Genomic DNA, 1,153,433 nt, shown 5'->3' with positions numbered 1-1,153,433 from the left:
CCTCTCTACAATCCCAGACCCCACCCTCCTCTGGTTGTTAGGGAACTGTGACGCACGCCCCCAGAGCTCAGGGCCTGGGCCTCTGGCCTTCACTGTGGGAATTAGCAAAGATCTCCAAGGCTCAGCATGAAGCATATTCTTTCCTCCCATGCTGGTGACACACTAATGCTAGGTGTGACTCAGACTTCCAGAATACCACTTAACAACCCCCCTCACCCCATCCTCTGAGTGCTGCTTTCTGGTCCTGATTCACTAGGCGACAGAAATAAAATTTTAGATTTATTTGAAGTATTGAAAAAGAACAAAGAGCCTGCCTGACTGCCCCTTTTTCCTTCCTTCCTTCCTTCCTTCCTTCCTTCCTTCCTTCCTTCCTTCCTTCCTTCCTTCCTTCCTCCCTCCCTCCCTCCCTCCCTCCCTCTCTCTCTTTCTGAGTGTGGTAGAGTATTTATGTGTATTGTGGCCTGTGTATTCAGCTGTGTATACACATGTGTGTGCATGCCTTTGGAAGCCAGAAGTCAGAGCTAGGTATCTTTCTCAATGGCTCTCCATTCTTTTTTTTTTTTTTTTTGACAAGGTCTAAAAAAAAAGTCTTAGTTTGCTTCCTCTTGCTGTGATAAACCCTATGACCAAAAGCAGCTCGGGAAAGAGGTTTTTTCAGCTTACAGCTTATAGTCCATCATGGAGGGAAGTTGGGGCAGGAGCTCTACCAGAAACCTGGAAGCAGCAGGCTTTGAAGCAGTGGCCGCAGAGACTGGTGGATACTAGCTTGCTCTCCCTGGCTAACTCAGCCAGCTTTGTGTTTAGTGTTGTTTTCATTTTTTAAACGTGTGTGGATAGTATGCTTACATATAAGTCTGTGTACCACGAGCAAACTGCGCCTGAGGAGGCCAGAAGAAGGCACCTGGTCCCCTGGGACTGGAGTTGCGGGTGATTAGGGGTCACCACGTGGGTACCGGGAATCAAACCCCAGTTCTTTGGAAGAGCAGCCAGTGTTGGTAGCCGCTGAGCTATTTCTCTAGCCTCAGCAGCCTGCTTTCTTATAAACCCCAGGACCTCGTGCCCAGGGGTGGCACTGCCCACAGTGGGATGGGCCCTTCCACATCAAGAAAATGCTGGGCAGACTTGTCTACACGCCAATCCAATGGAAGCGTTTTTTTGCTGTTGTTTTCAAATGAGGCTTTCTCTTCCCAGACAACTCTAGTTTATGTCAAGTTGACCAAAACAAAAAACCCGCAAACCTAACCAGCTCACTCACTGACCCTGGAGCCCTTGCGACTAGACTGGCCGTCCAGAAAGCCTGACTCAGCTTCCTTGCTGCCGGGACTACGGATGGATCGAGGTGCCTGGCTCTTGATGCGGTGCTGAGGAGCTGAACTCGGACCCTCTGGCTGTCCAGCCAGCGCTTGACCAACTGAGTCTTCGTTTCTGCTAATGCCCACCTTTAGTGAGGGAAAGGAACTCAAATCCGGCTGAGCTTTCCCCCGCTGTTTTAAAAAGAGGGCCCTTCCTAAGCCCTGGTCACTCCCCATCCTTTTTCCCACTTGACTCTTGATCAACTTTTTAGTGAGTTTCGAGGCCTCACTATCCCCAGGGTAAAAAGAACATTAATCCAGTGTTTGCTAAAATAGGACAAACATCTGAAGAAGAACCGCTCCACCTCAGACAAGATGGTAGCCATAGCACCCCTCCGCAATGGCATACTTTCTTTGAGTGAAAAATCCAAATATTTTTATGGCATTCTTTGATAAAATTATACACTTGAATTACAAAGGGAATGTGACAAGGCACCGCTTTGCATGCTGAACTGCAGCCACGGCTAGGCTGGCGAGGATCAATTCCAGTTAAACAAAGAAAGCAGCAGCAGAAAACACTTTTCAAGAGAAAGAAAACCGAGTCTCTTTGAAAGAAAAGTGGAATTTTCAGTCTACCTTATTCATTAAAGTTCGAAGCCACATCCCTTTAACGAGCAGCCCAAGCAAGGGCGGGGAAATTGCCTTGAACAGCTAAATTCCAGGGAGCTCTGGCACCATCCCCACAACATGATGTGGGGTGGCAATTGTATGGAGCTTCTCCCAGTGAATAGGAAGTGATCAAAGATAACACTGCCTGGGAAAGAATTAAAATAGTGTAACATTGCATCGAGTTCTAGCCAACGTCAATCATCTCATGGGCGGGTGCACAAGGGCCTTTAAAGCTCGGCATAGCTGCGCTGTGCTATTCACAATATAATGACCGGCTTCAGTGGGGCTCAGATAAAAATGCAGAAGCATGTGCCCCCTCATCTAGCCAGACCGTGGAGTGTAAGCACAGCTCTTTAAATAGATCTTGGAGCTACAGCCTTCATTTACATCGTTTATTAAACACTGGACTCCAGGAAGTGGATTAGTTCATAAAATGCCGTACGATGTGACTTAACAATGGAAACGCTGTCTGTAAGGAGACTAGCAAAATTAGGGCACAATTGGGAAAAAATATAAAGCAAAAAGGACTTCCATAATTGCACGATCACCTTTCCCTCCGTGAAAGGACAGGGGGGAAAAAAACAGTACAGGAACTGAATTCCTCATTGTGAAGAAAAGAGTTCCTGGCATATAATGTAGACAGAGCCATTTACTGGAAAAAGTGTTGGTTTATTTACATGCTAAACAGCACCACTTTCCAGCTCCCACCAAGTAACAGCTTAGGGAGGGGAAGGAAGGAAGCCAGGCTCCCTGTTCCTGAGAGAAACAGAACAAGACAGACAGGTTCATCATCAATCCAAGCATCCTGACTCCATCGTTATAAAACAGAACACTCAGTTTTCCTGCACATCGCCAAAGAGATCATCTTTGCTTTTTTTAGTAACAAGAATCGTAGCAGGAATAATGAATAAATTAGACTTTGCATCCAGAAGGAGACCTGTGATCTGGAAACTGTGGACACCCGCCCTGCAGCAGGACATCTCCGGAGCGCAACTCTTTAAAAGCACGGGAAACCACTCGTGTCCATCAGAAAACTCCTAGACAAGGCCAAATAGAGGACCCTTGTGCACTTAACAAAGGGGCGGGGAAAAGCTGAGGAACAAAGGCAGATGAACCCAGCGAACTGTTGTTATGCGGCAACAGGAGATCTGAATAAGGGCATTGAGGGGGCCAGGGTGTGGAAGGCTCCTATAGCTGCAGTTGTTCCTAGGCCTGGGACGAGAGGAAAATGGGCAGACTTCCCTTGCACAGGGTCACCGGTTCTGATCTAGTTGTCCACCTTAATACAGGCACAGCCTTCTAGCTTCCTCAGAAAGTTGATTGTGTGTGTGTGTGTGTGTGTGTGTGTGTGTGTGTGTGTGTGTGTGTGGTCTTTTTTATTTATTTTTTAAAACTTTTTGCTTTAGAACAACTGAGACTTCAGTGAGTGCCTAAATCTGACATGACAGGAGGAGGCTGCTAGGAGCAGGAGATACATGGGTATTACCCTCAAGACACCCGGGTATTATCCTCAGAGATAGTTAAAACTCTGGACAGCTATTTCTAAATTGTATGTGTTTACTTTACCCTAGAAATCATTTTTAACCATAATTTTCTAAAACATCAAAAAAGGAGAGCTTGTGTTCTTTCTTTCTTTAAAACAAAACAGAGCAGAGTCTGAGGAGACGGCTCAGTGGGTAAGAGGCCTTGCTATGTAAACCTCAGGACCTGAGTTTGAATCCTCAGCACCAAAAAAAAAAAAAAAAAAAAACATGGGCATAGCTGTGTGTGTGACCCCAGCAACTGGGGACCAGAGAAGAGTAGATCTGGGGAGCTTGCTCGCCAATGAGACGGGCAGAAACAGCGATAGGCCCTGTCTCGGGAACACTAAGGAGAAAAGCAGCAGAAGAGGATACCAGATGTCCTCCCCTGGCCTCTACATGTGTGCACACTATACCACAAACACACACACAACAAAACATAAATAAGCGTGGTCAGGCATGCCTATAGTCACGGCATGGGGACCTGAGATAGGAGGATCACGAGTTCAGTGCTAGCCTGGGAAACATACAATATGAGGTCAGCCTGGGCTACATGCCGACTTCCTGTCTCAAAGACGAAGATGGGATAAAGAGAGAATTCATATGGGAATCTTCATGGTTAGACTGGGACTGCAGTACAAGAGCTGAGTGCTTATTCCACACAAGCAGGGCTCGGGTTCGGCCCCCACCACCGAGAAGATGCTAAGCTGTAAAATTGCTTGCTGGCAAGCCTGAGGACCCGTGTTTGATTCCTGGCGCCCATGGAAAAATGTTGGGCACATCAGCCAGCCAGTCTACCTAACAGGGGTGACAGGCCAAGGAAAGGCCCTGTCTCAAAAACAAGGAGGAAGGTAAGTAGGAAGAGCATCCCAAGTTGACCTCTAACCTCCACACACAGGTGCACACATGTGCATGGGCACACATGTGTGGGGGCATACGCACAAACGTACAAGTCTGTGCTGCTGACAATATCTGTATTTTTCTCTTTTCATGTGATACTTCCAAGCTGAATGCCATTATCAGGAGGTCTCAGGAAGTCTGTTTCTAGGGTCCTCAGTAGCCACTGAGCATGAGTCCCCATTATCCTGACATGCAGCTGCCCCAGGATGTCCACAGAGAAGCAGTCTGCAGGTGCTCCCTTCCTTTTTAAAAATTAATTAACTAGTTAATTTTTACATCTCAGCCACAGTTTCCCATCCCACCTCTCCTCTCTGCCCCCTCCCCCATTTCCCCTCTGTTCCTGCCCCCCCCCCCATCCACTCCTCTGTTTCTGTTTAGGAAAGGGCAGGTTTCCTGTGAATATCAACAAAACATGCCATATCAAGTTGCAGTAAGACTAAGCACCTCCCCATGTATTAAGGCTGGACAAGGCAACCCAGTATGGGGAATAGGGTCCCAAAAGCCAATAAAAGAGTCGGAGATAGCCACTGTTCCCACCGTTAGGAGTCCCACAAGAGGACCAAGCTACACAACTGGAGCATAGATGCTGAGTGCCTAGGTCAGTCCCATGCAGGCTCCCTGGTTGCTGGTTCAGTCTCTCTGAGTCCCTGTGAGCCCAGATTAGTTGATGTGTGTGAGTTTTCTTGTGGTGTCCTTGACCCCTCCGGCTCCTACAGTCCTTTCTCCTCCTCTTTGGCAGGATTCCCCCAGCTCTGCCTAGTGTTGGGCTGTGGGTTTGCACCAGTTTGCATCAGTTGTTGGATGACCTGTATGACAAGAACTTTAAGCATTGGAGAAAGAAATTGAAGACGATATCAGAAGATGGAAAGATCTCCCATGCTCATGGATCAGTAGGATTAACATAGTAAAATGGCAATCTTACCAAAAGCAATCTACAGATTCAATGCAATCCCCACTAAAATCCCAACACAATTCCTTACAGACCTTAAAAGAACAATACTCAACTTCATATGGAAAAGCAAAAAATCCAGGATAGCTAAAACAACCCTCTGCAATAAAATAATTTCCAGAAGTATCACCATCCCTGATTTCAAATTCTTTACTACAGAGCTATAGTAATAAAAACTAAAGGACATTGGCATAAAAACAGACACATGGAACAGTGGAATCAAGTTGAAGATCCAGACATGAATCCACACACCTATGGACACTTGATTTTTGAGAAAGAAGCCAAAATTATACAATGGAAAAAAGAAAGCATCCTTAACAAATGGTGCTGGTCTAACTGTATGTTGGCATATAGAAGATTACAAATAGAGCCATATCTATCACCCTGAACAAAACTCAAGTCCAAGTGGATCAAAGACCTTAACATAAATCCATATACACTGAACCTGATAGAAGAGAAAGTGAGGAATAATCTCTAACACATTGGCCTAGGAGACTACTTCCTTTCTAATGCAGGAGGCATTTAGTAGCCGTGGACACCTAAGTGCCTAGGGCAGGCTCTCTGGAGACAGCCAGCGTGTTTGTTTAAGGGACCCAGGACTGTGGAATGATGGTCTCGTTGGAGAAGGTAGAAGTGTTCTCCAGGAAGTTGGAGGATGGGGCTGATTCAGCCAGACCACCTGAGCTGGTACTAAGGATGCCAACATTACAGCGGGATTCAGAATCTGCTTTGCTTCCACTCAACTGGACATCTCCACTTCTTTGAGATGCTGCTTGGGTACCACAACAGGCTTGAGAGGGCGGGAATAAACTACTTTCCCTAAGCTGCCAAATCTGTAGTGTTCTCCTCCCCTTCCCCTTCCCGTATTCCTCTTTTCCTCCCCCTCCCTTTCCTATCTGTCCTCTCCTCTCACTCCTTCCTCCTGCTCACTCTCATCTCTCCCTACCCAGTGCTCTGCCTCACCTAGCAAATGTAAGATATCTGCAAGACTGTGTTCTATAGTGGAAGGGGAGGTGTCAGCAGGAATATGTCACTCACATCTACCCCAGGTCAGAGCATGGCTGCTTTGGAGTGGGTAGGACATGACCCATGCCTGGTTGTGGTTAATATTAGAGGTGTCCACTGTGGGGTGTGAAATGAACCCCAGGGCAATCAGAGACCTTCTCCATAGCTGCTAGTTTCCTGGAGGAGTCATCCGGACTGAGTGCAAGTCAAATTTAGAGAAGTCTGTTGTGTGCCTGTCTTTTTGGATGTTTATTTGCGTGGCCTGGGAAATATGGCAACTGATGCTGCAGTGGCATCTCAAAGTCTAGATGCTTGACAGGCAAGTGCTGGCAGAGGCTCCAGCTAGGGGGAGGCATTCTGTAAACAGGCATGTTTGTGAAAGTGTCTGTCTGGGGTCTTACATTCAGCTTCTTGTATACAGTGAGGGCTTCCGATCTCGGACCAACCCAATGGGAGGAGGTACCGTATGTTCCCAAGCTCAGTGGGTTTCCCCTTTCATAGAATTCATGCCTGGCCTGTTGAGTTTTGTTCTGGTTAGAGTGTTTGTATTAATGAGGTCACCAGGAATGGTCAGAGGGGTAGAAAGATACCTGGAAAAAAAAAATAACAGAAACTGGATTGTTCCGGCTACTGTGTTTGCAAAACCTGTCCCTGACTACATACATATCTCAGACTTGAATGATGGTCTAGAAAGTATGAAAAGAGGAAACATTTGAGAGGAGAATGGCATCCAGGATATAGAATTCATCTCAGAAACGTTAAAGATATAATTGCTCTAATATTCTGAGCATTGACTGATTTTGCAAATAAAATGATGGGTTATTGTGTCACTTCTAAAGGAAAATGTTTTATGCCATCAATTTGCTTATGGTAAGATCAAATTCTCCCCCCCCCCCCATTCTATACTTATAAAAGGCATTCTTGATAAAGATAAACTTCATGGAGTGACCTCTCTAAGCTCAGATTCCAAAAAGCCTCATCTGTGGACTGCAGCTGACAAATGGTACCCTGCTGATGTTATCTCAGTCTACTTACAAGTGTTTCAGTTCATTATTGAGCATCTTCAAAGTGGACAAGTGAAGCAGGGAACTTGGTTGTTTGTGCTGGGATGTCTAGGACCTTTTATTGCAATATGCTAAAGATTATTTAATTAAATTAAATAATTAATTGTGTGTGTATAGTCCAGAGGTTGGTGGTCGATGTCTTCCTCAACCACTCGCCACATTGTATTTTGAGACGGGATCTCTCACTGAACCTGGAGATCACTGATTTGGCTAGACAGGCTCCAAGGATCTCCTGGTTTCTGCTCCCCACTGCTGCAAGTGTTGTGCTCACAGATGTGCGCTGCCATGGCCAGCATCTGTATGTGCCTGGGGATGTGAACTCAGGTGCTCCTGCTAGCACAACAAGTTCTTTATCAATGAGGCCATCTGTAGAGCCCCAATATTTTTTGTAACACAAATTATAGAAGAGGGGCTGGAGAGAGATGGCTCAGTGGTTAAGAGCACTTGCTGCTCTTACAGAGGGCCTGAGTATTTGTCCCAGCATCCAAGTTGGGCAGTTCATAACTGCCTGTAACTCTAGCTCCAGTGGATCAGATGCCCTCTCCTGGCCTCCTGGGGTACCAACATGCATGTGAGCATACTCACGCACATACACATAAAAAAGTAAAAATATCTTTAAAAAATTATAGCTGTTCAAACTTGGCAAATTCTCCTTGACTAGTAGGGAATATGTAACAGAGCGTAAGAAGAATGGTGTAAGCTGATCAAAAGGAAATGTTAATATGGGAACTTGTCCAATACTCACATTGAAAAGCCACCAACGTTGCATCAAGAGGCTTCAATCACAGGTGATGAGCGAAGGTCTGGACTGCCCAAGATTTCAAAATGCAGGGACTAAGATAACAAAAGTCACCTTTTCATCCCTATTGTTCAACCAAAATAAACTTGAGTTTACATTTGAAAGAAAGCACGCAAGTGTTCAGATTTTTAATACAGTGATTTTATTCTGAATAATTGCCTTTTATTTTCAATGCCTATTGTGTCTTTACTGCACCTCTTGTCACAATTTAATCCCTCTTTAAACTTAATTTAATGCCCAATTTAATCTCACTATGACAACTAATAATTAAGAGAGCCCATGTTGTGTAGCTTAATGTTTGGTTGTGTTGGTCATGTGTATGTGTCATGTACGATACTGTTTCATACCATACAATTTAGTGAGTAGCATCCCTTGATATGTTTATTTCTGAAGAAGGGGGGGTGGCTATAGCCATCATCTTTTCACAATCAAAACACAGGTTTCCATGGAATGTTGTGAACAGTTAAAGACAGGGAATGTGACTTTTAGTCACATTTTAGTATTTAGTCACTGTTAGTGTTATACAAATCTATAGATTACAGATCCCTCCCATCTGCCTGTTTCTAGCCCTGACCCCACACTCCAGTGCTGGGATTATAGATGCCCATGCCTGCCTTTAACATGGGTGCTGGCTCATGGGACTTGTGTCGTCATGATTGTGCGGCAGGCACTGGGCCAACTGGTCCACCTCTCCGGCCTCTCATGTTTTAGTACTTTTCAACTGCCTTCTCCTTAAAAAGGAAAGAAAGAAATGTCATTGTTAGGACATCTTACTTGGAAGTCAATTTGAAGTCAGGCCAGATGGTTCCTCCCTGATCAAGGTGTAGGGGCTGTCATGGGGTGTGTGGAGGGGAGGTAGAGTACTTGGAGGCAGCCTTTCTGGGCCACCACAATAGCCCATGCAGGCCACGGTGCACATGTGGCAGTCAGGGGACAGCTTGCAGGAGTCAGTTCTCTCCTTCCACCTCGTTGAGGAAGGTTTCTCTCTGTTTTTTCCACTTTGTTTACTTCAGGCTAGCTGGCACTTAAGGCTTCTGGGCTATTCTCCTGTTTCCATCTACCAACTTGTCCTAGGGGTGGTGACATTATAGACACAAGCCATTACATCCAGTCTTTCACTTGGGTTCAGGGAATCAAACTCAAGTCATTGGGTGTCATTGGGTAAGTTTGGAAAGTGGCTTTTAGCTTCTGAGCCCCCTCTCTGGACCCTGAATTCCTTCCTATTTCCTGCTTGAGCAAGCTTATCTGATGATAGTTGGTGGCTCATGCTTCTGTGGTTGACTCAGATCATGGCAGAGATCTGTGAGCTGTGCAGACTCCCCTGGCCTGACAGCTGGACACCTGGACCTTCAAGGAGGTTTGCTGGAGTCCTGTGTGATGTGATTACCTGGATCTATTTGTATAGTTGAGCAAAACGATTCACAAATTTTAATTCTTTAGTCATAGTTGGTTTTCATCATCATTGTGAGATATATTCAAGATATATGTGTTATTACATATGCATAATTGGTGCTTAGCGTCTTAAGAAATAATATTAGAGGTGGGAAAGATGCCTTGGTGGTTGGGATTGTGTGATGATCTTGTTATAATAAGAGTTCCAGTTTGATTCCTAGTTCCCAAGTCAGACTGGCTCACAGCTGCCTGTGATTCAAGCTCCAGGAGCAGTGGACATCTCTGGTCTCAACGATTTCCTGTACTCACAAGCACATACCCCTTCCCACAGATATACATAATTAAAATAAATCTTTTTTTTTTTTGGTTTTTCGAGACAGGGTTTCTCTGTGTAGCTTTGCGCCTTTCCTGGAACTCACTTGGTAGCCCAGGCTGGCCTCGAACTCACAGAGATCCGCCTGCCTCTGCCTCCCAAGTGCTGGGATTAAAGGCGTGCGCCACCACCGCCCGGCTTTAAAATAAATCTTTAACAAAGAAATAATGTGAGAATCAAAAGTTACCTTGATGAGGGGGAAAAGTAGGAGCCAATGAAAAAAAATGAAGAATGACAAAGAAACAGAACCTAGAGGCACAGGCCTGTCACCTCATCTATTCAAGAGGCTGAGACAGGAGAATCACAAACTGAAGGCCTGCCTGGGCAACAGAGAGAGTTCAAGGCTAGCTTGAACAACTTAAGTGAGTGTGGTGCTTTGAGAGAAATTGGCTCCATAGGCTCATAGGGAGTGGCACTATTAGGAGGTGTGCCTTTGTTGGAGTTGATGTGGCCTTGTTGGACAAAGTATGTCACTAGGGGGTGGGCTTTGAGATTCCAGAAGCTCAAGTTAGGCCTAGTTGCTCACTCTCTCTTCCTGCTGCCTGCCGATCCAGATGGAGAACTCTCAGCTACCTCTCCAGCATCATGTGTGCCTGCATGCCACCATGCTTCCCACCACGACAATGAGAGACTAAACCTCTGAACTCTAAGCCAGTCCCACCTGAATGTTTTCCTTTATAAGAGTTGCCACGGTCACAGTGTCTCTTCACAGCAATAGAAACCCTAACTAAGACAGTGAGACTCTCAGAACAAACGTAAAATGAGGGCTGGGGATGTAGCTCAGTGGCAGAGCACTTGTAAGGTGTCCGTGAGGCCCTGGGTTCAATGCCTAGAACTGAAAGGAAGAAGGAAACTGCATGTAAGATGGGAGATGTTTAATGCAACTGTAGAAATCAATGTTCTACCGTGTGTGGGGTGGCACTTGATTTTACAGGTGATGAATGTGTTCAGTGCTGACCAAACACTCCCTTGCTCGGCCCTCCCTCCCACTTCTGGTCTTCAGAGTAGACTAGGAAGATAGAAGAGAAGGCGTGCCCCATGGGGAAGAAGCTGCAGGAGACTCTGAACTGCTGAGAACAGAACCCACAAGAACCAGTGCAAAGCCATCTTCTCTCTGCCTCTGGAAGGCAGAACAAGGCTTTTTATGAGAGGCATAAGAGAACTTTCTGGCAACAGTAGTCCAAGCAGACTTCTGGGATATGAAGCTGAAAGGAAGAAATTCTCACTCACCTAAGCTTATTCTTAAAGGTAAGGGCAAAGCCAGTAATGCCCTTTGCATCTCTCATTCAAAGTTCTATGACTCCTTGGGTCCACATGTCTGACATTTTTTTTTTTAAGCAAAGAAACTGTTGGCCTGCATCAGTTGAAATGTAAATAAATGCTGAAACCCTTGCTCTATGTTTGAATCCTTCTGGGAAGTAGAAGGTTTACAAAAGGTATGCATGCCAGGTGTGGTGACAGACATCTTTTTTCCCAACAGGGGCAGGTGTATCTCTGTGAGTTTGAGGCCAGCATAGAAAGTTCTAGGCAGGACAGCTAAGGCTATGTAGAGGCTCTGTCAAAAAAAAAAAAGAGTAACACTGGTGTCAGCAGGACACAGTGGCACGCCCCTGTCATCCTAGCACTTAGGAGGTAGAGCCAGGAAGACCAGGAGTTCAAGGGCAGTCTACATAAAACCCTCAACAACACCCAGCCAACAACCAACCAAAGGCACTGTGGGTGTCATGAGGCCAGACTTCTCTGAGTCCCAGGTGTGCTAACTGTACTGGAGAGCTGGAGAGCAAAGAGCCAGCAACGCTCTATACACCTAGTCAAGAAAGTTCCTATTGATGAGGTGGTGGTGGTCCGCTGAAATCCTAGGACTACAGATGGGGTGGTGGTACACCCCTGAAATCCTAGCACTACAGATGCGGTGGTGGTGCACCCCTGAAATCCTAGCACATGGAAGACTGAGGCAGGAAGATGTGAGCTCAAGGCCATCCTGAGATACACAGTAAGATCTTATCTAAAGAAGGAAAAGGAAAAGAGGGAAGGAGGGAGGGAAGACAAACTCTAGTTCTTTCTTCCTCACAGATCACAGCCTGGGAGGTGCTGACACAGTGGTCCTAAGCAAAGTTAGAAATGGTGGGAGTGTCCTGAGTAATAAAATCATGGCTGGCACTCAGTAGCTTTAGCACAGACCTTCTCTGCCCATCCCTGAATTACACAGGATGAGGGCTCTATAGCACAGTGTCCCTGGGGACATGTTGCCCGACTATAATTGGATTGCATACCCTGTATACTACCTGGCCCTTGTGACCTCCCTTCCTCTGGTTGGTTCTCCTCAGCTCCATTGTCCCACCCTGACGCCACTAGACACACTCAGCAGAGAAGAGCAAGCCGGAAGCGGGAGAAGAAAGGTCAGAAGGACGTTCAGCACCAGCTCACCCAGCATGCCACTTCCTTCATCCCTGAGGTTCCTCGAGCTCCTGACCTTCACTTGCTAATTCTTTGCAATGCATTCCTCTTGTACAGTATGTCTTTTAAACACTTACTGAGGCCAGACTCTGCCTGGCCCTGTGCTGAGTGACAGGATGAGGAGAGGTGGGATTCTAGCCTTTGAAACAGCATCGAGGGCTGAAGAAACCCCTTGCAAAAGTATTTGATTGACTATCCACACAAAAGCCTCTAACTTGAAATGGAAAAGGAAAGGATTCCCATTGGTTTTAGACACTTGGATGGACAGCCACACCCACTTCTGCTCACTTTTCCTTACCACACCTCTTCCTAGCTTCCACACAGGAAATCAAGGGCTCTCTCCCAGTTAGCTTTAGAATCCTATGTCTTTCTACACAGACATGTGACCATGAACCTACTTTGAGGTAAAGTAATTTATATGGCAGGTTGGATTTTAATATCATTGCTGCCCAGTGTTACAGCCTCTTTTTCCTACCGTTCTTAGGCCCACATGTCTTCTTCTCTATGTATTTAAAAAAATTTTTCTCCTTAAATTCAAATAAGACAAAATAAAATCAAAGTGGAACTACTAAAAAGAAAAAGAATTATCCAGCATTACCCCCTTAGAATTTGCTTTGTGAAAATATTTTTAAAGCTATTAGTCATGTTGAAGTTCTAGCCTTCGTTAATATATGTATTTTGTGCAAAATCAGCGCCCTCCACATTCCCGGTCTGGCTGTTATACACACAAATTAATGAATGCACTTAAATGAATTTGATTAATATGCAGCAGCTTAAGATCCATTTTGTATTATTAGCTGAGAAATTTTCCCCCTTGAATGCTGCTGAATCAGAATGCTGCATTGGCTTAGCAAAGCACACACACACATACACACACAGAGCAAATAATGTAAAGCTAAGATTCTTCATAATTACCATAATTCCCTCATTAAGATATTAGCAAACTGTCACATCCAGAAGACAGCCCCATACATGCATGGAGTTCTCCATTCTCCTCCTGCATCGAAGAGGCACATGCCAGGGAGCACGCTCAGTGGGAACTCCACTTCTGCGTTTTATTAGAGAATTTTGCAAAGTCCAAACAGCTTGAGTGTTGTATAAATTTATAGTTGTGATTTCGAATTCGTGACAGTGGCTTTCAGCAGGTTTTATCTGAGAGCTTTTACTCGGGACTGCAGAGAGCAAAGCCTCGAAACTAAAGGAAAATAAAATTGAAGTGCCTTTACAATTGAGTGATTTATACATTAAAGTATTTATTTTAAAACAAGATTAAAAACATTGCACTCCCAGAAGCACTCTCTCCCGGTTGAAGCGCTCAGATGGAAAATTTCATCCATTTCAAACTGATTTTTTGCCTGAATGGTTCGCACATATTTTCCTAAAACCTAGTCATATCAAATGATTTATTTTACTTTAACAACACTGTGCAAGTAGGCAGGACGACTCCAATGTTGAGGGGATAGAAGGTACTAGGCCAATTAGGCGCCTGCCTATATTTTGAATTTTTATGCTTGCCCATACTTACCCTCTAACTCTCTCCCCAACAGGACTTGCTCTAGATGAAGATTATGTCGTAAGAATATTTACCCTAATTTGAGATATAAAATGAATTTTATTTTGCTTTAAAAATTGTGTGTGTTTGGTGTCTATGCACAGACTTCTTTATGTTCAAGTGTAGGCATGTTGTGTGTGTGTGTGTGTGTGTGTGTGTGTGTGTGTGTGTGTGTGTGTGTGTGTGTGTAGGGCAGTGGTTAACTACAGGTGCCTTCCCCAATTGCTCTTCACCTTATTTTTGAGACACAGTCCCTCACCTAACTTGGAGATCATCCATTTGAGCCAGGCTTGCTGGCCAGAAGGATCAGGGATCCCCCTGTCTCTGCCTCCCCAGAACTAAGATCACATACATGTTGCCATGCCTGAGGTTTTACACTGGTGCTAGAGAGCCAAACTCATTATCCTACCTCCTGTTATGCCTTTGTGTGTGTGTGTGTGTGTGTGTGTGTGTGTGTGTGTGTGTGTGTGTGTAGGTGGAGGTGGATAAGCGATTTGGTAGTTGATTCTCTCTTTCCACCTTTCTTTTGAGGTAAGGTGTCTGGCACACTGCACTACAAGCTCACCGGCCCACGAACTTCCTGGCAAGTCCCTTATCTGTCCCCTCCCATTCCTGGGTCAGAGTGTTAAAACCACAGATGCGCACCACTGTGTCTGGTTCTTTGTGCAGGTTCCAGAGGCTGAACCGAGGTCATCAGGCTTGCCTATCCTAGCAGACGCTTTTACCCACTGGGCCATTTTGGCGATCCCTGTCAAAAGGTGAGAAAATGAATCCCCCCCCCCCCATTTTCCATGAGAATCAAATACGGCATGTAAGGAGCCCTGCATCTTCGCTGTCCCGCTGAAGGACCTCAGCCTTGTCTCGCCACAGTGCAGTGCGGTCTGTGCCCCACCAACGCTGCTGCGTAGGGCTTAGGGCTCATGCTGTTCTGTATCATCTGGTTGGCATTGGTCCACCCGCCACGGAGCAATGTGTCTTCAGCACAGCAGAGGCGGGAAGAGTGTTAGGGTCTACCTGGAACACAGAATTGCCACACAGAGGGCAAGGGATGCTCACGGAAGATGGAGGCTGAGTATGGAGGGTAGAGGTGAGGGGTCTCGAGTGGATGCTGGATGCTGTATATGGAGGATGCGCACCGGACACGCCACACAACCTTGGTCCTGAGGTGGCCGAGTGGTTATCTCCTCCACTGTTTGCTATGTGCTTTCTGCATTCTGAGGCATTCTGATAAAGAATACCTTTCTGACAGAGGCTCAGCTGGTTGAGACGTCTATGAGAAAGTTTCGTGGTCTTGCAATTGGAGGGGAATTGGCCAGAAACTCGTCTTGAATCTTGCTATTTCGGGAGGCTGGCTCAGCTCCTAGGCTTTTTCTGTAGTCCATCCACTCCCTAAATTGGCTAGGCATGAGGGGAGGATGATTGTTGGGGTCAGGCATTGGGAGGGGCAGAACACCAGGTGTTACATTAACAAGGGTGGCTCAAGTCCCTGGCTTAGTCATGTACTTTAAGAGTGTGGAAAATAGCTGTTCACAGTTAACACCAGAGGTGCTCATTAAACTGCCGTTCTGTTGGGAATGAAGCCTCTGAAATGTCACAGGTTATCAAGTAGCTCAAATTCTATCAGGATTATGATACCCACTGAGTTGCAAGTTATAAGAAATGATACTTGAAATGAAGGCTTTGCGGGCAAATTAAAATAGTAATAATTTCAGCTAATGGAATGATATCTTTTTTTAAATCCCTTAATATCATTTGGCCAAAATTACATATTTGGAAAAAAATGAGCCACTCAAGAAGACTTCCTAATTGTACGTAATGTGCCCGAAGGCATATTGCGGATGTAATTCCGAGGCCTGCGCACAGAGGAAGCCAGCTCTGATGATAACACTGTGCATTGGAAATACATCGTAGTCACAAACAGTCATAATGTGGAATGATTTCCCAGAGAGAGAAGATGGGAGAATGAGGCGGCTTCCACACTAAGCTCTGTAATACCGGCTGCTCTCTGAGGATGGCTCTTTCTATGTGTGCAGACCTCTTGCTATGCCCCTCAAACCTACTCCATTCCAAAGGAGGCATCTAATAGCTCAGCACTTTGTAAACAATGAAGCTTATTTTCCTGAAACTCAGTTGAGTCGGGAGCTTCCTTTGTTTAGTTTAGACCAAGATAATATTCCTGCAGTTGGTTCGTGTTAGCTTATGGTCTCGCCCACAGGCCAGCCAAGGCCTGGCTATAGGGCTTAAGATGAAGAGAGAATTACTCAAACCACACCAGAATCCCTGGGTTGAACTACTAGCATGGGGCTGGGGTGTAGCTCTACAGTAGAGGGTGTGTGTGGCCTGTGTGAGGCCCTGGGTTCAAGTTTAAAATCACAGAAACAAACTTTAAAGAGTTACTCTTGCAAACAGGTGTGTGTGTGTGTGTGTGTGTGTGTGTGTGTGTGTGTGTGTGTGTGTTCCTTAAGCTGTTGTTTATTTTTAATTTTCCATGATTGAACTACAGCATGCTGTCTGTCAGTCTGTCCTTCAGTGTGTCTGCATTTGATGTAATTCAATGACCATGCGATTTTGCACAGAGTCTCGTGACGACTATGCACATGTGATCTTGACACATGACTAAAAATCAAAACTCTGATCTGACCTGTTCTCATCTGTGGTCCAACTCGGAAAGTAAAGGTGAAACTGTAAATTTGTGTTGCACGCTCAGGCAAGCTCCCCAGAGCCAGTTAGTGAAGGCTCATGCAAAGCAAATCCCTGGGTCCAGAGGGGCACAGCACTACAGTGCTGATGACCCCCCCCCCCCCCCGGCACCTCCAAAACCCTACGTTTTCTTCTCCGGCCTTCACTGTTTCAGAGGTAGGTACCACCTCCTGTACCAGGTAGATTTAATCTTCCTGGGATAGACATACCTGGGATGCCCATTGTGAGCTCAAGCTTCATCTTAGCATCCTTGACCTTCAACAAGGCTGGCTCCCCTTCTACCTTTCCACTTTTCCGTGTTCAGGGCCCCTGGGCCATGAGTGGGTGAACAGTGGGCTCCTTGCTGTTTGTAACTGCCTTCTGGGATCATCATTCAGGCTTCTTGGTAGCTGAGTCTGTTTCCTACTCCCTCACCCCCAGCCTCCCTATTTAACGGCTGTCTCTTTACACTGTCTGCAAAATCCTCAGAATCAGCGTCAAGGTTGCTTCTTCCGTCACATCTAACCTCATAGGAGCCCAGCTGTGGGCTCTAGCTGACCACAAGCCAAGGGTGTCACTTGCTCAGACATAATACCTCCAAGGCAGCGACCAGAGGTGGGAGAACAAGACACGAAAAGACAGTTGCTTCTCTAATTGGGGTGACAAGGAGTTGAGTATTTCCAGACAGTGTTTAGATGAGCTCCAGACTCATTTTTACAGAAGATGGAGAGGAAAGCCCATGTGTAAGTGCGGAGCAGGCCTCCTAAGAAGGTCTCCTCAGGACAGAAATGGGCAGGTATCCCATTGTTATAAGGTCCTGCTTCAGGTGATTTCCCAGGAGTTCCTGTATGACATCTGGTGCTGACTACCAGGAGGGCACAGCTAAGGTTAGCAGGTGTCTTAGTTAGGGCTTTGTTGCTGTGAAGAGACACCGTGACCACAGCGACTCTTATAAAGGAAAGCATTGAATTGGGGCTGGCTTACAGTTCAGAGGTTTAGTCCATTATCCTCATGGTGGGAATCATGGTTGTGGACAGACACGGTGCTGGAGAGGTAACTGAGAGTGAGAGTTCTATATCCGGATCAGCAGACAGCAGGAAGAGAATGCCACACCAGGCCTGGCTTGAGTATTTGAAACCTCAAAGCCCACCACCAGTGCCACTCCCTATGGGCCTGTGGGGGCCATTTTCTTTCAAACCCCTGCAGCAGGCAAGCTCAGCAGCAAAGGAGCGGTAAGGATGGTCACAGACTGTACTTTCTTAGAAGCCAGTGTAACGAGGAGACCAGTACAAGGACTTTGGCTAAGCAGAATGTGGGTAGAAATGACATCCACCTTACGTCATTAGCAGTCTGCTCTCTGAAGAGGTCCCAGATGTCATACTTACTCCCTTCACAGGGAATAAGGTAGATTGGCCTAGATTTTTGCTTAACAGGTGACTCCAGTGCAGCCTTCCCTTCACACAGGGAAGGTGCAGAACAGGCCCTGCACAGGACACTGAAGATCTAGGATTTGATTTGACTTCATGAGCTAGGACCTTTTAGCCATCCATGTCTCCTCCTGCAAAGATGGTTGACAACAAAACAAGCTCTTTGGATTTCCTGGTTTTGTCGGGAGGCTGCAAATCAAAAGAGGGATGTACACATCCACAGCCATATTTGGGGATTTGGTGGATAGCAAATGTCATACCAGGTACTGGGCTGGATCCTGGGGATAAAGATGAAAATAATGACTTTGTCTTCAGGGATGCCACTACTGGTGGACCTAGTTCCCAAAGTTATAGAATAATTATCATCATCATCATCATCATCATCATTATTATTGCTATAGTTATTATCTTATGCTTTTGTCCGAAGATTCCCTCATATCCTTCTCTTCCTGAGAAGAAAAACAGTAACATTTGGGAGAACAAGAGACAGTGAGTACTGAGCAATAGGTCAGGATTAATGAGACCAGAGAAAACCCCCCACTTTCTTCCACCAATGTCTCTTTTAAAAATTCACAGGTGACATCATACTAAAAAGTGTGTGAGTCTTCCTGTTTTTAGAAAATGCTATAATGGGTCTGGGAGCGCTCCTGCTCAGTGGATGTATCAACAAGATAATGATTTGAGATCTTGGGAGGAACACTTCATTATAAAGGAAAGGCAATTTTCAGGCCGTAGGAAGAAGTCCTCCTAGGCCTCGCTGCCTCTGATTCATCATGTAATTTATTGTTATTTGTTTGGATTCTCTCCGCTGAGTGGTGAGTAAATGAGGTACTTTTTAATTCTCTTTTTCAATAAGTCAATACTGGAAGGGATAAGTTTCTATGCATTCTAACCTATGTGGTCCCCCACAGTGTCCTTTCATTTGAGAGATGAAGAATTATTGAAGAAGGGCCACCAAAAAATTTAACACACACACACACACACACACACACAAAAAGGAACAGAACCATTTGTTTCTGCCAATGGTGCAAGATTTTCTCACGGTTATGTTCTCAAAACACGAATCTGTGATAGTTTAAAAGCTGAATACATAATTTAATACTGCCCAAGGCAGCATTAGCTAAAGCAGATGTTGGTGAAAGATGCATGTTTTTATTGGACGGTTACACTGCCCTAACTCTGTCCATTTTACCAGCCTCTCCCTCCACACTCAGCCCACCCCATGTTTCTATAATGATGGACACTAACGACGGGTTTCTTAAAGGAACACTACCTGTTCATCATGAAGCTGTCTGAGATGGACAGGGTAGTTTCCTTTGAGGGCAATTTTACAAACTTTACTGTTGAAAGGTTATTGGTTGCCCGGATCTTCTAACTGAAAACCTTTGGGGTTACTGGTTCCTGACAATATGTGGATCCTCTACAACAGCTCTTCTCAACCTGTGGGTGGTGACAGGGTTGGCACATGGTGTCGCCTTTGCCTGAACTTTCCCCCTCACTCCCATCTCCTTTTGTGTCTGGTCCATTCATCTTAGCCTTCAGCCGTCCTTCTGTCTGGGGGCCTTCCTCGACCCCCAGGTTAGCTGGGCTAACCCATGCTGCCTTACACCCTTGCCCACCCACATTAGTTCTCCAGTCACGATGTTATTGCTTGTTTATTCTCCACTGTGCCCTAAGCTCCATGAAGGGAGTCATTAAGTTGGTACTGCTTACTGTGAAGTTCCGGTGCCCTTCATAGTGTACATGCGTGCTCAATAAACATTAGCCAAATTAAAAAGACTGGTGTGGCAATCCATATTGGTCTTGCCCAAAGACGGCATCACATCTGTACTGACCATTTCGAAATGGCCATACTATGCTTTGGGATCCAAGGTTTCAAGCACCCAATAATTGGGGGGGGGGTATCTAGAATTCAACAAAATGCAGAACTTTCCCAAATCCTAATAAAACACACCATGGAGAGCCTTTGACAAAGTTCCCTTGTGTGAGAGCCTGGAACTATAGGGTGAGGAAGAGCATTTTCCACAGGGACAAGGAGTACAGGGACCTTTTATGCTAGTCCCGGAAGAGTTTGCTCTCCTTTTCCACAGGCCAGGGTAAGCTAATTCCATCCCCTGCTCCCTGCTTACCCTCCAAGATCCTGTCTCATAAAGTCTCTCATTCTGACACTTTCTTTTCTTCTACGCCCCCCCTCACCGCCACACACCTTACACACATGCCCACAGTGCACACAAGGCCTACTCATATAGAGTTCTGATAAAACTCAGTTAAAAACAAACAAACAAGCAAACACATTCAATGCCATCACTTTGCTATAACTATTTCATATGCGCCTCTTCAGAAAATTTTTAAATTAACTTATTCATCATTATTGTGCTGGGGGGGGGGTACACATGTGCCATGGCAGGCATCAGAGGACAACTCTGTGGAGTCAGCACGCTTCTGTCACCTTTAAGTGGCCTTCAGGGTCTTGCACGGTGAGAACTTTCTCCACTGAGTCATCTGGCCAGAAGTGCTCTGCTCCACCTACTAAATCATCTTCTGGCCTTCTTGTCATACATTTTAAAATAAAGTTTCAGGAGTCTTTTTTAAAGAATGAGATATCAGGAACCTTCCGTAGAAGAGTGATCCTGGCAACTGGAAAATGTAGTTGTCTGTAACCAATGCACAGTGGAGGTCTACGGTGAGGGCTCAGAATGTACCAGGAGATCTCAGCCGGAAGGACTACGTCAGATCAAGGGCAGGTAGACAGGGATGCATTCATTCATTCATTTGTTTGTTTGTTTGTTTCTATCCATAGACTAGCGTGGTAACTGGTGACAGTGAGCAGCCAGACTTGGCTAGAGGTGGTGATAGCTGTAGTGGGCAATCATGTCCTCTGACCTACAGCACCCGGAAGAGGCACCGCTTCTTCAGGAAGAAGACAGATCATCCCTGAAGGAGGGGGCTTTCTGGAAGCTGGGAGGATTATGAAGCGGGTGCTGGTAGACTAGATGATGTCTGCATTGTGGGTGGGTAAAGTGATGCCGGTATGTGCCCGGAGGCCAGGGAACACGGGTGGGCAGTGTGAGCAGCTGCTGGGCGGCAGTTCCGTCAGCCAGGCTCTGGGCATGCTGGCGTGTCTAAGGCAGAGAGAGTAAGGGGCCAGAGAAGGACGGCTGGGCGCCTGGTTGAAAGCACTCATGGGCTAAGGTGTTCATTCTCTCGTGGGACCCCCTCCTGCTCTATCAGTCTCAATGAAGCCCACCCTCCAAACTCGAATGTCTTTTGAAGCATTCCATTCCTCTCACATTTGTGTGCAATTTGAGGTCTGTAGTATGTCGTCAATATTTTCTTTTCTTTTTCCTCCAGAAGCCATTTTTCAGGGTGTGTGTGTGTTAAACCCAAATGAGACCTCTGTTAAAAACAAATAAACAAACAACAAAGACAAAACCCTGTTGTAAATTAGAAGAGCTTCCCTGCTTGTCAGGCCTAGACAGCATCTCCCTTTCGATCTGTCTTCCTTCATCTGGCACAGACGAACAGCCCTCTGTCTCTAGCGGCTCGGAACAGAGGAGGAATTCCTATCGAGGCCATTGTTCAAGAGTAGTGTGTGTACAGCTGCCACGAAACAACTTTTGCTTCCTGTCCAAGTAGCTGAGAAACTGTCCTTCCTCCGCCGAAAAGACAGATGAACCCTGTCCTTCGTTAAGAACATGACCGTGACCTTGCCCAGGTGGTTTTCTTCTCTAGCATTCGTTAGAGGAAAAGTCGGTGCTTACAATACCTGCCATGGATGCTTCGAGCCTGTTGTTTCCAAACCGCCCGAGGCTTTCTTGTGCGGACAGAAATGCCTGTTTCTGTCATAATGAAGTACCATTATTTATTCACCTAGCACTGCTGAGGAAATTGTTTTAAAGTAAAAACACAAAATGGCTTGTTTCAACCACAAATTTCCCACAAGAACAGAAACCTTACTTCCTAAGTGGAACCAGGCCCTTCTCCATTCTTTACCCAGCAGAAAAAAATTACATGGCTTTTAGCTTTAATGGCCTTTTAGGCTTGTCGCCAAAGAAGTTCCAGAAAGATTTTGCTGGTCCCGATTTGCCCTCTCAGCCCAGTTCTTTTGAAAGCTGGGAGGGGAAGAACTGGAGAGTCTCCAAGGCAAGCTCTACGAAGTGAAGCCGGGGGCCAAGACCCACTCCACAACTGAGAGGCAAGGAGGAAGAGGAGCCCCCACCCTCACAAAGAATCAGACTGAGCAGGCCTCGGATGGCGGGCACAGTTTAATCGATGGGCGACTTGTGTACTTGTGTTACGAACATCTCAAAGTTCAAAACGTAGGGCTGGAAGAGTGTCTGGCTGCCTGTGTGTGGAGATGTTGCCCAGGGGCTCTGTCTCTCTCATGCTGGTTCTTCTCTGCTTTTGTCCTCAATAAACAGACATGACCTTTTATCTCCTAAAGATCTGAGCGTTGGGGCTAGGGATGTAGTGCAGTGAGTAGAATGTTTGCCTAGCATGCATGAAGCCCTGGCTGGGGTGGATCCTTAGCTCCACACAAACTGGACATGATCATTGGCATATGCCTGAGATCTCAGCATTCTGGAGGTGGAGGCAGGAGGATCAAAAAGTTTAAGGCTATCCTTGACTACATAGCAAGTGTGAGGCCAGCCTGAGTTATGTGAAACCATGTCTCAAAAACAAACAAGAGGCCTAAATTATAATCTTAATGTTCTTACATCTCATCACCCAGGCCGGTTTTGTATCTGAAGCATGTTTCCAATTCTTCCTAGGAATCTCCAAGCTACAGAAATTTTAGAAGAATCTAAAAATACTTAAGCCAAGAGACATGTGGATATTAGGGAGGGACACCCACCGTATTTGGCTCGATGTTTCCTTCCCACGAGCCCGGGAACCCCGATGCCAGCCGAAAGCAGATAAAGGATATTCTTGTCACCACTCACCTTCCAGGATCACCTTGCCCGGAGCTCCTACGCTCTGGCCTTCTCTTGGACACTCCCCTCCCTCTCTTTAACTCCTACTCAGATTACAGTCAGTTCAGTACCAGCTTCAAAGAACCGGGAATTGCTCGGAAAGATCTAAGGCCGGGGCACATGGCCAGGAACAGTGCCGTCCTTTGTCTGAAACCATGAGGGCCCCTTGGAAGGCTCCAGAAAGAGAGTGTCCTCTGAGGAGGGGAGCAGGGCCTCCACTGTGGTGAACAAAAACATCAGCAGGAGGCATGGGCTTGGGTTAAGATCTGCAGAAGCCGGGCTTGTGTGCTCCAGTTTGAATGGCCCAAACATGTAGAATCCATTTCTCTCTGCTTCCTTTCAGTCAGGTGGGTCCCTGAGGAAAAGGGAGGATGTCTTGTTGATGCTGGTGGCTGTGCCTGAGGCATTGTTTCCCCGCTGGCATACAGGTTAAATAAGCTTTTGAGGCCGACAGGAATAAATAAAAACAAAAGCTTTAGGGAATGTGGATTTGAGAGACTTTTTAAAAAAGTACTTAAAGGGAGGGGTGTGCTCCCTATTATCAGTGAGTATTTTTCTGGGATTTTTAACTGCGTCTAAATGTTCTGGGGACACTTATCTTGGAGTTACTAGTGTGTTCTGGTTGTAGGGAGTGTCTCAGTGCCAACCAGCTCTGCTGTCCTCTGGAGAAGTGTTAGTGTGACGGTTATCAACATAAAAGACCATCTGTGAGAACCTGAAGTCTGCATACTTGGGGATGAGCTCACACCTTGGGTCCCATCTGAGCAAATCTGAACCTGCATCCAGAATATACTCACAGTTCTTCACATCACCAGAGCAGCATTTCTCCTCCTGACCACAGAACTGCTGCTGGGATGAAACAGGAAGAGAGAGCGAGCCGGGAAAAGACAACCTTCCAAAACACCCTGGAGCCAAAACCCCCAGCAGCCCAGGCCTTTTGGATACAAGACAAAGCATCTAAATCATCTTTACTAGCCACATAAAATAACAATTAGTATAAGATATTAAATGTTTATAAGCACAGACAATGCTTTTAACAATTTCCAATAGATGGGGGCGATCCAGCCACCCAAATGATCTCCTGGTTATTTTTCCTGATACATCATTACATTCACTCAGTTTCGCCTCCAGGCACTCCATGGTAAGAGTCAGTGACACCTCTGTCCCCCTGGAAACACTAGCTCTGCAGTCTGGAGAAGGCTCCCAGAGGGACTCCTCTTCTCTGTCCCCTCGTCTTTATGTGGTACATAGAAGACAGTGGGAAGCCCCCGGAGGGTGTACTCCATTCCAGCCCATGTGGCAGCTATGACAGAAAGTTCTGCTGAGAGCTGGACTTGAGAAAGGGTGGTTCACAGGGAAAAGGCAGAGTTTGCCATACTAGATGTTGGAAGCAGGACAAAGCCAGCCTGTTGCAGAGGCCTCCTTCTGGTCTTCCTGGTATATCGGAGCCGCTGGGTCTTCCGAGTGCTATCTCTGGCTTGGAAGGTTTCATCCAGGCCAGCCAGCCAGAGCAGGAGAGCTGACTGGCTCCCTCGAGCCATGACGGGAAGCTTCAGCACCATTTTCTTACACTTTCTGAGACGAGAAAGATCGCATGTGTTACATCTTACTAAGCAGTATGGGTTGTAAAGAGGTTGGCAGAAATCACATCCTTGGGCCAGCTAGTAGTTAAACAAGGTGCAGGGGATGAGGGAAGGTGACGCTACAGTGGTCTGGAAGAGGGACTAAGGGAGATGACTACCCGGAGGAAAGCAGCTGCCCTGTGCAGGATGCTACAGGAACGAGAAAGATCCCTCTGGATGGGTAAGGGTGGGTGGAGGTGGCTAAGGAAGCAAGCTTGATCCTTTATGAGTGAGGAGAACATTCACAAGGGGCTGTGACTCAATAGATACTTCGTGTTGTGGTAGTGGAAGCCCATGGTTGTATACATGTATTTGTATATATTGTAATTTTACATGTTTATGTATATAAAACCATCACTTGGCCCCTCTCTGTCTCTGTTTCGGGGTGTGTGTGATGTGTGTGTGTGGGGGATGTTGCACACACATTTCTTAATTTTGCCCACCAAGAGGACCCTATGTGCTGGCTAGTTTTATGTCAACTTCACACAAGCTAGAATTATCTAAGAGGAGGAAACCTCAATTAAGAAAATGCCTCCATAAGATCCAGCTGTAAGGCATTTCCTTAATTAGTGATTGATGGAGGACGGCAGCTCATTGTGAGTGGTGCCATCCCTGGGCTGGTGGTCCTGGCTTCTATAAAAAAGCAGGCTGAGCAAGCCAGGGGCAGCAAGCTAGTAAGCAGTACCCTTCCATGGCCTCTGCATCAGCTCCTGCCTCCAGGTTCCTGCCCTGCTTGAGTTCCTGTCCTGATTTCCTTTGATGATGAACTGTGATGTGAAAGAATAAGCTGAACAAACCCTTTTTTACCCAACTTGCTTTATGGTCATAGTATTTTCATCACAGCAATGGAAATCTTAGCTAAGACACCCTGTGAGTATCAAATTTATATACATATATTACATATATTGATAAATAAGTCGTACTATCACTTTGCATGTGTATTTGAGTACACGTATCCCCCTGTTTTGCCCAGAAGGAATGCCTGGAAACAGGGGGACCTCACGAACACCCAGCTGTTTTTATTTTGTTTTGTTTTAACATCCTTCTTTGCTAAAAGAAGCCATGGTTAATTCAGTGCCTGCACATAGAGAAAATCAGTTGTGTTTGGAAATACTATTTGGGCCCCAAAGTAAGAAAATGTCTAAAGGACTGGAGAGATGGCTCAGAGGGTAAGAGCTCTTGCTGCTCTTCTAGCAGATGTGAAGTTCAGTGCTTAGCATTCACCTCAGGTGGCATACAATCACCTGTAATTCCATCTCTAAGGGATCCCAGGCCTCTGATCTTCGAAGGCATTTACATTAATGTACATATGCCACCCCCTCCCAACACACACACACACACACACACACACACACACACACGCAACTTAAAATAAATCTAATTTGAAGAAAGAAAAGGAAAAGAAAAGGTCTAAAGAATGGTGACAGCTAGCCTAAGAACCAGAAGCCAGCTCTTATCGGCTAAATCCAGTACAACCGCAGATCAAATTAAATAATCTTAGTAATGGATTATAATTCATAGAGTAAGACAGGAATCCAAAAGTCCAAGTATCATAAGCAAGGGGACATAAAGTGAGATGGAGAATGGGATGCTATGCCATCGCAAATCACCTTAAAACACTTCCGAGTTATAAATCGAAACAGCTACAGTTGTAGAGCTGTTGGATTGAGACTGCGGGCCCCCTGAAGAGTAGAAGGGCATGGCGTCAGCTTTGAGGTTCGCAGATGTGACAATGTATTGTAAATCTTCTCACCGGGGAATATTAACCCAAATAACTAGCCTGTGATCCTTACGGTGCCCAGGTCACAGCAGTCGGAGAAAAGACAGCGAGATTAGAGAGAAGTGAGAGGTACCCCCTGTGCCTCTGAACTGGGCCGTTAGCTATGAAGGGCAGTACTGGGATGATTAAAAACTGGGCTGCAGTCTGTCGGTCAATGGCGGTATATCAATGTTAACTTCCCGATTGTGTGGCTAGGAATGCACCGTGACTTCTAAATACTCACGTGGACAGCTTTTTCTGAAGATTCCTAGGAAGATATCCCTATGCCAAGCCCTTGCAATCAATTTTCTGCAAGTTTGAGGGGCTTTGTGCTCTCTCTCTCTCTCTCTCTCTCTCTCTCTCTCTCTCTCTCTCTCTCGTTTGTGTTTAAATAGTTGGTCAATTGCTTCTTTCTTCAATGTACATTGATTTTTCATGACGAAATCAACTGTGATCGATTCTGAACTCCACACACCAAAGAGATGGACTTCAGAAACATTGATAATAACCCACCATTTAAACAACAATTTCTCATCATGTTCATTGCTATACATATTCAATTTTCTTGGTTAATCATATTTTCTGTCTGTTTATCGGGGTTTGTGCATTACAAAAGTTTCCAGCTTGCTATGAGGTCCAAACGGATGCATCTCATCATACTGAAGACAAGTCTTCAGTAGATGTACCAATGTGGTTTTTATTTTGAAAAATACACCAACAATACAGATTATTTCACTGTAGCATTATGAATGAGACATCACCTTGATTTAGTGAACTTCTGCCATAAGTCCTGAAACACGCATGAATGGAAGCCTTCAAGCTTCTTACATCAAGTAAATAAAAATTTGGCAGACAAATTGGCCACTCATTTTCTTTGTTTGCATGAAAACCATCATTTCTGGGTACAGAAGAGATGGATCAGCAGTTAAGAGCACTTGCTGCTTTGACGGAGGACCTGGGACTGGTTCCCAGCACACACGTGGCCACTCAAAACCATCTAAAACTACAGTTCCAGAGGATTTAACGCCCTCTTCTGGCTTCTGCAGGCACAGCACACATGTGGTGCATATACACATGTGCAGGCAAACACTCACACACATTAAAGGAAAGTAAGTAAATCGTCTGCAGAAAGAAAGAAAACCATCATTTCTCTTAAAATCTGTGCTGCAGCATATCTCCTGGGAAAGCTTTGAGTCACCCCTTCTGGGAACCTCCTCACATTTCTGATCTATTGCAGCATCACCTTGTTATTCTCAAAAAGAGAAAGATGCTTGTGTAAGGGTCATCAGTGAGGCACAGGCTTTGGAAACTGGTACCATCTGTTTTATTTCTTTGCTGAGTTTGTTTTGTTTCTCAGTGTATTGTGTGCATCTCTTTTATGTCAGTCAACTTAATAGTTCCTAATGCCAATTATTTCAGTGTTTTAAACATTTCAGGACCCTGTGCATGAAAGAATCATACAGTTTACACATTTGTGCATCTTGCTTTAAAAACTCAACAAAACCTTGTGGGTATTCCTTCAAAACAGCTGAGTCACCTTTACACAACTTTTAAAGTGAGGTGTAGCATTGTCTAATGTGTATCACATATTTCCAGCCCACCCCAGGGAATACTTAATTTCTTTATTTATATATGAACCATGCAGGTCTAAACTTCTCTTTCATATATACTCATAGCCTGCTTTTATTTATTTTTAATGATTTGTTTATTTTTACTTTTATGTATGCATGCTTTGTTTACATGTATGTGTACCACATGCATGCAGTGCCCTCAGAGGCCAGAAGAAGGCATCGGAATCCCCTGAACAGGAGTTACAGATGCTTATGAGCTACCAAGTGGTGCTGGGAATCAAAACCTTGGATTTTGATTCCCTTGGAAGAGCAGCCAGTGCTCCCCATCCTCTGCATTTATTTTTGTAGATTGGGTGTCTGGGAGCAACTTCAATATGCAACCACACACACACAGACTCAATAATAACTGTTTCAGCAGACTAGATGATATTTTCAGATTGAAAGTATTGAAATAAAACAGTGTGTCAGTCCAGACCTATTTTTCTTGTTATTCCCTGAATAATATGAAATAAAAGTACATACACAGATTTTATGTTGTATTATGTATAATAAGTTCTAGAAATGATTTGAAATATATAGAAGGATGCCTACAGATCATCGGCAAATGCTAGGCTCTCTTCTAGAAGAGATATCTTGAACATCTGAAGAGTTTGGTATGTATGTGCTGAGCATCCTGGAGCCAATTCCTGCTATTGAGGATAATTGAGGAGGCACTGTACATTCAAAAGTTTGACATCCTGGTAGCATGGAAGACTACAGCAATTTATTATGTACACATGGCCTTGTATGCTGATCCTTAACAGTACTCAAGATGTTGTATATCTTAAGCTTTTTTTCTAGACTTCTGACTGTAAAGGCACTCACTTGCTCAGTCAACAATTACCCAGTGGACTCCTATAGACCAGGTACTGTGGTTGGCACTGGGGATGCATACAGTAACCAAGCTGGTTACATTCCTTTGTTCGCAGAGCCCCATGCTAACAGAGACAGACAGACAGTAAACACAGGGCTACATGGGAAGTCAGAGGAGAGCTGATGAAAAGGCGGCAGGAACAGATGTGGGTAGGGAACCTGCTACTGCAGGTAGGGTGTTCTGGAGTGATAGCTCAAAGGCGACATTCTACCAAAGACAAGAACGTGTGGAATTGGCTCAAGGGGAGAGAGTGGGTGAAGTCTCAGAAGCTGGACACACCTGGTGTGGGGAGGGTTGGGGAAGACAGTTGTGATTACAGAGGGCTGCCACCATTGTGCACCACAGTAACTCTGGCAAGTCACCTACAAAGACACTAGTCCTGTAATTCCCTGGGCTGGGTTTGCTCAGTACCCAGGACACTATCCATGGCAGCAGCAGGCTGAGGACACATGGAGCAGAAAGAAAGTCCCTTTCTGCTCCTGTCTCCCTCCAGAGCCTCTGAACAAAGAACTGGCACCCAACCCTACATTTTTTATGCATTAAAAATACTGTTTTCCAAATTTACCTTTTGTCTGTTGAAGCCAAATTTGTGTTCTCAAAGTTTTAGAAGACCCGTCTTGTCTCAATTTGTTCATGATTTTTCTGATCTATCACTTCCAGGCATCTAGTCAAGGCTGGAAAGACCTCCTTAGGCTTTCGACCGTAAGGACAAACACAGGCTTTGGGGACAGTCTGGGCCTTACTTTTGTAGTCAAGCCTCTGGTCTATCTATTTTCAGTGCATTATAAGATGGGGACCCAACTGGATTTTCCTTCAGATAGCCTCTATGCTAACACATGAGTCTTTGCTGTGTCTTGTATGTTTTCATTTCCTGGCATCTGCTTTTGGTTCTCTGTTCAATCCTGCTGGTCCATTTGTCTATTCCTAACTGATGCCCAAGACTCCACTGTTGGGCTTTGTGTCCTAACCTGGAGTTTTTTTTGCAAGGCAAGCATATACACTGTTCTTTTTCATAACTCTCTTAGGTATTCTGGAAATATTTACTCATACATGGAGACTTGGATATCATTCCATTAAACTGAAAAAAAAAAAAAAACCCTCATGAGGTTTTCATCAAAATTAGATTTCCAGACAGGCAACATGGCTCAGCAGGTAAAGACGCTGCTGAGCCTAATGACCTGAGTTCTGTCCCTGGGTCACACGGGGTGGGAGAAGAGAACTGCTTCCTGTGAGCTGTCCTTTGATCTCTACATGTACCTTCACAGTCACACATCTACTTGTGCATGTGAGTGTACCCAAACACACACACACACACACACACACACACACACACAAATGTAAAAAAAAAAAACAACCTAGATTTATTTTATACCTTTTAAAATACTTTAAAGATTTATTTTTATGTTGTGTGTTTGTGTGTCAGTGTGTGGGTATGTGCACATGAGTGCAGGTTCCTGTGCCTGTCAGAGGCATCAGATCCCCTAGAGCTGAAGTCACAGGCAGTTGTGGTCTGCCTAATGTGGGGGCTGGGGACTAAACTCAGGTCCTCTGCAGGAAGACTCTTGATCACTCTTGACCACCGTGCCCTCTCTCTACTCCATTACTTTATATCTCAGTTTGGGAGAATTGACATTTTGTGATATTAAGTTCTAATCGAAGAAGACTATCTGCTCAGATCTTGTTTGTATCGCTCAATACTCAGGGTTTGCTTTTCTTCTGTATATCCCTCATTCTATTGTTAAATCCATCCATTCATCCACTCTTGGATCTTTTAGTACAGTGAATGGAAGCTTCTTTTGCAGAGGTATTGACGATTGCAGACTCATCAATAACTGAGAGAGATGTTGGAGGCTTCTGTGACACCCCCATCACCTCCCCCCGGCCTCCGGAAGGAAACAGTCCAGACAGGAAGCTGTTGAAGAGAGTCCTTAAAAACTGTCATAAAGATACTGTAATATACCTCTTCACAGTTGATGGCTTCTGGTGGGGGTTGGGGAGGACTCAGTTTTCTTTAAGGGACTGGCCATCGGAAGTTTGACCATGGTCCAATGAAGATATGGGCAACACAGATTGGACTTGGTGGGTATTTGGGGGGAGGGGGTCAAGAGTGGGAGGGTGGACCTGAGAGTAGTGGATGGCCAGTGTGATTGGGGTGCACTGCATGAAATTCCCAAATAATTAATAAAAATATTATGTTGCAGGGGGAAGAAATATGAGCTCCTGTAACATGTGAAATATGCCAATGGGCTTAGATACTTCAAAGTGTTTAAGAAAAGGTGTTTACAAAGGAGTGGGCTGAATAAACAGGGGACAGCATCTTAGGACAAGCCCGGCCTGTTCACAAGCTGAGGAACTGGTTTCTAGATCTTAAGGGAAGGCTGAGACTGAGGTCTGGGTGCAGGAGAGGACCACAGGAAAGACTGAGTCTGCATGGGGGAGGCCCACACCAGCTGAGGAGCTGCAAGAAGGCTGCACTCCCCACCTGCACGCTCCTACCATGGGTCCCACTGGCATTAGCTTTGTGTTATTCTTTGTGTTAGGCCACCTTAGATATTATCGTACCTATTCCAGTAACTTTAAAGGAGACCAGACCCCTTGGATTTTACAGGCGTACAGCCGTGCCATTTGTAAACGCAGGTGATTGCGTCTCCTCCCGTGTTTATAACAATGACTTCATTTTCCTGGCATATCAGTCGCCATAACAAAGGATCCAAACGAAGTGGCTAAAACAGCAGAAACTTATCAACTCACAGTTCTGTGCTTCTGAAATCCAAGACCAGGGCGTCAGCTGTTCACAGCTGTGTCTTACCCAGCTCCTAAAGATTAGATAAATACATCCAAGAGTAATAAATTGGTTCTCACTGATAGAAGTGCAGGTCCTAATGCCAAGTACCTGTGAATGTCACCTTATATGGAAACAGGCTCATTGCAGAAGATCCTACTTGGCATCTTCTGAGGTAGGAGGCTTCTGTTCCAGTGCCTCCCCGACTTTGGGGTTTTGCCAACAGTCTTTGGTGTTTCTTGGCTTGTGGACACAGCACTGAGACCTTCTTACTCACATGGTTCTCTCCCTCCCCTCCCTCCCCCTTCCCCTTCCCTTTTTCCCTCCCTCCTTCCTCTCCCTCTCCTGTGTGTGTGTGTGTACACAAGTGTGCATGCCACAGCCCAGGAATGGAGGTCAGAGAACAACTTTCAGGAGCCGTTTCTCTCCTTTCGCCTGGGTCTGGGGATCAAACGCACCTTGTCAGGCTTGCCCAGCAAACTCTTGCTAGCTTAGCCATCCCGCTAGCCCTCTGGTGAAACCTTCAAGGAACCTCCGTGCTGGTGTCTACAATGGCCTTCTCAGTTTGTGTTCCCACCGGTTGTGTACAGTGTTTCCCTTTCTCCGCACCCTTGCGAACTGGTGTCTGTGCCCCTCAGTCATCTGTGGTGGTATTGTGTTCCCCAAAATATTGTGTACTCTAATAAATTTATCTGGGGTCAGAGAACAGACAGCCACTAGATACAAAGGCTAGAAAATGGTGGCACTCACACCTTTAATCCTAGCATTCCAGAGATAGAAATCCCTCTGGATCTCTGTGAGTTCAAGGCCACATTGGAAATAGCCAAGCATGGTGACACACACCTTTAATCCCAGAAAGCCAGCCTTTAATCCCAGGGAGTGGTGGTAGAAAGCAAAAAGATGTATAAGGCATGAGGACCAGAAACTAGAAGATTTTGGCTGGTTAAGCATTCAGGCTTTTGAGCAGTAATTCAGCTGAGAGCCATTGGGATGAGGACACAGAAGCTTCCAGTCTGAGGAGACAAGACCAGATGAGGATCCGGCGAGGTGAGATAGCTGTGGCTTGTTTTGTCTCTCTGATCTACCAGCATGGACCCCAATAACTGGCCTCAGGTTTGATTTTATTAATAAGAACTTTTAAGATTCCTGCTACAGTCATCGGCATCTGGACGGGCATGAGGCAACATCTCGCTGTGGTTCTGAGAGCACCCCGGCAGATGAGGAGCAATGTCAGACTGCAAAAGCCTGCGTTTTTGTTTTGTTCATTGTTTATTCACTTTACAGAAGCTCTTCCGGTCTGACATGCTGTCACTTGTTCGTTTGTTTTAATTTTTATTTAAAATGTGCATGCATGTGGAGGTCAAAGGGCAACTTTGAAGGAGTCCATTTTCTCCTTCCATCAGGTAGGTCCTGGGACTGTACTTCAGGTCACCAGGCTCGGCAACAAGCACCTTTACCCACGGAGCCATCCTGCTACCCCATTGGCTTATTTTTGTTGCCTATGTGTTTGCTGTTGGTGTCATAGCAACAACAACAACAACAACAACAACAACAACAACAATTGCTGAGCCCAATGTCAAGGAGTGTTTTACCCGTATTTCTATTAGCAATTCTGCTTTCAGGTTGCACATGGGTCTTTAATCCACTTCGTTTATTTTTATGTGGTGTAACAGTGCAGTTTAGTTCTTCTTTGATACCCACTTCCACCAACATCATGCATTGCAGAGCACTGGAGGGGAAGAGTGAAGTCCCCAGGGAATGCCTGTTGCTGACATGGGCCTGGCTATGGAAATGACCTCAATGCCTCAGCCCATTCTAGTGGATGAGGCTCACAGGGATGGTAAACCTTCCTTGAGTCCAAGCACAAAGCTAACGGTGTTTGTGGAAACTGTCCACCATAGCTTTCTCCGCCCCCCCTGTTTACAACCTGAAGAATGCTCCTCCCCTGCAGAGCCCCTCCTAATGAGATGAGCTAAGCCTGTCTCTTTGTTCAGCTGGATGTAATCAACTCTGTGAGCTTCCAGGGTGCTTCAACTTCTCCCCAAGAAAGCCCAGACGGCTAAACCTAGTTGTGTCCATGTGTCCATTGTTTCTTCGATGTCTGTCCTTTCTTCATTCCCTCGCTGCCTCTAGTCAAGATTCCAGAACCCAACCAGACATAACAGACCATATTTTCTCACATCATGCTCTTTCAGTCTGCTGCAGCCACCTGACTGGACACGTGTGTACAGGATTATTTCTGGCCTTCTATTCTGTACGTAGATATTTATGGTGTGGTATTTATGCTGTGGAATAATCCCTTTGTACACTATGAAGATTTGTCACTGTGATTGGTTTAATAAAGAAGCTGACTGGCCAAGAGCCAAACAGGATAAAGTTAAGTGGGCTAGCCAAACTGAGAATGATGGGAAAAAGAAGGGCAGAGTCAGGGGAGATGCCTGCAAATGCAGAGGAAGCAGGACATGTAGAAAAATGAGGTAACAAGCCATAAAACATGTGGCAGAGGGTAGATAAGAAATATGGGTTCATTTAAATGTAAGAGTTAGCTAGTAACAAGCCTGAGCTATTGACCGAGCATTTGTAATTAATATTAAGCCTCTGTGTCAGTTATTTGAGAACTAGTGGGTGGGGCAGAAACTTCTGCCAACAAAATAATCTTCTGTTTCCTTTAATTTTCTACTAGACCTAATGATCAGTTGAGATTGTGATTATTCATTTACAAGATATTAAATTAACATTTAACTGTTTATAATATCAAATTGAATATAATAATGTTGTCTGTAAATAATGCTTTCAAAAAGATTTGTTTATTTTTATTTTATATGTTTGCCTGCATGTATGTAAGTGCACCACACACATGCAGTGCCATCAGATGCCAGAGGAGGGTATTGGAACCCCTGAATTGGAGCTACAGTCATTGTGAGGTGCAATGTAAGGGCTGGGAATCAAACCTGGGTCCTCTAGAGAAGCTGCCAGTGTTCTTACCATGGAGCCCTCTCTGCAGCCTTGATATACGCTTTTTGACTTTAAGATTTTTTTTAATGTGACTAAGTAGGACACAATATAGCTTTTTTCCATAAGCAATTTGTCATGTATTAGAGGGGAAAAAAATATGTTCTCTGTGTGAGATATATAAGGCTCAACTGGAGTCAAGTTTACTGATTATCTGGTTGAATTCCTTCACATACTTGGTCTGTCTATAGTGACTATCTATTCTACAGCATCAGTGCTTTTAAAATCAACTTGTCCTTTCACTGCTAACCCTTTGCAGTTTAGATGTTTAACTGTTTCACTGCTGGGACATACAGTTGTGACTTCTGTCTGAGCTCTGTCACTATCATCACAGACATCTCGTTGCGCTACTTTCAATTTTCTACCTAGAATTCCAGTTTATGATATTAATACTGTCATGACAATGTTTTGAAGGATGCTCCTATTTGCTTTTTGACCATCAATATTTTTAGTGTTTCTACTTTGTTCTGCTTCTCCCTGTTTCTTGTGGGCAACATTGAGCTAAGTTTTGATGCTCAACCTGATTCTTGGTCTCTTCTTGTGGTTTCTTGGTATTTCTAATCATATTGTAACTGGTATTCTTAATTTTGGTCCTTCTGTGTTTGTATTTATTTTAAATCTTATTTTTTATTTTTTTATTTATGTGTATGTGTGTATGTGCCTGCTTGTCTGTATGTGCACCACATGCTTGCAGTACCTGTGGAGGCCAGAGGAGGGCATTGGATCTATTGGAACTGTAGTTACAGGTGATTGTGAGCTGTCATGTAGGTACTTGGAACCCAACCTGGGTCCTCTGCAAGAACAGCAAATGTTCTTAACCCCTGAGCCATCTCTCCTGCACTTCTGATTTCTTTTTTAGTCAAATCATAATGGGCTTCATTTTTCCATAGCTAACACAGAACTTCAACTAAATATTTTTATCCAAATAATGACTATTGGCTTTCCCCCAGAACTCTTAATTGGAGATATATTTATAAACTGCTGTTTGGATTAAAAATACCAAGACATTTCTCTTACCGAAATGAGCTGTTTCTACTTTCATCTAGTAAGGTAAAACCATTTCCAGGATGTTTTTGGTTACTTCCTAATTTTTATTTTGGTAAGGTTTAGAGTTTACTCATTAAGTATAAACAACACAAAATGAAAAGGGAAATTGGATTGGAAAGGTGGTGAAAACTGCCTCGAGTAGCTCTTTAGGAGAAATCAGGTTCACAGCATTGTTTTCCTGGTCTGAAACATTGCCCATCTCCATCTGCTAGGTATGATGTAACATCCTCGGTAAAGCTTTTCCCTGTTAAAGTTATACACTTATCAGGTCTGTTCCTCATATTTGCACTCATGGCTGCTGTTTTAAGTGAGGCCCATACTTCCATGATATTTGATTACTATAGTTATAAGGGAAAACAACAGAGTGTTACATAATTGTCACACATCATCTAAATCATAACATTGCTTATAATGACTCTCCCACTGACTGGCTTGGGATTTCTAGATAGATAACCATATATTGTATTAGCCATGATGATGACATACATTATATCTGTAGTTTTCTTTTTCTTGTCTCATTACAATGACTAGACCTGCAGCATGGTACAGAATAATTGTGCTTAGGAGATTCTTGTCTTATTCCTAACTTCAGGTCAAATATTTTCAGTGCAGTTCTATTAACTAATAATCTGTTGCATTTGAATATATGTATTCTATATGATTTTGACAAAGCTTTATTTTGTAGCTTTTTTCCCCTGACATTTGTTTTTCTTTCATAGAATGTCTTGCCATCTCCTGACATGATTATATGAGGTTATCTATCTTTATCTTTCAATGTCATGATAAACATCCACAAAATCCCCAAATACTGATGGTCATCTCATGTTCCTCTATCTTATATCCTCTTGACTGGATGACATTTTATTTTGGTTTTGGTTTTATTTTTATATATGTATAACATATATAGTGAGAATGACCTATGGTTTCCCTCTCTTGAACTGCATCTGTATGGTTTTGAGACAAGGGATATGCTCCTCATTTCAAATGTGTGTAAGAGACACCCTAAATGTGGTGTTTTTGTAAAAACAAATATGAAATACATTTTGGTTGCATTGAAAAGTGTCAGGTAAGCTAGTAAATCCTCCTCGAGAAGAAATGTTTCATGGTCCAGCAGGTCTGAGAAGCACAGCTCTCTGTCGGAGAGTCCCAATGTCCCATGTGTAAAGGCTCTGCACACTGCAGGGATGAAGCCCATTGCTTCTGCTCAGTCTTCCTTCAGCCACCTTGGGCACTAGACAGCCTTAAGAAGGAAGGGAGACAATGAACTATGTAAGTACCCCAGAGGACTGTCTTTAAAGAAATATCAGCCTTGGAAATGCTATTTTGAGAACAGAAACACTTCCTGCAAGTTGTTTATAGTGGTAAAGATTAAGAAACAACAGGACATGTATCTGTAAATTATAATGGAATGGAACTTTCTGTGGTCAGTCCGATGTGTGCAAAGATTTTCTTAATGCCATGAAACACAATATTACCTAGGAAGTCAAGATAAAAATATACTACACGATCACAGCTACATTAAAACTAAACCAACGATAGAAAACAGAAAACATTAACTAGGCATCAATTTACCAAGACATCAAACAGTTATCTTGGATAGTACTTTAAAATTTATTTCTCCTTTTTCCATTTTATAAGCATGTATTATGTTTTGTATTTTGAGAGAAATGGCAATGTCAAAATAATGGGAACCTGCTTCCACCCAAAGGGAGCATGAAGGTGGGAGTCAGGCAGATGGAGACCTGTCAGGGGGATGTGGGAGCACCAACCTCTGTGGAAATTCTTTTCTTCCTCCTGTCTGGGCTGGTGATGCCCCTAGCGTGACTTTGAGTGTGAGCAGGCTCCAGCACAGCCCAACTTTTCGTAGCAGGCTGCTACGGTGCACACTCACTCTCTACTCCATCCCGTCCTGACTCATCCCTGACTCACTCTCTCTCAGCTGGCCATAGGCTCCTACAAAGATGAAAGGAGGGCCTGATGAACTTCTGTGGCCCTCTGGTGATCACCACAGGCTTCACGAATGACCCATGCCAACAAGAGTTGGCTTAAATTCTAAAATAGTCGGAGTGGTGTCACTCTTTGTAGATGTCTGTCTAAAGCACCCTTCCCCGCTCAATCTCAAGTACAGAGTACATGGCTGCATCTGACAGCTCCATGAAGAATAAGCCTTGAGAGACCATTAGTGTGATGGCAAGTGACAGCTTCAACTCTTGGCATGTTTATCAATGCAATTACAGAAAGGATTATAGAATTCCTGATCTCTTCCAATATAAAGAATACTTTGTGATCCGGTGTCTAAAGACTGAAGGGTCTAAATATTACTGCAAGGGTTGAATCTATACCAAAATGGTGTGTGCGTGTGTGTGTGTGTGTGTGTGTGTGTGTGTGTGTGTGTGTGTGGCAGGTGAGGCTTCTCCAGCCTTCAGCATCCATGGAGTAATCCAGAACTCACTTGGTCATTACATCACAGTGAATTATTTTTATTGGCTCTGTCAAACAAGACAAAGCTGAGTTGTCCTAAAATATTAAGTTTGGTAAGTAATCACTTGCTAGTGAGAACAAGGTCTCATGCACTAAGCTTTTGCTGCTCATCAGGCACCAGCTCTGGGCTATGTGTGCATCACCATACACCATTCTTGGAGCTCTACTCCCACCCAGGTGATGATTTCTGTTGAAACAGATGAACAAGTGGGATTCAGGGAGGTTAACCGCACATGGAATGTACAAACAGTAAATCTACGGAAGACCAGAAATTTGGGGCAAGGCCAACTTCCTCCAGAGCCAAACCATTTGTACCAGCTACATGGGAAAACTTGAAATTGGTGTATGAAATACACAGCACTCATTCAGAATCACAACAAAGGGACACCTCCCATGGATGAATCCCAGAGCTGGACTTGATACAGGCAGAAATTTTCTGCCCTCTTACGAAAGATCAGGACATTACATAAAGGTTAAAAGTGGGAACTAACTCATGACTTCCACCTGGTCGCAGCACAAAGCTACTTCAGCCCCATCTGCAGATCAGAGCTTGGAACTCGCTGTATTAGCTCCACCCTCTTGGGAGCAGTGGCAGTCATGGCCTCCTTTGTCTGTCTGTCTCCTTTAGTCCAGTGTTTTCTCTGCTGTCCTCAGTTCGAAGAGGACTTGGAATTATCCGTGTGTCCTGCATCAGTCAAGCTACCCAGGTGCCTTGCTGCCGAACGTGCCTTCAAGCATCTCTGGTGGGAACAGTGGCAAGACTCTGGCTACAGTTTTCCGTTTTGATTCCATCCCCTTGGTTTATCAAACATCTTTTGGTTTAATCAAACATCTCTATCGTGGAGGATGGGTGCTAGTTCCTGTCATTCTTCCTGAATCCTACAAATGATCCAGGAATGAGAATTAGCAAGTTCTCTCAGGCACTGTGTCAAGCCTGGCTGGATCAGGTTCGAGGTCACCCTTGTCTATATAGTGAGTTTGAGGCCAGCCTAGGCTACATGGTACCCTGTCTCAAAAAATTTAAAAAAAAATGAAATGGGAAGGGAAGGAAAAGAAGCAGGCTCTGTGATGCATCTTGCAAGGCCACAGCCACCCTAGAACCCAATAGTGTTGCTGATGAAGTGCAGTTATCCCCAAGAAGTTTCTAGCGCCAAAATGGAAGCTCATACCCACATTCTCCAAGGGCTTCTATTCCTGTTGTATTTATTAGCTGGCTTCAAATTACCGCAGTCAATAAAATTACCATTGTTGGTTCTCACCTTTCAGAAAATTTGTGTGAGTTAAACACTTTGGCAATATTTATTTATTCTGCCATCTGTCTCACTAGCTACACATTCTCACCAGCCTGGCCCAGAAAGCTCTCCCAAAATCACCTGAGCATCATAAAATTAGTCCATGGTTGTCAGAGGAGCGCATGGAGAACACAGCTGCTGTCCTGCTGCCTGATTTAATGAGGTTCTGAAAGCTTGGGGATGAGGATGCTGTCCCTTGGTTACCATGGAAACAGAGGTGCTCAGAGCAGGTGTCAGCAGCATTGAAATCAAGAGGAATCAGCTGATGGCTCGTCATCTGGGGAGGCGTGGACCACGCCCTGGCGGCCGCAGTACTGGATATTTGGGCTCCTCCCGAACAGACCTAACACTTTCCAGAATTTATTCTGAACATATTGTGTTGCCATATAAACTTTGTCAGCCTAGAGGATTTACATTTGAGGATTTCAAAATTAGAAGTTTGAAGCGCTTCTGTTCTTTCAGATCCCAATTAATTGGCGATCTGTTGTTTTGTATAAAAAGAAAGAAACAATATACCATCAACCTTGCACCACCTCCCTCCAATCTGGGGAACTAGTTACTCTTCTTCAAGTTGCAACAAAATATCTCACAGGAGGATTTGAGGGTAGAAGTTTTTATTTTGTCTCCTGGTTTCGAAGACAAGTCAATCCATCACAGTGGGAAAGGTTAGGACATGGGAGCAGCTCTGCCTGAGCCAGCAGGAGCAAAGGGCAGCTGCTTGTTCCCCTGAAGGCCAACAGGAAGCATGGGACAGAAAAGCTGGAACCAGAAGGCACTATAATTGTCAAAAGACCCGTCCCAATGCCCATTCCCCATGGCCAGCCCTACCTCCTAATGGTTCCACAACATCTATTTCCAGTGCCTCCTGCTGGGGTCCAAGTGTTCAGACACATGAGTCTGTGGGGGACATTTCACCTTCAGACCATACTGCTAGGTGTATTGGATTATATTCAAACTTCTCAAGAGGGAGAATTTAACATGCAGAAGAGAGGACCTGGTGCTTCTGGCAAAAATCTGCCTTTGACAGTGTCAAACGCTTTTGACTGTTCTCCGAAATCATGCTATCTACAAGATACAACATAATTTGTGAATATTAGTCTAGTTAGTGCTTTAAGTGAGGTCTCAGATGTCACAACTCTTAGAAAGAATACAACCTTAATTTTATATTAAAATTCTATGTTTATGGAATTGCTTTCAATTGATCTAGTAAGGGTGGAGTAATCTAAGCTGAAATTTTACTAGAGAATGGAGGTATACACACCATTCTGTAAAAATCCCAGTTTGAAGCTGGGGAGATGGCTTAGAGAATAAAACATTTGTTGTGCAAGCATAACAACCTGAGTTCAAATCCCCAGAACCCAGATGTGGTTACATGATGTGTGACCACTCCTAGAGAGACTGGAGACAGGAACAAAGGAATTCCCGGAAGCCCAATAGCCAGCTAGCCTGTTGTAAACCACAAGAGAAACCTGCCTCAAACAAGGTGGGAGATAGAAAGCCACACCCAAGGTTGTCCTCTGATCCTTATACATACGCTGTGGCACATTCACACAGACAGGAACACACACACAAACACCCACCATATACACATATCACACATACACAAACAATTAAAAAATACCCAAATTAGCAAAACCCAAAGCCCAAACCCAAACAAAAACCCACCTGTTCATTAGAATGTGTCTGTAGCTCTGGACCATCACTCTGCACAATGTCAGAGAGAATGCATTAGCCAATTAACTTGGAGAAAATAAGGCCACATATATGCTATTTCATGTAGAAAAAGAGCAAAGCATTCAGTTCTGCTGCTTTTCGGTTGAACTGACACATACTCTTTGTTCTCTTAAGAATGTGATGATTTAGGCCAAAAAAAAAAAATCTGCTTTCTGTAACAATTCAGATAATTGCCTTACCTTGACACTTAGCTGGAGTGGAAGAGGTTTGACTTCAAAAGGCAGGGGGTCAAATGGGAGTCCTGTTCTCACAGACTTTATTTTAAGCTCTTTAAAAAAAAAAAAACAGATATTTACCGCTTAATTAAACATTGGATTCAGTTTGAAAACACGACAGAAACGCAGGCACGCTGAACATTTTTAGACACTAAGTGATGGATAGAAAGACCATTTTGAAGTATGCGGAGGACACATTTGATGCACTTGACTTTGTACATAGGAATTGTCCAATCAAGCGCTCTTGTCAAGCAGATATTACAGTTGCCGTGTTCGAGGAGATGGAACTTTCATCCCGGCCCTCAGGACCAGCGCGCACAAAGTGATGCTCGGTACACGGCTCTGTTGCTGTCGGTGCCGGTGTCCTGCACTGTAAACACAAGGCAGGAGGCTGGCAGCTGGAGCTACAGTAGGCATGTTGTGGAGAGCACTATTGACATAAACACATGTAACATGCATGAACAGCCCAAGTCAGGCCATACTAAGAAATTAAACAAAAATACTTCAAGAAAGAATGCTGCCATTAGACCTGCCTCCTGTAACAGAACATGCGCTGTGCTTTCCTACCCCAGTGTGGTTGTTCATTCACTTTGTGGACATTCCCTCAAGTCTCAGGTTGTGCTTGTAGCATTGGACAGCTTTCTATGCCCATGTGATTGGAGCATCCCAACTGTCTGCCAGGAAGGATCCATAATTCAAAACGCGTTGTCTGTAGCCTTGTCTTAAGGGACCACAGTGACAGTTTTGCTGTTTGGGGTGGTGTGTGCGTCTGTGGCTACAGGACAGAGCAGAGTCAGAGGGCAGACACTGGGTCAGAGGGCAGACACTGGGTCAGAGGGCAGAGTAGAGTCAGAGGGCAGACCCTGGGTCAGAGGACCTGCCAAAAGGAAAGAGGTGACCTGACTGTAGAGGAGTCAGACGTTGATCACTGGGCTTGAGGCAGGGAAGAGGTAGCATGCATGACGGAAACTGTGTTGGGAACCCTGGAAATACACAGAGTTATTTCTGGAAGGGACCCCAGAGACCAGATGGCCTTTGGGCCTTGGTTCTTACAATGGTTATTCATAAATCCGGGTTGAAGATGAATCACCAGGGAGCTTCCCTAAGATGGATGCTCAAGCCTTGCTACTCAGTCTCCTCCCTTCTGCTGGTGGAGATTCCTGCCTGCCCCCAGAAGGCTGCCTGAAGAGCCTTTGGCTGCAGGGCAGACAGCAAGGCAATCAGGAAGGAACAAAGGCCACCCTAGCCATCAGAAACCAAGGACAGTGGCCAAAAGGCTCAAACTCTGCTGTGTCCTGGGAATGTGACAGATGAAGATGCAGAGTTTGCTGTGAGAGTGTGTCTGTGAGTGCCCTGCATGCTCCGCTGGTGAGTCCCTCTGCCCAGGACACAGTCCTTAGATTTGAGACCCAGCCACGTCCAGTTGGGCCTGAGTGCTGGTCTGTTCCATCTTGGGGCTGGCAAAGCCCTTTACCATATGCATTTCAATGGTGCATTTCTTTTTTTTTTTCCTTTTTCTTCCTTTCTTTTTTCTTTTCTTTTTTTTTTAGCTTTGGCATCCTGTAGTCTCTGTCCCATCCCCCCCAATTCTGCCTGCTTGCTGGGAGGAAGCAACAGCAGACAAGATGTAAATGAACATATTGTAACTCAGTTTGTAAATAACAATGTCACTTTATAAAGCAGCCCGTGGTTTTCTTAGTCATCATGAGAAGGATCCTGGCATCCATGGGATTTTTGTTTGTTCCTTTGGGGATTTTTTTTTTTTTTTTGGTTGTTTGGTTTTGAGACAGGTTTTCAATTTATAGCCCACTCTAGCCTTGAAGTCATGGCAGTTCTCCTGTCTCAGTCTCCCAAATGGCAGGGTTACAATCATGAGCCATCATACTCACATTTTTCCCTGACCCCATCTTAGGGATGAAACCCAGGACCTCATGTGCACTAGGCAAGTGCCCTAACACAGACTGCGGAGCTCCTAGAGTCTGATACCTGACCGTATGTGATTGGGAGCAACCCACCCAGTCTCTTTGTCACCATGAACATCCCACCTGTGAGGGCTGAACACCTCCCCTCCCCAAATGGTTAGATTCCTCAGGGAAACTCTCTCAATAACATTCCCTCTACCCTACCCCCAGCCCCTACCCCTTCCTGCTGCAATGGGAACTGCCTGGCCTTGGGTCAAGCTGTACACCACTCAGGCTCAGTAAGAGAGGTCCTTGTTGCCTGCTGGAGTTTCCTCCTGGTCTGGGCTCTCCAGAGTGTGGTGTGAAAAGGGCCTGAAGTGCAGTGGTCACTCCAGTGTATGCAGAGAGGCATAAGTAAGGAGGGGGGAGGTAAGGAAAGACTCATCATCCCTAAGCATGCCCCGCAGCCACACTGGCTGGGGTCAAACTGAAGTCACTCTGGAACTATACCTTCAGAAAAGGATGTGGCCTTCATTTTCCTGCACTGCAAGCCATAAAGAGGCACACTTCAGAGACCGAGGCCAACCAAGGCCTCTGATCACTAGAGGGTGGTGACTGGGGCTGGGAAACACCTGAACAAACAAACGCTTTGAAGTAACCCTTATCTGCTACTTGTCCTCTGGACCACACGCCATCTAAGTGTCATCCCTGGAATTTACAGCTCTGGTCCAGAGAGTCATTCATCCTGCCAGACCAGACCTAAGCTGCTGTCTTTCTTTGCCTTGCCTTGTATTCCCTTCCTTTTTCTTAAAGAAGGAAGAAAGAAAGAAAGAAAGAAAGAAAGAAAGAAAGAGAGAGAGAGAAAGAGAGAGAGAAAGAAAGAAAGAGAGAAAGAAAGAGGGAGAGAGAGAGGGAGAGGGAAAGAAAGAGAAAAGAGAGAAAGAGAGTGAGAAAGAAAGAGAAAAAGAAAGAAAGAAAGAAAGAAAGAAAGAAAGGAAGGAAGGAAGGAAGGAAGAAAGAAAGAAAGAAAGAAAGAAAGAAAGAAAGAAAGAAAGAAAGAAAGAAAGAAAGAACGAAAGAAAGAAGACAGTTTTTATTTCATTTATTTATTCCTGAGGGGAGGATGGGTGTGGTGGGTATGTCTCTACATCACCCAGGTTGGCCTTGAATTCAAGACACTCCTGCTTCAGCCTCCCTAGCACTGGGATTACAACAAATTTACTGCTCTTTGTCTAAAATATATTGACATCATGCCTACTGTGGGCAAGGCCATCCCTAGACAGTGGTCCTGGGATGCATAAGAAAGGGATCTGAGTTAGCCATAGCCGTACACAGCACTCTTCCACGGCCTCTGCTTGAGTTCCTGCCCTGACTTCCTTCAGTGATGGACTATGATGTGGAAGTATAAGCCAAATAAACCCTTTCCAGCCCAAGTCACCTTGGCTGTGGTGTTGATTACCACAACGAAAAGTCAATAGTCTTGCCCCCTCAGGCCCAGCCACAGAGAAAACTGAAGGCCCCCCCCCACACACACACCTGGGCAGGAAGAAATTTGACCAGTCCCACAAAGAGCCTGGAGTTGTCTCCTCTCCTCCTTATTTCCCCAGTGCCAAGAAATCTGCCATAGACAATATGTATGGAGTACTAGAAGCCATCTCCAGATGCCACTTCCCTTATCCTGTGACAAGCCTAGGTCATTCACAGAGAAAGAAACCGAGGTACCAAGAGGCCTCGACACTGGCCCAGGGCCACGAGTGGCAGAGACAGGAAGAAACCGGCTTGGTCACTGGGCTAAGATACAGTCCTGGGGCTTTAGCTCAGGCTTGCCCCTTCCCACGCTGCCCTGGATCTTGTCCCATTTCACATTTCCAACTTCTGGGTTTCATCTCAAGGATTCTCGTCTCTCTCTCCTCCACGAACAGCCCCACTCTAGCCCTCTCCTTCCCATCAGCTAAGGCCACACCCATCCACTCATGTTTAGACAGTCCTGGCTCCCTCTCTCCTTCCTCTTTCTACTCTTCTCTCATCTGGTTTCATCTTCCGGCTGTCACTGTCACTGTGTCTCCTCTCCTCGCACTCACACAGATTACAGCAGTCCACCTTTTCCCCCTCACCCCACAGCATGATCTCCATCGGGCACTTTCAGTCTATATCTTTGTATACCGTTGGCCTTGAACAGATGCTTGTGCAAAATAAACAACGAGATACACAAATAAACAAGTATACACAATCTTACAGGGACATCTTATTTCCCACCAGTAATGACTGCTTGCTTCTCTCAGAGAACCTGCAAGACCTCACATCATCACATCCTGCTCTGTCACGGTCCTGAGACCTGTGTTGGGGCTCTCGTGCCCGACTACTCCAAACTAGTTGTTTCCTGGGGTCTGGTGACACTTGGGCATATCATGGTTGGAGGACCACTGCCTCATGTATGCCAGACAAGCGATCTCCTTACAAGCTATTAGCCTTCAAATTATACCTAGGGCTTGCGCCTTTGAAAACATCCACACATACAAAGGAAAAGTAAGTGTTATCTTTGGCATGAGATGGTGCTTAGGCCTTCACCTGTCTTTGCTGGCTGTGCGATAATTCCCCTTTTCATGCAGGCTGTTGTTAAAGTCGCCCAACAGAACAATAGCAGGAGCCACGGAGGCGGAAGCCACAGATGCGTGCTCTGATGAGCTTCTGCTGACATCTCGGAGAGCGATGATCTGCTTCCTCCACTCCTACTTTTTGGAACAAGGAAACCTTATTTAGCAGGCAGAACTGCTTCTCAGAGAAATGTGGATGAGTGCGCGTTTCCCCCCTTCTGTGAAAATGCTCAGCGTTTCCCATTCCGGGTAATTAATAACTCCAGTACTTTCTGTTTATGTGCCAGTGTGGCATTTACACAGCCCTGCGTGTTCTTTAGCACATTTGACTTGAACAACACGACAGCAGTGGGCAGGATATTCAGTGCATCACTCCCTTCCCCTGGTACTTCATGGGAGCCCAGTGCCAGGCTGGGTGCCATGGGAACACAGAAGAGAGGTTGGCAAGGATGCTGCCGCTCTGGGATCCCTCCTGGGCTTCTGGAGGAGATAAACCCACGGAGCAAGCTACAGATCACCAAGTGATGTGACATCAGCTTACAAAGTCCTTGAAACCAAGAACTACAGTCATCATGTAGAGCCAAGTAGAAGGACTGACAGGATTCCAGGGACACGAAATGTTAGACAACAAGGTCAGACGAGCACACTGGAAACTGAGAGCAGAGTTAGGGACTGGAAGGTCATGTCTAGATTATTCCAGAGCACCAGGGTCCCTTGAAGGTGGACACATTTGGACCAGATCTCATTTGCCAATAGGACGTCATATCATCCCTTCAAAAAGCGTGATGAGTCAAGTGTAAATTCTTGGCATCCTTGGAGAGTTTAGTGAAGTCATGAGAACGTCAGTCTCTATAGATGACACTTGACGAAAAGCTTTCTCTATCTCAAAGGCTCAGTCTCATTCCATATTAACTTGAAGGCTGTGTCTCCTGGTTTATTTTTACTTGGCCTGTTTTGTGCTATAGTTTGGGTGCTGAATGTCCGCCCCCAAAGACCCTTCTGTTGAAGGCTTGTTCCTCAGGATGGCAATACAGAGAGATGGTAGAACATTTGAGAGATAGCCCCTACTGGAAGTCTTTAGGTCAGAGGGTATGCCACTGGAGGTAACTGTAGTATCTGGCCCATCATCTTTCTCACTTCCATTTGTGGACTCAATAGGTGGCACCTCATCAGAGTCCCAAAGCAGTGGGCTGACTCAGTCTGAGCTAGAACTTCTGAAACTGTGAGCTAAATAACCTTTCTTCTTTGTAAGGTAATTGTCAAAGGTATTACATTACAGTGACAGAATGCTTGCACATTTGATTAAAATAAAGCAATACAGTCTCATTATAAACCATTTGAAGGCTGATGACTTAGTGGTCGAAAGCACTTACCAGGCAAGCCTAACAGCCGGATTTTATCCCTGGAACCCAGGATGGACAGAGAGGACCAACTCACAAAAGTTGTCCTCTGAGCTCTACACATGCATGGCAGGTGCATAATTGTACACATACACACACACACACACACACACACACAGAGAGAGAGAGAGAGAGAGAGAGAGAGAGAGAGAGAGAGAGAGAGAGAGAGGAGTAATAAATAGGACAAAAATTTAAATAGATAAATAAAAATATGGAAGGTAGAAAACATCAAAGAAAACCAGCTATAATTCCATTATCTGCTGGCAGCCATGATTGCTCATTGGGCACATTTCCTTATAGACTTTGCATATCTGTGTGTTTTTAACATCAACAAACAAATATTAAAGCACAGTTTGGAGTCCTTTTACATTGTTATTAAAATATTCAAAGAGGAAATAAAAAGTTTTTTTGTTTGTTTGACTCAGTGATGAAGTACTGGCTTAGCATGCAAGAGGCCCTGGGTTCTACTGCTGTGGGATGGTTTTTCTGTATGCTGTGAATGTGTGTTGCTATCATTGGTTAATAAAGAAGCTGCTATAGCCTATGGCAAAGCAGAATAGGGCCAGGTGGAGAATCCAAGCACAGGGACAAGGAGAAGAAAGGCAGAGTCAGAGCAGATGCCATCCAGCAGCCCAAGGAACAAGATGCCAGCAGACTGGTAAGGCCACAGCCATGTGGCAAAATATAGATGAACAGAAATGTGTTAATTTAAGATATAATAGCTAACTAGCAATAAGCCTGATGAGCCATAGACCAAACAGTTGGTAATTAATATAAGCCTCTGTGTGTATATTTGAACTGAGTGGTTGCTGGACATAAGAAAACTGTCTACAATTGGTGCCAAATGTGGGACATTGATCCACATAGACCTGATAAAACTTAAAAAGGATTCTTAATACACAGAAATGGAGCCACACTGGGCTTCCTACTCATAGACTCATGCCAGCAGCAGCATGGGGACTTGACTCCTGACAGCTGCCTACAAAATGGAGCTGGATACCAGCTGCCATGAGCTAAGTGGCATGGCAGGCTCCTGCAGTCTCTCCCATGGGCTCCAGGACATAGAGACTTCTCCCAGCCCCTGCCTGTGGACTTGAGAGCACAACCAGGGGCTTAAGAATACAGCTTTACACTATTTAATACTGCTTCCCAGAGTTGGGGACGTAAGCATGACTCATTGATACCTCCAACCTTGTTGAAAAGCCAAGCAGGGCAGAGCCAGCCACCAAAGCCATGCAGCTTAGCAATTTAAAAACTCTCCTTGTAAGACAAAGATTAAAGATACACAATAAAACAGATTTAGATGGGAGAAACCTCTAAACTGGTTACAGTATGTTTAAAAATATATGTAGGCTTGGGAGAGAAAAAAAGACAGAGCAAGTCCTTAAAAAATATAATAAGCCATGTAAAGATGGAAAATACACAGAGAGTCTGGATACTGTATATTATTGTGCTGTCTTTGGGATTTTTGTCTACAGAGAGACATTTGATTATGGTGACTGCTAAGTTAAATCAACATATATATTTTAAGGGTATATTGACTTCAAAATTTGGGTCTAAGGATATGTTGCTTTGGAAAAAAGGTTCTGCTTTTGTTTCCATGGAAGATGAGAAGCTGTGGATTCTTTCCAGGTTATTATAGTTCCATCAAGGAAGACCCCCTGAGAGGTCTTCAGTGGGATCTATGGCCCAATGATTAAACATCCAGAACAGCTTCAAGGCAACTGGCTGAAACAGCCTCAAAGACTACTATAGCCAAGATTTAACTATAATTCTAAATTTTCTCAGGATCCCCATAAGATTGCCAGTGCCCCCAATCAGCAATATGGAAAGCTACACCAAATTTCCCAAAATATTGTTGATGAATGTTTGTTTTTATTTAAAGGGGTTTAATTATAAATGCAATCTCTTTCTAAAGAAAAAAGGGGGATATGATATAGAAATGATAAAAAAATATAGATTATTGAATCTACTTTAATCCAAAAAACAGCTGTTAATCTCAAAATACTGCATATTGATATGGATTTTGGTTTATTGATACAAATTTAAGGTCAATTTTGTTATACTGCATGTATATTTCTACTCTTGTTTAAGGTATTATGCTTATGCAATTCATTTAAAATTGTAATATATTATTAAGAAATACAGATTGGGCTGGAGGGATAGCTCAGCCATTAAAGACTAGGCTCACAACCAAAAATATAAGAAATACAGATTAATAGTCATTTATGGTAATTAAGCTTACAATCATGTTAGTTAGATTTTCAAGGTCATTCAGAGATATTTCAGATAGATAGGCAATCTTCAAAGACTTCAAAGACCTACAGAATATGACATTTAAAATGTTTTAAAAACTTAGATTTTTCTCAACAGTGAGAAATGTCTGCCTCAGCAGCACCAATTACTTCAAAGAGGATGATGGGCATTGAAGAAACTCCTTACCGAGTTTGCTTTTAATGTGGCAAGGCTAGCCATTTGGGCAAGAAACTGCTCTTGCCTGGACTGCTTGGCAGTATATTGTGTAAACTGGACATGTAGGACCCATCCATAGGAAAGTAACCACTGAACTTTGCCAAAACAAGGAGAGATGATCATTCAGATTCCTGCTTCACAGAAGAAACTGCCAGACATTCTGCAGGACACAGAGAAAAGTGACTGATGAACTTTGCCATTAGTCAGATCAGTCCTTCAGATTCCCTGCTTCACTGAAAAATATGCCAGAGACTCTAGGCCTGTAGGCTGAAGATGGATGCCCCAACATTACAGAGGAACTTTGGGTGACTGTCCAGGCATCCAAATGTTTCTGTCATTTCTAGAATTATGAAAGTTGCTTACAATATACTTCCTGTTTACTCAGCTAATATTATATCCTTCTATTAGATAGTTATAATTATAGTTTTCCTTAGTCATGATAAAAAGTAAATTAGATATGAAACTTTAGACTCACAAAAATAGGATAGATGGCAGAGTATTTTCTTTAATTTTGCTAAATACAAGTAGATTAGATATTGTAACTATAATTCTTGCTTAATAACTGTTTTGTTATATGTAATTTTACTATGTTAAAGTTAAAACTTTCCTTTTGATTAGACAGAAAAGGGGAAGTGTAGTGGGATGGTCTTTCTGTACACTGTGAATGTGTGTTGCTATCATTGGTTAATGAAGAAGCTGCTCTGGCCTATGGCAAGGCAGAATAGAGCCAGGCGGGGAATCCAAGCAGAGAGGCAAGGAGAAGAAAGGCAGAGTCAGAGCAGACGCCATCTAGCCACCCAAAAAAATAAGATGCCAGAAGACCGGTAACACCACAGCCATGTGGCAAAATACAGATTAATATAAATGGGTTAATTTAAGATGTAATAGCTGGTTAGCAATAATCCTGAGCCATAGACCTAACAGTCTATAATTACTATAAGCCTCTGTGTGTTTATTTGGGACCGAGTGGCTGCTGGGCATAGGAAAACATCTGTCTGCATTCTACCCCCAGTATTGAAAAAGAGAAAAGAGAACAAAACAAAAATAAATAAAACAAAAAAATAAATTTAAAATGGCACCATTGGATTGTGCTGTAGCTCAAAGTTCCATCATGTTTGACATTTGTATTGTTCAAATCTTAGGTAAACCTAATTAAAGTTGAAAGGACGACTGGAGAATATTGACCACGTGTTGGATTGAATTAGGGTAGATTCCTCAGAAGGGAATTGTGTGATCGGAGAAAATGGCATCAGAAGTCCTAGATTTGCATGAATAAGTTGCTTTCCAGGTTATCATTGGCAATACTACAGCCGAAGTCTTCTAGTTACACTCACTGCAGGACACTCTCTCCAAGCTAAGGGATTGGAAGTGATAGCCATCCTGCTGCCCCTGACAGTTTTGTGAGTCAGGGCTTAGCTGCCCCATTCTTCTGCCCTAAGAAGGTATGAAGTAAAGTTTTGTGGCAGTGTTAAGGCAGCAGCTGACAGGAGAGCCCACGTTTATGTCCCATATGCTCAGCACAGAGTCTCCTAAAAGGTTAAACCCCAGTAAAAACTCTGGCTTTGCCATATGCTTTCTGGAGTTCTTCCCTGGGTCTCTGTCCCAGGATGGTCAAACTTCTCACAGAGAAACTCATGCTACCACAAGTGAGCCATGGGTTGCAAAGGCAGAGTGGAAACTTCTGGTCTCACGAGAGCAAGTATACCTTCCCCTACACTCTGTGCAGACACACAGCACACCCAAGTACAAGGGGGGGGGGGAGCTAGACTATTTCTTGATGAAAGGAGTGTCAAACAATTTGTGGCCACCTTTTATTTACCATGTTATCACTGATTATAAACATATTTATGCCCTAACAAATTTGAAGCTGAGATAGGGTAAGTCAGTGTACTAATTCCAGATTTAACCTTTCTCATAATCTTTTAATCATTTGAACATCCCTGCCCCCACAACCTGGAGTCTGAGTCGTGATCTTTGGCAGTCATCCAGATCTGCCCCTTACCACTGAGATGCTGCAAGGACCATTCAAATTGGAGGTCCACTTCCTCTTTGGAGTCATGGCCATTCTGCAAGCCTGTGAGGGCTTCTCAGATATTCCAGTGATTTAGATAAATCTAAAGTTTTTATTGAGCACCAGGCCTGAGCTGCACCTCTCAGCACACGCTTTTCCTCATCATGTTCATCTTCCGTAAGCCCAAGGATCACATATTAAAGAAAGGCTGGGCTCTAGGTTGCTGGGGTCATGAGGCAACTTCAATCAAGCAAAAAGCCAGGCATCTTCTGTGCACTATTCAATGCCAGTTTAAAGCCACGAGTCCCTGGCACCTCTGCTCAAGGGCAAAAGGATGCTGCATGTGTGTGGGCAGCATGCCGCACTACATGGGAATGAGAACAGGCAGCCAGGGCCTCATGTGTGTCCTGCCGTGTTTGTTAAACAAACTGTTCCCATCGTGGAAACAGCTGTCAGTCCTGCTCTTACAAGCCTGTGGTAACAGGTGACATGCAGTCATCCATCCATCTTTGAGAAGCATTACCTTTCTGACCTTCAGTTTTTTAAAGGCACAGTCTGCCATCACCACCACCACCACCCCAAATACAGAGAAAGAGAAGGTGCTGGCATTGATTTATGGCTCATTCCTCCTACAGAAATAAATGTTATTCCTTGAAGTGGGAGCTGTACATGGTGACTAGAAGAGTAAGTTCAGGTGCTGAGAGCTAGCTTCCTCCTTTGTCTAAAGGTGACACTCTATCCTGTCACCATCAGCCACGAGTGACTCTTTCTCCCTTTGAGTGAAGACGGATTATGCCCTTCTAGCCACATGTTCCCCTCCTGATTCCAGCCTCTCAAAACCTGGAGGTTTTCCCAGGCCAGTAGCTTACCACTTGGACTACAGGAAGACGAAGCTACAGGGCCATCAGTCCTGAGTAGGTACTCCAACATGTTCCAGGCAGATGATGAGCTGGGATGGATGACAGGCACATATTAGATGTGACAGAGAGGCAGAGAGTAGATGACAGGAACTTGGAGGCCAGGGCCCCTTCAACATCCCCAAATAAATGTAAGCTGGGTTTTGAAAGTATTCATTTCTACACCTGCCACTGATGATAAAATGTATGCCTTGTTTAACCCAAGGGAACGGGAGACTGTGAGACCACGTGAGCAAGGTCTTCTTGCTGCAGAGGCGGGGCTTGGGATTTCTCCAGGATAGCTCATGTCAAATGGCATGCAAGGGTCCTGTGTATGTAGAGCATCTGGGAAGTACTGAGCATGGTGTAGACAGATCTGCTTGCGTGCCTCTGTGTGTGTGTGTGTGTGTGTGTGTGTGTGTGTGTGTGTGTGTGGTTTGCATGTGTGTGGGTACACACACAGATGAGAGAGGACACTGAGTTTTCCCTTCCATCACTCCCCACCTTATTCTCTTGAGACAAGGTCTGTCACTGGAGTTGGCTGGCTTTTTTTGATAGGTTAGCACCCAGTGAGAGCCAGCAATCTTGTGTCTGCCCTCTCCCCAGCACTACCCCCCCCCAACCTAAGCATACACGCCTACATCCCATTTTTATGTGAGTTCTGGGGGGTCCAATCTGCTCATGCTTGCACAAGCATTTTTACTCACCAAACATCTCCCCAGCCCCCAAGACCTTTAAATCACATCCTTTTGCATTGAAGTACTAGGGATTTTTTTTTTTTTTTTGAGACAGGGTTTCTTTGTGTAGCTTTTGGAGCCTGTCCCAGAACTCACTTTGGAGACCAGGCTGGCCTCGAACTCCCGGAGATTCACCTGTCTCTGCCTCCCGAGTGCTGAGATTAAAGGCGTGTGCCACCACTGCCTGGCCTAGTACTCGGGAATTTTTAAAGGACCCTATTGAGTAGGAATCAATTCTGTAAATTTTTCCTAAGGCTTGGATGCAACTTTCAAGCCACAATCAAAACCATTTTTATGTCTCTCTGCGTAGAATGAAGCTGGATGGAGGCTTTTTACTATTCAAGCTGCCGCCAAGGCAGGTGCAGATCCCAGGTGACTTGCAGGTGCATGTGGGTTGGTGCCAGGTGCTGGGCAGCATCAACAACTTTCCAAGCTGTTGCCTTTGACTGGTTTATGCTGCCAGCATTCCTGCACTTCATGTCACAGGGAATAGTTAGATAAGAATGGGCTTAGGAGGGCCCTTCATTTAACTTATGGTCCATGATCCCAGCATGAGGAGCTCTCTGTTCATGGGCACTAATGCAGAAAAATCAAACTTCTTGCATGCCTTGTGAACTGAGCCTTCCCCAGGACAGACCGTCCCCCCTGAACAGAAGACTGTGCCCAACACTTCATCTAGACACTGCACTCCTGGAGTCTGTAGTGAGGGCTTAACCCTCATTGAGTTCTAGCATCTACAGTTCCAGGTTCATAGGACTGTAGCATGTGTGAATGGGTATGTGTCCTGAGCTGTTACAACTCCTCTATGAGTCTCTAAGGTCCCCCGCAGCTAGAGCTACCTACACAAGACATCTGCTGTTGTGAATGGTCTTGAAAGCTCTTCCTAAGTCATGCAGAAGTACCAAGTCTGGAATTCTGCATGTGTTGCTCTCAGAGTCAGGAAGAAGGAGTCTCTCTCTTAAATAGATCCCTGATAAAACACCTGCTTCTCCTTAACACACTGGTCTCACAAACCTGAGTCTTAAGTCAGGTCCTTCCAAGTCAAGTGATTCTGGCACAGGTGACTTACAAAGGGGACCTGAGGTGGAGCAGGAACAGCAGAAGGGAGGAAGGCAGTGCAGAGTCAAATCCCAGCTTCAGCTTCTTCCCCAGGGGTGGTGGCAGTGAGGCCTCATCTGGAGCATGAATACCCACCCACCTCTTCAGCATAAGGCTAGCCGTGGGATTCCTTCTCCTAAGCTCCATCACAGCTCTGAGAAATGTGATCTCCCAGTCTCCCAGGATCTGGGGCCTTCAGACACGGCTCTGCAGCACCTCAGGTACAGGAGTGGGCAGGAGTCACAGGGCCAAGAAGCAGGGTGTCCAGGGGGCAGGCACTCCTCTGCTGCCTATGGGGAGGCAATGAGCCCTGGGAGTCAGAACTGGTTTGCATTGTTTGTTATTCAGGCTCTGCATCATCCCCTTCTCTTCCTTCTCCCTCCCTTCCTCCTCCCACTTCTTTCTGTCTGGTCTGTCTGTCTGTCTCCTGCCTCAGCCTCCTGGTGCTGGGACTGTGCCACCATGTCACCCACTAGCAAATGCCGACTGCTGTGTTCAGCAAGGTCCTGGCTCCTGCTTTCCCCTGTATCTTCGATAATGTTAGTACAATGGCCACGGTGTCCCTGAGACAGAGGCTCCATGGTCCTGTACTGAGAGAATTTCTGCTGGTACCCATCAGCCCTTGCTCGAGTAAATGTCATCGCACCAAACAGGGAAGGGACGTTCAGTTGCCTTTCCACCTCACTGAGAAGACGGACAGGGATCTTCCTAAGAAGCAAGCCTCAGACAGCTGGGAAATTGGCGGAGTAGAAAGCAGCCGGATCATGGGAGTAGAAAGCATGCCTCCCTCCTTTCCAATGTGCTGATTTCCAGGAATGATTACATTTTAGAAAAGCATTTAGCGCTATCCTCACAGGCACTGTGATCAAAATATGTAAGAAGGACATGCTGTTACCACCTCATTCTTACTGTTCCTAATGTGTAGAAGTGAAAACATTTTTCTCTGGGGGCAGAGGAGAAGGTTAACGGTACAAAAAGAGGCACTTGACAAATGAGGCCACTAACAGATTTCGTAAGTGTTCACAGCCTCGGTGGAACTTTGGAGGGCAGAGGGGGCCTCTGACACGGAGCATGGTTGGTAGGGGGAGGGGTATAAAAGACATCTTAAAAATCAAAAGGAAGAAAGGATAGCTGCGGAAGGGAAGAGAGACATAAAAAGATGCTATACCCCCAACTGCGCATGACAGGACTCAAGCCAGTCCTCCCGCACAGGGAAGAACAAAGCTCTTGTATTTTAGCCACTGATGAACATGAGAAGGGGATGTTGGCGGAACTTCTTCCTACTAGAGAGCAATTAAGTTATTAGGAGATTTCAGAGAAGTTCCCACAACTCAGGGCCTTCCTCCCCGTTAACTTGCCTCTGAGCCCTGTATGGAGCTGGAAGACAGAAACACACTGGTGAGCATTTCTTTGCTACATTCACTGAGCATTTATCAAGCCACCTCCGGATGCAGGTCAGACAAAGCCGTCTCACGGATCCTGAAGAAGAAAGAATCTGTGTATTTTTTACTACTGTAGCAAAATACCCGAGGCTACAGAAGAGGAGAAAAGGTTCACGGTTCAGGGTTCAGGGTTTCAAGTCCATAGTCGACTTGAAATACCACAATGGAAGAGTGTGGTGGGGAAATCTGTTCACGTCGTAAAAGGAGAGGAAGGGAACGTGAGGAGGAGGAGGAGGAAGAGGAGGAGGAAAGAAAGCTGGAACAAGCTTCCTCTTCCTTTTATATACCCACTTCCTACAGCCTTCAAGGATATATGCCTACTTCCTCCAAGCAAGCCCTACTTCCTATTCTACCACCATATTATGAACACATCTGTTGATAGGTGAGAGACCTCGTGCCAACCTAAGAATTTAAGACCCGGAATTAGGATTCCCTAGACAGGAGTTGACAATGTGATAAGAACATGGGTTTTGTTGTTGTTTTGTTTTGTTTCAATGTGCCATTAAAACACTGGCTCCTGGGCCTCTGTTTTCTCTTCTCAGATGTGATCTGCTCCACTTGGCAGCATCTGTGTAAGCACTGAAGCCCTTTAAAAGGTCAATTGCCATTTTTTTTTCCATCAAGTTCCAGAACAAAGATGGGATGGGCACACCCCTTACTTTGCTCAGCCCAGAGCCAGGTGCACTCATTCTCCTAGTCCCTCTTCATTCCTACAGGTGCCCCAGCCTGGCCAATAAGTCATGCAGCCTCCTGCCCACAAGGTCGTCTACAAAAGATGAAGGTGTGAATAGGCCACGGGAGTCCTGATGGATGCCTTGTTCGGGTGACGTAAACTTCCATTTTTTATTAGCTGTGCCTGGAAGTTTCTCTGCCTCACAGTGCTAGCTCTCTCCAAGGTTCAGCCAACTTTGTGAAACTCGTGCATGTACACAGCAGTGAGTATGTGGTTTCTCAGAGAGAAAGAAAAAAAGGCAGCTTGTGGTGCTCTGTCGTGAATGCGGAACCCGGGCCCGTGAGGAGACTCTGTGCCCCACCCCCACCCCCACAGACACAGGAAGGAAATGTGTGGTGGTTGAAAGAAAATGGTCCCCAAAGGGAGTGGCACTACTAGGAGGTGTGGCTTGCTGGAGTTGGTGTGGTCTTGTTGGAGGAAATATATCCCTGTGGCGGTGGGTCTTGAGGTCTCATATATGCTCAAGATACCCTCCAGTGTCTCAGTTCACTTGCAGTTGCCGTTGGATCAAGGACTCTCAGCTCCAGCACCGTGTCTGCCTGCATGCTGCCTTGCTTCTTGCCATGGCAATAACAGACTAAACCTCTGAACTGTAAGGGAGCCACCCCAATTAAATGTTTTCCCCTTATAAGAGTTGCCATGGTCATGGTGTCTCTTCACAGCAGTAGAAACCCCAAGACAAAGTGCCATGCCTTGAGGCAACATTGAAAGGGCTGTTGGGCTGTTACAGTAGGCCAAGAGCTGGACAGGGCAGTTGTCACATGGCTTATCCCTAAACCCAAGGGTGAAAACAATGCCCCAGAAGATCCACTGCAAGGGTGTGACAGCTACAATTTGATTGCTACAACATTCTATTTAATCTTTTTTTTTTTTTTTCAGGAATAAAAGGTGTTCCAATCAAACATGAAGCACCCACTTTGGGAACACTCATAGACACCCCAGGAATCCCCGTGACATTGGCAACTTCTGTTTTCCCCATAGGTGGAGAGACTGGCGGTGAGTACTGAGTCCCTGAGGGTAAACACAGGATCCATAAGCTTTAAGAACTCTCCAACTCAGAGTCTTCATGCTCCCCTCTCCTCAGCTCCCAGTGCTGCAGGGTGGGGATGTGGGCTGGCCTCAGATGGACTCTCTTTTGTTGATCTCAGCTAGGACACTTCGTTTAAGGTCACCAGGCAGGTTGCCTGAAGCGTCACATACCTGTCTGGTCGTTGGCTGGCCACCAGCTGGATGACTAGGACAGCTAGCCATGTGTTTCCCATCTCCCAGCGGACTGGCATGGGTCCCTTTACATGTGGGTGGTTTGGTTGCAGGGGCAGCAAGATAGGCAGCTGCCATGTGTAAGTACTTCTCAAGTCCTCACTTGTGGGTTTGCTAATGGCCCAGCACTCAAAAGGAGGCCTGAGGTCAGCGTGGCAGGGAACTATCAGAGGGGGTAGACGGAGAAGGTCACATAAATTATGGTTGTTATTGTACTCTGCCACAACAAGCACCTTGCTCAAGGCACACAATCAATGCATGGCAGACCCTCTGCGGTCCTTGGGGCTGACAGGCCTGTGGCAAGCGCCGCCTTACATGTCCCTAATGTGTTCCAGACACACAGATTCCTCCCTGTATAGCCTTGGAAACCGCCTGGTCCTAATCAGACCCCTGAGTTCCTCTAGTCCCAGGAGCCTCTCGTCTCAGCAGCTAGATAGAAATAAATGTGTAAATGTATTTGTACAACCTTTGGGGGAAACAATGTAAATGTCTTAGAAACCAAACTGACTTACAAAAAAAAAAAAAAAATCCACGCATGTGTGGTTCCTGAATGATCCCATGCCAGCATTTCTGTATGGTGAAGTCACAGCTGGTAGACCCCTGTCCTTGTGACCCCAGTCATGCAGGGTGTTGCTTGGCTTGGCTTCCCAAAAAGCACCAAGGAGCCCCTGGGGTGCCCAGGTCTCAGCAAATGAGCTTTTGTCCTGTCTACATGGTAGGATCAGCTCACCCATCCTGCATCACATACCTGGAAAAGGGAAAAATAGATTTTCCAAGTCAGAGAGGGAGGGGAATGGGGGAAATGTGTTCTTTGTTTTGGCAATTAGTCACGCTCCGGAATATCCTGGGGAAAGTCTGCTCTCCAGTTACTGACACAGTAAAGTGGAGGAGGTTCCAAAGAAACCAGTGGGCTCTGTTCATTAACCTCTCCATCAGTTTTCTTTCCGTATGCATTTTCCTGACAGACGTAAGATCTCAAAGTCAAGCCCTGTTAGAGCTGTTGGCACCCCTACATTCCCAGAGCAGGAGCCAGCCTCCTGCTTTCTAGACACCAGAGGATGCTGGGCACTCAACCACGTGGACTATGCAGAGGAGGGGATGGGAGGTCCGTATGTCTTAGGATCCTGTTGCTTATTAAGATGATCTCTCCCTCATGTTCTACTAGCTTCCAAAGCTGTTCATATCCTCCTCCAGGAAGCCCTCCTGGATGGATTTCTCCCTCTGTGTGAGTGTGTAGCCTTTCAAGCACCTCTGGAAGATCTAAGGTGTTCTGCCTGCATCTCCACTTTAAGCATTTTCTAACTAAGTTTGTGTGTGAGTGTGTATGTGCATAGGTGTGTGTATGTGAGAGAGAGAGAGAGAGAGAGAGAGAGAGAGAGAGAGAGCATATGTGTGTATGCATGTGTGTATATTAGTGTGTGTACTAGTGTGTGTGGGTATGCATGCATGAGTGTGTGTGAGTGTGTGTGTGTGTGTGTGTGTCTATGAGTAGTAGCTTAGAGGACAACTTGTGGGAGTCAGTTCTCTTCTTATCCCATATGAATCCCAGGGATCAACTCAGGTCTCCAGGCTTGCTCTTCCCCACTGAGGCATCTACCCATCACCTCTCTCTCCCTTTCTCAGAACCAAAGCAATCATCATTTACAGTGGGCTGCTCACAGCTTCCATGCTCATTGGTGGCTGCCACCAGCCACAGGGAATAGACTCTCCCAAGTCTTTGTGTTCTTTCTCCCTCCCTGCAGGGGCAGCTGGCAGCCAGGGACTGGCTGACACTGGAAAGCCAAGTTCATGCCATTTCCCTCAACGTGGGGACAGTGCAGAGGGGCCCAGTGGGCATCTGACGACTCCTCTGTCCCTTAGGCTAAATCCTTACTTCTGTGAGGCTCCGCCTTCCACGAGGAATCCCCAGAAAGCTTTGTTTTCATCTAAACATCACTCATGTCCTGAGCCTCCCTGGCGGGCTTGACCTGGAATACCCCTTCCCATCTTCCAGGGTCTTTATGTTTGCAAACTGCATGCTCTGAGGATGAGGTTACTAGGTCCCGTTGCTGAAGTCCAGAGGGCTAAAAAGGAAGAAAATAATCACTTAAAACTGCCCAGTTTCCTGTTTGGTACAGGAGGAAGTCAACCACGTTCCCAGAGATAGACTGCACGTCTGTCTGAGTATGAGCATGGCATTTCAATATCCTTGTCCAGAAAATAGAGTCCTCAGTCTGCCTAGGATGGAGAAGTTGAGGCTACATTTGCTTGGGCACAGTTTGTTGATGGCCAAGGATGCCTTTGCTAGGTGTGATAACTATTCTCGGTTGTCAACTTGACTACATCTGGAATGAATTAAAACCCACAAATGGAGGGTACAGCAGTGAGAGATTTTTACTTAATTTGAAGTAAGAAGATCAATTTCTAACCCGGATCTTGAGGCAGGAAGACACATGCTTTAATCCAGATTTTTTTGAGCAGTGGGAAAACCCACCTCTAATCTGGGCCACATCTCTTGTTGGAAGTCTAGATAATAACATGGAGAAAGGAAGCTTTTGATCTTTACCTACTTCCTCTTGACTTGCTAGGGAGTCAATTTCTTCACTGGCATTAGAGCCTACTTCTTCAGGATTCCAGTATATACTGAAGACCAACTGAGATGCCTCACAGACTGAGCAGCTACTAGATTTTCAGATTTTTCCATCTATAGCCAGCCATTGTTGGATTAGCTAGACCACAGCCTATAAGTCATTCTAATACAGTACACACACATACACACACACACACACACACACACACACACACACGCACACACACGCACACACGCACGCACGCACACACACGTGTGTGTGTGTGTGTGTGTGTGTGTGTGTGTGTGTGTGTGTGTGTGTGAGAGAGAGAGAGAGAGAGAGAGAGAGAGAGAGAGAGAGAGAGAGAGAGAGAGAGTCACTCCATAGACTCTGTTACTTTTGAGAGCACTGGGTTAGGAATTCCATCTCAGACAAGACTACAAGGGTGCTATTGGAAACCAAGTATCTGTAATCACAGCTGCAAATTCTCAGTGCCACATCAAGGTCACTGGAGTGATGGCACATGCCCATTTTGGAGGGATTATACTAGATTGAGGGGCTCCTAGGAACAGAATCAATCTGGGCTAGAGGAATATGATTAAAGCTGTCACTCACTCCCATGATGAGGTAGCTGGCCCTTTCAGAGTGGTAACCCTCAGTAGACACCCAAGGAGAGAGTCGGAAGAACCCCTGTGATCACATGGCCAACAGACTCTACATCGGGATCTCAAATGCAATCTATACAGTTCCAATCTATACAGTTCCAATCTATACAGTTCCCTCATCTATACCATGTCCCTGATGTCTCCTCCATAATGTGTGGCTATCACCATAGCCTAGTCTCTGCTAATCTTTGCAGGATTAAGGGATGGGTACTGAGTCCACAGTTAGGATGTCTGAAGAGAAATCCAGCAGTCTAAGGACCACATCCTGTCCCTGAGGTAGTCTTAGACTCCAACACTGTATTCAAGGGAGGGTCTCTCAGAGAACTCAAATCTTTTGGCTCTGTTCCTGGGCTAGTTTACTATGGAGTCAGTGAGCTTCTAAACACAGGGGCCCTAACTCATTGCTTAACTGGCATCCACATTGCCTGAGGGCAATGTCTTCACATCATGAAACCTGGGCATGGGAATGCCTCAGAGAGAGAAGTGGGAGGGAGAGAGAGAGAGGGAGAGAGAGGGGGAGGGAGAGAGAGAGAGAGAGAGAGAGAGAGAGAGAGAGAGAGAGAGAGAGAGAACGGGAGGGGAGGAGGGAGGGAGGGGAGGAGAGAGGGAGGGAGAGGACTCAGACCTCCAAACTCCATGGCCAGACTCTTCCCATCTGGCCACCCCTTGCTGCTAAGGGGCTACAAGCCCATCATCAGAACTTATACTCACCTCCTGGAGCGTACTGAGTGGGCCTCCATGAGCAAAGATGCTGAGCAGCAGTGGCCAGCAGTGGTTAGCCCGTGTGCACTGTGGTGGACAGAACTCTAAGAGACCCCTCACTGCAGCACAATTCCTTTCTCGTGGATCTGAACCATCACTCCAGCGATCTGGACTTGTCTCCATGCATTTACAGCTGTGACTACAGTTCCTTATCAGTTGTCCTTAAGGCAAGATATTATCTAGGTGACTGACAATCAGAGAGCTTTTCTCCAGCTGGTTATAGAAAGAGAAATGGAGGTTCTGAGGTATGAACAGGACGGACTCCTGTGCTGTTGTTGGTTTACACCAGGGGAGAGCTGAATGCCAAGTCTGGAAAGAGTCCTGTAGAGACCGAGAACAACCTCCTCAAAGGTATATGAGCTCCAATCCTACAACTGCAAGGGACTGAGTTCATTCCAGAGATCTGAGTGAGCTGGCACACAGACTCTTCCTTAGGGTCTGTGGATAAGAGCCCAGCTGGCTGACACCTCGATTCCCTTACAGTCAGTCCTTAGAATTCCTAAGAGTCTAATGACATTACTCAGCTAAGCCAAGGGGACTTGTTACCTAAGGAGCTATCAGATAAGAACTGAGTATTGTTTAAAGCCACCAAGTTTGAAGAAATATGTTGCTCGGCAGTAGATAGATTTAATCTTTGAAAGCTCTATGCAGAGTGGAACATACAAGGGTTGATTCTAATTATACTTCTTAATTGACTGCACACCCTTTGAGTAACTGTTTAATCACCATTGAGAACTTGGTTATAAATCCCCACCTTGCTAGGATGTTCCAGTTACTGGAGTCTGAGGACTTGGATTTAAATTTCATTCTTTACCAGATAGATGCCCTGGGGGGAGGTGCTTAACCAGTGTTACATCATCACTCTATGAAGTAGATCATATCCTGCTTCTATTCATTTTACTATCTATGTAACACACACACACACACACACACACACACACACACATTTGCGATGTCAGGTATCTTCCTCAATCACTCTCCATCCTTTTTTTTTTTGCTACAGTCACTGAACCATCTCCCCAGCCCTTACCACTGATTTTTAATTTATTTTTTCTTGAGGCAGGGACTCATGTAGGCTGACCTTGAATTCACAATCATCATCTAAGAGAGGATGAACTTGACTTCTTGATTCCCCCAGCCTTCACCCCCAGAGTATTGGCATCATAGGCATGCGCCACCAGACTCGTTCAGTTCACCATCATGCTAATAACCATATCAAATGAGATTGTGAAACAGAGCACAAAACCATTGCTTTTTCTTTTTGAATGTACACCACCTGCCTCGCACAAGCCATGGGTGTCACACTTCCAAGAACAGCCATCGAGGGCCACTTCCCACAAGCACATCAAGAGCTGTCATCTGTGTGTGGGTTAAGGCCCTCTCCTTAAGATATAGGTTAAGCTTTCATGGAAAGCTACCTAATGCCAGGCTAAACTTCTGAGGAAGCAAGTGTCTCTGGCACCATTTTTCTTCATTGGAGCAGTTGTGATATCATATAGGAAGCTCAGCAGAGGTCCCAGGCTCTGTGACTGTCCAGAAAGGAACCTTCTCCAGAGAACCTTTACCATCGAAAGACTTTTTGCCGTAAGAGGCTCCCAGATCAGAAGCCACGTTGCCATTCATTTCCTCCCTCAGATCCCCTCCTGTTTTGTCACATAGGAAAAGCTCCTAATTACCACCGAAGAGGGCTGCAAATTAAGAGAGAAGCCATGACGTTACTCAGGAGGGAGCCGTGGAGCCAACTGAAGGCACTGCTCAGGATGTAATCGTCTCCCACTCTGTTGTGCCGTATCTGGGTGCCAGTGTCCGGCACAGTGATTCACGGGTGCCCCCTTCACAGGCCCCGTGTCCTCTAATAGATGGCTGAAGTTTTCCACCAAGCATTTTATTTTAAATGACAGTTGTTTCTATTAATGGGTGGGCTCTGTCAGTCTCTTGACCCCGGGCGGGAAGGATGTCTCTCTGTTCAAATGGCAGTCATCACTTCTGTGAAGTGATGCATGCAGAAGGAGCCGCCAGTGCGTGGCTCCTCGCGCAGGGCTGTCATTCAAGTTGACATCTCCATGTCGGAGCATTTTCTCAAAGTTTTCTCCGTGTGACCTGCAAGTTAGAGATCAGGGGCTCCCTTAATCCAAGCCATCCATGTGTCAATCATCCTTACCTTAAAATGAAGGTTACAAATAACTCAGAGGAACTATTTATACTTCCTGCCTGGCCCGTCTTTCACCTGTCAATCTCGCTTTCTCCTTATGGGTACCGGAAGGGGTTAGACCGGGGATTAGCACTCCCACGGCTTACCTGTAGTGATGTTTTATGAAATAACCATGTCCTCTGGCCACGGGACATTTTTACTAATGAAAGAAAAAACTTTGCTTTTGTTTTATTTTCCACCATTTCCCTCCCTCCCTCGTTTGTTTCTTTCCTTCCTGCTTCCTTTTCTTCCTTCCTTCCACCCCACCCCTTCTCCCTTCCTTCTTCCTTTTTCTTGATTTCCATCTTTCTATCACGTCTCTCTCCTCTTCCCTTCTCCACTCACACTCCCCTCCTCTTCCCTTTCTCCTCCCCTTCCTTTTCTCTAATCCTCCCTTTATCCCTTTTCTTTCCCTGATATCTGCCTGTGAGGGTTCAGAGGCGGCCAGCCCTGCCCAGCACCTTTCTGTGGCCTTTGGGCACATTCTCACTCGGGTGCCTGGTCTGAACCCTGAGCACAGCTCACTTCCTCTCCTGACCCAGTGGAGCTGTTTGCATGGAGGGATGCATTTCTCTGATAGGGCTCTGTGTTGCCCCTGGGGCCAGCACCCCTCTCCACCAGGCACCCTTGCTTCCTTCACTGTCACCCCTAAGTATGTTTCCTAGTTCATCCCACAAAAGTTCCACCCTGTGTGCATATCCTGTTGATTTGAACAACATCCACAGGTACTCACGTGTTCCAGGCTCTGGAGAGGCCTTGTGAATAATGAGACAGCCACATACCTGCTAGCAAGAGGCGAGAAGTTCAAGAGGAAAAAGATAACCAATATCTGGTGACACTTATTTACCCCTGGTTGGGACGCGTGTCACAGAGGAAGGAACGACGGCAATCAACACACACCTTCAGTTGCCTCACTTCTCAAGGGGTCCCTCTCAGGAGTGCCAGGATCATTATGGCACTCCTGGAGATGCGTGCTCTTGTTTTCAGACCCTTCCCACTTGGGGACAGGTCCCCCTGCCCCAGGGTCTGCAGACTTCTCTTTAGATATGCTATGGTGGCAGGAAGGTTCACTGTGTGGTGTGGTTCCCCTCCCCCCTTTCTCCCCCCCTCCAGGACCAGGGAGTCCAGATCTGCTTGCAGCTTCATCTGAAGTGTTTTGTTTAGTCTCAAGCGTGGTCTCAAGTGTTTGGCTCTAAATGAGGTGCGAGCGCATTTCCAGCCTGGCTTCCGGGTAGGCACTCCTGCCCACCAGTGCTTGTTCATCCGCCGTGACAGTCAATTTTAAAACACATATTTGAGCACCAAGCCCAGAGGTACCTGCTCAGGACCAGAGCAGAGTCATGGACCTCAGACCAGAGATGGAGTGGCTTTTATCAGCTCCACCAGACTCAGTTTTCCAATTTTTGTCAAGTGAAGTTTCTCATGGGTAAAAGGGGGGCAATGTACAGAAAATACCATCTGAAGCTTTGGGCAGACAAGTGCCAGCCATTTTTCACAGATCTTGATGGTTTGGAATTCCTCATGGAGAATGTGATGCCTACCACAGATCGACAGGAGACAGAGAGTCTCTGCATTCATGGAGCTGGGAAGATTCTCAACTTCAGACAGGCCAAGAGGAAAAGAAGAGGAAGTGAGCTTGTCCCACCTCTACCTGTCAGTTGTCATGGTGAAAGAAGGTGCTTGTGGGTAAACTGAGGAAATCAGGCTAAGCTAGAGAGAATGCCGTGGGTAGCTAGGTTTCTGCTTTGGTATCTTCCAATGAGACTCCGGAAAACCAAGACTCATGTCAACGTGATGAAGTTGCTTACCAGAATTTTTTTTCTAGTCATTTCATAGAGTTAACACATTGCAGAAGTTATCAGAGGCTGACACAGTGACCCAAGTGACTAGGTGTGGTGAGCAAATGACGTATTTAATATGAAAGACTGGCTGGGAGGTAATAGGAGTTCTTTAAAGAGCAAAGCCACGGTTAACTTCTCAACCCTAACAGCAAGTGAGAGTCAGACAATTAAATGGGGAAGCCATGCACAAATGTCACACACAGAGGAGATCAAGGGCGACTGCAGTCTCTGATAAAGATCAAGAGAGACAACTTGGATTTTTATAGCGTTTCCTAACAAATGGCTGAAGTGGAAAAGAAAGAAAGGAAAGAAAAACACAGTGGGTAATTTGATTTCTTAATATGCCTGCAGACTGCCCCAAGATGTTGTAGAGATCAAAGGCTAGCCTTGGCAACAAAATGCCACCCGGAATGGCATGTTCTTTGTTTTCATTATTATTTCAGGAGGGGCAATTTGTATTTCAGCCCATGTATCAAGTTTGGGGGTTTGTGTGTGAGTGTCAAGAGAGGTCGGTCAGCTGACTAGACGCTAAGGCCTACGGGGCTTGGGTCTGACAGTCTGATTGCACAGTGCTTCAGACCCTCCCGTACCAGAAGCACTGCTGCTTACGCAGGTGTGACGTTATGCAGCAGCGAGCCCGGTTACTATCCCCAATACTTTTCCAGGAACATCCTCTCTTCGAATGATACCTGCATCTGCAGTCTATGTGCACGCACATGTGTAAAGTATTGCAGTGGACATTGTGTTTGTAAACTGTCGTGTGTTGCTTAAGCTTGCTGCAGAGATGGTTCTGGAAGCAGACTAGACGCTCCTATTTCAGACTCACACGTATTTGTCTTGAAGTGTCCTCCGAACACCCCTGTCTCGGGTCAGGTTGGCACCCTGACTCCGCACCAGGCAGAGCGGAAAGAGTAAACAGACAGGAGTAGTGAAGGTAGTTTGTCCCTGAGTAGAGCCAGAAAGGCAAAGCATTCCCAAAAGATGTTGCTATTGTTTCTCCCACCATCTGGAAATGCCTGAGAGATGGAAAGCTGAAAGTTCATCCTCGGAGAGAAAGCTTCCCTGCGAACTCCAGATGATGGCTTTGATTTCTCTGGTTGTTTTTGCTGTGTGTTCTAAGTCCCCAATTTGATGCTATAGCCTTCATTTGCTCTCTCACTTGGCTACTCCAGTCATCTCTGCTGGGTGTTACAAACTCATAGTTTGGTGATTTGTAGCTATCTTATCTGCTGCTTCTCTCTATCAGTTACTTGCTACTTATTTTTTACTTTTGCCTTAAACACTTAATGAAATCATTCAACAGTGTAGCTGTCATAGATCATTCTCCAGACCTTATAAAACAACTATATACTGAAAACTGGATACCTCTCTTGATCTACCCAAATGCATAGACATTTAATGGCCATGAATTAAAATATCTGTAAGGGTATCTTAGGATCTTTCTGGAATTCTGCATAATGTAGTGAGTGACGTCATTCATGAAAGCTAAGCTGTTTTTCCATTTCTCACATTTGGTTAGCATTAAATTATTTATTGTTATTTTTGTATAATTTACCAATTCATCTAGGTATCCATCAAGAGGCATAATAATACAGTTAATGTTTTACACAAATAATTATCCTTCAAATGGAAGTTAGTAAGTGGATTACGAATGAATCCAAGAATGTTTTGGCAGATATCCGTGGGAAGCTGCATTGGGATCAAATCCATGGTAACGAAGCAAGGTATTCTGGCTGGGGAATTGATGGTATGTTTGAAAAGCTTAATAAGCACTGAAATTGTTTATATTGTTTATTCCAGAAAGGCGAATGGAGAAGTTTAATCAGATATCAAGTAGCTGGAAATTAAATGAAATAGATCAGAAATAGAGTTTCTGTAATCAGAATATTTATTTCCCAGCAGTCCACAGCTGCAACAGAGAATAATGCACAATCTCTTGTAAGGTGTCCAGCAAACAAAAGAGGGCCACTTACTGTTGTTGACTGTGCTCATATTGGGTGTGATTTAGAGTTTTGGGAGCCTTGCTGGCTCCCCTCTGGCTGCAGTCCTGGAAGCGGCATGGGGGGTAGGGGGACAGGCTGTGGTTCCCACTAAGTTCACCTTCCCTAAGTCCTTCTGTGGGGCTTCTGTCCTTTATTATAAGCATTCTCAAGTGCACATTTTACTCAACCCTTAAATGCCTTCCCTACACTTATTCTAAATGACTTTTTGCTTGAGAAGAAAGCGTGATGAACTTCCACGGAGCCATCACTCAGCTTCAACAGTTATTGGCACTTGGCAAGTTTTACAGCCGATTCCTTTCTCTGTTTGTTTTTAGTGCCTTGAAAAAAAAATGCATGGCATGCCACTTATCATGGTGGCCATTTTAAAGTGCACACTTCAGTAGCATTGGGTATAGTCATGTGTTCTAAAATAGCTGCAGAACCTCATCTGCAAATTGGAAACTCTACAGCTGTCAAACAATCCCTGCTCCCTTCCTCCAGCCACCACTGTCCTTTCTCACTGAATTTGACATGGATGGAGTCAGTGCCATTTGCCTTTCCCCCGACCGGCTTGTTTCTCTTAGCCCAGTGTCCCCAAGGCTTACCCACACTGTAGAATAAGACAGAATTTCCTCCCTTCTTAAGTGTGAAGAATATTCCATTGTGACACAACATGTGCTGTGTTTCCATTCATCTTTAGATTGGCAGCTGTTTTGCCCTGCTCAGCTGTTGGGATCAGAAATGCTATAGACATAGGCACACACATACCCCTTTGAGACGCTGCTTTCAACACTGGAACATAGATGATCAGAAGGGAGGTTGTTAGATTCTATGATGATTCTACTTTTAATTCTTTAAATAATTTAAAGACTGGACTTATTTTTAATTATGTGTATGATTGATTTTATTTTTAATTATGTGTATGGTTGATTTTATTTTTAATTATGTATGTGATTGATTTTATTTTTAATCATGTGTATGTGTGTATGTAAAGGTGGTTGTGAGCCAGTGATGTGAGGGACAGTGTAGTGTAGTGGTTTGAATGAGAATGGCCCGCATAGGCTCATATGTTTGAATGCTAAGTTCCCAGTTGAAGGAACTGTTTGGGAAGGACTAGAAGATATAGCTTTGTTGGAGGTATGTCACTGGGGATAAGCTTTGAGGTTTCAAATGCCCACACCATTCCCAGCTAGCTCTCTCTGCCTCTGCCTTTCAGATCAGGATGTAAGCACTCAGCTACTGCTCCAGTGCCATACCTGCCTGCTGCCGTACTTTCCACAATGATGGCCATAGACTCTCTCTCTCTCTCTCTCTCTCTCTCTCTCTCTCTCTCTCTCTGGAACTTTAAGCCCCCAGATTAAATGCTTTCTTTTATAAGTTGCCTTGGTCATGGTGTCTCTTCACAGCAAAGGAAAAATGACTAAGACAGATGGGAACCAAACTCTGGTCCTCTGCAAGAATAATTCATGCTTGTACCGCTGAACTATCTATCCAGCCTCTCATTTTTTTATTCCTGGTACTTATGTATTTGTGTGAGCACATGACAGGGGCATTGTATATGTGTGACAAGGTGTGTATGTGTCTGGAGGTCAGATGACAACTTGCTGGGGTTGGTTCTCTCCTTCCACTATGTGGATCCTGGATTCATCAACAAATACTCTTACCCACTGGGCCATCTCATCAGTCTCTACTCTTAGTTCTCCAGAGACACTACTGCTGTTTTCTACAGCAGCTGCTTCATTTTACAATCCCATCGACAGTGCACACCCATCCTAATTCTTCATGTTTTTGCCAATACTTGCTATTACTCAGTGGATGTAAGCTTGCGCTTGCCTTTTATTTCTGATGCTCTGTATCATCTTTAAGAAATTATCTCTTAAAAAGTGACTGTTGAGTGATCAGCCTTAAATATGACATCTATGTCAACCCTGCCCTCAGCACCCAGGGAATATCTCAGAAGAAGGAACAAAAAGAGTATAAAAGGAATTCAGGAGAATTCTGTCTTCTGGACATGGAATGGCCATCCAACTCGTGAACTCATAGCAGGTATTGTCACCTGCATCAGATCAAGCCAAAAAGATCAGTCAACATTCCAACAGGCAACACTAATTGGACCCAGTAGGTTCAAAGAGAGATATGGGAATGTGAGGGAGAGTCTGGGAGGTGTGGGAGGGAAGATTTGTAGATATGATCAGGTACATTATACACAAGTATAAAATTGTCAAAGAATAACTAAATAAAAGATGCTCTTAAAAGAGGATTATCTATTCAAGAATTTGCACGCCTTTGCATTAGTCATTTGATTGTTGTTGACACGTGGCTGACTTGTGAGTTTTTTAGTAGCAACATAAGGAAGGTGTGGTAGTCTGAATGTAACTGGCCCCTATAATTCCATCGGGAGTGGCACTACTAGGAAGTGTGGCTTTGTTAGAGTGGGGATGACCTCATTGGAGAAAATGTGTCACTGTGGGGGTAGGCTTTGAGGTTTCCTGTGCTCAGGATACTGCCCAATGTGCCCATCGACTTCCTGTTGCCTGCAAGATGTAGGACTCTTCTCCAGCACCACATCTGCCTGCATACTGCCGCCATGCTCTCCATCATGATGATAACGGACTAAACCTCTGAAAATGTATGCAAGCCATCCCAATAAATGTTTTCTTTATAAGAGTTGCCGTGGTTAAAACAAAACAAAAACAAAACCCAGAAACAAATGACTCACCGGCTGAGATGGGGACCAGACACTCTCACAGGTACGGCTTCCAGTGTGAGCCAAGTATGCTTAGTAGGTGAATCCGCGCTTTCCCTATGGGAATATCATTCAGTCACAGGATATTTAGACACCCTTCTCAGCCAGTCCCCCAAAGGGACTGCTATTTGATATGTTGAGGCCTCTATGTGGGCTGGATATCAAGTGTCCTCCCGACTCATGTGTTTAAGGCTTGCGCTACAGCCAGTGGGTACCGAGCTGCTGCTGTGTTTTGCACAATTTGAACCCCAGAGCCTTGACTAGGGGAGCAGGGGAATGAAGAAATGACAGACGTGTGTGCACAGAAAAGCTGGGATCAGGTAGTCTAGTCTCTCTGATGAGGAAGTTGAAGCGCTTGGAAGCTCAATGCATTTACTATCTAATCAGGGAGGTAGGGTTGTTGCATATAGCTGAACAAGGAGGGAAGGGTGGTATCACACACAGATAAACAAGGAGACAGCATTATTGTATACTGATAAATTGATAATACACGGAGTATTATACACTGATAAACAATTACACAAAACTGAACAAGGAGACAGGTTTAGCTTGTCTAGGTAGGTGCAGGCTCTGTAGGGGAGCAGTTTTCAGGGTGTAAACATCTGGGGGTGGGGGAGAAATCTACAGTGGACATTTCCTGCACACACTGTCAACATTCACTTAGACTCAAGGAAGGTTTGGCCATCCCTGCGAGCCTCAGCAGGAGGAGGCTGTGCCGCTACTATGGGCTGAGGCATTGGAGCCCTTGACATGCCATAGCATTTCACCAACACAGGTTCACTCAGGACTTCACTAGAGCCCTATGCTGAGAAGTGGTTGGATTATGAGAGCAGAGACATCGTCGGTGGGTTGACCCCTTGAAGGACATACATTGTCCCCAGTCCCTCCCTGTCTCTCTTTCTCTGCTTCCTGCCCGCTGTGAGATGAGTGGCTTTGGTCCTTGATGTCTCCCTGCCTCTGTGATGTCCCTACTTCACCACAGGCCTAGAGGGATGGAACCAGCTAGTCGTGGGCTGGAGCCTCCATGAACAGGAGCCAGGATAATTTTTTGCTGCATATCCATTATTTCTCTCAGGTATCTGTCACGGCAACACTACCAGCACAGGCTCCATATTTGAGGAGCTTCCAATACTTTATGAGAAAAGAAAGGTTCTAAGATTTGATTTTTAAAAAGTTTATTAAGATAGACTTCACATGCCATACAATTCACCCATTTAAATAAGTCCAGTACATTATATTGTTGGTTTCTCAAAGTGTGGTAGGATGTACATAGTATTAAATTTACCTCTTAATCCTCACTGAAGCGCTGCCTCCTTGATTTTTTAAAATCAGGGATCATTTAGGACGCCCATCAGCCTACAGCATTGTATGATCTTCTCTCTTTTTTTTTTTATTACATTGATTTGTATAAGTCAGAGCACAATGTGTTCGGAATTGGTTTTCTCCTTACACCACATGGGTCCTGGGGACTGAGTTTGAGTAATCAGACTTGGCCATGTCCTCAGTAAGAATGTAGTTCAGTGATAGACGGCTACCTGAAAGTGCTAGGGGCTGAGTTAGTTCCGTCGCCAGCACCGATTGAAGTGGTAAGTCTCAGCAAATGGTGTCCTAGCACGTTATGGAAGGCTTGTTCAGAGAATCAGCATAGGTGGGTTTTGTAGGATGAACAGCTTATCCCAGTGGGAACAAAACAAAACCAGACTCAGACACCTCAAACCTCTGCTGGTTGAATGATAGGCAGACCATGTCAGAGCCCTGCACTCTGGACCTGCCATACACATCATCACAGCTAGAGGGAACAACTGAGCGACTTGCTCTTACAGACCTGGCTGCTGCTTTCTGGTGGGTGGGGTGCTCCTGCCAGCCCTAGGTGGATGGTCAGGTGCTCTTCTGGAGGTTCTTTTAAGAAGCTAGTAGGGTCCCCAAATATGTCCCTTCTGCAAAAGCTAATCACTAGTTAGGTGGTATCACAGATTTTTCAGTTAAGTATTTTGGTTGTGTTAATTGATTCATACCTGTGGTTCAAACTTCAGAAGAAAATAATTCTCTCCCTTCCTACTCCATCTGAGAGCTGCCCATCCTTCTCAACAGGAAGCCAAGGTTAGTAACTTCTTTTTTTTGTTGTTATTTCTTTAAATGATGTCTTCTTTTTAGAGACTTATTTTATTTTTATTTGTGTGTGTGTGTGTGTGTGTGTGTGTGTGTGTGTGTGTGTACTTGAGGGAAGTACTCTTAGAGGCCAGGAGAGGGTGCTTGGTTCCTCCCAACCCCGAGATAGTTACAGGAGACTTTGAGTCATCTGACATTGGTGCTGAGAACCAAATACTGATCCTCTGCAAGAACACCAGTGCTCTTAACAGCCGAGCTATCTCTCCAGTCTCTTGTTCACCTCTTCTTCTTCAAAGACACAGCAAAGCCCTTATGAGTCAATAGGGATGTCTGTTCCCCTCTGGCTGCTTTGATCACAATGGTAGCACATCATTTTGCATTGTTCTGTGTCTTGCATTTTTCACTTAGCGATATATCAGGAGAGCTCTGTGATGGGGTTTTGATCACCACAAATAATAAGAAATCAAGGCCCGATGGGAGTAATTTTCACAGAGCATTTAGCTATTGCTTGATGACTGGTACATGAGTCATTTACAATCAGCATTTGCAGAGTGTACCACGGTTCACAGCCTGAATCACTGGGATCATTTAGGTGGGAAGAGACCCTGTTTCGACCTGAATTATCCAGGCAATTGCACTTAATTGGAGTAGACCTAAAAATACTTGCTTGGCCCTTTCCCATCGGGGACACACTCTGATCCCAACTTATTTTCAAAATCTACATGGCTGTGTCATGGCTCCAACTGATTCATCCACATTTCAAATGCAAGGCAGTGACTGAGGGGGAGAAAATGAGAAATGGCTCGGGGGGGGGGGGGGGCCCGGCATTTGTATACTAGAACATTCTGATGAGTAAATAAAGGGCGTCTGAAACATGGAACCCACTCACAAATGCGAGGTGGTGGCAGTCCAGAGTCAGTAGATCAGCTCCTCCATGCAAAAAATGGCATCGTTAATCAAAGGTGAAAGAACTATCTTTCAGAGGGTGACAGATGGTTCAGGAAACACAACTGATCTTAAAAAATCCCCTTGACACCATAGCTGAGTGCAACTGTCACCTGAGCAGGGCTCGGGATACATACATAGTAAAGGTGGATGGGCTTTGTTCTGTGTTGGTGTGTGAGTATGTGTGTGTACAGACAGGAATGCATGTGGACCAGAAGTCAATGTTGTATGTTTTCCTTGGCCGTTCTCTACTTTACTTCTGGACAAGGGATCTCTCATTGAACCACCCAGCCGATGGAGCTCACCTAGATGGGCTGACCAGCAAGCCCCAGGGATCCAGTTGCCTCCACCTCCACAGCTCTAGGATTGCACTGATAGAGTCGACTTTTTTGTTTTTTGTTTTTTGTTTTTCGAGACAGGGTTTCTCTTGCGTAGCTTTGCGCTTTTCCTGGAGCTCACTTGGTAGCCCAGGCTGGCCTCGAACTCACAGAGAGCCGCCTGCCTCTGCCTCCAGAGTGCTGGGATTAAAGGCGTGCACCACCACCGCCTGGCAAGTGGACTGTTTTTTATGTGGGAGCTGGGGATCTGAACTCAGTTCCTTGTGCTTGTGCGGGAAACACTTCACCAACTGAGTCAGGTCCAGCACCTGTTTTGTTTTCTGGAGACATCACCTGTTGCACTCCATATTTGTCCTGCCTTTCAATTCTTTAACTGGCAGAGAGAGCCAACCCAATCAAGACCCATAAACTGTACCACTTCCTTCCACAATGGACAGAGTCTGCTACCTTTTTCTGTCCTTCTGGGTATTTCTTCCATCCTTCCCCTGGCAGCCTCAAGAATCCACAGAATTTTAATATCTTCCCCAGATGTCCCACAATTGTGCCAACTCAGTATTTGAAAACCACCCTGTTTCATTTCCTAATCCCATAAAACAGATTTACGACTGAACATTTCCTCAAGAGCAAAACTTGCAAGGGATTTTAGCCAGGGAGAAAGTGGGCTGAATCGCTGGAATGTCTCTGGTGCAACATGACTCTTGAAACATTAGGGGGAGAGATGCTTGGGTTTCCGTGTGGGCCTGGAGATGACTTCATTTGTGCTGCCACCTGCCCCAAAGCCCTGACATGGCTTGAGCCGGGAGAACACTGGGGCTTTTGAGCGCATTGTTTGGGAGAAGGGTAGCATGGCAGGGGGCCGTTATTTAATAGCTGGTTGCCTTCCAAGCTGGAGAGTTAATCACTACCATTAAGTGGTGAGCACACCAGGTGAGATGGGAACGGCCCTGAAAGTTTGGAAGTCAGAAAGCTAATAGGCTGGTGCAAAGGAAGCTTGACAAGAATGCTGTTTGGAGTTCCAATGGCTTGCCAGCTCCGTTGCCGCCGTGCTTATGAGTTGAGTTCTTTTTTTCTAAGTGGAAATTGAAACAAAACAACTAGATACTCAGAGACCGGCCCTTTCTAGATTTTATCTGTCCATCATGTCTGGTTTATTTTTCAATAAGCCTGTATAATTTTTGTAATTAGGAAAAGCAACTGACACTTTCTCTGAAAACAAAAGAAAACAGTTTGTGTTTTCATTCTTGCCTTTTGCTGAGCACCGACTTCCCTGGCGAGCGGCGGGAGCTTGGGGGTTCGAGGATGTTTATCCGATTGTCATAAACAGTAGCAGAGTCTTGCTCTCGCTTTCTGACTTTAGGAAATCAAAGACCTGCTTCCAAGTAAGACAGTGAAATCAAAGACAGCAGAGGATGGGAGGCAAACAGCCTTCCTCTGTCCATGCTTTTTCGACATTTGTCTTTCTCAGCATTGGCTTCCTGGAAGCCATGGAGCATGTTCGGCTGGAAACCATCTGTGACTTTGAAGAGCCAGAGGGGTGATGCTGGGGTGCTTCCTGGAGGGTTCAATTCTGAGATCCTTGCTCTGAGGCCCTACCACTTAATATTGCTGGGTTTTAATCCCCTGGGGAGCTTGACAAACTGCCCTATGACTGGCTCCACCCTCCAGAGTTTCTAATTTCCCTTTCTGGAAGCCTTGCCAGGTGCTTCTACTGTGCCACAGATCTAGAACCTTCTCAGGGATCCTCCCCATCTCCGCCCCCTGCCATGGCCAAAGCAACTCCTTAAGCTGTGAAGAGCACCTCCTGGAGGGATTCAGCCTCTTCTCTATCCTCTCCCATACCAAGACCATCTCTATATCGAAATGGTGAAGTATGAGCCACTAAGGCACTGGAACTATTCCAGCTGAAGATATCTGAGTTCTGAAAATCTTGTATCTTCATTAAAAACCATGAGTCCCAAAGGGGTTCAACTGTTATAAACCCCCTCCCCATAAAGGAGCTAGAATATTCTCCTCTCTCAGGGTCAAGTCAGGGCCACACCTGAGCAGACATTGTCACAAAACTAACAGCCTTCTCATCCTAGGGATAACTTTTTTTAAAGAAACTATTAGGGGCTAGAGAGATAGTTCAGCAGTTAAGAGCACTGACTGCTCTTCCAAAGGACCTGGGTTCTACTCCCAGGACCTACACAGCAGCTCACACACATCTATAACTCTAGTTGCAGGGGATTCCACACCCTCTTCTGGGCTCTGGAGGCACCAGGCATGCACATGATACATGGACATACATGCAGGCAAAACACCCCTATACATAAAGTGAAAATAATTTGTTCAAAAAAGAAAACAAAAAGCATTCGTTTCTCACGTGTGGCATTGATCCCTCTGAAGTCATTTGTTGGGCCTCACCCACTAATTCTCCACCTCATATTAAGGTGACGTACAAACCCCAGTGCTAACCACCTCTTTGGCAATATCCGTGCTTCCATGTGTGATTAAATCTGTGTTTCTCTCACTAACATGTCTTTCCTCTTATGGATTTGCAATACTGAACACAAAAGCACAGTGGAAAGGTTTTCCTTCCAGGTACTATGCACATGGCCACAGCCCACTGATGCCAGCGGGATCATGGTCTGAGACCCCTACTGTTGCCTAGAACAGACTTACTGTGTCCCCAGAATCTCAAAGCCATGCTCCATAGTCCTACTTGAAGCCTCTTCACAAATCTCAGTAACAGGCCTCTCTCCTTCTCTGGGGATCTTTCATCCTTCAAGACCAGCTCCAAGGTTGCCCTGTACCGGGGACCAACCCTCTTTTCTCCTGAAAGAGTTTCAATGCGCCCAGTCGACAGCCCCAGCACTTTGCTTCAAACGTTTTGTCTGAATAATGAACCGATAAGTTAAAAACCTTATTTCCTAAGCCTAGCCATCAGATTTAGAAGTATTTTGGGGCTGGAATTTACAGTGGTCCCAGGCAAGAGGAGCTCTGTCCTGGGTCCTGAATTTCCCAGCACCCTGCAAGGCATCAATAGACGGAGAAAGGTTTCAAAAAGCACAAGGTGCCTCTGGGGACCTGACGGGTAGTATGGCATCGTGCCACCTGCAACCTTAAACGTCCCCTCAGGGGAAAATCGAAGCTCAGACCCAAGGGAACTCATCTCAGCATCTCTTGCTCTGCCCCTTCAAATAAAAAGAAAGTGAGCCAAGGAAAACTAGTGTGCTGTGCCTGCACGTCGGACACAGCCAGGCAGGTTGTGTGCGAAAGTCGTTAATGGCTAACCAATTACATGTAAATCCGTCCTTCTGAACAAGACAAACACGGCATAGTCTTTCAATCTCGAAGCGCCCCTTCTTTGTAGCTGTAAAATTCCACTTTCTTCGTTGTCTTCGTTGTCTAGACTGTGACTCAGAGAAACCGAAGAAATGCTGCATTGTTCATCCTGGCTGCACCTTGCCTGTGCACACTGTGCAACAGTTCAACAGTTCACATTAGCCCTACCTTGTGCATGCGCGGATCTAGATATTAGGTGAATGAAAGCCTTTGCTGATGCCCCGTGTCTGCGACTGGATTAGTTATGCTTCCTATTGTTGTGACAAAATTATCTAACAAGAAGCCGCTTCAGGAAGGATTTCTTTTGGCTTACAGTTTGAGGGGTGCAGTCTATTGTGGTGAGGCTGCCAACCACACTCCGTTCACAGAAAGAAGCAGGAAAGTGAACAGGAACTGGGGGGCGGAACCATAAAAATCAGCAGGTAAAGCACTTGCCACCAAGCTGGACAACTTGAGTTCCATCCCGGAACCCATGTGGTGGAAGGAGAGAACTGACTCACGCAAGTCATCCTTTGGCCTTCACACGCAATAAGTAACAAGGAAATAAGTGTAATTGAAAACCTCAAGGCCACCCCAGGGACCCACCCTCCTCCAACAAGGTTGCACTTCTTAAAAGTTGCAATGCCTGAGGACCAAGTGTTCAAACACATGAGACTATGGGGGCACTTCACCCCCAAGCCACACTGGCACTATATGGTCATCAGTGGCAGAACTGGGGTGTCTACCGTTTCCCCCCAACTATTTAATAAGATGTAGTGAATATTTAAAAATTAAATAGTTTCGTCTTTTAAAACGTTTTTTACTTTCCGATTTTGGTTTGATTTTGATTTTTAACATTTTATCTAGTATTTGAAAGTTAATTTGGGAGCTGGTCATGTGGCTTAGCGGCAGAACAGTTTCCTAGCATGCCTGAGGTCCTGGGTTCAATACCCACCACACTAAAACAAACAGAAAACAACTTTCAAAACATTTCAAGTAATACTGATTTAGGGATGCAATCTTTATGTCATATTTGCTCTCACTTTTTAATTTAAACTTGTTTACTCTGAATGCAACTGCATCCCATTTTTAATCTTTAAACCATCCATACCAGAGTAAATACACATCAAAAGTATGACGGAAATTTGTTTGAAGTGTAACACAGTAAAGAAATTGGGTGGTAAGAGAGGATGAACCCCTTAAATAAGTGGCTTGTGTGGAATTTTTAAAGCTAAAAACAAAACAGTCTTACAGAAGGCAGGAGCCACATGGAATAGGCAGCACAGGCTCTCCATTTACCAAGGTTTCAATTACCGATCAAAACAAGCAAAATGAAGAGCATTATTCTCACAAAATCTGCAACATGAAGAGGTCAGCTGAAGCCCCACAGTGCTCACGAAGCGGAGACTCAATTAGCGATCAAAGCCAAGAGCTTGAAAAAGATGAGTGTTCCTAACAAGTGCGTGATTCAGCAGCAAGTGGGACTCAGGCTGTGCCTAGATGAGAAGAACGCCTTGATGAATCCAGCAATTCAATGGGAAAGGTGAGATCCCAGGAACTTTGCTCAACTTGGATAACCATCCCCCACACAAATGGCTCTGGACACACCACCTAGACAGCAGCTTGTTCTGTCATACACAGTCTGATTCAAATTAGCAAAGGCAATTTCTCACCAGATACCATGCAGCAAATGTACTATTTCACTTTATACTGTCAGTCTCCTGATGGAGAAAAGAGCCACAGAAGCAGGTTTTTGCACTCGGTACATTGCAGGTATGGTTCATAGTCTGACTTCTTAGAGCACATGGTACCAACTTGACACAGGGTGAGGCATGAAAGCATACAGAATGTCTTCTGGATCAAAACAAAGAGGGAACAGCTTAATGAAACATATAACAAATTTGACCTGAGAACCCCTCTTAGCATACAATGAGAAGGGCAGCTAAGTTCAAATGATTAGAATGATTAAGATTCAACAAGAGTTAGACAAGTCAACAGAAGACCCCGTGAAAAGATAAATGGGTAAAACGTGTAATTAATTTTGAATTTGGACTATCCTATTCAGAGTTCTTTGATTTCTATTCTTAGTCATGCAGTAATATTATCAAAAGCTTCCCAAAGGAAAAAAAAAATGATATGTGTGTGTACTTGATTTTTTTTTTTTTAAAAAAAAAAGACTTGTTAGCCGGGCGGTGGTGGCGCACGCCTTTAATCCCAGCACTCGGGAGGCAGAGGCAGGCGGATCTCTGTGAGTTCGAGGCCAGCCTGGGCTACCAAGTGAGCTCCAGGAAAGGCGCAAAGCTACCCAGAGAAACCCTGTCTCGAAAAACCAAAAAAAAAAAAAAAAAAAAAAAAAGACTTGTTATTGTTAAGTGTGTGTGTGTGTGTGTGTGTGTGTGTGTGTGTGTGTGTGTGTGTGCAGGTGCCAAAGAGGCCAGAAAAGGGCGTTTCATCTCCTGAAGGCAGCATTACAGGTAGTTTTGAGCTGCCTGACAGGGTGCTGGGAATCCAGCTTTGCCCTCTGGAAGAGCAAGGACTGCTTTTAACCACTGGGCCATCTCTCTGCCCACTGTACCCTACTTTTTTTAAACATTCAAAAGTACATTTTGAACTGTTAGGAAGGCAAGTCCAAAGGGAAATATGTGTAGAATGCATAACATGCCAAGAATGATAAATAAATCAGACAAGGAAACAAAAAAGAATTAGTAAGTATGAAGAAGATTATCATTTAAAAAAAAATGGCTCCCAAGTTAGTCTCAATAGGGAATATTTTCTGGCCAATGGACCAGAGAGTTAGTTGATACAAAAGTATGTATCATCATACCCAGACATGGAAAATTTGAGCAATTAACTGATGTTTTCATTTTCTTTTATAATTTTCCAGGTTTGAAATTTTTGAAGTTAAAAACAAGAAATACAGATTTTATAGCATAAGTTCATCATTTATTAATTACATATGTCTGTTTATTATTCACCAATCTATCATGGATCTGTTGTTCGATAATAATTAAATTGGGTCATCTTTGAATTTTTCCAATGTCCTTTCCTGCAAAAATTGTCATCAAATGTATTTTAACATACTCTAACATACTCTATTTTTTCTTCTCTTTTGTTCTTTCTTTATGGGGGGGGAAGAGTATTACTATGTAGCTCTGGTGTCCTGGAACCCATAAAGATCTACCTGCCTCTCTGCTTTCCCAGTACTTGGATCAAAAGTATGTATCATCATACCCAGACAGCACATTCATTTAATGTAATTTTTTAATAGTTACTTTTTGAGACAGGGTCTTGACTAGCCAAGCTGGTCTGGAATTGGTCCTCCTGCCTCCACTTTCCAAGTGCTGGAATCATAGGTATATGATTTCATCACACCTGATTCATGTTTGATTTTCCTAATATGTCATTTAAATAGTTCTTGGGATAGAAGGGACTGGACATTTTAAGTAATAACTTCTTAGTGTGGTAACTATTGAAAAGTTGGATATACAGTACAGAGACCTCCACCTGAATCTTGCTCAGGACCCTCTAAACCTTAGGAGTAGCCATTCTTGGGCCCAACAACAGACATTAAATCATTGGATATTATAGGAAACGTGGAGGTCCTTGTGTTCAGAAATAAACAATAGGAGAGCCTGGAATGTTAAATACAGTGTTGTTCCTTCAAAGGAAGGAATGCATAACTTGTTATCCACCTGGAAGACTGGGAGCTGATATTGTTAATATCCTGGTGACCTTTGCACTATGTGTGTGGTAGGAGACCACACCACATCCCCACATCCTTATCATAAGCTTGTTTTCCTCAGTCAATCTATAGAACCCATCTTTACAGAAGGGGTCACATGTACCAAATCTATAGAACCCATCTTTACAGAAGGGGTCACATGTACTTTCCAAGAAGTTGTGATGTAGTTAATCTGATCTTTATTTACCTCATTTTGTTCCCTGAGGACATTAATGTATGCTTTATTGTGCACATGGGATTGAGTTCATTATCACAAGAATGTTTTCACCAAATTGTGCTGTGCTTGAATATGCCCAAAGTAAACTACTAAAGGTCAGACTTCCAAAGTATGAACCAACACTAGCTATTTTAGTCATGTTTAACCAAACTGCCTTCTTGCCTCCTACCAACCATTTCTCTGCTGGCCGTGGTGGTCACAGAGACCAGCACAGCTGGTGCCCAGTAGAGGGCTATTTTTCATCCCTTGCAGTAAAATTTTTCATTGAAATCAGGTCACTGATGGTTGGTTGTTTAAAGTAGGAGCACAGAGTGTAGAATGTTCCTCATCATCAGGATGTAAAGGAATAGAGAAAAAGCAGTCTTTTAAGTCAACTTAATAGTGTAATGTCCTCGAAGAACCATCATAGAAGTGGGGGTCTCTGGCTAGAGGGACCCCATTGTTCTCATAGTAGCACTTGTGCCCCTGAGGTCATGTAATGGTTGAAATTTATTCTTTGCCCTCTTATGAATTACAAAAATAGAGGAGTTCCAATGACGGACTGAAAGTTCTGTATGTCCTACTTGCAAAGTTGGGCCTATTTTAATTCTTCCCCATGAAAGGACCATTGATAACGAGTCATCAGAGACCCACTGTAGCTTTAAGGGCTGTGTGGATGGCCCTTGATCAATGCAGTTTAGGGGGAGGGCCATACTTTCTTGTACTATAATTATCAGGTGATATTGCTCCTGAGATTCCAAGTACTTTCTTTCTCTCGCTTCTGTTGGTTTCAGCTCAGCTGCCAGGAGGTGGAAATGGGGGAGGGTAGAGGACACTAGTGTAGGCCTTCCCAGCAGAAGGTGCTTTGTGCCAGTCGTAGTGTCTAGCTGGGGCCACAGCAGGGATGAGCCCTGGGTACTGCTTCCTCTTTAGGGAGGATTCCCCTGCCTACAGAAGTGGATGGGATTGAGAACAACAGTGAACAGGAAATAGGATGAGGCAATGGTGACTAATGGTGACTAAACAGTCATTGCGCTCTTCCATTCGGTGTTACATGTAGCAAACAGGGCTACTCCTAAACCAAACCTAACCATGGCTCACCTCTTCTTAAGAACCTTCCAGTTGGCCGCATTCCTCCATGGTAAAGACCATACTGCCACCCAGGCTACAGGCCCTTAGATTTGGGATCCTGACACCTCTGCAGCCTCTCGTGACTTCCACTTTTCCCCAACTGTCCAGAGGTTGCCCTCCCTGTGCCCTGCACCCAGAGCTTTGAATGCACTGTTTCCTTCTGCCAACGATGCCATTCCTGTTGCCCTTCCTTCCTTCCTTCCTTCCTTCCTTCCTTCCTTCCTTCCTTCCTTCCTTCCTTCCTTCCTTCCTTCCTCTCTTCCATTTCTCCTTCACAGTGCATGCCATACCTCATCTTCTCTTAATGTTCTCAGGGGACTCCCAACTCACCATTGGATCTTGTTTTCCTGTTACTTGCAGCTCCTGGTCTTTCTCCCCAGCTCCATTGATGTTCCTGGAGGTAGAAGCAGCAGGTCCAGTGATACATTGCTAGTGTGCCAGGCGTGGGACCAGCTAGTGCCACATGCTTGGAATATGTTTGTGGGTGGATGCATGGATAGATGGATAGATGGATGGTGGATGGATGAACGCATACATGCATAGATGGATGGATGCGTAGATCAATGAATGGCATCTTAATTTTCTATTGCTGTGATAAGACACTATGGGTAAGGCAACTTAAAAATTCCAGAGGGTTAGTGTTCTTGATGACAGAGTGAAGGTATGGTGATAAGAACAGCTAAGAACTCACATATCAAAATGCAAGCAGGAGGCAGAGAGCATGGAGGGAATGACACGAATCTAAAAGCTGTCCCCAGTGACACACCTCCTCCAACAAGGCCACACTTTCAAATCCTTCCCAGACAGTTCCACCAACTGGGCCCCAAGAGTGCCGACATATGAGCTTATGGGGACATTTTCATTCAAACTGCCACAGACAGACAGATTGGTGCTTCTGTTTTCATGCCTTAATTCATTAATTCCTGCTGGACCAGAGCCCACCCTTCATGCCAGTTTCAGCCTGAATCAATCTCTCAAGCCATAAACCAAGACATAGAACCTATGTTTCAGATAACTCAGTAGGTATTTAGACATCACTCAGTTCAGCCAAATTCCCTAGGTCTTTGTTCTTTTCCCATCCTGGGCCAATGCCTTAGTTCCTAATTCCCTCAAGATTATTTCTACATCTTTAACACCTGGGGCCTGGCCAAGGTAGATTCAAAATAGCACAAAGTTAGGAGACATTCTAGATGCATGCATTGGATGACATGACACACGTGGTCACCTCATTCTATTTTGTAGACAACTGCAGTGTCTTCGTGTGTTTTTCCTACTTGTATGTCACTGAGTAAAATTCATGCCTGACAGGTGTTGTTGCCCTTTGGAGTTTCTGACCAAGTGACACCCATTTAGATGGTCAGATCACTACAGAAGATGCCTGTGCAGGATAGAGTGGTCCCACCTGACTCCTGGCATTTACGTATTCACTCAGAGAATGAAACAGCTGGGCGAACACATCCTTCCTCCTTGAGAGATAAACGGAAGGGACAGACGACTAGATAGACCAATCTCTCTGCCCGAGCGACTGTCCGGCAACTCCTGCCCCTTTGAAGACAGATGGAATAAAAACATTTCCCCCAGACAGCTTAAACTGAGTTTGAAAGGGGAACTATGAATACGGAAGTCCTCTTTATATTCTTGCTGAGGTTTCAGTTCCCAATAGTCAAAAAACTATATTAAAAGGAACTTTCTGGAGATCATGAGTTTTAAATTGCTCAGGATTCTGAGTAATGTGATGGATTCTTGTACTGTCTGGCTCAGTCCTGCCTGAGATGTGATTCATCCATTGTCCAGAGAATCCACTCTGCATTTGCTACCTGCCTGTGAGTCACTTGCTGACTGTATTGGCTATTAGATTGACTGTCACAGCATCATTGTGCCTGTGATGAAGTAGCCCTGTTCTAGTCAGCATGCCCACAATGCCTGAGAGCAATGAGAGAGGCATTTCAGACCTTCCAAAGACAGAGGCCACGAAGCACCTCCTTTAAGTAATGTGATCAAAGTGCGATATTTAACAGGGGGTGAGAGGGATGGCCCCATGGTCAAGAATCCTTGCTGTTTTTACAGAGGACCCAAGTTTAGTTCCCAGCATCCACATCAGATGGCTAAAACCATCTGTAACTCCAGTTCCAGGAAGAACTGATGCTGTATTGGCCTCTGTGGCCACTGCGTGGGTACTTAAAGGCAACCAAATACTCTAACACATAAAAAAATAAAAAGAAACTGCTGTAGGATGTTCTGTATGTTAAATGTGTTGCTCTGATTGGTTAATAAATAAAACACTGATTGGCCAGTAGCCAGGCAAGAAGTATAGGCGGGACAAGGAGAGAGGAGAATTCTGGGAAGTGGAAGGCTGAGACAGAGAAACACTGCCAGCTGCTGCCATGACAAGCGAGATGTAAGGTACCGGTAAGCCATGAGCCATGTGGCAATTTATAGACTAATAGAAATGGGTTAATTTAAGATATAAGAACTAGATAACAAGAAGCCTGCTGCGGCCATACAGTTTGTAAGCAATATAAGTCTCTGTGTGTTTACTTGGTTGGGTCTGAGCGGCTGTGGGACTGGCAGGTGAGAGAGATTTGTCCTGACCGTGGGCCAGGCAGGACCAGAAAAACTCTAGCTACAAGAAATAATTTCAGAAGATATTTAATAGGAAAGAGAGTGAGAACTCACAGTCATGTCACTTTCATTATAGAGTGCTATACAATTGTTCTATGTCTAATTTATTTATTATACTTTATCATGGGCCTATGCATAGGGTCAACCAGAGTCTATATGATATCTGTATATATCATATAGTATATATACTATACTATATATGTATACATATACATATACATATACATATACATATACATATACATATATATATTAGGTTCTGTGATGGTTATTCCTGACTGCCCCTTGACAATATCTAGACTTGCTTAAGAACCATCTGTGATGACATTTCCAGAGAAGTTTAACTGGAGTGAGAAGACTCATCTGGGTACAGATGGCACCAGTACATGAGCTGGGGTGCTGGACTGAATAGAAAGAACACAGCAAGCTGAGCATCAGCATTCATGTCTCTGCTTCCTGACACAACGTGACCAGCTGCCTCAAATGCCTGCTGCTGTGTCTTCCCCTCCGTGATGGACGGCATCCCTCAACCTGTGAGCCAAAAGTGAGCCCTTCCTTGCTCACATTGCACTTGTCAGGTTTTTCATCACAGCAGCGAGAAAAGCAGCTAAATGGTCTTCATGCTACCCATAGTTCCAGGCGCTCACTGTTGTAGACATTGGCCAACACTAGATGTCATGGTTTTTCCTAATTAGTGTATATCCTATTCATTTGGACTTTGAAACCTGCCTCTGAGGAGCTCAAGAAAACAGTTCTCCAGCCATAAAGAGATGCCTAGGGTACCCAAGGGCCCTCAAGACCCCACATCTCTTGTCTGATCCTCCTCTTGTGGGTCTGTTTCCATTAGGGAAGAGAAGACACACACAGCCCCATGCATAGCTTCGAATTAAAATCCTTGCAGCTTAGCAATCACAGGGCCCATGAGACCTGTTCTCCCTGACTAAACCAAAAGCCTCAAATCCAAAGGAAAGGTTTGATGTGATTGGACTGTGTCCTGTGCTCACCTCTAATGAGAGGCCGGCAACTGTGATACCATTACGGGCTCATTTCGGTCATATGGTGTTGATCCCTGTCAGTAGAAGGAGGAAAAGAGTAAGAAGCAGCCAGCAGCTGAAGCCTGGGCCAAAGCAGAGCAGGAGGCTCCTTTGATAATCAGAGAGGGACTGTGTCTCAAAGGCCAGTGTGTGGAAGACCTGGTCACCAGAGTTCAGAGCTGGGTTTTTGGTGAAGCGATTGGATCACAAAAGCTCTGACCTCATCAGTGAATTGAACCATAGATGGCTCAAAGTTCACTGGACTATTGGGAGCTGATACAAACCCAGAAAGGGGACATAATTAAAGGAGGTGGATTCCTGGGGGTTTCTGTGGAGGAAATTTTGTTCTAGGCCTCAGTTCTCCTGGCTTGCTCTCTCTCTCGCCCCTCCCTTTCTGGCTGCAGTGTGATGAGGAGCTTCATCTGCTCCATGCTCTCACCTCTGTGATGCTCTGTCTCATCACGGTCGCCAAAGCAAACATGCAACATGGAACCCAGGTAAACTTTTCCCCCTTTTCATTATTTCTCTCAAATATTCTGTCTGAACTAGTTGACTAGTTCAACTTCTAAACGTTTCCATATATAGAAGCTCCTTGAGACTTTGGGTCTGGTTAATTTTGCTGTGTGATAGTTTTTATTTGCAAATTCCTGTGGTGGTTTGAATAAACATGGCCCCCATAGGCCGGTAAGGAGGGGCTCTATTGGGAGGTGTGGTTTTGTTGAAGTAGGTGTGACCTTGTGGGAGGAAGTGTGGCACTGGGGATGGGAGGTTTCAGAAGCTCAAGCCAGGCCTAGTGGCTCATTGTCTCTTCCTGCTGCTTGCAAATCCAGACGTAGAACCGTGATGAGAATGGACTGAACCTCTGAACTGTAAGTCAGCCCCAGTTAAATGTTTTCCTTTATAAGAGTTGCTGTGGTCATGGTGTCTCTTCGCATCAATAAAACCCTAAGACAATTCTTTATAACAAAATTTTAATTAAAAAAAAACGTTCTCAGGACAATAAATATCTTCTACAAATGTTAAATACTTTAAATCATGAAAAAATATTGAGAATGATGGAAAACTCAGCTCTTGTAACGCATTCATCTCCAAACAACATCATTAATACTAAGGGGCACTACCCCCACTTATTTTTCCTGGGCTTACACATGTGTTTAGTGTTTAATGTGGCCCTATCATGCTGTGTAGACAGGTTTTCACTCTGCCCTGTTTAACTCAAAGCTATAGCAGGATTTCTCTCATGCCGTTTCCTTGGACTCTGTTTCTCACACACCCTAATTTCCTTCTTACTTGGCTCCTGGCAGAAAGTGTTACACATTGCACAAATAACTAGAAGAAATGCTGGCTCTTTTTTGGTTTGGGGAATTTAGGGAGAGAAAGGAATTCGAGGTGAGGTGTCTATGACCTTCTCAGGGGTGCTGGGAGGAGGACGGGTATTCTCTGTGAGATCATGGGAATATTTTTTCAAGATTATGGCAATTCATCAATGCATGGGCTTACCTTGATTTTTAAAAATTGTTTGTTTTCAGGTAGGTTATTGCTATATAATCCAGGCTGGTCTCAAACTCACAGTTCTCCTGCATCAGTGTTATGGTTTTGGGTGAAAAATGAATGACTGCTACAGGCTCCTTGGTCCTCGTCTGCTGGTGCTGTTTTAGAAGACTGTGAAGCTTTTGGGACCTGAGGTCTGTCTGGCAGACGGGACACTGGAGAGGGACTTAACAGTGACTTCCAGTTCCTGCGTGAGGTCTCTAGTTGTTCCTTTGGCCACTTACATGCGAATCTACAAGAAAGGTCTACAATAGTCTCTGCTTCCACACTGGCTGAGAGGTGAACAAGCCACGCCCCACACTCAGCCTCAGCTGCCCTGATGGACTAACTGTGCCCTCAAACCAGGAGCCAAGATAAACATCTTCTCCTTCTTGAAGTCATTTCTGTTGTGTGTTTTATCACAGCCCAGAGAAAACTGACAGACACAGGCAGGGACTCAGAGGCATGTGCCAAGTCCTGCCCTGATCTCTTAAACAACGAAACCCACTGGACCCCCTGTTGCCCACCAAGGGTCTTGGTCTCCTGTCACAAGCCACTGCAGGGGAAGGAACACTGTCTCAGAGAATCCATGGAGATCCTGTGAGCTGTGGTAGAACCAGGGCTTTCCAAAAGCACCCCAGCCTCACATGCAGAGAGAATGCTACACCAAGACTGGGGGGGGGGGGGGGGGGGGGGGGTAATGCACAGAGCCCAACCCACTGGCTCAGAGCCATTTAATTGAGATTCACATCCAATTGGAATTCTGGTTAGGCTCAATGTGTCTACTACAGACGATGAAGATAAATCCCTGGTCACACAAGGAAGTGAGTGAGTCAAGCTTGTTTTCTGACATAGAAACAACTTATCAACTGGATTTAAATTGTCTCCAGCTAACAGAGCTCAGTTCTCTGCTGTTCTCAGGCTTGGGTTTACCTTTCTCCCAAGATAGCAGGGACAGGACTGTGACATTCTCAGTGGCACCTGAAGCCGTTTCCACCTGAAGCCAACTTTGGCTCTGGGCTTCCTCAGCTTCCAGTGGACCTACTTTCCCTAAGAATGGAGCCAAATGAGGGCAGCGGGTGCTGCTCTGCCACCCGCTTCTGACTTCCTACCCTGTCCCACAAGGCCACAGCACCATCAGCACTATCTCTAGAACATTTTTTGGTCATCAACTGCTACAAATCATGCTCATCTCTCACCTGGACCACTGTGTCCCCAGTCCACTAGATTAGAGCGACCTCTGAAAACCAGTGTCATGTGCCGATGCTCTGATCTAGACCTTCAACATCTTCCTGCCATACAAAGACCAGAATCTCTATGTTCTACCGTGACCCACCCATCCTGTAACGGAATGCCCGTCCTTTTAAGTTTTTTTGGACAGTGTCTCACTCTGTAGCCTAAGTTGACTTCAAACTCAATAGGTAGCCCAGGCTGACCTCAAATTCACAGCAACCTTCCTGCCTCAGATTTCTAAGTGCTAGTGATTACAGGCATGAACACCATGCCTAGAGAGAACCCATTTCTGGCTTCCCTGACACTTATAATTCCCCACATAGTGTGCCCATCTATTCATGCCTCCTCCCTGCTTCCTGAATACCCGATACAGATCCCTGCCTTAGGGTCTTGGTCACCTGCTTATGCTTCTGTCTGATCATCTCCCTAATCACACATAAGTATGGAAAGAAACTTTTCTTACAAGATTTTATTTTGTTTTCAATTATGTGTATCTGTGCATATTGTTTGTATGCACATGTGAGTGAAGTGCCCATAGAGTCCAGAAGAGGGCATCAGATCCCCTGGATCTAGAGTTACAGACAGTTGTGAGCTGCCATAATGGGAGGTGGAAACCAAACTCAGGTCCTCTGCAAGAGCAGTACACTCTTGATTCTGGGCCATCTCTCCAGCAGCAGCAGCACCACCACCACCACCACCACCAGCCTTACCTTTTATTTCTTCCTTAGTCCATGCCTATCCTCTATGGCCCCAACTCAAGTGAGCTCCTTAAAGCAAGGATGCTATTGCTCTTGGTCAACATGATTTATTAAGTACACATGAGTGGATGAGCATCCAGTTGTGAACAGATGTGTTCTGCCTTCTGAGCCCTGGAGGAAAGCAGTTGAGATCAGTTTCACTAAAGTCAATGGTCCCTGAGATTTTACAGATCACCCCCTGAATATAGGGTTAACTTTTGAGCTACTGAAGGACCCCTCTGACATCTATTAGGGAAAGGTGAGGGGAAGTCTTGGAAGGGAAGGCATGAATCTAACTGTTGTCCTAAGGTGTGAAAGGACCTGCAGCTTCCCCATTTGCTCTTTTGAAGGAGATTCTCTGGTCAAAACCTTTTCTCCAATTTTTATTCATGTTTGATAAAGGGAGATCAGAGTTTTCCCAGAACAACATAAAACTCACCAAGCTCTATGAGGCTGATGGGTCTTAAGTACCTTCCTAATGGTCCCCAGCCTGGTGGGTGGGAAGAGCAAGGGGGAGGTCATGAGATGTGCAGAGCTTTAAGACTGCTGGGAGGGAACGGGGGCATTTTAATTTCAGAGCCTGGAGGATTTCTAAAGGTGATGCAACTAAGATTGTAGAGCTTCATGCCGGGCGGTGGTGGCGCACGCCTTTAATCCCAGCACTCGGGAGGCAGAGCCAGGCGGATCTCTGTGAGTTCGAGGCCAGCCTGGGCTATCAAGTGAGCTCCAGGAAAGGCGCAAAGCTACGCAGAGAAACCCTGTCTCGAAAAACCAAAAAAAAAAAACAAAACAAAAAAAAAAGATTGTAGAGCTTCAGCTGTGAGGGTCAGCATCACCAAAGCCTGCCTGCTCAGTCTGGGTGGAGTCCGGGAAGGATGTTACTTCCACCTCTAGTAATCAGCTCCCCCACCAGACATGAACATCCAGGACCTATCATAACCCTTCATTGAGAGCTCCAGACAGGTTTAGATTGCATTTCCTGGAGAAAGGTCACTGACCAGAGAGGTGAAGACCAACTCAGCCGGGACAGACAAATGAGGTGGTGTCCCAAGGACATCTGTGTCCAGTAACAGCTGTTACCTGGGCTGGGCTGCATCCAGGACAGCCTCCCATGCTCCAAATCTGACTTCTTCCCTGTCTGGGGCCTTTCCCCCAGTCTTCTTCAGGCTCTTCTACCAAGCAGGGCACAATCCCAATAGAGAGCTTAGTTTCCAGGGGAGACTCCAAGCAGAGGGGAGACAGGTGATGGAGAAACTCTGATGCAGCAGCACAGAGGGTAGATTGTGTCCTGGCTGTTGGACAAATTGTCACATTTGCACTAGTGATAAGAAGAATGAGTTTCCTGGGATTCTACGATTAAAACACCATTCCTGATTAAAACACCATTTCTGATTGTGTGGTAGGATGGGCACCACCTCCCAGTGGCTCAATATTATTAGATTAGCAAGATGATGGCTAACATGACCCAGTGTTGTTCTTGAGAAATAATTAGCTCCCAAAGTGGACTGGAGCTCTGTGGAATACAAGCCCATCTCTTTTTATAACATTTAAATTTGGAAGCTTAATTATCCACTGAGAAATTGTCACTTTGGCACTTTCAGTCCATTTGGCTATATATTGACATTATTAAAATGCTGTCCTGGTCTTTATGCAAATTGCCCTTTAAAAAAATAATTTATCTCCTAGCAACCCAAAGTGAAATAAGCATTGAAAAAATGACACTGTAAGAAACAGTAGGATTCTTAATCCTACTGATTCCTAGGGTTTGTTTGTTGATTGTTGGGATGAACAAATGGATCTGTGCCTATAGGTGTATGCCACTGGCTCACTCACAAACTGAATTTGATACGTGTGTATGCACTGGATTCACATGTATGTGCGCATGCATGTAGAGGCCCAAAGTTGATGTCAGATGTCTTCTTCCACCATGCTCCACTTTATTTATTGGATTGAGGCCTCTTACTGAACGCGAGCTTGCTGATTTCAGTTAATCTAGCTAGCGAGCTTGCCCTGGGTATCCCCGACTGTGTCACTTGTGCTGAGATTACAGGTGCCCCCCACATCTGCCTGCTTTTTTGTGGGTCCTGGGTGCTCTGAACACCCTGCTTCATGGCTATTGCTTCATGGCTATTGCTTTATCGGTGGAGCCATCTTCTCAGCCCTAAACTGACCTTTTAAGAGGTCCATGAAACAGTCAAATTCACTCAGCTCAAGAGAGAAAGCTGGCGCCTTTGACCACCAATGTGGACCTGCAAGCCTGCACTTGGCAGAAGAGAAGACTCAAACTTGAAGTTCTCTGGGTCTCTGAAATACATGCTCACCTCCTGTTGTGTAGGGGAAGTCACCCTCTCTTCCTAGGACCTTAGCCTGCCAGGTTGGCAGTGATCACAGCTCCCAGAATCTTAATCCCCAACAACAGACAGTGTGAGCAAAAGTGAGCCTTTAGAACCCCACACTGGGGGGAACAAGTGTGTGTGAGGGGTGACTTAGCGATGCTTGACAACCTGTGCTATCTCCCCATGAACTGCATGGTGTGAGTAGAGAACCAGCTCTCCAGGGTTGTCCTTGACTTCCACACCCTCCAGATCATAAATAAATAAATAAATAAATATGATTTTAAAAAGAAAGTGAGTCTCCAACGTACTTTACAAGGAAAAGAAAATAAGGCAATTAAATGCACTGAGGCAAAAGATCCAGTTCTTAGGGGTGACACGGTGGTTAAGACTTGAGCTGCAAAGTTGCCGGTGCCCCACCGGGGGGCGCTACTCCATCCCATCCCTGCCTTGCAGGATCATTCAGTGTCAGGCAGGAGGGGCCGTGCATCTCTGCTGCCAGTTCAGAAGCCCTGTTGTCAGCTGGTGCTCAAACTTGCCTCTCTTGACTGCTTCCTGTGTGCCACCCTGGCCCACAGGCCCAGACCTGGGGACATTCCCCGCTTGCACCTGAGAAGCATGTCACCCTGCCTTGTCTGTCCAAGTGGAAGTTCGGACACATAGAGGTTTCATCCTGGTACTACCTCATTGGCTATTGAATTTCAACGTTCAGGCCCTGCAGAAATGCTAGTTTATTTTTGTATTTAAAAAAATCAGCTGTAGGGGCTGGAGAGATAGCTCAGTGGTTGAGAGCACTGACTGCTCTTCCAGAGGATGTGGGTTCAATTCTCAGTGCCCACTTGGCAGCTCACAACTGTCTGTAACTCCAGTTCTGGGGGACCCAGCTCCCATGGCAAAACATCAATGCACATTTAAAAAAAAAAAAATCAGCTGTAATTTTTTTTCCATTCAAGTACAAATAGAATCTAGTGCCTGGCAAAAAATAACCAATTCAAACATGTGAGTCATTGCTTCAACACAGGTCCACAGACTCACAGAAGAGATGCTTTAGACGGTTGTTCGCAGATTCCATTATTCTTCAAAGTCCCGGAAGCAGGCCTCTTCTCCTCTGAGTGGATCTGTTCTTCCAGCCGCAAGTCCCAGTGGAGTCTGGGATCTGCCCAGGCCTGTGACTCACTGTGAGTAGTAGATATGGTAGAAATGACCGCGCATGAGCTGAGTGCCCAGGCCTCAAGAGGCCACGAGCTTCTATTCCAGACCTCTTGGAATGTTGTACCACACAACAAAGCCCATCCGGAACCCTGGACACAAAAGACACCGTGAAATGGGAGTCAGCAGGTGCTCAGCACTGCCTGCCAGCAGAGCACCGGACCAGACACCAAGCTACTCCATCAGGACCCATGAACAGTTGAATAAGACCAGCAGAGGGATTTCCAGCTAGGCCAGCCCAGGGTGTTGACTAAAGAACTGTCAACAAAGAAAACAGGTATTTTCAATCCTCTTGGCCTTGGTATGGTTTGTGTGAGATACTGATATAAATTTTTCTGAAATGGAAACAATTCCAAAATAAAAGTAGAACAGTAAAAAACTGTCACCGGCAACCACATCTCCGCAGTTAACTAGCATTCACCTGCTGATAGTTCACTTCCGACATTGCTCGCACACTTGCACACTCAAATTATGAGTTACAGAACTGTTTCAAAAGTTCATCTACTTCACAGGTTCAACGCTTCTCTCCAGTTCTGTTCCCATGAGTCCTTTAAGGGGCTAAATTTCGTCCCTCCTGTGGCTTGGCGGGAAAAGGTCCCCCACAGAAGAACTGGCCTATGCTGTGCTGTGCTGAGAGAGACTGCACCATGATGGGTGGGCGAGAGGTTACCCGGGCTGGTGGGGAGGGGTGGGTGCATCTGTGCCCCTTCCCCTCTGCCTGACACTGAGGCTGCACAATGATGATTATTTTCTCTGCATCTTTGAATGATGTTGGTGGAAACTCGCCTCATTTGTGCGAATCAAAACCTAAGCTAGCCAAGCTAAAACACTTACACAGCACTGCCTGAAGCCCTCAGTAAATACTGAATGGCAGCCACACATACATATGGGCAATGCTGCTCTCTACTCCTGATTAGAAAAGGAGGGAGGATTGTGGTTTGAAATACTGCATGTTAGTTGACACCCTCCCTCCCTCCCTCCCTCCCTCCCTCCCTCCCTCCCTCCCTCCCTTCCACCCTTCCTCCCTCCCTCCCTTTACTAGGTATTTAACTCAGACCTTGTACATGCTAGGCAAAAGAGCATTCCCTGAGCTACAGTCTCAGCATTCTTTCTAATCTTTAATTCTTAGATAGAGTCTCCTTCCATTGCCCAGACTGGCTTTAGACTCACTCTGTAACCCAGGTAGGGCTTGAATTCACCACTCACTTATCTCAGCCTCCCAGGTAGCTGGGATTACAGACTTATGCTACCAGAACGAGACTTAGCATCAGACACCCCAGTTCCCAAACCACTCTAAATCTTTGCCACTTGGTTCTACCTTTCATAACAGGGAGCCAGCAAGGCCCAGAAGGGAAGGGGTCTTGAGTTTCATGGATGTGTCTTAAAGATCTCTCCCATCAAGGGTGGTCAGCAATTACCTGGACCCCTCACACTCTGTGAGTGCATGTTGGGAAATACTACCCACAGAGATACCCTGGTGTCTACCCTGCTAAGGGAAGGAGTGGCAGGCAGATGCCTTTGCTCTCTGAGTATATGCACCGCACAGCCCCACTGAGGTGTCTACACTGTTCTCCAGATGGTCTCATTTACTTAAGTCAATAGGAAATTCATGTCTCTTGTAACAGAGCAAATCTCAGCCTTAACCTTGACTGTGTACCTGCAATATGCGTGCATGCACATGGGGTTGCCACATTAAAGCAAAATACCCCTCATATTCAGAACATCAGCTAGCAAGTGCATTCCTGTGGATCTTGTTTACTCAGTCCATGTCAACTTGTCTTTGCTCAAACTGGCATTCGCTTGCCTCCATGAGAATCATTAATGCCTAACGGAGAAGACAGATTTTTTGCATTCGCAAGTCAGCAAGATTGCATTCCTGAGCAGGGCCAGGGCTCACCAATGTTCTCACAAACTGGCAGTTATAATTAAGTCCTAACGAAGGACTGTCCCACACAATAGAGCTGTGAATAAGCCCTCCACGTTGAATGCATTATTGTTCCTTTTGTTTACAAACATGTACACTGTGAAAAGTGGATAATCTCAGAGCTTAGAAAACAGTGGCCCTCCAGCCTGCCTGAACACTAGTTGGTTTTCCTGGCTCTGGAAGCTCCTATCTCAAGCACCCTAGTTCCTCATGGGAAAAAAAAATCTCTTGTGTAGAGCTAGCAGGAAGGAAGCAATGATGGAGGTGGCAGGTAGAGACTGTCCGCATGAAGCCAGATGGACATCAGGCTGCCCCTAGCTGCCCCCACAATCTCTGAAGGTGCTCATGTCTTGATCAATGATTGTCCCCTAACTACAAATTCACAGACACAATATTCCTTTCCCTGCACAGACAAATCTAGCTATTTAAATTGTATATTTCAGTGTTTCTCCTGTGGAACTGCAGGGGGAAAGAAAGATTAAGTGGTGTTTCCCCCTCTTGCAGTTCATGTGACACATCTACACAGATCTCCCCCTCATACTGCAATCCTCACACCAACACCACCTCACTGTCGTCCAATACAATTCCCTCTGATACCATCTACCTGGAGACACCATCTGCCCCCACAGATTGAGGCTCAGTCCCCCTGAGCTGCATTCTACTATAGCTCTACGTTGGGGGTTCCACGCCCCACTCTTTTGGGTTTGCTGAAGTTGTTACACCGGGATTTGGGGAAAACCCTTGACTTAGCTTTACTATTATTCATGACAAAGGCTGTTGCTGAGGGTGTAGATGTGCACGTCTATGAAAGAGAAGCATAGAGCAAGGTACGGGGCCAGGGTCTGTGAAGCTTCCCTGTCCTCACAGTCCGGGAGCTCTCAGACCCATGTCCTTCTCAGGGTTTCTGGAAGCTCTTTTAGGTCTGCCTGATAGATAATACCATTGGCTGACCCACTCAATCGTCCATCCCTCCTGTCTCCCCAGGCTAAAGAAGGAGGCTGAAAGCACCAGCTCTTAGCTTCTCCTCCAGTTGCTGTGATAGCATACTTGGAGGAAAGCAATTAAGGGAAGAGAGTGCTTATTCCAGCTCATAGTTAGAGGTCCAGTCCATCATGATGGGAATCAAGGTGACTTGAAGCAGCCGTTCCCATCACATCCACACATCCAGAAGCAGAGGGAGATGCATGCCCACTGCCATTCAGCTCCCTTTTCCCTCTTATATAGTCCAGGACCCCAGCCTAGGGAGTGGCGCTGCCAACAGTGGGTGGACCTTGCCCCCTCACCACAATCAGGACAATGTCCCAGAGCCATTCCCAGAGGGCCATCTCCCAGGCAATTCTAGATTCTGTCAAATTGACAAACACTGCCACAGAGAGAAAGCTAGAATTATTTGGAAGGGGAGAAAAAAAAAAAAAGAATTACAATTGGCAAACACCAGTAAAGGAGACAGAAGTAAGGAAATATTACAAAAGAGTAAGAAATAAACAGAATGAAAGAACAGGGAGACTCCACAAACTAACACCTTAAAAAAGTAGAGAAACATAAACACCCAGCAAGGCTGATGGAAAGAGATATAAAAGAAGAAAAAGAAAAGGTGGCACATTCCAAACTGTTACAGTTAAAATAGAGAATCCAGTCCTAGAAACAACTGGGATTTTTAAATCAGAAGACTGCATTGATGTAAAAACCGTTCATCGTACCACGATGGCTGGAAGCAAGTTAAATGGATAATTGTGTAGAAATATAAATTACAAAGAATGAAATTGGAAAATCAGAGTAGACCCGGTATGTTCGTGGAATCAGATGGAATGTTCTCAGGAAAGGCATCTGGCTCAGTCACCTTGACAGCTGAGTCTTACCAGATCTTTGAATCACAAACAGATTGCCCTTCTCTTGAGTAAACCCTTCTCCCTCCAAAATAAATGGATAGAGGGAAAAATCCAAGACTGAGAGGTTCACATCTGCTCCCCAAGAATGCTTTTTCACTCTCTCCTCCACGGCTTTCCCTCCAGCCTGTTTGCTGCTCCCCAGCACAGAGTGACCCTGCCTCAGGGCTTTAGAATTGGACATTTCCATGACTGTCACAAGGCTTATACCTGTTTCCTTCAGCTTCAGGTCTCCATCCAGTATCAGCCACTCTCCATTTACTTCTCCTAATTACTTTTTTGCATAGTGAATCACATTGTCTCTGATCATAAGTATTTATAGTGCATTTATTATTGTCTCCTCCTCTAGAATATAAACTCCACAAGTCAATGGCTTTATCTTGTCTCTTGATAGACTCTAAGGTCTTAGAACAATGACTGACACGTTGCTGCCTCAAAGTATTTGTTAAATTAAGAAGGAAATCTCATTTATAAAATTAGATAGCAAGATCCTGATTAAAATATTAGTGATCTGAATCCAGCAATTACTTAGAAATACTAATAACAGAAGCATTGTGAGTGGGTAACATTTATTTCTGGAATGCAAGGGATGTGCAGCACCCAAAAAACATACTGAGGAGATTGTAAAGGTTACAGGTCGCACAACAGCCTCCCACCCCAGAACTTGTGAAAACCTTAGGCACAGCACAAACTTGACAGCTGTGATTAAAGATGTTGACATGCAAACGTGATCCTGGACCAACCACGGGGCCTTAGTTCCTCACAAAGACCCTTTTAACAGAAGACTTACGTCAGAGAAGGAGACATGAGACCATGTGCAGGGGTGAGCAGGGAGGGGAAGCAGAAAAAGAGGAGAGGAGAGAAAGACTGAGTTTTGATAATGCTCAACTGTTGGCTTTGAAGATGGAGGAAGTGACCACCAGCCTCGGAGTAAGTACTGGCAAGTGTAGAAGCTAAAAAGACATGAAGACAGGATCTCCACAACCACCAAGAGATGTGGCAGAATTGACTCTTGATCTTTAAAACCTCTCACGGCCAGAAATACTGGGAAATAAAAAAAAGTCCTTAAATTAGCCAGGTGGTGGCGCACGCCTTTAATCTCAGCACTTAGCAGGCAGAGGCAGGCGGATCTCAAGTTTGAGGCCAGCCTGGTCTACAGAGTGAGTTTACAGCCAGGAGTACACAGAGAAACCCTGTCTCAACCCTCCCTCAAAAAAAAAAAAAAAAAAAAAGAGTTCCTAAGCCAGTGGTGATTGGTTAGAGCAGCAGCAACTGACAGGGACAGTAATGATGTACACTTGTTGAGGTCACAGTCTAGGTTGGGACCTGTCTTTCTGTGACTGGCAAGCTCATGCAATCCTGTATGGCAGTAACACTAGAGGCACTGAGGTGATGAAGGCTGGCTGGCTCCTTAGAGAGTGACGTCACCCTGTGTGGGTGACACTGAGGCCAGTATTCTCTCTGTATTTGCCCCTGACCACTCTGGGTTTACACATAGCTCAGCAGCCAGTTCCCAGTTCTCTCTAGGAAAGTAAAGGTCTTGGGAAGGAAGATCTGCCCTTAGGAATCAGGACAAGCCCACCTATCGCCAAACTAACAGAGCTAAGAAGGGGTCACCTGTCACCCAACTGGCCTAACTTTTGTGCTGAGAAAATAAATCCCAAAAATGCATGTCTGTGCTCCTTGGCACCTCTTTCCACGCTGTGTCTTGCTGATCAGTAGATTTTGCTGATTTTTTTGCTTGGAGGTTTTTAGCAAACCCAATAAATTCATTATAGGAAATCAAATCCACCCAGAAAGAGTAACTGGGCACTGTTTCATCGTCGGGCATGCTCAAAATTGTTTCAATAAAAATCCACTTTATTTGAATTAAATTGAATCTTTGCTAGGAAATAATCCAACACTAAGCTGTCTTGAAAACCCTGTCGTTGTTAGAGTGCAGCGATACTATTTTGGGTCCTGTTGACAAACTATTAACAAAACAGTTAAATGTGAAATCAACCACATTCAGTATATTTTTTTTCTCCAAAAATGGAGAGATCCTCTGTAGACCTTTCTTCTCCATGCCTTCTCCACTCTCTTCTTCCTCTCCCTTCTGAAGAATCATTGACTAAAAGGTTAGAAGGTGGTCATTCTCTTGAACTTTTCCTGTGAAAATAATAAGGAAAATGCTGTTGTGTTATAAAATATAGCCATATTAAAGATTTGGTGAATGGAAGAAGAAAAATGCAGCCCATGATCCCAGCAAACAGGAACAGTGACTGGGTGACACCCACATCATGGTCCTTGAAGAAGGTATCTTGAAGTCTGTTTCCATGGGTAACCATGAAGATTCATGACCCTGTCCTTCAGGACAAGCTGGGGACAGCTGATGTGAATGTCAAGCCACCATACCTCCCTGGAGTGGCAGCATCTGGTTTGATGTGAGATCATTGGTTTGTTTCTACCTCTTCGTGCTCTCTCTGTTGGGTATTCCACTATGTCTAACAACTTGATAAAAACATTGATCTCTGATTATATCCCCAGAATGAGTAGTGTTTCTACAAATGTCATTTTGTAGCCCCACACTTTGGGATGGGTGTTGAGCAGAGACCTTAGACATGTGACTCCATCTGGTAGGCCTTCCATTACTTCACCTATTTGAATTACTTAAAACTGAAGAAAAGGAGTCAGACAGGGTAGCATACACAAGCAATTCCAGCATCTGAGAGGGGGAGGCAGGAGGATTAGGAGTTCAAGGATATTCTTGGCTACAGAACAAGTTGAGGCCAGCCTAGGCTACATGATGCTCTACCTCAACAGAAACAAATAAAAAAAATAGAAAAGGAAAGAGTTCCATTCTAAGCCCATAATCCATACTTGTAGTAGGATTTTACAGCAGCCAAGTCCCTTCCCAGGGCCACCAAGCAGTTCGCTGAGGTCCCAGTCCCAGTCCTTTCCATCATGGCCTTTGAGTGACAGAGCTCAGCATGGTAACCCTCCCATGTTTAAGCTAACCGCAAACCATTCTTTCTAATGCAATATGAAAACTTTGTGGCATTTCATTAGTTTATTAAATATTCACGAAGCCCGTATATGAGAAGGACAAAGATTTGGTTGTATAAATGTGAGCTCCTGAATCCACAGCCTGTTTCTATCCAGGACTTCCCCAGAACTGCTCCAGCAGAAGCCTGGCTCAGAGGCCTCTGCAGGCAAGAGCAGTTGCTTAGGAACACCGTATATTCATGGAGTCCAAAAGCAATTACACTTCAGCTTTCCTGTTGGGCCAGATGAGCTGGCATATGTGTTTTTTATGGTTTGGATGTGAGTTACCCTGAAAAGCCTTGTGTGCTGAAGCCTTGGTCTTCATCTAGTGATGGGAAGTGACTCAGTCGTCAGGATTCTGACCTGATCAACAAACTAATCCATGTATGGATTTTGACTGTTACGGGGGAGCAGTAACATGTCACTGGAGACATGTCTATGAAGGTATACTCACTTTCTCTCCCTCTGTCCTGCTTGTTCCTATCATGATGTTTTCTCACTATAGCCCAGGAACAACAGAGCCGGGGGACTGTGGACTGAAACCTCTGAAACTGTGGATCACAGCAGATGCTCCCTCAAGTTGTTTTTTCAGGAACACCATCACAGAAATAAATGGCCGTCTGACCGGTGTTGCTTCCTGAGCTCTGTGGATGAAGCGGAAGACTGGGAGATGCTGTGATGTCTAAGCGCATTGGTATCTGCTAACCCCAAATCCTAAGGTTTTGGATTTTAACTTTCTGTCAACACCAATTGCTAAAACAACTCTGCATGTTCACTGTGTAAGAAACTTCTAACTAGCAGTCTTAGAGACGTTTGTTAACACAGAAACTGCAACAAGGATGACAGAAAGGACTTCCTGTGGCTTGCTAGAGATGCATGACCGGAAGTGGCGACACTGGGTGCTCACGTCAAGACCCACTCTCTCTGAATCTTTAAGCCACATGGACCCAATGTGAGTGTTAGCTAAGGAAGATGGCTGCTTGTTTGTCTGAGGTGCAGACCCAGAAGACAATGAGGAACCTTGTGTTTGTCCTTGTGGAGGATATTGGCGAGACGTTAGCTGTAATGAGAATCACAGCACTTATTTCCTGCTGAATTTTTACCTGTGTGCAATTGTGCTCATCAGCTTGCCAGCTTGGTTTGGAAAATCCTAGAAGAAGATGGTGATCACTGGAAGGTGAGCCGTAGCCCTGGGGTATTTGGAACATGTTGCTGTGGCACAGCCATAAGGTCCTCAGATGGTGTCTGAGAACTCCAAACAGCTGATGTGTGGGAGGACAGTGCACACAGAGGCTGAGCAAGTCTGGGTGTGATGTTTTCTTAGGGTTTTCTCTGGACATCATCCAAGGGCAGCAGCTGAACTCTGGGACTCTGGGATCTCTCCTTGTTACTGCCCTTGTCCTTCGGCAGGAGATTTGGGATGCACAGCCTAGAGCTATGCTCATGCCACCAGTGGGAGGTGACCAGATTTCTGTAAGACCAGGGTGGTGCTGGAGGCAGGAAGGTCTTTATAGAGACTGCTCCTCCTTGTCCCTTACTGTGCCTCAACTCCCTTACTCATCAGAGGGAAGGCAAAGGGCTTCTGAGTGGAGAGGTCCCACAGAGATTGGTGACTATTTCATGCTGGAGACATGGGGCGAGCCTAGCACACGTCATTTGCCTGGTATGTCTAAAAAGGGCTTGTGCTTTCACCATGAAATTTCAAATACACCCTCTCTTGTCACTGCCCCCAAAGGGTAGAAATGGCTCCAGTGAGGCAGAAAGAGAACAAAAGAAAACTAAGGTTATTTTTCAGGAGCAGTTTCCAAACCTTGGGTCAGGGCCTTGCCCTAAGAAGGAACGTTCTCTTCCTCCTCACCTCTGTGTCCAAGCTGGAGAAGGTGAGTTTGTTGTTTAAAGATGAAGTCTTCCTGTGTCGCAGGCTGGCCTTAAACTCTGACCTCAAGTGAGTCCCCCTAACTCAAGTCAGTCACGAGATGGGAAAGAGAGGTAAGAAAGTAGAGAGGGGAAGGGCGAAGGCTGGGGTGAGTCTAGGTACGGTCTCAACTGTACATTCAGGCTCTGAAATGCTTGGTTGTATCACCTTGCTGTAAAGGGTTCTATTTCCTTTTGAAAAATAAGATTAACACTTTCATCCTGTGGTGGTTTGAATTAAAACGGCTCCCATTAACTCGTTTTTTTTGACTGCATAGACTCTAACCCTCTAGAAAGTTGAGCTTCAATTAAAAGCTTTCTTTTATAAGTTGCCTTGGTCATAGTGTTTTGTCCCAGCAACAGAAGAGTAACCTAGACAGAAGCTGGTGTGGGGAGTGGGCAACTGCTGTGACAAGTCTGACCATGCTGGCGTTTGGAGGATTGTGGGTGGCTTTGGGACTCTGGTTAGGAAAGTGTGAAGGCTGTGAGCAGGGCTCACTGGCTCACCCTAGGCGTTGGGAAGACAGGAGGGCTGAGGGACAGTGGACTGTGAAGGCTCAGCTCAAGAGGTTTCCGAGGGACAACTTTAGGAACTGGGCTAGAGACCATTCCTTCGCTATTTTGGCAAAGAATGTAGCTAATTCATCTTAAACCAGGCAGGAGGGGACAGTAGGGCTGCCAGGCTCTCAACCACAAGGTAGGGTTGTATCCCCACGCAACCCCGTCACTGTCCTGTTCCTTGGGTGGGTACAGGAAAGCTGCTGTCTTGCCTCCATGTTCCTTGGGGGAGATGCAGATGAGATTTTCCTTACTGTGTCCATGAATAGTTAGGTGATTAATGATCCATTGAGCACTAGAGAATGGGTCTACTGTTGAATCATCTCTGCTTCAGTCCAGGCCTCTCCCAGGTCCATAAAAAGCAGCTTCTGATGTCCATAAGACCAAGGCCTGTGGGTGGGGGGTTGGTAAGTGGGATTGGAAGGCTAGTGTTTTAAAAACTGTGTCCTGTAAAACTCTGCATGATGTGACGGGGGACAGGGAGATGCCAGTAGAGTTACAGTGAAAAGAGATGTTAGGGTTGAATGAATACTGGGGATAAAGCAGCAAGGTGGGAAACGCTGAGGAAGGTGTGGCTTGCGTCTGGGAATGAGACAGCTAAGCTGAATAGGCAAAAGCAAGGACAGGGCTCTGGGAAAAACCACAAAACCCATCCAGACATGTTCTGATGGCTCTCATGACACCATCCTAATTGCGCAGGGTCATCCAGAAGGCATTGCTTCCCTAGGAAACTCTTCAACTTTGAGTAGTTTGCCTTTATTCTGTTTTAGAGTTTCTACTGTTGTGATAAAAAAAAAAAAAAAAACAGCATGACCAAAAGCAACTTGGGGAGGAAAGATTTTATTGCAGCTCTCAAATCTCAGGTCACATTGTCTCTGAGGGAAGTCAGGGCAGGAACGCAAGGGGAACCCAGAGGCAGGAGCTGATGCAGAGACCATGGAGGAGTGCTGCTTACTGGCTTGCTCCTCATGGCTTGCTCAGCCTGCTTCCTTATAGCACCTAGAACCAAGGATGGCACCACCCACAAAGAGCTGGGCTCTCTCACATCAATCATCATTCAAGAAAATGCCCTGCAGGCTTTCCTACAGTCTAATTTAGTGGGGGCTTTTCCTCATTTCAGGCTCCCTCTTCCCAAATGACTCCAGCTTGTGTCAAGTTGACATAAAACTAGCCAGCACATATACTTATATGTGAATGTAGTTATCACAGACTGAAGTGAGAATGAATGACTTCTAGGGAACTTTCAATTATTCTAGGAACAGAGGCCAGAGGGCACCTGGAGGAGGGGGGAAGAGGGGGAGAAGAAATGGCCTCTTGGCTCTGCCTGCCCCTCTCCCACCCCCCAGAAGCACTTCTCATTTTCTATGTTTGCTTTTGCATCTGCTAAAATAAACCTTGACTGTTTGCTTGTGTCCCGGTGTGAACCTGAGGCTGCTGCCATGGTTGGGGTCAAAGGGAATACAGGGGGATGCCTCTCCCTCTCCTACACAGAACCACAGCCAGATCTTAGCTCTTCTGGGCAGGCAGTGGTACCCACTCCCTACCTCAACTCCCCTTCTTAAGCCTGAGATCATGTAATTTTTCTTCTCAGATATAAAGTATCTAAGGTTAAAGCCAGGCCTTCCCCGTTATCCTCAATCCAGCAAATGGTATAAGCTTCAATACTTTTTTAAATATATGAATTAAAATAAATTGTATGGCTAAATGAAGGAATGCATGAAGGAAATTCTCTGGGTCTAATTTGTCTGTTTTTAGTTTTTAGTGGCAGAGTTTCTATCTACCTTTCTCCATATATATATTAATATATACAAATATTAATATATACATATATAAACAAAACCAACAACCTTTGTGGATGTACTTAAAAAATACATTCTAGGCCAAAAAGATGGCTCAGTGGGTAAAGGTGTCCGCCACCAAGCCTGATCACCTGAGTTTGATTCCCAGGACCTGCATGGTGGAAAGAGAGAACTGACTCTTTTAAGTTGGCCTCTGATCTTCACACACATACACCATGGGATACACACACACACACACACACACACACACACACACACACACACACACCAAACAAATGTTTTCCTTTATTCATCTACAAAGCCCTCACTTACCACCTCTATACGCCTGTGGCACTGAGGAGTTTACTAGCCTTGTGAACACTGCTAACTGGGAACAGCCTCAGACTGTATTGGTGCTCTGAAATCGATTCATAGACTCCCACAGTTAAGAAGGGCAGAGACAGGACATCTTAACCGAGCAACATGGTAGGGGTTTTTCCCCTACAATGAACTATATTCAGAAATGACATGTCAATAGGTTCCTAAATTTTCAAACATCCCTACAAAAACCTGAAGCCTGGACCACTTCCTTCACCTGTCTGTCCAAACAGGTAATTATACTCTGTGTATTAAAGTCCTGAATCTTTGACCTATCCAGTGGTGGGGGGAGGCAGTTTAACCTTTAAACCAAGTCATGTATACCATTTTCCTCCTAGAAAGATGAATTTATGTTATCCTGTCAAATCAGTAGCAACCTGACCTTTAAAAACATCAGTATTTCTGGGGAAAATATTATGGCTGGGATGCCTGCTGCAGTAAACAGTATTAGCGGCTCCTACCCAGTGCTGAGCCTTGCTGCGCTGTGGCTTATCAAAACAGGGGGTTGGAAGCCAGTGGGGACGAAGCGCTTCTGACACACTCCACAGGGTACACAGAGAACAATGTAAATGCACCGGCGTTGGCAGCTAGATTCCTCTATTACTGTTCCTAAGACAACAGCTAAGGTGAATCATTGCCCACCCCCTCCTATCCCAAATTATTTCAAATTCTGAAGGGACCCTATTTATTTCATTGGTAGCTAGCAATTTACTTAGCTGAAGATCATTATATTTATGTGTCTGTGAAATCCTCACAATAATTACACATCTGAGCACTCTCGGATGTGCTATGTGTATTCTCGTTAGTCCTATATTCGCAAGGATATTATTGCATTTCTTTTGTAGCAGACCTTCATGACGTATGGTTAAAGTGTCTGACTGGATGTGAACTTTGGTACTCAATGGTTCCCTTCCATATCAAATTTATGAAACAGCAGGACAGCCAGTTCCGCATGCAAATGCTTATGGAATGCTGCAAAGTTGTCTTAATTTCTCTTTTCTCCCCATCACTTCAGTGCCTCAGCCCTGGCAGATATTGGATTGGGCAGCAGGGAGAACAAACCTAGCTGAGATCTGAAATTACTCGAGGAGCTTACCAAAAAGTTCCATAATGGGAAATATTTATAAGGCCGGGCGCTTCCTTCTGAGCGATAAAGTCATGAAAGGCGGAGTGGGAGGCAGGGTTTGTCATTTCTAGTGTTCTCAAGCAAGTGTCCCTGGTTGAGTTCTGGGTAATTCCAAGGCTGGTTGGTTTATCTGAAAGGTCTATTTTGTGGTTTTTGAAGTCAGAGATTTGAAAGGGAACAGCCTGGTGGTTTGGCTCATTTCTGCCTTCCCCTGTTTATTTCAGAAGAGCTTGCTATTATTATAGACACAGTGGTTCTCAAAACAACTCTAACCTTGATAGCAAATAAAAAAAGGTTCTCTTTCCTGTGCAAATCTTCTGAGATAACAGGACGGTTTTTGTGAAAGAGAACGTAGCAGAATACTCAAGCCCATAGTCTGGAGGTGTCCAGTGGCCCGGCAGTGCTTTGACAGATCTCTTTATTACATAGGTCACGGACTCTCGTGTGGCTCTCACTCAAATAGTAAGTCCCTTGAGAATGCGGACAGTGTCTGCTCATGTGCACTTTCATCTCCTCGACACCCAGGGCAGTGCCCAGCACAGAGTAAGTGCTCTGAAGTACTTCCTGAATAAATGTGATGGATAGTGTCACCAGTCATCTTGATAATCTGGAATCACCAAGGAGGTGGGCCTCTGGGCACACCTGTGGGGACTGCATAATCGAGGTAGGAAGACCCACCCACTGTGGGTGGTGCCATTCCCTGACCAAGATACAGAACTTGTACGAAGATGGAGAGAGTAAGTAGTGCAAGAATGTATGCATTAATTCATTGCTCTCTTCCGTTGGCTGGAGGTAACACCAGTAGCCTCTTCAAGTTCCTGCTGCCTTAACTTCCGCCACAACAATAGACTGTAACCGGGAATTGTGAGCCAAATACACTCTTTCTCCTTTAAGTTGCTTTTATCAAGGTATTTTATGATAGTAACAGGAAAAGAAACTGAACAGCAATATGTGACTGAGGGAGCCCTCTGAGCCGGCTCTGTGTTCCATCCACAACCCCATCTCATAGTTGATGTGTTGAAAGCCAAGTCATATGTATTCCTCATATAAGATTGAAGTCAGAAGGAGAAACCAAATTTCTAGACCCATTAGATACCATCACACTTCTTTATCCATGAAATTATGTGCTATTCAGCATCTCCCGGGTGCAGGGAACTGTGCCAGGCACAGGAGCAGCCATGAGGAACAAGTCATATAGATTGGGACCCTTGAAGATCTCAGTCTAATGAGCAAAGAGAAGAGCTTTTTTTTTTTTTTTTTTTTTTTTTTTGAAAACCCCTAGGAGACCACTGAAGAGATCTGAGGACAGAAAAAACGGACTAGAAATATGCTCACAATGGAGGGAGAGAGGTGTGTGTCTCCTGCTTCTATTGCTGTGAATCAACCATCCAAAGCTTGGTCCCTTAAGAGGCGTTCTGTGGGGTTCCACCATCTATATCTCTTCATGGCGGTGCGTTATGGTTAGGATACAAAGATCCCCCCTCCAAAGGCTTAGATACCTTCTGATGCGCTTTTGGGAAGTCACTAGATTATGAGGACTCTGAGCTCATCAGTACAAGATTAATCTGTGGGTGGAATCGTAATTTGATGACATTTTGAAGTGTGGAAACTAGGAAGTGAGTCCTGGTCGGAGGAATCAGATCACTTTATAAGCAGGGCACTGAACTGAAGGACATACCAGTTGCTCTCTCTCTCTCTCTCTCTCTCATCATCATCATCATCATCATCATCCCCTCCCTCCTTTCCTCTCTCTCCCTCCTACTCCACTCTAGCACACATTCCATCCATTATTCTCTGCCTCACCACACAGCCCCAGGAGTAATGAAGCCAAGTGACCATGGACTGAAACTTCCAGAACCCTGAGCCAACCTCTTTCTTTCCTTCCTCTAAATTACTGTGTGAGGTAGTCTGTCACAACAACACAGGGTGATCAATACCAAGAGCCTTCATTGAGGCTGTGCACTTGTTAAAACTCATCAAATTGTACATCAAATGGCATATTATTTTTGTTTCAGAAAAAGACACAACATAGTAAATAACCAAAAATAGAGGCTGAAGACAAGAGCTGTTGTGCTCACAGATGTATGGAGGAGTAATCTGGAACTCGAGCTGTGTTAAGTCGATGGACTGGATGTGACCATATGACTGAAGAGTTGAGTCTTATTCTTGGGTGCTGGGGACCAATGAGGAAAGGCTCACCTGAATCACCTCCTGGGATGCCTCTCTGTTCTACAGATCCTTTTCTGTGCCAAACAGTGCCACCTCTGCTGTGGATGCTGGGCATGCATTTAAGGTAATGCTCACACACCCCTGCCCTGTTAGCATTGCAAAGTGGGAAGACAGAGTGTAAACAGTAAACACTACTAACAAGTAAATGAATGGTATGTTAGAGGCAGCACATGCATAGAATAGAAATTTAAGCAGGATGAGGGGGTTGGAGGATAGTCTCTGCGAAGCTGTTTGCTGGCTGTGGATAGTCTTGATAATCTGTTTTGCCAGTCTGGTGATGGAAATGGCTTTAATTATGTTTCCCTGATTGCTAGCGGGAGCTGAGTGTCTCTTAAGAAGTGTGGCCAAGATTGCTATCTGGTTCCCAACTGCTCTCCCTTTTCTCAAGCACAGTTTGACTCCATCTCCCAGCCTCTCCTGCAGTTAGCTGTGGCCTTGGAGTTCCAACCAATGGATATTAACAGAAGCTCTACAGGGTTTTTTGGTCTAACCTGTGAAAACCTCCTCAGGATGACCCTTTTTTCCTTTTTCAACCACCAAGTTTCCTAATGCAGCTTAGAAATATGTCTCTGAGACTCCAACCAGAGACCCCAAAGACTGCGAAGTGCAGAACCATAAGCTCCCCTCAACAGCCTAGAACACTTGCCCTATTTATCTAAGCAATAAATTTGTTATCAAATCTTCAAGTGGCAGTGGCAACCTTATCTGTGCTAATGCTGTGGTCAAGGACCTGACAGAAAGCAGCTTAAGGATGTTAGATAGGAATCATGCCATCCATTGGCTTACGATACACACACACACACACACACACACACACACACACACACACACACACTCCCATAATACAAGACCAGTGCCCTCTGGTTCTATTCCCAGTAGAATCTCTGTCCCTTCTGGAGCTTAGTGATCCCCGACTTCATTTCCACCTGTGTTCTAGTCTTCCAAATTCCCACTAGAAGTGCCTGTGAAGTTCTGCCTACAGCACTCTAGCGCTCTCTCACACGCAGCTTCAAACTTTTCTGCATTCCTCCATGGGACCAGTTCCAGAGTCCAACAAACTACAGAGCAATAACCCCACGTCTCTCCCTTACTTTGCTTGTTGCTGTGACAAAATCACTAACAAAAACCAACTTAAGGCAAGAAGGATTGATTTCCACTCATAATTTGGAGTCCCTCATAGTGGGGAGGGGTAACAACAGGAACGGCTTGGTCCTGGCACTGACCACTAAGCAAAGGAAGGAAGACTTCTGGCATTCTTCCAAATGTCTCCCTTTTCATTCTGTCTGGAATCTCAACTCATTGAGTGTTCCCACCTCCCATTCGGGGTTGTCTGTCTTTCCCTCTTAGTTAAACCTCTCTGGAAATGTCCACCCAGAGGTGCATCTCCCAGGTGATTCTAAATCCACCTCGTCAGCAATGTAGATTAACCATCCCCCTGTCCCAAGCAACATAATGTGTCTATCCATCGTTTAGTTCCTCTTCTCTAAGGATTGCCCGCTCAAACCTTTCACCAGGCTTAGTCTGTGGTGTTCTTTCATTGTTGTTATTGTTGTTATTTACAGATAAGACTCCTTCATATCTTGTTACTGACAATGTGTTCCATGGATCAGCAGCATCAATTCACATATCCACCTGTGATGCCCAGACACACTGAAGTGGAGGATGCACTGCCTCAAAGGTTCTGCCATGAATTTTCCTTTTTCTAACAGTCTTGAATTCATTACTTGTGCTTTTTTTCTAGGTTTTTAGAAATACTTATTTAATATTCATATGTGGGTATGGATATAATGTGTCTGATTCCAATTCACCCCATTCCCTCCCCTCCAACAGCTGGGACTGCATTCACAAAATTGAATGTTTTGTTTTGTTTTTAACTCTAGGCTTAGTATATCTTGCCGTTTAGGACATTGTTCTGTCTGAGGTCATGTGGCTATCATGCTGTATCTCCTTCTAAACCACTTAGTTTTCTTTCCACCTGTTGCTCTTGCCCCTGGGATCTGGGATTGTCAGGGGTGGACTGTGATGCTCTCATTTTATTTTTCTCATATGGATCATCAGTGACCCTGAGCTGCCCTTTGACTTCTCCATCCACTCTCCTCTGATATGTGGTGTGAGCCCAGTCCCAGGCAGTCTCTCGCGTTTCCACACGTGACTGATTTATGTCTCTGGCCTCCCGATTTGAATTTTCCAGTTGTGTGAAGTGTTTTCCTTCCTGTTTAACATGTATTATGACCGTTCTCCCACATCATCAGGTGCCCTCAATGGTGTAAATTTTAATGGCTGCCCAACACTCTGTCCTATTTGATGCTGTTAGACCGTTACCATGTTCTCAGTTTTACTCTGCTGTGAGTGATGCCTAATTTAAGATCTCTCACCTCATCTCTGCACATTGGTTTCCCTAAGATAAATTCTTTAAGTAAAATGACCAAGTAAGCATACTTCTAAAGCATTTGATGGACACTGCCAAATTGCCTCCTAGGAAAGTTACACCAATTTGTATTCCCACCTGCTTCTGGCTACTTTCCTCAACATCTTAATGTCTCAGCACTAAATCCCTGCTGATTTCATCAGTAAAAATAAATAAAGAAATAAAGGCACATGACTGTTTTAATTCATGTGTCTTTGATTACCACCGAAGGCAATTCTTTCTTTCTGCTTATCGGCCTTTCATATTGACTTATGTGGGCATGCATGTGAGACTTCCTGTCTTAAATCCATTTTTTTTTTTTAGAGAGAGGAGCTATGTATTGATGGACAAATATCTTTGTATATGAGATTTGTAACTCTTGCTCCTGTTTGTTGTGAGGGTTTTTCGTGTGGTTTTGTTTCTTTTTGCAGTTTGCACTCTGCCTTTTGCTTTTGCTGGTAGCGTTTTCTCAGTGCAGAAACTTTAGCAGTAATAGAGTCAAATTCAGCAGGGCTTTTTTTTTTTTAGAAAATTGTATTACATTTAAGATTTTATTTAGTGTCTCTGTGTGCCCATGTGTGTGAAGGGCAGAGGACAACTGTGGGAGCTGGTTTTCTCTTCCACCCTGTGGGTCCTCAGTGCAGAACTCAGCTGCCAGGCCGGGGACAGCGCTTGCCTTCCCCTGCTGAGCCAGCCTGCCACTCCCAGGAACGCTGTCTTGATATGAGGGTTTAAAAAAAAAAAAGAAAAAAGAAAAGAAAACTAAGCCCTATTCCCACACACAATTATCCCTCTATGTTTTCTTTCTCTTTCTTTAGATTTTTTTTTTACTTTATTTTAATTCATTTCTTAGTTTCACTCTGCTCTCAGCTGGTGCATTGTGCCTTTCCCCCACCTCCCCTGGCTGGATCCCCCTGTGACTCCCACAGAGCACCATTTACCTCTCCGCCTCGCACTTCGCACAGTGGCCAAGTGTTCCAGTTAGGCATGTCTTTCCTGAAGATCCGTGTCCCGTTACACTGTGAGGCCCCGTGGAGGTGAGTGTTCTCTCTCTTCCCACGGCTGCATTCCAGCACGCATCCAAGGCACCTGCCTCTGCACCTGCGCTCCCACTCAGACACCTGAAGACTTCTGTTCCCACCAGCCCTTGCTGCAGCTGGTGAGCTCAGCTAGGACACACAGAGACATAAGTGTATATACTCACACACGTGAGAACAAACATATAGTGTGCCTATAGACACAAACGTATGCAGGCATATGCTTGAGTAAATATACTGCAGGCATATAGCAGTAAGCAGATAAGTGTGCGTGCATATACACACGTGTTTACGTACTTTTATCATTGTACACTGGCAACCTAGATACCCCTCTGTGAGTTTGCAGCCAGGCTGGGCTCTGCTATGGTCACTGGCCATCTTGTTCTCTGACCTGCGGCTGGTTTCTAGGCAATCCTCCTGGGCTTACCAGCCACCAAGCACAATATTTAAAAGAAGGTAGAGACAACCAAATTCCTGGGGATCACTGGCCAGCCAGCCTTGCCTCGTTGGCTAGTTTTAGGCCAATGCCTCAAAATACTGGTCAACCACATGCCAGGAAAGGCCCCATGCTTGAGTGTAATTGAACAACACAAACTGGACCCTATGGGAAAAAGAAAGACAAAAACTCAAAGCTGGGTGGGTATGGACGTGAGGGTAGATATGGGAGGAGTTAGGGGATGGATATGACAAAAATTCATTGTGTGATATTTTCAAAGAATTAAGAAAAATATTATTTTAAAAAGTAAAAAAAAAATGGTGTCTGCCATCCGAGGTTGTCTTCTGGACTCACCATGCATGATTACACACTTGCACCTGCACCTGCATACTCATGTCAACCTACTCCTACATGGACATAAACATACAGGACCACAGACATACAGAAAGAAACGTACCGATTCTGTCTAAAGTCATCCAACAAATCCTCCCCAGCGTTAGGTACTTAAATTGTGGTACTAAACTCTTTACCCCTTTTGTGGCGAGCAGTGGGCCTTGTTGCTTCAGCGTGCTGCTCTCCCTGAAGAATGTCTCTCCACTGGGTCGCAGCCCGTTTGTAATCTGTCTCTTGATTGTCCGTCCATTCTTTCTCCCCTTCCTCCATTGACCGTTCCCTGTTTTCCTCTGACACCCAGCGAAGATGTGCTGAGCCTCCATTTGTCTGCCCCTGACCCTGAGTGTGGGGAATGTGGATCGGAAGAGATAGAGGGGAACTCACAGCACCCCTGGAGCCCAAACATAACCTGACAGCCAGTGACCATCGCTGTGAGGAAGCAAGTATGCACTGTTTCTTTTCATGGTGACAAAAGTTATCATTTTAACCATTGTGTATGTGTGTGGTGCTTGAGATGGACTCCGTGGCCTTGTGCATGCCAGGCTGAGCGACAGCCCCATCTTAACAATTTCTCAAGGTCCACTTCAGCAGCACATCCACATCGCTGTGTAACCTGTGCCCAGAACTGTTTCATCTTGTAAAACCGAACTTCTGTCCCCATGGCAACAAAGCTTTCTGTGTCGCTTTCCTCAGATGCTGCTGACCAGCCCTCTGCTGCCCATCCCTGTGGAGTTGGCTACTCTGGGACCTGTTACATGGAGAATCACACAGACGACACCTCTCTGTGTAATTTACTTCACTTAACATGGTGTCCTCAAAATTCTTTCATATCAGAGGAGGAGTCAGAATGCCTTGTTAAGGCTGAGTAATATTCTTTTACATTGCAGACCATGTTTTTTTTGTTGTCGTTGTTGTTCACCTGTTCACCTGTCAAAACTTTGTGACTTTTTCTTACCTTCTGGTTATTGTAGACAAAACTGCCAGGCCAATGGTTTCACGAGCATCTTCTGGATGTATATCCGAAAGGCTATCTTGGAACAGGCAAACTTACAGAATCATGTGGCAGTTTTATTTTTAACTTTTGGGTGAAGTGTCATGCTGGTTTCTGTAGCATCTGTACCAGTTTCCATTCCCACAAAATGTGCACAAGGGGGTCAGCAAGATGGTTTAGGAGGTAAGGGTGCTTGCTGCCAAGCCTGAGAACCTGAGTTCAAACCCCAAGACCTACTTGATGGAAGACGAGAACTGACTCCAAGAAGTTGTCCTCTGACCTCCACACATGCACCATATGCATGCTTGTGAGCGCGAAGGTGTGTGGGCACACACACGTGCTCGAACCTTCACCCTCACACACAGGGGTACATGCACACAAATGAAGGCACACATATAGACTCACATACTAAGTCAATCAGTCTCTCAATCAATAAAGTAAATTATCTGTGATAAAAACCCATCAATGGGATTGGCCAAGTCCACAATGGATGAGAAGGCTGTGTGGGTCCCTGATCCACCCTGTCCTGCACCTGTGCTGAGATCCTGAGGTGTGGGACCCTGAAGGGTCTGACAAGCAAGGCTGAAGTGAGTCTGGAAAGAAAAGCATTTTCTGTCCCTTCCAGCTCTCGAAGCCTTGCTGTGAATATTGTATCAGCAAATATGTACCCAGAGATTTAACAACACATTAAGAAAGGATTGGGTGTAAATTGTTTGGAATGGCTGTCTAGGCAGTGTGAATCTACAATCACCTCTGTGCTTTGGGTCTGGAAGTCTGGGGATGTATTTCCTGGGACCAGCCTATTCTCAGCCCAGAGTAGGTGCATGTATGAGAATCTGCAGAATTAAGACACATGGGAGTTGGAAGCTTTCTTCCTTTTTGTGTTTTGCTTTGTTTTGTATTTGGGGGCAGAGTCTCATGTAGACCATGCTACTAGTCTGTTCTTGAACTGACTATGTAGCTAAGGCTAACTGTGAACTCCCGACCCTCCTACCTCCGCCTCCGAAGTGCTGGGATTCGAGGTGTGTAACAGCATGTCTGGCTCTGTGGGAAGCTTTGTCAGACATCTCTTTTTTTCCTTCTTGCTGACAATTCTTACACCACTGCTTTCAGAATTTTCTCCCCGCTTTTAGATTCCCAGCAAACTTTTGCATGCCCAACTCCCTTCCCTTTTCTGTCCATTGTTACAGGCTCAGAGGCAAGCTCATTTCAGTGTTTATGGAAGCAAAACACGCCCAAGCTGTTGAATACCCGGATCTTCTCCAAAGACCTCCCGGCAGGTCACTAATGAGCCAGTGGAAGCAGTAGCCAAAGATGCCTCTGTGAACATCAGCAGGAAGTTCTTCCTATGAGCCAGGGCAAGTGTGAGTCTGCACAGGGTGAACTTCTAGGCAAGCTGTTTAGGGTCTGAAAAATGGAAGGATTTGGTTCTCAATACTGTCCTATGAGAGATCAGTGGTGCCAAGTGAGGTGGGGTGGGCCACTACTAGTCAAGCTGTGTAGTAGCCAGTTAGGGAGTTCATCTGGTCCTGGGGTGTCCTCTAGCACCTTGTTCCTGTGGGTTGAGCATGAGGAATGACTATTCCCTAAGTATTCGTAAGGCATAGAAGTCTGCAGTTGTTTTCTAAAGGTATGAAAACATAGGAGAAATGACGGATTTTGCCAGAGCATTGTCCACCAGACTCGGGGAAGTGAATGGCACAGAGCATTGGTGGAGAGAGGCCAAAGGCAGAGGATCCCCTCCAGGAAGCAAACTCTGGGATCTAAGAGCAAGCTACCTTTGTGCATAGAGAGAGAGGGACAGGTCCCGAAGGCAGGAACAGAAACTCTAGGAGCCCAACAGCCAAGGAGGTCACAGTGACCTTGATGCTTAGAGGACAGCACACACAAGCCAAAAGCAGCTTCCCTGTGACAGACAGATGGCGATATCTTACAGTGTGGTAAGGGTCCCATCTCTTCCACAGAGGCCACGCTGACCTTTGGCCTCCCTTGTAGGATGCCAGTGCAGCACCCACTAAGCTCTTCGGATGTGGGCCATCTGTGAGCATCCAAATCTCCCAGCAGATGGGGCCTCATGTGGTCGGATGTACCCTGTTCAGTCCTCTCTCAGAGATGCCATAGTGCTAACACCAAGTAAACGCTCAGCTAAACTCGGGTCAAAGCAAGAGAAATGGAGGACAGTTTCACTCTTCCCTCACTGGTTTGCTCTTTACGTTTAATGAGGTCAGAGGGCTGCTGAAGGGTTTGGGTAGAGGACAGACAGTTGTCCAGGCTTATAGTAAGATCCAAGTTCAGGTTATTGTGATGTCCTTGCTCAGCTTGATTTAGCTCTAAGATACTCGTTTCCACTTGGGGGTTGGCAGAATGGTACCGTCAAACTCCTGTGGTATTTTCTCTTTTAAAAAGACAAATGGAGGCTGGGGGGTCTGTTTGCACAGGGCTCTGGGCTAATGCCCCAGTGTCATGTAAGCTGGATGTTGTGACTCACAACTGTAACCCCACTTTTAGGCAGTGAGGATGAGGAGGATCTGAAGGTGATTCTCAGCTACATAGCAAATTTTAGATCAGCCTGGGATATATAAGACAAAGTGGGGCACACCAACAGGAAGGTTTAATACAGCATAGTTGTTACAAAATGTTAAACTAGGGGCTGGAGAGACCACTCAGTGATAGAGCACTGGCTGTTCTTCCAGAAGACTGGGGTTCCGTTGCCAGCACCCACATGGCAACTCACAATTGTCTGTAACTCTAGTTCCAGAGGATCTGATGCCCTCTTCTGGCCTCTGCAGGTAACAGGTAAGCCAGTGGTAGACTATCTGCAGGCAAAACTCCCATATATGTAAAAATACATTAAATAGAAACTTTCATGAAATATGAAGCTAATTTGAACAGCTTTATTGAGATATAATGTTCACATTGTACATATATATGCAATATAAACATAATGTATAAATACAACTTAATATAACCCCTCACTCAGAGCAAGACTTGGAAAATTGCAGCATCCCAGAGCTTAGATTCCAGCACTCAACCCAGACGCAGAAGCCCTTTGGCCACAGAGACACTCTATGTCCATCCCAAGCTTGGTTTCCCATCTCCAGCCTTCTCAGCTCCCTGTGGCCGTGCTGTTGTAGACACAGTGTGTGCTGCCCAGATTCTCTTCTGGAAGGAAGCACTAGCCAGTGAAACATCAGACACATCTCCAAGGACTGCACCTTCAGAGACCTAGGTCTCTTTCCAGGGAGCTTCACAGCCAAGGATGGTCAACGTCAGATATGAAGGTTAGGTTATTTGGGTCCAACTCAGAGCAACTCTGAAGGGTCACTGGAGCCCAGAGCTGCCATGGGTCAGCCAGGCTGTTCCTGACCAACATCAAGACCAGCTTTTACCTCTTCGTTTCCCTCCTCTCCTCATTCTTACCACAGGCTGGTCCCTGGTAAACATCCTGCAACCTGGGCCTCCACCTCAGGCTATCCATGGGATGTGACCTATGGTTGGGTTGACTCTCTTCAACTCTATAGCCTTCATTTCCTCTAGATAGATGGCTCTGAGCCCTCGAGGTCCAAGTGAGGCACCGGGTGCTCCCAAGTGTAGACAGAGCAGCCATTACTCCCTGTACATCCCCAGGTACTGTGCTTACAAAGCTCTTTTGTGTTTAAAGTCTCATCTGCTCACTCATGTCTTCCCCCTAATGACATGGTGGAGTGCCAGCTCTATGCAGGAATGAAGAGATAAGGAAGAAAATACCTTTCCCTTCCTTCCTCGGAGAACTTGCAGCCCAGCATAGCAGGCTGATGCCCATCCACTGAAGTCTTCCAGGTACTAAGGGCCACCATGTGGAGGTCACAGAAGCCATGAAGTGGAGCAGAGCATATGGCAATCGAGGACAGTTTCTTGGAGGAAGGTGGCTGTATAGAACCTGGAACTAGCAAGTGCAGAGCAATCAACACAGCACTGGGCCTGATCCATTCTACCCCACATACTTCCCACAGTGCATCACTGCACACAGGAGGGTCTATCGATCTAAGCCAGGGGGCGAGGGTGGGAGGAGCCCAGTGGGTTCTGCTTCCCTCTAGGACCGCCTTCCTCCCTCTGCATCCTCGATTGGGGTCCAGGAGGTTGAGCTGGGCAGACAGACAGAGGAGTAGAAGGGAAGGAGAGAAGTCCCAAGAGACAGGTGGTAGGATTCCAGCTAACAAATGTTTGATCTTGGCAAACTGCCCCAGATTCCACTTCATGCCCGGGACTAACTAAATCTTTCTTTGCTACTTTCCAAAGTCAACACAATTTTCTAAAGTTTGTATCTTTGGTAGAAGAACTTAGAGAAATAGATGAAAACAAAACACATGTAAGTGAGCTGTTAGTCCTTGACTGTATTTGGGGCATACTGATGCCGGGGGGCTGGGGGTGGAGGGAGGGGCAGAATGTAAAGGCTAAAGGGTGTGGTCGGATGAACTTTTTGAAGAACACATCTGGAAAGAAGAACAATGAACATCGGATGTGTTTCAAGATGCCACAAAGATGAAAATAGATCTTGGCTATTTATCAAATTAATCACCCTATAATCTCAAGACAAATGGGATTCCTAGGGCAATATTCAGCTGGTAATTTAATACCCAAGTTTTTCTGATCAATAAACCATTGGCCTGTTAGAATATTTAAGTCATGCTTAAAGTCATTCAGGAAAAAAAACTATTAACTTAAATTCTTTGAAAGCATGCCTTTAATTTAAAATGCCATTTTCTATTTAAGCATTGCATTTTGCCTTATTTTAAAACAACCCTGATCTTAATTTTACTAAGAAAGATTAAAATGAATATTTTGTGTCTGAAATAACATAATTCATTGTCTTTTACTCAGCAACTATTTGAGTGCCTACATTACGTTTCACCATGCTGTAGAAGGACAGAAGTCACCATTCACGCTGTGTTATCAGGAAGTGGTCCAGGTTTGGGTGAAGCTCTAGAGATGGGGTGAAACAGAGCCCCTGCAGCTATGGAAATGAGCTCAGGGCCCCCTGAGTGCTCAGAGAAGGCAACCAACCTTCCTCTGGAACACTGGCTCTCAACCTTCCTAATGCTGCGGCCCTTTAATACAGTTCCTCATGCTGTGACCCCAGACCATAAAATTATTTCCATTGCTGTAATTTTGCTACTGTTATGAATCATAATGTAAATATCTGTGTTTTCTCATGGTCTTAGATGGCCTCTGTGAAAGGGTTATTCAGTCCCCAGAGGGGTCATGACCTACAGGTTGAAAACTGTTGCTCTCAAATATTAAAGCCACAAGAGACTCTTCAAAGCTTATTCAAATGAAAATTTAAGAGTCATGTCTGAGGCTAGAGAGCTTGCTTTGCGGTCATCTGAATTTGTGATCCCCAGAACCTACATTTTAAAGAATGTCACACACGATGACACATGTTTTTAATCCCAGTGCTGGAGTTAGAGTCAGGTGAATCCTTAGGGCTCCATGACCAGACAGCCAAACCTCCTTGGTGAGCTCCTGACCTATGAGAGATCCTGTCTCAAAAAAACAAGATGTGTCTAGAGCTCAGTGATAAAGTACTGCTCTCGCTCTCCACCCCCCACACAAATATCCTGTTGTATTATGGACTGGTGAGATGGCTCAGAGAGAGTAAATGTTCCTGCCACCATGCCTAACAGCCTGAGTGAGGTCCCTAAGACCACAGGGTGAATGGAGAGAACTGACTCCCTTTGGTTGTCCTCTGACCTCTACATTCATGCTGTGGTTTGCATGGATGTTCTTGAACGTGTTCCCATCACACACACACACAAAATAATGTAATTAAAAAAAAGGAACAAATGGACAGCTTCTGAGGAGCAGTACCGAACCCACCCCACCCCATCACACACACACACAGAGAGAGAGAGAGAGAGAGAGAGAGAGAGAGAGAGAAACTGTCCAGACAATCCAAATGACTTTCTTGTCATACTTTTCTGCCTGTACAAATGTAGTGTGTGTACACTCCTGGGTTAAATGTTATTCAAGTTATTGGTACCTTTAAAAAAAATGGGGTGGGGTAATAATGTGTCTGAAACCGTGCAGCGATAAGAAACATTTGTTGTGTTGAAAGGGAACAAAACTACATGTGCTCTGTTTTACGATCGAGACCCAAGGAATTGCCCTTATAAAAACATCTGACGTTTGTGTGCTGGTCTTGGGAGGAAGCAAGGCTTGCGAGAGTTCCATCTGAAGCCCCTGCAGCAGGGGCCTGCTCCATGCAAGCAGCACAGCCGTGCGTGTCTTGTCAGAAATGATTGCCAACCCGGTGTCTCAGACGCGGAAGCACAGTTAATGTTCCACTACATCTCCCTTGTTATTGCGGCACTGGTGTGGGCTAGGGGCACCTGCTTCAGAGACAACAACGGCTGCTTTGCAAGTTGCCTCCTTCGGGAGTCCTTTGGCGTGGGGACCTCAATGTGGACCCAGAGAGTGAGGTGAGAAGGCACCATTCACTTTGTGTTTTTTTTTTTTTTTTTCCTAGTGATCACATACCGGACGAAATAGATTGCACCTACAAGGTGCAACAAGGAACTGTGTGAGAAGCATGTTATGAGGAACCTTCCAGAAAATGTTAGTGGGGTTGTGCATTCGTAGGCAGCTGCTAAAGAGACTTAGCATTTATCGGCTGTTGCTGTCTTCATTTCTACAGACTAGAAAAGCGGGGGCAATAAAAAGTAGCCGTAGATAACGGCCTACTGCATCTGCTGTGCCCGGGCCTGGTGGACCTTCCACAGAAGATGTGTGAACTCAGGCAGAGAAAACGCTTTGGGAAAGGAAGGGCCTGTTTCAGAGTAATAGTTTTACACCAGGGGTGCTTCACCTTCGTGATTTCACTCCATCCTTCGGGGGAAAAAAACAAAATGTGATGTCCAATTTATAGCTGGAAAAGTCACGGTTACGAGGAAAATAGTGAAGGGTCTAAAGTCACGTGACACACGCCCAGCCTCTTAGTTGCCTTTTGCAGAGCTGTGACAAAGAGCTGACCAAAGCAACTTTGGAAGAGCGAGTTTCTTTTGTCTCACAACTGAGGATGCTGTCTGTCGTGGTGGGGAAGGCGTGGAGGCAGGAGCTTGAGACAATTGATCACGCGGCGCCCACAGTCAGGACGCACGGAGTGATGAATGCTGTTGCTCAGCTCCCTTCCTCCTTTTCATGAAGTCTGGGACCCCAGTCTAAGAAATGGTGCTGTCCACACCTCAGTTACCCTAAATCTAGAAAGCCCCTCACAGACATGCCCGGAGATTTGTCTCCTAGGAATTTCTAGATCCCAGTAAGTTAACAATCAGTGTTAGGCATCACATCGAAAACCTTAGCCACTGAACTGACGGCTTGGCTCTCTAGTTCCAAAGTGGTTCAGAAAAATTGCAAGGGAGCCAGACTTCGAGGGGCATTGCTGTCTGTGCCAGAGACGGGTTAACCCTGCTCCAGAGCTAACACTGACCAGCTCCAGAGTCAGTGCAGAATGCGTGGTATGCAGGAAGTACCCCCCCTCGCCCCGCCCCCTGGCGAGGCTGTCCAAGGTCTCTGAGAAACATTTAGAGAAAACAATTTGTAACCAGAAAAGCCTCAAGTTCTGAGAAGGCTGAACCCTCATCTTCAGAGAACTGGAAGCAAGGACTTGGAATTACCCAACATTCTAAGTTCATTTTAATATCAGAATGCAATTGGGAGAGAGGGTCTGGGGTGAAAGAAAAATAAGTGTAATTGCTTCTTTTTTCCGACTCGCATATTGCTTTGTTCATTGTGAAATAACGAAGCATTATTTGATCCCATTATTCTGTAAATGAGATTGAGGAAATGGTACATCTGCATTCATGCGGTGACACAGAGTCGGGAAATGTTTATCCCACCGACATTTAAAAATAGCAGCTCCATCTTTTGTGGTAATGAAATTGTAGGTGTTTTCACTGTAAAAATATATTTTATAATACACACAAATACAGCAGAGTTCAAATCAGTGCTAGCGAATGCTCTTGTGGAGGCTTTCCTCTGTGCTTGTGTTTTTTGTAATGTGGTTTTTGCTTCTTTGAAACCAAAGCCTTTCTGTGGGCAGTGATGGATAGGACATAAAATCCACTGGTGAATTTTTTTTTTTGTTCGGTGAGACGGAGGTTAAGTTTCCGGAACCATTCAGCATGTACACCTGCCCTCTTGTGGCCTGCATCTGTACATTCACTGTTTTTAAGACCAAGACGTGGGTTATCCTAAGCAATATTCCAAGTGACCCTCCAAACTTCTAATCACAAACTCTTCCCCCCAAACGTTCAACATTGGCTGTATATCTCCTCTGCTGGGTGTGAAATCCTTCAAGGTACCAACATTTGGCAACATTCCTTCTTTGCCATGCCATCATTCACTTTCCTCTATGGACTAGGGACTTGTAGCAAGTTACCTCAAAACTTAATGCTACCAAACAACCATTCTCTGAGTGAGAAATTCAAACAGGAAGGGGTATATTTGGGGTATCAGAAGACTTCAAAGACTCAGAGCCAGGGTTTTGATACATTGGAAGACTTACTCAAGCCACTGGTTGTGCAAGCCTGGTGTACAGGGACGGGGTCAGAACAGGTTTGGGTGACTTCCACAGGGAACGGAAAACTATATGACTGCTCCAACTCCCAAGCCATTTTCTTTCTAGAGAAAATTACATGCACAGTTGATTGTCTTTTTCTAATTGATCTCTGCAGGTGGACAACTTCTTAAACATTATTATCTGAAAGAAGTCAATAGATGGAGAGAATGATGAGGTGTGTGTGTGTGTGTGTGTGTGTGTGTGTGTGTGTGTGTGTGTGTGTGTGTTGTGAAATCAGTGTACAAGCCAAAAAATGTGGAGAACAGCACAATAGGTCTCCTCCAGCCCTTCCCGGAACCTCGGGTTTGGGAGGCGTTGCACACTTGCTGTCTTCTCCAGAGGCAGGTGGCCTTTTAGTTGTAAACACAGTGTGCCTTGTAACCTGCTTCTTTCCACTTAACATTATCTGATTTTCCTTTCCTTTCCTTTTCTTTTTTTCTTTTTTTTCCTCTTTCTTTTTCTTTATGAGCAATGAAATTTGATCTGGGAGACTGGTCACCGCTGTTTTGAAAGAAGACCATGGTCAGAAAGGTTGGCGAGTCCTATCTAAACCCCGTGGTCTTTGGGGAATCAGGAAATTAAAATTTTTATTTGCTGGTCTTTGACTTTCTCATAAATGCACACAATTCGACCTTGTTTGAGTGCACTGTAAAAGCAGACACAGGTCAGGGAACAAAGACATGCCATGGAGTAATTAGGGACTGGGTGGGGGCAGGGCAGAAGTTTATGAGGGGGTGGGGGTAGTTGGCCAGTGTGTGTGTGTGTGTGTGTGTGTGTGTGTGTGTGTGTGTGTGTGTGATCACCTTCCAGGTTCATGTTTGTCCCTGGGGTATGTAAATTGCCCTGTCTGTTTTTCATTTGATATTGTCCAGATGTTTAAAAACCAGCAACTGATCTTTTCACAGTCGCTTAAGGGAAAGGATAAGGGAAGTTTGCCACTAAGTGATTCTCAAAAACCACGGCTCTCTGAGTCTGGTTATCTTGTGTAGCACTCACACGCTTGTGGCTTCTAGTGTAAGGGAAGCATTGTGAGAGAGCCGGGCAAAGCCCATTTCCAACTTTGCAGGGTCTCCCTTCAGAGCGGGTCGTTGCAGGGACTCTGACCTTGTTTGCTTCTGCACATTCTGTGACATCCCAGACAGGGTGTGTTCTGGCAATTTCCGCAGCAAGCCCACCGAGGTCGTAGGTCCTGAGGAAGTGGTGTGTGAGCTCCGGACACTGTGCCTTGTGAAATGGGTTTCTTTGTATGCTAGGTTTAGAGCTAGTGCGTTCTCTTCTCTACCTGTGATCACAGCTATTAAATAAACAAATGACAGGAATCTCTCGTCAGAGACACATAGCCCGAGTGAGAAGCTGTCATCTTTGCAGATGTGTCTTTACTTACCGCTGTGGCTTTGGCTAGCGAAGTGATAGTGGCTGATTGTTGAGTTGGATAACACCCATTTTGTTAAAAAACGAAACAACAACAAAGACCCCAGAAGGTTAGAAATGCTCAGGTCTTCAGGGTTTGGTTTAATGGTCAGCTGTTCTGAAAATATTCATTAGCGCGGTGAGTTGTTACTTGGGCCAGAGACTGAGCCCTAAGCTCCATGGTAGGCTGAAGATGAAAGGTCTTTGAGGAAAACAAACCTAATGTCACACACGCCTAATGTCACAAGTGCCATGCTCAGGGCTGTGAGGGGTTCTGAGGAAGAGATCACATTATCTGTGGATGGAACGACCTAGCTTTCTTTAAGAAAGGCAGGAAAAGGAGCCATAGTCACAAAAGACCCAGTCCCACCGCCCACCTAATTAACACTCCCTGGCTCTCTATAAACTAGCAGAAAATAATGTTGGCACATAGGAATATCGGGACCTAATTGTGGAAAACTTAACAGCAAAGAGTCTTGACCAGTGTGCACCATCCCATTGTTCTACCTATCAAGAGTCATTGAGAGATCAGCCTGAGGCTTCGCTGAAGTGTATATGTGTATACATGCACATGCACTAGTGTGTAGGCCAGGGGACAACCTCAAGTGCTGTTACTCAAATGCTGTCCACCTTCTTTGGAGGCAGAGTCTCCCATTGGCCTGGAGCTTGCTGGTTAGACTAGGCTAAATAGCCAGCAATCTCCCGGGACTCACCTGCCTTTGCCTCCCCAGAGCTAAGACTCCACGTGTACACCATTGCTGGATTTTTTAAATGTAGGTTGTGGGCATCAAATTAGGTCCTTTGGTTTGCAGAGCAAATACCAACTGAGTCATCTCCCCAGCCCAGACCTCTTGATTATCGTCAGTTTTTGTCTTGTACTGACTGCGAGGGATTAAGCTTCATGCACACTAGGAACTTAAAGCCTGCATCTAGTGCTTTAGAAAACATTCCACATGCATTTTCTCATATAACACTTCGTCCTAACAGGTAAGTCCTATAAATAACCAAGACTTGGAAGGAACTTGTTCACCATCACAAAGATGGTGGGTAAAAAGGCTGGGGATCAGAGCTTTACTTCTCAAGCAGTGAGCTTAAAGCAAGCAGCCTCTATCACAGTCCCACGTGCATACATTCTAGAATGCTCTTTCAGTCGTCCTCTGTGACAAGGCAAGTGGTGTACAGCAGTACAGAGTCTCCAGGCCTGAGAACGTGGTACTGTCTTGATGTCCCCGCATTTCCTGGACCTGCCTGCTCTTTCTCTTCATCCTGTTTTCTGGGCATCCCAACCAGCATCCATGTCATGCACAAGTCGTTTCCCGACTAGGAGATTCTCCCTGTAGCCTGAACTCCTGAGACTCTTCTGAGTGTTGATTATACTATATTCACTGATAGAATGGCCAATCTATATTCAGTTTTGGTGTCTACATGGAATTTCCAAACCAGTTCACACATATGACTTTTCTAAACCCTGCAATCTGGTTCTGTAAGTGCTGTGCATATTGTGACCCATCATATCTGCCCCTCTCCTCTCACCTCCTCCCTCCTACTCATCCCTTTCACCTACTCTAGTGTCTACAAAGCTCTGGCACTTACTATGGGATCTTTCCTCTTAAATCCTAAGTGTATGGTGTGCAGCATCATTGGCTACAGGCACCATGTTACACAAAGCATCTCTGGAGCTTATTCTCGCTTAACCCAAATTTCTGGCCTGTTGATGACTAACTCCCCAATCCATGGTAACCACTAGCCTAGCCTTTGGCATATGAAAATATGGCTATTTTCAATACTTGGAAGCATCTACCTTTCTGGGTATGCCTTATTTCACTTAGCACATGTCCTCAGAGTCCCCGCAGGCTGCTGTGTGTCACCACAGTTCCTTCCTCTCTGAAGCTGCACAGTGTGGTCTGTCTCTGTGGGCTGTCACCTCTACCTATTCGGCTGTCACCTCTACCTATTCAGCTGCTGTCCAGGTGGCCTCCATACTTCTAATGCTGCAGACGAGATTTGAGATCCTGATTTCAATTCTTTTGGATTTTGTTTTCCTACCAGTCCTGGCTGGCCTTGGAGCCACCTGGCGAGCTTTATGTAAAAGCGGAGGCATCTCCACCTCCAGAATCTTACCTAGGCTGGTCTAGGGGGACCCAGGCACTAATGGATGCTACCTGGGATCCTTGGGAAGCTTGAAGAACAGTTGGCCTCATAGGTCTTAGCCCCTCTACTGTGCATATACACTTGGGACAGCAAAGTGTCCAGACCTGCTGCTGCTGGGTCTCCTCCAGCCTGGTCCTGGGTCCACCCGATGCACCTTCTACCCCCTTACAACAAAACATCATCGCCGAGGGCCTCTGCCATCTCCCTGCCCCCTCTTCACATCTCTCCTATCTTGTCCCAGCCTCCCATGCTGCCACGGTTTGAATGTGGACAGCTGGTCACACAGCATCCTCAGCAAGAAGAAGAGAGATGATATTTAGCTCTCTTTCTCCTTTCTCTTCAGTCCAGAGGCCCCAAAGGACATAAGAGGGTGCCACCCCCATTCAGGGTGTCTGGAAACCCCCTCAAAGACACACCCAGAAATGTGTCTCCATGGTGATTCTAAACCATCGAGAAGACAATGAAGATTAACCGTTGCAACCACCACCCCCAGCTGTGCGCCAGACCTCCCTCAGCCTCCTTCAGGTGCATAAACTGAACTCACCTGAACCCTCACCACTGCCCCTGCCTGGCCCCTCCAGTTTCCCTGCGGTTTGTTCCATTCAAGTAGGGGACATACCCTAACTAGGTTCAGCCAAGACCAAACACTGTGTTCCTGGCTGTAAGGTGGGAAAACAGTAAACCTCATTCTGTCTGCTGAATAATTCCATTATCCCTCTCTATTACACTATTAATTCTTCATTTTACCTATCATTAAGCTTTCAGTAAATAAATAAATGAAGCCAGCACAACTGCTTATATCCATAAGTAATCAAAATGTATTTAGTGCTTTAGTAAGTAGCTTGTTTTTCTAATTTTCCTTTAATTAGCAGAGAAAGAAATAAAATCAATTCCTTATCCTGCAGATAAAAAATTAAACTCAGCCTTCTCCCTCATACATATCAAAATTTGAATATACACTAGAAACACAAATTCATAATCATCCTGTAATATAATATGTATCCAATATTAAACACATTGCTATGACATTTATCTTCTCTCCCTGATCACAGCTTAATAAAATTATAATTATGACCTTTCAAAGCATCCTTGCCCGATCCACACTGATGAGGCATCCTTAGCTTCAAATCTCAGCTCTTTCTAGGGGCAGATACATCTCCTTGACAGGTCATCTGGTCTGGATGCAAAGCAAGGATGATGTTTGTTGTTGCTCACCTTTGTCGTGCAGAGGCCAGAGCAGTGCTAAATCCCAGTAAAGGCTCAAAAAGCAGTTACCAGCCCCATCCCTAATGAAGAAGCTATTTCAGTTGATATCTGCTGGGAAAGGGAAAATCAGTTTTCTCCAACGGAGTGTCCCTGGGTATATCAACCACACTCCAAAGCAGGGCCCATGCCCCAGGCCAACAGAAAAGGACTCAATGTTTTCTGTTCCTTCTTTTTTCTAATGTGTGTGTGTGTGTGTGTGTGTGTGTGTGTGCGCGTGCGTGCGTGCGTGCGTGCGTGCGCGCGCTTGCTTTCTATTTAGTTTGGGCTTTTTTTTTTTTTTTGCCTTATTGACTATGTCATTTTTAAAAATTTGTCTGTTTTGATTTCTTTTTTTGTTTATTTTTGATGTTTTTCCTGTTTTTTTGGAGAGAAAACATGAAGTTAGGTAGGAAGGTGGGACAGATCTGGAGGAGTTGGGGGAGGGGAAATATGATCAAAATATATTGCATGAAAAAAATTTTAAATAAAAATAATTTTTCCGTAGTCACCAAATGGTTAAACATGTGAGCATTTATATGTGTGGTAGGGCTACATATAGTGGATCTCGAAGGGCACAGGGCGTTTGGGAGGATGCCTAGTGCCCTAGTGAGTGGGAGGAAGCAATACTATGTTAGAAAATACGCTTTAAGTCAACTCCTACTCAGCTGCAAACAGCACCTGCTTTTACCTGGACCATTTTAATGGCTCAAGGATACCCAACACTCAATTGATACTCTCCAGCAAAGCCAAATTCTTCCTTAAAAGATTGAGAAGTTTCCAGATACTTGGTGATGTAAACTATTCTGTTTGGGGTTTTGTTTGTTTTAAGACAGAGTGGGTCTCATGTAGCCCAGGCTAGCCTCAAACTTGCTATGTACCCAAGGATGACACTGAATTCCTAACCTCCGAGTGCTATAATCACAGACCTTTACCACCATGGCCTGCTAGTGCTTAGAGAAACAAGAATGTGTCTCTTGTGGGATTACATTGGGGACTTCTTGCTGCTCTTTTTGGAATCTCACCAATATTTGGAGGGTTGGGTACTCCACTTCCAGCTGATGCCAGTAATGGAATCTCAGAAAAAGGTTCTAGCCACAGAAGACTGTAAATATTACACAATGGTGGTCTCTTTTGCAGCCAAAGGAGTAACTGTATTCTCCCTCAGGGAAGGTTGTTGTTTCTGCCATAGTCATCATCAATGTGAGTGATGAAGAGTTGCTCTTCGCCTCAGGAAGCAGGATTGTCCATGGTGGATGATGCTGGTGCAGTCAGACGGGTGCCTGTGGGAAGCAGAGGTGATGGCCCTTTGTTCGGCTGGCACCTATTTGAGCTTGAAAAGGAGAAGGGACAAGGACAGGATCCCCACTTTTGTGCCTGTCCTACCTGACTTGGGAACTTTCGGATCTGTTTGACTTTGATTAGGAGACAGAACAATGAGGTAATTCCTGTTCCTCTGCAGAAGTTACATGCTGCAGTTAATTCAACGCTCTCAGACAGGCATGGTGAAGGCTGTGAGTTCGTTCTCGCTGTTACGTTTATTTGGTGAGTCAGGCTCTGGCAGGGGGCTGATTTGTTGTTTAATATTTTGGGGGGATTCTTTTGGTGTGTTGGGAACATGTTTGCTGAAATACTGGGTGTTAAACAAGATGTTTTCATTTGTTTTGATGGCTTCTTGTGAAGGCACAACTCCGCATTTCACACTTACCCAGCACTTTCTATCCTCAACCAGCACCAGGATGAGCTCAGCGACTACCCCATGTGTTTGTGAAGAGTGGGTCTGTTTCAGCCAGAGAAAGGCAGAGCTGGGAAGGACCTCCAAGCCTCCAAGCTCACAGCAGAGCTAAACGGGGTCTTTCCAAGCCCTTGGCTCCCACTGTCATGCTCCAAACAAAGATGATGGGCAGTCTCCAAGAGCTCAAAGGAAAAAATTGATTATTCTTGCCTGTTATATGATGTTCTTAGGGTGTTACCATAACAGCACAGATCCTTCCCTGAACTCAGCAGAACATATGGGAAGTCTATTTTTAGCTTACGATTCTTCCCCTACATCCATCTCTCTCCCTAGGAGTCCTCAATATGGACCCATTATGTAGGTGGGAAGAAAAAAGTTGAATTGGGAGAATGTCTATTCCTCCTGACCCTTGAGGCAGTGGTGACACATTTAACACTCTGGAGCTGTGATTAGGGTTAACCTATATGTGAAGCTTGCTCCTAAAGCATTGTCATATCAGTCTTAGTAGGAGAGACAGAACAAGGCCACACAGAAGAGTTGTTTTGGCCAAAGGCAGTCCCAAGATGCTCTACATAAGAAATCACTAAGCAGGAGCTGGGGTAGCCTGGTGCAGAAACATGAGGACCTGAGTTTAAATCCCCCATACGTACATTTAAAAAAAAGAACGGGGTATGGTGGGCTCATCTGAAACACCAGTACTGAGGGGGTCAGGCAAAGACAATGGATCCCTAGAGCTCATTGGCCAAGCAGCCTAGCCAAAACAGTGAACTGCTGCTTCTTCCATGCAGAACTCTGTCTTAAAACATAAGGTGGAGGGCCATGGAGAAAGACACCGAAAGTGAACCGTTGGCCTGATTGATTCTGGCCTCCACATGCATTCTCACCCAAGTGCTCATACCTACCTGAACATATACATGCACCACACACAGACACATGTATACTAAAAAAGAAGTCACACAAAATAACTTTATAACCTAATCATAAATGTCAAAATGAACCACAGAGGATTATTTGCCTCTGTTCAAAAGTAGACAGCACTTAAGAGCATTCCTTACAGAAAACTGCCACTCTGTCCCTTTATCTGTGCTGCCCAAGGATCTCCAAACCCTATTTTTGCATATCTAAGACTCATTAGTCATGCATATACCTGCTACATGCACAGGAAGTGAAGGGAGCTTCCTGGTATTGTTCTAGAACAAGAGCCAGGCAGCATCCCTCAAGAATGGGGCTGCTGAGCCATCCAGTGCTCTCTTAGTGCCTAAGAGATTTCTAGCATGGCACAAGTCCAAGGCCAATTCATTAAGGTGGAAGAAATCTATAAACACCTGCATGAAATTGATTAGAAAGTTGGGGTTTCTGTAACTGACTTCTTGATTACTCCTCCATTCAAAATGACCCACTAAAACCAAGAGCCAGTGACAGCAACTCACTAGCAAGGTACCAATTTATGGAAGATTTTTATTTGCATGAAGTTTACTGTGTTTTGGAGTCCTCAGTTCCACTCTCCATTATAGTCAAGTGTCCCCTTGTTCTTGGTTCACAGCATTAAGAATTGTGGGTAATTAGATGATGTAATTTGTTTTACACAGGAGACAAGTAATTGAAGAAAGACTAGTTCAGGAGTGCTTCCATGATGATAAACATACCCCCCCCACACACACACACACTTCATTAATCTCCATGAAATTGCAGGTTTGGTTCTGAACACATTTTAGTAATGTGTGTGTGTGTGTGTGTGTGTGTGTGTGTGTGTGTGTGCACATGCACCCACATGTATGGGTGTGGATGTTGGACATGAACTTGGGAGTTAAATATAGTGTAAGCCCAAGATTTTCAAGCTTCCAATGACTATATCAAATGAGCCCTAGAAGCAGGACTAGACTTCAAAAGAAGCTCTGGTGTCACCACCGTGTCCTATTCAATGAACTGCAACAAACCAGAGAGCCTTCTTGAAACTAGGAACCAGAGAGTGTGCCTGCAAGGTACCCTCAACAGAGAAACAGGAGAGGATACTACCATGTTACCCATTTATGATGCATAAAAAGGGTCTGCTAGTCCTTCTGTTTCTTTGAGCCCGTTTGTAAGATTCTGTCTTGTGAACATGAAATATCCATAGCCTGCTTTTCCTGCAGTATGGGAGACAGTGTGTAGGCGGCTGCCAAGGTGTAGCCTTCAATTACACTGACCCACACATTAAGAAAGTTCCTTATTTTTCTCTTCTTTTCAAGCCTGTTGACTTCAAGGAGAATGTCTCTGGGACCTGATGAGGACATATCTAACACCCCTCTGACACATACCGATCTCCAGTTCCAACAGACAGAGGGTTCCTCAGACAAGAAGCCACTGGGAGGCAACACACAGCTGGAACTTAATCTCACTGTCTGTGTTTGTTTCCCAGCATATTTATGTTTAGATTACTTCCCTGACAAAAGTGTCTGGTTTTCTAAGGCAAAGAAGACAGACAGAGCCCAAGTCAGGTCTGCTACAAATGTGTGCCCTTGGGTTCCTCTGGTGCTGGCATGGATGTAGGGAATTTGGGGAGAGGTTGGAGCAAGGGCATTTGGGATTACTTATAGACTTCCTCTGCCATGTCTGGTCCCCATCATTCTCTCTGCTAAGCACGAAAATGAATCAAGCTCATTGTTGAGGTGGATGAACTGAGAAGTAGGTAGTTGGATTGGAGGTCAAAGCAATGTCTCAAGAAGGTCTAAGTAGATAAACTGGGAGCTCTTTCTCCCAGCTAGTAGCCACACCCAGAGCCACTATCCTGTCTCTGGCGATAGCCCCCCCACCCCATATAGTTAGTGTGAGAACATGCACACAGCTCACACTGTCCCTCAAAAGCCATGAACATAAAAAAAACAAAAGTGTGTGCTGTACCTGAGAAGGACAGTGAGGGGAGGGAAATAACAAAACATCAGACATTAAAGTTAGTATCAGGCAGCATTCATCCATATGTAAAAACCAGAGAGAGAAACTGTCTTGGTAAATAAAGTGGAGCGTGATCAAGGAAGACTGGTATCAACTTCTGGGGCTACGTACACACATGCACACACAAAGAAAGAGTAAATACTAATAAATGACTTTGAACTATATGTATATTTATAGGAGAGAAAAAAGAGTGGGTGGTGTCTATTACGGTATTGTTGACAGAGAAAGGATGTGTGACAGAATCTGTACATATACCACCTGGGGAAGGGACACTAGGACAGTGTAGAGCCAGCCCTGGAAGGAAAATAGGGACTACAGAGGGACATTGTGATTGTTGTTACTATTTATTCTTATTTCCTAAAAAAAAAAAAAAAATTCAACATGCTTGTACTTAAAAAAACTGCTTTAGAGGGAAAGAAAACTAAATAAGACTATCAGAGGTTATGCTCAATTAGATAAATATAAAATTTAACTATATAAAACCTACAATAGAAGTTGGGATTCTGGTTCCATTTTTGAAGCAGCCACTATAAACTTAGAAATAAAATTATTATCAATGCTAATGCTAAAAGTGTATCTAGGGCGGTGGTGGCACACGCCTTTAATCCCAGCACTCAGGAGGCAGAGCCAGGCGGATCTCTGTGAGTTCGAGGCCAGCCTGGTCTACAGAGTGAGATCCAGACAGGCACCAAAACTACACAGAGAAACCCTGTCTTGAAAAACAAGAAACAAAAAAAAAAAAAAAAAAAAAATTAAGCCGGGCGTGGTGGCGCACACCTTTAATCCCAGCACTTGGGAGGCAGAGGCAGGCGGATCTCTGTGAGTTCGAGGCCAGCCTGGGCTACCAAGTGAGCTCCAGGAAAGGCGCAAAGCTACACAGAGAAACCCTGTCTCAAAAAAACCAAAAAAAAATAAATAAATAAATAAAAAAATAAATAAATAAAAGTGTATCTAGGCCTACCCAAAGAATGTGTCAAAAATGATACCAAGTTACTGCTTTCACAAAAGATGGAATTGTTTACACAGAAAAAGAAGGGAGAAGCAAATGGAAAATTACTAGAACTCACTTTTTATTTCTTTAGATGATTTTATTAGAAGTCCAGCTGGGGAACAAATACAAGATTTATATATGGGAATCATTAACTTCTTCCTAGTCGTAGCTAATCTAAAAGAGCAACTTTAAAAAATATTAAAAATTACCACCAAAACCCAGATCTAGAAAGATAAACATGGCACGCTGTCTCTTGTACATGGTTGCTATGGGGCCATGGAGGAATTTCAAGGGAGGTGGGACAGACCACAGGTGGTATGAAGGGGTCTGGGGGATAGTAGAGCATGAAGGACTACCTGGGGTGGGGGATGGAAAGACAGGATACAGGACGGGGTGTGTGGAGAGAACTAAGACTAAAGACCTTTGAAAATGCCACATGGAAACCTGTTACTGTAAAATTTTCTTCACACACACACACACACACACACACACACACACACACACGGAGTTTAAATGGAATTACTCTATAACAGGGAGCAATCTTTCTCCTAGACACCATAGGCTATCAAATAAAAATCCCAGTATCAGGTGTTGGTCATGGGGTACCAGAGAACCCCAAACAGCACAGGATATTGCAATTGCTCTTAGTTATCCTCTAGAACCTGAAAGTCAGACCTTATTGCTAAAGATACCTCTTAATGGAGTCAGAGGACAAAAAACTCAAGCTGGTACCCACCTGGAAGCTTTATCCCTACTGGCTGACTTTTATGGTACCAAAGGTGCTACGAATGCTACTGAAAGAGGAAAGTAGCCATCAGTCTTACCCAGCTGTGAACCCTTCGAGCTACAATAATGGCTGGCAAGGTAAGTTAGATGGTGTAATAGTGGTGCAAATGTTATGGAAGTAACCAGTCACATACTGGGAGGACTTAAAGTCCACTCCGTAAGATGGAGTTCAGGCCTGGTACTGTTGACTAGGAAAAACCCATGACTCATTAGGTCATAGGCCCTATAGAAGAGCCTACTACTACTATTCTACTAAATGGACACAATAAACTCACCCCTAAGTTCTTATCTACATAGATAAGTGCACCTCTCAACCTTCATTGGAGAAACTTTTTTTTTTTTTGCAGTAGATGATGATTAATACAGAGAGCCAGTAAAATACTATGGAGTACTGATCTCTAATGGAACATCTCTATCACACACACACACACACACACACACACACACACACACACACACAGCATCAGAGGTCATCATCAAAAAAGAGGTGGGAAGACTATAAGAGCCAAAGGATGAGTGAATGGCTGCAGTGAAGCAGTCTTTTCAGAACAGGACAGAGCAAGAGCACATATGAACTCACAATGGCTGTGACTGTGTGTCTGATACCTGCACAAGAACAGTCCAGCATGGGTAGGGCATTTCAGAATTTTTTAAAGGTTTGAATGAATGGGGAGACACACCACAGTATAAAGTTGGCAATCTTCCCACCAATTACCATCTACATTTGAGGAAATTCCTATCAAGTAGGCAATAGAGATCACTTTTTATGTGAGTCTTGTTCTGAAGTTACAAATAAGAAAAATATTGCCTCATAAACAAGAACATTTTGGTATAAATGAAGAAACTAAGGTTAGGGAGACACCTATTGGTTAAGACTCTTGGCCTGCCAGTGTGGGGATCCCTGTGTGAATGTTGGGAGTGGGGGTGGGGGGTGCAGCTGTAATTCCAGTCCCCAAAGGTGGAGGCAGGGGAAAGAGGCTAGAGAGACTGGCCATATAGGGGAGCACTGGGTTTGATTTAGAGATCCTGACTCAATAAACAAGATGAAAGGGTCAACCTCTGGTCTGTGTGTGTGTGTGCGTGCGCGCGCGCGCGCGCGCGCACACACACACACACACACACACACACACACAACTGCTCACACACATTTAAATTAACATGAACACACACATACATGTGTAAGGAAGACAAGGGAAAACAGAAGCAAAATTATTATTACCTTTCCATCTATAAATACCCAAAAGAAAATGGGAAGGAAGAAAACTGCAAACTCAACAATTGGCAGGGGATTAATGGGTCCCAGTCTTTCCAAGGCAGCTTGGCCATGATATTGGATTGTGCATCCCATCCAATTCCACACCAATAAGTTAAGCTTTCATTATCTGCTCCGGAGGTACATACAAGCATGCACCCAAAGAGGCTGGTCTAACATATCCCGGAGCATGCTCTCTGAGACTACGGTTCCCGGAGAATGACTCCAAAAGTTACTAACAGTCCAATTGCCTACTGAAAAGAAAATTATTTCTAGAAACATAGTGAACATCCACACCTGGAGATGAAGCATAGCTAATTCTTTCTAAAACCTTTTTAAAGATTCACTTTATTATTCTTATGTGTGGAGGGGGCAGTGCTTGTGAGTACAGGTGCCTGTGGAGGCCAGAGTTCATGAGAGTCCCCCAGAGCTAGAGTTAAGGCAGTCTGAGTTGCACAGTGTGAATTCTGAGACTCAAACGAGTTTCCTTTGCAAGAACGGTACACATTCTTAACCACTAAGTCATCTCTCTAGCCCACCAGCTAGTTTTTTTTAAAAAAAAAAAAAAACAAAAACAAAAACAAAAAAAAAAACAAGCAATGTATTACTGATGTTGGAAGAAAGCCAAGGTACAGGGCTAGATAGCAAAACTGAGCTATGAAACATTACATATTGTGAGACATAGCATCCGCTCAGGCTTTTTTGTAGCTGTATGTATATATCCGAATGCACATGCATTGAAACAAGCAGTTGAATGACTTTTAGTGACAGGACAAGGGTCGGAGCTGAAACAGAATGGAGGGCACGTTTTTGCCTCCTCTGCATTGTTTGGAATTTCAGAATGAAAATTTAATCGTCTATGAAGTACATCATTTTTCAACTCCCCCAAAGGTAAATGTGACAACCTTAACAGTTTATTTACACATGTGTACAGCTTCATACAACTCTGTAAGAACTTGAATATCTTTAGCCTTATGAAAATCACAGAAGGGTTGGGTCAGAGACGTACTTTATGAATGCCTGATGAGATGACATCACAAAGCTCATCAAGAATCTTCTGAAAGGATTAGGGCTCCTGTGGAGAGTCGGCCTCTGTGTCAACAGAAAACTCCTCATTTGGCTGTTCTTTCTGTTTTTTCAAAAACTCTGCATAGTTTTGTTCGTTAATAAACTTGAAGGCACTCCATTTTTCATCATAACATCTAGGGAAGCGTCGGAAAGTTGCGATTACCCTGGCTTCCTTATGTACATAGGATGTTTGGTTATTTGAAAGGCCATCAAAATGCGATGGGATGAAGTCACAGGCCCAGAGATTGAAATTTCTAGAAATGTGTTGCCTTTTATCTGGGGAGATCTTCTTGCGTCCCAAGCCCTAGGGAGGAGGGACAAGATTAGGGGAAAGATGCACAAGGTCACACAGTTCTGAGGATTTCAATGACAACCATTTGTTTCATAAGACAACCATTATGAAAGCCAACCTGTTGACTCTCAAAAGTCAGCACCATCCTGGCAGTGCTTTATTGCTGTTCTGTTTTTCCCTTGTGACAAAGGAGACTGGACTTTTAGAGACAAGGAAGGTGAAACCAGAGGGACCCCAGCCATATATCTATAACCTGCTAAGAACCCTCAATTCCCAGGGAAGCACCACTCCCGACTACCTCTGAGGAGGCAGCAGATTGAATTCTTTTCCTACCCTTTTGGCATCTCCCAAAGGGAGCAAGATCTCTGGTCTCTGCCCACAGGCTTGCTTGTTAGCAGTTGGCACCTTACATGTGAACCTGAGAATCGCCATGTATTCAGAATTAAACATTTGATTCATCACAATGGGGTGGAAACTAAGAAAGAAAATGAATGTTGGCACAAAGGACTGAAAAGAGATAGACACCAGGTTTCACAGACCCTGCACCAATAAAATGAGGCTGACTGCTCACAAGGGCCCACCCATCATCCAGGTGGCAACAGGGCCTGATAGGATGCTTGAATCAGGATGAAAGAGAATCTACAAAGTACCACAGCTGGCATCTGCCTCCCTACTTCAACCACCTTCAAATCCAACTAATCGGGGATGGAAAATGTGTGTGTGTGTGTGTGTGTGTGTGTGTGTGTGTGTGTGTGTGTGTACCAGAAATACTTTAATTATATCTGAACTGAACATGTATAGACTTTTTCTTTACCATAATTCCCTAGATAATATTAAAACTATTTGCACAGCATTTACAATACGTGGTAAGCAGTTTAGAGGATATGTATGGGTAACATGGGTAATATGGGAATGTTATGCATTGTCTATAAGAGACAAACATCCGATGATTTTGGTATCAATAGGGGATCCCAGAAGTAATCCCCACAGATACCCAGGATGACTGCATTTACATACTGGAGACACAGTGTGAGGAACCGCCCAGGGGCAGTGCAATGGCTCCTGAAATACAGCCTGTGCAGACCAGCCTGTGAGGTAGAACAGGGAAGAAAGGGGGATAGAGACTTTGGGGAGACAAAGAGAAGATGCTAGGCACATTGCATCTTTTGGAAAAGTTATTTGAGGATACTCCAACAAAATGAAAAAGAAATAAAAAGGAAAAAACAATATAGGGAAGAGCTTCAAGGAAAGTGGCCAGCAATAGAAGTCAAAATACTTGCAAAACACGTGGCCATGAAATATATTGGAAAATTAAGAGGAAGGAACAAGAAGGACCTAGCAGGAAGTGCTTGGACATGGAAAGGGAAAGGAGGAGGGAAGGGAGGAAGAGAGGCGAGAGGGTAAACTGGAGAGAAGTTTTAGTCAGACTGGAGCAATCAGGACCAGTGGCTGAGCTTCAGGGCTCGTCCAGAGACTGAGAGAAGCCAGCCAAGGCCACCACCCTACCAGTCCCAGGGAAGAAAGAACAGAGGGAGGATCCTCAGAAGGGGCTCTTTATCCTTGGGGAAGTCTGCAGGTGTTCATTTTGTATCCAGAGCGTAGTGCCTTGTTAGTACATATTTTAAACACTTGTACTTGAGGATAACTATTAGTAAAAAGTCAGCAGAAGTCAGGACAAGCAAGTAAATCCAACTGGTAGAGCATTGTGGGGAGAGAGAACAAAAAGAGTCAGCAAGAACACGATAGATAAGAGACAGAAAGTGAGCGGCAGGTGTAAAACCAAAAACACACAACTGTCATAACAATGTGAACGGCTTAAATTCTTAGATGGAGAAACAATGACTCTGGGGTACACTCTGTTCATAATGGAAGATAAACCCAAAGCAAAATGACTAAGCTTCATGAAGACGCAAATGGGATATCTATGTAACCCCCTCTCCCACCAAGACTCAGGACAGTTGTAGAGGAGAGAGCAGAAAGATTGTAAGAGCCAGAGGTCAGGGAGGACCAGAGTGAAACTCACCCTGAACCTGACAGGACTGTTGCACCTATGAACCCACAGCTGTTGTGACTGCCTGCCTAAGATCTGGACAAGATCAAGCTAGTCAACAGCCTAGCATGGACTAGGGAGGCTCTCAGTAGCCCCCACCCCTAGCTGAGGAGTTATAAAGAGGTGGTGGCTTCTGGGAGAGAGGGTCTGTCTTCTTTAAGGGTATGGTCATGGGAGGCGAAAGGCTCCGGTGGATGCTCCCACAGCCATGAGTATACAGGCCTTGGTGGGTTATTTAAAAACAACAAAAAAAGTTGGGAAGGTGTGGGGAGCTGGGAGGTGGGTCTGGGAAAGTTAGGGGAAAGAATGGGGTGAATACTATCAAAATACACCATATGTGTATATGAAATGCTCAAAGAATTAGTAAAAATATTTTTAATTCATAAAGAGAAAGGAACTACACTTTGTAGTGCAACACATGCAATAAAGGATCCATGACTAAAAGAAACATGTAAGGCTGTGGCATCTTTCTCTGTCCCACCAGTCAGCTCCCAAATAATGACACAGAGACTTATTATTATTTTTATGCAACAAGACCTGATACTAAATTTTAAAAGAAAAACCAAAAAGTGTTGAAATTTAAGAGTAACTTTTAGAAGCGAAAATTGACAAACCAAGACAAAGTAAGAAATACTTCATAACATAATTAACAGTCCTCAGCTAATAACTTTGTAATTAAATGAGGGGCTATATAATCTTTTTAATCACTAATGATGCACTTTAAAATTAATCACATGCAAAAATAATCTCTATGACTCAAAAAGTCAAAATCACAGAGTGTCCTCCATAAAACTTAATGTAACACCAAAATTAGATATTAACAACAAATACATAACCTAACAAATTCTGGCCACATTAGAAATTCAAGGAATCTTCCAAACAACTCTATTAAAGGAGAAATTAAAAATTAAATAAAGATTATTTGGAGGCAAATACTAATCAGACAAATTAGGTCTGATTAACACAGGTTTTAATGATGTGTTTGCCTAAATGTTATTTGTTCATTTATTTTCTCATTCTGACTTCTGATACTTTCCTAATAGTTACCTACAAGTGTAAATGTTTAAGAAGTGTATTAACAAGGTACTACCCTCTGGATATAAAAATGATAACGTGCAGATTTCTCCAAGAAAAGTATTAGAATTATTGGTTAGGTCTGAATAATAATATCTTCTTGGTATAGCCAGAACTAGAGAATATTCATAGTTTCAATCATCTCATTAACAAAAATGACAAGTATTTGAATTCAACTGTCAACTGAAGAATATTTTAAAGAATAGAAAAGTATGGGTGCTTTGATTGACATTACCATTAAATTTGAAATGGGTGAGTTAAATTTTAGGGAAACACATCATTAAACTCTATGTAATAGCAGGAAGTTTGAATAGACAGACTAGTAGTCAAGGTAAAATGCAAAAAGCTTGTTCTTAAAAGTGTATCAAACCCAAACCTAAGCAGTTTCATAAACCAAATTATTTAGCCAGGACCTCCTGTACAAACTACTCCACTCAGCTACCGGGCCTGTCCTGGGTCCTGTGGGCAAGTTCTATCAAACCACCATAAACTGAAAATCCAATGTTAAAGTTATGTAAGCTATTATAGAACACAGAACACGCTGGGAAACCTCCGGAACCTTCCTGAAAGCTCTCATCACTCTGCCAAGGTGCGTGGGTCCAAGCCTGCATGTGTCATTAACAAGATACACACTCCGGTGGATCTGCCCACTAGACCCCGATCAGCAGTTAATCATCAGGGTAAAGAGTTGAAAAGAGAAACAGGGATGCAAATACTATTTGTAATTTTACATAAATCTGGGTTGACTTTCAAAAATATTTGTGTGTGTGTGTGTGTGTGTGTGTGTGTGTGTGTGTGTGTGTGTAGGTCAGAGGACAACTTGTGAAAATTTGTTATCCTTTTCCACCATGTGGGTCCCACAGATCAAATTCAGGTCTTCAGGTTGGCAACAAGCACCCACTGACTCATCTCACCATCACTTATTTGACTTTTTCAATGGACATATGTTATTGTGGCCATTTAGAAAGCGTATTAGGTGGGGTTGGAGAGATGGCTCAGTAGTTTAGAGCACGTGTTGCTATTGCAGAGGACCTGGGTTTGATCCCAGCATCCACATGGTGGCTGGCATTTATAATTCCAGTTCTAGAGGATCTGACTGTGGCAGACCAGCCCCCACACTTACTTACCTCAGGAACTCTTGAGGGATGAGGAATAAGAGACTTAGAGAGTTAAGAAGCAGAGAGAAAACACAGAATAGACTCAGCTACGCCTGGATCCTTATCCAAATGGGCCCAGAGCTTTAGTCCAAAGGGCTATTTATAACAATGCCAAGGGGTGGAGCAAAAGACCTCCCCCTTGCTAGTTAGACCTTTACAAATACCTGGTACCCAGGCCTGTGGTCCAATCAACCTCTTATGCAGTCCTGTTGGGTACAGCCACTAGAAAACCTAGTGGGCTCAAATGTCTCCTGCTGACCTCCATGGGCACCAGGTATGCATGTGGTGATATGGTGCCCAGACATTCATGCAGGCAAAACACTCATACGCATAGAGTAAAATAAAATAAACATTTTATTATAAAGAAAACATTAAGCACTCTACTTGGAGAGGGCAAGGTGGAAATTCTGACTCTGTATTCAAAGGAAAAATAGGTTTTTAGGTTAAGCCACTCATGTTTACTTGGAACAAGGTTGTGTGGAGGGGAAGATTTCTCTGGGCATGATGTTTCATCTCAGTCCTTCTCAGTTTGCTCATTCCCCTATCAAGGATAAGAGTAATTAGCCCATAGGAGTCTACGGGGCTTAAGCAGGATAATATGAAACAGTGGTGTGTAGTAAAGACTTCATAAACAAAGGATGTTGCTAACAGCACCTTTGTCACGTGGGTTTTCAAGTTTGGTAAGTGTTCCTGAAGCTCACCTGACACATTCTTCTGCCTAAGATACACTCACCTGTGATGTCCAGTATAGTAGCTACTGGCCGCTAGTTACTGAGTGCTTGAACGTGAGCAGTTTAAACTGAGATTAGTAACATGTAAATCAGGTTTTTCAGGATTTAGTTTGAAAAGGGAGATGTAAATAACTGATTAATAATTGTTATGGGGCCAATGAGATGCCTCAGCAGGTCAGGGTTCTTGCCATTGAGCCTCAAGACTGAAAGTTGCATCCCCAGAGCCTACATGGTGGAAGGAGAGAACCAACTCCTGCAAGTTGTCTTCTGACCTCCACACACACACACACACACAAAACACATATACACACACACACACACACACACACACAAACATACATTTAGCAACACACACACAGTAAATGTTAAAAAATTAAATTGTTTTAACACTTAAGAATTTGTTAAAACATAATTTTATGTGAATTGCTCTATTACATGTTGAATTGACAATCTGGAGGAAATATTGGGTCAAATAAAATATGCAAATGCCCTTGGACTTATGGTCCAATAAACCCAATGGAAGCTGAAATATTTTAAGTTGAAAATGCATCTGGCATGGCCTTTGTGGGTTTAAAACAGGGCACATGAAGTTGAGAGGACAAAAAGTGGCCACAGGGATAGAAGAGAAATTGGAGGGGACGGGACAGGGGTAGGTTAGATTAAAACACATTACATACATGCATGAAATTCCCAAACAATAAAAAATGTAATTCATTTTTTAAAAAAGAAACAAGATACATCTGGCCCACGTGACCTAGATTGGCAACACATTACACTGTAGAACACTAAATTTGTCTAGTGGTATCTTGGGTGGTTAGCTGGGAGCTGGGACCTAACGCCAATGACAGAGCCTCACAAGAAACAAAGATACAAAATACTTTATACCCCGCAACAACCCAAGAAAAGGGTAAAAGTCTAAGTTTGAAGTTTTACCAAATCTGTTACTTTCATAGTATCATAAAGTTGAAACTTTTTAAGTATTCTGTCTGTTTTATTAAATTTTACCTGGTCTTTAAATTTTCCTGTCACTGCTAGAAGTTTGAAAACTCTGCTTGCGGCTTGTTATATTTCTCTACCCAGTGCTATGCTAAGCTGCTAACAAGTACTGTCAGACCTTCAGCTCTCCAGTGGCAGGGGACTTGCCACCGCTGGGATAACTCGAGGACTCTCACAAGGGACAGTTCCGAGGGAGGACACTTTGTAAGCACGGCCTGTTTGTGACTGGAGGCAGAAGGCTTGTGTAGGCTTGAAAAACTCCACCGGCCCTGAGAGCTTCAAGAGGGGGCTTCTGTTGCGTGACCTTTCGTGAACCTTGTTGACGACTCCAAGCTGTTCTGACTTTGTTCCAGTTTTAAGGAACACATGTCTCTCCATAATCTGTGCACCTTAGAAATCAAGAGACCCATCACCCCTCCTTATTCTACCAGTTGCCTGCTTGCTGAGCTGGCTATGGGCCCCTGGGTCCCCCCACATGCTAGGCAAGAGCTCTACAACTGAGTTATACCTCAGGCCCTACAAGTTTGCAAAGGGTACTCACGGCGTCAAAATAGTATCCAGAGTTCTCAAAACTGTGGCGATTGTCATGCATAGAAAAGGGGAAGCTGCTTTTGCTCGCTGCTTGCTGGAGAAGAATGAGGAGAGAGATGGAAAGGCACATGTCAGAACTGCGGGGTGACCTCAGACTGGGGCACAGTGATGGGCACAGAAGAGGGATGGGACAAAGGGACCTTTCAGTAAGGCTAATGAGGTCCATCACCAGCGTGGAGCGAGCAGCGCAGGAGGAGGCAGGTGGGCACAAGTGCGGGGCTCCCTATTGCCGAATCTCTGAAATCAGAAAAATGCTCTTTCAAAAATGTCTTTGGAGGTAAGGATGCAAAAGTGCATAGATGCACAGAACCAAAGGCTGGCAAGGACTTTTGACAGTGTGGGAGCCAGCCTCTTATCTGATGAATAAGGATGGCAGAAACCAAATCCTGGAGACCTGACCAGATCCTAGAAGTCCTGAGGCTGGGCTGAGGCTCACAGTGAGTGCAATTGATATCGAGGTTAAAATCAATCTGCTTCCTCCTTCACGCCACTGAGGCTGGGCTGTTGCTCGTGAACTGACCAGAGAGGCAGACCATGGCTGGTAATGACTAAAGGTTCCTATGGGAAACCCCGGATCATTGTCTGGACCAGGAGGCAGCTCTAGAGGCAGAGCACTTGGGTCCATCACAGGGAACCTGGGTATGACAAATGGGCAAATGAGCTCTTCCAAGTCCTTGGAAGAGCCCTGGGATCCTGTATTGGGGCCCATGCTCGTCTTAACCTTCTCTCGGATTTTGTAGATTGGCGGCAGCTTCCTCTCCACCTGCTGAGACAAGTATGGACAGTGGATTTCCTTCAGGGTAGCACTTGTGATGGATTCTGGTGTCTTCTGCACCACTCCAATTTGAGGAAACTGGAAACATAACATGCAGCTTGATTAGAACCAGACACAGCTGAATCTGTGTGCCAAGTACGGGCTTCCTCTGCAAAGTGATTAAAACACAGTTTGGGCACTTTTGGTATGCTGGAGGAATGGTAAAAACCCCTGTAACTTTGAAGTTTTCCTTCCAAACAAACATTTCAAGCCACAGGGGACTTTTCCTATTCAAGTTCTCGGGGAACCTGGAAATGTTTCTACATTCTGGCAGAGAGTGTGAGTGGAGGTACTGGGAGATGATAACTGTGTGCTCTGAGAGCCCTGGCATGTGGAGCCTAGTGGCCAGCCCATGTTCTCAGGTCTGGGTCCACTCTCAGCCCTGGAAGTTGCCAAGCATGCTAGACTAGCTGGTCAACAGGCAGATCTTCTGTCTGCTTCCGTTGGGATTGCAACCATGGGCCACCATTTCTAGCTTCACATGTGGGTTCTGGGGATCAAACTCATGTCCTTACACTTTACCAACTAAGCCATCTCCCCAATCCCCCTCTTCCCTTTTGAAGTACATCGGCTAACTTTGTAACTATCTCTCCATTCCTCCAAGTTAGGATCCAACTGTGTGTTCAGGTGGCTTTTGATTGACATCTGTGCAAGAGTGATTGTGTTATAAATGCTATCGATATTGTAGGTATTCTCTCCAGCTATAAAGAAGCTGGAAGACACATAGGACTTGGCAGAGTGGATGGAAGGAAGAAACAGGAGGAGTTATCATTGAGAACAGGGGCCGTAAGGGTCAGTTTTGTGTTCAGAAAACACGGCACTGATATGGTTATCTGGTATGAATCAGCTGAAATATGACTGACACTGGGCATTGAAGGACTGTGAGTCAGCACTAAATGAATGATACTAGATGTCCTGGGAACCCCAAAAATGAACAGTTATGTGATATGTCATATAACTATGCCTGGCAGAGTGCCATTTTTGTGTGGGTTCTGTGTAAATGTAGCCTTGATGTCAAAGGCCCACCTCTTTCCAAGCTGCCTGTGAATTTTTGTCTGTAGGCTCATGTGTCACCTGCCTGTATGTGGCCAGGGTGTACCACTGCGTGCCTGGGTGTCTGCCAGTGGCTCCCTACCTAGTATATGAAGTGTGTCTTATCAGGCTACAACTTCCCAAATTCTCTTCAACCTTCCAGGCTCCCGTGCGTGACTCTCCTCCTTTCCTGGCACTGGAGTTTGAACCTCACAGATGTATAACCCAGCACCATTGTTGTGACTGAATAAGTGGTGCACACAAAACAGTGGGTAACTTAGAAGAACACGGTATAACCAAGGAACTACCACCAGATACGTCTCAGTGGCTGCCTGTGGGCTGAGAAGAACAGGACCAATGACACCGAAACCACCAGGCAAGCCCACTGGCTTTTATGCATGCAGACCCTCCCCACCCCCCCACCCCCACCTCCCCACCCCCGTGGCATATGAAACTGCCTATGGGGCCTCAATGCATTGTTCCTGGTGAGACTCATAATGTACATTGCTTGGCTTCAAAAACTCAATAGAAGAAAAACACAGGGAAACAGCCAGATCGGGTGGTGCAAGAATGTAACCCACGACACAAGAGGTTGAGACAGGAAGTTTGCCAGGTCAAGGCCTGCCTGGGCAACTCAGTGAGAGTCTGTGTCAAAAGAAAAAGTAAAAAAAAAAAAAAAAAAAAAGCTGGGGACATTCTCAGTGGTAGAGTGCTTTGCCTAGCACGGGTTCAATCCTCAGAACCACGAAAGAAGTAGAGGAGATAACATTCCCCCCAAATCGTCACCACCACCCCCGTCCCCTTAGTGCTTTGGAGACTAGCATAACATCCTGATGTAGACATACAATTCTACATGTGGGTAGTTCGCATGCATTGGATCATATAGATAATATAAGAATTAAAAGGCTTCATAATTTTATAAGTCACATGTGGCCATGTGGGATGACTGATGTCACCCCTAAACAATGAATCCTTTTTTTTTTTTTTTTTTTGGCCTTTCAAGACAGGATTTCTCTTTGTAGCCCTGGCTATCCTGAAACTCACTCTGTAGACCAGGCTGGCCTTGAACTCACAGAGATCCGCCTGTCTCTGTCTCCCAAGTGCTGGAATTAAAAGTGTGGGCCACCACCATCCGGCTTTTGAATGCCTTTTTATCACAGACCTTTTGTTAGCCTTCCCTTCCCTCCTCATTGTCTGCACCACCACCCGGGATAACAATATTAACTGAGTCCCCATATGTTATATGTGAAAGGAACAAATACACTTTACAGAAAGCAGACCACATTGTCCCTAGTGTGCGCCTTGCTTTCCTCACTTCATCACAGACACTAGAAAGTTCTCAACCAACTTACACATATTTCTAATTATTTCTGTATTAAAACTCAAAAGCATGTTCAAACAATTATTGTTCATGTGTGTGCATGTTCATGTTGAGGTTAGAGGTCAACCTTGGGTGTTATTCCTCAGGAGCTGTCATCTTGGTTTTTGAGGCAGAATTTCTCACTGGGACTCAGGGCCTGCCAAATAAGGAAAGGACAGCTGGCCAGTAAGTCTTAGGAATCTGCCTGTCTCCACCTCCCCGGCACTTGGCTACAAATAGACGCTGTCATATTGTTTGTTTATATGGGATCAGGGAAACAAACTTGGGCCCTCATACTTGGGCAAACACTTTGCTGACTGAGCTATCTCCTAAGGCCCTTCACTTATTATTACCGTGTGCATGTGTATGCACGATATGTGCGTGTAAAGTGCATGTACATGGAGGTCAGAGAACAACTCTGTGGAGTTGGTTCTCGTCTTCTCCCTTGATGGGATTCCAGGGATTGAACCCAGGTTGTCAGCTTGCGTAGTAAGTGCCTTTACCTGCTGATCTCGAAACAATCACTTTTAAAGGTAAGTATAAATAGTGCAAGTGGGCTCCAAGTGGAGCCTCTCTCTGGTTCCCTCCATCCAGCTAAGTTGCAACTCTCTTGGGAAAGCCATGAGACCAGGTTGGGGGTGGGGGGGGGGCTGCTTGGACAGCCGGGACGATGGCTCACATCAACTGAAAACTGACTTGAGTTCATTTATATTCTGCAAGTCTGTGGACTAAATCACTGTTTAAAAATATGGCTCTGGCATTTTAATTTCACTCTTTTAAAATATATATTTAATGGCTATAGCATGATAGCTGTGGAATAAACCCTTCTGTTAGATAGTGTAACCGTGAAATACAGCTTTTTAACTAGGTGGTGGTGAAATTTTCACTGCCTTCCATCACTCAATGGCTGAAATATTAAATAGGAAAATGAAAGTAAGTCGGAGGAAAAGAAAGTCTTTCCTGCCCAGCAACAGCCAGATTACAACCAGCAAGGTCAACTGCAAAATGACTGTCACCTCTAATGGGACAATTACTGTCCTCGCAGATGGGCTGCAGCTGACTCACAGCCAACAGCTTCTTTAATTTTCCTAACTCATCTAAAGTTCCTTCCCAAAACTTCACGATCAGCACAATTCTTTTCACGCTCTTAGGTGCTGACAGCAGGGAGGACTTTTGCCAGAGGCTCAAGTTAAGCTAAGGATGTGGATGGACCAGTGCCTCTCTTTCTGACTCCTGGGTATCGATCGGTCTGCCCTGCTGGGCTTGTGGCTGGAAGATGACATGAAATGTTGACCCATGGTGTGTAGATTCTCACTTTGTCTCTCATAACAGAATTTGACGTCACTTGAAATGTCAATGTAGTTGATTTCCTATACTCCCTTGCAGCTATATTTGCTATGTAAACCCATGAGCCTGCAAAGCTCCTGGAAAAAGTACTGCTTTCCTGATAAAGGGGGTAGCCTAAGAAGAGAGAGAGCTTCTGTATTATTGTCCCTTGATCTTCTTGTTTTCCTGCCTGGAGTGTAGACTCACTACTACATGGCGAGGATTAGCTTGGCAATGAATATGGTTGAACAGAAGGCTGGAAAGAACCCAGGGCTCTGAAAACTCCCTGAAGCAGAGTCCTGCCTGCTTCTGCACTTTGCTGCTATTTAAGAAGGAACACAAATCTGTGTCTGGTTAAGACACTATCAGTCCTGCCCCTGCCATGCTGGTGACCAAAGCCCAAACCTAGGGCCTTGCACATGCTAATACATAGCACAGATTATATATATATAATCTGTGCTATGTATTCCTATAGTCAGAATTAGTCAGAATTAGTCAGTCAAATGCAATCCTAACTGATATTCAGATGACAGAAACAGGAAGCTATTTAGTGTGAGAAACATTTTTCCCACCGTGGGCCATTATAACAATGTGGCTGACACAGGTGAGGCAGACAGGTCTCTGAGTTTGAAGCAGACTGGTTAATATACTAAGTTCCAGGCCGGGCCAGCCAGGGTGACATAGTAAAACCATGTCTCAAAAAATGAGTAAACTAAAATAAAATAGGATAAAATTAAAATGTGGCAGACACTATTTCCCATTTGACTTTGGCTCCCAGGGAACCCAGATTAAAATGTTTTCCTAGTCTCAGCCTCTTATTCGAACACATATTTATGCTGGCATTAAATTTTATTTTACTTAGACTTTTCTGTTTCATTTTATATATTCCACATACTACTTTTGATCTTAATGGACTAAAATGAAGTTTACAGTGTGTGTGTGTGTGTGTGTGTGTGTGTGTGTGTGTGTGTGTGTGTGTTATGAATACATGAATATGAGATACAGATACACTATAGTTAAGGAAGTGTTGATTGGCTATTCTACCTACCTTTGCCCTTCTGAATGAATTATCTTGTTAGCCCCACAGCAGCCCTCTAATTTTGGTACATTTTACTTTACACTTTAAAAAGTCAACACTAGACAAAACTTGTTTACCTTAGTCTAAGGTGATACTGAAGAAAGTGTGATCAGTGCTGTAAATTCTAAAGACCCAAATTGGCCAAAATCTTTTCCCTTTTTCTTTTAAAACAAACAAAAATTTCAGTTTGAGAGCTAGAGATATGACTGATTAAATAAAGATCTAGGCTCTTGCCATGCAAGCTTGAGGACCAGATCCCCAACACCCACAGAAAAGCCAGGCTGGAGTGGCAGTTCACCTGTCATTCCCACACTCAAGAGGCAGATGTGGAACCTCCAGAGCAAGATGCCTGTTTAACTAACCCAATCAGTCAGCTGCAGATTGAAGTGAGAGGCTCTGCCTCAATGTCTAAGGGGGAGAGTTATTCTGGAGGATGCTTGACATCAATCTCAGGCCCCCACAAACACGTGTGCACAGCACCTGCCCACACACGTGGACATGCTCATACACTACTCACATATACATGCAAAAAATAAAGAAAGAAATAAAAACAAAAAACCTCCACAAATCTCCCTGCTCCCCCATGTTATTGTCTTAAATGCTTCGAACACAAATCTTCTCTCAGATTCTGCCTCTGGTTGTGAAAGTGGAGGAGGACACAGGGATTCACCTTTTGTGAACAAGTTGAAGAAATTGGTCATGGAAAACTGACAGTGCATGGAATGTCCACATTAAGGAGCAAATGAGAAGTCCCTGGGCTGGGAAGATAAGACTTCACACTGGGGACAGATGCAAATGTTTCTAGAAGACACCAGAACAACAGCACGCCCAACTCGGCTGTTCATGATATCACCAGACAGGGGTCTTGCCAGGATAGCTTGAGCCTGGGAGTTGGAGGTCTGATCAAGGACACACTCCCAGGCTCTGCCCGTTTCTTTGTCTGGTGATGGAAATTGGACAGGACTTGGAAGTTTAAGAATATTTTGTTCAACAAGTATTGAGTATGCTTACTGCACTGGATCCTCATCTAGGCACTGATGGGGCACCAGTGAGGAAAAGTGACATTTGAGGAAAGCTTATGCTCCAGGAAGAGACAGCTCACAGTATGGTGAGGGTGTAGTGCTGGAGGGCAGGTGTTTGGAAACGGGAGCTGCTGAGCAGGCAACAGTTTCTGCCCAGTGAGCATCCTCAAAGGCCCACCCTGTGCCAAGCATTTCCCCTCTTTCCCCCTTTCTTCCTCCCACCTTCTTGCTTTTCCTCCTTTCTTCTCTCCCTTTCTTTCCTCCTTTCCATTCTGCTTTCTCCTTCCTTCTCTCTTCATTCCCACATTCTTTCCCCCTTCTGTATCCCCATGCCTCCCTCCTCTCTCTCTCTCTGTCCTTCCTCTTTTCTTAGTCTTATTTTCTCAGACTGTGTCTTATTAGGCAGCTTAGGGTATCTTAGAAGCTCTCAATCCCCCTGCCTCAGCCTCCTAAGTACTAGGATCACAGGTTTTGGCTGCCTCCCCCAGATTCACGTGCATTCATTCAGTCCTCAAAAGAATGCTGAGCTTTCCATTCAATGGGTAAAGAAACCAAGGCCAAGGAAAGAGACTCTTCAAAGGTCATGTTGCCATAGGTAGCAGAATGGAATCTAACTCAGTTCTGTGCCCTCAATGACAGTCACATTTCATGAAGAAGCTTGCAGGGAGGCCATCTTCCTTACCCATCTTCCGGCCTTGTCCAAGGATGGGTTGAACCGCTTCCCTTTGGCCATTCTCTCCAAAGAGCTGAATGTACCGAGTCCTCACCTCTCCATAGCCTCACAAGCTTGACACATCTGAACCGCCTCCCACCCCGTCCCTGACCTCCGCAATTGCTACCCAGTCAGGGAGGTGGAGAATGCCCATCGTGGAATGGGAGCCCATGTCACAATGGGCAGAGCCTTCTAAGCCCTGAGGGAGTGTTCTTTTCACTTGTTCCTTGCACCAGGTTCCCCAAGCATGTGCATAGTCCCACCCACCAGATCCCAGCTGAAGAACTCTCAGAACCCAGCCGAGAGGTGAGGATGAGGATGCCGGGAACATGGCAAACATTTTGCACCTTCCTGGTCCTCATAGCAGCCATCTGTTTCAATCTCTTAGTTTTCAGACAATCGAGTCCTGAGCTGGAGTTGACCTTGTTCACATCAGCATGCTGCTGTTCCAGGACCAAAGCAGCCACTATCTCCTTCCACGGTGTTCTCTGCTTCCCAGCTCAGATCTAATCATGTCACACACACATACACACACACACACACACACACACACACACACGCACACGCACACGCACACGCACACGCACACGCGCTCGCACGCACGCACGCACGCACGCACGCAACACTCCTAGGCTCATTCACCTGCCTGGCGCAGCATAGAAGCCACAAGGAGATGACATTTGTACATAACTATGTATCAGATGCTATTCCAAAATAAACTCTTTTCTGTATCCTTAGTTTATTTCCCATGAGGGTCACATCATCAATGATAGGGCACCAGAAGGCAAAGTGAGGTCATGAGTCCCCTCTAGAAATCATGAGCTGCCTGCCACCCTTAGGCTGCCAAGGCTGCTCCTGAAATCTGGCTTCTATCCCTGGGCCAGGACATAGACCTGCCTCTCTCCCTCTCAGTGATCTGCTTTCTGCTTGTCTTTCTCCTTTGCTGGATGCCACCCAGCCAATTCTCTTGGCAGTTCCACACGGCAGTGTGAGTGGACATCCACAGGAGGACGACTCCAGCTAGCCTACCGGTTAAGAAATTGTGTCTTCATCTCCCATCTTCTTCTCCAATCATCCCATCTCTGGTTCTAACAAGAGTTGCCATAGTAGTGATAAGAGACCTTACCGCCTGCCAGTACTGAAAGTCTGTCAACATGGGTTCCTGGGTGTAACACCTGAGGTACCACAGTCCTGCTGCTGCTGTCCCACAAAAGCCACAGGCTAAGGAGAGAAGAGATTGAGAGACAGCCGTGCTGGGCACTATGACAGCCCCAGATGGAGCAGTACTGCTATGATGTCACAAGCCCTTCCATGGATACCAGTGCCCACTGACCAACCCAGGGTGGTCGACAGTGTTTCTCGATGTCCCCACTGCTGCCCACACTGCAGAGCACAGCATAATGTCCACCCCACCTCTGCTCAGCAGCCTGGGCAAGACTCTATAAATTCTGGAACATAAGACCCCCCAAATAACCAGGCTCTAAACATAGGGCATGTTGATTTCCACATCCAAAGCTGAGTACTGGCTCAGCATGGCAGATGTGCTTAAGTTGGGTCCTGAGATACTGGGCTACTTCCCGCCTGTCACCAGCTGACCAGACTCAGGAGGCTGCTGTCATCTCCTGGTCCCTGGATGTAGCATCTGACTCCAGCATCAGAGTGCAGAATGAGGATGTTACACTGGACCAATCCTAGCCCATACCTGCCATGGTCTCAGTGGTCTAAGAAGTGTCCCTGGCAGCCACTATTACAACACTTTCTCTCACGGCCCAGAGATGAACTATGTGACCACACTTTTTCTCACGGGGCACTATGGGTCAGGTGTGGTGGTGCTATAACAGTGTTTAGCTCAAAGTTCTATCAGAACGGGAGAGACAGAACCAAGACCCAAGGTCAGCCAGCTATTCCACCCTGATCTTGAATTTCCAGCTTCCCTGGATTCCAATGGAGAGAGGGTTGCTGTCATTCTTTGTTTGTACTTATTTTTAATTAATAATAATTTATTTATTCATTCACTCATGCATTTGTTTATTATGTTTTTGAGACAGGGTTTCTGTGCGTGTAGCCTTGGCTGTCCTGGAACTTGCTTTGTAGACCAGGCTGGCCTTGAACTCACAGAGATCTGCCTGTCTCTGAGTATAGGAAATAGAGGCATGGGCCACCATTGCCCGGCAGACTCATTCTTTATAGTACAGGTGGGGCAGAAAAGGGAGAAGTTTGCCATCTCTCCAGGAAATATTGGTAGCTCAAAGGCACACTGGAAAATTAAGAACGGACACGATGAACATACTTCATTTGGCTGAGTTTGCTAAGTGCTTCCGTGTTTGCTGTTCCTTAAATGACTTCCACACTTAAATGCCTTCCACATCATCCCTAAGAGCTGTGCTGGTTATTGTCCACTTACGTGTGCCAGCCCACTACCGATTCATTTTCTGTTTCCCCCTGCTGTGCAGCCAGGGGTTTGGTGTGTAAAAACTGCATCATCTATTCCCCTAGTGTTTGTCTCGGGCTTGATTCATCAGAAGGAAAGCACTGGTGGGGACTGGAAAGGCAGGAGGCAATGGGTGCAGGAGGGATGTGCTCCTGGGATAGCTGACACTCAGCTCCCTGGGAGGATGACCGTCCTGACTTGTGCTGGGATTTGCTCATTGCTGTGGTGTGAGGGCTTCTGCTGGTGGGTGTCAAGCTACTAATATCAATGAGCATAGGATAGCGAAGAGCTGTATATGATAGTCTCTAATAGACAGTCAAATTGCTGAGCTTCCGGGTTCCTTCCCTAAAAAGCCATGATTTGGAAGCAGCTAAGCATCTCTACCCACATCCGTGGCTCTATCTCCACCCACAACCACAGCTCTCCCTGTTAAGGGCTCCCTTTGGCTTCAGGGTGTACCGAGCCTCCTGCAACTGCTGTTCCTGGGCGCTGTGTTCTCCCTGTCAGTTCCTGTGATGCTGTCCACAGCTCTTAGAAGAGACTTCAGCAAGCTGTATGTCTGTTCTCCCTCCCGCCCCCCCCCCGTGTGTGTGTGTGTCTGTGTGTGTGTACACACGTGTGTTCTCCCCCCCCCCCCCGCCGTGTGTATGTGTGTGTGTGTGTGTGTGTGTGTGTGTGTGTGTGTGTGTGTATACACACACATGTGTGCACATATGGAGGTCAGTGTGGCTGTCTTCCTCTATCGTTTTTTTGAGACAGGGTCTCTCACTAAACCTGAAGTTCTCTGTGTTTAGCTGGACTAGCTGGGCAGAAGTCTCTAGGATTTGCCTGTGTCCACTCCCCCCCTTCCCCGCCCCGTGCTGGAGTGACAGGTGCACAGCACATTGCCAGACTTTTACACGGGTTATACAGTTGAACTCAGGCCCTCACACTCGTCCAGCAAGCACCACTCACTGAGCCGCCTCTACAGCCCTGCTTCCTGTGTGTTGGAATGTATGTACGGTCAGCCTCCTGAGTGGGATATTACTAGAAATAGAAGCAGGTACTAGTCGTTCTCTCCCATTGGCAAGGGAGGGAAGTAGCATCTCAGAGAAATGAGGCAACTCAGCACGGCCGTACAGCCAGTGTGTGAGAGACTCACACCGGTCCAGCACTTTTCCTGGAAGCATCAAGTAGGATCGTTCAGTTGAAGTCCTCTACTTGCTAGACAGAAAGACGGTAACTCCACAAGAGTATGTTTTATCTTAAAAAAAAAAAAGATCCTTCCACAAGTATGACTGCAAACCCACTGTGGGCCAGCACCAACACTGTCACCAACATCAACTCTCATTAAACAGCCAACAAACATGGCTTCAGCAACACATCCATGGAGCAGTGTCCCCTAATCTCTGAGTAATCCACATTATTTTCACTGAACTGTCTTCAACATTTATAGCAAATGGTTTCACCCTGTGTTTTTTCACAGATGGCTTTGAAGTTCAGACAGTCTCTGTCCAAAGCATTCAGGAGTCTGTAGAAGGCCCATATGTCTGTCTCTCCTTGTAGTTCTAGTGCTAGAGGCTGTTCCTTGTTCTAGAGGATGATTTGATCCTCTCCACCTCCTAATTCTGGAATTACAAACATGTGCCGCCATGCCCATCACTTTACATTTTTTAAGAGCTTTCCAGAAAAGGTTTTACTGGAAGCTGTTGTATGCTAGACGCCATGGTAGATACTGTAAGATGCTACCTCGGTTCTCATGAAGCTGGCTGGCTGATGGAGAGACAGACTTAATGACCCAGGCAGCTGGTTATAACCATAAGAGGTACAGGTTCCTGGAGACTATCTGGCAGGGAAGCCTGAATCTGGAAGGTGATAAAGAAATCAAGAATGACTTCAATGAGTTCAGGGTAGAGGGAGAAAACAGCCCAGGCAGATGAACAGCCTGCTGGAGGATTGATGTCCAGAGGAGTCTCTCACCAAAGAGAAGAAGAGCTGTTCTTTAAAGGACAGGGTAGCTTGGACACTCTGAAGAAGCCCATGCATGGGTTGCAGCAGAGGCTGGATGGGAAAGCAAAGAGCCAGGTCATCCAGGCAGTCCTGACAGCTACAAACAAGCACCTAGTCCTCTATGACCTTGACCAGCTGGCCAAGGTCAATGGGAGGCAGAGGCAAGAGAGTAAATGAGTTGGACTAGAGAAATGACTCAGTCTATAAAGTGGTTGCCTTACAAGTAGGAAAATCAGGAATCAATTTTCAGAACCCACATTTTCAAAAGCTGTGAGTACTGACATGCTTATGATTCCAGTACCTAGGAAGTAGAGAAAAAAAGATCCCTGGCTCTTGATGGCCAGTTAGCTACACCCAGTGAATAAGCTTTGGGCCAGAGAGAGACTCTGCCTCAATACCCATGTGTGCACCCTCCCATGAACATGTACATACACAAACAGAATTATGGGAGACCAGCTCCCACTTTTTTCCCAGGGTACTCTTGAGGAGAGAGGGATAAGAGATATTAGGTAGAAAGATAGAGAGAAGAGAAACAGAAACACAGGATAGTCTCAGGAGGGTCTGGATCAATATCCACCAGCTCCTCCTGTATCTTCTAAAGGACCTTTTATAGGAATGCCAAGGGGTGGAGCAAAAGACCGCCCCCTAGCACAGCCAAGTGCAGACCCTTCCAATCACCTGGTAACCACACACATGGTCAAGTCGTCCTCTAATGCAGCCCTGCTGGGTAAAGCAAGCTCAGATCTCACTAGGACACCTTTGCGGGCCTCCACACAGAAAAGAATACACAACAACAACAAAACAAGCTTTAGTGTTTTGAGGGAATATTTTCGTATCTATATGTGCACACATTTGTGCATATGCATGTGTATGTACATGTGGTGTTATGCATGTGTGTGTTGGTGTGCATATGTGTGGGGAAGTATGTGTGCATGTGTATTAGCGTGTGGGGGTGTGCATGTGTGTCATCGTGTGGGGAATGGAGGAACAGAGGTCTACTTCTGGTATCTTCTGTCACTCCCCACCTTATTTTCTGAGTCAGGGTCTCTCACTGAACCTGGAGCTTACCATTTCAGCTAGACTGACTGGCCAGAAGTACCAAGTACAATCCTGTTTCCACCCCTTCCTCCAGCATGGGGGGGCCATATGTGTGGGCCACCACTCCCAACTTTTATGTGAGTGCTGGGGATCTGAACTCAGGTCCTTATGCTTGCACAACCAACATTTTACCCACAGAGCCAGCCCCAAGATGAAAAACAATGCCTACTCCCCACCCCCCCTCCCCCCCCCCCCCTCCAGTGAGTTAAAGAAGCCTTACCCTAAAATGCAGCAGGTGGGAATGGTAGTTCATTGTCACCTCCTCCTCCTCTGCGGCTCTGGTTCAGCGTTAGAGAGTTTGAATGAAAATATCATGCTCCAGCTTGCTTCACCTTTAGGAAGACAGACGCTTGTCTGTTTGATTGGCTGGTGAAGTTTTTGTTTGGTTGGTTGGTTGATTCTGTTTAGACAGGGTCTCATGTATCCCAGGCTGGCCTCACACTTTCTGTACAGCTAAGGATGACTTTGAACTTCTAATCCTCCTGTCTCTTCCTTCTAAGTGCTAGGATTACCGGCATGTGCCGCCGCTATGACAGCTGTTTTTGTCTTCAGAGATTGAATGGGATAGCTCTCCAAAAACCCGGGATAAATGACGGCAGTAATTACACGTGTGACTCAAAATGAAGCTCCAAGATGGAAAACAGCAGCCCTAGAATTTTGAAACAAACCAGCAAAATAAATATCTATTTTCAGCTGAAGAGAAAATAAACAGTGGCTTGGAACATGGCAAGAAGTTCCCTCCCTCCCCCACAGAGACGCGGAGGGAGAAGCAGGGGAGGCAGGGTCTCTCTAAACAGAAGACTTTAAAAAAAACCCACCTTATCCTCTTATTTCAAACTATAAAACATAATGGAGATTTCATCAAGTTGGCAGGAAATCGTGAGCTAATAAAAGAGCCTTGTTACAAAGACAATAAGACAAAGTCATAAAAGACAGACTTGGGCTGAGTCCTGGCTCTCAGCCTTGCTCTGCAGCTCCACGGGGACACAGGGTTCATCAACTGAGTTAATCGTGTGGATGACCACGAATTTGTCCTTTCTTGTCTTTGCTCTTTCTTCACATTCCAAGATACTTTTTGCCCAGACGGTGAGCCTCAAAAGACAGTCAGCAAGTGGACGGGGTGCTAAGTTACGTTGTACAGGCTTCTACATTTAAGCCACCTGCTAATCAGTCAGGAAACAACGAAGGAGACCCAGACATGGCATCCCATGCTGGTTCCCAATATGTCCTGTCACCAAACTGTCAGCTGTGGGGCTTGCCCTCCTTCCTTCTGATGTTTTGAGTGGGCTGTGGGAGGGAACTCTCCACTTGGGCCTCCTGTGCCTTTTGGGGAGATCGGCCCAGCAACATTCAAATTACCCAGAGTTCATCAGAAGTGCAGGATTTTGCACATGCTCTCAAGCCCTCAATCAGAACCTGTGTCAAACAAGGTTTCTGAACTCAAAAACAAACAAACAAAAACAAACAAAACCCACCTTTTCTGGATTGCACTATAGCCACTTTCCAGGGTGCCCGATGGGGACATCAGACAGCCAGCACCATGCTTTCCCAGAGGGCCCGATGATGCATGCCGCTTCGTTGCATAGTTGCATAAACATGCTGCAGTGTTGCTGTGTTAATGTTTAATTTAGATTGCTGCCCCATTGATTCCACTGTGGCTCAAGCAAATGAGAGTTAGCCAGATTCATGGTTTTGCCACACCGCGGTCCAGTCGTTCTGAGTGTACAAGAATGACCACATCAGGGTTGTGCGCCTAATTAAGCACTTAGCCAATAACCCACTCCCTCTGGGCTGAGTCCTTTGCTTCAGCCACCGCAAAAATGAGATCAAGCTGGGCAGTGAGCGTGGGTAATCCATGCAGGAAGAACTGGTTTAAGGTGAGGGTGGATTGATGGGCATTATTTCAGACAGCAGCAAGAATGTGCAGTCCCTCCTCAGATGACTCCAATATTCCTTTATAAATGCAAGATGAGGGCTGAAGCCAAATGTACTGGGGGTGTGAGGTGTGGGGACACAGCAGGGTGAGCATCTTTGCCTCCTATGAGCAGCTGGGATATTGGGGATCGGGCTTTGCCATTGGTATGCACGAGGCTCTCACTGCAGTAGAATTTTTAGAAAGTAATTTGATGTGTCTAATTGTTCCTGGTGAGATAAGAACTCTGTTTTATCTCTAGTCACAAGACACTTTATTGACTGCACTGTCTTAAGGGGTGGCCCGTAATAGCATTGTTAGGGGGAATGTCAGCGAAGGCACTGGAGGGTGGAAAAACAAGAAATCAAATTTCTCACATGACAATAGCTCGAATCTCTTCTGAGCTTTTGCTCCCACCAAATATGGTGAGCATTCTTTTCAGGCTGATCCTGTCAGCCACCAAAACGTGTTTGTTCAGCCAAGCTAACCAGTAGCTACGCATTCTAACAAATCCCTACTCGCCCTCCTCCTGAGAAGTCTGGACACTGCACGCTCCACCCCCACCACAACACTGCACCAGTCTCTTCCCAGAAAAATCATTCTTGTGGCAACCCCTGTGCCTAAGCCTTCGTGTGGCATTTTTTTCATTCAGCCATCTGCTTGTGTAGGGACATCCATGAGACTTCTTCCTTGGCTGGCGTAATTAAGAGATTCTTTCCTTTCGAGTGTTGTGTTACATTTACATTCAAGTTATTTTGCGCTCTTGCTCTCTCTCTCTCTCTCTCTCTCTCTCTCTCTCTCTCTCTCTCTTTCTCTCTCTCTCTCTCTCTCTCTCTCTCTCTCTCTCTCTCTCTCTCTCTCTTTCTCTTTGCCCTTGCCCTCAAGGAATTGTGGGAATTCAAGTTAATAGGCTTTTAATGGTTCTGTGATAACTGTGATTATAAACTGTGAATCCGATCAGGGGGAGCGTCCAAGTTCAGCAGGATCTTGGGCAAAGACACCAGTGTCGCTTTTGATGTTCAGTGGAGATTAGTTTTGTGTTCAGACACCACTATGCTTAGAAGAAGAAAAAAAGACAGGAGAGGAAAAAAAATTAAAGGCGCCTCATTTGCTTTGCAATTGCTTTGATAACAATTTTAAAGCCTTTACATATTCTCTTTTTGATATGTTAGTGGTATTTAGAAACACATCCTGTTGCTAAAAATTAAATTTCAAACGTCTACATGATTGTATAGCCTGCTTCCTTTTGGAGGGGAAGACGCTGGGCTTATTTAAAACACATGCAGCATGTTGGACACACACACGCACACCGCCTTCAACCTTTCACTGCCAAATATTTAGAAATAAAATTTTACTGTGTTCTCTGAACATATAATTACCGCTTTGAGGCTAGTTAATGAAAATATACTTTTCTTTGAAACATGTTGGCCCTACTAAATGAGTCTGTCCTTGTGGGTCTGTAGATGAATCGATTGTGAGCCTCCTTGAAAAAAAGAGGCGTTGATCATTGCCGCCAGATGCCTCAAGAAAGCCTGCCAAGCTGGGGCTAGAAACACAGCCTTAAAATAGTAGGCACGTAATTACACCATCAGCCAATTAGGGCCTTGGAGCAAATTAGCTCTTGTTCCCATTGGCCAGAGCAGCTGTGACTTTCGCCTGGCTAGCCCAGGGAATGTTCCAGCAAGTATCTCCTTCTTTGGCCAGTTATTTGCTGGCATCTGAAAAGGTCACAAAGAATGGTCAGCTCTCTGTTTGAAAAACAAAAACGTCTTGCTCAAGCACCTCAGCTAACTTCCCAGTAAAATCCCTGTGGCCATCCTAGAGACCAGGCTGCTGTCCTCCTGGTTGGAATAGATCCAGATGGCAAAGCCTGGAGAGACAGGCTTGCTCTTAGGAAGGGGTGTTCTGACCTGCAGCCCCTCCCTAAGAAACAGAATGAAAGCTGGGCCAGGATACAAAGACACATGACACCACCAGTTTCAGACATCAGGGTCTCAAAGTCAGGGACCAGGGGGCTGGGGACATGGCTTCAGTCAGGAAAACTAGAACCTGAGTTCAGTCTCCGGAACACATGTAAAATAAAACTCCATGCATAATGGCACATTCTTAGAATCCCAGATGGGGGCTCACTGGCTAGCCCAGCCTAGCCTACTCAGTGAGGTTGACCTCTGGCACACACACACACACACACACACACACACACACACACACACACACACGCATGGTGCACCCTAACACACACAAACATACACACATACATACAAAAAAAGATGGAGACCAAATTCACCTCAATGTTAGTGGGGATGTTTAGGGACTGGAGAGATGGTTCAATGGGTAAGAGTGCTTGCTTGGGATGCATGCATGAGGACCTGAGTTTGAATCCCCAGCACCCACATGGAAATGCTGGTCCTACGTGCCTATAACCCCAGCGTTGGATGGGGCTATATACAAGTGGCTCCCTAGGGCAAGCCTAGTTGAAACCATGGGCTTCTAGTTTGGTGAGACACCCTGCTTCAAAAGAATAAGGAAGAGAAGGGTGTAGGCAGACACAAGATGTCTTCCTCTGGCCTCCACGCACGGGCACCTGGGTGCACACACGCACACACAAACATACATGACAGTTGGACAAGCACTGGGAGGCACTGAGCCCTAGAAGACAGGCTCATTTGTAAGGAACACAGAGCGTATGGCTGGGAGTGTCATCTGTCAAGGCTGGTGCTGGTATGTACGTGCATTCCCCAGAGGCACTCAGTGTTCAGTGGTGCTACCAGCCCTGGTACCAGAACCGAGAATGTTGGCACCAAAGAGTAAGTGGTAGCAACAGTCCTCCAAGGCTGTAAGAATACCCCTATTTTATGGTCTAGCAGTTCTACCTCCAAGAATGTATCCCACGAAGACAGCCATGCACTCCCACAGATTTCTCCCTAAGTGTACTCATTATAGTATTCGTTATGGGGGAAAAATGAGACATAATTTAAATGCAACTGAAAGCAGGGTAGTCAGTACTGAAAAACGTGAAAAAAAATGGTACAGAAAAATATACGTAAAGAGAAAGGTGGAGATTTCTACAAAATGATCTCTTTTTAAAAAGTTATATGCACAGGTTAACGGAAATTACATAAATATTTTATAATTGTTTCTTTCTATCTGCATTGGGTTTTTCGAATTTCTATAGTGAACATATATTGTTATTTGTGGTCAGAAGCAAAATCTAAGGATTTTTTTTTTTTTAAATATAGCAAACCCTATAAGGTATGATTAATGTCTTGCAGTCACTCAGGAGCCAGACAAAAATGGGACAAAGCTACAGTGGATGCCAGGTCAGTGGTAGGGCTGCTGCAGATACACCAAATTGCATTAGGTGCTAAAGAGCCCTGTTCTCAAGGGCTCACAGCCTGAGGGACGGGCCACGGTTTCATGGAACCATCAGCATCCACCCTTGCAGCAGGCAGTTCTCCCATCAGATCCTTGGGGGCCACTTCAATGAAGTCTTGCATTATGGAAAGTGAAATTGCATAGTGTCCGGTCTGCTGAGGCTTGATACTTGGCCCTGCACCAGACTTGGGAGAAGCAAGCCCTGGAGTCTAACAGTGAAGAATAACAGAGCTGAGTTCCAGGAAAATCCCCATAAGATCTGTAAGCAGGAAGTCCAGACCTTCTAGGTTGTCTTCATGGGTTTCTCTGAACACAAACTGTGAAACTTTCCAAATTTTCATTCTCAAGTGTCAGACCCTCCAAAAGGTAGATGGTGCCAGTTGAAGATTTGTATGTATATATCTCCCTCCTGGGCTCTGAAAGTCTATTGGCCTTACTGTTCGAGTGTCCGGGAGTAATTTGTATGTGAATAGGCCACCTGAAAAGGGAGGGGCCAGAGACCAGACCTTACTATACTGAGGTTATTGTGGGGGTTAGAGGCCGATGGAGCTGAGGCTGTGGAGAGGGACACCTGGGACTTGTAGTTCTGAGATCATCACCTTCCTTGTCCTTCTAGCAACAATCTCCACTGTCATCCTGTACTATCTAGGTGGAGGTAGCTGTACTCCTCGCTCTAACACCAACCCACCAGAGAGCATCACATTCTTCTGGGAAGGATGACAGGGTTGAGAATGATCTCATGAATCAAACCTAGTTCCGGAATTCTTACTTGAGCAGAGTGAGAACCTCAGTTCTCACTGACAGATTTGAATCTGAACCCATACAGGCTGGTGTTTCTGCTACCTTCCCATCTGTGAGCCAATAGCATTTCCCTGTCCCCCCCCCCCCCCCCCACAAAAAAAAAAAAGAGGATCTAAGGGAAGCTGGGAAAGAAAGAAGGTGAGGCCTGGCTGATGACAAGGAGAGAGTCCTGGGTGTTTAGAGGGGTCCCTCCAGCATTAGAAGGCCTTAATAGAGGCCTGACTGAAGCCTTCAAAGCCAGAGACATTTGTCTCTCCTCCAGTATGGCTTTTCCAGGCCTTTCTGTCCACCACTGCCGAGCACAGATCAGCCCCTGGTCACCCTTACTGCTGCCTCTCCAGGGCTGAGTGGTGGGTCTCCACAGGGATGATGCTTGTGGAAACCTGAGCCCCCGTGGAAGTGAGCAAGAGGCTTAGGATTCCAGCTCCCTGGCCCTGGTGGGACCCTTCACATATCTGACTTTAACCCTAGCCTGCCTATACTGACTTGAACTTGATTAAAAACACCTGGGGCCTCCATGACATTCCCCTCTGTCCCATTATTTGGGCTTTTCCTTCAGCTGACACCGAAAGCCCCGGATGCTCCCTCCCTATCCAGAGAGAGATCTCCCTGGCACTCATAGCATGTGCCCATTCCTTTACTATCAGGGTTCAGTGAGACTCCCTTTGGAGTGGGAAAGCCCGTGAGGAATAGCAGACTCTTCAGGGTTCCATTCAAAAGCCAAAGATTAAGCTTTGCTGAACCAGAGAGAAGAAAGAAGCGGCAGTCACACATCTTTGTGAGTACACGCACTGCAGTCAGTTCTACACAAGGTCATCCTGGAAAGCCAAGGGCAGTCCAGACACCTCTTGCCTCTCCTCAGTGATGGACAGAAGCAACGGTGCAGATAATCCAGCCAAATGGTGGGGAATCCAAAAGCCATTTGTATTTGGCCTTAGGAGAAGTTTCTGTGCTTGTTCTGAGCATGGGTGTCTGTGAGCCTCCCTGGGAGATCAATGTGCATTATCTGGGAGAGGGCTGAGCAGAGCCCCAGACACAGGCTGGACTCAGGGAAGATTTTTCCCAGCCAGCAGCAAGGGCAGTAGAAGATGAAGAGGACAGTTTGGAAGCTGTAAGGTTAACACTGATTGGTAATATGACAGGAGCCAGACTGGGTTAACTGAGGAGGAAAGAAACACCCTACATGTGGGTGGCACCATTCCGCAGGCTGAGGTCCTAGTCTGAATGAAAAGGAGAAAGTGAACTGGTCGCCAGTGTCCATCTCTCTGCTTCCTGACGGGGGGCACAGTAAGACCAGCTGCCTTAAGTCCCTTCTGCCACTCCTTCCCTACGTGATGAAACTACGTGTCCTCAACCTATGATGCAAAGGGAAAACAAGAACAACAAACCCCTACCTTTTGTTGGCTCATTTGTTGCAGAAGCTAGAAAAGTAACCAATACATGGATGGTTCTCCACTCCCCCTTTCTCAGTCCATCTCATCCTCCTTGCTCCTGGATACAAGATTGAACCCTGCAGATACTGTGGCCAGGCTCCTTTGCCTTCTGGCTCCTAAGTAGACTTGAAACTTAGGAGTGATGAAGCAAATTGGGAGAAAGGCTAGGATATTTTTTCCTTGCTTCCTCTTTGATATGGTACCATCTCTTTAGATGTCTCTGTTTTCTTTTACTTCTCTGGTTCTGGTTTTTACTGAGCTCCAGGGCCACTATTCCCTCCTGTCCTTTAGTCCCGGGAATAGTGACAGAGCCTTACCATGCACATGGTCTTAAAACCTGCCTGTATCTGAATCATTGCTCCATGAAAACATTTTCATGAAGCCATCTGGTCAAGCTCTCTAGTTCCCATCTGCAACTCCACAGACAGAGGGTAGGACTGCAATACGGGCTGGAGATGTGGGAGTGATTGACAGGTACCTAGGGGCCCTGCTCACAGCCAGCCCCTCACTAGCTGGATCTTATGAAAGCCCATGGCTTACCTTTGTTTAGTGGCCATCCCGCCCTGCATATCCACACAGGTGGAGTGCATCCACCTAGTTCTCCAGCCAGTATTGGACACCAACTCAGTGCCCCCGTGTGGTCACTCTGGATGACGCAGCTATGCACACAGCTAGCTTCCCTTGGAAACAGTAGTTTCTAGTTTGCAAAGGAGAAACACCCACACGAGCTGCCTCCTCCATGCTGTTCTCTCAAGACTGGAATTGGGTTTTTATCAGCTGCACCTTTGGTTGAGCAATAGCTCTGTAGGTTTTGACCCTTAGCCTATTTTCCAGAATCATGATTCAAATTCTTCCTGGTCTGTGTGGCTCCTATGGGTTACAGCCTTTGCTTCCATCACAGTCTGACATTATTTCTTCTGTGGTTGGACAAATCTGGTCTTTTTTTAAAAGTTGTTTTGTTTTGATACAAGGTCTCATATATCCCAGGCTGGCCTTAAACTTACTGAGTTGCTGAGGATAGCCTTGAAGTCCTGCTTCTCCTGCTCCCACCTCCTAAATGCTGGGATTACAGGCATGTGCCAACTGGACGAATCTGACATTTCTGGTAGTTCTTAAAACCAGTTATTGTCTAGAATTTTCTATACCCTTGTCACTCATTATCTGTCCAGTTCCATATACATAGATAGGCATCAACCTCATGATGTCTGCTTCTCCCACTCCCCAAGTCCTGCCATATCTTGGAAGTCACCCCTATGTATGTATCAGATCAATGACTACCTCCTCCCTGGGTCCCCGAGTCCACACTGCTCTCCCATTCAAGCCATTCTTCCCCCCATAGGCATTGAAGAACATGAAGAAGACTCCGCTGACGCTGTCTAATCTTCAGTAGCCTGAGTAACACTGAGTACTAAGACACAGTCCTCAGTGTGGAGCATGGCCCATGTCTCCTCACACCATCAACCCTCCCTACTCTGCTTTCTCCATGCACCACACTCTCGGCCACCACACACCTCGGCATAGGTCTTGCTGTCCCAAAGCCCACAGCGTTCTTACCTGTTCCCCTCTCAGTCATCTTTCAGATCCCACGAAGCAGTTCTACTCTTCTAGACTAGGTCAGCTCCCCCAGTTAAGCAGAGATACTAGAACCTTCCTGCAGAATATCTACCACAGTTTGTAATGAGACATGCATACACAGACAGACAGACAGACACACACACACACACACACACACACACATAGTAATCTCCATAAAGCAAAGACCATCCTTAGATTAGTGCCCACCGTCACATCTCAGTGGCCTGGTATATGCAGCTCCTCAGTCGTCCTGAATGAGTAACGCATTGTCCATTGAAAATAAGCCACAGATGCGGGGACTGGTGGTGCAGACCTGCTATTCAACTACTCTGGAGGCTGAAAGAAAAAAAAAAAAAAAAGGACCAAGTTCAGCCTGGGCCACACAGTGAGTTCAAGTTCATCTTGAGTAAGTTAGCAAGCCCCTCTCTCAGGGTTAGGAAGGAAAGAGTGGGGCTGGGGCTGTGACTCAGTGGGAGAGAACTTGACTAGCTTATGCAAGGCGCTGGGTTCAATCCCCAGCATGGGTAAAGAGAAATGCCACAGAGAAAATTCTTGGCAAGATGGCTATGTTTCTTCTAGCTGCTCCTGAAAGTCCTCCAAAAAGAGAGGTTTCAAAGATGTAGATCATGGTGCTCAACCTTCCTAATGCTGCAACCCTTTAATACGGTTCCTCATGTTGTGGGGACCCCAGCCATAACATTATTTTTGTTGCTACTTCATCACTGTAATTCTGCTACTGTTGTGAATTGTAATGTAAATATCTGATATGGGACCCCTTTGAAAGGGTTGTTAGACCCCCAAAGGGGTCGCGCCTCACAGGTTGAGAACTGCTGATGTAGACTCACAAGAATAGCAGCTACATCCAGATGTTGAGAGGACATTAACCAGACGATATGAACTGAGACCTGGAGACACAAAGACCATGGGAGGGAGGTGGGAACCAGCAGGGTGAAGTAGAGGGCTGCATGACAATCTACTGCAGGGTGGCTAAGGCACAGCTTCTACTCCCCTGCGGTAGAACCAATGTCAGTGGGGGAGGGAGTTCTCAAAGCTAACTGGGCAGGCAAACTGCTTCTGTACTGGGGGAAATGTGGCCTGGGACACTGGCCTGTCAATGCTGATGACTGTGTATTAAATGCACACTTGGAAGAACCAAGCTCTGGGCAGGTTCTTTTCATCCTTTTCAGCCAACATATGTGCCTTGAGAGCTACATTCAACCCAGGGTCAGAAAAGGAATAAAGGCACAGAATGAAGGTGATTTGAGATCACTGGGGGAAATTTGAACTGCAGACTCTATGTTGGGCTCTACTGTGTCTGTTTCAGTGTCTTACTGTGGTCATGGCATTGTGTAAACCTAAGAGAATGTCCTTGTTCTTCAAAAAGCCATGCAGAAGTGTTCAGGACGGAGGCATGATGATGTATGCCACTTTCAAATGCTCAACAGATGAGCTTTATGATAGATAAGCAAAAGAGTTTTGTAGCCAGAAGTTTTCCTGTGTACTGCCCAGTCCCGCAACTGCTCAAACCCAAGTAAACACAGAGGCTTATATTACTTACAAACTTATGGCCATGGCCTATGGCTCAAGCTTCTTGCTAGCTATCTCTTATAACTTAACCCATTTCTATGTTTTGCTACATGTTCTGTGGCTTACTGGTCTGCTGGCATCTTGTTCCTTGGGCAACAGGCTGGTGTCCCCCTGCCTCTGCCTCTCCTTTTCCTGTCTCTGTCTTAGATTTTCTGCCTGCCTATGAGCTGCCTTGCCATAGGCCAAAACAGCTTTCTTTATTAACCAATCATAGCAACACATATTCGCAGCATACAAAAGGACAACCCACAGCAAAGTTTATTCATGGACAGTGTGCTGGTTAATTTTTTGTCAACTTGACACAAGCTCAGGTCATCTGGAAAGAGGGAACCTCGACTGAGAAAATTACTCCAATAGATTGGCCTGTGGACAAGCCTGTTGGGCATTTTTTTATATTAATGGTTGATGTGGTGGGGCTCAGTCCACTGTGGGCAGTTTGACCCTTGGACCCCCGGGATGTATAAGGAAGAAGACTAAGTAAGCCATGAGAAGCAAGCCAGTAAGTGGCGTTCCTCCATGGTCTCTTCTTCAGTTCCTGACTCTATTTCCCTTGATGAGGGACTGTAGGCTGTAAGACAAGCAAGCCCTTCCTGCCCCTTAGCGGCTTGGGTCCGTGTGTTATCCCAGCAACGGAAAGCCAGCTAGGACAGACAGTAACTACAGAGCACACGGAAAGAGACAAGCCGGAAAAGGGCGAGGAAGCAGAGGGGGTGTGTCACCACGATGGTGACAGCAATGGTCACATGTATGGCTTCCAGGTGCCCATTGTTCTTGCCTCTCTTGTAAGTTTATAATGTCATGAAATAAAACAGGAACCAAGAGGACCACAAGGCTTCTCGAAGCAACCCTGAGAACCAGGAGCAAGAGGGCTGGGGATGTGGTTCAGGGCAGAACATGAACTTTGAGTGTGCTGACTCCCAAGATCAATCTCCAGTACTGCCCATGCAGGAAAATTAAATCAGGAAAATTATTTCCTCACATTATCCTAAATACAGTGATCTGTCCATTCAGAGTTCTGGTCTCAGTTGTAAAATCTTCCAAAAAGTGACTAAATACATTTAACATAATTGAGACATCAGAATGTTGATCTCCAGTATAATCTTCTCTTAGAAAGCCATTGAAGGATGTATTTTCAATGACAAAGGTGTGATGTGGTGAATGACATCAAGAGGAAAGGACCTCTTGGGCTACAGAGATGGCTCAGCAGTTAAGAGCACATGTTACTCTTACGGAGGACTCAGGTTCAGTTCCCAGCACCTACCTGGTGGTTGACAACCATCTGTAACTCCAGTTCTAGAGGATCTAATGCTCTCTTCTGACCTCCATGGACACCAGGCATGCATGTGGTACACATACATACATACAGACAGACAAACACTCATATACATAAAATAAATAAATCTAAAAACTTAAAAGCGGACATCTTGGGACATGGAGAAGAGGACAGGACTTCATCCATACAAAGGGACACCTACTGAAGTGGTAAGAGTGCATGACAGGGTTCTGAGTGGGGGTGGGAGGGGAGAGAAAATAAGACAACATGAGAAGAAGAAAAAAGAACTACCTTGTCTGATCGACCTGAACATATTATTCTTAAACATGGAGCTGAGTGTTGAGGGGAAAGTACTGGTGACCCATAGAGCCAGCCCATGAGAACTGTGACCCACAGAGCCAGCCCATGAGAACTGTGACACACAGAGCCAGCCCATGAGAACTGTGACACACAGAGCCAGCCCATGAGAACTGTGACACACAGAGCCAGCCCATGAGAACTGGTAACACACAGAGCCAGCACATGAGAACTGTGACACACAGAGCCAGCACATGAGAACTGTGACACACAGAGCCAGCCCATGAGAACTGTGACCCACAGAGCCAGAACATAAGAACTGTGACACACAGAGCCAGCCCATGAGAACTGTGACACACAGAGCCAGCCCATGAGAACTGTGACACACAGAGCCAGCCCATGAGAACTGGTAACACACAGAGCCAGCCCATGAGAACTGTGACACACAGAGCCAGCCCATGAGAACTGTGACACACAGAACCAGAACATAAGAACTGTGACACACAGAGCCAGCCCATGAGAACTGTGACACACAGAGCCAGAACATAAGAACTGTGACACACAGAGCCAGAACATGAGAACTGTGACACACAGAGCCAGCCTGTGAGAACTGATCCTGGAAAACTCCAGAAAAAGCAATGAATATCAAGAAAAGACAAGTCCAGGACACATGCCTCCACTGGAACTCATATTTTTATGATCATAATAAAATGGGCTTGGTACCAATGCTGAGTGGGAATTGGGGCTCTGTGAATAATAGAAAGGGGGTTGACTACAGGTCACATTTTTTGCCTGACTAATATGTCATGTCTGAAAGTCAAGAGATAATACAAAAAACAAAACAAAACAAAACAAAAACAAAACAGATAAATCAAGAAATACCTGCTCAAGAGAATTTAAAGCAAGGGTACCTATGTTTACATAAACATCTTCACATAGCTGCAGACAGAAGAAACCTAAATGTCAATTGGCAAGGAAATGGATAAACAAAGTACAGTATGTCCATATGATGAAATGCTACTCAGCCTTATAAAGGAGTGGGGGCAGGGAGAGAGAGCCTGACCAGTAAACTGCTTGTTGTGTAAGCATGAGCAGCCCCATGAAAAGCTGAGTACAGTAGCACACACCTATAACCCCATTGCTAGATGGGTGGAGACAGGTGGACCCCAGGAACTCATCAGGGTAGCTTTAACAGCGAATTTCAGGTTCAGTGAGAATACCTATCCAAAAAAAGAATGTCAAGAATGACGGAGAAAGGCACTCAATGTTGGCCTCTGGCACATGTACACATACACACACACACACACACACACACACACACACACACACAAATGAAATTTTGACACACACTACAAAGTGGATGGCCTTTGGAAATGCCCTAAAGAAACCAGTTACAAGGGAACAGATACTGTCTAGTTCCACTTTCCTGAGGTCACTAGTATAGCCAAATTCATAGAGACAGAAAGTAGAATTGGGGGTGGGGTAGGGGAGCCAGGGAATTTATGTTTCATGGGCAGAATTTCGCTTTGGGAAGATGAGAAAGATCTGGAAGTGGATAACAACAGATAATTTCATGACACTGTGGATGTACTTAATGCTACTAAATTACCCACCAAAAGTGACTAAAGTGACTTGAAAAATGGCTTTGAAAAACAGGATGACATTTAAAAGCTGTGACAGCAAGTGGCAGAGAAACATAGGCTCTGTGTTTCTATAGAGTTCCACCTTACATATTGATAGGGTCTCTCAAGTCAGGCCAGAGCTCCCACTTAGGCTCATCTAGCTAGTCAGCTTGCACCAAAGATCTGGGATTACAGGGGAGCCGCCATGCTGCCTGGCATTTCTGTGGGTGCAGGGTTTCAAATTCTAGTCCTCAGACTTGCAGGGCTAGCACTTGACCCACCAAGCCATTTCCAGTCCTATTTTACTTTTTATTTTGCTTGTTTGTTGTTTGTTTGTTTAGTTTGAGACAGGACCACTCTACATAGTGCCTGTTGTTCTGGAACTCACTATGTAGACCAGGCTGGCCTCGAACTCACAGAGATCTGCCTTCTGCCTCCTGAGTGCTGGGATTAAAGCTGTGAGCCTCCACATCTAGCTATTTTACTTTTTAAAATACTGTGTTGGGGCTGGAGAGACAGCTCAGTGGGTAAGAGTGCTTGCTACACAAGCCTGAGGACCTGAGTTCGGATCCCAACACTCACATAAAAAGTCAAGAATAGTGGGGCATGTCTACAGCGCCGGAGTTCTTGAAAGCCAAGTTAAAAGAATGGCTGGGCTTGCCAGTTGCCTGCCTAGCTCTGAGTTTAATCAGAGACCCTGCCTCAAAGGAATAAAGTGGAGAGTGAGAGAGCAGAACTCCTGACATCCTCTTCTGGCCTCTGCACACATGTACACACACACACACACACACACACACACACACACACACACACACACACACGAGAGTAACAGAGTGGCACATTCATACAGCACTTGCTACGTGCCCGCCATGCTCCAAATGCATTGCCTATGTGCTCATTTATGCATCAATACTATGAGGGAGTTTTGGACACTGAAAAGGAAACAGCTGCCTGAGCTGTAGCAGGGACAACTCTAGCAGGCTCTTTCTCAGGCAGACTGCCCCAGAGCTGTCCCCGTACTTAGTCATCCTGTGTTGCCACAGATCACACAAATAAATGACTGCGATGTAAACAACTGAAGCCTGGCCATGGTGGTGCATGCCTTTAATGCCTTTAATCCCAGCACTGGGGGGTGGGAGTGTGGGGGTGGGGGGAGTCTGTAAGAGGCAGGCAGATCTCTGAGTTCAAGGTCAGCCTGGTTTACAGAGTGAGTTCCAGGACAGCCAGGGCTACAGAGAGAAACCTTGTCTCAAACCAACCAACCAACCAACCAACCAAAACAAAACAAAACAAAAAAGTAAGAAAGTAAACAATTGACTCTTTAAAACAAAGCCTGATATTCGCTTCATCTTGCAAGCATGAAAACTAATGAGCAAAGGGTTTTTTCTACATACACATGATTTTTAGAAGGTCCTCTGTTTTTTCTAGCCCTCCCTGATTTCTGCTCCCACTTCCTCGGTGCAGTCATCAGCAGAAAGGGACCTTCGGACTCTCCTGAGACCTCGGTGTGCAGCTGAGAAGACACATTGAAACCGCGTCCCTGTAGTGCAGATCCTGGCTTTAGATCACATTGCACCCCCTGCTGGAACACAGCTGCTGTAAACCTCGGATGACAGAAGAACGTGAATTATGTTTCCAGTTATCGGCAGGAGTGCAGACCCTTTGACTCGTGGAAAATGCCCAACTCTGAGTCACTTTGGGGACCATTTTCTAGAGCAAACTCTCTTTAGAAACTAAACTTAACCATGCAGCTAAATTAACACACTGTATGACTGTTTGTAAAAACAAAATGATTAAACCCGAATATGCCAACCAAAGTGATAAAAATGTAAATGAGAGGGAAGACGGAAATCAATACACATTATCAGTTGCTAAATCACTATTTAAAAACGGATTCAAGCAGACAACTAGGAAATGACAGGAAGCATAAGCACACGGGGTAATAAACAGAACAGAACCCGGCATTAATTAAAGAACTCACCCAGTGAAATGTGATAGTGTTTATATCCAGAGTAATAATCATTGTCACAGCTTAATTACAGCCTGAACATCAAGTCACCAAGCATTCCTGTTTAGGCTTTTTCACGTTTTAAAGGACACTTGAACAAAATTTTTCATTTTTTTTACAACAAAGTACTCCAAGCAATAAATTTTTGAATATGTGGCAACATTTGTTATTGTACAACTGACAGGGATTTTCTTTTAAATTACAGCTACTGTATCTACCATTCTAGATGAAATTGCTTTAGAATAGAAGTCTAAATATATTACATTTTAATTTCTTGAAACCTATTATACCATTTCACTTATTTTATGGGTATTTTGTCTGAAAATTGATTTTATTTTTATATGTCAACTAAATTAGATGTCAGCTAAATTAACTGGAGCATAAAATATGCTAGGGACATATATTTACAAACACACACAGCAAAATGGTGTGCAAATAGCGAGACTCTGACTTCAACTCAGAGGCACGAAAGATCTCAGGCAATGGTGACCAAATTCATCCACAAACCTCTTTGTTGTTACAGATGATTTGTTTAAAGAGCCTGCTTACAATGTCACAAGGTGACTCAAAGGTCTTCCATTATTATTTGTATATGCATACATGTGTTAATGTGCAGGGTGTACATGTGTGTACATATGATGTGTGGTGTAGGGGGTGTGGTGTGTGTATGTGTGTGTATGTGTGTATGTTATGAATGTGTGAGGTATGTGTAAATGTGTGTGTGTTATGTGTGTGTTGTGTGTGTGGTATGTATATATGCTGTGTGGTGTGTGTAGTCTGCATACATATGTGTGTGTGGTGTGTATGTATAGTGTGCATGTATGGTGTGTGTGGTGTGTATATACGGTGTGTGTGGTGTGTATGTATGGTGTGTGTGGTGTGTATATAGGTGATGTGATGTGTGTGTAATGTGTGTGTGGTGTGTATGTATGGTGTGTGTGGTGTTTTAGCGTGTGTGGTATATTTTAGTGCATGTGTTGTGTGTGTATGTGTGTGTGTGTGGTTTGTGTGGTGTATGTGTGTGGTGTGTTTGAGTGTGTGTATGTGTGTATGTATGTGTGTGGTGTGTATATAGGTTATGTGGTATGTGTGTAGCGTGTGTGTGGTGGGTGTATGTGTGTGTGATATGTTTGAGTGTGTGTGGTGTGTTTGAGTGTGTGTGGTGTGTGTGTATGTGTATGGTGTGTGTGTGGTGTGTTTGAGTGTGGTGTGTGTGTGTGTATGTGTGTGTACTAGAAGACAACTTCAGGTGTTATTCCACCTGTTATTTTGTTTTTGAGGCATGTGCACTCACTGGTCTTTAACTCAGAAAGTAATCTAAGCTGGCTGGCCAATGAATCCCAAGGGTTCACCTGTCTCCTCAAGGATTACAAGATTGCTACCGTGCCTGGGTTTTTTGTTTTTGTTTTTTCCACATGAGTTCTGGGGATCAAATTCAGGTCCTTGTACTTTCAAAATAAATACTTTAGGCCAGGGTGGTGGTGCATGCCTTTACTCCCAGCACTTGGGAGGCAGAGGTTTCTTAACACCACCACAGAGGTTGTTCCTCTTCTGCCCCACCCCCAGCCCCACGCCTGCCCAATCCCTCTCAGCCTGCACTGCTGCTTGTATTCCAGCCTCACTTGTGGTCTTCACCCAAGAATGCTCCATTCAACTTCTAGGACTGTATCAGGGTCCTATGTTGTTGTTCTCTTTGGGGGAGGGGGCTAAGTAGGCACAGAGTCAACAACACAGACTCCAGGAGAATGTTGAAACAAGCTCAGTTTATTCAGGAAAAGGCAAGACTTATATACCCTTCACCCCACCTTGGGGGAAGGTCTGGTGAATATGCATCTACTGGAGTGATATGGCTGCCTCTCATTGGTCCAGGTCATCTCCAGATCATGTCTCAGCTGCTGTTGCTAAGGCCCTTAGGCAGACTCGGGTTGGCTCTCAGAAAGTATGTTTATTACTGGTTTATTCCAGCTGGCCCTCAAGCCTGTTAGGGATGAGTCATACCACATATCTACCCTTTTTATTATTTTATAGGACGTGCTCAGTGGGAGCTAGAGTGCATTGCCCTAACCTTGTTGACCCCCACCTCAGGAGAGATCAGCATAATGGACTGTGCCTGCCTTAGATTGGCTTGCCAAACAAGCTTGTATCCATCATTGACTACCAGCCCTGGAAGAGCATCAATCCTGGAGAGCTGTCCGGGTGGTGGGCTCTAGGCAGTAGCCTTGTGTATCTCAGTGAGCCATATGTGCATTATCTCTCTAAGAGGTGTCTGAGAGCCAATAAAACCTGTAGGGTCACCTTTGTGGCCACCTTCTGTTGGTGAACCTATTGTAGAAGATATTTGAACAAGAGAAGGATTAGTCAAAAAATTCAGTCTCAAGGACATGGATGGGACCCTAGTCATATTTATTATGCCAATCAAAGTCTTTCTGGTGATGCATTAGCGACCTTGTAGGGGGTGGGACAATTGCTTGATATCTAGGGTGACATGCCAGTGATGACATGACCTTTACTAATGCTGCAGTAGACGAGCAAATCATACATTACCCCCTCTGAAGCTTCTTCTTTGGCTAAAGTCTCTTGGTCTGTTGCTGGTCGTACATCTCTAGAGGGTATCCATATCGGTGTGGTAGTATTCTGTGGAAAAATGCAAGCACATCCTCGCCCTTGGGTTAATAGGAGAGCAGGGGGTTGCCACTGAAGGGTGATGGAATCCCTCCAATGCATCAAGGGCAATGGTGTCTCCTGAGGCAAATAAATAAGCATGTTGTCCAATTTGGGCTTGTGTGACAGTTAACTTATGGTCCTCAGCCTGTGAGCATCTCAAGAGAAACAGCGATGTGGTGTTGTGTATTTAAACGAGCCTGAGCCTCAGCCTGGTCATCATAGGCAGCTCACCAATTAAGGAAGACTACAGGCTCTAACACAGCCTTCATCAAATGGTACCAATCATAATAAGTCTATAAATGCATTGCCGTAGGACTTGCTCAAAATATGGTGAGTCAGGACCCGATTCATTAGCAGCCAAAGACAGGTCTGCAGGAGGGGTGGTTGGTGGCATTGGGGCCCACATAAACTGGAAATGCCATGGTGGGCATATGCGGCACCATAGGTAGAATAGGCTGGGAGGTATGTGAAGCAGCTGGATGGGCAGGCAGACATCCAGGCAGATCACTCTGTGGATACTGCGGTGGGGAGGGTAGCCACTTGAGGCATGGGGGGAGCAGAGAGAGGGGCTGCCGGTATAGGTAGGCTTGGATGCTGCTGCAATCATTGCCTCTCTCTTTCCATCCTTTTCCTTTCCTTTATGCCTATTCTCATGCCTCTCCTTGTCGGCAGTGGCAGAGGAAATATCAGTCATGGATGGAATGAAGGTTATAGATAAGTTGGTGTTACATTGTTAGGCAGACCCAGGTTGGCTCTCAGAAAGTATCTTTTTTACTGGTTTGGGCTGGCTGGCCCTTAAGCCTGTTAGGGATGAGTCATCCCACACTAGGACCTTGCTGAAGCTCCTCTTGGCCTGGAATGCGTCCTCCTTCCCACCCCTGGCTGTATAACAACCAACTTCTGATTGGGTCTTAAGAGTTGGGGGTCCTTAAAGTTTCTAGATATTCTAACTGAATTTTAGTGTTCAAAAGACAATGTCCCAGCACCCAGTATATTTTCAGATAGGAAATATAGAATGATTACCTCAGACTGGAGCCCAAAAGGGAATCTGCCTTGGGCCCTACTCTGGCTCACTTGTGGCCTACAGGTAAAGATGGATCACCCCACCTGGAGCTTCAGAAACCCTTAACTAATCAGGGCTTGGTATAAACCCCTATAATGGCTAATCTTGGTTGGCAAGTTGACTGCATCTGGAATCAACTGAAATCCAAGCACCTCGAGGAGGATTTTCTTGACAGGCTCATCTGAGGTGAAAAGACCCACCCAAATCTGGGCCACACTTTCTGATGGCAGGCCACATAAAAAGACACGAAGAAGGAAGCTTTGGCTTTGGCTGCTCGCCCTCAGTCTTACTGACAAGTTCCTCTATCCTGATGCTGAAGCATTCCTGGTAGTTGAGCCTACTTCTTCTGGGTTCTAACATAGACTGAAGACTCCTGAGATACCCAGCCTTGTGAACTGAACAACCACTGGACTCTCAGCCTTCCTGTTGGCAGGCAGCCATTGAGAGACTAGCTGAACCACCATATCCTATATGCCACTCTAAGAAATCCCCTTTCAGTATCTATAGGTTCACTCTATCAGTTCTGCTCCTCTAGAGAACCTTAATACAGCCCCTACTGAGGGAGTGGCCAAGGGACAGCTGCTATGGAGGTAGAATAAATGAGGTGTTTCAGTTAGTAATTTCTAAAGGGTGGCTGTTATGAAAATGTATTTATCAAGGAAGGAAGCTAGGTTCTATTTTTTTTTAACAATTAACACAATCTAAGGAAGCTTTAATAGGAGACATATGCCGTGTGAGCCTCTGTTTGTAAGCATTCTCAAGCCTTGTGTTTGTTTCACGTGTATCTGAAAATAAGCTTTATGGTTTTTTTTTATATCAAGACAATCTCCGGGGAGAGTGGTAAGATAGAGCAGGGCACATAGCTGCCTTCCAAGAGTATCCCATGGGCTTCTCTGAAATCAAAGTTCAAAGGAGAATTGACAATTAGCATCAACAGAGACAAAACTATGGTCGTTCTGGGGCTGTAGCAAAGCCTCAAGGCACATCAGTTAAGAGAGCTTGCTACTGGTTCCCAGAATTCACAGTGCTTGGCTCACAACCACTTATAACTCCAGCTCCAAGAGATCTTTTTTCACCTCTGTGGGCCAATCACACACACACACACACAACAAACAAACAAACAAGCAAGCAAACAAAATCTTTTAAAAATAGCTGTGTTGTTTGGACATGGATAAGCATGATGAATGGGGTCAGTGGAGGAATGGAAGTCATCCCATACTGAACACATGGTTCAGAATCATCAGACTAGTCTCAGAGGACTAAGGAGCATGTTCTTAGGACGATGGATTTTCCTGCCCCCTCACATTCTGCTGCTGCTGTTGAGAACGTTTCAGTAAATGTGCCTACATCTCTAATGAAACCTTGTTCCTCTGAAGAATTGTCAGGGTTCTGTTTCATTTACAAAGAGAGATTGTTCTGCCCAAACCTCACTATTTACAGAAAGAAAGCTGGAGAGATGGCTCAAGGGCTAAGAACCCTGGCTGCTCCTCCAGAGGACTTCGGTTCTATTCCTAGTGCCTGCATGGCAGCTCACAACTGTCTGTAACTCTAATCCCAGAGATCCAACACCCTCTTCCAATCTCCATGTATGAGACTTGTGCTGCACATCTATACATGCAGACAAAACACTCACATAGAATAGATATAAATAAGTCTTTAACAAGAAAGAGACTTGTCAGAGAGTAAGAATTAACTCATTGTAAAAGAGTAAGAATTATCTCACTACCGAGCTAAGAACTCTGAAGTTGAGGACCTAATGGCCTGTCTACTGACAGGCCTCTTGCACGGTATGTTCTAGCTACCTAGGGCTCCCCTGTTCCCTGCCACTATTCCTACCTCCATATTTCACATTCACACACCCCCAGTCTCTCAGTCTCTCCAGGGGCCTAGCCTCTGTAGCACTCTGTAATCTCCCTCCCCTGTCAGCCTTCATAACCAAACTTCTGTGCTCATCATGCCTTGTACCTTCCCTTTGCCAGGGACCACCTTCTCCCTTTCATGCCCCAATACTTGCTACCACCCTTATCCATGATCTTGACCTAGAGCATAGACCTCAGAGGTCAGAAATCATGTCTGAATAATAATCTTCCACCCAGAGCTGCACTCGGGATTCAAGAAACCATTGAAATGAATTGCACTCAGGATTCAAGAAACCATTGAAATGAATTAAACTCGTCATACCTCATGGTGTTGGTCAATCCCAACACTTCTCTCAAAGCTGCTCAGGACTTTCTGGTGACATGGTTTTTCTTAGGCAACCCAAGACTGACTGATGACAGTGATTGACAGAACAGAAAAGCATAGCCAGAAGAAACGCATCAGAGAGGACTAAATTAAACACAGTTAAGGGAGAAGCAGTTTTTGTAATCTGGAGGAGGAAGGGAGGTGGGAACGTGGACCTGGATGGCCCATGTGTGGGTAACTGAGGAAGCAGATGATGGTGACTGGGTGAAGTATTGAGCTTGTTTTTTCTGTCATCTCTACTCAGGTTTGCGTTGGAAATGTGTTTGTGATGAAAAGATTTTAAGATGAAAGAGAAGCAAGCAGAGCCGATTTGCAGAGCACCAGGCTGTCAGGCAGCGGTGTGGGAGAAGGGCTCCGGATGGGTCCCTCTTCCCTTGGTCCCCTGACTCCCTGGGGCAGCACTCCTGCCCTGCAAGCACTCAAAGTGCATTGAGAGATGCAGACTCCCGCATTTGGTATCGTTACCTCAGGTACTGCCTCAGGCTGCCTCTTGTCCTTGAACATAACCACGTGGGAACTAGAGCCCATGGAATGGAGACTTTCCCTCAGTTAATCCAGCTGCTCACCACTCCCTACAAAAAGGCAAAGAAAATCTCTTTGATGTCCTTTAAGTCACACCAAGCAGGGCCTCACCCTCTCTTTGTGTGAGAGAGTCTACTTTCAGATCATGGAGCCAGCTTGGTAGAAATTTCTCTACTCTAGGGACTGGCTCAGAGGTTAAGAGCACTGGCTGCTCTTCTAGAGGTCCTGAGTTCAATTCCCAGCAACCACATGGTGGTTCACAACCATCTGTAATGAGACTGGGTGCCCTCTTCTGACATGCAGGCATACATGAAGAATAACAAAGTATACATAATAAATAAATAAATCTTAAGAAAGAGAGAGAGAGAGAGAGAGAGAGAGAGAGAGAGAGAGAAAGGAAGGAAGAAAGGAAAGAAAGAGAGAGAAAGAAAGAAAGAAAGGAAGGAAGGAAGAAAGAAAGAAAGGAAAGAAAGAAAGAAAGAAAGAAAGGAAGGAAGGAAGGAAGGAAGGAAAGAAAGAAAGAAAGAAAGAGAGAGAGAGAGAGAGAGAGAGAGAGAGAGAGAGAGAGAGAGAAAGAAAGAAAGAAAAAGAATTTATCTACTCTAGACACAGTCCTGGGATAGTGTAGACCAGTTTTGACTAACAGTTACCCATAATAGCAACATTCTAAATGACCCCTTCGGGAGTCCTCCCCTCTTTTTGGTGACACTCAAATGAGTCACTGTGAAAGATATAAAATAATATACACTTTGTGCATTCAGGTGTCAACACAAAACAGCTCTCACCTGAAAGAGAAAAAGAGACAGTTTATTCTGTGTCCAATATGAGTGACCATGTGGTAGCAACAGGGATTCAGGCTGTCCTAACAACACGTGTCTAGTGTGGAAACTTACTTGAACCTATTATCATAGAACAAAAGACAGTCATAAACCAAGGCATCTATGAAATATAATGGTGGGCACGTCAAATGAGCAGATTATAGCAAAGCAGAGAAAACTCTGCTGTAGGGTTTTGATGTTATTGCAAAGTATTCTTAATTTTTTAGTTAGTAGAAGTTAGTGGTCTGTTAATAAATTCCAAAAGCTTTACTCAGCTAACTGTCAAAAGGATGCTGGGTCAGACACAGAGCTGAGCAATGGATGGATACTGAGGGGACTAAGAGAGCTCAAGATAATTTGGCTCTGGACCTACAGCATTTCAACTATTCATAATCAAGGAAGTTCTAACCAATCCGTTTTGTACAATCTTCAGTATAGACGTGCCCCTCCTCCCCAGGAACATCACACAAAATCCACAAAACCCTGTATTGATTGAACACTCAAACACTCAGGTCTTAACAGAACATTTCTAACACCACACCTATTTGGCTCAACCAGTTAATGGATAGCCAAGCCTGAGACTCTCCTAGGGAAGAACAAAAGTCTCTCTCTTGCCCTCCCCCCATTCTTTGTGTGTGTGTGTGTGTGTGTGTGTGTGTGTGTGTGTGTGTGTGTGTAGCATGTATCTTACCTACCTCACATTAAAAGGAGGCCATTTGTAATGTAGATGAGGTCAGTGCCTCTCTCCCAATGTTGACAGACAAGAGGAAGATTCCAGGGAGAAATGCCACCGCGAAGGATGAATATAAATGATATTTTTCCACTCTGTGGAAAAATGCCTTTTGTAGGAAAATCTCAAAGCACTCCAGGAAGCAAGGCTTTGACAGACACTTTCAGCCAGGGTCAATGTGAATGGTCAGAGCTTCTGAAGTCACTTGTGATGAGAAAGAATAACCATCCAAGACTTTTAAAATGCAATCTTGCCTTCTGGGTAGTAAACAAACGTGTGCAGATGGATAATGACATCTGTGGATTCTGGCTCCGTTTCCCAGAGAGAAAAAAATGTAAATAAATATGTAAAAAACTGTCATATGTGGATAACACCCACAGTTCAGGCAGCGGCTGTCATCCTGCATGGCGTTCATAAGCAATGGGTCTTGTCACTGGGGTCCTCATGCCTGTGTGACTCTGAGAATAGAAACCACATCTCTTCAGTGCCTGGGGGAAGACAATCAGATGATGTTATGAGATGGTTAGAGATGAGGCTCAGGAGGTGGTCATTTTGTTGCCCCCATTGGATGCCTCCTTGTAAATGTCTAATAGCTGAAGGATTCATCTAGGTCTGCAGATGCTATGCCCTTAACTGGGAAAGCAGGGGGCGGTATAGGAAGGGGGGGGAGGTCACAGTATCATTGACTGGTACACTCATTGACTGGTTCACTGGGCAATTTTTTTTCTCGTTCATCCATGTGCTGTGTAAATAACTGAATTTGGGCTCCAGCCACTGAAATGCTTAGAGAGCAGATGTTAGCGACTTTGAAACTATTCCCAGGATTCTGGTATTGATCAGGCTTGGAGGATAAAATGCAATACTCTAAGAACACTCCTTCTATAAGAAGCAAAACTGAGGGTCAGAGAGGTGGCTAAATGGGTAGGAGCACTTGTTGTGCAAGCGTGAGGAGAAGAGTTCAAACCTCAGGCAATGCAGAGCTAGCTGGGTGTGGCTACACCTGCACCTGTAACCCCAGCGATGTGGGGGGGGGCAGACGAAGGACAACCACCGGTTTGCTGGCTGCCAGCCTAGCTCCAGACTAAGTGGGAGACCCTGACTCTGCCTTATTAAGCGGAGAATGATAGTGCAAGACACCTACTGTTCTCCTCTGAGCTCCACATGTATTCACAGTCATCCCCTCAACAATCCCCCGGAGACAGAGAAAGAGAGGCGGAGACAGAGAGTAGAGAGATAGAGACAGAGAGACAGAGACAGAAAGAGAGAGCTAGTAGAAACAGCTTGCCCTTATAAACACTTGTCTGTATTCTGAAAACCAGTGCTGAGAGCTTGCAAAAGAATCCAAGTTCATGGGTGTCTAGGAAACAAACTCCTTCCAATGCAGGGGGGAAGAAAGGTTTCCAAATGCTCTGCTTAGATGTTATTAATTTCAGAACAGATATTATATAATTATCAGTTCATGAATAAGGTGTGAGGCAGTCGTGACCAAAGCTATCTTGCTGTTAAACCAGTGAAGCATCCAGGCTTATATTGTCTTATGCTTCAAAATTGTCTACTCTTGTCAAATTAAAATGTGAAGCAAAGTATACCTCATTAACTTGCTAATTGTTCTTGACTTAAAGATAGCATTTGATTGCATCTAAAATAGTCTTTCTAAAGCCAGGCATGATGATACATGCCTGTAACTCCAGTATGTGGCAGGCAGATGCAGGAGGATCAGGAATTCAAGGTAATCTTTGCCTATTGGCCGGGTGGCGGTGGCGGTGGCGGCGGCGGCGGCGGCAGCGCACACCTTTAATCCCAGCACTCGGGAGGCAGAGCCAGGCGGATCTCTGTGAGTTCAAGCCAGCCTGGACTACAGAGTGAAATCCAGGAAAGGCACAAAGCTACACAGAGAAACCCTGTCTCAGGAAAAAAAAAAAAAGAGTTTGAGTGTTTGAGGCCAGTCTGGGCTACATGAGGCCATGGTTTAAAAAATCCCCAATCAATCAAATAAATAAATAATCCAGAATAAGTCAAGATCATCTTTACAAAAGCAGTAGCTTACAAACTTTTAAAATCATTAAGTATTTGTGGTGTGTGTGTGTGTGTGTGTGTGTGTGTGTGTGTGAGAGAGAGAGAGAGAGAGAGAGAGAGAGAGAGAGAGAGAGAGAGAGAGTGTTGTGACTATAGTATATGTATCTATGCACACATAAGTGTGTGAGCCTGGGCACACAGGCAGAGGCCAGAGGAGAATGCTGGGTGTCCTATTCTGTCGCTCTCCACCATACTCCTTTGAGACAAGACCTTTCACCGAATCCTGAGGGAGCCTGGTGGCCAGCAACCTGGGCCCCTCCTGTCTTTGCCCGCCGCCACACCGGGCTCCAGTCAAGCACACGCACGCCTGATTTTTTAGGTAGGCACCCGGGTCCTCATGTTTGCACACCACCCCACTGAGCCATCTCTCCAGCCCCAGTTGTTTATTTTAAAACTTGATTTTAGATGGCTGACCCATTTAATCTATCCTAAAAGATAATTAGACCTACTTAAAAGAACTAGATGGCCTCAGGCACTACCATATCAGTCTGCACTTTCTGTTGCAGGCACAAATCACCCGAGGTTTTTGAACGAAGCTTGCTGGCTGCATCTCCATCTCCTCTGGAAGCCAGCTGCCCTTCTTACGGAGCAGCGACACAGGAGCAAGGACTAACTTGGTTGGTTGGCTCACATGCAATGTGTCCTGTCACACATCAAGAAGAAAGCCTGCCAGACTGTTGTCATAGAATAAACTTAAAACCAGGCTGTGTAACAGGATCGGGGAAAGACCTGCTGGCTGGCTGGCTGTGAAGGGAGGGTCGCACAAGCATGTATGGAGTAAACAGGGGGGCTGACAGCTGACAAGGTGATTAGGCGAGGTGATCCGAGTTGGTCAACTAGTGGTATCAAAGAACACAATAAAGTATGGACGGATTCCCCCCCCCCCAAATGTCACTAATGTGACAGAGGGGTATATGGGCTGGCTGCCTCTGACCTTATGGATCCTTTTACCTTAGCATCTGGCCCACCTAAGTCAGAGCTGATCTGTGCTGAGAACACCAACTGTCACTAAATATGCACTTTGAATTCTTGCATTTCTTCATCTTTTCTTTTTGCTTACGTATGTGCGCATGTACACGTGCACATGTGTGCATACATGTGGATATCCAAGGCTGCACCTGGAGTCTGGCATTGTGCCTACTAGTCTCACTAGCCAGCCTGCATCAAGGAGTCCATCTCTTCTTATGTAGTGGGATTACTGGCTGAGTGCCCCAGCACCGTCCCTACCCCCCACCCCCAAGGCAGGGTTTCTCTGTGCAGACCAGGCTGACCTCAGACTCACAGAGCTCCACCTGCCCCTGCCACCTGAGTGCTGGGATTAAAGGCATGCACCACCACCTGGCTTTGATGTGGCTCTGGGTCTGTGAATTCAGGTCCTCACACTTGCAGAGCGAGCATTTTACTCACTGAGAAATCTCCCCAGCCAGATGTGAGCTTTAATAGGCCATGCACATCAATTTGAGCTACACAGTCACAGAATGTTGCAAAGATTTCCAAACATCTATCCTCAGAAACGCTCCCCCAGGGGGCTGAACTCTTTGGAAACAAAATGGGCTTTCACTCGTCACTTGAACATCACCTTTATCTTGCAGGGACAGAGAAAGACTTTTTGTTTTTGTGAAACTTTCTCCAAGTAGCACCCTAATGACAGCTACCTGTCATCACAGACTAGATGAGAAAATGGTGAACACTCTGCAAAAAAAAAATAAGAGTAACTCATTTTCAAGCTTGACAACTCTCATTAGTGTTTTGTCACTGAGGATCTGTGACCTCTTTGTGTGCCATCTCAAGGTCATTCCTTACCCCGTTATACAACCGCAAAAAAAAAAAAATCTCTGAAAGGCCTGGTTTTGTTCCAAGTTTAACCCTGTTAGTGGGGTTAGACAGGATTTCTTATAGTGGTATGTATACTGTGTCGTGGTCACTGATAACCAATGTCCTTCCTTGGGGAAGCCTCGTTCTTCCCTATCTTACTAATACCACAGCTGGTCATGTGATTCGTTGTTGTTAAAACAAAGTGAATTGCAGATGTGTTTGTCACTGACCAAAGGCTTTAAGGAGCCAGAAGCTTGGGTCCTGGATAAAGACGGCATGGACTAGTAGAACTCAAATACTACTAAGTATGAGGTATACTTAAAATAAATATTTTGTATATTCTCACTCCACAAGTTTCTTCAGTGTTCATCTAAAATTCAGATTTACCTTAGTCTATATTTTGATTAGCAAACAACCCTCATAAACACTGATACTTGGGAGTCATTTGCTTTCATTGCATATGGAATCTCACTTGCTTGGTACCCCAGTTGATCATGGCCCAAGGACGGGCATGCATTTAGCAGATCTTTAAAAAAAAAAAAAAAAATGATGCTCTGGTTCTTCCTGCAACTGGGAACTGCCTCTGGAGGTCACTATCCTAAGGTGTGGTCTATAGGCCAATGTGTTCTGGAACTAGCAATCCCATTAAAAATGTGGACTTCTTAGACTAACCCACAAATACTGAATTCAAAACTGATGATGGTTTGAGAGTCTGCTCTTTAGCCAGTGATTATGGAACAAATTGAAGTTCTAGATGGGCACAGTGGTCCAGCACTGGGAAGGCTGAGGCAAGAGGATCATGAGTTCCAGGCCAGCTTCGTCTGTATAAGGAGATCCTAATAAACATGAAAAAGCAATGAAATTCTACTGGCCTACATTAGCAGTATGACTCAAGGCTACCTGAGTAGTAGACCTGAACACTTACCTAGCTTTGCTTTTAGTATTGTATGCCTTTCAATGAATCAGTTCTGTTTGCCTTTCTGGACCATGCCACTTTCTTTAAAAAGGAACAGATGGCTTCAGATTATCTCAAATCCCACTTCTAGCTTGGAGCATAGTCAAGTCAGAAAGCCCATGGCTTTCCAATGTTTGCCAAGCAAATGAGTGAGGGAGAGTACATGTAAGACCCTAGGTCAGTGAGGGTCAGGGTAGTAAGCTGAGGACCACACTCCCAAACGTTCCCCAAGTATCAAAGCTCTCAGAGGTCAGCCTCCTCCACTAGGGCATCTGCAGAGCAACTCTGAGTGCACTGACTTCGCCATGAAACTCAGCAGCAGCCCAACCACACCCACCTTTCATACAGTTCTTACTAGAAAAGTTTTGTAAAGGACTTCTCGTTTGGTTTCAAAAAATACTGGACAAGCATAAGTCAGCTCCTGAAGGTGGCACTTCTTCTGTCTACGAGGGCATCCTGCAGGCATTGGTGCCATCAAGGCAACAGACCTTTGATTTGAAAGAATCTAGGAACCAGAGGGTTACTATAGAGCAAGGCCTATTTTGATGATGGAGGCCTGTAGAGGCCACTGAAAAGGCTACAGAGAAGCTCAAGCACCCAGAGTCTAGAGGTCTGAAGGAAGAAGGGCAAAGGAAGAGCCGTCCTGAGAGCTACCCTAGGCCAGTCTGTGGTTGGAGCATAACAACAATGACGACTGAAGGTCACTGTCCTGAGATGTGAGTCTTGAAATCGTAGCAGGTATCAGGATAAAAAGGTTAACTTCCAAAATAAATCAATAAACCATCAGTCTTCAAAAAGAGAAAAGAAAAAAAAAAAAAAGAAAACCCAAAAAGCTTACTTCCAAAATAATTTAGTATTGTCTTTGCTACAGGACTTCTCTGGGCCTTTAGTAGTGAATGAATGCTGTGACTATCTAAGAGAGGGTTCCAGTATGCAGTAGTAAATTTATTATAATATTCGAATAGTGTCTCATGTTTAACAGGGATCTGGAGAGATGGTTCACTGGTTAAGAGCACTTGTTGCTCTTACAGTGGCCTCAGGTTCAGTTCTCAGCTCCCACATGGCTGCTCACAGCCATCTGTACCTCTAGTTCCAGGGGATCTGACACCCACTTCTGTCTCTGAGGGCACCAGGCATGCACATGGTGCACATGCATGCATGCAGGTAAAACACTCATATATATAAAAATAAAATAAATCTAAAAAAAAAGAAAGAAAATCTAGTGTTTAATGGGATACATTTGGAGGGATATAAATTTGTTTTTTCGGAACAAAATAAAAAATACTGAGTGTTGAAAACAACTAAAACAATTTTTTTTTTTTTTTAACTTTTGAGGCTTAGTCTCACTGTGTATCCCTGGTCAACCCAGAATTCACTACATATCCAAGGCTGACCCCAAACTCAGAGATCTGCCTACCTCTGCCTCCAGAGTGCTGGGATTAAAGATATTTCACCACATCTATCAATTTCTCCGAGGGCATCCTGAATGCAGTCTGGGAGGGTCTGGCTTATAAACCCTTTCAGAATGGGACAAGCGGTGTATCAGCACGCATGTCAATAGCTGATGACTTTGGCGCTGCACTATGCAGGAACACTTTATTAAACAGTTGTAGCCTGGCTTTTAAGTATTAAAGTAATTTTGAGTTAACATTATTTTTATGTTTCCAGCATTTTGAAAGCATTTTAAAAGCCTGACGGCACTCGTCAATTTTCCCTACGGGCTGAAAGAGCTCCGTCGGCAGGTGCAGAGCTCGCTGTTGGTGAAATAGGTGATCTGCCAGGGCAGCCGCCTCTGGGCTCACAGGCAGCAAGGGAGGCAGATATAAACATCGTTTTCCTGGAACATGACAAGTACAGGCTAAAGCTGGACCAGAGTAAGGGACCAAAAAGGGTGTGTGTGTGTGTGTGTGTGTGTGTGTGTGTGTGTGGAGAGAGAGAGAGAGAGAGAGAGAGAGAGAGAGAGAGAGAGAGAGAGAGAGAGAGAGAGAAGAGTGTTAGGGAGGACTTAGATGTATACTGAGAATCTAGAAGATGAACAGGAATAAACTAGGTAACTTGGGAAAAGGCATTCTAAGCAGAAGAAAAGCACCAATAACTTGGAGCTTTGGAGCAAGCTGTTGGTGTGGCACATTGTAAGTTAGTCATCCATTCAACATGTGTGTCCTAAGCAGAGAGGGCATCCGGCACTGAGACAGGAAACACGAGAATCCTAAGCCGACACTACTGTCCAGGGAGGCATGGGTGACAGACGACATCCTGAGGGGACATAGGTCATGCTAAGTCGGGCACAGTACAAACAAAAGCATAAGTTCATGTCTTAACATTTGAATTATGGAAGGAGTCATCTGTTTTCTCACAACATTGGATTTCAATCAGTTACATTAGAGGCAATGATAATAACTTTTAAAAGCCTAAAGCATGTGTTTGATTATGGAAAAAAAAAGCTCTTGGAGCTGGAGGAATGTATAAACTTTATGTAACCCATATGTGCCTGGTCTCTCGAGGCCTCGGGGGTCACTCTCCTCTCCCAGCTAAATTAGTCCCTGCCTGTGTGTGGCTTCCAGAGACCCAGCCCAGGGCCAGGCCTCCCTCCTAAGGCCTGGGAGGCCTGATTGCCTTGACTGAGCTCTGAGCTCCCATGATCCCCTTGTTATTGTCAGCTTCTTTTTCTGTATATCAAGTTCTCAGTTCCGCTTCATTCATCTCTGCCCTTTGCAGGATATTGCCAGCACATTTTCCTACTAAGCATCAAAAAGGGTCCAAATGTTTCCTTCTTTAGAGAAAATGTGCAGTATTTGAGTCCTGAGGAAAAAATTACCACCACCTCAGTAAATCCTTTCTTAATGGTACAATATTATACAATAAATGACAAAACTGTAAGATTCTCAGAACCTATCTTATTTGTAAAGGGTTAATAAAATTAATTATAAAGCAGCCAGAAAGAAAAAAAATTAGGAAAATAAGGAAAACTTCAAAGAATAAATGTGGAATTGTTTCTTCTTACATTCATTTAGAGACACAGAAACAGATGTATTTTTTAAATTGGAATCATATTACTTTTAAAATATTTGATTATCATTTAACATATTACAGGGTGCAATTTAGATTTTTAAAAAAATATTCTTAGAGAATGAGTTAATGGATGTATAAGGTTTATCATGCACTCAAAGTAAGTTTAATCTTTTTGTATTAGATACTTAAGTTTTATTCAAACTTTATATTATTATTGCGTATGTGCCTGTGTGTTCATGCCACAGGACATGTGATGGGCCGTGGGGAACCTTCTGGAGTCAATTTTCTCCTTCTAACATGGGTTCCAGGGATGAGATGGAACTCGGGTCATCAAGCTTGGTTGGCAGGCAAAAGCTTTTACCTGAACTTGCCAGCCCTTGTAATGTAATAAACAACAAATTATTGCAACAACAGTAACATAATAAAAAAGTAGTTTTTTCTAAAAAAAAAAAAAAGACATACTTTAAAGTAAATGTCTGCAAAACATATATCAAAATGCTAATTCATAAAAAAATGTTTTGTTTAACTTGAAAACAGTTTGCAGACGGCACCAGCTTGCTACAAGGACTCCCTAAAGATGCACTAACTGGGTTCTCAGAGCCTAATGAAAAAGTATAACCTTGCATAACCAAATAACTGCAAAGACCAAAACATTAAACCAAAAAACAAACAAACAAACAAACAAACAAACAAACAAACAAACAAACAAAAACAACACGTAACACCTCAGGGCTGGAGAGATGTCCTAGCAATTAGGAGCACTTTCTCCTCTTGCAGAGGACCCCCTGTTCAGCACCTAGCACCCACATTCGGCAATTCCTAACTGCTTGTTAACGCCTGTTCTTTGTGATCTGATGCCCTCTTCTGGCTTCTGCGGGCACTGCATGCACACAATGTGCATCTGTATGTCCAGGCCAAAAAAAAAAAAAAAAAAAAAAAAAAAACCACACACATAAAAATTTTTTTTTTCAAGAAACTTAATACTTTTTATCTCAAATATTTTATGGGGAATGTGGCAGAGTTTGTCTGATCTTAGGGATAGAGTTGGAAATGTAACTCAAAGTGCTTGCTTAGCCTACACGAAGGCCTGGGTTCCATCCCAGGGCTGGAATAAACGTCAGCGTTTGGGAGCTGGAGGCAGGAGGATACGAAGTTCAAGGTCACCCTCCTCTACACCGCGAGTTCAAGACCAGCCAGGGCTGCACGGGGCGCTGCCTAGACAACTATTCAGCAGGCTGATTCCTTTTCTCTCCTTGCTGTTCAGAGCACTGGAGCGGCTTCAGGGGGAGAGGCAGGCTCTGATCTGACGGTGCTAAGACCCACAGGTGGTCCCTGCGCGTGTGGAACCCGGAGAAGCCCTGCGAGCACGGACCCGCTGGGAGGCCTGACGCCGTCGGCTTTGATTACGCGCAGCCCCCCAGCAGCACGGGCCCCCTCCCTGACCAACCCGACTTTGACTCAAGTCCTAATAACTGTTTGCCAACAAAGACCAGTCCCGAGCGAGGGGGGAGGAGCCCGGGCGTCGGATATCGCGAGAAGTGGCCGCCCGAGTGGTGTGACAGGCGCCGGCGTGTTGCAGCTCCTGAGCCGCCGCGAGGGAGGAGCTAAGCCGGCGGACGGGCTGGACCTTGGGGGGGGTAAATCTCGCGAGATTTGGTCGCGTCACCTCGAGCCCTTCCTGTCAGCCGCCGGAAGTGCGAGCTGCTGAGCGTCCGAGTCTCTCGCTCTGCGGTTCTCCTGCGCCTCTGGGCCCGCGTTCCTGTCGCCGACTCCTGGGCTCGCGCGCCTGGTCGTCTCCCCCGGAGCGGAAATGATGGGGGACCCCAAGGAAGCAGGAGCCGAGGCTTCGCCTCCCCGGGCGGCCGCCCGAGGAGGGCTCAGCCTCCTGCCACAGGCGGAGTCCGAGGAACCTGCCCAGGTGAGTCTTCGGCGGGGCACGACCTGCCGGGACTCCCGGCTTTGCGGGCCCGCCGGGCCTGGAAGGGAAATCTGGAAGCTTCTGGAGCTTCCTTCCACGCCTCCTTGACACCTCTGGTGCAGAGGGAGTCACTGGTGGGAATGTCGTCGGGTGTGCAAGTGTTTGCTTGCAAGGCATTCAATGCAAAAGACACCTGGTTCCCCGCTCGGGAGTAATCGATGGGTAGAATTGGTTACCGAATGGGCCACGGCCCTCCGAAGGCGGGGGAAAGAGGACACAGTACCAGGGAGGGCCTCACCGAAATCTTAACTGAGCTGATTCTTAAAAGTAGCAAAGTGTTTGTCAAGCCTGAAGGGGCTCTAGAAGTAGATTAGAATAGTGAATCCAGACTTTGAGCATGCTCGGGAGGGTGCGGTGAAGCCCATGGAGCTGATTTAAAACAATGTTACCATGAGCTTACAAATCAGTCGCTGTGTGTGTTTTATAAAATAAACACAACCCAGTGTCTTACTACAGATGACTTTGTAATTGATGTCTGTTAAATTAAAATATTCTATTAAAACCATATACAGGTCTTGCTTGTTTTGCATGCGGTTAACAGGACACAAATTGAGCGCACTTGGTTTCGGATGCTTCATTTTATATGACTCAACATACTTGGTGGTCACGGCTGGTGTGGCACTGGTCATGCAGACCAGTGAGGCTGGCTTTAGACCTTGCAGTGACCTTTCTGGGGCTGCCTCCAAGCATAGGTCTGCAACTACTATGCCCGGTATTTTAAAACGCAGTTTGGTTGGCCTTTATCCACATCTTAATTGATCCTTTTCTTAAGTTTAATGGAGAACAGCTAGGTAAGCATAATTTGAGCTTGATTAAGTGTCACAGCTGACAGGCAGCCTAGGCTCCTTGGGAAGCCCGATTTGGTGGATTCCTGCTTTATTTTTAAGAAGGTGAGATTGTCATTCCTGGCAGTATTCATTAAAGCTTCATTCCCTATGTTAATTAGGGATCAGCTTTATTTCTCGGAGGCAATGAAGTGAAAAGCCGAGCCGTGGTGAAATATTCTTCTGCCCCTCCTCGAACAGCGTTTGCACGTCTCGAAGAAAAAACAGACTTGAAACTCCCACCTGCCAACTGGCTACGAGAGAGTGCCAAGCTAGGGCCGGCAGGCACTACCATTCTTGGCAACAGTAAGAAAAGCAAGCCGTTTTCGAGGTAAGTTTTATTCACTGTCATTTCTTTCCCTCTTTCAACCCCCATTTAAAGCTGCTTTCCAGTTCAATTTGAGATGCGCAGTAACTCGCTCAGATATTTATAATAAATTATAGCTGTCATTCAAATCCATGTTGCAATAAGAAAATATCAGAGTTATATGCATTCTTCAAGTCTGCATTATGTTGTTTTAGCAAACATGAATATTGACTGCTAATAAGCTGTTTTAGCCCTTTGTATATGCTTTGGATATGTGCAAATAGGGTGGTGTGTGAGGAGCAAGACCTAAGCCACAACTTAGCTTGCCTTTTGGAGTTTTTATTAAATGGTGATGTAGTATTTGAAAAGGCCTGAGGTTATGTGCTTAGTAACCGACACCCTTGACCCACAGTGGAAGTTCTACTGATGGTATTTAAAGTTGAGAGTATCTTTTGGTCTTAGCTAGTGTCCATATTCTTGTAGACCATCCATTTACTGTGTGTTCCTTTTCTTCCCTTGAATGATTGGACTTAAAACTTTTCATATAACTCACATAGCAAGAACCACAAACATACCCTATGAGCTACTAGTTTAGAAATTATCCTGACACCTCAAAGGGTAAAAGCCATGTTCACAAGTTGTTTATTTGTAGCATTTTTGATACTATGAAAAGCAGATAAAAATCATACAAACATATGTAGTTTGAAGTCCTAGGTAAGTATCCTGACCCTGTCACTTACTAATAGGAAAATAGTGACATCAGCTGCTTTTCAAGCATGTAAATTACATAGATGAACCTCATGTAGTGACTTGGAATGAGTTGGGTACTCACCAGTTTTTCATTTTCTCTTTATGAGTGAATTGATTTCAGGTACAGTTTTTCCTTTTATTGGTATTATATACTCCTAGAAGCACAAAATCATAATATATATTTTTTACTTTGTTTTTCTTCTCCACATGTAAAAAGAATAAAGTCTTGAACTATTTTACATTGGAAAGGTTTGGGGTTTATGGTAATACTAATTGCTTTTCACAGTTCTTACTTTCTGTTTGATGAAGTCAGAGATGTGTTTATAAGGTGTGCCTTATTTTATGTACACCTAAAAAGGAGGTACTAGGCTGCTGGGTGGCAGTATGCACCTTGATTCCCAAGTGTGAGATGTAGCTGTGCATGTTCTAGAAGCAATGCAACTTGATACTCTGTTCAGCTTTCAGCCTGTTGCCTCTTCCTTCCATAGTTTTGGCATGGCGTATGACTTCATTGACTCGGTGGGAAATGATGTGGATGTCGTCTCTGACTCAGAAGTGAGTGTTGTTACTCAGTGTGACTTGGGGATATGCAGTGCTAGGTGGCATGGGGTGAGGGGTGTTAAATCATGTTTTGTTTTACAGTCTTGCTATCAGCAGTTCAGTAAGGCAACGTTAACTGATTATTAATGCCTATGTTTGTTTTTAAAATACTAACTTTTTGTCTCCTTCCTTTAAAGAAGACAAAAATTCCAAAAACAGTGGCAATGATAAAAATATGAATATTTTGGTTGTATTTTAATACTAATAATTGAAACATACCGTATCTGAAGTTATTCTTCATATACTACCAATTGAGAATTGAAAGTGATATTCTAATGGCTATTGATCCTAACTAGTAGCTCTTTTTCTGTTGGTCAGTACAACAGTATGACCACATGCCTCCACTCATTCCTATAAAAAGGAATTCTGTTGTAAAAGTAAGTGTTGGGTTGTCATTTACACTGACAATATAACTCAAAGGTTTATAAAGATCTGTCTTCCATATGATTGTAATTCTTGCATAGTCTAGTTTGTGTAACCTTGAGGAAATAAGGCTTATTAAGTTTCAAGTTGAATGAAATTAAAATCCAAAAGATTCTGGGTCATAGTAAAAGGGCCTTTCTAAACTTCTTTTTAAGAACATAAAAAAGCTCCTGAAGATTCCTTACAGCAAGTCCCACGTAAGCATGGCTGTCCACCGAATTGGAAGGACGCTCTTATTAGATGAGCTGGATATTCAAGAACTATTTATGAGGTCATCTCAGGTAATTAATTTATGCAAAAATTATATTGAATTATTGCTCAGGAGCACTGAAAGTATGACTTTTTTGTAAAGAAATGCCAAGGTAGGGCTAAGAGCACTTACTGAGTCAAATTCCCAGAATTTGTATGAAAAACTGAGCATAATTATGCAGTTGTGTAACCCCGTTACTGTGGGAAACTGGAGATGGGATTGCTGGGCGGTGAATGACAAAAATCAAACTTGGCGTACAGTGAAGAATAAGGCAGATAATGATAAGGCAGGACACCTGACAACCTCAGTTGACCTCTGTACCAGACCTGCCTGTGTGTGTATCCAACACATTCACATGCATATGTACATACTCATGCATACCCAGTTTTTAAAAATGCCAAATTAGAATTGTAGCTGACTACTTCAGCAATAAAGAAAAGAAAGGTTTCATTAAAGATTTAAAAACAGCGACAGGTAGTGGTGGTGGTGGTGGTGCTGGTGGTGCTGCTGCTGCTGCGGCTGCTGCTGCTGCTGCTGCTGCTGCTGCTGCTGCTGCTGCACACCTTTAATCCCTGCACTCAGGAGGCAGGGGAAGGCGGATCTCTGTGATTTTGAGGCCAACCTGAGCTACAGAGTTTGTTTCAAGACAGCCAGAGCTACACAGTGAAACCCTATCTTGAAGAAAAAAAGAAAGAAAAAAAAAAGATTTAAAAACAGCAAAAAGCTTTAATAAAAAAAAACAGTTGGATATGATGGCCCACGCTTTTAATCCCAGGGCTGAGGAGGCAAAGGCGGGTGGGGATCTCTGAGTTCAAGGCCAGCCTGGTCTATGTAGAGTTCCAAGACAGCTGGGACTTGTTAGAGAGACCCTATCTTTACAAAGGAAGGGAGGGAAGGAGAGAAAAGAACAGAGAACAGAGAAGAAAATTATTACTTTTAGGTGCCTGTACCCAGGGAGGCCAGGAGAAAGGTGTCTGCATCTTTGTAACTAGAGTTACAGATGTTTGTGAGCCACCATGTAGGTGCTAGGAATCCAACCTAGGTCCCCTGGAAAATTAGTCTGTGCTCTTAACCATTGAGTCATCTCTCCAGCCCCCTCTTTTATTCATTTTGTAAAACCAGGGGGGGAAAAAAAAGGAAAAGGATGGTATCAATAAAAAAAAAAGTTGTGAAATTAAAGAAGTTAATTGAATTTTTAAAAAATCTTTAAAAGTCTATTATAGGCATACTCTGGAAACATGGCTGTCAAAAATGTAAACAATGTTAAAGAGCTATTCCTATAAATATAACCAATTATATTAACCGATTTCTAGCTTCTCACACTGTTGGTAACAGATGTTTCCCCCCAGGTGTTAGGGAAAATTTTTGCTGTTCAAGGCCTACTTCCATGTTTTCACTTACTTTCATGAACTGGTGACAAGTAGTTGATGGTTCTGCCAGTTTATACTACCTTTTAGAGAATATTCTTACACAGTGTTGTTTTGTTTGAACGTAGGGCTTCACGCATGCTAGACAAGTGTTTGCTACCAACACCTCCCTCCCTAGATAGGGTCTTGCTGATTGCCCAGGCTAGCTCCAACTCATTTTGTAGTTCATGCATGTCTTAAACTTGCAGTTCACCTGCTTCAGTCTCCCAAGTAGCTGGGATGACAGGCCTGACCCCAGTCCTAGCTTCTCCAGTGCTTTGATAAAGAAAACTAAGTTACAGGTGATAAAATTGACACCAAAGGTAGTTTTCTCTTGGGAAAGAACACTGTGTGTGTGTGTGTGTGTGTGTGTGTGTGTGTGTGTGTGTGTGTGTGTGTGTGTGTAGAGAGAGAGAGAGAGAGACAGCTTTTGCTCCTTAGTAGTTTGATTGTTGAGATATATACACATACTTGGAATAATGTATAAAAGTAGGGGGCTGCTTCAGGCAGCTAAGAAGGTACTACAGGAAAGGATTGCCTTTCCAGGCCTGGTTTAGAAGAGAAAAATGTGAGCTTAGAAGAGATGTGAATTGGGTGTAGGAAGATTTAAGTGTTTTATAAGCGCATGCTTATGAAACAGTATTCAGAAATTAAACATTAAAGAATATCTCCTTATAAATGAGAGTATTGGTCAGTGTTTTGTCACAGTGACGAAATACTCAAGAGAAGCAACATTAAGGAGATGAGGTTTATCTGTCTGTGGATTCAAAAGTTCCACAGTACCACAGCATCATTGCTTTGAGCCTGGTGTGAGAGTCAGCTTTCCTTGTGGTGGCCAAAAAGCAAAGAGAGAAGGAAGGGGCCAGGGTCTCAGTATCCCCTTTAAGGCCACACCTCCAATGACCTAACTTCCTTCTACTAAGCTCTCCCTCTTTTTTTTTTTTTTTTAAAGATTTATTTATTTATTATGTACACAGCATGTATGACTGCCGGCCAGAAGAGAGCATCAGATCTTGTTATAGATGGTTGAACTCAGGACCTCTGGAAGAGCAGTCAGTGCTCTTAACCTCTGAGCCATCTCTCCAGCCCCAAGCTCTCCCTCTTAAGAGGTCCCAGGAGCACCACTGTCTGTGTGCTGAGCCTTTAACTCACTGTGTTCCACATCGATTATATGTGTGCATATTGATCAGTAATGTCTCATGTTATTCAGACTGGTGATTGGACGTGGTTGAAAGAGTTTTATCAAAGACTGATCGACCAGAAGTGGCAGAGGAAGAAGAAAAGTAAAGAGCACTGGTATCAGAAGGCTATTCTTTCCAAGTTCTTGTACTACAGGTACTTGACCACTATTTATTTTTATCTTAAGAAAAAGTGAGGTTTTGGCCTAAAATTTACTAAGTTCAAAGAGGGTAAAACTAGCAATTCAAGTTTTGCTTCTGTGGTTTTGTTAACATTTATCTTACTGTATTTCTTGTAGGCAGGATGTATGTATGCTTGGTTATAGACTCTAGTTCACACAAATGGGTAGACTGTAACATAAATGTGATGACTTTTTTCTCCATTTCTGACCTGACCAGCATTAATGGTGATGGAGCTGCCCAGCCTGTCCCATCTCCTGCAGAACAGCAAGAGTCATCTAGTTCTGATCAGACACATGATTCTGAAGGGGCTTCCTGGCCTGCTCCCTTTGAAATGCCTTCTTCAGTGTCTGAAGACCCCAGTGCTTCCAGTCAGGTTTGTCAGTCCTTGGATGATGATTCTGTGAATGAACTCACTTAGGAAAACAGAACCTTACTGAAATAACAGGTGGTGAATAAGGGTGAGGAGGAGTATTTCATCAACTTCATCTCACAATTAGGAAAAAAATGCTTTTAGTTTCCTACGATAGACTTTACAGGAGTTAATATGAATGGTTAGATAAATTTTGTTTATTAAATAACCCAAAATATTTTAAAGTAGCCAGCTAATTTTTTTCTCTTAAAATGGAGTACTTTTGAATATAACAGTAAAGTATATTTCTAACTCGAGATGTGTAATAATTACCTGTTGTGTTTAGACAATAGGTGTGCCTATAATTTAGATTGATTGTTCAGCCTAAAAGGAAATTCCTGACATAGACCCCACATTAATATTATGTGAAGATTTTAGAAAGGAAGATAGAATAGACTGTTGTCTTATATCCTTGATTTCTTACTTACTCATTTTTGAGATTTCTACCTTATGTATATGAGTGTTTGCCTGCCTGCATATCTGATTACCATGTGTATGCCTGGTACCCATAAAGACCACAAGAGGGTGTTGGATCCCTTGGAACTGGAGTTACTGACAGTTGTGAGCTGCCATGTTTGTCCTGGGAATTGAACCAGGGTCCTCTGGAAGAGCAGCCAGTGTTCTAAATCATTAAGCCATCTCTCCAGCCCCTAGTTATTTATTTTTCACTTAACTGAGTGTACCACAGGATGAAATAACACTATAAAACAATTGTGGCATTTCTATTTTTAGGAAAATACACTAATAAGCCCAAAGAAATAAAAGTAGATCTTTTAACTTGGTAAATCATGTTTTTTCATCTTGCTGTGTATTTTCATGCACTGAACATGATTCAACCAGATTGGTTCAGTCTTCACACATGATAGAGTTATAAAAAATTATCATACTTAGCTTGATTTTTTAAAAAATTAACTAACTTGATTTTGGTTGTAGGGGTTTTAAAGTAGAGAAGACATTCCATAATAGTACATAAATGAATTTGAGGATTTTTTTTGTTCTTGTTTTGTTTTTTTTTTTTTCCAAAGAGAACGTATAAAAGGAAGGAGGTATTTCATGTGCAAGTTACTTGGTGGTTACATCAAGGAGTAGGGGCATATCATTCTGTATTCATTACTTTGCATGTTTTATTATATGTGGTTATATATAACCAAAGGATTTTTTAAAACTTATTTTACAGTGGCTAAAACAATGGCTTGGTAGTTTATGTATACACACTACTGTCATGGATGATCTGAGTTCCTTTCCTAGCACCCACACTGGGCATCTCACAACTATTTTAACTCCAGCTCCAGGGGAACTGTTGTCCTCCTCTGGCCTCGAGGGGTACTTGCACTCACATATACATTCCCAAATAGATATACACATAATGCAATAGAATAAGTTAATTTTGTGAAATTAGCAGACAACGACAGCATCACTATTTAAAGTTTAAAGTAGTGTTTCCTAGTGACAGCTGCCTAATGGCTGAAAAACTGGACAATGCTGTGTTTACCCAGCATCTTGGTGTTTTCCTAAATGTATTCCAGACTTTGGAAAACAAAAGTGCTGGCACAAACCTTGAATCTCAGCACTCGGGGCAGACAGGGCTACAAAGAGAGACCCTGTTTCAAAAAAAGAAAGAAAAAGTTTTAATATTAAATAAATGGGAGAACATTGGATTATTCAGAGAGGGAGGTAGATTTTTCTATTGTAATACCATTTAAAACATTTGGGTTTTGATTGGTATTTTTGTTTGTTTGTTTTTTTAGGAAAGTAATGGGAATGATGTTCAATAGACATTAACTTTCAGAAGCAAGTGTATTGCAGGCAGCAGGTTTTCATACTAAAGAGAAAGTTTTTTCTGGGTATTCAGGGTTTAGGATTCTATGAAACTGACATAGAACGTGCTCAACTGGAGACTGGTGTGAAGAGTGTTTTAAACTATTGCTAGATATTTCAGTTCAGTAGAGATGTGCTAGGCTGCCAGAGAGTGGTAATCAGACTTAACAAAAATGAGAACTGAATTCTTGAAAGATCTTTAATCCATCTCATTTAAGATATGAATATAATTAGCTTGCAGTACCTGTGGGAAATCAGAGGTAAAGTGAGCCGCACTCCATGAGTGATGAACCGTGCATTCCCTGTACTGGCTAATTCACACAGGTAGAGTGGGGGGGTGTTCTGGTGTGTGGGTGATACTCTGTAAGCGTAGGTCAATTGTAAGAAGTGTTGGCAGCACAGTCACTCCTTATCTTGCACTTTCCACAGGGCAGGGAGCCTCTTGAGCCCTCATGCATAGTGGGGCATGTGGCCTCAGCACCCAAAGAGCAAAACCTTACTACTTTGTTCAATGACGGGGAGAACAGTCAGGTATGCTTTCCACGTGCCCACCTGAGACAACTAGTCCCCAGTCCACTTCATCACTTGAAAACTAGTCTCAGTTGGAACTGATAGGGAATAACTCTACTTGGTCCTCAGAATTGCTTTCTAAACATCTCTCTGCTTACAGCTCTTGGGAACTGACCTCTTCTCCTTTCCTGGTGTTTCTTTGGATCACGGGGGAAAACTGTGAATCTCTTGTTATTATAATCTTTTCTATTTTAAATTAAAGGGTCTTAAAAATGATTTCGTCCGGAATATTCTGTGGACTTTTGAAGATATCCATATGCTGGTTGGTTCTAACATGCCTATATTTGGTGGTGGCAGATACCCAGCAGTTAGCTTACGTCTCAGGTAAACCACCTTATGCCCCTTGTGCTTTTCTTTACGTCCTTTAACGTGAATGTCCTCTGACTATTGGGTTGTCCGCCTCTTTCTCGTCCCCCCCCCCACTTCTTCCTCCTGCCAATGAAAATTGCCACATTACGAAAGGAAGCACTGTCAGCATATGCTGACAGCCCCGTAAACAAGTGTTCATTCTGATAGTGATTCAAAGTCCAGGCCAGACATCTGTGGAAATGGCCTGGTCTTATGTTTGAGTCTACAACTAGTCAAAATTCAAGAGTTTATTTAATTGCTTGAGGTGATTAATCAGTTTCCTTTTAAGTAATCGTGAACATTTTCTTAATGCTCCATGCACATTAACCAGCATCAATTCTGACTCGGGTGTTATGCATGTGGTCAGTGTTTCCTTGGGATGTGTGAAGAGCATGGAGGGAGCTCGCAATCATATCATCATACTGCTTTCTATTTGTACTGAGAACTTAGCAATGTGTGTTAGCAAGTCAAGGTTTTTGGAAGGATTATAGACATAATGTAGCTGTGTGTGTCTAGGTCTTCAGATCAGAAAGAATATGTATGGCAGTTTCCATCTAGGGAGAGTAGAGTAAGATGTTTTAATGCGAAAACACATCTAAGATGATTCATTATGGGGTGTTTTGATTAAGCCAGATAACATTAGAAATGTGTATTTTCAGGGATAACAACAAACCAATTAATGTGTTGACTGGAATTGACTATTGGTTGGACAACTTGATCTGCAATGTACCAGAGCTTGTGATGTGCTTCCATGTAAATGGGATTGTACAGGTAAGATACAGAGTGACTATTCTAATCTCTCAAATGTAGATTGGCGCAGAGAGAACTTCAGCTCTGAATGCTAAGGTGTGTCTTTGGCAAAGAAGATAGGTGTGAATAAACTAAAATTTCAATGTTTTCACAGTTAAGTTGGGAAGAGCAGAATTTTAGATGTTTCAGGAGTATCATTACAAGTAATTTTGGGGAAGGTCATAAATACCGCTGAAGTCTATAATGTTAATGTCAAGCACCTGTGATGATTAACTCAAAGTGAGTGTACAGTGGACATATTTCTTATGCAAACATCTGCTTGGTTTTCCAAAGCTTTAGGAAAATGCCACAGTAATAATTGCATCTGGCGGATACTGTGCTTTCCATCATCATAGTCCAACCCAGTGTTGTATGTCAACATCACTTAAGGATTTTTAAACAGCTGTATATGTTTGAATGCCAGTGTTCTAGGATCTATGAACCAACTTTCTTCTCAGGAAGCTTTGTACACAATTCTAATTTGCAGTGTTGGTTGAGAGCCACTGTTAGACCATGAACCTAGATTCATACCTGTAGTGAGGTGTTTGCAGCAGGTATAGGGGAGAAGGGGAGAGTATTAATGATAGGGGTGGAGGAAGAGTAGAGGGACTCTCAGGTCTAGGACAAAGGACAGACCACTGACGTGGGACATTGATTAGTTTCAGAATGAGGAAATCATAAAAGAGTCTAATGAGTATGTTTAAGATGCAATTGCTAGGGATGCTGGGGCTGGAGAAAAAGCTGGCACTTTATCTGAATAGGTGCTGATAGGTTTCCTTACCAAGGACTCTATTAAGCCATGCATTGGAGTTCCCACACACAAGTGAAATTGAGGGAGATAACTCAGTGTGAAGTGCTAGAGAGAGAGATAACCATATTGAGAACTGTAGATGAATGTAAGAGGATGAGACACAACTTTGTTGTTAGGAATATCTAGTCTTATATATACATCAGAAAATATGCTAAGAGATATTTAGAGCCCTTGGCACAGAACACAAACTGGAAAAATACAAAGGTACTTTGAAGGTAGTAGTAGTTGGCTGGGTGTTAGTTCAGAATATTGGAGTACTTACCTAAGGTGTGAGGCTGTTAGCATTATCCCCAGTGGTGCAAGAAAACCCATATTGTATATAGCAATAGTAGTATCCATACAGCCTTTCCTCCTCTTACCACTTCTACCTGCTCTGCTCCATCCCTGCAAAGGAAAATTCTGCAGGTCCAGGGAAAACATCTGGAGTAATGCTCTACTCTTGACCCACTGACACTTGTGTCTGAAGAACAAAAGAAATATGGGTTTCTTTTTGTTTGTTTGTTTGTTTTTTAAAATTTGCTGCGTCAAGTCCACCTTCATTTACCTTCCTACTTGCAAACATTGGGTGAAGTGTTCTGACTATGCTGTGGTAGAGGAGAATTGAGACGGTGCCTCGCCTGGGTCTGTAGACCAGGGGTCACTCTTAGAGAATGACACTAGTAATCCCCCTTATGGGCAAGGGAAGGCCCTCAGTTCCCTGTGCCATTTGAAACAGGAAAAGATTGAAAAACACCAGTTTAAATTATATGCTGCATAGGTTTCTATCCAGGACTTACGTATTTGTTTTTAATAATAGCTGCTCCATCAGGTTTTTCTAAACTGCCTTTGATTTGTGCTTTACAGAAATATGAAATGATAAAGACAGAAGAAATCCCCAATTTGGAAAACTCTAATTTTTCTACTAAAGTCATAAAAGACATTGCGCAAAATATTTTGTCATTTCTAAAATCTAATTGTACCAAAGAAGGGCATACCTACTGGCTCTTTAAAGGTAAGTTAATGCTTGCTTGAGTGGACAGTAGTGATTCGGGTAAGAGCTATAACATGAGGTGGATTGTTTCCCTTTTCAGCCAGTGGCAGTGATATTGTGAAGCTCTATGACCTCACGACTCTCTGTGAAGAAACTGAAGACAAGTACCAGAACCCGTTCACAATGCCAGTGGCCATCCTCTTATATAAGTGAGTGAAGAACTCAAACACCAGCATAATGTGGCACTTGGGAAGCTGAGGGAGTTGGAGGCCCATCTGGGCTGTGTCTCAGGACAACTTTTGTCTGAAAACAAAAGTTGAAGATAAGGAAATAGTCCCACTGTCCAAGCCAAAGCTTTTAAATACTGTTAAAGGTTTATAGAGTGCAAAACATACACATCTTAGTGTGGGGCTGGCTTGGGGTTGGAGTGTGTAGGATAAATAAATACAGGCACGTTATACAAATTATGTCCAGCGTTGCTGTGAAAGCTCGGTGGTGGCAGGTGGTCAGGAGGCAGCATTGGATGCTTCTTTGTGTCAGTTATTCTACTTGAAGGATACGAGATGAGCCACCATTCAGTCCTGCAGGAGAGGCTAAGCACATAGTGAAGCTGACATGATTTTCTTTCAGGGTTGCTTGTAACATGATGATGAAGAAAAATCAAAACAAGAAACACTATGGGACTATTAGAACATTGCTGCTCAACTGTGTTAAGTTGCTGGACAAAAGCAGACATCCTCAAGTAAGATTGACATGCCTGATGAGTAAGCCAGTCTTGGCATTCTGATAGAGCATTGTTGGGGTGGAACCTAGTCCGATTCTTTCTCCATACTGTGTACCTCTAACTGCCTATAGCTGAGCAATATGGATGTGCTTCACCTGAATTGAGGCATCTGCCAGTGGAAAGTGCACACTGAATTTTAAGAAAGTTGTGTGTTGAAGTTTTGATATGTAATTAAAAGTATTAAATTGTTTACTAGATTTTATATCTTCAACATGACTAACTACTGGAAGATTTAAAACTCCATGTGGCTTCCGTTAACATTTCTTTTTGACAGCTCTGTTCAGTAACAAGCACTCGTAATCCTATTAGAGTGTGCATTTTTCTTTTGCTTTATCACAACTAGAGGGTCTTTTAAAGGATTCATTACAGAAGCAAGATGTCGTCATTTGTTAGAGTAAGGGAGGCTCATTCCATACTTAGATTTTCCCTCTTGCATATCATGAGTTTTTCCCTGATAGCCATAGATTATATAGTAACTGTTAGTTGCCTATTAAAGATTAGCAGTCACAGTTTATAAAGAGACATTCTGGTTTCTTATGGAATCTGCTAATGTTCTACTTAGGACTCTTTACACATGAAAGCTTGTCTCCAGTTGAGTAGGAGGGCTCAGAGAACATGAATTTCTAGAAGGAAGAAAACTGTTCACAGAGCACACCTAGGGTATTTGTAGCTTTGAATTGGAACCTATCCTTTGTGTGGTACCAGTGGTGAAAACAACTTTAGGCTTTCAGTGTGGTGAGGCAGCTTCAGTCTTTACATATATTTCTTTCTTTTTCTTTTTTCTTTTCTTTCTTTTTTTTTTCTTTTTTTTGTAAGATTATTGCTTCAGCCAACTACATGCTTTCAGAGCTTTTCCAGTTGGATGAGCCTAAAAAGGAAGAAAGTTCTGACTCCCCTTTAAATGAGAATTCTGATGAAAGCTACAGTGAAGAGGAAGAGGAGATGCCTGATAGTGATGAAAACGGCGCCTACAGCACCAGCTCTGACCCAGCAGATGACAACAAGGCAGTGGCTATAATTAAATCTGTTGGAGAACTGTCAGTACCAGAAAAATACAAGTCAATACATCAAATCAGAGTAAGCATGCTTTATTTGTATTTTTGTTGTTAGCCTTGCAGAACATGGCATTATAATTCACTTTGTGAGTTCTAGAACTTGATTTTAGAAACTGTATAATGAAGTAAAATTACCTGGGGTAACTGATCCACGTTATGCAAGATGATGGTGAGCAAATGTGATAACCAGGCAACCATATTTCACTATTTATGTAGGGGGATTTTTCTTTCCTGTGACCCATGTATAGCATTGTCCTCTCTTCCCAGGGCATTTCTGTCTAGCATTTTAGTTGCTGGTTAATTACAGCTTGTGGGTGAGAACAGAACTGGAGTTTAGAAGGGGATGGCACTGTGGTCCCCATGTAGAGAAAACTGGTGAATTATCCATGTGTTACAGAAGACAGTGCTTGTTTATATGGTCTTTGTCAGCTGTGGTTGGGGCCAGGTGGACCTTACGACTTGTCCTCTTTAGGTCTGTCTTTGGCATGATTAACACTGACTGTCCTACCAGCCATCTGTTTGCAACAGTGGACTTTCAGATACACTACCTCCCTGTGTTTAAGTACAGGTCAGCCCATAAGACTGATGTTCCCTGAACTGAAATACACTCATATTTATAATCTTTTAATTTAAGCTAGAGTTTAGCTTTGAGATGGGAACTGTATATCCAAGTAAAATTTTGAAAGCATAGCGTTTCTTTTACCCTAAGTCATTGCCTGATTTTTCGGACCTGCTTTCTTCACCCCACCCCTCTTTTCTATAAAGAAAAGCATCACAGTCACCCAAGGTCCTGAGCTGTTGCTCCTTCTTAGAACATATTTTTTCTGGTGTATTTTTCATGGCTGCCTTTTTCTAGGCTTATGTCTTGACTAAATAGTGTCACCTCCTTCAGGAGACCTTCCCTGACTGCTCTGGCCAAATCATGCTGATTTATCTCTCTCATAGCCTGTCTGTATCAGATAGCCTTGTGCTGTGTGTATCCTCTCTTCACTAGAGTGTAAGCTTCCGACTAGGACATGTAATATGTTGCTTACAAATAAGTCATTACCTGTCTGTCTAAATCTTAGTTCACATTCAGCTTGAGCCCCACATCTTTATAATTAGATCAGTGGTTACTGCACTTCTGTGTATTGGGGAAAGTGCACTGTCACAGAGCCCTGGACTCCCAGGACAGTTGGATGATTTAAGGATGATATGCGGTGATAGCATCCACTGATTTAACAGAGAACACTCTTTCCCAATGTCTGAGGCACACAGAGTACAGTCATCTTCATGGGAACATGTCTTAGCTTTGCCTGACCTATAATGAATGACCTGGTAGTTAGTGTGTGGGCTCCTGGGTCCCTAATTCTCCGTTTACTCATTCTGTCCTCTGACAAATCCCTCAGTCTTCTCGATGGGTTTTCCTGTGAAAGCTGGTGATTGCAGCCTCCCAGGAGTCAGCCAGATGAAATGCTCTTGCATTTAATGTCACTTAGTTGGAGGCTGTTAACTGGTTCTGTTCCTTAATTAAGCAAATCAATTAAAGGAAGGGCTTGGCTGATGGGAAGTGGTACTTGTTAACCTACTACCATATGATGGCATTGCTAACAGTGTGCTGCTATCAGCACTGATAGGAGTAAGCTGACCTGTTTTGGTATGCGACTCTTGCACTTTCTTACCAAATAGAATTCTTTTTAGAATTTTAAGTGTTGGGCAGCCCAGATGCTGGAAGGGCTTTTGTTAAGCAAGATTTGAAGCAGTACTGATAATATTCATATTAGATACCTAGCTCACCAACTTGAATACAAAGCCTGTTTCTAAATTACTGCTTTGCAGAGTTTTAATAGTTTTGGGAAAATGAGAGTTAGCTTGTTTGCTGTAATGACAGCATGCTGGTAACTTGTCACTGTTTGTCTCTGAAGCCCAGTTGTGCGTTTCCTGTTTGCCACGACACGGAAGAGCGCTGTCGACTCGTACTTAGCTATGTGCTAGAGGTAAGTCTAGGTTTGCTCCTCATTGATCAGCAGTATGTGCTTATTTGCAAGTAGCACATGTTTGTTGGTGTTTAAATGTTCTGAATGATGCCCTGCTCTGGTTTTATTTTCTTAACCTAAAGTGAAAATTAAATTAGTTTTTCCCAGCTCTTTCAGGTCGCTGAAAGTCTAAGTCTCTGAGACAGAAATTCTGCTGTGTATTTAGGTTTTGTTTGACTACTGGTAAATGGAATATAGCAAGTGGTTTTCTTTTTAAGAAGGGAGTAAAGGTGTGTATTTGTATGTTTTAATTTTTTGAAGGGTTTGAAATCTGTGGATAGCAGCATCAAAAAAGAAAGTGACCTTCCAGCAGCTGACCCCAGCACTCCTATCCCTTTAAAATATGAAGATGAATCCACAAGGGGCAGTCCCGAGGGGCTGGAGAAGCAGATGGCCTTGTTCCTGGACAAAAGTAAGTTGAGTGATGTGCAGATAATATCTTCAGAAAACTGTCCTGTGGCCAGGAATGTGTCAGGGTACTGGAAGGAATTGAGAAAAAGGAAGCCACGTAAGGGGAAAGTCAGGGTAGCCTATCCTTGAAGGATAATTTTGAGATTCTGTAGACTTTTCTAATTTCCTAAGGAACCTGCCTCTTTCTGTTGTCAGCCTTGGGAAGCCTTCTACCTACAGAGTTTTAGGGAATTGCTGCCATGGTAAATGTATGGAGTATTATAAGAGCAAAGAATTGAAAACCAGAGCCTTCACTTAAGACTTTGGCTCTGAAGGACACCTTATTTACTCAGATGAGCTGCTTTTTCTTTCTGGAAATGCAAATCAAACATTGGCAGCAGCTTCCTTAGAGGCCCTTAGGAGATGTAAATGACTAATAATGTATTAGCCAAGCATGATGGCTCACGTCTTTAACCTAGGAGAGGCAGAAACAGGCGATCTCTGAGTTTGAGACCAGCCTGGTCTACAAAGTGAGTTTCAGGACAGCCAGGGCAACACAGAGAAACCTTGTCTCAAAAAACTAAAATTATAAAAAAGATAATGTGCTTAGAGCCATACATGATGAGCACCTACAAGAGATGGTTGCTATTGTGCCATTTTTGAATGAGCTAGAAATAGCTTTAAAAATGTCTTAAAGGTCCCTCTGAGGTTACCCCTCAAAAGGACCATTATAGACTTGGAAATAAAAATCTTGTTTCTTAATGTAAGTTATATTTCCCTTTCTGCTTACACTGTGTCAATTAGTTCCAGTTTGGGTTGTTTAGTTTCTTGAGATTTTATTCATTTTTGTTTTACGTGTATGGGTGTCACGTGTATGTAGTGCCCACAGAGGACAGAACAGGTCGCTAGATCCTCTCTAACTAGAGTTACAGATGTTATGAGCCACCATGTGGTTTCTGGGAGCAGAACCCCCAGGTCTTTTGGAAGAGCAGCTAGTGCTCTTAACAGCTGAGCCATCTTCTCTCTACCACCCAGTTCCATTTGGTTTTTTCTCCATCTTTCCTGGAACTCACTCTGTAGCCCAGGTTGGCCTCGAACTCACAGAGATCTGCCTGCCTCAGTATTGAGATTAAAGGCGTGCACCACTACCACCTGGCTGTTTTCGTTTTTATAATGACTTGAAAGTGTGTTTATTTGAAGTAATACACATGTAGAAATGACAGGGGTAGAGTGGACAGATTCTTTCTCTAGTACTTATGTGGGGCTTCTTGTGTGCCAGGCTCATCCTGCATGTACAGAAAACTACACCAGGACTTCACTGTTGCTGCCTAAAATGTCCTTTCTTGTCTCTCTCCCCTATAGAAAAACCCTGCTCCTATTCAGATTTGATGGCCCCACTGTAGTCCTGTCCCTGGGGAGGCTGAGTTCAAGGGCAGCTTGGGGTACAGAGTGAGACTCAAGAAAGGGGAAAGAAGAAAAGGGTATTAGTCTTGCTCTGCAGTCTGCTGTCCCTTGTCACCAGTGTGTCTTGTGAGCATGTGCTAAACCCAGGCTTGGATCTTCTGCTGTGTTAAACAGCTCTGGACACACACACAGCTGTGAGCAAGACCTTCATTGTCTGGTCTCCTCACAGTACCTCACATGCAGAGAGTACTTATGGCAGCAGAGGAAACAGATACAGGCACAACCCAGGCCATCATAGGTCAAAGCAACCAAATACCTTGAAAAAGTATGTGTGGTGTTAATTAAAAAAAAAAAAAAAAAAAAAAAAAATCTCAAAAAACGAGGTGGGGGGGAGGAGTTAAGCCACAGGCTGGGGCTGTTGTTTGTTCACAGTATTTTGATCTTATCAATGTAGTTAGACATGGAGTTTTCTGGTGCAGTGTATGTTAGTAAGGTAGTCCTTTAACTTTGTCACCATTTCTGTGTGTGATGCCATGGTTGGTGTGAAAATGATCATGTGTAGAATGTATAAATGATGGTGTATATAAAATATGATAAATGTTTGATAAACATGATCGTGTATAGACAGTAATAAGGCTGGATTTCCGTGGGGTTTGTTTTGTGTTACGGTTTTTGTTAGAGTTGGGGTCACCATTCTATATCCTAAGCTGGCCTCAGACTTGGGCTCTTGAGTGCCAGAGTTAGATATGAGTCACTTCGGTGTTCTTGATAGAGGAGATGGAAAGGTGCAGTGGGGAATAGAGAAGAGCAAGCATCTTTGCAGGCAACAGATAGGAAACGACTTTGGTTGATGGGTGTTGGCTGGGAAGAATGCTGGAAAACAGCTTCTTAGCATGTGGGCTCTGATGCATAGAGAAGCGGTCTGGTGTCTGAGAGCAGGCTCTAGCTGAGGTTAGGAGTGCTTTACAATGTATACTGTTTGGTAGGTTGATGCAGAAATTGGAGACCCAGGTGTCACTTGGGGGTTGAAAGTGGAAGTGACCCACACAGGAGTGCCATGGCACTGCTGCTTTCTTCTACTTTCATAAGTAGGGAAGCCGAGGGTTTCAACTGGCAGGTTCGTTTTTCATGGAGGCCTAGATTCAGACAGAATGTCATGTTTCTCCTGTTGCAGTGGGCTCCCTTCAGAAGGGCAATTGTTCGGGGCAGTCTGGAATGACCCCTGGTTCTTGGCAACATAAAATGAAACTTCAGCTGATTCTCAAGTCGTCGAAGGCCTACTACATTTTGTCTGACGCTGCCATGAGTCTTCAGAAGTACGGAAGAGCATTGCGATACATTAAGCTAGCTCTACAAAGCCATGGTAAGCCACCAGCCACGTGGCAAGGTATAGATTTATGGAAATGGACTAATTTAAGCTATAAGAACAGTTAGCAAGAAGCCTGCCACGGCCATACAGTTTGTATGCAATATAAGTCTCTGTGTTTACTTGGTTGGGTCTGAGCGGCTGTGGGACTGGCGGGTGACAAAGATTTGTCCTGACTGTGGGCAAGGCAGGAAAACTCTAGCTACAAAGGCCTTGTTGGAGGGAGGGAGACATCTAAATAATAGTGATCCTTCACTCTTTTTTAAATACTTAGTTTTAGAGAAGTACCTCCTAGCATGTCATAGTTGATTTTTTGCAGAGTGTTGTAACATCTCCTTGGTGTGAAGTGTGCAAAGCCCTGTGTCACCTGATGTGGACAGTGGCGGTCAGGCACAGAGCTTTAGCTAGTGACAGCCTCTTAATGTTTACCATGAGGATCAATTCTAACGTCCTTGTGGGCTCTCCCTCTCACCATTGTTCACACAGATACTTACTGCTGCCTCTGCACCAACATGCTGTCTGAAGTGCTGCTGTTTCTCTCTCAATATCTGACACTCTGCGGTGACATCCAACTCATGCTGGCCCAGAACGCAAATAACAGAGCAGCACACCTTGAGGAGTTTAACTACCAAACAAAAGAGGACCAGGAGATCCTCCATAGTCTCCACAGAGAATCCAGCTGCCAGGGTATGCAGATACCTCCCTTGTTTACAGTGGGATTATCTGTCCAGCTTATGTCCATTTATGCTCCAAAAGTGCTTTTTGGTTAACTTTTATATCATTTTCAAGTTTTCCTTTTTGAGTTTTAAGATGGAGCTTGGCTGGGCATGGTGGTATATGCCTTTAGTCCATTTAGTCCCAGCATGGGGAGATAGGCAGATTTTTGAGAGTTTGAGCCAGCCTGGTTTACATAGTGAGTTCCAGGCCAGCCAGAAATACATAGTGAGACTGTGTCTCAAAAAAATAATAAATAAATAAAAAATAAATTGAGAGTGGTCCTGTGTGTTTGTATTAAATAATTTTCAAATATTTTACAATTATTAAAGCTAACTAAGCGCTGAGTACAGTTGTGTTTCCTTTAAACAGTCTTGGTGAGGTTTTTATAGGTACAGATCTAGGCTACTGGTCAAGCCAGGGTTTTGGAGGGGGAAAAAAAAACGGTTGGTGAAAGTGGGTTAAGTAAGTACCCTCTAGATGAGCCCAGGAGCTAAGAGAAAGTTAGCTCATGGCTATCATCATTCCAAAGGGAGATAGTGATTTAACCACAGGAGCAGCTCAGCCCAGAGCATCCATGTGTACACACTGCAGGGGGTGTAGGTGTCAGTCTTGGGTAATTACAGCCAGCATAGAATACTGGAAGACAGAGATGTATCATTTCCTAGTAGCGTGGAAAAATCTGAGTGGTGGAAATATTTGGTATTTATAGACAGAAAAATACTTTTTTAATCAAACATGAATATTCTGGGAAAATACCATTTTATTAATAGACATTTTTACTATGACATTTAATTTTTTTTGTTGTATTAATGGGATCTGTATTTACACTGCAGTACACTTTTTTCTTTTTGACTTAAAATGTCAGGTACAGTAGATATTAAAGAGGAAGGACTCATAACATGACTTGTATTGATATTTTCATTTTTTCTTTTTCTTTTAAGGATTTGCATGGGCAACAGATCTATCTACAGACTTAGAAAGTCAACTTTCAGTTAGTTGTAAATGTTATGAGGCTGCTAATGAAATCTTGCAATTTAGTGACTTAAAAAGTCAGAATCCTGAACACTATGTACAAGTGTTGAAGAGAATGGGAAACATTAGAAATGAAATCGGTGTGTTTTACATGAATCAGGCTGCTGCACTGCAGGGTGAGCGAGTAGGTGAGTGTCTATGTCCTTTCCGATCCCTGTTATACTGGAGAATCAGTTGCACTGTTTGTGGGTGGAGCAAAGAACTGGCACCTGAGGGTGTTTGACTACAGAGTTCTTTTCTGAGAATCTTAAGAAATAAAATTAGAGAAAACATTATTCCCCCCTTGGCATTCATTCTTCCTAGTGTCTTCCATTCTATCTTCTATACTTCAGACTGTTGGGTCAATCCAGAAACAGCTTGAACAGCTAGCCATGTGCCAGGTTCTGTATTGGATGTGCATCTGGCAACCCTTCCACTTGGAAATCTGCTAAAAATGCAGATCCCTGGGAAATGTGGTAAAGGTTACATGCAGTGCAGTGGAAGGGGAAACTGTCCCAGTTGTAGGGTATTTGAAGGCTTTGGGAATGATGATACAGTTGGGTAGGCAGTCCCCTGGAAGGACCTCTGGTGCAAATATAAGGAAGGGAAGGCTCTGGAGGCTGTGTGTGCAGGGCACAGGAGCCTGGGGTGAAAAGTCCAGAGTAGCAGCAGGAGGCCACATGTGAGTTCAGGGAGCAGTGGGTAGAGGTTCAGACTGCACTGGATTGGTTTGTGACATCAGTGAATATGGAAAGGTCTAAAATTTAGTAGTTGATTATAAATGTGCTAAAAGCTGTTATAGGCTGGTGCTACCCAGGTTGAGAAGCATCCCCATGAGGGTGTTAATTGTAGCCACTAGAGGGACTGTTAGTGGAAAGGCTAGGTACTGTGAGAAAAGGGAAGGGGTCAAGCTGGAACTAAGGGCCATAGATAAACTGAAAATATCTCTTTGCCTGCTAAATTGTGAACTATGCTTGACCCCAGGGGATACAAACAGTGCTCCAAAGAGTTCATTGTTAGTGGGAGACTATCTTAGTTAGGGTTTCTATCGCTGTGACTTAACACCATTACCAAAAAGCAAGTTGGTAGAAAAGGGTTTATTTGGCTTACATATCAGCATTGCTGTTAATTGCTGAAGGAAGTCAGGACAGGAACTCAAACAGGGCTAGAACTTGGAGGCAAGATCTAATGCAGAGGCCGTGGAGGTGAGATGCTTACTGGCTGGCTTCACTGGTTTGCTAAGCCTGCTTTCTTATAGAACCCAGGACCACCAGCCCAGAGAGGGCCCCACCCACCGTGGGCTGGGCCCTCCCCCATTGATCACTAATTGAGAAAATGCCTTATTGCTGCATCTCATGTAGGCATTTCCTCAACTGAGGCCCCTTCCTTTCTGATGATTCCAGCTTGTGTCAAGTTGATACACAGAACCAGCCAGTACAGAGACCCTGAGTGCTTAAGAGACATCTGGGATCTGTCAGTGGGAGAGCATGGGTATAGTCAGAATCCAGGAGAATTAGATAAATGGACTGTAGGATCTTAAAACTCCATGGAACCATGATGTGTGTTTGACGCTAATACAGTGCTTTGCTTGGGTGTCTTGGTTGGTTTTAATCTCAGCAAGTATTGAGAATAGCTGTGATTAAATGTGTTATTCTGCTGGGACTGCCAAGTACCTGAGGTGGTGACTGAAGACAGGAAGTTCAAGGTCAAGGTTCTTTTCTTGGCTTTCAAAGAGCCATCTTCTGTCTGTTCTCACAAGGCCCTTTTCTGTGTGCACCTTTATGTCTCTTTCCCTCCTTAAGGGATCAGAGTCTATTAGGTCAGGACCTCACTCTTAATGACTTTATTTAACCTTAATCACCTCTTCAAAGACCTGATTCTAAGTATAGTCATATTGTAAGCTAGTGGGAGTTAGTGCTTCACCTGAATGACTCAGGAAGATGTGTTTCCTCATGTGCCAGGCATCAGAGAGAGTGCTGCAGTTGGCCCAGTTGGTCACACTGATGTCTGCTTATGCAATTGTTTTCTTTCTTTCTTTGTGAAGTGAGCAAATCTGTGTCTGCTGCAGAGCAACAATTGTGGAAAAAAAGCTTTTCTTGTTTTGAAAAGGGGATTCACAACTTTGAGTCCATTGACGATGCTACAAATGCTGCCCTTCTGCTGTGCAACACAGGAAGACTCATGCGGGTCTGTGCACAGGCGCACTGTGGTGCAGAGGATGAGTTCAAACGGGAGTTCTCTCCAGAAGAGGGCTTGTATTACAGCAAGGTAAGGCATTGCCTTCGCGTTGGGCCTCATCTACTTACTGTCATCCTTCCCAACTTGGTTTTGCTTCACTAAATAAAGCTAAATATGAGTACTACACTGTGATGGCAAAAGAATGGGCAGCTCATAGGCGCACAGTAAGATGTTAGTGCTGAGGGTGGTATATGGAATTATTGGGTAGGATGCTTCAGGAAATGGTGTGGATGCAACTAGAGTTAGAGTAACTGTTCAGTGTACTAAAGATTGGCATGGAGGCAGTGAGCCTGGGAAAGAGCCAGAAGATACAGGTGGAAGGCTGTGTGTCCTATTCAGTGTGGGAGATAGAAATGTAGAGAGTCAGAGTGGAAGCAAGTCTCACAGAAATGATCAGACACACATCACAGGTCATAGGTGAACACACCCTTTAAGGTTAAGAAACTTGAATATGAAAAATAGCAAATAACCTTTTAAAGTAAATGTTTTTAATGGCACTGAAAAGATGGCTTAGCAATTGAAAAAGCTTCTTCCAGAGGACCAGAGTTCAGGCCCCATGTTGGGCAGTTGTGAGCTGTCCAGCTCCAGCTTCAGAGGATCCAATGCTGTCTCCTGGCCTTGCATGTACTCACACACGTAATTAAAAATCAGTCTAAGGAATGGCTCTGAGCTACTTGTAACCCCAGCACCTAGTTGACCGAGGCAGGATTGTAGGCTCCCTAGCAGGGGGTGGGGTCAAGTTTATTTGCCAAATTTTGCTACATTGTCTCCAATGTTGGGAAGAGTACAAGGAACCTGTATGGCTCATGAGGTCAGGGTACTTGACACCAAGCCTGATGACCTGAGTGAACTCACATGGTCAAAGGAGAGAACAACTCCCACAGGTTATCCTTGAGTGTAATACATGCATGTGTACACACAGTAAGTAAACAAACACAAATGCTATAAAAATACACAAGCACTTAAATTATTAGTTGTTTTAAAACTTTAAGCACTCATGGAAAATGTTCCTAGCATAGAACGTTTTAAAATGGAAGTGACTTTTAAAAAAAAACTGTTAACAAATACTTAGCTAAAATGTAGCAAGTACTACTGGGTGATGGGACTTAGTGACTGTTGTGAGAATACTGTGGCCAGGTATTTGAAGATGAGGTTGAGATATTAATTCTTAACAGTAAAATAATTTTTTGTAGTTTACTAGTTATATACAAAGTAATTTTCCTTCAGAGTGGAAAACAAAACCAAAAAACAAAGTACAACCTCCTGCATCAGCCTGTGTTAGAAAGCAGTGCCAAGGACAGTCCCTGTAGTGGCGTTCTGTATGTTTCAAAGACAGCTCTTTGCTAAAACACTTGATTGATTCTTTTCTCCCTTCTTGGTGATAACATCCTTTTGTTACTTCTCCCAGATTAAATTGATGTCCAAGTGGACTGAAGCATGTTTTATTTCATTGTGTTCTTTGCACGTTTAACGGAGTCCTGAATTCACTTTCCCTCTTCACAGGCTGTCGATTATTATTTGAAAGCTCTGAGGTCATTGGGTACGAGAGACATGCATCCAGTTGTTTGGGATTCTGTGAACTGGGAATTGTCCACTACATACTTTACCATGGCAACTTTACAGCAAGATTATGCTCCATTGTCCAGAAAAGCTCAGGAGCAGGTGATAAGATTTCCTGGATTTTAAACTGATGTCAGCATTACTTACGCCTTCATTTAATATTGCACAACAGTCTTCTTTAGCAAGCAGTATTTATTATCTGTTGGTTTTTGGGACAGGGTTTCTCTGTATAATAGCTCACTTTGTAGATTAGACTGGCCTGGAACTCACAGAGATCCGCCTGCCTCTGTTTCCCAAGTGCTGGGATTAAAGGAAAGGAGTGTGCTACCACTGCTGGCAGCAAGCAGTATTTAATGTGAAAGTTCTTACAAGATTATAAGCTTATCTCTTCCCCCACCCCCATTGAAATATATGAACAGATTGAGAAAGAAGTAAGCGAAGCTATGATGAAGTCCCTGAAACACTGCGATGTTGACTCTGCGACTGCTCGGCAGCCCCTCTGTCAGTACCGAGCTGCGACCATCCATCACAGGCTGGCTTCTATGTACCACAGCTGTCTGAGAAACCAGGTGTGGTCATCCCAGATTAAATTCCATGCTTCCTCTATTGAAAAGTACCCCTTCCCTTTGCATGCTTTCGTGTATATTTTAAATGCCGCCTCTTCTGTCAGCTAACGTAGTGCTTTCCCCTTTGCATCTGAACCATGTACTTTACTATCATTGATTGGGTCTTAGTATGAAATCATGTTTTCCTGAGGATGTCACTTAATATTTTTAAACGTAGTTAGGCTATATATAGTAATAGTTCTGTGTACATTTTAAAATACTGTTCTCAGGGCTGGAAAGAGAGAGTCAGCAGTTAAGAGTGCTTGCTGCCCTTTCAGAGAACCTAAGTTTGATTATTAGCACCCACATCAGACAGCTTATAACCGCTTGTAACTCCAGATCCAGGAGGACCCAGTGACTCTGGCCTCTGCAGACACCTGTGCACATACTCCTCTTTCACACACACATAATCAAAACTTGAAAATAAATCTTCAGACACAGTTCTCCCACCTTTGTGCAATGGAGTGTGCATATGAAAGCACCTGGAAAGCATCAGGAGCATGGGCACAGTTTACAGAACAAGAAAGAAGCCCCGCTGGGCCTGGGCTGGGGGTCAGGGAATGGAAGAGTGCTCTGAGCCCTGTTGTTGTTTTTGCTGTGTTAGGAGCTTGAAGGAAGGAGTTGGACTGCCTTTGTCCCGTGGATGACTGCCTGTCACTGGACATTTTGTCTCTGAGACTCAGCCACACTCATGTATGGAGCCCCTTGTTTCTTTGGCTGAGTTTTACTCATTTTTTTTCCCTGAGTTTTTTGAAACAATTTACTATGCCATTCAGACTGGCCTAGAACTCACTGTGTATCTGGCTTACTGAGAACTTATGATTCTCCTTTTAGTCTCTTGCCTCATTTTTTATTTCCATAGCAGATACTAAATGGTTATCCTAATTTAATAAACAAAATTTATAAAATTGTAAGAAATAAAAAAAAAGAAAGCATTTAGTAATGCAGGCAGAAGGCTTGAGTGATAATACTGAAGCTCAGCATTTCTATTTTTATTTTTTGATATATATTATTTTTGTTTGTAGGTTGGTGATGAGCACCTTAGGAAGCAGCACCGGGTACTGGCAGATCTCCACTACAGCAAAGCTGCAAAGCTCTTCCAGCTTCTCAAAGATGCTCCCTGTGAACTGCTTAGAGTGCAATTAGAAAGGGTGGCATTTGCAGAATTTCAGATGACTAGTAAGTCTAACTTCTCAGATGTGTGTGTGGTGGCTGTTTTCTGGATTGTCTTAGAGGGAGACTAAGCTGTTTGTGGCTCTTGGATATAAGCAGGACCATTCTCATATTAATTTGCCCATAGTTAGAGCCTTAGTAGCCGCTGAGAGAAGTCCCTATACTTTTTGAAACGGTTTTTAAAACTTAGAGAAGTGAATAGAGACTTTTAAGATTGAAACAGTATGAAAGTCTTGGGTGGAGAAGCAGCAGCATGGGAACCGTAGTCCTCGCTCAATACTTTTAAACATTGAACTGATACTTAGCAACTGTGATTGTGGAGGGAATGGATGCTGCTGTATAGAAAATAGTGAAAGGTGAGGGCTTCACTGTGTCATCTTCACAGCAGAGATTAAATGATCAATGAACATTCTGACCACTTAATGCTTCCAGGGTTCCCTCCCTGGAGTTCTTGACTAGGGCTCCCCTTGCCTATAGTGGTAGCTTTTGAGAAATACCTCTTATATGGTAGGGAAACTTGTTTGAGTACAGCAACTCATCTTATTTCATCTTTTTTTTTAAATGCTATAAATTTAAACTTTTAAGTTTTGGATTTTGGAGCGTTCCAGATGTCTGATTTTGGAATTAAGGAAGCTCAGCCTATAAAATCTATACACATACTGTAAAATAAGGAGACAAGATCTGAACTGTTCTGCACCAAAACAGTCTGGTTAGGGATGTCAATGTGTACTTTAAATATGTGTGACTAATTTTGTGTGAGATAGAGCCCTTGAAAGGGACATATGAAACTGCAGGTTTATTGCCTGTACATAGGATTCTTGGAGGATAGGAGGACCATTTCACTGTGGGTCTTATAAGAAATGGATTTATTACCATTTCTAAAAATATTATATTCAATTTTTATTTTTTGCCAGTGTGTATGCATGACAGATTGGGATGGGCTCTGGGGCTGATTGGTCCACTCTGGGGTAGCATCTGGGTGAGCTTTTTCACTTGTATCTTGCAATATTCTGAATTTTGATATTTTTTGATATTCAATATTTTGAATTCTTCAGGATTCTTAAGTATTTTTATAAAAGACTAGATACTAGAGATGGAATCTAAGATGATTGATTGATGTAGTTAATTGCCTTTAGAAAACATTTTAGGGTAAGTGAGAGCTCAGCAGGTAACTTGCTACCAAACCTGATGACCTGAGTTCCAACCCTGGGACCCACAAGTTGTCATCTGACCTCCAAATGTGTTATGATATGTGTGTCCCGTCCCATGTGTATCCACCCCCCCAACTCACACACGCAATAAATAAATGCAATTAAAAGTTTTAAACCATTCTAGTACTATGAATATCTTAGAAAAATAGTGGAGGCACATGGCGGGACCAGGAGGGTGGTTAGCCTGATTTGTGGATATTTGTAAGGTGCATTAGTAAGTGCTGTCATTAAAGACACTTCATCTTAGTTTACCCTAGTGTATGGGGCTCTTATACCTTCCTTGTGTCCCTGTTGTCTGCTTTCTGCCCCAAAGGTGCCACATCTACACTGACATCTTATTTGTCCATTGACTTTCAGGGTAGCAGGCCATTTTTAAGTTTTAGATTATATCGTAATAGAAGAAGGCAGCCATTAGCAGATGGGGAATTCCCATATCCATTTTCACTTCTGATGCTAGCTGCACACTTGAGAGCTCTGACACCATCTGTAGGGTTTGTCAGTTTGCAAAAGGGCCCATGAACTCACTGAAAAGCTATCAAGTCAACCAAGGAAGAGTTCAGGAACACCCCAGAAGTAAAGCTCTGCATTGTCCTTCCAGTGCAGTTACAGGTAGTGCTGACCCCTACCTCATCCCAGCAATGATACATAATTGTGCCTAGTAACCACCACCCAGGAAGCTCTGCCACACTGTGGAGTCCAGAGTACATATTGGGATTTGGGTGCGTGGTTGAACTTTACCTCCAGCCTCTAGAAGATAAGCTGTTATCCTGCAGCCCAGAAACTCCATAGAAACCATATTATTAGACTGCCCAATATGGCCAAGCCCTCGGGTAGATAGAAACACTTTTGTCATATACATAATTCTGAGGACTTCTAGATGGCCTTGGAAACCACAGAGAATGGTCAGTCATTTCTGTGGAGGTTAACCCTTTACTCACAGCACTGTACTACACACACACTGAATGTGAACAGAGAACAGGAGTAGAGGTGCCTTGCAGTAGTTGAGAGGTATAGAAGAGTGTAATACCTGATCTACCTTTGAAAAGAAAGTGTAGCACTGTACGGTAGGACAGCCAATATTAAATTGACTCAACCAACTTCACACAAGTAAATGGTGGGATGACCTCTGAACTACAGGCTCTTGTCTGCTGGTCCCCTATAACCTACTACTTTAAGATATTAGCCTCTATTTGAGAGAGATTGGTATGCTCACCATATAGAGCCAAACGCTGAGGAAGGGAACATTACACAACTACATTCAAAAGTTGAAGGTATTAATGCAGCATACTACTTTGGCTAGGCTTAGTATTTTTTTCAAAAGAACGATTAGCAAGTTGGCTTTTCGTTTGTTAGGATTGTCACAAGCTGCCTTTATAGTGCCTGAAAGTCAGTAACAGTAACACTGGATAGCTTCATAGGTTTGTAGCTTAGGAACGATCATTTGTGCTTATTTTAGGTCAGAATAGCAATGTTGGAAAGTTAAAAACATTGTCTGGAGCGCTTGACATCATGGTGAGAACTGAGCATGCATTCCAACTTATCCGGAAGGAGCTTGTGGAGGAATGTGACCAGGTAATTGGAGAAAATTTTTATGTTTTATGTTAAATGTATGTAATAAGCATATGGCACATACTTAGGAGTGTGTGTGTGTGTGTGTGTGTGTGTGTGTGTGTGTGTGTGTGTGTGTACATATTACTGCATAAAAGTACTAATTGGTAATAGTCTTAGTCTATTTGTGTGCTATAATAAAATACCAGAGCCTGGATAAGTTGTTACAAAGGAGTCTGTTGACCCATGGCAGTGATCCATGTTTGTGGATCCAAGTAGCATGGCACCATTGTCCTGGTAAAGGTTCTCAAACTGTGTTGAGCATGGTGAAATGGGAAGGGAACAGGCCACATGCAGAATGGGCCAGGATCTGAAGTTGCCTCTTTTTAACAACTTACACTTGGGAGAACTAGCCCAGTGTTGATGCAGAAACACAGCTCTCACCACCAAGAGAGAATGAGATAGTTTATTATGTAGCCACATGGCCAAACATGGCCTGGAAACGCTGATGAATGTCACCCAGATCCTACCATCTAGTGTGGTCAGTTTCTTGAAATTATATAGTAGTAGAACCAAAAAAGTCATATTTTATAAATACATTGGTGGGACTATCATACAGGTGAGTTACAAGAAAGTGGAGACATCTCTGCTATAGATTTCAGATGCTATCTGATAGCATCCTTAGCCTTTAGGGTGGCAGAAGCTAGGGGTCTATCGGTACATTCCAAAAGCATTGACCTTGTTGAAACAGGATGAATGTTAGGCCAGACACAGAGGTGGGCAGTGAATGGCTTTTAAGGGCACTAAGAGCCCAAGATGGTTTGACCTGCAGCCTTCCAGCTCTTCGCAGTTGTGGAAGTTCTAATCAGTCATCCAGCCTTGTAGGATATTTAACACACACTAGCTCCTCCATCCACTTACTTACCCCCTGGGAACTTTAGTTTACACCAGTTATCTGATGTAAACTCCAGAGGCAGCATTGACATGGGGAGGGTCCAGTGGTCCAATTACTTTCTCCTGTGCCCATGTCTTAAGTTCATCAGCTCATGACCACACACTGCACAGGAGCCTCAAAGCACAGCCTTGGGCAGTTCAGCCAAAGCACAGTAGTTACATTTGCATGATAGTATTACTGACCTACTTTAATGAGTGTATATTTTTTATATTTTGAAAGTTTTTTAAGAATGATTGTTATAATGAGCCATAGTTACCAAGGGACCTGTTAGCAAGTTACAAAGCCTCTTAAGGTCATTTTTCTGGTTTGGAGGTATCTTTGCCTTTGCTTTCTAAGGGCAGGGAAGCCTGTGCTCTCAGTCCTAGTGAACTGCCCAGGAGCATTTGCTCCCCAAGCTCCACAGCATGTCCAGCATTTCTGCAGAGTGGGCCCCTGTGCTCCTCCCACCCCTAACTTTTCCAACCCTGGTGGATCCTAGGTGGTATCTTTCCATGGTGCTTATGTAGCAACCAGTCAGTGTTGAGAAGTCATGAAATTCCCATTAGGATTCATTTCTTTTGTTAGTACTTCTTAGGTGTGAGGACTTGACCGTGTCTTTGTTAGAGTGCTCTTGGGTCTGCTTCCTGTTTGTGATTACATAGTCTACTGGATTGCAGGGGCAGCTTTGCCATCATTGTGTATGAAACGTGGGAGAAGGGCAGCTTAGGTGAAGTAACGTTGTACTGTCTTTAGCCTAAGAATGATGAAGCTACACCAGCTGCTGATTCTTCACCTAATCTTAATCGAGAAGAAGTGATCAAACTCCTTAGTATATTTGAGTCTCGTCTGTCATTCCTTCTCCTTCAATCCATCAAACTGCTGTCATCCTCTAAAAGGAAAATGAGGTAAATTACTTGCTTACTTATTGAACCTTCTTTGCTAACACGTCACCTATGTAAAGAACATGAGTTCTCTCGACTGATGTAAAGAACAGGTAGGTTGCATTTTTTATGTTATGTGTGGAAAATGCAAAATTTTAAGTACTATTCCTTGTTAGGTATATTCATATGCATATGCATAGGATAAATACAATATTGGAGAGACAAGTAGCCCTGGAATGAAGACCCTAAATTGTAGTAACTCTTACAAGCATGTCTTTGATGTGAATTCAGTGCTCTGATGTGGATCCTGCGGGCCAGTTGCTAGAGTCTCTGAGGCTGGGATGTTAAGGAGTCTCTGAGACTGGGATGTTGAGGAGGAGAGAAGAATGAGGAGTGCACAGCCAGAGATCCCAGGTTCCTCTGCTGATGAGTACAGTGTGCTCTTTCACCGGAGCTGTTCTTTTGGCATCAGTAACTTGAAATTGAGTACCAAGTACTTCGTCAGGAGCATGATAAAAAAACACAAGTGTAGTCTAGCCCATATTACAAAACATGGGAAATAGATAAAAGTAAATGCACCCACATACATCATTGTTACTAGTTAAGTCTGTCTTACCATTTTATCCTGGGATACAGGTAATTTTTGTCTTATATTTTAAGACTGTTATGTGTGACTGTTGTGAGCTTTGACAGCATTCAGCATTCTAGAAGTTTCACAACTATGACACAACCCAGCCCATCACTCCATAAATGTTTCTTGCTGACATTAAGCAAGCTGATCTTGTTCAGTGTCTGAGTTTTCTCTTAGTGCCTCTCTCATTCACAGTGGTCATTTCAAGCCCCCATAAGATAGCCCCTCGCTATCATCTCTGCCCTGCTTCCTAGTCTCTGCTTCTTACCCCGTGCTGTTATTTGTGCAGAAGTGTTGAAAACTGCTCATCTGTTAGGACAACAGAGTCTGGTTTGGTCGGTCTCAGAGGTTTCACCTGACAGGTGTTGAGTTCATTTTTATAACTTTTTTCATTTTTATAAGCTACAGTTGAGAATTTCTTCTTGCCATGGCAACCTTCTGTATACCACAGGATGCAAGTTCTAACAATAGTAGATGCCCATAGCTAAAATTCCACCTCTGAGGTTTTAGTTAGCTGTCGTCAACTCTAGTTCAAAATATTAAATGGAAAATTTCAGAAGTAAACAGCTCATAGATGTTGTGCACCATTCTGCATAGCCTGATGAAGTACATGCTGTCTTAGGATGTAAATTATTCCTTTGACCACCATATCTACACCATACACACTATTAGTCTACCTGTTAGTCATTTAGTAGCCTGCTTGATGATCGTGTTATATATATAGTACTGGTGGCCTGTATTCATGTAACATCTGTCTTCATAATGGCCCCAAATCATGAGAGGGTGATGATGCTGACAATTTGAATATGCCAGCTTTAAGAGAAATGGGCCAAAAGTTCTCAGTAAAGAAAGAAAACAGCTGGGCAGTGGTGGTACACCTCTTTAATCCTAGCACTCAGGAACAGAAAACCTTTTTTGGTTTTGAAAAACCAAAAAAAGAAAAAACAAACAAAAAGGAAAGAAAACAGATAAGTGCTGGGGGTTACTAATATCTATGGTAATATTGCTAATCCTTGATTATGTTTACTATGAGCTCGGTTTATCATTTTGCGGGGGTGGGGGGGATATACTATATATGGGGTTCAGGATACCTAGTTTCAGGATCTACCCAGTGTTAGAAGGTCCCTCCCTGACTAGAGACGGGGTACATTTATACATTTAGGGTGAGGTAGGTCTGTGGAAGGTGATTCCTTACATCTACTATGCCCTTAGCTTTGTCCTGTCTTTCACACCATACCTCAGAGAGACTGACTTCACACACACTGGGCACTGCCACCCACATTCCATACTGCGTCTCCTCCCATGCTCTCATTCTGTTTGGGAAGGGAGGACTGGGGAGCCAAGACTTGGTTGCTTGGTGCATACCTCAGTGTTAGATTCACCGCTTCTGAGTAACTTTCTCTCTCCTAAGGAGATCTTTTTTGGGGGGAAGTCTTAAGTATGCTGCAAGTTATGTTAGTATGTTCACTACAGTTTAGCACATGTATCCATCTTTTTGAAGAACCAGAAAGCAGAGTAAATAACATCTGTATAGAAGGGACTCTTGGCTTTTATTGCCTAAAAACTAATTGCAGGTAGGTTTTTAAGATTTACTGTTGTGTCCACAAGATGGCAGTATATATAAGATCATGTGAGCTAATTCAATGATTTTTCATAAATCAGTGGTTTGAGTGATTGGCTGACAGGTGGTAATTTGAGTCTTTTGTTATGTTTTATATCACAGTTGTCCTATGTGTGACCTAAATAAGTTTTATTTCTGATCAGGTTATTAATGTTGAAGAAAAATTATTTGGTTTTTCAAGGCAGTTTATCTATGTAGCCCTGGCTGTCCCAAACTCATTCTGTAGACCAGGCTGGCCTCAGAGATCTACCTGCCTCTGCCTCCTGAGTGCTGGGATTAAAGGCATGAACCATCACACCCAGCTAGTTTAGATTAAATTTTTTAATCTAAAGTTTTTATGCAGACTGCATGTCCTTTGAGCTGATTTGTGTTTTCAGGTTTGCTAAGCAACAGAGACATGATACTGTGGCAGGTTTGCAGCAGAGCACTGTGGTTACTAAGTCAGTGACTTGGTTGTGTTTTACTCATGTGCAGGTGAAAACAGCTAATAATTGCATTGAAATTTGAAAGAAGCAGACCTAGTTCTCTCCTTTGAGAGTAAAGGAGGTCAGAATGTGACTGTGACTGAATGTTATTAGTTTATTTATTTTGACTGCTATTTCTCCCACTTAGCCTGAGGCGGAGAAAGTGGGCTTAATCATTGAAAAGCAAGCCTAACTTAAGTTCCCAGTAATTATAGTGAAATCTAAAAAATTAAGATTAAATTTCTTTTTGAAAATTTTCATTTTCAAGCTGTTGAGTGTGCTTCATGATATGACAACTATGTAGGTGCTGTTGGACAAAATGTAAATTTTGTTTATTAAGTTGCAAAGAATCTATTCTACTTTGGGTTAAGAATTGAGATTTTCTTCTCCCTTACTTTAGTATTCACTGCTGTAGCAGAGTGGGGCCCCCCTCGACATTTTGGAGGCTTTAGGATTTGAGATGAAAAGCTAGAAAAAGTAGTCTCTGGGAATCCTGGAGCCCTTTCTTGTAGTACAGAGAACAAATGAATAACTTCATGGACTGTCCAGAGACAAATACATTAAGTATTTAGTTGAGTAAAATGGTAGGTAAGGCAAATCAGCTAATTATCTTAAGAGGAAAAGGATTTGTTTGACATGGTGGAGCCTGTGAACAGTGACTTTAGTTCAGTGGGTAGCAAGAGGTTAAGAAAAAGCATGAGCTGTACAAATGGGAAGAAGTTGAATTGGGAATCTGAGACCAGAGCGCAGCTGCTGGTTGGGATGTGGGTTGGTGAGTAGAGGAATGGCCACCTAGCCTCTCCATGCCCTTACCAGCCGTAACTCCTACTCTCCTCTCTTGAAGGCATATATTCTTTGACCATGTTTTCGTGGTCGCTCACTGTGCCTTCTCCCAGTGCCCCTGCCACTGAGGCTGTGGTCTCTGTGTGTTTCACTGAGCAGTCACAGGGAAGTGCAGCTGCTTTATAAAGTGCCTGTTGTTTCTGACCTCTCCCTCTATCCCCTTCACCTGTCTGCTTAACTCTAGCAGTAACACTGAAGAAGATACAGTCCTTCAAACCAACAAGCAGATTTATTCTCAGCTTTTGAGAGCAACTGCCAACAGAAACTCAACTCTGCTGGAAAGAATTGAAGTCATCATCTGTTTGCTGGAGCAGCTTGCCTCTGGGAGCAGCGGGTCAAGTGGCGGTGCTGTCCCGTGACCCAAAGTTGTACCTGAGGACTCTGTCAGTGCCTTCCCAACCCAGAGCTGTTCTGTCTACTCGGTGCTGAGTCTTATTAAATATGAGGAGATGCCATTTAAACAGGTCCACAGTGGAGACTCGTTTCCCACAGCAGGCAGAGGACGTGGGTTGTTTTGGCTTCTTCCTTTGAAAGGTGAAAAACCAGAATGGAACCAAAAGCTTCCCAGTGTATTTCCTAGAAACGTACATGGTTCCTCCGTGATAGCACACTTCCTATGATGAGATTACACTTGCAAATAGTCTTCAGTGTGTTAAACCACCAGGTGGAAGATGAGATTATTTTGGATAAAATGTTACTTTGGCTAAGAAAACTTTTATCCAAGTGACTTTACGGGTTCAAATGGCTAGTAGAAACTCTGCACATCAGCATTTCCTTCTAAATTGCACAAAAAGTGTACCCTCTAAGCTGTGGTGCAGGATTTTTCAAAGACTGGTAATTGTGCAGGTCTCTATTCAGTGCATGTTCCAAAAGGACTCACTTTTCTTTGACTTTATGTGATATTGGTAAAGAATAGGTACTATCTATCATTTTTTCATTTTAAACTTGAAACTGTGAATAAGGTAAGAGAACTATTTTGAATAAATAAGCTATTTATTTAACATACCTTGGTATTTCCCACTTGCATTCTTCACATTGCTGTGATTTGATTTGCTTGTGATTAGCAAAACTTGATGAAGTACAACCTAGATAATAATGTTCAAGGTAAAGGTCTGCCACCCATTCATGCTCCTGGAACATTCTGCTTGTGCCATGCTGCTCTAGGGATCTTGCCCACTTGCATGCCTTCATCCTCTCCCATTACCAAAGCTGACTGCATATGGGGCTGTGACTAATAGTTTCAAGGAAGTGTGCAGCACGTAAATCAAGCAGACTCTTCTGCTTGGGTGACACTCTGGTGTCCAGTCACTGTGCAGCCTCTCCCACACCAGCCACGCCTGCAGCTATGGGTTTCTCTCACTTCAGCTGGCCTCCATTGCAGCAAAGGCAGATTCTCTAGCCATTTGTCTAGTTCTTGTTTGGTTTGCATTGTCCTTGGAGCACATTTTCGTCTGTTTACAAGAATTAATCACTGAAACCCTTAAAGTTTTGGTGAAATTGTAAAGCTTTTGAACCAACTCAGCAGTCCCATTTCAGGACTACTTTGTCCCTTTACCCTTGCAGTGAGTGTGAACACAGTAACACACAGCCCTTTGTTGACCTGGCTGCTTCCACTGAGCATAGCACCTCTGGAGCAGATGAACTCATCAGGATTTCCCCCTGCTTCCCTAGAAATGAGCTGGGATGTTGGGACTGCTTGTCTCCTAGCCCTTCTCCTCAGCTGAAAAGCCTTCAGATCGAAGGAAGATGGTTTTTAACCAAGGAAGTAGGAATTTGGCTCTTTCCCTTGTCATAGCAATAACATGAAAATTTCTGCAGGAAAAAATAAAACATCCTTCTCAAATGTGTTGTAATTACTTATGTTGGTTTAAATTAAAGTTTCCTGAAGTACATGTGTTTTAGCTGTTCCTTTAGAAGACTCTGTGGCCTGACCACTCAGGTTTCTGAACCTTGTTCAGTTAATTTCATTGTCCAGATACCATCGTTATATGACAGTGGCTTTGTGTGTTAAGAAGTTGTAAGCCAGCTGGACGGTGATACACACCTTCAGTCTCAGTACTCTCACTTGGGAGGCAGAGGCAGGCCAACCTGGTCTCTAGAGTGAGGTCCAAGAAAGCCAGGGCTACACAGAGAAACCCTGTCTTGAAAAAAAAAAAACAAAACAAAAAATTCATAATCCCTATTGTGTAGAAGATAAAGGACAATGCCTGTCCTAGATTAGGAAAATTAGTTACCCATCTAGCTTCCAGAGCCCTGTTGTGGTGTGGCCTGGCCTGCAGGACATAATTAAGTGTTCACTGCTTTGCAGGGAGAGAAGACCACCAAGCATTTAGGGTGAGCCAGAAAGGCCATGCATTCAAAGTCACAGCCAGTTGGGGTGAGCTGTGTGCACAGACAAGTTGCATTTGGCAGGAGGAGGCAGCCACTGCAGAGTGCAGAGATGTAGGTCTGACTAAGACACATTGGGACCTTTGGTTCATGTCAAATGTTAAACACGTCATTATAACGTGTTGTGCAGTATAGTTAATTTCAATTCTGTGTCCTACCCTAGACCAGTCCTCAGTTTAAGTGCTGTGAAAGCAAGCCATTTCTGTACCACACAACGCTGTGACCACTGGTGGTACTATTGGGATGGCAGAGGTCATGTGGAATTGAAAAGATGGGAATTCCCTAGGGTAAATTATTTGATGTTTCTAAAAGATACTTTTTCCCCAAGTAACTGGTCCTTAAATCTATTTTTAAAGTTCAAGTAATGCTTTCTTTTTCAGTTTTAGCCTGGGAAGCCATATTTGCTTTAGCCACTAAGAATCTGGTTGGTTTTCTTTGCAAAGAAGTCTGACTTTCTCTTAGAACTGTTTCTAAGTCCTAGCACTGTCTGAATTGTCCTGATCTCATTACATGTTCAGTGTAGAGATATGGACATCACAAACATCAAACCACTTCTCTGAAATTGATTTTTTGGGAAATAAGCCGTTCATAGGAAGCTGAGCATTCTGTTGTCTGTCCTTGTCACTAACTACTTTCCAGTATGAATTGCCTTTGAAAAAGAAGACGGAGCTGTGTGCATAAGAGTAGTAAGCTGAGTCGATGTTTCTGAATGGATGGTTTTGTGGCATTATTGCTGGAAACACTTGGCTCATCTTCTTTGGATAAGAATTAAGTACTTGGTTTTGGTTGACATCAAAAGCAAATACCTGCAAAGTAAAGCAGACGTACACTTTTCTGAGGATTGTTGACTCTGAACTTACAACAGTGTCTTGATTTAATCTGACTTTGCACTGAATTATGTAGACGTGAATGAAATTCTAAGTATTTTCCCATCTGGTGATCTGCCATTGTTGTGTAGATCTGAAGTAATGAGAATATCTTTCAACTAAGAACTTGGATCTAGTGATACTTACAAGAGACTCCTTGAAGAAGTAAATTAACTGCTGCCTCCGCTCATAAAAGGCAGTGTCCAGGGGACTGGGGACGCCAGGGAAGCCTTCTGAAATCAATTTGGGATACCTCCTTCCTTGTTCATCTTCTGTGTGTGCCTGGTCATTCTCGCTGTCATATCTCCAGTATTGATTTCCTGAGAGCCAACCCAAAACTGTCAATGTGGTTTATTAATACCAGACCACAAGAAACATGGCATGGGCCAGAGATAAAACCCAGGACTCATGGGCCAGAGATACAACCCAGGACTCCTGAACTCCACCCAAGTGAGACTTCACCCACCATCCCATGACAAACTGGCATGCCGCTTCATGTCATTCCAAATGATAGCTTCCAATAGGACCTAAGTCAGCCCTGTGTGGTGCTCTGCCATGATTCCAGAGAAAGGTTTTCTCACTCAACCATCTCCTGAGGCCTCCCATGACTTTTCAGTTTGACCCCACTGTTTGTCCTGCCCATCACTGCTGTCTTAGAATGCTAGATGCCTCTCAGTGAAAGCCCACAAACATCATGGAAATCTCGAGTCTTAGTCTACAGACCACATGTGGTGTTTTGAAAGGAAGTGGCATCCAAAGGAGTGGCACTATTAGGTGTGACTTTGTTGGAGTGGGTGTGGCCTTGTTGGAGGAAGTGTGTCATTGTGGAGGTGGGCTTTCAGGTCTCCTTTGCCCAAACTATGCTCAGTGTGGTAGAGAGTTCACTTCTTGTTGCCCACAGATGAAGATGTAGAACTCTCAGTTCCTTCTCCAGCACCATGTCTGCCTGCATGCCTACATCTCCCATCATGCTGGTAACAGACTAAACCTCTGAAACTGTAAGCCACCCAATTAAATATTTTCTTTTGTAAGAGTTGCTGTGGTCATGGTGTCTCTTCACAGCAACAGAAACCCTAAGACACCATTCTTTTCCATGCTAGAGGCATCTAGCCACATTTATTCATTTGGTGACTTAGGAACCTTCCTAAGATCAGGATACAGCCCACCCTGAGCCTGCCATCTTGCCTAAGCAAACAGGAAAGCCAGTGGTCACCAGCACTTAACAATGAAACCTTGGGGGCTGGAGAGATGGCTCAGAGGTTAGGAACACTGGCTGTTCTTCCAGAGGTCCTGAGTTCAATTCCCAGCAACCATATGGTGGCTCACAACCATCTGTAATGAGATCTGACTCCCTCTTCTGGCCTGCAGGGATACATGCAAACAGAACACTGTATACATAATAAATAAGTCTTTTAAAAAAATTAAAAAAACAACAACAATGAAACCTTGGTAAGTGCTGGAAACATCCTGAGTGCAAGTTGAGTAAGAGAAATAGAGCGATGCCCAAAGCATTGTTACCTTTAAAAAAGTATCGCTCATCCTTTCCCCATGACCAGACATGGACGAAGGCATCGATGCTTTGCATGGGGATTCCACGCCAGCCAGTGAGAATTTGGAGAGGGTCCCCATAACGAGTCCTGTTGTTACGGTTTTCATAGAGCCAGTACCAGCTACTGCGGAAGAAGTAGGTGTTGAACCTCACCCTCACCTCACCATATTGGTTCCTCTCCTTGCGAATCCAGTCAAACACTGTATCAAATGATCCCTCACATGACCCTGGAGAGAGAAGAAATAATTCCAGCCATTTGTCACTGCAAACAGCAGCGTTCATAATTGTCTGGAATGGGGACGACTACATGGCTAGCACTTCCTGTTGGGATGCCCTAAAGAAGCACCATAGAGACTGCACAGGCTGTTTTAGAAAGCTGCTCACAGGGTTGGTTCCCAGACCCAGTCTGGATGCAGTTCTGTAACCACCCTAGTGCAGCTGGCCCATGCCTCTTGTTGGTCCATCTGATCTCATGAGAGGAAAGACATTTGATTTGGTTCTGGACACACAAACAGCCATGTTTCCACTGGGGGAAGGTCATGTGTCTGCAATAGGCTTTGAATGTCAAGAATGGGAGCACATGAGAGCAGAACTGGGATGGACTCAGTGAGGACCTAGGAATGGAAATGCTTTCCCTGCTTGGGCATCTGTGCTGTAACCAACCATCCGTTCTTTTTCTTTAAAAAAAAATAATTTTTTAATTACATGTATGTGTGTGGGTGCCCATGGGGGTCAGATTCCCGGAGCTGAAATTGCAGATAGTTGTAGGTGCTGAGAATTAAACCTCTGGAAGGCTGGAATGCACTCTTAACTGCTGAGCCGCCTCTCTACCCCACCATTTGTATTAAATAGCCATAGGTGCCTGGCATAACAACTGAAAGTTTGTGGCGAAGCTGATGTGTGGCATCACAGCTTCTTACATTGGCTCTGTATCCACACAGCTCTGTGATGCCGAGGTATGGGAGCTCTGTGTGTCTAAAAGCCACGATGTCCTCTGTCCTCACCAGTGTGTAAGGAGTGGAGAGAGAAGGCACAGAAGGGGTGGTTGATCTTCACCTGTGGCTGTCTGTGGTCTAGTGTGATCACTTTAAGAGCCTGCAGATGCGCTTGGGGTTGTCCCTTCAGCCATGCAACCTGTGCTGTTTGGAGACCAGCCTCCAAGTGAATACTGAGTGGAGCCTGCTGGCTTTAGCCCCCTGGGGACCCTCGGCTGGATCTGCCCTAGATGCACCTTACCATATAGTCTCTGAATTGCTTTCCTGTCTGACCAGTCCAACTCAAACGCAGGCTCCTGGGGAATGTAGTTTGGTTGCATTATGGATCCCGCCCTGTAGGTGTGAGGCAGTCCCAGGACATGGCCAATTTCATGGACAGCTACCTAAGGGGAACACAAACCACAGGTGTGGAACCAAACCTCAGTCTCTGATGATGCTGGGACCAGTCACTAAATTATAGGGGTCTGGCCTATGCCCTGTGCAGAGTAGTGCTTGCTTGGGAGAGAAACAGGGTGAGTCCTGGGGAACCACCATCAGAGACTTGCTAAACTTTCTAGAAGGTTATGCACACACCAAGGAAAAGCTGGGTTTCTGAACTTGTGCTAGGTGCTTTGCCTTTCCCAACAGAGCAGCTGGAGCCTCTTACTTTGAGAAGGCTGATGCCCGTGTCACTGGAGAGAGGGGTGAAGTGCTCATCATCATCAAAGTGGATCTCACCCAGACGCCAGGCATGTGCAAACTCCTGTCCACTCCCGTCAAACACCCTCGAACAACCCAAGTGCCGGCCTGGTGTGGGGAGAGGGGTGGGTAGCAGTGAATGAAGGTGCCCATCTTAAGTCCCTTTCTGACAGTACAGACTTTGACACCACCCGTCTCCAGGAGCTAGTGCAGCAGTGGACTCTGCATAAGGTCCGTGGAAGCAGACGGCGCTGCTGGGGGTCTGTGAACAGTGTGGCTATAAAGTCTAGACACAAGCTGGGTGCCGTGGTGCACACCTTTAATCCCAGCACTCAGGAGGCGGAGGCAGGAGGAGTTCTGGTTTCTGAGGACAGCCCTGTTTACAGAGCGAGTTCCAGGATAGCCAGGGCTACATAGAGAACAAAAAAGACTAGAAACTGGTGTGTGGGGGGTGGTTGTGTGGTGTGTGTGTGTGTGTGTGATGCCAGTGCTGATGGAGGGGACAACATTTGGGGCTGGGTCACTATAATGGGGAAGACCTCAAGGTCACCGTCTCTTACCTCTATACTTTTATAACAAACCATGTCTCATGTACTCTAGAATTAGGAAATTAACCCAGAGAGAGAGAGAGAGAGAGAGAGAGAGAGAGAGAGAGAGAGAGAGAGAGAGAGAGAGAGAGAGAGAGAGAGAGAGAGAGAGAGAGAGAGAGAGCATAAGAGAGCGAGCAGCAAGGTGGATGAGAACACTGTACTTCACAGATGGGCCATAGGAGTCAGGGTATCTGTTCAGTCTGTCAGCAAGGAGGTAGTGGTGTCTTCACACAGGTCAAGTAGGCTGTACCCACTGCTGTTCCATGTGCCCAGGAGAATGGGTGGCTGATGGGCTGGGATGTGCTCCAGGCAAGTGAACCCCAACAGCAAAGACCTTAGAATCTGCCCAGAGCAGATGCTACCCCCTCCTTGTAGGTGTCATCTCTGAAGAAGCCCAGCAGGTAGGAGCTGGAACCACACCACTCTGGGGGACAAGGCAATCAAGTTGTGATTGGCCCGGGTTGCCCTAGGCATGATACTGGGCATGGGGCCCTGGGGGAGGACTCAGAGGCGGCCTGCAGAGTAGGCAGGAAGGGATCCCAAGTCCGTACCCCTCTTACCTCTCCCAAAACCTAGCTTTATGTCCACCATGGTGCCAGGGGCAGTGAGGTCCTCCCGGAAGTCCAGGGGTGTCACCTCACTCCACATCCTGAAGGCCAGTCTAAAGATATACCTCTGCTCTTCCACGGAGAGCTGGCTGCTGTAGGCATCCCCCACCAGCCTCCAGGTCAGTGTCTTCTTGGAGAAGGCCCGGCTGGGCCCAGTGTCTGGGGTGCCCTCATGTTGCCCACCTGGCTTGGGCAGCAGCATTTGAAGGAAGCGCTTTTGCCGGGCCCTGGGCCGGAGACCTAAAGGGGTTGGCAGGGCAGCCTGAGGTGGCAGCTTTGTGTCAGGGATGCCACAGCGTGGCCTGTTCATAGCTGCCAGTGTAGGCGAGTCTAGTTCCCCACTGGCTGGCAGTCTGTTCGCCTTCTGGAATCTACGCACAGCTTGAGCCAAGGTGGAGCCCGCAGGGACCCCTGCTGACTCCTTTGGGCGAGGCTCCTCTGACCAGCCATATTTCGATAGGAATCTCTGTGGGAAAGAAAAGCCCTGAATTCATAGGTTGCCTCTGGCCAGGGTTTTTCCTGTGCTGTAGCGGGTGTGGAGGGGCACGGGATACGGAGCGGAGTTCAAGATGAAGGACAGTATCCAGGGCCTACCAGAGTGACGTCATGGGTGCCACATGCCCTGTGGAGGAGCGAAGTCGAAGCAGGCCAGCTAGTGGGACTTGGAGGGAAGGGGCCATGCCAAAGGGAAGAGGTCACGGCTGGAGGTGGGTGTACATTGTGGGCTGAGGAGCTGAGAGGGAAGCCCACCCAGGAAGCTGGAACTCCCCAATTCCCAGGGACTGGGCAAGATTCCTTCTGAGAGTCTGGAGGACTTCTAGCATGCAAGAACAGGGTAGACAGGGGCAGCGGGGGTGTCCCTTGGCATCCAAGGCAAGCTTGGCCCATCATCCCTTCTCACTGCCCTCCACCATGGGGGTCCCCTGGAGTCAGGAGTTTAGGGGGAAATCTTGATCATCTGTCTGCTCGTGGTGCCTGGTAACCACCAGACTGCAGGGGCTGTCGAGGGGCAAGAGGTCTGCTCAAACCCACTCTTTTGTTTTGTTTTTTGAGACAGGGTTTCTCTGTGTAGCTTTGCGCCTTTCCTGGAACTCACTTGGTAGCCCAGGCTGGCCTCGAACTCACAAAGATCCGCCTGCCTCTGCCTCCCGAGTGCTGGGATTAAAGGCGTGCGCCACCACCGACCGGCAACTCAAACCCACTCTTACTGCAACCCATGACTCTAGAGAAAGGGCGCCATGATCTTCTTGTGTCGGTGAATGCCACTCAATAGCACGGTGCAGGGAACCTTTGCCGCAGCTCTCATTTCTCTGTATGCTCCGACTGGCGGAGGCCAACCCAGGGATGCCATCAGCATGGGGCCTGACAGCACCACATGCTCACGTTCGAATGTCCTCTGACACTTAAAGCTGCGCTCTGCACAGGGCTGATCGCACCTAGACACTGATGCTGCAAGGATTAAGATCAGATGCAGCTCAGTAGTGGAGGTGCTTGCCTGGCTTGTGCAAGGCCCCAGGTGTCATTCCCAGCTTTACAAAGACGACACCAGGTTAAGCAGGCTCTCTGCCTCTGCACAGCCATCCTTCAGTTATGCTCCGGTCTCTACATGTACACACACACACACACACACACACACGCACGCACGCACGCACGCACGCGCGCGCGCGCGTGCGTGCGTGCGTGCGTGTGTGTGTGTGTGTGTGTGTGTGTGGTGTATACTGCCTGTGCACGCAGACGCTGCTACTCTGTGGGTCTCTCCTCTTACCTGTGTGTGTGTGTGTGTGTGTGTGTGTGTGTGGTGTATACTGCCTGTGCACGCAGACGCTGCTACTCTGTGGGTCTCTCCTCTTACCTGTGTGTGTGTGTGTGTGTGTGTGTGTGTGTGTGTGTGTGTGTGTGGTGTATACTGCCTGTGCATGCAGACGCTGCTACTCTGTGGGTCTCTCCTCTTACCTGAGCAGCACGGAGGTCGGCAATGGGCTTGGCCTGGCTCACGGGAGATGGCTCCAGGTCCGAACGGTCCCGGCTGTGGAAAAGCCTCTCGGGCTGGGTGGGCTGGGGTGCAACCAGCCAGCAGAGCAGTGTCAGACGCAAGCCAGAGGCAGCAAGCATGGCTCCACTGGGACTCTGGTCCTGCCTTGCTGCGTCCCCGTCTCCCCTCCTAAGGAGCAGGCCGTGGTGGGACCCTTTTATAAGCAAGCCAGCATTCTTCACCCAGCTCTGAAGTGTGCCTGCGAGGAAGCTGCTTCTGAGGCCCCGGTGAGCTGCCTTTGAAGACCCCAGGGCTACTTTTCTCATGGGTGTAAGAACTCCTCTTCCTTCAGTCCGTGGATTGCTCTCCTGTGTTGACTTTCCTGGTTGAGTTTGCTCCTAAATGAACTGAGGGAGACATGCTAAATGCGTCCACCTGTGCTTCTCTGAAGGCCCAGCCTAAGCCCTAACAATATGCCTTTTAGGACTGGGCCTGCAGCTTTAAAACCATACCCCTCAGTTTGCTCCTATTGAGGTCTCTTTTTGCTGAGGGGTCTGGGGCTTAGGGCAGGTTAATTTGTTTCTAGACTTCGTTTTCATATTTCTTCTACTGGTTGTTTTTCTTTATTAAAAAAAAAATGTCTAGGGTAGGCAAGGTGGCTCAGAAGGTAAAGGTAATTGCTGCCAAGCCCGATGACCTAAGTTCAATCCCTGGCCCCACATGGTAGGAGAGAACTAATTCCTGCAAGTTGCTCTCTCACCTCTATGAGCACACTCACTGCCCGCTGCCCAAATAAATAGAAAATAAATAATGTAATTTAAAAAATAGAATGTCTAATCAGCATATAGAAAAGCAAAATTTAAAACCAGTGCAAAAAAAGGGGACCGAGCTCCTGCGGTGGGGCAGTGCCATGGTAAATGTTCTTGCAGACACATAGGTGTATGTCTATAGAGAAGTGTATGCATGGGTCATACATACCTCCACAGAAGCCCTGGGTGCCTGAGTGTTCCTGAATACAGGTACGTTTTGTGGAGTCCCACTCTGTGGTCAGTGAGTCGGTGTGAGGATAAACTAGAACCACTGAGGCCTACAACATTCTACACACAGACTGAGGGAGTAAGAGGCAACCCTTCAGTCCCTGGAGTCTCGAGCTGAGCCTGGACTCTCATGCCAGAGGCCATGCACAGGTCCCCATCTGCACCCAAGCCCTGCCTTGCCCCTCTTGAGGCCTTGCTGTGACCAGGGCCATTGGCACCAGGGATTGAAGACCATTCATGAGGCATTTATAATTTGGAGACAACATTCAGTAAATACCCTCCCCAGATGGTGAGGACCCTCCTGTTCTGCTGTCTGTCAGTGTGTCTGTCTCCCCTCCAGCTTCCCTAGGAGCAGTGGAACCCCTTTCTACCCATCTCTTCCACTTCCTTTTTAAACTCTGCCTCAGCTGCTTTCTCTCCCTCCTCCTCCCTCTGCCCCTGCCATGGCGAGTCCAGCATCCGACAGTGAAAGCTTCTCATTCTCCAGTTCTAGGGGAGCTGACACCCTCACACAGACACGCATGCAGGAAAAACACCAATGCACATAAAACATAAATTATATTAGCCAGGCACTGTTGGCACATGCCTTTAATCCCAGCACTTGGGAGGCAGAGGCAGGTGGATCTCTGTGAGTTTGAGGCCAGCCTGGGCTACAGAGTGAGTTCCAGGAAAGGCGCAAAGCTACACAGAGAAACCCTGTCTCAAAAAAATAAAAAAAACCCATAAATTATTATTATTATTTTGGTTTTTCGAGACAGGGTTTCTCTGTATAACTTTGTGCCTTTCCTGGAACTCACTTGGTAGTCCAGGCTGGCCTCGAACTCACAGAGATCCGCCTGCCTCTGCCTCCCGAGTGCTGGGATTAAAGGCATGCGCCACCACCGCCCGGCCATAAATTATTTTTAAAAATGGAATAGAAATCTGTTCACTGAGTGTACTGAGAGAAAACATGCTCCTGTGGTATAGTATTCCACCAAACAAGGTATTTCTATGGACATTTTAATTATATGTAATTATAAAGTTTTGTTCCTCACAGCCTTGCCTTAGCCAAAAGTACAGAAATGAAACAAACCTTTCTAACGTGCGTGTCCACTTGTATATAATGTGTGGGTGTGTGTGGGTGTGAATGTCAAAGGACAACTCTGTGGGATCACTTCTGTCACCGTTATGTGTTTCAAGAACTGAACTCAGGTTGCCAAGGCTTGCATGGCGCGGGTCTAAAAACAGACTATCAAGGTCAGCTGGCCCCGCTTACATGGCAGCCTGTGTCCAGGGCTCCTCTCCTGCTGTGCCTCAGCTCCACAGGGCCAGTCCGCTGCGGCATAAACTCCCTGTTCCTTGCATGATGGGGTGACACTGTAATCTGAGAGTGCCTGCCAGAAAGGGCAGTGTGTGGGTACAGCTCCTGGCCCCAAGGCTCCCGCACACCTGACGCCATGCTTTCAGAACACCCAAGGCTGCACGTGAAGGTGCTGCCAGCCTCCTTAGCACTGACTGTGGTGCCTGCTCTTCCCTCAGGAATAGGCATCCTCCACAGAAGAGGGGTCCTTGAGAATGGGGGCGGGCAGGGTTTGAACGCTGACAGTGAGACGTGACTCTCCAATCAGAAAGTCTGTGCCAGGCTCTGATGCCATGCAGACAAGCAGGGCTCACCACAGCACCCGTGCTGCAGGCCCTGTCCACGTACGCAGCTCTTCTCAGTTACTGCTTAGCTCGGCGTGGCCTGAAAGTCCGAACGGCACTCATATCCTTGTAAGCCCCCCCCCCCATTAGTAGTGCCACCTGGAAACCAGCAGCAGTGACGGGAACATGTTTAGGAATAAGGGTCGTATTGAAGTGGGAAGCCAGAGACCACAGTTCCCCAGTTCCCTTCCCAGGGCACACCCCAGTGACTTGAGGCCTTTCTGTAAGGTCCCATCTCTTTCAACATTTATTTTCTTCTCAAGATCATGTGTATGTGTGTGTGGAGAGGGGGTACAGCGTGAGTGCAGATGCCTGTGAAAGCCAGAAGAGGAAGGTGTGGGTTCCCCGGATCTGGGGTTACAGGCAGTTGCGAGTTGCTTGACATGGGTGCTGAGAATTGAGGTTGGTCCTCTGGAAGAGTAGTATATGCTCATAACCACTGAGTCACCTCTCTGGCATGAGGCCTTTAAAAAAATTCTTTAATATATATATATTTACAGAGACCCATTGGAAGTCAGTTCTCTCATTCCAGATTTTTTATGAAGGTTGGCATCAAGGCCTTTACCCCACTGAGCCTCTGAACCAACCTGCCAGGCCTATGCCCAACCTCTTAAAGATTCCGTGAGCACCTGGGGACCAAGATCCTACCATACAAACTTTGAGGGGCACACTCCAACCATGCCCAGACCACAGCCCTAAGCCATGGCACTACACCCTTCCTCCTCTACTGTGGTGATGATAGGAGGTGGCTCAGGGACTTCAGAGGTGCTCTGGGGATCAGATCACATGCGTAGAACTAACTGCACCAGGCTGGGCAGGCATGGTGTACATCAGGGAAGATGTCTTCCAACCTGGCCTTCCATGAAGACAGCTCTGCCAGTGCACAGCCATCTTCCCCACCACCAGCCCACAGGCTGGTTGTCTTAATGCATCACAAGTCTAGACCAGGACTGCCCAGTGCAGTGGTTCTCAGCCTTCCTGATGCTGTTAGATATGAATCGCAATGTAAATATCTGATATGCTGGATATCTGATATGTGACCCCTCTGAAGGGGTCGCGACCCACATGTTGAGAATCACTGGCCTAGAAGAAATAAAGTTTGGGGGCAGATTTTTCATAACCTTTCTGCAGGGCACTACATTTCTTTCTATCTCTTCCTCCTCTTCTTTCTTCTCTCCCCCTCTCCAAAAGCAGCTAGCCTGATGGATATGCTGCAGTTACATTTCAGAATGAGATAAAAAATCCTCGTATTTGAAGCATAATTATCCCAAGCAAAGGAGTCAGAACGTTAGGTCTGTTTATTTTTATTTGGATTTTTGAGACAGTGTCTCACTGTATAGTCCTGGCTGGCCTTAAACTCGCCACTGTCTTGTCTCCATTCCCTTGAATGCTGGGATGAGGAGTGTGCCACCAGGCTTGGCTCAGTCTTATTTTTTCGTATTGCACACATAGCGATGACATGCTCACAGTGACATGCTCACAAGCAGCTTCTCCAGAGCCCCTCTCTGATCCTGGGCTCCATCCTCGAGGCAGCGGCAAGCTGTCGACGCCCAGGGGAGGAGCTGGCCCGCCCAGGCCGGCCTCAGCAGCAGTTGCTGGGCTGCAGCACTTGGCTGAGGCCTGCAGCCAGGGCTTGCGGTGTGGGACTCTCTGCTGTGCAGCTCACAGGCAGGCCCCTGGCAGCCATAGCACGCGTTGTACTGGGGCCAATGGCTACAAACTGCGAGGAGGCAAGACACAAGAGACACGGCCTCAGGACCCCAGCAAGGGCTGTGTGCGGGGCGTCATCTGGACAGACTTTCCGTTAGGACGTCATTCCTACGGATGTTTCACATAGACAACACTGCCACCTGATCTGAAGCTGGCTTCAGAGTCTGTACAAGTCTCCTGCCCTAAGTGCACATAGCCTTAGGATTGGGTGTGTGGGGACAAAGCCTGGGGAAGGCACCATTTTCTCAGGGGCTCCAGCTGCAGACAGTTCTGCCTCAATTCCAGGGGCTCTGGGGAGTGTGGGGTGCCAAGGTGGGTCTGGATCTCCAGGAACACAGAACAGCCATAAGCTGGAAGGCCAGGGTTCTGCCCCCACCTCCTTATCTCTAACCAGGCTGTCCGCTGGGCTGCTGGGGGATTACATGAGGTGGTCAGGGTGAACGAATTATGTGTTCAGTGCTGGGCACAGGCATATGCTCACTGACAGATGTGTGACCTCTCGGTGCACAGATGGTCACCCCACAGGCCATGTGGTCACTGTGAGAAGACAGGAAAGAAAAAGACAATGCAATGGCTCCCAATCATTTGGTGGCAGGTGCCATAAATTTCTCACTGCTCTGGCATGGCTCCTTTGTGGTATTCTATGTAAGTCAGCCATACGCAGCAAGCACAGGTCACAAGTTACCCATTAACCTTCTGTGAACCCTTGCATTTTAAAGAGCACTGTATAAACATGGGTCTCACAAACTCCTAGAGGAAGGAAGGCCACTGTGCAAATCTGGGGTAGAGCTGAAACAAGAATGCTAAGCCACCCAGTTCATGGATCTCAGGACTCTGTCCTCAACCTCAACAGTACCCATGTGGGCTGGCACTGAGTCGCAGCGATGAAGGAAGACTCCCACGAATTTGTATTGGCCCACAGTTGTGATCAATGTCAGCGCTGAAACTCTTTCTTTCCTAGCAGCTGCAGAGCCCAAGGTCCCAGCAGCATCTTTAACTACTGGTGTGTTGTACACTGAACAGCGGCGGTATGATGACTGGGGGATGCCAAGAACCCACAGGTTACAGTAAGGAATGGGAGAGATTTAAGATGGGCACATTTGCTATGCCCCAGCTGCTCCATGAGTCTAGACAGTACTGGCAGCAAAGCCCTGAGATGAAATTCCAAGCATCCATTTTGCTCCGACTTGGGTTTTCTTAGGATGAGGACAGAGTAAGGTTATAGTGGTATGAGTTCTTATCAAGGTAGACCAGCATGGTCAGCCCAGGTGAGTTCTGAGGCATGCTCCCATCATCAGCTGCCCAGGTCCACAGAGACACACATGAGCAGCATTGGCATTGCTGCTAACTCTTCCCTGTGCCCAAGTGCTCACTCAGCCAGTGACCACGGTGAGCACCCATGGGCCGTTTCTCTTCAATCCTGCTGCAGACTCAGGTGCCACCTTCCTCCCCTAGTAACCCTCCTAAAGGTTGCCTTCTAGTAATGCACTATATGATGCTGGCAAGGTGTTGAATCTCTGTGCTCAGTTTCCCCTGAAAGGAGGACAGTTACCCCATCCTGCTGGATTCCCCACAACCAGACTAGCCTAAGCTATGACTGCAAGAACCTTGACCACTGCCCGGCAACTGCTAGGACCATGGCTATGTATCATCACACCCCACAGCCTGGCATGCCCCTTTCTGGGTTCCAACCATGATTCTTCCTTTTCAGCTGTGTGACCCAGGGCAGGGCACAGCTGCTCTGCATCTAACATTCCACCTTGAAACTGGGAAAAGTCTGATGTTCCGGTGGGACACACCTGTGAGATGCACCTGTGATAAGCTAACGTGTTGGAACACCTGGCTGAAGTGAGCTCTTGGGGTGAGGGAGGGAGTGGGACCTATGTTCCTGGGTTGTAGGCCACACTTTGTACCTTGTCCTCAGTCCCTGCAGAGTCTGGTCAAGGGCACTTCTGTTGCAGGTGCCACAAGAGTTGTGTTACTAGAAAACCATTTCAAGATGGAATAAAGGAGGGAAAGGCACCAACACCCACATCAAACCCTGCCAGAAGGGCCTCACTTGAGTCCTCCACTAACTGAGGACAATGCCGTGCAGGGAAGGCCAAACAATTGGCTATACAGGACAAAAAACTTAGAATAAGACCAGCCCAGAGAAGGTGAGCACCAGCAAAGAAGTAGCAGGATCCCTCAGACTCTCTAGTCACCTCACAGGCGTCTGACTCAACATGCAAATTCCAGGATAGAGTGAAGAGCAAAAAGGCTGAAGTCCACAGAATACCATACCTTGATCTGATCAAAGCTGCCACCAGATAATGCCTGAATATACTCCAGGCTGTATTTTAGGCCGGAGGGACTGAAAAATGTGATGCTGGCTGGGATGCCCTATGGGAAAGGAGAAGATGAGATCTAGCCTTTGCCCCTAGACAACATTCCTCAGCTCAACCCTTTAAGCCCAGAAGCCAGAAGCCCTGGGGGGTGGGAGGGTGGGGTTCTGCATCAGTACGATCCCTGGCTATGTGGCATTCTTAGCCCACCAAGGCATAGTCTGAAGGACTTGTTTATATAGCAGGCTGAGGTTGGAGAGGCTGGCAATTCCCACTGGTTGGTCTGCTGGCCCCCGGTCTGTTTAGCCAGAAGATACTGACTCTGTGGAGCCCAGTCTCAGCAGAGGAGACACCTCCAGCCCATGGGTTAAACAGCCCTCATGGAATTAACAATCTTCTTGTTGGCTTCTGTCAACGTCTACCCTCTGGGGACAGAACAGACAACAACCAGCCAGCCTGCATGGTTCCTCTACCCTTGGATTGACCAACAGAACCCCACCACAGGCATGGTATGCAGAAGCTGTTCTAGGAGGGCAAAGGGATGTGACTTCTGAATGGAAGTGATGGAGGTAGCCATTAATTTAAGAAGCACTCTGCATTCTCCTGCCCCAGGTCTCCCAGTCCCAATCCAGACTCCACAGTGGGCTTTTCCAGTGTTGGCTCAGCCTCTACCTCACAGAATGGAGAGCAAAGGCAGTAACAAGGCCGCTGTCTATTTCAGGACTTTGTATATGGTAGATGATACACAAACAGCTTTGTATGAATTATCTCCTTTAATCCTTATAACACTTTCACTGGATGGGTCTATTCCCATATCACAGATACACAAATGGGGCTCCAGAAAAGCCACCTGTGCAGTCACATGGCTGGGAATGATAGAACCCCAAAAGAATCAACACCTGCAATCTCATGTCCCCAACTCATCCTCCTCCCCTGGGGCCTGCCCTGCCAGGACTTGTTCTCCCTAGAAACCCTACATACCTGACTTTCATAGTAGCTCTCCAGGTTCCCTTGGATTCCAGGATGTGGAATTGTCTGATAGACATGCATGCTTTCCATGGGGATCCCTGTGCACAATCAAAACCAGGAGACAGGCTTCATTGTACTGAGAATGGAATGGGGCGTCTGCACCCTAGTGTGTAGCTGATGGGGACCGTCAACACACCTCTGAGAACCAACTCCTCAAAAATGGGAAGCTCAACAAAGGGGCAAAAGACCCTACCCAGCCCTCTGTGGCCTGCAGAGCACTGTGGAATCAATCTGAAGTCGGGAAGGCTGAGTCAGCAGAGAAAGTCCCAGAAACCACAGCCTTCATCGGTACCCACAGATGCCTTTGGTTCTGTGTGTGTGAGTTTGTCCACACAGTTCTGATCCTGGCTGCTCCATGAATCCCACAGTCATGCCACCAGGAAGTGAGGGCCGAGGCAGCTCTCAAGAAAGGTTTAGCATCAGGAGACCCAACTGCATCCTAGTTCTGTCTGTACATGGTCATGTGTGTCTCCTGGGTCTCAGGACATTCATCTTTGGGGATGCCATTAGCTCATTCTAGTCACCTTTGTCCTTGAGCATTTTTGGAAGAGTATCTCCTTTGATAGTTCCACAGGGAAAGAGAAGAGGCAGTTCTGAAGATGGCCCTGTGAAGACACAACCAGACACTGTAAGAGCTTGGTAAAATCTCAAGAGAAGAGGTCCTGCTGAAGACGACCCTGTGAACATACCACCAGACACCGTAAAGCCTTTGTAAACTCTCAGAGTGACACTGTGCACAGAGGCACACGGACAGCAACTCCCAGGACAGCGAAGCTGGGGGCTCCAGGCTCAGCTTTGCTTTAAGATCTTATTTCCAGCACCTGTCGCCAGGAGGGGCAACTGCTGTGCTGTGCTGGCCTTGAAGGGTTCCACTAAGAACCAAAGAGGGAATGTGAGCCTAGAAAGAGCCTAGAAAACCCAGCCACAGAAACAAGGCACCACTCTCCCACTTGCTGCCTGAGCTGTCAGGACGTGACTCCCTGGTTCATGGTCCTTATTTAGAATCTGCGCAGGCCCTGTACTTAACTAGGTAAGAAAGTAAGTAAGGACTTGGCTGGTATTGGCACTGGGCACATTTCCTAGCTCTGGAGGGGGTTCTGGCTGAGCCAGGCACATATGCAGGAAGGAACTGGCACTTTGAAGTGGCTCCGTAGCCACCTCCAACAAAGACAAATCCCCTGCCCTTACTATTTGCCCAGCCATGCCAGCAGCCCCTTAAGCAAGTGCCTAGAGGGCATCAAAGACAGGAGGCTGCTCCAATGGCCCTGCATCTCACTGTGCCCCACCCCACCCCCACCTCCACCTGCGGAGACCAGAGACAGTTTGGCCCTGAACACTTTGCAACTGACAGAACAGCAAGCTGCAATAAAACCATCCAAACAAACCGAGGGACTGCCGGATGCAAGGACCTTCCTTAACTGTGAACACAAAGTGTTTTACTAAAACCAACCATTTCTTCCATATCAGATCAAGAAATGTAATGGGTGTTGGTCGTGCACAAACATCACATATTTCCTATACCGTGATGCTCCCTCTGAACACTCCACTGGTGACTGAGATCAGAGGAAGAATCAAACAAACTCCCCAGCTAGCACTGGCTCTGAGAAGCGGTAGCTAAGTGACAGGAATGGCTGTAGGCCACTGTGTTTGAAGTACAAGCAACAGTGACATGCTGGTGGATGTTTTATTTAAACTGCTCTGTAAATATTGGTACCAACATAGAAGAGCACACGACTTGGGAAATGATTAACTACAGATCACAGCTGCCTGCTGAGCTCTCTTTCCAGTGAAGTGCTGCAGGTACCACTCCTAGGCACCCATTTTTTAAAATTATTTATTTATTATGTATACAGTGCACATATCCCTGCAGGCCAGAAGAGGGAACCAGATCTCATTTCAGATGGTTGTGAGCCACCATGTGGTTGCTGGGAATTGAACTCAGGAAGCAGTGCTCTTAACCTCTGAGCCATCTCTCCAGCCCTAGGCACCCATTTTTAAAGACATGTTCAGGTGCTGTGCTCTCCACCCTGGCCTAGGTGGCTCTCCTGTGTCTTTTTGTGAGTGTTGTGGCCTGAAGGTGCAGGAAGCTAGGGGCTAAAGCTCTTTCTTGGGCATCTATGGGAAGCCAAACAGCTCAACTTTCCAGCAAGCCTTGCCCCAAAGGCATGAAAAGAGCTTCTAGATGATTCGAGAATCTCCCCTCCCCTTTATCTCTTCCTATTGTTATTCCTAGATGGGTGGGAAACAGGACTCAAGTTCCATCTTGTGTCTCTAAGGCTGGGCTGCAGTGGTGCAGGGCTTCCAGAGGACACAGGCTTGTCTGGCCAAGACCTGCCACGGAAGCACCTGGGGCTCACGTACGAAGAGTTGGCCAGCTCAGCAGCCTTCCCAGGAAGGAAATGTTGAGTGTGTCCACATGGAACTCTGCCGAGAGCGATCTAATAACCTGTGTTTCCTGAGAACTCTCTGCCCAAAGTAAAAAACCAGCTGGCTGTGGTGGCACATGCCCATGATCCTGGCATGCAGGAGACAGAGGCAGGAGGATCACTACAAGTTTGAAACCAGACTGGTCTGCACAGACAGACCAAGGTCAGCCTGGCTTGCAGAATTTTGAGATCTGAACTCAAAACTGAACAAAATGGAACTACACCACCACAACAAACCCTCTCCTTTAAAAAAAAAAAATCTTAATTTCTATGGATTTATTTTCAACCTGATTAGGTCAGTGCAATAGCAAAGCTGGCTGATTTTCAACCTACGTAGGCCAATGCAATGAGTGCAACCACCACCACCATGCACGCACGCACGCACGCACGCACGCACGCATGCATGGTGACTTGTGGAGCCCAAGGGCTCTGCTCTCCATTGCTGTAACAGGGCGTGGCCTGGCACTGTGGGCTAACACAGATGACTAGTGACAATGTTGAAGTTCAAGTGATACAGTGCTGCTGAGGAGGGGCCTGAGGAGCAGTCTCCACAAGACAGTGAGAGGTGCAAACAGGAGCATCCCGATGTGAGGAAGAACTGAGTTGTGCACGCAAGCCTCAAGTGCACATCATCAGGGCATCGAAGCTGAATGGAGCATGGGAGCAGGAACTCTACATCCAGGAGGTCATTTCAAAGAAAGGCAGCAGTCCAGTCTTCCTTGGCTTCTGTCTCTTTAAATGTGACTGTCTTTGCTTCTATGCCACTTACCTTGTAGTTACTCTCTCATTCTGAGAGAGATAGGAGAGGAGGACAGTTGTCTATAACGAGTGATCTGGCTAAATGGGTTAACAGCTTTAAGTGCCCACAATGATGCCTGACTCATAGTAAATAATCATCAAGTAAAATAATGAGCAATAGCTAGGAGTTGGTCTTATTATGACACACACTGGAAGTACATTTGTAACTTTAAAATTGGACTGTGACTGGTGGTGGTGGCGCACACCTTTAATCCCAGCACTCAGGAGGCAGAGGCAGGCGGATCTCTATGAGTTCAAGCCAGCCTGGTCTACAGAGCGAGTTCCAGGACAACCAGGGCTACAAAGAGAAACCCTGTCTTGAAAAACAAAACAAAACAAAACAAACCGGGGTGGGGGTGGGCTGCAGTTTACATCAAGAGAAAATCATTCATGTCTTCTTGGTAAAAACCCAGGTACAGGTCCTCACTAGCAGCAGTTAACTAGGACTTTATCTGTATATTCTAATTACAAATGGAAGGTTTATTAGGCCTACAGACAAGCTGGTAATAAGCTAGAAGTAACAATAACTTTGCAAAGACTGAATCTCCAGGCTGACAACAGGGCTGGGTAAGGGTATTTGTATCTAAGCCTGATGATCTGCGTTTGAACCCTAGGACTCACAGGTAGGAGAGGACCAATCCCCAGAGACAGGGTACAGCATGTTACTATCCAGCCTGCCAAGCCTGGGCCAGTCAGCTGAAGCACAGTGTGGGAGTTCACAAGTGGCATTGACCCTCTGCCTCGTGCTTACAAAGCAAGGAAACCAGCCTGGTGGCCCTAGGCCTTATAATGAGCAGTGACTCAGGCACTTCTGTCTCCTTCCAGAACAGATGCATGGAATTTGAGGAGCGCTCAAGACTTGCCCTGGAGACAAAATGTCCCATCCATGGAATGGGCAATTATCTCTCCTAAATGCTGGCAATCCCAAGAGAACACCATAATCTGTCCTTTGTATTGAGGTCTACGTTTTTAAAGGACAGGCTTCGGTGCTATGTACAGCTATGCTTCAGATCCCGCTTTGCATCTAAATCTGGCTGGGCACCTGTGCCCCTATCGTGCCCTTTATAACAGACCAGTGAACATGGGCAGAGTGTTGCCCTGAGTTCTCAAAGCCATTCTTCCAAGTTACTGACCCTCAGGAAGGGGCTGTGGGAACCAGATTTGCAACCCAGTTGGACAGAGTGTGAGTCCCTTGGATACTCAATATTTACGTCTAAAGTTGGGGCAGTCTTGTGGGATTGAGCCTTTTCCTGTGGGTCTGCACTTACTCTGGGTTGATTCAGAACTGAATTACATTATGGGATTCCCAGCTGGTATCTGAGGAGTTGGACAGTTGGCTGTTGGTGTGAAGAAAAGCCCATTTGGTATAGTAGCCTCAGCACACCAAATGTTTGCTGCTCTTTTCACAGCTTAAGTCACTTGCCTTCCCAAGCCCAGCTTACATTGGGAGCTCCCAGTAGGCAGGAGGGCTGGAGGGCCCTAGCCCTATACTCTAACAGCCCTGGGTGTCTGGCTCAAGATCTGCTATGGCAGACTTAACTGACTTGGTGTTCTATGAAGTGGCAGAGAGTATAGAAGTTGGGAAGAGAAGTTCAGTTCAAGCATCAGGTGCCCAACAGGCCTCCTCAGCCAATGAACATGGGGTTCAGGAAAATGTAGACTTGGTAAATCATCCCATGGCTAGAGCTCCCTCTTTGAAGAAGAGTGATCAGAGGGGACCCTGTTAGGTATTGCAAGCCCCCGAAGTTCTGCCACACCAGGGTCAGGCACCCTAGAACTCTCACTTCAGTGGGGTTCCCTCACTCTGAATCTAGGTGGTACCTAGCCAGCAGCTCCTTGAAGGCAAGTGGACACAAAGCAGAGTTCAGTTAGGTTTGCTGAAGATAATAGGCCACATGCATCAATGGATTTGCAGGTTTAATTCTGAATTCTAGCCATTAACCTCACAGCCTGAGTCCTTGTTCCCCCAGTGCCTCAATAATAGCACATGAAAAAAGAACTTCTAGTGATGACAGGAATGTTTCACTGTCCAATGCAGGGTCACTGAAGAACTGTGCCCTGTGCATCTGAAGAACTGAATGTGGAATTGTATTTAGTCTGGACTACTGTAGCTACCATCCTGAACAGCACATTTGTCACCAGACATGGCTCTTTCCCTGGCTGGCTGTGAAGACTGGCTCCTGGGGCACACTGAGCACTCGTTAACATTAGTTTTGCTGAGGTTTAATTACCAAAAGGTAGTTAAATGCTTATTTATTTATTTATTTATTTATTTATTTATTGCTAGGGAATGAATCCAGGACTTCATGCATACTAAAGAAGTACTCTGACACTCAATTATACCCCGAGCTTTGAAATTGTTTTTTAAAAGAAATTGATATGCCACTAATATGTATAATTTTTTGTATCAGTTAAACAATTTAAATAGAAAGATGCTCTAGATTCATTTCCCTGGCCACGATAAACACTCTGACCAAAACAACTTAGAGAGAAAGGGATTTATTTCAGCTAACAGGTTATAGTCCATCACTGAGAGAAGGAAGAGAAAAACTTGAAGCAAGAAACTGACTGTAGAGCAAAGTTCCTTGCTGACTGGTTCACAGGCTTAGTTAGGCTTGGCTAGCTTTCTTGTGTAACCCCACACTACCTGCCCAGGGAATGGTGCCACCCACAGTGGGCAGAACCCTCCTACATCAGTTATCAATCAGGACAAACTCCAAAGCCATATCCACAGTCCAGTCTGATCTGGGTAATTCCTCTATTGAGATTCCTCATGTCACTCTAGGCTACGTCAAGTTAACAGTCAAACCTAACCAAGACAGATGTCTGTTTCCAGACTGAAAAAAAGCAGAGAATTGGCAGCTTGGGGAGGGCCTCTGCCATCCCCTGCTTGCTGCTGAAATCTGCAGGTGGCTCTGGCCAGGGCCTGTCTGGATCTAGGGAGCCTTAGTCAAGAGTTCAGGATTTTAGGAGCATCTTCCGGAGGAACACTAAAATGTAAAAGCTAGAGAACCTCTTGGCAATGGGAGTACCTTATGGCACGAGAACCTAAGAAGACTTTTGCATGCAAGTTTACAGATCACAAAAGCCAATACTACTTCGAGAAGGCATAGTTTTTAACTAACATAGTTTGTTTCATCCATTATTGTTTGAGAAGCCATAAAAAAATCCACTGAAGGGTCTTCCCTCTTCACCCTGATACTATGCTAAGGGGGAAAGAAGATGCCCAGCTCCTACAGCCTTTGAGGAAAGCCAAAGCCAGGTCAGCACTCCATCCTGCCCTCCTCCCAGCCCAGCAGATCCCAAAGCAATTCCTCAAGAGGGGTCAGCACATTACAGACCCGGTCAGAGCCAAGACCCAGGGTTTACATTTTCCCCAGATGTTCTCCTGTTCCAACTCTAGAGTCTGGTAGCTCTGACAGAGACCTGCCTGCAAAACTGTAAACGCCTGTCTGGCTGACCTTGAGAGCAGGTCCAGATTCCCTCCCTTGACGTAGAGCAAGAGGATTCTACTTGAGTCCTGGGGCTGGGTGACACAGCTGCAGGGACCTGTGTCTGCAGCTGGATTAGACACACAGGAAGAGGTCAGGAAACACAGCACAGAGGCGGGCATTCTCAATCTTCCAGCCCTCATCCCAGAATCTCCATTCTAAAACTCTCCTCTGTACCCCTCAGACCCTAAAACCCATAATTAGCTTAAGGCAAATCACCACCTAAGTCCAAACAGCCCTAGGGCTGGTCCATGTGCTGACCAAAGACAACCTTATGGGGAGCCAGTTCTTTGCTTGGGAGCATGTTTTGTGAGGGAGGGTGGGTTTCATGTGAGGCGGTCTTCACTTACTGGAGCAAATATATTCAGCAAGCTTCTCTGCATTTCCACTGTGTGCTCCTTCTGCATCCAGGCCGATTTTATTCACTGGAAGATGATGAAGAGGTGAATTCCTTTGACAGTTATGGAAACCCTTTTGTTCCTACATTACTTTTAAAGTGCAAATGTACAGGCACTGTTTTCCCACTCATGGAGACATGTACTCTGGACGCCAAGTAGAAAGACCATGGCTATCCTTTCCAAGATGAGGGAGCCCTGGGCACAGGGGTCTTTGTCTTAACTAGCTTCTTTGAATCCCACTTAGCTTATCTACATGAGCCCAAAACACAGGCCCTGTAGGACTACCTTAGGCTTATGTGATAATGAGGCCAACTGTTGGCATCTGCTTATCAGTCAGGAGATGGTGAGCATTTGGGAGCCACTAAGTTTTGTAAGCATCTCTTTAAAGAGCCCTCATTTCATTAGAGAGATGTGATCAGCTCCCATCCAGAAAGGGGTAATGGGCTGACATGGTCAGACTGGATTGGAGGGGGCAGAGGAAAGGTTTCATAACCACAGACAAGGACCCATAGCACTATGGACACAGGTAGCTTAGGGAGGGTGCTGTCCCAGCTGCTCTCTCAATGCAGTCCTGGAGCTCTCTACATAGAGAGCTGGCCTCCAACTCACAGAGAACCTCCTGCCTCTGCTTCCCAGGGGCTGGGTGGGATTAAAGGTGTGTGCCACCACACCCAGCCAAGCCTTTTTGAAGAGAACAAGAAGCAGACAGATGAAGGCTCCTTGCCTTCTCCAGACAGTGAACATGTGGCTACTCTGCAGAGGATGTGGATGAAGGTAGGGCCCACTCAGCACTGCTACCTGCATAGAGGAATACGCGCCTTCCAGAGGAAGGATGTATGGTGGGTATTGCATTTAGGTAGCTATGTTATCACCAATGACAGCTTCAATGGGAACACCACCAGCTTTTCATTCATGGATCATTATAAATGTACTGTGCCTGAGGAAAAAGCCTCCTGCAGGTATAGACTCTGTTCAGCACCAAAGCTGTCCCTGCACTGCGTTGCTGGCCCAGGCTACCAGGGACAAGTGAGCCAGGAAGCCTGAAGTCCCCAGGGACTGAACGGAGGCAGGAGGACTTACTAAGGCTAGCCCTCAATACAGGAGGCACGTGTGGCCCCCTCATCCCTGCTTTGTCATTTCATTTCTCTCCACTTCGGCTACTCTTGGCCAACTATGTCCTGAAAATACTAAATGAAGAATTCCAGAAATAAGCAGCTCATAGGTACCAGGCTGGATATGGTCTGATTATGAAATCTCATCCATCCCACCTAGGATTTGAACCTTCATCTTCCCGAACTCCTTACCTAGAGAAGCAGTGGCACTTCCAACTACATACACAGACTTGGCATTCCATCTGTTTTTCAGAGACTTTTCCCAGTCTGCAAAACACGGAGTTACACATGAGCTATGCATACAAAGTGGCCATCTGGATGCTGTTAAGACAGCTGGCTTCTTCATTCTAAGGCCCCAGCCTTCACTTCAGCAGGAGACTGAGCACTCAGTCTCCAGAGCAAGCCAGCTACTTGTGCAAGAAGATGACAGTGACAGCACTATTACCCTCATTCCCTCACTGACCACTCTGCCCCTGGCAACGTCCTGGATGCTCCTCTGTGGACTCAGACTATGCAGCGTACATCAAAAACCTGTGGCTCAAGACACCTGGCACAGAGCAGCCATAACTTGTTTCAGCTAGTAGGAGAGTAACCCCATGGTTTGGGTGTTATGGAGCTTTCTCCAAGGTCAGGTCACCTAGGGAAAGAAAGGTCAAGGAGCTCACAGCGGCCAGTATGGCTGCATGAATCCAGGCCTGCAGGACTCCTAAGCCCCAGCACTAACCATCTCCCAATTGCTTCCTCTCACTGGAAGAACTCCCCATTCCTGTATTTTAACTGTAAGTGAGGTCACAGTACTGTGCATGCCTCCGGACTATATTTAGCACTCAGTCTGGAGCCTGGGTGTCAGGAAACAGGTTGGGTCACTACATACTGCTGTTATGGAGAACAAGGGGTGGCCATGTCGAAAAGGACGTTGGCAGGGCCATGACGCATTTCCCCACTTGAGTAAAGTGTCACGTACTCTACTTTCAGAGGAAGAAATTGGCACAACACATAAGTAAACATTTAAAAGGCAACTGAGGGCTCGAGAGATAGTTCAGCAGGTAAAGGCGTTTGCCATCCAGGCTGACGATCTGAGTTTGATCCCTGGGACCCATGGGGTGAAAGGAGAGAATCAACCGTCCTCTGATCTCTACACACATATCATGGCATGTACCCAATAAAGAAGTAAGTACATCATAATAAAAATGATGTAATAAAACAAACGAATAAATGGGAAATGAGAGCACCCTCTCAACCATGTCTGTGTGGGGACTCAGGGGGGCACCTGTAAGCCAGCATGCCCAGGCATTCGGGCATGTAGGCACCTCTGGACTGCAGTGACTCAGAAAAGAAAGGAGAGTAAATAAGTCTGGTGGATCGGGAGCAGACCCACGCTCACCTTCAGTTTTATTGTCCTTCTCCAAACACAGCTTCACTGCTTCCACTGCCCTGGGGCTGGTGAAAATGAGTCCTCCAAAGCCTTCGGGATGAGACAGCTGCACCAAAACCAACAGAGGCTGGCTCAGTCTCAGCCTCTCCCAGAGCTATGAGCCTGAGTCCAAGTGCATCTGCAAAGAAGTGGGCAACCAGTCCTACCCTGCCTTCCTGCACCCACCTGACACCTGCCTCATACTGACTGTGGGCCTGGAGCCATGCTGGGCTTTGGGTAAGGCCCTTCATTGTCACAGCCAGAAGCTCCTTCTTGGGCAGAGACATACACCTGCAACCCAGGAGATGAGCAGAGCGGAGGGGCAACTTGACCCAGCATGGGATGGGTCAGTGGAGTAAGATGCAGGCAGGAGGGCAAACTTGACCTGTATCCATTACACAACTAGACTATCAAGGAGGTAAACCCAGCTGAAGCCTAGGTTCAAACACAGTACTATGCTGAATACCTCTGAGCCAGGCACTGAGCTGCTGCATACCCCTGACTTTACTCCAGGTGTCCACACCAAATCTTTGTTTATTTACAGTACTGGGTACCAAACGTGCCTTGTGCACACCCAGCACACCCTCAGGCCACCATCAATCTGAAAGTTATGGTGGCCTCACTGCCTGACTCCTGCAGTATCTGCCAAGCCTACTGAGTAGAGCAAAGTAGTGGGCAGAAGCCCTGGGCTTGCATTTGGCCTTCCTTACTGGCTAGGTGCCTGGCTTAGTTGCTACACCAGAGCTCACTCTAAAACCAGAAACACCTCCCTAGTCTTCTGTGCATGGGCCAGGGATAGACTAAAAAGGCCCTAACTCTGAGAGCCATGCTGGTAGGGCCCTATCTCCGGGGCCCACAGCTTCCTGATGAAGCCAATAGGGGCTCAGGGAGAGAAGCCTATGGGGGGGGGTCTCCAGCACCCAGGTGAGTGTGTACTGCCCTTGTGTTCATGTCTAGTGGTAAAATGAGGCTAATACTCTTGTGGCTTGGGCTGCCAAGAATTCTACAGGGGGCAAGCCCTAGCTTGGGGCTCTTACCTTTTCTGACAAACTGGGAAGAGACAAAAACTCAAAGGACAGAACAGGAATTAGCGTAGCTTCCAGTCCGTACAATCCCAGTTCCTGCAAATGAAAGAATGGCATTCTTGGTTGGCCAGAGCTGTCTTGAAAATAAAGTCATGAAATCACATTAACTGCTATCTGGAAATAAGGGAGCATGCCATCACATTAGCTATGCATCAAGTTCACTGACTTTTAGCATTCTCACCCCTACCTCCACTAGCAAGAAAGTTCTAGTTTAGAGGCCAAGGAGTAAGGCTCAGCCACTTACCTGGATATATGGATCCTGGCCACTGTCATCATCCTTGGCATCCTTCAATAAGAGAACCTTCATTGTGCTTGGCAGCCCTTATGAAAGACACAGGGACAGAAAGCAAGGAAATCGCTCTTAATTAGGTCTCGAAGACCGTTCCTAGGCAGTGCTGGAAAGGGACAGAGGACAAGAATGAGGCAATCATCCACCGCCCCTGTGGTGCTAAATAGGCGTGGTCTTTCTCAGGACTTGTCACTGATAAGGCCAAAGGAGAGCATGTTAGCAATTGATACTGCCTGGAAAGGCAAGTGACAGCCATGAGTGAAATCAAGTGACTAAGCCAGACTGTGGCTACTAGAGAGAGATGGTGAGTTCTGTGTCAAACCAGTAGCAAATAGAGAAATGAGTATCTTCATTTTAAGGAGGTAGATAAACAACTGAGTAAGGAGGTAAATAAATGATTTCCTTTTCAAAATGAACTAAGTAGCTTCTAAGCCCTTCAGGTACATTGACTTTCCACCTCTCAAGCCATGTTTATTAAATGCTACCAAGTTTCCTGAGGTAATCTATCAACCTGGAAACAATTTGTCAACATATACCATCTAAAATAATGTACCATCTTACATAATTCATACCTTTTCTTCCTGTAATTTTACTTCTAAGAATGAACACAAGACAAAAATCAAAAACATGAGCAGCCAGGCCAGGTGGTGGTGGTGGTGGTGGTGGTGGTGGTGGTGGTGGTGGTGGTGGTGGTGCACGCCTTTAATCCTAGAACGCAGGAGGCAGAGACAAGTGGATCTCTGTGAGTTCGAGGCCAGTCTGGTCTACTGAGTGAGTTCCAGGTCAGGCAGCAAAGCTACACAGAGAAACCCTGTCTCGAAAATAAATAAATAAATAAATAAATAAATAAATAAATAAATAAATAAATAAATAAATCCATTCCATGCTGGATGTGGTGGCATATGCTTTTAATCCCAGCCCTTGGGAGGCACAGGTAGGTGAGCTGAGGCCACCGGGGTCTACATAGCAAGTTTCAGGCTAGCAAGGGCTACACAGCGAGACTCTGTCTCCAAAAAAAAAAAACAAAAACAAAAACAAAAACAAAAACAAAACAAACAAACAAAAAACCTTCTTGGTCATCTCTATAATTTCCAGTAACTGGAAACGATATAAGCATCCAATGAGAGGCTGGTTAAGTAAACTATAATGCAGGTTTTAGAAAATCATTAAATATTGACAAATAAGCTAATTACATGGGTTATCTAATCAAACATGTTAAGTAAAACATGCAAGAACAGTTAGATAAGTAGTTTGGTTTTATGTACAAATACATGAGAGAATACACACCCAAATATTAATAGTACTTACTTCTGAATAGGCATTAGTATGATTTTTCTTCTTTTACTTTCCCTTATTTTCCAAAAGTGTTATGAGCATTATAATCCTGGTTATATGGGAGACATTAAAAAAAAATCACTCAATGGTCTCACAATAAATGGCAGGCAATACCTGCAGAATAAATCTGGATGAGAGGAGGACCATCATACTATAGACAGCATCAGACCCACCAAGAGAACACACTGGGCACTGGAAATGAGTGAGCTTTGGGAGCTGTGATTCACGTTACTACTGATTACACTGACGGCTGGGGAACATGGAACACTAGGAAATCTGGCTCAAACTGAGCTGCTCTACATCTAAGTAACCAAATCCAGCTAGTGGATAAGAGTTATGAAAGAATGGGCTAGTTACTGCTGCTGTCCAGGTGTCAGAGAAATGGGCAAGGGGTGAGAAAACAGATGATATGGTTTCTATCACTTCCTGAGGTTCCTCAAGTGTCTCACCTAGAGATTAGGACCCTTCCCCTCTATGGCGGTCATGTCTTTGTGTCATTTCAGTTTTCCCAGCTTAGGATAGTAAATCTTACTTTTATTTTTCTCTGTGTCTTGATTTGTTTTTTTGGAGATAGATGCCACACTGTAGTATAGCTCAGGCTGTCTGGAACTATGTGGCCCAGGTTGGCCTTGAATTTAAGCCTTCAAAGTGCTAGGATTATAGGCATGTACTACTTGATTCAACTGAAAAGAGCTCAAGGTATTTGTAAAGCACACCCCGGGTGTGTCTATGAGGGTGTTTCCAGAGAGGATTAAAGGGGAAGACCTGCCTCTGAATGCAGGTGGCACCATCCTATAAAGTAGAGGTCTGGATAGAATAAGAGGCAGAGGAGAAGGCCCATACTTCCTGCTGCACAGTACCAAGCCTTAGCCACATAACAGTCTACCCTCTGAAACCATGAGCCAAAAGGAATGACTGCTTCCTCTAAGTTCTTAGCTTGTGTCTTCAAGTCACAGCTTTGGAAAACCACTCAACATCCAGTTTCCACTTATTTACAAATGGTGACCAAAGTGCTGTTAAGAAGGTACTTAGAGATTGACCAAGTCCACTAACTGATGGTACTCAAGGACCTTTTTTTTCAAGACAGGGTTTCTTTGTGGAGCTTTGGAGCCTGTCCTGGAACTCACTCTGTAGACCAAGCTGGCTTCGAACGTTCAGAGATCCACCTGCCTCAGCCTCCTGAGTGCTGGGATTAAAGGTGTGTGCTACCACTGCCTGGCTCCTTTTTGTTTTTTGGAGACAGGGTTTCTCTGTGTAGTCCTGGCTGTCCTGGAACTCACTCTGTAGACCAGGCTGGCCTCAAACTCTGAGATCTACCTGCCTCTGCCTCCAGTGTACTGTGATTTAAGGCATGCACCACCACCGCCAGGCTTAACATTTTTTTTTTTTCTTTTCCTGATGGACTTTTAGGAAGGAAGATCACCCCAGATAACTTTAGGAGATAACTTTAGGAAGCCTGACTCAATCAATCCATAGGTATTACTAAGAGCAGTATGGGGCCCTCCAAAGGAGGAAGTTTTTACCTCTAGACCAGCTTTGGCTTGAACAGCGTCCCAGCCTGCATGTCCCATTGACCTGCCCTTCTTATTGGTTTGCCTTGCTAGCCTCACAGTTATAATATATGCGATGACTAGCTGAAATAGTCCACCATCTTACACCACTCTAGCCAGAACTTCAGATAAACTTTACCCATTACTGAGACTGGCTACAAATGTTACAGCTAGTCCTCATGAGACTTAATCATTGTTTTAGTTTTTTACAGGATCTCACAGAGATACCATCACCCCTAGACAACAGGGAGACACTCCCTTCCCCCAACAGGTTTTCGTTTTCTCAGGGTTATGGATAATTGTCATTTGTTAGGGGTTGGTTATAATTTGTTCTAGGGTTGGGGGTGGAACAATAAAGATTATACTTAGGAATCTCATTTAGAATAGAAAAAAGGGGGGTAGGTAAGATAAGGTAGATTATTATATCTACTTGTAAATCAAAACAGCAACTATCAGTTTTAGATAATTTGCATTGGTATAGATTCTTGTATATTGATACAAATTCAAAGTTATTTTTCTGTTCCTAAGATAATTTGTATATTGATACAAATTCAAAATTATATTTGTCATACTGTATGCATGTTCTACTTCTGCTTAGGATATTTTGTATATTGATACAAATTAAGGATATTTTTGTCATATTGCACTATACATTTCTACCTCTGATTAAGATATTTTTGTATATTGTCACAAATTCAAGGTCATTGTCCTTATACTGTACATCTGTTTACAGATTGTTGATTTTTATTTTTTTATTTTATTTTTTTTTTTGGTTTTTTCGAGACAGGGTTTCTCTGTGTAGCTTTGCGCCTTTCCTGGAGCTCACTTGGTAGCCCAGGCTGGCCTCGAACTCACAGAGGTCCGCCTGGCTCTGCCTCCCGAGTGCTGGGATTAAAGGCGTGCGCCACCAACGCCCGGCCTGTTGATTTTTATAATGTGAAGCCTTAGTCTTTAAGCTATATAGGTTGATAAGAATTATAGGTTAATAGTCACCCATGCTTGTCATACTTATATCAGTTAGGTTTTCTAGACATATAGAGACATATTTCAGATGGATAGGTAATCTTTAAACACTTCAAAGATCTAGAGAATATAGCATTTAAATGTTTTAATAACTTTTAACATAATAATGGTTGACATGAGACACAATTGCTCCTGGCAGTGCCAATCTACTCCTGAGAAGATGATGAGCGTCAAAGACACTCCATATGGAGTTTGTCTTCTTCTTGGCAAAACTGGCCTGTTGGGCAAAGAACTGTCCTTGCCTCAACTGCTGACAGTAAACATGCTGTCCAGTCTAGATAAGCAGGAAATAAGGAAAAGCAACTGCTGAACCTTGCCAAGACAGGGTAGGCCAGTCTTTCAAATTTTCCTGCTTCTGAAAATGGTCTGTCAGATATTCTAGGCCTATAGCCAAAGTAGCATGCCCCAACATTGCAGAACACTGGGTAACTGTCCAAGCAGCCAGTTGTTTCTGTCATTTCTTACATCTGCTTGCTTGCACTTCCTGTTTACTTAGGTATTATTTTCCTCCTCAGGTCTTTGATGGGGTTGAAGACTAGATAGTTACAGTTACAATCCTCTCATATTTTAGCTAAGCACATTTCAGGTACAAGATTTAGATTCTTCGGGATAGAATAGCTGTTGGCATAATCTCTGTAATTTGCCAATTACCTATGGTCTGGACATTGAATATGTGTTTTTTTGCTTGATGTTGTTCTTGTTGGTTGTAATTCCATTTTTGTTTATGTCATTACCTTTTCTTTCTTCTGGACAATACTTCATAATTGTTCTTATTGCATATAGCTTTATGTTAGGATTAGAACCCTTTTATTTAGACTAAAAAGGGGAAGTGTTGTGGTAATTCATTCCTTTCAGCCAATGGCTTTGATGTAGGGCATGGCCTTGCCTGCTTTAGAGAGAAGAACAGGGCTCATGCACTCTTTCTTGGGCGGATGGAGCAGGATGGTTGGTTCCCATTGCCCCTGGGCAGAACGGAGAACAAGGACAGCAGGATAAATAGCAGTGTCTACTTTGTTCTGTATCAGTGAATGTATTATCCCCATTTTATACCTTAATAAATTCTTGAGATTCTTTAACAGATGCTCATGGGTTCACATAACACAAGTCAATTTCTTCTAATATATCTCCTAATATATATCTCTTCTTAGCTCTGTTTCTTGGCTCAGGTTCTAATGTACCTTCCACTGGGAGCTCCAGGAATCTGGTATGAAATTTAGTGGCAAGTAAAATCTAGAGTTTTCTGCTGAAGAATGAATTCTTCAGAAGTCCACAATGTAAGCAACAAGAGTAGAGATTAAAAAACCAAAACACGATGCTCTGTAAATAGGTAATCATGTGGCCTTGCAGTGCTCTTCAATCTGCTTATGTCTCCATCATGGCCCCAGGCTCTGGCATACAGGTCCACAGTTCTACAGAGGACATTTTAGTAACGAAGTCAACTTCTCACTTGTCTTTCTAGCTTGTTGTCAAGCAGTACAGCCTAATCCCCTGGGCCTGCACACTTCATGAGCCAGGTCTACAGGATTTTCTTGAGGTTGAGTGATAATTTCAGGTACTAGCAAGTGCTGTGAGGTGATGATATAGTAAGTAGGGTTCTGATGGCTATGAGTTACCTCTCTAGGTACCAGGGAGACTGTTCTGGGGAGGTGGCATCTGAATGACAATAGCAGAGGCCAGAGGAACAGAAGAAGCTCTGCCTAGCAAGCACCAGGTCCTGGATTTGACCCGACTATTACCGGAATGACACTAAGGAGAGATGTTCAAGTGTCAGGAGGGAATCTAGGGTGTCTCCATGAAAGAACAGGTTTGGCTCAAGAATAAAGGTCAAAGAGAGCTTTGGATTTCTTTCTTTTTCTTTTTCTTTTGGTTTTATGAGACAGGGTTTCTCTTTGTAGCTTTGGAGCCTGTCCTGGTGGATTTCTTTTAAACCAGTGAATGGCCTTATTCCTAGGAGCTAGTTTCCTTTCTCTTTAAGGAAATGCAATCGTTTCCCCAGTTCCAAAGATGTTGGGTAAATTTAAAGTGTTTTTCTACAGAGTGAACAAATACTGCTAGGAAGGAAATTTTCAGAAAGCCAGTGTCTGGGGCTGGAGAGATGGCTCGGTGGTTAAGAGCACTCGTTGTTCTTGCACAGGACCCAGGTTCAGTTTCCAGCACCCACATGGTTTACAGTCACCTGTAAGTTCAGTTCCAGTGGCTGATGCCCTTGTCTGGCCTCCTCAGGCACTACATGTACTGCATGCAGATGGTGTATGTTTCTAATTACATAAAATAAAAACAAAATAAATTGGCCTTTAAAAAAAAGTCAAAAAAAATAAAAATAAAAATAAAGTCAATATCTGAAAGGCCACCAGCTCCAATTTACCCATAAACTTTCTGGACTAATCCTAACCTGGAATCCAGAAGCAGCAAGCACTTATTACAGACTGTCCTCCATGCACAAATGTTCCCATGACGTCGTTGTCCTACCCCTATTATTCCTAGCCAATGCTAGTTCTATGTAAACAATCTACTTTCCTTTCACATTTTCACTATAAAAATGTTCTTAGCTGTCTTGTTGCTGGTAATTACAGAACGTGTCCTGGGACCTGGTCCTTTTCTGGCTAGCACGCATATGGCTCAGCAAACCCTTTATTTCAGAGAATGCTTGTTCAGAAAACTTGCTGAGCACTAGACATGCAGAAGAGCAGCTATTTGGGTATCTCACAATCCAGTCAAATTGACAGATCAAATTGTCACAGTGGACTAAGCATTTTACAGTCCTCATTTAAGCCTGCAAAGCAGCTATTGTCCTCATTTTACAGGAAGGGAAACCATGGCTCTTCATTTTCCCAAGGTCAGCAAAATAAATGTTAGCAATACAACCAGAATCCAGATCTGAAGCCCAGGGCTCATCCACCTAACCACTAGCTACTAGCTGACCTTTAAGACAAATCCTGTATTAAAGAGGAACAAGTGAGCCAGAAGTTGTCAATCCACTTCCTACATTCCTTGCAGTCAGTAAAGCAGAGGTAGGCCATCTGGTTACAGGTGCTATTCTAATGCATACTCTGACCACAAGCTCCAGATTAAGAACTAATCTGAGGGCACAAGGAGAGGCCGTTCTTTTTTTCCCACCTTGTGAAGCAATACAAGATCCTGGAGGAAAATTTGCAAAATTAAAAAAATGCAATTATTCAGAAAATTAAAAATAGAATTAATTGAATGATTATGCTATTGCACTTCTAGGCACAGATCCCAGAAAAAACAGAAGCAGAGACTTGAGTGAGGCATTTGTACACTTATGTCCATGGCAGCACTAATAGGCAAATGTATGAGCAAATCTAGTGTCCACAAAAATAGCTGAAAATGAAGACCAGGTGTACAATGGGACCGTTCAGCCTTAAGTAAGAAATTGTAATGCATGAGTACTGCGATTCCAATTAAAGTCCTTCGTCAAATTCATACAGATGAAGTAGGAGGTAACTGCCAGGGGGCTGTGGAAAGTGATACTGGGGAACTGTGTTTTTTTGTGTGGGGATGTGTACCTGTTGGTGAGCATTGTCCTCTATCACTCTTAAGCTCATATTTTGAGAACAGGTCTCTCTTGAATCTGACAACCACTGATTGGTTAGATTAGTTGGCCAGCGAGTCCTGGATCCACCTGTCTCCATCCTACCCATTACTCAGTGCTGGGGTTAGAGTTACAGCATGTGGGTGCTGGGAAATGCTGGTACATTCAGCATTTCACCTACTAATCCATCTTGAAGCCTGATACTGGGGAACTGTTTAATAGTGGTGATGGCTATGAAACAGTATGGGTAAGCTTAAGCCAAGAACCATGCACTTAAACGTTAAATTTGTTATGCATATTTTACCATGACAAAAAAAACCCCCATAATGCATTGGGAGAAATTGTTCTTGAGACTCAGTGCAATACTATTGATATTGACACACTTTAAATTATTTTTTTTCTCTTCTTAGCCTTGTGATAGGTATGCATTACAGGAAGATTTTTTTTTTTTCCACAATTACATAACCCAAGGCAGTCATTTTAAGTTACTCTATCAGAGGTGGAATCCTGGTGTCATTACTGTCCATGATATAACCTGGTAGACAAGAAACTCCCGGGACACCTGCATCTCATAGGATACCATCATGGGGACTCAAGGTTAATGGGGTCCTTCGTATTCTGACTATCCCCTACTGACGAAGGATCATTGGGGTCATTCACATTTCTACATTTCTCTGGCAAAGGCTTCCTTACTTCCAGGGCAGTTCATTCTCGTTATTTTACAGAGAAAAAGGAGAACCACGGAGCTTATTGTCAGGAAGTTAATATTTTCCCTAGTTAATGATCTTTCTCCATAACCTTTACAAGGAGCTGCAAGTCTGTGCAAGACTGTGGGATAAACCTGACTGCTAGACAAGATTTATCTGATACAGGTTTTAATCATCAGGATATTCCTTGCAAAAAAATCTGGCTTCTCTTGAAATCTGAAACTTTGGACCAGTACTTTAGGCACAAGTGGTGGCAGAGGAGGAGAACTCTCGCTAACTTGCCGGAATCCCCTTCCTCCTCTTCTATTCTTTTCAAACAATTCTTTTAACGACACCGTGGGCCCGTGGCAGCAAAGGTCGTCTGGTCTACTTGGAACTTTGTTAGGCAGATGGCGCGGGACCGGCCCCTGCCAGGATCGGCGCTCCCGGCTCGGACTCCACCGGCGCCAGTCAGCCCCTAAGTTGGCAGCTGCACCGGGGGACCCCTCCCCGCGGTGTCGCGGATCGCTAGGGCCTGCGTGCAACTCCGCAGGCCGGTGTCCTAGGCGGGTCCTGGGCCCGACACCTACCTCGCGGGCTAAGAGGCAGGACCGAATCTCCCGGTCCCAGCCGGAGCTGCGGAGCACTGACAACCGGGAGCCAACCCCTCACCCCGCGGCCAGCGGTTCGTACCTCAGGCGCGTGGGCCGCCCGCCCACATCTGGCTGCGCACGCGCACAGGCATCTAGGCGCCGGCGGAAGGAGCGCAGCGGGATGGGCCAAACCACTGCGCACGGAGGGGGAGACCAGTAGAGAATGAGGAGGGCGGGAGGGTGGAGGGAAGAAAAGAAGGTCAGAACATGACCCCAAGCTGGAGATAAGACTGTCAGAGTAGTTCTGTGGGACTCACCCGGGGCGCTCTCTGGGTCGCGCCGACTCCGCGGCGAACTTCTTGGTACTGTCAATCCCTAGTCTGACAAGAGAGAGTCCGGAAGGAGAGGGGCGGGACTTGCGCAGGCGCAGTGTGACCGGCAACATGGCATCCAAAGCTAAAAGGCGAGCGGTGGGAAATGGGGTTCAGCAGCCGCTGGGAGCAAAGGGCCAGCACGAGGAGGAAGAGGAGGATGAGGTGGAGGATGAGGAAGAAGACGATGAGGACAGTGACGACGAAGAGGATGAAGACGAGATCGTGGACGAGGTGAGGCACACGTGACCGTATTTGGGGTGTAGATCTGAGAGGGGGGGGAAAAACCATTCTGGCAACCGAAGCGGTGGGAACTGTGGTTCGGGAGCTGAACCGGACGTGGCACGCTTTTACTCAGGTTCTCCCCTCTGGCTTGTCTACACATTACTCCCTGAAGCCCTTCCCGGCAGAGTTATTTCCCCCAGAAGCCCGCCAATCCCCCACACACTTACCTTCGGTGGCCCCAAGTCTTTACTAGGCCAGCTGAGACCTGCGAAGTTTCTTCTCCCTTCCCTGCAGCAGCTCTCCACCTTCTGCACAGGCGCGCTCACTCTGGCCCTCTGTAGTTTCTTAAAGGCCACCTGCTCTGTCCTATACACTCTTCAAATGCTCTTCTACCTGCGTCGTTTCCCCTTCTTTATAGACGTCTCAGCTAGACCCTATTTCTTGCCTCCCCGGGACAGCTAGACCCTATTTCTTGCCTCCCCGGGACAACCAACCTGGTCAGATTGCTTGGTTTTGTGGCCTCACAGAACTGATGTCCTTTCTTCAGACTTTTTTTTTTTTTTCCTGAAGCTGAGGACCGAACCCAGGGCCTTGCACTTGCTAGGCAAGTGCTCTACCACTGAGCTAAATCCCCAGCCCCCTTCAGACTTCTTGTTACCCACTTTTCAGTGGCTTAAGCACTTCTTTCTAGGTGAATAATTAGGGCTTGAATGATTGTTCAAGACAGTTGCTGTCTCAGTAGGTACTTCAGGCTTGACTGTCCAGCGCAGGGTTTGTAATTTATCCCTCTCTTCATCATTTCTGTAATAGTTCCCCAATTCTGTTAACTTTAATTGTGCTTCCTTTCTCACCCCTCACCCAATCCATCAGTAAATTGTTAGCTTTTCCTTCAGTATCCAGGCACAGCTATTCATATTCTAGTTCACAACTCCATCATCTCTTGCCTGGTTACTATAAAGGTTTTCCTTTTTTATTTTTTTATAGATGAAATTAAGTCTGAGATAACCACGGTGAAATCACATGTAATTTTATTTTACTGTTTTTGAACTGCTGATACTAGGATACTGTGCATGCTAGGCAAGCACTTGACCACTGAACCACACTCCCAGCTCCCTATAATAGCCTTTCCATTCTTGTCCTACTACCATCTGTACTCCATTTACTGCCAGAGAGATCTGGTTGGCCTATCCTACTCTCCCTCATTGAATGCTCCGATGACTTCCTATTTCTTTGTTTTTTCCAAGACAGAGTTTCTCTGTAGTTTTGGTGCCTGTCCTGGATCTCACTCTGTAGACCAGGCTGGTCTCTCAGAGATCTGCCTGACTCTGCCTCCTGAGTGCTAGGATTAAAGGCCACCACCGCCCAGCTGGCTTCCTATTTCTTTTATGGAACATTCCTAAATCCTGTGGGAGGAGAGATTGCCTCCATCACATTGGCCTGTGTGCTTGTCGGTGGCCATTTGCTTAATTAATGATTGATGGGGAAGAGTCCAGCCTGCTATGAGTGATGCCACCCCTGGTCCTGGGTGGATAAACAAGCCAGTAAACAGTGGTCTCTGTGGTCTGCTTCAGTCAGTTCCGGCCTCTAGTTCCTGTCCTGACTTCCCTCTATGAGGAACAATTACCTGGAAGTGGAAGATAAGAGAAACTCTTTCCTTCTCAAGTTGCTTTTGGTCACGCTGTTTATCAGAGCAACAGAAAGAATGTCATCGTTGATAATAGTGTAGCAATATAAGCACGTACATACGCTGTTGGTGGGAGTTTAAATTTGTGCACTCTCTTTGGAGGGTAATTTGAGGGTATTTATCAAAATTTAAAGTGCATATAATTCCTGACTCAATAACTTGTAAGACTTTACCCTCTAGAAATTGACAGTAATAATAACCATACTAAATATACCCCCAGGCTCTGCATTATGTATTAATTCATTTAGTTCTCCTATCAGTGCCATGAACTTAGGAATTATCACTATTTTACAAGTGGGACCATACAGCAAGTTCAGGGGAAATGTGTATATATAATTATATGGAAGAAAAAAGAAACAAAGGTGTGGGGGTGGGGCGGGGGCAGAGATCCATCAGCTTGTGTGTGTGTGTGTGTGTGTGTGTGTGTGTGTGTGTGTGTGTGTGTGTTATTTGACAGTAGCTTTAGGAGAATAGGAATATGATGCTAAGGCTAGGAAAAGGGTTTCTCACTCAGACCTTAGCAATCAGGGTAGCTTTTGCCCCTCACATATGCCTATAAATTTCTTTATGTGTATGTGTCTTTGGCCTACATCTACATGCATGCTGTGCCCACAGAGGCCATAGAAGGCGTCAGATCCCTGGAGCTGGAGTTACAGATGGTTGTGAGCATCCATGTAGATTGCTGCAGGCCACAGGAATACCATAAGAACTCAGCTGATTATGGCAAAGTCACTACCTGGAGGAACCAGGGAATTCCTCCAGAGGAAGCCAAATCCCAAGGTGTGTTTGGTGTTACTTGGCTTGTTATATATCAGCTGTATTCTGTTATGAAAATCATGTGTGCCTTCATAGTTTTCCCAATTGATTTTTCCCTAAGAAGGGCTAACAATGTGGACTGATCACTCTCTAGACATACACATTCCAGGCATTTGGAGAACAGCCTCAGGAAAGGCTTTCTCTGGAATCAGATATCTCCCCTAGCCACTTTCAAGGACTAAAAGAGACACCACCCAGGTGGTCGCCCAATTTCCGAGAACCAACAGTGATAAACAACCCACATACAAGTCTCCTGACTTAAGGTAAATTCCACAAGGGGACACCGCCTAAGTCAGGTAGACATTAAGTAATAGCTTTACACAATTTAGCTCAGACCCTCCCTTTATATACCGGGGAGAGAAAAGAGAATGGAAGAACTAGACAGGTAAGAACTTGAGAGGAACAAACTGAGATGAGGAAGAACCAGATAGAAGGACTAGAAGATAGTACCAGAGGAACGAGATGGAAGATGAGGAAGAGCCAGATGGGGAAGGACAAGATGAGGAAGAGCTAGATGAGAGAGAAGGAGACGAGAGAGGAGCTGATAGGAGAAAGAACTAGATAGATGAGAACCTAGAAGGGACAGAACTAGATGAAGGAATTAAGATAGAACCTAGAGGGGACAGTAGATAAATATAGAGAGAAATCAGGCAAGAAAGGAGCTAGATATGAGAACAGAACTGAAGCTGTGTATAAAGGATGTTATGCCAGAGGAATTAAAGCAAGTGGACTATAGAGCTTGGTGTGCTGAGATTCTATTTCTTGAAAATAGTCTTCGCCGTTAGTAGTTCTCTCTCCTGAGCCCCTGGGATGTATAATATTGAGGCTGGTTCCTCTAATATTATACAAGAGTAGATGGCTGAGAATCAAACCTGGATCCTCAGGAACAGCAGCCAGTGCTCTTAATTGCTGAGCCATCTCCAACCCAGAGAGGAAATGGTTAGCGCTTTTAGGGCAGGTCTCCATTCTGAAATCCTTAGTGGATATTTCTTCCTTTATTTAATTGAAGAAGGCTTTCTTTTTCTGATACATTTATTCACCCACAATTAATTTCTCAGATGTAAAAGCCCATGGAAATTATCTTGGAAGATCAAAATCAATCTCAAATCTTTTTAAAAAGATGTATCAGGAGTGAAGGAATGTGCGTAGTCCAGGTCCAGTCTGACTTAAAGGACAAAGTGAATTAGCTGGCTTTTCCTCTTGGATTCTGTTGTTAGCTGCTTACCAGAAGTTAGGGGACTGGGAGACATGTGCCCTTTTTTAGTCTCGTGGCTCCACCATAATTTCTCCTGCCTTAGGCCTTGTATTGCTGGTCCTGATGCCAGGGAATCTCTTCCCCTGTTCTCAGTGCATCTCACTTTTTTTTTTTTTTTTTTTTTTTTTTAATGTGCTCTGGGTGTCTCTATGAACATGCCAGCAGCTCCCCTGGAACTGGAGCTATAGAAAATTGTGAATTAACATGTGCGTGCTGGGAATTGAACTCAGGACCTCTGGAAGAGTAGCCAGTGCTCTTAACCGCTGAGCCATCTCTCCAGCCCCCTCATGTCACTTTTTAAAGCAAGCTTTTCTTGACTTTCTGCTTTCTGCTTTCCCAGTTTAAGCTGTAACAACACAGTATATCTTTTTAAATATGTATGTGTATATATATATATATATATATATATATATATATTTCAATTACATTTATTTATGTGTATGTGTATGTGCCATAGTCACGTGTGTAGATGTCAGAGGGCAACTGCAGGAGTGGGTTCTCTCACTCTATCAAGTAGGTCATGAGGAAGGAACTCTGGTCGTCTGGCTTGGTGGTGAGCGCCTTTACCCCTGAGCTATCTTACCATCACCCCCATTTCCTTTTTTACAAGTTCATTTACAGCAGCAACCCTGAGTGTGTGTGTGTGTGTGTGTGTGTGTGTGTGTGTGTGTGTGTGTGTCTGCCACAGTACACGTGTGGAAATCAGAAGACAATTTGCAGAAACAGGTTCTCTCTCTCCACCATCTCAGTCCAGGGAATTGAACTTATGCAGTCAGGTTTGGCAGTGAGCGCCTTTACCTGCTGCACTCTCTCCAGCCCATCCTCCTCTTTTTTAATGGCGCATACAGTTGCAACTTTAGACTTACTTTCTGTTGCCTGTGTCTGCTCCATTAGAGCAGAGTCATTCACATCCGCTTTGCTCACCATTTTCATCTCCTACTTTTTATTTATATAGAGGCATGGTCTTGCTATGTCACTTTGTTTGACCTTGAACTCACATTGTAACCCAACTTTACCTTGAACTCCCCATCTCCCTGCCTCAGCCTGTTTAGTGCTGAGATCACAGGCCTATGTCACCAGGCATGAATTCACCATTTCCTCTCAAGTGCTTGGTACCTGCTGTTACTTAGTAAATATTTGCTAAGTGAACAAAGTATAGCCTCACATCAATGGGTAAATTAAACTCTGGGCAATTCCAGGGACTTGAAGTGCTCTTGTCTTTATGAATGCTTTTGAAGCCAGGTGAACAACCATTTATTCCTTCTTTGTGGCTTTGTAATATGTACAGGTAGCAATCTTGGAAGTATTTACCTATTTTTTTCCTCTTTCTTTGAGAAAGAGTCTCCCTGTGAAGAACAGGATGACTTCAAAATTGAGATGTTCTTGCACCCCTCCCCCAAACCTGCGAGTTGGCATTGCAGGCCTGTAGTACCATCCTGATTTTAGGTTTGCCTGTTTCAGGCCTGACAGTGATAGTTGTTTAGGTAACATTCTCCACCCTCCCTTCCCCGTTATGAAACAACGTCTTGCTATGTAGCATAGGCTCGTCTCAGATTATTGATCTTTCTTTTTCTGTCTCCCAAGTTGCTGGTTTGCACCACCAACTTAGACTAACATTTCATGTTTTTTTCAACCCCAACTCCCTGAAACATTTTCTGCAGATAGAGAACAGACCTAAAAGAATGGAAACTGAGGGAAAAGAAAAATTTGCAAAATCGAAGTACTACCTGCACCATTTCTAAATCTATGATGATCTGTTTCACCTACTATTACAGGAAGTGAATATTGAATTTGAAGCTTATTCCATCTCAGATAATGATTATGGCGGAATTAAGAAATTACTGCAGCAGGTACGGTCTTTCCAGAATCCCCATGCCTGTCTTCTGCACTTGGCTAAAGGAGTCTCTCCTTCTCAGGGGTGAATGGCTCTTTGTGCCTCTTCTCTTTGCCCCGCCCCTGGTTACTGTGTTGAAGTTTGCCGTGTCCTGGAATGCTTTCCTTTTCATGTGCTCACTGCCTGAGATACTAGTCTCTCCTTATAATTCACATCCAAACTTTGGGGGGGAGGGCGGGAGGGACAAAACAATTTTTTTTTTTTTAAATAAAGGAGGAAGAGTTTGGCTTACAGTTCAGAGGGGATGCGGTCCACTGTGGCAGGGAAGGCAGGGCAATAAGGGCCCGAGGCCAGCCTCACGTAGCATCAGCAGTTCAGAAGCAGAGCATCATCAGTCCTTATAGAACAGCCACGTAACTGCACCCACTGGTACCGCACAGTTCACATTGCTGCCTGTACTCTGCCTTTACCTCAGACAACATGGCCTGTGTTTATATTCTTCCCATACCTCTTTGCTAAGTGCTGCTGGCTGTGTCTTTTCTGGAATTTCTTCAACTCTGGATTTTTGTTTTCCTCCTGGTGTTACTTTTCTCAGCCATCTTGATCAGGTCATTACATTTTATTGTTGTGGTTTAGATATCAGAATCAAAGTGTTAACTAGAAACTTTGCTTTGATCTTTATTTAAAATATTTCCTTTTCTCCTTTAAGCTTTTCCTAAAAGCTCCTGTGAACACTGGAGAACTAACGGATCTCTTGATTCAACAGAACCATATTGGGAGTGTGATTAAGGTAAGTGGGTGATTGACACTGTGGGTTCTTTGTCCTCTTCAGCTCCAACTAGGGAGGCCTGCTCAGAGGCCTGCAGTGGTCCAGGGATGTTAATGTGCAGGCGTCTAGGCACAGTGTAGGGAGAGGAGAAGAGGGCTGACTTAGAAGATACTTGGGAGGTGAAATACGATCTGGTTTAGTGTACTTGGTTCTGAGTAACAGAGAAAATAGTCAAGGATGACTCCCAAATTTCTGCTAGAGCAAGGAGGTTAGCAGATATAGAAGATGGGTTGAGAGGATGAATGCATCATGGGGTTTGTACACTTTGAGTTTGGGGTGCCTCGATGTGTATGTGAGGTACTGAGCAACAGCTGGAGCCTTGAGTTTTTAGCAGATGTCAGTCACTGAAATCAGATGTGATTGGGATTGCCAAGAGAAGGCAGAGGACAGACATCCTGGTTATGCCAGCCGTGCTTGTCTGAGCCAAATCAGGGGCAGAGACATTAGAGGAACCGATAGGAATGGCTGCGGCAGGAAGGGGAAAGCAGTGCATGGTTTCATAGAAGCCAGGAAGGAGTATTTAAGGAAGGAATTGTCTAGTAGGGTTATAGAGCTGAAGGAAATGAGGAGCCGGCATGGACCTGGCTCTGCTACTTGTCAGCTGGGGTTCTTTTAGTTTCCTCTTGCTGTATTACAAATAACTCCACCGCTTAGAATTACCACAGGCATCTGTTTGGGTTGTGGACCTGCCATTTGGACAGAGGTCAGATTCATCTCAGTTCCTCTTGCTTTGTGTTCTATGTGCCGAGCAGGCTCTGGAATAGGGGCATTATCACACGGGTCTTGGCACAGTTGCTGAGGGTCTTCTGAAGTACAGGGAAATTGTCGGATATAGATAGTGGAGGACCAGGGCTGGCTCATGAATTACCTTCTCGTTTTCTATTTGTATCATTGAGTTTCGATTAATTTAAGACATCTTGCCAGCTGGGCAGTGGTGGCACACGCCTTTAATCCCAGCACTTGACAGACAGAGGCAGGCAAATCTCTGTGAGTTTGAGGCCAGCTTGGTCTATAGAGCAAGTTCTAGGACAGCCAGGGCTATACAAAGAAACCTTGTCTTGAAAAAACAAACAAACAAACAAAAAGGAAAACAAAAGAAACCCCAAGAATCTTGAATAAAGATAGCAGGATGAGATCATCGAGAATGTGAAGGAGGAACAGGTCAGTCTGGAGGTAAAGTGATATGAATACTGCCACATGGCATTCAGGATGCAGTGCTTTGGGAACAGACAGAAGAAAAACAAGCTTTGGTTTTGAAAAGTGAAAAATTAGTGTTCTACTTCTTCCCAACCAAATAATGTAAAATTTAAGCACTCTCCTAAAACAGCAAACGGATGTTTCAGAAGACAGCGATGATGAAATGGATGAAGATGAGATCTTTGGCTTCATAAGTCTTTTCAATTTAACGGAAAGAAAGGTTAGTTTCACTGGGTGTATTTGAAGCCTTGAATCTGTGGTCAAGACGGAGTCTTCTATGTGAGAATATGATATTAACTACCAGGGTATGTGCTGTTTATTTCTCTGCTCCTTTTTCAGCGTGGCAGTGTTTTGTTTGGAATCACTTGTATCCAGCTTAAAGCTGATTGCTCCTGCAGGCACAGTCACCAAGCATTTTAGTGGCTGGGGTTGAGATGTTGGTGCTGATACAGGATCTGTTTGCAGGGTCTCTGTAGTTGGTCTCTTTGCTCCTAGTACAGTGTGGACGTGGAGGCCTTGTTCAGCGGCTTCCAAAGTTTTGGGTGGGCCCTTAGCATGCACTTGTGTTCCGTCATCTCTCTTTATTGACTCAATAATGAGTTCTAATAAAACCTATGCCAGCTCTTTATTCTCTGAAAAAGGTGCAGCCCACAGTCACTCTTCAGTTTTCAAAGGAATGTTTCAGTTAATTTCCAACTGTTTCTGTGAGATGGAGTAGAATTGCTATTCCAGTGTGTGAGTGTTAATTATAAACTTGATTTACCACCAATCATGGGATGGTAATTAGGTGTAGTTACTTTTGGGGAATTCTCCAGCAGTCAATACTGAGGAAACAGGGTTTAAAGGCAGTGGGAGGAAACCCTCTACTTGTGAGGTGAAAAGAAGCCTTCTCTTTACTTTCTAGGGTACTCAGTGTGCTGAACAAATTAAAGAGTTGGTCCTAAGCTTCTGTGAGAAGAACTGTGCGAAGAGCATGGTTGAACAGCTGGACAAGCTTTTGAGTGATACCAGCAAGCCTGTGGGCTTACTGCTAAGTGAACGATTCATTAACGTCCCTCCACAGATTGCTCTGCCGATGCACCAGCAGCTTCAGTAAGACACTCTGGACACTGCCTTCAGTCAGTTTTTACCCAAGTAGATTCAGAATTGTAACTTACGTGAAGCATTTGTAGGTTGGTACAAAATGTCCAGCCTGGGTTGTGCGGATTCCGAGTGAGGGGAGTGGAATAGTATACGAGGGCACTCATTTCTGGCATCCAGCCCCTTGAACAGTTTTGATGATTGATGGTAGTAATCGTGATATTTTTAAAAATTCAGATGGTAGAAAAGTTGAATTTTCAAGACCTTTTACATTTGACTGACAGTTTCCACATTCACAGATTTCTGTAATTTCAACAAAACATTGAGTACTAACAAAACCAGAATCAAACTCCTTCTATTTTGACTAATGAAACCACATCCTTCACTGGCTCTACTTCTTGGTCTTCTGTTGTTCCTTAATGCAGAACAACAACATTGAGAAACTAAGTGAACTAAGGACCATATGCTTTGACTCACAGGGTTAAAGTGGAGACAGAGTACCCCAGCTCTGGTATGGTCTCCTTCACGGGGCTCCGTCTCCCTTTGTCCATATGCCCCATGCTCCCTCTTGCACCCTCAGCTGCAGCTCAGACTGCTCCTGTATCCTAAATGGTTTTATGTATCTTTGGTTTCTGTAAGCAGCTGGGGCTCCTGCTTATTTGGTCTCACAGGGGCTTGATCTGCTTTCTGCTGATTTTGTGTTGGAGCTAAAGTAGACTGTTCTGAATTTATTAGTTTTTTTTTTTTTTTTTTAGAGGCAATTGGTCAGTTTTGGAAGGAGAAAAATTTCATTGCCATTTCATTGATGATTCTAGAATTTAGGGCATCCTAGCTGTGCAGTTCCTGCAGTGTCAGAAGTCAGTCCCAGACTGGTGATGCAGCTTGTGTAGTCACATGCTCTAGTGCCATCCGCTGTGCCTGTGTGCATTTGAATTTTGCAGTTAAATGTTGATTGTTTAAAGAATGCAGGTTATTATCTATTTTTAAATTTGCACAAAACAGTGATATTGAGGGAACCTGAGATCAGCTGTTAGTGGGTATGTGTCTTTCTGAACCCAGGTTCTTCACTGTTTACTGCAAAACCCAGTGTCATCACATGCTTCAATGTAACCAGTAGCATAAGTGAGATGTCCAGCCTGTGTTCAACAGAGCCCAGAGAGGCTGCTGTGTCGGTTTCCTTTGGGCTCTAAACAGATTTAACCCAGCAGTAACCAGTGTGTGTGTGGATGCTTGTAGGAAAGAACTAGCTGAGGCACAAAGAGCCAATAAGCCATGCGGGAAGTGCCACTTCTATCTGCTGATTAGTAAGACATTTGTGGAAGCAGGGAAATCCGGTTCCAAAAAGAGGCGGGACGGCCTTCAGCAGGAAGCCTTGATGTTCGCAAATGCAGAGGAAGAGTTTTTCTATGAGGTAAGGATGGCTTGCTTCATCTCTGTTAGCTGTCAGTAGAATTTCCTTGAAAATAAGACTTACCCACAGGATTTATGCCAAAGTCCTGCTTTTCTCTGTGGTCTCTGGCTATTGGCTGACCCACTGTCCGGTACATTGTGCACACACAAAAGCTTCCTATTACACTGTGTAGGTGGTGGGGTGAGGTGGTAGGCACTTAATAGTATGCTTACACTGTGATGTTCAAGCCACATTTGCATGTTTAGTTCTAAGAGGTTGCCCATGTGCAGATGTGGATGAGTGAAGGTGATCACAGCTGTTCTGTGCCCTTAGATCTGGATATCATCCCGCTGGTGGATCTCTAGCCCTTTCTATCTTGGTGGCTCATACTGTGATGGGCAACCAAATCCCAGACAGTATTCCTCTATTCTTTCTCACACGGCCCTCTTCAGAAATCTTGAAATTTCATCTCTTAGGGGTAACATTTTCCTTAATTGGATGATAACACAATTTTAAAATGTACATGTGTATGTATGTGCAGATGCCTATGTGACATGGCATGCTTGTGGAGGTCATCTTCCACCTTGCTGAGGTAGGGTCTCATTGCAGCTGCTGTGCTGACAGGCCTTGTCTGCCTCCTCGGAGTGTTGGGGCACCTCTCTATCCAGTGTGCAGGTGTTTTCTAGGGATCAGACATGCAAAGCTAGGATACTGACCCTTTGGGCCATCCCCACTTACTGAAGCAGTAGAAATTCAGCTCTGCTTTTGTTTTACAAGAAGTAGATAGCAAAATGGGGTTAGGGAGAGCCAGTGGTATGCAAGCACGAGGACCTGGGTTAGACTCCCTAACACCCACATGAAAAAGGGAGACATGCACAGACAGGAGAATCCTGAGAGTTCACTGGTCAGCTTCCTGCTCACTGGCGCACTCTGTCTCAAGACAGTATGGTCAACCTGTAAGGACACCCGATGTCTTCTTTTGGCCTCTACTCAGACACATATCTTACATGCATGTACCACATGCAGGAAAAAAAGCCAGCAAAAATGTATTTTTACAAATGGAGACCATTTCAAGGAAGTCTATGGGATTTCAGCATGCTCTGGCTATGCAGGCACCATGCTGACACAGTGTCCCCAAGCTAAGGAAGCTGCCAGGCATATGAAAGTCAGCATTTGAGGACAGTTCTAAGTTTCACTTACCTGTCACAATATTATCTTAACAGTCAAGTGACCATGAAAGTGACTTGACTGCCTGCTCCTGCCTCAGAAATGGCGCACCTTAATCTGTGGTCCTCCTGTAGGTTGAAATTTGTTTTGGGTTTCATACCCCCCCCCAAGTGTCCATTCGAACTTACTTTATTCAGAGTGTTGCTTCCTTCCACTTTTTCTTATTTGCACATATACCAGACAGTATGCTTTATTGTGGGTTAAGTGAGCTCTGCCTTTGAGTTGCTACATTTTCCTTGTCTCCTCTTTTGCTGCAGAAGGCAGTCCTCAAGTTCAGCTACTCGGTGCAGGAGGACAGCGACACTTGTCTGGGAGGCAGATGGTCCTTTGATGATGTGCCAATGAAGCCCTTGCGAACTGTGATGTTAATCCCAGATGACAAGATGGGTGAAATCATGGAAAAACTGAAAGACCATCTATCTATCTAGTCCATTTCCCCCGGACAGTGATGGACTTGTTTATGTATAATTACCAAGAAACCCACTGGAGAGATACTGAAAAACTCATTATTTTATTCAGATTCAAGTCCTCTACAAAAAGTAGGGTTCTGTTCCATGTGTCCATGACACATTTACATTTCTTTTTTTAATTTTGGTCAAATTATAAATGATTGGTTAAAAACTTCCAATAAGAAAACGATGGAATAGTAATTTTAAGAACTTAATAAAAACTATTTTTTTATTTTAAAGTCATACTTGAAGTGTTAATGTCCAGGACTGTCCTGGCTCCAGCAGCCCACTGCCAGTCTCCCCTTGGTGTCCTTATTGCACTGTCTGGAGAGGTCACTGGATCATGCACCTCTGCTCAGTAGCATCAGGGCACTTCTCACACACATCCTGGTCCTTTTTCACAGCTGTGGTGGGTAGGTGGCATGAGGCTTGCTGTAGGATGTCCTTGCTTTCACTAGGAGGCAGGTTACTGAAATAGTACTGTGGCACCAGCTGCATAAATCTGTTCATTGAAAACAAACAATAACATGAGAGCAGGGACCGGCAGACAGACGTCAGGAGTGTGTGAGTCTGCCCCAGCCCCAGAGGGTACTTGTAGACCTGGTATTTCATTTGAAGACCTGGTACCTTGTTCTGCCTCTAGATAACAACACTGGTTTTAGTTCAGTCTTCACTGCACTTCCCAATGTCCCTTCTCTAGTCCAAGGCCATCACGAGGGGGATCAGAGCGTATGCTTGGAGAGAGCTTCGGGTAAGCAACAGCAGAGCGTCGTTGCCTCTTAACCTCAGTTCTCCTGAATCCACTCGTGTGAGCTGTGACCTTGAACACCATGAGGTGTCTTTAGACTAAGTCTGGAGTCATCTCCGAGAGTCTCTGTCCTCACTGTTGCCCTTCCTGTCCTTTCTCCACTTAGCAGCTATACAGAGATCTTTATAGCATAGAGAGGCCTTCCTCTTGCTTAAAACACCAACTACTGTGCATTGTACTGGGGATAACATCCGAACCCTTCTGTGCCCTACAAAGAAAGCCCTACACCCTCTGGGAACTGCCTGTCTCTTCAGCCTCACCTTCCTTCCTCCTGAGTCACCCCTCACCCCCAGCTCCAGCCAGTGGCTTATCTGTTCCTAAAAGCTGGCTGAGTCCATTCTACACGGTCAGTGCATTGGTGCTTCTCTCTTGCATGGTTCTGGATGACACCATGCTGTGTTTTATATTTCTCCCTAAGCTGTAATCTCAGGCAGGCATGCGTCTTAGGTGTCATCCATGTAAAGACAGGCACCAGGAAAAAAATCTCCTAACTGAGAATAAAATAATGCAGTGTGTGCTTCATTTCTACAAGGGTGAATTCAAAAGAAAGCCCTTCCTTCTCAGGTAGACTTACAGTTCAGGGGAGACCGCTGAGGTCACCCTGATGTAGTTGTTCTCGGATATGCTGAACTGATGGAAGAGGACCCACTCCGGCATCTTCTTGGTGATGGAGTAGCTTGACAGTGGATGCAGCTGAGCAACCTGCTTGTGTGTGAGCATTAAGTAGTTACCAGACCCATCAACATCCCGAGCAATCTAAAGGGTTCAAAGAAAAAAGAAATGTTTGATACACAAATATTTTAGTTGAAAAATTTTATACAGAACAGCTAAAACTAAATTTGTCACCCATGTTTCCTGTTTTCAGATAATAGAAAATAAGTCACAATGACTTTTGTGGTGATATATTGCTTGTACTCTTAATAAAGCTTGCCTGAAGAGCAGAGGACAGTTAGCCATAGAGGTCAGGCAGTGGTGGCACACACCTTTAATTCTAGCACTCAGGAGGCAGAGATCCATCTGGATTTTCTTGAGTTAAAGGCCACAGTGGACTACATGAGATTAATCCAGTCTAAAAGAGAAACAGAGCCAGGAAGTGGTGGCACACACCTTTAATCCCAGCACTAGGAAGGTTGACACAGGAAGTGATATGGCTGGGTAGAGAGAGGAATATAAGGCAGGAGGAGGGAGGAATTTGCGTATTCAGGCTGAGGAGTTGGTGAGGTAAGAGGTGGTGGCTGTGGATTCGTGCAATAGACTTTTGTCTTACAACTTGAGATAGTGATGATGTTAGCTTCAGCACCTTAGGGTAAAGTAAATGTTTGGGTCATGAAATAAAACGAAGCGCACCATCAGCTCTGCTGTGAACTGCCCATGCTACCAAGGCTTTATGCCTGGTGTTTAGCTCAGTTCATCCTTACGGTACCCTCTTACACAGATAACCTACCTTTCCTCACAGATGAAGAGATCTATACTGATTCATCTATCTCTCCATTAAGACTGCTCATTGGGGTACAGTGTTGCCACTTCTGATCTGAAGAACATACTTCTGTCATGGACATTAATTAGCTTCTCAATGGAAATGAAAAACAACTGAGGCAGTACTTGGACTCACTGGGCATTCAGATCACTAGTGAAAGGGAAAGAGGAGCTGTGCTGTCTACCTCCCTCTCTAGGACAAAATTAACAGAGTATTCTGGCTTGAGAAGTGTGCTTAAATACCAAATCTTAAATAACATCTCTTTAGTGTTATTTTAAAAGTTAAGGTCAATAAAACCATCACCTAAGTGAGATTGCTAGCCAAGTCTCCCGTGTATGCGGAAACTCACTCCACACATACCAAAGCAGCTCTGCTCCTGCTTACCTGCATAAAGTAGCCAGAGAGCAGCGCTTTCTTGATGTTCAGACTATTTTCCTTGGAGCCAAAGGCAGGCTCTGCATAGGGAAGCTCGATCCGCTTGATGATTTCTAAGAGTTCTGCTCGGATAACGTCTGCCATCCTGAGAGCAGAACAGTTGAGGAAGTAATCTTGACACCATTTCTCCACACAGTCTAAGGGAGAACAAAAGGCCACTCAGAAATGATGTGTTAGTCTTCTTTAAGCTCTACTGAAGGTCACGTGAGTGAGTGGCAGGAAGGCAGCTAGGATAGGGCTCTCCATTGGCTGTTGGATCGGCCACACCTGTAGCAGCTGCTGAGGTTCTGTGAACCCAGCATACTGGAGACTGGGGCATGCTGGAGACTGCATTAGCATCTGCACTTGCGTCTCTGTACAGCAAGGATGTATACAGCTAGAGACCCAAAGCTAGAGGGGAGCTGTTAGCATCTATCCCTCTGATCATCCCATACTTCATTTATTAAGGCCCTACCAGGCTGACCTGGGAGTTCATTATGTCACACTTGAGCTCCTTGTCTACCCTGGGTGCCACTTTCTTGTAATCCAAATGTACTAGTCTGATTCTGTTTCAAGGTACTTTCTTGGTATCTGCAGCTGCATCTTGACTGAAGAATGCAGATGACCTTGGTCCAGTGGACATGAGACCCTCATCTATCTGTCCACTTGTCCCACTCAGAGCAGCAGGAGTACGCACTTGGTCAGACACCATCACTCAGCCTGGTTTGCAAAAGCTGACCACAGTCCCTCCAGTCCATTTAGGAACACTGACCCCTGCTCCTGACATGATCTTACTGCCTTGCAAACTGACCTCAAGATTTTTCCACATCATTTCAAATATTTTTCACATTATTTCCTAGACCAAAGGAAGTAGAGGCTGGTCTGTGGGAAGCAGAAGAGCCTTCTGTGGGAAAGGGAGCTGATCCAGTTCCGTCCCCTGCCCTGCAAGAGGTGATGCCAGCTTCCCCAGCAGTGGGCCTCTCCTGTGATACTATGATATCCACTGCAGTTCAGGGACACCAAGGGCACCAGTGGTGTCTGCTCCCCCCACCCCAACTCTATTTTGTTACTGTGCTTCAGGCATGCTGCTCTGAAAGCTCCAGGGTACTAAAGGAGTAAGGAGTCCCAACCCCAGACTCCTGCTGTGACATGCTAGGCCTCTCAGTGGCTAATGGAGCTAGCAAATAACAATTCAAGTATCTGAGCCTCATTTGGGGAAGGGAGAAGGAACGAGAAGGTGGTTTCTGGGGATCATGTTAACGTACGCTCATTGGTAGAGTTCAGAGCTGTGTCTTGGTAGGCCCTGTAGACGTTGATGAGTGTAAAATGATCACCTTCAGGGTGCAAGAACGTTTTCCAGCAAGTCTCAGCAGCCTCCTCAGCACCATGAGACACGTGCAAAAAGCAACTGGGAGCTTTAAGATGCAAAAGGTCACAGTCAGCAATGCAGAGGACACTTCACCCTGGCCCAGCGTGCCCAGAGGACCCCTGTCTGAACCCATTCTTGTCTTGGTTCTCTGAATCAATACGTTGTTTTTTTGGGGGGGGGGTTGTTTTTGTTTTTGGTTTTTTGGTTTTTTTCGAGACAGGGTTTCTCTGTGTAGCTTTGCACCTTTCCTGGATCTCGTTCAGTAGACCAGACTGGCCTCGAACCCACAGAGATCCACCTGGCTCTGTCTCCCGAGAGCTGGGATTAAAGGCGTGCAGTGCACCACCACCACCACCACCCGGCAATACATTGTTCTTCATGTTCTTGTTTACTTGGAAGTCAAAGAAACTGAGAGGGAGTTGTCTTAATTCTTTCTCCTTTGTGTGCATGTTGCTTTGCCAATAATGGTTAGTACCCTGCTCATGGTCCAGCGGAAGCAGGGTGTCAAGGGGCCCAGCGGGTCAGACACAGGATTAGGACTACGTTCTGATGCGGCACAGCATTTAGTCCATGCTGCTGTCAAAGAATATAGAAAATAGAGGAGCCAGAGTCAGCGAAGCTGGCAGGAAACACACAGCCACACGGTTCTTGGGGAGGCGCTGTCTCATGACTGTTGTGTTGGTGTTGTTGTTTGCACTACACACTAGTCCTTTCGGCAAGAAGCCAGGCATGACCGTTAGAATTTCTGCATTAAGGTAATTTAAAAAAATCTCCTCTTTTCAGTCTATTGAAACACTACCGCAGGCCTGTTGTGGCGCACACCTTTAATCCCAGCACTTGGGAGACAGAGGCAGGCGGATCTCTGAGTTTGAGACCATCCTAGTCTACAAAGTGAGTTCTAGGGCAGTCAGGACTACACAGAGAAACCCTGTCTTAAAAATAAAAACAAAACAAAACAAAAAAACAAAAGCCTACTTTACTATTATCTGCAAAGTTAGGTGGATCAACCACTGTCCCTGCTGCACACTCCATTTAAATCTATACTCGGCGTGGATTCATGGTACAAAGGAAGGGTCATTAAGGAATACCTGTTACCATGGCAGCGATGGTTAGCATTTCATCTACACAGTCAAATTCACAGGCTGCTAAGATAGACTTTGAGAGCTGTGGATCCAGAGGAAACTCAGACATGATGATTCCAAACTCGGAGAGATTGCCATCATTGTCCAGGGCTGCCAGGTAATCTAAATCTTCCAGTGCTTGCATCAGGCTTTCTGGGGCTAGGAAAGAAAGAAAGGGGGGGGGGGAAAGGAATACATTTTGCACAACTGAGATGGAGCAGTGGGTAATGATTTTCCATTTTTGTATAAAACAAGCAACCAATGAACAAAACCTGTGAAGCAAGAATGGGCCAGACACTAAGTCAGTAGATTCTGAGGGGCTGCCAGGGCCCTTATGGCTGTATAGATAAGAGCCCTGAGAGAGTGGCAGTGCAGAGGACAGCCAGGGACTCCTTGCATTTTGAGGCTTTTTGAGGCTGTCCTGAGGGGTCAAAGATGACTCTGGGGATCTGAGACCTCTGCTGACCAGGCAGCAAGGTTCCAGTCAGTGTGACTGGCGGGAACATAACTGGTGTTCACGGAGCAGCCAGAGCAGAGTCTGCTCCCACCAGCCGCCAGCCAGTGAGCCGAGCCTGCTGCAGGCTCAGGAAGCTGGCTGTGTGAGCAGCCCCTGCACCAGTCTACAAAGCCAGCCCCGAGTGTACTTAAGGGAAGGCAAAAATATCCATTGCTCAATACCCAGGAAACTGAGGTCTGACAAGGAGAATGGGCAGAACAAAGACAGAGAAAACAGAAACACCACAGACACACAGACACACAGACACAGACACACACACGAGGTGACTGCAGACAGACTGACTTTCCCCATCCCTCATTTCTTTTCTTTTTTTTTTTTTTTTTTTTTTTTTGGTTTTTCGAGATAGGGTTTCTCTGTGTAGCTTTGCGCCTTTCCTGGAACTCACTTGGTAGCCCAGGCTGGCCTCGAACTCACAGAGATCCACCTGGCTCTGCCTCCCGAGTGCTGGGATTAAAGGCGTGCGCCACCACAGCTCGGCCTCCTCATTTCTTTTAGATAACATGGGCACCACTTCTGTGTGTGTTATAGCCACTCAATTTCCACAAAGAAGTCCATTTCATCTCTGACCATGTGGAACCAAGTTCTATTAAATATGCTTTTTCACCTGTCTACCTGGTATCCCAATAAAGGCTACTCAGGGAAGCCAACTCCTGCTGCACCACCTAAAACCAAAGGCCTTGAGAGAGCCGCAGGCCAGCTTTCATCGGTCTCGGGCCTGAGATGTACAAAGTGTGTGGGAGACGGCACCCATAGGCCTAACCCAAGAAGCAACTGGACCTGCCTGTGCCTGAGGTTTTAAGTGACTGACGGGAAAAAATGACTTATTTGCTATTTATAATTTGAACTCTGCAGCCTAGTCACAAGCTCTGGTCTGATTGGATTCCCATTGTGGTCAGGAAGCCAGGAAAGCTTTTAGAAACCACGAATGTGGTCTGGGATACACCAATGCTGTCATTGCAGCCTTGCTGGGGGAGAGCAGAGCAGCTGAGTCAAGAGAGCAGAAACAGAGAGGGTGGTGCGGAGCCATCACAGGGAGCTCTGTTGAGAGTGACACCCCCCTCAGGGAGACAGTGAAGCCACCTATTGTTTCTGGGTTTCTTTTCCCCAATCAAAATCTAATACTAAGCAGAAAGGCCTTCTCTTTATCCCTGGGGACTTAGGGCCTGACCACTCTGGTGAACACAGAACCTTGAGAGGTTGCAGTACCAGGAAGGAAACCACAGGCTACTTAGAAAAGTAGTCCAAGACTTCCATCAGAGAGCTGTGGGTCCTCAAAGGGACCGCTGATGTGCCGCAGAAGCTGCAGGCAGCAGCTGCAGGCAGGAGCCTGGGGGATGCATAAACAGCAAGGAGCCCGGAACACTGGTCTCATCAGGGAGCACCTCAGAGACAGCAAAGCTGCCGTGTGATGAGGCCCCAGGACAACTGCCCACGAGCCTACGGCTCGACAGACAGGCTCTGTTCCGAAGGAGCACCGATTACTCAGTTTTGTGTCCTGAAGTTGAGTTGGCTGCACACAGAGTTAACAGTAGGACAGAAATGACTTCAGGACTATACTCCTGGGCCTCATGCAGAAGCTTTTCTCGTGCATTTATCATAAAGGAGGAACGGGTTAATGATAATAATGGATGGCGTAAGTGAGGAGCTCTCACACCGAACCCGCTTGCTAATACTACGTTCTAAGACACCCCCCCCCCCCCCAGTGCTGTCCATAAAACTACGGTTAAGAGTAGAATGGCCTAGATGAGGGTTTTTCAATGGCAGTGTGCCCTGAATGCAAATTACGGCAGGCAGTAAATGAATGGGACCAGAGCAAGGCCTCCTCATAGCCATGCAGAACAAGACTGCTTTATCCTGAAGGCAACTTCAAGAGGAGCAAAACAGCCTTCCTATTAGACATTTTTGTCAACGACAGCGCTGCTTTCTGTAGAATGTCACTGCAAGCTCACAGGCTTCCCTTATCGTGGTTCCTCAAGGTTACCTGAACGGCGATAGTCACATATCCTCACTGTTCCATGCATTCATTCGATCCAGAAGGAACTCCAAACCAACCCACACATGTGCCTGCCTTTTCCTCCCACCAAGCAGCAGGGCAGGTCTGGACAGGTAGCTGGCGATTGGTAACAAGGCTCAAGTCCCTCTGTGGAGAGGAGCTGACTGAGCAACGGCACCAGTTATGTGAGGAGTCCAGGGTTAGGCTATGACAGCCTCACACAGTCGGTGTCCTCTGCTCTTCCAATCCATGCCCAAACACATCTATGAGAGATGGAAGGAATCCTAAGCTGGCCTCATTCTCTTGTGGGACATCTGTCCCATACTCGAGTGCTTGGGGTGAGTGTCAGGGATGGGGGTGTCTCTTTCAATCAGGGCTTCTTTGCCACAACGATTTCTGCTTACTTTTGGCCTCGCTTGCTGAAATAAGTCAGAAACAATTTCCTCTCAAGCTAGCTGATATTATACAAGTTCATGTCACTATATTTATTTATATTCTCCCAAGGGCAAAAGTTTTCAAACACAGTTACCCCTGGGAATGTTAGCAGAACTCCATGGCTCTTCTTGTCTGGGATGGGTAAGTACTTCCAGGTACATAACAAGACAGGAAGTCTCTTGGTAAGCAAGTCTCAAAGCCAGTCAGGCTTTCTCCTTCAGCCATGCTCTTCGGCCTGTCTTACCAGCAAGGGTGAAAGATGAGATCTGTCACCTGAGATGGGAAGGGTCTGAGAGGGAAACTCCCCAACCACCAGCAGGGCACCAGGAGAAGTCACGCTATGAGCCTGGCTTTCAGATGATGGCCGTGTCCAGACTTTCAGAAGCTCAAAGCTAAGGGTGACAGCTCAAATGAGCTCTTGCTGGGTCCGGAGACCTCCCACATACCAGCTCAGCTCCCACCTGGGACACAGAAGAAAGAGTAGGTGGGCCACAGACAGCCATGGGCCCCCTCAGGCCTTCTTTCCTAGCAAGCCACATCAGCACCCATCCCAGGTAGGTCTCAGAGAGGACCAAGCAGATGAGAGAGAACTGAGTTCATCTCCACACAAGGCTGTGCCTGCTCACACTATGCTAGGGAAGACTGCTGGCCTTCCTCAAGACACATCTGTCAGTCTGTTCCTCAGGATAAGGCATTGTGAGTGTTAGCTTTTTTTTGTTGTTGTTGTTGGTTTTTTTTTGTTTTTTGTTTTTCGAGACAGGGTTTCTCTGTGTAGCTTTGCGCCTTTCCTGGAGCTCACTTGGTAGCCCAGGCTGGCCTCGAACTCACAGAGATCTGCCTGGCTCTGCCTCCCGAGTGCTGGGATTAAAGGCGTGCGCCACCACCGCCCCGCGAGTGTTAGCTTTTACCAAACAACAGCCCTGACAACAACCCTGACAGATGTTCTGAGGACTTCAGTTTCTTCGCATTGTAACTAGAAGTCTTCCCCACCTTACAGCACCTGGGACCGATCTTCAGACAAATAAGGCTTATCACTGTAATACGATGGCAAAGCATTGGCTATACCAAAAACACCTGGGGGAAAAAAAACAGGCCAAAAAAAAAAATGCATGAAAGCTGAGAAAATGGCTCAGAGCTTAAGAGCACTGGCTGCTCTTCCAGAGGACCCTGGTTCGATTCCCAACACCCACAAAGCAGCTCACAACCATCTGTAACTAATTCCAAGGGATCCGATATCCTCTTCTGGTCTCCAAGGGCACTGCCCATGTGGTGCACACACCTCCATGCGGGCAAAACCCCCAGACACATAAAAATAAGAATTTAAAAATGGCTGCCCAGGGAGCCCATGTGCACAAGGGCTCTCTTTGCTGTCGCCTGTCTTCTCATGATGCTGATGCTCACCATCCATTCCCTTAGTCCATCTTTAGTGTCTTGTGCTGCTGGCACTTGCAAGGTCCTCAGGCAGGTGCGCACTTGGGGGTAGTCCCAGTGCTGGTCCCTGGGGTGGGGGAGAGCTCATTGCAGGCACAGACGTAAACCTGGACTCACACTGTTTCTAACAGTCCAGCAATGAGAGACACGGCTTTGCATTACTGACCATCCACTTGCCCCCACTAACCCAGGCACAGCGATGGCTCAGGGTGGGCTCCTCCTCACACTGAGCCAGACTCCCTTCCTTGGGAGTTTTACACTCCACACCGAGATCAACGGGGGCCTTTCAGGGCTGAGCACACATATCATGGAGCTCAGGCAGAGCGCTGCCGTGCAGATGGGAGAAAGGAGGCAAGGAGGGGAGGTGTGTGCATGGAGAACCAAGAGACACAGAGATGAGAACCAAGCACCCATGTGTTCCTAAGACACATCTTGGATTTCAAGAGACACCTCATTTCCTTATTCAGAATCCAGGTCTGCTTTGCCAGTTTGAGCTGGATCACTGGCTCTTCCACACAGAACTGTAATCCACACACTACAACACCATGTGTTTTGTAACAAGGAGTCATCTAAAATGCCACTGGAGCTTAGAAAAGGTGGGGACAAAATCAGCCCAGGAGGAAAAAAAGATGGATTCTTGCACAGCTCAGTCTGTGTGCCAGGCACCTACAGCAATCACATACACTGCTTGGGAGGGGTAAGAGCAAGTCAATGTCTGTTACCTATTTCAGGTCTGGGCCTCACCTGATATGTTGGGGGGGGCGAGGGGCAGTTGAAGAATCAAGAGATGTGCTGGTTTTGATCATGTGCACTCTAGAAGCTTTGGGATTTGGGGATGGGATTAAGAGCTTGGCTCTGATGGCAGGAGGGAACAGCATCTATGATAGTATCATAGGCCACATTCCTAGCACCTGGTGTTTGCAGGACCCTTTTTACAAGATCCACAGCACTTTCCCATATGAATTTCTCATGTCTTGCCAAAGCGGAGTGGCCAGCCAGCTTGTTCCTTAAGTGTATAATGAGGATGTGGTGCTGGGCCTCCAACTGCAACATCTTGATGGAGTCATCATGCTCCGCCAGCACAGCTGACATGACTCCAGAAGGCCAAGGCCAGTGGTCTTACTCTTATCTAGAAGGCCAACTCGGGGACACTGTGGTGACATCTCCTAATCACTGTGACTCGTTATCTGCTTGCACACCCATGGAAATTGCCTTCTGCGGTCCAGGGCAGGTAGCCTTGGGTTTTGGAGCTCAGTTAGTTCTTCAGACCTGCAATACTAAGCATTTACTGAAGCCCAGTCACTTTTCTGACTTACCCCTGGAGCAGCTACTTTGATTTCTGTTATATTAAAGCTATTTCCATTCTGTGTCTTTAATGTCTCTCCCCGTTACATTTTCACTATCTGTAAAATGACTTTCACAATGTTTCCAAGGTGTCCCAATGGATTTCGTCTTGAGAACTGTTTTTGGCATATTCCTCTCTGTGTATACACACAGACACACAGACACACAGACACACCCCCCTTTCTGAATATGGTGATAAATTCTGTGTGTCCTTTGCACATTCAGTAGTGTCTGTGCAGCACCTAGCAGTGAGGCCGGAGGATGGCCAATGGGGAAAATGCTTGCAGCACAAGTCTGAGGGTCTGAACTCCACCCCAGGAACCCACATGGTGGAGAGAATTGATGCCTGCAAGTTGTCCTCTGACCTCTACAACTAAATGTAATAAAAATGAATAACAACAATGTCCTGGCTGTGGCCTTTACAGGTACAGTGGTTGAACAATTTCTTAGCTCTGGGTTGTTCTGGAGGCAATGTGCAGCATGCATCCTGCCTGCGAAAAGGAGCCCCTCCCTGTCCAGAGCTCCAGGTGCAGCCGGGGATCACCCAGCCAAGCGAGCAGCTGGCTTTCTCTCACTCTCCTGAGAACAGACTGTGGCACTTTAAGACCAATCTGTTTCAAAGGAGAATCTCTAGTTTACAGCGCTTTACAGACTTGCAGGCATCCTTACAAACATCTCTGGGTGTGTGACTTTGATGTCAGAAGATCCAGGTTCACTGACTCAGGAATCGTCTAGCAAAAAATGTGTACCCCAGCCCTGAGGGGGCCACTGCAGAGCCGGATCCCCCTTTCCAAGTGGCCTCTGCAGCCAGGAGTCCAGCCCTTGTCTGTACTTGGTGTTTCCTTCAGGCCCTTCTCATGTCCTTTATGCCAAGCTGGAAGTTCAGGTTGAATAGGGTTCATTTTTCTTTTCTTTTCTTTTTTATTTTGAGACAGGGTTTCATGTAGCCCAGGCTGGCCTGGAAATCCACACACAGGACGACCTTGAACATACAATTCTCCTACCTCCACTTCTACTTCATGAATGCTGTGATTATAGACACGGACCATCAAGTGTGGCTCTCATTTTTCTTTTCGTAATCCCAGAAATTCTGGCCATATCCACACCAGTTTTATCTGCTACCAGTAAAACAAGTTTTGGATACGAGCATAGAGAAGACATTTGGCATAGTCTGAGACATTTTGCCTGGTTTCTCTCCAAATCCCTAAGTACCTTTGCCTTCCAAGGACAATAACAGTCTCAGCCATCTGTTTCTGCTGAGGCACTCAGCTGGTCCTCAGCTTCCTGACCCAGATCAACAGTGGCTGTGACACTTTCATGGAGGTCTATCCCCAGGCAGCCAAGGAAGGGGGAAAAAAAGCCTTGATTTAGTTTTTCAAAAGAGAGGTCCATGCCGAGGGAACTCACTTAACTGCCGGTAACCTAGTCATGCCAAGTCCATTTCTACACGGTTCACAGATCCTGAAAAGGGCAGAGAGTGTGCTGCGCTCATACATTTCAATTATAAGTTCTTTTTCTTCTTCTTCTCCCCCCCCCCAATGATGAGCCAGAGTTTAACCACAACTACATTTCCTCAAGCACAGCAGAAAACAGTTGTGTGTGTATTGTCAGAAGCCAAAAATAAATGAGTTTGACTCCTTTGTTCCCAGTTATCAGCTTGAAGCCTCATAAAGTAAGTAGCAACCGGGAGCCGGGGTCCCAGCACACAGAGAGAGTGGGGGTCCCGGCACACAGAGAGACGGGGGTCCTGGCACACAGAGAGAGGGGGGTCCCGGCACACAGAGAGCGGGGGTCCCGGCACACAGAGAGACAGGGGTCCCGGCACACAGAGAGAGCAGTCTACAGTCCAGCCTCCTGTTTCCTTTCAGGTATCTCTGACATCTGATTTCTTCAGAACCCTCTAGCAAGCCTGCTTTTTCTTCTCCCCTCACATCTAGTTCACCAACCACCCCCTCTCCTGAGCAGGAAGATGGTGAGGGTGCCAACACATGAACAGTAGAGCTGGATGGGCAATGTTTACGGGTGAAATGCACGTGGGGTTGGTGCTGTTGTTAGTGGTAGGCTAGTTGCCCATCATGCAGTCTCTAGGTCCATCCCTCCCATCATGAAAAAAGAAAGTCAGGTCTCGGATGTGGCTCAGTGGTACGACACTCTCGGAGCATGCGCTGGCTGGCTCTTGCTTCAATCTCTAGCAACACCAAAATGTAAAAACAATAAAAGGGTGGAAAAAAAAAACTGTGGAGGAGCACTTCTGGGAGGATTCCTGTAGCAGATCCATCTGTGGCAAAAGCCAACCTATCTCAAGTTCAGAGGCCATCCGGTAGAGAGAAGGAAGGCTGATGATACTCTCAGCCCTAGATGTCATCCTCAGGGCCAGGACAAGGTGAAGGACAGCACACGGACAAGTCTGGGTTACACAGCTCCCACTTTAAACACTCCTTCTACCTTGATGGCCTCGTGCTGACTTCCCTGGCTTACAAAATGTGACAAAGGTCACGGACATCACAGGCAGATTGCCACTTACTTCTAGGGTAAGCATGATGGGAAATTTTAACCACTGGCCAAAAGAGTAGAAGAAATGCTGTTTTCACAAAGATATAAGCAAAAACTAAGAGCGACCAATACTTTTTAAGTTGGAGACCTTTATACGATGATCCGGGCATTTGCCTGCTTTGTGGAAGCTAAGCTTCAAGTCACAGAACAAAGCAGGTTGGAGAAGCAGGACCCTGCTCTGACAGTCTAGTGTCTCCCTGGCCATGGGGCTGGGTCCCCATCGGCTTCAGGAGCATGATGGGTGAGGAAATGGGGAAGGCCCCTGGCTGTGCTCCTCGACTCATTATTATTTATAGGCACCTGCTGCCCATGCTTGGCAAGGAGCACTGGGCAAAGAGCACCAGGGACAAAGGGAAAACTTTCAGTAGGACTTTCAGTAGGACAAGGCAGGACAGTCAGACCCCGGCCACTGTCAGGGCAGACACCTGCCCCATTTCTGTAAGTTGCCTTGTTATCTAGTGACTTGGTTTCTTATCTGTAAAGTGGAGCAAATAATAGCATCCAGTCACTGGGCTATTGTCACAAATGATTTAACACACCAGTAAACACATATAAACGACTGAGAACGGGTGGGGGTTTAAACAGATATGGTATGCAGACGGTAGCTGCTGGCAGACCTTCCTCACCAGCTGCTTGTGGACATGTACAGCTTAGCTGGGCTTAGCCAAATGGTGGTGATGCTCGCCTTTAACCCCAGCACTCTGGAGGCAGAAGCAGGCTATTCTCTGAGCTTGAGGCCAACCTGGTCTACAGAGTGAGTTCAAGGTCAGCCTGGTCTACAAAGCAAGTTCCAGGACAGCCAGGGTTATACAGAGAAACAGTGTCTTGAAAAACCAAAAAGAAAGAAAAAAAGGTTAAGACATGTACAGCTGCTCCCACCTCCCAAACACTAGAGGGATTTAACCTCAGCCTGCCACACAGAGGATATAAGTCAACTGAGGGCACAGAGAAAGCCACAAGCTGGTTTCCTTTTGAGCATGTAACACCGATCTTCTTTGGGCATGGTGGCTGTCGCTCTGGTAGCGGCTGCGTGGCCTGTGTTTCACTGGCCTTTCCCTCAGCGTTTCAGTAGCTCTGGGGACAAGAAGAAATCCAAGGCCAGTAGACGGGGTAGACCCCTGGAGGAAACTGATCAGGTTAGGATCAGTCTTGCTCAGGAAACTTACCTCTCTTGTATGTTTGCCCTAATTGCAAAGAAGTAGAATCTGAGTGGACTTTCCCCAGGTGCTGATATAATTAATGAGGAGGCCACCAAGCCACTTTAGGAATGTATCTTCTACCTTCTGTTCATCTTGTCCTTACATACCAGTGCTCTACTGTCCCTCCCTGAATTTATTCCTGATAATACAGAATTAACTTCACTATTTATACAATTACAGGAAATCATCAGAAATAGGAAAAATCTTATATATATAACACACATCAGATCCCATACGAGTCTGCCAGGTCTTCTACGGCAAGGTGATGATGAGATTGATCAGTTATTAATCGGTAATGTTCTAGAAGGCTCAGAATTTCCTAAGAAACACCATATAAATAGCAAAGGTTTGAAGAAGGACTTTTCCATCACTTGGCAATAAGCCAAGAAAATTGTACCTATTAGAAGTTATGCCCATCATATACAAATTAAGACTGACAATGCCCCAGCATATGTCTCAAATAAAATGAGACAGTTTTTTGCTTATTATAATATAAAGCATATTATAGGTATACCACACAATCCCACAGGCCAAGCAGTCATAGAAAGATCTAATTGAACTTTAAAGGATATGCTAAATAAACAGAAAGAGGTAACAATGACCCCTAGAAATAGATTACATAACGCTCTATTAACTTTGAATTTGCTCAATGCTGATGAGAAAAGAACAAGAGCTGCAGAGAGACATTGGACAACAGAACCAGAGTCCAGAGATCATCAAGTAAGAAACTGTAACAGCTAAAAGGTATTTACACCCCCAGATTCAAAAGCGTCTAGGCTCTACAAAAACAGACTTTAATATAAACATCTATTGCTGTGAAATGCTTTTAACAATTGATCACCTGTCTCCTGGATGCCAAACTAGTAAAGGAAACAGGTGCCTTAAATAATCTGTCTCTGATAAAGCTTAACATGTTCCAATCTCTCTGTCTCTCCCATTAACACTAACCAATACAAGCAGAGTACTAAACACTACAATGGTCACCAATCTTCTCATGGCTGCTGCTTAACATGTTTCAAAACTTTTCCCAAGCTCCAGAAAGCAGCTTAAATCCATCTGGACAGGTCAGATCTACTTCAGGCCTTTTCTGTCTCACCAGCATCCTGTCAGACACAAAAGCAGCCAGAGTGCCAAGCCAAGAGGGATGCACGTCTCCAGGGCAACGGACAGCAGACAGCCCATCATCCAACAACACCTGCCTACCTCGGAAGATCCCCCCTTCCCTATTCCCCCAAGAGCCAACTGACGCCCTCCAAGTCAGCTGGAAGTAGTTTTTCCTGCGAGAAACGACGCCCCTATTCCTATCTACTTGCTTTTTTATAATAAGCAAAAGTCTGGAATGTAAGGATTCTGTATATGTGCAGCTCAGTGGTCTTTCCTGGCGCCTTATTATGTCATCAGCGGGCGACTGTACCCCAGTCTAAAAGCCACCCCCACGCGTTCTCTCATTCTCTCGGTCTCTGTCTATCTGTCTCTCTCCACGCTCTCTCTCTCTCTGCGTCTCTCTCTGCTCTCAGTCTCTCTCTGCGCCTCTCTCTCTGTCCTATCTCCTCTTCTCTCTAATAAAGCACATTCTAACTCTGGTAACCATGGCTCGTGACTCTTCCGCTGCTGACCAGCACTGCCGCAGCATCCAATGCCAACCAAACCAGCGCTGAGGGGGAACCACGTTCCAGAATCTATATCAATTCTGTTCTGTACAGTGAGTTTTTCCCTTTAATAAGTCCTTTGCCCCTTAAACAGACTCTGTGGATTTCTCGTTATAACTCCCTATATCTGCTGCTCTTATTAGTCCTTCTGACTCCACTGTGCAAAAGATAAGATAGTCTCTGGGCTGGGAAAAGGCTCAGTGGGTAAAATGTTTGCTGCACAAGAATGAGGACCTGAATTCGGATCCCCAGCACCCACATAAACAGCCAGGCTCGTGGGGCACATCTACAGTCTCAGGACCTGGTGGAAGAGGCAGAGCTAGGAGAATCCCAGGGACTTGCTCACTGGCCAGCTAGTTTAGCCACTCAGTGAGCCTCAGGTTCAATGACAGACCCTGTCTCAAAAATGAAGGCAAAGAGTGATACAGGAAAATACCAGATGCTGAGCGTTGGCCCTTGTGCTGGCGAGTCTTTATGTCAACTTGACACAAGCTAGAGTTATCTGAGAGGAGGCAACCTGAATTAAGAAAATGCCTCCACAAGATCGGATTTTAGCCTGGCCAGTAAGGCATTTTCTTCATTAGCGATTGATGGGGGAAGGTCCAGCCCATTGGGGTACCTTCCCTGGGCTGGTGGTCCTGGGTTCTATAAGAAAGCAGGCTGAGCAAGCCAGTAAGCGGCACCCCTTATGGCCTCTGCATCAGCTCCTGCCTCCAGGTCCCTGCCCTGTTTGAGTTCCTGTCCTGACTTCCTTCAGTGATGAACAGCAATCTGGAAGTGTAAGCCAGATAAACCCTTTCCTCCCCCATCTTGCTTTTGATCATGGTGTTTCAGCACAACAAAAGTAACCTTAGCCGGGACAGCCCTCACCGCATACCACATGCACCCACACACACGGTTTTTGTGCCTTTAGGTTTTCTTCAGAGAATTTCTACCTGTGATGGTGAGGTGTCAGCACTGACCAAACCCCATGCTGACTGACACTGGCTTACACTGACAGGTGCCACGTGCCCCTGGGTGCCACGAAAGGAAGAAGTGGCAGAAATAAGAAGAAAACCTGAGGGTGAAGCTACCTGGCCTGTTCATGAAGTCGCAGCGGCCCAAGCCAGCGATGTCCACCCTCTTCATGAAGAGCACCATGCTGGTCAGGTTGGCTTCCTGCATTTCTGCGGGCTTCAGCGGCCTCATGTCTTTGGAGGCAAATTCTTCAGTGTACAGACAGAAAAGTTTTCCTGGAAGAAGACAAGGGAAATGGCTTCAGTACTGCTGTGGCATCCATCCGTGAAGAACTTCCCACTGCTGGCTACTGTGCCTACCACACTACCTGAGGGAGAAGACCCGAGAAGCTGCTTGCGGGTCTCTGCTTGGCTTTGGCTGATGGGCTGCAGGACAAGGGAGTTGGCTCTGATTCGGGGGTTGTATACCTTTAACAGAAAGAAACACGGCACGTTAGCTCCTGGACACTCAGGCGCGGTCACCCGCCTCTCTCCAAGGTGACAGCCCTGCAGCATGCCACCACAGAGAAGCTGTCAGGCTCTCTTCCTTTGTTTGGTGGCTACACACACCATGAGATGGAAACTGCAAGGGCCTTGGCAAAGGGATCTAAAGCTGCCAGCTTCCACGGTACCTCTGGAACTATGGGACCTCAGTATCCCCTGCCCCAGTACTGAACTGCCAGTTCCAGGGCCTCAGGCTAGTGTGTGGGGACATCCTTCCCCCAAATGCCACATGAAAGAAAGGGTTTCCACTCAACCGGCCTGCCATACTTTTACCTCAGTGGGCCCACGTGTATGGCACATGCTGGGATTTTCTGGGTCGTGTACCTACTGCAAATGCCATACAGAACTAATGGCTTACTCTGGCGTGTGGCTTAGAAGGGCAAGTGACAGCCTGTTCACTAGGAATGATGAAGTAACCGAAGACCGACTCTAATAAGCCAGCTGTGGCCGTGTGCAACTAAGACCCTAGCACTCGGAGGCTGAGACAGAGAATCTGAAGTTCAAGGTCAGCCAGGCTACATGGCAAGACCCTGGCTCAAAAGAGACTACCTCCAACTTGTTTCAAGGGAACCTTCATAACCACTGGACACCATGGTGTCACAGTGAAACAAGGACATTCAGGAAGTGCAGCGTTTCCTCAAGGGATAAAGTCTGGTAGTTTTCTCTCAGTCTCAAAAGCTTTTTTTTTTTTTTTTTTTTTTTTTTAGTTCCAGTAGTTTTAGAGTTTAAGAAACTATATCTTCATTTTTTTTATTTAAAGGGAATGACAAAAAATATTTTGTATGAGGTTATTTCATTTATAATTTATTTATCTTTAAATTATTTTATTTATTTATTTCATTTTTTTTGAAACAGGGTTTCTCTGTATAGCCCTGACTGTTCTGGAACTCACTCTTGAACTCAAAGAGATCTGTCTGCCTCGGCCTCCTGAGTGCTGGGAATAAAAGCATGCACCACCACCTGGCTTTAATAATTTATTTTCCTTTTTTCGTTTGTTTTTGCTTTTTTTTTAGGCAAGGTTTCTCTGTGTAACAGCCCTGGCTGTCCTGGAACTCACAGAGAACTGACCGCCTCTGCCTCCCAAGTGCTGGGACTAAAGGTGTGTGCCACCACCACCATGCCTGGCAATAATTTATTTTCTAGAGAATTTAGATTTAAAAAATTTTGTTCAATTATCCAGTATTTGCAAAAGTTAGTCAATCACTTGAAACTAATTTCCCTGAAGTAATATGCTAATTATGCTAATAAACAGATAACCAGACATGATGTACCAGAGAAGCTTCAGAAGCCAGAATAACATACTGTGCTAGTAGTTTACCTAAAACACAAGGTTGGGGTACTGGGAGGCCCGGGTTGAATCCCCAGTTAAAGGGAAGAAGGGAAGGAAGGATGGGAGGAAAGTGATGGGCAGTCAGGTAGGCAGGAACCAACACCTTTATGCTAACGTTAGGTCTTTCCTCAAAGCTCTGTATCTCAATTAATTTGCTTCCAGACTACCAATATGCTAATGAGATACAGCCAAGGCTTTAACTGCTGGCTGCAATCACTCTGTGCACATCTGACCAGATAAAGAAAGCCCTGGGTCACCGGGCACCCTCATTCTCTGGCCACTGGTGTGGCAGGGACCCAGCAAGTGGGTGCCGGTGATGGCTGGCCACCTCTAGACCCTAGGACAGAAATTACCTGTCTTCTTTCCACACCAACGTCGATAACAAATCTGACCGTGTGGCTCCAGATCAGAGATTCCCCGCAGCTGGTGGTCAGCACCACCCTTCTCTGATATACTTGGCATCTTTTCTCAGATTCATCCATTGGCCTGAACAGGTTGCATTTCTCTTTGGGATACAAAGGAATGACCACCAGCTCACCCAGGTCTGGGTTTAAGTTGGAACCTTCCTGACACACAATTTCATAGGTTTTTTCAATATCCTACAGTGAAAAAATAAACATCCATGAGAACAAAGAATAATATTTCAGTACAGAAATATCCCAGAATTCAGTAATGTTTTAGGTAATAATGCAAATAGGGAAAGAAACATTTATGCTGTTGCCTTAAATGAAGAAAGGGGACATAATCTTTCTTTGGGCAAGTTAAATGTGATTTCTACACAGTTTCATTGCTTGTAGTTCAGAATGGTTTTCCTCTCAGGAAATGTCCTACCTGCCTCTATGCCTTCATTCTACTATTTTCCCAGCTTGATGCCATTTCTCAGACACATTAACATGAGTAGAAAAATCAAATTCATCCTCACATCAGTGGTGAGGGATCACTGTTCTTCGAGCCAGCAGAACTAAACATTACTCAACATCATCTAGATTTTCTATAAAGGAAAGTGTACCAGCCAGGTGTGCAGGCTCATGCTTGTATTCCCACGGCTCAGTAGGCTGATGCAGGAGGATTGCTGTGAGGTCAAGTCCAGAGTGGACTACAGTGTGAAACTTCATCTCAAAAAACTAAAATAAAACATAAAGGGACATACAGAAGCACTATTGGGATCCTCACCTAGGTCACCTTAGAAATCATCTGACCCATATGTGGTTCAAAGTGGTGGCAGAAAAGCCGTAAGATGGGCAGGAAGCAGTCACCGACACCTTGCATTTGCAGGCATTTAGAACGGTCTGTTCAAATACACATCGAACATGTTGGGAAAGAATATAAACCACCTGCCGTGAAATTACTTACAAGCAAATGGGAGTGCCTGAAGGTCAAGTGTTTTAGTTTGCACATTTCTCAACTCCCAGCTAGTTTTTGAGAATAGATGTTACTTACTCTGAATCCTTTTATAGTTTTGGAATTTCCATCTTCTTTGTGTGTGTGTTTTGTTTGCTTTTTTCAATACAGGGTTCCTTTATGTAGCCTCTGCTATCCTGGAATGCACTCTGTAGACCAGGCTGGCCTAGAACTTGGAGAGATCCTCCTGTCTGCCTCCTATGTGCTGAGATTAGAGGTTTCATGCCCATGCTGGCCAAATTTGTCTTTTAAAGTGTAAAGGAAGACAGCAAACGGGAAGCTCACCTAGCTAATCAGAGTCATCAGAGCTCAAAGTTTCCTGTGACCTCTGCAGTTTTTCAGGCTCCAGTCCCTTCTCCCTCTCTCTAGACTCAAGGTGCCTTCCTTTCTACACCATTTGTAGAGTGGCTCCAGTCACCTTGGGGGAGGGAGGGGTCTGGAGGATAGATCTGCCTTAAAGAGGGGTCAGGCATCAGGGGCTCTGGGAGCTGGGGTGAGCTTCTCCCAGGAGGCCTGTTCTCACACTGCCCTCTCCACCACATATATGGCTTACCAGGACAAAATCTTTTCTTTTTAAACTAAGCAAACAGCACAAATGTTTACATCCTAAATAATGAAAAATGTGTTAACTAGAATAATAAGAGCAAAATATTTCTTGTGATGTTTGGGAGATCGCTCACTTTATTGATCACACACATTTTCTTAGGATAGCATCAGTGAGAACGCCCACATTCCACCCAGCTTCAGGCAGATGTCACTAGCTCTCAACAGAGAACACAGAAAAGAAAATTCAGCTCTGGAAGCCCACTTCAGAGCAATTTCTTACCAATATATACCTTCAAACAGCAGTGAATAATTATTCCCTCTTAGAATATTGTTGAAAAAATAATTTTGGTAACTAAGCTGGTTTTTGTTTTGTTTTGCTTTTTGAGACAGGGTCTCTGGCTGACCTGGAACTTATAGAAATCTGCCTGTTTCTAGTTGCTAATTTCTTTTTGTTGAATTTTGGACATATATGTGTGAGTGTGCACACGCGTGTGCGCACACACACACATATGCACACACACTTTTTTTGCTGGAGAAGAAATAAAGGAAATGTTCAGCAAGAAAAAGGCAGAGGTAATAGAAATGGATGCGATGTTATGTATAGTTCCCACTCCTCAAGCACAACTGACATATGGATTTGAGGCCATGATCTTCAAAAATTACAAAAGGCAATCCTGAAATATGCATCTGGTGCTTTAAGTCTACTGTCCCTTCATTTCCTTGAATACTTTTTTCTTTTTAGACAGGGTTTCTCTCTTTAGCCCTGGCTACCCTAGAACTTGCTATGTGAACCAGGCATGGAGATCCTGTCCCTGCTTCTCAAGTGCTGGGATTAAAGGCATGTTCCACCATGTTCAGCTCATTCGCTCAGTTCTTAATAGTTTGTAGGACTTCGCTGTGACCACTTGCAAAGCTATGGAGACCACAACATCCACTGAAAGGAAGTATCAAACATCTACCTAGGCTCTGAGACCAAAGAAGCCCTGTAGCCATGGAGACTGTTTCCCAGGAAGCCTGTCTGCTCGTCTTTAAGTGATCTGGTTGGACTACATAATATGAACTCAACTTGTATTTTGTACTTAATTTATTTCACATTTTGTTTTCAGATTAAAGGTGGCTGGGAGCAGTCAGGGTTGAGTCACAGGGAGGCCTGAGTATTACGGGGATCAGTTCACAGCAGGTGTGGAGCTGTGTCAGCAGAACATGTAACACACCTAACAAGAGTGTGCAACTGACTCGTAAAACCAAACTGTTAGTGGGAATGTCTGCAATTTGAATTCAATTTCTTAAAAAATGGCTCCCGGTCACCTACGTTTGTCTTACATGGCACTGAAGGACCACAGCAGGTTTTAATTGCATGTAGAAATCAAGAGGGTTTTGAGTTAGCAAGGGGGGGAGTAACAATCAGCAGCTCTGAGCAGGGATTTAAAAGTAAGAGCACTGAAGAGGAATGTCCAGCAGACCTACAACTGCGTACAGCTTGGAAGGTGGGAGACATGAAGGAGACTCAGACCTGGAGAGCTCAGGATGGAACTGGAGACAAGAGCAGGGCAGTGAGGACAGAGCAGCTGTTGTGTCCATGGACAAGGAGTCCAGCCCCGGCCAGGCCACTGCAGCAGCACCTCCCACTCTCCAGGCCCAGGAGGGTGAAAGCTCCCTGCAGCTTTCAGGGCCATCCCTTCCACGGTAGACGACGTCATGGATGGCGTTTCTCAATAGGAAGGCCACTCTCATGGCCTGTTACAGCTCACCAGTTTAAAGGTCACATGTCACTGACAGACAGGTTCCACTACATTTACAAGAATCAAGTAACTCTAAGATAACCTATCCCCCAAATCTGTTATGACCTTTAGTTTCCAAAGCATTCATTTAGGATGCTTTTTCTTTCTTTTTTCTTTTTTTTTTTTTTCTTTTTCTTTTTTTCTTTGTTGAGACACAGATGCCTGCCAAGGCTAGCTTCCACCTTCTGATTCTCTGATCTCACACTTCAGCCTGGTGGGAACTGTGACTACAGGCCTGCACTTGGCTCTGGTTTGAAATTTCTGATTGTAACCTCAGAGATGACTGTTTATCCTGTTGGTCCCCATGCCTTTTTCTGACTCCATCTGGCAGTTTCAACTCTCAAATGTTTTAGATTCCTGACTTTTACTGTTGTTCCCTTCCTCAGGCTCTCTCTGCCTCTTAATCATTTTATTACTTTTCCCCAAGGGCCTTCATAAACATTCTAAATCATGCAACTGGGGCAGGAGGATAGAATAAATCACTATCATAGAAGATTAGTATTCAGGAGAATGTGTATCATCTACACAAACATCTGATAAATGTCCTTATGCAGATGAGACTCCAATTACTCTCCCTAAGCAAACAGATAAAGTTTAAGTCTCAAGAACTGCCCTGGGCTACTTTAGTTCTGAGCCTGAGTTGAGGTCACATCTCCGAGCTACCCCCAGAAGACCCACAGTGAGGCAGGGGCTCAGCCCTTGGTAGTTCAACCTGCATCAAACCCTTTGTGGTCCCTGTTACTCACTAGAAACACTGCCCACCTGCCTCACACTGAGAGAGGCTGGGGTAGAGCAGGCTGCTAGTCTGTAAGAATGGTCTACTTCAGGCGATGATGAGGACGCAGCAGAGGGTGGGGCACTCCTGTGTCCAGAGTGGAGCAGCTGTACCAGAGGCTTCCATCAAGCCAGGCCCGGGTGGAGGAAGCTGGGGGGAGGATGGTTTCTCAGAACTCAAGATGCCACTGTTGTGGAATAATCTTTCTGTACACTGTGAGATGTGTCACTCGGACTGGTTTAATAAGACGCTGAACAGCCAACAGCTAGGCAGGATTTTCGGGGCAGAGAGAATGCTGGGAAGAAGACGACGCAGTCTCCAGCCAGACACAGAGGAAGCATGCCATGAAGAAGATGAGGTAACAAGCCATGAGCCATGTGGCAGCACGTAAATGAATAGAAATGGGTTAATTTATCAGGGCTAGTTAGCTCTAGTTAGAAAGCTATCAGACGAGCTTTTATAATTAATAAGAAGTCTCTGCGGTTATCTGGGAGCTGGCTGGTAGGACAGAGAAAGACTGGCTGACATGCCACCCCACTCCTTCTGAGAACCGAGAGATCTGGCAAGGCTTCCAGCACTGGTTTTGCTTATCTCGCCTGTGCTGCAGCTCTTGTGTAGAATGAGGTGTGGTGGAGGGAGCATTTACATGGCAGCTGTGTGAGGGGAGCCGGGAGCTGGTGATTAAAAGCTTCCAAAGGAAATGCTGTACCACAGCACTCGGTTAGGTCGGAACACCGCTTAACTTACTTGTTCACAGGCCAGGAAGACCACCACGTCACCCTTCTCGCCCGAGCGGTGGATTTCGAAGATAAGGCGTGAAATGGACTCGAAGGAGTCCTGCTGAGCCCCACTGAGGTACACAACCTCCACGGGGTGCTTGTTTTTCACTTCTATGAGAGGCACGTTTCCGTAGTAGGAGCTGAGTTTGCTGATGAGGACCGGCGAGCAGTTGATTATGAGCTTCAGTTCGGGTCTTGCTAGTAACACATCCTTAAGGAGTCCAAGCAGCACGTCGGTCGCCATGCTTCTCTCCTGGACGTCGTCCAAAATGATGACCCCATAGCTACCCAGGAAAGGATTGGACATCATTTCTCTCTGCAGCATATCATCAGTACAGTACCTAAAAAGAAGATGTATTAGAGAATTCCCTTGAAAAATCCTGTAAATCCCAGAATACACACGCTTGCCCTGCCCTGCCCTTCTTTGTGGCACTGGTTTTTTTCTTAGAGCCAATATCCCTTTGAGGTGACAGAATCTGTAGGGCCACAGCACACAACCCACACAAGCCCATTTGAATTGTTCTTTGTACATGCTCGATGACTCAAGGATCATCCTGGAACTCCTGGTCAGAGGCCTCTACTTACACAGAGGTCTGTGTGACCAATGTTCATCAGAAACGAGTGTCCTGCTTCTGCAAGCTCACTGGTACAAATGATAACAAATGCGTTTAACATCTGCCTTCAGCTTTGTAAAGCAAACAGTACCATCATTAAGCATCCTTACTGGACAGTTACCTCCCTTCCTGACATTAGTGGAACTCTGGGTACCGGCATACACTTTCCAAAGAGAAAACTCAGGCTCATGATCCAACCCATGATCCAACCGCCCACATGAAGGCTATCACTGGCGGGGGAGGAGAGGGTTGCTGCTAGGAGGCTGGGTCAACAGGGCGCTAACATCAGTAAGTCTGAAATGTTGCTCAAAGAACAGAAGTTTCTACACAGTTTGGGGCACCTGTGCAAACTGGCCGGCATGCTTGATGGGGTGGGGCATTATTAGCAATTTTGTTTATTTGTTTGAGATAGTGGACTCAAAATCTTCCAGCCTCAGCCTCCTTCACTGGCAATTTAATGGATATCAGCACCCCCCCCCCAGGAGCCCTTGAGATGTTTTTTAAAATTAAGAAAGAAATTTAAAAGCCACCTGGTAGTGATCCACTACCATAAAGATTTCTTTCTGACACAGTTTATATGTGCACACAGAATACTGCTTGAAGAAGGCAGGTTTCTGGATTCTCCACCTGTACCAGCACTTAACACTGAGGTTGCTGGATGGGTCTGCTGGTGAAGCCGGCATTTAGAAGCTCAGGTTTGGGGAGAGCTTCCTTCCACTCTGCCCAAACCTGACAGGAGCAGCTGCACCAGCGCAGGGCTCATGTGAACACGTGCTTTCCTCTGGGGAGTCTGCATGCTTGGGACATCCTGGGCAAAGGGTGCTTACTGGCCAGCCCCTAGCTACAACTGGGCAATGAGTCCCTGTTGAGTTCCAGGAAACTTCACACACGTCACAGCCCCCTGCTGGGAAACTGCGATGTGTTTAGCCTGAGGGCGCAGGGACGTGCAGGGACGGACTCTTGAAGCTGGAATCTGACTTCCTCTGAGGAACCCCTCCATCTTCCATTTCACTTGGCTGCTCGGCTGTCTGCTTTCACTGTGATAACTTCAGTTGTGAGGAGATACAGTGAGGCCCTGCATCTGACATACCAAACCCTGCTACAGTGCTCAATACCCTTTCAAGGGAAAACAGAGAGAAGAGAGCCAAGTTCCTAGTGTGTTTGGACCCTGGACCAATATACACGTTTCTCATTTAACCCTCAGAATAGATCCTGAGGGGAGACATAGCCCCTCACCTTTATAAATGAAGAAAATAGGTCAACAATTTAAGTTTTCCAGCAAGGGTCACAAAGCTAGGGTCAGGCTCAAGGTTTGATTGTCTGCTTTGTTTGTTTTTTGAGACAGGGTCTCACAGTGTAGCCATGGTTTGTCTGGCACTATGTAGCCCAGGTTGACCTCCAACTTCCCACCACATACAGGCATGCACGGCCACAGCCATCTCAGGTTGAGATTTGGACCAGATGGCCTAGCACACCTGATACCACAGACTGCGCCCTCGCCTCCAGGGTCAGGGCTAAGACTTTAGATTTGGTTCTTGCTCTCAATTTATGACATTCAAGGTTTACTTTCTGCCTTTCTGTTCACACAGACTCACCCCGAGTCTCACCGGATGAGCAGTAACAAACTGTGGATCATGCTTACATGAGAAAATGATCTAACCTAAGACTGGAGTTTTTCTGAGCACAATATGCAAGATGCAGACAAAGGCAACCAAAATCTAGCTTTCCGGTCATCTTCTGCAGAGGTTAATTAGGACCCAATGACCTAAGCTACTTTGGCCCTATTTTCAAGAAGATTGTGTTTATGTCTGCTCCTTTCATGTCACTGATACAATCTTGTTCCTTTTCAGCAAAACTCAGCTGAGCAACCATCCCATCGGCACTCAGTTTCCTCAACGCCATGCTTCCCATAAAGGGAGGAGGTATATGAGTTATGTAAAGAAATCCAGGTTTGATTAAAAAGGGAGAGGATGGTGACCTATTTAAAACTCTGCTAGACTCAGCATGATGACTCAATACTTAAGGAATCACTAAGCTTCAGCCGTTTCCCCACAACACAGATATCTCCCCACCCCCCCCCCACCCACCCGCCCCTCACTATGTAGCCCTGGCTGGCCTAGAGCTCACTATGTGGACTGTTTTGACCTCAGAGATCCACCTGCCCCTGCCCCTTGAGTTCTGGGATTAAAGGTGTGCCCCACCAAGCTTGGCAAGAATCATTTCTCATTTTCACATTAATGAGATTCCACGTGAACAATGCTTTAAAAATGTTGTCATGGTAACTACATAGATAAGCTGTCAGTGTTCTAGGCAATGTAACACAGTCTGTACCTTAAATTTCCAAGACTTGTGAGAGTCAAGAAAAACATATTAAGAAGTTGTATTCATATCCGTACCTTCTGGAAGGTTTGTACGGAGTTTGACCCTAATGAAAACAGTTCTGACAAGAGCAGAGGTTTAAGATCCACAGCTGCCGCACGGGAGGACCACCGCATGGGAGGCCCGCCGCACGGAAGGCTGTGGCATGCATCGAAGAAAGCGCTTTCAGGTATGCAGTATTTAGGTGTCTACTGTCAGGAAAGGCCAGAAAAAGCCTAAAGAACTAATTTTTAGAGCATTAAAAAAAAAGAACAGGAAGGGAGGGAGGAGTGAGGGAGGGAGGGGAGTAAGGAGGGAGGGAGGGAGGGAGGGAAGGAAGGCAGGCAGGGACGAAGGAAGGAAGGAAGGAAGGAAGGAAGGCAGGCAGGCAGGGACGAAGGAAGGAAGGAAGGAAGGAAGGAAGGAAGGAAGGAAGGAAGGAAGGAAGGAAGGAAGGAAGGAAGGAAGGAAGGAAGGCAGGCAAGAAGGGAAAGTTATCTTTACCGGGTATCTATGATATGCCCAGTGGTGTTACAAAGAAAACATAAAAGGTAATATAGCTTCTCTAGTAATTAACTTTAGAGCTTCTGACGGAAGGGCTGGCAATGCAGCTCAGTGGTAGAGCACTTGCCCACCGTGTGCAAGGCCCCGGCCCAACATCATTAGGAAACATCTGTGGTTTAGGTCGCCATTCAATCTGAGGGCACTCAAAATCATAGCTAGCATACCTCTCCGGGAAAACAAACTGATTCTGGTAACGATTCTAAAGATATAATTACAAATTTAATTATCACCATAAAATAGTCACCATCCACACTACGTTTCAGTTCTGTCTATTCAGCCATTTAGTCCTTTCGACACCCCTCTGAACAGCCATTGCTTTTATGGGTAAGGAGGCCTCAACACAGACAGCTCTGGGAGGGAATCTACGCAGAATCCCGGCTAGAAAGCGGGAGACACTGGCTGTAAAGCCACGCAGCCTCCTAGGCAGGGACTTTTTGATCTTCGGGCCTCCCTGAGGCTCAGACCCTGCTGGCTAAGGAGGAACACCGTGGAAAGGGAAGCCCTGTGTCCTGTCCTGCTAACAAGGCCTCACAGTGAAGATGGAGACAGGAAAGGACAGGCAGTCCAGTAGAGGCAGAGAACAGAACCTACAGTAGCCACAACATTCCATCCACATGAGCCACAGCTTACCGCAAGCCCCAGGGCTCCCACTCGGAAAGTTAACACGTGAACAAGGAATCTCAGACCTTCCTCTGCCTGACAGAATCCAGTGCTTAAGACAACCCCATGAAAACCAACAGATGTTTAAAAAGATGTTGTGCTCCATTCTTACGTTAATAGATCCCACTGTATGTACCTTTGTGACTTTCTCAATAATAATAATAATTTAAAAATAGAATTCCATATTCATTAACCTAAAAACTGCTACATCTGCCGGGCGGTGGTGGCACACGCCTTTAATCCCAGCACTCGGGGGAGGCAGAGCCAGGTGGATCTCTGTGAGTTCGAGGCCAGCCTGGGCTACCAAGTGAGTCCCAGGAAAGGCGCCAAGCTACACAGAGAAACCCTGTCTCGAAAAACCAAAAAAAACAAAACAAAAAAAAAAAAAACCCAAAAACAAAAACAACAACAACAACAAAAAAAAAAAAAACCAAAACAAAAAAAACCTGCTACATCTAAGAGTTCTTTCTCAAGGCTTTCTAAGTCTGGATGGCATTAAAGATATAAAAACACAAACAATGACTACAGTACAGAATTTAGCTGGAGCCATTATTTAGTTAAAACACACAATTCAAAAGGCCAGTTTAAAGAATAAAAAGTAAGGGACTGGAGAGATGGCTCAGGGGTTAAGAGCACTGACTGCTCTTTCAGAGGACCCAGGTTCAATTCCCAGCACCCACATGGCAGCTCACAACTTTCTGTAACTCCAGTTCCAGGGGACCCAACACCCATGGCAAAACACTGATGCACATAAAATAAAAATAAATAAAACCCTTTAAAAGGGTGAAAAATAAAAGCAGTATGGTGGTACACACATCTAGTTCCTAGATTTGGGGGCAGAAGCATTGGGGGACTAAAAGCTTTAGGCCAGCCTTGGCTACATAGCGAGACTTTCTCAACCCCCTAAGTTGAAAATAGTGAATGGAAATGCTAAGTTTAAGCTCTCCTCATCCTTCTTGTTGATTCTTTTATCCTGTTTAACCAGTCAACTAGCTTGTGAGTTCCTAAGAGACAGGGGAAAGGGATTCCTTTTGTATGTGCCCTGTATATAGTGAGTAATTTATAAACACAAATGCATCCAATGGCTTTGTTCATTGTGAATTTTCACAAAGGTAAAATAGCCTCAAGAACTTTAAGCCAAGGTGTCCCTGGCCTCAACATCCCCTAAGGCTTGATACTTGATACTGAATGAGTCACTGGGGCAGGCATTCTGAACGAGCTCCAGGTTTGGGCCAGGGCAGTACTCCCTCCTCCCATCAAGTTAGTGAACATCCCCTATGGGACAAGTGTATCAGACATGGGCTAGCAGTGTGCAGAACACTATCCCTGCCCTGTAATTCTGCAGCAGCACTCTCCAGAAGGAGGGCCACACCAGCATGCCACATGAGTGGGTTATGGATATGGAGATATTCTGGCCTCTCGAGCTCCTAAAGGGGAAGACAGTGCCCTGGGCATCTGAAACCCATTGGGTGGTCACTTCTGGCTGCAAGCAGCTTTGGCCACTCCTTGCAGTGTGGGATAGGCACAGGCTCTGTCATTGTCTACGAGGGCGCTATAACACTATTAGAGAAGCCTTGGCTCTAAGCAGTTACTTTTTCAATTCCCCGTTTCATTTTTTCCCCTTTTGCATTTCTCTTTTCTACTTTGTGTCAAGCCTTGGAAGCCTCTGTTAAAGAAAGCTAAACACAAACATCTGCTAACGTAACTGCAGCCTCAGAGAAGGCTCCTTGGAACCCCTAGGACTTCAAAGTATATCTAGAAAAACAGATCCCAAAGGCCATGTGGAGGCTGAGGGTGGGTGTCACAGAAGCCCACCAAGAGCCTCTAATGCCTACCTCTACAAGGCCAGGGAAGTCTTCCTGGTACAGGTGACCCTTGCACTGAATCTTGAGTGACTAGAAAGAACTGGCCAACCCCAGAAGAGTCATAGACAGGCCAAGTACACGATGGGTAGGCCAGGTATAAGGCGTAGAAGTGTGGAAACATGGGTATCACACAGAGCCACAGGGAGTCACGTGGCTGGCACAAGGCCAATGGTGATGGACTCACCAGGAGGCACAAATCTCTAAGTACCAGATGGAAGGTCTTGGGTGAAACTAACAAGTTGTAATTCTCCCCCTGAGGGCTGTAATCATGGAAGCTTAGACAAGGAACAAGTGAGGACAGCAGGGAGGGAAAAGAACCAGTGTGTGTCAGGCTGGAGAGGGCAGTTATTACACCGTGGGTGCTTGACATGTAGACGACAAGGACAATACTCTGAGGATTGCAGAACCCAAGCCAAGAGGCACCTAGGCAGAGATGAAGCGTCTACGTACAAACCTCAGGATTGTCTCACTGGTGCAGCAATTTTCAAAAGGAATCACATAGCCAACTTCATGACCAATGTTAACATCCATTTCGTCGGCTACCCGCAGGGCCAGCTGGACTGCCGTCTGCTTGTGGACCTGTGTGCAGATCACGCCCCCGTGCTGGTAGTGGATGGAAAGGCAATATTCAGCACACCACTGAGGAACCTTGGACAGGGAAAAACGACACAGGATCAGCCCCTGCTAGGAAAGACAAACTCAACACAGAGAAGCAGCTCTTTCTCAGACCTGGCTTCATGTGCTCTGAGATCTTTTTCTTTCACCGGTTAATTACCAGCAGACTGTATTAAACCTTACTTAGTGAGACTCTGAGTGATCAATACTGTACACTTTAATCACTAGTAAATGATGAGTATGCAGGTGTTACCAGGAAATCGGAAACCATGAAGCTTTGACTCCCTGATTTTAGAAAGTCAGTTTAGGACATTTAAAAAAAATAAATGGATGCTAGATATAAAGCAAAGAACAATCAGACTGCAACCCACAGAACCAGGGACATAGCAGGGGGGACCCTAGGATGACTGTGGCTTAGAGTAAGTTTTGGTTTTACTCAATCACTGGGCAAGCTTCAGTGAAACATTTCACTATTAGGATAAGAATTTGTACTGTCTCAAGCTAGTAACAGAAAAAATTTAAAAAATGATCTAAACCTATGCCTCTTAAATTTTTTTTTAGAGGTTTATTTGTTTTATGTTTTATGAGTATTTTGCTCATGTATGTGTACCACATACAGTGCCCACAGAGGCCAGAAGAGGGGGCTGGATCTCTGAGAACCGGAGTTACAGATGATGCTGGGAACAGAACCCAGGTCCTCGGCCAAGTGCAGCAAGTGCTCTTATTTGATGGGCACTGTCCAGGCCCAGCTTATGCCAACTGTGAAAGACTCATGCAGACACAAGTCATTTTTTTTCAGGTAATAAGAAGACCTCATCAAAAATACAGTTTCTGGTGTGAGTGATTATGTTTTAAAGAATGTAATATTAAACAACATTTAAATGAAAAATAGCAGCCCCGAATTAAAGCATTTACATTTAAATTTAAGCAATCATAACAATATCCAAATGAGCCTGCTTAACATGGTTCTACTAATGAAAGCTAAAATGTTCTGCCAATTTATTATCTGAATGTAATTAAAAATCAACCCAGCTTGCTTAGAGTCAATTTCAAGCAAAGTGGCTCTTCAGCTATTTTATTTTCAAAATCCTTTTTATCTAAAATGTGTTCCATGGCTGGAGAGATGGTTCAGTAGTTAAAAGCACTGGTTGCTCTTCCAGAGGACCTGGGTTCGATTCCCAGCATCTCTACAGTGGCTCACAGCTGTCTGTGGTTTCAGTTCCAGGGGATCTCATGCCCTCTTCTGACCTCCATGAGCACCAGGCATGCATGAAAACAACACACACACATACAATAAAAAATAAGCCGGGCGGTGGTGGCGCACGCCTTTAATCCCAGCACTTGGGAGGCACAGCCAGGTGAATCTTTGTGAGTTCGAGGCCAGCCTGGTCTACAGAGCGAGATCTGGGGAACGTGCAAAGCTACACAGAGAAACCCTGTCTCGAAAAACCAAAAATAAATAAAAGTAAATAAATAAATTTTAAAAATTAAAAAATAAAATGTGCTATGGATCAACTGAGTTTTAGTCAGGTTAATGTGTGCAAGAGTTATAGTAGAAGGTATCAAATTCATTTTGTACTCTATAACCTTAAGGTGCTATTAATAAATTATGCTTTGGTACATGCATTAAAAAACCAGTCAAAAGGTGTTTTTAATACTGATCTGGGTAGTAAAAGCCTATTAACATTTTTAAATTATGTGGAGGTTGCTACATCATGAGATTCTTAGATTTTAATTTTCATCGGAATTTGAAAGTGTTAGTGATTCCAAAATGAGCATATTGGCCATGACTAACTGTATAGCAGCAATCCTTCTACATTGAGGGGCCAGCCTTGTCCCTAGGCCGAAAACTGTCAGTCATTATTTAGTCCCTGCCTAGTCTGCTCTATGAGAGAAAGTCTATGATGCTGCACTGAGGAACCAGGCTGGCTGGTTAGTGCTCTGTCTCACACAGGGTAGTTTTCCTATAACTCAGGGACCAGGCTGGCTGGTTAGTGCTCTGTCTCACACAGGCCAGTTTTCCTATGTGTTAGTTTCCTTATCTATGAAACAATGAGTTGAACAGAGGCTGACTCCTCCTCCCCCAAGTCGGAACATCTCTTTCATTTTCTCCAGGGCTCACTGCTGTCCGTGACTAAGTAAATTTAGATCCTGCTATGCTGACCAGGGCGGGGTGTGTAGGGGGGTGGGGGGGCAATGCTTGTCATCGCTGAGCCACAGGCTCCTCATCCCCTCTGTGCCACACCCCCAGATCATGAGCTGTGAGAGCAGAGATCCACAGTCATAATCAGCAAGTTATCCCAGTTATCAGTTAATATTCATCAACCAAGCAAACCATCTTGTATCTTCCAGAAATATTTACAATGTCTAAAATCCTAGATAGTTTATCTTGAGTTGTTTCAAAATCACTGGCCTAAATAGAAATTTACATAAAATCTGTTTCCTTCATTCCTTAGGGTAATGGTTAAAACCTTCATGAACAACTTGATAGGATTCAGAATCACCCAGATATGGTGAGATTTTATTTGTGCTGAAATGTGATTTTATTTGTATGTTAATAAAGTTGCCTGGGGGTCAGAGCTAATAGCCAGCCATTTAGCAGAAGTCAGGCAGTGGTAGCACACACCTTTAATCCCAATCACATGACAGGCAGAATCTCTGTGTATTCAAGGACACAGCCAGCATGGAGACACATGCCTTTAATCTCAATACCAACCATAGAGACCTGGAGGTCTGTATAGACAGGCAGTGACGAGGAGGTCATGTGGTTGGGTTTACAACCAATGAGAAGGCAGAACAGAAAGTCAATAAAAAGATAGACACACAGAACGTAGGTCTCTTTCTCAGGGGAAGGACAACAGCAAGGGGTAAGAAGATGGTCTTAGCTCTCAGCTGCTGCTCGATCTCTGGGCTTTTAACTCTGCATTTGGCTCTGTGTTTCTTATTTAATAAGACCGTTCAGAACTACATCTACAACCAGAGGCGTGGCTGTCAGGTTTAGCTGAGGAGGGGAGACCTAAACGTGTGTAGAATATCACCCTCTAACTGGGGACCTAGACTGCATAAAAAGGAAAAAAAGGGGGGGGGTCCATGGTGCACTTGATTCCGTGGATAACACGCTTGCTGTGTATGCATGAGCCTGAGTTCACACCCAGCACTGATGTGAAAAAACACTCCTCTGTAATCCCAGCTCTGGAGGCAGAGACAGACAGATTTCTGAGGCTCACTGGCTGGTCTATTGGAATCAGCAAGCTCCAGGTGCGTTGAGAGACTCTTTCTTAAAAAATAAGGTGTAGAGTAATTCAGGGAGATATCTGATGTTGACTTCTGGCCTCCATAATGTTTGCATACCTGTACATGTATACTAAAAAAGGAAAAAAAGAAGTGAACTGACATCCATCTCTCTCTATTCCCTGAATATGGATACAATATGACCAGCTGCCTCAAGCTCCTGCCACATTTTCTCCACCATGATGGACTGTTCCCTTAAACTGTGAACTCAAATAAACCTTTCCCTTTTATTTGTTTTGTTTTTTTGAGACAGGAGTTTCTCTGTGTAACAGTCCTGGCTGTCCTGGAACTTGCTTTGTAGACCAGGCTGGCCTCAGACTCACAGAGATCCGCCTGCCCGCTGGGGTCAAAGGCTAGCGTCAGCACCTCAAGGCTAAGGCTTCCCTCCTTCAGCTGGGTGTTTCCTCATGGCAACTGGAGAGTAACTAACACACCCAACAGATCATTTTACCCCTGCCAAATCCTTCCCTTTAAGTCTGATTTCTCTTGCCAGGGTCTTCTACCTAGGGCCCTAGCCAAGACCTCAAACAGGATTCTTACACAAGGCGAATAAAATAACATTTTGAATCTTTTATCTCCCAACAGACTGGAAAATCCATACTTGTGGCTTAATATTCGAGAAAGGATCTGACACACAGTGGGGCTAACACATATTTGAACACTGTGAGACTCTGGTGACCAAGAAGATGGGTCTCTGCTCTGTCAGCACTCACAGGGTGGTGGGGGTGTGGGGGCGGGGCAGGCAGGTGGCTCTGGGATGTAAAAGGACCTCATAATAACGAAGAAAGGACAAGAGCCAGGCTGGAGAGTAAGCATAAAAGGAGTAAACTGAGGGCCACTTAGCACAAAGGACAACGGCAGAAGCTCTAACAAACTCAGTATGCTCAGGAAAGAAACAGATATTCCATGATTTCTCACTACAACACTGGGGTAATGCATAATGAACATGAACAGCACCTGAGCAAGTGAGGTAAGAGGCAGGAATGAAGCCCCTTCAGGGCAGCATGGGCGTCAGGCATGAAGCAGGGAGGGAGAAAACCTCTCTGAAAGTCAGGAAGATGGTCACTGTCATGGTGACTGACGTGCAGAAGACGTGAGGCGTGGCTCCCCTGATAGCCACTGAAAAGCAAGCCAGGATCCTGAGGCAGGGAGGGTTGTCCCAGAGTTTCAGAGCTGAAAGGAACCCAGGAAGTCACAGCCTTGGAACTGGGAAGGGTCCTTCCACAGGTCGGATAAAACACCCAGTGGAGGAGGGAGCCCACTTGCTCCGCGGAGTAGAGACGTGTACTCAGTAACCAAGTTTCACAGCTGAGCAGAAACCGCAACTAATTACAGAGCCTGGAAGACGTGTCCATTCTATATACCTGGAGATAATAACAGTAAGCCTTGCAATCGCAGGCTGCAATGTTCTCCCTCTGAACAGAAAGGGGAGGGGTCCTGCCGTTAGAATTCCTACCCTAGCCTCATTGCTCTAGGTCAGTGGTTCTCAGCCAGTGGTGGGTTGTGACCCCTTTGGGGTGGACTGACCCTTTCGGGACACGGGTCTCGCCTAAGACCATCAGAAAACACAGATATTTATGATTCATAACAGTAACAAAATTACAGTTATGAAGTAGCAATGAAAATAATTTTATGGCTGAGGGGTCCCCACAGCATGAGGAACTGTATTAATGGGTCCTAGTATTAGGGAGGTTGAGAACCACTGCTCTAGGCAAACCAGGGGCATTCTGAAGTGTACGTCCTTGACAAATGTCAAGTCCTGCTGAAAAGAAAGAGCTCGAAGTCTAGGCACTTAACTTCGAGGTGCAGAAGGAGCACTCCCCAGGAGAGCTTTGTGTCACTGTCTGCAGTGTGGGGACACTGCCTTCTTCTGTGCTTAAGGCTCCTTCTTGAATCTGTCATCCCTCCAGGCGATGCTCCCCAGGGGGCTTTTCACTGTCGGAGAGGACCCTTACTCTGGTCATCCCACAGTCACCTGCCGGACAGAGCTCTCAGTTCTCCATCTAGTTTCTCTTTGGAAGATCTTTCCCTATCAGAACGTCCAGTGGTGGGTAGGCTAGGAGCCAAGTCGGACCTGTGGGAGCCACAGGCATGCAGAGAGCTACGTCTCTCCACAGCGTGCGGGTCTTGCTCTCTTTGGGGAAAGTGAATTCCAAGACCCCGTAGGACAACAATGACACTAAGCACTTGGCGAAAATTATGCAGTACAGTGGGAAAAAAAAGAGGCAACTGCTCCTTTACCCCATGGGAGACAAAACCCTACTTACAAAGCAGCTCGTCTGGAGTTGGAGAGCAGACAATACCCACGTGCGTGTGCTTGGTCTAGAAATTCTCACCAGCTGGAAATCAATCGCTCAGAACCCATCTATCAAATGACCATATTTTCTCAATCCGTTTTCTAAGAGTGGCTTTAAGAACTGTCAGACATGCCAACTGTGTAACAGTCCTTGCAGTGAGGCATGCTTCTACTCTGCCCACAACCTCACCCGCTTCAGGGACTCCTGGGGCAGGAGCAAGTGTCAGGGTAGGCGGCAATATGTGTATCTCCTGCCATGAGGACAACGAGGCGGGTGGCTAACTCTAGTTCCCATCGGCTTTGTGGACTTTGGTTACTGACTGGTGCAAATTCAAGAGGTAAAGCAAAAATGTCCCAGTCCCCAGGCTTGACAGCATAGCCCATACAAGAGCTCAGGCTGTGGGATTCTGGGAGGCTAAGAATCCATCAGCCAAATGCAGATCAGAACCTGAAGAAGCAGCAGCAGCGGCAGTGGCAGCGGTGGCGGCACTGTATATGGCCTCATCAGTGCCAATCTGGCAAGACGACATCCACAAGAGCAGCACTGGTGGGGGGCTCACTGCCCTTTCCATCGACAGCTCCAGATGGCTTCTCCTCATCAACATTGGAAAAAGGAGGAAAAGGCCCCCATGAGACAGAAAATGGCTGCTGTCCTGACCTCCAGGTCCCTAAGCCCTGGCTGATTATCTCTAGCCTGTGCAGGAGACTCCTCTTCCACATCTTCTCCTGGAGTCCCAAGGACACTAATTATGCAGAGCACCAAAGTCCCTTCAGTACCAAGATAACCACAGACTTCCCAAGGAGAAAGGAGTCCTAAGGACTAGCAATCCACCCGAAGATGGGAATCTCTCCCACAATCCCTGCGGAGGGGCCATGGAACTGACTCCCCAAGTAGATCACTCTGCCCGCTGCCAACCAGTAAGTCAGAATCCTTCACCAAGGAGGGTGCTTGTGAGTTTCCAGTCATGTATCCCTGCATGCATGGCTTTGGATGAGCACAGGTCAAATCTATCTGCAGAGAATTGTGGACAAAGATGTCCAGTCAAGATAGGAGACATCCCACACCACCAGTGTCTCAAACGAAATCTTAGTTGTTTTGTGCTTAACGTCACTGACCCGTCTGACTCATGGGAGACTAGGGAAAAAGCTGGAGGAGGAGACACAGTAGGTAGTTCTAGAAATGCTTCTCTTCTAAGTCTGTCCCGAAAGAGTAACAGGAAAGGGCTCCTCCAATGGATGAGAAATTGTCTTTCTCTTCCCCTGGGCAGTCACTAAACAGCCCCAGCAACATCTGCACCAGAGAGAGAAGGCAGTTGGAGAGACTTTGGCTCTGAAGATAGGTTTTTCTTTGAAAGACTTAAAACTATGGGGAACAAGAATGGAGTCTTGGAAACAAAACAAGCTACTTTCAGAATTTAAAACACAAATGAAATTTCTATTTGAATGCAATTTGACTCCTCTAAACCTGAAAGGCTTTGCGTTCCTCCTCAACAGAACAAAACCCTAGCTTACTAACATGGCTAAGATTAAAAATGGTGATATCTCAGCGCGCAGAAGGTAGAGGCAGGAGGATCCAAGCTCACGGTCATTCTTGGCTGGGATACTTTGAGAAGCTATCTCAAGCAAACCAAACTTTAAAGTGACAAAAGAAACCACACGGTGCCCAGTTATAAAACTGTCACACACTGACAGAATGTACAGCGATTCTTGCTCTTAGCAATCACAAATTCTAAAGAAACGTGGGGCAGCAACTCCGAAATGACCAGTTTTGTGAGACTGAACAAGGAAACGGAGATATAAATAATAACAGGGCCGTGTGGCTGAGAAGGATGTTATGGAATGTGGGGCCGCTACAAAGAGACCAGAGCTGAGCTGGGAGCCAATGATATGAATGCATCCTGACACAGGGAGATAAATATAAAAGATGAACAAATGGAAATACCCAGAGAAAGAAATGAATAGAGGAAGACAGAGGAGGGTCGAAACATGGAGCTATGCATGCAGATAGATGAACTGATGGGATACAAGTAAATCACACTCACTTCCCAGATGGAAGAGCCAGAAACACAAGCAGCCACATACTTCCTGGTAGGAAGAGCCAGAAACACAAGCAGCCAACGGCAACAGGCACACCTGCTGCCCAGGTCTCAGTTTCTAAATGCAGTTATCTGCTAAAGACACCAGAGCTCCTTGAGAAGACAGACCGGCTGTTCCCTAGGCTGGCCCAGGGAACGTGCCAGAGGAGCCTGGGACATCTTACTGTGAGAGCAACAAAGCACTCAAGAACAACGCAGGTGAGTGACGAGGACAGGGGTCCTCCTTAGGTGTTCTAACCGGGCACGGAGGGACAGACTGAGCAGCAGAATGGGTTTATTAGTGTCCACAGGGTAGGACTGGGTCTATGCCAACATAAGAAATGTCATAATAAATAAATTATTAAGAATAGAAAGCTAAGCCAGGTGTGGTGGCTCACACCTACAACCCCAACACTTAGGAGGCTGAGGCAGGAGGATTGTTGGGAGAGTTTAAGGTTAGCGAGGGCTACAGAATAAGACCCAGTCTTTAAAAAAATAATAATAATAATTTAAACATTTTTAAATAGTAAGGCTGGGCATGATGGCACATGCCTTTAATCCCAGCAGCTGGGAGGCAGGAGGATCTCTGTAAGTTTGAGGCCGGCCTGATCTACATAAGTTCCAGGGCAGCCAGGACTACACAGAGAGACTCCGTCTCAAAACCAAAACAAAACAATAACGTAAGAAATCAAGAGCTGAGTCTTCAGCCAATTTGGAGGCAGAATTAGGACCACTGTTAGCTGCCACCAGGTGTGTCAGAGTTATGGGGGGAGGTGGGGGGAGAGACAGGACACAGCTAGGCTGCCATCAGGGCAAAGTGACCATCCCAAAGTAAAGCAGGCTGACACTGTGGGCTAATGTGTGACAAGGCGCGTACTTCACGCGGTCTATGAAACCGTAAAGGGAAACATGGAGTTCACGGCTGAGAACCGGCAGCTGCCGTCTCTCCAGGAGATCACGCGCAGCACCAGCAGCATGGAGGAAGGCTTGATTGCCGCTCCTCCTGACAGCATGCTGAGGAAGCACCAGGGCAGCACTCCTCGGGAGCCACCTGCAGCCATCCTGCCACAGGCAGAGCCTGAACCAACCCGAGGACACCTCGGACACCATCAGAGTTCCACAGCACTCACTGCGCCCTGAAAATGCCAAGGTCACGAAGGACGGGGGAGAAGCTGTTTCAGGCTGAAGGAGTTTTAAGTGACAATGAATAATCCAGAATAATTCTGGATCCTTTTGGAGGAAGATTTCAATGTTTTTATGACATCCCAGCTAGTAAATAGAACACCTAGGAATCAGTACAAAGAGGGGCACCAGCACTGTGCTCCCTTTTCGGATCCTTCTGTTGGTACTGTGAGAGAAGGGCATCATGCCACCTCCCTCCCTTCGGCGGTCTTGCTCTGGAGCCCATGCTGGCCTGCCCCTGCTCACCCTCCTCCCTCGGCCTTCCAAGGGCTTGGATTATAGGTGTGGATCATGCCTGGCTTTGCTAACTTTTATTTATTTTCTTTGAGACAGGGTCTCTCTATATAGCCTGGCTGTCTTGGAACTCTCTCTGTAGACCAGACTGGCCCCAAACTGAGAGGTCCATTTGCCTCTGCCTTCTGGGTGCTGGGATTAAATACGTGGGCCATCACACCTCAATTTAGTCTTTTTTTTTTTTTGGTTTTTTAGAGACAGGGTTTCTCTGTGTAGCTTTGCGCCATTCCTGGAGCTCACTCTGTAGTCCAGGCTGGCCTCGAACTCACAGAGATCCGCCTGCCTCTGCCTCCCGAGTGCTGGGATTAAAGGCGTGCGCCACCATCGCCCGGCTTTCAGTTTAATCTTAAAAGGTACAGAATAGGGGCTAGCGAGATGGCTCAGGGGTAAAGACAGCTTGCTGCTCTTTCAGAGAATTAGAGTTTGGTTCTCATACTCACATGGGGCAGCTTACAGCCACCTGTAACTTCAGCTCTCTTTTGGCCTCTGAGAGCACACGCACACAAGGCATATATTCACACACACACACACACACACACACACACACACACACACACACACACACTAATAAAAATAAAGAGCCAGGCATAGTAGCGCACAACTTTAATCCCAGCACTCAGGAGGCAGAGACAGATGGATCTGTGAGTTTAAGGCCAGCATAGTCTACATGGCAAGTGAGGGCAGCCAGGACTACATAGAGAGATACTGTCTCAAAAAAACCACACACACACACACACACACACACACACACACACAAAAAAAAAAAAAAATCTTTAAAAAATTTGGAACAAAATGTGTGTGTTCATGCATGGAAGTGGGGGGGATGCTGAATCAAATGTGGTATGGCAATATCTTTGGAGACTCTGGGGACAGCTGTGGAAAACATCTGTACTATTACTGAAAATTCTTCATCAATCTGAAATAAGCACAATAAGCATAAAACAAGATTTAAAAAGATAAATTTTAAAATAAAGAATGTCCACTTGTCCACAGAAACCAGAAAATTCATTTAGTTCTTACAATGAATAAAAGTAAATCGATATAAAAATAACTCATCAGAGTAAATAAAAAGTTACAATAAACTCTTGATACCGGCAGCTATAAACCAGATATAAACCATCACTCACTACCCAGCCCTCCTCTCTCCAAAGTACATTTCAGGTGACTTGGAAGAGGCAGGCACAGTGTGAGTGTTCTTTTCTGTGTTTTTTGTTACTGTTTTGTTTTGTTTTTCAAGACAGGGTTTCTCTGTGTAGTTTTGGTGCCTGTTCTGGATCTCGCTCTGTAGACCAGATCCGCCTGGCTCTGCCTCCTGTGTGCTGGGATTAAAGGCGTGCGCCACCAACACCCGGCTGTGAGTGTTCTTTTCAACCGGCTCGGGACTGTGCAACTTGAGCCAGCACACTGTCTAAGGCTTCCAGGCCACAGTCCTGTCATCTGAAAACGCACTGCGCCTTCTACCAGCTAATCTGTGTGGTTTAGCCTAATTGTTTCATTGTAAGAATCTACAATGTGGGCTGGGCGTTGGTGGCGCATGCCTTTAATTCCAGCACTCAGGAGGCAGAGGCAGGTGTATCTCTGTGAGTTCGAGGCCAGCCTGGTCTACAAAGCAAGTTCCAGGAAAAGGAACAAAGCTACACAGAGAAACCCTGTCTTGAACCCCCCCCCCCAAAAAAAAAAAGAAATTACAATGTAAAACACAGACCTCTCTTGAGTCAAAAGTTCAAACAACAAACTGGACAGGAAGTATTCAGTAACTATCTTTGGAGCTCGGGTCCCACCCCCCAATACAATTATATTCACAACAAAGCACTACCTTCTGCCCAATTCAAAAATCCTCGCCGGGCGCACGCCTTTAATCCCAGCACTTGGGAGGCAGAGGCAGGCGGATCTCTGTGAGTTCGAGGCCAGCCTGGGCTACCAAGTGAGTTCCAGGAAAGGCACAAAGCTACATAGAGAAACCCTGTCTGGAAAAACCAAAAAAAAAAAAAAAAAAATTCCTCCTTGGCTCACATCAACACTGGAAACATCTGTATTCCTAAATTTATCATTTTAGCATGCTAGAAATCAAACCTAGGGCTCAGATGTTTGTGGCAAGTGCTGTACAACCAAGCCATATTCCTAGCTACTATATTCATCCTTTAATAGCCCTACTTCTTTCCTAGGGGAGAGGATATTTTAGGGATATGGAAATAACCTGCTAAAGGTGTAAATTGGAGAACAATGAAAATGCCCTTGGCTAAGGGAGGGGGTCTCAGGCCAACAGAGGCTGAGTCTTGCCCCTGCAGCTGGAAAAGGCTAAAATTCATCCTGAGATACCTGTCTCATGATTTTATGGACCCATGTGAACATCCACACCCAAGATACAACACTTTGCTCTCTCTATCGTCCCCGATGTGGATATCTGGCCATTCTGGTATTTCTTACTGCAAGGCAAACAAGGATTTCTGCTGGACACAGTGGCACGTACTCATGATCCCAGCCCTGGCAGGCAGAAGCAGGAGGATCACGCATTCAAGGCCAGCCTGGGCTACACGAGACTTTTCCTCCAACATAAATTAATAAAAGAGGAAAATGATTTACTGTGCATTTGGTTTCTGAGCTCAGCCAGCTTCACACATAAGAACAGCCATAGGCTGAGAGATGGCTCAGCAGTTAAGAGTATTGGCTGTTCTTCATAGGGCCTGGGTTTAGTTTGAAGCACTCACATGATGTGCGCAACTGTCTTTTAACTCCACTTCTAGGGGATCTGGCACCCTCTTCTGGTGTCCTTGGTTAACCAGCACACACACAGTGGTGCACAGACTTACATGTAGGCCAAACACTCGTAAACATAAAACTAAAATAACCAAAAGAAAAAAAAAAACCTTTAAAAAAGGAAAAAGGCAAGAAGAGTCGGAGGTTGTGATTATCACCACTGGCACATAAACAAAAATCAACGGTAATCCTCTAAAAGCGGGAGGGTTTTAACACCTTCTTCATCTTCTAAGACCTCATCTACAAATGAGATCATCTGAATTATTATACCGGGATAATCTAGGTACACTCCACACAGTTTCCTGTCTGTAATAACCACGGTCGGTTTACAGCACCCAAACTGTTAATGCTCTTTTTGTTTGGTTACAATATTTTACACATACAAAAACCTCAAGGCCACGGGCCTTCCTGGCGGCTCCTCACCTGAGAACTCTTGCCACACTTGGCGTCTCCTGACACGACCACAACCTGATTTTGCAGCAGACTCTCCATGAAGGAGTACTTTTCCCTCCATATTGGAAGCTCTTCTCTCTCTTTCAGCAGTTTATAATAGCGCGATGAATACGGCAAGCCGTCGAAAGGGTTCAGCTCCAGGTCCTCACAGGCCAGGACCCCTTCCTCGTCCCCATCACTGGAATCCAGGGATTCCGGAAAATACCGTTTTTCGGGGGAGGAGCTTGGATGCTCCAGTTCCTCGTCGTCCATTTCTTCCCGCAGTGAGCTCAGGCCGTTCACATTCCACAGTCCAGTTCTGTCAGCAGCCCATTGCAGACAGGATGTGAGGCCCACTCACACGCTCGGCCAGGCTCCCGGGCCCAGCTCGGGAGTTCAGCAAGTTAATTCCTCAAACCTGTGCTCCTCGTTGCTGGGTTACCCTCTGTGCCGGCTCACTTCAATGCTCTCGGTCTGTTACATGGCTTTCCATAAACCGTGCTAAAAACAAACACATGGAAGATGAGTGTAAAATCTGGTAACATACAAGGAGTTAAAAACAGAAACGCAGACACACTCAAGGCCAACAGTCAGCCTTTTCTGTGAAGTGGTTACTCTCTGTCCCGGCGGCTGCCTGCTTCCCACCGGGAATAATTCAGGCCGGCTCTTACAGCCGAGCGCGGAGCAGCTTTGGAAAACGATCCTCACGGAGCCTGGTGCTCTCTCCCTGACCTCTGTTCAGGCCTCTGCAGCACGGTAGCTGTGAATGGAAAGCAACAGGGAGGCTCATCGGAATTGTGAGGCTAATCAGTCACGTGGTCACCTAATCCCCTGACAAAGAGGCACGGACTTTATAATGGGGAGAGTGGTGCGGCGGGCCTGGAGAGTGGTCCCCAAACACAGACTACCAGAAAGTCTATTACCCAGCATACCTTGGGAGTAAAAGACTGCTCATGCCAGTTTAGAAATGCCACGGAGGTATGTGAATTTATTCTTTTTCCCCCCATCTTTTGCTAATAAGACCTTCATATAATTAAATTAGTCTCCAGAATATTTCTTAAGATTCCTGAGTGTGAAGCCTAACAAGCTAGAGCCAAAGTAATAAAAGATAACTTTTAATCTAAGCAAAGAGAGCTTGCCTATGGAAAGGTAAGATTTACACCAAGAACATATCAAGTGAGACATTGTTTCTCTTCCTTCTCCAATTACTAGAGATTAACAGGGGGGAAATAAGCCAACTGGTGATGTTAGGGAAAGTCCCTTCTCATATCAGCCAGGTGGAAATTAAAAACAAAGCAAAACAAACAAACAAACAAACAACAGAGGAAACTCAAGTTAAAAAGAACAAGTCATAAAGCAGGACCTACTATCACCTTGCACGCACGCTTTCACAGTGTTGTGCTACCTGAACTATTGTTTCCCAAGCTAGCCTCCAGCTGCTTCCAGGACTGGCCCCTCATTCATAAGGAAGAAGAAAAGGTCTGCACACTGGCCCAGTGGGTGCCTGGGAGCCAGCCATTCAAGAAGGATCTGCTGGGCACCAGGCACTCCACACACACATGGGGCAGAGGGCATGGTGGGGAGGGGCAGGCTGGACACTTCCCGCCTCTGTCTCAGTAGGGTTCTGAAAAATGCATCCTGCTTCCAAACTAAAATGGAACCACAATATTGCATAATACAAACACAAAAGTACAGTGTGGATTCTCTTCAGGACCCTTTACACTGCCTATGGCATGAGATGATACCCCAGACAGCTGCAGGAAACTAGGCAGCTAGAGACGCCTGGCAGGTCTAGGAAGCAGACCCTGCTGAAGAAGCTAAGGTTTAGTCTTAGGCTCACATTTTCTTTCCTTCTAATTAGAATCACATCTCAGGGTTCTCATTCACCCTTGTAATCTTTTAAGTTAAGCTGCTATTACACCACGTCCCTGATTACCTTAGGGACTATTTCTTACCAATTTTACTTTTTTAAAAAGCCTAAGATGCTGGAGAGATAGTTCAACAGTTAAAAGCACTGGCTATCTTCTAGAGGACCTGGGACTGATTTCCAGCACCCATATAGTAGCTAACAACAACCATCTGTAACTCCAGTTCCAGGAGTTCCGATGCCCTCTTCTGGCCTCCTTGGATACTACATGCGTGTGCTACATAAACATACATGGAGACAAACACTTATACATAAAAAATTTTTAAATTAAAAAAATAAAACGAACAAGCATAGCACAGCTATCATCTTTACTGTACATTTTTGTCAATTTATGGCACACCCTTGAGTGTAATCAGTAGTCTCACAAAGCGTGAGCCACAAGTGTGTTGAAGATCCTGAAGGCTGATGACTAGAACTTTACTATTGTGGAGAGACAGATGGTTTGCATAGTCAAAATCATCTTGTTCTGCATTTAATCCTCTTAATAGATACTCATTACCAGCCAGCACATCTGACCTAACTTCCTGTTTCTATTAAGCAAAGCTTGGAATGCACTGTCACACTGCTGAACAGACCACTGGCTTCCACAAACCCAGAGCTAAGGATGTCATCGGTTGTCATCTGGAGCCTGGAGGAGAGATTCCCTGGCTCTGCTCAGGTCTACCTGATGTCCTAACCCATGTGTTTGGTAAATGCACTTATCTGATTTCCTTTGTTCTGAGGAACACATCATTCAGGGCCACCTAAATCTGTTACTCCAGGTTTGTCACTCACAATTGGCTTTGGATAACTTTCTCTTATTGCCTTGAAAACCAGTGTTTGAACAGGACCAAAGGAGTGACCACTATGAACCCTTGGGGAGTAGACGCACCTTCTGAGCATGCTCTTTTTATGACCTAAGGCTCACCTGGCCACTCTGCCATACAAGGATGTGTTCACACCACTTCACAGTTACAGTGGAACAAAAGATGGCCAATGTGCCAATAGAAAAGAGGCCACGCTGTACCAAAGGGATGCAGCATAGTCATGCGGAGTCACTCCCGGGATTCCCATGCTGGAAACATTCCTCTCTGGAACCAGCTATTATTCTGGGGTGCTCAGGCCACAGCAGCAGAGAGTCAGGAAACCCTCCAACCTGAGAGAGCTGGGGAAGGTGCCCCAGGGCTACCAAGCATGCCCGAGCCCTGAGCAATACACTCAGTAGCCCGCTCAACCCGAGGAATCTTAGGAGGCGATGCTACCATGCTCCTGGGTGGTGTGCCTTGCCGCCTTGAATAACATACATCCACAGTTTAACTTTCCCCCACTGAAACTCAGGTCATTATTAGTGTAAGCTACCAGAGCAGAATGTTGTCCTCACATTCCCTTGAGCAGAGAAAATTCAAAACCAGACTGCTGCCCTGGAGTCCCGCTTGTCTCAGTGACTCAGAACCCATGCCACCCCATCATCTGCACACTCAACCAGGGGGGTGATCCTCCCTGGCCCTTAGAAACCAGACAGGCTTGTTTGAAAAACATTTAGAAAGCTTGGGTCCACAAAGGGCTTCAGTGTAAACTGGTGAGTTTGAAGAGCCAAGCTATTAAATTCTCAGACTCTGGAGCAGTCAGAGTAACTTCTTGTGACTGTGTGGCTTGTGCTGGACAGAGGAAAGGCTGAGACCCAACTGGAGGCTGAATTTAAGGCCCAATGATGCTCAGATACCTGGCTTCATTCGGCCTGCATCTGTACTAAGCTGTGAGAATCCATTTTTTTTTCCCCTAGCAGTAATTAAAAATATATAAGTGATCCATGCCCTACATTAGCAAACTAACACGGGGAAAAAAGAACATGTCACTAGGGTTACAGCTCAGCTGGCCGAGTGCTTACCTAGCACGAAAGTCCTGAGATCATGCCCCAGCACTGTATAAAGTGGGCACTGGAGGGGTGGAGGCAGGCGAATCAGAAGTTCAAGGTCATCCTCAGCTACATTTTGAATTTTAGGCCAGCCTGGGATGCAGGATACTCAGAAGGAATAAAGGAAGGAAGGGAACGAGGGAGGGAGGAAGAACAAGCAGGAAAATATGGTGGGTTATATGTCACTCAAGTCAAATTAAACTGAAACTGCTATCAGTATAAACCTTTTACTAGAAGAAATTTGAATGTGAAAGCATCCTTTTCAGAGCGATCCTACATATACACTGCAGACTGCAGTTTCTCAGGGCTGCCATTTGAAAGGGGCCTGTAAGAACTTATAATTAGGCATTAAAAATACAGAAAACAGCCGGGCGGTGGTGGCGCACGCCTTTAATCCCAGCACTCAGGAGGCAGAGATCTCTGTGAATTCGAGGCCAGCCTGGGCTACCAAGTGAGTTTCAGGAAAGGCGCAAAGCTACACAGAGAAACCCTGTCTTGAAAAAAAAAAAACCAAAAAAAACCAAAAAAAAAAAAATACAGAAAACAAAAACAAACAAAAAGCCCCACATGTACGTAACAGCCTTAGTGAGCAAGAACCAGAAGCTGAGATGAGAAAAGGCCATGCTTTAGTCATTTAGATATATGAGGTCTGGTCAGATCATTCTAGAAACACAGAAGAGCAGGAATGGAGGCTGAGGGCACACAGGTTAGCTTTCTCCTGGGTTAGTTTGTTTCAGTATTCTGTGTTCCTTAGCTGCATTCTTCTGTGTTTGCGTCTTTCCCAACACACTCCCTGGCCCTCTTCCCTCGACAACAGGGTAGTGTTCTCCTCCAGCCTCCCTGGACTCCAGTCTCATGTGTTCAAACATCTTCTCATCACTTCCCACGTAGACACTGAATAAGCCCTTCAAACTTTGCATGTCTGAAACTGAGCTCCCAACATGGCCTCCATGTTGTACACCTGGCTGCATCCCAGTTAACTCCTTCAGTTGCTCAGACCAAAGTATCTGAAGTTATTCTTGAATCTGTCTCCCAGGGGAGGGATTCAGGCCAGGGGCTTTATGCATACTAGACAAGCACTCTACCACTGAGCTACACTGCCAGGACCCCTTGATTCTGTTTTATAATCTCAGATCCTCTACTTGATCCTTCAACAGATGTGGGCAGTGAGCATTCCCGCTTTTCTCCCACTGAGCTCGACAGCCCCTATATAATATTTCTGACCTTAACTCATAAAGGGACACCAGACACCAGCAGATGTGGGGAGTGGAGCAGCCTGCAAGACAACTCTCCAGGTCTCAAAAGGCCAGTATCAGGTGCTTAATCCCGGAAATTCGGGAGCATGTACTTTGCACAGCAAAGGCAGCTGTAACCATGGACCTTGAGCTCAGGCTATCCTGGGCTATCTGGGTGGGCTCAGTCTAAACCTTCTCTGCTGTAGTCAGAGGGAGGTAAGAAAGACTACAAAGACCAAAGACTATTGAAGACAGAGGACATGCCTCCTAAGCCCAGGAACAACAAGGTGACCTCCAGAAGCTGTGTTTGATAGGGACCTGGTGCCGCTCTGCCCCATTTCCCTCAGCTGTCTCGGTCTCCCTCAGCCCTATCAGGGCTCCTTCACTGTGTCTCAGGCCCCGAACTTGTTCTTCCGTGTCTGAAATGTTCCTCGGATAACCAGTGCCTCACTTCCTTATTTTATAAAGGTTTGCCAAGGGCCAGCTCGGTAAAGGATTCCCTGGCCACCTCCTCTCCATACATCACAGCCTTTCAGATATGTACCTCTGGTGTCTGAGATGTCCACCCAGTGGCAAGCTCTGTGAAGCAGAGATCTGGCTCTGTTTGGCTCACTACATCTGTAACAGGGCCTTCCTGGGGCATAGGAGACATTCAGTAAGTATCCGCTGATGGATGAATGACGCTAACGCTTCAGAGATATTTTTATCAAGCTCCCCCCCGCCCCTGACAAAGCCAGTTAACAAGCCCTTAACAATTTCTCAGCATTCTATTCCTTTCTTTTCCTTAGGCCATCATGCCCAGGATCTGTGACCACTGTTCCCCTGAACCCCAACCTCTGCCTCCCTGCAGGCTGTCCTACATCCTGCTCAGCTGCTTTTTGCCACATCACTGTTCTGAGTTCCAGATCCCTTAGCCTTGCTGAGTAATGTCTAATCACCTCATCAGGAAGTCAATCTGGTGACACTTGTATCCTCTTTATCAAGGACATGCTATACACCCTTGCTACCCTTAGAAAGGAATGGGCAAGTGGGCAAATCCATAAACTCAATAGCATGTGCCTGTGCTTAGATTTAATCAATAATCCAGCATCCAGATTTTCCTTGGTCCCTTCAGGAGTTACTGTTGGAAATCAGAAGGCTGCCCTGAGATTCAGAAGCCAGCACATCCCAGGCCTCTGCGGCTGACAGTGAGCAGGCAACAGCCTCAAACTCCAGGGAGTTAGTTACCTACCCATCCATGTCTTCACTTGGACTATGCCGGAGCTTTGCTTCAACTCCTTCACTGCTAATCGCTATGATCCGGAACCTTGATTACAAACTGTAATTGAATAATGATCCATGTTGTGGTCTCTAGGGATTTTATGCCTTTAAGACATCTGATGCATTGTATCACAGGCACCTCTCATAATCTAATCAGTCTCATTCTCTGTGTCTACATTTTCAGGTTTCCTCACTCATTCAGCTAACATTTGGCCTGATGCTCGCCTGCATGGTGGCCATGCTGGGATGGTGTGAACATGCAGGCTGGCTTCTCTCCCGGGGCTCCAGTCCAGCCAAGGCTGAGGGGGTGTTGAAACAGAAATTCTTTGTTCATGACATATTCATGCCCTTCATCTTATTGCCAAGCAACTAAAAGGAAAGCAAGGCTGGTCCATGCAGGAGAGACAGGCAAATTTGGGCAGATGATTTCAACAATGAGAGGGAGCCACAAGTGGCCTGACACACTGGTACAAAGGCTGTTCACGTGCGGGATAACTCGGACACTTCTTGACCAACTTTTTAAAAGTTCTCTGCTTTCCTGGCATCTTCATCTTAAGTTTGACAGTACACTCTTACTCTTGTCTTTAACCCCGTCTATCTTTTCATCACTTGCCTTTAGTTTTGTTAAAGTTGTCCTTGAGATCCAGCTCTGGGGGAACGAGTAAGAGGTTAAGTTAAGGCACAAGGCACAATGGGAGTGTTTATAAGCAGGGACACCCAGCAGGAGAAACCAGTAAATGCAATTCAGGCAACAATAAAACCCTAAGAATTATTTCAAACTAAGGAACATTTCTCTTTATGTTTTTTTATATTTATTTTATGTGTATGGGTGTTTTGCTTAATGCATGTTTATCCCGAGTCCTCTGGAAGATCAAGTGCTTTTAACCACTGAGCCACCTCTCCAGTCCCCTGCTAAGGAAAATTTCTTGACAAAAACCCTTTAATATCATTTTCTAGTAGGTCTGAAAGATCAGTTGGCCCCAAGATTGGGTCTACAAGACAGGTATAAAATATCTCACCTCTTTTAAGTTACTCTTTTATGTGATGCCCAGCTTCATATGTAGCCAATGCAAAGGCTCTCCAGGATTTTAATTTCTCTGATGTTCCTTCAATACCTACACAGCAGTAAATCACTAATGATTCATGTGTTTGCACATAAGAGCAAATGATAGACAGGTCTTCTACAAGGCTCCTTAGTGTTTTCTGCTCATCATCCCTTTATAACCTCAGAAACTTTGACGTGACCCTGGTTATACAGGTACGCAAAATCGACATATAAATCAAACATTTACTGATCATAAAGAAATTCACTTTTTTTGTTTGTTTGTTTGTTTTTTTTCGAGACAGGGCTTCTCTGTAGCTTTTGAGCCTGTCTTGGAACTCGCTCTGTAGACCAGGCTGGACTAGAACTCACAGAGATCCACCTGCCTCTGCCTCCCGAGTGCTGGGATTACAGGTGTATGCCGCTGCCACCACTGCCCGGCCAGAAATTCACTTTTGAAACAATTCTTTGGCATGTATATAGAATCATTGTTTGTTAAAGTCTAAGGCAAATCTGCATACTAATGAGACTGGCACATTTGCTTACTTTTGCACAAAGAATGAATCTTGGCTGGATACCCTGAAGGACATGAAGCTTCTTCAGGTCTTTTTAAGGTTAACTGACATTTTGATTTTAGAATTATTAAGTGCTGAGAATGTCACTTTGCACCGATACATAGTATAAGTGGCAGAAGTATATTTACGGAGACTTCAAAATAAGAAAATTTTGTCTTTATAAGCCAAGATTTGTTTATTTTTTTTTTCCCCATGAAATTCAAGCCAGCAACTCAAACAGCAGTTTTTAAAACCAAGGACTCTAATACAACAGAATGCAAAGACACAGTAATTTGAGGCGTGGTGAAGGAAGAGGGTACAAAGTACTCAGTCTTGGTAATTAAAGCACTGTTTTTATGAGAGCGGAAATCTCTGGGTGCACAGTGAGAGCACTGTTAATCGGGAGCTGTGGAGCTGGCTCAGTGGATAACGGGCTTGCGGCACAAGCTCAAGGACACGGGTTCGACCCCCAGCATGTGTGTAAAAGCTGAGTGTGGGGGTGCATCTGTACTCTCCTCCTTGGGGGAAGAGGGACAGAGACAGGTGGCTCCTACAAGCTCGCTGGCCAGTTTGAAACAAGTTGGTGACCCCAGGTGCAATGCGAGGCCCTGTCCCCAAAAATAAGGTGAAGTCACTGAGGAAGATATCTGACAGTGACCTTTGGCCTCTACACTTGCACACCCATGTGCACACACACACCAAACAAACAAAAAGTACTGCCAAAGTAACACGCAATGGTTTAGAATCTGAGCCCCAGTGTTTCAGGCAGAGCTTGTTGGCACAGAAAGTGTGAAGCTTGCACATTGTTGTATGCTCAGGACCAAGGCTGCTGTGAAGATGCATGATACAACATGGGAAAGCATGCCAGAAACACCTAGGTTCATTTCCAGATTTTGAATTAATCTGGGGTTGCTGTGTGCTTAGAAAACTTTTCCTGTTGCTGCAGTTTTTATGACTCCCACTTTCAGGTACAAAGTTACAGTGTAAGAAGATGGGCTCTCAATAATACCTTTAAAAGTTAGTCTCTCGCTGGGCAGTGGTGGCGCACGCCTTTAATCCCAGCACTCGGGAGGCAGAGGCAGGCAGCCTGGGCTACAGAGTTAGTTCCAGGACAGGCTCCAAAGCTATACAGAGAAACCCTGTCTCGAAAAACAAACAAAAAGTTATTTTCTTATTCAGATGCTTGCTAGTGTTGCTTATTTCTAGAACAGTCAAATCCTGTTTTGAAAACTGGGAACACTGACCTCTGTGATAGACACCACATGATGCTAGAGTACTAATAGGTATTATGCTGTCCTCTCCGGGATGCGGGAGCCCAGGTGACCAAGCTATAAAACCACTGCAAATACTGTATGCACAAAATACTAACTCCCACCTTTACCCAGATCGCTCTTGCTCTAGCATAGAGATGGTTTCAGAGTTATCTTTGCAACTCCTAGAAAACAGACCCAGGGCTGCGCATGGGCACTGTGATCAGTAAGGATTCACTGAAGCAACGAACAATATATTTATAGCCCACAATGCCAATGTTTAGAAAAGAGAGGGAATGAGGACTGAAGCGACAGCTAGGATAAAAGGCCATCTGTTTTTCTGGAGCACATGATCATGGGTCCAGTATTCCATGGCAATTTGATGCCAAGTGCTGACCCACAGCAGCCCGTCTCAGTGTGTAAATGAACTCACTGCCTCTCCCACTGTAGCCAAAAGTCCAGGTACCAACTCCTCTCCTCACCTGACAGGAGGGCTGGGGCCAGCACCCTTCTACAGACCACAGTTGGAGAACACACGGATCCACACACTCCTGAAGTTGGATTAATGATGATGACAATGATAAGTCTACTGATTAGCACTTACAGCGTGCATATTTTATGCCAGATGCTGTTAAGCATTTAAGCACTTTATATGGATTATTTCATTTAAACCCTTAAGAACCCTGTGAGGGTTTACTTTATCAGTCTCATTTTTTTTTTTCAAATGAGGAAGTTTAAGCCTTCAGAGGTTTGGTTAATTTACCCAGTTTTCAGCATCTTGGCTGTGACACAGCAGGTGTTTGAAGTCAGGCAGTCTGGCCCCAGCTTGATCCTGGATGAGTGTATGGTGCCCGCTAAGCCATGCAACTGCTCTTCCCAATTTTCTTAAAGCACAGGGGCTTGGCTGGGTGAAGTGGCCCACCCCTTTACTTCCAGCACTCAGGTGGCAGAAGCAGGCAGATCTTTGGGAGTTTGAGGCCAACCGGGTCTACTACAAAGCCAGTTCCAGGACAGTCAGAACTACACAGTGAGACTGTCTCAAAAAAGAAAAGGAGTTTGTATTCTATCAGTGCAGGCTGAAGAAATACTTTACTCCACAGGAGATGTCAGGTAGTGTTTTTAAAGGGAGCAGGGGAAGATACTCTTTTCCAAGCCTGCTGATCTGAGAACAGAATCCTGAAAGTTGCCCTGTGACTTCCACAAGTGTATGCTGTGGTAGGTGCATTGCCTACATACATACATATACCCACATAATAAATGCAAATAGAATGATGTTTTTGAACTAAATCAGGTACAGATCTGTTTGCAGATCTTGCTTATGTGTTTGAAAGGCATGGTTCTAACTGCCCTCGTGGGGCTAAAAGTCAAATACTTAGCATGAGTGCTTTCTCAGCTACAGAAAGCTTCCATTGACAGGATGGAGTCACGTTCCTGAGATTTTCAGAAGGCTGGGTGCGTTGGCACAGGCCTGTAACCCCAGCATGCCCAAAGCTGAGGCAAAACTAGAAGTTTAGGCTAGCCTGGGCTGCACAGCAAGGCTCTGTCTTTTTTTTTTCTGCCCATGTTTTCACAGGGCCAGCCTTCTCTAAAATGTATTTGCTTTCTAGGAGCTACTTAAAGTCTCTCTGGAAAAGATAAGGTCAAAATTGAAATTTTATTTTTAAAACTTTATTTCTAGACTTCAAAAACAGTGACATCTAGTTTAAGTAAACAAATAAAATTGATCATCTTTGAGACTGGGGAAATGGCTCAGTGGTTAAGTGCACTGGCTGCTCTTCCAGAGGACCTAGGTTAAATTCCTAGCACCTACATGGATGCTCACGACCATCTTAAACCATTTTTCCAGGGGGATCAGATGCCCTCTTTTGGCATTAGGCACATGAGGGGTCCAGACGTACATGCAGGCAAACCACCCATAAACATAAAATTTAAATTTAAAAAAATTCATCAGCTTTTGGAAAAGCACCTAGAAAACCATCCAGTCTTTATTCAACATTGTTCCATATCAAATACATCATGAATAATCAATTGCACAATTAATTTAAAAATGTACGTATTTATTTATTTTGTATGGGGGCCATGAGGGTACTTGTATGGAGGTCAGAGGATAACCTACAGGAGCTGGCTCTCTTTTTACCATGTGGGCTCTGTGGACTGGACTCAGTTTCCCAGGCTTAGTGGCAGGCACCTTTACCTACTAAGCCATTTCACTGCTCCACATGGATTTCAAAGATTCATACATTGTAATTTAATTATTTTTAGATTTAGACTTTTTTATTGGTATGGTTGTTTTTTTTTTTGTTTTTTGGAGACAAGGTCTCTCCATACAGCCCTGACTGCCCTAGAATTCACTACATAGACCAGGCTGGCCTCAAACTCACAGATCCCCTCTGCTTCCCCTGTGCTGGGATTAAAGCTGTGCACCATGGTGCATGGCCAGAAAGACTTCTTAATGTTCACACTTCAACTTCCCACAGCCAAGTGCTTTGTCTTTCCAATATTAATTTTTTAATCACTTTTGATTGCATAATAGCTTAAGGGCTCCTTAAAGCAGAGTCAATACACTAAAAAATACTAACTTGGCTTACTCCTGCGTGCAATGGGGTAGAACCCAGTACAGCTAAGATCTGAGGAGCGTACACCCGTCAGTCTCCCTAAGAAATACGACGTTTATTTTACCTCTGAAATTTATAAAGTGAACTTTTAGCCATTTTATTGAACTTTTAAAATTCATTAATTTACTTACTTAGAAGACAGGGGTTCACTATGTAGCTCAGGCTACCCTCTACCTCCTGCCTCAAGCACGTGAGTGTTGTGATCACAGTCATTGGCCACCACGTTCTGTGGACACCCCTTTTTCCCCAAGCAATCAAGCAACAGAGCAAACATACAGTACCATAGCCTACTGCCGACCCAAGGCATCATTAGTACCAACTTCTGAAGTTACATTTTTCATGGATTATTGTCCTAAATAGAGACCCTGAGCCCTGGAAATGCCGAGCGGCTTTCTTTCCTTGTCGACAAACTGTAGGTACTCTGCATTCACTTTAATAACTACCAGGAGCTGGGTTGGGGGTGGAGAGCACAATGATTTCAGGGAATGGCCAGACCTGCACACCTCAGGACCCTTCCCACAGGTCAGCTTAACTTTGTGGCCACCCTTTTCTTAGTCTGTGAGGGTCTCCCACCACCACCCTCCTCCATTGTAAAATACATGTGCCCCAGGGTCCTGGATCCCTTTCCCTTACTAAAGACACTATGAGAAAATGGTTCTGAAGGCTTGGGTGCAGTTTCCTGGCTTCCTTGCAGGCTTTTGTGGTTGCGGATCCACGTGTCCAACTATTGCTTATGGGGCAGCACAACAAGCATGTGCTCATGTTTCAACCTGAACACAGCACACAGTCCACAGACATACACCGCCCCCCCAGGGTTTTTCTGTGCAGCCTAGCTGTCCTGAACTTGCTCTGTAGACCAGGTTGGACTTGCTCAAACTTAAGAGATCCTCCTGACTCTGCCTTCCAAGTGCTTGAATTAAAGGTGTGGGCCACGACTGTCCGGCTCCATTGTCATATCTGTTTTTGTTGTTGATGATGTTTTGTTTTTGAGACAGGGTTTCTGTGTAAACCTGGCTGTCCTGGAACTCACTACGTAGACCAGGCTGGCCTCAAACTCAGAGATCCCCCTGCTTCTGCCTCCCAAGTGCTGGGATTAAAGGCGTACACCACCACTGCCCGGCCCATTTGTCATATTCTTCACAAAGCTTGCTTCTTTCTTTTGTGTTTAAGACTTCAACAAACAGCTGGAGAGTCCACCTTACCGCCTGACATCAGACATTGGGGGGGTAGCCTTGTCTTCTCCTTTACCGTGTCACCAAGACCTCCAAGTCTGCTCTTTCCAGTGGCTCCCCCTCCCCACGACACTGGCACCAGTCACCAAAACCTACTCCTAGTGATCTCCTCTCCATACCTTAAACAAAAACAAAGCCAGGCGGTGGTGGCACACGCCTTTAATCTCAGCACTTGGGAGGCAGACGCAGGAGGATCTCTGTGAATTCAAGGCCAGCCTGGTCTACAGAGTGAGTTCCAGGACAGTCAAAGCTATTACCCAGAGAAACCCTGTCTGGGGGGTGGGGGGGGGGGAGTTCTTTTACAACATGGAAGATATCAGTATTCATTATCTATTAGCATTTCCCTATTATTATTATCTGAAATAGGGTCTCATGTAGCCTAGGCTGGCCTTGAACTCATCATGTCACCAAGAATGGCTTTGAACTTCTGATCCTCTTCCTCTACCTCACCAGTGCTGAGGTTACAGTTGTGGGACACCACATTTAGTTTACACTGGGTGGGAACTGAACCCAAGGCTTAGTTCACACTAAGTATTCTACCAAACTGAGTTATATCCCCTGTCCCTAAAATTACACATAATGTATTCTGATTCTCACTAAACTATCAGACAAACCGCCATCTAATAATGAGCAAAGAGCAGCTCCCAGCTTTCCCAAGGAGGTGTACCTAGAAATACAGACTGGTAAAAAGCCTGCAAGCTGTCCTCTCTGCTACTGTCCCTCTCAAGACATCAGAGACAACCAAAGCCCCTCCGCACTAAAGGAACTGTGGAAGCAGCCTGCTGTGGGGTTACGGAAAAGAAAACCCAAGTCTAATCAGAGGCTCAAGATCCAAAAACAAAAGAGAGAAAACTATTAGAAGAAAATGTAGTTTTGGAGCTAAGAGCTCCAATGTAGAGTCCCTCCAGTGGGAGAGAAGCTCATTTATCGGGCACGAGCCTCCTCCTGGAAGATGTGCTGGAAAGTGAGAAACAGCCAGATCCTGGAGCACCATTACACCACGGATGCGGAGAGCAGAGTGCCGAGCATTCCGCGGAGTCTGACGGTTTGAGTGCAGTTTGTAACAGGTTTGGGGACAACACAAAAGCAGATACGGAAAGCACGTTGTAGTCTACCTTTGACTGGGCTCCTTAATGAATTCAGAAAGTAGCAGAGAGGGAAAAAGATCCAAACCAGGCTAACAAAAATTCTTCAAAGCAAAAAGAAAACCTCCTCCCAGTTATGATAGCAGGGGAAGAAGACAGAACCTACATACTCAAGTGATGTAATTTTGGCTGCCCTGTTTGTACTAAATCAAGTTAACCTCAACTGAGTTGTCTTTACTTTTCATTCTGAGAGTGGCCAACAGATCTAAGAAAAAGAAACGGCTGCACTTTTTTATGTCTTCCTGGCTACCTTGTTATCTCACGCTAAGGCTGCTTTGGTTTGCTACCTTGAGTTACACACCAGCTAAATAGCGATGTTCCCCCCTCTGCGCACAAAAAAAACTTGGAAACTTAAAAACAAAGTTAACCCACCCTCCCCCAACCCCGCCATGGAGTGCCTTTTGTTTGCCTTTGACCACTGAACAGGGCAGCCAAAGTTAATAGACATAATAGCAGGGAAAAAAAAAAAAAAAACCAAGTTACAATAAAAACTTTATCATTCATTTCCAAGTCCTAACCCATTAACAGTTTCTGGCCACGAGCATCTTCTCTGATGATAAAAAACTCCCTACAGGGAAGTTCTTCTCATCCACTGAGCAAGTGTACTGTGCTAAGTTCTCCTCATCCACTGAGCAAGTGTACTGTGCTAAGTTCTCCTCATCCACTGAGCAAGTGTACTGTGCTAAGTTCTCCTCATCCACTGAGCAAGTGTACTGTGCTAGGTGCTGGGGGGGGGGATGGGAGATACTGCCCCTCTCCGCTGTCATCTCCTAGCCAGTTGTTTCTTTCACAGGTATGACGTCTCCTAAAATCTTGCTTTCACAGTTAGCTGCCTTTATGGATTGAGTGAGACTTCCTCAATGCCCACTTCAAGGATTCATTCGGTCTCTTCTAAACCACTACAAGGTACGCCATCAATTCCTATTTATTTCCATTTTTCCATTCTTAAAATTCACATGCAATCACTGCATTTAGTCTTCATTACCTTAGCATGGAGATCTGTCACTTTTCTTAAAAAAAAAAAATGGGGGGGCACCCTCCCCCCAGTATCTAGCCTACTGTTTTGGATAGTTTAATTTTATCTTTTTGTGTGTGTATGTCAGTAATGGCAGGCTTGTTTGTGACATTTGCTATTGCATTATTGACAGGTATAACCCTGTCTTGGATGAGAAAGCCCTCATCCTGATTTTGTTTATGCGAACCAGAGTTTGGGAAATGCTAAGTACAGAAGCACCCAGAATCTTACCCTGGCTCCTCCTTCTCTAAGCTGCAGGGACATTATGGGAACTATCTCACGATACATTTACTTCCAACCTGAATTTCTCAGTTTGGCACTTTAACTTAGGAAGTATGAGTTCTGCATAAATCACACTGCTTGTCAACACCCACACATAAGCCTCCTTGCTTTGACAATCACCCTCATAGAACCAGAGAGGGGAGCCTAATTTGGTAGACGATAATAAATGTCTGTTTCCATTGCAGAATAGATGCTTCTCGGGTTCAACGAAGCTTTGAATGTTTCCCTTTGTGGAAAGTAATTCTCCCCTGTGTCCTTGACACCCACAGAGTAGAAATCTCTCCTCTGGCAAAGATGAGTAATCACTTATATGACCCCAATACGGCTGGGCCTTCCATTTTCCTGTAGGACTGTCTATGGCAGCAGTGGGAATTGATGGAGGGGCTTTAATCTCCAGACCTGAATGCTAAATCAATTCTACAATTTCCCCCTGCTCCTCTGCACTTTCTCATTCCCATCCTTATCTCTTCTCCATTTTTCTTCCTTCCTTCCGGCCTTTTTTTTCCCCCTCCTTAACCAGTGACACTCTCTGGGGTGGTTTGAAAATTTTACAGCATACAGGCTAAAACTCCCTCGTGATTTTCACACCTTTCTTCAAGTAAAACCTGGATCAGGATCTTTGAAACCAGTGTCTTACACAGTTTGGCTGATTCAATGTGATTCAATGACTCCTCCCAACCCCACCCCCCAAACAGGAGTATTGGAACACACGAGACACACACACACACACACACACACACACACACACACACACACACACACACACACACACACGCCCAAACTAAACCAGTCAGCAAGATCCCACCTCCTGAAATGTGATAGGTGATAGTAGGGATGACTGAGCAGGACTGGGGGAGGAAATGCCTAGGGTTTCAGGAGACAGGCTTGGCCTACTACCGAGGCAGGAGCTGTTTTCACACTCAAACAGTCCCACCCTCACCTAGGCCAATGCGGTCGGACACCCCACTCTGGAACATGCTGTGCAAAGGGCGAGTCCTTCAGGCAGAGTGGAGGGCACCCAAACCCAGGAGTCTCAGGGTCATCCTGGCCTTGACCTGGGGTAATGTCCTGGTGCAGGGGAACCCATCCTGGAAGGGGGCTGCCATGCAAAGGCCCGATTCTCTGCCCCACCTCCCCAAGCAGGAGGACGTCCTCACCGGGTGTTATCAAGGGGCCATGACCTGGGGTAACATCCTGGCGCCATGGACCCTCACCCTGAGGAGAGGGTACAGCTGTGCAAAGGCCAGGTCCTCCAGCCGGAGCAGGGTCTCTCCTGACTCTCACCCGGGCGTCTCGGGGTCATCCGGACCCTGACCTGGGCCGACGCCAGGTGCAGGGGAAGCCCCGACTCCAGTTGGGGTTACTGCGGTGCAATGGCTGGGTCCTCCAGCTGGAGCAGGGTCTATTCTGACTCTCACTCGCGCGTCTCGGGGGCGTCCGGTCCCAGACCCTCCCGGGTCCAGGGGAGCTCAGCCTAGAGCTGCAATCCTCCCTCCGGAGCTGAGGCGCCCTCACCCTCAGCTGTGCCGTGTCGGGCGGGGCTGCAACAGGTGCGCGGCCTCCCAGCTCCCCCGCCGCCTGCCCTGCCGTTACCTGCAGCGGCGGCCACCGAGGCCGAACGGAGCCAGTGGGAGATTCCCGAGCTCGGCCGACGCTCGCGTGGTCCCGACAGAAGCTGACGGCGGCTTCCCGAGCTCGGGGCGCGGCTCCGCCTGAGCAGCCGAGGTCCCCAGCCCCGACCCCCTACGCTGCTCCCGCCCGTGCGCGGCTCCGCGTTTCCACGTCACTTTTTGGTCCCTCCCTCTCGCCGTCCGCCGGGCCCCGCCCGCGGTTGTCAGGACAACCCGAGCGACGCCCGTCACGGAGAACAGGCGTTAGGAGGGCGGCGCCGCCAGGGCTCGGCCCGAGGGGCCCGGGGAGCAGCTGACCATGGAGCCCTACAGTAAGCGGAGGGCTGGGGCCTGGGGTGCGGGCAGAGAGGCCAAGCCCGCCGAGCCAGGTCTCGAACCCAGGGCCATACGATCCGCAGATTCCACAGCGCACTGCTGAAGCCCTCAGGAGTAGTGGGTTCACTAATGGTAAATGGTGCTTCCTGAGTCTTAATGAACCTGCAAGGAGCCTGGGCCTAATGTTTATGCGATCTTGCCTCCCCTCGACCTTATTCCAAAAGTCTGGAGTATATATAACTCATGTGCGTCCTCCCAGCATAAGATACATAACAAACTTTCATCATTTCTTTTCTTTCTTTTTTTTTTTTAATTTCCCCGTTCTTTGTTGCTTGTCTGTGTGCTTGTGCATGTATGTGTTCGTGCACATGTATGCAGGTGCCATATAGGTGCACGCTCAAGTGGGTGGTGTCATTTCTTTTTTTATTGTTTTTGTTTTTTGAGACAGAGTTTCTTTGTAGCTTTGGAGCCTGTCCTAGAACTTGCTCTGTAGACCAGGCTAACCCTGAACTCAGAGATCCACTTGCCTCTGCCTCCCCCAGTGCTGGGATTAAAGGCATGTGCCACCACCACCAGGCTCAGGTATCATTTCTTTTTTTTTTTTTTTTTTTTTTTTTTTGGTTTTTCGAGACAGGGTTTCTCTGCGTAGCTTTGCACCTTGCCTGGGACTCACTTGGTAGCCCAGGCTGGCCACTCACAGAGATCCGCCTGCCTCTGCCTCCCGAGTGCTGGGATTAAAGGCGTGCGCCACCACCGCCCGGCTTCAGGTGTCATTTCTTAAATGCCACCCACCTTGGTTTTTTAATTAAATTTTATTTTAATGTGTGCAGATGTTTTGCCTACATGTATGTCTGTGCACCACTTGCGTGCCTTGTGCTTGTAAGAGGCCAGAAGAGGGAACCAGATCTTCTTGAACTGGAGTTACAGCCTGCTGTGAGCAGCCATGTGGATGTTGGGAATAGGATGTGGGTCCCTTGAAGAGCAGTAGGTATTCATGATAGCTGAGCTATCTCTTCAGGCTCCCACCTTAGTTTTTGACACAGGGTGTTTCACTGGTCTAGAGCTCTTGTCAACTAGGCTAGGCAAACTGGCTAGCTAAAACCCCAGAGGGCTGGAATTATAATCACACCACCACACTTGACTTTTTATATAAGTTCTGGCTCTAATACTTTCTGCAAGCATTGTATGCATGGAGTCATTTCCCCAGCCCTGGGTTGTTTTGTTTTTGTTTTTTTAATATTCCAAGTCTTATTTGTCTCATGCAGCCCAGGATGACCTTGAATTCCTGGCAGGCTTCTGACCCTCCTGAACTGGTGGCAATCTTCATGCCTCAGCATTCTGAAAGTGCTGGGGTTACAACTTTCTTTTTTTCCTTTTTGTTTTGTTTCATTTGAAACAAGGTCTTGCTGTATCTCTCTGGCTAGCTTGGAACTCACTGTGTAGACCAGTCTGGCCTCAAATTCACAGGTCCACCTGCCTCTGTTTATCGAGTGCTAGGATCAAAGGTGTGGGCTACCAAGAGAGACTCCGATGTTGTGTTTGATAGGGTGTGCTGTTTACAGTTGCTAGAACTGATAAGTGCTGGAACTCACCTGACTGCTGGTTGTTGTTGTTTTGTTTTCCAACCTTTCCAGGGACTTTGTCCTAGGTGCTCCTTTTCTCCTCCCCACCCAAACTGTTTTATTGCCTCCTTTGTTCTTACAAGAAGCACACTGTTTGACAGGAGACTTGAAAGGACTTAAACCTTTACAGGATTCTGTTCAATACTAAAATAAATCAAGTCTTTTTTGCATAATTTCAAGAATAAAATCCTAGGGGTAAATTCTGGCATTTAAAAAAGATCATTTCTTAATAACAAGAAAAAATTTAAAGACTTTCCTTTCTTTTAACTTACTTGCTGAACTTTCTAGAAAGCCTACAAGTTGGGAGTTACAGTTGCTTTGGATTGGTAGAGTTTTTATCCAATATCTATCATTTGTTTTTAAAACTCACTGGATTGTACATTTTATCAAACCTTCTGGAAAAATAATGAACATACAGCAATGCTAGGACTTTTAGTTTCATATCAAACTGATGTCAGGCTGTGTGTGATCTTTCCAGAGAGAAATGATCCAAATGATGTGTGTGTGTGTGTGTGGGGTCTCATGTATCCCCAGGCTGGTCTCATTTGCACTACGTAACCTTGAACTTCTGATTCTTCAGAATACTGTGGTTATAGGCTTTGGCCACCCCCAGTGGTGCTGTGATGGAATATCGATTTGGTGGTTTATAGAAAAGCCCTCTACCAACTTAGCTACACCTTTAGCTGTGAACCATCTTTTAAAGACAGCAGCCTTATTTCTGTAAGTTTGTGTTACTGTTTAAAGGCGTACACTGCAGACTTCAAAATCTTCAATGCTCTGTGCTTTTATCTGTTCTCTTTTCTGGTTCCTACTGTGTTGCAGCCCTGTGTGGGAATTAAACACAGAGTATACAGTGTCTGTTTGGGTCATCTCAAGAGTTGCATCATCCCAGAGACCCATTTAGGAACTACTGCAACCTCCCAAGGTCTGAAACTGGGGAAGGAGAGATAGACAGAGGCTTCCAAGAGAAAGGATGAAGTAGTTGGCTTGCACAATAATCTGGTTAATTATGAGAGGTGGTTCCCATGAGATTTCCCTAGTACATAGGCCCTAAACTTGGGGAAGAAAGGTCCAGGAGCAGAGAAAAAAAAAAAAAAAAAATATATATATATATATATATATATATATATATATATATATATATATATATATATAGTCAACAAAAAAAGATATAGTCAACAAGAAGAGACAAAGTTGTCTGGGCAGGGAGAAAACAGATGAACCTGAAAAACTCAATGAGAACAAGCCCAGGAAGGCTTTGAAAGATAAATAAGCAGTTTTATTACATCTGGGGTTGGGGAGGTATCCTGGCAGTTAAAATGCTTGCCTTGCAAGACTGAAGACCTGAATTCCACTCCCCAGAACCCACATAAATGCTGGGTGGGCATGGCAGCAGGCCTGTAATCCCAGCCTGAGAAGGCAGTGACAGGAGTCCCACAGCAAGGTGACTAGCTGTTTGGGCAAGCTCTGGGTTTGATTGAGAACCCCTGACTCAATGAATAAGGGAGGGAGAAAAAAACCCCAAAATTTCCAACATCAAACTTGGACATCCACAGGCACATGCATGCATCCACACATACAAATATGCACACTCACATAGACACATGAAAGAATACTTTTAAAATCTGAGACAGGGTCTCACTATGTAGTCCTGGCTGGCCTGGAAGTCAATATGTAGACCAGGCTGGCCTTGAACTCACAAAGATCTACCTGCTTCTGCATCCCAAGTGCTGTGACCAAAGACATGCCACCACAACTAGCTAATATAGTTATTACCTCCATGACTTAATGTTTGTTCCCCATCCCATTAAAGTAGAAAATACACACCAAGTTACTTATGCAATATAACGATGAGATTTATCTCCTTTCACAATACTAAAATGTATTTGTATTCATTTTAAATAATTCAGAAATCACCACCTTAGGAAATCTTTCACAATCTAATAAATGCTATTTTGAATAAGTGTGAACCATAGTCAGTTAATATTTAAAAGGCCTAGTCTAATCTCTGGTCTCTTTTACTGTCAATATTTGTATCCAACCAAATCTCATCCAAGACAAGAAATAGTTGATTCTTTCAGAGGTAACAGAAGCATGAGGGATATGACACTAACCAGTGCTAACTATAAATAATTTCAATCATACCATTAATGGAATTATAGCAACATTGAGTTGTTAGGCCAGGATTACGGAGTGCGTTTGAAGTCTGTGTATACACTATTCCTTCTGATACTGAGGGGTCTCAATAACACCAGAGTAGTTTTATGTAGCACTAGTAAATTGATTAAGAGGGAGGATCCTTCTTAATTACTGTAAAGAATTAGTTGTATGTCTAAGGGCAGCGCTAAGGAACTGCTAGAAATAACCTGCCAGTCCAATCGTTCCGTTTCCACACTCTTAGCTTCCTATTACTTTTAGTAATGATCCCTGTTAGCTGAGTCATTAAAAGCCAATAAACACAAACCTCTCTGACCCCACAGCTGGCTTAAACTCTGGCACTAAGTAAGGGATGGTGGGGGCTTCCGCTGTGCTACAGAATAATAGCAAGGCAATGAGCCAAGAAATGATTCCCCAGGGAAAGGGCAAATGAAATCAGCTCATGACCTTGGGCTGCTCAGGGTGGCTTGGAGTCTTGGCTTGCACATTTACCTCTAATTATTTTCTTTGTAAACTAACTCCACTACTAGGCAGATAACCTGCGTATAAGACCACACAGGGAATGTATGTCTTCTTTTTCTTTAAAAATAATTTAAACTGAGCATTGTGATATACCCTTTTGATCCCAGCACTGGGTAGGGGTGGGGTGGCACTGAGGCAGATGGATATCTGTGAGTTCCAGGCCAGGCAAGGCTAGATAGTGAGACCCTGTCCCAAAACAAAGGACAGCAAAACCCATTTAATTCTAGTACTACCATCCTTCCCCTAATATCTAATATCAGGAGTGGATTTGGGTATCTTTGGCACTTTTAGAATAAACAGACAAACATGAAGATACAACTTGAATATAACCTGTGCATAATTATCAGATGCAAAAACTGAATTTGTTTATCAAATGAAGCAAGATAAGCCCCTCCCTCCTGCTTCCACTCCCTACGAACCCTGGGCCAGTTACAAATACTGAGTCTGATATGTGTCAGGTGGATGACCCAAGGCCGTGTGTGTGTGTGTGTGTGTGTGTGTGTGTGTGTGTGTGTGTGAAAAATTTACATAATTATATCTACATATACAATTTCTTTTCCTATACATATACAACGCATCCTGAAGTAGGCCAGGCTACAAAAGCCAGGAGTGTGCCATAGGCCTGTAATCCTAACACTCAGGTGGTGGAGGCAGAAGGATCAGATGCTCAGGGTCATTTGGGTGACTTGGTGAGTTCAAGGCCAGCCAAAGATAGAGGAGACCCTGTCTCAAAAACACAAAAAAACAAACTCCAAACAGAGGTGTAAAGGGCCGAGTTTACTAAGGGGCTGGGGCATCATCCACTAGGGGAGTGCCTCCTCCCTCCAAACCTGTCTGTCCACTTGTCTCTGCCATCTTCCTACTCACTCCAGCAGGAAGTTGGAGTCATCTTAGATTCTTGTTCCTGCACCAACCCTCACACATGCCCTTGTCACCAGCCTTCAAGATGTCCCCAGGATGTGCCCCCCTTCCTCCCCTCCTGCTGCCATCAGTACTGCGAATAACCTTGATTGTATGGTCCACTGATTTCTACCATGCCTCTCTCCCCACAAAGCCCTCTAAAGTTCTTATTATGGACTAGGTGCCTCTCACACATCACATTTGGATCTGAGCTCTATTATGTTTATTCAGTTCTTCCCAACACATTAGATGCCCTCTGAGCCATCAAGAGCATCACCGCTCCCCCCCCACTCCCTCCTGCTCCCTTGCTCCAGTGAGAAAGAGCCTTCATATCCTTCTAGTCTTTGCTTAAGTATCCCCCCTCTCATCCACTCCTTCACCGACTTCCTGATCTAGAGGTGCCCCCTCCCTAATGCTATTCCTATCTCTGAACAATAATCACAATTGTTTTATTAATTAAATAAATCTACTTCTCCTACCATGTTGAATAGGCTAAAGAGGGCAAGATCTTGTCTGTGTTCTTTATCACTCTGTCCCAGGGGCCTTAAACAAACATTTATGGAATGGATGATATTGCCTAGTTTTATTTCCCCCAGGGCAATGCATTTACAAAAGAGGGCTGTTTTCTTCTCCAGCAGGAGGGGCTGTGCTCCTGATAAACTTCAAGGCCCTCTTGGGCAAAGTTCATTTAAGTCAGGTGCTCAGAAATGTCAGGTTAGTTACAAATACCTCAGGAATTCCACTTCCCTTCCTAACCTAAATGGATGTTTTGAGAGTCTCATTTTATCTGGTATGATCAACGAAATAAGTCATCTTCTCAGGATCTTCTCCAGGTCAGAAGACCTTACAAAAGGCTCGAATTAGCATGGAGTACTTGCAATCATCCATCCTCTGGGAGGCCAATGGGAATTTAAAAGTCATTGTTACTTGAGTACAGGAATCATTTAACAAATCTGTGGTGATTTTTCTCTTAAGTAATGTTAGCCCCTAAAGAATAGCAATTATTTCAATTAGGTTACAATTCAAACCTTATTAAGAAGTAAATGCTTATATAAATCAAATTTAGAATTTTTAAAAAGCAATTTTAAATTTGAAAACACGTTTAAACAGTTCTATTTTAAAATCCCCACCAGAATACTGAAAATCAAGACAGTCCTGACCTGTGATGCCCAGTCAGCTACAGAAAGGCTCCGTGGTTGAAGCCGTGTCCCCAGGAACTTGGGTGCACCCAGCTTGTCCCCAGACAGCGTCTGCTTCCTGCTAATTTAGTTGTCCTTGGCCTTACTGGCCCAGGGAAACACTGTTACAACTTGTCTCCTTCGAAGCAGCCAACCAGATTCAAGGAGGGGCCCCGTGCTTTCCAGCTGCTTCCAAGCAAGCCCTGTATGACTCAGGAAATTCAGGTTAAAGAACTCACTCAGTAAACAAGGCCCAGCTGAAGTAAGGTGTATGCGCGTGGCTGAGAAGTCAGGAGCTCTGTGATCTGGGGACTTTTCTCTAGGAGCTAAGAGGCAAGCCATTATCAAAATTCAGGCGCCCGTTCTTTTATCTGTGTTCCCGACCTCTTACAGTTCGTCCAGAGCCCTCACCCTTCTCATCTTCCTGGCTTCTCTCCATCCATCCACCTGTTCGTCCTTTGCAACCTTTCCTGGGGCTGCAGAGATAGCTTTCACACAGGACCCAGTTCAGTACCAAGCACGTGGTGGTTCACAGCTGCCTGTTAAGTCTAATTCCAGGGGATCCAACAGCGCCTTCTTCTGGCCTTTACAGGCACTGCGTGCACACGTGCAAGCAAAACATACACACAAAATAAAAAGAAATCAATACTAACAACAACAACCATGCTCTTGGGTGTTATGAGTTTACATAAGTGGGGAACCCCCAGCTGGCCGGGCCAGAGTATCCCATGAGTGCAGGGAAACATGGAAAGTCATTCACACCCAGGCGCTGCATCCACGTGGAGAGTTTATTTTAATAGAGAGATGAAGAGAAAGATAGGAAAGAAGGAGACAAGGAAGAAAGAGAAAGCGGAGGTGTGCATGCCTTCTGGGAATGGAGAGGAGAGGAGAGGGAGAGGGAGGGAGGGAGAGGGACAGAGAGTGGAAAAGAGGAGAGGAAGGGGAGGAGTTTCCTTAAAATGAGGCTTTTATGTCAGGACACAGGGCGGCCCCCAGGGGGCGGGGTTTCAAGGGGCGGAGTTTCAAGGGACGGGGTTTCAAGGGGCGGGTCAGAATATTAACACTGGGCGCCACTATTTCTCAGAAACTTTGTACAGCAGCTTAGCCTCCCTTAACCCCTGACCCCGAGTTGATCTGTCTCCTTGGTACTGAGTCTGCAGGTTTTTTTTTTTTTTTTTTTTTTTCTCTGTCATGCTGTGATCGGTCTGTTTCTTCATAAGAAACTTTCTTGAAACAGGGTCCCATGGATGTCTGGCTGGCCTTGAAGTCTGTATGTAGCCGAGGTTGATCTCGAACTTCTGATCCTCCTGTCTGCACTTCTCCAGCTCTAGGTTTACAGGTCTCTGCCACCATGTCCAGTTTATGGGTTTATGTAAGCACTCTACTAGCTGAACTGAAGTCACGTTAGTGTGAGTAAATGAAAGTTACGGGGTGTGGGGAGATCAATCACAGGATCATAGTCTCAAAAATGACTGTATAGGCTGGCCAGTGTAGCCCAGAGGTAGAATACTCGCTTTGCATAGAGGATACCATATGCCACCCCTTGGACTGAAAATGGCTGACAATAAGATGGAGTGAGCTTATAGGGGCCGGCAACAAGATGGCTTAGCAGGTAAAGGCGCTTCCTGCCAAGCCGGACAACCTGAGTCCAGTCTCCGGAACCCGTGTGTAGAAGGACAGAACCCACTCTCCAAAGTTGTCCTCTTGCCTTTGTGTATATGCTGTGACATGTACGCAACACTACTCTCTCCACAAATTATATGAATGTAAAGCACTTCTTTAAATGCCCTTACAGTCTGGTGACGAAGCTCAAGGGTAGAACACCCGATTACATGCCCAGAACTGTGAAAGGCAGACGAAACAATGACATGACCTTACAGACGCGGTCAGTGAGAGGGGTGATCCGGTTGCTCATTTGGGGTTACACAAATTCTCTGGTGAGCAAAAGGAGCCCATGTTGGAAAGAATGCTGCTTTTTGAGTGTGTTGTTCCTCTCTAGAAGTCAGTGTTTATTTTTATTTATTTATTTGTTTGTTTGTTTGTTTAGTTTTTCAAGGCAGGGTTTCTCTTTGCAGCCCTGGCTGTCCTGGATCTCACTCTGTAGATCAGGCTGGCCTCAAACTCAGAGACCCGCCTGCCTCTGCCTCCCTAGTACTGGGATTAAAGGTGTGAAGCACCACTGCCCTGCTAAATGTTTATTTTTAATTGAAATAATGTGTATACAATAGAACATACATGTCCTGCCGGGCCAGTGGTGGCGCACGCCTTTAATCCCAGCACTCAGGAGGCAGAGGCAGGCAGATCTCTGTGAGTTCGAGGCCAGCCAGGGCTACAGAGTGTGATCCAGGAAAGGCGCCAAAGCTACACAGAGAAACCCTGTCTCAAAAAAACAAAACAAAAGAATATACAAATCCTACAAACACTGTTTAGTTAAATTGAAAATTTATCACATGCATATGTGTTGATTAGTTTTTTTGTCAACTTAATACAAGTTAGAACCATTTGGGAAAAGGGAACATTACTTGAGGAATTTCCTCTATGAGACTGGCCTGTGGGCAAAGTCCGGAGAACATGTTTTTGATTAATGACCCAGCCCACTGTGGGTAGTGCCACCTGGGGCAGGTGGTCCTGGGTGGCATAAGAAAGCTGGCCGAGCAAACCCTGAGCAGCAAGGCTGGAAGCAGTCTTCTCCGTGGCCTCTGCTTCAGTGCCTGCCTCCAGGCTCCTGCCTCCAGGCTCCTGCCTCCAGGCTCCTGCCTCCAGGCTCCTGCCGCCAGGCTCCTGCCGCCAGGCTCCTGCCTCCAGGCTCCTGGCCTCACTCCCTTCAGTGTGATGACTGTGATGTGGAAGTGTAAACAAAAGAAACTTTTCTTTCCCCAGTTGCTTTGGGTCACACTGTTTATCACAGCAACAGAAAGCTAGTGGATACACCATGTGATCACCCACCTTACAGATGTTAGCACAGCTGCACCTTTAGGGTCTCTGTCCCATGCTTGTCACTGTGGTCCATAGGTGCCATAGTTGGGTAGGACTGTTGATTGCCTCCCTCCTTTGGAAGCTTGCATGGTGCCTTCTGGTACCATGAGAGCTTGAAGTCACGGAGGAAGCTTTCAAGTCAGTTCCAATTCAGGGGCCTCTGGGCCCAGTGTCTGAAGTGCATGATGTCCTCAGCAGTAGGGACTTACTTTCCACCTCGGGGTGGGGCTGGGGCTGGATTATCAACCAAGAGCAACAGCAGTACAAAAGCCTGTACTGTCATGGGAGTCTCTTGGACAACGGAGATCAGCTACTCAAGAGGGCTTCTGATGTCTGGTACTAGGATTTTGTTAGGTAATCTTTGGCTCTTGGAGGGATCATCGTTGGTCCAGATGTGAAAATTACATTTAAACTATACATTTATACATAGACATACGTGTATTATAGTATTTTTTAGGTAGACAGTTAATAGCATAGTTTCTTATGACTTTCTCAGACACTCTTACTGTTATTTTAGCCTCCTCCATCCGTGTCCTTGTTCTATATTTACCTCCCTCCTCCCACATAAAGAGCCCCTTTTCCCATTCCCATACGCTGTTATTCCCCTCTCTATTGCTCCCCTACCCCTGCCACAGCAATGGTCTTCTTTTACTTTTCTGATTTCTGTAGTTACTACAAGCTCACATCTGACAATTTGGAGCTAGGAGCCTCCAATGACAGAGGACATGCCACATTTGTCCTTTTAGGTTTGGGATGCCTCGCTCAGTATGACCTGTTCTAGTTCCATCCACATACCTGCAAACTTCATGATTCATTTTACAGCTGGATAGTGTTCCATGGTGTACATGTACCACATTTTCGTTATTCACTCATTGGCCGAAGGACATTTTGGTTGTTTCCATTTCCCAGCTATTGAGAATAGAGCAGCAATGAATGTGGCTGAGCAAGTATCCGTGAGTAAGATGTTGAGTCCTTTGAGCATATGCCAAGGAGTGGTATTGCTGGGTCATTTGGTAGATTTATTTTTAGCTTTTTGAGAACTCTCCACACTGATTTCTGGAGTGCCCGGACCAGTTTGCAATCCCACCAACAGTGAATGAAGGTTCCCTTTTCCCTACACGTGTGCATTTCACTTGGAACATGCCCAGGAGTAGAACGCCCTGCCAAGTGTCAGGGTTTGCCCAGGTCCACGCACCTTTAATAGCTACCACGTGTGCAGCAAGGCCCTGTACCAGAGGGCCTGGGAGCCCAGCTGTTCTCCATGCTTGCTGATGTTTGCTCCGCCCCTTCTCCTTCTCAAAGCAGATGTGTCTCGTTATACTTTCAACATTAACTAATGCTATTAAGTTTGTAAATGTATTTTTATTAGGCTACTTCAATGTATTTACATGAAGTGCCCATTCAAGTCTTTTACCCGTATTTTCCTTTTGGGTATCTGTCCCCCAGAACTCATTGAGGTGACTGTTTGCAGGGTGAATTGCTAGTTTATGGTAATTGGTTATGTAGCACTGGAATCCTGTATGATCTAGTATGTTTTTCTGGGGTGGAGTGCAGCTCTTACATGTTGGTGAATATGCCCCCCTTGTGCAGTAGCCCTAACCACGACCTGTGGCTTTTGCCTTGAGAGACCCGGCCTGCTAGCTTGGTTCCACCTGCCCTGGACTCTCCATCTCTCACTATTTTTCCTCTTTGATTTCTTTTTCCTCTTTTTAGATCTTGTCTCACTTTTGGGATAAGTGCTACATTTAAAAGGTTCAGAAACAATAAATTATGGAGCATTTAGTGAAAAGTCATTTGGTAATGTTCCTATTCCATTCCTATCCATTACTTTCTAACCCGATACACCTTAATAATATTAGGAATAGAAGCAGATGGTTTGTGTTGCATTTCTTTCTCTGGCCTGTGCCTGGCTCTTTTCAGTTGAACATTACATTTTGGAGAGCTTTCTTTTTAGTTCATAATGAGTTTTCTCATTGTTGGTAGAATGATGGTATTCTATTACAGCAATTTAACTTAATTTACTTAACCAGTCCACAACTGATGGAGGCTCACTTCTAGTTATTTGCTACTGAGCCAAAGATAACCACAGCCTAAGGCCCTGAATCTGTATGTATGTCAGCCTGGAGCTGAAGAAGGCTTTGTGGTTAAGGATGGGCAGAGGGAGAGCGTGCATTGTCTTATCCAGGTGGGCCTCATCTAATCAACCACGTGTCCTGATTAGAGGGGAGCAGAAGGCCAGGCCTAGCCGGAGCAGTCATCAAGAATGAAAGCAGAGCTTGGCTGTGATATAAGGACCTGAGTCAGGGAGTCTGGGACACACCAAAGAGGTACAGAAGAGGGCCTGCAGGAGGAGCTAACCTTGAACTTGAACCCTTTAAGATGCATTTTGGATTTGTGACCTTCAGAACTGTAAGCCAGAGTGTCTCTGTTGTTGTAAGCACTGTTTGTGGTTACAGTGGCAGTGGGAGACCAGTGTGGCCATTTTACTTAAAATACTAAAAGTGGCAGCCCTTTGAGTCTGACAGTTTGTGTTTGTGCAGCAGCTGTGTTTAAGGGGAAAAAGTAAGGATCGATTACTTGGTTAGGGCTAGCTTTGTATTTAAGTTCTTCTCTTTTCAAAACTTGTTTTTAGATTAGTATATACAAATTTTGCCTACATGTATATCTTTGTGCAGCACATGGGTGGACGGTGCCCACAGAGGTCAGAAGAGTGCACTGGATCTCCTGGAACTGGAGTTAGAGATGACTGTGAATCACCACGTGGGTGCTGCGAATTGAACCTGGGTCCTCACCAGGTTCTCTAAACCACTGAGCCATCTCTCCAGCCCCCAAATTCTTCTTCTTAAATCAGCATTCTGTCCTGTAAGCCACCTGGGGGATTAACTAGGAAGAAGAGGGTTACTCTGTTCTGTTCTGGAAACTCTGTCTAGGATGGAGTAGAGCCATTGCCTTGGGTCCATATGGGGCCCCAGATGGCAACGGCAGGGCGTGCTGGGTGGAGCAACCGTTTACCCACAACTAGGGAATAGCAGAGGAAGAGGGAGGGTCTGGGGTCCACAGTTTCCTCACAGGCACACTTCCAGCGACCCAAGACTCCCCCACAGGCCTCACCTCAACTGCATCTCCTTGCTGGGGACCAAGCCTTCAACACGCTGGCCTTAGGAGGACATGGGCATTCAAACTCTGGCAATGGTTCACAGGGGTTACAAGCGTCATTCTCAGCAGCAACAAGTGTGAGCTCACCTTTCCCCACAGCCAGTTGAACACAGTGGGTTATTTGGATTTTTGCCATTTTGATGGTGAAAAAAAATCTTATTATTAAGTTTCCCATCTGTAACTTGTTTGGACTTTCTTTCAGCATTAGGGGTGGATCCTCCTTTCTGCTTTTGTATCTTTGTTTCCCTCCAACACCTCACACTGCAGGATCTCTTTATGATGAGAGGAGACACTGTCCCCAAAGGCATCTGTTAGTGGACAAGAAATGTGTTCTCAAACATAGTCTATCGAGTTCTGTTTATGAGCATGGTTCCTTTGTTTTGGGCCCAAATGCCACATCAGTCAGAGACTGAAGACATGGCTGCCGTCAGTGTCCTGGTCATTGTGGGTGTTGACTTACACTGATGCTAAGACATACTCACCAATCACACTGCATCCTGCTCTGCCTTCATCCCCTCCGCACCCCCACCCCCACCACCACACACAGCCATGGGTAGCTTTCTCATGGAGGTCAGGGGAACCTAGGCTTTTGGATGCCAGTGTTGAAAATTATTTACACACAAGAAAAAACCTGTTTGCTCTGCCACTTTAAAGGATTAACACCAATGTCACAACCTATGTTTCCAGTGGAAAAGGGGCAATGAATCCAGAATGTCACCCTCCCACCCTTAATTTGGGGACCAGTATTGCTATTGCCAACTCGTTAACATAATCTTTTTTGTTCTTTTTAAAGATGTGTCTCACTATGTTTGTGTTGAGATTAAAGGTATGTGCCACCACAATGGGCACTGCTTATTTATTTATTATTTATTTATTTATTTAATTATTATATTAACTGTCTCCATAATATAACCTGAGATCATTGGCAACTTGAACTTCTTGCCTTTTGTAGTCCAGCTGTTGGAAATTTAATTGATGTGAAGACACTAATGAGACAAACATCTGGTTACTACTTGTGCTCTTGGTTGAGATGTTGCATCTATTTAACATGCTGCTGACTTCAGTATGAACCAGTATTAGCCAGCTATTTGGACCTCTGTCTCTTAGTTAGGGTTTTTATTGCTGTGAAGAGACACCATGACCACGGCAACTCTTATAAAGAAAACATTTAATGGGGTGGCTCACTTACAGTTTCAGGGGTTCAGTCCACTATCATCATGATCAGGAACATGGCAGCATGCAGGAAGACATGGTACTGGAGTAGTAGCTGAGAGTCCTACATCTTGCAGGAAACAGGAAGTCAACCGAGACACTAGGCAGTATCCTGAGCATAGGAAACCTCAAAGTGCACTCCCACAGTGACACACTTCCTCCAACAAGGCCATACCCACTCCAACAAAGCCACACCTCCTAATAGTGCCACTCCCTATGAGATTATGGGGGCCCATAACATTCAAACTACCATACCCTCAAAAGCTTCTAAGAGCTTTAAGTGAAATGGCACATGTCTGTAGCCACAGACCTTGGGAGGTCAGCTATCCACCTACAACTCTGTCCCCTCAAATCCCCAAAGGTTCATAAACCACAAAATGTAATGAATTGTGTATCTTGGGAATACAGGACATTGACCCATTATTTGTTTGATTCTTGGAAAGGGAAGAGGACTCACATAGACAGATCCAAACAGTTGGTGCTGACTGACAGACGATTCTAGAGCTGTGCCAATGACTTGCTTCTCTTTCATGATTACAAACTTCTGTTTCAAGGGTTCCTTGTTCTGACACCTACACTCAGTCCTCTAGTGGTCTGCCAGGAGCTGGGCATGTCCAAAAGCTTGGTGCCCTGGGAATTTTCCTTCCAGGTCCCTATCAGATCCATTTGATTCCAGATAGTGTCAGCGTGAGTCAGGCTGGCTTGCCACAGCTCTTTTCTGCTAAATGGGTCTCTTCTGATGGCACTCTGCCCCTACTACCTTCAGTGGCATCTGCTTACTTCAGTTAATTTTACATAAAAACAGATTAGTCATTGCACTGCAATGATGCCAGCCGCACAGTTGGTAAGTCACCGAAGGGCACGGGAATTGAGAAGCCTGGCTGTCTGTATGTCAGCACCTGCTTTGCTCAAACTGGTGGGTAAGAGGAGAGACCTACATTGTGGCATCCCTGTGGATGAACCGAGCTGCACGGTGCGTGGTGCCTGCCATTGGGCGTGGCCTGTGATGACTGTTCATGCTCCAGCAAAACACTTAGTAGAAACAAGATCCAGAAGAGGCTGGGCAGTGGTGGTGCACACCTTTAATCCCAGAACTCGGGAGGTGGATCTCTGGGTGTTCGAGGCCAGCCTGGGCTACAGAGTGAGTTCCAGGATAGGCTCCAAAGTAACACAGAGAAACCCTGTCTCGAAAAACAAAAACAAAAACAAAAAAGATCCAGAAGAGAACAAATAGAATGTAGATCTGAGCCAGTCAGCTGAACGCCAGGAAGCCTGGATAGCACAAGTGTGTGTGGGTGGTATGGGAAAGACCTGTCCTCTTTCACAGGGCAGCAGCTATGTGGCAGCACAGGTACATGTGGGTGGTATGGGAAAGACCTGTCCTCTTTCCCAGGGTGGTGGCTATCATGGACATCACTCTATCACTACCACTGAGTATAGCCTTAGAACGGTTGCTTCTCAACTCCCTAATACCCATGACACTGTAGAACATGGCTGTCGCTCCTTCCCCGCCCACTGTGTGGAGGGCGTGGTTTCCAGCGTCATTCAGAGCAGCCCCTTTACCTTATAGTTTTTTTTTTTTTTTTTTTTTTTTTTTTTTTTTTTTTTTTTTTTTTTTTGCTTTTCGAGACAGGGTTTTTCTGTGTAGCTTTGTGCCCAGGCTGGCCTCGAACTCACAGAGATCCGCCTGGCTCTGCCTCCCGAGTGCTGGGATTAAAGGCGTGCACCACCGCCGCCCGGCTATACCTTATAGATTTGTGTTACTTTTTCCTTCATTTGCCAAAGGTCCCTGTCAGCATCCTTTTCTGCTTCTCCTTTGTTCTCTCTGGTTTCAGTCATCTTGGGTTGTCATCTCTGTGCCCGACCCCCACTGGACTGTGAGCCAGGTTTGCTACCATGCCCCCCGGCAGACGAGTCACAGGCACTCACGCGGGGTATCAGCTGATTTAGGAAACGGGAGGCAGGGCAGAAGACTGGATACAGAGTACCACGTGACACTAGGAAGGAGCGATTGACCAAAGCAGGGGCTCTCTGCTCCCTTTATTTTTCTCGTTCTTCTCTCAGGGTCTGATTCATGCCGGGCAAAGGTCTATACCACTGAGCTATGTCCCAGCCCCCAAAGTGGTGTTTCTTAACTGTATTTATCAGTATTAAAGTTAAAACCTAAGTTCTCCCTAGCAAGAAAAATTAAATGTGAAGAAGATTTTTCATCTGAAGAGCCTTGAGGGATTCGGTTTTCACCATTCTCCCTGCCCTTCCCAGCCTTGGGAAGCGGTCATTCTCCCTGCTATGGCTCCAGTGGAGAAGCAGTGAGCTAGAGGCGAGTGTCCTTTTCCTCCCTAAAGGGAGGTCTGTGAGCTCAGGGCCGGCTTCCAGAGATGGGTGCTGGCAGTGAGCTGTGTGATTATACCAAAGAGGAGACAATAGTCGTAAAGCCTGGGAAAGGCGGGGTAGCCGGGTAGATCTGGTTCCCCCACACCTGAGGTCAGCAGGATGTGTACTAACCGGGCATGGCTTTAACCTCCATGTCTGGCTAACAGTCCTGTTTCCTGAAGACTGTCCCAGGGCTGGCCGGGCTGCTGCCCACAGGTCTCCTGGAGAAGCAAGAAATCAGCTCATGAATGGGTGTGACTTAGCCTTTGTTACAGGATAGTTTTTCAAACATTGGGAAGATGATGGCTGTCATACAGATGTAAAATGATATTCAGCTTATTAATGAACTAACCAGGAAGGTGTTCTTAACCCTCCAAAGGGAAATCCAGAGAACAGGCACATCTGTGAATCAGAATGTGGAGATAAACTTGAGAATAATGCAGGTGAGGAGAGCCCTAAGTGGAGCCAGCTGATGTCTGTGCTTAGAAACACATACACACACACACACACACACACACACACACACACACACACACATTGCCAGTGGTCCTAAACTCTAACACGTGGAGCACACCAGAGACATGATTGGAAGTCAGACAAGTGTGAACTGACAGATGCAGAGTGGTCCATGGTGAAGGGATGTATAGGTCTACCCTATAATTTGTAATCCATGGGCATTTCTAGATCACTCTGTATGTTAACGTGTGGTGATTGCTACACACTCCATTGTTCCTTTAGTCACAGTCTGTTTCATTGCCCTAGTTCACTCTTCCAGGGGATAGGAAAATCGAAAGGGAATTCTCCAACAGGACTTCTTCCATGGGGAGCAGCCCCTGACTGTGTCCCAGAAGGAAGAAGTCAGTTTACAAGGAGAACGCTTGTCATGGCCCAGGGACATAGCCTTCTGTGAGGGCCTGGGCCAAGCTCTTTTGATTGTTTATGTTTATTGGTGTAAATATATGTTGTAAAGCATGTTATTACTGACAGTCCCAAAGTGGAAGTCACTCAACTGCCCATTCACAAGTCATAGACAAAATGTGATCTATACAGTGGAGTATCATTCAGCCTTGAGAAGGAAGACAATTCTGATACATGCTGTAAAGTGGGTGAACCTTTATTTTTTTAGAACACACACACACACACACACACACACATACATACATACACACACATATATGTTTTGAGACAGGGTCTCACTGTATAACCTTGGCTGCCTAGAACTTGCTCTATAGACCAGACTGACCTCAAACTCAGAGATCTGCCTGCCTCTGCCTCCCAGGCGCTAGTGCTAGGGTGGACTTTTTTTTTTTTTTTTTTTTTTTTTGGTTTTTCGAGGCAGGGTTTCTCTGTGTAGCTTTGCACCTTTCCTGGAACTCGCTTTGGAGACCAGGTTGGCCTCGAACTCACAGAGATCCTCCTGCCTCTGCCTCCCGAGCACTGGGATTAAAGGCGGGCACCACTACTGCCCGGCAGGATGGATTAACCTTTGAAGATGCAAAGTGAAGTAAGCCAATCATAAAAGTACAAGCACTCTGTGATAATGGGGGATGAGATGTGCCCCCTCCAAATGTGTCCCCCCCCCATATGATGTATCATTGAATCTTGCATGGAAGAAACTTGAGAAATGTTGAGACAATCTTAGCTTCCCACCACCTCTTCCCTGTGAGAGGTTCCCCTCCGACAAGGATGTGGAGCAGGTCCTGCTGTCCCTAGCTTACACCTTGAGTGCCACACTGTGCGTTACACTGCACGAACCCCTTTGTCTTGTCATGTTTTCTATAGCTTTCCACTCCTCATCAAGCCTAGTATGAAGACACTGCTTCCACAACCCCAGAACTCAGAAAGCTGAGGCAGGGGCATCAGGATTCAAATCCAGCCTCATTTATATAGTGAGTTAAAGGCCACCCTGAGCTAAGTAAGACCCTGTTTCAACAACAGGAACCTAGCTTCATTGACACAGACCTTCATTACATACAAAGACTGATTTGTGAAACTTTCATCAAATACATTTGCATTGTCCCCTGGTTTTTCTGCACACTGTCTGGAGTCGGGGCTTTTGGAAAGGTAGGGGAAGAAGACATTTTCTTTACCATGCATATGATTCTACATAGGAGATGAGGTACCAAGGCTGGTGTGGGGAGCTGCAGCCAGAGCAGCCACCAGCTGTGGCAGACGCTCCCTCTCTCCTTAGGGACCTGCATCTGGTTGTGACACCAAACCCTTTGACTTGAAACTCAGAGAAGAGTTTCAGAGCAAGACCGAGCGAGGCCATGTTGGTTTATTACATAGACGCGAGAGTCAGGACAAAATTGAAATAGAAGTGGAGGCATTTAGAGGCCATCAGGAAACAGACAACACACACCAAAGACATGGGGATGGGCTTCTCAAGAGATTTGCACCTGGGGGTCTTTGCAATGGCAGCATACATGACCTGGTGGCTTTGAAGGCCACGTTGTCCAAAGTAGGTGATTTACAATAAGTTTAAAGATTAAGCAGAGTTTAGTTTTATTTCTTCACAACATTGTCTACAATGAAGACTAGAGTTTAAAGATTAAAGTTCACAAAATGTCATTAAATGTGGACTGGTTTAGTTTTTGTTGTTGTTTTGAGACCGAGTCCTTGGGTGGCCTAGAACTCACAATGTAGACCAAGCTGGCCTCAAACTCAAAGACCTAAAGGTGTGGCCACAATGCTAGATAGTTTACTTGTTCTTAAAGAATTTCCTTTAAAAAATGAAACTAGGGGATTGGCGGTGGTGGGGCACACCTTTAATCTTGGGAAGCAGAGGCAGGCAGATCTGTTAGTTCAAGGCCAGCCTGGTCTACAGAGCACGTTTCAGAACAGCTAGGACTACACAGAGAAACCCTGTCTCAAAAAACAAAAACACAAAGAAACTAGGGTCTGGGGAGATGGCTCAGTGGATCTGTTTGATTCCCACCACTTACATAGTGGCCCCAAATTGTCTGTAACTCCAGTTCCAGGGGATCTGGTACCCTCTCCGGCTTCCATGGGCACCAGGCATGTGTGTGGTAGGTACAAAGACATTCATGCAGACAAAACACCCATGCGTATAAAAATAAAATGAAACTAAGGTGGTTTTCTCAGGGGCATTGTTTGGGCTTGTGGATGGGAGAGAGGCAAACGGGCTGAAGCTCAAGGTTGGACATGGTCTGCTTTTACATCTTAGTCAAGAAGTCTCTAGGAAAGCAAGCGCAAGCTCTGTCGGCAATTTGATTTTATCTGCTGTGTTAAAGTTTCTAGATTTTGGTCAGATACCCCAAAGGGCTTCTTTTCCCTTTCTGTGTCCCCGTGTTTTCCCCATCTTTCTGTCTAGTCTCGGTCACACTGAAGTAGTTAGTAGGTCCTGGCATCCAGGAAATACCAGTAAGCTCAGATACAAGCAACAGAGTTTCATTTGGTTGTCGAGAACTGCACACCAGGAAATGAAGGTTTAGGTCGAGTGAACCTGCATTTCAGTGAGGCTTGTGAGACACTTGAGGCAGCCTGCTGCTGCTCGAGGGGAAATGAGCAAGATGCTGCAAGTGTGGAGTTAGGAATGGGTGTGCATCAAAGGTGAACGCTAAGTCCATCAGCATGTCCAGGTCAAGAGGAAAAACTGGTTTGTCTGGCATTTTCCAAATCTTCCAGGGTGTTGCTAGATTCTGGAAAATGTTCCCTACATGGTATATGTGTAATAAACTTCCTGTTGAATCTCTCAGGCTCAGAAAAGGATTCTTGGTCCCCTTTTTGGACATTCTGTAGCCAGTTAGACTTTTAAAGTGTGTGTGTGTGTGTGTGTGTGTGTGCGCGCGCGCGCGCGCGCGCGCATGCATGCATGCATGCATGCATGCATGCAAGGAGGCCAGAGGAGGACATCCAGTGTCCTGACTGATGTTTTACCTTATTTCCTTAAGGGAGGGCTTCTCAGTGAACCTGGAGCTTATGCTGGCAACCAAGAAGCCCCAGTCTTCCTCCTGTCTCCTCCCCTGACCATAGTACACACACACCTACCATGCCTGGCTTCTTACAGAGGTGTCGGGGATGTGAACTCAGGCCCTTAAGAGAGTGCAATAAGTGCTTTTACCCGTAGCTCCCATTTTGACGTTAATAGCATAGAGTTTTAACTGGGGCTGACAAAGTTGTAGAGAGAGATGGTGGCCATGCTTGATTTAATGGCAGCTCAGTTAATGTTATGTATTAATGGTAAAATTTAAGGAAATTCTTTGTGCATGCATGTATGTGGGTATGTTTGTGTGTGTGAGTGTGGGCAGCAGGTGCCAGTATGTGTGGCTAGTCTTGACCCTCCCCACTTGTTGGAGGCAGGCTCTCTTGTTTGCCACTGAAATGCCAGGTGAGCCTGTTCCTTGAGCTTCCAGGGATGCTCTGATAGCAGGTCTCCTCCCATCTCATCCCAGGAGTGTTGGCTGTCATGTCTGGGGATTTGAACTCTGGTCCTCACCTTTTGAACTGTAAGCACTTGACCTGAGCCGTCGTCCTCACCCCTCCTGGTAAACATTCTAACGTCAGTCGAACCCTTAGCCTCACAAAGCACTGGCCAGTCCTTAAAACATTCTTGCCCAGAAAGTATGTCTAGCTCTCGGGAAACTGAGGCTTGGAAGCACCACAGGTGGTTAGGATATGAGTCTTCACGGTGTCTGGTCCTCTCCATATCCTGTTCCTCCCTACACGGTTAGAAGAGATGCCGGAGTAGACTCTGAGACAAAGAAAAGTACAGGGTTTTGACAGACGACTGAAGAGGCCTGGAATTGTGAGTCTGCTTATATGAGGAAAGGTGAAGGGATGAGACTGGGAAGGAGTTTCCAGGCTTGGGGGGAAACAGAGATCTTGAGAATTAAAACTGACATCCCAGTCTGTGGAAGAAGACAAGTTGCTATGGGATGTCTTCACAAGAGCTGGCTACCCTCAGCCCAGGGAAGCATTTAAAAAGTACACCCAAGCTCCAGGAGGTGAGAGGTTCCTCTAACTCACTCCCCTTTGACCCAGCCGGGGATGGGGAGAAAGAAAGTTATCACATGCGGTTGAGTCAAAGAGAACACTGGAGACTAGCCGGCCCTGGAGGGAAGTGGCCACTCTGCTGCTACTGTAAGCAGAAGCCAGGACTTACAGACAGTAGATGAGTCTGAGGTGACTCATAGGTGTGAGCCATGCCGACCACGATGACTTCTGGAGACCTGTTTTCACTGGGTTTGATTATTTTTTTCTTTCATACTTGTTTCTGAGATAATGAACAAGTGTGTGTGTGTGTGTGTGTGTGTGTGTGTGTGTGTGTGTGTGTGTGTTTGTGTGTGTGTTTTGCCTGTGTGTATGTCTGTGTACCATGTGTGTGTCTGGTGCCTGCACAGGCCAGAAGAGGGCACCAGATTCCCGGAACTGGAGTTATAGGTGGTTATAATCCACCGCGTGTGGCTACTGGGAACTGAACTCCGGCCCTCTGCAGAAGCAGTCAGTGCTCTTAATCCCGGAGCCATTTCTGCAGCCCCTGAGGTAACTTTTTAGCCAGTCCCAAAGCTAGTGGTTTTGCTTCTGAAATGGTATCACTTCTTTTGGGATTGTTCATTCCAGAATTTTTATTTGTGATTGAAATAATCAGAAATTCTGGAATTAAAAAGATTGACTAAACTACTTATTATTCTTAAAATTTATTAAGACAGGGTTTCATGTAGCTCAAGCTGGCCTTGAACTCACTATATAGCCATGGATGACCTTGAACTTCTGATCCTTCTGCCTCTAGTCCTGAGTGCTGAGATTTCAGATATGTGGACAACAACGTACGTATTACTGTATTACTACAATGTTATAATAAGTGTACAATTTTCTAGTGCTATAATCAATATTGGTACAAAGTGTTGAGATCTGTGTAATAAAGGGGAAGATTTGGCTCAGGAAAGAATTCCTGCCTCTGATTGTGCCTTGGTTAACAGTTTTAACTCATTATGTTAGTTTGATTCCTTTGCTGAGGGACACAGTCAAACACAACACAGTCTCAAGCTCCAGTGAAGAAGGCGCTGGGCTGTGCAGGGGAAACCATTTTTGGCTTTGCCTTTTTTTCTGAACTTTGATAGAGAGCAAATCCGGTGGTTACTGGCCTTTGAGTCCAGAACTGTGACAACATGTTAGTTCCACCTGACAAGTTTGATGTGATGTTGGACTAAATGTTCCCTTCGAGCTATTTTCACAAGGTGTCCAGGTAAATTTATGCAGCTTGGCACACTTCCCTGACTTTATTAGGTAGGAAGACTTTTTTTTCTTTTTTTGTTGAAAATGTTTTTCTTGTTTTACAATCTCAAGCCAGCTGTGCTAATGCACACCTATATAATCCCATTATTCAGGAGGTAGAGGCAGTAGGATTATAAATTCAAGGCCAGCCTGGGTGACATAGCAGGTCTCATTCTCAAAAAAGGAAGACAAAATAAAACTTTGTAATGCCACCTCCAGGGGTCATCCAGCAGTGTGCAAGCAGCCTGGAGCGATTGCTTTCAGCAGAAGGCCACATAAACATCCCTGCCTCTCTGTGATATATAGGCAGAGTTGACACATTGTTAAAAACAATGACCATAAATAGAGAATGTGTCAGGCCTGGGCTCAGTCACTGACTACAGCTGAAATGGAAAGGGCCCTGAGATCTATTCCCTGGGTAGATACATCATATGTAGGCATGGTTGCCAGGAGTCCTGAGCTCCAATCTGTTAGCCCATCCAACGCTGTGGAAATAGGTGAAGCTTTGAGCTTAGAGGAACCAGTTTCTCCCTTTCTCCTTTGCCCTCTCCTTCCCCCTTCCTCCCTCCCTTCCTTCCTTCAGGTGAGTTTATACTATTTAAAAGTCAACTTCTAGTACATTAAAAATCGTGTATTTATACAAAAACACCTCTGGGAAGTGCTTACATATGCATACAGCTATTCTTTGTGGTGCTTTAGGATTTTTGAGCAGTGCATACTAACTTTGTTGGCCTTTTACTTATTTCATTCACTAGCCAAAAAGTTCTATCAAATTTCTTTGCTTTGTCTTCCTTGATCTTGGCCTTTCTTGGTCTTTTGCAGGATTTTAGAGTTGATTTATCAATTTTCAAAAATTGAGGGATTTCCCTTTAAGATTGTGAAGTTCCTTGTGGTAGTTTGAATGTCATTGGCTCCCATAATTTCATAGGGAGTGGTACTATTAGGAGATGTGGCTTTCTTGAAGTGAGTATGGCCTTTTTGGAGGAAGTGTGTCACTATGGGGGCAGGCTTTGAGGTTTCCTATGCTCAGGACACTGTCCAGTGTGTTAGTAAACTTCCTGTTCCCTGTAAGCCAAGATGTAGCCAGTACCACATCTGCCTGTATGCCACCATGCTTCCCATCATAGTTATGATGGACTGAATCTCTGAAACTATAAGAGAACCACTCCAATTAAATGTTTTCTTTGTAAGAGTTGCCATGGCCATAGTGTCTCTTCACAGCAATAGAAATCCTAGCTAAGACAGAAGCTGATACCAGGGACTGAGGTATTGCTGTGATGGGCCTGACCATGTTTTTCTTTGGAAGAATTTGAACTTTGGTACTTTGGGGTAAGAAAGCAGTGGAATGCTTTAAGTGCTGCTTAATGTGGGTCATACTAGTAGGAGCATGGAAGACAGTGGTGCTGAAAGTGATTTGATGAACTGGGGATCAAGAGGTTTCAGAGAAGGATGTTAGTATGTGGCCTAGAGACTGGTCTTGTGATATTTTGGTGAAGAAAGTGACTGATTTTTGCCCTTGTCTGAAGAGTCTGCTTGAGGCTAAAGTGAAGAGTTTTAGATGAATTCTGCTGGCAGAGGAAATCTCAAAACAGCCTGGTATAGACTTTTTGTGTAGTTTATAGTGGTAACTCTAATGAAGATTTATAATGAAAAGGAGCAAACTGAGCAGGGTAAATTACAAAATATAAATTTTGAGGAGAAAAAGGAAGTGGATTGGAGATAAATCCTGTGTTCAAGGAGATAAGTGGATTAAGAAATGGAATGAAAGGAGTGGTGACCTCAGGGCAAGATCATATCCAGCTAAGTTTCCAAATTTGTGGAAAGAAACTAAAGAAAAGCTTAGAGCCAGTGTGTAAAAACTTAGATACACACCTTTAACCCCAGCACTGGGAAGGCAGAGGCTGGCAGATCTCTGAGTTAGAGGCCAGCCTAGTCTAAAGATCCAGTTTCAGGACAACCAAGCTTAGGCAGTGAAAGACAGAAAGCTGGTGAAGATATAATTGAACAGGGGGCCATGTTCCAGCCCCTGCAAACGTTAGAACTTGGCAGCTTTGGCCACATGGTTCTGGCTTTAGAGTTAAGGACAGAAGAAAAGCCTGGTAGTGGTTATGGAATTTGCCCCTAAGGAAAGCTGATGAGGCCAGGCATGTGCCAAGGTGTTTTTGAATGGAGGCCTATTAGAGAGGCCATTGTGTGAACCTGTGAAGTTGAAGCCTGGATTGCCTTGGTGAACCCAAGATGTTAGAGATGCCAGGGTCATGGGATATCTGCTGAGGAGAGCTGCTAACAGGGAGTGGAACCAGCCCAAGAGAAAGAAGTGTGTTGCAGTCAACAAAGCTGAAAGGAGTTAGAGATCTGGAGCTTTTTGACGTCAGACATGGAGATGTAGAGTTTGGAGTTTGTCCAGTTGGTTTTTGGTCTTGTTTTGGTCCAGTATTTCCTCACTATGCTCCCCTCCCTGCGTTTTGGAATGGTAATGTATGTTCTGTCCCATTATATGTTGAAAGTATGTGTGGTGATAAATTATGTCCCCAATAAACTATGTACCCTAATAAAACTTATGTGAGGGTCAGAGAACAGAACAGCCACTAGATTAGACATAGAGGCCAGAAAATGGTGGCACACACACCTTTAATCCTAGTCTTCTGGAGGCAGAGATCCATCTGGATCTCTGAGTTCAAGGACACACTGGAAACAGCCAGGCATGGTGACATACACCTTTAATCCCAGCACTTGAGATCTCATGTCTTGCTTGGGAAAGACACATGCCTTTAATCCCAGGAAGTGATGACAGGAAGCAGGGAGGTATATAAGGCACAAGGACCAGGAACTAGAGGCTTTTAAGCTTTTAGGCTTTTTATCAGCAGTTCAACTGAGATCCATTTCAGTGAGGACTCAGAGGCTTTCAGTCTGAGGAAACAAGATCAGCTGAGGAGTTGTTGAGGTGAGGTTGACTGTGGCTTGTTCTGTTTCTCTGATCTCTCAGCATTCACCCCAATATCTGGCTCTGGGTGTTTTTTTTTTATTAATAAGACCATTTAGCAATTAATCTTACAAGTATGTGTTTTCCTTTTTGATTTTGATTTTTACATGTGATTGCAGTTAAGAGATTGCATGAATCTCAGAAGAGACTTTGAACTTTAAAATATTGTTGAGACTGTGATAGAGTATGGGGACTTTTGAAGTTGGACTAAATGCACTTTGCAGTATGATATTGTTACAAGCTTATGGAGGACAGGGAGTGAACTGTGGTGGTTCCCACCACATATGGGGAATGTTATTGTCCCCATATTCTCATAGGGAATGGCACTATTAGGAGGTGTGACTTTGTTGGAGTGCGTATGGCCTTGTTGGAGGAAGTGCGTCACTGTGGGGGTGGGCTTTGGGGGTTTCCTATGTTCAGGAAACCGCCCAGTATTTCATTTGACTTCCTGTGACCTGTATATCAAGATGTAGCCAGCACCATGTCTGCCTGCATGCTGCCATGTTCCCACCATGATGATAAGGGACTGAACCTCTGAAACTGTAAGTGAGCCACCCCACTTAAATGTCTTCCTTGTAAGAGTTGCCGTGGTCATGGTGTCTGTCCACAGCACTAGTAACTTAACTAAGACAGTCATTGAAGGTCAGGTTTAAATGGACATCAGTTTATTGTCCCATTTATGTCTTCCTTGTTGTTTCTCCAAGGGATAGATTTTTCTTGATTAAAGTGTTCGATGCTTTGTTGAGTGCTGGATTCTGTGTCCTAGTTCAAGCTATGAAACCATGAAATCATTTTATTTTCAGGTTTTAGGAGTGACAGCACTGAGGAGGTATTCCCATGGAGGCAGGAGCAAAGGGAGCTGGCAGAAGTGAGCGGGATGAGTAAAAGGAAAACAGGAAAAAGGTCTTTGTAGGTGACGTCATTTCATGTTTTCGCAGGAGCAGGGCCATCTGGTAGTGAACATGACTGATAGTGGTCAGATAGCTGGCAGAAAATCAGGAGTGGAGATAGTCTTACCGTGCGGCTATGGCTGCCCTGCTACTCACTCTGTAGCCCAGGCTGGCCTCAAGCTCACATAAATCCACCTTCCTCTGCTTCCCGAGTGCTGGGATTAAAGGGCCTGCTCCTACCCCGACATTTTAACCCTAGATAAACTCCTCCTCTTCTGCCACCCTGCCTCTGTGTAGCTGGCCTCTTTTCTCTACACTGGGCATGTGCACTGTGGTCATAGCTCTGCACCTGCGGTCTACTTCATGTTCAGTGTCTGGGGGTTCCACGTCACTGATGGTCCCAGTGTGGTTTGTCCTGCTTTTGACATACATCTGTTTAGCAATGCGTCTACAGATGTGTCTTTTTGGTGCACACACGTGCGTGCTTCCTTTGACTATTGTGAGTGATGCATTTTTTATTAAGGAATTTTTAAATTAATTTTACATACCAATCACAGATCTCCCCTCTCCTCCCTCTTCCCACCCATCCCACTTTCTCCTCCAACCCACTCCTCATTCCCTCCTCCAACAAGGCAAGGTCTCCCATGGGGAGTCCACAGAGCCTGGTATGTTCAGTTGAGGCAGGTCTAAACCCCTTCCCCTTCATCAAGGCTGTGGGAAGTGTTCCACCATAGGTAGTGGGCTCCAAAAAGCCAGCTCATGCACCAGGGATGGATCCTGATCCTACTGCCTTGGGGCCCCTTAAGCAGATCAAGCTGTACAACTGTCTTCCTTATGCAGAGGGCCTAGTCCAGTCCCGTGGAGACTCCATAGCTGTTGGTCTAGAGTTCATGAGTTCCCACTAGTTTGGTTTGGTTGTCTCTAGGTTTCCTCATCATGATCTTGATGCCCCTTGCTCATAGAATCCTTCTTCCCTCTCTTCAACTGGACTCCCAGAGCTTAGCCTGGTGTTTGGCTGTGGATCTCTGCATCTGTTTCCCTCAGTTACTAGATGAAGGCTCTATGATGACAGTTAGGGTACTCACTGATCTGATTACTGGAGTAAGCCAGTTCAGGCACCCTCTCCACTGTTGCTAGTAATCTAAGCTGGGGTCATCCTTGTGGATTCCTGGGAACCTCCCCCAACTTGGCCTCTCCCCATCCCCATGATGTCTCCCTCCATCATGATATCTCCCTCACTGCTTCCCCACTTCATTCCTGCTCCAGCTCAACTATCCCATTCCCTCATGTCTCATCCCCTATCTCCCACTCTCCATTGCCCCCCTCTCCTGAAACTGAGAAGCTTCTGTAAGGCAAAGGACACAGTAAATAAGACAAAATGACAGCCTACAGAATGGGAAAAGATCTTCACCAACCCCACATCTAACAGAGGGCTGATTGCCAAAATATATAAAGAGTGATGCACTTTGTGTAAAGCATGCTGTGTTTGCTCTGAGGACAGTCTCTCACAGGTCTGCAGCAGCTGTGAGTGACACTCCAGTTGTTTCCTCCCCATTACATCAGCTTCTCAAAGTTTAGTCATTCTGGTGGGTGTGCAGTAGCATCTCCTAATGTTTTTACTTTTCTAATGCCTAATTAAGCCAAACATGTTTCCATACATTTTTAATACCAGCCATTTGATTATATTTCTTGGGGAAGGGATTGCTATTATTTCTTGCCTGTTATCAGATTATCATTGATTTCTAAGAACTTTTAAACATATTCTGGGTCAAAGTTCTTTGGTTCTTTCCTTCTATTTGGTGGCATGTGTTTTTATTTTTATTTTTATAAAAATTTAACATTTAAGCCAGATGTGGTGGTGCATGCCTTTAATCCCAGCACTTGGGAGGCAGAGGCTGGTGGATCTCTGTGAGTTCGAGGCTAGCCTGGTCTACAAAGCAAGTTCCAGGACATCCAGGACTGTTACACAGAGAAACCCTGTCTCAAAAAAAACCAAAAAAAATTTTAACATTTAATTTTATGTATATGAATGCTTTGCCTGCATGTATGTCTATGCAGCATGTGTGTGCAGTGCCCACAGAGGCCAATAGGGGGCATCAGATCCTCTGGAACTGTAGTTAACAGTTGGTTGTGAACCACCATGTGGGTGCTGAGAACTGACCCCAGGTCCTCTAGAAAAGCAGCCAGTGTTCTTTTTTTTTTTTTTTTTTGTGATATATATTTTTTATCTTACAATACCATTCAATTCTACATATCAGCCATGGGTTCCCCTATTCTCCCCCCTCCCACACCCTCCCCTTACTCCCAGCCCACCCCCCATTCCCATCTCCTCCAGGACAAGTCCTCCCCCGAGGACTGTGATCAACTTGGTAGACTCAGTCCAGGGAGGTCCAGTCCCTTCCTCCCAGACTAAGCCAAGTGTCCCAGCATAAGTTCCTGGTTTCAAACAGCCAATTCATGCATTGAGCACAGGACTTGGTCCCACTGCCTAGATGCCTCCCAAACTGATCAAGCCAATCAGCTGTCTCACCTATTCAGAGGGCCTGATCCAGCTGGGAGCCCCTCAGCCTTTGGTTCATAGTTCATGTGTTTCTATTCATTTGGCTATTTTTTTTCAATAATTGAGTAAAACTGAAATTTATTATAAGCCACAGTCGTCCTAGGGACCTCCATGCTATATATATATATAGCCTTTATGGTTCTATGGGTTGTGGTCTGATTGTTCATTTTATATCTAGAATCCACCAATGAGTGAGTACATACCATAACTGTCTTTCTGGGTTTGGGTTACCTCACTCAGGATGATTTTTTCTAGTTCCATCCATTTGCCTGCAAGTTTCATGCTTTCATTGTTTTTCTCTGCTGAGTAGTACTCCATTGTGTATATGTACCACATTTTTTTCATCCATTCTTCCGTTGATGGGCATCTAGGCTGTTTCCAGGTTCTGGCTATTACAAATAGTGCTGCTATGAACATAGATGAGCATGTATCTTTATGGTATGTATCAGTATTCTTTGGGTATATGCCCAAGAGTGGTATGGCTGGGTCTTGAGGTAGTTCGATTCCTAATTTTCTGAGAAACCGCCAAACTGATTTCCACAGTGGTTGTACAAGTTTACATTCCCACCAACAGTGGAGGAGTGTTCCCTTTGCTCCACATCCTCTCCAACATTGGTTGTCATTGGTGTTTTTGATCTTAGCCATTCTAACAGGTGTAAGGTGGTATCTCAGAGTCATTTTGATTTGCATTTCTCTGATGATTAAGGATGTTGAGCATTTCTTTAAATGTCTTTCAGCCATTTGTAGTTCTTGTTTTGTGAATTCTCTGTTTAGCTCTTTAGCCCATTTTTTAATTGGACTGTTCAGTGCTTTGATGTCTAGTTTCTTGAGTTCTTTATATATTGTGGAGATCAATCCTCTGTCAGATGTGGGATTGGTGAAGATCTTTTCCCAATCTGTTGGCTGTCTTTTTGTCTTATTGACTGTGTCTTTTGCCCTGCAAAAGCTTCTCAGTTTTGAGAGGTCCCATTTATTAATGGTTGTGCTCAGGGTCTGTGCTGTCGGTGTTTTATTTAGGAAATGGTCTCCAGTGCCAATGCGTTCAAGAGTGCTTCCTATTTTCTTTTCTATTAAGTTTAGTGTAACTGGATTTATGTTTAGGTCTTTGATCCACTTGGACTTGAGTTTTGTGCATGGTGACAGATATGGATCTATTTGTAATCTTTTACATATTGACATCCAGTTACGCCAGCACCATTTGTTGAAGATACTTTCTTTGTTCCATTGTATAGTTTTGGCTCCTTTGTCAAAAACCAGGTGTTCATATGTGCATGGATTAATGTCAGGGTCTTCAATTCGATTCCATTGGTCCGTATGTCTGTTTTTATACCAGTACCAAGCTGTTTTTATTACTATGGCTCTATAGTAGAGTTTGAGGTCCGGGATGGTGATGCCTCCAAGGGTTGCTTTATCATATAGGATTCTTTTAGCTATCCTGGGTCTTTTGTTTTTCCATATAAAGTTGAGTATTTTTCTTTCCAAGTCTGTGAAGAATTGTGTTGGGATTTTGATGGGGATTGCATTGAATCTGTAGATTGCTTTTGGTAAGATTGCCATTTTTACTATGTTAATCCTACCTACCCATGAGCATGGGAGATCCTTCCATTTTCTGATATCTTCTTCAATTTCTTTCTTTAGAGATTTAAAGTTCTTATCAAAAAGGTCTTTCACTTGTTTAGTTAGTGTTATCCCAAGGTATTTTATATTATTTGTGGCTATTGTAAAGGGTGATGTTTCTCTGACTTCTTTCTCAGCCCTTTTATCATTTGTGTATAGGAGGGCTACTGATTTTTTTGAGTTGATCTTGTATCCTGCCACTTTACTGAAGGAGTTTATCAGCTGTAGAAGTTCCCTGGTAGAGTTTTTGGGGTCACTTATGTATACTATCATATCATCTGCAAATAGTGAAAGTTTGACTTCTTCCTTGCCAATTTGTATCCCTTTGATCTCCTTTTCTTGTCTTATTGCTCTAGCTAGAACTTCTAGTACTATATTGAATAAATATGGAGAGAGTGGACAGCCTTGTCTTGTTCCTGAATTTAGTGGTATCGCTTTGAGTTTCTCTCCATTTAATTTGATGTTTGCTGTTGGCTTGCTATAAATTGCTTTTATTATGTTTAGAAATGTTCCTTGTATTCCTATTCTTTCTAAGACCTTTATCATGAAGGGGTGTTGGATTTTGTCAAAGGCTTTTTCAGCATCTAGGGAGATGATCATGTGGTTTTTTTCTTTCAGTTTGTTTATATGGTGTATTACATTGACTGATTTCCGTATGTTGAACCATCCTTGCATCCCTGGGATGAATCCTACTTGGTCGTGATGGATGATTGTTTTGATGTATTCTTGGATTCGGTTTGCCAATATTTTGTTGAGTATTTTTGCATCAATGTTCATGAGGGAGATTGGTCTGTAGTTCTCTTTCTTTGTTGCATCTTTGTGTGGTTTGGGTATCAGGGTAATTGTAGCCTCATAAAAAGAGTTTGGTAGTGTTCCTTCTGTTTCTATTGTGTGGAACACTTTGAAGAGGATTGGTATTAGTTCTACTTTGAAAGTCTGGTAGAATTCTGCACTGAAACCATCTGGTCCTGGGCTTTTTTTAGTTGGGAGACTTTTGATGACTGTTTCTATTTCTTTAGGGTTATTGGTCTATTTAAATGGTTTATCTGGTCTTGATTTAATTTTGGTATTTGGTATTTATCCAGAAAATTGTCCATTTCTTCCTGGTTTTCCATTTTTGTGGAGTACAGGTTTTTGAAGTATGATCTGATGATTCTCTGGATTTCCTCATTGTCTGTTGTTATGTCTCCCTTTTCATTTCTGATTTTGTGAATTTGGGTGCTCTCTCTTTGCCTTTTGGTTAATTTGGCTAGTGGTTTGTCTATCTTGTTGATTTTTTCAAAGAACCAACTCTTTGTTTCATTGATTTTTTGTATTGTTCTCTTGTTTTCTATTTCGTTGATTTCAGCCCTCAATTTGATTATTTCCTGGCGTCTATTTCTCCTGGGTGAGTTTGTTTCTTTTTGTTCTAGAGCTTTCAGTTGTGCTGTTAATTCCTTGGTATGGGATTGCTCCATCTTCTTTATGTGTGCATTTAGAGCTATGAATTTTCCTCTTAGCACTGCTTTCATAGTGTCCCATAAGTTTGGGTATGTTGTACTTTCATTTTCATTGAATTCTAGGAACTCTTTAATTTCTGTCTTTATTTCTTCCTTGACCCATTGATGTTTCAGGTGGGCATTATTCAGTTTCCATGAGTTTGTGGGTTTTCTATAATTTTTGTTGTTATTGAGTTCTAATTTTAAGGCATGGTGGTCTGATAAGATACAGGAGGTTATTCCAATTTTTTTGTATCTGTTGAGATTTGTTTTGTGTCCAAGCATGTGGTCAATTTTTGAGAAGGTTCCATGGGGTGCTGAGAAGAAGGTATATTCTTTTGTGTTAGGATGGAATATTCTGTAGATATCTATTAGGTCCATTTGAGTCATAACATCTGTTAGGTCCTTTATTTCTTTGTTAAGTTTCAGTCTGGTAGATCTATCTTTTGGTGAGAGTGGTGTGTTAAAATCTCCCACTACTAATGTGTGGGGTTTGATGTGCGTTTTAAACTTTAGTAGTGTTTCTTTTATGAATGTGGGTGCTTTTGTATTTGGAGCATAAATGTTTAGAATCGAGACTTCATCTTGGTGGATTTTTCCTGTGATGAATATGTAATGTCCATCCTGGTCTCTTTTGATTGATTTTAGTTTGAAGTCTATTTTATTAGATATTAGGATAGCTACACCAGCTTGTTTCTTAGGTCCATTTGCTTGGAAAACCTTTTCCCAGCCCTTTACTCGGAGGTAGTGTCTGTCTTTGGAGTTAAGGTGTGTTTCTTGTATGCAGCATATGGATGGGTCTTGTTTTCTTATCCATTCTGTTAGCCTGTGTCTTTTTATAGGTGAGTTGAGACCATTGATATTGATGGATATTAATGACCAGTGATTGTTAATTCCTGTTATTTTTTTGGTTGTGTTGTGTTGTCCTTCTGTGGTGTATGTTGGTGTAGGATTATCTATTGCTTGATTTTTCATGGATGTGTTTAGCTTCTTTGGGTTGAATTTTCCCTTCTAGTGCTTTCTGTAGGGCTGGGTTTGTGGACAGGTATTGATTAAATCTGGTTTTATCCTGGAATATTTTGTTTACTCCGCCTATGGTGATTGAGAGTTTTGCTGGGTATAATAGTCTGGGTTGGCATCCGTGGTCTCTTAGTGTCTGCATGAGGTTTGTCCATGATCTTCTAGCTTTCATAGTCTCTATTGAGTAGTCTGGTGTTATTCTGATGGGTTTGCCTTTATATGTTACTTGGTCCTTTTCCTTTGCAGCTCTTAATATTTTTTCTTTATTCTGTGTGTTTAGTGTTTTGATTATTATGTGGCGAGGGGACTTTTTTTTTGGATCCAGCCTATTCGGTGTTCTGTAAGCTTCTTGTATCTTCATAGGTATTTCTTTCTTTAGGTTAGGAAAGTTTTCTTCTATGATTTTGTTGAATATATTTTCTGTGCCTTTGAGTTGGTATTCTTCTCCTTCTTCTATCCCTATTATTCTTAGGTTTGGTCTTTTCATGGTGTCCCAAATTTCCTGGACGTTTTGTGTTAGGACTTTTTTGTCTTTATTGTTTTCTTTGACTGACGAATCTATTTTCTCTATCATGTCTTCAGCGTCAGAGATTCTCTGTTCCATTTCTTGCAATCGGTTGGTTATGCTTGTTTCTGTAGTTCCTGTTCGTTTTGTCAGGGTTTCTATTTCCAGCATTCCCTCAGCATGTGTTTTCTTTATTGTCTCAAATTCATTTTTCAGATCTTGGAATGTTTCTTTCATCTGTTTAATTGCTTTTTCTTGGCTTGATTTGATTTCTTCCCATTTTTTGTTCGTTTTTTCTTCCATTTCTTTAAGGGAGTTTTTTATTTCCTCTTTAATGGAGTTTTTCATTTCCTCTTTAAGGGAAGTTTTTATTTCCTCTTTAAGGGAGTTTTTTATTTCCTCTTTAAGGAAAGTTTTTATTTCCTCTTTAAGGTAGTTTTTCAATTCCTCTTTAAGGAAAGTTTTTATTTCCTCATTGAGGGAATGTTTTATTTCTTCTTTAAGGGCCTCTATCATCTTCTTAATGTCATTTTTAGGGTTGATTTCTTCTGTTTCTTCTGTCATGGTATGTTTAGGTCTTGCAGGTGTAGAATCACTAGGTTCTGATGTTGCCATATAGGTCTTTATGTTGTTGCCTGTATTTTTGCACTGGCGTCTACTCATCTCTTCCTCTGTGAGGTGCAGGTGGTGTCTGTGTCTGAGAGTGCCTCTCTTGTTCTAATTTTTAGTCTTGGTTTAGTAGTGGTTCTTGGTTAAATTGGTGCTATTGGGCTATTTCTTCAGGGGCAGCTGATTTCGATCAGTGAATTATATACTTATGATTCTGGTGATCTGGTTTGGTGTCTGGGTAGCGCCTTCTTCTGTGTTCCCAGGTCACGTTTTGTTCATTTGTCAACTCCTCAGCTGATCTTGATTCCTCAGACTTTAAGCTGTAGGCATCTGAATCCTCTCCCAGATGGGTTTCAGCTGAGCAGGGTAGTCTCACCAACACCTCCAAATTGTTGGGTTTCACAGGATCAGCAGCTGGGCCCTGGGTTGTTCTCAGACGGAGTGTTCAGATTCGTTCTGGTTCTGACCCACCGAGATAGCTTCTTCCCCAGATGTTGGGGTTAGGGGCGTCCCTGTTCCAAGCTGCGTCTGCTTGTCTCCGTCCCTGGGCCTGTTTACCTCTGCAGTCCGCCACCGGGCCTGTATGTCCCTGTCAGCTGCCGCTGGGCCTGTCTGCCTCTGGAGGCCGCCACCGGGCCTGAATGTCTCTGCAGGCTGCAGCCGGGACTGAATGTCCCTGTCGGCCGCTGCCGCCGGGACTGAATGTCCCTGTCGGCCGCTGCCGCCGGGACTGAATGACCCTGTCGGCCGCTGCCGCCGGGACTGAATGTCCCTGTCGGCCGCTGCCGCCGGGCCCGTTTACCTCAGCGGGCCGCTGCTGGGACTGTCTACCTCCACAGGCCGCCGCCACAGGCCTACCTGCGTCTGCTTGTCTCTGCCGCTGGGCCTGTCTACCCCTGTGGGCCACCGCTGGGCCTAAATGTCTCTGCCGGCTGCCGCCGGGCCTGAATGTCCCTGTCGGCCGCTGCTGCCGGGTCCGTTTACCTCAGCAGGCCGCCGCTGGGCCCATCTACCTCTGTGGGCTGCCGCTGGGCCTGAATGTCTCTGCCGGCTGCCGCCGGGTCTGAGTATCCCTGTCGGCTGCCACCGCTGGGCCCGTCTACCTCCACGGGCCCCCGCCGCAGGCCTACCTGCGTCTGCTTGTCTCTGCCGCCGGGCCTGTCTACCTCTGTGGGCCGCCGCTGGGCCTGAATGTCTCTGCCGGCTGCCGCCGGGCCTGAATATCCCTGTCGGCCGCTGCCGCCGGGCCCGTTTACCTCAGAGGGCTGCTGCTGGGCCCGTCTACCTCCACAGGCTGCCGCAGGCCTACCTGCGTCTGCTTGTCTCTACCGCCGGGCCTGTGTACCTCTGTGGGCCACCGCTGGGTCTGAATGTCTCTGCCGGCTGCCGCCGGGCCTGAATGTCCCTGTCGGCTGCTGCCGCCGGGTCCGTTTACCTCAGCAGGCCGCCGCTGGGCCCGTCTACCTCTGTGGGCTGCCGCTGGGCCTGAATGTCTCTGCCGGCTGCCGCCGGGTCTGAGTATCCCTGTCGGCTGCCACTGCTGGGCCCGTCTACCTCCACAGGCCCCCGCCGCAGGCCTACCTGCGTCTTCTTGTCTCTGCCGCCGTGCCTGTCTACCTCTGTGGGCTGCTGCTGGGTCTGAATGTCTCTGCCGGCTGCCGCCAGGCCTGAATGTCTCTGTCGGCCGCTGCCGCCGGGCCCGTTTACCTCAGCGGGCTGCTGCTGGGCCCGTCTACCTCCACGGGCCGCCGCAGGCCTACCTGCGTCTGCTTGCCTCTGCCGCCGGGCCTGTCTAGCCAGTGTTCTTAACCTCTGAACCCTCTCTCCAGTTCATTTCCTTAAGGTTTCTTTTGGTGGCCCACACCTTTAGACCCAGCCCTCGGGAGAGAGAGGGAGGGATCTCTGTGAGTTCGAGGCCTATATTGTGACTTCCAGGCTAGCCAGGGCTATCGCCTAAGATCCTGTCTTAGAAGAGTTTTAATTTTATACAGTACAAATGATCAGTTTTATGTTTTTATATTGTTTTATAAGTAAAGTTTTGTTTGTATTTCTGTCTACTCTATTTTACTGTTTATCTGAAATTTGTCTAAGATATAAAGTAAAATTTAAAAATAGCACCATTGCATTGATTTGTCAGTCATTAACTGTTGATCACTGTTCTTTTTTTATTGCAAATCACACATCATGTATTTAGGGGTGTGGGTCTGGCTCTCCACACTGATCTGTTGGTTGATCTGTCTGGGTTTTGGTTCTAGAAACAAGCATGATAAAACACAGCCCCTGATGTGAACATGCTTATAATCTGAGGGAGGAGTTAGAGAGTTGATGTTAAAATGAGGCAGTGTGGATGAAAAGTTAAAGTCCTGCCTGAGTTTAAGATTTAAGTCTGTGAAAGGGCATCTTTTTCTGCAGTAGGAAAACTGTTTTCATAATTGAAAAGAACTTTGTTTGATTATGTGGCTTTTCCTTGCAGTTTAACATACATAAATCTATTTCTAGACATATACTGTTATAATTCTACCTGTTTTGAGGAGCATCTACCAGCCAGCCCTGTGAGGGCCGGAATGAGCAGGGCTCTAAGCGAGTCCAGCCTTGGGCAGTAGGTGGCAGTGTTGGTCAAGCAAACGAAGGCTTGAGATGTCTGGCTATTTCTAGGGACTGAGTCAGGGCAAAATTCCGGTTTTGGATGAATAAAGGATGGTGTCAGGACCATGAGGAAAGAATAGAACAGACCGAGGGAGATGGAAGAGGGCCAGGAGGAAGGCTCTGTTTATTTATGTAGACCTGGGTCCTCAGCTCTGAGCAGGGCACTTCACAGCTTTCTGTTTCTTACCCTTAACCTTCCTTTAACTAGAGAAGGGAAGTCACAAAGGTAGCTGGGATGCAACTCAACCAGGGCTCCATTTCGGTCTGTCTTCGCAGTTTACCCTCTCGGTCACCAGTCGGTGACAGTAGTTGTTTTTGGAACTGCCAGCTGTTGCAGCTTGGAAGGGTTGGCTCTTCATTTACAGATGCACTGCCTGGGCCTGGTTGAGCTGGCAGGATGCTGGCTTGTCCGCCAGGTCTGCTCAGGAGCTGGAGCTAGGCTGGGTTCAGACACCGCTGTCTATATCCCTTGTCCTGTCTGTCAGGGAATGTGGCAGAGCTTCTCTCCTTGTTTGGTTGGAGACTCCTCCTATGCTGACTGACGGAGACACCCAGCCATGGGGCATCCAGGACCCGAACCTTTGCTGAGAGTGACCCCTCTTTCCTCAGTGGTACTGTAGTCTTCCTTAGCTGTGTTGACTGTAGTTTGTAACTGGGTGCTGATTGGATCTCTAACTCTCTCTCATGAAGCTGTAGCTTCAGGAAAGACTAGGGACTGTGTCTGTGGTCACCAAGGTATCCTACTGCTTAGCACTGAGCCCAACATCCCTTGATGCCCACCAGAAGAAGGAATAATAGCCAACTGACCTTCTTAAGTTAACTTTGCTTCTGAGTTCCTTCTGAGTTGCCAGATGGTGTAGAGATCCTATCATATTGTATTTAACATGCTAAAAAGAAAAATCAAAGACTTAAATGAACTTAAATCTCTTTCAGGAGTAGAATGAGGTTTGTGATTATGAAGCAATTCCTTTTTAAAAAGAGTGTAAACTACAAACACAAAATTGATTATGAGGGTGAATGTTTATTTAGAATGACAGAAAGTACAACTAATATAAAAATATAAAACAAATACCACAAATGTCACAAAATAAAATGAAGACATTTTCTGACTGCCTAATACACTGTAACTTTTTAAAAACACATGTTTTGATTACCTGTCATGGTGTTTGCATAACACTTTTGTAATAACGTTTCAGGATTAGGATAGGAAGGTAATTTTGTTTGCCCAGTAGTCTAGTTAGTAAACTTTTTTCTTCAGGCTGAAATTGTTTGGCTTCTTACATAGTTTTCTCTTGGTGTTATATAAGGTCTGCCTCTCTACAGTTAACGAGGGCCACCAGAGGGCAGGAGGTTTGCATGTTTTCACATGTGACTGCATCATCCTGTCAGGAGCATGCTTGAGAGGGTTTCACACCCTGGGGACCTGTGCACCTTTTTCCTGGCTCACCACTTTTACCTTTCATGACACACATAGAAAAACTGTTGTGTTAAGATAAGTAGAAATGTCAGAAGAGGATGCACATATTATGAAGCTCGAGCACCAGACTCCAGAAAGGCTGTAATTTTGAGCTACTAGCTCAATGTATTAAAATCTAAAGCAGTCATTTTGGTTTCCACGACTGTTCTTCCACTTGTCTTTAGGTATTTAGTTGAATTGAGTGATTCTGCACTTTTTTTTAAACAACTGAAATTAGAGCATTTTTTTTTTATCTAAGTAAACTTTACGCACAGAAAAAAATGTGCATGTTGTGTGTGGCTTGCTGAAATTTTACAAAATAACTCTTGCCTGTCCACTACAAGTCTAGATCAGCCTCAAGAAGCCTCCTCATGTCCCCTCCAGAGGTCCACCTCCGCCCTGCAGGAACAGCCAGTACTCATCGCCAATGGCATGAGTTAGTCTGCCCACCTCTGACGTAAGGGGTGGCTGACGTCTCCCCAGCAGTTGGTGCAATCCCATCCTACTGTTGATCACAGTTGAAGATTCTTCTCTTTCATTGCCAATCTCATTGTGGGAGCAGACCAGAATTCCACTCTATGAGCACATCCGGGCAGTTTCCAGTGTGGGCCTCTGATGAATACTGCTTTCACGAGCCTTCCAGTAAAATGTCTTTTGGTGACCATATGTGTGCATTCCCACTGAATAAGTTTCTAAAAGTGCAATTATTGATGTATGCGGTTTGCATGTACTACCTTTGGTTAGATAGTTCAAAAGAGTTGTTCAAAATTGCAGTTTATGTCTTCATCAGAAGTGTGTGTGAATTCTGAGTCTCTCTACATCAGAGTAGATTCTTGGTATTTTGATCCATTTATATTTGTTTTTGGAGGCAGGGTCTTTTGTAGTCTAGGCTGGCTTCAGATTTACTGTGTACCGGAGGCTAGCCTTGAACCCCTCATCTCTCTGCCTGTACCTCCCAAGTGCTGGGCTAACAGATGTATTCCACCATTGTTGGCATTTCTGTCCTTTTAATCTAGATCTTCCAGTACCTGTTTAGTCATATTTTGTATTTTAATTTGTATTGCTTTGAATTTAGTGTGTGTGTGCACCTGGGGGATGTTGGGAGCCATGCATATGGAGGTCAGAGGACAACTTTGTGTGAGGTTGGTTCTCTTCTTCAACCTTAAATTTTTTAAATTTATTTTATGTGTATGGGTGTTTTGCCTGCATGTATGTCTGTGTACCACATATGTGCCTAGTACCCATGGAGACTAGAAGAGGAGGCATCAATTCACTGGACCTGGAGCTACAGACACTTGTGAAACCCCCATGTGGGTGATGGGGATTTAATCTGGGTCCTCCGAAAAATCAAGTGCTCTGAACCTCTGAGCCACCTTCCCTCCTTCCTTACAGGTCTCTTTCATGTATGAGCTTAGGATCTTGGGGTCTTTCCCATACACAGGATTCTTGTTGAATAAACTCCAGGACACCTTCACAGTCTGTAGCACACGACTACAGGAAGATAAGAAACTAATCTCAATAAACCCATGAAACGGAATGGTTTTTCTATGACACCTTATATAAATGAATCAAGCTGGAAGAACATAGCCTGGGATATCTTTTGTCTATATTAGGCATATTTTCACAAGAAGCAACATAAACAACCTACTGCATGCCATGAGACCCAGCATACTGATCACCCCAGCAAGGGGGCTGAAGACAGACTGCAAAGGCATATTGAAAGTTTCTCTGCTACCAGTGACTTGGATACCAGTTTGTATATATTCTGAGATTGGGCATTTGAGAAAATGTCAGTGCTGCTGGAAATAACTGTCAGGTTAGAAGATGGAGTATAGAAATAAAGAACGAAAATAATGTCTTCATGTTGGATTCAAATTACAGTGATCAGTCTTGAGCAGAGAACAAACTAGCCCAATGGATGACTGACAAGTCTGGATGATAAGGACTCCCCGGCAGGAATGAAAAAACCCATTGAGAGATCTCAATGTCTAACTGTATTTCCCAGTAAAAGAACATAGGGGAAAGGGCTTGATGGTCGCAGGATTCCACTGTTGGGCCTGAAGAATACATAGAGTTTAGAATTATCACAGCAAGAACCTGCTTGAAATCTCTGTGGCTCCAAGAAGACATAGGAGCTCCCTTTGCAGGCTCCCAGGGGCCACAACTGACTGGGAACACTCCGAACATCACAATAGAGAAACCTATCGAATTCTGCTGTAACCAAGCAATTAAATTCAATATTGCTAATGATCATGTTGGCATTTGTGCCACCGGATGTGAGGCCATGTGTAGTATACATTTGTATTTTCTTTTTGCTAAAACATGTTCAGTATGAACAAAGCATGAAGATGCAGTCAGACAAGCTTAAATTGTGACCCAGTCTAAAACCGCTTACCCGGACTCCTAGAATGTGAAGGTAGCAAAAGACCAGAAAAATGGGAGCTGTTCAGGATACATGGACTGAAATGACAAGGCAGCTAATAAGTGATTTGGGATTCTTCATGGAATCTGTGATGAAGGAAAAAACAAACAAAATGAAACCTTAGCCAACTAGAATATAAGCAGAGCAACTGGGGAAATATGAACACGAAGTAGCATGAAATCGGGGCAGCTTTTCTGCTGTGATGGGATTGGCTTGTAGGGAGGTCATCTTCTGGAGCCAGATGCTGATGAGTGTAAGACGCTCCAACTTTGCATTTTCATGGAAATGATTTAATGATAAGCAAACTATACACACACATACAGAGAAAGTAAGACAAATGTGCCATCTCACAAAATTTAAAGTTTTTTTTTTTTTTTTTTTTTTTTTTTTTTTTTTTTTTTTTTTAAATCACCTGTAGGTTTGAAATCTTTGAGATACTGCTGTGAGGAAACTTCCAGGGAATTTCAAGTGTCTAGTGTGGCGTCTAATCCCCATATTAGTTTACACTAGGATACTAATTTACTATTGTGTTATTGATGGTTCCCTAAGAGATAATCTGGTAATATAATTCACAGCATCAAATCAAAACAAGAATAACGAGATGGCATTTGATAAAAGTCAAAATCCTTTCCAGCTTTAACACACTTTTAAATGGAGTAGGAGTACACAGCTGCTTCTTACCCATGGCAATTGCAAATTTAGTTCTGAATGTCAGCATCACAATTGGCAGAGTCATGCCTTGAAATATTTTCACTAAAGGCAGCTTCAAGAAAATTATTCTTGCTGCCACTTACTTTTAATATTTGGATGGTAGTAGCCAAAATAGATGAGAAAAAAAAAAAAACGGAAATAAAATTTACCAGCAGAAGTTGTGTTTTTCATTTGTTTGGTGATAATGTGAATATTTAGCTGGAAAAGCCATGATAACTAACTTATAGACTATTATAAATAACTATGAAATGCTACTTCCAGTAAAAATTAACAGCCTTCTGTCCCGAAACTAAGGTATTTAACATAATACCTCCTTTTGAAACTACATAGTGAATTCCAGAACAGACAGAGCTACATAATGAAACCATTTCAAAGTAAATTTGTATCCTTAGCATAAACTAATTTGGGGATCAGATGCCATACTAGATACCTGAAATGCCCTGAAAGTTTCCCTGTTTTATTATCTCAAAGATTTCAAGCCTATAGATAGATTTAAATTTTTTTTAACACTTTAAACTTTTTAATACTGAAGAGACATGAAGAGACAAATACTAGTAAAATGTATAAATGTTACCATTTATTAATAAAAATGAAAATAAGCAGGGTGTGGTGGCACACACCTTTAATACCAGCACTTGGGAGGTAGAGACAGGTGGATCTCTGAGTTTGAGGCCAGCTTGGTTTACAGAGTGAGTTCCAGAACAGATGGAGCTACATAGTGAGAACATTTCAAAAACAACAACCAAAAGAATGAAAATAGGGCTGGAATATAGAGCTCAATGGGAAAATGCAAGCATGAGGATCTGACTTTGGACCCCTAGCACCCACAGAAAAAGTTATCACGGTAGGATGTGCCTGTAACCCCAGTTACTGTGAGGCAAAGATACGAGATTGTACGGCCTTGCTGTCTACTCAGCCTTGCCACTTGGTAAGCTCTAGGTTCAGGGAGAGACCCTGTCTCAAAGACTAAAGTGGAGAACAGTAGAGAAAGATGCCTGACAACCTGGGCTACAGAGTGAGTTCCAGGAAAGGTGCAAAGCTACACAGAGAAAAACAAAACAACAACAACAAAAAAAAAAAAAAAAGGAAGAAAGATGCCTGATGTCAACTTCTGTCTTTTACATTTGTCCATGCATACATGCATGCAAAGAATAAAAAAGAAACATTTGATCATTTCAATAGAAACAGAAATGATGTGCTGAGAATTAACACTGAAATGTGATTAAAAACTTTTAGACAACTGCAAGTAGGATCTTTGACCTGGTATAAAATAGTATGTCCCAGTTAAAAGTAAAGTCCCCCAGTGGTCCTAGGGATTTAGTATCATAGGGTTGGATGAGCAAAGACTGAAGGCTAGAGGGGATGACCCCATTTCTCAGTTCTTAGGACTATTTATTACAGAATACATGGAGGATGATCACACACTACAGAAACTGAGGGCAAGTGACTAGGAAGATAGTGTCATAGTCCTGCCGGAAGTTAGCAGGAAAACACTAAATAATGCATTTTATACTTATGCTATTATGAGGACAATATTTTTATCCAACAGTTTTTGATTTTAGAAGTCTATATAAAGCCAGAAGGAATGTCGGAAAACTTCTAACAAAACATGTATAAATCCCATATCAGGAACGAATAACTTCATTGAAAGACACTGCAAAAGCCTTGAAAGTTCATAGGTAGGTAGACAGGTTGTCCCCAGCTGAGATCCATGTGTAAAGCAAGTCCAGTCTAAATGGTGCCACACGGCTGGTGTCAATAGACATGAAAACACTCAGGAAACTGGACCTCTATCTTACTCTAAACATAACCGTCTAAGTGCATTATGGACATGAATGGCAAAACTTTTTTTTTCAGAAGGATATAGGAAAATGTAACTCTAACATTGAAATAGGAGTTAATTTTAAATAGGTAATTTTCCCCACAGAGGTAAACATCAGATAAGGAAGTAATCAGCAATCTTGTAGAAGTTCCATCTTTGTTACATAGCTGACAAAAAGTTGGATTCAGAACATTTAACGAACTTCCAGAACTCAAATTTCAAAACAAACCCTGGGCTGGACCTGTGGGTCAGCGGTGAAGGGCACTGGACCTGTGGGTCAGCGGTGAAGGGCACTGGACCCGTGGGTCAGCGGTGAAGGGCACTGGACCCGTGGGTCAGCGGTGAAGGGCACTGGACCCGTGGGTCAGCGGTGAAGGGCACTGGACCCGTGGGTCAGCGGTGAAGGGCACTGGACCCGTGGGTCAGCGGTGAAGGGCACTGGACCCGTGGGTCAGCGGTGAAGGGCACTGGACCCGTGGGTCAGCGGTGAAGGGCACTGGACCCGTGGGTCAGCGGTGAAGGGCACTGGACCCGTGGGTCAGCGGTGAAGGGCACTGGACCCGTGGGTCAGCGGTGAAGGGCACTGGACCCGTGGGTCAGCGGTGAAGGGCACTGGACCCGTGGGTCAGCGGTGAAGGGCACTGGACCCGTGGGTCAGCGGTGAAGGGCACTGGACCCGTGGGTCAGCGGTGAAGGGCACTGGACCCGTGGGTCAGCGGTGAAGGGCACTGGACCCGTGGGTCAGCGGTGAAGGGCACTGGACCCGTGGGTCAGCGGTGAAGGGCACTGGACCGTGGGTCAGCGGTGAAGGGCACTGGAGGGCGCGGGAGGGCCTGTGGGTCAGCGGTGAAGGGCACTGGACCTGTGAGTTAGCGGTGAAGGGCACTGGACCTGTGAGTTAGCGGTGAAGGGCACTGGACCTGTGGGTCAGCGGTGAAGGGCACTGGACCTGTGGGTCAGCGGTGAAGGGCACTGGACCTGTGGGTCATCGATGAAGGGCACTGGACCTGTGGGTCAGCGGTGAAGGGCACTGGACCTGTGGGTCAGCGGTGAAGGGCACTGGACCTGTGGGTCAGCGGTGAAGGGCACTGGACCTGTGGGTCAGCGGTGAAGGGCACTGGCTGCTCTTGGCAGAGGACCTTAGTTTGGGTCCTAGGACTCACATGGTAGCTCACAGCCATCTATAACTTCACTTCCAGTGAGGTTGACAATGATAGAGCAGAACACACTGCATCCTTCTCAGCCCCCACACATGGACACATGTGTACACATAAGAAATAACATGACAGTGTTAGCTTTAGGTGAAGGGGATTGTGCCTACCCACTGGTGTATCGGCAGTGTCCCGGAAGCCCGTTTATGGTGCATGCATGCCTGGCAGTAGCTTTATCACGTATCTGTGCTGCATGTGCTTGTGATAGCAAAACAGCATGATAATGGTGAAGAAGCAATAAAATTACTAATAAAAAGTAACTTTCGTGTTATCTCCCAAAAACAAAGATCAGAAAGGACACCCCCAACAATATTAGAGATCTTAGGGGAAATAAGCAAGATGAGCATGAAACAAACTTTGAAAGATACTGGCACTCACAAAAGGAGATGTGAACAAATGGAAAGGCATGGTTGCTTCTAGAAAAATCTCTCCTTACAGGTCAGCTCTCCCTGAATTTAAAAACATTTAATCAAAACTCTACAATCATTTTCAATGTAGACAAGCTGAAAATTCTCAACCAGCCTGAACTTGGAGAGGGAACCATCCCTTAAGGAAAAGAATATAAAATATGATGAAACTGGATGCAGAAATTAATAAGTAACTGAAGTCTTTGAGTGATTTCCAGTGCATATCATATAAGGGGCTGTTGTGCCATTCACTGTGACAATTCCACACTGCACCAAAGCTGGCGGTCTCTCCCTCTGTCACACGTCCTTACCTCCTTCTCTGTTTCCCCTTCTGCATCCCCAGTAGTTCCCATGATTCCTTCTGCAGAGCCCACACATAAGAGAAAACGTATTTGTCTTTCTGAGTCTTGCTTATTTATTTCGCACAATAATCTCCAGCTACATTTCCCCACAAATGGAGACCTTCATCCTTCTTGGTAGCTGATAAAAGCTCCGTTTTGTATGCATCCCACATCCTCTTTACCACTTTATCACTTGATGGACACGCAGGCTGATTCTGCAGCTTAGCTGATGGGAGGGATGCTGCTGCAAATGCAGATGTGCTGCCTCTCTAGGCCAGCGGTTCTCAACCTTTCTGATGCTGCGACCCTTTAGTACAGTTCCTCACGTTGTGGTGACCCCCAACCGTAAAACTGTTTTCCTTGCTACTTCGTAACTACAATTTTGCTATTGTTATGAACTGTAATGTAAAGACCTGACATGTGACCCCTATGAAAGGGTTGTTTGGGGGTCTCGACCCAACACTGCTCTAGAGTATGCTGACTCTGGTTGCTCTCTGTGTCTAGCCAGGATTGGGATAGCTGCATCGTAGAGAATTCTATTTTAAGTTTTTGAGGAGCCTCCATACTGCTTTTCATGTGACTACCGGGTTAATTCACCTTATATGAGCAATGTAGAGATTCTTCCTGTGCTCTGGCCCATCCTTCCCATCACTGTTGTTTGCTATGGTAGCTATTCTTCCTAAGGTGAGATGGAACTTCAAAGCAGTTTTGATTTTCATTTTCCTGATGGCCAAGGATGTAGAAATCTTTTTTTATGTTATTAGACATTTGCACTTTATTTGAAAAGTGTTTATTCAGTTCATTTGTCTGACTATTGATTGACTTTTATATCCTGTAGCACGAATCTTAAAAGGTCTTATTAATAAAAACAAACCCAGAGCCTGGTATTGGGGTGAATACTGGAAGATCAGAGAAGCAGAACAAGCCACCGCTTCCTCAACTTGCCAATTCCTCAGCTGATCTGTTTCCTCAGACTGGAAGCCTCTGAGTCCTCATCCAAATGGATCTCAGCTGAACTGCTGCTAAAAGTATAAAAGCTTAAATAGCTCTAGTTCCTCATCCTCATACCTTATATACTTTTCTGCTTTCTACCATCACTTCCTGGGATTAAAGGCATGAGTCACCATGGCTGGCTGTTTCCAGTGTGGCTTTGAACTCATAGATGGATCTCTGCCGCTGGAATGCTAGGATTAAAGGTGTGTGTGCCACCATTTTCTGGTCTCTATGTCTATCTAGTGGCTATTCTGTTCTGTGACCCCAGATAAGTTTATTAGGGTGCACAATATATTAGGGGATACAATATATCACCATAATATCCTTTTACTGTTTAATATCGTAATTATTTATTTTACACATTAAGCTCCTGCAAGATAAATAGTTGGTAAATATGCCCTCCCCCTGCACTCTCCCTCTCCCCTCCCCTCCTCTCCTGCAGGCTGCCTCTCCCCTCCTCTCCTGCAGGCTGCCTCTCCCCTCCCCTCCTCTCCTGCAGGCTGCCTCTCTCCTCCTCTCTCCCCCTGCACTCTCCCTCTCCTCTCCTCTCCCCTCCTGCACTCTCCCTCTTCCCTTCCCTCCCCTCTTGCAGGCTGCCTCTCCCCTCCCCTCCCCCCTGCACTCTCCCTCTCCCCTCCCCTCCCCTCCTGCAGGCTGCCTCTCTCCTCCCCTCCTCTCCTGCAGGCTGCCTCTCCCCTCCCCTCCCCCCTACACTCTCCCCTCCCCTCCTCTCCTGCAGGCTGCCTCTCCCCTCCCCCCCTGCACTCTCCCCTCCCCCCTCTCCTGCAGGCTGCCTCCCCCCCCTCTGTTGTTTCTTCTGTTGTGCAGAAGTCTTTTTAACTCTTACCCTCCATTTTGTCAACATTTGCTATTTCCTGAGTCTTATCCAGAGATTCATTCCCTATGCCTAGATTGGGAAGTGTCTCCTCCCCCTCCCTCTTTCTTCCTTCTAGTGGTTGCATGGTTTTGGGTCTTATATGAAGGTCTTTCATTCATTTTGAGTTAGTTCTTTTGGATGGGTAAGAGAGAGGGATCTAATTTTGTTCTTCTGCCCCTGGCTGTCCAGTTTCCTCAGCACCACCCGTTGAAGAGGCTCTTTTTTTTTTTTTTTTTTCATTTCCATGAATGTGTTTGGCACCTTTGCCAAGAAACTAGATAGGTCTAGCTATGTGGACCTGTTTCTGGATCTCCTGCCCACTGGCTGCATAGTAAATGCTTTTCTGCTTGCAGTGGGTGGGTATCTTAGGAAGAAACAATTTATCTTGGCTCATGGTTTCAGAATTTCATCCGTCAAGGCGGGAAGGTGTGGTGCGGTATTCACAGGGGCAGAAGCCCGTGGTGGAGGCTCTTCACATCACAGTGGACCAGGAAGCAAAGAGTGAAGTCAGAACCACGGGCTGGACCACAGCCTTCGAAGGTCTTTCCCTAAGTGGCCTCCTGTCATCCAGGCCTCATCTCTTAAAGGTTCTACAGCTCCCCAAACTGCCACCAAGATGGGGACAAATGCCCAAAATACGATCCTGTGGGGGGACATTTCAGATTCAAGCCATGGTAGTCTACTTGTCTGTTTTCACGGCAGGACTCTGGAGCTTTCATTATTACAGCTTTGTTTTTATTTTGGTTAGCTTACGCATTAAGTAAGGTCATTGCAGCCTTTTTACACGTGTGTGCCACTGTATTTTGTTTAATCTTGTAGTGCAGCATGAATAAATTATGATTCTGTGGTGTTCCCAAACAGAGGCCAACAAAGAATTTTTCCCATCTAAGTCCAGATTAGTGAGCCACTGAGGTCACTGGGGTCACTTACAGGGGCATGGGGGAGGTTGGTTGCCTACGAGAGGACAGTGACTGGGGCATCTGTATCACCGAAGAGCCCCACTCACACATGGGGGCGCAGGCTGGGTCTCTGCACTCGTAGGCAGCTATGCCACTGAGGCACCTTGTCGCTTCTGCAACCCCGGGGAAAGGTCCTGTGAGTCCTGTTAGTTTATTAGCTTTGTGAGTTTCCCTCCTGCCTCCAGGAGAGGATGTCCCAGGACAGGGGAAATGGCTACACAACACTGGAGAATTTTCTCTTTCCCTTGAAGGATTTCTCTGGCTCTTTGGGGTCTTTTGTGTCTTCATATGAAATTTAGGATTGTTTTGACTTTTTGTGGAGACTGTCACTGGCGTTTTGAAGGGCTTACGCTGAGTTTGTAGCCCGCTTCTGGTAGGTAACATGGCTGTTTCAATAGTAGCATTTATGTTTATCCATGAATATGGGAAGTCTTTCCAATGTCTAGTGCCTCACGGTTTCCTCAGTGCTTTGTGGTTTTCACTGTGGAGTGTAGTGATATATTGTGTACCCCAAATAAAGCTTGCCAGAGGATCAGAGGACAGAGCCAGCCACTAGATTAGACATAGAGGCCAGGCAGTGGTGGCATACACCTTTAATCCCAGTACTGGGAAGCACACATGCCTTTAATCCCAGGAAGTGATGGCAGGGTGGAGAAAGATAGTGTGAGGACATAGGAACTAAGGCAGTTCAGCTGAGACCCTTTTGGGTGAAGACTCAGAGGATTTCAGTCAGAGGATTTGTGGAGTTGGTTAGATAAGAGGTGGTGGCTGTGGCTTGCTCTGCTTCTCTGATCTTTCAGCTTTTACCCCAATATCTGGCTCTGGGTTTTCTTTTCTTTTCTTTTTCTTTTTTTGGTTTTTTGAGACAGGGTTTCTCTTTGGAGCCTTTCCTGAAACTCACTCTGTAGCCCAGGCTGGTCTTGAACTCACAGAGATCCACCTGCTTCTGCCTCCTGAGTGCTGGGATTAAAGGTGTGCGCCCCTACCGCCTGGTAGCTCTGGGTTTTCTATTAATAAGACCATCTAAGATTTGAACAACCGTGGAGGTCTTTAGAATCTTTGCTTAAGTTTGTGCCTTAATATTTTTTTTTCCCTTTGAGGTTATTGTGGGTTTTGATGTTGCTGCTGGTGGTGGTATTTTTGTTGTTGTTTGTTTTTGTTTTCCAAGACAGGGTTTCTCTGTGTAGCCCTGGCCATCCTGGAACTTGCTCTGTAGAACAGGCTGGCCCCAAACTCAGAGATCTGCTTGCCTCTGCCTTCCAAGTGCAGGGATTAAAGGTGTGTGCCACCCCTGCCCGGCTCTTTGAGATTATTGTGAACAGGATGATTTTGCTCACTTCTTTTTCAGCAAGTGTGTTGTTACATAGAAATTGTACTGATTTTTATGTGTCTGTTTTACATTCTGCTTCTTTACCCAAAGTGTTTGTTAGATGCAAGAGTCTTTTTCAGTCTTAATACGGTGTAACACCATCTGCAGAGAGGAATGACTCCATTTTTCCCATACTCATTTTTATTCCTTTTATTGTTTTCTCTTGCCTTACTGCTCTACCTAAGATTCCATGCACTCCATTGAATAAGACGATGAGATGGGACACTCTTGTCCTATTCCTGATTTGACGGGAAATGATTTTCAATATTCACCATTCACCTAGCCCTGGGTATTAGTTTGCCACTTACACCTTTATTCTGTTGAGGGTTGAACTCCTGTTCTCAGGTTCTCCAATGCTGTTATCCTGCAGAGATGCTGGTTTTGTCAAAGGTTTTATAAACCCTGTGGAGACGGTTATGTGATTTTTGTCATGTTCTGTTTGTGCTGTGTGGAGCATCCACTGATTTGCATGTGCAAGCCACCCTTGCATTCCTAGTATGACACTAACTTATCATAGTGTATGAATCTATGTGGATTTTTAACATACATGTTCACCAGGGGGGTTAGTTTATAGTTTTCTTTTTTTGTTGTGTTCCTGTTGGGTTTTGGTGTTAGGGTAGTACTGGATCCATAAAGACAGTTTGGTAACATCTCTTCCCTTCCTATTTTATAAAATAATTTGAGGAGCATTAGAATTCTTTTTTTAGAGATCTGATAAGAACTTGACACTAAATTCTTTTAACACTGGCTTCAAAAAATTGTTGGGGAGACTTTATTTCTCCTTCAATCTCATTGTTTATTATAGATGCGTTTATTACAGATACTGTTTTTTTTTTAAATACAATCTTGGTTCAGTTTTGGTCATGTCTAGAAACATATCCATTTCTAGATTTTCCAATTTATTGAAATATAATCCCTATTACAAATTATCCCCTAATGGTACCCTGAATTTCAGTGCTACTTACTTTAATATTACCCTCTCATCTAAAATTTTAATTTTCTATTTTTATCTGCTGATCTTGTTTATCTTTTCAGAGAATCCTTTGTTTGACTGATGTGTCATATTCTTTTGTTTTCTTCTTAATTAATTTCAGCTCTGATCTTTTTTCTTTTATTCTACTAATGTGGGGTTTAACTTTTTCTTATTGTTCCCCAGCTCTTCTGGTATGCATTGTTAGGTTGTTTTGAGTTCTTTCTGGTTTTTAAATGCAGGCACTTATAGCCACAAACTTTCACCTTAGATCTGCCTTTGTATCTCACAGATCTGGTTTCATTTCACAGTAGGAAATTGCCTTTCCTCCCACATTAGTTACTTTTCATGCTGTGATTAAGACAAAACAAAACAAAACAAAAACCCCCCACCATTCCTAAAATCAACTTATAGAAGGAAGAGTTTATTTTGGCTTATGGATCCAGCAGTGAATTCCCTTAAAGGCAGGAGAGGCGTGGCAGCAGGAAGCTAGAGCAGGAGTTGAGAGATCACATCTTCAGCCATAAAGCACAATTCAGAGAGCAGACTGGACGTGGGATGTGCAGGTGTGTGCTCCTGTTTGCATGCCGGTGAAGGGCGGCGGAGGAGTTAAGGTCCTCTGTCACTCTGTCATATTTTTTGAGACAAGATCTCTCATTGAACTTGGAGCGAGGCTAGTCACCAGCAAGTGCCCATCAAGCCTCCCATCTCTGCACTGTACAGGCACCTGTGGCCATGCCTGGCTTTTTATGTAAAGTTGGAATCTGAGCCTAGGTCCTCATATAGTCAAATGTCCTAATCCACTGACCATCTCTCTGGTCCCTGCTTTAAACAATGTTCAGTTTCAAAGCTCTTATTGGGGAGGTCATGCATGTTTTTAGGGTTGCTGTCACACTGGCTGGAATTTCCATTGCTTCCTTCTTCATCAGCGGCAAGACTCTCAGTCTTCTTGGTCTTCTTTTCTGGTCAAAGCACAGCTGTCACTACATGAAGACCATTCCCCCAATGTCCCCATAACAGTGACAGTTAGGAACTCCATTTTGTCTTTAAGTAAGTGTTTTATGGAAATTCAACCAAGTTTAATATCTTCGCCATGTGGTCATATGACATACATTTTTCATTAATTAAATTACCAAATAATCTAAGAACCTGTTCATTTATCTCTGTAATTACTGTTTTTAGCTCTGGAAATTATCTTATGGTTTGCCCTATCATGTTAGAATAATTTCTGTTAGCTTCATTGTTCATTTAAGTCACTTTCATTTAATAGTTCAACCACTTTCTATGTTTTATTAAATGAGTAAATAGAAATCTTTCATGTCTATCTACTGCAGGAATCTGAAATTAAAAAAATATGCACTAGCGTGAAATTAAGTTGCAATTAAAATGACATACTTAACCTTTCAGGCTCTAATTTTTTTTAAATATCAGGGTTTGAGAGATGGCTCAGTAGTTAAGAGCATGTACTGATCTTGGACAGGACCTGAGTTCAGTTTCCAGCAACCACATTAGGCAGTTTACAACCACCTTAACTCCAGCTCCAGCAGATCCAACGCCCTCTTCTGGCCTCTGAGGGCACTGTATGCATGTGCATACACACACACACACACACACACACACACACACACACACACACCCCACTCATACACTTTCTGTGACTTGAAACTGCAGCAGAAACAAGATTCACAAAGTTTTTTCAAAAGGTAAAGCTTGTACTGAAGATGACATGCTGTGAAGATGGAGAGATGGCTCAGGAGCTCAGCATTCACTGCTCTTCCAGAGGACCAATTTCAGTTCCCAGCATCTGGGGCAGGTGACTCGCGTGTGTAACTCCAACTCCAGGGGATCTGAAGCCTTCTCTGGCCTCTGTGGGCAGCTTCACTCATGTGCACATACCCACACCTGGAGACACACACACAGACACACACAGATACATACAGACACACACACACACACACACACACACACACGCATGATAATTTTTTTTAACACTGCTTATTCTGTTTTTATTAGCTAAAATACATGTACAGGCTCTATGTGTGTATAGGAGCATTACCTTACTCCTTTGAGGTAGGGTCCTTTGCTGAACCTGGAGCTGACATTTTTTTTTTTTTTTCTGTTATCCTGGCAGCAAGCAAACCTGAGTAACCCTGCTGTCTTCACCTGCATGCTAGGATTAGAGGCATGCGTGGGATCACACTCAGCTTGCTGTGTGGGTGCTGGGTCTGCACTTCAGTCCTTGTATGTGTGGGCAGCAGGCTGTCTTGACTGCTGATCCATGTCCCTGCTCTCTATACATTTGATCTAGTAGGATAAGCTGTGCATATCTTGTTATAAATAATAACAAAAACACTATGATCAGTTTTTACAATCTTTTGTTCATATCTAAGTTTGTCTTATTTGTGTTTTTTTTTTTGTTTGAAGAATTTTAAACAAATCCCTTGTGTATTCTGCTTGACATATTTGTAAATTGGGATTCTGATTTTGGGGGTGAAATATTTGTATTCATGGTGTCTCTGGGAGTTCCTCATGGTGACCAGCCAGGGGAACTCTTTGTCATCATAGTCATTAAAATAAGGTCATTCCATAAAAATTGCATTTTTTCCTCTGGACAGTTCTGTTTCCTGTGGGGGAATTTTCAGAGTCTGTCTTGCTTGTCTCCTCTGTTGTCATGTCCATATCACATGTCCTCCTGGCTGTCCTCATGTGTTCTGAAACAGTTCTGCCTGCCGTTCAGCCACCAGCTTTTGGGTTCCATCATTTCACAGAACTTTTGATATTTTGAAGTACCCGCCCATCTTTATTTCTTCAGTTGCCTTTCTTAATCTCAATGATACTTATTTTCCATAGAGCTTGACTTTTGTAGTGATGAGTGGCTACAGAAGACACAGACTGTTCATCTGAAATGAAGGCCCACTTGAGGGCAAGGCCAGTGCTCGTAGAGGTGACACTGAGTCCCGCAGTTCTGCAATCCAGCCGTCCCTTGAGTCTGAGTGCTGCACCATCAGTGGGGCCTGTGTGGGAGTCTCACAGCAGTCCCTTTCCCAGGCTGCCCTGCTGTGCTGGTGGCAATTTTGCATGCTCTTTTATCTGGAACTGTCAGACTTTGTGAGGACAAGATGCCTCAGATACGGTGTGCACAAATCATCAAACCGCTGCCTCAGACTGATCTGTTTGTAGTTGTTCTCTGTGTCTGTGTCCTACAAACCCAGGGATTTTATCATGTGCGATTTCCTGCAAAAAAAAAAAAAGTGTGATGTTTCAGAACTGCAGTACTGTTTGAGTGCTTTTCTGACACATGGAAGTTTGCTTTAATGGCCATCAACGGGCACCAAAACCCCCTGCTTACAATTGAAAACTGAAAATTCAGCAGTTAGAAAGAGATCCCAGACTATCTTCCAGCATGTCTCGAACACTTTGCCTCTTCTCCACTGAAGGACCCGCTGGGCAGTGTGGCCTGTCTGTCACCTGTGGTGGGAAGTAAGTGCCATTACAGAAGTATCCCTGGAAATGACATTTCCAGAGGGAGTTCCAGCACTCCCTCACACAGAGAAGCAACTGCAAAATGCACATATCTTCCCCACTTGGCGTCTCTTTAGTCAGTTCCCAGGAATCCCATACCTGTGCTGTTAGGGGACACAGAGTGGACAGGGATTGGGAATGAGAGCAGAACACTTTCCTAATGTGTGGGAGTCTGCCAGAGTCCAGCTCTGACCTGTTGAAGGGTTCTTAGGGGGAGGAGAGAGGAATGAGGAAATGATAGAAAGATAAAAAGAGACATAAGGCCACTCCCGAGGACTTGATCTGGAGGTGGTGGGAATGAAGGGTGGGCTGGGGGGAAGGAGAGGGGGGCAGGAAGGGGGAGAACAAGGGAATCTGTGGCTGTTATGTAGAACTGAATAGTATTGTAAAATAAAGTAAATAAAAGAAAAAAAAAGAGACATAAGAAAGACAGAGACATAGGATAGCTTCGGTAGGGCCCTGGGTCAATCTAAAGGGCTTTTTATACAATGCCAAGAGGTGAGGTGTAAAACCTCCCCCTATCAAGACCAAAGCACAATGTACAGCCAAGTGTAGACCCTTCAGAACACCTGGTAACCATGCCCACGGACAAGTCATCCCATTATGCAGCCCTGCTGGGTAAAAGCAAGCTCAGATTATTTGACCTTGAGTAAGGTCTTATTAGGAAGCTGCTGTGGGCCTCCACACTAATGCCAGGAACTTGAATATTATTTGGAAATTTTGCAAAAATATTTGACTACATGAATACATTGTTGGGAGCCCTTGTATCTTTGGAAAAAGGGTCCAGGCTGATGAGAGACGGGAGAACTAGCATGACAACAAATGTTTCTGTAGGGATCTTTTACCTATGTCTTATAAATAGGGGTTTGGAACAACAGTATTTTTTTTTTTTTTTTTACCTAATCTACACTGTTTGCAAAATTCAAAAGTTGCTCAGTTCATGAGGTTGGGTGTCTCAGCTGATCTTTAGTATATATTGGAATCCTGAAGAAGTAGGCTGTAATGTCAGTGAAGGAATGAACTTGTAAGTCAAGAGCAAGCAGGCAAAGAACAAAAGCTTCCTTCTTCCATGTTCGTAGGTAGACTTTTAGAAGAAGGTACAGACCTGATTAAAGTAGAGATATGAGTCTTCCCATCTAAAAATCTGGCTGTACGTGTACAGTGAACTTTTCAGGGGTCATATCCCTGAAGAAAACTTGTTCTCCTTCCCTAGTGGCCATCAGTTGCCAAAAGCTTCTCAGCTAGGGCTTGGGACTTTGGGAACCCCTCCCCAGGGTGTGCTGGGATTTTGGTGGGTTTGACCTTGTGTAGGTCTTAAGCATGCAGTCACAGCTGCTGGGAGTTCATGTTTGCAGTGGTCCTATCATGTCCAGAAAATACTGTTTCTGGGCAGACACCCACTGCTTCTGATTCTTATGATCTTTCTGCTTCCTCTTCCTCTATGATTCCTGAACCTTTGAGGGAGAGGGTATGAATCATATAGATGTACCATTTAGGGCTGAGTAACCCACAGTCTTTTATTCTCTGCATATTGACCAGTATTGATCACCATCTATTGCAAAAAGAAGCTTCTCTAATGAGGGTTGAGAGATGCACTGATATATGGGTTTAAAGGTAAGAATGTAAGGGTCAGTTTATTACTTTGTCATTTTGACAGAGTTATAGGCCTATGACCTAGTGATTCATGGGGTTTTGTTCCAGTTAGCAGTACCAGGCATGAGTTCCTCTAAATCCAATGAGAAAGCGGTTGGTTATGCCCATGCCATCTGTGCCATGATTGCACCAGTGCATGGATCTTAGCTGCCCAGTTGTTATTGTAGCTCACAAGGTTCACAGTGGGTAAGATGTTGGATTGATTTTCTCCTCTAGTAGCATGCACAGCACCTTCCAGCACTATGAAAGCTAGCCAGCAGGCAGAAAGCTTCTAGGTCAGTACCAGCTTGTCCTATGAGTCAAGTATATGGGTATCTTCCCCAATTGGGTCTTAATATCAAGTTCTGGAGAGTCATATAGAGCAGTGGCAATAGCTTCTAATGTTGGAGAGGAGGATATGGGACCATAGAGATCAATAACTTGAAAAGAGGTAGCCCACAACTGGCACTGAGTTTTGTATTTGATAGCCTATGGTGTCTGGGATAGTATATGCATTGCCTCCTCCTCCTCTATTACAGGTTAACTATGTTTAAACTTCTTGGATATGTATACACACACACACACACACACACACACACACACACACACACACAAACACACACACACACACACACTCACACATATCTTGAGTTTGTACAGTAGTAGTTTTTTTCCCGACATTTAAAAAGGTCTTTAGTATTAGTTTTCCCTCTTGGTAGTCTCTCCTCTACTCTGCCCTGCCACCCCTACCCACTTAACCCTTCCTGTTTCTTTGGCCCCCTTCCCCACTTCGTATCACCTGTGTTTTATCCCCTTTGTGGCAATAGATCTGCCCTATGAGCGAGCTGTACAACTCCTGGATATATTCCCAATTTATCCTACTACAGAGATATCTGCTCATCCATGTTCATTGCTGTTCTATTCACAATAGCCAGAAAATGGAAACAGTCTAGATGTCCACCAGCCAATGAATGGATAATGAAAATATGGCACATAGATGCAATTCAGCTGTAAAGAAAAATGAAATCATGAAACTCTCAGGCAAATGGATGGCTCTAGAAATAATCATTCTGAGTGAGGTAACCCAAACCCAGAAAGACAATTGTTGTATTTTCTCTCTCATATGTGGATGCTAGATTTGAAATTTTAGATATGTGTATTGAAATTGTAGTACCCATAAAAGCCAAGTAGTGTTGTGTGTGTTTAGGAGGGAGTGATTTCCCAGATACAGGCATCTGACAAGGTTTCTATGAAGCACTAAGCATGAGGCATGTGTTTCCTCAAATGGAATATCATCAGAATCACCCAAAAGGTTATTTATTCACTGACTTTTTTTTAAATGCCGAATGCTGTTTATTGAAGGAGGGAAGAGGTCTTAAATACAGGCTTACAGCACAATGGGAGAACCCCAGAGGGCAGAAGTTTGCAACCGATGTTTTACAATCTTGAATCTAAGCTGTTAATGCCCATTATGCAGGATACACAGACAAGGAACTTCCCTTAAGCATTCAGAAGGGTGGAACCCGGGAGGCAATTAGCATAGGGAGGATGTCAAGGTCAGCAAGCAAGGCAACAGTTATCCAAAACAAGGGCCAGGACCCTACAGGTCCCCCTTTTACTAAATAATGAGCTTCTGACTTAGGTTGTGTGGGACGTTAGCAGGTCACCTTACCCATCATGGAGTTGCCTGCCCAGGCCACACAGGTTCTCTGTCTTAGGTTGGTGAGCACCCCCTGGGCATTATCCGTCTCTTAATACTCATTATCATACAGGCTCAATTGTGTGTGAGCTGCAGAATTAACTGCTGCCAAAGATCTCAAAGTGGCACTGGGCTTGCAATATGTGTGTTTGACACTGAAAAGACCAACAGAGGTCCTATCCCACCCATAGCTAGTAGGCTAAAGGCAACTGAGCCATTCCCTTCCTTAACAAGCCTTACTACAAATTGGAGTCCTTGTAAGATGGTATCCCAAAAGCAAATGGAACTTGAGTTTATAAATTTATAATTTTCAAAGCCAATCGAAATGTATATAACTATTGAATTAAATTTATCATGCCCAGTAGAATGAAAGATTAACTAACTGTGGTAGCTACTGTTGCTGCCAGGGTCTCCACTGTGCTAGCTGTAGTAAGCAATTATGAAGTGGTAATCCCAGAAACAGTAGCAGTGGTGGCCGCCACTGCTATAACAGCAACAATGGCAGCAGCAATGTCAAATTCTCTTCTGGAGTGTGTGGACATCCACTGGCATGGATACAACTCGAGGAACACGAACCGCCAAGGCCCATTTTTCTTGATCCCAGCACAACTTAAGCTGGCAGCTCTGCAAAAGAACAACTAAGAACCATAAAGAAAAAAAACAGGCAGCTCATAAGGAGCATAACTAATGGTCTTATAATGGCTACATTCAGGTCATAAATTTTAAGGTATCTTCAAAGGGGGGCTAAATGAATTTCAGGAGGCCAATAAATTTTGCACAGAGCCACTCCTGAAAAGTAGGTACTACACGAGCTTGAGGAGGATTGTGAAAATGAAAAGGCTAAGCTGGCATGCTACTGTTAACAAATGGAGGTCAGTGACCTTCAGGGTTATCCTTAATCTCCAAGGTGTCTGGGTGACACGTTCTCAAACATACTTGAAAAAGCAGTTACCATACATTACCTTCTGGAGAATCCAATCACATGGCTACAGTTCCTAGGCTTACGTTAATGCTTGCCAAAACTGGCCATATTGGGCTCTCAATCCCCATTGGCATCAGAAGGGGAGAGTTTTTCATGAAGGCCCAATAGGTCTCTGTCATGTTGGACTTCAGCAGCAGCCACAGGGTGCACACAGCGCTCAGGAATCCAAAGAGAAACCTCATTGTCCTGAGGAAAGACATAAACAGAACCCTGGGCTCACACCAACACCAGATCGGGTCCCCTCCAAGTGCCAGTAGAATGATCCTTCCATTGCTCCAGACGGTGATTTGCGACAGGAGCCCTCCAGTGCTTATCTGCAGTGGATACTCCAGCAGAATCCACCGATAAAAAATTTAAAATATATAAAACAAGGGAAAGAATAGAATGTGGAGAGGAATGATGAGTCCCTAGTTCCCCCCTTTTTTTACTTTAGTAAAATATGTTTGTTTGGTTTTTTTTAATAGTTCAAATTTTTCTTTTTAAAAATTAATTAATTTATTTATTTTTCTATTATCAGCTTGATACAGTATGTATTCTTATCTTAATAGCGAAATGTTTCATTGAGGCTTGCTCAGTAATTGAGTAAAACCAAAACTTATTATAAGCCACAGTCATCCTAGGGTCCCCCATGCTATATATATAGCCTCCATGGTTCTGTGGGTTGTAGTCTGATTGTTCTTATTTTATATCTAGAATCCACTTATAAGTGAGTACATACCATGTTTGTCCTTCTGGGTTTGGGTTACCTCACTTAGGATGATTTTTTTCTAGTTCCATCCATTTGCCTGCAAATTTCATGCTTTCATTGTTTTTCTCTGCTGAGTAGTACTCCATTGTGTATATGTACCACATTTTCTTAATCCATTCTTTAGTTGACGGGCATCTAGGTTGTTTCCAGGTTCTGGCTATTACAAATAGTGCTGCTATGAACATAGTTGAGCATGTATCTTTGTGGTATGAATCAGCATTCCTGGGGTATATGCCCAAGAGTGGTATGGCTGGGTCTTGAGGTAGTTTGATTCTAATTTTCTGAGAAACCACCATACTGATTTCCACAGTGGTTGTATAAGCTTGCATTCCCACCAACAGTGGAGGAGTGTTCCCTTTGCTCCACATCCTGTCCAACATTGACTGTTATTAGTGTTTTTGATCATAGCCATTCTGACAGGTGTAAGGTGGTATCTCAGAGTTGTTTTGATTTGCATTTCTCTGATGATTAAGGATGTTGAACATTTCTTTAAATGTCTTTCAGCCATTTGTGATTCTTGTTTTGTGAATTCTCTGTTTAGCTCTTTAGCCCATTTTTTAATTGGATTGTTTAGGATTTTTATGTCTAGTTTCTTGAGTTCTTTATATACTGTGGAAATCAATCCTCTGTCAGATGTGGGGTTGGTGAAGATCTTTTCCCATTCTGTAGGCTGTCTTTTTGTCTTATTGACTGTGTCTTTTGCCCTGTAAAAGCTTCTCAGTTTCAAGAGGTCCCATTTATTAATTGTTGTGCTCAGAGTCTGTGCTGTTGGTGTTATATTTAGGAAGTGGTTTCCGGTGCCAATGCATTCAAGAGTACTTCCTACTTTCTCTTCTATTAAGTTTAGTGTAACTGGATTTATGTTGAGGTCTTTGATCCACTTGGACTTGAGTTTTGTGCATGGTGACAGATATAAATCTATTTGTAATCTTTTACATATTGACATCCAGTTATGCCAGCACCATTTGTTGAAGATACTTTCTTTTTTTCCATTGTATAGTTTTGGCCTCTTTGTAAAAAATTGGGTGTTCATATGTGCATGGATTAATGTCAGGGTCTTCAATTTGATTTTATTGGTCCATATGTCAGTTTTTATTTACTGATTTTTTTATACCAGCCCTCCTTTGGCAACAGAGGTGCTGGATTCAGGATCTACAGATTGCATGTCTGACCCTGCCCCAGGCTACACACACACACACACACACACACACACACACACACACACACACAGAGAGAGAGAGAGAGAGAGAGAGAGAGAGAGAGAGAGAGAGAGAGGCAGGCAGAGACAGACAGACAGAGAGACATGGTTTAGCACTTGCTCTGGGAGAGGCTTGCCATTCTGGCCCTTGTGAGGCCCTCAGACCAGGCACTGTTGGGACCTGAGGGACTATCTAGGGATGTTCACATTGTGCTTTCCAGATTCTTTGCTCAGACCCCAATGCAGTAGGAAAGGGCTCCCCTGGGGTGACCTCATGTATGGGAGGCTACAGACCCAAATTTGTCATCAGGTCTACTCTGGAGGTTCTGTCTGGAGGGTGAGTTATAGAGCAGGGAAGATACCACACCGTAAGGCCTTTTATTCAACAGCCTGAATCTTGAGTTCTAGAAAATAGAGCAGCCTTCTGTCTGAGGAGATTGGGGTCTCCTCAGAAGTCCAGACACTGGGGTGCTAACTTGTATCTTCCACCACCATGGGAGCCACCCCCAGATCCAGCCTGGCTTTGTGGGTCGGATTTTTGGAGTCAGAGGCCCTCATCCTGGCTCTGCCCCACTCACTGTGAGGCCAGCCTCTTGTGTGGGGGGCACTGTGTCTGTAGCAGGGTTGCAGAGAGCCCAGAATGAGATAGGTAGTAGACGGAAGCATTCTGCACACGGCCTGCTTGTTGCCAGTGCTGGCTTAAAGATTATTAGCCTTGTCATGGCAGGCTTTGTGATTGTGGTAAAAATCAGAAAAGTATTCACACAGAATCAGTTTAAAAATGAATTTGTGAGTTTGTCTGAAATCTGAGAGAATTCTAGTAATTCATGCTTTTTTCTTGTGCAAAACGAATTTTTAATTTAAAAAGTAGAAAGGACAGGAAATTAAAAGAACATTAAGGCAGTCATGGTGGCACACAACCTTTAACCCCAGCACTTGGGAGGTATAGCCAGGTTGGATCTCCATGAGTTCAAGGCCAACTTGGTCTACATAGCCATATCCAGGACAGCCAGGGCTAGATAGTGAGACTTTGTCTCAAAAAGCAGCAAGCTGACAGTCAACATCAAATTAAATGGAGAGAAACTCAGAGCAATTTGTACTAAAATCAGGAACAAGACAAGACTGTCCACTCTTTCCATATCTATTCAATATAGTACTTGAAGTTCTAGCTAGAGCAATAAGACAACTAAAGGAGATTGTAGCTAGAGTTTTCCTGCTTTGCCCACAGTTAGGACAAGTCTTTGTCACCTGCCAGTCTCATAGCCGCTCAGACCCAACCAAGTAAACACAGAGACTTATATTGCTTACAAACTGTATGGCCGTGGCAAGCTTCTTGCTAACTGTTCTTATAGCTTAAATTAATCCATTTCCATAAATCTATACCCTGCCACGTGGCTTGTGGCTTACCGGTGTCTTCACATGCAGCTTGTCATGGAGGTGGCTGGCAGTGTCTCTCTCCCTCAACCTTCTCCTTCCCAGAATTCTCCTCTCTCCTTGTCCCACCTACTTACTGCCTGGCCACTGGCCAATCAGTGTTTTATTTATTGACCAATCAGAGCAATTTGACATACAGACCGTCCCACAGAAGGAGATCAAGGGGATACAAATTGGAAAAGAAGTCAAAGTATTGCTATTTGCAGATGACATGATAGTATACATAAACGACCCCCAAAATTCTATCAGGGAACTCCTTCAGCCAATAACACTTTTAGTGAAGTGACTGCATACAAGATTAACTAAAAAAAAAATCAACCAACAAAACAAACAAACAAACAAAAAACCCAGAAGCCCTCCTATATACAAAAGATAAAAGGGCTGAGAAAGAAATCAGGGAAACAATACCCTTCATATAGCCACAAACAATATAAAATATCTTGGGGTGAGTCTAACTGACCCAGTGAAAGACCTGTGTGATAACAACTTCAAGTCTTTGAAGAAAGAAATTGGAGAAAATATCAGAAGATGGAAAGATCTCCCATGCTCATGGATCAGTAGGATGAACATAGTAAAAATGGCCATGTTACCAACAGCAATCTCCAGATTCAGTGTAATCCCCATTAAAATCCCAACACAATTCTTTGCGGACCTTGAAAGAACGATACTCAACTTCCTATGGAAAAACAAAAATAACCCACAATAGTTAAAACAGTCTTGTACAATAAAAGAACTGCTAGTGGTATCACCATCGCTGACTCAAGCTCTACTACAAAGTTATACTAATTAAAAAAACACATGGAATTGGCATAAATAGACAGGTGAATCAATGGAATGGAATTGAAGACTCAGTCATAAATCTACAAATCTATGGATACCTGATTTTTGACAAAGAAGGCAAAATTGTACAAGAAAAAAGAAAGCATCTTTAACAGTGCTGCTGGTCTAACTGGATGTTGGCATGTTGAAGAATGCAAATAGATCCTGTCTATCACCTTGCACAAAACTCAAGTTCAAGTGGATCAAAGACCTCAACATAAATCCAGTTACATTGAACCTGGTAGAAGAGAAAGTGGGAAACAGCCTTGAACACATTGGCATAGGAGACAACTTCCTGAATAGAACACCAGTAGCACAGATACTAAGGTCAACAATTAATAAACGGGACCTCATGAAACTGAAAAGCTTCTGTAAGGAATAGGACAAAATGGCAGCCCACAGAATGGGAAAACATCTTAACTCCACATCTGACAGGGCTGATCTCCAAAATATATAAAGAACTCAAGAAACTAGACATCAAAAAACCAAATAATTCAATTAAAAATGGAGTATAGACCTAAACAGAGAATTCTCAATAGAAGAATCTCAAATGGTCAAGAAATACTTAAGGAGATGTTCAACATCCTTAGCTATCAGGGAAATGTAAATCAAAATGACTCTGAGATTCCATCTTATACCTATCAGAATGACCAAGATCAAAACCACAAATGACAGCTTATGCTGGAGAAGATATCGAGCAAAGGGAACACTCCTCCATTGCTTGTGGGAATGCAAACTTGTACAGCCATTTTGAAAATCAATATGGCAGTTTCTTAGAATATTGGGAATCAATTTCCTCAAGACCCAGCAATACCACTCTTGGGCATATACCCAAAGGATGCTCAATCATACCACAAGGACACTTGCTCAGTTATGTTTAAAGCAACTTTATTTGTGTAGCCAGAACCTGGAAACAACCTAGATGCCCTCAACTGAAGAATGGATAAAGAAAACATGGAACATTTACACAATGTAGTATTACTCAGCTGTTAAAAACAAAGATACCAGGAAATTTGAAGGCAAATGGGTGGAACTAGGGGAAAAAAACATTCTGAGTGAGGTAATGCAGACCCAGAAAGACAAACATGGTTTGTATTCATAAGTGGATATTAGCTGTAAAGTAAAGGATAACCATGCTACAATCCATGGACTCAGAGAGGCTAGGTAATAAGGAGGGCCCAAGGTGGGATGGATCTCTCTGGGAAATGGAAATAGAAGAGATCTCTTCTATTGGATTGAGGGTGGATGGGGATGGGAACTTGAGGGATCAGGTTGGGTGGGTGGAAGGGGAGAATACTGAAAGAGATGACTGGAAAGGGGGGGGTGCATTTCAGGGTCTGGTAGGAATCTGATGCAAGGGAAACTCCCACGAATCTACAAGGATGACTCCAGCTAAGACTCCTCACAATAGTGAATGCGTAGCCTGAACTGGCCATCTCCTGTGACTACCCCAATTGTCATCAGAGAGCTTTCATCTAGTAATTTATGGAAGCAGATGCAGACCCACAGCTAAATATTAGGCCAAGTTCTGGGAATCCTGCTGAAGAGAGGGAGGAAGGATTCTAGGAGCCGGAGGGGTCAAGGACATCACAAGAAAACCCATAGAAACAACTAACCTGGCTCATAGGAGCTCACAGAGTCTCAACCAACAACCAGAGAGCCTGCTTGGGACTGACCTCGGCCCTCTACATATATGTGACAGTTGTGTAGTTGGGACTCCTAACAGTGAGAGCAGGCGTCCCAGCTTTGGCTGGCTCTTGGAAACCTATTCCTCATACTGGGTTGTCTTGCTCAGTCTTAGAAGGGGAGGTGCTTAGTCTTACTGCAATTTGATATGCCACGCTTTGTTGGTAGGCCTGCCTCTTTCTGAAGAGAAGTGAAGAAGTGGATTGTGGATGGGAGGAGGGAAGGGGAGAAGAGGAGGGAGAGGAAACTGGTCAGTATGTAAAATAAATAAATAAAATAGCCAAAAAAAAAGAAAGAAAAAGAAAAGAAAACCCTAAAACTAAAATGAATAAAGAAACATTTACTTAGAGCCTTAAACCCTACAGCATTCACACAAATTACTTTCTTTCCTTTGTGTCTATTGTTGTGAAAATACTTGAAACCCTTACATTTGCATCTTGGTTTTTAATGATGCTTTAACCTAAATTCAGTTGTCTTCATGTCCGGTGGTATTTATCTCAAAAACAAACCAAGTTCTGCCCAGCTATATCTATAAAAAAAAAAGTGTATGCTCTCAGGCCAGGATGGGAGGTTGTCTCAAGTCAGGAATGAGCTGGAGGAGGTATTGAAGGATCTGCAAGTTTCCTCCTGGGAGCAAAGGCCTGGGACCCCAGTGGGGGAGGTATGGGTGACAGGAGGAGCCCCAGTTCCCATCCAATTACAGTTGAAAGGGAGAGTAAGGAAGGAAACAGATTAAATTAATTTTTGCTGCCTCATGCCTCGGAGGTGTGTGTTTTATGGAGCAAGGACAAATGTTTTATGCAGACGATCAGCTCTCCAAGCTCAGCCCAGTAGCTTTCTGCTGCTTTGTGGGAGCAAAGTGGGCAACAGCCGCGATGAGGCCTGAATGCATTTGAAAGTGGATTCAAAGTGAAGTTTATTGAGCATTTCACTTTAGAAAAGCTAAGAACCGGAGATTTTCCTAAAGATTGTACAGAAAATATGATTTATTGGTGATATCCCTTGCCTGCCAGGGTCCATATATAATGCAGGTTTCACAGCTCCAGAAGGTGGGCCAGAGAGGCAGATTTACTGTTCTCTGTGAGCATGAATAATTCTGACTTTTAGCACTTTCCCACTCAGATCAAGTTGGATTTTTTTTTTCTTTTTAACTTTGGACCCAAGGTTTAGTTGGGTTTGCAGAAAATACGGCATAGATGCATGAAGGGCAACGTATTTATTGTATGTATTTACAGTGGTATAAAGGAATTAATCATAAAGTTATAGCCAGGCAATTTTACCCAGCTTTAAAGTCCAGGCTTCATAATGGTAAGAGTGAAGTAATTGGTGATCTAAGTGTGTTTGTTTGCCAGTGAGCTTGCCGAGGCTCTTCAGGAAATTGCCTGAAGAGCTGGAGGGAGGATGGTTTTAATTAACGGGACACGTGGACTCGCTGAGGCCGTGGGTCCTGAGTAGACACACGCGAAGCCTGCAGTGACTTTCCTCACTAATGGTTGCTCCAGGATAGGTTAAAACGGATAGGTTAACTTACTATCTCAGCATTATGCAAAAAGACCTCTCAACAGTTAGACTCCCTCTGCTCTGTCCTGTATGATTGTTTTACATCTTGTTTCTTCTTATCCTACTGGCCTCACAACCTGTTGCTCTTGTTTTTGCCTGGGGAGTGTTGGGGTTTGAATGTGAACTCTCCTCATGAGCTTACATGTTTGGACATTTGGTTCCTGGCTTATGGCACCTGGCTTGGCGGAGCCTTGCTGGAGGAAGAGGTCACTGGGGGTGGGCCTCAAGGCTTTAGAGTCTGGCCCTACTTCCTGTTCATTCTTTGTTTTCTGAGTGCAAATGTTGCTTCTTTTCCGCTGGACACTTTCCATGATGGTTGTAGCTGAGTCCTGGTCATGAGTCCTTCAGCATTCTTTCATCTAAGAAGGCCTTTATTTTTAAAAATTATTTCTTTGGACTTCATACAGGAACACCCCATCTCCATCACCGTTGCCCCTCCTTATTTCCAGCTCCTCCTCTGCCCCCTCCCAATCCCAAATTCATGCTCTTTATTATTGTTCTCTCTGTCTGTCTGTCTGTCTGTCTGTCTCTGTCTGTCTCTCTCTCTCTCTCTCTCTCTCTCTCTCTCTCTCTATATATATATATATATATATACACACACACACACACACACATATGTGTGTGTGTGTGTGTGTGTGTGTGTATAACCTATTAAATCTGTTTGGCATTGTTTGGATGTACATGTCTCCTGGGCTGACCACTTGGGAATGGACAGCCTGTGTGGGGATTCTTCCCTGGAGAAGATTCTTCCCTCCCCCTCTCAGCAGCCACTGAGCATCTGTAGCTGGTCCTCTAGAGGTGGGACCACGGAGTCCTCTGTCCCCACTGGCATGTCAGTTGGTAGTGTCATTACACTGGTCTTGTTCAGGGGTGCATTTTACCTGTCATGTCTCACAAATTCAGGAACTGAAATTTAAATTTAGTAAAGCAGTCTCTTATAATTGGAGGGAGTTCGTACCTGTGCTAACTGGCTACCCTTGACTGGTGAGGATATGAATTCCTAAACCAGCCCAGCAGTTCCCTAGTCCATGGTAGCTGGATCCTGTGGTGAGACAGTGTATAAGTCTGTAAGAATCACCAGGCTGTCCTCTAACGACCTTGCGTTCCCTTCAATGGTGGGTGAACGGTGCCACTGCTGAGTGTTTCTTGGCATTTGGTGGTCAGGTCTTTAAAGCTTATCCCTTTTAGCCATTGAAACTGCATTGTGGTATCACCTCCGTGTCATTTGCGTCTCTAGATGATATGATATGGTGCCCTTTACATATATTCGCCATCCTTGTTTCTCTTTGCTTCTTAGTTAGGCCATTGTACCATTGCTGAATTTTAACAAACTCTTTGTAGACTTGGGGTTTGTCTTCTAGCAGATATGTTTTGCACTTTTTTTTTTTTTTTTTTTGGTTTTTTTGAGACAGAGTTTCTCTGTGTAGTTTTGTGCCTTTCCTGGAACTCACTTGGTAGCCCAGGCTGGCCTTGTACTTACAGAGATCTGCCTGGCTCTGCCTCCTGAGTGCTGGGATTAAAGACATGCGCCACCACTGCCTGGCAGTTTTTGCACTTTTTAATTGATGGTATGCTCATTTCAATCTTGTTTCTGAAGGGAATTTTTGCAGAGTTTACACTTGTAGGCTGACAGCGACTTTCCTTTTCTCTGAAGGTATTATTGCACTGTGCTCAGGTTTCCATTGGTGTCACTGGGAACCTTGGTGTCATCCCGACATTCTTCTTACCTGTTTCCTCTCTAGTTGCTTAGGGATCTTACCATTGCCTCTGATGCTCTTCTGGCTCATTTTGACATGTCTGGGCATGTTTTATTTCTTTAATATTCTGTGGGGAGCAGAGGAAGCCCCGAGTGAATGTGTGTGGTTGACAGTGGGCATGTCAACGGTCATGGCCATGTCAAGACCTCATAGTCTAAAACCCTTGGGAAAATGATAAAGCTCACTCCCACCCCAAATCTCAGAGGCATGACAAAACCTTCCCTTCTGGTCTCCATGTGGATGTTGATGGTGTGTGCAGAGCATGTCCACCGTAGCTTTCTCTCCTCAGATATCTGTGACCAGAATCCACTATTCCCCAAGACACTGCTCCTATTGAGATAGGCCAAGCCTGTCTCCTTGATCCAGCTGTATACCATAACCCTACTCCTTGTTATCTGTATGTAACAATCCCACCGTTTTGTTCAGCTGTATGCAATAACCCGCCTTCTCTGTTCAACTCTATATAATAAACATGCCGACTTCCAGGATGCTGAGGCTTCTCCATCAGAGAACCCAGTCTAGGTGGGTATATTCCCTCTGCTGTGTGTGTGTCTTTTCTTCATTCTCTTGATACCCCCAGTCAGGTCCATCCCTGGAAGCATGCAAGAATAAGACAGTATTCGTATCTTAATTAGTTATGATGCACTTTCCTTTAAAATCGTGTCTGTCTTCCATTCCCATCATCATCTTTTCCTGTCTGGCTCACTCTTCTCATGCTGTTTTCATATTCTATGTTTTATATTTTTCGGTGTTATTTTGTATCCTGAGTAAATTCTTCACATATATACTTATCTCTCCCTCACCCCTCTGCCCCCATCTCCTCCCCTCTCCCTGCCTCTCCCCTTCCCCCCATATCTAGCCTAGGCTGGTCTCTAGTTCCTTGTATAGCAGTAGATGACCTTGAACTCCTGATCCTCCTGTCCCCACTTCCCAAGTGCCGGGATCACAAGTGTGTGTTGCTACTGTTTTATGTGGTGCCAGGGCTTTGCACATGCAGGGAAAGCATTCCACCAACCGAACTGCAGTCTCAGCCCCAAGGTTATCTTTTCACCTGGGCCAATTTTCTGTTTCACCTAACAACATACTTTCTTGTTCCAATGATTATTATTATATGTACATAATTTCCTTTTGCATTTTCCCTCAATTATTTCTGGCAATTCTTACCTTTTTCCTTGAATATTCAATTAGTAGTTAGAATTCCTATTTCTTTAGGCTTTTGTACATAGTTCATGGGCCTCTTGAGTCTGTCTGCCAGTTTCTTGGTCTGTATCCTGGCTGTATGGTTGGTTGCCTTATTTGCTGTGTTAATCTTTGCTCACAGTCTATGTGGCTAACACCGTGTCTCCTTCAGTCGGCATGTGCCTCCTCCTCTATGGATAGGACCACCTGTGAACCAGGGCCACTTTACATCTCCCTCCCAGACACTTTTATTGAGGACAAGCTAGTTCTTGCTGCTTGCCAAGCCCGGTGTCCTCACAGCATGGCCGCACATAAATATGCACCCCATCTTCCTCTCACACACTGGGTCATCTTTGGCTCTCCGTGCTCTATGATTCCTACCTTTCCAGTGTTCCTGCGATGGCCTCTGTGTGCGGAGACATCAGTTCCTATGCTTTCTAGTCCCAGGTCTAAGCTCTGCTCAAGTTATTTCTTTATATTTGGTGGAAGAGGTTGTAAGGAGAAAGGGTAGACTGTTCCTCGGTGTTTCTTCTACATTTTGTGAAATGAGCAATGTCCCAAAGGGAGTGTTCTGCCCCAAGCATGATGCTGTGGCCAGACTGTGCAGTGTGCTATGATGTGAGTGCACATGACTTTATCATTCTTTTGAAGGTATTTCTACCCTATTCCTATATTGCTTAACAATACTGCAATGATCAGTCAGTTCTTTGTTTTTATTAGTATGTATTAATTATATATAATAACAGGCTTCAGTGTGATAGTACATACAGGTGGATGATATATTTTGATCTTACCTTTCATTATCCTCTCTTGTTCCTCTCATATATTCACTGATCCTCATCTAAACCATACCTCCATTCTATTTTCATGTCTTTATTTTTATTTTTATTATTTTTTGTGACCCAATGTTGCTGAAATTTCTTCCCAGGGGAAGATGTGATGTAAGTGGCATCTACTACTTCTAAGGTCCCAACAACTAACAGAGGCACATTTTCTCCAAAGTTCATTCTGGAAGAATGATAAATTTAATTAATCTAATTAATTAAGCTAACTTAATCAATTAAAAATTAACTGGTTAAACTAATCAATAAACAAAAGTTTATTAAGCTTCCTTACAGAACACAGGTGAAAGGTTACTTACAGGGGTGTGGGTGTTCCTCACCCCAAAAAGCCAAACCTGGAAAGCTTTTACCCAGCAGGGATGAGGGCTTTCCTGTGGCTGTCTAGATAGACTCCCTTTGAGTCTCTCCCCTCCATCTATTTGCTCTAGCCCTTCCTCAAGGTCATGTACAATTAAGGCAGCATTGAATACAGAAGGAGGAGGTAGGGGGCAGCTGCATACTCAGGCGAGTGTCTTATGACTCTGTCTGCCCCTCCAGTGTGGGGTGTAAGCACTCAACAAGCCCAGCTATGATGATCTTTTGGCAAGGGGCACCGCCAAATATTCTAAGAGAGTGGTTGCTTGGCTCAGAGGACAACACCCAGTGAAGTTCATCAGAGTTGCTTACAGGAGTGTGGATGAGGTGGTTTACAGAAGGATGAACATCTTGCTATTGGTTACACCACTGAGAACACACTGGTCACTTGGCTACTTGTTCTTATGCTTTTATGTGGATACATTGCTAGCTCTTGTACCTGGTAGCAGAAGACTAGTACTGTCCCTATTTGCTCACATACACAGAGATCTTTGCCAGGTGGCAATATGTATCCAAATGAAAATCCTACACCAAAGCTTAGCTGTACTTCCTGGTCTTTGCCATAAAATACTCGGCACCATAGCTGTATGGCTGTGCAAAGTGAAATGCACAACTTTGACTGAAGTTTTGTCTATAACAAATTGCTGTATGGAGAGTTTATTTTTAAAGGTTGAGTTGAAGTCACATAGCCCATTATGTAAAGTATACATTTATAATCCATTAAATTAAAAAGACAAGTTGCGAAGTATTACCTCTTTGTGAATTGTTGTCCATACTAATAACTCTTTGAATGGTTTCCCCCCAAGTTATTGCTGGTGGTCATCCCTGGGTGGGCATGTGAGCAGGTGTGATCAAATTCTTATTTCTCTTCATAATTTCATGCCTGTAAGCCTAACACTCAGGAGGCAGAGGCAGGAGGATTGCAAGTTCAAGATCAATCTGTGCCACATAGCAAGACCCTGTCTCAAAAACCAAGATGAAACAAACTAAATTGCTTGGTTTTTCTTTTCTTAACAATGAGTAGGGATTGTTTTTATATCAGAAAAGATGATAAAAGTATTGCCATTTTTGGAGGGAAAAGTGCTAAATAAGAAGGAACTATTTTTTAAAGTTTCTAATTCTGAATATCTGTTTTTGTTTTTAAAAAGTAAGACAACAAAGCATGCTTTCTAGAACTCCACTCACTGCCTGGCAGCACTGACGATCCTAGTTGAGCGAGGTTGTACCTCACTGCCACACATGCCAGCTTACATTCGGAAGATTACTCTGCCATTTGAGCTTTGAGAGGGGTGTGCGATTCTATACTGCAGAGAGTGCTGTGTAAACAGAATTCCAAGATCATTCCAAGTAGAAGTGTCCTATGCATTTTAAGAACATTTAGATGGAGAGGAGAGGCTGTTAGCTGAGAGAATCAGGAGAAGGGGTTGAGGATGGAGGTTGGAATGGGTGGGAAAGGGAAGCAATACCTGGTGGGAAGATTAAAAAAGATTTATTCATACCCAAACTGAGAGCAAAGCTGTACACTTGTAACCCGTGCAGAGAAGGGAAGTAAATCTGTTTTCCAACGGCTTTATACATAGGCGGGGAGGCTTTCTGGAATGATCTAGTGGCTGCCTTTGAGTTCTGTTTGCAGAGCAGGTTTAGTTACTGCCTGCCACAAAGGGTGTGGACATGAATCTTGGCTGTGGAAGACATGTCTGGAACCAAGCAGCAGATAAATATGACAACATTGCCCCAGTAGGAGCAAGGGGTTTCCTATACAGGACATTGTTCTGATAGATGCAAAGAACAATGGCCACTGTTGATAATTAATGCCTAATTTATGATCTTGGTTCTTTCTATACTGGCTGTGAAAGGTTGTTTATTTTTCTGCATATACCCCATAACCTGCTTAGAATAAGTGTGCTGGGGGCACGGTGAGACAGTCATCATATAGGTTTAGAATTTGTTCTTATGTGGTAATGTCATCCAACCCTTCTGTCCTTTTGTTTTTATTGCAAATGGTTGTAGCAAGCTGTAGGAAGCAGGGGTGGTTAGACTGCCCATTTGGAAGAGGCAGGGAAATGATACAGGTTGACACAAATGCAGTTCTCAATCTATGGGTCTTGACCCCTTTGGGGGTAGCATATCAGATATTTACATTGTGATTCACAACAGGAACAAAATTACAGTTATGAAAATAATTTTATGGTTGAGGTCACCACAATATGAGAAACTGTATTAAAGGATTGCAGCATTAGGAAGATTGAGAATCACTGTTCTAGAGTCTCTAGTGCCTTTAGAGGTTGATGTTAATCCAGCCTGATGGTGGTGGTGGTGGTGGTGGTGATGATGATGATGATGGCTGAACCTTTCTCCAGAGAACTTTCTATTGGCCAGACTATTCTGTTGCTGGTACACTGATGGGATTTGCTTTTAGGTTTTGTCTTCACTGGACAAGTTTTCAGAGCATGTCACTGGCAGCAGAAATGGAAGAGCAGTCCTCACTCGTGTTAGGACATTCTTCGTTGTTCTCTCTGGGTTTTGTTCTTGAGGGGCGAACTCACAAGTCCACCGACACCCTAGTCTTTCCCCTCTCACTTCAGTGATCACAGTGTGATAAACTTTTGACAGGCAGGGGTCTCCTTAAGGTTTGTGACTCCATAAGTGCTGGAGCTGAATGTACTCAGCAGAGGCCCACCACATAGAGACATTGAAAAAGAAACTGAGCCAGGCGGTGGTGGCGCACGCTTTTAATCCCAGCACTCGGGAGGCAGAGGCAGGAGGATCTCTGTGAGTTTGAGGCCAGCCTGGGCTACCAAGTGAGATCCAGGAAAGGCGCAAAGCTACACAGAGAAACCCTGTCTCGGAAAAAAAAAGGAAAAAAAGAAAAAGAAAAAGAAAAGAAAAGAAAAAGAAACGGAGGACCGGAGAAATGGCTCAGCTGACAAAAGTGCTTGCCACAACCTGAGTTTAGTCGCCAGAACCCATGTAAAAAGCCAGAAGCAGTGGTGTGCGTCTGTAATCCCAGCATGCCTATGCCAAGGTGGGAGGCCTAGACAGGAGACTTGGCCAGAGCTCTTAGGGAAGCTACCCTGGACTGAAGCCACAGAAACAAGAGAGAGACTGCTTCAACAAGATGGAAGTCGTTCCGGCCTCTCTCCATGTGCTACAGCACACGGATGCTCTCCCACTAGTTTTGTTTTTCAAGACGGGGGTTCTCTGAGTAGCCCTGGATGTCCTGGAACTCGCTCTGTAGACCAGGCCAGCCTTGAACTCAGAGATCCACCTACCTCTGCCTCCCAAGTGCTGGGATGCACCACTCTATTGTGTTCCTCAATATATGGTGCATCCTAATAAACTTCTCTTGGGGTCAGAGAACAGAACAGCCACAGAAAATGGTGGCACACACACCTTTCTTTAATCCTAGCATTCTGAAGGCAGAGATCTATCTGTATCTCTGTGAGTTCAAAGCCACACTGGAAGCCTCCAGGCATGGTGACACATGCCTTTAATCCCAGGAAGTGATGGCGGGAAGCAGAAAGGTGTATAAGGCGTGAGGATCAGGAACTAGAGTCTGGTTAAGCTTTTAGGCTTTTAGCAGCAGTTCAGCTGACATCTATTTGGATGAGGACTTAGAGGCATCCAGTCTGAGGAAACAGGATCAGCTGAGGAATTGGCAAGATGAGGTAGCTGTGGTGTGTTCTGTCTCTCTGATCATTCAGTGTTCACCCCAATGCCTGGCTCCCAGGTTTATTTTTTTTTATTAATAAGACCTTCTAACAATTCATGCTACACCACCCAGCTTATTATTATTATTTTTTAAAGAAAGCAAAAGGACAGAGAATTTGGGATGGAGGGCACAGAAGGAAAACGGCAGTGAAGGCAATTCCAGACAGTGGCTGCTAATGCAATCACAGTTACTGTACTGTAAAACTGGGCAGTTTTCAAGACTTTTGGGTCAGTATACACTACTCCATTTTATTTGTGTGGATTATAGAGGTTCCCATTATGTGACTGATTTCTGTTACTCAATAGATAAAGAGTTTGAAACAGGTTCCTTTGAAGATACCTGACTAGCCCCAGCGTTAAGGAGACCATTATCATTTCTTGGGGAATGACTCACATGAACTGCCTAATAGGCTCACTTAATTTTTTGAACTCTCATGATAGAGGAATTGGCAGTGTCTGCATTTTTTTAAGGGCTGCCTGGCTGTCCTGACATTCAGTACATAGTTAAGGCTAGCATCAAACTCAAAGCAATGCTCCTGCATCCTGAGTGCTGGGATTACTGGCCTGTGCCATCATGCTTGGATCTCTGTGCATATTGGAAGTTAGCTTCTGTGTATTTTTCCTAACTACTGATGAATTTTAAACACACAATCTACATGTGATGAGGTCTGACAGCCATAGGATAAAATGTGGTGTTTCTCATTGTATGTTCAAACTCTGCTCATCTGTCATGGTTAGATTAACTGTAAGGACATGTAAACCAGAACCTCCCATCAGATGAGCTGAAATCAAACATGCACTGAATGGTATCCTTGTGTACTGTCTTCCAGGGCCTGGCTTCCACCTGGATGGAAGTGTTGCTAAAATACAGGGACACCCAAGACAGGCAGCCCTCCTGAGTTTCTGAGTCTGACCTTGACAAGAATGCTTGAGACTCTGGGAGTCTGGTTTGCTGGTGTACCCATCTAGGGCATGTGCATAAGGCAGAGCAAGGGTATCGACTCCCCAGTGCATCTAGGACCTTGTTTTTCTGTAAATAAATCACACCAAGTACATAAAGTGTTCACATGCTGCCACATGAGTGGCATGTAGTTTAAAGAATAGTGTTGCCAATTAAATCACTTTTCCATTCTTTTGGTTTCCTTTCCCTGATAGAGATTCTATTTTAATTGTTAAAATTACATTTATTTTGTGTGCGTGTGCATACACACATGCCATGACACATATGGAGATAAGAGGACAACTTTTAGAAGTCAGTCCCTCCCCCAGCACTTGGGTCTTGGGAATCAAACTCCTCATCAGGCTTGGCAGCAAGCACCTTTACCTACTGAGCCATCCCTACAACCCTTATAGATGTTAAAACCTAACTTTATGTAGATTGTATCATTCTGTAAATATTGTTTTATAACTCTTAGCAACTCAACCTCCCAGTTATCTTTAGAATGAATGAATTGTAACTTTATCTTAATGGCTACATAGTATTTGAGTATACAGACCATTCATAACTCATGCTGCCACTTAGGTAGTTTTCAGTCCCATCCCTCAAAGGTGCTGTGGCCCCTTTTGCACATGTTGGGGATTGTGAGTTTACAAGAACAGGAATCCTGAGCAGCCCTGAGTTGCTTTCCCAAGAGAGCTCCCAGTTCACACAGTTGGGCATGGTCTAACCCTGACCTTTCTCCTCCTTGCTGTTGGGAAGTTCCGATTTAGCAAGCCCACCCTGTGTGAAATACGCTGTTTGGACTGTGCTGTGCCAACTGTGTTGAACGTCAGGAAGGCCAGTTACATTTTGCTGTCACCCCTCTTGTGTGACTCTTGGCAAGGTCCTCAGTTGCACCTTCCCTAAGGACATATGCAAACCAGCCTTACACATTGAGACATTTTTCTGTTGCTACGAGCAAGACCATTTCTCAGTGTGAGTTAAACTTCAGTGACACACTGTGTCAAAGGAATGTATGTGACAATTTGACTCTTCACATCTAATTTCAGAGATGACTTTACCAGAGTCATCCATTGTTCATCTCACAGGAAAGTGGCCAGTCTGGGAAGGAACACAGACTTTGGAATTAGGGACCTGGCTTGGAAGCTCCACTCCCTACACACCAGGTGTGTAGCCTTGAATGAGCTGTGTTCTCTCTTTGATCCTGGTACTCCAGCTCCAGGTGAATCAAGATTGCCAAGTCCCCAGCAGGTCACACACCGTGATGGAGTGCCCTGCATGGTTGCATGCTTAGAGTCAGTCTGAGCATCAATAGAGAAAAGAAATGCTTTGAAAGCTCAATTTCTGACTTTGCCTATGACCTGTTACTCATATGGAATTCCAAGTAGAGTTTCTGTGTAGCAAAAACATTCGCCAAGTAGGTCTATGAAACCCTTTGTAAACTTCAGTAACTTTTCAATGTCTGTTGTAGAATATTAAGGTGTGTTATTTTTGATTATGTTGCATTTGTTTAACTCTGTGAAGCTGTGTTACTTTGTCTGTCTAAAACACTTGATGGTCTAATAAAGAACTGAATGGTCAATAGCAAGGCAGGAGAAAGGATAGGTGGGGCTGGCAGGCCGAGAAACTATATAGAAGGAGAAATCTGGGAGGAGAAAAGAAAGTAGCCAACGGCACTGGTGTTCCAGCACTTGGGAGGCAAATGGATCTCTGTGAATTCAAGGTTTGCCTGGTCTATATAGTGAGTTCCAGAATTGCTAGGGGTATGTAGAAAGACCCCCCCTTTTTTTTTAAGCTAAGAGTGCCTGGAGATGAAAATAAGTGCAGACTGGACATATTGCAAAGCATCAGGTCGATGGTGTGTGCACTCTGCCTGCAGATCCTCTATCCCAGCAGAAATGCTTCTCCACTGTCTCCTTGCATATTGTTCCTTTCATGTGTTCAGACCTTACAGAACCCCACTTTATAAACTCCAGAGGTAGGCTTGGTGGACTCAAACTTAATTTAGCTGTCTTATTTTTAATGGAAAGTTGAAACCATTTTCACCACGTGACTGTTTTGATACCTGAGTTACATTTTCATCCTTTAATAAGTACTCCTGCAAACATTTTTGATACATGCACAAGCACACACACACACTTTGTTTTTCCAGACAGGGTTTCTCTGTATAACAGTCCTGGCTGTCCTGGAACTCTCTGTAACTGGACTGGCCTTGAACTCACAGAGATCTGCCTGCCTCTGCCTCCTGAGTACAGGGATTAAAGGCCTGTGCCACTACCATCCGGCCATTTTTGATATTTTTGAGAGCTAATCTTGGGGCTGGAGAGATGGCTCCGTGGTTAAGAGCATTTGTTGCACTTTCAGAGGACCTGGGTTCAATATCAACCACCCAAATGGTGTGGTTGATGATCATCTGTAACTTCAGTTCTAGGGGATCCTGTGCCTTTTTCTGACTTCCACAGTTACCAAGCACACATGGTGCATATACATACATACAGGCAAAATGCTCACACATAAAATGAATAAATCTAAGAAAAAGTAAAAAAAAAAACCACAACCTGTGGAATGCTGGTGACCCCCATGGCATGCTGATTTTGAATATGTTTCTGATTGACAGTTGCTATAGATACATGCCAAATCCATGAGGAATTGTCTGCCTGTTCATGGAACCTTCCCTCAATGTACTGTCATCCTGATGGACTAACTTGTTTTTCATCTTTATAATCTGTTTTTTGTGGTCCTAATCATAGATACTAGTTTCAGAATTCAAACACCCTAATCTCACTGTAGCTTTGAATTGTGGCCAGCAGATTGTCATAAGAATGCTTTGCGGCCTGGTAGTCACTCATTTATTTATCTTCTCCCCTGGAATTGGCACATTTCTGTTCAGGACACTCTAACAATCCCTTTAAAACCTCAGGAAGTGAAGGCCTAAAGCTGTAGTGCAGTTTGCATAAGCCATCCTTTTCTGTACTGGGGCCTGTGGTTTGTAAGTAACGGCTTTTATCACCAGCTTCTCATGGCCTCGGAGTGATGCCTTGTGGGCTTTTCTGAGTGCTCACAGGGACTGAATGGTGACAGTGAATGGAACTGTCATGATTTCATATTCACTATTTATCACTTGGCAAATGGCTCCAGGAGTATAAAATTGTTTTATTTGTCGTGTTTTCTGGAGGATTTTATTACAGAAAGCTTTTATGGTGCGTAGCTTACATCCGTTACGATTGTCCTTTGGAGGGGCTTGCAGTTGATTTTCCATCTTTTCACTTTTTGGAGACTTTTAAGAAAAGTTGGATAATCCTACCAGTTATATAAAGGGATCATGAAGAATTGAGTATCTCTCTTTTTATCTTTGTCTGAAAACTTTAGAAAAGTTCAACTTTAAGCCTACATTTGTGTGATAAGATTTTAGGATCAAGTCTGGTTATCACATGTGAAACAAAATCACCTTTGCAAAGATCTGGTACTTATGCCAACTTTTCTCTATAAAAATAGAGTATCATGGCCTAAGGATGTAGTTCAGTTGGTAAATTATTTCATTATTTATTTTTATGATATTTAATTATGTGTATGTGTGTATCCATGTGAATGTATGGCACTTGTGTGTGGTGCCACAGAATCTAGATTGCTTATGATAGAGATAATAAAAATATTTACATCATATAAATAAATTTGGCAAAAGTTAAGCGAATTACAGGCATCAACTGCTTGCAATAGTTCCTGGTGCAAACCATCAAAGAAGCTTGTTGCTGTTGCTGGGCCCGTGGCTTGCTGTTTCTGTCAGTGCTTACCAAGGCTCTAACCATGGCTCTTTGTCCCAGCGATACGGCACGTTGGCCACTGTAATGTTTTACAGTCCTAATAGAAGCACCTAAAGTGTGTGAGCATGCAAGAGAGGGGGGGGGGGATAAATGTATGTCAGTACATTAGGATGGAAACTCCTGGGGTATGTGTGTCTGTCTGTATGTAGGTTTGTGCACCTAAGTGCAGGTGCCATCAGGGGCCAGAAGAGGGTGTCAGATCTCCTGGAGCTGCTGTTACAGGTCTTTGTGAATCGCCTGACATGAGTGCTGGGAACAGAGCTGGGCTCCTCTGGAAGAGCAGTAAGCACTCTTCACTGAGCCATCTTTCCAGTCCTATTTTTTTCTTCTGTGGTGGTTTGGGGAACAGGTTCTGTCCTGTGTATTCCAGGCTGAGTTGAATCCATGATCTTCCACTTGAGTGCTGAGGTTACAGGTAAGGTGCCACTATGCCTGGCTGACACCACTGCTCTCACCATGGGGAAAGCACACACCGCCTTGGCATAATACTGTGAGGACTAAACAACCTGTCACATTCTTCCAGGTTGCCTGAGAAACAAAGCAAAACAATAGTTTTATATCACCTACTATTTCTCTTGTAGAAACCTTAACCACCACTTCCCCTCGCCCAGGACTTCTATTCATGCCCACTACTCAGTTCCTGTCTGGACTTTGTAGTGTCTGTGAAACACATTTCTCCCTTCTGAGTGGTTGCGGCTAACCTTTGCTGGTGGGGTGGGTGGAACTGGCAGTGGCCTTAGGCTCCCTGATTAGATATTGGGGCCACGACAAGGATAGTTGATGGGGCTGTATGGGTTAACAGCGTGAGACTGGGGTCTCTACCTGAAGGGTGAGCTAGACGTGGGGCACAAGAAAGGCAGGCACAGGGCAAGTGTTTCTCAGGCTGGTCACAAGGGTGGTGCATCTTGCTAAGTTGAGTGTGAAAGCAAAAGACAATGGATAATGCCATTGATGGTTAGGTTAGCTTGACAAGTGGTGATGTTCTGGGCCATGCATGTACATGTATTTGTTTTACAGAAGCTTCTCAGTTTCAGGAGGTCCCATTTATGAGTTGTTGCTCTCAGTGTCTGTGCTACTGGTGTTATATTTAGGAAGTGATCTCCTGTACCAATGCATTCAAGATCATTTCCTACTTTCTCTTCTATCAGGTCCAGTGTAACTGGATTTATATTGAGGTCTTTCCACTTGGACTTGAGTTTTATGCATGGTGATAGATATGGATCTATTTGCATTCTTCTGCATGTCAACATTCAGTTATGCCAACACCATTTGTTAAAGATGCTTTCTTTTCTCCATTGTACAATTTTGGCTTCTTTGTCAAAAATCAAGAGTTCAGCTGGGCGGTGGTGGCACATGCCTTTAATCCCAGCACTCAGGAGGCAGAGACAGGCGGATTCTCTGTGAGTTCGAGGCCAGCCTGGACTACAGAGCAAGTTCCAGGAAAGGCACAAAGCTACACAGAGAAACCCTGTCTCGAAAAACAAAAACAAACAAACAAACAAAATCAAGAGTTCATAGATGTGTGGATGAATGTCAGGGTCTTCAATTCGATTCCATTGGTTCATGTGTCTGTTTTTATGCCAACACCAAGCTGTTATTATTACTATAGCTCTATAGTAGAGCATGAAGTCAGGGATGGTGATGCCTCCAGAGGTTCCTTTATTGTAAAGGATTATTTTGGCTATTCTGGTTTTTTTTCCCATATGAAGTTGGGTATTGGTCTTTTGAGGTCTGTGAAGAATTATGTTGGGATTTTGGGGATTGCATTGAATCTGTAGATTGCTTTTGGTAAGATTGCCATTTTTACTATGTTGATCCTACCTATCCAAGAGCATGGGAGATCTTTCTATTTTCTGATATCATCTTCAATTTCTTTCTTCAAAGACTTAAAGTTTTTTATCATACAGGTCTTTCATTTGTTTGGTTAGAGTTACCCCAAGATATTTTATGTTATTTGTGGCTGTTGTAAAGGATGATGTTTTTCTGATTTCTTTCTCAGTCCATTTATCATTTATATATAGGAGGGCCACTGAATTTTTGAGTTAATCTTGTATCCCACCACATTGCTGAAGGTGTTTATCAGTTGTAAGAATTCCCTGGTAGAATTTTTGGGGTCACTATGTATACTATAATATCATCTGCAAATAGTGGAAGTTTGACTTCTTCCTTTCCAATTTGTATCCCCTTGATCTCCATTTGTTGTCTTATTGCTCTAGCCAGAACTTCAAGTATTGTATTGAATAAATATGAGGAGAGTGGACAGCCTTGTCTTGTTCCTGATTTTAGTGGAATTGCTTTGAGTTTCTCTCCATTTAATTTGATGTGGGCTGTTGGCTTGCTGTAAATTGCCTTTATTATGTCTAGGTATGTTCCTTGTATTCCTGATCTCTCCAGGACCTTTATCATGGAGGGGTGTTAGATTTTGTAGAAGGCTTCTTTTTCAGCATCCAATGATTGTGTGCTTTTTTTCTTTCATTCTGTTTATATGATGGATTACATTGACAGATTTTTGTATGTTAAACCATCCCTGCATCTCTGGGATGAAGCCTACTCCATCATGGTTGATGATTTTCTTTCTTTTTTAAATTTTAAATAAATATTTTTATTTTATAATCAATTAAATTTTACATATCAACCACGGATTCCCCTTGATGTGTTCTTGGATTCGGTTTGCCCATATTTTATTGAGTACTTTTGTATCAATGTTCATGAGGGAGATTGGTCTGTAATTCTCTTTCTTTGTTGCATCTTTGCATGGTTTGGGTATCAGGGTGACTGTAGCCTCATAAAAAGAGTTTGGCAATGTTCCTTCTGTTTCTATTGTGTGGAACATTTGTGGAATATTGATATTAGTTCTTCTTTGAAATTCTAGTAGAATTCTGTGCTAAAACTATCTGGCCCTGGGCTTTTTTTTTTATGATTGGGAGACTTTTAATTACTGCTTCTATTTCCTTGGGGGTTATAGGTCTATTTAAGTTGTTTATCTGGTCTTGATTTAATTTTGATAAGTGGTACCTATCCAGAGAATTGTCCATTTCTTTTAGATTTTCCAATTTTGTGGAGTACAGGTTTTGAAGTATGACCTAATGGTTCTCTGGATTTCCTCAGTGTCTGTTGTTATGTCCTCCTTTTCATTTTGTTAATTTGGATATTCTCTCTTTGCCTTTCAGTTAGTTTGGATAGGGGTTTGTCTATCTTGTTGATTTTTTTCAAAGAACCTACTCTTCGTTTCATTGATTCTTTGTATTGTTCTCTTTGTTTCTATTTTATTGATTTCAGCTCTCAATTTGATTATTTCCTGGCATCTATTTCTCCTGGGTGAATTTGCTTCTTTTTGTTCTAGAGCTTTCAGGTGTGCTGTTAAGTCACTAGTGTGAGATTTCTTCAACTTCCTTATGCAGGCATTTAGTGCTATGAACTTTCCTCTTAGTGCTGCTTTCATAGTGTCCCATAAGTTTGAGTATCTTGTGCATTCATTTTCATTGAATTCTAGGAAGTCTTTAATTTCTTTATTTCTTCCTTGACCCAGTGGTGGTTCAGTTAGGTGTTGTTCAGTTTTCATGAGATTGTAGGCTTTCTGTAATTTGTGTTGTTGTTGAATTCTAAATTTAAGCCATGGTGATCCAATAAGATACAGGGAGTTATTCCAAAAAAAATTTTTTTTTTGTATCTGTTGAGATTTGCTTTGTGACAAAGTATGTGGTCAATTTTAGAGAAGGTTCCATGAGATGCTGAGAAGATACATTCTTTTGTGTTTGGGTGGAATGTTCTATAGATGGTCTATTAAGTCCATTTGAGTCATAACATCTATTAGTTCCCTTATTTCTCTGTTAAGTTCCTGTCTGGCAGACCTGTCCATTGGTCAGAGTAGGGTGTTGAAGTCTCCCACTATTAGTGTGTGGGATTTGATGTGTGATTTAAGCTTAAGTAATATTTCTCCTACAAATGTGGATGCCCTTGTATTTGGGGTATATATGTTCAGAATTGAGACTTCATCTTCATGGATTTTTCCTGTGATGACTATGAAATGTCCTTCTCCATCTCTTTTTGATTAATTTTAGTTTGAAGTCTATTTTGTTAGATATTAGGATACCCACACCAGCTTGTTTCTTAGGTTCATTTGATTTGAAAATCTTTTCCTAACCCATTACTCTGAGGTAATGTCTGTCTTTGAAGTTAAGGTGTGTTTCTTGTATGCAGCAGAAGGATGGATCCTGTTTTTGTACCCATTCCATTAGCCTTTATCTTTTTATAGGTGAATTGAATCCATTGATGTTAATGGATATTAATGCCCAGTGATTGTTAATTCCTATTATTTTTTGGTTTTGTTGTTGTTGTTAGTGTGTGTGTATTTCCCTTCTTTGGGATTTGCTGGTGTGAGATTATCTATTGCCTGTGTTTATGTGGTTGTAGCTAATTTCCTTGGGTTGGAGTTTTCCTTCTAGTACTTTCTATAGGGCTGGATTTGTGGTTAGGTATTATTTAAATCTGGTTTTGTTTTCTCCATTGATGGTGATTGAAAGCTTTGCTGGGTAGTCTGGACTTGCCTCTGTGGTCTCTTAGTGTCTGCAAAACGTCTGTCCAGGACCTTCTGGCTTTTAGAGTCTCCATTGAGAAATCGGATGTAATTTTGATAGGTCTGCCTTTATATGTTACTTGGCCTTTGTCTTTTGCAGCTCTTATTATTCTTTCTTTATTCTGTATGTTTAGTGTTTTGATTTTTATGTGGCAAGGAGACTTTTTTTGGTCCAGTCTATTTGGTGTTCTGTAAGGTTCTTGTACTTTCATAGGCATGTCCTTCTTAAGATTAGGAAAGCATTCTTCTATGATTTTGTTGAATATTTTTTTCTGTGCCTTTGAGCTGGAATTCTCCTTCTATCCCTATTATTCTTAGGTTTGGTCTTCTCATGGTGTCCCAGATTTCCTGGATATTTTGTGTTAAGAATTTGTTGGGTTTGACATTTTCTTTGACTGATGAATCTATTTCCTCTAGCCTATCTTCAATGCCTGAGATTCTCTCTTCCATCTTTTGTATTCTGTTGGTTATGCTTGCATCTGTAGTGCCTGTTTGTTTACCCAGATTTTCCATTCTCAGAATTCCTTTGGTTTGTGCTTTCTTTATTGCCTCCATATCAGTTTTTAAGTCTTGAACTGTTTCCTTCACCTGTTTGATGTTTTTTTTTTCTTGGCTTCTTTCTTTCTTTCTTTCTTTCTTTCTTTCTTTCTTTCTTTCTTTCTTTCTTTCTTTCTTTCTTTCTTTCTTTCTTTCTTTCTTTCTTTCTTTCTTTTAAAGGGATTTATTGATTTCTTCCAATTTTTTGTTTGTCTTTTCCTCCATTTCTTTAAGGGTATTTTTCATTTCCTCTTTAAGGGCCTCTATCATCTTCATAAAGTTATTTTTAAGTTTGTTTTCTTCTGCTTCATCTGCATTGGGGTGTTCAGGTCTTGCTGTTGTAGAACCACTAGGTTCTGGTGGTGCTATATTGCTCTTTATGTTGTTGAATGTATTCTTACACTACTGTCTACCCATCTGGCTAATTAATAGATACAGGTGTTGGTTCTTCCATGGTGTCCATGGTGCTTTTGCCTCTGGGGTGCTCTTCCTCCAATTGGTGCGGGTGGTATCTATGCGTGGTGGGGGGAGTGCTGTTCCTCCAATCAGGTAGAGCCTGGGGGGGCGGGGCTCTGATGCTGCTGGGGATGGTGGTACAGCAGCTTGGGGCTGGGATGGGTGGGGAATGTGCCCTGAGACCTAGGGCCCAGAAAGCTGGGCTGCCCAGCCAGGAGACCAGCCACTCACCTCTTTCTCCAGTCAGTGCAGGTGGAGCCTGTGCCTGGGGGTACAGGGCTAGGGGGAAGTTCTGATGCCACTCTTCTTCCAATAGGTGCAGGTGGGGCTGTGCCTGGGGTGGGCGGGCTCTGATGCCTCTGGTGGTGGTGGTGGAGAAGTGGCCTGGCTGCAGGAGACTTGCCCGCTGCCCAGCTGCTGGGGCTACCCAGTTTCATTCATTCTTCCAGAGTCAGCCAATTGCTGTGCCACACTAACCCACTTTCTGGAAGGGTCACGTGAATTATAGCATCAGTGGACCAGTGCACACCTTCAGGAGTGTCAGGGCGCTCGTGTGCCTGCTGAGTTTTGTAGCCCTTTGGCTTCTCAGGTGTCACCTTTATTTGAGTGTTCAGTGTGTGGGACACTGTTGGGTCACCAGGCAGTTATGACCTACCAACTCTTTCTCCCTTCTGGAAATAGGGTCCTGAAACCCCATATTTATCCTTTCAGAAATTGTGCCATCCTCAAAGCCGCATCCTCCTGTCGTGGGCAAAGTGACTCATCACAGCATCGAACTGTACTGGGATCTGGAGAAGAAAGAGAAACGTCAAGGACCACAGGAGCAGTGGCTTAGGTTCTCCATTGAAGAGGAAGATCCTAAGATGCACAATTACGGTGTCATTTACACGTAGGTGCAGATACAGCTGCTCTCCTTGCACCTTGCTTTCCTCACTGCAGAATGGTTACCCAGGCAGCTAAGGAGCCCCCAGCTCCTCTGAACTTAAAGAATGAGTCCATGAATTTTTGGTAAATGAGCATTAGTGGTTAACTTGGAAATGAACTCTGAGAGATTCTTCTATGACTCCTGAAGTATGCTAGTGTATATCACCTATGTCTGAATGTAGAGGCAGAAAAAACAAAGCAAAACATACTTGGATGACGTGAAGCCATGGTTCTTGTCAGGCTGTTTTGATCCCTTTTCTGGAGCTGAAACCAAACCCAGGGCCTTGTGCTTGCTAGGCAAGTGCTCTACCACTGAGCTAAATCCCCAACCCCATTTTGTTAATGGACACAAGGTGAAGCGAAGCGCTTTTTGTTCACGCCAGCCAGCTGCTCTACTCTCCTGTGACACTGTTGTCCCCTTTACAACTCTCTCCACCCAAAACAGCCTCCACTTCAGCCTTGAGGAAGCTAGGCTTGTCCCTACATCAGGGCCTTGCTCTTTATAGTTTCCCTGGCATTATCTTATTTGGCCAGATCCTTCCCAGAATATGAATCCTAGATGAAGCTCCTTCCTCCATACTCCCTCCTCTATATTAAGGCCACAGACATTGCCAGCCTACCTGCCCCACCAGTAACCTTACTTCAAATCCTCATTCAGACACCTCGCAATCCAGCACTGTGCTGGGGATTTCCCATTGGTGGCTTATTCTTTTCTGTCTCACCTCCCACCCCCACACAATGCGCCTGCACACACGCGTACACGCACACACACTGTTTAGGGGTAATGGGAGATGGGTAAGATTTTTGCCTCCTGCAGCACTCTGTCCCAGCTCCTAGACCTCTGCTGGCTGGCCACAGGCCCTCGCCGAGATGTGTCTTTCACGAGAACAAGTGCCGCCAGGAGTGGATCCTAGAGTTGGCTTTCCTTGTCTTCCTGTGTGTCACCCTTGCCTTGACTCCCCTTGGCCACTTAGCCCATTGCCAAATAAAGTCACTCCTTTCTGTGACTTAGGAATACCAGAGAGAGATGCAAGTGTGAGTCTTGCTTAGCCTTCACCGTGGGTGTGGGGTTTAACCCAGAAGGGCGGGGGACCCCCTCCCACCTTTCTCTGGTGCCCCGGGACATAGAACTGCAGAAGCTCACGGGCAGCAGGCTGGCAGTGATGCAGTCAGGATCCAGATGTTCAGTCAGCCACTCGCCTGCCCTTTCCTCCAGGGCAGTGTGCTGATGTGGGGAGATAGGGGCAGCCTGGATGGTGATGGTGCGCTTGGTAACTTTTCTGATCTCATGTCGCACCGCTGCCCCCTTCTCTCTCGTCTTCTATCGCCGCTCTCCCTCTACCCAACTCTTGAGTTTTTACCCAAGTGGTACAATCCTGGTATCTGAGAAGCATTTCTCTATGTCCAAACAAAAGAGAGCATTACCAGAGATAGAGTTGCTATATGAAAATAATTTTGGAGCCTGAACCTCTGCTTCAGTCAGGTTTCTACTGTAACAAACACTGTGACCAGAAGCAACTTGGCAAGCAAAGGGTTTAATTGAGCTTACAGTTCCACACCTCTTTACATCACTGAAGGAACCTGGAGGCAGGAGCTGATGGTTCATGGGGAACTGAGGGCAGGAGCAGGGTCATGGAGGAGTGCTGCTTACTGGCTTGCTCCCCCATGGTCTGCTTAGCTTGCTTTCTTACACTCCCAGGACCACCTTCCGAGGGCTGGTACCACCCACAATGGACTGCGCTCTCCCATAGCAACCATTAGTCAAGTAAATGCCCCATAGTCTTGCCCACAGGCCAAGCTGGTGGGGACATTCTCTCAGCCTAGATACCTTCTTCCCAAATGACTTTAACTTATGCCAAATTGACAAAAAAATTAGCTATGACAGTTCCTAAGATGTTCTGTAATCATGTCACACATTCTACTATTAAGGTGATTTCCTTTCAAATGCATACATATGTAATATAAAATGCATTGTGTGTGTGTGTGTGTGTGTGTGTGAGTGTGTGTGTATATGTGCACATGTGAGTGTGTGTGGTGGATGCATGTATGTGCAGATATATGTACCCATGGAGGCCAGAGGCGTATGTTGCATGTTCCGCTCTTTGGTCTTCTGCCCCTATTCCACTAAGACAAGTTCTTTCACTGGACCTGGCTTGCCCTCTGTCTATGGCTGCCTGCTGGGCTGGCTCACCAGCAAGCCCCAATGGTCCTCCTGTCTCTCCCCACCTCGGTGCTGGGGTTACAGGCCAGCTTTTTAATGTAGTCCTGAGGATCTGAACTCAGGTCCTGATGCTTTTATGACAAGTGTTTTCTTACCTATTGAGTCATTTTCCTCACCTTAAATTGTGTTTTAGGTATTTTTATGGAGGAAGAGAAAGATAGAACTCTCTACTTGTTTGGCTTGTGCTTGGCCAGAGCTGTCCTGATTGTGTTCCTCTGCTATCTCTTTCCTTCCTTCCTTCCTTCCTTCCTTCCTTCCTTCCTTCCTTCCTTCCTTCCTTCCTTCCTTCCTTCCTTCCTTCTTTTCCCTTCTCCCCTCCCCTCCATCCTTCCCTTCCCTTCCCCTTTTCTCTCCCCCTTCCCCTTTCCTTTTTTCCTTTCCTTTCCTTTTGCCAAGTTCCTGGGCTTCATTTAGAGACAGCAGCCATATACACCAGTCTCTGGCCCGATGCAGTGCCCGCACAATTCACCTTGGCCCTGGAAATATGGCTGCTGTCAGGCCAGAGAACAGTCTTGGATGATGGCCTGCCATCCTGAGCTGGTGACATCTCCTGCAGACTCTGGTTCCAAAAAGGCCTTGGTAAAGTTTTATCCCTTGGAAAAGTCGTGCACACTGCCTGAAACGCTAGGTGGCAGGCTTGGACTACAGTAATCCCAACCTCATTTGCCAACTCATGCCTCTGTCTCCAGTTAACATGAAGACTAGCAAATGCCTTCCTTACTAGAGTGGTTATCTAGTGCTCACTGGGCTGATGGACTTGGCCACGTCCTCCCGCTTTGGCAGTTTGGCTCTGGTCCATCACCAGGTGGTCTTCATCACACTGGAGTAGGTTTAGGCTTGGGCTTTCCCTGTAGTTCTTAGAAGTACAGTTACCGAGTTTTGTGGGTTCTTCCTCGGCTGCCCTTCTGGGGGCCAGGGTATTCCACTCCATTTTCTGTCTGGTTTGCAGACATGCCCCAGGCACTGCACTGCCCAGACATTTTCCAGCGGGAAGAGTCCGCTTGCTGTCTGTCTCTCCTTTCTGCCCCGAAGGTCGGCTTTCTTGTTACTCTCGTTTGACATATCTTCTCAAGCAGGTCTTCTTTGTGTGGAGGACGAAGGTCGTCATGATCCTTGAAGTCTACTCCCTGAGTGTTATTTAATCATGGCACATGGTCTTCTATGAAGGTAGTTTCCTTTTGAAACCGTGGGGTGGGGGGAGGGAGAGCGTGTGCGTGTGTGTGCGTGTGCGTGTGCGTGTGCGTGTGTGTGTGTGCGTGTGTGTGTGTGTGTGCAGTTTCCCCACATCTGCCTTATTAGCTCTCATTTCTGAGCATAAACCGTCTCTGATGTAGGGAGTTCCTGTCTCCTGACTCTACCTTGGCTTTCTCTGTGAGTGTGTTTCTTGTCGTTTCTGGGGACAAGTATTGTCATCACTCTCTTCCCCCGTCCTGCCAGTGTGACATTCTAAATCAACTGAACAGCTCCCTCACTTTTTCTTACTGTTGCTCCACCTTACTGTGATATTTGGTGCCCTATCGTGGTTTTTATCCATTCTGTCATCATATATTAATGAATTCCATGACACACTGAACACTGTTCTAAATGCTAGAGATGTGGCTCTCGGGTCAGATAGAAATTTTTGATGTTATAAAAAACAAAAACAAAACGATAAATGAGGCATGTAAGTAAAAGGGCACAGTCAGTTCTAAGAAGGAAAACGTAAGATAAGCTGGGGTTCTGGGACGGGATTAAGGAGCCTTCACTGAGGAGAGAGCTTATGGAAGACCTGAAGCAAGTGTGGGATACTGAAGGCGAGGACTTCCTGGGCCAGCTCAGTGTCAGATGGGAAAGCACCTGGAGGAGCTCGGAGGTTATTCAGACAACACCAGCTTTTACTGGAAAGCTGTCGGGGGAAGCAAGGAGGTTGTTAAGCCGGGACAGGCAGGACCTGTTTGGTTTGTGAGGGCTGCTGTGGCTGTCTGAGATGAGGCTGTGGGAAGGCGAGGCTGTAGGCAGCAGACAGAGCTAATTAGGAAGCTCATGCAATAATTGAGGTGGGAGATAGCAGAACAGTATGTGGACCAGTTGAACATAAGACACTTTAATGGTAGATTTAAACCATTTGCTAGTAGAGCCGGGCACTTGCCTGTGGTCCCAGTGGCTTCAGAGGCTGAGACACAAGGATCTCTTGAGTCCAGGAGCCTGGGATCAGCCTCGAGAGAACTGCAAGGCTTCATCTCAACAAAACAGAACACCTTAAAAATTGTCAGGGGCTGGGCGGTGGTGGCACACACTTTTAATCCAGCACTCAGGGGAGTAGAGGCAGGTGGATCTCTGTGAGTTCAAGGCCAGTCTGATCTACAGAGTGAGTTCCTGGACAGCCACAGCTACCCAGAGAAACCCTGTCACAAAAAAGAAAACAAAAACAGAATTGACAGGGCCCTAGACCTACCACCTGTGAGGTGTGAGTGTAGGCGGACAAGCAAGGGAGATTGTATGTGTGTAGCCATGCGTGTGTGTAGGTCTCTCTCTCTCTCTCCCACACACCCACCCCTGTACTTTAGAGAATCAACCCTACCCAAACTATAGTGAGGATGTTCACTTAGCAATGCAGTCCACCTACTCACAAGAATAGTCTGTCCCAGTCTGATATGTTTTTATTTTCTAAACTGTAATTTTCAGCCCATGTAGTATTTCAGGGCATTTATTGGTTTAGAGAGTTCACATTGTGGTAAGTATGTTTATATTTCTCACATGTGTCTGCTTTCTTATTCAAATGTTTTTCATAATGCCACCAGAACCATTTATTATCTTACATTGCTGTATAACCAACCATGGGTCTGTCTGTCTGCCTGCCTGCCTGCCTGCCTACCTACCTGCCTGCCTGCCTGCCTGTCTGTCTGTCTGCCTGCCTGTCTGCCTGCCTGCCTGCCTGCTGGCCTGTAATGGCACTGGCTTCTATTCCATGTACTTTGGCAGGCACAGCTGTAGTGCTTCTGCTGGCCAGAGGCTGACATACAAGATGCCGAGACATTTTTTCTCTCTGTCACTGCCTACCACCATCCAGGGGCTCCACCTTACCATGTGGTCCCTCCACAGCAGGGAATTAGAACGTCTTACGTGGCCAGCTCCCAATGGCACCAGTGCAGAAGCTACAGGCTTCCCATCACCCCACCCCAGCGCTACCCAGCTCCCCTCCCGCCACCTTCCCTCCCATTCCAGGGCACAGGATTAGACCTTTGCCTGTGTTTCTGCATTACCTTCTGGAACACGCACCCTCTTTTGAGTAAAGAGAGGTGGATTCACAAATAAAAGACACCAGAACGGGGCTGATTTGCCAGCAAAGATCAGGGAATAGGGCCTGATGTCAGATAGATGTAATGCATAGATTATTTTCTTTGTTGGATTTTGTCACCTGAAGTAACTTTGTGGTGCAAGTTACTGATTTTTCCTGGAATCTAAATTTTGGATGAAAACCAAGGGGAAAGAGTCTTGGTCAACTTGGAGTTGGGTGATGTTGCTAGATCTCACTGAGGCATCTTTCCTCACATGCCTTCAATCTGACACATCCTAGGCTCACTCTGCTCCAGGCACTCAAGCCCTTCATCCTGGGGCTAGTGTCCTTTGGACTCTACATTTCATTCTGACACATCTTGTCTGTTGTGGAAGTCAGAGAGACCTTTCTTGCAGGACACCATGAAACTTCTCTCTTCTTTCACCCATCATTCTTCATGCAAGGGAATAAGTTTAGGGGGAAACCAGAAGGCTTCAGGCTCTGGGTGGGAAGGGGACAGAAGGGTAGAGGTTACTGCTCCATCCAGGGCCAGGAGTGGTTCTATTCTGTAGAGTCTATTCTATCTTGGCGAAGAGACTGATTTTCCAGTGGGCTCTGGAGATGAACAAGTGAGAACTTGTGAGTGACAGGTGTGTCCTGTCATATTGCCACCTCTTCTCTGAAGCCATGTTTTCAGGTGAGCTTCTGTCAACCATAATGCTGACTCTAGGAGACAGGGTTTGCAGAGGATGCTGGCTGATTCATCCCAGTCTTGAGATCATCCAGGGCAGCCTGACCCAACACCTCACAAGAAATGGGCATGGGATAAGTTTGAGTTGCATGGAACAGAACTTGTGTGTAAATATTTAGGTTGAGCATAAACTTCCTTGAACAGTTAGTTTGTGAATAGTTTATGAATGTATGGCCTTGGCCTCTGCAGAAGCTCTGCTGAGGATGAGGGAGAAATGAGAGGAAATAATGGTGAGCGTGGTGTGCATGGAGCTCTGGGGAAGTATATTGAAGGAAAGAGGACAGGAGCAGAGTGAAGTGGAGAAAAGCCTTGGAGATAGTACGCGCCCACCAAAGATCAAGCCTTTGAACCACAAGGGAAGAAAAACTGAGATACAGAATTGAAAGAGGGATACTTGGGATCTACTCAAAACCCAATAAAGATTCTGGTAGTAGAAAGGAACTGAGAATTGAGCCAGATCAGGAACTACATGTAATCCTGTTCCTTTTGAAGGGTTGATGTCTTGGAATCTGCACTAAGGCCGGGCCATCCCCTCAGCCTGCCTCTCAGCAGAGAGCAGGGACCTACTGGTCCCAGTATCCTCTGAGAGGACAGGCCTGCTGGCTAGCCACTGCACTGTTTTCTAAGTTCCAGATTGCTGAACTCAGACATCTTCCCTCTGGGGCCATGGGATCTTCACTGCAAGCCTCTAGTCCAATGTCCACCATAGAAACTGTTACCTCCTGCTGCCCACCAGCATTCCTAGGTGAACTTACCCATGATGCAAGACGTCACAGTCGGTTTGTACTGTGTCGCCTGACTTCCTTGATTTGTTTCTGAGCAGCAAGCCATCATTGGCTTGACATCTTTAGACCGGTTCCCTGCAATATTTTGCTTGCAGTAGGTGTAGTAGCTATTCTTTAGTCCCATCTACCTGTTGGAAGACTCTACTTGAAACTCACATGCATGCAGTCATCTTTCAAATGTGAAACTTTGCCATCTGAATATGAATTTTATGGGTTAGCATGATTCTTTCTTTTTTATCATTGAGAAAATTTTTTCATTCATTTTACACACCAATCAAAGATCCCCCTCTTCCCTCCTCAGGCCCTGCCAGCCTCCCACTCCCCCCTCCCCCCCATAAGAAGACAAGGCCTCCCATGAGTAGGCACATCCAGTAGAGGCAAGTCCAAGCCCTTCCCCCTGCCTCAAGGCTGCACGAGGTGTCCCATCACAGGTAGTGGGCTCCCAAAAGCCTGCTCATGCACCAGGGATGGATTCTGATCCTACCGCCAGGGGGCACCCCAGGCAGATCAAGCTACACAATTGTCTCACCATGCAGAGGGCCTAGTCCAGTCCCATGCAGGCTCCACAGCCATTGATCCAACTTTCATGAGTTCCCACTAGTTTGGTTTGGTTGTCTCTGTAGGTTTCCCCATCGTGATCCTGCTGCACTTGCTCATAGAATCCCCCTTCTCTTTCTTTGACTGGACTCCTGGAGCTCTGCCTGGTGTTTGGCTATGGATCTCTGCATATGCTTCCATCAGTCATTGGAGAAAAGCTCTGTGATGACAGTTAGGGTATTCACTGATCTGATCCCTGGAGTAAGCTAGTTCAGTTCAGGCACCCTCTCCACTATTTCTAATAGTCCAGGCTGGGGTCATCCTTGGGGGTTCCTGGCAACTTCCCTAGAACCCGGTTTCTCTCTATCCCCATGATATTTCCCTTTATCATGGTATCTCTTTCATTGTTTTCCCACTCCATCCCCGTTCCAGCTCAATCATCCCATTCCCTTGTGTTCTCATCCCCTATCCCCTAACCTCTATTGCCCACCTCTCATCCCCAGTTTACTCATGGAGATCTCATCTATTTCCTCTTCCCAGGGCAATCCTTAGCATGATTATTTCTATGAAGAACACATGTGCATGCCAGCTGTGCCCCAAGCATTGTTATGTGAAACATTTTTTGTGGGGGCGGGGAGGAGTGTAAACAAATGTTTATTTACTAGAGACAGAAAATCATTGACACAGTAAGGGAACGATTTTTATCAAAATTCAACTTGGTGAACCAAGGGGATTTTTTTTTTTCTGGGAGGATGAGGGAGGGGTCAGTTACAAGAGCACAGAGGACTTAAAGACAGGTATGTCAAAGGTGCTGGCTGACAAAAGCTGCAATCCTGAAGCTTTGAAAAACTTTCAGGCAGCTCTACAGATCAGAGTGTCTCCACTCTGGCAGCTCAGGTGGTGGGGGAGTTCCTTCTCTCTTATATCCAGGCTGGTGGGAGAATCCCTTCCCTGGCCTTCTGAATCTTACTAGTTTCAGGAACTTGCTACAGACTTGTGAGTTGTTTGCTTCCAGAATCTCATGAGCTTTCCCCATCCCTTCCTGGATGGAATGTTTTAGTTGGGAGGAAAATTGCTATGCAACACCTGGCGAGGCCCTGTGGGGCTAAGAGGGTACATGTCACAGAGGTACAGAGGGCACCACCTGGGACATGCCCACTTTCCTCAAGGAATTCAATAAAGTAGGATCAGATTTATACTGGAAATCGATAGTACTCAAAAGTTGCTTCTACCTGTTGTTACCTGCTGTTGGAAAATGCTGCTTAGGTGACCTAGCATGCTGGCAAGACAAAAGCTACTCTACATACATCTGAAAACTAACTTGACACGTGAAAAGGTTTTCTTTGTGCAACCCTCTCCCCAGACCAAATCTCACCTGCATTATCAGTGAAAGGGTGTGACTATATAACATTCCACCCTCAAACACAACAGCAGATACACTTATCTTTATATGTTTAAAATATCAGTCTCAGGAAATGCTATCAAACAAGGGCGAGGCTGAGGTGTCAGAGGCGTCCCTGTTTGTCTCCCGTCCAGGGGTTATGCGACAAAGCATGTGGTTGAAGGTCTAGAACCAAGGACACTGTACAGATTTCGACTGAAGGTCACCAGCCCCTCTGGAGAATATGAGTACAGCCCAGTCGTCTCGGTGGCTACGACCAGTGAGTACACTCATGCTCAATGCTTGCTCTTTAGAGATATGAAAACCACAAGCAATGTAGAGATAAAAATAGACTGTGTTCTCCCCGGCTTCGCTGGAAGCAGAAAGGACTCCATTCGTAAGCCCCGTGATAACTTTGTTTGCTGCCCAGGCCTCTTTACAGCATACCATAAGGAAGGCCAGCTATGCTTTCCAGAATTGGGAGAGCTGGTTTGGTGCCAGGATTGTCCTGTTCATGGGCATCTGGCACAGGGTAGAAGTCCACCTTTCTCAGGAAGTGGGTCAACAGGGATGGGCTGAGCATTACTTCCTCCACGGAAGTGTCTACTGTAGATGCTTCCGGGCATGTGTGCATCCTGTTCGGTCACAGCCTTCTGGTTCCCTGGGTTCTGAGACTAAAGAAAATCCCAATCAATGCTTCCCTAGCCACAGGGAGGTAATGCTTCACAGAGGTGGGCAGGGGGCTAGCCACACTCCCTCTGATCACTTTGGCCTTGTCCTGGTTTTATGTCATTTCCTGAGACTGATATAACTTAAAACACCTAGAGGTTTGTGTATCTGGTGTCATGTTGAGGGTGGAATATTTTATATATATTCACACTTTTTCACTGACAGTGCAGGTGAGATTTTGTTTTGGGGAGGGTTGCACAAAGAAAATCTTGACACAGGTAACATAAATTTCAGTTTTATCTACTGTGGCTTTTGCCTTGCCTGCACCTGTCCTGTGGTTTGCCATTATGTCCTCGTGACCGAAGGTGATTCAGATTTTGAGCTACTCTACCGTGCCTTTGGTGCAAGGACGGCAAGAGGGGCCTGGCTCCGGATGAACAGATTTCCAACAGAGTTAGTTAAAGCTGAGAGGGGGGGACCTCACCTGTGGGCCTAAGTGAAGCGTAGTTAGCCGCGCAACAGGGTCATTTCATAGGCGGCAACCTGCAGTCAGCTGTGCAGGTCAGGCAAGAGGGTCTGCACCTTAATCTGGTGATGCTGAAGGCAATTCTCAGCCCCGGAGTCCAGGGGGAAGGAAAGAAGGCAGAGGAGAGAGACAAAGAGAGGGAGGGGGAGAGAGAAGGGGGGAAAGAGAGCACACTAGGAGCACAGAAGGGCAAGGGCAGGGAGCAGCAGGCAGGGGAATTGCTGGCATAGAGCCTGCCTTTGAAAAAAACTCTCCTGGGGACACAGGCAGCATGCTCCCCCAGGCGGCCTCTGCACTCCCTCCTGACCTTCCCTGCGGTTCCAGCCTCCCACAGTCACCTCTTCACTCTCTGCTCCCCGGAGTACCTAGTTCCCTGCTCTGCCCACTGCACATGCTCCGTGGGCACGGTTGGCGCAGGGCTGGTTTCTTGTGCGGGCTTCATCGCTGCACACACTTGAGCTCTTCCCCACTTTGAGGCAGGCTCAACACTTCTCCCATCCAGCTTTACATATTTGCCTGTCTTTACTCCCACTTACAGTGCAGGCTCCGGGATGGAGGGAGGGGTGGGTTAGCCATCTCTCACATGCATGCGGGGCTGGGTCTGTGGGTGGATGATTAAGATTTGGTGGAGGAAGTAGGAACACAAAGAGGCACACTGGCTGGTTATTTTTCTTTTTTCTTTTCTTTTCTTTTTTTTTTTTTTTTTTTGGCCCATTGTCATGTCTTGGGGACAGATCCTTTTCTCACCTACTGGATGAGTCACCTCACTTGGACATAGCTGGAGAGGTGCACACAGCTGGTTCTGCAACTATCTATGGTGGGCTCCAAGTGACCTGCTGTCCCCTGAACAACACATCCAAGCCAGGGAGGGCTTCTGACTTCTTAGTCAGAGTTCACACACAGCCCCTTTAAGAAGGCAGAGAGACTGGCTTGACAATGCAGGTCAGCTGATAAGGAAGGGCTGTGCCTGTGGCTAAGTTTGCTTTTTGCCCAGCTGACTTCAGAGAGGCAGCTCTAGATATCTGGTCTAGGAATTTGTCCTTAGAGTTCTACAGCTTCTATAGGAAATTAGATAAGATCTCTCAAGGGACAGTGGTATGCTGGTAGTGATCCGTGTACGTGCCTGCATGCACACCCATGCTCACACGTTAGCACTCCCAAAGACTTCTCTGCTAGCCTCATGGGGCTATGCTCAGTGAAGGGACTGGGGTCCTTGGCGGAGGCAGGCCTCTGGCTCAGCTGATTGACGGCTGCTCTTTTATTCTCTTCTGCTATTCAGTGTGGGCTGTCTTTAGGAGGTAGAAGATGCTAAACAGAGAATCGAGAATGCTCATATTATACAGAGCAAGCAAAAATGCTTCTGTGGGCTTATAATTTGCATTCAGTTTGAGAGCATTTTAATGAATCACAAAAGCCTGCACTTTGTTTGAATAAAGGATGCTCAGCCTTTTTTTTTCTTCTTCCCAGGTAAAGTACATGAGGCTCTTGCTTAAATGAAGCATGCAATTTTAATCAGCCAGACCCTTAAAAAGAAAGAAAAACAGCTGCTACTTGTTAATTGGCAAATATCTTCTCCAATGAGTTCATGATTTATTCACTGATTTTAATAAAGACCTAAGTTCTACCAAGGAAGGTGTCATCACCACGTTATTCCTGTAGGCACTTCGGCAGCTAGATGATCCTCATCTAGAGTGAGATGGCTTCTCAAAGCCCATCCTGCCCATCCCCTCCCGGGGTACCCACTGAGGGCACTGCATCCGGCCCAGATGGGCACCCCAGAGCATCCTTGACATGATACCTGCAGTCAAGACACTCAGTGTAAGCACTGGGTGGTCAGACCCGCCAAGGCCAGCCTGTTTATATTCAATTGTACATGTTGAGGCCATTCTCCTGGGCCAGGCATGCAGTCTTGACGAGCTCCTGGTTGGAAGGGTGGAACATGTTGTTTACCCTGGAATTTCCTCTCTGTTCTCTGTGACTCCTGCCTACAGTGGAAGCGAAAGCGGCAGACAAGGCCTTTTCACTCTGTCTTGTGAAATTCTCGCTCACAGCATTTCTTTGTAAAACATTTTTTTAATATCATGTGTGTATGTCAAAGGACAACTTTATGAAGCTGATTCTCTCTATCCACCTTCTTGTGGGATCTGGCATGGCATGCAGATTCCCAGGCTTGTGTAGCAAGCGTCTTTACCCTCCTAGGCATGCCACCAGCCCATGTGAATAGGCTTTCCTGGGCTGACCCACATGGTTCCAGTGGGATTCTCAGCTCGTCTCTGTCTTCCTCGTTCAGCACCTTGGTAGCAGGAAAGTACTGACTGAGCTGTCACTGAGAAGGACTTTCATAACTGACCAGTGGTCCCCCCCCCAGACTCAGCAAGTAAGGTGTAATAGCAAGAATGCTGTTTTCCTCTGTCTCTGTGAGGGAGTCCCTTTGTCCCCAGAATCCCACGTAAAGCACCAAGGATCCCTAGCAGAAGTGGCAATAGATAGCACATCTATTTTAGCTGTGTCATTACACCAAGACATCTTTGTTGCACACAGCCCTCAAGCTCATAAGCATGAAATGAGCTTGTTTTGTTTTCGAATATTATTGTACGCCAGCACTTCCTGGATGTGGCAGGAAGTGCCTCCATCAAGAGACCTTACTGTGCAGTGAGGTGGGGGCACAGTGAGGTGGGGGGCACAGTGAGGTGGGGCGCAGTGAGGTGGAGTGCAGTGAGGTGGAGTACAGTGAGGTGGAGTGCAGTGAGGTGGGGGTGCAGTGAGGTGGGGCGCAGTGAGGTGGGGGCACAGTGAGGTGGGGGCACAGTGAGGTGGGGGCGCAGTGAGGTGGGGTGCAGTGAGGTGGGGGCGCAGTGAGGTGGGGGCACAGTGAGGTGGGGGCACAGTGAGGTGGGGGCACAGTGAGGTGGGGGCGCAGTGAGGTGGGGGCACAGTGAGGTGGGGGCGCAGTGAGGTGGGGGTGCAGTGAGGTGGAGCGCAGTGAGGTGGAGCGCAGTGAGGTGGGGCGCAGTGAGGTGGGGTGCAGTGAGGTGGGGGTGCAGTGAGGTGGGGGCGCAGTGAGGTGGAGTGCAGTGAGGTGGGGTGCAGTGAGGTGGAGTGCAGTGAGGTGGAGTGCAGTGAGGTGGGGGTGCAGTGAGGTGGGGCGCAGTGAGGTGGAGTGCAGTGAGGTGGGGGCGCAGTGAGGTGGGGGTGCAGTGAGGTGGGGGTGCAGTGAGGTGGGGGCGCAGTGAGGTGGAGTGCAGTGAGGTGGGGTGCAGTGAGGTGGAGTGCAGTGAGGTGGAGTGCAGTGAGGTGGGGTGCAGTGAGGTGGGGGTGCAGTGAGGTGGAGTGCAGTGAGATGGAGTGCAGTGAGATGGAGTGCAGTGAGGTGGGGTGCAGTGAGGTGGGGGTGCAGTGAGGTGGGGGCGCAGTGAGGTGGAGTGCAGTGAGGTGGGGTGCAGTGAGGTGGGGTGCAGTGAGATGGAGTGCAGTGAGATGGAGTGCAGTGAGGTGGGGGTGCAGTGAGGTGGGGGTGCAGTGAGGTGGGGGCACAGTGAGATGGAGTGCAGTGAGGTGGAGTGCAGTGAGGTGGGAGTGTGTTGAGGGGAGCACAGGTAGCCAGTGCAGAAATGGGGGGCTGCTACAGGTGCTTTCAGACCTTGCTAAGAATATCACAAGTCCATACTCCCTGAAGCTTTTAGGCATCACTTTTATTTGGCACTTGTTGGGGAGGGCAGAGGGAATTACATTTATTTTAGATTCTGTATTTTAAAACAGTAAGAATAGAAGCATAACTACAAATCGGTCAGATGCCTCAATGCCTGTAAAATTATGGTCCCAGGTGAGACTTAGTGAGCTCTGGTGCCACCTACTCCTAACTCCTAGCCTTGGACAGCTTAGTGTTGCTCAGCCCTGATTTTGCAGCTTGGAGGAGAGTTTTAAAAGAATGTGGAGTCCTTATTAGTAAGTGTAGATTTAGAATACTCATCACGCCGGGTGGTGGTGGTGCACGCCTTTAATCCCCGCACTCGGGAGGCAGAGCCAGGCGGATCTCTGTGAGTTCGAGGCCAGCCTGGGCTACCAAGTGAGTTCCAGGAAAAGGTGCAAAGCTACACAGAGAAACCCTGTCTCGAAAAACCAAAAAAAAAAAAAAAAAAAAAAAAAAAAAAAAACAAAAAAAAAAACAAAAAAAAAAAACCCAAAAAAAAAAAAAAAAAAAACAACAAACCCACATAGAATACTCATCACATTGGAAAATTCAGTAGAGACCAGATGAATTTCCGACACTCCTGTAACATGTTTTTGTGACATCTGGATCCTGAGAGACACAAAAAGTGCGCTCTTTTGTAGACAATAGGCTTCTTATAGGCATACTGTCTCTCCCTTTACATAGGAAGGAAGGAAGTAAGGGAGGGAGGACGGTCTACTGGTTAGTCAGCCCCCTGAAGTGTAGTGGTCACACAATGGTCTATGGATAAGTCCACTTCAATGTAGCTGGGGTCCGCAAACAGGACACTGTTGACATTCTGGATCTGGTTAGGTCCTGAGTGGTGGCAAGCTGTCCTGTGGTTACAGGATGCTAAGCAGCATCCTGGACCCTCCTCTGCTAGATGCCAGCAACATCTCCAAGGCTGTGACAACAGAGGTCTTTTGACACGTGTCAAATGCCCTTGGAAGTATAACGTCCCTCTAGTGAAATTCCTGGGTTGGGCGAGACCTTCCTTAGAAGAACAAGGCTGGCCAGGGCCTTAGCTTTGAAAACCTAGCACAATACCTTGATTTGAATGAAGCCTTTGGTCTAAAGATGTGTGAAATGATGAAAAAGATGTATAACACGACTGAAGAAATCTTTCAGAGCTTGGTAAACTTTAGAAGATAGAGTTTTCAAAGCAATTTAAGTTGATATCAATTGATTCCTACCTAAAAAGAGAGAAGGAATCAGCTGTGGCCAATCTGACCCACCTGCTCCAAGTTTTACCCCCCCTCCCCCCTCCCACCTCCTGCACCAAATCACTTGGTCACTTTGAATGAATGTCGATCACCTACTGAGGACATGTGGTCTTGCCTGGGAGTTGATGTCCCAGAGAGATTTCCACAGGAACAGGGCTGCCAGCGGGTTCTGCAGGTGGGCTGTGTGAGGGAGTGACAGGGTTAGCGGCACCTCAGGAGGGAGTCTGGGTTCAGAACTGTGTGATGGGGAAGGACCAGCTGCTTTTCTTTAGAACTTAGAATTGTAACAGTGTGAAATTGGTGGCAATGTTAATCAGAAAAGTGTGTGTGTGTGTGGGACCCCGTTTATCCTGTTTTCTCAGAGACACCTGTGGTGCTATTGATTGACCATCTACCATCTAGTGGTATAACTTAGATCAGGAGCTGCAAACTGAAGCCAGGCAGGCATCGCAAGTATGGGAGGGGTGTTGGACATGGTGGGGTGTGAGAGGGTGAGGGAGTGCTGTACTAGATGCCTGTAGGTGTGTTGGGCATCTGCCACGCATCACTTACGTACCTTTGAGCTCAGCCATGCTGATTTGAAAGGTATGGAATGTGGAAAAGGTGAAACCATAGACTAGTAGTTGAAGAGAATGTCTTCCTATGGCCAGCTGCATTGAGGCTGAGCCTGTGGATCTGCCTCCCCCTCGCCCCATCAGAGTTGATATCCATCTCCCTGTGCTAGCCATTGTCCCTCTCAAGTTCCCACTCATCTTATTGTCTTTTTAGGCTCGTTGTCCTCACCATGTCCCCCTTGGCAGACTACCATCCCCTTTAAGGAGTTTCTCACATGCTTTCCACCTCCATGTGGAGATGAGCCACACTTGCTCTCCAAACATAGGGAGTTAAAGCGATTGTCTTCGTTGTTGAAATGTTTTAGCCACTTTAGTAGAAGAAAGCAACATGTTGTGACACTTGCTGGGGTTTCCTTAGTCACAAGAGACCTTAGGAAGGATTATTCTGATGGTGGCACTCATGAAGAAGTACCTCACAGCTTGAAAATGTCCCAGTTCTTTGGATCAGTCTGTGAAGTTTCTCCTAACATGTGAAAAACAGGTCTTTCCCAGTAAAAGAAGCAGTTGAGTAGGAAATGTGAGCCCTGTGGACAGGGACAACTCCATGCCTTCTTAGAAGTGAAGATGAACATCTACCCAAGGCCACAGGAGAAAGAGTGAGATTGAACCTCCCACCCCTGCGTTGTAGATGACTGCTCTCCATCTGCTTTCTCTAGGGGAGCCCATAAGTAGCGAGCACTTCCATCGTGCTGTCAATGTGAATGATGAAGATCTCCTGCTTCGAATATTGGAAGGAGGGTGAGAGAGTGCTGCCAGCTTTTCTGTTCTTTCTTCCAGTGCCCATTGAGTGCACAGGCCTACATGGCACAGCTTTATCTTGTTTTCCTAGACAAATTCTCTAGTGCCTTCAAAAGCACCTCCTACATTTACCTCAGGTGACTGGTATGAGGTAGGGAAGTCTAGTTAATAAAGAGTCATGGAGACCCCTGTAAATGATACGGTTTGTGATTTTTTAATGAAAACTGTAAAAGAAAATTACAGGTCTGGGCATCATGCTTTGGCTCCAGAAGCAATTATTATCCTTTGATTATCCAGTCCAGCATTTAGTACAGGACAGTCTGAAATGACCGCATGTAATACCAGGTGATGCCAGGAATCCGCAAACCAGCTGTCTTGGAGACTAGAAGGTTGGTAGAATGCTAGAGAAAAAAGGGGGCGGGGAGGACACGGTTGCTGCAGGAGGGATGCTTGAGGCTGCCTCCCATGTAGATATACTTTAGATTCTTCTGTATCGTGGTTTTATGTACCACAGAAGGCAGTGGTTTCTGAGCTGGGCTTTGGTAAGTTGATGAGAAGGTTCCACAGAATGCCAGGCTCCGTGGCTGACAACACAGGATGTGTGTTCTTCTCTGAGCCAGTAGGAGAGTAGGAGCCAAGGGAAGAGCCAGGCTCTGGCCATACCTGCTCCTATGGTAGAGCCGCACATTGGTGCCATGCTCTTCCCAGCTCATGCCAAGAGGCTTTGCTGGTCACAGACTATTCAATGAAAAGGCACAATGATTTTGAGTTGAAGGAAGCTTCTGTTCCCAGTAAAATGACAATGTTTTTCATGAAAACTTGAACCTTTTTTTTTTGTAAAGTGATTTTTCTTTTTCATATATATATATAATATATATAATATATATATATATATATTATTTTACAATACCATTCAGTTCTACATATCAGCCATGGGTTTCCCTATTCTCCCCCCTCCCACCCCCTCCCCTTACCCCCCATTCCCACCTCCTCCAGGACAAGTCCTCCCCCGAGGACTGCGATCAACCTGGTAGACTCAGTCCAGGCAGGTCCAGTCCCTTCCTCCCAGACTGAGCCAAGTGTCCCTACATAAGCGCCAGGTTTCAAACAGCCAACTCATGCAATGAGCACAGGACTTGGTCCCACTGCCTAGTTGCCTCCCAAACTGATCAAGCCAATCAACTGGCTCACCTATTCAGAGGGCCTGATCCAGCTGGGGGCCCCCTTAGCCTTTGGTTCATAGTTCATGTGTTTCCATTCATTTTGGGTATTTTTTTTTTCAATAATTGAGTAAAACGGAAATTTATTATAAGCCACAGTCGTCCTAGGGACCTCCATGCTATATATATAGCCTTTATGCTTCTATGGGTTGTGGTCTGATTGTTCTTTATTTTATATCTAGAATCCACCTATGAGTGAATACATACCATGACTGTCTTTCTGGGTTTGGGTTACCTCACTCAGGATGATTTTTTCTAGTTCCATCCATTTGCCTGCAAATTTCATGCTTTCATTGGAAAACTTGAACCTTTAAAACTATTAGGGCATTGCAAGACAACAACAACTTCATGGCCCAAGAGAAACTGTCAGTTTTGGTAAATGAACCTTTCAGCACCTCCCCCCCCCACCCATGGGCCCTGCAAAGTGCTGTTAGCTTGAGGGATCTCTGCTGTGAATGACAACCTCTTCTCTGCTTTCCTTAAGCCATGTAAAGGTGGACGTGCCTAACAAGTTTGGCTTTACTGCCCTCATGGTTGCTGCTCAGAAAGGCTATACCAGGTAGGGCATCTCCCTGTGCCTGTAGGTGTAGCCAGCACGGAATGGCAGCCTCTTTTCTTTCCCTTTCCCAAGCTGTCCCCTGGAATGGCTCCCAGTCAGGTGCTTGTGCTGGGTTAGGCAGCACACAGACACGTTTGTATTTAGTCTCTCACCGTATATTGTACACGTCTTGAGAACAGTCAAGATTGGAATTTGAGTTTCTTTAAACGGAGGTGAGTGAGGGCACTTTGGGAACAGGCTTCTCCTTGAGGTTACCTATCCCACAGGGATGGCTGTAAGTGCTAACATCTTATCTTTCAATCGTATTTGGCTTTTAATTGCAACAATGCCATTTTGAGCGACAATAGAAACGTGTTCTCATTAAGTGTTTCTGTTTGATCCTCTATTAAAAACGGCCATTAAAATGACATGAACTGTTTGTGCCATGTGGGCAGGGTTGGGTGCGATGAGTGGTTCATGGAGGGCTGGGACCCTGTTTTTGGTGGGGCTCAGCGGGCTTCCAGTTTAACAGTGCCTGTCTTCAGAATGGGTCGAGGGAGGTGTGGTAAGGATGCCCTGAATGTCACATTACTGAGTTTCATTGGGTTACCATGGGCTCCAAGTCGCCAAAGCCATTTGCCTCACTACTTTCAGCTTTGTTCCTTCAGGCTTGTGAAGATCCTAGTTTCCAACGGCACGGATGTGAATCTGAAGAACGGAAGTGGCAAGGACAGGTAGGAGGTGGGGTGACTCTGAGAGCTGGCACGCTTGCGCTGTGCTATTAGACTGTACTCAGTTTTTTTTTTTTTTTTGCCTTAGACACTTTGTCCAGTTCATTGTGAAAGTTCTGAGAGGGACAAAGGCTGGCTTGTTCTTCTGTGGTTTCATTCATCAGATACAACCTGTCCAACCTTCTCCAGCTCAGTAACCCATAGCTCTAAAAACAGTACCAACAGCTCTGGCACATGGTTCCTTTCTTACATTCCAGCCTTCCTCTGCTTCCCAAGAAGCCCAGGTGTTTGTAAAGAAGCAGTCAAAGTCAGTATCAGAGACTCCACTGCAAAACAGTGCTGTGGTTTCCATCACACCAGTTGGGGCTACAGCACAGGTTCTTAACCTTCCTAACACTGCGACTTTAATACAGTTCCTCATGTTGTGGTGACCTCTAATCATAAAATGATACCATTGCTACTTCATAACTACAATTTTGGTACTGCTATAAATTGCAATGCAAATATCTGATATTCAAGATGTCTGATATTTGGCCCTTCAAAAGGGGTCACAAGCCGGGCGGTGGTGGCGCACGCCTTTAATCCCAGCACTCGGGAGGCAGAGGCAGGCAGATCTCTGTGAGTTCGAGGCCAACCTGGGCTACCAAGTGAGTTCCAGGAAAGGCGCAAAGCTACATAGAGAAACTCTGTCTTGAAAAACCAAAAAAAAAAAAAAAAAAAAAAAAAAAACAAAAAACAAAAAACAAAAAACAAAACAAAAGGGGTCACAATCCACAGGTTGAGAATCTTAGTTCTCACAGAGAGTGCTTGGTATTCATGGACAGATGAAGAACATTTTGAAACACTTAAATATGAACTGTTAGCAGTTAGATATAACTATTTCAGCACATCCAGCATTTATTTGATGATAATTACATGCCATGCCTGGGTCAAACAGGGAGACAAAAGCAACACCTTTCCTCAGGATGCTCACAGGGTACATGGTGTACACAGGCTTAAGGCTTGGACATTGCATGCATGCATTTTTTGTGCCATATTTTATGGTTTTTTTTTTGTGTGTGTGTGCATGCATGCACATGGGCATGTGTCAGTGCACACGTGTGTGAGTGCACATTTGAGTGTGGATGTAAAAGAATGTGGAGGCCTGAGTTAAGGTGTTAAAATTGGAAGACCTCCACGTTGCTTTTTGAGGCAGGGTCGCTCATTGGCTGCTAGCTTGCTGATTCAGCTGGGCAGGCAAGTTCCAGGGAGCTTCCTTTCTCCACTTCCACCACCAGTAACGAGTTACAGGTGCATGCTGTCATACCTGGCTTTTTACCTGAGTGTAAGCACTTTACCCACCCAGTGATCTCCACAACCCCAAATGTGGCTTTCTCAAGCCAGAAAGCTCATCTAGCCCATTCCAATGTGGGGACAGATAATATTTAGACACCATTTCTAAAATTATCTTCCAAGTGACTCTTAAACTCATCTAGAACTAAGCCATCAATTGACCGAAGATTTTGAAAAGAATAATACCAGTTTGCAAAGGAAACATTTTAAGGAAGGTAGAAAATAGGCAAGAATCATGCCGGGCGGTGGTGGCGCACGCCTTTAATCCCAGCACTCGGGAGGCAGAGCCAGGCGGATCTCTGTGAGTTCGAGGCCAGCCTGGGCTACCAAGTGAGCTCCAGGAAAGGCGCAAAGCTACGCAGAGAAACCCTGTCTCGAAAAACCAAAAAAAAAAAAAAAAAAAAAAAAAGAAAATAGGCAAGAATCGAAAGAGAGAAAGGGATTAGTGAGAATATTTTCATGTTGCAAAAATGTATGGGACACCTCTTAACAAAAATCTTCATGATAAACCAATGTCTTATACATCAAAGAAAAGAGAATAAAATTGGACACTGGGAAGAGAAATAATGGTTATAGAAGGCATTTGAAAATGAAAAGAAAATGATGCATTGTGTCCCATAATAGGTTTGGTAATTGTGTTGAAATGTATACTTTTTAGAGAAACTCAAAGCACCAGAATCAATCCAAGAAGAGGAAAATCAAAAATGAACAGTATCCATGTAGACCATGAGAAAATGTGTTCCAGTGCTCACTCCTTAGAGGCTCTTGCTTCCGATTTGCACGTCTGTACTGAGCTTGGAGTTTCCATGGCAAAGACAAGCTGGAAAGCTGCAGGGAATATCAGCGTTATTGATAATATATGAAAAGGGCTGGGGTGCAGCTCAGGGTTTGTCTAGATGTACAAATGCCTGGGTTCAACCCCACTACTGGAAAAAAAAATGGCAGCAGGTCCTTTGCATGTCTGTAGGTATTTACATTGGTAACCCACTTCCTCCCAGTCAGAAAGATATTTAAGAAGGTAAGGAAAGGCTTCTAACATAAGGTTCTTCCTTAGTATATCCAAGGTGAAGGGAGAACTTGGGTGTAGCTCGGGACCTTGTCAGAATCAGCTAGGTGTCTGTCAGCAGAAGAACACAGGGAGAAATGTGTACACTCGCAGTGGAGTTTTATTCAGCCATAAAGCACAATGAAGTGACACCTTCCGGGAAATGGATATGCATCCAGGCATGATCAGATTAAGTGAAATAAGCCAGATTCTGATAAATGTTGCATGTTTTCTCCTATTTGTGGACTCTAGGGTTTATATAGATACACACAGTCACTTATGTATAAATTATACAAAAGCAGAAGCAGGCCAGGGCAGGGGCAGATGGGAAACTAGCCCAAAGAAGAGTGGAGGGTATGCATGTGGAGTATGTGGTCTACTTGAGAGAAATTGTCCTTATGAAACCCAACACTATGTACAATGAATATACATGTGCTGGATACATGTGCTTTATGTCAATTTGACATGCTAAAGTCATCTGAAAAGAGAGAACCTCAATTAAGAAAATGCCTCCATGAGATAGGGATAAAGGCAGGCCTAAAGGACATTTTTTAAATTAGTAGTTGATGTGGGAGGGCCCAGCCCTTTGTGGGTAGGTGGTGTCATCCCTGGGCTGATGGTCCTGGGTTCTATAAGAAAGCAGGCTGAGTAGGCCATATGGAGCAAGCCAGTAAGTAGCCACCCCTCTTCTACATCAGCTCCTGCCTCCTGGTTCCTGCTCAGTGTGAGGTCCTGTTCTGAGTTCCTCCAATGATGGACTAGGATGTGGAAGTGTAAGCCAAATAAACCCTTTCCTCCCCTACTCGCTTTTCAGTCATGGTGTTTTGTCACAGCGATAGACACCCTAACCAAGACAATCCACCATTAAAAAATATTTTATGGCCAGATAGATGGCTCAGTGAACAAAGACCTTAATTCCCAGCACCCGTGTAAAATGCCAGCACGAGTGTGGCTGGGGCCTGTGGAGGCAGAAAGATGAAGGGGATTATCTGCGGCTGGCCCAGCTCCAGGGTCAGCGAAAGACCCGTGCCAAGCGGTAAGGCAGAGGGTGCTAGTGTAGAGATCCTATGCATATATGCGACCCAAAGAGACCCTCAGCCTTTGGACAGCGCCTGACACAGAAATAGCAGGCAGTGTCAACGTCTACGATTTGTTATTTTTTGAGATGGCGGGTGAGTTGGTCTCTGTCTTAGTTTAGGTTTTTATTGCTGCGAAGAGACACCATGACCACAGCAACTCTTATAAAGAAAACATTTAATTGGGGTGGCTTGCTTACAGTTTTGGAGGTTCTGTCCATTATCATCATGACGGAGAGCATGGCAGCATGCAGGCAGATGTGGTGCTGGAGCTGAGACTCTGACATTTTGACTCAGGCAACAGGAAGTCGACTGACTGACTGTCACACTGAGGGAAGCTTGAGCAAAAGAGACCTCAAAGCCTGCCCAAACAGTGACACACTTCCTCCAACAAGGCAACACCTCTTAATAGTGCCACTCCCTTTGGGGGCCATTTTCTTTCAAAACACCACAGTCTCACTGTGTTGCCCACGCTGGTCTGGAACTCACACTCTTCCTGCCTCAGCCTCTGGAGGAGCTGGGATGACAGTTGTGTACAGTCCTGCTTATCTCTATACAGAATGGTTTATTTATTTACTTTTTATAAAAACATTTCAATTCTCCAGTGTCATTTGTTAGCCCTGGTAAATCCTCCTGAGTCTCAGAGAGCTGGGTCAGGGGTGTGGTGAAGAGTACAGGCAGCAGACAGCGTGGTGTCAAACCCCAGTCCTTCAAGGACACAGTACATACCCTGTCACCCTGGACAGCAACCTCAGCAGACGTCCTTATGTAAACCACGGGGTTAGTGCAGGCAATGAACGGGTTAATATAGGGCATGTGTGGAACAGGGTCTGGCTCTTGGTGAATGCACCTTATACTCTATTCATGACTGGACAGTGTTTTGGAAGACACAGGGGTGAGAGGTGTGCTTCCTCCTGGCCTGCAGAACTCAAGAGACAACTGTCAAAGACTTGAAACTTAATAAGGAGGTTTCCTGACATGGCAGTTATAAGATAATTAAAAAAAAAAACCCTGAATGCCAAGTGTGGTGGCACATGCCTTTAATCTCAGCACTCAGGGGACAGAGGCAGGAGGATCTCTGTGAGTTCCAGGACTTCCAGGGCTATGAAATGAGGCTCTGTTTAAAAAAAGGTACTAACTCGTTTATATCTAAACACAGTAGAGCAGACTAAACCCCCAAAGGCAAGAAGCCTGATGAAAATATCAGCTACAGAGCTATACTGAAAGATCCAAAGATTTAAAAAATTGAGAGATATGCCACACTTCAGAATGGTAAGACTATGGCACCATTTTCCATTTTTCTCAAATTAGCATATAGATTGAATATAGCCTCAAATGAAATTATTCTTGGGAACCCGTCAAAATGATTGTAACTTATCTGAGAGAACAAATAGATGGTAATAGACACTACAGCTTTGTCAGACTATGGAGACCATTATTAAAATGCCTTAAGAGTTAAACTAATTAGTGAGGTGGGCACCATGTAAAAGATTAGAAGACAGACAGGATAGGCAGGACTTGAGATATGGTGGTAGAGGTGCTACAGAGAAGGTACTAGAAATAGGCTATTTGGAAAAAAATAGTAAGACCTTGACCTTCCAGCAAGCACCAAAGCACATGTCAAATGAACAGAAAATTACATGTAAAAAGTCATAAAACACCACTAGGAAGTAGGGATGCAGTCGTCTGACTTTGTAATGTGCAAGGCACAAAAGTGGGGAGGAACTAACCAAGGAGAAGCCATAGAGTTGAGGGCTGTCTGAGCAAACACTGAGGAATGTGCAGGGAACAGACCATGTGAATGCACGTCCACAGCCAGGAACAACTCACTCTGCCAGTAAGATGAAGAGCGAGTCACACACAGAGACCGTGTGCGAGGTTTGTGCACAGTGTTAAGTAATGCACATGGACTGCGGTTAGTCTCACTGCACAAAGTACCTCCTGTGTATTTGGTAATTAATAATGGTAAAGGTGAAGAAAAATGGACATTTCCAGAGGGAGTTGCTAGAAGCATGTCATGATGCATGCAATTTGGGAATATATGTGGGCTAAACCCTGAGTGCTGGGGTCTAGCTCAGTGGTGGATTGTTTGCTGTGTGCTGTATGTAGGTGGAAATTTGAGCATCTATTTCCTCCCATTTTATGTGAGAAAACACACAGTCTGAGATCCACATACACACAAATGATTTAGACACACAATCTGAGATCCATATATATACAAATGATTCACACATGCTCGTGCTTATACACACACACACACACACACACACACACACACACACACACAATGTAAAAGTAGATTAGAAACCGGAGAGGAGGGGGCTGGCAGGAGGTGGGAGGGGAAGGAGAGGACAGTGAATATGTGCCAATACAAAGTTCAGAAAGGCCAAAGCCATTCACACATGGATTCTATTATAGGACTTCTACTCCCAGAAATGGTCATAAGTGCAATTAAGATTTTACGGTCAGGGCATCATCTTAGGATGATCAAGGATTTGAGTATTTCCAGTGTCCTTGTGTGGTCATTTAGGGACTACCTTTCCCTACTGAAATGATCCTCCATTTTATTTCCCAACTATTTATTTAGACCATTTTCAAACATTTGGAAAAGATGGAAGAATAACACAGAAAACACCTGGCATGCTCTACCAAGGCTTAGTGTAGGCAGACTTTTCTGTCTAGTCTGCCTATCTGCTCTGTCCCACCAGCTGCTCCCCAAATAACCACACAGAGACTTAATATTAATTATAAATGCTCAGCCAATAACTTAGGCTCATTTTTAGCCAGCTCTTATAACTGAACATAACCCATTTCTATTCATCTATGTGCTGCCTTGAGGCTTGTTTACTGCATGTAGGTATTTCTCATCCTGCTCGCTTTGCGTCTCATGGCATCTCCGCTGACTCCACCCTTCCTCTTCCCAGCATCCTCCTAGTCTGGCTCTCTCACCCATTCTCTTCCTGACCAGCTACAGGCCAGTCAGCTCTTTACTAACCAATGGAGTATCACATATTTACAGTGTACAAAGGTGGTTCCACAGCAGCTTGGCAGGTGCTGACATTTGCCCATATTTGTAGAAACCCCGCTCCCAGCCATGTGCCTCACGTCACCCTCAGTTGTGTGCTCCTGGAGGCAAGGTCATTACTACCCACCCGCCATCACATCACTCTTGGGGTACTTCTCACCAATTGCCTGGTGTCACTTGTCCTTCAGATGTCACTATTTGTGGTGGGTGCTGGGGCAAGATGACGATCCAGCCTGTGGTTCCACATTGTGCCTGCTGGTTCTGCATCTGTGGCTGCATTTTCTTTATTGAAGACCTGTTCTCTATCAACTCCCCTCCCTCCATCCTCTCCCTCCCTCCATTCTTGATGCCCCTTCTTATTTTCTCTCCTCTCTCCATTCTCTCTTCCTCTATTCTTTCCCTCTCTCTACTGTCTCCCCTTCATTCTGTTTCTCTCCTCACAGCTGACTACCTCACTGCATACGGTGTTCTGGGCTTGTCTCTGTCACTCCCAGTTGAAGGGTAGCATCTTAGCTTGCTCACCTAACCCTATATTTCCAGCAAAGGTATTTTCATGTCATGATTATAAAGGTTTGGCTGCACACAGGGCGCCATCTTCAGCAGGAATCTTGAGAGCTTGTGTTGATTCTGTTACAGCTATGGGATGCTCTACAGGTGGTGATTCCAGGCTTGATTCTGGTGGTAGTGGTGATAGCTAGATCCCATGGCAACTAGAAAATAACATATAGGGTAATAAATTTGTGTGATGTGACTACATCTATCCCCACTAACATCTTAAAGCTGCCCAGCATCTGGGAGTGCTCTCTGGCCATACAGTTGTCCAATTAGGAGGTACACAAAAGAATTTCACAATTCCATATTAGTTGGCAGTCTCTTACAAGGAAGAACCCCCTAGCAGCTGGAATGAACCTGTTTTGTTCTCTAAAGGAGAACAGCAGTAAATGAGTGAACTACCTGTTTTAGAGTAAGGAATTGGTTTAATAATGATTAGTGACAGCATGGCCCATGGTCCTTCACTACTCTGTTTTGAATATAATCTGGGTTTTATGGATATTTTGAAATCCAATAGTTTATACTCAATCACAGACAATATTCATTTTCAAAACACTTTTACATTTTGTTGTGTCTGTGTGAATGTATGTATGTATTAGTGCTCGTGTGCTTCTGGGATTGAACTTGGGTCATTATACTTTATGTGCTGGGCCATCTCACTCCAGTACTCTTTTTTTTAATTAAGACATAATCCAAATACCTTAGAATGCAGTGCTTTAGAGTTCATTCACAGGACTGTTCACCCATCATCACCACCATGGGCCAGTGTGGGGCGTTTACCCACCACCCCCACAGTTCCCCAGAGTTTTCTTGAGTGCAATCAGCAGGAAATATTAGATAGAAGGATTTATTGCGGAGAATATTGTGGAGATAAACAGATAGAAAATAAAGGATAGCCTCGAGAGGGCCTGGAACCTATTCCAACCAGCCCGGACTGTCTCTGGCCCGGGGTTTTTATAGAGACACCAAGGGGTGGAGCAAAGACCTCCTTCCCCAGCACAGCCAAGTGCAGACCATCTCAGACACCTGCACTCAGGCCCGTGGTCCTGATCATCCTCTATTCGGACCTGCTGGGTAAAGCCACGAGGAACCCTAGAACGGGCTCCCACAGGCCAGTTTCACGACTCGAGAGACAACGCAAGTGTATTTCCCCTTCTTATCCCAGGCAGCTACCAGCCTACTGCTGTCTTCCTCATTAGGTTCTCCAGGATGTTTCATGGACTTCTGATGCCTGGTGCCTTTTATTGTTCATATTGTTTTAAGATTTTTTTCCTCCTGTAGACTTGACTTCCCTTTGTGGCGGGCCCGACATTCCATTGTACAAATTTACTACATTTTATCTATCAGGACACCTATACGTTTTGTGTGGATAAAACAGTTTTTTGTTTTTGTTTTTTTAAACTCAGTTGATGACTTTTTGATTTAATCCGGGTGGACAAAATGGGGCCCCCGAGGTCAGCGGTGGCACCGACAACAGACTCTGTCTTTCTATGTGTTGCAGTCTCATGCTGGCTTGCTATGCAGGGCACTTAGATGTTGTGAAATACCTCCGAAGACATGGAGCTTCTTGGGATGCTAGAGACCTGGGAGGCTGCACGGCTCTGCACTGGGCTGCAGATGGAGGCCACTGCCCTGTGATTGACTGGATGATAAAGGACGGCTGTGAGGTATGGCCTTCCTTGCTTCCTTGTTAACCATACTGTCTTAGGGATTTTATTACTGTAAAGAGACATCATGACCACAGCAACTCTAAGAAGGAAAACATTTAATTGAGGTGGCTCGCTCATGGTTTCGGAGGTTCAGTCTATTATCATCATGGCAGGGAGCACGGCAGCATGCAGGCAGATGCAGTGCTGGAGTAGCTGAGAGTCCTATATCTTAGAGGCAACAGGAAGTCAACTGACTCACTGGGCTATTTCCTGAGCACAGGAAACCTCAAAGCCCACATCCACAGTGCCACATTTCCTCTAACAAGGCCACACCCTCTCCAACAAAGTCACACCTTCTGATATGGGGGCCAATTACATTCAAACGACCACACACACCATACTAGTAAGGACTTGAAAGCATCCTCTGGGGTCTTGAAGAGGCAGGCAGACCTTGGTCACTTGCTGTGAGAAGTCTGAGAGGAGTCTCTGGTACATGAGTTTGAAAGGCCTTGGAGGATCCTTGGGGATCTGAGGCAACAACCAGGCTTCATCTCATCATGGAAGCCACGGGAAATGGGTCAAGCTCAGAGATGGCCTGATGCATCTGTGCTGCAGCTCTGTGCCTTCATTCATTGCTGGTGTCTGTTTAGTTGGTCAGTGACACCTTCCTGCGCACCTGCTACATGCTGGAGATGCAGAGATGTGCACAGGTCTAGCTGCTTCTAGTAGCTTTCAAAGTTAGGTTGTTTTTATTCTTGGTCTGTGTGTCTGTGTGTCTGTCTGTCTCTCTCTCTCTGCCGTGGAGATGGATTTCTGAGTTTGAGGCTGCCTGGTCTACAAAGTGTGACCATCTCAAATTAAGAAAGCAAAATAAATAAATGAATGAATGAATGAATGAATGAGTAAATAAAAGAAAATAATATAAACACTAGTGAAATTACAGCCAAGGAGCTGGAGACATGGTTCAGTGGTTAAGGGCACTGGCTGCTCTTCCAGGGGACCTGGATTTGATTCCCAGCACCCCCGTGATGGCTTACAGCTGTCTGTAACTCAGCTCCAGGGGTTCTGATGCCCTCTCCTGGCCTCTGTGGCCACTGCATGCACAAGGTGCACAGATAGAACATACAGGCAAAACACCCACATATAGAAAATAAAACTAAAATTTTAAAATAATTAAAAACTACAGCTAAGGAAAGCAGATGGGCCCAGATGAGGTATAGTTGGGTCCCTTCCTAGCCTGTCTTGTTTCCATTTTAACAGTGAAGATAAGTATTCCAGTAGGGGGTCCTTGAGCTGTCTCAGCAGAGGGGGACCCCCTATGAGATTCAGTATATTCCCTCCCTGAACACAGACATGAATTCAGCTAGCTCATCCCAGGTCTAGAAAATCAGGGAGCCTGGGGAAGTACACACACCCTCTGTATGTCTGCCCACCGATGCCACAGGAAGAAGTGGTTGGACTGAGGCAGTTGTCCCTTTGGTAACATAGGTAGATGTTGTGGACAATGGTTCAGGATGGACGCCACTTATGAGAGTCTCTGCTGTGACGGGAAGCCAGAACGTAGCTTCACTTCTCATCGAGGCTGGGGCTGACGTGAATGTGAGGGACAAAGATGGAAAGACGCCTCTCATGGTATGCCCTTCTCCCGGAGTCTCAGTTTTTATTAGAGAGTTAAGCTGTTTATAACCGAACCCTGGGTTTTGTTGCATAATATTACTAATCCATTAACAAGCAGGGGAGGGTCACTATGGTCTCTCTATATATTTGAAATGGGACTTATCATATTGCCCATGCCAGCCTCAAACTTCTGGATCCTAGGGTCCACTTGAGCCTCTGAGTAGGCACTGTCCTGTGCCCCACTATATTATTTTGTCCATCCCCTCCCCCCAAGTACTTCTAAGGACTATCAACCCCAGTTCCCAGGGCTATTGTGAGATCAAAGTAGACCTGTTTAAACAATGAACTTGCTGCTTTTCTGCCCTGGGCTGTCGTGCGTCATTTCAGTGTGGACAGAGGGAAGAAACATTTTTTTTCCCCCTTTGCTGCTGAACAGTCAGCAGGATGCAGGCCAGAGCAGAGGTGCAGTGGGCAGTGGCCTGGCCCAGGGCTGCCTTGTGAGGAGGACCCCCCCACCCTCACCCCTTCACCTCCACTACCTGCGCTTGTGCTGGAGGGGAGTGCTTCTCACACCATACTTTTCTGTTTCCAGATCGCTGTCTTAAACAATCACGAACAGCTCGTTCAGTTACTTCTTGACAAAGGGGCCGATGCAAGTGTGAAAAATGAGGTAATGTTTATTGGGAGATCTCCCTTCGAGAAGAAGGACGTGCGTGAGACTCGCACACTCCAATCTGTAATTAAGTTCTGCTTCCTTCCAGTTTGGCAAAGGTGTCCTAGAAATGGCCAGAGTTTTTGACAGACAGGTGAGGACCTCCCTCCTGCCTACCAAAGCTGACTTTTATAGTTCTTTCAGACTCACAGAACCTGCCAAAACGTCCAAGGACATCTACCTGTTTGTTGTGGTTTTTCTAGAATGTACTCTCCTTATTAGAAGAAAGGAAAAAAAAGCTGCCAAGGAAGTCCTCTGTCCACTGACTGGAGCGCCACCCGTCTGAGAGACCGACCAGAGCCAAACAGCAAACCCTGACTGCTGGGCCAGACATGTGATGTGCCGAGTCTCTGAGGACGAGACGTTTATTTATTTAGTTGGAGATTCACAGTGACTTTTATGTAACAGGCAACTCTTCCCACATTGAAATACATCTTTTTACCTAAGCACATGCATATGTGATCTCCTCACTGGGCGTCTATAGACCAGGAATGTTTCCTTGCCCTGTGCCTTTGCAGTTAGACATGAAACCAAATATTTAAGCGCTGGTGCTCCACAAACGCGCACGCGGGTCCCCCCACCCCCAGCTGTCCTCAGGATGCTCCAGGCCTACTGGCCCTTCTTCTCATGTGTTTCTTATTATCTCTCCCACACCACTGCAGTCCAGGCTGCTGTCGCCTCCCGCAGCGGGGTGCCTCCTAAGCACCCAGGCGTTTTCTCTTAGGCTCTTGGCCTCACATCAAAGCTCCAGAATACATATCTGAAGACCAGTGCTGTCTGTTAGCAGTGTTGAGTCGAAGGACAGTGCTGGGAGGACAGGTCCATCCGTTCATGCATTTGCACACACTCACCTCTTCGGTCAAAGGTCCCAGCCCACAGGTGGCTGGACAGCTTCAGCAATGAGTCGTGTATTGCATTGAGTGTAGAGAGTAGACAAAATTTTTGAGGCAAATCATATAGTTTGTAGACAAAGAGGGGCTAACCACCACCATCGCCGTTGGTTAGGAGCCCGAAGAGAGAAATGTGGGAAGCTTTAGCGAGGACAAGCTCAAACACCAGCAAAGTTAGCAGCACCACATGCATTTTATGTCTCCTGGGACAACTTGAGGGCCTTCTAGTAAAGCAGCTATAAAGGCCCTCACAGGAGTGGACTATTTTTTTTTTTTTTTTAAGCTAGGGAAGGCCCATGAGAAGGTAACCAAGGTTCAACACTAGGGAAGCCACAGAGAGTGCAGCCATACATTGATGCAGATGTGAACAGCTGTCAGCTGTCAGGCTTCTCTGCAGAGGTCATAGAGCATTCAGCTGAGGACTGCTCTGTGGGCTGTGTATAATCCTGCCTGTAGACGTTGCATTGGCACTGTATCTTTTGTATAAGGGCTTATCTTCTGCTTTGTTGGTGATCAGCATTGACACCCACCTTACAATCCTCTCTGGGTCTGATGGAGATGGCATTCACCGGCCCCTCCATGGGGAAGGAGTACATCTCACATCCTTCCTTGCCAGCATCAAGCTTGGCAACATTGTCAACTGTCTGGCCTTACTACTGAACCATGCCTACATTCCTGAGATGGTCACCCTGGGTTCTGGTGGACAGCTGGGTCTGCATGTGCAAAAGCCACATTATTTGCCATCATTTGCCTGATGATTAGAAGGTGGTTTACAGCCTTATTTTTTTCCCCAAGTAACTCATGGTTCTGTTTTTCTAACTCATTAAATTACATGCTTTATTTTTACAAATTTATTATTTATTTTTATGCAAGGCTTTTTGTTGTTCCTTTTATAGACATCGAGCTCACTTTGTCTCAACTCTTTTGTTTAGTAATTTATGTATTTAGGCCTCTGAGTTTTCCCCTGGGGGAAACTTTGCTCTAGTATCATAAGGCATTCTTTCACTGAACCCTCCCGATCCTAAGACACAATGGGGTCACCTGTTAGCCACCTTTGTGGGTTCCTTTCAGACCTTCTGAACTGGATTACCAGAGACAGGGCAGAGGAGTAGATTTTAACAAGGACCATAGGTAAATGCTTATAATTCTGGGAATTTGAAAAATATCCCATAGTATATACATTATTTCCAGTGTTAATTTGCTGTTCTCCTGGTAGCTGAAGAATTCCTACATTGCTCGGGCACATGGTTGTTTTGTTCGCTTTTGTTTGTTTGTTTGTTTGTTGACTCTTTGATCCTGAGAGGCACTAGGGCAGAGGTCAGATTCTGTGCATTTGGAAGGCCTGTGTGTGTGTGAATTTGATTTGTTAGTCACATGGTGATGTCATAAAACCTACTCGCTTTGTCTTAGGTTAAGTAGTAACAACAGAGATTCATTTATTTTTGCTATAATTTTGAATATATATATATTTTATTTTCTGCAGTTTTATGAAGTTGGATGCTATTTTAAAAATGTGTAAGTATGTCAATCACATTTAGATTTTCTTCGCTGACAATCTGATACTCCTATGATTGCTTACTTTTTGAACTTTTCTGTAAGTGATATGAAGTTTTAAAATGATTTTGATCGGCTATGCATCCACATTGTTCAGAATGGTATCAGTCCCCCAGTGTTTCACCAGTGCTGTTTTGACAGGCATTTTCTCTCGTCTTTGTTCCCAGGACTGGCAACATGAATACCTCAACCCTTCCACACTTCTCCTCAGCTGCTTGTCCACTGCTCCAGGATGCCCTTAACATTTATAAATGCATGAAAACCTATTTTTTCAACACAAGACCATGCCTTTAGTTTTGTATCAATAATCTTCTGAATAACAAATGAGATCGATACCCAGTGTCTATCTGTTTACTGTTTATTGGATATAATATTCTTAACAATGACATTTTCTACTGAACTAGTAGGCTGTATTTACTTGCAGATCCCCCATACGAGAAATGTGTACAACAATAACAGCATGTAACATACAAATGTGAAAACATGAGTTTATCAAAGCGCTATCAATGGATGAAGCCGTGCAGAATGACTCTGCAGGTTGACCGAGATGTAATGTTAATCAGAAAGGAGCTAAGCAGCTTGTGGCCAGTTAGAGCTATCTTGGTTGCTGCCACAAACATTGAGATGGTTGGCTTCCCAGTCACTACCAAGTTGCCCTGATAGGAGGACTTTTAGTTCTAAGTGTCCTGCCTTGGAGCCTCATGACGTTCGTGTGCATGTGTGTTTTCTGGTCACTGCCGTATGAATTACCAACATACAGGCCAAGGAAGGCAAACCAGCATTTGACTTGTTTGTAAAAGAAGTCACATGATACTGAATCTGTCTCAATTAAATGTACTAAATTAAGGACTAGAATGTTACTTTTTTGCAGAATTACAGACATCACAGAACGTGCTCTTTGAAGGTAGGCGGGTGGTGGGGCTCTCAATTTGCAGAGGCCCAAATCATTTTCCAGTTGAAAATGACTCTTGACTTTTAGGCCTTCTGGCAATTTCATCCATTATTGAGCATCCCAACAAGTCCATATGCAGCGTTTCTGTTCCTAGTTTCTCTCATATGAGAGAAGCTTGCAGTGGTTTGATAATAAATGGCTATTATTTTCCCCCGCGCGCGCGCGCGCGTGTGTGCGCGTGCGTGCGTGCGTGCGTGTGTGTGTGTGTGTGTGTGTGTGTGTGTGTGTGTGTGTGTGTGTATGCATGCATGCATGCTTGTATGTTCTCCACAAAAGGCACGGAAATGGTACATTCATGTCTGTGCAAATGTTTCCTGCAAGGGTCTCCCACTGTGAGCATGGGGCTCACAGATCTGGGAGAATTACTTCATCAGAGTTTAAAAGCAAGAGATCAGGTTGCAGCGACAGCATCTTGCCGTCAGTGCTAACTTGATTTTCGGTGTCCAACTTCACCTTCTAATGAGAGCAAGGCATTAGGAGGGAGGTCACTGTGGTTGACATGCTGTGGGATAGATTCAAGGCTGGTGTGTGCTGGGGGGTTGCTCTGTACGATAGCCCTGGAGAAGGTTGGACTGTGCTGTCTAGTAGGTGAACCTTGAAGGCTAGCCACACCCCGTAACAGTTGCCACTTTGGCATGAAGTAGTGACAAAGGCAGAGCTTGGCTCTCTCGGATGAGAGACTTTGGCATGGGGTCGGGCCAGAATAAGGCATTTGTGATTGGCAAGAGAGAAAGGCAGATTGGTGCCTATGTTTTCCTGTGTACTTGGTGTGGTGGAGCTGTGTGGCGAAACTGGGAGTGGAAGGCTAGCTTCCAGTATGAGTGGAAGAGACAGAAAAAAATGGCCTCTGTAGTATCCTCACTCACTTGCCACACTGCTCAAAACACCCTGCTTTTGGTTCTGGGGAGCTTCTGGGACTGCTGGTGTCTCTTCGTCTGGGTCGTTTGTATATGACTGAGGCCATTTGAGAATGGTGGGGGAGGATCTGTAGACAGTGTCCCTGGGCTGGGGCCTGATCTAAGAGAATTAAAACGTGAAGCCAGCCTTAGAGGAAAGAGCTGCAAGAGGCCAGGCGCCCTCCTGCCCAGCCATTGTCCTCTCAGTTGTCAGGGTGGCGCTGGCTCAGAGTGCTCAGTAAACATCTGCTGAGAGGCAGGAGGATGCTCAGGGCTTCCCATTGGCCCAGCTCCAGCCTCTTTGTAGCACCATGGGGATCACAGGCTCCTAAGAACATTCAAACACAGATCAGGGTTTGGCAGTTCTTAGGGAATGCATTGATGGGTTGTATTGATTTGCTGGAGAACAATGACCCATAGCTTCAGCCTGAGAATTCCTAATAAAGTTAAGAAGGCATAAAAACGCCTCCTCAGAGACCAGTTGGGAGTATTTCTTCCCGTGGAGTTTAATTTGTTGCTTGTGTGGTTTCTGTGATGTCATTCCACATGTGTAAGCTGGAAACACTCACAGAGAGTGCAAACCCGGCATGCATATTTTGAAATTGAAAACTGTATGGTTGCTCTTCATCTGAGTCCATGTGCTGGGAAAACAGACTTGGGAATACTGTAGGCGACCAGCTTTTATATGGAATGCCTGCGAAGTTCACCTGCCTGGAAAGTGGGGTCACATCACCTCTAACTATTGCTTGATACAGGAAGGAAATGAGAACATCCTGCCATGTCTCGTGTCTAGGCACTGGACCACTCTCCTGGACCTTCTCGGGGATGGTCTCACAAAACTCAACCAACTCTAATCATGTCTATAGTGTGTTTAAACATAAGATGGGCTGCAATTGAACTGTGAGTATTAACTTTGGTCTCTGTCATGTAAAGGATGTACAAAGGGAGAGAAAAACTATTCTTTTTCAAAAAACCTCAATGCTAGTTATTGGTTCCTAAGGTTTGTTAAAATTGAGGTTGTTGCTAAATATGCTTTATTTGATAACTACTACATCTTAGAGGTATTCTTTTAATAATACTGTCTGTCCTGTAAGGAATATCAGAATTAAATATATTCTTATTCAGAAATGGATGCTGGTTCTGGAAAAGCAAGCAACCGGCACAGCTCAGCTGAGAAGGTACCATTGGCACCCTTGGCACCCTTGGCAGCCACTGGGGAGATGGCAGAAGATCACAGTTCCCACTTCTTTTAAGCCAAACTCTCCCTGGTCCTCCAAAACCAAGGTACAGAAATGACAGAAGAAATATGGGTTCCTAACTTCCCCCTCTCTCCCACCCAAAATGGGCTCACATGCCCTAGCTAGAGCTTTGAGTGTCTCAAAAGACCATGCTCACACAGCTCTGTAACTTTTCCAGTTGTATATTGTCTGGCCTTAATACAACTACCCAGTGTCACATCAGTTACAAAAATTCTGTATGTATCCTGGTGGGAACAAAATGGTCACCATCCCATGAAAAGAGGCAGGCTATGAGAGTTCTTTCATGCATCTGTGATGTGGACTTATTTATCCACCATCATGAAGGCCATGTTTCCCAAAGCTGAATACAGTTTTGAACTCTGGAAAGAAAACCAAATTCTAAGCCTGTATTTTCCCTTCTGCTTCAAGGCATAGGCCAGCCATTGATATGACCCCTTCCAAAGAAGCCTGATTCTAAAATAATCAGATGTTACAGAACCTCAGTTACCTTCTATTGTGAAAGCTGGTCATCCCAACACTCTGCCAGGACACAGTGAAGGCCTCTGGCACTTTGCCTTACATGATTTTTTTTTTTAAAAAATGTTGTCTTTCATAACATTAGGCCTCTTAAAGATCTTTCCAGACATCGGAAGAGTAAAAGATGGAAGGGTTGCCTGGCTGGGTCTTCCTTTCACGAGCCTTCAGCATTGGGGAACTGATTTGTCATCTTATGATGCACTAACAGGTATGTTCCTAGTGTGGGAAAGACTGAGACTATGCTGAAGAGAACAGGATGCCCTGAAGGAAGCAGATGGGTGACTTTGGGTTCTTTGTCCAATGACTACTAATAAGGACAGTAGACACAGGCTGTACAATGAGAATAGCATTCCATGTGGCTATAACTTTTGCAGGCATATGGATTCTACCTAATTTTTAATAAGCTGAGCCTTGCAGTAAGAAGGAGATTTTGATCTCCAGGGTTGATCGACTAGCTCTGGTTACCAGTTCACATCTGAAAATGTTTATGGTCCCATAGAAAGCCTCCTCTATCTGTCAGAACACAGGGTCATTGTATTACAGTCAAGAAGACAATGTGGTAATTTGCTTAGCTCTAAAGGGGGCAGGAGACGGGGGTCTGCAGTGCCTGGTCAGTGGCTCTCCTGCAGAAACACCACCGCTCCCAGTGTAAACAACACGCCCATGCCAGCCCTCTGCCAGAGGGCACCCAGAGAGGAACTCCTCCGGCCCTGGCAGCAAAGCCTCATGTAGCACCACAGACTTCTTTGCCCTCCAAAGGTGTTCACAGCCGCTCAGCTCAAGGTCAAATGTCTGCCTGGACTAGGGTTCCAGTCTCCGTCCTGGTGTGGCCACACCTCAACCTTCTCGCTTGCATCCCAGGTTTTCTCCAAAGCTGCTGGCCGGAACCAGATACTACCAGTTGTCTGAGAGCCTCAGGGTGCAGGGCCTGAAGCCTGGCAGTATGCAGAGCCCAAGACCTTCCTGAAGGCCCTGGCTACAGCCCAGGATGGGGATTCCAAAAAAATAAAAAAAAAAAAAAACCATTCCAGGATCCGCTTGGGGTCTCCTGAGCTGTGTGTCTGGTGCTATAACACAGCCTTGGGGAGCTGGGGAGCTGTTTTCCAATAAGGCCTCGAACAGAAAGTAAACATCTCGTCTTGGATCCCATTAAGCAGGATATTTCAAGTCCGCCAGAAGAAGAAAAGCACAAGGAGCCTTCTGTAGAAACCCCCGTGATGGTACAAATGCCTGCTACGGCGCCCTGCGCAGTAATAGACACTTTGCATAAATTAATAACTTACAAGTACCTGAGCAAGGACACAAAGCACCACAGCACAGCACCGACGGCAGCAGCTCAAAGTTCTGGAAACAACGGCGTTTGAAACACTTTAAAAATTCTGAAAGTTGGTACAAAAAAAAAAAATCACTCCGATGGAGTTGACGATAGTGCAAACTTGTGTCTTCACTGTTGAGGACCAGTCTGGGCTTGCTTGTCACTTGATGTAGGCGTTGTGGGAAGATCTGGGCACTTGATGCTTAGGAGCAGGTCTGAATCAAGAGCAAGCCAGAGAGAGAAAACAAAACCGCAGTCACACTCTCAGAAGCCATGCTATAGACACACAAACTTGGAAGGAGTCTGCTCCCGCACACTGGTGAGTCACCCACTCCTGCCACCTGAGATGGGAGGCCAGGCTAGCTTTTGGGAGAGAATGCAGGTCATATCAAGGACCTCACTGCAGAACGTCTACTGATTTATGACAGGTTACCTCCCCTCTCTGGAGCTGTGCCTCCCATCCATGAGTTGATTCTACAACAGCACCATGTACAGAAAAATGGACATGAATCGCTCAGGTAATTTCCAGTTTTTATTGATCTGTATGTCTCTGCATATAAGTGCAGGTGCCTGTGGAGGCCAGAAGCGGGTGCTTCTGATCCCCTGGGAGCTGTTACTGTCATCTACTGGGTGCGAGAATGGACCACAAGACACAAAAAAACCCACTTTAAGAGTTTTATTAGGGGGATAGGAAAGGGGCAAGTGCTGCAGGTCCCCCGGAGAGAGAAATGTGGCTGCAGGGGGCAATGAACGGGTGGAGTCGGCTTTTAAGGATAACCTCTCGAATGCGTACAGGGGCTTACATAGCCACACCACGCGTGCATGTGCATAGATTACATGGCCACGCTGCGCACAGATTACGTGGGACGTAAGACCCTGGGGTGACGAGGCATTTTGCCTGAATGCTGACAGTGCATGTGTGTCCATGGGACTCTAGAAGCAGCGAGGAGGATGTTGGAAATGATAACAATTACCGATGGTTGTGAGTCACTCAATGTGAGTACTGGGAGAATCGACAGGGGCAGGATTAAGTGTTCAAAATCTGGCACCTGTTTACACTTTTCGTTTATTTCAATTTTATTTTTAACCAGCTCCAACATAACCCAGTGGCTACTTGGTCACATTGCACAGCTCAAGAGACGGAGAGCCAGGCTGCCATCAGTTAGAGGTTAGACAGAGCATTGCTTGGGGGTATTCTGAGTGCTCCTGTCAGCCCTATTATATCCATGTAGTAGTTTTATCTAGTAGAATCTAAAAAGTTACTCAAATGCTATGCAACCTTTTCTGCATTTCCACAGTGGTGAACTAGACGGTTCTCCTGACCCTTTGACCAGCATTATCTCTGAGATTTATGAGGCAGCCATTTCTTTCCTAGGCCAACATTCTTCCCAAGAGTCGTAATGAATCACTGACGTGTGTCTTCCCCTGCAGAGATGGGAGTTACTAAGCACGCAGCCTGGCCAACAGTCAGAACCTTTGGTTCTCTGGTGCTTAGAGAGCGCATGGCCTGCTAAAGGGCACATGAGTCAGAAGAGTGCGTTGTGAGTTTGACAATCTGCGAGCTAGGCCTGGTGGCTCATTCCCATGATAAAGGAGGGTGAAGGACCAGGAGGCTCAGGCCAGCCTGGGCTGTGAGGGAGATGGAGGCTGGGGATATGTGGCACTTGCCGAGTATGTTCTAGCCCAAGAACTGAGGAAAAACAACAACAAAAAACCCACACGGGAATAATTTCACCGAGGATGAGGATGAGCTGCAGCATTTGCTAATTTCCATGTCGTCAATGTTCCCAGCTACACCATGGCACCAGCAGAGGTGGAAGATGGGAGGGCACACAGCATGCCATGGATTCCACCACAGAGATACCTGCTGTGAGCAACCTTGGCAGCAGGTACCTGGGAGCAGTGTTTTGAGTATTTATCCCCCTTGTTTTAAATGCAACTTGATATACTTTACTATTTAATATTGGCTAGGTGGCAAAGACAAGAGCCAGCTTCAGCCCAGCTGTGGGTTCCCTTTCCCTGTGTAAGTAGAGTTTGGGCTACATCTGCCTCATCTCCTGGGGGGAGGGTGGAGATGACCGCAACCAGAGAGAGCCTGCACAGGTCACTCACTCAGCTGTAGAGAAAGTCCCCAGGCGACCCTAGTGAGCAGCTGCTTAGGCTTCATTTCTCCATAATCTCCCAACCGGAACTAGTGTCTCAGCCCCTGGAGTAGGCAGAGAAGGTGTTCTTGGTGATGGAGGTCCTGCCTTCATACAGATATTCCATTTTCCTTAGTGCTTGCAGGAGACCAGGCTGGGCCGTCAGCAGCAGCAGCTCATATTTCCTGGGTCATCTTGCTATGATCTCTCAAATAACTGAGCCATTGCTGAGAGCCCCGGGGTGATGTTTAGGTATGCATAGGAATAGTTAGCATCAACTGCTTCCTGGTTACTTTTACACATACCTCCCATCCTTCCCATGCTGGGGGCAAGTAGGAAACATGGCTTAACACCTGATACCTGCCTTCCAGTGTGGTTCCTTCAGCTACCCTATACCATTAGAAGACACCCACCTGTTTGGGGCTGGGCAGAGCCCAGGCTCTTGCTGCCCTGGGGTCCTCAATAAGGCACTAGTGAGCCGAGATGTCCTGCTCAATGGATCAGCAGGCAGAGGCTTCTGAGGAGGGCTGGGCTTGCGGCTGCCCTGCAACAGACAACAGATCACATGTGACTTCTCGACTCTGTGGCCAGAACTGGACCCTGGGACCCAGAAGTCTTCTGGAAGGCAGTGCACATGGCTACACAGTCCTGGCCTCATCCCTGATGCACAACCCTTCTTCAATACAAAGGAGGGCCTGTCGTCAGCCTTCACGTGGACTTTTCTGTACCATTAAAAAGAATCACACAGGTACACTGACTTCACAGGTCTTAAGGGGTACAGGGGAGGGGAGGGTTCTCTACCAGTACCCCAAAGGATGGATATAAATCTACCCATGCCTTCAGACAATCTCCAGTTTACAAAGGACTGGCTACACTGTGGATGCACAGGATCCAGAAGACAGCCGTCCTTCTCCTTGGGGCCAGGATCCGAAACAGTGCAGCATGTTGTACAAAGCAGCCCAACTACTTGTGGAAAGGAGCCATCCAGTGACTTGTGAGACAGTTAAAGATCGGTGAGGATGCTACGGGTGACGTACTGCTGGCCAAGGGTCACAGTGAGAACTTGATGGTTAGTCTACATTGAGTTACATCCAAAGGCCACTGATCTGGGACTCACTCAAGTCTACCTCTCTGGAAAATGGAGCAATCTATCTCATAGCCCTGTTATGAGGCTTAAATAAAAGAACATGTAAGATGTTCCCAGCACACAGATAATATTCACGTGGCAGCTTTAAATGCTTAGTGGAAACACAAGAACTCTTGAGCCACCTCCTGGAGTACCTTCCTCTCTGCCCCTGGAGAGGACCAGCCAGCAAGCGCTGGACACACCCTCCTGAGGCTCAGGATAGGTCTGGTCAGCACGACACTTTCCATTCTTGGCCTCATCATTGCAGGGAACAGAGTCAGCAGCTCCTTCGGGAGGCCCTGGTAATTAAAGGAGCGGGTGCACTTTCATGACTAGGCATGGTGGGGCACACCTCTAGTGCCAGCCATGGAGGCTACACAGCCAAACCCACCTGAAAAGTCAGACAAAACCTGCACCGTCTCAGGACTTGGTAGACCATGGGTCCAGCAGGACCCAAGCATTACTTCAAGTGTTTGTGATGTTTTCACAGTGCTTGTACTAAAGCCGCATCTCCTGAGCCACAGACTGTAGCTCAGAGGATGCAGCACCAGATTCCTCGTCCAACAGCTCCCTGCAAAATGACGGGGCTACTACAGAAGTCAGTAAAGCACAGCTGTGTGGGAGATGTGCCAAGAATGAACATTAGACAGACTGGGTTCGGAGAGAGCCGCTGAACAGGGGCCAGACATACAGGTGACACGTCTCTATCAGATTTCATCAGAGGAAACACGAGAAGGCTCTGGAATACAAACACACCCTGGGTAGGTGTAAGGACCACGCCGGCTGTGTACACCCAGGCCCTGAGCTTTGGGCATGTGCAGAGATACCAGCCCGCCCTCAGGGTTGGTCCAAGGACTGACACAGTAAAGCTCTTAGCCCAGGGCCTGGCATGCATTCACCCATGGATAAGAGCTGCTGCCGTTTGACAGCCCTGATTGACAGCAATTTTACCCTAGCAACAAGCCCCGGGTAATGAGGCCACACACAAACGAAGCTCCATTTCTTAACACAGAACAGAAAGCTATGAGCACAATGTCTGTGTGTAATATAAAAATGAAAGCACACACACTCAACATGAGGAGACTCAGGTTACGGAATCACTCCTTACAAAGCAATACTAATTTTGCTGCTGTATGACTAAGTTTCCAGTATCTGCAGGAAAGACAACAGCAGGGTTTTATTGGTGTGTGGAAGAAGAGGTGATGTGTATGTTATAGTTTGTGTTAACGCATTTGGATTTATCGTGGAAACTCAGAAGATAATTCTGGCTTGTCTGAGATAGTCTCAATTTGTGCTCACAGTCTCGTTATTCATCACGTTCTCTCAGATGGCTCTCAGCTTTGAGGACAAGTGGTGTGTTCATCCCTGTGATAAAACTCCAAACAGCTAAGAGGCTGAAAGTTCTTGAGCCCTGGGGACAGCAAAGGACCCATCTATCCCCCTTTGCCATGGTCAGGACATGGTCTAGTCTAGATGGTCGCACATGAGGTGTCGGGCCTTTGTAAAGTGCAGCCCCCTCTGTGGGAGCTAAGACAGAGCTCCAGGGGGTGCAATATGGGTACATTTTTCTTCAGTTTGTATTTTCAACAAAATTCAAACAATCCTTTTCCCTTAGGCCCTGGAGGAAAGTACCACTCTGCCCGTCACGTGGGATCCTGGACCTCCACTTCCCACCTGTGTTCTAGCAATAGCAATGCATTGTGATGTCCCCTCCCTCCCTCCCTCCCTCCCTCCCACCCTCCCTCCCCTTCTCTCTCTCAGCTTTGAAAGCAAACAGGCCAAAATCAAAATGTAACCCCATCCCCTTGACCATCATCATCCTGTTACCAGCTTGCACATAATCGACAGTAGCAAATATGTCCTGCTATCTGAGGGTTCTTTGCAGGAAGACTGGAGCCTGTCAGCACAGAAAGCCAGAGTTACCACGGAGGTCCTAGTGTGACATTAACACGCTTTACTGCAATGAGTGAGTCTGTCTCTGGCTAAAAATATTGTGGAAATTATGACCATAGCCAAGATTGTAACTATTACCAACACAGTGATGTAGGCATCATGGAACTGACCAAAGCTGCCATACTAGTGGGTCTTCCTTAGCCAGAAACATGGCAGGCAGGGCCACTGTGGCCTCCCTTTCTCCAATGATTATATAAAATGAATACTTCCAAACTTCCCTTAAAAAAAAAAACCCAAAAAACGGGATAGCTGTACGAGTAAGATATTATTGAATCAAAACATAGTGCCAGGAGAAGGAAGGAGGAGACTGAATGAAGCAGGAGGCAGGCATCTGGCTCCTTAAGAAAACCTGAGTCTGGACTCCTGTCTACAGAGAGTAACCCAGAAATCAAGTCGGGACCTTTGGGTGGAAACCAGATGCCCTGGCTTAATGGGATGACATTCTCTTCCCAACCTCTCTGCAGCAAAGCTCTGGTGCTCTGTAAAGAGAGGCATCAGGTTAAGAACTGTCTAGACAAAAATGCACACTATTATTTACTGACAGCGGAGTGCATCTCAATGCTGCAGGTGAAGCAGGTGGGGTTGAGCCCTTGACTTTCCTCTGTGGTAGTTTAAATGTAATTGACCCCATCCGCTCATAGGCAATGGCATTATTAGGAGGTGTGGTCTTGTCAGAGGAAGTGTGTCCTTGTGGGTGTGGGCTTTGAGGTCTCCTTTGCTTGTTCACTCCATGTGACACTCAGACCGCTTCCTGTTGCCGGTGAGTGAAGATGTAGGACTCACTCTCAGCTCCTTCTCCAGCACCATGTCCCACCATGATGATGGACTGAACCTCTGAACTGTAAGCCACCCCAATTAAATGTTTTTTCTTTATAAGAGTTGCCATGGTCCTGATGTCTCTTCACAGCAATAGAAACCCTAAGACACTACCTTTACTTCCTTGTTCATGGAATATGCGGCCTTAACTGTGCCCTGTTACCTCCATAAACTGGAGTTTAAGGTAGCAGCCTCTCTCACCTCCCAGGGGACAGAAACACCTGCTATGTACTCAGTGCTCAGTAAGTGTGTGTTTGAATGATTTTATAACCATTAAAAGCACAACTACAGACTCCTTGTACCAAAACAACATGCATACTTGAGTACACACACACGCACACACACACACACACACACACACACACACACATACACACACACACAAACAATTTGGCGGTAAATAAAACAACAGAAGTGAATCCTGCCATTGCTGTTTGGCTGAAATTTCTGCAGTGTGAGTACATGGTGCATACACCAGGACTGATAATTCTCTTGGACATGGCAGCATTTTCAAGAAAGGAGCATGATGCAGTAAAAATAAATCTTCCCTAAATGATGGGTTCAATTTTTAAAAGTCCCTGCTTCTCTAACGCACCTGGGAGCATACTCTGAACCCTTAGTTCACTTCTGTGATTCGCTGAGAAGACTTTAAATACCCTAATTTCCTGGAAAATGCTAGGAAGTAAAGCAAAATGAATCCTTAAATCAAGTGTGCCCACACATCAGCAGGTATCATTCTATGGGACAGATGTTTAGCAAAGCAAATTTAGGTAAGTACTGGGCCAATGGCACCCAGGTGAGGTTCAGCTTATTAGGAGAACGGCCACTGATGAAGACAACACTCAGATCCTTGGAGGACCCAATCCCATCAAGTCTAACAGTAGAAAAATGTAGATCTGCCATGATTTAGCCCTGTTTCCTTCAGACACAATTTTCTGTGAGCTGAGAAATGTATTTCTTTTCTGGGACATGGAATATGTTTTTATTTAAACTGTAAGTGATGCAATTAACCCAATAAATGAGGCTTGTCTGAACAATGGGTTTCAGCTGGGGTGTCTTGGGAGACCAGAGATTCTCAATGCCATGGGCCTTGTCTCTGGTCTCTTTCCTCCAGGAGTAACACTGGGCACACTGTAAGGCTATGGACATGACTCAGTAGGTAAAGTGATGGCCACTCAAGTGTAAGGACCTGAGTTTGAATTCCTAGGACTCACGTCAAAAATCCTGAGGAGTTAGTGCACATATGTAACCATATCACACCTATGAAAAGATGGAGACAGAGACTCACCCTACTGTCAAAACCACATGCCTCAGCAAGGTGGAAAGACAACTAGTCCTTGAAGGCTGTTCTGATTGCCACATGTATGCACACAGCATGTACAAGAAAGTACAATTCAAGGATTGAGCATAGGAAGAGAAGCCCACATTCCAAGAGGCACATTTGTGGACAAGAGAATGAATTGAGTTTATGGAGGATGAGATGTTTTCTAGAAAGACAACGCTCCCCCGTCAAATGTAAGGTTAACCAATGTAACTCTCATGATGGTACCCCACCCCTGGAGTGTTTCTGTGATAAATTTGGACAAGTACTGCAGGGTTAGCCATGCAGGCACATCTGTGTCATGTCGTGTGGGATGATACCCAGGGAACTGTAAAGTGTCAGTGGATCCAATTCTTGCTGCCAAGCGAGAGTCACCTCTAGATACTGCCCACACCTGCACGGAATGGCTTCCAGGTCCCTATGTGTGATGAGAGGGAAATCATGCAGTTAATTTGTGCCACATATCTCCTAAAGGCTCCAGACAGACACAGTTCAGAGTGAGAATGTGGAATTTTCAGTGACTTGTGGCTAAATGAGATGACTTCCTTAAGTTCACAAAAAGGCGGCTTTTGGGGTGGCTGCTTTGGAGGAGCCACTTCTGTGGGCACTGACAACTGTGGGCATAAATTCCTGTGCACAGCTCCTCTTGGATCACATGGCCTATCCGTCCCAGTCTGGCACTGTATGGAGGTGGCATTGCTGAGGAGAACTAAGAAGCCTCAACCTGAGGGGACCCACGGGTGGGTGTTTACAGGCGCTGGGACCCGAGGTATGTGTGCAAGGCACTGAGCATTGATTGGTGCATATCCTGGGGTCCACAGCTCCTGTCAGATTCTCAAGTAAGTCCACAGCCCAGATATGTTTGGGATGTGCCTGTTGCCCGACAGCAAGATAAACCAAGGCAGGCCAGAAAAACAAACGGAAGAGAGAACTGTCAGCAGTTCACAAAACCAACCGAAGACACATCTAAGGATCCTAACTGGTAGTGTGTGGGAAGAGAGTGTTGTGAGCATGCAAGGAATGAGAGATTCACAAAAGGAAAGCTACATTGATTTGATATTCAAAACCAGAGTTCCTGATATGCCAGAAGTTGAGACAGAATTATAATAAAGGATGGGGATTCCTTTGAAAAAGAAACTTGTATTTACATCAGCAAAGAAGACTCAACGGTGAAGGTAGAAAGGAGCCATGGACAGCACCGGATAATTCATGGCACGCACTGCGAAGGCAGTGCCATGGGGCTTATGGATATGAGCTCATGGTGGCCAGTTCTGGTCTCCTTGTGCAGTCACACATTGATAGCCTGAAACTGGCCAGGATACAAGTTTTCAGAACAGAAATTAGCTGAAAGACCCTCCGCCCCCCTGCAAAGAGCTGCTAGATATGAACTAGTTTGAGTGTTATCGGCAATAAAGGAAAAAGGAAATTAGGTTGTAACAAGATAGAATAAACATAGCTTACCTTATTCCTTTTGGTGCTCGCAACAAAAAGATCATCAAGCAATTGACAGAAATTGAAAACTAGAGAAAAAGACTATCTGGAGAACTCTGGACTCAAGGAACTATCCAGTGGTGAGCCCTTCTGTGTGCACATGGGTGCACGCTAGATCCCCAGCCAGGATGTATAAAAGGAGCAACAAGAAAATATGTAAGTCTATACGATCTGGAAATAACTAAATGGCTCCAAAGAAATAAAAACAAACTCAAGAAAGCCTCCCCTCTGTGGTGATAAGCCTGGGAAGAATGATGATGTCCAGAAAAACAAATTTTTTGACCATATATGATTTTAGTCGAGCTCAACTTGAGACCCTCCTCCTCAAAAAAAAAAAAAAAAAAAAAAAAATCAGTGACACTTTCCTGGAAGAGACTGTGGAAAGAACTCTTGGTGGATTTCTTTTTTTGTTTTTTTTCGAGACAGGGTTTCTCTGTGTAGCTTAGGAGCCTGTCCTAGAACTCACTCTGTAGACCAGGCTGGCCTCGAACTCACAGAGATCTGCCTGCCTCTACCTCCTGAGTGCTGGGATTAAAGGTGTGTGCCACCCCTGCCCAGCTCTTGGTGGATTTCTCATCACTGCAGAGTCCAGATGAAATGGGAGGACCTCCTCACCCCCCCCCCCCCCCGCAAAGTCAACCTAAACTTCTATACCTAGCAAAAATATCCTTCATGAATAAAAAAGACATCCTTAGATAAAGGGATGCTAAGATAATATGACAACAATAGGCTTGATTAAAAGAACAGTGAACTGAAGTCTTTCAGGCAGAAAGGAAATGATGGGATGTAGAACATCAGGAAGGGAGAAGAGCTGGAAGGATCAATATTGGAGCACATATAATCAGCTCCTCATTGGTTTTAAAAAGCCTGTTTTTCTGAAAGCAAAAATTCCATCTGAAGTGGCTCTTGATGCCCATAAAGACCACTTAAAATATTTTTACATGCATACATGTGTCCAAGTGTGTGCACATTACACACATCACATGCAAGCCTGCAGAAGTCATGTGGGTTCTGGAAATTGAACCCAGGTCCTCTGCAAGAGCAGTAAGTGTTCTTAACCTCTGAGGCATTTTTCTAACTTCAAAGGCCATGATTTTAAATCATCTGTTACTTAAAAATGAGGTCAATGAGATCTAAAAGCTGGGGATTCTGCATTTCTCCTGAAGCAATAAAATAGTAGTACAAAGACAGATTGATTTTCAGAGAGTACTTTTTCTCAAGGCAAATTTTGACCCTCAGGAGATAACAATAACACTTGTAATTGTGTTTTCATTATTGCTGATTGAAAGAGGTCAGTGCTGCTGAGCCTCCCATAAAAAAACAAGGAAATCCCACATAACACCCAGCCCCAAATTTCAAAATGCAGAGGTGTAGTGGGTAGCTGTTCCAGCTTTGACCTGGAAGTACTATCTCCAGTGAGGTTTCCGGTAACTATCACACCTACCTATGGCCTGCCCCTGAGACGGGGCCAAGATGGGCGTCCTTAAGACCCGAGATCCGGATGTGCCAGCTCCCTTGGTTCCTGGTAATCCTGGATATTGGATAGTAGACCAAGCAGAGTTCTCCAGAGAACACCACTGGACTGCACTTCACCTCTCCTGGACCCTGTAACCTATCCCTTTACTTGTTGTAAGTAGAACCTCCAAATAAACCTCCCTTTTAACTATGTGGAGTTGCCTTCAGCCAATCCTACTGGCATGATGTTGGCAGGGAAGTGTGGAAAGCATGCCACAGCAGCCACAGAGGAGGCTGAGGGTGGAAGCCACGCAGGCCTTTGGAGTTTGCCCCGTGTTGGGTGCAAATATTGGTGGAAAATATTAAGGCGATTCCATGTAGTTAAAAGGGAGGTTTATTTGGAGGTTCTACTTACAACAAGTAAAGGGGTAGGTTATAGGGTCCAAGAGAGGTGAAGTGCAGTCCAGCGGTGTTCTCTGGAGAACTCTACTTGGTCTACTATCCAACATCTAGGATTACCAGGAACCAAGAGAGCTGGCACATCCGGATCTCGGTTCTTAAGGACTCCCGTCTTGGCCCCGTCTCAGGGGCAGGCCATAGGTAGGTGTGACAGTTACTGGAAACCTCACTGGGGGTGTACTTCCATGTCAAAGCTGGAACAGCTACCCGCTACACAGAGGAGACAATACCCTAGATAAATAAACCTCAAATGCTAAGAAATGTTTAAAGCGAAACAAAAACTGATGGGCTCAGGCACATTTATCCTTGGCCACTTCAGCACCCCCCTCTCAGGAACTGATTAAACTACTAGACAGAAAGAAAATGGAGATGTTACATTTTATCTATCAAATAAGCAAAGCTTTGAAATACTCATCTTTGTCTTTCTCATCATGACCTTGCTGATATCAATATCAGAACCTAAATATATGTAATACTCTAACCAAACATTGAACTTCGTCCAGCCACTTAAAGATTTGTGTTTTCAATTTGATATTTCACTTGAATCCTCCCTGAAGGAACTCTAAAATGTACCTGTCTAGATCTTCCAGATAAGAACTGTTTATAACGCAAACCCCACAGCTATCAAACATACCCACTAACTTACAGGTACTTCACAAACTATTCCACATTCAAGCAGCATGCTGCTGCTAAAGACAACATTTTACAGGCTCTGCAATACCAAGGTATATACAAACAACTTTAAAGCAGAAACACAGGCTGTAAAGCTATGTGCATAGAGAATACCCTCAATTATGTTAAAGATGTGATTATAAATATATAAAAACAACACCATAGGAAAATAAAACAATAGCATTTAAAAATGATTCTGTTTCATTATGCAAGTTGCCAACAGTACCCATTACCATTCTCAAAATATTATGGTTGAAATCCCAGCTTCTTCAGCTGTGAGTCATTAACTCAACATACAGCAACCAAAAGCCAATTCAAAGCCAAATGTGTACTGAATCCGTGGTGGTCTGGCAGCGTTTGCCCATGTTGCATCCCATGACTTCACTGTAGCCTTGGTTCTGAACATACAGTGCAAACTATCATATCATGTACCACTGACAAACACTGCCAAGGGTGCCTCATCTCAGATTCAAGACTGATAGGAATTGTCATGCTTCCACTGTACAATAGAAGGTTTTCTGCTCCCCTAGAAACAAAGGCTTAATTATAGGTAATACAGACTTTCAATATTTTCCTATCGTTCCTTACCTATATACCAAGAGTCCTACAAAAATTCTGCAAGTAAAAAGCACTTACAGTAGAAAAAGTTTTAAGTCCTGGGTTAGATGATAAATTATGCGGGCATGGAAACAATTCTGAATATTTTAAAAATTACTATAGTCACTGTGCTAGGGGATGTCTTTCTGTATGCTGTGAATATATGCTGTTCCCGTTGGTTAATAAACTGTTTTGGCCTATGGCAAGGCAGCTTAGAGGCAGGTGGGAAATCTAAGGAGAGAGACAGGAAAGAGAAAGGCAGGGTCTAGAGAGACGCCAGCTACTGCCACAGGAGCAGCAAGATGCCAGCAGACCGGCAATGCCACGACCACATGGCAAATTATAGATGAATAGAAATGGGTTAAGTTATAAAGAGCTAGCTAGCAAAAAGCCTGCCATAGGCCATACAGCTGGTGATTAATATAAGCTTCTGAATGATTATTTTATAAGTGGCCACAGGACTGTGGGGCCAGGTAGGACTGGAGAAAACTTATGGCTACAGCACTGTATGTGAATTATCTCCGTTAACCATATGGTTAACTGAACTCCATGTCATGCAGTCACTATGTTAAACAATTTGCCCATGTTTACACATTAGCAAGTAGCAGAGCCTGGATTTGAACTGCATCCCACCCAGTCAGCACGGGAGGCATACCTGGGCCTGCCTGAGTGCCGGATTGGCAGGCAGGGGCCTGGCAGGGCCGCTGGGTACACGTGGGGCCTGGTAGAGAGGTGGGAGCACTCTCTGAGGTGACTGAGGCTGAGGGACGGCTCGAGTGTTGAGGGGCCTGCTGATGTCGATGTTCTGGCACTGCAGTGACCGTCTGTCCTGCATGGTCAAAGCAGAGAGTCAGTCCTGATGGGGTTCACTTCCTGGGGAAAGAACTGTTAATCAAAGTCCAGGGTGTCCATACAAAGGACTGTATTTACTTATTTACACCTCAAAATTCTAAAGGAAGCACCCCTAAATTTACAATAGAAGTGTGTGTGTGTGTGTGTGTGTGTGTGTGTGTGTGTGTGTGTGTGTGTTTTGTCTGTCTGTTTTTTTTTTTTTTTTGAGACAGGGTTTCTCTTTCCTGGAACTCACTCTGTAGCCCAGGCTGGCCTCAAACAAACTCACAGAGATCCACCTGCCTCTGCCTCCCGAGTGCTGGGGTTAAAGGCGTGTGCCACCACCACCAGGCAAGATGTGTTTTTATATAGATTAACAGAACAAACATTAAAAACCAAACAGGTGACAGCAGCACTCGGAAGGCTGAGGCAGGAGGATTGAGAGTTTGAAACTAGTGTTTGCTGTATAGAAGATTCTACCTCGATCAATCAGTCTTCAAGCTGTCTTAAGTAACAAATAGACGAAAGGGACTTGAAGTCCCAAGTATGAAGACACAGACTCGATCACAAGGACGTTATGAAGACGGCGTGAGCTCAGTGCGCACAAGGCTCAGGGTAATGTGAGAACTAACTACCGGCTCCAGCAGCAAGCTGCTCATCTCCGAACAAACTTCCCTTGCGCTTTGCAGGAGGACCAGAGCAGGTGCAGCTTGACCTGGTACTTCACACTCTTTCTCTTTATAAATAACTTTATTGATGTAGGATTAATACCCAATCAACCGCATGCATTTAATGTGCACAACAGCGCTTTTTCTTTACCCAATTCTTTGTTTTGCATCTGTGTTTTTGTGATTTGAACCGAAGATGCTTTTCATGTACGGGGATTACAGGCGTGTGCCACTGTGCCTGACTTGCCTGATGCCCATACCCATGGAGGTAGCGTGGTAACCCCAACAATGTGTCTGTCACCGGCAAAGCTTCCTTGTCACTTCTGCCTCCCCTCCCCTCACTCCCTCTAGACCTTGGCATCCTCTTTGTGTCATTCTAAATGAGTTTTCAGGCTTTAAAGTTGCATGTAAGTGGCACCATAGACTATGCGCTCCTTTTCTGACTGGCTTCTCTGGCTTGGAATGGCTGCTCTGAGCTTTCCCCCAATGATTTGTGAGTCGGTGGCTGACTCTGTCTTCTTGCTGAGTAGCAACCACCGTGTAATATGCCACTGGTATTCCTCTCACCTGTTGGTAGACCTTTGGGTCATCTCCAGTTCTTAGCTCTTGCTCTTGGCCCCCCTAAAACACACCTTTCTAGATGGTGGTTCCAGGTTTGGGGATGAAGGGAGGCGCATTTACTGGGAGTGATGGCTTCCCTTTTAGAGGCCCAACCTCCACTTTTTAGACCAAAAGAAGTAAAACAGTGCATTGCCTGCTGAATTGGTGGTAATACTCTTTTCAGTAATTCCTTATTTCTCGGCATCTGTCTTGTTCTCTGTTATCATTTGTCCGAGTTTGCATCAGTCAGACATTGTATTGCTGCGACAGAGTGCCTGGTGTGAGCAGCCTGGAAGCAGGGTTCGCAAGGCTCATAGCTTCAGAGGTTCAGCCCGTGGCTGCCTGGCCCTACTCCCTTAGGTAGAACAGCCCAATAGAAGTATGTGCAGAACCATCTGATGGACAGGGAACAGGGAGAGAGGGAGTGACAGAGGACCAGTACAGCCTTCAAATCCCCTCTTGTTGCCTTGGGATCAACTTCCTTCCAGGAGGTTCGACTTCCCGAAGTTTCTCCCATCTCACCAAATGACACCACCATCCAGAGAGCAAGCGTGCAACACCTGGGCCAGTGTTGAACTCACATTCAAACCACAATGGAATTCAATATTTAAGAATTCTTGTGGGCAAGCAAAACACTGAGACATGGGGGAACCATTGGATAACTGAGCATAAGGATAAAACTTTTTTAAAAGAATGGACTGGGCATGGATTCTACACTTCTGGGCAAAGCCGAGGCTCAGCAGAACTTAGACACAGGCCAGAAAGCTCACCTAGACATAGCTGGTGGCCCTGAAACAGGAGTCTGATCTGGCTGTGTTCCTAGTGTGGCTACTGAGAAACGGCAGGTCTAGGTCACTACCGAGGATTGATTATGATTTGTAATATCCACATACTCCACTATGTGGGGACATTGATTGTCTTATCAGAATCTTTTAGGAACCACAAGGGGTTACTCTAGGGCCTACCTCTGGGCTCTGAACCTTGTAGTGGCAGTGGGGTATTGTTGAACCAAAGGTGCTGACTAAGCATTTCACAGGCATGATGGAGCCCCGTTTCCCCATGCAACCTTGTTCTGTAAAACTCATACCTTTACAGCACACTACGTCCTTGTGTGACCTACCTTGGGGGTGTTGGAATGTGGCGGCCGGCTCATCAGCAGGCCTTTTCCGAGGGTGGGGTGAGCCTGGCCAAGGTGAGAGCCACTGGGTGTCCGGGAAGGGTGCACACACCTGCAAGGCAACCCAACACTTGCTAAGCAAGGGCTTGTTTTCCTTGCTGTAGCTCCTCATATCCTGTTCCTGATTCTTAGACTGTCACTCTTTATTTTTTTTTTTTTAAAAAAAAACTTCATGGACAAGCATGCAGGGGGAAAAAATGATCTAACATGCCTATGAGTTGAAAAAATGAATACTGACCTCCACTCTCCAGCCCCTGTTCTGTCAAATTATTTAACTGAAAACCATAGGAACTTAGCTTTGGGCACATAGGGGATGTTTTGCACGATGCTGGCATTTCAGCAATAGTGTCTCCAAGCACATTTGGGCCCGAAGCTCTGCCATCTGAGGAACACATTCCAATGTCCGCACGCCTTGTTAAAAAAAAATACTAATGCAAAGATGAGAGAAGACCCGTCTGTGGAATTCACCAACACCCTGCTTATTTACGTAATGGATGGCACGTAGTTTGAAGGGGAAGTCAGAGAGACAGCTGGCCTGGCAGACATTTACAAAAGCAAAAACAAACAGACCCAGAGACCCAGTGTTACTATCCAGAAAATCTGCCTCCCTCCCTCGCCGAGGGTGACGCAGCGAGAAGCAGTTGGTTGAACATTCTTTCAGCCGTCATTCCTTGAGATGACATACCTCAGCTTTTCTATGGTGGTTTTCTTATGTGTGAACAGCAGCCGCATCAGGGTCTTCCTTTTGAGATACACCACAAATCCAGCGGCGAGCAGACACAGGATGCTCACCAGGATTCCTACAGTCAAGCCCTGGTTATCTGAAACAAAACACATTTGGCTCAGGGGAGGAGGCCGGCCCAATAAAATACGGAAGACATCGCACTGTGACATTTATGGCCGAGCGAGCTCTAAAGGAACAAACAGAACCAGAGCACGTAAATCCCTGAACGATGTCCTAATAAATTAGTCTCTCTTCAAAGGTCGAGTCTGAGCTCTGGTCTATGCCACCATTATTCATCTGTGACAGCTGTGGAACTTGCTAATGCAGGGACATGGTCTGGTAGGTGGGACCCTGGCCGGACCACACAGAGTCCCCTAGGCACAACCACAGCACAGTAAAACGTGGAGCTACACAGAGTGCCAGGGGGCCATCCTGTCAGGATCGGGGGCTCCCCAAAGGTCATCTGTGACCTCTCCCACATATCCTTGATCCTAGGCTCCTTTTACACTTCAGTCCGAGCTTACTTTTATTCTTCATTCATTTATTTATTCTTGAATCAGACTTCATTTTGAGGCATCTCAAATTAGAGAGTGAAAAAAGAAAAAATGAAGTTACCCCTGGATTTGGTTTCAGTCTGTTAGGGACTTAATACTGCCTCTGGGGGCAAGCTCCTTATTGTTGGGAGAATGCTGTGCAAATTCTTTGTGAAATTTAACCTGTGGGGCTGAGGCTGGGCCTGTAGCTCAGCTGGTAGAGTGTATGCAGGAAGCTCTGGGTTTGATCCCCAGAACCCCACAAACCAGATGTGGTGGTATACACGCCTATGACCCTAGCATTTGGGAGGTGGAGGCAGGAGGATTAGAAGCTCTAGGCTATCCTTGGCTACATAGTAAATTTGAAGCTAGTTTGAGATTAAAAACAAACTTTTTTTCTCCTTTTGTAATTTGATGCCTTTTTATTTAGCACAAGTGGGAAGGAAGACACGTAACCCATCAAGCTACCTTAAGTCTTAAAGTGATCCAGTCAAAGTCCTGCCAGGCCCTAAATGGTACCTAGGCACCTCAGGGTTGCCTGTTGCCATAAATAGCCATCTACTGAACTGTCTAAGCCAGTGTCCCAGGTAGTATCATGACTTCACTGTCCAATCTGTAGCCTGAGAACTGCCCTCAGTGACTGTCATCTGTCCTGTCCGACCCTGACCCCAAGCCTTGGCACAGGCAAGTCTCTGTGTTTGAAGTTTCTCTACTCCATAGATCTCTTTTCTGAGACAGGGTCTAATAGAGCCCAGGATGACTTGTAGTTTGCTAGGTAGCCTAGGATAGCCTTGAACTCCTGATTCTCCTGCCTCCACCTCCCCACTGCTAGGATGACAGGTGTGTCCTACTGGGGATTAAATTTAGCCAGTAGTTCTCAACCTTCCTAATACTGCACCCCTTAATATAGTTCCCCACGTTGTGGTGACCCCCAACCATAAAACTATTTTCATTGCTTCATAACTGCAATTTTGCTACTGTTATGTTATGAATCATAAATATCTGATCTGCAGATGTTCTTAGGTGACCCCCGTAAAAAAGGTCATTCAACCCCAAAAGGTCATGACCCACAGGTTGAGAACCACTGAGCTAGGGCCACATTCATCCTAGGTAAGCACCCTGTTAACTAAGCTCCAACCTTAGCCCTACCAGGGGTCTTCTTATCTCTGCTCCCTGCTTCCTCCAAGCATGCACTACCACGTTCAACTTCTTATGTGGGTTCTGTGGATCCACACTCAAGTGGCAATCACTTTACCAACTGAGCCCTCTCTGGTGGTAACTATTCTCTTTATTAAGACGTAGCTGTCATATTTTTGTTGTTCTTGCTTGTGCCCCCCACCCCCGTGTGTGTGTGTGTGTGTGTGTGTGTGTGTGTGTGTGTGTGTGTGCACATGCGCGCGCGCACGCTATCACTCTCGGAGATTTAAAATGCCCTGGGGTGGCAGCACACAGAAGCTACCCTTTACAACGTCCTTTGATATGACAGTGACATCCATACACACTCAGCAGTTCACCGTGGACATTGCCCAAGCTGAGAAAAGTGTCCCAGGGAGAGAAAATGGCCAATGCAATGGCTCAGCTGCATTGAGGGGGATCCGGGGCCAAAGGAAAGGCCAGGGGAGAGCGAGAGCATTTAGCACTGAGAGCTGCCGGCTGGGACAAAGGCACGCGGAGTCCTCACTGTGGGGAAGCCTGCCCAGCATCCCCAGCCTCCAGCAGCGCAGCATCCACCCCCAGCGATGCCGGAGCCCCACTCACCGGCTTGCCGGATGGGACCGCTGTCTGTGCTTCCTCCAAAGCCAAACTTGTCACAGAAGGGAGGGGCCCAGTGGGCCTCGCAGTGGCAGTTCTTCCTGTTGTTACACACCTTTGGGGTAGAAGTGGAGAAAAACATCCAGAAGGGGCAGGGTTGGGACACACAAGACAAGGGTGCTCTGCCAGACCACCTCAGCAACACACATAGACTCAGTAAACGCCAAGACTGGGAGACTCAGCTCCAGAGAGCACCTCACCAGTGAACTGGAGCCTGAGGAGGGGAGGGGAGAGCAGTACCAGCTGCCTGTGCTCAGGAGCTGCTGCTGAGAGCCGGTTCCCCTTTCCTGTGTCTGCCCTTCTCTGTGGGAAGGAGGAACCCACGTAGGGACCCAGAATCACACTACTGTGGCATACACCTGTCTTCTCTGGGAGGTTCAGGGAGGACCCCAGCAGTCTGGGGTGGGGAAGAGGCCTAGGTTAGGTCTCTTATTTTCTGATGTCCATGGAAGGCCGCAGGGGTCTGCCAACATTCCTGTGAGTCTACTTTTATCCCCAAATGCCTGTTCTTTCTTCCAGCTCCATTCATTACCTGGCTCCCTGTCACTATACATGATAGGCAAAGACAACAGAATTCTTCCTTGTGAAGCAGATGGCAGGAGAGGATCCTTTTGCCCTCCTTGTTCCTGGACAATGCACTCTAATGGGAGAGCAGAGTTCCAGTAGGAGGACCAGGAGTCTCTGCATCTCCTTGCCATGGGTCACTCACAGTGGTGGTTCTGCTTGGATTCACTGTTGGTGTTTACATAACTCACCAGACTGGACATAAACCAACTGATTTTGAGAGTGACGAATAGAAAATTTTCTTTTTAAAAATTTTTTGAGACAGGGTCTCATTCATCCCAGGTTAGCCTTGAACTAGTTATGTGGGCAAGAATGGCTTTGAATTTCTCCTGCCTCTACCTTTTGAGTGCTGAGAGATTATAGGTGTGCCCCACCATGCCCACTTTATGAGGTAGTTGAGATCGAACACAGAGCTTTGTGCACGTTAGGTAAACACTCTACCAACTGAACTACATCTCCAGCTGCAGCAGTCTGTATGTCTGGTCTTATGAAAAGGAGGCTAAGCTGCAGGAGCATGGATAAAGGCCCACCTGACAGAGTAGGAGGGCAGGACAGGGTAGGGTGACTGGGTCAAGCTGCCCAGATCAAGGACTGTGAGCCCAGACGGCTGTCTGGTATCTGTACTTCCCTTCCACATAAACACTGTAAATCATAGGTGACGTATTTCTGGGTGGCTTGTTGTATGGACGTCAGTGGATCTAGCAAACCAACTTGAGGGCCCTGCATAAAGAACGCTAGAGCCTATGGGTGGTGATGGCACACACCTTTAATCTCAGCACTCGAGAGACAGAGGCAGGCAGATCTCTGTGAGTTCAAGGCTAGCCTGGTCTATTGAGTGTGTTCCAGGACATCCAGGGCTACACAGAGAAACCAAAACCAAAACCAAAAACCCACCAAAACAAAACCCATTGGGGTCAAATATATGCCTGAATATTTGAAGGCAAACAAAACATTTGCAGCCTGTGTCTTGCTTGTGATGGCTCCCTGCTCTACTTGGCTTCTGTGAAGGATCCAATCTCTGGTCCAGTTGCTTCATCTGTGAGGCCAAGAGTCAACAAGGCTTTGAGAAGCAGGGATGTGCTTCCTAGGACACTCCTATTAATCAGGGTTCCGTCTTCTGTAGAGCAGCTCTGACCAAATGGGTTACAGATTTCTCTCTAATGGTTGTAAGGGATGAATGGATTAACCTAGTTCTTTCGTTTTAGTGGTGAGGACAAGGCTCACATGGCAGGGTTATGTATCCACCATAACCGGGACTGGTCAAGAGCAAGTGGGACAGGACAGCTCTCTAGTGTCAGTGGTACATCCCGCATACATGGCAAAGATGCTGAGGAGGCTGGCAAACCGCCCATGAGACTCGCACCCTGCCTCGTGTGGTCTTTGCTGGAGGCAGGAAACTGCAGTCCAGATTCCCTACTTGGAGGTACTGGTGGTGAGCCTGGTCTCATCATAGAGGGATTGGGGCCAAGCGACTTGTTACCAAATGTCTTAGTTTCTTTTCTGCTGTTGTAATAACATACCCTGGGAAAAAATAAACTTAAAGAAAAGGGTTTATTTTGACTCCTAGTCCCGAGTCCACTACGGTAGTCATGGTGATAGGAGCTGAAACAAGTGGTCACATTCCATTCATAGTCAAGAATTTGAGAGCTATGAATTCTGTGTTCAGCTCAGTTCCTCCTTTTTATATAGTCCAGGATCCCAGCCCAGGGAATGATGCTACCCACACTGGGCAGGTCTTTCCACCTCAACCTAGTCAAGATAATCTTCCACAGGCATGCCCAGAGGTCCATCTTCCAGGTGACTCTAGATTTCACAAAGTTCACAATTGAGATTAATTATCAGACTAAGTCATAGCTAACTATTCCAAAAAATACGGGCCTTGGCTTGCCAACATGTACCTATAGATACCAGAGAGGCCTCTGTCCTACTTTCTCTGAGCCAGTAAGGTTACTATGGACATACCCTCACTACCACATTGGCCTTGACCTCATCACTGAAACAAAGGGGCCACTAGAAAGAAATCTATAATCCAGTGAAGACAGGAAGAGATTCCATTTGATACCGAGTCAGCTGAATACAGCATCAACTCGTCTGTCTGAGGCGGCCCAACAATCTCTCATGGGTACAGCATGGCGGTGATTTTGCAAAGGCCTCCATAATCCCAAGTGTCTAGATCGTCTAAAAACTACAATTTAAAGCATGGTTTCTATAGAAAAAGCTTCAGGAGAACAAATGAGCCACTGGCACAACTAATCAAGATTAATATAATCCCATTGGGAAAAAAAATTAACTGCTTCAGGAAAAATAAATTACGTTTTAAACAATTAGAGTACGTTTCTTCCCTAAAGCGTCTCAGAACTCAGCAGCATGTGGTAGTCAAAACCTATGGCAAGGGCATTCAAGAGCACATGGTTGGTAGATCTGATGTCCTCATTTTCATCCCTTTTGCAAGTATCTTGGTTGAGACATATTTGGGCTGTTGGGAGCAAGAGGGAGAGCCCTGCTTGAAATGCTAATGTGAACCCTTCATGAAGCAAGGTTAGCTTCGAAATTACTTTGAAGATGACAAAATTCTTTCTTTATATCACAGAATGTTAATTCAAAAGATAATTACCTCTCAATCTGATTTTCTTTGTTAAATGAAAGTGACATTTCTCCTGCTACGTAAAGGTCAGAGACAGTTAACGCCTCTGGAAGAAAATGTTGAAGAGGTACTCACTGGCTCTTGTGGTTTTTAAGAAGCTATGGATAGTAGGGGCTGGAGAGATGGCTCAGTGGTTAAGAGCACTTGATGCTCTTATAGAGGGCCTGGGTTCCTAGCATCTACATGGTGGCTCACAATCATCTGTAACTCTAGTTCCAGGAAATCTGACCCGCTCTTTAGCTTCTGTGGGTACCAGCACGTACGTACGTGTGTGTACACACACACACACACACACACACACACACACACACACACACACGCAAAATATTCATGCACATAAAATAAACAGATGAGAAAAACGAAATGCTATTAGCTTGCTGTGTGCTGACTGAGTGAAGACTAATCCTACTTACCCCTCGGCCATGGCACTGCATTGCACACTTGTCAACTCCGAAGACGCTGATATTCTGACACCGACGATTGAGGCAGATCTGTAGGAGACACACAGCACACGCCTCAGTACCTCTGCTCCCCTCCCTTACACAGGTGCATGAAAAAGAGAAAGCAGGGCTTGTGAGATGGCTCTGTTGGTGATGTATTTGTTGTGTAAACCTAAGGACCCGGGTTCAATCCCCGAAGTCCATGTAAGAGCAAAAACAAAAAACAAAACCAAGCATTGTCATGTGTGTTGGAGAAAGGTGGATCTCTGGAGCTTGATGGTCAGCCATCCTAACCTATCAGCCCTGGGTTCCTGTGAGAGACCCTGTCTCAAAAAAACAAGGTGGATGTCACCAGACAAATGAGACCAGAGGTTGACCTCTGGCTTCCATAGGTCACAGACAAACATGTCCACATGTTTGCACACCCTCCATACATAACATGAAAGAAAAAGCAAGGAAAACTTGGAGAAGGCTCTCATTTTAGTGAGCATGGATGGAGCATAACAACTTGTATTGTTTGCCTCAGACAAGATTACCGGGGTTGTTATGCTCCATCCATGCTCACTAAAATGAGAGCCTTCTCCAAGTTTTCCTTGCTTTTTCTTTCATGTTATGTATGGAGGGTGTGCAAACATGTGGACCATGCCACTCTTGGGCATATACCCAAGGAATGCTGATTCATACCATAAAGATACATGCTCAGCTATGTTCATAGCAGCACTATTTGTAATAGCCAGAACCTGGAAACAACCTAGATGCCCATCAACGGAAGAATGGATGAAAAAAATGTGGTACATATACACAATGGAGTACTACTCAGCAGAGAAAAACAATGAAAGCATGAAATTTGCAGGCAAATGGATGGAACTAGAAAAAATCATCCTGAGTGAGGTAACCCAAACCCAGAAAGACAGTTATGGTATGTACTCACTCATTGGTGGATTCTAGATATAAAATGAACAATCAGACCACAACCCATAGAACCATGGAGGCTAGATATATAGCATGGAGGTCCCTAGGACGACTGTGGCATATAATAAATTTCAGTTTTACTCAATTATTGAAAAAAAATAGCCAAATGAATGGAAACACATGAACTATGAACCAAAGGCTGAGGGGCTCCCAGCTGGATCAGGCCCTCTGAATAGGTGAGACAGTTGATTGGCTTGATCAGTTTGGGAGGCATCTAGGCAGTGGGACCAAGTCCTGTGCTCATTCCATGAGTTGGCTGTCTGAAACCTGGAACTTATGCAGGGACACTTGGCTTAGTCTGGGAGGAAGGGACTGGACCTCCCTGGACTGAGTCTACCAAGTTGATCACAGTCCTCAGGGGAGGACTTGTCCTGGAGGAGGTGGGAATGGAGGGTGGGCTGGGGGTAAGGGGAGGGCGTGGGAGGGGGGAGAATAGGGAACCCATGGCTGATATGTAGAACTGAATGATATTGTAAAATAAAAAATATATATCAAAAAAAAAGATGGTTTTAGTGGAAATGAGAAATTATTACTGATTTTCTCATGAGTTTTGTTTAGGGCTTTGTGGGTCACTAGTGACACAAAGCATCCACAGGACTGCTCCCCAGGGTCCTGTTTCTCTACTCACTGCAGAGGCTCCTAATTGGAGAATGGCCTTGGCTGGTTGGAAGTGGCTGCCTTTTTCAGCAGTGCTCAGCACCTTTCTCTCCTGCAACTTTACAGATTGGTGGAGAGAAAGGAAGAAGAGTTCAAGGTTTAGAAGACAGAGCGGATTCACCAAGCAGAACCTTCCTGTGGGCAGGTGGCCATCTCCCCCTAACAGTTCACAGAGGGCAGAGTGAGTGCCCTTAAGAGAAAACAGTAGTAGAAGTCAGTGGAGGAGAAGTCGGGCTCAGTGTTCCTGGGTAAACCCCAGGGGCTGGGAGATGATTCTGCCAGTCAAGTGCTTGCCCTGAAACCAGGAGGGCTTGAGTTAGAGCCCAGAACCGGCATAAACACCAGGGTATGGTGGTGTGTGCTTGTGACCTCACAGCTGGGGACGGGCAAACAGGAGAATCCTTGGGGCTCACTGGCCAGCCAGTCTGGCCTACTTGGCAAGTTCCAGGTAGGTGAGAAAAAAAAAAAAAGGTAGACAGCTCAGGAGGATCCACATGCAAGGCTGGTGTCCACATGGATGTGCACACACATGTATCCTTACACATGTGAACACACACATACACATGCAAGGAAAAAGAAGCGTCAAGGAAGGGCATTGAACACAGAACCGTTCCGCCAGGAGTGCCCTGCATAGTCACCATCTCATTGGTAAGGTTCACATGCAGCAGTGTTCCTGGGTTTTGAGTGTGTTGAGCTACAGCAGCCCAGGCTTCTCAGAACATGTTTTATAAAATGGGTGTTGTAATGTCAAGGCCTGAACAGAAGCTAATGTGCCTGGGGGATCAGAAGGGTGTGGAATCTTCCTCAAAGGAAGTGTCTAGGGCTGGAGGGATGATGACTCAGCAGTTGGGAGCACCAGCTGCTCTTCCGGAGAACCCAGGTTTGATTCCCAGCACCCACATGGCTGTTTATAACTGTCTATAACTCTAGCCCTAGGGATCTGATGCCTTCTTTTGGCTTCCGTGGGCACCAGGCATGTACGTGGTGCATACATGCAAGCAAAACACTCATACACATAAAAAAATAATTTTAAAAAAGAAGCATGTCTGTGCCTCAGGGCATGTGGGGACATGTGTAGAGGACATTTCTGCCTCCAGGATTTTGTGAGGGAAACCCTGGGTTCTGTCCTTTCTTCACCATGACCTTTGAGAATGATTTCATGACCATGGGAAAAATGGGTTCTGAAAATGTGAGATGATTTATCATGTTTTCTTGAAACATTTAATTAATTTGCTATCATTTAATCTGATGGAAAATTGGATGAAAAGACAAACAAAAGCAAAACGGAGACTGGGAGAGAGCTCAGTCTGTAAAGGATGTGCTGTGTGAGCATGTGACCTGTATATAAAAAAAAAAAAAAAAAGAGAGACAAACAGAAAGAAAAAAGATGGCTGAGGAATGTAGTTAAGATCGCCCTTGGTACACACACATGCGCATGCATACACCTTGCACACATGTAGACTCACATGCTCACCCATGTACACACACACACTATACACAAGTATACACATATACATGTAAATCCACCCACACTCATATCTGCACATATGCCCATATATGAACCAGTGTGGCAGAACACAAAAATCCTAGTATCTTCCTTTAAAAGTTCTGGTCTTGTTTTTAACTCTCAAAACATCCCAGACTTCCTCCTCTTCATTCTTCTAAAGGATCCATGTCCATCATCTCTCAGCTGCTCCCCTCTCCTGTGCTCCTCCTCCCCTGTCCATCTCTCAGCTGCTCCCCTCTCCTGTGCTCCTCCTTCCTCACCCATCTCTTAGCTGCTCCCCTCCCCTCTGCTGCTCCTTCCTCATCCATCTCTCAGCTGCTCCCCTCTCCTGTGCTCCTCCTTCCTCACCCATCTTTCAGCTGCTCCCCTCTCCTGTGCTTCTCCTTCCTCATCCATCTCTCAGCTGCTCCCCTCTCCTGTGCTGCTCCTTCCTCACCCATCTCTCAGCTGCTCCCCTCCCCTCTGCTGCTCCTTCCTCATCCATCTCTCAGCTGTTCCCCTCTCCTGTGCTCCTCCTTCCTCACCCATCTCTCAGCTGCTCCCCTCCCCTCTGCTGCTCCTTCCTCATCCATCTCTCAGCTGCTCCCCTCTCCTGTGCTCCTCCTTCCTCACCCATCTCTCAGCTGCTCCCCTCCCCTCTGCTTCTCCTTCCTCATCCATCTCTCAGCTGCTCCCCTCTCCTGTGCTCCTCCTTCCTCACCCATCTCTCAGCTGCTCCCCTCTCCTGTGCTTCTCCTTCCTCACCCATCTCTCAGCTGCTTCCCTCTCCTGTGCTTCTTCTTCCTCACCCATCTCTCAGCTGCTCCCCTCTCCTGTGCTCCTCCACCTTTCTCTATAGTCTCTGAGGATACAGCTGACTTTCCATTCTGCCCAGGTGAGAACAGGCCCCAACAGCTTTAGCACTTCCCCAAAGCAAGGCGCTCCACTGTCCACTGCTGTGTCTCTTTCTGAGGTGACATCCTGGCAGGAAGCCCCCCTGAAGCCCAGGGCGAAAAAATACCTTATGCTGAAGGGAGCCCATGTCTCCCCATCCGTGTCTCAGTGGTCAGACTGGGACCTCAGCTTGACTGACTGGATTCCAGAGACTATCTTCTGAGAAGATTTAGGAACATCAGCTGGCCTCACCCCCCAGTTCCTAAGCAGGCTTTTCCGGTGGGCTGTGTTCCAGACTTACGTTAGGACGCAAGTGAGAACTGGGCTCTTACTTTTCCTTCCGCACACTTGGTTCCTGAAAGCACAAGCCCTGGGTCTGGCATGTCATCGCCCAAGTACACATGGGTCCCCCGGCACAGAATCCGACCTCCTTCCTGCTGTGGGATATTTGTTTCTATGGAAACTGCATTGGTACCAATGACTGGTCGGCTGGCACCACCTTGACACTGGATTTTTCCACACTTGGCATCTCTGGAAGGGTAAGAACACACAAGCTCAGAAGAGGGGCAGTGTGGAGCGGCCTCTGCCATGTGGACAGGCTCAGTGCCACCGCAGCAGGGTGTGTGGCCTCATACCTCATCTCACACTTGACGAAGGCACTCTTGGAGTCTTTGCCACAGTTGCCATAAGGATCTCCTGCAGAGTTGACTCTCTCAAAGCAGATGCCAGGGGCTGGTTTAGCACCTGGAACAGAAGCACAGTGGCACCTTCCTCATGGCTGCTTCCGGGCTCCTCGGAACAGCACTGGGCTTTGGAGTTAAGGGGGTGGGGTGGGGGGGGGTGGGAGGTTGGGGGGGTTGGGGGGTAGCCTGTGTTTAGAGAAGTGGCACAGGGCACCCAGCTGGCTCAGGAGTTGGCTGCTGCAAACCTAGAGGACCTACAGCTGGCATCCTTTCCTGGCCCAGCCCAGGGAAAGCCCACTCATTTTTCTGTGTTGTGTTGTAGGCTTAGATTCGGGACCCAAGGCATGTGCAGACTCTCAAGAGATTAGGCCGGACTGTGCAATCGGATCTGGTCAGGAGCAGGAAGGAGTCGGCTGGCTGGCTGCAGACGAGGGGAAGCTTCTCTCTGTAGCAACATCCCACACAATTCCGGTGAAAAAAAGACAAGCTAGGCAGGCTCAGGGGAGTAGTGATGGCTAATGTGTGGGGGTGGGGTGGGGTGGGGGTCGGGGAGAACGAGAGGAGGAAGAGTGAGAGGGATGCAGAAATCTTTTGTTTTCCGTCCTAGACAGCTCCAGGAGTAAGCACTGTCCTCAGTGAATGGTCATTTCTGCGGAGATTGTTCTCACAGACCATAGATAGCCTTGTCAGACCCGATTGTCACTGTGCACAGCAGGATATGCCATGGTGTGTGTGTGTGTGTGTGTGTGTGTGTGTGTGTGTGTGTGTGTGTGTGTGTGTAGGTGGCAACAGGAGCTAGAGAACCCAGGAAGTGGCCCAAACCCACCTCTACTTGTCAGGGAAAGGGAACCTATGGTTGAGGGCTGCAGGACCAAAGCTTGGAGGGCTCTTATATGTCAGCCACAAGGGTATCTGTTGGTAACAGCGAGGCAGTCAGGAGAATAGGGCAGACCAAACCATGCCTGACCATGTGGTCTTGGCTTGATTTCCCTCCCAGATCTGGTTTGGATATTTCCTTTCACAGCACTTTCAATGACTAGGAGGTGACTTCCCAAAGTCCAGACCTGCCCCATGTCCTTCTCTGCTCCCAACTCCAGGGAGTCTCCGTTGGCATTCAAAGGTGACAAGGCAATCTAGATCCCAATCAGACTTGGTCCCTGGCCAGGGCTCCCTTCCTCCTCTGCAGTGATGCTCATTGTTCTCCAACCTGTGCTGGTCCCTTATCAGTGACCAGCAGACTGGCCACCTCATTCAATAGCAAAAGCACACAACTTTCCACGACTACCTTCTTTCCATGTGATATGTGCCGTGTCTGCCCCCGACCTCTGTACTAGCCACCCCACTCCAGATCTTCTGCCTCCTCTTTGGTGCTTTGTTTTGAGACAGGGTTTCACTATGTAGGTCTGAATGTCCTGGAACTCATTATGTAGACCGGGCTACCTTTGAACTCACAGAGATCCACCTGCCTCTGCCTCCTGAGTGCTGATATTAAAGGCACGAGCCACCACACCTGGTATATCCCCTTTCTTTATTCCTAGTAAGCATTTTTAGACAGGCCTCCTGGAGCTCCCAGATAAGGTATACCAGCCCCAATCAGAACTAATATTACAGAAAAAGACCACTGGGTTTCTGCAGCGACACCTTCCTTTTCTACTACAGACTCTCCTCTCCTTCACTCGAGTCTGTGTCCACCAGCCCTTTTCTGAAGCACAGCTTGATGGATCATGATGTGGCTGCTCCCAGCTCCCCTCTGATCCTGACCATCAGGGTGACACCCCCATAGAGTCTGTGCGTGCTCAGAGGAATTTCCCCCCAACTGGAAGACACTGCAGAGAGGCACCAGATAGTTTTAAGCTTTTTGTTGACTCTCCTCATCCAAGAAAAGAAAAAAAAAAATCCTGCAAAGATGACTTTTAGAGAAGGGCTGGAGAGATGGCTGGAGTTGGTAAAGTGCTTCCCAGGACCTGAGTTCAGATCCCCGACAGACATCCTTTTACAAACCCAGACATGCGCCTATGATCTCAGTGCTGAGGAGGCAGAGACAAGAGGGTTCCTAGAGCTTGCTGGCCAGTCAGTCTAGCTGAGTCAGTGAATTCCAGGTTTAGCGAGAGGTCCTCTTAGAAAATAAAGATTGGGGATGACACTAGATATCTTGCCCACATGCATAGAAACATGTACATAAACACACAAACATGCCACCCCCCACAAACCGACTTATGAGGAGATGTCAGTTTCTAAGATAACATGTTACATGAAATTTGGCCAATAAAATTTTCTCCACAGCAGTTTGAACAATAGAGGGTTCTGGGTTTAACTTTGTTTCTCTACCAGGAAGTGTTGAAGGAGGAGGAGAATCTAGGTCACAGTTTGCTGCTGACTCGGGCCCAGCCAGGACGTGTCTCTGTCAATGACCTTAGCAATGACTTGTGATAAGGCAAAGGAATTGACGTGGAAGGGAGCGAGGCCACGCCTTCCTCTACTACTGTAACTGGGAGATAGAGCCAGCTGACCATGGCCCAGACAAGGCCTATAGTACACCCTGTATCCGCTCTGTGTTCCTGTCTGTGGAGAGCACAGCGTGATGTTTTACCTCCTCCATCTTCCAGCAGTCACGGACTGGCAGTTCCCATCAATACCCCCAAAACCACTCTTTTAACTGGATGATGGGGGAGGTCCAGGAAGGCAGGAGGGAACGAACAGAGCTCTGTGTGAAATGCTGGTCCTCATCTAATTGCCTAAACGTTTCCTACTGTAGATAGTCTTAGGGGTGTGAGGAGATACCCCTTGCAAGAAACAGATATTTCAAGGCTAAAGATTAAGTTGAATCAAACTTACAATGATGCAGACAGTTGAAACTTAGTCCAGTTCTCATGCCTCATCTGACCACCTCCAACTTTAGACGGTAGGATGATGCCATGAAGGACTCTGGGCTGCTTTCTGGGACCAATATTCTCCCAGCTAGAGCTCATGGGCACTTCTTAGTACTGTCCCCCCCCCCCCGCCCCCCCCCCCCCCCCCCCCCCGTAGCTCACCAGCCACACCCTTCTATGGAGTAACCAACCCCTCTATCTAGGAGAGCCAGGGCAGAGGGCTTTCCCCTGATGATCTCAAGCAAAATCTGCTTTATTGATGAGTTGTAGTGCAGAAGATGTGAGACGGTTTGATGGCTGTGCCTAGTATGTCTACTCCACGCCTGCTTCCAGGACCAGTATGTTGTTCTTATAGGAAGCCCATTTTACATGGTCAGGGATAGCTGACTTTTGCATGCAATGCCGGAGGGATGGACATTAAGACTTCCTCTGTCCAGAGCAGTCTATCTCACAGGTCACATGATAGGGTCCATGTTGGTCTAGACTAATGGGCGTGTTTTATGGATCTAGGGCTACTGGGTCCCTCAGGGCCTTCTTCTGTTTCTCCCTTCCCATGGAGCTGGCTGGGCATGATCCTTGCTCCTTTTCTTCTTTTTCCTCATGAATCTTCCTTGTATTTACCATATATATTGCCTGCTGACTGCAAACAGCAGGGCATTCATGAAGAAATGAGCACAAGGTCATTGGGCCAGCCTCCCATCTCCAACACTCCCCGAGGTAGCCATTTGTACTCTGCCAATGGAGCCCCCAGGGCCGTGGACACATCTCCCCAGTGTTCTGTTCTGCAGCTGTGGGTTTTCACGGACTCCCTGGCATCAAATGAAATGCTGCTGTGCTGCCCTGTGTAAGTTGCATGAAGGCAGAGGCTTTGCTTTTGGGAAAGATAAATTGCTGTTCTCTCAGAGATGAAGGCCAAGTCTAAAAACTCAGAAGCAGGGGTGGGGGAGGAGGGGATTCGAAATGGGATGCATTTTGACATTCAAAGGACCCACCATCAAGAGAAATGGATAAAAAGGAACCCAAAACACAGATGGTTTTCTGAGTTGACACTCTCAGCCTCTCACTGAGTTCATGAGGACAGTGACATGCTAGTGTTCAGCATGGCTTTTGTATGTAAGCTGCCAGCTGGTGCTTGTCTTTGAGGTAGAATGGTGAAGAATTTGAAAAGTCTAAGTTTTGGTTGTCCACTTGTTTGCAAGATATAGCAGAGGCAGAGATGCAGGCTCAAAGTTGTCGCACTTAAAAATTCTGGGCTGCATATCTTCACGAAGGTGAGAGACCGTACGTCTATCTCTCGGACAGAATGGCAACAGTTTTCTTATCGCTCCAGCGCTACATCAATTAAAGCCTTTGAGTTGTTAATAACGGAACACTCAGTGCTTGGCCACTAGCAGGAGATAAAACAGCCTTTTGGAGGGAGTCTTGACACTGCTCTGCATTTTAATCACCAGCTTTGGCTTCGAGCACTGCGGCTCACACTTGTAACCGAGTCTGGAAGTTCTCAATGTCATGATGTCCTTTGAAAAGGAATGAAGATGACAGCGTCTTGAAGGAAGCCCCAGGTTTACTCATTCTGAGTCCCTCTCTCCTTGAGATGATCTTCATCTGCAAACACACTGCTCTTGTTCAGGCCAGTCAGCAAACTCTCTTTGTCACTTAAACCCACAGACAAAGGCATTGACAAAAGCCGGTGGCATCTGCCCTTCCCTTCTCTCCACGTTGGCCTTTGCCTTTATCAGGAAATGAAGTTCAAGTGAACAGATTCTGTCACTTTCTTCTTACATGACGGGACAAGGTTTTCCTGGTTCCCTAACAATATGCCTCTTGGCAAAATATCTTTTCTTGCCCTCTGTAACCATCAGTTACAGTAGGCGATCAGTCCACACAAGGCCCTGAGTGGGTTTCAAGTAAACCAAGCTCGTTTAAACCAGCCTTGCAGATAAACGCTGGATATTTATCAGCCCATAAAACTTCTCTAGTCAGCTAACATGGCATAAATCAGTAGAATCTGGTGAGTGATAAGGTCTATAATAACAACATGTTTGGGGACCCCTCCGAGGGAAGGCAGTGACTTGGCGTGTGACGATCGGGTCACATACCTATGATGTTAATAGTCAAATGATGGTCTCCATCGCTAGGATAGTGGTCCTGGCCAAGCAACATTGCTGAAAGTAAATCTGCAGCCTGAGGAAACGCCCCAGCTGTATTTGAGCAGGAGTAAAGGTCAGGCCATGCCAACGGAGAATCGTCCTGAATATTAAGACCGACCCGGGCCGGGCGGTGGTGGCGCACGCCTTTAATCTCAGCACTCCGGAAGCAGAGCCAGGCGGATCTCTGTGAGTTCGAGGCCAGTCTGGGCTACCAAATGAGTCCCAGGAAAGGCGCAAAGCTAAACAGAGAAACCCTGTCTCGAAAAACCAAAAAAAAAAAAAAAAAAAAGACTGACCCGGGAGAAGAAACTCAATCTCATTGGAACTGCAGATAACATTTATGTCTGGGATACCGACATCTAAAATCTTGAGACATCGAGCTAGGGAGACAGGCAGCTCAGTGGGAAAAGCGTTTGCTGTGCAAGCATGGGGACCTGAGTTCAGATCTCCAGCCCCCATGTAAAAACAAAACACAACACAACACAACAAAACAAAACAAAAACAAACAAATAAAACAAACAAACAAAAAAACCTGAGCCCAGCAGAACATGCCTGTGATCCCAGCAATGGAAAGTAGAGACAGGAGGATCCCTGGAACTCACTGGCTGCCAGACTAGCCATATCAGTGTGTGGGTTCTTGAGGGAGACTGTCTCAGAAAATAATTGAGGATGACATTTGATGTCAACTTCTGGCCTCAGCTTGCACACACAAACCATGAGATGCAGTAGAAAATCAGGTAGGAAAAGAAAATTGCCTCAGATAACAAGAAGATCTATAATAATAATAATAATAATAATAATAATAATAATAATAATAATAATAATACAAGTAAATGAACAAACCCCACAGAAGGTATTCTGAAAGTTTGTCACACTACCACTTATGAGTTGCAGGCACATGTTTTGAATTTTCTATGGCCTTTTTTACAGGGAGCCTTGGAAGCAGCAGTATTTTATTGAAATCTAATGCTGGACTGAGAAAAGCTCATCTCAAAAGGGAACAGTTAGCTGGAAGGAAGAGCTTCATCCGGTCAGCTTTGGGTAGCCAGCTCTGAGGCATGAGTAACGGATATCCTGGATGCAACTGGAAAATTTGATGTGACTTAACATCTTGGCCAGGTCACTGGATATGAACGCCGTAGCCATCCCAGCAATGACTGGAGAAGTTTTAGAGCTCCGAGTGACCCCCTTCCTTTGAGGTCTTCGATGACCCTTACATAACACGGTCTAGATCTGGGCTCTTGCTGCTGAGTGGGGAGATGAGACACTGCAAACACATCCTGGACAAAGGCTTCCTTCCTGAATCATGGAAAGTTCATTTGAACCAACCGCTTCAGCACTATAGTGCTCTCAGTCCAGCACATCTGGCTGGTCAGGCCCCCAGCCCAGGAAGTCACCTCTGCTCCTGGGGCCATATCCCACCCAGGGCAGGGTAAGGGCTTAGTGGTAGTGGTGGGGAGGGTGGGACAGAGGGAGTCACATCCTGAGCAAAGCATGCAGGGACTAGGAAGTGCATTCCTCTGGCACAAGCAGACTCTTGAGTCAGCATCTCCTGCCCAGCAGGACGTCAGCAAATACTTAACAAGTGAGAGAATGAATGACAGATGGGGATCTCCACTGCTGTCCAAGTCACAGCTCTATACAAAGAGAACTTTCTTCACTTCCTGCCTTGGCCCTGCCACCCCTGTGTGCCCTCTACCCAATCCTGGATGCTGGAAATACTACTTCTTCCAGGTGATTACTGCAGGGCAGTTTCTCTCAGACTCCTCCAACCTGGCTGCTCTCTACCCTGGTCTCTCCTGTCTCCACCACATCGTGGCCACTGTCCTGTGCTCTCAGAGCCCTTTCTACAAACCCCCAAGACTTGAGTATCTCTTGAGAACACACATTGCATTGACTGAGTTTAGATTTACTAGGTGCTGAGCATTGGGGCTATCCTTCATGCACTCTACTACACAGAACACAGTATGGGCTACATTAGAGGATGCTACATGCACGGGGTAGGCAAGCTACTAATTCCACTCTGCAGCTGAGCTACAAGAAAGTCCAGGGGTTTTCTGAAGGAATGTCGAGTGCTTCCACATCAGTGTTCAGCACCAGTCCATCCTCTCAGGTCTGGACCCTGTCAGTGTGTTACCTTACATGACCAAAGGAACTTGGCAGACATGATTAATGTAGAGATCTTGAGATGGGGAGTTGTAGAGATGGAGACCTGGGTGAGCCTAATATAATCATCTGAGCACTTGCAAGGGAAATAGGAGGGTCAGAAGACTACAGAAGCAGAGGCCAGAGAAGATGGACAGACAACCTCTGTACTGTTGGCCTTGAAGGAGGAAGGGCTGAGGGTCAAGAACACAGGCAACCTCTGAAAGCTGAAAAAGTTGGCAAGACAACATTCTCCCCCAAAGTTTCTGGATGTGCTATGCCCTGCCAGCACCCGGATCCGTGGGCTCTGATCTCCAGAGTTGTAAGTTGTGACTTTTCCTGTCACCAGCCGCTAAAGCCATGGCCACAGGGAACTCGTGTGGTGTCATTGACTGGAAAGCTACGCAGTCCCACCAATATGGAGGGAAAGGGCCATGGTGTGCTGCAAGGGATGGCTGGGAAGCTGTGGCCTCAGCTGGAGGCCTTCCATGTCTGCTTTCTACTGAGGATGTTCTTTTCTGATCTGTGTTGAGAAAGGTCTGGTGGGGGCCCACTGAAATCCAGGGAGTCACTGCCTGAGGTGGTCCCCCAGACCTGGCCACTCTGATTTCCTAAGTACCCCGCACAAAGAACCACTCCAGACAAACCCACTGCACCTGTGCCAAGGCCCTCCCAGCCATCAGTGAGAAGGGGGGCAGGAGAGAGAAGTGCTAAGTGGGGGGCTCTTAGGGGATGCCCCCTCTTCAGGAAGGTATGCAGACTATAAAGCTGTCAGCTTCGACTAGCGTGATGGGGAGCATTCAAGAAGGCGGATGCTCTTGCTTTTGAGAAGCTCATCTGTCAGTCAGACTGACTTCTGCATGTCTAGTCTGTACACATCTCTCTCTCTGCCTGCATCCCCATTCCCCGGCCCTGCCCCTCGCAGGAACCCTTGCATGTGATGCCAGAGGTCAGTGTTGGCTGTCTTCCTCTGTCAAGGTTCTACCTTATTTTTGAGACAGGTTCTTTTTCATACAGGGGCTCGGTGACTGGGTAGGCTGGCTAGAGCAAGCTCCAGGGATCCTCTGTCTTTGCATCCCCAGTGCTGGGATTACAAGCTTGAGCTGCTACACTCAGCTTTTTACTTAGATGTATGTAAAAAGCGGATCAGGACTCAGGTCCTCATGCCTGCCTGGTCAGTACCGTATTGACTGAGCCATCTCCCAGCCCCACTGGTCTCAACATCGGTCTGTCTGTCTGTCTCCCCCTCCTTTTTTATTTCCCCGCTGACAAATACCTGCTTTGGTCACCATGGCAGCCCACGGAGCTACACAGCACAACGGCTTGGGGAATACTGTGCTGTTCCGTCTGAGCTCATTCTGGAGCTGGGGCCAGGTCTCAGAGCACAGCTGGCCACTCACGAGCTCCAAGGGCTGGGTGTGCTGGCCAAGGACAGCTCCCATAAAGGGAGCAGCAGAACAGCCACTGTAACTCTAGCTTCCTGCCTCTAGAAGGGCTGGGAGAGTGGAAGGGCCATGGGAGATGTCTGGGGCCTGCCACACTAGCCCCTGTCCTAAAGTGACCCTGCGTGGCCAAAAGGTGTCTGAACTCTCTGATCCATGCCGCGTCCTCCGGGCCATTTGACACGTGTATAATGAGTGTCTTTCTAGTGCGTGTCTCTGCAATGGTGGTAGCCCTCCCTGTGTCTTGAGGATCTCATGGGTGAGAGGACCAGCACTGAGAGACTCTAAAGAGGAAGTGTGAAGGGCCAGGAGTTTCCAGACTCTCTATTCTACCTCTCCAGGGTACATCCACTTATGGGAGCCGTCAGCCTACATTTGCTTCTTCCCCAGAAAGCTCCAAGTGAGGGGTGTCTTCGCTGGGCACTTGAGGCTTGCGCGTTGTACCCACATAACAGTTAAAAACCAGGCTTCTGTGTTTGGTCATCATTTTCTGCCCTGGTTGACTCCCCTTATCCCTCTGGAAACCAGAAACTTGAGGAAAGTCTCTGGTTTCCCCCAGAGCTGGCTTAGTTCGAGGTCTGAATCTGGCTGACCATAGTGGCCTTGCTGGCGCTGGGGCCTCTGGCCAGGTCTGAGGTCATCTCGTAGCCTTAAGTAAGGACTCAGCCAAGAACAATGGAAAGAAAACTGCAACACACTCAGAAAACATCCCCAATGGGATTCCTAGCCAGGATCCCGGGAACTGTAAAAGGAGTAGATCCAGAATGGTTTCTAGGCAAAAGGCCCTCCCCAGAGTGGCAAGATCTCCTAGTAATAAGGCCTAGGATGGTAAAGCCCTAGGGCAGTGAGGGCCCTGGGCAGTGAGACCCCCTGGTAGTGAGGCCTGGGGTACTGAGGCTCTTAAGTAGTAAGACTCCAGTGTGTAGGCTGCCCTATGTGATCCTGGATCTGACTTCAGAGTAGAGTCCTGGAAGAGATATATACACAGGGCCCTGAGCTCTATTCCGCTTTTTGGAACTTTAATGGGACTTTAGATCAAGGCCTCATCTGCCCATGGGGGTGACTGTGCACTGTGGGAGTTACACCCAGATGCTGGGTCACAGTGACCAGGCTTAAATCCCAGCCATGCCTCCTGCAGAAGCAGACCTCCCGTCTCAGAGCGTGAGCTTCATGGCAGAGCAGAATGGGCATGCATGGAGGAATCCCCCCAGGAGCAAGGACAGACTCGAGCCCATAGAGCCCACGTCTCCAGTATCCCTCACAGAACTGGGAGAGGCCACCTACCTGGTCCCCAGAGTGTGACACACTGCTGCTCATGGGTCTGACAGATGCCGTTGTAGCAGTAACCATCCACTCCCTGACAGGGGTGCCCGTCATGCAGGTACACATTGGCTGGGCAGTGAGGGGCAGTCCCTGTGCAGAATTCTGGGAGGTCACAGGAGTTGCTGGAGGCCCTGCAGGCAGTTCCTGGAGGCTTCAGCTGAAATGACAAGGTAGCTTATGGCACGTGTACCAAGCTCTCAGAAGCTCCGCTGGGGCAGAACACAACAGGCCACCTACTACGGGCCAACAGGTGGGGGGTTCAACCCCATCCCCTTTGGTGGCAGAGCCCGCCCCTTAAGTGGTTTTATATGGTTCACATTTGGGCGGGCAGCCACAGATAGCTCAGAAGGGAACTGCCGGGAACACTGTGTTCTCCAAGGAGTAGACAAGCTAGCTGGCTCTTGTGGACTCCCTTGGTGAAGAGGTAGACTTTTCTCAGGTTGCTGACACCATCACATGCCTTATCCTTATCCTTAGGCACCTTAGGCAAGGTAGCCAAATCAGCAAGCTCGGACTCTCAATAGTAGTGCTAGGCTGTCATCCGTTAGAGACCCAGGGCCCTCTTTATCACTTTATGGGGGGAACAACTGGAGGTTGGTGGTGGCAGGAAGGGTAGGGGAGGACGAGGAGAAGGACCAGGAGGTGGCAGCAGAAGCCACAGTGGTAACAGCTAGCGGTGAGCGCTGTTAGGTCTCTGAGCAGCAGCTCATCTTTCAGGCTGAAGAAATTAAGGTCCAGGGGAGCTTGTCTGAGTTCCATGGTCAAGGCCACCAAGTCTGGGGCTTGGTTGGCCTGCATACTCCCAAAGGCAACAAGGTAAATCACCTACCAACTCCTAGAAGGTCTGAAGTTTGGAAGGGATCACATGAAAGCTACAAAAGTGAATGACAGTTGGGTATCCCCACATATCCCTCCCTCCTTCTGACCCTCTTGAACCTTTCTCTGGGGGGCTCAGCTGCTCTCATCTTCTCTCATCCCCTTCTTGGCACCCTCCAGCACTAGAAACTGGGTACTTGGGTACCAGGTACTTCTTACAACATTCTTCAGAACTTAGTGAACATCAGGAGGGGACACACACACACACACACACACACACACACACCATTATAACATACTTCTAAACGATGTGCTTGGGTGGGGTGGATAACAGAGTTTCCTGAGATCTTCATGCCAAGATCAATTGCTTAAGTATCAAGGCATTAAAGTCTGTCCTGGGAGCCACTAATGCTCAGGCTTCCCCCCTGTTAGACATGCATTCTGAATAAACAGGATGAAGGGTGGAAATGCCAATGCAGAATACACAGCAAGCCAGGCAATGGTCACTCTGGCAGCTCAGGGTGGCCTGCACTTTCTGTTGGTACAGACATCCCAGGAACCACCAGCCTGGGTTCTCTGCTACCCACCAGACATTGGTATCTGGCAGGGGGACCTGGCATGAGGCTGAGTGACAGGGGTGGGGCTGGCCTCCTCCCATTGTTCTTCTCATGGAGTTAGGACCACCACAAGCATAAGTGGAATATTAAGGTTGAGCTTGGGTTTCTCAGTCCTATTAATTTGTAGCCCACAGACCATTGATCACGAGAATTAGCAATTCAAATTGCATTTTATCAGATCAGAAAATTCTAAGAACTAGACGGCACCCAATGGTGAAAAGGGCAGCTTCCCGGTGTGAGCTTGGGGAAATCAGCCCACCGCTGCTCCACTTGTATCAGGTTGGAGCCACCCGAACCCGTCAGCCACGTCAGGCCACTCTGAACTCACCCGGCAGTCTTCACAGCACTGTCCGTGCGCACACACGGCGTCTGGCTTGAGAGTACAGGTAGAGGCATTGCAGCAGCGACTGGTGCACTCCTGAGGAGGGGAACGGACGGGGTCCATTTGCAGGGTCACATGGAGTGGTGACTCTCAGAATGTAAATGGCACACCCAAAATGACAGCCAAGGACAAGGTAGCCCAGATTCCGAGCTGAAAACCTGCTCCAGAACTGCTTTCTTTGGCACCAGAGCGAAGTGGGTGTTAAGTGTTTGTGGACCATGGAGTCCAGTGTTGCTAAGAGAAGTCAGGAGCACTCAAGTGCCCTTCGTAGGAGGAGGGCCAGGGGGAGCTGGGAGCTCTTCAGGTCGGCAGCACAATGGTGCTTCCAGGGGATTCTTCCTGCAGGGCATGTTGTATTGAGCTGTGTCGGAATCACTGAAGGACTTGGAAGTTGCTCATTTAAAAATACATGCATGGGCCAGGCAGTGGTGGCACAGGCCTTTAATCCCAGCATTTGGGAGGCAGAGTCAGGTGGATCTCTGTGAGTTCGAGGCTAGCCTGGTCTACAGAGTGAGTTCCAGGACAGCCAGGGCTACATGGAGAAGCGCTGTCTCAAAACACAAGACAAAACAAACAAAACAAAACACCATGCATGGATGTGACCTTTACTCTTTGAGAACGAACTCTTCTGATAGACTGGAGAACAGTTCAGTGGTGCAGCACTTGTCTGGTGTACTAAAAAAACGGGAGTGTGTGTGTGGGGTCTGCTTTTGATTGGAAGTATACAGATGCACTGAAAGGAAAAATTCAGGCCAGTTCCCTGTGGGGTAGCCAGGTGGGTGAGGAAGAAACCCATGTTTAACAAAGGTAAGTTCCTTGGCCTAGGGCATTCTAGGAAGAGGACCGGTCATCAGAATGGGGCTGGAGGATGTTGGGGCTAGGAGTTCTCATCTTATTACCTTTTCCCTCCCTCCCTCCCTCCCCCCTCCCTCCCTCCCTCCCTCTCTCCCTCTCTCCCTCCCTTTCCTTTTTGGCCCCTCTCTTTTTCCCTCCCTTCCCCTTTTCTCTCTCCTTTCCTCCTCTCCTTTCTCTTACACCATTTATAAAACCCAAGGACTCATGGATACACTCTACCAACTGGGCTATATCCTCAGCCTTCTGTCTTGTTTTGGGAGATACAGTCTCTCTATGTGGGCCTGGCTGGCATGGCACTTCCTTTGCAGACAGGCTGGCCCCCAACCCTTGGTGGGTGATCCTCTCATCTCTCCCTCCCTAGTGTGGGGATTATAGGCTCATGCTGCTGTTCCTGGCCTGAGCATGCTCATTCTCAAAGGATCTAAATACATAAAAATGGAGCTGTGTCATCCTGTCTGAAACAAAAGTGAAGAAGAAATTCAGCTCCTCCAGCAGACAGCGCACCATGTGAGCACATGGCTTCCTGACAGAGAGGCAGGTCAGCTCCCTTCACCTGCTGTAGAAGGCCTGCATCCATCTGTGTAGCAAATCTCTGAAGCCCATGAGCTTTGGAACCTCCTGGTAGTTTGGAAATTTGTACGATTTAGAGGAAAATGTCACAGAATGCTTAATGCTGCCCAAGTCCTCAACATTCCTTTATTTTTGACGTATTCTGAAGAACTTACACTTGGCCAGCCGGCATGAAGCTAATCGCATCCATATCTAATTGTCTAATAGGTTACTCCTGAAAACTATCTCTTGTGAATGAATTTTTTTATCAGGCTTATAGACGCAATTAATAAACCTGCCAGTGACTGGGGAGATTTAGGACATCCCTAAATACCTGTTCAGCATCCACTATTGGAACTCCATGAACTGATCTCTCATGCAGTGTTTACGTTTGCTCCTACCATGCATACTTCCAAAGTTGTTAAATTTTAAATCTGTTTGAGGACTTTATAAACATCCGGGACATGTAATGTATACAGTAAGATAAAACTGCCAACCAGAAGTCACTGCGGCAGCTTTCATGACAGTGAGGGTTTGTAGCTTATGGGCTTACAACTCTATACAAATCTAGAAACTTTTTCCTCCTTAAGGATCCCATTAATTGCATCCTGGACCAGTGCCATTGAATGTGCAGCAGAGCTGTTCTGCTGGCTGGGGTCTCAATGACTTCCCTAATGTTCTATTAGCTGAGTCAGAGACGTCCTTGCAGCCATCTGATATCTGGGTCTAAAACACTTGCAAGGACTCCTCCTGCCTCCCCTCAAATCACTAGAAATGTAAGCAGCAACCCCAAAGGGAATGTAGCCAAGTGGAATGACTTCAAAGGGGGTCAGTCACAAGAGAAAGATAATGAAGTTTAAAAGATGTGTGAGGGACTGGTATCCTCTTGACTTTAAAAGAGGTGGGGCAGTGTTCCCAGCCTTGTTAGTTGGAAGGGTGACTGGGTTATCCGGGAATCCTTAATGCCTTCTACCAGAAGGTAAAAACATTTTTTAACTACCTCAAATCTTTTTCTCTACTACCATACTTCACAGGAGACAAACTCCTAATTACCCAAAATCCATGTCTGTATTACCGTATTTCACAGAAGAGACAGATTCCTTGTCTAGTGATGCATTTACTATTTTAGGAGTCAGCAGAGAAGCAACAGAGCCAATGAACGTCAGGTCTCAAAATAAGAAAGAATGAAGCCATTAAAGAACCTTGTGTAAGGACCAGTCTTTCTTGGGCTGTGGGGAGCAGATGTTGATTTTTTTTAGTCACCTTGAGCTGGGGTAAAGCTACAGTGCACATTCCTAGAAATGATGGGCCTTACTTCTGGGAGTGAGGGATCACAAGCTTGTTCCAGCTGTGTGCTGGTGTACATCACACTGACCTGTCATTCCCTGCTTCCCTGGTGTGACATACTGAGTCCCATTTGGACCAGGAGATACATGGTTTGGTGTGATTCACATCAGGAGGAGTGTCTGCAGGACTTGGACATGGGCGACCAGAAAAAAGATCCCAGGCAACAGGTTTGAATGAAAGTCTTGGGCAAAGAAGTTTGGTGTCCTTGTAAGCTTGACACAGCCTAGAGTCATCTGAGAAGGGAGTCTCAACAAGGGGATTCCCAGAACAGACTGGGCATGTCTTGGGGGTGGGAGTTGTCTTGACTGTTAAATGAATTAGGATGGCCCAGCTCACTGTGGATAGTGCCAATCCCTGGGCAGGTAGTTCTGGGCTGAAAAAGGAAGCTGTATGAGCCTGGGCTTAAGAGTGAGCCCACCAGGAGTGCTCTTCCATGGCTTCTGCTTCAAGTTCTTGCCTAAGTTCCTATCCTGACTTCCTCCAATGATGGACTGTGACCTGGAAATGTAACCCAAGGAAATTCTTCTCTCCCCTAAGTTACTTTTGGTCGGGGATTGTTTTAGCATAGCAAGAGAATGAAGCTAGAACCCATGGCCAGGCACAACTGACATCTGAACCTCCACTGAAAACATAAAAAAATACATTAAAATGACACTGGCAAGCAAGGCAAAAGGGTCACTGTGATGTTAACAGATTCCTTGGGAGGAAGAGATTTAGATGAGAAGGGAGTTTTTCTTAAAATATCAAGAAACCTCTTTATGAAAAGAAGAGGACCCTAACCCCAGAAATACCAAGATGGGAACTACATGCAAACAGAATTTGGCTCTGTCTAATGAGGAACTTGTCACCATTAACACTGCCCTGCAGTGTAGTGGAGTCCCTGGAGAGAGATCAAGCACCTCTCCAAGGCTATAGGATTCATGTGTGAAGATGGAGGAACAGGACACAAGTAGATAGCAATAGGAACTCAGGGGGCTGCTTCTATGTGGTGGTGACGGCAGGGCTAGTGGTAATGGCGATGATGCTGATGCAGGGCTGATGCTGAGAATACTGAGGATGCTGATGATCAGGATAGAGTGACAGCAACAGTGACAATGGTAGGGACACTGGTGTGGCAGCAGCGGTGAGTGGGGTGGTGATGCAGGCATGTTGGAGGCACTGATGGCCATTGTGGAGATGGCAATTCGTGGCAGGGATGGCAGTGTGAGGGTGGTGGTGTGGAGAGGATGATGATGGTGATGGATGTGGCAGTGATGACAGCGTGCTGTGGGCACCGTGACAGCGGTAGATGGTCATGGAGGCAGAGGGGGTGAATGACTGCCAATGGAGTCATTCCAAATCTCAGCGTTCATGATTCCACGAAGGACTATTAGATTTATTTGCATTAATAAATAATTATAAGGCATTCAGATCAAAGAAAACCATCTTAAGTCAACATGGCCTCTCCTGAGAAATGTGGGTAATTTAAACTAATTGGGTTGTTTCTTTAAGCAATTAGCAAGGCCTCTGAGGGACTTTTCTCCTTTGTACACATTCTCCCATGATGGCTTCACTTTTCCCTCTGCTAATCCTGAAGCCATTCTGTAACACTATAATTAGGACTTGTTCCTAGCCAGCAACTACTCCCTGCTCACTGTGAGCAAAATTAACCACTGCTGTGGACAAGGCCATTATCACGGATAAGTTCTGAGTTTGTCAAGGACACAAAAACTACTTCTTTGTCTCCTCACTTCATCTGACTCCCCCTAGTGCTCTGCCTTCTCTCTCAGAACCTGGGAGAGCAAGAGCGTTCCTGTTGGCACTGAGCCTCCTCAGGGACTTGGAGACAGGCTGGGATATAGATTCTATTATTCCCGTGATGAGCACAGGAATACATGGGCTGCTTTGGCTTCCCGCCCCAGTTTTCCTTGTTTCCTGGGTACCTCCTTCCAAAGGAGCCCTCTGAGATGCTGGCTTCTTGAGAACTTGTTAAGCCCACCTATGGACCAGGCTAAGCCTGTCTTAGACCTGACTCCCATTCTGGCTTGCATATGTTCTCAGGGAAGGAGCCCCAGCCTACCTGCTCTAAAACACTTGGCTTTGATTTACTCAGAATACAATCTCCTCTGGTTTTGTGGGTGGGGTGGGGTGTGTGTGGGGGGACGTGTTAGGCTGGGACGTGGCAGCATTCTTTTTGTTGTTCTTTCTCAAGACTGTTTAGAGAGTGAAAAGTGACTTACATGTTTTATGTTGATCAGCTTCATCTTGGGCCTATATAAACAAGAAACTTCCAGAGACCGGCTGGAGAGCAGAGTTCAATAAGCGTGGTGCTGGATGCAAATGCTAGCTGCTTTTTCTTGTTGCTTCTAAAAACTAACAAGCTGAATGGCTGGATCCTCTGGAGCCTCAGCTGTGCACACAGGGGAGGCTGCAGAACAATCTCAGCTAGACAGAAAGCGCTCTGCTCAGCCTGCCTATCCATACTCCCCTTTCACAGCAGGCTTTACAAAGAGAAATGCATGGGAACTTAGGAGCCCTTAGAAGTTAGACTCCTGGGGCTTTGCTTTCCAAGAAACTCTGAGCTAAATGCTTTTTATTGTTCTCATCCTCATCACCCCAAGAATGGGGCACCCTTCAATCGAGGAGACTGCACTCCCCTGTTAAAACCTAGTGACACAGCCAACCCTGTATTTGGCTAGCACTCCAGGAAGCCACCCACTGTGGGGAGCTTGTGCAAGGTAGCCATATGGGACTTTTCCAGAGAATCTCTATTACACCAGCATCCTCACTACCAACTCATTATCTCCCCCTCCTCCCCTGTGTATGTGTACGTCAGAGGTCAACATCAAGTATCATTCCTCAGGTTCTGTCCATTTTTGATAAGGGCTCTCACTGGGACTTCTAGGGCTCACCAATTATTAGATAAGGGTGACTGGCTAGTATGTTTCCAGGATCCGCATCTCTCTGCCTCTCCAGTGCTGGGATTGCAGGCACATACTATCATACTCAGCTTTTCCATGTAGGTTTTTAGGAACTCAGGTTCTCCTGGTTGCATGGCAAGCTCTTTACCAAGTGAGCCATGTCTCTAGCCTATCACCAGTTTTTAGCATGTTCATTTTGCTGCCTGAACTTGCCCAGGCTCCCCCTCCCCTCAGTCAGAGGCGACAGTAGATACAAACACAGAGAGTGTCCCCTTACCTCTGGTTCCCCGCAGTCACACTCTTCTCCCTCTTCCACATAGCCATTTCCACACTTCCGGCCCCCAAAGGCCTGCTTGACCTCTGGTAGGTTGAAGAGGCACATCCCCATTCCCTTCTCCAGGCTAGCCTCCAGGTCCTTCCTGCTACAGCTGCTGAACACCATGGGGAATGGGAACCTGAGAAGGAAAGGCCCCAGTGAGTCGTCCCAGTGGCCTTCTCTGTCTTCAGGTGCTATGGCCCAGGATGCCTTGCGGCAGCGGTGTACAGCTGCTCACAGGTATTTCTAAACGAACAGAGTTTGCTTAGACACAGTCAAATGAGGCACCGTCAGATAGTCCTGGCATTCATTCCCACGTGGTGAGGGAAGGGCTTTGTCAAAAAGAAGTGATGTTTTGACAGTGTCACAGCAATAGCTTTAGACAGGAGTCACATCACAGTGCTATCAACAGTTCTTCAGTGAGGTTGTATTAGTTATTTTTCTATTGCTGGGACAAAACACCATGACCAACGCAACCTATAACAGAAACCATTTAATTGGGCTTATGGCTTCAGAGGGGTAGAGTCCATGACGGTGGAGCAAGGGTGTGATGGTAAGCGTCGCTGCGAGCTCACATCTGGACCCACAAGCAGGAGGCAGAAAGAGGGAGGGAGGGAGGGAGAGATGGAAAGAGAGAGACAGAGACACTGAGAGAGATACAGAGAGACAGAGACAGGGAAACAGAAACGAATGGCAAGCGTGTTTTGAAACCTCAAATCCACCCCCCAGTGATACCCTTCTTCCAATAGAGGCCACACCTTCTAATCCTTCCCAAATAGTTCTACCAACTGGGGACCAAACATGGAAACTTAATGAGCCCATGGAGGCCATTCTCATTCAAACCACCACAGAGGTGATGCTATAGGAAATGAAGTCTTAGGGCCCAGAACTTATAACAATATATTAATGTCTTTATTGGTATGTGCAAAGAGGAAAATGGTACACATGATGGTGCTTATTTGATCTCTGGGTCCAGGGGATACGTGGTCTGTCCTACTATAGAGCAGGTTGATATTGGCATTCACACCTACGAAGAGCAAGCCATGGTCTTCCCCTGGCACAGCTCTAAGCAACAGAGGTGGTCCAGAAACCCAAGACAATATTGCCTTGCCTATAAATTCCAGGGTTACAAAGGGTGTGGTGTGGTCAGTCACAGAGTTCTGGTCCCTTTCTGGGGTCTAGAGATGCTGTCCAGGCACTTGGCACCTGAGTGGACCTTGTGACTAATTCTTGGCAATGGGCTGTGAGCAGGAGTGATGTTGTGTCTGTGGTGTTGAATTGACTATCCCTCCCTGAAGACTTCCTTTCCCTTTCTCTCCAATGATCAGGGAGAGCCACGGGTGGTACCCGGTCCTGACTCCCAGGAAGAGAAAACTGAGAATCCCTGAATGTCCCCTGGGTTGAAAACACACTTCTGTGAGCTGCAGAGAACGGGGGACTTTTCCCTTCAGCAGCCAGTGTTCTGGGCATGGTTTAGTGGCCCCCTGGGGGGCATATACTGGAAGAGTGGCTCCAGTGAGCTGTTGCTGGGTGGTGAGGAGCCTTGCACAGGTGGGCCTCCTGGAAGGTGGGGTGCCACTCCCAGAGGGATGCAGCTCCCAAGAGACCCGGACTAGTTCCCACTAGAAGGAGACATCAAAAGAACAAGCTTGGCTTTGGAATCATTCTTGCTTCCTGTCTTGCCATGGGACTGCTTCCTCTTGCATGCCTTTGGACACTGTGATATCTTTTGCCACGAGGCCCCCACAGGGTGGCACAGATGTTGGTACCATGCCTTTGAACAAGTTCTAAACTATAGCTGAAGAATCCTCTTTCCCTCATATATTATGCACCACCAAACGTTTTGTGATAGCAAGAGAAAACAGACTAATAGAATTGCCCAACACAGAGCATCCCACTCTCTCATATATGCATTTTCTGATCTCTCGAGGAATTGAAGACAAGGACAGGCCTGGCAGAAATCCTGAAGGTTTTATGACTTAGTGAGGAAGCAAGCCTACTGTCCAGCACGCCCAGGCAGGCATGCCTCCCCATGGAGACAGTTACAGGATGACATTCTTATTGGATCTCAATCAACTGGCCAGGCCAACACAAGCAGCTACATCTCCCTAAATGTGGCAGAGTAACTGCCACATCATGACTTAGTTTGGCAATATTTCCGGGTCCTGAGGGTTCCTGCAGCCAAGCTGATGACACCACTCCTCTGCCCCTCTGCCCGCCGTCACTCTCAGGTTAACTGGAGTCTAATTCAAACCACAAATAAACAAATGAAGTCGAGTCTTGCTCTGCCAGATGGAGAGATAAGTTGAGACTGATGAGCAGGGCTGTAACAAAGTTCCCTTGGCAGATAGATGATGGCTGGTATCAAAATAATGCAGAAAGGCTCCAGTGAACGATGGAGTGTTACATTTTCAATTTAGAAAGGCTGGGTGTGGAAGAACCATCACACAGGCACTGAGGGCAGCTCTCCTTTGCAGAGAAGCTGGCTTGGCCAAGGACTGGTGCCTTCTCTTCCATTTGAGAGCACCCCTCTGTGAGGATCCTGGGGGCCTGAAGCTCATTCTCAGATGCAGGCAGCTAGGTGCCAGGGTGACATGCTGTGACAAGCTCCCTCCAGAAGAGACCAGTCTCTGGAAAGTGCCCAAGTTAATTAGAAAAGACTCCAGGATAAGTTGAGGGGAAGGTTTGGTGATGAAGAGCAGACAGAGTCCTGGGGGTGGGGGCGGGTGGCTCAGTGGGTAAAGTGTTCACAATGCAAGTGTGAGGACCTCAGGTCCGATCCCCAGAGCTGTGTTAGGAGGTAGTGTGTCTATAATCCCACTATTCCCATGAGAGGAAGGGAGGCAGAGACAAGAGAAGCCCCAGGAGCCTGTGCGCCAGGTAGCCTGATGTACTCAATAGAAAGCCTGTTTCAAACAAGGTGGCAGGTGAGGACCAATACTCAAGGCTGTCCTCTGACTTGCAGGCATCAATTCCTTAGGGTATCACTGTTGGAACCACAAAACATCGCTGTCCTCCTGAGATACCAGGTAAGGGTTTAATAAAGTTGCTGACCCTGAGGGTCACTCACACACATCACAGAGCTTGCCCTTACCCCAAAGCCTAGGCATGCTAACCTTTAAAGTCTTGCTTGATAAAACTCCCAGGGACTTCTGGCCATAGCCCTCAGCTCCTCCTCCCCCAACCTGGGGTCTTCTGGGCCTTCTTCGGTGCCCACAGTCCTTCCTCAAGTCATTTCCTTTTCTTTGGTACCGGATGGTAACCAGGCATGGCAGGCAAATGCTCTAACCCCGAGCCACTTGATTGATAGCCCTGATAGCACCCCCACCTATGATAGCTCTTTGGATGACAGTGATGGGATGAGGGACATTTTCTGCCTGGAGACAGTTTTTCCTGATTCATCTGTTTGTGATTCCTCATGGAAGGGACCTCTGACTATTTCATTCTGATAGATTATTCTCGAACCTTCTCTGGGCATTTGGAGGAGGAAAAGCCATGTGACCCTATCATGCAGTGATTCTGAAAATATTCCACACTGAGGAGGTATCAGGCTTGCTGCAGATTTTAGGTTAGGGACCTGCATAAAACACACACTGGCTCCTGGAGGTTCGTTCTGGTGGGCAGAGAGGTGAGGAGCTAAGGGAACAAAGATGCCCACTAGGAAGGAAGACACTGAGGAGAATAAGTACCAGAGATGCACACTGAGTGAATAGAGACGGTGGACGGTACTCCCCCCAAGGAGAACTCACTCTGAGGGAGCAAAGGAGCCTCTCCAATGGGCGAGACGAAAAGAACGTGGACACATCCTGGGAAGAGCTCACCATGGGCGTGGGCAGCAGTTACTCTTGGTGGAATATTCATCAATAAAAAAGCAGTCACACACATTGAGAAGCCACCCCTTCTCCAGAAAAGAGCCCCTAGCTAGTCCTTGTCATTTATACCCAAGGACAAAGTCTTGCTACGGTGAGAAGACATCAGAGTGACCTTACCCATGGTGCTTTGCCAGTCTGTTTTACAAGTGCATTCTCTCATCTCTTCAGGCAGCAAGGATGATGTGGACCAGCCTGCCAGAAACCCAGGTTTTGGGACTCCGTGAGGAAGCAGGCCTGCTGTCTAGCATGTCCAGGATACCTCCCCCGAGAGACACTTATAGGATGACATTATAATCAACACAGTCTCCATGGAGATACTCCCCCCCCCCAACTTTCAGCCAACTACATTTGTCCTAAGCCACCAAGGTGCTCAATGAACTAATGTTCAGTGCCAAGAAAGCATCAAAACTTAAAGCTAATGGGCCCCGATCTCCACTCCCTGCACAAAGTTTAATAATCTGAAATTATTTCAGGTCTCAAAAGAGAAGGGAAATTGAACAGAACCCAAATATGAGACTGTTCTCATTCCAATACTATTCTGATCTACACATATTAGAATACTTTTTCCACCTCAAAGGGCCATTGGGTGCTTAGTGGCCAGAGCACATAAACAAGACGGCTGGACCATGGAGTCATGAGTCCCTTGATTATCAGAATGAACAGCGAGCCAATGAACCCTGAGTTTGGCTAAGAATCTGCTCTCTGTGGCATTTGCATCCACAGCAGGGCCTGTGGTGTGACCACTGATGGATGCTGGCACTCCAGTGAAGCCACACCAGGGAAGCGATGCTGAGAATGCTCAGCAGGCCACGGGCATCACTGCTTCCTAGTCTGCTGCCCTGGGGCTCTCTATGATGGCAGAACAGCTGATCTGGTCGTTATCTTCACAAATCCCAGTTACTTGTTCACCCATTTGAGAAGTAGTTTGCAAGTGCCCATTATACTCTAAGCTAATGAGATGACGATTCAGATCTGGCCTGAGTACCGCCCAGTGTTTTCAGGATTAAGTCTTGTCAAGTCCCATTCCTATCTGACTGCCCAATGCCTCCATCGTCTTTCCAACCATTTCTCTAAATTCTGTAGGATTCCCAGGAAGTGGTCCTAGAATCAGGGTACACGGTTATTTGTGCCACATATGTGGGGACTACAGGTTAATTCTGTCAACTCCTCATCATTCTTTTTCCCTGTTATAGTATTCCCATCACAAGATTATAAATTCCCAAGACTAGTCACTGAGTTAGATTTTGGTCTATCCATTCTTTCAAAACAACTCCAGGAGACTATTATTGTCATTTGCAAAGGGATGCGTTTCCAGTTAGGGGCTGACAGACACTGGGTTTGAACAAGTCTTTTGATTCCAGTGGTTAAAAACTACCCTATTTCCTTGGTTACCTAAGTCAGCATTGGATTACCAGTGATGAACAGCTGAACTGCGGCAAGTGATCAGCACATGCTTGATGCCCAGACTTGGAGGCTAAGGACTAACCTGCCTACACCCCAACATATGCCTAGGTCAGTGCTTCTCAAAGTGTGGTTTAGGAGCAGCAGTGTCATCATCGTATTAGGGACGTGATTCCCAGGCCATGTCCAGACCCCCAGAGTGGGAGTGACGAAGGGGGATCCTAGCACCTGTGTCCTTCCAGAGAGCAGCTTAACTTGATACAAAATTCACAACATATGAAATTTACCTTTTAAGTAATTTTAAATTTGCCATCCAGTGATTCTTAGCTCACATGTAACATTGTAGGACCACAGTCACCTTGTACTTCTGGAACATTCTCTTTATTACTGCCCTAGTCACCTTCAGCTGTCAACTTGACATAGCCGAGAGTCGTCATCTGAGAGAGTTGGCCCAGATCACACTGGCCTGCGACCATGTTTGTGAGAGATTATTTTGATTATGATTCATGTGGGAGGGCTCAGCCCACCATGGGCAGCACTGTCCCTAGGCAGGTGGGCCTGAGTTTTATGAGAAAGGGAGCAGACCATGAGCCCGTAATCATTGCTCCTTTGTGGTTCCCACCTTGACTTCTCTCAAATGTTGACTGTTGTCTCTAAGTGTGAGATAAGACAAATCCTTTCCTTTCCCAAATGGTTTTGGGTCAAGAGTGTTTTATCACAGCAACAGAAAATCAAACTAGAACCACCACTCACACCGTGGCTATCCAGTAGTCACTTCTGTTCACTGCATGGAGGAAGCAGCACACACTATGTCCCTCCTGCAGCTGGGTCTTTCCCTTAGCGTAGTGCTTCAAGGCACATCCACACCGTAGCAGCATCAGCCCAACATCCCTTTCTAGGGCTCCAAAGCTGTTCATGGTAAGATAGCCCTATATCTGGCTATCACTAGATGGCCCAAGGGTTGCCAGTTTAAGCTTGAAAGCGCCTCACCTAAGTTTGAGATTCACGTCTTGAGGATACTGAATGGAGCTACCCGCACCTACTTATGTCGTCACAGGAACACAGTGTAGGTTCCTCAGAGGGAACCTTTCACATACTCTGCTTCAATACCATTCTCCTAGATACCATGGTGCCATTTTCTGAGAAACACTGTACAGCATTGGGAAAACCCCTCTTGGTTTTGGGCATGGACTCAAATGTCCCTAAGCATCTGCCTGTCTCCTTAGGACAAACCCAAATCAAGAATGTGTTTGTAAATATTAAGAACTGCAGCAACATTGGTATAGTTAAGCACACCTTTAGCCCTAGCACTTGGGAGACAGAGGCAGGTGGATCTCTGTGAGTCCAAGGCCAGCCTGGTCTCCAGAGTGAGTTCCAGGATAGTCAGCACTACATATAAAGACCCTGTCTGAGAAATGAATGAGATCTACATGAGCAAACTGGACATGAGGCAGGGTAATGAAGGGCAAGGGTTGAGGGAAAGAGAGCTTAGGGGAGCTGGAGATCCCAGCTGTATCAAGAACAGAGAGGGAGGAGAAAAAGAGACCATGATAAATGAAGACCTCATGGGAATAGGAAGAAGCAAAGTGCTAGAGAGGTCCACAGAAATCACAAAGATACCTCCACAATAGACTACTGGCAGTGGTGGAGAGAAAGCCCGAACTGATATACTCTGGTGATCGGATGGTCGAACACCCTAACTGTTGTGGTAGAACTCTCATCCAATGACTGATGGAAGCGGATGCAGAGATCCACAGCCAGGCCCCAGGTGGAGCTCCAGGAGTCCACTCAGTGAGAAAAAGGAGGGATTGTATGAGTGAGAATTGTTGAGACCATGATTGGAAAAAGCACAGGGACAAAGAGCCAAACCTGTGGAAACGCATGAACTATGAACCAATAGCTGAGGAGCCCCCAACTGGATCAGGCCCTTTGGATAAGTGAGACAGTTGATTAGCTTGAACTGTTTGGGAGGCATCCAGGCAGTGGGACCGGGACCTGTCCTCAGTGCATGAGCTGGCTGTTTGGAACCTGGGGCCTATGCAGGCACACTTTGCTCAGCCTAGGTGAAGGGAGGAGGGGACTGGACCTGGGTCGACTGAATCTACCAGGCTGAGCTGAATCCCCAGGGGAGTCCTTGCCCTGGAGGAGATGGGAATGGGGGTTGGGCTGGGGGAGGGCGGGGCGGGAGAAGGGAGGACAGGGGAATCTGTGACTGATATGTAAAATTAAATTAAATTATAAAACAAAAAAATGAAAAAAAAAAAAAAAAAGAAAGACCCTGTCTCAAAGATAAAACAAAACAGAATTGCAGGAATACATGGGCCCTTGCTCTGTATGCAAACCAGATGCAAGGTGGTGAAATTAGGTGCAAGCTGGTGTCAGTGAACAGAGAGATGCTCCCTTCTGCTTGCTCTGAGAGCCAGCATCCTCATTCTGTCTTCCCATCACCTGCATTTTTGTTTTCTTACTCAGTAGTCTTATTCCCTGAGCTTCCATGAAGAGAGTACCACATTAGGCTCTGTAGCTTTTCGTGACATCGAAGATCTTGCTCAGCCCATGGTATATATTTAAGCACACAAGTTTGTTTCTTCCATAGCCCTTGGCAAACTCATCACAGTACACCATTTAATGCATTTAATAAATTATCCCCCAATACGCCAGGTCAGCAGCTAATTGAACTGACATATAGCAGTGACAGACTTGGGCAAAGCAATAAAAGTGGAGAATTACTCAGAAAAGAAGCCATTTCCCACGCTCTGTCCCTGGGCACAAGAACACTTTAAAATAATTGTACCTGAAATCCAGAAAGGAGAGCTGCTTTCAGATCAGGGCAGAGAATTTATCTCCGACACCACAGTCACCCTGCTGTGGTTCCTGCTCAGATATGACCTCTTTTGTTAGACACGTTTGCCTTTTTCTCTAATATTTAACTACCAGGGACACTTGGGGCACGCTTACCACACTGAATACAAGGTTAGACATAAAAGGAGAATGAAGTGGAAAGGTGGATGATCTGTAGGAAGATAAAATCCCACTACTTTTCAAAAAGAGGAAGCCACTTCGGGCTTCCCACCACACAGACAGTCACAGCTTAATATCCAGCTGTCTCCAAACTGCCAAGTAACACACAATTAGGAACAACTTCTGCTTTGAGAAATCTGCAGCCAGAAAAGCTTCTTCTTGTTCGAGCCTATTGTCCATTTTGTGGCTGTATTCTTGGGATGACTCACACTAAGCCAATTTATCAGCTCTGACAGAAGTCAGGAGTTATCTGCCTCGTGAAAGCTCTCTGGGAACTGCTAAACAACAAGCATTTTTTTTCCCCAGTAAAAATTAGACCTTCAGGCCAAGCCACTGGGAAGAGGCTGGATTTAGGGGCTGCAGGTCTCATGGTTTCCTGTGGCCCTGTTTTCTTCCCTGATGATTTGACACAGTCTCTCAGTTCATTACTTCAGCTCAGAGCTTCAGAAGTGAGGAAGGAAGAGGAAGGGACTGTTACAGGCCCTGGATGGAGTATAGCTTAGACACTTCACAATTGTGTGATGGAGAAAGTCAGCTCTGGGGAAATGGAGTGGGAAGCCGTCCACATTTATCTCTTTAAGTTGACTGAAAACACACACACACACACACACACACACACACACACACACACGAGAAGAAAAATAGGACTCCATTTGCCCAAGAATTAAGGTCAGCAATTAACAGGTGGGACCTCAAAAAACTAAAAAGCTTTTGCAAAAGTGAAGAAACAATCAGGTAAAGAAGAATCCTACAGAATGGGAGTGCGTCTTTGTCAGCAATGCATCTGGTGAAGGATTCATATCTAGAATATATAAAGACCTCAGAAAACAAAGACTTGACCCCCGTCCCCAAACCCCAACCCATTCATAAAATGGGCTACAGATCTGAACAAAGAGTTCTCAAAAGAAGAAATATCTCATAACTGTTCGTCACTTAGAAATTAGGGGATACAAATCAAAACCACTTTGAGATTCATCTCACCTTCATCAGAATGGCAAAGACCAACAAAAACAACAAATAATAAATGCTGAAGAGAATGTGGGGAGAGGGGTTCCCCCACTTACTATTGATGGGGTTGCCAACTTCTTCAGCACCTCTGGAAATCAGTGTGGAGAATTCTCAAAACGCTAAAAATAAATCTACCATGTGACCCAGCGATACCACTCCATGGCATATTCCCAAAGGACTCAACATCCTACTTCACAGATACTTGCTCAGCTGTGTTCATTGCTACCTTATTCACAATAGGGCATGGAAACAAACAAAATGTCCTTCATTTTGTTTGGCAATTGGAGAATGAAAAATACAGTACATATACACTCTGGGATACTATTCAGCTATGAGAAAAAAAAAACAAAAAAACAAAATCGTGAACTTTGCAGATAAATGGATGGAACAATGAAAGACCTTACTGGGTGAATTAACCCAGACCCAGAGAGACAAATGTCACATGCTTTCTCTCATCTGTGGCTTCTAACTCCAAGTCTTGAGATGTGAGTATACAACATGTGGTGATGGCAGAAACCAGGAGAGAAGATGGGATCATGGGGTAAGTAAGAGAGAGGGGACTAACAGGTTATGAGAGATTTGAAAATGGAAATGGGTAAAATCGGGAGTATTTTAACTCGAGGGAGGTGGGTAAAATAACACTGAGGATGTCTGAAAACTCTATAGAGGAATCATATTATTACTTACCTAAGATTACATATATATAAGTCCATGTATATACATGTAGATATATAGTTTAAATGAAGTTATCCCATTCGGGCTGACAAAGATCCTCCTAATAGCCATAGACAAAAAAAAAAAAAAAAACAAAACCAAAAACCAAAAAACAAAACAAAACAAAAACAAAACAAAACAAAACAAAAAAAACCCCAAAACAAAAAAACCCAATACCAGGCATAAGAACATCTGTTGTAGAATATTAGTTAAAGATGTGTCACATTTGTTTATGTTGTGGAATATTTGTTTAATGATGCAAAGATGTGCTGCCTTCTTATATGTTGCATTTGTTTAGCTTTGTGAAGCTGTGTTACTTTGCCTATCTAAAACACCTGATTGGTCTAATAAAGAGCTGAACGGCTAGTAGCTAGAAGGAGAAAGGACACCAGGAGCCATCCACCCAGCTACACAGCAAACCATGAGTAAGAAGTAAAGAAAGGTATTTAGAATAGAGAAAGATAAAAGCCCAGAGGCAAAAGGTAGACGGGATCATTTAAGTTAAGAAAAGCTGGCTAGAAACAAGCCAAGCTAAGGCCAGACATTTATAAGAAAGAATAAGACTCTGTGGATTTGAGAGTTGGGGGTGAGACCCCAAAGAGCCAAAGAGTAAGAGTAAAAACAAACAAACAAACAAACAAACAAACTTAAAACAAACCTCCCTATTGAGTTGTTGGTTTGGGAAGTCCAGGAGACTCCCCAAACAATGTGGGCTTTTGCTGTTGCCCTTCATTGCCTCCCAGAGGTTGAAGGTAAGTTCCTATTGTTGAAGACACCAGGCACTTCAGACCCCAAATCCCATTTTGGACACAAGACCCAGAGGACCCAAGCTAGATCTGACTTGAAAGCCTCTTCCCTAAAGACAAGTTTTCGTAGTAGGAGAAGGAACCATGCACCTTGCAAGGGAGGGAGGCAGCTAGTGGCCTACTCTGCGGTGATGCCTATGAACTACAATGATGACCAGAATGCTAACCCAAGGCTGCAATGGTGGTGCCCACCGCCATTGGTGGTAACAGCTCTCTAATTGGACTTAAGGCCTGTACAACAAGAGCAGTACTGATACTGGAAAGCTAGCCAACTATCTGGGGCTAGTGACGTCATAAGCCTTGGAGGAGAACCCACAGCTGCCACTTTACTAGACTAGCATGTAATTCCTAACTGCATTCTAAATATTTGTCCTTATACCCACAGATTAAGTGCAGCTCTCCCCCTTCATCAAAGACATTTCTCTTTGTAACACACGGGGGCCATTACAGAAACCACAACAGGTCAAAATTGGAGACTAAGTGACCGTGGTAGCCCCAGACACACTTGATACGTCTACAACACAATTCCTGCACCCAAAGGTCAGGGAACATTTCAGAAGATGGGGCAGAAAGACTGTAAGAGCCAAATGGACCAGAAAGTCATCCGAGAGTGTGTGTCTCCTAGAAATGACAGGGAAGCTATACCCATGATACTTCAATAATATGGCTGCCTCAGTAAGACCTGAACAAGGATGATGCCAATCAACATACTAACATGGAAGGGGGACTCTCAAGGGGGCCCACCTATAGATAAAGAACAGGCAACTGAGAACTTCTAAGAGTGGCAAACAATAGTTTTCCTCAGGGAATATTTTATATTATATATAAGTATATATAATATATCTCACAAACCCCCAAACCCCAAAACCCAGCAACAACTACAACCAAACTTCAAAATCACATGTCCACAGAGGAGAAATAACATCGCCATACAGGGCTACATAACAGCTCTTGGAAAACAGGTTGCTGAGAGCTTCCCACTGACTTCTCATTTGCAGACCAAGATGGAAGCCATAGCAGAGTAGATCCAGTGTGGTGTTCATCTAGGGGTGTGGCATGAGGGAGGTGGGGAGGAAACAAACCAGGATGATGATGTCTAGGTACTTGTCTGTCAGTGTTACCTTGGGCCTCAGTTTTACATCTGAAGTGGGCATCATCACCTCCCACTCTAAGGATGAAGACAATGGAGCTTCAACCAAAACCCCTAGTTTTGGGGTAACCTCACAGTGTCCTGAGATGCTAAGTCATCTTGGGGAAAGATGTCTGTGACTGCTTTGCTCATTCTTGGGGCTTAGAAACATTTCAGAGATGGTGCACAATCCATCATAACTGTAGCCAGAAGGCAGCAATGTAGTAAAACTGCAAAGACAAATGAGGAAGGGCTACATACCACCCTTGGCAATTTTATACTATACCTGGCAGCAAAAAGACTCCTAGGTTCTGAAGGGCAAACAGGAACAGGACTCAGGAGCATAACCAACCATCCAATCATCCATCCAACCATCCATCATCCATGCATTCATCCATCCAACCACCATATATCCATCCATTGAACCACCATCCATTCAACTATCCATCCAACTATCCATCCTTCCACCCATCGATCCATCAATCCATCGATCCATCCATCCATTCATCCACCTATTCAACCAACACCCATCCAGTCATCCATCCAATCATCCATCCAATCATCCATCCAATCATCCATCCATCCATCCATCCATCCATCCATCCATCCAACCACCATCCATCCATTCATTCATCCATCCATCCAACACCCATCCAATCATCCATCCAGTCATCCATCCAGTCATCCATCCATCCATCCATCCATCCATCCATCCAATCATTCATCCAACTACCATCCATCCATCCATCCATCCATCCATCCAATCATTCATCCAACTACCATCCATCCATCCATCCATCCATCCATCCATCCATCCAATCAACCAATTAACCAACCATCTGTCTTCAGGTTTCTATTGCTGTGAAGACACACCATGACCATGGCAACTCTTATAAAGGAAAACATTTAATGGAATGGCTTACAGTTTCAGAGGTTTAGTCCATTATCATCATGGTGGGACATAGCAGCATTCAGGCAGACATGGTGCTGAAGCTAAGAGTCCTATATCTTGATCAGCAGGCAACAGGAAGTGAACTGAAGCACTGGGAGTGGCTTGAGCATATATGAGACCTCAAAGCCTGCCTTCACAGTGATACACTTCCTCCAACCAGTGACATCTACTCCAACAAAGCTACACCTTCTAATGGTGCCACTCCTAATGAGCTTATGGGAGCCAATTACATTCAAACTACCACATCATCCATCCATAGACTAGCCACATTAACATGCTTTTCAGAAGGTTGCTACCTGCTACACCTTGTTTTCGATACCCTAGAGTTTTCCCACATTTCCCCTAAGGCTCATTTTCCAGGATCATGGTCCCCAAGTCCTCCTATCTTCTTCCAGGTATGAGTTCACCATGGATTATATTCAAATGACATGTAGTATGACAGATTTTTAAGAAACCAAGTCCTTTGCAATGTGGAGCATGTCCTATGATGTCCCCACAGGAGTACCAGCTTTGCCATTATTCCAACTTCTCTTCCCAGGTCAAGGTCACATCCTCCCACAATGACAAAGTACAAGGGCTACAGCTGGGGTGGACTTTGCCAGCTTTTAAACCCCAGACCCCAGGGCCATCGTCACAAAAGCCTTCAGGTCTTTTGCAGCTGGGCCTCTGTGTAAAACACTTCATCTCCAGGCATAGAACATATGTGAAACCAAGTGGGCCTCAGAGTCAGGCTGGCTGGCAATGTTGGCACCCCTGGGCAATTAGCCTTGCCTTCATTCAGCAGTCTGACAGGACTGCCACTCAGTTTATGGGGGCCACCACAGTTCAGGGTTCAGGGCCTGTCTTCCTGCCTCCTCATTCTTAAGGGGCTTAGAAATGCTGACAGTAGCTAGGTGCAAGTGGCACACACCTTTAATCCAGCACTTGGGAGGCAGAGCCAGGCAGATCTACAGAACGAGTTTGAGGCCAGCCTGGTCTACAGAGCGAGATCCAGGACAGGCACCAAAACTACACAGAGAAACCCTGTCTCAAAAAAGGAAATGCTGACAGCACTCACCCTTTGCTTAGTAAACCCCCTCACCGATAGCCCGTGAGTCAAATTTCATCACTGTGGCTTTTCAGCTGAGGAAACTGGAGTTCAGAGAGGTGAGGCGCCCTAGCAGGACCACAGTGGTGCAGAGCTGGGACTGAATTCGGGGTTTCTGAACAGAAGCCTGCCATCTTCATTCTGTAGACCTAGCGGGGCTGTCAGGAGCTTCTCCCCCAACCCCAGGCACAGGCCATGAGGCAACCCCAGACAGGACCTGGCACAGGGGCCTATAGGGGTGGGAATGGGGGTGACGTGCAGGTAATATTTAGAGAAAGTGGCAGTAACCTCAGTGTCTTGGGGCTCTTAGGAGCCAGGGAGAAATTAAGATGAGTCCTGAGGTCCTTTCCAATTCCAAAATGCCTGAAGGTCTTTGGTGTGATGGAAAGCAAGGGTCAGTACACCTGAGCTCAAGTGTAGGTGAACATGCATGCACACATCTGAACCAGGTTGTGAGTTACTCTGTCCCTAATTAGCTTCCCATAGGACAGCCTGGTTACTCCAGGCTGATTACTCTGGGGCAGGGGGAGACATGGGCTGAGTCCTTTCTGTCACTCGGTGGTGAGTGAGCTGGATATGAAGGACACTGGCTCAGAGGATGGATTGGACCTCAGTGAAGATAACGGGAACTGCATCTATTTATTCTTGCAAGAACAGCAGTGACTGCATCCGAACGGATGCTGGCCCAGTGGGTTTGCCAGATGGGCTACAGAAGGCTAGGGAAGACACAGGCTTGGTGAAGGCTCCAGAATGTCCTCACCTCAGTAGGACATGGCTGTGGTTAATAGAAAGCACCAGCGACACAGAATGGATCCATCTGCAGAACATTATTGTTCATGAGCTAAACATGTGAACTTTGACCTCTGCTCCTCCTACTGGAAACTAATTAAAGTGCGAATCCAATTCCTCAGAAATTTGAATAAAGAGACACTAAGGGTGCTGTGGTGAGCTGAGATGTGCATGGGCGGCTTCTGGATGCCACCACTATGGGTTTCTCACTTCTGCCCTGAGCAGATGTTTCCTCTAGAAGCAAGTCCTGAGAGCGGAGGACCCACAGGCAGGGCCGTGGTGTTCAGACCAAAGGGACCTCTGTTCTCAGTTGGTTCTGCAGAGGCCCTGGGTCAGATGAGCTGCTCAGTGTCTGGTTACATGGAAAGGCTGCAGCTGGTGGGGTCTTCCAAGTTTGGGTGCTGACAGATATAAGCAGGTGCTGTGCTTAATGAGGGACGATTTCTGAGCCTCAGGTAACAGGCCCCTTTCTGCTGCTGGACCAGACACACTTGCACAATCCATGCTTATAACAAGGAAGATGCCTCTCATCATACCTGCTGGGTAAAACCATAGAGAATTCTGAACCCCAGCTAGCGCAGAAGTCAGCACACATCCTGTCCTGGCCCTGTTGGGCAGCTCCTGCAGGGGTTACCGTCAGGGGATAGAGGAATGGCGAGAGGAACCTCCAAAGCCCACTGGCACCTGGTGAGGGTGAAGGGCTGGTCCTGGAGCCAGGAGCTTGGGCTGACAGCCAGAAACGGAGTCTGACCAGGCAGGGCCCGTGTCCTCACCAACCTGTAGTCTTCTCATCTGTAAGACGGCGCTGAGTGTGTCTGTTCTTGGGGCTGTGGCAAGGACATGAGAAAGATGCCAGAGTTCTTGGTAGAGTGGAGAGATGTCTGGTGGGGGTGTTTCTTCTTGTGTTCTAGAACTATTAGACTGTGCATGTTTTTTTTTTTTTTTTTGACATGCCTCCAGGAAAAGCCTCCCTGGGAAGACCCTACATTTTACAAAGCAAATTGCTCTCATCATCTTGCTCTCCATGGAGTGCATGAAAATAACTACAGGCTTGGCCTCCTCACCCTGTGTGTTTACTCAGCTCTTACTTTGAGTTTGTTTTTAAGTTGGTCTATTGATTATATTTAGGCTATTCTTGTAAGCTATTGTAATCCCACTGTATAAAGACATGGTGCATACAAAAAAGGAAAACAGAGTTTGTATAAATGCTACGCTTGATAAAATTATGATGATCATACAGTTTTTCCTCGAGATTTAGTCATTAAAACATGAAACAAATGATTGTGTTTTAATTGTCACTTATCTATTCATCCAATCATTATCTATCGCATCCATCCATCACCCATCCACCAACCTACCCATCAATCCAACTATCCATTCATTCTCCTGTCCATCCAACCATCCACCAATTGCCAACCCATCCACCCTTTCCTCATCAATCCATCCACCTATCCAGCCACTCATCCACCCACCTATCCATTCACCCATTCATCTATCTACTCACCCATCTACCCCCACACCTATCCACCCACTACCTCCCTACTCACGAATTCATTTATCTACCCATCTATCTATATCCATATACCTACCCCCAATCCATCTAGATGCTTACTACCCACTTATCAATCCATTCACCAATACATCTACCCACCCATCAATCCATTCACCAATACATTCATTCACCCACCCACCCTTTCATCCAGGAAATATTTATTGGTTCTAATATATGCTGGATGCTGTTCTAGGTGCTGGGGATTCAGCAAAGACAAAACAAATATCTGACCTTTTGTGGCATAACATGGTTCCTTCCAGATAGCACAGTTACAGAGAGACCCAGAAGTTAACTGTGCCTTCACGTAAAAGCCTTTGTACCACGTTCTAGGAAGAGGAGGAAGCCATGCAGGGTACATGCATGGGAGAGAATGGGGTCAGGCAGAATGTCAGCTGTAATGTCTTCACAAATAAAATGCTGGATTAAAGAGGCCATGACCCAAGACCGGAGATCACTCTCTGCTGTAGTGACGTAATTTGAAGGAGCTTTGCAGACCTAACTAGTTGTAAAATGGGGCTGTCTCCTGCCTCCCAGAAGTTGCATGGAAACACTGCTTTGTCCTAAGAAGGCCTTTGTCCTTACATGAAGTCCAAATATGGCCATGGCTACTTATGTGTGGCAAACAAACTAGGAGATGACTCAGTTTTAGATCCCTGGGCTTCTGCTTGGATGATTTGGAAACTTGGTGGCTTGCTGGACTTCTGAGTGCCGGTTCCCCTACTTTTAAAATGGACACACTGTGTCTTCTTCACTGACCCAGGACAGCACAAGTGCCCACCACTGAGGTAGGTGGCACACTTCCTGTGCCATTTCCCCTGGACTGGATACTCAAGGAGCATCCAGTCCTTATAAAGTGTCCAGCCCAAGAGAAGAGAACAATTCTGCCATGCCCTGGGCCCAGATCATACAGTATTTGAAGTCTGAATTAACTACAGATAAACCTCTTTATTTTCCAATATGCTGCATCTACTTACCCAGGCAGTAAGCAAGAGCTAGTGTGCTGTATGCTAATGAGGTCTTCTTGACCTGTTTATATTCCTGCCAGGCCATTACCCCCTAAACTACAGTCAGGATGTAGCTGACTCAAGGATGCTGGCTGGATAATTAAATTGATTTTGACCAGTCATATTTCATCTTCCCAGAGGCCCCCTGCCCCCCTTTGTCATTAAGGTTCTTCCTTTTTCCTTTTCCCTGGGTAAAGATCTCCATCATTTATCCCAACACTTTGAGAAAAACAATGAAGATTTTGTTAAACTTTTCACTGAGAAAACAACAAAAACAAAAAATTCCCTGAAACCAACCGCCCCCCAACCTGGCATCCTCAAATGAGATGATTCAGAGAAATAAGTTCCTTCAATTCCATCTTTGCAAATCCCTCCATGTCCAGAGTGTTCCAAGATCTTACACAGCTGCTCAGAGTTCAGAAGGGGGTAGATTTGGATTGTGTGTGTATTCTGTGTTGATTACTCTTGGGCTCTGGTACGTCTTATCAGCCTCTGGGAGCATTCACAGGAAACCACTATTCATTCCGCCTCCTTGACATGCATTTTTAGATAAATCCTTTCAAAGGGAAATTCTGTTTTAGCATGAGACGACCTGGAGATGATCAGGCAGAGGACAGCCTCATTTCTGCTCAATCTCTTGAAGGCTCAGCCTGATCTTTGCTCCCTGATGCATTCTCAGCTCACCCCCTTCCAACTTTGGCTCCCTGTTCATAAGGAATTAAATTATTGGTCACTCTTATGATGATCTGAAATGTGGTACCATGGTTGAGTTTGAAGATTTCTCCTTTTCTCTTAGAGTAGTGGTTCTCAACCTAGGGGTCTGGAGCCCCACAGAGGTCACCTATCAGATATCCTGTATATCAGATATTTATCATAACAGTAACAAATTATAGTTATGAAGTAGCAAAGAAATAATTTTATGGTTGGGGGGGGAGTCACCACAACATGAGGAACTGTATTAAAGGGTCTCAGCATTATGAAGGTTGAGAACCCCTGTCTTAGAGGGACACACAGTGCCTACAGATGGATGCTGTGGTACCCAGGCCAGCTTAGAAGGGGGAAGAGGATGTTCATTGAGGAGACCCTCCCATACCTACAGAATCTTCCATCAGAACTCTGTTTTTTCAACTTGCCACCTCCAGATCCCTTGCTCTTCTCTCCACTACAATGAATACCGGTTCTCTGAAATCAAGGATCCTGCCATCTGTGTGCATGTGTGTATGTGAGTGTATGCATGTATGAGTGTGTGTGCATGTGTGCATGTGTGTGGGGAGGTCAGAGGTCAACACTGGGTGTTTTCCTCAAACATTCTCCAACTTACTTTACAATATCTTTCACTGAACCTGAGCTTGCTGATTGGTACTGATACTACCCAACATTGTGCTTTAGGTTTGTATGTGGGGGTTAGAAAGGCCCAGGAGTGTTGCTGGCACTGAGACTACCCAACATTGTGCTTAGCTTTGTATGCGGGTGCTGACAACCTGAACTCAGGTCCCTGATGCTTGTGCATAGAGTATATTACTGACTGACTGAGCCATCTCTCCAGGCCATTTGGTTGTTTATAATCAGCATGTATTAATTGGAAATAATAGGTTCCGTATGACATTTTCATATGTGTACATATTTTAATCATATTTCTCCCCTTCATCTTTTATGCCTCCCACTTCTACTGTCCCCCCCCACCTTCCCAACTAGCCCCTCTTGTATTTTCATCTTTTCTTTTTGCTGTTGTTTTAGTGACCCAGTAAGTTTCACTAGGGTGGCTTATGGGAGCATGGGTGAAAGTTTGTTTATATCAAGGACATCTAATCAGTAGATATACCACGAAGAAAAATGGCTTTCCTTCCTTCATCGACTTCATTAACTACTTAGGTAAATCCTCAGGGAGGGGCGGGGCCCTATGAGCCCCTCCTCACTCCATGGACAGGAGTGTGGTTGGGCCCTACCTTGTGCAGATTTTGTGCAGGTAATCATAGCCACAGTGACTTCAAGAGTCAAACAGTGGTATTGTCTCAGGAGGCAGCATTCTTTACCATTCCCCAGCTTCCTCCTGCTCTTTCAATTCCTTCTGCTTCCTACTCACCAGTGATCCCTGAATCTAGGAGGGGCTGCTGTCCATGTTTCATTTATAGCTGAGCATCGAATAGTTGCTTGCTCTCAGCACTTTGACCAGCTGCGAGACTCCAGCCTGCAGGGGTTTTGTTGGCTGATTTTCTCACATCTTTTTTACCACTATAATACAAATCCCCCTCACTATGGGCTTTGGTGATTAATTCACCCACTTGTTTAGGAAGTTGCTTTTCATCTGAGAAAATTAAAAACACTACTCTCAGGACAGGAATGTGGGATCATAATGGGAACCACACAGATATGAGTCTGTCCTGCTATGGGTGTATACTCAATATCCATCAAGGAGCATAATGTGTGGCCGATTCCAATGCATTCCTCCCAGACAGCCTAAGTGCCCAGCTCTCAATAATAATTTTTTTTTTTTGGTAAAAATTAGAGGAACCAGTGACTCTATTTTTGAACATAAATCTTAACTTCCACTCTGTAGCAAGCTATATTTACTACCATGCTAACTCCAAATGTGTTCTCACCACTCCTATATCCTTACTCCTATGAATGCAGCACACTCAACCCCGGAAGACCAAGAGCTGTAAAGAGCTCCTTAATGGATGGATGCCGCTATGTTTAACTCCAACACAACCCCCCAGACACCACACATGCCAAAGAGTAATTTCCAAGGCAGGTCTTATATGCTCAGTCTCCAAAGACATAAAACACAAGGCACTCACAGGCTTCTGGTAATTAATGAGACAAGCCATAGGGAAACTCCCCCTAGCTAGTGCTGCCGTGCGCAAGGAAATCAGGCACCCTGGTTTGCACAGGACTCTGCTCCACGATTGAATTTGCAGGCCTTCCAGTGCTGTTTGTTAGGGTTGAGGGTTGGGTCACGATTTTAGAGTTAGGATACAAGATACTATGTTAGAAAACCAGGTGGTCTACAGGACACACTCTTTAGTCCATTTCTGGTATTTATTTCTTTTGGACTATCAAACCTGTTATTAATCTATCTCTTCCCGAGTCTCCTTCAGGCTCAGACTTCAATTAACCAACTTTTTTGACACTAGCTACCCATGGGTCAATCAGCAGGGAGGAAGAAGTCAGAGGAAGGTCGGTGTTTGGATCAGTTTAAAATCAGCCCTAGTAACACAGTAACCAAAAGTCCTTCCTACAGCTCAGTGGGAATTCTGAAAAAGGTCCAACGTCTGTGCTTGCTGTCTCTGTGAACCAAATGACACTAATACTCCTTTGTCTTTGGGAGTGATTTATAATTTACAGAGGCAAATGATCTCATTTAATCCACTCCCCCTCCTCTCCCAAGGACCCCATGAGGCAAGGGAACCACCACTATGAGATAATGCTGGAGCAGCCTGGGAAATTCCACCATAGGTGATGGATGATGGGGGATTGCTTGGGCTCCTCGGCTTTCCCCTCACTATGGGCTTTTGTGATTAATTCACCCACTTGCTTAGGAAGTTGCTTTCCATGTGAGAAAATTAAAAACACCACTCTCTGGACAGGGATGTGGGATCATAAATGAGAACCAAATAGAAAAAGATTTACACAAAACACAAGCTCAGCAAAAGAGAAAACTCTGACATTGCTAATAAGGAATAAATCAAATAAAGGCTATTAGCAAGCCCCTGGTGTGTGGGGGAAGCCTTCACAATGTTTTGCTGAGCTCTTAACAATGTCATTTCTACCTGAGGTGTTCAGATATCTCTAGGGTAATTTGGCCTGCACTGTTCAGCCCTGCCGTGGACACCTGCCAGCAAGAAAGACCTCCCACAAAACCCCAAGAGTGCTAGAGAGCATGCCTGTAGCGTGTATGATCTTTAGGACTACAGGGTCTTCCTCAGCTGAGAACTCCTCAAACAGCATCTCCTGTTCAAGAGGATGAGTGGGTGGGTGGCCGACTGGGAGGCAGGGAAGGCGTACAGATAGACCTATGCATTTTGCTAACAGGGCTCACAAAGGCCCCGGGCTTCACATCTCTGCTTGTGTGCATGAGAACCATTGGGTCATAAGAACAATCGGGTCAGAACTGGGATGGCATGATTTCTTCAATCCAACCCAGCGGTCTCTAACTAGATTTTGCTCTTCCATTTTCTCTTATCAAAAATGAAAAAGCACTCGCTATGTCAGCTGGCAACAAGGTTGGTCAGTGGGGAGCCTTTTCTGGAGGTGTGTGGGTAGATGTATTAGTGTCCATGGGATAATCAGCAGGACAAAGCATACAGAGCGTTCCCTGTGTCCTCTGGATGAGTTTGAGAAGACACAGAGACCACCCTGCTGCAGGCCAACTCCCACCAGTTCAACTTTGAGCCACTGGCCATGCTACTCAGGGAGGCTGGCCCCATCTAGGCCCCCTGGGTAGTGAGACAGAAGGTTGCATGTGGTCCTCAGACCAACCTCACACGCTAAGCTGTGGCTCCTTGCCCTAAATGTCCAGCTGGTTCTTCCCCTCTGCTAGGCTTTGTATACAGAGAACATTATGTTTTAGTGTGGCCAGCCTCCCTTTCAGAGAATACCATGTATTAGTCTCTAGCAGGCAGAGTCAACCTTTTGACATTGTGACATGATGTCATCTATAAAGTTCACACTTGAGAACTGTACAATTGAGTTGTAAAAATAAAATTGCAAAAGAAATATCTCATCATGTTTTAAGTGGGTGTATAATTTTGTGTTGAGTCAAATTCATCTCTATTTTAGGTTGCATGTAGCCTGTGGGCCAAGGGTGGGCCATGCCTAGAGCTCTCTGATTGTGTTCCTTTAGACTCTCTTCACTTTTAGTCAGGTCCTGTGTTGTAGAATATTATTTTAAGATGTGTTACATTTGTTTATGCTTGTTTAATGATGCAAAGATGTGTTGCATTCTTTTACATTACAGCTGTTTAACTCTGTGAAGCTGTGTTACTTTGCCTGTCTGAAACACCTGATTGGTCTGATAAAGAGCTGAACAGTCAATAGTAAGGCAGGAGAAAGGAAAGGTGGGGCTGGCAGGCCGAGAGGATAAATAGAAGGAGAAAAAGAAGAAAGAGCAAGAGAACAAGGAGAGGAGGACGCCAGGGACCAGCTACACAGCCACACAGCCAGCCACCAAGTAAGAGTGAAAGTAAGATATACAGAAGTAAGAGAAAGGAAAAAGCCCAGAGGCAAAAGATAGATGAGGTAATTTAAGTTAAGAAAAGTTGGCAAAAAACAAGCCAAGCTAAGGCCGGGCATTCATAAGTAAGAATAAACCTCCATGTATTTATTTGGGAGCTGGGTGGTGGGGCCCCCAAAAGAGCCAAAAGAGTGAAAAATACCAACAACAGTCCTGCTATCATTAAACAAGGCCTAGGTGACTCTGCTGAATTATGTTTAAGGCAGAATCATGAATGAAAGGTGGCCCCTGCAGTGCCAGTGAGGGTGCCTTGAAGCATCAGGAACTTGCTGTGAAGGGCACCTGAGCAGTGGCTCACAGGAGGTGGCAAAGCTTTGAAGTGGGCTGTGTGGTTTAGCCCAGCTGGTGCTGGTGTCCTAAACACCATTTGGTAGGAGCCCCTCTGGGTGCCATTTGCAAAGGCAAGACCACATTCTTCAACAATCCTCCCCTCTTTAGGGACTTCGAAGTTCACAGGCAGCTATTTCCTTTCACACCATGATCTCTCCTTGCCAGCAAGGCTTCATAGCCCCAGTTGCTGGGTCATTTGGTCAACACCCTTTACCCCTAATGTCACAATTCAACAATTTAGACAGCAGGCTTGGCTGGGGATGCTCCATCACAAAAGTGTCTACACGATCTTGGATTTTAATCTAAGGACAGGGCACCATACCCAGTGTGTCCTTTCCTTTCTGAATTCGCCTAAATCAGCTCACCACTCCAGTTTGGGACAGGCTCTTAGAGCTGTCAGAAGATATCTGCATCTTTTGTTTGTTTGTTTGTTTGTTTTTTTCAAGATAGGGTTTCTCTGTGTAGTTTTGGTGCCTGTCCTGGATCTTGCTCTGTAGACCAGGCTGGCCTTGAACTCACAGAGATCCACCTGCCTCTACCTCCTGAGTGCTGGATTAAAGGCGTGTGCCACCACTGCCCAGCTGGATATCTGCTTGAATCTCCCCAGGTAGCATCTGTGCCCACCTCACTCAAGGACTTCAATGGTGGGATTAGCTTCTATTTTTTCTGTTGGAACCAAGTCTCGGGTTTCAGAAAGTCACTGAGTGAAATGGGATCACCTCATCTTTGAAAGCAGTGAAGTCATTTCACTCAAACCCCTGAGGTCTGGTTAAGTGGTCTGTCAACATGGATATGGTAACCAACCCTCATCCCCATCCAACTGGAAGTAAAAGGCACCTTCTACCTAGCATGCTCCAGGATGCGATCTTCTAGGGCACATGACCCATTTCCATTTGTAGGGTGAATTCTCAAGGCCCTCAGAAGCCTGGCTCATCCAGCCGATGTCAGCTGAAGCTGAATGCTCAAATCAGAAACATGTGCTGAGATTGTAGGATAATTTTCGATTTCTAAATAATAGCATCCATCCCCACCACATCCCAGGGAAGAGGCCAGCCCTTGTGCTATGTGGCATTAAAGCTGGCTGTCCAGGACTCGCCAGAACACACGGTCCACTCTTGCTACTTGTGCATGAATTTCTTTCAGGAAACTTCTGTGGATACTTCAGAGAACCAGGGTGGTGGGAGTGTTTCCTCTTTTTCTAAGATGTTTCTCAGCACACAATTCAAGCTGTGCACTCTCGGGCCACTGGAGCCTGGTACTCACCCGGTGGAAGGGTTCATGATGCATCCTCCTTTCTCTGCAGCCGTTCTGCAGCTACAGCCCCTCTCCAGTGTGTCATGGTTCATTCCGAAATTGTGGCCCAGCTCATGTGCCAAGGTCACGGCAGCACCAAGAGGGCTGTCTGAATGGTCCTCAAAGGAAATACAAGAGCACAGATTTACAGTTCACATCTGCTTGGCCTTTTCCCACCCATCTTCTCATCCCGTGGCATTTTCCCATCATTAACACTTGGTTTAACTGAATCCCCCATAAGGCCCAATGCAGAGCCTTGCTATTATTAATTCTGAACATGGGAAGTCATTTGGCCTATTTCCTTAAGCCCATTTGGGGGTTCTTCCGGTGAAGGCTGTCTCATGAATACCTCAGGATTCTTTGCCATTCTCTCCTTTGCAAAACATCAGGCAAAAAAGTATTCCCAATGATAGAAAGAAGAGGCTACCTGATCAAGACAATGCTAAATGGAGGATGCTTTCAAATCATCTCTGAACAGCTAGACTTAATCCTCTCTCTTCCTTTCTGCCTGGTAGGGGAAAAGTCTGGGAAAGTTCTTGACAACCCACAGTAACAGCTGGTCATGAAACATAATTCATTGGAAGGCTGACTGAATTAAGATTATAATTCAGTTATGGCTCACTCTTGCTGGCCCTTTAAGCTGACCTTGGACAAAGAGAAAGCCCCATTCTCTGATGGAGTTGCTGGGGTTCATGTTAACCTTTGGCCACCAGCAAGCATTGCTGGCTACTTCCAGCTTACTGGAATCCTTGGATAGCTTGGCTCATATCCCAAGTAGACATTTAAAAATAACTGAAAATACAGTTACTTAACTTAACCTAAATCTGTTTTAATTAGCAGATGTGATTTATAGAAATTCTGCCAGTGAATGGAGTTTTGGAAAAGGTGTTTGGACCCTGGTGCAAATGAGTATCTTGCTTGAATTTTGGTTTGTGCTACCCAGAAAGAGATAACAGGTTTTCCAAAACATATCTAGAAGAGGATATGATAATTTTTTTTAAGAAAAATTCTTATTTCCAGTCTTCATGAGGACTCTGGGTAAAGGTGTGTTTCTGTGAGAGATGATGGATTTACTGGTGGTATCAAGGGCAGGGCTTTCTCACTAGCTCATTGTCTCAGACACAATAACAAGTCTAGGAAGCTAGTTGTTCTTAGATGAAGTTCCTGATAAATTACTTCATTTACATTTCACTGTTTCCTGTTGTAGGAAGTACTATAGACATGTTTAGGAAGTACTGTAGACATGTTTTAGGAAATAAATTTTAATAACGTGCATTGGTGGAGATAATGGTACTAAAACACATGGAGGGTGGAATTTAGTTAGCATACTTTGGCACAAAATTCAAAGAACTTTTTCCTCAAGAATACTCATCTGCTAGTTTTTCTGTTCTGTGGAACATCAGTTTTGTTTTTAATTGTTTGAGTTACTTTATATCAAGCATAAGTGATTATATAGAATCTATCTTAAGGATTACTGGTAATCCCTTTATACCTGCTTACAATGAGGAAGAACACATATTTTTGTGTGTCTGATAGCATGTCTGAATCAAGAGGTTTTTGTTTGTTTTATTTTTTTGGTTAGTTAGATACAAAGGCGTGGCTTTCAATTGCTAAGATTGACAGTTGACTTTATCGTGAAGAAGTGGAGACATGGTCTTAGAAGTCATATTTTTAACTCTGTAAGGGTTCCTCCCTTTTTGTCAACCACTTCCTTACTCTATAGTTGAGGGTCATTGGGTATAGTGATGATCACACCTAATACACAGGAGTCCAACTTCAGGATGCAGTCAGGGAAAGCTAGTGCAGATGTTTTAGGTCTGGGCAGGATGTTGTTTTGTTGCCTCATGAATCCAACAGAAGTTAAAGCTACTGTATGATGGCATTTCCACCCTACTTGATATTTCTCTGTGGAATAAAAAGGGTGTGTGTAAAGGCAATAATATCTAATTGGTGGAACCAATTTCTTTGAAAATTTTATTTATTTTTGATTATGTGTGTGCATGACTGTGTCTGTGTGTGGGTTTGTCCATGTGAGTGCAGTGGCTGTAGAGCCCAGGAAAGGGTACTGGGTCCCTTGGAGCTGGAGTTACAGGCAGTCAGGAACTGCCTGACTTGGGTACTAGAAACCAAGGCCAGGTCCTCCTGAAGAGCAGAACTGTCAACTCTTGATTGCTGAGTCATTTAGTCAAGCCCCCTTGATGATTAACTTCCGGCCTCGCTTGACCCTCATGGCCTGACATCTAAGCTGCATGTATTCTCACCTTTCTTGCCCATACTTAAAACAAATAGGATTTTCCCCCCTGTACGATTTTAAAGAGGGAATCATAGTATTTATTTCTGTAGAAACAGAGCAAGGAATAGGAGCTGCGGAGTCCCTCCACCCTGTCCTGTGGGACATGGGGTGCTTCAGCCCCATGCAGGGGCAGGACCCACTTTGCTCCTGAAGAATTCCATTTTGACTTCTAAACGTATTTGTGCCAATTTTAAGTGGCACAGTCAGTAGCAGCTAACCATGGAACCATGAAACTGAAAAGCACTCCCTCTTAAAACTTTACAATCTGTTCTATGAAAACATAGCTGTGATCTGACTCGAAATTAACCCGGCACCAGCAAAACCTAGACTTTCCAGTGACTTCCACGGTGGAGATCACCGGCAGGGCTTCCCTGTTCAAAGGAAATCTGAGAGGAGCTGGTTCAAGCAAGCCAACGAGTGGGTGCAGGCCCTCCACATAGGCTACCCACGCAGTGCGGGCTTGCATAAATTACCTACCACTGCTCCCAGACGGGAGGAAAATGTTTATGTACCATCACTAGGAAGATTAGATTAGGCAGTATGCAGAGAAAATCACACTCAGCAGAATGTAACTGTTTCCACCCTTTGCTACAACTGAACACCCACAGCTGCTCTCTATATGAAGGGTGGGGAGGGAGCATGGCTTCTCTAGAGGGCGACAGTGTATTTGTTTAATGGAGATGGAGGACAGGCTCTGAGGAGACTCCCTGTCTGAGAGACCATACCATGGTGGGCACTAGATTCTCAAGGGACAATCTGGTCTGAGAATCCCTTCTAGAACTTTCAGGAGGGCCAGCGTGGGAAGGAGCCTCCCGTTGGGCAGACAGTCTAAGTTCCTTCCATTAAACTCATAAGAAATCTCAAACATGCTTCTCGCTGTATTTCCTTTTACAAACATATATAGCCCCATACATGACAAAGTTACCCCTGTAAAGCAATAAACCTAGGCCTTTGCCTTCCAAGAATAAGGTTATGATAAAGACAAATTGTACTCTGGCCAGAAGGTATGGAAAGCATTTGCAATGGTACGTAGTGAAAAACCTCAAACTTCTGACTGTTGGGCGCAGAGGCAGAACCATCAAAAAATCACTTGAGCGGCAACATTTGGTGAGACCACAGTCTATCCCCCCCAAAAAAAACTGAGCATAGAAGGCAGCCCCCAGGCCCTGGCTCATCCCAAGCCCAGGAAACATTCCTGGATTGAAATACTTGGACCAATAGTCCCACTTGAGATATGTCTGCCTTCCCTGGGTAGCAGCTGTGTCCCCCATGTGTGGAAAAATAAATCATAAATATGGGTGGAGTAAGGACAGAGGTAAATTTAGAAAGCTTCACTGGAAAGGAGCTAATTTCATGAGGTCTGACAAGAGTAGGAATTTCCTGGGGGCAAGGGGAAATGAAACAGGGAAGACACTTCCTGGGCATCTTTGGCTTACCATGACAACCCCTCCAGACTGCTCTGCAGTGCACATGCTCATGATGGGTGCCATGCCGATGGTGGTTCCTTGGAAATAAACCCCACTGGAAAACAAAAGGAAGGACTGTCTTTAATCTCATGCATTAGGGATGCCTTTCCCAACATTTCAAATCTTGTTAGGCAGGCCTGCCACAGAATGTTCAATGATGTGAACAGCCCCAGGACTAGTTACTTGTGACTTTTATGTTTTTTTCATTACACTTTACGTTTCCAGTTGCAAGATGGTCCCATAATTCTTGTAGAGTTTTGTTGTCGAGACTCAGACAGTGGCCAGGCATCACTTTGTATTTCTAAGTTGCAGCCTGCCTGCTTCCTGATGGACTGGAGGGAGTTCTTCCTTTGAAACAATGCCTGCTGATAGAAAGGCTGGGAAGTCTTTGGGAGTCACTGCTTGCTAAAGGAAACAGGAGACACTTGGGAGTTTTCTGTTGTAGCTGGAGCTTGCTTTCCTGTGTAACTCCTCATCGCCAGACACGAAATCCTTCAAAGCGTTCTGCCAATATGGCTTTTGAGACTGACGCCGGCAGGAAGGCGATCACTCTGCTAGAGCCAGTACAGCGAGTAAGTGCCCACAAAGCCTTGGCAGCAGAGGAAGTTTCTGGAAGGGAACTTGGTGGCTTCTATGTAGGCGTCCTCCTATCTGGAATCTCAAACTGATCACGAATCTAATCACACCAAAGGACTGTTTCAGGCAAGTGTGTTAATCCCAGGCTCATGCATTCAAACTTTAACATTGTATTTGTTGGACTCGGATAAAGTAATCAAGTGACTTAGTCATGTTATGTTGGCTGTGTACCAACACAGACAATGCAGTGAGAGTTTGAAAAAGTCAAATATGAGGCCCGAGAGATGGCTGAATGGTTAAGAGCTGGCTACTCTTCCAAAGGACCTGGATTCCATTCCTAGCACCCAGATAACAGCTCACAACGGTCAGGAACTCTAGTCCTAGGGGATTCAGCTTCCTCTTTTGGCCTCTGTGGGTGTCAGGCACCTACAGTACATAGACATATATGCAGATAAACACTCACACATGAAATAAAATAAAAATTAAAGTTAGATATCTTCATGGTGACTATTTAGCTAGAGGTAGCAAATGTATAAATAGCATTGTTCCTTCTCTACTTCTGTTTCTTTTTTCTTTTTTTAGTTTTCTTTTCCTTTCCTTCCTTTTTTAAAATTTCCTTCTTTTATCAATTATCTCTCTAACTATTGCACTAGAGCCATCCCTTGTTATCTATGGGGATTAAATCTAGATCCTCTGAGGGTACCACAACTCACAGATACTCAATTCCTTGTATAACATGGCATTGTGTTTGCAAAAGAACCAATGTATCCATATAATCTAATCTCTTGATTATTTGTCCTTAATGCAATGTAAGTGCTCTGTCAGTCATTATACTGAATTATTTAGGGACAACAGGGATAAAGGTCTGTACATGCTCAATAAAAATAGAACTTTTGCCGGGCAGTGGTGGCACACGCCTTTAATCCTAGCACTCGGGAGGCAGAGGCAGGCAGATCTCTGTGAGTTCAAGGCCGGCCTGGTCTACAAAGCAAGTTCCAGGAAAGGCACAGAGCTACACAGAGAAACCCTGTCTCAAAAAAAAAAAAAAAAAAAAAAAAAAAAAAAGAAAAAAAAGAACTTTTTCTCTGAACATTTCTGGTTTGAAGTTGGTTGGATCCTCAGGCGTGGACCCCTCAGATGTATAGGGCCAACTATACACTCATATTCACAACCATTGTATTTACAGCTGTTCATATATACAGACCATATGAATGGTTACAACTATACATCTGAGTAAATAAGGTTAAAGAAGATGTTAATTTATTTCCAGATGTTTAGGTTGGACAGATTCCTCTAGTGGAAAAAAAATAAAAACAAAACATTCCAACTCAAAGTACATGAGATGGACTTTTAATAGTGCAGGATTGGTCAGTGCATAAAATGGGAAGCAATCGAACATATCCACAGGGACCCTGATGAAATGGCCAGAGTAATGATCAGGGAACATTGACCGACTGGGAGTGGACGGAGGCATTTTCTAAAGTGCACACAGGGCAGAACTATCTTGTCTCCTTCTCATAAATGTTCAACAAGCTAGATCTGATAGACCAAAGAACAGAAACCACCGTGTCTAGAGGTTTCACTTAAGTTACATGAGAACAAAAGAATAATAGCATAAAGTGCTTAAAGATTAAAATAAACATGTGCCATTTCAGAAAACATCTATTCCTTATAGATTCAGGCTAATATAGGGGCATTCTCTTCTTTTAAATGCAGAGGTGTCTGGAGTCACTCACCATGCGTTGCTGGACAGTCGCCCGACCCCACTTCATTTCATATCTCTAATGCTTTCTCTTCTTCTGTTTTTTTTTTTTTCTCAGCAGACAGACTCGCCAGAGCAATTTAATACTGGCCACTGTTACATTCAAATTACCTATCTGGGTCCTAGTAGGTGCCCTATGGATCCTGACTGGAAGAAGAATACAATGTCTGGATGGCACTTTCTGACTTGGAAAGTCAAAAAGAACTTCTCCACCAGAGGAGGAAGACCCTCGTGCTTCTCCGGGTACCTGACAATCTTCACTCATATGCCTTGCTCTCAGATTATGTAAAAACATATAGACTTTTCCACTAGTGATACACTGCTGTTTGAGGCAATCTTATTAAGACTAAGACCAGCTGCACGGTGGTGGCGCACGCCTTTAATCCCAGCACTCGGGAGGCAGAGCCAGGCGGAGCTCTGTGAGTTCGAGGCCAGCCTGGACTACCAAGTCAGTCCCCGGAAAGGTGCAAAGCTACACAGAGAAACCCTGTCTCGAAAAACCAAAAAAGACTAAGACCAGAAAAATTAGCACAGAGGAAAATGTTCAGTTATGGAAAACCAAAACAAACCAAGCCAGAAATGAGAGTCCTGCAGATGGACAGGAGACTTGCCCACTGGGTCTATGATGCCAGGTGGGGATGTGCTTGACCCCTGATGCAGGCTTGGAAGCCCTTTGGAGAAGCCAGTATGCTGTGTAGACAGATGTGGCTCTGGGTACCCAGAGGAGGTATGTGCAGATGGCATTGCATCTTGAATAGAGGACAGTACCTCTCACCTGATAAGCTGAGCATTGTCGTGGGATTTGCGAGGTAGAAGCTTTATCTTCCTCCAGTCCAGAAATTCATGGAGACTGGTGAAGGGGTCCTGGCTTATAGAGCATTTGTCCATGTCATTCCACACTTCCACCCCTACCAGCACAATCCGGATGTTCAGTGGTCTGTAAAACTAGGAAAATGGGCATCCTTGGAGGATCACATTATCAGAAACTTAAAAAGAAAATTAGAACCGATTTCATTGACGCTTATTGCTATAAGTCAGAAAAATCCCTCTCAGTGCATCTTTGTTCCCATGGCAACAGGATTTAAGTAGTGTCTGCTGCAAAGTAAAATGTTAGCTGGACTCTCTAATGCTGACCAATTTGATGCTAAAGTTATCAGCCATTTCTCCTGTCTGCCCATAGATGTATGGGAGGGTGCCTTTCAAGTGATTTGCTGTGATTTAAATGTGGGTGCAAGCTACCATTTTATATACTGTCAGTTAATATCTACTGCAAGAAAAAACAATGAGTGGGTGAAGATAATTCAGTCACTTCTGCCAAAAGTAAGAATTTTTTCGTTTTAAGTACAGTGTTCTACCTATGAGGTACTGAAGATGAATCTGAATTTCTCAGCAAAGACTCAGCTTTGGCTGACACCATTATATTCTGTTACCTATCAAGTTAGGAAGTTTAGTGCCTTCCAGAATAACAGAAGCATAGACAAAACCTTCAATAACTTCATGACCACATTTTTCTCACCATCCCAAGAAGTTATCTCAGCACTGGTAAGATGGGAAGATCTGTCATATGGAGTTCTTCTCACAGGAACTTGAGAAAGCTTTGAGCAGACCCACAGCGAATCTTCTCTTTCATCCCTACATATAGGCAGTAATAACTTCAACCAAAGCCCCCAGTCCATAGGCTATCAGGGGCAACTCTTCTAGCTTCCCAAGGATGGCTTGTCTCATGGGCAGTGTGAGTGGTTAGTCAACATGGAATGTACATCAGTCCATCCCAGGGTTGATGCTGATGTTCTTCTAGGCCCATAGTTCAGGACCCAAAGCAACTGTAGAGCTAAGAACTGTTATTGTTCCCATTTATAGACAAGACAACAAGGCTGGGAGGGAGCCCTGTAAAAATCACCCTTGCTCTACACTTAACAGCAAATTGACAGGGAGGCGACTCTGTGGTCACAACCAAGGTGGTAAGCACATGAGTCATCTTGTGGCCTATTAATCTTTTGATGCTGGTGACATACAAGTCCACATGTAACAAGAAGGTCCCCACCTTCTGAGATCCCGGACACACAAGGAGAAAGGCATTACAGCCAACTCCAGAGGGAAGCAGAGTCTCTAAGTTTCTAGAAACATCTGGCCAGCAAAGGAACAGAAATCCCAGCAGCTCTGCATGTGATAGTTAAGCATCATTCCAATGCAGTGAGCTGAGGCACAAGGAGCTCCCTAAGGCTGAGCCTCTGACCCCAGATTCTCAACCCCCACATGAGGCAGCCCATCTTTTCCCTTGCCGATCCCCAGAGTCACATGGTGAGTGCTGGGTCAGCAGCAGAACCCAAAGAACTCAGCTGGGGCACAAATGATGTCATAGGCTACACTGATTGCAGTGGTCCAAGTCAGGGTTAAACAGATAACAGAAAACCATATGAAATTAATACATTAATGAGACAATTACATAAGCAAAATGTTGTCCCATGGTGTGTTTTTAATCAAGCAGCACATGACTTGTGCCGGTTTGCAAACTTCTAGCCCAGGTTATCCAGGAAAGACCATTCCAGGATCATTCTGAATGATGCCTGCTCATGCCAGGGGCACCCCTCAAGATGATGTTCCATACTGTGTCATATGCAAAGGCCACAGTAATTGGAAAACAAATATTCAATGCTGGTGTTTATGCCAGTTTTCTAAGATATTTCTTTAGGACCAGATATCCTGAGTGGTCTTGAGGGTTGTCTTCTGAGAAACGGACACTGTTTGCCTCCCAGAAGTATTGAGTGGAAGCAAGAACTAATGTCTGGCCAGGCCTAACCTATCATCTTTCTCAGCACTAACTCACCAGCAAACCAAACAGGGAGGATTTCATACCAATGGAGAGCTTGTCTTTCTCTGAGAGCCCTCCCGAACCACATCCTAGCCCAGATTTCAGACTTAGTGGGTTCTCTAAGGTTGGTACTGTTGGTTAACTTCCATGTGCGCTATGCCTACCACAAGCCATTATTCACCATCCCTTGACTACCTTCTCTGGATGTTCTTCCTTGGTTTACCCACAGGCCATCTTGGTTCTTGTCAGTGAAGTATAATAAACGTAAGTACAGCCCTGGCTCGATGCCAAGGTACATTCTAAGCCCAGGCTTAATCCACTAAGTGACCCTATGCTGGGAACTGTTATTGCTCCCATTTTAGAGTCAAGACCCTGAGGCTTGGAGGGGCCAGCTACATTACTCAAGATCATGACTGCATGGCTGGACTGGCACACAGACAGGCTGACTCTGATGTCATGGTTTGAACCATTAAAACTGCCTCCCGCACATGAATACCGTGACTGCAGACTTTGAGAAAAGCTCATGGGCCTATGTAGGACAGACAGAGCTTGGCAGTTGCCTGCCTGGCTCAGAGATCCCAGAACGTACGGAGACACAGTCAGAGACACAGATGAGTGAGTCTCTTATCTACACAACAGCTAAAGATGTCTCCCATCAGTTCATGCAAGAGCATGGCACAAGCAGAGAAAAGAAAGATTAGGATGGCCTCACCCTAGCTCAGCTGCTCGGGGGTCACCACCAGGCTTTAGGCACGGCGCATGCTACCATGAATCTGGTTAACTGATATGCTATCCCACTGAGCAATAGCATCAACGGGAAGTCCAAGGAATGCTGTGTTGGAGGGGCCCAAGTTTTCTGGAAGGAGTGGATAAGAAACGAGGGAGGCAGAGTTCCCTAGGGTCCCAGGAGAGCTTGCCTTCTTCAGGCAACCGGCTCAGGAAGAGGGAAAGAGTGTGGTCACATGAAGGCTGAAGAAGTTCAGAGTCATCAGAGGAGGGCTACTGAAGTCACAGCTTCAGAAGGCTGGGTGGGAGCGAGGGCTTCACGATGCAAACCTTCCTCCCCGGATGCTCACTCTGCTGCTCCTGCTACAGTGTAACCAGGACCCGGGAACAATGCCTCACAGTTCTTTTCTAGAAGCATGGCCATCAGGCACACATTCTGTTTCTGTCATCTGGGACTTTCTGACCCTCTTTAGAACCTCACCTTTGTCGCCGAGTCACTTCTCTGTCTCCCAGTCTGGTATTTTCTCTTTTTTCCCCAAACCAGCACAGCTAAACAGTTATTAATTTAGGATGCCCAACCGAGCCAAGATGTCAGCAAATGAGGAAGTGGTCACTGAGACAAGTCAACGAGTTTTGGGCTAAGAGTCTCCCGCGAGTGTAGTTACAAACTGAAACTGGGAAGTCTGATGTTGCCCGGAGCCGTCAGCCAACAGCTGTGGATACAGAGCTGCCCAAGGAGCCTGGGCTTTCTCTCCAGGGTCTCTAGGAGCTGTTGAGAGGTGGGCAGGAATAGCCCGGCTAAACGTGTCTGTGTGCTCAGTGAACTGGCTCTGCTCGCCCTTCGTCCAGGCTGGCACACTTGACCGAGCCCACCAGGGCTTCTAGGGACAGACTGTTCTTTAATGACTACCACAGGCCATTAACAAACCCCTAATTGCTCATTTTCAGTTTTGTGAACCGAAGCAAGATATAACCTAAAAATAATATATAAAGAGAGATAAAGGCAGAGGGTCAGATACACTGCTCCTTAATGGAGTTTCAGCCATTTCTAAAATGCTTCTGAAAATGGCTTTGGTTCCCACTGATCAATGAGATGTGATTGGATCATGAAGACTCTGACCTAATCAATGATTGCTACCTGGATGGAGTAATACTAAGAGGCTATTACCAAGAGGTGGGACCGACTTTAAGGATTACAAGGGTGTGTCCTGAAAAGACACACTTGGGGACCACTCCTTGCCTTTCTCTGCTCCCTGGTCACCATGTGTTGAGCAACCCTGTTCCACCATGTCCTCTCTGCCATGATAGTCCAGAGCCTTGGAGTCAGCCTGAAACGCCCAAAGCCAGAAGGCGAAATAAACATTCCCTCCTCCACAGTTTTTCTTACAGGTATCTGGCACACTGATGAAAAAGTAATCTAACATGGTGACTGAGCCAGAAGTCAGCTTCTGGGCTCTGACAATGCTCACCTTCTAGTCCACATTGGAGCATTGTGAACTTCATACTGGAGAGCAAAGAAGAGGCCCAGCTACCACATTCTCAAAGGTTCAATGCACCCTCCTGGGATTCCGTCTAATGCATTGTCCAAAATTCTCTTAGGTTAGAGCACTTCCCAGCAAAGACATGATCCTAGAGGTAGCTGAGTCCCCAAGGCCTCCATAGTCTGGACCAGCTAGGGCTGGGGTCCCCTAAAAGCTGCCCAGGGCCTGGAAAGGACCTGCTCAGAGGACTGGACACTCAGAGGACCAGCACAGGACCCAGAGGCAGATCTTGGTGTCTCTGTTCATCCAGAGGAAGAGCACTTAACTCTCTCAACCTCATTTCCAAACATTGACATGATTTGAGGGATTTAATTACCTGTAAAGGAACTTACCTTGTCAACATGATTAGCGATCTCTATTAGTCGCTGCTTAACTTTCTCCAGATCTTTTCCTTGCCTCTGAAACTAAACAATTTGAAATGCCAGCATTAATATCGATAAGAATATCAATCAGGATTCCTCTTCCCAGGTCCCAAGATGTGAAGTCTTGGGCTTTGGGGGCACCCTGTACTCTGTGTGTGTGTGGGGGGGGGGGTGTCCACATTTACAATGCAAGGAGCTGACATTACGCCAGATAGTTTCCCCAGCTGGGGAGTCCCTGCAATTCCCTACAGCTCACTCAAGCCAAAGACTCATATGGTAACTTCTGCAGCTCTTCCAGCCTCATAAATGATGGAGGCAGGGACATGTTTTGGCAACGAGAAAATGGACAACGGGAAGGGCTGTCCAGGGCCACTTTTCATATCATCATCTTGATTTTCACTTCCTGAGAAATTTCCTTTAGATTTGTTTTTAAACATTAAATATGAGAAGCAAGAAAAGCTCATGGCAACATGACCAAGAAGGAGAATGGAAAAAAAGTTAACAAATTCCCCATTCTCTCCTCTAAGTGGACCTTCCAGAATGGGAAGAGTTTTCTGAGAAATTTTCAAGCTGGTTTCACTCACATATGTTGAATGAGTTTAGGAGAAAATTGTCACCAATTTATAATATGTTAATAGGATGGTAAGAAACCACAGGGAAGATAATCTAAAGAAAATTAATTTAAAATGAAGTGAAAGAAAAAAAAATCAACAGTGTAAAGCCATTTCACAAGAGGGAAGGATTTCTCTACCATGTCTAGCACTCATTCATTCATTCATTTATTCATTAATTCAGATTAAGGCACACCTAACTTTTCCCAAAATGTCAGAATGTAATTTAAAGCCATCCATCACTTCCCCTAGATAATTCTCCTTACCTAGAGAGCTTAGCTACAGAGAAACACTGTGGGTTCTTTTTTGGGGGGGGGTAGGTGGGTACACTTTGCAATTATTTTATTACACTAGATACATATTGAATAGTCTCTGCTTTCTCAGATTGGAAAAACACAAATGGAATGCTCGTCTCCAAGGTTTCTAAGAACACCTCGGCAATGGAAGTCAGGTTAGTCCTAACCGGCTAAGCACCTCCTCTTATGTCCTTTTGAAACCAGCTGTACTGAGATGGTTCACAAGTGCTTACCTCTCGGTTGTCGGCCACAATAACCAGCTCTACATACTTGGTCATCTTAAGAGTCTCTCTTTTATGCTGCCAAAAGAGAGAGGTTAGTTTGCCTTAATACTTCACTGGGGCTTCCAGAACATTGTGCATGTCTCTCAAAAAAATAAATAAATAAAAGCAAACAAGACAACAACAATAATATTTGGAGGGGAGACTCTTCCTCTCTGGACTTTGTGGCTGTGTGTCATCCAGAAATTGACTCCCAGCCCCAGTGATCTTTTTGTGAAGCCTCAACAGGGGTGATCCTGTTTCCACTTTCATGTGGGAAGTCCTAAAAAGGTATAAGGTTCTCGTTGAATCACTGATCGTGGGTTTGAAAGAAGTCAAGGTCATTTTTCAAACAAAAGGAGCACCTAAACAATGTCAAAGAACATTCTAGAACCAGAGCCAGCCAAAGGCTTGTTGCCGCAGATTCCATGAGGATGGGAAGATGACTGAAGCAACACTGGAGTCACTGTGTCCCTTGTTCTTTTATGGCCCACGTACATTTGCTCCATGATTTGAGGGAAGGGGAGAAGACACTGTGTAGGGAAATGTGTGATCCCTCTGGGAAAATGCCGAGTTCTTTCTGGGGAACGGATGCTTGTGGCCAACCAATTAAACATCTAGTTTGAAGCAGCGGAAGACTGGGCCGAAGGGCAGTGGTGGGGTGGTGGGGTGGTGGGGTGGTGGGGTGGTGGGGTGGTGGGGTGGTGGGGTGGTGGTGGTGGTGGTGGTGGTGGTGGTGGTGGTACATCCAGACAAAATACAAAGGAGCGGCAGAGAGATGAGGAAGAAACAGTATTTTTAAAAGAATGACATTGAGGGTTGGGATTGGCAAGAGCGGAGTGGCTGAGAAGAATATGGAAACTGTCTATCCGGGTACACTCAGCAGTGGGGACACAGATGCAAACGAGACGGCCTCTGAGGCAGGTTACATTTTAATCAAACTTCCTCAGAAAGCATTTACACTCTTCTGTAAATTACTGGGAGGATCCCAAAGGCATGTTTTAGGGGAAATAAACCAATTCATGGAGGGTGGTCTCCAAAATCAAACACTGAAAACAGAAAAGCAAAGCCTTCTGCTTCTGCAATAACACACAGTTGGAGGAAGTGGGGGTTGATCTCGTCTCTGGTCCTCCCGACTGAAATTGCTGGTTTATGACTTAAGTCTCATACAGGGCTTGAGCTGAACACTCACTGTTACAACCACTTGTCCAGACAAAAGCAAAAGGGATGAAGGCATGCTTTGAATCAGGTTTCCAGTCACATAATCCGGAGGGAAACATCTTTCATAAAACAAATCTCCACCAGGCCAGAATCTTCCAAACAGATTTTTACAAGAAAAATGTTTGTATTATAGTGGTGTTCCCGCTTGCTGCCCAGCTGTGCTGATTCATGAATTTAGGTGTCCCTGAAGAAATCTGGAAACCTCATGGAGGAAGGAAAATGAAGTACCATGAAAGGTATAATTTCTCACGCTTCTACAGCGCTGCAAGGAGAAACCGTTGGGCTAGGTAACTGTATGTACAGGCAGGCTTCACGGTGCTAACTAGGAATTCAGAAAGCCAAAAAGTCAGTCCCCATGTGTGCTCAAAATGAGACCCTTCTGGAAATGTGCTTCTTCCTTCCTGAGGGGGCAAGAAGTAGAAATCTCCTTAGCCTTTCTCTCTCCCCACTCCATCTCCCTGATGTGTGCATATATGTATGTTTATGTGTTTGTATGTGTGCTCCTTCGTGTGTGTGTGTGTGTGTGTGTGTGTGTGTGTGTGTGTGTGTGTGTGTGTGCATGTGGAGGCCAGAGGTTGCTGGAAAATGTCTTCCTCTAACCCTTTCCACCTTGAGATTTTGAAACTTGGTCTCTCAGTAAACTGGGAGTTTATCAATTCAGTTAGGTTGGTCTGCCAGTGAGTCCTTGGGACCCACCAGTCCCCACTCCTCTACCAGTGCTGGGGTGACAGGTGCATGCTGGGTGCACCTGCCTCTCTACATGGGTGCTGGGCGATCTGAGCCCAGAACAGAATGCCCTTCACTATTGAGCCACCACTCCAGCTCCCAGGAATCAATTTCTCTCTCCTTTCCCTCCCCGCTACAATACCCTGTTCAACTATAAACAAATTCAGCCAATTACGCAGACAAAAACATGGTTGTGGAAATGGAGAAATAAATTAATCTCTCATGAAAAACTCATCAAAAAAGGGCTGGTTGCTTAGGCATTTACACTTTTCAGACTGCGGAGGGTGAAATCTAGGACCAGAGGACATTTCCAACTGGCCTTGGCCCATCATTTAGAAAACACACAACCCCAGATAATGAAAACAAACACACGAATACAATTTTCCTGTCTCTGCAGTTTTTGGAGAAATCCACATTTTCTCATGAATTCAGAGAATTGCAAGCTCAGAGAGAAGTTTAACCACATTATAATGAAAAGCCACAGGGGAGTGGCCGGCTCCCTGAAGGAGAGGTTTAAATTACCTCCATGTGATCGCTACCTATCTAGGCTGTCCAGTTTTAAAAATATATATTTGAAATTTGTGATATGGGCAGCAACACTGGAAACTGCTTGATTGACTGAATTTTCATTCTGCAGGACTGTGAACAAAAGCTTTTCCCAGGCAGGAACCCAAGTCTCTGAGAATGGACCAACAATTTCAGCTCCAAGGTAGGGACAGAGGTGGAGACAAGGTACCCAGGAAGGAACTAGTTCCTAGACCACTGTGAGTCAACCCAGCCAAGTGCCCAGAGGCTAAGTATCCTCTGAAGAGCTTGCTGTGATGTCTGGCACAGAGAGTTTAACTCAAGTAAGGAAAACAAGGGGAGACCAAGGCTATCAATGGGTTTCCACAGCAAGCCTGTCTTCTTATGGCCAGATCATTGGCGTATATTTGCTCATCCCTGAGTGTCCTCTGGGAGCTTGCTGTGTGCCTAATGATGGGTTAGGTACTGGAGATATAGGGATGGACAAGACCAAGGCCACTCACTGCCTTCATGAAGCAATTCTTTTCTCTGCTCTTGGGATGTGTGGTTTGATTTTCTTATTAGCAGATTTAGCCTGTCTCTCTCACAAAGCTTACTAAGGTGGTTGCTAAAATCCCTTTCTATTCTTTCTGTTTGTTTGCTTTGAGATGTGGTCTCATGTAGCCCAAACTAGCCTCTAACTTACTATGGAGCTGAGGCTGACCTTGAACCCCTGATCTTCCTGCCTCCACCTCTAGAGTGCTGGGATCACAAACATGCACCACCGTATCCAGTTTATGCAATGCCAAGGACACACACTTGTGTGTGTGAGGTGAGCACCTTACAAACTGAGCCATATCTCAAGCTCCCCCTTTCCTCTCTTGCAGGCACATGGAGAGGGATGGAGTCCAGGCAGGTGAGCCGAGTACCAACACATATGAGGCTGGACTTAAAAATCCCCAGAGAGAAAACTATGACACTCCTGCCTTCCAGAAGCAAATGGGGCTCTCACTACAATCTAACAGAGAGCCTTGTAAAAGTGACAAACAGCTCAGCTTTTTTATATGCTAGCCAGTGTGACCTCCTCGATCAGATGGATTCCTGGTGCTCCGTGAGGAAAAATGCAAACATCTACAGAGAAGCCGAGATAGTTAACACTTGCGGGGGGAGGGGGGGTCAGAAAAACGCTGGGGAAGAGCAATTGTGCTTGGTGTGCCGCATAAACAAGATTAATTAGCTGCAGTTATATTGATTTTTTTAAGTATAGAATAAAAGGCACCATAGTGAGGCAAGTGATGGGCAGGCACCTCTAATCTCTGCTCTGCCCGTTCACCAGAGCTCTTCAAAATGACCTTCTAGGTGCTCGGGACTCCCAAGTATCCTACTTATTTGAAAATTATTTTTTTTGTACCGTCTTCATTATCTGCTCACGGTTTAGGGCAAGTTCTTTCCCTTGTGCAAGACCATCACAGGACTTTTAGAACAACAGTGGGAGTTGAGGGGTTTGGCACCGGCATCCATGCCGTCCCCTCTCCATTGAAAGGTTCATTTACGTCCCCACATTAGCGGCACCCAGCATCATTAGGCTGCCTTCCTCATTTCTCTCCACGTCAATGTGACTGGAGATGATGGTGCCGATCATGGTTCTGGAGAGCTGTGTATGCTCAGGGAATTAAAATACGGTCAGCAAGTACAGACCAAGTTTGTACTTCTAAATGAAATGGGAGCACATTTGAGCATCATTTAAACTGTCAAGTTATAAATCATGCAATGTGGGTAACCGGCATTCAACCAGGTACTCAAAGCCAAGAGCCTGGAAAACAAAATGCAAATGTTCTACTTGTTTATGATGGGTGAAGCTTGGCTCAGGCACATCCTAGCTGGGGTCTGGACTCCCAAGCAGGCATGTTTGAAGAGTGAAATAAACATGAGAGGGGCTAGAGAGGCCGTCTCTGATTCCAGCTCTTAAGTCTGTCACTCAAGAGAGGTGGGGCAGGGAAGGAATGCAAGAGGGACCCTTCAGGAGCTGAGATGCTGCTGCTGCTGCTGCTGCCATTCTCTCTCTCTCCCCCCTCCCCCTTCCCTTCCTTCTTCCTTCCCTTCTCCCCTCCTTTCTTCCCCCATCTCTGTCTTTCTGTCTCTCCCTTTCCCTCTCTCCCTCCCCGCCCCCTCTCTCTGTGTAGGTGCACATGCCTGTGTGAGCAGGTGTGTGGAGGCCAGAAGGCAGCTTCAAGCATTCTTCCTCAGGACATCGTTCACAGATTGGTTGGTTATAGTTGTGTTTTTGTTTGTTTTGCTTTGTTTGAGACAGAAATGTTCACTGAACTTGCCAAGCAGTCTAGACTGGCTGGCCAGGGAGCCCCAGAGCTCCTCTTGTCTGCACCTTCCCAGAGCTGGGATTGCAAAAGAGCATCAGCGTGTCTGGCTTTTAAAAAATGTACTAGTACAGGTCCTGGGGGTCAAACTCGGGGATGCATACATGCACTGTACTGACTGGGCTATTTCCTTAGCCTTGTTTTGTTATTCTGAAATACGATCCCATGAGTTGGCTCTGTAATGAGAATGCCCTTGAACTCTTCATCTCTACCTCTACCCTTCAAAGTACTAGGATTATAGGGGTACACCATCACCCCTGGCATTTCTGGGTAGTTTTAAGATCCTGGAATTCAGATGGGCTCCCGTCCCCATTCCTTAAGAATCAATGCCAAGGTGAGCAATAGTATGTAAAGGGAGAGCTCTTCTTCCTATGAGGAGGCAGACAAACAGACGTTTTGAGCATTATACACAGACAATCTTGGGAACCATCATAGGGGGAAGGGTGTGGATCTCATGACAGAAAATCTGGATGGACAAGGAAAGGTCCAGAGCTAGGTGGCTTAGAGCAGTCTTGGGGAACAGACACTCTACACAGGTATAAAGAGAATGCCAAGAAAGGGGCAAATACGTGGAACATAACTCTTTTTGTTTAAACTTAGAGGGCTAGGGGCCTAGCATGCATAAGGCCCGAGTTCAATCTCTAGGACTGCTAGAAAGCAAAAAGAAGGGAAGCAAGCAAGTAAGGGTGGGTTAAAATGCACCAAGAAAAATCTTCACGGAATGTCGACCATTAGGTGTGCTGTTGGCTCAAAGTTAGATGACTGTTAGCTAAAGCTGGGAAAGACAACATGTGTTGAGGGATGTGAAGAACATGTTACTCTTGCGGTCCTCTCCAATAAAATGTTAGCATAGGGGATACCATACATTTGATTTTTAAATATTTCTTCTCAAGTGAAGAATAGGAAACACACACATAACACACCCCTACCCCAAACAAAACAAAAACAAACCCGCCAGGAAAAGGTTGATAATTTCATCTCTGGTTATAACCTAGCGGTGGAAAAGACCCTTTGCTCCTTGCCAACAAAGCTCCACTGTGGCCCGTACAGCCCGTGTGAATGACAATGAGCAGGTGCCATAGGGCCGAGTTGTTCCAGGGCATTATGGGAAATGTTGGTGAGGGGAGTCAGTTTGTAGCACAGACTCTGTTGACAACTCCAGTGCTGCAGCAAAAGGAGAGTCATGGCAGGAGGTCAGAAAGGCAGGCTGCTGCAGAGTCCTGGGGGACAAGGACAGACGGCGACAGCGTGGCCTCTGGATAAACGAGACCAGTAAAATCACTGGAGAAGACTCCGAGGCCCTCTGCACAGGCAGGTGGGTCGAGATGGTCCATTTTCTATAGCTAGTTCTGAGATCCCGAACTGTGGAGTAGCCCACAGGTGATGAAACTCAAGGTAGAGAATGAGAAGGCGTGGGGGAACTCATGCTTGCTTTGCTGGCTATCAGGCTGTCCCCTCCTGGCTTCACCCTGCTGTCTACGCCCCCTGAGCCTGATGATGAGACTTATCACGTTAATGAATCTGATGCTCACATTTGCAGGGAAGAGGGAGGGGTTTGAGTTTGTGACCATACTCTTCCCAGGCCATCCCCTGCCTCCTGAGGAATGGGGCTCACTCCATCCATACTGCATCCAGCAGCAAGGTTGATTCAGACCTCCCAGCCCTGAAGGTCTCTTCCTTCAGGCCTCAGCTCAAGAAACATGAACTTGGGATGCCCTCTTACCCTTCTTGACCACATTTGAGAGGGTTCAGGGGAGACATCTTCCATGGTGAGGCTGGACTGGTTATGATGTGACCCACACAACCCCTGGATGTTCTTCATGGTCTCAGCTGGGATGAGTTTGTATCTGTCGGTGGCATTTTTCATCGGTTCTAAGATATAGGTTTTATTTTCAAACACGATAAGTCCCCTGTTGAAAAGGTAACACAAACATTAATTTTAAGGACTGTTCTTATTTATGATGAAGATAGATTTTTTTTAAAAAAAGATTTATTTTTACTTTGACTTATTCTGTATTGGTGTGTTGGTGTGTTGGTGTGTGTGTGTGTGTGTGTGTGTGTGTGTGTGTGTGTGTGTGTGTGTGTGTATGGTACATGTGTGTGTGTGGACCTGTGGAGGCCAGAAGACAGTGTTGGTCCCAGGAGCTGGAATTATAGGTGTTTGTGAGACACCCAACATGAGTGCTGGGAACCAAGTTCTGGTCCCCTTGAATGCTCTTGGCCACTGAACCATCTCCCTAGCACCCAAAATAGAGTTCTGAATGAGATAGAAAATAAAAAGGGAAATCTTGGTTTATTTATATTTTCAAACTTTAGGAGGAGAAGCCACTTCTATACTTTGTGTTTGTGTCATTCATTTTGAAAAATTATTTGAAAACCAAGATTTCACTTGCTTCAAATATTTTTATGGTAAAGAACAGACTGCATTATGCCTAGTTTTGTCTTTGTTTGTTTGTTTTTTCCTCCCCGTCTCAAAGATATATTACTATGAAAGAGTGTCTGGCAGAAAGGCCCCATGTGACAATAAGTCCATTTGAGTTAACAGACACAGTTCAGAAAGCAAACCTTCCCTGAAATAATTTGTCCTAGTAGAACCTATTTTATATAAATCTTTGAAGGGATTCAGATATAAAAATGGAGGAAGATTTATAATGTTTTTATTTTTTTTTCTTATTTAATCTGTGGGAGATGGACACATCAATGCACCCATCTTAGAACCTGCTGTGGACAGACTGTGACATGTTCCCCTCAGGCTCACATTATAACACTTGGTCCCCAGTGGGTGTCGCTGTTTGGGAACCTTTAGGAGGCAGAGCCTTGCGGGAAGAAGTGGGTCAGGGGAGTAGAACTTGAGGTTTTATAGCTCAGCCCTACTTCCTGTCCATTCTCTACTTCCTGACCATGGTGTAATGTGGCCAGAAGCTGCCAGCTCCCGCTGCCATGCTCTCCATCATGCTGACTGCATCCCCTTGAATTATAAGTCAAAGCAAACTTTGCCTCCCTGAGATGGCTTCTTATTAGGTATTTTCTCATAATAATAAAAGTAACTAACACAGTACCCAAAACATTTGAGCTAATCCTTGGGTGTGTATATGTGTGTGTGTATATGTGGCTAAACTTAATTCCGTTGGGGAGCTCTTTTTTTTATATATATATATCTTATTGCGTGTATGTGCATCTGAGTGTTTGCACATGTGTGTGCATGCTGGTGTGTGTGTGTGTGTGTGTGTGTGTGTGTGTGTGTGTGTGTGTGTGTATGCACTCATGTGGAGGCCAAAGGTGGACTTTAGGAATCTTCTTTGATCACTTTACACCTTATGCTTTGAGGCAGGGTCTCAGGGATCACCTGTGACCAGTCACGCTTAGACAGCTTGCTCCAGACATCACGTCTGTACACCTTCCAAGGCTGGAATCACAGCTGCTATGTCCATTAGGCATTTATGTGGGTTCTAGGGATCTGAACTCCAGTCTTCTTTCTTACACATCAAATGGGGAGCCCATTAGAGAATTAATACTGTGAGAGCCGCCCTGTCCTGTGGCTGGACAAGGGCCATCTGGTGTCCAGTGGCTCCAGGTTCAAGCTGCAGCTCTGACACTTCCTACCCGTGGGAGCTTGTTTACTCTCCCGAGTGACCCAAATTTGCTTTCTCTACCAGCACAAGGTGGATAACAGTAACTTCCTGTCATGATTGTTACACCACTCGGTGAGAACATTCAGCTCCATAGGTGTCCAAGTTACTGCTTAAATGGTGGCATCTCTCTTCCTTGGATAAGGACAGATCCACACATCAGGTTGCTATTCATGGGTTATTTCAAAGACTGACAATTTTAGGCAAGTCTTATACTGCGTGAATGTATCCTACCCACAGGAATGCTGGCCATCTGCTGCTCCCTGATAGTAAATGCAGCATTCGTAAGATAAACATTCTTCTGGGAATGACAATGACCAAACAGAACCCTGTGAGCCAACACTTAGGCTTAGAAATAAAGGTTTAGAGTTTTAAAATACATAGACAAAAGACCTCTGGGTAAGATAGCGGCTTAGAAGCCAGAGCCAACGATTGATTATAGTCAGGGAGACAAAGAGAACAGGGGTATCTCATCACTCCCTCATCAGCCCCCAGGATCCACCTGGTCAAAGCTACAATAAACTTCCTATGCCTTTGAACCTTCGCTGCTGCCACAGATGCAGACTCCAGCAAACTCTAGCAGTCGACTGCAAACCAGGCTAAAAGGCCTTGTCTAGAAAACTTACAAAAACTGTGTTAAGAGATTTTATCGACCGGGTCCCAGAGATTGCCACCAGGACCCCATTAATGTCCCAGTGGGAACAGTGAAACAGTGGGAGCCAAGTACAAGCTCTAGACAAGGCCCTGGGCACCGCATAGGCACCCCCGCTGAGGCCCTGTGAATCAAGCCAGGTAACTATCCCCAGCTCAAAGAACAGAGCCAGATAGCTCATTAAGAAAACTCCACGCAGAGGTGGAGCTAGGAACTCACAGGAGAAGAACAGGGCCGCCAAAAATCACTATGGAGGACAGCTCGGAGCAGAACACAAAAGGCAATGCAGTGGATGTGCCGTACAAGACAGAAACCAACATCCAGGCCACTGACTGCATCCTTTCCTGTCTCTGCAGAGTGCTCAGCCTCCCACAGCTATTCCTTATCTCTATAATACCCCAGTTAGCCTCGTAGACCAGCTGCATCCCCACTGCTTACATCAAATACTTTCTTCTTTCCCTATTCCTTTCCTCCTATTGCTACATCTCCTAAAGCCTAGAGGCTGACCTGGTTTATGATATCAGAGTATATATCTTTATACCATTCTCTTGCCTACCCTTAAATCTCCCTTCCTTTCCCCCGACCTGCCTCTACTATTCTACTCTTCCTCTACGTATGTATTCCCTATGTATTCCTACTCTTCCGCATGTTCTTTGTCTCTAGTTCTCATCTAGTACTAACCACTAACCACTCACTGTGGTTTCTCATTTCTCTTTTTCTTCCACTCACACCCACAATAACTGACACATTAGTATAGATGGTACTGTCTGGGCCTTGACTCTCTCCAGCCATTAGTATTTAACCAGGATCTGTTTTGTAGCCGCCCGCTACTCTGCTGTCAGAGTGGGTTAACTGCTGGCTAGTGACTATTCCTGCAGTATCAAAACCACAGGGATGGCCTGGAGAGAGATCCTAGTGTCTGTAATGCCTGTCTGACGGAGGGAAAGCTTGCCCACATTGACTTTACTACGCCCTGACTCTTCTGACTTATACACCCCTCCACTGAAAGAAGAGAGGTACCAAAAAGAAGAACAAAAACCTTAACCAACCTTCTAACCTCACCTGGGCTGATCCAAGTAGAAAGACAGAAGTGACATGAAATGTCAGGACTACGTGTCTTCTCCCGAAGCAGCCACTCTACTACAGTCATGGCTCCCAATGGAAAGGACTCGGACAAAATTCTCGTCACAACATTCCAAGGAATGATTACAAATATGTTCAAACAACTTGTGGAGGACACAAATATTTTCCAAGAGAGCACAAACAGTTGACTACATAAGGGAGTCAGTTCACGATATGGAAGGAGAAAGTAACGAGATACTGAAGAAAACTCCACTGAAATGAAGACGGACATGAGAAACCCAGTAGATGAACTGAAAAGTTGAGTGTAAAGCCTCACCGACAGAATCGATTACGACAGAAAAGTTGGGTATGAAGACGAAGCAGAGCAAGTGGGGCAGTCCATCAGGGTCAAGGATGGATTGAAAAAGCGGATGGATGGAACATCCAAGAACTTGGGGACACACCACAACATGGTAAAAAGGACAAACCATGGACACAGAAGGAGGAGAGGAATTTCTAGCAAGAAAGTGTTTCACAGAAGAAAATAACCACAGAAGAAAATCTCCAAATCTAGGGAGAGAGAGAAGCCAACCCAGATCCAAGAAAGACACAGGACATCAAAGGGACAAGACTGGAGAAGAGGCTTCCTGTGCGCATCACACTTTAAAACAGAATGTACAGAACAAGGGAAGTACACCAGAAGTTCCAAAGAGAAGGACCAGGCCACAGGAAAGACAAGGCCATCAGAACAATCGCTGCCTTTTCAATCAAAACCTTCAAAGCACAAAGGGCTTGGGGATGAGGTATTTCAAAATTTGATCACAACTGCCAGCCCAGCTTAATATAACCTGCAAAACCATCTACCATAACCGAAGGCGAAAGAAAACTTTCCATGATCAAGGCAGGCTAAAGGAATTCATGACCATCATCCCACTCCTCCAGAGAACACTGCGGGGAATCCTTGGGACTAAAGAGAAAGATAAACACACTCAAGAGGCTAGAGGAGGAAAAAACAAACCATACTAAAAAGAAATTAAACAAAAGAGTAGTAAGAGACCCTCAAACACTAGACAAACCATGGACACAGAAGGAGTCTGTCCACAAGAATAGCAGGGATATACACATACCTGTCAGTAATAACACTGTCTATGGATAATCTCAATTATCCCATTAAGAGCTACAGACTAGAAGACCAGATTACAGAATTCTTATTTTGCTACCTCCAAAAAATGCACCTGATGGCTAAAAATAAACATCACCTCAGGGAGAATGGATGGAAAAAAGTATCCCAAGCAGATGGAACCAAGGAGAAGCAGGCGCTGATATCCTAATATCTGACAAGATAGACTGAAGTCAGTTTTTGTAGGAGGAGATAAAGAATATCACTTCATGCTGACCAAGAGAACTGTCCATCAAGAGAAAACATATGTATTTTAAATATGTATGTCCCAAATGCAGGCTCATCTCATTTCATAAAATAAATACATCTAGATCTAAAGTCACAGATTAACTCCAACACAGTAGCAGTAGGTGACTTCATTACCTCACTGTTACCATTTGACACACCAGCTGGGCAAACATTAATGAAGAAGCCCTGGGATTAAATGACATCATCTGTTTGCTCCAATTCTACCTTAGGTTTTGGGGACAAGGTCTCTCAATGACCCCGGAGTTTGCTGATTTGGTTAGGCTGGCTGTCCAGCAAGCCCGGGGGATGCTCCTGTGTCCACCTCTCCAGCACTGGGATGTCAGGCTTACACAGCGACACATGGATTTTACATGGGTTCTGAGAACACACTCAGGTTCTCACGCCTGCAAAGCAAACACTTTACGGACTGAGATGTCTCCCCAGATCACAACTGTTCTTTCTGGCAGTATTTCCATACTCAAATGCTATGGAGGGAAGAGGGTGGGATGATTAGGTATCTCTTGGGGTGATCATGAAATATGCAGTAACTAACTCAAGATGGATCAACGCTTCTTCACCAACTCTGTTGAGGTGTCACAGGCAGTGGGAGGCACAGGTCACTGCTAGGATATCCACCCCCCTGAGTGAGGGGACAGCACCCAGGCATGGGGCAGTTAGAAGCCAGTGAGAGCTGTGGAGGGCATTAGCAGAAGTCAGCATGCCTGACTCTATAGAGCAAAGGAGCCAACACAGTTTGGAAGTAACTGAAGAAGTCTGGGCTTCTTCATACCCTATGACAGAAAAGACCATGTAGATAGCTTCTCACCTCCTCACCCCCACCCCAGACAGTATCTGTGAGCATGCCTAGATCCATGACCCAGGCACACCTCTGGGCTACAAATATGAGGGGCAGCCTGCATCTCCTATGCTGAACAGCCTCGTGAAATAACACTGACATTTCTAAGTTTGTAATGGGTGGCCAGAATTTTTGTTCATTAGTGTTGACTTTAGGAAGCCCAAATTAAGAAAAAAAAACTTGAAAACCAAAATAAACAAAAAAAGAAAGTAGAAAGAAATACTACTGAAGGGAAAATACAGCCACTTTGCACTATACCATACGCTATCTGCTGTTTTCTTCAATTCTTACCCATTGAGTCAGCTGGGGAGAATGAAACATGGCACCATGCTCTAATCATGAGAAAGAAGCCAATCACTGAAAGTTTTTTTTTTTTTTTCTGCTTAGTGGAAAGTTCTAGAAATTGTTACTTGGTCATAAAAATGTTCTCATATCTCCTTTTATCTTTTAAGTCATCCAAAGGCCAGATGTTGAGAAACGGGGGTGAAGGCCTCCCCTTTGCTCCGCACAGTTGGCAGCCTGCAATACAGCATAATTAAATAATTGCTTTGGACTATCCCGGGTATAATTAATCATTTAGCTGTAAAGAGCTCTGGAAAGAACAGTCCAAAATTCAAGCACTCGAGGTTTCGAGATGCAGAAATGTGATGTTCTCACAGCCCTCCCTGGCCCCAAGTTAGATAAGGGAGGCAATTTGTTTTAAGTTGGATGTCATAAATGTTTGATTATAAACTTCAAGTTGGAAGAATCTCAGAGCAGAGAATTTGAGTCTAGCAGATTTTGAAGGTGGGGTTCTGCCCTCTCGGGCAGGCAGGGAGGAAAGGCCTAAATCAAGCCGATGTGCCAGTGTTTGGGAAAGACAGAGACTGTGGGTGCCTTTTTGGAGTCTAGCCTCCATATACCCATTCCTGTGGTGATCTTCATGCAGCTGAAGCTCCAGTCATCACTCCCTGAGCCTAAGGTCCCAGGTAGCTCAAGGAAGATCTGTATATCTGAGGCTTGTGTTTTTTTGGCACCTGCTTCCCCATGGTTATCAGCCCCGCTGAGTGAGGAACGAGGCTCTCAGAACAGGGACCAAAGGAGTGAAGTGGAAGGAGAAAAAGACAGACCAGAGAGATGAGTGGCTGCAGGGAAAATCAACGGCCTTTCCCTAAGATTCCAAGCTGGGCCGGGAACGATGCTCAGGTGGTGACATGCTTGTCCAGCATGCACGAGCACTGTTCCCGTCTTAGCACCACATCGGCTAGGGCAGTCCTTGCTCTTGGGAGATGGAAGGTGAAGCTGGGCTTTAGGGAATCCTAGGTTACACAGACAGATTGAAGCCAGCGTTTGGCTACATGAGACCCTGTCAGAAACAGAACAAAATGAAACAAACAAACAAAGCCCCCATAACAATGGAAATGATTAAAGCATTGTTATTTTCCCCTTGAATGGACATGAAAAGGAATTTATCAGACTGCTAAGTTGGCTCTATTAGGCTTCATTGGGAAAACATGTCAGATCTATATTCCCCCAAGATTAAGGTTTTATGATGAAAATTCAGACTTCAGTCCCTGAAGCAAGGGTGCATCAGGCAATAATGCAATTTAATGTTGTTATTTTTATTGTTTACTTATTAGTCTCGGACAAGCAGGAATGTGGCGCATGGATCCTGACACCGCAACCCCCTCCCAATAATAAGACAACAATGAGGAAATACAGACCATCCCTGCAAGTTCAGTGCCATGCTGCTAATAGCATTTCCTGAGGAAGGACTTTTGGTCTCTGTATCATGCTGTCAATCATGAGACCGAAAGGCAGCTGGCATGAAATTTCATTTCAATCCCTTTTTCTGGAAGAGCTCATGGGTAAAAGTAATATCCTTTCTCATGTATGTTTGATAAGCTGTGATGGCAGCAATATTAGCTAATATTAGCAATATTTGCATAGGCTTATTTTCACAATGTGAATATCTCATGCACAAGCAAAACAAGCATTCATTACCATGACTGCCACAACCATGTGCCAAGTACTGAGGTTAGGCACAAAGCCAGCCAGCCCGTGGCTGCTGTTTCAAATGTATTGTGCCACTGGTGTGAGATGCATGACAAAAGATGTTGAAGATGAAACTATTACAAAATATTTTAAAATAGCTATTTACATGTTGAGTATCCTTAGCCAGAAAGCCCCAAATCCTAAATGTGGGCAGATCAGAAACACTGCTGGTCCCAGGTATTGAAAAGTATATTTATTTTTGTTTTATGTGTTTGGATAGTTTGCCTGCACGTATGTCTGCATGCAGTGCCCACAAAACCAGAAAAGGGAGCCAGATCCCCTGGAACTGGAGTTACAGACTGTTGTTGACCACTGTGTAGGTGCTGGGAACCAAACCTGGATTGACTGCAAGAGCAGTAAGTGCTCTTAACCACTGGGCCATCTCTCCAGCCCCTTGCTCCTCAGGCATTTTGGATCTCCAGGTTCTTGAATGCATTGTCCTCTCTAGTATTTATAGACGTCCTGTAAAGCCGATGGCATAGGCCTGTTTCACTAGTAAAATGATGAATGCCCAAGTGAACAGAGATGTTTTGAAGGCTAAACTCTAGTACCGCTGAATGGATCACACTGAAGAGTCTTTGAAGATGTAATTCAAACCTCTCTCTCAAAATGGCCTTTGTCTGAGAGTGGGGCCCGTCCTTGCAAGAGACACAAGGAAACACTCAGGGAAGAAGCAGAGACGGAGGCAGACACTGTGGAATGTCATGGGCACAAGAAGAGGGGTGCCAGAGATCAGCAGAGGCCACTGGCAGCAGGAGGAGAGGCTGAGCTGAGATACATGCTCAGATTTCTCCAGATATGTCAATTCCATTTGTCAAATGATAAACAATAATATTGTATCCATACAGCAGTTATCCTACAATGGGTGTGTTTGTCTTGATTCCCAATTGCAAATGATTAGTTTGGTTATGGTGGGTAGTCTTCATTGTCATCTGGACTGGATTTCAAATGGGTGAGGAGTCACACCTGAAGGTGTTTCCAGAGAGGTTTAACTGAGAAAAAGCAGCCCTAAGTGTGGGTGGCACCACTAAAAGCTCCAGTCTATGGCCAAGGGATACATAGGATATGTCAGGAATGTTTCCCACACTGAAGGCTCTTACCATAGGACAGGAAGAGCCAGAGAAGAGAATGGACATACAGGGTGTAGACAGGTATTTATAGAGGTCCAGTGGTGCTGTAGGAACTGTAGGAAATAAGTGTGTATATCTTCAGGGTACAGCTAGACTGGATGGAGGTTTCATGGAGAGGTGTCCCTTTGATTTGGCCTTGATGGGGGAGTTGACTTTGCAAAGGCCAACCAAGCCCAGGCAGCGGGAAGCAGCAATGACGTCATGCAGCTCCCTCGGAGAAGAGGACACAGAGCTGAAAAAAGAATGCTGGTCCAGGGCTGGGGAAGTCTTCAGTGAGTAAAATGCACGTCATACAAATATGAAGACCCAAGTTCAGATGCTCAGTACTGAGGAGAAGCTGGATGTGGCATTGCACATCTGTACCCTAGCACTGGGGAGATGGAGACAGGCAGATTCTGAGGCCTCACTGACCAGCTAGCCTCCCTGAACTGGTGAGCTCCAGGCTCAGTGAGAGACCTTGCTCCAAAAAAATAGGGCAGAGAGCAACAAAAGACACCCAATGCCCACCTCTGACCTCCACATGTCCACCCACACCCATGTATAGACCACAGCGCGCGCGCGCGCGCGCGCGCGCGCACACACACACACACACACACACACACACACACACACACAAATACATACACGTACACACGTACACATGTGCACTCGTGGCTTCTAGGTCTATATTGTACAAGAGGAACAACTATGAGCTGACCAGAATTGGGTATAAGAGTACTTTGCCCGTCATTATGGATAGACTGCTACACACCACACTTGCACGACCACTTCTCTCTGTGAATTGATGACACCCCCAGGTACTTTCATGCCCTTGTGTCTCCAAAACACACCATACTTAGCAGAAAATTTATCCTTATTCTCTTTCCTAATGTCTATGCTGGTGCTACTATGGATAAATACAGTTTTTCTTTATTTCCAGCCCCGATCGATTCTTCTGTCAGAGAGCTGTAGATTGGATGCCACGTTCTGCTTCTTGGCTTGAAAGATAAAGTTGACAGCATGGGTCTGTGATGTCTCTGCTAATGAGTGATCTGTGTGGGAGTGGCAAGGGGATCTGGCGGGGGCGGGGGTGGGGGGTGGGGGTGGGGGTTAGGGGGCACAGTCAGTGCCTGCACAGCATCCCTCGGCTGCCAGTTCTGGAGTCTGTGGCTAGGGAAAGGAATGATTTTCAGGAGCGGGGACAGGAGGTGGGTGCTGCTGCAGACACAGCTGTGTCTGGGTGACTTTGCTATATGGGGATGACCTGTAGTTTTGTAGGAGTCTGTAGTGGTCAGGCAGACATTTAGTGGGCAGCCCAGGAAGGATGAAGTATGTGGTGGCTGAGTGGCATGGCCCCCTTAGGGTATGCTGTAGAGCTGTTTCCTCTGGGTTGGGTATGACAACTGCCATCAGTACTCCCTCATGGAGAAAGGGGGAGGCTCGAGGGACTCACAAGTTCTGAAGGTAGACAGCAGAAGCCAGGTGTGGCATGCGCTTGTAATCCCAGCACCGGACAGTCTGTGGCAGGAGGATCACACGTTCGAGCAAGCCTTGGCTACACAGTGAGTTCTAGGCCAGCCTGGGCTATATGAGATCTTGTCTCAAGAAATAAAATAGCAGTTGGGGGGGTGGTGGCGGCACACCCTTTTAATTCCAGTACTTGGGAGGCAGAGACAGAGGCAGAAGCAGAGGGCAGAGGGCAGGGGCAGGGGCAGAGGCAGAGGCAGAATAAAATAGCTAATCAAAACAAAACAAGACAGGTAGACACTGGGCCATGGGTGAGGTAACTCTTCTGTAGTAGCTATCTATAAATTGCACAAAGGATTTCCCTGTGATGTAGCTGCCTTTGAGTCACCCATGTCTATAAGTAACCCCAATGCAGGCCCTGGTTCACTCAGCTGGACAGTGGTGGAAGCCCTTCTCAAGTCCATGGATGCCTTCTCTGTCTGGAGTGCACAGACAATTGCAAAGGAGAGGAGCCTCTGTGGACACAGTCCTAGATAGCCAGTGACAAACACTCGGAAGGAAATGAGCTGTGCTAACCACTGGGGAGGCTGTGAAGAAGTGAACCCCCATTCTCTGTGGATCACCATGACAATCGAGGCAGCTCTTTGAAAAAAATGAAGGGTCAGGAGTGTGACTAGTCCCAGGGTAAGGGCTGGTGCTCTCCTGGCACACGCCAGCCATGCCCTCTTTAGCCCTCACATGACAGCCAGTTGGTGCTGAGACCATTGCTGCCTAAAACTGAGAAAATGCAGAAACCACCCACACTCACACCCTCATGTGCACAAGGGGGAAAAGTGAGATGTACGTGTAAAATAGAACTTCATGCAGTAGGTGGAGGAACAGACCAACCCTACATGAACCAAAGAGAACCCTGTGTGGAACGAGAGGGGGCTGCAGAATGAAACGGGTTCTCTCTCTCTCTCTCTCTCTCTCTCTCTCTCTCTCTCTCTCTCTCTCTCTCTCTCTCTCTCTCTGTGTGTGTGTGTGTGTATGTGTGTGTGTGTGTTAGGCTGCTGATCGCGTGTGTATTGTACACATTATGTCATTTATGTGTGTGAAGCTGTGCTGCACTGTTGTGTGTCTGTATGCTGTGATGTACGTGGGGTCTCATTCTCCCTAAACGCTCACAGAACTCACGGAAGTGGCAATTACTTGAGACATGCAAAGCACAGCCCGGCCCTGTCATTTAAGTTGGTACATTTTTGAGGTCCTTCTGTCTCCTTCCTTCCCTGAAGCTCCTCTCCAGTGCCCTGGCCCCAGCCACTTAGGACTTTGAGGATACAAGCTGACAGTTCACAACTCAATACACAGATGTAGTGAGGAAAACAAGGGCAAGAGTGGAAATTCATCGGACAAGTAGCTTCTCCAGAGAGCACATAAGAGTCCACTGGTGGTGACTGGCTGGGACTTGGAAGGACAGGGCTGAGAGTAGGTAATCCCAGGGTGTCGAAAGGTCATTGGCATTCTCTACATTTATCCATAGCTCATCAGTGAAACCCCTCAGGTAGGCCTGAAGCCAACTCCACTCGGTCAATGTTAAATTATTTCTATTCTTTCCCAGTGAGAAGGGGGCCTTTAAATCTGTTTTGATTAAGTCAGCAGCTACAATGTTAGTAGACAATGTCTTATCTTTTAGCACTTGGAAGTTTTAAGTAGCAGGGCCACGAACACAAAACATCGGCCATGCCTGTGTTCTTTCTTTTTTTTTCTGGCTGTGCTGGGGACTGGATCTGTGGCTTTGTGTAGCTCGGCATTTTTACCACTGAGCCTTAACCCCAGTCACAGGCCATGCTTGGGTGCCTAAACTCAGCGACTCCTCTGGTTCTCAGGCCCCCACCCCTATGCCCCAGCCTGAGAACAGAATTTAAAGAGGGGAAATGAAGGAGCTCCTGGGCCAGCTGTGCTATGGTGAGCAACAACACAGGCCTGCTCCCTCTTGCCCAGGATGAGGGGCACCTGTGCCGTGAGGTCAGCGTCTGCTCTCGGGGCCTTGCAGTGAGTGCAGAGAGAGAGGGTGGTCTACAGTTGGTTAAATCAGAACATCCATGGTCATGTCCACTTACCTGAGCCCAGAACAGGTGCTGAGGCTGACCACTGAAGCGGCATCCCCTTGCACGTGTCCGTGGTAGTAACAGTGGTCCTGAAAGGGAGAGGGGGAAATCAGGCCACACATCTTCCTCCCACTTAGAATAACCCAAATTCCTCCAGTCTCCTCTCCTTGCTTCAGCTATAGGACATGTTATACCATATGACACATGTTATGCCACATTACATATACATATTACACTTAATGTTTACTGCTAAGCCCAATGTACCTTCCCAGGGTCTATGGGTCGAGTATCAGACCTGCTTAGAGATTGTCAGTAGGGTTTTGACGAGCCTGACTGGCCTCCGCTCTCACCTGTCACCCCCTGGGAAAGCACTAGTGCCCACAGTTGTACAAAACGTAGCAGCAGAACAAATCACACTGACATCCTTGGTTTACCCTCATGTAAATTGTCTCTGGTAATGGGATGAGGAAACGGATGGGGTATTTAAGCACACTGTGAAATGCAATAAAACCAGGCCTGAATCGATGGCTTAGGAAAACAGCAGAGCAGATGGGGGCTAGTGAAGAATGAAAGAAGTCATCTCCAGAATCACCCACGTTTAACTCAGCAGGAAGGTCACTGAGGGAGGTCTCAGAAGAAGAAGAAAAAACCCTGTAGGATACTTATAACATTCCAAAAAGCAACCACAGCGCAGATGCCTCCTGGGAAGACAGAGATCTGTCCAGATTCGAGGTAATTATGCTGTTGAAAAAAAGGCTGGGTCATAGCTCCAATTAAGCAGCTCATACTCAGCACTCCTCATCCAGGCATTCATGATGCTAGCAACATGCTGGCCCTTTGCAGGAAAGGAACCATCTCTTCTAAGTGACAGTCAGGATTCAGACTGCCTCCACCATACCCATGTCAGCTCATAGGAACCTTACTCTTGGTGGTGACAGTCATTCACAAAAACTATCTCTACTTTGCTAAGAAAAAAGGCAGTGGCTAAGGGCATTTGCTGTTCTTGTTGAGGACCCAGGTTGGTTCCTAGAACTGGCTTGGTGCCTCATAACCATCTGCAATTCAGTCCCAGGGGATCTAATCTGATACCCCTTTCCAGCCTCCATGGGCTCCTAAATGCATATGGTACACATAAACTCACGTGCACACACGCATGTATACACACACACACACACACACACACACACACACACACACACACACACTAAAAAACAAACAAAAAAGACCAGATGAGTTTGAGTGACAAAGAGAAAGCCATGACATCATGAGGAATTGGCTAAGATCATCTCAACAACGTAAGAAAGTAAAATTCTTGGTCATTCAAAAGGCAAAGGATGGAGGGAGCTGGGGAGGCCGCAGGGAGACATGTGGTTTTATTTGAATCTTTCTTACTGATTTTAGAGTCACACACACACACACACACACACACACACACACACATCAGGATATTAATAGTTTAATCCCATAATTGTGTAAGAAAAGTCTTCTAACTGACTATTATTATCCAGAGTTTCTGGTTTTATAAATTCAAATCTCTTCCATGTATCCTGCCCCCACAATTTTATGTATTATTAAAGGCAGTTTTCTTTGAGGTTGAGGGTACATAGTTCTTATTTTCTTCTGTTTACATGGTCTTGAGATTGGCTCTTTGTTCTACCCAAGATTTATTTCCATTCTAGAAGTACAGGGTGTGTACAACTTCCCCTACACCAAGGGCAGATGTTATCCACCACAGCTCATCAGTTTTCTCACCGACACTGCCGTGTGCTGTGTCCGTGACCTTTCTTGTTTCTGTGGCCTGATAGAAACAACTTCATGGAGAAAGGATTTCTTTCAGCTCCCAGTCCATCACGGCAAAAAAGGCACGGTGGAGTTCTTGGTAGCGGGAGGCTGCTCGCTCACGTGTGACCTCAAGGAAGCAGAGAGTGGCCCAACCCCCATGACCCACCTCTGCCAGCAAGGCCCCATGTCTAAAGGTTCTACAACCTTCCCAAACAGTGCCACCAGTTGGGGATTGAGTGTTCAAGCCCATGAGACATCCAAACCAGAGCATATGGGAAAACACAGGGTATGGCCATGGCTCTTCTCTGTTTTATAGTCCACCGAGGAATGCTCAACTGTCCACTCCTAAGCCAAGACCACTCTTTTAATTACAATTGCTTTACATGACAATTGAATATCCTGCAGAGCTAATTCTCTTTTAAAGTCAAGACTTAATTCCCATACCACACATCTCACTATTTTAAAGCACACCATGTCAGCACTTTATGGTGTTCTGTTTAGAGTACAGGGAGTACCTGAAGTCCTCCGTCACTGAAATCCATAAAGATGCACAATGATCACCACTATCTAATTCCAGAGCGTTTTAATGACCCCACAGAGACACTTGGAGCCCAGCAGTCCCTCCCCAGCGCCCCTGGCAACCACTAGCCTCCTTTCTGCCTCTGTGGATTTGCTTGCTCTGTCCATTTCATGCAAATAGAAGCCCGAGATCCATGGCTTTGTGCCTGGCTTCTTTCATCCGGCATCATGCTTTCCAGGTTCGATCAAGAACCCTGCTTTTTCCTGTCTAAGAGCATTTCACTGCACACACTGCAGTATGGACAGCTGGTGTCCTGAGGAATTACCTCAGGAGAAGGAATTACCTGTAGATGGAAAACTGCAGAGGCGGTGGGTAATGGAGAGAGAGCACACAGTCAGGAAGGAGGGAAGGAGATTCAGACACAGGCGTGTGGAGTGCCTGGTGATCTGTCTCTCCCCCATGAGATTGTCCTCTTCAATAAGCAGTGGCTTAGTCCAAGAAACCCTGGGGTGGGGGTGGGGGAACTGAAAGGGACTGGAGCTGCCCAGCCAGCCACATCAGATATCTAACACCAAGGAGGAGAGACATGGCTGCCAGTGTGCCTCCCTGTGTGGCTCTGCCTGCCTCTCTCTCTCCCCCCTCCCTGCCCCCCTCCCCCCTCCCCGCCCCTCTCTTTGTAACTCTCAGGGGAGTCATGTAAAAATTTGCTCACCATGGGGGATGCATGTAACTGGACTGAATTATCTCGGGGCATCAGGGGATCTTGGTCCCCTCTCAGGCCAGGATGTACGGGGTGGGGTGGGGGATTCCGTGACCTGCAGGTGACTCTCCATAGGAAGGGACAGTCACTGTTGTTCTTGGAGTCTAGGATGCCTGGGTGACCAGGATCACTGACCTTTGAGATCCATCTCAGAGTTTCCCTTCTTGAGGGAGAGGGTAAGAAAAGCCAAGTGGTGACAATAATTACCGACTTCGGAAATTGGAACCTCGTCTGAGGCTCTGTTGTTAATGGATTATTTATCAAGTGTACGTTCTAATTAAATATACAGGAATACAAGCCCATTAAAGCATGAGCTGAGAACAAATTAGTATCAAATTAATTTCCAGTCCAATAACTTGAAATATTGCTTTTATGGAGCAGGGGAAGTGGGGTTCAGTGTTCATAAACCATTCCTTGAAGTCAACAACCTGACTCATCCTGGTTGTCACGAGAGTTCACAACTTACTTCTCAATGTACCTGAGTTAGACAGCTCCCAGAATCTCTTGCTCACTCCTAACAGGCATTAATCTCTTCAACTGCAAACCATGGTTACCAGATTCTCTCAGACAATTCCAATTTCCTGAAATTTAGTTTTTTTTTTTTCAACATGACTCACCACATGCAAATGAACATGATTTCATTTTGATGATGGTGTGAGTCACCGTCTGGATAATTTCATGACTCAGAAAGACACAGTTGGTCCCTCCATGTAGCACATTATTGGTTGGGAAAGTGGATTCTGGAAGTGGCAGAGATCACTGGGGAGTTGACTCCCAAGGCAGGGTCAGAGGCAAAGGGGTCCTTACAGGTTGTACCATGATCAGAGACCAGCAAAACCCACTCTGGTCCACAGGCCAGTGTGTGCCCGTGTCTGAGGTCAGGTGGTCCCTAGGTAATGATCTCATATGCGGGAACCAATCAGATCTTCTGGGTTTGTGAAATTGGCCCAGAGACTCTGGATGTGGCACACAACTGGGAACATGACAAGCAGCCAGTGTTCAGAAATCTGTATCCCATCCAGGGAGCCCTGGGTCTGTATTTACCACAGTGGCCCTTGTGGGGTATCTGTGGCTACTGGTCTCTGTACAGCCTTTCTCAGCCCTCAGCCCTCTCTTGTCTCTGATTGCCCCCGAAGCATCAAACTGCATGGCCTCCCAATCTAAAGATGCTTCTGAATGAGCCCATGCCCTCCTAGGACCATCGACTTTACTTCGTTCTGCTGATCCAATGCATTCTACTTCTCCCAACAAAACCTCATGTGGAAGAGAGTCCTGAACATGCACAACCACAAAATTACATCTCTCCCTTCACAAAAGCTCTAACTGTGCATTTTATATACTTATTATTTAACCGAATGCGTTTCCCCACTCCAGTAAAACACCGTTTTCCTTCTGTTTAATACTATCAATCAAACCTAATGGTGGGTAACAGGAAGCTGGAGTAACAACTCTTGAACCTGAAAATTGGTAGCCCTCAACTCCATGCCCTGCGGGAAGTCAAATCAAACCCCTGCCACCCTCTCTCCATGCACTAGAAAGAAAGGGATTTTATACGCTGAAGTGGTAGCAAAAGGGGCCCCGACCTTGCAATTTAAAATGACTTCTAGCAGACAGAGTCTGTGAAGGCATGCTGAGAGAATGGCGTTTTCAATGTGCTCCCAAGGGTCTGGGCCACCCCTGCCATAGGCAACATGGTGAACCCCTTTGATTCAATGCTTAAAGGCAAGATGTTTTTAGCTGGAAGGAAGCTTGGGGCCATCTAAGGCCACTCTTACTTTTCTAGCTAACTACTTGCCCAAAGGATGTGGAAACTGAGGTCATGATTGTGAAATTGTCATTAATGGTCACAGAGGTGGCTGATGGCAGGGCAGGACCTCAAACACAGGCCTCTCCACTCCAGGCAGGCTTCGCACTATGCCTCACTGCTAGAGACATATGCCCTGCCCCCTCCCAAGCTTCGACATTTGAGAATAAATCTCCCCCTACAATGGAAGCTTATGCTCCCCACTTTGCTGCAGGGCCTCAGCATGACATCACTCATGGGATCATAGAAGAAAGGAGTCATTTCCAAAGGTAGAGAAAAATCTGCAGGTGTGTGTGTGTGTGTGTGTGTGTGTGTGTGTGTGAGAGAGAGAGAGAGAGAGAGAGAGAGAGAGAGAGAGAGAGAGAGAGAGAATGAATGAATGAATGAGTGAATGAATGAATATGTGTATGGATGTGGTGTGTGTGCATGTATTCACGCCAGTCCACATGTCACCAGGTCAGGCTTTTAGTCTCTCATACAGAACATCAAACTCCTACAGGAGCACATGCCTCCAGCAAAGGGAATGATGGCTTTGCAGCCTGTGTGTTGGCAGAGCTGTCTGCCCCATGCTTAGCCCCGAGTGTGTGGGCACAGGATGGGACTGTTGAGAAGACAGTGGGCACACCCATCCTCCCAGGGCTATTGCTGCTCCCTGGCTCTAACAAGTATACCATGCTTGGTGACCCACTGCGCAGACCTAACCTCATGGGTCCCTGCAGTTACTTGGCTGTGCTGGAATCTATGCAAGAGGACTAGGGAATCACACACGTGCTCTTTGCGACCTCCCACTAAGTCAAGCCCAGAAACCGTGGGTCTGCTTGTGATGCCACGGAGATCAACCTGGGCTGTGAGTCTTGGGTTCAGACTCGCAAGTCTCAGTGTTTAATTCATAAAATGGGACGGCTCTTATTTGCTTAGGGTTTTAGAGGTCCAAGAAATGTAGCATGGGGAAGTATTCTATAAGATGTAAGTCATTTTCATGAATACCAAAATAAGCATGTGCTTAAGTCAACTATGCTGTACGCTTTTTCCCATCAATGGTATTCCCATGCTCAGTGTGTTTTTATGGGATAAGTCAACAGAGGCAGGTGAGAGAAACTGACCCGCTAGAGAGAAGGGAGCACCCTTGACTTACACACTCTCATTCCTTTCTAAGGTCCAGCTCCATATCTTCTTAGAAGTGGTGAGGGGTTTTGTTCAGATACCGGGAGGGAATGGGGTATGGGAGCAGGCAGGGTTAGAAGACCTTCAGGGACAGCAGCTTTTGATGGACACTCACAAGCCTCAAGAGTTATGGAAGCACTCATGTACCTACTCCAGCTGCAGCCCACTCTCGCATCTATCCACAAGATCTGTCTTAGTTAGGGTTTCTATTGCTGTGAAGAGACACCATGACCATGGCAACTCTTCTAAAGGAAAACATTTAAATAGGGTGGCTTATAGTTGCAGAGATTTAGTCTATTATTGTGGTGGGAAGAATGGTGGTGTGCAGGCAGACATGGTGCTGGCTCTGAGAGTCCTACATCTTGATCAACAGCAACAGGGAGTGGTCTGACTCACTGGGCATGGCTTGAGCATCTATGAGACCTCAAAGTCTGCCTCCACAGTGGCACACCTGCTCCAAGAAGGCCACTCCCCCTCTAACAAGGCCACACCCCCTCTAACAAGGCCACAACTCCCATTAGGGCCACTCCCTTTGGGGACCATTTTCTTTCAAACCACCACAAGATCTAGGAAGAATTTCAGAAGGGGCCCAGGGCACAGCATGGCAAAGGACTGTCATAAGGGACTCTCACCATAGTGGCTGAAAGATTTTCCAAAAGGCCTGACTATGTGTAGACTTGATGTCTGCACTTTACCTGCACACTGCATGTTTGGTGAAGCACTCCAGCCAAGCTGGGATTTGGACCCAGGCACAGTGACACCACAGCTGCTCTCCTAAGACCTACAGCTACTGTGCCTGAAGGCCCATCTCCAGGAGTTCCCACTAATGCTGATACCTTCAAGAGTAGGAAGGCCACCACAGCCTGTACATGGCCTTGGCAGCTCCATTGGTAAGCATACAATGCCCTTGTCCTAGGCATATTTTGTCACTTGTGGTCAGCCTGTATATTTCCTCAGGAAAGGGCTGTGTCCTCTTCCATTCTGCAACATCAGCAGCATGCTGAGACCTCCTGGAGCTAGGCTAGGATGGGCCTCACAGCCACATACTCGGGGCTCCTCTAGAGATGCTTCTGCCGCCTCACTCTGCATTCTTCATTTCTGGGGTTGCACTTTGTTGACAAAACTGGGGGATAGGTTAGTTCTAAAGACTGCCACTGGGGAGAGAACAGATAGCTGCCAGAGATAAGGGCAACTGGAATTGTTGGAAGATAGCCATGTATGGAGTACAGGGTGTGGAAGATGATGTACACCTGATTGTCTCTATAATGGGATGATGTGTTTGTTCACTCTGGTGCATGTAGGACCTGCAGACATTCTCTGACTTTCTTTTCTCCTGCAGCATCATCCTAGCTTCTCAGATGCCCTCTAGCTACAGTGGATTGTGGATGATTCCCCCATGTCCCATTGGCCCAATATACTAATCCAAACCAAATGTTGAGGACTCCACTCATGTCTCACAGGAAGCAGTTGCCATGGAAATGGATAGGGTGCCTCCCAAACACTGCTTTTGATCGAGATATTGCATTTCATCACTTCCTTGATGGTCCATCCTAAGCTAACATTGGCTGGCCCTACCCAATGTTTCTCAGTAAAGACTTCTACAGTTTTTCCCCCATTGAGAACACAGTTGACACATGGATCTTTTTTGAGTAGACCTCATATGAATGTTTGGATGTCCTGCCTTCTCTCCATCTCTATATGCTTGGCCTTTAGAGCAGAAACTGTCTATCTGACTTGCAGCTCATCCAGAAGGACCACTTGCCTTGTCCAGCCATAGCTCCTCTCATGCCCTCAGAGCCCTCAACATGCCCATGACACCCTCAAAGGGACATTTCAATGGCTCCCAACATTCTTCTATCGTAACTTTGGTCTTCAAGTCACTCTGACCTTCGTCACCTTTTGCACATGTCCCATCTCTGGGTAAACTCTGTGACAGTGCCCTGGGTATATGCCTCCTCCAGCGTCAAACTTTGGTCCACATGCTCTTTCCTCCTCCATGCAGCTTTCCCTGAGCCCTCAGACCAGATCAAGCCCTCTTGGCTTTTCCTTCAGTGCACTCTGTACAAATATGGTTGGACCCATGCCTGTCTCCATCTTTCTTTCCTGTGGGTCTCCTCACCTGTATTTAATCCCTGCTGTATTCTCAGTGGTGGGCATAGTGTGGGGCTCCAGCAGTTGGCCGGTCAACATGTGTGCAACAGACAGATGCATTTCTACCGAACACTGCAGGCACTGGGAGCCTTGGCCAGCTACTCGAGTCTCCCCAGGGCTTCCGAGGGAATGTGAATAGCCCACATGGCATGCCTATGGTCACCCACAGGCCTTATTAGAAGTGACAGTATAAAAGATAATTCTTCCTTAGATGTAGCCAGCAAAGAACAAAGTCAAATACTTCATCGTGGAGAGGAGACATAGGAGATTGATTCCAGAGTTAAACTCAGCCACTGCTCCGAGTCAAGCAGCTTACCCTAATTGTTGTTATATTAAAAACAACATAAGCACACCAGCCAAGTGGTTCTCACTCCGCATACAAGTTTCAATCCAAGCTGACCCACTGGGGGCTGATTATAAGGGGCAAGGAGACAAGTCAGCGAATTTCCCTTTGTTTTCCCATCTGAGTCAACAAGAGTCAAACTCCTCAGGCTGCATCTGACTCCTCACCAATGACCATATAAGGCCCAGCGGCCAGGCTAGGGCTCTATGCAGGGAACCAACTCTTTGGCTTTGTGTCTTTGCCATAGCGTGGCCATAGCATGCTTTGGCAGGCATGATCAGAGCACTACCACTTGAATGGAACTCTCCCCACACACGTTTGAACATTTGGTACCCAAGCTGGTGATGCTTCCCCTGCACCCCCGCCACCCTCATCACCCCCACAGAGGGCTGTGGAACCTTTAGGAGGTGGAGCCCAGTTGGAGGAAGTGACTAGGGGGTGGGTCTTAGAGGCTATGGTGGGGCGGGGGTGGAAGTGGAGGTGGGGGTGGGGCAGGGACATTTCTGCAGGATCTCTCCCTCTGCTTCCTGTTCTGCAAAGGTGTACAGAGGTGAAGGGTTTTAGTCACAGGCTCCCATCACATTCCCAGTGCTGTTGGCTTTGGGCCATGGTGGACTGTAACTGCAAACCATGAGCCAAGCCAATATTTCTTGGTCTCTTGTCAGGCGTTTGGTCATGGTATTGAGAGATTTAACGAGTGCATAATGGAACCTGGGGAGGCGACCCACGGGCGAGAAGGGAGATAGCCTTCTTTCCTAGTTAGGAAAATGAAAGCGCTGTTGTTTCTAGAGGCCTGAGAGAAAGGGGTCACCCGCTTTTAGTTGCTTCACCTGCTAAAGGGAGATTCATCCAGTCAGCTGAAGATTAAACTGACAGCGGCACCAGCTTTTGAAAGAGGCGGTCTATTATGGAGGGGCACTGGTCTGGGCAGAAGTGAAGCGTCTAGGAATTTCTACACACCCATCCCTTTCCAGTCTTTGGACTCATCCTGGGGAAGGACCTTTCTACCCCATCACCTGGGAAAGTGAGAAGGAAAGGAGCAAACACACCAACAAAAATGCAAAGAAGCACAGAGCCCATGGAGGTAATGACTATTAAAGTTCTGGAACTTTCCATCTGAACTATTTTCTACGAGGTCTGGATTTGGGGCCTTTATCTTTGTGATCCAAGTCCAAACAGGAACTGGCAGCTGTTGGACCCTTTAGAACATGGTCCCAAATTTGTACGTTTTTCTCACTCTTACCTATTCCTCCTTCCTAGTGTGTGTGTCTCTCTGTGTGGGGGATTAATAAAGGAGATGGAAACAGAGCATAAAGCTATAACTGGATACACATCCTACATATTCTAGGACAGTACATTAGAAGAGCATCCTTTATCATTGTGAGGTTGGAGGCACAGCCTTTTAGGCTCCTTCTTTGCCATTTCTCTTTTGGGATCACAGTTTATATTGCGGAAATAGCTCAGGGGGTATGTCTGAAACGTATTTTAAATAAGATGGACATACGGACTGACATATAGATGGTAGACTTAGCCAGCTCACTGCAAACTCAAGCACCAGGCTTTTATATGAGGCTAGCCCTCAGGTCATGCCTCTGATCTTTTTCCTGTTGTACAAAACTATGTTCAACTATCTACTGACTCCTGAGCCTCCTGCCCCATTCAGATCCAACGTAGACAAACTTGAGGCTTGTTGCTCTCTCTGCCTCTTCTTTCTCACCAGTAACTGCTCTTAGTGGTAGCAGGGAGGACCCCATTGTCTGTCTGTGACCAAGTGGAACGGAAAGCCCCATTGGCCAAAATACTCCTAACCAGATATCCTCTGGCTCCTCCATTATCTGTCCTTTTTGCCATTACATGCTGGTTTCTACCAAGAAAACCTCCATCAACTGCAACCCCTGCCCTGAACAGCTCTTGTTTTCTATCTGCCAGTATTTCTCACTTGGTCTTCGAGTCCCTTTGGAAGGCATAGACCTGGACCATAATGAGCATCTTCTGTGACTCCCAAACTTTCAATGCCCAAATCCACAACATTTGTATATGTTTTTTATTTTTAAATGCCCCAACTTTTTAGTCTAATTTGTGGAGGTAAAGCTGGTAAACAAAACTTGCTAGCATGCTTTAATCTAATTCTACTGGTTAAACTATAGTAGTGCATATGTGTTGATGAATGTATTTTATTCAATAGTATTCAACCCCAAGTCAATGAATGGGCGGATTAATGACTTGTGGATGGAGACACTGTGTTGATCGGATGAGTCATTTCTTGAAAACTGATATACACAAGAGGCCATGGGAGGTTCTATTGGAGCAGCGAGGACTATCAGAAACATTCCCATCCATTCAAGCCATTACAACCTTATTAATAGAAAGAGTGGAGATTACAGGAGGAGAGAAATATAGTACTCTTAATCTGAAGCTATGAAGGTAATAAACTATACTGTTAGAGCTATAAATATTGAGCTATTCTTGCATTCCTCAAAAGGAGCTTGAAAACTGTGTGCTAGGTAGGATTTAGAGATAACTTAATTAGGATATTTACAACAGTGTTCCTAATCAACACTAGCCTATGAGACCCACTTCACAAGTGCCTTTTTTTATATATTTTGGTAACACTTCTTCTTGTCCACATTGTCAAATATTCTCAGGACCATTTATCCCTTATAGGAACGGCAGAATTTACTTGTCAAAATCATTTGTGCCTGATGCTACTTTTGTGGCTAGACTTTAAAAACACTATAATTTTGTTTTGGTTGTTTTGAGACAGGGTCTCATATACCCAGGCTGGATTCTATGTGGTCTAGGCTGGTCTAGAACCCTCTCCTCCTGCTACCACCTTTTAAATGGTGGGATTACTGACATGTACCACTATGGCCAGCCATAATAGTACCATTCTTGATTTGATTTCTGCATATATTTAAAATCTTCTTTTCCCTTAACAAATGCTAATAATTTGCATTTTTCATTCTTTTAAATTTTTTTGTGTGGGGGTGTTTTGCTTGTAGGTGGGTCTGTGCACACCATGCATGCAATGCCTGCAGAGGCCAGAAGGGGGCATCAGAGCCCCCTGGAACTGGAATTACAGATGGTTGTTAGGCATTGTATGGGTAACAGGAATAGAACCTGGTTCCTCTGCAAGAGCAACAACCAGTCTTAGCCACCGAGCCACCTCTCCAGCTCCCAAGAATCTGCATTTTAAAGATCATGGTCAGTATTATTCACAGCTTTACTGTGATTGAAATTGTCTCTGTATAAAAGGTATATCTTCAATGTTTTCTCTCATTCATTTTGTTAATATTTTATTATTATTATTTCAAATGGACAGATTTTGGTTAAACTGATCCCCTTTCTCAATATTTTTTGTGTGTTTTCCTTAGTGTCTGCTCATTTTCCAAATCCCCCGGGCTGTGTGTGATCAAAGAGATGTTGGGTGTCTTGCTTGATGAATTGAGTCCTGCCAACTTCATTTTGGAGAAACTGTGAAGTTCAAGGTTATGTTGGTTTGCCGGGTTGTTTTTAAATGACCAAACTAAGAAGCAAAAAGAAGTGTTTGGGATATTTTGAATAGATATTTTTAGATTTTTAAGAAACCCTGTGATTAGGAGTTGGGCCTAAGCATTAACTGTAGGCAAATCTGCAGGTTTAAAAGTTATAGTCTTTTAAAAAGAATTTTATATATTTTGAGAATGCCCTGTTTGAAAATGAGCAGTTGCACATTTTCTCAACAGCCTTTTGCTTTTTAATATTTGTGTGTTTGTGCACATGTGATATGTGTATGATGTATGGGTGCACGTGTGGTGTGTGTGTGTGTGCGTGTATGTGTGGTGTGTGTGTGCGCATGTGCATGTATGCATGCATGTACCACATGTATGTAGAGGCCAGAGGTCAGACCAAGGGAATCAGTTCTCAACTCCTACCATGTGGCATCTATGGATCAAAATGAAGTCATTAGTCTTGGCCACAAAGGCCTTTACTCAACTGAGCTATCCCATAGGCTCTCACCACCCATTCGACATGTTCCTTTTATCATTATATAATGACCACTCGGTCACTGATATCCCTCCCTTCCTTCCTCCCTCCCTCCCTCCCTCCCTCTCTTTCCACTTCACTAGCTTGTCTGATGTCAGTACAACTGCAGCAGCTTTACTTATTGATTGATTAATTGATTAAGCATTATCTACCCATTCTTGCTCTCTTTCCATTTTATATGTGGGGGTACGGGTCTTGACAAGTTTATTCAACCTATTTACACACAGTACAGTGAGATCCATGTGTTATTTTGATCTTTTTCCTTTTCTGTTTTATCTTTACCTTCTTTCTTTTCCAATCCTTACCCTTAATTCTGCCCTGTACTGGGTTGAAATAAGATTTCCATGCATAGTCTCTTATTTGGAAGCATACATTCTGTTTTTCTGTTCTTTAGATGTTTATTCTGAAAACTGTCAGGTGCCTCATATTTTACTTATCCAAGTTAATCAGTACGCCTATTATTTTTAGTGCAAGGCAAACTCTTAAACTGTTTCCAGTCTATTTCTCTGTCTTGTCTTCGAACACCCAAACACAGTCACTCCTGTTACAACGGTTATTTTGAGTAGATTGACTTGGTGCAACTGTTTTGCTTGCTGTTGCCTCTGACATCCTACCCTTGCATTCAATGTCCTTCTCGCTGAGCTCTTCTGTGCCAGCTCAGTCTTGCCTGGGTAGCCTGTGGGAGGCTGCAGTGGTAAGTTCTCCCGTCATTGTATCAGCATGGGTGTTGCGTTCTTAGCTCTGTGAAGTCATTTCAGCAGATTCGAGGGGGATGGTTACTGCCCCTCTCTCCCCAGTTTCCACTCCACTGTTACCGATGAGAAATCTGCTGATGGCTCAGTTGTCCTTATTTACAAATGCCTTTGTCTCAGGCCGTTTTAAGACATCCTCTTTGACATTCTGCAGGTTCTCCATAAGTCACCCTGGGATATTTCTGTTCTTTCTCCAGGGACTAGTGGGTTTTTGTTAAGATTCCTATCTTTCTCCCACCTGGGAATCCACCGTTACACTCTGATCACTGCTTCTTCCCAGAAAATGGATCTCACTGCAATTTCCCTTAGATCCCTTTTCTTCTTTGCTTTTTCTCCTCTGGCTTTTCTTCCATCTCTGTTTTGGGAAGGGATAACTTTTTTCTCTCACTTTCTAAGGTCCAGGGGTCTCCAAGGCAGTGCCTATGTTCACTGTCTGGCTTGTGATTTTTGCCTTGGGGAGCATTTTACACTCTCTTCTCTTTGCATGGCCATCTCATACATCTGGGCTGTAGAAACTTCCCTATGGAACACTGTAGCACGGGCTCCAGCCTGGCCTCACGCAGACTTCCCTGGTTTGGGAGTAGCTTTGAGGTCAATGTCTTGACTGGGAATCCCAGCCTTACGATGATATTCAGAAGCTGGATAGAGGCCAACACATCTCCAATGCATGTAACACATGTGAAAGGCTGCATGGGGTCTAATCTTTCTTTTCTTGTGGGGTGTGTGTGTGTGTGTGTGTGTGTGTGTGTGTGTGTGTGTGTGAAATCTTTCAATTCATGACACATGGCAGACAATTCTTTTCTGCTTCCTTAGGGCTGGGAGAGTTCTGCTGTCTTCTGCACAAGAAGCTGTCCAGGGGAGCCAACACTTAGGAGATCCTAATTGCAGACATCCAATTCTCTCTTCTCTGCCTCTAGCACCTGCTTTTATACTCATTTTCATTCTCATTTATATCCAGTTTTATATATATATATATATATATATATATATATATATATATATATTCATTCATCCTCTCTCTCTCCCTCCCCACTATGGATCACATGACCCAAACTTAGTAGCCAAAGCTCTAGCCATCCTCACTCCCACATACCATTTTGTTAATTTTAGAGAGGGTCTCACTATAGCCTGGGCTAGCCTGGAACTCACTAAATAGCCCAGGCTGGCCTTAGAGTTGCTATCATTCTCTTGTGTCCCACGTGCTTGGATTACAGGTGGGAGCCACTACACCCAGCTAATGTCCCTTGGACTGATTTTTCTGAATCACCTTTAAGCTTGAATTTTTTTTTTTTTACACTAACTTGGAGGTGCTTATATCCTGTTTTGGATTTCTATGTGTTTTCTCAGGGTTGGGAGAGCTGTGGTAGAACTATGTTCCCAGATCATGAAGCATCCAATCCCAAGTGCCAAGTCCCAAAGCTGGTATGAGGGGCATGCTGGGGGCCTAACTCTGAGAACAAAGGGGTCCTACGAATAAGGGATACTCCGCTAGCCTGCTTTTAAAAAACAAACTTACACGCACATAGTTCTTTATACCTGGTAACCTATTCTTCCTTCACAGGATATTATATTTGTCCTCTGCTCTTGGAATCCCATGGAATCTACACACAAGGCTGTGCCAAAGGGGCACATAATGGACATGGGTCAGAGCCACGCAGAAAAGCTCAAGTATCAGTCTCCTGAGGTGGCTCAGTTGGGTAAAGATGCTTTCTGCCAGGCCTGATGGCATGGGTTCAACCCCCAGGACCCAAATGATAGAATGGAACTGATTACCACAAATTGTCCCCTGACTACCACATGTACACACACACACACACACACACACACACACACACACACACACTAAATATTTTAAAAGTTCCAACAGTCAAACGCTGACAAGAAGATTACAAAGTTCATGTTGTGGTAGCTCAGCAGAGGGACACATGCACCCCTTTAAGGTGGGTTCAGCAAGTCACTTTTCCTTTACATTTCTTTACAGAGCTGCAAAGTGTAACACAGCAAAACTCGGCCTTTCAGGATGGCTTTCTAATCCACCTCCAACCCTGGTCAAGCTTTCTGATGAAGAAAAACAACCTCCTCCTCCTCTTCCTCCTCCTCCTCTTCCTCCTCCTCCTCCTCCTCTTCTCCCCCTTCTCCTCTTCTTCTTTCCTTTCCTCCTCCTTCTCTTCCAATTTCTCATTTAGGCATAGACTCACTATGTAGCTCTGGCTATATACACCAGGCTGGTCTTGAACTCACAGAGATTCGTGTGCATCTGCATACCAAAGCGCATTTGGGGTTTTATTTGGGGGAAGGTCACCTTTTGTAGGCCAGGCTGTCCTGGAATCCACTCTGTAGTCTATACTCTAACCTCAGTGATCTTCCTGCCTCGGCTTTCTGAGAACTGAAATTTGAGGCGTGAGCCTGGCTTCTCTGGTAATTCTTGGGACCTAAATTAAGGATCTGGGGATGTGATTAGCTTAGGAAAAACAAACAAGCAAGCAAGCAAGCAAACAAACAAACAAAAAACAGCTACCAAGTGTCAACATAGATTCCATGCGCAGAACCCTGTTGGCCCAAACATGCGGGAATTACCGTGTAATTTCGAGTGAAGGAGACGTCAGTACCATCTTGCAGATAATGGGTCTCCATGAAGCCGTCAGCAATGAGTCCCCTGTGGAAACAGAAGTGACATCAAAACATGAGTGTGGCACCGCATGGATCCCCTGCTGTGAGCATCTCAGGGGTGAGAATGAAACAACCCAGTGAGGCCCAGTGGGCTTCACCTATTCAGGTTTCCAGGCAGGTGTTGGGGGATCCAAGTAGGGGGCAGTCTGTAACACATGTTTTGAAGAGTTGCCCATGTGGTACCTGTGGGGTCCCTTCACTCCTCTGATCCCATTCCTCTCAGGTGCACAGTTTAGCATTCACAATGTACCTGGATGGACACCTCCCCCTCACCCCATCATACACCTACACATCACACCCTCCTCCTGCTGTGGATATCACTCTATGTAAATAAAACACTGATGGCCAGTGACCAGGCAGGAAGTATAGGCGGGACAAAGAGAGAGGAGAATTGGGGAAACAGGAAGAAGGAGGGGAGAGACTGCAGCCACCGCCAGGACAAGCAGCATGTAGAGACTCTGGTAAGCCACCAGCCACATGGCAAGGTATAGATTTATAGAAATGGGTTAATTTAAGATAAAAGAGCAGTTAACAAGAAGCCTGCCACGGCCATACAGTTTATAAGTGATATAAGCATCTGAGTGATTATTTTATAAGTGAATTGTGGGACTACGGGGCTTGGGGAACCTGGAGAGAAGCCCTCCAGCAACAAATGGCGCCCAACGGCTCGAGTTTCCACCTTAAACCTGAGAATATTTAATAACCAATTCTAAACAGAGCCAAAACCAGGTTCCTGCTTCTTGTCTCATTCGGGCAGCTAGATGCGGCAAAACTCAAGTTTGGACACTGGCGGGTTCCTGGCGGGTGCGTTTGACCGGCAGTATGGCGGAAATGAGGCATCTGCCAGCGACAAATTAAGCTGTGTGGTAGATTTAGTCTTTACTAGTATTTAAAAAAAAAAAAAAAAGAGGTTTCTGGGCTACACGCTGCTTTGATAAAATCTTAGACCCACTATTTCTGAGACTTGATGACTCCCAGAGCTGGCGGAAAACGTACCACTGCCATGTTGGGAAGCTGAAGTGGGTGGAGCCAGCAGCCACAGTGCCGTTTCAGGCTTACAATGGTACAGTTTAAAGCAATAGGCTCAAGGCTCAAGGTAATATAAAACATAAGCCACATAAAGATGGCTACCACACAGAGAATCTGGATTATGTTCTCTTTGATATTCATAACTAAAGAAAAACATTTGATTACAAAAGCTGTTGAGTTATGCCAAAATGTATATTTTAAAGATACCTTGACTTCAAAATTTGGATATAAGGATATGTTACTTTGGAAAAGAGGTTCTGCTTTTGTTTCCACAGAAAGCCAGAGGCTGTGGACTTGTTCCAGATTAAGATACATCAGGTTTCACCAGCCAAGACCCCCTGAAAGGACTCCGATGACACCATGGCCCAGATGATCCAACATCCAGATCGGTTTCAAGGCAACTGGTTCACACAATACAGCCTCACGGACTACCCCATAGGTCTAAAATTTTCTTTGCGTCCCCATAAGATACAGCGCCCCCCTCCAGCAGGAAGTAGTAAGAGATGCTACGCCCAAATTCCCAAATATACCAAGCTGGCTTTAGAGGTGGAATTGGCTCACTCCCCCTCTAAACCCAGACATATTGCTTTAAAAAAAAAAATGGTTAAGGGATTCTTGTGTCCCAAATTAGAAGAGCCCTCTGGTGTGGGACAGAGAAAAACCAATATTTTTATTTAAAACAGGTTGATTATAAATGTGATCTTTCTAAAAAAAAAAGGGGGATATGATATATAGGAGGATATGGAGATGATAAGATAAAAGGGTAGATTAATGAACCTACTTTTAAAGAACAACTTGTTTAAAATGTTTTACATCGGTATAGATTTTAGTTTATGTTTAAAATGTTTTACATTGGTATAAATTTTAGTTCATTGATACAAACTTGAAGTTAATTTTGTTATACTGTATATATATATATATTTCTATTCTTGTTTGAGGTATTATGTTTATATAACTCATTTAAAATTGTAATGGATAATTAAAAAATAGATTAATAATTAGTCATCTATGATAATCATATCTGTAGCCATGTTAGTTAAGTCTTCTAGGTATACATAGATATATTTCAGATAGATAGGTAATCTTCAAACACTTCATAGACCTGGAGAATATGGCATTTAAATAACTTAGAATTCTGTTGACGTGAGACACAATTGCTCCTGGCTGCACCAATTTGATCCCGAGAGAATGTTGGGCTTCTAAGACATTTCCATTTGGAAGTTTGTCTTTTTGGCACAAAATGGCCTACTGGGCAAAGAACTGCCCTTGCCTTGATGGCTGACAGTACAAATGCAATGCTGTCCTTTCTGGACAAGCGGGACACAAGGAAAGCGACCACTGTACTCTGCCAAGACAGGGTAAGATGGTCTTTCAGAAATCCTGCTTCTAAAAATGGTCTGTCAGATACTCTAGGCCTGTAGCCAATTTGAATGCACCAACAATGCTGAGAAACATTAGGTGACTGTCCAGGCTGCCAGCTGTCTTGGTCTACTCTTACAAGATTCCCGAAAGTTGCTTGCATCCATCTACCATTTCTCAGGTACCATTATGTTCCTTCTCAGGTCTTTGATGTGGTTAAAGACTAGATAGTTGTAATTTCCTCAGTTATGATAAAAGATAAGTTAGCTATAAAACCTTAAACTCACAAATATAAGATAGATAGGACATCTTCTTTAATATTGTAACTATAATTCTTGCTCGGTAATTGTTTTGTTATATGTAATTTTACCATGTTAAAGTTAAAACCTTCCTTTTTTAAAAAAAGAAGAAAGGGGAAGTGCTGTGGATATCACTCTATGTAAATAAAACACTGATGGCCAGTGACCAGGCAGGAAGTATAGGCGGGACAAAGAGAGAGGAGAATTGGGGAAACAGGAAGAAGGAGGGGAGAGACTGCAGCCACCGCCAGGACAAGCAGCATGTAGAGACTCTGGTAAGCCACCAGCCACATGGCAAGGTATAGATTTATAGAAATGGGTTAATTTAAGATAAAAGAGCAGTTAACAAGAAGCCTGCCACGGCCATACAGTTTATAAGTGATATAAGCGTCTGAGTGATTATTTTATAAGTGAATTGTGGGACTACGGGGCTTGGGGAACCTGGAGAGAAGCCCTCCAGCAACATCCTCCCCACACCATTACCAACCCACCCCACTACATCCCACACTTTAAAATACTGTTGTACAGACATATTTCCAAGTTGGGAAAACCCACCCCCAGATATCCCATTTCTCCACAAACTAGAATCAGTAGCAAAGCTACTTCTGGGAAACCAGTTTGGGATCCATAGTTGTTTTCCTTACAGGTGAGAGAACCTAGCTATCAATATAGAAATGTCTCAGGAGAGGTTAAAACAATGATGAAATGTTAAAAGTGATGTAGGTGTGAACAAAACATGATTTGGACATACTGAAATCCCAAGTTTCCAAGATAAGCTAAATTCAGGAGAGCCCCATTGTGTCTCAACTAAAACTACAAAAGTGTCAGGTCTTCATTGAGGCCAGGGCACTGTCTAGGTAGGTTTTAAATGATTTTGCAGCCTGAGATTATGTGCCCTATTTCATCCTGCTCCATGCAATGCAGGAAAGGTTTCCTATGTACCTATTATGTGCTGTTTTTAGCTGCTGGGTCACAAAGATAATTAGACCAGTCTCTGCGTGTGAGGACGTTACAGCCTGGTAGGGTGACAGAGGGAACTGTCTCAGAGTAGGAGAGCTGTATTCCGGTGAACCAATGCACAAGAGGTAGAGCATAAAGAAGGCCTTGCAGAGGGAGCTGGACACCACTCTGTGGCAATGAAGCTAGAAGGCTGAAGCGCATCAGAATGGGTAGGGTTGGAGGCACTCCCAGGCGGAGGATGGGCACGACAGGCTACCTGAAGATCTGGAATCAGGAAGCCAGGTTGTACAGGGCAAGAAAGGGCCCTAAACAGAGTCTGATTTCATCGGTTGGGGCAGTGGAGTCCAGAGTGGTTTCAAATTCTGAGTCACGGGAGATGCCGTGGAGGGGATGCCCTTGTTGCTCTTCATACCTCCTGGGTCGGGGGTGGGGCCAAGAGATGACTGTGTGACCCAAGCCCAGCTCATCACAGTTCTCCTTTGCCGGAAGTGGGGCGGTGGGACTTCTAGACTCAGCATTGTAGCTGCAGAGCTGCCTCCAGCCTGGCCTCCACTTGGAGGGGATGCTGGAAGCAGACAAACCCGTTATCCTGCAGTGAGGAAGGGAAGAGGAGGGATGTCCAAGTGCTTGGGTGCTGTAGCATCTCTTCTCTCCAATAAGTCCCCCTTTGGCTTCAGCTGCTTCCATCTGAGTTTGCCGCCAGCATCCCGGTAAGTACCTCAATTTGGAGAGGTGGGGATGCTGGGTATGCAATAGAGGAGAGGAAGACTTTTCCAAACTCAGACTGCCTTAATGTTCTTCCAGCCAAGTTCAGAATGGAGGGCAATGTCCCCGTTTTACATGGCTATCAATACTTTCAGGAAACATGCATGCCTATTTTAAGTCAGCTAGGCCATTGCAGTGGGCCTGAGCTATGATGTACTTACTCATGCGTGTTTCAGACGGGCGCACCAAAATCTAAACCACAGCCAGCTGACAACCACACATGGCGTCTCCTGAGCTCCTAGAGATTAGTTTGCCTCCAGAGTATTAAAAAACACATTTGAGAGGACTTCTCTGGTGACAGCGGAGTCTCATAGCCCACCCCAAAGCTCTCATCTCTTTTCAGCTGCCCAGGCCTCCTGGGCAGGCCCATTCCCAGGGGCATTGTAGCCTTGCAGGTATCTTCAGAGCAGAGCAAATGGGAACAGGCCAGTCAGGTGGGATGGGGCACCAGGAAGCCTTCATGAGAGGCATTTGGAAGTTTTAATTGCCTTTGAAATGTCTTTCAGATCACAGAGAGAATACAGCCACATTCACACCTGGGGCTCCAGAGAGTTCTGAAGTGTCACTGCCTGCTTCTTCCAGTCACATGGCTCTGAGCATCAGGCCCTGGGTTGGGTGGCCTAGGCAACTGTGGCACTCCTGACTCCACTCCTCTGGTTCACACTTCCTCTGGCCGACACTTGTCCCTGGATGGTTCTAGAACATTCCACCAAGGCCTGTTGCACTTGCCATGTCCTGAGTCTGGAATGTTCTTTGTCCTGTGACTGACTTCTTCCCACCCTTCTTAGTGTAAATGCTGTCTTCCCAGGGGGCCCTCCTCTGATGTGGAATCTGAAGCAGCCCCTCCACCATTACCCACTGCAGAGCCCTTCGGTTTCCTGTTTGGTTTGTTTTATGTGTTTACACTTTGCCTCTCTTTGCTCTCCAGAATGTAAGCCACAGGGGATACTCATTCACCACTGTGTTCCCAATGGTGCAGACCGCCCACACATAGCACAGCCTTCTCCTTCCCAAGCTAGTAAAATTTTGCTGAGCACTTCCTTTTTAAAAATTTTTTGAGATTATAATTTAATGATAACATTTCCCTTTCCTTCCCCAAACCTTCCTGTATACTCACCTCACTCTCCTTCAAATTCATGGTCTCTGTTTTTTACTAGTTGTTATTGCATTCATATATGTATTTATATATGCATACATATTCCTAAATATAATCTGTTCATTCCATATAATGTTACCTGTATGTACCAGGGCTGGTTGTTTGGCATTGGATGACTGTTTGGTATGCTCTTCCTAGGGGAGGACCTCCTCTCCTGCTCCTAGCTTTTCTCAGTCACCTACAGTTACGTGTACAGGGTTGAGGCCACAGTTCTCCTTTCTCCCCCCCCCCCCAAACTTTGGTGTGCTCATTGGTGTCATCCTTGTTCAGCTCATGTTGAGCAGTCATGTTGGTGAGACTTCAGGGTAGCGCTTCTGATGTTACTAGGAGACACAATCTCACAGCAAACTCCCTGCTCCTTTCTGGCTCTTACAGTCTGTCCTCGCCCTCTTCCACAGTTACACGAGGAGCCTGAGGTCTGGTCTGGGAGTATCTTGTAGACATGTCCATTGGACTAGGCCCCACAACTCTGCATTTTGATGAGTTGTGCATTTCTGTAGTGCTCTCCATCTGTTGAACACTTCCTTTGAGTCAGGCATCTGCTTTGCCCATGGCATCTCACTCAAACCTTTGCAGTAGCTAGCTGGAGGGGTATCTGCTATTGTTTTTGTTCATTTATTTGCTTTCTGTCTCTTGAGAGACAGCCAGCCTGGCTTTCAACTCCAGACCCTGGTTCAGCTTCTGAGAGAACAGACATGTGTCACCAAACTCAGCTCTAGGCACTGTTTTTAATCTCGATTTAAAAACAAGATAAAACCAACAACAACAACAACAAAACCCTCCCCAAACCCAGAGATACAGGAGAGTTCAGGTAGCATATGAACGAGAATTGTTGAGACCAAGATTGGAAAAAGCACAGGGACAAAGAGCCAAACTATGGAAACACATGAACTATGAACCAATAGCTGAGGAGCCCCCAACTGGACCAGGCCCTCTGGATAAGTGAGACAGTTGATTAACCTGAACTGTTTGGGAGGCCCCCAGGCAGTGGGACCGGGACCTGTCCTTAGTGCATGAGCTGGCTGTTTGGAACCTGGGGCCTATGCAGGGACACTTTGCTTAGCCTGGGAGGAGGGGACTGGACCTGCCTGGACTGAATCTACCAGGTTGAGCTGAATCCCCAGGGGAGTCTTTGCCCTGGAGGAGATGGGAATTGGGGGGGGGAGCTGGAAGGAGGGCAGAGGAGAGGGGTGGGAGGAGGGAGGACAGGGGAATCTGTGGCTGATAGGGTTAAAAGAGGCTGTTTATTTTTATTTTATGTGTATGAATGGTTTTCTTGCATGTATGTCTGCATGTCACATGCATGCCTGCAAATGTCAGAAGACACCATCAAATTCCCTGGAAGTGGAGCGATGGATGGTTGTAAGGCAACACGTGGGTGCTAGGAACCGAATCCTGGTCTTCTGCAGAAACAACAAATGCTTTTAACTCCTGAGCTCCACAGTTAGTGCTTTTGTGCCTGCGGTGCCACCAGACTTTCAAAGCTGGTCCAGTGATACCTGCTGAGCACATGTGGCAGGGACCGTATGAAACAGTGGAGAAACGTGTCCTGAGTGGAATAAGGGATAAATAAATGCACAGAAGCAAGAGTCAGTCTGAGAACAGCACAGCAGCTCCATCCCTTCACGTGCAGGACCCTCTCCCTCCTGGGTGACTCACATCCCCACATCCCTCCCTAGCACATTTGATGAAACCCAGCAGGTGCTAGATCGAAGTGTTCTACGATGTATATCTAATTTAAAAGTGGCTGGAAGTCAAAGGCCCCTGGAGAAAATCAAGAGGGGCAGATGGACAATGGGGGTATTGGAAATATGACAGCAACGATCTTGTACTTTTATCCAAAGGGAAAATCAAATTAGATGGCTTTCCATCAGCAAATGGGAGCAGAAGGTGGATGCATAATTTCATGAGAACATTCCTTTCCTCTGCTTATTAGATTAGCTGACCTAACAAGGCATTCTCTTCCCCTGGACACCAGACAATGAAATGCATCTTAACTGTGCCAGGAGCTGATGTTGCTAGTTCCCATTTTCTTTGCTGTTATTAGTGATACCTACATAACGCTCTCATGTAGCTGCTAATTATTGTGATGGATCCTGGAGGTAAGGCAGAGCATGGGCTTCCCCATCTGGGGAGAATAGATTTGGAATGGCCGCAGCTGTATGAAACACCCCTAGAGCTCTGCCTGGGGTCAGGGAACTGCTTCCAAGCCTGCAGCTAGCCCCAGGTGGTATCCAGGAGGACTGGGAAAGGTGATGGGAAAGAACCAGTTACCTTTGAACAAATGTGGAGAAAAGCAGATACAGAGGACATTCCCGCTGGGAGCGGTCACATACTGAAAGGCACAGAATACAGAGACAGCAGGCTGGGGGTCTGGGGCTTAATGAATGTGGTGGAGCATGCAGTTTCTATGCATGTGTTTCTATGCAGACATGTGCTGAGATAGGCAGCTGTGAGTGGATCTTGCAGGCTGCTACATGCCACTGTTTTTGTTCCCTACAACAGAAGACATGACACACAGTGGTGACCTGGCCTGATGGCAGCTTTGGGATGCTCCTCCACTCTGACAGTGATAAGGAAAAGATTTTGAGGGGAAGGAAGGAAACAGAAAGGCTGCAGAGGAGGCCAGTGTGAGTATACAAAGGACTAGGCCAGCACGATTATATCCAGGAGTCACACTCAGGAGAGGCCAGTACAGGTACTAATAATGGCTGGGGGTGGGGTATCGGGAGGCCACCTAGGATGTGACAGGCACTGGTGAGCTCAGTTCATACACACTGAGTATGGGGTGCTGAAGGACCTTTCCTTGGCTGTGCCCTTTAGCAGCTGACTGTGTATGTGACTTGGGGGGGGGCATGGCTTGGAGTGGAGACCTCATGCAGTGTGGTAGGGGACAAGCAGAACCCCACCCTTTCCATCTGAACACTGTATTTTCTGATTTCAAAAGCTTTGGACACACATGGCTGAAAATGGTCATTTAGAATTCTCAGTAAAACGTTACGATGTAAGTAAAGTTCTTATAAAATATGCATTTCTGAAAATGTTTGGATATTGAACCAAAACACAAATGACCTCCAAATGGATTTTTTTGGATCAATATTGAAATTACACTTCCCTGCATTTACCATTAAGTAATTTAGTTATATAGTCTGAGTGAGATGAATTCCATTAAAGGGACATGTGCTTTGCCTACTCATTTGGTCTCTGGGAGCCCCTCTTTAACCCCCACCTTTGAGTGAACTTTTCTCCTGTGTTCTACCAGGATTTGGCCCCAGGACTTTACCTTGTCTAGGTCAATTTTTGTTTGCTTGTTTCTCCCACACTGCACTGGGACACAGAACTGAACTGACGTCCCTCCCAGACTAGCCCAGTGCCTGGCACGTGGTGAGGACGGAACACAGATGACAGACATTGCTACAGAAAAGCTCCTTCATCCAAACTAATTAGACCCATAAATGGACTGGGGCTTAAATGGTCTCCACCAATCCTAGGTGGGGATATGGCATGGGGACAGTCATATACAGGACCTCATTGTTTTAAGATTCTAAAAATGTGGGGCTGGAGAGATGCCCCAATAGTTAAGGGTACCAACTTCCCTTCCAGAGGACCTGAGTTCAGTTCCCAGCACCCATGTCAGGTATTTTATAACCACCTGCATCTCCAGCCCCAGGGAACCCAAGACTTGTGGCCTCCAAGGGTGCCTGCACTCATGTGCATATACCTACAAGCCGACTCACACGTAATCGTGTTTACACAACAATAACAAGTGATGATGATGATGACGATGCTTGAAGGTCATTTAGATAAACTCCTGATTCCTTGGTATTAATTTCAAAACTGTTTAAAAGGTCTTATTAATTAAAAAAAAAAAAAACCCAGAGCCAGATATTGGGGTGGAAGCTGAAAGATCAGAGAAGCAGAACAAGCCATAGCCAACCTTACCTTGCCAACTCCTCAGCCTATCCTGTTTCTACGAATCCTCAGACTGAAAGCCTCTGAGTCCTCACCCCTGAGGGTCTCACCTGAACTGCTACCTTTTTTTTTTTCTGTTTCCTCAGGCCTTATATACTTTTCTGTGCCCTGCCATCACTTCCTGGGATTAAAGGTGTGTGTGCTTCCAAGCAAAGGCATGAGATCTCAAGTGCTGGGATTAAAGGCATGTGCCACCACTGCCTGACTCTGTTTCCAGTGTGGCCTTGAACTCACAGAGATCCAGATAGATCTCTATCTCCCAAGTGATAGGATTAAGGGTGTGTGCCATTACTGTCTGGCCTCTAGGTCTAATCTAGTAGCTAGCTCTGTCCTTTGATCCTCAGATAAGTTTATTAGGGTACACAATATATCACTACATTTCCCCTTTTTTGTCTAAAATGATAAAAGAAGGTTATAGCCAATATAAGAAAAATGATGTACAATAAATATATACATGTGTATATATATACTATATATACAATCAAGAGTTGCATTAACAGTGTCCAGTCTAGGGAAGCAGAGAAATGGCAGAGAGGCATCAATTACTTGGGCTATAAGAATTCATAGTTGACATGTTAACTCTCCCCTCTATTATTTCTTTGAAGAGTGTACATAGGGCTTGTAGGTTTAAGTACCCTGTATGACATCATCCTACAGAAGTGTCATAAGATAGCTCTTGCCTGCCAATCACCACCAGTGGGCACCGTGGAGACTCTGCAACTGAATCCTATGTGTGTAGACTTCAGTGACTTTGTCCTGGGGACCCATTTCAGACTCAGTCAGAGCCTCTGGCCTGAACCCATTTTCTGCTGCAGATTTACTCCATCACAAATTACAAAGTCATTCACATAGAAATGTGGGTCATGGTCTTTTTCTGCCAGAATGTTGCAAACATAGCTAAGATGCCTGAAATAAGAGAGGAAGTATCTAAAGCTTTAACAACACAGCACACAATCAAAATCATAATTAAAAACCAGGATCTGTGTTTGCCTACTTTCTAGGATGGCCATCTTTTATCTAATATTATCTAGTCCTAAATTAAAGCCAAGTAAATTTAGAGTAAATAGGAAGAAGCAGAACAGTAAACACCCTCCTGGACCCCATGGACTTGAAGGATGTTTTCTGGTTTGTAACAAAAACTCTAGACTGTCCTGAATCACAAACTTACTAATGTGATGTCCATGGGGGGACAGTGTTCTAGAAAAACCAGTGTGTGGGAGTACAGGGTAAGACAGAGGAACTGGGAGATGCCTTGGTTGGTGAAGTGCCTGCCAGGCAAGCATAAGGGCCTGAACTAGGATTCTTAGCACTCACGGAGTAGCTGGATATGGTTGTACCTATCTGTAACCCTGGCATTGGCAGTGAAGGGTGGATGGAGATAGGCAGATTCCCTCCACTCTCAGCTTACTGGCTGTCAGTCTAGCCAATCAGTGGGCTCTAGGCTCAATGAGAGTCCCTGTTTCTAAGCTGAAGGTGGAAAATGATAGTGAAAGACACCCAGTGTCCACCTCTGGCCTTAATACAGATGTGCACACAAGTGCAGGAGCACCCATGTGCACAAGTGTATACATACACACTGCATATGGACAACCACATATACTGCACACACATGTAATCACACACACTTATGCATGTGCACACGTACACACACACATACATACAGAGGGAGAGGGAGTGAGAGAGAGGAGAAGGAGGCAGACAGACAGACAGACAAAAGTTGGAAAGTGAAAGCAAGGGAGGGAATCTGAGACGCCCTGTTCTTCCTTCAACTCGCGTTTGCTGGCGTTTCTGGAACTTGCTCTTTGTAAATACTTCTGTTCCTTGTTGTCCCTGGAGGAGGTCAGTGTCACCTGGAGGACAGGAGTTCTGGGTTCCTTGTTTGGGGGAGGGAAAGCAGAGCCTTACTGCTGTCCACTGATACCTCCTTATAACTGTCACAGTCACAGCTGTTGTCACTGTCCTTCTGTCTCCTCTCACATCTGTTCTCTTGACAGAGACCCTACGGAATAAGGACTACTTAGCCCTGCCTATAAGAAACAGGAAACAGTCAGAAGGATTATGAGCACAAAGCCACATAGCAGAGTTCAGGGAGATGGGACTGGACTGTTGGGTTCCGAAGACTATCCCCTGCTAACCACTGGTCCACACAGCCTTCCTAGGAGGCAGGATCACCCCTTGGTTTGGAAGGTCTGAAAGAAAGCAACAGTCAATCAGCCATGTCCCAGAAGTGTATCTGGTACACTGGAGTGAACATATAAACAAGGAGGCTTAGGATGCCTTTCGGTATTCAGTTCAATTTAGCCACAAAATTCAGGTTATTTTTGGTTATAATTTCAGCATTTTGGGGCTCTAAATATTTAGCACTCTACATTTATAAAAACAATATGGCACTTTAATTCTCTTTGTTATTCTTCATTTATGAAATGCTCAAAGTATCCAAACATGTTGTGCTTTTTTTCTGAAACAGTAATAGTAATAATAATACGTTTTCTCTGCCCAGATCTTTCTCATTTAGTTTCTAGAAATTATTATAAATAAAACTGTTGATAGAGTGTTCTGGAAACTGTAGGGGATAATTAAGTTTTCTGCCGAGTAATTTCTTAATATACTGCCTCCGTTTGTAAGTCACAAACGTGCAGGCTTCTGGATCAAAGAGATATTATCTGTAAGGAGATATGCCATGGCTGTCTTTGGGGTGGGTCTCTTGAGTTCAGCTACTCTCATGCCTCTGATGTTAGTGTCACCTCAGCAGAAATCTCTTTAAAGTCACAGGACTTGCTGTAGTCACCTTTCCTGTTGATAAAATGTCCCGAAGTTTCTAGGGAGAAAGGCTTTGCTTTGGTCCATAGTTTCAGAATATACATCATGCCGGGGACAGTGTGATGGAATAACGTGGGGTAGCAGGGCAAGTTGCACCCACAGTCAGGAAGCAGAGAGGCAGACGCTGGTTTTTAGCTGGCTTCCTCCTGCCTCTCCTGTCTGGGGCCCCAGCCAGGGGATGGTGCCGCTCATGGTTAGCGCAGGCCTTTCCACCTCAATTAACCTAACCTAGATACCCTAACAGTAGCGGCATGCCTGGAGGCTAACTTAATCTAGATAGTGTCTCACAAACATGCCCAGAAACTTGTCTCCCAGATGCTTTTAGGTTCTACCAAGCTGACAACCAGTATTAACATCACAGGATTCATTTGTCAACCATCTGTCCAGACAAAATGCAAAAGTAGGTGAAAAATGATGCTGCCCTCCTTCTAATCTTCTGCTCTCCCACCGAAAGCCTTAAATCCTTGGGCAACTGTCGTTTTAAATGATCACATGTTTTTTGAAAGTCTTGAATGTGGGCTGTCTTCATTATGTGAGAATGCTCAAGTTTAAGTAATACAGTTGGAGGGTGAGGTGGGCTACAGATATAAAAGAAAAGTTGAAAATGCAATGAACTATTTTCACAGATAAGTAAAGCCCCATGACCACTTCTCTGGGAATGTATCACAAACTCAGAGATAGACTGCCTGCTTCCAATGCTCTGTTGACCTGGGCAAACAGTAGCTTTTCTCAGGCTTCAGAAGTTTCCTTTAAAGAAGAAATAACCACCATCACCACCATACTACCATCACCATCATCATCACCATCATCACCACCATCACCTCCACCATCACCGTCACCACTACCAGCAGCAGCAGCAGCAGTGGGAAGCATTGGTCTGAGCTCTTTATCTGCATTTTCAAATTTATGTGTTTCTCAAGATCAGATCTTTGTATCCCAGACTTGCTTCAAGCTAGCTTCGTCATTGAGGATGATCTGGAACTTCAGATTCACATCTTTCTACCTCCTGAATACAGAGAGACTACAGGCATATGCCACCATTCTTGGTTTAAGCAGTGCTGGGGAGATTGAACCTAAGGCTTCACATATTCCAGGCAAGTGTTCTACCCTCTGACCTATGCCCTCCCTCCACCTCACATGTTCAGATGTCATGTTCACAACACCCTTGGTAGATAGGCACTAGTTTTGAGATGAGAAGCCAGAGGTACAGAATGGCTAGCAACTTGTCCAGGGCCACACAGCTGGTACTGTACAGGCAGTTTGATTTCAAAGCCCATTTTTTTATTGCTATGCAAATTTTACTTCCAATTTCCTTTAGTCTTACAATGGCCTTTCTGCCCATCTCCCTGTAAATGAACAATTTATGCTTAATGTGGTGAGATTGCCTTTGAAAGCAATTATGAAGGATTTCTAGTTTGTGTTCACTCGTTGCTATGGGACGAAGCTAAAAGATAGAGGAGGAGCAGATTGAGTCTAAAGGACACTCAGTCAGGTGTGGTCATTTGTGTCAGGTCAGAAAGAGCTAACAGTACTTACTCTATGTAGAAAGAGCTGCTGTAAGTTCAGTCATGGAAGTGAAAAATCAAGCCTGCCAAATAATTTTTTTTTTTTTTTTTTTTTTGGTTTTTCGAGACAGGGTTTCTCTGTGTAGCTTTGCGCCTTTCCTGGAGCTCACTTGGTAGCCCAGGCTGGCCTCAAACTCACAGAGATCCACCTGGCTCTGCCTCCCAAGTGCTGGGATTAAAGGCGTGCACCACCAACGCCCGGCAAGCCTGCCAAATATTGATAATAAGCAATAAGCTATGCATTTCAGACAACCTAGGTAGTGTCTGAAATAAACAACTGGGGTAGACTCCAGAAGACAAGTCAACTTGTTTTTTAAAATTAACTTTTTAAATACAAATTATTTGTGTGTGTGTGTGTGTGTGTGTGTGTGTGTGTGTGTGTGTGTGTGTGTGTGTCATATGTCCACATGAGTGCAAGTGCACATGGAGGCCAGAAGAGGGCCTTGAATTCCCAGAAGAGGGCCTTGAATTCCCAGGAGAGGAGCTGGTGTTGCTCTGGTGCTCTGAAGGAGCAGCGTGCACTCTTAGACACTGAGCCATCTCTTCAGCCCTGCAACCAAACTTTTATTTTATTTTTAATCGTGCATAGTACTCTGTCCTCTGAGTGGCATCCAGGAGCCTCTGCTCCCTGAGCATGCACACAGTTGATGCGATGGGACACGCTATATCCCGAGGGTCTTTAATTCTTTACAGGAATGCGGCAAGGGCAGTATTTGACAACTTTCACAGGCACAGGAGCAGTCTTAGGGATGTTAGGACGTCTGTCCAAAGTCACACAGCTACTCAGGGGTTAGATGCTAAGACATCTTACACCCAACCCTCGGGCACATCTACTGGTAAGTAGAGAAACATGTTTCCCTCCCTGTCCACCCAACACAAGGCCTGGATGGTCGTTTCAAGAAACAATGTATCCAACTGAATAACCACATCTAGCATGCAGGAGGGTTAGAGCTGAGGGATGTGCCTGCTCCACCTGCCTGGTGCTGTCAGAGATGAGTGGGGTCACTCTGACATCTCTGGTCATCTCTAGTCACTTAGGAGGCCAGCTTTCAGTTCCCAAAGGGTTTCTGTGAGTATCTGAAGGATGTTTGGGAAGAAAGAGTTCCAAGGGATAATAACTTAGATCTGAAGACAAATCTATCTTCAAAATGGGTGATCATCTACTTCCTCCAACTAGGCCTCACCTCCTCAAGCCTCTAAAATCTTTCAATGAGCACAAGCAGCTGTGGAGCTGGGCTTTAATATAGCCCATGGGGGTATTTCATGTGCAAAGTCTAGTAGATGGGGAGAGGAATCAGTGGGGAAAGTGCCTGACACACAAACGTGAGATCCTGGATCCTCAGCGTCCATGCAAAAGCTGGATATTATAGCATGCCTCTAACCCCAGCATTAGAGGTGGGAGGTGGAGACAGGTGGATTCCTGAAGCTCATTGGCCAGCCGGCCTAGCCTGTCAGTGAGCTCCAGGTTCAGTGAGAGACACTGTCCTAGAAAATGAGGTGGAGAGTGGTAGATAAAGATGCTGATATCTGGCCTCCACATACATGTGCACACACATACATGTGCAGATATACAAGCATGTACATATACCCCCCTCACACACACAAATTAAGAATGAGAAAAATACATCAAAGATAGTCACAGATAATATCAATAGTGTTAGTATCATTACTACATTCCCGCTTTGAGGAGGGAGTAGGAATTAGCCCTACTCTAAAGTTGATAACTTCCAACAGCAACACAAATCCTGAGGAGGTAAGATACTCTGACCCTTAAAAATTCTACCATTTAGAACCTATTTGGTATTCATTTTACACAGTAGAAAAATATATACTATATATAGATATATATCTTTGGTGAATTGTTTCTAAATTGCTAGCATTAACAAAACATTTAGCAAATTGCCAGGAACCATCAAATCAAAATACTTCTATTGTTTGTTTGTTTGTTGGTTGGTTGGTTGGTTTGGAGATAGAGTCTCCTCATGTAACTCTGGCTGGCATGGAGCTCAAACATCCTTTAATCCTGGACAGCCTTGCACTCCAGAATGAGTGTGTCTGGTATACGTGTTCCTTCCACATACCAGCTACCCTTGGAGAGAACTCAGGTCTGCCGATTGGGTAAGCATTTTCCCAGCAATCTGGATGCAGTTCAGCCCCCCGCTCTCCTCACCCGCACTGCATGAAGAGGAGCTTTTATTAATTGGTGCTCAGGGCTGAGGGGGAGTTTCTTGGCCTGGGCGGAAGCCAGCCAGCCAGCTCCCAGGCAGACGCGCAGGCTGGCCAGCTGGGCTCTCTTAGACACTGACCTACATTGAACCACGCTTGCAGAATGTGTGTTAGATCAAATTTGTTCCTTTCTGCTTGCTCAAAGAGAGTTCTGCTCTGCAAATTTCCATGCTATCGCTGCCAGAGACTGATACAAGACAGAAAAAGACCCCTACATCCTGGAGATTTCTAAATCAGCCCACAGAACTGCTCAGGAGCTCTGGCAGGAGCCACCAAGAAATGCCTCTGCATTTTGAACAGATAGTTTCCTCTCTTCCTGAAAGGGGGCCCCTGACTATGAACCTGAGTGTACGCAGCCCTCATTAGTGGGGCACACATGCTTCCCTGCTCAGATCTTGGGACTGAGTTGGGACATCCTAGGAAAGCCAGGGTGCCTGGCACCAGTCACACGTACTGCTGCCGGCAAGAGAACTTACAAAAGAGAAGAATGTGTCTCTGAGACCACGGATGGTTGTAAAATATAAAACTGGAGAACAAAACAACAAATCCCACCTGAGTTCTGGTTGCTGGATTCACTCTTCATGGAGGGGGATGTTCTGTCTTCTGTGTTTTAAAGAAATTACAGGGACACTGGCTGCTCTTCCAGAGGACCCAGGTTCAATTCCCAATACCCACATGACAGCTCACAACTGTCTGTAACTCCAGTTCCAGAGGATCCAACACGCTCACACAGACATTACATGCAAGTCAAACACCAATGCTCATAAAATAAAAATAAATAAATCATTAGAGAAGCTACAGGAAGTACTTATAATCCTCAAGTCCAGTGCACCTTCCTCTCTGTACTGATCTCCCAGGACTGGGTTGATTTCCCAGCCTCTTCTCTTTTCAGTCTTGAACAGGGTTTTGCATTTAGGTCTCATGTGGTGCAGAGGCCAGGGGAAGAGCCATCAAAAGCCAGGCCAGTAACAACAGGCTCTCTTTCCAGGATAAAGGCCCCCACAACTAATATACCCACAGGTGGCCCTTTGAATTACCTCCCTCCTCTATATGGGCTCTCTAGAGAAAAGGGGACATTTTCCCCTGTGACTCCATTCCTCACTCATTCCCAGTCCTGTAGGTTACACAAGAGTTCAGCTAATCCTAATGGCTAATTTTCTACAAGAACTTAAGGAGTGTAGTCAAACGGTGGATGAAATATTTTATGTTCCTCTCATTATTCGTAGGCAAGGGCAATATGAATGACTATGTGGAGACAGTTAAGCAACTCCATACATGACAGAATGTTTTCTTGGGTCATGACAAATTGAAATCTGTAATAAGCAACATGGCCTCAAACTGTAAAATTAGTTAAAAGCCATGGAGGGGTGAGGACTGGGCCCATATTTGATTGAAGCAGTAATCGATTACATTCGCAGAGTCTCTGCAGCCATGTGCTGTACTGGCATTCTGACGCTTGGAGCACTTTTTATAAAAATCTGGCCATTGAGGCGATGACAAAGCATGTGGTACCAGGTCCAGAGCCAGAATTTTCTATGTATGTGTGTGTGTATACATGCGTGTGCCTGGGCAGGTGTGTGGAGGTCAGAGGCCAATATCCAGATGCCTTCCTTGATCTCTTCCCCAGCTTACCGTTTTAAGACAGGGTCTCTCAGTGAATTTGGAGCTCACAGTTTCAGCTAGCTTATCTAGCTAGACCATAATGCCCTTGGTCTACCCTACCAGTCCTAGAGTTACAGACATGTGTAGCCACGCCATGACGTGGTGACATGGGACATGGAGATCTGAACTCCAGTTCTTATGGTTATGTGGCAAGCATTTGACCCACAAGCTACCGCCCTAGCTCTAAATTTTCTTTTGGTTTTAACTTTTCCAATGCCACATCCCCAAGATGTCCTGGGTTCAGGGGGGAAATATGCTTACTCAATGTACCCACCCTGGAACAAGAATTTGCTTCTCTGGATGCATGTTGTCCAGAAAACAAACAAACAAACAAACAAACAAACAAAAACATGCTTCCAATCTTTTTTTACTTCCCAGCACTGGAAAATTCAGTGGTTTCTTCCCTTTCCTTTTTTTTTTCTTTCAATAAAGGAAAATAGAAGAAAACTTCCTCTGAAGAACCCAGGAACTCATATTCAGAGGAGATTTGTGGTTTCATTTTCACACAACAATCTTGCATGCGAAGCTGGGAGTTGAGATGACATCATGTGTACCACTAAACACATGCTCCAGAAAGCCGTTCTTCATTAAAAGCTGAATGCTTTCCATGTGTCTGGGGGAAAAAGAGCTAAGTATGCTGAGCAGGGAGGGAGGCATAGTTTAATGACTAAAAAATGTCATTTATAATCATCTGCCTCAGTGACTAGCCATAGTTCCCTGGAAGGAATACTCCAATCACCTGAAAGCTTATTGAATCAATCAGCACTTCCCAAGGCCAGGACACAACTATGACCAAGTGCCTTTCTCCACACTCAGAGATGGGGGAACCGAGTCAACATAGAAAGTGGATAAAATACCACCAAAGCTCTTTCTTTTTCCCAGAAACCTGGGTGTTTCCAAAACTAAAGAATCACATTTCAACCCCCCGCAGGACAGAACCCTGTTCTACCCTGAACATCCAAATCGGGATGAGCCTGTGGAATTTGTGCTCATCCTGTTGGGTGTGACAGCGGTGCTGTGGCTGCGTGGGATCATGGTAGGATCGGAGATGGTTCTGCAGACAAAGTCCTTGCCTTGCAAGCATGAGGGCCCGAGATCTGTCCCTAGAACTCATCTAAAAAGAAAACAAATCAGAGTGTGGTGGTCTGTGCTTGGAATCTCAGCACTCAAGAGAGAGAAATAGGCAGATTTCAGGATTGTTGGCCAAGTCAGGCTGGCTCCAAGCCAGAGAGAGACCCAGTCTCGGAAAACAAGACAGCTCATACATCTCCACCCCGTCTCTGTTCTCTGTCTCATGTGTATGTTGTGTGCAACATACAGAGTTTTCCTAAACCATTGAGCAGTAAGTGACACACACACACCATGACCCTCTGCCCTCAGATCCTTGGCTGGCATTTTCTTCGAGCAGATCTGTTACTAATCACACCATGGTGTCCCCTGGGATCACCCCTTTAACCACCCACTCTAGTCTGTGTCATGTAGCAGACTCAGAGCAACTTTAAAGATTTTTTATTTGTTTTTATGTGTGTGTGTGTGTGTGTATCTGTGTGTCTGTTTGTCTGTATGTGCATCACGTGTGTGCAGTGGCCTCAAAGGACAGAAGAGGGCGCCAGATGGCAGGGAAGGCGGCTGCTGAGAAAGGACTGTGGATGGGAATGACAGGAACCCAGTGGAATCTTTTTCCTTCAGGCTAAAGCAGACCTGGGCCTCACCACTCCCTGCCTCTGAGCAGGAGTGAGGTTGACCCCCCCACCCCCGCCCCCCAGACTGCTTAAAGCATTCTTGTTTAGAAGTATGGGGACCTAGCGGGAAGGAGGCCCAGCCGGGGATATCCAAGACCACCTCAGGGGCGTAGTCCTGCAAGGACAGAACAAAACAATAGCCTCACAGTGATCCCCAGCCAAGGCAAACAGAAGAGCACACACAGGAGGAGGTGGACTCACAGCGGACAGCAGAGAGATGCTGACAGACAGAGCTCAGAAGCCCAGGGGCCACACAGCCAGGTGCGGAGAGCTTCGGTTCCCTAATCTGGGGTCCTGTCTTCTCCCAGGGCAACTCCACAAAATATTATTATTATTTAGTCGCAACAACAATAATGACTCACAAAACAAAAACCAAAACAGGCCAACTATTGGAACACCAAGAAGAGATTTCTGAGGGGTTTTATTTTAAACATATGTTTTCTAAGAGAGCAGGGAGACCTGCCAGGAGTGCAGCACAGAGTGTGTTTTCCTCTTTCCGTGGACAGGGCTTGCTTTGGAAACCGGCTGTAAGTGCCCCCAACGTTTCTCTTGTCCAAATACTTGAGGGTGGGACATGGAGTTCTGAGCTTAACCTAGTTATCTCATTGAAATGAGTGAGAGGGAAGAGAGGGGATTTTCATGTGATGTGATCGTAGGGTAGTGGGGGTTGGATAGAGGGGTCACTCTCGCCATCTAATCACACAGAAGAACACCACATTCCATGGTATTTTGCAAAACCAGCCTAGCCACCAGCCATCCTACTCTACAAGCTGTTGGTAGAGGGGGAGGTAGTCCCTCTACACTTTCCTTCTGGAATTCCATGGGGCCATGTTTCATACGATGGAGCCCGACTGGTATGGAAACTCAAGAGACGGACATGATAGTCACACCCTGTGGACAAAGCTGGGACATGAAAACTGGCACTTGGTGTATGAGTACTCAGCCACTTGGCATCCTCAGATGTCTGTCCTGTCCCCTGTAACCACAGATGGCTTCCACAAGGGGTTAGGTCACCATGGTCCCAGGTCGGAGAACTGAGAGGCTCATAAAAAAACAGATCATGTATTGAGTTAGTTCAGTTAAGACCTCTAGCACACACAGCTGAAGATTGCTCCAAGGAAAAGAACACGAGCAGGAGGCCTGAAGAGGTGGCTCCATGTGTGGAGTGCTTGCCATACACTCATGGAGACTGAGTTCAGCACCCATGCGAAAGCCCAGCATGGTGGGGTTTGTCTGTCATTTCAATGTGAGGGGGTAGGGGTGGATCCTGGGGTTTTGTAGTCAGCCAGCTAAAGCAGCGAACAGGTTCTGTAAGAGATTCTGTCTCTAAAAATAAGGTAGAGGGTGGTAGAGGTTGAGCCCTGACCCCCACGGGTATACATACCTGCATATACATATACACACTTCTTCTCCCCTAGCCCCGCCCCCCAAATAAAATCAGCTGGGTATAGAGCAGCGCAGCTACTTGGGAATCTGAGACAGGAGTGTCAAGAGTTCATGGCCAGCCACCCTTGATAACAGAGTAAATTCAAGGCCAGCCTGGGCAATCTAGGAAGAGCCTGTCTAAATTTTAAAAATAAAACAGTAGGGTTTAAGGCTGTATCTCAGTGCTTGCTGAACACACATGGAGCCCCAGGTTCAATCCCCAGCTCAGCAAGGAAAAAGGAAAACAGAAAAAGGAAAGGAGGAAAGAGTCCAACTGCAGAAGCTTCCTGGACTCCCAGGCATGCCAGGTCCTCCCCAGCCCTGCTGGCCTTTGCCTCCAGTGAGAGAGGTAAATGGTGATCTCTGCCCGAAGCTATGAGTCAAACTTCTGGCTCTGTTCTACTTCAGGGTGGGATTAATTATCACCAGGCCTCTCAGGGAATTCATTTAAATGATATAAAATAGAGTTTACTGTCATTTTAAATAAAGACACCAGATGAAATTGAAGACATATGAAGAGTAGAGAGAATACCAAACCAGAAACGGCAGGATGCTGCGATTCCAGAGGGTTCTGAGTCATCCAGTGGGTTCTGCCATCAGAACGCGCTGCGAGCTGAGTTAAGGACATTCTGCGTCACGTGTCCCAACAGCAACTCAAGTCTTTTAGTCATGAAGGAAGCATGAGTTAAAATAGGACGATCTTCTCCTGGCCTAAAAATAATGACCATAGAACAGTAAATGGGGATAAAAACTCAATTCAGAAGGGCTTTGAAGAAAATCTCCTACTGTCCCCAACAGGATAGAGACTCTCAGTGTTAAGGGTTGGGTGTCACTTAAGTAGGACGAGAAGGGACTGCCTACTGTCAAGGCTTACTGCTGAGCTCTCTCTGGGAGAAGACTGAGAGAGAGAAATCCTCAAGGTGCCTCGTGCCCTTGCAGGAAAGGGTCCCTTCATTAAAGAATGCACCACCCCATTGTAGAGAGCCACAGTGGAGTCGTTTAAAAATGTACACCATCGTTAAAAAGTATGCACACACACACACACACACACAATTGTGTGTCAGAATAGAGGTCAATGGAAGATGTTTTTCTTTCTATGTAGATGAAATGTCCTATTCTACAGAAAGGGTTTTTCAATGAGCCTGGAGTTAGGCTGGAAGCCAAAGACCCAGCCATTTCTGTCTCCATCCTCCACAGTGCTGGGGTTACAGCTTCAGCTGCGGCCATGTCTAGTGTTTATTATTATTATTATTATTATTATTATTATTATTACTATTATTACTTATGTCTTGTTTGGGAGACTGAGTATGGTAAAGTGCAGTGAGGGAGAGGCGTGTCTTTGCTGTGCTGCACTTAACGTTCATTCATGGCTGTATGCTGCTGAAGTGCATTGTGTATTGAAGTTCACAAGAGCATTTCTGAAAGGAGAAGCTAGGCTTGAGAACACACGAGGCAGCACAGAGAATTGCTTTGCCTCGGAGGCAGCAGCATCAGATTGTAAGTATAGAAAGGAAGAAAGCATGGGGGCCAGAGCATAGGAGAATGCCTACTGTACAGCAATGAGGATTAGGGTTAAGGACTAAGGACAGTGGCCATCCTTTGCTGAGCCCCTCCTCCATGTAACGAAGGGTGCTTGTCTTTTAGAACCGTGGTCTCGTTTAACACTTGAATGTGCTCCTGAGGGCCAGGACTCTGACCATTCTATGGAGCTCAGAGGAAGGCATGACTGAGTTGTGCAGATTATCTGGCTCATTTCAGATCACACAGCTAAAAACTAAAAAACACAGGAGTGCGCCGGGACTAACCACGTCCCCTCCAGAGCCTACTGAAGATTGGGGACTGTAATCGGGACAGAGTTTTTCACTCTTTTGAATTAGTTCTTTAAAACACCAAAGTAGACAACTTTTGTTGTTTTTGTTTGAGAATGTGGGAAGGGGGCCCATGGCAGAGCTGAGATACTACTCAGCAAATAAGCAAACAACAAAAGATAATGATAAAGTCAGGAGTGTGTCCACATTTGATTGTACTACAACTAAGAGAGAGAATTTAGCAGCTACCAATGGCCTTCACGGCCATGGCTTTAGCAAAAAAAATAAATAAATAAAAAAAATAAAATAAAATAAAAAGGCAGCCAAGTTTGAGCTTGGGTGGGGCTCTCTGGAGTGAAGGGAAGTGCCGCTCAAGTCTGTGGCATCTCACTTCAGCTTCACTCCATAGGAAGCTCTTCCTCCTGTGTTTGTTGACGTGACTCATTAACCTCCTTCTGAACAACAGTTCAGACTCTTATTTAATTGGAACTAAAGAAAAATCTTGACCAGAACTGGGCAAGCATTTATTTGTGCTTTATTTATGGCTGTTACGTCATGAAGATGGCAGTGTTGCTATCTTGCTGGCGACATTAGATAAAGTCATTTCAAAAATAAACGTTAGGGCCAGGTGTGGTGGTGCCCTCCTGTGACCCCAACAGGAGGGAGACAGAATCGGAGGGATCATGGCCAATTCAAGGCCAGCCTGGTCTTCATAGTCAGACCCTGCTTCAAAAACACCACCCAGTTTTTTTCTACAGAAATGTTTTGTTGTGCAGAGAATAAATATGCTCTCAAAGCATCAAGGGAAATGTATTTACCAGAGGAACTTGGCTTATGATATGGTCCTGTTACTAATCCATATTTATTTGTTCATCTTATTTCTGTGAGGTTTTGAGGGTTTTGTTTGTTTGCTTTTGGTTTTTGCTTGCTTGTATGTCTGTGAACATGTGTGTGCAGTGCTCAGGGAAGTCACAAGAGGGCTTTGGGCTCCCTGGAATTGGAGCCAATAAACTGGAGTTGTGGGTGATTATGAACTGCCATGTAGGTGCTGGAAACCAAACCTGGGTCCTCTGCAAGAGTAGCAAGTATTCTGAACTGCTGAGCCATCTCTCTGGCCCCTTGATCCACATTTTTATAAAATTAAACAATTTTACATCTAAATTCAAATCAATCACACGTGCTTGAGAAATCTAAAAGACTACCCGTAATTCCCTTTGGTTTCTCGCAGGCCTCTCTGAGAGGTGAGAATATAATGATTACTATTGAGAAACCTCTTTAAGAGCGCTCTGTAACTGGCAACCGAAGACATACAGTTTGTCAGAGTCTCTTTCCTATAAAGACGGATACATAAAAACAATGCATTTCTCAGTGTGCTTATGGAAACAACCGTATCACCTGTGATATTGAAAGGAGCAGAAAGCAATGTCAGGCTTTAAGTAAGAGGAAAACAAATCGATCAACAGAGGAGGTTCTCTGGGAGGACACTTTAGAAGGTGGAGCCCGTGATACACAAGATGACCCGTTTCCATTGCATGAAAATTGCAGACTGTGACAGGAAGCCGACAGGGCCCACTTGAGCAGTCCCGATCAATGTAACTGTGCCATTTATTTCCCGAACATGAGTGGCCTGCAGGGGAACTCTTCCAACATTTCTGCCAGAGCTGTTATAAGTCTGGCTAAGAACCCAGTGAGTCCTGTAGCCCCCCTTTTCCTTGATGCATCTCTACTTCGGCACCCAGGTACTTAGTGCCCATCTTTCCATTCTGGCTTCTTTCTCATTTTTATGGACAAGTCATTAAACAAATACAGCTACGTCATAGCATTTTCTTTACACATTGGACTCAAAATGAGTTGGCCTAGTTGGTTAGAGTCAAAATAAATTTCTCATTCCTACCAAGGATGGGATGACCGACTTCAGAAGCAAAGGAAAAATGGCAGTTCTAGAGAGAGAGCTGGAACAATTTAAAATGTTTTGACTTTGTGTAGAGACATGAGTGGCACCCTTCTTGTGTAGCAAGATGCTATGGAGTCCTAGACATTTCTTCTGTATGTTGACTACATTCAACATCATGCAGGGAATGGGTCAGCTTGTTCATTCTAACAGTAAACACTGAGTGCTTCTACATGCCACACTGGGTACTGAGGAAAGAGATGAATTGGAGCATGGTCCATGTCACCAAAGTCCTCCAGTTTTGGAGGGCAACCAGCCTGAAAGCAGACATAAATAAAGTATCCTAGATTCTGGACAGTGGTGGATGCATGGCATTCCAGACCTGGTAGAGGAAGCATGGAGAGCAACCAGACAGGTAGACTGGAGATGTGTGAGTACTTAAGCAAGACTTCCTGAATGTCATGATGGTGTGTGAGCATCTGTGGTGACTTGACTAAGAAATGTCCCCCATAGTTTCAGGCATTTGAACACTTGGTTCCCAGTTGGTGGCACTGGAGAAAGGTTAGGGGGTGTGACCCTGCTGGAGTAAATATGTCATTGGGGTGGGCTTTGAGAGTACATAGTCTTGCTCTACTTCCTGTTCACCCTCTCTGTTTACTGATGTGATCTCCCAGCTTCCTGTTCCTGTCACCATATCTCTTGCTTGCTGCCATGCCTCCCCACCATGATGGACTCTATCCCTCTGGAACTTTAAATCAAATAGACTCTATCTTTTGGACATGATGTTTATCTTGTTGCATGAATAGACAAGTAACCAATGCAGTATTTTTCCTAAGTCTTCCTGTCTGCATAAGGAAGTTCAGCCAAGAGCTGGAGAAACACCTCGGTGATTAAGAGTGTGTACTGTTTTTCCAGAGGACACAGATTGGGTTCCCTGCACCTAAATTGAGAGGCTCATAACTGCCTGAGACTCCAGCTTCAGGGCTCTGGTGTCCTTTTCTGGTCTTCACAGGCACCTGCACTCATGTACAGAGACATACATACATACATACATACATACATACATATAATTGAAAATAGTGGAAATAAATCTCTCAAAGAAAAGTTCTGCTTTGATTTTTTGGAAATGTGTACAAAAGTTATTCTTCAAAGAGAAGTATTCTTTAGGTCTTTATTCTCAAGGTCTATACAATATACTTCTAAATCATACTGATACAATACAGATGATATGATCAGAAATAACACATGATCTGGGATGGCTGCCTTGGCTTTGGCACTCCATTAAACAATTTTTAAATCCCTTCCACAACCACCAGGCACTGTCAGTGCCATAACTGACACATGAAGACTGATGTTTAGAAAGATGAAGAATGTTTTAAGGTCATCCTTCTCATAAGCGGCTGGGGTGTAGTTTAAACCTAACCTCTGTGGCTGCAGGGCTTAAGGTCTATGCTATATAAGGATTGTAGCTAGAAAAATCTCCCCAAATGTTTTCATCTTGTCCCATACCCAAGAGTCAAGCCCTGAACCAGGAAGGACATAGATCTGCAGCTGACATCAGGAACCAGTTTCTGTGTTGCTGGGTTCTTAGGTTCATAAACTCACTGCCTTAGTCTCCCTACATTCCAAAGAGTGTGTGTGTGTATGTGTGTGTGTGTGTGTGTGTGTGTGTGTGTGTGTGTGTGTGTGTGTGTATACTGCAATTAATCGAGTGTCCTGAGACAAAAGCCGGAAGAGGGGAATTTAGCTGTATGTTAACAGATGGTTCTTTTTCTGGGTGGAAGAGGACTTGGGCCCCGGTTTGCTTCCACACTCTCTGGTCTTGCTAAGAAGACAATTGTTTACTCAAATCTAGGTTGAGGAAAATGAGGTCTTAAAGATCCCCCATTTTTGAAAGAGCCAAGTGTCTCAGGAGTTTTGTGGGTGTTAAGATGTTCCCCACATTGGACCTGGCGGAGTCTTTTGTTCTAGGTCCATTTCTGCATGCCTCTTAGGATGCTTCTTGTGTAAGTGAAAGAAAGTGAGAGTCTGATGGCTGAAAGGAGGGGCTCAATTGTGATTCCATCCTCCCCAGGATCCACAGCTTTAGTGTAAGATAACTGCTACAATGGTTCAGTAGTGAGAGGTATAGGTACTTGTGTATGCGTGTATGTACATGTGTGTACAGGTGTCTGTGTACATGTATGTGCATGTGCATGCATGTATATATGTGCATGTGTTTGCTCTTGGATGTGCATTTGTGTTTTGCTGCATATGTCACGTGTGCGTGTGTTTACATGCATGAGTGGCATTTAACATCAACCTCCACCCCCATGAGAGAGCAAACATAAAGCACTGAGGTATTAAAGAGAAAAATACGGGAAATCCAAATGCAAAAATGTAAGCTTGATAATATAACATCAATCCTCCCCCCTAAAAAAAGCTGAGTTCCAGGGTCTGTGCAGTACTTGTTCCAAAAGGATTTAAGACCAAAAAAGCCTTATTTTCTTCATATAGACATTTGTAAGTTTACATTTGATGTTGTTGACTCATTCCCTACTCAATTATACAGCCTTATCATGCACAAAGAAGTTTCTTAAAAAGCAAGCTAATGAAGAGTGAGTTTATTACTTTTCTGTGTTTCAGTTCCCCATGTGGCTCTGTATTTCCACAGTGCGGGTCATCATTGTAGCAATTATACTAAATACTCTTGAATTATTCAACAATACACCAAAAACATTCTGGAATAGGAAAAAGCACATGAGCCTAGTAATATAAGGATGATTAAAGGTAACTACAAAATACAGACTATGCTACACAGGACTCTTGACCATGGTTCTTAATTCTTTAAAAATAATTCCAGCAGGGACACTGACGTATGACATGGCACCCACATCCTACTCAATTCTTTGTAGTTATTGATATAGCATAGTAAGTATAGTAATATTTGGAAATTTATTGGCTCATTCACTCTTCTCAGCATCCACCCACTCTCACCCATTCTATAATCTACTTACTTACCTTTCTAGCCATCCAATCACCCATCCACTCTCCTATCCATCCAAATATCCATACATCTATCCACCTACCTACCCATGCCTTCCCCTAGTTCTCCTCCAGTCAGCCATCTGACCATCCATCCAGCTGTTCCTTCAAGAAACATGAATTATATGTGGTATGCAACCCAAGTTCAAACCCCAAAACCCAGGTCACATGCAAAGAGAGAACTGACTCCAACCAGCGCTCCTCTGACCTCCACATTGTGGATTGGATTTTCCTCCCCCATGTCCTATGCATGAACATATACACCAGTGATAAAGAGTGTTAGAAATGATGTAAATCTTCAGCAGCAACAACAAAAACAAAGGAGATGAGGAAATCAAAGGCAAGCAGACTTTAAAGAGAGAGCCATGAAGGAGACAGATGGTGGGCTTTTCATCCCCATTTTTATTTGGCTGAAATTGGACTTGCCTAATTGGCATTACATTGCTCCACACACCGTGAGCCAGTGTTGGGCAGTCAGAACAGGCCCCCAACTGCAGTTTCTCTGTGCTAATGGGTGGGTACAGGAGCCTCCCCTGACTTAGAAGCAGCTGAGGCTTCCACGGAATGGGGGATTCAGCCATTTTCTGTTGCTTTTAATTGCATGGCATGGTCAGTGCCCATCAGTCTGCTCTACAGAGCACCTTTCTCTCTCAGATGATGGCAGAGTATATGTAGTCCTTTAGAAGTAATTTAGGGGCTTGGCAAGATGGCTCAGCAGTTAAGGACACTTGCTGCTTTTGCAGGGGACTGGAGTTTAGCTACCAGCACCCATGTCGAGTGGCTCACAACTGGCTGGAACTCGTACTCTAAGGAGATCTAAGGCCTCTGGCCTCTTGATGGTCACCTGAACTCACTTGCATATTCCCACACAAAGACATGCATATACACATTAGTCAAAACAAAATACAACTTGAAATGAAGTTATTTATAGCATAGGATTAGGAGATCTACTAAAGACTGAAATTAAATGTCACCGGGTGCTGGAAATACAACCTAGTCTATGTAGTGGCAACTGGGTGGATGGCATACACAGGAAGTGGTGGTCTGGGGATGTGCAAGGTAACTGTCAAGTTTCTTATTGCCAAGAATATTCCTAATTCAAAACCAAAGGCATGGATAGGAAGTGCAAGGGTGGGGTATAAGTCTGATACTGAGAGTCTATGATAGCAAAGAACACTCATCTATCTTCAGTGTGGAAAACACAACAGACAAGCTATAAAAAAATGTCCACAAGATGAAAAGACACATTCTGGTATAGGAAGGACTTTCTGCACATAGGACCTCGATTTATTCAACAGCATTCCCTGTGCACGTCCCAAATGCATTCACTTACTTAATGACAATTTATGAAATCCCCGATCTTTCAAAGTACATTTGCATAGGTAGAAAAGCTATAAAAGGAATAAAAAGAGCAGATTCTGCTTTGGGGGAAGTTTGAAATGTCACTGGAATTGTGAGACTTAACACACAATAGGGAAACTAAGCCAGATCATGCAAGGTCAATGCCAACCATGGTAGAGCAGAAACAAATGCTTCTAAGATCAGTGGAGGTAAGCTCAATGGTGATATTCCTCTGTATGGGTGTGGTGATTTGACATTAATTGGCCCCCACAATCTCATAGGGAGTGCCACTATTAGGAGGTGTGGCTTTGTTGGAGTGGGTGTGGCCTTGTTAGGAAGTGTGTCAATGTGGGGGCAGGCTTTGAGGTTTCCTATGCTCAGGATACTGCCTAGTGTCTCAGTCGACTTCCTGTTGCCTACAAAATGTAGGACGACTCTCAGCTATTACCACATCTGCCTGCCTTCCACCATGCTCCCTGCCATGATGATAATGGACTGAAACTCTGAGCTGTAAGCAAGTCACCACAATGAAATGTTTTCCTTGATAAGAGTTGCTGTGGTCATGGTGTTTGTTAACAGCAATAGAAACCCTAAATAAGACAATGGGTGACTCCAAATTTGGTATCTCAGAATATCGTAGATGGACAAAATCTTAGGAAGGGCCAGTCTACCAGAAAATGCTTCCATCATCCAAGCCTTGTTACCTATGGTGTTTAATCAATGCTTTGTACCATTAAGCACCTCAGCCTTGAGATGACTTAGTCTAGACAGGCACACTTCACCTTCTGCCTTGCCATCTGCACATTCATTTGAGAAAAGGGAAGCAGAGGTGAACCGGGGATGTGTGGGGCAGGCAGGAAAGCTTGAGTCTTCTTAAGACAGCTGTAGTAAGTCAGGCTTATCCCTTCCAGTTAAAGAGATCCCATGCTTCTACTTCCAAATGTCTGTTTCTCTCGACTCACTCAAACGTTTCTTGGATGTCTCTCGTGTTCCCACACATTATCCTGAGTGCTGAGAGCCTGATGGAGACAGAAAGGTGGGGTTCATCTCCCTCCCTCCCCCAGCATAGTGGCAGGCATCCCACGACAGCTTTTTCCCAGAGCCATACAACAAGCCCTCAGCATAAGTCATGAATGGATGGACTGCTGGAAAAATGAACACATGAGAGAATGTTTTGAAATCCAAACACAGGGATGTTATGGCAATTTCCATGTAACTGTAGAAGAATCTATTACGGAGTTCTGTGACTAACACTCAAAAACTTGGCACCACGAGGTTTCCTAAATCCACACTTAATAAATGATTGTATATTTGATATTCTTTCTTTACTTCATTACTGTCCTTATATTTTGCTTGGTTTTCTTCAAAAAGAGCATGAAATTTCTATTAGCATCAAGACTCATGAGCCAAGGAATCTGGACCGATTCCTAGCAGCTCTGTACCAGAAACAGGGCCATGTCATGGAAGGTGCACACCTCAGCTCCTTGCAAGTTCCATCCCAGCGTCTCTTCTATCTGCTCTTAGGTCTGTCTTCCCAGTTTTATTCCAAAGCACGTCGGGATTGAATGACCAGACACAAATGAAATTGCAAAGCTGCACTGTAATGGCCTTAGACTTGGTCTTCAGGGATGGGGAAGTGGTTGAAATGCTAAAGTCCTGGCTGTACAAACTTGAAGATCTGAGCTTGACCCCCAGCACCTCCCCGCCCACATGTAAAAAGACAGGCATGGCAGCACATGCCTCTAATCCCAGCATGGAGCTATATGGACTCCTAGGGCTTACTGGCCAGTGAGTCTAGCCTAATAAGTAAGCCCCAGGTCAGTGAGAGACCCTGGGAAGCACCTGAGTGATGACACTAGAGGCCGATGCCTGGCCTCTTTACACACATAGCTGCACATACACAATCCCCACACACTTTGGTGTTCTTAAACTGGCAACCTCCAGGTGAACACACTGACCTGCCACAGGCTTAATTCTCTTGAACACTGCACAGAAGTTGCCTCATATTTTTTAAATGGTGTAAAGCTTATTAAGCTGACTCAGGTTTCACACTTGAACACTTGTTATTAGGTTGGTCTTCTAACTTTCATTTATTGAGACTTAAGTGTCCCGGTGGTTAACTGGGAACGATCTGGATCCCATTTCACAAATCACAAATGACACGTTCTGGATGGGAGGTAGGGGGTGCAGTTGGGAGCTCAGCCTCCCAGCTCATGGTTTTATTGAAAGCTTTGTGTTTGGGTCTTTGCAAAGCTCCACGGCCACCTGCGGACCTCCACTTTGCAGGGCTGCCTCTTGTTTCCCAGCCTCATCTGTTGACAACTGTGATGCCAGGGAAACAAGGCCATCAATCACAACAGTGGAGAGTAAAGTCACCTGGGGAGGCCAGAGTTCGAGGCTGATCTCTATCCCCTTTGCATCTGACAGCCACCTGAGGATAAAAAGGCTAAACTTCAATAAACAACATCCTCCTATGTGGGGAGAGTTGGGCATCAGCCCACAACGGAGCCCTCTGTAGGATGGAGACAAGTGCCACCGTCAGGGCTACCCTGATTTCCTATTGCACTAGGACTCATAATGACTCCTATAATGGACTCCTATAATGAAAGCATGGGCTGGACCCTCTCCTCCCCCATGTATGTAGACACAATGCGTGTATAGGCCGGAGGTCCATTTCCAGTGTCATTCGTCAGGTACCCTCCACCTTATTTTTCCGAGGACTCATCTCTCATTGGCTTAAACTATGCCAAGCAGACTGAGCTAACTGGCCAGTGGGCCCCAGGGATCCTCCTGTATCTTCCTCACAGCATGGGATTACAAGCATATTCCGCTGCACTTGGATTTTTTTTTTTAACTTTTATGTGTATGGGTATTTTGTCTGCATGTATGTCTGTGTACCATGTGTGTGCAATGCCTGTGGAAGCAGGAAGAAGGTGTCAGAGTCCCTGGGACTGGAACTACAGATGGTTGTGAGCTGCCATGTGTGTGGTGGGATTTGAACCCAGGTCCTCTGGAAGGGCAGCCAGTATTTTTAACCACTGAGTCATTTCTCCAGCCACCAAATGCTTTTTTTTTTTTTTTTTTTAATGTGAATTCTGGAGATCAAACTCACGTTGTTAGGTTTGCGAGGTAAGCCTTACTGACAGAACTCTTTTTCAGACCTGGATTCTGATATATTTTTCTTTCTGGATCTTATCTCTTTCCTGGACCGTCTCACTCAAGGGTCACGATTTTGTAAGATGAAACCCAATCCTCCTCACACTTGTGGGTAAGGATTGCTGTAGAGATGCTGCTCTTTTCTCCTCTAGGTCATAAAACAGTCCTTGGTTCTATAAAGAGACATCACTATAGATCAAGCATCCCCAATCTTGAGATCAAATTGGTCCAAAAATCTGAGTCTCTGAGTACTACCTAAATGATAACACAGGGAGAAACTCAAACATCCGGCCTCCCAGTCAAGATGAGCAGGCTGTAAATGCGCTGTATAAAGTTGCTTCGTGCTAGCTCAGTGATCTCGTGTTTAGACCTGGGTCTCACTCTCAAGTACCTGCACAATACGTGCAAGTTCCAAGATAAAAAGTCGTAAACTTACACCACTTCTGCTCCTGCACATTTTTAAAAATGTTTTAAAGATGTTTTTATTTTTGAATGATGTCACACAATGAAAGGGTTTAAACTTATTATCAGACTTGCCATTACTGAATTCCAGTTTAAAATGCAGGTTGTGTCCCAACATCCTGGTGAAATGACCATTGGTAGCCTTACAGAGGCAGGTGACATCTTTCTCTTTCAGCATAATAACACCCCCTCTTGCATTAGACAAGGTTGCTGGGTGTCTTAGTCAAGGTTTCTATTGCTGTAATAAAACACATGAGCAAAAGCAATTCGGGGAGGAAAGGGTATGTTTGGTCCTGCAGTTATAATCCATCACCGAGGAAAGTCAGGGCAGGAACCTGGAGTCAGGAGACAATGGAGGAGTGCTGCTTACTGGCTTGCTCACCAGAGCTTGCTCAACCTGCTTTCTTGTGATACCCAGGACCACCTGCCTAGGGGTGGCACCACCCACAGTGGGCTGAGTCTTTCTGCATCAATTATCAATCAAGAAAATGTCTTGTAGGCTTGCCCACAAGCCAATCTGGTGGGGGTATTTCCTCAACGGAGGCTCTGTCTTCCAGAATGACTCTACCCTGTATTGGTGAGACTAGGCAGCACACTGAGACTCTGAGTTTTTGTTAGCATCTGTTTTTCTCTTTTTGTAGATGAGCAACAATTCTACAAAGAAAGCATGGCCACGCATCAAGTTTCCCTAACCTTAAAATCAGCTCGGACCCACTGTAGCTGTCACGTGCTTCATGTGGGCCCTAAACCACAGCAAGAGGATCCTCCAAACACAACAAGGCACTCAGGAGCCCCTTCAGGGGATAGCATCAAGGATTGTGAAATGGCCCAGAGTCATCCCCAAGGACAGTTAGAGAAATAGCGATCTGAGTGAGAAAGAGCAGGCCCGACAGTGGGTGGGAACGCGCTGGCAGCTCACTCAGTGTAACTGATAACTTTATTTGCTTCTTCACTGTCTCTTGAAGTAGCTGTCTCCATGGAGAGCAAGACTCGTAGCCCAATTATGAAGGAACTCCTGTGGGAATGCTGTCAAAGGTATTCAACAACTAACCGGAGGACGAACTATTGCCTGTCCACATCTCATGCCATTTGGAAGTTCAATGACAGTTTAGATAAAGGGCCACCTGGACTTGCTTTGTCACTGGGATCCACTGACTGCTACCTGGAAGGCTACTTCCTACACTGGCTGACTCAAGCTGAAGAGCTGAGCAATGTGCTGCTCTGCTCTGTGCTCCTGGGATCCCACAAGACTGATGTCCAGCAGGCGCCAGGCATGTCTGCACAAAAAAGCCACTCTTTTCCAACTGGACACTCCATACTACTCAGCTGCCAACGTCCTTCATGCGGCCACCCCCAAAGGACAGCAAGATTCTATTAACGTACTTAGCAAGTGTCACCTCGGAGGGTATCGGTTACAGTATGGAAGAGGCAGCGAGAATCTGAGTGCAGAGCAGCCATGTGGAGCTCTCCCGTTTGAAGCCCTTGGTCAGCTCCATGCCAGGTCAGCTCCATGCCAGGTCAGCTCCATGCCAGGCTGGTCCTCCATACAGAGTCGAGCTTGCACCAGATGGAATGCCTCCCCGTGACTCTATACTGAGGGATAAGTCCGAGTCTTATGTTTGTAGCAACAAACTATTCTTTTGTTTGTAGAAAACATTTATTCTTTGGTTCAGGTTTGTGGTTCCAGGAGCGATGATGTGTAGGGAACTAGGAAAGACCATTTGTTGTATGTGGGGCTGGGTGGCTGCTGAATAGGCAGGAATTGCAAAGACGAGGAAAAGTAGACATTGCAAAGGACAAGGGCTGTGGAGATAGGGTCCAGTGTCAGAGGGAAGACAGTAGAGTAGGCCACTGGTAGAGATGGAGAGTCAAAGAAGCAGAATGCCCAGGGCATAGACATAAGATAACTTTCTCATTAAGTAAGTCAACTAGTTCACATTTTTGAGAGAGTGCAATGTATTTGTCCTTATTGTTTTTCTTTGACCTCCAAACAAACCTGGAAAGCATGTTTTTATTCTAGAGGTGGGGAGACTAAGGCACAGTGAGGAAACATATTTTCCTAGCCACACAGTGAGCTGGAATGAATAAATCAATCCCTGACCTTGATTTCAGACTGTATAGTCTTCCTTCGGTACCACTGGCTTCTCCCTGCCTGTGCTCATTCAATGGGTAACTAGTGATTTCTCCCTTCTTTTATCCTAATGTTTCAGTGATATTTATGTGGAGAAATCTTTGCATACGAATTCACAGATTTTTATATTCTTTGTCTAATTTTATACTTCTTAAAATAAAGATACTATAAAGAATAATTTCTGAGAATTGGTCCATTTGGGGAGAATGGTCTTAACCTGGTCTTTGTTATTTTATTTCTGTCTTTGTTTGCTTTTTATCCCTGTGATAAGCATTATGACCAAACAGTTTAGGGAGGACAGCTTACAGTTCATCATGAAGGAATTCAGGGCAGGAACTCAAAGCAGGAGCCTGGAGGCAGGAGCTGAAGCAGAGTCCATGGAGGAGTGCTGTTTACTGACTTGCTCCTCATGGCTTTCTCAGTCAGGTTTCTTGTTCTACAGGGATGCCACTGCCTACAGTAGGCTGGGCCCTCCCAATCAATCATTAATCAAGGCAATACCCTATAGAGTTCCCTACAAACCAATCTTATGGCAGCATTTTCTTAATTAAGATCAACCAGAATCAGCAGGCACCTCTAGGATGAGCTAGAGACCCAGTGCAATGGAAACTCCCAGGAATCTATGAAGGTGACCCTAGCTAAGACTCTTTGCAATGGAGGATACAGAGCCTGAATGGGCCATCTCCAATAACCTGGCTAGACTTCCACTGGGGAGATTGGGACCACAACCCAGCCACCTAACCATTGACTTATAATTTGCCCTGCCTACAAGATGTGTTGAGGCAAAGGTTGCACGGAAATTATGGGAGTAGCTAACCAGTAACTTGTCCAGCTTGAGACCCATACCATGAGAGGAAGCCCTGGCAGTGCCTGGAGGGCCAGGACTCAGAGGCAGGACAGCCCAGATAACCAGGATAGAACCAAACATGACTGGCAGAAAAAAAAAGTCCATGAAATGATTCCTAATGATATTCTGCTAGACTCATAAGTTTTTGCCTAGCCCAATTGTCATCAGAGAGGCTTCACCCACTAACTTAGCAGAAACTCACAGCCAAACATTAGGTGGAGCTTGGGGAATCCTGTAAAAGAGGAGGAGGAAGGATTGTAGGAGCCAGAGGGGTCAAGGACACCACAAGAACAAAACAAAACAAAATAAAACAACAACAACAACACAGAATCAACTAACCTGGGCTCATAGGGGCTCACAGAGACTGAACCACCAACCAGAGAGCTTGCATAGGACTGACCTAGGCACTCTGCTTATATGTGACAGTTGTATAGCTTGGCCTTCTTGTGGGACTCCTAACAGTGGGAGCAGGGGCTGTCTCTGACTCTGTTACCTGCTTTTGGGACTCTTCCCTCTTACTGGGTTGCCTAGTCCAGCCTTAATAGAAGAGGGGTGCCTAGTCTTACTGCAACTTGATATGCCATGGCTGACTGATATACATGGGAGGCCTGCCCTTTTCTGAAGAGAAAGGAGGAGGAGTGGATGGGAGGCGGATAGCAGAGGTTAGAGGAGGGGCTGGGAGGAGAGGAAGGAGGGAGGGAAACTGTGATCAGGTTGGAAAAAATATTATTAAAAAGTTTCTCTTCCTAGGCTTGTGTCAAGTCGATTAATAACTACCAGTATACCCATGGGCCATGTTCCCATGGAACTCCATGACACCCAGCATGTACCCGTACACCCAACAATTCTTAGCTAAGTTAAAATTGAAGAGGCCTTAAGGACACAATATAGTCTTACAGTATTGCCCAGACACAATGTGTGTGGATACTCCCCATCCAAACTCACTGAGTGAGTTCTCTGTAGGTCACTGTGTCTGCTTGTCACCCAGAGTTACTATGGTGTATCAGGTATTCTGTTAGGTGTCTGGAAGGCACCCACACAGGCCTAGCCTTACCATTTAAGGTTAAAAGCACAATTTTCTAGCTTGTGTTTCAGGGATCTTCATTGGTCAAGGAAAATTCTGTGTATGGAGTCATCTTCAGTTTGACCATTTTCTTCTTATATTTGGGGTAATTTATTCGTCTATCATCCATCCATTGTCCATTCATTACCTAGTCATCTGTTGCTCATGCATGAATGCATGTATATATCCATCATCTATCTATCCAGGTAGCCATCCATCAACCAGCCACTCCTCAATCCATTCATCGTTCATTCACCACCCATGAATGCATCTATCATCCACCCACCCTTCATTCATCTCCACATGTCACTGTGAGCACTGTGAGCTCTATTTCCTAGATACTCCTTTAAGAAGCCTGCAGCCTAGAACAAGGAGATGCAAGCAAATGTGATGAGAAGCCCGGAGAGATGCCTCTGGGCAGAGCACTTGCTGTGAAAACACTGACCTGAGTTTGGATCCCCAGAGCCCATATAAAGCTAGACAGAGTGCTACACACCTGAAATACAGTATTCTTGGGGTGAGACAGAAGGCAGAGATGGGACTCTCTGGAAGCTTGCAGGTCAACTAGTTTGAATTATGCAGCAGTGAACACCAAATAGATTCCGTTTCAAATAAGGTGGAAGGCAAGGACCCATACCCAAGGTTACCTTCTGCTGCCACATGTATGTCATGGCAAACATATGTCCATACTCACCAACACATGAATGCAGCGTGCACAGATGCACTCATGCCATACACATAAACACACACACACACACACACACACACACACACACACACAAACATACATGAACGCACATATATAGCACATACATCATACATACACACACGCAGACACATATGTGATGATGGCGGAGGAAGGAGCTCTGGACCCACTCAAGGAATTGACAGTCATCCCCCCCCCCAACCAGAGGGCACGGGGAAGGATGACAATGAAGGGGACACAGCCTCAGCAAGTCTAGGAAAGCGAACAGCACGTGGGGAGAAAGAAAGAAGGAAAGAGGACTTGCTGTTCAAGGACTGGGGCGTTCCCTCAGCGTGAGGCATATGTCACACAGTAGGGTGACACGAGGCAGGAAGGACAAGTTGGAGCAAGAGCACAAAAGCCTACAAGGCTGATGTCAACCCCCAAAGCCTGGCCTTCTCTAGCAACCCACGCTGTAACCCTCACGGCAACAGTAGCTCTGCTCTACTGTAGACCGCCACGACTGTTGTTTCTGTGTTGACAGGGCACCAGGCATGTGTTAAGGATGCACTGTGGTGTGAACACAACACACAGTGAGATATGAGTAGATGGGATTTCAGTCCCACTTTAAAGCTGATAGAGGTTCCCTGCCCCAGGCCACAGCTATTACCTGCTGGCACTGGGTCTGTATTTGGATAGGGACATGCTTTCAAACCCTACATGTATTTCCTGTGTTTGGTCATGCCCTTCTCCATGTCCGATCTCAAAAGTCTCTAATCTTGCACTATTTTGTTAACTCCATTTTCCTACAGAGCCTTCCCAGAGATGACATTGCAGACCCAACACCTTTGAGGCACCTCTTGTCACTGTTCTCAGAGTCTTGCGGGTCTTTGTCATTGTTTACAAGATGTTTGCCAACAGCACCATACCCCAAATGTAGCTGTGACCTTACTCCTCTAAACGACAGGTGCTGCTCCAGACAGGCACCAAGAATGGAGACCTGCCTTCCCCACTGCTGAGACACCATCAGCATGCGCTTGGTCCTTCTGTGGTTAAGAGACCTGTGGTATGTCTTCATCTACATCTCACCTAATTCATTCACTTAGCAAAACCCAGCCAAGCACCAATAAGACACTGGAGGCCAGAGATTTCACAGCATTGACATGTATTTTTCTGCCCTTGTTGACTTTAAAGCATTGGAAGAGTTAATACATTCTTGTTAAAAATGTACTTCAGGTGAGCTGTGTCCCCACCTGTGACCATATTACTACAGACAAAAGGATGAGAATTCTGGGAGAAACAGGCTTTGAGAATCTACTACCCGGTTGTCTGTCTCCATCCATGACATTTGCTTGTTAATATCCAATTCTCCACTTTGTATTTCAGGACACGGGACCCTTGTTGAGAGCATGCCCTCTGCAATGACTTGATCACAAGGCTTCTGGAGCAGTCAGGGGGTGTGCTGGCTAGTCTTACATCTACTCGATGCACAAACTAGAGTTATTTGAAAGGAGGGACCCTCCATGGAGAAGATGCCGCCATAAGATCCAGATGTAAGGCAATTTCTTAATTAGTGATTGATGGGAAAGAGCCCAGCCCCTTGTGGGTGTGGTGACATCCCTGGGATGGTGAACCTGTGTTCTATAAGACAGCAAGCCAGTAAGCAGCATCCCTCCATGACCTTTGCATCAGCTCCTGCCTCCAGGTCCCCGCACTGTTTGAGTTCCTGTCCTGACTTCCTTCAGTGATGAACAGAAATCTGGAAGTGTAAGCCAGATAAACCCTTTCCTCCCTATCTTGTTTTTTGGTCATGGTGTTTCATCACAGCAATAGAAACCCTAACTAAGACATGGAGTATATAGAAAGATCCCATTAAAGCACAGAAGTCCACGGCATTCTATGACATATGCCAAAGGCTCATTTCAGCAGGTAACTGATGTTCCTCTGGGAGAAGCTGCATCATGATGGGTCTAGAACTATGCGTCCAACCAGGCAATTCTGCACGAAGGCAGAGCCATTCACCCAACCTCTGAGGGGAAAGAGTAGCACATTGGTTTAAGAAATAATGTAATGGGTTATTGTTTGATTTTTTTTTAACAAGGAAATAGCCGGGCATTCATGATGACACACATGTAATCCCAGCATTTGAGAGTCTGAGGTAAGAGGAACCCAAGTTCCAGGTCAGCCTGGACTATATTCCAGGACTCTACCTCACAACTAAAATACAAATAAAACACTCAAATGTAGATAAATAAATACTCAACATAGGCTATGAATATGACTAAGCATGTAATCACAGGAAACACAGTACAGGTAACTGGGTGTGATGACTGTGTCTATTTCATATATATCTTCTCTGATGGTAATGGAGGGGAAAATCTATTTGAGTCCCAGGACTAGTGAGGTCCATTTGAGAAGTGCCCCTTCTGGATTCATTTCTCATGCACTGAAAGTAAAACTGGTGCCTGAAAAAAAAATTGGTGATAATGCCAGGAAGCATGAAGAGTCTTCTAACAGATGAAGCAAGGACAAGACACATCTTTTACCCTGTGAGGAAGTCCAAAAGTGGGAGGTCATGTTAGAGGGTTTATTTGGAAACAGAGTGAGGGTTGCTGCAACTCGGTGTTCCAAAATACTTAGGGATCAGCATATCTTTTCCTGGACAACCTACATTCATGAAGCAAGGAACACTGGTCCATGAACACCCCAGGTGCTTATCAAGAGAAGCTAATAAAAGCAAAGCGACTCTGGATGCAGTGTGCTAAGTGAGGCAATGCTACAGTTAGCCTTGGAGTGACCCAGTTTTAAATGATCTAATGTCCTTGGCACTCTGGGACTTTGCCAGAAGTCATGGACACCTAATAAGAAGTTTGAAAGCTTGGGGGAGAAGAAAACAAAAAGCTTCCTGGCAGCTGTCTGTGTGGAGATTGGAGAGGGACGCTTTCAGCTTTGGGAGACAAATCAGAGGCAAGGATGGGAAGGCAGGGCCTGCCTTGCTGTCTGCTGGGAAGCTGAGCCAGGGACTGGCCAACACCTGCCTAAGGATGCAAGTCTCACACATGGAGAAAAATTCTCCAATTCTCAGAGGCACTCCTAGCCCATGGCCCTGTATTAACTTGGGTTACTTTCGTTTTATTATGGTTTAATTTTTCTTTCGAAACGTTTTTTATTAGCTGTGTCCTTTGACAGCCTCATACACGTATGAAGTGCATTCTGCATGCCTCGTCTCCCTCCTCTCTACTCTCCCCCATCACTACCACCCTTCTTCTCCTCCATGCACGTCCCTTTCTCACATTCACATCTTTGAAATCTTTCAAGACCAACTGAGTTTAACAAGATCTGCTGTCTGAGCACTGGCTTCAAGCTGTGCATTGGAGCCTGCTGGGCTTACCCATGGGCACAGTCCTGAAGACAATGACTGCTCCTCCAGGATCCACTAGTTACCAAGAGTTCAGTAGGGAGGGGTAGGGAACGGCGAGTCGCTTCCAAACCCATCCATGGCTGACTGTGGACAGAACCCGTCTTGTGCAGGCCCAGTGCAGGTAGCCACAGTAGCTGTGGTGTCATGACTGGGTTGACTGTACCATGCTCTCAGAAGACAGCATCTCAAGGCTCTTCTTCCTGCTCTCCAGCTCTTTTATTCTTTCTGCTCTCCTCCACAGTGATTCCTGAGCCTTAGGGGTGAAGGTGGTATAAATGTCCCATTTAGGACTGAACACTAAGCCAAGACTTATTCTTGGCCCCTCAAGTAGCCACTCATCTCTGCATTTATGGCTTGCAAAGAGAAGCCGAGACTAGGGCTCGAAGTAGCATTTGCTGATGGGTATAATCACAAACACTTAGAAGGCAGACCATTACTGTGTCTCTACCATGGTTTAAATGGATACATTAAAATGTTTCATGAAAACACAAAACAAACTCTAAAATAGGCTCCTATTACTTCTTCCAATCAAATTTACAAATGAAACATAAAATGAGTCCTAAGTCCCTGGATCCCCACAAGCAATATATTAATTCAGCCTTGTAGACAATGTTAAAACAAGATGATTCACTTCAAGTTTCAGAGTAGAAACACGACGCTCTGGTTTGGGCTCTCCATTTCAGCCTCTGTATGGACTCTGAGGATACACCTGTGCACTTGTTTAAAGTTTGAGCATATCCAGGGCGTCACATGTCCAAACAAGGAAAGCAGACTCATATGCACACCTTCACTCCAATCATGTCAGGAAGCAGTCTTTGAATGTCTATGGCAATGAGGAAGAATCTGAAGCTGAGGCAGGATTAAACATCTGCACCAGCTGTGTGCCAATCTTAAGGACTGTTCTCACTCACTAGTGGGATCTAAGACAGTCAAACTCCTAGTGTCAAAAGCAATCCATAAGTGGCTACCAAGGGCTGGGGAGATGGGTTGAGGAGGTCTTGACCAAAGAACACAGAAGTTCAGATAGATATAGGAATAGACGAAGATGTTCAATGTAGAATGTAGTGGTATTTGCTCTGCCCATGATCTTGAGCTATATGGCCCAAAGGAGGCGGTGCTTCCTGCCTTTGTATGTGACCTCTTATAAGGAGAAAAGAGAGGGGTCACATGGTCCCTTCTTCCGTTGGTTTATTTATTTATTTATTTATTTATTTATTTATTTATTTATTTATTTATTTATTTATTTGCCTGGCATGATCAGACTCCAGATGACTTAGGAATTGAACCTCTGGACAACTTAGGAATTGAACCTGGTTCCTCTGGAACATCAGTCAGTGCTCTTAACTGCCGAGTCACCTCTCTCCTGTTGGGCACCAAATGTAGCCCAAAGGTTTCTCCAGTCTCATCCAGCCCCAAAGTCCCAAAGCCACTTACAAAATAATCACTCAGAGGCTTAATATTAATTACCAACTGCATGGCCTATGGCAGGCTTCTTGCTAGCTAGCTCTTATAATTTAACCCATTTCTATTAATCTATAAGTTGCCACGTGGCCGTGGCTTGCTGGTATTTTCACATCTTGCTTCGCCTGGTTTGTGCTGGCGTCTCTCTCCCCCCTCTATCTCTCTCTTCAATTTCCTGCCTAGCTATAATCTGACTTGCCATAGTCCAAACGGCTTTATTTATCAACCAATCAGAGCAATACATATTCATACAGAAAGACACATCCCACAGCAGTAGAACATGATGACGGTTAACACTAAGTATGGTATTTTTGAAAATTGCCAAGAGATCCCAAGGGTTTCAACACACACCCTCTCTCATGGGTATGGCAGAGTGTAGGCATTAAGGGGCTCATGTAGCCATTCCACAATGCGTACACACTAGAAAACAATATGCACAAGATTAATATGTCTATAATTTTTTGTTAATGGAAATACATTTTTAAAATCTACACTAATTATATATCACTTGTAAATATTATCAAACTCCCAGGAAATACTTTTTCTTCTTTTACTACTCTACTTATGTTTTAAGCTCTTGGGAACTGATACTTCATAGAGCCACCAAAACTGTTAAGCACAAATTAAGTAAAACTCGAGGCTAGGGTGAGAAGCTTGTCATGATTCATGCATGCTTTTAAAGCCAGCCAGTGTGCCTTCTGACAAGCTTGCCTAGGGCTTCCTGGGCTGAGTGGAGCAGGGTCAGTGACGCCTGATTGGTGTAAATGCAGGCTAATAGAACACAGCCATTCATGTGCTGTTTGACTCAGCTTTTGTGCTACACGGGCAGAACGGAGTCACCGTGACAGAGGCAGCCAGGCTAAGACACACGGTACCTGCCCTTTGTAGACGCTTATCCTAGGGGTGCTATTTGGTTTGATTTACTATTTGCTTTTGGTTACTGACCCCATTCACCACAATTAAAGGCTAGCTTGGAGAAGACTGATAAACTGCAAGCGATTCTGTTGGCTAGAGATGATAAACCCTGAAGTTTCAGTTTCATTGGCCTGGAGGACATTTACCAGTTTTGTGTAAGTCAGCTCTCTTATCATTTGTTCAGTCAGTCTCAGCCTGGTTGGGCGCCTAATTACTGTGATATATAAACCTTTGATAGATGCTCACACTACACACTTATGGGAGAGTCATGTCTGTAACTTTCTAGACTCTCTTCTTTGGTATAAATGACTTCCATTTGGCCAAGGAGTGCATGTACAGTTACTGAGCAACATGGCCCTCAGAGCCCTTTCCAATGGAAGCATCATGTGAGGGTGGGTGGGCATGGGGAGATTCAGAGTAAGAACTCAGGCTGGCAGAATGGTGTGGAAAGGAACCTAACTCAGACAGCTGAAATGCACTGGACATGCATAACAGACGTGGGGAGGGGGTCACAAGACTGAGCAGGGGGACACAAGCAGAGGGCTCCATCTGGTCAGTTAGGAGTCTGTGCAACACGAGGAAGTACAGAGGACATGGGAGTGGAGGTCCTTGCGGAACAGCTGTGATTTACCCTGGATGGGGAGAAGGGAACACACTGGAGCCAGGAGCTCAAAGCAGAACCTAAGATGTCAGAGGGGAACTGGAGAAATGCTCATTTAGGAGATGGGTTTATAGAACATCTCAGGAGCAGAGGTGAGCCCAGGAAAGGGTTTTGGGTGTGGCACGAAGACCCTGCCTCACTATATGGAGGACCTATATGTCATGAATGCTCAACCAATAGTTCAGGGGCTGGGGCATTTGTATATTCACTTAAACAGTAGATGTTTAGTATGGAGAGATAGCTGGATGGATTAGCACACTTGCTGTGCAAGCATGAAGAACAGAGTTTGGATCCCATCACTGACAAAAGGTGGGCATGGTCTTTGCACACCTGCAGTCCACTCCCTCCATGTCCCCAACACTCCCTCCACCAATACAGAGTACGGTGGAGATAGGAGGATCATTGGTGATCTCTGGCTGCCAGCCTAGCTGAAAAACCTTAGCTCCAGGTTCAGCGGGAGACCTTGCCTCAGAGAAAGAAGGCAGGGAGTGGTGGAGGACACCTGACACCTTCTTCTGGCCTCTGAACACTGTGCCATATACCACACACATAGTCCCCACCTCTGAACATACACAGTTTGTTTTTAAAGTAAGTATGTTTTCACTACCCACTTATGCACGGTTCTAGGTATAGAGATAGGGTAGTGAATAAATGAGATTGCTCTCACCATGCAGTACCCATGATACTTTGGAAGGTATTAAGACAAAGAATACAGTAAAAGAAAGGAACAAGGGTGATAAGCAGCAGAGGTGGTGCGGGAGGGTTGCCACTTCATGAACCTTCTCCAACAAAGTGATATATGACTAGAGACCAAAGGAACAAGCTGTGAGCTCTGAGCAACGAAGGCACTGGAGAGTTTGCACAGAGGCTGGTGAGAGTAGAACCACACTTCACAGAGACTGCCCAGTACCTTCATTGCTCATGAGAGACTCATGACGATCCAGACAAGTGGATGATGGTATCCTGGGGAAGGGAGGATGAGGTGCTACAGGACAGAAGAAGATGATGTTGTCTGAGATCAGAAGGTGTGTTTGCCAGGGTATGTGGCTGCAGATGTAAGTAAAAGATGAGCCTTGGGATTCACTGATGGAGTGGGGATGACTTTCTATTATGGAGACGGAAGCATCCAGAGCTCACAGGTTTGGGAGCCTGAGAACCACCCTGCCCCCATCCAACTTGCTGTTTTAGGGATGAGAGGGAGGCAGGATGAGGCTGCTGAGGGAGAGAGTGTGGAAGCTGAGCCCCAGAGCCCTCCACATTAGTCATGAGGGGAAAGGGAGACTGGTGGGATTCTAGACAATAATCAATGGGGTTGGGGTGAGGTGAAATCAGGAAGCCATAGGATGAGTGTTTCTGAAGGGTAGTCAGGGGAGGCCAGGAGCCAGCTGAGACATCTGGGTTTAGCAACTTCCACGTCATCGGTGCACAACTAAGCTGTTCCGGAAGAAAGCGAGACGGAAGGATGACAGGAAAAGAAGGTAGCATGGGAGGGCCTGGAGACTAGCTGGGGAGTGACCATGAACTGGAGTGACAGTTGGGTGCGTATGAAGGACAGGTAGGCTCACTTGTAACACTCAGGGACTTGAGAGCAGCACTATGATGCTAAGAGTGGCCCAGGACACAGCCTGAACCTAAGGCTGCCAGAGATCATGGGTGTGAGGAGAGGACGGTTGGAACAATGTCCCAGTGTGGGCCCTGGGTCCAGCCATGGAATGGCCTTGGACTGCTACACAGAGGAGAGCTCACAGGACCAGAGCAAAGGGGATAATGTCTGGGGACAGGGGCACAGAGTGGGGTGAGAAGTGTGTTGGGGACATCAGAAACTAATGAGGTTCTCTTGAGATAAATAAAGGATGATTAGAGGCCTTGGATCTGGCAGTGTCCAGAAGGGAGATGGCAAGCGGCACACTGGCACTAGTGAGGACAAGAACATCTGCCACTCCTTTGAAGGTTGGTGGGAAAAGGCACGAAGTAGAAGGAGGTGTGTGGTGGTAGCATAGGTAGGCACCTGTGGAGGTAGGAGGAACATGGGGGTGGGAGCAGGACAACTTCATGGGCCCGAGTGCTGCGGAGGTGGGTGGACATTTTGAAAGCTCTGAGTCAATAGCATGTGTAAGGTGATCTCTGAAGCCCAGACCAGGAAAGGGTGAAGGGTTTCACTATATGACACGGCCTTCATCACTCCTGCATGAATGCAAGATCCTCAGAATGAGCATCACCGGGGCTGGGGAGACGGCCCAGCTGCTAAGAGCACTTGCCATGCAATCTCCAGGACTAGAGTTGGGATCCTATCACCCACATAACGAGGCACCTGATCTCCTCTTTTGGCCTCTCTGTGTGGATAGGTTTGTGCACACACACGTGTGTGTGTGTGTGTGTGTGTGTGTGTGTGTGTGTGTGTGTAATCCTAAAACCCCCCTAATCCTTAAAACAAAGAACAAAATGGGCATTCATTGTATCATGAGAAGTGATGAGATGCAATCAAGACCTCCTTCATATGGACTTTTCTGAGTCAGGATGATGGCCTTGACAAGTAGACCTCCTCAGATGGCTCTTTGCCCCTCCTGGTAGGTCCCACTCACGAGTCTGCAAGTACAGGGTGGAAAGGCAAGGACTGCTCCCAGGTACCATGTGATCTCCCATATCTATAGACACTTTGCAAAGATTGAATTTCAACTATGGCGAAGAAGAAGTCAAGCTATCTGGAGAGCCGACTAATGAAGTGTCACATGACAGAATTTATATGCCAGGGGAAGGACAGAGGTGACCCAGCCAGTTTCCTCTCTCTCCCACATGCCAGAGCTGTTCCTAGCCCCCGAAAGGAGCCACCAGAAGAGGCCAGATGTTCTGGCGGGGGCGGTCACTGGCTCTTGAGGCAAAAAGATCTGGCATCTTCTTTGTGGAGGCTGATGGCGGGGCCAGGGCAAGCAACAGGCCCTGGTTGAATATGAATCCCGTCACTTCTATTTCTGGGTCTGAAGACAGAGATCTCTTCACATCCTACCGTAGGCTGTGGGTACTGTGTGTCTGCCTGGCTTTCATGGTGGGGTCACTACCTGGCATCCATCCTCGCAAAGCAAATGAGCAACCCATTGAAAACAAACTCAGTCCTGTCTCAAGGTACGTCTGGGCTTCAACCTGACAATATGCTCTTTCAATTCTTGTTTTCTTTAAACCTCACCAAATTTCATGTGTATTTATGAATATACAGTTACTGCCAAATTCCTGGCAATTTATTCATATTCAAAACTCCCAGCTGTGGTGAAAGAAGAGTACATTTTTCAAGAGAGAAAGAAATGATTTTCCCAATATATCAAAAATATGTCCCATTTTATGGCCACATATCTGATATCAAAGTGTGAGGCAGGAAGGCTGGAGGAGGAGGTCTGGGGATATATTTTTCTCCAGAGGTGGAGGAGGCTGACCTTTCTATGGTGAACTTTGGTGCCCATTGGGCCATAGGAAGAAGGGGGTGATGGAGTGGAATGCTCACACTTGGTAATAAAGTCACTTCCTTAGCAGGTCAAGGCCTCTTAGACTAACCAGATGGAGGTTTGGTATGCAGTGTTATCTGGAAGATTCTGAGTGTAAGGAAAAGTGATTGGACGCAGATAATGAGAATGAGCAAACTCAGGGTTGGTGGTCCCCCAACTTAATAACCTAATACCACTGAGAGAAGGGGGGCTAAAGCTCAGATTCATCCACAGGACCCACATGGTAGGAGACAAGAACTGACTCCCACAAGTTAGGTTGACTCTGATTTCTACTTATGCTGTGTAGCATGCACGTGTCCTCCTTTTCCCTCTCCTCACCTTCTCTCTTTCTCTCTCACACACACATACAAATTTAAAAAAAAAAACAGTCTTTAAAAGGGGGCTAGAGAAGAGTACTGGCCGTTTTCCCAGAAGACCTGGGTTCAATTCCCAGCACCCACATGGTGGCTCACAATTGTCTGTAACTCTAGTAACAGGGATTCCAACATCCTCTTCTGGCCTTGAGGGTACCAGAAACGCATGTGCAGACATATATGCAAATAAAGCACCTATACACATAAGAAAGTGATAAAATTCCCAAAAAGCAAGCAAACAAACCAGCGAGCAACAAAGAAACTGAATTCTTGAGTTCCAACCGTTGGTGTGAGCCCTTGTTCCCTCACTCCAGCTATGAGATCTTAGACAAGGTATTTGCCTCTCATAGTCATGGAACCTGAGTTTGTAAGGCCTACATAGAACATCAGTACAGGGCAGGACTGCTAGGGGCATATAATAAGACAATGTCTGCAGGGGATGAAGAGGTGACTCAGCAGTTAAGTGTACCTGGCTGCTTTTCCAGAGGAACAGGGTTCGATTCCCAGCACCCACAAGGCAGCTCATAATTGTCTGTAACTCTAGTCCCAGGAGAGCCAACGCCCTCCTTGGGTACTGCATACAAGTAATGAATGGATATAAATGCAGGCAAAACCCATACACATAAAATAATAAATAAAAAAATCAAAATTACCAAAAGATAATGCTTAGTAAAGCCTGGATAGAGAATCAAATATGCTTTCCAGCATGTCAGCTCTTATGGCAAGGGGTGACTCCACGCACAATGATGCTTTATGTGTTTAGATGTCAGAGGAGAAAAGGATCTCAGTAGGCTGGAACCTTCTAGATCCTAGAGAAAGGGATCCTAGCAAGTATCTTTGAGGTGGGACTTGGAGAATTGCTAGTTCTTAGAGGTAGAGGATTATTAACTCAAGGCAACAGAGATGCCTAGGGTATAGATGCAGATGTTTAAAATGTTCTTGGGATTTAAAACGGTGTGGAGATCAGCCTGGACAGCAGGGGGCTTCCATGTGAGGAATGAAAGGAGGCCATATTGGAAAGGTATGTAGTTAGCTAAGACAGACCATGGCTACCAAACTCAAGAAGTTAGCATTCTTTTATGGGCAAGGCCTTAGAACATTGAAGTGTGGTGTGTGGTGTGTGGTGTGTGGTGTGTGGTGTGTGTGTGTGTGTGTGTGTGTGTGTGTGTGTGTGTGTGTGTTCTGTATCTGAGAGATCCCCACAGTGGTGGGTTTTATGACAGAAGTTATGATTTTCAAAAAGGAAAATCCATCTTCTACCTCTTTGGGTCTGTGACTGTGGCTTTCTTTGGACATGTGGTCTTTATAGATGCAGTTGAACTAAGATGGGCTTATACTGGGGGAAGGTCCAACCTTCCTTGGACATAGACACCCAGGAAAGAAAGCCATGTGAAGTCACAGAACAGACCTAGGGATGAAGGGTACAGGACAATGGAGGCAGAGCAGAGTGATGATATATAAGCTGAGAAACACTCAGAATGCCAGAAGCGATCAGCAGCTGAAATAAGACAGAGAGGTTCCACATTAGCGTCTCCAGTGGGGACCTGGTGCAATGTGAATTTTAGTTGGTCTTAATAATAAAAACCTGGAGTCAGATATCAGGGTGAATGCTGAAAGGTCAGAGAAGGAGCAAAGGCAGCCGCTGTGAAACTCCTTACCTCTTGGAATCCTCACACTGAAAGGGGCTGAACTCCTGTCTCCACCCCACCTTATCACTTCCTCTCTCTGCCCAGCCACATCACTTCCTGTTTCCTCCTCCCAAGTGCTGGTATTAAAGGTGTGTGCCTCCCAAGTGCTGGGATCAAAGGTATGTGCCACCACCACCTGGCCTCTAGTGGCTAGCTCCACACTCTGATCTCCAAGCAAGCTTTATTTGTTAGAGCACAAACAAAATATCACCACACCTGGCCCTGCTAAAAATCCCAAGCTCTTGACAGTGGACTTGTAGCTTTCAGAATTATGAGAGAGTTAAGTATGTGCTCATTTGTGTTTTCTCTGTCCCTCACTTTGTGTGTGTGCACACATGTTCCTGTGTATGTATGTATGTATGTATGTATGTATGTATGTATGTATGTGTGTATGTAGAGGCCAGAGTAAACCTTGTGTATCTTCTTCAGTCACTCACTACTTTGTTTTTTGAGAAAGTCTCTCTCTTTTATCTGGAACTCATTGGTCAGGCTAGCTAGGCTGGACAGTGAGTCCCAGTGATTCACCTGTCTCTGCCACACTCTACTCCCCGCAGCATCCAGTGCTGGAATTATGAGCACCTGCCTGTCTTTCCTATGCGGCTTAGCAATCATTTTATCTACTGGGTCACCTCTCCAGCCCCAAGTCCAGTAGTCTGAAGCCTCCTCCAATGTTCAGGATACTGATATGCCAGATCCAGAAAATGACTAAGCATGATGTGGGCCCAATGAAGAGCAGTATGAGGACTTGGATGTCCGAAACAGGTGCTCTTCTTAGATTTCTGTTGCTATGACAAAGTATGCTGACACAAAGCTACACAGAGCCAGGACAATTCTAGGCTGTAGTCCATCACTAAGGAGAAGCTGAGGCAGGAACTCAAAGCAGCTGGTCACATCATATCTAGAGTCACCATCGGAGAGAAAGGAATGCATGCCTGCTACCTGCCTGTTTGCATCTCTGTGCTTAGTGCTCAGTCCCTTCATGCTTATACACAAGGTCCAGCCCAGAACACAGTGCAGTCTGTAGCGAAAGTTGATCTTCCCACCTCGTTGAAGACACAAGCAAACCCCACCCCAAACATACCCACAGGCCAACCTGGGCTAAATAATTCCTCAATTGAGACTCTTAGCCCAGTTGATTTTGGGTTGTATCAAGTTGACAGTTAAAACTAACCAGCACACCAGAGAAAATGTCAGTGACAGTGGACAGAGTTGAGAAACTGTCCTCCGAGCAAAGCGGCAGGACTCACAGGGAAACAAGATGGGGGGGGGGGAGAGCAAGGTCAAGGGCACCTGGAGGGTGTCTTTTGATGGAAAGAACAGCTACACTCTGAGACCTGGCACCCTGAACAAGGAACTGGGTGGAGGGCATTTTGGCAAAGAGTGGATGGTATCCATATCTGTAATGAGAGATTCATTCGGTGGGGAAGTGGAGCTTCAGTCCACAGGATGGGAGCCCGAGAGGCCAGGAACCCCAGACTTCATCTTCTGTGCATTCTGGAGACACACAAGGTCAGAAAATCAAAACTTTGCAAACATTTTGGCTGGAACATTCTTTCGGTGGCTAGAGACCCAAGCCCGTGGAGGGAATGTGCTCCTAGCCCTCTGCGTGGGCTAGGCTGTCAGTACCTGCGGAAAGCTTTTCTTCAACTCGAGATCTCTAGAAACATAAACAAGGCACACCATAATTGTTGGTTAATTTGTTTCCAGTGAATTGATTCCAGACTCGGGCTTTTCCCATTATTGCCACTTCTGTCTCTTTTAGTGCATCCTGAAGTTCCTGGAACTATAATTTTGCGTATGCTTAATGACTGCTCAGTGACGTTACAGAGGATAGCAATGTTCCTTATTTTTCACTTGGAGATGCCCCACCCCATAATCTGAGGGCCTGGAAACCCCAGCGTGCTCCAGTTCTTCTCCATGCTTCCCTCCCCTTCCTTGTCCAACCAGAAGAAAAATAAAGTCCACTTTCCAGTCAGAATAATTGCCACAGTGGAGAAAAGATATTTTTAAAAACTTTCTCTCCAAATTACAGATCTGAGATAATGATGAAAGTAAAATGGCAGTTTCAAGCCTAAAGCAAAAACCATCAAGGGAAAAACACAAGCCACTCACAACACGCAATTTTCCTGGGGCCAAGAGGCATGAGATGCACTTCACCAAGGCTGTCACAGAACTCAAGTGGCTTCAGGAGGTACAAGGTCCCCCAATGACTCCAGCTTTGCAGAATTCTGCCGTGGACTTCTATTAAGGGTCAAGTTTTCCAGTACAGGGAAAACCATGTCTCTGTTTGAGACATTTTCCTTCCTTTGCTATTGGCAGAGAAGGTGGAGTAGAGAAGGAACTGGGTAGAAGTTCTCATGGGCTTCCTCTGAAGAAGCCATTTTTTCACAAAAGTTAAGGCGTCCAGAAATGGACCCTGTTGATCAATGGAAGAGAAACTGATGCCCGGTGGTAGAGATGAGGGCGAGGCCTATCTCTGTAGAATTTCCATTCCAAAGTTCAAGTTTTTTCACCTTATAACTGAACAAGAGTATGGATTTTACTTCACCTATGGGCATCATATTGATGATTTCTAAAAAAGAACAAGAAAGCATTCTTTATTTGGTAAGCATATTAATATGTCATATATCTTCCAACCAAAGTCTAATATTCAGAAGGATTATAGTTTGAGGGAGAAAAATACCTCAGTTCAATTGTAACAAAAATAATATTTAAGGTAAATACTGCAACAGACGTTTTAACTTTATTTCATAAAAGCGAGTAGGGTGGAATTCCTATGGAATGTAGGTGCTTTGGCCAAGAAAAATTATGTTTTACAGATTTCAGACGTTCTTTTTGAACAAATATAGAAATGTAAACACCAGGAAACACAGAAGTCAGTGAGGAAAAAAAATGATTGAGGAGTAAACTCTATCAAAGCCCCCAATACCACTTCTCTCAAGAGCCGTTCCTCTTCAGATAAGAAGTCTTGTCTTACAAACACACCCTGAGCATCCTTTACTTATTTGACAGGATCTGTCTAAATATCTTTTGAGGTAAAACTTTCCTTCCCATTCCCACAAATTCCTCAGAAACTTCTGGGCAGCACTATTCTTTTTTAAAAAGATGTTTCATAACTGTGGGCAGTAAGAGGGTGTGACCCATAGAGACCACACCATTGCCCCAGCTTTCCTTAGGAAGTCTCACTGTTTTGGAGGGACCTTACTGTCTAAGGTAGGTTCATTCTTGGAAAATTGGAGGAATTCAGATTGTGTGTGTGTGTGTGTGTGTGTGTGTGTGTGTGTGTGTGTGTTCCATTTCTAGTCCTTTCTGATGTCTTCAGTCCCCTCAGAAGTTCACCCAAGAGCTAAAGGACTTCTGTAACAAATTCTCCACTGCAGCAGCAGTCTACACAAGGCTGCCAGTGAGGAGAGTGTGGCCACGAAGCTCCAGCCACCATGCCCTCCCTTATTCCACGTGGAAGTGCCCCCTTCTACCATGGAAGTGGAACATAGCAGACTCTGTCCTTACAGTCTAACCCTGGTGAATGGATATGCCAGGGAACTTTCTGGAAAATGACTTTCTTTCCTAAATAATTGAGCAAGACAAGAGAGGAAATATAACTTCTTGCTTTAAAAAAATAAAGATACTGAGTGTGCAGATATTGTACATTAGTATGCTACTTGAAAGTGCAGCCAGTAGCTGTGACTGAGAGAAGAAAGCCAGACAGAATCACTGGGGAGCCTCTCCAGAGCCCAGGTGATATCAGCTCCTGAATTAGCCTAGGTTAGCCATGTTGTGTCTCAGTGTCTATAGGGGTGACTTTGTGTTGGCGAAGCTTCCTGGGTTGAGTACTCTGCTAGTCACTTGGAACACCAAGGCTTGCTTCATGTCTTGTCTTCATAGGCAGAGGTCCTCTGGAGATGCCTTCTCATCTCTCAAATCTTAGTCAACAGTCATCTTGGGGGAACTTCCCTTGGGGGAGTTCCTGTGGTTCCCTGTGCATCATGCCGCTTAGCACTCACTACACTTCAGGTCAGGGTTCCCTTCCTAACAGGACTAGCCACGGAACTCATGGCACAGATGTTAATATGGCACCTCTCTCTTCCTAAAGCGTTAGGGGTTTGAGATGAGGGTAGAGCATTAAAGCAGCCACAGGGCCCTTCCAAGTGGGATGTGTGTGGCCGCTTGGTGCCCTCATGAAGTCTGTGTTGCTTACGTTCTAGAAGAGGAAACAGAACTCCCTCTGCTCCCACATCACCATCCTATGGAAGCGAGCTTTGTCCTGAGACTTGATGAGAATTAGTGGGGATCATATATAGAATACACAGAGAATTGCCAAACTTAGCGCCCCCCCCCAAAAAAAAATTAAATGGAAGAGACCGTGTTCAGAAGAAAACATACAGGAAAATGTGTCTAGCAGCCTAAGCTGCAAGGGATGGCTGTAAATTAAAACTGCTTTTAGATTTTTTGTCTCACCTGGGTTAGAATGGCCATCATCAAAAAGCAAACAAAAACGAAAACCAAATAATAAATGACGGGGAGGGTTTGAGGAAAGACAGTGCCCATGTCTGCCACTGGTAGGAATTCAGACTGGCACATCCATTTGGGAAATCAGTATGGAGGATTCTTGAAAAACTAAACATTGAACTACCATATGTCCCAGCGATGCCTCTCCTGAGCGTATTCTCAAAGGACCACAGAGATGCACGAACATCCATGTCACACTCACTAGTCAAAACGATGAAGAAACAAATCACCCTAGATGTTCACCAACAAGTGAGTATATAATGAAAATGTGGTATATGTACATCATAGGATTTTATTCAGATGTGAAGAAAAAGGAAATCAAACTACTTTCAGGAAATTGGATAGATCTGGAAGTTATTATTTAATTAAGGGACACACAGCAAATATTTTGTGCTTTTCTAGGTTCACGTCTTTGTCATAATTTCCAAGCTGCTGCTGTGGAGTCAAGGTAGTTATAGACAATGTGTGAACACACAGACATGACTTTGTTTCAATAAAACTTTATTCACAACAACAAGTGGCCATAGCTCAGAGGAGTTTGCTTGTTGAGCATTGGACTAGAGTGAAGCTTCCTAAGTCTGGACATGCCTGAGGCCTCTGTAGAAATGCAGGACTGGAGTCAGCAGCAGAGAAGTATTACAGCCTGATCTTTGGTGGTAGCAAGTCCCCAGGTGACAGGTGCTGTTGGCCATGGATGGCACTTTGGGAGCACATTTTGAAGCCTAAAAAACACTAGACAGAGCTGGAGGGCTGGCTCACAAATTCTGTGGACATGCTGAACCCTGTCCCTCAAGGAGTCCAACTCAAGAAGAGACAGGACCTGGATCTATTTTGCTGACTACTGTACACCTAGTACCCACTACGGTGCTTGGAATGCTTAAGTACACATCCAGAAATGTCAAGTAATCACAGAGGCTCAATAAACATTTGCTAAATGATTCCTGGGGACACAAGCCCCCAAGGATGGAAATGATTTCTCACATTTCTGACTTGTAGGTTCTTTAAGGGAAAAAAACCCCTCTTGTCCTGCAGATTTTAAACACATGCTTGTTGGCTGTCCTTGAAGATGGCCTATTAACAAGATTCCATTTTTATACTTATGCCATGATTGTACCTGTCTCTCTTTTCCCCTTTGCTGGTGACACATCTTTTTGTGGATTAGATAAGTCTGATCATATCTTCTACCACAGAAACGAGGCCAGAGAGCCAAATTGGGCCCAAGAGATGCTGGTTCCCTAGTCACAGAGCTAGCTCGGTGACAAGTCATTTGGAAGCCCTTTCTTCCTGTCCTTGCCAGTTATGGCAAATATGTCTGCATTAGCCAGGCTTCCAGGTGATGGTGGATAAGTCTGAGCTATTTAAGGTCTTTTGGACCATCATAGGCAATCAGAGTGAAGGGGCTCTGATGGTGTCCCAAAACCCTGGTCTGGCTATACCTGAAGCAAGACTTTCTTGTTTCTTGGTTACAAGCAAGACTTCTTTGCCTTTTCTCCAAGTAGCTTGCATTAATTTTCTGTCATTCAGCACCAAAAAGAATTCACATTTTAAACATGATTATATATTTGTTTTTTTTTTTTACATTTTTTTCTTTTATTGAACATAGATTTTTTTTTTCTCATACAATATATCCTGATTATAGTTTCCTCTACCTCTACTCCTCCCAGATTCTCCCCACCTCCCCTGTCTGGACTCCCTTTCTGTATCTCATTAGAAAAACACAGGCTTCTAAGAGATAACAACCAGGCATGACAAAATAAAATATAATAAGATGAAGCAAAAACTATCATACTGAAGCTGGACATAGCAACCCAACAGGAGGAAAAGAGTCTCAAGAGCAGGCACAAGAGTCAGAGACCCACTCTTTCTCACACTCAGCAGTCACACATATGCGGGGGCAATGGTGGCAGATGTGGGAGTAGCCAGCCAATGTCTGATTTGTCCTAAGGCCTACTCTATGAGAAGAAACCCATACCCGACACTGCTTGGGTAACCAAGAACCAGACAATAGATAACCCAAAGACCTGGGGTAAAACTGAACACTACCAATAAAAAAAATCAATTAAGTGATTCCTAATGATATTCTGCTATACTCATGGATAAGTGCCTTATCCAGTCATCATCAGAGATGTTTCCTCTGGCAGCAGACAGGAACAAAAATGCAGAGATTCACAGCCAGACATAATACAAAGAGAGAGTCTAAATTGGAGGTCTCCATCAAATCCTTCCCTCAGAGCTCAGGCAATCCCATGGAAGAGGAGACAGAATGTAAGAGTCAGAGGGGATGGAGGACACCAGAAGAACAAGGCCCTCTGAATCAACTAAGCAAGGTGCATATGAGCTCACAGAGACTGGGCAGCAAGCTCAGGGCCTGCATGGGTTTGTACTAGGTCCTCTGCTTATGTATTATAGCTATTAGCTTAGTATTTTTATGAGACTCCTGACTGTAAGAACTCACACTGTGTAGAAAAAGAACAAGCTAGGAATGTTAATTAAGTTCATTTCCCTAAAGTTTATCTTGTTGAATCACAGCAACCACTTCAGTAGGATGGCAACACTGTTAGTGATATATGTGAAGCTGAATTGCAAGAGAGTAGCAAACCCATGGACCTGCAACCATTTCTTTGTTGATATTTTGTTTTGTTTTGTTTGGAGACGTGTTTCTCTTTGTAGTTTTGGTGCCTGTCCTGGAACTCACTCTGTAGACCAGGCTGGCCTCCAACTCATAGAGATCTACCTGCCTCTGCCTTCCGAGTGCTGGGATTAAGGGTGTGTGCCACCACCGCCCGGCATATCACCATTTCTTAAAGCTCAGAAGAGATCAGTATGTATCACATAGGATTTATCTTTCTTATAGAATATTCTTCCAAGGCAGACTGGTTTCCCCTGCACAGGTGTGGAAGGCAGTCTGCCTCAGAAGAGCTCCTTATCACGTTTTACAGAAGGAAAGCCAAGGGCTAGGCTGAGACAGCTCACTGCAGAGTTTGGAACATTTTGTGACTCTTCATAGCCACATTTAGCAGTGCCGCGTCAGGCCGTCTACAATTGTTTGAGAACAGCTGACCGGCGTCAGTGGCAGGTTTCCTTTGTATTGTCTTTGAGTTAGTATCTTCTAACACTTGAGGTGCTCTGGTCACCAGATGAGTGGAGTTTCAGACAAAACATCACTGGTGTTTGAGTCAATTCTGCTAATGTATGCTGGTACATATACTCACCCACATTAAAACATACACACATCATAGTCTAAAAATCTTGGTGAGAAAACAGCATTGCAGCTCTCCCACAAACATCTCATGTGTCTGGGGAAATGTCTATCTTTTCCCAGCAGCATCTAAACAAATGGAGTCTGAACTGAGCTCAAATAAAGCCAACTGTTGTAATCTCTGCTGCCTGTGGCTGTTAAGCTTTCGTTACTGGGAGGACTATAAGAAAGCACCTTCATTCTGCACTTGCCCATAAAACTTAAACAAGGACATGAACTTCTTTCCTACCCCTTTAAAAAGTGTTGGCTAATACACCAGAAATGCTGACCCCCAGAGAATCAAGACCCTAAATCCCACAAAAGCAGTATCCCATTAAATTATGTGCAAAGAGACACTCCCTTGCCTAGCCTAGAGACACATTAATTCACGTTTGAAAACATTTTCAAACATAAACATTAAAGGAAAAGTTGACTCCTTCACACTCAGCTGTGGAATTGTGTAAATCATAACATCACATGCGTAAGGAGACGCACAGTCTCCTCTTTCCAAGACACGTGCATTCAAATCAAGTGTGATTCACCACACTGCCTGCCTGCTGTCAGGAGGGGATCCTTCTCCATTACAGGACATTTATGTGTGTCTGCTAAGACTAAACACCAGATAATTATCAGGTCATCTGCTAGATAGCAACGTTCAAAGAAAAAAGCACGTGAGAGCCATGCCCTGACTTCTAAGTGTGTTTCAATGGGGGTTTTGTTTTTTCCCCAACTGCAATTCTCTGCAGACAGGAAATAAAGGGTGAAGAACACAGACTGGTAATCCCTTAGATGGACATTATGTGGTCTGTAAAAGGGGGGGGGGGAAGAACATAAGAAAGGGAAAGGGCTTTATGCTTCTTCACTGGCAGAATGCATTACTTACTTCCCGTTTCCAAACACGTTAGCAGAGTTGATGTCCATCTGACTTCATAAGAAACAATGAAACCTAAGAGTGCAATAATGGCACACATACCTTGGCTCTCTAATTGGACTTAGTTCCACTTAACAAGAGGGAAATTGTGTCTGACGCCAGATACCTAGCCAGCTAGCTACCCAGGGCTAGTAAAGTCATGGGTCTTGTAGGAGAATCTGCAACCACCAAGTTACTAAGCCAGTATAATCCCTAACTACATTCTAAATATTTGTTCTCATGCCCACAGATCAGTGCAGTTCTCCCACGTCATCAATGGAAGTTCTCTTTGCCACAGAAGGATACCCTTACAGAAAACCACAGCCAGTCAAAATGCAGATACCACTGAAACATCCACAATGCAGCTCTTGTACCAAAGGCTCAGGCATTACTGCAGAAGAGGGAGTGAAATGAGTCTAAGCCCCAGAGCAACAGAATCTGATGGATGTAAGATGTGTCTTCTAGAATTGCCAAAAAAGCTACACCCAAGAAGTCTCACAAACATGGCTGCTTAAACATGACCTGAACACAGCTGACACCAATAGACATGGTGGAGGGGTGAAAGTTCAGGAAGCCTCACTCCTAGACAAAGAACTACAGACAACTAAGGAATGCTGAGAGCAGGAAAGATAGCCTTCCCCAGGGAAGAGCACACCAACTGGGTTATCCACTATCAAATGTGAGATCCAATCACACGTTCAATACCTATACAATGAGAGCAGACTGTATTTATGCATTTACACACACACACACACACACACACACACACACACACACATTTATATGTAGTATAATTTTATGTTCAGTGTCCGTGGAGGTTGGAAATAGGATTCCCTGTGGCTTAGGTTAAAGGTAGCTGGGAGCTACTTGGCCATGAATGCTGAGAATGAACTGGGGTCTTCTGCAAGAGCAGCCTTTACTTTAAGGACTGAGTCACCCCTTCAGTCCTAGAAGAAGAATGTGATAACTGAGGTCTGACATTTCATGTGAAACTACACCAAAGTCATCATTCATTTAAGAGAAAATTCTCACAAGGCTTCAGTGTGTGTGTCTGTGTGCCTGTTCTTTCCTCCGGTTTTGATAGGATGTCGGTGCCTTGTCCTCTCCCCCACTCCAAACTCAATTCAGCAGCTGCTTCCTGCAGTACAACTACTCTCATGGCTGACATTTCAAAACATTTTTGGAGTTTATGTTACTGTAGATTACTTACTGATACCGAGAAGGATAATAGCGGCTGCTATTTATTTAAACTGTTAGACAGTGGTATTCTCCCAGATTCTTGCTTCACTCATCCCCTTATCACCATCCCTTAGGAATCAGAGATTAAATTCCATAATTAATTGTTGATAAGATTATAAAAACACAAGTACTCTTGCATGCTTTAACGTGAATAACAAGACGCGGAACACAGCAGACAGCTAGTGTTCCAAGAGAACAGATTCTAACGGATTAGATTTTTTTCCTGATAATGTATGTTAACTGGTTATTATTCAGAGAGTTGCATTCTACATATAGTGTTCCTTGATAAGAGACTCATGCTGTTCTGAAGAACTTTATACTTCCATCAGTTGGCTGAGAAAAGAGAAAGAGATCCTGGGGGAATTTGGAGATGCTGCTCTCAACATTCCTCGTTTTTTTTTTTAGACCAATGGTTTTAAACTGCAGTTGATTTCTGTCCCCTGGAGGATGCTGGCATTATCTGGAGACACTTTTTTGGGATTTCACAGTTTTGATAATGGACTGTGGGCAGAGGCCAGGGATGCTGCTACCATCCTGTGGTGGGCAAGGCAGCCCACGGCATAGACTATCCAGCTATACATCTGGTGATGCTGAGACTAAGGCAGCTGTGTGAACATCACAAACGTCCAGTCTTGGTTGGATGGATGTTCTTGAAGCTCAGATGCAATGACATTCAAGGACAAATGTCCAAAGTGCAGGACAGATATGCCACACCAGAAGTTCTTCGTAGAGTTAAAGTAAAGAGAAATAAATGGAATTAAATTTTCTCTTGACTATTTGATGCTAGATGATGATTAACCATTTGGGCAAGTGGATATTTTTCTTGGGGACCAAACCAACACAATAAATAATGGGTAGTAGAAAATCATGGCTCTCAGCATGGAGAGACAACCAAAGCAGAGCCATCTAAGACACTTGGTTGAAAAGTCTACTTATTGCAGGAAAAAGGCTGCAAAGCGCTCCACAGCACACCTACCCTTCCTTGATTTGTCCCCTACAGGAAGTCCTGAGCTGTAGGTTGGATGGGAGTGAAAAGGGGAAGTTAGTTTTTCCTACTCCTCTCACGTCCTTATCTTTCTTAGTGATCACATCTCTTGTCTCTATGAATGGAGCTTTCTCTCCATCATGCACCCACTTTTTGTCACAGGACTATTCTCTGAGAATCACCCAGTGACAGAACATTTCTTTTCAAGACTTAATGAAACTTTTTTTTTATTACTTATTATACTGCTGTCAAAATTGCAACTGGGGAGAGAACAATGAAAACCAGAATTCCAGGGGCAGGAAGAAGGCTGTCAAGTCACTGTGGGGAATTTGGGCAGAGAACCAATATCCTATCAACTTAGAGGTGCATTATTCATCTTTTAATTGCTTCTCGAGAATATTTACAGAAAGTGTAGATGGGTCACACCTTGATAAAGACAGGTGAGAAGTACAGCTTTTGAAATCTTTATTGTAGGGTACCTTTAGGTATGCATTTTCAAGACACCTCTATAAAATCTGCTGGACCTGTAAATTGTTTCAAATAGATGAAAATGCATAAAAATTGACCTATACAGTATCACTCCTTTTTGGCCTTAAGGATTGTTCTTTAGACTTTCTAAACACATGACTGTGAGAAAATAAGTCCTGGTGTTCCGTTGTCATAGAAAACCGTGGCATAATCAACTCATATAACTGTAACAAGAGGCCATGTCACACCTTAACTGTGACACACACAACAGTCAGACTGGACAAGCTATGGGGCATGAGGTGTTGAGAACACAGTATCACAGTCACCTGCCTACACCAGCTGCGTTCTGCCCACAGCTCCTCAGGAGGACCTCAGGAAGGGCGGCAGAAGAAACATCTGGTGACACGGCATGCTGATTGTGAGATACAGGACTCCAGGAAGAGATATTTAGAAGTATATTTTGGAGGGCCTAGGGAGATGGCTCTGTAGTGGGTAGCTGTTCCAGCTTTGACTTGGAAGCACTACCTATATTGAAGCTTCTGGCAACTGTCATGCCTATGAGCTGGGGCGAGAGAGGAGCGCTAAAGACCTGAGATTGGATGTGCCGGCTCTCTTGGTTCCTGGATCCTGGCCGCTGGAGGTAGACCAAGCAGAGTTCTCCAGAGAACACTACTAAACTGTGCTGCACCTTTCCCAGACCCAGTAACCTATCCCTTTACTTGTAAGTTACCCCACAAAATAAACCTCCCTTTTAACTATGTAGAGTTGCCTTAATACTTCCACCAATATGGCTCAGTGGATAAAGTGCTTGCTTTCTTTATCTTTGTGATTCCTAGACCCAACTTAGTGCCCTGGAAGCATGACAACTACCTGCAATCCCAACAGAGATGCAGATGCAAGGTATGCCGGGTGAGCTGGCTAGTGAGACTAGCCTGAATCACGAGCTCTGGCTTCAGTGAGAGATCCTGTGTCAATGATCAAGGAAGTCAATGTTGAACCTCCACATTCATGTGCATCTAGACAGATGCAAACACACAAGTGTATATACACATGTATGTATACACACACACACACACACACACACACACACACACACACACACGCATGCAAGCACGCACATACAAGCATACAGAGTGTTATGTTTCATTAAGCATTTTCAAACATAATTTACTTTTCTTAACCACTGAACCATTTTCCAGCCCTTCTATATTCTTTGTATTTATTTATTCTTTCATAATCTCACACACACACACACACACACACACACACACACACACACTTTCATCATATCCCTCCCAAGCCCCTTCTTCCCAATATGTCATTACCTCTATATTTTCATGTCTTGTTTTTCATGCCTGTGCCCCTCTGCACTTAATGAGGGCTGTCTGCATGAGCCTGGGTGTGGGGATATATACTTGAGCAAGGGCCACCTGCCGGGGACTACACCACCGAGGAATAGGACTGGCCCCTTCTCCAGCAACCCTAAACCACTGACAGCTCCTCAGGGAGAGGGGTGGACCTTTTGAGTCACTCCCTCATCCATGGTGGAACGTTGATGGAGGCAGTCTTGTGCAGACCCTATGAAGACAGCCACTGCTGCTGTGAATTCATGGGTACAACCATCAGCATCACGCCCAGAAGATAACATTCTCTTTCCCATTCTCTGGCCCATGCATTCTTTCCACCCTCCCCTTCCACGATGTCCCTGGCTTACGGGGAGGATGATAATAGAGTTCATGTGATGAGGAAGAAGATGGGGAAATAGTTAGGGTATTGAGTGGGCATGGCAGGGTGGGGATGATACTGGAGGAGAAGATGAACCAAAACAAGGATGTGTGAAATGCCATATGGAAACCTACTGTTTTTTTAAGATAATGTTGAACTACAATGAAAAAGAGTAGGGTAGATAGTGTTATTCCCAGAAGTCATGGGTTATTATATAAGAACACCAGTGCTAGGTGTGGGATAGCTATTGTCTTCGTTGGGGTTTCTATTGTTGTGATGAAACACCATGACCGAAAAGCAAGTCAGGGAAGAAAGGGTTTACTCAGCTTATACTTCCACAGCACTGAAGTCAAGACAGGAACCCAAACAGGGGAGGATCCTGGAGACAGGAGCTGATGCAAAGGCTATGGAGGGGTGCTGCTTACTGGCTTGCTTCTCATAGCTTGCTCAACCTTCTTTCTTATAGAACCCAGGTTCACCACTTCAGGGATGGAACCACCCATAATGGGCTGGGCCCTTCCCTACCAATAACCAAAATGCCTTACAGCCAGATCTTAGGGAGGAATTTTCTCAATGAAGGTTTTCTCCTCTCAGCTAACTCTAATTTGTATCAAGTTGATGTAAGACACACCTTCTTATGGGCTGTCAGTTTGGAGACCCACCTTCCCTGCCCACACAAATAATACAGGTTGCTCTCCTGCCAGAGCTAGATGATAAGCCCCTGCTGCTAAAGATAGCACACACTTGGGTTACAGGACATCGAGAAATCAAGTAGAACTGAGCTCGAAGCTTTCTCCCTGCAGACTAGCTTTCATAGTCTGGAAGGTGCTACATGTAGGCACCAACAATCTTACCCAGTTATGAACTCCATAAGTTACAATGTCAACCTTCCAGATAAGATGTGCCCAACTGGTGAAAAAGTGGTATGAATGTTATTGGGATAACCAAATGCTTTCTGATTGGATTTGAAGCCTTCTCCATAGAAAGAATCCATGCCTGGTACTGTAAACCTGGTCAAAAGCTCTCAGGTAAGGAGATCATAGGTGCTATGGTGTTAATGAGCTACTACTGCTAGTTTGCTAAATGCACGTTGTTAAATCTTACTTCTGGCTTATACTGTGATTTAGTGTACTAGACTTAGTTTGTTCATACTAAGATTAGTGCTTCTCTCAGCCTCGTTTGGAGAAGCTTGTTTGCAGAGACTTGTAACTGGCCGAAACGCTGAGAAGTGACTGAGAGTCCAGTCTACCCTGCTAGGGCCTCTTACTGAACCTAGAGTTCACTAATTGACCGGACTGACTGTCCAGTAAGCTCCAAGGTTCCTTCTGTTCCCCAACCCCACAGGGGGTCATGGGAATGCTGGGGATCCAGACTCAGGCCCCCATGAGTATTGCTAACTGAGCCATCTCCCCTCACTGATTTTGAAGGAGGTTTGGACCAATCCACTCTCTTCCTGTGTAGAGGAGGAAGGCTGGGCTCCTGTGGGTTTCTGTGGCCTATCATGTCAGCCTTGCTCCGCTAATCTAATTTCCTCATTTTCAGTGACTGACTGGAGCACCTTCTCAGCACAGGCACTCAGATCCTTCACAGCTTATTTGAGAGCAGCTTTGATGACAGATGTATTGGTTTTTCTCAGTTTTGCTGTAAACGCAGGTACAGGATTCTCCCTTCTTATCATCACTAAACAGTAAACAAGGGCGCTTGGACCTCGAGTTCAATCCCCCCATCAGCCTCTTGATAGATTCCATATATACAGGCAGAGAGAGTGCTTATATTATTATTGAGATATAATTCATATACCATAAAATTTCCCCTTCTAATTGTACGAGTCAGTGCTTTCTACTGTAGTTATAGAGTTGTGGGAGGGATTATTTTTTCAAGTTTTAAAAATATTTCATTTATTTTATATGTATGTGTATTTTGCCTGCATTTATATGTGTGTATTTGTGTATATAATGTGTGTGTTTGGTGCCCATGGAGGTCAGAAGAGGGCATGAGTTCCCCTGAAACTGGAGTTGCATGCAGTTGTGAGTTGCCATGTGGGTGCTGAGAATTGAACCGCTGTACTCTGGAAGAGCAGCCAGTGTTCTTGTCCTCTGAGCCATCTCTCCAGCCCTAATCTTTTTGCAGCATCACCTTCAGCCTTACCCCCATCCTTCAAAGCTCACAAAGCTCTACAGGATTTATATTTGGCTCAGCAATCCCCCCCATGCAGTACCCAGCACAGTGTGGAGCAGGTAACACATTCTTAATAAACACTTGGAGAAAAATGTCCATTATTTTGTAGAGGAACTAAACTTAGATCTACTCAATATAAAAATAGTATTGAGGGTGTTGTTCAGTTGTTAGAGTACTTTCCTAGCATGCACGAAGCCTTGGATTTGATTTCCATCATCCCATTAGTCAGGTGTAATAGCACATGCCTATAATCCCAGCACTTGGGAGGTAGAGGAACAAGGATCAGAAGTTCAAGATCATCCTCAGCTATAGAATGAGTTCAAGGCAAGACCATGTATTAAAAAAATCATTGTGTCTAGCAGTATTTTTATAACCAATAAAACACTAGAGGTTATATATTTTCACCTGACCATACAGTCTTGGAGAGTGTGGTGTGAACATGTTTTGTCCTTTGAAAATAACACATTTCATTTTACCCAGTTTCACACTTCATATTTCAGAGGTCATGCCCAGGTAATGTTGCTGGAAATTTGTTGAATTGATATTACCAATTTAATGTGGGATGCCAAGGCTGGAGGATTGCTATGAGTTCTACGCCATCCTGAGCTGTCTCAGGAACCAATGAAGCTGTCTCAAACCCCAAACTCCAAATATTACTGATTCTAAAGCAAGTGTCTGCACAGGCAGGAAAAAAAATAGAAAGCTAATAATCAATTCAGCATTTGTGTCATACACAAATTCGTGGCATGATATGCTAGAATTTTCCAACTCATTGAAATGAATAAGCCACCCACTGAAACACGCCAACGTTTTCTCTAGGGCGGTTTTGGAATAATTGCTGGGTGTAAAAATATGAACAGGCTTAAATTACCCACCAGTTTAAAACTAGATATTTATTCTTATCCTTACATCTCCATGTGACTAAAGCTAATTATTGTTGTGATTAATAATCCATATTTTGAAAAGCTCCCAGCCAAGCACAAAGCATTCTGACTGAAGCAGAGCACAAGGCAAGCTTCTCAGATGCACTCCTGAAAGCTCCCTGCTGACACCCTAGCATGAGCTCTCACCTCCAGGACCCCTTGCAGCTGGGGCCACCTGCTGCCTTGCCTCTGCAGGGATATACTACAGGCAGGTGGAAAAAGCTCCTTTTTCAAAACTTAAGGCTTCTGGGCCAATGCTTATCTTGGGCTTAACAAGGCTTCACCACTATTCTTAATACCACAATGGAAAGGAAAGCCCAATTTTATCATGGGATCTAAGGATCCCTTTGCAAAGACTGGAAACAACTGGCACGTTTACTACATAAGAAGCTGGCTTCATGATTAGGGCCTGCTCTGCACATGGCATGCTGCACGGTCACTAAAACAGTCAGGTAGAAGGCTAGAGCTGGTGAGTGACTGGCTCCTGTGGTGTATGGCCGTTGCCTCCCAGCTCTGCCCATTGAGTTCCATGCCTCCATCGCCTGCTCCTGTTTCTCCACGTGGAAAATGGGGGCAGGTTAAAAACTCCTGCCTCTAGGTTGCCATGAGGTTCTGTCAGGGGATAGGATTTATAGATCTTTAGAGTGGCTCCCAACATAAGCAAGCACAACACAAACATGTTACTATTTTTGCTGCTACCATGACCGTTAGCATCAGAGCACAAACATGTTCAAATGTTCTCGAAAGGATGGGAGATCCTGGGAACTTGTTGTATTTGAGAGAAGGTTTTGGAGTCAGACAACTAATTCACTCATTCACCACATCTTTAAAAATGTTTTGAAGTTTATTTTTTTGTGTATATGGTGTGTGTGTGTGTGTGTGTGTGTGTGTGTGTGTGTGTGTGTGCGTGCACACACACACACGGAGGAGAAGTTATCATGGGAGTCAGTTCTCTCCTCCCACCATGTGGGTCTCAGGTATTAAACTCAGGTTTCTCAGGTTGTCAGCCTTAGGACTGGATGCCTTTCCCCACAGAGCCAAGTCTGGTCTCTCCATCTTTTTATGGAAGTCTCTGGGCTTCTATGTGCCTTTGATAATGTAAAACAACAACAATAACAACAAACACGGTTTTCCAAAATTAAAAGATAGGGTCCCTGGCAAAAGCAAATGTTTTGAAATTGAACATCTGTGGGGTTCCATAGTGACTTATCTGAACTTGGGGTTGAATTCTGAACTCCTCCTCTCTGCTGGGGCAGATGGTTCCATGACAGATCATTCTGGTACTGGAATAGCCAACTCTGTGACCCTGGGTCCCACCACCAGCCATTAGCTCTTTAGCCTGATGGCTGCCTGACTTAGGGATTGGTTCTACTGGTCTCCCAGGCTCCCTTAATCTCTCTGTGTCTTGCTGACTGTCACCTGCCTCTGTTGGAAAGTTTTTTCTTTGATTTTTCTGAACCCCCAATCTCCTCGGCACATGGTCCATACTCTTGGACCTTGTTTCAGGGCACACACCATCAGGCCAGTTTAAACTGCGCCCTGGACTTTCTGCTCACACCCACGGCTTTCTCAGTGACCGTGTGGCACTGAGCGGTAGGGCTAGGCCACTTGGCACCAATCCAGCTCTGCTATTGGTAGTGTTTAGCTGTGGGACCTGAAGTGGGGTCCTTTTCTGGTCCTCCCTGGGCTACACAGGGGTGATAACAGAGGTAGGAGAGTAGAGGAGGTGTGCCACTCTTCCTGGCTCCATTTATCTTTCCTGTTCTCTTTCCATCAATTTGGGGATTTGGGCATTGGGGAGACTGTTCAGAAACTTGCCTGGAGAAGCCTGCTGCCCAGCTCATGGTCCCTTGAATCACATCACATGATGGGGCCACCAAGTGTCTGGCAATTTGGAGAAGCAGTGCATTCTAGGTGAATGAAGGAAAGGAACAGAATTGAAGGGCTCAGTAGAAGAGAAGGTACATCCAGCAGAATGCTAGAGGTGGAACTTGAGTAAAGACAGGACTCAACTTCAAAGAGAGCTTCAAATCCACAATGAAAATGGGGCGATTTTTCAAAAACAGAGCACCAGTGACAGCAGACAGCTTATGAGTCGCTATGGCACAAATCATGTATGTGACCGGTATAAAAATTCAGGTGTGTTGGCCGAGTGTCATGGTATCTGAGAACTTAACATTGTGACATGTGAGATCTCACAAGGTGGCCTCACCTTCTGGCAAAGCCTTTATGTTTATACATTCTGGGGACATCTGTGTTATTGTCTTAGATGTGACCCCACCCAAAGGAGACAACCATAACCGCATCCCCAAGTCAGCTGCCCCGGGACCTTGGCTAGTTGCTTCATGTGCTTGCTTTTGCATGCGGTGTTAAAATGATTTGCTTACAGCTTGCTGCTTTTAAAATAGCTTGAGTGGGCTAGGAGGATAACTCAGCGGGCAAAGTGCCTGCTTCGCAAGCAACGAGGATCAGAGATGGATCGCCAGAGTCCACATTGAAAAACAATGCAAAACAAACACAAAAAATGGCCATGGTGGCTCATGCCTGTAATCCCAGTGCTGAAGGCAGAGACAGGAGCATTCCTAGGCTTGCTGGCCCATCAGCCCACTCTAATTGGTGAGCTCCAGGCCAGTCAGAGTCCTTGTCTCAAAGGAGGTAGGTGGAATTACTGAGGACAATACTCTAGGATTTCTCTGGTCTCTATACACACATGAGCATATCTGCGCACACACACACACACACACACACATACACACATACTTGCACACATGTGAGTACACAATACATACATGCATGCATAAAATAAAACAAAACTTGTTTGAGGGATTACAAGTGAGGGACTAAGAATTAGACAGACTCCCTGGTGGACAGACAGACAAAGGGAGGGGTTATAGGCTAGGTAACAAAGCTAGTTAATTTCTAAGATGGCCAGCTTCTTCCTCACTCTCCTGAACTGAGACAAAAGTCTGGCAGCTTTAAACAAAAGCTATGTATGTTTTTTTCTCCAGCCATTAGACTCCCTGGGGATGGACTGGCTAAAAACATCCCAAACATGGTCACAACATGGTATATGGCCAATCAGTTATCCCGTCTATCTTCCTTCAAACCGACCAACCCAAAATTTGGGGAGGAAGACTCTTCAGAGACCAAAACAAACCAAACAAAAAGCCAGCCCTTGAGAAGAGACTGGATTTTTCTGGCTTCCCAAGTAAGTCCCCTCACCCCTGCTTTGCAGAGGGTCTTTGTGTGTCTGCTGTGTGTGCGTCTCCTCACCCCCAATAAACATCTTTCTCCAGCTGCTGGTTCTGTCTGCAGTGTTTGAGATTTCTCTGCTGTTACCTGCTGGTTTCCGACTTTCCCCGCCTTGTTCCTCTTAAGGCTCTCTGTCCTTGCTCAGCCCCAGGACTTGGAAGCCTCCTCTCTGAAGGTGGGGAAGACAGTGCCTGGTAAGGATAAACTCCAGCCTTCTCTGCCTCATGAACACCGCTTTGAACTTAAAAGAACTCCCATAAGGATTTAAGGAAAAGCAAGTCCTAGGCAGGCGTAGGTCAGTTGGGAGGGGCAGTGTAAGGGTGGGGTGCCACCATTTGTTTCCCAACTGATAAGAAGGCTTTAAGCTCAAAAGCTCTCAATTTCACCTCGAACAATTTCGCCTCTAACAAGATGTATTCCATCAGTGCCTTCTCCATACATCGCCCTCAGGATAGACCTTTTGTTCCAGTCTCATGGAGCTGTTAGGCCTGAGTAACTCCAGGAGGGTACTCTGAGGCTATAAATCTGTTCCCACCACTCTGAAATGTGTCAGACTGCCTCCAGTGTTACTGCAGACCTGTCTTTTATTAATGACACCCTTGCTTTTGGCCACTGGTAATGCTAGACGTGTATCAAAAGCCAGAAGTCTCGGTGGGTCAGTGAGGTGGCCTCTTCCTTGGGTTTAACTCAGACAGGCTGCTAGGGTGACCCTAGAAGAAGGCCAAAGGATGCTGTCTTGGAGCAAAACAGAAAATTCCAGATTTCAAAAGATGAGCCTGGAGATACTCAAGGGGCTTTCGGTGCCTCTCCTCAGATGCACATCCAGTCTTCAGCCCTTGGTGCTTCTTGAAAATTTCACATGACAGAAATGGGTTTCTGTTTCTCCTTGTACTGATACTCCATATTCTGTCCAAGAGTCAAGGCTCCCAGAAAACAAATCGTGGCACCTATGGAAGCTTTATGCAAAGGGCGGCCGTGGGTAAGCACAGCTGAGAACACCAGTGAAGACAGGTTCACTTTATAACAACTAGGAAAGGTTATGCTTTGATTCCCGGTTGAGTGGCCTATGTATAAGTGATCTATAAAAAAGAGGAACCAAACTTTACTCTCAGAGGCAAGAAGAATAATCACTGGTTCCCTGGGCTCCTACAAAGAACAAATACAAATACCCCAAGTCTATGAAGCTGACACAGGAAATGTGACACTTGGATGTGTCAAGTGTTCTCATCTGTATAAATCATTGTTTTGTAATAGGAAAAAAATGACAAATTAGTAATAGAAAATATGAGCAATTTTAAATACCTTAAATCCATGAATCTATTGCCAGAGAGTGGAAGCATCATCTAAAGTTCACACTTTAAAAAAAGATTTATTTTATTTTCAATTATGCATGATGTGTCTGTGTACATGAGAGTATATGTCCATGGAGTCCAGAAGAGGGCGCCAGATTCCCTGTGAGCTGCCCAATGCCAGAAGTCCTCTTTGCAAGAGCACTGTGCTCTCTTAATCACTAGGCATCTCTGCAACCCCTGGAGGTCACACTTTTTAAAAATCATGAAAATGACAATGCTTTATAATAGGAAAAATAAAATTTTTGGTGCTTTTTGGTGTTCAGTACCATTGCTCTGAACTAGGAATAGCAATGAGATTGCAGTAGGATCATTAATTATCATCAAAAGCTAGTGTTAATATTTGATATCTATATTCTATACACTTAGGGTAACATCAGAGCCACTGGGGTGCTTTTGAGAGTGAACAGGAACACTGTTATAATGCTCATCCTGGCAATACTATAGACTGTACCATCTCAGGCAAGTCTAGACAGAAAGGAGAGTCACCCCTATCATTTGATTGCCTTTATGTCACCCACCAAGGAAGGTATTTTTGTCCCCATTTTACAGATGGGAAAGTAGAGGCTTGGGTCAAGGTCACAGAGCTAGGAAATAGGAGAATGGGTAGGGCTTAGAATGGGTTGAAAAGCATTTACTTTTCAAGGTAGGCTCTGAGTTAGAGATATGTTGTGAGTACCTGGGAGCCTCACATCCCCTCTCAACCTGTGAGATGGGAAGTCTAGGGGAGAAAAAGTTCCCATTCTGAAAGAGCCAAGAAGTGGGTCTGTGTGGAGGGTTTCAGGAAGACTATTGGGCAACAGAGGCTGCCTCACTTATGGTCCATTCCTAGAGCACAGGATTGGTGTCTGCTCTGTGTCATCTCTGTTCAAAGGCTAGCTCCTTAGCCAGTGTGATTGACATAAAACGAACCCAGAAATGAGCCCTTCAGAGAAAAGTGCACCACCATGCCATTTCTTACAGGGATTTGGGAGAGAAAGACATTTTCTGAAGTGACATCTGAACAGATGTTTGGGGATTAAGAATAAAAGCAAGTAGGTTAGACCTCTGCAACAGATAAGAGCCTCTGATCAGTTGCTCATCTGCTTTATACCTAGCCATGTGCCTGGTCCTCCTATTCCTGCAAGGTAGGGTTACCCCAGTTTACAGGTAAGGAAGATGAGATGTGGAAACAGCAGGTATTCAGCCAGGCCTGAGGATGCTAGTCACACAGTCTACATGGCTCTGGCTTCGAGCGTGCTCTCGAGTGGGAAAGAATAAAAACACACCTTAATCTGTTGCTATAAGCCTCTGAGAGATTGATGACTCCAGATGTTGTATTATACTGTGTGTGACCTTTGGGACCAGAACTTGAGGTAGATGTCTTTAATGCCTTGCAGGAATGTCCGGGTGACCTGGTTTGGGGGGCTTAGCTCTGAATGACCTGTCCTATAGCAGCCACATCCTTTTAACCCTCATCGCTTTCTCATCACAGCCAGGCAGGGCACATTTGCTAATCCGGACACACATTGATCTCTTCCAGTGATCTTTAACCTCCTCTTCACTTTAGAGATGGGCAGCACTATAAAACAAGCACATTTTATGGAGGAAAAAGAATGTCCATAAATCTAATTGTGCTACTACGACATTATAACAACTCAGAGAAACCGGTGGAAACCCTATAGCTTAACAACTTTAGGCTTGGGCAATCGTGCAGCATGAAAATAGATGTGCTGCACTCACTTGCAAACCAGCCAGTCTTCCGGGGTACTGACAGACCCATCAACATGACAGGCACATCCATTATTTTCATCTGGACAATTTTTTTTTCATCTGGACAAACTTTTGAATAGACTCTCTTTCCTGTTGTTATTATCAGATAACTCTGAACAAATGAAAAAGAATTATGCTTAAAAGGATGATAGGAATTGGACCACTTATAGGAACTGACCTGGAACTTATTCATCAGACTTAGGCCCCTATCAGTCATAAAACAGGAGGAACAAGCTGGACAGTAGCTGGACAATTTTGGGATTTTCCAGGGTAATAAATAGCACCTCACTAAACCAATGAGGATGACTTCAAACTTCTGTAGAGACTAAGCCCAAGAGGACACATGGATCTCCTTAGAAGATGGATGGCACATGCCTGTCCATCAGCTAGGGTATTTCCATTCTTCAGATGGAGCCAGATTTAGCCCCATATAAAATATAGCCAGATGAGAGTTGAAACCTCCATTTGAAATGATAATTACCACAGAGACCCACAACTGGCCAAGGTGCAGAGAATAAGAGGCTGAAGAATGCTCAGTCCTAAATGGGACATCACACCCCCTTCTCCCAAGGCTCAGGGACCATTGCTGTAGATGAGGCAGGAGTGTGAAAGGCAGAGGTGGTGAATTTCTGCAAGGAAGTGGTGTCTTCTGGACACAGTAGGGCAGGTGCACACAGGAGCTCAAAGTGTTGTGACGGAATGCACAAGACCTGCACAGACTCAAGCCAGCATGGAAGGAAGGAGGAGGGCATGATGTCCTACCCTTAGCTAAGCAACTATTGGCAACGGATAGCTCCTGGGGGAGAAGAATCAGTTTTCTTTAAGGGTATGTCCCCTGGAAGGTTGACCATAGCCCAGTAGAGAGTCGCATATCTAGGAGTATATGCGCAGCACAAATTTGACTTGGTACATTACAAAAAGTAGGACACAAAGTTGAGTGGGTAGGGAAGGGGGAGGGGGTCTGGGAGGAGTGGCGAAGGGGGGGTGAACACAAGAACGTGGCTAGAGCTTTGTTTACTGTCTCCAGATGTGAGCTGTCCTTTTCATGGGAACAGAGGTGTCACTAAATCTTCACTGAGTGGCTGCTGGGAGGCAAGCATCGTGCAGCCCGCTCTCAGGTAAATACAGGCATGGCCCTCTGTGCCTGTAAGCCTCACACCTGTGGGGTCAGTCCGGCGCACTGCACTTGTAATGAAAATGTACACACTTGAGATGCATTTAGCTATTTGTTTATTTTTGTGTTTGCACACATGCACATGGCAATCAGAGGACAGCTTGTGGGAGTCAGTTCTTTCCTTTTGCTATGTGGGTTCCCAGGATCAAGCTCATGGTGTCAGGCTTGGCAGCAAATGCCTTTCCTCACACAGCCATTCACTGGCCCAACTTTCTTCTCCTTGTTTTTGTAACATAAACAATGCAGTCTAAGGATGGAGAGACAGCTCAGCCATTGAGAGCAGTACACGCTGCTCTTTCAGAGAACTGAATTCAGTTCCCAGCACCCTGCTCATAACCACCTCTAACTCTAGCTCCAGGGGATCCATTACCTTCTTCTGGCCTCTGCAGGCAACTCCACCCATGTGCACATGACCCCCCCCATATTACACATATAATATGTAAACACATATAAATATAATCATATATAACATATTATAAATACAATGCATATTTTATATTATATCAATATGTAATTTATAAATTTATATGTTATATAACATATAATTAATAACAACAATAATAATACCTTTAAGCAATATACTCTGGAACTATTTACAAAGCATTTGTGTTGTATTAGGCATCAGAATCCACAGATGACTTACATCTATCTCTAAGTTACAGGCACACACTAAGTCATTCGGTATCAAGGACATGAGTATTGATAGATGCTGTATTTTTGACGTCCCTGGAACCAATGTCAAGTGAACACTTGGAAAGCTATGTTATAAGGCTTTGTACTAGCTGAGGAAAGATGTTAGGGAGTGAGGGATCTAACTGATGGCCTCTCAGCCCTCATCCTAAATGGGGACATTATGACATGTTTGCTATGCTTGTATGGAGTTGCTGGGTAAAACTTAGGGTACTTGACTAAACTTGAAATTCAGATAAATAATACACAATGGTCTCTAGTATGTTTCTTAGACTATTTGGGGGCATACTTACAAAAGTTTGCCTCTATTTTAAATTTAATTTCACATGAGCAGCTCATATGAATATCTGCTATGCCTGGCTACCCTTCTGGGATGATGATTATCTATTCCAAAATTACCAATGCCCTGCTTGTGAGGTAGCTCTGAAGCCTCATACACAGCTCGCTTGTGCCAGAGAAGTGCTCCACTCAGACACCAGAGTGGCAGCATCCATGCCCAAGTCCTTCTCAGGCACCTGCTGTTTCTCAGAAAAGGCTTCACTCTGACCGTGGTCAGTACCATGGGGAAGAAGACTGTGCATCTCCAGCAAGCCAGATAAACTTGGAAGCTTGGAAACCATGCTTCAAATGCTCCCCTTGAGGAAATGAGAGGAAACTTCTCTATATCACTGGGCCACGTGGATGCTCACACACCTCTTGGAAAGCAGTTTGTCAAAACATGCAGAGCATAAATGTTCCCAAGTTCTGCCAAGTTCCTTGTGATTCTCCCTCAAGGACACATGGAGTGGCCCTATGGGGCCTGGGTACCAAAATGCTCATCTCTGTGTTGTTTATCTTCTAAACACAAGGCCTACTCAGATGCCCAAGCAATGGAGGAAGGGCTCCAGCCTATGGCATTACCTGATTGACTTTCTCAGGCACTGAAGAAGTAGGATTTAGAGCACCATGCAGAAACATTTGAACTGTGGATGATACATTTATAAAGAGAAGGACATGGAGTCATGATGACATCATGATGGAACATCCACATGTCTAAGAAGTCCAGGGAGATGTATAGATGAGAAGGCTGCTCAAAAGTGTGGGGTCAGGGATGCACCAGTTACCTACTCATTTTGTAATGTCCTTACATGCAGACCAAGTTAACCTGCTTGAAATGAACTCCCTATGTCTTTCCTTTCTCAGTGAAGAAAAGGGAACTTGGCCAGTGGCTGCTACCCTCTGTTTGTATCCAGCACAGAAATGGCAGCAGGGGGAGGTGTGTCTAGAATCAAGGGAGCTGGAATCCTGCTTCTTCCAGGAGACCAGATCATCTTCATTCCTCCCACAGAGCAAGGCAACTTGGCAGGTACTGTTTTAAAAGGCCACCTTACACTCCAAGCTGTCTGGTCAAAAATGGCAGCATTTTACAGCTTCTTGAGGTAATATTCATGTGAGTCACTGACTGTCATAGGCCCTTAGAACCAGATATCCCAAGAAACCATCTTATCCAGGGCCAGCCACTGTCCATCAGAAGTTCCTACCCCAGATGGCTGCCTTCTGAGTTCCTTGGCAATGCAGTACTACCCTTTGAACAGGGTGACTGCTCACACATTCCAAGAACCATGCCACGTGGAACATGAGTGCTGATACTTTCTAGAGACAGGAAGAGATCTGATTCACAGGGGCTCATGGACACATTTCAGGCTTTACAGAGAACTCACATTTGGAAATAGGCCAGATCTGAGTATCTCTGTAGCACAGAACTCTCCCTCATAAGAATGTATTCTGTTTGGGGCAATGGGCTTTGAGGATCTTACATGGAATGAGTTGGCAGGTTCACAGGGCATGATTCCATTCCTAGCTGTTTCTCTGCTCAGGTGTTTTAGCTGCTCTGTCAGGGTAGTTTTCATCTGAGAAGGGGTGACAAGACCAGTGCCCACCCCAGGGACAGTGCTGGAAGGGGACAGAGCAGAGACTGATCCCAGTGAGTGGCAACCACAGGACTATCTTTTCCCACCCAACAAGAACAGCCCAGCCTGCTTTCCAGAAGCCATGCAACCTGACACACTGGGTAGCAGGCAGAACTCACCAAGTATTCTTTAGTGGATCTGATGGCCACGCCCACCCATGGAGTCCCCCAAAGGTTTCATGGGGGTGGCTGTGCACCAGCATTTCTGGCTGTTTTTCTAAGTGTAAGGAAGACAACGGAACACTGGTGTTCGGGAAGGGTTGGTGATGGAGGGTGGGGCTGTGCACCTCCAATTTCATACTCTCCTAGCATCAGGGCAGTCAGGGCTTGTGTGTGCCCCATTACCTACTCCTTCCTGCATTTCCGTAGTGACCTCAGTGGTCACTCAATATGCACCCCCAATCCTTTAGAAATGGGACTTACCGTAGATTTCCTTTCCTTTCACATGGGCTGAGGGAAAGCGCCTTTGTCAGTGGGTTCATCGTCCTGACTAATTGTCCCCGGGCTCCTCGGAGCTTTAGAAAGCACGGCTTTTCTGCCAACTCCACCGCCACAAATGTTTTTGCTTTATTCAAACAGAAAATACCCCGCATTTGCTCCCATCATTTCCCTATCAATTTATGGTTTGTAAGTTTTCACAAATGCTTCCAAATAGGATGCAATGGGGGGCATTGTGCTTATAATAAGCAGGGCTCTAAATAACTAGGTGCAGTTTAATCTCACAATTTTTGCTCTCTTGCTAAGGCTAAAGAACAGTGTACTGACAAAGGTTCAAATTTGATTCCAAAGAGGCATTTTCTTTCCTTTCAGCTCCTGCCTGTCACTTTCTCCTAAGGGAAAGGCTGAGCAGAAGTACTAGGTGGGACTGGATGCTGTTTCTCCATAGGGCTTACCTTGGTGTCAGCCTTTGCTGTACGCATCACAGGCAGTAAAGTGATGAACAGCTTTCCACTTGGAATGACCTTGGTTGGGTGAGCTGAGAACCTATGCGGTATCTATAGCAAATATGGGGGACATGGGAGATGGTTCTCTCAGTCAAGTGCTTGCTCTGTAAGCATGAGAGCCTGAGCTGAGATCTTTAGCACTTGTGTGAAAAGCTGGGCATGGTGGCACACATTAATAATCCCTCTGTGGAGACAGAGACAGGATGATCCCTGGAGCTCATGGCCCAGACAGTCTAACCTCTCAGGAAGCTCTGGGTTCTCAGAAGATAAAGTGGAGAGTGGTTAAGAAAATCATGATGACAAACTGACCTTTACACGCAAGTGCACACATCTGTAAGTGCACCTGCACATACATACATTGTGCACACACATGAATATATACACACAATACACCACACTATACTTCTTATTTATGTGGATATGTGAATGTGCGCATATGCCATGTGTTTGCATGCCCACAGATGTCAGAGGAAAACATCAGATCTCCTTGAGCTAGAGTTACAGGTGGTTGTGAGCCATCCAATGAGGGTACTGGGAATTGAACTCGGGTCATTTTCTGATAAAAACAGCAAGTGCTTTTCACCTCTGAGCCATCTCTCCAGCCCTATCACACACAACTTTTAAAAGGCCACTGCTCAGATTTGAGAAAGAACACTGAGTGGGGCCCATCAGGAGGACTTCTTAGGTAAGTATCCACTCAGCACGAGAAAAGCCACCAACTTCGTGACATGGCTCTCCCTGGAACTTGGTGGTACAGAAGAGGGCTGGTGCTAGGTCAAGGGCAGGCACGTGTGGAGTATTAGAGGGCACTTCCAAACTACTCTGGCTCAAATGGCTAGGACTCAGCATCAAGATCCTAACCTCTTTGGAGAGATGGACACTCCTGTACGTTGGAGACAGTTGCTGTTGGATGAGGCTGTGACCACTAGGATGCCAGGCACATGCCTGTGTGAGGCCAATGTTGATGTTTCTATCTCCATGCCATAGCAGCTAGAGCCCTTACAGCATTCCCGGGGGAATAGGGCTCAATTTTATAGACAAGAATACCAACTTCAGAGAAGCCAGGTGCAGACCAAGGCCAGGCAAATCATAGAGGGCCTGAATTCCAACCTAGCACTGTGTTCTCACAGTGTCTCACTGACCCACACTCCAACTAAGGCCATGGGGCTCCAAACACCCAGACCTTTGGGGGCTTATGAAGAAGAACTTCATCTAGTAAGTCTCTGGTGGGACTGCCCAGGGTTTCTGTAACACATAGAACTCTGATGTGGAAAAGCCTGGGAGGAAGCCTGCCTTGGGCATCTTCCTCCTCCTCTTCTTCCCAGTGATCCAAAAAGTGGGTGCCCAGATGGGAGAAGAAGTAGGGGGAGAGTGGAAACAGCTCTCTTTACTCTCAGGGAGGCTGGGGGACATAGTGCCCCACCACACCCCACGTTATGAGGTTCCTTTCCATCCTCCCACAAAACTGCAGCCTTCAATTTTTTTGACTTTCCTGAATTACAGCATGGACTCCCCAGAGCTCCTCAGCTTCCTGCCTTCCCTGTCTCTCTCTGGCTCCAGGCACCCACGGTGCCATGACCGCAATGACACAGAATCACAGCTAACACAGCAGCTAAACTGCCAGCAGCCACAAGTGGGCGGGAAGCGACATGAGAAGATGTACACCTCCTAAGGCTTCTGCCCAGTCCTGGAGGACCGCAGGCAGGACCACAGCAGGAAAGGAGAGAGCAGTGATGAGGGTGTTCTGCACCCAGAAGCACCAACCTTCCATGACACTGTCAGCTGCCTCCTCCGCACTGATGAGACAGGTTCAGGCAAACATTTATTGTTTAAAATGTCAATGGCTCCAGAAGAGGGCACAGGCACCAGGGCTCACCATCCATGGCTTCTTAGAGAGGTCTCCCAGGGGCTGTGCTGTGAACACTTCCCTGAGGTGATGTCACCCCTGACCATTATGTCTTGCTCCCACTTCCCCAGACCCCACAGGGAAAGGTAGACCAGATCGTACCTCATTTGTTAAAGAACCCTGTCTGTGTTACCTGTCCTATCCTGTACATCACAGAGCATGGGGGTGAAGGAGAAATAATGGAAGAGGAATCATTTAAAAATATTGACTGCATGGGGAACTATGCTTTGGCAGTCCTAGTTTTCAAACCTGAATGAACGTTTGAGTTTTCTAGTTAATTCTTCAATTTACAGATGGATAAATGAACGGGAAAAAGGTAAAGAGAGTTCCACAATGTCACACAGCAAGTTAGTGTGAGATCAGGACAAGACTATCTGAGGCCTTGTATAACCTTGCCTGATCCTTTGGAACACTGGTTTGCTTTCAATCCTCAGTGGGAAGTCAGGCCTCCTGGCGTAGCCGGAGGTAGCATGGTTGAGTGTGTAACACATGGGATGTTAGCAAGCATGTATTGAGGCTGGATAGTGAGGGAGTCAAGGGCATGCAGAGTTGCCTGGTCCTGCCTGTCAGCTGGATGCCATCTATTCTTTCAGCACATATTATCACTAAATGAGTCGAAGACTTCAAGCACAGAGCTGGGAAGATGGCTGCTCTCTGACCTCCCTGGAACTGTGCAGGATGAGGATGGTACAGCTACCATTTCATCACTGCTCCAACAGGAGCTGTACAAGAATCTCTGCCCGCCGGCCAGATGGGACAAAAATGCAGCCTTGCAGAATGTCAATGGATGTTGAGCAGAGTTTATCCAGTAACATGAAATGGGCACCTGGGGTTCAGCCCAGGCGCTCCTGGAAGACATCAGAGAGAGACATCTTGCAGGAGACAGCTGTGGAGCTGAAAATCCTGGCACAGACGGCCCGGGCAAGTGGGGACCACGTTCTCTGCAGATGTCACAGATGGTTTAAAGATGACAGCTTCACAAGGAAACAAGACGCTGTGTCATTCTCAGGCCAGTGCTGCTATTTCACCCCCAATGTCTGCCCGGGGAAGCTCTCCTGGGTGCAGGCAGGACTGTGGAGAAAGGATGCCGAGTTGAGAGGCAGCGACAGAAACAAGAGGTCAAGGTGAGCACAGAGGGCATAATGATTGCAGAGCTTCCCTGGCAGGGTTGTCCTTTCTACAGCCCGTCCAGCCAAGGGTAAGGGTCTCTTACCCGTTAGGTAGCTGCACCATCACAGACCCCTATTTCATCAGTCCAGGACTAGGATGAAATGGAGTAAGGCTTTGGGATGTGGAATACAGTGGCTGAGTGCCTGGCTGTGCCCTAACCAACCAAATGACCTTGGACAAGATGACTTTCTAATCCTCTAAGTAGAGACTAATACAGCCACACCCCTGTCCAAGGCTTTGTGCAGGTTAGATGAGAAGAATGCTGAGTAGCTGGGTGTGTTGTAACTTCTCAGGAAAGGAAGGAAGCCCACACTTGCTGAGGGATTGCCAGGGTCTAGGCTCTTTGTCAGGTGCCAGGACAGACAGTCATACAGACAGACTAATAAAGACGAATTCAATTGCTTTCTAAGGGGAGGGGCTGACGGGAGAACTGTGTGAAGTTCCCGTGGGGAGTGACTGCACACGGCCCAGAAACAGATCTCTGTCTGCTCTGCTCCTCTGCTTATCCCCCGCCACTCTTATTTCACGGCTGTGTCAACAATGACCTTTCTGTGAAGTTAAATGGTCCTCCCTATCACAAAAGATACTCACCATCACCACTGCCATCATAACTGCTGTCACTATGCCCACCACTATCACCATCACCATTTCCACTATAATCACAATTCCTGTAATGACCACAACTATCACAGCCCTCTACTATCATAATTACTGTCGCCAAAACCGTTATCACCACTGCCACCATCACCACCATCGTCATTATAACCAAGACCGCCATCGATGCTTCCATCATCATCATCACTACCTACAAACATTGTTTCCATAATTTCTATCCTTATCTTCATCATCTCACCATTATGACTATTATCATCACCATCATTGTGATCACCATTGATCATTAATGTGATCATCATTATCACCATACTGCTACCACCATTATAACCACTACCACGGCTACTGCCATCATCATCATCACCATCATCTCTATCATCACTATTGCTTCCATCATCATCATCATCACTATCATCTTCACCATCATCTCCACCCCTGTCTCCATCACTATCTTCCTTGTCTCCATCATCACCATCATCACCACTATTACCTCTATCATCAGCATCACAATTGTCTTCAACATCTCCAAGAACTTTACAAAGCACTTTGCTCGGCTCCCTCACGGATTGTCCCTCTGACTTTCAGGTGACATACTCTCCATACAGAGTGCCCTTTACTATCAGAGCATGGGCCAGCAGCATGCATCCTACACAGAAGCTCCTTAGAAACAGGGATTCTCCAGCTCCATCTGGACCACTGGTTCACAATGTGCATGTTAGTCACATCCCCAGTGACTCTAAGATCTGAGCTTGAGAAGCACTAACTTGTATAAAAAGAGAGGGCACAGGAAGGCACTGAGTCTGAGGAAAACATGGCTGGTGTAGAAAGAGTGCCCATCACCTTTGTCTGGGCACTTTGTCTGTCTGCTTCCTTCTCAGGGATCTGTTGAACCATCCTGACACCACCACATAGCCAGGAAAACCAAGTGACAGAAACCAAGTATCACAATACTTCCAGGGGGCTGGAAGAGCTAGAAGCAGGGAGGGGATGAGAAGAAAGCAGGTATTGGCAATCCCCATTTCTTTCCAGAACAGTTTCCTTCACACTCCTCCAAAGTTGTGGGTCCCTGGGAAAGGACTGACAGAGCATATGGACATGGGATCCCAAGTCTGTGGCTTGAGGGAAGGACCGCAAGGTAGGATGAGGACTGTCATAGGCATTCTGGGCTCTGACTTGGAAAGCAGAAAGAAAGCTGTATGACATCTGAGTAGGTGGGAGTCCCTGCACCCCCAGAACTGCCCAGGTTCTCAATAAAAACCACATGCTTCTGCCAAAAGCAAACCAATATTGTTTGAGAGTTCACAAAGTCCCAGGAATGCCTGCTTCATGCCAGCCAATAGCTGTTATTAACCAGAGCTTAACACTTGCAACATGAGGGATTTTTGCCTCATTAAAGCATACCTAAAGATGATTTTTTTCTATTCAACTATTAAATGCTTGATTCCAAGAAACCATTCTGCACAAAACTAAGCACTAGCAGCTAACGAAACAGAAGCAAAACAGATTGTCAAGAGGGACTTTGAACATCCCTCAGATAGAAGGATTTCATTTTAATGAAACCCTAAGATATTTAGTCATTTTTTAAAGCATATGTTTTTGAAATCCTTAAATAGAAAACATCCTACTCATACGTCTATGGCCTAGAGTGAAACCAAATCACTGAGAATCCTGTTTCCAGTTGAGTATTTTTACACTCTGAGAATGCAGTTTCTACACTACCTACTAAATGAAATGTTCACACATAGGAGTCTTTTCTCATGGTTCTTAGGAGGACTTTACATTCATCCTTCTGCCTGGAAATCACCATCTACGAAAAGCGGAGCAAGTCAAGCCAAAGTCCCCACCCACCATGCCCATGCTTCCTCTTTTCTCTGTATTAACATGGCTGTTGGCCTTGTGAGGGCATGATACATCAGAGGACTGGAAGATCACTCATGGAATCAGGTGTGAAGAGCTCAGGAGGGAAAAACCAAAGGGCTGTGCTCCACACAACTGTCATAGGGTGACAGCAGGTATGGATGAGATGGGGTGGAAGAGACAAAGTATGTGGGTGGGTGGGGGGGTGCTGCAGGCTTAAGGCAATTGGTACTTGTTTGAAGAAGAGGATGGTGTTCTTCAGGCTGGCTTTAATGAACTTTTGATGGGCTTTATGCCAACTTTGAAGGAAGAAGAACCTGGAGACATAGAAGACAGACATCTAGAAGAAAAGGAGTCACGGAGCCTCTCTCCCAGGTGCCTCAACATTCAAGGAGTAGGGAGGAGTATTCATTGACGATTGAACACTTATGGACTAAGTGAGGGGAGCCCTGTCCTTGCAGAGCTTAACAAGTCCCCTATGTGTTGTAGTAAGATGACTTTGATTTATAGTGACAGATGACAAGGCAAGAGACAAGGGCACCCACACAGCTGACCTGGTATTTGACAACCCTTCTGACCCACACCTCTATATCCCAGGAGCCTCCATAACAGGACACAAAACAAGAAGTGATTAAGGAAGGGCCAATAGGTCACTGCTCACATGTGTGTGCCAGGGAAGTAGGTACACACCTGCGTTGCTATAGAGAAACTTGGAGCTAGGCTGGAGAGAGAGTTTGATAGTTAAGAGCAACACTGCTCTTGTAGAGGACCCAGGTTCAGTTCCCAGCACCTGCATCAAGTGACCACAACTGCCTGTAACCCCAGCTGTAGGGGAGCAAATGCTCTCTTTGGCCTCTGTGGATACCACCCCTCCTACAGAGAGGAGTGTAGGGAGAGAAAGACAGAGACACACACACACACACAGAGAAAGAGACAGATAGAGAGTCAGTCAGAGACAGAGGCAGATCTATAAATAACAACAAAATAAATCTCTTTTTTCTTTTAAGTAGGAGCTACAGCTTTCCTTTCTAGAGATAGTCACGAATAGGTAGAGTGCAGGAGCTGGCTGGTGTGCCCAGACCCTACACTGAGGAAAAATTGATATGTCATAGAAAAGTGACAGGAAGGAAGATGCCCACATGGGATGAGGATCTGGATCATTTCTTTCATGCTTCTCTGTGTTTTCCACATCTTGGATGAACAGCACAGTTCCATTTACAATATTATGTAGTAATAGCACTTATGATAAGCACTGCACGTCGATAAAAACTGAAGGCCATTTTTATGCAGTCAAAGGAGTGCACTAATTTTGTTTTCTGCTTAGAAATTCATGCTCAAACATACAAACTCAGATAACACCTGGTAGTGCCTGTCATCTTTATAGACATTTGCCTGGGAGTCACATGATCTAGTATCCAAACACAGACTCACGTGACAAACTGATCATTCCATTTGTAGTTGAGTAATATGCCTCATCTATTACTTACTGAGTGCCTCCTCCACACCAAATGGCAACTTGGGTGCAGTGGAGAAAATAAAGATCAATGTGGGAGAGCACAAAGACTCCTAGCTTGCCTAGACCTGGGGAGAAGCAGACACAAGGCATTTCTGATACTGTTGGCCCATCTGAATGCTCAAATTCCACACTATAGATTTCTGCTTCCCTCTAGCTGTATAGAGAATGCCAAGGAAAGTGCAAGAAGAGTATCAGTCAGTCACCCTGGAAAACAGACTAACTCCAAGGAGAGAACGTGTTGACAGAACTGTTAATGTGGCAGGCACCAGCCAAGAAGATAATGGCGGGTGGCTTCAGGCCCCCAGCTCACGGCTGAAGTCGCCTGTGGGCATGCAATGACAACAGCATATTAATCAGACATCACAACCTGGGTGGGAAATAGTGGCAGGGAATTTTGTGACTCAGACCTGACAGATGTGGGACTAGAGGGGACTCACCAAAGAAGAGGAGGGAAGGATGCGAAGGGACAGGAAAGGGGGTCGGGGTGTGTCTACCAGGTACATAAATGTCACTTTCCACAGGGTCATTTAGTCTAGGCCAGTGCTGTCTGATGAGTTCTAACTCTAGGTTCCACACAAAGTCAGGACCATTCAGTATTTTCCCTTTCTCTGACTGGCTTGTCATACTAACACCATGGCCTCCAGTTTCATTCATACTGTTCCAGGTAACAAGAGTTTCTTTGTTTGAAGCTGAATAATGTTACAGTGTGTATGCACATACAGAGATCCATTTTTTCTATGGATCCATAGTTGGTGGATACTTGGTTTGATATCACTCCCACCCTGATTATAACAATGAACATGGGCTGCAGATGTCTTTTTGAGACTCCCATTTCATTTCCTTTGGATAGACGCCCAGATACGGGTTTTCTGTATCAACAGCCATTCTGTTTTCTCAATTGGTGAAACTTGCATAATCTATTCTAGGTCTAGTTAACACTTAGTTTCTATTATCATTCTGTGACTCAGGAGCCTCTCCTGGCCTCTCTGGATCATGTTTTACATCTAAGGATTCAACCTTGCAGGGGAGATCTAGTACCAGAGGTAAGTAAGAGTAGAATTAGGGATACTTCCTATATCACTGTTCTTCCACTTTTAGCCTGCAGCAAATCCCTTGGAGTGCTTGGTAACATCAAAATGTTGACCTCCAACCCCAGAATTCTTGGATGAGGCCCAAACTTGGACACATCTAAGAAGTTACTGGTTGCTACCAACACTATTGATCCAAAGCAGCACTTGGTGGCCCATTGTCCTTCTTCTCAGGAAGATTGGCCTGGCCAGGAGTACAAAGGTAGCCCTGTGGATGATGACTGGCTCCAAATGTGCTGGTGTACTGGGTCTGAGTGGTGGGACAGCCACAACAGAGCAGCTGCCTGCTATAGCTATTGAGAGAACCGGAGGAGAACAATGAATATCTCATAAACACACCTGGGATGAAATTTCAAATTATGAAATGTGTATGATGGGAAACAAGGGGTGTCCTGGGAGAGAGCAAGGGATTGGCTGCACCTGGTTCAGACAGGTGGTCAGTTGTGCTCTCTCAGTATTTAGGCTGAGATCTAGCGGGTGAGAAGGAGCACACAACTATGGGGAAGTAGAATTTTCCAGGCAGAGAACAGAACACATGAGTGCCTTCAGCAAAGACTACATGCTTAAGAAAGAACAGCAGCCAGAGACCTATGAGTGAAGGGCCTGCTAGAGGTTGAAGATGCAGGCTGACAGCAGGGAGCACAGGCATGGAGATCGTGCCAGGAACATCTGTGGTATTCTGAAAGCTACACAGAGCCCCTAGGGAGCTTTCCTCACTGCTGTCAATGCCACTATGTGACCACTGGGTACCACGTGAGGTACTAAACCTTACAGTTTTACTTACTCAGGCTCACCAAACTCCTTATAATCGAGAGTGGCCTCAGAATATTGTCCAGCAACTCATAAATGCATAAACAAAATAGTATCCATTGCTGTGGGATGTCTTTCTGTATGCTGTGAATATGTGTTGCTCTGATGGGTTGATAAATAAAGCTGCATTGGCCTACATCAAGGCAGCTTAGAGGCTGGTGGGAAATCCAAGCAGATATACAGAGGGAAGAAAGGAATGGAGAGAGGCCAGCAGGAGCAGTAAGATGCCAGCAGAGCGGTAATGCCATGGCCATGTGGCAACTTATTGATGAATAGAAATGGGTTAAGTTATAGGAGCTAGCTAGTAAGAAGCCTGCCATAGGCCATACAGTTTGTAATTAATAGTAAGCCTCTGAATGATTATTTTATAAGTGGCTGAGGGACTGCAGGGCTGGGCAGGACCAGAGGAACATGGGCCTGTGGGGCCAGGCTGGACTGGAGAAACCTTCTGACTACAATCCATATCATTCAGTGATAAAAAACAAAAACCCATGATGCTAGCTATGGAATTCTGACATGTGCTACAACATGGATGACCTTGAATAGACATGCTCAGTGAGAGGAGCCAGATACAAAGGGACTCACACTGTATGATTCCATACATGGGAACTGTCAAAAACAGACAATGCAGGCTGGTGAGGGGATGGCTCAGTGTGGAAAGAGCGTGTGCAAGTATAAGGCCCGAGTTCAGGTCACTAGCACACAACTAAAAAGCCAGAGACGACCATGTGTGCCTGCAATCCTAGCAACTAACGTTGACCTAGGCCCTCACATACATGTCTTGTACATACATGCATACATCACACAACTAAAATAAATAAAAATAAACCAGGCAAATCCATAGTGACAGACTGATGAGGGCTTACAGAGCTTTGGAGGGATGGAAATAGGGACTAGAAAGCAATGTTTAGAGGTTGGGTGTCTTTTTGGTTTGGAGGAGGAGGAGGTATAAAGAAATACTAGTGAACTGGGTTGCAGTGGTAGTTCTAACACACTATGACCATACCCAAACCCACTGAGATTGTACACTTTAAAATGGTTCTTTTTATGTGATATCAATTATACCTCAGTCAGAAAAATCCTAACTAACCAGACTGAGTTCTTATAAAAAACATCATTCAGCAGTTTCCTTTGGTCTCTTAGACCACATGGCTTGCAGTGAGACTGATGGAATCTCTGTCTTAGGCTCAAGCTCTTTCCCCTCCCCTGCATGATGCCAATATTCAGGGGAGTTATTTCAAAGGGGTGCTAAAGCTATGCCAGGGTATTACCTGTGCTCAACATTGGCTAGCCTAAGAAGCTTCAAGAAATCACCCCAAAGTGGGCATCACCTGAACTCCAGTGTGAATGCAGTTTGAATGGTGTCTCTGGGACACAAGAGCTGTGTAGCCTGGAGGCAAATTTAGTGTCTGCATAGTGTACCCATCTATAAAATGGGGGCAGAACACTTACATGGAGAATGCTTGCATGGACATTGCTAGAATACTGGAGAAGATGTATGTGTGTGTGTGTGTGTGTGTGTGTGTGTGTGTGTGTGTGTGTAACCAAGAAAGGCAGAAAGATATTACTAGGGAGACCATTACTATCTTATTGTTACACTCTCCAGGGTCTTAGCAGTTAATCAACTTATAAACACCCTTTGGAATTCTCCATGGAAAAGAAAGAGTTAGTGAGGGAAATCAAAAGTTTATTTGTTTCTGTTTTTCCAATCCAACCAGTGTCTCCTGACACACACGTTTGGAATCTCAGACTGATTTTACTCCATTACACAAGTTGGTCTCTGCTTGTTTCAATTTAGGCTTGCAAAGCTATGTTTGGGGGGAAAAGATGCATGCAAATCAGATTTTTACAATTCTGATAATATTTTCCCATTGTTCCACATGATATGCTCAGAGGCGATTTATCTTCGTTTGTGATTTATTTCCAATTGGCATCTGTTCATAACACTTTAGTTTTAAACCTTGTTTTCTCCACAGACTTTGTCAAGTTGTAAAAACATATTCTAAAACGTCCTTGATGTTTGTAAGAAAGCCCCTCCTTACCTACTTTGTAAACTCTGGCTTTGACTCCTAGGCTTCTTTCTTTCTTTTTTTTTTTTTAAAGCAGGAGAGCGAGTTGTATTTCTGGGTCAGCAGCAAACACTAAATGTTCTTGCTCGCTTTCCATTGAAATTCCCCAAAGACTTTCAAAATCAAGGCAAAATGAGGCAAAATTAAGCACAATGTAAGCAGTTCTGGCAGAGCAGGGGAGCAGGCTCACTTCCCCTCCGTGAGATCCTGCAAACACCACAGTTTGGGAGGCGAGTCTCCCCGCCTGTCCATGGGGGGTCCCAGCCAAGCCTCTGACCCAAGCTGTGCGAACCTGCTTAATGAAGAGTGAGTTTGCTTTATTTGAGTTGGACCGGGTATGGAATTTATACACAAATAACAAACAAAGCCATGGCTGGAACCCCAGGCTCCTCAGGATGTCAAAATCTCTATGCTGGGGCAGAAATAGGTAGACATACAATTTTTTGAAACTGTGGACTTTGACAGGGTAAGGAATAGGACCCAATGGTGCCATGTGAATGTCTGTTTTTTACCATCACAAAATGCAGTAGACTGTCAAGATCTCATGGAATGCTCCTTATTCCTCCAAGAGAAAGCTCCCAGTGCTGGGGATGGAACCCAACCAAGGCCTTTGTAGAAAGATGCACAGGCAACCCTTGGGGGAGATCCCCTTCCACTCCTGTATACTCCCATGACTTCACCCCTTCCCTTTCCCCCTCCAGACAAGTTCATCACATCTGTATGCCCAGAGCAGCTGTGATGGCTACAGGATACTGCAGGGAGCAGGCCAGCAGTATGGTGTCACTCAGCAGCACTCAAGCTATCCCTACTGTAGGGGGTCTTGAGAATCTCACCATGGGTGGTTGATGTCAACCAGCCATCTAATCCTTGCTAGGTCTCTTCTGCTTAATTCTTGGATGATTCTGCAGCAGGCAAATGCAATGACTAATAGTGAGCATGTACTGTATACCCGATTGGGCACGGACTGATTCTTACTTTGTGCTAACTCTGCTCACACATCTTGCATACTTCTCTTAGCACCCTGGGAGGTAGGAACTAATGTTAACCTCAGTGTGGACTCAATGATAGCAACTTCTAGTGTGTGTGTGCGGTGGGGAGGTGGGGTAGACTGAGCAATTCAGACTGACTTCATTTGGGGAATAAATAGGGCGTTCTTAAAATTCTGTGTTTTGTTTTTCATTTTCTTCTTTTTGTTTTTGCTTTGAGACATGGTCTCATGTAGTCTAAGGTGTCCTTGATCTCCCTGTAGCCAATGACGACCTTGAACTCCAGATCCTCGTACCTCTACCTCCTCAGTCCTGGGATTACAGGCATGTACTACCACATCTATTTTTATGAAGTGCTAGATATTTGAACCAGGACTTTGTGCATGCTAGGCCAGCACTCTTACCAACTGAGCTAAATCCTCAATCATTAATGCTGGCTATTTGAAAATGAAAATACTCATGATAAAACATGTGCCATTTTTCAGACACATTTTAGAGATGGTAGATGCTGCTGACTTCTTCTATCCTAAGTTTAGCTTGCAGCCTGCTGTTTGGAGGTAAAGGGGCATATGATTACTCTAGGATGGTGAAGACATTGCTGCAGGAAAACAAGTTTGATTCTAGTGACTGACTTCAACAAGTTTCTTAAATCTTACAATCTTACATCAACCAGCTGAGCAAAGATTCATAGTGCTATTCAGATATGGTGGAGGGCTGGTGACAGACGGTTCCTGTTGCTTAAATTCTAGTCATTTCCAGGCTGCCTCCTCATGTTTTGACCATTCTATAATTCAAACATAAAGGTCCAGCCATAAAACAGTGGGTCAGATTGTCTTGAGTACTTAGAAATGAAGGCTAAGATATGTAAACAATCTATGTAGTCTCTGATGCTCAGCACTGTGCATGATTCCAGTCCAGCATTGTAGTAGTGATGAGAAGTCCATAGCACACACTGTACCTTCATCTGGCTTGAACAACATGTTGGGAGATAAGACCACTAGTAAAAAGACAGCTGGGAAGCATACATAAAACCTTGACTCTTCATTATACTGCCTATATTGGTGGTAATAAACACAGCCTGCTGAAAAGAGATGGTGAGGAAGGGGGAGGATAACTCTGCGAAGTGGAAGAACAGGCCTGAGAAGTTTCTAGAAATCTTTGGCTAAGTGGGTGTTGGAGAATCATGGTAAAGGCAATAGGAAGATTGTACTGTTGCAGCCAACCAATAGAGACCTAACCCTGCTCCTTTAGCAGGTAAGTGTGAGTTAAAATCTAATCCAATCTAAGCAGCTTTTCCTGGTGTCTGTTATTGTGTATGTCTGATGTTAGGGACCCCATAAAGAGATAACAAGCAGATTGTACACCATTAATACACACAGACCTAGTAATAGGGAAAATGAAAGGCTCACACTATGATGAAGCTTCATGGGCTGGGAGAAGGGGAAAACTCCACTTGAACTGGGATGGGACAGAAGATTCAGAATCAACAGGAAAAATCTCTGGAGAGGATGATCTCAGGTTGTACATTTGAAAGTGAGTAGATGTCAATCCAGCAAGCCAAGGCAAGAATGGATGTTTAATCTTGATTGTCCATTTTACTGAATGGATGATGTTTAATCTTGATTGTCCTCTTGACTAGATTGAGAGATACTTAGATTAACAGACTAGCCTCTAAGCATGTCTGTGAGGGTGTTTCCAGGGGTTTTCAGATCAGGAGGACTCTGTCCTAATTAATGCTTTAATCCCCTCCCCCCACCTAGAATCAAGATATGAACAGACTACTTAGCACAGTGGATCTTAACCTTCTTAATGCTGCAACCCTCATGTTGTGGTGACTCCCAACCAGAACATTATTTCATTGCTACTTCATAACTGTAATTTTGCTGCCTTTATGCATCATAAATATCTAATAATGCAGGATAACTAATATGTGATCTCCCCAAAGGGGTCATGACCTACAGCTTGAGAACCACTGACTTAGAGATATTAGAACTACAGAAGACATGGCCTCATAGCATTCCCTGGCAGTGTGCCACTGCAGAATATATTTCAACCATGGATCCTGTTAATCTCTTTTATTCCTGGTTGCCATGAGGTAAGCACGGTGTCCCACTTCTCTGCTATGTTGAACTGCTTCACCATAGGCCCCCAAGCAACAGATCCAGCAGACTATGGACCAAAGTTCCTGAAACCATGAGTTGGAAATAAATCTTTCCTCCTTTAATCTTTTTCTGAGGATTTTGGTCATGGTGATAAAAATTCTATTACTAATACAGATGGCAACTAGACAAGGAGCAGCAGGAGTGGGGACATGGAGGTGTCAGCATTCGGGGCGATCTTAAGGTGAGGAGTGGTTTGTTGGAGGAGTCAGCAATATGTGATGGGGAGTGGGAAAGCCTGTAGTATAGGATGGAGGGTGATGAGAAGCTGCTAAGCAGGAATGAACACAAAGAGGAAAGATGAAGGTAAGAATGAGACACAAAGAGACCAGGGAGACACCTTGAAACACTAGGACATTCCCTCTGGTGATAGTTAGCCTTGACTGTGAACTAGACAGAACTAGAAATCACCTAGGAGACATGTCTTCAGGCACACCTAGGAGGAGCTATTCAGATTAGGTTAGCCTCTGGGCATGCCTTGATTGGGTTAATTGAGGTAGGAAGACCCACCCTAAAGGATGGTGGCACAATTCCCTAGGCTTGGGTCCTGGAGTGCCTAAAAAAGAGAGAGAGAGCTGAGCATGGACATCCATTTTTTCTCTGCTTCCCGATTGTGGACAAAATGTAATCAGATACCTCAAGCTCCTGCTGTCATGACTTTGTTATGATGGGCTGTGTGCTTGTGATCTTGTGTGATCTGAAATAAAATCTTTCTCCCTTAGAAAGCTTTGGTCAGAGATTTTTTTTTATCACAGAATGGGAAAAGTGCTAAGATAGGTCCCAGCAGTGGGGAGCCACCAAGGGTGAGTGGACATAACACTGTTATGCCCTAAAGCATATTTCGGAAAGAGCACCAAATTGGTAGTGGCAAAGAAGACAGAGAAATGGATGAGTTTGGAGAGTGCTCTAGCATGTTTGTAAGACAAATTGGTGGCCAGAAATTTCTGGAAAACTGTCGAGTTGACTGTTGAAACAATCCGCGTACATATCCATGTGAACCTAGAGCAGGGCTGGAAGGAATAATGGCATACTGAAGAGAGCCTGAAAGAAGAAATATGAGAACTCAAATCAAATGTAGACAGTGAAAGAAGTTTCTGTTGGCCCAAGAAAGAAGGGAAAGTGAACAGATAGGAATAACAACCACCCGCAGAAGCCTGGAGCTCAGGCTAGCAAGGCTGGATTTGAAAAATGACAGGCCATCTCTGGAGACTAGGTAATGGGGGGGCAGGGCAGGGATAATTCCTTGTGGAGTCTACAGCAGTGGGAGACAGACCTCAGAGAACACCTACAGAATCCAGACAGAAAGGCTGAGAACCAGATCCCCAGCTATTCACCCACACTCTAGAGGAAGGAGAGAGAAGCCTGTATAGAGAGTCTACCTCTGTATAGATTAAGGACACTGGGAAAGAGGTCGTCTTGGAAGTCAGAATAGGGTCTCTTCAAGAGGAGGATGGAACTGGAATCAGAGGTCAAGAAGGCAGTGCCTGAGGAGGAAGACCTGGGCTTCCCCAGACAGGTTGTTTTCTTGTGAGATCTCTGAAAGAAAGGGGTGTGGAGAGGAGGTACAGGATGGGCAAAGGAATAGGTTGGGGACACAGAACACCAGAGTTTGTGTGTGCATATAGCTTGGATGAAGGAGAAAATTCTAAACTTGAAGGGAGATAGGTTGGGTGGATGAATACAAAGGCAAATGTAGTTTATTTTTTAAAGACTGGAGAGATCAAGATATATTTCACCGTGTAAAGGAAGTAAGGAATAACTAGTAAAGGACAGGGAAACAGTATAGACAAAGAAAGTCATGGGAGACACAAAACCTGGTGTTTTGAAAGAAAAGGGCAACAGGAAAGGGGGGTGGAAAGGAGAGTGAAGAACTGGCTCCAGGGACAGAAAGATCGTCTTTCTCGGAAACTGGGAGCACCATGACAGGACATCTTCAGAGGTGCTCCTCTGCTGATGTGATGTTCCAGGTAATGGCTTGCTTCCCCACTTTATTTCAAACCTGCTGTAAAGCACTCGGATTTCATAGTTCTAGTCTCAACAATAAGGGCACGGACCATGAGGGTAGCCTGCCAATACTCAGGCACCCACTCGGTTACCTGCGTACACTCCTTTTCCTCTATAGCAAAGAAGAGATGTCACTTGACATTTACATGAAAATGGTTTTGAAATTGTATAAAACCACTTCTTGTTGGAAAATAACTCCAATTATCCTTCTTTAAAAGATCTGAAAGTGTTTCATAAGAAAGGCTTTTTCAGTGACAGCCTTAAGGCTCCTAACTCAAATCAACTTCAGGAACACACTAAGCCAGCAGGCGAGGGGGCTTAAGGAGAATCAAGTGCGTGCTTTACTTACACATTGCTGCTCTTGGAGTGAGCTTGGCTATATGACTGGATAAAATGCTGGTGTTTAGTGTTAACTCTTCTCTCCCCTGTTCCTAGACAAAATGGTGTGGAGTCCACTCAAGTGCAAAGTCAGCAAAGCAAGTGAAGAAAAAGACATTTCCCAGCGTCATGAACCACTGATCAAATTCACTCATGCATCCAAGATTGTGTAGAAACCCTCACCGTTCCACAGCTACTATCAGATATTTAGGAGAGAGGCTGCCATGGGTGACACGTGGGGACTTGGTCTTGAGAATCTTGTGCTTTTTCAGCCCCATGTCACGAGGAGGAATTGCTGGCATTCCATAGCAGCCAGGGAACAAAGAGGATCACTCAGGAGGGGACTGGGTGCCAATCCTGAGAGTAAGTCACCAACCGGGAAATCCTTGCTGCTATCTAGTTTTCAGTACTAGTAAAAATGTCAGTCATGAGTAATGACCATGTGGCTCTAAAAACACCTCTGGAGCCAGCGTGGTGACGGTGAGGGGATAAGGCACTCAATGCAGGGTGGCTGCGGTTGCTGGGTTGCAGGAGCGGGAGGTGGAGGGGAGGCTAAAAGACCAGGAGTACAAAGCTATGGTTCTTGGACTCTTGAAGCTCAGGAGTGATGACTCTGGGGCATGCTTTATGAGCTCAGGGGCTTGGGAGGGTGTCTGCAGGCTGAGAGCTGGTAGGAGGCCTGGTGGAGAATGAGAGGGCATCAGAGGAAGCTTTAAGTTCTCTCCCCTACACTTGTGGGTGGCAGTGTTTGTGGCCTAAGGTACCTGGGCAGCGTGCTCCAACCCCCTGGGCTTCCACATCCTCACCCAAATGTGAGGAGGAAGAGAGCAGAGCTCCGACAGAGACTTCATGCTCCTTGGCTACTTTCCTCCTTGCTGTCATAGAACAAATGCCAAGAAGCTCCAGGAGGGAAGGGCTTATTCTGGATGACAGTGCAAGGTGATTATTCCATTGGGGAGGGGAAGGCTTGGCAGCGGGAGGGGAGGGCGCCGTGGCGAGAGTGGGGGTGGGGGACCTCCCGTCACTTTGTTTGCAGAGTCAAGAACAGAATGAGCAGAAGTAGGACTGTGATATGAAATCTCCAGGGCCTCTCTCAAGGGCCCATTCTTCAGTGAGGCTCCGCCTCCTAACGGTTCCACAAGCTTCCCAAAAGCATGCCAGATGGGGACCAAGTGTTCCAATATGTGCACCTGTGGGCCTATTTCACCTCCAAACCATAACACTGACTTATCAGAAAAAACAAAGGTCTTTGTTCTATTTTGGAAATTAAGATGGGCCCAGAGGATCAAGGGATAAAGGCTTGAAAGTGACTGGATAGTAAGGGCTCTGACTCTGTTAATGGAGTAATCTACTGAGAGAGTCATACTTGGTGGATTATTGAAAGTTAAGGCCCAGTGGGAAGTAGATAAACTGGGCAGTTTTTGAACTGGCCTCTCTTTGTCTTGGATTCTTGGCTACGATGAGGTGAGCATGCCCTGTCACCATGATGCCCCATACCTTACAACCTCAGCTCATAAAAATGGACTCAGCCTGCCACTGACTGACACCTCTGAAATCAAGGTCCAACGCTAGTCAAGGGTCCAATTCTTCCCATGTTAGACAGTTAATGTCAGGCATTTGGCACAGAGATGGAAATCTAACAGATGAAACCATCATTCACACATTCCAGGATGAATCTTGTGCACTACAAACCTGTCTACAAAAAGGGCAACTTTTGGGGGGTGAATAAAAACCCATAAAGTACCCATGGCCACTGCCAACCTGAGAGCATTTAGTATAGGACCCAGCACAGAGGAAATGGCTATTTCTGTCTGTAATGGTTTATGCCAATTGTCAATGGGACAGGCTCTAGAATCACCTTGAAGACCATCTCTTCAAGTGATTTTCTATGTTGGGTTAATGGAGTTGGGAAGATCCACCCTAAATGTGGCTAGTACCATTTGGCTGGAGTCTCCGACTAAAGGTAAAGAGAAATAGATCAGAGCACCAGCATTTACCTCCCTCTGCTTCCTGACTGAGGATGACATGCTACCAGATGCTCCTGTGCCTGCTGCCATGATAAACTGGATCTTCAACTGTGAGCCAAAATCAGCCTCCCTTCTTCAAGTGAATTTTGTCTGCTCTTTTATCATAAAAACAAGGAAAATAGCAAACCCTCTGTCGTTGGTGTTCTGAACCTGCTGTAACACTCATGTGCTACATGGGCCCAGGGTCCCCTCTTATGGGTCCCCTCCGATGCAGGCCTCACCTCTCCTGAGACAGCTCAACTCGTGTGTGAGTACTGTGATGGCTGATCCCTCCCTTGGTTTCCCCGGCTGTGGCTTCCATTCACAAGTCTGGCCAATCAGAAGGCTTTTCTGCCCTCTGACAGGCTCACTACCACTCAATGACATTTAGTAAATTTCCTCTCATTCACACATACACATGCATGTTTTTACATGAGTACACATGCATATAGAATCCAGAGAACAACCATAGCTGTCATTTCTGTTACTGCCTACCTTTCTTTTTAGACAGAAAGCCCCTAGGATCAACTTGCTTCTTCTTTCCCAGCCTTGGGATTACAAGTAACTACCACCTTGCCAGTTTTTTTTTAAAAACGTGGGGTTTGGGGATCCTCATGCTTGCAAAGTAAACATTTAACTAAACCATCTCTCTAGCTCCATTTAGTGTCTCTGAGGCAGAGACCATGCCTTTAATAATTACCCATTAATACCATGTCCTCACCCTAAGTGCTTTGCAAGTATCCACCTATTTCAATTCTAGAACCCTTCATGGAACACCCACCTATCCCTGTTATATTTGCAGACATTGAGGTACAAGAAATCCAGTAATCTTCCCAAGACCACACTGCTTGGGTTTCTCCTTAGATTTGTCTCCTCAGGTTAAAATGTTCTTATCCTCTTGGTGCCACTTAGTTCTGGATGATATATTTTTACTCTGTAATTAATTCACCTCCTAAAATCAAGCCACACTCACCAGCCAAGAGGGTTGAATGCAAACACTTCCTGTTCTGCTCTAGAATGCAAACACTTCCTGTTCTGCTCTAGACTGGAAACAAGATTGTCCGAGTGGGAGTCAGTATTGGATGGAGAGAGCACTTGGGTCTGGGAGGGCAAACAGAGGGCTCCCCCACCTGTTGGAGAGCCTGAGAAAGCTGTACTGTCAAACTGTTTTGCCTTTGACACAAGGTAGACCCCAGGAGCTCCAAGTGCAACTTCCAATTCATGGCTTCATCTGCTCAAGCACTTGCGAGTCCACAGCCCTTCACTAGCCCCGTTGTCTGGCTGGTCATTGTTGGAACAGAACTCACGGTCCACTCTCAGGCTAGGAGTCTGTTGAGGGCAGAACTGCCTCTTAATTCATGCTGGTTGGTTACCCTCACATACCAGGGAGAAGAAACAGAAGAGAAAACGAATGAGCAAAACCCAACGTGTGGCTTGAGTTTGCCTTCCACCAGGCTCTTTATAGCCTTTTGATGCTGTAGTTTCCTGCAGAACAATCCCAGATTGTATAAACAGGGGCTCTTGGACTGGACTCCAGAGGCCTATGGGATGTCCTTGTGAGGCCCACCTTCACTTAAGTAAACCAACATTTAAGAGATAAGAGTGAGAACAAAGAGCTCTCTCTAGAATAAACCACTGGGGATGAGGCAGACTGACCCTCTGCTCACATGTTGACTGAAGGCCAGCAAGGGTAAGGGTGTGTGTGTGCACGCGCGCACGCGTGCGCGCGTGCTCGCAAACATGCACATGCATGCAAGCATGTGTTCAAACTAATCAAATGTTCAATAACATAAACATCTTCATGGAGAGAGTTCAAGCTAGCTTTTCTCTTTTTCGTTATATCAAGGTTTTCTCAAAAATGTTTAAAAAGAATTTTCAATTCTTCAAAGCTTTTATACTCAGCATTTTTCTCTTTCTTTCCTCTTTCCTTCTTTCCTTTTTTTTTTTTTAATTTTTAGAATGAAAGATTAGAATGGTTGGCTCCTATAGGGCAAAAACCTTGCTTAGATGAAGCCGTCATCAGTATTTTGGTACTAACTGAAGTTTTATTGTCAGAATTGCAGATTAACAGGCAGGTGTCAAGAGATGACTCTGGCTGGGGAAAGGAGAGATGGCTCAGCGAGGTAAAGGGATTGCCACCAACCCAGTGACTGGTTTACCCCTTACATGGTTAAAGGACAGAAAATTCCTGAGAGTTGTTCTCTAATCTCCACACACATGCTGTGCCACACATGCATACACACTCACACACATGCACACAAACACACAAATAAATAATGTAATTTAAAAAGAAATATCTCATAAAAACCCTTATTCTATGGTTCAGTTTTCTCCATTCATTAGGAAGATTTCCTAAACCTCCAAGACACACCAGTACAGTCAGAGTGCTGGTCACCCTAGTACAACCCAATCCTGTGATCTTATTTAGGATTCCTACCTGAACTACCACCATTTCTGTGTTTTGTTTTTTAATCCAGCTTATATTATTGATCAGCTTTCAACCACTCCAATTTATAGTTGCTAATGCCCGAGTGCTGGTTCTTAGCCTGTATGATATGCCAAACTGTGGTGCTAAGAATTTTACACACAGCGCCAATCAGTCCCCAAACATTTTTGCTTCCTCTTGCTGGCCTTTGCCTCTGACTAAAGACAAGATAGTTCATTCTCCTCTTGTCAAGAAGTCAGAACATGGCCAGATGTATCTCTCTGGACTATTACAAGGTGATGCTCATCAGAGTGGTCCTCACCAGACCTGACAAGCCTGTCTGCCCAAGTGGTCTGGTCCCTGCCCTTCTGAGATGGGTTGCTTTGTGCTTTTCTTCAGTTCTGATGGCTGTTCTAGAGCCTTCCTATAACCTCTGTAGATTAACTTGGAAGAGTCTATTTCTGCAAAGGAACTCATCCCCAGGTCAGCCCCAAGGTGGTTATTTTCTCTCTTTATAGGAGGAAGCAGGCTTTAAACAGGTAGAAACCAATCAAGGTCACTGAATCAGTCAGGATTCTTCAGACCATTAGCAAGGATGGGTGGATGGATGGTGGATGGTTGGTGGGGTAGGTGAGTGGATGGGTGGATGCTTGGGTAGGTGAGTGGATGGGAAGATGGTTGGGTGGGTGGGTAGATGGTAGGGTGGGTGGGTGGATAGATGGTTGGGTGGGTGGGTGGGTGGATGGATGGTTGGGTAGATGGATGGGTGGGTGGGTGGATAGGTTAATGGATGGATAGATGGGTGGATAGATGAAAGGAAGGATAGATGGAGAGATGGGAGGAGCTATGTTATGAGAATCACATAATCTTTTTTTTTTTTTTTTGAGACAGGGTTTTTCTGTGTAGCCCTTGATGTCCTGGAACTCATTCTTTAGACCAATCTGGCACTGAACTCAGAGATCAATCTGCCCCTGCCTTCTGAGTGCTGGGACTAAAGGTGTGTGCCACCCCCTTTTTATGTGTGCTCAGTTCACATAATCTTGAAGTCTGAGAAGCCTTTCTGCCTGCCACCCACATATAGGGAACCAGGAAAGCTGGTCATGGTGCTCAGTTCCAGGCTGAAGGCCAGAAAGCCTAGACATCTGGTACCCAAGAGCAGAAGATGAGTGTCTTAAGTTCATGAAAGTAAGTGAGCTTACCTTTAGTCCTTACCTCACCCTCAGCTGACTGGGTGGTATCCAATCACCTTCAGCAGGTTCAAACCCCCTCATAGAGACACTCGGGCACAATGCTTTACTGGTCCATGAGAATTCCTTAGCCCAGTCAAGGTGCCATCTAAAATTATCCATTTCAGGCCCTGGGCTGTGAAGTGGCCCAGCAACAACGACTCTGAGCAGGGTGCCTATGAGCTGATCCTATGCCTCAGCCCGGGACGTTCTGCCTCCTGCAACATCACACCCCTTCTCTGGGACATCTCTGGGGGACAACTTTATCCATGCTGAGACATGGGTCAGCAGGCCTCACAAGCAAGGCTCAGTCATAGTTGCTTTCGTGAGACAGGACATCCCTGCAGAGGACTGCCATTCACAATTTCGCTGCCATTGAGGAAGAACTTCACAGAACAACTGTGCACACACACTACTTGAACACAAGCATGCTTCAATCCCCCTTTTCCCTAACCTTTCCCTGGGAACCCCCTCACAGGAAATGTTGTTTTGTTAACTTTTATTTTAAGCACAGAAGAGAAAAGGAGGGTGTGGGGGTGATACATACATTATGCTTTGAGTCAGCACAGTTTCCTCAGCATTAGGCCATGCTTTTACAACTGGTCTTTATCAAAGGGTTTTCATCTGCTTGCCAATGTGTCCTCTGTCCTCATGACTCATGGTGGGGACTCGTTCCTTTCAGCTTAATCTATACTAGCTTATCATTTCTCTTCTTCCCGGAGGATGGGGGTAGGGGGGGCTGCTGGAACCGAATGAACTCAGCCATCAAGAAATCACCAGATTTCTCTTTGTGTTTAAAAAAAAAAAAAACCAGCTAATGGCTCTCTGTCCACGAGTGAGCCTGCTTGGGAGATTACGATGAGGCATCTGCTTCTTGTACTGCAGAGTAGGGCAGGAGAGAGAAATGCCTGCCCCGAGACAGGTCCTCTGATAGCTCTTGGATTCACTTGGGCTGATAACATCCCTTGGGGGTGGGAATGACAAGTTCTTCTCCACACACACCATTCCACTGCTGCTGTAGGGGCTCCTTCAGGGCAGGGCACTGTGAAGAGCCGAGGGCCTGGGATAAACAGCGATAAGACACGGTTCCTGTCTGGCCTGAGCTTGTACAGGCTCTGGGAGAGAAGCCTCTGGAACGACTGAGGTAGGTTCTAAGCATTCCTCACTTCTCTGGAGAGCTCCGATCCTGCCCGTGGAGACGGGGTGGGGGTTGGGGGTTGGGGGCTGGCTCTTGAGTCAGCACCAGCTCCTCTGCCCCATGCTAGGCTTTGGCCGAGCTGTTCAACCCAGCTCTTGGCCCTTGCCCAGGTCTCTCCTAGGCAGTCCTGTCTAACCCTGGCCCCTCCCCCTGCCTTCTTTCCACAGGCTTTCACCCCCAGAATGGGTCAACAGCTGGACTTGGTTAGGGTTTGGATTCAGTGCTATCACCTATCAATTGCCTGAGCTGGCTTTAAGTCATCCAAGAGTCCCGTGTCCTCTGAAGACCAGGGACAGTTGTCACATGCATCACACAGAGTTGATGAGAGGGAAAAGCAGACGAAGTACTGCTGAGCACATGCTAGGCTCCATCCTGGGTACCTGTGTTCCTTAGCAACAGCTTCAGCTCAGGCACCTTCTCAAAATGGGCATGTAGCCCTGCCCCAGGGCTGCTCCACTTTCCTCCTGCCCTCTCTGTGAACAAGGTAACAGTCCACCCGGCACGGCACTGCTATGCGGCACTGGTCTCAGGCTTTCCCGGCTTCCTACAGGACTGCAGTCCACACTGTCCTGGGATTCCCACGGAGCATCCACAGCAGCCACACTCTCTAGGGGGAAAGGTCTTCAGCTGTCTGGCAGTCATGTTCCCAGGCCCCCTTCAAGCTACTTGACACGCTGCCATCTCTGGGAGTACTCCCGCTTTTCTGGAAGGATCACTTGACATGTTCAGAAACTTCTAACCTAAGCCTCAAAAATGTGCCAACAGCAGAAAACTGTAATTAGACACACATTTTCCACTTTGACGAGGGCTCCCCAAGATGCAGATTCACGGGTTCTGAGGTCACTTGCTCTCATTAAGAGCTCCTGGTGGCATCGGGAGGAGGCATACATTGAGTACCTTGGCCAGTCTGGGGCATCAGCATTCTAGGATCCTTTACTAGCTTATGCCTCATTCCACAGGACCTTCAAAGTGGCCTCGCTGGCTGATGGGCCCTTAGGCTAGTAATTGGTGGTGGCTGCGGCAAGGTTCTCCTCCTGCCAGAAGTTAGAGGAGGTCTTATCAGTAGCTAGAAGCAGGCTTGGGCTTGCTTGGGATGTGAGATGTTGGCACTTTTTATCCTAAGGAGCTGAAGGTTAGTGACAACCTTGGAGTGTCCTCAGAGTTTGGACCATGCCTGCTTTTAGTCCCAGCTCCCTTCTACCCTCACAACACACAGTCACCTTCAAAATTCAGCCTCTTTATGCCAGAGAGAACTGGAGACACCCACAGAGGTTCTTTCAGTATTGATAGACATCAGTGGTCACAGTATTCAGTTTTAAAAAGCAAAGGGTACAGGTTTCCAGGAACACTTACATTTAAGTTCCAACAGATAGTGGGGTGTCAGTGGTACCTGACTTTGCATTCACAAATGTCCAACAATCTCTGCCTCCAACGCATGGAAAACCTCTCATTATCAGGGGGTCCCCCACAAAGCACCTGTTTCATGTGGCTGTCTCCTAATATTACTGTCTGGCAACAAGGTGACCGAGATACCCAGCCAGGCTGAAACTGGTCTATGGGGTCTCTGAACTAAGGTGGCCAACATCCGTTTACCTGGAACCCTGGCCAATCAGTGTGGGTGGGGTGCATGTGGAAGTGAGAACTGGTGCAGGCAGGAAGTGGGCACCTGACAGAGCGTTTACCACACTGCCGGGAGGGGTCCATTCTCCCACCTCCTCCAGCTGGAGGCCATGCTTCTCATTAGCAGCCTGGATCCTTCACAGTGGTTCTCACCCTGCTGCCTCTGCAGATCAGCTGGGTACTCCCAGAAAAAAACAAAACAAAACAAACAAACAAACAAACAAAACCCAAAACCTGAAGTCCAACTGGCTTCTCTTCCTAGGAATCTTGTTTGAGCATCCCAGCTGACCAGTGTGCAGGCCGACTAGGCTAACGGAGAGCTACCATAACTCATGACCAAGAGCTTGTGGAAGAGAGAAGAAAGGCCAGTGCAGAGACCTCAGACTGTGCAGCAGAATCCCAGCTTCAGGGAGTGTTAGCAAACAGCAACTCTGGGTTTCAAACCAGGGGCCCCTGGCTTCATTTTGCACCTTCACCTTGGGTGAAGTGGGGCAGGTTAGCCCCTGCTCTTCAAGTCCCATCTATACAAGAGACACCAAGATACAAGGATGGTTGAGATTCCTGTGTTTATGCCTCTAACCTTGCTCCATGGCATGCTCAGATCTGACCTGAACATTTCGCACATAGCCAGGAGCCAGAACAGCATCTGGTGTTCATGGGCTCACATTGCAGGAGACGTCGCCCTGTTAATGACCTCCACTAGGTGAGCCCTGCAATTCTGGGGACCCGCGTCTTTGACCTGCAATAGCCCAGTTCAGAGAGCAGAGATTATGCCAGTGAAAGGATAGAGTGAATGGTGAGGCAGGGGGCCCCCCAGTGACTCCAGAGAGCTTCAAAAGGATGGGGATGAGGTGGGGAAAGACAGCTAATGTAATGGGCGGAGTGGAAAGATAGTTAATAATGACATTGCAAAGTCACCGGGATGGGAAAAACTGTACTAATAATGACCATGAAGAGAGACTTCTGAGGTTTTCCAAGGTTCTGCTTTTACAGCTGCCACCACACTTGTACTCAGGAGCCCTTGTCCACAGCTGCACCCTGCAAAATCCCTGGTCCCACCTCCTTTCCTCTCCAGACTAGAAGAACAGTGTCTACAGTATCCTCCAAACCCAAGGGCACAGCCCCATGGTGGTCTCGTGAGTTCATGGTAAGAAGATGCCAAAAATGTCTCCCCTATTTCTGTCTCTATACTTAAATTTATAGAGATACACCCATATTATGGAAATTCCATTGCATCATTTATTAATATTCTGTGTTCCACATATGTCTTAGTTAGGTTTCTATTGCTGTGATTAACACCATGACCAAGAGCACGTTGGGGAGGAAAGGGCTTATTCCAGCTTACAGTTATAGTCCCTCAAGAAGAGAAGTCAGGACGCCAGCGCTGGGACTGGAGTTACACAAGGTTGTGAACTGCCCTGTGGGTGCAAGAGACACAATTGCTCTTCACTGCTGGGTCACATCTCCAGCCCCGTGCCAGTGGCTGTTTAGAGATGGCAGGGATTGAAGACCTTATTCTTTTTTAGAAAGGACTGATAATGTTTTACTGCTCAGCCTCTAAATGTTGGAAAGAATCAATGTTCAGGTCATCTCAGCTTCTAAGAAGTTATAATATCTGTTTCTAAGTAAAACCTTGTCTTTTTTTTAAGAGTGTAAGTAAAATTTGCATCACTAATTAGTTTGATACATATATACGTGTTTGCAAGTGTGTGTGTGTGTGTGTGTGTGTGTGTGTGTGTGTGTGTGTGTGTGTGTGTGTACAGCCACCAATGTCACTTCCCAGGCACTATCCATGTTTTTTGTTTGTTTTTGAGACAAGGTTTCTTGGTTGCCTGGAGTTCAAGTGGAAGGCTGGCTGGCCAGTGAGCCTCAGAGATTGGCCTGTCTTTACCTCCTGAGCTATGTGATTACATGCATATACCACCATGCCTCCTTTTTCCTCTGGGTTCTGGGGATCAAACTCAGATCTTCATGATTGTGCAAGCACTTTGCTGACTCAGCTATCTCCCCAACACATAGAGAACTTTTTGAAAAGTCATGTGTGGGAGCACAGTCCAAGAATGGAGTCATGTGAGGGGGATTCCGGGTGCTTGTGAGAACACTCCAAGAAAACAAGACAAGAGTCTTGTGACCTCAGTTTCTTCAAAACATAGAACTGCTCTTGGAATGTTTTCTGTGTTCCTCTGGGTGTAGCAGACAGGAGTGAGTTGACTTCAGCTGTTGTTATTCATGTGCCTCTACAGAAAAACAGGTTTCTGTCACATGTGGCTTGTCCTTGTGATTGAACACCTTACTCACGTGACTCTTCTTAGCCCTCACAGTATAGTTTGCCTCATGCCGTGAATAAAGTTGGCTATTGCATAAGACTTTAGTCTGCCTCATTTTTAGGCCCTGCTCTCTCAGGTTCATGAACCAACCGGAACAGCCACAGTCATGGAAAACCAGGAGTAGTGTCTCACACCTGTTATCCCAGCACCATTAGTTCAAAGCCAGCCTAGACTACACAGTCAGACCTTATCTCGACCCCCATCAAAGTCATTGGAGATGTAGAATGAACTTGATATTTCTAGATATAAATTATCGGTTACTGGATAACCTTAAGAAAATGAACCATTACCTTATATGCACAGTAAAACAGTTATATATATTACATATTATACTGCAATATAATACCATGTTATATAATACATGGTACATATAGATTATGAGTATATTTGTGTATGTCCATGTAAGTATTGAAGTCACAAATATATTCTATGAATTACCACTCTTTAGATAGTATTTGTGTTTATTTTTTACAGTTTCCTTTTATAAACTTTCCTTGCCAAAGTTTATAGAAGAAAAGATATCAACCCATCAAAAGTATTCGGTCAGCTCTTGTCTTTGGCAACAAAAAGTATCCATTTTACTTAAACTCCATCCAACAGCAATGTCCTCTGCATGTCAATCTGGATTCCTATCTGTGAAGGTCAGTGGGGAGGAAGAGATGGACATTCTCAAAGATAATAGAATTGGCCTTTGTGAGCAATTTTTTTTTTAAGGATTTGCTACCCCAAACTGGAGTTTCAGTCTTGTGACTCATAGGATACACATGAGAGAATGTGAAAAACAAACCCTGAAGTCAACACCACACCTCAGTCACCTGCTTTAGGAACAGAAAAAGCATCTTGGAGGTACCCAAGTCCTATGTCCATAATCAACAGCCTCCAAAGAGGCCAATGTTTCATCACTGAGTGGACCATGCAAGCCCTTCAGTCTCTGCCCAGTGACACCTGTGCCTCAGGTTGAGAGACCCTGTCTTGTTTGGGGTTCTTCCTACTCTGCATCTTCCCCATAGCCTGGGCAATCCACTTGTATAGCTGCTGGCCGGGATTGTTCCTAGAGCATGTTCTTTCCTAGGCTGAAAATTGTGTTTAACTCTTCCAAGGAAAAAGACTAGGCTGGCTCTAAGGACGTACCCCACAATCCTCCTGTCTCTATATTTCTACATCCCCATATAGTAAAATTTTAATATTTTAAGAATCTATTTCTAACCACGCTCCTAACATTCTGCCTGTTCCACTGACATAAATGCACACTCCGGCATCAGTCACTTTTGTCATTGGCAGTGACAAGATACTCAACAAGAGTAACTCGAGGAAGGGAGGGTCTGACTTGGCTCGCAGTTTAAAGGGGCCATTCCATCATGGCGGTGGAGGCAGGGTGGCTGGAGTGAAGGGTGGCTGGTCCTGTTGTATCTGGCTTCAGAAAGCAGAGAAAGAAGACAGCTTTCTCACATTGATTTCTCCTTTTCCATTCTAGGACTCTAGCCTGGGCAGGGGTGGTACTCACACTCCGGTGGGTCTACCCTGCTTGGTCCACCTTTTCTGGACTCATTCATCCTCGTGCCCAGAGACATGCTTCCACGGTGATTCTGAATCCAAGTTCAGGGGAGTGAGGAAGGAAGGGAATATGCTACTGGCAAATGTTAATTCTGCCTGGAGAGTTGATAGCATAGCATCACTATTAATTTTTAGGTCTGATAAAAATCATTATTTTGCAGGGCGGTGGTGGGGTATACCTTTAATCCCAGCACTTGGGAAGCAGAGGCAGATGGATCTCTGTGACTTTGAGGATAGCCTGGTCTACACAGTGAGTTCTAGGATAGCCAGAACACCAAGAGAAACCCTGTCAACAAACAAACAAACAAACAAACAAACACACCCCATTATTTTTACTGCTCCATATATAAAAATCTTTGGGTGAGATGATGGGATGTGTGGGAATAGAAAGTCTGACAGAAAAGTATTCATTATTGTACAAGGATTATCAGCTGGTGGAAACTAACTCCTAAATCTCATTTATATAATCAGCTCCCAAGCCAGCCAACAGGCAGCCTGGACCCTCCTGACTCACTACAACCCACAGCTCACGGGAAACCTATAACTCTCCCATTCCTGGTACTAGTTTGAAGTGAAAACCGGGGTCAAATAAGGCTGAGCAAGGTAGGGTGAATGAGGCAGAACACTGGACAGAGCAGTCTGATGTGGACTGGGGTAATGAAAAGAAAGGATGGAACCAAGAAGGTGGAGAGACAGGCCACAGCCCAGGCCCGGGACGCTGGGGAAGGCAGGAAAGCTTCAGATGAGATCTCCAACAACCTGGAAACTATGGCTTGTCCCTAAACCCTAGTGTGATAGCTGGTGTTATTTTTCCAACTTAACAGAATCTAGAACATGACCTGTGGGCATTCCAGTGAGAGATCATCTTGATTACATTCGACTGACATGAGGAGACTCGTCTCAATCGTTGGTAGGACCATTCCCTGGGCAGAGGATCCTGGGCTGTGTAAAGTGGGGAAGGTGAGCTGAGCTGGGGAATGCATTCATCATTCTCTGCTTCTGTTGGTGAATGGCACGTGAGCAGCTGTTTCAAGCTCCTGCCCCCTTGATTTCTCCATGATGAGCTGTATCTTGAAGTGTGAGCAAATGAAAGCCCTTCCTCCCTTGAGATGTTTGTGTAGCCAAATCCAAACACTAGCATCTCAGTCCTCTCCTGCACTGGCAGTTAGAAGTACCGCTAGGCAGAGCTAGAACTGGGTGTCATGATACAGTGCTGAGGAGCACAAGTTAGAGGCCATCTTGGGTTATATGGGAAGACTCTCTCAGAAACGAAAGAGATCTGGATATCAGATCAGCCCTGGTGAATTACAGCTTAACTACATCTTTATTTGCCGGTTGGGACAGGGGCTTCACCAAGATGAATGATCTTCCTAGAATTAAAAGAGAAAGACTCCATAAATTCTGTATTACATATGTTCATGAAGGAGCATTGGAAGTAGGCCTTCTGTTTGATTATAAAAACATACTAGGAGCTCAGATTCTCGGTGTTTAAATGGTGGTGAAATATATAATATAATACACATTATAAATTTATATTTTATAATTTTTATTATATACATATGTGTGTGTGTACAGTTTTAACCATTTGGGAGTGTGTAATCTGGTGGCAAGAGACAGATCCACAATGTTGGAACCATCACTACTATCCATTTCCAGGACATTCTCAATTGTACCCACCCTAAGCTCAGTTCCCATTAAACGCCTGCTTCCTTTCCTCAAAGCCCCTATCGGTCCTATTCCAATTTCAACTCCATGAATTTGCGTATCTTACACACATCATTGTTCTGGTTAATTTTAACTGTGAACTAGATATGAACTAGGATTTATTGAGAATAGAATTTTAATTGAGGAACTGCCTAGATAAAATTACATTGTGAGTTTGTCTATGGGGGATTGTCTTGATTGTTAATTGATGTAGGCAGCACCATTCCCTACACAGATGATCCTGAATTGTATAAGAGCATTAGCTAACAAGAGGCATTAGCCAGCAAGAGGCGCCCTCCATGGTTCCTACTGCATTCCTTTGGCTGTGAAGTGAGTTCCTTGTTCAGAGGCAATGCTGTGTGGAATAGCAACCAGGCAGAATGTGTATATCTCTTTCTCTCTCTCTTAAACAAAAGTTAACCCAATTAAAATGAGCTTAAATGTAAAAGCTGAGAGAATGCTAGTAAACTCTGAAGGAACTGGTCTAGTAAGAAGATGGTTGAAGCTGGGTGTGGGGTGTGGTAGTGCATGGCTTTAATTCCAGCACTCAGGGCAGATCTCTGAGTTTGAGTCCAGCTGGGTCTGCAGAGCGAGTGACAGGACAGCCTGGGCTGCACAGAGAAACCCTGTCTCAGAGAGAGAGAGAGAGAGAGAGAGAGAGAGAGAGAGAGAGAGAGAGAGAGAGAGAGAGAGAGAGAGAGAGAGAGAGAAAGAGAGAGAGAAAGAAAGAAAGAAAGAAAGAAAGAAAGAAAGAAAGAAAGAAAGAAAGAAAGAAAGAAAGGAGAAAGTAAAGGAGGAGGAGGAGGAGGAGACTGAAGCTGATGTAGTTGTGAATGTGATGTGACTTGCCTCAAGTTCTTGCCTTTGCTTCCTGGCTATCATTCACTATGATCTGGAAGTGTGACCTAAAATAAATCCTTTCTTCTCTAAGTTGCTTTTGGCCAGGGTGTTTTGTCACATCAACAGAGAAGAAACCAGGCATTCATATAAGTGAACTCACACTCTGGGTTGTCCATTCAGGATAATGACTTTGAAATCAACATTTCTGAACAGTCACTTACATTTGTGCTCTCCTGTGGCAGCCTGAGAACCTGCTGAATCGGTGTCCACAAACTTAGTAAAGCTGTACTAAAGCTTCAAGCTCTCCTGCACACTGATTTTGCTGTCTTAAGTGACTGATGAAGCTTAGTGACACACATGAACAGAAGGGCCATGGTTGTTCTGTAGTGGAAATGACAACCAGGAAAAAGTCAAGAAGATGCTTGTCATAAGCAAGCCAGCTCATGCAGCACCTGTACAAACCACCCATCCATTCTTAAGGGACAGAGACAGTACAATGACATCCACAGAGAGCACTGGGTACCCTCAGTGGCCAGAGATCACCTAGAAAAGACAAGAATGTCATTACCATTTGTTTGGGTTACAGTTTCAGAAACAGAGATCTGCACTGCAGGATTCTCATTGGCAAACCTTCATCCTGTAGGTGATCCAAGAGCTGAGCAACTGAAGTGAGGAAAATGGATATGGAAATCTGCTTCTCTACTTCATCCTCAAGCATCCTTGGCAGGTCCTCATCTCTTATGCAACCCGATTAAGGATGCTACACTCCCAGGTCGCAACAAGAAGAGACACTGTTGATTTTAACTCACGTAGACACTTACATGTTAAGTCAGATGGGTGAACAAAAACATTCTAAAATGGTATTCTGACCTTTTCCAGTGTCTGTACAACTTCAAATGAGAAGAGATACTCAAAGGAATTCAGCTCGTATTAGGAAATAAAATTTAGCCCAATTAAAATGCTCTTAAATGTTAAGGCTGAGAGACTGTTACCAAAATCTTATGAGTTTGATCTAGTTAGAAGATGACTGAAATTGGTGTAGCTTGGGTCAATTCACAGCTGACTCTTATGCTCACAGGACTGTCTCCTAGACCTCTACTCATCCATTCCAGTGTATTTCAGTGGTTTCCTAGAGCCTTCTGATTCTCTGAGGCACAGGGTGTGTTGAGCTAAATAGATGTGGTCACACCTCATAGAAGACAACATTCACCAGAGCGACTAGAAAATGTGTCAGCTATAATATCAGAAACCTCAGACCAGAAGCACCTTACAGTGGATATTTTCCAAGCTCTGAATAACAGAACTATCTATGAGGATGGCCATGCTCCTCATGGCCACCAAACACTTATCCTAGGGCTAAAATGCCAAAAACAACAACAACAAAAAACAAAACAAAACAAAACAAAACAAAAAAAACAAAAAAAAACCCCAACCCTGGTATTTTAATTTTATTTAGGTTAATCTTCATTAAATAGCTAGTGCTCTCTGACTGAAGTATGAATATTTGAACTTAGGAAATGTATTAAAATTACAGATCTCCATATGTTACAGAAAGGTGGAGGTAGGTATCCACCTTCCTAGAAAGCTCCCCATTGATGTCAACACTGGTGACCTAGAAACAATCTCCCAGGTTTCACTTGGGGAGGAGGAACTGCTTGAGCTTCTAGAAGAGGGGTGGAGATGGATGCAGACTAGGAGGAATGTGGAAGAGGTGTTAGAGGGAGCCTGCATGCCAAGAAGCTCTACCTGTTGTAGGCGCTGACTTAGAAGCTGAATAGAGTGGGCATTGTCTTTGGTTATGATCACTTCCCCCCACCCCTACCCCTTGGAATCTACCCACTTTAGGTTTATGTTACTCTGCACCAAGGTCAGCTGCATAAGTCCATGAATTCCAAAGGAAAAGCTTGTTCGGCTCACCATCACCCTCCATGGCTCACCTCAGCACCAGGTTCCATGTAGCCCACTTACCTCACAGGACTATGCCAGCCATTATCCACATCTTTCCGCCTCTGATCACTGCTCCAAGGGTCACCTCCTCGGTGTGTTTTTAGGGCTCTCTAATCTGATCAGAGCAGCCCTCCTGGCACTTCTTGTGTCAGAGTCACTCACCACTGGTATATTCCGTCCCATCACCTCAACTGTTCAACTGTCCTTCAAGGTCAGTCCATTCCACATCAGAAATGTTTTCCAAGTACCTTCTTCTGTCTGTGGACGCTCATTTGGCTCATCTCCTTCCCCTGGATGACACCAGCAGCCATGCCCACTCTTTATATCTTCCAATACCATCTTCCCATGCATGCAGAATTAGCTGAGCCATATCATGTCACTGCCCTACTCACAGGCTTGTCTTTCATGCTGCACAACCATTGTGAGAAAATTCCAGGTCCTCACATGGGCAGTAGACCCTCACAGCTTGGCTATGCCGCCTCTTCCTGTCCCATCTTGCTCATGAGCACAATGACATATTTGTTTCTGGAATTTCCCTCCCTCGTTACTCTGGACCTTTGCATAGCCTCTCCTTCTCTCTTGAATCCTCTACCATGCACCCACTTTACCTGCTTCATGACTATTCACATACAACTTGAATGATGCCTACTCACATACACCTTGAATGACATTCATTTATACATCTTTATTCTTCTCAAGGCCAGGCTGGTGTCCCATACCTTCCTTCCTTGGCTATAGGCACTACTGTCTAGTGTTGGGCTCCTTGGCTTGTCTATAAGAGAGACAAGGCTTTTACCTTCTTCATTGTTCTATTTCCAGTGCCCATTGTCATGTCAGACGTTAACCAGGTATTTGTTAGTAAATGACGAGGGAAGTAAGTAAATGAATACATATCAACAATGAATTAACAAAATGCTGAGGAGGATTTGTGGACAGGAAAAGGAAAGCAGAGAAGTGGAGCCATGAATCTGGGCAGCTGAGTTTCTGAGAGTTTTCTTCTTCATTTAGCCAGCACTTAGAATCAACAAGGAAATCAGGGCTCATGGTGCTATGGGTAGGTTGGGTTTCTCTGAGAAGAAGGGGAGAAGAAACCACACATGAAGAATTTGCAACTAAAGTTGTTGAGAATATCAAGATGATGAAATTAAAATCCTTTCTTCAACAAGAACCCAAAGGATGACTCCTGCTAATCCAGGTCTGGTCTGAACTGAGATGGGTGACCATTACCCAGCCTTCAGGAAGAGAATGGGTTTAACCCATTTTTCATTCATTTACAAAGGGTAGAGTGGGGCACAGAATGAAGCCAGTGGTGTAGTATCATAAAATACCAAGTACCACAGGTGGGATAGAGAAACCATACTGAAACCATTTACAGCTGAGCATCGCAGATAACATGAGCACTCATATTTCAACACTGGCTGTTCACAGATCTTGACGCTATTCTGCAGACCAAGAAATGGTCTTAAACAGCTCACTGTAGAAACAACAGTTGGATTTCAAAACTCCTCTCTTGGAATTGTCCCCTATACCCTGCAGGACATGTTCTCAACCTTCTAGTGATTCATGTCTGATTACTGCAGGCTGATCAGGTTCTATCATTCACTAGCTTTATAAGGGTTTACTTGGTGCCTATGACCAACAGACTATGGAAGATGGTGGCGGGCCATCAAGACCCTCCCTCTGACCTTAGGTCATTCCTGCTTGGTAGGAATGCTCCATGGAAGTCACCCTTACCAGCAGCTGTTTTCCTAAAGAATCCCGTTGAGTCAGCAGTCTCATTCAGGAGATTACTGGCCAATGTTTCTGAACTTGCGGGATTTTGTTTGTTTGTTTTTGTTTTAGCTTTACTGTTAACTCAAGCACAGGATTTACATTTAATCTATTTAATCTCATCTTGTTAGTTTTGGTCCATTGATCCAAAGTGTAGAAATCTCTGTAATCCAGATCCTGCCATGTCAGGAACACTTATCCCCTCAGCTTTGTGCTGCCAGGAGATGTAGTTTGGGTACCCCGTTATGTCTTCATAGCAGCAACTGCCAAAACCATGGGCCAGGGTGAGGCTGAATGCACACATTGCCCTAAGGCAACCAGCAGCAGCTTCTCCAGCTGTCTAGCATAATCCAGGTCAGCATGAATGATGGGCTAACAACTTCTACATGATCACTTTGCCAAGCTTTAAACTGCCAAATGCTGTCTCCACACCAGCCACACTTCTCTCTTCTGTATGGCATAGCCTGAGGAATGATCTAGAATAAATGCCCTTATAAAGATGTCTGAAAAAGCCACAAGGAATCATACTATTAACTATTCACCTAAAAATAAGCATAGTTCTGTATATGAATAGACATATATTGTTTTAATGAACCTTTCTCATCTGGGCTGGTGGTACATCTTCCAAGAGCCAAAAAAAAAACCTAAGAAAAACCTCAATAACAGACATGAGAAGCCCTCTTTTGAATTATTTGTCATGGCTGTCCAAGAGACTCCCCAAACATACAGCCTACTGTTATTGCCTCTGGTGGTCCCTCAGAGGTGGAAGGTAAGTCCTTGGTACTAAAGACACCATGTACTTCAGAAACAGGGTTCAGAGACCCCTGAGCAGGAACTGACCTGTATGTTCGTCTCCTGAGGTTAGTTTTCATGATAACAGAAGGCACCATGCTGGCTTCCAAAGGGGGTAGACAACCAACAGTCCTACCAATCTATGACACCTATGAAGCAGTCTATAACAACACCTATAAACAACCAGTAGTGGCACACATACCTTGGTGGTAACCAATAGCTCTCTAATGGGACTTAAGATCCACTGAACAAGAGGGAAACCATGCTTGGTCTTAGAAACCTAGCCAACTCTTCAGTCCTGGTGAAGTCATGGATATTGGAGAAGAATCTATAACCACAATTTTACTAAGGCAGCATAATCCCTAACAACAATCCATAAACATTTGTCCTTATACACACAGATAATTGCAGTCTTTAATCTCGCATCAAGGAAACTTCTGTTTGCAATGGAAAGAGACCAGTACAGAAAACCACAGCCAATCAAAATGCAGAGTTGTAGAACCCAGTCCTAGTGGGTACATCTTCAAAACAACTCCCACACCTCAGGCTCAGAGAATATTGCGGAAGAAGGAGCAAAAAGGTTGTAAAAGTCACATGATCCGAGAGTTTGCTGTGAGATTGAGTCTCCTAGTAATATCCTACACATAGAAAAATCTCCCCAACATAGCTGACATATGTGAGCTGAGCGAGGACAACACCAATGGACATGCTAAAATGAATGAGACCCACAAGGCCTCAACCCTACTCACTCAAAAAGCTATAGACAACTCAGGAAAGCTGAGAATGGGAGAGGTGGTCTTCTCCAGGGAAGAGAACACCAAATGATTGCTCAGTGCCACACAGTGAGCCCTGAGAACATACATACAAGTTACATGATATGGACTGAGCAAGTATTTAGGGACACGCACAATAACAAACAATGAAAAAGGGGCCATGACTTGAAGGGGAGCGGGGAGAAATATAAGGGAAGGTCTGAGGGAGGAAAGGGAAGGGGGGAATGTTATTATATTATAATCTCAAAAGTTAAAACAAACATCCTCCTCCATATTTATGCCCACCATGGAGCAATGTTTAAACACCCTTTCTGCTATGGTTCTGGAGCAAAGTACTAATTAAGGTTGCTCCGTAGAGATGTCTGGAATTGTTCCAGACAGAATAAAAATCAATTGTGACATTCTTTGCACTCAGAGAGTCCCCAAGTATAAATTTGGTTTCCCATGGATTTCCCACAGCAACCAACTTTGATCAGTGGCGGAACAGGGCTTGCAAACTGAAGGCTCCCTGGGGCTGAGAGATGTGTCGAATGGGGTCTAGTGCTCTCATTTAAAAAATACAAAGTTGGAAAAATAAAATGGATGTCTAAGCTGGCCAGCATGTCCCATAAAGCATTTTGATCAAAGACGCAGTTTCTGAAACACTGAGGAATGGCTGGGGAATCCATGGGGATGTGGGGGAGTTACAGCAGCTAAAACCTGGTCCCTGCCGTCCCTTAGGCAGACAGCAACGTCCTGACAGATGCTGCTTGGGGAAACTTAATGTTTCTTTAAACATTCAATTATGGCTACACAAACACATATTTTAAGCCACCAGCAGATCCCTGCACAAATTGGGGATGCTAGAAGGCAAATCAAATAGATCCCCTGAAATGAGTATTTAATAAGAATCCAGCTCTGCCATGTGAAGAACTGTCCTACCATGGAGGAGTCTGAGAAGGATAAGGAGAGGACTCTGTTAGCATCAGCTTTAGATGATAGCTCTTGTGACGGAAGGGGCCAAGGCCACCCTAGTTCAGTTTTAATTGCCGAGAACCTTTTTAATCATAACAGATTTCAGAATACCCAGGGGTTTGGTGCTCAATACGGAGGCTTTCTGGGAATTGCTAGGGGACGTTCAAAGGTCTTTAAAAAGTGGTTCTGCACTGTGTGTCCCTTCATGATGGGTACACATGTCGTCTTTCCTCTTTTAAAAAATTCCTAAGTTTTGACACTTTTAAAATGAAATTCTTATTTTGATTTATAATGTGGTATTTTCTTATTGTAAAACGATAAAGCCTTCTTTTATAGTCTTTGCATCCAGAGCTATGTGGCATGCATGTCATTTAAAAATAAAAATGGAACACCACGTACACCATTTCCTAACACGATATTTACATTGGGACATCATGGAATTTTTTTTTCAACAGTAAAGTTCTTCATTATTTTAATCATCTCCTGCCAATGTAATTTTCAGGGACAGACTCAGCAGTGAACGGGCTTTGAACCTGGGGCTAATTCCTAGGCTGTAGCAGGCTGGCCATCTGATTGGTCAGGCCCTCTACTGTCCTGAGTGTTAAATATTTAAATGACCTGTTCTTATTTCTTACAGCTTCAATTGACTAAACTTTCTAAATTGGATTTCCTGGGCCAAAGGCTATGGAAATTAAAATTTAATTATAAGGTGTATGATTAATTACCTTTTGTGTCTGACAGCGTGAGGAGAATCATAACATTTTTACCCTACTCACAAAATTGTACATTTTGGGGTCTTCATAGCTTCATTTTTGATAGATGTGTAACTTTCTTCTAAAAAGGTCACACTGAATATTTGGGCAAAAACGTCATTAAAAGAGTAATAACCGAACGTTCTAATTATGAAAGCATTACTTTTAACTGAAGGTGATCTTTAAAGTTGGCACAGGTGGGCACTGAGGATGGAGTTAAGTAGGGAGTGTTTGCTGAGCGCACACAAGGCCCTGGTTTGGTTCCGAGCACTGCAAAAAATAAAATTGCTACAACTAGCAATCAGTAAATCAAAGCTACATGCGCAGGTAATCCATATACTTTTTTTTTTTAAAAAAATAGATTTATTTTTATTTTATGTGTATGGGTGCTTGGCCTGAATGCATGTCTGTGTACCTTGGGAGTGCAGAGCCCATAGAGGCTGGAAGAGGGTACTGAATCCTCTGGAATTGCAGTTACAGAAAGTAGAGAGCTGCCACATGGGTGCTGGGAACAGAACCCAGGTCCTGTCCCAAGTGCTCTTAACCTCTGAGCCACCTCTCCAGCCTCAGAATCCACACACTTCAAAAGCACAGGCTGACAAAGAAATTAGGAAGAAAGAAAGAAGTGGAGAAGAGAGAGATTCACGTTTCTAGCTTTTCTAATTCTGAGGTTATCTTAGGACAGGAATAAATTAGGGCACCTTTGAGATGATTTCCACACAAAAACCCTCGTCTGGTTGTTGGCCTGCATTACGCTACCTGAAGTAACAGAGGAGGAGTCACTTCCAGAGGGAGCCATGAGCAGAGCGGTTAAGTCACTTTCCAAACCCAGAGAACCAGAGGGGGGACCAAGACAGCGTTTTACGTGGAAGGGCACATCAATGATGATGCTAAGCGAAGTGACAGTACATAGGATTGTACAAAGACCATGGTGTCAGCTAGGGACCACCAAAGCAAAGCCATGTTTATAAGACAAAAATCCACCTTTGCACTCGCCCCGTCACCCAGGGTTTGCATGTTGGTTTATTCTGTTGTCGCTCTTGGTTTCAACCCCTCTGCACTGTTCTCTTTCCTGTTCTGGAACAGACTCCATGCACTAAAGACAGAAAGGATTTCACAAGGTCTTTCCGCTCTCTTACCTGTAACCCTAAGACCACGTGCAAACTCAGGGTCACAGCCTCCCTGTGCTCGGCAACATGTTCCTCCAACAGCTAAATACCCGGAACACCCGCCACGCAGACATTTCTAAACCCTACTGCCAATCATAACAACCTATAGAGGACACATGACCCCACAGATGTCCTTATGAGATTTTTTTTTTCTGTGTCTTTTAGAGAGCATCTAGAATACCAGCTTTTGTCCTCATTGCTGTGACCAAATATTTGACAAGAAGTATCTCCAGGGAAGAAGGTTTACTTGATTGACAGCTGGAGAGCACAGTCCTTCATGGTGGAGAAGGCATGCTGGCAGGGGGGTGAGGCAGCAGGTCACAGTGCACCCACTATCAAGAGCAAAGAGTGGACAAGTGAGCCCAGCTATAGTCTCAGGGGCTGCCCCCTAGTGATCCATATTCCCCAGAGAAGCCCCACCTTCTAAAGGTTTCACAACCTTTCAAACCAGTGCTGCCATTTGAGAGCTGAGTGTCCAAACACACAAGAACAGTTCACCTTCTAACCACATCCCCTAGTTACCTCGATGGAGATATTCTCAAAGTCATATACATGCAGCAAGGAGAAAACGTGAATTTCCCACAATACTCTTATATGAACGGAAGTAGAGGGGCTGAGGAGACTACTCAGTGGTTATAGTTCTTACTACATAAATATGATAACTAAAATTCGGGACCCCAGCATCCACACAAAAGCCAACATCTACAATCCTAGCACTGGGAAACAAAGACAAGAGGACCATAGAGGTTTTCCCATGGAAAACCTAGTTGTTTAGCTCCACATTCAGTGAGAGAACCTGTCTCAAAAAGCACAATGAAGAGAGCCATTGGGGAAGTCAGCCTCTGGCTTACACATATAAATACACATCGATATGCACAGGTGTGCATGCATGCACTTACGTGCCTGTGTGCACACATTCATACACCCTAATGAATTACAATGTCTAGAAATTTCTTTAAAATATTTACTTTCTGAAGACAGATACATAAAAGCAATATAATTTTCTGCTCAGAACCCCGAGTATTCAATCCATGTGCCTGAATCTCTATTTTCAAGTCACTGGGAGACAAGAAAAGCTAAAACATATCAGATATTCGCTGTTTTCCAAGCCTTTGATCCACTCGGTGGTGAAGGGCAGACATGTAAGAAGAAACCCAAAGTGGCAGGTTGCAGATCCCAGGAAGCAGGCTGTGTCATTTTACATGGACTGACTTCAAGTCCTCTGTGGCCTTAGATGCCGACTGTCAGGACAGTCTCTTCCATCCAATTTTCTTAGGCACAAGCTCAAGCTCTGGTATGATGAACAGCCTAATCCGTTCACACAAAGACTGGTTCTGGTCTCTGTGACTGTATGTCCCTGGTGGACGTCTCCCCTCCTCTCTCTGTCAGCCCCCTACATCTCACTGAAGAGGGAGGAAGAGAAGCTCGCTCTCCTGCAAGGGGAAAGCTTAAAGCTTTCCTGCTTTAAGCCAGGTGGGACCTGGTAAATAGAGTTATTCTTTTAAACACAGACTGCTTGCTGGAAGACCTCATTAGCTAAAGAAAGAATTAAATAGATAAGAAAAGCCCTTTGTAACTGTGGTACTTGTGAGAGGGCAGGGATGGGGTGGGGGTAAAGGAGTCTTGACTAGTAGACAACGTTTCTCCTGAGAAGCTACACACAAAAACATGATGATACCCACACTCTCCAAATAGCAAGCAAAACAAAAAACAGCACACTGTTTTCGGGGAATTTATAGTTTTTCCCTTAAAGAGCCAAAATTGTCTAGAAGAAGCTTGTGAGGTCAAATACGTTCTGATGGTGACACAAATTATAGAACAGTGGTCAGCGAACGGTGTCCCAACCTTCTCCTGTCGCTTTGTGAACAAGAATGAAGTGGACTTACTCATTCCTTTCCAGACTTAGGATCAGTTCTTGGCTCTCCAGCTGCAGCCGCACTGTCAGCACATCTGGGTGATCCTGAAAGATAAGCAGGAAGGGTAGGTTAGCTAGGTTAGCTAGGTTAGCAAGACTTTGCCTTGCCAATATCCTGATGTTGTACATCAGTATAGTCAGTGGAGAAGAAGGAGGGGGCTGTTGAGATTATTTGGAGGGAGAGAGGGAGAGGGAGAGGGAGAGGGAGAAGGAGAGAGGGAAAGGGGGAGGGAGGGAGGGAGGGAGGGAGGGAGGAGGAGGGAGGGAGGGAGGAGAGAGAGAGAGAGAGAGAGAGAGAGAGAGAGAGAGAGAGAGAGAGAGAGAGAGAGATTGATTTTCTTCTTGGGGACTTTTTTGACTCCAAGTACCGAGGACCAGAGTGACAGAATTGGAATATGGGACTCCTGGCCCTGATGTGGCCTTTATACTCTTTTCATTTGGCTATTCCTCCTTTGGACCCTTCCCTCTGATCATAACCCTGGCCACCCCATCCACCCTTTCCTTGATCTTCCCCAACTGCACCAAGGGTACCTCTATTCCTTACTTGCTCATGGTAGAAAAACCTGAAGCCATCCCCCAGGCTCCCTGGCCCTCACTAGCCCCCTCTACTGAATGTACGAACAGCTCCACAGAGATGCTCTCTAAAGCACCTCTCCTGTTGCCAAGGCCCCTCCCATCCTTCCCTCCATTCCTTTCCTTTTCAACCCACAGACAACACTCCTCAACACGTGCCTTCCTCCTGTAAACTCTTCTAATCCAGGGGCCTGCCATTCCTTTCCTCCCGTCCATTCTCCAACAGTGGGAGGAGACTTAAAACTCCAGCCTCACATGTTCCTTTTCCTACCGCACTGAGAAGATACTGGCATTTGAACTCGGCCGATGGTTCCCCATGTCCTCTCCCTGGCAGCCCTTCACTTGCTTCAACACATACCCACACTGCCCTCCTCCCTCTTTACCTGGCTCTAGTTCCCCATTGCGCCTGTCTTACTGCTCTGAGAATTTGCACACTCTGGCTTCTCTACCTGGGATGCTTTTCCTCCTACTGGAATCAGCCTCAATGTCAGCTATTAGAAGAAGCATGACCTCACCACCAATCTCCCGCTGCTCTGGCCTTCCCCCCATGAAAGGAGGGGGCCTCATACTACTTGTGATCAGCATGTTGGTTTGTGCTTCATTATTACGTCCATGGGGGTGCTGGGAGTGAAGGAAGAGAGCCATCCATGCTAGGGAAAGAGCTCTGCAGACTCTCTTCCTCTCGCTCTCCAGCCTTCCATCTCCTAACCCATTTACCCTCACATCAGTGGACGCAGCCCAGTCCTGCAGAGGGTGCTGCCCACAGTTAGGGTGGGACTTCCTACCTCCATGAACCCCACCTAGACAATCTCTCACAGATATGCCCAGACACTTGCCTCCAAGGTGATTATAGGTCTCATCAAGTTGACAACCAGTTCAAACCACCATAGCATATTAGGAGAGGTCTGGTAGGTTAAAAAAAAATCCAGTAGAGGAAGAGAAGAGAGAGATACTTTCATTCAAATCCACTCACTCCCTGGACATTTTGGTTTAAAAGCATGCTTACATCCATTTTCCTAATTGTTATTGACTGGAGACCATAAAGCCCACCATTCTTTTTTCTTAAGATGATATATTGATTGATCACCTAATGGAACCAAATCCTTTGTTGGATGTGCAAAGAACTATATTCACTGAACCAGTCAACCAAATGCTAATCAATATGCCCAAGATATTTAGGCAGTAACTATAATTTTATCTTTTAAACCGAGGAAAGTACCTCTAAACAAATATGTAAAGAACACCAATGTACTTTTTTAAAACAATAAAATAATCATAGCGTACCTACCATGCAAATGTGAATATAGACTATTCCCAGAATTGTAGAAAGTCTGTTTTCTAGTTTGCTTTTCTGGTGCCATGATAAACACTGTTACCAAAGGAAACCTGGGAAGGAGAGGGCTTATTTGTCTTACAGTTATAGTCCATCATTGAGGGAAGCCAAGGCAGGCACTGAAGCAGAGATCATGGAGGAATGCTACTGACTAGATTGTTTCTCCTGGCTTGCTCAGTTACCTTTATCATATAAAGGCCAGGTCTACCTGCATAGGCTGGTACTGTTCACAGTAGGCCCATGCTACTGGGATGTTGTGGCACCTAGGAAATGGGGCCCCCTGGTGGAGGTGGGTCCCTAAGTGCAGACACTTGAAGGTCATTCCTAGCTCCTGGTTCTGGCTTCACTATCTGCTTCCTGGTCCTTCTAGTGGTGAGTAACCTCTGCCAGTGTATTTCTCCTCCATAAGCTGGGCTGCCACAGTGTTCATTCCCTGCCATGATGATTGAAAATGTGAGCAAAATTGATCTTTTCTTACTATATTCTGTGAGGTATTTTGGCCACAGTGATGGAAAGGTCATTATCGTACCCTATGACCTCAGTTTTATCCAGGCAGCCTCTTAAGGGCCTCCAGATGTTCCACATTGCAAGGTTAGAAGTTAGGGCTTCAGTACATAGATCCAGCAGGGCCAGGGATGTGATCCAGTCTACAACATCCCTTCTTCATACTCACATCCCACTCATTCCTCACCAGAGGTAACCATTATTTTGAACCTACTAATCACTAATTAATATTAATTACTTCTTGATTTCCTTTATAGTTTATTACCACTCTACTTCTACATAAAACTCTGGTTTTGCCCAGTTTTGAGCATTAGCCTCATACTTGACCCATTCTTCTATGACTCATCTAGTTTTGCTTCCTCTTGGACCTGTAGATTCTTATGTACAGGGCTTGTTTGCTCCATGTGTTGTTCACACTCACAGATTTACAATATTCTACTGTATGAACAATTGCTGTATCTACAGTCATGTAAATAGATGCTGAGTTTATTTTTCTCATCACCTCTCTGTGCATGACTTTACACATCTGTGTCATGCTTGAGACTGAATAGGTTCTATGGGTGGTGAGATCTGTCTATCTGCCTCCACTGGGGATTTATACGCTGTTTCTAATCTATTAATGAATCACATGCCCTCAGTTACTGGATACATGTTTCTGATACTCCATGTCTTTATGGATATCTGACCCTTTTTTTTTTAAAGTCAGGGAAGAAAAATTGTTAAATATATAAGTGCATCTCGTTAGGCTTTATTTGTTTTAAATTTTTTTACATTTATTTGTTTGTTGGGACACACATGTGGAGGTCAGAGGACAGCTTACCAGAACTGGTTCCCACCTTCCATCACACAGATTCTAGGTCTTGAACTCAAGTCCTCTGGCTTAGAGGCAAGTGCCATTATCTGATGACCCATTCACAGCCCGAGGCTGTAGTTTACATCTCCACCATTAGTGATAGGCAGAGAATTTTTTTTTGGCTTTTAAAACATGTGATATTGCTCTCCATGAAATTCAAACTCATGCTTCCTATCCCTGAGCCACATTCCCAGCTCTTTACATATTTGTCAGTGGCAGAATTTACCATGTAGTGTGTGCTCTGGACACTTGCTTGCTAACACCAATTTTCTACTGGAAAACAAAAGATCAGTAATTCACAGATAAAAATTACTATTTCTTCGTTCCTCCCTCTCACAGTGCACATACACCATACATCCACCACACACACACACACACACACACACACACACACACACACACACACAAAATTTTCAATGTCTTAAAAAAATCTGACCCTGGCCTTGAAGCTGAGGCCATGTGACCGTGGCTTGGCACAGGCTTAGCAGGAGCAGAGCATCGCCCTCAATAGCCATGTCCATTCACCTCACAGCCTTGAGGTCATCCTTTCCAAGGGACCCTTTCAGAGGCAAAGCCATGCATCTGAACCATCCATGCTGGAAGGTCAGGGGGATCTCAGTTTTCAGGCATAACAACAATATTAAAATACTGCATTCAAGGGAACTCGGGAATAACCAGGTCCCTCTCCAGCACTAAATAAATGCTTCAGACTGCAGCCTTGGCATTCATGGGGCACAAGGGAGGCATTTATTGCTATGAATATTTAGAGGCATCTTGATTACCACTTTAATATTAGCACGTTAGCTCTACAGCCTGCAAGATGTGCACACCGTGGAATGTGGAGAAGACAAAACTGAATGAAACAGCTCAGTGAGGACTTAAGGCCCCATAGCACCATCACGGGAGGCCCTGGCTCGGGCCTATTAGTTATTACATAAGTGATGGTGATTTTTTATCCATGCGTTGGTGATCTTCATTTTTGCTGTGGAAAATTGGTGTTAGCAAGTCATGTGTCCAGCTGTGAACAGAGCACAAACTCTCCACAGTAAAAGCTGCTTTTGGTGGACATGTAAGGGCCTGGGATTGCTGCTCACGGGTAGAGTACTTGTCTAGCATGTATAAGGCCCTGAGTTAGATACCTACACCAACACACACACACACACACACACACACACACACACACACACACACACACACACACATATGAAATGAGGATTTTTGTTTTTGTTTTTTACTTTCTAATACTGGGTTCATTAATTATACTGGGAAATCCCACTGACATCATTTTGTGGCCTAAGACACACTGACTTTTCAGCTCACTTCTTCCTCTGGAGAGTGTATGTATATGTGTATGTGTATGTGTATGTGTATGTGTATGTGTATGTGTATGTGTATGTGTATGTGTATGTGTATGTGTATGTGTATGTCAGAGAAAGTAAAATCCTACCCTCCTCTGGCCCAGGTAGGGCTTTAGTTCCCCTTGACATGCCCACCCTGGCCCAGTTCTTGATCCATTGAACACTTACATTTGTAACAAATAATTAAGATTTTTATAGATTTAGGCAGTGTTCTAGAGTCTAATGTTAAAATGTCCACCCTAGTTTCTCTCTGTGTGGCCCATTGGCCATTGGCCTGGTCATGATCACCTTAGCAAGCCTGTGTGCTCTCTGCCTGGCTCTGCCTCTTCTAGTACATATTGTCATTTGTCTTTTCATTTATTTTTTAGTGGGGCACTGCTAGAGAGAGAGATTGGCAGGGGGATTTCATAAAATTCCTGTCCCCAGAGGCCTGTCTCCTAATGCTTTTAGATTTTGGACTTCATGGACACATGAGAACTAGTAAACAGACTGGGTGGTGACATGATGGCTTGGGGATGTTATGGTGACATATATAAGACTGTGTGGTGAGGTAATGACTTCATTGCTGTACACTTTAATGACATGATCGTTGGGGGACAGGATACCTTAGTGACAGGTAGCCAGGGGATGGGACTATGGGCTATCATCAGCCTGCTGAAGTTTGCCTCCAACTGGGTCTAGCTGGCAGCTTTCCAGCAATGACAGCAGGTCCTCAACCCTGTCTATCCTTGCCCTTCCTCTTGCCTTCAGGCATCTCTTTAGGAGGTAGGAGGAGACAGACTTCCTCTCCCAAGTGGCCACCTGCCCATGACTCAGGAACATGAGAGGACAATGTCTGAGTTGGGAAATTTTCATCAGCTATTCCCCGAGGGGCCTATGGTGTCCCTGCAACCCAAGCCCACAGGCAAAGCACATGGAGGCACACAGGAAGTACCAGCCTCTTGGTACCTCTGTAGATGAGAGTCCTTCATGAGAAGTATCATCACGTGCAGAAGGCCTGGCTTGGTATCAGGATCCAGTTCTGGCTTAGGAACCTCAAACTTCCTCTAAAAGTCCAGAGGAAGGCAGCTGAGCATCTGCCTGCCTTCCAAGAGTCCGCTAGATGGAAAGTTACTAAGATCACAGAACAACTTCCCCATCTCCAACCACAAAACTACAGTAACAGAACCAAGAACTAGTTCAGGCTCTCTTGAAAAGCATGATGTTTCCATTTAAGAAGAGACACGGAGGGAGGGGCTCCAGGTAGATGGCTGTCCACAGATCAGTTGTTAATGCCATAAAGACTTAGTTTCCTCAATAGAAGAACGAAGATCACACGCCTTCCTTGTTCACATAACATTCCAAGAAACCAGAAATAACTCAGCTTGGGTGATAAACAGGGCTGTGAAGGTGATTAGGAGAAAGGACCTTGAGGTGGAGAGGTTATCCTGGGATGTTTAGTTGAGTCACAAGGATCTTTAAAAGCAGTATGTGTGTGCATTCAAGGGTGTGTTTATGAGTGTGAGTTACGTATGTGCAGGTATTTGTGAAAATGTATACATGTGCCTGTGGAGGCTGGAAGTGAACCTTGGTGTAATTCCCAAGGTGCCATCCACCTTGTTTTTTGAGACAATATCTCTTTGTTGGCCTGGAGCTCACTGATTAGGCCAGGCTAGCTGGCCAGCCAGCCCAAGGACCCACTTGGTTTTGCCTCCCCAGTACTGAAATTATAAGTATGTACCACTACACATGCCTGTGTGGGGTTACCATTAAGGTTCATTGAGATGGCAAGGACCCACAGTGGGCAGCACTCTTCCCTGGTCTAGGGTCTAGGACTGTATAAAAGGAGCAAGTGAGCTGAGCACAAGCTTTCGTGGCTCTCTGCCTTCTGACTGTGGATGCAACATATCCAGCTGTCTCCAACTCCGCTGCTCTGCCTCCCCACAGGAACCAAGAAGCAAACTCATGCTTGCGGAATAAGTAGTTTACAGATTGAATCGTCTCCCCAGCCTGGCCTTGCTCAAGATGGAGAAAAAAATTACAGACTTTGTCCCTAAGCCACAAAGAACAGATTCTGCCACCCCTCTAAGGAGCAGAAATGGATCCTGCCTTTGTATCTCCTAAGATGCCGGCTAGCTGAACTGCCTTCTTTGTCTTGTTGGAATCTGGAGTCAAGCCTCACCCCACTCAATGGACTTGAGACCAGTGAACTGGGAGATAAGAAACAGACACTGTTTTACACCACCTAAGTCAAGGCTACTTTTTACAGAAGCATTCAAAACTGACATCGTGAAGAAGATTGAAGTAGGATCTGAGGGGTAAAATGCCTATTTGTAAACCATCCTGCTTGATGAAATGGGAATGCGCCTTCCCCATAGAAACCCAACAGCAAACGGAACTGCAGCTTCCCAGCCAGACAGCCGAGAGACACCAGTTCACTTATTATTTATTGCAGTTTATCCAGATGAAGCTCTTTTTACAAGATTTTTGTATTTAGTTCTAAATGGCTATCGTAAATTGTTTTTCTTTAAATTTTCATAAAGCGATGTTATATGTTTATTAATTGAGGGTCTATTTATGAGTCAGGCTTCAGGCCAATCCTGGATTGATGGCTGGAAACAAATTATCTTTCTCCTTTCTTCCACATGGGAAGACGATTTTAAGTAATCTGTATGAGAACGCCATCACCGAAGCAGACAGAAGCGAATAAAAGCCTTGTGTGGATATAGTACAACATCCATCACTAAATTTCACCTTGGTTTGAAATAGCTTAAAGGTAATACTTCCTATGGTGTGCAAATACAATTGCGGTATTAAAAATATTATAGTCTAGCACAGAATTGCCTTCTGGAACGGCCTTACAAAAAAACACAGCATGCATTGTGTGTATTAACCAGAAAGCTTGGTTTCCTATTCAAAGTTCATTTATCTAACTAATTTGATGTCTGGAAACATTCACACTCTGCTTTGTTTTCCCCTCAGCAACACCATTTCAAAACTGTCACTCAGAGGAAGTTAATAGCTTAAGTTGCTAGTTTGTTTGCACGCAAGCTGTCTTCTAGAGAGAATGCACCTCTCTCGTGTTGACCGAGAGCCATTTACCAAGCATCACTGCAATTGCTTTCAAATAAACATTAGCAGAATATAAGAAGCCCTTTCAAGAGAACCGCTATCGATCACAGTGGCACTGCCAAGTGGCTGTGGACTCAGCAAAGCTAAGTGCAAACAACTTCTATTACAAACAGGATTACGGCTAATTGCTAAGTTTTTGTAAACCCATTCCAACTGCGCCATGAAAACCCACACCTCAAGCTTCATACGGACCTTGTGAAGAGAGCTCACATGTCACGATGCTCAGACACGCAGCAGGACGGCTGTCACCAGCTTTGCCCTTTGCTTGCCTATATATAGCGCTATTTCTTGAGTAGTTGAATTTCTGAATAGGGAGGGAAAAGGAACCAGAAGACGAGGAGAGAGGGTGCAGGCTGAAGCTGGCAAAGGGGAACCTCTGGAATTTGGAGAACTGGATAGGTGTGGGGAGTGGATGCAGTCCCAGGCTCAGCCCAGAGGATTAAGACTCGGGAAGAGTACAGGGTTCAGCCCTTCTAGGTATGAGATCGCCACGTGGTCTCTCATTTCCCTAGGCTGGACAACCTTCCAGTCTTCTTTATGGGCAGAGAGTTCTAGCTCCACCCCAGCTAAGTCCTGGGACAGAGAAGCCCTTCCATAACCTCTGTCACTAAATGAAAAGTGGGATTCAACTCTTCCTCTTAAAACACTGATGTACCCTGAGAGGCCAGTTACACATGGGGACTTGGTTCTTTCTGCAGAAGGCCTTCTCCCTCAGGTCTTTAGGCCCCCTTCCTCTCATGGGCCAGACACGTGTCCCGAAAGCCCTGTCCTATGGCATTTTCAGCAGCAACTGCAATGCTTCAGTATTTAAAACTCATACCTCCTCCAAACATCCCCAAGGATACTCCTCATCTTGTAGCCCCTTCTTGCTCTTGCATCCATACTCCTTGACTTATTCTGACCTCCATACATGTAATGTAACATATATGCCATATACATACTTCATATACACATATATCATGCACATACATAACACAATAAATAAATAAAATCATTTTTTAAAAATATGCTTTCTGATCCCCTGCACCCTTCACGGACAGGGTACATCAGGTTCACTGCTTCTCACCCACTCTGCCTCTCAGCTGTGATGCCATGTTCTGCCTGGCATAGGGCCACTTGAGTTCACGGTGGTACCTTCACTAGCCAAGGGGCCCTTTGACATTTCAGCCAACTTTAAAAATCCACCCACAAGACTCAGGCCATGCTCTCTTGTATAGAAAATGTGAAATCAGAACTAAGGCAGGAACTCAGTGACCAGTGCACAGGGGTCTGGGTTTTCGTCTCTGATCCTGGAAAACAGCTGGGCAGGGAGGAGGGGAGAGGGAAAAAGGAAGAAAAAAAAAGGAGAAAGGATACAAGAGGAAAGTCATCGAGGTGAGAGAGTTCCACCTCCAGCAATGAAAAAATAAAGCAGTATAGACCCAAGGCTTCGGGGACTTCTGCCATTAATCCATTATGAAATATCCCTTCATTTCATCATCAAACGTTTCCATGATAGATCTCCACACCATGCTAAGTGCATGGTTTACCCTGATACCAATCTTGATCTTGGCTACAAAGTCCAGAATCATTAGAGTATCTTAGACTAGAAATACGGCTTTATTAGTTACATGGTTGCTGGTACTGCACTGACAAAATTTAAATTTATCATTAACATAGATAATGATATTTAAATTCACCATTAACATAGATAGTTTTCAGAACAAAATAGAAAGACAAAGCCTGGGGGGGGGGCGGTGAGGCTTGACGACACTTAGTGCTTACCAAGACTTTCGTCTCTTTGGAGCCTTCCTGGAGTGAGCAATTTGAAAATGGACCACGAGAGTGGAAATGAGGCAGCAGTGATAGGGTCACTGTGAGGACTCCAGGACATGGACCAACATGATACAAGCTGGGTGGGGTGGGTGGGAGACAGAGATCACAGCCGTGGCTGCACATGTCTTTGTTTTGGGAGGAAGGTCAGCATGTTCAGGATTTTCTCCCCAGCCTCTGGAGAGACGGGAAGAGTGACTCCATTCCTAAGAATGACCTCACAAAAACCCACATATTAGATAGTCAGTTTAACTGGATGACCAGACTAAGCAACGTTGAGTTGAGAACAGGAAAAAGAGAGGGCAAGTCAGCTGACAGATGGACTGAGTGTGCAACTGCATAATTTATAACGAACCAATAAGGTTTGTAACCAATGAAAACCAAAATTCCATTATTTCCTAGAGATAGAATGTCTGTTAAAAAAAAATCTTTTCTTTGTAAGAATCAGTGTTTCCGGTTGGCTTACTCGGAGATATTCTGTATAAGCAAAAGCGCGTGTGTATGCTTCCCTGGTGTCTGAGGAAGGGCCTCGCCTACAGTCTGTGCTGGGACGGGATGCATAGAACCTGCTACTCAGCCATCTAGTTCAAATCCAAGACACTCCTGCCAGTTCCTTGAGGGTAAAGTGGTGCAGAAAACACACCAACAGCTTCACAGGAAACCAGAGTTCATCTTTCCACAACAAACTCTTCCTCTCCCCAGACTAACTAGGACCAAACTCAAGCTCCATCACCAACTACCAGAGGGACATCGTCATTGTCGGTTGATCGAAGCTCTACTTCCTCATTGTGGACATGGTTCACGAGCTGGGTCGTTAAAGGACACCACTCATGTCACTGTTAGGTGAAGACTGGCACACAGCAGCACTCTCGGGGACTCACAGTGGACGTTTGTCCCGGCCCTGCCTCCGTTCCTTTCATCTGATAACAACACTCCTATTCTTACATAGAATCCAGTTTACCTGAATAAGAAAAGGGAGCTGAGAACACTGTGGAAGGTGCACAGGATTCCCGCCTTCCCAGCAGGAACCCACACCTCCCTGATGCCATTCCACCTGCACAGGTTGAAATTCTTCACCTACCCTAGAAAGATGCTGCTAATAAAGAAAACCAAGACGAAACAAAGAAAACAAATAATGGATATAGCATGGGCAGGAGATGAGGAAAGATGTGTGGTAATGAAGTGTTGAACAGCAAAGACACACACAAATTCATGCATGCACACACATATTCAGTTATGCACACATATATCTAAGCATACAAACACACACACACATGCAAGCATACCATATGTGTGCATGTGTAAACACATACATATATATGCACACATATATATTCACATGCATACACATACATATACATGCATATGCATATACACATATATGCACATATATATGTATGCATGTGCATACAATGAACAGATTCACATATATACACATGCACATACACATATACATACGTATCCATACAACCTAGACATTTATGCACACACATATATATGCACACACATGTATGTGCATTTGATTGCATGCACATGTACACATATATATATTCACATATACACTCATGTGTGCAGGCAAACACACATACATGAATGTACACATGTACTTGCAAATATCCACACATGTGCATGCACACACACACACACACATACACACACACACAAAGATAAATTCTGTACCTACACACTTTCTCTCCTTGACCCATCAATTTCTAGCAGCTGAGGTCTTGAAGGGCTGGACGTGGAGAATAACAGACATGCCCCTCCCCCTGTGTGGGAATTGCTGGGAACCAAGTTCAGGTTGAAAATATTTTTGTTCAGTGTACAATGCCTTGTTTCTTATTTTAATTTCTTTTAATATATAGTTAATAAGAAAAGTGATCCTTCCTCGCACCCATTTGCGGGGCCTCTGTTTCATCCCTTCAGCTGCTTTCACTGGGGTCTGTGACTGTCTGACCATCAGTCTACACTGGCTCAAGAAACCAGTCAGATATGCATGGTGCTCCTTACAATGTAGCAACACTTAGATGAGTTCTGACATGAGCCACCAAATGCAGAGTTCAGGAAAACCCTTTCCCCCTTGACCTATGCCCTCTGGGTCTGTAATTCAGTCCTGGAGAGCACTGGCTCAGCCGCTGTGATCCACCATTTCCTAGGAACTGCTATTGTCTCAGATGTCCCCAACTAGATCTGCGCACAGGCTTTCTATTGACCCATAGACCTTGTCACTTGGCCTACAGATTTATTCTGTGAGTTGTGACCCACAGGGTCAAACTATTGAGAGATCTTAACACTGTAGCCAACCTGGTAGCTGCCCAGGGCCATGCCAGATTTATTAAAGTATGGAACGCCAGTGTTGGTGGGAAGCCAAGAAACAGGAATTTCCATGCACAGCTGGTAGAAGTGTGAACTGGCCCAGCCTTCCACGAGGCAATCTGGAAACTGTTATCATATTCCTTAGAAATGTACACGGCTTTGAGTCAACAATTCCACTCTTAAGAATTCATCTAGGGGATATAACCCGGAGCATGCAGAGATAGGAGCTGCAAGATACTTGGCCTCATTCATAGTGAACAGTTTGAACACACCTGTATGTGCCTTCCCACGCAGGGGATGGTTACTAAAACAAACAGGAAAGTAAGGTATGCTTATTACTTTAAATGGATGGTTGGAGGATGATGATAACTATTAGCTATTTGAACCTTCCCCCTTCTCACCTTGAAAACAGCTGGGGAAGATGGGAAGGGCATTTTAAAATGATGTTTGAAGGCAATGGAGAATTTATACAGTAATAAAGGTCTATAGGACTATGATCCAGGTTGAGAAAAAAAGCTCATGTTGAGCCCAGAATGTGGGGATGACTGTTCTGCTGAAGGCGTCTGTACAGCTTGGAGGGGGTAACTGAGAGGCTATAAACCTTGGTGGTTCTTTCAGCACACTTGCAGGGCCAAGGATCCAGAACCTGGATGGGGAGCAGCTAAGAAATGGTACTGTTGATGCTCATCCCACCTCCCCATCCCACACATGCCTCAGGTTGGGCTGGGTTCTTAAATCCCTGTGCCTCTAACAGGACCTGCTCTCTCCACTTTTACACAATTCCGGACTCCCTGCCTAAGGGATGGTGTTGCCTACAGTGGACTGGATCTTCCTACATCAATTAATTTAATGAAGACATTTCCCCACAGCCATCACCACAGGCCAACCCAACATAAACAATCCTTCACTAAGACTCTCTCCCCAAGTGATTCTAGCTTGTATCAAGTCTATAATTAAAGCTAACTATCATACAGCTGGATAACCTATAAAGCCAGCACAGGTCCTACCTGCTATTCACAAAGAATGATCCAGCCCAAATGTTAGTGGTGCCATATTGGGTGAACTCCAGCTTCAGTTCCCTTCTTAAATAGCTGCGTTCAGCCAGATGGTCTATAACTCAGTGAGTGCTAAGTGTGCTCAAGCTTTCACAGCTTCCATTCTTGCTATTTTATTTACATATGCAAACAGATGTGTTATGCAGTTTGGAAGACCACCTTGGAGTGGGGGAGGAACATGCCAAACTGTAGAGACATTCAACACATGTCAGGTTGAATATTCTTACGTTAAGGACATGAGATGCACTTGATCTGAAAGAGATTCTCGTCTTCAGGTTTCATAGAAAGGACAGCGGGGTGTGTCAGTGGGAGGGAATGAAAATCTTTGGGTTTCTGAGTTAAATGTGAAAAAATTAGGAGGCAGGATGAGGAACCTGAATGGCAGAATGATGGTTAGTGGAGCTGGCTGGTGGATTTCTTAGAGGAAGGAGTATGTTTATATGAGATCACAACTTATAGGGTGTGACGAGTTGGCAAGAGCCTTGAGGACAGTCATCAAGGTTGTTCTTAATTCTGAGCCAAGGGAAGACATGGAGCATTATGAGTCCCCTGAGAAATACACAGAAGACGAACACCATATTGTCCACTCTCCTCCCACCAAAATGCAGACGTCATCGCTTGCAAGATCCTCTGTGTTCCCCTGACTTGAAAACCCAGTTAACCCTCTGCCTCCTAAAATCAGAGTCCATTCTCTGTGACAGGGGCCTAATCACTTAATCCTTTTCAAACAAAAGGAACATGTATGGGTAACCTGCATCATGACCATGGGACAGCTTGAGCCACTTAAGAGAAATTCTCTGTTCCAGATCATGTACAAAAACATCCTGAGCTTATCTAAAGTTTCAACATTCTCTGGAGAAGCAACAATCTGTAGTGTGTTCTCCACAGGGATTCCTGGGGCTGTCCAACTCCGATGCTTAAGTCAAATAATCATTTGGCTTAATTCTCTTATTGCTCCTTAGACTCTACTCTCCCCCCACTGTGTTCTGACCAGTCCATGCTGTTCATTACCTTTTGGTGCCAAACTCTACAAGCGAACCCCTCAGCCTTTAGACCTTCCTTCTCTCACTAGTTCACCCCTGCGGCAACCACAGATGCAGTCTCGGTCTCTTCCTTTTGTGAGTGAGCTCAAGGAGTTTGAACTGAAAGTGGAGAATCAGCATTTTTTTTTTAAAGAAAGTAATTGGTCTTTTATGATATTTAGAATATGATAAATGGGATTCAGCAAAACAAATGATCATGAGAAGAAAGAACATGGAGAGATGGAAAGAATTCACCCCTTGCTTAGGGCGAGGATGCTTAGATAATGAGTAGGAGGGGGTGTGAGGTACAGAAGGGCGGAAGGGAAGGAGAGGACTAAGAGCCTGAAGTGATCTCCATAAACATCAGACAAGATGATTTATACTCAGTTGTTCTCAAAAATGACAGACACTTCAATACCCTGAATTATAGCTCACTGCTGGAAAACAACATTTAGAAAGAAAAGGACTGGGTCTTAGACTGTCACAGACTGCATCCTCACACAGTGAGGCCGAACCATGTGCACTTAACACAGTAAACTCCTCCTTATATTTAATTTCTACTACTTGGGCACAGAGATAATGATGCCGGAAAAGAGGTGACTTCCAGAGGGGAATAAAAGAGCATGGGTGGGGATTGGTCTGGACATGAAGGAGAGAAGACTGTAAGCTAAGAATGGGACAGAGCAGGAGTCTGGATGCTTGCCAGCACACCTACCCTGGGAAATTAAGACACAGGGCTAATGCGATCCTTTTGATGTCTGATGTGTTAATCATTGTAACAAATGAGAGATGAATGTTTATGTTGCTGTTTCTGAGACAGAGTCTTGTGTAGCCTAGGCTGGCCTTGAACTTATCACACAGCTGAGGGTGGTCTTGAACTTCTGGTCCTACTGACTCCACTTTCTGAGTGCTGGGATTACAGGCACACAGCACAATATCTGGTTTATGGGGTACTAGGAATTGAACCCAGTGATTCAGGATGTTAGATAAATATTCTTTCCAACTGAGCCCTGCCCCTGAAACTAGTGTTTTCTGCATGCAGTGTGACCCTGTCTGTTTCAGTAAGCAGAAATTCCTTTACACAAGTAGGTTGGGACATCCCCATTTGTCATTAGAGGTCACCATCCTTTGGGTGTTTGCTATACTTGCTTCTGCTGAGCTGTGTGTGTGTCACTAAGGTAACAACAGCTGTGTCCTTGCGGCTGTCATCTCAGGGGCAAAGCACAGACAGACCTGCGCAGCTCTTCCAGGCTTAGCGGCCATTTCCCTCCTGCGAAGTTAATCCTGCGTGATCAGTAGGAACAGCTAAATAGTTGCTGAGATCCAATGAGAAAGAAGACAGGGAAGAAAGCTCTAATAGTGTGCAAGGGGCCATTTCTCAAGGAAGGCTGTTCTGGGCCATCAAAAAAGCCTTACATTAGAAGGCATTGTGCTTTGAGCACAACCTTGCTCTGCAAGGCCAGAGGACAAGGAAAAAAAGATGTGTTCAATGTTGGTGTCACTGCAAACCAGTGACCAAGAACAGCCACGGTGCCTTGATTTCTCGATCTGTGACAGAGAGTTTGCATTTCCTCACTGTGAGACCACTGTCATGGTGACCTATCACAGTGACCATTGTATGAACAGGCAGTGATTCCAGGCTGAAAGTACTCTAAAATTCTCCCACTGTAGTGGTTAGAATTGACAGTAATCTGTAAGTGAAAGGGCTATTTTGGAAGTTCAGAAGCCTTCCTCAGCCATATTTCCTCCAATGATGAAGCTGCCATGACATCATTCATCTATTTTTCATGATGCATTAGACATGTTTATTTTGCTTAGGAAAATACTCAGTTGCACATAGCAAATATGTGTTGGGCTTTCTAAGAAATTTCCAAATTGTTTCCCAAAGTGATGTTCCCACTTGGAATATAGAAGAATGATAGCTACAGTTACTTACGCTCATTAACATGGTACACCAAATCTAAAGCATCATCATCATCATCATCATCATCACATGTGAAGCTATTACCTAACAGAAATCTCCACTAAGAGCCTGTCTAGTTTGTTTGTCCATCCTTTTAGTTCCACAAATTTTATAAAGACTTTTTTAAAAAGTGTTTTTTAAAAAACACTTGAGATTGAAGATTATTGTGAATAGAATTGTGACCAGGTTAACTGGCCTGTTTTCTTTATGGATTACCCTTAATTTTTTCCAATCAAAGTTGTTATATTGAATCTGTTACAATTAATAATGTTAGACATCTCATGGTGGTTTGAATAGGAATGGCCCCCATAGGCTCATGTATTTGAATTCTTGGTCATTAGAGAGTGGCACTATTTGAGAGGGATTAGGAGATGTGGCTTTGTTTGGGTAGGCGTGGCCTTCTTGGAGGAAGTGTGTCACTGGGGTTGGGCTTTGAGGTTTCAGAAGCTCAAGTCAGGCCCAGTGGCGCGCTCTCTCTCTTCCTGCTGCTGCCTTTGGATCCAGATGTAGAACTCTTAGCTATCATGTCTGCCTGCATGCTACCATACTCCCCACAATGAAGATAATGGACTAAACCTCTGAAACTGTAAACTAGCATCAATTAAACGCTTTCATTTATAACAGTTGTCATGGTCATGATGTCTCTTCACAGCAATAGAAACCATAACTAAGACAGAAGTGATCTTAAAGTTAGCATCTATCTTTCTACCTACCTATATATACACACCCATAAATATGTATGTATATATGCATATCTATCCATCCTTTCACTGTTTTCTATAGAAATTTCTTTAGCTACTGACATATTTCACATGTATTTCAACTATATTTTTATATATAAAGTACATGTCGTATAAATCACAAACAGGAAATTTACTGTCTTAATTTCATTCACAAATTTTTTGCTTTAAAGTAGTTCATGAAATTTCACTGAAGGGATTGGCAGATTTAGGACTCAGTCTACATTTTGCTTATTTTTTTTTTGTCTATTAGGACTTTATTCTTTCTTTCTTTAAAGACAGGATCTCACTGTCTAGCTAGGCTAGACAAAAACTCTAAGAGATCTGCCTGCTTCTTCCTTGAGTGCTGGGATTAAAGCCAAGACATTTCCTTTTTTTTTTTTTTTTTTTAAAAAAAAAAGCTATTATTCATCATACTTTTGTAATAGCTTCAAATACATGGTTACATTATCCACTTGGTGCTTATATGAGAGATTAAAATAAGCATGGGAGACATTACAGTGCATCTTATGCTAGCATCTTTACTGCCTTCAACAAGCAACATAATTACAACAGTTTAACCGCCTTTTTCCTTCCTTCCCAGGGCTCATATATCTCATTTCCATATGTTGCAAACCTCTAAGCATCTTGTTATTGTTGTTTTAAAGCAAATCCCTAAGCATCTTGTTATTGTTGTTTTAATGTATCAATAGAATTGCATTTGCCAGCATACTGGCTTCCTCATGGTCTTCCTGTTGTCCTGTGTATCCATCTGGAATCCCTTTTGTTCAACCTGGAAACATTCTTTTCATAGTTGAATCTATTGGAGAGGAAACTTAATTCCTTTATTTGATCACTAAATATCTTTATTCTTCCCCTTTATTTTAAAAGGTTTGTTCCTTTATCTTATGTTATGTGTGTCTGCTTGTGTGGGAGAGAGAAGTAGACAGGTACAGAAGCAACAGTAAAGAGCACAACAGAGCATCCATGCCAAGACACCCTTATACTGTCTTTCACTGAAAATCACCACTTAGGGTGGTACCGTCTTTGCCAGTGGGAAGAGGGAAGTGTCTTCCTCACAGATAAAAGGAGAAAATCTATAATACAGAGTAGCATATACTAGGAAAACTATTAGTACCATCTCACATTTGATGTAACTGGGACAAGATATGAAAATGTGCATCCTGAGGGCGATGATAGAGAGTTTCTGAGCATCAACTTTGTAAGGTGATGCGATGGATCACAGCAAAGGAGAAAACGGGGGGGGGGGGGGGCTTAGGGATAATAGTCTTCATTAGTGGTCAAAGGAAGCCCCAGGACGCTTCGTCTGAGCTTGGTACTTAGTGATCTTTGAGTACTGAGTCCCCTTGGACACTCTCTCAAAGGGTCCTGAGCCCTCATCACACATACCATATTTGTACTAAAAATACTGTTTCTCTGAAAGTCAAATTTCTCTGGACATCTTGTATTTTCCAAGAAAACTTACGTTCTATCCATATTTTCCAAATACATTCAGAAGTGTAACTGAGGCTGAGATGGAAAAAGAACATACTTGAGAAGAGATAATTGCTCCTTGTAAATACATACTCTAAGAATAGTAAGTGTACATACATGCATGCTTGTATGTGTGCATGTGTAGATGTGTGTGTGTGTGTGTGTGTGTGTGTGTGCTCGCGCGCGCGTGCGTGTGCATGCAGGTGCACATGCTTGTGTACATGTGGAGGAAGGAAGCCTGTATCACACCAGCTTTAATAGGGTGGGCTCTGAGGAAGACTGGGGAATGAAGAACACATGTCTCCCTCCTCTTGGGATGGAAAGTTCTTTTGAGAAAGCAGACATTTAACCAGGATACAGACAGGCTAAAGAAAGGTAAGGCAGAGTGTGGGAGATCAAAGAAAGAGCAATCAGAGCCATGGACTGGGAACTGAGTAGCCATCTGCTTCAGTGAGACAGTGGGGAAGGGAAGGAGGAGTCTGGGCCAAGATGTGAAGGGTCTTTTCCATCATGTGATGAATGGGGTGATGATAAACAGGCTCATAGGAAAGGTTAAAAACTGATTCGTTCAGGGGACAGACTCCAGGGCTCTTCTGGACCAAAGGCAAAGTATGAGGTGAGAATCAGAAGAGGAGAGGAGAGGAGACCACCAACTTTGTGGAAGCGTCTTAGGATTGTGGTTGAAAGGCAGAGGGAGAATACAGTGAGAATGAGGGAACAGAATATAAAGAATGTAGGGAGAGAAGTTGGTGTAGTTCCTGGAAAAGAGACATGTTGCCCAGGAGAGGACAAGCAGCAGTCACTGGGGTTCGTGGGGCAGGACAGAGTTTGAGGTGGATCCAAAGGGGGCTCCAAGCAGAGGGAGTAGAGTAGGATAAGCCTTAGGGTACAGGATACCCCCAGCTGCTGAGTGAACCACCACCTCATGAGGCTCTGGGTTTCCGAACTGTTTCTCACTGGGAACACATTTTGGGGACCATGATCCATTCATAAATAAGATATGACTCAGTCAACTGGGAGAGACATAATGGGCATTTTCAAGGGAAAAAAAAGTTATCTAAGCACCCATTCTACTTCCAATGATGCTCTTGTCAAACCTCCTCAAAAATATAGTTCCTAAATGTCATGTGCCTACTCTTCAACCTTCAGTGGCCTTCAGTTGCCTTCTGTATGGAATTCCAACTCCACAGCATGGTACTGAAGACCATGCTTCATTTGAAAATGCCTCACTCACTTGGAACTCAAGTGCTGAGAGTGTCTTATCTAAAGTAGGAATGACAATTACTTAGAAAAATGAACAGAGGGCTGGAGAGGTAGCTCAGTGGGAGAGTGCTACCTTGGAAGCACTAGCAACTGAGCTTGGTCCCCAGAACCCATGCCAAAAAACAAACAAACAAACAAAAAAAAACACACAAAAAGTCAAGTATGGTGGCACACATTTACAGTCATAGTGCTGGAGAGACAGACACAGCACAATCCCTGCGGCTCACTGGCCAGCCACCCCACCCCTGCTGGCAAGCTCCAAGCCAGAGACAGACCCTGTCTCTACAATAACACAGTAACAACAAAAAATGTTGCTCATGACTGAGAAATGACACCTGAACTTATTCTCTGGCCTCCACATGAACGAACACACACACACACACACACACACACACACACACACACACACAAATACTCACCTGTATACACTTACATATACACATGGACATACACACACAGACAACACAAAAATAAAAATAATGATCAAGCAGAGAGCTACAGCTTGTCATTCAAGTACAGTTCACGGAAACTGCTATTACCCTCACTGGCTGAGGAGGGGAGAGCAGGCCTCTGTGGCTGCCTCTGGCTGCAGGGAAGTGGGGACGTGTCATTGAATGTCCTTCTCATTCGAACCAGAAACAGAGCAGGGAAGTGCTGAGGCCCTGCTCCAGTCTTAGCCGCTTCAAATAAAACAGCCAAATTAATTTGTTGTCATAGCTCTAGGAATTTCTTGCAAGGAGTTGCCTCTGAGGTTAATGAGCATAATAGGCCAATTCTATGTGAGCTGACATTTGGGGAATTTGAAAATGTGGGCCTTAGTAATGGGTAAGGTTTCCCTGAAAAAAATAATAACGTGTTGTCTTAAGGCATGTGGACTTAACTAAAGGCATGCGTTTTTACCACTTCTGGACGTTTATTTTATAGGAAGACATCTTTAAAGTTTCTCCAACTCATTTCCTGTCCTGCCAGCTTTGTCTGCCAGCCCTTTCCTCATCATGCCTGCTAGGGCCAAAGGCTTGCCTCTGGTTCCCGTCTATCACTAGCATTTGACATTTCCTCTGTGTCTGCGGGATTCCTTCCTGTTCATCCCAACAGTCAGCTGCTCTTAACCCCATCTGGGCAACTGACAGATGTGCCATGAAAAGCAAAATATGCTATGCATTTGGTCCTGGAAACTCCAGGGTGTCCAGAGTGTGTACCCAATCCGAGTGTTTCCCCTTAGAAGCTTCCAGACTGAACCAGACTAGGCTCAGCACCTGCCAATGAAACAGCGGGCTAAAAAACACAGCCTCTAGGAAGGCAGATCTCAAAACACTGCCCCTCTCTCCTCCTTTAAGATTACGAGTAAGCCTAGGGGTCTAGAGAACCAAGGTTCCTAACTTATCAAGCAGCTAAGCTGTGAAGCCGACAGCATGGGCAGGCACTATTGGTGCCCCTGTGCATGAAGACATACATATTGGTAGGCGGGGCCTGGTGGACTGGAGTTCCCAGAGAGCTGATGCATTCACACCCAGTCTACTTACAGTCTTCAAGGCGTCAAAGAACACTAAAGCCAGCCATTGACCTGGCAAGCAAACGCATCCTACCAGCTGAATCTGCAGGCCCCCAAATGATGGGCCCCAGCAGTCTTGTTTTGAACTACAAAGGAAGGTGCTGGATTTGAAAGGAGTTATGACAGCATTATCTTCCCAGGATGGCCTTTAGTTCGCTCATATTTTTTGCACTGTGGGAGGAGGCTGTCAGTCTCAGAGTTCCTGTCTGAGCAAGCAGCACAGAAGTTCTGAAATGCCAATTAAATGAACATACTGGAAGAACTCTGGAAAAAAAACACTGGATCATCTTCAATTGGCATGTTTTCTCTCTAAAAGTTTTTATAACAGAACTCCACTGACTGGAACCTGGTTGCTAGGCAGGGGCAACCCCCCCCCCCCAGAAGCTGAGCTGGTTTTGTACCATTTGACTCTGGAGTTCAAATGCTTCCTACCCTCTGCCATACCCTGAATTGTATGACATTCAATTTGCATGGTTGTCTATGGACGTGCCTGAGGAGGTGTTATTGGGTGGAAAATATAAAGAAACTCTTATAGGTCTCATCTTCCAAACACATTTGTCTGATGACAGACACAGGCATTTAAAGAATCAAATGGTTTATCATTGGCTTGGTTTGTCATTGGGACTTTATTGGTGGGGGTTGAGGGGGCGAGGATAGATATTGAGTAGTTCTCCAGGGAGAAAACTTGAATTTTGGTTTGTCATTGGGACCATATGTGGGGAGTAGATGCTGAGTAGTTCTCCCAGGGAGAAAACCTGTTAGGTAAGGTCAAGGAACTGAGCCAGGAATTGTTCCCATGGAGACAAGTAATCCTCACCGCCATGACCCACAACCCTGGCCTCCTTAGCTCTGGTTCTCACTGGCTCTGTTTTGAGTTCATGACCAAACCTTTAAATTATGTGCTGGGGAAATTAGTGGGTCAAGCAAAAGGAAGACCCTGAGAGGCTCTGCTGAGGGGAAATGATGAGAAATTGATTATGCCAGCTCAATAAAGTCTTCCTGCGTGCCTCTTTTAGAAAAAGGTCAAATTAATTTCAAGTAATTAGCAGAAAGGCAGTGCTGAGGCCCAGGTCAGTGAGAGGAATGCCAAGTGCCAGAACCAGGTCAAATGCTGAGAACCGGAAGTTAACTTTGACAAACAGCTTGTTCACGAGAAAAACTTAATGGTTGTGTTTGGGTCTCAAGAACTGATGGCTAAAAACAGACATCTACAGGTACAGCAAAACAAAACCAGACGCTCCCACACCATTTCTACAAGTGGTATGCCTCAGCCATGAACTAGCATTTGGGATTTGCTATTTTAAAATCTGCAAAGAACATATATGTATGGACACACACACACACACACACACACACACACACACACGACTATATGTCACTAGGACACAGGAACCAATTAAAGGAAATTTCAATGGTCAAAGCAGGATCAATTTGAATGAGAAGATAAGCCAGAGCACTGTATCACAATTTGAAGTACAAGATAAATATCTATGAAATCCATATTGTCATAAACAAATGGTCAAATGCAGAGAAAAATAGGGAAAATCAAAAAATCTCAGAAGCATAAAACATTAAGGCTATGTAAGTACTTACTTGTCCCTCAAGGAAAGGCAGCAGCATCCCTCCCCCTCCTTAGAAGCAGGTGTAGTGATTTAATAGTACTGGGTAACAGGGAAAAGAAAGGACTTGATAGCGAGGAAGGCTAAAGAGACAATGGTCAACACCACTAGCACTGTGTCATTCTGAAGTGTGGCCCTGATATGATGTAGGGAGAGTGAGACTTTCCCTCCATGTTCTTCTCTGCAAAGCCCTGTCCCACCCAGGGAAAAGCATCAGACAATTCCAGTTGAGGCAGTCTAGATTACAAATCCTCTGACATCCTAGAGACTGTCAAGGTCATCCCAAACAAGCAAAGGCATGAAATGACCACCAACAAGGGAAGTCTTGGGGAAATTCGGCTAATGGAAGGATCCAGAATAGGCTCCTTGGAGGAAATAATATCAGGGGGGGAACTAAGGAAGACTGAATAAGGTTGGAGTCAGTCAAGAAGGGTCTATTGATGTGGTCTAATAGCTCTTCTAAGTGCAGTAATGTCAGATGTTAACAATAGGGGACTGGGCACGAGACATACAGACATTGTGTAATTTATCTGCATCTTTGGTAAATCTAAAACTGTCCTGATACAAACACTTAACATTCACAAATCTATCAAGAGGAATCATTGGGTACACTGTGCCATGATCAACTTCTTACTACCCCAAATCTCTAATGAGCAGATTCTATAAATACATGTCATCTTGGGAAAGATACATTTCTTTTTACATGTGGAATCCAAGGTGCATGCTCAATGGGCCTGAAGACTGCCTCCAAAAGGCAAAACTTCAGGTAGTGATGGAAACTCTTAGATATTCCAATACATGTGGCCCTAAAAATCTCTATATAACCCAGAAAATTCTAATTTCTTTGTAGTCATTTTCCCTTGTTAGAGGGAAAATTTTTAATTTTAAATAATTTAGTTTTTTTCTCTTTATTCAGATGATCATGAAAATGCAGTAGAAAGCATGGAGATATACCACCAAGAACTCATGATAGATGTTCATAGGGACATATCAAAAAGTCAGGGCATCAGCAGCACATGAAATCAATGTAAAACAAAGTCTTTGCATGTGGGCCTCGTGGTTTGGACAAATAATGTCCCCCACAAGCTCAAGTGTTTGAACGCTTGGTCTGCAGATGGTGGCGCTATTTGAGGATGTTAGGGAAACTTTAGGAGGTATAGTCTTGCTGGAGCAGAACATCCTTGGGGGTGTGTTTTGAGGATTTATAACCTCATTGTAATTTCAGTTCTCTCTGTTTTCTCTGTGTGGTTGAGGATGTCATCTCTCAGTGTCCTGCTCCTACTGTTCCACCTCCCCCACTATAATGAATTCTCTCACTGGAATCAAAGCCAAAATAAACTCTTCCCATCAGTCACTTTCAGTCATGGCGTTTCATCAGAGTGACAAAAAGTAACAAATACATGAGTCTTCTACCCCGACACGAGTTTCGGTCATTCAGTGGTCCTATGTGCTGGGTTTTATTCTTCCTGGTACCGGAGACCAAATTGCGGGGCCTCAACATTTTAGGCCAGCTCTAGTCCCAATCTAGCCATTACTTTTAACACGACTTGACAGACTTTCCTGCGGACATTCTTGTGGTAGATTTGAAAACATGTCTCACTTGTAGAAGGAAGACCAGAAAGTGACCTTGAAATTTTGGTTGCCCCCAAACACCAATGTTGCCTGCACAACTGTTGACCAAGCAAGTGTGAAGAATCAGTCACCCTCACTGGTTGTGTGTTGTGACTTTGGAGAACACAGGTGATGGACCCTCCTCCATCATGTGATGTGAAATTAGAGTGACATGGATGTGCCTCACATCACTTTTGGGAAAATAAGCTCTTCAGCTGAAAGTAGAATTTAAGAGTCTCCCCTGCGCGGGGGGGGGGCGGGGGGGGCCCCCGATCCTTTTTAGAATTTGCATGTTCTTTTTAAGTGACCTCAATCTCTCTTCCAACAAAAGCTTCCAGGCTGAGGAAGGATGTAAGCACACACACTCTCATTGATTGTTACAAACATATCACATCAACATAAATGTGAACGGCAGGGGAAACTGAGCACGGGCTTCACAGGAATGCTTTGTGCTACCACTGCAACGTCTCAGTAATTCTCAGTCCATTCTAAAAGAAATTAACCTTGAAAAATCACACGCCATCGAGTATTTATTCCAGCTCATCACAGTCCATGATAAGTTCTGCTTCCACAGAGCAGAAGAGGCCACACTTGTCCTTGTATCTCAAATCCCATGGTGAAAGGAGAAAACCAATTTTCCAAAGTTGTCCTCAGACCTTCATACTCATGTCCCGCCCACTGAAATAATAACAATGACAGTAATAATAAATATTAAGCATGAGAACAACCAAGAAAGAATGGGCGTTTGAGATCTAAAAGAAGGCTTTTACAGGAGAGTAAGTCAGGGTTGAGACAAGCAGGGAGGAGGGAGGCATGCACCGGCTGTCAAGGCCACATAAGACCTTGGAAAGCTGCTTCTGATGAAGTAGGGTGGTGGTGGCACACGCCTTTAATCCCAGCATTGGGGAGGCAGAGGCAGGCGGATCTCTGTGAGTTCGAGGCCAGCCTGGGTTACAGAGTTCCAGGACAGGCTCCAAGAGCTACACAGAGAAACCCTGTCTCGAAAAACCAGAAAAAAAAAAAAAAAGAAGAAGAAAAAGAAAAAAGAAACTGCTACCCATAAGAGGAGGAGGGCACAGGAGAGGGAGGGCCAGAGGACATGAACCACTCCCCTCAGAAAATGGTTATGAAGGGACAGTTGTGAGCAGCCACTTGACACAAGAGCTGGACTAAGTTTTCTGGGCTTGGAAAGTAGTAAGTGCATCTGTTAGAGCAGAATCTGCCTCCACCATTGTAATGAGTCGTAGCTTGATATTTGAGACCTACCATCTGCTAAGGAAGCTCTGGGCTCCCCTTCTAATCCTTTGGCCTCTTATTTTTCATTTCACGTACAATTTCCATAATTTCCTTGTGATGTGAGAAAGCTGGAAATTGGACATTTCCTGGAGCATTCAAAGGCTGAGTTCCACCGAGACCATCTCACGCTCAATCAATGTGACATGTCTTCCCTGGTTCTCAGCTTGACTTTTCTAAGACATGAAATTGGAGATGGGTCCCCAAAGACACTTTAAACTCCCAGTATTACTTTACATTTGCACAGTAATGGCCCAGCCCCAGAGTCCTTTGAAAGCCATTGTTCTATCTCATTCTTCCAATGCCCCCAAGAGGAGGGAGAGTGATGAGACAATGCCATGGCATAGGCAATGCCAACCAGCTCACCAACAGAAGGCTAATGGTCCCTAACTCTAGCGAGGCCATGTCCTTTCCTCCTCCCCCACTCTTTTAAATCATCGGCAGTGACAACTCATGACAAGAAAGATGGGGACAAGGCACCTCTGTCTTAGTCACTGGTCTCATTGGCCAACACTTCAGCACTCCATATAGTCTCAATGTGTCTTCCAAACTTCTAAAACTTATATTCTCATTAACATCCTCCAAAGGAGCCAGGTGACAGTAGCAAATGCCTTTAATCCCAGCACTCAGAAGGCAGACCCAGGCAGATCTCTGTGAGTTCGAGGCCAGCCTGGTCTATAGAGCAAGATCCAGAACAGGCACCAAAACAACACAGAGAAGCCCTGTCTGGAAAAACAAAAACAAAACAAATCCTTCAAAGGCATTTAAAAATGTAGTCTTCTATACTGTTATAAATGTTTGGTTCTTTGGTTGAAGATCCCTCATTACCTTCTCTTGTAGTGGTTCTCAACCTTCCCAATGCTGTGACCTTTTAATATAGTTCCTCATGCTGTGGTGAGCCCAATCATAAAATTATTTTGTTGCTACTTCATAACTATAATTTTGCTATTGTTATAAATTGTAATGTAAATATCTAATATGCAATATATCTGAGATGTAACCCCTGTGAAAAGGTAGTTCGACCATCAAAGGGGTCATCACCCCCCATAAGCTGAGAACCACTGTTCTGTCTCCTTCCCTCTCACACCGAATCTCTTCTTCCTTCCAAGTCTTCCTGCTTTTATGCCCCTTTTTGTGTGTGATCCACTACACTTAGAGGTGCCTGCATGGGCATGGATGGGGGTGCCATTTGCTCAAACAGGGACATTGTACCACTGGCCACACCACCGAGGAATGCAAGGGCAGTTCAAAAGGAACATGCCTGGGACCTAAGGTAAAAGGGAAAGATCACTGATAATACACCTCCAGGCAGTTCTGATACACATGCAAACCGAGAGCCAGCGAACATGGCAGATTCACGATATGGGGAAACCATATCAAACAGGGATCCTTCCTCCTTGAGGATGTCCATGGTGGCAGCTCCTCCTCCTGTGCAGCCTGAGCCCAGACACAGGGACACCCCTGCCACTCTCTGACGATTCTCTCCAGTCTGACCAGTTCTCACCACTTCCTCTCTCTTTTTCTTGATGATGCTCCAACTTCCTCACCACTGGTGACCCAAGTGTGACATGGTGTGTGCCCAGCATGTGCAGTGTGCTGGTTATAAATTCAGCTTCTTCCTTTTCCTTGAATATCAACTGTTCACACCCTAGCTCTGTGGAACTCAATGGAAAAGGTAGAAATCTTCTTTATTTTACAAAAGCCTTTCCTGGCATTTCTACCACAATGTATTTCCCCATGGATCCCTAGAAAAGAATGTAGTTTTCTTCTGAGTGACAACATGATTTATATATATATATATATATATATATATATATATATATATATATATATATATATATATTTTTTTTTTTTTTTTTTACATGTCCCTCACTGGAATGTAAGGTGCAGGGGGCAAAGACTTACTGCCTCCTTTGTTGGCCATGTGTCCAATGTCCAGGGCATGAGGTGTACTTTTAAAAATCATCCAAGTCAAAGAAAGTGGGGACAAGGAAAGTGGAAATCCATTTCTGAAATACAATGGGCATATCTAGGCTTTACAAATACTTTACCGGGAGAAGACGGTGTGGAGAGTTACTGTGTTGATATAGTTTCGAGGTTAGATCTTGACTGCTACTGATAAAGGGGGCAAACACACAATTGCAGATACTAACCAGATCAAATAGATGTGCCCATTGCATGGAAAATTTCAAGGGTACCACATTAATAGACCATCTATGTGTACTTCATTCATGGAAGGTTTTGCCAGTTACCCACGTGAACATGTGTTGCAATTATGGTCACATAATGCTAATGTCATCGTTGTGTGTTGAAATGGGGGGGGGGCATGTGGCATCAAAACACTAAGCAAGCTGGCAGTCACCAAATCACCTTTGTTCCTATTCTCTTAAATACTGCCAGTACTGTGGAGTCACTTGAATGCAATCTACTTTAGCCCATCTCCCTTATGGTTCCACTTCTGGAGTGGGATCCCACAGGAGTTAGGAACTGGTCCAAACAGTAATGGTGCGTCCTCGTTTTCTGGTGGTACAGACTATCTCATAATACAGAAGGTTGGTCAGCAATGATGGACCACTTTCTCCTTACATATGCCTCACAGCACCTGCCAGATGGTCAATGGACAGGAAAGATGAAGCCAAGGCCAGAAGCCAGAGCAAAACAGAATGAGCTGACACTGGTGGTGAGCCATCAACTTTGGGGCTTGTTGTACTAGTTCCCCATGCAGTGCTGGCACTTAAAACAGGATACCCAGGCAGACCTGCACTTCTGTTGAACCACACTGGGACACGAAGACCATTTTAGGACAAATATGTCCCATACATTATATAGAATTTATTTATACTCAAAAACAAACAAACAAAAAAACCCTTCACTGTTGATCTAGAATTCAATGGAATCACACTGATTCTGGCAAATCTACCCCCAGGGAAACTCTCTACTGTGTTCTCTATCATCCAGAAACCTATCGTGTGTGTGTGTGTGTGTGTGTGTGTGTGTGTGTGTGTGTGTGTGTGTGTGCACATGTGTGTGTGCCTGTGTATGTGTGTATGTCTTGTGTGTGCACCTATGTGTGTGCCTATGTGTGTGTATGTGCATGTGTGTAGAGGTAAAAAGACAACTTGAAAGAATTGGTTCTATCTTCCCACCATGTGGGTCCTGCAGGTTGAGCTCAGATCACCATGCTTGGCAGCAAGCACCCACTTTACCACTGGGCCATCTTGCCAGCCCAGAGCCTGTAACTATTTGAGTATACATATATTCTTCATTAAGTAGTATATTTCCCTTTTTCTGCATCCATCATAGCCTAATATGACTGATAAAGAACATAATGGGAGTTTCTTTACTGTCAAGTTTTTCTCCTAGGAAACAGCATCAGTACCGCCATGCTCCCTTGTCCTCCAACATACACAATTTGGGACCACCTCTTTAAAACAGATTCCCCCCCCCCATTCAGATTGGGCATTTGGCTCCCTAGGCCAAACCACTAACCTCTCCTAAAACAGTTTCAAATGCAGGCTCTCCAGGAGATAAATGGAGGATATAAATCATCCCATCTGTCCCCACACAGAGGGGCCCGGTGACCATTCTGGAAAGCTACATGGGATTTCTACAGTCCTGACTGGTCTTTTAAAAAATCTGTTTTCTATCATGAAAAAATGATCTAAAAATACTTGCACAGAACACCAGGACAAAGCCATCAGAGTGATCTCTCCAAAGGACTCAGATTTCTATGGATTTCATCATCTTCTGTCACTATGTATTCTGAAATTTAAAAAAGTCATGTGTGCTTGGCAGATGAAATGCACCAAAGTATTAATTGGCAAAATTCCAATTATCTAGGGTACATCACAGAAGGTGCAAATCAAACATGTCAAAAGTAAACACTGCTTAGAGTGTATTAAGACTCAGGGTGAATTTTTTAAGTTGTATGAAAGAATTTCTATTAGCAATCAATTGGGGGAAAGTGTTTATTAGATTATCATGAATACAAAAAAAACATAGCTGTCATTCAAATAAACTGAACACAGAAACTATGTGTCTGGTAATGCAGTCTTTGGTGTTTGATAGGAATATTATTTCTCAGGCTTTGGAATTGAACCCAGGGCTTCATGCAGGCTAGATAAATGCCCCACTACTAAGCTACACTCTCAGCACCCCTCAGATAATTTTTTAAAGATTACTATTGTACGAATGTACTGTTGTATGCATATGAATGTTTCCTTGTGTGTATGTATGTACACCATTTGCATGGCTGGTATCCACGGAGGCCAGAAGAACATGTCAGACCCACACAACTGGAGTCATGGATGATTGTGAGCTGCCTAATATGAGTGCTAGGAATCGAACCCAGATACTCTGCAAGAGCAGCAGAGGGTCTTCACTAATGAGCCATCTCACCACCACATCCTCAAATCAATGTTTGTAGACGCTAACATTGCTGAGTTCTTTTTAGAGCTGGACTACCAGAGCTGGACTCAGTTTATCTTCTGTAAGATGGCGCTCTCATTTCAAAGGAACAAAGTTTGCACTGAACGCATAAAGACAAAACATGAGCAGACTACCAGTTTGGTCAACACGGTTTTGAAACTTCTGCTGTCTCAAAGCTGAGGGTGAAAAGGAACAAATGAAACAAACAAACAAACAAACAAACACACACACACACACACACACACACACACACACACACACACACACACAGAGAGAGAGAGACAGCTGACCTTTGCTGGGAAGCTCTGTCCTAGGATCCCAGGGTCCTTGCTCAGAATGGAGGCTCTGGCCACTTCATAAACTCCTCTCTGGTCCCATAAATTCACCCCTGAATCAAAAGAGAAGCAGCTGGGTTTTCATTCTGGTAGAGGAATTTGGCATCAGAAGCTTATAACAAAAATGACGCAGTGAAAAGACGTGGAAGTTGAGCGAGTCCAGGGAAATGCTAGAATCCATCAACTTTTCGCAAGCATTAAAAACAAATGAATTCTGTCAATCTCAACATTAAAATATTGTACCTTAAAGATAACAAACTGATTTTTTTTCCCTTCCAGTTGGGTAATCCATGTTGGATTATTAGTTCAGGCAAAGTATATAATTCAGTCCTTCAATTAGCCACTGAAGCACACATGCAATGACTTTTTAAAATGATAAATTAGTGCTATACTTAAGATCAGCTCAGTATTAAACGTCCCCAGGCTTTAGCTGTATTAAGACTAAAGTCATTTACTTAAGTCTCAGTGAATCTGTTAGACACAAGGCCAAGTCCCTTCTGGACACTTAGGAAGTCTAATTTTATATGCTTTGGTAAGTGATTCTATAGATAAAATTAATTTTCCAGTTCAGACTAACTAGACTGATTTATTTTCATTTTTTTCAATAAAGTCATTCAAAAAGCTATCCTACGCCCTTGTTTCTTGGGGTCTAGTCTGTGAAGCCTGACAGGCCACAGGTTCAATTCGGCCCCATTTCCATAAGCAAACCCAATGGAAAGAATAACATTTTTTCTCTTCTGGAGGGTGTATCGTTTTCATAACCAGCATGGTGATTTCTCTGGACTTGTTCGCCTATGAGGTCACACCCTTGCTATTCGGTGGGCCCACAGCATGGGCCTGGAGGTGAGGGATGGGACCAGATTCCCCCACGTGTTATTCCCATTTCTTCAGCCAGAATCCATGATTTGCAGACCTGAGTCATAATAGCACAGTTTCAAGTTACTAAAGACTTCATATTTATGGGGCACAAACGGTATTGAAATTTTAATCCTAGACATTTTACAATTCCCTTAATACTTCTAAATCCACACCGTTTTATCATTCTCGATGTGGAAGTCTGCAGTTATAGTCAGGTTACAAAAGGATTACTACTGGAACATTAACTGTCTCGTGTAGCCTTTCCAGAACATTCTCAAAAGCTGGTCTCAAGCATTCTAAATGCCTGGTTGTTGAGCAACAAGGGGTGAAGAGTCATGAACATGGCCAGAGGCAGAGGAATGAACTGGGTCCCTCAGCTATGTTGGGAAAGGGAGAAAAGGATCATGGGCACAGGTCAGGTAAGGAGGGGAGGAGGGCAAAGGCACTTGTGATGATGAATATTCATTACTTCTAGCCAGAGATAGTATAATCACCTATGAGAGAAGCTTCTGGGCACGTCTGAGAGAGTTTATAATTGGGTTAACTGACGGGAGACGACCCTAAAGTCGGTGGCCCCTTGCTATGGCTGGAGTTCCAGATTCGGTAAAAAAGAGGAAGTGAGCTGAGCACCAACATTCAGCTTCTGCTTCCTCCCTGGGGGTGCAATGTGACCATCAGCCTCAGACTCCTGCCGCTACACCTTCCTTCCCTGGAACGTGAGCTCAGATACGCACTTCCTCCCTTAAGTCGCATTTGCTTACGTATGTGACCATAGCAAGGAAAGTAACCAGTACAGTGTTCAGACGACACAAATCCTCAGAGGAATCTGAGGGTGCTAGATAACATCTGGACACATCAGGGGAGCAATAGCTAGAGAGAAAGGAATGGACTGTCCACCTGGCTGCAGCGGGTCACGCTGACAGCCTGGAGCCCCGCGTCTTCATCTGGTGGCCTCCAGAGGGCCCCCGGGTTGGGCATCCAGGGTTCTGCCACCATGGGTTCCTGGTCACATTGTTGCCCTACTTCTTTTCTTACTCCCTCACAGAGTAAGTTCTGCTTTGGGCTTGCTTGTGGGTGCTCTAGACTTGATGCTTCCATTCAGAAAAGCCCATTCCGTCTAGTCAGGCCAGAGCCTCCTATTATTACCTGAGGCTAGTGTTTTCTATCTGCACCATGGGAGATATACTCCACCCCAGAAGACTCAGCAGTGCCAATCCTGTGTCTAACATATGGACACAGAGGGAACTGCTCTGTGATGGATAGCCTTGGCACAGAGACAACAGAAAGAACACGAGCTGAGCATCCTTAATCTGAAAACCCAAACTCTGAAATCACCCCCCAATACAAACATCCTTGAACTTGAAATGCTACCATCATTGTAAAATTCCATGTCTGGCTCCTTGTGATGGTCACAGTCACAATGCAGGTACTCTAGCAGTGAATGTGATAAAGCAGATGCAGAGGTGTGTTTAAATAGTCTGCGAAACATAAGTGGGTGTTGGGAGATGGTTCAGCCCATAAAATGCCTGCTATGCAAGCGTGAGGATCTAAATCCAGATTACCAGTATCCCTATGAAAGCAAGGTATGGCGGTGTGCATCTATGACCCCAGCATTAGGTGTGTGAGACAGGCAGACACATATGGATCTCTGGAGCTCACTGGCCAGCCAGTCTAGCCAATTCATGAGTATTCAGCAAGAGAATAATAGTATCTTAACAACATCAACAACAACAATATTATTATTATTATTATTATTATTGTGTAAAGAAACAGGAAGAGACCCAATGTTGACCTCTGGCCTCTCTTCACACATGCACATAGAAATACACACATAGTACAAAGTTGTTTTATAGAAATATAAGTGATTTTTTTGTGGTTTTACATGAGTCCCATTTCCAAAATATCTAGTTATGCTTATGCATACAATATTCTAGAATCTAGACAAAAGTTTCTGAAGTAACTTTCAGTCAGTCCCAAGCAAGCAACCAGAAGAGGCACTCAGCCTGTAAGACTGGTTCAGAGAGCATCAAATGTGCAATGAAAGGAGACTGAGGGAGGAGGCTCTGCATCCTCCATCCTCTGCATCCTCCATCCTCTCATCATTCTTGAACCTCTCCTGCAGATTCAACATTGCCTCAAGAAAAAGACAACAGCACAGAAAACAGTGAGAGGAGAGTGGCTGGAAGTGAGACCCCTGAGGGAGAAGTCGGGAGAAAACTTGGAATACAGTTGACTTTGTAGAGTGCATGAGCTGAGACCTGCAGATGGGAACTCTCCAGACCCAGTGCAGCCCCAGGAAGGGTGATCACACTGGCCAAGAAGAGTGAGTGTTATCTTCTCTCTGTGACAAGTGTGGCCAGCCTGGAGGATGATCAGACCAAGAGCAGCTCAGCCACAGCTCATCCCTAAGGCATTGCTCTCAGGACTTTCACTGACACTTGGGTGCTTTTCCTGGGACTTATGAGACTCACACATCATAGTGGGTTCTGATCCAGTAAGGCAGCTCCTACAAATTCATACCAAAGTGTGCAAAGTGCTTATGAGAGCTTGTAGGGTACTCAAATTGGGTAAAGGCTCTTTGAACATACCAGCAGTTGTGAACTACCACCACCACTGAAAATCATGCCAAGTGGCTACTGTGGTGTTCTTTGAAGTCAGGAACTACTGTCATGAAGGTGGGCACAGACATCTTAGCATTCCTGCCACATAAACACGCCAGTTGAATTATAGGCTACCCCTGCCAGCTTTGAGTAAAACTAGCAATACAAGTCAATTTGTTAAACTGGCTGAGAGTAAAACCAGTTGTCCTAGGGCTTGATACTGGGCATAAGAAGAGGTCTAACACCAGTATCACCTATTCCCCACCACTCAACCCCAGAGAAAGGAAGATGGAATATTTCTGCATACATTCCAGTCTCAGTAGAAAAATGCCTAGAAGACTTGCCTGCAGACTGTAGGCAAGGTCTTTGCATGTTCTACAGCCCACTTGATTTGCTGTCTTAGGCAGAAAGAGATGGTGCATGGTCTCCCAATCAAGCCATTACCATTTGCTCTCCCAGGAAAGATGCCTTGACTTTGGGAGCATAAGGAAGGCCTATGGGTGGGGAACTTGGGTTTGATCATGCTGAAGCCCAAGAAACCTGATGTAAAGAACCTTCTCAGTCTTCAGGGTCAGTTCCTCTGCATTCTAGGTGACCGAGTATGACAGATACTTAATGTCCTGCAGGCCAAATGTGCCAAGCATTAGACACTCTCCCTTTTCACCTACATTTTTCCAGACTCCAAATCCAAAGTAAGGCTCTCTTTTGGCTCCAGAGTTCTCCACAAAGAGACTTTATTTCTAGATATTCCTAGGAGAATCTGAAGGCAGACTGGGCCAATGCTTGTGAGACATTTTTGCAAGGCTCCAGAGAAGTTGCATAACTGCACTATTTGCTGAGCACAGTGTTTATTATCTGTGTACAGGAATAATGGAGCCATCTCTGGGCTTTTTAATTGGTTGCACAATATCCCCTCCATGGGATCTGTGGTCAGGAGGCTGTTTCTTATGAGCTTTGCTTATGTATTTATGCACTAGTATTTCTTTTAGATGATACAAATAAAATTTTTATTTGTGCAGCATGGGTAGACAGGATGAATTACACACAGCTGTGAGATATCAGGATGTATTTTATGCAGCTATCTTGTTGACAAACCATAAAAGGGGGTCTTGAATGATGCATACATTCAGAAAATATGACCTTATAAAATGCACAGTTTGTATACAGTTTGTTTTTCATAATCTGTATTTGGGCATCGACAAAACTCACTGTTATCTAAAGAAGAAATGTGAGCAGCTCATACTGGGGAGAAGCTTCCAGCTTCTTTGCTCCTGGGCAAATCTGACATGCTATTTGCTGTGTGGATAAAGAGTCTGTATACCAGCCTCATCAAGGAAAAAAGTACAGTAGATACTTTGATTTCTAATACAAATTATCAAGAATGAACTCTCATCGTGTGTGTGTGTGTGTGTGTGTGTGTGTGTGTGTGTGTGTGTGTTTATATGTACTCTGCTTGTCCCTCAGTCAGTGACTCCCATTCTCAGACCTAATTAAGGGCAGTCAAGAAAGACGTTATAGACCCATTTCCTCAGAAAATAATCCATTTAATGATGGCTTTGAATGTTACAGAACAGATGACAAAGAAGACATTCCCCTAAAATGACCCAGCTGCCACCAACCAAAGTCACCCAGAACACGGTTCTGCTTGAGCCATGCTTGTTCTGGCTTGGCCCAATCCCTCTTTTGCCTAGCTTACAAAGGGGAACACTGTGGCATGCCACACCAAGACCACAGCATCCTGGTGACTCTCCAAGATTTCAGTTCCCCAGAGACAGAGACTCGTAGCACAGCTGGAGGACACAGTCTCGTGGAGCCACTGAGCAGGCTCTGGTCCCTACTCTGGCTTCATGCACCACCTTTTCTCATTGCCACCTTCAAAGGGATGCCATTCTCATGGCACCATTCTCTAGCAGGATCTCACAGGAGTAAGCAAGCACAACAGCGGTGCAGGAGAGGGTCTTCACAAACTCTGATGTGTGGGCTCGGTCTAGGATGTAAGAACCTGAGTGTCTAGGCTCTTGTGGTATGTGTGTGTCACTACTGCTGTGCACATCAGAAATTCAAATAAGTAATTTGAAAATGTCAAGGTTCAGTTGCCAGTGGGTATCTATCTGACCAGGCCACCTAGTGGGACAGTGCGGTGACAAATTGGCAAGAATGTTAAGACAAGAGAAAGCTGAGTATCACCCCCAGAGTTCTTGAAAGGAAAGTTCCCACCAATATCCACAGGGACTTAAGAAAGGAGACACAGGTGGAGAGACCAAAATAAAATTGTGACGAGCTTCAGAAAGTCTAATGAGGAAAAAGTTGAAGAAGCCACCTTGAGTTGAAAAGAAGCCAAGGTCAAAGCATTGGAAACTCATTTAGCATTTTATTAGCCCTGACTACCAAAGGCCTACATGAAATCAGGCAGAAGCCATCCAGGGGTTCCCTGTTTCAGGGTCGTGGGGTGCTGATGTGCCCATTAACACAGAGATGCTCTTTGTTCAGACTTACATCTTCAAACACAACCAGAAAACAGCATCACCCTTTCCTCCCATCTGTACTTCTCTACATGAAAATTAGCAGTTCAATTTAAAAATAACGCAGCTCAAAGACCCTCAAAGGAGTCAAAGGCAGTGGAAGCTGAAAAGCGTAGCTTAGCAGTGGAGAAACCTGACAGGCTCTGCCTCTGCCCAATGATCAAGGCCAACATCAGCAGGGATGCACCATGTGGGCGGAAGATTCCCTTGATGTGACGTGATAGAAATAGCACATTGCATGAGCCATATTCCTTCTCAAAGCCTGTACTTTGGGATGGAGAAATGGCTCAGTAGGTAAAGTATTCGCCATGCAAGCACAAGGACCTGAGTTCGATCCCCAGAACTCATGCAAAAAAGCTGGAGGTGGTGTCAACTGTTTGTAATCTCAGCATTGGGGCAGTGGTAAAGAAAGGAGAACCCCTGGGGTGCACTGGCCAGGCAGTCTACCTTAACCAGACCATTGAGAGGCCCTGTCCCAAATAAACAAGGTGGAAGCTGGAGAGACGGTACAGCCGTCAGGAGCACTTACTTCTCTTCCATATGCCTGGGTTTTATTCCCAGCACCCACATAGCTGTTCAGTCATCTGTAACTTCAGTTCCACGAGTTATGACCCCCACCCTCTTCTGACCTCCAAAGGCACTGTACACACATGATGCACATACATGCAGGTAAAGCACACATTGACAAACAATGAACATAAATAAGTAAAATCAAAAAGTGAAGTGGATGGATCTTGAGAAATGATACTTGAAGTTGACCTCTGGCCTCCATACACATGAACCCACACAAACATAGACAAACAAGCGCGTGCACACACACACACACACACACACAGAACCCCACATAGCTCAGTCTCATCATAAGATACATCCCCCAAAAGGTGCATCACAATATTCTGACCAAAGCTTTTCAAAACTGTCAGGTGTCATAAAACACCGGGACAATATGAGATACTACCTCAGCCAGAAAAAGCCCTGGTAAATAAGTACCAGCTAAATGCAATGTGGGTTCCTGATATGGGACTGAGGGACAAGAAAGACACACTAGGTAAAAGCCAAGGGAACGTGAATAAGGCTGAACCTAGTTTAACATTGTGATGGTATTGTTATCCTTGTATGTGAATTATAACAAATATGCACACGACACTAATGTTAGAAGGAAGTGTGGGGAATGGAATGAGGGGCAACTGGGAGGCAGTTGTATTAGCTTCTTAATGTTTCTGTGACTCTCAAAACTGTTATCAAATAGAGTCCACCCATAAAACTTTTTACAATTTGATCTGAATCTTGCAGGAATAATTGTATCATTCTGGAGGAGCTCAGTATACAAAGGCTTGGACGTAGGCAGACATCACTGGGCTTCCGGATCCCAGCCAGAGATGTGTAATGTGTGCTGGTCATTTCTCCTGTAACACTGACAGGTATTCAGAAGGAAGAAAGGATGCTGGGACTGCAGTTGAGCACAGACATGGCAACTGGAAGTCCCTTCCAGGGACTCCAGGGAACTCTAGGGAACAGAAAGACAAGAGGCTGAAGAGAAGGCCGAGTTTTGATGGCTTTTATTTATCCTGCAAGATAGTAAAGAAGGGAGAATTGCCACTTGGTTTTAAGACCAGAAAGGTGTGACTGTCACATGACAAAAGGATGCTGATACAGAATTTAGGCACAGGTGACTGAGAAACATCTGTATGATGTGGAATCAAAGGATGCATCTTTGGCCTGGGGATATAGCTCAATGATTGAGTGCTTGTCTAATATGTAAAGGACCCTCTGTTCAAACCCCAGTACTGACCAAACTAGAAGAGATGCAAGCCACATATAAATGATCTTGGGGAAGCCATCTGAAATCCTTGAGGTTCAAATCCTTTATGAGTCACTTGAGACTGAAGACCATCATCCACCACAGAGGACTGGCAAGAAGATAGAGTGAGGTCATGAAGGCAGGGGACCTGGATGCCCTTCAGTTTGGCAGATCACTTTTTCAGATCATTGTTTGGATGGAAGCCAACCCAAATGCTCATGCTGGTTTTCTCTGAGCCAGGAGAACTACGAATTCATTATGCTTCTCTTCTTTATGTTTGTACAGATCTGATTTTTTCTATAATCAGCACATATTATTTTTATTATGGAGAAAAAAATAAATGGAAAAACATCTATCATTTGGGCTCCTGATGACAAGCTCCACAATTCTCCTGGCACCACCAGGCACAGCCTCGGGCATGAAGAAGACAGGGCCCATTTAGATACAAGAGCAATCAAGTTCTGTGGAACAATTACAGCTCTGTAGAGATGCTTTGGATGTCAAGTTGAAATTCAGAGAAAGCTAGCTATAGCTTCCCATAAAGGTTTCAGGTAGATTCATGCCCCAAACCCACATTGCCTCCACTAATCATGAATGGAGGTTGCCATACCACATAGGTCCCCCATGTGTGAGGAGGAAGATAATTTACACCATTAACTTCTAACTTTCCAGCTTTGGCTGGGCAGTGGAGGCTCATATAAGCCCCATTTGACAAACTGTGGGACTAGAGGTTTGTACAGGTTTTTCTCATGGTTGCCTAGTAATGAATATCAGAGTTAACTGCAAAATCAGAGCTGTTTGCATTTCAAATGTCATTATCACATTGTCCCTTGAGAGAAGCTGTTCACTTGAAACGGTTCTTTTCGGGGGTGGGGGCAGGACAGAACAAGGAATGTCAGAATTCTTCCAAACTTAGTTTATAAGAAATAACACAGAGGGAGAAATGGAACTAAGCATCAACATTTATAGCCTAGAAATGATTTTTGGACATTAATAGCAAAAGGATATGAGTAGGCATGTATAGAATCTAGTGCACTCCAGTGTAAGGCATTAAATTAGAAGTTCTCAACCTTCCTAATGCTGTGACCCTTTAATACAGTTTCTCATGTTGTGGTGACCTCCAACCATAAAATCATTTTCTTTGCTACTTCATACTGCAATTTTGCTACTGTTATGAATCATAATGCAGATATCTGTGTTTTCTGATGGTCTTAGGATACTCCTGTGAAAGGATTGTTCGATCCCTCAAGGGGTCGAGACCCACAGGCTAAGATGGCTCCATTAAACAGATTAAGCAGCAATGACAAAGATACTGTGCAGCTACAAGAAGCTCTATCTCTATCTAAGAATGCTCCTTAACATCGTCACTCCATCTGAGGATGCTCCCTAACATCCTTGCTTAATCTAAGAATACTCCTTAACATCGTCACTCCATCTGAGGATGCTCCCTAACATCCTTCCTCCAACTAAGAGTGCTCCCTTACATCCTTGCTTCACCTAAAAGTGCTCCTTGACATTCTTCCTCCAACTAAGAATGCCCCTAACATCCTTGCCTCATCTAAGAGTGGTCCATAACATCCTCCTTCCAACTAAGAGTACATTCTAACATTCTTGCTCCATCTAAGAGTGGCCTACAACACCATCCTTCTAACTAAGAGTGCTCCCCAACATTCCTGGTCCATCTGGGGGTGTGCCTTAACATCCTTGCTCCATCATCTGGCATCTTACACCACCTTTGCCAAACCAATACCTGATTCAGGAAGGCTTGATGATGCTGGATTTCTTTCTTCTCTGACTGCATCTTGCCTTCTACTCTTAAAAATATGATGAGTATGTGTATGTGTATGCATGTGTGCATGCTTGTGCAGGAAGATGCATGTGCATATGTGAACATTTGTATGGAGATCTTAGGTTAACTGTGGATGTCATTCCTTGGGAGTCATCTTGCTTTTTGACATAGGGTCTTTTACTGTCCTGGGGCTCAGTGAATCAGTGAGCCTGACTGTTGAAGAGCCACAGGGGTCTGACTGAGGTTGTAGGCCTCTCCAGTGCTGGGACTACAAGTGTGCTCTCACCCTGGCTTTTTCATGTAGGTGCTAGGTATTGGAACCAGGTCCTCATTGCTTGTGTGCTATAGTAGCTGCTGTGACAAAACACTATGGCCAGCCGGGCGGTGGTGGCGCATGCTTTTAATCGCAGTATTCGCGAGGTAGAGGCAGGTGGATCTCTGTGAGTTTGAGGCCAGCTTGGGATACAGAGTGAGATCCAGGAAGCTCCAAAGCTACACAGAAAAACCCTGTATCAAAAAAAAAAAAAAAAAAAAAGCCCACTATGACCAAGAAGAAAGAACTCATGGCAACAAGAGTGGCAAGCTGGGTGAGCATATTTCATCTGCACACAGGGAGCAGGGAGAGGGAGCAGAAAGTGGGGAGAGGCTCAAAATGCTCCAATTTATGTACTTCTTCCAGCAAGGATCTATCTCCTAAGGTTCCGCAAACAGCGCCACCAACTGGGGTCTGAGTACTCAAATAATGAGCCTGTGAGGGACATTCTCATTCAAACCACCACACATGGCTACCAACCGAGCCGTCTCCTCTAGCCTGCCTCCTTTTCCTGACCATCCTACTGCTCCATGGAGACCTCATACTTCGGAAGCTGATGGCTTCCAAATCAGTACTCTTCCTATCCATCCATCTCACCTGAACTATCTCTTGAGCATGCTGACTTCAGTCTTCTCAGCATCCCTGCCTCCTGTCCAACAAATTTAAAAATAAGAAGGGTTTTATCTCCATCCTTTAGTCAGGTAAACACCACCACTGTCCACCACTTCCTCCTAAGCTATCTGAGTGGGCGGCCTCTTTGACACACTCTTTGTTTTATGGAGTCAACAATACCAGTTGAGCATTTGGCTCTTGTTCTCTTTTTGATTTCGAAAACCTCTAGTACTTCTTAACTGAACGCTGCCATTGCCTGGTTTAAAATTCACCGGATGAAGCATTCACTGGTCCAAATGGACTTTCATTCTCTGTGATGCTAACCCTGACATACGAGAGCCCAGCACTAAGGACTGCGACAGAGTAGCTGGCCACGCCTAGAACTTGCTCTCAGCACATCCAGGCTCTCCCTCTAATCTTAAGAGAGGAAGATATTGAATAAGAGAAAAAAAATGCCTGGCAGGATTTGCAGGAGAATAGGCAGTAGGAGATAATTGTGTTCTTGGAACAGAAAGAGAGGCAATCAGTGTGGTTAAAATGGGGTGAGCCGTGGGCACAGGAGGGAGAGAAGTCCAGGTCATGGCGGGCCTTCCAGGTAGAGTTTGAATTCTGAGTGTGGGGACAGAAGTGGAGCAAAGCTGACTCACACTAGAAACATTTCCCACCCAGCAGCGAAGTGTCTGAAGCTTGGAGAAAAAAACAGATGCCAACTCCTCCTGGGATACAAATGCAGTGTTGAGCACAGATTATAAAAACAGCGAAAGCGTACTGATGACGATCAGTAGAGCAATGGCTGTGCTGACCATGCCGGCTAGAAAACACTGAATAGAAATGAAGTTCCACCCCCTTGCCGAGGGCAGCAAGTTCACCTCCATCAGGCTCCACTTTGTTTACTCTGCTGTCACCACCATGACCACTGTCTTGGACCCTTCTGATACCCACCAGGTCTTCCCTCAGGGCCACTGCATGTCTCCTTCCCTTTGTGGAGAAGTCTCTGTTCTCTCCATAAACCTTTTCCAAGTCTCAGCTCAAAGGGTACTCCACAGAGTGGCTGCCATGCTGAGGCACACTTCCTCTCAATCTGTTTCTCTTTAGCCCTTCATCCTGTTTGATTCCTTCATTCGCTTATCATGATACAAACTTACCTTATCTATTTAGCTGTTTGCCAGTCTCTCCCACCTCACATTTCATCACAACAAGGCATACCCAAGGGTAGAGGTTTTCACTGTCAAGCCCCCTGCTCTATTCCCAGGTATAGACGAGCAACAATATGGAACAAAATCAAACTGTTCATAGCCGGGTTGTTGATGGTGATGTTGTAGGTGTGGGATGAGGGGTTCAGGGTCCATAGTTTGACCCTCCACTTCACCACTCTGACAGGTGATGGCAGTATTTACTCCTTTTCAGGATGATGCACAGGACACAATCCACATGAGCCTTATTTATGAGCCCAAATTCCAATTTACTTATTTTTAATGAGGAAGAAGTGCTGTGTCAACCACAGTCCTCATCTAAAACATTTGGCTCATTATCTACCCAGCAGGAAGACTTCCTTGAGGAGCCAAATTAAGATCAGAGCAGGCAAGTAAGGGGCCATAATAGAAACCATCATCACAGGAGCCAGATCTTGCTTTCTCTGTTCAAGAAGGTCCACCTGCTATGCTGGCCAAGGGAGGGCTACGCCCCAGCGAGTACTCCAAAAGTCAGAGAGCATGGGTTCATTACAGGCATTTCAAGTTCATGTTCTAGAGACTCCTTGAGTTCCTGAAGGCCAGCCAGCCCTCAAATGCTTATTAACTCATGATGTAGTTGAGTCTTTTGACACTGTTTAGAATACTTCTTTTTCTTAATGAGAAAAATGGGCTCTGAGTTTCAACATAAATAATAGTTTTAGAGCCACGTCCCATACATTCCTGTGGGGGAACAGCTTTTGAATTGGAAAAGGGAGTGGAAGAGATACTTCCCTCCCTCCCCTGCCACCTGTGAAAGTTACTTCTAAAGATTCCCTTGGTTTGCTTGGGGTGACTTGGGAATGGGCAGGGAAACCAATGCGGGGGTGGGGCAAGGAGGAGGCTTGAAACAGTAAGGGTGACTGGGTTAGGGCACACACGTCCTGATGACCACAGATAAGGATGAGGCAGTCTGGACATGTGTGTCAAGTGATTTTTGTTTTCTAGCTGCTGATTCTATTAACTTTGAAACCCTAATTTAGACAGTCAAATAGAACAACTCAAACTATTACAACAGAGAATTCAAGTCCTGAGTTCAGAAAACTTCTAATGCATTCAACTTGGCAAGTATCTGTTAGGCATACGGGTTGAGGAAGAAACATTTTTAATAGTGTTGACTGACATTGTCATGTTCTCAGTTTTAAAATTAAACAGCAGGTATCTCCAAATCCTTGCTTTGCTTTAGTTTTTAAAGTGCAAATTTCTCAATTTAGAAGCTTTAAAACTTTAAGCTTTTGAAGATTTTTCTCTCTATCTTAATATCCAGTCTTATTTTGATCTATTGCCAAAGAAGACAGTGTCAGCCCCATGCTAGGCTAGCTACAGGTGTCTGGTTAGATCACAGAGACCAAAGAATTGGGAATGAATGCCTTGGTTTAAAGTCCACGGTAATAATGCACTGGTTGCTCCAAATGCATCCTCCATTCTCCATAAATGCACACTGATATGCCAGCCTGACTCCCTTCCCTGGGACAGGGTAGCTGCCAATACCTCAAGCTCACTCACTCTTCTCTTCTCTCAGCCTCTGACATCATATATTTCCATGAGCAAAAATTATAGAAACAATGAGTGCTTGTTGACTATTATTAGGATACACTACTGGAACCACAAAAGAAGGTAAAATCTTCCATGGCTATCCTTCACTAGTGCTGGCAATGGAGCTAGAAGGATCATGTGTGGCTAGAAGTGCTTCCTTTGCTGGGTTTGGCCCAATCATTGTGCCCCAGGTATCAGTGAGAGACCTTGTCTCAAAAAGGTGAATGGGTTCTGAAGAATGAATAGCCAAGGCTGACTTCTGACCTCCACATATATGTGCACATATCCTCACTGAGCTCCCCAAATATGTGCACTTGCACCTGCACACACATGAACACATAAACACACTTGCATATACAAATAAAGTAAAACCAATGTTTAAAAAGTTAACACTGGGACTGAAAGATGCATCAGCAGGTAAAGGAACTTGCCAGAAAAGCCTGGTAACCTTAGTTTGATGCCCAGAACCCACATAAAGAGGGAAAGAAAGAACTGACCACCAGACTCCCCTGACCTCCATATACACATCATGATATAGTGCCACACACATCTATTGTGTTTGTTCTTCCTCTCTCTCTCTCTCTCCCCCTCTCCCTCCCTCCCTCCCTCCCTCTCCCTCTCCCAAACACAACAACAACAATAATAGTAATTTTAAAAGTTTTGAAGTTAACATTGCAGAAAGAGGTAAGGAGAAGCCTCTCCTCTTCCCTGTGTGTTCCTTCCTCGGATCCTACCCACTCCTGCCAGTGGAGAGCAGAGCATTTATTAGAGGAGACTAGAGGGTAAACACACTCTGAGCAGATGGACATCCCAACCACAGCGGAGACATCACCAAAGCTTCTACAGGGAGAATGCTGATGTCAGGGGCCTGGGGAGGAGGAATAAGGCTTCTTAGATGGAGAGATGCCTTGTGAAGGGACTCCCTTTTTACACTGCCCCCCTTACGTCTCCTCTCTGCCTATAAGAGGGGCAATGAAGGAGATGGGTATGTATTGAGAGCAGAGACCAGTCAGAGGGTGAAGAGCAGTGTTCCATCTACCTTCAAGCTCTGTTCTAATAGAATGTTCCTTGTGGTCTACAAGACAGCTGGGCTGATTTCTTCTGCCTCTGTCCCACAGACACTTCCAATCTCTCTATTCCCTCATCTCTGAGGGGCGTGCTGTGACAGTCATTCTGTTTGTGAGTAAACAGTGAAGATGGATCCAAGTCTAGTCACCAGATTCAGAGAATAAAAACATGGGGTCCCAGTTAAACCTGAACTTTGGAAAAACAATGACTAATTTTTAGCATTAGGCCAGCCTATGCACCTTGCACTTCATTTATCCATTTTATCCATGTATATGGATATATATGTGCCCATGTTTGCTGTTCTCATGATACCCTCTGTTATGGCCCACAAGGCAGAAACCTCCACTCAGGAAAATGTTCTAATTTTAAAATGTAAAGTTAACAGGAGACTGCCTCAAACAGCGTCAGCTTCCATCAATTCACAGTGCAGACAGACATCTTTTCTATGACATGGAATCCAAGAGCAAATGACCTGGTGACATATATTTGAGGTGTGGGGGTGTGCTATTATGCTCAGTGAGGAACACTACTCTTTGCAATCAGAGGCTTTCCTACCCAACTGCTGGAAGACACAGTCTACACACACCCAAGTGTTTCATTCAGGGCTCACACGACTCCATCTGTCACCAGAACACATGTTTGGCACAGACTGAAAGCCAAGAGCCATCTAACAAATATTTCAAAACTGAATTTATATCTTTCTAACACATGGTTTATATACGGATGTCATACCTAGCAAGCTTTGCAGTTCTCAAATAATATCCTGGCTAAAGCACAGATGATGTCTGCAGCCGACCGCAAGACTGAAATTATTTGCTTTTAAAATATGTTAAAGAAGGCTCCGTTTATGAGGGGCTCCTGCCAGAGTCGCCTGTTTCAGTGTGCAATTGTTATAAAGTTCAGGATGAGAATCCAAATGCATCCACCATAAGCCAAATATTTGCATAACTCCTTATTCAAAGGGGAAGCGCTCCTGGAAAAACATGAATTCAGATCACTGTTATCAAGGGTGGCACTCACATGTTAGCAAACTTCAGAAGTGCCTTCTGCCCCCCACAACTCTTAGTGTCTCCACCATCCAGAAAAATGTATGTCAAACCTATAGGCTGTATCAAGTGAGAGTCTCTGTGCATAAACATATGCTGTGAGGCTGCCTGATATAGATTGTTCCTACAGGGCATTTCTAGATGAAAATCCAAAGTACCCAAATGTAGTTATTTCTTCCTCAGCATCAAAAAGCCACACATTTGCAGAGTTTCTGTTTCTTTCTCATTTTTCCTCCTACTATGGGATAGCGTGTAGACACAGGCCCAGTTTATTAGACAGCAGGCGATATATGCCACTGGCTGGCCAACGATGTTCTTGTAAATATTTCAATCCCCTCCCTGTTCCCAAGAAGAAAATGGAAAAACTGAAACAGCTAAAAGCAAGCAGTGTCTGTGCACTGGCACACACTGTAATTCCCCTTTTACAGTGCGTCCTCAAGATTACTGCTCATGAGAACCACGGGGTGGGGAGCAAAGACATTGTCACATTGATTTCTGTGGAAATCATGCAATTTATATTCTTCAGCTTGACTATATCAGCATAAATCAGAGCCACATGGAGAGAACACTCATCTTGAGTCCCACACATTTCCTAGGGTCAGCCAAGCCTAGAAGGTGGCCCTCCTTAAAGAAAGCAGAGAGGAATTTAGCCCAAAGGACAACGGCAGTCACCTGACATTCCTCACAGGGAGACTCAGTTTATCTGGCATTGTCACAACTGGTTGGAAAAGTTCTTGCTGGAGTGTCCCTCCGAACTCATCTCCTCGGGACTTTTTCTGGTGGTCTGGGTGTGTTGGTGGTGTTGTAAAAAGCAATGTTGTACTGATGTACCCATATATATCATCTCATCCAGGTGGGCAACGATACTGTCTAGGTAGGATCTGTTCATCTGTTCTACACAGAGCAGAACAGTGAGCCACAGGCAATCAACCCTTGCTGGAGCTCGCACCACTGGCAGTTAGCTCAAATCCAGACCCTCAGGGCTGGGGAGACAGCTCCATCATTAAAGTGCTTGCCCTACAAGCATGAGGACCTGAGTTCAAGTCCCAGAACCCACATGAGGAAAAAAAAAGTTGGGTATAGAGGCGTACACTCGTAATCTTGGTGCTGGGGAAGTGGAAGCAGGCAGATCTCTGGGGTTTCACTGGCCCTTGAGCCTACTAGGCAAGTTCCAGGCCATGGGGAGACCCTGTCTCAAAAGATAAGGTGCATGGCTCCTGAGGCATAGCATCTGAGGCAGATCTCTGACTTCTATGTGTATTGTGAGCACTTGTGCAAAGACAGACAGACACGGACACACATAGACACACACACAGACATACAGACACAGACACATACACAGACATACACATACACAGACAGGCACATAGGCAGGCAGGCAGGCAGGCAGACAGACAGACAGACAGACAGACACACACACACACACACACACACACACACACACACACACACACACACACTGGAGGGGAGAACACAAGCCTTCCATCTTCCTTACTCCTGTTACCTCTGATCAGAGCTGCTGTGGTCACCAAGCCCCACCCTTTGAGCTTTTCCCCTCCCTCTCCTGCAATGTCCCCTCTGCTATGCAGGTCGCAGGTCTCCCATCTGTCCCATACTCCCCACCCCCTCCTGTTGCCACATCAGCTGCTGCATGGATAAGTGGGCTTGGAGGAAGAGTGGTGGTAAGGACTTCACAGGAGACAGGGTCCGGCAGAGAGCTCTAAGAACAGCCACCCAGGGCTCCAGAGCCTTCTTCCTGCTCAGCCCAAGGAGGGGGGCAATAACCTAGGATGCTGGCCCTGTGCTCTATCTCTTGACTCACCTACAATGTTGGCTTTCCTTCTACCTATCTCACCAGATGGAGTCTGGTCATGACTGTCACATGCTAGCTTTGACCTCTCCTAGCCTCAATGGAGATAATCAATACTGCCCCCCCCACCCCGCCCCATTTTCACAGACAGTCAAGTTCTCTGTCTCAATGGATGTCATCAAGCATCCTCATAGCATGACCGATCCCATATGAGGCTCACACAAGAGCCTTGTTCTGGTTCTTTAAGCACTAAAGTTCTCTTTCCCACCATGTGCTCAATGCATTGGCACACTAGTGTGACCTGGCCGTAGGGTGCTAAGAGAAACTGGCTTTCTGCCCTCTGAGCTCTTGGACACAGTACCTTGGACCTATCATATGCTGAACAAATGTGTCAAGTGGATGTGAAAGAGAGGGAAGGTGTTCTCAGTCTGTTACGTGACATGTCTGAAAATTACCCCTATGTGGGTAAGCAGTACAGCATCCGGGAACACAAGGTCAATGCTCCTTGGTGGGATGATGTATCTGTGTCAGCATTGTTTTTGCAGCATCCTCACCTCTGACAAGGGTACCAAGCCTCCATATGTCTAGGCCAGCTTCCTGCATGTCCACATATTCTAGAGTCTAGAGCTGAGGTCCCTCCAGCCTTTGGATTCAACCCAAGCAGTTGGCCATGATGATGCTCTCATCAATGGCAGACTCTGGTCCTGTCCTTTGATCTCAGTGAGTCAACCTTGGAACATATCTGAAAAATCCTGGGACTCAGTCTTGTCAGCTTGCCTTAGAGTGCCAGACCCACCTGGCTAGCTGGCTGCAAGATGCTCTTAAGCAGTACAGAGCCCAAACCCTAAGGTGAAGGAGGGGAACAAGTTACTTCCTTTCAGTTCCCTGACAGCCTTCTAATTAGGACAGAGTCCATTTGGCATACCATGCCGAAGACCTCCCCAGACACAGGCCACCCACTCTTTTTCACAAAGGGCTCTGGACACCAGTAGACACAATAATCTGGCCAGCATTTAGTAACATTGTTTAGCTTTCCTCTAATTTATTTTTCTAGCATTTATGTCAAGAGATCCTGGTCTTCTGTTTTTCCAACACACAAGAACCATTTCCTTCTTAAATAAATTTATGCAAAAGGGATATTAAGATCAATGGAAGAAAAAGTATCTAATGCTAGCACAGGTGATGCATGCCCACCAAAAAATGCATGAAAGTTGTTCTCAGGTCACACTGGGATTCTGGGTACTACATGGACTGTTCAGTCCACAGCTCGCAACTGCTGATGTATGTTTAATTACTTAAGGAGCTAGATAACAAGCTCTCACCACCATGACAGACACGTGATGCTGATTCAGGCTAGGGTCCAGGTGCTTGTGTTCATAATGAGTTCCTTGCAGATGGTTTGGGTGCAAGTCATATTGTAGACCAGACAACCTGGTGACTGAGCTAATGGCCTTTGGCCACTACCCTAAATATGAAGTACAGAGGATGCTTTTTGCTGTAGGTGTTTCTCACTGTGATTGGAGCAGCTTCTGTCCACCATGCTGGACCACATCTTCTTCCATGCATGGAGCACTGAAGTATCTTCTGCCTATCAAATAGGCCAGAGAGTCAAGAACAATGAACTTGTGTGTGGTGATGAGCAGGACACTAACTTGGTGCTCATGAGATCATTTTGAAACCTGGCAGCTTGCACTTAGCACCTGGTCCTGCTCAATGACAATCAAAAGTCACAAGGTCAGTGATGAAAGAGTTCAGAGTCCAAGTGGGAAGCCAACAGTGTCAGACAAAGATGGCAGAATACCTAGGGACCATGTCTATCATAGCCTCATAGCCTTGAGAAAGGAATCAGGGGAAGGAGTTTGGAGGGCAGAGATCAGGGAGATTTCCCCAGGGACAAGGATTGCAAGCACCAGGAAACAGATTTACAACTCCAGTGGTACTGACCACTCTCTGTAAACAAGCAAAGCTAATGGAATCCAGGCCCAGCCTCTCCTGGCACCTTTGCCTTTTGGAAGGCTTCATAATGAACCTTCCTGAGCCCCTAAAAATAAAAGAATATTCTTTTCTATAACCAATCAAGCATTCTGCCATAAACAAGTGTGGGCTTCATATTCCAAGATTTGTGGCCTGCAAGATTGTGTATAAGTCTGTGCCCTGATTAATTTTAACTGTCAACTTGGAATAATCTAGAGTCTCCTGAGAAGAGAATCTCTACTGAAGAATTGCATAGATCATATTGGTCTATGGGCTGTCTATAGTGATTGCCTTGATTATTAGTCAATGTGGAAGGTGTCAGCCCACTACGGGCAGCATCATTCCCTGGGTAGGTGATCCTCGGTTGTAAAAGAAAGCTAGCTAAGCATAGGTCTAAGGGCAAGCCAACAAGCAATGTTCCTTCATGGTTTCTTTTTTGAGTTCCTGCTTGAACCTCTGCGCTGATTTCCATAATGGCAGAAAGTCAAGGCAGCAGGAGCTTGAAGCAGTTGGTCACATGGCATCAGCAGTCAGGAAGCAGAGGGTAACTAAATGATGCTCTTGGCTCAGCTAATGCCTCCCCATTTTTATGCAGCACAGTCCACAAGTCCAGGGCAAGGTGCTATTCTTCTTTATGTGAGTCTTTCCACCTCAGTTAACCTCATCTAGATAATCCCTTACTAGTCCCTGGGGACCTGTCTTCTAAGTGATTCTACACCATGCTAAGTTGGCGATCAACACTGACCATCACACCTTCCTAGCCTATCCTTCCTCATAGGGAAAACAACAGATTTGTAGAATGTCACGGGGATACTTGGGGATCCAAAGAGAAGTAATTTTTATGATGAAAAATCTTCAAGACTATATCTTTTGATGATACCAATTTAAAATAATTGGCCTCTGCCCTTTACAAGCATCAGCTTTCTAAGAACTAATGATGTTGTATGTCGAGAAAGAATAAGGCAGGGTTCAGCAGGAAGACACTTGGGATCTGGCACTCAGTAGACACATAGTGAACATTGGTGATTACAGGATGGGGTGGGTTTCCAGTTCCTACCAGATGAATTTCTAAAATTCCATCACTCCTTGTCCATCTATATTACAGGCAGTTATAATACAAATGACTTTGGAATGATAACTGAAGATTGAATTAATTTAAAGAATGTTCATCTCACATGATACTATGTTATATAAGAACATTTTTATCAGCCCTATTCTGTCTGTGAGCACATCCCCCTTCACCTCCTTCTTTTCACCCTCTGTCAGCCTTGGAACATACCTGGAGAACAAATTGGCTACTTAAAACTGAAGTTCTGTAGAAGGAGGCTTCAGAAGGGAAAAAACAGAGATGAAAATGGAAACCTTGCAGAGAATGTCACAGGCTTGACCAGGACAAGATGTTGTAAAAACACTGCTAATTTTTTTTTAACAAACGTTCAGATTTCAATCAATAAAATTCTAAATCAATGCTCATGTAATTTTAGAGGAGTGTCACAAAAGGCAGGTGGAAGTTCTCCACATATTTATTACATATGGTCATTGGGTTTAGAGTAGTTCGCATCTGTGTCATAAGAGTGCCTATGTCAACTTTTAAATACAGCTCCTCACAGCAAAAAGAAAAATATTTCAAGATAGAAGACTTTTTTAAAGATATGTTTAAGGAATTTATACATCATGGTGATATGTGGTAGCACACAACTGTAGCCCAGCACTTGGAAGGCAGAGGCAGACAGATCTCTATGAGTTTGAGGCCCATCAGGACTAAGTAATGAAGCCTTGTCTTAAAAATGAGAAAGAGGGCTGGAGAAAGTAAAGAACGTTGGCTGCTCTTCCAGAGGCACTGAGTACAATTCCCAGCAACTACATGGTGGTTTACAACCACCTATAATGGGATCCAATGTTCTCTCCTGGAGTGCAGGCATACATGCAGACAGAGCACTCATATACATAGAATATATAAATTAAAAAGTTTTATAAGAATGAAAAAAAATAATTTTCACATAAAAAATGTATTAAAAATGGACCCAAAATGCTCTAAGTAAAAGTGGGGTAATTGCTAGCTGCACTCTAAATACTTATCCTTACACTCGCAGAGAAGTGCAACTTCACACTTCAGCAAACAATTTTCCTTTTACAGCAGGCAGAGATGATGACAGAAAAGCCACAAGGGGTTAAAACCCAAGACTTTGAGATCTTTGACAGCAGTTAAGTCTGCAGCTCACACACAATTGAGCCTGTATGATAATGAGTATTCAGAGACGGGTAATACCTGGGGGGCACTCACCAACCTGAGACAGAGCACCTGTGTGGCCTGGGCAGGCATCTCCATGACGGGTAAGGTGACCTGCTAACGTCCCACGCAACCTAAGTCAGAAGCTCATTTTTTAGTAAAAGGGGGACCTGTAGGGCCCTGGCCCCGTTTTGGGTAACTGTTGCCTTGCTTGCTGACCTTGACCTTGATATCCTCCCTATGCTAATTCCCTGCCAGGTTCCACCCTCCTGAATGCTTAAGGGAAATTCCTTATCTGTGTATCCTGCATAATGGGCGTTAACAGCTTAGATGCAAGATTGTAAAACATTGGTAGCGAACTTCTGCCCTCTGGGGTTCTCCCATTGTGCTGTAAGCCTATATTTAAGACCTCTTCCCTCCTACAATAAAGAGCATTTGGCATAAAAAAAAATAAAACCCCAAAGACCAACTGATTGTGGGGTTCTTAGGCCCAGTTGATGCAACCACAACCCATACACATAAGGCTCATGGAACTCCACCAAAAATAGCTCAGAAAGATTCTAAGAGCAGGAAGTCTGCTGCAAGATTGTGTCTTTTATATATGAGGGGGAAGCTGTGCCCATGAAATCTCAAAAATAGGATCACCTAAACAAAACTTGAACAATGACAAAACTAGTTGATATGCCAACACAGATGGGTGAACTATCACAAGACCTCACTCTAGATAAAGAGTTATAGACAATTAATGGTCATTGAAAAGACAACTGGTCTTCCCCAAGGACAAGACCCTGGCTAGATTACACAGTCCCAAGTGGTCAGCCCTAAACACATATGCATACCATTCAGCAGGTTGTCTTTATATACTTATTTGTTTGTGTGTATGTGTGTGTATCAATGATAAAGAAAAAGAGGCCATGGATTTGAGAAGGAGGGTGTGTGTGAGAGGAGTTGAAGGGAGACAGACAGACAGACACACAGATGTTAAAACCTCTTTACTTTTAACTCAAGTGTGTGACAAATTCAAATATATTATATCTTGACAGGAGTTGGATATGTCCCCCTAAATGTAAGAATTCTCTGATATAATCATCAATAAGCCAAAAGAAGAGGGAAGAGAAAGAGATTTAGCCTCATTGTCCAAAACTCAGTTCATATAATTCAATATTCAATATTGATTATTTCTGGAAGTCCAACCTGAGAACTAGAAATAGATGCCTTCCTGAAATCATGGACTTGATCCTCAAGCCAGCAGTCAGCTCTCCAATCTGTGGTGAGGCATTGGGAGACTCCATATCACAGACTGAAGCAGAAGGATGCCTGCTATTTGCATATATTTGTAAACCTCTGGTTTATCTTTGAATCACTGTAATAAAGAAATAAAAACGAACTCTGAGAAATAAATGTTAGAAAAGGGGAATTATTTATAGGTGGTACGATTAGTTACCTAGGAAACCCAGGCAAGTCAGCTGAATATCTTCCGAAAAGAAACACGAGATTTTAATAGACATACCAGTCCCCAAATGTGTGTGTGTAAATCAATACGAGAAAATGCCATTACTAAAATAAAATTGAAAATTGGATCCCATTTATAATGACAAGGAAAGAAAAACAACCAAGGGTGAAAAGCCACCTAAAATGCATAGTGGGAGATGGATGATAATGCTATTCATATAAAATTATGGCTTATAGAAGGGTAGTACCACAATATGTAAATAGCCCTTAATAAATCAATTGCGGGAAGACAAATCTCTCAGTAACAAAGTGACCAAGAAACAAGAAGTGGCAATTCAAAACTCAAGAATCTCAAATTGATTTTTTAAAAATAGAACAGTTCAACTACATTAGCACATAAAGAAAAATCTCCCCAACTTCTCCAGCTGCTGACGTCATGGGGTTTGGTGTGTGTGTGTGTGTGTGTGTGTGTGTGTGTACGCACAAACACCCATTGGGCAAATATTACTTTATCCTTCACCCCTCAATCCTACAAAGAAGAAACAGTGGTGTATATATCAAGAACAACTTTGGGAGAAAGCTCTAGGTAATGTATGGAATCCCTGAATATACTGCAGGTTTATGCGTGTGTGGAGGTCAGAGGGCAACTCTCAGGAGTCTGTCCTCTCGTGCCACTTTGTGGGATCCAAACATGACTTGGGTCATCAGGCCTGTATACAAGCTCCTCTGCCACTGAGCCATCTCTCTGGCCCTCCATCTTATTTTTGTGTGTGTGACAGGATCTCTCAGGAGCTTACCAACTGGCTAGACAGACTGATTGGCAAGACTTTGAGATGCTCCCGTCTTGGCCTTCCTAGCACTGAGACTGTAGGCACACGCTACCAAGCCTGCCTGTTTATATGGATGTTAGGTGCCAGCAGCCCACCGTTTACATGGGTACTGGGGACCTGAATGCAGGTGCCTATGGAGCAAGAACTTCAACCAATGAGCCATCACTCTTGGGAACAGCCCTGCAGCTCTCAATCTGTGGGTTGAAATCTCTTGGGGGGAGGGCGGTGTGTCACATATCAGATATTCTGCATATCAGATATTTATATTATGATTCATGACAGTAACAAAGTTACAGTTATGAAATAGTCATGAAATAATTTTATGGTTGTGGTTACCACAACATGAGAAACTGTATCAAAGGGTTGCAGCATTAGGAAGGCTGAGAACCACTGTTCTATCCCTTTTAATATTTAAAATGAAAATATTGCAAGCTAGGGAACTGGCAAAGAAAATATGATAATTGCAGACAATAAAATGAGAAATGAAGAGTGTTCAGCATGACAGGCTAGGAGACACAGCCTTGTGGGGGAGATTGTAACACATGGCCACATTTCACAAAGTTGTTAAGTCCTCTCAGAACTCATGTGGAATTCTAACCCAATCTTGCTCACATTCACTGTGATTTATCTTCAACTCTAAAATTTCTATGGAACATACTCAAGAAAGTACAGAATAATTCTAAAAGAACAAACCAGGAGATTTAAATCTTCCAGATATTAAAAATATTGAACAGCAATGTGGACAGATAAATAGAAGCAAATGAAAGCATTAAAATTCACCCAAATATTCATGAAAATTTAGTACATGGTCGATATTATTTTCAATCACTAAAATGAAGTAATAGGCACAACTGGGTAGAAACTAGATATGTAGCCTCATTTTTAAATATCAAACCAAATACTAGATGGATGCATAATTCAAATGTAAGAGAAATAAAAATGATGAAGTCACTAAGGTACAAACAACTGGGCATTCTCCTTCCCATGCCTTGGATGTCAAAGGTGCCTGTTCTAATCTCAGGGGAAGCCACTGAAATACAACAAGGAAACCAAAGAATACAGTGGGCCAACCCTAAGGCTACTCAATCTAAAACAAATCAGGAAAAAAAGCAAAAGAAAGAAAAACAAACCAGCAAATAAAAGAGAAACAACTGAGTAATGAGTTTAACGCCACCACAAGTCTGGGACACAGCTCAGCCGCTGGGTGGTTGCTGGGCATGCACAAGCCCTGGGTTCAATCCATAGCACAAAACAACTGGGTGTGGTTATGGTGGTATACACCTGTAACCTCAGCACCAAGGAGGTAGTGGCAAGAAAGGTCAAAGTTCAAGGTCATCCTTGGCTACATCGGAAGTTGGAGGCAAGCCTTGGACATAAGACCTTGTTTAGAAAGAAAAACCACTAAAAAAAGCCTAACTCGACTATGAATAATCAGATTAAATATAATTGAATTAATATTCCATTTAAAAATCAAAGACACTCAAAATGGATTAAAAGACTTACGTGTGTATAACCTTAAAGAATTTCCAAAGAGAAGCAAATTCACAACTTCAACCTTTGGTTTTCTTTTAATAACTGATGGAAATAGTGTATGATATTTTCTAAAAATTTACTTCTCTCTCTCTCTCTCTCTCTCTCTCTCTCTCTCTCTCTCACACACACACACACACACACACACACACACACACACACACACATACATGAAATATACATAAGCCTTTCTGGATGGGAAGGAGTGATCCTTAAAATGTAGAAAGAATAACAGTACTCCATGCGTCACAGACACACAGCTGGCATAGGAAAGTCTGGGTGGCTGCATATATATCAGTGTAGACTTCAGACAAGATCATTTCCAGGTTTGGAGAGAGGGCTCAGTGGTTAAGAGTACTTGTTGCTCTTCCACAGTACCTGGGTTCAGTTCCCACCAACTGCATTGCTCACAACTGCCTATGCAACTCCAACTCAAGAGGACCCCAAACCCTCTCCTAGTCTCCATGGGTGCTGCACTCTCATGTACATATTCCTACATAGGCACATGTCCAATGCCCCACACAGACACACTCATAACTCCAGGGGGATGTAACAGCCCTCTTCTGACCTTCATGGACACTATACTCACAGGCACATAGCCACACAGAGACATATACAATAATACAATAATGAAAAATAATAGAGGAATCATTGCTAGACAGAGAGGAAATTTCATACTTACGTGTGTGTAACCTTAAAGAATTTCCAAAGAGAAGCAAATCCACAACTTCAACCTAGGGTTTTGTTTTTCTTTTAATAACTGATAGAAAAAGTGAAATAAATACAAGTAAACTTGTGGTGATATTGTGTTCCCCAAAATAGTGTGCACGCTAATAAACTTATCTGGGGTCAGAGAACAGAACAGCCTAATATTAAACATAGAGGTTAGGTAGTGGTAGCACATGCCTTTAATCCTAGCATTCCAGAGGCAGAGATCCACTTGGATCTCTGTGTGTTCAAGGATACAGCCAAGCATGGTGACTCATGCCTTTAATCCCAGAAAGTGAGCCTTTAATCCCAGGGAGTGATGGCAGAAAGATGAAAGGTATATAAGGCATGAAGACCAGAAACTAGAAGCTTTTAGCTGGTTAAGCTTTTTGGCTTTGAGCAGCATAGTTCAGCTGAGATTCATTCTGAATGAGGACTGAGAGGCTTCCAGTCTGAGGAAACAGGTTCAGCTGAAGAATTGGCAAGGTGAGATGGCTGTGGCTTGTTCTGCTTCTCTAATCTTTCAGCATTCACCCCCAAGCCTGGCCTCAGGTTTGTTTTTATTAAGACCCTTTAAGATTCGTGCTACAGTAAACTCTTCCAAGACATTGCCAGCGATAGGATGCTGTCCTCCAAGCAGCTGTAGAACACACACTGCTTTCAAATGCTTGTGCATATTCACTCACCTGCGTTATCAACTCAAGTGTAAGCACAGTCCAACAGATAGAAAGATCACAACAGAAACGCCTCCTCTGTAAACACACGACATAGAAACAAAAGACATCTTTTAAAATTCTCAAGTATGTGTTAATTTAAATGTATCCTTTTAAGAGCCATGGAGATCTCAGCAGGTAAAAGCAGGAGTCATGCAAGCCTGATGGCTTAAGGTCAATCCCCATAACCCTCACAAAAAGCTAGACACAGCAGCACACATCTGTAGTCCAGTACTCTTGCTGAGGGGTGGAAAGCAGAGCCAGGGCAATCTCCTGGAAGCTTGGGGGTCAGCTACCCTGAAGTATGCTCCATGGCACAAACCACAAAAGGGAGCCTGCCTCAGCAAGTGGAAGACAGGAACAGACTCCTGAAAGTTGGCTTCAAATCTGGACATGTACACGGGGACACACACACACACACACACACACACACACACACACACACACACGTTCTCTCTCACACACATACTAATTCACTCACACACACTCACTTATATTCACACACACTCATACACACACTCATTCACACACATATTCACACACACCCATTCACTCATATACTCACACACTCACTTATATACACTCACACACTCATTCACATACACACACTCACATACTCTTGCACAATTCATTCATATACATTCATACACACACATACATTCACACACACTCATTCACTCACACACACTCACTTATGCACACTTATAATCACACATTCACATACTCATAAATACACACATTCATTCACTCACACACTCACACTCACTCACATACACTCACACACATTCACACACACCAGTCCCAGATTATTACAGTGATGAATCCCAGCAGATGTTAAAGAGAGAAATAACAATATCTTACTGTAACTTTTTCATAAAATACAAGAGGAAGTAAAACCTTCACAACTCTTGTTAAGAGGCCAGTATAACCTTACTATCCAAACCAGGAAAGAATATAGCAATGAAAGTCATATGAACTTAGATATAAAATCCTTAATAAAATATGAGGAATTCAAATGTAGCTCTCCCTGGATGTGCATAAATATGGATGTGTGTGTGCATGTGTGCATGTGTGTATGTCCTGATGTGCATATACATAAATAACAGGAAACAAACGAATGTGCTAATTTGCAGAAACTAAATAGATCTTGAAGATCATATTCCCAGGCCTAAAACTAATTAGGCCACCCAATTGTTGTGTACATTAAAACTCTCCAAAGACACGAAGCTCACTGTTCCCTTGATAATCCACTTCTATATTCCGTAATCTGTGCTTATTTTCATATTTCTACAAAGGACAGATGGTAAACACTGAGAGAATTATACAAATAAATGGCATACCACCTTAGGAAATGCTCTTTTAAAATTACTTAGAGTTTAACAACAACCATGTTTCATGCTAAGTTTTCAAACTTATACACAGAAACGGTTTCCTGAAGCCACTGAAGTCAAGTCATCCAACATGGCTGTAAAGAAGAAAGGACAGCTGAGGAACACGGGAGGGAGCCGAGGTAAAACTCAAGATTTGCAAATTAGCCCGGTGGAGTTCTCCATTGAATTTGGGGTTGCTGAAGTTGAACTTTGTTTAGAAAGAGTATTTTGCCTTCTCGATTGAATTTTTACTTTTTTGAACCAAAATTACTCCAAAAGCTCAGCCTTCCAGAGAGAGGATAAAAGGGGAAAAAATGGAAAACACGGTTAAGTTTATCACCACTGGGTCACTAAATAACAACTACAGGGAACCCAAAGCTAAGTTCCAGAGTAGAACTTCTCACCACGCTTCCTCATCTGCTTCCTTCCTGGGGCAGTGAGAGGCACAGGCTGCGCTGGTAGAGACATCATCTAACCTACTGTCATTTTATTTTTACCCAATGGTTGGAGCATCACAGTATTCCCTAGAGCTGTTTCCTTTGGATCACTGATATTAGAAATACTACGTCTCCCATACCAAACATTAGGACACATGAATTGTTTCGTAAACAAAAGAATTGTCAAATGTGCTTATCCGTTCACGTGAATGGTTAGATAAAGGAAAAAAAAAATTAGGAAAGAGTAGCTCTTTAGTTGATCCACATTTGTTGAAAAGAAACAAAAAAAGCACAGTAAGGGGGGTTACTCAGTCGCTGCGCCGCTGCAGTGTATCTTGCAAGCTGCATCAGGCACCAGGGACAAGATGGGACAAAGTTCCCAGGGGAAGTCAACTTGCGTGTCTGCCCTCACTTCTTCCTGGTGAGAGCATCCACCTCTGCTACCACTGCCACTCTTTACTGACACCAGATTCAAGTGTCTTTAGACACTGGCTTGTCACCAGCAATCCTTAGGAATCTTCCAACACCAGATTGGGATTACTTTGTGGACTGGGAAGCTGCCAGGCTCCCAGCCTCTCCAATGTCCAGATGGCCACTATTGGACTATCCAGCCCCTATCATTTGTAAGTCAGTCTAGTAAGCCCCTTTATAATATGTATGTGTTCTATCAGTTCTCTTGCTCTAGAGAACCCGCCTAATACATCTGTGATGGAGTTCAGGCTAAGACAGTGTTGGAGTGAGAGAAAATGGACCAGGGACAGGGGCAAGGGAGACACAGCAGTAACACAGGACTTAAGGCAGTTGGGGAACCTAAATGCAGGAAGAAAACTGCCCTAGAGACAGAATGCTATTTCCCATCCTGATACCTGAGAACAGAAGCTCTGTCTGTCAAAGATAGGTTCAATAGTAACTTGTTGTCTAGCTGACTCATTGTGCTAGATAGCCTAAGACTTTAAAGATCTGGCTTCCTGTTGCCTCTTTGTATAGCTGCCCATTGCCTTAAGGATGGCCTTATAATTCTAACTCACAGATTTTGGTCATCACATCATGATTAGATTACATCACTTCTGGTTTCTTGTGAGCAGCACCCCTCTACCCTCTATCCTTTGTTGCTTCCCAACAGCTGTAGACAAGCTCTGTTTGGGAAATGAGATGGACTTCTGGGAAGTGTCACCTCCTATACATTAAAAAACTGAATTCTGCATGGTGGTATAAAATTTGGAAACAAATTCTTTCCAATTAATACTTCTGATGAGATCCAGTCCTGGCAATATATTAACTGATGCCTGTAAGAGAAGCCACATCAGAGTACCAAGCAAGTCACGGCTAGATCTCTATCCCATGAACACTATGGGATCCTAAGCAGGCGCTGATGTGAAATAAGTGGTATTCCCATGTACATATGTTAAAATTTTTTATCAACAATCTCTCTGTCATGGCTGAAAGTTACCAGGCTGAGTCTTGCATTTTATTTGTGAGAAAGAATGGGAGAATCAGTAATTGAACCTGTCACATGATAAATTTCCCTATAGTGAAAACACAGTTGAGCTGATAAGCTTATATAATTCCTTGGTATAGAAACAAAGAGTTAAATGCATTGGGTCCTAAAAATGGAGCCTTGAGGTCAGGACTGGCAGGACAAGTCAGAGTGAAAACTTCAGTGTTCTTCTGGAAAGCAGGGCAGCTGTCTCCTCCATGGGCACCCCAGGATCATCAGAAGTGGGAGCTGGAAAATGCTGCATGAAGATCATGGCTTCTCCCCTGTCAACTCAGCAGGCCCTGAAATCAAGCACTGCACTTGACTTTGCCAGTTAGCAGCTAAGTCAGATCCCAAGTCCTCTGCGCCTTTGCTCCTCCATCCGCATGATGGATGCCATGAAGGTCACACATTTCCCCGAACTGTGGTCCCATTTTAACAAGCTACTTCCTTCAAAGGGTTTAGGCCAGTGCCTGCTGAATGTGAAGGACACTGCCAGTGCCAGCACAATTGTTGTGATCAGCCCAAGTCCTACTCGGTCTTTATTTTCTTAGTACAGGGATTCATGTGCACAGTGACAGCTGCATTTCCTACCAGGTCCAAGACCCTGTGGGTCTTAAACTTCCAGCCATGGCTTTCCAGTGGGAAGAGAGTTAGTTGATCGTGGCTCCTGCCTTCCTGGAGCGTGGTGGTGATGTGGAGGATGAATGAACTGAGAATGAGGCCAAGCTCTCCAAGCAGGGCTGGCTCATTGAATTACACAAGCAAGACTTTAATTCTCTGCTACAAGGTAAGGACCGTCAACTCTAGGAAAGGTTGTTTGGTAGGTACAGAATCTTTTGTTTTGTTTTGTTTCTAAAAAGGAGTTCTGAGGTGGAGTCAAATGTGTTGAACTAAGACTGAGGAGATGTGTTTGAAGAGCCACTTGTTACAAGGTGGCTGGAACTCATGATGGAAGACGTGACCAGGCAAAAACTACCTCAGCAACAGGGGACTGTCCCCCACTTATTTCTGCCCTGTCTGGGGAAGGAATGCCAACACTTGGTCTTGGGGCTGAATATTTCCTTCAAATTTTAGAATGTCTGAATTTTTTTTTTTAATTTGTAGAATTCTGAACAATAAAGTTTCAGTACTTTGAATGGGCTACACTGGCGGTGTCCTGTGTTCTGACTGGTAATGGGCAGGAGAACTAGGAGGCTGTGTGCTAAGTTTCATTCACAGACGTGTAAAAGACTCTTATCTCAACAGTAACTCATATCAACACCTACCCAAATCCCTGATGAGCATTTACAGCTCGATTTCCTTCCCCATTCTACTCTTCATCTGCCTCTCAGAGCCCTTTCTCAAAGGTCCATGGGGAGCTAAAGGCTTAGAAAATCCATGGCCTGGATTTTTGTCTGCCATGTTCTCTCATCTCAGTATTCCTTTTGCCCAGCCCATGATATCCCCATGGTGGCAAAGGAAGAAATTAATCTTTATACCTTCCGATATAGGCCAACAAGATGGGATACACTTTTAAGCCTAGCACTCAGGAGGTAGAGCTAGGCAAATCTCTGTAAGTTTGAGGCTAGCCTGATCTACATAGTGAGTTCTATGACAGCCAGGGCTATGTGGAGAGACCAGGATGAACTGACACTATATTCCTGGGTTACAGAGAGATGCCCTAATTCCAAAGACTGGAACATGAGATCAAAAATCGGAGGAAAGGGAAACACCCCTGAAATTTGATACCCCCATCTTGTATTTTGGGAACAACTCTGATGACCATCCATCAGGATCAGGAGGGAACATTATCTCACAGAACCTAGAACTTGTACCTTCTGAGGCTCATTCAGTGGCTTAAGTTACCCTCCATGTCTCAGAAGGTACAAGTTCTAAGGTTCTGTGAACTAACATCCCCTCCTGATCCTGATGCCTCCTGGTATAATCTATATCAAATGCCTATATTTCCTAACTCAAAGTTACCACAGCCCAGGCAGATGACTACACTTTCATTCCTTAGTGCCAAAGAATCTAAGGTAAAGATTTACTAGGTTCCTCAGGGTCACACAGTTATAAAGAGGTCACTTATCTAAGTCCAGATTCTGTCTCTCCATCCTGGCCACCTGTCACTTTCATTACTGTGGTGGGAGAATTTCCAGCACCCTTGACTCACTGCATCTATCCAAGTGTGACATCAGAGGAGACAGGTGAAAGTTGGGACCTTATTTTAGGTCACTGATGTTCCTGGGAGATGCGGGTATCTTTAGGAAGGGGCATCTATGTCTGAATACAACAGTCTGAGCTTGGTTTTTCAACTCATTCTATCCTTCCTCCCACCCTCTTAGCAAATTGCTGTCTTAGTTGACCCCCTGTAACCAATGGCTTAGCCCTCAGCTATGCTGAGGAGATAGTAAAATGAAAAGTGTGTTCTAAAGGTGGGCAGAGGTGAGAAACAGGCAAGGGGACTGTGAAATTTGTGAGGTCAAACTGGCAGGGGAAAATAAGAGGGGGCATGAAGTTCCCATGAATTAATGGTGCTCAAGGAATGTGAGTTCCCCGTGAAGACATGGCATAAAGCTCATGGGATCAACTTAATGAGTCATCAAATGTTGGTGTCGTTTAGGCAATTGGCTCCTGCCCCCTAGATAAATGAGTGGAGAAATGCATTTTTGTGGAATCACAGAATCCATTCCAAAAGCTGCAAGGATATTCAGGTTGAGTGTCTACCATCAACTTGCTCCATCATACAACCTCCCCCCCACCTGCACCCTTATCAACACCAGTGAGCATGGAAAAAAATCTAGTGTGTGCTCCCAGAAGGTGCAGGCAAGAGGAGGAATCCTGTTGACACCTCTGCTGGCAGAGAGGCCACTTCCGGAGTGCGTGTCTGCCTGGCTCCCCAGCTGTTCTCCTTCTGCCTCTGCCAGAGGAGGATGGGAACAGCTGATGGCCTCACCCACGGATTAGCTTGGCCCCATCATTAGCACATCCACCCCTGCAGCTGCCAAGGCAAAGACCGACCTGCCAGCAGGAGAGCAGCTGCCTGATGCTCTGATGAATATTCTGAGTACTGGAAGCTGAGCCCCAGTGCCCCTGGAGTGGGTTCAGTTTCTTTTCAGCACATCCCTAGGATGCATGCACTCTGCATGCCATGAGGTGAGAGCCTGTGTCTGGTTTTCACACCCCTGTATCCCTCAGCTCCGAGAGCCCAACTCTTGGATCACAGTATGCAGGAAGGAAACGTGTTGACTCACACGGCGCCTTCTGGCGCTGAAAACACCATGACTCCACCGAGAACTTGCCACTGAAACACAGACAGATGCTAAATGGGACACCCACACTGGAGGACCCATGTGACTGTACTTAAAAGAAAGGGAAGTTCATTGGAGGGAATTAAAGGAATTCCCAGCAAAGACATTCCGGTATTCCAATACCTCGGAAGCCAGGAGGTCCAGTGGATGCTGGTCTAACTCCAGGGGTTTTTTGACATATGACTTGAACACATAGGATGACAGCTACGTCCCTTGAATAAAACCAGGACCTGGGTCAAGGCTCTATCGCAGGGTACATGTTTGCCTAGCATGCGAGGCCCTGGTTCCCATTCCTGGTACCACAATCTCCCCATTTAAAAAAAAAAAAAAATCTAAAGAGATGTTTTCAGGGCCACCCTTCTCAAGTTGTCAGGGTTATAAAAACACCAAGAGTTTCTCACAGAATCTGTGATCTCTCCAGTCACTTATGTTTGCCCCAAAATCTGATCATTATTAGATGTTAGGTCCAAAGCAGGCTCCAAAAATACCACTGCTGCTGACAGTGTCCTGAACGACAGTCATGGCTCAGCTCGGACTGCACTCTGAGCAGGTAAATAGAAGGATTGCTACCTAAAGTCAGCATTGCTCAGAAACCTTATAAGGCAGGTTTCTGTTGGTGGAGATCAGGATTACTGTCCTGAGCCACACCCCCTCCACCCTGGAGCCAGCTACCTCCACCAATGAGCATCCAGTTCTTGGTCAACCCAGACAAGCTTGTGACAGATCAAAGTCCCCTGTACCAGTTCCCAGGCTGTTCTGGCCTGTGCCCCACATCCCACTACTCTAATGCCCAAGCTGTTTTAGCTCTCATGCCTCCCTTAAAACTGGCAAGGCTTTCCCAGTTTTTACTGTCCTGGGGAGACAACAATGTCATTTTTTTTTTTTTTACTGTTTTTTTCTACCCACAGAGTGGTCTAGTTCTGTGGTTTCATTGAACCCTTGCTTATACTAGGGACTCAGAACTTCAAGCCATTGCCACTTGGGTGTGGAGAGCAGGCTTACAATAAACATGTGGTGTAAATGTTCCAAGCGGGAGAACGATCTACAAGAATGGGTTCAGACAAGTGAACTCCCAAGCACCTGTCAGGCATGAACAGACTATGCTCTACAGAAAAGTTCCTGAATTGATACCATGGCCCAAAGTGCAGAGAGCTCCCATGGAGGAGGCAGTTGGGAAAGGGAAAGCAGAAGGTTCTGGAAGAGATGATCTATGTTAATAAAGAAAAATAAAAATTTCACTCTAAGCTCTTGAGATAATGGAATGATCTGGAAAGGATGACAATATAGTATACCCAAAGACATAAAAAAAAGGTAATTCCAGTGAACGGCAACTAAAGGATATCACTTTTAAATGTATCTAGCAAGTTTGGAGAACAAAATAAAGCTTTTACAAATGAACATTTAAAGACAAGTGGGAAATGTAAAGTGATTCAATAGATAGCTTAAATGGTAACTTAGACACAGCTAAAAGGAGAATTGGTGAGATGAAATTTAGTCTTGGAGACATGACTTGGAGAAGGAGGCAATGAAAGATCAAGGCAGAAGCAGAAGCTATGAACAGGGTCACTGACTAACAAGGCCCAAGAATAAGTAAGAGCTTCAAAGGAGGTCATAAAGGAAAGGGGCAATGGTTAATCATCTTCATAACGACTGGATTCAAGAAGCACAGGAAAGCCAGGCCTGGTGATATAGGTCATAATCCCATCTACCTAGGCAGTTGAAACCTGGGAGAGGAATAGAGGGGGAAGAGGAGGAAGAAGAGATGGGGGTGGGGTGGGGTGGGGGTGATACTGACATAAATAAAAATTATTCCATGTCAGATATAAACAAAAATAAATTCATATTAAATGGCAATAAAACTATAAAAATGTGCAGACACAATAACAAAGAACTACTTTATCTAGAGAAAAAAACAGATTTAGGTACAATAGGTAACTATTACCCCAAAGAGACCTGAGCCATCTCGGGGAAGGCAGGGCTATACCAGGAGGTCTCTATCTGCTCAAGGAAAACAATTGCCCATCTAGAATTCTACACAGAGCTAAACCCATGAAAGAATTACATCTTTGTAGAAAGCAAATCTGGTTTGTTCATCAGAAACCTTTGGTGGAAGACACCTTTAACAAGGAGTGAGCTGAACCCAGCAGCAGGGAGATCTGCAGGTAGGATGTGGATAGGGGCTTGACTGTATTAGATGAGCCAGACTACGTCCAGACTGACAAAAGTAGACCAGAGTCCAGTATGGCCCCACTGCATTGTTTTTACTTTAAAGACTTATTTAATGTGTGTGTGTGTGTTGGGGAAGGGGAGTGTGAGTGTGCACACATGTGTCTGAATGTATGTATGTATATATATACCACATGCACACAGGTGCCTTTGAAGGCCAGAAGTGGGCATCAGATCCCCTAGAACTGGAGTCTTCAGTGGTTGTGAGTTGCCTGACATGCATGGGTTCTGGGAATTGATCCTGGATCTTCTGCCTGAATAGCAAGTGCTCTTAAGGACTGCGGCATCTCTACAGCACCCCCAAACCCCAGCCACATTAGACCAATGCATTAGTTACTCCTGTTGCTGTGACAAAGGCGATTTAGGGGAGGGGTGGCTACTTCGGCTCACAATTTGAGGGTTGAGTTTGTCATGCTAGAGAAGGTGTGTCGGTGGGGACAGCCCGAGGTTGCAAGGGTGTGCAGCTGATGCCACTCATACCACAGGAAGCTGAGAGGGGTGACCCCTGGGGCTCAGCTGGCTTTCTGCTTTTCTCCCTTCTATTCAGCCATGGTCCCCAGCCTGTAGGATGATACCAGCCATTTCAGTGAGTCTTTTCTCCCCAGTTAACTCTCTTTGGAAACACCCTCACTCATAGGTGGTTTTCTTAGAACAGTGGTTCTCAGCCTTCCTAGTGCTGCGACCCTTTAATACAGTTCCTCATGTTGTGGTGACCCCCAACCATAAAATTATTTTCATTGCTACTTCATCACTGTAATTTTGCTCTTGTTATGAATCATAATGTAAATATCTGATATGTGACCCCTGGTGGCAACTCACAGGTTGAAAACCTCTGACCTGGAAGATTCCAAATCCTGTGTTAACAATGAGGACCAATCGCAACAATCAATGTATGTTTTAAAAGAGCAGAACTGAACCACCAAACAACAGTGATCATGAAAACTCAGAAGTGCAGTGGGAAGCATCAACCCACGCTTAGCCTGTGTGGCCGAGAGGGGGCAAAGGTTCTCTCCAGACTCTGTTAGTGAAGTGCAAATGTGAAAACCCAGACAGTACTAGTCAAAGTGTGTGAACAGAATGGAGCTTAGAGCCCCTAAACTCACGGATCTGGAAGGCGTGGCCAGTCCTTTGGCAGTACGGTGGGGGTTGGGGGAGAAGGAAAAAGGCACATAAACAGGCAAAGACTAGGGCTGCTCCCATGAAAATAGGAGGTGGGGTGGAGAACGGTGCAAGAGTGCTGCCTGCTTCTATTTAGACTGCAGTGGTGGTGCTGGGGAGGAGTACAACATGAAAAACTGATAATGCTCACAGGATTTCTACTGAGTATATGTTCTACTAGTGTTAGTAAACAGTATGCAAGGTCACTGAGTTCAAAATCAATACCCACCATTAAGTTAAAAGAAGCATCATTTAGAGCCCAAAAAAATGTATATCCATATGTAAAACAAGAATAGTCAGAGCTAGTACCTGTAGAAACTAAGTAATAGACATCAAGGCATTCCCAGAAGTCTACTTCTATGTAGTTATTGTTTTCCATACTAAAGACCTAGAGGCTAGTGAGAAGGCTCAGCATGGAAGAGTGGTGGCTGCTGGTCCTGAAGATGCAGCCGATCACAACTCCTACTCTGTGGATCCAATGGTCTGCCCTCTGTGGGTACCCTGTACTCAAGGGGCAGACACTTTCACAGATACATAAACAACAAAACTAAAAATAGATCTTTAAAACAACCCAAACAAAAGTTAAAGATCTAAAGTAACAACTAAAAGTGCTCCGAGTCTCTAGATAGAACTCCTGCAGAGCTATGCAAGGACTCTGGGGAGAAAGTCATCCAAACCATCCTGAATATCATTATCCAGGATGAGTAACTAGAAATGTCTATGTCTATGGCAGCAGCCTTGAGGTCATGAGAATGCTCATTCTCTGCCAAATTAGCTGAGATCTCTGCATGGGACATTATGCAAACCCTTCAGGAAGATTCTAATATTCGTACAAAGGAATGCGACTTCATAAACAATCTTGAAAGGAAAGGAAGAATGGGAGAAATTAAGTCTTCTAAGAGCTGAGTATGGACAGGGCCCTTTACATTATCTCCTGGCATCCTCTGGGTGAATGCAGAAGTAGACACTATAGAGTAGATAGCCAAGGAAGAAAGAGATTATAAAATGTGTCTGAATGGAAGGGGAAGCAGAAAGAAGTTAAGAGCTGGAGGATGTGGAGGAGGGCTGTGAACTGCTGTCCTCTGGAGTGGACACAGCTATTGCATTCACCGGCTCATAGCAGCTGTGGTTACCTCCACAAGGCCAAGCCGGCCAAAGTTCCAGAGCAGAAGGGGTAGAAGATCCCCAGGCCCTACCTCCAACTGAGGAGCTACTGGAAGTTCACAGCTTCTGGGGGGTGGAGGGTCACTCTTTTTCCAGGATGTGGCCACTGGTAGGATCCCCATGCTCCAATGGATGGTCCCATACCCACGTACAGATGGGCAGCACCAGCTGGACTCAGTGGGTTGTCAAGAGAGAAAAGAGATATCAAGTTGAAAGGGAGATGTATTGGAGGGGAGTTGGAGGAGAAAATGGGAGGGGTATGATGGTATTTTATTGTATACATGCATAAAATTCTCAGGAATATTGAAAACAGCTGGGTGCTGGTGGCACATGCCTTTAATCCCAGCACTCAGGAGGCAGAGCCAGGCGGATCTCTGTGAGTTCAAGGCCAGCCTGGTCTATAGAAAGAGATCCAGGGCAGGCACCACAACTTTATGGAGAAACTCTGTCTCAAAAAAACAAAAAACAAATAAACAAACAAAAAGAATATAGAAAACAATTTGAGGTTTGGGGTTCCAGCCATCTTGGTCCTCTCAGCCCGGAGAGGTTTCCTGTGGTGCAGGATTTTCAGGGTGAGCCTAGCTGGCTGACTTCAGCATGGGATCTGTACTTCTGAACCTCTCCTCCTCTAGCTGGCTGACTTCAGCATGGGATCTGTACTTCTGAACCTCTCCTCCTCAAGTCCTTCTTTCAGGAATATTGTCACTGCAACAAGACATACTGCCAACCTGAGCACCTACGACCTCCCTGGAGATCATGGAAGGAAGCTCTCAGATCTGTGTTGACCAGAATGGGAAGCAGATTCAGTAACTGTTACCATGATCATTGGTTATTTAGATGTGCACAAAAGTAGATGCTGATATCCTCTAATAAACAGAAAATACATTTCAGTTATAAGTCAATAGCCAAAGTTAACCCTTAGGAGAAATTATCAAATTTCTTTTGGAGTTCAGAAAAGAAGGAAACATTCATAAACCCAACTTAACAAAACAAAACAAAACCACCAAGAGGGCCAGCAAGAGGGCTCCATAGGTAAAGCACTGCCCTGTAAGCCTGACAACCTGAGTTTGATCCTCTGACCCCACCATGGAAAGAAGAATTGACTACAGAAAGTTGCCTTTTGACCTCCATATGTGTGCCATATCCCACATGAGCCTTCAACACATATCACGCACACACACACACACATGCAGAGTAATTTTTAAAGTCATGTTTAAAAAACAGATAAATGAGAGCTGGAGAGCTGGCTCAGAGGTTAAGAGTAATGGCTGCTCTTCCAGAGGACCTGATTAGATCCCCAGCACCGGCAGGGTGGCTCACAACCATCTATAGCTCTAGGTCCAGGGCATCTGATGCTCTCTTCTGGTTTCCAGGCATGCAAATGGTGCACAGACATATATGCAGAGAAGACTTTTACACACACACACACACACACACACACACACACACACACACACACACACACACCACAGATAAATGGATGCTTTTCCCTGTTCCCATCATAGACAGACTAGTATTGCTCTCAGCCTCAGCCAGTCATAAAAAGAAACTTCTTTTTGCAATGGATAGCATACTCAGAACCACTGGTAAAGCTCTTGAGACCAAGTGACTGTTGCTATGGCATGGTGGCCCAATTCTTAGCCATAGACATCTATATCACCCCCTCCAAGTCTCAGGGAACACTGTGGAGGGAGCATCAGAAAAAAATGTCAAGATTCCTGGTAGGTTGACCAGGGCATGCCCTACATTTAAGAGTAGTTAGGTAACACAAATTGGACTTCCTGATTTGAAGAGGAGGAGGAGAAAGGAGGAAGAAGGAAGGAGGAAGGAGGAGGGGTACTCAAAGTTGGATTGAGGAGGGGTTGGGGAGGATCTGGGGGAAGTGGGAGAGGGAGACAAATATGATCAAAACATATATGAAATTATCAAAGAATTAATAACAATACTATTTTTAAAAGAGAAAGCAAGGATGCTAAGTGCTGGAGAAGGGGCTAAGCATCGCCTAGCAACATCCTCCAGGAGGGACTGGGCTCCTGAGACTCAAGAAGTAAACAAGAGGTCACAAGTCTGAGAAAGCAGAAACTTAGAAGACTCTCCGGGGCCCCTCCTCAGCTTTGTAGCAGGAGTAGACAACTCGGAGAGGTGCCTGTGGTCCAGAGAGCTGAGCCCTGGGAAGGAAACTTAGCTCTGAGAAGAGATTGGGAGACTATAACGCTGCAGGTCTGGGGCTACAGCTCTCCACTGTTGGTGTGGGTGGACTTTTCATGATGTGGCTGCTGTTTTGAGTTATCTCTGCTCTTGTAAGCAACTCTACTCCTATTAGTAACCTCAGTAATAACTTATTAGTCACCCCCCACTCCAAAAAAGAAAATGGAAGGAAAAATGAAGCAAGCTACAAAATAATATCTACACCATGACTCCAATTCTCCTGTTCTGCAATAAAAAACACATAAAATATTGGAACAGTGATTGTTTTAGGGAGTATAAAAATTGTGCATAATTTTTGCTTTATTTTTGTTTTCAGGCCATTTCTTAAAATTTCTGTAACCTTACTTGCTATGTTGTATGAATGAAGAAAGATAAACCATATGGAAGACTGGAAAAAAAGATAAATAACAATAAGCTAGTCAGAGAAAATGTATAAACAAAACTAGTCTGAGAATATCTTATAGTCATGAAAATGTCAGTTCAAAAATGAAAATATATCACATCTAGCCTGTCAAAATGTAAAAGCTAGAAAATAGCAAATATGCCTAATTTTGTGTAATCAAAACTCTCCAAGTAGGAATTTTTTCCCTTTGTGGAGCCAATTTGAAAAGCAATTTAACAAAGTATATTAAAGTGGAAAATGAACGTACTGTACAACTCAGCAATTCCCTTATAATAGGTCCCCCAGAGCTCAGGCTTACACAGAAAGAGACAGGCTGAGGATCCACCACTGTGATGGAAAAAGCTGGGGGAAGCAGGTATTTGTCAACAGAGGAGAGCAGAATTTACAGAGCCTACCCGTTCAATTAAAAAGAGTGAGTCAAGTACAAATGCCAGCGTGAATAAAGCTTAAAAACATGTTGATGCTTCAAAAATGAAACAAAACAAAACCCTGAAGGCTGCAAATGTCATGTGCAGTAAGGAACCATTAGTCTAACATTTAAATGAAAAAGCAACATCAGGAACTGATTGGAGAAATGTATATTTAAGACCCACCAGCTACTCAGAAAGGAAGGTTGGCTGGGTGGGAAAAGGGTGTGTGGCTACACACATATCTTTAAACATTTTAGACCTTTAAAGTTTAGACATTCTAAATCATGTATAATAAAATCTAGTGAGTAAGAATACGGATGTGTTACTTACTCTGGGTCCTTTGCTCAACTTTCTTTCTCAATCATCTTTTTCTTACTATACTAAATTATGTTGAAGTTGACTGAAAAAGTATTTTAGCTTGAAATGTTTACTTGGTGCTATGGTTTGAATGTGAAGCACTCCTGTCTGTCCCCATAAGCAGGGATAGAGTTCATGTGTTTGAACATTTAGACTCTAACAGTCCGGAGAGGTGCAGAGCCTTTGATATGGGTCCTAACTGTCAGATACAGTACTGGAGGGACAGGCCCCAAGGGTCTAAAGGTCAACCTAGATCTTTGTTCCTGATTCACTAAGATCTCACTTTCATATATATAGATGGTTTATATGGTTATATATAATATATAATAAAATAATAAAAGATATATATTTATATATATGGTTTTTAGAGACAGGGTTTCTCTGCATAGCCCTGACTATCCTGGAACTTACTCTGTAGAACAGGCTAGCCTCAAATGCAGAGATTTGCTTTCCTCTGCCTTGTGAGTACTTGGATTAAAAGCATGCACCACCACTGCCTGGTTTAAGATCTGATTTTCTATACCCCAAGTTCCTTCCACCGTGCCTTCCTGCATGATGCTCTTTGAGCCATGAGTTGAGTAAGTCCCTCCCCCCTTCAAGTCACTTCTGTCAATCATTTTGTCACAATGTCAAGGAAAGTAATTAGCATGCCTGCTCCATTAACCAGAGAACAGTAGCCCTTTAAACCACAAACCAGCTGGAGAGATGGCTCAGTGGTTAAAAGCAGAGGGCCTGAGGTTGGTTCCCAGCACCCACATTGCACAGCTCATATCACCTGTAACTACAGCTCCATGGGACCTGACACCCTCTTCTGGCCTCCGAAGGCATTTGCATTCATATGTATGTGCCCTGCATACTCCCACACAAACACACAGATTGAAGTACTAAGGTATTTATTTATAAAAGAATATATCATGAGACAATTCAAAATCCTAATGCAAGTTCCAATAATATTACCTGGATATTAAGGATTCAAAACAAACCAAACAAGTAAAATCAGGTTCTCAGATCACATTCAACTTGAGTGAGCATAGAAGACAGATAGACACATACACACAGAATGCTTACATCCTTTCCTGGCTTTAATGTCAGATGACGTAAGACAGTTTTGGGTTCGAGTGCTAAATGGTGCTTAGCATGCTCTGCTCAGAGAGGCATTCACAGGGACACCAGCATCTGTAGGGGGTCATCTAAAGGGCTATGGAGGCCAAAGCATCTGCAGGAAGCAGGTAGAAGGTCCAGGTACCCAAGGAGGCTGCCCAATTTTTAAAACAGTTGCCAGGAAGCTGGGCTCTTAATGTACAGCCTTGGGATGACATAAAAGCTTAAAGGATAAAAAAAAAATATCAATATGAGGCTGAATTATTCAGCTTCTCCTCCTCATCTGTCAGTTGGAGGCAAGGTATATTGGGCACTAAATAAGGTCCAAGGAAACAGGATGAAAAATGACTTGCAGGAAGTAGGAAGGTTGAAACAGCGGTCTGTCCAAAGCACAAGACTCGAGCACACATTTGAATTGGAAAGCAGCGTCTCTGACCTGCATTACCAATTCTGTTGAAAATCAGATGGATTTCCAATCTCACTGCTATGAGCATTGTATTATGCCAAAGATAGAGTACACAGATTACAGGATGTTTACCATGGCTGGGGTATGGCCTACTTTTCCTTGTGAGATAGCATGGAAATGGCCTTGCATCTGTCACATCCAGGCACCATCTGAAGCCCCAGTGTCCTCTGCTGTGGGAAGAGGGCAGGAACAGGACAAGCTGCAGGATTCTCTCCCTGGTGCTGCCTGAGATCTTGGCATGGTGCCTAGCTCCAGTACCCACAGTGGTTTTTTTTTTGATATCTACATGCTAGTATAAAAATTCTGGGTTTAGTAAAATACTAACTGCACATATAGAACAAAACAGCTACGTGGAATACAAAACCTTCTATCTAGACTATGTCCACCTCACTTCTCAGTCCTGACATCCAGAATTGTTTAACCCTGTTGTGTGGGGTGCAGACTGAGGGTTGTGGGGCCATGTGGGGTGCAGGCTGAAGGCTGTGGGGTCATGTGGGGTACAGGCTGAGGGCAGTGGGGCATGTGGGGTGCAGGCTGAAGGCTGTGGGGTCATGTGGGGTACAGGCTGAGGGCAGTGGGGCAGGTGGGGTGCAGGCTGAAGGCTGTGGGGTCATGTGGGGTGCAGGCTGATGGTTGTGGGGCCATGTGGGGTACAAACTGAGGGTTGTGGGGCCATGTGGGGTACAAACTGAGGGTTGTGGGGCCATGTGGGGTACAGGCTGAGGGTTGTGGGGCCATGTGGGGTACAGGCTGAGGGTTGTGGGGCCATGTGGGGTTTAGGCTGAGGATTGTGGGGCCATGTGGGGTACAGGCTGAGGGTTGTGGGGCATATGGAGTGCAGGCTTGGGATGTGGGGTTGTGTGGGGTACAGGCTGAGGGTAGTAGGGCCATGTGGGGTACAAACTGAGGGTTGTGGGGCCATGTGGGGTACAGGCTGAGGATTGTGGGGTTATGTGGGGTGCAGGGCTGAGGGTTATTGGGCTACCCATGTGCCTCCAAACACATATTCAAAAACACTTATCAAACCTATCTTTGGAAATCAGAGACATGGTGGGAACAACAGAGCTTTAAAAAGCTCGTAGAATATACTCCGATACATTAAAAAAAACCACAATTTTTTTTTTTTTTTTTTTTTTTTTGCAACTGTCATGAGCTCCTCACAGCACCATCTAGGGCAGGAAGAAATCTACTTAGCTTTTTTAAATGACGGGCGCTTCCGTCCTTGAAAATATTTTTGTGTGCAATTTCCACAGCTGCAACATTTGTCTAATTAGGTATATGTTGACTTTGAGTTTTCGTAGATTTTTGAAAAGAAAGTTTTAAAACATTTTAAAATGGATTTAATGTTTGTTTCCACAAGGAAGGAAGAGAAGGAGCCTAACGATGGTGTGGGGAAGAGAATGTCAACTGTGCTAATAAAGGCCTGGCTGCCTTCTAGCTGGGCATGGCAGAGGCACGGGTGCTTCCCCGTGTTCCCCCTCGAAACTACAGTAACGCAGCACTTATTCTAACAGCAACAATAACCATGAGACATGAATAATAGCAAGAGTGCTGTGGATATCGCTATGTGTAAATAAACACTGATTGGCTAATAGCCAGACAGGAAGTATAGGCGGGACTAACAGAGAGGAGTATTGAGGAAGGAAGAAGGAAAGGAGACTGCCTGGAGCTGCCGCCAGGACAAGAAAGATGCAAAGCACCAGTTACGTGGCAAAGTAAAGATGAATAGAAATGGGCTAAATATAAGAGTAAGAGCTAGACAATGATAGGCCTGAGCTAATGGCCAAACAGTTTAAATAATGTAAGAGTCTGTGTGTTTATTTTATAAGTGGGCTCTGGGACTGGCGGGATTTGGCGTTGGGAGCTGGAGAGAAATTCTTCAGCAACACAAGAGTAAGAAGATGTGCAGCTCTGGGCCAAGCTTGGGCATAAGAGTGTGCTGTGTGGGTCCTGTCCTGTGGTGGTTTGAATGAAAAACTTCCCCCATAGTCTTGGGCATTTGGCCCCCAGCTGGTGGAGCTGTTCTGTCTGCTAAGGAGGTGTGGCCTTGCTGGTGGGTACATGTTACTGGGGGTGGGATTTGAGAGTCTAGGGACTCCCACCATTTCTAGTTTGCTGTCTCTGCTTCCTTTTTGCAGTTTAGGGTGTGAGCCCCAGCTTCCTGATCACGCCACTATGCCTGGTGCCTTTGCTTCTCCATTATGGAGTAACCTCTGAGACTATAAGCCCCATACATTATTTTTTCTATAAGTTGCTTTGGTCATAGTGTTTTATCATAGCAATGGAAAAGTAACTAATGCACATCATTAGCACCACTCCAGAGGGAAAGGAAGGGGGGGGGGGGGGGGGAAGGAGGGAGAGAGGGAGATGGAGCAAGCACAACCTCCCTAGAGAATAGGAAAGCCATTAGAGGCAAAAAGGACATTGCAAAGCCCTGGAAGGGGGCCTGTGCACCTCTCATGGGCCTGGAAAATGAGAATTCGAAGCTCTAAGTTGACTCGAAAGCTGGCATGGCAGCTGCCTGCCTCCCCAGTCCCAGGACACAAGGATGCATCTGGGAGACACAGCAGCACAAGAACTTCTGAGCTCAAGACCACTCCCATCCACACCTCAGACCCTAGAGAGGAGAGGTCACAAAGTACTGAATTAAAGACAGAAACATTAAATAGAAACAAAGGTGACATGAGAACATGGCATCCTCTTCAACCCTGTCCTGCTGCACTCCAAGGCCTTGGGGCCAGGCTAAAACCTCCAGCAGGAGATAGGGGGATTTAAAAAAAAAAACCAAGAAACTGATAAGCCCAAAGGAAAACAACACTTATGCCAGAACCAATACTATATGGAGGTCCCCCAATGTAGCCTCCTTCCCCATGGATAAACCCATCTGTGGAAGCACATGGAACTTCCAATCAGCTCAGAATCCCGTTACTAAATGGCAAGAGTGAACCCAAAATCAGATGTTTGGAGAAAGTCAGAGATTCTTCCGAAGTGGGAAGAGAAGAATCTCAAAATTCACAGTGACCCTGAGGTAAACAAAGAGTGCTACCAACCAATGGTGTCTTCAGAGCTAAAAGGAATAAATAAAAAAAAAAAATCACTAAAGCATGCCACACAAAATGTTAAAATTACAGTTAGAAAAGATAATAAAATAAATATATTTAAAAGATGAACAATGATCATGCTATTAACTTATGTTCTCAAGCAGGAGTGGGCATAGAGACAGAAAAAGAAATTCTTTATTGAATACCGAGGACATATGACTTCTACCAAACCATCAATCGAGGATGGAATGGAGAACACACACAAAGAAAAAAGCCTGGAATATTGGCCATACCTTGCGTGTCTACATAGATACATGTATACACACATATACCGTATCATATTCATACACACAAATGTATATGTATGTGTGTATGCATGTGTGTGAATGTGTGTGTGTGTGTGTGTGTGTGTGTGTGTGTGTGTGAGAGAGAGAGAGAGAGAGAGAGAGAGAGAGAGAGAGAGAGAGAGAGAGAACGAGAACACATCTCGGTGGGGAAGAAATGTGCTCAGCTTCTTTAGATTATTTAGCCTCATTTCTCTTTTAAAAATAAAATTTGTTTCCACAAGGAAGGAATAGAAGCCAAGTAGAGCCAAATATCAGTGGAAGAAAATGTATGTCAAGTGTAGCAATAATTTTATATGTGTAAACACACACAGACACACACACACACACACACATATGCACACGTGCACGCATGCACGCACGTGTGTGTGTGTGTGTGTGTGTGTGTGTGTGTGTGTGTGGTGTGTGTGTGTGTTTATGAAGGGTACAGCAGGCACAAGCTTTCTAATAGAACTCTGGATTTTTAGAAGTGCCAGTGTGCACAACTACACATATCCTTGCTTCCAGAATTCTGTGCAACTGACAACATCCTGGGTCATAAACTGCCAGTGAGGTCTGTGAATCTGCTAAAAGGCTTATCAAAATATTATTTTCCTGAAAAAAGGGGGGTACTGTAGTCTTTCCCCTTTGCCTCTTTTTCTCTATTGATGCCTAGAATGCAGGTATGAGAACAATGCAGGTAATGCAGCCAGGATGAGACCAAAAGGCAGTAAGTGTAAGTACAGCAGTAACATCTAAGAAGATCAGATACAAAGAATGTGCAGTATCCCTGATTGTAGCCCTGGCCTGCAACACCTATAAAATCACGCCTGTACTGTTCACTTCATAGTGACTTTCCCTGTTTAAAACAACAACAACAAAAACCACCCCGAAATCATGGTTTCTGTTATTTGCAACTAAAAGCAGTCTCCATACATTCACAGTTATCAAAGAACTATCTTGGGCTGGAGAGATGGCTCAGCAGTTAAGAGCACTGGCCGCTCTTCTATAGGACTCAGGTTCAGTTCCCAGCACCTACACTGCAGCTCACAAACATCAGTAGAATCCAGTTCTAGGGGATCTGGTGCCCTCTTCTGGCCTCTGCAGACACAACACAAAGCACACACACAGAGCAGACATACATGCAAGCACAATATCCATACACATAAAACTTTTTTCAAAATGTATAACACCCAAATACTCTTCCTTAGAAGTTTCTGGAACATGTACATCACATTTTTTTTTTTTTTTAAGGAAGGGAGAAAAAGTTATGTTCGCAGAAAAGAAGTGAGGCAATATGGGAAGGATGTGAGAGAACTTCCCAGGCTCTTGGTTAAGGATAGCCCTGGAGCAATTGCTGGATCATGTTCCTAAAAAATAACCAGTTCATGGGGCTGGGGAGATAGCTCAATTGGGAAATAGTTTGCTGTGCAACCATGAGGACCTGAGTTCAAGTCCCCAAATTTACACAAAAAGTCTGGCTTGATGGTGCACACTTGCAATTCCATGGCTAAGAGGCAGTGATGGGTAGATCCCTAGGGCTTACTGGTCAACCAGTCACCCCTACTTGATGCATTCCAGCCAGTGAGAGACACTGTGGTACCTGAGGGGTTTAAAAAAAAAAGTGGCCGGGCGGTGGTGGCGCACGCCTTTAATCCCAGCACTTGGGAGTTCGAGGCCAGCCTGGGCTACCAAGTGAGTTCCAGGAAAGGCACAAAGCTACACAGAAAAACCCTGTCTCGAAAAACAAACAAACAAACAAAAAAAAGTGAGTGGTACCTGAGGACTGACACTGGAGACTGTCTTCTGTCCTCTACTTGTACACCCCCCCATAAAGTCTCATACACATACACGAACACACAAGTAACATGAAGGTTCAAGGAAAGATGTCACCAAGGAGAGGAAACACACATGGTCTGATTCAGGATGGACTGGACTAAGACTGGCGACAGTGTTGGAGAGAACAGCCCAGGTGAGGACAAGAGGAACACCAAGCCTACAAGTCAAGAGCTGCCGTGATGCAAGTAATCATCTAGAGAGGGATGGGGTAATGATGGCAGCCTGGATGGAAAGGTGCACTAAAGGGGAAGGAGACGCGGAGATGGGAACACACCCTCGCAGTTGGTGGCTTATGTTGTGACGGGAGACTCAGGGGGGATGTGCCAGCGTGAGGCACGGGGAGAAGGCAGCAGATAGCACTCCTATAGTGAAGAAGATTGCGGGGAGTGGGGAACTTGGGATCCAGGACTCTGTTTTGGACATGTTTGGGCTGAGCTGTGCTGGGGCTTGGGGTAATGAAGAAGGCTACGGTCACACTCAGGATATGCTCAGCCCTCAAAAAGTAATGATTCCCCTCTTCTGCCAACATGAATAAATGCTTCGTGGGTTTGCATTTTAAACATCTTCAGTGACACGGTTTGGGGCACGGACTGAGATTTGATCCTGAGACTCTAAGTGTAAACATGCCCTGAACTTGGAATATTAAACCACAATACTTAAGCCACTAAATGTGTGTTGGCCTGAATGCCTTGCTGAAGCTGTCTTTATCCCAAGGCAGGGCTCTGTCTACCAAGACTGCAGCCATGAAGTAGTAAATAACGCCCCCCCCCAATAATTCCCCAACTATTAGCTTTATTTAATAAACATTTGTCTCTAAAAAAATATCAGCTGTGCTTGGACTTCTGTTTATGTGTGTGAGGCATGTGCCAAGTTCAGGACCACCTCAGGCATACTTTGAAACTTAGTTTACATGTTTCTAAAGTACATTTGCTATAAAACCTTCAAAGGATTCAGTTTGTACAAAACTCTTCCCAAAACACCTTTGACTGCGTTTTCATGCGCAGGTCCCAGAGAGTTCTCTAAACAGTCTTCAGTGTTGTTGCCTTTTTCACAGATACTACCTTGGTGTGTGCAGTCTTTTAATTTAATCACCAATTTGCCAGGTTGGTCTATATTGCTGCGTAGATATTTATGGGAGCTAGGATTTGGTCACATTATGACAGACATGCTGGGGTGGAGAGTTAACGGTGACAACTGAGAAATAAAACGTTTCGTGTTGGAAATCCTGGACGGTGGAGGGCTAGTTGCTGAAAACTAAATGCCTGTTACATAGGATCACAGAAATACGAGTCGGCGGCCAAGGCGAATTATTCATTGGTGAACAGCGCCCCTAGCGGCAGAAGGGAGCCAGCCGCGATGGTGGCCAGGGAAGCTCCCGAATTTTAAAAAGGCACCTGCTGTGAGTTCTCATTATGCAAACAGAATCCACAGGTGCCCAGGCTTTAAGAAGATTCAACTCAGGAAAATACAAGTCTGTGAAAACGCCTTTAATGTATGCACTTTCGTTTAACTCCGAAGTGGGTTCTCGCTCTACACGAGGTCTTGATGTAAGCGATTATTTATCACCAACGATGAGTGAGATGGGAAAAGTGTTCTGTTAAAGTTTGATCACTACTGACAATTAGGGAGTGCAGCGGGAGATCGGTAAGGGATGACATAGGCAAGGAAGTCAATTAAAACAAAAAAGTAAAGAGCGCTGCAGGTACACCTGTGTGTGGAGGGGGCGGGGGGCGGGGTGGGCATCTGCGTGGCCACCTTGCGTACCCCAACTACGTCAAGGCGGTGGAAACCTCGTGGGGGGTTGACTCCGAAGCTGGGTGGAGGAACTTGCTAACCCACCGGATCAGTAAAACGACCCCACGCACACCCGCTCAGGCGACACGTGTAACTGTCAAGACACTGAGAGAGCCTTAGGAGCAAATGTCACTCCAAGAGGGGAAGCTGTGCCTTTTCGTCCAGACGTTAGTTGCTTCAAGGCCCCGAGCCAAGTGTCTTCTCCACACACGCACATCCCCAACCCCCTGAGTGGGCACCTGGCAGGGGACGGGTGTCCAGACGCTGGGAGCGCGAGCCCGGGGGTTCCGCAGATGCGCCCCGGTGCGTCTCCTCTCCCCGCGTCTGTGGCACGCGGAGACCCCAGACTGGCTCGAGGTGGCGGGGAAGGGACGCGCGGGCAGCCGCCTGCACGGGTGACTTACCTCGGGCCGCATGGGGCGCCAGCAGGGCCCCGGCCAGGGCCAGCAGGAGGGCGCGGGCGGGGGGCGCGCGCCGCGGCGGGCGCTCTGCCATTGTCGCCGGCCTGGCGTGCAGCTGCTTCGGGGGCCCAGCAGCCAGCGCTGCAGCATCCCACGCGGGCACAGAGCCGCGGGACGTCCTACTGCCCTGAGTCTGCCGCGACCCCCTCGCGCAGCGCCCCGGCCGCAGAGCAGAGAGTCTAGCCTTTCATTTTTCAAAAAAAAACTTTCTCCCCTCCCCGTGTGTGTGCGTGCGCGCGCGCGCTACTCTGGCACGAGCCGCCCTTGACCGTTGCAATAAATGAGCAGCCTGTCCGAGTTGGCGCCGGGGACCAGCGATCTGAGGGCGGGCCTGTGCAATGGATCCGCGGCCAGCAGTTGCCGTTCTCATTACCACGGAACAAATTAGCGTCTCCCCCGCACCCCGCCCGCCTGCGGCGTCCCGCGGGTCCTAGAGACCGCTCCGGGGTCCCCGCCCGCCCGGGTCCCGCCCACTCCCGGGGGCGGCTGGATGCAGGATGCCCCCGGACACTGAGTGAGGGCCGCCCGCATAGACTGGGTTCCGTGGCGACGACGGCGCGGGAACTCACACTTCCCAGCCTCAGGATGATGTGGCCGTGGGGCCCGGGGGCCGGCAGCCAAGAGCACACGCGGCGGCGGGGTCCAGCTTTCCAGACTGAGGCTGGAAAGGATGACTGGGCTGCTAGCTGCTGGCTAGCCGGGAACCGGCGGGACACGAGGAACAGGTCTGGGATATGGTGCACAGCCAGGCAGGCTGACTGCTGCCTCTCAAGGCCCCAAACCCGCACCTCACATCTGAGGAATAAGATTGAATTTACAGCACCAGGCACTTAGGCACGGCGCTTTCGATGCAATGCTGTTTTTGACGCTGATAGATTGACTGAAGTTTCCTTTCTGTCGTCTAGACCCAGGAAAAGGTCCAGATATTTTCCAACTTCACTGATCTTACGGGGCTGGTTAGACATGCAGATTCCAACCACCCATAATGATTCGCTCCCTTAATCTTAATATTTGGGGGCTTGAGGCAGGAGGGTTACTGTAAGTTTGAGGCTAACAAGGGGCTACACCGTGAGTTCTGGGTCAGCCTGGGCTACAAAGTGAGATTCTGCCGAGAGAGGAGAGAGAGAGAGAGGAGAGAGAGAGAGAGAGAGAGAGAGAGAGAGAGAGAGAGATGAGAGAGAGAGAGAGAGAGAGAGAGAGAGAGAGAGAGAAGAAGAAGAAGAAGAAGAAGAAGAAGAAGAAGAAGAAGAAGAAGAAGAAGAAGAAGAAGAAGAAGAAGAAGAAGAAGAAGAAGAAGAAAAGATGATGGGCAAGGCTGGTCAGGGGAGAGAAAAATGCCAATTGCTAGGCATCCCTTTACATCTTCAGAATGAGATGCTCCCCCACAGCACAGCTGGGAGAGAAAAATGCCAATTGCTAGGCATTCCCTTACATCTTTAGAATGAGCTCCTCCTCCACAGCACAGCTAGGCAAGTTCCAACAAAGGCTTGGAGGGTCTCACCTCAAGTCAGGGCTGTAGCTGTGCCTCCCCCCTCCCCTTTCTGCCTCATAGTTTTCCTCCTGAGAACTATGTGAGAAGCAGCAGGGGCCAGGCAACAGAAGCAGCAAGATGTATGGAGAACGATGGCCGCTCTGGTTCCTAACATGGAGACTTCTTAGAACTGTCCAGGCCAGCGAACTCAGAACCTGGCCGTTTTCAAAGCTCCAGCAAGATTATACTGTAGCTGAGACTCAAGCCAGCCATAGAGATTCTGTTCTGATCCTACAACCTCTCCTGTTCTGGAACAGGTTCCCAGTATGAGAGGAAGGGGGTTGGAGAAGGCTGGATTCCTTACCATCTCCCTGGAAAGTAGCATTACTCACCAGCTGCCTCCAACCAGCAGTGGTCCACAGCATTCTCTCACTTCACCATAGCACACAGGACCTTAAAGAGTGAGAGGCTTCATACTGAAGTTGGAAACACAGCCTGGGAACAGGGACCATTTGAAATCAGTCTTGCTCCTAGCCGGCCTTGTATGTATGTCCTTGTTCACTCGTTTAATCAGAATGAACAATGTTACATTAGGGACTGAGGAAATCAAGCCATAGTGAAATGCCTCCTACCTCCAAAGGCTTTTCTGTTTTTTTGTTCTGTTGAGAATGTCTCTCTCTATAGCCCCATGGCTGTCTTGGAACTCACTATATAGACCACACTATATAGATCACCAGGATCTGCTACCTCCATCTTCCAAGTGCTGGGCCTAAAGGTGTGTACCACCATGCCTAGCCAGCTTTTCAATCTTAAGAGTATAATCCAGCAAACCATCATGATTGGGCAGTGTGTGCTTGATAACCTAAATGATAATTAGATTACTGCATTATTATGTATGACATATGGTCTTCACATGATCTGTGATAGAGGGTGTCACCTACATCATATCACTTTAATGTCCAGATGAAGAAATCACAGAACACTGAAGCACCAAGCGGCCTTCCCACAGCCACACAGTGAGGAACTCAGCCTCCGACCTGTCTTAGGTGCAACCTATGTCTTTGGCCCTGAGTTCCAACCTTCCTTCTTAGTGTAGGCTAAGTCACACCTCTTAGGTATTGAGCACTGAGGATCTGATGCAAAGACTTCCCACCCAACTGCTCCCCAGGGTGCTTAGGAAAGACATCTGTCCCTTGGCCTTTTACATTGGGGTTCTGCTGAGACAGATCCAGAAGGACAGGTTTATGTAATTCCAAGACTGCTGTTCTCTAGAAGATCAGAAACACCAAGCAAAAGGCTTGAAAATTATTTCCTTTGACACAATGGGTTTAGGATGGAAGCAGCTGTTAGCCCAAACCACTGATCACAGAAATGGTTTATTCATGTGTGCTGGGGGCTTTGTACACTCAATATCCATTTCTTTTCGCTGTTTAGTACTCTACGGTTGCTCTTTACTGTAAGAAAGAATAATAATAAGCTTATTCTTTTAAGTGTAGAGGTTGCAAAGCTGTCTCCAAAAGGCCAAATGTGCCCCAAGACTGTCTTTGGTGTTTGACTGAATGAAACCCAACAGCCACTTAGAAAAGGAAATAGAAAATTCTAGCCACAAGTCCTGCCTTCTCAGCCTTTTGATTCACCATGGCTGTGAAGCGTGGGCCTGGCTGCCACTCCATCCATAAAAACTACACGTACATCAACCACAGCCAACTAGGCAGAGAGCGAAGCTGGCGTCCGGCAGATGGTCTGCCTTCGGATGGGAATTCTGCCTCCTCATTCACAGGAAATGGAGGCCGACATGGCATTCAATACTGGATTGTTAGGTAATGGTGTGGGGTCAGAGGCCAGGATCTGCTCATTAAAATTTCAGATAGATGGCGTGTTGTCCCTTCCTTTCTAGAAGAATTGACCTTTGCAATACTGTTTCCTGTGTGCTATTTTTGTCTAACAGCCTGGGCATTCACAATGAACAGGGGGCACTTAGTTCTTACCCAAGCTTGCATTTAGCTCAATTCCCATTGAGTACCGGGAGAGGAAACACGGAGGCAAATTTTCCTCGGCTGAGATTTTACAGGCAGCCTCTCCAGTGTGGGCAGCTTGACCTATTGATGGAACTTGAGACAGCTCACAAAACAGCTTTTCTCTCTCCCAGCACAGTTCCCAAAGCTTGCTGCAAAAGTAAACAAACACAATGGCCCCGATTGAGATTCTTGGAAATCTTGTTAAGTCCATCTCTTAGACTGAAATTCCTGCTCCTCTCAGCCTGTAGCAAACACCATCCATTTTCCTATGCTTCTTGTCTCAGATGTCTTTACCCCACCCCACCCCCCAGAATCCTGTCCCCAGGGTGTCTCTTCCAGGCAGATGCAATTCTCCCCCCACTCCACCTCCCACCACCAAGTCCATTACCATACAGATTCAATAATTAGGTAGAGGGTGGAGGGGCACTTATGGATGTTCAGAAGGAAAGGGCACACCATTTGTATTTTTGTGTCACCTGCCAGTTGGAATTCCTCACATAGAGTCACCTAGTAGTCAGTTGCTGAGAAAGCCTTGAGTCTCCCACTCTCCGCCCTGAAAAAAAAAAAAAAAGAAAAAGAAAAAAAAAATCAGTAGAAAGGCAAACAGGATATCTATCCACAAAAGGAGATGGGTTCACAAGAATGATCCAAATGTTTTGATACTCATTCCTTTATTCAGGGTGAGCCAAGCAGTCCCTTTGGCCTTGGTGACATGCTCTGCTGAAGTGTGTGAATCCTAAGTCTGTCTTGACTCAGCCTAAGGGAATACAGACCCATCTCACAGACACTCAAGCAGCACCATGGAGGAAGACTGCAGTCACGAACCAGGATCTAAGTGTGGTTGGTGTGAATGAGTTATTCCCTAAATGGCTGGTCCAGTCTCTATCACGCTTTCAGGCGGCAGTGACTCAGGATAGCATTTGACTGCAACCTTAGGAAAAGACCCAAAGTAGAGCCTCAGCTAAGCTGCCTTCAAATTCCTGACATACAGGATGCCCGTGAGATAATGAGCTTTGTTTTGAACCATCCAATTCTTTGGTGGGAGCGGGGGTATGTAACTAACCTGTTACACCACAATAAAAACCACTCATTTCCTGATGCAAATATCCATGCCTGTATTTGTTTCTAGCTTCCAGGACTTCTGATTGCGTCTCCTCCAAGGGTATCTCCCTTGTTCTTGAGCACTGAATATGAGTTCATATGTTCCTCAAAAGGTAGCACTGGCTCCCCGAAGGCCAGGGGGGCTGGAGTTTATTGGGACTAAGGAAAACTTCAGAGTATTTTGGGAATAAGCCAGGGTCTCCATGTCTGGTCTCCAGCAGGTTTCCTCCCAGGGGTACTTCAGGGAAGGCCAAGCTTCATACTTGTGATGAAAGTCCTTCCTTACCTGATCTATCTGGTGGCCATTTGGAATGGCTGCTTCTTATTCCCTGCTCTTGAAACTAGACAAAAACTGGATAGGCCTCTTATTCCATGCCTGACTTCAGTTCCCACCCCACCCTTACTGTCAGGCAAATCAACCCCAATTTCTTTAACATGCCTCTTGAGCCCCATTCTCCCACTCTGCAGTCAGGTTTGTTGTTGTCCTCTGGGTCTGTCCCAGAGTCCTGATTTCTCTCAAACAAGCAGCCAAATGTGGTCCCAGAGCCCCGAGAAGGGTCTCTGCAAGGCCAGTGGAGACCTAAAGTTGCCCTGTTGCATGCTGGGATCTCTGCAGCAAAGACCACTAACTGCTCTGTGGAGCTTAGGCTAGTTTCCACTTCGGAAGTGGGAAGCACTACTGGCAGTTCTGGGGACCCTGTTTCTCTGGGTGGCCCCCAGACTATTCCTGCATGGTCTTGCTTGTGGCACACACACACACACACACACACAGAGAGAGAGAGAGAGAGAGAGAGAGAGAGAGAGAGAGAGAGAGAGAGAGAGAGAGAGAGAGAGAGAAAGAGAGAGCCTGGACCTCACAAAAGGTATTTCAGCCCATTTCCTGGATCCCAAGTCTGAGCTTCATTTCTCTCTATTCTGCATCCTGCTGGACATGCTTATCTGGGGCCCCTTCCTCCCATTAACACTCCCATAAACCCAGGCAGAAAAGATACCCAGACACCCAGCATGGGGGGTGGTGCCCATAATACTAGCATTCAGGAGGCTGAGATAGGAGACAGCAATGGGTTTGAGGCCAGCCTGTGCTACCGTGGGAGACCTTGCCTCAGACAAAGAAGACATCCAGAGGTTCTAGGGGCTGGGCCAGCTGTTCTTTCTCTAACACTCCAGACTAGGATCTTGAAACGATCATCTCCACGAACTCCAGATGCAGCAGGACCCTTTACCATGGCCCTTCCATTTCCAATGCCAGTGAAGAGCTGACAGGTTTTCAGGGTCCTTACTGACTTCAGAATTAGCTCAGGTCTCCTTCATACATCGCACAGACTCTCTGGGATTAGCACACACCCAGGCTAGTTTCTTCCCCACCCTACCACAGCCTTTAATCCCACTTACATCTTCAAAAAAAAAAAAAAAAAAAAAAAAAAAATCTACCGTGCTATGGTTTCCCATGTGTCCTTCCAAGGCCACATTCCGGCCCCAGGCATCACCAGGTCTTCTGTATCGTCTTTCTACACTCTGGACAAATGAAGACTTCCTTCTCCTGTCTCCTGTTCTATGTAGCACTGCTCATCTGAGGCTGACCTCTAACCATGGTCATCATGACTGTGCACACCTGTCTGCCATACAAGACAAGATGTGTGTGTCTGCATCACTATCTGATAGGACCACGCCTTGACCAGAGCTGACGCAGAGGAGGACAGTAATTCCTGGTTGAGTGCAGATGTGAGCCACTGTGCCGCCATGTTTCCTTGTGGATCTTTACAAACGCTCTTCTCTAATAGTTTTCTGATCCAAATTCAACAGGGGTGGTTCTCTGGAAGTGTATCCTTTGCTGAGGTCCAAGAAGATAAGTGGACAATATTTCCTCTCTCCCAAGTCAATGTCCCAATAGCCTTCCTAATTATTCTAGTTAAGGCCCATTACCATCACAAATCAAGTCAGACCTGATTTCCACAGAGTGGCAATCTGTGCATGTTTTATATTCTAAACCCCCTGATTTTTAACTAACTCTATATTACTTCTGGTACTATTTTTTTTTTAACAGAATGAAACTCTCCTAAGGCTCCAAACAACCTCAAACTGTGTTTTGTTCTAGTAATCAGACAATGGATAAGCTTGTGGTTACTTGAGGATATTCCAACAATGGAAAAATTAGATGAGAGAGCCTGAGTCAGAATAATTTGAAACCAGAAATGTGTGTTGGTAATAACTCAGAAAGTCACATGGCAGAGCCTCAGAGACAAAATCAAATTTGATTTTTTTTTCGTCATAGCCTCCTATATTAGAGGGGCCATTTCACCTGGTAGGATGCCAAGAAGCCTTACAAAATCTAGTGTTGAGAAATCAGAATCCTTCAGCATCGGGAAAATCCTGTGTCTCTTAGGGATGCGATGTAGACAGTCTTGTGTGCCTTATGGAAAAATAATCTGCAGTGGGCAGGAAGCCGTGGTGTCATTAAAGAAGACTGTTAACGTAAGGGAACCGCCATCCCTGCATCTTAAGCCATTTGGGCGCTTTTCCATCACCTGAAACCAGGCTGTGGTATCACTCTAGGTGGGGCCAGGGTGAGAGTGGGAGTCCACGTCCAGTTCCACCGTCCTGAAATACCCAGAGCATGATCCAACAGTGTGGTTTTGCCATTCAAAACCACTCGCTTACTCACCTGTCTGGAGTGGGGAAGGGGATGCTTACTCATTCCCAGCAGAAGCCGTGTCCCAGGCTTCCACTTTCCCATCAGGCTTACTCCTATCAGCCACTTGGTCCTACCTGGTGGACCTCCGTCCTTGGGAGAGAAAGTGTGTGTGACGCGATTGGTACACAGAGCGCCTGGTGTCACCTGCCCCACCACCTGGCCCTTTGGCCTTCTCAGGACAGACCTCTGGAGACTAAGCAGGAAGTCAACGTAGCTGAACCCCACTTCCGCCTTCTCCATTTTATGGCAGTTGACCTAATTTTGTGTCCTTTTTCCTGACCTACTTTTAAGTACTATTTTTGAGAGTGACAGAAAACTCTCTTGTATCTTAACAAAAAAAAAAAAGAACAAGGAGAAAAGAAAAAGAAAGGAAAAAAGGAAAGAAGAAAGAAAGAAAGAGAAGAGGGTGATGGAAGAAGAGGAGGAGGAAACCAGGAGCATCCCTGGACAAACACAGCAGAAAAAAAAAAAAAAAAAAAGGCTGCACTAATGTTACACAAAGGGCATTTGGTGTCAAAATTATGCACACATCCATGTGAGCACACACACACACACACACACACACACACACACACACCAAGAGAAAGGGGGATGGGAAAAGGGGGGGGGGAGAGACTTATTAGCTGTTTATTTTCTAAAATGTTCCTGCAGGATAGTGTTGCTAGAGAGCCCCCTCTACAAACAGCAGCCAGGCAGCTCCTGTGTATTTCCTAGACTCAGTAGCAAATGGCTCTCTGCTTAGGGACACTTCGGCCAGAGGCTGCCTGTCTGAACTGTTATCCCATACTCAGCTGGTGGACTGAAAATTACATATCTGTTTTACAAGAGAGATTTATGTTCTGGACAGCAAATGGCCAGACATCCAGTTCCTGAGTGCTAGTTAAAGACCTACCCAGCAATAATGCTATGATAATGGCAATTACCATTTAATGAGCATTTATCATGGCCCAAACACTTCACATATGTTATTTATAAACATCTCTATTGCCCTGTGAGGCAGAGACATGGTTCCAATGTTACAGATGAAAAACTAAGACTTGGTAGTACCAAGGTATTCCTGACCCACAACCAGTAAATAAAATCTGAAAGTGGGTCTCAAACCCAGATATGCTTCTCTCTGGTCTCTCTGTACATGTGTATGGAGACCTGAGTTTGTGTATAGAGACCTGAGTGTGTGTGTACATGTATATGTAGACCCGAGTGTGTGTGTGTGTGTGTGTGTGTGTGTGTGTATGTGTGTGTGTTCACGCCTGTGGAGACTTGAGGACAATTTTAAGTGTTGTTCTTCCCTGGGCTCCATCTACCTTGTTTGGTTTATTGAAATAGGGTCTCCCATTGGAACCTGGACTCTGTGAATCCTAAAGATCCTCCTATCTCTGCCTCCCCAGTGCTGAAATTACAGGCACATGCCACCATGCCCAGCTTTCCGGTGCTGAGTAATTATGTAGCAATGACTTAGGTCCTTGTAATTATGTAGCAAATACTTTACTGGCTGAGCATTTCCTTAGTCCCTTTCCTCTAGAAATCCTTCCCCCAGCCAGACAACATGTAGTAAAAGTGTGGTCTGCTAAGAATTGTACTTGAACCCTGGCTCATTCCACGAGAGCTCACTACCTGTTCTCCTTTTCTTTCTCTTACCTCTTAGAAAACAGAAGTGCTTTTTTTCCTGGAACTCGCAGAGAGCTGCCTGGCTCTGCCTCCCTAGTGCTGGGATTAAAGGTGTGCACCACTGCCGCCCGGCCAGAAGTGCTTTTTAACACTGATGAACTTAGAATGGAAAATCACAGAAGGCAATGTCATATTCTTGATTAGATCCCAGAACAGGGCATTGGTGGAAAATAGGAAACAGAAATAAAATCTGAAGTCTGGTTAATAATAATGTATTAATGTTGGTTTCTTGCTTTTTAACAACTGTGCCGTGTTACTTTAGGTGCAGACAACAGAAAAAACCAGGTGAAGGAGATTCGGAGCTTCCTGTGTATCTCAGTGACCTCATTTGCTTTGTTTTAGTTTTGAGATGGGCTCTCACTCTGTGGTCCAGACTGTCTGTGAACTTATAGCAATCCTCCTGTCTCAGCTTCCTAAATGCCAGGATTACAGACATGAGCCACCGTATCCAGCTCCTTTACATGACTTTTCTTAATTCTAAAGTTATTCTAAGGGGTGGATGGGAAAAGAAAAGGAAAAAATAGTAGTTCTCCTGTGAGTCCCGAGTGTCTAGACAACTGAAATCAAGATTCACAGCATGTATTACTCATTGCAGGCTGGACAGACAGTGGACCAATGTTTCCCAGTTACCCACCAGTACTTTAGGATGAACATGCTTATTTCAAAGTGCTAGGGACTGAGGACTTGGCTCAGTCTGTAAAGTGCTGGTCTTGTAAGAATGAGGGTCTGAGTTCCATCCCCATTACCCACATGTTCTGCTGAGACTTGTACTTGAATTCTGGATCATCCTGTGAGATCTCCTTATAAACCCAACACTGGGGAAGCAGAGACAAAAGGATTCCCAAGGCTCACTGACCAGCCAGTCTAAACCACTTGGCAAATTCCAGGCCAGTGAGAGACTCTGTCTCAAAATAACAAAAACAGAAAAATGATAGTTGGTTCCTAAGAAATGACAACTGAGGTTGTCCTCTGGCTTCCACACACATGTGCGTACAAAAACACATATCCATATACACATGAATAGGCATACACACATGCAGTGTGTGTGTGTGTGTGTGCTACTAAACGTGTAGTAAGGTTTTCTCCCTTTGTATTTTATTAGTCAAGAAAAGCTAAGCATGGAATTGCAACCCAGAATAAAAACTCCTTATTAAATAGTCTCAAAAGTCAGGAAGAGGAAAGTATGTGGTATGTGGTATATGCTACTGTTTATCCAATAAGTTATGATTTGAGTACATGGGCATGGGCATAGAATTGCACTATTATAGTGTTGTGTTTCAAATGAAGGATAAGCTAGGCTTAGTTTTTCTAAGTCAGGGACTGAGAGGAAGGGGAGGGGGTCAAGCTTCTCTAAATACATTTTATGTACGTTTAGTGTTTGAACCCCAAACTGTTCTTTTTTCAAAACTTACTCATGAGTGTGTGTCTACATGTACATGAGTGCATTATGTGTGTGAAATGCCACAGAGACCAGAAGGGGACATTAGAGGCCCTGGAATTAGAGTTACAGACGACAGTTGCAAGCCATCATGTGGGGGCTGGGAATCAAACTTCAGTCCTCAGGAAAGAGCAGTCTTAACAGCTGATCCATCACTCCCACCTTGATACAAACGCACTTTTACATAATTGCAAGGTAAATATAAACAGTTTTATAAATTCAGCCCCCAGAAGTCAAAAGCAAAATGAAATAAATAAACTTGGCTATTGATTGATTTGCTGTATCAGTTTAAAGAGAGAATAACTATCCCAACTGGCCCCTAAGACCCTGAAACATGAGTTTGGTTGTGTCTCTTTAGGAAGGTATCCAAAGAACAAAACAGAAGAATTATGAAAGAAAAAATATGTGTGTACGTTTTAACTGGCATGTTGCTGTCTACGGGCTCGGTGTTCTGAGATTTAAGACTGATAAAATCTAGAAAAACATCCATTTCAGCAGAGAGCATTCATATACATCGACTCAACATATCTTAGTCTAGAAAAACTAAACAAGTGTTCAGCTTTATGCACTGAAGTTTCCAGAGGCACCAGACAGCCCCTCAATAGCAAACGCTTCTAGAGTCTACACTGTGGTCTCTGTATATCAGTTCTCCTTATCTGCTGCCACAGCTCCTGGAAGAGCCTGTTCATTCCAGAGCTGGCCCAAAAACATACAGAGAAATGGCCATATCTCGGTTGTCAAATTGACTATGTCTGGAATCAACAAACACCCTAGCCTCTGAGGTCACTCCTGTGGGGGATTTTTCTAGTTAGATTATCTGGAGCAGGAAGCTCCTCTCTAAATGTGGGTGCCTCTTCAGGTGGCAGCCCAGATAAAGGGGCACAGAGAGGGAAAGAATTGCTTTTGCCTGCTTGTCCTCACTCTTGCAGGCAAGTTCATCCTTCCTGTTGCTGTGGGTTCCCTCAATGATAGCAGATTCAACTTCTTCCTTATTCAAACATAGACTGAAGATCAACTGCTCTCCAAAAATGCTCCAGGACACCAGTACTGGATTGGGACTGTAGAGACATTCAGTCTTGGGAACTGAATGACTATAGGATTCTTGGCCTTTCCAGTGTGGGACACCTATTGTTGGATTATTCAGACTGCAACCTGTAAATCAGTCTTAATAAATCCCGTGTGTGTGTGTGTGTGTGTGTGTGTGTGTGTGTGTGTGTGTGTTTATCATTTCTGTCCCTTTAGCAAATACCAACCTATACAGAAAACCTACAATATCCTGTCATACTAGAAGGACAAAAAGGCCATCAAAGGTCATGAGACTTGGGGCATAAAGATCCAGGAGCTAAGCCAGGCAATGGTGGTGCACGCCTTTAATCCCAGCACTTGGGAGGCAGAGGCAGGCAGATCTCTGAGAGTTCAAGGCCAGCCTGGTCTACAAAGCAAGTTCTAGGACAACCAGGACTGTTATACAGAGAAATCCTGTCTCAAAAAAAAAAAAAAAAAAAAAAAAAAAAATAGACCCAGGAGCTAACATGACTTGAGACATGACTAAGCTCCCATTAGGCAAGAGTGAACAATTAGAGCAATCATGACTTAGGTTTGGAAACACCGAGTGAATAATACACATTCATGAATCCATTAGGACAGTGAGAACCCAAACGAGCATCTCTTTGGATGGTCAGGACACCAGGGAACCAAGTCATTATTTTGAAATGGGGTTAAGGGACAGAGGAGACATGGGGTTAAAAAATGGGGTTAAAGCGACAGAGGAAACATTTATCCTGGCTCTCCTGTGTGAGCCCTACCTCGGGGTATGCAAATAGTTGGTGCTAAAATAGACTCCTTTTCCAGAAGTAGGTCAGACAGCAGAGGACAGCAGGAGGGATTGCCAGTTTGCAAGCCCACGTGAAACCACACATCCAAGCAAAGTCACCCAGGTTCGAACCTGGCTTGACCAGTGTGACTTAGAACAGGTCATTAACTCTCTGCCTTAGTTTCCCTGCATGTGAGAATGATGTAGCCTCACACACAGCTGGCCCAAGGCCGTGATGATGTAGCCTCACAAACCCAGCAAAGAACCATGCTCGAAGACACCTCGAGGGATATGCTGGTTAAGCGTGTACTGTGGGGAGGAAGGGCAGTGTTTTCCACAGTGGGGCCACAGGCCAGTATCATTTGGGACCTTGTTAGACATGCAAGTTCTCAGGCTATCCCAGTCCTACTGACTCAGAGTCTGGGGCCAGGGCCCAGGGTGCTGTTTAAGTGAGCATGCCAGTTTTTTTTTTAAGGGTCTGAGCTAATACACGAGCTCCAGGACATTCCAGTTCTTTTCCTTTTCCACCACCAGTATTGAGGACTGTCTCTGGGCTTCTGGCATGCTAGACGAGGGCTCTACCTCAAAGCTGCAGCCCTTTTAATACTTGTGTACATAAAACTGAGTACAGTACCAACTGGCCCAGTTAGAAACCTGTTATGTCTAAATGAGTGAGTGACCAGGGATCCTTATATTTTAAAGCATAAAAACCTATTCGCATTTCATTTTTCCAAAGAAGTTTTTTTCCCCCACTTTTAAGTATGCCAAAAAGTAAAGTGAAAATTGGGTACTTACCTATCAATCCAATGTGATAGTTGTTAAAAATTTTGTTATATTTGCTATATTGTTTTTCTGAATTATTTTACCATCTTATTTGGAGAATCTTGAAATAGCCAAAAAGAGAGCGGTGTGATATGCACAAGAAGAGGGACCTAAGGAAGCAGAAGAAATTTTCTAAACTAACAGTTTGCAGAGTGCAAACCTTGCTGGACTCCTGGCCTGCCTGACTTGTAAAAATCTTTCATGAGGGAAATGGAGAAGGCTGAATGCTGACGTGCTATTTGATATTAAGAAATTGTTAATTTTTAAAGGCATGTTCCAGGACCCCTGTTAGGCTTTAAGAGGCCTTTTAGCAGCATAAACACTTCTGCGTGAAAATGGTATCAAAGTCAAGACTTGTTTCTAAAGAATCCAGGGGTAGGGGGTGGGCTACAGCTGAAATCAGAGTGGGTGTGACCTCATAATGACAGAGGCAGGTGGTGGGTGTGAGGGGAGTTCGTTACACCTCTCTCTTTTCTTGGCATTTCAGTGTTTTCAGAACATGGTGGGGGAAAAAAAAAAAACCCTAATTGAGGATAATATAGCAAACAGTTAACAAGTGCTAGATTGGATTGATTGGAGCAGATATTATGTTTCCTTTACTTTTCTGTGTGCTTGAAAATTATGCTATAATTACAAATGACAAAAAAATAACTTCCATAAAAAGTGAAATGGATCCTCATGTTTAGATTGTATTACTGTGGAAAATACAGAGTGTTTGCTTTGGCTGTTGTCAAATTTCTCTATGAGGAGAGTAAACAAGATGACTTCAGTTGCTATTAGCACCATTATTACTGATGTGAAGATGCAGACGGCAAGGTCTAGGGAGGCAAGTCTCAGGGCCATAGCACTGAAAGGGCCACTGCCACCTTAGTCTCTATCTAGTTCTGGGTTCTCCCTATCCTAGCCTTGCTAGGGATGTAAGAATAAAACTTTAGGGGCTGGAGAGATGGCTCAGTGATTAAGAGCATACAGTGCTCTTTCAGAAGACTGAAGTTGGGTTCCCCGAACTCAAATGCAGCGGCTAACAACCACTTGTAACTCCATATCCAGAGGATCTTGCGCCCTCTTCTGACCTCTGAAGGCACCTGTACTCATGTGCACATGCACGCACCCTTTAATCTAGTCTACTGCTTACAATTTCTGCAAGCTTGAAGCTCTTTCAAATATTTTAAAGAATCAGTGATAATGTTCTGTTGTTAGTTGGCTTTTTACTTTAAGATATTTTTTAGTGATTTATAATAGCCAAACAGTAGGTGTATTCATGTTGACTATACAGCTCCAGAAGGATTACATGTGATCCAGGGATAGCTGCCTAGAGAATTACCAAGATCACAAGACAAGAACCCTTCCTGCACGGCCATCCCTTCTCCTAACTGCAGACTTTCTACGGTGGTTTGAATGAGAAAGATCCTTCATAGGCTCAGGCTTTTGAACATTTGGACACGAGTTTGTGATACAGTTTGAGGAGGCTTAGCTGGAACACCGGGTGTGGGTTTTGAGATGAAAACCCTTGTGCCTCTTCTAGCTTTCACTTTCTGGCTCATGCTTGAAGTTGAGGATATGAGCTCTCAGTTTCCTGCCCCTGCCTCCAGACCTTCCACTTGGTGCTGTGCCTTCCTGCCATGATGGACTCAGCTCACTGGAACCATAAGCCAGAATAAACTCTTCCTTCTACAAAGTAGCCTTGGTCAGAGCATTTATCATGACAACAGAGAAGTAATTAGTAGACCTCCCTATCAGTAGCCACTACTCTAACTTCTGTCACATAGATCCAAATGGTATCATACCAGGTGGCCTCTTATGACTCTGTGTGAGAGTGGCATGCTATTGTACACAAGACGAGCTTATTCTTTTTAATTGATTCATAGTGTTTTATTGTGTGACTCCACCCTCAATATATGAATCCATCCAATGCTGTACGGACAGTTGGGTTGCTTCTATTCTTGACCCACATAAAGATAAATAAACAATCAATAGCAATAAACAATCCACATATTATCTCCTAAGCACTTGGGTCCACACTCAGCTTGAGCACAAACCTGGGAGTAGGTCTGTTGGCTGTGAGGATTGGTCTTTGTTTATCCTTATCATTTCTCCACCAAAGCTTCTCTCATTTGGTTGTACCAGCTGTTGCCCGACTGGTGCCAAGTCCCGGGAGCTTCCTACTCACAGGGGGCAGTTATGGCTGGCATTGTTTTAGTCATCCCAATATTCCTGTCATGGAAACTTGAGGATGCCCTGAGTTCTACCAAATTCATCCTCCCTCCTCCAGCTTCCCTGGCCTTATTTCCTTAGCTCAGCTACAGTTCTTATCACCCCTAGAAGAAGCATGTGCTTCCTGTTGTTCTCTTACGGTCCAAATCTCTCCAGGACAGGGCCATTATCATTCATCCTTCAATTCCTGTGTTTACTACCGGGCCTGACTCAAGCACTGTTTGATAAGATGAATGATCAGTCAATATTCAATGTTTTGAAGAGTTTAAAACCAGCTAACCTGGTAGGACTTGGTACACATTTTATCAGTGACAAAATTCTTTGGCTTACATAAACCCATTTCCATAACTGCAACACATAGGAGAGTTGCCTGAAATTCTGAGACCCTCTCAGAGGCTAGGAAACATACAAAGAAGCCAGTTTGCTGCCAGGAATGTCCCTGCGTGGCACCCAAGCTTGGACAGAGCCAGTGCTGGTCTGTTTTGAAGCAGACATCTCTTCCCCTCTGACCACCATTGTGCTATGATCACAGCAAATAGTACTTTGTTTGTTTTTCAACATTTGCCAAGACCAACAGCATCCTCCCTGGTGAGGGCTTGATGGATACACATGCTGTGTCTGCCCAGCTTTGCCTCTGCCTTAGGATTTCCCAGCAGCGACCTCCTAGTCCAAGTGCACATGCCAAGAGGAGAGTCATCCCCGAGAAGCTATTTGGGATTTCTCTAATAGACATGTATACAGAAAGATTGACATCTATGTAATGGGAGATTGAGAATCCACTGCTAGGTTAGAATAACCAGGGTATCTATGTAGATAACTATAACGGCCAGCAGTTAAGCTGAAGAGCCCATCCTTTCAGGCAAATATTTGGCTTTCATTGAACTTCTGTACAATGAATATGCTGGTGGACAGACATCTGCAGCCTGGCTTGTGGGTAATTTATGGGTGTTTCTTGATGCAGAGGCTGCTACAGAATGTGAAAATAAATAAATAACAAAAATAAAAAAGACATCTAGTGCTGGAGGAACATACCTAGGGAAGTAAGACCAATATAATTTCAATATTACCAGGCTCTTATCCCCTCACCCCGTGTGTGTGTGTGTGTGTGTGTGTGTGTGTGTGTGTGTGCATGTTTGTGTATGAATGCAGGTGCACATGAGTCATGGTGCATGTGTGGATGTCAGGATGAACTTGAACGTCAGACCTCACTTTCTGCTTTATCTGAGACAATCTTATCCACTGCTGCAACCATCAGGCTACCTCACCCACCAGCTTCCAGGGATTCCTGCCTCTGCCTTCCGCCTTGGTATGGGAATGCTGGGGTCCCAGACACAAATTACTACTTCTAGCTTTATGCGGGAGTTGGGGATCTGAACTTGGGTCCTCGTGCTTGTGTGGTAAGGTTTTTATCTACTGAGCCATCTCCCCATTCCCTCACTGGGGCATCTCCAAGTTATATCAGCCTGCGGGAGTATAGTTACATTATTGGTGCATTTTACTGCACTGGACTTTGATGCATTTCCTATATGGGCTCCCAGACCCTTTACCTTTGCGTTGTCCCTATGTTAATCATATGCATGCTGCTGAAAAAACATTCCTGACTTCTGCCCCTCACCCCCAGCAGCCTGACTCCTAGCTCCATCTCCTTCAAGCTGTGTGTGTGTGTGTGTGTGTGTGTGTGTGTGTGTGTGTATATATACCAGGAAACCTTGGAAGGGTCTAATGGTCAGGCCTCTGATAGTGAGCTGTGCACTGACTCATGACCTCAGGCAGCCTGCCTATTTCCAGATGGCTTTCTGGAATTTCAGTGAAGATAGTCCTTAATGGGGCTGGGGCTGGAATGGCTGATTACTGTGGGAATCTGAATGCTCATGTTTACTCTATACCCGGACACCGCCATCGAAAGAAACTCCTGTGTGGACAGGCCTTTGTATCTTCCAGCTGCTGGAGAGGATTCATGTTATCTGGGCAGATTCCTGGGCATCTTCTGCAGGGAGACAGGCTGAGAAGGGCAGAAGGAGGGCCAGCAAAGGAGCTAGGAGGCTTTACCCATAACTCCAGTGGGTCCTTGACAGCAGGCAGCGTCTACACCAAACAGAGTGGAGAGACAGCTGGGATGGAGACACGTGGAGTAACAGGTGTCTGGTTTGGGGCTAAAGGACAGTTGGAGCAAGCGTGGGAAACTGAAAATGGAGTGCTTGGAAGAGCTGGACATAAGTTCCTGAGTGCTGTAGTTTGGAGAACTGGGAGGGAGCATCAGACTTCCTACTTGTCCCTTCAGAGGCTCTAGCCCTCGGATAAAAGAAGGTGGATAAAGGAGCCTGCCTCTCTCCTGCCCAGCCACATCCTCAACCTACCATAAGCACGGTATGAAGGGAGCAGGTCAGATACACCAGAAGGAAACACAGGCCTAGGCTGGGCTCCATTCAGGAGCAATATTGCTGAGCAGTGCTTCCTGTCTGCTCAGCCCCTTCCTGTCCTGAAGCAAAGGAAAGCTTGCATTTGCAGGAAGCCTGGGCTAGCACAGGCAGCTTCCTGTTTCCAAGGCCAAACCGGACCACCCAAAGCTGAAGCCCAAGTCAATTACTCAGCAAAGTTTGGGCAACATAAGATGGCCAATAAAGGCTCACTTGTTTATTATAAATCCTTGTACGCCAATGGACAGTGCCTGAATTCATAAGAACAGACGTGGATGAGGAAGTTTGTACGGGTGACATTATTTAATAAAGTAACTGTTAGGGAAATCAAGGAAATGTTTGAAAGATGTAACCAAGTCAAGGAAAGCCACACTCTCCTGAAATAGTGGCATGAAGCCACGCTAATCAGAGAAGGAAAGGAAGCAAGATTTAAACAAAACAGGACAGAAGTTTGTGTAGATTGCCTCTCTCTCTCTCTCTCTCTCTCTCTCTCTCTCTCTCTCTCTCTCTCTTTCTCACACACACACACACACTCACACACACATCTTCCTCTTCTCTCTCCAGCTGTATAAATAACTGACTATAAAAAATCATAGAAAATACAGCAAAACAGTCACACTGGTTATTTTGGGTTGACAGAATTTTAAGCAACTTTTGTTTCATATTAAAATTTTCTACAGTGACAAAGTTTTCTTAAAATATATTTTGGTTAGTTTTTGCTGTGTACTAAGCAACTCGAAAACTGAATGACTTAAAATGAGAGGCATCAGCCAGGCCTGGTGGCACAGGCCTTTGATTCCAGCACTCAGGAGGCAGAAGCAGGCGGATCTATGTGAGTTCAAGGCCAGCCTGGTCTACAAAGCAAATTGCAGGACAGCCAGGACTGTAACACAGAGAAACCCTCTCTCAAAAAACAAAAACAAACAAAAACAAAAACAACAAAACAATAACAACAGTAAACAAAACAGAAAAAGGAGAGACATCGTTTTTTAGGACTGAGTGGGTCATTGGGGCTGCACTTTGGGTCTATGGTGGCTTGGTAGGTCTTGTGGTTAGCTGACAGCCAGGCTGGGTCAGGAGTGAGGTCACACTCACCTTTCTGGTAAGTGACAGGTCAACTGGTCTAAGGACTTGATCTGGGATGAGTGGCTATATCTCTTATATTCTTTCAGGGCCAGCCCAGCCTCAGCCCCTGGTGGTCCCTGGAATCCGAATAAGCAGGAAAAGCGAGTGAGCCTTAAGATGACTGCACCACAGATTTCACACCCACCACCTAGAGGTAATTCTTCCACGGCAAACCAGGACAGGTGGGTAGAGAGGGAAACACTACCTCTTTGTGGGAGGTGCCACCACTTACTCACAGAGCACTGGCAAAGGTGGGAAGAGGTAGTTGTTATGCAGAATAGCATGCATGGCATCTGAAATCAGAAAGAGGAAGTTCATTTTGAAGAACAAAACTAGAACACATTCTTGCCAACAGATCTGGAATTGTGGTCAAGAGTTGCAAGAGGCCAGAGGCTCTAACAAAAGGAGACGTGACGAGCCAAGACTGGCTGTGGAATTAACACTTGTGGACTAAAAGGTGGCAGAGATTTTTTTTGCCATTACTAAAACTGGTTCATCTGTCAACGGCATTTTAAAATGTATTAAGACCTGAGTGCTTAGCCAGGCAGTGGTGGTGCACACCTTTAATCTGAGGCAGATTGGGAGGCAGAGGCAGAGGCAGATGAATCTCTGTGAGTTCAAGGCTAGCCTGGTCTACAAAGCAAGTTCCAGGACAGGCAAGTCTACACAGAGAAACCCTGTCTCAACACAAAACAAAACAAAACAAAACAAAAAAACAAAAAACAAAAAAACAAAGACTTGAATACTTGCTGCAGGCCGGAGTTGGGTCTGCATGTTAGAAACTTGTTTTGGTGTTGCAACAAAATCCCTGACAAAATTGCCTTAAGGAAGAGAGAAAAGAAGGAAGGGAGGTGTCTTAGTTATGGTTCCTATAGCTGTGAAGAGACACCATGACCACAGCAACTCTTACATAGGAAAACAGTTAAGTGCTCACTTATAGTTTTGGAGGTTCGGTCCATTATCATCATGACCCTGAGCATGGCAGTGTGCAGGCAGATGTGGAGTAGTAGCTGAGACTCCTACATCTTGCAGGCAACAGGAAGTCAACTGAGACACTGGGCGGTATCCTGAGCATAGGAAACCTCAAAGCCCACTCCCACAGTGACACATTTCCTCCATCAAGGCCACACCCACTCCAACAAAGCCATACCTCCTAATAGTGCCACTCTCTGTGAGATTATGGGGGCCAATTACATTCCAACTACCACAGGAGGGTTTATTTTCTTACAGTTTGAGAGTTCAGTCCATCATGGTGAGGAAAGGCATGGCAGCACAGGTGTGACACAGCTGGGCAGCTCACATGTGGCACAGCTGGGCACAATGCATCCACCGTCAGGAAGCAGAAAGAGAGAGAGAGAGAGAGAGAGAGAGAGAGAGAGAGAGAGAGAGAGAGAGAGAGAGAGATGAATGTTGCTGCTTAGTTTTCTTTCTTCTTTTTATTTAGTCTGGGACCCCAGTACACTGGATGGTGCCGCCACACGAACTGTGGGTCTTTCCTACTCACTCAATCTAATCTAGACACTTCCCATAGATATGCCACAGACGTGCCCCTAGGTTTGTTTCCACAGTGACCCCAAGTCTTGTCAAACTGACAGACAAGATTAACCTTAAAATTGAAAAGGAAGGCAGAGGAGTCAGGCAAATTTGGGAAACCAAGGCAGGGTAGAGTGTCAGTGTCAGAAGAACCTGGTGCCACATTGTTGGCCTTCCATAGAGAGAAGGGGGGCATGGGGCAATGGCTGAAAGTAACTAATAGAAGGTAAAAATGTCCTTCAATTGACACTGGCGAGGAGATAGAGACCAAGAGGACCACAGCCCGACTATGGCCCGTGTGGGTCCACGCCTATGCTGCAGAGGGAAAGGCAGCCCTGCTTCTCCGGACACCAGAATTCTCACCCAAGGAGGCCAGGCCAGGCTTCTGAGGCCCAGCACTAACTGCTTTCAATTGGTGGGGTTTTATGCTGTGACCATCCGTAAGCTGCTGCAGAAGACAATGAGATCAGGGTTCAGAATAACACTTTTAAAAATGGCCTGAAGACGTAAACAAACCCCCACCTAAATACCTGTTATCACACTGTAGTTCATATTCGAAAAACAAACTTTATTTGGGTGCCTTAGAGGAACTGGAATTTTAAAACTATCTGTTTACTATTATTGTTGTTGTTTAGAGACAGGTTTGTCTCACACGGTGAACCAGGCTGGCCTTGAATTTGAGCTAAATCTTCCTCAGCCTTCCAAGTGCTGACATTATAGGCAGGAGCCACCATGCCCAGCCTTGGATTTTTTTTTTTTAAATCACCGATTTCTTCTTGCTTTTATAGAACAGACCTGGACAGCTTGCTGAGCCAATAGATTTTTTTTCCTGTCCCTGAAAGGAGAGAATTTTAATCCGATGGTAGAAACACTTACATGAAGGTCACATGGGGTCTGTGAACTTGGTAGCAAGGGCCAGGAAGCAGGTGCTGGAAGAGATGGCGGGTGCTCAGCCTTGTGGATACTGTCCTGGCTGTTCTGGCAGGAGGAGGCCTGAGCAAAGGAACACTGGCTGTAGAACTTCCGCCTTCTCTGGCTGCTCCCCAACAGAGCAAGAGGCAGGCAGGACAAGCTCATCCTTCCAGAAGGAATGGGACAGTAGCTTTCAAAAAGTTGTCCTCTTACCTGGTTCTGGCAGTTTCCTTCAGTGGATTCCATCTTGACAAATGACTAAGAACTTCTCTCTGTAAGATGTGGCCAACCACCACACCAGACAAGAACAAGCAGCTTCCAACACCAGAAAAGCACAGAGTAAGGACAATGGTTCCTGCAGTTGGTACCTTGATGCCTCCATGGAAATATGGAAACCACTCTAACCTTCTACAACTACCTGCTGCATACGAAAATTGGCACACACACACACACACACACACACACACACACACACACACACACAAATGCACATTTCATTATCACCAACTCATGAGCAAGCCTTCCAAGACAGGCCGAAGAAATCCACATGCCAACTGCACACAATGGATTCCAAGCCACAGGGGGCTTTGTGCTCTGGGTTTTCTTTAAAAACTTAAATTCTCAGCAGCTGCTTCACTGGGGAGCAGACAGTTGGACTGGGGTTTTGTTTTCATCCCCTGGGACCCAGCTAACACAAATGCCCCTTTGCCAGCTCTCTGGGCAGTCCCACTGAGGCCCTCTCTTCCAAGATAATCACAGTTCATCCCTGGAGTCCATCCTTTTTAGCTCTTTCCCATGCAGCAGATAGGGACAACATGAGCTCTCTCTGCTCACATTTATTCCAGGACTGCACATCCAGAAATAATTAGATAATTCATACTTTTGACTCCAGCCTGGGGGATGAGCCATGTTGAGCAACTGGGAGGCTGACTGTGTGCCTGGATTTCTCTGGGGCCACAGTGTCTCCAGCCCCTAGCCCGGAACTGAAAAGTTCTTTCTCCCAGCCCCTAGCCCGATCCGCACCTTCTAATCCAACACTAATTCCACCTGGACACTCTGTCTGCTGCCCTTTAAGACATCAAAGCACAGCTGCTCTTTCCAACATAATGGTTGTCTTTGTTATTCTCGCACGACTGGAGTCTTTAAAATGTCACTTCCTGGAAGATCTCATTTGGTACAAGTGAAACGGATTTGAAAGTTAATAAGTGCATTTGGAGGTCCATTCCCGGGAAGCTTGTCTCTTTGCCGTCTGGGGGCTCACCTCTGCAGGCTGACACCAGGACTCAATATACAGGGATGCCTTGCAAATCCTGGTGAGATTTGCCTTTTCTAAATCTTCCACATCTGAATTTAGGGAGGGGGACATCCTCAGGGCCTTTCTACTGCTATGATTTTGCACTTGGCATTGAGAGTATCCCTATTTTTAGTGCTTTTCTTTTCACACAGCAGCTATGGTTATATGAATGTTTTTCCCTCCTAAGATTAAAAGCAACCAACTTCACGTCTTGGACTGCCCCCACCACCACCACCCCAGAACTATGTGACTGGGCTAACTCTGTACCTTGTGGCCATCAGCTCCATCTGTTCAGGAATAACAGCCTGGCCCCCATGTGCACCCGGGGAAGAAAGGTGACTGGCACGACACCCTTTTAAGGTCATTTAATGCTGTAACAGGAAACACTCTTGTATACACAACTTCTGAACCCACCCAACACCCACCTGTGGCCCTATGCTCATAACTCAGGGTGACCATTGTTCCCCATACCTCTGCCCATGAAGGGGCCTAATCTTGCATGCCAATAAGACAACCTCGAAAAGAAGCTTGAAAACAATCATTGAAGATGACATTGGCTTCGAGCAGATGGACAGTGAAGCCATGGCTGATTTTTAAGGCCAATGGCCACTCATGCTGGAAAGCGATCTTTCTGGATGGTTCTCATGATCAGAGTGCTGGTGGCCCCGGCCTACTGTCAACTGGCCTGTACCAAGTCTTCCATGCTCCGGGGACAATGGCCCATGAGCTTCCCCTGGAGCCCTTAACCCCAGGCTTAGCTCAGGTGGCTGGTAGGTTTTTCTCAGTGCAAATTGGTCTGTATGACAGCTTCAAGGCATATGAATCCAGGGTTCCTTCAGGACTGCACCAGGGCTTGATAGGAGGAAAGTCAGTCACTGGCCACAGTGGGTGGGGCAGAAGCCATGTCTCTACTCAGCTCTTAGTTCCCTTCCTGAGGCCACCTTACTCTGTGCTCACTTTGCCTGCTAGTGGGGCCCCAGGCCATGATGCTCAGAGCTTAAGGGTTTTGGTGGCCCCAGAGCTTACCAACAGGACAGGTGAACCTCATTTAAAGAAAATGATTCTGAGTTAGACTCAGAGTCTAACCCAAGCTCCACTAAACCATGTTAGGATGGCTCCCTCCACACATCCTTGCAGCCCACCCCTGATTTGACTTGGAGGAGCTCTTCAGGAGTGCAGGTAGACACAGTTCTCTAAAGAGGGGTGATGGTTGTCATAGCCTTTCAGATATTCCTTAAGCCATTTGCCTTAGTCAGGATTTTCTGTCTAAAACTACCCTTCGAGCACATTTTACATATAACGCCCTTTTAAAAAATAGAATAGTTTTTCAGACTACAGGTCTGGAAATAATGGTTATGAGTACAAAACAGGTGTAAAAATTTAAATGTTACATATGTACTCTTAAATTGGTTCCAAAAGGGTTGTATCATCTCATTATCTAGCTAGTAATTTCAATGTTACTGTAAAATGTTGAGAGAATTGGCAGTGGGGGTTACTTCTTTGACTAACATAAATTGTTATTTGTATCTAATTATGAAAGTAGACAGTTTGAAAAAATGCAAAGGTGGAGAGAGAATAAAAATACCTTGTGAAGGTCTCGAGGGTTGGAGGATGTAATTTCTGCAAATTACTCTCAAATAGTTAAGAAATGTGATGTATATAATTTATATAATACACAGAATATCACATAGCTATCATGCTGTCCCTATGTAAATGTGGGGTCCGGAGAGATGGCTCACCTGTTAAGATCACATATTACTTTTTCAGAGGACTGAGTTCCATTCGCAGCACCCATGTCTGGCAGCTCACGAGTGTCTGTAACTCCAGCCCCAGGGAATTTGAGACCCTCTTCTGGCCTTCATGGGCACTTCCACTCACATCCCCAAAGCCCCAAGCAAACACATGACTAAAAATAATAATAAATCTAAAAAAGACTCAAATACATGTCAATATGCATTATATATTACATAGAATTAAATAATGCTATATTTCATGCATACATATAATTATGCATATAGTATGTAAATAATTTCTTACTTAGTCATATAAGATGAACTATGTGTGTATAGACAATGAATGATAAAGTACGTGAAGCAAAATATTAACAATTGGTGAAATTATTCTATTCTTTTTTTCCTTTTCTTAAAACTAGATTCTTTTCTCATACAACATATGTTGGTTATAGTTTCCTCTCCCTCTGCTCCTCTCAGGTCCTCCCTACCTCCCCTCCCACCTGGATCCACTGCTTTTCTGTCTCATTACAAAAGAACAGGCTTCTGAGAAATCACGACAAAAAGAAACATAGTCAGATGAAGCAAAAATTATCATATTAAAACTGGACATGGCAACCAAACAGGAAGAAAAGAGTCCCAAGAGCAGGCATAAGAGTCAGAGACCTACTCGTTCTCACAGACAGGAGTCCCATAAAAATATTAAGCTAATAGCTATAATAAACCTGGTGCAGACCCACGAAGACCCTGTGCTTGCAGTTCAGTCCCTGTGAGCTCATATGCACCTTGCTTAGTTAATTCTGAGGGCCTTGTTCTCCTGGTGTCCTCCATCCCCAGCTGTCCTACTACAGCAGACCCTGAATAGTCCAACATAGCTGAGGCACAAGAAAAAGACCTTAAAACCAGGTACATGAAGAAGATTGAGGTCTTTAAAGAGGAAGTGAATACATACCTTAAAGGAATCCAGGAAATCACAAATAAACAGCTAGAGGAAATGAATAAATCTCTTAAAGAAATCCAAGAAAACACAAACAGTGGAAGGAAATGAATAAAACTGTTCACAACCTGAAAATGGAAATAGATTTAACACAGAAAACAAACCAAGGGAATTCTGGAAACAAAAAATTTAGAAATTTGAACAGGAACTAGAGAGGCATGATTCACCAACATAACATAAGAGGTAGAAGAGAGAATCTCAAATGTTGAAGCTATGATAGAAGAAATAGATACATCAGTCAAAAAAGTGTTAACTCTAAAAATACTCCTGACACAAAACATCCAGGAAATCTGGAACATTATAAAAACACCAAACCTAAGATCTAAGAATAATAGGAATAAAGGAAGGAGAAGAATCCCAGCTCAAAGGTCTAGAAAATATTTTCAACAAAATCATAGAAGAAAAATTTTCCTAAACTAAAGAAGGAGATGCCTATAAAGGTGCAAGAAGCTTACAGAACACCAAATAGATTAGACCAGAAAAGAAAGTCCCCTTATACATAATAATAAAAAAACTAAACAAAGAAAAATTTTAAAAGTTGCAAGAGGAAAAGGCCAAATAATGTATAGAGGCCTATTAGAATTTCATTTGACTTCTCGATGGAGACTCTAAAAACCAGAAGGGCCTAGACAGATGTCCCAAAGACTTGAAGAGACCACAGATGCCAACCCAGACTACTATACCAAGGAAAATGTTCAGTCACCATAGATGGAGAAAATAAGATACCCCGTGAAAGCCAAATTTAAACAATATTTATCTACAAACCCAGCCCTACAGAAGATACTAGAAAGAAAACTCAAACTCATGAAAACACAGAGGGTAAATGATCTCAGACCAGCAAAATCAAAAGAAGGGGAAGTGTGCATGCACACACCACCACCACCACCACCACCACCAGCACCACCAAACAAAATAACAGGAGTCAAAAATCATTGGTCATTGATCTCTCTTGATACCAGTGATATGGTCTCAATCCCCAATAAAAAGACAGACTAATAGAACGGATACAAAAATAGGATTCATCCTGCTGCATCCAAGAAATACACCTCAATATCAAGGACAGATGTCACCTCAGTGTTGGAAAAAGATATTCCAAGCAAATGGACCTAAAAAGCAAGCTAGTGTAGCCATTTTAATATCTAACAAAATAAACTTCAAACAAAAACTAATCAAAAGAGATAGGGAATGACACTACATGCTCATCAAGGGAAAACCCCACCAAGATGACATTTCAATTCTTAACATATATGCCCCAAACACAAGGGGCACCCAAGTTTGTAAAAGAAACACTACTACAGCTTAAATCACAGATTGAGCACCATGCACTGATAGTAGGAGACTTTGATACCCCACTCTTACCAAAGGACAGGTCATCTAGACAAAAACTAAATAGAGAAGTACTGGACCTAACAGATGTTATCAACTGAAGTTATTCTTGGAAACCTACAAATGGGGTATTTGGTGAAAATAAAAAATAATACACAAAGTGTGATCCTAATTAGTCTTATCAATAAAAACCAGGAGTCAAATATCAGGGTAATAACCTGAAAGATCAGAGAAGTAAAGGAACAGCCACTAGTGACTTCTTATCTCCCCGGATCCTCTGACCAAATGGGGGCCCGAGATCCTGTCTCCACCTGCCTTATATTCCTGTCTCCACCTCCTGAGTGCTGGGATCAAAGGTGTGAACCACCACCACCTGGCCTCTATGGTTAACTAGTGGCTAGCTTTGCCCTCTGATCTCCAGACGAGCTTTATTTCAGAACACAAAATATCACACAACAAACACATCCATTTTTTAAAAGATTTTTAAAATTCTATGTATATGAGTATTCTGTCTGCACCATGTATGTGCCTGGTGTATACAGAAAGCGGAAGAGAGCATCAGGTCCCCTGGAACTGGAGTTAAAGATGGCTGTGAGCTGCCACATGAGTGCTGGCAATCAAACAGGGGGCCTCTGGAAGACCAATCCATGCCTTCAACCACTAAGCCATCTCTACAGTCCTTACTTCCATGGTTTTGCATAAAACACATCATTTCCTACTTTCCAAGAGTTTATTTAGCATTCTCAGCAGATGGCTTTGCAACATCAGCCTAATATAAATACATTGCTGTGACCTTTGTCCACAATCCCATGGATATAAACAATTTCCTTCCTGAGGAACTTTTAAGTTGTTTCTAATTTTTCACAGATAAAAATAACATTTCCTTACATGTCCCTGAACACACATCTTTAGTCACATCTTGATGGATCCCCTTCCTGGGAGTTGTGAGTTACCATTCAGCCCAGTGTGAAAGGCCCAAAATACAGACCACAGAACACCCTGCTTGGCTTCCACCCTGCTGGCTTCTTGTGGTGCTCTTCACAGTTTCCAGAAACAGAGCCTGACTCATAGTAACACTGGTTCTGGAGGGCCTCTGAACCACCATCTGCATGCCTCTTCTCTGCAACCGTTCCCTCTGTCTACATCCCTTCGCCCTCAGGTTCTCTGTCCTGCTCAGAGTTCTGATGCTCTATTCAGCTTCGGGCAGCCTGGGATTCACTGCAGTATACCCTCTGTCCAACACGCCGGACCGGCTTCCCTCCAGGGTGAGTGTGGGCCAGAGAAGTGAGGGAAAGAGAGTGAGGAGGAAGACAGATCCTGTGAAAACAGCATGCCTTGCAGCATGAGGACCTGAGTTCGAGCCCCAGAACCCATAGGAAAAAGCTGGGCATGGTGGTGCATGAGTCATCTCTGTGTCAGACCAGGCCTAGGAAAGTGGAGAAAGACAGGTCCCTGGGGCTCACTGGACAGCCAGCCCAGCTGAGTCAACAAACTCCAGGATGATCAGACTGGCTCAAAAAAATGACGTGGATGGCACCTGAGGAATGACATCTGAGTTTGACCTCTGGCTCCACATACACACACGCATGCACACATACACACCCTCACAATACACAAGGTAGAGCATGTCTTGGTAGGTTTATTTACTTCCTTATTTTAATTTACAATTTATTTTCTAGTATTTTTTGCGTATTTGTCCTTTTTGCTTCTTCTGTGAAGGGCCTGTTCAAGTCCTTTGGCTATTTTTCTATTGCAATTAAAAAAAAAAAAAAAAAACTAGCACTATATTAAGCTTTTGAAAAAGTGTTAACCCTGAATGGTGGTTATCCTTGGTTGTCAACTTGACTACATCTGGAATTAACTAAAACCCAAGTAGCTGGGTACACCTGTGAGGATTTTTTCTTAATGAAATCATAAATAGAGATCTTGTGAAGTGGGAAGATCTAGGCCACATTATCTGCCAGCATCCTATATAAAGAACATGGAAGAAGAAAGCTTTACTTTTTGCCTGCTTGGTCTCACTAGCAAGTTCATTGCTTCACAGGTATTAGAGCCTACTTCAGTGTATACTGAAGACCAGCCAAGACATCAGCCTCATGGACTGAACAACTACTGGATTCTTGTACTAATCACTGGTAGAGTCATTGTTAGATTAGCTGGACCACAGCCTGTAAGGGACTCTAGTAAGTCATGTAGGTATGTATGTATGTATGTATGTATGTATGTATGTATGTATGTGTGGTGTGTGTGTGTGTGTGTGTGTGTGTGTGTGTGTGTGTATTCATGCTATCAGTTCTGTTACTCTAGAGAACTCTGACTAACAAATATACCCTGTGGCATATAATTTCAAATATTTGTTCCATTTTTCCATTTGACTTTTTAATTCCATTTACAACATTTTTTGATATTCAACAGTGTATCTGTCAGTCCATTCTTCCCCTTAAAAATGAGTTTAGATGAGGAGATGAGGTAATTTATAAAAAGAAATGAATTTATCACAGTTCATGAGTCTAGAAAGTTCTCCAAGGCCCCAGAAGATCGGGTGTCTGGGGAGGTTCACAGATGGCAGTCCTTACTGTTGTCCTGTAGTGGGACACACTAACAGATTCTTCTGACCTCTTTCATCAGGCCATTAATCCTATGCATGAGAATGCTGCCTCAAGACTGAATGGTCTCTTAAAGAAGCGCCACCTCTTTTAAAAATACTTATTTTTAATTATGTGCAGGTGTGTGCCTGCATCAGTTTATGTGCACCACATGTGTGCTGGTGCTCATGGAAGCCAGAAGAGGGCGTCAGATCCCCTGGAGCTGGAGTTGCAGACTGTGAGTCCTCTGACGCGTTAGGAGGTGGACCTCGGGGCTGGAGGGATAGCTCAGTGGTTTGAGGCTGGAGGGATAGCTCAGTGGTTAAGAGTTTGCTGTGCTTGCTCACTACTACACTGGCAATAAAATTCATCTTAGGAATTTGGTGTGCCGGCACCTCCAGACTGAAGCAAGCTGGTGTTCATTTTATGTTATCAGATCTGAGTTCATCCACTTGTCCATCCTCTTTCCCTCCCCCCTCCCTCCCTCCCTCTCTCCCTTCCTCTCTCTTTCCCTCCCTCCCTTCTTCCTTCCTCTTTCCTTTCTTCCCTCCCTCCCTGTGTCCCTTCTTCCCTTCTAGTATAGCTCTATTTGTCAAAACACTTCTTTTGTAAGAATGGTTTTTGCCTTCCATATTCTTTGTTGTTGAATATCTTTTGTTCAGTCTTTGGCAATTGCAAAATATGTACAACCCTACCCTTCCCCATGCTCCCCAAAATATTTTCTTCCTATATTCACATCTTACCTGTTCTTTTTTTTAAAAAAATCCACTGAGTCCAATTAATACTGCCTGCTGGAGTGTTGGCCAACCTCATTGCCTTGATCTTGTACACGTTACCAGAGATTCAGTGAGTTCATGAAAACAATGGCCATACCATGTCCAGAAGACAACATTTCACAGCTCTCCTCCCCATCTTCTGGCTCTCCCGTTCTTTCTACCATCTATTCTTCGGTGTTCCCTGAACCTAGGGTGGAGGTTGGGACAGCTCCTTCTATATTCTTATGGGTTAGGTATTGTTTATGAACCACTTCCTAGTTTATGCTGTATTCCCTGCTCAGGTGTGCCTAAGCAAACCTAGCACAGGGCATCAAATAGGCATTCAACCCATAGGACTTGCTATTGACTCATATGAAGGGTAATGGAAATACTTTATGGCCTCCATGACTTGAGAATCATTTGCAAAGCTGACAATGAGAATTCTGGAAATAATATTTTAAAATAGTACTTTAGTGCCTTTTGGAGGAGCTGGCTAATTGATTTCAACCCTATGTGGGAGCTTTCCTTCCTGGGACAATGTCCCCCGGCTGTGATTGGAGGTGTGTTTTCTCCAGAGCTTGGAGTCTTATGACAAGACCAGATCAAGACTTCATCAGCATCTTCCTGGAACAGATTCCAAGATTTGCACCCTTTGAATGTTGACAGCTTCTGACATCCCTGCAACTGATAATACAATGCTTGTGTGCAGAGTTGTTTCTAGCAGGAAACTGGTATCAAGCAGATCATCTTTTGTGCTCAGGCATGAGTGTTGATCACAAGAATATCCTTCATGGTGGGCCTCACTGCAGCCCACAGACTTGAGATCATGTGAGAGAGAAAGACAAAGCAGCTCATGTATTCTAAAAACATGCACCAGGCCTGTGTGCTTTCTCAACTTTCAGAAACAATCTTTGATTAGAACCTGGCTTTCTGAACAGAATTATCGACTCTTGACTGTGTGGTTGTGAACTTCCCTGATCATTGCAGATTGTTGAATTGTAGAATTGAATACATCTGTAGAATTGTCTCTTCCCACAGACAACAAGAAAAAGGCAGCATAATATTTTCAATGAAGTGCCTGGAAAAAACCAATGTGTGTGTGTTTCATAGATTATGGCATGAATAATTCATTTTAGGTGAAGTGAATATTTGATGGTCTATTAATAATATATGTATTTAGAGGAAAGCAAGTATTCTATGGAAGAAAGAGAAAGCTATGAACATTGAGTCTTCACAATGTAGTGTGCCCATGTGACCTACAGTTGATGAAACCTTGTGTTGAAAAGTCTTTCACTAATGTAGCCTGGATGGCTCAGAGTTTGGAAATCTTCTTCTGCTCTCTGGACTCAGTTATTACTCATGGTTCCTCTCCTCATTTTTCTCCCACTGTCTACTCTATTCATGACTTTTCACACAGCCAATGTCAAGGCATCGTCTGTGGAGGGTGAACCTGGGGCATCTGAATGGCATTGATGGATACATACATCTAAGAAGCCTCCCTCACCTCCCCACGGGATTCAAACTAGGCAATTTCTGTTCAGAATTTTTAAAGTGTGTTGTTTGTTCCTCTACCTTTGACTTTGGGTAGAGAACTTAAGCAATGTTGGCCTTCTCAGACAGAATGAGACATAAGGAAGAAAGCGCTGGTGGCTGGTGGCATGGAAGAGGGGGTGCTTTGGTACCTATAAGTGTTAGTGTCTGGAGAGAAGCGCAGTGGAACCCTTCACCTGGCTTCTTTAGTCTGGTTGAAACATTGTGTTATTGTGTAATTTCCATGTCATGATGAGTCCACTTCATTCTTCCATATTTTGGGGTCCCTTACACATCACTGTAAGAATGAAAGTTATGATGGCAGATTAATGGGAGAAATCCATGGAGTCTGCTTTAAGGGCAAAGGAACTTATTTGAGAAAGAAAACTCACAAGACAGAATAGAGGAATTTGTCGCAGGATCCTGGAAAGGTGAGGCCTGGTCCCACGCTGTTCTTCTGCCTGAGATCTGCCTGGTCTGTCCTGGCATACGTGCATCCTAGGTCTTAAGGGTCCCAAGCGGACATGCCAAAGGGGCATGTTCTTCAAGGTCATAAGCAGGTGTAACAATTACCTGTTACCTCACTAGGGGCAGTGCTTCAAGGTCATAGTTAGACCAGCTACCCACTATAGCAGATGTTTTCTTAAGTTTATTTACTTGAGGATATGAGGTATATTGCTCCTAAGTCTTTTGGGGGGGGTATCAGTGAAATTATTTAAGATTTCAGAGAAATCCCCAAATACATCAGTATCTTTTATTTCTATGCACATCTACCGTCTGTCAGAATAGAGAAGGTACTGCAGATAGCTCACAGTTCTGGAAGGACAGTCATGGATTCAATCTCTGTCCCAGATTTCCAATATGAGACCACCTGGGCCAGTCATTCCTGACCTCCGTACAACTCTACCTCCTCAGGTATAATAGTGAGAGCTCAGTGAACACTGCACACACACACACACACACACACACACACACACACACACACACACACTGCATGATCCAGAGATGAGCTCATGAGAGAAAGATGGAGAAGCATCTACCAGGCATCTGGTGATATCCATGGTTCCAGCCAGCTTCTGTCCCGGGGGACATCTAGATGGGAGAAGGTATCCTTATTCATTCCTTGGTGTTCAAAGAAGGACCATCATGCTAAAGATGCGGGTATATGTATTTTCTCAGTACTGGTGGTCAAATCCAGGAGCTTCATACATGCTTGGCAAGAGTTCTTGCAACAGGGTCTCACCAATTTCCTCTGACTAGCTTTGAACTCGGTCCTCCTGGTTCAGTCTCCTTGGTAGCTGAAATTAGAGGACAATGCCACCAGACCCAGCTGGGATTCTGGCATTTTAAAGGAAAAGGTTTTGTGCATCATGCCTCTTATATATCCCAACTTCTTCATCTGATGCCCAGTCTCAGAGTTGGTGAAAATGCTGGTGGGTATGCCAACCTGTCCTGAAGGATGGTGATCTTAAAGAGTGATATTTTTATATACTCTAACATTCTATCTGACTTTAGAAACTGCCCCCATTACCACCATCTCCTACAGCTCCTGTACTAATAGGCAGCTACTCCAGAGCCTGCCTCCCCTTGCCTCCTGGGACTCTTTTAAGGCAATGAGAAATGGGAAGGTCTTTAAATGTGCAGGGAATATGGGTTCACTATCTAGGAAAATCCCAGAAAACAAAAATGGGGCCCCTGCACAACTGAGGCCTGAAGATAACTCCCTTGAAGCTTTATGACAACTGTCTAGAAAGCCAAACTTTCTGGAGAAGGGGCAAGACAGTCTCTTGAAGCTATGGTTCTTCAAGAGCTGTACTGGATCGTTTTGTGTCAACTTGACACAAGCTAGAGTCATCAGAGAGGAGGGAGCCTCAGTTGAGAAAATGCCTCCATGAGATCCAGCTGTAAGAAAGCCTATAAGGTGTTCTCTTAATTAGTGATTCATGGCAGGGAGGCCCAGCACACTATAGGTGGTGGTCTCCTGGGCTGCTGGTCCTGGGTTTTATAAGAAAGAAGGCTGAACAAGTCACGAGGGACAAGCCAGTAAGCATTACCTTCCATGACTTCTGCATCAGCTTCTGCCTTCTGGGTTCCTGTCCTGCTTGAGTTCCTGTCCTGATTCCCTATGATGATGAACTATGATGTGGAAGTGTAAGCCAAATAAACCCTTTCCTTCCCAAGTTGTTTTGGTCATGGTGTGTTATCACAGCAATAGTAATCTTAACTAAGAGAAGAGCTATGTTTAAATATCTTGGCTATGGGGCTTTATGCCAAAAAGAGAGGGAATCCAGGATGTAAGCTGAGGCAAAATCCTTCTCTGATGGATTGGACAGGAAGGGGCTTTGATTGGGTTCTCTAGTAGGTGTCAATGTGAACAAAGGGCTTTCTGTAGCCTAGGGCTACAGTGTAGACCTCCAAGGCTGCGGGTGTCTGTCTATGGGAGACAGCCCATACCTCAAAGTGATATGCACAGGGTCCCCGCAAATGTCAACATAGAGCGTCACCAACAAGAAGAACCAGCAGCCTCCAGCTTTGGGACTTTGTCTGCTCTAGACACGGGTAGCATATGTCATCAGAATGGATGAGGTCACTGTAACTGCAGAGGACAAGTGAGGATCCTAAGGAGTCTGCTCAGGCTGCCGTAATACAATATCATCCACCGGGCACCTAAAACAACAAAAATGTCCCACAGTTCTGAAGGCCAAATCCAAAATCAAGGTACCAAGCAGTTAAGTTATGATCTGAGATCTTCTCTCCTGGCTTGCAGGCTGCCATCATTTGTGTGTGTGCTAACACAGCCTCTGAGCCATCTCAAAGAGAACATGCAACTCTCTCGTCTCTTTTTATAGGTCATTAATCCTATCGGATAAGGGCTACCTTTAGCCTTCCTCTAACCTTGCTTATCTCCTAGGAAGTCCATCACTACACAGGGCCACACGGGGGACTGGGGCTTCACAGTACAAACATGAATGTGAGCTTTCAGTCCACAGTAGGTCCACAGCTATCTAGGGATCCTGTAAGCAGATCCGGAGCTCTGACTTATTCTTTCATCTCCCATAGACCCATCCTGTAAGTGGGCATCATCTTGGCAAGGAAAGAAAGAGGGCAGAAGTAGAACATTAAAACAAACAAACAAACAAACAGGAAAAACAAAAACAAATGTGAGCCTGGGCAGGCTGCTCACCTCGAACAGATAGAATCTTTGAATGAAACAGAGCTCCTTGATTCCAAAGGAATGAGATGCTGAACTCACTCATGGGTCTCTTTGCTCTGCAATAGTATGGGAGCTTCTAAGAGACTCAACAAAGTAGCTATCATTTATTTGTATGTATAAACGGTAGCTGTGACCAAACAGGGACATGGACAGCACAGGGCTGGTGAGTGGTGTGTGGCTAGCCTTCAGCAAAATGCTTTCTCAAGCTGTTCTTGTTAAAAAGCCACGTGGCAGGTACCCTGGGACAGCGGTTTGCTGTTCAGGTTCTGTGCTTGGTTTAGCAAGTTTCACTGTCAACCAGGTGAAAGCCACGTCATAGCTAGCAGTGGTGGCAGGAGAGGAAATTCCTCTCCAGGGCTAATTGAGAGGCAAGTTTGGAGTGATCAAATCCAAAGCAAATCTTGTCACCCCCCTCCCATACACACACACACTATATCCACTCCACCACCTTAGACATACTGACAGCTACACACTCCAGTTTAATACATGTAAAAATATTTATTCATCATAGTCAGGTTCAGCCTTGCTAATGAAATGTCACAGCCTTTACCCCTCCCCACCCAAATCCCTTCAAAAACATTCTAAGTTACTTTGTCATTTTAACAAACATGTTAGCTGAGAGCAAGGCTGGTATTACAGCTGTAATTATGTCAGCATACAATAATTAAATCGGGCCTAAGTAGCCTTCAGGTATATTTTTAAACAGAAACAAAACTCTCGTGTATACTGAGAGGTTTGTAATGTGAAGCACAGGCTAGACCACATGGACTCTGTCATCATTAATCCCTTTGGTGTCTGTGTAATCATATCACATCCAGAGAAGCTGCCATGACAAGGCACAGAGGTGGAGGTTGGTTTCTGAACGACTCCACAGCAGTGGACGTGTTCATCCTGTCCCCACTGGGCAGGCAGGCCCACAGCCAGCCACCACCTGTTCTGCAGGATCAGCACGGGTCACAGTGGAATGGTTTCCTTGATGTCCTTTGCAGCTGCCCTACCACTTCAGGCAAGCCAGGGAGGTGCAAGGCTCGGACAGAGGGGGACTGCTCTGAGGTCTTTGAAGTACACTTACCTCTATGTAATTTGCTCTTGGGGCTGTCCAACAAAATGATTTTTAGAGATTCATCCCTCTTCCCTATTCAGACAGATCTTTTCTGTATTAGGATTCTTGAGAGGAGCAGGATTTATAGAATGAATATATATTATATATACAACACATATGATATATATTTCATATATAACATATATAACACTATACAAGTTATATAGTACTGTTATTATATTATATATTATATTAATTATATTATATTACATATAAAGGGGATTTATTGGAATGGCTTACAGGTTGTGGTCCAGCTAGTCTAACAATGGCTATCTACCAATGGAAGGATCAAGAACCTAGTAGTTGTTCAGTCCATGAGGCTGGCTGTCTCAGCTGATCTTCAGCACACACAAGAATCCCAAAGATGTAGGCTCTAATGCCAGTGAAGGAATCAACTTGCTAGCAAGAGTAAGAGCAAGCAGATAGAGAGAAAGCTTCCTTCTTCTGTGTCCTTATAGAGGCTGCTGGCAGAAGGTGTGGTCCAGATTAAAGGTGGATCTTTCCACCTCAAAAGATCTGAATTAAAGGTGGATCTTCCCACCTCAAAGATCCAGATTGGAAGTGGGTCTTTCTACTTCAAAGGCAAAAGATTTAAAAAAAAAAAAAAAAAATCCCTCACAGGTGTGCCCAGTTATTTGGGTTTTAGTTAATTCCAGACATACATAGTTAAGTTCACAACCATGAATAGTCATCACATTTTCCCTCTTATTTTCGTGTGTGTGTATGTGTGTGTGTGTGTGTGTGTGTGTGTGTGTGATGTGTACATGTTTCTGTATACATGGGTGTGACATGTATGAAGCTGTGTGTGTGTGTGTGTGTGTGTGTGTGTGTGTGTGAATGAACATCTTCTTCAATTGTTCCCCTGCCTTAGTTTTTGAGGCAGGGTCTCTCACCAAGCCTGGAGCTCATTGTTTTATCTCGACTGGCTAGTCAGCGAGCCTCAGCGATCCTCCAGTCTCCCCCCCCCCCCCAGCACTGGGATTGCGATGTGTGCTGCCAGGCTCAGCTTTATTACATGGGTTCTAGGGGCAGTGCTCAGGTTCCTACAGCTGCATGTCAAGCAGCTTACTGTGTCACCTTCTTACCCCCTTTCTTAAGAATTTTAAAAGGTTTTTGTTTGTTTTAATAATGCTTCATTCTTTTGAGATGCTCTGCGTAAGTTGCCTCCTCCTCCCAGATCCCTCCTCAGCTCCCCTCCCAGGTCCCAGGTTCTCTCCCAGGTCCCCTCCCAGGTCATGAGGTACTTAGCTCTGGGAGGAAGGCTGCTACTTGAAGCCTCCTTTCTGGTTGCACCATGAATGGCCAAGCAGGTGCCATTCAGGACGTGTCCAGGAACCTTTCCAGAAAAGAGAACAGAAGAGGAGAATTTTCTCATCTTCTCTCTTCCTCTGTACACACTCTAGATGAGGACCTCAGATCAAGTCTTCAACTGAAACAATGGATGCAACTTGAAGAAAAGCCCTGGACTCCTGAAGAGACTTGCAAAGTAGTCATTGGCACAGTCCATGTGACTAAGATTCTGTTTGATGGAGGGACCTGTCCCTCTAAAACAAGCCACAGGGTGTGGGGGTGGGGCACTCCACAGAATCTCAAGGAGCTGTTGCATAGTTTGCATGAGCCAGCCATGTCCCAACAGCATGGGGCAAGACAAGAAAGAGACCTAGAGGAACTCCCAAAGTGATTCAGTCCCAGGAATGAGCTGCTTCTGCCCGCGATGGCAGATTTCAAAGGTTTCTACAGAGCTACCCATTTGTGGACAATTTCGATGAAAGTACAAATTCAAGGAACCCTATCATGTGGAACGATCTGCTGATAGACACATTTTAATCACTTAGCAGATCACTTCCTTTGTGTTGAGCGTGCCCATAAGTGCATTCTCACTAACCCACAGCGGTCATTTTTCTACCACATTCTTAGTTGCTTGACTCAGAACCCTCATGTACCAATGATTAGATCACCCTCCCTGAGCAGACACATCCTGCCCCTCCTCCTCTCTCTTGTCACCCTGCATCCCCTGTGCCTCATACTCAGACTGTGGGTCATCCCATACACTCAGAGGCCAGCAAGTGTTGAAAAGCAGGGACTATGTGAGACAGAGAAATCTCCACTACTCTCTCAAGATTGGCTGCCTCACAAATACTTCTTTCAAAGAGTTTTGTTCCTCTGAGCAAGCATTTGCTGACTCACCCAGGGAGCTCACCACTTCCAGGAAGTTGGGTTGGCAACAGGCGCTGGCTGAAGAGCCAAGACAATTGTTTTCCCATTATTCCATTACCAGCTGGCAGGCAGGATGCATGACCCCAGTGGGAGCTGCTCCTTCCACAGGAAGTCGTGGGGACCACCGGGGGACAGCCCAGTTCTCTTACCACCTGGACATCTCCACGGATTTCAAATGTTGCCTGGTCTTGACTCAGGAGTCTTTCCTTAGACTCCCCTCAGCCCTCTGCCTGCTGCATCTCTGAAAGGTTGTCTCTGTGCTGGACCCAAACCATCCTCAGATGCAAATAAACCACTGTCAGAGACGAGTTTGCTTATCGAAGCTACTATGGCAAAGTCTAGTTAGAATTTTCAAATCCTTCAGAGTCTTTCTTGAGGACTGAGTTTAATGAAATTACCTAGCAAATGGTGGCCAGTTCCTGAGAGGAGGGGAGGAACGGTGGCTTTAATTCTGCAAGCCCTGATTTCCATATTGATTGTAACATCATATATTTCTGTTATTACTTCATGATGGAAGAGAAACCCAGACTGTGTCAAATTCATTCGTCAGCATTAAAAGAATTTCTACAATAATAAGTGCAACAGGAAACCAAATTTTGATGTTCCGCCTTGTGCTGAGACAGCGGGTCCAGAGGAAGTGGTCTGGTCCCCACATCAGACCCCATATGCCTACCTAGTTTCCCTCCCTGGGACCTTAGTGAAGAACTGTCCTTGAAAACACTCTTCGGTGCCTTTTAATCTACGGTTGACTCTCCCTTCTCTGAGACTTTGAAATCTCAGCAGCAGATTTGCACTGAAGGTGAGTGTTTTATGACCTCTTGAAAACTGTGGTTCTGTCTAGCATTCTTTCTTTAAAATGTTAGCTAACACAGACTCACCTCCTTAAGTATCATCCAACAGTCTGGAAACAGCTGGGCCCCGAATTTGAATGTATGGGAAAAAGCTTTGGAACTGCTCTGCAGATACTAAAGAAAAGTAAGGACAGATGTCTCAGGATCTTCATACAAAAAAGACTGTCCTTAACTATCATAGATTTGACTTAAAATGTGTATTTTTCAAAAAGCGATTAAGCGGTACATAGGAACTCACTGGGACACCTGAAGAGGCCCTAACAGTACAAAAAAAAACAAAAAAAAAAAAACAAAAAAAACCAAGCATTACTTTGCTGAGCTGCTTTGAAATGGTTCCCAAAGTCAGAGGAACATAGAGGGCATGAGTGAGTTTACAAGAAGCCCGGAGCTTGGGAAGTGGATACAGAACAATCAGGAGTTCAAGGCCAGCCTCTGCTACATAGAGAGTTCAGAATTAGCCTGGGCTGTACGAAACTCTACTCAAAAAACTAAAACTAAAGTCAACTCCAAACTTGATTTTTCCAAACATTTTGCATTTATTTACTTATTAGTTCACATTGTTTTATGTGGAGGCATGCACATGCCATGGTGCACAAGAGGAGGTCCAGAGGACAATCTGTGAGAGTTAGCTCTCCCTTCTACTCTGTGGGTCCCAGGGGTCAAAATCAGCTTGTCAGGCCCAGGGAAAGCCTCTACCTAAGAAGTCACCTCCCTAGCCCCCAACCAAACTTTATAATAAAACTTCCTGCCTACAGGACTGACCAGCCACAGCAAAGCCAAGCATTCAATGGCCTTTTAAAGCATTTCACTGCCAAGCTCTCTCAACCAACTCATGGCCCATGTATGCCTCCTCCCACCTCTGTGCATGCCAGGAAACACTCATGGTGTATTTGCTTTGGGCCAGACATCCTTCCACACACTCCACTCACATCCACTTTGTTTCCATAGCAACAGCATGAAGAAGGCACTATATTTACTTGCATCTGGCAATTAAGGAAACTGAGGCAATGCTAAACAACCTACTGTGCCAGGTCTTCATTGTATTCTCCATTTCACCTCCAAATCCACCCTTTTTTGTCTGCTCAGTTAAAATGGAGTTTGTATAGTCTCCCTTAGGATGCTGGGAAATGCTAAACTTTGTCAGTAGGGGGCGCTGGAGAGATACAGCTCAGCAGGCTTCGGGACCAGGCCCTGTAAAGCATGCTGACCCCGCCCCCCACTCCCCGACCACTGCTCTAGCAGAGGGGCTCAACCTTGCACATTTCCAGGGCAGGATTCTGGCAAGCCTCAGAGGGTGGATTTTCAGCAAGTTCTACAGGTGTGGCAGTACACAAATTTTTCCGTCATCTGTGGAGCTACACCTGAACCCTTCCAGAGCAGCTCCTTGATTTCTGTGGCTACTTGGGCTCTTCAGAGCTGCCTCCACTTCTTACTAGACAGTGCTCTATATGGTTAATAATTCAGTCTAAACATTCCAGATCACTGTGGTTTCTCTCCTGGTTAGGAGATGCTGACTGGCTGGCATCTCCACCCAAGGCCACAGACCAGGAAGAGCAGTGGCACACAGCCTCTGTTCCCAGTGGTTCTGTCATGTTGCTTCCTCTGAGCAGGGCAGGCATGAAGCAGATGGGAAGACTCTTGTCAATGGAGATGGCTTGCCCATGGCATGGGAAAGCACACCAAATTGAGGTGGATCCCCATAGCCCATGGTTTTTGTTGTTTGGTTGGTTGGGGTTTTTTTCTGTTTGTTTGTTTGTTTGTTTGTTTTAAGACTACTCTCTGTGTATGGCTGTCCTGGACTTACACTGTAGACCAGTCTGGCTTTAAACTAAGAGATCTGCCTGCCTCTGCTACCCCAGTGCTGGGATTAAAAGGAGTGTACCACCATTGCCCAGGTTATTTGCTTGTTATTATAAATGCCAGTCTGCAATCCGGTGCTGGTGAGCCTGGGTCAGATGGATCTTTGGGGCTCAGTGGACAGTCAGCCAAGCCTATTCGGCTAGCTCCAGGCCAATGAGGTGTTTTTTGTTTGTTTGTTTTTTGTTTTTTAAATGTAGGGACTTGAACTCTGATACCTAAGCTTGTCCTCTGGCCTCCTCAAATAAACACACACGTACCCACACACACCTGCACCTGAACATGTGAACATGCATGTTTGTATATACCGGGCAGTCATTCCTGGGTCTCTTGCGCCAGCTACCAAGAGGCAGCATTCCTTGCCCTGAATCCAGAAGCACAGGGACTTCTATGGTGGCCAGAGGTAGAGGAGAAGGAGGCACGGTGTCACCCTAGTGTTATGGCAGGTGTCATCACACTGAGCAGAACACATGGCAGAGAAATACTTGAATTTCAAATAAATGCATTTATTTCCATTTTTGTTGCAAAAACTAATTTGGTCTTAACTCCACAAATACATATTTATGAAGAATACTTGAAAGAAAAAATAAGAGTGGGTATCACTAGGTCATTTGATTAAGATAACTTCTGGTGTGTGTGTGTGTGTGTGTGCGCGTGCGCGCGCGCGCGCGCGCACGCACACTGAAAACACTGACATCCTCACCCAGCCTTTCTCAAGCTTCCACTGAAACAAGCTCTTTGGTGACTGACGAAGGTGGGCACTGTGGGGTGGGGTGGGAGAGAGACAGAGGGCTCTCCAGTTCGTCTGTACTTGGCTGCCTCTTCGTCTGTCCATTTCAAAGTCAGCCTCTGCTACTCCAAGATGTGTATGCTAAACAGACTTTGACCCAGACTTTGGATTTCAGAACTGGCAGCCATTGGGATTGGGAATTAAAATATGATATAGTTTTGCTCCTCAAAAATTTGAAAAAACAAAAAACCCCAAACATGCCCCCCTCCTGAAAAAAAAATAACCCAACATCTAAGCACACTTGAATATATAAAAATTTCCTTCTTGGTTGGAAATGATATACTGAAAACTTCAGAAGCAATGGGTAAAATTCACAAGCCAAAAAAAAAAAAAAAAAAAAAAGACTAAGTCTAGTAGGTTCCAAGGGATAGAAGTCCCAGCAACAGACTGCTGACCTGCTGACCTATTGACTCCAGGACTGTTGCTTTTGTTTGTTTGGGTCATTTAGAAAGTAAAAAAAAAAAAAAAAAAAAAAAAAATCAAAAGTAAAGTAAATGTATCTTTCACGTGCGAAGATAGTGTTAAGTTTAATGGTTCATCCAGCGTCGGAAGTCTTCCCAGATCCAGGCGGTGGCTAGCAGGGCCACCTGGGATCAGACTGCATTCCTCTGAAGGAGCTGGTCCAGTAATTGCTGGAGGAGGAGCCAGGGAAACAAAGATGTCAAGTTCCCATCTCTCTGTGCACCACCCACATCACACCCGCGCCCCAGGCAGCTACCTTTTTGAAGACTTCTGCTCGGAGTCTGTTACTCTGTAAGATCACTCTTTTCTTTTGCTCTTCTTTTTTCTTTTTAACTTCCGGCAAGTTATTATAGATTCTGAAACAGACAGAAGACATGATGAGGAACAAGACAGCAGGTGCTGGGCTGGGGGTGGGGGGCAGCCTGGCTCGTCAGCAGGAAGGAACCCACAGGTAGGGTCTTCACATGGTGAGGTGCCGTCTGAAGAACTCTCCTCCCTTCAGAGCACAGAGACACCACGGAAGAGGAGGCAGAAAGAGTGTGAGAGCCAGAGGGGATGGAGGACACCAGGAGGACAAGGCCCTCTAAATGAACTGAGCAAAGCTCATAGGAACTCACAGAAACTGAAGCAGCAAGCAGCTTGCACAGGCCTGCACCAGGTCCTCTGAATATATGTTATAGCTGTCAATTCAGTATTTTTATGGGATTCCTGACTGTATGAGTGAGTGAGTTTCTGATTCTAGCGCCTTCTCTTAGGGCCCTTTTACTTCTATTGGTTTGCCTTGTCCAACACTTCAATGTGATGGCTTTGTTTTTTCTTACCATATTTTGGTTTGTTAAAAAAAAGAATAAAAGATTAAAAAAATAAAAAGATACAAATACATTTATTATATTAAATATAATCAAATATAATTTAATTATAAATATAAATAATTATAAATATATTAAATATTTATTATATATTAAATCCATAGTGGGCCCTAAAAAAAAAAAAAGAACTTCTATGAGGTCCCAGGACATAGACACTCTGGGGACAGTGTCTCAATGATACTTCCTGGGCAGTGTAGCTGCAGAGGCCAGGTATTTATGTGGAAGTCACTTCTCATGCTGTATTTGCAGTGATAATGATTCACTTGTAACAGGAGGGATATTTAACGTACTGGTTTGCTATTCTGAGTGTCAACATTCCCTGCATATCCCCACTTTGTGGCCATCTAATTTTTTACTTCCTGTGATTTGACGAGGAAAACAGATACATGACAGTAGCAAGAATCATATACTGGGAAAAAAAAAAACATTAAAAAAAAATATTTGTTTCCTCTTAGCCTGTGGTGTGTCTGATTAAGCTGATTCTAAATACATTCCAGACTCAAATATTTTGTCCTTGTCCCCATGTAAATCATCAACATCTGAGTTACCAGCAGGGCTCAGAGGCCTTTGTCTGGAAGATTGCTCCCTCCCCAACATAAACTGTTCAGCTCCTTACTGATGCCACCTGATGTTTCTCCAATGGACTCACTGCAACCTGAACTTGTAGATTACCATGCTATACAAGGCCCCCAACTCAAACATCTCTTTCTCATTTTTTCCTATGTATGAAAGTCAGATGAAACAGAGCTAAGCTGTTCTGAACTTAGAAGCATGAGTGCAAAGTATAAAAGGACGATGACAGTATCGGCAGGTGACATCTGGCTACTCAGCATCAGGCTAGTCACCAGACATGACTAAACACATGCAGCCCTCACAATAGCTGGAAGAGGTCTGTAAGGTCCCGTTGTCATACAACAAGGAAGGTGAGTCCCTCTAAGATCAAGAGGTTTGGGTACAGCCCTCAGCTGGCTGATGGTGGGCTGGCATTGGGATCTCAAGCTGAATGCTTCTTACTCACTGTAAAGCATGTGCCCCAACTATGTACAGGGCTACTCACAAAGTCCTGCAGGGGCCCGTGCTTTGATGGTGCCTGGCACGTCGTGAGTATTAGTGAGGGTTGAGTAAACATGTGACTAAAGGAATATACCTTTGCTGCATTCGGGAGGGATTGGAACTAGGAGCAGGAGAAAAGATCACAGGGAGCTGATCCCAAAGCCCTCAAGAGGGCAGTTCCTCAATCCAGCGACCGCCTCTCCTTGAGCCGTCCATCCAACTCAACTGGGAAGTGGAAACAAAGCTTCTGTGTCCCACCTCTGGCCCTGCACTATTTTCTCAAGTGAGATCCTCTGATTTTTAATAGCATGCCCACACAAAATACACTGCGCAGACAGCCAAAACCCGGGGGGATTGAAGTCTGTATCTTGCGAAAGCTCACAGATGATACCAGGAAATGGTAAGCTATAGAAGGAAAGGCAAACACAGTACAACACCATGTATGGTTAAAGAACACGTGTCTGCTTAAAGGTACAAACGGGAGGCTTTGAAGGGAAAGAGAAAGGAGACAGACTGTGGGCATCCTAGCAGATAGGCCTGGGTCTGAGCAGAGAGGCCTGGGACTGAGCAGAGAGGCCTGGGACTGAGCAGAAAGGCCTGGGACTGAGCAGAAAGGCCTGGGACTGAGCGTAGGGCAGCTGGCTAAACGGTCTTGAGGGAACTTCAGCTTTACTCTCCTGCTTGAGTTAAATGAAAATATAACCGACATAATACACGACAAGGAACAGGAAGAAAAAACAGTTTCAAGTGACTGTGGGGAGCCGGGGCCAGAGGCCCAGCCTGGCACATTCCACCTAGCAAAGAGATCTAATTGCTTGGTCCTTCTAGAACCAGTCAAGGGCCACTGAAGGCTGTATGTACAACATCATCTAGCTTACTGGTCCTTCTCAAATGTCAGTTTCTTCCTCAGAGACATGTCAGGACAGAACTCTGTCTACCAATGCTGCTTGGAAGTCCATTATTTAAATTACTTGGTAGGCAAGGGTTTGTAATAGCAGTTTTAGGTTTGGGGACCAATAAGGAAAGTTTTTTCTTTTTCTTTTTTCTTTTGTTCTCTTTTTTCACTAAATTGAAGAGAATGCTTTTGTTGCAAGGTATATACAACTTTTCATTTATGAAACAGCAAGTCTTCAAATGGAGGGATCCTTTGTAAGCCCCAGTTAGAATGCTGGGAGTCATATCATTAATATATGCCCCCAATTCTTATTTTCTTACTTTCAAAGAGGTTCCCTGTAGGTAACCAAAGTTACTTAATTATCATGGAAACAACATAATCACGATAAAAGCAGAAATTTAGGGTCTGGAGTGGGGGCAAAATTATTCTTCCTATTTTGGTGGTGTCTCTGAGTGCACTATCAATTTGATTTAATTACTATAATCTCTCCCAGGGCTAGGCACTTTATTACAGCTTAATGACATTTTATGTGTGTGAACATGGCCAACCCTGCTGAGCTTTTGTGTCCTGGTTAAGAGGCCAGGTCCCAAAAAGAATAGTAGCCTTTGTGTGCCCCAGGGTGGTAAGAGTTAGTGGGAGTCTTGGATAGTGACTAGCCAGGCAGAGCAAGGAGTACCTTGGTGGCTCCTGCCAAGACTGCCAGAGACAGACATGCCAGAAAAGCTGGTTTGTGGCCCCTCCGAGGCCCCTCTGGCTCCCATGCTCTGCTGGCTTCCAGTTTGGAAGCTTTTCCTCAGGACCGTCTCAGTCAAGGCCCTCCAGAGAAGTGGGTTCTCTCCTCCTCATAAAATTACTTTCAAAGGTGCAGCCGCACATGGCTCCTGCCCAGAGCTACAAGGTAAATGCGTCGAAAGAGTTCCAGTTCAGAATCTGCTGATCACTCAGGGACCAATTATGGGCCCACTGCCGAATCCAAGACCCACCACTTTCCTGAGGTTGATCCAAGAGCAGCATAAACATTCCGACGTACAGCTCAGCAACTTTGCTCACCTCGGCCAGGTTTTCAGATCGGCAGCCAAGACCTCAGCCCTTAAATGTGGGTCTGGAAGCCGTGGCCCAAGGGACAGCGTCTGCGCCCTTCAAGCCTCCCTCCCCAGCTCTTTCCATACCTCCCACAACAGCCAAGTACCTTTTAGATCTCATATGCATCTCCTTCTCTGAAATGCATCTTTCTTTGGGTTTGAACAAGTTATCTGGAAGAAATAAAAAGGGGATTAATTCCAGGAGATACAGAATAGTACAATGTATGGAGTCACCCTGAGGTAGGTCCAGAATATTCTCCTGAGTGTTCCCTCCTCCAAGCCATAGTCTGTGACAAACACTGTAGGTTTCCAACTGACCAGACAACAGCTGGTCTCAGCAAGTGTTAAAACAGGGCAGAAGCAAAATGTCAGCATGTTTGAGTTGTCAACTTGACACGCTTGAATCACTGAGGAAGAGAGTCTTCATGAGGAAGGCTCTAGATCAGGCTGGTCTGTGGACATATCTGTGAGAGGCTGTCTTGATTGTTAATTGAAGTAGGAAGGCCCATACTGAAGGTGGCTGGTACCATTTCATGGCTGGGCCCTGCACATGTTAAGAGCACTGGCTGTTCTTGCAGAGGACTCATATTCAGCTCCCGGAACTCCAGGGTGGCTCACAACAGTTTGTAACTCCAGTTTCAAGGGATCTGACACTTTCTTCTGGCCTCCATGGTCACTAGGCATGCGTGCAATGTACATATGCAGACAAACATTCATATGTATAAAATAAAAATAAATCTTTAAAAAACAGAAAAAGCTAGCTAAGAGCCACATTCACAAGCAGGCAAGGATCCCTGAACTTATTCTCTGTCTGCTCTTGACTTTACCTTCTCCCCAACAATGGACTGAAACTTGGAATTATAAGCCTAATAAGCCCTTTCCTCCCTTACTTGGCTTTTTGACAGGAATTTTTTTTTTTGTCACAGCACCTGAACTATTGCACAGACAGCTGCCCCACCAAACACTTTAAAAAATATTTATTTATTTATTTATTTATTTATTTATTTATTTATTTATTTGTTTGTTTATAGCAAAAAACCATGTCATGTCTTGGTGGGGAAGTGAACAGTGCCAGGCTATCTGTTCAAAGGAAAATCCCTGCACTAGGTTTCTGAGGTTTCTAAGGACAGGCAAACCTCCCAATCATCCCCATTCTGAGGGCAGAAGGTCTGGCTCCTGCCTGCAGTCCTACATCAAGGAGACTTGGAAACTGCCTCTGCAATAAGCAGGCCCCTCCTTTTATTTTATTAAGAGATTTTTCTATTCATTCTACATGTCAACCACAGATTCCCCTGTCCTCCCTCTTCCCACCTCCCAACCTTCCCCCCCCCAACCCATCCCCCATTCCCACCTCCTCCAAGGCAAGGTCTCCCATGGGGGAGTCAGCAGAGTCAGTTTAGGTAGGTCCAAGCCCCTTCTCCCTAAGCAGGCCCTCTTAATCCCACTGTAAGGCCTGGAAAAGTCATGGGACAAGATCAAAGTCACATATACTAGTGTCCTTGGACTAAAAAAGTACACTGGAGTAGACAAAGATCATGAGATTGAATCTCTTTTTTAATTTAAGTGCATGTAATGGTTAGCTTCAATTGTCAACTTGACAAAACTTGATATCACCTGGAAAATAGATCCTCAGTGAGGGACTGTTTACATTGGGCTGCCCTTTGGGCTTATCGGTGGTAGGCTGTGTTAACTACGTTAACTGATGTGATAACACCCAGCCCACTGGGGGTGGCATCATTCCCTAAGCAGAGGGTTCTGAATTGTATGGGAGTAGAGAAACCAAGCTGAGCATGGACAAGCACGCAAGTAGACATGCATGCGTTCATTTCTCCGCGCTCTTGGCTGTGACTATGAAATGAGCCACTGTTTGAAGTTCCTGTTTTAATTTTTCCCATAGTGACGAACTGTAAGGTGAAATAAACCACCTTTTCCCTTAAGTTGCTTTTTGTCAGCAGTAGAAATGCAAGTAAAACAATGCGCATATATATACATATATAATAATACACACACATACATACATGTATAATCTCTTTCAAATGGGATATTTAAAAAATAGTTTATACTGTTTACTATACCTGAAAAGGCCCTTTTGCAGTGACTTTGCAATGCCCATGGGACTCTCAGCCTTAGTTTAGCGAAGGATCTGGTCCGATTAGTTCTCCTAGGGTGCTTGCCACAAGGGAGAAAATCTGAGCAGCTGTCATCCTTTCTGGAAAGTCTAGACAAGCAGCTGACTGCCTTCACTCAGCATAAGCATACAGGTTTCCACAAAGGTACAGGGAGACAGTACTACTAAAGAATGTCCTCCCCTCTGGACAATAAAACAGTCACCAAGGCATAGTGTGGAAAATGCCTCTGTGGACAAGCTTACACCACTAAAGAAAAGAATATGGCATTCTTACGAACTTCGAAGACAAGAGTCCAGGGGGAAACAGAAGAGAAAGAGACACCAGCATTTCCAGTTAAGGGGGAAAGTCCCCACTGTTCGGAAAGGGGGAGGCTGTGAGAGGAGAGAAGACATCTCCACATGATGCAATGAGCCACAGCTTCTCCTGGTGCCCCACCCGAGCCTCCACCCCAGATGGGGCTCCTGGAATTTCCCAGAATGAATGGAGTACCAGTTAAGTCTGTCTGGATCTTGGGCAAGCAAATGTGTGCATATTTGGAGACTTCCCTCAGAGAGGGAGAGGACGCCTTAACACAAAGTCTCAGACCCAGTTTTGGATTAGCATTCTTTAGGAGCTACTGGAGGCCAGGGTGGAGCCAGTATAGACAGATGCACTGTATCCTGGGGGTGGGGGAGAATGCAACTTTTCATAATCCCCAATCGACTGTATGTGGTCTATTCTGGAAATCAGGTGTTCATTTTCTCCCCGGTCTGTTTTTTCAGAGCACCTGACACCACAATTAAACATTGGTTCTATTTCCGGAGGAAACCTGAGCTACCCGACACTTCCATGGCTCGCTTTCTGGACTGAAGCTTGCTGTGTGAGAGCAGGAGGTCAAATCCTGGACCCGGCAGCTCTTGATGGGTACAAAACAAGCAGGTCTGTATCCAAGAAGGCTGAGGCCACTCTGGGAGAGGTGGTTGCTATGGATTTTGAATTTGCTTACTATCACCAAGCACTTCTGATAAGTGGGATAAATGATGGGGGACTCCTAGGCAGAGGGTACGCCACCCAAGAGGGTGTGAATAAGATGCAGATGTGTCCTGAGCGGCTCCAACTTCACTAGATAGAAGACTCCACCTGCCTGGAACAGCGTTTCAGTTTTGCTACTGTTACTGTCATAAAATGTCCTGACAAAACAAAACAACAAAACCCTAGAGGAGAAGGGGTTTATTTGGCTTACAATTCGAGGTTATAGTCCATCATTTCAGGGAAGTCAAGGCAAGAACCTGAGGCAGCTAGTCATATCCACAGAGAAAGAATAAAGACATGATCGCTTACTGCTCCCCTGGATTTCTCTACTCTTACAGACTCCAGGGCCCTAAACCCAGGGATGGTATCACCCACTTTCAGGTTGGGTTTTTTCACATCAATTAAGATGATTAAGACAATCCTACATACACACACCATGAACACTCTTTTCCCACACTCACACACCACACACATCACACACACACACCACACACATCACATACACACTACACACATCACACACACACACCACACACACACACACCAACCTAGTCTAGATCAATCTCTCACTGAGACTCTCTTCACTGGTGATTCTTGGTTGTAGTAAGTTGACCAAGTACTTCAAATGGCCTTTGACAGTTTGTGAGGGGAAGTGGCCAGGGAGAGGTAGGGACATTGGGCATCTGAGTGGTCACAATGATTCTGCCTACACTTGTAGAAGCTTCCTTCCATGATTTCACTCTTCTTCACAACCCTGGGACACGTTTGTGATATTCTGCAATTTAGGGCTGGTATCCATTAGTTTCCAAAGAGTAAATTTTACCTGTCAGGTTCACTGTAAATGAGTGAGAGGCATGACTGAGTTTCAGCCCCCATTAGCCTGGTGCCATACACTTACACTTTTGACTGCCATACACTGCCACCAACTTGTGGCTACGGACTCTGTTTTCTGGGAACTACAAACAAGAGTTCTTCCATTTCTCATGTGATCAATCCCAAATTCATTTTCCCACACACTCTTCCTTTTATAGCTCTTTACGGATACAGACAGTATGACTCATGGAGGAGTCATTTCATGGGGTATCTTAGGGTACATGTCTCCCATGGACTCATGAGTTTGAACATTTGGTAGCACTTTTGGAGGCAGGGCCTTGCTGGAGAAAATGGGATGCTAGGGGACTAGCCTTGAAGTTTCTATAGCCTGGCTACACTTCCTGTTGGGTCTCTACCTCCTGATCCAACCAGATGAAAGCAAACCACCTCACATTCTTACCTTACCACAGCTGTTAGCTGCTTCTGCTGACATGCCTTCCCCAACCATGATGGCCTACACCCTCCAACTGAGGCCCGAAGAAACCCCTCCTCCCTTCTGTTGATTCTTCAGCTGTTTAGTCCCGTGGTGAGAAGCCCATCCTGTACGCATGTGCTTTGCCCAAAGACATGGTAAAATCCCAGCTGCTCATTCCTGCTTTCAGAGATTCTGCTCTTACAAAATGAAGGCACTGACTGGTGAGACTCATTTTCAGCCTCCTTCTGGATCATTTATGGATTTTCTTAGAGCCTCATATATTCTGACTGGTTTGGAGGAAAGAGATCACAATTATATTTACTCTCTTTTCACTCAAATAGAGGGGACTTTTCTTCAATAGGCAAGCTACATTTTGGAAAACACACATACCACACATACCAAACACACCACACACACCACACACACACACACACACACACACACACACACACACACACACACACACATCCCACATACACCACACTGCTACCACCAGGACCTCTTTCTGACTTATTTGGCAAGGCCAGGCTTTCCTAAGCTCCCATCTGTTTCAAAGTCTATAGGCAACTAGGTATTCTAAGGCTGTTTTTTTAAAAACTCAAGTCTCCAAGTCCTATTCATTTGGAGAAATATGGGCAGATATTTATTATAACCTCTACACCAACTGTGTGTGAGAGCGCATATGGGGACAGCGTCATGTCACCAAGAAGCAGCCGGGACCACCGGGATGGCAACACAGCTGGTTGCCGGGGGTGGGGTGGGGGCTGAGACTCGCCATCCTGTAAACCCTTACAGTTCCCACAGGATGGTAAAGCTTCATCTCCCGCCTTCAGTCGTTTATGTGATAATCAACCCTACAAGACCTGTTCTGACAGGAGCCTTTGAATTCCTAGGAGCCTTTCCTTGGTCACCTGGGCTCATGAAAGGATGTTTTAGACATTTACTTCTGAGAAACAATCAAACCAAGTCCTGCCTATTGGAACACAGCAGAGCCAATAAGCTGCCCTGGGGAGTAGATGCCTGGCCTGCACCTCCTGAAGTCTTCTGTAAAAGCATTAAAGACTGGCCTTTCTGGGGAGAGTGGAAATGTGTTCGAGGACACCTCTCTTTGAATATATTTTAAGACCACAGGGAGGCTCATTGAGTGATCTCCAATAAGCAGCTGGCTGGAGCCGTCACGCCATGGTTTCTGAGCTTCAGTTCAGTTCTATCACACTCTTCATGCCTGTCTACCTCACCTCTGTGGAACCACTAACTCATGGGAAGTAGGCAATCGTGGGGTGATCTCTCTTGGTCTAAAGAGAACTTTAGGAACTAACCGCACCTATCTAAAGTCCCATCCGGCTCATGTGGAATCCTGTCCCTGATGACAGCTGGTGAGCAACTTGATCTAGGAGCATGGGGCGTAAGTGGAAGCCCCAAAGGGCTGGAGTGACCGTGAAGATGAGGCTGGGTGCCCACTAGCATGCAAACACATGCAAGAGTTGCAAAAGGCGGCAGTGCCCTCTGTTCCTTCCGGACTAAAGGAAGAAAGGAAAAATCCCACGTGGGTCTCCAGACCACAAATGCTGTGAGACATAAAATGGGGTAGAGGTTGCAGTGGGTTGTGGAAAGCATTCTCTCTGCCGAGAGTCACCCTCAAGCTGAGAGCAGGGCCACCATCTCTGGAGTCACGTGAGAAGACCAGGTGGTAGGGAGTGAGGACTGAGTTGCAAAGTGTCCTGTGGGAAGGGTGAATGAAAGGGGGGCACTGAAATTGTGGCAGCTAGGAACCTTGCTGCAGCGGGCAGTGACAGGGCTGTGAAGCCACACATCATGAACATCATCGATGAAAATCATTTTTGCAGACAAATGGCTCTTGACGTGCTTTGTAGCCATTCTGCTGTAGTTCTGGGACCCCTGTCATCCTCATCCTTGTCCTGACTCCATAGAGGCTCTCTCCTACAGGATTCTAGACTTGAATTACAGCTGTCTACTGCCTCCTTTCCCCAAAGTGGCATATAAACCCCCAAAGGAGAGTCCTTTCTCTATCCATTCCCAATGCCCAGGTCAGTACTCCCTCTCCTCCCTATCCATACTTCATTCCTCCAACCAGAAGACATAAGATGCCCCACACTGATACTTATTACCTGGACCAGCAAGGGGTCATGGGATCAAACAATCTTCATTAGTTCCCTATGAAATCCAGAGGGACTACCAAAGAAAGATAGCCTGTAGGCTAGTCTGCAATCTTCCTAAAGATTACAAAGGACATATGGGCCCAGAAGCCACAGTTATAGAAATTCCATTCATTAGTGTTGGCAGCAACAGAGGCTGCCAAACTAAACCAGATTCCTACCTTGAGACCAGAAGCCCCAAAGTGAATCCTAAAAGGCCCCTAGCCACTTCCAAAGAAAGGTATATGCCTGCTGCATCCTAGGAGCTCCCACAATGTCTAGGAAGTAGAAGGAACTCCACCTGGAAGATGGTCAGCTTCACTGGACTTTGAAATTTAATAACCCTTGATCCATGATGATCTAACTCAACAAGACAGGAAATCCTACACAAAGATAATATAAGTACCCGTAAATTAAATATTATGCTTTTATGATGTACACAGTGTGACTCTTTTGTCTTGCCTGAATCATAGCTAAGTAATGCCTGTGTCAAGTTGACAAAAAACTAAGACACCTACATTTGAAGATCCATGTTACTGTGACAGAAGGTAGTATGAAGGGGAAGAAGAAAGCCAAGCCCTTGAGAGAGACAGGAGCGCCAGACAGGGTGCCCAGCCAAATTTGCACTTATGATGAATAACAGAACCCTTAAAGTACAGAGAACATCTTAGATGCTGCATGAAACCTAGTTATGCAAGGAGTTATCTGTAAATGCCACTCTGACTTGGTGTGAGAGTTAATATTGGCACTAGCTACAGATGCAATGTGACCAGCCACAGTCAGCTCTGCCGCCATGCGTTCCCCACCATAATGGCTGCACCCTTAAACTGAGGAACCTGTGCTTCCTGAAGCTTCTTTTCTCAGGTATTTGAACACCGGAGTGAGAAAAGTAACTGACATACCAGCATTAGACATTTCCATTTGCTGAATCTAGAAGCTGTACTTGTGTATTCACAGACCTCTCCATGTCACGAGAACACACCATCAGGCCCCACTCCCAGGGCCCCATGTGAACGGGGAAGCAGCCCATGCATGTCAGGTCTCTACCATCCAGTTCATCTTCTGGTCATGCTGTCAGCTCAAGTCCTGCTGTCTGGCAGGCTTCTCTCTTTTCTGTGATGATTTTATACCCTAGCATCTTTGAAGCACTTTCCCAGGGTCTATGACAGGCTCTTCTTTTTCCAGAAGACTTCACGCTGGTCACTATCACAGATAGCTCGGGAGCCAGCATGGCCACAGTTCTGGGCAGGGACCATAGCGAGGCAACCTTCCAGCAAGGCAAAGCCAGTCACAGATAGAAACAGGCCCTGGACTGTCTGCTGCCCAGACAGTTCCCAGGGCTCCAGTCATCACTTATAGGCATTGCTGGATCAAAGCTCTGCAGGCAGACAGTGAGAGTACTTCCTCACAGTCTTAAATTCCCAAGGAAAAAAATGGGAAAATCACAGCTCTAATTGGGGCTTCTTTAATAAGTATAATGGCTATAAACAAACAAACAAACAAACAAACAAAATCCCAGCACAATATTTCCAAAGTGGTCTTTTAGAACAGTTCAAGGTTAATAAGATAAAATGGATTTAAACACTTATCCTTAGTGCAGGACTTGTAAGGGGTTTTTTGCTTTTGTTTTTTGTTTTTTTTTTTTGTTTTTTGTTTTTTGTTTGTTTTGTTTTGTTTTGTTTTTTGAGACAGGGTTTCTTTATGTAGTTTTGGTGCCTGTCCTGGATCACGCTCTGTAGTCTAGGCTGGCCTCAAACTCACAGAGATTCACCTGCCTCTGCCTCCCAAGTGCTGGGATTAAAGGCGTGCGCCACCACCCCGGCAGTAAGGGTCTTTAACAATCCTAGGCATTATGAACTTCTGAGAGAAAACACTATGAAAAGCACAAACATTTTTGAAAATGACTCTAAGAAACATAGGTCCTCTTCTGGAACTGTAGGTAGCATTGGACTAGAAGACACTGAGAAAAAAAGAAAAGCCAGCTACAGGAGAGCAACCATTAAGTTTAACTAATTTATATTTTCCAAAATTATCAGTGCTCACTGGGTAGGATTTCATTGTCTTCAATAAAAGAAAATCTGGCTAGGCCTGGTGACAGACACCTATAATCCCAGCACTGAAGAAGTTGGGGTAGGAGGACTGCCATGAGTTCAAGGCCAGCCTAAGCTACATAATAAGTACCAGGTCAGCCAGAGCTACATAGCAAAACCTGGCTTTGCTGCTGCTGATAGCAATAATACTAATACTAATAAATTATTATTATTATTATTAATTGTTATATAATAATAATTTTATTTTATACAATTTGGCATACTTCACATTTTCTGGAAAATATGCAGGTTCTGGTCCTTGATTCCTCCAAAAGTGCCTGTGTTACAGACCCTGAATCCATGGCACTGTGCAGAATCATGAATAATATTGTTGCCATCACTCCTGAAAGCCAGACCAAGTGCCAAAAGAGGCTCCTTGTCTATGGCTTCCTCAGTAGGAGAAAGACAGATCAGGAAGACCCCAACAGCCCTTGCTGTTATTATGAACACTAGTAATCTCAGGTATGACCAACCTCAACTAACAGCTATACACACTTACTTCACTGTGCTATCACTGGATCCAGAAGTGGCAAGCCACCAATTAATTAGTTCATCTACACCCATCCACAGAACTGACTACCCTTAACCCTGAAGAACCAGCCTATAAAGCTTGGAGGAAGTTAGTGCTCCATTACATGTGCAGATGTCAATACAAGGCAAGAAACATGAAAATCCAAGGAAACACACACTTCCAAAGGCTACAACCATTGTACAGCAGCTGATACCAAAAAGACAGAGATCTATAAATTCCCGGAAAAAGAATTCGAAATCACTGACAGAAGCTCACCATATTATAAGAGTACACAAAGAAACAGTTCGGTGAAATAAGGAAAACAACAAATGAACAAAATAAAAAGTTTACCAGATTGAAATGGGTTTTTTTGACAAGAGGGAGAATTCTGTAATTCTGAATGAAGCTAAAGACTACAATAAATGAAATGAAAAAATATAATAGGTTGTCAATAGTCAGACTGATCAAGCAGAAGAAAGAATCTGAACTCAAAAATGGATTATTTGAAAATATCTAGTCATAGAAAAAAAATAAAAGAGAATAGAGAAAATCTCCATGCTTTAGAAGACATCATTAAGAAACCTAAAATAATGTATTACAAGATTCCAAGAAGAAAAGAGAAAGGGGCAGAGAGTTTGTTTAAAGAAACAAAGCTAAAAGTCTAGGTAAAGATATTAACATCTAAGTGCGGGGATCTCAAATGCTTCCAATCAGATCCTCTCAGAGAAGACTACACCAACACACTCGATGAAATATCCAAAAATCAAACACAGAGTCTTGGAAGTAGACAGAGAAAGAAGGATCGAATCCATCACTACAATACCATCAACACAGACGAAGACATGAAGGGAGAGAAAACACCAAGAAGCTATAAAAATAAAAAAGAAAGTAAAAACTGGCAGTAGGAAGTTTTTACTTTTCAACAATTATCTGGAGCGCACATGAATTAAATTCTCTACCAAATGTCAGAGTGGGTGCTGGAGAGATGGCTCAGTGGTTAAGAGCTCTGACTGTGTTTCCAGAGGACCAGGGTTCAATGTCTAGCACCCACATGGCAGCTCATAATGATCTATAATTCTAGTCCAAGGAGATCTGACTCCCTTTTCTGGCTTTTGCTGGCACCGCATGTATGTGATAACATGCATACATACAGGTAAAATACCCATATACATAAAATAAGGAGGGAAAAGTCACAGAGTGAATGCACAGATTAAAAACAGTCAGGCTGGGCAGTGGTAGCACACGCCTTTAATCCCAGCACTTGGGAGGCAGAGGCAGGCAGATCTTTGTGAGTTTGAGGCCAGTTTGGTCTACAGAGCGAGATCCAGGAAAGGCACAAAGCTACACAGAGAAATCCTGTCTTGAAAAACCAACCAACCAACCAAACAAACAAACAAAAACAGTCAGGTGTAGTTTACACGTCTGTGATCCTAGAACTTGGGTAGTAGAATCTGGAGCATTTCTAGTTCAATGTCAGCCTAGGTGATAGCAATAGCAAGCAAGACCTTCTCTCAAGAGAGTAGAAATAAAAATAGATGTAAATATAAATAACTAAAAACAAAACAAAACAGACTTGTGTGCTGTGTATGAGAACTTGCTCTAGCTTTAATGGTACATAAACTAGAAGGATATCAATAGGAAACATGCTCCATATCAAGGGGAACACAAAGGGACCAGGAGAGGCTATGTTTAGATCAGGACAAATAGACCAAGCCAAACACACAGAGAGAGACAAGGTGGTTTATGCAATGATGTAGGTTAATGATGTGATATGGAGAAATACTGCTAAAGATCAGAAGGCTTTTCATGAAGAGTATAAAACACATATACTTGCATACTCATGCATGTGCACATACAAGCATGCATATGCACTCAACATAGGAATACCTAAAATGCACCAAGTAAGCAACAAGCCTGAAGGTAAATAAGAAAGTCATGCAATACTGGGGACTATATGAGATCTCACTTTCAATAATGAATTCTGTCAGGGGACAGAAAATCAATGCAGAAACATTCAACCATTCAACTTTAGCTACCCTTTAAATCAAATGGACCTAACAGACATACATAGAACATTCTACCCCTAAACATCAACATAGGCATTCTTCTCTAAGTGCATATAATACATGCTTTGGGACAGATCATATATTCAGCCACAGGCATGCCTAAGCAAGCCTAAGACTGAAATTCTACAGCCATCGTAGTATAAAGTGAAAATCAGTTATAGGAAAGTTCACAAATACATGGAGATTAAACAAGATGCATTAGCACAACCAATTGCCCAAAGAAGAAAGCAAAGGAGAAATAAATATCACAAGACGGAAGTGGAGGAGCAGAACAATACACACAGGATTTGGCAGAAGCAGCACTGAGAGGGAGTTCATATGCCTACACGCATGAAGATTTCAAAAGATGTAACATTATACTCAAGGAATGAGATAAAGAAGAACAGACCAAGGCCAAAGTTAGGAGGAGGAGGAATTGACAACAACCGAAGCCAAAATGAGTGAAATACTGGAAAAATACAAAGGATTAAGATAGCAAAGAGTTGGGTTTAAGGGCTGATGCGATCGCTCAGCAGGTAAGGGTGCTTGCCAGAAATCCAGATGACCTGAGTTCCATGTAAAGAACCCATGTAAAGGTAGGAAAGAGAATGGACTCCCAAAAGTTGTCATCTTACTCCCACATGCATGCAAAGGCTGGTTTACACACACAGACACACAGACACAGACACAGACACACACACACACACACACACACACACACAGAATATTAATTTTAAAAATATGAGTTGGTTTGAAAAGGTAAAGAAAATTGATAAGGCTTTAGATGAAGAAAGAAAACACTCTAAGGAATAAAATCAGAAATTAGGGGAGACATTGCAACTGATACCACAGAAGTACAAAGGACCATGCGAGACAGCTGTGTATAATTATATCTACAAATTGGATAATCTTGAAGAAGGGCATAAATTTCCAAGAAGATTAAATCTACCAAGAATAAGTCTAGAAGAAAGGGAAAGTCAGGACAGGCTAATAGCACATGAAGACACTTAGGAAGAAACTTTAAAAAAGAAATCCTACCAAGGAGAAGCCTGAAGGCTTCATTGTTGACTTCTATGGAAGAGCTCAGTGAGATCCAATAGAGGCCTTCCAAGGCACTTGCAGACAAGTGAAGAGAGAATACTTTCAAATTAATTTTAAGTGGCTGTGTTACCTTAGTATCCAATCTAGACAAACATAATAGAGGTCAATTACTGTGATGGACTTATCTGATGAACAATGAGTAAGCTGACTTCATTATCTCTCAGTGATTTAAAGGTTTGTTCATCTGTAAAGTATGATTTTTCCCTGGGGAGTGTGTGTGTGTGTGTGTGTGTGTGTGTGTGTGTGTGTGTGTTACACTACTAATAGAACCAAAAAGAAAAACCATTACTTGACAAATCTCAACATCCTGTAATAAAAAAAAAACCCTCAACATATTAAGGTAATAAGTAAAGAGAAAATATCCATCAGCTTAATGCAGGGCAGAAACGACAAATGAAGTGAGCACTGCAAATGTGGTAGTTTTCCCACTAAGACTGGGAACAAGACGAGGATGCCCACCCTCACCACCTCTGTTTGTCTGTAGAATTAGACAACGGGCATCTGAAGTGAGATTATCTTTGTATGAAGAAGACATGATCTCGTTATGGAGGAATTCCTAAAGACAGCAGCTGAAACTTCCGGAGTAGGAACCAGATTCAGCACATACATAATCATTGTTTCCATATGCTATCAATGAAATAGATGGAAAAGCAATCAAGGAGCTTCCCATCCTAATAGCTTCACCAAAAATGAAAATAGGAATAAATTTAAGTAGGCTAGGAAAGGTTTGTACTATAAAATGCTGAAGAAAGATTGGAAAGGACATTAATAAGGGGAAATAGACCCCCTGCCAAGAATTTGAAGAATATTGTTGAAATACCCTTACTACTCAAAATGATCTACACATCCAATGCAATGCCTATGCAATTCCCAAAATGACATTCTTTTCACAAAAACAGGAAAAATACTAAAATTCATACGAATTCACAAAAAAGTCTGACTAGACAAAGGCATCTCAAGTAAAGGGACACACTAGAGACACCATGCTACCCGACTTTACTATCTACCATAAAGCAATAGTAATGAGAACAGCATGACTCTGGCATAGAACGGACAGATAGGCTGCAGAACAGAAGAGAGAATCCAGAAATGACTCCACATATTATGTTCAACTGATCTCTGACAACATCTTTGAAAATACACAGTAGGCAAAGGACAATCTCTTCAATCAGTGGTGTTGGGGTATGCAGAAGAATAAAACGACCCTTATCTTACAACATCAATCTGAAATGGACTAAAGACTTAAAGGTAGGACCTTGAAGAATAAAACCACTTTAAGAAAACATTTGGAAAAGCCTCCACGACACTGTTCCAGACAATGCATTTTTGAATTATGGCTCTCAGAGCACAAGAAACAAAAGCTGAGTTAGAGGATTCTAATTAAAACACTCTGTGCATCCAAGAGAAAAATCAACCACATGAAGAGATAACCTATAAGACAGGAGAAGATATTTGTAAACCATACATCTGATAAAAAGTTAATTTCTAAAATACATGAGGAAAATACTCCAACGATATCAAGAAAAGAACTTGACTATTAAAGTGTGTAAAAGACCCCAATAGCCATTTCTTAAGTGGCCATTAGATGTATGGAAAAAATGCTCACAATATACAACTCCATGGAAATACAAACTGAGTATCTGAGATTCAGATATCACTGAATCTGTTAGGATAGTGGCAATGGAAAAAAAAACTCACAGGAACTATTGGAGAGGGATGAAGAAGAGGGACTGGTACACACTGCTGGTAGGAACTGACTCCTTAGAAATGAAAAAGAACTGTCTAAAGGTGGGGCACTCACACTGCAGGGGGACTATTGCCTTGCATTTCAAAGGAAACCAAAGCAATATGTTGAAAAGACATCAGCACTCATGTGTACTTTGCTGCATTTTTATAACAATATATAATGATATAAATCACATATAGCATATATAACAATATATAATGATATAAATCACATATAATATATCTAACAATATATAATGATATAAATCACATATAATATATCTAACAATATATAATGGTGTTTATAACAACAATATATATTGAGCAGAGGACTCTGATGAAAAGGAGACTGGGGTGGAAGGGGATAGAGCTTAGGTTTTATTTTTATTTTTTTATTTTCAGGGAGATTTAATGTCTCAGCTTTATTTATATTTATTTATTTATTTATTTATTTTTAAAGAGAAATAGTCATTGCAAAATGACCTTTGTGGTAAATGAAAGAAAACAGGCTGGAGGAAGCCAAACATGGCAGGATTTCACAACGGCACTCACTAGCACAGACTAGCCCAGAGGTTGCAGGAGCTGGGAGGTGGTCTGGGAGAGGCTGGTCCAGGGGACAGAGCTTGGGTTATTTAAAAGAAAGAATGTGCTGAAGACCTGCTTTACATTGAGGTGAGCAGAGATTATCGGGAAGCATATGACCTAAAGATCACTGAGATGTCTTAATGGTCCTCAGCACAAAAAAATAAGTGGGCTGGTGCTGGCTGGGTATGTTATAGCCATCTAATTATTTTGCAGTGCACTCCTTTATGAAGGGGCCGGGCACAGCACAAGCTTATATGATTTTTGTCAACAAAACTGGAGTAAAGCTAAAAGAAAATGTGCTCTTCAGTGACAAGTTTAAACCCAAGAACACAAGTCACACACGCTGCTGCCGAGCCACGGAAGCCATTGCTAGTCAAATAGTAACTTTATCCAAGAGTTTGCTCCAAGTCTAGGGGGCTCTGGCTTGTGTTGAGAACCGTAAGAAATGGAGACTTACGGAACATTGACAAACTTTATAAATGAGTTCCTCAGCGTTTCCACACGGTTTATTACTTCGCTGTCTTGTGGAGCACAAAGAGAGTCATTTGGAAAACAAAAGCCAGGCCATTGGGCAAATTGCTTATAAAGCCATTTCCCCACCATCTGCAGACCAGAGCTCCTACTGTTTTGTGATTGGAAATGACCTCCTCCTGTAAATCTAATTCTAATCAATAGCTGAAAGTTGGTCCTTTCTTTCTACCCTTCTTAAAAAAAGACACAAACTTCTTAAAAATACAAAGCAACGCAGTAGGGCACCCCCTGGCAGTGTCTGAAGTCTGCCTATGAAGGACTCTGAGTCAGGAGTCTTCAAGTAGCTCATGCTTCCTGTGTTTTTTCTGTGAGCTGATAAAGGAAAATTTACTTTTCTCTGATAAGCACATTTTAAAATTCCTCTGAGGTTAATATTGGGGAGAGCTGACCACAAATATTTCTTTCAATATTTTATGGGAAAGCATTCATGGGATCAGATGGGGGCAGAAGAGATGATGCCGCGGCCCCGCTAGGCTGACTGCAGGAGCTCTGGCCATCACATCTGCTGCTATGGCTTATCTACTGAGTCACATCTCCCCCTGGATGCTCTGAGAATGCAAGGCAGCCAAGAACTGTCAACAGTCTTCTGGGAAAGGAAATTTGCAAGTGCCCTCTAGAGAATTCCGCCCCTCTGCTGGCCCGTGATTTGAAAGGCTTGGCCCACCTTGGGAAGTGTGGATAACGAACTTCAGATTAAGTCTGTCTGATTCATGAGATACAGCAGGGAGTCTGGTGTGCCATGTGGCCACCCATGCTTCTTTCTGGTTGGGGGACATTGCCCCAGCACATACCAACAGAAGATAGTCCAAAATGAAGAAGGCATGGAGGTGGGAGATTTGTAAGTGTTAAGAACCAAACAGCAATGGGGACGTAGAGGAAAGAGGGGCTTGTGAAAGGTGATGCTCCTGGTAGTTTTTCTGCATGCCTAAAGGTCAGATACATAACCAAAATTGGAAGAGCCATGGAAGAAAGCCATGACAAGAGGATGATGGGAAATGGGCTGAGGAAGTAGTCAGGCCACACAGGCTGGTTGTGTAAGGCCCTGTCAGGCTGAGTCTGTAGCATTGAGGTAGCCTTAGTAGCTCATCTTTTAATAAGAGCTCAGTTGAGAAGCAAAAGCCTCCATACACCAGCTTATGTGTCAAGGGGGAGATATTAGGGGTAAGAGTTTAAAGATCCTAGACATGAGCTCAGGCAGGGTGTCACGCTGCAGAGAGAAGGGGCAGACATGCTTCCATCCTGCATTTTGTCATCATTTAGGAGTTAAGGGAAGATAGAAAATGAGATCAACTAGGGAGGGGTGGCAGACATAGGAGGGGGGATCTGGACATGATGGGGATGTGACCCAGGGAGGGTCTGAGACTCCAGTGGAAGACAGTCAAGGCCAAGTGTGGGGAGCTTCAGTGAGAACAGGATGAAGTCCTGAATGTGTCGATAGAGAATGGCAAGGGTCACCACCTACCTCTTCCAGGTACAAACCCTGCCAAATGCAGGTGCCCACGTGGCTGTACTTGATTGTATATGCTTCCCATATACAATCAGGCTATGCTGCTTTGGGCTCATTTGAAAGGAAGAGGCAAGAGCTAATTCTGAAACACTCGACTATCAGGTTATAGTTAGTGTTTGCACAAGGCTCCGTCTACCTATGAACCTGCACATGGCTCGATCACTCACGATCCCACACAGAGTTGATGGAGAAGCGTCACCTATAGTTCCAAGTGACTCTAGTGAATTGACAGGGTGCTGACCTGGGAGAAGACAGAAACCCACAGGCTAGAGTATTTATCATCTCAGCTTTTCGTCCACAGCTCAATAGTTGCCACCTGTTACTTACTTTTCCTCCCAAGAACCTTTTCTACCTGTCTTACACCCCAGGACCTTCCCTAGCCTCTGCCCTTACTGCTTCGGGCCCTTAGCTACTCTACATACACAGCAAGCTGCTCCATCTTCTGACCCTGCACAAGACAAACTTAGTAGCTATACCCTTTAGCTCCCTGCCGTCACTTCTCCTTGAGCTGATTCTTGGCCCTCCTAGCTCCCTTAACCCCATTTCCATAGTTACATGGAGAACCTCCAGCCACTTCTCACTTCTGTGCTTTTCTCTCCACCCACCCTGCACCAGAACCCACCTGCTTAGTTTCCATTCACCTCCATGCAATGGGAAGCTCCCCATCAGGAGCTGGGGACTGTAGCCAGGAATTTATAAAGCTACTTCATGAGCCCTCCGTCACCCCCAACTGCTCATAAAACTTTCCCTGCCCTTCAAACAGAGACCCTTAGCCCTAATTAGCACTTACACCCACATATGTATGCATATGTGCGCGTACACACATGCCGCAATCTGTCCCTAAGCCTCCGAGGCTGCTGAAAACTTAGCAGGCAACGTGAAACAGCTGGCCCCTGGTCCCTTTCGTCATTGCTCCTGCAAATCCAAGGCCCCTCTCAGCCTCGGCAGGTGCCAGAGCTCCCACCTGAAGCACTTAGGTCTGTCCCTGAGCCAAGACTGCCTCTCATCAGGGGCAGCTACTCCAGCATGGAAAAGCAAACCTGAGCCTTCCTTCCATCAGACGTCTGCAGCCGGGGCTCGTTCGCGCACATGATTTATGAACTAATTTAGCATGTAAGGAAACATCTGCATTTTGCTTTTATCATCTTGCCAGCAGACAGGCTGAAGACAAGATGCATACTGTAGACGTGTTTAATGGGGCCTTAAACGTTCCCTCTCACTAGCCCGAGCTTACACAAGGCTCTGGTTTCAGAACTTGTCTGATCTAACTGACCTAACACAAACAAACACAGAAATAAAGCTCTCCTCAACACATCCATACCATAGGGACAGTTGGAATGGCCATAAAAATCCCTGCTGGTCAAGTCCCCCCAAGAGCGTTCCAGTGGCCAGGACTGTCTTGGAATTTGGGGAATAAAAAGGTGACTTGTTTATTTAATACTATGCATCCAGACTGGGCCCCTTTTATTATATACAGTTTTAAAATGTTCATTTAGAGGCACATGAACTTATAAGGGTATTTGTTTTGGGAAAAACATCAAAGTTGACTGATGTTGCAAGAGGAATTGTACACCCCCTCCCATACACACACATATACACAAAAAGATACATTCAAGTCTAAATTCCTAAGACTGTGACTATGACTTTCTTTTGACCTGGCCGTTGGAAGTCTGGTCCTTGCAGATATAATCAAGTTAATATGTGGTCACACTGGATGGGTGGACTTAGCTCAGTATGAGAGGAGGAAATTGGATCCAAAAGCACACAGACATAGGAAGAAGGTTATACAAAGACAAAGGCAGGGACTGCAGGGGGCCATTGATGAGCCAAGGAGCTTCAGCGAAGGCCAGAAGCCACCAGAGCTGGGAGAGAGGATGTGGCATGCTTTACTCTGAGCCTCCAGACAGGACTGACCCTGTAGGCACCTTGATTTTGACCCCCGGTCTCCAGAGCTCTGAGGGAATGTACATTCATGATTTTTTTTTTTTCCAAGACAGTGTTTCTCTGTGTAGTTTTGGTGCCTGTCCTGGATCTCGCTCTGTAGACCAGGTTGGTCTGGAACTTACAGAGATCCTCCTGTCTCTGCCTCGTGAGTGCTGGGATTAAAGGCATGCACCACCACCACCTGACTCAACGTTCATGATTTTAAGCCAGCGTGTATGTGGCAATATCTTACAGCACGGCAAGAAAGCAATACAGGTATGTAATCGCTACGTTTTGGATCTGTAGTATCTATCTTCCTGCGTGTGAAAGGCTCAGCCCCCAGCTTGGAGCTGCAGGAAGGTAGTAGAGACTTTAAGAGATGGAGTAAAGTGGGCATTTTCAGGTCATTGGAGATGTGCCCTGGAAGGAGACTGTGGGATCCTGGTCTCCTCTCTCCTTTGCTTCCCGGTGCTGTGAGATGAGCATCTTTGCTCCACTTTGTCCATCTCACCATGATGTGCTGTTTTGCCATAAGCCAAAAGGCAATAGCGCTAACCGATATAACTGAAACGTCAAAAACTGAGCCTAAATCAACCCTTTTCTCCTTGCAAGTCGATTTGTCTTGGGTATTTGTTATGGTGATGCAAAATGAATGAACACATCACCATATTGAATAAGCTCCCCACAGCCACAGGTCTCTGCTGCTGCTTCCTGTGCAAACTGAAGGCTAGAAATGGAGATCCTCCAATGTTATCCTGTGTGAGTATGCTTATAGTGCTTATCTGTTGACATCTGTGTCGGTAGCCTAACATTTAGACCAAGTAGAATCTTCAGGACCTTGTGTGAGTGAAGGTGCCAAGGGGACACTCCCACTGTGGGAGTATCTGTGCCTGAAACAGGGGCTCTTTGTTGAGCTAGAGACTGAACAGTGCCTGGAGAACACATCGGGACCAAGCCTGTGTCTGTACCTAGCTTGATACACTAGCTAGACACACAGCATGCAATGGGCCAGCCCTTTGCACATCCCTCTAGTGTCTTCATTTCTCGTCATCCTGGAATGTGTCATGGGATGGAAGCAACAGGTAACTTGCCAGACCCCTTGCACAACAACAATGCATTCAAGTGTGGCCTTGCTTTGGTCTCCAAATGCCTCTCCTAAAGTGCTCTGGATGGCAGGAAGGAGCCAGTAGCCCATAGAACAGTCTAATAGGAACCTATTAGAGAGGTCCCCTTCTCTGTCTCCTGCATCCCCTTCCTCCTGAGATCTTGGTAAGCTTGCTAAGCTGCAGTTTACTGAATATGGTTATTTCCCCCAGAGGACTTTTACTCAGAATCATACTTATGATTTCATCTCCTGAGGACCAAAACATTTTCCTAAGGAGACCTCCTCATTCCTGTACTCACAGCAATAAACCAGAGGCTTCTCCGAGCCTGCAGATTTTAAGATTTGGGTTGGCAAGCCCTACATAAGTGCTCTGATATTCCAGTCCTTCCCTTCATCTCTTGTTATTCTTGCTAGTTCTAGGACCTGTTTATGAGGTCCATGAAGAAGACTGAGGGTAGTCTTGCTCACAGTGATGTTCCCAGCCCCCATCTAGTGCTGGGCCCAGAAAAGGTTTCTGTTAACTCTTCCTACAAGAGTGCCCTGCCTCTCAGGGTCGACTTGACCCTGGCCTACAGTGCTGGGCAAGCTGGCCATCCTTCCTCTGAGCCCATAGCAGGAAGAGGTCTCAAGATGACAAATGTTGATGCAGACAAGCTGGAGTCAACTTCTCACCCTGAGGTCTGTTTTGCAATCTATAAAGGGCAAAGGAGATCACTTGCAAGCATCCGTTAGAAGCCAAGAATTTGAACTTATTGTCCTGGCTCCTACAGTGATGTGGCTCCTTTCCCAGCTAGAATGGTGAATCTGTGTCCCAAGTTATTTCTGCTGAGTTGCATGCCCATATGTAACCTCTCAAAATGAGCTGGCTCCCAGAGAAGGCTTCAGGATGCAGAGGTCTCTGCATACCAGTAGCATCATTTGAGAACATCATTTGAGCCTGCAGATACCTGTCCCCACTCTATATCCAGGCCTCCTGAGCCACCTGCAGCTTACCACTAAGAGGATGGGGAACAGTGAACTGCTTCTTGTGGGCACGAACAGGAAGTAGGCTCTGCTTCTGCCCCGGGTTTTCCTTTTGCTGGGCTTTCCTTTGCTGTACCATGTGCTTAAGCTTTTGTAGCCGTTCTTGTGAGCGCGAGATGAACTGAGGTCTACGGACTTCCAGTGCTTCCTAATTGGGACAAAGGACAGATTTCATTTTTTAAGAGAAGGGAGACCAGGAAACAACACATCCACCTGATTTACTCAATGGGAGCCTATCAAGAATACAACACTCGGCAGGCAAAAGCCATGGGGTAAATCCATGTTATCATTTCCCCCCTGTGATCCTCTGTAAAGATGGTACGGGCACATTGATGACAAGCTGCTGGAGGTCAGTTCCAGGCAGCAACACAGAACCCACTGTGGCAGGACCAAGCAATAGCTAGCTAGCATTGAAGCCATTGAGTACAAATAGCCAACATCTGTCCATTTGTGGATTCACACTGCCAAGCCATTCACTGGCAAGGAACTCAAATCTGAGGGCTCTGCAATTCAACATTCTAAGAGACATGGGTGGGGTTGGAGGGCAGGTGCTAGAAATCTGCATATTCATTTCTGCTGGGGGTAGAGTCTTAAGAAGCACACACATTGTCCTACTAGCATGGGAAAATGGTACTTTTCAGAAGTCTTGGCCGGGCGGTGGTGGCGCACGCCTTTAATCCCAGCACTCGGGAGGCAGAGCCAGGCGGATCTCTGTGAGTTCGAGGCCAGCCTGGTCTCCAAAGTGAGTTCCAGGAAAGGCACAAAGCTACACAGAGAAACCCTGTCTCGAAAAAAACCAAAAAAAAAAAAAAAAAAAAAAAAAACAAAAACAAAACAAAACAAAACAGAAGTCTTATCTGTGGCTAAGGGAACTGCTTCTCCTGGGTAGAAAGAGGTAGAAGTCTTTGTTATACAGAGTGGTTCTGTGAGCTTCACAGGACAGATCAGAATCTCCTACATCTCCACAGCGGTCTTATCCCTCTGATCTCCTTGCACAAAGCAGCATGTGCAGAGCTGCCATGGCAGACACCGGGGAAGTTACTTGTGCCCATCCTCTTTGTGAATCCCCACACAGATTCTGGAAGTCAGTTGTCTTTATTCCTATTGGACAGACGTAAGCAATGAGGCCCAAGGTAGCTTAGTAGACAATCTGTTGATGCTCAGTAGAATAAGTTCCACACTTATTCCCTGCTACCATTCACTGTCCCAGCTTCCTAGTCCTTGAATGTGTCCACTCAAAGTGTTTTATTAGAAAGTATGCCAGCGGCAGCCACTCCCAGTAGGTCCTACTGGGTCTTCAAGGTCAACCAGAGCACCATGGTACCTCACAGATGGCCTTGTGCAAGAATGAGTCCCACATGGCTCACTCTATGCTAAGCTGTAGAGAAGACACATGCCACATCTCAATAACTTCATATCTCTCACAGGCACTGTCCTGGGTCTGTCTACAGCACGTGCTCAGCACAGGTTTGCTGGGTATGCTGCCAGGGTAGAAGTGCTCCTTGGTCCCATTTCCCTCTTTGCCTATAGGGGGCTCAGAGAGGAACACACCGTGAGCTCTATGTGTGCTATGTATGTGCCTCTGGCAGCTGCACTGATAAAGGAGTCTCTTTGACAATGAGAGTCATCAGCTACTGAGTAACTGACTCACCAGTCACTAAATGTGCAGAAGCTTAGAGAAGGGTCAAGACAAAGGCCCTGAGAATACTCTGCTGGCCAAAGTGTGGCTGCTGCTTTACTGTTCACTCATTTGAGGACATCTTAGAGGTTCAGGATGTGGGAGACACCCTGAATGTTTTTTTGCAGGCTCATCAAGGCACAGGGCTGTGCCGGTGAGCCAATGGAGCTTTCTTTACATTCAGGGAGAGGTGTACCCCATAGCAAGTACCTTCCCCAAAGGTGCATCTGACTCTGCAGAATGCTAGCATCAGCAATTTTCTCCAAGCTCATCTAGCCTCTTAAATGATAGAACTTTAATCAATATATGTATGGTTACTTCAATAATCAGAGAAGAAGCTAAAAGAAAAAAACATCTTTCACATCCTTCAACTCATGGCTGCATGATTTGGGAAGCTTCCTGAATCTTTCAAAGGCTGTGCACCCTCATCTGACTATGGGGTATATATAGGGGCTCTCATCTAATAGGGATCTTTTGAAAATCAAATGTGAAGTGACCCATGTGACCTCTGGGCACCTTTCATTGCTATAGTCATGGTTGATAGTACCAATAGTCCTCATTCCTACCTGGTGAAGTCATGTGTCATCGTCTCCAGGAGGCAAACAGTAGCAGAGAGGTTAGAAAAGGTTAGGGAATGGTCTGAGACAAGGAGACCAGCAGCATCAGTGAGGTCGGGTGAATGCCACACTTCCCAGGAAAAAAACTCCCCTGGGATAGGGTCAAGCAGGATGGGGAGGCGGCTTTACCTGCAAGGTCATGGAGCTCGCCAGCAGATGCCGAGGCTCAGAACCATCTTCTAATGGGTCAGAGCTCTGTGGTTCTTCTGCCATTGTTGGAGAGGGCGTTGCTGGTGAGGGCTCGGGGGTGGCAACGTGGTCCTCATGCTTCTTGTATTCCTTTAGTTTTACAACCAAGTCGCAGCATGTGTAATCTAGGAAAGCAGATTTACAGTCCATTTAGAAGGCACCCAGTGGCTCTCCTTGCCCAGCTCCCAGACACAGGAGGAAGACACCCAAGACAATTTAGAAAATAGAAATGCCAGTGAGTTATTAATGGACCTTGTTAAGCTCATGAGATCCAGCCTCATCACAGACCTTCACGGCTGCCCTAGTCACTGTGGCAGTCAGCCTGAGTCCATGGCTGGCTAGTTAGGCCACAGAGGTGTTCCTTTGACTGCAGTGTTCAGAATGCCTGGCTCGAAATGAAAGGAGACTTTTCTAGTCTGGATTTCATATTAAGTGTGTCCTGTGTAATTATTACAGTTCGCTTGTTTCAAGACAGCATATTAATCTGTCTTGTGTTTGCCACACTAATGATATAATGACCAGGGATGGTGTTCAATTATGTATCCCTCCCCTTAATTTTCCAGAGTCCACCACTGGCTTCACATAAGTAATCAGAGGGTTTCTCAAAGCTGGTGGGGCCCTTTCCTGGGGCCATTTTCGTTTCCTTTTGTGGAAAGAGTCAGAATATGAGTTGACCCCTTAGCACCCAGGTGAGGCCATCTCTGGGGTTAGTAGAATAGAATTAGCAACTGTTCCAGGCTACCTCCTGACTAAGCCTTGGTCTCGAATGCAAGGATAGGCCCATCTGTCACCCTTAGCCCACGCTTCCCCTCTGACCTGTACTTTCCACTGCATCTTCTCAGCCCCAGCCTCACCTAACTCCCCCTTTGTCTTAGCCCAGCATCTTCTTGCCCCAAATGGCTGCTGATCTCCATTAAGTGCTTTTGGTTCTGTTTCCTGGTGAATCCTCACCTCCAGCTGAGTCCTGAGTATCAGGGCCCCTCCTTCCCTTCCTAAGACAGGATGCACCCTGCCACCTAAATTCTGCAGCATAGTCATAAGACTGGTTTTAGGATCCTGTCTTTATTTTTTCTTTCTTTTGTTTTAAAACTAAGAACATTTTTTCATTCATTTTACACATCAATCAAAGATCCCCCTCTTCCCTCCTCCTGCCCCCTAGCATCCCCCTTCCAGCCCATCCTCCACTGCCCCTCCCCCCCAAGAAAGCGAGGCCTCCCATGGGGAAGCATATCCAGTAAAGGCAAGTCCTTTCCCCTGCCTTAAGGCTGCACGAGGTGTCCCATCCTAGGTAGTGGGCTCCAAAAAGCCAGCTCATGCACCAGGGATGGATTCTGATCCTACCACCAGGGGGCCCCCCAAGCAGATCAAGCTACACAACTGTCTTGCCATGCAGAGAGCCTAGTCCAGTCCCATGCAGGCTCCACAGCCATTGGAAGGATCATGTCTTGACCTCACTGTACCATCTAATGCTTATTTCACATGTACCCACAGCACCAGGTATAGAGCCCAGAAAGGGGTGAGGCAAGGTGGCTGAGGAGGCTCTCCCGGCCACCGGAGACATTTCATCCAAGCCCCTGCTATCATTTCATTGTTTCTAGCTATCATCTCTCTGGCTGGATCCTTTTTCTACTCAGCCTCCCTACCTCCTTCAGTCCTTAGATGACCCAGTCTGTCTTGGCTCTTACTCTACCCCATGTCACGTGATTCTCTGCCAATCCCACACTACTTAGCCTTCAAGCATGTTCTCTTGTTCCTTCTAGAGGATTTCCTCGCTGTCTTACTTTCTAGGCCTAGTCAGTAGCTCAGATTAGCTCAGGTCTAGCCACTAGCCAGCACCCTCTCTTCCCAAATTAACCCCCTTCTCTACCACACTGTGCCCATGTCTCCCTGTGATGGAGAAGCCAGGGTCTTCACACCCTTTTCCTCCTTCATCCTCATGTGAAAACGATAACTCTGGGGCTAGTCCTGGCATGCTGCTTCCTCACTTTTCATGGCACCTGTTCCAAAATGCACAATGTCTCCATCCCCGTGGCTCCTCCCACCTTAGAGACCTCCTCTCTATTCCCTGACTGGATCTCAGCCCCAGCCTAGCCCCTCTCCCATCTGTCCACATACTGCTCACGGGACAGTCACCTGGAATACACACCCCATGGAGAGTCTTTTCTTTCAAAGCCTTGGCCCTGCCTGTAGCCTAGACCCCTGCAGTGGGTGGAGAGGCTCTTCCAACATCCACCCCAGGGACCTTGAAGAATCAGAATAGAGCCCCTGGTTCTGGTATTGGTCTCCTGGGCCCCCCACAATTCTCCAAACCAGCCCAGGCCTCCCTGGGGCTGCTCTTTGCTTTGTGTACCTTTCCCTTCACCCTCAGTGTGTCTTCTTCTCTGGCCTCATTTTAAACCTCGAATGACACTGACGTCTCAAGTTCCAGCTTGGAATCATTTTGGACAGAGACACCTCTGCCAGACCCTCTCTGAGTGTGGGCCACCTTCAGGCTCCACATTATTCAGCACACACATAACAGTTACACTGTGCTTTCTGCTCTGCAGAGAGTATTGACCTCAGCCCATATGACTAGGCCCCAGAGGCCATTCTATGTCACGTTCTTCTGTCTTTTCATACAGAATTGTTCAGAAAAGTATTTAGGAGTGGTCAGTACCTTGACCTACAGGGATATGATGCCTATATCCAACTTGGTTATTTCCTCTGTGGGAAATGGAGATGGGGCGCTTGACTGTGTACCCCGTGGGGCCCAACTTGCTCATGTGAAGTGTTAGCTATGTGTCAGGGCTGTACCCCTGAACTATAATCTCTGTCATCCAGTTGCTGGGGGCCTGGGCAGCTGTGTGTGTGTGGGAACACATGCTACCTTTATGGCAGCTGCACCAGCTCCCCAGACCTTCCAAAGCTCAGCCACAGAGTCTGCTGTGTCCCTGGGCAGCCTTCTGGGCCTTAGCTGGCACTGGCATGGGGTGTGGTCGGTCTGGGGCCTCATGATCTGTGTAGAGCTGCCTTCTATCTGCTTGTGAGGTGTGACTTACCCACTATGTCTACTTGTTAGTCCTGCTCCTTCTCTCCCCGCCCCCCCTCCTGCCGACTCTCCATAAGACCAGCTTGCATGAACCATCCCAGAAAGACACTGAGCTATTTTCTTTATGTGGACCAAGAATGAGCCCTGAGACCGCCACCCTCGCTCCTTACCTTTGGGGAACTCTTTTTCTATCTGAACTGTACCATCCTCCTGCAGAGAGGCACATGCAGCTTGTACAGGGCAAAGAAACCCAGACAAAGGGACTCTGGGTGTCAGGAAGTACGGGTGCCGTCTCTCTTGGGGCTCAGAAAAGATGCTAGACTGACCATCATTGCTGGGTGAACTGTCCCCGTCAGGAGGGAAGTGTTTAATGGGCTTCTGTCCCACTGGGGAAGCAGGAAGGGTCACTTGTGCTTCTCCTTGCTGCTCCTTGCTGTTTCCAGAAAATACTTTGGTTTCTATTAAAAATAAAATAAGAGGTATCTCAAAATGACTGATTTAGCTGCCTCTCCGGTGCCCGATGCACTGTACTGCTGCTCTGCTGGCTAGTGGGCGATAGCCGGGCTTCAGGGAACGTTGGGTAGTTGGTACAGCTATATGCAAACTCTCAACATGTGGTCAGCATACTTGACTCTGAACTGCAGCTTAGAAGCTCTGTTTGTATACACCATTGCCATGAATTTGGCTTCATTTCTATACACTGTCACCATACATTTAGTTGCAAAGGGACTCTGCCCAGTGGTGCTTTCCAAAGTCCTATTACCTTTCCTATCATGCTCATCTGAATAGGGAATGGAGCATCTTGAACTTGGACTTGACCCATGTTACCTGAGTTCAAATCCCAGCTCTACCACTTAAACTCACAGCCTCATCTATAAAATCTAGGTGAGGTGATAGAACGAGTGAATACTAAGTAATACTCATTCACTCTCTCATTGGGCCTTACATAACAAATATAGAACAATAACATTTTTATGTAAATATCAAATATTCAAACAGATAACAAGAAAATAATAATGCATAGAGCATCTGATACACACTAAACATTGGATTATTCCTATTATCACAGAAACTGATGTCAAGCTGCATGTTACAGCAAGTGCAGAGGTAGCAAGCAGAACATCATTCCTCTGTCGATCTCTGAGGAAGAGATGGATCTATAGATATGTGGCACATGCTGTTTCTACAGTGTGACATCCAATTCCCCAGACACCTATGTCTACCCATCAGGGACCAGGAAAAGAAGCTATATGCACCTGTGTTCTGCAGCACCTTAAAGAGACAGGTGTTGAATAAATGTGCACTCATCTTGCAACTATATTGTTAAACAAACAAAGCAAAATGAGGGGCATTCAGAGCAAACACTTCTTTGCATAGGATACCTCTAGAGAAATATGATGAGGAGGAAAAGGACAATGAAGGCCAGGAGTGAGAATGGAAGCGATACTTCCTCTCTGATGTCTATTAGGCTTTGATACATACATATATATATATATATATATATATATATATATATATATATATATCCCAAACTTTCTTTCACAATATTAAATGACTTAGATGCCTGTTTTAAATAAAGTCATGACTGTTCTTGAGTTACTATCACCCCATGCTGATGTCCCTAAAGGAAAAGCTCCATTGGAGGTAGGAGCAACCACTGTAAATGAAATGGGCCCTTAAATGTTTATGTGTTAGGGCAGAGAAAAATAGTGGGTACCGCTAGAGTAATCAAAGTTAGGAGAGTCACAATTCTGTTTTCTCAAGAGTGTCCTATACAAGAAAGAATGGACCCATGACACTGCTCTAAGGATGTCACTGGTGACCTGTCAACAATGTCCCAGTTTCTGTAGCTTGCTTTTCCCATGTGTTTCTGAAAACAGCTGATTGTAGGTAAAGCTAGACCATGCAGCCCAGTGTGAAAAGCAGCAATATTAGGGCATAGGGTCCCCTAAAATCACCTTTATGAATTTTGGGTCCAGCCCAGAGGAGTCAAGTTGGCAGTGCATCTGTGTTCTGTGTGCTTCTTAAGGAAAACACAGAAAACATTTCTACTAGTCCTAGGCCAAAGTGCTGAATGTGTGGCAGCTGCTAGATCTTGTTTTTGGAGTTTAGACATCCCCACATACAATAAAGCTGTATTTTGCTAAATTGTATGGAAACATGTTTATAAACCTTTACTCCAAAAATCACCAATTATGTTTAATTATAAAATACTGTAGGCAGAAAATGGCCTATAACAGTCAACCTTCCTATGTGGCTTCCTTTCATTAGAGACTCTCAGAAAAATGTACAAAAACCAACTAATTATCAGGGATACAATCTCTGTCTTCCTGCTAACAAAGATCATCCACATTTGAATCAATGTATTTACTCATAGATTTATGAAGTATAATAGGTCATTATTCCCACCCATCTAGTATCTGCCTTTTCCCAGCAGCCTCCTCTTTTTTCTTACTGTTATCTGTCTGTCTAGATGTTCTAATGCAATCAGTGAGAGTTAAATGCTTCGTTTGTGACTTGAAAGGGTTAAAACAATTCCAGGGAGTAGAATACAGCTTCTATATTGGGTAACTTACCGACCATGTATCTCTTGTGAATTCTATGGGTACCCTGCTGATAGTGTCTCTTTTGTGAGTTCTGAAACATGGCCTTGGAAGTCATGCCGATGAGAAGGGCCCCCTAAATACTTATGCATTGGGAAAGGGAAGAAAAGAACAGGTACCACTGGAATAATGAAAGTTAGGCGATTCACACTCTGTTTTCTCAAGTGTCTACCATACAAGGAAGAATGCACCCATGACATGGTCCTGCACAGGCAGGCAGTATTAATGGCCCTTTTGTCCCATACACTGGCGAGGATAGACTTCAGGTTCTTCAATCATACCCTGTATTCATTTTTTTTCATTGTTGCAATTAAATTCCTAACAGAAACAACATTTATTTTGTTTCATGGTTTGAAGGGCTAGATCCCCTCACAGTGGGAAGGCATCATGTTGAGGATGGTTTGGTGTTAGACCATAGAAGCTGGTGAATCAACTTCCTCATACTTCCTCTGACCAGGAGCAGAGAGAACTCCAGTCAAAGGCCAAGCAACCTTTAACCCTCACGCCCAATCTCTATGACCCTATGTATGCTAGCAAGCATTTGTGTTCTAAAGCTTCCACAATCTTCCCAAACAGCCACCTCCCCTGCTCCCCTGGGATCAACTATTCTAACACAGGAGCCTGTCTGGGACATTTTACATCCACACCATGACTCTCTCGAGTTGGTACCTGACTACTGCAGGCTCTGCTGCCGTAAGAGAAACCTGAAAAAGCAGCATCTATGCCAGGTCTTGTGATGTTTGCCCACTTCCTGAGGCTGTACCTAGAGAGACTTCGGCACTAGGCATTTCTTTCAAACAGGAACACCATCAGATTCCTTTCGTAGTATTGCTTGATGCACCGGGGCTCCATGTTCCAGCAAACTTGCCTGCCTAAGAATTGAGCTAGGTACCAGAAAGCAAACAGACACCAACAGAAGATTTTGCCCAGCAGTAAACAAACGTCTGCTTTTACTGGTGTTCTATCCTTGGCTGGGAAGAATGTTGGGCCATCATACAGCATCCACTTATACCTTCATCAATCACCCTGTACATGCATGTTCTTCATACCAAAGTTCTGTACACCACACACAAAGCCACTGTCAGGTTACTATGTCGATTATGCAAAAGCTTCCAGAAGAGAGTTCAGCAGAGTGGCATGGCCAGAAGTTCTGGGCAAATCATGTCCTAAACATACAGGGCTAACCCCAATGAGACCAGGCAGGGCTGCTGTGTGGTCAGGCATACCAGCTAGTGGTTGTGGGGTTGGCAGAGTACGCGACTCCACAATTCTGGCTCCTGACCTACCCATGTTTAGCAGCAGACCCTAAGACAGGTAGGTCAGGGAACCCTGAAGTAAACTAGGGCCCTCAACAGGAGGATAGAATAAATAAATGGGATAAATATAAATAAGCAGGATAGGAAGGACCCAGCAACACAGCATCCAGATCAGCTGAGAAGGGGCATATGTGGGCTAGGCTAGGTCATTACCAGCTTACACAGGTTCTTAGTACAGCAGGAGAACAAGATAGGCATTTCTCTAGATTCTTTACCTTCAGTGGCCACAATATACCACCATGCACACTGACTTTGATGGGGAAAGTCACTTTCCTATTCCTTTCCCAATATTCAGGAGGTACACAGATCTTAGAGCTATAATGACAAAGGGGCTCTGGATCATAGCAGACAGCAACAAAGTCCTTAGTGGCTGCTTACAAAGACCCACACAACACTAGGACTTTGTCAGCCAAATGTCAAAGGCAGAGCATGAAATCCAGGAAACGTGGACACAAGAGCCCATAAGGGACAGCTGCAGGAATGGTCCACGTGCAGGTCGGGTCTCACATGCAGAACTCATGTTTTGATCATTGATACCTGAACTAGAACTAGATTAGAGTATGTTAGGATGTTGAGAGACTGGAGAAGAGGTTTCAGCTCTCTAGAACATTCATCCTGGTAGACATAATACTTGGGGCTCAGAGCACAGCTTCCTACCTCCTTAAAACAGATTATGTAGATTCTTAATCTACCAAAGAGACTCCCGTGAATGAAGGAGGCCTGTTTAAGTCTAACCCATGAGTTTCCTCCACATTTGCATCTAGTGGTCATGAACTTCCTCAAAAGCCAGACCATTGTTCAACTGCCTTCATCTTAGAAATACAGTAGCTGAAGCTTGTGATGATGTCTCTGGACCATTAGTACAAACATCAGTTTCTAAACTCAACTGCAGGGGACGTGTCTCAGGACGTCCTGGAGGTCCTAATGCTCTCTGCTGTCACTCTAAGTGGTCCCCGACTACCCTTGACTCTCTATTCCTGCTGCCTTTACACCTCTGTGTGTGCATTCACTGGAGAGGTCTGGTTCAGTAAACCCCATAACCACAGCATCTAGCTGGGAACCAGGTAAGTGAACCTGAGAAGGGTGGGTGCTCAGCCAGATAGACACCCACTAGAAATACAGAGGCAGGTCCTGCAGGGAGGACTCAAGCTTGCCCAGTGGGGCTTTGCAGTCCCTTCTCTGGGCACGAGGACATGAGAGGAGGCTGCTGTTGAGGAGCAGGGGGTAGGCAGGCTTCTGCCCAAGGCATGCCAAGGCCTCCAAGGAGGCAGGAAAATACAGAAAGGATGGTGGCTTCCTAAGCGCCCGATTCCCCTGCAGGTAGGTTTGCTTTGTTCTTTTCCTTTATCCTTCAATTACAAGGCAAGGAGATGGAAGTAAAAGAGAGAAGAGCTAGCCTGTGACCGCTGAGAAACAAGGGGGAAATAGAACACAGAATGAGTCTTTCCATGGGCATGGCTGGTGGGGGAATTCCCTCTCCTTTTGTCTGCCTCAGGCTCCATCCTTTGGCTGCAGGTTGAAGGGGCTCCTTGCAGAAATGGGCTTCTCTGAGGTAGTGCTGCACACCTGCCCACCCCAGACTTCTGTTTAAAATCAGACAATCAGTGCTGCAGTGTTATCTCTGCTCGGTCTCTGCAGAGCTTGCGTGACATCCCAATGAAGAAGGGTGGAGGAAGGAAAAGGGTAAGGAGACAGGGAGGAAATAGAGTACACAGCTCCCTCCTGCCTGAGAGGCAGGGGAGTCCTATGCCACCTACAAGACCCTCAAGGAGATCCATGACGTAGAAGCAGAGTCGCTACCACTGGGGAGAAAATTCAACAAAAAAAGAATGGGGAGGAGAGCTGGGGTGGCTCCGTGGATAAAGTACTCGCCATGTAAGTGTGAAGACAAGAATTAGGCTCTCCAGAACCCATGTAAATGCTGATGGGGTACTGCAGCCAGCCTGAAATTCTAACACTGGGGAGGAAAAGATGGCAGATCCCTCCCTGCAGGAAGCTGGATAGCTAGGTGGGTTGAATTGGGAAGATCTGGGCTCAGTGAGAGACCCTCCTTGGTAAGCAAAGTAGAGAACAGCTGAAGAAGGCACCCACGTCAGCTTCTAGCTCCTACACATATACAAGTGCCCTGCACATGTAAACGTGCTTATACATATGTATACACACACCACACACATGGAAGGGGGTGCTGCACAGGTTGGGGGCCATGTAGAGGTGAAGCCCATTAGAGTCCTTCCCTGCAGGAACTAGGCTTCCTGGAGGTGCCAGCCCTGCCCTAGGCAAAGAGCAGCTTTCTTCTACCCATGCAGATACCAGCAGCTTTTCTTTCTGAAGGAGCAGATGAAGGGGGGAGGGGCCAACGACCAGGAAAGCCAGGCTTGTCAAAAGAATTTGTGCTCACTGGTGACTGCAGAAAGAGCCCACTCCCCATGGAAGCCAGGGTGGGTGCCAGGGCAGGGAGAGATGCTGTGGAGATGTCACTGTGGTATTTGGACACACATGTCTGTAGATGTAACCAACCATCTTATTAAATAAGAAACACAGAACCAATGCAAAGAAGAAAGCCAAGAGGTCAGAGCTAAGAGCTAAAACCTTACCCTTCCTCCTGCAGTGGTCCTACCTCTCTGAACCAGAACCACTTCCTGTGTCTTTTTATAGTGTTTCTGTTTTGCCTTCTCATTGGTTGTAAACCCAACCACATGACCGCCTCGTCACGGCCTGTCTGTATAGACCTCCAGGTTTTCTATGATTGGTATTGAGATTAAAGGCATGTGTATCCAATGCTGGCTGTATCCCTGAACACACAGAGACTTACCTAGCTCTGCCTACCAAGTACTGGGATTACAAACGTACGCCACCACTGCCCTGCTTTCCTATGGCTTGCTAATAGCTCTGACCCCTGGGCAACTTTGTTTATTAACACATGTCAAAGTGTGGGAATGAGAAGTACTCTACATTGAAAGAAAGAGGGGAAAAAACCTGATGTGTTCACTTGCATTATTCAAAGGTTAAGTTTCACACCATGTGGAGAATAGTATGTGCAATTCTCACTTACTATAAGACTCATATACATAATCACAGCAAAAACAGTAATGCCTATTTCCCCCAGAAAGCGACCAGAAAGGATGCTGCTTCTCCTAGCACATCACATAACCTTAGAGGTTTATGCGGTTAGTGAAAAAAAAAGTCTAAACAAACAAAATGTGTACAGAAGTCGCAATTCACACTCACACATTAGTGTGCACACCCACTCTTGGCAACAGGAACATTTTATTACATTGCAAGCACCATCGAGACACTTAGGCTCGTCAGCTATCAGATCAGATTCTGTGATCCCCTCAGCTGCTGTCTCTAGAGCATCTCTCTTTCCACAATCCTTATCCCGAAGCACCACTCCTCAGACCCAGAAGCATGTAGGAAACAGACATTTCCAACATTTCTCAGAACTTGGTCACATCTGAAGAGAGATTTTCATTTCTCACTAAGATTTCTTTCCATTAAACTAGCTTTTCCTAAGCTAAAAAAAAAAAAAATGCCACAAATGCTGTCGTAAAGCTGTTGTCTAGAGTATCTGAAGCCCTGGATTCTACCTCTGCAACTATTTTTTAGAAGTTGTAAAAACTGACACTCTGAGCCTCTCTGACAAAATGCCTACTGTGGCTGTCTGGGGCAGGTAGGGCCTGTTTCTTGGGCCTTGAGATGTAACTTTCCCCTTAATTTCTTTCACTGTCATCCTGGAGACACTATAGAGTTCCAGGCTTAAGGCTGGTCCACACACAGCAAGGTCTGGGTGTCACTACCGTCAGTCTCCTCGTGTTCAGAACAATAGTCACAGTGATAGCTGCATGTTGCCTTTGAAAGTCCACAGGTCACTGACAAATACAAGCCCCTGGAGCAAAAGCAAGGCTCTTGTTGGGATGCTGTTTTCTGGCAATAATTTGAACGCATCCTGCATTTCCTGCTTTTGTGGAAACAGGAAGCAAATGGGCAAATGAATGCACGTGGTGCAGACTTAACAGCAGTGAGGACAAGAAGAGAACTTGGCTATGAGGAGCTGGAGGACGAGAACCTTCAACTGGACCTCAAGATCGGGGGGCTTAGCCAGAAACTGCCCAGCTTGTGCTGAGTGATGAGAATAAAAAAGACTGAAAATATGATTTGAAATGCTAAACATACATGACCAAGATGGAGCTTAAACCCATGAGATATGAAACGAAGGATTTTATAATGCTTTGGTGGCTCTGATGACTCTATCACCTAGGACAGTTTTCCACTAAGAACTTGTTACTGTGGCAGTCTGGAGAGCTGGGGCTAGGAAACAAACAAAAAAGAGACATCTGCTTACCATGCTATCCCTCGACTCCTCTCCCACTCCTTCCCCCATTCAGGAAGGGTAAACATACTCCTGAAGACCCCATGTCGGAAAAGAAAGCAGACTCCAAGGTTGGAGGATTCCCATGGAAATGGCTCTGGGCTTCTTAGTCCTGCTTGGGGCAAACAGAATTGCTCCCAGAGCAGCCAGAGAGTTTCCTGACCAGTGTCCCTGCAGCTTTCCAGTTCTATCACGTGGGTCACATGTCTCATGCACGTCAACCCAACCCAGCTGGAAGCACGTTCTCGGCACGCAGCCTCTCCTAAGATTGCCCTGCCTTTTGAAGGCTATTTTTGACATTCGGAATTGGAGAAGTTCCCAAGGGCCTCCATGGAGAACCACATGGCGTGTGAAACTAGGAACTACGAAAAGTCAAGGCCCAGAAGGAGACTGACTGAGCAAGGCTGGCTGGATCCCTCTGCCTTCCTCCCCTGCGACTTTCAGACTTGGACGCTTAATATCCTGACATTTCCCTCTCTTCCCCCAAAGGACCATTGTGTCCAATGACATGAACAGGTGGTGTCTCACCAAAGCTCTGCTTTCTGATTCCTCCTGTATTGTGGAGAATTCCCGGGTTATTATTTATTTCTCTCCACTAAGAAGGTTCTGCAGGAAACGGAACAGTCTTTGCTTCCCTCAGGAGACCACTTAGGCTGGGAAAACTAGCAATGTTTTTAACTGGTTCTTAAAAGCTACTGTCTTGTGAAAGTATCTCCAGTATGCCCTAGAAAGAGGGGGGGGACTTTCTTTGTGAAAATTATACATATACACACAGGGAAAATCACTGAAAAGTGCCCCACCCACAGCCCCAAACAAGGCTTAATATACAAAGTCTGGAGAAGGGCAAAAGATCACAACTTTCATCCTCAAGCTGCCTAATGATGGCTGAGATGAGGTCCTGACTCGTGGCATTTTAAAATGCTCAGCCCCTACACACTGCTCCTGTTATCTCAGATAAACTTGTGCTTCCAGCAGTGAGCCACAGTCTGGAGAGCAAGTGTCCCCCCCCCCCCCGCCCCCCCCCCCCCCGCCCCCCCCCCCCCCCCCCCCCGCCCCTTATAACATGCTGCCGTGGTCCATGGGGCTTCCACTGTGCTCCTCCATCTGGCCTTCTTTTTTTTTTTTTTTTTTTTTTTTTTTGTTTTTTTCGAGACAGGGTTTCTCTGTGTAGCTTTGCGCCTTTTTCCTGGAGCTCACTTGGTAGCCCAGGCTGGCCTCGAACTCACAAAGATCCGCCTGCCTCTGCCTCCCAAGTGCTGGGATTAAAGGCATGTGCCACCACACCCGGCTCCCATCTGGCCTTCTTATACTGGTGTGACGACTCAGGCAAGATCATATCTTTGAGGAGGGAGGGCAGCTCATTGGTTTTCTTTGGGCCTTTAAACCCCAGGGCATCATTTAGCCCAGAGCTTCTCTGAGGATGCCATTTCCCATGTTCTACACCTGGGTCCACCCTGTTGCTGCAGTACTCAGAGCCATCTTTATTACCCCCCCAGCCCTCCCCCCCAATACATTCCAAGGGAGTCTGAGGTCTCAATGTGGAGTGAGCACAGGCCCCCTTTCAAAAGTGAGTTTTGGGTTGAGGATTTAGCTCAGTGGTAGAGCGCTTGCCTAGCAAGCGCAAGGCCCTGGGTTCGGTCCTCAGCTCCGGAAAACAAAAAAGAAAAAGAAAAAAAAAGTGAGTTTTTAGGCAGTAGGTCCTCAGGGTACACTGGTGCTCATTGATTTATGAAAAACATGTTTAAACAGTCATTATTAATACACATGTGAATATCTGGGCAACAGAGCTGGGACACAAGGAATGTCTCTGGACTTTCTTGTCCGTTTCTGCTGGTTAAAACTTAGTGTTTTATTTTAGGAAAGTCCTGAACAGAGCAGGTTTTCACATAAAGTCACTTCTTAGAGACTACAAAATGACCATGTCTGTCATATGAGCTACCAGATATGACATAAACATGCAGGTTAAGTAGTAGTTACTAAAACACCCAGGAAGTCCCATGGAGCTCAGCGTTTCAGCCAATATGCTGGTGAGCAGAGAGAAACCATCTGTCTAACCACATCCAGCCTGGTCACACACCTACCTGCAAACCCTCAGATACTGTGACCCAAAATCTCTCAAGGTAGTTGAGTTTGCAACATACTTCATTTCAGAAACATAGAGAGTGAGAGAAAGAACTTGGACTACAGCAGCAGAGAGCTAGTATCCGTTCTCACCTGGGTTCTGCCACCCATCAATGATGTGTCTATGAACAAACCACCCGCCCAGCCAGTTCCAAGTTCTTCTATCATTTTCTAACAATTCTATAACCTACGAACACACACACACACACACACACACACACACACACACACACACACACACCTTACTCTGTGAAGTGTGACTTTCAATCTGAGAGATACTATTAGTTAAGAGTAATATTAATAATTAACACTGGACTAGAAGTGCCTTTAGTTGCCAATGGCCAGCTATTAAAGGAAATCATTAATTGTTTAATGAATTCTGACATTGTAGCATGACACAAATATGTCTGTCTTTGTTTCCAGAATAGCACCTGCATGGCCGTAGAGCAAACCCAACAACTATTCTCCAGGGCCTTCAAGCTTCTCTGTGGGAGGGAGTGCATCTGTACAGCACCCCACACACACACACACACACCCCTCAGCTTCAGTCTTATCCTCTGGACATGCCAGATGCACCACTACATCCATATCACCAGAAATAGGTGAGAGATGGGTGGAACTACCTGAGACCCTTAAGTATACTTGAAGTGCAAAGTCAGATCTAAAACGAGGACAACAAGAGCCTCTGGCTCTTCCCTTTTGTGGGGACAGTTTCCTTTCGGTGACCACACTTTAACTCCCTCACCTCAAAGATGAAGATGCCCTGAACACTTTAGTCAGATACTTACACTCAGCTGGGAAAAGGGGCCATAGGATGTATAGTGAGATTGGGGCCCAACTTTCTTTCTACAGTCCTCCAGGAGTGATAGAGCAATTCAGCAATTCAAAGTCTAGTTGCATAAGACATTTGGACTCTTGGATCACAAGGCTACAAATACTGAGGGAAATGTTAGAACTGAGGGTGGGAATGGCCCTCCTGATGTGCCTCCTACAGGGCTGGGGCTCAGACACACAGTCAGAATTGAATTACCGATTATACTAATTGCTCAGCAAAGCTCAGGCATTAGAGCAAGTGTAGGATCCCACAGATTTGTCTAGAAGTGGGGGAAAACATACTAAGAGGCAAAGTTCAACCAAAAGGCACAAGGCTCCTAACAGGCACTGTTGAGCCTTTCTGTCCAGATGTGGGGGCCCAAAGCTGGGTCAGGGACAGGACCTCTGAAATCCCAAGCTTTGATCCAACCCACCTCACATGGAAGGCTGACTTGAACAGGGCTACCCACGCAAGAACACAGCATGTGATGTTCACCATGTCAAGGCTGCCCTCTGGCCACAGCCTGCTATTTATACACTTGGGGATTAGACTTTTTGTCCATGAAGATGCCTTTCTCCCATTAGTGCTAATGGCAGTCATATGGCTGAACCAAAGCCATTTCATCTCCCAGATATTCTAAAAATACCCTGCAGAGAAGGAAAACATATGCACTGTTTTTATATGGGATTGTAAAACCACAAACAGAAAGGCACGAGGGAGATCTAGTCCCTTCCTGGTAGTAACACCAGAGTGGCTACAGGTCAGTGCAGTTTACAGGTGGGACAATGTGTAAGGGGTGCTCAAGTGCCAGTGTATTACCAGTTGCTTTTCTCATTGCTGTGTCTGAATTCCTGATCGGCCGCAACTTAAAGGAGAAAGGACTTGGCCCATAGTTTGAGGGTCGAGTCCAGCATGGTGGGAAGGCATAGCATAGCAGGAGGACATGACTGCTTGCTCATTTTGAGCACATCAGAAAGCAGGGGCAGGATAGGGAAGCAGGGCTATGAACCTCAAGGCCCAACCCCAAGAGGACCCACATCCTTCAGCTAGTCCTCACCTCCTAACCACTACACACTCTTCCCAAACAGTACGACCATCTGGGGACCAAGTGTTCTCACACACTCGAACTAAACCACCTGACAAGCACGCCCCATTTTTCTTGAATGACTGGGATACTGGCATGTGCTGCCTGGTATGTTGACAAGGAATAATTCCTGCATGTTGGCTCAGATGATGAGCTATGTTCCAGAGAAGTGTACTGCAGAGAAAATTTCTAAAAAAGGGAATTGTATTTTCTTAATGACTCTGTTACTCGTAACAGCAAGAATAAAAGGGAAATGTTAGTCAGATATGAGAAAAATCACACTTAAAATATAAAGATGAACATTCAAGGAAAAAACTGTAACAAAATGCCAATCAAAGGCTAATTAAGTGCTAATTTGCCATACCCAAAATGTCACAGAAAAGCAAGGCTTGAAATGAACTGCTGCACTTAGCCCTAAACAGGACATCTCCAGCAAATCCCTCCCTTCAGAGCTCAGGAAACCCTTCAGAAGAGGAGGAGGAGGAAAGAGTGTAAGAACTAGAGGAGATGGAGGACACCAAGAAAACACAACCATCTAAATCAACACGAACAAAGCTCATACGGACTCACAGAGACTGAGGCAGCATGCGCAGGGCCTGCACTGGTCTGCACCAGGTCTTCTGCGCTCACAATATGGCTTCCAGTTTAGTTATTTTTACAGGATTCCTGAGTGTGCGAACCATGGGGTCTCTGACTCTTGTGCCTTCCCTTGGGCTCTTTTCCTTCTGTTGATTTGTCCTGCCCAACTTTGAAGTGATAGCTTTTGTCTTATCTTATTATATTTTATTTTGTTATATTTTCTAAATTAATGAATGAATAAAAACCTAGCCACTAGGGTAAAGGTTAACAGTGGAGCTGTTGTTTACGTGTGCTGTGAGAGGGAAATCAGTTTTCTCCAATCGAGTGACACTAGGAATATCAACTACTCCATGACAGAGCTTACGTTCAGTAGTAGTTGACCAATAAATAATGAACTCCACAGATTTTTGGTGTGTGTGTGTGTGTGTGTGTGTGTGTGTGTGTGTGTGTGTTGTGTGCTTTTATTTGGTTGCAGTTTGTTTTCTGTTTGGATATTTGGTTTGTTTGTTTGGGTATTTTATTTTGGTTTCTTGATTTGGGGAGGTTTTGTTCTATTGGATTTTTTGTTAGGTTTTTTTTTTTTTGAGAAATAACAGAGTTGTGTGTGTTGGGAGGGAGGGACGGGGAGAGGATCTGGAAGGACTTAGGGGAGGGGAAGAATATGATCAAAATATATTTCAATTAAATTTTTTTAAAAAATATAATAAACATAAAAATATATAACAAGGGTTAAAAACTATTATTTCAAGAATAGTCATAGGAATTATAATCTTTTCAAGTTTATGTGAATAAATTATATTTTTCCTAGATTTATTCCAAAATGACACTTTCATTTTCCTGCTTAAAAACTAGAATGTTCTACTTAAATGGGTAGGTAAACCTGATCTAATCCCCAGATGACTCTTCTCTTCATGAGATTTACTCCTTTGTGATACCTCTTGTTCTGAAATACAATTGCATGTGTAGAAATATTTGGCCTTAAAAAAACTACTTTATCCCATAATTTTAATACCAACTAGTTAGACTAATCTTCCTAAATATTGCTGGCCCATTAAAAATAACATGAAATGAATCAAATAAATTTCTGGTCAGTCCTGTTTTCTACTGTGTGATAAGCTTTGCATGTGACAAGCTTGTCAGTATTCTATTGTTTCTGACTCTCTAATTTTCCATGTCACTCTTTGGGGTCCTTTCCCTGTTTGAATTTGCAAGCAGTTTGAATTTCCCAAGCACAACGTGGTAAACCTCAGGCATACCTTGTCTCTGCTTGCCTATGGAGGTTGTCCCCAGCAACTAGAGAACACAGAGTGGTCTGTTCAGCATCTCATCTGCTTGAAAATGGTGAAGGCATCAAAAAGATCATCCACCATGATCAAGTAGGCTTCATCCCAGAGAAGCTCAACATATGTAAATCCATAAATGTAATCCACCATATAAACAAACTGAAAGACAAAAACCACATGATCATCTCATTAGATACAGAAAAGCCCTTTGACAAAGTCCAACATCCCTTTATGATAAAAGTCCTGGAGAGACTAGGGATGCAAGGGACATTCCTCAACATAAGAAAGGCAATTTCATAACCAACATCAACTTAAATGGAGAGAAACTCAAAGCAATTCCATTAAAATAAGGAACATGACAATGTTGCCTATTCTCTCCATACCTATTCAATGTAGTACTTGAAATCTTAGCTAGGGCAATAAGACAACTGAAGGAGATCAAGAGGTTAACATTGGAAAGGATGAAGTCAAAATATCTTTATTTCCAGATGGCATAATAGTATATATAATTGATACTAAAAATTCTACTAGGAAACTCCTATAGCTGATAAACATTTTCAGCAAAGTAGCTGGATACAAAATGAACTCATAAAAATCAGTAATCTTCCTATATACAAATGACAAACTGAGTAGAAAAAAATCAGGAAAAATAATACCTTTTACAATAGCTTCAAATAATATAAAATATCATGGAGGTAACTCTAACCAAGCAAGTGAAAGACTTGTATCATAGAAACTTCAGGTCACTGAAGAAAGAAATTGAAGAAATTATCAGGAAATGGAAAGATCTCCCATGCTCATGGATCGTTAGGATTAGCATAGTAAAAATTGCCATCCTACCAAAAGCAATCTACAGATTCAATGCAATTGTCATCAAAATTCCAACACGATTTTTCACAAACCTTGAAAGGACAATTTTCAGCTTCATATGGAAACACAAAAAACCCAGGATAGCTAAGACAATCCTGAACCATAAAAAATTACTGGGAGTATCACCACCACTGATTTCAATTTATACTACAAAGCTATGACAACAAAGACAGCATGGTATTGACATAAAACAGACATTTTGATCAATAGAATTAAATTGAAGACCCAGACATAAATCCACACACCCATGGACAACTGACTTTTTATATTTAAAAAAGTCAGAAACACACACTGGAAAAAAAAAAAAGCCAGCATCTTCAACAAATGGTGCTGGTCAAACTGGGCATCTGCATGCAGAAGAATCTCAATAGATCCAGACTTATCACCCTGCACAAAACCCAAGTCTAAGCAGGTCAAAGACTTCAACTCAAAACCAGAGGCATTGAATCTGAGAGAAAAGAAAGTGAGGAATAGCCTTGAACTCATTGGCACAGGAGGAGATTTTCTGAACAGAACACTGATAGCACAGGAACTAAGACCAACGATTAACACATGAGACTTCATGAAATTGAAAAGCTTTTGCATGACAAATGATACTGTCATTCAGACAAAGTAGCAGCCTACAGAATGGGAAAAGATTTTTTTTTATCAACTATTCATCTGATAGCTAGTACCCAAAATATATAAAGAACTCAAAAACCTAAATATCAAGAAAACAAATGACCCAATTAGAAAATGGGATACAGATCTAAACAGAGAGTTCTCCAAGAGGAAGACAAACACTTAAAGAAATGTTCGATATTCTTAGCCATCAGAGAAATGCAAATCAAAACTCTTAGCGATTTCATCTTGTACCCATCAGAAAGGCTAAGATCAATAAAACAAATGACAACTCATGCTAATTAGGATGTGGAGTAAGGGGAACACTCATCCATTGCTGGTGGAGTGCAAATTTATACAGCCACTATGGAATTCAGTGTGGTGGTCCCTCAGAAGATGGGAATTGATCTACCTCAAGATCCAGCTCTACCACTCTTGGACATATACCCAAAGGATGCTTCATCCTACCAGAGAGACACTTGTTCAGCTATGTTCATTGCTGCTCTATTAGTAATAGCCAGAAATTGGAAACAACCTAGATGTCTCTCAACAGATAAATGGATAAAGAAAATGTGGTACATTTACACAATAGAATATTACTCAGCCATATAAAAAAATGACATCATAAAATTCTCAGGTAAATGGATGGAACTAGAAAAAAATAGTCCTGAGTGAAGTAACCAAGACTCATAAAGGCAAATATAGCATGCATTCACTTATATGTAGATATTAGCTGTTAAGCCAACAATATGCTACAATCTGTAGAACCAGAGTTTGGGTATAGAGTAAGGGACCAGGGGTACAGATAGATCTCACTAGGAAAGGGAAGTAGAATACATAGTGGTAGATGGAATAAGGGGGCATGGAATGGGAGGATCAAATGGGGAAGGGGAGAGGAGAAATGGACAAGAGAGGGAATATGGGGAGAGACAGCTAAAATCAAGGGCTATTTGAAGGTTAGTATGGAAACCTAATACAGTAGAAGCTTCCTAAAATATATACATATATATATGAAGGTAATTTAAATGAAATAACCAAATAATGGGGGAGACAGAGTGTGGGAGGCCATCTCCCACTTTTACCCAGGGTACTCTTGAGGAGAGAGGGAAGAAAAACTTGTAGATAGAAAGATAGCAGAGAATGAGATAGACAGAAACATGGGATAGCTTTGGGAGGATCTGGATCAATATCCACTGGCCCCTTCTGTCTCTTCAAAAGGGCTTTTTATCACAATGCCAAGGGGCAGGGCAAAAGACCTCCCCCTTGCTAGATTAAAGCATACCGCACAGCCAAGTACAGACCCTTACATACACCTGGTAACCACACATGTGGTCAAGCCATCCTCTTATTCAGCCCTGCTGGATAAAGCAAGCTTAGGTCTCACTAGGAAACCTCTGTGGACCTCCACAACAGAGCCCCAGCTGGCCATCTCTTGTCACTAAATGAAGTTTCTAGTTCCAGGATTGGGTTACATCTGATTAAGTTGTTGGCCAAAGGGGGTTCTATGGAAATCTCCCAAACCACTCACACTGTTGCCAAGGCTATTGGTTGCTCTCCACAGCTGATGGTAAGGCCCCACTGCTGAAGACAACACCTACACAACTTATTGAACATGTAGATGGTGAGCAAGTGCCTACACAGAACCTCCAACCCTATGTTCTAGTGTCTTTGGTACAGGAAGGTATGCTATACCCTACTAAAAGAGAAAGGTAAGCACCAAGTCAACCACAAATGTTTTGATCTATGCCTGCAAGATGTGCTAGGGCAATGGTGGCACAAAACTTGTAGGAGTAACCAAGCAATATCTAATTTGACTTAAGGCCTACTCCCTAAGAAGAAACCCATATTCAGCACTGCTTGGGTGACCAAGAACCAGAGGCTAGATAGTCCAGTAAAACTAGATAGACCTACAATAAAACTAAATACTATTGTTCAAAAAAAAGTAGCAAAATATGACTCCTAATGACATTCTGCTATACTCATAGATCAGTGCCCTTCTCAGCCATGATCAGAGATGCTTCTTCTAGCAGCAGATGGGAACAAATGCATAGACCCACAGCCAGACATTATGCAGAGAGTGAGACATCTTGGAACACTCAGCCCTAAATGGAATGTCTCTATCAAATCCTTTCCCTAGGACGTTCAGAACCTCATAGAAGAGGAAACAGAAAGAGTTTAAAAGTCAAAGGGGATGGGGAACACTAAGAGCACAAAGCCCTCTAAATCAACATAAGCAAAGCTCGTATGAACTCACAAACACTGAGGCAGCATGCACAGGGCCTGTCTGGGCCTGCACCAGGTCTTCTGTGTATATATTATAGCGTTCAGTTTATTGTTTTTATGAGTGTGCAAACAAACGGGTGTCTGATTCTTGTGCCTTCTCTTGGGCTCTTTTCCTTCTGTTTGTCTCACCCAACTCTGATGTGATAGTTTTTGTTTTATTTTGTTATATTTTTATTATTATCCCTTAGAAGTGTGTTTGTTTTCCAATGAGAGACAGAAAGAGAGTGGATCGAGATGGGAGGGGAGGCAGGGAGGAACTGAGAGTAGGAGAGGGAGGGAAAACTGTAATCAGGATACAGTATGTGAGAAAAATTCTATTTTCAATAAAAAGGAAAAAAAGGGAGTAGGAACTTCAACAGAGCCAATTGTGTGCTTTGTAGAACCTGGTTGCAATACACATTGCAAATGTCTAGTCCTGGTACCACAGTGAGAAGGAAGAGCACTTGGAGTAACTAGTTTGCTCTTTGTTAGAGCATGTCTTCAGTCATTGTGCTCAGTGCTGGGGTACTGTGCAACAGAAATGTCTCTGGGATGCTATTCCACACAACGATGCTGTTTGACACAAGGATGCTGGTCTAAATACTATATTTGTGAGTTATCACTGTGTCTTCCTCTGACTTTCATAGAGAAATTTTGTATTTGGCTTCCAGTGTTATGCAGCTACCTGAAACCAGCATGATATTTTTTTTTCACTTCTTTGCATGTAACCTAACTTTGCGCAAGATTTAATAATTTATTGTTGAAGTTAAAATGTTTTTTCATTACCCAGGCATAGACTTATGTCTATTGATTTTAGTATGTGCTAACCCTTTCATTCTTCACAATTGATCTTTCTCTTTCTCCCAGGGAACATATTTCAAAAGTGTACCTCCTTGAGATGGATTTGGTGGCTCACGCCTGTAATCCCAACACTCAGGAGACTGAAGCAAAGGGATCAGGAGTTTGAGGACAGTGCAGGCTGCAGGGGGAGACTCTGTCTAAAACATTATGTCCTTAGACTAATGTTGCTGTAATCTCTTCCTTTCTCTACGCCCCCCACAGTGTTGATGACTGCTTTCTACTTCCACATCTCTCCCTTTAGAAAAAAAGTTCATTGGCTTTCTAGCTTTAACTCTGTCGTGGACTTTTTGTTTGTGGTGGTACATAAGTGCGTATAATTATATTAGATAGTGAAAGTATAAAGTCCAGTGAAGCCCCAAAGCTTCTGTTTCAACGGTTTCTCCAAACTGTATAGATGCTTGTTGAGTTCTATAGCCTTTAGATCCATTCCATTTTTGGTGTGTGATGTTGTTTTCATGTTCAACTTTTTCTTACTATAAAGTTCAAAGTTAAAAAAAGAAGAAGAAGAGAGGGAATGGTGAAGGATGAGGTAGGACCTGTGCTAGCCCCTACATCTTAGTTCAGTGACTTATTCACCTCCAAATCTAGGCATATCCTTAACTCTTGCTTGGTCTCTTGGAACTCATCAACCCACACTATGATGTGCATCTTAAGACACCCCTGAGTCAGCCCATCTCTTCCTCTACATCCACCCTGTGGTCCTGGTTCTCTGATACTCTACTGACTTTCTTACTTCACCTGAGATCTATAGAAAATTTGGTGGGATCCTGACTATCCCAGATGACCTACTATCAGATAGAAGCCCAGCCATGGAAGTCCAATTTTCAGAAAAGAAGCGGTAGGTCAGCTTTGTGGGCTGCACAAGCCAGAAAGCAAATCCTGGCTCATCATTAGGGAGGAAAGGGGACTGAGATGAATGAGCAGTAACTGTTAATATTCTGATCTCACCCCTTGGCACCACTCTGGGTCCTGACACAAAAGTCTCTTTTTAAGGAAAAGCTCTGCCTCTTCTCTCCCCCCTCCCCCTCCACTCCCGTGAGGTGTGCACCCCTCGACCCCCCTTCTCTCTCTCTCCCCCTCTGTCTCTCTGGATCTTCATCTCTCTATTATAATAAACTCTCCATGTGGATGTAGTGTCTGTGTTGTGAATGTCCACCCTTTGCCTTGCTGTCATGCCCACATGGAGCAGGTTGCCTGTCAGCCAGCCCGCCACTGCATCTGCCCAGCATGCCAGCATGTTTCCCTGCAGGTGCAGGATACCTTCGGCCCCTCTACTCCCCACGTAATAAATCATAACGGTAACATCACTGCAGAGAAAAAGAACCTACATTTTTAGGGGAGTTTCCTCTGCTAGAAACAGGGTCACAGAGCAGGCTTGGCTTGGGAAATCCCTTGCATCTGTGACATCAGGTACTCCTTCTAAACCGTATGTAACAGCATGCAACATTTTAGAAATTCACACATTTCTAAAAGAAGACTTTCTAGAAAACATTGCTGGCAGATGTCATGTAACGCAAGAGAGGAACTGGATCAGAATGTGAATAATATCTGAATGAAGGTATGAGAACTAAATACTTGATTCATTATTTGTGTAGTGTGCATCTGCACATGTGTGTGCATGCCTGTAGAGGCCAGAGGTCAACCAGAGATCACCTTATTTTTTAAGTGTGCACATGTGTATTTGGGTTCTTATGTAGACCCAAAGAGAGTACCAGTTCCTAGAGAGCTGGAGTTCCAGACAGTTTTGAATTACCCAATGTGGGTGCTGGGAACTGGACTCTAGCCTTCAGCAAGAGCAGCAAGTCCTCTTAACTTCTGAGTCATCTCTCCAGTCCCCATTTTGGTCTTTTGTTTGTTAAGTTTTTGGGGTTTGGTGTGTTTTTTGTTTTGTTTTATTTTGTTTTGTTTTGACAATGTCCCTTACTGGGCCCTAGGACTGGGGCTTGCAGATGCAGTCAGGCTGGCTAGCCAGCAAGCTGGGAGATCTGCCCATCTGCCTGTCTCTACCTCCCTAGTCCCAGGAAGACAAGCACAGGCCACCAGGCTTGGTTTATTTTTCACATGTGCACTAGAGAAACATGCAGTTTCTCCTGGCATCGAGGCATGCATGTCATTGGCTGAGCTATCTCCCCAAGTTAAATAAACCTTTTAAAAAGCCACACAAATAGGCACATGTTTAACAGGTTCTGAAGCAGGCACACAGCTGGGATCCATGCAGCACCAAACGGAAAACATTTCCTGCTCGGCAGGTGGAGCTGGGGGAAATCCTCTGCTGTGCACTTGGCATTCAGTCCTTGCAAGTTTTCTAACTTGTACTCTAATTTCTTTGGTTGAAGAACTAATTCAAGTCAGCTGCAGAGACTCCAGGTTGGGAGCTTTGCCGTTTCATAATGTAATTAACGATTCACATCCAATTACATCATTTTAAAAATCCTTTCTCAATCCTTTCTCTGCTATTCCAGGACCTGGAGCCTCCTGTGTGGGAGTGGATCAAGGTTGGGGGAAAGGGGGCGGGAGGGGGAGCAGAAAGCTCGTTTGCAAGCACCGTTTGGAAAACACAAGCCAGATTTGGGATTGTGATTTGACATCATGGGATGTATTTTTGTAAGGGAAGACTGAAAATGGAGGAATACAAGGGACTAGACATTAACATTCACCCTGTGAACACCAGCTTCATGCTGAGAGGATGCCTTAATCTCTCCTCTGCCCTGCAGGGGCCTCAGAGTGAGGCCTGAAATCATCACTTGGTATAATACATCCCCTCCCAACCTCTGTCCTGGCTCAATCCTAAACTACTTTTTCCTGTTTTAAAGCCATCAAGCCCCAGGGGACCCAAAGATTTGTTCTGTTTGCTGCATTTTTATCAACTATGTGTGGAGCTTCTACCCCCCGCCCCAGGTGTCTGTTTGTGACTCTTGTTGCAACTGGTTGCTGGTAGTTGGGTGCCCTTCCTCTCCCCATGTGCAGGGTAGAAAGGAGAAAGTCACCCTGTTTCCAACTGCATCATCAAGCATGGGTAACTCATTTGTAGTCTATATTCAAGAGAACTGTAAAATGTGTTATTTTTGTGTCCCAGGTTCCTAACGCTTGTGCCAATTTCCTCTGAATACATACATCATTATTTTGAAAGATCAAACCCACCCAGATTCTTAAAGTAAAAGGAAGTGTATTAAGAGAAGTGTAAAATACAAGTTCAAGGTTGTTCAGGGGTCACTGTACAAGGACTCAGTTGGTACAGGCTAACCACCATGGACTCTGGGGTCATGGAAGAGTTGACACACTAAAGACTCATATTCTAGGGGGGGAAATTGTACCAGTAAGGTGGATGAAAGGATGTGGGACATGAGGTAATTTCCAAAGTAGAAAATATACACAGCCAATAAACAACTATTTATGATTTGAAATTATGTAAAAGATGTTAATTTTTCAAAGCAAATTAGCAAAACATAAATATATGTATATATATTCAACCATATATAAATGCATATTATATATATATATACATATATATATATATTCAATTCGAGAGAAATTATAGGGAGACAAGTCCAAGGTCAGTACATGGGTACAATGTGTTACCAAGCATTGAGAAGTTCAAACTTGCCTCTGAGGGTTTGTAATGGAACCAAATTAACCTTGAGGTTGCTCCTTGATTGAATTTTGTTCGGGCACCATACTTTGAAGTATGTTTCTAAGCCTCAACAAAAGCAACGGATAAAATCAAAAGTCTTAGCAATGCTCAAACACTTTTAAGTTCTCCAGCTAGGAATGTGGCTTAAGAACGTGAGTGGACATGTGGCCAAAGTTTCACACACAGATATAATTTGAATATTATTTTAGATGCTGAGAAGACAGGAATCAAGCTGAATTTCCACCAGCAGGGAAATAGTTATGGAGCGTATATGGCCACACCAGGTGAAAATTCCATAGCTGTGGAAGTTGGGGTGAGAAGTACCCCCATAGGCTCATGTGTTTGAACTCCTGGTCTCCACTTGCTGGTGCTCTTTGGGAGGTTTTGAAGCCTTTGGGAATTGGAGCCACACTGGAAAAGAATGCCATTGGGGGTAGGCTTTGAGGATTTGCAGTCTCCTACTTTCTGGTCACTCTGTGCTGCCTGCTTGCAGTTGAGGGTGTTCAGCTCTCAGCTACCTGTGGTGGAATCCATAGCTGCCTTTTGCCATGCTTCCCTGGCCATGATGGACTCTATCCCTCTGGGACTGTAAACCAAAATTAACTTTTTCTTCCATAAGTTGCTTCAGTCATGGTATTTTATCATAGCAATGGAAAAGTAGCTAATAGACCATGGTTACAGAGAAATTTCAGTAGCAACAGAAACATGTTACCCTGATTTCCGGCTTCATAAAAACTTCAACATTAGAAAAGCCTGAACAACCTTAGCAAAATAGCTCTGAGACAGAGGACAGCCCTAGGGATAGAGGGTTAGAACCGTTCTCGGGTTCCTCGTGGCTTTACCCAGCAGGTCCGCATAGAGGATGATTAGGACCACAGGCCTGAGTGCAGGTGTCTGAGATGGTCTGCACTTGGCTGTGCTGTGGGATGGTCTGTATGTCAAGTTGCTCTGATTGGTCAATAAATAAAACACTGACTGGCCAGTGGCTAGGCAGGAAGTATAGGTGGGACTAACAGAGAGGAGAAATAAAAGAACAGGAAGGCAGGAGTCACTGCCAGCTGTCACCCTGACAAGCAGCATGAAAAGATGCTGGTAAGCCACGAGCCGTGTGGCAGGGTATAGATTTGTGGAAATGGATTAATTTAAGTTATAAGAACAGTTAGCAAGAAGCCTGCTGTGACCATACAGTTTGAAGCAATATAATTCTCTGTGTTTACTTGGTTGGGTCTGAGCGGCTGTGGGACTGGCGGGTGACAAAGATTTGTCCTGACTGTGGGTAAGGCAGGAAAACTCTAGCTACATATGGGTAGTAGTCTGTTCTCCCAAATCCACATGTTGAAACTCTAATCCCAGTCTGGCAATATTAAAAGGTAGAATTCACTCAAGCTGAACCAAGAGGATACCAGCAAGCATGCCAAACTAGATGGGGAAAAGCCCACAAGGCCTCAAGCCTACACAAAGAACTATAGGTAACTGAGTAAAGCTGGGAGTGGGAGAGGTGGCCCTCCCCGTGGAGGAGCACACAGTGGTTGTTTTGTGGCAAAAATAGTTAGCCCCCAAAACATTTGTACAAGTAACAGTATGTAGACTGAATGGGTTATATTTAGGAATATATATGTATATACAAATATTTATATGTATGAAATAACAATTTGATGAAAGAGGAGGCCATGAATTTTAAGGAATGAATATAGAAAAGTTTGGAGGGAGAAAAGGGAAGGGGAAATATTGTAATTAATGGATAATCTCAAAAATAAAAATAAAAAATAAGTCACGAGGCTAGAGGCTTCATGAATGGTATTTAGTGCCCTTAAAAGAAGAAGTCCCTGTGATAGGAGGCTACAATAAGAAATAAAAGTCTGTAACCAGAAAGGAGCCCTCACCAGAACCCAACCTTGTATCCCTTGATCACACAGGGCCAGCCTCAAGAACTGTAGGTAGAAAGTCTCTGTTGTCTTTCCTACTCACTGTAGTAGCATGAACAGATTAAGATATACCACTCCAATCAATATATATAAATGAAGAGGTATACCATGTTCATGCATAGAATAATTAATATTGATACAATGACACATTTATCTAGAGTTGATTTGTGTGGGGAGGTGTGTGGGTGAGGCACTCATGAGGGGGTGTGCATATGTGTGGGTGCACTCACTCATGTGGGCGACTATGGGGGTCAGAGGTTGACTCAAGATGTCTTCCTCGACTGCTTCTCTGCCTATTGTGGAGCCATCATTTTGGCTAGACGGGTTGAACAGTGAGCTTCCAGGTCCACCTCTGTCAGCCTTCCAGCTCCTGGTTAAAGCCTTCACATCCAGCTTTTTTGTGGGTGCTGGGGGATCTAAATCCAGGCCTTTATGTTGTTGAGACAAGCACCTTACCACTGAGCCATCTCCCCAGCTCCAGATTTAAATTTTTATTTTAACTTTTAAAGAAACAGATGGCCATTGTCACAAAATCCTAGTGAAAAATGTACATTAAAAAACATACTATTTCTTGCAATGTGGTAGAATGGGTACCCCAAGACTCAAATGCTATGAAGAAACTAGAACCTTGGAAATATGCATAAATACATATTTTAAATATAGTGCTCAGCTTTCAAGAAAACTCTGCAAAGGTCAAAACCAAAACCAAAACAAAAAAAAAAAAACTTGGAGAATAAACCTAGGTGCTGTGGAGGCTACTTATGACTTCAACTTTAGCCTGGAGTTTAGGGCCAAATAGAGGGAGGAGATAAAACCCAGGGCCTGGAAACTCAAGCAATCTCTGCATAAAGTGCTATTGCCATTCATAAGCACAGGCTGGTTCCTGTCAGGCAGGGGCCAGAACCCACACAGCCTGCTTGGTATGAACAAGCTGAAGAGTTCACAGAAGATGAGTACCATGAAGGGAACATGGGGGTCTCCTCTGGAGGAAATCATCCTTATCTCAGGAATTTCCAATGAACATGAACTTATAATTATAGTGTGTGTGTGTGTGTGTGTGTGTGTGTGTGTGTGTGTGTGTGTGTGTGTGTAATATTGACTGCTGACTTGGATTCACATATGTCTTAGATATTAATAATAACAAGCAGGATAAAAAAATAAACAATATGTTTAAAGGCATATGAAAGAGATCATTAAAGTCATGAGTAAGGAACAAGAGTCTATGAAAATAGCCAGGCTGATTTCAAAAGAGCTGAAAGTCCTAGAAATGAAAAGTACATTAAGTGGAATTTAAAAATTCACACAAAATTGGAAACAGCTAAGAGTGAAATAACTGAGTAAAATAGAAATCTGTAATTTTACTGAACACAGAGAGTCAGAAGTAGACAATGTAAAAGACAGGTTAGGAGAAAACAGCATGGTAGTCCACAGAAAACATATCTAAGTAGAACCTGAAAAGAGGCAACAGAGGAAATGAAGGAGGAAATAAACATCTGAGAAATCTTTACAACAAATACAATAACTATCAGGTCCATGAAATGAATCAGGAACATGAACTAAAACAGGGAGGAAAGACCGTAGGAATCAGAGGGGATGGAGGACACCAAGAGAACATGGGCCACTAAATCAACTAAGCATGGCTCACATAGGCTCACAGAGACAGAAATGGCAAGCACGGGCCTGCATAGGTCTGTACCAGGTCCTCTGTGTGTGTTCTGGCTGTTAGCCTGGTATTTTTATAGGACTCCTAACAGTGGGAGTGGATGTGTCTCTGACTCCTTTGCCTGCTCTTGAGACTCTTTTCCTCCTATTGGATTGCCTTGTCCAGCCTCAATATGAAGGCTTTTGCCTTGTCTTATTAAGTCTTGTTCTGTCCTGTTTGGCTATCATCTCTTGAAGGCCTGCTCTTTTCTGAAGAGGAAGCAGAAGGGGAGTGGGTCTGGGGAAGAGGAGAGGTGGGGGAAGAGCTAGGAGGAGTGGAGGAAGGGAAAACTGTGTTTGGGATGTATTGTATGAGAGAAGAATCTATTTTCAATTAAAAAATTAAAGAAATTACAAAAAGAAGACACTTACATTTAAATCCACTATGAAGTGTAATAAAGCACAGAGACCTCTTCAATGTAGCCCAGAGGAAAAGCACAAAAGTTATGATAGTTACATCACAGCTACCTTTTCCATGGCAACAGATAAAGCCAAATACATGAAGAATAAACTCTCCAAGTAATGAGCAGAAATCACTGTTGGCACAGGGTGGGAGCCCTCATCAAGTCTTTCAATATTATGGATTATATGCATCTTAGGATTCGTATCTTCCCTTAGCCTCATGCCAGTCTGAAGCAGTTTGACATCAAAGTTCACCCATGCATGCTTTAGGAAGGTGAAAATGGATCTGACATGCACAATGGAAAGGAAGCAGAGATGATGGTAAACAGGGCAGAGGCAGATATTGGGTAAAAGTAATGGTCAGTCTGTTAGCTTCAGAAACAGAAAGATAGACCTGATGGGCAAGAGCTGTACAGCATTGTCTGGATGGCAGTAGACTATCCCAGGATGTTGTATTGTTGGGAAGATAAGTACAAATATCCATTAACTTTGTTATACTTATATGGTCACGAAAATAAAGAGAACAGTCTTCAACTAGTAGAAATAAAAAGCAGAATGAGAAAAAAAAATTTTTTGTACGGCCATGAAAGAGATAAAAAGACAGAGTTGAGAAACCTAGAAAATTTAAATAATGTGACAGATATGAACATAAATCAATAATTAAGAAAATTGTGAATGCTCTTTTTTTGCTTAAATATTTTGGAATGGCTTATAATGCTTTGAGAGAAAAATACTGGACACAGTCTTACTCTCTCTATATCTCATTGTAAAGACACAATTAAAATAAAATGATATTCAAGAAAGCCTATGCAGAAATACTTTGAACATCAAATATCATGAAGGTATATCATTTCAAGGAGTTGGGATTCTAAAATATTTGCAAATACATATTTATACATTTGGGGAGATAAGACCCAAGTCTAAACAGGAGATTCACCTATCTTTCACACACATGCTATATACATAGCCCAAAAGTAATTTAAAACACAATTTTGAATAATTTTTCACACAAAGATTCCACAGTTAAGTATTTTCCTCTTGTGTTATATCATTGTTCAAATATATTTAGACTGTGGCACATTTTAGATTTTGGATTAGAGACGCTCAACCAAGTAGAAAACTGGCAAATAGAAAATATCAATAGAATAAAAACATGGATCTGGGGGGAAATAAAAACAATAGAATAGAAAATGTCTTGGTAGATTGATAGAAAGGAAGGATAAACCGCTATTATGTGAGATGAACCAAGGACATCACTGGAGACCAAGCATACCAGAAAATACTGTGGACAGTTTTATGTGAATTACACAAATGACTTGGGTGAAATGGCAGATTCTCTCAAGATACAAATTCCCCAAACAGGCTTTAAGAAGTTAATGACCATGTAAACTGGCTAGTTTTTATGTCAACCCAACATAGGCTAGAGTCATTTGGGAAGAGAAGATCTCAATTGAGAAAATGTCCCCACCTGATTTTCAAGGCAAGACTGTGTATATTTTCTTGATTGATGATTGATATGGGAGGGCCCAGCTCACTGTGGTGGATCCATCCCTGGGCTGGTGGTCTTTGGTGCTAGAAGAAGACAGGCTGAGCAAGCCATGAGGAGCAAGCCAAAAAACAGTGTTCCTCCATGGATTCTGCTCCAGTTCCTGCCTTGAATTTTTGCCCTGACTTCCTTGGATGATGGACTTAAGCTGTAAGATGAAATAAACCTTTCCCTCTCCAAGTTGCGTTGGGTCATAATGTTTTATCACATCAATAGAAACCTAAGACACAATGCAAGTGAAAAAAACAACCTGAGTTTGTAATGAAAACCTTCCCTCAAACTGCAGTTCAGGCCAAGAGAGCTTCTCTGGTGAGTCCAGTCCAACACTCAGAGCTAGAGAAGGAGAGAATAGCTTCCAATTCATTTTCTAAAAACTAGTGTTTCCATGATACCTAAGCCAGAAGTACCTCATAAGCAAACACACCAGTGTCTCACAAAAATATATCCCCAAATATTAGCAAATGGAATTTAGCAATATTATTTTTATGATGTAATATATCATGATCCAAGTAGCAATCCCAAGTTAGCATGAAAATCAATGCAGTTCTCCAGGTTCATAAAATAAAGAAGAAAAGTCCTATTGTTATGCAAATAAAGGCATAAAAGAACTTGTCAATGCTCAAATGTCCAGGCAAAATAAGAGTTCTCATCAAATTAGTAGCAGAAATGAAAAAAAAATAGACTGAATAAAAATCAGACAAGAGGCTTGAATAGGCATTTCTCCAAAGGTCTACAAATGGTCAACAGACACAGACACACACACACACAATATTCAACCATTAGAGAACCATTAGGGAACTGTAAGTCAAAACCACAATGAGCTAGCACTCCATACTAATTAGGATGAATATTTAGAGTAAACACAGAGCAAATATGGGTGAGGGTGTACAGAAGTGAGGACCTTTGTACTTTGCCAGTAGTAATGTCAAGTAGTTCAGTTGCCATGGAAACAGTATGACAATTCTTCAAAACTTACAAATAGAATTGACACGTAATTCAGCAATTTCACTTCTTGGTACATACCTCCAAACAGTGAAAGCAGGGCATCGAAGCAATATTTGTATGCTCATGTTCATGAGAGCATTAATCAAAGTAGACTAAAGGTAAACATAATCCAAGTATCCATCACAATATGGATGAACACAGTAGGGCATATTCATGCATGGGGATGTTATTCTGCCTCAACAATGAAGGAGACTGACAGATGTTACACTGTGGATAAAACCCGAAGGTATTGTGTGAAGGTAAATTAAATCATTTGCAAAAGGACAGATGATGTATAGTTCCACTTATCCAAGGTCCCCAGAGGAGTTCATTCAGAAACAGAAGGTAGATTCTGGCTACCAGGGGATGGAGTGTCAGTTTTAATGGAGACAGAATTTTTAACTTATAAGATGGGCAGAATTCTTGAGATGGGTGTGGTGACAGTTACCAAACATCATTAACTTACTTAATGCCATGGAACTGCTCACTTAAAAACTAGTAAAATTTCTCACAGTAAAGGGGGAAATACACATGGTCTTTTGTATAGATGGAATGTACATTTTAAAAGTCCTTGCACTTAACAAGGAATAAGGCCAGGGTACTGCCTCTCAGTACCTCTCTTTACCTGCTACTGGCAATGGTGCCTAGTGCAATAAGGCAAGAAAAACAAAGTCAAGCATAGAGATGACATTCTATAGCCTTCTCCCATCTCCCCATCTCCCATCTCCTATATTCTTTCCACTCCCCATTTTGCAACATTGCCTGAGTTTTAGAGGAGTAGAACAAATGTCTTATTTACAGCCAGGTCCACATGTATAAAACTGTCAAAGAACACATGTATTTAATAGAAGGATATGGAAAATTCTGTATGTGGTAAGAGCTTTTAAGAGATACTTAGCATTAAATATAATTCTATAGAAATCAATTACGTATGTATTGAGAAATGGATTGTTTAAAAAAGCAATATAACTAAGCCAGGCAGTGGTGGCACATGCCTTTAATCCCAGCACTCAGGAGGCAGAGGCAGGTAGATCTTTGTGAGTTTGAGGCCAGCCTGGTCTACATAGCGAGATCCAGGAAAGGCGCAAAGCTACACAGAGAAACCCTGTCTCGAAAAACCAAAAATAAATAAATAAATAAATAAATAAAAATTAATATAATTAATTAATAGTAGCATTCAAATATGAAGAAAGATCTATTTTATCTACATTGAAAAATTATAAAACACTGGTGAGGGACATTAAGGAAAATACAAGGAGACCAGACCTTACATAATGGAAGACCAAAGATTTGCTTCCATTAATATGGACACAAACATTGACCCACAGGGCTGAGAGTGGTAGGACACTGACTATCAAAGATCATGTTTTGGAGGTGACAGAAAAATTTAGCATCTCTGTGTCATTGCTTTTAACTGTATCCAAAGTTCTGTGACTTTTAAAATATGTTTCAATTAATGTGCTTCTCATTTCTAGAAGGCTATTTTAGCTTCTGAAATCAGTCTGAATATTTTTATGTTCTCTTGCTCCCCACTCAATTTTATTTATCCATTTTATATGCCTTTAAACATACTGTTTATCTTATAATCTTTTATCTTTTTCTTTATCAGTCTATCTACATAGACATATAATACTATATCTGTAAGTAAACAATGTCTCAAATCAGTGTATAAAGGAGTACAGAATTAGATTGGGAGGGCTTTCATAAAGTATAAAATTAATGTTTGACAAGGTCCGATAGCACTTTGGCTGACTCCTGCAGTGACTAGATCTGTCCATGCCACTGGGGCACACTAAGAATAGCTAAAAGGATTCCCCCTATCTTTCCCATACATGGATGGGAGCTTCTGTGACTCACACACTATTCATATTGCATGAAATTCCTACAAGGAAACACCTGTGTAAGCCAGGGAAATCCTTGAATAAACAAGTATTCCAAACTGGGCTGGTACTGCTAACCAGTTCTGAAACAACAGTTTTCTCATCAATGGTCCCCATGGATAAGAGGCATACAGCCTCTAGGAAAAATAGATTTCTGTCTTATGCCACACAGGAAATTCATGTGGAAGGAGTACAGATTTAAATAAAGAGAAGAATGTAGGCCAGGGAAACCTCTCTAAGCCTGTTGGGGAAAAGATAAAAGGTCGGTGGTTGAGGCAACAATGAATCTGAATGTGGAAAATTACCAGAAGCAGGCATGATGACTAAAGGCGAGATGGCACCCTGGGAGAAATCCTGGAACAGAAAAGGAATGTTAGTGAGGACTCTGGGAACCCAAGCATCACTTGCCACTTAGCTAAGACTATTGATGGGACCAGACTTGAGGCCTCAGTTTAGATCTGTGATTCTCCACAGGAGGCAGTTTGATTCCCTGGGCAGTGTCTGGAGACATTATGGGACTGCACCCCTCACTGGATCAGGGAGAAAGGCTGCTAGCATCTATGAGGGGAGACCAGGAAAGCTCCCAACACTGCTATCTGATAGCTACAAAATACCCCAGTATCTAGGTTGAAATGCTGCTAGCCAAGTGTACTGCCCAGAAGTGATGATGATGAGCCCAGAAGAGTTAGACACTTGTCAAGGCTACTTGGAAACCTCTCTTGTGACTCTTTGCTCATCTGAAATTATTTAAAAACTGGAAGTTTTAACAGCTACAAACTTTCGTCATGAATGCCATTTCCAATCATTTAAAATGTGTGGAGGGTGCAGTAATGGCGATGGATAATGCTTGAAGATGCTAAGTGAAGTTGGAGTTCTTGTGGAGAAGTACAGTGCTGTCCGTTTGGGAATCCATGCTCATGAACCTTATGATTATGTCTAACTTCTCACCAAAGTCCCAGAAAGCTTGCTAAGAAAACCACATGAAATGTCTGTATTTCTTTCTAAGGACATTTATCTAAAATTGTTCTAAAAATTTTTAAATAGAAACATATTTAACAATAAGATATTTGGTTTTCAAGGTTAAACAAATTCATATAGTAGAAGGTTTTGCAATAATTAGGCATTTAACAGGGAATCATGTACAACAGAAGTGGACAATGCATGTGTATGATCTCCTTTTTGTTAAAAAAGAAAAGAAAAAAAAGCACTATGTTGAGGAAAAAGAAACGTTTGGTGCATTAACAAGAGAATTCATGTGACCTGTGTGAAGACTTACTGAGTAGCAGGGTTAAGGTTAACGTTCATGTTTCTATTTTTACTTCAATTTTAATTTTTACAATGCATGTTTTATTTTTTTCAGTAAGAAAGAAATTGGTGAAAGAAAAAAAGAAGAGTTGATTCATCTAAACTTTTTTCTTTTTTTTTTTTGATTTTTCGAGACAGGGTTTCTCTGTGTAGCTTTGCGCCTTTCCTGGGACTCACTTGGTAGCCCAGGCTGGCCTCGAACTCACAGAGATCCACCTGCCTCTGCCTCCCGAGTGCTGGGATTAAAGGCGTGCGCCACCACCGCCCGGCAACTTTTTTTAAGTATCATTTTCACAGAATACTAAACCAGGAAGAAACTACAGCCACCAATAGAACCACAACCCAAGCAAGTTTTAAAGATGCTCAAAGTGGGCTTGGACACAGAAAATCAGGTCAAGATAACGTCCCTCTCACATTCAGTGACCTCCAAATGCACTACACTGTGACGTTCCATGCATTTGGTAGGCCACCTCTCCAAATCCCGTAGTCAGTCTCTGCTGCTCTACAATTCACAGCTCTGAGGGCTGTAATTCCTGCACTGAAGTGTTTCACTGCGTCTTATATGCACAAGAGCATTCATGCTGGCCCACGAGTGCCAGAGGAAAATCATATGTTCACTGTGTTCATGGGCCATCTGAACAGAAACATCTAAGCATGGTCTGTCCAGTCAAAAATACAATGAGCCTTTATCATCTTCAACTCCAGAACATTCCAGAGCCAATGAAAACATTACTCCACTTTATTTAACTGTCCATTTGATCCTTGGAGTGAGGAGTGGACATATTTTAAATAAAACTACATAACCTCTATCTCATTCCACCCATGTGCTCATACATGCAAAAGATAGGGCAGAGCCAGGAGGAGCATATTTTGTGCAAAGACTATCATCATGAGTTTTTACATATTTGCAAGAGCTGGATTCCAAAGTTGGCTCTGAATTTTTAGCAACTTTATAAACTTCAGTAACTTCAGTTGTGGCACTGTCTAAGGCTCTGTCTGAGAAAACCTGAGTTGCCCAAAAGATGCCCAGCTCTGAGAGTACTGAGGGTTTCCTCTTCCTTGTGGGGCCCACATGAATGATGTCATGAATAAATGATGGCCACACACTTAATGTAGGCTTCTGTGCACACACAGGAGCACAGGGCAGCTGGGTTTGGTGGCACACATCTGTAATCCTAGCACTTGGAGAGACAGAGGCAGAAAGGTGGCAGCCGAGTTCCTTCCAGGATAGCCAGGGCTACATAATGAGGTTCTGTCTCAGGAAAACCAAAACCAACCAGCCAGCCAACCCACCAACCAAATGATGAACCTAAGTCGACAGGAGATTCAAGGATGCAGTCCATACATACAAACATTACAACTCAGAGAGAAAATGGTTACAAAAAGACTAATTGTGGTAGCTTTTGTGTTCAATTTCTGATTCCATGGACAATCCCCTAGAAGATAATATATAAGTTCCTCCAGTGGTTATGCCTGGAGACATTCCCACAGGTCATGTGTCACAATAATCAGAGTGGGCAAGGGCAGGTAGGCACTTTAGGGGGCAAAGTCTAATCCCAATGGTGGTGACAAGGGTTGTGTATGTCTATTGCAAAAAGAACACCACTGCTATACATACCTGCCCTTGAGGACACCTCAACCTTGAAGAGTCTGTGAGAGCCCCTAAGAGTCAAGACACATAGAAGAGATATACTCATTTCACCAAATGGCTCAAACAAGACAACACTAGTTTGGAGGCAACAGTTCTTACATAGGATCAGTGTTGGGTGGCATGTTCCTAGGTGATGTCCTCTCTGGGTAGGAACAATTTACTATATGCTCCAAAGACAGCCTCAAACCGTGCACTAAATGGGCCCCAGCCTTGGACCAGGGCCTTTACCAACATGGATGCCTCCGTGTTGCTGTGCTCTAACGTAATAAATGGAGTGCTGATAACAATATGAAAAGCATTTCCACATTTGACAGCAAACTCTTCTGAAAGCAGAGTTTAAAACTATTTGAGTCTGTTCTATCATCCTCACCTGTCTCCTGCTCTCCAAAGTTGGCTATCAACACCAGAGAAGATCACATCTCATCCAAAGGGCTCAGATTTGCTCTAAGGTTATTGTGAAAGAACAACTTCACTGAGACAAAAGACTAAAATATGTCATCTATTTTTCACGTTTTCAATTTTTTTCATTTTCCAAGTTATCTGTACCTAAAACACTTTCCCTTACATAACTCATCAGCATATCACTTTGTCCTCCCAGAACTATGTTTGAATTAATTTCCGGCAAACAGCTCAGACCACACTGAAAACAGTATTGACTCCCACTATGAATTCACTCATGTGAGTAGCTCGATGCACATGAACCACCTAGAGGAGGTAGTGAATAACTAACTCAATGGACTGAAATGCAATGGGTCCTGTATCCAAAGCCCACGGTACCTCTGCTGGTGGCCCTCACCATCACTGTGACTCATTCCTGTCTAGACAGCTGCTCTGTTTCCTAATTTAAAAATTCAGACCATTATCTGGTCAGTCTTGAATCCATTTCTCTTTATGAATCCCTGGCAAACCTGAACAAATGGAGCATTAGTAATGACTTTCTCCCTGACATTGTAGAGACATAGCCCATTCATATAATGGAGGGTGGTACTCATAAAACAAAGTGGGCAGAGATAGGTCTTGTCTTTGAAAGTGGGGTAATGAAAACGGGCAAATTTGAGTCCTTGTAGATGATGGAATAATCTGGGAAGAATATTTACCATCCTGGAAGAGAAGACCCTACCTTATTTAGACTTACCAGTATGCAAACAAACAAAATGGAAAACCTTCCACATCTTTGTGCAACATTGCTCAATGTTTCCTCTTTCTCAATATTCATTTAACCATCTGAAAGATGACAAACTTGTCCCATGATAATATGTGACTATTCTGACTGACTTCTCAGGGGAAACAGTTTGGAGATCCTCATGTCCCAGTTCTCAAACCAACTGGGGATTCTGTAGTTTTCACAACCTACCTCTTGGTGGTGAATCTTACATGACTCCCTTCCTTTCCTGCTTAGAGGTTGTTAGGTTCAGGTGTGAGGAGAGGGAGTACAAGAAGGAGACACCGGGCACTTAGTGGGCCTGATGTCACATCAGTTGCTTTGTTGGCTCATCAGAGTATCTTGCCCTCCACCTAGCACTCAGATCCTGAATATCTATCTACTCTGAGCCCCACGGTACGCTGCAGGGTGGAAACGATGACTCACAAGGTTTCTGCCTTTTCAGAGTGTGCAGCCTAAAAGGAAAAAGAACTCTGGTGAGCAAAGAGGTCACCTAGAAGACTGTAACCTATGTACCTGAGTTTTATTTCAGTACCATGGAATCAGGGAGCAACCCAGTGCCTGGAACCAGTGCTTATAAAGTAAGTAAGGAAAGAGAATGGGCTGTCCAAGTGGAACTCTGGTACGGAGGTACCGGAAGGTGTTAGAACTGAACAGATGCCCCAGTCGTTAGTAACAGTGGTGACTGGCCACAGTGACAGACTTTGTTGCTGTCAATAAAAGGGGCATCTGGGATAGCTGCCATGATGAATAGTTTAGGAAACAGGAAAAGAGCAAGAGTGAATTGGACAGGCTTTGGCCAGAAGATATAAGATAGCCCTAGAGTCAATGGTGGGAGGGGGTGGGAGGCAAAAGCACATCTCCCTTTGCTTGGGCATCACTCCCTCAGCCTCTGAGACTTCCCCTGAAAATACAGCTTTTCTGACAGCTACCATGACAGAAACCCCAGCTGTAGTCCCTCCCCAATGAATTACTAGACTAGGAAAGAAGAGTCTAAGCGACCATCTGGTTGACCTCTCCCACTAAATGATGAGGACCTTGCTGGCAACTAATTTAAGTTTCTAAAAAGATTATCCTTGAGTAGGGGTGACATACTTTGTCAAAAGGCCTGGGTGACGGATATTTTGGCTTTATGGGTTGCACAGTTTCTTTTCTGACTCTCAGCTCTGTTGCTATGTATGGAGTAGCTGGGAAACACTGTATAAATGAACACCAATGGCTGTGGGATTGGCCTGAGTCACTGCTGACACTTGCTCTCCTCAAACTGTTGAGTGAGATGGGGTTCCAGGTTCTTTGTGCATTCACATACACAAACAGCTCTTGGCTCATGTTGTGGTTAATAAAGCAAACAAAAACTCATTTTCCCCAATTCTTGCTTCAGAAAAGGTAAGGGTAAGAAAATACCAACCTAAGACTGTTTACCTGGTCATGACCATGCACCTATCTTATCAGATGGATAGGTTGTGGCTATATGTTAGTTGCAATCTCACTGGGAAGTGCTGCAGACAGGAGCAGCCTCAGGAAATCCAGAGGAATATATACGATATCCCAGTCTCTACAGCTGACAATCCATCTGGTCCATTGGCGAGCCTTGCTGGTTCCCCTTCAAAACATGCCTCTGTTGAGTACATTTTGTGTTGTTTGTATATATATGATTTCAGGACTGACCACTTTATACTGGACAACCAAAAGTGATATCTCTGCATCCCTTGCAGAGGCTAGCTCTCCCTCTCTCAGCAGTCAGCAACTGCTTGTAATTCCTTGTCCAGGGGTGTGACCCTATGAGACTTGAGACTTTGCCCTTTCCTAGCTAGCATGTCTTATTGATAGTCATGTTTTTGTGGTGTGTGTGTGTGTGTGTGTGTGTGTGTGTGTAGCAGTAATACTCAGGGAAGAAGAGGTTATCAATTTGAGAGTGAGAGGTGTGGCATGGAAGTAGTTGGAAGAAGGGGACTTTGGAGGGGCTAGAGGAAAAGGAAGTGGGGAAAGTGAAGTAATTATATTTTAGTTTAAAATGTATACAAAATTTAAAACAAACATGGCTCTGGGTCCATTCTCACAGTCGAGTGAATGAGCAGAGGTCAGCTGGAGAGAATGTTTCACTGCTATCTTTCTATGGTGAGAAGATGACAGTCCATGGCCCACCCACAGTCCTAGAAGGAGCCTAGGGAGACACTTGACTTCTTTCAGAGAATGGTGGAGGCACAGTGGAAAATGGCAGAGTGGCCAGCTCTGATGGGCACTGCACGGTACACTCTGGGAAGACATCCCTCACCAGTCCACCTTAGAGAACTAGCCACTAAGAGAAAACTTCTCAGTCAAGGTCACATCTACTCCCTGGAATACAAAGGCCCAGCCCTCTTGCTCCAGCTCAGAGCAATACTGAGGAGTCATTCCCAACTCTGAGGTTACTATGGCCTCTACCAAGTTTTGTTTGTCTACCAAATGCCTTCCCTATCTGCTCATGTCTTCTCCCTCTTCCTTCAATTCAAGTCATTTTCACAAGAACTCCCTAGGCTACAGACTGCTCATGGATCTCCCCCTCAGAGTCTGAGTTCTAGATCAGAAATCAGTAAATTACAGGCAGGATAAGTCTGGCATACCATTTACCTTTGCAAATAAAGCTTTATTGGCAACAGCCAAGTCAGTCAATGCATCACAGTGCTTTCCCACCAGAATAGCAGAGCTGAGTAAATGCCATACAAATCAGAGGGTCTGTGAGGATGAACACATGCTCCTTTATAAGAGGAGGTGAGGGAAATAGTGAGAAGGAGAGGAGAAGAAGAGAAAGAAAGGGGAGAGAGTGGAGAGAAGGGAAAGGGCAGGAGACAAGAGGGGAAGAAGGGCAAAAAGGAAGGGAGAGAGGAATGAAGAGAAAAGAAGAGGGAAGGGGAGGGGAAGAGAAAAGGAAGGACAAAAGGTTGCTTCAGTAACTCTAGATCATCAGAGGGAGGAAACACATTTGCCAAGTAAAGTTTCTTCCCAAGCCTTTTGAGCCCTCTATAAATAAGTCCTCTGGGATGAGAGAGTTGAGTCCAGGAGGCCATCTTCCTCTCAGGTAAGCCTGGTGTGTAAATGATGAAGCTAGCTCACTACATACACCTTACACCTGAGAATACAAGCAGATTTGGTGTCCATGTGGTGGCCTGGCAGGGCTTCTTCCTTCCAGCTATGCAAACTAATGCCTTTAGAGAGGAGGTTCTCAACCTTCCTAATGCCGTGACGCTTTAATACCGTTCTTCAAGTTGCAGTGATCCCAACCATAAAATTCTTTCATCGCTACTTCATAACTGTAGTTTTGCTATTGTTATGAATTGCAATGTAAATGTCTGATATGCAACCCCCAAGAGGTCACGATCCACAGGTTGAGAACTACATGTGCACTTGCCGAGGGCCTACCAGTCCAGAAGGCCCACCACAAAGCAGGAACCTAGGCAAGCAGTGTGGGCAGAGCATTCCTTAGTCTTTTCTCCAATATCATCTAACATCATTGCTCTCTATTTACTTGGATGTCTCATGAAAGAAGAGAGCATCAGAACTGGACCACAGTACAAAAGAAACTAGGTAACACAGTGTTTCATAATCAAGAGTGGATCAGTCACACACACAGTGATATCAGAACCATTCAGATCAATATAAAAAAAACCCATAGATGGCACAGAGACCCAGATTTCAGATAGGAAAAGATCTCTGAGCTGATGAGCTTTAGCCAAATCAACAAAACAACTTATTATATCTCATCAGAACCCCATTTGTAGCCCACTGGCCACTACCCAAGAATATGCTCCTAAGCAGTCTTCAAATACCACCTTCTATGGTGACAGTGGAGAAAGGTCCGCTATTGGGCACCACCAATGCCCTGACTACTCTGCCAAGGGTTGTTATTGGCAAGGATGAAACAGGAGCCATGGACATAACTTTGGTACTTAGTGGATACATGGACTTGGGTAAGTCATTTAACCTTTGAGCCTTATTTGTCTTCTCTAAAAGTAGACTTAACTGATATTTTCCCTACAGAATTGTTTAGATGATTTAAAATAGCAGATATAACACAAGGCCTGGCACTGAGGATTTTTACAACACATATCATGATTATTCATGATGCTGATTAGAATAAGGATGGTAACAGTGATGCAAGTTTACCTCACTACATGGCCAGAGATTTGTATGATGTTTACCTCTATGGTGCCAGCAGGATGCTCACTAACAGTGAAGAGAAAGCATCAAGGACTAAGGTATGCAAAAAGAACCGATTCTTAATCTCAGTCCCAAGGAGAAGCAGGCACCCATGTGTCTGCTGGTATGTTTTGTCCCAGGGGACAGGACTATCTGTTTTCCATGAAGTAGTTGCATGTAACTCATCTCCCCTCATTTTAGGAGTCTTCCTGAGTGCAAGCATATCTTCAAGGCTTACTCAATAGTACCATCTGTAGAACTTGCTATCCAATGACCTAATGACTACAGCCAAAACTATCTTGACTCTGTCTATGGACTCTCCCACGCAGCATCTACAAAGGCAGCTGGATGTCAGCAAAGTGAGCTCAGAGGGGTTCCTGCTTGAAAAGAGTTTAGATGAAAGGAGTTGGCTTCAGACACTAAGAAGGATGATGCCCATTAATAGTGTGTGTAGCCACAGGAAGCCATCAAGAGTGCCTCAGATACCGTTCCAGTTATGGACAGGAAGATACACAGGTCTTCTGAGTCTTAATGAGCATTGCTACGGTCTGAGAGTACTTGCAATAAGGCTAACAGGCTCTGTGAGGGTAGTGGCTGAGCTTGCAAGTGCACCCTGGGATGATGGTGTACCCTGTATCAGGATAGACTAGGATCATTAGAACTAGTGGATTGTAGCTAGTGCTTGTAAACTTCAGTCAGGAATTCTGTAGCATGCTTTCTCATTATTCAACAAGAAATACAGCCACTGAAAATTAGTGTAGCTATATGAGTGAGAGAGTATGCAAACCAAGTAAGTACGTGCATGTGTGTGTGTACACACATATCTGTGCATTCATGCACACCGGAGGCACATGTCCCAAACACTAAACAAGACCCTATTTTAACAGAGCATAGCTTTCTAAAAGACACATGGGTCTCTGCTTTCCTTGGGGCCTGAGGGTTAGGAATTGTTTCTTTGTCCGTTTCTTCAATCCTTGATGTTTTCTGTGGTGTTGGATATTAAGGTAGAAACATGTATTCCTTCCCTTCAAAAATTCCTTCTGGGGCTGATAGAGAATGGGAAATAAAGTTAAGCTTGAAGACGTTCAAGAGCACTAATTACTGAGTGAATGCTATAAGCTCAGAGTGGTGGTGTCACTGTCCACATTCATTGAGCTAGAAAATAAGAGAATATGCTCAGGGTTCCTCTGTGGCTTTCTTCAAATGACAGGATGAGACCCTGAGATTTAGAGTCAGGTTCTAAATATGAGTCTCTACAATACATTACTATTCTGATGGATGTCAGCCCCACAGGAGGCAGAACTAACCTTCTCTAACCCACCTAAGAAAACTCTTTACAGGAACAGCCAGTCTCTTTACAAGCCATAGGGAAGCCACTCTGTTCTGAGATGGGTTTTTGTGATCTGGCTCTAATTATTTTTAAAGGGCCTTTGGTGAAATTTTCTAAAAAATCCAAGTGATTATTCTATACCATGAGACGGAACATCAAGTCGTGCTCACCACATAATGCAGTTTCTCTATTTCTGGAATCATCATCAATAAGGAAGATGAAGTGCTCAGCTTGAGCAGTTGCCTTAAATACTAAAGTGGAGTTTATCTTTGTAACACAGAATGGCTGCTTACATCTTCCTGCATGCAATGAGTCTGTTGATTCAAGCATTTCCATCGTTTAATCAACCCAGAAGCTATATCAAACTTAAAGTTCTCTCAGCATCCAATATATCTACACTTGTTAAAATTAATTACATCATTTAACATTTCCACATGCATTATAGTTTTAAGTGTTTCACGGTCATTTTTATTAATTAATAAACGCTTAATGGACAAAAAGTCATACTATAAAATTATTATGCATATGCTGCGTTTTCAGTTTTACTATTATTTCTTTTAAATATTTTCTCCAAGTGGAAAGTCCATGACTCATAAACCAGTCACTCTCACAGAAAGTACAACTGAAAATAGAAGTTTACTCAGAGACAGAGAAATCTGTGCCACTTCCCTCTCTCCAAGACAGACTCACTTCCTCTCCTGAAAGCCAAAGGGTCTCAGGGAAGCCCACCTGGGAAATTCTGTCTGGCCCTGAAATAGCAGAAATAGTAACAAATCCCAGCCAGCATCCTCTGGACACAAACCCAGGACACATGATTCCTTTTGCTGCTGGTTGGAAAGAAACATTCCAACTTTCCCATTAGAAAACATGCTGTAATTACCCACCCCCCAACACGCGCGCGCGCGCGGGGACACACACACACACACACACACACACACACACACACACACACACACACACAAATGCCCACATGCTTCATTCCATTATAGAACTCAGGTGTAGTTTTTAAATGTCGATGCTCACATATTTATCAATGATGTGATTTAAAAGTAAAAACCTTAGAATTCTAGACAAACCCCCCAATATTCAGATGTTGAACCCCTGAAGAGCTTTAAAAAAAATCTGGGTGTGGGTGGCATTCTATTCTATTCCCCCAGTTCTGGAATGTGATGTGAGCATGCTCTATTCCAGCTGCTATGGGAGCCACTGTTTGCTATGGGTTGCATGTGTGGTCTGGCACTATTTTGTTGGGATAGGGAACTTGAGTGAAGGTCTCTCATTATCTATAAATGTTTCATATGAGAACATCTTTCTAATCAGACATCAGCACCAACTTATGAGTTGTTGACTTGAGGCAGAGATGACCAAATGCTTGATTCGAAAGATCTCCTGGGATGAGTTGTACAGAAGAAATTCAATAGCACTCCCTTAGCTGAACACTGATATTGGGCACCCTCCAGCAAGTGGACATCTACTCACCTGCCCTGTAACTCCAGCCAGGAATATGGATGGAGAGTTGGTTGGCATGGTTGCTGGTGGGACATGCTGCACAGTCCCCTTTCTCCTTTCTTCTTGGAACCTGGTTCCTTCCCACATCTGCAAATTTGACATTTTCCAGGGGAGGGGAGCCAGTCCGAGGGTATGTGCCACTCCCCAAATGTGCTGGCACCAAGGCTGGACTCTCTTTCCAGTGACCCTCGTGGGGCTGGCCCCATTGTGGACCTAAGAGATCCTGCTTTCCCTTCAAGAGCTCCTGGGGCAGGGCTCTGCTGATTGGCTCTCCATTAGCTGTGCTGTCTACTCCATCTGCTGTTAACCTGTGGGAACTACAGCGGAGGCTCAGAGACAGGACAGACCTGTGCATTTTGGGGCTAGCAATTTGAGGTTGTTCAAGAGGGACGGAAAGAGGCTTGTCCAAATAGTAAATGGCACTGGGACAGTGCTGAGACACCCGGAGGTGGACACAGGAACTGAACATCAGTGGGACTTTTCTTGATGGTGAGCTGTCTGAAGAAAAACTGTCCTCTTTGTCATCCATGTGGGTGACCCAGTACTCCTGCCTTGCACACAGCCTTGTGTGAGCCTGGGGAACCTTTAGCCCTTCTATGGAGCCATTGCTAGGGAACTCTGTACAGGTGAAGGATCCATTGTGCTGACATAGATGGACACCACTGGCCAGAGCTGGGGCATCTTGGAGCAGAGTATCCTTGGCCCTGCAATTGGGACACAGTGGGTCCCTAACAGTATCCCACACCAAGGAGTTGGCTGGAGGGCCCACACGTCTGGCAGTAATGGTGATAGACGAGAACCCTCTGTGGGGGCCTCTGCCTAGGTTGTCTCCTGTGGACAGCGGTTCTGTCTCCAGTCCTTGCTCGTCTGATGGAGTCAGAATTCCCAATCTGTCTGGAGCAAATGGCCTGTGCATGTTCACGCCACTGCGCCTGGCTGAAGCTGGCTTCGTGGGACACAGCTGAGGCTGAACGATTGCTTGTGGCAGAGGCAACACGGCTCCATTTTCCATCGATTTCTTCTCATCAATCAGCTGGGAAATGATGATAGGTGATATCATTTTTGTGTTTTGTGATGCCAATGTCTCCTAGAAAACAGGCAGAAAAAAATCTGAATTATTCCAGGAGCTCACAGGAATAATCAGTGAATTCTTGTGGGTCATGAGATTGCTGGGGAAGGAACACTTAGTTTTCTCAGTAAAGCCTTGCTGACTCAAGACACTCTGGCTGTGGGATGTCTTTCTGTATGCTGAGAATATGTATGGCTCCCATTGGATAATAAATAAAGCTGTTTTGGCCTATGGCAAGGAAGCTGACAGCCAGGTGGGAAATCCAAGCAGAGGCACAGAGAGAAGGGCAGAGTTGAGAGAGACGTCAGCCGCCGCCAAAGGAGCAATAAGATGCTAGCAGACCAGTAACACCATGGCCATATGGCAACACATAGATTAATAGGAATGGGTTAATTTAAGATGAGAGAGCCAGGAAGCAAGAAGCTTGAAGCCATAGGCCATACAGTTTGTAATTAATATAAGCCTCTGAGTATTATTTCATAAATGGCTGCGGGACTGTGGGGTCCAGTGGGACGAGAAACTTCAGTCTACACACTCTTGATACCAAATCTGAGCATTCTGAAGAGATGGAAACCTAGGTATGTTTGTGAGGAAGTAGTGTTCCAGACACGTTAGCCTAATCAGGAGAAGGATGGACTCACTCAGCAGGGTGTGGGTCTTAGTTTACTAGCCTTGTGCTCCATTAGTAAAGACCCTCTGACTGTGATAGTCACTTCTGCCAGAACCCAGAACCTCAAAAAAAAATCTCACAGCCTTGTTAGGGAAGGGAGGCAAAATTATCAAGGTGGCTGAGAACTGGAGTTGGGGAAGTGATAGGCCATGGGTCAGCCCTGCGATGACAGTGTCCGTAAATGTGGTGACAAGGAGTCACCTCCCTAGTTTCTTCTCTCACCGCCTTCCACCTTTGCTGCTGGAATTACCAGTTACTCTCTGCTGGCTTGGCCTCACAGGAGTCCATGCTCAGAGAGCAAGATGAGGGAAATCAGATGCCCAAATTTAGTTTCCCCGGCTAGCCAACCAGTTTGGCTTCTCTCACCAGGCTGGGGCGTACCAAAATGGATGTATACCAGTATACAGAGTATAGCTGTAGCTCGATGCTATTCTGTGAGGAGCTTTTGTAAATGATCAAGGAATTCCTAATTAGCAGTTCCTAAGTCCTTATGTAAATTGCTGCTGTGTACAGAATGAAGCACGGTGCCTTTTTGCACCGTGTCTAACCAGCTTAGGATCAAGGAGGAGAATCCCTGTGCTCTTGCTGTGTCTTCATGCTTGTGTGTTGAGTGCTGCAGAAGGCTGACCACAGCCCCGTGTTTAGTGCACTCAGAGCCATGTCCCATTTTTTATGTGTCGAAAATGAACTTGTGTACAGAACTGCACAGACCCTGAGATAATGGTAAAAACTTTAGCCTTGGAAGCCAAAAGGCATCACTGGGGTGCTCGGCATTCAAGGCAGCAGATCTCAAACCCCAGCATATCTGAGAATCACCTAGGACATTGGGAGCACAGGTTCCCCGGGCCTGAGATTCGATGGTGGAGTACAGGGGCTTTTTGCCCCCACACCCCAGTGATGTAGGTGAGATAGGGATCGTGAACAGGGTCACAGCTGGCCTACTGTCATCTCGAAGAAATGCATTCACAAGGGGTGGGCCTAGGTACCATGAAAGCCTGGGCTTTGCCTTTCCCAAGATGTAGGAGAACAAGGATGGGATTTGTGTTTTCTTTGTCTCAGGTTTAATATTCAAATAACTGAGCGTTCTCCTCTACCTGGACATGGTAGACTGGACATGGGACTCTGCACATAACCCAATGACAACACAAGCCAGAGTCATTTGGGAAAAGGGACTTTCAACTGAAAAAAAAAATGCCTCCATAAGATGGGCCTAGAGGATGAACCTGTTCCCCATGCTGAACCTTGCTCAGCCTAGACACAAGGGGAGGAGCTTGGTCCTGCCTCGACTTGATGTGCCATGCTTTGTTCAGGTCCATGGGCGGCCTGGCCATTTCTGAATGGAGACAGAGAAGGAGTGGATGGGGAAGAGGGTAGATGGGATGGGGGAAGGGAACTGGAGGAGAGGAGGGAGGGAAAACTGTGGTTAATATGTAAAATAAATGAAAAACACTGTTACTTAAAAAAGAAAAAAGATGGGCCTATAAGCAAGTCTATAGTACCCATTTTCTTGATTGATGATTGATATGGGAGAACCTAGTCCACTGTGGGAGGTGTAACCCCTTGGCTGGTGTTACTGGGTGTGATCAGAAAATAGACTGAGCAAGATATGGAGAGCAAGCCAGTAAGCAGCACTGTATGTAGACCAGGCTGGCCTTGAACTCAGAGTTTGTCCTGCCTCTGCTATCCAAGTGCTTAGATTAAAGGCATGTGCTACCATGTCCAGCTCCCTCGGTTTCTGTGCCCTTTTTTACTTTTTAAAGATATGTGAGAAGTTTCACATTTCAAAAGATAACTGGAGATGGGAGAAGAAGCGGGGAGTCCATTTTAAACTTCCTTCAGTGTTTAAAAACAAATGAAATCTTTTTTTTTTTAAACCTCCTAGACAAGGATAGGACTTCAAGCCACCTTCCAATTCAAGGTCATTTCACAGCTCAAGGTCAAATGGAGTCTCCAGGTGTGTGTGGAGATGCCTCCCTAGCACCTCGGATACTACAGTACAAGACAATGACCTGTAGCTAGTGAAACCCAGAAGCCCATGCATCCACCTTAGACAAACCAGTAGACTCTAGGAGGCCAGAACTGGCTGGAGGAGGCAGCTGTCAGTGTTTCTCAAGCTTCTGCGTCTCCAGCGGGCATCCTGTGCTTCTGTGGCAACTGCCCCCCAGGCATCCTGTGCTTCTGTGGCACTGCCCCCCAGGCATCCTGTGAATCTGTGGCATCCCCCCTCCCACATCCTGTGCTTCTGTGGTACTGTGTCTCCTCCCCCCCATCCTCCTCCCCCCCCACCCCGCATCTTGTGCTTCTGTAGCACCCCGCTACTCTGCCTTCTCTCTGTAGCACACTCACGGTGTGTGTGATTTGCATACAAGAAAATGACGGTGCACCTGGCGCCCGTTTGACAGTACACAGTCCCTCCCATCCTAGTTAAATTTAGTGCTGATAATAATTGTTCCTGTGCACCCCATGATGGGTGTAATCATACCCAGTGGGAATTCCTTTGACATTGATCTCTGGAGGAAAAATCAAAACCCAGCTCGGGAACCTGCTCATACTCTGCAGGGTAGTGCTTCCTCGAGTTTGGACCAGTGACAACCTCCCTCGAAAATCTCTCGGGGTGGGGGCAGAGATCCCTGAACACCTCGATCTCCAGGCATAAGTTGAATCAGGGCCTGTCGGGGTGAGGTCTAGAATCTGCATTTGTAACCAGCTCCTGGGTGGCCCTTGAAGGTGTATGGATATGGAGGAAGGAGGTTGAGCTGACTTAGGTGACCTGAGACCCATCCTGAGTCATAGTTCTCAGAGACCCCAGACCTCAGAGAAGCCTTGATTTGCACAGCTGTAATGTAATGAGAAGATTGAAATGGAGTCTGTTAAGATGCACCCTCCCTGGTACTGGAATCACGTGTCAAAGGCCCCCATCGTGGGCTCAGGATCATGTGAGAGTCTAGGCCTTGGAATTAGCATGACTGTATTGCTAGGAAGAAAGAGTTGCCAGTTCAGCTTGGAGCTCCACAGAAAAGACCCTGATACTGGCAATGGCAGTCTGGTTCCTCCAGGCAGAGCTCCAGACACACTTGCTGAGGCCTTCCTTGGGGTCACAGGCCTTGGGCATCATTCCAAAAGGATCTAGAGGCCCAGGAGAGCCTGGATAAAAAGCCAGCTGTCTTTTCACTACCTGAGGCCTGGAAAGTGTGGCTGTGCTTTTGACTCCATCAAAAGAAAGAGGAAATAGCTCTAATGAGAAGTGCGAATCTGAACTTATTTCTCAAGCTCTTGTGTTATTCGGGATGACACTGTTCCTGGGTGAATACATGATGGCCAGCACCATGCCCAGGAAAAATTGTCTGCCTTCTCTTCTTCACAGAGAAGGTGTGAAGGACAAAAAGAGATGACAGTGTGACAGTGTCTCTCAAATCATAAGCCTCGCTTTGGTTTCTTTTCTGTTGCTGTAATAAAATACCAGCACAAAAGTAATGGGAGGGAGGGAGGGAGGGAGAGAGGGAGGGAGGGAGGGAGGGAGAGAGGGAAAGAAGGAGGGTGTATTTAGTTCAAAGTTCAAGGTACAGTCCAGCATTTAGAAGTAGCTCGTCACACCATGTCCAAGGTAAAGAGGCCCACGATCCAATCCATGAGACGGTGCTACCCACAATTAAGATGAGTCTTCCCATGCCAGCTGACTTAAGAGAGTCCCCCCAAAATTTGCTGAGTCCCATCTCCCGGGTAATACTAGGTTTTGTCAAATTGTCAATTAACACTAATTATTACAAGCATTTGTATAAATTACTTTTCCTGTGACTCAGCAGAAATTAATAGATAACTGATGTGATCAAAACAACAGAGGCATCTCATCCAACTTATTCTTGCCTGTAATTGCTTTTTGGTGTTGTTTGTAACATTACAGTTATAGGCAAACCGTATGCTTAATGATTCAGATGACAAATATTTATTGAACACCTATTAATACTACATGCTAGGTGAATGTTGAATAACAGAAACCTTTGTGGTCTCTTGGAATTAATAGCTTGGAAGCAATATCCAAATGATCAGGACAATCATTAAACTATTCACTAAAGATCCCCAAAATAAAATTAGAGAAATTAAGAAGAAAATAAGGGACTTTTCACCCTTTATCATACATCTTGATACATAATGCTTCTGTAAGGCAAGTTTTGTTCATCAAATCTCATTTTCTCACTGAGACCCATAGATAATCAAATAGAATATGCAACCTGGGGCTGGGGAGATGGCTTGGTTGATGAAGCACTTCTGCACAGGCATGGGAACTTGAGTTTGGATCTATAGCACCCACAGGAAAAAGTAGGACGTGAAGGCATATGCCTGTAACCACAGCACTAGGGAAACAGAACCAAGAGGATCCCTGGGGCTTGTTGGACAACTAGTCCAGGCAACATGATGAAGACCCTATCTCCAAAAATGAGGTTGAAACCAATCAAGGAAGACACTGATGTCAACCTCTGGCCTCTACATGTACAGATGAGTGCAGCCATACACACACACACAGAGAGAGAGAGAGAGAGAGAGAGAGAGAGAGAGAGAGAGAGAGAGAGAGAGAGAGAGAGAGAGAGGAGACAAATTATAAAAGCACAGATTGTTTCAAATCAAGCTATTTTGGGGTGGCACTCCCTCTGCCTTTTAACTAAAGGTTAACTAGAGGTGACTTTGAAGAGAGATATCTTTCATGTAAAATAAAGTTAAAAGATGTAAGGCTGGATTTGAAAGGATGAAGAGAACCACCAGATATTGAAAGTGATGCCTGTTCAAGGTGAGTGACAGCTAGGCTGGGTTTGAGTCTGGCTTTGGCAATGGACCGTCTGCTGACCAGCATCTTCTGAGATAATTTTTGCAATCTCTTGCTCATAGATGCTGCTATCGATTTATTTTAAATGTTTTAAGGTATTGATTTATTTTAAATGTTTCCAGCGTGATTTTGTAGAGCTGGTAACTGTTTTCATGCTTCTTATCGACTGTGTTTGCTTTTTATTTATGCCTTAAGGCATATGACTAAGAAGGGCATCGTTTCCTAAATTGAAATAAGAGGGAGATAAGTGGCAGATACTCAGAGCAATCCTAGCCTGAGCCACTGAGGTGAAAATGACTTCCTTCCTGCAGCAATTTATATCTCAGAAGGAGAAGCATGCAGTCTGATCTGTACCTTTAAAATATGCATTTTCCCCCCTGGGTAAGACAGTTCTTTCCTTTGCCAGTATAGTTCTGCCACCTATGACTCTATTTTTCAGATTCAAATCTATCTCCTCACAGATACCCTCTGCTACTGTTGCCCTCACCCACTGCATACCTGCTTACCTTCATAGACCAGACCTGGAAGCATCACTGCTGAGTAATCTATCAACCTAGCACTACTGTGTCCTGGATACAAGGGCAATTCAGCCTTGCATTTACTCTGCAGAGAAGCAATGGGGACTCGGAGCTTCAAAACAAATGGGAAATGGGAGCTTTGCTTGCTCCTCATTATGAAGCTATTGTCTTTCTGTGCCGTCAGTAAAGACTAGAAAATTCAGGTGAGTAACAGCAGTAAAATGCTGGCTAGAATCAACCTTTCTCCCGTGTTTTATTATGGTTAATAGATACAAGAGTTACCATCTTAAGCATTCTAAGTGTACGTTTCCCTGCTGTCAAATGCATCCAATAATGCCAGGCAGCCCTCACCATCCATCCCCAGAACTCATCCCATAAAACTAAAATTCTGTCCCCATTAAATACAAGTCCCCACTCCCTCCTCCTCATGGCCACTGGAAACCAACAAGAATCAATGCTTAAAATAGGGTGGAAGGCAGTTAGTAATTCACGGTATGTGCAATTGCTTCTTATAGTCTGAAGAAATTAAAAATAAAAATTATAAACCCCTTAAATGACACAGGAATGTTGGAATAGTGCATGACAGAAGAAATCCATGAAAATTGATCTGCACTTTTAATGCCGGTTTTTTAAACACAGGGAAAATAAGGAAAGGATATGCAAGCAATATTTTCTTTTGTATACATTTCTGTGCTTTTGTAAGTTTCTTTTTTGTATTTGTGCATTTGCATGTGTGCAGATGCACCAGCATGTGTGCATGTGTGTGTGGGGGGGGGGCAGAGATTGAACCAGGGTGTCTTTCTCTGTGCTCTCTGGGAAGGGGATCTCCTACTGATCTTGGAGGTCAGCAATTTGGCTAAACTGACTGAACAGTAAACTACGGCAGCTCCTGTCCCACGCCCTGTGCTGGGGTCACAGGTGCACACCACCATGCCTGGCTTTGGGGTGGATGGTGGGGGTCCAAACTCAAGTCCCCATGTTGGTGAGGCATATACTTTAATGACGGAGTCATCTCCAAGCCCCTAACTTCCTAAGTTTCTACATGATATTGTCATGAATTTTAGTGTAAGGAAAACTTGAATTCATATGTATTGTTTTTGAAGAAGTGATTGTGCTCCATGTTTTACTCTTAAACAACCACTTGGCAGAAGAGGCATGGCTTCCCATCTTTTCTCTCTCCTTGATGTGTTTTGGAAGGGAAGTGATCAGTCTTGTACAGGCTCTCAAGAGAGGCCGAGAGTTAGGGCCCTAACCCAGGCAGGAGAATCTGCCGGAGTGTGTTTCATCACTTGGCAGTGGCCTTACGACACACACAGGACAAGCTTTCAAAGCTCTTGGTTAGGAGGAAAATTAGAAAGTCACACTATTAGATGATCCAGGCAATTTCAAAGCAGATGTTGAGAAGGTGTGACTTCTAGGCCATGACTCAGTCACAAAGAGCAACTCTCTCTCTCTCTCTCTCTCTCTCTCTCTCTCTCTCTCTCTCTCTCTCTCTCTCTCCTCTCCTCTCCTCTCCTCTCCCTCTCCTTCTCCCTCTGTGTGTGTGTGAGAGAGAAAGAGACAGAGAGAGAGAGAGAGACAGAGACAGAGACAGAGAGACAGAGAGACAGAGACAGAGACAGAGATTTGGCCACATGGCCCCAAAGATCTGCATCATAATTAACAACCAAACACTGACTAGTGTTGACATCAATAGGACAGTACTGGAATTTTCCAGCTCAATGTGGAGAATAGAAGGGAATTATGGTCAGCTTGAACATGAACATAGTCTTCCTTTCTGTAGTGCTGAGAATGGAACCCAGGGCCATGTGTGTGCTATGCAAAAGTTTTAGAATTGTGCTGTATCTCTAGCCCTAAATTCTTTCTTTTAAAAGTATTAATCCATCTCAGCATTTCTTCATCAGTGATTGATGTGGGAGGGCCCAGCCCACTATGAGCAGTGCATCCCTAGGCAGGTGGGCCTGGCCTGTGTAAGAAAGCAGGCTGAGCGAAGCAGGGGAGCAAGCCAGTAAGTAGCACTCCTCCATGTCTCTGAGTCAGTTCCTGCCTCTAGGTTTCTGCCTTGAACTCCTGCCCTGGCTCCTCTTGATGATGAACTGTTTGCCAAATTAACTCTTTCCTTCCCAAGTTGGTTTTGTCACAGCAACAGAAACCAAACCAGAATAGCATCCTTTATCTTGGGAGACTAGGGCCAGGGATCCCTAGATGAGCTGTAGATTTTAACTAAATGTGGAGTTAAATAAAACACATTTTTTTTTTTGAGAAAAAAAAAAACAGACATATTTACCATTTAACTCTGCTATAAGAAAATATTTATAAGACATGGCAGGTGAGCTCTCCTGTGGGGCAGACCTCCAAAGCAAAGGAGGAAATGAGAGCTCTGGGGTGCCCAGCTTAGGCGCTTCAAGATTTGCATGTGTGAAGTGCATGGCTTTACATGGAAGCTTCATTTTGGCTTCTGGACAAAGGGCTCAACATCAGGACTCCCATTGTGGGCCAACAGAAGCATCAAACGAGCCAACCAGTTGCACAGACCCTGGCATATTGATGTTAACCACTGTGTGCAGAGTTCTTCGCCCTCTGGTTTGAATCGCTTCATTATGCAAACATGACTTCTAATTTTTATTTCTATTTCACACTGCTGACATTTTTTTTTCAGTTAAAACATCTGTACTAGCTTGTTATATTTCAAAGTACTTCCTCCTGACCTTCAGGGGGCTACATGGCATGATAGTCTGGATCCCCTCCCCAACTTTCAAATCGAGGTAGACTGTCATACTCTTCCCTGATACCGCAAACTTACAAATTGTTGAAGACTATAGAACTATAGTTACTTTAAAATGTACATATATATTCTATAGTTTCCTGTAAAATTCCTAATCACTTGTGGTTGGATTTTTCAGTATCCATTAACTCAACATTTGATTAAAGAAAACAAACCACAAACCTATCTCTAGCAGGCCAGCAATCGTGTTTTATAGTCCAACACCTTTTGCTGACCAGTCTAGAAGTCACAAACATATGTTACCTTGGTGAAGTCCAACTTCCTCTCTGTAACATCAGACTGGAGACTTTTAAGGGCGATTTGATCATTTGTACTATAGCACGTGTCCAGTAATCCTAGGCAAAAGGAGATGACACGGCTACTTTTAGTACACCAAAGGATAAAATAGAATGCACAACTTCAGTTTTACTATCAAATTTAATGTCCCCCACTCACACAATATAGCAGCCAAGAGCAGCTCCAGCATATTACAAGCTGTGACAAAATCTGTGTCCTCTCTTCACTGTTCCAGTCACTTCTGCTCTCAGAGCTCATTATTATTGATTCGGGTACAAAAGTCCTTCCCCCTACAGTTGTTTCTATTCTTCAGATTCAGTAAGTGGTTGGCCAGATGTGGCTCTAATCATGTTTCCATTGTCTCAAGTTTACAGTCAGAGAGAGAGAAAACCACATTTCTACATTTCCCGCCACCTCTAGCATCGAGTCATAAATACAGAAATTTGGCCAATTTCTCAATGCAACCATAACTAGAGGGACAGTGGGGGACCAGGCACTGGCTGTCTAGCCACTTTAGAGAGTGTGAAGATATTTTGGGGATGACATAAGGAGCTTCTGCTGTAGAGACAACCGAGGCTGTGGTAAGGACTGGATGTAGATAAGGACAGATACATAAACAAAACTTCTCTTGGCTTAAGCTTCCTGATGGGTGTAACTCACCCTGCCTGACTCCTAGAACTCCAGGCAGAGGTGCTTTTGGGAAAAGCATCTTTGGATGGAAGCAAGGAGCTTCTTAAAGCTAAGCTGTGTCCTGAGGCAGAACTGAGCCAAGTTTGGCTGAGGGTTCACAGTGACAGCAGTGGACCCTGAGATCTCTCACAGTAATATTGCCAGGATGTTCCTACGGAAATGTGAGTCAGGCGTAGGAAAAGCTGGCAAGAATAGCCAGAGACTAGTCTCTTCAGACCAGAGGCAAAACTTTGTCTCTCTAAACCACATTCTTTAGAATGTGACTTTTCAAAACACTACAGTGGATGATGCTGGTCCTAGAGATTAAAAATGTCAAAAAAAAAAAAAAAAAAACCAGGCTCTCTAAACTTAATATGCTATGTCAGAATTCTAGAATATGATAGAATTAGGGTAGGGGTGAGGACTCCATCTCCAGTACCATAAAAAGGATTCCCTGCTTGTTTAGATAAAGGTTAAAGCATTTTTTGGAGAAAATCATATACCACAGTACTGTCAAGTTTGGCAGATTTGTGAAGGGGCCAGGATTTGACTCTGGGGGTTTTCAAGGGTCACCTCTAACCCACTCAAATCCTACCTCCATTACATCCTGTCTTTGAGTGACAGTGAACTTCCATCACATTCTGACTTGGGCTGTGACTCCATCTATGACTGTCACTGAATGACAGAGGGTCATTCAAGGTGACATGCACTGATTACTTTCTGTGAAGCACTACTATCAGACCTGAAGGGCCTGGTGTTCCTGTAAAATGTTGATGCTTCACGATGATCTGACAGCAATGAAGACAGAGGTCACCTGGCCTGCTTATGTAACATGGCATGGGAGTGAGGACTTAGAATCAGCACAGTCCTGGGAACCATATGGGTTCTAGACTGACCCTAGCTGACCCTCAGTGAATTAGCTGTGGACCCTGTCTTTGCCCATAAATGCAGACAATGGTATCTCCTACAGAAACACAGGCCTTGCCCTCGCTGCCCCGGGAGATCCTCATTAAAGCACTTGGGTAAAGATGGAGTACCAGGTAAATATGCCATAAATGGCAGAGGGTGCCATTGTTACAGCCCAAGGTCTTGCCAAAGTTCAGCATCACTAATGTGGTAGTACCAGTGGTGAGGCAGCCACTAAAATTGGACCACAGAGTCCCAGGGCTTGGGTCCCAGCTCTGGGTACATGGATAGGTTTGAACACATTGCCTGGCATACCCTGGTTCCTCCCTGTGTGGTGGAGAATATGGAGGTAGCTACTTCACAGGGTTACTAGGAACATTTGAGTGACAGAACTAAATTGATGCAATGTGCAGAACGTAATATCATATCATAATAAGCACGTTTCTAGTGGGGAAAAGGGAAGGCTTCTAGGATTGGGAAGCATGAGTGATTGAGTAAGTATAAGCTTCCTATGCCTGCTGTAAAAAATGGCCATAAGATGAATGAATCCTCTACAGTTGTGGAAGTCAAGTCCAACACTGGGATAAAATAAAATGAGCAGCCAAGCGTTGCTTTCTGAGGATGCTGGGCAGTGGGGATTACTGTCCTTGACCCCAGGATTTCTTGCTGCTACATACTGTCCATATTCCTTAACCTGAGCCCGCCTCCCTCCAGACTCTGTGCTGGCTGCTGCCCCTTCTCAGTGTTTTCCTTGAACAAGGGTTCCTGGACTAGAGTGAGCCCACCTGGACAATCCAAGGTACTGTCTTCATCTCAAGGATGGATCAGAACATGCACACACTTTGGGGTATCCTATTTCCTGTACCACAATAATTGGGAAGATTCAGGTAGAGAGACTGGGGAGCCTTCAAATATGCATACTAAGTCTATGTAACAACACAGAAAAACACAAGAACACATTATGGAAAAGAACCAAAAGCCTATGGAACATGTGACTGTGACATGAATACAGTGTATGAGGCAATCCACAAAGACAGTAAAGTGACTCATAAAGAAATGGCCTTAGGTGGAAAGAACTGGCCTAGGTTGTGGGGCCTGACCAACTGAAGGATTCATACCCAGTTAGGTTTTTTCGTCTCAAGACTCACAGTTGAGGTATCAATTGTAGTCATGTGACTGCACACAACTTTTATTGCCTCACTGCTTCTGTTTTCTCTAACTACAAAGTCAGAATAGGGGGCTGATGCTGCTGAGCCCTCATAGTCCCCTTTGCTGGACTGCTACTCCATCCCTTTGCTGGTAGGAACTTGCTGTCAATAATGCTTCACCATATAGTGGACCATAACTACTGTGATTATCATATAAAAGACCAAGACAGAACATTGACAAAAGGCCAAACTTGACCTTGGACAACACCTTTGCTCAGGTCCCTTTCTGCTGAGTACCCCTTACTTGCCTGTGGATCATCTCTTAGAGAGTGCTCTATTTATTCTCGAGTGCCCTCAACCTCTGTCTCCGCACTTTGGGGAAAAAGCTATGATGGCTAACCATGCCTCAATTCTATCCCAGAGCAGAGTCTCTTCAAGTGTGCCCCTCCAGCAAAGGGCCAGCATTAGAGGAATTGATAAGGAACATCTGTTCTGGGGGTACCACCCCCAGATCCACCTATGAGGATCCTATTGGGGAGCTTAGACTTCCATCCATGCTTCAGCCAGTTTTCCAGCACACTTGAGGTAGCTCAAGTACAACATGGTCTTAGACTAACAACATCCCTTATAGATGATAAGTCTGATGACCCAGAAGGGAACCATGATGTTTTGATTTAAAAATGACCCTGTGACTTGCAAAGATCTGTGCCCCACCTCTGTGTATGGGGATAAAACAAGGCTTCAATTAGTATAAGCCTACTGCAACCATCAGCCAGCTGATATTTATGATGCAGCTAGTTAAAATCATCCAATGATCTACAGTCATCTTTGTGGATACATGGTATTCAGTGGTCTGGTCCTTTGTGATCAGGCAGTTTGTCTACTCACTAACTCACTAGCATATGCCAGGAGGTGATCTCTCCTGAGTCTGTTGGAAGAATCACACTTGTATCTCAACTCAGCCTGAGCCACATACCCAAAGCTGTTCTACCACTTGATCTCTCTCCAAGGGGCCACAGCAGGCTGAGCCAATACCAACAAACTAAGCCATCCTGCCAATGAGACAGGCTCTGGGCTGAGGAGCAGAGGTGGGAGGGATGTCCTCCCCTCCAACGGACATCAAGGCAATGTTATGGACTTGTTGTCATGGGCCTCAAAATGCCACAGGAAGCTCTTCCAGTTGAGAGGACAAGGGAAAGTTTAGGATACAAGAAGTGACCTCACCAGGTATGGCATGCCTTAGTGACTTTCCTTATTGCTGTGGCAAAATAATGACAAAAGGAACTAAGGAAGGTTTGTTCTGGCTCATAGTCATAAGTTACTGTCTATCATGGTGCATCAGGGAGAGGGATCCTAGCTGGGGAAGGGCTGGCCACAGTGAGACATGCTGTCCACCGTCGGAAAACAGAGATTAATGCTGGTGGCTCAGCTCACTTTCTCCTTTGCCTCTTTTTATTGAGTCTAGAGCCCCAGGCCATGGGATGGTGCTGCCCATGTTCAGGGGGTCCTCCCACCTCAGTTAAATCTCTCTGGAAACACTTTCACAAACACGTCCAAAGGTGTGTCTCCTAGGTGATTCTGAATTAGGTCAAGATGGCTAGGAAGATTATCATAGGAGAATGGACACAAAAAAATGGGAATGGGTGAGGGAAAAGCTTCACAACCAAGCAGAAGACAAAAGGAAGAGGGAAAGCGGAGCAAGGTGAAGAACAGAGACAAGAGCTAGTCACACTCTGATAACTCACAGGATGTACATACAGAATAATAAATTCCCACACGTTGTCCAACACCACTTGAGGTGTCCCTACACACAGCCGACAAGAGCCATTGTGTATAGCTTAATGAATCAATCCATCAATGTCACATGCAAACAGGGGAGTGTATGGGTCCTGGGTGTGTGCCTGAGTGCACTTCCTTTTATATCTCAGCCATGGTGTCACAGGCAAGGTGCACTCAGACCCCTCTCCCTGTCCTGGTGGATTTTGTAGAAGAGCATTTCTAATCTGACAGAAACCATGGCTTACTCTGTCTCCTTTCACTGTTTTAAAACACATTTCATAGAGAAAAACCACTTTGAAGATTTAGATTTCACTGTCTCTGTGGGATTTAACCTCAGTTAAGCTTCTAGAGGTTTCCATTTGGGACTTCTAGAACAATGTGGCCTTGGCCTTTTGTTTACTTTTCTGGGTTCTCTCCTTGATGCCTTCTGTTCACCTCTGCTTCGTAACACACCCACCTGGAACAATCTAGTCAGGGGGTCCAGATCCCCTTCATGAGTACCACCTTTAAGCTCAGCTGCTCTAAGTCATCCCTGACTCAGCCTTTCCCAAAAGGCTATCAATTAACCTCCCTAGAGTTCGCCACTGCATCCCTCTGCCTACGTTCTTGGTGAGCAGTCATACCCACATCTACCTACAGTACAAATAGAAGCATTACCTTTTGCATCCCTGCCTTCTCTCACTCCTAGGATCCTCCCCAAAGGCAAAGCTGGTCTTGTGGAAAGGCTCCTCTCCATGGCACCAGTATATTTTTCCTGTGCTCCCTGGTCTTGGCAAGCTAACTCCTGGACCAGTGGCCACCAACCAAAGCTCCTGGCGAGCTTGGCTAAAACCCCTGAACACCACCAGCAGTGACTTCATACAGAGGCTCCATGGCTTAGAAAATATGACATTGGAGTGCACATGTATGGGCACCCAGAGGCTCAAAGAGAACCAGGACAGGAACCCTTGAAATAAGACTACTTCACACCCTGGATGTGGGTACCATGAATTTCTTCACAGTCTTGTACTGTCCCACAACTTGATTACATGTACTGCCTCCCAGCCTTTCCTTGGGACAACTCCTAACCCCTTACCTCTGACACAGTTCAAAGTCACCTCCTCTCAGAAGGACTCTGACATGCACCTATCTGCACATCCAAGGCTGTGTTGGAGTCTACACAGGTTGTCCATAAATGGCATAACAGATTGATATAAACCGTGAGGCTCACAGCAACAATAATTTATTCTCTTATAGCACTGAGGCTGGAAACTAAGGTGACTGTAGGAAACTGAGGAAAACTGTGCTTCCACTGATGGCTGCTGGGGATGGTCCTTCCTGTGACTTCCAGACTCTGGACGTTGCTGGAGTCCATTCGTTTTCTTGACTTGTAGCCACCTGGCTCAGGCCTCTGCCCCCATCTTCCCACAGCCATCTTTCTCTAAATCCTTTTGCCCTTGTAAAGATACTAGGTCTAGGGACTACCCTAATTCAGTGTGATTTCCCCTTAACACAGCCATATCTTCAGAGACTCTGCTTTTCAATAAGGTTATGCTTAAGCCATCAAGGGTTAGGCTTGACACATCTTTCAGGGGGAAACAAGTCAACTTGCAGCCTGTCCCAGACAAATGTGTATCAGGCACACATCCTCCTGTGCCTGATAATCAGTTTGACTCCAGCTAACATCACATCTCTTCCTGGAACTTGGTTTCAATGATGTCTGGTCAGTTGAAGACACCAAGTATACATCAGACAAGCATAACATTTATACTCTGATAACTGTGGAGGGGGAAAAACAGAACATACCTTCCCTAGACAGTTTGATCATGTCCCACTGATGCTTAAAAGCCATCTTACTTCATTTCAGAGACCATCTAATGATGAAGATGTGCTTTGCCAAATCAAGGAACATAGCCACAGTTTGTATCTGTTGCTACTCTCAGAATGAGTCAGTTCCACCCTGGTCTGGCTGATGAAATCATTGGAATGTTTACCTAGCAACCAGGTGGTGTATAGCCACTTCAAGGCCACTTCTTGTCACCACTAATTTGGGGTTAACATCTGAGACTCATTTGACAAGTACAATGAGTTTCATATGAATTGTTTAAAAGCTTCCTACAGGGAACAGTTAGACCCAAGGAAAAAACCTTTAAGTACCATCCAGAGCCAGAAGATTTCTTCCCAACCTGCCTTTACTTTCTTGTGTTTCATTTGCTGTGACAATGTCAGTTACTTACTAAAGCAGTGAGTCGGTCAGTGTAAAAGTTCCTCAGGAGGTCTGCAGAGATGTCTCAGAGGTTAAGAGCATGGACCACTTTTGCAGCTGAACAAAGCTGAGTTCTTAGCACCCACACTAGGTCAATGACAACCACTGGTAAATCTAGCTTGAGGGCACCTAATGCCCTCTCCTGGACTCTGTGGAGACCTGCACTCACATGTACACAGACTTGTACAGATACGTATAATTTTTAAAAATAAAAATAAATCATTTTTAAAGTTCCTTTAGACTAAATATACTCAGCTAACATCACAATGTTAATTTAATCTACTTATTGATAGTTTTTTATAAGTTAATCTAGCTCAAATTCAGGAATATGACATTCCATCTATTGTAATAGCTTTATGGTTGGCTTTATACAATCAAATAAACTATCTTTGACCCTAAGATATAAAGAAGATTATCTTGTGATTTAGATGTGAGTCAATTTAAAGTGGCTTCTACAGTTATTCCCCCTTTTCTAGCAAGGGGAGTAGTCCAAGACCCAACTAGAGTCTTGCAGATGGTATCAATTATCTACATACTGTGCCTTTCCTGTACTAAGTGACCTATGACAAATGCATTGAAAAATCAGAGAGAATACTAGATTGGCAACAGTAACCAATGACAAAGCATGAAAAATCAAAATAATATGCTGTAGTAAAACTTTGTGGTGTGTGTGTGTGTGTGTGTGTGTGTGTGTGTGTGTGTGTGTGCAGGTGGAGGCTAGAAGACAGTCTTCATTATAAATCCTTGGGTACTATTTATACTGTTTTTTTTTTTGTTGTTGGCTTTATTTTTTTGTTTGTTTGGCTTTTTTTTTTCCATTGGCTTAGAACTTACCAAGTAGGCTAGGTTGACCAGCCAATAATCCCCATAGATCTGCCTGTTTCTACCTTCTCAGTGTTGGGATTACAAATATGCACCATCATGCTGGGATGTGTGTGTGTGTGTGTGTGTGTTGTATATGCCCATGTGTGTACTGGTACATATGTGTATGTGTATTGTCAGAGCCCAAAGGAGGGTTCTCTATCACTCTCTACCTTATTCTTTTTTTGTTTTGTTTTGTTTTGTTTTTGTTTTGCAGAGACAGGGGGTTTTTCTGTGTAACAGTCCTGGCTGTCCTGGAACTCCCTCTGTAGACCAGGCTGGTCTCAAACTCATAGAGATCCATCTGACTCTGCCTCCCAAGTGCTAAGATTGAAAGGCGTGCGCCACCACTGCCTGCCTACTTTATTCTTTTGAGGTAGAGTCTCTAGCTGAACCTGGATCTGGTCATTTTCCAGCTAGACTAGCAGCTGGCAAGGCCCAGAGATCCTCCTTCCTCTAACCTCCTTAGCACTGGGGTTACGGACTTGCAAGCGACAATGCCCAGCTTGTTACCTGGGTGCTAGGATCTGAACTCCAGTCCTCACACTGCTCAATAAGAGCTCAGTCTACTGAGTCCTCTCTCCAGCCCTAACTCTGGATTCTTTCTTTCTTTTTTTTTTTTTTCAAATGTAGATTCTGGGGAATCAAACGCAGGTCCTCAGGCTTGTGCTGTAGGCACTTTACCCATCAAGCTATCTCCTCAGCACACACAATCCAACTTCTAAAACATGAATTGTTTCCTTTTGTAGTTTGCCACTTGATATTCTCAGACTACGGATGGTTACAGGAAACAAACCATAACAGTGAACGCACAGGTAAGGATTGTGGCTAACCACATAGAGATGTGCTGTTTAAACTGGGATAGGAGCTAGTAACACACTACAGAAGTTACTGAACTGAAAACCCTGGGCTGAGATGGCCCTGCCACACATGAATCACTACTCAAGCATGAGATGCAATGGCTAAGGCCAAAGGGGAGATCTGGCCAGCTGCATAATTCGGAACCTTCAATGAAACGGATCATTTGGGATGGTGACAGCTTTATGCTCTGGGATGAGGCATCCACAGCGTGGTCATTATCTAGATGAGCAGTGCCTTTGTAAGCGGTTGGGCAATGTGAATGTCACTGGCTGAACCCGAGGTGTGTCACCATCAGGTCACAATGGCTGAATTGGATGGAGGGCTGACCTCGAGGCAGATGTTGGCTAGGCACCGTCCATATAATTAGTCAATTATGGAGTAAAACAAAGACATTTTAAAAGCCTGTGGATTTTTTCAGTCCCAGGGAATCTAATTGAGCAAGACCCCCAGAGTGTGAGGCACAGTTTCTTGGAAATCTGATGCAGTGGCTCTGTTGCTAAGTGGCAGGAATGTGAGTCTCCTCTGGGGGGGGGGGGCAAAACAAGGGCACTATCCTCAACTGTGAAGACCACCCGACATGATAGGCATGTACAAATCCCACATTCATAGTGAGGTTTGCTCACATGACAGCATCAGCACCACCACCCCTAGCCTTGGTAGAGTACAGTACCAGAAGAACATAGACACACAGCACTCAGAAGTCCCTGTCCCTGAAGAGTCCATAGCCTAATGGGGAGGGGGAGGTGACATGGAGATCTTTGCCTCTTAAGGGTGTAAAGATCTGTTGTAAACATACACAATGTAACATTTCCCATCTCTTTCATTTTAAAGCATGAGATTTGGTGGCACTAAGAGCAGTCAGGCTGCTACACAACAGTTACTCCATCTAGCTCCTAGAACTTCCCATCTTGCAGAACTGAAGCCATCCTTACACAATACCAACGCTCTGTTGACACTCCTCCAGGCTCTGGCACCTAGCCTCCTGCCTTTATGAGTCCCCAGCATTAGGAACGGCATCTGAGTTGAACACAGAAGCAACATTGTTGACTGGTATGTTTCATATAATATAATATCCTCGGGATTATATATGTGTTCGAATTCCCTGTCCATTTGAAGGCCGAGTAGCATCCTGTTGTACAGATAGATGGCAATCTGCCTATCTATTCATTTATTAGCTAGCACTTGAGATGCCTCTGCATTTTGGCTGCTTGAGTAATGCTGAATACAGTGGATGCACAAATATCTGGGCCGTGGCTTCTCATCCTTTCTTGCAGTTTCTGCTTTGCCTTTCATTCTGTGGCTCTGTCTTGACCTTATGTGATAGTCTCTTAGGTAGACTGCAGTTCTTTCATACATGGAGATTAGGGAGCTATCTCGAGCATCATTCCTCAGACTTTAACCAGCTTTAGTTTCTGACAGTGTCCTTGGCCTATAAGTCACTACAGAAGGTAGGCTGGCTGGCCAGCCAGCTTAAGGGAACTGCCTGCCTTTGCCTCCCCAGCATTGGGATGAATTCATGTACAACTGTGCCCAGCTTTTTTTATGTTGGTTCTTGGGGGTTGAACTCAGGTCTTTTAATCATCTCAGCCCTACAGTATTTACTTGGAAAATCTGTAGGGGAGAGAGGCAGATACACAGACCATATAAGCAGCCACATGAAAATCACCATTTTTAACGAGTTATCTTTCCCTCCTAGGCTACTGCTTGCATGGAGTGAGGGGGAAATGGGAGGTAGGATCATGGTTAAGGTCCTGATCAGTGGTGACAGATGGCTGCAACTGAACATGGGCAAATAGTGTCATGTGGCTCACACTCTTTCAAAGTGGATTTGGAAAAGAAAAGGAAGGAGAGACTTCTCTTTTCCTGAGTAGTCTACAGAGTTAGTGGGTAGAGCCCAGTCAGGCAAATCAGGGCCCAGGTGTGGGTACTAAACATCCCGCCATTCCACAGGAACCTAAGTGGAGAGCCATGCCTCATATCATAGGAAGACTTGATGGAAGAAGATGGAAGGAGAGACTCTTGTCTTTATTCCTCTGGCTCTAGGAGGGCACAGCATGGTCATCTGGGAAGAATGCAGGCAGGCTGCAGGGACACTAGGTTCCAGACCCCATTCAGCTGTAGCCTAAGCCTAAGCCCTCACGAGGGCTCAGTGCACCATTTTCTCATGGAGTCCTGTCCTACCATGGCTGGGACATGAAGTGTTGAGGACATGTGAGCCAAGGTGTATGGGAGAGGGCAGCAGTCTCCGCTTGAACTTTGTCCTTTCAGTAAAAAGAAACTGGCCTAGTTTGCATTGGGCTTCTCATGCTATACTTTCTTCTTCATCAAGCTTGCCAAACATTAATCATTATTATACCCTATTGAAGTCATTCAGCCATTTGATTTCAGGGGAAACCATTATTCAGGTGGGTAGCTGCAAAAAAGTAGGGACAATGGTGACCAAGCAGAGGAAGCTCCTCTGCAGCTTCAGCCCAGGTGACATCCAGCCTGTAAGGGGAACCCAGTTGCCCAGGTCATTAGGCATAGGCATGTAGTTTTCTAGAGGATGAGCAAGGGTTCAAGGCTAGAGGATGACCAAACATGGGGACAGAAAATGGGACAGTTTTGAAACTTCTTCAAAAGAGGACCAGAGATGGCCTAAGCCCATCTGCCAAGTATGCACTCCAGGGACATCAGAGGAACCTGTCAACTCAGGTTCATTAGAGAAATAAGATGCAAAAATATTCTCATAAGATGTCAGGGTGGAGCAGTGTGACACTTGGGTATGGGACTCGTGGCTTCTTGTTGTTAGTCTGTTTGGCTGAATTGGCCAGAGCAGCAAGCCTGGTTCCCAGAGCCCACTGAGCTGATTACAGGCTCCGCCAAGAGCTGGACAAATGAGGCTGGTGCTGTGTCTGAAAGCCCCACGTGGTAAGTCTGTCATTAGAAGAGCCATTAGCTGCACACAGCACATCAAGCGGCTGGGGTGGAGAGTGGGGAGAGGCACCATCGCTGGGCTGGATCTGAGAGCCCAACAGGAGAGGAAAAGCCCAGGCTTGGAGAGACCTGCCCCCACTCCTGCCATTAGCTGGATCCCTGCATAGAAGGCGAAGGAGCCTCTGCAGGACTCTCTAACAGCTTATCAGCCATGCTGAACAATTAGAGTGAGGTTGCTCTCACCTGGAAGGCTTGCCCCTTGAGTTCTCAGGCTTTTCGTCACGGTTGAACGCAGCCACAGCTCTCAGTGGTCCCTGTCCTCTCTACCCTGCCCTCCTGCTTAAAATAAACCTCATGCTAGGACAAGAATCACAGAAACTGCCCCTGGAGGTGAGAAGCACATAAGAATCCAAAGCCTCCAGAGACATTCTCCTACCCACTTATACTTCAACACAAAGAAGGAAATGGTGGCCCCGAGATAGGCAGGGCTCCCCCCCTAAAGCCTCAGGCAGGAAGCAGCAGAATCAGTCTCACTCAGTCAAGCCTGATGATGTCACTCAGTCAATGACATCAAGTCTATTAGCTTTAAGGGTCAACTTGACACAATCCAGAATCATCTGGAAAGTCTTAGTGAGAAATTATCTAGACCAAGCTGGCTTGTGGGCATGTCTGCAAAGGATGGCCTTGGTCTTGATTGCTAGTTGATGTAGACCTAGCCCACTGTGGGTGGCATCATTCTCTAGGCAGGGGGTCCTGAACTCTACAGGACAGTAGAAAGCTAGATGAAAGCAGCAGTGAGTAGGCAGCGTGTTGGCTTCATTCCCGATGCCCCTGACCATAGATATGACATGACTAGCTGAAGCTTTGAGTTTCTACCCCGACTTTTCCAAAATGATTGACTGTAACCAGAAATTAGGCTAAACAAATCCTTTCCTCCCCTAAGTCACCTTTGCTCAGGATATTGTATCACAGCAATAGAAATGAAACTAGAAACGGAGGCCTGGATCTTCGCCATCCCGGTTGTTCTCTAACCACACCGCTTCCTGCTGAGCTGAGCTATGCCTGCTCCTCCCATCACCAGATGATTAACTGTATGTTTAAAACAACAGTTTTGTGGAGTACAACTTAGTTTCCTTAAAGCTTCCATCTTGAAAGCCAGGCGGTGGTGGCGCACGCCTTTAATCCCAGCACTCGGGAGGCAGAGGCAGGTGGATCTCTGTGAGTTCGAGGCCAGCCTGGGCTACCAAGTGAGCTCCAGGAAAGGCCCAAAGCTACACAGAGAAACCCTGTCTCGAAAAAACAAAAAACAAAACAAAACAAAACAAAAACAAAAACAAAAACAAACAAACAAAAGCTTCCATCTTGAACAGGCCAAGCACAGTTCAGTGTCTCCAGGACACCTCTATCCCCTCCCAAAGCAGCCCCAGACCCATTAGCAGTTATTTCCCATGGCCCCGTCACCCCAGCCCTTGTTATACACTAACCCGCCTTTGCTCTCTGGCTAGCCTATCCTGGATGCTCCGTTAAATGGGATGATGGGATATGTGACTTTCTTGTTTGCCTTTCTTTCACTTAGCCTCATTTATACAGTTGCCTCATGTTGTACCACATGCTGGGACTTTATTTATTTTCATAGCTGGGTAATACTATGTTACATGGAGAGGCCGCATGTGAGCTGATATCCATTCATCAGCTGATGGACATTTAGGCTGACCCAGACTACTGTGAACATTTGTGTACAGATTTTCATGCAGCTGTGTGCCCACATATACTGAAATGCTGAGGTGTATTGTCACTCTGTGTTTACATTTTGAAGAATTGCCAAACTAATTGCTTTCCAAAGTGACTGAATCATCTTCTGTCATGGGTGATAGCATAGGCAGGTTCCATTTTTTGTTTGTTTGTTTGTTTGTTTCTACTGTTGTTGTTTTTCCATCCTTGCCAACACCTATTATTGTCACCTTCTTCCTTATAGCTACCCAAATGCATGTGAACTGATAGCCCATTGTGGTTGCATTTCTTTGATAGCTGACAACATTGAGCATCTTCTCATGTGCTTAATTCCCCCCGCCCCCCAGTCATGTATTCCTGGGAAGGGAAATGACAGCAGTGGACAGTCAAAGATGGGGCTTGCTGTGAAATATTCCTTTACACTGTGTGAATATATGTTGCTGAGACTGGTTTAATAAAGAAGCTGACTGGTCAATAGCTGAACAAAATAAGGTAAAGTGGAAAAGCCAGAGTAGGAGAATGCTGGGAAGAAGAAGGGTGGAGTCTGGAGTTGCCAGCTACATGCAGAACAAGTTGGACCCACAAAATGGGATAGAGGTAAAAGCGATGAGCCTCAGGGGCAGTACATAGATTAATAGAAATGGATTAAGTTGTAAGAGCTAGTTAGTAACAAGCCTGAGCTATTGGTTGAGCATTTGAAATTAATATTAAGCCTCTTTGTGGTTATTTTGGAGCTGGCATTTGGGACAAGAGAACTCCACATACAGGGCCTGGTATTGTAAATGAGGCTGAGGAAATACCACAAATGTGGGCTTGCATCCTGCACAGCTTCTGAAGTTTTCAACCTAGACAAGTCACCTTCCTTCCCTGTGCCTCAGCTTCCCTATCTACAAAGGAAGCATTATGCTTTCTATTTTACTGGATTATTATGAGTGCCGAGAAAGGTTGAGGAGTGGAGGCCCTTAGCATACTGCCTGCTGGTGGAAGCATCAGTTGAATTTCATTTCTTTACCTCCACAGTAAGCATTACTGCAGCATCCACCATGATGAGGTGCTGGCCTGGGTACTGAGGTCACAGTGATGGACACAGCAGACAGAAAAATCTCTGCCCTCCTGGAGCTTATGTGAGCTCTAACATTCTCAAAAGAGTTAATGAGGCTAGTTATTATTATAATTCAACGGTTTTACTCTTGATTGCAAAATAAGTACCAGTTCATCAGAAAGCAGAGGACAAGACAAAGGGAGTTTCACTAATGAACTTGAACTTTAGTGAGAGCCCAAGCCTTAGCTTCATTAATTGTAGCTCTCTGTCAGCTCCAGGTGTGGCCTTGCCTTCCTCTCTGAGCCTGAAAGGGAAGAGGCCCAAGAAGCCACTTGGCGTAGGTCCACTTGTTATCATGGCTGTAAAAAGTACACACACACACACACACACACACACACACACTTACACATGCACAAGGGTGGGAGGAGTATTTAGCATCTCTAGATATCTATACAAAGGAGTCCTGAAACACTTTCCAAGTTAGGAGTGATTTAGAGGCATAAAATGATAGGATACAAAAATCAAATGAAAAAAGTTGTGTGGGGAGCAAAGGGCAAGGGAAATGGCTCAAGCTGCTTGGGAGGCACAGCAGAGCTAAGTGGGGGCTTGGATATGGAGGATGGTAGGGTGGGGCCTTGGGACTTGCAGCAGGGCTAGGTGGGGGCTTGGGACATACGCAGCGGGGCTAGGTGAAGCTACTAAAGGAAGAAGAAAACCTGACCACACAAAGAGTGCCCCTAGGACTGGTAGCCAATGAGGTCTCAAGGCCAGATTGCTTTGCTCAGAAGTTGGAAAGCCAAGATAGAAACATGTCCCATGGACCAACACTCACTGCCAGTTCCACTTAAGGCCACTTCTGAGACCTTTGCAAGCCTCTGAACTTCTCCAGTTTCCCTTACCTGCCCAGCAATTCTGACCTAACCAGGTACTTGGATGCCAGGTCTTTCCAGAACATTCCATTAGGACAGCTTTTCAACATGAGCTGCAGCTGATTTCCAGGGTCCCTGTGGGACTCTCTGCAGTCTGATGACTGTAATCTCTATGTGTGTGGGAGGGTGAGAGTGTGGCACAGGGGATATCAAGGAACCAATAAGGCTGCATTTGCAGAAAGACAGATGAGAAACAGCCATGGGCTTGTCCTATCAAATGGTGAATTCTATAAAAGTGAGGGGAAATGAAGCGTATTACTAGAGAAAAAACAACACCAAACTGGCAGAAAAGGACAGAAACCACAAAAGACAACATGAGACACGTGGAAATGTAGAAAATAACAAGCAGGCATAGCATATTAGTAGATATTAGCAATAAAAACAGTGAATGGCAGTAAGTGATGACAAAATAATCCATATTATTTTGAAAACTCAAATAGCATCCCTATTGCTTACCAAACCCATCAATCAACTGCTGATAAACTAAAAAATGTGAAAGTAAACATTTCTTTTCCAAAGCCAGGAATGGTGGTATATGCCTGACACCACAACACTAGGGAGGTAGAGTAGGAAGATAAAAGCCTAGCTCAAAATAAAAAAAATAATAAAAATACAGAATAGTTAATACTTTTGTCACCCTGGATAGGAAAGGATGTCTTTAGAAAGATCTCAAAGAAAATACTATTAAATAAAAGTTGAATAAAGCCAACTATTTTGAATAATTTCTCATCACTAAGCAATCCCATGTAGAGAGAGGCTAAATCATAGATTAGAAAAACAATATTGAAACTCATATAACATATGAAAGTTTAGCATCAAAATTAATTTTTAAAATCTTCTGAAAATTAATCTGGGGAAAGCCAATGGGAAAAGTGATGAAATCAAAACAGATCTTTCTCAAAGGAGACATGGTCCTTAAGCAACTCAAAAGATAGGCAGCATCTATAGGCTCTGTAGTGGCGCCTCCTTTCTCATCCCTGACAGTGGCTCTTGTTATATTTTAAAACATTTTTTTTCTGATAAAGTTCTATTGATTTTTTTTGAAGAACTAGCCTTTAGCGTTCTTGTAAATTTTTTTATATTTTATTGATTTCTGTTATTATTTTGATTTGCTTTTGTTACCTATGCCCACGTTTGTATCTCAAGTTTATTCACTTTTACTATTTGGCAGCTGAATAAATATCTCATGATCTATTTATAAATTCTCTTGTCAAGAAACATTTTTGGTTTTTTTTTTTCCTTTTCATTTTTTAAAAAAAAAATCATTTTCAGTTGTTACCACTGGGGAGGAAGATGCTATTGGCTGAGGCCAAGAATGCCCCTAACCATCATATTCTACACAAAGTAGACAGCTATAACAAGGGATTAGTTGGCCAGAATATCAATAGTTCTCAAAGTAGGAACCCTGACACAGACACAAAAATCCTATGAGATTTGCAAAGACAATTCAACAATCCTTACACAGGACTAATTCATCCTGACCAAGTAAACTTCCTTACAGGCATAGAGTTCACTGGGGAAAGGCTCACCTGAACCCTTTCCTCTCACACTTCACAGATATTAATCTGGGACAAATCACAGACCAACATCTTTTAGAATACAACATGGCAGAACTCTTTGTGAATCAGGAGTCAGTGAAACTGTCTTATATAAGACCCAGGAAACAGCAATAAACTAGGGGCGGGGAATGTAAATTGAACTTCAGTAAAGCTATTACCTTCTGTTCACAAGGAGATATAATAAAAATGAAAAGGCTGCTACAGACAGGAATGAAATACTGCAATATATAATTCTATCAAAGGATGGATATCCAGGATATTTAATTGACAAGGCCATTCAAATTATTAACAAAAGTACAACTAGCTCAATGTAAAATGGAGGTACCAAACATCTGCTTGTCTTCCCTGGGTTGGCAACAAGTTCCCTTTCTCTGGATGTTGCTAGGCAGCTGGGAGTGACATATAAACTTGGGCCATCTCACCCAGGGCATCAAATTACTGGGTCCTCTACAACTTTGTTATGGAGGAAGGACTATGTCTGGCTCCTTCCATATCTATCCCCTCAGGCCTCCCATTCCCTACCTTGACCTATGGCTTAATTTCTGTATCCATATGATGGATTACTTTATCATGACCTCTGTGTTACTTAGTTTTTTGTCAACTTGACACAAACTAGAATGATCCGAGAAGTGGGAATCTCAATTGAGTAGATGCCCCCATCCTATTGGGCTGTAGGCAAGTATGTGATGCATTTTCTTGGTTGACAGTTGATGCAGAAGGGCCTAGTCTACTGTGAAGAGTTCCAGCACTGGGAAGATGGTTATGGGTATATAAGAAAGCAAACTGAGCAAGCTATGGAATAGAGCCATTAAGCAACATTCTTCCATGGTCTCTGGTCTCTGCTTCAGTTCCTGCCTCCAGGTTCCTGCCTCTAGTTTCTGCCTTGGCTTCCCTTGATGATGGGCTATCTAACCCATAAGTCAAACAAACCATTTCTTCCCACTTTGCTTTTGTTCATGGTATTTATCACAGAAATAGAAGCCAAACTCAGAGGACCTTCAATGCTCAGTTTTTGCATTTTCATTGTAAACACAATTTTCCCTGAGGGCACAGAAGCTAGGAGCTGAAGCTGCCCTCCATCAATTGGTAGCAATTCCAACTGCATCTTTATCCCTTTCCCCATCACTGCTCTTGGCTCTAGAAACCTCACTGAAAGCAACCTTAAGCCCTCTCTCTAGGATTTAGCATGGGTACTTCCCTGGACCTGCTCAAAGAAGAGTCACCCCAATTCAACTCCCAGTCAGTGAAGTCTGGACTCAGCTTCCTCTGAGTGAGCATGAAGCAAATGCTTCTGTCATGTTAACCTCACCCAACTCCCAACTGTGGAAGTGTGGGGTTCACACTTAGCTTCACAGACAATGTACTTAATCTCCTCCTAGTCAGGCTACATACTTTAGCCCTGCACACTGAAGGCCAAAAATGACAGCTTTTCTAAGTCCATAGACATTAGCCAACTCAGAGAAATCTACCCTACCATTTAAGGATTGGTTCAGGTTCTTCCAAGGAGCTTTTGCCCCAACATCAACTATTTCAGTTGTTCCATGCTTCTGTCCCCATGTCACACTGCAGCAGCTACATAGTTGCCTCTCTGGATGCACTGCAGCCCCCTCCCTTTGGCAGGAGTCACTGGTCCTGGGCTCGAGGAGGTAAGGCTACCAGGAATTGGGTTCAACACAGGCCTACCACCAGCTATGACTTCAGCATCCTGGCCCTGTCAATGCCCCTCTTCTTCTGTAAATGAGAAAATGACTCCCATTCCCTTTCTGGAGTTGATTACTGCCTGGAAAGTTCTTAGCACAAGTGCCTGCCACATTGCAGAAGCTAAGGAGCAGCAGCTGCCAACAGGGATAAGAGCTAATTAAATGTTTGCTGAGCTGGGCTGAATGACAAGCTCTGGGTCTCCAGTGAGAGACTCAGTCCAGAGTGTTCAGATAGCATCTTTCCTAGGAGACCCAGACCCTGTGGGTACTGGAACAAGCTTGCAGCAGAAGCTGCATAAAGGAGATGGAGAAGGCATGCCAGAGCCTACTGTGAGAGGCATGAGCCTGCTGTTTCTCCATCCTTCTACCCTCTTGTGCAATGACTAGTGCTTGCCAGCTTGAGGCTCATGGAGGCCTCTTGCTTTGTTTTGCCTTGTTTTACTGGGGAGATGTCAGCACAGATGGGGCATCAAGGAAACACTAAAGCATGGGTACTCAACCTGTGAGCCATGACCCCTTCGGGGACTGAATGACCCTTCCACCACGGTTGCCTAAGACCATCTGCATAGACATTTACATCATGATTCATAATAGTAGAAGAATTATAGTTATGAAGTAGCAACGGAAATAATTTTATGGTTGGGGGGTCACCACAGCATGAGAAACTATATTAAAGAGTCACAGCATCAGAAAAGTTGAGAACCAGTGGACTAAAGAAATGATGCACTCAAGTCCAATTAGTTTATTGGACTTACTTATAAAGAATGGGTGAGGGGTTACTTACAGAAGTGTGGGTGGCCCCAAAGCAACCATAGTTTCAAAATCCTGAACCCTAGCATAGATGATGTATTAATTACTTTTCTGTTGCTGAGATATAAAACACCATGACCGAGGCAACTTATAGACGAAAGAGTTTATATGGGTTTATAGTTCTAAGAAGTTTAAAATTCATGGTGGCGCATATATATATATTTTCCAGTTGGAAGTCAACATGGAGAAATCATAGCTATCTCCTAACTAGGCAGCAGCAGCACATTTTCATCACCCTTAGCCTGCAGGCCTTTCCCTCCTGAACCTCCTCATTAGGGAACACAGCATGAATATCAGTGAATCATAAAGCCCGGAAAACCAGGGCTGCCCCAGAACACCTGCCACAAGAGGCATGGGTACTCAGATCCTTGCCCGTGGCTGCTCTTACCCAGAAACAAGCTGAGCCAGGCACTGTGGGTCCCTGAGGTTGTGACAGTGGCGCAGAACCTTGGCTTGTACCCACAGTTTGCTCCAGCTCTGAGCAGGACCATGGGGTCACAGGAGCACCACAGCCAATAGCAGTACTTTGTTACCCATTTCCCAGAGGGCTCTGTGGTGAGCACTGTGCAGGGGCCCTCCTCAATCTGGAAACAATCTCTTCTATTCTTGGATACAAACATCCTTCCTCTAGATGTGGGCACAGGTGGATGGGGAAGGGGTCTTTCTCATACCACACAGCATAAAAAAGTATCCACTGGCAAGCCTCACTCAGTCTCAGCCCTGGTCTTGGTGCTGCTAAGACTTCAAGGGAAGGTCAGGATGCCCTGCTTCCCTGAGTATGCGAGCACTGTGAAGGAGCTGACCTGCACTATCATCTCCATAGTCCTTATTTCTGTGGGACCCCATTTTAAAGAAGAGGAACCAGGGATGGTAGTATACAAAGTATAGCACTTAGAGCTAGGGCCAGGAGGAGCAGGAGTTCAGGGCTATCCTTGGCTACATAGCAGCCATAGAAGTCAGTGTGCACTACACGTGACTATCTCAAAACAAACAAACAAAAAGCACAACCACCAAAAAGATCTGGTATAATGGTGCAAACCTTCAATCCCAGCACTGAGGAGGTAAGGCTGGGTGAAGCTAGCCTGCTCTATGTATTGAGTTCCAGTCCAGCTCATGCTACACAGAGAAATTCTATCTTAAAAAGAAAGGAAAACAAACAAAGCATGAATTAAACTCAATTAAATGTAAAAAAGGGAAGCTGAGACTCAGGGCAGCTGGAGGAAAGGAATTCAAGCCAGACCCAGGGTCTCCAAATGTGTTCACAGCCCCTCCAAGCTAAGCCGACTTCACTGAAACAAAGCACTTTCATCCTGTCCTTCCAACCTAAGACCAGGGATGAAGTTCAGCTGTGTGCTCACCAACCAGATGCTCTTGAGTCATCCACAACCCTGTCTGACTCTGATTAAAAAAAAAAAATGTCCCCCACTCAAAAGTCCCCTGAAAATCCCACAGGTGAGGGGCCCAGCCAGGCTCAGAGGTTCAGGGGTCATTGCTCACAAGAGCTTTGTGTCTCTCCCAAAACATAAGGCCACAGAGGGTTGGATTAGGCAATTCTACCATTCCCTTGGCCAGGCCTAGGGCCACAGGTACATTGAGATTTAACAAACACAGGAGAGTAAAAATCCTGAGGCCTGAAAGTGAGGTCAGCACTTATCTTCTTTCCCAACTCAGATAAGAAGTAATTGCTTTTTTATCACTTGCACATAGAATTTGAAAGAAGGAAGGTGGCTTGATATCACACCTACGCTGTGCAGCTCATAGATCCTCAAGGGCCACTTCTTCTGAGGACCCTGAGTCAAGTCTCCCAGATGTTCTAACACAATTTAATGAGAAAAACAGCCAAGGTCTGGCAAAGAAGTTCAGCCAGTCCCGTCCAACAGGAGGGCTTCCTGTAGCTGATAGCACACATGGAAAAGACGTTGTAAACGGTCATCAATGGTCCCAAGGTAGCTTTTACCTAAAGAGAGATGTTTGGACAAGGGGGCAGGGCACTTCCCAGGGAAGGTAAATGCTGTTGCTTAGAAACCTGGAAATCCCCTCAGTCCCGGCTCCATGGGTTACCTGGCCCACGAAAATGGAACATATCCCACAGATGGAGCGCCTCCTTAGATGTCAACCCTGTGGTGCACAAGGAGCCCAGAGGCCTCTGATCCCAGCTTCACAGATCATTCTCTTGCAAGATTTAGAGCCCCAGGTTCCTACCACTTTCAAGTTTCCCTACAGTTTGGTTCAACAGCTGCTAACTCCTTCCTGTCTATGGTTCTTTGATTTCTCCTCGACATAGATTGCACTCTTTCATACGAACTTGATTCCCCAGGCTGTGGCATCTTCCTGAAAAAAAAAAAATTGACATTCATCATGTTTATTGACTGTTGTTGTGGGTTGAACTGTGTGCTCTCAAAACCCTTGTGTTCAAATACTAGTTCCAGCACCTCATTGTGATCCTATGTGGGCAGATTATGTCTTAAAGACATAAACAAGGTTCAAATGAGGTCTTGGGCAGGGTGGTTCCTAAAATCTGACTAGTGTGTAAAAGTGGAAAACTGGAGGCAGAAACATAGAAGGAACATGACAAGTGGAGATGCCAGCGAAGGGGCCGGTTGGTAGAGTGATTGCCCAGCACGAAGCCCTTAGTTGGATCCCTGGCGCTGCAAAATCCAAGCATAGTGGCACACACCCATAATCCCAGCACTCAGAAAACAGAGGCAGATGATCAGAAAGTTTTGGCTTAATAAAAAGTCATGCTTGCCTATTTGATGAGCTTGAGGCCAGCCTCGGCTACACAAGACTGCCTCAAAAGCAAAATGATATGAGTATAGATGAGGTGATGTTTCTACCAGACAAGGGATCCCAATGATTACTTAGAAGCCACTAGAATCCTGACAGAGGCCTGAGGCAGATTCCTGGATGTTGGAAGGAATCAACCAACCTTGCTATTAGCTTGAGCTTGGCTATCTGGCAAGTTACAGGCATGAGTTTGTCTGTGTCTGAGAGTTTTTCTATGTCTGTCTCAGCCTCTTCACTGTTATGGCATTTTGTCCTGGATCTCTGAGAAGTGTGCACTTGGCACCTGTGGTCATAGGTCCTTGTCACCTTTTCTCATCTAACTATTTGACATTTCAGAAAGCCGTGGCTCACAGAAGCAAATAAATGGCCGCGGCTCCTCCAGCCCCCAAGTAAAGGGGTGGAAATTTAAACAAAAGAAGCTCTATCTGGAAGCCCATACTGTGACCCTTGCCTTTGGCCTCTTCTTGTTCTAGACTTGAAGGGGTTCCCCCTCCAAGTAAGTAAAAGCAAGGCCATCTGCTAACTAGGCAGGGAAAACCCCAAGCCAAAGCATTATGAAATATTTAATATGATGGTGGGAGGCATCTTGCCAGCTGAGCTGCTGCCAGGAACTGGTCTTTGCTGATGGCAAGAGACTCTTGCTACAGAAAGCTGAGCCTGGAGCTAAATTAGCTTTGAAGTTGATTAAACCTCCGGGGCTCCAGGGAGTATGAGGCTCGAGGAGGCCCCGCAGTCCGGACACTGAACAGAACAGTTCTCAGGGACCTTTGCACCACGATGGCTTGTGGGGGTACCTGGAAGTGCTTTTCACATCAGAATACTCAGAAACCCTGCTGTAGTTAGGATTAGTGTATTTAGCAGGGGAAAGAGACCTGCCATCAATGGAATAACACATCCCTGCCAGGGTCTTGTTCTGCAACCGAGAGGCTGAAATAGCTCTGTGTGTGTGTGTGTGTGTGTGTGTGTGTGTGTGTGTGTGTGTGTGTGTGTGCGCACCAGGTAAGGATTCTTAATTGCTCATGGGAGCCTCTTCGATCATACTTTATGGCAGGACAAAGGTTTCATTCAAAGCAGTCTCCTCCAGCTACTGCTCTTATTTAAAATTCAAGGTGACAGGAATAAATGCACTTGTCTTGCATTTTCTCCTCTTCTACTCACACAGGCTAAATGGTGTAGAAGTAAATCCATCCCATAACTAGAACAAAATGGCCAAACATTAAAATCTCAGAAAAATTGAAAATAAAGCAACATAAATGTAATGGGTTTTGGTAATTTCTATTAAATGGGCAAAAATTCTAAAAGCAACATACTCTAAAAGTCTGTGAATTATTTTTTCCAGCAGGTACTTATTAAATATGTTATATGACTTAGGGATTGGGGGGACTCATTACAGACAGTGAGGCTCAATGTGGCAAGTTATGAAAAGCCAAACAAGACATCAGAAGCTGGGAAGCAAGACCACAGGACCCATGAGCAGTGAGACCAAAGAATGGGAGGTGGGCTGGAGAGATGCTCACAGCTAAGGGAGCCTGTAGCTCTTTCCCAGGACCCAAGTTTAATTCCCAACTCAGGCAACTCATGCCTGCCTATAATTCCAAATCCAGAAGATCTGATGCCCTGTCCTGGCCTCTACAGGCCCCTATACATCTGTAGGAATATAGACACATAAATTAAAAAATAAATTATTAAAAAGAGAGTGGGAGCCATTGAGCCAGAGTCAAAGGACAGCAACCCATGAAGAGCAGCAGTATTCAACAAGAAAACACTAGGAGAAAACAAATTAACACTAGTAACAAAATGCCAGAATATCTGGAAACACCTCAAAAATGAAATATGCACAATCTGCATTTAAAGTGTGGTAAAATCATACCAGAGAAAAATGAAAGAAACACTAAACATCGGAGGTGTGACATGTTCCTGGATGCAAAGAGGATGGAAATCCATCTTGCCCAAATTGATTTATATGATTCCGTATTTAGCCCCTAATCTAAACTGTGAAGGTATGTAGGAAAGAGAACACACTGAAAGAGTCAGGGTTATTTTAAAGATGTACAGAGAGAGTAGATGATGGCAACACCACTTATCAAAGCTTACTTCAGAGTGGTATCAAGTAAGGATGTGGTCTCAGCCCAGGAAGAGATGGACAGACCAGGAAAACATAGTAGAGAGCAATTTTCAAGAATTTAGTTTATGAGCAAGAGATCTCAAGCCAAAGAGCAGAGAAGCGTAGAAAGTAGTAATGTGTTTAGGAATAAGATCATGCCACAGCCTACATTTATGTATCTTTCATTTTTATTTTATGCATATGAGTGTTTGGTCTGCATGCAGGTCTGTGCGCCACGTGCATGCCTAGTACCTGTAGAGGGTCAAAAGAGGGAGTCAGTTTCCCTGGAAATGGAATTACAGGTGCTTGAGAGCTGCCATGTGGGTGCTGAGAATCGAACCTGGGCCCTCTGCAAGAGCAGCTCGTGCTCTTAACCACTGAGCTATCTCTCCAGGCCCTTGCATCTATATTTAAAGCCACACTCAGTGTTACATTTTAAATATTTAAAAATACAAAAATAAAGATGCAAAAAAGAATTTAGAATGATAGAAGTGTTTGTTCATTGGCTTCTTTGTTTGTAGAACTGGAAACTGACCTCAGGGCCTTGAGAACGCTAAGCTGGTGCTCTGTCTCAGAAGACACCTCAGTCCAGAAGAGCACACTGAGTTAACACCCAAGTATTACTGGGTGATATTGGAGCTTCAAGAGGTTATAAAAGATTAATAATTGGACTATGAAGTAATGAGTCATTTTTATATAACAAATAACATACATGCAAAATTATAAACTGCAATAGACTGGAATAAAATATTAAAATCTAAAGCATAAAAGCAATTCTCATGAGCCTATTAGAATAAACACCTTAGAAAAACTGAATGAGGACCTACAATATGATACTGAATGTTGAGAAGATAATGACCAGAGCTGCTTAACAATTAGAGATCTACAAAACAGTAGAGGGATGTGACAGAGTGAAGCTTCTGTATCAGAGGACATCAAGAGAGAAAAGGACAACCTCCAGGTTGGGGTATCACAAATCCTGTATCCGATAGGATCATGTTGTGGTCATGGGAGGTGTGAGGTGTAAAGATCTCTCCATACTCAACAATAAAACGGTTAGCAAGTCAACGTAGACACAGGAAGGGAAACTCAGTAGACATTTACTGACAAAAATCTACAACAATAAATGAAAACCATAGTGAAATTGGGTGTGGTAGCATAATCTGAGCACTAGGAGATGGAGGCAGAGGGATTGCTATGGGTTCAAGGGCCAGCCTGGGTGACTAGAGTATAAAAACAAACAAACACAATGAGACACCATTTCACTCCTGTCGGGCTGTTTACTAAGACAGAAAGTAGCAAGTGCCAGTAGGCTGCGGGGAAATGGCAACCCCGTGCGTTGTGGATGGGATGCAAGGGGGTGCAAAGGCTGTGGCACTTTGGCACCACCCCAAAGAGTTAAACACAGAGTGGCTGGGTTCTTGGCAACAGTCACAAAAGCATTCTCACAGCACTGTGCACAGCAGCTTAAAGGTGGAACCAAACCTCAGTCTGTGAACAATGATGGTAAACAAGCTGCTGTGCCTACACGCAAGGGAGTACTATTTAAGCACAAAAAGGAATGAAGTACTACGTGCTACTGTGGCTAAACCTAAAAACCAGGATGCTAGAGAATGCTGCCAAACTTGGTAAGTCAGATGAGAGCACTCCCTTATACAGGACACCCAGACTAGGTGAATCCCCAGAGAAGAGTGGGTTCATCATTCTCAGGGCCTGATGGAGAGGGATGACCACATATTAATGGAAGGCTGTCTTTGGAGGTAATTAAAATCTTTTGAAACTAGATAGACGTAGAAGTTGCTCAACACTGCACAACGAACTGCTTAAGATGATGCTGAGTGGAACTTACCTCATTGTACAAAGGAATGACAAGATGCTGTCTTTCCTTTATTTAGCAAACACACAGCCTCACACCTTCCATGACCACAACATGCTAAACATACAAGTTTACACACACAAGCACATATACATAAACACATATACACATAACATACACAAGTGTGCACACATATGACTACAGTGTGCATACTTATAACCCTCACATGCAAACACACAGCCTCACTGTTCTATTATATGTAATTTTACTATGCTAAAGTTAAACATTTAATTAATTAAATTAATTAAAAAGTTAATCAAAACATTCCGTTTTGATTAGACAGAAAAGGAGAAGTGCTGTGGGATGTCTTTCTGTATGCTGTGAATATCTGTCGCTATGATTGGTTAATAAAAAAAACTGCTCTGGCCTATGGTGAGTCAGATTATAGCCAGGCAGGAAATCCAAGAGAGACACAAAGAAGAAAGGCAGAGGTAGAGGAGATGCTAGCCTGCTGTCCAAGGAGCGACATGCCAGCAGACGGGTAATGCCATGGCCATGTGGCAATACATAGAATAATAGAAATGGGTTAATATAAGATGAAAGAGCTAGCTAGACAGAGGCCTGCCATAGACCATGTCATTGATAATTAATATTAAGCCTCTGATGATTATTATAAGTGACTGAAAGACTGCAGGGGCCAGGCAGAACTGGAGGAACGCAGGACCTAAGAAAACTTGTGGCTACACTCATGTGGTGGACATATGTACAAGTAGAAAAAACACAGACATAAAATTAAAATAAATCTTTGAAGTGCACAATCCTTGTGTCCATCACCTTCACTTAGAAGACATAATTCCACACAAGTCTTAGCTATATATGCCCACAAATATTTTATTTGTTTACAAAGTGAAACAATTAAAAAAAATCTAGCAATGTGTGTTGTTGGTTATGCTGAGAGCCCCAGAAAAGAAACTAAATGACCAATTGGTCTCTAATTACCCTTGAACACTTTTTACACCACCCATAAATTCCAGAGACATGATTTGTGCCAACAACTACACAAGCAATAAAAATGTACACATATATTAACTTACACTATGATGTATAGTGTGTGGCTCCACAAAGTGGATATAATAAAGTCAAACCACTCAAGTACTACACTGCTCAGACCTCAGAAGGTCTGGTCTGTAACTCTTCAAACTTGCTGGCTCTGGCTGTTGACAGATAGCCAAGCATTCCTCCAGCTCTGTTCTCTCATCTGAAAAGCGGGATGATTGACATACCTTCCTCAATGGGTTATTGAGAGGGTGCAGTGAGTCCTCTCAGATAAAGTACTTAACGTCAGCGCTGGTGTGTCTTAAGCACCTGCAAATGTGGGATGTTACTAGGTACTCAATGGTTGACATTTGGAAAGAAGTAGCTAATTGAAATTTTCCTGTAGTTCAATGTGAGGAGGGCTGTGCAGCTGTGGGCATGGGCACCACGGGGAGAAAAGCAAGGTCATGATGGACCCACTTTCTCACTACCACCCTAACCTTACAGAAGCTACAAATCAACCCATCCCTTGTGACCAAGTCAAGGGCTCACCACCGAGACTGAAAGCTAATATGTCCCCCTCCCCGCCACAGGGGTCAGATTCATCTTCTACACACCCCTGCTATCTCCATTAACGCATATGCTTACCAGTTTCCTGTGTTTGTTCCCTGGAAAATAAACTGTTGGAAAGAAAAATCAATTTTCATTAGCAGTGCCATTACTTTCAGGAAAATCCTTTCTCAAATAAAAGTAGAAAGGACACCCTGAAAGCTGATACCAACTTGACCTTCCTTGAAGGACTCAGCATGCTGCCGAGTCATCTGGCTGTCATCTTACATGGACCAGGTACCAGGGTCACAAGAAGACAAATCACCCACAAGAAGGTGCCACAGATATGAAAGGCAGGCAGCTGGAGTATGCCTAACTGAACAGGCCCTTGCCTAGGAATGGCCCTGTGCAGTTCAGCTGACTCAGCTCAATTCAGCATAAGTCGGGGGTTTTCATATCTTCTGGTTTTTAAAGAGAAATTCTCTTGGGTCTGGGGAGATGACATGGTGGTTAAGAGAACTTGTTCCCACAGAAGACCTGGGTTCTGTTCCCAGCACCAATATTGTGACTCACCACCATCTGCAAATCTAGTTCCAGGGGATCCAGTGCCCAATTCTGACCTCCACAGGCACCAGGTACCATATGTAATACATACATACCTATATATTGCCATATGTGACTCATACACACATACATATATACAGACATGCAGGTATAATACTCATACACATAAAATAAATAAATCTAAAATAAAAAGTAAAAGAAATTCTCAGTCTGAATATTTTGAGAAAAATCTTCAATTTTTAAAATATTTTCAACAAATCCATAATAAATGTCAAGTCTTCAAGGTCAATTAAATACTTTTAGCCCAGGAGGGGCCCAGTGGTGACTTTTGTGGCATGTCATGTCTGTGTGTGTCTTGGGGAAACCATCAGCTGTAACTTTGGGTCATGACCAGCCCATGCTGCCATGGGAGATGGCTTTCCTACCTCTAACACCTGCCCATCCTCCCTGCCTCAAAGTGGTCCTAGTCTACCTCCCCAAGCTGAGAGTCAACCCTTGAAAACACATCGGAAACAGACCACAGCACGTGTTCTCCAGCCAGACTTCATGCTAGGGAGTTGTTTTCCTTTCTGCTAAAACTGACAGCAGAATGTGTGACACCCAGCATCTCTACTTGGTGAGTGGAGCGCTCGGAAAGATTATCTGAAGTGAAATAAAGAATAATGGTGTCGGTCAGGAAGGAACTCTAAAGTCGACAGGCAATGCCAGGAGAGCATTGATTTTTCCTAAGTGAGGTGAGTGAATAATTGCATAATTCACACCTGGGAGGGTTACTCAGAAACCCATTCCATCCCAGTGGCATGGTGACCATCCTGGACCTATTGTTCTCCACCATGCACCGCCAGTGGGTGGAGACCTATGCACATTTGGTGATTTTCAGCATCTGTCCTTCCTTCTTGATCAGCACAGATGTTGGGCAAAGGATGCTAAAGTGAACTCCTAAGATGGATTTCCTACCCCTGGTGTGGGCACAAGGGTTTTTAAATATGACCATCATTTCTAAAAGAAAGAAACACTGATCTATGCACACTGTCCTTACAAGAAAATGAAGAATACCTTTATTTTATTGCAACCCAGCCATTGGACTCCCCCAGACCACTCCATCCTAAGGCAATCACTGCCCTTTCCTCCTGCCTTCCATCTTGGAGGGGAGAGGAAGGGGCATCCTGTGTTGAGTGCTGCACAATGAAGTTGGATCATCCTCATATTTAATTTTAGGATTTTCAAAGAATGGATTTGCCAATGAGAGAAATGGAGAGAGGTCAGTATTCCAATAAGGTGAGGATTTTACCAGGGACCCCTCCCACTTCAGCTGTGTCCCTAGTCTCTCAAGCCCCTCTGATTCTTTCTCTACTAGTCTTGGTCAGTAAGTCTCTATAATCACAGTTAATTCTTATCATTCTCTTTGTGCTATGTTAAAGAAAGTATCCTTGGAGCATGAAAACACAAAGCTTCACTTTTCAGAGTCATGGTAAAGAAACTTATAATTATTTGCTTATTCTGACCAATCAGGCTACAGTTATTTCAGGTTCAGCTCTATCCATTGCCCGAGATCCCAAGATAGTTGTGGAGCTTGGAGGCAGGTGCTCACACAACACTTAGGTAAAATCCTCACCTTATTGCAATACTGACCTCTCTCCATTTCTCTCATTGGCAAATCCATTCTTTGAAAATCCTAAAATTAAATATGAGGATGCTCCAACTCCATTGTGCAGCACTCAACACAGGATGCCCCTTCCTCTCCCCTCCAAGATGGAAGGCAGGAGGAAAGGGTAGTGATTGCCTTAGGATGGAGTGGTCTGGGGAAGTCCAATGGCTGGGTTGCAAATGTTCTCTGTCTTGTCCCTGTGGCCAAGCCCCCGACTTAAGCGAAGAAAGCTTTGCTCTGGCTCATGGTCTGAGGGAACAGCCATCATGAAAAGGAAGACATGATGGCGGGAGTAGCTCATGGCTGTGGAAGCAGGGGTGTGAGGCTGCTTGCTCACAGCTGGGTTGATCAAGAAACACAGGTGGAACAGGAGAGGGGCCGTGCTATGAGCCTCAAGGCCTGTCATTTAAGACACCCACTTCCTCCAGCCGGAACCCAGCTTCCAAAGCAGAGCCACAACATGGAGACCAAATGTTCCAACACATGTGCCTGTAAGGGTCATTTCACATCCAAACCGTGCCACACATCTGTGCTCATTTGTGAAAGCTCTCTGGGCTGTCTGTGTTGGGCTCCAGTCCCCTTGAATAAGAAAGCATGTTTCAATAAAGTATATTTAGCAAATACAACAAAGAAAGAAAAATCAGAGACATAAAAGACACGCTTTTAAAGGACCAAGATGGCTGTAATGACTTCAAGTCATTGCTTTGGGCCCCTGAAGATGGAAAGGCATGCTTTGTATTCCCCTACTAAATATAACCAATGTATTGCATGATATATCTATATGCACAGGGAGACTCAGAAAGGAGAGAAGAAAGTGAACAAGCCAAAGACCTCAGGACCCATGGAATGACACAGTGATAAACTCCCTGGGTTTTACCTTTGGTCTCCTGTAACTCAGACCTGGAGCTGCACCAACAGTAGCCTGAAAATGCTGAAGGGTGAAGATTAGTTTTAAAGTCCCCCAAAGCCTGCTCCGTAGCCCAGTGATAAAAGAGATTCACTCTAACTAGGCAGGAAGCTTTGAAAGGACAAGCACAGCTCTACTACCCTGGAGGATGAAGCTGTCTCATGTTTGCACCACTAACAGCACGGTATAGTGGAAAGCCAAGCCAAGCAGAGAACTAGAATTTCCATCCCTGCCAGCAATGTGTCCACCTCATGCATGGGTGAAGAACGCTTGGACCTCCATTGTCACGAGGCAGGAGTGAGGTACCCCTCCACTCCCCTCTGTGGTGGTACCCAGTGGGGCCAAATGGAGAGTTAAAGCCTTCCCAGCTGCTGGAAGTAACAAGGCCACTAACCTACAGTGTTAGTGGAAACATGAGCTACAGCAACAAACTACTTCAGCCAGGGGAGGGTCAGAGAAGGTCTAACGGGAAGTCAGATGTCTGATTACTTCTAGTGGCCAGCCATCATGAAGAGCCCTGTTAGGAACAACAGACCCCAAGTGGAAAGCTTGCAGTTCTACCTGGACCCAACAGATACAAGGTAGCACCCCACTTTTCACAGGCAAAAACACTGCCAGAAGAAGTCAATTTCAGAAAGGGGTGGTGGTGGTGGTGGTGGTGGTAAATAAGACTTAGCATTACATGCCAAAATGCAAATGCCCAGATTTTAACTGAAAAGCTCAGTTGTCATTACAAGAACCAATCTCAAACTAAAGGGGAAAAAGAAAAAGACAGTCAATGGATGCCAGTCAACATGAAAGATACATGAGAATTATCTGAAATTTTTGTTAAAGTTGCCATGATAAAAAACATTATGACAATCAGTACCAAGCACACTTGAAGTAAATGGGACAGAAGCTTAGTAGGGAACTCATCTTATCAAAGAACTAGAAACTACAAGAAGACCAAAGGAAAACATTAGAATCAAAAGAGACAATAATGGAACTAGCAGTTCAGAGGGGAGGCAGCAGAGGAGTCAGTAACCTAGAAGACAGAGCATTTGGAATTACCCAAACTGAACAACACAAAGCGGGGGAAATCAAAAGCAAAATTGAACAATGGCTCAAGGACCTATGAGATTCTAATCACAGCTCTAGCACACACACACCAGTGTTGTTCTAAAAGATGAGAATGTGGGGCATGGAGTGCTTCAAGAAATATAGGCTGGAAACATCTTACATGTTACACGAGACCTAAACCTACAGTATAAAAATTTGGGGTAAATCCAATGATAATAAAGCAAAAGAAAAATTTAAAAAACACAGCAAAAGCATCACGGCTAAACTTCTGAAAAGTAAAGAAGGCAAAAATAAGATCTTAAGGCAGAAGGTGAAAATGTGTCTCACCTACGGGGGAAATTCGCTTTTATGTAGTAGATTTCTGTCCAAAAGTCCTGGCGACCAAAAGGTAACACTGAGTTTTCCAAAGAACTGTCAAATCCAGACTCTCAAACTCAAGGATAGTATCACTCAGAAATGGAAGTGGCATCAAGATACTCTTGTAAGTGAAAGAAACTAAAAGAATTTGTGAACATCAGACTAACCCTAAGAGAACGGCTAAAGGCAGTGGAGGGACAAGTAAGAGCAAGGGGTCTGCTGACACACCAGAAGGGAGGGAGCACACAGCCAAGACACCAGAGGGGCGGTGGGAGCGCACAGTCAACACACCAGAAGGAAGGAAGCACACAGCCAACACACCCAGAAGACGGAGTACATAACTGACTGGTATCAGTCTGACTGAAGGCAACAGCTGCTTTTTCCGCTTGACTTCTGTGATTACATTTGATGAAAAAAAGAATAGCGGTGCTGCTTGATGTGGTCTAAATGCATGGAAAAGTGTTTAAAACTAGTATATTATAAACAAGAGGAAGGAGAGTTAAGTAAAGTGTATGTTTTACCCAACCTGTAAAATGATGGTATCAGTATATGTATACTGATACCTAGAATAACCACTGATAAAGCTATATAAAGTCATTCAAAAACACAGAAGTTATAATGGAATTGCTTTAAAATGTTAAAGTAACCGACTTGATTAAAAATAGGGTTGGCAAGATGACTCCGTGGCTAAGAGTACTTGGTGTCATTCCAAGAACCTGAATGTGGTTCCCAACACCTATGACAGATATCTCACAACTGTCTGTGACTCCAACTCTAAGGGATCCTACACTTCTGGCCTCTTCTGGCACCTATACTCACATGTGTATACTCCCTTTTCACACATACACACCGATACACAAACACATTTTAAAATAACACAAAGAAATTAAAAAAGAGAATAAGAGAGATATTTGACTTAAGCCCTTTTAGATAAATAATTATATTCAATATAAATGGTCTAAATACACAAATTAGAAGTCAGATTTTGGCAGAATGTATTACAAAACCCAACTATTTGCTGCCTATAAGAAATTCATTTTGATTTTAAAAACAGCTGGTATTTTGGTGTTAAAGTAACTGACTTGAATGAAAATTTAAAAATAGGATTGGCAAGATCACTTAGTGATTAAGCATGCTTAACCACTGGTATTTTTAATATATCAGTAACATTGATAAGATTCTAAAAAAAAATAGAGAAGAAAACGAAGCAGAGTGTCAAAATCAAGAACAAGCATACAGGATACTTACATACCCAACAGACTAGAAAGACAATTAGAGAATGCTATAGTCAACTCTACAAACTTGAGGCATACCGAAAGACTCAGCAGATGCCAAAAGACAACTAGAGAACATCACAAACTCTACACACAAGACCTTGACAAACCAGGACATAGCAACCAACTCCTTTGAGAAACAGATTGCCTGCTTGACTAGCCTGATAGATATCCAAGGAATTTTAAAGCTCATAATTTAAAACTCTTTTTAAACAAATAGTCCATGCCTAGAAGATCTCATTGAAGAATTCTATCAATTAAAAAAAAGCTTAACATCAATTCTACACAATTCCATCAAAATGGTAGAACACATCTCTCCCATTATATTAATTTACTGTTATTACCCTGAAATATCCAACCCAGAAAGATGCATAAGACAGAATGCTACAATACAATCTCTGGTGAATACAGCAAAAAGTCTCTTCAGAAACTGTTAGCAAGTGGAATTCATAATATTTTAAAGGACATTTGTGACCAAGTTGGGCTTATAACAGAAATACAGGCTATTGGTCAATATTAAAAACTCTGTGTAACCTACTATAGTTGAGACTAAAAATAACCTCACTGTCCAAATTCATCCAATTCACAAATTGAATGTCCCCTTGTAAAAACACTATTATCAGAAAAATCTACAAAAAAAAAAAAACAAGTCACATTATGCCTCATTCAAGACTGAACATTTCCTGATCAGGAAAAACATGTCTTCTTTCTACCATTCTTAGTCAGGATAATATGAGAATTTCTCACCAATGTAATAGGGTAAGAAAACTAACAGGCTGAATACTGAAAAATAAATAGGGCTAAGGATGTCACTTAGTGATGGGGATACATGCATATAAGTCCTTGTTTTGGTCCCCAGCACAGAGAGGAAGGGAGAGGGACAGGGAGAGGGAGGAGGGAGGGAGGAAGGGAGGAAGGAAGGAAGGAAGGAAGGAAGGAAGGAAGGAAGGAAGGAAGGAAGGAAGGAAGGAAGGAAGGAAGGAAGGGTGGTTGGGTGGTTAAGGCACACACATATACAGAGAGAGAGGGGAGAGAAGAAGGGAGGGAGGGAAAAGAAGAGAGAGAGAGAGAGAGAGAGAGAGAGAGAGAGAGAGAGAGAGAGAGAGAGAGATCCCTACTTTCAGATGACATGACTTTCCAAAGACTATCCCGTGGACTCACAAAATATTTTCCAGAACTAATGAGAGAATTCAGTAATGTTGTAAGATAAAAATAAATATACAAAAACTAATTTTATTTTGATATACTGGAAAGAACTCAAGGCCCAAAAATACTATTTTCAATAGTATTTACAGTTGCTCAAAATAGTATATACTCCAGTCTAACTCTAACAAAATATAAAAAGGGTGTTGTTGTGTGTGTGTGTTGAAAATTATAATCCTGGATACTTCTCTCATAGAAATAAAGACATGAGTACACAAAAGGCCTGTGTCTGAGTGTTTACAGCAGCTTAATTTGCAATGGCAGACAGCTTGAAGCAACCCAGACATCCTGCAGTGAGTGAACAGACAGTCAGTAGTGCATCCAATTGTGGAACCCACTCTGCAGCCAACAGGAACTAACTACACCACGACCCAGATGGACTCCTGAAGAATAATGCTGGGTGAAGAAGCCACTCCCAGAGGCTATGGGCTCTGTGATTTCACCCTTCTAACGTTCTTTACATGGGAAACAGATGGGTGCTTGTCTGGGATTAGGGACATAGGAACAAGAGAAGGGGGGTCCTGCACGGCATGAATTTATAAGGGGGGGCTAGTTCGGAGGGGAGTCTTCTGTCCTGACTATACCCATGGTCATATGCAGGTTGTGAGACTGAACTGTCTCTCTGTAAGATGTTTAGATCGAGGCAAGGGAGTGATAATAAGCAGGATAAACAGTACAGAGGGTCTTTGTGCATCAGTTCTTGAAACTGCAGTGAGTCTGCTCTGGTCTTAAATGTTTTAACAGTTTAATTAAAACCAGTTCCAACTCCACTACCATCCTTCAACCAGGATCAATGTGCCCTTCCCCTTTGCTTTTCCCTGAAGTCATCAGGGGGAGGTTGGAAGATGGAATATGAGTCAACCTTAGGACTGGGTGTTTGGGGGCTTAAATCTTTTGCTCTTCATATACCAAATGTAAAATGTAGACTATGCTATTATCTCTTGCAAAAGACGAATAAATAAATCTACTTTAAAAAAAAAAACCAAGGTTAGAGAGAATGTTTGCAAAATGTGCATGGAGGCCTGAAGAATAACAAATGCTTAGTAACAAGTAACTGTTACCATCACCTCCGTGTGGACTCTGTCTACCTCACTTGGTACCATGGATGGCGGGATTTAAGTTCCTTAGTACAGGACTGGGAGTTCCTTAAGCAATGTACTAGGCTCTGTTCACCTGCTCTTCCTCTAGGAACATTTTTTTACATGCTAGCTATCTCAGAGATGTGTGCTGGACTGAGTTCATGGTATAAAGTATCGTGTGGGAAATATAACAGCAAAATTTCAGGCTGAAAAACTAAGAATTAGTAAATAGAATGAAAATGACTGTAACATGAAATCGACTGTATCTCAGTAAACCAAAGAAAGCATATGATTCTGACACCTAGTCCAAGTATTCCAAGTTCATGTCTGAGGCTACCAACTGCACTTGACACCATTTATATAACATCTCAAAAAGAGAGGCACAGTAGGGAGCAGTTTACAGCGTATCCTAACTTTCTTTCTGTTGCTGTAATAAAACTCCCCGACGAAAAGCAGCTTCGGGGAGAAAGGGGTTAATTCGTCTTTGATTCCAGATTAGAGTCCACTATTGCAGGGAAGTCAAGGCAGCCAGACACACACACACACACACACACACACACACACACACACGCACGCACGCACGCACGCACGCACAGGCACACGCTCACGCACACGCACAGCCAAGAGCAGAGAGAGTAAATGTGGGCAAGTTTAGTTCTCAGCCAGTGTCTCTGCTTTTGCACAGTCCAGGCCTCCCAAACCAGGGTATGCTCACTTTCAGTCCGGGTCTGCCCACGTAAGTTAAGTCAGTCAAGACTATCCCCAAAGACATGCTCGATCAGGCCAACCTGATCTAGGCAATGCTTCATTGGGACTCTCTCCCAGGTGATTCCAGGTTGTGGAAAGTTGAGGGTTAAAATTAATCACCACACAGGAATAAGTCCCAACCTGACTTCCTCATTACTAAGGAGAGCTGCATAGTCTTGCTGTATATGAACTTGAAAAGGTCTGCAGAATGGGAAGGAAGACAGCTATGTGTCCATGTGTTGCTACAACCAAAGATGGCAATGCTGGTATCTGCGTTCGTTTGCTAGAGCAAGCAAGACACAGTCCCTTTCCAAGGCGCTTCCAGCTGCCCCGTTTTGCTTTCCAGTCCAGAGTTAGAGCAGAGGTAATGTACTAGAAGTAGCTAAAGGTCTCAAAGACTACCTGTGGCTAGAGCTGAGATGAACTAAGTTGTCACTGTCCTTGGTAGTGGAGACCTCTTTGGCAAGGGAAGTGGGTTTTTAAAGTTGGTTGATTTTATTTTTGAGACTATCATATAATTACATTTCTCCCTTCCTTTCCTCTAAACCTTCCCATATACGCTCCCTGATCTCCTGATCCATGGCCTCTTTTTTCACTGTTATTGCACACATATAGGTATATGCATATATCCCTAAATATAACCTGTTCAGTTCATATAATGTTTCTTGTGTGTATAGCTTCAGGCCTACCTGCTTGGAAGAACTCTTAGAGATGTTCCTTTGTCCGGGAGATCCTTGACTGCAATGGTCTCCATCTCTTTAACACACTGCTATTTTTTCCAGTGCCTAGAACCACACAACTGATCCTCAAATATTCATTAGATTTGTGGAGAGTTTGCCTTTGTTATGCCCAGGTAGTCAGGGTTACTGGGTGTAGCGCAATAATGGGATCCACATTTGTCTTTCCTCCATAATGGCCTGACATCTCCTTATGACCACCACATTTGAGCAACCACCACAGCAGAAATGAGCATGATCAGTCAGGAACATCTTACTGGCAGCAGAGGAGCTCTAGGAAATCATCCTAGCATCTCTCTGCAGAGGTGGAGCCCAGCTACACCTACTAAGCTGTTAAACCCAGTGATGGCTCTTCTTCAGGGCACACACTCGTAAGTCATCTCTCTCTCTTCTCTCTCTCTCAAAACTAAGAGAGAAAGATAGGAGGGGGGAGGAAGGAAGGGGAGAGGGGGAAGGAGTGGAGAGGGGAGTAGAGGGGGGGAGTGGGAGGAGGGTGACAGAGACTGGGTCTGATTTGATCTGAGGCCAGAGTAAGCCAAAACAGGAAACTCTGGCTGGTAAGACAATTCTAGGGAATGCAAAGCCATCCCATTGCCCTGCAGTCTGAAGATGCTGTCCATTAGCCTTTTTCTCTCTGCTGGTCCCACCACTCACAGCTTGACAAGAAGTGTGGCAGCAGTGTCTCTGAACAGAGACCAGGAATGAAGGAGGAAGACTTGAAGCTCCTATGACACCATCAGGATACCTTCCTCAGTCAGTCTCTCTAAGCCTCTCTTTCCTTGTGCATATGATGGAGATAAATTCAGTGTCTATATTTTAATTAAATTATTTGTTCACTCATCCATTCATTTGCAGGGGGCACACAGAAGCCGTGGTGCACATGTGGAAGTCAGAGAACAACTTTCAGGAGTCAGTTCTCTCCTTCTACTTCTGTGTCTCAGGGATTGATCAAATCATCAGATTCAGCAGCAAATGCCTTTACCCACTGAATCATCTTGCCAGAACTAATACCTATATTTTAAAGTTGCTGTGAGAATTAAATAACAAAACACATAAGACTCTTAGCATACCATCAAAGTGCACTGAATAAGAGGAGATATTTTCAATCAATTGCTGTGGGTCAAATGGACATCTGCCTGGGAGGTGGGAGGAAACCTTGACCTTGTCTCGCAGCATCATCACAAATCAATTCCAGATATGTGATAGACCTGCAGAAGAAAGGTCAGATACTAATACTTCCGGAAGAAAACAAAGGAGAATATTGTCATCACTTTGGGGCTAGTATAGATTTCTTTCAAAGAATACAAAAGAAAGCTTGGACTTTAAAAGATAAATTGGACTTCAGAAAAAATCAAAACCATATTCATCACAAGATACCATTAAGAAAGGAAAATTCAAGCCATAGATGGAAAAAGGGTATCCATAATACATATATCTTTAGCCATGAATATCTTAAGAATGCCTGAGAATAAATAAGCAAAGGACACAGTGTTAAAGCCTGGCTAAAGGTTTTAGGGAGATATCTAGCAAGCAGAGGAACAGATGCTGAGCACTGCCAGTCACCTGTGTAACTAGAGCAGAGAAACAGAGCAGAAGAGCTCAGATTAAAGTATTGGACAGTGTCCAGGTTTAGAGAGGATGAGGGCAACTCCAGCTCGCCAGTGCTGCCACTGAGAAGTAAGACAGCACTTTGGGAAACAGCCAGACCGTATCCACACAGCAAGCCCATGTGCCTACCCTAGAATCAGCCATCTCACTTGCAGGCATGTATCCAAGAGAAGTGGATTAACATGTTTATAGAAAATGCACTCAGGAATGCTTGTGGTAGCTTTGTTCATCACATCCAAACTGTGGAAATAAGCTGAATACTGACCAACTGCAGAAGAGAGAAATAGCAGGGGGTGGTGGATGGATGGATTTAGATAGATAGATAGATAGATAGATAGATAGATAGATAGATAGATAGGGATAGATAGATAATAATTAAATATAGATATAGACTATATTAGAACAGTAGAACATGGAACCATACTACGACAAAGTTAAACCTTGGACATTGTGTAAAGCAAACAAAATCAGATGCCAGAGTATGTGTTACATCATTTTGGCTCCATCAAGTTCAAGGGGAAAAGGTAATGTAGTGTCATAGAAAAAAGAACAGGGTGACCTTGGTGAGTAATATAGCCCAGGAAAGGACATGAAGGGGCCGGGACCACTGTGCATTTTTACTCTTGATCTTGGTGGTCACTGTGGGGTGTGTACATGCGTGTATATACACATTTGCATACACATCACACGCATTGCTGTATCTCATTAGACATAACAGAAATCCATTAAGTGCTATGCAAGACATGCAGTGATCACAGGGAAAGTTAGCGATCTATCATTTCTGTTAATTTTGTCGTCACAATGATGGATTCCTCTTCTAGCACATTCCCCACTACCAATTTTCCCCAGGAACACTGCAGAGACAACACAATACTTTCTGAGCTAAAAATAACTTCTGCTTTCCCTTTTGTCTCAGAAAACGTGTGTGTGAAAGCCAAAGACACTTTTATTTCAAACGACTTCTCCCGCTGATGATACCTGCATTAGATATTCCACAGAATGTGTGGCATGGTCAGGCCAGCACCAAACTGGAAGGAAGGCATGCAAATGGCAGCTAACTGAGAGCCTGGGACAACCTAGGCACTCGCCTCCCTTGAGAGTGTTTAACATGTTTGAAAGCCTCCTCTGAACATCTCATGACTCCAGGAAAGGCAATCTGAATGTGATGCCCACAAAAGGAGCAGCTTCTGCTGATATGTGCCACATGTGTATTACCAGGAAGGATTTCACCTTAGAACCAATTAAACAGGGAAGGCTGGGACAGCAAGGGAGTTGGTCCCACCTGACTCCTCAGGGCTTCATCTCTCACTAAATCACAATTGGACTTTGAGTTGACTTTGCCTGTTTACAAAATGAATGGATGGAGCGTGATGTAGGGGTGGGGGAGTAGAGAGAGCAGGGAGAGTATAGAAAACCCCAAGTGTAGTGGGATCTGAGCACCAGATCCAGGACAGAAAAATGAACTGGGAAACCAGGCACAGTGACACATGCCATAATTCTGGCATTCAGGGGCTGAGGGTAGAGGAGTGCTGTGAAGTCAAGGCCAACCTGGGCTGCAGAGTGAGGCTGTCTCAAAAAGGGGGGGGGGGCAAAACAAACAAATGAAGAAAAAGAGAGGGAGGGAGGGGGAAGAGAAAGAAGTGGGTAACTGGGAGAGTGGGTTTACCAATGGTTTTGTATGTTATTTAAAAGAAAGCTAAGGGGGAACAGTGGCCCAGCTAGCTCAGTGGGTAAAGGCAGATGCTCCCCAGGAACCCAGGTTTTCATGATAGAAGGAGAAAAGAAACTTCTACAGGTTGTCCTCTGACCTCCAAATGTGTGCAATGGTGCACAGCACGTACACGCATGGGCACACACAAGCACACACATGCACATATGCGAGCACACGCGCACACACACATGCACACACTATAACTTAAAAGGGGGTGGGCAGGGGTAAACTGAGGTAAGATTCCACAAAGGGAACCATTGTGTGATGCTGTCTATCCCCTTCAAGTTCAAAATAGAGCCCTGACAGATGGTTCCTCCCCATGCTTATCAAACCTGGACATTTGTGGATGCTTTCCTAGCTGCAAACTCAAGAAATGATCCTTGAAATTATATTACCAAGAGAAATTTTCCTTCATTGCTTATTTTGATATAATTTCAATAAATGTATAGAATGTGAAATTATTTCCTCATTTCATCCCAGTTCTGAAAATGAAATTCAATTTATGAGCCAGTCTGTGGAACTCCAGCAGAGCACAGCCATAACACTCCAGCAGCCTATTGCTAGCTGGAGGACCAGGCTTCTGGGAAAGAGAGCAAATAACCCTTTAAGGGTGGGATGTTCTTCAAGTTCATTGCCAGAGGGTTGCAGTCAGGAGTCTCAGTCACTAATGGCAACTCAGTCTATTCCTTGGAGGAATAGAAGGAACAGGGAGGATGAGAGCTCATGAGCATTTCTACACACCCCACTGTGACCCCCAAATAACCTGAGGGAGACCTACAGCTCTGAACCCAAGTAGCAGGCAGTACTATTACATCTGCGGCCTCTATGGGGGCTCTATAGAGACAATAGGGCTGCTTCTAGGAAATACGTTCAAATGATCATCTCAGGTGGTGAAACTGTTCTGACAGCTTTGAAAATGAACCAAGGTTGGTGATGGAGACCTATAACTCCGGCAACTCAGGATGCTGAGACAGGGAGCAAATGGAGAGTTCAAAGCCTGTCTGGGCTACAAAATAGATTCAAGACTACCCTGGGTGACTTAGTAAGATCCTGTCTCATAATAAAAACAAAAAGGGGTGCTAAGGATGGAAGGCTTGCCTGGCACACAGGAGGCCCTAGGTGGGATCTCTAGTATAAAATAAAATAAAATCATGCAATATTTAAGACATATGGGAGTATAATGCATAGGAAAGTGTAGAGGCACCCCCTAGACTGAGAAAAAGATGTTATCAAAGTATTAATACCTGATCCTTTCCGTAGTTACATCCTCCCCCAGCAAACCCCAGCCTGAATTCATGTTTATGCTTCCCATGGTCCTACCATGTGTGAAGCTCTTAGCAATACCAGGCATTACCTCGCCTGTTACTAATGACTAGCAATAGTGTTATTCTATTGAATCCCATTAGACTTCCCTTTCGATGCTCATTGTTCTGAGATTCACCCAGGCTAACACTTGGAGCTACAGTCAATTCCTTTCCACTACTCAGGAAACCTCTTTCTGTTTCTGTTTCTGTTTCTCTCCCTCTGTTTCTCTCTCTCTCTCTCTCTCTCTCTCTCTCTCTCTCTCTCTCTCTCTCTCTCTCTCTCTCTCTCTCTCTCTTCCAGTTTCCAAATTGGCTATAGAAGATATGTGCTTGGGGAGGAAGGCCATCATGCACACAAGCTGCCTTCCATCCATCGTAGTGTTGGCACTTGGGAGGGGGCTGGTAAGATGGCTCTGTGGATAAAGGTGATTGCTGCCACTTCTGACGACCTAAATTCAATCCCCAGGACCCATATGGTGGAAGGAGAGAACCTACTCCTGAGAGTTACCCTCTGGTCTCCCAACATATATACATACATACATAGGTTTTGTTTGTTTGTTGTTGTTGGGTTTTTTTTTTTTTTTTAGAGAATCTTGGGAGGGACTTGCTGTAGCTCAGTGGTAACATTCTCCCTAGTATACACAGATTCTAGGTTCAATCCCCAGCACCGCAAAAAAACAAAACAAAAACATGACCAGGTAATATGGCTCATACGTGTAATCTCAGCACTCAGGAGGCTGAGGCCAGCCTGAAGTATATAGCAAATCCCTGTGTCAAACCAAGAAACCCAGAATCTTTCATCTCCCCCATCCTGTGTCAGCCCAAGACTAACAGGTCACATCAACATTCCCTCTCAGCTGTCTCCGGGCATCTGGCATCCCTCCTCACCCTCATGTTAACATCAGAAGTCCACCCCTCTTCACTGCATTATAGGAATGTACCTACCAGCTGTCTCCTTGCCTTTTTGTGGTTCAAGTCCATCTTCATTCATCTCAACTACAAATATCCCAGGCCAGGCTACCATGGCCTCGCACTTGTATTTCCTACCTTACCAGCCTCCAGTCTCAATGGGAGAACATTTTTCTAAGTCAGAAACATGAATCTTATCAGCCCACCCCCCCGCCCTAAAATCCTCCTGTGTCTCTCACCACCTTCAAGGTGAAATCCAATCCCCAAAACATGTCATATAAGATACTTTGTGATCCTATCTCTGCCTACCTGGGCAGGTATATCCCCTGAGACTTCTGCCCCAAAGAACTGTGAAACTCTATACCCTGGCCACATGTTCTGGCCACACACAATTCTTCTATATGTTCTTCCCTCTCCTTCCCTCCCTCCCCAGCTCAGCCAGTGATGGCTACTGACCCCTCAAGATTCTCCAAATATCCTTAGCAGGCATTTCCTGAGCCTTTTCCATACAAGACAGCTGTGGTGATTTGAAAGGAAATGGCCCCCCAAAGTGAGTGGAACTATTACGATGTGTGGCTTTATTGGAGAAGGTATGGCCTTGGAGGAAGTGTGTCATTGTGGAGGCAGGCTTTGAGGTCTCGTATATGCTCAAGGCATGCCCAGTGTCTCAGACCACTTCCTGTTGCCTGTGAGTCAAGTATAGAACTCTTAGCTCCTTCTCCAGCACCATGTCTGCCTGCATGCTGCCATGCTTTCCACCATGATGATAATGGACTAAACCTCTGAACTATAAGCCACTTTGGTCAAATGTTTTCCTTTATAAGAGTTGCTGTGGTCATGGTGTTTCTTCACAGTAATATAATCTCTAAGACAATGGCTAATCTTCACTGTGAAGTCCAATGGACTCAGAATCACCTAGGAGGCACACCTTTGGATATATCTTTAAGGGTGTTTTTAGAGAAGACTGGGGAGGCAAGATCCATCCTGAATGTAGGTGGCACTTCCCATTGACTGTTGTCCTGGACTGAATTAAAAGGGAAAAGGAGAAAGCTACATGAATGCTGGCATTCTCCTTTTCTCTGCTTCCTGTTCCACCAACATGTGAGGGGTCCCATTCATACATCCTGACACCATAGACGTGCCTGACACCATGCCTTTCCCCTATAATAATTGGTAACCCCCTCCAACTCTGAACCAATATGAACCTTTAAATCACTTTGTCTTGTATTTGTTAACATTGATAAAAGTAATACCCTACCTGAACCTGGGGGAGGGGCCTGCTGCATGACCCTCAGCATCACATGTGTCTTTTGCATGCCATCTGCCTATGAGCGGGTATTCACCTGATATATTCTTCCCACAAGATGAACAACCAATGAGAAGGGCTATTCATGCACCCCATGTCCCCAGGACCCAGCTGTGCTCATATACCCCATGTCCCCAGGACTTAGTTGTGCTCATACACCCCATGTCCCCAGGACCCAGTTCATTTTACCCCTGGCAGTGATGGGGAAATGTGTGTGAGCCACATCAGGCCACCTGGAGAATATGAGGGCAATGTGCCACCAGAGATTCGGAAGGGCCTTGATCTCATTATGTGAATTACTAAAAAAATGGTACTTGGAATACATGGCTTTTCCACATCACTGAAGTTCATCCCTTTGAGCTAGAATACCCATACTTAGTAATTTATATAGAAAAAATTCTTTTTTTAATTTAAAATTTTTAAAATTCATTTTATATACCAACCACAGATCCTTTTCTCATCCCTCCTCCCACTCACCCCACTTCTCCCAACCCACCCTCATCCCCTCCTCCAAAAGGATAAGTCTCCCCATGATGGGACAGCAAAGCCTGGTACATTCAGTTGAGGCAGGACCAAGCCCCTCCCCACAAGGGTGAGCAAAGTGTTCCGCGCCATAGGTAATGGGATCCAGAAAGCTAGCTCATGTACCAGGGATAGATCCTGATCATATTGCCAGGGGCCCCTCAAACAGACCCAGCCACACAACTATCTCCCTTATGCAGAGAGTCCAGTCTGGTCCCATGCAGGTTCCAAGGTGTCGGTCTAAAGTTCATGAGTTCCTATGAGCTTGGTTCAGTTGTGTCTGGATTTCTCCATCATGATCGTGACAGCCCTTGCTCATAGAATCCCTCTTCCCTCCCTTCGACTGGACTCCCAGAGCTTGACCTGGTGCTTGATTGTGGATCTCTGCATCTGCTTTTCTTGAAGAAAAAAGTCTCACTGGCCCAGCTGGCCAGCATTCTCTGGCACACTGGATGGGCTATTGTAGCAAAAAAATAAATAAATAATAATAATAATAATAATAATAATAATAATAATAATAATAATAAATGCCTTCCCTGGGGAATATGTAATTGCCTCCCCCCCCCACACACACACCAAGATGCTAAGGACAAACCAAAGTTCAGTTCCACCACAGCTCTCCCTGGGGATCAATAAGTTTATTGGCCTTCCTTACAGAGCATGAGTGAGGAATTATTGACAGGAGTGTGGGTGACTCCAAAGAGCCATCCTAGAAAGTCTGTACCCAGTGTGGCTGATGGTTTTCCCATGGCTACATAGCTGAAGCTCCTCCCCCTCGTCTTCCACAGTCTGTTCTCTAACCCATCACAGAGGCCTCCTATGGGATGGTCTGTATGTCAAATGTGTTGCTCTGATTGGTCAATAAATAAAACACTGATTGGCCAGTGGCCAGGCAGGAAGTATAGGCGGGACTAACAGAGAGGAGAATTGAGAGAACAGGAAGGTGGAGAGAGACACTGCCAGCCGTCACCATGAGAAGCAGCATGTGAAGATGCTGGCAAGCCACGAGCCACGTGGCAAGGTATAGATTTATAGAAATGGGTTAATTTAAGATATAAGAACAGTTAGCAAGAAGCCTGCCATGGCCATACAGTTTGTAAATAATATAATCGTTTGTGTGTTTATTTTACAAGTGGGCTGTCAGACTGCCAGGGCTTGGCAGGACCCGGAGAGAAAACTCTCCAGCAACAGAGGCCATGAGGCTATATGGCCATGAGGGTAGATTAGGGTAGAACTGCATGCAATGGCTGTGAGGAGTGGCCAGATGCTGGAAAAGGTCTAATGACCCTCCCCACCCACTCCTTCTAGTAGGGAATGTCAACAGCCTACAGGTCCCATCATGATAGACCCTCAAAAGTAGACACAGGTGGTCATGGCAGCAGTTTGGCTCAGAGGATAACACTTCATAAGAGCTGTGTATACCCACTGTCTCCTCACAGTTCACTGCCTCACCCTCCCATTGCTCACACTGCAGGGTCACTCCTGATGAAGTGCTCTCTGGAATTTTTAAGATAGGATTGGTGAAATCTCCCATATTTCCTGAATCCTCATCAGAACCAGCCTCCTCACAGGATCCCCTAAAGGTTTGTCCCATCAGGTCCCAGCAAGCTTCCTTTTGTTTGTTAAACGTTCTTCCTTAACACTTTCAGACAGGTATAAAATACATTTGAATTTCTCTGCACTCCCACCCTGCCAAACCCCCTCCCCACAAGCCCCTATCCCCTGCTCGTGTCTTCATGTTTTGTTTTGTAACCTACCAAGGCCATCTGTGTGATCGTGGGTTTGGAACTACCCATTGGAGCTTCTTGAGCTTACCAATGGGCACCTGAGGGCAACGACGCTCTCTGTTACAGAATCTTTCAGCCTCTGGTATTTCAGCAGGGATGCCGTCTCACTTCTACAGCCACTTGGTTTCCTTACTGTAGATGGCATTCACTCTTCCCCATCCATCACTTCTCAGTCAACCAAAGGTCAAGTGCTCACACCATGCCTCTTACTGTGCTGCTCAAGCTGCCACTGAGCACAGGTCTCAAAGCAGCTGGAAAAGCCACTACTTCAGCATGGTTGCGGGGCCATGCTTACCCTCCCTAACCTTCCTCTCCTGCCTGCTGTCCCAGGGACAGTCAGAGCCTCTCACAGTTGCTGCTGCTGGTTCGTGTGGATAAAATGATCTAAGATAGAACCAGGGATACTGGAGTATCTCTGCTGTGCCTAAGCAGCTACCGGTGCCTTAAAAATCAGACCATGGGCTGGGGAGATGCCTCGGCAGGAAAAGTACGTTCTATGGAAGCATGAGTTCAGATCCTCAGCACCCATATAAAACCCAGACATGGTGACTTGTATCTGGAACCCTACCAGTAGGGGATGCAGACAAGTGGGTCTGGTGCCCCATTGGCCAACAAGTCTAGCCAAAGCAGGAAATCCAAGTTCAGTGAGAGATTCTGTTCTTGTTGTTGTTTGTTTGTTTTGTTTTTTAATAGGCAGAGAAGAGATTGAGGAAGACATCTAATGTCAATCTCTGGCCTCCACACATGTGTAAGTATACCCATGCACACATATGGGCATATATGCATATATGCATATACCATACACAAAAAACACCATCAACAGCAAATAAAAAACTACCAAAAAAAAAAAAGAGGAAGAAAAAAATCTAAACCAAATAACCAACTAACTTTCCTTGTCCTTAGGGGATACTATTTTGATCTGTTTTCTGTTGTTGTCACAGAATATCCACGTCTAAGAAATGTGTGAAGAAAAGAGGCTGACTTGTGCCCATGGTCTGAGGTTGGGTCATCCCGGGGCATGGCGCAGGTAAGGACATGGTGATACTTCAACTCTTGACAGAGGATGAAGGGAGCAGACCCATGCTGCCAGCAAAATCATGGGGGGGGGGTTGTCTTGCCTCTCAGCAGCCTGCTCTCATGGCAACTAGTACAGTCACTTATGAATGAGGACTCATCAGTGAGGTTGGCCAAGATCCATTCTTGCCATTCCTCCTCATACCCCAACACATCCCTCTAGGCACTGTAGACCAATATCACTATACTGAGGGAGTACATTTTTGGGAGATCCACTCTAGCAGGCCAACTCAGGACATTTTATATGCCTTTACCCAGAGCTGCTTTTCTCAGTAAGAGAGTCAGGGATGTATTTCTAAGCACTTGCTAACATTAGTCAAGCTCATGATGCTTGGTGGGAATTCTACTAGAATCAGACCCTCAGGAGCAAGCTACAGCTCATTATTTATAATAGGGAATGTAAAGTGAGGCACCTTGGAGAACTGCACAGCATTTGGCCTTGTAGAGTCCTGGGCCTGCCTGGGGATGGCTCAGTGGCAGAGAGCACTTGCCTAGCACAAGCAAGGCCCTGAATTCAATTGCCAGAACTGAAAAAAAGGTTTTAATTAAGTCTGAGTCCTTTTCTTATTTCCTCCCATGCCTGCCAGCTGTTGAGGCTGAACTGTATGAAGATTCAGGTTTTCAATGTACACTATTTGCTCTTCAAAGTCAGTGCCCTACATGCCTGTATAGTTACCCCATGGTTCCCATCTTCAGTTTGTTCTTAGGGCAAAGCCACATAGCAAAGAAAATATTTCCCTTTTTGCTATATGGCTCCCATTGCCCAGAAAATACTATTTTTAAAATAAAATAAGTGTGCCTTCCCTGATTTTTACATGGGGAAGATTCCACTAAAGGTGAAGACATCCTAGGGACGAGAGGCATCATTGTTTGATTGCAGCATTTTACTTGGAATGGGGGAAACTGAAATTAATTTTCCGCTTTACCTCATTGGCAAACCATTTTTTTCACTTTGCTGAACATTCAAAGCACAGTAACAAATAGCAAATAATAAGCTGCCACCACACTCAGTGCGTGGCTGGAGGCCCATAGCCATGAGGCTCTCTCCCACAGCAAACCTTGCTCCCTGGTTCCATCTGACTCCCAGGGGCCACCAATGGCCCCGGAGGGTACAAATCCCAAACCAGAGGGATCTAATTCACAATCATCACTAAAAGACATACCTTTACACTGAATCGGAGGCTTTTCTAGACTGGCTCAGGGACCAAAGCCACCCCCATAGAGACAGTGTGCTTCTTCTATATCAGGGGCTGGAAGTAAAGGGTCAGAGAATAAACACCACTGCCATTGTGGGTCATCCTGTCTCCATAGTAAGGACTCAACTGTTCCAAAGTGACAGGAAAGGGGATAGGACAATATATAAATAAGTAGGTGTGGCTTGTGAGCAGTATGTAAACAGGTGAACATGGTTGGGATGATATGTAAATAATGGGTGTGGCTTTAGGGTGGTAATTGTGAACATAGCTGGTGGGTATTATACAAGTATGTGGGTAGTATGCAAGCGTGTGGGTAGTATGCAAGTAGGTGGGTGTGGCTCATTAGCAACATACAAATAAGTAGCTATGAATCTGGGGGACACATAATTGAGTAGCCATGGTTGAATTCCTCTCAATTTTATTACTCTACATTGAGATGTAAATTTGATCTAATTTTCATAGGCCACGTAGGTTTAGGTTTTTCTTTCCTCTCCAAAACATGTAAACATGTAGAAGGCATTCTTACCCTAGAGGTCTCACACATCAGGCAGTAGTTTGAGTTCCTAGAACCGTATAGACAGGTCTCAGACATCCCTCAAGCCACCTGGGATAAACTCAGCTCACATGGGAAATACCAGACAAAAGCAATACAGAGTCCTCACTTCCTGTCACGGACTTTTACCTGGCCTTGGGCAAAGATGTGTTCATGGTAGACCAGAAGTTGCTTTTCAACCTTTCTGATAAAGTAAAGAACAGAGTGGATTAAAAGAAGAAGAAGAAGAATCTACATGTGTACTGTAAAGTACCAGAACATCTGGACAAATAATCCAGGGATGGTCTGGGAGAACACATCTGTGAGAAGTGCACAGGACTGTCGCTGCTCCCAAGTGAGAGCTCTCACCCTCTAATTAATCTTAATGGTGGTGCTGCCTGCCTCCTCTTGTAATGTCCTGATGAAAATTCACCTCACATTTCATTCAAGCCTGCACAAGGCTCACATACCTTAGGACACAGCAACTCCATGGTGATGAAATTGCCTACCAGAGAGCTGGCTGGGGTTCTGCAGCTCAGAGGCGGGTGTGGGAGTGAAATTGCACTCAATTACATTTTATCACTGCTGCACAAGTTTCAGGCGAATTCATTAAAATTCGCTCCCAGAATCGGGTTGTGGAAATGTGGAATTTTGGTAGCCTGGCTGACAATGAGGAAGGGATATTTTGTTCTCTGTGCCAGGGGAGCCACAATATGTCAGCAGCCCAGTGAGGCTTGGATGTGACCAAGGATGTCACCTCATGGAACCACAGCTGTGGTTTAAACAAGGGGCTCTCAGAAAAAGCAGCATCCATGGTCCATACAGAGCCAAAGGCAGGAAGGGGGGGGGCAATGGAGCAGTAGGCACAGATGTGTGGGTGCTGGAGCCAGCCAGCTCTGCCCTCCTTCCCCCACCTCAGGTGGCCTGTTAAGCACCCATCAACACCTGCTATTAGAAGTGCTCTGTGAAGAAAGCAGAGGAGCAAATTTGAAAGTTGAGTGAGGAAGAATCCCCAGCACTGGGAGCTGAGCTGGGGAGGTGAAAGCCATGTCCTGTAAGTTCTACTGATCAACAAACAGGCAGCCCTGCCGCCCGCCACGGCCTCTACTCCAATACTCATGCTTGGCAGCTGAAGAGATGGTCAGGCCACCCTCTGGGAGAGGTGCTGACTGCTTCTGCTGCCTCTGGCCCAGCAGGCCAGGCTGCCCAGAGGAAGCTATCTGCTCAGCAGCTGATGGCCAGCATTGATCCATGGGGGTTTGTGGGCATCACCTAGAGGAACCCTGATGGGCTAGCCAGCATCCCTCCTCTGTCTGTCTGCTCACACTAGCATCTGGCAGCTTCTTAGATCCACTTGGGTTTGCCTGGCCAGCTTTGCCAACCCTGCCCTACCCCCCCCCCCCCCCCCCCCCCGCGCACACACACACTCATAGCCAAGTAAAGTCCACAGGCTGGGACCCTGTGCAAGGGTCAACATTTCACTCATAACTAATGCCATGTATAGTCGTCCTCCACTAAGACCCTAGGATCTGTGGGGAATGGAGCCTCCTAGCTCCCAAAGCAATGACAGAAAGCTGCTGTCTGCATAAAGACTGAGATACGATAGTCTCAGACACACCAGAGAGAAGTGTCTAGTTCTGCTCGAGGCTATTATGCTCTCCACAGTAGCACAAAGTGTCCTTTCTAGTGTACAGATTGCCTTGCCTTCAACGGGCACAGAGCCATGTGTATAAAACATTCAGTGGTTTTATCAGAGTTTCTATCCTTTTCCTGGGATAGAACCACTACATTATGGAGCCAGTCAGTTTCCATGGACATTGTCTGCGGTGTTAGAGATGGCACTGGTACAGCAGCCACTGAGTGCCCATGGCCCACCTAAGAGGTGCTCCCATCACACAGTGAAGTCTGCCAGAGCCCAGCAGCCCAGCTTTTAGAAGCATCCCATGTCTGTGCTCAAAGGCGTCAATGTCAAAAGCATCTAGACATTGGCCACAGTGGAGAGCTTATAACACAGGAAATGCAAGCATCCCAAGTCAGAGCAACCACCCCAGAGTGCTTACTGACATGTGACAGAAAGGCCCAAGACTCCAGCTTCTGCTACAAGTGAAACAGAACCTCGCTCTATGAGGGGAGCCCTGCTGTGGATTTACTAGGTCTCACCATGGCATGCAAATGGCCAAATATAAGTCCAGATGTGTACTGGAGTGAGAGTCTGGCCACATGAAACTGTTCTTCTATCTGTAACAGAGAGACAGGTATTGGGTCTCAGGACACATTCCTCTCAAAACACAACTGTGGGGGACCAGAACATACCACCCCCAAAGAAACTTCAGGAAATCTCAAGTGACAAAAATCTCAAGCACAAGCTCAGGCATGACTTTGAAAGGCTGACTCTTTGTTGAAAAGAAAAAAATTCATCTGTAAAGAAAACCTAAGGACTCTCTGCAGTAGCAAAAGTCTAGATACCAGAGAGGAGATGTTTTGGGGGTGACTGTGATCAGCGGATGTTGGGAGACTTTATTTAACGAGATCAGTTTCCTTCACCATGCACCTTCCTTCTCCCTCCTCACAGCTCGCCTCCATCGCCCCTCAGAAGTTCCAAGCTCCATGCCCTCCTGAGGCTTAGAGACATTTCAGTCATCTGACTCCATGTGCATGCATGTAATTAAAACCAGTTTTTCTCTTGTTCATCTGTCTTTTGCCAATTCAATTTGTAGCCCAGCCAAAGAACCCAGAAGGACAGAAGGAAGCCATTTTCCTCTCCCCAGCACAATTGCAGTTGCCTCCTTAGATGCTGCCATGGGGATTACATGAGATTATCCACATGGAAACATGTCGGCCAGCACATGGCATGGAGCCCAGTCCGAATAAGTGACTATGATGAGTGAACACCCTGCTGGGATGCTGCTGAGCAATCTGTGAGCTCCACACAGATGGAACATAGCTCAGGGCATCCTGCATCCAGGCTTTGCTTATTTGGTCCTTAGACCAGAGAGGTTGGCTGCTAAGGCTGAAGGAAAACACTGTTTATTCCTTAACTATCACTTTCCAGGGACCAACCAGGTAACAGGTCTCCCAAACTCAGTCCCGTGGACATATGGTGCATTCTCTGCGCAGCTGAGATGAGAACTTTAACACCATCCCTAGGCTCTACCCACTAGATGCCAGTAATCTCCACATCTCCCTGGGCCACCAGTTCATCAAAAAAGCCTCAAACTTGCTCTGCTTAAGAATCATCTCCTAGACAAGCTACTTGCTCAATGCATGGGCTGTGGGAACACAGCAGGGCATCTGACCCATGGCCTCTGCAGGCTGCAGGCTCTAAAGACATTTGGAAAAGTGTAAGGCAAAGTGTCACAGGCGCTCTTCTTTCCTGGCTGAGCATTGGGTTTCAGTAAGCTTGGTGACCCTTACAGGCAGCTGCTCACCAGACTTGAGTGAGCACAGCAAACCACTCTTGGGGGGATAACCTTGACCTGGATCCTTATGGTGACCCCTAAAAGTCAACAAGGGTAATCTACCATGAAGCAGCCATAGGGACAGGATGCCAGCCTCTGTGCATGCCAATAGTCAAGGAGCCGATAACTTAACCTTCAGGAACCATGATCTTGTCTGGGCAGAGTAAAGTGTCATTCACATTTGTATCCCAGGCTTACTGTTGCAACCTTGTCCATATGGGGTAAATGCATCCTTCCTTTCTTACAAAGAAACTGTGGTCCTCCAAATGACTTTTTAAGGTCACAGAATGTGTCAGTAGTAAACCAAAATAAGGAATGAGAAAAATCATGATATATAACAGCCATGCTCACCAAGCTTGACAAATTGTCACCATACCACACAAATGTCAAGTGATAGAGTTGGAAATCAGAGCCCATATTCCACTTGTCTCTCTAAAACAACATGGACGGGGACACACACACACACACACACACACACACACACACACACACACACACACCCCAGGCCGCCACAAGCAAAGGGATCATTGGTGGGCAGAACATACAGGTTCTACACACTACCACCAACCCTTACCTTTAACTCTACTTTAGTGGACTTCTGTGTTCCTGGGATCACGTGCTTTCCTAGTGCTTGCCTCTGACAGAAAGGAAAGAGTTTGCCTTCAGCAGTGTGGAGACAGTGGCTGATTGAAACCATAGCAACCTCCTCCTTGCTCCTGAGCAGCATGTCTGCTCAGCGCCCTTTGCTCACCTCACCTTCCCTGAGGCATGCACTTAAATATTAAAATCGAGACCCCTTTGTGTTGACTCAATGATAAGTTTAGGAGTAAGACTCCGGACCAAGCTTGAATTGATATGCATTTAAATCCACACATCAATCCATGCGCTGCCAATCTCTCTAGCAAGAGAAGGCATACTTGTAGCCTGCACCATTCTCTGCTACTATGGCACCTTAACCTAAGCTCCTAATAGCCAATGATTGCTCTGTTCTTAAGGGCAGAAGACAAGACTCAACCTCAAGGTTCTGCAAAGCTGGAAAAGCTGTCAGCTGGAGATGCCTTTCATCTGCAGCTTGAGGCCCCGTAGACTCCAAGGCTTAGAGGCTCATTCAGAGAGTTAATAGGAAGGATTATATTCCGTTTGAATATAAGATTGAGGGCCCCAGTTTTCTTACTGTGGGTCAGTGTTGCCTCTCAAGTCCTCACCACGTGACTCAGCACATAGAATCCCTCACACTAAGGGTCTCTGGACCTTCCCAGGGTTTACCCAGCTAGGCTAGGCCCACCAGATGAGGCACCTTCTGATTAAGTTCACTCTGACCAATGACTCACCTTACTATCCTAATAGCTAGTATCCCATCATGCTCACAGGCTTGGCAACCAATTAAAGGGCATGTACACCAGGCCATCAGGTTCTTAGAATTCTACCTCTGGAGGAAAGAAGGACAAGAAACAGAGGGGAACAGGAGTGTTTGGAAACTGAGAGTTGGGGAAACAAGGGACTCAGCTCTTCTTAGTGGCTTATTTCACAACAAGAGACAAGTCTGTCTACCCAGGTAAGAGATGCGAAAGTACATAGGGATGAAGAGTTAAGATGAGGAAGTTGAAGAAGTGAGAGGCTGGGCATAGAGGAAAAGGAGGGAACAGAGCCATGATGGGTGGGTGGGTGGGTGGGTGGGGATTGCCTGGGGCATGAGTGGCGTTAGTATGATGGTATTTCACTCACTCGGGCTTTGCAAGAAGGGCGTGAAGAAGGCCTGGCAGCAGGAGAGACAGCTCAGACTATAAAGCTCTTAATGTGTAAGGAAGAAGACCTGGATTTGAGCTGCAGCACCCATGTACAAAGTCAGGAATGAGAGCTGGGGAGATGGAAACAAGTAGATCTATGGATCTATCAACCAACCAATCTAACTGTATGGTTAAGTCTAAGTTACCAATGAGAGATCCTGTCCAGAAAACCAAGGTAGATGGCTTCTGAGGAATGATACTTGAGGGCTCACCTGTACCCACATCTCTCTCTCTCTCTCTCTCTCTCTCTCTCTCTCTCTCACACACACACACACACACACACACACACACACACACACAACCTGGCAACTGTAGTGGAGCCAGAGGGGACAGGACACCTCTTCTAATTCCAAGCATGACTACTGGGGAAAGAGATAGCCAAAAGACAGTTGTGTTGATTAGGCACAGGTTTGTGGCTTTCTGGGGCTTAAAGTCAAGGAGACCAAAGTGGCATCTCCTGCTGGGGTCTCACATGATGCCAGCTTCCTCCATCACAACTCAAACCTCCCAATCAGCCATCACCAAGGAAAGCAGCCAAGAGAGACTGTTCCTCATGACCTGCCAGGCACAGCTCATCCCAAGCCTGTGCCAGACTTTGTACCGAGCATGTGCTCAGCTGGTACCCAACTCTTACAGGAGGATACCCTGACCTGGTCCGAGCTAAGCAAAGGTCACAGAACAATGGGGTAAGGCACAAACCAAGGAGGCATCTGATCAAAACAGTTTTAAAGATGTGTAGAAGTAAAACTCAAGAAGCAGGGGATAGCATGAACAAACAGGGTGTACCCTGAGAAAATGACAAGAAAGAGAAGTTCACAGAGGTGTGTCGCCTGATCTCACAGAAAAACCTGCTGGGCAGCTACATAGCCAGATGGTAATGAGTGCCGGAAGATCTCTGCCAACCAAAACCACGCTGAAAGCGGTTCTTGTGCTTAGCCTCATTAAAACCAACCCTTAGCAAGAGGAAATCAATTTAGAACAAACCCTACCACTCCCAAAGTCTCTCTGAGCCAGAGAGGAAGCAAGCGTGGGACTGGGGACACCACCAATAAGCATTCGTAAGGCCCTGTGTTCTGTCCTCAACATTGCAGGGAGCGGGGGAAAAATGAAGGATGTATCACCTCCAAGATTTCTTTTAAAAATAAAGTAAAATAGAAGAGCAGGGAGAAAAGCAACATGATGGTTCTTTTTAGCTGGGGACCCAGCCCATTGCATGGGTAGCTATAGTCAATGATTTATTATAATCTTCAGAACCAGAGGCAGCTGTGTGCATCTAAAAGAAATATCTCTTTAAAAATTAAATAAAGCCTGGAACTCACCAGGAGGACTGGTGGTACCCTCCTGGCCTCACTCCATACTAATCATATTCTCCCACTTTATAGTAGATCTAGTTGATGCTGTGTTATCGTTCTTCTTTTTAATTCTCCTGCCCAGCACACTGGATGCTGGCAGTCCCTGGAACCCCTTAGGGCAGGCACTTCATTATGGTTGCTGCCAATCAGCGAGCGATCCCTGGCTCTACTGTATGGCACATACTGAACTTTGGGTACTGTCCTGCTTTCCTTCAGCATCCTGAGCCAGCTTCTTTAAGTTTCAGGACATGAACACATTTAAATGGACCCCAAGAAGTTAATACATTATAACCCAGTTAGTATGGCTTTATTTCATGGTACCATGATGTAGCACTTAGTGATTTTTAAGCAATAAAAGAAGTGACTTTAAAACTTAATTAGGAAAATTTAGAGACTATCTAAGGTTCTTAGCAAATTTCAGAAGACGGGAATGGCGCACTAATATTCATGAGATTTATCTCAGGGAAATCCCAGGAAGGGTTTTTGAGCTCTTGCAAATCACTCTCAAGGGTACTGTGTCTTACAGACTCACCGAAGCTATTTTGCTACAAAGAAGCGAGACAAGAAAGATGCCAGGGTCCTGGGAGAAGCAAATCCGGTAATTCAGTCCCTTGTCTGGGTCCTCAGCAGAGCCCTGTCAGTACCCTTGGCTGCTTTTCCCCCCAATGCTACATTAACCTCCTTGTCATACTTCCAGGCTTTCTCTGAGTCTTTCAAATGAATGTGATCTCATTTAAAAAGAGGGGTAAAAAAATGAGTGAAACTATTTGAATCTCCTCTAGAACACAATTTCTCAGTGCGGCCTTCCACAGTGGGGTCACCTCCAATGCATTCTGATTCCTTCCTTCTGCACACCCCATCCTTGGCACACAGCTTTCTCCACTTCTGCTAAAATACATGCACTCACCAGCAGAAGATTGCCAAGGAAATAAATGTTGGCTTTGGCACCCGTTGCTCCTGGAGAAGTCGCAAGCAGAAAGAAGGGGCCAGCCAGAACTGGGAGCATTCAGCCACTGCCCTGCAGAGTCCTTCCTGAAGACTGCACATGGTTGCTTTTCAAAGATAAGAATGCTGCCTTCTTACCCACCAAGGAGCTCCATGATCTACTTCCAAACCAGGGAGTAGGTGAGAACCACCAGGATCAAGGAAGGCAGGCTCTGAGCCAGGGGTTCCACTTACCTAGGACAGCTTAGTTTGGAACCTAGGCAGCCAGGCTGGTCCTGTAGCAGAAACTGCAGGTGCTAGGGACCCACAGTCACCTGCTGTTCTGCCTCCAGGAAGCTGCTGGGATGTCCCATGCCTGGGAGGAGGCTAGGGCAGGAGGCCATATATGAATAATGAATGAGTGAGAGGCTTCTCACCTCTCTTCATTAGCATTCCATTCAAATTACTTAACCAAGGCATCCATTTCTCTTCCCAGCTTCAAAGGAAAAGTGCTCCCCTCAGGGGATAGCCAGAGTGAGCTGGGAAGAGGGACCTAGGAGGATCCCCACCTGGGCTGACCCTCTGCAACTCCTCAGCAACTCACTATGAGAGAGGCATAGCATGTCCCGGGAACCTAGGACTGCACCAAAGCAAACCAGCCACCTCTGGCCTCCAGCCACCAAACACAAACCACACACTGGCAATGGTACAGGCAGCTAGGGCCTGAGTACTTACAAAGGAAAGCGAACCAGCAAACCAGCAAACCATCTTCTGAGGGATGTCCTAACGTGGCATCTTCTCCCTATAGTATCTCTGTAGCCCTGAACTCCTAGTGTGCTTGCTGTGGATATCACTGTATAAATAAAATGCTGATTGGCCAGTGGCCAGGCAGGAAGTATAGGGGGGACAAGCAGAGAAGAGAATTCTGGGAAGGCTGAGGCAGGGAGACACTGCCAGCCACCGCCATGACAAGCAGCATGTGAAGATGCCGGTAAGCCACCAGCCACATGGCAAGGTATAGATTTATAGAAATGGGTTAATTTAAGATATAAGAACAGTTAACAAGAAGCCTGCCACGGCCATACAGTTTGTAAATAATATAAGCATCTGCGTGTTTATTTTATAAGTGGGCTGCTGGACTGCCAGGGCTTGGCAGGATCCAGAGAGAAAACTCCAGCTACATGTGCTTTTTGATGAGCCCTTCTCCACGTTGTGCAAACGGGCCCTGCCTATATGGGGAGACAGAGAGCAACTTGCCCTGCATGGAACCTATAGACAGACCAGAAGTTCCCATGGTTCCCCACCTGCTCCTAGACATGATATCAGGCATGCTTAACATTAGTTTGGGTTCCAAAATCTCTAAACTTGTATTTTTAACCTTAGTAAATGCTTGTATTTTGAATGTTTGTTCAAATTCCTCCTCATGCAGACAGAATGGGTGAGGAGAAGAAAATGAACCCAGCCCAGCTCTGCTGAGAGGGCCGACCCTTCAGTTGTATTGGTGATTTATTGAAATTCACTCTGGGGTAGCAAAACTGTGTTCTTTTCCTTGTTCCTAATTAAACTGTAATAACCAAGACTTAGAGATCAAGAATTAACACAATAGAAGAACCACAATGGGTATATTTTTATAATCTTCATAAGAAAATAATTCCAAAGCAAGACTCCAAATTCTGTTGTATGATATTTTGTTTGTGTTCTGACAAATAAAACTTGCCTGGAAATCTGAGGGCAGAGCTAGCCTCTAGTTAGCCAGGGAGGCCGGGCAGTGGTACCTCACACCTTCAGTCCCAGCACTAGGAATGTTGAGGCAGGACAGGATCTCAGCCCCCCAATTTGGTGTGAGATCTGAGATTTCACAGAGGTAAGAACTCTCTGGTGGTTGTTACTGCTGCTGCTCTGCTTCTCAGATCATGCAGCTTTCACCCTAATATCTGACTCGGAGTTTTTATTTAATAAGACTGGTTAGGATCGTGCTTCAAAATTCAGAAGGTTTTATTTGTTGTTTGTTTTGCCCTTTTTGTTGTTGGTGGTGTTTTTTTTTGTTTTGTTTTGTTTTGTTTTGTTTTTCCCCAAGACAGTGTTTCTCTGTGTAATAGCCCTGGCTGTCCTAGAACTTGCTCTGTAGGACAGGCTGGCCTTGAACTCAGAGATCCACCACCTGCCTCTGCCTCCTGAATGCTGGGATTAAAGGCATGTGCCACCAACTCCTGTGTTAGATAAAAGGCAAATTTCATTAATGCTTGAAGCACCCTTAAAATAGAAACAAGTAGAGGCTGGGAGGGTGGCCCAAGGGTTCAAAGTGATTGCTGCTCTTACAGAGGACCTGAGTTTACTTCCTGGAACCCACATTACGCTCACAACCACCTGTAACTCTAGCTCCAGGGGATCCAATGCCCTCTTCTGGACTCTTTGGGCACCTGCATTCATGTGCACATGCCCACACACAGATATAACACACACACACATAACTAAGAATAAAATAAATCTTTAAAAATTGAAAACAAATTAAACAGATTAGTAAGTCCAAAGGAATGATAGAATTTTTTTAAAAATGATATATGAAGTGGGGTTTAATGCAGGGAATATAGTTGTGGCTTCCATAACAAATTTCATTCTGGACAGTGAGACAATGAAAAACTTCTCTCCAAGTTCAAGGCAAGAATGAGAGTAAGATGCCTTCTGCAATATAAACATGTTATTGTTAAGCAATGAGAGTTTTTATTTATTTATTCCTCCTTCTGTCCTTCCTTCCTTATTTCTCTGCCTTTCCTTTATTTTTCCTTCATATTTTATCAGCAAAAAATTAGTAAATTGTATGTTTACAAATTAAGAACTCCAAATAAAAAGATATCATTGAGAAAAATGAAAATGCAATCCATACTATGTGAAAAGTGTTTACAATGCATACAGTCAGCAAAGAATTTGTAACCTGAATATATGGATAGCATCTATGTGTTAGTAAGAAAAAGATTAATACTTATTTTTTTATTTTTAGGAATAAAAATGTATCCCAGGCAGACCTCAGATTTGTTATGTAGCTGAGGTTGGTTTTGAACTTTTGATTCTTCTATTTTTACCTCCTGGGCACTGAGATTATAATCATACAGCTCATATCTGGCTCAAACAATCTTTTTTTAATGAAGCTGAACATAGTTCTCTCAAAAGAGAATATCCTAATGGCTAATAAAAGGGAATGTGCTGATCCTTGTTAATCACCAGGGAAAGGGTAATTAAAACCTCAGGAGGAGCCACCACGAACCATCAGAATGGCTAATATGAAAGTAGTGGGAAAATGCCAAGGGCTGACAGAGATGCAGACATTCAGTGGTGTGCTGGTGAGCTGGTATGCCAGCCAAGTCAGTTTATGAAACTGTGTGGTTCCCCCAGTCCCAGCAAGTCACTCCTGCTTATCTGCTCAGCAGGAGAATGTCCACAGTGGCTCCACTGAGTATAACCTCAAACTGGAAAGCATTCAGATGCTCAGCAACGACAGCACACAACAACATCAGTAAAACCATATGTTCCACACAAGTAAATCACACTTAGCAAGAAGCACAACGAATGAGATGGTTAATATTGTCAACCTGGCAAGATCTAGAATTATTCTGTGGGTCAAGCCTCTGAACATGTCAGTGAGGAAGTTTCCATATTGGGTTAATTAAGGTGGGAAGACTTACACTACCTATGGCTAACACCATGCCAGGTGTGGGGTCCTGGGCTGTGCAAAGGTCAGAGACCACTCAGCATCAGTGTTCTCTCTACTTTCTGACTAGGGATACAATGTGACCAGTTGGTTCCTACTACCATTTCTCCACTGTGGTAGACTGTGTCCTCAAACTGTGAGCCAAAGTAGATCTTTCTTTCCCCAGTTGCTTTTGTCTGGCATTTTATCAGAGATAAGCTAGGTGACCAGTACAATGAGCTACAACAATATAAGCATCTCTAAGTCATGGTACCTAATGAACAGAACCCAATGTCCTCAGTCCCAGTGATGTAGGACACAAAACAGTTCAACAGGAAGGGCTGTATTAGAGTGCATGGAGAGGAAAGGAGTGAGGGAGGGAGGGGAGGGAAAGGAGAAAAGGGGAAGGAGACAGAAGAGGAGAAGGGAAAGAGAAGAAGAGAGGAGAGGAGAGGAGAGGAGAGGAGAGAAGAGAAGAGGAGAGGAGAGGAGAGGAGAGGAGAGGAGAGAAGAGAAGAGAAGAGAAGAGAAGAGAAGAGAAGAGAAGAGAAGAGAAGAGAAGAGAAGAGAAGAGAAGAGAAGAGAAGAGAAGAGAAGAGGGGAGAAGCTTCAAGAATGTCTGGATCATAGTCACAGAGTTGTTGTCACTGAAGATTCATGAAACTGTACTTGTAGGATAAGTACATTGCACCATATAAATAGCACACTTCAGTTAAGATATGCCAGCTCTGTTCTATGCAGAGGCAGTTAGAACCACCTGCCCCAGCTGAAACAGCACACTCCATATCCTTTCTCAGTGGACACAGCAGCCACTAGGTCAGACTTATCAACAGCTTGCAGACAGGTGTTTCTGTGAGATTTCATTTTGGAAGGGTTTTGCAAATCTGTATTTCTTGATGCAATTTTACACTGAGCAAATTTCAATGAACTCTGTTCATATCAAAGATCCTTTGAAACCTTTAAGAGTTTAGTGTGCATATTATTCCTGGCTACAGATAAGACAAAAAGGAAAAGAAAAAAAAAAAAACTAACAAGATTTCCCAGGAGCAATCTCTGAAATGGGCGCCACTAAGTTTTTACATTATACTTCAAATTATCTTACCTATAAATAAATGTTGGTGAAGTGATGAAAGTCAGGTATTGCTGTCAGTATTTTTTATTCTTCCGGTGACCCCATAATGCAGGGATTATCATCTACACTGTATAGGAGGGGAAAGTGAGGGATTAAAGAGCTCATTCAAGACTGCCAATCTCTTCTACAAAATGAATGGGACACAAGCCCAGGATGCCTGGCTCATGCTCTCATGCTGCTTGGGAATGACCTTGGCTCACAGTGAAAGGTGTGCACCTGCTACTCTATCAGCTTGCTCTCTTCCTGGGCTGTGGGAGATTTGCTAGGCGCAGAAATCTGATCAATTTGAATGACTCTATTTCATGGTCAGTGTGAAAGTTGCCATATGAGAGATATGGGCACAGTAGAGACAAACTCCCAGGAGAAAGAAGGCACAGGCTCCCCCTGCCATGATCCTAAGATTCCTTGGCCTTCTCTCTTCTGGCTTGGCTATTCAACTCATCCTGGGGTCCTGTGAGCTTATCCATTAAATCCATTTTTTTTTCTAAAAGTTAATTTGGATTGGTTTATCTGACCATGGTGAGGTGTTGTAGAATATTAGTTTAAGATGTGTTACATTCATTTATGCTGTGAAATAATTGTTTAATGATGCAAAGATGTGTTACATTCTTTTATGTTGCATTTGTTTAAATCTGTGAAGCTGTGTTACTTTGCCTGTCTAAAACACCTAATTGGTCTAATAAAGAGCTGAATGGCCAAAACAGCTAGGCAGGAGAGGATTAGGCGGGGCTGCTAGGCAGAGAAAATAAATAGGAGGAGAAATCTAGGCTCAAAAAGAAAGAGGAGGGGGAGCAAGAAAAAGAGGAGAGGAGGATGCCAAGGGGCCACCCAGCCAGCCATGGAATAAGGAGGAAAGAAAGATATAGAGAATAAAGAAAGGTAAAAAGCCTAAAGGCACAACCTAGTAAAAGAGAAATGAGATAATTTAAGTTAGAAAAGTTGGCTAGAAATAAGCCAAGCTAAGGCTGGGTATTCATAAGTAAGAATAAGTCTCTATGTATTTATTTGGGAGGTAGGTGGCAGGCTCCCAAAGTAAAAAACAAAACAAAACAAAAAAACCAACAATGGGGGAGAGGTTTGAGGGAATTCCACCAAGACAAGAACTGTGTTATATGTTCCTCAGTAACATAAACAAGAAATGTGTGTGCACTCCGTGTGTGCACTGTGTACCAAAGAATGCATAATCAATGAATGTTTATGGATTCTCACGCACACATGTGTTCAAGTGTGCATGCATGCATCTGTGTGTATGCAAGTATAGGAGGATTTTGTGAGCCTGTGTCTCTGCATGTGCCTGTTTTCCTCAACAGGTTCCCATCCTCCCTCTGCCCTCTACGCATGGCCCTCTCTGCCCCCTGACTAGCTGCTAGTGACATTGTCGGTGTTCTTCCCTGTTCTTGGTCCTGCTTTTCCAGCATTATGATTGACATTTACATCTGTAACACGAGGCACTAATTTACCTTACAAGGCAAAACTCCAGGTATCTAACCAGAGAGTGCAGGCGTAGCTTGTCTCAACCACAACCCATTTAGACTCACTGCTGTGCAGAGTAGAAAACTGGGGCAACACACTGGGTCTGCTATTGCTTGCTTAGCCAAGGCCTGGGCCAGACAGACTTCTCACTGTGATTCTCTTCACGGTGAGGGACAAGCAGGAGTGTTCGTGCAGGGTTATTCTTCTGAAGAACTCAATGGACCCAGAAGGAGAATCAAAGGGAGAGCAGGAATCCCAGCTGGAGAGTTTGCTTGGCCAGCACATGTGTGTTGGGAAGAGGGGGCCAGGCAGCTGGACCCTCTGGTCATCTTTAGATAGATCCTCTAGTTGGGAAAGTCAAGCCATGGCTGTTAGGCAGATTCCCAGCGGTGTGGCGTATATACCATCTGAGCATGCTCTCACTCCTGGACAACCTTCCTAATGCCACGACCCTTTAATATAGTTCTTCATATTGGTGGTGACCCCCAACCATAAATTTATTGTGCTGCTACTTCATAACTGTAATTTCACCACTGTTATGAATCATAATGTAAAAATCTGACAGGCAGGATATCTGACATGCAAAGGGGTCGAGACCCATAGGTCGAGAGCCTTTGTTCCTAAGCCTTCTGTGGGACTCCACCACCAGGTGATCCAGGCTGCCAGACTTCTCCCTTCTTAGGGCCTAGCTCTGATTTTGCCTTCTCACAAGCTAGTCATCTTCTCCTCCACAGACACAAGCTAACCAGTATCTCATTAACTAGCATTAAACACGGACACAGTACGCAGATATCGTGAGTGGCTATGTAAAAAATAAATAAATAAATAAATAAAACACTTCTTCATGCTTTGAAGAAGTTCCCTACATGCAGGGTATGAGAACAACAAAAAAATTTAAATATGCCCTGAGGACTGACTCGGAGCAAGCTGTAGAAGGAAACATAAAGGCTACCACGCAGCTTCGCAGTGGCAACATCCTGGTCATAGAAGGGTGATGCTGGTGACTGTGTAGTCACCATCTGCTTGCAGCATTGAGGTGGCGAGAGGAGACAGACAATAGCTTCCTAACTATGGTAGAAACAGCAAGTACCTAGTAACAGAGGCAGCCCCTTTACCTGGGCATTCTGCAGTGGAGCTACAGCCAGAAGCAGTTCTTAGAATGAACCTGTAGACTGCTCCAATGGCCTCCAGTGACAGCCTTTAACGAACCCCTGAACCAACAGCATCAGACTCTTCGTTCTAAAGCTAAGAACTGTGATCAACGCCACACTTCAGTGTGACATGTGCTAAGGACACCTAGAGAGAACACAGCTGTTTCTCCTGCTCCCCTGAGGCCTCTCAACAATATCTGCATATTTGATTTGAAGTGTCCAGTGACCTCCTTTACACTACTCCCTTGGTCCATCTCTTTCAGTTCCCTTAGGTTCCCCCGCAGGGCTCCTAATGAAACCCGCACAAAGGTATATAAAACAAGGCATGTGGATATGTACAACTACATCTGCTGGGAGCATCTGCCATGATCTTGGAGACCAGCAAGCAGGAGCTGGAGCCTCTGAGTCCCGTTTTAAATACTGAGGTTAAGAAGTGGGTTTTTTGGGTGATGATGTAACTATGGAAACAAGTGAGAAAACGCCCATCTTCTTATTTGCATCTCTTCACTTTCTCCTCGTGATTAGACTTCTTTCCTGTTTTTAAAATACCATAAATATGGTGGAATCTAGAAATGCAAGCAATCTCCCATGCTGATTCCAATCACCTTAAGGATTCAGCAGGAATCCTTGGAACAAAAGGACTCCTTAACAGGAGAGTGTACACCACTCATCAGGGATAGGAAGAGGTGGGTTGTATCACAAAGTCACAGAACAAGGACTGTTCCCCACAACGGTTCAGCGTCACTCTACAAGACAGTCTCAGCCTTAGTTGACATGATTGACACTTGGCTATGCCTCAGCTGTGAAGTCTGACTTGTCTTTTGTTTGATAATGCCCCTGTCACCAGATTCCAGTAGAACCCTTCCCAAGGGACAAAGCTAACTCCAGATAACTGTTCCTTAGACGTAGGAATACTAGACCAGCCTGCTAAGATGAAGTTCAGAACCCTTGTGTCTATGTGTCTGTGTCCATGTATCCAAAGCTGTTGCCTGAGAAAAACTCACAAGTGGCCCACTCAATCTCAAGGTAATTTTCTTTTATCTCTAAAACATTCCAAGAGAAAAATGATTATGAATTCTAACGCAGGGCTCAAAAGCCTCCCATCCTCAAACATCATCACTTTCTACCTGGGATTTTATATTGGAAACAGATTCTCAGTTGTCTAAAAGATCCTTATCCAATGTAATATTTCAGGTTTAAAAGTTCTGGATTTATATTCTTAAATTGCATTCTGTTTCATATTTATGAGGGCAATTGTTATCATCTCTGTTCAAATAATCATCCTGGCGTTCTCTGCTCAGACCGAAGCTCAGCGTGGTAGGCAGCTTCTCTTATCATTTGGAGGGAGGCATGCCCTGACAGAGCCTGGGATGGGAGGGGCCACCCTCCAAAGCTACCTATGAATCCCAGCTCACCACAACTGGCTGCAGTTTCTCTGTTCAGTTTTGCCAGCCCTTCCAGTGCTGAAGGGCCACCAGGGACACTTTCTCAGGACAAGCAGTCCAAGCTGCCCGATTTCCTCGTCCCAAAAGTCTCACTGAAATGATAATCAGAACTGCATAGAAATCAGGGCTCTTCTCCAAGAGAAAAACAAAACAAAACAAAAAGCAATGGCCAGTGTGCTGATCTTGTAAGCTGTCCCACCTGTCCAGTGAGCATCTCCACCTGGATTGAGGACCAGGTGGAAAAGCAGAGCCGTGTACAGGTTATAGACACACCTAATAGCACATAGAAAATACCAAGCAATGCTAGTCTAGATGTCCCCATCCAGGGCAGACATCCATTATGGGTGTGGGCACATTTTATGCCTCTTCTGTGGTATTTCATACCACAAGTGACAGAAACCCCAGCTACTCGGGCAAGACTGATGAGGGCAAAGATCAGAATAATTTTTGGATCCTTGAAGGTAGGATTTGGTCTTGGAACAAAATTGGAAAGGGGTGTGGGCAGAAAGAGACGGGAGCAAAAAGAGAGGAGGGGAAATGCTGGGTCAAGTGCAAAAGAACAGAGGGATTAAATAAAGCAAAGAACTGATGAAAACAGACCACACCGGAGAGGCAAGCTGTGGGCAGAACAGCATGCTTGCAGTGCCACGCTGGGGCATTTGTGCCATAGCTGTTGTCTGTTCCTTGAGGGTCAGCTAGTCCCAGTCTCAGTTGCAGCAGCATGACCCAGGAGCTAGGCAGAAATGTCAGTTCGCTAGTGACCCCTCCCTTGCCCAGACCCATCCCTGAGTGGGTCCAGAATCCAGCGATTCTGATGTTTGCTAAAGTTCAGGACACATCTGCCCCCAATGGAGCCAGTGATCACAAAGCCGAGAAGCACATTGTCATCAGAACCCAGGCAATTGTTTTGTTTTTTTTTTCAGCTACACAAAATATGAATGGCTAATTCTGTTTCAGTAGTTTCATGCCATGTCCTAATTCCACAACTTTAAAGGTCTCTGCTACATTTTAAAATATGCACTCTTCATTATTCTAGGAGTGGCTGGGCCAGGATGTTTACATCATAGAAACATCCATCACAGAGCAAGGGAGGATGAAAACCACGGCGATGGGGTGGGTAAATGACTCCATGGGAGAAGTGCTGGCTGTGCAAGCAAGAGGGCCCCCACCAAATCCCCAGCACCCACAAAATGCCAGGTGAGCCTTTATGTCTATAACCCTAACAGTGAGGGGCAGAGACAGGAAGATCCTGAGAGGCTTGCCGGCCAGCAAGTCTAGCTAAAATGGTTAGCCCGAATACAATGAGAGACCTTGTCTCAAAAAGAGTGGAAGGCATCCCAGCATCTACAGCTGACCTACACACACACAGGAATGGGTGACTGTACACAGACATACACACATAGACAGAAAGACACACGCACACACACACACACACATAGAGAAAGAGAGACAGAGACAGAGACAGACTGAGACAGAGAGACAGAGAGAGAGAGCAACAGTAAGCCTGTTTAAGGCTTAAGCTATGAGGATCCTACATGCTGATGCTCCCTGAAGCTGCAGCCCATGACACCTCGGCCTTCATTAAGTAACAGAGTGTCTGTGGGGCTGGGGCTAGGGAGCCCCAAGTCTGCAATGTGAAAGAAATGTAGCCTCATTCTGAGGCAGCATGATGCCACTGTGTGTGGCACCTGGAGGTTTGGTGCGGCTGCGGGTGACACCTCTCTTTGCCTCATGCCATTCACACAATGAGAGTTGAGAGGCCACATCCGTAATTGCCGCCCAGCACCTTCAGAATGGCCATTTGCATTCTTCTCTTTCCTCAAGTATTAAACTTCAGGCTGCTTCTTAGAGCATACCTACAGAACACTTTCTTAATTGGCTCCCTTAATCCCCAGAAGTTCAGAGAGAGGTGTCAGGTGTGGAAGGTCAGGGACTCCAAGGCTTTTAAATCCCCTGCAGGGGAGAGGCTAGGCAATAGCTGAAGGAGTACAAAGCAGGGCTTTAATGAGGACACTGTTCACTTGCGAAGTATGTGCTTACCCGACCCATCTCAGGAAGACTGCTTCTCAGAAGACCTCAGGACCTGACCCCGGGGACCAAGGGCCATGCCAGGCAAGTTCTGAGAGGCCTGCATTGAAAAGGACCATCACATAGTCTCTGTTCCAGTGTAGAGACAGACAGACAGAGGGGCTCCAGACGATGGAACCCATCTATCTGGAAATAACCCAAAGGTGTACACCATCAAGCCCAAGGTCTTTCCTCAATCAAGTTGACCATGTCCACCAACCATCACAGTGATGTAACAGGGTATTCTGTAGAAAATCCTTTGTAATATTAATTTTTGTGCTTGCTATTCCACATTGTGGAGTTGGTGAGATGATTCTGTGGGCCTCAGCCTTTCATAAAAATCAATGAAAAGCAGGAAGCTAAAGCACCACACCGCAGATACAACCTAAAAGCCCCCATGAACTTCTGTTCAAAGTAATGTTCAGCCGCTGCATAGCCATGGATGAAATGAGGTGCCGAGGGGAAATCTAGAGTGCTTTCAGGAGAGCAGGAGGAGACAAGATGAGAAAGGGTGTACCCACAGAACCTCATGCTCTCATAGCCCACAGAGGACATCAGGGGGATCCCACTGAAGGGTGGCTCAGATCTGTCAAGACTAAGTTTTTTTTTCAGAAGTATGATTCATTCATTCATTCTTCATTCATTTACTGGGAATTGAGCCCAGGGCTCTGCACATACTAAACAAGTACTCATCCACTGAGCTAGCTCCCCATCTCTCTTCCTCATTTTGAGATGAGGTCTGTTCAGCTGCCCACGCTAGCCTCGTGTTCACTCCACAGCTCAGACTGGCTTTGTACTTGTGAGCTGCCCGAGTCAGCCTCCAAAGCAGCTAGGGTTTCAGAGCTGTGCCACCAGGCCTGGCTACAGAGGTATGCTATTTCAAGTTTGTTTCCTTACGTGCGTGTCCTCAGCAAACTTGCAATCTTAAAGTCTTTTGTTGGTATTACATATTTTCAAGTACTATACTTGGCAAGTGGTAGGAAAGTTCTCTTCTCTATGCTCCAGGAGTAGTATTCTAGGAAAGACATGACCAGGAGAGGTCTAGTCAGCACCAGGAAGCAGAGGCAACCCAGGGCAACATCACTGGTTGTGGTCTAGAGTTACTGAGCAAAAAGCACCCACATACCCATGGCCAATCAGTTACCAACCTACAGAAGGCCAGGCCAAGTGCACAGGCCAAACACAGTATGCATGCATCCTTGTGCTGAGGGCAAGAGGCTAGTGGGCCATTTCCAAGTAAAAGGAGCCACTGTAAGACAGGGTGGTGAGAGGTCACTTGCTGAGGAACCAAAAAGAAGCAGAAAGAGAGTAAGTTATGTATGTTTCCCTATGGTAGTATTTTATTTGTACTGAAATGTGATTTTAATTGTATGTTAATAAATAAAGTTGCCCGGGGGTCAGAGCTATTAGAGCCATAGCAAGAGTGTGGCGGTGGTGGCGCACACCTTTAATCCTAGCACTTGGTAGACAGAGCTAGATAGATCACTGTGTGTTCAGGGATACAGGCAGCATTGGAGACATACGCCTTTAAGACCTGGAAGGCGGTACTTACAGGCAGTGACGAGGCAGTCATGTGTTTGGGTTTACAACCAATGAGAAGGCAGAACAGAAAGACTATATTAAAGACAAACACACAGGAAGTATCTCTCTTTCAGAGAGGTAGGACCACCGCAGGAGGAAGGGTAAGGTTTTAGCTCTGAGCTCTGACTTCTTGGCTTTCTCTTTTACATTGGTTCTGTGTTTCTTATTTAGTAAGATGGTTGGTTACATCTACATTTCCCGTTTACTTACACACACACACACACACACACACACACACACACACACACACACACACACACGTGTAGGCAAAGGTCAAAGGACAATCTCAGCTGTCTCTCATCAGTTATTTCATTTACCATTGTTTTTTGCTGTTGTGTTAGGACAGATTCTCTCATTGACCTGGAGATTTCTGATTTGGCAGGGCTGGCTGGCTGATTTGGCAGGGCTGGCTGGCAGCAGACACTGGGAACCTGCTTGTCTGTGCTTCCCTGGTGCAGGAATTAGAAGCATGCACCTGCCTTTTTACATCATTTCTGGAGGACCAAATTCATGCCCTTCTGCTCTTGCGGCAAATACTTTACTAACTGAGCCATGGTCCCAGCCTTCAACAGATGTTTCTCACTTCACCAGGGCTTCCAAGCAGCTGGCTGAGGCTGAAGATAGAATCTTGGGAGCCTCAGAACAAGAACATCCTAGACAACAGATCCACCAGGGCAAAGGCTCCAAGAAAAATTTTCTCTGTTGAAGATCCATGTAGCTAGAGGGTCCTTGACAGAGGGCATGGGGCAAGCAGAGTTCTAAAAGGTATGTGAGAGTCTTGCAGGAAGAATGGGTGTCTGGACCATTTCCTTCCTGAAACAGGTAAGGGTTTGCAGAGATGAAGACGGAAGCAGAGAGGTGTGACCAGCTTCCGGAGAACAATATTCTGAAGGTCAGGACACTGGCCCATGAGGAGGAGGCCTGGTCCCCTGGTGTGGATGATGGAGCTGGGAAGAAGCAGCTGAAATGTTGTAAAGTGGTTGATTTTAGGAGTGATTTCTGAAGGAAGATTTCAACTACCGTGCTTAGGTGATGCTCTGAGCACATTGAGAGAAGATGCATGTCTTATGTGTGCACCTCGATGGTTTGAATGTAAAATTCCCCTCACAGGCTCATAAAGTTCCACTTGAAAAACAGATTTGAGGGCTGGAGAGATGGTTCAGTAAGGAAAGTACTTGTCACATGTCACATGGGCATGAAGACCTAAATTTGAACTTCCAGAACCTACATCAAAAAGCCAGGCACTTGAATCCCAGAGCTAGGGAAGTGGAAGATCCCTGGGACCAGCTGGCAAGCCAGTCTAGCTAAATCAGTGATCTCCGGGCTCACAGATAGACTGTCCAAAACCAAGTGGAAAGTAACTGAGAAGGACACCTGACATTGACCTTTGCCCTCCACACACAAGTGCACACATGGACCGGCACACATATATGCATGTACACTTGAATAACCTACACACAAAATAATAAATACAAATGGCTTTTGTATTCAAGGATGCTAGAATTCTGTCCCACCCCTTAGGTACAAAACAGGAGTGGCATCTAAGAAGACTGAATGTCTCCTAGTTAAGCTCCTAGAAGAGCTCAAGCTGGTGATGCCAAACTGAGAGGTTCTGGAAACTCTAGGACATGGGAAGCAAGTAGAGGAAGTGGGTCTCTGAGAGCAGGTTTTTGAGGGTACAAATGAAGAAGCAAAGATACTCTTCACACCACAGAAATGTTCCCATCACCATGATGTTCAGATAATACATGAGGCCAAGGGACTATGAACCAAACCCTTTGCAGTCATGAGCTGAAATAAACTTTCTTCCTTTGAAGTTGTTCTCTTGGGCTTTTTGATCATAGCTATTAATGAGCACACGTCCTTTCACCCAGAGCTAAACTTTTCAGAGACCCGAATGATGCAGGAGGTGGTGGTGCCATTGAAATGGCCCCCTGAAAGCCCCACTAAGGTGTCCCGACTCTCTGGCCTTCTTGACAGTGGAATGGTGGGATTTAGCCTCCTTTGTGAGCCCACCTGCTCTCACAGGTACTAGCTGAGTAGCAGGAATGCGGAGACTCTGGAAACATAAGCAGATCCTTAGACTGTCACACCACATTGCAGAAGGTAGGGGCGAAAATCTTTAACTGATACCTGTGGTGCTGACCTCTGCTCCACAGGGCTTGATAGATTGGGTTCTTCCCCGGGGATCCAGGATGTGCTTGTGCAGCCCTTGGATGGCTGCCACCCCTCCTGACAGCCCCATCACTCTCTCCCTGCAACTGACAGCAGCAGAAAAGAGCGTCTAAATTATTTAGCTTACAAGCCTCCTGGTTTCAGTATTTAAATTGCTAAAGGGTGTGCTGCACAGTGGAGGGTTTGGGGGTACCTCCAGGGTCTCCCAATGAGAGTCAGAATAGGGTACCTGAAGCAGGATCAGTTTGGTGTGGGAGAAGGCCTTGCCTCCAGGTCTGGTGTGGGTGCAACCGAGCAAGCTTCAGTTTTCCTGCAGCCCTGGATCTCATCTTGTACCTTAGGGATTGGATCGCTGTCTGTATTAATAAATGTGAGACCCACTGGTTCAACTATATAGATGACCCCTCAAACTACACATAAAAGTGAAAGGGCACAGTTGGAGGTTGGGGAGCACCTGGGAGGTTTCAGACTAACACAGTCCCCACCCCTCCTCCAAACATATAGATGTCCTCATGATCCCTAAACGTGGTGACTCTTACTCTTCATACACAGTGGACCACGTGTTCAGGACAGGGGTGGGGTAAATGAACCTAGCCCTTACCTCACACCACACACAAAAATGAACTTGATATAGATTATAGACTTGAATGTAAAAGCTGTCAGCTACACAATTTATAAAATGCCATCTAGGGAGGGGGAAATCTTTATGCCTCAGGGAAGGCAGAGATATTGTTCATCAGAATGCCAGAAACACTAACCACAAAAGGAAAATTTCACTGCATTATGTGTTTCTGTACCTCAAATGATCAGTAAGAAAATAAAGAGCAAGCCCCAAACCAGAAGGAGATATTTGCCTTACACAGATGAAGCTAAAAGAAAAAAATGTGTTCACAGTATATAAAGATTTCTCATAACTTAATGAGATGACAAATAACTAGAAATTAAGAAATGAGGTGGTGCAAACAGTGATAGGCAACTTATGAGAGGGTCACAAGACTCCCACAGGGAAACTTCATTAGTCACTGTCTGAAAGGACCCAAACTAATAGTATCTACTAAGTACAACAATATTGGGGGTAGATGAGGGTATAGACAGTCAAACTTCCATATGTTGCTGTTGGTGGTATAAAGTGAGACATGGGTCACTCTGAAAAGAAGTATGGAAGTTTGTTATAAGGTCAAACATATATTATCACACAACCCAGTAAATCTACTTCTAGGGATCCACCCCTACCCATCCACCTACCACTCTCCTCCCAAATATCATGCACTTAAGGAGTTATATGAGAAAGTATGGAACTGTCAATCACAACAGTGGTACATCCATGTACTAAAATATTACTCTGCAATGAAAATAAATAGCCATATCTTGTGGGCAGAAGAACGGTGTGTTCCTGAACCTGGAGGTGAGAGACCATGCAGTATGCCTGAATAAGGATATATCCAAGGGCATGGAGGCTGGAGAGGAAGTTAAGAGAAGGCTGGAGTAGAAAGGGCTGGGAAAGAGGCAGGGAGGGGGGCCTGGGGGCCATGCTCATCAGCTTAGACCTTTCCTAAGGATGAGGACAGAAAGCGACAGCTGCCCAACCTGATCAGGTTTGTATTTTTAAGATACAGATGGACACTGGCAAGACTATAAACTAGAAGGAATGAAGAGTGGAGGCTGGCAGACCTCCTGGAAGACAACCTGCTGGAAGACAAGTTGATACTAGCTAGGAGAGGATGGGGCTGTAGAGAAGGTGTGTGTGTGTGGAATTGTTGTGAGAGGACAAGAGTATCTGAAAAACATCATAATGTCTGAGAAGAGTACTCCACTGGTCCTTGGGAAGGTCTTCTTCAAGTCTTCACCTGGGACTCTGGCACACGGACAATCCCTGAGGATCCGCGCCATGTCTGATCAGTTCTGACCAGTGTCATCTGGTTCATTGCTACTGCCATTGAAACTTTATGAGGAACATTGGGACATGGGGCATGCCACTGAGCTGACTCAGAACAAAAAATCTCATTCTTGAAGGAGAGTGAGAGAGACACGGGCAGATAAGGCAAGTGAAGTGGACTCCTGAGATGATGACGTCTTGTTTTTGGAAGGCATTGTGAGGAGAAACAGCAGGAAGACAGGGGTGGGTTTCTAAGCAGATCCAATAATAGGGAAAGGGGCAGATCCAGGAGCCCTATAAAATATCCAAATCACCATCAGTGTAGCAGACTCCCAGCTTTAGGAACCCATCCCATCCTGAAGGAATAAAGCTGTTACTTCCCCTTTCTCTATGGGTTGGTCTTTCTGGAATTCTCGATGTTTAATTCTTTGTTTATGCCAGAAAATGAACGGAACAAGAAGAGTACCCAGTTACAACTCTCTCAGCCAAGAACCCACCCAGCCATGTCTCCCTACTCTTCTGTCCAAGGTATCGTGAGGAACCTAGTTAGATGCCTCATGGGCACCCAGAGGCTCCATTCCCATGGCATCTCCTACACACACACACACACACACACACACACACACACACACACACACACACACACACATGCTCATACACACACACTACTGCTCTAGTAAGCATATCAACAAAAATGAAGGGCAGTAGCTGTTAGTATTTGTGGTCAACTTGACAGGTCCAGAATCACTTAGAACACAAACTTCTGGACATGCCTGTGAGGGAAGACTCACCCTAAATGTGGGGGGCATCATCCCATGGGCTGGGGCTCTGGACTGAATAAAAAGCTGAATGCAGCATCCACCTCTCTCTGCCTCCTGATTGTAGATGCTCCGTCGCCAGCTGCCTCACATTCCAGCCACCATGATTTCGCCACCACAACAGACCAGAATGAACCATCCCTTCCTTAAATTGCCATTTGTCACATGTTCCATCCCAGCTCCACGTGTAGTACCTAATGCAGGTGGGTGGTATCACACAACCTCCCCTTCTTGTAAACAGTCCTTACCCCTCCGCCACCAAAGATCTCTGGTCCACAGTCAGCGGTCGGTGGCAGAGATGCCCCTATCCATGGGAGATTCTGAGTTCTCATCACACCCACCCTTTCTCAGTAGCTTTAGTCTCAAATGAGAGCACTTGCCAAGGAAACCTTCGGTCCTCCTGTCAGTGTGTGGTAAACAGGTCCATAATTACATCTGCTGTGCTCTTCTTGGAAGAGGGACAGAAAGAACAAATATCCTCCAACAAGATGTCTCCCCCCCTCACCCCCGGTATGTGTGTATGTACACATCTGACAGTCTGGCCCCATGGCAACTAGTATCTCTGAACACCAAATTCACTGAAAGTAGGTATTTAGAACAAAATCCATCTTGTCTTCCAGCCACGCCACCAAACGAGTTGTTTAAACATCTATCACACTGGTCTGGTGTTACACCCTCTCTTCCTGTATCTCACACATACTCTGTGTCATCTCCCCCTAGCCCTGTAATGAAGTCATTGTGCGCACACTGTTTCACTTGGACTTGCCATGTGAGCTGGACTTTCTGAGGGAAGCGTGAATCAACTCGTAGATGCGCTTATTCGGCAGTGGCATGTCTAAGTGGATTTAAACGGGATGTCAAAATGAGGTGAAATTATTGAGGTTACTGGGATGTGACCCTAGCCTGGGGAAGAGGAAGTAGGCACTGGAGTAGTCAAAGCTGCCCTCCCTCTCTCCTTCTGTCCCCTCCTACCTTCCTTTTTTCCTCCTCCCTTCCCCTTTCCCTCCACTCCTCCCTCTATTTCCTCTTCCTTTTCCCATTGATCGGCTGGTTCTTGGTATCTCTCAGCCCTCTTGGCTGTTTCCCAAGGTAACTGTCGTACATCCATGCTGGTTAACTTCTTATTGGTATTTTGCTAACAGTGACTTAGAAACTTGAGACACATTTTAAAAAAATATCCTTGTGTGTATGTGGCGAAAGGGTACAAGCATGTGTGGTGTGCATGCACGTGTGTGAACATGGGTGTGGTCAGAGGACAGCCACTCAGGTGTTATCCTCAGGAAAGCTGTCTGCCTCCTTTAAGACAAGGCCTCTTATTGAATTTGCAACAACACTGGTTGTTAGCCGGGTGCCCCAGGGACTCAGTTGCCTCCACGTACCCAATGCTTGGTTCATGAGTGTAGGCTGCCACATCTGGTGTTCTCACGTTGGTTCTGGGGATCGAACTTGTGCACTTTACCAGTACAGCCATCTCCCCAGCCCAGTAACTTGAAGACCTTTCTTTAATTGTAGCTTCAACCTAATCCTGCCTGTAATTTCCCCCATCTGGGATCTTTCTGTGGTGGAAGGGTGGTCACCTGTGCAGGAAGTAGATCTCCTCATGCTCCTCGGAGACAGCCACGCTAGGCCCATTGGCGCTCTGCAGAGCTGGAGCTGGAAATGCCTGCAGAGCTGTTGAATGGGTGGAGGAGTAGACCACCGTGGGGACAAACAGGAAGCAGGGGTGTCTGTCGCAGGCACTCCTGAGAGGTGAGTGTGGCTGCCTGCCTCCATCTGCTGGTCCCTAAGCTTAGCCGGCTGGCTTCCAAGTACTTCACCAGTAGCTGCACAGACAATTAGGTGGATTAGACTAACTGGTAATGGGGGATTTGGACACTAATCCCCTTCCGGTTGTTAATATTAATTAAAGTGCTCTTCCCTCTCCTTATGTAACAAATACTAACTCGTTCATTAGAGGGAAGAAGAGAAAATGTCACATGGCAGGGAAGTATCAGGCTTTTTTTTTTTCATGTAGGAGGCTCTGTGTGTTTATTGTTATTTCTCAACACAAACTTTGTGGTCCCTGGGAGACACTGGGAAGAGGAAGGGAGAATGTAATCCGTCAGACTTTTTAAATTCTAAAACACAAATGCCTGTCTTGCCCCACAAGAATTTTACTCCGACCACTGTGGGCAAATTATCTGGATTAAGACTGAAGGGAATCTATGGTGTGGGCAGTCTTCCATGAGGGGCCTGCATGTGTGCATGCATGTGAGTGTGCGCATGCAGGGAGTGACTTTCCTCATGGCCAAGATGGTCTAGAGCACACAGCCACCAGGTTCATGGGGAGCACAGGTTTCCAAGCTGTGCGAGTTTCTGCCATCCTGGGAGATGCTAGGCAACATATCAAAAGCTTTCTTTTCTCCGAGGGCCAGGCAGACAGATACCTGCCCCAGGCGTCTGTGTGCAGAAGCAAAGCTACTCATGACCAAGCAGCACAGAGCATTTGCAGCGCCCATGGCAACACCCATGGAATGTGTTTGAGCCCCGCTGTATGCCAGATTCAGGAGACAGCAGAGATGAGCTACCTCCATCCCTGGACCATTTCTATGGAGTCCGTCAGGCTCTGAAGTTCAAATGGTGAAAAGCTGCCCCTGGCTTCCTTTCTGCTCAGACCAGAGGATTTCCAAGACACTTCAGGCTCAAATGCATTCTAAGACTGAGTATGTGTGTGTACATTGTGTGTGTGTGTGGTTTGTCTCATCAGGCAGAATATGTTTATGTATGTGTGGATATGCAGGTGTTTGTGTGTACATATGTGTGTCTCCAGGCATGTGTATGTCATGTGCATGTGTATGAATATGTCTATGCATGTCTATGTGGCATGTATATGCATAGGGTGCCTGTCAGCATATGTGTGCATTTTTGTGAATATGTGTGTTTCCTCAGGTATATACAGGAACATCTATACAAATGTGCACATTTGTGTGAAAGAGATATGTGTATATGTGTGTACAGTTACACATGTGTTCACTTGCACATATATTATGCATTAGTATATATGTATGTTGGCTCAGGCATATGTGTTTATACAAATGTACACATGTACTGGGGTATTCGCGCATACATATGTGCATTTGCAGTCATGCAAACTTGCACATTGTGTATGTATAGATGCATATGTGTATATCTTCAGCGCGTATGTACATTTGTATCCACATGTGTGTCTTCTTAGTTATATGTATGTACATATATATAAATATATGTGTTTGTATGCAGGGGTATGTATGAACATGTATGACACTGCACACATGTGCGATTGCACATGGGTATGCATGGGTGTGTATGTTTACACAGGCATATGTGTCCATACAGATGTGTGTATATGTTTGTGGGATTATGTATTCAAGCATATGTACACCAGCATCTTGGTACTTATATGTGTGTGTATGTTCTTTACCATATGTTTAAATGCAGTGTCTTGCCTTAATTAAGAGACATTAAGAACAAAATTGGGCTGTGTTTCCCTTAAATTAATCTCCCATCTAGGTGACACCTGATCTCAAATGGCCAGTTCTCTAGTTTTGTGTTATTTTGGCACATTTGCCCACCAACATTGCATTTGCTCTCTGTGGCTCTTTGGTCTTAATAAAAAGATTCTATGAACTTATTTGGAACCCTTAGGTCCATCCCTTAGCAATGGGAAAAGCAGTAGTCCCAAGACCAGGAGAGAGGAAAAATAACATCTTTAGGAATACTTATCTGGGGTCCTTTCAACCTCTGTGAAATGGGTCTAGGTTTTTATGGCTCTTTTGATCCTTTGAGGCCTACTTACAAAATGACATAAAAGTTTTAGATACATTAGTATTACCAATCTGTACTGAAATTCATATTGTAGACAAAGCAGGTAATGGGTATCTTGTAAAATAGCAGAAGTGGACTCATACCTTTGAGTCCCAACAAGTTACATTTAACTGAACAGTATTTGGGAATAGGCCATTAGTTACTGAAACCAGTCAGTTCAGATTCCAGAAACCAGGAAGTGTAAAAGTACAGAGTCACAAGATAGTCACGAGGTAATGCCTGCCAGACTATGGAATGTCCTCTCCCTGGTTTCCAGGGTAACTGTCCACAGAAATGCCCCCATCTGAGGGCAGCCAATGAGAAATGGTGGCAGGCAACCACTCCCTTAGAAGTAAATTCTAAAAGTCCCTAGAAGCGAGCCAATCAGAATTGTATCCATACTAGCACCCCTAAATGATGTAACCTTGTGACTTTTCCCTTTAAAAACTGAGCTTGCAGACAGGTGGGCACTTCCTCCAGCCTCCACTGCACTGGGTGTATTGGACGAAGTCCCTGCCTAGGCTTGTATTGCTTTTGGATATCCAGAATTAAACCTTGCTTTTGCATTGGGGGGGGGGGAGATTCTATGGTTCCGTGTTGGATCTGGGGGCTGGTGAATTCCATGTAGGAGGCTCCCCACATTCTGCCTCCTACCTGGTTTCAGAAGAACCAGCAAGCCACCTTCCTGGGAAGGATTAGGACACAAAGCTCAGAGGGCAGATGCTGAGACTGGATAGCACCTTGGCATGTACAATGTAGCACAATATGGGAGCGGGGCAGGCAAGGACCGTGTCATGTTCTGTAGCCTGGCCTCTTGTTCTTCTGTAGCTGTCTCAATGTGCATGCTCCCCGGGACAAAACACCAGCAAGTGCCTTTCAGGATGCAAAGCCAGGAGACTTAAACTGCCATCGGTGTGGCTCTGTGAGCATCTTCTCTCAAACCACTTTCTACTCTTGGGAGTACAGCTGGCCTTCCAAGGAGATGCAGGACCTCAATCCTGGATGAGGGTCCCCTCTCAGTGCCAATTATTCTGAAGAGCCATGTCATATTCTGAAGAGCGTGTGCTGGAGTCCATACCACCTTCTCCTGGGCTCTGAGTACAACAGGGAGCATCCATCATGATAAACAGCTGCTGAGAGTGTGGCAGTTGTCCTAAGGCTGACATCCAGTGTGCAGTGGCCCTGCACCACACCAAGCCTTCTGAGGATCACATAGCCCTCTTGCTGTTTATGTAAGGAGGTGTAGGTTCACAGATACTACCAAGGAGGAGATACCCTCAAGGTCATTGGCTGGGTGTGGTTCAGTCAACACAAACCTTGGGAAATGACAGAGACACTGGCTGTGTGCCCCCAAGGCCTGTGTTCAGCAGTGGGTAAGTTCTGAAGGGAAGGAGCTTGATGTTGGAGATGACAGAAGGTCAAATAGATACACCCATGCTGGCCAGCAGGCGTCGGCGCAGAGCAACCCTTCTGTCAGCTGTCAGCTGGAAAAGAAAGAGACCCAGTGCTCTCCATACTTGGGTTCTCACAAGGACTGTATGTCCACACACAATGGTGGGACCTGTCCCAGGTCAAGGCTAGGCTCCATCCAGGAACACAGGTTGGAAGAAGCCACGTGGTCTTCTTCACCAGTCCCTTGCTGTTACCCAAGCCTGTCCTTCTACTCAGCTGACCTTCAACCTCTCTGTGAAACTGGACCATGGAAAGCATCAGGCCCCCACATCCCTGGACCTCAGCTAAGAGCTGTTCACTCCTCAGCCATGTTCCCACAATGCAGAACCCAGAAAGGAAAGGGCTTCCAGTGAGTTAGCTGATTCGTTTGCTCGTGTTGTTGGATGGCTTCATTATTATTTCCTTTCTCAGTCTTAATCTTTGAATGAAAGAGAAAGTTATGAACCCATCCATATATGTTCACTTTTTCAAAGAAGAATGCAAATTGCCACATCAGGGGGTCCTCCTTCAGGCTGCTCCTCAGCCTGTCACTGCAGATGGGAGATACCGCACAAGACCCAGAATGCATGCATGGGAGATGATCTTCCCCTCCACAGCCAGCAGTGACCATGGGGACAGGGTCTGCTTCTCCCTTTAAGTGTCTCTCAACATCCCAAGGGTCCAGGGATCTTGCAGAGGCAGCAGGTTACCCACACTTTTTTGAAAGCTCCACCAACCAGGGATCTCCGCACCCAAGCAGATCTTCATTAATGAGAGCTGACAGCTTACTTAAGTAGATCAGGCACATTTCCATAATGGGTCATGAGTGGCGTGCATAGTTTTCTATTAATGGATCTTTGGATTTGGTCACAGAAATTCTGCATAAGAGGGGGGCATTTCACTAAAGTACATCCTCCTGAACTGGAGCACCAGGAGAGCCCAGAAAACAGCCAACACTACTGACAGAAGGTACTCTACTTGCACACATTACTAGAAATTGATTTTCAACTAAAGATGACTTTATATCTTTGCTAACTTATGACTTAATTTTTTGAAAGAGTTTTCTATATCCTCAGCAAGACTCAAAGTTGCTAAAGGTGTAGCTAAAGGTGACTTTGAACTTCTGATCCTCCTGTCCCCACTTTCCCAGTGCTAAGATAGCAGGTATATGATGCCATACCTGGTTTATGTGGTACTGAGATGGAATCCAGTACCCTGTGCCTGATAGGCAAGCACTCTACCAACTCAGCTGCTTCTCCAGTGACCACTTTTAACCCTGTCATGAGGATAGCAAAAATACTTTGTGGTGAAATAGATTAAGAAGTCCATAAGCCCAAAAGTAGAGAAGCATCCAGTAGCCTGTAATGAAACAGAACTCCAAAAGGGTATAGATTAAAAACAACAAACAAACAAAAAACCTCACAAAACCAAAATAACTAACAAACCAACTAACAGAATAGATGAATGGATGGATGGATGGATGGATGGATGGATGGATGGATGGATGGATGATGATGGATGGATTGTTAGACAGAGGATGGATGGATGGATGGATGTACAGAGGATAGATGGATGGAGGATGGGTGGGTGGATGGGTGGATGGATGATGGATGGATAATGGATGGAGGATGGGTGGATGGATGATGGATGGATGGATGAACAGAGGCTGGCTGGCTGGCTGGTTGGATGGATGGTTGGATGGAGGGTGGGTGGATGGACAGATAATGGATAGATGGGTGGGTGGGTGGATGAATTCAAATGCAGCTTAAAGAAGGGAAAGGATTTCTCAAGCTAAAGAATAATCAGTAAATTTGAAAATGTCACCTATGATCTGAAAGGATACTCATCATTGAGACTAAAGTTAGTGACCTTACACTCACAAGAGAGACTAACATGTGAGCACTGTCCCACTGTATCCCAGAGACTCAAGCATTCACCCACAGTGCATGGTACAGTGGCCAAGAAAGGAGAGTGCTGGATTGAGATTCTGAAGAAAGAAAATGATTATGTCACCCAGAACACAAAGTGATATTAATAAGATGAATAATGTCACCCTTGTAGGCTATTACCAGTAGATAAATAATTCTGCTTTTAAATGCTCGTGGGAGAAAACAATTGCAGTCCCTTGCCATGGTTCCCACTGCTGCTGGGTGTGCTACACATTGGTTGTGACACATGATGGACTGATTGCTTTTGATGCTCCCCAACAGATCCTGCATCCTACAAACATTCAGAATAAACCTAACACAGATACCACCAAGACTTACAGTTTGTACTTCCTGGAGCAATGTCATGAGTGATGCCTGGGTCTGCTTAAGCACGGTTAGGACAGTGACAAAGGACAGTGACAGTGGTTTACACTAGGATGCAGGGAGCAGCAGAGACCTGTGAGAGGCAACCCTGGACAGTCTGTGCACGGTAATCCAGATCTGTCTCCTGCAAGTGTGGTAGGAGTTCTCTGAAATGTCTTCAAAGGCACTGTCTTACCCTCAAAGGCACTGTCTTACCCTCTTCTAACTCTACGAAAAGCCTTAGCAAGTGGTCATAACTCCTCCTTCACTTGCTCTGAGCCTAGCTTTGAACTCCCTTTTCTTTTCAGTTTTCCTTTAGTTTTGTTTGAGACAGGCTCTCATGTATCCCAGCTATCATCAAACTTGCTATGTTAGCCAAGGATGGCCTTGAACGCTGGTCTTCCTGCCTCTACCTCCATGGTATTGGGATTACAGGTGTACACCACCATGTCCATTTATACAGTGCTGGGGACTGAACCCAGGACTTGGTGCATGCTAGGCAAGCACTCTACCTGCTGAGCCACATCTCGGCCCCTCTTTTACACCCCTGTGATTAGGCTTCACTTTTGCAAAGTCTGTTCTGCTCCATTTTTTGCTGAATGTCCCACCAGAAGTTGTTCTCCCGCAGGCTCTTACTGTATACAGCACACAGCTCCATGATACTCTTCATCTTCCTGGGGCCCCATCTATCAGGCTTCCCAGCTCATCACTCTTAAATTCTTCCTTCCGCAAAGGCCCAGAAAGTGACCCAGTTCTGCAGGGTTCTTTGCAAACCTGCAAAAAACATGGCCTTTCTTCCCTTTCCAATTCCTTCACCCTCACTTCCGTTTTAGACCTCTGAACTTCCTTTCTGTCCACACTTCCAAAATTACGTTCACAATATTTGCAGCATGCATCCCAACTTTTCTTCTCTTCTTTGGCACCCTCATCAGAATCACCCTGGAGTCACCATTCACATGGTCTAGGCTTTTCTAGAACTGTTCCTCCAAATTCTCCCAGCTCTCTCTATAACCCAGATACAAAGCCACATCCACATCACCAGGTGTTGGTTATAGCAACAACTCCATTTCTCTGTCCCAAATTTCTGTCTTCCTCTAGCTCATAAATGTTATTACAGAAAAAAAAAAAACAACTGGATAATTTATAGAAAGAAAAGAAAAAAAGAAAGGAAGGAAGGAAGAGAAAATAGAAGAAAAAGAAAGAAAAGGAAAAATTTGGGCTGGGAAGTTGGTTCAGTCAGTAAAATGTTTACCACACAAGCATGAAGACCTGGGTTTGATTCCTGGAACCCACATTTTAAAAGCACGGCATGATGGCATGTTCCTGTCAGCTGGGCAGTGAGGAAGTATTGACAGTTGAGTCCCCAGGGTCCACTGGCCAGCCAATCTAGCTGAATCAGCAAGTTCTAAGAAACCCTGTCTCAAAATCATAAGAAATCTTGAAGAAGATACACGGCACTGACCTGTGGCTGCCACATGTGCATATAAATACACACACATGCACACACATGCTCACAAAATATAGCTCTCAGAGTGATGCAGACTGGGAAGTGCAAGTAGCTTTATCCAGCCCACAGAGCTCCCACTCTGCATCTGCCCATGGAGGAGGGAAGAAGGACTGTAAATCACAAGGTCACAGGAGAAGAAGAGGTAACCTCACTGTCCCCATGGACTCCTACAGTAAACAACCCACTGCCCCATAGCAACACTAAGTCAATCATGAAGACCCCCATTTCTCAACCTTGTGGTACTGAACAATGAGTTTCTGACCCATTGGTATTGTGGGATACATTGGATCTATAGTACCCATAATCCTTAAATTCCATATGGTGTTAATTGCTTAATATTACCAAGATATTCTTTGCACTAAGGGGTGTACAGTAATAGTGGGTAAGGCTGAGGCACCAAATTCCATGGTGGCCTTTGTATTCTTCACAACTGTATATTCACAAGACAAAACAAAATCTAAATGCCAACTTGCCTCACCAACATTCCTGGTGAAGCAAGGAAAATTCCTAATTTGATGACACAGGTGCCCTGGAGTGCCTATCACGTCACCATCCCATGTGACAAGCAGGGACGCTTTGCTATCCACTGCATATCTATATCTTTATGAAAATCATCAGCACAGCTGTCGGTGGTTGCGGATGCAAACCTGACTTGCCACTGTTTCCATGAAACATAGTTAAAACATCATTTTACTTGAAAGAAGGCTGACAAACCATGATTTCTCAGATTTTTTTTTTTGAAAACAAAGTGAGCCTGTCATTTTCAAGAAAACAGCTGAAAATCCTAGTTGTCAACACTCAAATTTGAACTTTCAAGTCAACTTCGAATTTTGAAAGCTTGCTTATGCCGCATCAAGCCTGACAGATTCTCAATAATTAGAAGCTTTTGGGATGAGTTTACTGATATTAACGAACTCAGTTTTGTTTTGTAAAATAAAGTGTGCCACTATGTTGAAGATCCATGTAACTGTGTGTGTCCTGGTTCACCAGTGCAGGACATCATAAATCCATCCTTAGACCCATACATAAAAGATGCATTCAGAGTGTGCAATCTACCAGTGAGTTTTAAAGTGACAAAGTGAGGAAGACTCATCATCATGGTTCCATAGTTATCAAATGCCATTCATCATATCATGGGAAGTCAAATAAGCGAGCTGCAAAATGACAATGACTAGGGATTCCATTTGGAGGCAGCACAGAGACAGGAAGTGGCAGCACAGAGACAGGAAGTGGAATGGTGGTCAAGGACAGCAGTGGCGACAATGGGGTGTTTAATGGAGAAAATATGTTTTACAAGGTAAAAAGGCATCCAGAAATGGGTGGTCATGATAACTGCCCAACATCATACATGGTCTCCGCATCTACTGCACACTTAATACTTCTTAAGGTGGTAAGTTTATTTTAACACACACACACACACACACACACACACACAGAGTTCCAAAAAGAGAATACCTTTTTCCCAATTTGAGATGAAGTATGAAAGGAGAACTCCCACTGCAATCTGAAAAAAACTCTCACACTATGCCCCCACAGCTACAACCTAGAAAGACATCTGGTTTTCTTCATCTTATACAATCAGACATCAGACTGCAGCAAACGCATGCAGAAGCACAAACAAGTAGCACAAGATAGAGAACCCAAGTTCAGGTCCCCAGACCCCACATAGAAAAACTCAATCTCTGGATGTGGTGGCATGTGTCTGCATGTGATGAGACAAAAACATTTTAATTTAAAAAACAACTATATTTTTTAAAGACAAAGATTGTAAGAAGCCTGGCATTGTTCTGTGTTCTCACATAGTCTTAAATGTCTGGGTGTTGCAGCGTGGAGACAGGTATGTCTCTGGAGCTCACTGGCTTAGCCAAACCAATGAAGGTCAAGACTCAGTGAGAAACTCTGCCTCAAAAGATGAGGTGGAGGGCAATGGAGGAAGACACAACATCAATCTTACCTCAACATGCATCTGCACATATGCATGCACACATATCTATGAACATGCACATACACTGCATACATAAAAACCTAAAGAATAACATAAACAAAGAAAACACAAACTGAAGCTGCTATGTGAATCTGGTTGTTTTCTATCAACCCAGACATTTAAAGACAGTGTGAGAACACAAACCAATACCAGGGTTCTTACAATCTTCATTTTAAAAAAACACAGTTTTTTTTTAAAAAAATCAAAATGTTTTTTGTCATCACAAATAAGTTTGTCTTCACTTATTAGAAGTAGTAAGAAGTGTATACTTCAAGTGAACTGAGACATTTGTATTTTAATTGTTCTTGGTTTTAATTTCTGGTTCAGAAAGTGGACAGATTTAGACTGCATGAACCAAAGCTCAAAGGAGGTGGCTCAGTGGGAAAGAGCATTTGCTGTAGAAGCACTGAGGCCCCATGTTCAAATCCCCAGGACCCACATAGGAAGGTACATGGTAATAAACCCAGTATTGGTGGGGGCAAAGTCAGAAGGATTTCTGGGGCTTTCTGGCTGCCAGCATAGCTCCAGGTTCAGTGAGAGACACAAGGCAGAGTATGATAGAGCAGGACACCCAGTGTCTTCCTCTGGACTCCGTGTGAGTACCTAGAGGCATGCATACATGCACATGCAAACACAATAGACATATGCCACATATGCATATACACATGTACACATACAAAGTAGACGCGCGCGCGCGCGCGCGCACACACACACACACACACACACACACACACACACACACACACACAGTGTAGAAATCCTAACCCCAAAACCTAGAAAATGACTGGCTTAACATTTCCTGCCTCTGCCACTTACAGGCAGTGTGACCTTAGACCAGAGATTTAACCTTCCTCTGCTTTAGTTTCTTCATGTTGAAAACACGGTCATAAGGAGATAACATGTCAATCACATGTGGTACTGCACCTGTTCCATGGTAAGTGATCAAGGATGTCAGCTCTTGTTACTTACCTAGGACTTATTTATAAGGCACCTCATTACTGGAAGTGTCCCATGTGCTGGGGAGGCCCCCACAGATAAAGCCGCACACATCCCAGCTCACAGTTTCTCATTTTGCCAGAGAGAGCCACCTCCACCACACAAGGTGGCTATGCATGACAGCGGAAGGTCTGTGTGGGTGGCAGGCTGCGTTGTACTAAGTAAGCCAGGATGAGTAAGCGTGCCTACAGAAGGCAGCATGTGCTTGGACAGCAGAAGAGGCAGGCGTCGAGCAGGAGGCCACACAGGATAGCCTGGGCAGCCCACATGGCTTGGCCAGAGCAAAGAGACTGGCCTGTGCCTAGTGAGATGAGAGTCACAGGAGACGCTGAGAAAGGGTGCTGGGATTCGCATCTAAGGGCTACCAGGTTAGTACACACACCGCAGGATGTGTACCCCCAAGCTCTGACTGCAAACCCCTCCCATCACAGGGGCTCGGTATGCGGAGCCTTCTCAGGAACCTCTGGCAGAATACACCATCACATTGCTGCTCCACGGGTCCTGGAGACAAGTGTCTCTGAAAGCCTGCCTTCTTATCTGGTGCTGGAATTTCTTAAGCTCTACCCGCCTCTCCTTCCCTCCCACCTCTCCAAACCCACTCCAGCTTTCTTGCTCACACAGCCCAAATATGCTGACTCACAGGGACCATGTTCCTAGGCTCACTTGCCTCCAACCTCCACTGTGTCCCCCCAAAGGGAATCCCAGATAGGTTGCAAGAAGGAGAGAGTTGAGATTATTACTCCTTTTCTTCCTTGCTGCCCTTCTCTGTTGTTAGTTGAGGTCCCACAGGTGGCTCTTCCACCATCCACACTCCACCCTCTTCAACCTGACGTCACCCGTCACTGTCAGCAGCATCAGAGATGATTGACAGGAGTCCTGCACTCTGCCTCTTGCCTGCCCATAGCTTACAACCCGTCCTATTCTGAAATACACAATAATCTATCTGGAATGTGTTCTTTGTTTTCCCCATGATTCTGACTGAGGATTCCCTTAGACATGGAGGCCCTGAGGGAGGACAGCATGTCCCCTGTCCTGCTCTCTCTGCTGTCCTCCAGGCCAGGAAGAAATCCTGGCACCTAGTACTCACTTGTTAAATACTGCATGAATGAATGAAGAATGGATTTCATTGGGATTCTCTCGCACGCTAAATGAAAGGCTCCAGAACTCTTTAGAATGGGAATTAATTGCCTCCTCTAGTCATTATTTCAATCCATGGCTTGTGATCAAATCTCCACTCACCCAGAGTTAACAAATGAAATGTAGACATACAGCAAAGGAGCAGTGAGGAGCACTCCCCTAAGGCCCCGAAATCGCTACCCCCAAATCCTTACACCTGGAGGTGCAGGGCAAACACTGCACTCTGTTTTCTTCCAGATTCTTCATTTCTGTTTTATGCCTGCTCATATACTATTTTAACCTAGCAATTTGATGGATCCATAGTGAATATATAGTACAATTCGCCCACTGGAATTGTGTACCCTGATGCTTTTTAGACTACCCACAGAGTGGTCCCAAGCTTACTTCTTCATTTTGAATGTTTTCACAGCTCTGAAAGACACCACATATCCATTGGAAATCACTCCCATTTCCTGTCCTTCCCTTCATCCATTTGAATTTGAAAACAATTTGAATTGTTTCCATTTTCAAGCTACTGTGAAAACCACTGCTCTGGACACGTGTCCAAGCTTCATGTGGACTTCCATTTTTATTTCTCTTAAGGAGAAGTTCTGAAGCATGTGGTGACCATCACAGTCTTTGAAACTTCCACATCATTTTCCAGTGTGGTAGCATCAGTTTCCCTCCCCACCTGAGGGAGGGAAGCGAGGACTCTAATTCCTTCACGCCCTTCCCACACATATTATTGCCTCTATTTTCTATGATGCAATTATGTTTCCTCTTAAACATTCCAAAGAGAAGGGGTTTTCACTGAAAATGACTTTAGTTAGCTGTCCAACCCCACCCCACATATAGAGTCACATGCTGAGGGTTTGTTCTGGAGTTGCTTCCCCAGCACCTGACCATTCAGAATCCACTCTTATCACCAAGAATAAAGCAGTACCTTCGAATCCAGACAAATTACACAAAGGATCCTTAGATGTTCTGGGGCTGCTCTGTCCAGTATGGAGGACCGTACACCGCTACACACGCCTTTCCTCCATGGTAACCTTTTACATTCTGAGAGTTATGTGTGACTGATGTTTTCCATATTGGACCAGGAGGGCATAACACATCTTCAGCTATTCAAGTGTTCTACTAGGCAGAATCAAAGGAGACAGACAACAGGCACCACACTGCTGTGGGATGTTCTGTATGCTGTGAATCTATGTTGCTCCGATTGGTTGATAAATAAAATGCTGATTGGCCAGAAGCCAGGCAGGAAGTATAGGCAGGATAAGCAGACAAGGAAAATTCTGGGAAGAGGAAGGGTGAGTCAGGAGACGCCAGCCCACTGTCCAGGGAACAGCATGTCACGGCACACTGGTAAAGCCACAGAAAACATGGCAACATATAGATTATCAAAAATGGGCTGAGTTTAAATGTAAGAGCTACTCAGTGCTAGGCCTGAGCTAATGACCTAGCAGTTTTAATTAATATAAGCCTCTGTGTGTTTACTTGAGTCCAAGTGGCTGTTGGACTGGTGGGTGAGAGAGATTTGTCCTGACCTCAGGCCTGGCCGGGACACAGGAAACTTCAGCTACACCACACAGCACTAGCCTGTGTGAATGGCTCTGTCTCTAGACCCCTTCACTTAAGTTACTCAGCCCACACGCCACTCCTCCTCACCATGGCCCATTTTTGCCAATCACCCAGTGAAGCTCAGCATTCTTGAAAATGGCAGATAAAAGGGAGTTCAGTGAGTTTTATGTGGAAATGTAAAAAGTTAGACCATGCTATTTTCTAATTGGTATGGCATTTAAGTATTCTCTTCATCCCTCAAGTCCAGCTACCCAAGGCTTGGTATCTGGGATGAGGAATATTAAACATTTCCAGCAATATTTTTCCTAAGGTTCTTCTGTGAATTCAAGGCTCCAGCATTGGCACATTTCTAAAAAAAGAATCTGCTGCATAAAGTGTTATTAATAATTAGCAGTCAATTAACATTTTCCACTTCCAGCATGTTAGAAATGTTAACGGAGCCATTTATGAGAGAAAAGTGTGCCCTTGCAGCGGCAATGCGTGTCACATACAGAAGTGGAGTCGGCGGCCTTGGATTCCAGCCCCGGAAGCCGTGCAGCATACCAAATTCGGAATTTTACACACCATTGATGATTATTATTCAGAGTTCATTCATTTACACCTTGAAATGAAAGCAAGAGCTCTTAGTACCTGTGCGTGAGATATCAGTGGTCATTAGACCTGTCTCAAGAATTCAGTTTCATCATTTGTCACAAACTCAAGGACGACCAAGGACCAAAGCTGCAAGTGACCATTTTAATCCAGTGTCACAAAAATCTCAGACAAAACAACAACAACAAAAAGCATGAAGAAACTTGGAAAATCAAACTCTGCTTCCTTTAAGTTAATGCATAAGTGTGTTATTGATAGATCTGGAGTTCAAGTGGTAGCCAGTCCCATCTCCACCAGGAGAAATCAAAGTCACAGCAAGTGAGCACCAAGTATTTACTAGATGGAACTCTTCTCTTTGGATGAGAGCTTCAGGGATCACAGGAGCCAAAGTCTCAATGTTTCCCACCTGAATAGAACATCTAAGAACTCAGCCCGATCCTCACTGCTCAACTGAGAGATGTCGGCAGACTGACTACCTCAAGTACAAAGGAGGTAGACACTAAGGAAAGTCAGGCCAGACTCCTTCCTTCAAGAGCCTTTTAACCTCCTCTGATTGGTTGGGAGGATCCCATTGAGGCAAAATAATGCCAGGAAATATCAGTGACACTGGTTACAACACAGATTCCAAAGTGACTGAAGAGCCGGGGGAAGAGTGTGGGGTGAGGTCACAGAACAAAGCCCCTACACTCACTCTGACCACTTCCAAGGAGGCAAGGCTAGAATTTCATCCTTCATCTTACAGAGAAAGCCACCAACATTGAACAAGTCACCCAAAGTCACCAGGATAAGACAGAAATCAAGGTAGTCTGACACCATCAAAAGCACTTTTAAAATACAGTTAGCACCTTCAAAGGATGCCTCAAGGTCAAGAGCATGTCCCAGGGACTCGAGAGAAAGGCATAAGAAAGCCCACACACCTTGTACCTCCTTCTGCTCAAGCTGGGAGCCAAGCAGGATGAGGTCACCCCTGCCCTTTTTACAGACTAAAGAGGGCATGGGGAAGCTAGATGAGGAACCCCCACTTCATCCTTAGTACAGTCTGCAGGCGAAGGCCAATCTCCATTATGGTTTTATACACTAAGCTCAAACTTTCAACACAAGAAAGACCACCAAACTTGAGGAGTGGTACTGACTAGGAGAATCACTGTATGGTGACCCCAAAGGGCCTCTTCCTTCTCAGACAGCTGTTCTCAACCTTCCTAATGCTGTGAGCCTTTAATACAGTTCCTCATGTTGTGGTGACACCCCCCCACACACACGCACCATAAAATTATTTTCATAACTGTAATTTTGCTACTGTTATGAATCATAATGTAAACATTCTTGGAGACAGAGGTTTGCCAGAGGCATCATGGCCCACAGGTTGAGAACTACTGTTAAGAGGTCTGGCACTGACTCCGATTCTCAGCTCCTATGTATCACATCTACATGTTTGACAGTATCTGACTTTATCTAGGAAGGGCAGCAGCTGAACACCCTGTTTTGATGTTGACTATCAGACTCAGCTGTGTGTCCACCTCACAAGGGGTGGACAAAACTCCTGTATAACAAAACTCCACATCCAGAGGTGACACCCCCGTCACTCCTTGTGGCTTTGTGTGCTCACAGGGTGCCCCTTTAGTTCTTGCTTTGGCTGAAGCTGTGCAATCCAGAATGGCCTTCCTGGGGTGTCTGGGCCCTAGCTGGTGCAGTGAATTTCTCTCCACATGCTCGCACCCAGCAGGCAATGAGCTCAAGCTCTGTCCTAGGGAGACACAAAGCTTCCCAGAAACTAGAAGTGAGGAGCCCCACCTCCTAGCTGCTCCATTAATGCTCATTTGCTAATGTCCCTTTGACTAAAGCAAGCCGCACAACCTGGGGTCATGGGAGGAACATTCAACAGTGCAGCTACAAGGGTTCAACACATTGGAGGACAGTTCTACAGTTCCAGATGTTGCCACAGATGTGAGGTCCTAGGTACCACAAACCAGAAAGCATATCCCCTATGAATGAGATAGTGTTCGGAACACTGACAGATGATGCCTGAAGCTGAGTTATACTGATTAATAAGATTTTATAGCATGATGCCTTTGAAAGCAAGGTTATAAAAATATACAATTTAAGATTTAGTTTGTACTTTTAATTTCCTCGTATGTTCTAATCAAATCCCTGTATTTTATTCTCTCAAGTTTTCTTGCAGCTGTTCTGCAAATGTCTCTTTTCAGATCCTAGGATGTATAAAGCATGGCAGAGAACAAGCGCCTAGCCAGAGCTGTGATCTCTACCCCACTGGGAGAGAGAAAAATCCGTGCCCAGATTGTCGTAATACTTGCCATAAAACAGGGGGAAAGGCATTGTGGGAGTAGCAGGACAAAGGAAAACCCAAATGGCTTGAGATTGTACTCTGCCAATATCCCATGGTGCCTCACTGCTTAACTCATAGGATCCTCAGGCAATTTCCATTTGGGCCCCATTTGGCCAGGTACCAGGGCCTTCCCATCAGCCCACCATCACTATTGGTGTCCAATATCTCCACATCCACGGCAGGGAACTTCTGACTGATGGGTCCTATTGACCAGAAGAGCATTCCCTGAGATTACCTGGATATTGGGTTATCAATATTGGGGCACAAATGAGTATTGTTTCTCCTGGACTTCCGGCCAGCAATATGCTAGCAGCCTGCCCTGCTGAAGCTGGTGGCCTGCACTGTCCGCTGCTCCTGTCTGAGCAGGCTGTCTTTCCAGCATCCAAGTGTTTTATCTATTCTGGGGACAGCAAAGACAAGCATCCAAATCTGCTGGTCCCACAGTTAAACTAATGGCTTTTGAGCCCAGTAACTAGCATTTACCGCCAGCCATGGCCCGTTTCTGCAGCGGACTTTTCCCATCCAATAGTGGCTAAGTGGGCTCTCCCCATCCCAGGGAAATGTTTTGGGGGGTCCCCTGAAGAGTTTGATGACCATGTAGGCAGGAGGTAGAGGAGAAGTACATCCATTAGTCACTCCAGCATGCTCTCACCTGCTCCCCCGCGTCTCCTAGAAAGCCTGGCATCCAGTGAGCATCTGTTCCTGTAGGAGGTGCCTGCCCCCGAGCTAAGTCTCAGGATGATTTGACCACCCGCATGGGCAAAGATACCAAGTGGATCATGTGGCAGAATTACCTGGCAGCTTCAGGAACATTCTCACTGGGGGAAAGAGTGACTCTCTGTCCATCTTTACTCTGGAGGTCAGATGCAGGGCTGTGGGGTATGTGTGCCTCGTCTTCTGATCTTAACAATTCATCTCTTTAATTAATAGCTACTCGGGATTGAAGCTGAGCTTGTGGCGATTCAGGCCACTTCAAGAGCAAAACCTTTTGATCCTTGCTCTTTGCCTGTCTCCTTCTAACTGAATCTCAGGGAGAAAGACAAATAACAGCAAGTCTATCTTCCTGGAACCTGTGACCTTCAGTGCCCCAGCAACATAGGACCTGGAAAGTGCTATGTGGCCTCTCTTCAATGCCACACACATTTCCTTTCTATCCAGACCCATTTAGTCTGACTTGAAAGCAATGTTAATAAAAGACTGACCTCCCAATTTGCACTTGTACTAAATGGCTCTCAGAAACCAAATTCTTCAATCCCTTCCCTGAGAAACATCTCCCTCTTTCTTATAACCCAAGGAAACAGAAAATAAAAACACTGTGCCTAAAAACACTTCAGGCTTCTGTGTGGATGTTGGGCTAATTTTCTTCCTGCTTTGTTTGGTTCCCCCAAATGATTTCTAACAACTAAGAAAATTTATGCTCTAATTTGGTATCCAGGCCTAGAATATAAGACTAGTGATTGCTTTGTAACCCTTTCCCTGGTGCACCAGTGAGAAGAAGGTTATATTTGCAAATTGGCAAACATGGGCATCTCATGGCAAGATACCTCTGTGGGCCTAACATACCCTGAAGAGATGCTATGGATTCCCACTTGGAATTACTGACTTGGGGTTAGACCACTGTAAGCCAGAGCCAGTTTACTTAGCAGGAGTCTGTATCAGGGCTGAATATTCAGTCTTTGGGCGGACACACACACACATACACAGAGAGAGGGGAGGGGGAGAGAGAGAGAGAGAGAGAGAGAGAGAGAGAGAGAGAGAGAGAGAGAGAGAGAGAGAGAGAGAGACACTCCTCAGCTGTCTGTAGGAAAAGCATCCCAACACTCTGCCTCATTTGCTGTGATGACTTCCAAGGTCTTTGCTAGGACGAGGAGTTCTGATACAAAAACCCGTGCTCTTGCCTTTGTCTGCTCACCTCCCTCATAGAAGATGTAGCAGACTGACTGACTTCTCCCTCACACAATTCATCTCTGTACCAAAAAGCATCTTCCTTGGGATTTGCCATTTTTAGCACAGAGGTGTGTGTGTGTGTGTGTGTGTGTGTGTGTGTGTGTGTGTGTGTGTGTGTGTGTGTGTATGAGAGAGAGAGAGAGAGAGAGAGAGAGAGAGAGAGAGAGAAAGAGATTTGAGATCATCACTCATGGAATCTGTGAGCAATAAATGCTAACATATGCCAATTTTTATTCACAGCTGGCTGTGGGCCATGGGTTGATGCTTAATATTTATTGAGTGCCCATAATGGACGAGGGCCCTCTGACCCCTCTTGTGGAACAGCCGTCCATAAGGACAGAGAGTGCTTTCCCAGGGGAATAAGCCTCCCTCACTGTGATGCTTGGAAGGGAATCTTACAGCTAGATGTAATTCTATTACCATATTTCATCAATTTGAAGGTGCCTTTCAATCTTGCAATCTTAGATTGATGCGCCATTATTATATTTTTTTGGACCTAAGAAAGAAAGACACTATCATTAATTGTAAAGGGCTATGTACCGTGGAATGCATCCCAATTGCAGAGGTGTACAAGTGTGATAAAATGCATAACAATGAGATAGGCTATTTTTCTCTAGCTTTGCCCCTGACATCAGTGTGGAGATGCCAAACTATTGGCAACTGGCCACTGACTCTTCTTACTGACAAGTCCAGGTCAGAGAGTACCCCCACCTCCCCAGAAAACACTGTTAGGTTAGAATCACCCCTGATCCCAAGAAATTATTCCTCTCACTCAGCCGCATTGTCTAGTATTTGAATTTGCACTTGCCTGAGCCTCCTTGTTCTTGAATGTAAGCTAAGCCTCTCTTTCCCTATTTGAAATAAAATCTTGTATTTGCTTAATGCTACCCATCATATTTCCTCCCGTATGTCAAACAACCCCTATTCCTTTTTACTGGTACAGGACTTCTACATCCAGAGCAGGAGTGGGTCTCAAGTGTATAAGCCGGCAATTTTTGTGAAGGGAACACATCTGGGGAGTCACTACACTGATTAAAAAAGAAAGACTGAGCCACCTTCATGCCGGTCTGCTTTAGGCTCACTGCCAAACTAACCACTCCCATTTTGCTCAGAACCAGCCTCAGCCTCATTTGACTCCTCTGGGCTAGACATAAATGAAGTGCACGGTGTCTCTTGGCATTCTGCAGCCTTCAGGAGTGCGCAGCGGTACCCAGTTCCTGGTCAGACCTGTATGTTTCCCTCTTGGACTTTTCCATTCACAACTGTTCTAAGTACCATTCTGCTGTCTTAGGTATTCTCACACCTGTTCCCCAGGAAAGAACCACTGCTGCTGCTGGGACTATAAGGAGGGGTTCAGCCACCCGATGACAGGGCCTTATGTGTTCAGTTCCAGTACTGACCACTCCATAGTGTCCCAAGGAGCCCCGCCTTTTCCAACCCTCACGAGCAATGAATAAGCAGAACTGCCCCACACAAGCATCAACACTCAATGAAGTGTCTATGCGTGGCCCATGCTGTGCTCTCCCCAGGATGAATGAATGGCCGTGAGAACATTTTCATTTGCTTCTTGCTCACTGTCTGTCCTTCCCAGTGAAGAACCTGTTCAAGTCTTTGACCTTTCTAAAAACTTCCCAATAGCAGTGTATGGTAGCTAACACCTGGAATCCCAGGACTTAGACAGGAAGCTCAATATGAGTTCAAGGCCGGCCTCAGGTGCTTAGTATGTTCCGGGCCAGACTTGGCTATAGTGCAAGATTAGTCTTTAAAAAAAAAATTATAATAAGTAAGTGAAAACTGCATTATTTTTCATGTTGATTTTTAGAAATTTCTTATACATTATGCATATTGGCTGTAATTCATTTGTATTGTCTGTGTATATATTTTACATATTCAATTATATATAAGTATATTTGATATATCACTCAGTTATGTATATCATAAATTATATAAATGAAATAAAATATATAAATGAAACACAACAGCTGGTGGAATAAATTACATGCTTACTATTTTTAAAAACTTTATTGCATTTATTTATTTCATGGAGGAAGGTACACATGACACAGCTCATGTATGGAAATCAGAGAGCAACTGGATTCTCTTCCTCTACCATGTGGGTTCTGGGGCCCAAACTCAGGTCATCAGGCCTGGTACCAATTACCTTTATCCAAAGCTGCACCATTCCACTGGCCTGATTTTTTTTTCTTACATAGTATATTTTGATGAGCAAGAATTCTCAATTTTAATTTAATCTTAAAGTAATTCAGCTCTATAACTTTTTCATTTGTGGTTGTTTTACATTTTCCCCAACTATAAAAATTATTTACTGTAGGGGAAAGGGGACAGCCAAAGAAACCCACCCTGGCCCTGAAACCAGAGCCAGTGAAAGAAATACTTTAACCCTGAACCCAGATCCTAAGAAACACACCCTGAAACAAGAGCCAAAGAAACACATTTTGTCTCTAGAATCAGAGCCAGTGAATGAAATATGCCCTGACCCTAAAATTAGAGCAAAAGGATAAAAAGGACCAATGAAATAAACACAATTTGGCCTTGAAATCAGAGCCATCTCTGCCCTGACCAACTAACCAATGAAACCAACCAGTCCCTGAGAACCCTGACCTTGAAACGAGAACCAGTGAAAGAAACCCACCCTGGCCCTGAGACCCAACCCAGTGAAAGAAACACATTAGCCCTGAACCCAGAACCTAAGAAACACACCCCAACACTGAAACCAGAGCCAAAGAAACACACTTTGTCCCTAGAATCAGAGCCAGTGAAAGAAATATGTCTTGGTAAACTAAAGCCAAAAAGCTAAAAAGGGCCAGTTTAGCACAGTTTGGCCCTGAAATCTGAGCCACCTCTGCCCCTGGCCAAGGAAACTAACCAATCCCTGAGCAGAAAATCTCCCTGGAGAAACTCTGCCCCAAGAAGCCCTATATAAGCCCCTCTGCCTGTTCAGTTGTTGGCTGTGCTTTCCCACCCTGGCAGAGATAACCACTCTTTCTGGACTCCTCCTTCCCAAATAAATCTCTTTCTCGAAAGAGTCTTGGGTGAAGAAGATCTTCACTCAACAGCACAGAGAAGAGGAACCTTGCTGAGATGCTCCTTATGAGACTGAGCAGAAAAACCTTGCTGAGACGTCCCCTTTGGGAGGGTTAAGCAATGCTGAGCAGAAAGAAGTAACAACTTTTTACCAGAGCAGAGGAGATAGCTACATTTCTGCAGGGGTTTCCCCGTTAGCAGAGTGAAGCAGAAGAAGCAACATCGTGGGCCAGAGAGTAGAAGCAGAGCTCTGCTGGGAAGCCCCCTTAAGGGTCGGGGCAAAGCCCAGCAAAGTTCTCTAGGAGAGCAGCAGGATTGCTGCCTCCTGTGGGGAGACCATTCTCTACTGCACCCCAGCTTCAGGTATCGACTGGCTTCCCCGACAAGTCAGGACACCTCTCCCTCCAGAGGTGTGCTATGGCAGCTCTAGGTATAGCCTGGCTTCCCGACAAGTCAGGACACCTCTCCCTCCAGAGGTGTGCTATGGCAACTCTAGGTATAGCCTGGCTTCCCGACAAGTCAGGACACCTCTCCCTCCAGAGGTGTGCTATGGCAGCTCCAGCTATAGCCTAGCTTCCTGACAAGTCAGGACACCTCTCCCTCCAGAGGTGTGCTATGGCAGCTCTAGCCTCCAGAGCTGTCCCAGTACAGCCCTACCCTTCAGAGCTTTCCTATTGCGACTCCAGGTATAATCTGACTTCCCAGTAAGTCAGGATACCTTTTCCTCCAGAACTGTAATGCTCTCATTTACCATGTGATCTTCTAAAGTCTATTTTTTTAGAGTATTCATTCGTTTTGGATATTTCATTCATGTATATAATATATCTGGATCAAATCCAACCGATATTCCCCTGTCTCACTCTACTCTGAGCCCCCCACAGTGCTCCCTACTGTCTTAATGTCCATGTCTTCTTCTCTTTTACTAACTCACTGAGTACAACTAGTGCTATCTGCATGCACCTGGAGGGGGGCACCCACCTGACTGTGGGAACCCACCAGCAGCCACGCTCCCAAAGGAAAATGAGCCTCCCTCCCCAGCAGCTACCAGCTTCCAGTAGTTCTTCAGCTAGGCTAAGCAAACCACGAAGAAGAGACTCCTGGGTAAATATCCAAGAGCTCAGGACCATCTTCCTGTGCTACCATCGTGGTACCTTCTTGTGGTACTTCAGGTGACCACATGGTGGCCTACCTCTGGGCTTGCCCTTCTGTTACTGCATCAGCCCCACACTCTCGACTGCCTTAAGTTAATGGTGTAAATTCTACGTTAAATGTCACGAGAGTTACTACCTCACTCTCCTAGTCAAAAGAACACACAAAAAGGAACTTCAACTTGATTCAACAACTTATTTGCACATCTTGAATGTTATTTCTTCAGCATCTTTTCCCTCTCTCTTAGAAGTCTGACCTTCTATTTTCCCTCTCAGAAGCCAGGAGGAGAAGAAAGTGATGGGAGAGAGAGGAAAAGGAAGAGGAGGAGGGGGAGGGGAGAAGAAGGAAGAGATGACAATACCCAGGATTCTTCTTGTTGAAGAGAAGAGGAAAAAAGAGTTAGTAGATCCAAGATCATTTTTACTGTTGGGGAGGAAGGAGCTGCTAATAAATAAATAAATAAATAAATAAATAAATAAATAAATAAATAAAATAATTTTAAAAATTAGATAAAGAGTTAACTGTTTGCAGTTGTTTTCTTGATATTAAAACTTATAGAATCATAGCCTCCTGCTCAACCAGAGGCCATGCTGGCTGTCAGAACTCCTGGTAGACTGCCACCCAAGGACTGCCCTCTACCTCTCAGTGCTCACCTACCGTATCCCCAATCAACCCTCGCAAATTGACAGTGAGAGACTTAATATCCCTCTCTCATCAATGTACAGGTCATCTAGAAAAAAAAACTAAACATAAAAATACTAGAGCTAACAGATGTTGTGAATTAAATAGACCTAACAGATATTTACAGAACATTTCACCCAAACACAAAAGAATATACCTTCTTCTCAGCACCTCATGGAACTTACTCCAAAATTGACCACATACTCAGTCACAAAGCAAGTTTCAATATATATCAGAAAATTGAAATCACCCCCTGCATCCTATCAGACTAGCATGGATTAAAGCTGAACTTCAACAACAACAGAAATAACAGAAAGCCTGCAAACTCATGGAAACTGAACAACTCTCTCCTGAATGACTATTAGGTCAAGACAGAAATAAATAAAGAAACTAAAGACCTCCTAGAATTCAATGAAAATGAAAGCACAACATATACAAACTTGTGGGACACTATGAAAGCAGTGCTAAGAGGAAAGTCCATAGCACGAAGTGCCTACCTTAAAAAAAAAAAATGGAGAGATCTCATACCAGCAAGTTAACAGGACACCTGAAAGCTCTAGAACAAAAATAAGCAAACACACCCAAGAGGAATAGCCAGCAGGAAATAATCAAACTGAGAGCTAAAATCAATAATTAGAAATAGAACAATATAAAGAATCAATGAAACCAAGAGATGGCTCTTTGAGAAAATCAACAAGTTAGACAAACCTTGTTCAAACTAACTAAAGGGCAGAGAGAAAATATCCAAATTAATAAAATCAGAAAGGAAAAGGGGGCCATAACAGACACTGAGGAAATTCAAAGAATCATCAGCCACGTTTTAAAAACCTATACTCCACAAAATTGGAAAATCTAAAAGAAATGGATAATTTTCTTGATAGGTATCACTTACCAAAGGTAAATCAGGATCATATAAATAACCTAAATAAACCCCTAAGGAAATAGAAGCAGTCATTAAAAGTCTCTCAAATAAAAAAGCCCAGGACCAGATTGTTTTAGCACAGAATTCTACCAGACTTTCAAAGAAGATTTAATGCCAATACTACTCAAATTATTCCACAAAATAGAAATAGAAGGAAAATTGCAAATTCATTTTATGAGGTCATCGTCACCCTGATACCCAAACCACACAAAGATTCAAAAAGAAAGAGAATTATAGACCAATTTCCCTTATGATCATACATGGAAAAATATTCAAGAAAAACTGAATCCAAGAACTTATCAAAAAGATCATCCACCATGATGAGATAGGCTTTATCCCAGAGATGCAGGGATGGTTCAACATATGAAAGTCAGTCAATGTAAACTGACCATGAATCCAAGAACTTATTAAAAAGATCATCCACCATGATGAGATAGGCTTTATCCCAGAGATGCAGGGATGGTTCAACATATGAAAGTCAGTCAATGTAAACTGACCATATAAACAAACTGAAAGAAAAAAAACCCTCATGATCATCCCACTAGATGGTGAAAAAGCCTTTGACAAAATTCAATTCTCCTTCATGATAAAAGTCTTAGATAGATTAAGGATGCAAAGGCTATACCTAAACATAATAAAGTAATTTTACAGCAAGCCAACATCAAATTAACTGGAGAGAAACAATGTAATTCCACTAAAATTGGGAACAAGACAAAGATGTCCACTCTTTCCAGGTCTATTCAATATAGTTACTTAAGTATTAGATAAAGCAATAAAACAACTGAAGGTATCAAGAGGATACAAATTGGAGAGGAAGAAGTCAAAGTATTCTTATTTGCAGATGATATGATGGTACATGTGGTGGTTTGAACAGGTATGGCCCCCATGGACTTACAGGTTTGAATGCTTGGCCCTTAGGGAGTGGCACTATTAGGAAGTGTGGCCTTGTTGGAGTAGGTGTGGTGTTATTGGAAGAAGTGAGTCACTATGTAGGAAGGCTTTGAGGTCTCATTTATGCTCAGGCCATGCCCAATGTCATATTCTCTTCTTCTGCTGTGTATCAAGATGTAGAACTCCCAACTCCTCTAGTACCATGTCTGCCTGCATGCTGCCATGTCCCACCATGATAATGATGGACTAAACCTCTGAAACTATAAGCCAATCCCAATTACATGTTTTCCTTTGTAAGAGTTGTCATGGTGTCTCTTCACAGCAATAGAAACCCTAAGATGATATATAAGCAACCCAAAAAATTCTACCAGGGAACTCCTGCAGCCAATAAACAATTTCAGTGATGTGGCTGGATAAAAGATTAATTTAAAAAAAAATCAGTATCCCTCCTATATGCAAATGGATTGAGAAAGAAATCAGGGAAACAATACCCTTCACATTAGCCACAAAAAATATAAATTATTTTGGGTAAGTCTAACCAAGCAAGTGAAAGATATCTATGACAAAAAGTTAAAGTTTTTGAAGAAAAAAATTAAATTGATATCAGAAGACAGAAAGATCTCCCATGCTCATGGGTCAGTAGAATTAAAATAGTAAAAATGGCCATTTTACCAAAAGTAATCTACATATTCAATGCAATCCCCATCAAAATTCCAACACAATTCTTTACAGACCTTGAAAAAGACAATATTCAATTTCATACAGGGGAAAAAAACAGGATAGCTGAAACAACCTGGAACAATAAAAGAACTTCCAAAGATATCACCATCCCTGATTTCAAGCTGTACTACAGAACTATAGTAATAAAAAACATATGATACTGACATAAAAACAGACAAGTTAATCAATGGAATTGAATCAAATACCCAGACATAAAACCACACACCTATGGACACCTGATTTTTGATAAAGTTGGCAGAAATAAACAATGGAAAAAGGAAAGCATCTTCAACAAATGGTGCTGGTCTAACTGGATATCTTCACGTAGCATATATATCTACAATATATGTGCAAATATATCCATATTTATCACCCTGCACAAAACTCAAGAGATCAAAGACCTCAAAATTAAACTAGACACTCTGAACCTGGTAGAAGAGAAGTAGGGAATGGCCTTGAATGCACTAGGATAGGAAACAACTTCCTGACCAGAACACCTATAATGCAGGCACTAAGATCGACCTCATGAAACTGAAAAGCTTCTGTAAGGCAGAAGGCATCATCAATGGGGCAAAATGGCAGCCTACGAAATAGGAAAAGGTTTCACCAACTCCACATTGGACAGAGGGCTAAAATCCAAAATATATATAAAAAAAAAAACCTCAAGAAACCAGACATAAAAAAAAAAAGCAAATAACCTAATTTTAAAAATGGGGTACAGATCTAAACAGAATTCTCAATAAAGGAATCTCAAATGAGTAAGAAATACTTTAAAAAATGTTCAGCATCTTTTTTGGGGTTTTTTTAAAAAATATTTTTATTTTATAATTAACTTAATTTCACTTATCAGCCACGGATTCCCCTGCCCTCCCTCCTCCCACCCCCAGCCCTTCCCCCCCCCAACCTACCCTCCATTCCTATCTCCTTCAGGACAAGGTCTCCCCTGGGGAGTTAGCTCAGCCTGGTAGACTCAGCCGAGGCAGGTCCAGTCCCCTTCTCTCTACACCAAGGCTGAGCAAAGTGTCCCAGCATAGGCCCCGAACTCCAAAAAGCCAGCCCATACACCAAGGATTGGTTCCGTCACCACTGCCTGGGGACCTCCCAAACAGTTCAAGCTAATCAACTATCTCACTTATCCAGACCACCTGATCCAGTTCCATGGGGGCTCCTCAGCCATTGGTTCACAGTTCATGCATTTCCACTAGTTTGGCTATTAGTCCCTGTGCTTTTTCCAATCATGGTCTCAATATCTCTCGCTCATACAGTCCCTCCTCTCTCTCGCCTATTGTACTACCAGAGCTCCATCTGGGGCTCGGCCGTGGATCTCTGCATCTGCTTCCATCAGACACTGGATGAGAGTTCTGTCATGACAGCCAGGGTGTTCGGCCATTCAATCACCAGAGCAGGTCAGCTCAGGCACTCTCTCGACCATTGCCAGTAGTCTACAGTAGAGTATCTTTGTGGATTTCTGGGGACCTCTCTAGCACTCTGCTTCTTCCTATTCCCCTGGGGTCTTCATTCATCATGGTATCTCCCTCCCTGTTCTCCCACTCTGCTCCTGATCCAGCTGGGACCTCCCGCTCCCCTAAGCTCTCTTTACCACCATCACCCCACCACCAGGGAAATGTAAACTAAAACTTTGAGATTCCATCTTCTATCTGTTAGAATGGCTAAGATCACACAAGTAACAGCTCATGCTGTTGAGGATGTGAAATAAGGGGAACACTCCTCCATTGCTTATGGGAGTGAAACTTGTACAGCCACTATGGAAATCAACATGGTGGTTCCTCAGAAATTTGGGAATCGATCTACCTCAAGACCCAGCTATACCACTCTTGGGCATATACCCAAAAGATGCTCTATCCTGAGCTGGGCGGTGGTGGCACATGCCTTTAATCTCAGCACTTGGGAGGCAGAGCCAGGCAGATCTCTGTGAGTTCAAGGCCAGCCTGGTCTACAGAGTGAGATCCAGGGCAGGCACCAAAAACTACAAAGAGAAACCCTGTCTAAAAAAAAAAAAAAAAAAAAAAAAAAAAAAAAAAAAAAAAAAAAAAAAAGATCTATCCTGCCACAAGGACATTTGCTCAACTATGTTCATAGTGGCTTTATTCATAACAGCTAGAAACTGGAAACAACCTAGATGTCCCTCAACTGAAGAATGGATAAAGAAAATATTATATATTTAAACAATGTAGTATTGCTCAGCTGTTAGAAAAAAAATGACATCATGAGAATTGCAGGCAAATGAATGGAACTAGAAAAAATATTATCCTGAGGGAGGCAAACCATACCCAGAAAGACAAACATGATATGTACTCACTTATAAGTAGACATTAGCTGTTAAGTAAAGGGTAAACATGATCCTATCCACAGACCCAGAGAGGCTAAGTAACAAGGAGGAGGACTCTGAGGGGGACACATGGATCTCCCTAAGAAGGGGAGATAGACTAGATTTTGTGGGTAGATTGGGGATGGGTAGGGATGGGAATGAGGGCACCAGATGGGAGGAGGAGGAACAATGGGAGAGAGTACAAGGAGAGACAATAAGGGGGGCACTTACTGGGTGATATGAAAACCTAGTGCAGTGGAAACTCCCTGGAACCTATGAGAGTGACCCTAGTAAGAACTGCGAGTAATGGAGAATATGGAGCATGAACCAGCCATCTTCTTTAACTAGGCTATACTCCCAGTGGTGGGACTGGCACACCAACCCAGCCACAAGACATACCTACCCTGCCTACAAGTGTCCTGGAACAATAATGGCTCAGAGCTTGTAAGAGTGGCCAACCAATGACTGGGATAACTTGAGACCCAAGCCACAAGAGGGAGCCCATGCCAGACACTGTCTGGATGGCCAGAAACCAGAGGCTGGATGGCTCAGAGACCTGGGGGTAGAACCAAACATGACTGACCAAAGAAATGATTCTTAAAGATATTCTGCTATATTCATAGATCTGTGCCTAGCCCAATTGTCACCAGAGAGACTTCTCTGGCAGCTGATGGGAGCAGATGCAGAGACCCAAGGACAAACATTAGGTGGAGCTTGGGGAACCCTGCAGAAGAGGGGGAAGAAGGATTGTAGGAGCCAGAGGGGTTGAGGCACCAGGAGAACATGGTCCACAGAATCAACTAAGCAGGCCTTATAGGGGCTCACGGAGACTGAAGCAGCAACCGCAGAGCCTGCATGAATCTATGCTATATGCTCTGCAGACATGCTGTGGTTGTTTATCTTGTTTTTTGTGTGACTCCTAGCAGTAGGAGTGGGGTATCTCTGATTCTTTTGCCTGCTTGTGGGACTCTTTTCCTCATCCAGCCTTGATCAGAGGGTGTGTGCCTAGTCTTCTTGCATCTTGTTATGCCATGTTCAGTTTGGAGGCCTGCTCTTTCTGAAAGGAAATGGAGGAGGATTGGATCTGGGGGAGAGGGACGGTGGGGAGGAACTGGGAGGAGTGGGGAGAGGGGAGGCTGTGGTCAAGATATATTGTATTTGAGAAGAATAAATAAAAGGAAAAAAACAATAAAAGGAGAGAAAAATATTTTTAAAAATTATAGAAACAAAAATAAACCAAAACAAGAAAGAAAGAAAGGAAATCCCTCTTCTAAATTTCAGTGGATGGAGGGGAGCTATGGCCTCTCTTCCTAATTAACTCACTGAATGTAAAGTATCTGTGACTCACCCTGGTTTTTATTCTGCACACACAGTCAGTTTTTGCTTTCTAATTTTTCATAGCTTTATGATTTTTTGGCAACCCCATAATTTCCATTAAAATGAAATATAATAACTGATAGAATAAATTATGAAAATTTATGTAATCCTTTCATTACTCTCATATTTTAGGTTGCTTCAGGCTCTTTGAAGAATAGATTTAACATAGCAACAAAAATTGTTGTTTCCCCTCTACTGAGTTTTTTTTCTTCCCAGTGAATATTTACTAGTTTAGATGACCAGTAGTAATATTCAGTTCAGGAAGAGAAAGAGGGAATGATCTGGGGAGGGAGAGGGGAAGTGGAGAGGGGAGGGGGTTAGGAGGGAGAGAGGGAGAGAAAGGGAGAGAGGTGGGTGGGAACATGCACATGTAGACAGAAGTTGTCAGATACCATTCTTTAGGCTCCTCACCTGACTTTTTTTGAGGCAGGATCTCTCACTGAACCTGAAGTTTGCTGATTTAGCTGGCTAGTCCACAAGCTCCCAGGATCCTCCTCTCTCTACTTTCCCAGCACTGGGATTCTAGGCATACATATTATACACAGCTTCTTACATGGGTGCTGGGAATTCAAACTCAGGTTTTCATACCTACAGATCAAGGGCATTACTGACTAAATCATCTTCTCAGCCCCTCTGTTTTGCTATATTAATTGTGAATTAATTTACATTTTAATGAGATTAATGATTTTTTGATGCGTTTTCCGATTGTGTCTCCTCTTCATTTGCCTGATAGAACGATTTCTTGATGCTTTTCTTATTGACTGCAGGGCACCTCTTGGACAAAACTCATAGCTGTTTGTCTTTATTTAGAATTTTGGCACCCTTCAGGTCAAGGACGACCCAGATTATCTTCCTGTCACTGCTGGTGACAATGCAACTAGCACACAGCATGTGCTTAATCAACATTTATAGAGTGAATGCAGCCTGCCTGTTCCCAGTGTTTTCCATACATTGTCTCCATCTGTGTCTGTTCATGGACAACTGATGAACACTGATTGCTTGTTGTGATAATTATGACATATGGTATATTTATTTTCAGTGGCATTTGTTATAAATAAGACTCCCTAATTTGTTCATTTTTAATTCAACAATCTTACAGATTTCTTTCTAAAGCTATCCCACTTATTTTTGATATTAATAAAAATCCCATTAGATATGATGGCTCATGCCTATCACAGCACTTGAGAGACTGGAATGGGAAGACTGCATGATTTCAAGGCCAGTCTAGGCTACATAATGAGTTCCAGGTGGGCCTAAGATAAAGAATCAGGCTGTTTTAAAACAAACAAATACCCCTATATGGTTACTGCATATAAATATGGAAGCTTTAGACAGAATTCTCTTGAATTGACCTTAACTCAACAGTACTATTCTAGTTTGCTTTCTGTTGCTATGATAAACACCATGACCAAAAAAGTAACTTGGGGGAGGAAAGGGTTTATTTCATGTTACACTTTGTAGATCATTATCAAGGGAAACAAAAAAGAAATCAAGGCAAATGCTTAAAGTAGTAACTGTGGAGGAACACCGCTTATTGGCTTGCTCCCAGAATCATGTTCAGTCACCTTTCTTATACACTCTAGGCCCACCTGCTAGGGAATGACACCCCCACAGTGAGCTGAACCCTCCTAAGTCAATTAACAATCAAGAAAATGCCTCCACAGACATGGCTAAAGGCCAGTCTGATAGAAGCATTTCCTCAATTGAGACTCCCTCTTCCCAGATGTGTCAGGTTGACAACACACACATACACGCAGAGAGACACACACAGGTGGGGGTGTGTTACGCTTTGCTTTAAATGGCAGGCAGTTACCTCTCCTTTCATCAATACTGAAGGAATGGCATTCTCTATCTTTTCAACCATGCTGCTCCATCCCCACCTCTTGCTGACTCACCCCTAGAACCTTTAACTCCAGATTAGCTCACATCCTCCTAGCCTAGTCCTCCCATGGAGCAAACTCTAGTGTTCCTCCCTCATTTCCACCTAGACCTTCCCTCCATCATTCGTACTCAAGGAGGTGTTCCTGGTTTACTCTCCTACTGGCGTCCACTCTTTCACCTTAAATCTCATCTAAGTCTACTCTAGACCCTGAGACTTTATTAACCCCAGCATTGTGGGTGGATGAAAATTCCTGAAATACATTCCAGGTTCCTCATTTCTGCAGCTCAGCTAGTGCCATCCTATCAGAAAGGAGACCCAGCCCCAGGTTTCCACTTTTAAAACTCCTTACCCAGTGGCTAGGTTCCTCTCCCTGCCACCTGGCAGTTCTCAGCCAGTGATGTGCCTTCTCCAGGGTCATCTGTGGGAGTCTAGAGACCAGTTTGTCTTTCATGACTGGAGGATAGAGGCACACTGGCTCTAGGAGACAGAAGCCAGCCATGTAACTAACACATGGCTCCCAGGACAGCCAAACACCACAAAGAAAGGTCCGTTCCCCACGTCAGCGGTGCCGAAGACAAGAAATGCTGTTCCCTTCCATCCTTCCCAGGGACTTCAACCCTCACTGTCTTTCCATCTTTCTGCCTTCACCATTTCCTGGAAGCCTGAATAAATAGCAGGGAGAGATTTCATCAGGGTTGGCCACACCCATTACAGTCAAAAACCCTATTTCTGTCAGTGCCAACATGCTGTAATACTAAAAAAAAGAATACACTCCTACCATGCAAAGAAACTTCAATAACTCTTCAGATGTCTGCTTGATATAAAATTATTTCATTTACATGTGCAAGTACATATTTTCACACATACTCCTCATTCCACAAATTAAGTACCAATATTGGAAGGTTTGACATGTAGTATTAACAATATAATTTGATTTCCTAGTATTCTATGTGACTTTCCTCTAGGGGTGATATAGAAACAGGATGAAGCACCACTCCCTCAAAACTCAGACCACACCTGCCTGTCAGTCACCTGGAGATTTGCTAAAAGAGCTTGCAATGGATGTCACTGTAGACTTCATGCTCCCTTCTGTTTGGCCCTTTCCTGGATCCTGATGTTCTTAGATCTCCCAACCCCCATGTTGCTGTGCCTACTCTGCCCTTGCTCATCATTAGGCTAGCCTTGATCTTTAGGCTGCATGGATCTGGCCCCATATGCCTTCCCTAAATTTCTACCTTCTTGGTCACTAAATTCTCATAATAGCCCTCTATCCAAGAGGCCTTCCCTGACCACCTAAAGAGGGAGTGTGTCCCTGCTTCATTCTACCCATGCACATGGATTCTTTGTAGATTCCACCCCCCCTCACCCATCCCCCTACCCCCTACCCCCCGCCGCTTGACAATTTACATCTACACTTATCTGCCCCACCCCCAAATAGAACAAAAGCTTTGTATGACTGAGTCTTTGATTTAAAGTTATATTCCCAATCCCAGAATGGAATCTAGGACATGGTGGATGTTTATTAAATGTCTTTTGAGTGATCACCCCATCATCATACCTGGGAGGGGTCTATCCTCACACTACAAAGAGATGGGGAACTTGGCCAATCCACTCAACAGGAATACTCTGAAATTTCACTAGGTATTTCCACTGCACATTAGCAAGTGCCAGCCCTGTAGGATGATTACAAGATAATACAACCTGGTCTCTTTTTTGTCTTGTTTTCTATTAAGAGGCCTCATCAGAATCCGCCTCTGGCTAACCTATGCCAGTGGGATTTGCAGAGCTCATAGAATTGCTAAGAAGACTGAAAACAGATTTGGCACCTGGCAGGAGCTAAGTGGGCTCCAGGGAACCTCACAGCTCAGTTAGTTATGACTTCACTGCCAAGCAGACAGGCAGGAGAAGAGGAGGGTGCCAAGTGGCCTTCTGTGGCTTAGACCCTCCTTATGCTAATCATTTCAGGGTCAAAGGCCCAGGAAAGGACATCCAGGGGTTACCTTGTGAACCCATTCCAAATGCACAGCAGGAAGAGGAAAGATCCAGTAGAATTATCTGGCCAAGGGCTCCTTCAGCTTCCACAAGAGGAAGCGGGCATCCAGATATTTTCCCAACAGGGCGGTGAGCCGTGGGTCAAGGAACCCTCGGGAAGAATCTGGCACACTTGTGAGAAATAGCGATGTGTTCTGAGCAGCCAGAGACTGGAAAAGATCTTCTTTGACCTTCCCCTCCAAGTGCTGGCTGCTCTTTCCTGCTGAACCTCAACAAGAGGAAGCCAATGTGAGGATCTGAGGGGTCCTGAGAGGAGTGCCCGGAAGAAACACAGAACCCCACAAGCTTCGCTCGTGGACGCTCAGAGGATCTACCTAAGAAGATGTTTGCTCATTTCCTTCCATCTCCCCAAGGCTGGCCTAGCGCAAGCACTGTTCCACAAATGTCCCAGTGGCCATGAAGCCAGAGCTGCACTCCCCACATGTCCACATGACACAAACAGGCATCACACAAAGGCCACCACAGCGGCTTACAGAACTCGAGCAAATGGGCCCATCAGTACACTGGGGACCCAGCAAAGGAAACAGCTCAGAACCAAGGAGGTTTTAATAAAGTATGACTAGGATTTTGCACCCTGCTTAACTAGTATCCAGCTGCACATCCTTTGAGAAACTAGTTCCAGGAGAGAGTAAGAAGATAAAGTCCTTTCATGTATCTGATTGGTTCCAAAATGCCTAGGAGAAATTCAATTGGCTGACCTCAAGTTGACATTTTTTTTTTGGTTTTTTTCGAGACAGGGTTTCTCTGTGTAGCTTTGTGCCTTTCCTGGAACTCACTTGGTAGCCCAGGCTGGCCTCCAACTCACAGAGATCCGCCTGCCTCTGCCTCCCAAGTGCTGGGATTAAAGGCGTGCGCCACCACCGCCCGGCGACATTTTCTAAAAGATATCAAAGCCTCAAAATGGAGTGGATGGGTGGCAACATGGGACTTCTCTTGAGACTCAAAATCCAACCACTTTGTTTCTTAATAGAGAGCTGTTAGAGAGTGCTAAGTCTCTTCCCAAGATGTGGGGAGACTCAGAGACCTCTGTCCATTGAGGCTAGATTCTCCTGGAAGGTGGCCTCAACCTCAACAACTCTGTTCATCCCTCATAGGAGGCAAATCCTGGAACCAGACTGTTCCTTTTCACCTTGTGTTCCGACTGTCTCCTGGACCCCTGTCTTCCTGACATGGAGGGAGGAAAACTGGTCTTCTAGATGGAAAACTGCAGGCTCCCAACCTCCACTAAGCTCAAGGGTGCTGGACACTTGGGATCAGTTCAGGAAAATGTACAGCTTGCCTTCTATGTGAAAGGCTTCCTACCAGGAGGACACATCTTCCCTTGGTTTCACATGTTCTCCCAACTTAAGAAGCGATTACCACACCTTTGATTTCACAATTAAAATGGACCGGTAGGGAGAAATAATGATTGATCTCTGAACTATTGTGCTGATCTGTAGAAAGTGCTGCAGTGTGCCTGGAGCAGAAGCCCTGCATCGCAGGGATCAATAACCTGAGCTATATTGGTGCAGTTGCTGCAGGCTTCCCGGGTAGGCTGATACTGGCAATTAAAGAAAAGGGTTGACTTTAAAAGTGCTTCCCCATGAGCACATAACCTTGATTTGTAAGTGAAAGTGTACCTGTCCTTGGGGCTGTCACAACTTCTCAATTCTTCTGACTGTCTGCAAGCGCGGTTCCATTTCACAGCTGCCTGGGTGCTACAATAATGGCCATTCCACTAGATCTAATGAAGGCTCAGAAGCCTGGCAGGGCCATATAGGAATGAGGATTTTTTTCTAAAAAGAATAATGGGCATAAGAAGTGGTTTAAAATCCTAAGGGGTGGTCCCACTGTGGCATGTCCAGTGGGTGGCTGGAAGACCTTTGCTATGGTCCACCTTGATGGACAGCAATGTGATGACATTGACTTACCAAGCATGGGGACCAAAGGGCAGCCCTGGAAGAGAGCAGCTTCTTCTTGTCTCTATGATTCATGCCTCAAGCCCAGAACTTGCTCCAGAGTGATTTAATTTTGTTTATTTGCTTGCTTGCTTGCTTGCTTGCTCAATTGATTGATTGTTTTAAAGTTGATGCTTAGATCCAGAGAGATCAACTGTTAGGGGGAAAGAAATCACTCCTAGTTCATTCTGACCTCTCAGCAGTTCAAGGTAGAGGATTTGAGATCAACAGGCAAGGGTGTGTGCTTTCATTTCTCTTGCTGGGTACCACCCACTTTATGTCAGAGTGAATAAACCTGGTTCATTTACAAGGTAATGAACTAGTGCTCCCTGACTATGGGTCCTGCTCATTCTCTTTCTCAGAAACAATATGTATGTCTTGGGAAAACTCATGAAATGACATCCAATCTAGAGGGTAAAAGTCTGTTCCTACCATGAAGATTGGTACTCAATGTGACTGGTAGAAATCCCTTCATCTTGCAGTGAGGAATCCTCATCTCCAGTTCTGGTTCTCATTCCTGGAGGGGCCACTCATCTACTCTGTGGCTTAGGGACTTCTTATTGGTCAAAGCAGACAAACAAATTTCCATGAAGATCACTTTGGTATCCCTGAGCCTTTGATATCCTTGAGACTTCCAGATGCCCATTTATGGTAGAAAATACAAAATGCCAAAGTGTATGTCTTGTTTACTTATGTATTTTCAAGACCCTACCCAAAGTTGGTACCTATTAGATGTTGGATGGATGTGTGGATGGATGGATGAGTGGAAAGATGTGGGGGTGGGTAGGTGAATAGATGGGTGGATAGGTGAGTGGGTGGAATTAGGAGACTGCATGCTGCATTGATTATTTTTTGTGGGTTCTTTATTTGTGAAGAATTCTAGGACTCCTGCCAAGGCCTCTCTGTGTATTTTGGTTGTGAATTGGAAAACTAAGCAGAGCCCAGGGTATAGTGACAGCCTTGGTAGGGGTAAGCCTCAAGCAAATAGATGCTTTCCACTGGTTTAGCTTTTTAGCAATCAGAGCAATTTGAATGAGTAATTTGAATCTGCTTTGCTTAGTAGGCAATTCTGGTGGCAGCTGTCATCTCTGCAGTCACGATGTCCACCTGTTCCTACAGCTTCTTAGCGCCAGGTTCACCTGTCTACCCTACCATGCATCCTTGACTTCCTCCTTGGCAGAGGTCATCTGGTCGGCCGTATCATCACAAGGTGCTGAGCTCTGAGCTATTCTGTTTCTTCTAAACACTGGGCTCCTTTGTGTCCCTACCCCGGCTGTATAGGTAGCCATTTGCTCTGCCCTGTGGTCCACCTTGGCCTCAAAGACACCTGTGGATGGCCCTTCCGTAAGCATCTAGGATCTTGAGCTAGAGAGATCCACCAGTAAAGTAGCTGCCATGCAATCATAAGGACCTGAATTCAGTCCTCAGAAGCCAGGTTTAAAAAAAATGCCAGAGATGGCAGTGCACACTTGTATTCTCAATAGTAGTGAGGGAGAGATGAGAGAATTCCTAGGACTCGCTGACTAGCCAGCCTAGACTGCTCAGCAAGCTCTAGGCCAATGAGAAATTCTGTCTCGAAAAAAACAAGATGGACAGCTCCTGAGATGTTGACACCTAATATTGAACTCTGGCCTCTGCAAACAAGTGTACACATGGACATGGTCTCCACAAAAACATGTATGGGTACACAGACACACACACACACACACACACACACACACACACAATACACATGTATCACAAGGATATCTGGGGTCTTAAATGAACTCCTTGTGACACTGCCAATGGACAAATTAAAATTCCAAACACAGCCAGTGTTCTATACAATTACATTCTCCTCCCTCAGAACTGGAAGGCAGAACAGCCTTCAAACGTGGCATTTAGGGCCCTAACTGCTCATGAATGATGAAGGCTGACTACTGCCGCGTTAATCTCTCATCATTGGCCTCTTCCTGCTCTAATTGTAAAGGGTGAAAACTCTTATGACAGCAGCTTCTTATGAACTAACTTCATCTTTTGGGTGAGGGAACAAGAAGCCCAGCTTACCCCGGCTAATAGGATGACGCAGGCAGATACCCCCGGCAAGGATTTCTCATGAGTGGTGTCTGATGGACACATCCTAATGAGGGGGAAGCAGCTGGCCAGGAACTGTGCCCTTGGCACCCTTGAGTGAGGCCTCATGCACAACACATCTCAATTATCAAGAATGCCTGTGCAGAGACAAATGGCAGGTGTGGAAGCAAGAGCAGGGGATGGACCTTCCAGCTGTCTGACAGATGTGGACATCTAAAGAGATCTATTCTTTACGCAGAGACTTGAAAGGGGGGAAGTTTTCAAAGTAATTTTAAATTCTGCACACTTAAATGTTGAGTTAAACTTGATGGAGGGAGGATGCTCATGTAGGGTTTGTGAGGAGATAGGTTTGTGAGCGCTGTGACAGTCCATGCTTTGTATTCCGTGTGGATGCAGCAACCCTCTCCATTAGGAAGTCCATAACCACACTTAGTATTCAGTAGAGACAGGAGCCAGCAGCACTATAAAGCACTGTCCAGGGATGGGGCTGGGCAGAGCAGGGCTTGATGAATGCTGGCTGCTGGGAAAGTTAAACATGCTGGGGGTCTCCAGTACCCAGGAGTCATCCATGACCGTCATTAGACAAGCCTTGCTTTTATATCCTCTAATCTTTCTCTCCCTGTGTGTGTCTCTCTCCCCCTCTCCATCCTTCTCCCTTTCTCTCTCTCTCTCTCTCTTTCCTCTCTCTCTCTCTCTCTCTCTCTCTCTCTCTCTCTCTCTCTCTCTCTCTCGTGTGTGTGTGTGTGTGTGTGTGTGTGTGTGTGTGTGTGTTGATATGTACCTCTATGTTCCTCTGTGTTTTTGTGAACGTGTGGAGATCAGAGGACAACCCTAGGTGTTGGTCCTCACCTTTCTCTTTGTTGGAGACCATCTGCCAGGCTAGCTGGCCCATGAGTTTCTGAGGATTCTCCTGTTTCTGCCTCCCATCTCACTGTGGGAACACAAACATCCTGGGGACACAGGCTCACAGACATACACTGACACCTCCGGAATTATGTGAGTTCTAAGGAACTGAACGTAAGCCCTCACTTCACAATCACTGAGCCATCTACCCAGACTCCAACTTCTCTTTTATCTTGCAAACATTCCTTAGAGATTTATCCTAAATTAGAACATGTGACACTTTGCAGATTTCTTTCCTTTCAAAACACAGATAATAAAACCATCTACTGCCAGAGAGGTGGTGGTGCTTGCCTTTAATCCCAGTACTTGGGAAGCAGAGCCAGGTGGGTCTCTGTGAGGCCAGCCTGGTCTACAGAGCAAGTTCCAGGGCAGGCTCCAAAGCTACACAGAGAAACCCTGTCTCGGAAAAAAAAAAAAAAAAAAAGAAAGAAAGAAAAGAAAAAAGAAATAAAACCATCCACTGCCTACATGTACACTATGTACGAAGCCCTATGCCAGGGCGACCTCTTTTTATTCTCACCTTGTCCCTGGCTTGCAGAGACTACCATTGCTCCATTTTAACAAGAAGGTATGAGAGATTTTTAGCCTCAGATGCACCTGCACCTACCAGCCTGCCAACTTGATGTTCCTGCAGGAGACAATGCACCAACACAACCCAAACCCTACCAGGTACTGAGTCACAAAGATGCTGGTGAAGCAGACAAGAGCAGCATGATATGGTCACTGTGGATGAGCTGAGGGGCTGGGGGTGAGAGCAGAGGAGGAAGGAGAGAGGAGTGGCCCTGATGTGATGGCCTGAGCTAAGTTCTGATATGGAGCAGAGGGAATGTGGAGCTAGAGATGGTGGGAGCCAGGAGTCGGGAGAGGAGTGTGGAGGGAGGAAGGGAGAAGAGAAAGAGAAGAACCACAGAGCATGGGCTCCTGTCTCTCTCATGGGTCCTCTGACATAATCAGATCTCCAAGGCCACACGGAGCCTGGGCTGTCTCTGGTACCCGCTACAATCCTCCAGATTTATCTGCCCCCACCCCTAATCCTCATATGTTAAAACAACTGACCTGGCACCAGCCCACAGTTCATCTAGCAAGTTGTCCTGTCCTTCTATGCCCTTCCTCTCCACCTCTCTCCTAACCTCTCAGTTTCTCCAAACAGCACAAACCGAATGCTTCAGAAAAGACGACAAAACTGGTAACACCCCACAAGCATGTGTACTGTTTTGGCCGGTGAGGATACTGACCTCCAGAAATGCTAGTTTAAAAACCAGTAATTATGATGACTCAGGATCAAAGCTACAGCAAGCCTTCTGACCATCAGGGTCTGAGGTCCTCGCATGTCTAAAAGCAAGGACATTATTCCTTGACCCAGACTCTAACTGGTGCACAGAGTCTACACCCTAAAATCTACTCCACCCTTACACTGTCTATCTTCCCTACTCCCACCCCTAAATACACACCAGGAAACAAATCTAGGCCTTTAATCACCCTCACAGATTACCTCCTAAATCTCATAAGAAGAACAAATCAAACCTAAGCATATAAGAAGCATCATGAAAAGCCACATTCAGAGTGGAGTGGGGAGCTGGACTCATGCCAACATGAGTAAGAAGGCTCTAGAAGAAACCATAGCTGCATATCATTAATGCAAAGCTTTTGGAGACTGGAAAAGAAAGAGAATTTTAAAAGCACAGACTTATCATGAATGATGGCTCTGTCCATCTTGCAGCTAAAATCCCAGAGCACATTTCCACCTCTACACCTGTTAGGGAAGCCCTCCACCCATAAAGAGGAAAATATTGTGTAATATGAGCTCTGGCTTGAGGCTCTGTGGTGCCCAGGAAAATACACAATAAAGTGACATGTGCTTCAGGAAATGGTATACAGATTCATAAGGAAGAGGGATATGACTGGTCAAATGGACTGCCCACGGTGATAAATTATATGGTCCATGGGGACTCCAGGTTAACTATGGGACATCTCCACATTAAAAACAAAACAAAACAAAAACAACAAGTCAATTCTTATTCAAATGGCACATTCTTTCCTTAGAGTGCTGTAATGGGCAGCTTGCAAAGCATGCCATTGGATGGCCTTGTTCTTTAGGGGCGAAGGCCCACTTGAGGCAAGGCTCACTGACCCCTTCAGCCCGAGCCCATCTGCTTTCATCTGTTTCCTACACTGGCTTCACATAAAGGCATGCTTTCAAAAAGACTTCATTTAAAAATAACACACGCTGCTTTAGGGAAAGTTAGCCCTCTGTGATCTGTGTTCACCCCAAATGGTTAAGGCAGTTTTCAAGAAACAGAAACATCACAGCAGAATCTTAAAATGCTATTTGGGAGCTTCCCTCTCTACACAGAAGTCAGAGACAGGGTGTCAAATACCAGTCAGAGGAACGTTCCAGAAGGTTTTTATAATCGTGTTTCCTTGTGTACCCAAGGTAGGCATATGACATAAGACCAAGGCTTTTTTAAAGACCCGTGGCACCTATAAATGGGAAGCCAGATCGTCCCCATCTCTTGCTCAAACAAGGGGATAGGGGTTGTCTCTGGACACGTGACGTCACTGGGTCATCAAATTTTGGCAGCTACAAAGGAGTATAGCCTCTTGTGCTACTTCCATGGGCAAGCTCTCTCTTGGCCAGACTTGGGGCTCCCTGCATAATCCATCTCTCCCACCATTTGCCATTGACACCATTCACCTGCACAGGTAGAGGGACTTGGACCTCACAAGAGCAAGGGTTGCAGGCAGAAGGGCACTTTCCTCCAAAGCAGCATGCTGGCATCAGTCCCCACGTGTAATACAAGTCAGGAGCGCCCTGGTGCACAGTAGAAGCACTGAGGGTTTGGTGTCATCTGAAGCTCACTTGACTGGTGACTTAACCCTCTCTGACAGCTGCCCAGTAAATGTTTCTTTACTAGCTGGATACTACTGTGACTGTTAGATTACACATCACAATGGGTTTCAAATGCATTCGATCCCATGTGTTGCTTTAAGTTAATGTTGCATTTATTCATAGTAGAAGAAATTCTCTCCTTAAATAGCCAACTGGGTAAGAAAAAAAAAATCCCACTTTAGTTCATAACCAAGTCCATTCTTTCTGCATCTTATTAACGTTTCACTCATACAAGCAGTTTCTACCCATCAGGGTCCATGTGAATTTGGAGGTTCACATGCTTCCTTGTGCAGGTTCACCCGGATAACACACAGTTCTGGAAAGGGTATGTAACTTCCAGTAATTACTTGTGGCATTTTTCTCTGACCAGTGTCAGGTGTCTTGTCAGGCTATCCCATAATGCCAGAGCATGAATTCCTTCTCACCTCTGACATGAAGAGGATATGGGTAAGACACCCCTTTATTAAACGCTATTCTGCATGACTCTTCTACACAATTCAATGGTAGTCACGAAACTAGCAACTATTACCCCTTCCGTTCTTAAAAATGTCGCAGCCGATGACCCTATGGACTAGTCACTTTTCTAGATGCTGTGACAAAATGGCTAACTGAATCCTAAAGAAGGAAGGATGTAATTTGGCTCATGATTTAAGAAAGGATGCAGTCCATCACGGCAGGGACAGTGATGGCAAGGGTGTGAGGCAACTGGTCACATTCCACCCACAATTAGGAAGTAGAGAAAAGGTAGGAAGTAAAGGCGGCACTATCAAATCTCAGACCTGTTCCCAATGACCCACTTCTTCCAGCAAGGCTTCCCCAGCTAAAGGTTCCACAACCTTCCCAGATAGCACCACCAGCTGGGAACCGAGTGTACGACAATAAGCCTGTGGGGGACACTTCACGTTCTAACCACGATATTCTAGAAGACGTGGAGTAGGCATTTTAGCAGGGACCTTCATGGTAAGAAGATAGGCTCTGCCCCTATAGGTTCAGATACTGTAGGTTCTGGGTGGGGCTTGGAGACCCTTATGTTGTGAGCTTTACTGATGATTTAGGTTCAGCTTTCCTGGGTAGGAACTACTCTGAGGCCAGAAGCAGCTCACCATGCAATTTTAAGAGATCTTGACTCTATGCTGAGTGGCACAGAGCTGCTACTCAATAGTGCCCTCAGGCTTCTCAGTGATGCTTCCCTGAAGAAACAGCCCAGAGAGCAGTCTGTCCCTCAGGACACTCCCTGATCAGAGGCACCTCCCTAACACATGGGTCAAGGCAGAACTTGTGTGCTTCAGGGAGAACATGAATTGAAATTACAGATAGAAAGCAGGCACACAGCTTGAACCTGTAATCCCACCACTTGGGAAACTGAGGCAGGGAGGCTACCACAAGTCCAGGGTCAGCTTGGGCTACACAGTTAAGTTCCAGACTATCCTGGGCTGTACAATGAGATCTTGTCTCAAGACAACAAAAAACTGTTTGCTGGTTGTTTGTTGTGTTGTGTTGTGTTGTGTTTTACAAAAGGAAAAGAAAGAACGAAATTGCAGAGAAAAGTTCCAGCCTTCTAAGAATGAAAGGCAGTGGTCCTCATGGACAAGCTGCCTCATGCCAGCTCTTGGTAAGGTAGTATGCCACATCCCTTCATCTTCCCAAAGCAGCAGGGAGCTTTGGTGAGTTCAAGAGAAAACACTGAAGCCTCTGACTGCAGCTCGGCCTGACACGAAGCTGGGGCTGGGAAGCAGAGGCGGGCTCTGCATAGTACAGGATTTTACCAATTATTCTTAAATTAGATTATGTACTAGGTGATAAAGGCCAAGACGAAGCTACAGAGAGAAACTCTCACAGGGCGGAGAGAACTGTTAACTGTACTATTTATAGAGGACTGTGATACAACAGAAAACCAAGGCTCAGGCAGCCGGTAGGTAGAATTCAGGAAGGGACACAGCCTCATGATTCTTCACGACACAGCAGATAGGGCTGTCACACAGCCCTGGGTGACAGGGATGTGTCCTTTCCAGTAAATGGCCTACCTCGGTGAGTACAATAAGCTCACATGTGTCTCCTCGGGCTGTCTGTGGGTAGCAGCAGCAGCAGATATTTCTTCTAAGGGGTCAGAAAAGCATGGACACCTCTCCCCACCAGAACAAGGTGGGCACTGCTCAGAGGAAGTGCCCAGCAGCCTTAAATCAGCCCCCATCCCCGTTGACAAAGCAGGCCAACACACAGTCAGGTGCCTCTTAACAAGTGTGTAACCTTGTTAAGAAACCTAAAAGCAGATGTTTTCCAAAAGCAGATGTTTTCCCTGCCAGACTCTGAACCACTATCACACAATCAGGTTCCCTCCCTGCTCATCTATGAGACTTGGGGTTCAATAAGATCCCCTCACATAGAAATGGCTCCAAGAAGCTGCCTGATATCAATCCTGCCATTTAATCTATTGAATAACTTCTACGCATCGGTAGATGTAGCAAGGAAGAAAGGGAGGTACCTTGTCCTCAGCTCCCATAGCACTGAAGGCAGGATGATCCGTGGACAAGATAAACCAGGAGATGCTGCCCCAAACTGTGGAAGAAAAATGAAACTCCCGGAGAAGCTGAACAGGGGCTGTGAGGCAGAGGAGCCCCTGCACAGAGAGAGAGATGGTTGTGTAAGAGGGGCCCCTGCACACACAGAGAGATGGTTGTGTAAGAGGGGCCACTGCACACACAGAGAGATGGTTGTGTAAGAGGGGCCCCTGCACACACACAGAGAGAGATGGTTGTGTAAGAGGGGCCCCTGCACACACACAGAGAGAGAGATGGTTGTGTAAGAGGGGCCCCTGCACACACACACACAGAGATGGTTGTGTAAGAGGGGCCCCTGTACACACAGAGAGAGATGGTTGTGTAAGAGGGCCCCCTGCACACAGAGAGAGAGAGATGGTTGTGTAAGAGGGGCCCTGCACACACAGAGAGATGGTGGTGTTTCCTCAGCCAACCTGTGCAAGAAAGTAACCTGAGCCAACAAGATGGCACCCAATTGGAGAAATCCAACTGATGGCCTCTCTTGTAGTTATGGAGAAATGGGACAGTACTCAAAGCAGAACCAAAGGTTTGTGTGTAGTGTGGATTACTGTTCCACTCATACCCAGGAGCCAAAACCATCATTGGAAAGATGGTGAGACTCTGTTCTTAGTAGAACTGGGCAGAGAAACCATTATTCTCCTTGTTTAAGGGAACTACTACAAAGACTTGATCCCTCTCATTCATCATAGACCCACCCTTTAAAAACTGCCAGTTGTAAAGGTCAGCCCTAATTGATCAGGAGGCAGGAAATTCATGCCACCTTCACCCTGCTTTCCTCCCTAAGCCACCAGAATCCGTAATGGCAAGTTCAGGCAACCTCTGTCTGTTCCCTTCACAGACATTGCTGCTAACCTGTTTCCCAGGTGTGCTCCAGCTAGGCTAACTGACTCCCCACCACCCCTTCCTGACACCTGCAGCCTTGCCTGCAGCCAGGCCACAGGGCGATGAGTGAGGGACAAAGGGACTCTTCTAGAACATGGAAAATTGGACTTTGGAAGGGACTTTCCACCGTCTTCTGATTTTAAAAGCAGATGTGAATTTGGGTAGAAATAGTCATCTTTCCCACATTCTTTCTCCCTTCGTATTCAGATCCTATTAATCATAGGAAACTGAAATGTTACTCAAGCCAGAAGATTCTCAAGGTCTTGCCAAGAAGGCAATTTAACCATAAGGCTCTCCGCCCTCACATGATGGAAATTCACATGAGTGAATGAGTAGTTACATGGTGCTAATGGGGATGCAGAAATGAAGATTCCCAAGCTGTATTACTTGAGTCTTCCTGACTGAGCACCAAGACCTTGCTAGCCTATGGTCCAGTACCCTGATCAAGCTCTTACAGCTTGATCCCCCTCATCGATGAGCTTTAGAGCAACCCCACAGAGACTAAAAATCTTATGCTCACCCATCTCAGGAATCCAAGAAATGAGGAAATGGCAGGACCTTCCATAAGGTGAAATCCAATTGATGACTAAGTCCCCCGTTGGCATGAGAGATGTCTCAACTAGAAAAGTATACTCAAGAATGCTGGTCTCTTCCTACCTACACATGTGGACTCCATGGTTCACAGCCCTACACACTTCCCAGCTCCCGTTTTCTCCTGTGTTCTTCTCAGCTGCTTTTCTGGTGCTTCCTCAGCCAACCTGTGCAAGAAAGTAACCTAAGCCAACAAGATGGCACCCCAAGTAGGTATGCTTGCCGCCAAGCCTGACAATCTGAGTTTGATCCCCAGAATGAGAATCAACTCTCATCAGTTATCCCTGACCTATTCACATGCCAACGAGATGGCACCCAGAGTAGGTATGCTTGCCACGAAGCCTGACAATCTGAGTTTGATTCCCAGAATGAGAATCAACTCTTACAAGTTATCCCTGACCTATTCACATGCACCAGCACAAGAATGCCCCTCCATACATAGACAGACAAATAAATTTTTAAAAAATTCTGTAACCCTACCTTAAACACTACACCAAGCTGCCCCCGTTTTCTAAACATCTAGAGCAGATGTCACATTGACTTCTGGCATGAAATATTCCAACCACAAATTCCACATATGTGACCTTTGAGCTTATTCTCAACTCTTGCCCCATCTCTCACCCATGCACCTAAACAACTTACCTCAGAACCCCTGCTTACAGCCTCCATCACAAAGGACATTCCTAAGAGATGAGAAATATGGAAGCCAGCTCATCATCCTTACTTAAACTTTACTCAACTTGTAAACTTTGAACCTGATTGCAAATCATATCCTGAAACATTTTTGTGACTTCAAAATCAGATGCCTAACTGCTGTAAAGCCACCTAAGGGTTATTCTTTCTAGAGAAAAACACACTCACTCCTGGGTGGCTGCTCTAATTTTCTTAATTAAACCCAACTTTGCTTCATACTGACTGTGGTGGTTTGTATGAGACATGCCCCCCCCCATAGGCTCATGTATTTGAAGACCTGGTCCAGCAGATGTTCTGTTTTGAGGACACTATGGAACCTTTAAGAGGTGGAGCCTCACTGAAGAAAGCTCGTTGCTGGGGGAGGGCTTTGAGAGTTCATAGCCCATCCCACTTCCGTTCACTCTCTCTGCTTCCTGTCTGTGGTTAAAGATGTGATATCTCAGTTTCCTACTCTGGCGGCCTAGGCCTTCTCCACCATCATAGACTCTAGCCCTCTGGAACCATAAACCAAAACAAATTATTTCTTATATAAGTCACTTTTGGTCACCTAGTGTTTTATCACAGAGACAAAAAGCAATTAACACACTGACTCATTGCAAAATTATTTTCAGTGATATCAGTCAAGATCCTGGCCCTATCTAAGCAGAGATCTCTAAGGTGAACTCCTCAGGCTGCACAGCCAGTATCTCAGGCTGTGTTCCCCCCTTCCACTGACACACCCAGAATGTCTTGGGCACATTTTCTGCAGCCTGGACCCTCAAACGCCCATCTGGAGCCATTACAGTCTTGCTCTCGAGCGGCATCCTCTATGGAAAGCCTAATTAGCTCCTCCAGAGATGAGCCATTTCTGAGATATAGTACCACAGGCACACACTTCAGCTACCCAGGGTGATTGCTCTCACCGCCACCATGGCTGTCCTGGCGACAATGCATCATCCTCTCAATGTCACCGAGCTCCCTGGAGCTGCTGATGGCCAGCTCTGCTTCCAGGGATGGCATTTGCTGTCCAGGCAGATTCATCCATCAACAGAGTCATGCTCTGACTCCGGGCAGCTTCTTGGCTACATTTTCATATGTTCCCAAACTAAATATCTGCCGTTATTACAGAACAAGCGGTAAAAGGACACTCTGGGGGCTTCCAGAGAGGATTAAGTATGAAGGCTTCTTTCTAATAACATTTTTGTCTTGGGTTGACTATGCTGATTAGGGAAGCCATTCGGGTACCTGATATCTTTTATACAGCCAGGCAGTAGCAGATACTGGAAAGAAAAGAGATATAGGGAGACAGATAGACAGATACGATATATAATGCACATACATATACATGCATACATTTCTACACAAACATATACCTACTTTGCATCTATAGCTATTCATGTGCCCTGCTTATGAATTAAGATTAAAATGAGGACTCAGAAACATAATTTGCAACATTAAAACATTCTTTTAAAATTTGTTTTTGCTTGTGTCTCTGAATTGAATATTTTATTAACCCAGTAGTCTTATTATTCAGGACCATCAGAACATTTGACCTAAATCCATATGATTTCTACCAGGAAGGCAGTAGGGATGAGCTCTTTTCACATAATTTATATTAACAAACTTCATAAACATTATGAACTGTAACCGTCTCACCTCCTGTTTTTACAATGTAGTGACTCCGAGTTTAAGCCTCATAAAAATGATTTATAGCCATACGGTTATCATTCCTACATTTAAGCCACACCCAGCACATTCTGAGAATGTTTCCCATTTGCCCTGTTGCTCAGTCCTGGTAGAATCTGAGTCTGCACTGGCCTGGCTCTGTACACTAAGCTGTGGTGCCCTGTGCTCACCATAGGTTCCAGAGATGCCACTTGGGGTGACCACTGCTTTGTTGGTTTCTCAGAGACTGCCAACCTGAAAGCCTAAAGGCTAGATCTTCCAATCAGCCACTTCGCTAGCACTTCATATTTGAAGAGAAAATGGGCTCCAAATAACATTTCATTATTAATAAGACAGAGGAAGGGAGAGGAGGGGAGAGGAGGGGAGAGGAGGGCAGGGGACGGGGGAGGATCTGAGAGGCTCAGTCTTTACCTGCTTTTGAAAGAGTTTCATTTCTTTCCCAGGCAGAGTCATCGTTGGGGGATGAGAAAAGTCGACTGTTCATCTGGAAAACAACAGAAACTTTTCCAGTTCTCTGGTTTTTTTCTGATCAATAGCACACATCCGAGTGCTGGGAAGTCGGCTCAGTGGGAAAAGCAGCTGCTGTGTAAGCCTGACAACCTGAGTCAGATCCCCACAATACATGTTCAGCTGAGCACGGGGTGAGAACATCTACCATCCCCAGGTGAGAACATCTACCATCCCCAGGACTTCTCTGGAAAGATGGAGGACAGAAAAATTCCAAGAACCCCAGGCCAGCAAGCTAAGCACACACAGCAGTGCACAACAAAGGGACCCTGTCCCAAGCAAGGTAGGAAGTGAGGACTGACCCCAAGGTTGTCCTCTGACCTCCATATGCACTGTGGCATATGCGTGCCTGTACACACACACACACACACACACACACACACACACACACACACACATATACATCACACACGGGGCAGGGTGAGAGAGTCAAGAGAGAGTATACATTATTTTTAAAACTAGAAACATCCCTGGGATCTGTCTGTTCTCCCAAGAAAGAACCAGAGAGTGTTATGAGCATATCTCCATCGAATTAGCACTGCTGATTAAGTAAAGCAATGGTTTCTGATTACTTCAAAATGTCCAAGAGGGAAGGAGGAGAGACAGAAGACCAGAAGAAGAAGAGAGAGGGAAGGAGGGAGGGAGGAAGGGGAAGGGAAGGGAAGGTGTTGAAATCAGCTAACATTGATTCCAGGTGGATTTTGTTAGTAGATCAAAAAACCACCTCCCAGTGTTGGGTGGATGCTAAACCTGAACATTCAATAAATATTGGTAAATCGACTAACTGAGCAATTAAATTTCAAGAATTAGCTTGTAAAGTCCAATGAAAATAAGATTAATGTCCATGAAAGAGTTCTATTGTCTGTAAGCACATTATCACACTGACTTTCCCCTTCAGAGGCAAATGTTTGAAATTCTGCTAGTCTTTATAAAAGCAGTCACCATGAGTGACACTGTTGGACCTGGTTATCAGAGTGAGGCTACAAAAGGTTTGTCCAACTTCATTTGACACGGCAAAAGGGTGTTCATGATCGGGAACCATGCACCAAGTTGCTCAAAAAAAAATCACACAGACTAAAATCTCATAATGGGGCTGGGACATGGCTCATGCATGAACTGAGACATGCATCATCACCATTACTGCCATGATCATCGAGGCCACTGTCATCATTTCCATCATGGCTGCCACCATGATCACTGAATGTTAGTGTTTGACCAGCAGACTCTGGCAATACTCACAAATCCACTATGCTCCTCTCTGTTCTAGTCTCATACTTAGTGTGGACATGTCACAGGAAATACAGGATAACGTGTGAAATAATTTCAGGAAGGGGAAAAAGTTGCCCTGAGTGTGGTGTTGGAAAACAATTTAAATGCCAAGTTCAACAGCAGTTGCAACCCAAACAGCCAGGAGGTAGAGGGATGAAGCAGGGACCTGCCCAGTGTGAGCTTAGAGCTGGGCTGTGGTCTTTCGCAGCTGTTTTAAGGATACTGCTGTATACACTTTTGAGGGTACCTATCAAGTCACTGCAGCTGGGATGTGACATCACAGGTGTCACCTTCACTTATTTACTCTGATGTACATTCCATCAAGACCTCAGGGGCACTGTGAACTAACCAACACTTAAGTGTGACAGTTTGGATTGAGGATGGCTTCTGTCTGTTGGACCCCAGATATCGCAGCAGATGAGTCACTAAGAGATTAGGCCCCTCTGCAAACGCCCTGCTTCTCCAAAGCAGCTCTAGCCACTAAGGATCTAAGGATTCCCAGTGACAGGTGACTCTGGAACTCCTTTGGTCAGCCTGACCCGCTCACAATGTTTGGAAAGTTCTAGCTTTGGCTCTACTCTCAGTAGGTCTTTCACAGCCATCCCTTTATACAGAAGAACAGCCCCTTCACTGTGATGAAGGCAAAGTGTCAAGAGGACCCTGTGTGTCCGCCCCTGATAGTCTCAGTCCATCCCCAGGTCACACTCTGTGAGCTTCTCCATCCCCTTGACTGCACACGCTTATATCCACCACAGGGTCTTTTCCCGTACTTGGGAATTTGTTTAATGTGCTTTCCAGGCCTTCCTATGGAACTTATCTCATATGACCTGCCCTTATCAGTCTCTCCTGACATTACCTTCAAAACCAGGTCAGGATCATGCTCTGTATGCCCTCACCTACCCTTCTTTACCTTCAGAACACATGCCTTCCTTTCTAAATACAATGGAAAGCATGGGGCTACACCTGTCTGTTTCTCAACTGTAGTGCCTGTGAGAATAAAATACATCGTACCCTGCTTGCCAACAAATTCCTAGCTCTAAATATATGGCTGGACACATTAGATCCCTCAATTAGAACTGGTTGGGGGGAGGTAAAGGAATGAATGAGTGTGTGAATAAACCAAAACAGAGCCTCCCTTCCCAGGAGCGTGGTGCACAGTACTCCAGGATCCATTGGCTTGACTCCATAGGGACCTCCCCCATCAGGATGTCCAGCCACACCTTCCTCAACATCCCCATCTGCCCCTGTCTCTTAAATGAACAACGCCCCCCCCCACCTCCCAGACGTTCTCCTCCCTGACTTTCTACTCTCCACAAACCAACGTGAGGGTGCCATCCACTCCCGTGATCCCCACTCACTCTTCAGTTTGTCAGTATTCATTGAGACTGTGGCCCACATCCCAGAGTTCCTCTTGTTCTGCTCTCCAGTGGCCCATGCTGCCAACTCTCCTGGATGGCTCCTACCAGCTGCTCCTATTGGCTACCCTTCCTAAGCATCTCACCATCCCATAACCATGTCTCCCATAGCCTTGATGAAAACTTATGCAGCATCCTACTCCCTCTCTCCTCCATCACCTGTGACATTTCCATAAAGCAATCCTAGCTCTTTGTCTCCCCAGCTTTCAGGGTTTTTTTTTTTCCCCAATAGATTAAAAACCTAGTAAAGGCCATTCATTTTCATGAGCTTTTTCTGAATAGAGTAGTTCATAATATCAAAATGTCAGAAGTATCTGAATTAGCCAACATCAGAGAACAGCTTTGTAGGTCACAGCACATGTGTACAATGAAACCCAGACATCTGCCACCATTATGACATTGCCTGTGATCCTGGCTACATCTACCTCATCTGTCTATTACAGTTTGTCACGAGTGATCTCAAATGCTAAGATAATCTGAATGCATCTTATTAAAGGACAGGTTTTTGTTTTGTTTTGTTTTGTTTTTGTTTTTGTTTTTACCAAACTTACATTTTTTTTAACAAACTTAGCCCTGCATAGAGATAAGATCTGAACTTCATGGTAGTCATCACCTGTGAGTTGCCCCTGATGGCTGCTTTTGTTACAGACAACACTCCTCAGCTCTGTTTTAACTCTGTAAGATACACAGTGTATGGATCGGTGTGTGCTCCATTTCCTCCCCATGAAAAGTAACCCCTAATAGGTCAGTTCTTTGTTCACAACCACACTGCAAAATCCACAACAGCCCCAGGTCCATAGATTATCCCCCAAATACAAACAGAACAATGGATGGATGGGTGGATGAACAGATGAGTGGTGAGAGCAGAAACGCTTGTGATCCACCATAAACACAACAGGAAGCACTGAATGGGTTCACTATGGTGGCTACACAAGTAAAAGCCCTCGCTCGTGAAAATATCATTCCAAACAGTGAAAAAATATACAAAATTAATATAATTCCTTTGGTTCCTCAGAAATGTCCTGTGCTTCCTACTGGAGATGGCACCCAAATAGGTCTTCAGAGAGTCAGGGAGTGTGGACCTCCTAATCACCAAGCCAGAAGCAGCCCCAGCCTAGTTCACACCCTCTCCCTGCACCTCTGCACTCAAGGACTCCAGCTCACCTTTCTGTGGCTAGAGTGCAGTGTCTACAAGCGTGTGATATGTGTGCACATGCACTTGCCTAACAGCCTTGGAGATGATTCCTGAGCCTGGAAAACATCAAATCAGCAAACCAGACACTGAACCTCACACCCCAGGAGAGAAGAGAGTAGGGGAAAACAGTGGGGAATTTCCAGTCTAGATGCAAGCCATCAGGCTATGCCCAGTTCCTTAATGCCGCCTCTCCAGACGCCTGTGCCTTAGGTACTTTTCTTTTTTTCTTTTTTCTTTCTTTTTTTTTTTTTTGGTTTTTTGAGACAGGGTTTCTCTATGTAGCTTTGCGCCTTTCCTGGAACTCACTCGGCAGCCCAGGCTAGCCTGGAACTCACAGAGATCCGCCTGCCTCTGCCTCCCAAGTGCTGGGATTAAAGGCGTGTGCCACCACCGCCCAGCCAGGTACTTTTCTTATTGCTGTGACAACATGCCCAGCAGTCAACTAAAGGGAAGGGAGGACTTATTTGGGCTCAGAGTTCAAGGGGATACAGTCCATCATGCTGAGGAGGTCAGGGCAGCAGGTGCATAAGGCAGCTGATCACATTACATCTGCAGTCAGGAAGCAGACAGGGACGATACTGGTCCTCTGCTCACTTTCCTTGATTCCTTTACCAGGATCCCCAGCCCAAGAGATGGTGCCATCCACATCCAGGGTGGGTCTCCTCTACTCTCTTAAGTTCTTCTGGAAACACCCATTTATAGACACATCTATGGGCTGGCTACAGTGATTCTAAATCCAGTCAAGTTGCCGATGGTGATTAGTCATCAGAGCAAAGGAAAGAATATCCCAAGTCTACTTGTAGCCCAAGGAACCTAAGACCAAGAGGTTTAGGGCCGGGTCTTATCTTTAGGATAATGACAGAAGTTGTTAGGAGTCCAAAGAAATGACCATCTCTTTCCAACACAAAAAAAATACCTTTTCCTGGGAATACATAAAGTTCCACTAGGGGGCAGGAAGTACATGGGGTGGTGTGGTTGGGTTGCCTTGGACCACTGTTTAGTGAGGGCTCTATTAGAACAGCACACACTCTCCTCCGCCAGTCAGATGCATGATTGATCTTTGCCAGTGGTACATATTTGTTTTCAATCTTCTGAACTCTTTTCAGCAACAGTAATTAATGTCAGACAGTGTATTTTCTGGTTAATGCAACCCCGCACCTATAATAGCTCAAATCTGCGCTTTCTCTCTCGACCATGCCTCCCTCTCCATGCTCCGTCTCTTCATGTTTACTTCTGGTTTAACTTTTTCTAATCTAAAATAAATCAGCATGAAAAGCATTAGATTTCTTCATTTAGATTCTCAATTGACTTATTACCGAAGATAATTCCCCTTATCTGATTGCAAATGGAGGATTGTTCCCTTGTTAGGATCTGAAGGAAGATGGCATGGTTCAGTCTCTCCTTGCTTTTCCTGCATTCTCCTTTGTGAAAGTGGAAGCTGGTGGGGTTCTGGTTTGAGAATGCATCAAATCAGGGTGTAATCTCTATCACCCCTTCTCTTGGAGGCACATGAAGGGCATCTGTCTTTTCCCTGGCTGTTTCATGAGAAGTGGTCTGCAGAGAATACCCTGTTCTTCATCTTCCCACCAGGGCAGTGTCAGCTGCCTTCTGCGGGTAGAAATGACAGCAGCCAAGAACAGAGTCGTTGATGGGAAATTCCTAGATGAGCACCAGGCATGGTGGGTAGAAACATTCCAAAGTGCAGGGATGCTGATGACCCTGCTACAAGGTCAAATTTAACTAAACTGTTCTGTATTTCAGAAGATGTCATCCCCTGATTCCTTAAGTATTCCTTCCAGCATGTTCTGTCACGTTTGCTATTATCCTTCTCCTTTTCTCTTACTTCCCATGAGATGATGACTCTAAGGAGCTGAATCTGTTTCTTGTACCAAGAGGAAACTTTTCTCCCAGTGATCATTTAGTGCCACTTCCTACTTTCCCCAGAGACTGGCCCTTCCCCCTCCCCCCCCCAGTGTGAACTACTTGAGAATCAAGAACAGCAAAGTCACTCTGACTTTGAAACACCCCAGAAAGTTCTGAGATTTCAATAGTCCTCTCCAATCTATGACTGGTAATAACTCAGCCATTTATGTTTTCCTTTATTCAAGGCAACAAAGACAAAATCAAAAACACTAGCAAGATCAGGGCAATTCCAGACCCTTCACTGACCTTGCATGGAACTCCTCCTCTGACCTAAGAGGAAGAGATTGACACTTTAAGCTAGGAGCTGCTTGAGTGGTATTTGTTTGTTTGTTTTTGTTTTGTATATGTAAAAACTAAATTTATAGAAAGCAATCTAAAGAGTGCCTTTTTATACCTGACTTTCACACTTTTTAAGAATTAAGGGGAAAGACACTTATACCTTCTACTTGTTGGAGGAGAGCACAATTTGGACCTTAATGACTTTATCACAAGAAAATGATCACAGCTGTGCTCTTGAGGGTTTACCATGAACTGAGCAGTGCTAAATGCTTCTGAGGTATTATGTGGTTTCCATGGCAACCCTAGAAGAAAGGGTCTACCATAACCCCATCTTCACAGCATGGAAGTGTCATTTTTAATATCGTTGTTTGTAAAACTGTCAGCAATAGTGTGGTCAACAGTGAAGTATTCTTGAGTCCCTATTGTGCACCAAACTCCATCTTGAGCCCCTTCAGCATGTGACCATACAGCGCCCCATAGCAGCATTCCTTGAAGGCATCATGATAAAAAACATCTTATATAAGAAGCAACTGTCAAAGGGTCTCCCACAATGTAATGGTTAGCTCTTTGAAGCAACTGATGATGGAGAGAGCAACAGTCCATGGGCAATTTCAGCATTAAATTTGGCCATGCTAAAAGACAAACTTGCCTGTATCAGGGCCCCACACATTCAGCCTTCTGCTGTCTCAGGAGGGAATGATTGATTTGATTATGATGATGAGAAGTTGCCCTGGAAACTTGGAGTGACTGTTAATCTTGACTGTCAACTTGACTTGATGGAGAAACTCCTGGGAGATTGTAAAGCACACTTTTGGGTGTGTCTAGGAGAGCATTTCCAGAGATGATTAAATCATGAAGGCTCTGACCTACTGAACGGTTTAATCCATTGTTGGATTCAAGCTGTGACTAGATTGTCAGGTGGTGGGGAGCTGATTGGAGGAAGTAGGTCACAGGGGACTGTCTTTGAGGGCTGTATCCCACTCTTGCCTTCTGATCATAACCGTACTCTGCTTTCTGGGTGTCCTGATGTGAGTCTCTGCTCTGCCATGCCCTCTCCATGATCAGCGGAGACTTCTGAACCCTGAGCTAAACAAATCTTTTCTCTCTTGTACTGTTTTTGCCCGGCATTTGGTCATGGTGATAATAAAATGAACATACTTGGGGCTGAGGAGGTGAGTCATTGGGTAAAGTGCCTGCCACATGAGCATAAGGACCTGGTTTGGGGTCCCCAGGACTCACCTCCAAAGCTGTGTGCAACAGCATGCTATTGCTGTTTTTGCTCTTTTGGGGGGCCTGCCACCCAGCTCCCAAATAAATCACACACAGAGGCTTATTCGTAATTATAAAGGCCCACCCTTAGCTTGGCTTATTTCTTATCTTAAATTATCCCATCACCCTTATGCCTCTGGGCTTTTCCTGTTCTCTTACTTCTGGAAATCTTACTCTTAACTCCATGGCTTGCTGTGTAGCTGGGTGGCTGGCCCCTCCTTTAGCTCCTTTCTTCCTCCCAGATTTCTCCCTCCATATCTTCTCTGTGCCTGTCAGTCCCACCTATCTCTCTCTCCTGATTTGCTACTGGCCTTTCAGTTCTTTAGTAGACCATCAGGTGTTTTAGACAGGCACAGTAACACAGCTTCACAGAGTTAAACAAATGCAACATAAACAAAAGTAACACACCTTAAAATAATATTCCCCGACAGCATGCCCTTGTAATCCCAGGGCTGAGGTAGTGGGTACAGGAGGACCTTGGAGCTGGTTATTCAGACAGTCTGGATGAACCAAGGAGTTCCAGGTTCAGTGAGAGACTCTATCTCAAAAAACAAGGTAGAGGGCTGGCAAGATGGCTCAGCAGTGAAAGGTGCTTGCCACCAAGTCTGCTGACCTGAGTTCAAGCTCCAGAACCCACATGATAGGAGGAAAGAACTGACTCCTAAAAGCTGCCCTCTACCCTTCATATGTGTGCTGTGACACATGTGGGCAGGCATGCACACACACACACACACACACACACACACACACACACACACACACAAATGTAATAAAAAAATAAGGTTAAGAATGACTGGACATCAGAGTGCCAATCTCTGCCTAGGCAGAAACACATGTCTCCTACATACATGTGCATATATAAACAAGTACATATGCGAACCACACACAAACACAAAAGTAACATTTGTGATGGCATAAAACACTGTAGACTACAGGGTTTCTGCTGTTGGTCATTTCTAGAAAGCAAGCAAATGGCTGCCAGGTACCTGGTGTGGGTGGGTGCTGAGCTCTGAGAGCATAAAGCAGGAGGAACCTTCGGGTCAGTGGAAATGTCTCAGATCACGATTTGGTACTGGTTACACCACTGTCTGCATCTGCCCAAACAAAATGAACTATGAGCTTTTTAAAATTCATGAATATTGATATATGGAAATTTTATTTTTAATAATGGTGAGCTTTAAAAAAAAAAAAAGCATATCCTGAATACGCTCTGATTTAGCTTAGAGTTTGATTCAACCAGCATGTCTAACAGGAAATAACCCCGGTCAGTAGGTCACCCTTGGGTATCTTAACACCCACTGGAAAAACCTACAAGTGAGGACTAAGATGCGTGCCTAGAGTTCATGGACCTTAAGCACAAGTAAGTGCAAGGCCAGCTTTGTAAGTGTGGGACCTGTGTTTACCCAAGTGTCTGTACACAGAAGTTCCACATTTGGCTTAATGCTGCCATCTCAAATGATTTCTTATGGTAGTAAAAGATACATAGTATAAAATTCACCATTGCAACGTGTGTGCACACGTGGGTATATGTGTGTACTTTTTCATGTGTGTGCCAATGTACATGTTGGTGTACATGTCGGGGAGGTTATACATATGTGCAGATGCCTAAGGAAGCCAGAAGTCAAATTTAAGTGCCTTCCAAATCATCTTTCATAATATGTTTTGAGGCAGGCTCTCTCGCTGAACCTGGAGCTCATCAGTTTGTCGAGCCTGGCTAGCCAGTGAGCTCCAGGGATATGCCTGTTGTGTCCTCTCACCACAGCACTGGGGTTTAAGGTTTTATATGGGTACTGGAGATCTGAACTCAGGTCCCCGAGCTACACAGTCAAGCAAGCACTCTACCAACTAAACCAGTTCCCCAGCTCCCCTTGCAATCATTTTTAAAGGTCATCAAGCGCCTCTGTGAAGTCATTCAGCCATCACCACCATTGTGGTTGAATAGGAAATGTCCCCCACAGGCTCATGTATTTGAAGACCTGCACCTTTAGGAGGTGGAGCCTGGCTGGAGGAAGTATGTCACCAATGCAGGAGCGGCAGTTATTGAGGGTTTCTGGCTTCAGACCACTTCCCCTCCCCCTCTGCTTCCTGTACCAATGACATGTCATCAGCCAGTTTCCTGCTCCTGCCACCATGCCATGGTTTCCCGTGCTCTCCTACCAGGGACTGTAAGCTGAAATAAACTTTCTTCTCTAAGCTCCCTTTGGTTGGTGTTTTGTCACAGAAACAGTGAAGTAACTAATGCAGCCACTGTCAGTTTCCAGAACGTTGTCTCCCCCAGAAGGAAGCTCTGTAGCCTTTAGATAGTTCTGCACATGCTCCACCAGTTCCTCCTAGCCCCTGCTCTTCCTTATGTTCCTGTGAACTTGACTCTGCCAGCTGTCTTGTGAAGCTAGAGTCCACTAATACTGACTTCCTTGACTTAGCATAATATCCTCAAGGTGCATCCATTCTGTGGTTGCTAGCACCCTTTGATCCAGATACCTTTAATGTTTATTAAGTCCAAGTTTATTCCTTTTTTTTTCTCTTGTAGGTCTCTGCTTCTAGTATTACCATATTGAAATTTTCAATAAATTTATTTTTAAATTTACAACTCAGAAGCCAAGTCTGATGGGATGTGGAGCTGGCTTCTGGGTAAAGGGAATGGTGGCCTTGACATAAGGAACCCCTCAGGGTCAAAGTCCCAGAAGCCTGTGGTACTCTGGAGTTGGATAGACTCGCAGTGAATGCAAGATGAGCAGGTCATGTCTGGACTTCAATGTGTCCACATGCCTGATAAGTTTTAAACCCCCCGGTTGCTGGGTTCCTCCACTGCCAATGTAATAAGCCAATCAAGCCGAATTAATAAATCCAGGTTTAATGAGCAGAGCAAAGCAATCCTGGGTAATGCTTGGAAAGGCAGGCAGAGAAAGAGTCATGTGGCAAATATGGCTACCAGGCCTTAAGTAACCTGTCAGCGTGGTGTTGAGTAGCTCCAGGGAGGGCCTGGCTTTTGGCGGGCTTTCTCACAGATTGGGGGTCTGGAACGAGGAGGGCAGCTCTAGGGAGGGGCTGCTGTTTGGCGGGCTTTCTTGAGGGCAGGATCTGGGGAGAGAGAGAGAGGTAGGGCTTCCATCCAATCATCCCAAACTCTCTGGGTGTATGATATGGATGGCAGGGGCTGAGATGGAGCCTCCACCAGAACAATGCCCACCACACGGAGGCCATACCTCCTGACTCACTGCAGACTTAGCAGGTATCAAGAGTGTTCCACTGACACAAATCACCAAACAGCCAGATGGTGGCTTACTCACTGGCGTGGTATAGATAAAAAGTCTGCCCCCAAAAGTGTTGAGGTATTGAGGACTTGGTCCCAGCTGGGACTTGGTCCCAGCGCTATTTTGGGAGAGTCTAGAAACTTTAGGAGGTAGGGCTTAGCTGGAGGAAGTGGGTCATTGGAGGTGTGTTCTTAGAGGCTATATCTTGTCCCAGACTCCATTCTGTTGCTCTTCCCGATTCCTGTCTACTATGAAGTGAATGGCCTCTGCCGCATGCTTTTCCCACTCTTATAGTTCCTAAGGCAGGCCCATCAACCATGGCGCCAAGGAGTTTAACATATATCATCTACTCTCCTCACTGCTGTGGATAAATACCTCATAAGAAACAATTTAGAGGAGGGAGGTTTATTCTGACGCACAGCTCGGAGGCAGGCCGGCCACTGGGGCGGGGAGCCCCAGCAGCGGACATACCTTAGTGCACACCCTGACAGGGAGGCGGGGATCAAGGGAGGTCGGCACTCCCTGGCTTCCTCCCTTTGCCTTTTTGTTCAGTCCTGCCCACAGCCCATGGCACAGGGCTGCCCACACTCAGGTTGGGTTCTTCCCCTTCAGTTAAAGCTCTCTGAAGGCATTCCTGACCACGGTCCGGAAGTATGTCACCCACATGACCCCAAATGTAGTCAAGTTGGCAATGAAAATTAACCTTCATACCTTGAAACTGCATGCTAGAATAAATCCTCCTCCTTTTAGAGGATTCTGACAAATATGTTTGTACAAGGTGTTGGGGGGTGGGCTGCCTGCAGATATCACAGTTGGCAGGGAAATGAACCCTGAAGAGGTGAGAATGGAAACGCAGTATAGCTGAACTTGGTCAGTCAGACTCGATCAAAACTTCTAGACAGTGTGATCCCATGATTTATTTTTCTTAACATTTAAACACAGTCAAACTTTGGGGAAATTCTCCATGTGACAATTCTCCTGACAAAGCTTCAGGGATGGCCACATCAAAAATCTCTTGCAAAATACCAGCTATAGCAAAGTTCCTGAGACCTTTATTACAAGAATGAGCTCTATTGACTGGGAAACGTTGCTCTAGACTAAGGCCTAGAGAGGAAGGATTTGTAGTAAGTTTAAAGACAGATTCTGTTGATGGAGGATGCCAAGTACATTGGGCCTCTTTCACAAGGATGAGTTCTGTTCACTGAGAGACAAAGGATTAGAGTCTAAACAATTCTCAGGATCTGGGGGAAATTCGGGTAGAGGCTGGCTCCTAAGAACAAAGGATCATGGGGTTGTTTGACCACTTACTCCAGCATCGCAGGTGTCCAGCTGTCATCCTCTTCCTGGAAGGAAGCAGGCCTGCATGCTTAACAATTCTGGTTTCTCCAAGGCCTACTCTAGGCCATGCTTCTACAACAGGCACAGAAAATCTGACCAACATGCTTACGTCACTTCCCTGGGTGTGATCAACCACGCATAATGAGATGATTCAGGTGGAGAAAGAAGGAAAGCTCAGAAAACCCAAGCCACGTGTGCAGTCCTTGCCTTCTTCCCAGCAAGCTAGAGGCAGTGAGCATTGGTGGGAAGTGACTGTATTCAAGGATGAGAATGAGACAGCTGAGCTGGTTCGTGCAGCAAACACATTATTCTTGTAAGAATGAAGCACACGTGCCCATAGATGAGCTGCGACCTAATTGTCATTGTGCCGATTCCACTCAAGAGTTAATGTTGTAACTCCATTTTTGCTAAAGACAGCATTCATTGGACATTGTAAAGATGAGCAGTAAACTCCACACTTATAATGTAAAATTGTAATTTGTCTTTACAGAGATCATTCACACACACACAAAAAAAAACATCGTGGAAAATTGAAAGAAAGGGAAAAAATTTTTTAAAGTTTGAAATCTACTAAAGACCTTTTTCTGACAGCTCTCCCTCCCTGTTTTCAAACAGAACTACTCATGGTTTCATTTTGCAACATCCTCCACAGATTACACAGCCCAATACAAGTGGCCATTCTTCTGAGACTGCTTAGGAGAACCTTCCTACCTGTACTCCTGAATCCCTAGTGCAGTATGAAAGCCAACAACGCTTGTTCCATCCCAAGAAACACGTCTCTCCCCTACACTCATGGAACCCTCTCTGCATACCCTTCAACCAAGATGCAATCCTTCTGCATGCCTGACCTGGCCCATCACCAGTCAACAGGCTGCGCCACTCAGGGACTAGAGAACAACATAGCACAGAGGACAGAGCAGAGTACTGAGGAACCAGTGGGCAAAGCAGAGTGCAGAGAACCCAGTAGCACCTAGAATGAATCAGTGGGAAGATAAGCTAAAATCACAGTTTTCATGAAGTTCCTGTAAACACATGACTGAATTAGAGACATCTGGGCCTCTGTGGGGGTTGAGTCCCTTATGTGGCCGGTCCCTTGCTCTAGGTGGGAGGTTGCTTTAACACGAAGCGACTTCTTGCCTTCCATACAAGGTGGTAAGCAGTTAGCTATCTACTTTGAAAAACTATTCTCTCCATTTGCTGTCAGCTCTATTTGCTTCTCAGACACATTGTCATTTCCAAATTGTGGGGTTTGCTGAAGATACTCAATTTTAGTGTTGTCTTGTTGAGACAGGGAGAGGACATGAATTACACTTGAGATTATTTCCCTATTTCAGAATCCTATTAACAGAAAAGATAATCGAACAGGTGACTTCCACTTTGCAGTTTCACTTAAGCCAACTAAGAGCTGGTACTCAGCTGCCCATCATCCTTCTGTTTCTCTGCTAATCACTCAAAAGCCTGAGTATACAAGGGAGGCAACTGTAAGCATCGAGTCAGAGAAGACACCGTCTGTGCAGTAACTGTCACTTTCCTGGCTGCCAGTTTGCACCGAGATATATTTAATGAGCTTTTGTTCATCATTTATTTATGGCACAATCCTAAAGTATCTACTCAAGACTGATCTGATGTCAGAAGTAAGAGTGTGGTTCCATACAGCAATGTATAAAACCCTTTCCCATGCTGCTCTCAAATAGACTCCAACCTATGTGGCCTTTCCCAAAGCCTCCTTATATTTTCTTTTCTTCACCTATACAAATAATTGAAAATTCGCTGGAAAGCAGACAATGCAGCCAGCCACTGAGACTCCTACCCTTGCTGTGTATACCTTGCATAGTCATCTTCCCTGGAGTATAAGCAGCAGCTGTGGACAGAGCCTGTTCCTATGGCTAAGCTATGTTACATTGGAAAAAGGTTTTGCTGACGATACTGAGGTTACAAATCTGTTGTCATTGAATCAATAGAATTAGAGGATATATTAGGAGGGCCTGACCTAACAGGTGGAATGTGTAAAGAAGTCAAGAGAGATCCAATGCAGAAAGATTTTTCCAGATGACCTTGAAAAGGCAAACACAGAACTAGAGATCTTTCTCTTGCTGATGACCCAGGTTCGGTTCCAGCACCTGCATGGTGGCTCCCAGCAGCCTTTATCTCCCTCCGATGCCCTCTTCTGGACCCTGAGGGCTCCTACATGCACGTGGTACACATATCCTCACTCAGACTCACGTAAGTAAACATAAATAATTTTTAAAGGACAAACTAATGTTCTCTCTGGCTAGAGTCACATGACAGGGACCTGCAGATAGCCTCTGTTAGTTGATAGCTGTCTGATACCCACAAGGAAATGGAGACGTTGGTCCTGCACCAAGGCTACTGGTGCAGTACCAATGATTACCTCCGATTACCAGTAGCCTTGAAAGAGGGCCCTGAGCATTTGGTGAGAGGCTGACACCTATTCAGACTGGGGAGGGCTTCTCTATGTAGAGGAGCCATCTAACCCACACAAGGGCTTGTAGTCTACACAACTGTCAGACGTGACCATCTGCTACACAGCAATACAGAACAAATACAGATGGTTCTTGCCCGGGTGTGTTTCCTGTCTCTGAGAGCCAATCCCAGTTAAAGCCGTCTGCAGTGATGCATTGTGCTGCTGTAATCCTGGCCTTAAGAAAGGAAGCTGGATGCTTCATTCATCAATGCAGGATGGCCACAAGAACCCACTTTCCCTAGATTGGGGTACCCCGGCTCGTCACCCTGTCACCACCATTTGGGGAATAAAGATGCTTGGCAGGCAATTCTTTATACATTTCATTAACTGTGAACTTTGAGGCCACCATCTCCTTCTTGGATTCTTCTCCTCATCCATTCTTCATTCCTTCTGAGACTCTCATAATGCGTATACTGGACTCAACATCATCAGATTGGTCACTGAGTCTGCTCCCTGTCTCCTGCGTGTAGTCTCTCACTCTCCTTTCTCATGGTCTTTCTACTCTTTAAACTCTCCCATCCTGAGTTTGGGAAGCCCAATGATCTTGCCTTCTGTAGTATCAAGTCTGCAGCTGATTACACCCAGTAAAGTTGCTAGTTTTTTTTTTTCTTCCCCAGACATTCTGTATTGCTCTTTCTATATATCATCCATGTGTCTCTCCATCATGATGATGGCTCCCTTTAAATACAAGGAATTCAAAGAAAAAACAATATACTTATAATATTGATAATACCCTTTGTGAAAGTCCATGTTTGCTGATTCCATCATTTCAATGAACGATTCTATTGACTGGCATTTATCTTGCTCATGATTCAGTCTTTTGAATTCTTTGAATATCTAGTCATTTTTAAGTGGATGCTAGATATTATAAATTTTACACTATCCATTGCTGATTTTTTTTGTATTCTTATATTTACATGAACTTTGTTTTGCTAACCAGTTAAACTACATAAGAAATAGCTTGTTTTTTTTTTTTTCAGTGTTTTTAAATTGTAGTGAAATGAGTCTGAGGCTTGAGTTTAGAAACTACTTTGGACACACAACAAAGGCATGACCTTTTGGTGGCCCTACTAGACTGCTTCCAAAGGAAAGGAGGTCTCTCTGTTCCAGATGGTTGAAGACCTGAGTGGCCCATAGCCCTGGGAGAGTGCTGAGAACCGGTCCTCTCAGACCTCTCAAGAGCTGTTCTTTCCCGGCTCTACAGCTCAGCAAAGCACAGGCAGGTTTGCAGCCAGAGTCAAGGAGACCTACAGCAACCATTTTGGAGCTATTTCTGTGTTGGCCTCCTTCTCACAGGAACTGTGACCTCGAATTCTATCTATAACTTCAAGTCTCTTCAGCTGAGAGAGACTGCTGAGTTCTGTTTAGGTTCTCCTGACCCGAATAGCTATTTGGAAATTGTCTGTCTTTTTGCCAGAAACATTTTCCTCTTACTCAGTTTTAGCACATACCTCACTCTTACCACTGAGCCTCAAAACCCTTCCAGTCTTACAAGAGGAACACGGCCGAATGTCTCCATTTCTGAACAGTCTTATTGGGTCCTTTGTACTCAAAGTTCTGTGTAGACATTTATTAGCTGCCCTCCCAGAGGATGAGCAGGCACAGGAACCAGACTTCAGTACTGTGTTCCCAGCACCTAGCATAGTTTACTGGCTCATAGGGGGTTCCAGGTAAATATTTTATTTTATTCTATTTTATTTTATAGTCATAAAAGAAAGCCACAAATACATTTACTCATGCTAAAGATGCTGACACAATTTCAAGCTTTGGGTTGCAAAACTTCTATACTCTTGTGTTTGTTTCATGTGAATGCATGGCTTCCCTACTACTGTTTCCCTTTTTAAATAAGGTTTAATCATATTTTATGTGTCAGAATGCTTGCCTACATGTATGACATATAAGTTATGTCCAGCAGATGTCTGCAGTGCCCAAGGAGGCCAGAAGAGGTCATCAGACCCCTGGAATTGGAGTTACTGGTGATTGTGAGCTGCCTTGTGGGCACTGGAAACAGAACCCACGTTCTCTGTAAGAATACCAAGTACTCTTAACTGCTGAGCCATCTCTCCAGCCTTCCTCATTAGTGTTTGCAAAAGATATCTTTATCATGTAGAGAATAAAGCCTCATAAGCCAAAATCAATATTGTTAAGCGCTTGAAATCTTACAATGTTCCACGTGGAGTTCAAGCTGCATGCCTCCATATTGAACTTGTCCAGTTTTCCCATCATTGTAATTATGCTCTTGTGATTCACTGTCCAGCTATCAGATGATGTGTGCATATGAGTTATTAGTGTTGGTTATTCAGTTTTATTATCTTTATTTAGGTTTTTATTGTATGGGTGTGGTATGCACTTGCCACAGAACACATGCGAAGGCCAGAGAATGACTTGCAGGAGTCAGTTCTCTCTTTCAATCATGTGAGCTCCAGAGATCAAACTCAGGTGGTCAGGTTGCCAGCAAAGGCCTTTATCTGCTGAGCCATCTCGCCAAACCTGGTGTTTATATTTTAACAGAAAATGTTATATTTTTTTTAAAGTACCAAAGTTATAAAGATCATTTTACACAGTATCTAAAGTATGGGTTCAATTCACAAATCAAGTCTAGCCTGCCACATAACTACCACATTCACTATCAGAAATAGTTTGTTGCTCTCTATGCTAAACCTGTGAAAGTTGTCTATAATTCTAGATGAGCTGCTTACGGTGGAATCAGCATATGACAGAATTTGGCTTTCTTTACACACATCATATACATTGTAACTTTTGACTATTATCATCTGCTTGGACAACAAACTTCGAAAAAACTATATTAAAACCATATAATGATTTTTGCTGGTTGGTAGATATTTTACAGCAAGCCAGCCTGAGTGTTTCCTCTTAACTTCCTCTACTCTCTACATGAGTCAAAACTGGGGCAGCAAAAATAGAGGGATGGAAGTGCCAGGCAAGAAGGGGGTGACAAAGAACCGTGACTTCAGCAGGAGGCCGAAGGGCAGTAGAAGACCCTGACTTGACCTTCCACCGTCTGACCCTGGCTGTAGTCAGGACTGGCTTTCCCTGTGTCTGTGATGACCCTGGATCCACTCGCCAGCAGTTATTGTCGGTGTGTGGGGGGGGGGGGAAACCTTGCCTCGTCTTCTCTCTTCCTGAGCACCACATGAGGAACACAGACCTCAGAGTAGGACATCCTGGGGCCAGAGTCCTCCTAGCCACACTAGCTGCATCTCTGTGGTGCTTGTATCAACTCTCCAAGCCTCTCAGAATTTTCTCTTTGGAAAAAAAAAAAAATGGGGCTCATGTGTCTCACACAGCTGTGGCGAGGATGAATGAGGCTTTTCAGGGATCCGCCACACCAGCCTCCATTGTTCCACCTCTGCCTCCACTGAGCTCCCCACACAGTGATCCTGGCCTGGCCATTCTCCCCTTTGGTGCACAGCCCCGCCCCCACCCTTCACACACCAGCTCTCCCAGTGGAGGGGTTGATACTGGCGTCTTTGTTGCCTTCCACTGGATCCTAGGGATACAAAGGATGGTTCTAGAACTTCAGATCATGATTTTATGTTGAAAGCACAGACTTCTGGGACTAGACGTGCAGCCAGTGGTTCTAGGTTTAATTCCCAGCACCACACATACAAATTCAATAGCCCATGGATTTCTGAACCAGCCATGGACAGTGGAGGAGGAGAGAAAGCCCTGGAGTGAAGAGGAAATGAAACGATCATCTTGAGCCTTAGTGCTATCTACTTGGCTTTCCTCTGCCTGCTTGCCTTGGAGTGCTCGGGCCTTGGAGTGCTCGGGCCTCCATTTCAACAGGAATCTCCAGCACACTCCTCCAGCAAAATCATTGCTTTGAGGCCAGGAAGAAAATTGAGATTCGGAAGACTTTGATCTGGCACAGACTTGTCAACTCAGCTAGCTGCTGGGTAATTCTGCTACATCCCTTTTGATAAGCAAGAGAAGAAAGCATTTGTTTTCCCTCCCATTTGGTCTCTGTGACCTCATCATTCCATGAATCAAGTCATCATGAAGCTTGAACGCTTCGAATTTGAGTGTTTTTGTTACTCAAGGCCTCAAGACACATCCCAGTCACTTGAAAGCCTTCATCAAAGTCCACAGTAGAGGGCCTGGGGAGGAGGTTTACTTGGTGAAGTGCTTGTCTTGCAAGCTTGGGGACCTGAGTTAGATCCCCAGAACCCACATTTTTAAAAAGCCAAGCATGATAGTATGTGGTTACAATTCCCATAATGGGGAGGTGGAAACAAGAGGATGTCTGGGGGTCACTGGCCAGCCAGCCACCTTGTCCTATTTGGTAAGTTCCAGGCCATTAAGACATGTCCAAAAACAAAATAGATACAAAGTTACAGAGGGATGAGGGATGACGTCTCCCTCACCTGTGACCTTTACAAATACCTGAACACATATACACTCATTTTCACGTTTATACTGGCATGAACATGTGTGTGTGTGTGTGTGTGTGTGTGTGTGTGTGTGTGTGCGCGCGCGCGCGCGCGCACAAACTTTCCCAGCCCTGGTACAACACCCAAACCGTATGGGCAGGCATTTACTTCTGTCTACAAATAGAGTATAACAGAATAGTAAAAGCTGCAAAACAATAGTTTGGGTTTGTTTTTGTTTGTTTGTTTTTGTTTTTCATTGTAAGCCAGCAATACAGGCCTGTGATCCCTGATAAGGGGAAATGAGAGAGAAGAACTCCACAATTATCCCTACATGTGTGGTTTCCGGATTGTGACCCTGGGAGTGGAGACTCAGCAGACCCTGCGTTTTCACTGAGCACAGGAGACATCGGCAGGGCTCAGGTGGCTGGGGTTGACATTCATGAAGGGTAGGAACTGTAAGAAAAGGGAGTGTCGGCTGATCACAAGGGACCCCTCACGGTTTCTGACCTGCATCTACTTGAGAGAAAACTATCTTATAGCAAGGGGAAAGAAATTCCAGAAAGGAGCAGGACCTCAAACAGGCAGAAAGAATTCACGTTCCCACCTGCAGGAAGGTCTCATCACACCAGAAAAGCCAGAGAGACTCCTCAGAAGGACTGTGTCTTAATAGTGGGACTAAATATGCCCTAGAATAGGACTTCTCCCCCTCAATGCTGCAGGCATTTTGGGCTGAAGTGTTCTCCATCAGAAGGAAGGGAGCTGTGCTGTGTATTGGAGGAAGTTAACACCATTGGAGCTTGGGGAATAAGTCAGTAAAGTACATGCTATGCAAACAAAAACTTGATCCCTAGAAAATATATTTTAAAGAAATAGTTGGACCAGTGGTATGCTCTCTCATAGTCTCAGACTTCAAGATGCTGAGAAAGGTAAGTTCCTAGGGTTTGCCAGTCTAACCAAACCAGTGGTTTCCAGGTAAAAGTGATAGAGAGACCCTGTCTCAAAAAAAAGCAAGGTGAATGGCATCATCCAAAGTTGACTTCTGGAATCCATAGATATTCACACTCATGCACACAGTCATGCACACACACGTTTACATACAAGGAAGATAGCAGCATCTATGACCATTAGCAGTGGCATCCTCCTCCAAGCATCCATCACCAAAACTGTCTCCAGGTATCACCATGGAGCAAAGCCATGGTACTTGAGAACCATTACTCTTCACCAGAGCCTCAGCTAGACCTTTCACAGATCTCCCCGGTAAACCCCAGCAGGTCCAAGCTATCTGCAAGCTGCTTAGTGTACTACCAGAACCCAGCCAATACTCTTTACAGAAGCAGAACAAGATCAGACATCCAACAATGCAAAAGTCACAATAGCTGACATCCAACTGAAAAACTGCCTCGTACATAATGAAGAAAGAAAACACAACTCGTAACAGCAGGCAAACCGATCAGTAGAAATAGATGGGGAAGTAAGAAGGGTGAGTGTCACCAGCAAGAGCCTTGGACCCCCATTAGTGTTTGCCTCATGTACTTGGGAAGATAGAATTGTGAACCAGAGAGAAGTAGGTGCTGTAAGGAGCCTCCTAGGAATTGTTTTACTTTGTTTGCTATTTGGTGTTGATGCTCTGATATTGCTCTGGGCCCACTGAGTCACAGTGGTCTTAGCTGGGTCACACATATAGAGGAACTTTCAAAAGTCACCATGACTCTTCTAGGTAGCCAGACTTTTGCTGGCAAAAGTCTCCTCACTAGATTGTAAAAAGTAATAAGGTAAGTAGAAAATAAAAAATCAGATGGTGAAAGAGGCTTAGGTAAATAGTGTTTCCCACATATAACACCTTCCCCTCACTCATTTCCTGAAGACAATGTTTAAAACTGTCACCCATCAGAAAACAGATAGGCAAGCCTCAGCCTTCAAGCTCTGGCATGCACCTATTACTAGATAGGTCTCAATAACCTTTTGAGAGGTTGTAATGAATATTATAATGGCAAATTGTCATGTTTTATTTGAGATCACCAGGGCTGGCTCTGGAGTGTGCATTCCCAACCCCATTTTAGATCAAAACATGTTTGTCTCAAAGATTTCTCTGAGGCCCTCTGTCTGGGGATGAGTCACCCACCCCAATTCTGTTTCAGGGAACACAAAACAGCCCATGAGCAAAACCTTTAGTTTTTGCTAAAGTTGTGACCTTTAGAACAGTGAGAAGGTGAACTGTTTCCAACAGAGGTTACTGTTGCTTATCTTGGGATATGAAAGAGTCTGCCGTGGGAAGGAGAAGCTGGACGGCCAACCATGGGGAGGATGCTCAATGGAGAACTGCTGACTGTCTCAGCCTCCCCAATCAGTTTCTGTTGGATGTTGTGAGCACCCGATTCCATAACATTATCTACATCTGCTCCTTTTCCTTTGGAAGCCTCACCTGAGGGTCTCCCCACCCTCATACCCAGAAGCTTCCCTAGTTGGTTTCTGCTGGATGTTTGTAAACCTTGATTTGGTGACGTCACCTTTTTGTTGTTATTTGTTCTTTTCCTTGGAAGCATCTCTGGATGGGTCAGTCTGCTTTGCCCAGCACAGTCTCTACAGGGAACACCAGCTGACTGCTTTAAAGGGGCTTCCCCATTTTGGCAGGATGTTCTGAATGCCCAGTTTGGTAATGTTTTGCCAACTGTGTATCTATTTCTTTATCTGATAATTGCTATTTACTCTTTTAATTTGGCTTGTTGTGTACTTAATAACTTACTCAAAACCAAATGTATGGATGCTGTAGCTTATTCCCTGCACCCTGTAGAACAGAGATACTTAAACAACCCACCCTGGGAGATATATATCAATCATACAACTCTATGGCTTCTCTTCCCATGGTTGGTGAAGCCACTGGAGCCTTTTCGTGGGGCACCTCAGGAAGGTAAGTTCATCATGTGAGCAGCACACATAGTTTTGAGAGGGGATATCCATGTCCAGCTATGACTTGGTTAATTTCTTAACCATACAGAACACTTAAAGAAGAATTTCCTTAACACATAATGTCCCTGTTACTTTGGGGTACATTTGGAGTCAAGAGGAATCCAAGCTTTGCAAATATCAGGCACCGGGATCTACAACATTCCCACTCTCATCTGCTTCTTGCCTTGGCCATCTCTCAGCACCGGTTCTTCTCATGGCTCCAACTGAAGACAGTTTAAGGAAGAGACTAGATACACCTGGACCATGCCTGGGCTGGAGTTAACCAATCACTGTTCTCCCAAATGAATGGCGCTGTCTCCAAGCATTAACACAGCTCAGGACTAAGACCATGGTTTGAGAGAATTCCCGATCTATAGAACTCATCCTCAGATCAGCAGACTCATAGTTTCCCCCAGGAACTTGACATCAGTAAAAAAAAAAAAAAAAAAAAAAAAAAAAAAATCACTTGAAAAATGAACCCATTTCTTTAATCTAGTACCCCTGTGGATTAAGAGTTCATCCCAGTGACCTTGCTCATTTTCTACCCCATCAGTCACTTCATGGCCAAAGCCCAGGTTAACAGGAAACCTCTGAGTTGACGGAGGAGGAGAAGTCACCGAGCTGAATCCAATGGCAGGCTGAGCTGTTAATTGGTCTTTCGGGTATGTTCAGCTTGGGAAATGGAGCACCAGGGCTTCTTTTTCCTTCCCCTTCTAAACAGTACTGACACGCCCCAGCGAGGATAACTGTAACAGCTCAATGGCTTTAGACTATTTTAAATTCTTGAAATGTTTACTACTGAACTTTGGAGATGAAAAATGTCAACCTGAGATAAACACAGGACCCCTAAAAGATATCTGTATTCTGTAAATGGTACCAGCCATAAGCGGCTATCTCTTCAGAAAGTAAACACATGAAATCTGATAAGAAACGAGATCATACACAGAATAAACTGCACTCCACTCCCAGGCAGCAGGCAGATGCGATGTGTTTGCCAGACCAGAGAAGATGCCTGGCTTGTGGGCCTCCTGGGTACACCTCCATCACCTCCATCCATGTCTCCCCACTCGAAAATTCAGGTCAGGAAACCTGGATCCTATTCATTGTCTTCAAACTTGGCCAGCCCTTGAGCTCAGGAAGCAAGCCCTGTATACACCATGTCTTATATATAGATTCAGTAAAAACCATCCACCTGGTTGGACTGTTAGCTGGAGAGTGGCCTAGGGTTCATTTAACACACATGGCTAGGCTGTTGGCTGTTAATGATAGTAAACATTTCAGCCACAGAAACATGTAGTTGTAGCAATCAGCATATTTGAAGTTTCCCAACCAACACTTGCAAAACACTTTTTTCACATTGCTTTCAGTGTGGCTACAATAATAAAGGAATGAAGAAGTCTTATTTATGAAAAATGGAATGCAAGAGAGGGTATTCACTAGGAAGGTTTGAAACGGAGCCATGAGCACTACTGTAAAATGCATGATGAGATCATTCAACAAGTTTTCTCCTCTCCGGGGGACTGGAAAATAGCCACAACGAAAATTATACAATGATAAAATTCTGTCCCCATCCGATTAATTACTTGTGAATAATAACTTCTCTGGTTTCTTTCAATTACATTCTAATTGCACACCTTTTGCTCTGGCTGATTGGGCAATGAATTAATGAATAAGGACTACTACTGAATTTAATTAACACCATTTTTTCCTGTGGCCTTTACATATCTGTTGTGAACATGGGAATTCACTCGACCAGGACTGGAACTGGAAGAAGGCTAGCCTTGAACCCTGCAAAACCTGTTCCTTCCAGTCAGGCTGGCTTCTCTGCTGCCAAGTGTGGATGACGAAAGGTCTCAAGTATCTGCCTGAACTCAGGGGAGGGCTTTCCTAATAACAGCGTCAATATTCAAACACTTACCTTTTCATAAAGCATTAGCAATGTGCATGTTACAATCATCCAAAGAGACGGGTAAGTGAGCTATCTGGGAGTCAATTACAGTGTCATTCATAATTTATTCCATGTACAATGAAACGCTGATCAGATTTCATGTGTGTTTACTTTCTGGAAAGATAAGCACTTATGGCTGGTACCCAAAGTCGAATACAGATATCTTTCAGGGTGATGTGTTTATCTCAGGTTGACATTTTCAATCGTCAAAAGTCCTCCCCATTTTCCAAAAAAAAGTTGTCTGGGCTTGAAAACTAAAGCCCATGCTTTACAAAGAAAAGACCAGCTGGAATCTTGCTATCTCAACTCGAGCAAGAAAGTCATGAATATGCTCCCTCTAAACACACAGGCAGACAAATAGCCGTTTCTTCCGAGAGACAGATAAGTGCAGACTCCCAGGGCTAACCGCAGTGGAATCACAGGCGCGCTGCAGTCCCCAGGTGTGGATACCAGCGACCCACCCCGGAAACCTTGGAGCAGATTTCTCTTATCAATTGTATACCGATCACATTCACCCAGGGTGTAATCCCCTCCAACATACTGCAAAAACGGAAATCCTACGTTAAAGGATTTTTAAAAGTATTTTCCAAGATACAAACAAAGCAATGTTTTTGCAAGACCAGAGAAGACACATGGCCAGAGGGTCTCGCACATCGCCCTCCATCAGTATCTCCAAGCTCAGGGGGCAGCTGCCCTCCCGCCACCCACCCACCCCGCCGAGCCAGCCCCAGCTGTACCTCATATCTGCTGACTTGCTGCTCAGCCACCTTCAGCCCGGGGCACATTTGGATGAAGCAAACTTTGGCTCTTCTCTGGGAAGGAAGCCAGTCCCTCGTCACCAAATCCATGACCATTACATGGTTTTTCAGGCTGGTACTAAAGGCAGTTATCTGAAAGGTGGGGAGCACAATCTTCCCCTCCTCGGGAGGTTTCACGGGCATTCCGGAGCACTGTGTGACACTGGGAATCTTGTGACTTCAGCGAGCCAGCCTGGCAAACACAATTTTCTTTGTTAGATGCAGGTATTGAGTGCAGCAGGAGGGGTTTGGGACCAGCTCCAGGGCAGGCCTGTGTTTTCCAACTTCACAGACAGTTGATCCAAAAACCCTTGCTACGGGGTGCTCACGAGAGAGTTGTGGAAACCCCTTGGGTGACCTTTAAATGCCACGAGAAAACTTCCTCTGCTGCAGCCCGGCCAACTCCAGCCTCCCGCCTGGGCTCTGAGGTCTTGCTGTCTTCTCTGATTTCAAAGAGGCACGCTTCTTTCTCACTTGCTTTCTGCTGGCCTTTAAGTTCCAGACTCTGAATTCACCTGGTTACCGAGAGGTTCAATATGGGTTTCCGTCTCTAGACCCTCAAATCCAAATAAATTATTTACAGAGCTCTGAACAAAGGAACCAGGAGGGGTAATTGCTGCTCTTTTAGAATGCCTGCTTTTGCTTGGCAGGGGCCTGAAAGGAACTCATACAGACTGCCCACTGGCATGCACAAAGTGTGGCCTCAGTTCTGCAAAAAGTAAGAACACACTCAGGGGAAAAGGGGCTCACAGAAGTGACAGCTGGAGGTGGGCATGCAGAGACACCGTGCCTGGAAGGAAGGCTCAGGTAGGGGCTCCCATCCAGAGTCAACCGTGGACGTCTTCTTGAACCCTGAGCCTCGGTTTCCCCCAGGAAGAGCACTGGGATAGAACGGCCCTCCCTCCCTGCCCCTCCCCAGGTTATGAGGATCAGGTGAGCTACATGACGAGGAAAGAGCTGTGTGTGCCTGGAACTGGCGTGTGCCAGAGCTGTGGTACACATGGCTCTTAAGAGATAGTTACAGTTTCTGCTCAAAAAAATTATTTTGCACAGTTCTCTCTGCACAGCAGAACCCAATAGTGCCATGCTTATGAAGGTGTACTTTATGCAAAAAGTTATTAGATTCTGAATGTCAGGCTGCTTGGAATACAGTCGAAGGAGTGCCGCCCATTTTCATTTCCTGTGTTGGGGCCATTTCTATTCAGCTGGTCTTGGGAGCCGTTAGTCAAAGGGTGTACACAAGACAAAGCAGATGGCAAGGCCCAGAACTCTTCTTGCAGGGGACTTCTGCCTGGCTTTCTCCAAGGATGACCTGGTGGAAACTTTACCTCATCCCACATTGCAAACCAGGGAAGGGTGAAGGAAGAAGGCCTTGGTGATTTTCCCAGAAGCAGAGCTCAATGTCAGCTAACACCTTGCTTCTTCCTGCTGTGTACAGGGTCTCTGCAAGTCATAGTCCGTCGCTAGGGCCTGGATGCTGGGGTTTTAGACTCCTGTTACTGGGGGCAAGAGTTAACTGTTGAAGCTGAGAACTGAAGCTCAGGAGGAGATGGGAAAGGCTTGAGGTCATCTCCACCAGTGTCTGCAACTGAGTGTGAAAACAGTGTGCACAGACTGAATACCAGCCCAAGGTCACAACAGCATGTCTACTGTATTCATCTGTGACTCTGGCTTCCCTAAAGACATCAATAAGAGCATAGAACCCAGCTGGTGGCAGGCTTTATTCACACTGGAAACTCTCCAGGGAGGCTAAGAATGCCATGTTGGATTTCAGAAGCAATAGGATGAAGGCAGCCAGGGGAAAACATAAAGTAATTAATTTTTATCGAAGACCTCAACAAAGAAAGGGATCTGTATACCTGGTTTGGGCTCTGAAGGTCTAACCCACTGCCTCCTCAAAATCTGCTTCTGGTACCTCTAAGTTCCTGCCCAGCAGGTCCTGCAGGTCTGAGAACAATCAAGACTTTTCTTCTAGTACCACAACATACTGAAGGACTCTGAGCCATGTAGACGCTACCAGAGCTACCTATCCAGAAGTTCCAAGACCAGCCAGGGGAAGTTTACTCAAGGTTGGCTGGTTGTTATGGTAACCAGCTCTCTGAGGCAGATGATGAGCTCACCTGGCCTGTGGGTGACTCCCCCCCCCCCAATTGAGTGCTACAGTGGCTGCTCACGGGACACAGTTGTAGTGTGGCCAAATAAAGGTCTCAAGAGTCTTGGCCAAGAGAGCTGAATAGGAGTCTGGAGGCCATCAGTGTTGGGAGTCAGGACGGAAGGCCAGAGAGCAGGGAAGTTGAATGAGAAGTCAGAGGGCTGGAGCAACCACTGATAGACGGATGGGAGATGAGTTTGCACGGATGACCTAACAAACACATGGATTTGTCTGGGGCTCCGTGGCTCCAGCATCAGTGCCCTTTGTCAGTGGCCCCCTGGTTGTTTTGACAGCCTTAGACTTAAGAGTATATCCGTTCAGACCATTGCAGACATACATCGGCAGAGAGCTTCTCTTCCCACCTGAGGCAGAGTCTCGCCTCCTGACTGCGCTGGGATTACAGATGCACATCCCCACACCTGGCTTTACAAGGGTTCTGGGAATTTCACTTCAGGTCCTCATGCTTGTGAGCCATCTCCCCAGCCCCTCTTTTCCTTAAAGTGAACATCTTGTGCACTATGAAAATTAGACCTCTGCTTTGCTAATGTCCTGTGGAAGGTCCAACTGAATCTCCCTAAATGGGCCCTAAAAGTGACTAACTGAAACTGATATTGGTGGCCATTGCTGTTCCATGACAACCAGCCCCAGCAAGCCCCAGCCTCAGATACGTTCACAGTTGGGACAGATGGGGAACAAGGTTCTTACTCTCCGTACCCTGGATGTGATATACAGAGTTGCATAGAACATGCATCGAAGTATTTAAATAATGAATTATTCAAAAAGAAAGGGAACTGTGGGTACCTGGTGCCAGAAATCCATGCTTGTGAATTCTTAATCTGTTCTCCGGTGGGATCACCGTTTACAACTATGAAAGACGTCCTAATTATGCAGCTTCAGTGTTGATTTCCTGCAAGGCCTCTGTGCTGATCTAAAAGGCATTAGGCAACAATAAAAACAGATGACTATGGAGTTCTGAATGCATAACCAAGTCTCCCTTTTGGAGGGGAAGACACTTCACCTATAACTGCCTCACTCATCAGGTGGGAACTGAAGTTTGTCTCCTGGTACAAGGGCTGACTGCCGGAGCATCTTTTAACACAAATAGATAAGTGTAGGAGCCACACAGAACTGTGGCAAACCCACGTACCCTTCTGTTAGTTGTTCCTGCTAGAACAAAAGAGAAGGATTGAGAGTGCTGTGTCTATGGTGTGGGGGGAACTGGGCTTTTTAACCTAAGAGGAAGGAACTGTGAGTTTATTTGGTCTTCCATCTGTTGCTACATATTTGGGCTGTGTTGAGTGATTGCCTCAAGGTGGTGGGAAAGGGGGAATCTTTCAGCCGTCAAGTGTAAGTGTGGGATGGTTAGTATTAATTGTACACTTGACAGAATCTAGAATCATCTAGGAGAGTGGCCTCTGGGCATGCCTGTGGGGGATTATCTTGATTGTGTTCATTGAGATGGATGGAAAGACTTGCCCACTCTGGGCGGCACCATTCCCTATTGGGATTCTAGACAGTATAAGTGGAGAAAGGGTGCTGAGCAGCAGCATGCATTGATCTCTGCTTCCCCAGTGTGAATTTGATGTGACCAAACTGCTTCAAGACCTTGCCACTTTGACTCCCCACCATGATGGATTATACTTTTGAGATATGACTCAGAATCAACCCTTTTGTCAGCATATTTCATCACAGTAATGGGAAAAGTAACTAAGTTATTTGTTCAGTAGATGTGGGAAATAAGAGATGTTATATAGATATTTCCTCCTGATTGAAACACTTACTCCTTGGGGTGTTCCTGAGGCTCCTCAAGACTCCACAAGCTCAGAACAACACAAGACTCATAGGCTGGTCCCTAGGGTTCTATAAGCAGTAAGCAACCAATGGACAAGGAGAGGAGACTCTCTGGTGGAGCCACCTGTAAGATGTGCATGGAGCTCCATGGATGCAGTCACCAGCCGTTCCAGGTGGGCTTTCCATGATGTGGCTGCTTTCGAGTGACCCACATTCCTGTAAGTAACTCCTCATACATGCCACCATAAGTAGCCCCAATAAACTCACTGCTTCCAAGCTAGATTTGAGTAAAGTCATCTCCTTGTTCTATCGTCATGTGGGGTAAATAAACATCTGTTTATGTCTTCCCAGGAAAAGTCAGCAACAAAAAGAGTTGATGGTTTTATGCACCACTCTCTCTATTGGGAACAGAAACTTTCCCCTACTTCCTTTGGAGTGTTTGGAAATCGTGATAATTTGATGTTTGGGAAGTGGCAAACACAAGGGGTGGGGGTGGGGACTACAACAGGAATCCCAGCAATGTTGGCACATTCACCAACATCATTCACTTGCCCCCACTTCTGCAAACAATCGAGAATCATTTATTTAGCACCCACTGGGTGTTCAGTGCTGTGCCAACTGCTCTGATTAAATATTCAAAGCCACTTCTAATGTCGCTGAAAACCAAAGCAACCTGCGGTTAGGGGAAAATCATATTTTTCTTCTTCAGATCCACCGGGAGGAGAGAGTTATTTGAAGACAATGCACGGTGTTTTCCTATTTTCCCTCCAACATCTCTAATGGATCTTGACAAAGAAAAGCCATGACTTTAGAAATTGCATTTGATTTTAGAGAGTAGATCTTGACAAGCAGGAGGGAGGAGGGTTGCAGCTGACTTTTTCCGGAAATATTAAACCCAATTTCCTGTTTACATCCTAGAGCAATTTAACTCAACAAGAAGAGTTAGTTGGCTGCCACTCTCCTCTCCACAAAGGACGGCTGTGCCTTCCTCTGCCAATGCGCACAAGGCAGCTCTTTGGTTACAAGCCTGGTGAGAGGAGCAAAGGACAGAGACCTATTGCTGTGGCCTGAGAGTGGACACGCCGCTTGTTCCAATTAACTCCACACAAACACATCCACCATCTCTTTCAGCCATGCTTTCTTATGCGAGTAAATTAATTTTTTAATGAGTTTACATAAACAGATTTCTGAAATGCAATATTTACCAGGAAAATACCCATGGGCAATATTAAGCTTAGCCGCCTCATCTTCTTAAATAAAGTTTTACTGGCCTACAGCCACTGCCAGCCTCCTGAACTCTCATCATGTCATGTGACAGGTGGGAATGGCTAACCTGAAGTGTGGGACTCTGGGCACCTGATAGATAAAGCCTAGCTCTTTGACCAATATGTGTGCTTTGTCCTGGATTGTTAGTAATAAAAATGACTTTCTAAATACCCTACCTCTCAGGCATCCCACACCCCATAGCAGCAAGTCTTATCATGGTTGTAAAGGACCTCCTTGAGCACTCAAAGACCTACTTTTTTAGTGCCAAGGTGATAACCCAAAGATTTTTCTTTTCAAGATGATGGAGGCCAGACAGATGTGGCTCAATGGGTTATCCTCATATACCAATACTGACAACTGATATGAAGAGAATTTTGGCTTCCAAATTCTCCCATGAACTCATAGCAACAATAGCTACCTGCCAAAACAAACCAAACCAACAAAAAAACACTTAACAGACCACTCTTAAAGGAAGAAACAAAGATGGTCAATATCTTTAAAACTATCCCACATCTTTTCCCACCAGAGAAATGCCAATCAAAACTGCCTAGGGATACCACCTAAGCATCTGGATGCTACCATTAAATGTCTGGAGATCTTTGCTATCATTAAAAAATAATAATAACAACAAATGACAGTGAGGATTGATTTATGGAAAGTAGAATCCTTATTCACTACTGTTAGGAATATAAGCTGGTTCAGTCACTATGGAAATCAGTATGGAGGTTTCTCAAAAAAACTAAAAATAGAACTATCACATGACCAAGGTATACCATTCTTAAATATATAGCCCAAAGACTCTATATCCAACCACAAAAATATTTGCACATTATGTCTGATGCTGTTTCATTGAGGATAAGAAGAAAATAGAATCAACCTGAAAGTCTGTGGACAGATGAATGAATAATGAAAGTATGTTACATATACATGATAGAATTTTACTCAGCTGTAAAGAAGAATGAAAATATTAAAGTTGCATGAAAGAGGACAGATCTGGAAATCCGTACATCAAGTGAGTAACTCGGACTCGGACAAATGCCACACAGCTCTTTCATGTGGATCCTAGCTTCTAATTTTTACACATGTGTATAACTGTGGGTGTGCAAGAGTGTGAGAATGGATGTTTTGAAACTAGAAAGAGAACCGGAGAGGAGTGAAAAGGTATTAAGGGAGGGGAAAATATAACATGTGATATGAAAATATAAGGGGACGAGGGGGAAGACCTAGGGGGAAGAGAAGAAATACAAACAAACTGTTTTGAAAGTTCTATTATAAAACCTATTTGTAGCCAGGCATAGTGGGGCACACCTTTAATCCCAGCTCTGGAGGCAAAGGCAGGCAGAACTCTGTGAGTTCAAGGCCAGCCTGATCTACATAGGGAATTTCAGGACTAGGGACCCTGCCTCAAAAATAACACCAATAAAAACAAACCAATTTGCATGCTAACTAAGATATAAGCAAATCAAACTGATGGGTCATTAACCAAGAAAAAGATGGCAAGGCCCCTCCTCATAGCAAGGGGTGGAGGGAGGATTTGTCCAAATAATTCAACAAAGGCTCCCTTGCAATTGGGATTTGCCAATGACTCTCCCACCTGGACCCTTGCTTCTCAGTCCACACTCTTGGCTGGCTCCACCTTCATTCTTCACAGACTCAGCCCAGAAGCCACTTCCCAAAGTGACCTTCCTGACAACTCCCTTCCCTGACCTGGGTTTTCTGATGTTAATTCTTGCCTTAGCAGGTATATTTATGGCTGTTTTCAACAGTCTCTCACTTGCTCCAAGACAGCAGGGTACCAGCTCACTCCACAGTGGCGGTTTCCAAATTAGATCCTCCCCCTCCTTCCTCTAGTCCCCCTTCCACACCTTCTAGCCATTGTTTACATTGCTAAACATGATGCAGAATGCATAGGGTGTGAAGAATGTAGGTACTGAGGGGAGTGTTCCCCTAAACAAAGGAATCATAAGGTTTAGACAGTCTCAGTCATGTGGGGAGACAAAAGGTATTCACAGCATCTGGTCACCGCAGCAGCCCTTGGGCGTGTATGTGAAGGCCATTATGGCACCAGCCAATCTCTTCAAGTCAATTTCCCGTCTTGATTAGCTTTGTGCAGGGCTATTGGAACATGGAATTTGATGGCTCCGAGAGCATAGGTCTGAAGCCCTGTTCAAAACCTTGCTTCAGGGGTTTGTGGATGACATGCTAATAGCTCTTGAGTGGCCACCTATGGCTCCCCTTTTTGCTGTGATCACTGGCTTCCCTGGCCCCTGATCCCCTACCTCCTGCATTCCTGAAATAGGCTTCTCAGGTCAGTGGATGCTGCTGGGTATTCTCTGGAGAACTTGACGGAGCCCTGTTCCAACTCCTCCTTATGTCCTGCCACGGCTCACCACTGGTGCATGTCCCAGTTCATCCTTGACCTTCACCTGTAGTGTCCCAAGCACCTCGGGGATGTCACTTTCCCAACACTACTTGCATTGGGGATCAAACCATCAATACATGAGCATTTGTAGGGACAGTTTGTACCCAAATCATCACAAGGATTCTCCCTTGTGAGACAACAGGCTTCTGATAAACTGATGGGATAAGCGTGACAGACTGAGCATTCCAGTCTTCCTAGCAGATCCAATTTCTCTGCTGTGTTCGAGGTGACCTCATACCCTGCTAGGAGACCCACAGTGCACCGCAGTATGTTTGCTGAGCATGGGGAAGGGAAGGCCACCTGGATGAATCTGTCCCTTGCCCCCTTGCTGTGTGCACTCACAAGGGCCTGGGGGCAAGGCCACCGCACCCTGTGGACCCCTCCCTCCAGGTTCTCAGCCCTGCAGCTCTTCACTCTCAGCTGCACCTCCAGGGGTGTGTTCCCAGCCAGTCTGGTCACCAAGGGGAAGTGGGCCTCAGATTCAGTTTCTCCTCCCTGCCCAGGGCTCACAAAGCATTCCTTTCTCTGTTTTCAACGGCGCTTTCTCTACCCTGGCTTCTGTTTCCCTGATCCAGGTCTGCCTCAGCCACAGCTCTGTCTGTTCCTCACCTCGCAGTTAAAATTCAAATCGGACAGCAGCCCTGTTTTTAAGTGAAGAAAACAACCTTGTGCTGGAGAACTGAGAGGAACTGGGGAGTATAAGGCCAGGCCAGGTGAGCAGCATGTTCACAGAGACCCGAAGAAGATGTCTAAAGCCTTTACTTTGCTTCAAGAGGGGAATACATACTGTTGGTCACCCACAGAGTTGGCCTCCTCTCTTCAGCTAAATCTTTCTGCTCACATCCTCACAGACATCACCAAAAACTCGTCTCCTAGGTGACTCTAAGTCAGGACAGGTTGACAATCCAGATTAACCATCCTAACTACCTTTGGCCTCTTAATTTTCATTTGTCTCTAGAGTATTTTTTCTCCACCTCTTATAGCCAGTCTATACTTGTTCTTAAGTGGAAGTGAGTCTCTTGTAGGTAGCACATAGCTGGGTCTGGTTTTATTTAATCCATTCATCCACTCCATGTCTTTTTATAGGAAAATTTAACCTACTTACATTCAGTGTAACTATTGATAGATAAAGACTGACTCAGTTATTTTCTAGTTATTTTGTAAATCCTTCTTGTGAAGTTCTTTGGGGATTGAGTGGTAGGCTTCACTTCCTTTCTTTAAACATTTTAAACATCGTGTAGGTACCAGGGTATGTTTGGATGTTGCATGTAAGTGTGCAGGTTCATGCTACTGTGACCCTGTGGAGGTCAGAGGGCAGCTCCATCCAATATGTGGATCAAACTCAGGTCATCAGGCATGACGGTCAGTGCCTTTATCTGCTGACCCGTCTCCAGTTCCTCCAGTTCTAAGCGGTTGATCTGTAGTTACCATGAAATTTATGTAAAACACACTTTATATGCAGCCATTAACTCTATTTCCCGTTTCAACACCATTTCTAGCTACCCATGTCTAAAAGGAGACAGAGCAGAAAGAGATAAGAAGATGCTGTATGTTTACTTAGGGCAAAGGAAAAAACCCAGCACTACAAGGTCAAACATCTGTTACTCTCACTAGATTTCCTACGGTGGCCACATGACCTTCATGCCCTACCTGTCTCCCTCTTGGTAGACATAAGGATGTGTTTCTGTCTTGTATCTCAGCCCGTTGTGTCCACAGAGTGCTTCCCGGGCTGCGATCTTTAATCCGATGAATAGGCTCACACTCTGGCTTTATTTCCTCTTGCCTTGTCCTGTGGTTGTTCTATCAATCACGTCGCTGTAGAAAGTAACCCAGCTAAGAGCAGCAGGTTTGCCTCCAGTGCGTACATCCTGGCCTCCTTATCTGGCTGCTGTTCCTTCACCTCCGTTCTTTCAAGGGCTACATAAACATCCCCATGTGTTGAATGAGAACAACACAGCAACCTTCTAAGAAGCAGCTATCGTTTGCAGAGGGGACGACCGCCTGACAGCCTTGTAAGCTTGTAGACAAGTTTAATGGTGAAGTTGAAGGCCGCCTCGGCAAACACAGCTGGCAGCCACCCGGGAATCTCCCTCTACATCAAGGACGTTGTAGTTTGGGTCATTCTTGAAATACGTGAAAGGTTTCGGATTGCTTTTTTTAAAAAAAGTAAACTAAAAGTAAGTTATTTTCTGTGGTGAAGAATGAATTCTTATGGAAATGTTTATTATATACAAAGATAGCACCCAGTTTTATTTGTATTGTTTCTTTTGTTTGGCGTTTTACTTTTTTTTTTTTTTTTTTGATACAGGGTCTCAATCTGTAGCCCAGATTATCCCAGAATTTGTTATATAGGCCATACTGACCTGGAACTGTGCTATGTAGCACAGGCTGCCCTTAAAATTTTCTACATAGCCCAGGCTGGCCTGGAACTCATGGCAATCCTTTTGCCTCAGCCTCTAAAGTGATAGTAATATAGGCAAGAACCACCATGCCTGGCTTTTTCTCACTCTTTTCCTAAGCAAGTTGAGGGTAGTTAACCTCTCCATAGGAGTGGCCCCTAAGTCGTCTGGTGGCAGGTTACCACAGATAATGGGATAAAGGATGGAGGTTTGATTCAAGTGTAGTTAAATTCTCTCCAAGAAGCGTTGTAACGAGGGACAAAGAGACGGAGTCAGTTAGTTCCAGTAACTAATCAAGACACTGATGGCGACTGAGTCCGGTCACTCCATGGAACTGTGCACACTGGGATGGTGAGAAGCTAGGTTGTGGAGAGGATAGTGAACAGCTAAGCAGCAAAGATGGCCAGAGCATCTCGTCTAGGTTCCCTGGAACGCATTCCGGCTTTATTTAAATGGTAAGTCCTATGTGACTTGCACAATGAGATGCCTGCCTCAAACCGTCCAGCAGTTGCCCTGGCTATGGAGCATCAGAAGATGCTTCAGATGATGCAGCATAAACCTCCATCAGCCTGACATTTCTCCATCTTTCTCAACACCAGAAGCTTCCCTGAGGCTGGCAGCCTCGTTCCCTCTACTCTCCCTGCTCCTTCCTCAGTTACTAGCTCTTCAGGAATGACCTCTGGAGAAGGCTTCAGGCACACACAGCCAGCTATATCCTAAAAAGACACCTGAGTCTTCACGGTGGGAATCTCTAAGGCTTAGCACACTTGATGCCTTACTTTAAAACCAACAGAATTTGCAAGTTGAAAAGAACTTTATACTCAAAGACCATATAACCAAATTCTTCACGATAATCTGGCTACAAACCCTCTGTTTAATTTGCAACCAATCTAATCTAATATTTGTTTCAGAAAGTAGTTCCTTTCCTTCAGTTGGGATCAGTAGATAAATGCAGATGCAGAAAACAATCTCTCTCTCTCTCTCTCTCTCTCTCTCTCTCTCTCTCTCTCTCTCCCCCCCCCCTCCCCTCCCGTCCCCCCTCACGTTAGGCAAGTACTCAGGCTGAGCTACATTCCAGTCCTGGAGGGAACAATCTCCAAGAGTTTACAGAAGTTCACATGTCACTGGGACTCTTGTGTTGCCGGTGGCAGACGTTCGCCCAGAGCAGGGCTGTGCTAGTTACTTATCTCACTGCTGTGGCCCAAAACGTGACAAGAGCAACTTCTAGGTGAAAGGACTTGTTTCGTCTCACAGTTTGAGTGGACATAGGTCCACAATGGCAGGGAAGGCATGGCAGCTGGCTCTTCCATGGTGGCCACAGTGTGTAGCTGAGACTCCTCCGATCTATTTGAATCGAGAAGCAGGGAGGAGATAGAAAGTGGGGCCAGGCTACACAAGCTTAAAGCTCACCTCCCAGGGACCCACTCTATCCAGCCAGGCCCCACCTACTAAAAGTTTCCCAATGTCCCAAAATATTACCGTCAGTTGGAGACAAAGAGTTCAAAGAGATGAGCCTGTGGGGGACATTTTATCACCAAACCATGGCAGAGGGGAGCCTGCTATCTTAAGGAATCCAAGAACATAATAAAGAATTAAGATGGCCAGGACCCATCAGGAAGGCAGGGCCCACTGGATCCTCCTCCTGGCCTCTTGTCAATAAAGTGGAAAGATCATCTGGGCCTTAGAAAGCCAGATAAAGGCTGAAACTTAAATATCCCAGAAGTGTGAGGAGAGTGAATAAATGTCCCACTTTCCTTTACACAAATTCCACTGTGCTCGTGAGACACTGAGGACCAAAATGCAAGCGGGCTAAAGAGTGCACGGTTGTGACGAGGCACGTGCTAGGTAGAGCGCGATGGAAGTACAAGACACAAGGAGAGAGGGAAAACCCAGAACCAACCGAAGCTGTGGGTGGCTGGGGAGGATCTTCCAGGCTCTTCCATTTCAACAAGAGCCACTCTCTCCCCATAAAGCCAGGGAGCTAGAGCCAACCTCTCCCACCCAGGACACTTACAGGAGATTATCATGAAGTGGAGGTTATCAAAAGCAAATCATGCCTCCTGAATTTCCAACCATTGAAGGATATGCTAAATATTAAAATAGAACATGTAGAGAGAGCTAGAGAAAAAGGGGACATTCATAATGCCCTTGGATGGAATCAGAGACTTTCTAAAGATCCACGAAGGAATCTGAAATCACTCAGAGGTGCCAATAGCCCTCTGGAATTAGCATATAAAAATAAGTGAGTATTCTGAAATCAAGTGGCTTGGAACTGATGCTGATTAGAAGGCTACAAGTAGAAGATCTTCAAGGAGACAAAGAGGATGCAAAAGTCCTCGGAACAAAAAAGTCCTCGGAACAAAGCAGCCCTCACCAGCCATCCACAGCTAAGGATTCGCCACAGCAGGACCAGACAGAGACAGGCTGAGAAAGGCTGATGCAGTATTGTTTAGAAAGTAAAAGAACAGTGGGAGACAGCTCAGCAAGGCCAGTGCTCGCCCTGCAGGCATGAAGACCTGAGTTCAGATCGGCAGGAAGGACCCAGGTAAGTTCTGGGTAGACTTGGCAGCTCACTTAGTACTCTAGCAGCAAAAACAGAGGATCCCTAGGATAAGCTAAAGTAGGTGAGTCAGCAAGCTCTGGGTTCAAGAGAAAGATCCTGCCTCAGTATATAAAGTGGGGAGAATTCAAGAAAGATTCCTAGCATCAACCTTTGGCCTCCACATGCACACACATCCACAGACACACACACACACACACACATACATACACACACACACATGCGTGTGCACACACACACACACACACATGAGAACATCATCCTACATACATCATACTATACACACACACAGTATTATTATATAAAAAGACAAGGGCTAGAATGCTTATGTTCATGAAAATTGTCAATTTTGTACTATCTAATGCACTTCTACTAGGAAAGCCACTTAATGAGAACATATTCATGCACGTTCATGATGGGCCATTTGTGTAGGATCACTAAGCCAATATCCTTTTACTGCCCTTTTCTAGAATGAATATGCATTATTCTTCATTACAATAATTTTAAGAAATATTTTTAAGACGGCTCCCATTACTGCTCAGAGAGTACCTGGAAGGTCGGCCTGGGATTCAGATGAGATGGGTGACATACACTAGTGTGTAACGGTGGTCACCGGGCACCATGAAGACAGTATCCACACTCCAACCCCCAGATGTTCCTTATTCTACTTGAGTGACCTGGGCATAAGGACAGCCAGTAGGTAGACTCATGTCTGCCCAATCCTGAATCACCCCTCCAAACTCAGGATGGAGCAAGCGGCTGCATTCAAGGCCGTGTGTTTGGAAAGAAGATCCATTCAAAGTATCACAGAAAATACTCCTGGGCCAGCAAGATGGTTCAGCAAGTTAAGGCACCTGCTGCCAAGCCTTATGAGCTGAGTTTTATGTCCAGGACACATGTTGTTGATGAGAACCGGCTCCTGCAAGTTGTCCTCTGACCTCCACGTGTGCCTGTGACACCCACACACCCACGAGCATACACACATACACGTGATAGATAAATAAATTAACTAACTAAGAGTATTATTCCTTGACTTCTCAGACAGATCCTAAGGTATGTACAGAAAACAAGTTTCAGAGAAGTCAGGCTCCTGGGCTGGGGAATGGCTCAGTGGGTGAAGTGTTTGCTTTGCAAGCACGAGGCCGAAGCCCAATCACCAGCAAACATGCAAAAAAGTCCAGACTTGGTGGTGCATGTTTGGAATACCAGTGCTGAGCAGAGAGAGAACAAGTAGACCCCGGGAAGGACATCTGAGGTTGTCCTCTGGTTTCCATATGCACATGCACATGTGTGCACATGTACCAGCATACACACACACACACACACACACACACACACACACACACACAGAGAGAGAGAGAGAGGGGGGGGGTATCAGGTGCACTATCTCACCATAGGGAGGGACAGAACAAGCATACAGCCTTGTTCTCTCACAGTGTAACACACCCTTCATCACCAGAAAGGCTGGAATTCCAGCTGTGTTCTAACCCTCCCTGGCCAGGGTTTTTATCCAGGAAATTTGATAGCACATTCATCAAGAGCTGTTCATTACGTCCCATCCTAATCACCAAGGGTCTAAAGACAGAGGCAATGCCTCTCTTTCTGGGAACACACCATATTCTAATGGGGTATGTGTGCCCACCGTCGGAAGGAAAAGTAGTGACGGGGACTCATAACTGCTGCCAACAATGAGGGCAGGAGTTTGTGATGAGCCAGCCAATGAAAATTGATTTGCCTGTCAATGTCCTGAGAGTCTGTGGTCAGGGCACCGGCAGGAAAGTTGGTTGAACATGGAATTCAGAGGCATGTCCTGCCTCATTTCCCTCGGCCTTCCCCATCACTTTGTTTGCACCATTATTATTCAGACTTCTCCCACCCTGTGCCCCAGGCTGCATGGATGGTGCTAGGCAGAGGAACAGTTGGAAGAAGTAAGCTCCCTGCTGGAGGCTAGCGCCTGGTTCCTGGCCTCGCATCCCAAATGGCCAGTTGTAGCCAGCACTCCATAGTATTAGGTAGATTTGCTGAGAGCCCACTGGGAGTGATACGGATAAATAGAGAAGAAAGGTCCGCGAACAGAGGGGTTAAGTCTCCGATTTCCACTCTGCCAGGGATAGGGCTCTCTCCCCTGTCTATCCCAATCCAGTTTCCAAAACCCAAAGTGGTATTGACTATTAGGCGCCTATATTTTATAGTGGGAATCACCAGCCTTACAGCTGGCTGCCTCCTGCACTGAACGTAAGAGAAAACTGAAACGACATACTCAAGGCCACACCACCTGCTGGAGGTGCCCTTTCTGCTTCTGCTAAGTGCAGGCTGGCTGGGGGTGAAGACCCCGAGTATTTATAGAAACAGAAGAAAAACCACAGCCTCCTCTGTTGCTCATAGAAGGTCCTGGGGGACCAAAAGCCACTGAGCCATCCCCCAGCCCAGGAGCCTGGCTCATTTGAAACTTGTTTTCTGTTTGTACCTTAGGATCTGGCTGCTCCTCTCCCTTCCTCCTACCAACAAATGTCTGACGCCTGTATCAGTTCATTTTCTCACCGCTAGACCAAACACATGACAGGAAACAACTTGAGGGTCTGTGTTCACTCACGGTTCAAGGATGCAGTTCGCCATGACGGCGAAGGTGTGCCAGTGGAAATCTGAGGCAGCCAGTCCCCTCGTGTCTTCAGTTAGAAAGCAGAGAGAGATGAATGCGGCTACTCAGCTGGCTTCTTTCATTTTCTTTTAAGTCAGTCCCAAGAAGACCTGAATCCACTGGACAGTGCGGCTCACCTTTAGCATGAGGTCTTCCTTCCTCAAACGTTTTTGGGGAACATCTACAAAAAAGCACACCGAGTAAGTAGTATGTTCCCCAGGTAATTCTAAGTCCAGTCAAACTGACAGCAAAGATCAGTCCTCACCGTCCTTCCTGGGGTGGGCTCTCTTGTCATCTGGACATCAAGGCTTCTGGCTTGAAGAGATGTGGGTGGAAGGTGCAGTTCGCCCGGCCAGCAGAGAGCCCACCAATCAGAAACCAGGCTCTAGACTCTAGTCCCAGAGTTATAATCTGCTGAACAATGGGATTCTTGGTTTCATTAGAGTAAAAGGGGGCAATACTGTCTTATTCATCTTGAAAAGTAGCTTATTAAAGGAAAAGGGATTCAGACACATGATAAAACTGTGTCCTTCTATAAGACTGTGGCAATAGATGGAACTGTATTGCACCAAAGGGAGAGCAAGCAAGTGAGCTCCACTTCAAACCAAACAAGGTCAAGGGGGATTTATGGCCAAGAGGCAAGGCAAGGGGGTAGTGGAAAATAACTAGGGCAAGCACTAAGGGTCAGCACTTCTTACTAAATGGGCCCAACAAGATTCTTGTCAAAGGCCAAGGACTCAAACTTCAAAGCTGAGAGATAAAGAACTTGATCAGATATCAAGGGTAGGGAGATTCTTGCTAAGACTGGACAAGTCATAGACAAGGGAACAGTCAAGACAAAGCCAGATCAAAGAGAAGGCCCAGAGGGGCCTGATTAAAGCTTGGCCAAGCTAACTGTATGCACATCAGGAAGATGTCGAGAACTATGTACACAGACCTTTAGAATGTTTCTATCTAGCTCATCAATTGCCGTGAGAGTTAGTTAGCAATAGTTTGTTAAATAGCTACTACAGTCATATAGTTAGCATTTCAAGCCTGATCAAACCAAACACACAATCTTCAGGCTCTAAAATCTCCAAGAAACAAGGAGCTTCACAGACCACTGGTTAATTACTTGTAGCCACCATCCTATCTAGTAGGCAAGTACTCAGTGGATCACTGGGGACTGGTCCTACCATCGGAGTAACGGCCACAGTCAGTGTCCAGAAGGTTCTTGCACAGTCCCTTCATAGTAAGGGGGAGCCCCTAGTTCCATCCAGCCAGCCTGTGCTAATTGAATCTGAGCATAGAGGAGCCCTTGATATGTGAAAAGCTCCTCTATGCTCTGACAGCATCTCTAAGAAAACTGGCTGCTTGGGCCACCTGGGCACTCCTGTGATGCAGCTTTCCAATGCATTGTTCCCCATCAGGAAGACTGGTGTTTACAGAGGCATAACAGCAGGTAAACTTAGAAGGTCCAGAACCCAGCACCCAGTGGGGAGAACAAATCCCAATCAAGAGCAGGCTTCACACAAAGTAGAAACCAAGGCTCTGGGTGTGCTCAGTGGTCCTCAGCCTAATATAATAGGATCCAGACCAGGTAGGTGCCAACCAGCTGATCATGTATGGAAATGATCTGTCCAATAAGCCAATGCTTTCTTCCCTCTATGGCTTCTGCCTGTAGATTCCTCACACGTGATAGGAACATGAGCCAACAGAGACAGTTTCCTGTTGTTAGGTCATCAGGGAATTGAATAGCACTGAACCACTTGGAGACACTAACATTGTCCATAAGCCATGCTTGCAAGGCCAAGAAGGCTCTTTTCCTAAACAAAGCCTTCCTGGATCCCCAAACTCATTCCCACTCAAGCTCCTGGGATTTTACAAGCCCTGATATCCATGTCTTGTTGGTCTCATTCTTTAGTTGTTTCTGTGTTAGTCTCACCCTCCATACTCCACATATCCCACATTCCCTTTAAGGACTCAGTGAGCCCTTGTGTAACAATCATAACATGGCTCCTACTGACCCTGGATGCAGGCTCCTCAACATTAATTATTATCCCAGGAAGAAAATGTCTACCGGCCAGAATTGGCCTCCAGAAAACGTCTATTTGTCCCCATCCTGTGTTGGGACAGGGAGGTGGGAAGCCTCTCCTTCACCTTGGCTTCCCACTGGATAGGAATAACCTGTTCCAACCCTACTGATTCACTTGCCTTCAGCTGAGGCTCTCATCTACATTCAGATAAAACAAACGCCAAATCCATACCCCACAGCCAGTGGATCTTGGACATGTCCAGACTCATATTCACAATCTTCCTGAGAGGAAAGAAGGTAGACAGATCTTGGAGGATCCCACCACTCCTTTGTCTCATGCTCTCTTTACCAGGTACCAGGCTGCAGTGTAGCCTTAGCCGGCCACCCTAACAAGTCTCCCTGGTCAGTTTCTTGGAGACACCTGCCTGAGCATCTTCACAGACATTTGGTTCCGTGGGGCTGCCAGGCTCCAGGCTTCAGGTGTGGACTTATAAAGGGTTCGTTGGTCTTCTGGGGGGAAATTCTGTTGAGAAAGCAGAACCTGCCACCTGTCTGGATTGCTCCTATGAGGATGAAGGGCTGGGAACATCCTGGCCTGTGTCACAGCTGGGAATGCCCACCGACAACTGCCTTTTTTCTTCCAAGTGTGAAATCTCTAAAAGAAAAACTAGGATCGCCCCTCAGAGGCATCAATGAAATCCTATCAGCAGGCCAAGGGTGGATACCTGCTCTCTACACTAAATGCACTGGGAGAGGCCAGCAGCGGGTTGACTAATAGAATCAAAGTAGCCCGCAAGGTAAAGACTCAAATGGAAGCGGGATAGGCCTGCAGGGTAGTGAGAGCCTTGAAGATTTGATTCTATTAACCTCTAAACCGAGTAAAAGGAAACCCTCTTCAAAGAAGCCACACAGATATTTATATAAAGGGGGCAAATGTAGGCCTCAGGACGCGCGTGGGAAACACATGTCAGAATAAGATAAGCAGGCATGAGAAACGGCCTGCTCTCAGCTCGTTTCCATGGCTTTAATAGAACAGAAGTGAGGATAAGTACACGTGCTATTGGAGATTTTAGAAAGAAAAATAAAAGCCTGGACTCCAGAAGCCCCAAAACTAGGCTCATCCACCTGTCACCAACATACCAATGAAAGGGAAGGCCTAAGTGGTACCGAAAGGCAGAGGAGGCTTAGCTGGGAAGAACGGACAAAGAGGTCCAGGGCTCCCAAGTCCACACTCAAGGTGCTGTCATGAGCCTTAGACTTAAATGAGGAAAAGGTTAAGGTAGATGGGACAAGAAGAGTTTCTAAGGTAACCAGTCTGGCCCCACCCATACTCTCACCAACAGTATCCTGCCAAGGTGATCCAAAGAAGTCCTTCTTGCTGTCTTTGTTTCAGGGGACAAGCCTGGTTCTCAGGAGATGGTTCTTCTGCTTTAGGGTGCAGTCTTGATGTGATGGATAACTGCCCTCTTGAGGATGGTGGGGTAGGAGGCCTGTCCTGCTAGACTCTGCTGTTCTTAGAATCCAAGATGCCTGCCGTCTTAGGGCAATGGCTTATCTCTGTGTCTTCAGATTTGAAGTGGGTGAGCTGGGTTAGAAGGACATTCCTTGAGAGATAAACATGCCTATGTGGAGGTGAGTAAGGGACCCAAGGAAAGGAGAACATGAAAGAAAGGTAAATGTATCTTCCATCCTGTGTGTGGTGATTTTATGGGCCCAAGTGAGGACTCCATGCTCTTCAGGAAAAGCAGCTTCTAGGCCCCTGATTCATACTGGTCAGAGGGTGACTCCCCTAGGCCCCTGCTCCCAGTGTGCTAATTCTCCCTCCCCACATTCAGATTGTCAAAGCCCCAGTACTGCCTTCAGGGGAAAGACATAAGCAAGAGGGTCCAAGATCACTCCTGGACCTTATCTATCACCTGGCAGCCACTCTATCCAGAGGTGCCCAGCGCTAGTGGCTCAGTAAAGCACAGTACCTAGCCAGGGGCTGGCAGCCTTGAAACCATCAATAAGGAGCCACTGAGGGCAGATAACACAGTGAACAGGCAGGGGTGCCAAGGGCTCGATAAGAGCGGGCTTGGACAGCATGACCCAGGGCTGCTGCAGGGATGGGAGGGTTACAGAGAGCAAGTTGGAAAAGCAGGGCTGCTATCCCTTTAGGGGTGATGTTAGGCCGTCTCAGGATCCAAGGGATGCTCCACTCCTACCACTCTATCTGTAAGATACCCACCTCTACTCTCAGGACTTCCAGGAAGCCCCACAGGGAATAGTCTGTAGGTGTGGAGGTGGAAGCTGGCCCAGAGACCATGTGGAGGAGGGATGGGGAGGCCCCAGAGCCAACCCAGACTCTTTTTTTTTTTAACTTTTATTGATTCTTTATGGATTTCATATCATGCCTTCTGATCCCACTCATTTCCCCAACCCCTCGCATTCACCCCAGGCCCTTGCAACCTCCCCACCAAAAAAACAGAACCAAATTTAAAAGAAAAAACAGAAAAACAAAAAAGAAGAACCTTGTGGAAACTGTAGTGTGGCCCATTAAGTCACACAGTGTATCCTTGGGTTCCTTCATCTTTATTTGCAAGTGTTCATTGCCATGAGTCATTAGCGCCTGCCACAACCCTAATAATGGGCCCTCACTGGGCTTCTCTTGGATATCTTGTTGTCCTGTGTCGTGGAGAGCCTGCTGTTTTGGATCTGTAGGTTCATCCCCTTCACGTGCTCCAACAGTTCATAGATGAGGTGGATGTTGGAATGGACCACTTCATAGCTCTGGTTCTGGGCCTGGGTAGTAGCTGGCCAGCCCAGACTCTTGAAGACCCTGATCCCCTAGTAGACAGCTAAGTAGACATTTATTGGCGGAGCTATGGCATATGCCCCCTGAGACAGGTGGTATATAGGGCTGGAGTTGACTTTGCTGTCTCTATCATCCAGGAACATTTAACAATATCTGTGACTGTCACAACTGGCATCTGGTAGCAGGGGCCAAGGGGGCAGCCTAATACCCTACTATTATATCTTCCTACAAAAGATGTGCAAGGTGATTCTGCCCCCAGTGTCACCAGGCTAAGGCTGAGGGTGTTACTCATGTGCCTCAAGACCTCACTCATGTGCCCTCAGTTCTCTAGTCCCTATGAGTTCCCTCAAATGATTTCAGAGGGATACACAGAGCATAATGCAGAAGGAAAGGCAGACTGTATCACAGAATAACAGGCAGCTCTCAAGGGTGACAACAAGTCTTGCCCCAAGAGCCCGTAGCAGAGGAAAACAGACTCCAGGGGTAGGGGTGGACAGAGCGACCACTGTGTAGTAGGGCATACTCTTGAGGGATGAGAATGGACAATAGTCAAAGGACCTAATGCAGAGGACAACACACTCAAGGGGTAGGAGTGAGCACTGGACAGAGAGTTCACTGTGTAGGGAACACTCAGGAGTGAGAGTGGACAATAGTCAACGGGACCATTGTGCTGACCCACATGTTTAGGTGGGTTTTTATCTTATTTGGTAAAAATCTCTGAAAGAAATGGCCTTCCTGAGGGGGGTTTTTCCTGCCCAGATGATTGGCAGGCCCGTTTGGATTGGTCAGGGAAGGGGTGATGGTATGCCTTTTTCTTAACCAGGCGCCTCCAGCTCTATGGTATTCATATGAACTTTAGGCAGATGCTGTGTCTCCACTCAAGGCCAAAGACAAGACTCAGAGCCCATTCTTTAGAAGAATAATCAGAATCCTGCAGTGTCAATGTCGGGTCTTACAGGCTGCTCATCATATGAGGGAGGGACCATCCCAGGGCCCCTCAAACATGCTGAGACTTGTCTAGCTACCTAACAAGGCCTGCTTAAGATCACAGAGGTCACTGAAAGTGAATATACCAAATAACACTGCACCTGCTCCCCGAAAGACATCACCATCACCTTTTAGAATTCCTCCTCGGAATTCCTGATCTAGCCAGGACACTCAGGAGGCGCACTGGTGAGAAGGAGTACTGGAGCCCAGGCTTTCAGACCAGCTTGGGCAACAAAGAGACACTGACTCAGAAAAGAAGGAGGAGGAAGAAGAGGAGAAAGAGGGAGAAGGGAGGGTCTTAAGTCAGATCAACCTGTGCAAACACTCATACTAGGAACAGAGTGGTCTAAAGCCAGAGGACTGCCTCTCTTTATCTACCAGGCCAGATCTGTGGAAGTAAGCTGTGGAGGAGAAAGGCACCCTGAAGATAATCAATTTAGGAAAAGCAAATTGAGGGGGCAGGCTGTCCCTCCACTAAACAGAGGCAGTTAGCCCTGGAAGGATGCCTTCCCTTTGTTCTGACTCGAGCGAGGCATTTTTCATGTTAAATACAAGTTAACTGGGAAATTACATTTCCACTCTTTTATGATACAGATTAGAGAGATGAAGAAAAATCTGCCATAAACAATAGAAGGCACCATTATTCAGATGAAGATGGTCTGCTTCAACTGCAAGTTCACAAAGCTGCCCGTGGCTAGGGAGCCCAAATTCTTAGTAACTATACAGGAAAATCACTGAGGAGACCGAGAGCTCTCAGTGCTGGGCCACACTCCCACTCGTTGCATGAAGTACCACCAGGACAATGAGGGGACCCCAGAAGCTTCCTCAGAAACCCCTGGAGGTTTGGCGGGGAGGGGCTGCTCATAATTTGGACTGCCCTTCCCAGCTACTCACGGTCCAAGTCATAGTCAGGTAGAACCTGCCAATTTGCATTTCGGAGAGTTTCCCAGTGTTGCTGAGATCCACACTCAAGATCCACGACTGTGGGGCAGACCCAGACTTCCAGTGAAGCTACCTGCTGACAATCTATGGGGCTGGCTTCTCCCTGATTGGCAAGAAGAACCAACAAAGGGAAGTGTGTGTGTGTGTGTGTGTGTGTGTGTGTGTGTGTGTGTGTGTGCGCGTGCGTGCGTGCGTGCGTGTGTATGTGTGTGTGTGTGTGTGTGTGTGTGTGTACATTTGTGTGGAAGCCAGACAACAACTTGGGTGTCATTTGTCACTCAAGTTGGCCTGAAATTCAGCAAGTAGACCAGGTCATCTGCCCAGCAAGCCCTAGGAATGAATCCACCTGGTTCTGTCTCCCTTGTGCTGGTGTTACAAGCATGAGCTGTCTCTCTCAGCTTTCTATCTTTTTTATCTGGATTTCTGGGGCTCAAACTTAGGTCCTTGTGCTTGATGACAAGCCATTTCCCAGCTGGGCCATTTCCCCAGCCCCTGTGCCACAGTTTCATAAACAATCAATGCACCCCTTTAGATGAGATTTCTCAACAAGCTGTGTATAGAGAGGAAAATGTATTCACGGTATTGTGAAAAAATCCCGTCCCTGAGCACCAAGGCTGACATCAATCGTAATGAATCAGGGTGTTATCACATGACCATCATATGACATGAAGAAGAGTACAGAGTCACTGTGATATTCTGCCACTAAATCTCTATCTCCAGCCTCCTCATGAGCAAACATCCTATAATACCACTGGCCGCATCCTCTAAGCAACAATGTTAATGACCTCAGGGGAAACTGAGGGCATTCCTCAAGCTGCCAAGCAGGTGCCTTGAGAGCTGTAAGCTATGGGGGTCCCAAATTCAATCCTGCAACCAAAAGGGATGTTAATGGAAAATCTGTGGCTATCCAACCAAGTTTGTAGCTTCATTAACAACACTATGCCAACACCAGATTCTTAGTTTTGACAAATATACCGTCATTAGATAAGGTGCTCACCTAGGCAGAAAGTGGGCCAAGGCCTCAGGAGATCTACCAGTACTGCACTCATCTGCATGGCTGCAATTACTCTCAACTTCAAGTTGAATCATGAGACTCTTGAGACTATAAGAATTTCCTCAACTCGTTTCTTAATATGGAAGTAATGAAGAGATCTGGTGGCTGAGGAGACCCCTCTCTCAGTCATTTCTCATTCCTCTTCTGGAGAGGAGAAGAGTAACACCAGGCACAAAGGAGGAGGAGGATTGCAATCGGACTAGAAGGTGAATGAACAAATGCTTTTCAGGAGTAAGGCCCTTGTTTGTTTGTTTAAAAAAAATGATGACTGGTATTTGCCAACCGTAATATCACAATGATGTTAGGAAATGGAAGTTTATGAAACAAGATACAATGCAGACTTATGTGCTGCTGACTAAGGTAACCATGGCTAATTTCAGTTTACTGAATATAATGATTAGTTTTAGTTATCAACTTGGGCTATCTAGGGGAAGGAAGTCTCAATGAGGGACTGTCTAGATTAGGTCTGTGGGGGGTTATATTGATTATGGTAGTTGAGGTGGGAAGACCTGCCAACTGTGGGTAGCACTATTCCCTACACAGGGGACCCTGGAGTGGAGAAAGTGAGCTGAGCACTAGAGTGAATTCATTGATCCATTGCTTTCTGCTTAACTTTGGCCAAATGCTTCAAGCTTCTGCTGACTCAACTTCTCTGCAACAATGGACTGTAATCTGGAATTATGAGACAAATAAACCCTTTCTCCTTTAATTTGCTTTTGTAGGGGTATTTTTATCTCAGCAACAGAAACAAAACTATGACACCCAGTTACACATCAGAGGCTAAGGGAAGAAGAAGAAGAAGAAGAAGAAGAAGAAGAAGAAGAAGAAGAAGAAGAAGAAGAAGAAGAAGAAGAAGAAGAAGAAGAAGAAGAAGTTAGTGTAGTATGTATATGCCTGAAACTCCGAGATCTACCTGCTTCTGCCTCCTGAGTCTTGGAATCAAAAGTGCATGCCACATTCCACCTGGCTTGTATTGTTAGAGTTTTGAAATGATCAGCATTTTTAAGAACAAGCCTTGCTTATCCTAAGCACATTGAGAAGGGTTGGGGATGTAGCTCAATAGATGATGTAGTAGAGTATTTGCCTTATATTCTCAAGGTCCTACATTAAATACATGTACTAGGGGGAAAAACACTGAGAAATTGAAAGAAATATAAGTAGTGGTTTTAAAGTGGTAGTTGAGGTGATTTATACTTCTTTGTAAGATATTTTAAGTTATTATATAAATTTTGTAAAAAGTGCTACATACTAATTTTGATTTTAAAAATCAGGGAAAAAATAAAAACCTACAACTTATGTCCGAAATTACTAAAACTTCCATGTTCAATACAAACAGAAAACAAATCACACATGGGAGGCCAGCAATGGCCTGGGATTGCTAATGGTTTCTTTTCTGAATGATGTCTCAATCAGATAAAAATGTGTAACTATGAACGCCCAAGGGCTCAACAAGATGCTAAGAGAAATTTGCTTTTCAGTTTTCTCCAAAAATGGAACTGCCTGCCCTCTTGCTAGGAAGTCCCAAATTACAGTTTTGAATTCATTCCACTGACACATTAGCTAGGCTGTGGACTTGACCCACAGTCAAAGCACACAGCACTGTAGTGTAGAGAGCTAGTCGTGGAACATCAAATAAAAACTACAGAGAGTCTTCCACATCTGGCCATGGCAAGGGAGCCAGCATCAGAGTTAGCACCTATGGACTCTGCCTGTGGTCTGTCTCATCCCCAAGTGCCTATGTTGAAGTCCTAATGTCATGTGATGTTATTTAGAGACAGGACCTTTGGGAGGTCAATCATTGGGTAGGATGAAGTTACCAGGGAAGTCCCCATGATGGCATTAGTGACCTTATAAGAACAGACGCCAGAGAGCTGTTCCTACGGATATTTGGCAATATGGCAGCCACCTCCAAGCAAGGAGAAGCTGCTGCATAAAACCTACTGTGACAGGCATCAGAAACTGCCTTTGCTAGAAGCGTTCCTCAGCAGGGCCCACAAGATCACAGCAAACAAAGACCTGGCTTCACATTGCGTCTGTCTCCTTTAATTTGATCAGACTTTTGCTAGATTCTGCATAGGCATAATACAACAATGTCCATCTACAAAGGGTGGCACTGACCAAACCCATCTGAACTCCCTGAAAGACTGAAGGCTCAGAGTTATTGTCCTAAACCTGCAGTCACCTTGGAGCCTAGGAGCTACAAAGTCTCATAGATCCAGGTCACACTACTCCTCAACCGACAATGGTTCTCTCCCATGGTGAGGCTTCACCATCTTCTCAAAGGAACGAAACTGGCACCCACCCCCATGCAGTGGCATCAGTGCCAGCGTTCCCAGACTACATTGCTGAACCAAACTGAAGACAACAGTCAATCAGTCTCCACCTAGACAGGGCTGCTTGAGTCTGCGTACTTCCTGGTTCCTGTCCCCATTCTTCCTCTGTATAAAGCTAGAGCTCACATCAGTACCCTAGAGACAGGCTTGGGGATTGTCAGAACCATTCATTTGGTCCTCTTCCCAACCTATTACTTAGATCTTCTCTTTGCTTTCAGCCATTACTGGTCTCTAACTGGTGAGTTGAATCAGGTGGCCAAGCCAGAACCTACTGGAGCTCTCAGAGCTGGGATTTTTACCCTTGCTATTGGAATCTTACAGCTACAAAGTACCAGTTTCCATTGCTTAAGCCACATGGTATGTGTTTTTGTGAAGGAAGCCTGGGAAGACCAAAGAAAGGCTGAGTATAGAACCCAACTAAGTGGGTGGGGTGAGTGCTCTGGGCATGGTACCGAAGGGTAATCCCTATGAGAAGGTGCACACCAGGTTAGCTGCACATTGGTCCAGTGTAAGACGCAAAGCCTGAATACAGGAAGATGATCACTCCAAGCTGAGGAGTCAGGGGACAATACTTCCCACCAGCATTCTGACTAGCTCTTCTGTAGCCCTCCCCAGAACGATGAAGGCAGAGGCAGTGTCCCTGGTACCCCTCGCTACCAGCATCTGGCTTTCAGTAAGTACCTGAGCCACACTGCCCTGACAGAACAGAGTAGCAGAGTACCAGAACATTGTCACATGACCCCTGCTGGCAGGCCTTCTACCAGCTGTAAGAAAGCATCCATCAGCTAATCAGAGGCAGCGTGTCCTAAGAGGCTGGTCATGCCTGGACTCCCTAGCAGCTCAGTCACCACCACCTGTGCACCCAAGGGTGAGCTCCAGCCTGTCTCTGTGCCTCTCTTTCCTGGCTTAGAATATCCAGGGCAGCATAGAGAAAGCATCACCATTTCTGAACTCCTGGGGATAATACAAAGGTTACTCACGCAACAAACACACTGTATTATCATTTGGTGGGAAAAAGAAGCTCCCACTTCGCTAAATCCCCAAAATGACCTAAGTTTTAGCTTTGGCTAATGGAGAAAATGGTTTTCATGGCCACCAAGGCTCTGCTGCCTCTCCTTGATACAGCATCGTCTTTGTCACCTACACCCCCACACACTGGCTTCTGGTAGAGTTTGCTTCTCACACAGAGATTTCTGAATTGCAATATTCAGGGGGCGAGAGGGCTGTCAGAGCATTGATCTTGAACCTGAGATGCTCAAAGGGTGTGCCCGGGCCAGGCCCACATTCATAATCACAGAGAAAAATGTGCTGAAATCCAGACTCGGAGCCTGTTTTGCCTGCCTATAATGTCTGTGTACTACATACATACCTGGTGTCAACGGAGGCCAGAAAAAGCCATCAGATTCCTGGAACTGAGGTTACAGGTGGTTGTTAGCTGCTGTGTGGGTGCTGGGAACCAAACCCACATCTCTGCACAAACATCAAGTACTCTTAATCCCTGAGCCATTTCCCCAGTCTCACGGGTTATTTTCTTATTTATTTTTGTTTATGTGGATATATGTGTATAGATGTGTGCCTGCAGAGGCCAAAAGAGGGCATTGAGATTCCCTGGGGTTATAAATCAAACTCAGGTCCTTTGCAAGAGCAGCAAGTGCTCTTAACCACTGAGTTATCTCTCCAGCCCCTTTCCCACCCTCAGAGATTTTTGAGGTTTTCTCCATGGGGTGGGTGAGACACCGCACTTAAACTTCTCCATGAGACATTGGTGCAAGGTGCACCCACAGAGCACAGAGTGTCACCCCAAACACAGCACTCACCTCAAAGGGAATAAGTTATGGTTTATTCCTGATCAAAACAGGAGTGAGCATGACCCAGGAACATAGATCCAGGTCAAGCCAAATACCATGTTCTAATGTGAAAATAGTTTCACGTTGCTTTTACAAATATAGGACAAAAGAAAATCAACACTCAGGGTACTTTTCCAGCACATTGGTGGGAACAGTATGTAGGCAGGTTACAGACAGATGCCATCTGATGACATTCTTAGCTCTGGGATGGGCTGGAAGTTCCTGATCTGCTAAATTAATACATTCCATAAGGACGTTAGTTCTGGCACAGAGGTTAGCAATGAATGTCTCTCAAGGGGACCAGAGAAAGCCCAAGATAACTGACTCTGGATCTGTGCCATTCTAACTCTCTACAGCAGCAACTTCTAATTAGTCAGTTACCCTTGTATCTTTAACACAGGCATGTCTTCCTCTGAAAACTCCAGTTCAAAGAAGAAACATCCGTCATGAAGACCCTTCTCCTTGGGGGTCTGTTGAGCATTTCTGCAGAAATCAACCACTAAAGAATTCCCAACATGCCTAGAGTCTGTAGGCAGCACAATTGCCTGCTCTCCTACTCAAACTACCCTTGGCCTTGAGGACTCAGCGCTCAGACAATGGACACAGTGATGGTGGGATTAAAGCTTGCAGCCCCCATTCTTCTGCCTAGCCACCTGGCATGGTCTACCTCAAAGTGGTACCTGTTACAGAAGTAGTTCTCAACCTTCCTAATGCTGCGACCCTTTAATACGGTTCCTCATGTTGTGGTGACCCCCAACCATAAAATTATTTTTGTTGCTATTTCATAACTGTAATTTTGTTACTGCTATGTATTGTAATGTAAATGCCTGTGTTTCCTGATGGTCTTGGGCGACCCTGTAAAAGGGTCATTCAACCCCCAAAGGTGTCACTACCCACAGGTTGAGAACCACTGGATTATAGGCTACCCCTTTGATATTCATCAGAAGCTTTACCCTTCAGTTTTCCATCCATTTGTGACCTACTGCACCTTCCAGGTGAATTTGAACTCCTGTTTTAGGCTAACTGAATCTGGCTTGCATTGCTTCCAAACAGCCACCTGAACCAATGTGACATAGGGCTTGTGACCCCAGCTGAGCTACAGGGACAAGAACATGACAATGTTTGCCAAGAGGTTTTCCAGTAAGGGTTACCTCCCAAAGAAGGACAAGGAAAACACCCAAAGTGCTCGGCTGTGATGATATTGTGTTCCCCAAAATATTGTGCACCCTAATAAATTTATCTGGGGTCAGAGAACAGAACAGTCACTAGATACAGAGGCCAGAAAATGGTGGCACACACACCTTTAATCCTAGCATTCCAGAGGCAGAGATCCATCCAGATCTCAGTGAGTTCAAAGCCACACTGGAAACAGCCAGGCATGGTGACACACGCCTTTAATCTCAGGAAGTGATGACAGAAAGCAGAAAGATATATAAGGCGTGAAAACCAGGAACTAGAGCCTGGTTAAGCTTTTAGGCTTTTGAGCAGCAGTTCAGCTGAGATCCATTTGGATGAGAACTCAGAGGCTTCCAGTCTGAGGAAACAGGATCAGCTGAGGAACTGGCAAGGTGAGGTGGCTGTGGCTTGTTCTGCTTTTCTGATCTTCCAACATTTACCCCAATACCTCGGTCCAGGTTTGTTTTTATTACTAAGACCTTTTAAGATTCGTGCTACACTGGGCTGTGCCCTAGGCTTCTGTAACAGCTCCAATACCCAAACTACTTTCAGGTGATCTAACATGAAAGCAGCCCTTGAAGGCGGTGACCTGACTGTTGCACACTGCGTTTGAAGAAGAAACTCGGGATCCTGGAGTCACAGTGAGTGGGAAGTCACAGCAGGAAAGGGAAAAGAAACAGAAGGCAGGAATCTGCGGCTTGTGTGTGTGTGTGTGAGTTTGCCTTAGCATGCAGGCACATTAGAGGCCAGGAGGATTGTCCCCCAGGTCTAGATTCTGTGTGGAGCCAGGTGTGGTGGTGCATGCCTGCAATGCCAGCACTTGGGAGGCAGAGGCTGGAGGATCAGGAGTTCATGGCCAACCCTAACTACATGAACCCTTTTTTAAAACACACACACATACACACACACACACACACACACACACACACAACTTTAAAAGATTCCATGTAGAGCAGGTAGACACAAGATGGAAGAGATACTATGGATCTAGACCCCCCCCCCTCAAAGAGCAACCCCACCCACGGGCATGACAGTATGCTCTAATAGCCCTGTGACAGAAGATGGAGAAGGTGACTATTGGGTTTCTGATATGCAATGTCCCCAGCCTACTAATGTATTAGGGACTTGGATGTCAGCTGATGGGCTCTGGGAAAGATCAGATCCTGGGGCTCTGACCTAATGACTGAATTGATCTCTTGATGGATTCATAACAGGGTCATGTTATTGGCATATAGTAAGAAGCAGTATGCAAGAACTAGTTGGAGGATGTAGGTCACTGGGGCCATGTCCTTGAGCTACATCTTGCCCCAGCCCGGGCTCATCTCCCATTTCTCTATTTCCTATCCACCATGAGGATAATAGACTCTGACATATGATATTACCACTGTGATGTTCTACATTACCATGGGCCCAGAAACAACAGAGTCAGCCATGATGGAGGCAACCATGAAAGATTGAAACCAGGAGCAAAATAAATCCTTCCTTCCTTAAAATTGTCAAATATTTTTTAAAAAACTTTTTGCACTTGCTAGTTTTGAGGGGGTACTACAGTGTGTGTATGTAGGTCAGAGGAAAACCTGTGGGACTCAGTTTTCTCCTTTGGCTGTGTGTGTCCCAGGGATTAGATTCAGGTCAACAGACTTGGAGACAATTATTTCTACCTGCTGAGCCCTGTTACCAGCTGTCTGTCAGATATTTTGTCACAGCAGAAGGTCTAACACATTCTCAGAGTCACCCATGGAAGCTCAGTGAGTCTGATGGGGTAGGAGGTGGCCTTCCCTGTGGCAAGGGAAGGAAACCATGATTCCCTTCTGGGCCATACCACTTGCCAGACACTTCCTGAGACTGTAACTGTGGACTGCATCCCACCTGCCCATGGGTATCACTGAAATGGCAGTGATGTTAAAAATAAGAAAAGCAGCAAGTGTTAGCGAAGATGGACAGACTGGGATCTTCTAACACTGCATGGGAATGTGGCCAGGTGCAGCTGTTGTGGACTATTACTCTAACTGTGTAAAGGTGTGTTACATTTGTTTGTGCTGTATTTAACTATGTAAAGATAGGTTACATTTGTTTATGTTGCAGAATATTACTTTATGTAAAGGTGTGTTGCATTTGTGTATGCTGTATTTGTTTAACTAGGCAAAGGTGTGTTACATTAGTTTCTGTTGTGTTTGTTTAACTGGGTAAAGCTGTATTATATCTGTATGTTGTGGACTATTACTTTATGTAAAGTTGTGTTACATTTGTTTATGATGTATTTGTTTAATTATGTAGGCACCTGATTGGTCTAATAAAAAGCTGAATAGCCAATAGCTAGGCAGTAGAAGGATAGGCAGGGCTGGCAGGCAAAGAGAATAAGTAAGAGAAATCTAGGCTGGAGAGAGAGGAGAGGTGGAGGGAGGAAAAAAGGGAGACACCCAGGGCTAGCCAGGCAGCCACCAGACAGACAGATGTAGAGTTGGACATACAGAATGAAAGCAAGGTAAAAAGCTGTGAGGCAAAATGTAGATGAAGAGAAACAGGTTAAATTAAGTTATAAGGGCTAGTGGGTCAAGTATAAGATAAGGCTGAGCATTAATAACTAATAAAAAGTCTCTGTGTCATGATTTGGGAGCTGGTTGGCTGCCCAAAGAAAGCCTGCTACAAGCAGCTGTTGGGGAAAGCAGCATGGGGCTCCTCCATAAATCAGACTCCGGCTTTCTAACCCAGCAAGTCCACTGCAAGGTGTCTACCTAAAAGAACTGAAAACAGCACCCGAACAAAAACCCACCCATGAATGTCAAAAGCAGCCCTATTCCCAAAAGCCCAATGGTGGAAACTTCCGGAAGCTTGTCAACAGATACAGGCATGAAATGTGATTTGTCCACATCATAGGATTGTATCTGGCCTTTTACTAAAGGCAATGCTGAGACTGGTTAAAACATGACTCATCTTGATAGTATTCGAGGTTTAAGACACAAGATGCCTTGGAAAGGTCATACGTGTGGCATCACTGGCAAGTTTATAGAGACACGATGTAGAGTAGGGGTGCTTGGGACTAGAAAGAGAGGACTTGTGCTCCTGGTGACAGGATGCAAGCCTTGCACACTAGAGGTGAAGGCTGTATAGCATCAGGAGCATAGTAAATGCCACAGAATTGTTAACTTACCACAGTTAAAGCGGTTGATTTTATGCTACATGTATTTTACCACACATTGTACAGGATTATCCTTCAAGCCTAACTGTCACCATCTTTAGGCATTCCTCTGGGCCTGCTTGCAAAAGATCATCACAGCTGGGTCTGTTGACTATTTACCCTCCCTCATAGAAAAAGGGCCAGGAGGGTCATGGGACCTTCACCTGAATATCCAGCTGCCCCTTCCCAGCAGTAATACGTAGTTCCACTGTGATTGCCTGTGTCTTATTGGAGGAGTGAGAGGATGTAGGTGGGGAACACTGAAGGGGGGGCTCTCTCCACACAACCACACGGTAGCCATCATTCCTTCTGGGTGCCAACCATCCAGTGTGGCTGCCTGACGATCACCCATGTGCCTGCCGTAACCCCTCACCCATGCTCTGTAGAAAGTCCAATAAAACACACTGCTGCTCAGGGTGAGCTTTGGTGGACTCATATATTGGTTTAGTCATTGGGGCCCAAGGAGAAGGGGTAGAAATTGTTTACCTCCCTCCCAGGGAAGGAATTTAAGCAACACCATAGTAAATTACAAATTGAAATTCGGGGCTGGCAAGATGCATCAGTGGGTAAAGCCTGTGCAAGCCTGTCAACCTGATTTCAATCCCAGAATCCATGTAGAGGTGAGGAGAGAGAAGTTACTGTGTAACATATATACACATTATGCACAAAAATAAACAAACAAATAGGACATTGCCAGGCAGAGGTTAGATTCAAAGATAGAAACAAGGCAGATTAGCCATGAACCCCATGTGATAAAGGCATCAGTGGAGAGGTCAGACTCCTTGGGCCATTGGAAACTAGGCTTAGAATTTGGACCCAACAAGGCTATAAGCAAGGAAGATGTCCAGACAGTGAGTGGCATCCAGCTGGAAAGGAAGGAAGAAGAGGGTGGGGTTAGCCAGGCTGGGACCTGAGATGCAGGCATGTGGTGTGGAGAAGGATATGGGAAGAGAAGCTAAGGAAATGCAGCAGGTACAGAGATAGGCCAGGGCTGCACCAGCCCCCAAGTCTTCCAGCTTTGGTGATGCAGTGTGAGGTAAAGCAAGATGACCTGGCTCTGAATGATGCTCACTCTGCTGGTGTCTATGGGTTCTAACTCACCATTGTCCTATAGATATCTGCTGACCTGGGCTCAAAGGACGTCAGGGCAACTGCTGTGATAGCTTCAGGCAAAAATGTCTGGGAGGGACTACAGAAGCCAGGAGAACATTCCAGTCACATCAGCTCCTCTGCTGGGCTCCCACCTCCTCCTCCTGCCCCAGCCCCTGGGGACTGAGGAAACAGAGCAGAAATGGGCTCAGGAGCCCTCTTAAGAAACACTGACACAGGGACTCGGATTCTGGGGCTGTACTGCTGACAGTCGGTCCAGTCTGCCAGTGGGGACACTGAGACTAAGGCATGCTAAAGACTCCTTAGAATTCCGTGGGTCTTGAGAAATGGGACATGTAGAGCGAGCCAGGTCCTGTGTGCTCTATGGGTCGGGTGAAGCTGGGGAAGTGGGTGTGAGAGGGACAGGTGACAAAGACCTAACCCTTTGTCCCCACCGTCTGAAAGGTGGCCCCTGGCATCAGACAGCAGTCAAGCCCCAAGTGCTTTGACATCTCTTCCATCATCTCCTGTTCTCTCTGTTGCTGTTTTCCTCTGAACTAAAACGTGCCTCCTGGTGGGAGGAGAGAAACTCACTCAACTTCCCAGGCTTAGGCAACTCAGAAAGTGACAAGATCTCCCCCACCCCCACCCCGACATTACCTAAGTAGTAACAATCACTGGGGAGAAAAGACTGGCCAGCCAAGCTGCCTTCAAGTTGTGCAGAGAGTTTCAGGGATGCAGCTTTTTGGGGGTCCTCACCCATGCTAGATGGGCTTTGGGGTGATAAAGCTGCCTTTGAGTCGCCCATGCTCCTGTAAGGAACCCCTCACTTCCCCTGCGATGTTACCTCAAGTAACTCACTGGCTCACTAAACCAGACTTGAGTGGAATCGTTCCTTTGGTCAGCTGTCTGTGCCCTATCTGGGGTGAGTAGACATTTGTCCATGTCTCCACCGGAAAATCCACACAACATACTCACAACTTGCTTTTAGCAGTCCTACAGTGCCTGGTCCTGGGGCTGTCATTCTTCTGGAAGGCTTTCTTTTCTACACAGACCTCAGGCCCTGTGCATCCCAGGGGTGAGGGATGGGGGTGGGGTGGGGTCTGTCCCCACTTAAGGTGGGATTCCAGAAGGCCCCAGTAAAGTAAAGGACCTTGCTCCTAAAACAGGGCGAGGAGGTCCCAGAGCCTCAGTGTCTCATGCTTCCTGGGCCCCATGCAGCTCCCTAAAGCTGAAGTACCTCGCAGCTTTGGAAGCCCTTGCTACCCAAAGGAACTTCAAGGTAAGTGTTAGCAGAGGCTTCTCCCAGGCACTCAGCCCCAATGGCCTTGAGGTATTAACAGAACTTCTCAGGGTACAGGGCACAGGCAACTTCTGCCTTTTCTGCAAGTCGGGTCCCACTTCTGTGCTTAGCCCCGCCCAGAGGTGTTCTCTGCAAAGGGCAACAACATTATTCTTGTAAAAGACAAGGTTACTGTGACTCTGAAGGCTTAAACCGAGAGAATGAAACAGCGGCAGTGTCGTAATTAATTAGGGGAAGAATGAAGAGATAAGATGCTTTATCTAACACCTCAGATGTTAAGTAGCTTAGATCCATCCTCAAGGCAAAAACCACCCAGTCGCTCCCCACTCCCGCAAGGAAGCACATCCGGATGGACAGCCTGAATCTCATTCTCCGTGCTCTGCCCAGCCCTATATCTAGATGAGAGAAGTCGCAGCCAGGAGGTCTGGCTCAAAGGCCTGGCCCTTGCAACCTGCCTCGCTCTCCAGCAGGGTGCGCGGGTCTCTCGGGAGATCTGTGGCTTTCCTCAGGACCCCAAATGCACTTAGTTACAATATAGGGCTGTCTTGTGAAGATTTGCCCATTGGCACCTTGTGAGAGGAAGCCCCTTTGAGACAAAAACTGACTCAACCTTCAATGGATCATGGTATACACATCTGCGTGCCAGTACTTGGGATACTGAGGCAGAAGGATCATGAGTTCAAGGCCACCCTGGGCTATATAATGAGACCCTGTCTCAAAAACAGTTCATCTTAATTTACCAACCTACCCCAGCATCTGTCTCTGGGAATCCCCCTCTGAACTGCATTGACTAATACCCTGATACATTTTTTTTTTCAAGAAAGGAACAAGAAAATAGGACTTTTAAGTCCTATTATGTGTCTTATTTATCTTACTTATTTTACCTCAAATTTGAAAGCAAAGGGGAAATTTGACTCTCTTAATTTCTTGGCCTTTTGGGTAAACTAACATTATTAATCCTAGCTTGACGACAAGTTTAGAAAAAAAATGAGAGAAATACTGGGGAGTAGACAGATTAATCATTCAAAATATTGAAACACATGCTTCCAAATGGGCTGAGCTCACTGGTGGCCGACCAGCTGTCCCACCTGGGACAGACACCCAGATGATTCAAATACAGAAACAACCTGTAAGAATTCAAGTCCCCAAGAAGCAGAAAAGATGACATTATTCTTGCAGTGACCTCATGTAAGGGAACATAAGAAAGGAGCCGGGGAGGGGACACTCGTCACACCATGATGCCTGTGAAGGCTGGCAGAGCAGAGCTCAGCTTTGGTGCCGAAGGAAGTTCAGTCTAAGCCATTAGGGAGCCCTCAGCCGCAGTCAATGGGGAGCAGAGTCCTGGGTATGCCTTACAGCCTTGAGATCTTCCTTCACTGGTTATGGCAGCTCCTGTAAGGAGTGGCCTCAGCACAAGGGCATTACAGATTTCAGAAGCTGGCAACTAGAGATTGCCATCAATTACAGCTCCAATACTTGGTGCTCCACAACGTCCATTCTTGTGCCTCTGACAGCCTTGTGTGTGGGAGCCGTAGAAAGAAGCCATGCCTGAGGATTGGCAGAGTCAACAGCTCACAAAGAAGAGACCATGGAGAGGGAAACCACCCTGGGAGGGCAGCTAGAATCTGGGTCTGGAAAGGAGAGTGAGGAGTCTGTGTATAGCACAGCAGGAGGCTGTGTACGGGTCACTGCAAAACAACAAAGGCAGCGGAGTTCAGACACTTGGGAGTCATCAAAAACACAGATCCATTGCTTCTTGATATTAACTGAGTTCTGGGGCTACATAGAACACCAATGCAAACATTGATGGAAACTTCTGGAAAGCACAGGCTCATGATATAAGAATTTGAACTTTGCAATTTCAACTACACACATCTTGCAGAAACAACACTGTATCTCTATTTGATACAAAATAAGGAGCCAGAGAGCTGGATTCGGCATTTAAGAGAACTTATTACTCATACAGAGAATCAAGGTTCGGTTCCCAGCACCTGCATTGGGTGACTCAAAATCACCTGTAACTCCAGCTCTGTGGGGGGGGGGGGTCTGATGCCCTCTTCTGGCCACCACAGGTACTGCATGCACATACACAAACCCATACACAGACACATGCAATTAAAAAAAATTTTTTTTTTAAATTGAAGGCAAAAGAAAACAAAGCATCCTGGAAGGTCCAAGATTAATCACTCTTTATTAAATGCATTTACTAACCAGCTACCACCTCAGCTCTGACCTTGGCTGTGATGAAGCATCTGCCACGCCTCTGTTTTCACCAGAGGAAAGAATTAAGTCTTATGTAAAAAAACGAAAAGAAAAAAAAAATAGAACATTACTAGATACAACAAAAGAAGGAACCATATGACCCAGAACCAAGAGAGAGACCACAAAACCAATGTGCCCACAGGATCCAGATGTTAAAGTTATTTGACAAACTTTATAAAATAACTATTTTCAACAAGTTTATGATGATAGAAAAAGATGGCCATTAGATATGATAATAAAGATGATTTTAGCATAGCTCATAATCTACAAAAATATTAACTAAATGGATGTTCCCTGATAGAAAAGATAATGTTTGAATTAGGAGCTCATTAGCTGGAGTTACCAGCAAGTTTAACATGCAGAATACAAGGCTCCGATTTGCACTGATTATATCCAATAGGAAACATTCAAACTGAGGCATGGAAATGGAAGACAATAGGAAAAAACATATCTCAGAATTGGAGCATATACAATAGGGACTGGGAATTGCTGACAGGACATAAAAGCACCAGGCCTGGTTTCCTAGGTTCGATCTCCCAAAGGGAAGAAGAGACTAAATATGTGGGACGTCATCAAAATGTCTAATACAGACACAGAAGAAACCAGGCAAGGGGCATGCTCCAGTTCGCATCTGAAACATCCCCAACAGGTTCAGGGATGCACCTCGGTCCCAACTGCATGGAAAACCCCACTTTCCCCACCCAGCCAAGCTTCCTTTCCCTGGCCACTCAGTAGCGGGAAGATGGGCCATGAGGGAGGATGTTGGAAGGATGTCCCCCTGTTCTCTGTGGCGCCTGTCACCACTCCTCCTGTGCTGTCCAAAGCCCAGGCTTTCCTGTGTGTGAAGGCCTCCATGCCTGCAGAGACCATAGTCACCTCTGCTCTTGCAGGGATATTCTGCAGCCAACTGTGCCCTAGCAAGGTGGCTAGTTCAGAGATGAAAGAAATCCCATCTTGAATCTTAGGGTTTGGGGAGCCTGGACGTTCCTGTTGTCGCTGAAAATTCTCCCAGGCTACTAAGGAACAATACAGACATGAGTATGGCTGTTCTTTTAAGATGCTGAGTATCTTCTGAAGAATCTCCATCAGGAAAAGCATGTTCACCATGGCATGAGGAAGAGATATCTGACTCCATCACTGACAACACTGGTTAAGTGATAGAGCAAAAAAAAAAATCTTTGTGTGGATTCCAGCAGATCCATCTAAACTAGAAAGATCATGAAGGGAGCATAAAAATGGAGAGATAAAAATATTATTAGCAAGGATATCTAGATCAGACTTCTGCATTCAGAGCAAGCACTCAGAGTGATGAGGTCGGTGGGGCCACAGATTCCGTCCACACACAGAAAAACTCTGAAAGAAGTTTTATAAGTGAGCTGGGCATGGTGGTGCAAGTCTGTGATACCAGCGCTCAGGAGACTGAGCTTGGAGCGTCATAAGTTTAAGGCCAGCCTGGGTTATATAGCAAGATGCTATCTTAAAAAATATATAAAATCTTAAATTATAACTCAGTTAGTAGAATATTTGCCTAGGATGCACAATTCTGTATTCCATTTTCAGTATCACATAAACAGTACAGCACACACCTGTAATCCCTGCACTCCAAAAGTAGAAGCAAGAAAATCAGATGTTCAAGGTCATCCTTGGCTACACAGAGAGTTTAAAGTCATCCTGAGATACATTAAATGCTATCTTAAAAAAAAAAGGTTTAGTTTTTTCATAAACCTTAAAAACTGAGATTCTAAACCTGTGAGACCCAGATCTAAAACCTCTACAGAAGACTGTGGCTTCTATTAAGTAGAAAACCTGACCTTCAAATCCTGCAAGTCCATTTCCAAACATATGCAGGGCTGTTAGATGCTGGGAACTTCCAAACCAGTCACTCACGTGACCATTTGGCAAATGGTCTCCGTTTTTATCATTGCCAAGACAGTTCTGCAGTCTGATGGAATGTAGCCATTTTTTTCCAGGGAACTGTGCAAAAGTAGCCTGTGTTCTAGACAGACTGCGAAGCTGAGAGAATGTGGTCCGGCAAGTTCACAGAGCTTTCAGATGTCCTGTACCCCGTGAGCCAGTTTACATCTGGGACACATCTGCACTCTTGTTTCTCATGCAGAGTCAAAGACCTCTTCCCAATGCACAGTGCAGCCAAAGCCTTCCCGGGAGCTCAAGGAAGGGAGAGGGAAAGCAGGGTTCTTGGCATGGTATCAGACTCTTCCTGAAGTCTTTTATACACTTTGACAAGCCTTCTGGACAATTAAGAATGACATCACCTGGCCACTTTTAATCTGTAAGCCCCAGGGGGGGCAAAAATATGCCCTGCACATGTGGTAGGTGATGAGGCCAGTGTAGAATGTTTCTCCCTGTCAGGGCCTGGAGTTGGAATTCTTCGGGATGCCTTCAGCACTGTCTGGGGTCCTGCTGTAAGTGATTTCACATGTTTCATAAAATGCTCTGGAGATGCCCAAACCCAGATATGGACTTCATTCAAGGTCACTTTTGTAACACAGGGGGATAAGAGTAGAAAACACAGCTGCTCTGAGCCTTTTCTATCTGATGCTGGAGCTCTCAATCAGTCAAGAACCAAGAATGCCCAACACACAGCTATGCTCACCAATAAACTCCTCGTTTTCCTTCCAAGAAGCTGTTGTTGCTGGCTGCTGCTGTGTCTTCTTGCGGAGCCACTGACCAGAACCTGTCTCTGCACATGAAAATCAGTGTTTGTCTGTTATTATATAACTACTGTATCTGCTAGTCTGCAGCTTGACATTTTTGCTCTTTCCTCCTGCCTCCCGAAAGAGCTCCCTACACCAGTGTGTATAAGGCGGATACCAAGAACTACAACAGCAGAGCCACAGTTACGCACGTTTTACTTTTAAAAGGCAATCAAGTAGATCTCCAAAAATCCACAGGGGGCTGACATGACAGGCTGGTAAAATAGCTCATAAGCGTGGGTAAGCGGCTTAACCTTTGTATGCCTCAGTTTCCTGACTTATAATACGACAACTGGTCATCCACCCCCTGCGGACGCGCCAGCAAAGGGGGATGAGAACAAGATCAGATCCACTGTGTGGCCTCCCCGGGAAAACACAACACAGAATGCCAATGTTAGGGATTAGTCACCAGAGAGGATTGAAAAAGGCAGCTGGCTGAGTGCAGCTGCGATGGGCAGACCCAGGCTGCGGCCGGCCTGCTCCTGTTGCTGTTTAGAAGCCAGGCTGCTGCTTCCTCTTTGGCATTGTTCAACAGCTTCAGCCCTCCTCGACTGCAGAATGAGCCGGCCTAGGCCTAGCCGGGCATACAAATTGCTGTGTTTCCTTAATAGATTCTGAGCTTGTGCACTGGCATTAATTTAGAGCCATTCATCGCACTTCTTATCGGGGTAAAGGATATTGGTGCATTTTACTGTTATCTTGAAGTTAATTCGAGGCTTTAAATATTTAAGTGTTTGATAACTTGTAGTCTAGGAGGGTGAAATACCATGAGAGCCTCAGATTGTGTGTATTTATCTCTGGGCTAGATACGAGGTTCCCTCCCACTTCTCCCAAACAACACTGACTTGCAAAGAAGTCCTTTTAAAATTCATTTTCAGGCTATTGATTCTTTCAGAATGAAGATGCTCTATCAAGAGGCGAAGAAATTACTTCTGAATAGCTTCCTGTTCTATGGACTGTGTGGGTTGGAGCAGTGATGTATGCAAGTGTGCAAGGACACAGGTGGTGGAATGAGCTGTGAGCATCCTAGAAGCAGCTCTCTCATCTCCATACCCCCCCCCCTTTAGAGCCCTCAGCCCATCGCAACCTGCCATGCCAGTAAAACATGGCAGGGCTTCAGCCCTCCTGTCAGAAGTCATAAGCTTTGGGTTATTCCTAAAGTTAGTAACAGCTTCCATGAAGCACCCCTCTTTTCCCACTGAAATGCTCCTAATACAACTCAACTTTCTTTCACAAATGAATGAATGACTCAGAAGGGTTGTCAGTGACAGCCACATTGTTTGGAACAGGGTACATGTGCAGCTGGATGCAGATGGAAGGGCCAAGCTTCAAGGTGAATTGTCTTAAAAGGAATGTGGGCACAGTCCAAGCCAAGCAGAGTCCCAGATTGCAAAGCAATCCCTACGCTTGCCTGCCTCTGTAGAGCCTCCTAGAAGGGAACTGTCTACTCATGTTCCATGCCAGCTCTCCCTTCTCACTGAGTACTTGGCCTTGGGGCAGGATCTCCTTAACATAGGAATTTTTGGAAGCATTCAACTTCAGACATCAGTTTACAGTTAGTTATGTAATGCATAAGCGCAGCAAACCCAGCTCCGGGCAAAGAGGTGAGTGCTATGTACTGCTGCAAAGGATCTGCTGTGTGCATCTTGTGGGCAAGACCCCTGGGGACTAAGATAGATAGAAAAGAATAAAACTACACCTACAGCTTTAGCCTGGAGAACATTCCTAATGGATTTAAAGCCATAGAGAACTCAGAGAAAGTTCCAGATGATGCAAATGGGACATGGCATTGGGAGACCTCGGCATCAACAGATATTCAGTGGAGAAACAAGAATTGGAGTCTACAGAACACACACCTGAAGGGATTTCTCAGAATTAAAACAAAACAAAACAAAACAAAACTCTAGGGCAACTGGACCCTTGGGTGTGGGCTGAGGTCTGTGGTGGAGAATCCATGATTCTGAAACATGAACGGGCCCTGTCTGGGACATATCACATGCACAGCCCACAGAATGACAGATGGTGACTCTGTGAATGACAGCTAAGACGTTCGACATTGTTTAGTTGAAAGTGAGCCAGCTGGATGCCTTTAAACTGAAGTATAGCAATGATGTCATCCCAGCTGTGCTCTAAGAAGAATAACATGGTAACAGTATGGAGAATAGCTAAGGAACAATGGAGAAGCAGATGACCAGGTAGACACTCACCAACAGAGTCAACAATGGCCTGTTGCTTCTGTCTATAGCAGCCTTCAAATGTGCTATGATTTCCAGTCTGGAAGGAGTAGAGATGGGGTGGAGCAGGGGAGAGCAAGGTCCACAGGGCTCAAAGGAAAATAACTCTGAAAGATGAACTAGAAACAAAAGCAAGTGAAAAATGTGAAAACACACCTTTCTCCTGGGAAACCTAACGTCAATGTCTCGTTTCAGCAAAACACCATCATCTGTCACAATACCGTTGTGGTTTGAACTTTATTGCGATTGTAATTCTGCTTGTATGTAGTTAATCACTCAATTTGACTTCAGAGTTGTGTTAAGTGCTAGCAGCATAAGAAAGCTGTGCCTTAGCCGGGCAGTGGTGGCGCACGCCTTTAATGCCAGTGCTGGGAGGCAGAGGCAGGTGGGTCTCTGTGAGTTTGAGGTTCAAGGCCAACCTGGACTACAGAGTGAGTTCCAGGAAAGTCACAAAGCTACAAAGAGAAACCCTGTCTCAAAAGGAGAAGAAGAAGGAGGAGGAGGAGGAGGAGGAGGAGGAGGAGGAGGAGGAGGAGGAGGAGGAGGAGAAAATGATGTGCCTTGTTTGTAAATATGTAATACCCAGCACAAGCTGGTGACACCACCTTTAAAGCTCTGGTTGAGGCATCTGCCAGAAACTCCTATTCCCTTGCTCCATCTTCATGTCTGATGGACATCTGGGACACGTCACACCCAAACCTGAATGGATGTCCTCTCTGAATCTGTTCCTCCTGCAGGTTCATAGCCCTATTAAATGGCAACACCATCATTTCTGTTGCTGGGTCAAAAAACTATGGAATCATCTGGTTCTTTCATTTCTTTCTCACCTCATGCCCAGTTAGCTGAGTCTTTTAGGTTTTCTGCCACACCTTCATACACAGACCACACACAGTTCAGCATCTCCATTATGGACACCTGGGGTCAAGCTACCCATATCTCTCTCCTGGGTTGTTGTTGTTGTTATTATTATTGTTATTATTATTATCATTTGGATTTTTGAGACAGGGTTTCTCATCTGACTATGTTGAGAGGTAGTGGGTTTTTAAGAGGTAGGGCCTAGTGAGTGGTCTTTTGGTCATTAGGGATGTCTCTTCAGAAGAGATTAATGCAGTATGCATGGAACCCCACTGATTCACATACACACACACACACACACACACACACACACACACACACACAGTGGCATGTATACACACACTAAGTAAACTTTATTATCACAAGTGTAATAAAAAGAAACCGTCAACTCCATACCCATGAAACTTCTCTCCCTTCCCCCACCCCATCAGCATCAAGCAAGCATCATTCTACTTTACCTCTCTAGGAATTTCACTGTCTACACAAGTAGAACCACACAGTCTTTGGCCTTTTGAAGCTGACTTATTTTACTTAGCCCCAGGCTGCCTTTTAAAATTCAGCTGCTACTCTCCTCCTTGTTCAGCCTACTCCAGCTATGTGGTCCTTCTGCCTGTCCCTGGAGCCCATAGAATGAGTACACCTTCTGTGTCCATCCGTGGTATGCTTCAAACTCATCGGCCCCACAGAAATGACAAGCCTCTCTCACTCTTGCTGTGCATTTGTTGATGGGGTGGGGTGGGGGGCAGCTAGAAATGAGCCACAGCAGCCACGTTTACATCACAGGAATCAGAATGTTCTGCAAAGAAACCCTAGAGAGCGGGTTGCTGTTGTCTGCCGGCACACCACGCCTCTGCCTGGGATCAGCGGTCCTGAGTTTCCCCTCTTACCTCTTTGATTCCTGATGTCTGAAACACAGCCTCAGTAAAGACGTCCATCTAGCTCATACTGGATATATAGTAGCAATCCCTACATGCTCTCCTCCACTTTCCATTACTGCCAACTGCCTGACAAACTATGTGGGTAACATCTCTCTGATTACAATTTGTGTTTCTCTTCCAGAATGTCAACTCCATAAAAACAAGAACTTTGTTTAATGTACTTCTTCTCCTGCATCAGGAACAGTACCTGGCCTGTTGAGGACGTTCAATATATATTTGTTGAACAAGTTCATAAATACATATAATAGGTCACTCTATGACTTAAATTGATTTTCCAGTAAATATTTAATACAGTAAAATGTATCACATAAAAGAAAGAGATAAAAAGATAAATCTGTATTTGCAACTACACAAAAAAACTAAGCCTGAAAGAGTAAACTGTTAAACATCATAAAATAATGTATATAATATATGTAGGTATATACATATATATTTACAAAATGGTTGCACAGAGTATAGAATTCGGCATTAGTCCCTTTTCTGCTACCGTGATGAAATGCCATGACTAGACACAACTTACAGAAGAAAGTTCGTTTTGTCTTACAATTCCAGAGTCCAAGATGGCAGGCGAGTCACAGCGGCAGATGGCCAGAGCAGGGAGCCGGCTGACCACATTTTTGTGCATACTAGGAAAAGAGAGTGAACTGGAAGTGGACAATGCTATAAACTCCCAAGCCCTGCCCTCTATGATGTACTTCCTCTGGCAAGGCTCCATGTACTAAAGATTCCATAACATCCCCGAACAGAGCCACCAACTGGGGATGAACCTATGGGAACATTTCTCATTCAGACCATCATTAAATGTCCACAATTTAATTTCCTGTCCTTTTTCAATGTGATATTTCAAACAGTGGATATGCACCTCTTTAGGTTTCTTATATTTCCATATGTAAAAGCCAAAACTGAAAACACAGTTGAGAGCCCCATGAAAAGAGACAGCTGTAGTCACCTGGATGATGTTGATGTCTAAAACTTCCTGCTAAACATTAGGAGTCTGGAGATGCCATGGAGCAGATGAGTTCAAGTGTCAGCTAGATCAAGCCTAAGGTCAGAAGGAATAGTCAAGCACTGTCACATGGGACTGTTAGCTAAAGCCTTTTGTCTTGGAGGGAAAATTCATAACACATAGACTGTAAAAAGGAAATAAAACAACAGGGTGTGTGTGTGTGTGTGTGTGTGTGTGTGTGTGTGTGTGTGTGTGTGTGTGTGTGTAACACTCCATCCCATAGAGAAGAAGAAGTCAGGAGGTAAACAATTCATAATAGCTTCAGGAAGTCCCTGAAATGGACCAGATACACTAGGCCCCTCCCTCCCTCAAAGCAGTAAAGACTGAGTCAAGCTGCAAAGAAGGCTCTCAAACCAACCCAGCAGCCTGGAAGAAACAAAGACCAGCTGAACTGCCTGGAAGACGTTTAGACCAACTGAGTCACTTGGAAAGGATAATCTCCAGCCTGTTGTGGGGTAGTGTGCTCCAGGTTTCCAGTTTTTATGAGCTGTAACCAATGGTAGAGTGAGTGGGCTTTGGTGATGCAGCTGTCTTTGCGTGATTTCTGCTCATCCACAGTCCTTTAATTAGCCTCAATAAAACTCATTGGCTCGCCAAATTGTACTTGAGTGATATCCATACTTTGGTCTGCCATGGGACTCCCTATCTGGGGTGAGTCAGTGTGTGTGTGTGTGTGTGTGTGTGTGTGTGTGTGTTGCCTCTCCTCAGGAAAAGTCTGTAATACAACAAGGTCTAGGAATCATAGGGGCTTGGAAGAAAAAAAAATGGGGAGAGAGAAGTGCAATCGTACCTGCAGATGATGGACAATCATACCTGAGTAGTGGCTGCATGGAGGGGTGCTGGGACCAAAACTATGGGAGGAATAAGACATAGCATCAGCACACACTGCACACAGTAGCACCAGGAGCTGGAGCATAAAACCGATGACAAGATATGGGCTTGGAAAGAGAAGTAAGGCACTTCCTTCGAGGAGAGCAGAGCTTAGAGAGTAGTGTCCAGAAGGCAACCGATACTCGATGAAGAGCCTGTGTGTGTGGCTCAGCTGTCTTCCCACCAGACTCCTTGCTTGAACTTAGCACCAACAAAGTGGCCATCATATTGAACCTCAATTTAGGGTACAAGACCATTGGGGTGGTTAGTGTTGACTGTCAACTTGACAGGGTCTGGAATCATATAGGAGACAAGCCTTTGGGCACACCTGTGAGGGATTATTTAGCCCTTGGGCATTCCTGTGGGAATTGTCTTCACCATGTTAATGAGGTCTAAAGAGACATCCTGAAAGTGGGCAGCACCATTCCCTAGGCTGGAATCCTGGACTCTATATGTGGAGAAAGGTAGCTGGGCAGCAGCATGCATTCATCACTCTCTGCTTCTCGATATGTGAATGTGATGTGAACAGCTGACTTCCCCCATCATGATGCACCCTTGATCTAGGAGCTGAAATAATCCTTTCTCCCTGAAGTTGTTTGTGTCAGGGTGTTTTATGTTAGCTGTTGATTTAAAAAGTGGGGGGGGGGCAATGATTAACTCAGAAACACCTCTCTTACCAGCTAAGTGAGTCTGTAATGTGAGCTGTGGACAAATGGGAATGTAGACAGTGATGCTTCTCTTCTTGGGGAATCAAACTGCTTATTCATGTCCTGAGTCCCTGATGGTCCCTTATTACACACTCCATTATCCACACATTCAATTAGGAGACATTTATCTTCTATTTTAAGGAATCGTGACAACTCATTATAGAAAAGAAAAAAAATAAGACTGGGCACACTTCATGATGTGTTTTTTTCCCAATTAGATAGTGATGTTGGCAGATAAACTTTAAAAAAAAAAAAAAAGGATATAGGCCTTTTATCTGATCTGGATTCTCATTGGGTTTTCTCAATTTTTGAACAATAGATACTGGGATTAAAAAACAAGGATGCAACATGAGAGAAAATGGTATACATTACCAGATCTTAAAGTTTCTCCAAGCCAATTGTTTGAGCCACCATCACTTGATTTAAAAAAAAAAATAGGTCTGGGGATATGGCTTTGTGGGAAAAACACTTGCTGTGGAAATGGGAAGGCTTGAATTCAGATCCCCAGAACCCATGTAAACCCATGATAGTGTGCCTCTGTGAATGCTAGCACTCCTCCAGTGAGATGACAAAATCCCCAAGTCCATACACCATCTAGGGAGCAGCAGCAGATCTATCTCAGAGAGACAAGAACCAGCATTTCAGAATGTTCTCTGACACTCATATGTACATGGAGTAAGCACACATCCCCACCACCGCCATGCACACGTAAAAATATTTTTTAGTTTAAGAAAAAAGAATTCTTTTCTATTATGTTCAATGATGATCTTTCTAGAAAAACATTACAGACATGACAAGAAAGGGATTAGGATTCATACAGTGAGGTTGATCCCCCCACTCACCAACCAAATGACTTGAAGCAAGGCATGTGCCCTCTCTACCACACATTTTCTCCTCTGTAAAATGAAATAATCCTTGCCTCACAGGCTGTCACGAAGGTTAATTGTGTACTTTATGAAACTGTTATGACAAATTCTAGTAAGAGCAATTATGACTTCTGTTTATTTGTTAAATAAGAGTTTGGGGGTATGGATATGTTATTAAAATAATTGTGTCTTTTAAGCTTGTTGTAACTACCAATTATGTATGTTTTCACACAACTCCTGCTAAATAACCTTTTACTAACGAATGAATCACATTTATGTTTCCAAATGGCCTCAGCCAACCATTATCTCTTCTGCTTCTGACGTTTGTCTTGTAAGTTCCCACATCTGTCGTGGGAATACTCCTTACCTGACTAGAGGATTTACCATATGCATGGCCAATTTTCAGATATTTTATATTCTTTGGGGCAAAGGACACAGGCAAAGTCCTTCTAGTGAATGCATTGAACTCTATTTATGAGCCTAAAATTTCTATGGGTTATTTGGTGATTGATTGAACGTGTAGAAGTTGGCTGACAGGGTTGGATTCCATCAAAGTGCATTCATTTTCACCCTGGGCAAGGGATTCCCATTTGTCCAATTCTGCTTGGAATCTGAGCAGCTCAGTGTTGAGGCCACTGGTGACAAACAGAACGAAGACACTGCAGAAGGAACCAGTCATCAGTTCTCTGAGACTGGTGATTATGAGCAGGCTCTGGACCCCCAGCGACTAATCACTGCTCTGTTTGAGCAGTGCACAGTATACTCCACAGAGCACCAGAGCACTCCACAAATGCCAGGAGCCGTGTAAAATCAGATGCAGTGATGCACATCTATAATCCTAGCAGCCCTGTGGTAAGATGGAAGTAGGGAGTAGAATGGGCTTCAGAAGAAAAGCAAGACACTCCCTTTGAGGAGAACAGTGCTTAGGCAATAAGACCTCGATATACCCAGAAGGCAACCAGCACTCAGTACATAGCCCTCCCACCAGGGGGCTCTTCCTCACCAGACTCCCTGCTTACACTTAACACTGACAAAGTGACTGTCATGCTGAATCCCACATTAGGGTCCAAGACCACAATGATGGTGGTTAGTGTTGACTGTCAACTTGACAGGAGCTGGGATCACCTAGGAGACAAGCCTCTGGGCGTATCTGGGAGGAGTTATTCCTCTCTTGCTTTTTCTTCTTTCATCTCCCTTCTGCCCTTATAGATTTTTCGAAGGATTATTTTCATTTATGTGTATGAGTGTTTTGCTTGCATGTATGTGTGCTGAGCACATGCCTAAGGCCTGAAGAGGCCAAAAGAGGGTGCTGAATCCCCAAGAACTGAAGTTACCTAAGGTTGTGAGCCTTCCTTGTGGGTGCTGATAATGGAACCCAGATCCTTTGCACAAACAGCAAGTGCTATTCAGGTGGGAGCCATCTCTCCAGTCACTATCTCCACAGATTTCATCCTCCACTATCCCAATAATTGCAAGGATAGGGAAGGAAACACTGGGCAGGCTGGCATAAGACACAGTCCTGAAGAACCCTGAGCTTCCCCCATCACTGTGTTTAGACCAATGTGCTGGCTGGTTTTATGTCAATTTGACACAAGCTATAGTCACCTGAAAGGAGAGAACTTCCACTGTTAAAATGCTTCTGTATTATTTGGCTGTAGGACATTTTCTTAATTAGTTACTAATAGGGAAGACATAGCCTACTGTGGGTGGGTGGTGCCACCCCAGGGCTGGTGGTCCTGGGTTCTATAAGAATGCAAGCTGAGCAAGCCATGAAGAACAAGCCAGTAAGCAGCACCCCTCCATGGCCTCTGCATCAGCTCCTGCCTCCAGGATCCTGCCTGGTTTAAGTTTTTGTCCTGACTTCCTTCGATGATGAACAGTGAGGAAGAAGTGTAAGCCAAATAAACCCTTCCCTCCCCAACTGGCGTTTGATCACAGTGCTCCATCACAGCAGTGGAAAAGTGACCAAGACAACTGTCATCTCACTTAGCTTCAGATTTGCTCTCTCTTCCTACATAGGGGTCCATATCACTGGAAGATTGGAGAACAACGGTTTATGGAGACATTTAGATGATCTATACTGGAGCAAAAAGTTCAGCTTTACAAAGTGACCCTCTTGCCCTTAGCCTTCATGCTAAATGAAGGTAAGAATTAAAATTCAACTCTTTTCTACTGCTGCTTTCTTTAATGAGAAAAACAAAATTGAATTCGAAGTAGATTAAATAACTCATTTAATCTTGCTCGAGGTGAAGCCATAAGAAGGCATTCACTAGAAGGGAAGACACGTGCTGAACCATTTAAAGAACTTAAGACTCAGGTCGTTTAGCAGACAGAGACATGGGGTCTCAACCAGGCTGGAAATTCCCAGTGCTGTGGACTTCCTGTTGCTTCCTGTGTCATTCTCAGCACACACAGGCTCACAGGATTTGAGACGATCAGAACTGTCCCCTGAGTTGGTAAGGTGATTGCTTTGCAGACCTGAGGGTGTGGCTTTAAGCCCCAGCAACCACGTAAAAAGCAGTGCATGCTGGCGATGCACACCTGTAACCCCAATACTGGGGAGATGGAGGCAGGTGGACCTCTGGAACTCACTGGCCAGCCATCTTAGCCGAGGAAACTGTGGGTTTCAGGTTCAGTGAAAGACCTTGTCTCAAAATTATATATCTGAATGGCACCTGAAGAACCACACTGAAGGCAGTCTTTTGACCTCCATACGCAAAAGCAAACACATGCATGAGCACCCAAACATACATAGGCAAACTACACACACACACACACACACACACACACACACACAATCAATAGATTCCCAAAGTTTAACATGCATGAGCTCCAAATACATACTTCCCAGGCTGCTTCTCCATAGAGCCTCTTCCCTAGGTCCAGGGCAGCCAGGAAACACTACATACTAAACAAACCCTACACCTGCTAGAAGGGACCCATGGAAAATATTACCAGCTTCTGAATAACATGGTGCAGCCTTTGAAGGTGTCCATGACTTAGGAACATCCACACTTATGATCCATTTGTAAAGCCAACAAACCTAAGAAGAAGAGGGATGCCATGGCATAGGTCCCTCCCACATCACATTCATCTTTAGCATCTCCTTGGCTGCATACATGCCTTGTCATGCTGGTATCATAGCCATCTACTAGTCTAATCCACACACATGCTATTCTCTGTCAGTGCTTCAGGACAGAACTGGACTGAGTTTAGTGAATTGAAAGACCTCACTCTCCTTTGACTTTGAGTCCAATATCCCCTCAGTGACGTGGGGCGTTTGAGCAGATCAGAGAAGGAAGGAGACTCAGCAGCTACAAAACACAAATTACAAGCCAGCAGAGCTGAGGGCTTTGGGAGAAGTTGTATCTATAAGGTCAGAAGTCAAAAGTAGGTAAATCTCCTGCTTAGAACCAGAAGGACCTCCCGAGCATGCGCAATCAGCCATGACCAAAAATGTTAGACCAGCCACATAAGTCAGAATTGTAGAGAAATCTCCTCAAAATATATTGAATTTAACAAAGCCTTTAGCTGAGCTTTGTTGATCATTTCTTTGAATTTCTTGAGAGCTCACTGTGCCAGCAAATGACCACAAATGCATGACATTAATGAATGCATTCCGATCAGGAACCCTGAGGGAATGCCTGCCACTTTCCCTGTCCTGAACTGGCTGTTGGGATGCCTGAGGCTGTAGGCTCCCAATCACCAGCTTTTAGATTTCTTTCCCACTGTGGCTCCTGTGGATGGTACTTTCTTAATGAAAAGTACGTCTACACAGTATGGTTGGTTGTAATGTAGTATTAAAGGACTGGCATGCAGGTTTGAAAAGTGCACCAAAGATGCACGCGTCTGAAGTGTTCCCGACATACTGGGCAAAAGATCAGAACAGTGTAGAACTTAGCACAGTGGCTAACATCTTGAAATGAAGAATCACAGGCACGGAAGCAGCTTCCTCACAGCTGCTCTTTCATGCTCAATATGCTCCCTCCTCAACAAGGAATCCTGACTGTTCTTTATGAATGCAGGAGCACCTTGATCTAGGGCTCTGCAAGTTCCCTTCAAGGAACAACAAACACTCCTTAAACAATGCACCAAGCCGGGTGGTGGTGGCACACGCCTTTAATCCCAGCACTCGGGAGGCAGAGCCAGGCGGATTTCTGTGAGTTCAAGGCCAGCCTGGGCTACCAAGTGAGTTCCAGGAAAGGCGCAAAGCTACACAGAGAAACCCTGTCTCGAAAAACCAAAAAAAAAAAAAAAAAAAAAAACCGCACCAAGAGATCACGGATCTGTGCAGGACTCCACTAAAACCAGTGTGGACTCCTGGGGTTATGAACCATACTTTTTATAATCCCTACTAACAATACTCTGCCTGGATAATATTGTCCCCACCACTTTGCTGGATTTGCTGTAAGGAAAGCTCCTGGAACCAGAACAGAGGGGCATTATGCCATGTACTCCATAGAGACAGACCCCATTAAGAGTATCTCTGACTTGAATGCATTGTCTATGGGTTGAGCCTCTCAAAGTGAGATTTTACAAATCAATGCTAATCCATTTACACAATCCATGACTTGGGGCTTCCTATAGACAACATGAGTTAGCAAGATGCTGCTCCGGAGTATTAGAAGGGATCTAAGTAAAAGGTGCTGTTAATGTCAACCTCAGCTTTGGTTGGACACCTGGAAGTTCATTCTCACAGCTGATGCTTATGCCAATCAACTGACAGCATGCTGACAGATATCCTAGTTTACATTCTATCACTGGGATAAGGGTCAAGACCAAAAGCAACTTGGGAAAGAAAGGGTCCATTTGGCTTATACATGCTGACCATGATCCATCATTGAGGGAAGCCAAGGCAGAATCTCAGGCAGGGCAGGAACCTGGAGGCAGGAACGGAAGCAGAGGCCATGGAGGAGACTGCTTGCTCCTCAGGCTCACATTTCCCTGCCTTTCTTATTCCTTCTAGGACCACCTTCCCAAGGGTGGCATTGCCCACAGGGAGTGAGCCCTCCCACATTAATTGTTAATCAAGAAACTGTCCCTGCAGACTTACCTATAGGCCAGTCTGATGGAGAGATTTCCTCAACTGAGGTTCTCCCTTCCCAGATGATTCCAGCTTGTGTAAAGTTGACAAAAAACAAAACAAAACAAACAAACAAACAAAAAAACAGTACAGTTGAGTTTTAGTTTTCGGTCTTTGGAAATGTGGTCTGGAACCAGCAGGTATCACACTGACAAGCACACAGAAGTGGGGTTTCTTGGGCTTCGTTTTAGCTATGGGAGATGAGTTCAGTGATGACTGTTTACTGGGAGAAGAGACACTACAAACCACGGATTTAAGGAAGGTGGAATCAAAAATTCATGAAAGCAAAGTGTAGATAACAAGTATGATGGCCAGTGTGTGTGTGTGTGTGTGTGTGTGTGTGTGTGTGTGTGTGTGAGAGAGAGAGAGAGAGAGAGAGAGAGAGAGAGAGAGAGAGAGAGAGAGAGACACGGACAGGAAGAGGAAGAGAGGGAGAAAGAGAGAGAAAGAGTCCCCCTAAGCAACTGCACCAAGGAAGAAGGTGAAGCAGACTCTTTCCCTAGAGGAAATGACTTCTCTAATGCTGGGTGGAGGCTGCTTACTTGCCTAGAACATAAGCTCTGTCAGCACAAGAGATGAACCAAAGATGCTATAGCGATGTTTCTCATTAGAAAACCAAATGACAAGTCTCCAGATGTGAAACATTTTCCCTGTAACATGTATCTTCAAGGACCTCCAGATGTTGGACAGCTGCATTATCGCCCTTGGTGACCAGGACCAGTCTTCCATGGCCAACATCCATGGTCACTTTTCTCAGCAGTAACACTTATTTCTCTTCAGAATCTGCCTACTGAATAAACTGGGGCTGTTTTGGTAAGCCCACAAAGAATTCAATGCACATACCCTTCCCTTCAGCAACTTGATATGGCCCAAGGATCCGTCAGAAGGTCTGCACTATAAGACCAGGCTTGTGAGTACTGGTGGTAAGACTCACCAATAAAACCTGCTCAGTAAGTCAAACATTGTTAGCTCTGAAAGTCTGTGCAACCATCAAAATGAGACAGGTGTTCTGTCAGACAGACACCCATGCTACAATGTCATTCAATTAATAAAAGGCCACCATCAATAGTGTATGGACAGTTTTGTTCAAAAAATTAAGAGTACATATCAGTATGATTAGAATACGTCAGTTCCTGTGCTGGATAAAGTCATGGAAGGATGTAGAAGAATCACCCCAGAGGATGGTGTTGGCGGGAAGAAAGGGGCTATAAAGGAGGATACTTTTGCTTTTTATTAGTATGGGCTAACATATAATTTGTAAAATTCTTACTTTTCAGAAACCCAGACTGCTACAGGACAGGTCATTTCACACTGTGTCCAGGACTCTAACCTATACCCGAGTGAGTCCAGGATGGAACGTTCATTAACCAATGCGCTAAGAATTGTCCTGGGACCTAAAACAGCCCTCAGCAGGCTTGCTAGCCCTGGGGAGGCCAGGGTCCATGAGCTCAAAGAATGCTCCAGCCCAGAAAGGAGATGGGAGAATCTGCGTGGTGAGGGTGCCCTGCTAGAACCATTGTCTGTCTTGTTACTAGAACACCAGGTACACCATATGTCAACCCACATCAGTGATGGAGCACTGCCTGGTAGCCTGGCCTCCCGTCTTGGATAGAACCAAGATGCACCATGCATGCCCTGCCTCCACTCAAGGATGTATTGCAAAGGACGCTGCCCAAGCAGCATATGAAAACCATTGGACAAACTGCAAACACGCTGGCCCAGACTTGGCTGGGCTTTCTCTTCTGTGAGGCCCAAATCACCTTGTATTTTCCAATATTGCAATCTTGGTCTGAGGAATTTCAAGCCAGTTACATTTGGGCAGCTAGAGATAAAAGTAATTTCCATTACATAATACAATCTTTCACTCCCCACTCCCAAGCCCCGGCTCCCCTTCCACTTGACTGAGCTACTGACTGGCACCTGAGCACTGCATTTAACTAAACTCAACCAGGGCCAGAAGGCAGAGGGTTTGGCTTGCAATTCCAAGCCACCCACCAACCTTTCCCTGACACCACTTATTATATTTTAGTGTCGGAATCAATTGAATGGTGGGTTCAAAAGAGAACAACTGAATACATTTGTGCTCTGGGAGAAGACAGCTTCAGCCATAGTCATCCATCACTGTAAGACACAAGGGGGAAATGCCTTCAAGAGGCTCATTTTTTTTTTTCAACTGCAATATGCCAGCAGAGCGCATAAGGATTCCATAGCATGTAGAAACCACAGAGATTTATCCCCACATAGCGGTGTCTGAGCCAAAGGAGAGCGTAAATCTCAGCACTATCCCCTTCCTGTGTAGGGAAGGAGATGGGCCCATTTGTCCTCCGGGTACAAACCACATAAGGATTAGGATGCCCCCTGGTGGCAGCTGCTTTTATTTGCCCTGTGTAATGGCCTGCTTCCATTCAGTCCCCTGGAAGACCAAGACACTCACATTTATACTTTCAGGGCACCCAACAGCTGGACAGCCTAGGGAAGTCCAGAAGTCTACAAGTGCTTGTGCACAGTCCTGAAGAAGGGACTCTGAGATGGAAATCAAAGCGACTGGCGTCCAAAAGCCAGGTGAGAATGACAGGTATGTTCAGACACTGCTCCTTTGTGTCATACTGAGAATTGACACCTGGCAGATGAGGGAAGAGGATGTGAAAGTTCATGTGGCTTCCTCTCCAGAGCTGCGGAGAAAACAGGGTCAAGAAATCATCCAGGGCACAAAAACACAGACACACAAACCAAGGAATAAGAGGAGCCGGGGTAGGTCTGGCTTAGCCACTTGATGGTCACCTGACAAGGAGGGGAGTCACTTAGAGTCTACAGTTTGCCTATAAGTTCACTCGGCTATGAGATGGTGCCCTGGTTATCTTTGGGTTTTGTTTTGTTTTGGATGGTTTTTGTTTGTTTTGAGGTTTGTTTGTTTGTTTGTTATTGTTGTTGTTTGCCAACTAGACACAAGATAGATTTATCTGAGAACAGGGAACCACAACTGAAAAAAATACCTCCATAAGATTGGCAGTGGGACATTTTCTTAATTAGTGATTGATGTAGGAGGGCCTAGACCATTGTGGGTGGTACCAAACCTGGGCAGTTGTTCCTGGGGTGTATAAGGAAGCAGGCTGAACAAGCCATGGAGAGCAAGCCAGGAGGCAGCATTCCTCCATCTGCCTCCAGGATCCTGCCTTGAGTTCCTGCCCTGCTATCCCTGGATGATGAACTACAAGCTGTAAGATGAAATGGACCCTTTCCTCTTTAAGTTGCTTTTGGTTACGGTGTTTATCACAGCATATAAACAATACCTAAGACAGATGAGGGTATGGCTGCAATAAAATACCTAGCAAGAAACAATGTAAGGGAAGAAAGGCTAATTCTGGATTATAGTTTCAGGTGGCGAAGGCAGGGCGACAGAGCAGAAAACAAGCTGGCTACATTGTATCTACAGTTAGAGAGTGGAGCGGAATTGGGACTGGGCTCCAAAACCTCCAGCAAGGCTTTACCTCCTCAAGGTTCCACAAACTTCCCACAGATTGCCACTACCTGGGAACCAAGTTTTCAGACACACCAGCCCGGGAGGGACATTTCATATTCAAGCCATAATGGGGTTGGTGGAAAGCTGTCTAATGAAGTCAGCATTCAAAACAAACACGGCAACATGGTTCAAGGCTCAAGGCAGAGGCTCTTAGAGAGTGAGCGGTGCCTAGGTGGGCACTGTACTGAAAGTGGACTGCAGGGTGAATGCTGTTTTACAATCTTGATGTCACTCGGTGAGACTGGAAGGTCATGGTCATTTTTAAATCAGTGGTGTCATCAAACTCATGTCCTGTTTCCTCTATGAAACCCCAAACTACAGAGAATCCAGTATGAGCTGTCAGAGTAGAGTGCCCCTTATTTTTTCTTCCCCAAACTTCCTGTCTTAGTTACTAATTCTATTGTGGTGAAGAGACACCATGACCAAGGCAACTCTTAGAAAAGAAAGCATTTAACAGGGGGCTTGTTCAGTTTCAGAGGGTTAGGCCATGATATCATTGTGGGAAGCAGAGAGGTATGGGTACTGGAGCAGTAACTGAGAGCTTTACATCCTGATCCATGAGAGAGAGAGAGAGAGAGAGAGAGAGAGAGAGAGAGAGAGAGAGAGAGAGAGAGAGAGAGACTGGGCCTGGATTGATCCACCACTAGGGACACACTTCCTCCAACAAGGCCACATCTTCTAGTCTTTTCCAAATAGTTCCACTAACAGGGGACCAAATGTTCAAATATGTAAACTATGGGGGTGGGGGGGAATTCTCACTCAAATCACATGCTCCACTGACTCATTCATCTGAGTCTAAAATTAGCAGACTTCTAAAAAAATCTTTTTAGCAATCTCTTGCAGTATTCCAGTCAGAGAATTCCTATTTTCACTAAGCTTACTTGCTCAAAATGACCCAAACATGTGATGATCAATTTTAAGATGCAGTCAATGCTTATATGAGTCATCAATTTTGTATTTATTTATTTATTTTTTGTTTTTTCAAGACAAGATTTCTCTGTGTAGTCCTAGCTGTCCTACAACTATCTCTGTAGACCAAGCTGGTCTCAAACTCACAGAGATCTACCTGCCTCTGCCTCCCGAGTGCTGGGATTAAAGGTGTGTGCCCCCACCACCTGACATGGGTCATCAGTTTAAGCACTGAGATCTTATATGTAAAATGTATTCTAATGTCACATAAAATGCACCAATGGTTTGTATATTGGTTGAGGGGAGTTATTTACACAGACCTACACATCAACTAATTGCAGAGATGCATACAAACACATACAGTCTGTGGTGGTATTGTGTTCCCCAAAATATTGTGTACCCTAATAAACTTATCTGGGGTCAGAGAACAGAAAAGCCACTAGATACTTAGGATAGGCAGTGGTAGCACACACCTTTAATCCTAGCATTCCAGAGGCAGAAATCCATGTGTTCTAGGATACAGTCAAGCATGGTGACTCATGCCTTTAATCCCAGAAAGCCAGGCTTTAATCCCATGGAGTGGTGGTAGAAAGCAGAAAGGTATATAAGGCGTGAGGACCAGAAACTAGAGCATTTGGCTGGTTAAACTTTTAGGCTTTGAGCAGCACAGTTCAGCCATTTGGATATGAGGACACAGAGGCTTCCAGTCTGAGGAAACAAGATCAGCTGAGAGGTTGGCCAGGTGAGGTTAGCTGTGGCTTGTTCTGTCTCTCTGATCTTCCAGTGTTCACCCCAATAACTGGCCTCAGGTTTGATTTTATTAATAAGACCTTCTAAGATTCCTGCTACAACGGTCCGTTGGTACATCATGCCAATGTCAACACCCTGTAGTGACATTATATTAAAGTAAGACAAGATGTTACCCTTAGGGTGACTGAGTGAATAGTATGTGGGACTTACTAATATGGATCTTATGATTAACTATGAACTTGTAATTGTATCATAATAAAAACATTAAAGTAACAACGTACTGATAAGTTTGCCAAAACTATGACTACATATAAATAAAATAATTATTATACTTTGAGGTAGTAAATATTAAGAGTAAGCTGTGAACATAAATTACAATGACTTATGTTACATTTTACATTCAAGTACAGAGGTTTTCTCCATCATCCTCTTATTTAGGTTTTAGAATATTTACATTTTAACCTTGAAATGAAGGTGAATCACATGGTAGATGTTTGCTATGGTTTAATTAGCTGCATTTCTTTCTTTCTTTTTTTCTTAGTGGTGATGAGAAAAAAGAGTTATGAGCAAACTACCCAGGCTTTCCTGAGCCCTCTTCATAACTTGAACCTTAAACATTAAGACTAGAAACTACTGATAAGGCCAGTTCAGGTCATGTCCCTAAGGTGACCCTTAAGCCCCCATCTGAGTACATCACTAGGGCTGAGTCTACTGCTCACTCTGAAGCATACCGGAAGGAGCGCCCTTCTTGGATGGCTGGCAGCTGCAGTGGCAGCTGGCTGAATGGCATGGTCACTCTCTGATTTCTTTCTGCATGGGCACCATTAAGGTCCCACTCACCCTCTCTTGTCCTCTAAAATGCCCAATCCACAAGCTGGAAAGGGCCGTATATGTCTGTAATCCCAGCACTTGAGAAGTTGAGCCAGGAGGATTGCTGTGAGTTTGAGATCAGCCTGAGCTCTGCAGTGGATACCAAGAAAGCCAGAGCTATATAGTGATATGGTGAACACACCACACACACATACACACACACACACACACACACACACACACACGCACGCACGCACGCACGCACGCACGCACGCATGCACGCACCTCCTCCATGCAGATGCCAGTTGGTTTCCATGAGTTCCCCATTGCAACAGTTATTTCACACTGTCTTTGACATTTCAGCATCCTGCTTAGTTGATCACTGACAACACAACACACAGCAATGCATCTTCAGCTTTTGACCTCCTTCGTCAAATGACATATAACAAATGTGACCATCCTTAGCACTGTTTGCCTGACATCACCTGCTCTCCTCCTGGCTTCAGATAGGATTGCTCTTAGCTTCCCTTGGGGAATTTGGTGTGGCTGTGGGATAGGCTTCAACCAAACATCACCAGAAACAATGTGCTCTGCAGAAGAACACCTTTAGATCCCCATGAGATGCATCCTAGTGCACTTAGAGCTGTTGTGATCAGCTGTGCTCCAAGAGCTGGGATCTGTGCCAGCCCACATCACAAAGGGAAAGAAGCATGCAGAAGAGCCCTAGACTTAACAATGAATGTGAAGCAGGAGCTACATATGCATGGCATTATTATGGGCACTGTGCTGATGGCTCAGCGGTTGAGAGTACTTGCTGCACATACATGAGGACCTGAGTGTAGATCCCAGCTCCTATAAACAAGCTGAGTATGGTCTTGTGTGCATCTGTATGTAATCTTAACTCTGGGAGCAGAGATGAGGGATTTCTAGGACTTGCTGGCTGCCAGCCTAGCCAAAAAACATAAGCTCCTGGTTCAGGGAGGAACCCCTGCCTCCAAAGAATAATGTGGAGAATGGTGGAAGGTACCCAATGCCCTTCTGTGGCCTTTGAGAGAGTTCACAGTTATGTATACCTACAGGTACATGTACACTCAACACACACACACACACACACACACACACACACACACACACACACACATTTCTAAAGAATTTAAAAGAAAAGAAATCATTATCATTCTGAGACACTAAGATCAAGGGCATGTTGTTATTGAAGCACAGTGTGGCCTAGCCTTTATAATGAAGGAATGGCCAAGGAGAGGCATGTTCCATTACATAGCCAGTTCTTATTACTCATGATAACCATGCTCAGTCAAAACACTGACCACTGGATGAGTGAATACTGACTCACTGTGCCCAGGGGAAATTGAAAGTCAGGTTCTTGCAAACTCAAGGTCATAGCATTTCAACCGAGGACTACCTTACCTTGCTTTCGGTGTTCATTAAAAGATGCCTTGCCTAATACTTGCTTTCCACTTGTTAACGTGAAGCTCTGTCAGCGATACTAAGAGTCAGATGGAGTGGGTTTCCCGCATGCCTTGGATGGTATCATTTTCATCACCTGATCAGCACATAAGCTTGCCTTACATGTGTTTCTGCCCAAAGACTCCTTAGTTGATGTATTTTATTTTTCACTTGTAATGTGAAGCACAGACAAGAGCAGCAAGTCAGGCCAGATCAGAGCTTTGTCTTCTCAACAGAGTTTCTCTGTGAAGCAGCCCATAGTTTTCTTCTGAGTCATTCTAAACAGCAAAACTACCAACAACAACAACAAAAAAATCACAAACGATACCTGAAAAATTACGGCACAAATTAAGCTGCATGAGGAACACTCATTCACCACAGCAGAAAAGATGAGCAGCAGCTGCCAGCGTTGGCTGGGACCGAGCGTGCTGGCTGACCTCACTGAGACATGGTGCACATGAGTCTCTGTGAACGACAAGGTTAGCTCAGATGCACTGATGTGGGCTGACAAACAGACCTTAGAGAGGAGGTGAGTTTACATACATTGAACCTAAGGAAAGAGGGTTTTTTTTTGCTCCGGGAGTTTAGAAAGTAAGATATCTATCTGGAGTACCAAGATAACAAGAGTCCCAGAGGATTTGTGCTGGGAACAATGTAGCTCAGTGGGTAGAGAGCTTGCTGGGAATGCCCAAGGCCTTGGTTCAATCCCTACTCCTCCTCCTCCCTGCACATTTCCAATCTGAAGACCCAAAGGCTAATCAACATTCATGGCCGCGCCAAGGAGCCATCTGTCTTGTTCCAGACACTGTTGCTTGTTTTGTACGAAAGGTGAAAAACAAGTGTCTTAACACCCCTGTGTTGAATGGTCACGTGTCCACCTAACTTGATGGCCCTGTTCTGTGCTGCATGCTCAAAGAAAGGAAAGAAAACTACCTTTGATGAGTCAGTACAGATGAATGCCATGTGCATTAATATCCCTTGTAACCACACGTAAAATACTTATGCTATATACTGTAATCTGATCACGGTCTTGAATAAAAGGTCTTGGGTAATTATTTGAGTTGTGCCCAGAACATTCCCGGGGAACCCTCCAGATGTGTGTAAGAAGCACTGACAACCTAGTTATTCAGCCTTGTCCTTTCTCAGGAGTGGACCAGGTAAGACTGCCACTTCAAGGTAAACAGTCTGTTGCCAAAGATACAATTGAGGTTTTGAGATGAATATCAGATTTTGGAAAATATGTATATATGCTGCCACAAGCTGGGCAGACTTCACTCATAGTTAAATACTTTCTGATGTAGTCAGTGCTGAAGACAACAAATATTTATTTTATCATTTTTAATGGAGCATGTCAACACTAGTAAGAACCACCTTGATTAGGAAGTGATTGTATTTCAATTGGCTAGTGCACAGTGTTACAAAAAAAAACTTTGTGTAGGTAAAAAGATCCCAAGGCAGAAAAATGGATTTTTAATATAAGCAAGGATGAAAGGTTCATTGACACCCCATATTCCACACCGTCACTAACTTTTGGGAAGCTGGTACTGCCTCACTGAGCAAAGGATAGTAGAAGAGCAGCGACCAGAATTGGGGCAGTAATCTTTCTCCAGATGCTAAGGCCAAACTTCCCCCATTTGCTTCAGCCAAACATCACAGCCTGCTACAGGATGCAGCAGATAGGAGAACAAAGCTCTTCTGCTAAACCAGACACTATGTGGATTTTCAGATTGCCACAGCAATGATGGGCTTCTTGCTACCTTCTCTTGGCAAACAGAGCTTGTGTTGATTCATGTGTTATGCTAATATGCTACGCACTGGTCTGTCACTGTTATGTTAAAGGAGTCGATGTTCTCAGCATCTCAGTTCAAACACGGTGCATCTCGGCAGATGTAACTCAAAGCACGAGCTCAAAGCAAGAAAGGTCTTGGGGTTCTCAATAACTTAAGAGTTTGAAAACTGCTGCTTATGTTATCACCCACTTATTAACACTATCGTCATGCTGTCCGTGCACACTATTCTTGTACAGGTCATAGAAGACTGTAGACCAGAGAAAGGAGAGCAGGAAGAAGTGGATGGAGAATGGGAGATTGAAAACTCACACTCATTTTCTTCCCTAACAGACAAGTGACATGCAGTTCCTGTCTTTTCGCTTTATAAGACTACGAGTTTCCCAGACATGGTGCTTTTAAGCCAGAGTTCTCAAACAAAATCAAGCTGGCTTTAGAGCTACCAAGCACCCTTCTCGGCTTCCATTTGACAGTACTTCCTAGGCTACTCAGCACAGGAATGTGCAAGATTCTCTTATTCCTGCACCATCAGCGTGGCCTGGCATGGCTGTGACTTCAGCTGCTCTTTTTATTCCATTTTAATTAGAAATCTTTATGGGTTTGCCTTCATCATTATCACTGTACTTTCTTGTGAGCTATTTGGTTTGTTATATAATGAGACAATCTATTAGCATCTGTGACATTTTGGGTCCATAATTTTCCAGTGCCCAGATTTAGCGCTGTGTATCACAGAACAAATATGAGCCCTTCAGATTGCTGTTGCTAAGATTTGTGAGACACCATTACAGGTAATTATATAATGACAAATACTTATTATTATTTAGTTGTTATATAAATAATCACCTCAGAATTTCTTTGGACAGTGAGCTATTTTTTGTGGTTCAAAATGTTTCTTAAGATGGTAAGGTGACTCTTTCTGTAACTCTAGCACTAAGGTGTCTGAATCGGGAGGCTAATGATTTTAGGGTCTGCCCAAGTTACATAGGAAGACTGTATCTGGTGGCTGGGGGTGGGGATGTCATTTGTCCCTCTGACAACTAGTGTCAGCGATCAGAAACACATGCTGATAATTCCAGAATTATCTACCAGTGGTTGAAATTGAAATCTGCCAATGGTTCTGCATGCCTGGCTGTTTCCACAAGATACCTTTCTTTACAGCATGGAAGCCGGCCTCCCTTCCCAACACAAAATGGCTCCTTATAAGTATACCCATCAACAAGACTGGCCCTGCCTCTTCACCAGCCCAATCTCTCTACAAAGTTCATCCCACCTCCTGGACATGCTTCAAACCAGGAGTGTCTTCGCAACATGGCATTGTCATTGACAAAGCTTATGCTGGAGGAAAATCTTATATTTTAAGTTAATTTATGATTTTGTGTTTAGTTGATTTCACAGCTACTCTGGGTCACACATTGTTGGACATGCCTACAACCATCCTGTATACCCAACCCTGTAGCTCTCACCCCATGAAGCTCTAATTGCTCACGGGATATCCACTGCTCGGTTCCCCTCTAGGTTGCCTCTCTGGCACATAGTAGGTGCTTACACAAGATCTCTGTTCTCTGTCCCTCAAAAGCTATGCTCCTCCACTCACCCCTTCCCTGGGGCCAGGAGGCCACCTTAGTGGTCCATCACAGTAGCTTACCCTGCTTCTGATTTTGTCTGCAGAGCAGCAATGAAAAAAATGAAATACAAACTACAGCCTCATACCACATGTATAATTTAACATGTTCTCATAGTCATGTTTTTAAAAGTGAAAAGAAAGAGGTGAAGGTAATGTTAACAATATGTTTTATTGAACCCAATGTATCTAGCGTATTACCAAATCAACATGTAATCAATATTTTAAAAGTACATAATTACTGAAATATTTTACAGTCTATTTTCACTAAGTCTTCACAATCCAGTGTGTAGGTTGCTCTGAGAGTGCATCTTGGTTTGAACTTGTCACATTGCATATGCCTTGTGATCATAGTAGACAAGTCGCCAGACTGGGCAGCTTGGATCAGGAGGCCAGAGGCAGAAAGAAAGTGAGGTGAGAGTAGGCTCAGTATCAGCCCCAGCCTTGTGGGTCACTGCTAGCTTCACAGTATTGTTCCAGAAGTTTTTTGGCCTCCAAGTACAGTGAATCTGGCTCCTATTGTAGACTATTTAACTATGTAAGGATGTGTTACATTTGTTTATGCTGCCTTTGTTTAATGATGTAAAGATGTGTTGCTTTTGCCTGCCTAAGGCACCTGGTTGATCTAATAAAAAGCTGAACGTCCAACAGCCAGACAGGAGAGGGATAAGCCAGGCTGGCAAGCAGAGAGAAAAAGTAGGAGGAGGAATCTAGGCTCAAGGAGGAGAGAACAGCGGAGAAAGAGAGGGAGATGCCAGGGCCCAAACAGACAGACAGAGGAAGTAGGAAAGTAGGACATACAGAATGAAAGAAAGGTAAAAAACCCCAAGGCAAAATATAGATGAAGAGAAATAGGTTATATTAAGTTATTAAGAGCTAGTGGAGGCTGGAGAGATGGCTCAGTGGCTAAGAGCACCAACTGCTCTTCCAGAGGTCCTGAGTTCAATTCTCAGCAACCACATGGTGGCTCACAACCACTTGTAATGAAATCTGGTGCCCTCTTCTGGCCTGCAGGGACACATGCAGGCAGAATACTGAATACATAATAAATAAATAAATCTTTAAAAAAGAAAAAAGAAAAAAAGAGAGCTAGTGGAACAAGCCTAAGCTAAGGCTGAGCATTCATAATTAGTAATAAGTCTCTATGGCATGATTTGTGGTCTGTTGGTCCAAAAAAGCCTGCTACAGGCTCTTGTATTCTTTCTTCATCCCTAATTCTAAAAGGGTGAGATTGAGTTATGAACAAGACTCTCTCTCTCTCTCTCTCTCTCTCTCTCTCTCTCTCTCTCTCTCTCTCTCTTCCTCTCCCTCTCTCTCTCTCCCTCTGTTTCTAGAAGAGTTTGGCCTTTAGCTTCTTATGATGCTAGCAGTCCTTGGTGTTCCTTGACTAGTAGACACACTGTTGTCACCTGTCCTTCTCCTCATACGTCACTCTTTGTTATTATTTGGACAGGGTCTCAGGTAGTCCAGACTGACCTCCAACTCAATGTACCTGAGGATGGTCTTGAACTTCTTGCTTTCACCTCCAGGTGCTGGGCTATAGGCATGTATTACCACACCTGATTTATGCAGTGCTGGGCGTAAACTCAAGATCTAGTGCATGCTAGGCAAGCACTCTATGAAACAAGCCACACCGCCAGCCCTCTTGTTAAAATGGCGTCCAGCATATTGGATTGAGGTCTTACCTAACTCCAGTCTCACCTGAACCAAACTCTTTACACCTGCAACAACCTGCTTCCAAATTCAGATGCATTCTGAGGCTCCAGAAAAGGTAAGAATTTGGGGAAATGTCATCTAACCCATGCACTCCCAAACAGCAAGAAGCTCTAACCAGAGGAAGAGCAAGTCCCTCCTTGTGGTGGTTTGAATGAGAATGGCCCCAGAGGCTCATATATTTAAATACTTGGTCCCCAGTTGGTGGGACTACTTGGGAAGGATTAGGAGGTGTGGCCTTGTGGGAGGAGGTTTCAAAGACCCACACCATTAACAGTTAGCTTTCTCTGTCTGCATATCTCTGCCTCATGATTGTGTATCAAGGTGTATGTTCTCAGCTACTGTCCCAGCACCATGCCTGTCTGCCTGCTACCAAGCTTCCTGCCATGATAGAGACACTGCTGATCCCATACTGACTCGAGATCTAGTTCTTAAGCAAGTAGATAGTAAATATCCATGGGCAGTTGAATCTCCACCCAGAATTTTCTGTCCTGTTCTACTGGCAAGACTGTGAGGCGTGTATTAATTCTGCATTAAGCTAGGTATGGAAGCTTTATGATTTGTTTACAGGCTTTAATATAAAAGATCTACAATATATTTAACCTCTGTCTCCAACACTTACTACTCATTTTCTCCCATGTTCTCCTGTAGGATTTACTTAGTTTACTTCTAAATAAACCTCCTAAACTAATCATTTAGCTTCACTTAAAAAATAAATAATAGTTCCTTTATTGAGCTGCCTAGAACAGAGAGTTCTGTATTATTTCTCTCCTCCAAAATTCATTGAGATCTCTTTTGTGGGCTAAAGCACAGACGTGTATTGTGTGTGTGTGTGTGTGTGTGTGTGTGTGTGTGTGTGTGTGTGTGTGTGTGTATGTGTGTGTGTGTGTGTGTGTGTGTGTTTTGTGTGTGTCTAGGTAAGGTTTCTCTGTGTTGCCCTGGCTGTCCTGGAACTTGCTCTGTAGACAAGGCTGGTCTTGAACTTAGAGATCCGCCTGCCTCTGCCTCCCGAGTACTGAGATTAAAGGTGTGCGCCACCACCGCCTGGCAAGCATAGCTACTTCTCTACTGTCCCATGTATGTTAGTCAATTTTATCATAGTGATAACAGAGCCCCTGACATGGGCAACCTGAAGAAGGGAAGGTTTCATTTGCCTCATGGCCTCAGAGAGCTCAGATATTTTGTCTTGTTACTCTGGTATAACATCATGGTGGGGAAAGTATGGTATAGAGAAGTTGTCCACACCACTGTGGACAGGAAACAGAGAAAGACAGACAGGAAGTGGGCAGGGACAAGATATCCCAAAAGATACACCCATTAATGACCTACTTCCTTCAGCAAAGCCCACCTCCTAAAGTTTTGACAATCTCCCAAAATGTCATCATCAGCTGGGGACCAAGCCCATATCATATCATATCCAAACCACAGCATCGTGTGAACTTTTTGAAACTATGTCTTGGGGCTGGAGAGATGACTCAGTGATTAAGAGCATTTGTTACTCTTGTAGAGGACCCAATTTTGGTTCCCAACACCACTGTGGGCAGCTTGCATCTGCCCCTAATTCCAGTTCCAAGGGATCTAACATCCTTTTCTAGCCTTCCTAGGAAGCCAAACTCACATGCAGACACACATGCCTGGAGATAATTAAAGATTAAAAACAGCTGGGCCTAGTGAAGCACACCTTTGATTACAGCACTTGGGATGCAGAGGCAATCAATCTCTATCATTTCAAGGCCAGCCTAATCTATATACCCAGGCCACCCAGGGATACACAATGAGATCCTATCTCAAAAGACCAAATAAATAAAGGTAATAAATAAATAAATATCTATTATCTAGATTTTAATATATAAGATTTACCTTACTGGTTGTGTTGATTAGGCCTGCTATTTTCCGACTGAATTTTTCTCTGTGTGCAAATCCTTCAATTGACAGAGGAGGATTAAGACTAATATTAATGCATTTGATGGCTTCTCCTTGAATCTCTTATTGATTCTGCGGTATGAAAACTGACGTGTGCTACCGATGACTAAACATTAATCACAGTGACTGGCTGCATTGTGAGAGGCAGGCCCTGACATTGTAAATTATCTCCTTTGTCTCCTGTGGTGTTTTCTGGTCTGAATTCCATCCTACCCAATGCCAAGCTGTCTGTCTTACATTTCATCCTTTTTATTATTTTATTTTACAAGACTTCTCTTTACATATCTCTAATATAGAGCACAATGTTGAATTTTCCTTTAGTTAAAAAAAACATAAAAATGTTCCTTTCAATAGTGAGATCTTGTATTTATCAGTACACTTTTCAGGCTTGTACCTATGCTGGCCTTGAATCTCCATCTTCTTGCCTTAGCCTTCCCAGTGCTGGGATTAAAAGCAAGGCATGTGTCACCATGTCCAATTAGTCAATGTATTTCATCTCTTTGGGTAAAGAGATGAAGTACATCTCTTTACCAAATAAATTGTCCTTCGCCCAGTGTCTCTCCTGTTGTTTTATTTTGCTTCATTTTGTTTTTACTTTGAGACAAGGTCTTCTGTAGCCCAGGATGACTTCATACTTCCTATGTAGCCAAAGATGACCTTGGACTTCCAATTCTCCTGCCTCCACCTCCCAAGTGCTGGGATCAAGGGTTTATACTACCACACCTGGTTTTGTGAAGTGCTAGGGATCAAACCCAGGAATTTGTGCATGCTAAACACATACTCCACTAAGCTATGACTCCAGCTGTCTCTGTCTACACAAGGTTCAGGCTAACCACAGTCCATAGTTTCTGACAGTTCACCTATCCCTTTATCCTCAAGGAGAGCTTGGCTAGGAATGAAGCTCTCGGCTCAGTTTTCCTCCCATGAGTACCTTAAATATATATCCATTTACCTTTTAGTGTGATTTGTTGCTGTTGAAAAGTTTCATCACTTCTTTCCTGGCAATGACTTGATCTTTTCATTCAAATGCCTGAAGACTATTTTTCTTTTCCAAATGACATTTCTTAAAACTCTCAAGGTTTTTGCTAGAACACAATTGTGATCTATACATATTATATTTCCTCTTTCACTGTATACTTTCCAGGAATTTTATGTCAAGGAAGAAAATTCCATACAATGTGATCCTTTGTATATTGCAAGAGTTCTTCGCCTTGAAGCCAGGTAACAAGATGGTGACAAGGAAAATGTGGGAATTTTTTTCTTTCTTTTTTTTCTTTTTTTTTTTTGAGCCATGTTTTAAGCCACTTGATTTTTTATTTACATGAACCCATACATTTGGTTTGGCTCCAGCTGGTCAGTGGTGGAAGTGATTCCCAGCCTGGTCTTGAAGCTCATATGGTTTTCTGTCTTCTGAATGAGTGCTCCAATCTTCTATGTTCCCATCTAGGCCCCTACTAATCCATCTGTCTATGGCATCCCTTTGATAGCCACATTCTGATTACTTGTGATCTCAAATAGCACCTGCTTTATAAAGAATGCCTCCGAAAAACTGAGCCATAGGGCATTGAATCACAATGTGTTTTTAAAGACTGATTAGTTGGTTGATTGATTGGGTGATTTAGTTAACATTTCTGTATGTGTACCATCTGCATGCAGGTGCATACAGAGGCCAGAACTGGGCATCAGATCCCCAGGAACTGGATTTATATCATTGTAAATTGCCTATTTGGGTGTTGGGAGTCAATCCTGGTCCTCTGCAGGAGTGGCAAGTGTTCTTACCCACCAAGCCATCTCTCTAGTCTTCAATATTTTTAAATAGTCTAATAAATCAATGAATTAATGTTCTTTATATCACCCTTGCAATTTTCATAAAACTTTCAAACTGTTTTAAGCTTTTTAAAAGAACACCCTAACTGTCGTGTTAGAACTCTCATCCAGTGTCTGATGGAAGCAGATGCAGAGATCCATGGCCAGGCCCCAGGTGAGGTTCCAGGAGTCCAATAGGTGAGAGAGAGAGGAGGGATTATATGAGCAAGAGATATTGAGGCCATGATTGGAAAAAGCACAGGGACAAATAGCCAAATTAGTGGAAACTCATGAACTGTGAACCAATAGCTGAGGAGCCCCCATGGAACTGGATCAGGCCCTCTGGATAAGTGAGACAGTTACTATTGAGACTAGCTTGAACTATTTAGGAGGCCCCCCCAGGCAGTGGGACCAGGATTTGTCCTTAGTGAATGAGCTGGCTTTTTGGAACCTAGGGCCTATGCTGAGACACTTTGCTCAGCCTTGGTGCAGGGAGGAGGGGACTGGACCTTCCTCGACTGAATCTACCAGGCTGAACTGAATCCTTGGAAGTCCTTACCTTGGAGGAAGTGGGAATTGGGGGGGGATGGGAGGGAAAGCAGGGGTGGGGGCGGAAGTGGGAGGAGGGAGAACAGGGGAATCTGTGGCTGATATGTAAAATTAAATTTTTTATAAAATAAAATAAAAAAAAATTAAAGGCTGGGAAATACCTCAGTTGGAAAACGTGCCTACTGTGCAAGCATGAGGCCCCATGTTCAGATCTTCAGCGCCCACACTCCACATGGACATGGCAGAGGGTGTCTATAATCCCAATGTTGAGAGAACAGAGACAGACAGACAATTGGAGCTCACTGGCCAGCCAGCCTAGCTGAATTGGTAAGCTCCAGGTTCAGTGAGAGACCCTGCCTCAAATAAACAAGGTAGAGAGTCATTGATGAAGAGACCTAAAATCAATTTCTCTCTCTCTCTCTCTCTCATACACACACACACACACACACACACACACACACACACCACACACTTAAGCTCTTCAATAAGGTATCTGTATAAGGAGCTTCACAGTGGTGTTGCTACTGGTAATGTCCTTCCTTTTGAGATTAGTTTGAAGTGACCCTAAATGTATTCATTCTCTTGCACAAGGCAGATAAAGCCCTTGTCAATGGGCAAAAGTATTCAGGATTTGTCCTAATTCCTAACACACAGTAGACACTTTATGGATGTTTTATGAATGAGTGAATGGACAGTAATAGAAGTCTATATACAGTTATCTACCCACTGGCTACATATGATAACCCACATGATGCAGGGCTCCCACCCCTGTTTCATGAGATTTCGTAAAAGTTATTAGTGTTCTGGGTCTGGTTAAATGGTTAGGAGAGTAAAAAGATTTTCCATCAACTGGAAGAGCTTCGCTTCCTCGCTGAGTAGAGGGATAATTGAAGATTCATGCGAGACTAATGGATTCTTTGCGAAAGCAGCCAGTGCATGAAGGGAGCCTGATACCGCTGTGCATTGACATGAGTAACAGTTATTAATCAGAAAAATAAATGGGGCCCACGTGCTCCTGATGCTGCCCCTATTGTGATGCTAAGCACACACTGGCACCTTCTGTCCTTCTCCATCTCCCTGGCTTTCTCTTCTCCCAAACCCTGCTTACTCTTTCTCATCAGATAGAGCCTTCATACAAGAGTAATGGTGTATATAACCATAAAACTCACCCATCACTCTCCTGGGTATGACACCTTAGGGGGGGGAAAGCCACTCCTCAGGCGATTGCAAAGAGAATGCACTCCAACAGCATTCCCTGTTACAGGACTGACCTCTAGTTCAATTCTATGAAGAAGAACTTGACTTGATTGCTCTCTCTCTCTCTCTCTCTCTCTCTCTCTCTCTCTCTCTCTCTCTCTTTCTCTCTCTCTCTCAAAAAAAAATGCCTTGTCAGGAAGACTCAGTGGAGAAACCTCACTCATGTCCCAGGTTGTAGAAAGAGAGAGTCAGGAGCTGGCATGATGGCTTAGTGGGCAATATACTGCTCTTACAGAGAAACTGAGTTTGGTTCCCAGCACCAACATTGGGTAGCTCACATCCACCTAGAGCTTCAGGGGGACTAACACCCCTAGCTGTGATAGGCACCTGCACTCATACACGTGTGTATGCACACTCACAAAAATTAATCCTGGGCAGTGGTGGCCCACACCTTTAATCCCATCACTGGGGAAGCAGAGGCAAGTGGATCTCTGTGAGTTTGAGGCCAGCCTGGTCTACAGAGTTAGTTCTGGACAGCCAGGGCTACACAGAGAAACCCTATTTCAAAAAAACAAAAATCTCAGCTGCTGCTTGCTGTTGTGGGCAAGGAAGCTTCTTTTGCAGTGGTATCAATGACTTCAGACTCACAGTTGAGAATGAGAGACACTGAAGTCTTCTGTGATAACCAACACCATCCGCCGCCGCCGCCGCTGCCGGCCGCGCGGCCCCCCCCCCCCCCGCCCCCCCCCCCCCCGCCAAAACAAACAAAAAAACAGAAACAGTATAGACAGGAAGCCATTGAAGAAAGCCCTTGGGGCTGGAGAGATGGCTCAGAGGTTAAGAGCACTGACTGCTCTTCCAGAGGTCCTGAGTTCAATTCCCAGCAACCACATGGTGGCTCACAACCATCTGTAATGAGATCTGGCGCCCTCTTCTGTATACATAATAAATAAATAAATCTAAAAAAAAAAAAAAAAAAAAAAAAAAGCCCTTAAAATTGTGATAAAGATGCTGAAGTACAGCTCTTCACAGTTGATGCTTCTGAAGGGTGGGGTGAAGGGGAGGGAGGGAAAACTCAGTTGTCTTATCTTTAAGAGACTGGCCACTGGGAGTTTGACCTTGCTCCAATGAGTATATGGGCAACACAAATTGGACTTGATGTATTTTTTGTTTGTTTGTTTGTTTGTTTGTTTGTTTGTTTGTTTGAGACAGGGTTTCTCTCTGTATCTCTAACTGTCTTGGAACTCACTCTGTAGACTAGGCTGGCCTAAAACTCAAAGATCCACCTGCCTCTGTTGCCTGAGTACTGGGATTAAAGTTGTGTGTCACTACTGCCTAGCTTGAACTTAGTGTATATTTTGGGGGGGGCAGAGGGCCCAAGGGTTGGGGGGATGGGTCTGGAAGGACTGGGAATTGAGTGTGATCAGAATACATTATGCGAAATTCCCAAATAATCAATCAAAATACGATGTTGGAAAAAAAGAATTCAAAGAGTCCACTTTGGACCCCAACACTGCACCTTGTAAGACTGGAAAATCATGCACCTCCCAGAGTCTCAGGCTCCTGGTTGGGTGAGCAGGTACAGAATCCACTGTACTAGTCTTCAGCCATACCACCCTGAGTGTGCCCCATCTTGCCTGTCAGAATGAACTACCCTCATTTCTTCACACAGTTGTTACAAGGATCAAATGAATGTGAAAACTCCATGCAAGTGGAAACAGATCCTAAAACACAGAAATTATCATCAATACGTAAATGCAAAGGCAGTCACTACAGCGATCTGAGAGAGCATCAGAGAAGAGGAGGGCTGACTGGGTTAATAAAATTCCATGCACTTTCAATGTGGGGTGGGACTCCGGGCCTCACCCAGTAGGCTTGCCCTCTGCTTCTGTAGGATGTTTTTCTGTACACTGTGACTATGTGTGGCTCCCATTGGATAATAAATAAAGCAGCTTTGGCCTACGACAAGGCAGCTTAGAGGCAGGCGGGAAATCCAAGCAGAGATACAGAGAGAAGGGTGGAGTCGGGAAAGACACCAGTTTGCTGTCTAAGGAGCAACATGCAATGGGACACAGGTAAAGCCACGGAACATGTGGCGATACATAGATTAATAGTAATTAATAATTAATAGGGTTGAATTAAGCTATGCAAGCTAGCTAGCATGAAGCAAGAAGCCATAGGCCATACAGTTTGTAATTATTATTAAGCCTCTGAGTGATTATTTTATAAGCAGCTGTGGGACGGCAGGGCCAGGTGGGACTGGAGAACCTTCCAGCTACACTCTGCTGCACTTTTGCTGAAGTGTCACAGGAAGGGGTCTGATTCTACAGAACTCATCATTTCAACATACATTGATTCAACCTGTGTGTCCGAAAGACAATATGGCTAAGATACCATGGGACGTGAAATGACAGAGAAAAGTGCATCTCTCAAAATAGTCTGTTGGCATCATCCTTTCTGCCCATATCTAGAAGTAGCCATATTTCCTTGGACCACACAAGTCACATTTCCGGTCCAGGCCTGTGGCCTTTGATGTCAGAGGACTAGCAGATAAAGGGATGTTCAAAAGGCCCTGACATCTCTGATTCAAGTACACACTCCTCTCTTCTGCAAAGCAGCCACTGAAGGTGTCTTAGAAAAGATTTTCTTGTCTAGAGAGGGGAGAGATAACATTTCCCTTCAAATAGAGGCTTCCATGTGGAATCACAGGACCAATTAAAAAGTAGAATATGCAAATTTCTCTGGCATTTATGCTCATAAATATGTTTGCAAATACTCCAAGGTGGCCTGCCTTGACTGCCAATGAAGCAACCTTCTAGAATAGTCTTCCAAATTCTGTTTTAGAAAATGACATTACATGACCATAAATAGTTTATATCTATGATCTGCAAGATTTACTGTCTTGGTGGGAGATCCTATTTCTCAGATCTGTATGAGCTCTCCTCTGCTCACCAGAACTCGGAAACCTCAGTGCCTTGAGTAAGTGCCTCCTCTGAAGGAGCTTGAGTGTTTGAGCACCATACTTGTCTTGCGACTCATTTTGCCTTTGAAAACTGACTAAAGTAATTAACACTTTCTTAGGGAATAGTTAATAAAGATAATGCAATAATGCAACTGAACTTTGCTGTTGAGTCTTTTTAATCCATTATGTTCATAATCGGAGAGGGAGAACAAAGATGTTATTAGACAGAGGCAAACCAGACTCTCTCTCACTCTCTCTCTCTCTCTCCCTCTCTCTCTCTCTCTCTCTCTCTCTCTATATATATATATATATATATATGTGTGTGTGTGTGTGTGTGTGTGTGTACATATATATGTATATATATATACATACATATCGGTATATATCTCTCTCTATGTATGTGTGTGTGTGTATCTATGTATATCAGTCACTTTGCTGTTGCATTACAAAGTGGGAGCACAGCAACTTAGAGAAGGAAGGCTTTATTTGGGGCTCTTGATTCCATAAGATGGGTAAGAGTCTGTGATCATCATGGTGGGCAGCACAGCAGAAGGTAGGCATGCTGTCTGAAGTAGTAAGCTGACAACTCACACCTTAAATCACAAGCAGAGAGTTGAGCGTACACTGGGAATATTGCAAAGCTTTGAACTCTCAAAGCCCACTCGCTGGGACATATTTCCTCTGGTGAGACCTTATCTCCTAAATAGAGCCACCAACTGGGGACCAAGTATTCAAATGGCCAAGACTATGGAGAATATCCCATTCAAACCACCACACTGTGTTTTAAAAACAGTGTACTTCACAACATGTCAATATGTTTTTTAATTCAGATGTGGATCTGGAGAGATGGTTCAGTCAATAAAGAGTTTGTTGTGCAAGCATGAAGACCTGAGTTCAATACCCAGCACCCACTTACAAAAACAGGCACAGTTGTATAATCTGAGCACTGGAAGGAGATAAGAGGCTCCTTAGTTCTCATTGGTCAGAGTGTCTAACTGAATCTGTGGGTTCCACACTCAGTAAGAGACCCTGACCCAAAATTTAAAGTGGCTGGGCGGCAGTGGCACACGCCTTTAATCCCAGCACTTGGGAGGAAGAGTCAGGCAGACCTCTGTGAGTTCAAGGCCAGCTTGGTCTACAGAGCAAGATCCAGGACAGGCACCAAAACTACAACGGAGAAACCCTGTCTCAAAAAACCATAAAACAAAATAAGAAATAAAAAATAAAGTGAATGGCAATTGAAAAAGATAGTGAGATCAACCTCTGGCTTCCAAATGCACGTGCACACTGCCACTATATGCATATGACTCATTGGCATGCATATTGTCTTATTTGGAGTTTCTGTTGCTGGGATGAAACACCATGGCCAAAAGCAAGTGGCGAGGAAAGAATTTGACTTGTATTTCTACATTATAGACCATCATTGAAGTAAGTCAGGACAGGAACTCACACAGGGCAGGGACTTGAAGACAGGAGCTGATGCAGAGACCATGGAGGGGTGCTGCTTACTGGCTTGCTCCTAATGACTTGCTCAGCCTGCTTTCTTATAGAACCAAGGACCAGCAGCCCAGGGGTAGCACCGTCCACAATGAGCTGGGCCCTTCACATCAATTGTTAATTAAAAAAATACCCTACAGGTTTGTGTACAGCCTGATACTATGGAGGCATTTTCTCTACTGAAGCTCCCTTCTCTTGATGACTCTAACTTATGTCAAGTTGATGCAAAACTAGCCAGGACAGACAGACACGCACGCACGCACGCACGCACGCACGCACGCACGCACACCCATAGACAGAGTGTAAATATATTGTACTGATTTGCATCATGGGAATGCCTTGACAAGCTGCCTGTGGGTGTACAGAAAAACTCAGAAGTTAATCAAAACTTCAAGTAAGTTGCTGTTGCTTTGGGGTCAAGGAGTCATGAGAGGGGGAATTGGATACAGAGGAGCTACCTTTGAAGGACCTCAAATAGCTGCCTTCCCATTTTATAATGCAATTATTTTCCCCCTTCAAGCCTCTTGGGCCACAATGGCCTTGAGTATAGAAACCAGGGGAGGGTTCAGAGCTGCAGACCATTAGCCTGTAGTGCAGCACCCCTGGGGTCCTGTAGGAACAAAACTTCAGTGAATGGATGGAGGGAGAAGGCTGTATCACAGGGCTGCCCTGCCTTTCTCGGTCTTTCAGGACTACTGTTCCCTTTCTAAAGGGGAAAACTCACACCTGAGATCTGGGGCTTTGCTCTTTGTTTCTGTGGTGTGAAAAGTCTACTGTGACTTCGCCTTTAGTGCCTGGGAAGGAAAAAACAAAACACTGCCATCAAGGCTAGTCAGTGGGTACTGGGTAAGAAGGCAGAGTTCTCCCACCACCTCTATGTGAGTGCTGCCTCCTCTCGACATGGACTACATAGAGCTGCTCAGATGTCGTACTCCCAAACCCTATGGAAAAACAAGAGCCCAGGGCAGCATCTTCCTTGCTAAGGAAGTCCTTATGTCTGTCTTTTCCCTTTCCCCTAACTGCTCCCTAGAATTTGTTTGAGGACCAATTTCCTGATGTTCACTGCTATACATGCCAGGCTAGCTGGCTCATAAGCCTTCCAGAGACCCCCATCTCCACCTCCCTTCTTGCTATAGGAGTGCTGGGGTTCTAGAAGCTTGCTGCTATTATGGATGCTTGTTTACTGGTGCTATGTCCAGCTTCACGTGGATTCTGGAGATCCAAACCCAGCTCACCACATTGACTTGAAGAGCACTTTGCCTCCTGAGCCATCTCCTCAACCCAAAATAGTGGCTTTTAAAGTCAACTGAAAGCAAATGAAATGATTGTCTATATTTATGTTTCCCCTGGACTTTGGGGGATCCAGTAGAAAGTCAGGGTTGGAGCTTCCTGTTGTTCTTCTTGAGAACTGGGTCATTTGAAACAGATGCATTGCCATGGTTCTGTATTGTAGAAGTCAAGAATGGGTCTCACTGGCCTTAGAGTCGAGTTCTCTGTTTCCTGTGGTGCCATCAAGAGAATGCATGTGGCCTGACTCCTTTGGCTCCAAGCTGCCTGACTCCAACCTCTCTAGCTTCTGGCTCTGACATTCACGGACACCCTGGGCCCAGATTATGCAGGGGACTCTCCAGAGGCAAGATTCTGAGTTTACTCGTTTTGCTATGTAAGGAAATGCTTTCACACCAGCTTAGACTACTAGCAATAGCAGAGAGGGTGCCTGAACTGGCCTATGCCAGTAATCAGATCAGTGGATACCCTAACTGTCATCATAGAGCCTTTCTCCAGTAACTGATGGACGCAGAAGCAGAGACCCACAGCCAAACACCAAGTCGAGCTCCAGGAGCCCAGTTAAAGAGAGAGAAGAGGGATTCTATGAGCAAGGGGCATCAAGATCACGATGATGGGGAAACCTACAGAGACAACCAAACCAAACTAGTGGGCACTCATGAAATTTAGACCAACACCCATGGAGCCCCCATGGGACTGGACTCATGCGGGTCCACTGCATAAGCAAGACAGTTGTGTAGCTTGATCTGCTTAAGGGGCCCCAAGGCAGTAGAATCAGGATCCATCCCTGGGGCAGGACTCGGTTTTTTTGGAGCCCACTACCTATGGTGGGACACCTCACACAGCCTTGATGCAGGGGAAGGAGCTTGGACCTGCCTCTTCTGAATGTACCAGGCTCTGCTGACTCCCCATAGGAGGTCTTACCTTCTTGTAGGAGGGAATGGGGATTGTTGGTTGTGGAGGGAGGCTGAAGGGACAGGAGGAGGGAAGAGAGGATCTGTGATTGGTATGTAAAATGAATTTTAAAATTTTCTTAATAATAAGAAAAGAAAATGGTTTCAGATTAGCAGCTGTGACACTTTAACCTAAGATACAAATATTATATGGGGCAGACTTTACTGAAAATTATTCCTTATTTGTCTGATATTCTAACTTCATTGAGTGCCCTTTATTGTTAGTTACAAAATCTGGAAACCCTTAGGGCTGTCATAGAAATGGTCTGGAAACATCTGGGACAGATGTTGTGAGGGAGCCAGTGTCTCATGATTAAGCCACCAAAGGGTTTTGTGGCTGCAATGTACATTACACACGGGATTTGTCAATTTTATAAATTACAGTCATGATTTCCTTAACACTTTCTTATTTCTCCATTAATAGCTTTATGATCTGAATTTTATTATCTCCTCTAACTTAGGCTTCTGCCTACTTGAAATTTGTCCAATTTTACCCAGATACTAAATATATGTTTCAAAGCTATGTTTCCAACCAGTGTAGCTGACTAAATTTTTTATTTCCATAAAGCAAAGCCACCACCTGTTGCCTTCAATAAACAGATGTGTGGCTCATCCAAACTCATGATCGAGCCATTTGCTATTAGGATTCCTCCCAGTTGTCAGGAAGATGAAATTCACGTTAACAGCTAGTTATATTCCTTGTGCATCCGAAAATCCCCAGAGGTCTTTGATAAGAGGCTATAATTCTTCCAACAGCATTATAGCCTGGGTACTGAAAACAGTTTCCAGCACACTGATGTGTCATGAAGCCTTTCCTCAGCAGTGGGCAAACAATTCTGAACAAGACTAACTTACTGATAATAGCCTGAACTATCCAGACCTGTGACCCTTTAATACAGTTCCTCATGTTGTGGTGACCCCCCAACCATAAAATTATGTTCTTTACTATTTCATAACTGTAATTTTGCTACTGTTATTAATCATAATGTAAATATCTGATATGTAGAATATCTGATATATGACCCCCGTGAAAGGGTTGTTAGAACCCCAAAGGGGTCGTGACCCTCAGGTTGAGAACTACTGGTCTAGACCAAGCCTGTCCAACAGAAATAATGGCAGTCACACATAATTATGGATTATCTGGCAACCACATTAAGAAAAGTAGAAACAGACAAGGTTAATTATAATATATTTCATTTTGTTCAATATATCCAAAGCATGATGTGTATAACATGTAATCAACTTAGGAAACATTAAAGACATATTTTTACATTTTATTTTTTCTAGTGCATCTCTGAGCTAGAGAATATAGTCCCAGTGCCCATTATCTATACACTTGACTGCTGGTGGCCTTCTGGGTAGGGCAACCCTGGCCTGAGCCCTACACATAGCCAATGCAGTAAATTCTCTGGACCTAGAGGCCCGAGCAGTCATAGAGTGGTGCTGATGGGGACTGCCGGGTAACTCTGAATCATCCCCATAATTGGGATGTGGGGTTACTTTTAAAATCCAACACAGTCACACATTCGTTTCATTGTCGTCCCTTCAAACATAAAACACCAGAGCTCAGATGTGCAAAGCCGTTAACTGGAAGAAAGCAACCAGGAAAGAATCGACTGTGAATTCACTCCCTCACCCACGAGAAGGAAAAAGCAAGGCAGAAGAGTCAACTTTCTGAAAACACAAGTTCCCAGTTGGCCTCCAAGGTGAAACAACTTTCAGTCCTAGGGAAAAGAGGTGTGGTTGTTTAAGGCTCTGGGGCAAGTTGAAGGCTGGGGTTCCAGGGACCGTGAGCCCTGGGAAGAGGGGCTACGTGAAGCCGTTAGCGTTCTGAACTGTACCTGAAGTTACAGTACTATGGGTACCACAGACACAAAGCTGCTTGCAGACCCTGTGACTCATGAGCCCGAGCTGCTCCTTCCTTGCAGGAAAGCAACTCGTGGCCAGAAGCAGGTGGTGATAACTAACCATTTGGGAGTCCTGTGGAAACCCCTTTTATCCCAGGAAGCCAATTTTCCCAGTCAGCCTCATACCTGGAATTCTCTCCAGAGAGCGTTTCTGGCATCCTCCAGGTCAGAGGGTGGCTGCAGGTTGAAGCAGCTGTCCAGCTGTGCTTCTGAGAACTCATGGAAGTGCCGAACAAATGCCCTGCATCTACGGTTCACATATTCTATTTTTGAGGTTAATAAACTATACCTTAGGAGGTGTAATTGCTTCCTTGGAGCCCATGCTGTTAGGGCGCAAGGGTTGCCACCATTTACAACACCCCTGTGAACAGACTTTAAATTGGAGCTGTCAGAATGTCCCTTTGGTAACAACAGAAGCAAAGCTCTCGTGGCACAAACTAGACAGAACATCTGTGTTCTACAGGAAAGGGGCGGGCCCAATGCTGCCGTCCCATGTCAGACCAGTGACTTGATTTGAGTGCCTCTGCTCAATACATATGTGACATTTGGCCTCAGTCTCCATATTTCTTACCAACAACAGTGTTGAGCCTGACAAAGCCACCACAGTATTCTGAATATCTAGGTGGAAACACCAGCTGTTGGAGGGGGCAGGTAACCAACATCACAGCCACTGTGAACACTGAAGGTGTCACCTGCCTGGTGACAAAGCTGTGTACCATCTCATATCTGAATTACAGTATGAAGAACAGAAGCTCTCCAGTCAGAAGGATCCACACAAGACAAGGCGCCGGGTCCTGTTCCAGGCTGACCAACTTCCTGAGCCTAATAATCTGAGATTCTCTTCCTGCAGGAAGTCTTTGGGGGGATTTTGGAAGAGGAAGTAGGGAGGTATTCCTGGACTGTCTTCATGGCAGGGCATCCTCCATCATTCATGGAGCCCTGAAAGGCCCTGTGTTACTGTTTGGGGGGCCTGGAGAATTACAGCCACCCACGTGTGCCCCCTGACTTCACATCATTCCAGTCCTGGGAGTGTCCCTGACTCTGGCTGAACCTAGTTGTAAACTGACCCAGTTCCTAGATGGAGGACTGAAAGTTACTTGTGTTTGTGGTGTCTGCTCCCCAGAGGCTCTGAGGAGAACCTAGCACATTACCCTCTGCAGTCACTGTGCACCGGAGCTTAGGACATCAACATGGAGCTGCTGCTTTCACTCTTGACCTCAACCAGCCTTCAACAGCACCGATTCTCAAACCAGAAAACAGGCAAAGAGGGACAATGCCCAGTGTGATGGAATCTGCAGTGTCTGCATCAGCCAGCAGCTTGGGTTCCAAAACAACACATTCCCAGTGAGCCCGCCCCTTGTTGAAAGGCATGAGGCCCAGGAATGAGGGTCCTGGCTCCTGTTCCTTAAAAATGTGGCGCCCAAACTCAATCAGCCAAAAACACAGCAACTACAAAGTAAAGTGGATGTTTTCCCTTCCTACCTATCCCCCCAGGCCTTACCTGGCATTTTTATACATCAGGCTGGGCCAGGCTTAAAAAATGCCAGGCAGATCACCCGCCTCATTCTTAACCAATAATGGCCTAACGTCATAAGCTAACACCAATGGATGATAACTTAAATGTTGTCTGACAACAGAGGATCAGAATAAATGAGCAAAAGTTGTTAAAAATAAAAAAAAAAAAACACTACAGATAGTTTCACAAAAAAAATAAGGGAGAAATAAAGACAGTTCTCCACAATACCCTCCAAACAGAGGCAATGAGATCACTTCCTAAAACATCCTATGAGGTCAGCATTACATTAATAACTAGATAATACAATTATGTTACAAGGAAGAGAAACTGCAAAACCAATACGTGGACATAAGCTCAAAGTCCCCAACACAAAGAACAAATAAAATCCAACAATATAAAGAGAACTCTATTCCACAGCCAAGTAGAATTTATTTCAGGTATGCAAGGATAGTTCAACATTTGAAAATCAACCAAGACAATCCATCACATCAGGATACTAAAGAAAAAAAAATCTATGATTATATTAACTTACATCAGAAAGGCACTTGGCAAAATCTAACGCCCATAACGGGCTGTGCCTTCCCCTATCAGTAACTAATTAAGAAAATGTCCTACAGGCTTGCTTACAGCCTGATCTTATGGAGGCATTTTCTTAATTGAGGTTCCTTCTTCAGATGACTTTAGCTTATGTCAAGTTGATATAAGACTAGCCAGCACACTAGCAGTCTGCTAAGTTAATAGATTCCAAAAAAGGCTTTTACCTATTGTCACAAGCTGTTAGTTTTGACACAAAAGTGGGCAAGGAATGGCTGTTCCAAAGGGCCAGAACTTAGCCCAATATGAGGTAATTAGCCTCTGGACCTGTAACATTCCAATCTCCCCTCAGTACTAAAATTCTGATCAGCCAACCATTCTCTTCAGATTCCTCCCAGGAACTTTTATTTACAGCCAGATGAAGCTTCTTTGGGGGTGTCTTCATTCACACTGGGCACTGATCTAACCACATACTAAGGAAAACATGGCAGGTTGCACTTTAAGAAAGCCATCGATGGCTGTCATTGTATCAGTGTGTGACTACTAGATCAGAAGGTCCTGTGGTGATATTTTAATTGTGCTCTAGCAAATAAAGCTTGCCTGGGGATCTGAGGACAAAGCCAGCCACTATATTAAACGTAGAAGTCAGGCAGTGGTAGCACACACCTTTAATCCTAGCTTTGGGAGGCAGAGATTCATCTGGATTTCTGTAAGTTCAAGGCCACACTGGGAAGAGAGCCAGGCGTGGTGGCACATGCCTTTAATCCCAGTGCTAGTTAACCATAGAGGTCTGGAGGTCTATACAGACAGACAGGAAGTGATAGAGCTGGGCAGAAAGAGGAAGTGATGTAGCTGAGCAGAGAAGGGAAGTAAGGTGGCAGGTCTCAGAAAGGTATCTAGGCGTGAGTGTACAGGAAGTAGCTCTCTTGGGCTGAGAATTTCCTAGCAGTAAGAACTTGTGGCTGGCTTGTTCTATTCCTCTTATTTCTCAGCTTTTACCCCAATATCTGGCTCCAGGTTTTTTATTAATATGACCTTTTAAGATTCGTGTTACAAGGTCCTGAATGCTGTCTGGGAGCAGGGGACAGCCTTACCCTGAGATGTCAGCACACCATGGAGATAAAGCATCCTGCTGAAGGCCTCAGAGAATAATAGAATGCAGGACAAAGTGACATAGGCAAGAGTGACTTGGTCTAGACAAGAAAGGAAGAGGAGAAACCAGTGTGTGAGTGAGAAGGGGTCTCTTAGGCTTTGATGGCACCTGACAGGAAGTAATCACAGGTGAAAGGCACAATGGTCTTCTTCCTCCCGGGCCAAGTGAGAAGCAGAAGTCAGCCAAGCTAGGGCCTACCTTCAGCCAAGGGATGAGGTGGGGACAGAAGGTCATTCCATGCCTGAGTACTTAGAGCACAGTTCAGGACAAAGGGCACGGAGCTAACAGAGGTCCAGGCCAGGTCTTTCAATCTCCACTTACCCTTCCCCAGCAGATTTGAAACCTCTGGCAGGCACCCAGTCGGGTAGAGGAAGCTCTGCCCCTAAGCAACTGCTCAGAAATGCCTAAAAGGCCACAATGGACCAGAGCACTCAGGACACACCAGCCTTCTAAGGCTTCTCCCCAAACCTCTGTAGCCCACCGGGCAAAAATCCTATCCAAAGAGCAGGACAAACTAATTCGAAGAGAGGCACCACTGTTTTGTTGTTTTTGCTTTGTTTTGTTTTTTGAGATTGTAATTACAATAGTTCCCCCTTCCCTTTCCTTCTTCTAGAGCCTCGCATATACCCCTCCCACCCTCCTTCAAATGCATGGCCTCTTTTTTTTTCACTAATTGTTATTGCACTCATATATGTATATACAAATATATCCCCTCTGTTGGGGATATCAGGTTCTCTTGATGACCTGGCAATGTCCAATATCCTTTCCTGACTCAGCTCACCTCCTCCTCAGAGCCTCCCCTGACCCCCATTTAGCACAGTGGAGAGTGGATGGTTAACACCCAGATAGGGAATCTAACCATTCACATGGCTTTATTTTTGTAACAGCAATATAATTCAAGCAGGGTTTTCCACTTCTCATAGATGAATGCTATTTTTCCACCTTGAATGCTATTGAAAGCTTTCTGCCCAATAGTCAAAAAGTGTGGAGTGGATCAGTAGGTAAACCCCAGCCATCAAGCTGGCAGCTTGCATGCCACCACCTGTCCATCACCAGTGACAAGTTTGGCAGTGCTCTACCAAGGATTCAATGGGGCAGGGGCAGAGCCACTCTCAAGACCCCACTCACTGTCAAAGGAAGGAAGCCAGCCAAGTCAGCTTTGAGAAACAGCTTCATCGCCCCAGCCAGTGGTTCCCACGTGGCCAAAAGGTAATAACTGGGTCTCCTGTCTGCATTTCATATGTGCTTACCAGACATAAGGCTGCATGTGCTCATTAAAATATCCATTTTCAAAATTGTTTTGGTTGGCCCTATAACAATGCAGTGTGGTACACTGGCTATTAACTTCTGCTTAATAAATGCACTGTGGATATGAAGTCTTTCCCAGCATGCTATCATGGGTAGGAGCAGTTCTAGAAGATGCCCTGATGAACAAGGGTCACCTGCCATCCTGAGCCTAATGCAACGGGAAGTTGGAGAGCTGGCCAAGTTTATACTGCAAACTTGTAGTTGGGGCTAGAGAGATGGGTCCACAGTTAAGAGTGTTTACTGCTGTTGCAGAGGACCTGGGTTCAGTGCCCAGTACCCATGGTGGCTTACAAGTATCTGTAACTACAGGGGACCCAATATCTTCTTCTGGCCTCTGCAGGGACCAGGCACACAAGTGGTGCACATACATATATGTAGGCAAACACTCATCCATGTTCAATAAAAATAAAATTTTAAGAAAGAACTGGGTTACAGATATATCCCAAGCTAATTTTTATTTGTCCAGCTCTGGAGTTTTGTGTTTCTGTGGGTTTCTTTGTTTTTTGTTCTCATATATCCCAGGCTGGCCTCAAGCATGCTATATAGCTAAGAATGATCTTAAATGTCTGGTTCTCCCAAAGCTGGAATGACAAGCATGGATCACTAGGCATCTCCAAGCATGCCAGGAATGAACTGAGATATCGCTCCAGCCCTGTGTGTTTTCTTATAAACCTGGATTCAGCTCATCTCATCTCCCAGTAGGAAGACCATGCAAATACACATTCTCCAACCTTGACAAGTCCATCAACACCCATTGGCCCACCCCCACCTGACCATATGGTTGGTAGCCTAGCGCACTGGTTCTTGTGGAAGTTGAGTATCTGCTTCATTAGTCAGTGACTTCTCGTAGAGGTATGATGTCCCTGTCCAGTTGAGACACCTCAGCAGTTTCCCAGTGGAACTCTTGTTACTTGTCTGCATCTCAAGAGCAGAGATTCCAACAGGTGCTCAAGAAATTCAGAGTCCAGGACACATACACACCTCATTTAATTTTAAAGACAATTTTTCTTCATGACCCAGCTTTTCTACTTCTAGAAATACGCCCCAAGGAAATATGGTCCCCCAAATGCATGCATAATGATGTTCATCAGAGCACTGATTAAGTACCAAAAATTGAAAACAATTTAAATGTCTGGGAATATGGCATGAATACATAATTCATCACTAATGATAAGCTATATAGCCATTAAATAATACATGCCATCATCAGATATATATTAATAACATACTAATGCATACAGTTAAAAGAAAAAATATTACAGTGGATTGAGTTTAGATGGCTTCCCCTCCCTTAGGGCCTTGGATGCTCACTCAAGGAGAGTCCCAGATACTGCCACCAACCCCACTGTCCTGTGCTGCCTACTGTATCAGTGTCTCCAGGCAAGGGCTAGACTTGCCATTAGTCCCACTGTTCCAGGAAGTAGCTATGCATAAAAAAAACCTCATAGGCCATAGCACCTCCCACCCCTGTATACCCCAAAGAAGCACTGAGCCTGGGAATGGGAACTGGCTTTCCCAATGGCTGCCTCTAGAAGCTGAAACAGAACAGATTCCGGAGCCAATGTCCTATGGGGAAAATCTGACCTACAATAAAGACAAGAAACCAAAAGCACCTTCTGCTGAGAGCCGTTCCTTCTGGTCTCGGTAGCCCTACACAGCCAGCTGTGTTTGCTTTGGGAGTTCGCCATAGTTCAGTAAGGCTTCGCCTTCTCTCTCCCCTCACTGCTGCCACCCTGGGAACGCACATTCCGGAAAGGCCTCTAGGGGAAAGAAACAAAAGCTAGCCTCTATCGTGCATGCTTGTTGTGATGCATCACTTTGATTTTGATTGTCACCTGATTGTATTAAGCAAGCTTAAACCCTGATTGAGAAACACCTTCGGGTATGCCCGTGATGACATCTCCAGAGAGACGAATGGATAGGGAAAACCTACCCTGACTCTGCACAGCACCATCTCATGAGCTGGGGGCTCACCCAAGATACATTTGTTCTACCTTAAGATGTTTTTTTGCAAGGTATTTTGGTTCCAGGTATTTGATGAGAAAAAAAGACTTGTTAAGTTTAATAATGGATATAATTACATTTATGGTACTTAAAGCTATTTTTTGTAGTTTTCCACTTATGATTTTAACCACCCCACGAAAAACAGCAAACTGCAAAGCTAGACAGAACACAGTCTATGAGACTGCCCACGTGTCTGACACCAACAGGTTTAGGGGAATTCTCAAAATTACCTTCGCTTTCGCTAACCCTCCCGTAGAGCTCGCAGATCTCACTGAATGCTAATAAATGCAAGGTTAACATTTACTACAGGGAAGGATACACTTTAAAATTAATCAAGCCAAGAGACTCCTGGGGGAAGCCAAAGAAAGGGGCAAAATGGAGCTTGTATTGCCTCTTGCAGTAGATGAGGGACAGTATTATCTTCCTGGTTCTGATGGGTAAGATAATGTGTGGAAAGCATTACCAACACTGGTTGTTTATGCAAGTATGGTGGTTTGAACGAAAATGGCCCCCAGAGGTCCATAGGGAGTGGCACTATCAGGAGGTGTGGCTTTGTTGGAGTAGGTGTGGCCTTGTTAGAGGAATTGTGTCACTGTGGGGATGAGCTTTGAAGTTTCAAATGCTCAAGTCAAGCCCAGTGTCAATCTCTCTTCCTGTTGCCTACATATCCAGATGTAAAACTCTCAGCTCCTTCTCCAGCACCATGTCTACCTATGTGCCACCATGCTTCCCACCTTGGTCACAGTGGACTAAACCTCTGAACAATAAGCCAGACCCAGTGAAACGTTTTCCTTTATAAGAGTGGCGGTGGCCATGGTGTCTCTTAAAGCAATAGAACCCCTGACTGAGATAGCAAGTCTTCATGTCTGGAGCCTTTCCTGGGGCTTCAGCATGAGGGCACAACTGATGGTCCAAGAAGAGACTTTGTTTCCAGCATCTTGGAAGGTCAGCTGATACCACATGACTCAAAGTTTTCACTTAACATTACATCATAAATGTGGGTAATATCAAAAGCTAAACACTGCATGAAAGTATGCACATTCCAGAGGCCTAGAGTTGACTACCCAGAGGCTGAAGGCAAAGACCAGACCTCTTCTGGGACAAGGTTAAATTCCTCATGACAGAATCTCCCAGTCGTCTATGATGCCTTCAAGTCCCTATTACATCAAGTTTCAATTTCTGCCAGAGCCCTATTATCTCCTTCATTTTCATCTCCTTCAGGTCTCCATGGCTTTCATGGTCTCCATTGTTTTCATGATCTTCAGGTCTTCATAGCCTTCCTGGTATCCATTGTTTTCATGATCTTCAGGTCTTCATGGCCTTCCTGTCTTCATTCCCTTCAGGTCTCCATTACCTTCTGGTCTTCATTGCTTTTATTACCTTCATGTTCTCTGTGGCCTGCACGTCTTTAAATCTTCTTTGAGGTCTGGCTGCTCATGAAGAAGAATGAAATTCTATTATTTTCAGCAAAGCAGATGGATCTGGAAGGAAGATGTGATCTAAGCCAGTTGGAGAAAGACAGGCACCGTGCCATCTTCCCCGCATACAGAATCTTTTGTTCTGTGTTGTGTTTTTGAGGCGGAGTCTCACTAAGTTGTCATCCTGCCCAGTGTAGTGATTACAGGCCCATGCCACCATACATGGCTCATATGCAGAAGCTAACATGACTTGATGATACAATAGAGATTACTGGATATTGGAAAGATTATGTTGGGGGGACGTGCAAAGGAGGTGGTTGGAGCTAACCCATATACAGTGTATATGTGTATTACATGAGCCCCATTAATATGAGCAATTAATACATTATTAAAATGTTTTTTGCTGGACATGGTGGCACATGCCTTTAATCCCAGGAGTTAGGAGGTAGAGGCAGGAAGCTCTCTCTGAGTTCCAGGCCAGCTTGGCCTACATAAAGAGTTCCAGGACAGCCAGGGCTACCTAGAAAGACATTGTCTTACAAAAAATATTTTGTGATTATTTTGAAGGGATGAGGTTTTTTTTATTGTGTTTTGTTGAAGTTAATTTATTTTATGAGTGTTTTGCCTGCATGATGTGTGTGCACCATGTGTGTGTCTGGTGTCTATGGAGATCAGAAGAGGACATCAGATCCCCTGGAGCTGGAGTTACAGATAGTTGTGAGCTGCCATCTGAGTGCTGGGAATTGAACCTAGGTCCTCTGCAAGAGCAACAAATGTTCTTAATCACTGAGCCATCTCTCCAGCCCATGTTGTAGACTTTTTGTTTTTTTAAAGACAGAGCCTTACTTTGTAGTCTTAGCTACTCATTTAGTAATGATTAAACAAGGTAACTAGCATGTATACCACATCAAACTTTTATGATGGTTTGGGTTTTTAAAGTAGGTCTTACTATGTAACTTGGGCTGGCCTCCAACTTTCATCCACTGGTGGATATTTAGATAGTATCCACTAATCTCCCAATAATCTTTGAAGAGTGTGTGTCTCTTCAACATGATGATGTTATCTCCTTTAACTATACACCCAGCAGTGGCGTTGCTCAGTCATGGGGGTTAGAACTATTCTATTTATTTTATCTGTCTGTGTGAATGTCTGTGCACATGTGTGCGCTCATGGTTATACAACAAGCACTCTTTTAAATATAATACTTTTTAATTCTTTGAGCATTTCATACGATGTATTTTAATTATAGTCACTTTCCCTAACTCCTCCAAGATCCACTCCCACCCGCCAACCCCTTCCAACTTCATACATCTTTTTTAGCCCACTGAGTCCAATTTGTACTGCCCATATACTCTTGGGTATACCATCCATTGGAGCATGGTCAACCATCCTCTTTTAAAAAAAAACTGATTTTCCCTCTTCCCCAAGAAACCTCAGCTATCCTCAGCTCCTCAGTTACTGATGGGGGTTTGTGAGCCTCTCCCTCCTCCCTATGCTGGAGTGTTGACTGGATTGATCATGTTCAGGTCTTTTTCAGGCAGCCACAGTAGCTGTAGTGTCCAAAAGACACTGTTTCTCTCTAGTCCTCCCCCACCTTTGACTCTTTTTTTTTTTTTTTTCTTTTGGTTTTTCGAGACAGGGTTTCTCTGTGTAGCTTTGCGCCTTTCCTGGAACTCGCTTTGGAGACCAGGCTGGCCTCGAACTCATCGAGATCCGCCTGCCTCTGCCTCCCGAGTGCTGGGATTAAAGGCATGCACCACCACCGCCTGGCACCACCTTTGACTCTTAAAAAATCTTTCCACACCTCTCCTGCAATGGTCCCAGAGCCTTGAAGAGGGGGATGAAGTAGATGTCTCATTAGTGACTGAGCACTCGGTTCTGAGCATCTGTGTTAACTGCCATGCACAGCACCACATCCAGCCCTCTTAACCAATGAGCCATCTTGGCGGTCACTAAGCCATCTTACCAACCCCTCACCTTACTTTTCAGAGGAACCCCAGGACTGTTTTCCACAGTAGCCGGGACTGGTTTATGTCCCCACCTACATTGTGTAAGCACTCTCCTTTCTGCACACCCTCTCGGCACACATTCCCTTTTGTCTTTTTGGCAATGACCTTCCTAACCTGGCTAAGCTGCTGTCTCAAAACTATTTGTATCTTCATTTCCCTAGTGATTATAACTACAGTTTAGAGCTGGCTGTCTCCAAGGCCCCTGCTTAAAAGCTTAGTCACCAGTGCGGCACTTTGTGGAGAGGATAGAACCCTCAGAAACTGGGCTTACTAGAAGGAAAGTCATGAGTTGTGCCCTTGAAGGAGACATTGGGACTCCAGCCTTTTCTTCTCTCACTCTTTGCTTCCCAACCACCATGAGGTGAGCACCCTCCTCTATCACATATTCCTTTCATTCTTGTGCCCAAGGCAATCAGAGCAAGGAATCATGGGCTGAAGCCTCTGGAACTATAAGCAGAGGCAAACCTTTTCTCATTATCACTTGTGTATCTCAGGTGTTTTGTCACAGTAGCAAACTGTTGACTGATAGTAAGGTTGACTATATTGTACATATTTCTCAGCCATTTGTATGTCTTCTTTTGAAAGATGCCTACTAAGGTCTTTAGCCCACTTATTAATTAGATTATTATTGGTTTTGCTAACTTAGAAACCAACCATGTCTTGGGTATTTTTCTAAGCCCTTTTGAAATACCAACTAATTTTCCAAATTATTTGTTCTTCCTAAGAAATCCTTTGAGGTTATTTATAAATGTCTTCCATTTCCATATGTGGAAAGTGATATCTAGAAAGGATAAGCATCTTGCTCAGGGTCACACTGCTCTAAAAGGTAAAGTCTGAATAATGTCTGAGTTCTGGGCCTCCAGCAATAATATGCTACACTAGAGTATAGACTCCAAGCTACCAGGAGGCAATGTTAACTGTTGGCTGCTGAACTCACTGTTATTAGCACATACCTGAGATAAAAAAAAAATACTATGAACTAATTGAGAGGACACAGTAGTTTAATATTTTAATGTCCATCAATTAATTATTTATAAAGAGTGTCAGGCATGCAGTATATTTAATGGGCAAATGAAGACATTAAGTCATCTGCCTAAGTAGAAGGATTCTATAACTCAAACAGTGTTGTAAGGATGGATTAAAGCCTATGGGTTGGGGCTGCAGGAGGGGCTCATGGACAGAGAAACTTTGATAGAACTCTCCATTCTTTCAACAAATAAGAACTATCAGATGACTTCCTGGGGTGAAGATAGTTAAGATACAATTAAATAAATTTCTCATTGAATTCTTCAGTGTACTGTCAGGTCCATTAATCAGTGCCCATAAGGCATAAGCCGAGAGAATCTGAGATTTTCAAAGGTGGAAGTGACCGGGAAGGTCACTAAATTTAACTTTCTCATTTTACATGTGATTTTCATAAAAAGAAATCAAGAACTATGGCATCCAAGCAGCTGGTTTAAGCCACTTCTCTCTCATGTAGAAATTGATGCCTCTCCTCCTCTGGATATCCTGGTCAGGTACATCCCACAGGACCTCCTCAACTTCTGGCTTCCCAGCAGCCTTTTTTGCCCCTAAGGAAGTCATTTTCTTTCCTAGCCCTGTATGTAACACACATCCTGTAGGACTCCTTAGTGACTGGGCTTTCATTTCCATGGATGAGTATAGAACTCAACAGTGCTTGTGGAATGAGTGGTTCCAAGCTCTGTGATTGGGATACTGCAGCACATCCCTGGTTTCTGCCCCATGACTTTTGAGCTCAAACACTTGCCATAGCTTTGTTCAGCCTCGCTCTCTTCTCATGTGAGAAAGGCCAACCATGGTGGGCCAGATCATCATCTCAAAGGTGGCCTGCCTGGGCCTCTGTCTTTCCCAATTACTAATTACCTGGCTTAGGTGTCCTCTTCACTGCCTCTCCTGTCTGGATAATAGAGCTAATAATATTACCTGCCTATGATGGTCAATTTCAATCATCAACTTTATTGAATTAAGAACCACCTAGGGGTACTAGACAGATAGGTGGTTCATTTGGTAAAGTTCTTTGCATGCAAGCATGAGGGCCTGAGTTGAGATCCCAGCACCCAAGTAAAGTCCTAACCTGTAATCCCAGCATTGGGGAGATGGAAACAAGTAGACCCCTGGGGCTGGCTACCCAGCCAGCCTAGTCAAATCGATGAGCTCTGAGTTCAAAGACAGATCCAAACTCATAAAACCAGGTAGGGAACAGTGGAGGAAAATACTAGGTATCAACCACCTCTGACTTCCACATAAGCACACACACACACACACACACACACACACACACACACACACAATTACCTAAGGGATTGGTAAGACATACCTTTGAATGTATCTTTCAGGCCTTTTCCATACAGGATTAACTGAGGAGGAAGAATCTGCCTTGAAAGTAGGTGGTGCCATCTTTGTGGGCTGAAGTCAATGAACGTCAATTAAATTCCCATGTTTCCTGCTGTGGGATGATTTGTATGTCCTGTGGGAGCCCTTCTTGGGTTCTTTGTGGTGTTACCCAGCAGGTCCATATAGAGGATGATTAGGACCATGGGCCTGAGTGCAGGTGTTTGAGATGGTCTGCACTTGGCTGTGCTGGGGGATGGTCTGTATGTCAAGTTGTTCTGATTGGTTAATAAATAAAACCTGATCGGCCGTGGCTAGGCAGGAAAGATAGGCGGGACTAGCAGAGAGGAGAAATAAAAGGACAAAGGCAGAAAAAGACGCTGCAGCTGTCGCAATGACCAGAGATGCTGCAGCCGCCGCCATGACCCGCAGCATGTGAAGACGCTGATAAGCCACCAGCCACGTGGCGAGGTATAGATTTGTAGAAATGCGTTACTTTAAGATATAAGAATAGTTAACAAGAAGCCTGCCACGGCCATACGGTTTTGTAAGCAATATAAAGTCTCTGTGTTTACTTGGTTGGGTCTGAGCGGCTGTGGGACTGGCGGGTGGCAAAGATTTGTCCTGACTGTGGGCAAGGCGGAAAAACTCAAGCTACAGTTTCCCTTCCTCTGCTTCCTGATCCGCTGCCATATAAGCAAGCAGCCTCACCCTCCTGCTGCTGCAGCTGAGAACTGCTCCTGCCACCACGCTTCCCTCATCATAATGGACTATATCTTCAAACTCTTCCTGCTTGAGCTCTTCTTGTCCGAAATTTGAGCATGAAACAAGAGAAGTAACTCTAACACAACTTCACAGGGTTTTGTGAGAACTGAGTGGGTCATGCACTCTAAGCCATGGATAACAGTGTCCAGTTGGGGCTGGAGAGGTGGCCCAGCCATTAAGAGTGCTTGCTGCTCTGGCGGAGGACCCAGGTTCAATTCCCAGCACCCACATGGCAGCTCACAATCATCTGTAACTCTAGCTCCAGGGGACACAACGCCCTCTTCTGGTCTTCAGAGGCAGCACACTTATGTACAACACACACACACACACACTCTCTCTCTCTTAAAAATAGGTTTTAAAAATGAACAGCAGCAAGTAGAATCATTGATTTCCTGTTCTCATGCCTAGAGCAAAGCTCAATGTATGGTAAACACACAGCACATGGGCATTGCTAGCAGTTTCCACAGCATCCAAAGATGCTGTCAACCTTTTTTAAGACAGGAAATTTCCAGTTTTCAGAAGGACAAAGAATTTAGAATAGTCTGTTCAAAGTGCCCCTCAGATAGTTATCTGAGCAGGGAGAGATGCATACAGCTGCTGCAGACTTTTAACAATTCCATAAAGTTGCATGAGCAATTAAAACACTTTAGGGACAGATTCCATATTTGCTCCCAGAACCAAGGAGGGTAATTGTGTCATTGAACTCATATCATTTCCATTTAGCGGAAAGAGTTCTCAGGTCATAAACACAATGATTCTTCATTCCACCACAGCCAACTGTGGAAAACATAATAGAGACCTAATGACCCATCTAGCTTAATCAAAGCGAGGAATCTTTCTTTTTTCCTTCCAGAAGCCTCTGCCATGTAAATTGTATAAGCCAAACTTAACCTGGTGCCACGGCACACACATGCAAGGCAGCGTTCGTCCACCTGTATGAGGCTCTCAGCTTTGAAGACTGAAATGTTTTGAGCCAATGACTTTGAACTCAGGAAAGCAAGCATTTCCTTGGAGTGAAGTCATGAGGGTGACATTGGTTATGAGACATGATTAACCTCTCCTGCCTTGTCACATTTCACAGACAATAAAGGATTTGACTTTCTGATTTTGACATTGCTATCTTTCCTCTAGTGTTAAATATTAGTCTCAGGCTCTGTGGCCAGTGTGTGTGTGTGTGTGTGTGTGTGTGTGTGTGTGTGTGTGTGTGTGTGTGTATGCCTATGGGGGCCAGAAGACAACTTGGCCTGTCATTCCTTGGGCCCTACATATCTTCGGTTGTTTGGTATAGCACAAATCCTAACTGGTCTTAATAAAAACCAGAACCAGATATTGGGTTGAAAGATCAGAGAAGCAGAGCAGTAGAAGCCTGGGCAGGTTTCAAGGCAGCTACCTAGGGTGACAGCAGCCCCCAGAGGAGTTCCAGGGAGAGACACAACCCACCGGGAGACAAGAAGTCAATGAGCCAGCCTTCTGCACAGGGTAACGTGAGAAAGCGGCTAACTCCTGTGGTTTGTGGAGCCCAAAAGCCTATGGAGTTTGCTGCAGAGAGGCCGCAACAAAACCTTAGCTGTTGGGGTAGTGACTCCAGCCATGTGCAGCTCCGGCCTGTGCCGATGGCTGCCAAGTCATGGGCAAGTGGATTTTTTGTGAATTCATGCTCCACAAGTTGGATGCCAGACATAGCACGAATCCTAACTGGTGTCTTAATAACAAAAACCCAGAGCCAGATATCAGGGTAAATGCTGAAAGATCAGAGAAACAAAGCAGCCAGCCACTAGAAAGACTTCTTATCTCTACCAAATCCTCAGCCTGAAAGCGGCTGGACTCCTGTCTCCTCCTGGCTTATATTCCTCTCTTGCCCAGCCATATCACTTCCTGTCTCCACCTCCCTAGTGCTGGGATTAAAAGTGTGATCCCGTGTGCTGGGCTCAAGGGTGTGTGCCACCACTGCCTGGCCTCTATGGCTAACTAGTGGCTTAGCTCCGCACTCTGATCTTTAGGCAAGCTTTATTTGTTAGATCACAAACAAAATATCACCACATTTTGGGGGTTTGGATGTTGTTTTGTTTTGTTTTAAGACAGGATCTTTCTCTGACCTAAAACTCTCCAAACAAGTTAGGCTAGACAGGCCCAGGGCCACTGTTTCCACCTCCCAGGATTGTGGTTCCAACTGTACAGCATCACTCCTGGGTGTCTTACATAGGTTCTGGGAATCAAACTCAGGGCTTCATGCCTGCCCTTTCCTGACTGAGGCATCTCCCGGCTCCAAAGCACCCACATTTTACCATGGTCTTTATCATGGTCTTCAACCTTATTGCACCTACCTACCACATATTGGTCAGTGGTCTGAATATTCAGCCTTGCTGGCAGTAACACAAACCAAAAAACTTGATGGCAACACAGCTCATCTCTTCTCCGCTTGCATGAGCTTCGACAAAACAGCTACATTTGTGGCTGTAAGAAAGTCTTTCTGTCCAAGTCCATAGGACTGCTTGACAAGCAAGCTGTACTTGCCACAGGAGGACAGAAACAGAAGTCCCTGTTGGAAGTAGTGTCTTCAACGCAGTATTTTGTGGAAATGTGACAATCTCACTCCATTGTTAAACTAGACCCCGAGAACCGCTGCCTCCGATTCATAGGAGTTGCTTGTGATGTCATTCTGTCTTGGCGGCCATTCTTTTGCACTCTAGGAAGTCCCCTTCTCTTCCATGAATGCACACCCCCACTGTAGAACACCATTCTGTCTAAACAGAAAAGTCACCTCCTGCCTCGGAGCTTCACAGGGGCCTGGACTTCCTGAGAATGAGGTAACAATCAGGAAGACATAGCCGAAGAACAAATGAGCTGAGATATGCTGAGTGTAGATGCTCTGGACTGGTGAAATAAATGTTGACATACACACTACTGATTGTCACCAAGCTATTTCAAATGAGGTAGGGCTACTAATATGGTCTATTTTCCAAATCAGCATCTTATTAAGTAAAAAGAGGCAGGCCATGAACAGGGAGTGTGGTATGAAGGTGTGTGTGTGTGTGTGTGTGTGTGTGTGTGTGTGTGTGTGTTATAATGCTTTCCTTTTTCCTTCCATTCTTTTGTTTTTTGTTTTGTTTTACTTTGGACAAGCTCTCGCCTATCCCACGCTGAGTTGCTCTCATATATCCAAAGCTGGCCACAAACTCAGCCAAGGGTAACTTTGAACTTCTGATCCACCTGCCTCCACCTCCCCATTGCTACAATTATAGGGGCACTATGCCCAGTTTCATGTGATGTGTTAATGCTTGAACTGCAGCATGTGCATGTATGTGCTCATTCATCTGTGTGGAGGCCAGAAAACAATGTCATTGTCATTCTTTGGGGGTCCCCCATCTTCATTTTTGTTTTAGGTTGGTTGGTCTTGGATTTTTGTTTGTTTTGTTTTAGACAGCGCCTCTCACTGTCCTGAACCTTGCCATATAGGCTAAGATGGTTGACCTCCAGGCATCCTAGACAAGTACTCTACCAACTGAGTCATGTCTCTAGTGCAAATACATTGTAATCTTTACATATGCATAGGATTTTGCTAGAAGAAGCCATTAGAAATTGATAATGGTTGTCCCTAGGGAGGCAGCTAAGGACCTAGGAAAGAGAGACTTGCACAGAGGTAAGAACTCTGTAAGAACAATGGCTGAGTTCTCACCAGACATGATAGAAGCCAAAAAAAACAAACAAACAAAAAAACCTCTCAAGCTAGGACTGTGTGTCCACTGGAAGCAACCTTCTAAAATGAAGAGTTTTCTAGATACGCAAAAAGTGAGGAGCTTGTCAAAAGCACACACAAAACAAGAAATCTTAAAGGAAGTTTTTCAGGCTAACAGGAAATAAAAGTAAGTAGAAATTCAGGTCAATAGGCAGGAATGCAGGTTGCTAGAAGTGTCAACTTGTGTACAATATAAGAGACTCTTGAGGCTGCAGGGATAGCTCAGTGCACACTCCTGTTTAGAATGTGCAAGGATCTGAGTTCAAACCCAAGCACTAACAACAGTTATAATAACAACTGTTGTACTACCTTGTTAAATAACATTCAGAGCTTAAAACAAAATAGAAACATTTTATGGCTTGGAACAAAGACAAAAGCAAAATATATGAGCATAAAACATAGATAAATTGAGACTGTGTATGATATCCCTAGAACAACCAAAAAATACATTTTTAGGCAGAAATCACTAGAAAGTCAATAAGAGAGCAAGAATAAGAAATATTCAGTTAACACACACACACACAAAAATAGAAACGTAACATGGAAGTACAAAGGCACAAAATACAGAAGCTGAAGACTTAAACTCAACTGTATCAATAAGTACATTAAATATAAATGAGATAGTCTGATTAAAAAAAGAGAGAGATGACTGGGGCTGGAGAGATGGTTCAGCAGTTAAGAGCACTGACTGCTCTTCCAGAAGACCCAGGTTCTATTCCCAGCAACCACATGGCAGCTCACAACTGTCTGTAATATAGTTCTATGGAACCCAAGATCCTTACACAGACATACATACGGGCAAAACACAAATGAACATAAAATAAAAATAAATGAATTATTTTTTTAAAAAGACAAAGTATCAATCTGGATTATAAAGGAAGACTCACAATATGCTGTTTATTAGGAAAACAACTTTAAATATAAAGATATAGACATATTGAAAGTAAAATGCTGTGAGAAATGCCCATATATTTCTTAAACTTAAAAAAGATGATATAGTTGTATGTCAAGCAAAGTAGCTATCAAATGTGTAACCCATGTGGCTGCTCTTGGCTGAGCGCTCGTAGTTGTCACCCCTTATCCAAGGGTTTACATTCTACAGCTTCAAATACCTGCACCATGAAGAAGAATAAAATTGTTTTTGAAGAAAGAGAACACGCTCTTATCAATGACAAAAAAATAATAATTCAAACTCAAATGTGTCCTAAATCTGAAATCACTCATATTGCATTACATGACTTCACTGCAGCCTTGGTTCTGAACACACAAGATGAGGGCTTTGTACTGTGAATGCTGTCACACAATATACATCAGTGAACTCTGTGGAGGCCAGAGAACAACCTTGGGTACCATCTTCAGAAATGCCATCCACCTCCTTGTAATGAGGTCTCTCATCAGCCTGGAGCTCACCAATGAGACTAGGCTAAGGATGCTCCATCTCCCCCAGAGGGTTCTTGGGATTGAACTCGGGTCCTCGGGCTTGCCCGAGTCACACTCTGGCCTCCAGACATGGTTCTTAGCACCTAGTCAGAGTGCTGATTGAAGCCAAAGTCAGGATTTGGACCTGAGCTGCTCATGCTCCCACTCAGGAGTCTTTGTACCCACCCTAGAGCATTCACCCATGTGGCCTTTGCTCTCACCACCGAGCGCTCTCCTTGCAGGATCCTGAGCTCCCTGTGCCTGTCTTTCAGCTTCTGCTGTTCTTGCTGTAAAACTCACATCCCACACTGAGTCCGCTGAAAACCGATGCTCTCTCGGGCTCACAGGCCACCTACCTCTCCAGAGAAATTTGTCCCCTTTCCCCCATGTCTGCACTTGCTTTCCTGTACTCCTTAACGCCTAGTGCCTGCATCAGCACCCTGGAAAGTAGGAGGAGGATTCAGGAACCCTGGCAGGCATGGAGGGGTCCCCACTGGAGACTCGCTCCAAGTTCTTCTCCTCACTGACCACCTGAGCATGGGCGCACAGTTGGGTCTCTTTGTGTAAACACAGCTAGCAGTGTCCAGTCAGGAAGATTCCTCTGAGGATGTAGAGAGACTATCTGTGTGGCCCTCCTCCTTCCAACCCATCTCCCCTGCAAGGGAATGAGGATTCCCTGAGCTACCAGGGCTAGGGCTGCATTGCATGAGACACACTAGTGGACCAATTGTTTACTCATCCTGGAAACATAGTGCATCTGTTACTGCCTGTTTAATGGAACTAAACATTAATCTCCCATAAGAGGGAACTAATACATAGACATCCCCTTATCTCCAGTGTCTCTCAGAATATATATATTTAATACAATAAAAATGATTCAAACTTATTAACTGTTAGAAATGGTCTTTGTAAGAGCTTTTAAGTCTCTAGCAGGAGTTTGTATTTGTGTCGATATTTATTGAGCCTAAGGGTCTCATAAAGAATCCTCCTGGGCATAGTTTCTGTGAATGTTTGGAGTCAACCAACTTAATTTCTCATAGTCTGGTTACTTCTTAAGAATGCATCACCTTGTCCTAGTATCTCTGTAGCTACTAGCATGGAAACGTTGAGTGGAGAAAAGGCCAGGCTCTTCAGGAGACTGACACAGGAGGATTTCTTGAGTTCAGGCACTCTAGACCATCCTAGAAACACCATTATGGGCTGTCTAAAAAACTAAAAGAAAGTTGTTGTTGTTGTTGTTGTTGATGATGATGATGATGATTATTTATTTATTTATTTATTTATTTATTTATTTATTTTACTCTGGGCTAGTCAGTAAGACACAGTCTTGAAGGATGAGTGGATGTGGTGATTTAAATGAGGAATGTGCCCCATAACCTCATATATTTGAACACTTGGTCACAAATTGGCAGTGTGTTTCAGAAGGATTAAGAGGTGTCGTCGTGCTGCGGAAGGACGTCACTTGGGGTAAGTTTTGAAAGTTCGTAGCTTATCCTACTTTCAGCTCATTCTCTCTACTTCATGCTTGTGCTTGAGGTGTGATCTCTCAGCTTCCTGCATCTGCTGCCATGCATGCTGCATGCAGACGTTCCTCCCTCTTTGCCACGATGAGCTCTTCTCCCTCTGGAACTGAAAGATGAAATGAATTCGGTCTTCCTTAAGTTGCCTTTGGTCATAGTGTTTTATCACAGCAACAGAAGAATAACTAATACTATGAGTGAATGAATGAATGAATGAATGAACCATGAAAGAGCATGGTTTGGTTCTCAGAGCCCTGGTCAGTACCACCTTTCAGAGTAGAATCTTAAATAAATGAATAAACCCATGACAGCCTTTATTTGTCATCTGTAAAATGGAGACAACTGCACTGATCCTGAAAAAAAATAAATGGTCAAAGAATTCAGTTGGAAACTGAATGCCATGGAGTCTATTAATATAGAAGAAAGCAGGACTTCAGAGAGGTTCCTAGCACTGTACTAATGCAACTGTTCACCAAACACATTTCAGAGCACCCCGAGAAACTGGTCACTGGGGAAACCCAGTTTCTGCCATTTTCAGTACTTAGTAAAAGGAAACTCAACCACTTTTAATTAGGACAGAAATTTTAACACTGAATGCATTGGAGAATTGGCTCTGTGAATGTACACAGGAGACCAGCAGTTCCTGAGGAATATTGTGAATGGGACATTGTAGGAACACGATGTGCTTCCTGGGGAGGCTTCCTCACAGACACCTTATCAAAGTCAAGGGTCTCGTGCCAGGTAGCCAATTGGCAGAGAGGCTCCTGGAATGCAGATATAGGATCCTTGCTGAGCCCTTTCTCAGCCTTCAGAAGCTCTCCCTATTGGAGAATGGCTTCATTACAGACAATCCTCCAAAGGACTGGAGTGAGGGACGAGAGAGAGGGAGAGGGGAGGAGAGGACTGTTCCTCCGCTGTCAGCCCCATTTATTCATAGGGCTGAGAATCAGTGATCCACAATTTCCTCGAACTGTCTTATTTGACAAGCTAGAAGGAGATTAAAACCTTTACAAGGATATAGAGAGAAAAATCCCCAACTAAAGATTTTCCAAGAGAAAAATCCCTTGCTAAAGTATGTCCTTGCTCCAAAGTAAATTATTAAGCCACAATTCATACCAATGGGTGTAATTCTCATTTGCCTAATGTGCAAATATTCAGTAAATATCTACTGGGCATCTTCCATCAGCCTCAATGATATTATTTTTAATAAAAAGCATATAATGAAAGCAATAGCAAACACTCATGGAGCCCTCTCTATGAGCCAGGAACAATTCTGGGTATTAAAGGGCTTTTAAAAAATACTGGCAAAGGGTTAGACATGCAGATCGTGGTTAGAGGACTTGCCTATGATGCTTGAGAACCTGGCTTCCATCTGCAACACCATGGGAAAGCCATGGCATTTGTACGCACATGCTTTGAAGCTTCTGTAAGCTATGGCCATACTGGGACCAGGGAGAATGTCTTCTCTGGGCACTTCTTACAAACAGCAGCTTTTCTCTGAGGGGCAAGGGGCTGCTCCTTCCTCCTGCCCATCATCTCTAACATGTGTTGAGTTGGCACCATGCAGGCTAAGTAGACCTCCCAGAAAGAGAAAGTTCTCCCCTTGTCCAAGCACAGTGACATCAGACCAGAAGGCAGTCTCTCTAAGTGGAACAGAAATGCCCATGAAGAAAATACCATCCTGCCTATCCAAAGCTGACAGAGGTATCTATGGGACTGAAGGAAGGACAACCTGGTAAATCATTTCCCTGGATAAGCATCAGGTCTTGGTACGCAGAACATATGTGTGCATAGAGATATTCGGAATTTGCCCTTGGAGAGGGAGGAAGGAGTGCTCTGCAGCTGGGAGAAGAGAAGTGGATCTTGTAGCCCAAAATGGGGACAGCCAGTAGAACCATCCAAAATCACTGCAGATGAGGACATATTCAGAAAGGAGGTGATCCCTGTTGTGAAGGCAGAGGTTCAAGTATTAGCCTTTCATGCATAAAAGCCAGATCTGCATTGGAGTTATCTCAGTTAAATGTTGCAACATGTGCATATGTGTCTAGAACCTTCTCCTTGATCTAAACTACCTCTCTCCCAAACCCATTGAACCCATGGAGTGTTCACTCGCTCTCGCTCTCACTCTCACTCTCACTCTCACTCTCAGATAGTGGCAATGACCACTACTTCCTAAATGCCCCTCTCTCTGTCCATTATCCCCACTCTATTGAAATTAATCCACAAAGCATCCCGTGATAAGGCCGGCTTTTCACAAGGTCTGTGAGGTATCAGATCTATTCCCACACATCTCCCCAGGCACTGTGTCCATGGTCCTTCTTGTCCCACAGACCTGCTCAGTCTTGGTGCTTCCCTTCTGGAGTCTCATTTCCCAGCATAAGAGAGCTTTGTCCTCTCCTGCTCCCCCTCCAAGATCTGCTCACTCTTCCCATTGTTTTAATTCCTGGGTCATACTATAGAGAACCTCTCTGATGCTTGGGATAATGAGACACCATGAATATGACAATGACTTTCATTGCCCATCTGCATCTGTCTGCTGTGGATAACAAGTGATCTGTGGTGAGCTGAGATGGTTAATCTAGATTGCCAACCTGACAGAATCACCATGGAAACAAACCTCTGGGTATGTCTATGAAGGAATTTCTAGATTGGGTAAATTAAGGTGGGCAAAACCACCCTGTATATGTGTGATCCTATTTCACAGGCTGGAGTCCCAGAATGAAAGAAGGTGAGTTGAGCACCAGAATAATCTATCTATGTATCTATCTATCTATCTATCTATCTATCTATCTATCTATCTATATCTGTCTGTCTGTCTGCCTGCCTGCCTGCCTGCCTGTCTGTCTCCATATCCTGGCTGTAGATACAGAAGCAGTAACAAAAAAAGTAACTAGTAAATGTGCACAGTGCAGATTCCTACTAGGTTCTGGGCAATGAGGTGGAATGAACATGTTAAAGAGAACAGGCAGAGGCCACTGAGTAAGTGGATGCCTGACTGAATCAGGACTTATACATGAGCAAGTTGAAAGGCCATGGAATAAGTGACCATCTCAGATCAACAGACTCCTGACCTCTGCTTGGAGTCAGATCAGCCTCAGGCTGGAGTCCCAGACTGAAAGAAGAATTGAGCACCAGAGTATTTCTGTGTGCCTGCTTCTCTCTCTCTCTCTCTCTCTCTCTCTCTCTCTCTCTCTCTCTCTCTCTCTCTCTCTCTCTGTCTCTCAGGAGTAGTCACAAGAAAAGTAACTAGTAAATCAGCACAGTGCAGCTATCTCTTCCCAAGTGGACATGATCATCACCACCTTGAAGCACAGCAGCCTGGTGACCACCTGAAGCCCTTCCAACATTGAGCATATGGACATTCTCTGCTCGAGGAAACTCACTAAACCCCCTTCCCTCCCCAAGATCCTACTAAGTAAGAGGTAAATGATGAACTTGTTTGGACATGTCAGGGCTATGGCCACCTTGGAGTAGCTCAGGCTCTTGCAAACTCCCTAGGAAAGTAATTGGTTCTCCAGTCTGGATTTGGATGGAATCCTTCCTTTGGTCTGTTGATGCCACATTTATCTGGGATGAATAGACACTTTCTCCCCCTACATCTCCACAGGAAAAGTCAGACAATACTCAGCTTTTGGATGGGACAGGCCCATTCTGTGCCCTTGTACCTCTTAGTTTACTGCAGCGCAGGCCAGGTTCCCCAACCCCCACCCCCAACCCCCTACCCTGCACACCGACCCTCCACCCCCACCCCTCCACCGCCCACCCCCTTTTGATACTGTAGGCACATTCCTGGCAGGGGTACTGTCAATCCCAGCATATCCTCCCTTGAGTGTTCTGAAATGACCGGCCATGGAATGATATAGTACATTCAGGTTCCCATGGTTTGGGATTTGGGGACCACATTTCTGAAGGAGAGTCATTTTTCCTTCACTTTCAGACAGCTCAGAACAATCTTTCACTTCAGCTACAAAATATCGATGTCTCAGCATTTCGATGCTGGGGTTCAGTAGGAGCAAAAGTAATAGACTTGAGAGACTCTGAATTTACCCGCATCCCCTCCCCCAGATCCCGGCCCCCACTCCACCACATGCTCCCAGTCTGACACTTCTGGGACAGCTCTTTATACCAAACTCAGCCAGCCTGGCACTACTCTCTGGGAGCTCAAAGGAAATGCACCAGCTCCCACGCTGAATATCACCAAAGAAATCTAAGCATAAAATACTGACAAGGCGTTGTTTCCATGCAAAATTCAACCCCCGGGGAAATTACACTTGGATGATTTATGGAATGTGGGTCTTTAGCCGTATGACACTTCCCAATGCCGACAAAGACAACAATAATGTATAATTGATTCCACTTGGATCTCAGGGAGTCAATAAAGAACTTTGTTTATACATAATTTTGTTGGGCAAATCTCCCAGATGGTGCTGAAATGTTGCATTTTTAAGATGCTGAGCTTGGTCCAGGAGGATCATAAATTATAAAGATAATGTGTCTTTTGTATCGTTACAGCCATCTGATTGTAATCACAATTATAGTCACTGTGAAATCTAACTACATTCTATTGCAACATGACTCTCAACATTTTTAAAGCTTCATTTATTTAAGAGCCAAAAGTCAAAATAAGGGCTCCAGTAATCCCAACGCTCTACCTGCCATGCAAGGGCAGCTCTACAAATTAGAACCTATTACACAAATAAAAATTTAATATTCTCCTAACAGGATGAGACAGGACAAATACAGACTCTTCAATAGGATGTGGGTTAACTCCTGGCTCCACAGCAGATGGATTTGTATAGGCTCCTGGGAAACTAACACCTTTTAGCTCCACAATAACTTTCTACTGTGCAAAACAGATAATTGATGCTTCCCTTGAAGATACAGTTGTGTCTCTTTTATTGTCTACAGATGATCAGTTGGGAGAACAGACCTAGAATGACATCACTGAGAAAATATCTTTGAGGCACTGGTGGGTGACCACCAGGACCAGACTGGCATCCTAGTGTAGCCAAAACTGGCCCAAAGCATAGCCCATGTGACTCATTCCCAGGAGAGGAACAGGTCTTGCATACTAAGACACTGTAAACAGAGGAAGCAAACAGTAATTTCCAAAATGAGGCTCCAATGGAAAATTCCCCAAGCCTGGGTTCCAGATTGCGGGGATTGGCTTGTAATACGGCTGCTTATCCCAAGGGTGTCTGCACACCTACAGAGGCTCTGGGTGAGAGGGCTCAGGGATTTAGATGTGAAAGAATGGTTGATGATTCTCTCAAGGAATGGCAAGAAGCCCAGGTGGCTCTAAGCAGACCGGGAGAAGTCTAGGGCAAAGAAAGAATGCAAAAGAACAAATGGGCAGCAGTTCCCAAACTTGACCTTGCAAACACATCACCTGCAGGGCGGTTGAGCTCAGGCTGCAGGGCTGCACCTGCAGGGTTGATTGGCAAGTGTGATTCAATGTGAGCATTTGTATGACTTGTAAGTCCCCCGAAACTGCTGGCCTAGAAACCACACTTCCAGAAAACAGCTTCAGGAGAGCATCTTTGCTCCATGTGTGGTCCTTGGACCAAGAGCCTCAGCAGCCCCCAGGTTATCCTTGGAATTGTACAATCACAGACCCACTAGAGACCTATAGATTCAGAATCAACTGTGAAGCAGACTCTCTGGGTGTCTTTTGTGCACATTAAAGTTTGAGAAGCACCATTGGGTATGATGTAAGGTTCTTCCAGACCCGGGATTCAGCTAATTTCATGGTCAGGTAGTTCCTGATGTGCAGGCGCAATCATGTGCTTTGAAATTGGAAAAGTGGGGAGAGGCTAACCTCAACTTACTTGCTCTCAATCCACCCTGCACAAAACTGCACTGAAATAGATGTCACACATGGTAGCACAAGAGCCAGGAATGCTAGCACTGAGCCAACTGCACCAGGAACCACACACAGCCTTCATTTGTCTTTGAGGTACACCTTGAACTTGTGTTTATGAGGAAGGCAGTCACCATCTTAACTCATTGATCCTTTCCCATGTTGATACACATCAAGACCTTGAACACACATATGCCTCATGAATATTTGGGTGTTGTCTAAAGGCTGCTGGTCAAGGATAAATAGTGACACACTGCTTCTGCTTGTAAGATGAAATGCCCACAGTGCTGCTCAGGCCTACCTTTACTCTAACTCCTTCACTCCACTGTCTGTGGAACACAGCTCAGCATCCCCAGGTTCCTTCCAGAAAGGCCTCTGGTACTACTAGGAACCCAGATTCTTCAGATTTCAGCTATCTAGAGTAGGCTTTTTCTACAAGGGGCCAAGTGGTTAAAATCTCAACCATGGCAGGTCATAGGTGCACATCATCTGCTTATCAGTCAATGGGGCTTGAAAGCATCTGACAAGATGTACAGAAATGGGAGTGGCTATGTCCCATTAAAACTTTATTTATGGCCACTGCCTTTGATTCTCACGATTAGTGTATTTATGAATTTTTTCAACCATATATAATATAAAAGTCATTTTTTTAATCTTTCAGGCAGTACAGATTAGGCCCGTCCAGAGACCAAGGACAAGGCTATGGCCTAGTACTATCTTCTGTTTAAATGACATTATAGGTACTCGTCCTCTCCCATGGTGGATTACGATCAAGGTCAAACGAGAGGATACTTCTGAGATAGATACCAGATATCCAAAATGTAGAGGCAAAACTCTAGAATAAGCCAATGGAAACAAAGAAAGAAGGACCAAAATTCCCCAATGAAGACCCAGGTTGCCATTGTATGAGAATCAGTGAGATTGGGGGCTCCTTGGAGGAGTGTGGGTGCCTTCAATATGGTTAACAGGAAGCCTCTAAGATGTTCAAACCAGCATTGCACCATGTCAGAAGGTGTGAGAAAGTAAAGGAGAGCTGCTCTGGCTATAACAAAGTCCACTTCAGCCCTGACCTGGAGGTGCTGAAAAGCATCAAGAAGTCCCGAGAACACTGGAATGAGAGTTGGGATCTCGCATTTACAAGCTTAAGCTAGTAGGTGAGTCTTGGTTCTGCATCCAGGAAGTTCACAGAGCTAACAAATATTTATTAGTTATCTGCTATGTGTGTGCCAGCTGCTGACTGTGTTAGGTTCTAGCACACAAATGTTGCAGCGTTTCTAAGAAGGTAGATGGGCGAGAGCTGGAGAGATGACTCAGCAGGTAAAAGTACTTTCCATGCAAGCCTGAGAACATGAGTTCCATCCCCGAGACCCACACACAAAGGCTAGATGCAGGGCTCATAGCTATAACCCCAGCACTCCTGCGGCAGGACAGAAAGTAGAGACAGGCAAATCACCAGAAAGCTAGCTAGCCTGGAGTATGCCGGTCCAGAAACAAGAGTGACCCTGCCTCAACAAGGTGGGAAGAGAGAATCAACTCCTAAAAGTTGTCCTCTGACCTCCTCCACATGCACATATGGCATGTGTATACACACACACACACACACACACACACACACACACACACATACACACACACTAATAACAAGTGAAATAGAAAAGAATTACAATCTTAAAAAGTAGGTGGTTAGGCCAGATAGATAAGAAAGATAGTAGATAAAATAGATAGATGATAGTTAGATAGATAGACATGTACAGAGAAAAGTAAAGATAGATAGATTGATGGATAGATAGATAGATGATAGATAGATAGATAGATGATTGATAGATGATTGATAGATAGATAGGTGACAGGTAGGTGGATGATAGATAAGTAGATAATATGACAGGTAAATACAGCTGATAAATAGATATATACATAGATTATAGATTCATATTTAAATAGATCATAGACTAGCAACTGCCATGATCTATCACCTTTGCTTAGGATAACATCCCCCAGGAGCTTTCTAAGTCATGCAAACAGAAGCTCTAATGCCATGGGACCAGTCCACAGAAAGGATGCTACAGATAGTTGCTGTAAGATGGCAGGGTGACAGACTGTCCAACTAAACAGAGCATCCCATCAGTGGGAGACAGTGACTCCCACAGGAAAAGCTCCTGTGTTATCTTGCTGGCCAGTGGAGTTTTTTTTTCTTCATGTTTAAAGTTGACTTCTATTTTTTAAAATGTTCAAAGGTTCAATCCAAACAATGCACACTTGTGAGTTGCATGCATCTTGTCTGTAGGCCATGGTTTGTGATTGCCATTCAGAAAGACATGGAAACACAAATTAGTCTCTGATCCATGCTATAGAGTCAGAACTGAGACTAGAGTGGGAGAAGGTGCGGCTGGACCAGCAAAGCCAAGGCTGATAACTAATGAGATATGTCTGGGACATGATAACCAGTAGCCTTGAAGGTCAAAAATGATGACATTGGTACAGTGCTTTTACTATAACATCAACTCCCTCAGCCACTGCCAGGACTTAAGTGAGTCCCAGAAGGTGGACATAGTACAATGTCGAAGGCAGATGACATGGAGGCATGGGACAGGGATGTCATGAATGAGCACTTCCTGGCAGGAGTAGATGCTCAGAGCCCAACTGGCCATAACCATAGAACACTCAAGAGTGCCTAATGGCTGTCAGTGATACTCCTGATGGCAGGCAGAGCCTATGCATAGAGCAGACCCACCACTCTCCTTCTGGGGTCTATAGCTGCAACATCAAATGCTGTTTGAATGATGACAAGGTCTTGAGTTCATTCTTTCTTGAAGGACCATCACTAGTTTACTGCCAATTAACTGAGCCCAGGCCAATTCTTAGGAAGTCTATGGAGGAGATAGATCATGAATACCACAGACCTCTCTCAAGACCCATCAAGGGAGCATACTGCTGAGTAGTTGCTACAAGCTAGGCATCAGACATGAGAACTGCCCATCCTCAGGGCATCATGGGTGAAATGCAATATTCTATTTATATACCAAGGCAGTGAGGGACAGACTCAGGATAGTGTGCTTGGCAAGGAATGGCTACAGGAATCCTACCAGACCTGATACTTTGAAGTTTGCATTGGAGGAATGATTGTGCTCTTGCTATCATCTAATCATACCTAAAGAAGAGGGATACTCCACTTGGTCATGGACAAAGTGCACCTGCAGATGGAAAGGGACAGTGCATCCAGCCCTGACAGAACATCTTAGATGTCTCTGTTCTCTTCCCATCCTCTGTTGGCTGGATAGATCATGGCAGAGAAGTTGAGAATGACGCACCTAGACTCTGACTGTAAAGGTGAAAGAAACACAGTGTTTCACTTTTATCTGTTCTGTGAGCTCACATGCACTACCTATCATCCATCCATTTATCCATCCATCCATCCATCCATCCATCCATCCACTTATTGACCCACCTACTACTTGTTCATCCATCCATCTATTTATCCCATCCACTCCCATCTATCCATACATCCACTCATCTATTCCATCCACCCACCCATCTTTTGTCTATGAAATGGAAATGATAATAACAGTTCCTATCCTGAAAGATAATTTGGGGGAAATGGGTGAATGAGAGATCTGAGTTTATGGGTACATGTCTGTACAGCACTCCAAGGCTGAGGTAGAAAGACCAGCATGGACTACACAGAAGGACTGTCTCTTTTTTTGTTTTTGTTTTTGTTTTTGTTTTTCGAGACAGGGTTTCTCTGCATAGCTTTGCGCCTTTCCTGGAGCTCATTTGGTAGCCCAGGCTGGCCTCGAACTCACAGAGATCCGCCTGGCTCTGCCTCCCAAGTGCTAGGATTAAAGGCGTGCACCACCACCACCTGGCAAAGGACTGTCTCAAAACAAAACAAACACCATTTTTAAAAGTATAGGAAATACACCACGATGCTGCCTCGTACCTGGGCAGGATTTGTCATTGCTGTTGGTCATGACAATCTGTTTAGTTCCCATGTACTTAGGCATCTGAGAAAGCCTCAAGTCAGCTGCAGCCATCAGTTACCTCCCATAGCCCAGCCTTGACTCTACCATGTCTCTTTTCATCACGCAGCAGGTCTTCTCCCTGCCTAGGAAAAGGCTTAGCCTTTCAGAGCCACCAAGGGATGGGACCTCACAGGGTTCCGGAGAGCAGCAGCCCACTCTCACATTCAGTGCACAGAGCACTCCTGCTCCTGCCTCTTATCTGTCTTGAGGTGAGCCCCACTCTTTGGTAGCTCCAGCTATCTAGAGCTTCTCTAGGGTACCAAGTCATTGTTCCTTTCCCCCAGACTTGTTATATCCAGACTCAACCACCCCTGACACCCTTGCACCAGGAGAATCCCATCCATCTGGGTTGGAATCTGGTGTTTTCATTCCAATAGTAGTTGGTGCTGCTGCTACAGACCACAGAGGGAGCGAGGTGGGATTTCTCTTTGCATAGGTTCTGCCTGACACCAGGAAGGCCACAACCAGCTCCAGGTAGATCACCCATAGGCAACAGTGTCACAGCTTTCCCTACTGCCAACTCATGTACATCTAATCCTTCTTATTTTTTTTTATTTTTGGTTTGTAAAATGTCTTAGTTCAATAATATATTACTATATGTAAAATAGTTTATTTTTATTGAGGTTTAGCAAGTAAATGGCAGCCTTCTTCTCACAGGTTTCCCCATAATTATATGTAATAACTTTCAAAACGCTCCCACCTCTTGATTTTATTTTATTATTATATGGGGTTACATAAGTCTCTAACATATTTGGAGCACATTGCCCATTGCATCTAATTCTTTAAAAGTCTCACGTGTGTCATTTTGGATGCATTCACTGGCCTGGTGAACTGTGGCACACCAGGACCCCATACATGCCATAGTGTGTTCTGGGAAGAGAGGGGTAGCCTACAACACACACAGCTTGTCTTACACTGAGACATTCTAGAAAGCTCCCAAGCCCTGAGGTTTGCAGAAGTGATTGGCACTCTGTTCCATATTAGTTTATCCGGCCATGGGCACATCCATGCTGCAGCCATGGCCATGAAAATAAAAGGCATCTCGCCATAGTGTACCACATGGGGAGGTGATAGCCTGAGCTAAATAATGTGTAATCTGAGGCTGGGGAGATGGACAAGAGGATAAGAATTACTTGCTGTGCAAGCATGATATCCCAAGTTCAAATCCCAGCACCCACATAAAAAGCTCACATGCTTATAATCCCAGTTCTATGGGAGCAGAGACAGAAGGATTTCTAGGGCTTGCTGGCCTCCAGCTCTGGGCTCACCAAAAGTCTCAAAGAAATAAGGTGGAGTATGTTAGAGCAAGACACCCAATGTCCTCTTTTGGCCTCTGTCTATGCTCACGTGAGTTCTTGTATCCCCACCCCCACATGTTCATACATCAGAGAGAGAGAGAGAGAGAGAGAGAGAGAGAACAACAGGCAAGCAGAAAAAAATGCATAATTCATTAATTATTCTTCCTTTCCCCCTCTAATTCTGTAATTTAATTTTAAAATATCAGCTTTGCTTGATAGAATCCATCCTTTTGATACCTAAGGGACGGGCATTATTCCTTTAAATTAAATATAATATTGAGATGTACCACCTGGATACTATGGTCCCCTAAGCCCTTTAAGCAATATTCTCTTGGAAACAGCATGACATTTTCGCTGAACACAAGTATCTCCCCCCCCCCAACTGTAAATGAGCATTTTATGCCCTCCCAAAACCAAAATGATATTTTTACTGTTATGATTTTATTATGCTTCTTGATAGGGCAGTTTGCTTTTGTGAAGTTAAGGAAGGCACCGAAGTGGAAACTCATAACAAATAGGGCATATTGAAATTGGGCTCCACAGCTTAAATTTTCCATTCATTTAATTGGGGAGAAAGTGTGTGTTTGTTTGGCTATCTAATTATTGGGAAAGGAGAAGTTCATTTGTCTAAGTTAATATCCCTTAACCAAGTTAAAAATTAGCATACATCTCTTTAATTACACCTTGGAGTGACAGCAGCGTGCATCAGGCCCTCCCCTGCCTGTTCACTGCAGCTCCCATCCACCCAGGGCTAGAACAAGGCCGGGAGGCAAAATCCTGACCACCCACCTCTCTTGTGCTTCTTCTTGCTGAATGGGCACCGTGGGCCTGGGGACCCTCCGGTCCACCCTCTCCCCTGACACCTCTGGTCCCATTTGATCAGCCCTCACCCCCAGGTACTATTTGGCTTTCAGATGGGCTCTGGGGACATCAAGCATGGCTCCCATGTCAAACCCTGACCCTGGAGCTCCTCTGCCTGTGTAACGCTGATGTACTCTCACATTAGGCTTCAGCTAATCCCACTACATAGGTCAATCTTCCCTAGTTCTCCCATCCCCACCTTGACCCCTCTACCCTCTACTTCATGGTGACGCTCAGCGGGTTGCTCAGAGCAAGGATGTTCTCAGGAGTTGTCTGTTTATGAAGAAACAGAAGAACAACTGGGTACATGGATGGATGGATGGATGGATGGATGGATGGATGGATGGATGGATGGATGGATGGATGGATGGCAAATGAAAGAATGCAGTAAATCTCCCCTGTGGTATAACAAGGACCACACAGTAGGATAGGAGGTAATCAATAATCAATAACTGGAAAATAGCTAGGACCTGGTGAGTACTCCCCCTGGAGGCTGAGTGGGGAATGATTCTCCTGCCTAGGACTATATGTTTAGTTCTTTTCCTTCTTCCTTTCTTTTGGTCTTTCATCACTGTCATCTTTATTGTTGTTACAGGGTTGCATGTAGCCCAAGTTGCCCTTTCACTCACTATCTAGCTCAGGATGTCCTTGAACTCTTGACCTTCCTGCCTCTGCCTTCTGAATGCTGGAAGTCTAGGTATGTGCCATAGCATTGACACATGTGCCTTCATTTCTTAGTTGTTCACTAGGAAGGTCTGTTCCTTCACTTGCTTATCACTGCCTAACCAGGTGATCTGTGGCTTAAACATCCAGCAATGGACAAAAGAGTTGTGGAAACTAGCATTTCAATGGCTAAGCTGCTATGTAAAATGATATTTATAAAGAGCTTACACTAACATAAGAAATATCATATTAATAAAAAACAAAATAGTGGGTGCCAGTCAACAGAATGTGAAGACAGTGGTGGCAAAGGCCGTTTTCACAAGGTTGGAGAATCCTAACAGTGCTGAAAGGAACCCACAGGATGCTAGCTGTCCCTTGGGCCAGGTAGCCAACAATAGCTGTGAGTGTGACCTAACACAAAGCAGTCAATTTAGTGAACACGTTACAAGATTTGTTTGGGGTTTCTCTTTGGTAACTTTGTAGGTGACAGTGTCCAGCTGCCGTGGAAAGCTTGGGCACACCTGATAGTGAGCGCTTGTTATTTTGTAACATGAAGAAATCATAGGGTTCCGCTCAGTGGTAGAGTGTTACCCGGCATGCTTCAGGCCCCAAGTTCAAACCTCCACACTAAAAAGAAGCAAGGAAGGAAGGAAAGAGGGAGGGAAGGATG

General features: G+C 45.0%; 9 protein-coding genes across 28 annotated transcripts; 3 read left to right on the top strand and 6 right to left on the bottom strand.

Moving 5' to 3' along the window:
* Positions 1 to 135,223: 135,223 nt before the first annotated feature.
* Tex36 (testis expressed 36) lies at positions 135,224 to 150,967 on the bottom strand. 2 transcript variants are annotated; one of them, XM_028871970.2, is made up of 4 exons: positions 150,826 to 150,967; positions 143,077 to 143,208; positions 142,306 to 142,389; positions 135,224 to 135,768 (listed from the first exon to the last, which is right to left on the bottom strand). In XM_028871970.2, exons 1-4 carry the CDS (start codon positions 150,853 to 150,855, stop codon positions 135,463 to 135,465), a joined length of 552 nt encoding a protein of 183 aa, XP_028727803.1. In that variant the 5' UTR covers positions 150,856 to 150,967; the 3' UTR covers positions 135,224 to 135,462. The 2 variants fall into 2 exon arrangements, with proteins under 2 accessions (XP_028727803.1, XP_028727793.1); XM_028871960.2 differs by lacking the exon at positions 150,826 to 150,967 and adding an exon at positions 149,670 to 149,859.
* Positions 150,968 to 188,674: 37,707 nt separating this feature from the next.
* Positions 188,675 to 224,907, top strand: Edrf1 (erythroid differentiation regulatory factor 1). 3 transcript variants are annotated; one of them, XM_028868739.2, is made up of 25 exons: positions 188,675 to 188,917; positions 189,924 to 190,132; positions 191,347 to 191,413; positions 192,037 to 192,162; positions 194,748 to 194,872; positions 195,115 to 195,271; positions 197,555 to 197,656; positions 197,898 to 198,019; positions 198,703 to 198,814; positions 200,487 to 200,634; positions 200,714 to 200,822; positions 201,244 to 201,355; positions 202,214 to 202,474; positions 204,357 to 204,428; positions 204,729 to 204,879; positions 207,436 to 207,624; positions 208,114 to 208,314; positions 209,286 to 209,504; positions 211,400 to 211,623; positions 213,097 to 213,255; positions 213,573 to 213,722; positions 214,784 to 214,937; positions 217,599 to 217,714; positions 219,378 to 219,529; positions 223,252 to 224,907. In XM_028868739.2, the coding sequence occupies exons 1-25, from the start codon at positions 188,810 to 188,812 to the stop codon at positions 223,421 to 223,423; spliced, it is 3,717 nt and encodes a 1,238-aa protein (XP_028724572.1). In that variant the 5' UTR covers positions 188,675 to 188,809; the 3' UTR covers positions 223,424 to 224,907. The 3 variants fall into 3 exon arrangements, with proteins under 3 accessions (XP_028724572.1, XP_028724562.1, XP_028724580.1); XM_028868729.2 differs by having other exon boundaries at positions 223,249 to 224,907; XM_028868747.2 differs by lacking the exon at positions 197,555 to 197,656 and having other exon boundaries at positions 223,249 to 223,423.
* On the bottom strand, positions 223,583 to 234,292 carry Mmp21 (matrix metallopeptidase 21). The gene is made up of 7 exons (XM_028868761.2): positions 232,692 to 234,292; positions 230,691 to 231,204; positions 229,509 to 229,648; positions 229,104 to 229,245; positions 227,837 to 228,094; positions 226,466 to 226,638; positions 223,583 to 226,258 (listed from the first exon to the last, which is right to left on the bottom strand). Exons 1-7 carry the CDS (start codon positions 233,034 to 233,036, stop codon positions 225,959 to 225,961), a joined length of 1,872 nt encoding a protein of 623 aa, XP_028724594.1. The 5' UTR covers positions 233,037 to 234,292; the 3' UTR covers positions 223,583 to 225,958.
* Positions 234,293 to 236,718: 2,426 nt separating this feature from the next.
* On the bottom strand, positions 236,719 to 260,651 carry Uros (uroporphyrinogen III synthase). Of its 9 annotated transcripts, none has more exons than XM_028868847.2 (11): positions 260,564 to 260,651; positions 252,815 to 252,890; positions 251,462 to 251,612; positions 251,170 to 251,253; positions 250,103 to 250,199; positions 248,911 to 248,985; positions 247,559 to 247,633; positions 241,018 to 241,098; positions 240,446 to 240,531; positions 239,424 to 239,522; positions 236,719 to 237,150 (listed from the first exon to the last, which is right to left on the bottom strand). In XM_028868847.2, exons 3-11 carry the CDS (start codon positions 251,522 to 251,524, stop codon positions 237,013 to 237,015), a joined length of 798 nt encoding a protein of 265 aa, XP_028724680.1. In that variant the 5' UTR covers positions 251,525 to 251,612; positions 252,815 to 252,890; positions 260,564 to 260,651; the 3' UTR covers positions 236,719 to 237,012. The 9 variants fall into 9 exon arrangements, with proteins under 9 accessions (XP_028724680.1, XP_037065564.1, XP_028724663.1 ...); XM_037209669.1 differs by lacking the exon at positions 260,564 to 260,651 and adding an exon at positions 260,347 to 260,401; XM_028868830.2 differs by lacking the exon at positions 260,564 to 260,651 and adding an exon at positions 260,244 to 260,332.
* On the top strand, positions 260,646 to 272,846 carry LOC114692812 (BRCA2 and CDKN1A interacting protein). Its single transcript, XM_028868816.2, has 7 exons — positions 260,646 to 260,851; positions 266,373 to 266,447; positions 267,141 to 267,221; positions 268,588 to 268,677; positions 269,362 to 269,549; positions 270,774 to 270,948; positions 272,412 to 272,846. The coding sequence occupies exons 1-7, from the start codon at positions 260,690 to 260,692 to the stop codon at positions 272,580 to 272,582; spliced, it is 942 nt and encodes a 313-aa protein (XP_028724649.1). The 5' UTR covers positions 260,646 to 260,689; the 3' UTR covers positions 272,583 to 272,846.
* Positions 272,647 to 339,911, bottom strand: Dhx32 (DEAH-box helicase 32 (putative)). Of its 5 annotated transcripts, none has more exons than XM_037209655.1 (12): positions 339,786 to 339,911; positions 316,019 to 316,528; positions 303,540 to 303,733; positions 296,993 to 297,365; positions 292,096 to 292,341; positions 290,238 to 290,337; positions 289,987 to 290,145; positions 277,760 to 277,951; positions 276,568 to 276,717; positions 275,273 to 275,460; positions 273,986 to 274,167; positions 272,647 to 273,105 (listed from the first exon to the last, which is right to left on the bottom strand). In XM_037209655.1, exons 2-12 carry the CDS (start codon positions 316,298 to 316,300, stop codon positions 272,937 to 272,939), a joined length of 2,235 nt encoding a protein of 744 aa, XP_037065550.1. In that variant the 5' UTR covers positions 316,301 to 316,528; positions 339,786 to 339,911; the 3' UTR covers positions 272,647 to 272,936. The 5 variants fall into 5 exon arrangements, with proteins under 5 accessions (XP_037065550.1, XP_028724606.1, XP_028724625.1 ...); XM_028868773.2 differs by lacking the exon at positions 339,786 to 339,911 and adding an exon at positions 333,072 to 333,265; XM_028868792.2 differs by lacking the exon at positions 339,786 to 339,911 and adding an exon at positions 332,636 to 332,656.
* Fank1 (fibronectin type III and ankyrin repeat domains 1) lies at positions 333,304 to 448,342 on the top strand. Of its 2 annotated transcripts, XM_028868894.2 has the most exons (11): positions 333,304 to 333,420; positions 417,768 to 417,945; positions 427,067 to 427,191; positions 434,309 to 434,390; positions 436,095 to 436,169; positions 436,817 to 436,882; positions 445,411 to 445,576; positions 447,047 to 447,190; positions 447,768 to 447,845; positions 447,937 to 447,981; positions 448,091 to 448,342. In XM_028868894.2, the coding sequence occupies exons 1-11, from the start codon at positions 333,408 to 333,410 to the stop codon at positions 448,151 to 448,153; spliced, it is 1,035 nt and encodes a 344-aa protein (XP_028724727.1). In that variant the 5' UTR covers positions 333,304 to 333,407; the 3' UTR covers positions 448,154 to 448,342. The 2 variants fall into 2 exon arrangements, with proteins under 2 accessions (XP_028724727.1, XP_037065557.1); XM_037209662.1 differs by lacking the exon at positions 447,047 to 447,190 and having other exon boundaries at positions 448,091 to 448,340.
* A 2,329-nt stretch (positions 448,343 to 450,671) lies between these two features.
* Adam12 (ADAM metallopeptidase domain 12) lies at positions 450,672 to 770,656 on the bottom strand. The gene is made up of 23 exons (XM_028868879.2): positions 770,197 to 770,656; positions 720,060 to 720,157; positions 689,862 to 689,935; positions 571,606 to 571,684; positions 555,739 to 555,815; positions 543,143 to 543,329; positions 536,567 to 536,632; positions 535,397 to 535,468; positions 530,761 to 530,930; positions 527,618 to 527,702; positions 523,859 to 524,007; positions 499,659 to 499,836; positions 493,677 to 493,766; positions 491,877 to 492,072; positions 481,938 to 482,046; positions 481,635 to 481,833; positions 477,267 to 477,344; positions 473,592 to 473,700; positions 471,262 to 471,397; positions 470,520 to 470,628; positions 467,956 to 468,129; positions 457,824 to 457,954; positions 450,672 to 455,484 (listed from the first exon to the last, which is right to left on the bottom strand). Exons 1-23 carry the CDS (start codon positions 770,285 to 770,287, stop codon positions 455,430 to 455,432), a joined length of 2,712 nt encoding a protein of 903 aa, XP_028724712.1. The 5' UTR covers positions 770,288 to 770,656; the 3' UTR covers positions 450,672 to 455,429.
* A 41,570-nt stretch (positions 770,657 to 812,226) lies between these two features.
* C1H10orf90 (chromosome 1 C10orf90 homolog) lies at positions 812,227 to 1,042,620 on the bottom strand. 4 transcript variants are annotated; one of them, XM_028868920.2, is made up of 11 exons: positions 1,042,134 to 1,042,208; positions 1,026,018 to 1,026,125; positions 1,017,586 to 1,017,658; positions 894,397 to 894,488; positions 884,263 to 885,379; positions 842,499 to 842,786; positions 839,241 to 839,425; positions 836,787 to 836,964; positions 816,194 to 816,257; positions 812,444 to 812,543; positions 812,227 to 812,357 (listed from the first exon to the last, which is right to left on the bottom strand). In XM_028868920.2, the coding sequence occupies exons 2-11, from the start codon at positions 1,026,048 to 1,026,050 to the stop codon at positions 812,319 to 812,321; spliced, it is 2,169 nt and encodes a 722-aa protein (XP_028724753.1). In that variant the 5' UTR covers positions 1,026,051 to 1,026,125; positions 1,042,134 to 1,042,208; the 3' UTR covers positions 812,227 to 812,318. The 4 variants fall into 4 exon arrangements, with proteins under 4 accessions (XP_028724753.1, XP_028724742.1, XP_028724761.1 ...); XM_028868909.2 differs by lacking the exon at positions 1,026,018 to 1,026,125 and having other exon boundaries at positions 1,042,134 to 1,042,618; XM_028868928.2 differs by lacking the exons at positions 842,499 to 842,786; positions 1,026,018 to 1,026,125 and having other exon boundaries at positions 1,042,134 to 1,042,620.
* Between the last annotated feature and the right edge of the window lie 110,813 nt (positions 1,042,621 to 1,153,433).

The sequence above is a fragment of the Peromyscus leucopus genome, chromosome 1 (assembly GCF_004664715.2).
Source record: "Peromyscus leucopus breed LL Stock chromosome 1, UCI_PerLeu_2.1, whole genome shotgun sequence".
Classification (NCBI taxonomy): Eukaryota; Metazoa; Chordata; class Mammalia; order Rodentia; family Cricetidae; genus Peromyscus; species Peromyscus leucopus.
The sequence above is the reverse complement of the archived record's forward strand: the minus strand, read 5'-3'. Positions and strand labels throughout refer to the sequence as shown.

Bases quoted from the DNA above. Each gene is read 5' to 3' on its own strand.
- Tex36 (XM_028871960.2), bottom strand. From the start codon at position 149,720: ATGGCCAAAGGGAAGCGGTTCAACCCATCCTTGGACAAGGCCGGAAGA. The intron at 143,209-149,669 runs GTAAGGAAGATG...TTATGTTTCCAG, and splicing joins TGGACAAGGCCGGAAGATGG to TTTCCTCAAATTGGAGTGGT. The intron at 135,769-142,305 runs GTGAGTACCCTT...CCTCCTCCCTAG, and splicing joins CTGGATACTATTTTGACGCC to GGCTTGGGACGCAAGAAGAT.
- Edrf1 (XM_028868729.2), top strand. From the start codon at position 188,810: ATGATGGGGGACCCCAAGGAAGCAGGAGCCGAGGCTTCGCCTCCCCGG. The intron at 197,657-197,897 runs GTATGCTTTCCA...TTTAAATTAAAG, and splicing joins ATGACGGGGAGAACAGTCAG to GGTCTTAAAAATGATTTCGT. The intron at 200,635-200,713 runs GTAAGTTAATGC...TTCCCTTTTCAG, and splicing joins TACCTACTGGCTCTTTAAAG to CCAGTGGCAGTGATATTGTG.
- Mmp21 (XM_028868761.2), bottom strand. From the start codon at position 233,036: ATGAGAAAAGTAGCCCTGGGGTCTTCAAAGGCAGCTCACCGGGGCCTC. The intron at 229,246-229,508 runs GTAAGAGGCTCC...TGTTCCCCTTAG, and splicing joins CGGGCATCAGCCTTCTCAAA to GTAGCTGTCCATGAAATTGG. The intron at 228,095-229,103 runs GTAAGGTGCATC...TTCTCTCTCCAG, and splicing joins AGCAATTCAGAGACTATATG to GGTCATGTGAGGGATCATTT.
- Uros (XM_028868847.2), bottom strand. From the start codon at position 251,524: ATGAAGGTTCTCTTATTGAAGGATGCCAAGGATGATGACAGTGGCCAG. The intron at 247,634-248,910 runs GTAAGGAGTTCG...ATCATCTTCCAG, and splicing joins AAGTGCCACTGCTTCTCTAG to TGAATAAAATCGGCCTGGAT. The intron at 241,099-247,558 runs GTAAGTGAAGAC...GTGTCTTCACAG, and splicing joins TGCTGAATATATTTGCTCCA to GGCCATCTTCAGAACTGCCT.
- LOC114692812 (XM_028868816.2), top strand. From the start codon at position 260,690: ATGGCATCCAAAGCTAAAAGGCGAGCGGTGGGAAATGGGGTTCAGCAG. The intron at 268,678-269,361 runs GTTAGTTTCACT...TTTACTTTCTAG, and splicing joins TCAATTTAACGGAAAGAAAG to GGTACTCAGTGTGCTGAACA. The intron at 269,550-270,773 runs GTAAGACACTCT...GGATGCTTGTAG, and splicing joins CCGATGCACCAGCAGCTTCA to GAAAGAACTAGCTGAGGCAC.
- Dhx32 (XM_037209655.1), bottom strand. From the start codon at position 316,300: ATGGACGACGAGGAACTGGAGCATCCAAGCTCCTCCCCCGAAAAACGG. The intron at 275,461-276,567 runs GTACGTTAACAT...GTTCTCCCTTAG, and splicing joins TCTGAACTCTACCAATGAGC to ACTGTGTGGAGAAATGGTGT. The intron at 273,106-273,985 runs GTAAGTCTACCT...TTCAATGAACAG, and splicing joins TCAGCGGTCTCCCCTGAACT to ATTTATGCAGCTGGTGCCAC.
- Fank1 (XM_028868894.2), top strand. The intron at 417,946-427,066 runs GTAGGTGCAGAT...TCTCCCGTCCAG, and splicing joins AATTACGGTGTCATTTACAC to GGGTTATGCGACAAAGCATG. The intron at 436,883-445,410 runs GTAGGAGGTGGG...TATGTGTTGCAG, and splicing joins AACGGAAGTGGCAAGGACAG to TCTCATGCTGGCTTGCTATG.
- Adam12 (XM_028868879.2), bottom strand. From the start codon at position 770,287: ATGGCAGAGCGCCCGCCGCGGCGCGCGCCCCCCGCCCGCGCCCTCCTG. The intron at 555,816-571,605 runs GTAATTCCCGCA...TCTCCCTTTCAG, and splicing joins CCTTCACTCGAAATTACACG to GACCACTGTTACTACCACGG. The intron at 477,345-481,634 runs GTAAGAGCCCAG...TGTCTCCTACAG, and splicing joins CCAAGTGTGCGGAAGGAAAA to ATCTGCCTCAATCGTCGGTG.
- C1H10orf90 (XM_028868909.2), bottom strand. From the start codon at position 1,042,337: ATGCCCGTGAAACCTCCCGAGGAGGGGAAGATTGTGCTCCCCACCTTT. The intron at 839,426-842,498 runs GTAAGGAGCGAG...CTGCTTTCCTAG, and splicing joins AGAAAAAGAGTTCCCCAAAG to ATTACACATGCTGCGACTTG. The intron at 816,258-836,786 runs GTAAGCTGCAGG...TATTTCTTCCAG, and splicing joins TGTTCCCCATCCTCTTAGTG to ATAACTTGTTCAAACCCAAA.